Raw genomic sequence first — 1,153,433 nt, forward strand, 5'->3', positions numbered from 1 at the left:
ATTCAGATGGAGGGGGTTTACATTTTCCATTTCAAGGGAAGCTCCTACCTTCCTTAACAGACACCTGTGTTTCAAACAAAAACACCAGCAAGTGGGAGCTGCATAGAGCCAGCATTTGACTCCAAATCCTGGGCTAGACTCATATCAAACACTATTTTTAGCAGTTCTGTTGTAGGCACAGGATACCTACAGTGGCAGCAGCTACACTTGTCAGATGTACATGATTGTACATCTTCCCTTTGTGCTTTTTTCCACAGTTCTTCCAGTGGGGATTTTGGCTCTCTCACATGCATATTAGCTTGGTATTATGTAGTTCTTCCAGTTGCACAAACCTTTCCAAAATGCTGGTGAAACCTGCAAGTATTACAGTGTTTTGTCATTTTTTGGTTTGGTTTGGGGTTGTTCTTTTTGAAAACATGTGGGTAGAAGTACAAAACATGTATTCTCATCCTTTACTCATGTGCAACAGGAAAGCCTGTGCTCTTCTCAGCGCAGGGTAGCCTGGAGAAGGTGACTACATGATCCCTGGCTGTTGCTGCTCCTTTTCCATCAAGTCAATCACATCCTCTGTTACAGATGGCTAGTTTGTAGATAACCTAATGAGCAAATAGGTCGTTCACTCCTGATCATAAAGCTAATTTACTCCCATGCCTCTCACAAATCTCAGTTTCTATCATACAACATGATTAAAATAAAAACTTGTAATTATTTTTGTTTCAGTGTTTTCTTTCTGATTTCAATTGCTTTTAGTAACCTGGTGTGTATATCCCCTCAGTACATCTAATTCCAGAGCCATGGTTCAACTTCGGAGTACCCTGGTTCTTGCTCTCTGGTTAATGCATCCATTTCTTGAGTTATTGCCTTTGCATTGATCTCTATTGACTCAGTTAAAAGACCTTATCCATGTTTCCATTTCTGTGAGGGAGACATGCTTGCATTATGGGTCCTTTAATGGCAGGGTTATCTCTCCTGTCATAGCCTTCGTCTGCAACGTATTTTACTGATTATTTTTCATGAGTAATCCTCAGCAGAGGCTGCCTGAGAGATGGAACAATATACGTGTCTGACGCTCTTTGGTATTTTGCACTTAGCTAATGAACACACCCATGCAACGCGGGGCCTGCTGCCTTGGACCTACTCTTCGGTGCTAAGGAAGGCTGTCGCCAAACCAGTAAATCTATCCAGGGCATGGAAGGAGCAATAACCAAAAGCATGCATGTTAGTCCAACAAAATTAAAGCTGCAGTAAAGATTTGATAACAGCATCTGAGAACAGCAAGGGAAAGAGCAGAGGAATGGCTGGCAGAAAGTTCCCTGCTCTTTTACAGCCAGATGTTAAGTGGAGGTTGTGTGCTCAGACAAGAAGCTGTTTGGAAACAAGGGAAATGACATAGTGTCAGGAGGTTCACTTCCTCACACAAAAGCAGTCTGATTTCCAAAAACACCCCAGCCCTTTGCTAGTGAAAATGCTGCAAATGCAGCAAAAGTACAAATAGATGCTTTTTTTGTCAGCTCAGCAAAAAGAAAAAAAAAAAAAGAAGACAGGAAGAAAAGAAAAGATAGTTGTTTTTTTGGCTTTTTTTTCTCAGCTAGAATCACCAGTGTTTGTATTCTAGGACTGCAGTGTTTGCTTGACAGGCTATGGGCTACCTGTTAGAGGGGAGGACAAACCCCAGCAAGGTGTCTGTTTCCACAATGGTCTTTGGAGAGCTTGGGAGCTCATGCCCAAGCACTTACTGTGTTTTAAGGAAATGAAATTCTGACTCCCAAAAATAAAAAAGGAGAAATGAATCTGACCAGCTTTACATTGACTTAGCTCTCTGCCGGTCTGTGGAATGTTTCAAACACCAGCTCAGCTGCCTTTTAATAAGAAAATTAGAGCTGGGGCAAAAGATGGCTCAGCAGCTGGGTTTGCCTGATAAATACCCATTAGATGCATCAGCCTCCAAAAACCTCTAAGTCAAACAACCTCTGGAATTTTAAGCTTCCTCTTTCTCCACCATCTTCCAGCTTCTCCCTGACAAACAATTAATTTTAAAACAATATGTCCCTAATCCAATCACTGTTCTGTATGGTCACCAAATCACGAGATGAAACAGATCCTCCAGGGAAAACTCATGTCCCTGCATTGTCAGTAATGAATGGAATTATTTCATGCTTCACAATGCCCTTGAGGAGAAGTCATACCAATTAGCATAACTGGGCTTTTCTTATTACATGATTGAAATTAATGAGAAAAGAGGAAAAAAAGAAGGGGAAGAAAGGAAGATGGTGTGGAGCAGTGCTTTATGATGTATTTTGATCTATAACTTGGAGATGCCTGACTGTCTTAACAAAGCCCAGCCCCTCAGAGGTAAAAATTGCCTCAGTACTAAGAAATTTGGTCTGTTTTTGTCTATGTCAGTCCATCAGGAGTAAACCTTATTTCAAAATGAGATTTGTGCAATACTTAATTGTAGGACTGGCCTCATGTTGACACACAGCGTGTTATTGCCTGAGTTCACTAGGGGTAAAGATCTCCTACAAGAGCAATCCACATCTTCTGATGAAAGTATAAGGTTGATACTGTGAAGGTTTAGACAGTGTGGAAGAGTTTGATGCTCAAAGAGGCTTTGCAGCAAAGCAGCTCTGGCATTCCTTCATTTCTTACTACCTACACACTGAAATACAAAAAAATTTGCTTTGAAGATAGGTAAAAGCCAACAGAAGTTAGGTTAGAAGTTGGGATCCTTTATTTGCTTTGTCACAGTTGGGAGTTAGTATGGATTTTGCCAATGTTTTGGGGGCTAGATTTATGAAAACAGGCATGAGAATGCAGCTGGCAGCTGATGGTCTCCCTTGTACCCTGGTCTACATATCATTTACAGTAACAAGCTATTCACAGCAGCTCACTGTAAGCATCTACCTGCAGTGTCTAACTGGGATTGCCTGTCTGCCTCCATCGACACAGAAGCATTCTGTGATCAGCTCAGGGGTATCAGCCTTTCCTCTCTGTTCATAAAGGGGGCGCAGAAAATGCCATTATTGCCTCCTTTTTGTACCAAGGTCCTGAAGATGATTCTTCAGAAACTCCTCTGTTAACTGCACTCCATTACTCCCCTCTGAAACTTACCCACTGTCATTTCCCCATCAGCCAAATAATTTTCTGTCTCAGAGTTCCCTTTTTCATTCTCAGGTCATCCAGTTTCACCAGACATCTACATTTCCTAAGCAGGAGAACTAAGCATTTCCTTTATCTAGGACATAAAATTCAATTTAATCAAAGAAAGATATCAGTCAATCTGGCTAAATCTACTGTGGTAAGCTGAAATCTAGCATTTTCTTCCAATTTCTTCTACCTCCATGTATCTGAATATTCTTCCCTTCAAAACTTCTCCTAGAGATCTACATGCCCTGAAGGCTGCCCATTTTCCATTCATTACTACCCTTCTGCCCCTCTCCTTCTGCAGATGAATGCTGGAACCCAAAACTTCAATATTAACGCGTTCAATCTTACACACTTTCCACGTCATGCTGAAATATGAACATCAGCAGGAGGGATCCTGGGCCATGTAGGACAGACTTGCTGGGCCCAGCTCTTGTTCTCTCTGTGGACCAATTGCAACACAAGAATTAGAAAAGCTTTCCTTAGGAGGAATCCAAAAGACCTAATTCAAGAAGGTGTCACAGAGGAGACCTATGGGCTGAGACACCTCCAGGAAGGGAGGGCAAGCTTTGAACACAGTGTCCCCACGCCCCAGCCACATGCTCTGATCACCTTCATGACAGGAGGTTGCAACAAGTCAGCTGAAAGGTGTGCCTGCAGCCCAGCTCCAGCTGTGCTCCTGTTCCACAGCAAACACTGCATGGAAAGAGCCACTGAACCACCTTGTGTCACTGGGGATCAGCAGCACTTCTTGTAGAGCAATCACCAGCTTAGTATGAAACAAGCTTTGGGTCCCATTTCTGGGTAGCTCTGTCTCCTCATGCACTGCAAATGCAAGCATTAAGGTTATGAACTCCATCAAAGCAATAACAATTAGATGTTGCAACATTCACACCTAGTTCTTTCATTCCCTGAACCTTAAAAAGGAACACAAACAGAAACTTGGCTGCTATCCTCAGACATTTTTCCTATGCTGACTTGCCCCAGCTATCTCCTTAAGGCACCTTTGCCTTGAGTTTCCTTTTCCCAGCCTGACATTTTTTCAGGTTAAATTCCATATAGCAGTGCAAACATTCTCTGCTTCCAAAAGCCTTCCTCTTTGCTCTCACTGATGCCTCTTTGATGTCTGTTTCCTTGTGCTCTTTCTTCCTAATGACAGATGTACAGTGCTAACAGAGTGCAATATATTAAGCATGTCACTCAGTTATCTACCCCTACCCTAAATAATTGCTCCATATTTATCACCTGGATTAGGCAATCAAGCCCAGCATCAAGAAACTCCATCCCATATCTCCCATTTTACTCAATGGTGTCCCATAGAGCACTGAATCCTTGCACTCTTGAAATCTGGGGATGCTAAAATAAATCTTTTATTCCTCTTTACCCTGTTTTTCTTCTTTTATTTAATGAAGTAAAGAATTTGTGTCCAGTTTTATCTGTCTAGTAATGATAATCAGCTGTCTTAAGTACTTTCTGGAGCTGACAGTCACTTCTTCCTCTATTATTTCCCTTTAGAAGTCCGGGGTGCAGCAATATCTCCTCTTAACTCCTTTGATACCCCTCCCATAGCCAGCTTAAGTTTCCTGGATGATTTAACTCCTTTAACATTTATTTTTTAGGATAAATCTGGGGTGTAGGCAGCCCACTTTTTCAATAGTTCTTTATATGTGGGTTTAGTCAATGGTTTGATTCCCTGGTAGCCTTTAGAGTTAATGATTTTTTTTTTCTCTCATTGGAAAATGTCTAGAAACTGTGACATACTTCACATCTCTCCCTGCTGAAGACCTAGGTACAAGTAGTAATTCACTTTCCAGGCAATATCCCCCTTTTAGTCAAGGTAGCCACCCTGTTGCTCAGGAAGATGATGTCTGTATCCTCAGCTGACCTGCAGCTTCTTACACACCAGATTTATAAAAACTTTTATCATGTTCACATCTTTTCCCTTCTTATTTTCCTGTCTCAGCTTTTTGGATCATTTTCTTGTATTCTTTCACAATCAGCTTTTTTACCTGTTCCTGCAACACTGACCCTGCTGATTTATAAGTCTCATATCCTTTTCTCTTTATTGCTCATTCCGTTTCCCCCAGTCAATTACAGTGGTCATCCCTACTCCAAGTAGAACTATTTCTCAATGGCATACAGATTTCTTGATTTCCATGGACTATATCTTTGAGTATTTCCCCACTTCATCCTACCTCTTCATTGCCTTTGCTGGCTTTTTTTAGGAAACATATGCCCCTCTCAGTGTTCTCAGAAGTGTGGAGAACTCTCAGTGTTTTCCAAGAGTTCAAAGCTTTTGCACTTCTAATTTTGGGGAGTCACATGTTCCTGATTTCAGAACTCATTAAGTTTGTCCTGTGTTTTTTTTCGTACCTTCTTCTCTTGGCTCTTTTGCATGATACATGGCATGTCTGGGCAGATGCCAAGTGCCTCAATGCCAGCCCACAACTTTAGCTGTATATTCATAGTCTTTGCTACACTTCCCATATAGCACAAGTGCTCCTCAGAAATGAATGAACTTGATTTCACACCACCCTGTGAGTAGTGAAAGTGCTATTATTTATATTTTATGGAGAAGGAAACGAGGGTACAGAAATTAAGATTTGTATTTGTGAATGAACTTAAGTGCTTTACTCTAATTCAGTTAAAAATAAGAACATTTTCTTAATTCTTTAAGTTATTACTTTTTTCTCTTCTCAGAAGCCCAGCTGCTTTCCTCTGAGAGGAAAATTTTTTAACATTTTCCAGCCCCTTTGTCCCACACACAAGTCCTGCCTCCACCAACACCAATTTGTTCATTCCACCTGCCCACATAATTCCTTCTCATTTTCCCTTTTGCTTTCACACAGAATCTTAACATATATGTACTTAACACATCTAAAGCCCAGGCCAGCCTGCAGCCAACATCACTTCCCACAAGGCAGCCTCTGGACTCTGATAGCAAGGGTTATTCAGCTTGCTTTGTTTTCCCACTGAGAGCATGGATAACACGGATATGACCCATCTGCTTTGTAGTGGTTTCAAGTATTTAATTTCTCAGTGGTGGGAATTTGCTTCCTGCACAGTGAAAAAAATGAAGAGATGAACCTCTTGAACGCTCAGTCCTCAGAGGATGTGAGAGGTAGTCACTGTTGTAAGCCCAAGTCCTCAGGCCCCAGCTCCATTGCCAGCTGCTCCTGGAAGTCCATAAGAGCTGCAGACCCTCATATTGCCCCTGCTGAAACCCCACAGGACCACTTCTGCAGAGCCAGATACAAAATGATGGTGGGTTACAAAACCAATGTCCTCCACAACCCTCCACCCTTTCCCCAGCCTTTGATCTCCTGCTTTCTCCCTGCGTGTTATCTCTGCCAACACAGCCGGAAGGAGAAGCCTACCCTGGCTATGCCTGCAGGTGATAAGGGTCAGGGCTGCAGGCTATGCTTGCTGACCAAAACCCTGAAGTCAGGGCACTGTTCCCAGTGGCTTTCTTATCCACAGCTCCATGAAGGATATATCTAGCAACACATGGGACAGCACATGAGACAGGTGCTCTGGACTGAATTTTGAACCTTGCCAATAAAGTTGTTCTGTACCACAAGGATTTGTCACATGTTTGAACAGGACCATGGGAACTGGGGATCTGATCATGCTCCCCTTTTAGTTAGTGCAGGTCAGTCAGCATGGTCAGTGGAGTCAAGGAAAAGGTTTGCCTGACATGGAAATGTCCATCTGAGTGGCTGATGTCGTACTGACTTGGCTGGTCCGCCCAGATCTCCCAGTACAGCAATTCACCCCTTGGGCCACAGAACTTTTCTTGCCATCTCCCAGGTTATTGGCACAGCCAGTGTGAGTCTCATGCACAGATGGATAGAAATGCAGTGGGGCTCATGTCGGAATCTGAGACACAGAGTGTGTGCCCTTGTCTCTGATACCAGGCTCTGACATCCAAGAAAACACTGAATTTCATATAATGTCATGAAAACAATTGTTAAATAGAAAAACTAGAAGTGTGAGTGTGCAGATTAGAGAGTTTTCTTAAGTCACTGGGTGAAAAAGTTAAAGTTTAGAGTTTAAACAAGTTTGGAAAGCAGAAGACAAGATGGAAGATTTAAGTTGTTGTCTCTTTTCCTTCTTCATTCTTCTTTATCTTCTTCTAGAAGTTTTGGGTAATAGTAAGTGATTGGATAGAAAATACGTCAGTGCAACACACAAGTGATGAGTCATTAGATCATTAAGAAAACTAATATTGTGTCTATCATTAATTGGGTGAAAATAAGTATAAAGAGACTGCATAGTTTAGGGCCATTTTGTGCTATTAAAGACAACTTGAGCCCTGCTATAGTAGGTTGAACATGTGCAAAAAGGTCTGGGGAAGACCTACCAAGTCTTTTGATTATATATTAATAAACACAAGAAACAAGAAGCTAATGAACCTTTTAGAGTATCCTTCCTGAAACAGAACTAAGAGAAACTCCCCTTTGAAGAGGCATCCCAGAGGAGCACAGCCCTGAAGAAACTGAAACACCACAGCAACAAGTAATCAAGCAATGCAACAACACCAACAAGTAGTAGAAGTAGTAGTAGTAATAATACAACAGCTCAGGGGGAGGAACTCGGCAGGAGCCTGTGCATAGGACATGGGACAGACAGCAACGCTCTGTCAACAGACAGACTGAGGCAGATAAAGGGAAATTAATGAGGAGAGCAGCAGGAAGTGTCACAGCCCTGCCTTCCTACATCACCAATTGATTACAAATGACCCTGTTTTATTAGGCACTCAGTAATGGCACAGCAGTCTCCACATTGGGCAGTTTATGGCACGAGCCAGTTTGCTGTTACAATAAGATGCAAATATTTTGAACAATCAGGTACTCGCTACCATAAAATAAAGCTAAGCACTTAAGATCCTGGTTAACAAGCCTGCTAGTGCACTATTGAAATCAATGGCACATTTGAGCAGTAAGAACTGCCCTGAAGCTTTTTAAAGCCTGCTGTCCTTATTTTTCATTTTGTGAACAGAATTATTCCTTCCAGGAGAGCACCTTCTGTTTGAATGGCTACAGGACCAAAAGCACAAAGACAAGGACATAGATTGGTTGCTAACATGTGCCAGAAAATAGCATCCAAGAAGTTACTCGATCTTGCCTTACCTCAGCTTCTGCAGCTTGCTGAGAGCCAGATATAAACATAGAAATGGCCTTCTCTACTGCTCAAGTGCTTTGTCACTTGTGGATGGATGGAAATGCAATATTAAAGGTTACAGACAATTATTCTTAAATGGGCTCCAGCGATTTTTGTTTACACAATGCAGACTTGATAAAACAATTTCGGATAAAACATATATCAAAAACATTTAAGCAAGAGCATCTGTCAAAACCTAAAATACGGAATTCTGTGAGATGTGAAGGAGAGAAAATGGGAACTGTGTAATCACAGGCAGGAAGGGACAATGGGGAAATAATGACAAATCAAATACAGCTACTTTTTTCTCTTTCAAACGACACTTCTCATCAGCTAGCTTATGTCGAAGGAAAAAGGAAAAAATCTCCGGTGATTTTATCTATTAGATTTTGCTCCAAATACTTGCTACGCTCTGGAGCTCTGCCACTCTCAGCTAATAGGTTTGATTGTTCCCTCTGAAATTATACTCACAGATGCTGACCTGCGAGTCAATCTGCCAGGCAGCTTTGCAGAGCAAGGACAGACCCCAGATAAGGCGGCGGAAGGGCGAGCGACTTGTGCAGCCCGGCAGCCTGCGGCCGAGCTCGGCCACCCCAGCTCTGCCACCGCTGCCTCTCCCCTCACACCTTGCCGTGCTGCTGGGGAGATAAGTCATTGTGATCCACAAAGTGCTGGTGTTTAGTATACGGTATTTATATTTTATGAATGTTAACAAGCAAGAAGCCCTGAACAACTGAGCAGTTACAAGCTCAAAAGGCTTTGTGAGATATTTTCTCTAAGGGCTCATTAATGTGGTCTTTTAATGGAGTGCTTGCATGTCTGAATCTTTAACTGTAGCTATAAATAGAGTTTATAAGCACTTGACAGTGTGTGGCAAAGCTGTGTTAGCAGTGCTTGCCCTGCTTTTTTGCAAGTTCCATTTGAAAAAGATATTTAAGAGGTGGAATATAAACGTTTCTGAAAACACAGAGTTGTATACATCCTAATAATGCTGCACACCTCATTCCCACTGGGTCTAATGTATGTTCCTTCATTTAACAGAGCATCACAGCACCTCAACAAAGCATCTAATATTCACTTGCTATTGAAGGGAAAATCAGAGCATAAAGAGGTCAAGCTACAACCCAAATGCCCTGCAGCAAGGTGGCAGGGGCAGGAACCAATGAGCCCCAATTACCTGCCCCAAAGCCCAGGAGGTAAGTTCTGCCACCATTTTCACTGGTGCTGAAGGAGAGTCACTCCAGGCCTGCAAGTCACCGGCACTGACTGATGGAGCAAACAGTGGGATTTACCATTCCGTTCTGTGGGTGCCCTTGCCCTGAAAAACATCCACACTGTGCTGACCACGTGGCTTTCTCTCCTCTCCTGGTGATCCATTTAGAGTGATGGCACTTTCAGCTCGCCAGCCCACCCTATGCAATCTTACATATAGGTTTGTCAGCCCTGGTGAAGAACCAACAGAATTACCCAGCTTAATGCACTGTGCAAGAGTGTTGGTTTACGATGATACAATAAAAGCTGCTGGAGAATCACAGCTTTTAATAAATCACCACATAGTATTATCCATAAAATTGCCATTTCCATGCACTGCAGTGCTTGTAATAGCTCTCCTGTTTTGCCTGGCCACCTGGGGCTGTGAACATGTAACACACCAGCACCGTGTACATGCTGCTGTCCCACGCAAAGCAGCAATCACAGGTCAAGCATTGCAAATTCAAAGGGCTAGTTTCCAAAATGTCAGTGACTTGAAGCATCCAGCATGCCCTAAGGTATCCACAAAGTGTAAATAGACTTTTTTACCTGTTCATTATTTAAATACTTTTAAAACATGGACTTTAAAAATATTCCTCTGTTGAAGTGAGCCCTGGAAGCTTCGACATCCTCAGGAGATAAATAGTGGCATATCCACCTTCATCTGTCTTTCCATACTCATCCTATCCAGTAGCTGCATTGGCTTTACCAGTAATGCAGTGGAGACTGAAATCCAGATGTGTCTAGAAAAGGAAACATCACACAGATCATGAGGCCACACTGGCTTCAGCACCCAGCTGCGTGGTACATTTACTTGGACAGAATTACATGTATTTACAGACAGAGTCCCTTTAAGGTAACTACTGGGCATGTGTTATCCTCTCAGGCTGGCATCTACTCTGGGTCATTATTTGGATTTTTCACTAGTGCTTCTGAATGCTTCCATTTTTGGTTCATCTCCGATGCGGCTGCAATTGAGTTTTCCACATGCATACATCCTGAATTTATTTTAAATGTGCTCAGTGTTTAGAAGTTAAGTGAGGATGCTATTAGCTACCAGTCTGCATCTATGAATGATCAATTACTACGTTCTCAGTAGTTTGGTTCAACATGTGAGAGAATATGTTGTGAGAGAAGATGTTAGTTTGTAATGAGACTATCACAGGCTGCATTGTTTGAGGGAGCCTGTTGTCAAATGATTGCTTTTGTCTAGAGGGGGAAAAAGAAAATCAACCAGAATAATTTATAGCTTTAAAATGCTGATATTTTGTGAGCATGTTTTGGATGCTTCAACACCAGTAAACTACTGTAAACTGAAACACAATTAAATATTTAAGCAGTATTCTCTTTACTACACAGGAATAAGTATCTATTTGTCTTGTATCACTGTTGGAAGCACTTAGTGTCTTTTCAGCATTGTGGTGTCCCACAGCACATACTCAGGATCAGTGCCTCCTGGAGAAGCATGTGGGCAGCTCCCAAGTATGGTTTGAGCAGATTTAGCAGCCTCACCCTCCCGTTAGAGCAATGAAAGCACACAAATTTTTCCTCCTCTTCAGTCACTCATGTCTACCTACTACAGGGATATGTATTTTTTTCTGTTCTTTAGTTAATTTGCATCTTACTCCTTCTTTTACTTCCTTTTCCCCACCACCAGTCTTCCCTGCCTTGACCTTCTTCCTCTGCTGCCTTTTGCCTCCCATACACTACAGGTCCTCTAAATAATTTTCTCCTTTTCTTATTAGTTTTTTTACCTTCCTCTTCTCACTCCATCAGCCCTTTGATGTTGAGCACTTCTTCCTATGCTCATGTTGCCTGCAAACCTTAATTTCTGAGAACCTCAGCTCCATTGCTCCTGCTTGTAGAGGGCTCTGTCCCTACCCAGAGGGATTACTGAGCATGTGCTGCTGTGCTGAGCTAAAAATCACAGAGAGAAGAGGAAGAGACAGGCTGGGACAGGTGGCCAGATCTAAGGAAACACTTGCTGGGAGAGCAGTTTATTGCTGCTGCCTCTCAGTGGCCTGGCAGGGAGACCATTCATTGAGGCATAATTTGTTGAGACATTTTTGCCCAGCTGCAGGTCAGCTTGGATCCATCCCTTGAAACAACAGCTGTATATTTCTCTTTTGGCACCATGAAATTGTCCACAGGAGAACTTTCCACCTGGAGCCCAAACAGGCCATTAGGTGGAGGGACAAAGCAAAATATGTAGGGTCTATGTACCAGCCATCTTTTCAGCAGCACATACTGCTGATTCTCTGGTATCCAAAATGCTGGTGTAATTATTGACTGAGCCAGCAGCAGTAGGTCATCATTGGGCTCAAGAAGAATATGAAAAAAATTCAAACAAATATCGGACTGAGCTAAAAAAAACCAATAAAAATATATATATATATATCTAAAATAATGTTACCAGCTAGGAAGGCTGATTTTGATCCCCAGTACACAGCTATAAATCAGGGTGAGTGAGGCAGTGGAGAACACAAGAGAAGATGGGAAAGAGGACTCTCCCTTTTGACCTTAAGGGGTAGGTTTCATTTTTCTGGAAGAGAAGCCAGAGAGACAAATCTCAGAAAATAGCCTGGGACTCAGTCTCTGGCTATAAAGGCAAATATTATGGCACTGTATGCTGAGCTCTCATTAGCTTGCCACAGGATGTCCACATCCAAACAGGACATTGCTCCATTGCATCCCACTCTGCATCACACTCTCAGCTCAGCGAGCAAAGCCTGCAAGCAGTCAAATTTGGGTGCCAGTATGAAATCTAAAATTTGGGGGTTGACCTATTAATCTTGTTCAGGAGAGTCTACTCTTCCGGCTGGGACTGGAGGGAAAACTGTCTCTGTACCCAGGAAATTTTGGCACAAGCAGTTGGGCCCATTGGAAAGTACTGACACGAATTTGCTCTTGGAGAAACAGAGGCTGATGAGGTGGTTCCTACCATTTCCCTGCCTGCACAATTACATCTTTCCCCTCACTAACGGGGTTATCACAGAGGCAGGGTTACAGTCAGTCTTACAGGAGAGTTATTTTCAGCTTGGTTCAACCTTTATTTACCTGTTGTCTTGTTTGGAGCTTTTTTTCCTTCCCATTTTTACTATTTGTATTGGGTTTTATAGGGGAAAATGAACAAGGCATAAAAAAACACCAGTTCAATTTTTCCCTGTTAAATTGAAGCTTAAAGGCTAATACCTATTTCAGTACAAGCAGCTGTTGACACAGAGCTTGGTCTTGTTTCCCTTCCAATTTAATTTCTTTCACAGATTCTACATTTACCTGTGAGTTTACCTGTGTAACCAGAGTACCACCCACCGAAGCTCTTGGCCACTTCCTGTAGGAAAGGCAGCACATCCCTCACCCCCTTCCTCCCCTCTCCCTCCCAGGGGTGCAGACCCCATATGGCTTTGGGCATCAGCCACTGCTGGTTTTTGTGGTTCGGGTATTTTCCTCCCTCTCTCAAGCATGGCATCAGGTGGGCAGCACGTGCTGCAGGCAAGGTGGGTTTTTCCAAGCCTGTGTTGGGAAGGTCCCAAAAGGCAGCCCATGGCATGACAGGAGGCTGGGTACTGCATGCAGCAGGAAAGCCAGGCAGCTGCAAAGCCTGAAGTACAAACCCTCTATATGGGCATTTACAGTATTGGATTTATTGAACTTTTATTGGGCATTTACTGAAATAAGTGAAGAGGTGTAAAGTTCACAATAAAAAAGAAATTCCTTTCATAGAAATTTCATGATTCTTATTATTGTCTGATAGCAGCAGTTTTGTGTGAGTTCTTAAACAAATAGATAAGAATCACAGATTTTAACCTTAGCCAGTGTTTAAAGAAAGGTGCACACTACTTTTTTATCAAATCACAACAACATGTAAGAGACAGAACTCCCCAGATTCCTGACATTTTCTGTAGAATGTAATTTAAACAGAAAATTGCAGGTTAAGAACTAATGAGTACAACAGATTAAAATTGCATGAAGCAAAGCGACACAGAGAATACAGTTGGAGAGACCCCACAGCTATAGGAAATATGGTTGCATGCAAATATGGTCCTTCTAAAGCACTGCTTGGGGAAGAAGAAAAATATGTGCCGGAGAAAACCCCCATGCAACCCACCATACAGCAACAACATGAGTTTAAAGTAAGCTCCTGCCAGTTCCTTGCTCTTCTTTTTTCCTGTGAATAGTCCCTTTGATTTTATTAAGGCAGATCTGAAGGCTAAAATGGGCAATATTTAGCAGCAATTGTGGCTCTGTGCAGCTACAGCCAGTTCTGTCCGTGCTGAACTGAAACCAGAGCAGTCACACGGCCCTGCTTCCCCATTTCACTCTCATTGAGACCGAGGCAAGGAGGAGGTCTGGCACCAGAAGGGCATCAGCAGTTGTTAGAGCAAGTGACTGGGTTTCACCCTCTGCTCCAGCACACATTTTCTGTGTGACTGCAGTTTGCTCAGCTAAAAGCAGAAATAGCAGCACTTTCGACTGCACGGCAGCGCTTTGGGTTTCGGCTGGCTGACCCTGGGGAGCCACCAACCCCCAGGAAGGGGGCTTGTGGTGGCCTGCCCTGCCCACCATAACGCTCCACCACATCCACTGAGGAATAACAGAGAGAGTGGCCCTTTGCTGAGCATTAGAAGTGAGCAGCCACAGCCCTTTCCTGGTCTCCCTATATTTGCAGCACATACATCATTCCTGTTCTTGCCTGGAGCAAAGCTAGTGCAAAGAAGCAGCACAGGCATCTCCCTTGTAAAAAAATATCACTGTGTTCAACCCCTTGCCCTGCTGCTGCTTCATCCTCCTCCTCCCAGCCACCAGGCCTGGCTGATGCCAATTACCAGCTGCTTTTCCTGGCTGTAGGAACCATCTGCTGTGGCAGGAAGGAAGCAGATGTGCAGACTTTGGCAGCTCGGTGCACGCTGGGCACAGCGAGCATCTGCTTTTGCCAGGAGCAGGCTGGTGGGTGCTGCAGGGCTGGGCTTGACAGGTGCCTGACCAGCACCAGGGCCACACACAGCTGGGTAAGGTGGCCCTAAACACACCCTACAGCTCTGGGAAAGGTCCTTTCACTGACCTCCTTGGAGGCCACAGCTTTGAGGTCATCTCCCATCCTTGGTTCTTAAGCCCAGCTCCAAGTTGGGACCAGCACACTGCTTGTTTCACCCTACTACAAAACCAAGTTTTCAGACATTTCTGCACCTCAGGGGCAGCACCTGCCCTTCAAGGTTTATTTTGGGATGTTTATGAGGGAAGAGTAGCTTCCCCAAGCCTTCAGGATGTCAGGTACATGTGTCTGCATGGACCACACTGCCCAGGAGGGTCAGTGCCATGGTTTCACAGGAGGAGTGGGAAATAATTGCAACAAAATGTCTCAGGCAAAGCAAATGAAATTGCTTTATATATTAAAAAAAATCTTAAAAAAATAAAAAAATTTAACTTTTCATGAGAAACTTGAAACAGAAATTGGAAATTAAAAAACTCTCTTTGTACAACTGCCTTCTATTGATTAGAAATTATAGAAAACAGCCCTGAGTGAGGGCCGTGGAGAAACCACACACTCAGCAGACCATCCATCTCCATTCCCCAAACATAATTATAGCAATATGGGAGACATGAAAATACAATGCAATCCTACATAACAGTAATAAAAAGCTGAAAACATTCATGGGTTTAAGGGAAGCTGTTGAACAAAGGCAATGCAACCATCTTCTCAAGGAGACAAAAAATGCTCAAGGAGTAAAAGGTTTAAAAAAAACCCACTGAAAACAGAGGAATATTATTTTTTTTTCTTTGAAAAGAAAAACACACCATTATAATATGTATGAAAAAACACTGTAGAGTTTGCAACTTCCCATTTTTCCTACTTCATGTGGTACCAAGGCTGTCTTATAATTAAAAGCTGCTATAACACAGACCACAAAAATCAATTCTGCACTGTCAGTAGCAAAATTATCAATAGAAAACAGTCTTATCAAGTTAATTTAGGCCCTCTTATTTTCATTACTGGAATTAAGTAAGAGGATTCATCCCTTAAGGCCAGGGCACTGTTATGTAGGTTTTTATATATATATATATATATATATATATATATATATATATATATACATGTATATATGAACACATGTATGTAGAATTTAAAAGCAAACTGTCAGGATTTGCTATCTTAAATTTCTTTTCTGTGATGAGAATTTATTTTTTTCCCCTTCTACTGATAAAGAAGAAAAACCTTATTAATGAGGCCTCAGTGGTAGTTATACTGCTGCCACTACGCTGTGAGAGATGTACACTTTTTTTTTTCCCGAGGAGGGTTTAACTGCTTTGTAGATGCATAACAATATTTCACAGAGAAAGCTTTATTCAGCTGGAGCTCTTAAACCTCCTTTGTGAAATGTTGTGGTATTTTGTGAGATACGTGGCCTTTGCTGCGCACGTGACGCTGGTAGGTTTCTAGGCATGCAAGTTCAAGAGCTTTATTTTCCAGATATTTTTTTTTTCAATCAATTAAGCTCATTGGTAAGACTGGATGCACTTCAGAAAGGCAGGAAAAGAAAAATAACCACTAACTCATTCTTCTGCAGAAGCAGCTGGACTTGCTGCTGCTGTCTGTGCAGAGCAGCTCGGATGCTGGCTTTGGCTGCCTGCAGGTTCACAGCCCTGGAATGTTTCTGGTGGGCTTTTCCTCCTTCATTAGGAACATTCTTGTGATGCGGGGGATTCCTATCAAAACTATCATCACCCTCACAACGCGAGTCATTCCCCAGCCTTTGAATACAGACAGCTGCCAAGCTACAGAAAACATAGCAGTGCTTCTACAGAGCTCTTCACAGAGGGGTTTTTCCCCCCCCTCAAAGTTGCATTTTAACGTGCTTATAACACCCAGCCCCTCTGGGGGAGTGAACAAAAAGCCTTTTAAAGGCAATCTTTCAGAATGCTCCAATTGTGCCCTTAATTGCATCTAAGTACACGTGGGCTCAGCTCTGTGTGGACATAGTTTTAGCTGTAGGTCGATTTGAAGCAAGCCACACATTTTATACCAAAGCAATGCATAAAAGCACACACAAGAGAAGAAAGCTTTAATTTAGTCACATTACTACTGTAAGTAATAATGCATTGCAAGCAATAATCAGATGCAAGAAGTTTAGAGCAGATGTTCCCTTTACTTTGATTCTTGAGGCAGTGCAGTAGCAATTTCTTCCTTTGTAAGAGTCAGATGATTCAGTGTTAGTAAAAAAAAGAGTGTCAGGCATGAAGTTCTTCCAGTTAATAGCTGAGGAATAATTCACACTGTAAAATGTGGGGCTGAACAAGAGCTTCCAGGTATTTCCTCTCCCTGTACTAAGAGCATTTTGAAAGAGACCTGGGGTTTATCTTTGGGTTTACAGTAGTGGTTTAAAGTACTATTTCTGATAGATTCTATTCTCCCCCCACCCTCCACTCCTTACCCCTGGAATAATTTAGCTGCTTTCCAAAGAGGTGGGGAATTGCAGACCACCCACCTCAGAGTCTCTTACTCAGCAAGTGCTGGGGAAGAGGTTTGCTCCAGCCTGGGAAAACATCACCAACAGCCCATGCAGGAAAAGGGAAAAGAGGCTCAGCAGGTTGTGCCACTGACTAGGAGGAGCAAAGCTCAGCTCCATGATGCCTGGTGATACCCCCTAGCTTTGATGGTGACAACATCCCATCAATCAAGGCAGGATGTTGCCATGAGCACACTGGGGCAGAGACGGCAGTGCCGGGAGGAGAAGATGGCTGTTGAACGTGTGCTTCCCTCCCAGCAACATCAGCAGCTCCAAGTAGGCCTTGGAAGTCTCATGGAAAGTGAGGGGAGAAGTCCCAGGCTGCCTCTTGTCACAGCAGTGTGGCATTCCTCAGGAGCAGAGCCTAGGAAGGCTCTGCCAAAGAAAACCCAGAGAACTCGCGGTCACAGGAGGAACCCATGTTGTAGCATGGGAGCAAATGGTGGCCCAGAGGGGCAGGGGATGGTGATATGCAGCGTCAGGGGCCCCAAAAGGTCAACAAATGCAGCCTCTAAATGCTCACAATGGCAGCAAATTGTGGGAAGCCAAGAGCTTCCCACCATTTGCTCTCATTCCTGTCACCCACCTGTAGCAGAGCTAATGTTTCTCACCCCAGAGCTGCTCTCTGGGCAGTAGCTGAGGCAAAACATCTCTGTAATAAGGCCTCCTCCACTCCCTTCCTCCATAATGCTGCAATGTGCTGGGAGAAAGAGACGCAAGTTCCCCAAAACTCACATTTTCCAAAACATAAACTGTCAAGGAAAAGCCTTTGCCGGAATAGCTGCTCACTCCTGGTCTCTTCTCATCAGCTTCCCCCCTACCCACACAGATCCCTCAGCACCTCTTCCAGCTCAGCACAGCACCACAGGGACCCAGGAGAAGCGGGAAGCAAAAACACATGAAAATGAAGTAATGAGACTAATGCACAAGATGGAGATGGCCAGATGCAGGGATATCATTCCTTGCTTCTAGGGCGAGAGTTGGGTAAGCCAAGCTGCTTTTCGGTAATTGCTCCTTAGGGAAGGGCTTAGGAATTACACCCAGAAAACAGAAATTGAAATTTGATACAAAACTGGATGGACCACGCATTTAAAGCCAGGCCCCCTGATTAAAGCAATAATGTGCAACACGAGGTAGGTGCTTTATGTCAGATGTTAATTTTTCCTGCCTATACCCAGTGGGCTTCATCATCCAACACTGCTACACATGTTGTTGACAGGCTGTACTTGTGATGTGGAGACCTCCTTGAGGTTTCTTTTAATCTTTTGTGTTTTGAGGAGTTTGTACACAGGGTTTCTTTGATCACTATTCCCATATCAGAGAGCAATGTGATTTCATGCAAGATCAGAACGACTCTGTGGCAGCTACAGAGCTGCAGTGGCTGCAGCACTCATTGCAGAGAGGGTATACTACCCAAAGCATCCATGCACTTATTTGCAGTCACATGAAGTATGGCAGGCTAAATTAATTTCTGCCGAGTTGTGCATCACAGCTCTACAGAGGCAGAGCATAACACAAGCAGCATGTTCCCACTGCTGCAGAGCAAGCTACAACAGCAGGCTGGTATATAGCTAATCCCATTCTGCCCTCCAACAACCTTAACCTCTGATTTTATTTTTTTTTTTCCTAAAGCATTTTGCTTATGCAGATGAACAGAGGAAGTTTGGATTGCTGAGACCATTTGATAAACTAAGAGTATGTCATACAAGATCCGACACTATGGTGCTCTGTTTAGGTGCTCCCGTTCTTCCTATTACTTCAATGCATTAATCCACCTTGACCAAGGCAGAGTAAGGAGGCTAGGATTTAACTTCTTTCAGTATTTGGAAAGCCCTAGGATTAGTTCCCATTTCATCCCCTCTCACCCCATGCAACCAGGGTCACCAGATCATAGCAAATGCAGAGGGCTCCTTTGCATGGGTACCCACAGCAGCAGTAGAGAGGGCATGGTCCCAAAACTGCCCCTGGCAACAGCTTGTGCCCTCAGCTTTCTCTTCCATGAAGGTGCCCATTCTTCTGTAGCTTAAGGCTTCTGCTCTATGTGAGGGGCTCTGTTGGCTAAAAAAAAAAAATAATAACAATAAAAAAAAAATCTGAGCAGCCTCTCCTTTCCCCTTGAGGAAGGGGACAGGGCACATTCCTGGTTGGAAAGTGCCTCAGCAGGGTGGCCAAGATTAGGTGTTTCTGCTGCTAACAGGGAAGCCCAGAGAGGGGAGCAGTCACCCACTTCTGAGCACACAGACCCTGTCCTGCTGCACACACAGCCCACACCAAGATCACAGGGGGTTGTGAGACCAAGTTCATGAGGGCTGCTCAAATCACTCCTGAGTAACATTAGTAAAAAAAAATAAAGTATTTGTTGACTTGTGGCATCACAAATGGGACGTAAAGGACAAAGCTGACTCCCTACTCTGCAAGAAATATACATTTTCCTCCCTGAGGCTGTGGTTTGCTGTCTCTGCTCAAGCAGGCTTCCACCCACCTCACCAGAAGCCACCAGGCACTGTCCAAGGAGGGGAGAGCTCTCAGCGAGGAGCCCCACAGACATACCCAGGCTGGATTTGCTAGGCAAGAACAAGAACAGCTAAGATATGCCCCACCACACACACTCCCCTTCCCTCCCCTCACATGCCGGAAGGATTATGGGGCCAGTGCAGGGAACTTCTTGTCCTGCCAGGGCATAAACCTTCCTCTCCCAGTCTCCAGGAGGCACAAAGCAGCTCTGAGAGGTTGCAAGCAGACAGGCTTTATATGGAGTTCCCACAAACATCACTGCTTTTATTTAAGGCAGAAAACACAGGATGTTACAGATGAGTGGAAAAATGTGATGTGCCCCACTGCCTGCAGAGCCCCTCAGACTGGAGAATGCTCTTCTGGAAGTCAGAGGGTCTCCAGACAGGATTAAGAAAGCACATAGTGTCTGCTCTAATGTTTTATTTTTGCCCTGCTTGGCTGCAGCTGCACCTCCCTGCACCCCACGCACAAACACCCTCCCAGCTAAGGTCCCATACCTTCCCTCCCACTTACAACTTCCCACAGCCCTTTTGTATTTGACTCCTGGGAGGCTCTTTTCAAACTTTTTTGGCAGCTCCATCTCTTTGAAACACTGGAAAGCTACCAGCGAGAAGCCTGGCTCCGGCTCCCTGCCACCAGCGCTGGCAGCATCTTGCTCCGTCCTCTCTGCCAGGCTCTGCCCCTCTGCAGGAGCCCCAGCCACCCCTGCCCTGCTCACCTGCACGTGGGCAGCTCCAAGTGCTCAGTGGATCAATAGCTTGCACAGCGACTGCCCTGCAGCACCTGCCAGCATTCACAAAGTACCAGAGTTCCCTAAACTCTGACACCTGTTACAGAGCTCCCTTGCACAGCTCTGGGGAGGAATCATCAAAAATACTATATTCTATGCTTCTTCTCGTGATCATGCATGACAAAGGCAGCCAAAGATACATTTTCCCCCCTAATGTTATCACTTGCTTTTTCTTCTTCAAGCTAAACAATAGCCAGCCAACCTAACATAATTATTAAGATAAACTGGAGAGGTTTCAAACAGGAAGTTTCAGAAAACCAGCTCTTAAAACTTAACTTTCCACACATTCATTCACTGATGCTCCTTACCTTACCATCACCAGAGAGCTAGAAAGCAGCAGAAGACCCCAGAGCAAAGTACAAACCACACCACTTCTGTAAAGCCAAATTAGCCTTAATGTCTCTACACTTGGTTTATACCACTTGGAACACCTGCCCAGAATACCTTTTAATTGATTACAATTAAAAATTGTTTTATTGGCTTACCCCTAGTATCTGTGATGACAATTATGTTATCTGGTCAAAAGAGAGGCAGTTACTATTTTTCAACCATAATTCTGGGGTTTTTTTCAGCATAGTAAGATAGCTAAGCAGTGTATTGAATGACATAGTGTTACTTGTATGCTTAAGCACCTGAGTCCTTGATCTTGTGCTTTATAAAGTGCTCTGAGCTGTGCTGTAATTGCCTATAAATATGCTGCTGATCATGCTCAAAGGGACATTGTCAAGGTTGGAAGGCCTAGAGTTTGACTTAGTAAAATGATATCTTAAAATGGTTTTATTCTCAGTGTTTCTAAATTACCAAGCCATGGGTTTTATCATGCTTCTTTTTATCAGTCCAGCTCCTAGAAATGAAAAAGTAATGGGAGGATGTTCACTTTCAAATCAATGGACCAGACATAGGAATATTGTTGATGGAGGCTAATGTTCTCATCCTGAACATGCAAATAAAAGCACTTTTCTATAAAACTTATTTTTCCTGATGTGAATGTGCATGACCTCTATTGCCCTTACGGTTTGTCATAAGGTCACCCCTTGTTGAACCTATGTCTTGTGAAAGAAATCTTCAAGAAAGAGCACAAGGCTGAGGGCATTGGGCCCAGGCAAGTCTGCAGCTTCACAAAGTACCCATTTTCCATGGTGTCTCTTTGTCAGCCAGCAGTCTTGTCCTAGCTAAGCTGAAGGGGAGGGGATGCAAAAAGAAGGGGCCGGGGAACAGAATTACAAAGGCTGGTGAGGAGCCTGAAACTTCTCATCCTCGACAGAGCTGTTGGGAATGCAGAGGGTGATGGGATGGGGAAAACCCGGGGCTGAGAGCCCTTTCCTGCACAGTCCCTTCTGCGAGTGGCTGTGTGGCTGGAGCCCAGCGTCAGGGGAACTGAAGCCAGCTATTGAGGAGCTTTTTGATCTCAGGCAAAGAGCAGTACTGGACTTTCTCTTAAGGAAAAGAATACAAATAGCTGAGGAGTGAAAGGTGGCCTGGGAATTCTCCTTTTATGAAGGGCTTGGTTTGTATCTGAGCTGAATAACTCAGCTCCCTCTGAGCTGCAGTTTTCCAGCACAGCCTGTACTCATGGGAAGCCTGCAGTGCCACAGTCACCAAATCCATAGATGTCAGTAAATGAAAAAGTATGGTTCATTGGTGCCAGGGACAATGCAAGGCAAATGGGGAGAAGCCGTAAGCGAAGGCTGTGTGGATACTGCCAGGGTGGCTGTGTAGAAAAGCATTTTTGGAAGGGAGGACAGGGCCTGTGCCCCCCTGCATTATCCAGCTGGCCTCTATGCTGCCAGGTTTGAAGACAAAGCTCTTGAGTTTCCAGAGATACGGGCCTACAGCCAGGTTTCACCTCCATTTCTGCCCAAAAGGTAAAAGATTTGTCGATACCCTCGACAGGAGGCAGAGTTTTTGATGTACTTATCCATCGCGGCTGTGTGCTGGACACAGGACAGACCTTGTCTCAACTCTAGGGACTTGAGGGTAGCCCTGGAAAAATTGGGTAAAACAAAACTCAGGAAGAACAAAAGAAAACACACAGAAAAGGAAGGCCTTTGGGGCCTGGGGAAAAGGCACACCTCCAGCAGCCACGCCTAAACCAGGGGCTGATGAGTGCTTGTGGCTGATGGCATCGCTTGAAGGTACAGCTCCTCAAAGAGGTGAGAAGATTAAAAACCTTCTTCTTTTTTTTTTTTTTTCTTTTTTTTTCCATTTACAGGAAAGAGAAGAAAGTAAAAGAAAATTCTCAGGCTGAAGGTGCCACAGAACAGAAAAAGGCAAGTTCTAATGTCAATCTAATGATAGATACGGCGCAAAGTTTCAGCAGGTGGGAAGGTGCTCCCCACACTTCCAGCAGGCATCCAAGAGAGCAGGGCAGTGTAGGGGCTGTGTCTTTCACTTGGGCAAGCCTTGTAAGGTGTGAATACGGATATGGATAAGCGCTTGGGGAAAGTCTCATGTGTCTAACACCAAAGAGTGCATTTCAGGCTCTTAACAGTTACAGTGAAACTCTTGAAAGTGCAACTTGCATACATTTGAAGAGCTCCAGAAAACATAATAAAAGACAGATGAGCCCAAAGTCTTTTAAAGTACTTTTAAAAATCACATGTTTTCAGGAAAAGTTCATATCTCTGGTTTGTTTTGAGCTGACTCAATAATTTTAAATGGTTATCCTTGAGAATTGTAAGAGTGGTTTTATTTTATTTTTTTTTTTTGTAGGCTTATTCCATAGAAATGCTTAAAAAGCAATAAAGTCAATCTCAAAAGCTTTGCTTAAATCCATGATTATATCAGTTCTGTGTTATGGGTACACAGGGAGAAACTAACTGAGTAGGAAATTGTAAGGGATTCCTACAACAATAGTTACATTCTTTGCACACATACACACCATAAAAATAACAACAGAAAAGCAACAGCAACCTTGCAGTAACAAAAATACCAAGTGCCCTTTAAAAATGTACGCATATATTCCGTGTTTATCCAGATTAACAGTGTTGCTAGGGACTGATACTTTATGTATGCCATATCTTCCATCTGGTTTATTCAAGTTTTTTTTCTGGGCCTCTTTTCTTCAAAACTGTGCTTGTGCCTTATGTTCACCAAGAGGAACACAAGTTCCATGAGTAAACACCTGGAAGCTGAGAACAGGAGTGTGTAAGAAACCTGGATTAATTTAATGACAGTGCTTTATAATGGAAAATATAAATTTTCCCGCTGCAATTGGTATATACATTCAACAGTTTTATTGTATGTCTGTGCACATTATTCGGCACAGCTGCTAGAGAGGCATTGCTGAACTGGTGTTTCTCTTCCATGACAAACACCTATTAAGCAGTCAGCATAAACTCTTCTTGTTACAGCCTCTGACATCACCCTCAGGGCAAGCGGACACAGAACAGCGATTGCTGAATCGCGTATGAAAATTATAGTTTTATTGTCTACACAAGTGAAGGTTTAACTCAGATTCTTGTTCGAGTCAGCTCTGTTATAAAGGAGGGATTCTTTCAGGGAACAAACAAGCACAGTACACCATTGTAATCAAAGGAACAGACACTATTTATGTATTGGAAAGCCTTGTTCACAATAGTGCTAACACTCCAATGCCCCAGAAGCCACTATTTTAGCAGCTGTAGAGAAGATAAAGCATGACTAACAAGATGCCATAAAGAGTCAGATACAGTTTTTTTAGAGCATAGATGGAATCATTCCATTTAATATAATTCAGTTTACATGCATGAGAAATAAGTGGGGATCATGTATTTAATGTTTATATAAGCATTTTCTCCACCGTAGTGTTCAAAGAGTTCCAGTGTCTCTTGAATGAGAACTCCAATATTTTCACGCTTCTGCTGGCTGTATTCTATCCCATCACCTAAATTAACTGGTTAATAAAAGAAAAAAAAAAAAAAAAAGAGAAGAAAAAATTATATTGAATTTCATCTTACACTTTGAAACAATAACATAAGAAATTGCAATTGCTGGTCAGTTACTGAGGCTCTGTTAGAAACTTTGTTCTCTGACATGAAACAGAGCTGAATCTGAAAACAGGATAGGCTTGCTATCTCTTTAAGGCTTTGATCAGAGTCCAGCTTCATATGCTTTCAAAATTTAGGTATGCATTACTTCTGTATGTAAGCAAAAATCCTAATGAAAATAAACACATTCTTTTATAAGATGAATATAGATTCTCTCTTTCACAGTTCACCACTAAAAACATTACTTTTTTATCTTTAACACTGCTTATTTAAGACAAAATTCTACTGCCAGATGCATAAGCACTTTTTAAAAATAATGACTTATTCTAGACTTGTTATGGTTTGAAATCTAATACAGGTATTAGTTTGGGATTACTCCATGTTAGTCATGATATTCACACACTTTTGTTGTTCCTGATAGAGAGAACCTGGCTAAAAGAGATTTTTGGAGTATAGCATGGTGCTCATTCAATTTTGGCTTCCTGAAAAATGTGTAAAATTAAGTCAATGTCAAAAGGACAAGTCATTGCAGTCCCCAGATACAGTAACATTTACTTTTGGTTTCTCTAACATGGACTAGCGAGGGTGACACACGCTCACACACACAGACCATAATTCTTTAAAAATCAGCGTGAATAACTGTGGCAGCAAAATAAGAACAATAAGAAACAACTCCACCTACAATGTTGCTGAGAGATTTAAAGGAGGAAAATATTTTTCATTTGGTTTTAAACCAATATTCTGAAAATTATCTTTAAAAGTATCTGAATATATATTCCAAGACATGTATAGAAAATAATTTGGAAGGAGCAAAATGTACTCAGACCGGGTTTGGTGTAGTGGGGAGCTGTCACACTGCTCTAGGGTAGTCCACATGCAAGCAGCCAGTGGCCTCACTCTGGGCAGTGGTGACAATGTGCCCATGTTAATATCTCAAACAATCAGTGCTACTCTCACTCAGACAGAGAAAGACCCATTTGTCAAGACAATGCAACTTCTCCAGCAGAGCTGGCCTTTCACATTTGAAACAGGGCAAACACAATGGCAAGGGTGGATTTTGCCCCCACCATTGCATCCAGATCCCCAGGCTGATGCCATGTAGATGTACAACTGCGCCAATCCTCACATCCTCTCTTAGATCTAAGCCAAAAGATCTGGATTTAAAGCTCGTGGCTTTGTTACCAGCAAAAACAATACAACCATTATGATGAAGAAACAGCTGGTGAACCTGGGTAAAAATCATCCTTTTGATTAATTTTTCTCTAAAATATCTGACTGCTTACACATATTTATGTCACTTTACTTTTTATGAAATCATGATACAAATACAGATGTGACATACAAGGACTGTGCTCCTTGAGTGGGAAGGAGGTAATTTTTTTAAAAATTATGATTACTTTTAAGCACACAAATATTTTCCAATACATTAATTGATTAATCTCTCTGACATGAAAAGCCAGGGTTGTGACATCAAAATTTATTACAATTAATTTAATACAATGTTAGAAAAAAATGGATTATTTGAGTGCATAGAAAACACCAAGAACTATTAAAAAAGTATTGGCTTAAACAAAAAAAAAAACAGGGCAAAAAGAAAAGCACATCACAATTGTGTGTAATTTAGAGTAAACATGGCTTGCCCTTGCAGAAGGCAACTGAGATAACTGTGCCTCATCACCTATCTTGCATGTGCACTGCAAGCTCTCCCCAGAACACCTGGAGGTATTTCTGATTTCACCAGTTTGAGCAAAGGAAACCCTGAACCTTGACCTAAGTCTTGGCAAATACGTAAAGGAATTACTGATTTTCCAACCATATGTCTATTATCTGTAATTTTAAGCCTACACACATGCTCTACTAATGAGCTTACACAGCTTTCATCGTTCTTTCAAAGAAGGAGTAAAAAAAATCAGCTGTCTGGAAGTAATGGTGATACATTTCTAAGGAAATCTGGGGGAGGCCAATGAGAAGCCGTGATAATGCTGGTTTCAGAGGTATTTTCCGGAATTGCACGTTACAATCTTTATTATAGAACAAAAAATTATGTCTTAGATGCTTGATTAAAAGGTACCTAAGAATATGAGGCAATGATAAAGGAAAGAGTCTGCAAGGGAAGACTGAATGTGTGATGTGCAGACCGTCATTACAGGATTTTTTTTTTCCTACAGACCATCTGTGCTATAAGAAGGTTTGTATCCTCAAGACAGCCATAATTCACACTAGTGTCATGATACAAGCTACAACCAACAATACTAGAAAGGTTATGTCAGCATCCATGTCACATGGTAAGTACTAAAATAGCCATCCTATATAGTTATAGGGATTAACAAAGCTTTCATACAAAAAAGATAATCATTAACCCAAGAGGACAGCATCCATTAAATAGATGAGTCAGAATGATCTGCCCAATGCACCTAAGGGTAAATATCTACTCATAATAATAATGATGATTAGTTGGAATAAAATAGCCACTGAAGTATAGCAGTCTCAGCATACCCTTCTCTGGTTTGACTTTATTTCCAAGTTAGTTTGCCTGGGAAGCCAGCTTTGTCAGCCACAAAAATATTGCATATGTAAAGTGTGAACATGGATCTGATTCAAACTCTTTATGAAGTTGTCCTTTGTGAGGAAGAATAAATCAACATGAAAATGCTAGGAAGCAGATTTGTCATATCTTTGCCTCAAAGTGAAATGTCTGGCAAATTCAGCATGCACCAAGAACTCATTTCAGAGAAAATGTTATTTCTATGTTTAGAAGAAATGCATTGAAAGACTACTGACAGACCTGGAGGATTACAATCAGGATCCTTGATCCCAGCCCTTCCTGGATCTAAAAGCTTCCCAATCTCCCAAATCATGCACTTTACGGTGCTTGAAGTGAAGTGAAAGTCTTTGCACCTGTCAAGACCTGTGTTAGCTGATGAAATCACCCAGCACACCAAGGCCAGGAGCGGCACTCCCTGCCCTGCCAATGCCAGCTGCTGTAGCCAAGGAAACTCAGCTCAGGCCCTCAGGGACTGAACTCAGCATTTGGCAGGGAACAGAGGAGGATTTGAATTTTGCTATAAAAGGTGGTTTGTATTTGAGTCTAGACATGCTTCTATTCATGCTTTAGGATATTAAAGAAATTCTGGTGTTATTTGTATTCCATGTCATTTGATTTTAAAATTTCACTAGGGTAGTGCTACAGATATAAAATATTATTGCTTTCAAGAAGGACAAGCAAGTTTCTCTCTATGCACCAAAAGCCTGATATGGCAGTTTTGACATCCTGGAGAAGACAAGAAAGGTAAACTAACCCTTAAAACTCACTCAGATCTATTCTTAGCTCTAGACATTTGTTAGCACCTGAAAGTGTCCCAGACATTCTTTCAGTTTATTAGATTTCACTTCAAGGCAGGCCAAATGCCAAAAAGAGGAGTTTTTAATCCCCTAAATATGTTGCTTGCAAGTATTTCACAGATACCAGTGCTTGCTCCTGATGGTGATTGTTCCAAAAGTTCTGCTTTACACAAATTAAAGTCAGGGTTTTCATACACCTGTTCTTGCGGGCATGTCATAGATCTTGGGATATTAGATTTTACAGAAATGATAAATATCTGAGGAGTGCTTAGTACTGGAATAACAAATAAATTTCTGAAGTGTCTGTGGAGACTGCCCTATGTCCCCAGTTTAGAAGACATTTTTAATCAAATTGTAACTCAAATGTAATTCCTCTATTCTTTACTGATGAAAGTGTTTCTTTACTGATTTTAAGGGCATATAGTCACAGTTGTGTATTGCAGCTTGCCTTGGAACAGATGATTCTTAGCAGAATTTTTTTAAGTGCTACTAGTTAAAGAGCTCTGGTATAATGATTTGGAGTGGGCTTCTTTTTTTTTTTTTTTCCAGAAATCAATAAAACTACTTGGAAAGATAGGTATCAACAAAGACACTGAAAGGTAAAGTAACTTCCAAGTCATGGATGGTATCAGTCACAAACCCTGATTCTCAACTTCTATTGTTGATAATGAAAGTACTAGTTCTAGTTATGGTAAAATATAACTATGGTAAAAATCCATTTTAAGTGGCTCAGTTCACCCTAGTCAAACCAGCAAGTATTTTCAGCAATTAGAATGACTGCAGGAATGCAACAGGCTAACCTGAATGTTACTTCAAAACAAAAATCCCAGCTGCAATGCAATTGAGCCTGCACATAACAAAACGAAGCTAGGTAGTACAAAGTAACATTAAAACATTTTGAAGAAAATTTCAGGGCATTCCTTCCTTCTAGGAGTCATCACCAATACCAAGCAATAAATGGAAGCTGATTTCAGCTACAGGCTGACAAGCATCCATGTCAGGGTTCACATCATGAAGTTCACTGCTCAGGTACAGTTCAAAGCCTAATTAAGCTTTCAAAATCTTCTTGTTAGGAAAAATTTAATTGTCATAGAATGTGTTGGCTTCCTGACTGGAGTGGAAAATGAAAGCCCCGATGAGTCAGTATGGGGAGAGAGAGGAAGGCTCCTTTGCACCACTCCTATCGCTGTGACTCAGAACTGTGCTTTGAATTTGTCAGCTCCAGGAAGGATGAGGTAGTGCAGTCTCCCTGTTCATTTAATTGAAAGTCTGTGAAAAGTCACAGGGTGAGAGTCTAAACCCCTCCTGTCTGCTAAGAAACAGTGGGACATTTCCAGTTCATTTCACTCAGGGCAAGGAAGAGACACCAGGAGCTTAAGACTTCTGGTCGTTACTAACACACACAGAGAACCCCATGTTCACTTTGTAAAAACTCAGAGCAATGTGAGCATCAGTATTAAATGTTCTTCAGGATAAGTCTAGATTATGTAGCACAAAGTGCAAACTGGCCTCAAGTAGGCTGGTCCCAAAGCTAGAGTGTTGGAAAGAAGAGCTCTTGGAGTAATTTATGTTGGAAGGAACCTCTGGAGTCATCTGGTCCAAATGCTTTGCCCTAAGTCAGCTCCATTTCCTAAATTAGATCAGGTTGCTCAGGGTGGAATATCTGCAGTTGCTCAGCACAGAGTAATCCCATAAAGGGAAAGGGTGCAGAGATCCCCTTGGGCTGGCAGAGATTTTTATCATCCATTTCAAATGTGATGGAGGAGAGTGCTACTCCTTAATTATGAACATGTGTTTCATGAAGGAAGACTTGCTTGAGTTACAAATGTCAAAGGGAGAATTATTATCTGTTTTGATACAAAATAAATGTAAACTTTTGATGCAGTAACAGATTACCACGTATATAACACTGTTTTTGGAAGCTTAATCTTATTCCAAGGAAAGAGGCACAAATTTGGCTGAAAAATTAATAATATTTCATTAATACTCTGATTTGAAATCATAAGACATAATTTTAAAAACTCAAATTAACACATATATTTCAAAGCACTTTAAAGCATTAAGGCTGAAAGTATTCATATAATCTAAGAAGGCCAAATCCTTGAATAAGCACAGACCTGTTTTTTCCTGACACTATCAACACTTGAGTTCCTTGTCTCTTGCTTTACTTGGCTCTTTCTTCTATTTTTCATCACTAGTGCTGAGTGTTTATCACTTTACAATGCTACAGTACTGCAGAGATTGCAGAAGAATATTTCAATCCAACAAGGCATGTATGCTTGGAATTTAAAAAGAATACTAATATAGAGACATTTTAGCTCATCATGTCTTAGAAAATATTTTCTTAATTCTCATTGAAGGCATTTTGCTTTAGCATAAAATATAGATTCTTTCTGTAGTTATCTTCCATATGCAGCCACCTTTAGTTATTTCACAAATAAGCATTTATGTGCTGTTACTATAAATGCCATTCAGAAAGCCAACAAGTCAGCAAGTAGAGGAAGTGCTCTGATTGGACAGGAAATATGGAAATGAGGTTTTACTAATGATGTAAGCTTACTAGAGATAGCTGCAACTACTTGCAAACTGCTGAATTAAAAAAAAAAAAAAACCAAAACAACTAAACCAACAAAAACCTAAACCAAACAAACCAAAAAACCCAACTGAAAATGAGCCAAGACAGCAGCTGTTACCGCAGTTTTTCCATTTCCAGGAAATGTTATCAATATCAGATGCAATCCTTTCTAAGCCCAGATTTTGGGGTATTTTGCTGTTTGTTTTTTTTTTTGTAATAGAAGAATGAAAAAGAAATCACAGGTTTTGTAACAAAATTTATTAGCAAACATATGAATGTGGTAAAAAATTAAGAGAATAATTTTTCCTTTTTTTAAGTAGTTAAACTTATCCAATTAATTTAGACTTTGAAGTTTGCCTATGTTAGTGCTACAGATCAATATCAAACAAAGTAGAGCTAAATAATCTTAGATAAATAGTATGCTCAACAGGGGAATGGAATTTGGAGGCTGACATCTCATTGGCCTTGGGACAACGTTTACTATTGCAAAACATTTACTATTAGTCACAAATCATGCTTAACATGCAACAAGACTTGCACCACTTATGTGATTCTGATGTTCTGCCAGTTGTTTTAGATGTATATAAGCTAGTACAATGTAAATAATATTTTTTTAGTTGGAAATCATGTTTGTGTGTGCAAAATTTGCATAGCTTTGCTGGGCTGATGTGAAATATGTTTGTTCATCCCATTAATTTCTCATCCAAATATAGCATCATTAATGCAAAAGGAATTAAAACCATGAAAAAACCAAATCTTTGCATGTGTGTGGAATAAACATTATCTATTTTTTAATGTAATTCAAAGTGACAAACCTGAAAGTCCTCAAGTGCTTCAAAGATCACTGATTCCAATATGAAACACAATCCTAAACCAGCCAATTTTTGACATTGAGTTACATACATATTTAAACCTAAGAGGCTTAGCAATCCATACTCCTTCCACCAATGGAAGTTTTTTATTAATGCAACCAAAATGTTTTTAAGGGGGAACCCTGTTTTTCTTCACAAGTAAAAAGCTCAGTAATCCAATACTTTGTGTTCCTATCTGCTGCTATGTTTGTACATCTGCTATGTACTGAGGGAATTGTTTGTGTCTGATTTTGCTGTCCAAAGCCATTACCATCTAAGGGGTCTATTTGGTCTCGCCCATCAAAAATTGCATGGAGAACTAAATGGCTTCCATGACTGCTTTCCTAACTTTGTGACAGAAGGGTGAACCCTTTTTTTGCCAGGGGAAGTTTCACCTCAACATGAGGAAGAAATTAGAACTCCTTTCCCTTGAGGGTTGCAGAGCACTGGAACAGGCTGCCAGAGGCGGCCACGGAGTCTCCCTGTCTGGAGACATTCCAAACCCACCTGGACACGTTCCTGGGTCACCTGCTCTGCGTGACCCTGCCTTGGCAGGTGGGGTTGGATTATGTGATCTCCTTTCCAACCCTACCTACTCTGTGATTCTGTGGAATACAACCATATAAAAATAGGTCAATGCATTAAAAATTTCTCATCAAAATTATGGGAGCAAGAGGTTAGATATGCCTAGAGGTTGCTGAATATGCCTAAAGCTGCCAGTTTTCTAGTTTCACTGTTCCCTAATTAAGCTAAATAAGCAAGAGCCTGAAGTCAACAGAGGGTGTTTTAGCAGTGATTTGAGAAAGGACAAGGAGATGAAAGCTATGAATGACTGTGTGGATTTGCCAAGATTTCTTTCATCGCGGTTGGACAAGGACAGAATTTATGCAGTTTAAGGGACAGCTAGCACTGAAACTGGAATGTGCTGTCTTATCCTCAAGCCAGATGTAAAGGAACACCCTGCTCCACAGGTATCAGTACTATAAGGATCAGGATATCTCCTTTTGGTGTGTCTTTATGTATAAATATATTTATATATATGTAAATTAATTGGGTAATCTGATTACTCTTCCTTTGTTTTTTACAGTTGAATTAATGAATATTATAGATTAAGAAAAAGCCTTCCCATTATGTGGATTTGCTTTCTTTTTATGAAGGGCATAAAAATAAATACTTATCAAAAGCTAGTTAACAGCTATTCATTTTACATTAGGAAAAGCATAGATTTGAATTCATAATAACTTTTCAAGCAAACACAAAAAAAAGACAATTTTTATACAACTAAAATGTATTATAATGTGTAGTCTTACAGGAATGCAAAACAGATAAAAAGAGAAAGGAAATTGTGTCCCTTAGGTGTGGTATTTCTGCAGATTCACAGCTTTTGAACTGGGTAAGTTGAAGGCTTTTCAAAGCAATGTAGAAACTATACATACACCACATTCAGACTGATTTTTTTTTTTTTTTTTGAGCTTTAAGAATCTGAATTAAGTGTGAAAAAAGATGAGGGTATAAGAACTATTTCATTAGTGATTCTTAACTGGAAAACATGCAATCTTCTTCTTGTCTAAATTACACCAGTACCAGGTGACACGAGATATTTACATGACAGTAACCTTAGACCACTTATTAAGATTTAGTGGACTGACACACTCTTGCAAATACATAACAAAACATTTTGTTTTGCCACTTATGCAATGTTTATAAGATTACTTTCTTTACCATCTCATATAAAATCATTATTTACTGTGCCACTAAAGATATCACAGACTCTGGGCTGTGTTTATTAAAATGTACTCCTAATGTTTTCACAAAGGGATCACAGTGTTACTAAAACACAAGCATTTTAGTGAGGCCTAAAGACAGCTGTTTGTAACAAGGAAGTAATTGCATACAAAGAGTGTGTATAAAAACAATAGGATGGGAAAAGATTAGCAGATTTTTAAGGTAAAATTAGTAGATATACAATATACAATAATCTATTGACATATATTACAATATTTTAAAAGAAAAATATTTTTAATATATCCCATATATTTGTTACACTTTTTCTTCATTGTTTTAAGAAAATGGAAATATTCCAGTAAAAATTATTAATGAAAGGTTATTTTTCCCATTTCAGATGGCATTTTTTTCTGATAAAAATAAAATGCAATCAAAGGTCCTATCTACAGGAGTATGAATGAAGAATATCTTTTTCTGATTTTCAGTGTTCATGACACAATTTTACTGCTGGCATGTATGAATATAGGAATAAACTGGTGCTCTTACTTGCATTGCTTACACCTGAAGAATTGCAACCATCCAGAAGCATATAATGCCATAAGGCTGTTGGAAAACGGACCATTACAAATCTGTTCTGGAGCTACACATGGGAGTAAAAATGGCTTTTCTGTAGGCAAAGGGGACACATGACATGCTGAGCACTGAAACTGGTTAGCACTGATCATACAGGTGTCATAACAGAGACAACCTCCAACTGCTAACAATGCAGCACTCCTGGTTCACTTTGTAGTACTTCTCTTAATATCCTTCTACTGCATTACAAAAGCAGTGAACCTGAACAATCATGCTTAAAAAAGGAAAATATCTTTGCTCCTCAGGTGAATTTGTAGTTGCTTGTCTGAAACTGCTGCAAATATCATGTTTCCATAGGCTGATGGCAGTGAAGCAGTCACAGTAATTTCATCTTCTCTGCAGCGGTCATTTGAGTGTTTGCTATCCCAATTTTCTGCCATGCCAGCACTTTAAAGCATGAGAGTAGAATTTTTTGTCATTTATCATTCTCCAGCAAATCCTGGCAAATATGACCATTTTTGTCCTCCAACATTGCTAAAGCATGCTACGTTTTGCAGCCACAATCTTAATTCCCCATTCGTCATTCACTCATCTTACAGTCCTTCCATCCCTGGTGCCTGACGAGCGCACAGCTGCTCAGCCTCAGCAGGAGAGCAGCTCTTACACACACATACACATGCACGTCAGGCCAGAGAGGAGGAGACAAGACAAGAGGCAAGTGCTATGGCTGAATGCTCTTGGTCAGCTCGGGCCAGCCTAGAGCTTCATAACAACCAAGAAAACCGTTCTACGGCACAGCAGCGTGTTTGAATGTTTGAAGTCTGCATTTTCATGTATTATAATGAAGAGCAGAAGTAAAAAGCTGTCAAGAAATTTCTTCCCTGGCAACTTAAATATGCTTTCTCAAACTTGGGTGATCTGAGAGAACATGCACACACTGTAATCAGCTTTACATTAATAACAATGAAATGTCCATTCCTATGAAGGAAAGTCATGAGGGGGTTTTTAGATAAATTTGGGACACCTTGCAAAGATAACTTGGAAGTCAGTGTGACTAATATCTAAGTGGGAAATATTTCAAGAGTAATATTCTCTTGAAGATTTCCTGGAATGCTTATTGCTCAGTGGATAGGGTCAGCCTCCAGAGGAAAGGAAGATATAACATCTCACAGAATTCCTTTATCGCTTCTCTCCAACAGACCACAGACGGCTGTTTCATCTCCTGTGTTGTTTAATGCTAATGGCTGCAGTGAGTTTACAGGTGTCTGACCCAACTCTGCAGCTTCAGTGTTGAACTGGAAGCACTACATCAAGATTAAGAGAAAATTCTGCATCAGAAAAATATCACTGCACATTTTTGGACAACAGCAGCTAGAGCAGAATGATGCTTTTGAAGGAAATGATGACGTTATTTTAAGGGAAAAGAATAACATACATTAATCTCAATAAAATCATGTGAAGAAAATTCATGAGTCACCAAGAAATGTTGTCACTGGATAGTGTGGTATCTGGAAAGGTCCTCCTGAATTACTTATCCTAACACAGCCAAAGTTTATTAGGTGCTTGACTGATAAGTCAAATAGACATTTCTTGTCCCAGGGAGAAGAATGTGGACATGGGAGAAGTAGAAGAAAAACAAAGGCTGGAAGTGGAGGAAGGGAAGCCAAGGACATTCCTTTGGCTAGTTAATTTTCTGAAGTATGTTTCATAATGCATATATTCTAACTTATAAGAATATATGCATTATGGTTTAGCATAATTATTCCACAGTGTAACTTAAAATATCCCACTGGATGCCAATTAACATGCTATATCTGGGCCTGTTGACTTTCTGCTGTAATTCTGTAGCAAAACACGGTGAAAAGGTAGACAGGGTAATCAGCACATCTGTTGCTAGAACCCAGTATCTTTGCTTTACAGTTATGAGTAAGAATCTCACCTACTTAATTACTCCCAAGTCTGCTTGGGAAATGATTAGAATGGAATGTCAACTGTATTAATGCAAGCATAGGGCTCTTACAGGAACGTGTATATCAGCTAAAGAATTGAGTTTGTAAGATGGAGGAGGTGAACTGAAGCTGTTGCTAGTCTGTGAGAAGAGAGGTACCAACAGTCTCCCAGTGCTTGAGACCTCTCCTCTTCTATTGTCTTCTTTTCCTTTAATTGTATGGATTAAGAAAAAAAACCAAAACAACTAATCCAGAAATCTCTTGCTAGTTTTGCAATATCCTCATTTTACAGAGGCATAAGCTTTCCTCTCTACCTAATATCAAAAAATGCAGAAAAGTCAGTAAGTTCAGGCATGCTTGTTATCAGATCTAGTGCTTCAGCCATCTGCCTCCACAGTTCCTGAAACTGCTGATAGTTGTCTGGCAGAGATTATAACCACTGTCACTGAATGCTGAGAAGACATTGAAGAAGTCAGGCTAATATTTATTTACATATCCTTGCCCTTGTAATTTATCTGCATCTAGCAGCTCAGAATGGCTTAAACTGGGGTTATGGTTCTAGTTGTATAGAGGAAATGGCACAAGAAGATTACTTGATTTTATAGGAGAGGAACAATAATAGCACTCACAATTTTCAGCTAACAGACTGACTTAACTTCACACATCCACAGAAGACAACTGTGAAAACAGGCAGAATTAGAGACACAGGGCAGGAGACAACACTGGTATAAATCTTTTACAGTCAGAACAGAAATTTAGACAACATTAGGAATTGCAACACTTAATATCTGTGGGCTCTGCAGGAGACTCAGTAGGGCTGCATTAAATTTACCTCAGCATATAGCAGGAGCTGTATTCCCAAGAGCACTGCTGAAGTGAGTGAAGGGCTGATCAGTGAGTCTCACAGAGGTAGCCAGTGGAGGAACAGGGAGCAGAAGAGTTTTTCTCTGTGACTTAAATATTTGTGTTTGGCCTGGAGCAACAGCCCAGGAGCTTTTCTGATGGTAGATAGCTATTGCCATTCCTTCTGGATGAGATTAAATTTAAAAGCAAGTTGTGTCACGAAACTGTAGTGATGCCTGTTTCCCATGGATGCGTGCTGATTTTGCACTACACCTCTTTACAATGACAATTTTTTTCCCACAAGTTCTACCAACTAATAGAGGGTATGAGCTAAGGCATGTTTTGAACTTTTTATCTCTTGCATACCCTAATGACAGCTCTTTCACCAGGACATGAATTTGGATCCCTCCCTCCTCGCCAGATGCTTATTTTTCCAGAAGCTCAGCCCTGATTTCGGTTTGACTGAATTTGGACAATGAGTTTAAAAGTTATGTGAGTTGAAGGGGCGGGTGGGAAAGATTTACAGAAAAGAATAACCTTATGGCCCATTAAGCCTGGTGCTCTTAAGAAAGCAGGCAAAAAGGATATGGGCAGGGGCAGGAATGACTGTCTTAGTTTTTATAGTTTGAAAACCTAGTGATGAAGCACCTTCCCAGGAAGCAGGAAACAAGCCCAGACTATGTGGTTTCAAATCTGCATCTTTCATGACCAGGGAGATTTCGCCTAATTATCAAATCACTTACGGAGAAAGGCTCTTGTGACCTCTATTGTAGGTGTAGAAGAAAGGATTACCAACCACCTCGCCCCTGGAAAATCACAGTTGTACTAATTTCCAAAGAGCAACAGCCTTGTCCTTAATGGGTCGCAGCTATGACTAATAAAGACAAGTGTGATAGAAGGGGAGGGTTGGCTGCTCAGGAAAAACCTGGAGGAAAGGAACCTTGAGGAAGGGGAGCTGGAGAAAGAGAACCTTGGGGAAGTAGAGGAGTGCTGAGGAAGAAGGAGTGATCCAGAGAGACGCTAAAAAGAACAAAACAAGGAAAAGAGTTGCTGCTATAAAAGATCTGCTGTGGGGTCAGTCTGGGTCTGATGGAGCTGGAGCCTGCACTCATGGTCGAGCCAGGTAAAAGCCTGTGGTCAGAGCCTGCAAACCAATACCTGCAGTCACAGGCCAGCAGGAAATAACCAGCAGTCAGAGGCTGCAGGTGACCCTACAGTAGGAGCTTGCTGTAGTCAGAGTCAGGGTGGCTCAGCTGTAAAGAATAATAAACTGGGACCCTTTTCACGTTGTTAAATGTGTCTTGGCTCATTTCTACCCTAACAAGAGGTTTGCTGCAACACTCTAGGCTTATGATTTGGCAAGGAAGCAGCTGTGGAGACAGACCTATTGTTAGACTATGAACTTGTGCCAATATTTCAGAGAAACACAAAGTTTAGTGCCTGAATCCAATTTTCAGCAGCTACCTGAGTAGGTCGATCCTGAGCCTTTAGCAGTTCCCAAATGAAGGCTGCAGTGAATCAGAACATCTGTACACAAAGCCAGATATTTAAATGTCTAAATACATATTTACATGAATACAGTCTACAGTGCCAATTTTTAAGTGTTTTGACTTGAGCTAACTTCCTAACAGATGGTTATTCTGAATCTATCTTCATTTATTTATGGCTGTTTATGTTTTTACAGACATAATAAATGATCCAAAGCTTATTCCTTGTCTATTTATTTGTATTTTAATAACAGTTAAAGATATTATTGTAGTGCATAATTTATACAAATTACATAAAGATGGACTTTTGGTGTTATACTTACATGAGATCCCTCTGAATATTCAAGGAAAAACTTCTATGACCATAAGGCAAAATGAACAAGCATAAATGAAATGTTAGAATCATCAATACTATTGTGAGATGTTGCAATAAATAAACAATACCCAAAATATATGAAATCAAAAAAAGAGGAGAAAATATAGGAAGAGAAAGGAAAGTATTTACGTACATGTATGAGAAGCTTTGGAAAGTGGAATGCAACAAAATTCATGCAAATTTTCTCAATAAGATAAAGCTCATGGAACATAAAATGCTGGTTTTGGTTCATAAGCAGATATAGGCCTGATTCAGGAAACTGTCATGAAAATGTGTAAGTGATTGCAAAATCAGGACTAAAGTGTGTTTATTTATATCAAAGCATTTCCTAACTAGAGAAACAAGCATATATAAAGTATTAAGAAATGAAGGGTATAATACTGCTGCCAGCTACAGTCATGCCTCACCATGTAAATCAATGAGTTTCAGAAAAGTAAATGAGAGAGGGAGTTAGCTTTTCTCTGCCCACTACAGTGATTAATTTGCTTACTTTCAATAAGAAACGTACTAGCTATGTTGTTATCTTGTAGCTTTTTTTCATATTATCAATAGCACCAGAAAACAACAGCTATCCATTTCCCCTCTAAAAGCAAAAGGCACATGTGATCATGAAACACTGTGAGACTTTGGTAAAAAATATAATGAGAAAGAAAATCTCTCAACTTTGAAGTTGTATTTGTTTATATGTAAGTTTTAATATGCAGGGAAAGCAAAGCTTCCTGTAATCATTTTCTTATATTACTATGACATGCATTTTTAATGCATGGTTTTAACTACAATTGTTTGAAGAAGGTTCAGAAGATATTAGAGTTGCCAACTTTCATTGTACAACTTCGTATGCACTGTAACACCACTGCATTTGTATCAAAAAATCAGGTCTGGAAGGAAAGACAAGGAAATTTTCCCACTGAATGATAAAGTTGTTTTATTTCCATAAGCCAAATAAATTTTTCAGGAAACATAAACTCAAAAAAATTATTGATGTAGAATGGTTTTTATCGCATCAGCTGCAGAACTCCACTGGAGAAAACAGAAAGGAGAAGCCCTTAGGCCACATTTCGTGTGACCTAATTCTTTCAAGGGTATGTTTCTGCAAATTTTTAGGAAGTGACAATGTAAATGAACAACAGTTCCCACTGTGATATTTTCATGGAATCTCTGCATAACCTCCAAACAGCAGACTTTGCACCAACACTATAGTACACTGTTGTAGAGCTTAATTACTTTTGGATGTAAATGAGTAGAAAAACAATTATCACACACCCAACAGAAGAAATGGTTATGCTTCTATAAATTTCTGGTATTCTACTGCTGTGATTGTCAATTTAAAGTTTCAGTCTCTGTGCTGCTGCCAGTTAATGATTAGTCTACTACATTTTGGTGAAATTGCACTCCAGTCAAGGGAAATGAAGTAAAAAGATGAGGGGGAAAAAAGAAACTAATATTGTTGAAGTCTAATTAGAGTAGCAGGGCCAGTGCTGGACTTAGCTGCGATGAGGTTGATTTTCTATTAAACTCAATACACTGAATTCACTGAGAGCAAGATCAAATGTCATGATTTCATTTTCATGGGTGATGTGTTAATAGGAGTGGGATTAACTTCTTCCTCGTGTAGTGATTTTTTTTACATTAATGCAAATCAGAATGCAATCATTCTTCCCTTTGAGAGTATAGTTCTAAAATCTGCCACTTTCAGAAGGATTACTGCCACACAGCTTATTTTGAAGGAAATCACATTGCTTTAACAAAAGGAAAAAATCGTTCTATTGACATCAGCATCATCAGCAATATCTTCCAGAAATACATTTAAAAGCTTCCTATGTCAGACAACAATTTCTTACTTATATGGTTTTAATTCACGCTGCTTTGTTTCTAAATGAGTACTTGTAGCAAGTGAATGTGCTTTCATTTAGCAGCTTAAGTTTTCCATTTAAACAACTAAAGATCTCATTTGAGCCATAGTTGATAAAAACATGATAATAAAAATCTTTTTAAATGAATACAATTGGATTTTATCTCAAAAAAAGTAATCCCCTTCCAAAGGGCCCCATAAACCCCAGAAAATTGCAAGCCAAACCCCCACCCCCAACCAATACCCTGATATTAAACTCTGTATTTCTTCCCTAGAATATTGGTGTATCATATTATTTCACTTCTCCTTGAAAAGTGTTAATGGGCATTAACCACAGCTTTACCAGCCATATGTGCTGAAATACTTCAGGGTTCCTGACACATGATGTCACACTTGGTACAATAAGTATTGACAATAAAACCTGCTTGAATGCCAATAAATATATATTGTGGAGAAATATTACATGTGAAGCTTCATCCTTCTACCTACAATTATTTAATACAGACAGATCCAAACCATATGTAATTTAGATAAGGCAGAATACCATTTTAAATGAAAAAGGTCAGATGCATGTACACATTTTTCATTTTAAATTGTACACAAAGTCTACTTGTAGACCTTTGAAATTGATGGCAAATGTGATTGTTTATTCAGCTGGAGCTTTAAGTATTTCATATATAATGCATATGTTCCCTGAAATAGTTTAAATTGGCTATTACAAACAAATACAGGGATGTCGTGCACACATCTCAAATATTCTATACAACAGATTAAAAATGTGATGTGGACATCAATTCCCTAATGCTTCATAATGCCTATCCGATAGTAAACTAAATCAATAGAATTTTTCATTTGATTTTCTAAGAGAATTGTAATGCTCTGCTTCTTACATGGATACAAGGAAAATCTAAAGAATACATACTATATTTATATATATTTTCCTTTCTTTTTAAAATGTTATGTTCTGAGGATTTTCTTGAAAATTATTTTGAGAAACATCTTTAACTTAAATACCTCTACAGGCAGGCTTCTTTTCATTGGGAAATAACTTTGATAGTCCAAAATCTCTGACGTGTCAAAAGCTCCATCATGTTGTTTATTTATCTCAAAAATGTTCTCAGCTTTCACCTGTCCCAGTGTCTCATGTTGTCTTAGGTTGCAATGCAAGCTGTAACCAGATGTATTCTATTAACAGCTGTTAAAACCAGCTGGGGCAGTGTTCTTTATCTCTTCCACACCCCATCCCTCAAAACTCCAGGGATATATTTTCTGTTAATGGGCCATTGAGTCTCACTGCAGGACTGATAAAATTCCATCATCCCCCTCTCAGATGCTCCACCCAGGGGGAGGAGCCAAGCATTCCTACCTGCATATGATGTGAGACTTGGAACACTGCAGCCAGCTTTTGTCCACTGGATTCACAAAGAAAACCAGACCATTCTATCGGACCTTCAGAGGAAAACTACACCCTTCTACAGGATCACTGCTTCAACAGAACCACATCTGTCACTGCAGGAGGACTGCAGCCACCATTTAATCAGACTGCTACCAACAGCCTGATCAAAAGGGTGTCAGGTTGTATTCTGACCCTGTCAGTGTTTTTTTTTTGTACTACTGCATTTTAATTTTCATTTTAATTTTCCTAGTAAAGAACTGTTATTCCTATTCCCATATCTTTGCCTGAAAGCCCCTTAATTTCAAATTATACTAATTCGGGGGAAGGGGCTTACATTTCCATTTCAAGGGAGGCTCCTGCCTTCCTTAGCAGACACCTGTCTCTTCAGATCTGGACACATGTGAATCAGGTCTTAAATCACAGAAGTTGTAAAAAATTCACATCCTATCAAGATAGAAAATGACAAGAAGAGACTACTTAGTTAAATTCCACTAAAGATATCATCTTCCAGCCTATCACCTTATACTGATGGAGTCTCATGCTAGCTAGAGCACCAAAGCAGTTCACTTGAATAGCTTGGCATTCAATCATAGAAAGACTGAATAGTCAAAAATTTTGAAAGCTCTCTTTTTCTACCTGAAGTTAACTACAAAGCTGTACCTGAGCCTGTTGTCTTATGGTTAGGTCCTGTTTTTTTCATTGAAAACTGCCTGAATGAATTACTGAATTTATATGACTTCAGCAGAAGGTACAACAAACACTGGCTGTTGTTATCCTTTAAAATTGTCAGGCTGAAGATGTGGGCTCTATCCGTGAAAGTCCTGTAAGAAATGTTTTTCCCCACATGCTGCAGAATATATTTATACTTGAGGAGACTGCCATCCTCAGTTATTCTCTTTTGTATTAATCATGAATCTATCAATCTGAAAAACGAAGCTCATGGGAGCAGAAGATAAGCTAATTCAATAAACAAAATAAAAGATTTCAGATTCCCTGTCAGAGGACATTATATTGACCACAATTTTCTCAGCTTTCAGAACAAAGCTGAAAACTCACTTCAAATTAATATCCTCATAGTCACTATAAAAAGCAGCTATGAAGAAAAAATAGAACGTGGCTCATGGTGAAAGGAGTGAGGTTAAGAGTAAATGAGATTGCTGAGCTGTTGTGAGCCTAATTAATTTTTGGAAAGTACTCAAATCATATGATAGGTAACATTAAGATAGGTGAGAAATACTTTACCCTGGAAAAGCATTTGATGTTGGGAAATGTTGGTTAAATAGAAAATCAGATAGGAGGGTGATTTTTTTTTTTTTTTTTTTAATTAGCAGTGAAATAATCACATGAAGTAATACTTTGTGGCTTTTACCATAATCACAATTGATTCCTTAGTTGCAATGGTTTCTAGAAAGGAAAATGGTTCAAGTTAAGAAAATGTGCTATTTAAAATGCATGTGTATGGTACTTTGTAATAAGGTATGGATTATAACTGTGTAATTGACTGACATTCAATTAAAAAACTTTAAACTAAGTAAAGGTGTATATTGAACTGTTGCTTTTAGTGCACTTCTGGTGGCAAATCAAGAAGTTGCTCCTGAACTGTATCACCAAGGGTGTGGAGCTGTGTGTTGAAGGGCAGTGTCTGTAATGAACACAACTGATCTGTCCCTAACAGGCGTTATCTCAAGATATGCACATGATGTTTTCATCTTCTGAACTGAACAGAAAACATTAGGACAAAATTTTAGATTACTTTCCTGTAAAATTTAAATACAACTACCCTTAGATTACTTTTTTGGAGTAACAAGCACTTATACGAGCTGAAGATCTGGCCAATTGCATTTATTTACAGAAGACGAAGTGTTTTTCCCAAAGACAAATGAGTTAATAAGTTTCTGAAACAACCACAAGAACTCGTCTTACCATCTTAAAAACACCTAGAAAAACATACTTGGTATGTTTGGAAATATAACATGGATGATAAAAAATAATTTTTAAATCTGCATTAAAGTCCAATATTCACTCCAGGTTTACTGACCTAGCAGGAAATAAGTGCTATTTAAATCTTAAAATTGCTAGTGCAGAGAATTGAGTTTGGTTTTAGAAAGGAGAACAGGAGTAATAGAGTGAGTGAAAGACGAGGTTTTTGGACCTCTAGATCATGATGTCAATGAGGAGCATGTGACAGAGCCCACCATTTGATATTATGAGCTTTCTGTGCTGGAGATCATTCCTTGGACTTGTTTTACTTACAATGTTGACATTAGACCTACTTCATCACAGCCCATGCAAACAGGGAAATGGCAAGACCATGGCTGTTAGAGATGTCTATAAATAACAAAAAAATTAATCCACTTTTGCCCGTGAAGGTGAAGTAAATGAGTAAGGAAGAGGTATTTCCTACTCCTACTGTGTAAGGTCAAACTCCCTTCATGAACATAGATACTGTTTTAATTGAGGTACAAGTAGATCTGCAAACAGAACCTAAGATAAGGCATCTGCAATTTTAAGCAGAAATAACAGTAGTAGAATGTACATAATATTAAATACTTAGCAAATTGACCTTAGTGGAGTTTACAAATTTGGATCTAAATATAAAATGCAGTTATTTGAATCACCATATGTACTTCAGCTATACATTGTGACCATCCTTTTGCATAATTTTAACACCATTTGTTCATTACACTTTAATTATTAAAAGAAACAAATAATCTATATTTTATTTTTCAGAGAGATATTTTCTTATAAATAAAGAACCAGAAGAAAGCGCTTAAAATTTTTCTACTTCATAAAAAATGTTATAAGTTTCAGCATGTATTTTAAATGGTCCTGAAGGACTGGATGTTTGGGTTGTTTTTTTTTAGTTTGGTACACACCACTGCTTCATGTTGAACAATTAAACTGGTCAATACATGTTTCTCTGTGAATGATGAATGAAAAACATACTGTCAGCATGTTTGTTAAATGTCACTGAATTTAGCACGTATGCTAGAAATGAAATCTCATATTTTCTTCTAAATGTGTAGATCACAGGTTGCATTAAGTGGAGCATAACTTCCACACAATGTTTGGATTTCATACCATTACATCTCAGTAAATTCTTCTAATTTCATCATTATAGCATATCCTCTAAGATGTTGAAAGTTTTGGGGTTTTGTTTGTTTGGTTTTATTTTCTTCATGTTTTATTTTTAACATATTATTTCATAACTTTCATATTTCTGAATCCCATGATTGATTAGAATAGGGATTTGAACAAATAAAGAAGCATATTTTGTTGGCTTCAAACAACTGATCAAATACAAAGAGATGAAAATCAAAACATAACCTGGGTGTCAGTGAACGTTGGCTGCTTACCTGATTTCTAACATGGGCTCTCATGGGCTTCAGTAGAACCCTAATCCACCAGGGACTTTTTCTGATGAATATCCTGACTGTCACTCACAGGCTTCATTTATAAAGAAAAGACCACAATAACCTCTCATTTCTCCTGTCTTTCAGGTGTGTAGCTGATGTACTTGGATGTTTATGTCAGTGGGCATTTACTTTATGGCTTGCTAGCTCTAGTAGCAAGTCCCTATTTATGTCTTAACTAGCATGTACCTAAGTTTTTCAGTGAGCTACACAAACACAGAACTAGAGTTTGAAATGTTATTTCAAATGACAAAATACTAATTGATATATAAGGTAAGTGAGCATGGCTACAATACATGGTGTAAGTCAGTCATCTATAAAAATTTTTGGCTTTACTATTTAGAAACTGATATGTTGAGCTATAGATCCTGATACACATATTAACTTTTACAGGTCTTGATGATATTAATACCAGGCTTTTACATCCATATATAAAGCCTCTAGGATTGTTGGCAATAGAATAAAAATAAATATGACGTAAAAAAAAGCCTTTGAACAAGAAGCCAAATAAGGCACAGGATCTTCTCTAAACTCAGTCAGAGAAAAAATAATCTTTAAGTATTTTTCTCTTTCCACATAAGCTCTGGAGGTTAATAAAACACATAAAATTGAGTCAGTAGTACGACTGCTTAACTAACCCTGAAGTTTTCCAAAAGACATAAGACAAAGATCATCTAAGCTTATTTCACAACTACAGTCACCCACATGATGAAATCATTGGCCTGTACTAAAAGTTAAATTGGCTTCTGGATGAAGAAAGAGTATATTTCAACAGTATTATCAGGTAAGTTTTAGACTTAAATTGGTATGAAGAAAAAGATAAGAGAAGAAACATAGATAGCATGCTGGGTTGACACACATTAACTGGATTTTCACCCCAACACATAAGAGTTGGAAGTCAAAATGTACAATTGTTTTCTGTTCCATTTGTCCACAGTACATCACCATGGACTTTTCTCCAATTAATTGTTATTTATAGCTGTATTCAAAAAGTCTAGAACTGTACTGGAAGCTGTAAAATGAGAAAGTTCCAACATTCATGTAGAAAGATAAAGGTGCATGATGCTTCTACATTTATCTCCTTTCCATGGTAAACAGCATTTACCCTTTCCAAGAGCAGAAATCAGACATGAAACAAGAAATGCAAGTAACAAGGACAAAAAGTCTTTCCTTCCGCACAAATAACAGTAAAATGAAAGAATAGAAAGAGGATTGGAAGGAAATGCTGTGTGACAGGTCTTCTGGAAGTTTTCAGGAAGCATGAAGATTATGTGCATTTAGGAGGATAAAAAATCAGATTTCATTTAAACACAACTGATATACATTTCAGTTAATTAAGATGATTATTATGTCAGTAGATAAATCTCTTTCGTTTCTTGCAGCGGCCTTCTGCCACTACTAACTTCACTCTCAGTTTATTTCTTTCAGGAAACAAAGGGGCTCATTTATGTAAATAAACTTGATATGAGCAGACATGAACTGCCTTTCTGATGGCTGATATTGAAGATTTCTAATGCATTAGTTTCTGACAACACTGACTCACTTTCCAGAATGAATCCTGTCCACTGGACGAATTGTACAAGGTACATATTCTGTTATAAAAAGTTACTCTCTGAACCCTCCCACAAGAACAAATGTAGAAGCAGGTAAGCAAGTTAAGCCAATAATTACCAGCTACAACAAAAATCCCGTATCTTCTTGCTGGAATACACTCTCAAGTAGTTTATCTTTCCATTTCTCATGTATTCATCTCTGCCACTTCATCCAGAAGAAAAGGTAGGAATTGATAGGCTTTAGTCATTGCAGAACAATCAGCCAAGCATCAGAAAGGTTCCTCTCTGGACTTTTCCATCCATTCCCAAGCTGCTAAACTATCTGAAGATTGATTTAAACTCCTTTCTACTATGCAAAATTACTGTTCAATTTCTGATTCTAGAAAGACTTACTGACCCTCGGATTTGGGTAAATATCCAAAGTAACACAAAACTTCCGAACTTCCGAATGTTCACAGACTACCCAGTCAAGTGCTGTTCATTCCTGTTTATAAAATTCAGTCTACAAAATGCAGCTAAGCACTAGGTTTGATAACAAGCTAAGGGAACACTTACATCAATTAAATCTTAAACAATTCGTCACTAAGAGGCATCATTGTAATTTTCCAGTGTGAAGTCGACTGGAATGATAAGAGATTGATTTTGTGCTAAATGAGAGATAGCATTGTCATGCTTTCTTAAAATTTGTATTCAAATTAAGGGCCAAGGGTCAAAATAGAAAGCAAACCTAATTTTAGACCTTAGTCTCCAACTTCAGGAAACCAGTTAAAATACTTAAATACATCCTAGTTAAGAAATACAGTTAACTATGTTCTTAACTATGACCCAATAATCATGCTCATTATGTGAGATTTACCTAAATTCATTACCACAAGAAACAGTTCTTCAAGTCTCTGCTGGAAAGATCCTCTATCCAAACCTCAGAAATACATTACCCGATCAAAACTAGGTGTACAGGATTTAAATATTCCTTTTCATTCAGGGTAGCTTGCTAACTTTTGCACAATTCTGTTATATACAATTAAATATATTCATTCTCAGTGGTCTGAAGTGGGGAATGATATGAAATGCAGTGAAATGGTGTGAATAATTGCCACGTAAACAAAGACACTGTAGCTTATTTAGGTTCATCTTGTAAACAGGCCAGCCATGTGTTCATCAGGCAGGGACTGTGCTGGGCTGGGTTATCACCCATGGGTAACGTGCCACATTCTTCTCATGCCACACTGCCACATTCCTCACTGAGCTGGATGTAATCTCACAGGCCCACAGCCCTGACAGAGCGTGCAACAGCAAGGTTACGTGATCCTTCCTAGCAAAGCATCTTCTAGGAGATACTGCTAAGGCTAATTGACTAGTCATGAACTTTTTGGGATGAACTATGACTCTGCTAAACAGAAAAGGAAGTGCTAAATGCTGCACGGCCCATGTTTTTCCCCTTTTCATGGTACAACAAACCTGTTTGTATTATCTAGAAGATCCATGTTAACTTGATCAAAACCTTTGAGTATGTTGTAACTCCAAATTCTGGATTTATCCTTGATTTAAAAAAAGAAAAAGGAAATCTGAACAGTCTCCAATTCTTGGCTGTAAATAGAAACGGGATAAAATCAGATCCCATCTACTGCTCATGCTCAGAGGTACGCAGGGAAATTAGAAATACATTTCTGCATTGGCAGTTTCATTCACAATGTTTTTTTGGATGGAGAAACAGTATTATAGACATAAACAAAATAAGAAAACAGACATTTTAGTGCTTCTGTCTGTCTAGAAAGTATTTTGCTTCTTCAAAGATATTTTAATCAGATTTATATTTTTCTACTATGAGGGGACCCAAGATTGACTCCACAACACAAAATAAGTGATTCCATTCTATTGAATGGAATTATTAGATGGAACATCATCCAGGAATAAATATTTATGCAATTAGACATGTTAATTTTGTGCAAGGCAATGCTCTAACCTAAGGCAAACAAAATGAAATCATATAAATTAATTTAAACAAAAGTGAACATAAATTTGGAAAGTGGCACAATTTTTGTTAATGAAGTTTACTCACACACAGTGATGTGTGAATTCATTTTCACAGACTATTATACTTCAATATTTTTCTGACAAGTAAAAATAAATTATGATTTAAAATTGACAACAAAGTTTTGACAAAAGCTTGTGTTAAAACAAGAAGGATCAGTGTACAGGAAGGGGCAGGAAGAATTTAGCTCTTTCACAACTTAAGTATTTTCACTTATGCTTTTGTAAAAGCTCACAAATCTCTAGCCACTTTTGGAATTCCAGACGTAGATATTCTATTTAGAGTTAGACTGTATATCTAGATTTTAAATATTCATACCATCTTCAGAACATCACTATATGAAATGATTCATCACTTTCCTGATACTGAGCCAAGGAAACAGGTTGGTTTCTATTTATAGTAGATACTTTGTAAAGAAAGGAAATGCAAGGAAAACTAAATATACTAAATAAAAAGCGCTTAGAATTATGGTCTACAAGCTACAGTATGAAGTTCTCCATATGAATTATTGTAAGGAGAGGCTTGCTCTACAACAGTCCAGAAAAAATGTCCACTATCTTATTCTCTTACTTTATGATTTCTTAAAAATCTAAGATTTCTAAAAAATTAAAAGGCTATTGAAGTAATTTTTTTTTTCTTTTAAATCATACCATGGGGGGAATGACATTTTTACCAGGACCATATAAAATTTTTTGATCTTTACCTGATACAGTGGAATAATGCCAATTAATAGAACAATTATTAGAAGCTTTGGCTCTCATTAGGAAAGAATAAAATATTCAGACATGATAAAAAATATTTTGGCTGAAAAGTTACTTATGGCTGAAAAAGTTCACATTAAAAAAAACAACAAGATAGATTTTTAGAAATAAATTATATATTTTGATGTTTTAAGTAAAAATGGAATGACAAATTCAAAAATATCAATAATTCAGGACATAATTTTTAATATAAACATAAATATAGGAGTTTTCTGTTAAAGAATCAAGCCTTGATTACTTTCTTCCAACCAAAAATGCCAAACTAGATAAAGTTTAAAAATTTTGACTACAAAATAGCTTTTGTCAGAATCATAGAATTATTTGGGCTGGAAGGGTACTTAAAGACACTCTGGTTCCAACCTCTGTGCCATAGGCAGAGACAATTTCCACTAGGCCAAGTTGCTCAAAACCCCATCCAGCCTGGCCTTGAACAATTCCAGCTTTTCTGGGCAACCTGTTCCAGTGCTTCACCACCCCCACAATAAAAAATTTCTTTCTAATATCCAATCTAAACCCACTCTCTTGCAGTTTACAGCCATTCCTCTTGTCCTATATACAAGAAGAATACTATTTAGGCAAAAAAGCTAGCCATAGTTACCAAATACAATTGTAAATTACAAATTGTGTAAAGATTCCTAAATAAAAAACCCTAAAATCAGAGTTAGTAATCAAACTAATACTGATGCTAGGAACTTTGAGATGTGTACAGGTTACAAATCATATAGCATGACATTCATTTTGAGCTAGAAATATCAGTATACTCACTTTTTGAGGAAGAATGTTCGAAACTCACACAGACGAGAATTCTATCATGAAATATTTCAAATATTCAAAATGTGCAGAGAGAGCTGATATCTCAATTCTGAATTCATTTTTTATACAGTTTGTACACAAGCTGTTCAATTTTTGATAAAACTGTATTATGCTGTACTGTTATACAAACATATTCAGTGGATTATCAGGAGACATATCACAGCACAAAGGCCTGAGGTATCAAAATGTAGGCAAAATGCCAGTAAAGGAAAAAGAGACACATGGGTTATATCAATGTACAGGAGTTATATTAGTGATCCACATAATATCATGTGAGAATGACAGTAAAATTTCAGGAAATTGGAATATAAAATAGAAAAAGTGTCCTCCTAGAATTTAGGATGTTTTAAGTCACAGCCCTCGAAAAGATCTCATTTTAGACATATTTGTGTTTACTGGCTGAAATTGCCCTTTTGGTTCTCCAGTTGCTGATAACTTTTTGCCTCCTTATAACCACTCCCAAATTGTTCTCAAGGGAAACAATTATTTGTATTATTGTATACTGGGGGGAAGAAAATCAATGCCAATGGATATAAGTTTCTTCTACCACATACGAGTATTTTCCACATTACTAGGTTTCTGAATAACTTTCTGAAATCTGGAATTGACCTAAAATTACCAAAGCTGAATTTTTAGCCAAATGAGCTAAATTATTTCTTAGTATTTCTCATTAAAATTTCATTTGCACATTGTTGAAGCAACTGGAAGGCAAACACAAAGGCTAACATTAGCCTAAGGTTAGTCTCAGACTCTTCAACATTTATAGTACAGGAAGAGGTCAGATTCCTCCTGAGGTGAATCAAAGTGCCTAAAATTAGATTCTTGGAACTGACTCCTAGAGAAACTTTCTACTCACAAATGAGTAGAGAGTAATTCTATGGAAATAACCCTCCTTAGCATAACTGCTAACCTTCTGACACTCTTTGATTCTCCTTTCTCCTGCTTTCCCTTTTAAATTATCTTTTATTCTGGATGCATTTTAATTTTGTATTAGGCAGAACTTCTATTTATTTTTTTATTATTATTTTTATATTTATTTTTGTGTGTGTGTGTGTGCGGAAGTGTGTGTGTGTGTGCATATGTGCAATGTTAAAAAATCCAGTATTTTTAGTATTTTTTTATTTCATATTTTGAGGCCCTAGATTTGGTGGAACATGTGATAGTTTTTTACCCTCTGTCCTAGAAATGTTTCTTCCTGTCATTTTTTCTATGCATCTCACATGTTTGTAGGCAAATTCCGCTCAGAAACTCAGCAGAAATACCAACCATCCTTTTTTTTTGTTGCTAGATTAATTTTCAGACAAAATACTTAATTGAATCAGGTCTATTAGGGGTGAGCTAAAGGATGCGGCAGGGCCCTTTGGCCAGGAGGGAAGGTGAGAAAGTGACTGCCTTTTCCAGCAGTGGGAAATACAATAGTCACTCCGTGACTGTGGTCAGACAATCTATTCCAGCTGCTGGAACAGACCCTGTAACTTTGTTTAAGAAGTTACCACATAAAGTTACCAACCCTGAAGACTTATTGTTGCTCCACCACACCCTCCCAGGTTCTCCATATATTCTTTAACCACCCATATATAATTTTGGTAAGATAACCTGGAGTAAAATATAATGAGGAAAACCTTTTTTGGAATAAGCTTTTGATACGAAATGTTTAATTTTTTATACATAGGGCAAATTATATGCTGAAAGGTAGCAATGATTCAGAAAGCATATTACAATAATTTTGTGAGGGACACCTACAGTCATCAACATAATGAGTTTTCTATTTGTTTGGTCTTGAAAGCAAAGTACCATTTTATAGTATGCACTGAATCACTGGTAGCTCTGGGTTCCAGCTGTTCCTTCTCTCCCTCCTTCTCAATCATCTAGATACTGGCACCAGGATGGACCTCCACCTAGGAAAGCTAAGAAATATAGACCCTGGTGCAGCATAATCCTACTTCTGTTCACAGCTGCCTATGGTATTAGCAAATCTTACAAAAATCTATTAGTAAAAAACCCAGAAGTATGTCATAGTTGGTGCTGTGTCACATTGTCCTGATGATGTTTAGATGGTTGCACATGAGTGACTGTAGTCTTTCTTGCACCCTCCCCATCCTCCCAAAAAATCTGCCTTAAAAAAAATCAGTAGGTGTTCTGGTAATGAAATGGACGCATGAAAGCAAGGCATTACATTCCTGAATATGCATGCTATTCATGCTTCCTTTTCTAAAGATAATATATGAGCAATAATATACTGATTGTGAATAGGAACAGCAGCAAAAATATGTACTTCTAATTGCAGTGAATAAAAATTACAGTAAAGCAATGATTTATGGAAGAATAAGCAGGTTTGCCTCTGAATCATTCTTGTCAAACAAATTCTATTATGGGCACCTTCGTCACAGCCGCTTGTTTTTCTTGTGGGGTCCATTTTCCCCAGTAATTCCCCACAAGTTGCTATTCAGGAAACCTGTGGCTTGCTTAAAACAGGATTAACACCTAAATTTAATCTGTAGTGAAAAACCAGAGATGTATGTTACTGTTATGGCTGACTTCATATAGAAAAAATATTTATTAATTCCATAAATAATTTATGTTGCAAAAGATCCCAATTCAAATTGATTAAGTCATGGCCAGCTGACCCTCCCTTTAATGTGTGGACAGAAGAAATAAAATGTCATATTCTACATGTTGATGAAAACCGGATTGGATAGAAGTAAGACACAGAAGTATTTATTAAATGTAAAGACATTAAGCAGTGAGATTGTCAATTAATAACTAATGAACTGTTATAATCTTTTTTCTTACTAAGCCAACAGTATGCTCCCATGGTCCCTTTTTAATAATTGAATATGAGATGGTTTAAAAGTCAATGCATTTAAGATGGCTTTGATAATGTCAATAAGTGGGTATTCTCCTGACTTGTTCTACTGCTGTCTAATTCACCGCAATTGTGCTGTGCTTCATTAACTTCCATTTTATTATAAAAGAAAGTGAAATTTATCATAAGCACACATTAAATGGTGTGACTTTAGCTTCCTGCAATGGGCAAAGTAATGATTAAAATATGTGTCTGCAACCTTATGGCCAGTTGGAGGAATGCCACTAATGTTTGAAAAATAATGGTGTTGCGTGACAGTTGTTATGATGGCAGGGGGTGATGTGTCAGTCATTTATTCTCTGTGGTAGGAATTTCAGATGGGAAAGCAAAAAAAGCATCATATGACTGGCATTTGTAAGCCTAACTTGTCTTATACTAACCAACTGTCTTTGCATCCCTTTTGAGAGAGAAAAAAAATCAGCGCTGATACGGCCAAAGTGAATCTTATTATTTTTAAGAAGGAAGCAGTCTGGATCCTATATCTTTTATGGTAAATTCAGGAATGAATTTACTTTAAGAGAGAGTGTGGATATAAGGTCAGAAAGAAGTTCTTCTAAGATTACTTCCCTTTCCATTTTAATTTTCACTTGAAAAAAAAAGCAATTGTGCTTGGACTTTATTATGTATGTCACTTAACATGCACCCTTTGAAGCTGATGCCACTCAAACCTTTATCATATTTCCAAGAGAGCAAAGGATAGCTATTAATAATATGCGTATGTTGTATTGCCCACAGACAATAATGATAATAAAAGTATTAGTGTAGAGGTTCTTATTTGCAATTTTCCACACAGAATATCTACAATGTCTCATGAACTTCACATTGGAATGCTATGCATGGAAGAACATAAAATTGGTTGAGCCAGGATTTATTCAAAAAATATAAAAGGATAAGTCTGTTTAGTGAGTTTAGGGAGTCTCTATACTCATTAAACAAATACCAGTTTCAGGACACATGTTAACATTAGCCCAGGAGTTCCTATTTCTCTGCAGTACTGTCAAAAGGAGAGTGCATCTTCTTCAAAAATATTAATTCATAAGTTAAATGTCTGAATTTTGAAACAAAATATATTTAAAAAACCCAAACAATATTTGACAAAAGACTAGAGTGAAATAAAACATAAATGATTTGAACAGTAAAAAATAAGCCAGTCATATTATTTTATGAAAGTGTCCACCTACAGATGAAGATTAATGGAACTGATTAGGCCTAGTTAATAAAAAAATTCCACAAACAATCTCTCCCAATAATGTCCCAGAAAGATTTTGCAGTCTTCTTCCATAGAAATCATGCATATACTGAACCAAAGATTATATATCATATCTTATTTAAGAGTGTTACAAAATGAATTAATATTAGATATTCATTGGCTTTGGAATGGATTTAGATTTCATTAGAAATTGTGCTTTTTGTGGGTTAATGGAGCAGGAAAAGCAGCAATCACAGTAGTAGGCCCTCATTCTCATAAACTGTTATGTAGTTTGGAAAGTAAATAATGTGCATTGTTTCTAAACACATAAGGAAATAGATTTACTACATTGACTGAATATTCTACTACATATTAAAAGCAACCACAAGAAAGGAAATAATTAAGAGTAAAAACCTCTAAAGGTCACACAGTCAGTAAAGAGTGGGTACATTGTAGAAAATACAATTTTAAAAGGGAGAAAACAAAATCAATCTCACCGTCCCTAAGCTTCTAAACATGGTGCTGTTTTCATCTTGTTGACCAACATGGTTGCAACATATATACCCCATTATAGTCTTCCATCTTGGCACCAATCCTTTCAGTTCTAGTTTCCTTGACAGAAATGGCTCTGTTTTCAAGTCAACTCAAAACACAGCTGCTGTTGTCTTCCTAGCCTGGAGCTCTGATGTAAATAATCACACAATTTTTGCACACCTTTCTGCCTTGCCATGTTCTGCTGTATCAGACAGAGAGCTCTGGTTCTCTAGCTATCATTCCTTCTTCCACTCACCCCCCTCACAGTGTATCAGCCTACTCCAATTTCCATGCTACTCACCCTATCGACCAGCTTTGAACATGTTTTATTGATTGCTTCTTACAAACAGCTTTGTATCAAAGGAAACTTATCAAAGCTTTTTTATTAGGGAGAGCAAACTGAGAAGCGACACAGAAGGAGTGCTCAAAATCCTCTGCAGTGTGTGCTGAAAAAATCCTGTATGATCTTCAGTGCCAGTTGTAGCTGTTCAGTTTCCCTACAGCAGCTGCTAAACTTACTAACTGTAGCAAGCACTGATGTGTGTCAGCTCTCTTCAAAAATCTGACAATATCTTGGCCAAATATTTTTGACTAAATAGATAATTCAATTTCAGTGCAGTAAGGTGTTTCAGCAAGGAGCAGCAGCTAAAATTTTTCAAAATGAAAGAGACAGTGCATATAAATCCATCCCTCCTTGTTCAAATGAGTCAGAAAGGCTCCTAAGAGATGTTGCCATTATATCCATCTGAGAGACAGGAAAGGGAATTCCCTCACTTCCATTAAATCTGGGGTAGAGCTTATAAGAACCTACAGTTGCAGTCACAGAGGAGATCACTGGTTTCTTCAGACGGTTCTGTGATCACTGAAAATTAAGTAGCTCTAATTTATATAATTCCCTTCTGTCCTGCCAACATCTATATCCTTCTACAGACATGTCTATCTCACTACCATTAATGAACAGACTGGAGAAATGCTGGAGAAAATGAGTAGGGAGCAGCACAGAAGACCTCAAACCCTCACAGAAGGGAATACAAGTCTTCTCCATAAAAGAGGAATGCTCGTACTCTTCTATGTGCAGCCACTACTCAAAAAGCTGTGTAAACGGGTGTATAACTACATCTAGGTTCTGGGAGAGCCCTACAGTGCACAAACAATTGTTTAACTATGTCAAAATCGTGTGTTTGAATTAAAAAGAACAACAACTCTGCAACTCTCTACTTTCTTTGAGACAGAGGGAAAGACTATGAAGGGGAACGGGGAACTGACAGGAAAGCAATTTCTTTCTTAATACAGGTAAAACTTAATCTCCTTAGTAAATGGACACTAAGAAAAATATCCAAAAAAGTTATTTTTATCATTTGATAAGTCTAGGGGTGTTGAGAATGTGTCTGACTGAAATATTTCAGATTAGTTAGCCAAAGCTTCTCATGCAGCAATCACATCCTCTTTTGAAAAATTACTTTCATTTTAGCTGCTCATTTTTGATCAAATGATTGCGTCAAAAAAGGGGTTCAGCTTGGGTTCAGCTGAGGAGCAGCACAGAGAAAATCCTGTTGCTTATAACAATCCTTTTGCTTATAACACAACTACTAGAAGCTATAGTAGGCTATTTTAGGCTCTTTAAATGTCAACTGATTCTACTTAGTCAGCTTTAAATCTTATTAGTTATGGTTCAATTTATGCTGATGATTTACAACCAAAGAAAATGGAAGACAACAGGTGTTAGGTGTGCAAGGATGTATACCATATCCAAGTTACTGAAAATAGCTATATGAAAACAAGAGCTGTGTTGTTTCTTTGTTTGAAAACTGCAAATGAGACCTATTAATAATAAAGTTTTCACCCAAGACTCTAAAAGCATTTAAAGAATTATTATTATAAATTATTATAAGTGCTAATAAATACCATAGGCTTATCCATTTAATACAAAGATCCTTTTCTTTGGAACGCTCACAGATCTTGTTTTGCTTATTTTCAGAACTGCCCTCACAGGAAAAAATGTGTCACTATCCTTATTATATGGACAACAAATCAGAATTCAAGAAGCTTTGGAAGAGCAAAGTTAAAATCTGTATAGGATCCTGAACCAACTCTGTTTACAAACATTTTGAAATCTCTTATATTAAACATACTGACAGACATTTGAAGAGGGAAAAGAAATTGATCAGGACAATTGTTCAATTAGTTGTGAAAAGCTGTTCATCATATTTAAAACCAGAATGTAGAGATGGTAAGCAATGTACTATGAGAAAAGCTTGGATGCTGACACAAAAGAATTAAAAAAAAGAAATCCCAAACATTTCCTCAGCAGACAGTGGTTAAATTTCTCCCAGCAAGGGAACCATAAATTCAAGAAGACTGGAAACATGCAAACCAAGTAATTTCACTGCTCTAATAGCTCCATTTTAAGGGTAGTTTTTCCTCCTGTTAGGTTATCTTTTTCTCTTTCCTATGGTAAACCAGTGCAGGCTGTCAATTAGTTCATAAATAACCTCATCTCAGAACTTCTGTTCAGTTAAGCTAATTACATGATTGCAGGCAGCCCAAACCTCAAGTGGTTGCTCCCTTCTACACTCCTGGCAAAGGCTTTGGGAGTTCCTGGCTATGTTAAATAAAAATTTAACACACTGCTTACCAGAGATCAAGTGAAGTTATAAGCACTCCTGCAGGTTTGATACCGTAGCAGATGATTACTGTAGATTTTGTTTGCTTTTATTTCAGTTCACAGTAGCCCAATAATACTGTGAAACCCTTAATTCATAGTGGAAATCTCCAATAAACTAGCTGCTTTAAGAACCAAAATAATAAATATTAAAATAATGTAATATTTAATATTTTATAATATTAAATATTAATACCAACGTTTGGGAGGTAGTTTTAATGATAAAACTTAATTCCATAACTGATACACAGTATGGAGTAAAGTCCTTATTGCAAAATAAAAATGCTTTTTTTTACTGCTTACAACTTGCTCATGAATACTACTGAGCAGATGTATCTATTTTTACGCTGAGAAGGAAAAATAAGTTTTCACACTTGAGAGCATGTTAAAGAAGACTTTGACTCCCTTAAAAAGCAAGTAAGCTTGGCTTTGGTTATTGGATGTGAAAGTATTTTTTAGCAAAGGCATTAAAAATGGCACTGCTTAAACACAGCATCTAAATATGATGGTATCATATATGATACTGTGTGTGTGGTACAAACACAAGTTTACACCAAATTTGTGAGTGATTCTATCACTTCTCAGTGTCTTGTACATACCACACCTAACTTCTGAGTTTCAAATGAAGTATACCTCCTTTCTCACTGTTCCTCCTTTAACTACTAATATTTCTATTTTCTTTGTCTTAAGAATCGGCTCAAGTGTTGGAGCTGAATACAGCAAATTATTAAACACTGGCCAAACTCAACAATTTATTTGTTTTAATGTATTTTTGTTTGATGGAAAAAAAAAAATAAATTGAGAAGGTTTCTATTCCAGCATGCATAGTAATTATGTGAGAGAGTCATCAACTGGTTGATGACTAATCTATCAACTATGCAAGATTCATTTCAGTTGCAATTTGCAAGTCATCACTGAGTTTCCTTTAAATGTTACTTTGAGTCTAAACCTATTTGAATATCAAAATAAACAAGTCACTGTAATATTTGGACAAATCCTCTTTTTTTGAGAAGTGAATGAAAAAATAAATGTCTGAAAAACTTGACATACTCTGAAGGACATATTGGCACAAGAGTATGATTTTTTAAAGTGTCACAGTTTAGATCTCTAATTTTAGATATACTTAATTTAATAAGTCTTTTGAGACTGAAGACCATTTCATCAGCAATACTAATTGTCTGGGGCTATAATTTTTAACTGTAGAAAAAATCAGTATTGTCCCACCTGTTTAAAAGTAATGATAAAATGCAGCCTTAACTGATTCAAACTGAAGAAAAATTTCTTAAACAAGGAGAACTAATTAGAACCTAAAGGTCATGAAGAAAAGTTACGGTGATTGTACCCTCCTAGTTCTTTCACAGCCTTTTTCTAATATATTGGAAAAACTTCCACTGAGGTTCTCACCACGCTGCTAAGCACAATTCCAATCTGTAAACATTCTGCACACAGTAATTTGCATTAGTTCCACATAATGTACAGCAGCATTAATTAATAGAGTGGATAGTGCCTGTACATCTGTTAGCTATTAGTCTTTACTCTAATTCATTAGATCTTTATCATTTACCTGAGCAGCCCATCAAGAACAGGCAAAGGAGACCTTGGCTCATGTCATCTGTAGAACAGAACAGTCTGGAATATTAAACTCTCTTGTGTATGCCCAGCTACTTTATATGAACAATGAGCTCACAAATTTTGGTTAAAGACTTTGAAATTGCTCTTTTGTGTGAATGAAACATTCAAAAATTATCCAGGTCTAATCTGTGCAACTGCTGAGAAACCATGGTAAATACCATTCGAGCAAACTCATGATGCACTTAGGATTTTTCTGATCTGACTAACTGAACTACATTCCTGCAATTCCTCCAAGTTGCCTTCCACTTTTGGTCCAAATCAGAGCTGATAAAAATTGTTATTAGGACAACACATTTGCACAATCCAGCTGATGGTTGTGCTTACTTTTCACTGATAACTATGGATTTAAGTTAAAATGGTCCAGTTCTTCTGGTTCAGCATTATTCTTTCTTTTGTGTCCATCTCAGAGGTAACAAAATTTAGACAGAATATAAAGATTGAAGACATGATGAAAAATGTTATTGCACAAGGAGTGTAACAATGCAATGCAACAAATTGCACTGCATATTGCATATATTAATTTCAAATCACCTCTTCACCCTGCAGATTTGCTGAGTCAATCCTTTGGCAAATAATCTCACTTCTTGAAAGTAGGAGTGTCACAGACATTTAAATATTTTTACCAGTATTGCTTTGGGATGAGTTCTACTTACCCTCATGGAAAGTCTCCGACCCTTGTTGGAATCCCACTGACCTGAAAAGTTCTCCTAAAATGTGCAAATTCTCTTAGATTGGGGAAATTTCAGGATTGTCATTATAGATACTTTTAAAACAGGTAGTGATTGTAAGAAGCGGCTTTCAAGAAAGAAAATGTATTTTATTAATGGACTAGAAAATGAATGATTAGTCATTCTTACAAATTAAGCAGAGCTAAATCGATGTTTGTAGTAATATATCCAGTAAGGAGCAATACATCTTTGGTATATCTCTTGTCTGGAAACATGAAAACACACACAAGTGGAACTATAAGAGTTTCAGTGTGTTACACCACTATGCTAAAACTATGAAGAAAGGACTTATACACTAAAAATTAACAAAAAGGCCTAAAAAAAAATTTAATTCAAATAACCTAAATTCTTGGCATCACTTAATGGGTTAAAGGAATAATTTTCACACAGGCTAATAACATCACAGACACCTACATGAAGAAGCCTAACTCTTCCCAGGAAAAGAATTGAGGCTATCAATGACTTATACATGGGCAGGCTTTACTCAGACATGCAGTGCTAGACAGCTGATGGTACAGAGTAGCTGCTTGCAAATGAATAGTTCATTTTATTTCATGATGAGTAATTTCTTGCAGGCATAGAGAAGGTTTCTCAGGACTGTATGTTTATTGTAAATTGGGCTATAGCCCAAGTCCTGTTGTCACCAGTCCCTCTGGGAGGGAATTTACAGTGTAAGATGGAAGTGTTATGAAAATTAGTTGGATGTCATTGCAATTCCACAATATGATTACATAAAAAAGCCAACAAACAAACAAACAAAACACCAAAACCCCCCAAATCCCAAACTGCCTGGTTAATTATATCCCAAATCAACTTTCTATGTCTGTAGAGTACTTTAACAGTACAGTTGTCTATCCTATGAAGCTGGCAATCATGGATGTCCAGTTAGGCGGACATTGCAGTAGCACTTGATATTTCCCTGTGAAGCTGCACGTGTGTAAACCAGGGGACTTCCCCAATGCTTTTGGCACTGTTGTTTCATGAACACAGTCCTGTGTTTGAAGATGCCTCAGCAGACAGAAAACAAAGTGGGAGGAAAGAGGGAAATAAGGAAGAAGAGGGCATGGGAGGCAGACTACTACAAGACGACAACAGAGAAGATAGGTTGCCTTTCTGAAAAGGCAAAACTGCAGCCAGGACTGGGAAGTAATGAACAGAATTTTAAAAGCTCACATGGCAGGCAGTTCATGCTTCAGTGATTTTCCCCACAGTGGTGCATTCTGAACATTTGAATGGCTGAAAGGCTAGATGGCAGTAAAGATGAGACACAGTCCACTTCAGAGAGATCTCAGCTGATTTTATACATCGGATGCTGTAAAGTTGAAAAGTCTCTTCTGCTACTGAGTTATTGTTAGCCCTGGCATCTGCACTAGCTTTCAAAGAAAACTGCAGGTTGATGCTTATGCCCTATGGCAAAATCTGATTTATTCCATCATAATTTAGTGGTCTGATCTTTGTTCTTGGACTTCCTGTGATTCATTTTCATACTTTAGATTTAATGTGGTATTGCAACTGTGATTCCAGTTATAATCAAGCTTCCAGTTATATTCAGATTATAATCCAGTTATAATCTATGTCTTTATGATGATGAAAATGTTTCTGTTGTGATTTCTTATCTTCAGGGCTTCTGGACTCCTGACTTTCCTGAGGACAAATAAATTTAGAATTTCTGCATAGGTCCTTATGAAAAGATATCAAAACATAGTATAGGAGTAAAACAAATTCCTATCTACACTGACTCCAGGTACCAGCAAGTGCAAATATGCCAAGTCTTGCTGCCAATTTTAAAATGGGTGGGTGCCATTCAATCAATTCCCCCAAAGTAAATCCAGACCACACAGATTAAGCTAATAAACACACTGGACCACAGCAACAAACACCTTGCTAAGGCTGAGAGGCAGTATGGCAGAAAGAATCAGGATTTGGCACATAGACACATAAACTTAGAATCCTTAGAAAAATGTATGTGGGTACTGTGGTCTCAGTAATGTTAATAATGCTATTTATTATTCTTCATGTACTTTATTGGAGCTTCCCTTATGGTTCAGAATCTCTAATGTGTAAATCCCTACAGACACAGGTAAAAAAATCTTTCCTTTGTCAGAGACCAAATAGATTGGGTGGTGGACAAAAAGCAAAAGCTTAAAAGTTCCTCATGGATGCACACGTCATTTAAATGTAAAAGACACAAGAAACAATGCTGATTTCTATCACAGTGTTACTTTAGACAGACCTTGTGTTGATTTTTACATAGATCACAGCCAGTCTTTTCAAACTCTCACCATTATACAATTTACTTGCACTTTGATTCTGAATTTAATTCTGTATCACATTTTGCTGATAGTCTGGTCACAGCCGAGTTGCTAAATTATAAAACTAAGACAATGTTAAATTTTTAGGGTATCCTTAAAAATTTTCCCAGTATAGTGTCATTTGGCTTTTGTTCCATTTGCTATTATTTTCAATTGTTTTGCATTATTGAGAGCCAGCTGGAGTAGCAGACCCCTTCGATGCTGATAGGTGCTAAGCTCCTACTGATGTCAGAAGGAGATACATGGGATCTGCGCTCCTCATGTTTCACCCTACAGTCTTCATTGGGTTGACAAATATAGCCAAAGCCTGTGGGAGGAGGAAACCTTTGTAAATCTCTGCAGTCTCAAATATTACAGCAATGACAGTCTTTAGTACCTAACAGAGCTCTCTTCTCTGAAAAAGATCAAAATTAAAATTATGGTTTTGTTATAAGCTGCATGGAAGTCAAATAAATTCCTTGGTAACATGAAAACAAGCTGCTGCTACCAACCTAAACTGTTAACAAAAATTATTTTATATCATCAATCATCAGAGAATTTTTTCTCAAAATCTAGCATAAAATATGTGTAAACATCACCTTCTACAGATGTTTGCTAAAACATTTAGAACATTTTTTTCATCTTGAAGATATCTTGGAGACAAAATTAAATTTAATTAAACACAAAAGCCAAACGTAATCTCGTGTTTCATTAATTCATTAAAATAACAGTGTCATTTTGAGGAATAAAGGGAGTAACTGCCAATAACATAAAGTATTCTCTCTTTTTTGGTATGACACTGAAATGTCTTGATTTTGCTCTTGCACAATATATTATATTATATCATATATTATATAATATATTATTTTTTTCATTTATTTTTTGTTCTTAGTGAAAAAAATAAAGTTATAATGATTAATAAAATCACCACCTCAGCCCTGACATTGAAGGTATTACTCTCTGGAGCCAATTTTTGATGGGGATGGCTGTGACCAAATATTTGGAACAGGGTATCATGTTCTGGGATGCTGTATAATGATGCTTGAGTTTTGACCAGATATCATATTGTAAACCCTGCTAAAAATATGTTCTGCTTCTTTCATAGGCAAGGCTTCAAATAAGCTCCATTCATGATCATTTTCTGGTAACATAAACAGTCCTCAGACAAAGATTTAAACTTTCCTTCAAAGCATACTTAGTGCTACATCCACTGTTAAACAGTTTATTTTATAATAATAGGTTTTATAGAGATCATATTGGCTTGCTAAAGGTGAAAACTTCCCCTTTTAGCATCTAAATAAAAAACTTGATTTAGAAATATTTTAATAGAAGTAAGGAAAAAGAAGGGGCTATTGTTCAGATCTCAGTAACTTGTTCTCAGATAAGTTTTCCAAAGTTTATCCCCTCTAGTTTGGAAGTTCTAGGTGATTATTCCTTCAAGAGAATTTTCTGAAAACTGAAATACCAGAACAGCAGGGAGTATTTCCCTAATTTCAGTTGCATGTATATATATTTTTAAATTTCATTCTTTCACTCATCATTATAGCCCCATGGTATCAATCTCTCCTTGATGTGAATAAAATTCAAATATTTGCAAGCTGAAGTCCTGCCTTTTAAAAAGTATACCTATAATCCTTCTTCATGTATCAGTTTCTACAGCTTCCAAGATCTTTTATTGCTTGCTTTATGTAGATTGCATTCAAAAAAGTTTGTGTTTTATTCTGGAAATCTGAAGTCAAGAAATATTCAAAAATAGTGACACCAGATGCATGCATGAGTATGTCTTTCTAAGCTCTTTAAAGATTTCATCTACACAAGTTGAATCAGTTATTTTTGTCCTCCACAGAACATTGAAAATTTATTGTCCACAATCACCCCTGCTTGCTCTGTCATTGCTGGGGTTTAGAGTATCCCCCACAGTCACTAATTGCAGAAAGGCAGCTGGATAGAAATGAAAACGTGTAAAACTGCTACAACTTTCTTTCTGTTATTGAGTCTGAAGGGTGATACCAGAGCTGAAAAAATGAATAATATGACTCTGGGACTGTGTGGAGTGGAGTACCAGGAGATGCATTACTTGAGTGCATTTCCATAGTTGTTTCCATTGGCCTGAGTCTGAATAAGCCCTAACTACAATTACTGCTGCCTCTCCCAAGATGTGTGCAGGCACATAACAGCAGATACACCAACTGTTCTTTCTCTGAAATGTCACCTTTTTACTACTGCCATGGTACAGTGATGGCTGGCAGCACAGCAAAACAAAATTTGCACTCTGTGCAGGTTGGGGTGGCTCGGCCTGATATGCACTGCAAACTGTAATTGAAAATAAGTATCTCTCATCCTGAATTTCACTTTAGCTGCCACCCAGCATTGAATAAGTGATGTTTCTCTTCAATCCTATATGGATGCTTGCAAAAGACTGTATTTATGACTAAGGATCACCAATGTAAAAGAAAACCACAAAATATTATTGGCTTGGATCTATTGTGCTTGTGTCAGAATTAGTCATCAAAAAAATATGCAGGCAGAAATGGAGATACAGGGTCATGTATCCAGAGAACTGCTCTGTATTTAAGTATCTATGTGTTTGACAAGGTGACATAGAATATGGTATTTAGCTACAAACAGAAATCAAATTGGACAGTTTACTTGTGTTTCTTGCTCTAAAGAAAAACAGTGATGCATGTCCTTGCTTCCAGTAAAAAAGTGTTAATTTTAGGTTGAGGCGTCTTTAAAAAGAGCAATATAAAGTAATTAGTGGAACACTCTGAAAGGGTGTAGCTTCATCAACACGAGACAATGCCAAGAAACTGTAAGAAGCACAGATCAAACACAGGAAGGGAAATCATAGCAGATAAAGGAAATGATAAAACTATTTTCAGAATATCTCACAGACACTGAACTTAGGAAAACTGCAGTTACTGAATAATAGAATAAACCTATTTAAAACCCAGCAAATAGAATTGGTTAACCACAACTTTCATTTACCAACATTGTAATAACTTCATTAATGGAGCAGGGACAAAGGCATACTAGTTTCTGGTTTTGACAATATATTGGATGTAAAACCTCAGTTTTGGTCAGCCAGAAACCAGTTATGTATTTATAATGAATTTGCTGAACAGATTCTGGTGAAACATTTTGGTACAGCACAACTAGACAGTGAAAGGGACATCCCCTTCCTTCAAACATGCTCAGTAGCAAGGCTACACTTCCCTGGGACACTGAACACCACTTGCAGTTCTTGATGAACTCTCACTGAGCAGTTTCTGAACTCTGATCACTTGTTCATGAGAGTTACTTTTGAGAAGGAGAAGCTCTGAATCTAGTATTTAATTTGTCTGGCTTTGATAGTAACACAACAGTAAAGAGATTGCAGAACAGTATGAGAGAAATACACTCTTAGAGTAACATTTAAGCACAGATCATCTTAATTTTCCTTGTAATGTGCTGGCTCAGAATAATGAGGAGAACTGAGCCCAAGTTTCTGTGCTAAAATGAAGAGGAGCTGTTAGAAAACAGGTAATAATATCAGTTCCTTGCACCTCCTGTCTGGCAAGTATGCAGCGGAAAAGTCTATACCTTTCATTACTTGGGATTTGTTCATACTATTGTACATTGAAAATGTTGACCTGATTAAACCAGTATCTAATTCATTCTCAAATACATTTTCTTTAATTTTTGCCATACATCTAGTGAGTCAAAATTTTTTTTGTCCTTTAGTAATGACTACAGCAGCTGACTCAGATCCAGCCTAACATAATTTATTTGGCAATTAGTACACCAATTTGTAATAAAAGTAATTGATCTCATCAAGATTTTTGCATATCTTTGAAAGCAGCACTTTAAATGTACTGAATTGTTCTCCAAAACAATATTTCCTCTTTAAAAATCAGAAGCCAGAGATCCTACTTAAGCGAGAAGCGGGGAAGGGGAAGGGGAAGGGGAAGGGGAAGGGGAAGGGGAAGGGGAAGGGGAAGGGGAAGGGGAAGGGGAAGGGGAAGGGGAAGGGGAAGGGGAAGGGGAAGGGGAAGGGGAAGGGAAAGGGAAGGGAAGGGAAGGCAAGAAAAGAAAAGAAAAGAAAAGAAAAGAAAAGAAAAGAAAAGAAAAGAAAAGAAAAGAAAAGAAAAGAAAAGAAAAGAAAAGAAAAGAAAAGAAAAGAAAAGAAAAGAAAAGAAAAGAAAAGAAAAGAAAAGAAAAGAAAAGAAAAGAAAAGAAAAGAAAAGAAAAGAAAAGAAAAGAAAAGAAAAGAAAAGAAAAGAAAAGAAAATCCTAGTCCAGAGAGCCTGGGTTTTATCCAACTGAACAGACCCTAAGCCTTCAATTTAAGCTTGTATACGAATGTCTGGAAAACACTCTTTATGAACTCATTTTCATTGGCCATTGTATTTATGATGTATACAGTAATATCTTACTAAGATTGCTTATCTTTTCAAACAATTTCATTCTAAATCATAGAATTTGATTTTTTCCCTGTGGAAGCAGAGAACAATTTCCCTCTTCATAGGAGGTCCCTAATCTAGTATAGAAAGTGCCTGAAAATGTACCTCTTCGGAGTACAGCTAAGTAAAACAGCTTCACTCCTGTGTCCAGCACAGATTCTTTGCTTGTGTTCACTGCTACCAATTTCTTCCTGTATTGAGCTAAAGAACTCAGAGACTTTATGTTGAAGAATTTGTACAGAAATGTAACAGGAGGAAAAGAACATACACACAAGGAACAAATCCTCATATTCCCATCAGTACATGAAACCTAATCCAAGAGAACTTTTAGTAATAATCCCTTCCATTGCTTTGATCTGCTTCCCTGTGGGACCCCATGAGCCAGCACTGAGAATGTGGCTGAAATGGATAGCTGGTGTCTGGGATAGAGGGCAGGTGGTAGTAAAGGACTTCTCTTCTTGGAAATAGCCCATATTTATAATAATATAAATTAATATAATATAATTAATTAATTATAATTAATACAATGTAATGCTAGGCATTAACTACTTGGAAACAAAAAGTCTATTTATAAAATGGACACAACTAGCCCATAAAATCATTTTGGAGCTGACCTGCTCACTCCTTTGTGTCACCCTGAAAACTCAGCTTCTGAGCTTGGTAACATAGTTTTCTAAAGACTTTCCCAGGACAGTAACTGTAAACATAGATTTTACATTGTACATTCTTTCTGTTACATGTCTTGTGATGGGCATCTCTCATGGCCAGTTCAGTGAGAAAGTGTTATCCTGACCATCCAATCCCTGGCCGTGGTCAGAAGCCTATAAATCCTGGGAGGAAAAATAAACTCTCTCTTCTTTTCACCACACCTCAACCTGTGTCCGTGTGAGCTATTCATCTTCAGCGGCAACATCTATGTACAGCATAGATTCTTTACCTGTGTTCACTAAAAACACATGGCCCTACAGGATAACTGGAGGAAGAGTCAGAAGAAAAGTTTGATGCTATGAGCCATTTAGAGGAAAAACAATTGTAGTACTTTATATAGCGATATCAAAACTGCAAGTGACAATGACAAGGAATTCAACTGTAGCTAAAGTTTTTTAAAGATTTTTCTGGTGCTCTGACAAAAGACACTGTAATACCAGGTTATCATGAAATATTGAAACTTCTGAAAACAATATTAGAAATTTCCCTTCCCTTCCCTTCCCTTCCCTTCCCTTCCCTTCCCTTCCCTTCCCTTCCCTTCCCGTCCCTTCCCATCCCATCCCTCTGCCATTCCCACTCCCCTTTCTCCCTTTATTCAGCTCAGAAACAAGATGCTCTATTCTTTTTTCAGAAAAATTTCACCAGAGAAACTCAAATGCAGAGGCACAAAGATATTGTAAATATGAAGCTTTCAATACGGCAGAACTAATTTGATAAGATCTTTCCTTTTTTCTTAACTTTCACAGACATTTCAACACTGGCTTTGGAAGCCCACAAACACTTAAGTTTGCACAGCAAATACTGCAGCTGTCCTTAGCGAAATATGGTTGCCTATAAAGTTACATGCACAGCTATGGAAGGGAGGCTTTTAGGGGAATCTATTAGCTACATCTACAGTGTCAAATAAATCACTCGGTTTTGTCCACACAGGCCAGTGAAACCCTACTGAGCTGCCCAGGGTCCGCACCCAATGATTCAGATATACTCATCTCTTTGTCCCTTGACTGTTCCAGCAGGTTTGGCCTCAAGGAGGACAACTCCATGTGCTGTTACAGCTCAGACATTTCCCAAATATTAGCCAGTAGACAATGTGGGGCTTTCAGGCCAGTAGCTGTACAGCTGGAAATGACTGCAGAGACCATGACTAGTACACAATAATCTATAGGTGGCTGAGCTATTCTGTCATTCATATCTGCACACATTTGTGCACACCTTATAAAGAAAGAAACTGATAGCAATATCTTGAGATTATATTAGAATAGAATAGAATAGAATAGAATAGAATAGAATAGAATAGAATAGAATAGAATAGAATAGAATAGAATAGAAAGTCCTACAGGAATTAATTTGAGAAGACTGTTTTATTCTGAGTCCGTGTTACTGAAGTGCTTAATTTGCCCTTTAAAATTATTTAACAGCCTTTTGTTTAATTGAAATTTAAAAAAAATAACAAAAATATGACAGTGTGTATGTTATGTTCACTTTAACTCTTTTGTATCTTGTCAGCTTAAATTATTTGGGTTAAATTTAATTTACAATGAGAGATAAAAATCCCCTTGAAATCAGTAACTATTTTGAGCTTCTTCTTTAGACATGCATTTGCCCATCTTATGAAAACACTTTTGTCAGAGATGACTATACCCTGTCCTAATTATTTGCCACATAAATATTATTTACATAAATTCAGTTTTATGTTACTAGAGGAGAAAAAAAGCTGAAAACAATACAAAGAAATTTATGGTGAAAAAAGTACTCTAATATGATGATGATGATAAAGCTAATACATTGATATTTCCATAATAAAAAAACCCAAAAATATAAGATTTTCCTGTGAGCTCAGTAAAAGCTTGAGTATGTGATTTTTGCAAACCTGTTTTGGAACCTTTTTCACTCAGCAGCAAGTATGTTAAAAGACATACTGAAGCTTCACTTGTCTGTCCCAGAACTACAACATATTCCAACAAATATTCTTCTGTATTTTCTTGTAAATATTAGTTGTATTTTACTTAATTCCAATAGAAGAACAACGTAGTACAACAATAATCAACTAAGAAAGAATAATTTTACTCCTGCAGCATACAAAACCATATGCTCTGTCGAAGAATTATTAGAAATACCTTGTCTGGTAAGAAAAAAAAAAAAAATCTGCAGCAAAAATAAGGTAATAGCAATGAAAAACAGGGGGTCTCTTGCTTTAAAGACCTACTGTGGGTTGATTCCTGAAAGCCCAAGTTAATATTTACTAACTCTAAGCACATTCAGTAGCTTCAGATTTCTTTTCTTTTAGTGGGGCCACTGCTCCTGTTGTTTGAAGACAGAGCAAAGCTGTGAATAATGCCTAAGAGCAAAACTAAACCAGAAGTAAATGACTTTTTTAATGTGAGAATTTCAACCTCAATTCCATCTCCCCAGAGGCTGTCTTTGACTCCTTATCACATCATGCTCTCACAGGTGTCAGCCGGGGATAAAGATTCTTCCGCAAAGAAACTGACGGAGAAACTACTGCAGAGAAAGGTGAGCTTACAAGTCTCTCTTGACATTGGTGAAGGGAACTTAGGGCAGTGTCACTTACACCAGCCAATTTAAATAAATGTGCTGTAGGAGTTTTAACAGTGACTGCAGATAGCAAGGGAAAGCTACAGAGCTGTTCAACCAGTCAGTGAAGGCTACTGCCCAGCTCAAATTGTGATAAAAATCAATTAATTTTGCGTGTTATGCAACATTTGCTGCACTGAAACACATTTGTTTGTGTTACTGGACACTTTGGAAGACTTCTTATGACCCAGTTAGAAAAAAATACTAGAAAAGAGCCATTTTACATGGATAAACTGCTCTTCCTCTCTCTACCATTAAGGAGCCTGGGGACCAAGGGAAAAAAATCAGACTTTTTACTGTCCTAGTGACTGATGTAAGAGCTGAAAGTGTTAGGGTTACTGGGATTTAAGAAGGAATGTCCCAGGGAAGGAATGAAATTAACCTCTTCCCTGATAGAGGCTGAATATTTACTGACATTTGATTCCTTTACTGGGGAAAGATTTCCAGACTTTTAGTATGTATTTTGGTTAAATTGAAATTTGTTTGACATCCATTGTGATATTGCATAATGACCTAAAGGTTTTGCATGAGTTTACAACATGTAGAGCTATTTTTAAAGTAACCTCTCAGAAGTTAGAACTTTCATAGCTAAATTTGAAATGTTTAAAGTTATGTTCATTGATACAGCATACATTTTATTCATTTATAACGTCAGTTTACAATCTTCATATCTCTGCGGTTGATTGCATATTTTAGCATTCCTATGTTCATGAGACCTCATCTGTGGCTTTTGAAAAGCATTTCCCCACTATTTTCACTCTAACTGATAACATTAGGTGGTTTTGCCCTCTGACCATGAAATAACCAACAAGGCATTTGAGATGGGTTTATTTAGTGATTACTATACAGAATACAGAAAAGTTTTTAAAAAATGTATATGATGTCCTATTAGGGCAGTGATTAGATATTTCCTTGTTCCTTCAGTTATGGAAGATAACTTTGTGGATGCAGCTTTCATAACTTATCAAGATTTATGGTAGATCTCAGCATAATACAAATATGTCCATACACACCATTCTTTTATCAAAGCAAAAACTCCATACAGATAAAATGCATACCATAAAACTGTAAGTGCAATTGTTAAACAAATTTTTTTATTCTAAAAGTGTTCATCAGTCTTACATAAAGTTTCTTTTCCATTTAAAGCTGTTTTTCTGCTGCTAATTTAAATGTAATATTACTATTTACAGTCACTGAACCTTACTTACTAGAATACAATAGGAAACTCTTACCTCAATCAATGTTAATAATTATGTATTTATCAATTACTCCATTGAATACTTCATGTTTCATTATTTACTACTTCCATTAAATTCACCTAGACTATTGTCATAAGGGAAGGATATCAGAAGTAAGCAATATTTATCCCAGAGCCTCACCTAGTAACTGAACCTGTGAAGTGATTGTGTGTGAACTAAGACAGATTCTTGATCTTATTAGCTGTAAACCAAGACTGTTTTTCACATCTGCTTCTTCTCAATAAAAAGTCTTATGTCCACTTTTCAGGGTTGTTAATACACAGTAGAAAACCCTTAATGAAAAAATACACTGCTTTAAATTGGAAAAGTAACACCTCTCTTTTTCATCTTCTTGCAGTACAGAATATGTATTGAAAAATGATAATTCAAGTGGTTTGACATTAAGTCGGTCAACAAAATAAAATATCAAACTATATTTTCTCATTTAAAAATCCCCCAAACTTGGAATACTTGATCTGTTCCTCATAAAACAAAGACCCAGAGATCCACTTCTGTAGAGAGGCCTTTTCTGTTTGCAACAAATTGTCTCTGTACAGATTTTTCTTAATTCAGGAACTCCTACATAGCCCAAGATGACATTATATATAGCATAGCATATGGAAAGTTATTATGCTGTTATTATGCATTTGTCATCATATTTATTGATTTGATATAATGATATGATATTTGAAATAAGATCACTAAAAAAGACCCTTTTTATCCTTGCTAGGTCCTTGATATTATTATTTTATAATTACTTTTCTTCCCTAATCTGTCCTGTAGAAGTAAAGTCCACAAAGACTTCCAATAATCTAGGTGTGTATAAAAGACTAAGTCCACATTGAATTGTAAAAGACAAAAAGGATCCTAGAATAGAATATCTGTCTCACAGCTACAGAGTAAATTAAAGTTATATCTGGTTCTTCAGGAAATAATAGATTTGACACAATGTTAATTCTAGAGATAAATCAGGTTGCTAACACAAATACAAAAGGTTTGTAAGAAATTACTACTGCCTTTTAAATTGAGCTTATATTTGAAGTCATGGTGTCAGGAAAAATGCAGAAGGTGGAGGAAACATTGCTGTAAGAACAGTCATCAAAAAAAAGTTACTCCCATATGTCATTATAAAGCTAGCAGCTGTGTTGATGAAATCACAATTCCTTTTGGTGACATCCATATGGAATGCAGAGCTTTGACATTACCCTTCAGTAAAAGCTGTGGTCTGATTTTTTTTTGCATTAGGCAGTTGTCAATTCTATTTGATATTTTATTCCAAAATAAAAATGCTGTGGAGCATATATCCACAAGAAATTCAGAGTTACATTTGGTGTGAAATATGTTGTGGTGGGCTTGTTCCTGATGTAAAGAAAATTGTCTGAGTCACGAAAATCACAAGACATTCAAGTTGCAAAGGACAAGAGCAGGTTTCTCATCCTCCCTCCTGCTCAAAGCAGGATCAGCTATGAGATCAGATCAGGCTGCTCAGATCTTTGTTCACTTAGATCTTAAAAACCTCCAAGAATGGAGACTCCAGAGCACCTGTGGACAATCTGCTCCAGTGCTTGCCTGCCCCAAGGATGGCTTCATACAGAAGGTTACTTCAGAAATTAACTGTCTGACGTTTTCATAAACTGACTTCAATTTTCTGCTAATTATCTAAAAGGAATGTTCCTTTACTGCTGTTGTACTCTTCTTGGGGCTTTGATTTTTGAGTGCAAAGTCATGACAGCTTTAGGTGTACATTGAGAAAATTGTTCTGCATCCTTCATAATTTTCCTGGATCTCATGATTTCTTAATCCTTTAAAGAACTTGACTTAGTGGTTCTCTAAGTCAGGAAGTGCCTCTTTTGCATCACAAGATGAGAAATTTGAAATTATATTATGAAGGTACCCACAGCACAGGGAATTTCACTGAATCTAAACCACACACATTTTCAGAACTCAGTATCCCAGCCATTGTCACTGGCAGACAGGAACAGCATGTCCTTTTCCCACAATGTGAGCCAGTTGTTGGCTGGCCATGAAAATAAGATAGACATTATGATATAGTCAATTCTTATAATCAAGTTGTATAAAGAAAATTACATTCAAGTCTTACTAGACAGCCATAATAATTGTTTCTGACTTAATCAAGATATAGATCATTATATGATATAACCAGTATGAACAATAAGTTGAAAAGCCAGAGATGCTGTTTCTTCCCTTTGAGCGCCTACTGAATTTTCAAATACTAAGAAAATTCAAGAGAAAAAAAAACAAAGAACTGAGAAAATCAGAGAAGACTAAGGAAAAGCTACAGATCCTTTTAATACAGGGTTTAAATATGGGACATAATATGTATCAAAATAGAATTAAATGAAGAACAAGTAATTGCACCTACAATATTTCACCGAAAATGTCATGTGCCTATCTTTGTTAGCTACTTCTTGCTGCCATTTGTATGAAAACAAGGTGAATAAACACCCTTTATATTTAAGGTAAAGATCTTACTTGATATTATTAAATGGTCTGGGGAAAAAATAGGTAATAAACAATAACAAATAAACTGCAACAGGCTGTACCTATTTGGTGGTCAATCATATTTCCTTACCAGTTCCACCCGAGACTACAACTGCAAGAGTGTGCCAGTAGACCCACATGCTTGTAGTGGTTATTATTATACATTAGGAAAAAAAATCCTAACAGAAAGATTGATTAGACATTGGAATGGGCTGCCTGGGGAGGTGGTGGAGCCACCAGCCCTGGAGGTGTTTAAAAGAAGACTGGATGTGACACTCAGTTGCCATGGTTTAGTTGACAAGGTGACATTCATAGGTTGGACTCCATGATCTCAAAGGTCTTTTCCAACCTAGTTTTTCTGTGATTCTGTGACACAATTGTACAAACAGCCGTAGCAACAGGGTTTTAAAATGTAGATCATACTTCACACTTTCTATTTTATGATACACATAATTCACCTTAACAACAGAGCTTGTCAGGGCTCCGGATGCACTACCAGGAAGGGTAACCTGTGAGGAGTCTCAGTGCTGGCAGGGACTGCTGCTGGCTGTGGCTGCTGTTAAACCCCATTACCAGATCTCCTCTATGGGATACCTGTGACATCTGGTAGGGATCACCAGCCTGTGCTGGGGTGACCTTTGGCTCCTGGCTTGTCCCTGTCCATGGAGCTGTGCTGCTCTCACTTCTCCCTGCCTAAAGTGCAGGTCCAAAATGAGTATGTACTAGCAGGAGGACTGGTGTCCTTCCAGGTCAGGAGGCCAGGGTGGAGAAGCTCCCCTGCTAGCTGAATACCCAGAGTGAGCTTTTTACCTCTCATCCTAAGCAACTCTAATACTATGATTTGTAAAAAAAAATAATTTGGTTTCGGACTACTCAAATAAAAAGTTCTTCTGAGCATCTTCTAAGAACTCATGTTTTTGTTGAATAGAACTTGAAATGCTGAGGCTTTTGGTCAGTAAAAACAGTATTTGGTAGTACAAAAACCTAAAAGATCCCACTGCAAAAAGCTAGAAGGTATCCATTTACAAAACACCTGGATGATGGAGTGTTTGTCATTCCTCAGCTCCACCCAGCTTGACTTAAACACGTAACAGGGTTTGAATTCCCTGATAACAGAGCATTCAAACCTTGACTACATAGCTCTTTCATAAGATCTGCCACTGTTGCTCTTTCAGTGTCACATAGCAGTGGGAAGTTCAGTGCAGAGAGGTCACAAGATGTTTTGTCACACATCTCGGCTGGCTTTGGGGAGACGCCATGGAGAGCCAGCCTGTGCAACATTCCCTTCATCGCTGGCATTGCTGGAGCAGCACCCTGTGAGATCAGAGAATGTTTAAAGGACTATAAATATGGCAAGAATTCAGAGAGTAGGCAGGCTTTTGAGACTGCTTCAGGATAAGGTCGATCATTTAAATGTTACTGAGAAGGTTTGCAAATTAAAGCAAGAATTGCTTTTTGATTGGAGAATCAAGGAATAGCAGACAAAATTAATTTTGTCTTTCATTTCAGAGTATCTACTGATCAAATGGCAAAACTGCTATTGTTAAAGTATAGGCATGTCAATAGAAATTTTCTGCATTGGTACTCCATCTTGCTGCTCTGTCAGTAATACCTGCCTCTTTTTAGTCCTTAGCATATCTGTCAGAAACTGCATGGCATACAAACGCCGTGAAGGCATCTGAACTCTGCAAGTTATCATGGCATTTTGCCTAAGGCACTGTCTCCCCTTCCTGCAGAGTTTGCTTCCTGGAGCCAGTTTACTTGGATTTAGTGGTCCCAGCCCTGAACTTACTTGCTCAGAAAAAGCTTACACACTGCTTTGTGTAACAAATATTCTAAACTCTCTGTCAGCTACTGGAAAGCAAGAAGCTTGCCAAGTGCTTTAATATACACTTAAAAGTCAAACTATTTCTAAATGAAAATTTATTATTAATTTTTTTTACACATGATAAACACATGTTTTTAATTTTACACCATTTTATTTCCTCTTTTATCAGTATGGTGCAAATTACACCACTGAATAGATTAAATTCAGGGTGCTGAATGGGTTCCCTGATGACTATATTTTAGAAGCCTTTCACTGTGTTTCATACAGTAAAGAAAACAATACACATTGAGTGTTAAATCATGATATAAAAGCACCTGTAAAACTGACTGCTGAGTTTTTTAAATGGCACTTAAATCCTGATTTATTTCCCTGAATGCATCACTTCTGAGAATCAGACTGAGATAGGTGTCTGGTTACAACTGTAGTTCTTTAACTACAGAAATTTGCATCTTCACTTGTTCAGTGAAGTGTCAGTTTTAATGCTGAAACATCACTCAGCAGTGAAAAGAAATCTGGAAAATGCTATTGCTACTGTAGGATAACAGAACTTGCCTAAGGAGAGATCTATGGAAATAAAAGAATAAATAAATATTCTCTCATAACAGCTGAAAATAATCCTTCACTCAGGCTGAGGTAAAGCTGAGAGTATATTTCTCAAATATAAGCCTAAAAAAGGTATAATAATTGTCCCAAACTAAATACTAAGATGGCTGGAAATTCAAAGATGACATCATACTCAGAGAAACCTCAAAATATTCAGCTAGCCATGTTCTGTTTCTTTTCTCTAAACTCTATTGACCATTTCTGTATTTGCATGTGTATGTTGCATAAACCAGTTAGTTTCATGTAGTCAAAGCTTGTTTTAGTGTAATAAGGTACTTGTGCCTTTAAAAGCTCTCCCCATGACTGCACGCTTAATGCTGCTTAATTTTTCAAGACTTTTTCATCTGTTTATTCTGTATATTGTAAAATTATTTGGCTTACAGTGAAGACTTCCTGTTCAGTATGAACTTCAAAGTTGCAGTAAGTTATAATTTAAGATATGGAGATAATCACTGAGGGCACAAAAAAAACCCCAAAAAAACTAAGCCCAAGACAAACTTCAAGGAAACAAAGAAAAGGGGAAAAAATTAAAGGATGAGTTTTAAAGAAAAAGATGGACATATATTTATATTTAATTAATTCATAGTGGACAGACATAGTCCATTATGCTTAAAAAATCATACCAAAATTAGATCTTGATCCCTTTTTTTTTTGAGAATTCTACCCTGGTGATTGGAACTTGCTGCTGAGCCCTGCTCTTATAAGTAGATCTTGAACTGCATACATGGAATGCATTTCTTTGGTACCAGTCATGGAGTCCTGTTTCTGCAAACATGCACAAGCACACTAGTGTTTGGCATACGAACACAGTCTAGCTTGTGATCTTGCCATCTATAGTTCAAAGCTAATAGCTTTTTTTTTTGAAGCTCATAATGCATGATGGACTGAGCATCGTTTTGTCGCTGTGATAGCACAGGTATGAGTGTCATACTAGAAATGATTGAAAGCTCTGTTGCTTTCCTCAGGTGCAGACTGTTCAAATCTCTCCAGTCTGAAGGTCAGAAAGCAGACCTCACAGAAAGTTATAACAAGCCTTCTTGCGTTCTCTTCCTGCCTCCTTTTGAGCTCTGCTCTTTATTTTTTCCCCTTCATCCATGGTACTCTCCTGTATCTATGCATCTTTGTCTGCCACACAGCTGATTTGACCTTGGTTTTGCTCCCTTGTAAATGAATAATAAAACTGCATTTGAAGCTCAGGACACTTTCTGGATGATAATGGTTTTAGCCTTTCTAGTTATAAAAGAGTTAATAGATCTACTAAAATAACAAAACAAGTTTTAGAGAGCTGAAAATTCATAGTTCCATAGTGAGAAATTCCTGAAAAGAGACCATTTTAACTACAGAACACACTTTCTTAATAGAGAGTAGGCTACAAAACTCTGTCTGTGGGCTGGGCCAATTGATTTAAGCTGAGAGATCAGATATACTCTTTAAAGATTTTCTTCTCCAGTGTATCTAAGAGGAACTACTTGAAAGGATGAACTGAACTCTCACCTGTTTTGAACTATTTTGACTGAAATCTCTCTCTTGGTTTACATAAAGCAAGTATAACACTTTATTTCTGGCTGCAGAGGCACAGCATTAGTTTCCTGCTCTTTTGATGTAATTTTGTCAAAGTTCTTAAGTTGCAAAAGTCATCTGATGTTCTAAAGGGCAATGTTGAAAGATAGGTGAATTTAAAAAAAACCCAAAACAATCCAAAACAAACTAAAAATAATCACATCTATGGTTCTTTTCTCCTTCATTCAAATGAACACAAAACCATAAAGACCTACTGCTGAGGCTACTGGCAAATATCTAGATAATCAGTTGTCAAGAAGAGCTCTGCCACACATTCACATTTCTGACAACTGCAAGGCAAAATTGCTTAGCCCACAATTTAAAATAAAATTGACAAGAGCTTTTGTACTTCAGTACAAAAGAAAGCAACACATTCCAGTGCAGGACTGAATAGTAACCTGACCATAATCCTACTAATGGAGTCAGCGAACATGAGGATTGCTGACAGAGAACAATAGAAAGATTTATTTATTTTTTTTTTCAAGGCATGAATAAAGTCAGAATGTAGTCTTCAACCCTGCAATAAAATGCTTTCAAGATCATGTGTATTCTTAAGTGTAAGTAGAGTTTTCACTGATAATCAAACACTGTGTGTATTATTTCAATGTGCAATTTCTGCATTTAGATGCTGGCATACACTGATGCACAGAGCCACAGATGCATAGTGGCTGTTAAGCAGAATACCAGGAAAGGGAAACTGGAATGCTGCGTTGTATACCACCTATCTGATCTTTGCCAAAGGAGTCAGAATGATTCCTTCACAGGTAAGCCTTAAACTGCCTTCAGTTCCCAATGAGGCATTCATGTCTTGGATTTCTGTACACACGCTTGTGCTAGAGGGTAGTGGGGAGTCCTGCAGAATCAGTAAATTGGGACTCCAGGAGCTACGAGAGTTTGAGATGCTCTCCACAACAGCTAATCCTGTGACAGCCATGAGCTTTATAAAGCCACAGATTTCTGCACCTGTCCAAAGCTTGACAAAGTGTTACAACAAAGCAGACACAGAGAACTTAAAGATATCCCATTTCCATGAATTTTGGGAGAACTTTTTAATCTGTAAAAAAATAAATGATGGTGGACAAAAACCATACGGCCTAAATATAAGGCCTGAAAGGATATAGTCCAATGTTTATGAAACAGATCAGGCTAGTAGAAGCAATTAGTAGAAGAAATTAGTTTAAAGACAGGAATTTTGTTAATCACAAACAAGCTGTAATAAATAAGGAATATGGTTTTTTGTGTCTGACAAAGACACAGAAGAGAAACACAGCCTATCTCACAGTCCCACATTTTAAACTATGCATGCTATGATTATAGTAATAAACAACAGATACTGTGTCTGTACATAGGAAAACAAAGAATGGTTCTTTTTTAGGAACTATCTGTAGGAAGAACATACAATTTAGTCAACAAGCGGGCTGGAATAACCTATTGTATTCTTTCCAACGACTATAGTTTAGTATTTAGCAGAAGGAATGTTTTTGTTCTTTCCTTGTGCTTTTTCTCTTCTGTCTATCCTCCTTCTCTTTCTGGCATAGCATGGATTTTTTCTTCTGTTCTTGCACCTGGTCTGACAAACAGTACCCTCACTATTTTAACATGTTCGAACGCACAGCACTTTTCTTCAGACAGCTGCAAGTGCTGTGCTCTCTGACCAACAAGACAAGTCTCTGACCTCCCACTAATGAACATGGGCAATCAGACAGCCTATGACACTCCAAGTAACCATTTCCTCTAATGTCCATAATGAAAAGCTGTACAGCAATCCTAGTCCAGCAATCTTGTCCTGAAATTCCCCTATCAACTCATGACTTCATAATAAGTATAGGGTAGCTACTGAATTAATTTGTGAAAATGTATTATGTTTTCTTTCTTTCAGAAAATCTGAAACTGTTAGTGTAAGAAATAGATGAAGTTCTGCCAAAGTGTGTTAAATGCTGGATGGCTTTTGAAGATGAGCAAATGTTAGTTTGGTAACAACAGGAAAGATATCCTTATTCTAAGTTTCATTGTAACAAATAGTTTTCCTGTTCTACAGAGCATGTACATTGTCAAAGAAGAAAAACATGGGATAAACATTTTTGTATTTTGGGCCTGGATATCTCTGTGTTCTGTGACAACTTCTATTAATCTCACAGACAGGTTCACCAAGGAAGACAATTGCTCAGAATAGAAAAGGTAGAAAAAAGTAAAATCTCCAAATTAATACAGGATCCAAAGTGCATGTTGTCCAAAGCTTGATTTTAACTGAATACATTTTTTTTTTGCATTTAACATTTCCTGAGATTGTTAACATACCACACAAAAATTCTCATTTTACTGATCTTATTTCTTTCTGGAATTCTTTTCAAAGCTGTTTGTTCACAGCTACTCTGTTAGTATTGATGATTCAGATTTGCTAAGTATTGAAAAGCGATGTAAACTTTTAATAAGCAGTCTGCAATGGAACTTGGAAACTTCAGAAACTCAGATGAAAATATAGGAGGTTTTGTTGAAAGCGAGCATATCATAAGGTAAAGAAATGTTTCTTTGATAGTGCGTTTTACACTTCAATTGTTATGATGCAACTGGATGTATAAGAAAATTTAAATTCAGTGTGAAGGAAACAAAAATTTGTTCATAAATTAAATGTATATTATTTTGAAATGTATGTTCATAGGACACTAATAGAATCTGAATAGAATGTGCAGTAAGTCACAAAACATACATTATGCTATTTCCTTCCCTTCAGCAAATACAGGAAAGGTGATCATTTGCTGACAGAAAGTGAGAGCAACATTTCTTGCTTTTTCATGTAGTAATTATAGCCCTTAAGTGCTAGAGATCTTAAGAAGGTTGCAAATAATTTATGGGTTTTCCTGGATGCATTTTTAAAAAGAAGATTCTTTTCTTTTATTAATGTTCTTTTATTTTTAAAGTGTATTTGTTGCAGATGACAAAACTTCTAAACAAAGGGCACATCTACCCAAAATAGCAAGTTGGATCTGATATATGTTTAAATTGTCAGTTCCTTAGTATCCTTCAGAAATTTAACTACATAATGAAACCAGCAGGCTTTTTGGACCTCAAAATCCCACAATTACCACAGTTACTTTTGAGAAGTGTTATTAAGGCTTTACTGTCACAATGCATTTGCACTATAAATTGATCCCAGATTTATCCCAAAAGGCATATTTGCAGCATTTTGTAACATCTTGAGAATAAAGCTACTTTGGATCAGCATAAAGGGAACATATCACAGACAAGGTAACTTACTGGAAACAGTAATCAATGAATGGAATATAAGAGGAGCTTCATCAAACATCCAGGTTAACCCACAGCTGATTGATTATGTAAAGAGAGGAAATCTGTCATCTGAGAAGAGTGATATAGGATCTTAAATTTAGGGGTAAATTTTTCAGGGCTTGAATTTTAGAAATTATAATGTAAAAAAAAAAAAAAAATAAAAAAGGTTAAAAGTTGCTGCAGCTTTCTGGGAGTAAATATTGTGCTTGATGCAGTAGTCAAATATACCTTTGCACAAAAGGATAATTCTAATACGTAACAAAAACAGCTCATGGTGCCTAAGCTTTTAGCTGTGACTTAGAAAGTCTTACTTTCTGAACTTCCCTTTTTTATTTTTTTATTTTTATTTGGAGAGAAGAAGTTCAAATTTTGAATCAAATTATCCTTAAAAGAAATATGGGAGCTTTAGAGCCTCTGTTTCAAAATCAAAGTTTCAGAAATTCAGGTCTTGAGAACACACTGGCATTCTGACAGGATCAAGTCTATAGAGGTACATTTGTCCCTTCTCTGCCTGAAGAGACTGTTGTTATGCCAAATTAAACTATTTATTCATTATGAAATATATAGTTTAAGCAAGGCATCAAGTTATGGTTACTATAGATATTGTATGGTTTCCAGCTGTAAAAGTGGACCGATGCACAGAGGGAAAGTAACGGAGAGATGAAAGATGAGAAGAATGTTTGATGGCAAACGGACCTGGTTGATAATGGCTTATGAATACCCTTCTATTGCTGAAGCATGATGTAGCACTGAAAGCATATTGATGTAATATACAAAAGTTGGAAAGAACAGAAAGACTCTACTAGAGGGTTCCCTCAGGCTACCAGCACTGGAGTGACATTGCTAAATATCTTGATGAAGATTTTTAGGTAGCTCTCTAACTTATATTAATACTCCACATCTACCTGATAATTCTGCAGAGAGGTGACTACTATATTTTTCTGTCACCAAGCCACTTGGGAGATGGATTTCTCAGAAAAAAAATACAGTGGCCATTTTTTCAGATATTTAGAGTGTTGAACCACTGTCTGTGCTATGCTTCTTCCTTCTTTTGTCTTTACCCCAGCAATTTTAAGAAGTCAGATACACAGTGATGCCACTTGGGCCTCTGGGAGTTGGACAGCCCTATAAAATCAGGTTTCATGCTCTCTGTCTTCAGGAGATTCACGTAATTTCCTGATGTACAGGTAAAAATTTACCAGGATAAAAATAGTATTGCTTCAGATTTGCAGCTGTTCTATTGCTGGCAAATTTTGGCTCTAGAAATAAAGTACTTGACATTGCAATATACAATCACTGACCTGCCAGCCTAACTGTGCTTAACATCTTAGAATGATAATGTGCACTACCTTTTGTAAATGTTACTATTTATATGTAGAACTGGAAGGAATATCTGTTTTGGATGGTTTCTACAGTTTAGCCCAGGAACATCTCTTCTATAGTGCCAGATGCTGATGTTATACACACTAAAATGTGAAGTAGACCCTAAACCTAGTTTTGTTGGTGGATTTATGCTATAGAAATAACATACAGGACAAATAACATTTTCTTGCAAAAACATATTAACATAAAATGCATGTGAAAAATAAAAGTAAAAGAAAAAAATATTATGAAACTCTGATTTACCACTGAGCCCATAGGAAAAGAAATTCTGGTAAAGTACATGCAACTATGATGTAATGAATAATCAGCTCATAAAATTTCTGAATTAATTAGCTTTTGTTCTTTAGTCTGTATTTGTCACTGAGTATTCCTCTTTTTTATTTGTTCCTGACCTCTAATAGGCTGCCCGCTTTTCACATTAAACAAATGTCTGCTTATGGATTTCTAATACATTATGCAAAGTGAAGTAATTATCAACTGTGGTACATGCCCCATCAAAATCAGTCTGACAGTACATTTGGTTGGGTTTGGATATACAACATAGCAGAAAAATTGGATATTGGCTAATATGTATTTTGACTAAACAGAGTTTAGTCAACTAAACATGTTGTAATTAAATCTACAGATTTTTATTTTAAAAAACAAAAAAAAATCCACCTTTCTAAACTATGTGGCTTCCATTTATGAGATACTGAAATATAGATCCTGTAAATAAGGAAAACCAAAATCAAGTGTAATTCAGCTTTTACATAAAAATATTTAGCTAAATTCAGTTTTAAATGATGAATGAAAAGAGAAAAGTTGCTGATCTATCATAAACATTATCATCCTATTTAACTTAGTAAACAATGACATTCTAAATAATTACAGGATTTTCAGACTCTTGGCACCATAGAAAAAATATTTCTGCAGAAAACAAACCCTGCATGTAGAAACCACCCTCAAGCAAAGGATGTACTAATATTATGAAACAAAATTACTCTACATTGTACCTGTTGTACTTTAGAAGAAATTAAGGGTGGCAGGTATAATAGCAACAAACTACTTTAGTGGTTGGAGTACACAACAAGAGATGGATTCTTGACACAGTCAATAGGCAGGTATATTTATATCAGAGACTCAATTTCTCATATTTAAGTAGGTCAATATTATCTTTTCAAAACAGTTACAGATCACACAGTCAAATACCACAATATTGTCAGAGGATTAACTACAATCACCATAGCATCAGCGTAAAGTGTGATAAAACAGCTCTGATATCTATCACTGGAAAATACAATAAAGGCTGTGAATAGCAATTATTACCGCTAGCAACTCCAGAATGAAAATTTGGCTAAGCTTTTAAGCTGGACAATTTCTGCTATGAACTCCTAGAGGTGAGCACAGCTGCTCTTCAGCCTCAGAGGAAACTAAATATATTTGGAAGCACAGAGTGGGCGCAGTACCGTAGGGGGTAGTGTTTGCTTCTGATTCAGTAAAGGAATTTAATCCCTTAGCCAATGAAATTCTCCAGTTTCTTTGCCTTCTTGTTGGTCATTCAGATGGTAGTTTGTAGCTCATGACAGAGACTTTGCCATTTTAATAATGTCTCTTGACATCCTGTTATCTCTGGTTTTATCTGCTCTTCCCAACTCACTCTTTATTCCCACCATCTTCATTCTATCCACTCTGATCATCTCATACTGTATCAGGCCATTTCACCATGCTAGCTTCATAGCAAATCATAATCATTTTGTCAGATCACATTCAAGAGTAGAAAAAACCACAGGATGAAGCAAGTACTGGACTTGGGAATGGGAAGGAATGTACAACTGCTGGTGGGAGAGAAAGAAGAAACAGGATGTAGATTAGCTTGGGCTACTGTGGAACACGGGCCACAAACAAAGAAACTAAGCCTTCCAATGTTCGTTTTCTAAGATTTTGTATATTCTGCTGAATATAAAATTGCAAGTATTTCCAAGAACTATACATTATTTAAAACTGATTTCTTAATAAATTATAGATTTTCATACAAAGATTCAAATGCAAAACCACAATTCATGTCTTGTTTTAATGATTCCAGTGAACATAAGAAAGAATACATAGGTCCAGATTTTAAATAATCATTTTGTCTCCAAATACAAATTGTCAGAACATGTACAAATATGTGCTACACTTTGCCTTTACCCAAACTAGGAGCACTCTAAATGTCCACAGAGCCACATTCACTGTCCACCCTCAGATGCCTATTTAAAATCATTTGCCATGATGATAAAAACCCATGAAAACCTCATCTACCACGTAGCCATCTTCTAAGTGTCTGTTTTCCCAGACTGCTGTTTTCATACTGATGAAAACATACTGGTTTCATACCGGTTTGATGTTCTCCTGTGCTTCCCCTGTCCATGTGTTTTCTTCCCCTGTTAATGGCAGAGTTGCACTCTAGATTGTGAAGTGTTTTCAGTAAGGACTATCCCTTTGCATGTTTGCACTGTGGGGACCAAGGAGTCCAGGGATCTACAAAACTCTGCAGAGGAGACCACTTGACTTCATGGGACATAAGGCCTGAATATGGCACATTCTTCTCTCCCTATGCTTGAAACATTCTGCAGAAAGGAGTCAATCAGCATGAAGAAGGATTTCTAGCCACTGATGACATCAGATTATTTGTTACTATTAATCAAACCATCTTTGTTCCGATTCTGTTCATTCCAGCCTTTTTCTGTTTTATCGCATACTATATCTCAGTTACAGACATAGCTTTTTTTCCTATTTCCTGCTCTATTTTCTTCTTTCCCTCATTCTTCTATATGGATTTTTCATTTTTTTAATGAAATATTCCCTAAAAATATTTAAGTTCTTTGTAAGGCCTTGCACCTTTGGCTTTATGGGCAATGTAGATCTCCACTGCAAAGGAGCACATACTTATTTATAGGGCGCTAAAAAAGTGCAGTGACAGAAGCAGAAGGAATTTTTATAGTCTTGGTGAGGCAAGTTCTTGAATATATGTATTGATCCTCTGTCTTCCTAAAAAAAAGAAAAAAGGGTGAAAAACCGGCAGAGGCATAGCAAAGAATCACAAGGTCTGAGAAAACACCACACAGTTGTGAGTACTCCAAAATGCAACACTTCCAAAGTGTTTCGGCTATTTAGAAAGAAGACTGGAAAGTAACTTATACAAAAGTAACAGTACAAAAATATCTTCATGAGAAGAAAATACCATCTACTAAAAATTTCTTTGATCCTATGAAAGGGTATATCACTAAAACAAAATGCTGAGCACCAAAGTAAAATTCAAATGCAAATTCAAAACTCAATTGAGATTAGACATGCAATTTCAACAGTAAGAACATCTGGCTACTAGAAGAAAAGCAAACCAAACAAGGCTTCAAATAAGGTGTGGTTGCTTTTGTGGAAGTTAAAATGCAGTCAACATTTGAGCTCTCCTTTTTTCAATAAGAGTCACATTTTATTCAAACACACCTTAGCGGGCACCAACATCAGTGTTGATGGTCTGCTTATCTTTTTGGCTTTGAAATCTATGTATCTCCTGATATTCAGCCACTCCATGGACTCAGTTCTACCAATCTTGTTCTCTCTGTGTTCTCCTGATTCCAAAGTTATTGTGCAATGGCTGGCTGTTTATTATAGAAGATTCTTTTGAAGTACTGAGTTAAAATATAATTAACTCTTCTGCAGCCTCAAAACCTTCGCTCAAATTTGCAGCAAAGCAGAAAGACTACTTACCTCTTATTGCTTAGTTTCTTTAGAACTTACTAAGCTTTGATACTTTAGATAGTTTGTAGCTTGCTAAGTTTTTGGGGACTGGATCATTAGCAAAAATAGGCTCCCTTCATCTCACTGAATATAATAACTACAAATTTTGCAATGTAATTCAAGAAAACTGAGAAATACGAATCTAGGATATTTCAGGACATTTGGTGCATCCCTCCCACAGCAAAAAAAATGCAGATTGTGACTGCATTAATGAAACAAACAGAGCTAGAGCATGGCCAAGCACTGCTCCAGTACTTCCCGTACTGTTTAATTATTAGCAGGTTTCCAAGCACAAGTGCTGAGCCACTAGAGAACAGGCTCAGGATATTTTATTTGCTGATAGAGACACAGCCATAGAATCTAAGGCTATAAATACATGACAATTTCCTCCCCTAAGAACTGGATTAAAGCATCTCTTTAATAAATCTAACCAGTCCTATCTTAAAGGCCATTGTAGAATCCTGAATATGATACATAAATTGTTCCAGGGCATAATAACTACACTTGCAATTGGAACTTTGAGTTGGAAGCTAGCAACTTTTAGTCTTTGGGAACTGTATTACCCTCTGTTGGCAAAATTAGGAGCTACCAAGAGCTTACATAATTTTTGTCATGAGGAGCTGTCTATGTCAAATGACTAAGTTTTTCCTCAGTAGTGTATAAAGGTCCAAACTGAAAACTGTAAATTTCATGTTTCATGACATTTTTTTCCTAATTCTTTGAAATCTGTCCAATATTTCATGTTCTCCTCAAAGTGTGAATATCAGCTTTAAATACATCTTTAGCACTATCACAATGATTTTAATGACAGGTTCTATTTCCCCTTGATAGTCCTTCTCTTACAAACATTGGATTATCCCGTTTGACCATACACAGCACTGAAAATTCCTGCTGAGGCAGTGATCTTCAATGACCTTTGTTTCCAAGTTTACTACGCTGCATCTACCTATATTAAAACAAATAGATTTCTCTACCATATGGTTATTAAGGGAACTTTTGATTTGCTTTAATTTTTTCATATCCAACATTCTTACCCAAAATGTTTTGTAACATTACTTGTATGATCAGTCACACCATAGATGAACACAAAGCCAGAGAATAACTCCTTCTGAGAGATCCCTTCACTTGGGTCCATTGGTATCTTGCCAGAAATGAGTGCATTTTGATACCTGCTTTTGAGTCTGTCCCTAATACACTTAGTATATTGATTAATTCCATGTATTACAGTTCAGTGTCATATATTGTCGAAACAAATCAGTGGAAAGATCCACATAAACCATGTCAACATGCATCATTAAATGGCCTGTTATAACAATCTTATGTTAATTGGTAGAGTTTACCTATTTTTTTTATTATTGTTTTTCATTTGTCAAAACCAGCTTTCCATGGAACTAGAATAATTTGTATTATTTTGGAAATGTTACTTGTAAATCCATAGTAACAGGTGCATTAAAATTGTGGTTAAGATTAATTCTGTCGATTTTTAATAGGTGAAAAAAATATATACATATTCTTCCCTAACTCAAATTAATTATTATTAGACTGAATATTTGTGAATGTTTTCTGTGATTCAAGGGAAAGATTCAAAGTTTGGAGGTCTTTTTATAGGACAGATTAAAACATCACAGAACATAACTGTGGCATAATATGCTACCTTGGGTATCTCTAGCTTCAACTACATAAAACTTCATAAATATGGTATTTAAAATATATGTGAATATAGATTAAAATATTCCAGAAAAGCTGTGTGATTAATTAGCAATATGAAGTATTTCTATATCCTTTATCCCTATTTCTCCCTACTTATCTTAAAACTTGTGAAAAAAACCCAAAAAATTACAGAATTATCTTGCATTTATGGCCAAATACATGCTCTACCCTTACTCCCACCAGTGTCACGTCATCCAGCCCTTTGCTATTTGTCAGGTGTTTCACTTGCCCTCAGTCCTTTCCCTGATGCTGCAAAGTGCTGTATGATAGGAGATGTGTATATACAGAGAGATACATGTACACACAGTCATCCTAAAACACCCCATGCCTGTATATACTTGCCATCACAAGAAAGACTTTTATAAATTTGGATTGTTTACTTAAACTTATTCGTGCAAATATGTTACAAGTTCATGATTCTTAAACTGGTGAACGAATCATAGTCATGATGCCCCTGGGATTTTAATGTTTGTATTTAGAGCTTGGTATCAGCAAGCTTAACACATATCAACATGTCTTCTGTAGTTGAAGCAATCACAGCAAAACTAGATTGCTAATTTGGTAATTGGTTATGTCTTTTGCCTAATATTTGTGATTAAATTCAAAGGATGGAGAGAAGGCTTTATTTTACAGAGGCCAAAGTTCAATAAGAATATAATAAAACATTGTCAAAGAAAACTTTTCAAAATGAAATTTCTAGTAAAATCTCACTTCTTTAATTAATGTTCTAACATAACAAAGCATTGTTAGAGAACTAAGCTCCCATGATGTTGAAGAATTATCAGAATACATTGGATTAGTTATAATTTCAATCAAGATAACATCATTTATTTGATGCTTATTTAAGTATACACACTCAAAACATTTGATACTTAAATCTGTAATGAAGAACATGTGATTCTCTGCACTTCTATTCTTAGTGATTCATTTGTAAGCTGTGTAGAAAGAAAATTAAGAGAATGTGTTGTCATGTACCATGTTCTTTGAATGGAATGAAGTTTTTATTTGATATTACAGCATTCTTTTCAGTGCAAGGTTTTGGTGAAATTTCTTGAGTGACCACACAGCCCTGAAGGTATATCAGCTAAAACAAAGTTTCTAAACCTGTAACTCCACATGCAGAACTGGTTTATCAGCTGTCAGAACGGAAGCAAAACTGTTTCTCTACTATTTTTCTTAGTAGAATTTTATGGCCTAGTTCTTGTGTCTGTAACTTCTTTTGCCATTGAAAAAGTCTGCAGCTTCAAAATATATTTACCAGACCCTATAACAAGGCATCATTTTCACATATATGTACTCTTACATTGCATGTCATGTTAACACGTGTTGGAAAACTCCTTATAGGAGAAGACAGTAAATTACATTTCCTTCACAGGAAAATGTGAAATGTTTCTGCCTTTCCAGATGTTCCTGTTGTTTCAACAACAAAGAATATAAATAAATAAATAAATAAACAAATAAATAAATACAATAATTGCAGAAGGCCAGTTCCTAACAATAGCAAAAGTCATCTGTTTGCATCACAAACGAGGTTTGGCACAGAAAAATGAGAAGAGAAAACTGAGTGTCACTGAAGTCAATAGCAAAACCTATGCTAATTTCAATACTCAAGAGCTCGAATTGAGAGTTTAAAAGTAAATAGGCATCTGTAATTAAAGCTGACACTAGACAAGTTGATTTTTTCAAGGAAGCCTTAAGGAACTGCTCTTGAAAACTGAAAAAGAAAACAAGTTTTTAAAATTACCTTCCATACACTGTCAAGCACAGGTTCTCACAGTATTGCGTTTATTCTTTCGTGATATGGTTTCTGAAAACCTGTGAAACCTGTATCTGCAAAAAATCTGTGTGTTAAGGTAAGCCTGAAGAGGACACGTTCAGAATCTTGCAAATGAGATGACTAATATACATGAAACCATCGGACTCAATATCCTGAGGCATGAGCATACTGTCACCACTGACTGGTGACTCAGAAGTGCAAATGCTTCCTTCAATCTAAAAAACATTAATGTGGGAGAAAGACAGATGTTAGTAAGGATAACAGGACTTACTCTGCAAGGATGAAAATTATTTTTTCTTCCTGCATGTAATCAGTAGTACAGGGAAAAAAAAAGAAAAGGCATAAATGCTTCTGATTAAGTAAATTTCTGTGTTTGTTACTCCTCCTATTGTATCTGATTTGTATTGCTGTAAACTATCTTCTCCATGCTGTTACAGAGCTAACAGCTGAACCATCCCATTTTCCATTATCTGTTTGGATATGGACTTTATTTACCTAGAGACTGAAGCAAAGAAGCTCCTTTACAACTAGAAGGTAGTTTAACTAAACATGTATCTTTTTGTACCTTGCCTACATTGCTTTAAATTGTTTAATCTGATACTTATCTTCAGTTTTTAATCACTTAGACTTATTTTCTCCAACATGAACAAAGCATGTTTGATCTCCAGGGGCCATTATTACAACTGCTAAATAAAGGAGCACAAGGTAATTTTGTAATACTTTTTCAGATCAAAATACGCTTTGGCCAGTAAGTATGTCTCTTCCTTTGATATATGATGCACATTTCCAATTTTTACTACATTTACAAAGCTTACTGTCTATTTGTGTCTGTGTTCAAAGAAAACTGCTGACTGAGATCTACCAGGAGTTTATTTTGTTGCCACTGATTTTATCTTCCTCCTGCCTTTTTCACAATTAGTACTGCATATTTTGAGATTAAATCTGTCTGGAATATGCTCTATTCTGTTGAACAATCTGCAAACAACAGAGAATAGTAGCATGATACTGTCACCACTTGGAATGTAGTAGGCTGATAATTTTCCTCATAGAAGGCTCACAGGGATGCAGAAGAAATATGACATTTTCTTGAAATAAGTTAATATAAAGATCTGAAAGGTAGATTTTAAGATAATTGCTGAGGGGCAGATTGGCCACATGCAAAGACTTTATACAAAGTGTGTGCAAAACTGCACATACTGGAGTGTTTCTTGGGAAGAATAAATATTTCATGGTCATTCTAGTTACCAATCTTTATGAAATACAGAAAATGGGAAATATCTGAACTTTCAATCAGTAATGAAAAACAAATACATTTTCAAAAATTTCTGAAGTGAACCTGGAATTTGAATATCTGAAAATATAATTTCCTTCAATTTTATCAGCCACTTCAATAAAAGAGGTCTTTGCAAACAGTGCCTATGATAATTTCTTGCAATTTCTCTCAAGTCTAATTAAAAAAAAAATTCACTTTGACAGCTCATTCCACCAGATGGAACTGTTCATAATTCATTTGTAAGTGTTCTTATTCAGACATTAGCACATATATTATACACAGCATGCACAGTATATATATACTGAGAGTCTATCACCAAGACAAAATAACAGAGCTACTAAGCACCCTAAACTTTTTCTAGACAGGTTTAATTAAAAAAAAAAAAAAGAAAAAGAAAGGGAAGACCAGATTCTAGTGATAAATTAATTTATGGTAGAATAATCAATGAGTCCTATTGGGGTAACTTTAGTTTTTTGTCCTCACAAGACTGACTACTCCTTAGTGTCCAAGATTTTGCTTCCTAGATGTTTCAAAGTTGAATGTTCTTTAAGAAGGTGATGCACAAATACTAAGAATTGGTAATAGGCATTTTGGAACAGGAAATAATTGGTTAATGCCATGAAAAGCAAAGAGTATTTCATAACAATCAACACACATACCTTCTTCCTGTGATACACAGCAGTTTCCTGACTATTTTCTATTTTTCTGTGGAAACTTACATCTTTACTGTGAAATTATGCAGCATACTTTACACAAGCGAAGTGCTGAGATTAAAAGCCAAATGCTTAGTGAAGATTAAGTGAAAAATAATATCTGAGTATACATAACTAATTAATAAAAGTGATTTCTTGCACAATGAACGGGGTAAGAAAAGAATCTCCACCATGAAAGGGGACAGAGCTACCAGTTCATCCTGGGACTCTGTGTGTAGGATGACAAAAATATAATTCCCTCAAACAGACTCATCCTCTGTTTTCTGTGGATAGACCTTTTGCTGAAGATGGACCTCCTAAGTGAGGGAGCTTCAAATCCGTTTTTAGCAGGTCCTTTGCCAGAGGCATGAAAGCTCTGCTTGGACAAAGTAGAAAATCAAGACATTCTGATCTGCAATCTTTTTTTTTTAAACTATTTATTAACTGTTAACAAATTCAGGAAAAAAATTCAGACATCAAATTATTATGATTTCAGTGGTAATAACTGCATGTAACAAGTCTCAAACACACACTAGCTTGTTTGAGAAAGTGACTTGAAAGATGCAATATACACAACATGCATTGAAACAATACAGTCTTTGATTCTACAGAGCACTTATGGAGATTGGGTATACAATGAAAGTAATGTTCAGCTAGAAGCTAAGACTTCTTATATGTACTGTTTTATGTACATTCCTTGGGAAATGGTGGCATTTTTCTAAACATTTTCCTGGACTTTATTAATATTTAAAAATGTTACAAAAATAAATAATATATATGTTATATAGCATCTGTAATAATACATAAAATAAATCATGGCATATACTATACCATGATATAGAAAAATACTATAAAAAGTATTAAGCATCTATTTTAAGGGGCACACTTATTTTACTTAAATATTGTTATTATTTAGTATTCAGAATTTATTGCACTAAAGTCTATTCACTATAGAAACAACACTTTAGTATCATTTTATTTGTATAAAGCTGTGAATGACAGCATTTTGAACAAGCTCCATCTCCCAAAAATAAAACAAAGCTCAAGGAGTGGATGAAAGTGAACCAAATATCAATGGCTGTCTGCTTTTGTAGATCACTCTATTTAGGTGCTTATTGCTATAAACTGACTGTGTCTAACTTGAGAAGGAATATTTCACATTGACATGCTTGTAAATGTATCCTCAACCAGCACAGATGGCATAAAATGCTTAATGTTGTTTTCACACGACATGTCACGCTGTGGGAAGATATGGCTGGAATAAATACATTTTATTTTGTCTTCTGACATTTTTCCATATGATTTAATTATTTGGAGAATAGTTTACAAGAGAACTTCAGTATGCAGGGGGTTTATTATATACTCACAAGTGACTTCAATACTTTGTCAAAAATGAAAATATATTTGTATGACCCATAAACAAGATAACATTAGGTGGCACTTGGTTTAGCTTATGTATTTTGTCCAAAAGAGCAGATGATTGTGAGCTTACTCTCCCCTTCATCTACATATTCTGAACAGTCTACATAAGAAGCAATAATTCAGATATCAAAGTATAAATTCAGAAACTTTTTCTTTCATTGCCAGAGAAAGTAAAGATTGATTCTACCCTATTTTTACTATGTCTTTTGAAAACAGAAGAAAGAAACTAACAATAGTTACATGCAGAAGCAAAAAGAAAAAAGGACAGATTCTGTGTCAGCTCTGTGCAGGTGCAGAGGAATCAAGTACAATAACCTTTTACATGCAGTAGTCAAGAAATAGCACTGCACAGATACTTTTTTTCCTATTGCAGAACAAAGAGCCTGAGTTCATGCATCACTGAATGTGAGGCAGCAGCTTCCCATCAGGGACTGGCTCTTGGGGAACCCACAGGCAGAACAATGCAAACTGTAATTAGAATACTTTTCTCTCCCATTCTGGGAATAAACAATCTTTTCATTGTTCGTGTTTACACAAATAACAAAATGCTCAGCTGCATTTTAGTAACTAAAGACGATACAGTAGCAGTCTTGTTATAAATAATATATATGCCAATGTAATTTAGGACTTCTAATTAATGTAGAAATTATTTAAGCATTTTCAGTCTCTTGAATTGCTCAAGCATGCATTTTCTGCATACCATAGGACTTAGATTCTGTAATGTCTTTTCTGCTTAAATATTTTCAATTAAATATTAAGTACGACCACTTTTAAAAGTGGACATTCTTTTAACTTCCTTTTTCAAAGCTTTCTAACTTTATATTAGCTAATATTCTGGGGAAGTAGTAAAAAAAAAAAAAATAAAAAAAAATCTGTTTGTCTGACTTCAAGTAATAGCTACAGAATTTTCTCAATTTTATTTTGGCCCAATAAAAAAAATAGCAGTAGCATTTTTATTCCTTACAATTATAATTACTTTATAGTAATGTATTCACATTTTAAGCTAGACCTCTCCAGTTATGTTTCTTCCTTACAAGCCCTATCTACCTTTAAATTCATTATTTACTTAAAGAGACAAAACACAAGGGGAAATTTAATATGTAATACCAATGCATAGCCAATTTATAAATGGATGCTATATTTCAGAAGTAAAAAACAAAGCTATTAATATTTTATTACTACTCTCAATTATGCCTCTAACATGCTGTACAAGGCTCTTCACTAGCTGGGGATGAGCAAGGAGACCTAGCACGCTTCATCTGAGTTTTATGATTCCCTTTAGATCATTGTGTTCGAAATGCATGCTATCATAACAACAACATGTATCAGTATGATGACTAACACCATCTAATATTAGATGACTAATAAAAAACTAATTGCAAATACACACCATGGTCAGTTTGATGCAAAAGAAAATCAGCTCATTATTTGGATGTTGCGTGGGTAAGAAGAATGACCATTCCATTGAACAAGAAATGAAACCAATAGAGTGTGCTTTTAAAATCTATACCACATATGACAAAGTAAAACAAAGATTCATATACAGGCAAATATTTAAACTATTTTGGTTACCTACAGCACATGTGCTTCTTCATGAGAAGGCATCCAACCACACTATAGGTACTAGTTTATGTTCTTCAACATTATTATCTTTATTTTAGAATGCACTTGACAAAATGGCTGAAGATATTAAAAGGCCATAGGATGGAGTCTTTCTGGAGTATTTTTGAATCCATTAATTCCTAATTCAGCTGATTTAAGTGACAAATAGGCTTAAAATATGAAAAAAAAGGGAAAAAATATTTTCTCCCTTAAAATATTTCCTTTTTAGTTTTTGAGCAAAAGAGAATTTGTAGCAGTCATGAAGTTAAATTTGGATTATAGAACTTCATAAAAATAATTCTATTCTCTAGACAAAGGTTGTAGACTTTGGGGATGTAAAATCAGGTGTCTAATCTATGTTTCAGTAACAGAAAATAGAACTTGATTGTCAAAGAATGGAAGCAACTCCTCTAGAAAGAGGCCCATGGCTTATTTTCTGAGCTCATCTTCAGTCAACACAGGGCTTGGAGGCAAACCAGCTATATATGGGAGAAAGAGCATTTTAGTATGTAATACTGAATTTCATACAGTATCTCAGACAAGCTATTGTGACCATGTACAAGGAAGTTTATGTGCCTCCTGAAATAGTTTGAGTGTAAAATTGGCTTCAAGACCAGTGATACACAACTCTGAATCTCAACCAATCTCTGAATCTCAACCATGACATGAAATAAAAGCTAAAATAGCTTTTAGCCTATCATTTTTTAATTTAACAGCAAAAAGAAAGTAAATTTTTTTATGCTCGTAGTCACATAAGATAGCCTTGCAATTAAAAAAAATTATATGATATTAAGTCTTGAAATCATCTTAAAGCTGCATTCTACTTCTGGGCAAAAAAAAAAAAATCCAAGATCACTTTCCCTTTCACTTTTTATCTCTTAAAAACCAGATCTGTATCTTCTTAAAAAGATGCCATTGCAATAAAAAATTGGGAAGATTATTATCTCTATCTTATACATTTTAAACCATATGAAACAAATTGAACTAAGGACTAGACATTCAACTTCAGAAATTAGAAAGAGATGGTGGCAGCTTCTCTTGTTCCTATAAAAAAGGGCACAGAATCACCCAGCACACTGAAACAGTGTTTTTTCTCAGATTGATAGGATTTATATCTGCATTTCCTACTTCACAATAAAATTGCTCTGATCATTGTATTATGCATTAGCCTGGGCTTTATGCATTAGTTTGTATTTTCCAACTCTGCTCTGGTTTGCATCAGTTATTTAAATGCTTGCTGACACAGATAAGATGTAGAATGTTCAATTCTAAACAAAAAACATAAAACATTGAAACTCAAGTTCTTGCTCTAAGAAATATTTTTATGTTGTATAATATAATAGTATTGTTGTACTTAGTGGAATAACACCTGAAAAAACATGGTCAAAAGGTATTGAAGTTCAGATCTGCTTACTGATTTCAAAAAGAGCTTCAAATCCATACTTGCTAGTTTGACGGGTTTGGCGGGTACTTTAACAAATAGTTATGGGGAATCAGCTCCCTTTTAATTTTATAATTTAGTCCCTTATTTATGAATTATTTTCTATTTTTCTTATTTTTCTCCAAAAACTAGTTAGTAAAATAAACTTTGCAAATAGTTTACATGTAAAAAAAAAAAAAAAGCACTGACTTTCATAAAGTTCTCAGTACTTGAACTACTTTGTTCTATGAGATTAACAACATCTAATACAATATAAATATTTGTTCATACCACATTCTATGCTCTAGGCTTTATTCCACATGTCCTGGAGTCAATTAAACTCACTGATATTAGTAGATCTAAAATACGGATTTCTGTATGTATTAAAAATTACAGCAATAAAGACATAATCATCTGCTTCCATTATAGCATTTCAAGCAGAATTTAGAATTTGAATAAAACACATGGGTTGGCTAGTGTTATTTATACACCTTACTTTTTGTTCATTGAAAAGCACCTCAGGTGTTTGGTTAATCAGCATGAAACATATAAAAAACTCAAAATATTTTTGAATATTTTGAATATGAACTCCTGATGAGGAAAAGCTGATGATTTTACTTTAGGTATTTAGGTATTGTTGAATTTAAAACTCTGACTGCAGCTCAGAAGGCTGCCTCTCTGAATTGTTATTTTCTCACTGTTCTAATTTTTAGTTTCTTCATGGAAGTGGAAACTAAAAATAATGACAATATTTATTTTTTATCATGTATTTTAAATAATTTAATTATAATTGAATTATTAATACTAATGCTATTCTAGTTCCAAAAATCATTATAAAGCACTTGGATTCAATAGCTAAGACAACCACTATCTTTTCCTAACTAATGCAATTTGTAACTCTAGCATACTTTGAACAGGTGGACTCAGTCTCAAAGTGCCAAATAATTTCTATGCCTTGCATACACAGTGAAGTTCTTAAAATACTGGAATACTTACTAAGTAAGTTTTAAGTACTTACTAAGTAAGTACTTAAAAAGCTAGACTGTAAAATGTAGCAGTAAAACGTAGCAGCCAGGTAGGCAATGGCTTCACCCACATATTTTCCAGCACATGGGGAAAGGATTTGATACAGTACCAAACCAAGATAAATTCCTTATTCATTTTATTTTCAGTTTTCAATTTGAGTAAACACAACTCCAGTCTCTAATGTTTTGTCCAAGTACGGAGCAAACTGTGCCATTTAACTACTTTTTCTTGGAAGTGCATAGTCAATCATTTCATTATTGAACCTGTGGTTCTCTGCAGTCTGGCAAAAAGGGTTTTCATTCTTTTCAAATGATTATTGATTCAGAGAATAGTCCAGATTACACTTTGATAACATGAATTATATCCTCTAATAGCACATGTGGACCTTCAGTTAGTCAAACTGAATCACCAGTTGTACACATAGTCCTGTGATTCTGTTGTGATGACTAACTTGGCCACTTCAGTTAATTAAAAGGCTATACAAATTGCTCATTTATGAGCTGACCCAGTTCTCATTAAAGTTAAAATCAATGGGAATCCTTCCTGGGTCTAACTGTTCTGCAGTTGCTAAATTTGGGGGGATATTATGACCCAAGTTTCAAAAAACATTAACACTAAGAGATGGGCAGCAAAGCTGTGGGAAAAATGACATAATTTAGTAACATTGGGTGCTAAAGAGTTATGCAGTCTAAATTAGACATTTTCTCTGGTAGGTCCTGTCTGAAGTAGCCCTACTCCTTCTCAATCTGGTGACCCCCCTACTTGCACTTGAAAAGGAAACCCACAAAATCCACTAACTTTGCAGTTACAACCAGCCACCACAGAATAGAATTCTCTGGACTGCAGTGCCACCCAGAGCAGGCACCAAGTGCAGGGGAAAAAAAAGGGGCAATAAATTAGTTTACTGGTAATAAAATGGGGTGTTTTAAAAAATACATGGCATTCTTCACACAGATGTAGGCCCTTAAGATTTTTATACAGTTAATTTTCTGGTTTATGGAAACCAGTAGGGCTTATGTAAGGTTAAAAGAACTTTGGTTAATTAGTGAAAAAAAGAAATGGTCCAGTTATCCCAAAGAAAAACTGAGCCAATTTTCTTTGATAATCCACAAATGTTTTAGAAAAATACCCTTTTGCAAAAAAAAAGTGGTGATTTCACAATTTGAAGCTTTGCCTAGTTATTGTTTCCAGCTTAGAATGGAATTAATTTATTTGGATTTGAGTGATACAAAATAGTTTGACTTACTTTTTTTTTAGAATATACTTTCTGATAACCTATTCCACAAGTTGTCACATTGCACCCTGAAAACATAAAATAGTACATACACTGGGAACTCTATTGTTTTAAAATTAATAGTTGATAAATTTATGATAATTACACAAGAAATATTATAATAATATAGAAAAATATATTTTATTGAAGAGCGTATAATATTCTATGTTTCATTACCTTAAAAATGTGCAACTTAATGAAAATTTTTAATATCATTTTTGTTCACAAGCCATTTTAAAAATAGTTTTATACTATTTTTGCTTTAGAAATTCTTAGATTAGTTATATAAAAAAATTAGGGGAAACAGAGAAATTCTGATTTAGATTAGATTTAGTCCACTGCATATAAAAATGTATGTATTAGTTACAAAAAAGTGATGGTTCTGACAACACACAATCTGCTTAGGTTGATTTCTGTGGTATTTTTGTTTGCATAAGCAGTTACTGTTACATAGTTTCGAGCACAAAGAGATGCTTTGCACATTATAGAATGGAAAAAGTTCATTTTTTCTGAACTGAAAAGTTCAGTACTTTTCTGAACCTTAAGACTAATGGACTTTTGCACCTGTTCATGCAAATGAGGAATTTTAGTACTCATTGCACTCATCCAGCTGTGACTACATGTCCCTTTGTTTCACTTCTAACTATTTTTCTATGCTTTTTTATCAGATTATTTATGCTTTGAAGAAATTTTAGGTATTAGAAGTAATAATATACAATTATTTCTAATCAATCTTAATTTATGGGACAAAAAATGCCCCAACAACAACAAGGACAAAAACTCCAAAACTAGATCAAGTCTCTGGTTATAACAAGGGTTAAAGCATCCAGTAAGTTTCCACCCAGCATGCAATTCAGTGTTCTCTCACTGACATAATTCTGTGCTCATGGCAATAGAAAAAAATATAACTGCTTGCTTTGTTCAACAGTTATATCTCAAGATATATTTCAGTTCTGAAAATAAATTATCCTCAAAGCATCTACTGAGATTTTTATTTTACAGTTAGGCATCATAAAAATGACAAACAGTACTGCTTTACATTTATTTGAAATAATTAGCTCTTCTAACATGAAAGTCAGTCAAATTTCATTTCTAAGAAGAAATGAAGTAAGAGAGCTTATTTGAAAAACAGAAAGTATGTAAGCATTATTTTAGTGTTAATGTTATGGCTACACAGTGAGTGGTCAGACAATGATAAAATCTACAATTGTATGACAATTCTTTATACAGTTTCATCACAAATTTCCATATCACTGGAATAGTTCAGAAAGAATAGCATTAAAAAAGCATTTTGGGGGCCTATCATGTTATTTTCTTAATGAAACAGCCCTTCATCAATAAAAACACCAAATTTTCAGCTTCATCTGGGCTCCATAGGTATGTGATATTTGGCTCCATAGGTATGTGATATTTCTAGTTTATGCTGAGAGAATTTCATTATAGCAGATCAAACAAAATACAGAGAAAACAACTGTAGTGAGAAAGCTACAATAAACCAAATAGAAAAGAAGTTTCAGGATAGCAATGGTTTATAAAATCTTTGCACATGAAGACTCTTTTAGAAATTTAGACTTGCAAAGGGGCTGAAATTTCATATGGATTTTGTTGAAATCTTTGTACAAAATAATTTTGATTGGTCAAAGCACCAAGAATCTGTTTTTCCCCTGCCAACGTAATTCTGAGCAATTAATGCATTCAGGGCATGTTCCATTTTGGGTAAGCTGAGCCTGACGTATAAACTGCTGGGCCACAGATGTCCATTATTTGCACTAAGTACCCAATCCTCACTGAAAGCAGCTCTCCCCACCAAGTCCACCAGTATGGTTCCACCTGAAATCCTCTGCAGACTAACTTCTGATATGAATTAGAATGAAGCAGGTTAACAGAAAGATTAAAATTCTGAATTATTTGGCAGACTTGGGGCAAGGAATAAAGACACGTGCAAGTATGTCAACTTTTAAGCAGTTTGGCAAAAGTCCCTCATTTGTCTTCTGCTGAACCATCTAGATCTGATCTGGCCACAGCCATAAAACAAGTTTACCTCTGCTGAACTTTCCCCATTTATAAATTGCACATACAAACTTTTGTACACCCACCGAGAAGAAAAATCCTTTGCAGTTAAGTACCACCGTCAGCTTCTATCCACGTTGATATTTTGTACATGAATTAGTGTACCTATGTGTACACAGAAAATGTTTATGAAAGAAACCTTTAAAATGTTTTTTCTTCAAGTTGCCATGAACTGCACTTAAATGCAATTTATTTTCACTCAACTGCATATAGGACAGTCTTAAATGGAGACTTAAATGGATCGTCTTAAGTGGATAGTGTTAAATTGATAGTCTTAAGTGGTCTATTAATTTAAAAATAGTCTCTTTCATGAACGGAGATAGGATTTCAACCCTAAAACATTGCAAGTGGACCACCAACTCAGATCTGCATAATTAAAAACTTCCAAGAAGAACATGGCTATAAATATCCTGTTGCCTGCCTCATTTAAATCTTTCCTTTGCATTCTAATCAGATAGAATCAGGATCCAATTCCCAATTTGAAAAATAAACACATTAAAGAAAATTAGTTTAGGCATCATTACAGTGTACATACACAAGTGTCTACATTTTTTTTAATGGACACTTGCTATACAGCATTTAAGTACTAACTGTAATTTCTCTGTGTGGCTAATTTGACCACACATATTGTAAACTGTTTTCATTTTCCTTTATTGTCCTCTAATGAGCTCATCAAGAGTATATAATTAGTGCAGTAAACTGCATAACACAGGCTCTGCCCTAAAGCAGCCAAGCAGAGTTCTTGACTAGCCCACTTTCCCACCGGAACTTAGTACTGTTAATGGCCCATGATCACTAGGAAGTATATCCAGGGATACGCTCTGTTTTAAACAGATTGTGATCTCTGGCTCGAAGCAACAGTTCTGGGGCTATCACCATCTGTACTGACACACAAATGAAAGTTGTTCTATCTCTTTTTAATGAAGCTACCGAGGTCAATTAATAATGGCTTCAAATGCCTGAAAGACATGTATGACTGAGCAACTGGATTCCAGAGCGATTTCTCTTTTAGTATAAAAGTTTTAATATTCTCTGCAGCAGGTAATCCTGGAATTTTCTACTAAAATCTGAACCTAAAAGTAGATATGAGTTTACATAGTTGAATCTTACAGATACAACTTATAAAAGTAAGAAAACATTACAGACACTTAAGGGCTGAAACACAGATAAAAATATGATGTAACAGTCAGGTAGATTTCAGTCTAGGTAGCTTTGGAGGACTCAGTACTTGGGAGGTATCATTCTTCCCTTCCAATATACAGTATATCACAACAATCCAACCCTTTGAAAAATGGGCACCTTGAAGACTTAAGAATTTGGTGGTTTAGATTCACAGCATTTGCTACACTGTTGTCAAAGATCCATATGACAGATTCTCATTCATATCTACATTATCATATGGAAATTAGTTCTAATTTTTGTGATCTGTGTCTTGCAGGAGATGTCTATATTAACACAAGGAATTACCAAGATATTTGGTCTTGTTGCAGTGTTTTTGTCACTCTGTTTCTGACACCACCAGCTCCCAAAATATGTGGAAAACAGTCGACATGCCAGAAACAGCACTGCGGTACTATCTTTTCTACTTCACAGCTGACATCAACATGCCCTCTTCAAAGCAGATATGGCATAGATTCTGAATAAGCAAGTTCTTCAATACTTTTACAAGCTAAAAGTAAAAAAATTTCTTTCAGAAGAGTAGTCTGTGCATACCCATTAACATAAGTGAGTGTGTGTGTGTATCTACATATGGGTAAGTATATGTACACAGGCATATGCATATGTGCAATTAATATCCACAAAATCAGTTTTGGATATTTTCCAAGTGTCAACCAACCCAAATTATTAGACAGTGCTTAATCACTGGGCACAGGTGTAATTGATGAGAATGTAAGGCAAGGAGCAATAAAAGCTAATAAAGAATGCACTAAAAAATCAGACAAAAATGTAAACGCAGTTACTGTGAAATCTGACATCACCATTCCTCTCCAATCATTTCTTATTTATCAGAGCCTGCATAGCAAAATAGCACACTCAGGAGCTTCTCTGGTAATTAGTTTATCAGGGTTCTAATCTTCTTCTGCAATTAATCATGAAAATCTTATCACCAGTTTAATTTTTATCCCTGCTGTTCATCTTCTACAGAATAAAGATGCAGATATGCATTGTGGTGGAAACAGTTTTCCACTTCAGTAAACACTCAAAATCTAAAATAAAAGTTAAAAAAAATCTGTGCACAAACTAAAATTTTTTATGGAAGGCTAAAGTACCATTATAATTCATCTTCCAATGTTGCTGCAGCAGATTAGGAGATTTCACACCACAATTAAAAGTGTTGGAAAAAGAAAAATTTACAATAGCATAAGAAAAAAGAAATAAAAATAATCTTTTTAGGGTTTTCTTACATATATTTAGATTTTTCTGTAAATACATACGTACATACATACATGCATATGTACATACCTATATACCAGGACATAAATTATAAAGATTATTAAATATACATTTTTGCCCAACATCAATAACAATTTATTTATTTTGATTTTCTACAATAGCACTTGCAAATAAAATGGCAAATATATAAAACAAAATCAGCAAGCACTAAGGATATAGAAATAAAAAACTAAGTTTACTGCACAACAGTAGGGAATTGTTTGTCACATTCTTTCTTGGATGACATTGCGAGCAGCACTAGATTTTAAACAATGACTCAAACATTCATGAATTAAAATGGAAAAAAAAAAAAGAAATGAAAAAAAAATAAACCCCAGACTTAACATCTCTTGGTTTTCACAATGTCATTTCATCACATATGTATTCACCCAGGTGCTAAGCTTTGCAACTCAGTCCCTAGTTGTTGATGGATTTTCAAGAGCACACTCACTTTCTGTTTGTATTTAAGACTACCCCAAACCACAATGGGAAATCACAAATTTGTGGTAGAGGTAAATTTCAAAGGAAGCCTCTTCTTGGAAGAAAAAGCAGTGAAGTTATCCAGTGGTAAATTCTGTACAAGTTTCTGAAACCAGAAAGTGACCCAGGTACAGAGCTGAAATTGCTGAAGGGCTTGCCTGCCATTTTTCATGAATTCACAAAATTTCACTTTTCTTCATATTGAAAACACATGCAGTCCTACTGTGGAAGACAAACCATCATAGTTTAATGATACAGTGATGATATAGCAGCAGCTAAATGGGATTTCTGACTAGAAACACATAGTAAAAAGGCGCAGTTTGTTCCTGTCCTGGCCAGACAAAGATGTTATATAAAAAAAAGTAACAGGAATTAAAACGACATGTATGCTCACAACTACTTCCAATGTGAAGATAATTTTATCTAAAAGGAAACATAATGCATAATTAATATATGCATAGCTAATATAATTAGTGTTCAGATAAATTATTAGAGGTATGGTGACTGTCACTGCATCTGATAGTGCGAGCTTCTGCATTTAAACACTTCCGCTTTTGGTTAGCACCAGATTCTGCTCTCATTAAGACTTTGAACAGGCCTTCACTTTATGAAATCCCCTGGCTCCCCCTGGCAATTTGTTTCACCGGGATCAATAACTATAAAAAGTGTTGCCTCAGTGTGAATGAGGATATGCGAAGTGGACCCATCGCCTCCATATGGCTCCTTTGCATAAACAGCATATTGCTCGTCATTCTAAAAAATGCAACAAGAAGGACCTTTCTTTTCTAATGCTGACATACAATTGCACTGGACAAAACATGGTAAATATTAATTTTAGAAGAAGAAATGTGTGCAGAATCCTGCCCCCGAATAACATAATTTGTATGTCTGATGGCATTCATCAAAGCAGAACAAATATATTCCTTCTGCAGTTATGTGAAATACTTCTGTTAGATCAAAAGTAAAAGAACAAAAAATATAAAAAAGGAAAATCACAGTGCAAATGGTTTTTAAAAATTGAATATTACAAAAAAGGCTTGATATATTTTTTTATGGTGTTATCCAGATTTTTAATGAAATATGGCTGTCTTTACTAATAAAAATACCACCTCAAATGTTTTAACATGTAAGCTTTATATCATATTTGCTGTCTGAATTTCTGTATCTAATGAATGCAAACCCATAAATAGAACAAATCAATGAAGAATCTGCATATATTCCAGCCATTTAACAAATATATTTTAATTGCCAGAGAGTATGCAAACAGTTTAAAGGTAGGATGATATTTAAGGACCACTGATTGTTTAACAACTCAGATTGCCAAGGTACCCTGATTTCTTTCACCAATGTGTTGCACTGTGGGACTTGCAAATCAACAGCAAAACAACATGGATACATGGTTCCTGAAGGACCCCTGAGTGCCAGGAAACTCCACCAATATAAAAGTGGCAGAAATAACAGAGTAACTTTCTGTGCAGTTTTTTACCTATATTTCCACTCTATCCAACCACACCTAGCATTTCTGATCTTGGTAGATGGTAGCTGAAGAATTGTTTCATTTTTAGGGATGAACCAAAGAAAGGTTGCATTATGTTAGATACTAAATTCAAGAAAAAGTACTGAAATATTCACAGAGTAATACAGAAATCCTTGGAAGGCATGAAGCCATCACAGATTCACTTTCTAATCATTAAACCAAATTAAAACTGTCCTGGAAGTAACTGAAGTAACTTTTTAGTTACTTAAGAAGTAAAGTTTTGGAATATGCTTATCTTCTTGTGGCCAACTGGCAAAAGTATGCTGCATAGCACTTGGCACAATCTTTTTGGCCAAACATGACATTTATCTGACCCTCAGAAAATTATTATTTTGGTTTCAATTCTCTCTTCAGTTCAAAGCATCTGACATAAAGGGTTGGGTCTGGTGCAGCTCAGCAGAATGGCATTTACAGAGCACAGCATCAAAAGTAGGAGTGGAACAACAATGGGGTTGATGGTACCAAGCACTCTGTAATGGTATTCAAAGACTTCAGGGGAAGAAAGTACCCAGGCCACCAAAGTTTTGTCCACATTATCTACTGGAGGAATCATCCTGTGTATGCTTCACAGAGAAAAAATGGTGTCTCAGTTGTGCCACTCAGCACAGGCCAAATCCATGCCAGGCACTGTGCTAACAGTAAAGCAACATGGATGATCAGGGAACCCATGCTTGAAGTCAGGATTTTTCATTTGTTTTCAAATTAGCAGTAAGAATATAGCCCAATTGTCTCTGCTGCAGCCTGAATCTAAATGCTGCAGGGAAAAAATAAAACGGTCACTACTTGTTTTCAGTAAAGAAACTAAGGATGAAAAGAACAAGCTGGGACTACTGCATAATATCACGCAGTGTAAAAATAATATATACTAATTTCTGTGTGCTATAGTAAGAAGACATGCTTTACACTTTTGATGATCAAAAATTAAATTTTCTTTTCTATGAAGAAGAGACTGATGAACGTGGCTTTATAAAAGCAATGTAGAAAACACTCATGTCTAACAATAGTAAGGAAAAGGGGGTCTAGCAAGTTTCTCTCAATTGCCAGCATTTCAAATTTGAGAATCCCACAAAATATAGTTCCAGACTCTCTGAATTATTATTTAAGTTCACTTTTATTTATTGAATCAGGACAGAACACAAAGCAAATAGCAACCTATACTTTCTATGTGTCTTAGATTAAGAATATTATAATATAAATAGAAATGATTTTTTTCATTTTATTATTATCCAAAAAGAAAAGCTTTTAGGAAAAAAAAAAACAGCATAAGGCTTGGAATACTCTTCTTGCATGACCATATACTCTACTATTTATATCTGAATCTACAATATGCCTATACTATATATCCCTTTCAAGTTATATAATATTATGAAATCTAATTAACAAGGAATTGGTTTTTTTCATGGCCACATATAAAATTCTTTCTTTTCCATTTGGCCTCCACAAACAAGTCTCTGCTCCTACTTTGAGTTACATGGGATTTTTCTGGGATTACATGCACGAAATAATGACACTTCCCTACCTACCAGTTTCAGCCAGAGAAGCAAGAATACTTTTTATAAGTTTGATAAAAATATGTAGAAGAGGCCCTCTGTTTACTTTTCAAGAATATAGGAAATTATATTTGCATCTCCTCAAAAGAACCTTGAATTGCTATACTCGTATGAATAATTTAACAGAATCTTCACTATAGATCTGCCTTCATTAAAAAAATTATATTTGCACACACACACACACACACACACTTCTCATGTTTTCTAGTTCCATCCTTACACATGCATTATTTCAGATGGAAAGTTCATGATTTTCCCTTTCACACAGAAATATGTGTGTGCCAACCACTTATTTAAGTTTGCTGAATCTCTTCCTGGTGGAGGCCTATGACACAGTAGTTTCCCTATGACAAGCATTTGTTTACATCAAAGAAATAATAGAAAAAGTATTCCAAGGCAACAAAATCATTCACTTTCATGTCTGAGTTCATCAAACTGTTTGCATTACTAGTAGGTAGTTAAATAAGGTGTGTGTGTTAAATGTGTGTGTTCATTTAAGAGAAGGAAAATACAAACATTTTTGGATCTTTCAAGAAGAGATTCTGGGGCCTGCATATCTCTGGTGCCACAGGGAAACTGCCTTTTCATTATGCCTGTGATAACTATTTGTGCTGCTGCTCAAATAGCATACCACATAATGTTTTTATTACAGAGACTGCAATTGCAACTCAAATTATCCATATGCCTTACATTTATTTTTCTAACTTGTAATTGTGAACATCTCTGAGGATTTTCCTGTTATGACCACTCCACTGTTTAGCTTTGATTTGCAATTGGCAGTTTTGTGATAGATTAATCTACTGAGATAGTCTGCTTATCTCTGTGATCTAACCCAGGGACAGTGTACTCACCAAAGCTAATTTTGCTCCTAAAAAGGCTAAACTCTCCAGGCTCTCCCTGCAATCAGTGGAGACAGGTTGCTCCAAAGGTGAAGCTTTCACGTATCCAGCCTTTCTGAATATATTTTGTCTCCTTCCATTGCTAGTCAGGAATATAGTATATAATCTATTATTTAAAGTACAGACCAGCATTTAACACCACACCCTTTATTATTATATTTATATTATGATATTTTTTATTATTATTATATTATAACACCACACCATTATTATCAGTAAAGCTTTTTCTTAGTGTACAGTTCTCTTCAAGCAAAAATACAGCTACCTAAAGAGATGGAGGTATCCTGCCATACTCCTCAGTTCCTTTCATTTCTCTCATGTGCACTCAGTTGAGCCAGCATGGCTGAAAAGTACACTCACTTTGTTTATCAAGTCACAACACACAGATGGACAACTTCTGTGACAAAGACAAGGAAGAGGTGGAAATTTCTTTGTATTGAACTGGTAACAAGAAAGAAAACCATCTCAAGAAAAAGATAATCCTCAGAAGAAAGTACCTTCACATACACCACAGAAATATGAAATATTAGAAATATTAGAAATATTAGAAATATTAGAAATATTAGCTATGGTAATTTCAAGAACTTCCTCTACAATGAAAAGGTTAGATAATTTTCTTCCTCAGTTTCAAAACAGATTTATACTATTTTCTTGCATAATATTTCCCTCAGTGAGGTTACATTAATTAAGCATGTAATTTACTGGATAGTCATAATAAAAACCTTTATTTTCTCTGTAATGTTCCCTCCTATTTGCTTTGGTTGAGGAGGAGCTAATTCTTAAAGGTAACTTAAGTTAATTCTTAAAATTTATTTCACTTCTTTTGCTGTCATTTGCTACAGTATTCTTTCTTACACAAAGACACTGACAAAAATAGTAAACCAGCACAACTGAAATAATTTTTTATTCTCAAAATTGGATTAAAAAATTAAAAGTAAAGTCTTCAAAAGTAAGGCTAACATGAAATACAAGAAGATTAGGAAATGAATGAAAAATGTGGGAAAATGCTAGGGGGAAAAAAAGAGGGCTGACAGACACAAAGGTGAGATTTGCAGGAGAACATTCTTTGAACACAAGTTTCCATTTTATGCTTCCAGTTTCATTACTTAGATATTTTGCTAAAATTTGTATTCTTTTCCTTACACTCTGCTAGTTACAGAAATATTCAGAATTTTTATGTCTAATTAGAATTTCTGCTCTCTTTAAGCATATCAAAGAATAAATTGATCAAAACTGTTTTTACTACCTTATACTTCAACATACTCATAGGAGAAATATAAGGAACAATGTATAGTACAAAACTATACTTAAATTTAATTTCAAATCACAATCCCCAGCTCAGTTCAATGCCACATTGTTGCTATGCAGTTGAACTATTGTAGAGTTTCAGAATCCTAGTCAAGGACCATGGATTATTAACTCATCATTAAAAAAAACATGCAAATACATCATAAATGCATCTGCTTCTGTGTTCGAAAATTGAACATTAAGTAATAAACAAGAAACAACATACCAATACACAGGGATAGTTGGGAGTGAAAAAGAATGTACACAATTACTGTTGGCATTATAGAACATCACTTCAGAATATCAATGCCTTAACCAATACCTGGCACTATGGAAGTAGAAAAGGCATTTTGCAGTGAGACAAGACATACAGTACCATTTGACAACCTCTGCTTTGTACTTTGGCCAAAGTAATTTCCTATTTCATTCATCCCTAAATGGGTTTCTCATCACTGGCCTGGAGAATCAAAGGCAGAAAGTAGGCACTAGTAACCCCATCACTGTCATGTGTCAACTGAGCTCAAGGGTAGCTTGACAACTGCTAAATCTGAAAAATTATTAATATCTTTAATTATATATTGATTTGATTTCTTCTCATGTACTGTGACACATTCTTTTTCTTATAAACTGCATCATAATATCCAGAAAAAGTGAGGAGAGAGTTGAACAATACTTTGGCATTTCTTATATTTGCTGAATGTTGGATTATGTTTTTGAAGCTAAAAATAACATGGTTTACAAGTGGAAAGTCTTAACATAAAATCAGGTGTTCTGGGGTTATTTTGTTTTTGGATTTTGTTTGGATTGGTTTGGTTTGGTTGGTTGATTGGCTTTTATTTTTTCCCCAAAAATGTCATTCCTAGCTGAAACTTTTAAGCTTTGAATTAGATTACATTAGCAAGGAAGTGGTCTGATCATAAATTTCTAATATACTTCACCTAATTCTCAAATAAGAAAAGTCAAAAGGGTACCTCTCAGCTAGTATAGTCCTGTCAAAGACACAAAGATTTCCATGCACTAATTGCATCAGTATTGGGACAGCCAGATTATGTTATAGCAGAAATACATATTTTTGCTGGAGTGTCTAAAAACAAAGATGATGGATGTGCAATATAAAAAAATAAATCAATAGTCCAAAGCTATGGGCCTCACAAAATCAATTTTGTTGCCTAGAGTGTTCCTCAAAAACTATGAAAAAAGCAACATCTTGAAATGAGATGAAATGATATAACAGAATAATAACTGAAAGACCTGAAGCACTTTAATCACCTGAGTATTTTGGTGGTTTAATCACACTGCAATATTTATGTTCCCACCGGCATCATTCCATTATATGGGACTTTAATCTGTTTTCCTTGAGGGTGTGAGTGAAACGCCACAAGAAAATTGTTATCCATACAAGGTGTTCCCTCTTTCCCAAGCTTCTCTCTCCCCTGTTGGTTACCTGTTTGTTTTTGGGTTTGGGGTTCTTTTTATTAATATAAGAGTAGAAACCTAGGTGCAGAGCAGATTTCTTTGATTTTGCCAACCTCACACTGACTTTCACAGACATATTTTTCTCAGAACAGAAATACTAATTGAGCACACAAATAAAAACATCTGCAATAAACAAACAATCATTACGTGAACCCAGATTTCAGATATATATTTAAAATAAAAAAATATGCCACCTTAATAAATGTGACCAGCTGAAATCATGTCTCCTCAAACTTAAGGCAAATTTGTTTGCAAACATATATAAAAAGAGAATTATGCAGAAAAATATTTTCTCGGAATAATTTACTGTGTACTCTGAAAGTAGTTCTGTGTGAAGTTAGCAGTTCAAGTCCAATTGAAGAAATCACTTCCCAATGCCAACAACCAACTGCAAACCAACTGTGTGAAAAACAGAAATTAATCACCCAGAAGAAACTAATAACTCCTAGCTGGAGGGGCAGTAGTCAAAATTTAAACAATTTACATTGTAAGGGGCAGGTTCAAAGAAAGCCCTAATATATTGAAAAGAAATGTAAGTGTCTCAGGTCTTTGCAAACTGAATCAGGATCCCGAGAAGAGAGACAAAGAAGTCCATTGGGAACTTCTTAGAGCAAATCAATTGAAAATAAGAAATTCAGTCACATGTATGAACTCTACTCATCCAAAACCTAAAGGCATTTATCCAGAATTGCAGAATGGCAAGTGAGGTTCTGATCTACCCAGACAGCTAGGGAACTGTGAACCTATGGATATGTAATTCCACCAAACTGGGACATGTGCTAAACTAGCTGATTCTGTGGGTAGTATTTTCTAGATGAATCTGTGCCAGCCTGCCCCATCCCTTCTGGTGTGGTTTGCTTAGGTTCAGTAAAGAGTTCAGAACTCCTACCCAAAGAACAAATTATAGATGAAACAGATGTACAATTCAAACAGCAGTTGAGATCTGTAGGTTCTAGCTCCAACTCGCAAATTTGTACATGCATTTTTTTTTTTTAAAAATAGCATAGAACTATAGAACTGTTTAGGTGGGAAAAGACCTCTAGGATCATGAACTCAAACCATGAACCTAACCCCGCCAAATTCACCACTAAATTATATCCCAAAGATATGCCACATCTACAAGCCTTTTAAACAGCTTCAGGGTTGGTGACCCCACCGCTAACAGTGTGTTCCAATGTTTGACAACCCTGTCTGTGAAGAAACTTTTCCTAATACACAGTCTAAACTTTCCCTGACACAACCTGAGGCCATTTCCTCTTGTCCTGTTTCTTGTTACCTGGGAGATGTACCAGCCCCCACCTTGCTACAGCCTCCTTTCAGGAGTTGTAGAGAGCAGATGAGATGCCTTCAAGTCTTTTTTTCTCCAGGCTAAACACACACAGCTCCCTCAGCCACAAAAAGACTTGTGCTCCAGACCCTTCCCCATTTCTACTGCCCTTCTCTGGACATACTCCAGCACCTCAATGTCCTTCTTACAATGAGAGGCTCAAAACTGGACCACAGGATTGGAAGTGTGGCCTCACCAGTACTGAGTACAGAGGTATGATCACTGCCCTGGTCCTGCTGCCCACACTATTGCTGATAGAGTAGCCAGCAGGACCAGGGCAGTGGTATTGCTGATTTGCCTTCTTAGCCAACCCAATGCCAAAAAAGACAGAAATCAAGCTGCAAACAAACTACATTAAAATAACTATGCATGTTGTGTTTTGATGTTAGTACTAAAACTATGCATTAGATTTGCTCAAAGCATGCTTCTGCTATGGGCTTCTCACATAACTCAGACACTTCCTTATCTCATTTGGAGGCTAGATACACACCTGCTGATATTATGACATATTAGTATCCAGTATAAACAGACAGGCAGATGCTACTGTAATTCAGCACAAGTCTAGTCCTGAAAGTCCAAATCTTCCTGAAACATGGTATTTCCAAAGGTAATTATTTCCCAAAGGAACACAAATTGAACAAATGTATTAAAGCAAAGCATGATATGAATTCTTAACTCTATGAAAATTATGTTGCATTGACATATATAGCCACACTCCTGGTACCTTGTGAGAGCTCTGATTATTGCCAAACAAAATGCTGATTGAGGCCTATAAGCCTGTCTCGTTATGGACTTTTGGATTAGGTTCTTTTTTCCTTTGAACTGAAGATTGACGAGAGGGAGGCAGTTTTCTCTTGTTTGGTCTCAGTTGTTTATTTTTTTCTTATCAGCATTACAAGGTACAAGGAGCTATGTGCACTATGATAGAAAAGCAGTAAAATGGCTAACAAAGATCTTCTTCAAGGTCTTTTATATGTCCATTTACCCAATTAACAGATGCCAACTAAACTATTTTTCTTAATGACCCAATGACCCAACACCTGTGTGCTGCACTACAGTATTTTCTATCCAATCACTTACTACTACCCAAAAACCCCTAGGAAAAGAACATGAAGAAGAAAGAAGAAGGACAAGAGACAACACCCTAAATCCTCCATCTTGTCTCCTGCTCTCTAAACTGCTTTTTCACCCAGTGATTAAAAAAACTTTCTAATCTACACACTTACACTTTTCCTATCTAACTTTAACATTTGTTTTCATGTATCACCATGAAAACATGCTCATGAATTTCATTTTATATGAAATTCAGTGTTTCTTTGAATCCTAGAAGTAAGTACTAGAAACAAGGGCACACACACTGTATCTCAGACTCCAACATAAGCCCTTTCAGGTTATATCCGTTTTACAGATGTTCAACTGAAGCACAGGAAGAATTTAATGTTTCCGTATTTTACTTCCGTATTAATTTTCTGTGAATTCAGAAGTCCTAACTCACACATATCCTGTTTGTCTTTCAATAGAAAACTCATTTTCTTGAGTCCTAATACCCAAAAAATTAACAAATGGAAAAGGAAAAAGAAAATATTGGATGTAATGTATCATCATCTGACATGGGAAGCTTTTCATTTTTCTTTTATCAAAAATTCAAGATGCTGAATTAATTAGACTATTAACACATTAAAAGTAAGTGCTAAGTGTGAATAGCTTCAATTTAATCACAGCTGAATCAGTTCTATTTTGCACAGACTTGTGCTATATTTTCAGCTAAGAAATTAGATAGTAATTAGAAATTACCCAGCAATTATGATCTAAGTGTGATGATTCTCCTAATGTGAAAGTACCTGACAGAGCATTGATTACACATTAGAATACATTACTATATAACCAGCTTAAAATCACATGGTTTGTTTTGAAGATGCTAAAGTAAAAAGTGCTCCAATACAGGTAGACTGGATCTTGGTAACTCCCAATTTCTGTGCTTCAGAGTTCCAGTGAATTTTTTGTAGCTTCATATGCAAGAGTGGTCATTGAAATAAAATGAGATTGATTGGTGCAAAAAAAGGTGAGACAACAGATGATAATGGTTGAGGATCGCTTGCTTGCTTATTCAATTACAATATAAGGCACTATTTTGTGAGACTTTTACTTTCAAGATGAGATTATTGGTAAAAAAACTTGAGACATTTTTTAAAAATACCATTAAAAGACCATCAGGGGATGTCATAGACGAGAAATGTTTTGATGTTCTTAAAAACATTGAAGAATATTTTTTAAATAAATATCCTTGGAACCGTAATTCACAGAAAGCCTGCTGAAATAATATCATTAATCACAGCTGGGAATGACAAAAATATATTCTGCTTCTCACCAGTATGGTAATAACATTCTTTGGAGTGTAATCAATCTGTCTTCATCTGCTTAAAAAGGTGATTTACTGGCAGATGCCATTTTGGGAAAACCACAATATTTTTCATTAAATGTTGATGAATCAGAACATTCTGAATCCTCTTGTACTGAAGATTTTTTTAAAAAAACACCCAGAAATGTAACAAAACTATTTTTTTCACTTAGATCCATGGTGTCATGGTGGTCTTATTCCTTGGAAGTGCGTATCCCTAAAGCCACATCAGAATCTTTGTTCTCAAATTTCAGAAATTATAGCTAATGGAATTCATAGAAAGCTTATAAATAATGAAAACCTTGCAAAATATGCAATAGGAAGAATAAGTGTCAAAATTAAGCATAAGAACAATGTGAAAGCTGGTTATAGAATACAGTTTATGTTACTAGCATACTAGCATGGCTTATTGTATCAATGATCTTATGGCATTAAATGTTTTTTTATGCAAATTTCAACCATGAATCAAATAATTCTCTGGGAATCTCCATTTTCAGTTTAAAAGGAAAGAAAAAAAAAAGCAAAGCTAAACTGGAACTCTGAGAAAAGTTGTCTGAGAATAGTCTGAAATCTCAGAGTTCTTAGGAGAAATTAAGAGAACTTCAAATCCATGACTTTTTAAACATTGATGTTCAAGATGCATGGTTTTTTTTGTTTGTGGGTTTTTCTTAATCTGAAACATGATTTCTGAGCACAGAGTTGGCAAAATGCAACGTATTTTAGAACAAGACTGACTTTTGAAAGGGCTTTTCTATTTCACAGAGGAAGGAGCAAAAAGTTGAAATGTTCTGGGCAAGAGATTTTTTTTTAGAGCATATTCAATCACATTAAAAGATAATTGCTGTTTCTTACTGTAACCATGAACCACTTGGAGGAGCATCGCTGCCTCTGGAATACACACTAAGTTCTGAAAATACTCAAACTCCAACACAGGGAGGACTTTTACCTCTAGGCACAGTCTTTTGCTTTTGCCTTCTAATACTTAGGTCCTGCTTCTTCCTTTAGAGTCTATGCAATATTATTGAATTTTGTAAAATAGAGTTCTCCAAAGTATGTGAAGTACCTTTCATACAAGAGAATGTTTTTTCCCAAGTGAAGTTCAGGTGCTGTAAAGCATGCAGTATAATTCTGCTTTGTGGATTCACACTTGGTTGAATGCTACAATACAACTATATTAGGTATTCTCAGTCATACCTCTAAAATTTTATTTTCAAGGACTGGCTACATAGGCAGAGACTGTCCAAAGTTTATGTTAGCTTTAAGTTATTGGTAGTATCAAGGCAATTTTATTGCAGCCAAAAGAAAATTCAGTCTGCCCTACTTCCACTGCTTACCTCACAGTGACTGTAACAAGTCACAGAAGGAATTACCATGCTGGAGAGGTACCTTCCACAGTGCAATGGCACCCCACACTTCTCTCTTTTGAGGTCTGAAAATCCTAATAATATTTTTGTTTAGTTTAACTTTATTTTATTTGAAAAACTGCTCTTGTTTTGTATAATATAAATTTGTAACATGAAAATAGCTGTTAAACTAAATTTATGAAATTTTCATTTACCAGTCAGGTAAATCAAACAGGATAATTTTGCTGTTTCTAAAAATCTAATCCTTTTAATGAATAGGTTTCTGTTTCAGACATCATTCTGGCATACATGCATCCTAATAGCATATTCCAGGCTCTGAAGTCTCCTTTCTTTTCCTCTTTTTTTTCTCTATTATTTTTATCTTCTGTCTGCCTTCGTAAAATAATGAACATATTGTATTTGTTTTTAAATTGTATTTAGTCCATATAATTCATAGATTTATAAAAGACAGCTTAGAAAAGAAGATACACAAAAAGATAGGGTTTTGTGATGCAAAAGGATACTTTCTTGAGTCTATACAGAAATTCTTTCCCTCTTCAGAAGACTTAAATGAATTTCGTAAGTGTACATTTACACTATACATTTAAACTACACTGACATTACAGAGTGTATAATAAGACTTAGTAAGCACAAGCATGACATTTTTAGTTTCTTATCTTATATAGTAGCAAACTAATAGCCCCTATGTTGGGAAGCTTGCTTGGAGACTGTTAGTCTCCTCCCAGTCTCCAGAAAATAGACAAGCATCTCCTGTATTGCACCTGTATTCCTCTTCCTCAGTCACTGGAATTTAGTCATGTTCCCTTCTCTTGCTCTCCTGCCAGCCTTATGGCTCTGGCTAACAGTTTCAGCAGAAAGCTTCAACCCCAGAGCACACTCTGGCCAGATGGTGAGGGTGCTCTCCCTGTCTCCACCAATAAAGACATCACCACCAGAACTTTGGTCTTTTATGTCTTAATGCTCTGCAACAAGGCACTCAGGAACCCGAGGGAAAAGAAACATCTACAGAAACTCAAGGCCTGAGTTGCAGAGAGGGCACAAATTCAGACACACCAAGTATATTTGCGCAGCAAAAATCCCCTTGCTCACTAACAAGATTCGTCAGAAGTTAATGGAACCCCCTCCTCTGGCTTTCACACAGACTGTCTCAGGAGGTTTGGATCTTCCCCCTGACATAGAGTGCACTGATTGATTTTAAACCTGGATCTTGTGACTCAGATGGATGAACATGTTTTATATGCTTTCACTGATTAAAACTCCTAATTTATTTTTTATCAATGCTCTCCTTTTTTATAATGTACAAAAACTATTAATAGCAATGATAAACAGCAATAATGTTTTTTTAATGAAACAAGCAATACACTCTTTTTCATGACATTTCTGAGCCTCCATCCAACTTATGGAAACCTTTTGTATCTAAAGAATTTTGGGCTGGGAGTCTCAGAGCTTCACATCACATGCACTGCATGAAGAATCATTTTGGTTTGTTCTAAATTGGTCACCAGGTAACCTGAACTTAAGGTAAGTTGATCGTAATTTTTAATTTTTCTTTTTTTTTTTAAATTGTATTTATTTATTATTCTTTTGACTATAAGCTTGCTTACTGAGAGTGGAATTCACAGATGCTGAATTTGGGAAAGAGTTCCTTTCATCAGATAGATACTGATCTAATGAGGTGGCAATGACCAAAACATGGCTGCTTCCAGTTAACTTAATTCTGGACAAACTTCCACAGTGTCTTACTTAATAGATTGCAAATCATACAGGTCCAGGAAGATGCACCACAGTTCCTACTTTCATAAGCTATACAGAAGAGAAGAAAGAAGTACACTTCATTTATCCCATCTTTCACATGTATCAATAAATAGTGAAGAAAATAGCCCAGATCAGTTTCTGCAATTTCCTTGTAATTGGGAGCAAACACCTGCACTCAGCTGCATATTAGCTTATCTGAGATAGAAAGAGGAGGAAAGGACCCTGTATTTTCTGCTAACCACCAGTGAAGGAGGAATGAAACATAATCATTTTGTGGAAGAAGGAGATAGATGTATTCCCTATCATCCATGTGTTAAGTACTGAATAGGTTGAACAGTCTCACATGGTAGGCCTTGCAAATATAATCTATTTAATTCCTGGTAATACTAAAGTTTCAAAATTTTTATTTCTAAAAACGTAATGATTTAATAAAATCAGTTAATTTTGGACTATTACTTTTCATTTACTTTTGGGACCTTAGTTCTTAAATCTCAAATATCATGATTTAGTGTAGTTTTATAGGCACAAATTCACAGAGCACAGATCTCATGCAAATATATTGAAAATATGTTTTATTTTGCACACAATACAATCAAAACTGAAGATACATCTAGATTGTGTTTAGTGCCTTGCCAAGCTATGTATCTGGCTACACATGAGCTTTCTCTATTATTCATCTGAAACCACCATAGAAAAGCCCAGACAAGAGAATTTATGGGCTAATTCAGGCTGAAATTTGGAGAAAAGCATGTGCGGTATATTCATTAATCAATGAAAGTCATTTTTACAGTCTTGTTTTGTGCCAGATACTGAAATTAGATCTGTTAGGGGGAAATCTTCCGATTCATAAGGAGCCCTACTGAAATTGCTTAAGTTCAGCCAACAGATTTCACTCATACTCTTTCACCCACAACTTCTGGAAAGCCACAACTGTCATCAGAAATAACTTGAATTTGTGAAATTCCATGTTACAAAGAGGTGTACATGTATTTAAACAGAACTAAAATGCAAATTTCATTTGTGCCTTCAAGTCAGTCTCTGAACAGGCATTTTTCAATCTGATTTGAATCTTACACTTCCTAAAGAGTGAGTATAAGGTATTATATTCTGTAGTAAAGCAAAGAGAAAGTATAATAGGAAGGAGTCCTGCAGAGAACTATTAAAATGCCATGAATTTCATGAAAACCCTCTTTTGAAAGCTTGTGAGGAATTAATTTCTTTTCATCTATATGGCCACAAGTCAATAATAGAAATTTCAAAGTCGGTAACTTTGTAGATAATTGAAAATAACTACAGATAGATTTACTACCAAAAAATATTTTAAAAATTAATTTGGCAAAAGTAATATAGGTAATTTTGATTTCAGCTGATGTCTGTGATGTAAATGTATTCACAGTATATAGTACTCGTAGTACCAATTATTAAAGACTGATACTTGTCAGAGCTGCACTACAAAGAAAACACATACTTAACTGTAGATACAAATTAGTTCTAAATTTCTCTATAATAAAACGTGCTAAGTGTGCATCATTAACTTCAAACTTCACTGTTTTGCTCAATATTATCTAACTTGAAATTCTTCTACAACATGGAGTTCTCTCGGCCCTCAAATTAATTAGTTTGATCTCTACTTTTATTTTTAATCTTTCCTAAACCTTCTGGTAGCAGAAAATTGCTTGTGGAGAGCACAGAATTGAATAAAACAGCTGGACTAAACTAATGTGTTGGAGGGAGGAAAAAACCTTTGCAATTTATTAATGTATTCAAAAGACTGTTGCAAACTTTACAATTTAATTATTGGAAGATTATAGAACTGCTTCACTGCCTCTGTACTGTGTTAAATAAACTGTACGTGCAAGGAGTAATAAATGAAATTGTTAATTTCAGTGCATCCTTAGGGAATAGTAAGAGGGGGAGTTTACATTATTTAGAGCTCCAAATGGATTTGAGTTTATATACAGTAATAAATCTTAACTACATTGTTAATTAACCCTGCCTCAAGCCCCTTTTTGCCTTAGGAGTTGAAAGACACAGTGTCTGTTAGGATAACTCACCATTCATGTGCTTAAAGATGTTTAGGACTGGGAGAATTTGCCGATAATAGGGCACCAAGGCCTCCCCCACCATTTCAGCTGACACCACCAGGTGCTGGATGATTTTCAGTGTGGTGCAGAGGATCTGTCGGTTACGAAGGTTCAGTGCATCTGTGATGCAAAAATAACAACAGGCAGAAAGTAGAATTAATTTCTAAAATGTAGAGGGAGGGGGAGGAGTCCTCTAATGGACAAATTTAATTAAACTATACTCTGTTGGGAATTGTAAGTGGGCCTTTATTAGCTCAGCTTAGAAAGATCCCAAAGATGGATTGCAGTCCTGATGTTATAAAACACTGCCTTGTCTGATTGTTATTTGTTCCCACAATTTGTGCTGACTCTTCAGTAACCCAAAGAATGCAGCTCATTATTCCCTCACGCTGCCTGTATAATACTGGCATGGTCCAAACAAATGAAAAATAAATGTTCAGTAAGTACCACTTGGAGCCAATGGAACTATACACTGCAAGACAACCTGCAAAGGTTGACAACAGATGCATTCTAGTGCAACAATTGGTGTTTGTATGTTTGTACTCATTTATTTCATGATCATTTTATTCATTCAACTGACAATTCCTACTATTCTGAGAATCAGCACAATGAAGCAAATGTTTATAGGAAAAAAAACCCCACAAACAAACCTTGTAGGCTTTTTTCAAAAGAAAAACATTCTAGGGGAAAAAAAAAGGTTTTGTCTAGCCTACTTAGATGTTTCTCTTAGCTTTCAGTGTCATGCTTCTAATCTTATGACACTAAGACATTTCATAAAAACTCCTTATTTCTTCTCTTTTGATTTTACTAAAAGCAAGTACTTTGCATTCTCTCTTGTAATTAAAAATGAGTCATGCTTGAAATATGTATATTTTTTCCCTTGCAAAATCCATCTATTTTTAAAAGCATTTCTGAAATTATGCAGCTGGATAAATTTGTCAGCAGTTGTCAAATCTGGTACGGTCTTACATATCGGTCTAATACTCCAGTGTTCTGCCCACTTACATAGACTTCTACATCATTTCACTGGAACAGAACTGAGAAAGATAAGCTCATATTCATTACTATGTTTTAGGAACAGAGAAATATATAAATACGTGGTTTGAGATACCATAACAAAGTATAAGCATTTAGAAAAAAAATGTAGAAAAGAACACAACAAAATTTGAAGAGAATTTATTAGTAACTTCTGCAAGAACTGCCTCTTCTAATGGAAATATTAGGATCAAACATATCTGTAATCATTGCAGAGGTGCTGGAACTAGATGATCTTTAAAGGCCCCTTGCAAACCTTTCCATGATGCTACAATTCTATGGTTCAGTATTTTATGTGCTGAGTTTTATCAGTGCACAACAGGAATGCCATTTCATAGGGAATGAAGTAGTATTTTCACAAAGGAGCAATGTCAGTTTTTCTATCTCTTTAAGCAAATGCAGTGTACCCCACCTGCTTCTGCTGCTTATCACATGCCTGCTGAGTGTTAAAAATCAGAGCTACATCTCCAAAACAAGGGCAGGGCAGATTGGTTGTGTGAATGGACAGAAACAATTCTCAAAAATCAACTATTAAATCTCCTTTCATGCCTTTTGGCATGCTTGAGAACAACATATTGAACCTACTGTTAGAAAACAGAAAGCCCAAGATACTATTACACCTCACCCCAGTTAAAGGAGTACCCCTAAATAAAAATACAGACTGAACGCCATATTTCTTATTTTCTACAATAGTCCCTACTGTACTCAGCAGGTTGCACTTAATTTCATACTGTCTCTGAGCATAATAACGTGTGGACAGGAAGCCAAACAATGTAGGATGCTCACATTAAGTTCCAGAAAAGAGGCTGGCTATTCCAAATTATGCTTTTGTGGATAGATGTTCTAAGGCTGCTTTAGAAGAGAGACACCCAGATACAATTTTAAAGATTGGATTTAAGTCTCAGGTAGGAAAATACTCAGTTAGAGAGAAACAGGCATTATTCATTTTTCATTATTTCATTATCTTATCTTAATTCATTATTTCATTTTCATGAAAGAGCGGTTGGAAGAGCAAATTTTGGGGTTCCAATGTATAGATTTATTCACTACTAAGTTGTCATACACATAAATAATAGCTACCTGAACTAATAGAGAAATTATCACTAACACTGGTAATTTTCAGTACAATAGTTATGTCATGAATGCAAACATAAATGAATATTTATATTCAATTTTTTGAATTATTACAAATCAGTAAAATTAATTACTCATAGACAAACAATAATTAAGGGATATTAAAATTAATCATTGACAGAAACTACTGCTTCTTAATTTTTAACAAATTGTACCCTCTCCCAGGAATAGTACTTCTGTACTATTGAAGCTGCCCCAGACTATGAGAAACCTTATTTCTAGGCATGCACAGTACATCATATAAGTGGAAATGGCTGTCCAAATACTCCTAGGAAGAACTTTTGTATGGATCCCATCTGATGCTATAGACTTGTCTTTGTCCAAGTGGAGCAGCAGGTACCGGACCATTTCTCCTTGTATTATGGTGGCCTCATTCTGCTCCCCATCCCTATCTCCAGCTCAGGGGTATTCAGGATATTCTGAGAATAACTGGTCTTACAACTAAAGATGGAGGCAAAGAATGCAGTAAGTACCTCAGCCTTTTCCTCATCCTTTGTTATTATATTCCCCCCGCTCCCCCTACAACCAGTAAAAGATTGGAGATTCTCCTTAGCCCTCCTTTTGCTTCTGATATAGTTATAGAAACAATTTTTATTATATTTTATGGCACTATCCAGATTAAGTTTTACTTGGGTTTGGGACTTCTAATTTTCTCCCTGCATAACTTTATGACAACCTTCTAGTCTTCCTGAGCTGCCTGCCCTTTCTTCCAATGGCTGTAAACTCTTTTTATCCCCTGAATTCCAGACAAGTGTCTCAGTTCAGTCAGGCCCATCTGCTGACACATTTTTCAGCCCATGGGGACCGTTTGCTCCTGAACCTTTAAGATTTTCTCCTTGAAGAACAGCCAGCCTTCCTGGACCCCATGGCCCTTCAGGATTGCCTCCCAAGGGTCTCTGTCAAACATGCTCCTGAAGAGGCCAAAGTCTGCCCTCTCTAAGTCCAAGGCAGCAGTTCTGCTGACCTGTCTCCTTACTTCTCTGATAATTGAAAAGTCTAACATTACATGAACACTGTGCCCAAAATGGCCTTCAGCCACCAAATCATCCACATGGATCTTAATCCCCTACCTCTACCAAAACATCAGACTGAGGGACTTCACTGACACTGTCCCTCAAAGAGTGGCATGCTGCACCCAGGCTCATCTCTAGTGAGCCATTTGATCCCTTTCCTCCCACAAATCCCACAAATATAAAGCTCTTTCGATGAGCCCTGCTAACTCCTGTGTAAAGATCCTGTTTCCCTTCTGAGACAGGTACCAGTAGGCCTCGTGCCATTTAAACCGATCCATGATCAAAAACCTCCAAATCCTACCAGTGACACCAGCCTCAGAGCCAGGTACTGATCTGCTGGCTCTTCCTATTTCTTTCCTTATCATTCTCTGCAACTGGAGGAGTAGAGGAGAGAACTACTTCCACTCCTCATCCTTTAGCTAGTTGTCCCATAGTCTTGAAGTCTTGGTTGTCCTCAGACACCTTGTTTGGACTTTATCACTGAATGCTTAAAAAATAAATAATGGATTATAATCTGAGGGCCATCTGAAGGTAGGAAGCTTTCTCTTCACATCTTTAAATACTGTGGGCACCGGGGAGGCATCAGACTTTCCCAAGAAGTGGGTCCAGTCTGCATATTGAACCTTCTGTTAGCTGCTGATAGGACCCTCCCATTCAAAGAACGAGTTGATTTTTTTTTTTATGAAAGCAGTTTTGATTCAGGGCACAGGTCCACTTAACCTTTCTGACATCTTCATGCAAGATGAACCATTATGCTTGTTGCTGTTTGCTACCACTTGCAGAGTCTTGTACCTACTGTATTAGGGCACCTGGGAAGCTGGGGCAGACCCAGAGGAGATGCACTTGTCATGCAAAGGAATTGTCACAATTTCCCCCCATCGCTTGAGTCATTCTGTTTTCCTAGGTGGAGAAAGGACAGGGGACCTGTGTGTTTGCCTGTGTCTTCTCAGAGAAGACAGGGTACAATTTCAGTAGTCTCTCTCTCTCTCTCTCTCTCTCACTCTCCTCAGTACACCTCAACCTACCCACCTCCTCCTGGAGCTCTGTCACTAAGCTAAATAATTCCTCTGGCAGTGTGCACCTCCCACAGCTGTGCTCACTGCTGCCTGGTACTGGTATAAGAGTAGGGCACACACTGCAGAGGTATGGCTGCAGATGGATATACTAGAATCAAACAGACTGAGAATCTGAGCCTCAGTCCCTTCAGATTGCAGAAATTGACCGTGTGTATTAGGAAAGCACTTGTAAATATCAAAAGGAAGATAATTATGACTACAGAACTGTTGTTACTCTTTTCAAATATTTGGACTGTGCAATGCATAGCAGTCAACCAGCTCCTGGCTTCATTATATTAGGCACTTTATAAACATTCAATTAGAGGCAGTCACTGCCCCAAAGATACACTACTTTTAAATATCTGTTGATCTTTTTAAAAATCTGGTAATTATTTTCTGTGTACTACCATCACAACAGACCATTCTCCCACATGAATAAAAGGAAGAAAATATTAACGCAGTATATGAAAAAAGAATATTCCAACACATTGGAAAATATCAGTGGTATCCAGAGGTTAACAGAAAGTGAAGAAAGTACTAGTATGCTTACAAAGGAATACAGCACACCATTTAGGAATCTTGGTACACTACAGCTACATAGACCAAATGAAGGAAAGATGCATAATATCCAAAGTATTCCAATTTAGAAAACATTCTAGGCTGTTGCCTCTTGGCATAGAAGTCTGCTGTAAGACATGAATCTTGACAATATCTGTGAAGTGCCCAACTGGTTTGCTTCTCAGTTAAAGGCACCTTTCTGCTCCCTAAACGGTTTTGAGAGGGTTTTCCTCTGTCATAGGTACATATTTCTCTTTGATCATTTAGACTATTATAACATTCTCTTAAGCAGCAAGAAACGCCAACCCAATGAATTGACTCTCTTACTTGGTAGTTTTGATGTTTTCCACTTTAATGGCATAAATGGAAAGATTTTACTTCTTTTCCAAACAAATATTTATCATAACTTGCTTAAATAAAAGAAAGTTTAACTATGATAGAAGCTTAATATCTGATTTTAAAACCCAGTATCTGAGTTTGTTCTGTTTTTACCATTCCAAGCCAAAATAAGAGATAATTATGAAATTTGAAAGCATATTTAAAACACCATAGTGCTGTTTATTGAAGCTTGTTAGCAATGAGACAATATAAGATATCAATTCATTGACTTCAGTGAATGTTAATTCACCTTATTTTTAATTTCAGATAAATTTTATTGGCAATTCATGTAAATTGATGTAAATTTAGTGTTTCTTTTGTTAATTTCCATTCAGAGCAGAAACTTTCTTTAAGATATCTGCCACTTGTTTGCTTATCCATTTAGCTAGATGTGTATATATATATATGTGTATATATATATATGTATATATAAAGTAATAGAAAGAATTATTTTAAAACATTCAAATCTTTTTCTTGAGTAACACCTCTAACATCTAAAAGAAAAAAACCTAAAAGTTACATAAGTTGATATTTTTTATTTTTATGTGGTTGTTTGGAAAATCCTATATCAGTCCCAGGTATTGTCTATAATAGAAGTCACAGTTATCATCTGATATATGAGATTGATAGATTCTATAAGCCAGGAAACATGACAGCATTTATCCCAGTACACAGTGGATTTTTTCATGACAATGTTGTTCCACTGAAGAGATACTGAGCTTTACAGAATCAAATCAGTTTCCCTAAATTTCTGTCTCTTCTCTAAATACTAACTTAAGATTTTGGTTGTTATATTAAAAGTTATGTTGATAATTTAATTTTCTTCAATTTCTCTTTCAAATACACCTGTGAATCTATGCTTAGAAGCCCACCAACATTTTCCATTTTCTATTTAGGTCTCAGGATCAGACTTTAAAACCAATTTATTTTGCATTCATATCCCTCACCCAATTAGTAAATGAGGCAACAGTTTTAGAAAATTCTTTGCCTGAAGCAGAACAAGATACACAGAGTAGGTATCCTGTGAGGTAACAAGCACTCAGGATAAAAATGCTTGACTGTTGTGATCTACTTAATCTTATTGATCAAGGGCTTCTTTTAAATTCACAGAGTCAGATTTAAAGAAGTCCTAACATGAGGTGTTCTCAAAATGCAATTGATTAAAGTGATATATACTTCCCTTACAAAATTTTGTCAAAAATCTTCAAAGTACATAATACTGAACTACCTGTACTTGTATAATAGCATTATGCTAAACTTACAGAACAATAATGAAGTCTGTTATGAAACACAGCATTTCAATCAAGAGTGAATAAAAAACGGAAAAATAATCTTGTGTTCTGTACATTTTAGAAGTCCTGTAAGAGCCTGATCCAAATAACAATACAGATGTACAAAAATTTCTTTCTGTACAACTGAAAGAGTGATGTGTTACATTGAAATGATGGGAAGGAGAAATAGGGTGTAAGGCATGAAAACCTTATGCCAATTTTATCATGAAAGACTTTTTTTGTAAAGCCAAAGTCTAAAGAACAGAAAAGGCTAAGATCCATAAGTGAAACATTGAAGCTTGCAAATAACATGATCTAGAAGAATATGGAAGGGAAAGTGGCTTTATTCAGCTTTAGCTGTGCTTCTAATTGTAGCATTTTACTACATCAGCTCCTATAAAGCTTGAATTCTATTAACATTTGTGGACCCAGTTTAATATAGTATAAAGAACACTTAGAAGAGAATCCCAAAAACCCACTCATTGACTATGCCACTCTACAGTTTCTATCCATTCCTAGATGTACATTCCTTCCTCTGTGCTAAGATACTAAAACTGTACCGAGTACCCACCCTCCTGATGAAAACAAGTCTGTAATTAATGAAATATGATGCCATTTACAAAAAAGGTCTGTGGAATCAAAGCACTCCTGGCATCTGCACTTTAAAACTTAATATAGCATTCTAAATGTGCTCTAGATCCTTGAAGAATGTGGACAAGAAAAAAAAGAAAATACAGTTTTCTTAGACTTTAAAAAGGTATTATATAAGGTCTCTCTCTGAACCGCCGTGGCTTCCATAGAAATAAATGATGACTTAGAGATAGAAATTGAGGGCAACAATAAATGATCACAGAGGAGGAGTATCAATATGCAGGAATCTGTGCTGAGGCTCATGGTTGATTCATAGTGATCTGGAAGAGATTTTACTGATGATAACAAAGATTTCTGATGATCTCAAGTTATTCCAGATAGGAATAACTTGATATAATAATAATTCCAAAGACAAGAACTGATTCTGAAGAACTGTAAAAGGACTTTACAGTACAGAAAAACTGGGTGATAAAATCGCAGATGAAATTCGTTACTAATAAATGTCAAATAGTAATACATTTATAAATTCTGGAAAGAATATCTCTAACTCCAACTTTAAAAGTCAGAGGTGTAAATTGAAGATTTTGCTTTCTAAACATAGATGAGATTTATCTTTATTGAATAAGAAACACACTTTCCCCTCACAGACAAGAGTAAACAGGAGTAATAAAGGATCTACTTCCTATAAAATTGGAAAATACCTGAAATGACCAGTTTTGAGCAGAAGAATCTAACTCAAACTTAATTGCAATTACTTGTACTGGTTGATGAAACCTGCAGTCAAAATGTTTTAGTATTTGAATTTCAGGGCAATTAAAAAAATAAAAAAATCTGAGACCTTTGCTTTTTTTAAAACCATTTAAAGTCTATAAAAGCATGCTTGTTTCCTTTTATCTTTCAGTCTGTGATCTTAATAACCAGAACAGGTTCTCAAAAGCAACAGTCAACCAGGAGGAAAATTACAATTACATTAGAGTTTTAACTTTCTGTAGGTGATAGAAATCAACTTACACGATTTGAAGAAAGAAAATGACAACAGACCAGAAAACCATATTTATTCCATAAAAATATTGCAGCACTTTGTGAAAGGAAGAATTTAACAGTATTATATATTCCGAAACACAGTGAAGATATGTGAGAAATATAACTGTGCTTAGAACAACTGCTACCAACACATTCAACTTAACATATCTAAATGCAAAAGTGACACTGATTTCACATTAAATGGGAATAAGTTACACTGTAGTCCAAGGCAACATTTTACATGCAAATAGAATGAACAATAAGAAAATAGAAATCTGATGCAAACAGAAGGTGAACAATAAGAAAACAGAAATCAGTTGAACTTGGAAATTTATTAAACATTAAAAAGGACTCTCTAGGTGACACTGAGGGAGGACTGCTCCATTTATTTCTCTAGATCTGACACACAAATCTGTTTCCATAATGAAACATTTTTAACAAAGTTTAAGGTGTCCTTGATTTATTGTATCACAGAAGTTATGTTTAACGGCATGGTAAAAGCCTCAAAAAGGAAAACTTTAGTATTCCTTAGGATGGAGATTATTCTTTCTGGACTCAATTGAAGAACTGGTTTGCTGACTGGAACAATACTTCCTTCTAAGTTACAAGTGCAAAGATGTGAGCTTTTCTGGTTATTAGGCCTAAATTCAGATTGCCTACGTATGCGTTTTAGGATTCACAGCACAAAACAAAGGATTCTGGCAAGTGGGTGATCCAAGATACTTAAGTGTTTAATTTCACATTATTGTCTTCATTAGCAAAGCTATATGAAGATCTTCCTATTGATTGTTTCTACTCATTCTCTCAAATGTCTGTGCAATGGTCATTTGTGGCAGTGCATTTGTAAACTAGACCATTGAAATGATCTGACTTTAAAAGTAACAGCACTCTAAAAATATTTTGGATTTATTTTAGAGCATCTACATTGCCAACAAAGCAAATGTGAATGGTAGCATGCTCACTGCCTCTGAAAGGAGAGGAGGTGCTTCCACAAACCGTGCTGCATGTCCCTGATGTTACTCATAGAAATAATAGACAATGGTGCAGAAACTTCTCTGTCCCTCAGTGTTTGTGCCTGCACATGTGTCTCACGCAGAGAACATCAGGGAACCCTGAAGTCAGGAATCTGAGAATTGCAGAAACCTAATGAAAGCAAGGAAAAGGACTTACAGCTTTTCTGATCCATTCATTATAGGAAATGTAATATTAAAAGTAATAATTTTACCCCAAAATTTGCATTATATCTTAAAATTTACTCACATTTGCAATAATCTTCATGTGATGTTCAAGCTGTCATATCTCACAGCTTAATAAGCAACTTTCAAAAAATTTACACTATATAAATACAATGTATGGATTTTTCTCCTACATGTTCACCTACTTTTTATTGGGATAATGAGCTGAGGAACAACAGGAAGAATCTTGTTTCCACCATGTTCCAGCATGTCATGGATTCCTTGACGAGCAAAAAACTCATATGGAAATTCCGTTTCACAAAGCCCATCAAAGAACAAAGGCAGAAAGTAATGATAGTCCAGATTTTCAATCTCTACCTGAAAATACAAAATAAATAAACAGATAAATGCAATTTTTCAGTACTAATACAATGCGATCAGGCCAGCAGATAATTCATGCCACCTACACAGGCATGTTTAGTAAATAATAATTCATTTTTTATCACTGCAGAATATATTGAATGCATATATATTGAAACAATATTGAAAATATTGTTTATGACAAGATATTAAAATACAGAAATATTGGACCTAAAGAAGAGAATAAAAATTAATACACTCCCATATATATTCTCTTTTTCATAAGTCAGTATGGATGCTAAATCTGAACCAGAGTGCCTGTAGTTATTACAGGCCACATAGCTCTCAGGCCTGACTGAGAGCTAGCCTGAGAAATTCATGGGAAGATTTGAAAACAATCCTCAGAGACAGAAAACAGCCATGCCAGGTGCTGTTTGTCTGTTCCTTGTTTTCTTTGCAGGAGAAAGTTAGAGGGTGTTGTGCACCACTGACCAGTGATGGTGATGTAGTGGTTTGCTAACCAATAAGAGTTTCTTTTCTGTACTTTCCACGTATCAGTCTATTAAGAGACCTGAAGCAATAAACTAGAGAGATTCTCCTGTTCTGACTTCATGAGAGTCTGTGTCGTCTCTACCCAGCCGGTCCTAATAGAGCGACAAGTCAGTACCAGATTCTTTTATTCTTGCTTATACATTTTACTTTGAAAGTTACTCATAGGAATCAAACCAGTCATTTTAAGAACAGTATTCTGTCTCTTTCAAAAAAAATAGATATTATATCTTCACTTGGACACTCAAAACAACAAACAAGAGAAAGAAGCCTGTAAGCAACACATATCTAGCACAGCACAAATATAAATATTTCTACATAATTCCCTAATTTGTTGAATATTGACCTAGTTTATTTCATATTAATTTCAAGAGCAGATTTATAAAGAAATTCCATGGTTCTCTACTAAGAAGAAAAGGCAGAGAAATGATGTACCTATTTTTAATAGGAATTTTCTTCCAATCCTAAAATGCAAAGTATCCTAATCTTAACAAGCTATGGAGGGATTTTGCACACTAGTTTTCTTTCCTTTTTCTTGTTTTACCCATTAGGACTCTACCACAGACACTCAGGCTAGCCTAGGAGAATGAGAAGTTTGTTTATGGCCTGTCAAAGCTCCGAATACAGGTGAGAAGTGACTCAACAGCAATGCATTTTCTCTGAAAAGGATATGATCATCCAAATCACTTGAAGACCAATCCATCTCTTTAAGAATACACTTCCATCTTTAAAACACAGGTTAGCTGCTACATGATTTTTCTAGTGAGGTTTGGCAGTATTCAGGTAAGATTCTTCACACCTAACAAGCTTTGTCACAGAGGCCAAACTGAAGCTCCAAATTTCCTAGATAAAATGTGTCAGGTTAAGAAAAAAAATCCTCACCCACTGATTTCAGAACAGAAATCACAGTCTCGTTTCAACTGTGGAATTCTGAAATAAAGCAGGCAAGAACTGAACTTTATAATTCTTGGGTAAATCCCACAGTCAGGAAGTAGCACATAGACATTTTCTGAGGCCATGTTTCATTTTTCACCTTGCTTGTCTCTGAGTAGATCTTAATCCTGATCTTGCACACCTTAGCTACTGACTTCAATCTTTCATGTTGAAACAGATCAATCCATGTAAATCAATATTAACTGGAACCAATACTTGAAAGCAAGTATTGTGCATTTGCTGTGAGCATCTCACCATTGGCAGACATAATGCCAATGACATACTAACATAGCCTCACATGCACTGATTATTAATCTCTTTTAAGAGATAGAAAGGGCAATTGCATAATACCTATTCACCGATGTGAATGAGATCAAGTCCCAGTACTGGATCATCCAGGAGAGGGAACAAAGCAAACTCACATTCCCTGTTTCCTCAACATCATATATTGTTTACTTCTCTGTAATCTTTTTTGAATTGGCTTTTTGCTTCACAAGAAAAATTCAGGTGCCTTTATCAGATGCCTTCCTAGTCATTTTGAACTCAGGGAAATGGCCTCAAGCTGTTCCAGGTAAGGTTTACATTAGATATTAGGAAACATTTATTCACAGAAAGGGTTGTAAAGCACTGGAATAGACTTTCCAAGAAAGTGATGGAGTTGCCAGCCATGGAAGTGTTCAAAACATGTGTCACTATGGCATTTGAGGGTATCGTTTAGTGGTGAACATGGTGGTGGTGCTGTGTTGACCTTTGGACACTATGGTTTTTTCCAACCTTAATGATTCTATGATTATATAATTCTATGAATATGCCAAGGTCAATTTGTGAGAAATTTCAAAAATAAAAAAATAATTAAGTAACAAAATTAAATTAATATTCTGATTACTAGTAAGTAAAATAACAAGAATTAAAAGACATTTAAATTCCTAAATTGATAGGCTTTGTATTTCTTGAGGACTTTCAGCATGCTACTGGCAATACTCATTAAGACAATAAAAGAAATTTGCTTGAAAAGTCACAAGAAAGTTTTATCAGGTAATAATGGATCAGGAGGTCAAAAAATCATTTACAAAAAAGCAGGATCAAGAAGAAGCAATTTTTTCATGTTCTCTGTCAATAGGACAATAAAACTCTAATATCTCTTTTTAATGTTTAATTTGTAATCTATGTTCTTTTGTTTTAAAAACTCAAAAAAAACCCTCAAAAAAAAACCTCAAAACCTGTAAGAGAACTTGTTTCTGGCAAAAGCTTCAGATGTTAAAGACAGAGACACAATTTGTAAAACGTCATTTTTTTGGTTTTTTTTTTTTTTGTAAATGGGAGGTGTTTCACAAGACAAAACACCTTGCCACCCTGTCTTATTAAGATGGGGTTTAGAATGTATTCCTTATATGGATATTTGACAATTCTTTCAAAATCACAAAGCATTGCCACAGTGAAAAATATCCTTGATACACATCCATGTTAGGTTACTGGATCAAAATTTGCATCTATTTTGCTCCAAACACAAGTCTCATTTCTTTTCTCCCACTCTTCATGAACACCTCCCCTAGCTGTAACTGCTCATTATCTTCTCAAAGATTTGGTATTTCTGATACTCTGCAATTTTTTTCCAGCTTTTTTTTTGTGCTTGAAATATGCTTTTTCTGTTTCAGATATGAAGAAAGCTTCTGTATTCAGAAGCTTGTCAATGTTTTTCAGCAATAATACCTGGTCAATAAAAGATATTATCCTTATCTATCAACTCTGTATTATGGTTGCACATTACATAGACATAGAAATAGTATATCAACTTTAAGGTAAATATGACCTCAGGATTTAAAAAACCTCAAATTTTTACACACAGCACAAAATATTTATTAAGACAAATCTTTTACAAAATAGACATATGACAAGCTGTAGATTATAAAGTGTTTGTGTGTACTCCTCTATTAGTTTGAAATCCTTAAGTGGCTGGCAATTCCCATGGCTCTGAAAACGATTTTGATTTCTAACTTATTTCTTGAAGTGTCAGCTGTCCAAGCACACAGACAATTTTTACTTAGCTTTTTTTGCTCTGTAATAACTCCCACATTATGGAAGCCAGAAATATTTTGTCTTACATTCTATGGTGTGAAACCCTTTCCTTCTGTGTTTACTATTTAGCTTTTAAAAGTGGCTATTATACAGCTGTTCAGAGAAAAATGTGATTTTTTCTGTTTACGCCTACAAAATCCTTTTGTTTTTTATATCCACACATAAAAAATGCTGATTAATGCTCAAATTCTTGGCAAAACTTGTCCACATCTGACAATAATGCTATAACTATGAATTTTAAGAATAAATCTCACAATAATTATTATGAACTTCTGTACTAGTGGTTTGTAAATTTTGCAGACATAGCCTCTGAATTTTCAGTAAATAGGCACTAATAAAAATTAATATGTAATACATGATTAAATAATAAAAGCAACCATAGAATGAGTAAAATCTTCTGTTTCATGAAACTTCCAGGCTCCCTGTATGTTCTAAAATCTCCCTAGGTGAAAAACAGTTAATAAGTGTTGCTTTATCATTACATAAAACTAATGTACAAGATGGGAGGAAACTAATCGCAGTATCACAGTCACTTTGTCCAGGAGAGAATCTATTCTTATGAAGCAGCCCATAGTGAGTGGCAAGTCTACTGAGACAAAGAAAAATCAGATAAAGATTCTAGATTGACAATAAAAAAATGAGATTTGTGGCTAATCTGCCTAATAGATGAAGAAAACAAACTATTTGAGAGAACTTAGAGTATAGAACTTTGACAATAGTGGTACAATTTGTCTTCCTTAAAGAATTTTATTTCAAATAATCTAGTAAACTATGAGACAAACCCGACTTTTAGAAAGTAGTATTTAAGCCACATAATTTAATTTTCCATCTCATTTCACACAACTGACTACATAATATTGTGTCTTTGATCTGATTATCCAAAAACTGGATTTGATCTCCTAGAAATATGATATCTAACAGTGTATATACTCATTTAATGTCCTTGACTAAGGCATTAAAATTAAGTAAAGAAACTCCAGAATTGTTGGGTTGGTAAGGACAAACAGGAGTTTTTGTAAGGCTTGTAAAGATTTTACAAGGATTATTCAGTAAAATAATAGTTTATCATAATATTTATTACATGCCTGTTTTTTAGGTTAATGAAAAGAGAAAAATAGAAACATTTCTGAGCAGTCTCAGTTTTTAACTTCATTTCCACTTTTTCTTCCAAGATTTCTTTCAACCTTTCTTTTTTTCCTTCCAATATCCTGTACAAATAGTCAAGATGAAGCCTGTGCATTTCACAATTTTTGATTTATTGCTTTTAATATATTTGAGGCATAATGGCATGTTAGTTTTAATCTTCACTATGGAGCAAGTAATGCTCACTAGTATTTCCTAGACTTGCCTAGATAGATTTTTCAACATGGTTATTTTGCTAATGGTTCAAAACACAATTCCGCTGCTGCATTTAGTCCCTGCAAGTTTTCTAGCAAGAAAATATTCTCTTTTTAGTCTGCTGTATTTCACCTTTCAATAGGGTCATACTACGAAAGTTTTCTATTGAAAGAGGTTTAGTCTAAGTTATCACCTTATAAAAACAGAACAAAAGACAGTTGTGCCTATATTTTGCATTTTGCAATGAAATGCTAAAATATACTTATCTTAGAACAAGTGGAAGATTATCGGAGTTGAAGAGAAACAGATCATGGCAAGGGACCTAATAAAAATCATTTAACTCAGTCAAACTCTATTTAGAACCTCTTTAACATATTCTGTATATACTTAACTTCCCACAAGAAGTTAAATAAGAGAAGAAAATACTTGCCTCCTACGGATTAATTAAGAGAAGAAATAAGAAATTTCATTGGAGTGTTACTATACTGGCTATCTCAATTTAGCTTTGAAACAACTCCTCATGTAAAAATAAAACTCAAAACCTAAAACCCTAAAAATACAGAAATTTTAATACATAATAATTTTGAACTTACTGTATTTTATACTACTTCATGTTAGTTACAAGAGTAACAGTTACTTGGGAAGACAAACACCATCACTCAAAATGTCCTCCACTTCCTCCTTCTCCCAGCTTTATACACTGAGCATGATGCCATATGGTCGGGAATATCCCTTTGGTCAGTCTGGGTCACCTGTCCTGCCTGTGTCTCCTCCCAATCTCCCCTGAACCCTCAAATTCCTCACCAGTGTGGCAGAAAAACAGAGAAGGCCTTGGCTCTGTGCAAGCCCTGCTCAGCAATAATAAAAACATCTCGATATTATCAACCCTGCATTCAGCAGAAATCCAAAATATGGTTCCATAACAGCCACTGTGAAGTCAATTAACTCTATGCCAGTTGAAACCAGCATGATATGATAACCAAAATATTTTTTTTTTCAGTTGCCACAGCTGAAGGTGACAATCTAATCTTACTGGGGTTATAGAGGTGAGAAAAATTAATAGTCAGCATGAAGGTTATATTATTCCCTAAATAACTAGATAAAAGACTGGCTGAGAAATGGAGGCAAGGAGAAGAAAGATACAAATTTGAATAAAAGCTTCTCCAGATAAAGAGTAAAAAAACCAGCCTGAAATCTCTTCCTATAAAATTGTAACTTACAAATTGATTTTTATTAAAGAAATGTGAATCTCTGTGAGCCATGTCAGCCAGAAGATAACCTAGCACATTTCTGTGAGGAGGAGATTTTAATTCTGCTTTTTCGTAAATATTTTTAATCGTACTGCCAGGATTTAAATATTTAAAATATACACTTCACTGACAATACAGAGCAGGCAAGTCTTGCCAAATATAGAGGAGAGTAAGTGTATCATCCAGGAAAAAAAAGGATGACAATAAACCCTTGGATTATGGAATATAGACCTTAAAGTATGATATGCAATAATGAAGTGACAGATTAACAGCAAGGACTTCTGTTACAGTATAGGACTTCTTCAGTGTGACATAGAAATAGTGTGACAGGAAATAGAGTTGAGCCAAATAATTAATCATTATGAGCTACCAATATGTTGCAGCTATGAAAAGGCTAAATATTATTTAAAATGTATGAGCTATTTATAGAACAGATAGGAAAGCATTAAGGTTTCTAACAAGGTAGTCATGAGACCTCACCTGTCAATATCATCAACTTGCCCTATTATAAAATATATAGAATTTATTCTCATTGATTCCTTATTGGAAATGACAGGGACAAACTGAAAAGGAAATTAAGTACTAACTTGTTCTTATTTATTTGGATTTTGATCACATTAGATTATCTGAGTGAACTGATTTCTAAAAATGCATGTAAAATATACTATTCTTTCAATACAGCAAATAGTTGTAAATTACACTTCAAGGACTCCTTTCTTTTAATTGATGGGAAGCATTATAAACAGAAGATGAAGCATTCTGAGAAAAGGGCTCTGTAAACATGACTCTGACAAATGTGGAACATACCTGAGAATTGTTCACTTGAAGCAAAAAATGGACCACATGACAACCTCAGGGGCAGACAAAAGTATTTCTGCTACTTCAGAAAGTATGCTTACCTAGTTACATCCTTCTTGCTCTTCAAAGGCTTGCTAACATATTTTCAGACACTCAGTTGTTTTCCTTTTCTTTATGTGATTTATTAATATGTTTCCTGAGTTTCACAAATACAGTAGTTTAAAACTTTATATTAAGAGAAAGCATTATTTCTCTGCATTTTGTTAATCTCTCATGTTTGCAATTGTCTAATATGAGCATTACATGATACATAAAGATAAAATGAATATTTTAAAGCAACATGATATCATATGTATTATATACACTTAGTCTGAGAGGTAAAATGGAATTAGTGCCTCCATTGGGGTCTATGAACTGGCAGTAGGTTAAGTTCCACCCTCAGCTGCATTGTCTAAGAATCCCACCAGATTCACTTAGGCACCAGCAAGAAGCAGAAGACAAGCACTGATTCTTTACTAGAGAACACACAGAGGATTATCATTGCAAAGAAGAAATGTTCAATTTTGCAGACACCAGTGGACAACTCTTCTCTGAAAGTGAAAGCAAAGACGCTAAGACTGTCCCAGGCAAGGGGAGAGGCTAGGTAAAGCCAACTCTCCAAGGTTGAGCTTGAAGGTAGAAGGACTACATGGATCTGGTTGCAAGACTCTACCATTACCTTCTGAGGAAGATAGACTGATCTTGATTTACTTACTTCATGCAGTATGGAGCTCATTTTAAACATCATCAGAAGAATGAACCAGTTTGTTCATCCCCACAAAACACATACAATGCAGTACTTCACTGAAGAACTAATTTAAAATTGTCTTTTTGGATATAAATATTATTTTGCTCAAAGAAGGTATGCTACTATTTTAATAGGATGAAGCCTAACACCTCATGTTATTTTTAAAGAATTGTGAAGATTAATCAGGATACTGTCAACTGATTGTATCTCATTAGTGAAACTAGTGGCCAAATTATTTGGTTTATTTTTTGACGTTCTTTTCCTTTCTCTTTGCCAATTTTTCATGCATAGTTGTTTGTCAAGCTAACTTGAAATTATTTGTTTTTAATAAAAAAGCCACAAAGTACAAAAGTTAGAAATAAAGAAGAGCACTGGAACAGAGGCACATATAAAATAGTGGGAAGAGTTAAATACAACTCTCTGAAGATCTGTTTTAATAATTAAACTATAGCATAAAATACCACAAAACCTTCTACAATGTAATGCACAACTAGAATTGTTCATCCATCCAATTTTTTTGTCATGTTTGACAGATAAATGTAATGAAAACCTGGCAGTTTTATAGTGTTGGAAATTGTGGAAACTTATAAAATGTATCATTAAACATTATCATTTATATTTTTACACACAAAAAAAAATAACAGAAATGACAAAACCAAATTAGAATAGTGATTTTTCTATACTAAGAGCATTTTATGATACAATTCCTATTAGCTTCTGACTCTTGATATTTATCTCATGTATGAAAATGACATCCCACCCCAAGAAAGAGCAGTGTCTGAACATTTCCACATAACCATCCAGAAAGATACTATAACACAGTGGGACAACTGCCATGAATGCTGTATATCTAGGCCAGGAACTCTCACATCTTACCATCAAGGAAGATATGCAGTCAAATCTTCCTGAAATAAGTTGGAGAAAGCAGGACCATAATATGTCATTCTTCACTAACTTCAGGACTAGTACAGAGGAAAACCAAAATGCTCTCACTGCCTCCAAGTGTGCTTGAGAAAGAGAATGGACCAAGAGCAATTTTGGAGCAGATGACTGTCTTGAGGACATAAGGTCAACCACTAGAAATCCTTTGTCCCATGGCTTCCAAGAGTCCTGGGAGATGGCTCTGAAGTTAGTTCATATTTTTCAGTCACAACCTGGTGGAATGAAATACCTGAGACAATGTGCTAGTAGCACCAAAATGTCCCCAAAGGTATATTGTATACAGGTGAATCAAATACTAAGTGCATGAATTCCAGATATTGACAGTGCCCGGAAATGGAAGGGAATACTGCACCATCTGCTGGCTGACATCAAACACTGTGAAGGTGTTCTCTATTTCAAGAGCAAACAATGAAACAATACAGGCAGGATATTACTGAAAATGTCAAGGTCAGATTTTGGAACAAACCATCTGTGTTACCATAGAAAAGTTAAAATCCTGCCCTTATGAAAATCCCTGTTATTTCAAGGAAGTCAAAATTCAAGCCTAGCACATAATTTTCAGAACTCATGAGCAAGAGCACGACAAACAGATGTTTGCATGAACTGTATCTACGCTTAAAACCAAAACAGGGTGTGAGTCATTCTCTGAGCCCAATGCTCAGTACCATGGAAGAGATAATTTCTGTACAGCTAAATTCTGTGATTCTTGGTACAAGACAAGGTAGTTGACTTTAAATTATATGCTGTAAATAGTCTTGGTAGATGGTTATCCTGAATCATGGAAGAGCATTATCTAGGCAAATAAGACAGAATCATAGCAGTGGCTGTGCTATCTGCATACTTAAACAATGCTGCATCAACGCTCAGGGCCATACTGTGACATGAACTGCCCTGTTAGTTTTCTAGGATACATGTGAATATTGGCATTGCCTACACAAACTGAGATGGAATGAAGTGCAGAAACACATTTGAAAAAATAATTCAATAGAAATTGCCCTGCATAGTTTTTTAATATTGTATCAATTATATCAAAGCATATATGAGGTAAATTTTAGGTGCAGATGCATCAAGCAAGGCTATTAAGGAAATTGAGTTGATTAGTCAGTATTACTTTTAGATAAAGCTGAAAAAAACCCCAGCTTTGGGAGGAGATTAGAGTGGCTTGTGGCATCTGACATGGGTGTCTATGAAATCAGACACTTGAACATAACTGTTACATTGATAGTGTCATTGAAAATGGCATTTAACAGTTGGAAATGTCTTCAGATGACTTTCAGTCAATACATCCATATGACCTCTGCTGTTTTGTTTTCTTTTTTAATCATATGTTGTGAACAAATTCAACAGAAACTTAAATATTGTAATTATTCTTTTACCTGCAATAATTTATCAAGCTATAGTAGTTTGGATTTCTGCGCACACTGCCATGCCAGCCCATACAGAAGTTTTCCCCATATACTGGATAAAATGGTAGTGTCAATGATAATTGAGTACACTCATAGCAATCTGGTAATTCAAAAGATCTTTTTCAATTTCTCAATACTCATAAAAAAATCTACTTAGGTATACAAATATAGCATTTCAAGTGGCACAAATGACTTAAGAAATTGAATTTAGAACTCCTTCCTGATGTAGGATTTCTTTATTAAGCATTTATCTGGTCTCTCAAGGAAACATTTTTTCCAAACTGTTTTCATTTCATCAAGGCAGAGCAAGTCCCCAGAAGAAAGAAGTGGTTTTGGTAAAATGGAAAACATTAAAATGGACTACAATACTCAAAAGGCTTTATTTTGTTGGGTTAGAAAAGTAACAGATAAAATTGTTCTTTAAATTAAAAAACCAAAAATGTTTCTGTAGAGTGGGTAAACACAGTGATCATTTGCCTAAGTTCAAGTGAAATTTCTTATGGTAAACTGTTTTTTCTGACATGGCAACTGAACAAATTGGTAAAGGACTATTTTCTAATTAGAACCATGAATAGCAACCCTGTTTTAAGTATCAGAGAATGGGTCTGTCTCTCACTGGTATAACATTTTATATATTTATTTTGTTTCAATACTAAATTTATCCTGAAAATATGTATGTCCTGTAATGCCAGAAATATGTAGTTTCAGAAGTTTTTAATTTCTAGTTTAGAGAGTGTATATTACTGAGAGTCTAGATAAATTTAAGAAAGAAAAATGAAAGCATTGTATTAGTACATTTTTCTATTTTAAAAGTGGTCTTTAATTTTGGAAACAACAAAGAAACAATTTCAAATTATTTTCCCAAGATCCCAGAATCCTCCTTACATTTTGTGGATCTACATTGCAGACATATGCACAGTCTTTACAGAAACTTGCAAAATACATGTACTTAATATCCGACCATACTGCAGATATTGTGACAGTGGTCGCCAGTATAAAATCCTATCACTAATACACATGAATTCAAGATAAAAAAATAATATTTTGAATATATATATATATATAATAAAAATATCAGGAATCTGCAATGCAAACTTAAAAAATGTTCCTAATCAACTTCTTTCAAAAACAAGCCATTATGAAATCAGCTAGATTTTGTGGTTTTAGCTCAAAATTAGACTTCTCCCCATTAAAAAAAAATGAATACGATGTTTACTAAGATTATTTAGTATAGTGGTTACATGCCACAGCAATGTTTTAAATTTTAACCATCCAGCATACTGACTCAAGAACTTTTATTCAGGCTAGACAAAACTCTTCCGAAAATTATGGGCAAGGACAAACTACCACAGAAGCTCAGATAAATAACAACTGTAGAATATGGCAATGATAGTTCTGGCTGATTTTTTATTTTCTTCGGAGGTAATAAAAAGTGTAAACCAAAGACAAATTTGTGGAAAGTAAACTGAACTTTTATAAAATAACTATCAGTTAAATAAAGTAAAATAAATAACAGCAAAATGGTTGCTATCACAATGCTTTAATATCTCTGCAAGCTTCATGAATTACATTATACAAAATACACTATCACACAGCACAGTAAGTCAGTGTATATTTCACAGGATCATTGCCCAGTTTTTTGTCTTTTCTATTCAATTTATCATTGAAAGATGAACTGTGCCTTTCTGTGTGTTGCAGTCTGCATTTTAAATGAGCAGATTTTTATAATAACAGTTTTTCACAAGATGAAAGAAGATCAGGTCATTGGATTTGCAAACTGTCCTTAAAAAAATGCAATGAGGAGGTCAACATATCATGTTGTAGTGTCTCTAAGCTATGGTATTGATATGTGTCCTAAGTATATATCTTTGTAAGTTTACTTCATAAGTTAATTTTTGATTGATACTTCTAAGAGTTTTAAGTTTAAGAGAGTTTTTAAATTCAGAAGGAATGCTGTTCTATTTTGACATTAGCCAAAAGAATAAATGGCAACAAGTTACACACAAAAAACTTGAGAAATTGTGCCTTTAAATGGTTTTTTTTTTTCACAATGCTCTGTTGACCATAGATATATTCATTCACAGTTAAATAGCACATATAAAAAAGTAATAATATATAAAAAAGTAATGTCAGTAAGTTGAATATAAAAGTTAAAGGGACTAAAACCATTGTCAAATATAAAGAAACTATTAAAAGTTTAAAAAAATGCTTGTTTTCCAGGTCATATGAAATATAACTGCATAACAGGGGCAAAAGGGGAGTTGCTGCAGGTAAAATAAGCCACTGTATTTGGTTTTCTATACACTGTTTTGTGTGTAAGTCCTATATTGGACTACTTTGCGTTGTCAGTACTCATAGTTGATATGGTTTTATGCTCAATTAATAGTCAGGTTCTCAGGTCTGAATTCCTATGTATTTTTTGTTAGTAAATAGGGCTGCAGAGTTTGGGGTAACCCTATTAGTGCAACCATCCCTGCACATTCTCTAAAGGTAAATGTAATTTGGAAAAACAGAAACCAACAATAAAGTTTATTACCCATTACCAGAAATCCAATTAATTTTTCTCAAATATAAATATCCAGAAGTTATTAAACCCTAACAATGTAAATTCTGCATATCCATGAAAAGAAAATGGAGGGTGCTCTTTTTTTTTTTTCCCCTAAAGGAATCTTCAGAATAACATTAGTGATGGTAAAAACCTCTGATTACCAAGGCAGGATCATTGAAACCAGCAGAAAATCTCACTGCTACATTACAGATTCTAATGAACAGATAAGGTCTCAGAAGTGAACAGCCAAAGTTAGGAAAGAAATTCAAATTTATTTTGAATACTGAATATTGGGATATCCAAAGGAAGGACACACAACCCCCCCAACACGGAGTTGTTCTAAATGTGGGCATGCTAGCATCATCAAATGTAGAAGATTGACATACTAGTTTCACAAATCTCAAAATAAATTCTGAATGAAATGTAATATAGTCAGACTGGGAAGAAATGTGTTAAAAATCTTACTTAGAGAAATAATTCAAAGGCATTATATAGTATAAATATGTTACAACTATAAAAAGACTTGACTAATGCAATAGGGATCTCAGTTTTTAGGAACCTCAGTATACAATAGTCATCCAATAAAGAAATTCCTTGTACTTTTTCTTCCACAGACTTATTTCCTTAGCAATTACTATAACGTGATGTGTTTACTATGCAGTATGGTGTAATCTTAGCAATCTTACTAGGAATTCTGCACTTCAGAGAAAAAAAAGAAAGATAAAAAAATAGAGAGGCTGCCATGGACTGAGCTCAAAATGAGTAGAATTTGGGCTTTAATCACTCAGGACTCACTTATCTTACCAAAGGTAAGGTAGCTTTAAGGTAGCTTTGTCTTCTTAGCTACCAAAACAGTGCTATGCAATGTGAAAATTGCAAAATTTGATCTATTTTTTACTCATTATGCAAATATTTACAGTAAGTATTTTATTAAAAAGTAATTGAATTATTGCATAGCTGTCCAATTCTTACATTATTGTAGTGATACTTCAGTAATTTCATTTGCTATCTGGAAGATGCAAAAAAGTGAAATAAATCGGTGTGTCAGTGATTCTTCTACACTAAACTCTGTCTGGACTAAGCTGAGGCATTTTCCCAAATCAGTACATTAGCACTGTTTGTACTGTCTCAGCCCTGGGGCAGGAAATTAACCTTGCTGTGTAACAAGCTAAAACCAAATGCTTGTCACTACGGTTTCCCCACAGATTTTCCTTTTTCGAAGTATGTTTTATTTGTCAGCAAAGACTTCCTTGTCACCCTACTTCAATAAGCTTCCAGACAGCTTTTAAGCTCAGATAGGATTGAAATGTGCTATAAAGACTAATATAAACATATAATACATTTTATGCAATGAAAGATAAACCTGAAAAGTGAAATAATAAAGAAGAAGGAAACTGGAATCTGATACAGATTCATATTAATAGCTATCAAATGGGCTGTGGAATGTAAATTTGAAAACAGAGTGAACACACATTGCTGGAACACTATGGAAAATCTATTACAATATTCTTTTTTATTATTTCCTATACTGTCATTAAGTATGTGTTATGCCTAATAATACCTTAAGAGGCAGACAATTAATTAGACTTCTGCAGGAATCCAAGAAGGTTTTAAGTGGGGTTAATCAATTTTTTAAAAGAGCAACAAATATTTTCGTAATTTGAATAATCCAAATTATATTTGATAGGCCATTCAGCGGCTGCTACTGTACTTAAAGCTTTGTTCCTACACTATGAAATTCAGTAAGATCAATTAAACTTTATAACAACTTCCCCTAATCACACCAGACAAGCATTCAAGATGAATATTCTCATAGAGTAAAGAACACTAAAAATAATTTAACACATTGAGATTTAAGTGATCATAATCAACTTTCAGACTTAATACTCTGTTAAGATTGATGGTTTTGTTTTTATCTGCTGTGATGTTATCATTATAACAAAAGATACCTTCTTGACAATACCCAAAGAGAACAAAATAAGATCTTAAATATTTAGATACCAACTGTTTCCAGCATAAAAACATTCTACACCATTTCATTAGCTAAAATTAACTCACATGTAAGGTTTGGAATTTCAATGGAGAATTAAGGATACGATGTTGGGCCAATTCTGTACAGGAACCAAAGAGCAAAGTTGTGATTTGTGTTCTTTTTATATAAGTGAGCAACTAGTTTAAGTCTCATGCCATTTGCAAATTCGGTTGATGTTCCTAGTCCATCATCTCAAGTAAAGCGAGCTTGTCTTTGCGGTCAAAGGATGGTAACTATCAACCTCTCACTTCAGAGAATGAATTTATATTATAAAACCAAAAGCCATGTCCCCATTTCAGATTGAGGTAGAATGGCTATGGAGTCTGGCACACATCGTAACTCCCAAAGACTGGTCTTTGTGCACAGTTTCTGCAGGGAGGGAAGAGACAGTGGGAAAAATGGAAAAAGACAAAGAGATAATGGCTAGCAGCTTTGAAAAATATAGAAATATAAATCTGCCATTGTAAGAGCACCAAACTACCTCAAATCTCATGATTGCTGATACTGAACTTCAGTAAAAGGCCAAAAAATGTCTGCTAAAAACCTGTTTCTCTTTCAGACAGACAAATGAAGCATACAAGCTTACGAGTGTATCATTCAAATCGTGAAAATTTTATTTAACCAGAAACAAGTTCTGATTCTTGAGATGAATAATTTCTTACCCTCAGTGGCTTCCAGTAAGGATACTTTTTACTGCATGAGGATTTCTTATGCATTGTATCATTACCATTTGATCTTTCCTTAGTTTCATACTTGTAAGCATTGTAGTTTTCCTCATCACTATATTTCATATTTTATCTGGCAGTGGAATATGCTCTCAAAACTCCAAGAGTGAAACTTCAGGCCTCTGACAGTGTACTCAATCCTTCAATTTCTTATCACCAGCCAAATATAAGTTCTAAGGCCCCATCCAGTGACCAAGATGTGGTTTATACTGCATGTGAACAAGAACAGCTTCCATCTCCTCAGTACTAGGATAATTCCTAGCTACATCCAGATTCCATACAAGGAAGAAAGCATGTGAGCACATAACCTTTTCCTCTCTCAACCTCTGTCTTCTTTCTGAAGAAAAGGCACATAAAGAGGGAGGCCAGAAAGAGTTCCCTGTAAAGCCAAGCTCCTCAGTGTCCCAGGATATATTGTGGCAAGCATATATTTCACAGTTCAGAAACAAACTAAGATTGTATCATCATACTCATAACAGTTTGGTTCAGTGGGCAGTGAAGTCTGTGGAAATCCCAGCTGACTGGTCAGAAGAAAAATCCTCAGTTTATTCCAAAGTCTTGTTAGCTACACTAATTTCTAAGGAATGGATTATTGTCATCTATCACCAAATTGATGAAATATCCTGGAGTACCAATTTCATTATACAAAGGAAAAAAAAAATTATATAAAATACCAAAACAAAAGAACCCCACCAAACAGAAATGGGAAATTAACAAACTGCCTTTGGTGGTAGGGTAGATTTTATATTAAAGCCAGCAAACAAAGCCATACTTAATCCTGACGTTTTCAAACAAAGCTAAGAATAACTATAACATCTAACTACACTGAAGGGTAAGTTATCTAAAAAAGCTTCTCATTAGTTGTCAGATCAGAGTAACTTCAAAAGCAGTCCCTGAGCATCCAGTAATAGCTTTCTGACAACCTCCTTATCTCTTACAAGCTGTTGTGAAAGCTGAATCAAACCAGCATGTCAGGAAATCTTCTTTCTAACAGTGTAAATCAAAGGAATCACATGCATCTCATCAGTTAACAACTCCTTTTCAGATCATAAAAAAAGGTTAAGTTTATATAATGAAAAATAGACAGAAATCTACTTCTGTCACCTGCACCTGTGGGGTTTCTCTATGCTTGTTTTGGTTGATTGGGGTTTTTTACTATAATGCTGCAGAAACATATTAATGAAGATTTAAATATACAAGTCAAAATGTCAAACAGTTCTAACTGAATTGTGATTTCTTGTTTTCACATTTAAACATGTTCTTATTTTGGAAGCAGAATTGAGACACTCTCTCTTCTAAACTTGAATTTTTCCACTTTTTTCACGTGACATAGTAATCTATTATCTGCATTCATGTCTGCTTTGTAAACATATTAATACTGACAGCTTCCTGAACACACTGTCTCAATACAAGCCGTGGCTATAAATGTTTCAGAACACTTCAGAATGTAAAATAAAAAGTTACATATTTGTTTTTAAATATTCTGACTTGTAGAAAAGTAGTTGGTAGTGTGTGAAAGTTTAATTTTATCTCTTTTTGTAGCTTTTAAATTTCCTGAGCATGGAAAATAGGTTTTTTGTTCTGCCATTTTGGGTTTTTTTCCCTCTGCTTATCTGAAGAAAGAGGATAAGTCATAGGACATTGGACAAAATCCCTCTGTAAGTCTAAGACTAATGTAACTTTTGAGTAATAATTATGGTACTTTCCAGATTTTACAAAAGAAGGCTGCTACACTGTTAAGCCCCTAAAAGCCCATGTGTGTAAGTTCGTTTATATCTTCCTTTGTTTTTCAACAGTGAACAAAAGCAGAAGGCAAGGAAAAGAGTTTCATCAAGATTTCCTACCACAGTATAAAATACTTTCCAGATGGCTGACAGTAGAAAACCACTGACATGAGCAAAGTGGAAAAAACCCCTAATTTGAAGAAGAAAGTTTCACATTCTCAGCCCTACAACCTCCTAAAAATTGTGTATTTAATGCCTCTTAATAAAATTCTTCTGAAAATATTAGCATGCAAACAGTGAATGTCACAAGCCAAAAATCAGATTGACATTAAGACATTCAAACATCCGAAATTTGAATGTCTGAAATTATTATGAAAACCTGAACATCTTTACTGTACAATGTGTTTCCCATATCAAATTATCAATTTTTTGTATCAAAATATTCTATATCCACAGCTACAATTACTGTCTTGGGTTGCAATGCAAGCTGTAACCAGAAGTTTGTATTCTATTACCAGCTGGGGCAGTGTTCTTTTTCTCTTCCACAACCCATCCTCCCTCCAGGGTGATATCTTCTGTTAATGGGCCATTGAGTCTCACTGCAGGACTGATAAAATTCCATCATCCCATTGTCAGATGCTCCACCCAGGGGGAGGAGCCAAGCATTCCTACCTGCATATAATCTGAGACTTGGAACACCACGGCCAGCTTTTGTCCACTGGATTCACAAAGAAAGCCAGACCATTCTATCGGACCTTCAGAGGAAAACTACACCCTTCTACAGGATCACTGCTTCAACAGAACCACATCTGTCACTGCAGGAGGACTGCAGCCACCATTTAATCAGACTGCTACCAACAGCCTGACCAAAAGGGTGTCAGGTTGTATTCTGACCCTGTTAGTGTTTTTTCTTGTTTTACTGCATTTGTATTTTATTTTCCTAGTAAGGAACTGTTATTTCTATTCCCATATCTTTACCTGAGAGCCACTTAATTAAAAAAATTATAATAATTCCAGGGGGGCAAGGAGGTTTACATTTTTCTATTTCAAGGGGGGCTCCTGCCTCCCTCAGCAGACACCTGTCTTTTCAAACCAAGACAATGACAAATCCTAAAAGGCTTTAAAAAAAATAAAAAAAAAAAAAGTCTGCATATATATATATACATATCCACATAGTGCTTTTTTCACTTGCTATTATTTTCAATAGTTTAAATAATTTTTTAAATTACAGTGAAATTAATGATGAGGTAATAGGCTGGATCAAGCTCTAGAAAAACTCTTAATTGTACAGTATTTCTTACTGTACGATCTCTGTGGAGCTAACAGTTTTTGTGAGCTTCATGTTGGGCACATCTGTATGTGATTAAGGCGGGCCAGTTTTTGAAGGAGCTAATCAGCTTCTAGAAATAGGATAAATGTCATTGTCAGAGCAGACACAATACAAAGCAGATCCTTAATAAACTTCATCCCAGTTTTTTTATTGCACCCATACCTGGCTTCTTTAAACTCTTCTGACTCCACAGTGCACTTCACCTTATTGTCCATCATCACACTACCTTTTAAGTCCATCAGTGGAAGCTGTTTTGAGACAGCACCCCCAAAAATCCATGATATAGATAAATCCTAAAGCAGTACTGGGTTGACAAGCCAGCTCTCAGAACCCATCACAGCCCTGCTACAGTACACTTGATCCTCCTCACAGCATGGCCAGCAGACTCAAACTTAACCAACTAACCCACTCTTTTTTAAATCCCATGCTTACTGGACACAGCTGTGAGGGCAAGTCTGTTCCCTCTCTTTGGTAATTAACATAGCTGCAATTATCAGGGGCTAGACTGCCTTCAACATCATCTCTATCCTCCTCCTTCCACAGATAAACACTCTGGGTTGTATGTTCTATGCAGAAAGCTTCTTCTATAGAGAAAGTCTGAAATTAGACTTTTAGTCCGTGAAGACTAAAAAAGCAGGTGTTATGAGTTGAAGCTCTTTCTCATCCTTGAATTCTCCTATTATTTAGGAAAGCAGGACTCCACACTTTCTTGTAAATAAAGAAATTTGCATTATAACATGAAGTTAATTAACACTTTCTCCTCCAAGCTAGAAAGATGTCTAAAGTCCTTTAAGTCCAGTTAATTGCTTTGGCCAAACCCATAACAAACAAGTAATGTATCTATCTGGAACAGAATTATTTTTTCATGGCATGTAAATATACTTGAAGAGGAACACAGTAAGGACACACAAATGAAATAGCCCAAGGTTATTTTTACAGTCATATAACATTGTACTGTCATGCAATGTACTTATCAAAGGATTAATATAAATTCAAGCTGAATAGATACAATAAATCTTTAAATAAGAGGATACGAATGTTCCTATATATTACACACCATCTCCATTTCAAGTCAGCTTCCACTTTTTTTTTTTTAAATTCACATTTCCCAGACTTGTATTCTGCGAAACCCTATTTATTAACCCTGAAAACAACAACACATGTTGATTTGGAACACTGTGATATCACAGAATAAATTACTGGAAAAGATGGACAGAAATAGGAAATTTCATCCAGACAGTTTGAGAGGTCAACTTCAGTCATTCTACAGAAATGCAGATTGCAACTGGAATGAACCAGGATACACTTGAAATCTAGACAGGCAAAGAAAGAAAAGATCTTGACTGGAACAGTATCAATGGAAGTCTGACCCCTGGGCATAGTCAGATATAATCAAAAATTGTCAGCATATACAGGCACTAAACTGGTTAATTGATGGGGAACTAACTTGAGCATGTAGGTCATGAGGGCTGTAGAACATGGTACAGAATAGAAACAATTCCTTGTGGAAAAGCAAGCAGCTACTAAAAGAAGACACAAATGTTTATTGCTCTTTATATAAAGTACTCTCTAACAAGTTTGATGGAAAATGAGACACCATAATGGTTTCTCTGAACATTTAGAAAAGTAATATATTTATTTTGTTTTCCAAACAAAATAAATTTACTGTGGAAATCTAACTACTGAATATATACAATGATTTATTACATAGACAAGAAAAGATACTACTAAAAATATATTTTTCCACCAGACACATTGAAACATTACTTCTAAAACTGTTCTCATATGGAGAAATGTCTACTACAGAAGTAAAGGTAAAGGTATTTCATCACTTTATTTCACTCATGCAGAAAACAATGTATTAAATCCAGGTTTATTTTCTGTCCTTTACTAACACTTTAGGTCAAAAATAGATTGGTATTTAATGAAATAATATGTTTAAAAATACAAATTTATTTGGCTTTTGAGTAAATAAAAAATCTTTGAATTTTGCTTTAACACTACATGGATTTCTCCAAGAATTCCCTATAAAAACTAAAAATTTAATTTACTTTAATTTCCCATTGCCTTATGATATAGTGACTGCATTTTTCTAAAGAAATAAAATATTTTAATGGAGCTTGTTTGGGTTGCTTCTGAAAGTACAAATTATACATTACAGAATCCAAGCTGCCTATGCAATGAGCTCTTCATACAGAAGGTGTCATCTCTTCCTGATTGAACTAATAATTGGCCTTCATTGGTAGGACAACAGAAGATACAGAATAAGAAGCAGTAAGGGCTCACAATCAGACACTCTACTGATGTCGTTTAAGAAATTGAGACTCATATATTAATTGTTACTATTTAATAGATATACACAAAATAACCAACTGGAAAAATGTTTTTTTGTTTTAGACAAGACTATATAAAAAACTTTACTTAAATCAAGATGGATTAATTTCATTGAATTACACTAAAACCAGATGTTTTTCAATCAGAAAAACATTCAGTATCACATGATCTATTTTATAGAAAATTATGCTTTTTTTCCTTCACTTGTTTTCTTTCATGATATTGTCGAATTAATTTACTTTAGGGTTAGTGTCTAATTTCTATAAAAATCCCCTACAGTACTAAATCTGTCACTTTTTAAGATGTTATTTGGGCTTCCTAGTGTGATTTTAACCTTATAATGTGGCTACTCGTTGTGTTCTTAGTTTAGGCCAGCAACAACTCTGAAAGGGTTAGATCAAAGAACAAAAATAAATAACAGAACAGAGTGCATATTGACCAATATTAGAAAATAGAGAGTTTGTTGTCATTTTCACCCCTATAGAAGACTTCCCTTTGCCTCTGCTACTCCAGACTTCCTTTTACTTTCCATAGACTAAACTGCAAATCTCCTGTTTGTAAAATTAATAACATAATGGATATTGGTGTCTTAAAATGTACACAGCTTTAACATTTCAAAATTTTTCCTGCAACTAGACCTATAATTATTTAATCAGTAGCTTATAATTATTTAATCAGTAAACAAATATTAGTGGCAATTTTAGATATATACATATAACTATATAGTGAGAGGGTATAATCTTGACTGATAACAGGTTCTAAAATCACTCTACATAAACAATGACCTTCTTCTTGAAGCTGACATATGAAGACAATATCAACTGGCTTGTTTGCACACTTCTGCAAGTATAGTTCCTGAAGATCTATGAAAGATTTCCATAAATATAATTTTTCAAGGCTAATTTGTTTGGGAAATATTATCTGACCTCCAATGAACATAATAACTGATGAATAATAATAGAATAGCTTTTTCCTGTTTCATAAAACTTAACACAGAATGTTGTACAAAAGACAATACAAGCAGGAACATCGATTGTGTCAAATATGGATTTTTATGGCCAGCAGAATGAGGGAGGGGATTCTGCCCCTGTTCTCCACAGGGTGAAATCCCACCTGGAGTACTGCATGGAGTTCTGGGGTCCCCAGCGCAGGAACCTCTTGAACCAGGTTCTGAGAAAGGCCAGAAAAATGATCATATGGATGGAACACCTCTCACATGAAGACAGACTGAGAGAGTTGGGGTTGTCCATCATGGAGAAGAGAAGACTCTGGGGAGACCTCATTGTGGCCTTTCAGTACTTAAGAAGGACTTATAAGAAAGATGGGGTGAAGTTTTTTTGAAGGGCTTACAGACACAGGAGAAAGGGTAATGGTTTTAAACTAAAGTAGAGTCAGATTAGATGTAAGGAAGAACGATGAGGGTGGTGAGACACTGAGACAGGTTGCCCAGAGAGACAGCAATGCCCAATGCCTGGAAACATTTAAGGTCAGGCTCGATGGGGCTCTGAGCAACCTGATCTAGTTGAAGTTGTCCCTGGGTTGGACTATGTGACCTTAAAAGGTCCCTTTCAATCCAAACTTTTCTATGATTGTACAATTTAGAAATGGAATTCACTCAGGTTGGAAAAGTGCTTTTCCTTTGTGATGAAAAATTCAAGCTTTAGCCAAGGTGTAAAAATCACAAAAATATGATAAACTCCTTTTCTTATTTGCAATGTACAAGCAAATTTTAGTTGATTGCCAATCTAGCTTAATATGTACTTTCTAAATCTGGGAAAAAGCTGTCACAAAAGACAGTCTTAGGAGATATCAAAGAAGGTGTTGTGGAGCAGACAAAATAAGTCTGAATTAGACCCTCCTCCTGCACTGTTTGTAACCTATTGCTGAAGACTTACAGGTGTAATAAATGTTAAGGCCATATAAAGTTATACTTTCTTAGAAAAAAACCAAAACACCTCTTTTCTTAAAAAAAGAAAATAAGCTCATATCTGTATCATCAGAATGAAAAGTCAGCATCTAAAAAAACACTGGATTAATTGTCTGCACGATGTTAAAGTCCCTCTTTGTATATATGCACCACTGAATTCAACACTTTCCCAAACTTTTAAATTACATTCAATGCAAAGAAAGAAAGTGCAAATGATCGGAATTTTAGTTATTCAGTCAGCTGTAAGTCTGGTAATTCCTGACTTTAAAGTTAAAAAAGCTACATCTTAAATAATGCTCTTCTAGCCTGGCTGTCAGATGTAGTCCCATGAGATTATATTTTAATTACCAGATGTTTTATTCTCCATTATTCCATATTGTAGCAACTTAAAGCTTTTTGATTATCTACATACGGAAAGTGGACATTTCACTGAAAAGAATAAAATATGATTCTGAACAAAGGTCATGAAATACCGCTGCCATGTCATAAAATATAGTGATGATTTTGAATCATGGAATAGCCAATTATTTCTTTACATTAACACTTTCAAATGTACACAAAGTGTATAATATGTTTTTGTCAAAAATTGCCTGAAATAAGGAAACTTATCTACAAGATCTGGTAGAGAACCTTAACCATGGAACTTGGTTACTTCTGATAGTACTGAAACTGTGAGGTAGATTTATGTCCTTTTTTAGAGGGAAGGTGCAGGAAGGGAAGGTGTGGGAAGGGAAGGTGCGGGAAGGTGCGGGAAGGTGCGGGAAGGTGCGGGAAGGTGCGGGAAGGTGCGGGAAGGTGCGGGAAGGTGCGGGAAGGTGCGGGAAGGGAAGGGAAGGGAAGGGAAGGGAAGGGAAGGGAAGGGAAGGGAAGGGAAGGGAAGGGAAGGGAAGGGAAGGGAAGGGAAGGGAAGGGAAGGGAAGGGAAGGGAAGGGAAGGGAAGGGAAGGGAAGGTGCGGGAAGGTGCGGGAAGGTGCGGGAAGGTGCGGGAAGGTGCGGGAAGGTGCGGGAAGGTGCGGGAAGGGAAGGGAAGGGAAGGGAAGGGAAGGGAAGGGAAGGGAAGGGAAGGGAAGGGAAGGGAAGGGAAGGGAAGGGAAGGGAAGGGAAGGGAAGGGAAGGGAAGGGAAGGGAAGGGAAGGGAAGGGAAGGGAAGGGAAGGGATTTACTGAAAGTAAATTCTATTCCACTTAGTGGTAATCGAAGTATTTTGTGGCAAAAAGAAACCCCAAATTAGAGAGTACGTGTGTTACTGAAGAGAAAGACAACTGTTAAATTCAGTATATAAGATGTGGATACGTAATTAAGGACTAGGCATCGAGGCTTAAGAAAGGAAAATCAACTGTTTTATACTGAATTCTCATACTGAGAGTTTATGACATTTTTCTCCCACAGTAAAATACATTTAAGTCTTCTAATTTAGTTGGATATCTGAGCAACGGTACCTAGTAATTTCTTTACTAAATGTCTACCAATATTTAGGTCACCTGAAAGCAAATTTGTTTTGTTTCATTTTTAGGGGGGGCAAAAAGTTCCATGTCACTGTTGTTTATTGTTGTAGTTTGATTGCACAAAGAAAATATCTAAAAATATATTGATATTGCTGGTGCTTTCCACTGCTTTACAGATAAGGTGAAGTTTAATAATAAACATAAACATGAACTCCAAATATCTTAAAAGAAAGATTTTAAAAAAAAATAATAATCACAATATAAAAGTCCTATCAGTTTATTAGGCAGCTACTGATTAAAACAGTGACTGCAAGTCAAATATATTTTTTTTAATAAAAAAGGTATTTCAGTCCAGATCTCTTTGTGTCTTATTCAAATTCAACATACAAATATAAGAAAGAAAACAGCCATCCATGATTGTTTCATTGCAGACCACAAAAGAATCCATCTGTTTATGTTGATTAAAAATATTATTGGAGAGTTTTTCACTGACAAGGTTGACTTAGTAAACAATGGTCTGCATTCATTATTGCAGGAAAGGTATCTATGAGATCTAAGTTAAAAATCCAATAAATCACTTTTTTTTTTTATTGCTTAATGCAGCAGCTGAGAGTACTATGAGGTTACAGACCTGCAGTTTTACTGTTGGTATGTTTCATGTCTTTCTCAGAAATACAAACTCAAAATATCCTAACACATATGCTTTTTTTTTCCTAAAAGAACAATGATTCTAGCATGTTTCGATTCACGATTCTATGGATAATAACAAAGACAACATAATAATAGGTGTTAAAGAAAACCACTACTTTAGAAAGACTAAAAAAAAGTTATATCAAACTGAAAATTATGGTATGAATTGTGTAATGACACAGTTTCCAGCACAAACTGGTTTTGCCTACATTGCAAAGCACTACTCAATTTTGCATATAAACACACTTTTAGATGCAGGAGCTCCTGCAGCAGTCTAATCTACTCAAGTCACAGTGGACATTCATGCAATTTTCAGAAAACGGGACATCATGCTAATACTGAATTCTTAAAAATTCTACAAAATGGACAGGACTAAAATAGCAATACTGTTAACAGTAACATGTGTTCTGCTCATTACCGAAATAACTGAATGAATACATGACCTGAAATGCAATGAGTGTTACTAAATGCAAAACAAGGTGTTTCACCATACAGGTGAAAAGAAAACCTCCAGCAAATTGGGAAGATGACCTCAAGAAAAAGGCCAACTCATCAATCATTGAAACATAAATAAAAAATACAATGCTCACTAGAGAGCTGTATCTAAGCAGTAAACAAAAAAATTAGAATTTGGAAAACATGAAAAGGAGAGAAAAAAAATATAGTGCAAATCATCCAGAATATTGTAGGATGTAATGATTGCTTCCACTCAAACAAAATATCAGGGTTAAAATGTTCAAAGATAGTGAAGCAGTGAGATAAGTTAAGGATTCAAAATAAAACCCTGAGGAACTAAAAAACTGATTGATCATTTCAAAATGATGATGAATAAAGATTATTATATTGGAAGTACATGAAATAATGAATGGTATATGCAAAAATTGATTGGGAGCTTCTGTTTTTCCTGTTGTAAAAAACAAGGAAGGCAGTGAAAATAAGAAAAAAAAATTGAGAATAGTAAATATTTAGTCATAAATGCATAATCAATGCATGGAACTCATCAAATAATGTTCAAAAAAAGTAAAGACATTGAAATAACTGAATAATCTTTCTTTCATCTCTTATTGAAAATGTATTCAATCATTAATTTAATAATACAACAAAAAAAGACAAAAGTCAATCCCTTACAAAGTATGTTGGCGAGTTAGAATGTGGGATACCCTGTGCTTCACTGTTTCAGTCCATTTGCAACTACAAGAAGAAATTTTCAGACAACTCTGCATTTCAGCAAAGGGGTTTACCTTTCTTCCCACTGCTTCTGGGTGAACCAGAACTCAAAATACAACAGGTCCAGACTGATTACTTTCTTGTAGTATAACAGTTTCAGTATTCAGTAGTTATCGTGCAGAGGCAGTGCTACTGTACTGATGAGGAACTGGATAAAGAAATAATGCTTCAGGGCAGCTAATACCAAGGCTTTGCTTTTCATGTATTCATCAAGATATTTAGGGGGAAAAAAAAAATAAATCTAACCTTCTCAAGAGTCATAACAACTTTAGGTTGTTGTCATCAGAATTGTGTGTCAAAGTTTTAATTTGAGCACAGTAGAATGAAAAAATTCCCATGCAGGACAAAGAGGGCCAAAACAGCTCAACAGACACTTCAAAGCTTGTCAACTTCTTCCAAGTCAAGCAAGCATGGCAGAAGGACAGCAAAAATGCATGTTTTCCATGGAGGCTACAGAATCTTGATACAGGCAAATTTTAAAAGAATTCACTCAGGCACAGCTGTGAGCTACCTGATCCAAGTTGTTCCTGCATGGGGGCTTGGACCAAATAAACTTTAGAGGTCACCTCCAATCATAAAATACTTTTATAATAGCCCACTATGAGCATCTTATCTCAGCCTGTACTTCCGCACTCTCAGAGTAGAAAAACCCTCTTAGTGCTTATCTCCCCATGGAACACAGAGTTGCCTCCTAATTTGCTGCCAATCTGCCAGCATACTCAATATCACTTTTTCCTTAGTCATATCATTATGGGTAATATAGCAAATTCTAACTCAAACTTTCAACAGTTTCTTCCAAAAGATTACCAAGAATTTAGGACTTTTTTTTTTTTTTTTTTTGTCCAAAACTTAACTACCATGCATTTTTAAGAAAACATCTTGTTTCTGTACTTTTTAATTGCTAAATCTCCTTGCAGTAGTGACTAGCAGTTACTTATTGTATGCGTATTTTGGAACAAAAATTATGTTCTGCACTAAAATGCCAGACAAAGATATTCTGTTTACTTAATTATTTTCATAAGCATTGAAGACATGCTACTTAAATATGTGTTTCATCATTATGGTAAAAGTTCTAATATTTAAGCTGAAGATCATATATTCCCTCTTAGATAAAAGATGTTCAAAATAATACAAATAGAGAGAGAAAAAATTACTGCAGAACTTTGGACAATGTGGAGGATGCAGTAGGAGTGATGAAAGTTATTCACAGGCTCATGAAGCTCCTGTGTTAGGTAACTATGCTTATTCAAAGAAATAAAGCAGCATAGAAAGAGTGTTTTGTTTCCTTTGACTTATTTGTTGATTTTGCTAGGGGAAGCTCTTCAGAAGCACTAGAGATTATAAGTACTGAACTAGAAAATTTTTGTCTCTGCTTGAAAATCACATCCTTACAAAGTATTGGGATGAGTGGGAGACTGAAAAATAGATTCCATGGAAATGTGGTAGAAGGAAGAAAACCAGCGAGAGGTATTAACAAAGTACAAACTATAGCTGAACTTCTGTTAGATATCAAAGGAAAAAATGCTGTGAAGTAGATGGTAACTGTATGAAGAGACACTAAAAGTTCCAAAGGTTTAAATGCTACATTTAATAATAATTTATTTGTACCAAAGCTACTGACAACAATTTATCTAAAAGTAAATATAGCTATGAAATATCTGCATCTCCTACTGTAGGGTGCATCCTATCACATAAGCAAATACTGAGAGCAACAGAACAGAACACAGCAGATAGGACAGCACTCAAATGATTAACATGGATCATAAAATTAATGGATACATACATAAAAATCATTTACTTGGAAGGATTCAAAACATATTAAAAGCCATATAGCCATCTGCTGCAAGAACAAGGATCTTTGGTATTTCTAGAAACCTTTGATAAAATGGTGCATTCCTACTTGTGAAACCCTACTTTAATACCTCTGGAGTGTAGAGTTACAGAGGAGACAGGGGTGTGATTCTGTGGGAGTGATTCTGAATGGGAGTCTAGCTTATTCCATGTGAGAAAGGTCTATGTTAGTGCATTAGTTAGGGGAAGTATAATTCTTTTAAAACAAATCTCCTTATCATCCTCACTAATAACAAAAAGAGATCTTGGAGAGCTTGAATTGGAATCCATTCAGATAAAGCTAAATTAAAAGATGTGCTCCAAGGTCTCCCACAACCCATATGGTATGGACACAAAGTTATCATGACTGACTGTTTTACAGACCTGCTTCTATTGCACCTTACAGTTTGCTAAGATAATGATAGTTTGTCACAGGGAAAGATTGCTCCTACTCCTTTGTCTACAGAAAATGTTTCCAAAGGATATTGAACACAGTTAGGTGTCTGAAATTGCAGACATAGAACACCAAATCCATCAAAAGATTCTAATGGAGACTAAAGAGCAACAGGGTAACAAGGAAAGTCTTTTAATACAGTAGCAACATGTTGAAGTAAAGTAATGAGGGATGGAACTGAGTATTCAGTTTCTGTAATGTGGATAAGAGTTATTCTAATTAGGAGAAGCATGATTCCAAAGAGTTCTATGCTGTCCCATGCTGTTAATAATATTTAAAAAATAGCTAGAAAAGGGTGATAGCATGATAAATTCATTATCGATAAAGGCAGAGTAATATATATAGAGGCAAAACAATAAATCGTTCTAATTATACAATCCCGAGAGTAACTACTCAGGAAAGAGACATCAAAGCCCCTGCAGATAGTTACCTGAAAATATAGGAACAACTTTTAGCAACAGTAAGAAAGGCAAATAAAATGGTTGCAATTATTAGTGAATATTAAGTAATGGTCATAAAGCTTCATTACGTCAGATGACAAATTCACCATGCTTGATTGCTGCAAGATTTTGTACTCACATGACTCTAAAGAGGGTGTAAAAGAAGTTGAGAAAGATAAAGAAAAGGACAGCATGGCTTACCCAAGCTACTGAACATTTTTTCATAGTAGAAAAAATTAAGTAGGCTAGAACTGTTCTGTTCAGATTAAGTGACAACTGAACAGCGTACATCGGAGCCGTGAAGAGTAGAGGTGTGAATCAACAGGAATACTTAAACTTTCTTTTTTTAAGAAAAAAGAAACTCTTTTAACTTTTGTTTTTTTACTTAAACTTTGTAATTTTTGTAATACAAGGGAAAAATAAACAATCAGTAATAAATACCAAAGGAAGATTTTTTTTCATAAAATGCATAAGGAAACAGCAGAGTTTATTGACAAAGCATATTGTGAAGATCAATTAATAAATACATTTAAGAGAATTAGGAAAGGTCCCTCCAGTCTTCCTAAATGCAAAAATTTTTATTCAACATCCCTATTTGGAAGCTGTTAAGCTACTGAGAGCTGGCAACTGGGAGGCTATACTGGAGAATACAGATGAAATATTTACCTTGTTGATTATACTTTCCCCAACCGTTGCATGCCAATCCCCTTTAGAAATGAGACAAACAGACCTTTGACTAAGCATAATAGGGTCTTGTTCTTATGAATAATAAGGTATTGAAAGTTTTCTTGGGCTCTGAATTGAAAGAATATGATCACTGGAATTTTAAAACTACTTTGGGTAACAACCCTGAATCTATATTTTTAATATTCACTGAATTCTAATGTAATTTTTTTTGTTCTCATTCAAGACTGGGGTTGTACTTATTAAAAATGAATAGAAGGCTTTTTATCAACTTCTTCAGTAAAATGTCTGAAATTCAGTTTGAAGTGACATCTGTAATTGTCAATCAAATATATGAACTGAATGTGAAAAATGAAAAAGAGAAGGTCAATTCTTTTCTATATAATTTAGTAGTAGAAATAAAACAGATATTACTCCTGCAACTAGGCAAATTACATCTATTTACATGTCAAAGTAACTTTAGGATACAGTGTACCAAATAGTGATTGTATAATCAGACAGCCAAGGAAACTTATTTACCTCTCTCCCTAAGAAAACACTAGCATCTCTTCATTACCATACACTCTGAAACAAATCACAAAATGAAAGAAAAATACTAGAGAAGAAATTATGGAAAAAATAATGGAGAAATTAATGATGTTGGAATACTGAATTTACTGCAAATTTCATTAACTGTAATACTTAATAGATGTTTTTTTAATTTCCAGAAGAAAGCTTTTATTATTATAAATAATGTTACCTCAAAGGTAGAAGTTTGATTGGAAACTGTTTTAGCCATTAAGAATACCCCTACTTTTAAATAAAGCCTATTTTAAGAACGGTAAGACTTTTCAAAAAACAATGCAATACTCTTTAAAGAAAAATTTAGGTATACAACAAAAAATCTCTCACATGATATTGAACTATTGCATGTTCACATACCGCAATATGAAGCAAGTCTTGTTTTACACAACTATATTTATCACAGGAAGGCATTAGAAGCATCCCTACAATGCTCAATCTCATTTTAAGAGAGTTTTTTTTTCACTGCTAACTTTCTAAAGGCAATATCATGAAGAGTAGGCAGTGAAGGATTCTTCTGTTTCTGCACACCACGACTTATCAAAATCTATTCTCCTGTCAGATATTTACTCCTTCACTATTTTCTATATCACTAAAAGCATTCTGGCCTCCTCAGTTTCCACTAAAGAAAACACATTTCTTTTAGAAAGAATTATATTACATTATGAAATGAATTGTGCACACATCATTTCAAAGTGTCTCTATTTGAGCCTTCTTTTAGAATAGTATCATTCTCTATGTTACAATCATTATTATAGTGCAAATTATCTTCATCTATTGGTTTAATGTCTGAATACACTATCAGACTTGTAATACAAACTTTTTCCAAGATGAATGGAAAGTATTTTGTAGCTACTTCTGGAAAATTCCTATTTTCCAGACAATGCAAAGGTATGTTCCTAGCAGATGTCTGCTTTCTTCTTCTCACTCACCAGTCAATAAGATCCATCTCCAGTAAAAAAGTTAGTTCTCACAGCAAATCAGAAGTTTCAGTAAGAGATACTGAATAGGATGGAGAAAAAAAACCCAAACACAATATGGTATTAATTATAGAAGCAGATTGATGATTTAGAAGTATTCCATTAAAATGTTCTTAGTAAAACAATACACAATTCTGGGTTTGATTTTAATGTATTAGATTAGCTTCTAGACTATATAGTAGTATATTACCTAATTACTAAGGCAGTATTAACTGTCATGTGACAATTCTAAGTAATTACTAAAAATATTTCAGAACGATCTTAAAGAGGTTAATTAAGCCATACTTGTGTGCTTTTACATGGCAGTACTTCTTCTGACAACCAATTTGACTCATGTTGGTGATGTATATCTCAATTAAGATGTATAAATATAAAATGATAATAAAATCCAAAGAATCATAAGTAAGTCCTGTAAAACATCCATATTTTTTGCAGTATTCATGTTTAAATTGCATTTCTACTAATTCCTGAGATGGTACTGAATATCAGTACCCAGATGAATGCTTGCAGTAAGATATTCTTACTGGAGCAGCTGTAGGTTCCCCAGCAATCTGCCTGTATCAGTTCCAGCTGGGTCCTCTTTCAGGCACATGAAATCAGTTATTTGCTTTTCTCTCTTATTTCCCTTCCTTCAAACTCCTCAGAAAGGAACACTGTTGTTCCATAGTCATAATGCAAACACTGTACATGGAGTCTTAATCAGAGAAGATGACAAAAGCTATACCTAATTACAAACAAATATTTCAGTTGTTTCTGCCTGAAGATTGCAATCGTGTTTGCTGAATAAAACCCCGCCAGAATATGTCACTAAAAACTTTCAAATAGGTTCTTACAACATTACTATGTAAAGGATAAACAAAGTCTTTTTTAGCAGTAGGATATGGATTATTTCATACACTAAATTAATAGTTTATGGCATTCCAATACACATTTTGTTGTAAATTACTATAAATTACATTACAGAACATAGATCAAGTTTTAATACTAAAAAGATTACCAAATAATCACATGTCAAAGCACTTGGAGAATTAGCTTTTCTATTTGGAGAACTTAGCTTTGCTACTCGGTTTCTGTCCTAACTCAAATTTTTGTAGACATATATATTTATATGAGATAGGCTGCTAAATTAAATGAAAATTCATAATTTCCTCATAAAAATGAATATTAGTCAGTGAAATTCCATTTTGTAGTTCTCACTTATGCAGTAAAACATAACCTTTCCCATTTTCACTTTGTCTAAGTGAAATTTTCTAAAATTTCTAAGTGATATTTTCTAAGCTAAGTGATATTTTCTAAAAAAAAAAAATGTGGGGAAAATCAGGGATTTTTAATTTTTTTTTTTTTTAAATTTAGGCTGTAGTGAATGAGTCTGAACTTGCAATCGGGTGCAACATTTTTATACCAACAAATAGTTACTGAAATATTCAGACCTACAACCTTCTGGAAATGGTGATTTTTAATGTAGAGAGAGTCAACAGAAAACAATGTAAATTTTGATCCAATACTGAATACGTCCTGATTGTTGTGCAATTTTGAAAAATTTACATCAGCAAAATGAAGAATCATGATATGACCTTACTCTGTGACCACCATATCAATATTTTATTATTAAATTTGTTTCAAGAGTATTGCTAAAGAACCTGTAACTCTGCAATGTAGTTGGAGTAGAATGGTTTTTGCCATACCATATAGACCACTGGGTAAAGCTGGAAATTATTAAAAGAATCCCCCTTCTCAATAAAATTTCTGACAATAATTCCAAGTATCTGTCTTACTTTAGCTTACTTCATGAAGGCAAAACTGACTCATGGCTACAGGTATCTTTCCATATTACAAAGGAAGGTCGAACTTCTAGAGAATTGTCCTGATATCTTACTGCTAAGTATAGAAAGGCTGAGTCCTTCAAATGAATAAACAAAAAAAAATTAAAGAAGTAAAACAAGAGAAAAAAATATTTCTAGTCCAAAAGCTTTTTGTTTTGCACTCCTACTGTCAAGAAAAAGAAACTCTGAAGAACAGAAAAAATACAGTGCAAATAGGAAGTAAAGGTTTTATTTTAGTACCCCTTTAAGAAAATCATACTTATGGAGACATATACAAAAAAAAAAAATAAATTTATTATCTACCAGAATTTGTTATCTCCAGGAATTACAAATTTGACATATAATTCTTCCACAAGCTTTTCAAGTGACTGCTGCCACACAGTTTTGAAAATTATTCCAGATTTTCACTACTAACATAATTTCTAGTCACAATTTCTAACCGTGCATTTATTCTGAGTAGCCATATTTCCTTCTCAAGTTTTATTTGCCTCATCTAAATACACTGCTCTCCTCAAGTCTCTTCCACTATAACTGATATTTTATCCTTCTAGTCATCGTTGGGGTTCTCTACACTTGTTTAAATTAATCTTTCTTGAACACAGGTGACTAGAATTATTGAATAACAAAATAACATCTTTTCAATGCCTTAAACAAAGTTACATTTCCTGTCTCGACTAAATTCACTAATGCATAACAAAATTGCATTGTATTTCCATCATACCAGTGTTCTATAACCATCTTCCACTCAACTGACATTGTCAGACTTTTTAAAAAAAGTTTTATGTAAGATAAGCACAAAATCCCACCAACATCAAAGAAAAATAAATTCTCAAGTATCAAGTTAATATCACCTTGAATAACTTTTACTGTTACTCTCTATAACTTTTTGGTGTTAAATTTAATCCATTTCTTACATTCCAGCTGAGAAACTTGTCTAACTTTTCTAAGTTTTTCTTTAGCATTAGCAATACCTTCCAACTTTATAATACTTTTACTCTCACTATGACTTGCAAGTACCTCAAGAAAAAGGAAACAAAAGCATAATAGGTCCTAGCAAAATCAAAAAAGGTGGCATTGGTATTAGATTGAAATGAAGATTAAAAATAATGTTACTGTAACAGTGAGAAAATTATTAAGTAAATGGTTGGCAACATCAAGCATGTAATTCCTTTACTACACAATGTATATACTATATATGTATTATATATTTGCTTATATGATATATATGTTTGATTAAATAAATAATCATTCATTACATGTAGAATATCCTTCATATGCTGCTTTACATAATATATGAATAATACTCACTAATTTACAGAGATATTAGGGTCCCCTGTTCCTCACACCCTGAATGTCATAAAGACAGGCAGACAACAAGCTGATACTGCTCCCTGATTCAAAAGTAATTCTGTCACTGAAGACCATAGGATACTGTTCTAATCTCAGTATGTTTTTCATGATACTTTGACTATTAAGTGCCTCCTGTTCCAAAAATGAAATATATCAGTTTATTCTTGTGGGAATTAGTTGTCAGAGATGCCATGAGACCAGCTGAGTTTCATATATCCCAAAAGATTCTGACAAGCAGAATAAATTAACTGAGAGTGACCAGCTAAAGCAATCTATAGATTTCTTATTTTTTGGAGTCTAGCTCATATATGAAGGAACTTCATATGTCAGAATATGGCCCACTTTTGTGTTACAGTAATACACTGTTGAAACAAATAAAATCAGATTTTCTTTATGCATACTTAAAGTAATATCTTATGCAAGCTTTTTTGATAAATTCATTTATTGATAAAATAAAGAACTATTGAGCTCGCCCTACTACAGTTCAGTGAAAAAGAAATACACTAAGAAAACAAAAGTCTTATAGGTGATATGTAAGCCACCAGAAATGAATGCAAATTAAAGCTCTATATCACACCATACCACTATGTATTTTATAAATGTTTCTTACTTTAAATAAATTCTAATTAATAGACTAGTAATGAAATAGAGTAGTCTTACTTTTATTATCTCTCCAATTGTAATATCCTTTATGACTACTGATATCTTCAAAAAACATAATGATCTTCTATAAACTAAGTAAAACGCATTTAAAATATTTTTTGTGTATGTTTTTATAATAAATTTCACAATCTATTGAGGCTAGAAAATATTTTAATCCTTTGGAATATAGCTATGTCTATCTAACAGCAGAAAACCCTTATTCCTACCTTCCTCAATTGTTAGATTTTTTGATGTAGGAATTCTTTCTTCCTATTTTGGTGAAGTATCCTGTCAGTGAAGGACACAGATTCCTTTCATTAAGAGAAAAGTTTTAAATACTCCTTTTACTCCCACTCCTGTTTTTTTTCTCAAAATAAGAAGTAATGATTTGAAGATGCACAGAAGCAGGGACAAAAGTAATGGGTCTCACCAGCAGGTAAATTCACAGCTGAGGTTACTGTAAACATTGAGGTCTGTTACATGCAGACCTTTTCATAAGACTTTCAAGTTAAAATCATGGCCAGAGTCAAGTGAGTTCCTCATTTATATTACATCAAATGAGAAACTGTAGCTAGGCAAAGTGATTACTTTCACTTTCTGTTAGATAAATACAGCACATGAGACTGAGCAATCAATTGGGTTACCTAATTAAGTGTAAGATTATCCAGGTGTTTGGCATATGACCTAGATGGTTTTAATTTGATAGACTACTGGAAAATCAAAGGTTTAACAAAGGCTTTCCATACAAAAGCACAAGCATTTAAGACACATCGGATGCAACCAAAGACAGTAAAAAGCTTTTAAGACACTCCCTGAATGATTTTGTTAATGGAGGGAACTGCAGCAAAAGGACTAAATATAATCAATTCTTGCACGAACATAATTTCAAAAGATGATTAAAACAATCTGGCTGCATGACACACTTAACAAGGTCTCACTTCCTCTCTCTCTCTCTATCTCTGTGTTTGAATTTGCACTATCTTTCTATTCTGCTTGCTCTGGTCTTCTCTTATCCCTTGCTGAGCAATTCAGCTCACCAAACCAACAGAACACTACCCACCAACATACTGAGGGGTGCAACATGCACCTCAGGTCTGAGCAGTTGGACTTATCCAAGGGAAACCGCAGGAGCCAGTAGGGACAAATTATCATTTAGCAGCAGCAAGCTAATTTCTAGGCTCAATCATTTCAGAAGTACTATAGATCATGCTTTCTCCAGAGAAGTCTACAAATCTGGGTGGGCATGGTTGAAAGTAGTTGTTCCATGAACCTTAATGAGAGGCTTGTGCACAGCTGGATCCTACATAATATGACAGAATCCCTACCAGATAGTTAAAGGGGACATGAAAAAGTTTGTATTAATTGCCACCAAAGCCTCCACACAGCCAAATCACACAATTATAAACATGTGTTTTACATCAGCTGATAATGAAATGTACAGCAACTTGAGCAATGCATCATTTTGTGGTATAAAGGTGACAGAAGAATCAAAATTTTATTATTAGTGACAAATTATAAGATCATGCAAAATAAGCACCAATACAACCCTTAGCCTAACAGTGAGATATCACAAAATACCAGTGCTTAAAACTGTCTTGCCAAAATCTGGTATATCCAGTAAAAATCTGATCCTGTACATCAACTTCAACAAAAGTTTTGGCAACAGTGATGTGTTTTGTATACTGAAATATCCTCCTAATAAGAAAAGGGCCTTTTGCCAAAGTGCTGACTTGTTTAAATGACAGGAGACCCAATAAAACCAGTGAAGACATACATACAAGCATTAGTGGTCCAAACCAATTGCTATTTACTTTATGGTTTGTGTTTTTTCACATGGAAGCTCAATAAAAGACATTTATTCTATAATTTTTCTGAATATGTAATACCTCCATACTTTAAACATATATATGTCAACTCAAGATTTCACAGAAATCAGACAGAGAGGAGATCCCTTCACACCAACTGAATCAACAAGAAAAAATAGTTCACCACATGTTCCCTAGAGTACTGAAACCAGGCTATTATATTCAGGATAGTACTTATTTATGGACAAATTAATCTAAGGATTTTATACTGTGAAAATATTGGCTCATGTAATAAAATGTCCAAAATAAAATCTGGAATTAATAGACAAAGAAAAACTGACCTGTCCTTAAAGTTTCATTGCCAGAAGATTAGCCTTCATTTGATTCCATGTATATGCTTCTAATATTTCTTCATTAAAAAAAATAATTTAATAAAAAATGTATGAATTTTTAGTCATTTATTTACATTAGCCCAAGTACAACTTTATAAAGGCAGATTTAAAATCTGCAATCTTTGGAGGCAATGTCAAAATTACCATTTACTTCCATAAAATTAAGTTTGAGAATGAGGTCAATAATAATAAGACAAAGAAACTTCACTGCTTTTCTCAACATAGATAATGCCACTGCTAGCAAGGCAAACAACAGTATGTTTATTTTTCTAGCATTCCATCTACTTGCCTGACAAACAGGTTGCAACACGGTCATCACAAAAGGAAAGTCATTATTTTGAAAGTGGGTATTTTGAAACAGTTGCATTTTATGCAGTGAAAATATGAGGGAATAGGAATGCATTCTTACTCTTTACACTAAGTCTCTTAAAAGAATGCTAAAGAGAACCGAGCATGCAGATCATCTGGAGAATTCAAAACTTAAAGTGATTAATTAGACCTTATTTTGTCTCGAGCAGATTTACGGAGGTTTTTTCAACTTAGCCCCCATTGTTTGTAATTACCAAAATCACACCTCCATTGGCTGGTCTGCCCTGTTTCATGCATGAACAGCAATCTGATTGAGCACTCTTGTTAGGATTCCATTCGTCATTGTAATTAGCCATAATCATAGCCTTCCTGGGTGCATGAGAATGTGCAAACGACCGATTCACAACCCCAACCTATTTGAATATGAATCTTCCCAGTGAGTAGCAATAAAATAGTGGAAACAAAGCAGCTTCTCTAGGGAATTTTGTAAAGCATCCCTGTCTCTGATTCTCCCCCCTTAAAAATGTTCCCTTTTTAGTATTTGAATTCTGTTTGCTAAAACAAGGCTTGCTTAATGAAGACAATGGCTTATTATTTCTTTAAGTGGCACAGCAGGGTCCAAGTATTACAGGCTCAGCTCTTTCAGCCCTTGCCAAGGACACAGGGAACAAAGGGGCAGGCAGTAACGCCGGGCAAATAGACCTCTCCTCACACTGCACTTCGGGAGCACTTTCCCCAGATCAGGACCCAGGTCTCGCCTATTCTGGAACTCAAAGACGGGTTCTTTTTCTCGGCGTTCCCGTAAATGGCTCTCCCGGCCCCGGGGCGGGGGCGGCCCGGCCGCAGCGCGCTCCCAGCGAGCTCCGGGCGGTGCCAGCGCGGCCGCTCCTCCCGCCCGGCCCGAGGTGGGAATTAGGTGGGAAGACAGCGATTTTGACGGCCGCAGCTCTGGCACAATGATCTAGTTAACTTGTTAACATATTTAGCAATATTTCGGTAAGAAGTCTCAGAGGCCCTCTAAGCGTCGAATAACTAAGAATTATTACTTAAGTTGCCACATACCTCTGGCCTGGAATGAAATTCTGACTTGTACTATCCCCAAACCAGTCCTTGTATAATTATGAACTGATTGTCTTTTTCTTTGTTTTGTTTATTGAGGAGCTAATAACATACATGGGATAACATACAAGACCGCAATTTTGTTAATATTTAATTTTGAAATTATAATCCGCTAATGCAATATGTTACACTAGCTTTTCTTGCTACAATTTCTTGTTTCCAGAGCCTTCAATTTATTAACAGGACAGCTCTGCAGTGGTATTTTATTAATGCAAATATTTTATGCAACTAGCACTATTAGTAAAAAGTATTAATCATAATAATAAGCTATAGATTAACTAAAGACGTAAGAGGAAAGTCCCTTCAAATGATCATAAAACTAATTTCACAATATTAAACTTAATTTCAATGGAAGATAAAGACAAACTATTTATTATATATAGGTCTCTACACATGTAGGAGAAATGGCATGTCCAAGTGTTTCACGCTTACGGTCTTGAGTCAGCAATTGTTAATTCTTGTAATTAACATAACAGCTTTTCTCCTTAATCAGTCTAACACCTTTATGGAAAAAAAAAAAAAAAAAGCAAGCTCAGGATTTCGTGTAACTAATGAATGAGATGATTACTAAATCACAAATAATTTTGTAAATTGATCTTAACTGATTTAGAAACCTTGATAAATGTGGGGGTGGGAGGGTTCACACGCTTGTACTATTTCTGGGGAAACAAATACTTTCAGTGTGGAGCTTTGCTTTTTGCGTGACTGGTGAAGTCTACAGTCACATCCTCCTGAAGAAATTGCAGCATGGAAGTGATGCAAATTAAATCCTTCCAAATGTTGCTCTGCCATGCCAGCTCAGAAAATAGTTCCATAGCAACCATTTCCCTGTCAGCCCTTACAGACTATGCTGAAGAAGCTTTTCCAGCCTCTGAAAAACAGTATTGTTGCAATTAGAATAGCAAATACTTTAAAAGTAACAATATTTCAGCAAGGTGCAACATAAAGGCATCCAATGACATGGAAGTTTTTGTTCTCTCAGGCTTCCCCGTTACTTTATAACAAACGAAAATCAGGGAAGCAAATAGGACAAATGTAAAGTTTTGTGATAGTAGGCAGCACACTCCTGTTTCATCCCTTTTTCATCCCTTTGGGCACGTCCTGGTGTGATGCTGCAAACCCTCTGTATGGGTATTTGTATTCTGATGTCATAACTGGAAACCTAAGGAGATTGCAGGACATCTCTTGCCTTTAGCAAAGAACCATGCTGAATAAACCCCTTATCTTAATATGCAAAACATCTAACAATTGAGACAGGTGTTTCAGAGAAACGATGCCACTTTCTTTGGGTTCATTTTTGCTGATCAGGTGAAGGAAACAAGTTTCTGATACTTCTACAGCATGTCTCTTCAGTAACTTTTTTGTAAAGGAAATAGGTGAGAGATTCCTCTCAGTTCAATGAGACTTATGCCACTCATTACTATTTAATTTAGATTTTAGGACTTTATACTCTATATTTGACTGATGTTTTGTCAAATCATTAGAGAAAAAACCCTTTAAATTCTTTATATCAGTGCATGTAAGAACATATTCCACTAAAACTAAAAAGGTGGTAAGTGGGAGAAAATCTATTACCTCATTGCATAATACATAAGTTGTTAAATTATAGCAATGTGGAATAAGATATAAAGTATTGATGAATGATCATTTTATTATAACATGTTCCATACAGATATTTCACTACAATATTCCATGAAAATATTTTAACTGTTTTCTGCATCAAAAGCCATCAAAATATGAAGAATGAATAATTGCACCTCTCCCATGCAATCTACATAGAAAGTGTGTATGGTAGGATTTGCATACTACAATCAAACAGTAACCATTAAACAAAAAATCTTGGCACTGTTTGTGAACACTTTGAAAAAGAGCATCTTAAACTTATGGCTCTTTCTGTGAAGTTAAAAGATTCTTCCTGTATATGCCCTATGCTTAACTACTCAGAAAGATGAGATACTTGTTATATGATTAACCCCCTTCAAACCAAACTTTGAAATTCTGCTGCAATGGATGTCAGTTTGTTAAGAAAGTTTCTACTGTCTCAGTATGTGTTTTTCTTTATGTGTATGATAGATTCACTTTTAACCTTTTCTTTTTCCACCACTGTGTGGTAACTGAACATTTGTGCAATTTAATGTTTCACTTGTTATTGAAAGCTTTTCTATAAAGTTTATTAACAAAGACTAAGGTAAGATGAAATATAGTATTTTGAGCTAGCTATAAAATATCTATTTTTATGTAATTCTCTGTATTTTAATACATACATATATATATATGTATATATATATTTACTTAAATATTTATATGCATGCTTAATTATTTGATTCTGTTTTCAGCTGCAACTATTCCAGACAAACTGTTCCCTCGAACCATGGATTTCATGGGATTATATTTATGACCCATACTTCTGAGAAGCCCCCTGGCTTCATAAACACAATACTGTTGTGTTTACTTTGCACTCTGTGTTCAATAAAAATGAGATTTTGCATCAATGTTATTTTTTGTCATATACTAACATCAGAATTTTACTAGCTTGTTTTCTATGAAGTCTCCATATAGCAATGCACTTCACTGACCTGTGTATAGAAGGAATAGTGATTAATCTTAGATCGGTGTCACCTAGAGTTCTAGTTAGAGCAGAATACTTGGTTTAAGTTGGCCACCTCCAGCATGATTCAAGACAGAAATCATGTACATAACATATTTTCATTTCTTACTAAAATGCACACAATTGAGAACTAGTCATAAACAGATGTACTGGCTCTTGACTTTATTGAAATAAAAAAGCAAAACATTCCTACTGTTATCATCAGAATAAGATTAGGCATCAAAATAGTAAAAGGCATGAATAATAGCTGCATACTGAAAGGTATTTTATTCAATACCTACTGATGCATAAGGTTTCACAGCTCTATGAAAAGTTTAAGATATAACAAATAGTCTTTTAATAGCGATGGAAACATTCAATTTTGGGTTTTGATTTTTTTCTTATTAAGAGGTAGGAAGTTCTAATTTTTTTTCCTTAAACAAGAAAACCCTGTATTCATCTCTTCAAAACCTTGTATTTTTTCTTCAAAACTTATCTGTAAAATCCAGGATGCTAGAATGAAATTAGAAATACTTAAATATGGCATTACAAAAGAAATTTGTTTCACTTTTATTCTAGAGGACTTTCAGTTTGTTTCTGTACTGCATAGAGTGGGACAGAAAATATTATGTATTTATCTTTAGGATCACAAAAATACAGCCAGGCAGATAAATGCTGTATTCAAAAGTTACAGAACAGTTCTGAAGTTGCATCACTGAGTAGTTGTTACATTTGCTACACAATCTAAAATGTGATCATTTAGTTTTTTACAAAGATGTCATAAAGTTTTTAGCCATAAAATCAACCTTCCTCCTCTTAACAGGGATGATTTACACGTTTTATAAAAAAGTCTCATCAGAGAAGATATATGGTGTAAATTTATTAGCAGTTTGGTGTCTACAAAACTTTTGATTCTTTGGCTAAAGAGACTGAAAGACATGTTCTTGCTAAGAAAGAAGAACTTCAGGAAAAAAAAGAATAATTGAAAGATGTATTAGAAGGCTTTGGATGCCCCCTTTCTGCCTCTTGACAAGAACAGAACATCTAAGGCCATAGAGTATTTTATTTTAAAATTTTTGTATGTCTACTCCTTGTTTTTCAGGAACCATACTTCAGAGACCTGGATTTGATTTGTAGAATTGTCAAGTAGAAGAATAAAGAGGGTTTGGTTTGATTTCTGACTGGAAACTACGTTTTCTGTATTTTTAACTGACATATTTGTTTCACTTTACTGAAATAGTATACTTTGATTCTAGGCAATTTTAAAGCATTTAATTTAAAGATTTGAAGAACAGTTTCTAAAGTCTTTCAATTAGAGCCCTCATAAAAATTGTATAAGTCAGCAGGAGCTGAACAGAAAAAAAAAAATTAACTAATCTGAACAGTCAGGTCTTAGAATAAAATTACCAGCTTCTAATTAATCACTAAATTATTAAAATAATTATCAGGATTAGGTTACAGTTAGAAATCTAATACAAAGTCTCCCTCTGTGACCTTTCTCTTTATCTGCAAGACAGGTTTAATAGCATAAACTGTGTAAAATAAACTGATGAACATTTATGAGGTGATTTGAGGCCACTACAAAACAGCACAGATTATAAAGATATAAAGCAAAATACTCTTCATTCAATGTTCCTAGAGACCACTGATTAGATATTTTATCTTTTAAAATTGTACAGATGTATAAAATAGATTTAAGATATCTTCCCTTCCTCCTTCCCTCTGCTTCCTCATCTACTGCCAGGGCTCACACTCCTTTCAGTTGTACCAGCACAAACATCTCCGTAGCTGCTGTCAGGTTATTGTGATGACCTAAAGAGAAATAAAACTAAGAGGAAAAAACCCCACCAAAGCAAACCAAAACCAAACCCACCACAAATACATTTTTTTTACTGGTTTTAAGATCTACCATTATGGTGATCTGATTAATACAATGAAATATATGAGGGAACATTGAACTGTGGCACAGGACGTGAACAAACAGATGAAACTTCTTTAATTTGGTTCTGATGCACCAGCAAGTGTTCATGTAGTTCTATTTCAAGTAAACTATCCATCCTGCATAATAGATCAAATCAGATCCTAAGGAAAAATATATTATTCTGTAGGAAAAGAGCATATTAATAAATCAAAATGTAGTTTTTGTTGATCGGGATGTATGGCATATCCTAGTTTGTTAAAAAAAGCAAATGAAATTTAAGATTTATGTTATCATACTAGCATGGAGGACATTTATTGTCAGAGACAGAATATATAACTATTTTAATAATTAAACTAATTTGTTTCAACATTAATAAGGAAATGCTGTTGGGCATCCATTCTTGTGAATGGAAGAACAGAACAGCATCCAGTTTTTTCTACAAATTTTTCCTACAAATCCAGTGCTTTCATCAGAACATACAAACTCAAAAATCCTGAATACCACCATTATTTTATCCTAGTTTTTCTAGCCCAGTAACTCCATCTGAGCAGTCTGTTTTTAAAAACACTAGTTATTCTTGCAAATAACACTACACACAAGTAGAAGGAGCCCAAATGTTACCAGCTTTAATAATTATGCTCAGGAATCCTTCTTAAAGGGCACTTGGATTTATATTCCTTACCCAGGTCTTGCCTTAGAAGAGAAAGAAACTGCAGTCAAAAGAGTGCAGGCAGATCCAAGGGCCTGGAAGGATTTTTGAATCTCTAACATCAGATGCTATTTGTTTGTCCAGTACTATATCTTTAAGGCTTTCCAGACATTTCTATAGTTGTGTCATTTCTACAGTTTATGCTTGAAACTCACCTTCACATTGACCACTTTAAATTACCAAAATAAACCCAAATATTAATAGAAGGAAAGAACACAGATATATTTAAGCACTCAGAGACAGTAAAACAGCAAACACAAACAAATGAAATGGGGAGTTCAAAGAATCAATCTTTTGTTTCTGTAACTACAAAATTACATATTGCCTTTCTGATATCATTGGTGCATGAACATGTGTGGACACCCACACCAGACCTTGGAGAAGAGATTTTTGTTGCAACACTTAAGTTACAATTGACTTTCCTAGAACATGTGGATTTTATATTTCAATTTTACATGCCCCCAAAACATGAAAGGCAAAGCCCAATATTAAGAATGATGAGTAAATGTATACTAGAGCTTAAATTTCAAGTAACCTTTAGAAAAGTGAAGAAACACTGTGGCATTCAACAAGAAGCACAAAGCCCTGCAGCTGGAACAGAACAACACCCTATACCAGTAGAAGCTGGGAAGTGACGGGTTGAGTAACAGCCCTGCTTCCTTGAGGGTTATGGTGATCGCCACATTGTAGAACAGCCAGTGGTGATCCTGTCACAAGGAAAGAAAAATTGCATCTTGGGCTGTGTTAAAAATAATGTGTCCAGCAAGTAAAGGAAAAACACTGTTCTTTAATAAGAAATGGCGAGGCTACATGTAGAATACAATGTCCTGTTTCCTCATCACACCTTCAGAAATACACTGAGAAGCTGGAAAGATGCTCCAGTTGATTATTACCAAAATAGCTGTCAGATAAAATAATTACTATTCCATATACTGCCTCTAGGTTCTGCTATTCATAGCTTGGGAAGAGATTTTTGAGGTATTAGTTTCTTTTTTCCTCATTAGTTTTTTAAGTTAAAGAGAAAACAGATAAGCCTGTTCACTTCAGTCACTTTCAGAACCTGATTCTACATAAGAAGTACTTAAAAGTCTTCTAGTAATTTGAATCACATGAAATCTAGAAGCCCAAAGCACACTGTACATTGTCAATAGAATAATCATACTAATTATAAACATTTCTGTCTTTCCTACATGAAAAAGGGATATACCTCAGTAAGCTACATCAATATCAAAGCCTTCAAGAAGAATTAAAGTGACAAAAGTTTAGAGAGGTTTTAATGTGCTGACTGTAGGATCTAAAGCTGGAGGTGTTTTTACATTTGTCATTAGTTATGGTAAACTGAAGATGAACATAAATCTCAGACACCTTATGAATGCAGCTGTAAATTTACCTGCCACGGCTAGAGAGCAGCAAGAAGTATGTACTGAAAAAGACACATGTAAGTATAAATACTGCGTAAAGATGTGGTTTTAAGTTAAAGAAATGTTGAGACTGTAATAGAACAAATTAAGCTTGTTAACACATTCAAAGTTGTACCATTATTTTTGTGCCTCGCTTTCTTTACCAGTAAAACACCTATGTTTCAAAGCCCAGGGAAGTCTTATTCATTGAGCAGCAGTATGTTATGACATTTGCAATGTAATGCAGAAATACAAAATAATAGGCTCATCCATCTAATTTCATAGAATCACAAAATAATTTACTTTGAAAGAGACCTCTGGAGATCATCTCATTCAATTCCCTGCCACAAAGATGGAAAACTATTTTTCTACTATCCAGCTGAAATTTTCTTTATTGCAAATTGTGACTGCTGCCTTTTTGCTTTCTGTTGTGCACCACTGAAAAGTGTCTGGCTCTGTCTCCTCCACAACACCCCTTTAGGCACTGGAAGACTGCAATTAGCTCTCAATTAGCTTTCTCTTGACTAGACTAACCCAACCAATAAAATAAACAGGAGATTCTGGAATAAATTCACAAACTAAATGAGATGGTGGGAGTTCGAGAGGACTGCAGAGTTAATGGTTAATGATTCAGAAATCATTCATGTAATGATTAATAGCAACAACTGGCCCAAAGACCTGATGACCAGGAAAAGTAATAACCTCCCAGAAATTACAGAACAATAGTTATTACATCCCCAGTTGGTAACAACATTGAAACTTAAATAAAACTCATACCAAAAAAAAAAAAGCTAAGATGAGCATTGGACAGGATATAGATACAGCACTTTTTGCTGAGGAGGAATGAATGGTTTGAACTTATTTAAATTCTCAAGATATCAATAAAGGCAGCTATGGAAATATGTGATATTATAAGCTGCACCTTAATTAGAAGATGTTTCCTTAGGAGGTCTTGAAAATGGGTTTATCATGGTTCTTCATAAAAATGTAGCATTTATTGGAGAATAGGTTAAATATTTCTATGTGAAGAAAAACCTCACACACATTTAAAGTTAGAAATAAATGGGAGCAAAAAGTAAGTACAGTTAGAACAAAATATTTGGCCCACTAAATCTGTGACTTAGATAGATTGACTTAAATGGGAGTTTGCAAACAAAGAACTTAGCTATTTAACAACTCCACCAAGTATTTTTAAGTGTTCTAAAACAAATATTCACCAAATGTGACTCAGGTACTATTTATTGCTGAGCAAATGTAAATAATTCCATGCAAGTACACAGTATTTCTTGGTAAGTCCTAGGTAGGCTATGGAAGTTTTTACTGGTTTAGTGAAATTTTATATGTATGGTATGATAGGAAAGATCTGAATCAAATAATTTTCATGTAACATCAGATCAGGCAGAACTACTTTAAAAAATAAAAGGCAGTAGTTTTTATCTAGGTAATATCTTAGAGGCTTATCCTGTTATACCTCCAATTTCATAACCTCCAGGTGACAATGTGGGTATAAACAAAGACATTTCTTAGCTGATATGAGAATATTGTTTTAAGCATAAAAACATAGAAAAACCATTCTAATGTGCTTGTGCACAGTATCTATTACTCTGAGCAAGGATGGAATAGCTTTGGCTTCCTTCAGAAATAACAGCAGTATAAAAGGCTGCCACTTTATAATGAAATATACATGGGTACAGAATTAATTATTAAAGCAGAGAAAACATGCTTCACTCTTAGAGAGAACTCACTTTTACATTCTAAGGCTTATCAACAAACCTCTTTGATAAAATAAAAGATTAAGAGAAACAGCACAATTCTAGCAGTCCCAATGTGTATTTGCTACCTTTAAATTTTCATCAAATAACCCAATGCTAACCAGTAACTGGAATTTTGAATTACAGCTCGTGCAAATCTAAAAATTAAGTCATTTCTTGAACGATATTTTGGAAAGCTTATTCAAACCTGACAGTCAACATATTAGATGATATCACCACATTAGGTGATGTTTAAAAAACACAGATTAATAATCTTAGATTCTTAATGCATAAATAAAAAACTACCTGGGGAAAAGGCATGGGGCTGAAGCTCCTGCTCTCCGTGATTATTACTGATGGTTTTTAGTTTTATCTAACTAATGTGTCAGAATTTGGTCAGGCAGTGGACTAGATTATCATGGTATGTCCCTTTCAACTGAAATATTCTATTCTATTCTATTCTATTCTATTCTATTCTATTCTATTCTATTCTATTCTATTCTATTCTATTCTATTCTATTCTATTCTATTCTATTCTATTCTATTCTATTCTATTCTATTCTAGTCTATTCTATTCTATTCTATTCTATTCTATTCTATTCTATTCTATGCTATTCTATTCTATTCTGCATTTGAAATCAATTTCATGCAACGTCAGTCAGGTGGTCTAAATAATCTTCTGAGGTGCTCAATCCATACATCTTTGACTTTCCATATCCTTGAAAAAAAACTATTATCCTAATTAGCTGTAGCTCTGCACAAGAAGATGTTAACATAACCTTGTTTTCCGCTATCATGAATGTCTGGAGAAAAGAGATCACTGATGGACTGATGTCAGGAGCGATCTGAACAGGAAGTTCTATTCAATTCATCTTTCCACACTTGTTACATGTAGCTTAAGGACTTCTATTGAAGGTGGACTGAATTTTATTATCTCACAGAAATAATAGATCAAATTAATCACAATTGATAATAAATACATTGAAAATAATACGCTATGCATTTCTGATCTAATTTGTGAAGGAATTTTTTTGTGGCTATATGCTTCTTATTGTTCATCAAAAAAGGACAAATTCAATGATATTACTGAAGAGTTTTAGACAGCTTATTTTCCCAACCACTTCAGAAAAGCATCAAAGCATATAAGGAATGAAAAACAATAAAGCAGAAAGCAGACATAAAATACAGATCTAATTCTAGAAAACAAAAATGCAGCTTTCCTCATCTCTAGCTTAAGCTAGAAATTTCCAGCTAAGTCAGAAAATTGGCAACTCTTATTTGAGCTCAAAATGAATCAACCCCTGAGAGATGTATAACAGCAACAATTTTAAGCATAAAAGTTTATTTTAACTCTGAAAGGAGTAAAGTGGTCTTAATAACGATGGAATGTGAATTTCCAAACAAATACATACTATGCCCTTTTGTATCAATTTATAGCTGCTTGTGGTTTCACCTGAAGTGCTGCACAGAAACAGAAGGTTAAATTTTGGAACAGACATAAAAAGCACTGCAGTTTTCATCTGATCAGTATGTGGCTTAGCTTTTGTTGTTTTTTGTTGTTGTTGTTGGGTTTTTTTTTAGCATGCATTTGAACTGATCTGTGGACATATTAAGCAAAAAAAATATATTAAGGTAAGCTAATGAATTTTGCCTTTCACTCTGTGGAAGCACAATAACTCTGTGGAAGCTAAGCAATAACTCAAAGGAAACTTAAAATCACCCGAGTTCAAGTGCAAAAGTGACACTCTAGCCCAAGCTTTGTTAAAAGGAATATTTCTGCCTCAGGTAAGGGTTTTATTCAGGGCCCCTGTCTACCACTCTAGGAATAATAAGAGTAGCAATGTTCCAATGCTGTTATTAAATGGTGTGGCAAAGTGGGGGTTTCCCATCCAAACTGGCCTTTTTAAGAGCCTGAAAGTACAAGATAAGAAACACAGAGTGGGAACATTGTTTACAGTACAGGTTTATACAGGTATTTATGATTCTGAAGTGTACCACCACAGGCTTCTGACCCTAGCAGAACCTGTTTGGATATGAAGGGAACAGAGCAATATTGAGTGTGTTACTTATTGACAGCAGAACTGTACTTCACTGCATACAGTCTTCATTATGAGACAAGATCCACTACATTACAATAGAACTCATATTTCTAAGGAGATCTGCATTCATAATGAAGTTTTGATTACACTGGAAGCAACACCCTTTTTTAGCCTCATTATAGGCTGAGAAGACATTAATATGAATATTTGTATCTTTTAAAAGACTGTCATTTGTAATTTTCATTTGTCTATCTTTTTGTAATAGTTCTTTAAATAAGGCATGGATTTATCTGCATTTATGAATATAATATTAATTTGAAAACAATGCATGTGATTTAAATTAATTATTTTTAAGTCTAATGTGCCAGTTAGATTATTGAGGCGTTAAATTCTGATATTCTAAATATAGAATTCTACCAGGTTATATAGCTATTTAGATTTTTTTCATTGTAGTGAAACTATGTAACTTTAAAACCTAAGTAAGACACATTTTTTTGCATGGTATTGAAGGAAGCCACAGCAGAGCATACTAGCAATCCACAGCTTCTGTCACTCAGTAAAACTGCAGTATTTGTAATTCTCTACAATTGTCTGTTTCCTGAGCGTTAATGTGCAAAGCTGAAACCCAAGAGGAACTCCCTCATTTAAATATTTAAGGTATCTTATTTTTGCTCTGATAAACTGCCACATGTTACTACTAGTCAAAAATTCGCAGTGATATTTGATATGTAAATATAGACTCAGTCTTTTTTTTTTTTCCCATAAAATTTGTAATTCAATCATCTTAATGGACATTTTATCAGATACTTTTAAATGCACTGAATTTTAGAGATCTTTAATCTCTTAAAGATGCAATAATATTAATTTGAAACTAGCACTTCTTAAGGAAGTTACATCATTGTGATCAAAAACAAACAAATGGAAATATCTTTTTCTCATTGTGGAGGTAGGTACATCTCACACCAGTGCTACACAGTACAAGCAAAAGTTTGACTTTGTTGGGTTTAATCACAAGGTATTAAGTGCATACTTAAATATTTGCAGGAACAGATCTCCTTCATGCCAAATTTATATTTTATCAAACCAAGTTGTCAACAACTTTCAAAGGATGAGGGAATTTAGGGAAGGAAAAAGAAGTCTAAAATTTAGATCTTGCTGTTTTGGGAAGCTTGCATCAATCTTAATCTAAATTATTTCTGTCCAAGGACTCACTTCGTAAAAAAATATGTAAAAGGCATTTTTTAGTTAAACCAGATCCTGCTGAGTTATCCTTGTGAATAACTTCTCTTGAAAACAGGCCCTTCATAGTAAAGCAAGAGGAAATACAGATGAAAAAAACCAAGATGGAAGAAAGAAAAAGGACAATAAAATAGGTATTATTAGCAAAGAGGTACTATTATTTTGCAGAATAACAATGTGAGAAATGAGAGCACTGCTTAGGCCAGATCAGAACTCAGTAATATAGTAGATGTAAACACTAATTTGGTGTGAAAAATTCAAAAAGGCTAGTGATGAGAAACTGAAAACGATGATGAATTAATTAAAGCTTTGAAAATAGTATAGGAAATGAAATGGAAATAAGGGAGATAAATTTACTTAATGCACATGCTTGATATATAGTGGACAACAAAAATGAAACAGTGAAAATTTAACAAAATATATAGTGTTTGTCACAAAACTGAGAACAGATATCCACAAAAAATACATTTCCAAAGTTGACACATTCATTGAATATAGTTTTAGAATAGATATTTCCAGTGATTGTGAACTTTTCTCTGCAAATTTATAGACATACAGTATGAAGTTTTCTTAAATGCCTCACTATGCTAACTATGAAGCAGGGAGCACAGTGCCTGTGGAAATTGCAGGCTGCATAGCTTTCTCAGTCTCGCCTGAGAAAGTGGCCTGGGAAATCATGAGGAGGAATTAAAACAATCCTCAGAGACAGAAAACAGCCTTGCAGGTGCTGTTTGTCTGTTCCTTGTTTTCTTGCAAGAGAAGGTTGAGGGGTGGTGTACCCCACTGACCAATGATGGTGATGTGTTAGTTTACTAACCAGTAAGAGTTTTAGTTTTCTATACTTTTCACGTATCAGTCTATAAAAAAGATCTGAGGCAATAAACCAAAGAGAAACTCTCCTGATCGACTCCCAAGAGAGTCTGTGTCGTTCTTCTCGCCGTTCCCAATAGAGCGGAATTTCACATTTTCCTTTACACCTTAGAATTTAATCACTTTATATATTATTTATTATAACTTTGCATTATCATATGTATATGTTATTTGTTTAACATATCTCTCCAACACTGTTATAGCAAAAGAAGGTACTTACAACTTCTATTGAATTGTCATAGTTCCTTTGCTTAACATTTTCATCATTAGTCAGTCAATAGCATACGCAATATATGAAAAACCAGTACCTATATCAGGTAGTGACTTATATTTATACCAAAGGTATGAATGATAATGATGATCTAATTAATCTGCAGTGCTCAGCATTTTTTTCACTGAATTTTATGTTGTTCATAAAGTATACTTGCCTGTGTGAGCTATGTCAGGATATCCATGGTTACAGATATTCAAAGGTTTGTGGAAAGCTACAAAGCCATTTTTTTTTTCTCACAGATGCTACAGATTCTTAGGAAGCAAAAAGTTCATAATTTTAGAGGATGACTCTTCCTGCTATTCACATGTACTTTCTATACCTCACCTGTGTGTTTTTCAAGGCAAAATCTGTCCCATATTTGCATTTTGAAAGACTGTATCATTTCTACATTTTTTTCTTAAATAAAAATTACACTAACTCCATGCCATTTTTTACTTGAAATGTTATTAAAAAAATCAGAATTGATAAGAAAAAGTTATTGAAGAAATTATTCAGTATCTGAGACTCACAGCAGAATAGTCACAGTATAAGACTACTAGAGATGAAAACATCAAACACACATTGATTTTTATGTTGTCAATTCCATTTGTTTTGTCACTTGCCAAAGAACTCTGCAATACTTAGGTAAAAGTAGGAAGGCTGATAACTAATGGTCAGAGGACAAGCCATCCATTGATTGGATAGGGCTCAGAAATCACTTTCAGGGTAGATAAAGAAAATTCATCAGTGCTACGTTTGTGGCACTGAACAAAACTTTCTGACAAAATAAGGAGGTGCACTTTTAAAGACAGATGTTTCTGCTTGTACCTTAAAGATTAAAGTGGAACAAGTCCTGGCACTTCTAGATGGCAACTTTTGTAGCTAGGAAAAGCTTACTCTGCCTGAACATAACAAGTATAACAACAACTCTTGGCTGTATTGCCTACTGACTTTCTAAACACTTCCATCTTTTAGAAGAAAAGTATCGGCTTACCTGAAGGAGGAGGAGCAATTTGTTTTTGTCCTACATGTCAATTTACCAATTCCAAAGCTTACACCACCACTTGTGTCCTCTGGAGTCCATAGTAACGTGAATTGTCTTTATCCAAGTACCTAGCAAATCATTGTCACATAGCAGCAGTCGACCTTTCTTTTCAATCTATGCACTTTTCAGGAGTTATAAATCAGTTGACTTTCAAGCTCGATGAGATGGCATATGCCCTGGTTTGAAGAACAGATGGAGGCTTGGGGGAAAATTGTTTCTGCAGGCTTACTACAAGCAGCACTGCTCCATAAAAGTGAACCATTCACACTAATTTCTCACATACATTATACAGGCAGGGAGCACCAGCCCATTCAGCAGAAAATCTTTCATCTAGCTTTCAGAGGTCATTTAGCAAATTTAAATTAAACTTATTTCTGATACATGGCTGAGTTTTCATTCCATACAATTTCAAGAGATGGCAAATTGTATCAAATAAAGGAATGGCTTTAATTGTGTATTCAGGGGAAAAGGAACAGTAAATTAACTGCCACAACACTACTATCTTCTAGAATCCTGGGATAAGTTTCAGCTATTAATTAGCCAGAGGAGTCAATGAAATACGTCTTCTGTGTACCACAGGAATCAGGTAAACTGTCACTATTCTTTGCAAGGCTTTTTTAGACTCTATCTCAACACTAGTCCCCAGATTCAGCATTTATGTTGTTAAAAGAAAGAAGATCTCACGCATTTATAGGAAAACTTTTACTTCTTAAGAAAAACATTCAGCTGTTAAATAAATGGACCATATTTTTTAAAAAACCAGTACATTTTCTGAGCACAGAGGAAAGAGACATTTCATTAAATTAATAAATTATAATTATGAAAGAAATGGAAAGGATTAGAGGACCGTAAAAAATCTAACTCCAGAAAGAATTACATTTTACAATCACATTACTTGTGAGGCACAAGTGGTAAAAAGGAGGGATTGCATTGAGTAATCAATAATACCTAATGCGACATTAACTTGGTGTTTCAAACACTAACTTGGTGTACAAACACTAGTTTAAATGTACAAAATAAAATCAACAATGAGAACGTTGGCATGTACTGATACAGTCACAATGATTTTTATGTGATTTCATAAAAACATAGCATTTTGCCACAGGGTTTTACAGTCACATTTTGATAAGATTCTTCTCTAATCTCTAACATTTCTTCTAAGATCTGAACTATTATTAAGACATTTTTTTCAACAGAAAATTAAATCTAGCATAGTGCATTTGAAAAGTAAGATTTGAATATGATAAATTTATTTGGAATTAGTGCTATTAATGGTGGGATCAAGTCAACACAAAAATTTCAAACTTGAGAAACCTATTGTGGCAATACTTTCTGAGAACATATGTACCATGGAAAGGAAACTGGAAGTACCCAGAATTACTCAACAGTTTAAAAAATGTTGCCTTAATTGAAGGAAGTCAGCTTGGTACCTTATTTTAGTCTGTAAATTAAAATGAAATATGATTAAACTTAGCCATGTCACATAAATCGCTAGAGTCAATATAAATAGTGACTTTTGAAAAAATCCAACCACAAACGTATTGCATATAAATATAAAATTAACACATATAAATGTTAAATATTAAATATAATGTTAATGTTAAATGTTAAATATAAATGCAATTAGATCAAAACTAACACTGCCTTAGATTTAAGACAGAGATTTGTATTGGCAGTTTTTAAAAAGGATGATTATGAGTTCTGGAACTTTCATAAGTTGGGACACTATCATAGAATCACAGAGTGGTCTCTGTCAGAAGAGACCTTAAAGATCACCTGGTTCTAATCCCTTCACTGTAGGCAGGGACACCTACCACCAGATCATACCAGATCATACACTTCCAGGGATAGGGCAACCACAAATTCTCTGGACAACCTGTTGCTGTGCCTCACCAGCCTCACAGTAAAGAATTTCTTCGCAATATGTACTTTATACTTACTCTCTGTCAGTTTAAAGCCATTCCCCCATGTTCTGTCACTACATGCCCTTGTAAAATCTCTCTCGATCTCTCATCTCTCTTGTAGGCTCCCTTCAGGTACTAAAAGCATACAATTAAGATATCCTGAAACCTCCCTTTTTCCAGGCTGAAAAATCCCAACTGTCATAGCCTTTATAATCTATAGATGGAAAGGCTGCTGGTCCATCTTGATTAGACTATGCTTTTGCCAAGAAAGGTTGGATCAGATGATCACTGAGGTCCACTTCAAATGTAGAATTGTATGATTCCGTGATTCTATGATTCTATGACAGTTGATTAAAAATGGATTCCTATGAGCATTATCAACTAAAAACTTAATAGATCATAAGAAAATTTGTAATATCGTAGGGTGAAAAAGGGACAGGATGATGAATATTATTTACATCTGACACTAATGGTCCCATTCTACTACACTTAATGAAAATTCTGTTGTTTTATTTGCTAGAAAATATTTTCCATTTATTCTCTCTTTGTATGACCTAGGGTCATAAAGTGGGTATATATATAACACTACATAACATTTCTCAATAAATTTAAAGGAGTTTTCATTAAATGAAAACAAGGTCATAGTCATTACAATGTGCCTATTTCTTAGTATCCTGCATTTAAAAAACAAAACAAGAATAGTCTTGTGATGGCAATTTTTAACAATCTCTAAGAAAAAGTCACATGCACATCAGCCAAGACAACACATTTGACAGTGATTAGCAGTTAATATCACAGTCATAAAGAATGATGAATGACATTTGTTTAAACACAACTTTATGCAAAACATTGGCTTGTGCTTGCTTAGTAAACCATAGTATACAGATTACTAGTAACTTCTAACTTAAGATGATGCTACTGAGTATTGCTTTTTTTCGTTTAAAGATGAATACTTCTTTCTTGCTATCATGCCACACAGTTTGCTGTATTACTGTCTTCATAGAAAACTGAGGATTTTACTTTCCTTCTAAAAAAAAAATAGCATCCAAACTATTAGTTTACATTAGATCTGTTAATACAATTGTGGGGTTTTTTGCCCGCAGGCAGTATTTATAATTTGCTTCTTCAAGACCTTACTTATTTACCTCAATTCAAAATTCTAGTTTCTCTAAATTATGATGTATTATTTCTGGCTTAATAAATTCTTGCTTTCAGTGGCTTTTTCTTGAATCCACACTGCAATTTTCTGTTATACCAACACACTTGCATTGGAGACAAGCTTATAATGAATCACTGGAATGATTTTAAAAAAGGAGCCCTCTGGGAAAGATAAACAGAGGTCAATTGCAGCAGAAAACTGAACTATTGCTTAAAACACTAACAAAGACATTAAATAAAATATAAACTAACACCACTCTGTGCTGTACTGACTGTGTCTATGCATGATACATGACCTCTCCTCTTTCCGCATAACCTTGCAAAAAGCTTTCATTCTGCATGACAATACTTTTGGGGGACTTAGCAGTTTTTTTACAGTTTCCTCTAAGTATCTTTTACTAAGAAGATATTAAATAATATTAACAAAAAGTGGAAGCAGAAAACAATATGTCTCTATCTGAAAATAAATTTTAAAAAAGTATTAATTTTCACAGCAATTCATTCTCTTTGCTTTAGGATATCTGAGGCTGCAATTCCATGAACAGCTAAAGTAATCTAGCAGATCATCTCTGCTGAAAACAACAGTTTTGAAATCCCTCAAGTCTCTCACATTTTTCACTACACTTCGTTACTGTTTCTCTCTTCTTCACCAACACTCAGCATTAGCACTCGTGGATTGTCATGTAATCAAAGTTTCCAGGACTGTGAACATGTTGCTTATCAAGAAAAAACACACCCACCTTCTTCTCCTGAGTAAGTGAGATAAAATTACTCAAAGAGGGCTCTGATAAATGTCAGTGCTGGTGTCAAGTATGCTTCAGAAATAGAAAGTAGAAGAGGTGAAGCAAAGTTGAACCTCCCCCTTAGATGGCAATAAGCTTAAAACCCCTCAACTTCTTGAATTACATCTTGAATTAAACAAATTGTAAGATGACAGTATAATAATGGGGTCATTCTATAGGGTAAAGGAGCTCCATCCAATTACTTTAAATTTATTTGGATATTTGAACTTTGGAAAGTGTTACCTAAGTTTACTTGATACTACATAGTGAATAATATACAGTGTTTATTCATCTGGTTTAATGACAAAACAATGCTACAAAAATGAAAAATACGAAGACATTAATTGAAAGCTCTTCAAATGAAAACTTGTCTCACCTCCAATATATCAACTGTATTGGTTGATACAAAAAGAGCATTTTCTCTCTCTTAAAACTTATCCCTCAAACAAGCAAAAAAGACTGCCCTTCCAGGAAGGTAAAACATTTAAAACCGTATTATTTTATAACCCCAACACCCAAATCAACCAACCAAAACAAAAACAAAATCACCACCAAAACAAATAAAAGCTTTTTTCTTAGTCTCTATATAGGTACCAGCTAAATTATAGAGGTTCAGAATTCTATGTAAACTAGTATACAACATATTAATAAAAATTGTAGTTTTATGGAAAGTTCAAATTATGTGTAGTTACTATTACTAAAAACAACTTTCAGTAGTAGGTGTAAGGAGAAAGTGTATGTGCATTCCAAATTCAGTAGGTGTAAGGAGAAAGTGTATGCACATTCCAAATTCATGATGTTGAAGGCAGATCACTTTCTTTCAGACCTGCATTTAGTGTCTAGCACATTTGTTACCATAGCTTATACTAGGTCTTGAAAAAAAATAAAAAATTAACTGTGTAGGAAAGAGGAGATGAAGAGAAACTAAAATGGTAAAAGTCATATCCTTAGTGAATACAGATACTCTGGGAAAAAAACACAGAAGATGGAAATCATGATCACGTTGACATTTTGCTTAAAAAGTTTCTGAATTTGGCTTTCATTTCTCTCAAATTGCTACCATTCTTTTGAAGAATATAAGTTTTTTTTAACCCTGCATAATTGCTTGCATAGTTAACTCCACTCCCTTAAAAAATAATTTTTCAAACATTCTGATGACTTTCCATTTAATACAGAGAGACTGCATTTCAAACACATACTTTAGAATTCAGAAATACTTTCTTGGTTTTATCAACTTTCTTAGTCAAAGGTTTAATTGCATTCTGACCTTTTTTAATTCAGTATCGTATATTTAAAAATGGAAGTCCTTTTCAGACCTGAACTGTGAGCTTTTATTATTCATAGTTTGGTATGAGATTGTGCAAAAGAATGTATTAATACATTTTGAAATAAAATTGCAATATGCATAAGCTGAAAAAGAACTGTGGGATCCCACAAAAGTAGTCAAAAGACTTAAAAATATCTTAGTACATTCTTTTGATATAAAGATCACTTTCTAATATTATCTAATTCGGAATTAAAAACAATTTATGTTCCCAAGTTTTATGTTTAATATACATTAGAAATATTTTTTCAAACCATACCATTATTATTCATTCTCTCTTAGTGGAAATAATCAAATGCTTCATATTTGGAAAGACCCTTGAACATCTGTTGAATAACTCAACCAAAGAAGTTGTTTATTTCCAGATCTTAAAAAATACTTTACAAAAGAAACATAAACATTAAATATTTGCAGAAATTTTAAGGCACTGCTTTATATACAGTTCTCTTTTTGATTACTGAGGAAGGATAAAAACAAAGGCTTCAAATTTGATGCTAAAATGTTACACTGAGTGTATGCCATTTAGCAAAGAATTCACTGACTGCTAGTACATCCACTGAATGGGGATGAAAAGCCAGGAATTAAGTTTGAAATTATTTTGTTAGTTTAACTGCAATCAAAGCCAGAAATTTGTGAAGCAAGTTATGTCTTGTTTTCACAGATGTAATTAACAAGTCATTCTCTATATTCACTTTTTCAAAATGACAAAAGGACAACTTCTCTCCAGCTTTGAAAACAACATTAGTAACCCTAAGACAAGTAATGTCTTCTTCTTTCAGAAATAAATGTGACTGTATCTTCTAGAACCACATAATTTTGCTTTGGCATTATCAGAGTTTTTTTTTTTTGTCATTTATTTTTTCCCTCTGGATGGTATTGTTTAAAACCAGGTTCAATTTCCTGTTCTTGTATATGATATGTTGTAAATGGATGTTATCTTTTCACCTTTTTTTTTTCCATCAGGTTGAAACGGGTTTATTTGAACTTGCAACAATACTAAAACTTACCAACCAGAATGACAGCATTTCAGAAATATTCAAAGAGGTGCCTGTCTACATGTAAAGACTTAATCTGAAAAGTCACCAAGAACGCATCTTCCTATAATCGTCCACTGAGATCTAATTTGCTTTGGTCCCTTTTTTTAATAAAAGACACCAAAGTAAACACCATGGTTTATCTGCACAATTTAATCTTGTTTATGCTTAGGATTAATTTAAATCAAGACTGTTTCTTTATAAATTTAGCACATTTGGAAAACCTTTAAGCTATGTAACAACAGAAAAGTGCTATTATTTCATAATTAAGTATTCAACACATGCTGTTACTCAGAAACAGTTCTATACATTTCCTGAAGTTTAAATTTTAATTTCATCTCAGTCTACAACCACAGGTAGATGTAGCCAGTCCTCAATGCAGAACTGTCACAATATCAAAGGTCATTTGTGTGAATTTTTTTGTTACCTATTAACCAAATAAAATTCACGTATATTAAAGCATTTCAGATTCTCCTATTCTGGCTGAAAATGACTGTATTCTGTCCACAGAATTACAATATAATGAACAAGAGTTCAAAGTGTCTAAAAAAAGAAATTAATGGCAATTACAGTTTTTTAATATTCAGTAATTATAAAAACAAACGAAGAAGCAAATAAAATACAGCTGTTCAGGAAAGAACAAAATCCTGTAGTATTTCCCTCTGCCAGTAAAAAAATCAGGTTTCTGGGACCCTCCTGTATTTTCTCTCATGTACCACTTTATTGACGAACTAACAAGAGTGAAATGAACCATGATATACATTATAACCAAACAGAGAAAAAAACACGCTCTCAACATAAAACATTGGTATTGTGTAATTACAGCAGGATTAAAATATCACTGTTACCATTTATTTCTTCTTCCTATCCTTTCACTTGATCATGATTAGTCCAAGTCAGTATACTTCAGCCAGGGTTTTTATAGGACATTTGCCTAGACACATTTCATTAATAAAATTTCTTTTCAATTGTCATGAATTTAAGCAGTATTGAGTAAAATATATTCCTAAAAATTTAACTTCTTTAATTAGATTAAACTACATACAATTAAGTATGATGAACTGACGAAAATTAGCCATTAGATGTCTTTTGAGTAGTGCAACTGTGTCCTTAAAACAAGTGAAAAAATACAGACCTTAGTTTATCTGTACCTTTAGAACAACATTCTCACCCTTTTGCAGCTCTGGGCAGCCTCTAAGACTTCAAAAGGTATCTAATGCAAAGCTTGAACTGGAAAATGCCAGTTTGCCTGTTTCATGTACTTAAACGGCGCAATAATCAATGACAGTTTCATGTCAAAATAAACAATAGCCTCAAGTAACTCTAATACCTCAGTGTTGTTCTCTTGAGTGCCTGCCTGCCACAGAACTCAGTCAGGATTGATTTGTGACTAAATTGAGTGGCATGGAATAAGGGAAATAAGGCTGAATCTGAACTTGCACTAATATAGGAATGGAATAGCCCACTATTGTGTTGCTTATTTGCATTCATGCTATAGTTCTTTTTTCAAAAGAAAGGATTAGTAGAAGAGCAAAAATAACTCTTGCATGACATCTCAGTCCTACATTGCACTAGCTAAAGCCAGTGTTTTACTGCAGTAGGTAGACATTAGGTCTAGAAGACTGCAAAGTGTGTTGAGAAAAAATACATGCTGTATCTTTGACTAGAGACTCTGCTGTTGTGACTGTTCAAGGCAGTATATTTTAAAACAATTAAAAGTGTCAGATACAGGAATCAAACACTTATTTTAGCATGCATCTGTGGTTAGAAGGTTTGCAGATAAGTTAGAAAGCTGAAAGTGGCCCATAAGGATCATCAAATACAACTCCTTTCTCCTCACAGGACTACCTAAATCTAAATCATATGACTAAGAGCTTTGTCCAGAAACTAACAAGCTTGGTGCTCTGACCAGTACCCTGGGGAATCTGTTCCAGTGACCAGCCACCCACTCAATAAAAAACCTTTTGCTAATGTCCCATCTGAACTTTTTATGCAGCTTCATTTTATTTCCTGATGTCCTAAGTCAACTAAGCAGTCACTAGCATCATCTAGTGGAATGCCAGTCCAGTAGTACTTCTTTACCTCTCAGATTGATTTTGAGAAATTAGAAATTACAAAGCCTCAAAATGAAAACTAAATTGTGGAGATTTTTTTGCAGTTGCTTGAAAATCACCTTTGGGTCTTACCTAGTGACAGAAGATCAGCATTCATGCTTAAGTTGTAAGCATTTGAGTTTTAGTCCAGCAAGGGAATTTCTAGTGTTGCCTAGAGCGACTGGAATCTGATCTCGATTATGGGTAAAGTCTTCTGGGATAGAGATTCCCTTTGCTGCAAGAACTATTAATTGTTTGTTGTGCTGATTCAAAACTGCTATAGTCAACAAAACAGTAGCACAAATCCTTCTGTATTTCAGTAAGAAAAATCTACCTTAAAATTTAGTTACTATCAAATATTGTAGCACTTACCACACTAAAGAGCCAATCCTGTTTGCTTCATTCCAAGCAGAATCCCTCCTTTTAGTGTTGACTTAACATAGCTTTACATTTAATTTTGGTATCATGTTTTTGACATGAACAATTTAAAACATTCTATAAATCTGACATGTTTTGTTCATGCATATCGTGTTCATTTCCTGTAACTAACATTGCTTCCAGTAAAATCTTATTCTAGTCCAATAAATGAGACAAAAAAATAAAGTAATTCATGATAACCAAAATAATTAAATAGTAGGAGCAGGTTAAAGGTCAGCATTCATTTTTTAAATTAAATTTAAAAGTCTGCAGTAGTTACTTAGAAGATTGGCAAGTTTTACAAATAACGTCACCAAGCATTTTAGAGAGAAACACAGCCGCATTAGAATGGAGTCATTAGGCAATACATTTATTTTGAAGCCAATTAACCTTTTGTCAGAGAAATGTCGGAGCTGTAATGGTTTCAGCAGTGGAGGTCAGCCTGTAACAGAGGCACGTATGACAGCGATTACGCTGTCTGACATATGCTGGAGACTGAGAGTACAGCCATGGAATGAGAATCTGCCTTCGTTTGTATTCTGCTCTGCATTTTCAGGGAGCAGACAATCTTGACCTATCCATTTAGGTAATTAAAGCTTCTATTTGGAAGTGTCCTGCAGGAAGGTGAAATCTGGGGGAGATAAATGGCTGCTGCTCACTGTATCCAGCCACTTCCATCATTTGATGGACTGCCTGAAACAGGCTACATTGCCAAGTCCTCATAAAAATAGAGATGAATTGGGCAGGAGACAATTCTCTAAGGCAAAGCAACTCTGTCATCTTCCTTTTTGCAGCATATAATTTAATTGTTAGCCAAGGCAGACAGCTGACTCAGGGGCCTTTATCTAATGACTTTCCCACCATCTCGCATTTGCTAAGAAATTATTTCAGTGTATTTACTAGCAAGCTAACTTTGTCTGACAATGAGAGATGTCACTTCAATAAGCTCAGCTGGTTGTCACAGCTGTGCCAGGACTTACCTTCCAGGCAATTTTGTTTCCTACACTGTCATGCTGAACAGCAATTGGAAAGTCTCCTCGGTCATAAAACTTGCGAAAAGCTGTGCGTTTTGCTGGTCTTTGTTTGACTGATCCTGCAGGTGGGGGCCCTCTTACCTTAAAAAGAAAAAATGAAACAAAACAAAAACCCCACAGTTTAGTGGTAATATATTTTTAGGAAAAGCCTAAAGCCTGGTTTAAAATAAATATAAAACAAGAATAATATTGATCTCCCAAATAATAGTTTTCTTTCTTCTTTACATGCTACACTTCACTTCTTTGAAAGTACACTTTGGTAATGACCTACAGCTTCTGTTAACTTCTCTTTTTTGCCACTTTCAGATTGTCCCATAAAAACTGGCTAACTTTCTATTATCACAGCATTTTTAAGCAAAAAGAAAACACCAAGAAGGTAGTGACACTGCATAGCAGAATTTGTTGGAAAATTAAGTATGTCTCCTTTTTCTGTTTCTTTCTAGAAGTAATTTGACTTGATTTCCAACTAAAATTACTGTTTTTACCCTCCATTGTCATCTGCTAGTCACTGGGTAATGAGATTAAGTAATCTCTTTTAGCATATCCCTTCCCTAAATGCTATGGATTTGGCTTTCATATGACTTCCAGTCCTTCAGTATAGATGGCTGAACTGCTGGAAAGAACTAAGGTCTTTTGCTCAGATATCTCTCATCTGCCTGTGAGGAAATTTGACTTAGCTACACTCAGTTCCTTATCAAAGATATTGCTGGTTTAGCATATGGCATAGTCTGAATGACAGTCCAATTCCAAAATGTTCATGCTGGAACCTTTTTCTCAGACAAACGTGGTAGTAACAGCAACTGACAATTGGCACTATGATAATAGAATTTCAAGTACTTAAAAGAAATCTATTGTTTAAGCTAATTAACAAAGCTAATCTCAAATGCTAAGAGAGTCTAAGAGAGCCAAACTAATCTAAAATGTCCTTGAGAACTGATTCTTCACTGCAAAGCTCCATAGCTGTGCATCTGGGATAAGAACTACCTACAAGTCTCTGCATGTTTCGTTAAAAATGCTAGAATGTGTCATTTTCAAATAAACAAGTGAGAGCTTCAATGATCATAAACCATACTCAGTATTCAGTATTGTTCTATTTGTCTCCAGTGACCCTTACATTAGTTTCTAGCAGTACAGACATTCAGCTTTCCAGTGAACAGAATGTAAACTTGTAACATCCTCTTTTTCATTTGGGCTATTCTGTAATTTAACTCTGCTAGCTACAGATCTAAATTTGATTTGTCACTTTTTTTTCCCCAAAGTGTTTCACATAATTTTCCACTGGGCAGGGTAGAGAAGTCCACTAGTGATATGCCTACTCTGTACTTTTCTACAAATTGCTTCAACTAGGGCTACTAAACTGTGACCTATTGTTGCATATTGCTGTCCCAGCTAGACCGTGTCCAGTGAAAATAGATTTGATATGCACGGCTGTAACTTTGCTTAGTAAACACACCTGCAGCAGTTGAGAGTAATACTCCAAGAAAATCATTTCTAAAAAATGTAAATAAACCTCCACTTGCTGTTCTACAGAGGAACAATTTGTTTTATGCCACCAGTATAAGTACTTTCACTTGTTTTCTTGTGGGTTGGTTTTTTTTCTCATTTGAGGCAAGTCTTAGAGTCACTGCACTTTGAGGGAACTGGAAAAGCACCTCTGTTCTTTTGTATATTTTTCACAAACACATCTTTCATACATCTTTTAAAACATTATTTTCTGTACAATATCAGGAGTCACTGTTAGATTTTAACTTAAATTATTGATAAAAATATATTGTCTTGATTAGATGAGATACAATCTGAATCATTTGTAGTAGACTACCATAATTAGAGATAGCTAAAGTGATCTCAAATTACATCTTCTGATATTAGATGTTCTCTTCTTGCCAACTCATGTTAGTAAATTTGCTACGAGCCTTTTTATACTGCACTTTACAAATTTTCTAGAAAATACACTTATGTTAATTAAATTTCTTCCTATTCTTTGTCCAAGAAAAAAGATACTACAAGGACTAAAAGTATGTTGGTATCAAACCCCTTCATTGTGCATTGTCCCTACATGAAGGCTTAGAAGTTCCATCTTAAACTCTGATCTGCCATCTCAAAAGATGGTATGGTAGAATTAGAAAAGGTTCATAAGAGGATAATGACTGAAGGTATGGAATGGTTTTCAAAAGAACATAATAAAGTGAGAAAATGGAAGAATAAAATAAAGAACTATAAAATCATGACATTATGGAGCAGGTGATAAGGACAGATTTTCCACTATCTCCTTCAGAAAAGGCAAGGGACATAAAAAAATTCTAGTCAGTAAGAAGTTTGGAACAAACAAAAGTAGTTATGTATTCGTGCAGCAAATAGTGTAACTCCTGGCCAAAAGTCAGTATCGGAAATACTGAAAAATTTCTGGACATTCAAGCTGTGACTGGAAAAGTTGATGAAAAAAGAATCTATTCAAGTTGACTAAATCCATATTACCAGTAATCATAAATACAATGAGTATTATTTTCCAGTGATACAGTCTGTTTGGTAGATCTCTCAGCCTTACATTTAGTCTCATGGTGACATCACATTGGCATCTTATAGTTATCCATTGATTAATTGCCACAGAAGTATCTTTTTTCAGATGATGAGCTCAATGTTAATAACATAATTTCTTATCATTAGTTTTAATTACATTATGTCGTACTTTGTACTATAATATTTAATTCCTTTTCTATTACATCAGCTCTCAAAGGCTTCCACTTCTGCCTGTCACACCACGATCTTCATCTATTTTAATAACAACTCCAAACACTATGTCAACTACAAATTTCATTATGCAATCATGATTTTTTAAAATTAAAATATTTAAATAAGGTTATTCCTAAAACCAAATATGAAGAAGTTTTGTTAATAAATTTCATCTAATATCATGTCTCTCACTTCAATATTGCATGCCATTATTGACTCCACTTCAATATGGACCTTTTTACCCTCCAAACACCTCTTGCAATGTATAACTACCAAAGTACTGCGTACAGCTGGAGAAGTAGCAGAGTACCAAATACTTGAAAACAGTGTCAACAGAGAGAGCTGTTGTTTTTCCCATTGTCTTAAAGATGCTTTTCTTGTCAGATTGGTCTGCAATAGCTACAGAGCTAATTAAATACCGGGAAGAGCAACTGACTTCAAAGCAACTAAATGATCAAGACAGAAATGAGCCTAACATCTATCTAGAATAAAGAAGTATCAGCAATCAGGAAGACAGTGGAACTGTCCCTGCATTGAAGGGACATGTTGAATGAAATATTATGAATATTATGAATGAATATTATGAAGGGACATGTTGAATGACAGAAGAGCACTTTTGCTCTACTGTATTTGGTGAAGAAAACTTGTTTCATTTGTATTTGACAAACTTAGCTTATGAGGCCTTTGCTGGAGCGGCTGCACTAAGCCAGAATTGCTTACCTTTTGCAAACAGTTTTTTTTCCTTCCAGTCTTCATTACTAGGAAGACCACCATGGAGCACTGCTCTCATGACATGGCTTTGGGTCATTCTAGCTGTGCACAGTCTGCCTGAGGAAAAGATTGTGTATGATTTCCTCTTTCACTTTTTTGCAATTCCTGATCTAAGCCTGGACCACATGATCTCTATAGGTCTCTCTCAGCTGAGGCTTCTCAGTGATTTTATGTTACTAAGTGAAATACACAAAAAAGTAATCAGACAATGCTTGTCTTTGGTATAATGAGTTTTGCCTTCTTACATTTTATATTGTTATAATTACTGATAATAAGGTCATTCTGAAAGTATTCCATTTATTGGAAAAATAGTAACAAATACTATCTTCTTCAAGCTAATAAAAATGTTTCACTGCAATATAGTGAGGAAGATTAAGATTAGAGTTCCAGTTAATTAAAAGCTAATATTCATGATGGCAAAGTATATGAAGCAATAAACAGATTCTGAGGTTCGTTAAATGCCAAAGAGAAGTTGAAGAGTTTGATAATTGTAAAACTAATTTATTGTAATTCTATGCCATTGAACTATGTGACAAGATAAAAGATGCAAGCCATTAAGGAAAAGAGAGTGAAAGACCATATTTCTTTCATTGATTCATGGGCATTGAAAGCCATTTTACAAGGTTGCATTCTTAAACTTTTCAGTGATGGCACATTAGGAAAATGACTAAGAAAAAAATTTTGAAGACAGGTTTAAACAGTGATTAATATTTGAAGACTGAATTTTGTTCATTTTCTCAGCGTCAAACTCTATGCACACTCAGGGACCTAAACAGGTCTGTGTAGGACAACTGGCCATTTTTGTGAAAAGTATCACTAGTTTCATAAGCAGTTTAAGCCAAACAAAAACTGGATTGAGATCCTACTGTTCTTATATAACAATCCATGTATTATATAAAAAAGAAAATCAAATCAAATTTAATGGTTTAAGATTTTTTTTTTATTAATCCAGATTAATGCTTTTAGAAGAAAAAAAATATTTCCATTTTTGTCTGCCAAGATTCTTACAGGAAAATTGGAATTTAACCCTAGCCTTTTATATTTTTTCGTCACAAAAATATTTCATTAAATTTATTTTTGAAGCTACAAGGATCAGAAGTTATATGACCACTCAACTGTCCTGCCCAAGAAAGACAGCCTTCCTTGAAAATATAATGCCATATTATTCCCTTGAAGAATGAAATTTTCAGAAATAAAACCATAAATTCCCATTCTTTGTATTCAAAATAAAAAATGTATGCGTACAAAATTGCACTGTATCCACAAAATATAATTTACTAATGCCTTCTGTCCAAGAGAGATATAAAGGTGCTGTCTTAAAGAAAATGTTTGTGTAGTCACTGACAGACTCTTTGTCTCATCCTCCTCTTGTACTGGTGTTAAACTTTGCTAATACAGCATAGTTCAACTAGCAATCCACTTATTTCGCCAGAGGAAAGATCAGCATTCTTTTCCTTGAGTACTGGTGCCAGAAGCTGTGGTCAAATCCTAATGTCAACCTCAGGCAAAATGCAATATATACGAAATAAGTCGAACTATGCAATGCAGAAATACTCAAGCTAGCAGGAGTATTCAAAAATAAAGACCAAATAATATACCTAGCACTATTTAGGGCCATGTTGACACACAAAACTTTATTAGAACTGTCAACTGCAGGGTCCTCATCCTCACAGTGTGATAAAGCTGGACAGGTATTAACACAACACTGCCTAAGTACAACTCATGTCCATTGAATAGATTGAGGTGCAAAAGCTATGAACCACAGTTTGTGCTTTTGGTGTCTGCCTACACAAAAGTACCTAACATGTTTCTACACTTGTTAACACAGACAAGTCCATCATCAAAACAATCTCATCAATAACCCATGAGAAAATATCAAGATTTTGGCAGTTACCTACCAACATAACAAAACAATAGGATGATAATAGTTTTTGGTGACAACCACGGAGTTTAGAACAAATACAGTATCATTACTAAAGATTTGGAAACGCAAATCTTAGCAAGTGTTAACAATCAGAACCTCATCTAGGCAGCCCCAAGAGTGTCTACTATGACTGGTAATAAGCAACAAAGCCTGTCCTGCTCTTCTTAATTTACTGATCCTAATTTGATTAAACTGACTTAGGTGGTTAATACATTCTGCAATCATGTTTTGATTTTGTTATGCAGTCATACCAAAAATTGAATGAGAAACTTCAAATGACAGGAGAAGCACAATAAAATGTCCCAGTAGGCACTGCTGAGTTCCACATTAATTCTTTTTATTTAATTTCAATATCGCAAACATTCAATATCAAAAGAACACAATCCCTCAACATCTATCAGATAAAAGCTTTTTATTTCCAAAAAGAAACAGGGAGGTATTTCTTCAAATGTGCCACTCTTGATATGCTTTAAATGGTGCCACATCTAATGCTTAAAAGCTGCTTCTGGGGCTATTCCACAAATCTGGACAACAGATCAAAGCCCATCTTATAGCTTCAAAAGTCAAATTGAGAAAAATCAATTTTACGACCCCCAAATGAAACTACTGATAGGTCAGCAAACATTACAAATGCTTCCAAAGCACTACAACTTGAAAGAAAAATTAGACATGTGATTTTGTACAAAGATACTGTATCTCCTTATTGCCTTGAGACACTATGGAAAGTAAGTCATAAGCTGCATGCAGAATTAGTCTATTTCATCACCTCAAGAAAAGTTATTTTTGATTGGGGAAGAGATAAGCTGTTTCAATAAGACAGATGTGCCTATGTTACAAACTGCTCTACAGCAGTTTGGATTTGGAAGGTCCTTCATCTCTTATTCTCTACTGGAATATAATGTAACTATTTCATATAATTTAGATTTCTCTCCTGATGCTTGCCAAGCAATTTCCTTTGATGCAAAGGGAGAAGAGTGACAAATGCTAATGTATTTCTCTACTAATATATTTCTTTCCTTCCAATCGAGATGAATATAGTCTTACTCTGTTAGTTTCACAAACCTTTACAGTGCATCAATTGCACTAAATCTGGAAGCCTTCTAAATTTTTCCTAATAGCTATTTTACTGTATGGCAGGTATTTTTACTTTCAGCTACTGTTGCTCATAAAGGTATTTATTAACCTGCAAAGATATCTGTCCTTTTTGCAGGGACAATTGATCAATTGATTTCTTTGATGTTAAGTTCAAATCATTCCCTCACAAGAGCAACATTAGTAGGACACATAATTTTAAATTCATATTTTATGCAGTTGAAAATGTTTTAACAATCTCTGCTTGTCTGCTCGGCATATAAGTAAAAAAAAAAATCTCCCAAGAAGAGGTAAAACTTTCCTTGGTGAGTTAATTTTGTCTCATATCAGAAGTGAAATTTGTACGATGCAAGTGAAAAGGAGGTCTCACAGAATATTTCTTCACAGATGCTGACAGTAACTGGGTTGTGACCGTGAAGGGACAAATGTATCTTTTACAAGTCACAATGCTCTTACTTTTATAATTTTGTTACTTTAAATGCTTTTCATATTGGCAAATGCAGGATTAATCACTTTCTGTAGTAACTGATATTCTCCAAATATTTTATTATATATTATTTATCTCTATAGCTACCTAGACTGTTTTTTGCATACTTGAAATATAATTTTTCATGCCTAAAAGTAATGGTAGAAGTTTTATTACATCGATGCTAATACTTTCAGAACAGCTGGAAGTTATACTGTTATTGAAGTCTACTAAATCCGCATGGAAATATATTAATCTTGACCAGAACATATGTAATATTAAGAAAACCCCAACTTTTAACTTTTTACTCTGTAGGATCCTATTACCATTTCTATTCATTGAATATAGGTGTTCCTCATACTGAAGCTCTCATGCAACATCTTTAATCCATACAGTGTTGTTACTGTAGGCTAAATCAATCTAGATGCCCCATATTTGGGGCAGTGAGAATTCTGCAGCTTGTTTGAGGTCTGGAAGATATGGATGACCCTTTTGTTAATGTAAAAAAAAATTCCTTACATAAAGTTATCATCTTCATACTTTTTAGCACTTTTTAGTTTGGCAATCATATGCTGGTATTTGTTAATCATCAGTGACAAGTTGTAAATCTACCCAGTGTCATGTCCTATGGTTTCCTTTTAGAATGGTTCCATTTATGTACACTATGACTTAAGAAATGGCTTAAACCCTACTTAATTGTTTTTTTTTCCTTAACACCTTTTCTGAACCCCTGCCCCCTCTTTTTTTTCCTGAAGCTGCTTTCTTCAGAAGTATCTGAAAGTAATGTACTGTGAATTTTACCATGATTATTTAATAGACTTTTTGGGAAAGAGTTGATAGTAACTGTTTGGACATCATGATGTCTCAAGTGTGCAGTGAAGTACAATTAGATTAACTCTTATTGTTAAATGTCAAAGCCTGCTCCGTTTTTTTTTTTTTAAATCTTACTTTTTTTTTTTTTTGTGCTCCAAAAATTCCTTAAAATATTACAAATCTCTCTCTTTTCAGTAGGCTGATTAGACTGGAGAGTACTGACAGGGGTTTGGGGGCTTTTTTTTGCTGTTTTGGAAAGGAGTCTAAGACACAGATTCCTTTTAGCATTGTGATCATTCACCGCCATAGGCTATCCAACTGCTTCAGTTGTAATTTCCTCAGTTTCTTTCCACATAAGATAATTAGACCTTAAAATGTCACTTCAGCAGCTTTCCTGCTAGCCTTCCTGTCCTATATATTTATGTGATTAGAGATTCAGCTAGGCATCATTTCTTTCATTATTGCATACATCTTTTATTCCACTTAGACTTGAAATAACACAGAAGATTGACCTAAGTTTTTCTATGGTTCACAGGAATATTCTCAGGGATATTTTTTTGCATAGGAAGGCATATTCTATCTAGCTAGTCAAAACATGGTTTTTAAAAAGTATGAGAGCTCATTTCTTCTTTGCACTCAAAGCATCCCCACAGCAGATGAAGAATGTTTTTCTTCATCTGCCAGAAAATATGACCAACTATGTATTTTCTTTTCCTCATCATGATTATTTCTTCTTCTTATACTCATCATCTCCAGATCTGATTGCTAGGGTGCTAGTGGGACCAGAATCCCAACTTTCCCCATTTTTGAGCTTAGTAGGAAGCATGAAGATTCTCTTGGGTCAAAGTCAAAGGAGAGAAACAGGGCATCTTCAGCATATAATATTAACAAAATAGACTTTGTCTTAATTACCAAGACGGAGAACACATAAAACCTAATGAAAATTTTCATTTCTTGGTGGTTTGAAGATTCTAAAAAATTAACAAGGATCAGTTTTACTTAGAAGAAACTGAAAAGTATTCATAATGTGCAGAATAAAAGTAATTCTTTTAGAGGTTATGACATTTCTCACTAAAATTATGTCTAATTAAATCCATTTTCTTGTGTTGTAACCTACACACTTATAATCAATTCAGTTTAAACTGAGACCACTAATTTACTGTGTACAGGCTCCTCACACAACAAGTGGTGTTGCAGAATAAAAGAGAATGCCTTACTTATGGGACTTCAATGTATTAGGGTGCTTCTTTCCTAGCATACTTTGATGCAGTTTAATATGGTATATATGGTATTCTGAGCAGGGACTGGAATGAAAGTATCTAGTTTCAAGGGGACTGCTTTAATAAATTTATTTTTATCTTATTTCTTGTTATTTCTAGAAGCCTTGAAAACATTGTTTTAGTTGAAACCATATCCCAAAAGCATAAATTTCAGTGCTATAATGGAAAAAAATCTAAGATTTTCATAGCACAGATGAGTGTCTTGACTTCTAGGGTACCAAAATACGACATTTGTTATTGAGAAATGTATTTCTGAAATTTTTCAAAGAAATAAAAAACCCAAAATAAATTAATGGGGAACTATGAAGAAACTGCTCCATGTAGCATCTAGGAAAGGAATTTATAATAAAATTATTAATAAAACTCCAAAGTGCAAAATTGTATAAATGTTTTGCAGGTACATCAAAGTGAAATGTTACTGTCTCCTTACTTTAGTCAAAAGTAATTGTTCTAAAACCCCCAAAACTCACAACTATGCACATTAAAAGTTGAAAAGTGTACATTATAGACTAGAGTGATAAATAGGTTGATTACTAATATTGGTAATTAGCCGTATGACACTTTCACTGGTAATTTTTTATTTATTTACTCCCAGCTCCTTAAGGAGGACCAGAGTGTATCAGAAAATCTAGTGCCATGAGCAACAAACAGCTACAATTACTCAGAACAATGCAATACCAAAAAAAAAAATAATTTTTTTTTGAGTTCTAGTAAATTTTTTGGAAAGTAGGCAGAGTCTCAGGGAATCATATTCTTTGTATGCTTAATATAGTTTCCATTATAATTATATTATAATTACAGAATCACAATCACCACTTTCTAAGGACAATAAAGAACAAAATAGATTTTATATTTATAGATTTAAACACTCCCCAACCACACAAGAACATGTACACAACATATGCAAACCTTAAAATTCATAGCAATTTTGGATATAATGTGGCAATGAAGAAAAAGTCAGCTATGTTAGCTAATACATAAATGTGACGCCAAACATACACAAGGAGAACGCCCTAGTTATGAGGTAAAGTCCATCAACAGAACATCACATTCCTCCTCTCAAAAAAGCTGGGATGATGATCAATGTATAACTGCTTCTTCCAAGGAGAAGTAGCACCACTGACTTCACAACCCAGACATGCATTAGAAGGTGAGCACAACTATGGATGCTAGCTTTGGAACAGGCTGCAGGGAGCTGCAGAAAATGCAGGCCCATGGCCTCTCGGTCCTGCCTGAGAAGCTAGCCTGGGAATTCAAAGGAGGATTTCAAAACAATCCTCAGAGACAGAAAACAACTGCCAGGTGCTGTTTATCTGTCCTCTTGTTTCCTCTTGCAAGAGAGGGTCAGGAGGGCAGTGTGCCCCTGACCAATGATGGTGATGTAGCACTTTGTTAACCAATAAGAGTTTCCTTTCTGTACTTTCCACGTATCTGTCTATAAGACAGGCCTGAAGCAATAAACTAGGGAATTCTCATGTTGAAACTCCCTTGAGAGTTTGTGTCGTTCTTCCTAGCCGTTCCCAATCGGAACGACATACAACATCAGCTTAAGGCACAGATACTAGAAAGCTTGTGTATATAAATTTCAATAGTTTCAGTACTGGGCATAAGCAGCAATAACTGCTATTTGACTCTATGTGTAAGTATCTTCTTATCTAGACCAATTATTTTTTATGAAAATGCTAGGACTTTAATTAAAGGAATCACAAATTCTTGCTTTCATAAGCAGTATTTTTCTGTAGCTCAAATAAATTGCATAGGCAGCTTCTGGTAACTTTGTCCTGGAGGCTTTGCTATTAAATCTCAGTGAAGCAAGTGATGGAGAATGCAGGTAACCTAGGCTATAATTCAGTGTAATTCAGATGCACCAGCATTTACCATGCTCCTAGATGCTATTCTTGTTTATTAAGCTTTTATTTTTTTTAAGAGCTTTAAGTACTTTATTATTCTAATGTACATTTTGCCAGAAAGTTCAGACTGTCTTTTCCTGAGACACATCTGGACTATCAGTTGCTTCAATTATTTGTCTGGGGCTTCATTTCCTAACACAGGTACTTATGTCTACTCTAATTCTGTATATCCTTGCAGCCTCTCTCAGACCAGCACCTCTTAGAGAAGAAAATTAACTTTCAAACACCCAGTTTGAACTTCCAGACACAGGAATCATACTTTAAAGACCATGCCAATCAAAGTAAAACCATTTCAATTGTTTTAATCATAAAGAAAAATATTTTTAAATACATTACCTAGTAGTTAGAAAAAACAAAATTCCAGAAAAAGTTTCAATTTTCAGTATCACAAAGCATAATTTTATTGGGACCTAGTAGATGCTTGAGGTAAGATAGAAAAGATAGAAGAAACACAGTTAACATAATCTAATTGTAAGAAGGAGTTAAGGGAAAAGAAGGTAGCTTTTTAAGTGCCAGAACAGAAATATGAATAATTTTACTCCACATAAGTTGCAAGAGAATCAATCAAAATAACCATAAGAACTTGTCAGAAAGCAGCTCTTCCATGAACAGAAATGAACAAGAATTATGGCTCTGAGGCATGGAAGTTTTTAAATTTTTTTTTTCCTTTGATCTCAACAGACCATTTTTCTATACCTAACCAAAAAAAAGAAAAAAAAGAAAAAAGCCTTCATGATTATGAAAAAACCTTTTCCAATATGGAGAAATGGAAGCCTGTTTGAAGAAGCATTGAAAACAGAGTTCCAATAGATGTGACATTCCCTCTCAGTTTAGAATTTTTATGACTTTTTTCAGCATACACAGCAATTTTGCTGGTGGTCATTTAAACAAATTATCTTTCAATGTCCATCTTGCTGCTAGATATAAATACAGACACTAGGATGAAGACTGCAAGGCGTCTGTCTATTCTGAACAACATTGTATGGTTTGCTGTCATAAGGCTATTTTTTTCTTTCATTATGTCCTTTGTAATTTTCTTCTGTCAGAGGAACCAGTTTTCAAGTAAGCTAACATAGACACTGAAAGATAACTGGAAATTTGAACCTGATTCTCTACATGGCAAAATTTATTTCAATTTTCATAGTTTTCTCCACCTTTTTTGGTAGAAGAAATGCTCTTACCAGTAAAGAGTAAAAAGCACAATTGATACCCCAATAGAGTGACAGATGGAAAGTAGCCAGACATTAAGCTTCATCCATCTTTTCTTCTTGAACTCTCTCACAAGATAAACAAAATCATGAGAAAGAGGATCCAACAAAGAGACTGTTGTAATGGAATATTATGCATTAAAAATCATTGTAAAGACATTTAGGATTTGTAGTGAAAAAAATTGTTTCTAACCTATTACAATTATTTTTTTTATTAGTTCTATTTTCCTTGACAAATGCAATCAACATATACATAATCTAGAAATAAAATTTGAAGATAGGGTGAATACTAATTTATATAACCAACAAAATCAAAACAGAAGCTCTTCTTCAGCTCTGTAACAGAAACTGCAACTTCAAAGTTAAACAGAAATCGAGGAAAACAGACAATTTTATTTGATGCATATCAATTACACCATCTCAGAAAGAAAAGATGTCTGATAATTGTGAAGTAAAAATGTGAAAGAAAGGTGAGCAGTAATCATTATTTACTTATCAGATTTATTAAGTTTTTAAGAAGAAATTAATTTTGAGCAATACACCATTTGATAGTTCAGTTGTCAACTGAGAGCAACTAATAATAACACTGATGGAAGTCAGAATAAAGTACTACACCTAATCATAGAATAGAATCACAAAATCACTGAGGTAGGAAAAGATCCCTAAGATCATTGAGTCCAGTCCTTAACCCAGCACTTCCAAGTCCACCACTAAGCAATGTCCCTAAGTGCCACATCTTCATGTCTTTTCAATACTACTTTCCAAGATATGCTGATTCTACCACTTCCCTGGCAGCCTGTTCCAAGACTTGACAACCTTTTTGGTGAGAAAGTTTCCCTAATATCCAATACAGACCTCCCCTGGTGCAATTTGAGGTTTTGTTGTATAGCTTTTTACTTGGGAGAAGAGACTGACCTGACTACACCCACCTTCCTAGTAGCTGTAGAGAATGATAAGGTGTCCCCTAAGTCTCCTTTACTCCTTTAACCTGCTGGTAGTTTTTAATTTTACTAGTTACAAACATTTCACACAGTTTTTCTATCCTTTTTTTTTCCATATTGAATTCCCTACAAACGTACATGGAAATGGCTTCTAATAAGAAGGTGTATGGACAACATTTACATTTCTGGGACACTTTATTTCTGTGAAAAAGAACTGTGATGCAATGAAAAATTATTTGGTACCCATCCATGTAACAAGAGCTCTCTTGGTGAATTTATGAGATTACTGGAAACAATGAAAATCTCCAGCTGATCATATATTACATTTTGCATTTTATGTGCCATGTATTTGCAATCTCATGTTTTATTTTCCAGTATGAAAAAGCCATGGTTGTAAGTTACTCTTCAAAGTCTTCAATGTAGTCATTCTGCTCTCAATTATGCTTTCTTTTCCAAAATAAAAGATGGTCTTCCAATAAATGGTTAATTTAGATGGATTGAAGAGACTGCTTAGAAGGTTTACCTAATTGAAACTGTGCTTTACTATAAACCAAATGCCCACATTAAAAATACATTGCCAAATTGCTGAAAATATTTACACAGCATACCAGTACAATAGATAAGAGTGAGGGAATTCAGATAGCCTCATAAACAATTTTGAAAGAACAGAAGGTAAAATCATTTAAACTCACTGAGCCAATTCCTTGCTGAATTGAAATGAATTACTTCCTTTAATCCTGAAAAAAACGAGGCTTTAAAATTTCAGGTTTATGTCACCTTTTGTTTAATATTTATCAATCAAAATACTTTCAGCTAGTAATAAAATAAGGAAGAAATTATGGTTATTGGTAAAATCACAGCTTCAAAAAAGCTCAGTGAAAAATGCTTAGGATTATATGGTATTGCTACAAAAAGAAACTGCAAAGATGCCGAGGCACAGCATGCAATCAGAAAAAACTAATTTTCAAAATTAAGCCAGATTGTAACTGGCATAATAAAAACATTTATGTCAGACACTGGAGTTTGCAATAATAAAGGGCCTTAAAAAGGCTTTGATAATCTGTAAGAGATTATCAGATTAATCACAGCTGATATTGGAACAAATCAAACATCTGATGCCATATATTAAAATCTTTAGATATGTCTTCTTTAAAAATATTAAATCCTAATATCTCAAAAAAATAAACAGAAAAATGCATGTGCATAATAATAATAATAATAAAAAAACATTTTGAAAACCTAGTGAGGTGCCAGTGGAAAATTCACTTTGAGGCCAGTTCAATGCTGAATAAAAGTAGGGTTTCAAGCATCTGAAAGGACACAAAATTTATCTTCTATTTGTATTCATATTTTTATTCTGTCCTATTAAAATAGCTATTTCAGTATGTTCTTTGTTGTCAGGCCTTTCTTACTGAGATCGAAAAAACAAAACCATAAACCCTCTCCCTGCGTCCCCCAGATGGGTTGCAGGACAAGTGTCATTCCAAGGATCATTAGCAGGCAACTGGATTATCAAAATCAGGAGCACCTACATAAAAAACTCCAAACTTTCAAACTTCTGGTTTTCTTTAGATCCTCAATGAACAGAATCTATTCCTGAAAGAATACAGAATCAATTTGAAATAAGTTGACATATATATTTTTAAAAATAGAAAAAAGAAAAAAAAGTTTCAATTAGCCAATGGAATTGTAAAAAGCCAATGCCAAAAAGTATGGCTTTATGCTCAATTTTTTAGTGAATTTGCCAGTTTCAACAGATAATAAGAAAAGGACAGAATGCATTCGTAAAGCTATAGGTTCTGTGAAGATCAAAACCATATTGAGTAACTGCATAGTGAATTTGTGAAAAACAAAATTAGAGCAATGACAGGTAAAACTTATTTTCAAAACTACTGAAAGTGTTGACATCTAAAATCTTAATTGCAACTACAGCTCAGTGACATAGTAACTTTTGGTCAAATAAAGACCGAAAGTTATTTCAGTTTGCTTAAAAGTTATGCAAAGATAAATTGCCCCTCAATAACTCTAATGATAGATTTGCATTCTTTTTTTCTCATGTATTTTCTCTTTAAACCCAGAAGAAAAGGGTCATTATTTATCATGTCAACCTATGAACTGGATTAGACATGATGAAACTGCAGAAAAATTGAATCAGAGTAAAATATTCTCACATAGGGACAAAGACTAAATGAAAATAAAACATTAGCAATTATCACTATGTGATAGATATTTCCATGCCATTTCTGTAGCTTTCTCAGAATATTCTGCCTGAATATTCTTCCAAGCTCTGTAGTCTTCTGAGTGAAATAATTACCTTCAAATATTTCTATCATGTACGTAAGATGAATTTAATTTTTTAAAAGTACAGATACAATAACCCTGAGCTTTTCATTTTGAAATGGTGTTGCACAATGCCATCAGCAGATCCTGTACTTTTACTATGGCTTCTAGTGATAAGGTGCTATGAATTTGCTTCTACATCATTAAGAATAGTACAGTAACACACATTTTTCAAGGATTCAAAAGCCATATAGATGAGACCATCTCAGAAAACAAAGAAGTCACTTTTTCTCTGGCATGCTTTATTTTCACTCAGAGGAAGAAACTGATCCAGAAGGGAAGTATTAGTAAAATTTTATGCTGTTTAATACCTTAGCATTTCTGCATACTAAGGAATAAACTTGGGAATATGACTGTACAGAATATTTGATGCTGAGAAACAAATTAATGTGAAAATCAAATACATTACTACAAATCTTTGCTCCAACGCAAACACAGTATAAATTTGCAACTAATTTTAGAGAATGACAGAATATGCTGAGTTGGATGGGACCCACAAAGATCTTTTGAGTCCAACGCTCAGCCAGCAGCAATTCCCGAGAGTCACACCATATGCCTGAGATCATTGTCCAAACATTTCTTGAACTCTGTCAGGCATGTTGCTGTGACCAATTCCTAAATAAGGAAAATATCAGTGCTCAAATTTGAAGAAAAACTTCTCCTAAAGTTGCAGAAGCAATGATTGTATTGGAATCAGCAATGTTGCAGTAATTATTATTGATGGCATATTACTGAAACTGCCTGAAATGTGGTGTTCTGATAAACACTCAAGACTGAAGAATTGTGGTATGATTGATCCGTGCCTTGTCTTCACCTCCTACATCTTCATTGATTCATTCGTTCCATGGGGCTTGCTGTAGCCAAAGCAGGAAGAGAACATGGAATATTGCAGTAGTATTGCAATAAAAACCTGTTAAGTAAAACAGCTTAAAGACATTTTAATTAATGAACAATAAACTAAGTTTTTACAGGAAAAATACAAGAACTGGAATTATTCACAGTGATTTTTTTGAAAACGGCTCAGAAAAAGAACAGTATTATTATGCTAGAAGGGAAGAATATCTAACCTGGAGTTACTCCCAAAAGTCCAATCATGACTGGGAGATAAAAGTAAAAACGAACAAAATTAATAGATTAACATTCTTCTGTAAAAGCTATTTCTAAAGAAAATATGAGAGCCTTAAATAATCTGATAGCAAGAGAAAATACAAGAATGTTAACCTTCCAAGAAGTAGATTATTTCCTAACAGAAAAAAGCGGAACAACAAAAAAAATGCACAAACCAGTAAATACAGGGAAGAGATAAAAAATAAATTAAATGCTTATCAGTGTAATAGTTTTCCTGCTTTTAGTTAATGACATTGAAAATACTGCATGATGTCCAACACACTGGTCTATGTACCCTAATGCATTAGGAATGGAAAAAAAATATATTTAACTAGATAATTAAAACAACAGAGAATAAACAATATAGAGATATTCTGTGCAGTATAAATTATATTGTAAACTATATCACAAAGGAAATATGATGAATGTAGAACTATGTAAGAAAGAAAAAGGGAGAGAGTGCATACACACTCAGCCTGAACATTTTTGCCCAATACACCTGAATAGAACACCAAATAAAAACTGAATGTATCACAAAGAAGGAAAAAATAATCAAGAATCCTCTAGAGAATAAAGAAATAATTCTCAATATAATGGGTTTAATAAAGAATTAATCCTAATGGTCTTTTTTAAAAAAAAATATTCAATGTGATTATAGAAAAGCTTATACTTTGGAGCCATAGCTCCATTGCCTAAAGTAGGAAATCATGCCTGCCAGTGAATTTTTGAGGGATCACTGTCAAGTGCAAGCTTCAATAGTGGCTTTACTATCTCAACATTACTATGAAACAGCTCTTCTAACATCTCACTACTGCTTAGAGTTTCCTTCTCCTCCACTCCGCACTGCTTGACATACATTCCCAACATCTGACTTTTACTGGGTGATGTGCCTGCCTGTGAGTGTTCCCTGAACTGATTAATCTGAATTATTTTGCAGAAAACTAATCTAGGAGAAAAAAGTTAATTGTTTTCTGTTGGCTTAGAAAGCCAAATCACCTTACTCTAGTCTCAGATGAAAAGGAGAGATGGCACAAGAGAGGCTGCAAAATGAAGACCAGGGGAGAAAGAAAATGATAAACAGTAAAGATTTCTAGGCAGCAGCACAGTTCACCTGCTCATGGAACCATACCTGCAGAAAGAAGGATTTACTGCTGCTTTTGGAAGCTGGTGGAAATGTTTCCTGCAGGGCACACACACATTAATGACAGGGATGTCTTCCCCCACTCTGGAACAAGACAACTACAAAGGAACTCAATCTATGTAACACTTTGGAGAGCTCGATAAATCATCTGAATGCCCCATTAAATCCTATTCAAAATTGCTAATTGCCTGAACTCTATCTACTCCAGTAAATATTAAAAGCTGGCTCAGTAGTTTTGAAAGAAATTTCACTGAAGCAAGGGGAATTAAATCCAATGGGCTCTGGACCAAGTCTTCAGGGTACATCATTAACACACATCTAGAGTTGGAAATTTTCCAAAATATTTCATTATGCACTAATTAGTCTAGAACAATTTTTTCTTTTAAGTTCTTCCACCTTTAAGTCCATATGGAAACATATGGAGGGGAGCATTCACATAAAGATAATTATTCTAGAATAATTATACTTTGGAAAAATCTAAAACGCAAACAAAATCATGTAAATATTCCCTTTAAATATGTCTTGCAGTAGAACAGATTTACATGTAATGCAATAAGTTCTCTTCATTACCTTTTCCCAACTGCTGCTATTATATATCAACAAAATACTTTACATCCACTCTCTACAGGCCTTGTTTAGTCCATTGTATACAAGACCAGAGCTCATTGCTGCTTACCACTGCTATTACCACTTTCACTATAGACAATTTTTCTTTCAATCCCTGCTTTACAACACACAGACCCTACTTGGCACATTTGGCCTGCATTTCCTGCTTGCAGACTGTATTAAGCTGTAAAAAAATACATTTTCTGGAACATTTGCAATAGTTAAAAAAAGCCATGTAAGGAAGCCTTGGGAAATCACAAAACCAAGCAACTTTATCACCAGGAAATAGCCTATACCTTATTGAAAATTACAAAATTTGCTTTATAGGAGGAGTTAATTTTAGAAATTTCAAAGTGAATGTTAATTTTTAGTATCGAAATTCTTTGAATCTAGAACCTATAAGAAATCTGGTTTTCCTCTCAAACAATTATTACAATAAAACAGATCTTTCAAAATTTCCATTAAATTAAAAAAAATTCAAATTCAACTTTTTTGAATAGAAATTTTTTTAAATTGACTCTGAAAAAGCTCTATTATATTTAGCCTTCACAAAAAAAATAAACAAAAAAAATACAAAAAGCACTAAACAAGCAAAAAACTACCAACAAAGAAACCTACCTCAAAAGAATGTCAGTTTCACTGTAATTCTTAGTAAAATTCAAATTAAAGACTATCTTTGGTAGATGACGTTCTTTCACCATCACAATAATTACTTCCAAAAATGGCTAACTACATGGGGCTGCCTCCTGTTCACTAAATTCAGGTGCAGGTACAAGGCTCATTTTACTTTTTTAGAACAGCTGTTCCTAGAAAGGAATTAATCTGAAGATATGGACATTATACATAAGCCTTTATGACAATTTTTATACTGTTCTTTTTAAAACTGATGCAGTTATATGTATCAAGAGTTAAAGAAGAATCTTACCAGAGACTACATGCCTAAAATGTGATTAGATTACATAGCTAAAAAGTGTTTTTCTCAGTTCTTTTAAATTATAAACATCCTTAATTTTGTTGATATATAAAATAAATCAGATAATATCTCACTGTCTTCAAGGAACAAGAAAACACTAAGTGAAAATGCAAACTGTAATAGCAAACACGTATTAAGTGAACATAACAGATTTTGAGCCAGTTGGCTGAAATTACAATTATTTTGTCTCTTCATAAATTACTTCATATGAAGATCTTCTGAGACTTTAGAAATATCAATGAAATATATTTCAACTTTAAAAACTGGATTGCTGCCTCTTATATTATACAGAGCCTTGAGACAAAAACAACATAGGTTCACTGATCAGAGCACAGATTAATGATTTTAAAATGCTTACCAGTAGAAGGTAAACTAAACCAAAATGCAGACAAGATTTAGAGCCCTTCTGGAATTTACAGGCATAATGGTTAAAAGAAATGTAAATATTTACAAATAGACTGGACAAATGCTTGAATTATCCAAAGCACATGAAAAATATGTGAAATTAGTAGTATTATTTATTCCTAAGAAACTTCTAAATTTTAAAAAGGAACTTAGGCAGTCTTTTGCCAGATATTTCTGCAGAATTAAGAATTGTGTACTAAGCAACCCCACCTAGCAATAAAAGAAAAATATATGATCAAATATGGGCAAAGTTAAAACAGCTATTTTAAAATTTCAGAAGTAAGACATTAGAAACTGTCCTAAAGAGTAAAACCTGCTTTGTTACTAGAAATTCATAATCTTATTTCTCCATTAGCCTTGGTGGATATTACAGCAAAATAATCAGTGTTTTGTTTACATTATCCAACTTAACACTGAAGTCCATTACTGTAATCAAGTAAAAAAAAATAATACACTTTTCCTTTTTATGGATCATTCAGTAATGCCTTAAACTTTCCATTTTCAGGAACTGAAACTCTTAAGTAGGAGACACTACAGATCCTCTTTACACAGAAAACTTGAAATTTTTGTTCTATTCCAAATTCCAAATGGAGATGAAGCTTAAACGTAATAGCTAGGAAAAATATGACTTGTTGTTATTTTTCTTTTCATTAGGATTAAAAAGACAGTACTTTTTCCCAAGAACTGACAAATTCACTTTGTCCAAAATTATCCACACTTCCAAAAACCTCTTCAACTCCTATAAAGAGTAATGTAATAGAACATCTGACTAATCCAAACAACATAATACAAGTAGAATTACAATAATTGAAGCTCAACTGATGCTAACGCCTAGCTTTCTGAAGAAATAAAGACACAAATGAATATTAAAATTCACTGTAATTTTAATCAGTAATATGCAAAAAAGGCTGTGACTTTCTGATATGAAATAGTCCTTGACTTTCATAATTCTTTAGCACTTTCTTTTTTCATTTTGCTGATGTATGTTATATTTTAAAATCAGAAGGATAATGGATGTGCTTCTTAAACTGTAAATTGGGTTTTATATCAGAGACCTGTCACCACCACGACAGGTTGACCTAACAGTGGTCTTGCATTTGCAGCTCTCCTTCATGGCTGCTTTTCAAGGTGATAGGTCAGTCTTTAGAAATGTACAGATTTCTTGATCCCTTGGGAAATATCTTACAGTCCTAACATGTACTGCTTCTATGATCTTTGTAACAGATTGAAAGCAGAGGTATCCCTTGCTGTCACATACATTGCTATTAATCAAGGGCATTTAAGTTTTGGGAAAATAATATAAATTAAAATAACATTTGATTGATCTACAGCCTCTAGGGCAAACATCAAAATTCAGGAGAAATGCTTAATTTCTCAGTGTTACTGATAACTGCAAAACAAAAACAAACACCTAACCTTACATACTCATTAATTTCTTTGCTATGCTGATTACTCCAAGCCTAATGATAATGTTTTTTTAAACAAAATGATAATGTTGCATAAATCTACTCACGCTGTGTAAGACTGTTTTGTAGGTATTATTAAACTTGATTGATCATAATCTCTTGAAGGTTATGGTATCACTCTGCTGATGATATTGCACTATAATAAAACATGGATGAAAGGAAAAAAAGTGCTCAGAAAACTGAAAGCTAATTATTTCAGAATCTGCTCTCTACTCTGTTTTGTGAACTTCCTTGCTTGGTTTAGATAGCTGCAAAAATATTTAAAATCTACCTTATACAGAGTGTGCTGTTTGGGTAACTTTTTAAAAAAGACTAAATATGATTCTTTTTGCATCACATAGTGTCTTTCTACCGCAAAAAGTTCATTAAACTACTTTCAAATATGTTCTTGAAATTTATAAAAATAAATGACATGGGAAATGCATTAGTCACTGCTCACTCTTCTGACATGACTCTTCCAACCAAGCTCTAAAATGGTATATATTCTCAAAAACATATCTGTTTGCAATCAACAGAAAACACTATCATAATTTATTTTAATAACTGGTAAGTGTTCACAAGTAATTGTGCTGTGAAAATTATGTATCAGTATATTTTCAAATTAAAAACCAATAAAAATGTACACTGTACTTAAATCATATTTTGACATTTTGTCCTGCAGTGTTAAGTATCTAACAAAGTGAGAATGATAAAATACTGTTCTTGGGAGCTGAAAATACCATAGTAAACCTGCTGTAACAATTTGGCCTTCTTTTTCAACTAGCAATTAAAAGTTTGCATTTTACTGAGGGGGAAATGAATGTTAACACTGCTTTGAGATGAGATAAAAGAAACTTACTTTGAAATACACTCAAATAATAGACTAAATTTGTTTGTACCCATTTCAGGATGTCACTACTCTTCTAACTAAAATGTATTTTAGCATGTTCAAAGCTGCATGGCCCCAACAGCCTTATTCTTGCTGCAATGTTTCCTTTTCCTCTCTTGCCTTCGATCTAGCTATGCACTACATAATCATAAAATTACATTCATGTTCACGGAAAAAAGGGATTACATTTCTGCCAATTTATCGTGCTAAAAACCAGATCCAAATATATAAGTTGAAATCTTTTCATTGTTGTCACTTTCCCATTTGACATGAAAGCAGTAGAAAAGGTTAAGGATACATATGTACATATAGAAGCTCTTGTGAGAAGTGAACCTAAATTTCTTCTGGAGAATCCAGCCTTGACTTTACACCTCTTAGCCAAAAGTCTCTAAACACTAGCTTATTAGATAGAGGATGGCAGCTGTAGCTGGCACAGGAGCAAGTCCCAACTTCATTTGTTCAGAGAATACTGATAACCGATTATTCCCTGAATAAGACCATCCAATCTTTCAACTCCAAGTGAATGAGGGTACCTTCCAGCACTTGTAAGCCAAAGATGACAAATATAAGTTGATGTGATACCATATGACACCATATGTTTCACATTTCATATTGCAAGAGGCACCTAGTCAGAACAGAAGTTTCATCTTTTTATGGAAGTTATCCTCAAGATGCTATACAGGGAGCTTAGTGACTAAGCTCTGGATACCATGTTCTTCCTTGGGGAACAAGAGCCTAAAATTCATGACTGCATTCCACACCCATTGGTGGGACTTGCAAAGCCTCTTGATGATTAAATGCCTAATCAAACAGCTGGTACCGGGCTCAAGACGCAGTGCAAAACCACAGGGGTTTTGAAAGAGGAATGTTATACAGTCATCACCACACAGTAAACCTGACTCAAGACCAGGGCTTCATTGTGGAAAAGTGCCAATCAGTTATATTTCTCTTGTGACTGGATTGGGAAGAATAAATCCCAGTAACATATGACTACAATAAAATTTTATATATGAGAATAAGTCATGGCATGCCACACCAAATTAACAGGAAATATTTTAGTGAATTGTGTCTTTTATAGCATCTTACCAAATACAAATAGCTACAGAAATCAGCATTAATCTTCCATAGGTTTGCATGAATCTCTACCAGGGTTACCCCTGGAGAGTTAAACTAATTAGTTAAACTAATCTCAGAACATTAAGAATTAGGGATTAAATTAAGGATTAGATTAGGGAAAAAATCCTCAGTTTTTTCCTTTGTGTTTTTCTAGATCTACTAGACTTCATAATTATGTCCTAATTTACAATTTTTTCAATAACATAACATGCATCCCTATATAGTATATATAATTAGACTTCAAGAAACTTTCAAGAACAGATTTGTCTGGATAACTATTTGAAGAATTTGATATTGATATTGATATTGAAATTGATATAAAACAGCAAGTTGAAATTACATCTATAGAGTAACCGAAGTTCATTCTTTCTCATGGAGAGCTAAGTGAATAGCTACACTGAGATATTAGAAATAGCAAAATTCAGACTTAATGAAATAATCCTTATTTTTTCTGACAACACCTAAGAATGTTACATCAAAAGAAAAAGCCGTTCGACAGTCAATTGTTTAGCACCTTCAAGATACCAAGTATTGATAAAAGTGAAAAATATTAATTTAAAGATGCTTGCAAGACTTATTTTGAATCTTTTAGAGACAGTGAATTATCAAAAAAACATTTAATTTTTTAAAATAATAATTATTCTTAATAAAGCAATAATAGAACCAAACTAGTGATTGAAAATCAGAGACAGTCATATGTCTCTAGACTTGAATTGTGTAGTTGTTATTGTTCATGTTGTTAATTTTTGTAACCTTTATAAATTAAGGCAATACCACATATTCAAGCACAGAGATGTGCATGTTTGCCTTCTTCTTGGAAAATCTGGTATACATACTTAATTTCCAGTTTTACAATGAAAATACCAAATAGAATTAAAAACTACACAAATATAAATACATATTCAGCTGAGTTATGTTTCTTTATGACAGTAATTTATGTGGTTAACATCTTAATTTAAAGAAATGAGGGAAAAAAATTGAAAGGACATTGCTCCAATAAAAAAATCCAGCTTATCTACTGATACATATGAACAAGTTTATTGCTTTCACATGATAGCTGGTTCTGAAACCTTCCAATTCTCTTCAGCTCTAAATAGTGGAAAACAATCCAACACTGGGGCTCTTGTGAGTGTATTCTTGTTATCAGAAGAATAATCTAACCTAAATTCACATCCACACACCCACACACATATATATATTAAAAGCTAGTCAGGGCTATTAACTAATCTTAGAACACTAGCTCAAGACGTAATTTTTTTTTTTTTCTTTTAAAATTAAAACATTCCAATGTGTCTGATGAGGTGAAAAATAAAAGTTAAAATTCTCAAAATAAGTTGACCAAAGACTGAAATTATCTGCATTTGGAGGATAAAGATATAACTAATGAAAGTTTAGTCAAGGTTCAGCTTTTTCAAAAAGTAGCATAGCTTTTCTAAAAAGAAATATTTTTGCTTATGGTCCATTTCAGTTGCCTCTTTTTAGAAGCAGTATTTTTAAAGAAAATTTATTTAACCATTTAGTTAGCAATTCAGTCAATCAAAAGTTTACATAAAATTTCATAACTATTTTTAAGACTCCATGAATTCTCAGCATATAGACTGCATATGAGATTTTCAAAAATCAACATTTGCAAAACCCACATAATTTAATTTTGTAAATTAATATTGCAACAAGTGCTTTTTCTCACTCAAGCTGTAATATAAATATACATCAAATAATTTTCCATTTACAGAGAAGTAACAGAAGATAAAAACCTGTTGATTGCAACGGTAATTACTTATTGCTTCTTGATAGCTATAAAGAGAGAACAGTAAAGAGTAAAGCATAAATACATCCTATGTGCATTATTTATTGGTACAGCTTCAAAAAACAAATGCATTTGAAACAATTAAATATACTCTAGCCTTAACAAATTCAGTGAGAAATCTTACAACTATATTTTAACCACAAAAAAAACTTCAGCACCCTTGTTTTCCTGATTAGTCAGCCCTTTGGTATGTTAAAGAGTCCTCTAAAGGCAAGTTTAAACACTTCTACAGTGGCAATATAGCAAAACAAATTGTTCTAATAATGGAGAATTCCTAACTGGAATTTTCTACTGTTTTGTATTCTCCTCCATAGTACCCAACACCACAATAATCTTAGCTCCTTTAACATTTCTTATGACTTTGCCTTGCTCACATTTTCTTTGGCTTTGTTTCTCCACCTTTAGAAACTAGATTTAAAAACACAACGTATTTTTGTAGAAAGAAGGATGGAACAAAAAAAAAGTGATTTGGGAGAATTTAAGAGAGCATGAGCAAGGAAGCATGTAATACTCTTTAAATATGCACTAAAAGAGTTCCTTTTGCAGACAGAGTAAGATGGGAGTCAAACATCCAGCAAATTGAAGAGGCAGAAGAAAATGCTACAATATTAAAAACTGTCAGAAGGGCTTCAGTCACAAGAAAGGATAGGTAACTCACAGAAGCTTTTCTCTTCTCAGTTTGCCTCTTTAGACCTACTAAACAGAAACAGAACATGATCTGTGAACAGGATTAGCCAGCAGAATTTATGGCAAAAATAGCACGAATCACAAAGAGAATTAGACAAAATGAAAAAATTCTTTATGCTATGAAGAAGTCTGAGAACTTTGATGGAATGAACATGCAAATTTGATAACTATTATCATGTGATAATTTTAAGTCTAATTTGCATACAGTAAAGGATGCAAATATAAGGGTTGTCATCACCATAATGAGTTTGAGTTACATTGGTTTCACATAAAAACAATTTCATTATATTGTTTAAGTTTTCTTTCATTCATAGCACTTAGCATATTAGAATTTTACAACTAGATATTCTTGTCTTCACTGCATGCATGGACACAACAATGGTGAAGAAAGACATACACTTTACCAGTGCCAGGGGTACTGAAAGAAAGAAAGATATACACTTTTTAATATACACTATATTAAAAATTATTGGTTATCAACAGTATTTTCTGATCAAAAAAATTTTAGCATTCCTGAACAAAAATTTCCCCAAATAATCAGAATAAAATGCATCTAACATAATATACATTTCTAAAATCTTATTTTTCCAGATATTTGCTGATTAGATTTCATCACATTTGTCTACACAAAGTGACTGAGGAAAATATTTTAATATTGCTAAATGAGGCAGTAAACTAAACCCAGCAGAATAAATAGTGTGCATGTAATCTCATTTCTAACTCTTCTATGTTTATCCTGAGGACCAAATAATAAAATTCACTGGAACATTATAAAAAATTATAGCACACTGTGAACACACAAAGAAGTAGTAATTAAGATACTATAGGCAATGTGGAATCTGGAATTTTCTAATTTTGATATGCTTTACAACTAACACAGTATTTGTTCCTATGTGCTCTTTTAAAGGAATAAGCAAACAAATAGTTCCACCTTTGGCAAATGGAACAACTCCTTCCAGTTTCTTTTTCTCCCCCACCCTCATTATTTTTGTTGGAATATTAAGATGCCTTCTGGTCCATGTAGTGCTTTTGTCAGAGGCAGAGAAGAAGGAAGAAAAGAAGGGAAACAGAATGCCAGAAATAAATGCCTGGACATGGGGCAACATTTACCAGGAGTAAGAACCAAGCTTTGTCTTCTGCAGGCATTCTGCTGTTTTGTCAAGGGTAGGGTAAAGCTGAGTTCTAAAAATATGACAGCTTGGGGTTTCTTTGATCCAGCCCCACCCCTCCCAATATACAGAAGTTCAGAGAGCTCTCAAGCATTCACTTTGGCGGAAGGGTCTGTCTGACTCCAAATTTTGATGCAGTATTACTCTAGTAGCTGGCAACAGTTATTCTACAAGTAAGAAAGGAAATCCCAAAATTCAAGTTTATATATCAGCCAAAGCTGAAGAGAATTTCATGTTACAAAAGCTGAAGAGAATTTCATGTTACAAAACACACACACTATAGCTTATAGGGTTTAATTACAAGATGTTAAAGTACTGCTGCAAACACTGTAAATGTAACAACTTACCAAAAAAAGAATGTAAGAATCTATTAAAATGGTAAATGCTATGCCATCTAAGTACTAGGGCTGCTAGCAACACCCCTATGAGCTATGAAGCTGTGCTATGAAGGCTCTAAGGAGAGGGAATGCAAAAAATACTGCCATTATGAACTCTTGAACATTGCTGAGAAAATCAATCTTTTGGTGAATTTTTTTTTATACTAATTCTATGCTAAAAGGTTAAGTTCTTTAAAAGTACTTACAAATGATCTCCACAGATCCATATAAAATAATTAGTTATGTCAGCATGGTAAAAAATAATTATAAATATGCTTTAATATTGCATATACATTTTTCATGCATATTTATACCTTATCTAATTGCCATAGATTGTTTTTTTAAATTATGACATATCCAAATGGAACAAAAACAGAATTTGAGAAATGTATCGAAGTAACTTAACTGTGAATCACCTATCTCTTTTTGAAAATACAAGAACACAGTTATTTATGTCTGTACAGATGTCTGTATCAAGTAACTAAGTAACTACATGTATATACAATTCAGTAATATATGTACATACACAATATTAAACATAACTAGACATGTTAAAAAACTGATGCACCCATGCTATGAACATTCTCCACTGTGAGCAGAAGGGTTATCACAGCACATATTAGCACACTCTCTCCCAGCTTTCCCTGAGCTAACACTGAGATGGAATTATCAGTAGCTCTGCAGTTTCTGGCACAAAAGCATTCATTCAGATTCCCCAGTACTAACCACAGCAGCTTCCCTGTAATAAATTTAATGCCACAGCAGCATAAATTTTTACATTCCTACTCATGCTGAAATCAGACATATACCATGTTTACAGGCAAATCCTTAATATCCCAAACAATTTTTATCACGATCTTTGATGATCTGTGTTCAAAGGGACACCTATGATTGTACACAGCTCTTCTGGCTTCTACAAGGAAAATGAAGATGTTCATGGGCTTAGAAGCCTACATATCTACAAGTCTATGGGTGGATCCACCCCACAGTGCTGAGGAATCTGGCAGAAGAATTTACCAAATCAGTCTCCATCATTTATCATCAGTACTGGTTAACTCAGGGAGCCCATGGCTGGAGACTGGCCAGTGTGATGACCATCTACAAAAAGGTTTGAAAGGAGGAACAGGAAGCTATAAGCCTGTCAGCCTGACCTCAGTACCAGGGATGATTATGGAACATCTTGAGTCTATTCACATGGCACATACACGACAAACAAGGGATCATGCCCAGCCAGCACAGGTTTAGAAAAGGCAGGTCCTGCCTGACCTACCTGATCTTGTTTTATGACCAGATGTCCTGACTAGTGGTTGAAGTGGATGTTATCTATCTGGACTTTAGCAAAGCCTTCTATAGTCTCCCATGGCATTCTCCTGGGAAAACTGGCAGCCCATGGCTTGGACAGCTGTACTGTTCACTGTGTTAAAAACTGGCTGGATGGCCAGGTCCTGAGAGCTGTGGTCAATGCAGTAAAGTCTAGCTGGCAGCTGATCACTAAGTGATGTTCCCTAGGGCCCAGTAATGGGGCCAGTTCTGTTTAACATCTTTACTGATGATCTGGATAAGGGGGTTCAGTTCACCCTCAGCAGGTCAGCAGATTACACAAGGGTAGGAGTGTTGGTCTGCTGGAATGTTGGAAGGCTCTGCAGAGGGATCTGGACAGGCTGGATCAACGGGCAGAGACCAATTGTATGTGGTTCAATAAGAAGTGCTCGGTCCTGCCCTTGTGTCTTAACAACCCCATGCAGTGCTACAGGCTAGGGGCAAAGTGGTTGGAAAACTGCCTGGAAGAAAAGGACCTGGAAATGCTCATCGACAGCTGGCTGGACATGAGCCAGAGTGTGCCAAGGGGGCCAAGAAGACCAATGACATCTGTACCTGTATCAGCAATAGAGTGGCCAGCAGGATGGGGGAAGTGATTATACTTGGCACTGTACACTGTACTTGACACTTGTGAGGCTGCACCTAAAGTCTTTTGGCCAGTTCTGGGCTCCTACTTCAAGAAAGACGTTGAGATGCTGGAGCAAGTCCAGAGAAGGGCAAGGAAGCTGGTGAAAGGTGTAAAGTGTAAGTAAAGTCCTATGAAGAGTGGCTGAGGGAGCTGAGGATTTTTAGCCTGGAGAAAAGAAGGCTCAGGGATGACCTAACCACTCTACAACTCCCTGAAAGGAGTGTTTAACCAGGTGGGAGTTGGCCTCTTCTCCCAGACAGCCAGTGACAGGATGAGAGGACATATCCTCAAGCTTTGCTAAGGGAGAGTCAGTTTGGACATCAAGAAGAATTTCTTCACTGAAAGAATGATCAGACATTGGAATGGCTGCACAGGGAGGTCATGAAGTCACCATCCCTGGAAGTGTTCAAGAAGCAATAATGGATAAGGCACTCAGTAGAATGGTTGAGGTGACATGGTGGTGATTGGTCAAAGGTTGGACTCAATAATCTTGGAGGTCTTTTCCAATCTTTATGATTCTATGATATCTGTAGCTCAATACAAATACAGTGGTCTTAGAAATTAATGATAAAAGCATTCTGAGAAATAGAAATAGCTTTGCATAAAATAATAATAACTAAATTCTATTTAATTAAATAATGAACTTCATTAATTCATTAATGAATTAACAAAGTACAGGAAAATATCAGGTTCTATGTACTTTCTTACTTTTTTTCCCATAAAATACTTGTTAGAAAAAGCCTAAAAAAGCCTAACCTACAATGTCTGTAGAGATGGTACTCTACAGACATTGCTTTAATTATGGAAAAGCACGGTCAGTAATCAAGCAAATGTTACTATAAGAGCATTAGAGTAAATAGATTCATTATTTATTCATAGGCTACACTGAGTATAATTAAATTATACATTCTGATGAAAAGGAGACATTTTTATTTGACACGCTGATTTTAAAAAAACAAAACAAAACAAAACAATCATTTTTATGATTTGCAAAAAAGAACTCATTCCTTGACAACATTTGGGGAAAACAGAGAAAGAAGTTGACATCCTAATATTTTGTCGTAGAATATTAACGTTATTTACATTTTACCTTAATCACAATAGTGAGAAGAAGTTGTTTATACATGATTATTGTTTGCTGAGTTAGGTTGGTGGCTCTATTTAGTTTTGAGGTACCACACATGCCATCATTACAATTGACAGTATGGAATTGTTATTAACAGACAAACTAAAAACTGAACAAGCCAGCAAAACTACTTTTCAATTTAACGTCAAATCGGATTCTTTCTAGTTGCCTCGATAAATGTTTGTAAAGTACAATGAATTTAAAGAACTAGCAAAATACTTAATTTCAATCAATCAGCAATGTTTGAAAACCTTTTATTTTCCTTAAATATTTTCAGGTTCTTACAGATAATTCTGATAAATTAACCTATAGAACAGTGCAATGAATCCCTAGCTATATATCTGGTTAAATGCAATGGTGTTTTATCATAGAAACTGCAAACTACTACAGTTTTTAATCATTAATGTTTTACTGCCTGAGAGATAAATTTCAAATTCCATCAGAAATTTGAACATAACAATACATTTTTTAATATACACTAGTGTTTTGGAGGAACAATAAAACTGAAAATTACCCACCATTGGTCTTTACTGTAAGTCTGTAATATGTCATACACTAAACGCTTGCAGGGAAGTTGCTTGATAATTTCTTTTTTTTCTAAATATTAATTAAAATTAAATTAAAATATGGAAACATTTTCCTCTAAATTCTGCCTGATTTGACTGCATACACATTTATGTTGTGCAATGTGATCTGATTACCAGAGATAAAGTTCTCAGTATGAACAGAACATTGTGAAAAATGTTGTTCAGTATTTCATAGAATTAACTCTGCAAGAATTTTGCAGAACAGAACAAACCATCTTCAGGATACCAGTCATTATGAGCTAATAACTCAAAGAATTAGTAACACAACTTCTGCCATGTAGCCCCTAAGGATGCTTTGTTTAATTCACATTCACTGTAATTTGTTGCTCAATTATACCTCTGAACACTTGTATCTGCAATCCTTTTGGTCAAAAGCAAGCCAATTTTCTACTGGCACTGCAGACTGTCTACCAACTACACTACGGAATATAGAGAGGTTCCTTTTCACAACTGTGCACCATCACCATCCATCTATAACCACTGCAATGCAATGAAAGAGTGCTAATATGATTATACTGTGGCTAAGTGCTATACAGAAGACTGGATACTTTAGATTACCCTTTAGACCTCATCAAAAGAGATGATTGGAACAAGACTATACCAAAAAGTCAGACTGTTACAGGAGAAAGAGTAAGAGATAAAAGAGATAAAGAAAGAGTAGATAAATCTTCACTAAGGCTAGTTACAGAATAAATACCAATTACCAACGTACTCAGAGTGTTTTCTCTACTTATGGTCCTGACAAATTTTATAAAACACTAATGAAATCATGTTCAAAAAGTTGACAAAAACCCAAAAGGCTGACTTTCAAAAGTAAATAAACAAAAGCCAAGATATACAATACTACATGAAGCTTCAAAAGTTACGTTATAAACTTATAAGCTTGCATCATTAAGAAGAATTAAATTTCTAGTGCCATTTTCCTTCCATGCAGTTTAATAAAGTAGGTCTGGTTAACTTAATATTTAAAAACTGCATCTCCCAATTATGTTGTTTAATTTATATATTTAGCTTTGCTCTAACCTACCAGTACAACTGTGTGTTCAGACCACATTTATTCTAATCTTCATCAAATAGAAATACAACAATGTAGCTATGTAGAAGCTAGCCATACGTATTTCTCCACATATAAGTCCTAGTCGTTAACAAACTTTTTCCAACTTAGTCCTAGAGTTGTAAGTGAAAAATAACTAGTATTCAAATGGTACAAAACTCAGAAAACACTTAAAATACTGCATTGGAATATTTATGAGTGCCATTAAGATGCTAAAATTTTACTTGCATTACATAACCAGAAATCTACATAATCTAGAAAAGAATAGTAAAACCATGTGGCCCTGTTAACATGAATTATATTGCTGCTCCTTCTTGCATGATGAAAATCTAATTATATATATTTTTAACTCAAACTTTATATAGTAAATATATAGAAAGATCTGCAGGCTATCAGAGGGAATGATAGGTATAAAAGACACTGTTTACAGAGCTATAATAGAAATTAAAAAAATCAGATTTATAGTTTCTATATTCATCATATAAGGGATAAGCAACTCGTCCCTTCAAGAAATGGTGGAAAACAAAATATTAAAATCATGGAATCTAAAAGAATTATGTCACTTCATTGTCACTCTCAAGGAGCAGTGAATTGAGGTAGAAATGAGTTCACCCATTGACCCATGATCTTAATGAGATGGAGATATTCATGAATGTGATGTGTAGCATCTAATGCCACTCAACACTCTACATCAAATTTTGAGGAAGGCATTCAGAAACATCTTGACAGGCTGGCAAAATGAGTTGACAGGAATTTCATAAAGTTCAACAATAATAAAAGCAAAGTTCTGTACTGGAACAGTTCAGACCAGGCACTGACTGGTTAGAACACAACTTTGTAGGAAAGATCTTGGGGGATTTCTGCGAACAACAAATGGAATATTAATTTACCCTTGTGACAAACAAGGCTACTACATTCTGGAGTACATAAGAGTGTTGAGGGAATTCAACGTTCTCCTTTATTAGTTGAAACAAGGCTAGTGAATGCCACCAGTATAAAGAGAGGACTGCAGTACATGACACATGAGAAGAAAGTGAGAGAAACTTTTCAGCTTTAAGAAGAGGAATCTGAACAGTAATCTCATTGCTGCCTTCAGTTACAAGCACAAGAGCACAGTAGATATGAGTCAAGCTCTTCGCAGTGCTGCACAACACAAAAAAGAAGAGGTAATGGTCACAAACTGAAATAAACTCTGACTTTATAAAAACCTTTCTTCACAACGAAGGTAGTCATTGGAAGGTTATCCAAAGATGATACAGAATCTGCATCCTTAAAGACAACCAAAACCCAGCTGAACAAAGTCCCATGAAAAATGAAGTGTAAATGCCCAGGCTGCAAAAATCCTCTTAGTCCAAATATTCTGCCCAGCATTTTATTTTTGGGAAAAATGATCAAATAAATAATTAGAAAGCGCCAACTAAACAACATACTCTCCTACAGAATTTGACTTCTCTGCCAAGAACCTAAATCAGGGCAGTCAGGCTTTCAAACTTGGTAACAGCTTTCAGAGTGCATTAGTCTTGCTTGCAAACAATTTCCTCTCTGGCACAGCTCAGAGGAAGATATCCATGCTTACTTCATTAAACCTATCAGCAGTGTTTGACACTAAAGATCACCATGTGCTGCTGACTTGCCTGGGAGACTGGCAGAAATGAGTCAGTCATGCTGAACTGGATAGGTCAACTCCTATCAGTCAGATTTCAAGACAGTTCTGATGGGTGGTTTCTTTCCAGCCCTGAAAGCTTTTATTTGTGTGATGCTACAAGGATTGATTCTACTGCTTGTTTTTTTTAACACAAAACTTTATGAGAAGTCTTGAGACAACTGACTTCAGTGGCAACAGAAGCTATCAGATTCCTTATTTTTTTTCATTCCTGCAAACACAGCTGGACTTGTGGAAAAAAAAGGGGATGCACTGTTAAAAAAGTGCCTGGAATGAATGAAGGAAACGTGTGGTAAAGTAAAGTATGAAAAAGACAAAATACACTCAGGATCAAAAACTGCTGTAAGCTTTAATGAGATATATGTATATCTTGTGACTGTGCTAGAAAGGAACACTTTATCAGGAACACAAGTACACTCTCAATGCAAGACTGAGATGGCCAAAACTACATCACTTAGGTCCTCCTGCTTCTTCAGTGAGCATCTCTGCACAAACAGTGCTATCAGCCCTCCATACACACGCACTGACACATCTTTGTTGTCCCATTTTCCAGTGATACATTGATGTTATTATCTACATGTTTATTTTCAATCTGTAATGCAAACAACTGCAGCTAACGATGACATGACAGACTCAAAAATTCCTTCTCAAGATTTTTATGTTATTCTTCTAAAAATTGGAGTTTAAAGGATATGCATATATATTATAGGAGGACAACTAAATAGAAGTTCTGCTTAGCAGAATTAGTTAAATATAAAAAAACCAAACCCACTTGTGAAGTGAAAATGGGAATTTTTTGTCTTTTTTACATTCCATTAAGGTTTATGTATACAAATTCTGAAAATATCAAAGCATCTCCTAGTCAAATCTTAAGCAAAATTTTCAGGTTTTTTTTCAGGTTAAAAAGTTAAAGTTTTATAGTTGAATTCTGTTGCAGCCATGTGTACAGTAAATCACACTGTTTTGAGAAAAAAAAACAGCAATTAAATTAAGTATCCAATACTTAAGTACCAGTCTATTAACTGAACACACAGATAATGAAATAGATGCTTTTTTATAAAAATGTAAAATGGATCTTTATCAATATATTAAGAATTTATTGTCCCATGATAGTGTCTTAGCTCTGTAATTCAGGCCATTTTATTGCTAAAACAAAATTAGTGAATGATAATTTTCCATAAAATGCCTATTCTTGGAAGAATTCCTTTTATTACCCTTCCCAAAATACAAATGGTGAATAAGATCTGGGAAATTAAATGGTATTTCCATGTTATTAATTGTCCTTCACTTACATAAGTAGCAAAACCACATTAATCTCAGATGTTTACTCATAATAAACATAAATTACAACACCATACTTAATATTAATGAGCATTGATAAAATTATTTTGGTCTTTTTCTCACATGGGAACACAGGTATTCGGCTTACACAAAGCAATTGTTCCCTCTATCTGCCTTTTATCTACCACTTAATTCTATTTTATTTATAAGAATTCTATTCTTATTTATAAGAACTTACTGCCTCAAAGCCATTTTTCATCAATATTACACAAATTTTTTATACAATAAAATCTTCGATGTATATTACAATGCTTAGACTTACTGGTAACTTTGCAGCTGAAATCTTTGCAAACTAGAAGGGCTACCATCATTACTACATTCCTGTGTTTTAACTGTGCATCAGAAAACATTTATTAAACTTTGAGAAATGTTTCTTAAATGCTATACTTTTCACTAAATTTAAATCACTAGAACATTAAAATTAGGAGGTTCAGCAATAGGACCTAGCAAACAAGAATATACTGCCTGGTTAACTGCAAAACTTAGTGACAGATTCTTGAACCTTTAGTCATATGAAATTACACCTATAGGTAAAACATGGGAACCAGTGAGGAAGTGAGAGGTTTCTCCTCTGTCACTACATGAAAATAACTTCTACTTACTAGTGAAGTTCAAAAAGGTTCTGCTCCAGACATTCTGATTCTGAACAAGAAGTTCTCTACTGTGCTGCTGAGCCTTGTGTCATCAACTTTGTTGGTACCAGTCACTTCACTGGAAAACCACCGAGGTCGCTAATGTCCTTGTATCTCAAATACTGAAGTCCAGGCTCTGAGAGGGACTATTCATTTCCACAATGAAGTTATGTAACTCAGTTATTAAGTTTTCATCTTCAAAAAATGGCTTCTCATTGAAAGGAACTCAATCTTTTTCTTGATTGCCTGATTCATTTGTGATATTGTCATTTGATTTAGTTCCTTTGTAATCCCATCCCTTTTCATGGTGAATGCATATGCATACTCTTTCTAAAACACCATCATGAAGAAATAAGGCTTATACATCCATGCTGTGTGTACATTTGCCTGCCTCCACTCCTAAAGATATGCATTTGTTGGTCATTTTCAACTGCATTTGAGGAAATGGCAGTTCAAGCATAAACATCTGCCCTTGTGTTTTCGGAAATAATGGAAAACAGAGAAGGGCAATCCAAACAAGAGGCTTGTTTGTCATGTTACTTTTTAATACTATATTTTATTAAAAAGCAAAAGAAACTTAATTTTTATACTAATCAACCAGAAAACAAAACAAAACAAAACCCTGCAGGATATCAGGCTTTGTTAGTTTGAATAATTGGCACCTAGTGCAGTAGCTTATTTTCACAGTTGGTTTTTTTTCGTATAGTAGCATAATCTTCTGTGGTTAGGCTGCAAATTTTATGTTGCTCTAGAGAGTCCTTTTGAAAATACAAGAACCATGACAATACTTACAAAGATCTCCCTTAAAAACACACCTTATTTCCTTTCTTTGGAAAAACATGATCAAAAATGATAATTTTGATCAGACAGTTTGTAACTTGCAAGAAAACAAGACACAATAATAGCTTCTTAATGGATACTTTGTGAACAACTCTGTCTCTTAGAGTGGGTCTATGGGACCCTGAAGTAAATTTAATATACACCTAAAGCTGTCAGTTAGATGGGGATCAAGAAAACAGGGAAATAGACTGGAAAAATAAAGTATAAAGAAACCTAAAAATATAGGCTAAAGGAAAGAGCATCCTACAGAGGATTACAGAATGCCTTCATATAACAAGCATATTACATTAAGTGGAATGTTTTTAAAACACCCACTAGGTAATAACAAATATTTACATTCTAACATTTTCTAGATGCCGAATTAAAAGCTTTTGGCCCATTGAGTTACCCATGGTACAAACCTAAGTTTGGTTTTAACACCAGCCCTTGACATCAGGGTAAATTCAAAGAGCCTAAATTAGGCTTTAAACCCAGGCTCCTTCAATGATGGCAAAGAGAATGAGACACTTCAGCTGGAAGTTTAGGTGCTGGAAGACATGCTGAATACCTACACAACCCTGAATATTGGGATGTATGCAAATTTCCATTCCTCTTCGGAGTTCAGACACTTGAACCAAGATTATAAAAGTGATATATCAGACTACTGAAAATGCAGACCGTGAAATTATTTTCTGAAGACTGAAACCTGTTTTCAGGGAGGTCCCCTTAAATAATATTGCCTACTTTTGCATATTTATTTAGGAGTTAGAATACAAGCTCAAGAGGTGATGATTTTGTTAATTTCTGTGTTAAGGACACCATGAAGGCTTCACAAGGGAGTCTACCTCCAGCCCACCAGGAAGAACATTCATTTAGGAGTCAGCTGATTCTCATTCAGTCTAAGTATGAACTCTAAACTGTGACTTCAAGCAGAAAAAGGTCATATGCATATCTCAGCTAAAGGAGTTCTCAGAGGAACTGTTTTGGCAATCAGAACAAACATTTTGCTCAGAAATGCTAAGCCTTGTCATTGGCTAAACAATTGTACCAAATACCCTTATGTCACCCTGAAAACTCAGCTTTTTGAGCTTGCTGACATAGTTTTCTAAAGACTTTCCCAGGACAGTAACTGTAAACATAGATATGTGTACATTCTTTCTGATACATGTCTTGTGATGGGCATCTCTCACGGCCAGTGCAGTGGGAAAGTGTTATCCTGACCATCCAATCCCTGGCCGTGGTCAGAAACCTATACATTCTGAGAAAAGAACTAAAGCTCTCTCTTCCTTTCACCACACCTCGAGCTGTGTCCATGTAATACTATTTGTCTCCAGCAGCAACATCTGGTGACCCCTGACGTGTATTGCAGGTGACGGTTGTGGGGCACTCTCTGGCCCTGGGCCATGGCTGCTTTTGGGGTTTCTCCTGCAGAGGCCCTGGTTGTGGGTGTGTGGCGTGCTGTTTTTATCAGACACAGATTGATGTTTTGGATGCTGACTTTCGGCAATTGTATACTTATGGAAGAGCTGAAGGGTTTTTCCCTGTGGTTGAGGCATTTTTTTCGAAGCCGGCTTGGGAGGCATTAGGCAATTGCCTGATCCGGGCCATGGTGGTAGCTTACGACCCTCACCTGCCTCGGTTGCTGCAGATCTGGCGGGGGTGTGACTGCACTTTGAAAGCTGCTCGTCCACTTGTGCCCGTTCAGTAGCTGCATTCTCTGCCCTGGATGAGAGGTCTGGCTCTGACTCTAACTCCGGCTGTGGGGGCAGGGCGGGGCTCTCCCTCTCCCCCAGTGACACGGAGCCGGGGGATGGTTGTGTCTCGGGCCTCGAGGTCGGCTCCCCCAGGATCGCCAGGGCCCCTGGCGGGTTGAACGGGGGCACCGCGGAACCGGTGGCCATAACCCCGCTTCAGCTGGTGCCCTGGAGGCGTAAGCCTGGGGCGGGGTCGCCTCCTTTGTGTGCCCTCCCGGTGCAGACCGATGGGGGCTGCCTGAACAGGGGGCGGCGCTGCCCCTGGGGGATGCATCAGGCATGGTCCCATGTCCCTGCTGTGGCTGGGCTGTGCCATACCCTGTGGTGGGGGACGGGACGGGCCCAGGCTCTGCACCGGCGGCTGCACACACGCACACTGTTCCAGTGGAGGAGGGCTTGGGGCCGCTCCGCGCGGTGCGATCGGCGCCGATTCTCGGACCTTGTGCCATCAAGGAAACGCTGTTAGGAGCAGTTCCGAGCGCTGCTCCTCCTGCGCCGAATTTGTGGGGCGTGGAGACGGGTGCTGTGAGCGGTGCAGACGCTGGGCCGGGTTCTGCTGGCCCCATGGTGCGGGTTTCCCCTCCTGCGAGCTCAGGACGTCCCCTGGCAGCAGAGCGGGACAGTACCGCGGCTCCGCCGGTCCTCTACTGGCACCACGGTCCCCCCGGCGCTGGAGGCGGGCTGTGCTGAGCTGGCTCCACCCCAGGTTCCCGGGCATTGCCCGAGCCTGTGGCTGGGGAGGCGTCAGCCCTGCCGCTTCCTACGGCCACAGCAGATCGGGGTCCTGAGCCGGTTACTATTGACTCGGCTGGTGATGCCCTGGGGGTGAAGCCGGTGGCCTCCATGGGCAAAGGGTCCCAGGCTGCTGGAGCCTCTTCAGCTGGCCTGTGGACTGTGCCCCCCTGTCAGATGAATGTGCAGCCACGGGAGCAGGCACGATATTGGGGCACTGTTGTGGTGTCTTCCAGCCAGGGGCCTGGCCCTGTCTTGGTGAATTCTGTGAGGCAGGACACAGCAGGCAAGGCCGCTCCTCTGGATAGGTATCAGGCGTTCCATGTGCTTCAGGACGCTTTTGGCCCAGTGGGTGAGGGTATGAGTGCTCTTCTTGTGGGGTGGTCAGGTACCACTGCTCAGGGCATCATTGTTTATCTAGGGAATATTGATTCGGATTTCCTGGAGCGGATTTATGCTATGGTTTACATGCTCAGCCCTCCTGTTCCTATCCCTGCGGGACCCAGATTTGCTCAGCTTGTGCCTTTTGAGTCTTGTGTTCGCAAAGCGGAAGATCAGCTGCGGGGAGATGGCGGCTTTGGGTTCCCTGGGCCACCCTGGGTTCATTGGACTGCTGTTTTGATGGCCAAGGATCGTCCTGAACGGGTCTGCACCCTGTCTGTCCTTGGTGAGATGATGTCAAAGGTTAGCCTCTGCAGGCTTCTTGACACTGGTGCAGACATCACGATTGCCAGGTTTGCTGACTGGCCCCTGGAGTGACCCTTGGACCTGATGCTGACACATTCTATGCAAAGGAGAAATTGAGACTGACTCTTTATTCAGCAGACTCTGTTGTCCTCTCTCATGATAGACTAGTCACCCTCTGTGAATTGGTGCAGGAACAGTTGGATCACAGTGATCTGGAGCCTCTGACCTGTCCCTGGGACATTCTGTTTTCTATATCAAGAAGTCTGGGAAATGGAGGTTGCTACAATACCTCCAGAAAGTTAATGCTATGATGGAAAGCATGGAGAAGTTGCAGGCTAGCATGCCTTTACCTGCCATGCCTCCCCGATTGGCTAGTTCTCATTGTGGATCTGAAGGATTGTTTGTTTACAATTCCTTTGCATCCCAATGACAGACCAAAATTTGCCTTTCTGGTGCCAGCTGTGAATAATGCTGAGCCCGCACAGAGATATCAATGGAAGTTTTGCCACAAGGCATGCAAAATTCACCGGCCATTTGCCAATGGTATGGGGTTCGAGCCCTATATGGAGTTCATGAGCAGTTTCCTGCTGCTTGTCTCTATCCTTATATGGATGACGTCCTGGTGGCTGCGCCCATCCAGGATGAACTGCAGTGGATACAGCCTCAACTGTTCCCTGCTTTGCCTTCTCATGGGCTGCAAGTGGCTCCAGAAAAGGTTCAGAAACAACCTCCCTAAAATTAATTTGAGGGTCAAAAAAAATTTTTTTTGGGACGAACAGTCCAACATTAGGAGATGTGATTTTTGCATTCAGTGCAGACAATGAATGATGTCCAGAAATTGGTGGATGTTTTTACATGGTTGCGTCCCTATTTGGGACTGACCACGACACAACTGTCTCCCTTGTTTGGTCTATTAAAGGGGGACTCTGATTTAAAGTCACCTCCGACACTGACCCCAGAGGCACAGCAGGTGCTGGAGGAGATTCAGTGAGCAGTTTCTGCTCGTCAGTTTATCACACTGATCTTTCCATTGATGCTGCTGTTTTTCATTACCACTCCAGATTTGCCTTCCATAGGTATCATTGCCCAATGAAATGATGAATAGTCCAATCCCTTGCATGTCTTGGAAGGGGTTTTTCCTGCCGCATCAGCTACAGAAAGTGGCAAACTTTCCTGAACTTTCTTTGCAGCCCAAACATAGTCAGGAGCCTGGGCAAGGACCCACTGTCTTTACTGACGGTTCAGGGAAGACTGGAAAGGCCATTGCTACCTGGAAGGATGGATCTGAGTGGCAGGTTTTGGAGAGTCATGAGGCTGGATCAGCCCAATTGGTGGAATTACAGGCTGCTGTCATGGCATTTCAGAAGTTTTCCCAGGCACCTTTCAATGTGGCCATGGATTCTGCCTCCGTGACCAAATTGAGAGCTACCCACGAGCAGGTGTTGAAGCTAGACATTTGTTTCACTTTTAATTTTTGGATTTTTTTTTTTTTTGTAATAACAAAAGGGTGAGATATCACCCTGAAATTACAGCCTTCTGATTGTATGGAGCATTATTGTTTCCTATTATTTTTCCTTTTGATTGTTTAGAATGTTGCTAGCTTCTTTGTTCATTTTTCTTTTCTTTTTGTTTTTGTTAAACCAAAAAGGGTGAGATGCCACCCTGAAAACTCAGCTTCTCAGCTTGCTGACATAGTTTTCTAAAAACTTTCCCAAGATAGTAACTGTAAACATAGATAGATATGTGTACATTCTTTCTGATACATGTCTTGTGATGGACATCTCTCACGGCCAGTGCGGTTGGGAAGGTGTTATCCTGATATCCAATCCCTGGCCATGGTCAGAAACCTATAAATTCTGAGAGAAGAAATAAAGCTCTCTCTTCCTTTCACCACACCTCGAGCTGTGTCCACATGATCCTATTCGTCTCCAGCAGCAACACCCTTAGGCAAATTGTGGTTTTTTTCATTAGATCTTAGAAGAGATTAACTTAAAACTAATAAAACTGACGAATATTTAATGTTATAAAAGAACAAGGGCTCAAAGTGTTCCACTTGCCAGAAGCAAAAGAATAAACAGGACAAAATAAGGAGAATAATGGCTTAAATCTTACCAAACAGTGACACCATAAAGAACAATTAAACAAATATCAAACAGGGGGAAGAAATCTAGAGTTAACCTACTTGTTAATGGTAATCTGTAATTACCTCTGCAAATACATTTTAATATTTCTACCCAATATACACTTTGTTATTACTGTCTAATGGAACATTGTACAATAGAGGCAGAATTGTTCTTTGATAGTAAAGGTTCATTTGTTTTCTCACTTAAGCTGAAAAATATTTCAATTCTATCTGATGTCAGGGAAAAGGAAAAATGACAATCCAAACAAAACCAAATGTGTTAAAACTCAGTAATTTCTTCAATAAAATTTAAACCCAAAGGTCTGAACATTGCATACTATTGACAGACACATCATTGTCAATGGTTGGCACTCAGTTAACATTTCTATTATAAAGATTGCTTTGTCATATAAAAGCAGAAAGATGAGTTTGTGAAATCACCTGCAATCTTACATGCATAACTCTCAGATTTCTTCTTGATACACCGGAATTTAATTTACTTTTTAAAATTAAAGTGATGGATTTTACACAATTTCAGTGCACTATCTATGAATTCTTCAAACTAGATGAACAACTGGATGACCAAAAGCCTTGAGGAGACATCAAATAAAATATTAAAACTTGATTGTTGTCCTGAATCATAATATTATAATTCATCTTGTATATGTCCAAAGGCATACTAGAAACTCGTAAAATAATCATCAGTTAAACAGATTTTAAGTAGAAGGCAGAAGCATACTAAAATGTTACATTTGTGGATTTTTAAGGATAGTATTTCTCTGTAAATAGTTTTCTCACTCTAAAATATTTGCACAGTGAAATTTGACTAATTTGTGATAAATTCATATAGGTATGAACTGCAAATTTCTACTAGCATTGCATTGGTTAAGTTAAGCATTGGCATAATTTAGAGATAAAAAAAGACTCTGACACCACCATTACGTTTGGGTTGCATTACTTTCTAAAAAAACCCAACGTATCTCCTAGCTCAACCAGATGTTACATATTATAAACAGAAATCACTTTCTGAATTTGACAGACTGCATTACACAGGAGATCAAATCAACTTTGAGTAATTGTTCCTCTGACCTTTAACTATTAATATAAAACCTGATGAATTAAATGAAGGACACACAAATTAGAATGGCATGAGACAGTAAAACACTGTATGAAAATACAAAAATAATCAGCTAATACACGTATACTTCCCATGAAAAATATTTCCTTGCCATGCCTTACAAAACTGCAATTTAAAATTATAATAAGCTCATTCCTTTGAGACTTTTTTCCTAGTAAAAATTATTATATAGGGTATTCTAATAATGTCTAGGTATAAGCTTTACATTCTGTAGAAGTTTTCTTGCCATGTGGAACTGCTTTCCCCCCAAACACCCAGCTGATTAACACCACTGCAAGGGAAATCCACTGATATAAACAAAAGACACCATCTGGAGGAGAAGTAAATAAAGTCAGAGAAAAAGTGAGCACAAACAGCAGATAAGAGTGCAGGCATAGAGAGATCAATAGACCAGCTTTGGGAAGTAAGAATGTAAGTTTTCAACTTTGTGCAAAAATAAAAATGGTTTATCAAATTCTGACTACAATGTCAGTAAAAGTATGCATGCAGCTTTGCCTAAGCAGTTTTAGCTGAGAAGATACAAAACAATAATGTGACATTAAAACATCATCATTATGACAGTAAAATAAGCCAGGGAATAATTATTTTTTTTTCTAGAGATTTAAATGTAGATCACCAGTCTTTTCTAATAAGTATACAATTATTAGCCTTGAAACAGAAAACTTGGATCATTAGATACGCCTCCTAATTCTATGCACCAAGACTTAGAAAGAAACCTAAATCCAGAGCTTTCAGATTATTTAGAACACCTGTTAAATACTGTTTTTTAAAAGGGGCTTGTGATGGTCACACTCAGTGGAGCATCCAGGAGTGGAAGCATGCATAGGAGCACACACCAGCGTCAAATGCATGATCTTGCACAATCCCAGTTCTCTTTAGCCAGGATATTCCTTGCCCACAAACCCTTGCACACTCATTCCCTTGCAGAAATTCTCCTTCCATGGGGCTTCCCTCACTAGCTTCCTTAAGTGAAAAAAAATTAAATTCAGGAAATAACATTTTATTCATGGGCTTAATAATACAGCTGTCATTAAGACAAATCTTATATGGAAATAAAAGAAATCCTATCTAACAATTACTGAAAGAATGGAAAATCTGCTAAACTTAGAAGACCAACAGATATTTTCAAGAACACCTAGTAAGTCCAAACAACTTATACAGAAGTAGTTCTTTCATATTATAATGAGATGCAGAGCAAGACAAAAATTATTAAAAATGCTCATGTGGTGATGGCAAAACCAATGGATGTCCTAAGTGCATAAAATGGGAAAGAAAACACTGTATCCTCTGATTTGCATCTAGGTCAGTTTTTGCACAGAATACTATGTATTGCCTACCAACCACACAGAACAGTCTCATTAATATGCTTCTGACCAATAAAACAGGCCTCAAACGTAACTTTCAAGATATACTCTTCCTCCAACTGGTTGTTACACAGGAAGTTACAGCATGCCATGCTTGCTTCAAGAGTTTTCATTGCAGAGATATTTCTATGATGTATTTTACGTTTTAACTTTGACATGTTGCCCAGAACTTTTGTACTAACTGCAGTATACACTTGTTTAAAAAGTCTTTCATTACACAAAAAATTGAATCAACCAACAATCAAACCCCACCAAACAAAGCTAGTTTGGATCCCATACTTCTATTGTGAAACTTAAATCAGTCTTTTTGTTATCTTGCTATCAAGATCTAGACATTACCCCTTACAGAAAGATGCGTGAAAAGTAATTTTTTTAAAAAGAAAAATCTTACATTAAAAGAGATCATCACAAGTGTATGAAATTATATGTGTATCATTCTATTTTAATTAAGGCAGGTTTTATTATCACATCAGAATCCTGTTTTCTTCAGTCAAGAGGCACAACAGAAATTTCACAGAAAGTCTGACTAGAATTAAATTGCTCTCAGGAGCAATGCCTTTATTTGCAGGCATCCTCTCACACTTGTCAAAGTCCAAAATTTGCAACTATAAGAAACATTGTATTTGTAATGTATCTACAGAATCAGAGTGCAACTACTAAACATGAGATTCCATAATTCCACCTTCAGCACACTGTGACCCCATACAGGAACTTACCATTTTATCTTATCTGGCATGTATTTTATCTAAGAAAGGAATACATCAAAGCACACTAAATTTTCCAGCAAAAATTATTTAACTATGCTATGAAAATGAAAAGCCATGCCAAACTGCTTATGAGGATGTCAAGTGTACAGAAGAATCAACTACTTTTAAGATGAACCAGTCTTTCACAGTAGTTTTTTTTATAACACTGTCTAGAAATTTTATCAATTTACCGATAGTATGGTTTGCTACAACTTTTTTTTACTTCACAATAATTGTCATGTCAAAATGGTTAGGAAAACCTCATGAAAAAAATGAAACCTCTCTGACCCCTTAAAGTCTTATCAGGTAATTTCAATTTAACATAGATGAAACATATATATTACCCAAAGTATTATGAAAAGAAGGAATAATTTAATTTCCATGCTACAGACTCCAGCACACTCTGCCTGCAAAGTTTGGGAACACAGCCATAGGAAAAATCATACTGTGTTAGTGATCATTCAGGTCCCCACTTTAGGGAATCACATTCAGTTCCTTTTCTGTTTCCCCACTCCTTTTCCTAGTGCACATGCCACTGAGCTACATCTCCTGTCTCCTACACCCACTTAAAGCTTCCAGCATTAAGTTTTAGCAGTGACAAGAGGAGACTGTGAGACAAGGGACAGCATCCAGAAGCTGACAGCTACAGACATGGCCAACTGCTCCAATTCCTTGGAGCATTCATTGCATACTTGGCATCAGCACTCCCTGCATACTTGCAGCAGACCACATAAGAAGAATTAGGCTGCAGCTAAACTCAGTCTAATAAGCACATGTTGCTGATACCCAAGCACTGATGCAGGCTCACTCAACTGGATTCAGAAAGCCAACCTGAGCTTTGTGATGTAGTTCACTATTGTAACTGGAACAATACAGCATTCTATAGTTTCTCTGAGGGTCAGAAGGGAGGTGTGTACCCCTCCACATCTTCAGAAAAGCAGCATATTTATTAAAACAAAAACCTCCAACTGCCTTTTTCATTGTCCAAATAGAAAGTAAATTAGTCATCACTAATTTGTCTGACCTTAGCAGCACTAAGGCCATAGAGTGACTGCACACAACCATAATATGGAAGATGTAGAATCATGGGAAAATTCAGGTTGAAAATTTACCCCAAGAAGTCTCCAATTCAATCCCTTTCTCCAAGCATGGTTATCTCAGAACATGTTGTTTAGGGCTTTTTTTCCATTTGGGTCTTGAAAATCTCCAAGAGGACTGCACAGCTCTGGGAAACCTGATGCAGTGCTTGACTATCCTCACTGTGAAAAACGTTTTCACCATCACTAATACCTTATTTCAACATACATCTTGTCCTCTAGAGACACTAGGGAGAATAGACTGGCTTTTTCTTCCTGACAGTTTTCTCACAGCTATTGGGTCACTAGGTCAGTTGTGACCTATTACCATAGTGGCTGGTATCCTGGCAGCTTTCTCTTTTCCAGGCTGAAATAGATTTCCCCTCAATCTCTCCTCCTGCAACACAAGCTCCAGAACCCTTCCTTGATGGCTCTTCACTGAACTCACTTCAAGTAGCATCCTAAAGCATTCCCAGTCACCTAACAGGGAGAACACTAAGACAAAGGCTGAAGCCTCTACAGAGTACAGGATTTTTTTGAATGAAGAATGAAGATAACAAGTTAAAAGAATATGCGTCCATTTCTTAGGAAACTGTTCTGGAGACTTAGTACTGGAAAGAGTGTATGGTAGATGCATTCTAAATCATATCTTTCACATTTTCAACTGGTTGGCTCCAGAGGCATACTCAGGTGCATGTAGGAAATGCTGACGTTAGATAATTCCCTACGACACAGCAAGCTGACAGCTTAAAATCATGTTCAGAGACTATTCTTATTAAGTATAGTTTAATAATTTGTTCCAAATTCCTACATTTGTAGTAAAAAGAAATCTCAAAATGGAAAAATTCCATCTTTTTTCAGAGAAACAACAGATGAAGATACCCATATACACAGAGCACTGAAGGATTTTAACTTGTATGAAATCTGTAAACAGTTTGTGAAGTTTAAAATAGTTTAATTCCTATGCAGGAATTGACAGAATTTGACAACTATTGCTGCAATAATTTACAGTTAGAATATTTCATTCACTAGTTCATAAAAAAGTAATTAGTAGAGGAGTTTTGAAAAAGCACTGCCATAATGTTTTAAAATCAATTTACTTTTACCTTCTCTAAACGTGAAACTTAAAACCTCATGTCTTTTTCTGTGTAAAATATCATGAATCAAATGAAGTGATTTAATACCAGAATTGTCAATCAAGCCACAAAACAATCTAACTGATAATTTACTTATTAACTATTTTAAATCATATGACTGAATTAGAAGATTTAATTAGAAGATTTACTAGAGATTCAAATTCATAAATGAAGCAGCATGATTTTTTCATGCTCATGGTACGAAATTGATCTTTTCATCCTCACACTGCAGCTATGAACAAAACCAACCTTTCACCACATTCACAAAAATAAAGTGCTGACTTTGAAGTATTTTAAAATAAGAGCAGCATGATTAAGCCATCTAGGTTATAGCTGAAAAACATAATACGAAATAGGAGCTTTTTGAGGAAATTACGGTCTTAAGCATTAGTATTTTTTCTGTATATTCTGCTTTTACATTATACTATCAAAGAGGTCATTACAGTAAATACCAGCATGGAATTGGAACGGAATCTAACTTTATAAGGGGAAATAAAAACCTTCTTTTGTTGAAGCTTTTCATGTTTGAGCTTAATGCAACTGAAGTGCCTCATCAATCCAGTGGGATGACTGTGTACTGGCACAAAGGAGGCAGTACAAACAGGCAGCAGACACAGGCACAGCTGTAGCAGTGACAACTTTTGTGAGCTTACACTGCTATCAAAGTGTATGTCAAGTCTATTAAAATTCTATTAAATAAAAAAAAGTTGACCTACTTTTAATCTAGATTTAACCAGGGCCTCTGTCCAGTTCACTGCAAAGCCATACAAAAGTTCATATTGCGCAAAGAATAAATGTCCAGGGATAAAAACAACACCTCTCAATTGTCTCAATACAAGTTTATGCTGCTGTAAATGCTTGTGGAATTACCCTGCTAGAACTCGATATCATAACCGGTTTTAAATGAATTAAGACTGCAATGTTGCCAAAAGGGTACATTCCCACACACACAGCTTGTGCTGACATTATTCTGCTTCCCTTCTAGTTGCATATATTAACTTAAGAGCCGTTACAGCTGATCCAACTTACTCAATATTTGCAAGGAAAAATAATGTCAGTGCAAAAGGAGAGATGGAAGCACACAGTCAGGACAGGGAGAAGGGCAAAACAGATGAACCCTGTTAATGCAGAAGCTTTGTTTGCCTCAATCCCACAGACAGCAGTTCAACACTGTGAGGTTTAACAGGCTGGAGTATTTTCAGCAGATCAGTTCTCTGAGCAGCCAACATTGTACAAATGAGGACATAACAACGGGCAGCAGTACTAAACAGCCTGAGAGAGGAAGAAGACAGGATTGCTTTCCAGAGCACTGACAGTTTAAATTGTCTCACAGTGTTCACTGAAGTGCACTTGTAGATTGTACACAATTGCTATTGTTAAACTGGAGAAGTTCCTCCAAACCAGATGTGTTACTTCTCAATATACATTTATCGAAACACTCCTTTAACTTGACATCTATTTTCCCCAAAACACGCTGCTATTTCTAATAAATTAGCTGTTATAATCAAAAGATACAACTTCTTTCTCGTATTCTTTCCTATAGCCTCAAAATCAAATCAGAAACTTTGACTGCTACAAGGTAAATAACAAAAGTAGTCTTGGTTACACAGTGTGGATGAATATAAATGTAATGACAAATCAAAAAGTTCAGAACATAAACAAATCACATTATGGCTAAAATGAAACTTTTGCTATGAGATATTATCAAATGATAAAGGGTAAGAAAGCCCTTCACAACACACATTACTGAAAATGGCTTGAAAGAAGTGTTTAAAGTTCAAAGACTGAAAACTCATCCCAATACATACAGACTGCAGACTCCTAAATGCGGAACAGAAGAACGAAAATCCAGATCTGCAATACAAATAACCATTTTTCTGCCTAAAGCTGTGCCCTACACATAGCTAAGACTATCGAAGTTGAACAGCTGCTTTGGTATTAGAAATCTAGAAACAATTTTTAGCATCCCTTCCTTTCTAAGGCCATCTAGTAAACGTTCTCATTCTCTCCCTGTGGCCTGCTCCTGGAGGCAGTTTCTGAGTGATGTCAGAATTTCTGATGAATGTAATAAACTTCAAAACTTGGGAGATAGGAATTACCTTTCTACTGTTTCCTTTAAGTACTAAAATAAATCCTGTCCTTAAAAAAACTGCTTTTACCACTGGCACATTACAGAAAAGTGGGACACTAACACTGTATTCTCTTACTTACAGTTGCAGAAAATAGGCAAATATCATTTAGAGAGGATCAGAAGTGAACAGAGATAACTTCCTGCTGTCCACATTCATGTTCAGACACTTCTATACTTGCTAGTCTATATATTCATTTTTAATTGTATTCATAATTCTACATGCAGTACCTCTGAAGTAAGAGCACATAACTTTGTTGATTCCACTAGAGGACAAAACAATTAAAATGCAAATGTAGATTGTTATTATAGAAGACCTTTATTGAACCTTGCTTTTAATCTAAATTGCTATATAAATTAATAGTTTTGGAATAACTTATGCACTTTATTCAGTTCAGGACCATTTCTAGGTGAATATTTAAGCATTGTATTTCACTAAGCATTTACTACTGACTATGAAAGCAGACTTTATTCAGGAAGATGAATGAAAAACAGCTTAGTAAAGCACTCTTTGCCCAAGCAATGTAAAAGAATTCTGGAACATTTACTACAATATTTACAGTAATATATGCATAATGGTAATCTCTTAATACTCTACACTAAGAATTTAAGACTAACTACATGCTTGCACCAAAGGCTATTAATCAATACCTCATTGTTTGACCTGGAGATGCCAAACACGTTTAACTCTATGCCTTATCATGCTGTTAACAAAAAGAATTACCATGTCTTAACTAGATATTCCTACTGTGTTTCTAACCCTCCAGTCAACTCCTAAGCCTTCTATGAGAACTTCTTCAATGATGTCAACCTCTGACAAGTGAGTACTTAATAAATCTAAAGCTCCATTTACAAAGTAGTTGGAAAAGAGTAAAGGAACTCCCACTTCTGCATAGACAGTGTGGCAGTGAGATATTCCTTACTCTATCCTGGTTTTTTTGCACACTTACTGGAAATTATTCTGGTGGTTGCCTGACTGCAGTTGGAGCTTTTGCAAAACATAGCCCTGGCACTGTGAATCTCCCAAGACCACTAAGAGTTTCAGAGCTTCCAACCCAGATATGAGTAGAACGTGTGCAGCAGGTCAGAACACTGTAAACCCGAGCTCTGACAGGGCTGAGGGCAGACAAGGGGGCAGACAAGAAGGGCAGAAATGAAACAGGGTTCCTGGAGAGATCAGGCATACCCTGACGTTGGGGGGTTTCACAGTTTAGCCAAGAAAACCCATCACTGACCTGATATAAGTGCTGATGACCGGCCCACTTCAAGTGGGAAGCTGGGTTAAATAATTTCCAGATGTCCATGCCAAAAAAAGTAATTTCTGTTATTGAGTAGCTGCAAAGGCAGCAGATTTACCTGTGTGCAGTTGCTTCATGACAGTATCATATGATTTAATGTTCTGTTCATGTTTAGGAAATTAGAAATGCAGCCATAAAAGTTAATATTCTATAAATATTTAAAAGAAAACCTAAATTCTGATTAAACTCATAGTTATGTTCACAAGTCACAGCTCCTTTTTTAAAATTAAGTATGTATTTCTCAAACTCCACTGAAACTGCTGATTCTTCTAAACAAAATCATCTTTTACATATCTAGGTGTAAACAACCACGGGCAAATATCCATTACTTGAATTTTTTCCACAGAACAGGAAACATATTTCAAAAATTAATCCTAAAGGTTGCTGCAGTATTATAGTCTATTCCATGCATCTCCAGAATAAAAACAAACCAACAACCAATCTTTAAAACAAAGTGATTTTTTGGTTGTGTTCACCTTGTGTTTTTCCAGGTAAGCTGGAATATATTTTAGTTTTACTAATTAGAAGAAAGTTTTGCTGGTAGAGAACTTTTACTCTACTTAAAATTTCTTTAAAGATATGATTGTTTGGGTTTTTAAGAGAATGTTCTTGCAGATAATAAGATCAGAGCGATTGCTCCAGGAAGATCACTTCAGCAAAACAAAGGGAAATAACATATTTCATAACAGCTGTCAGAATACTGTATAGATTTAAAAAAAACCCTTGAGGGCTCAAGCCTTTGCTAACACCTTGAACTGTGTCCGAATGAAGAACACAATTCAGGAGTTTAGGCAGAGATGTATGGTAATATTACCTCATCCACTTACATGTTGAACATTTTACTCTGTACTAGTTGAAGCTTTTAACGCCTAAATTCTGATAAAGGTGGACAAATAAAACAGTAAAAAAAGATTTGAAGGGACTTTATACTACTATTTTAACTCCCAAGCCTCCAAGATCATTAGAAATTGTGACTGTTACTTGTTGGATCAATTTCTCTGACTTTGAACTACAAGATGGAGAACTAACATTTATTTAGTATTCTCCTAGATGATGTGGAAGCTTTTTGTTATTTTCCAGGCTTGTTTTAAAAATCTGTTAATCTGTTTGCCAGACCTCTGCCATCCTTTGTGACACTCACATCAATTTTATACACTATGCCAGCGTATGAAAACTTTTGAGATATACTGCACTACCACTTGACAGCATTTTGCTAAGTGAGAGGCAGTAAGCCTCACACACAATTCCACAGGCTGGCAGTTTAACAGAATGTGCACTTCCAATAAAAAACCATACAAAAAAAGAAAAATTATGGTACCAAGGCAAAGCACTTGGTGAAAGTATCATGACTTCCACAGGCACAGTTACCTCGTGGTAATACTTTTGCAAAGTTTGAGGGTAATTTCAGCATCAAGGCAAAGTCCAGATAAGGTATTAGCAACTTGCACACCTTGCTGACATCTTGCTATGCTTCTTGGGTAAGTTGAGTTAATTAGTACCACCTCTATGCCAGGAGCAAACCTACCACGCTGTTTTTCATCATGGCTTTAATACTGAATCCCTCGCAGGCCTGCTGCTTGTCCTGCTGCTTGTCCTTCTTCTCCCGCTGCCGGGGGCGCCTGTCACCTGCGGGCTTTGAGGGGCCGGGCCCCCCCTCCTCAATTACCATCTCCCCACCGGCACCCGCGACGGACCAGAGGCAAATTACGGACTGGAAAAAACAAGGGAACATCAGCGTCCCGTGCCCAGCGAGTTAGAGCAGGCAGCACGTCCGACTCCGCTCCCTGCACAACCAGCGACAGCCCCACACACCCGTCCCGCGCCTTCCCTGCCCCTCACAGGCCCCCCCTTTTCTGCCCCTCGCCCCCAATTCCCTTCTGCATCATCCAGCTCATCCCCCTCCTCCGCTGTGTCCCAGCCCTTTCATCACCACCTGATGTCCTTGTCCCTCGGGGGGTCCTCGCCCCTGTCCGTCCGCCCGCTGCTGTCCCCCCGCCGGGTCCGGCCCTGCGGGTCCCTCTGCTCCGTTGGGCACCTGCCGCCACGCGCGGTCCCTCGGCCACGCGACCGTCGCCAGGCAACGCGTCAACAACCCGCCGGGGAAGCGGGAGGGAAATCACAGAGAGCCCCGTCGGCATCGCCCGGCCCCGCACAGCTGTACCTACGCCCGATGCACCGTACATAGGGGCGGCGGACAGCAATTAACGAGAAAGTCATTAGCGGTGTGGGGGGGAAATGTGAGGCGATGACGTGAGAGAAGCGTGGGCGGGTGTGACACCGGCCAAAAACTACGCTACCCAGAGAGCCCAGCGTGCGCCTCCACCTCCCTCACTAAGCCGCATGCGCGTTCAGGGCCGGCCCACCCTGCCCGCCGTCGCGCGCGACCCCCCAGGGCGGCTGCAGGGGAAGTGCTCGAGCGGCAGGCGCGGCCGGCACGTGCGCGCGCGTGCACGCACGCGTCGCCCCTCTCCTCCCCCGCGCCCGCCGCCGCCGCCATGATCGGTGAGTGAGCGCGTCAGGGAGCGGGGCGAGCCCGGATGCGGATCCGCCCTTTTCTCCCCGCCCCTTTCTTCCCCGCCCCGTCGCTGCTGCTAGCGCCGCGGCCGCTGTTGTCGCCTCTCCTATTGTCCCATGTGCGGCCCTGGGGGCGGCGGGGGCTGCTCCGGCTCCCTTCAGTCCCCGGCCGTCTCCCCGGTGCCGTGGCAGGGCGGGGGGAGCTGGGGCTGCCCTCGGGTCCGTGCAGGGGTGGGTAAAGTGCTGAGAGGGGTCGCTACCCTCCTGTTTTGCCCCCGTGGGAAAGGGTTAAAATGTCTGGCCAGCCCTTGTGGCTGAGGTAATTTTTAAATTGCTTTTTATTACTTCTCAGTGTTATCGATTGTAAATGCTTCTCGGCAAGGTTTGTGTGATCTGCGAACTTTTTTTGGCCTTGCCAGCATGTATACGTGTTAATGGTCTGGCGTGGTGCCTGGTGGCGACCTGGAAAAGAAGCAACTTAGAACATCTCATGGTGTTGGGAGTGTGACCCTTTGGTCCTTGAGCTGCTTTCTGTACTCGTCCGGTGCTGATGTGAAGCGTGGCCCGGTTGTTTCAGCAGTGGGTTTTCTTCTCTTCCTTGAAGGATTAATCCGTACCTGGGGAATTCAAAATAACAGCATCCGTTTTGTAGCCTTCCTATTTCACATTTCATCTTGCTTTGAGTTTCTCAGTTTTGAGAATTATTTAAAGTAAAACCTATAAAATGTAGCGGATGCACATGCATTTTAGCAACTCTTTGCTGTCCTCAGGCTTGCTGTTTCTTCATCATTTGGTGTCATAGTTGCTGTCTAGTTAAGATCTGATCAGGTTTGAAAACCGTGCATTTTGTTGTGAAAATATTTATTGTTTTTAAATTGAACATCTCAGAAGTTTCTGAGAATGCTATGGGTCTTTCAGCTATTCATTTTTTCCTTTTCAGTTTATGATTACAGGTGTACAGCTCATGTTCTTCACCTTTGCTAAAGCTAAAAAGAAGGTTATAAGCAATTGACCAGTATTTTCACTCTGTATACATATTAATGCAAATTATCTCTTCCTAGCTGTGGAATTTTTCTTACAGGACTTCTTTGTCATTTGGGCTACTTTCTCTGATGTAGTAGAGAACATTTTAAATTGAAGGCTTGGTTTAAGGAAAGTCAGGTATTCCACTGTTTTCATTTTGCAATATCATCTGCTGATCTGATATATTGCTGTAGTATATAAAATATATGTGTTTGTAGAACTGCAGTGTGTGTTTGACTTTGAATGCTTTAGAAAAGTAAGTAGAGTGTACCTAAGGGACTGCCCATGTGGTTACAGAGCTGATGCTTCTAGCCCTCACTCTGAAATCTAAATATTTACTTACTGCTCATGAATATAAATGTTATATGACCGAGGAATGATAATTTTATTTTCACCGTGGCAGAAGGAAACCTTTGTGAATATTGATTATGAAATGTGCAGACCAATTAGTTGCAAATTTAAAAACACAGCTTTACATGAGTTGCAGCTTGCCTTGGTTTAACCCCAGCTCAACTAAATACTGCACAGCTGCTGGCTCACTCCATCCTCCCCTGCCTAGCAGTGGGATGAGTAGGAGAATTGGGGTCAAAATAAGAACAATTTAATAACTGAATAATGATGATGATGATAGTAATGAAAAGGAGAGAGAGGAATAAAACTCAAGAGAAACAAGGGATGCACAATAAAATTGCTCACTGGCCACTGACCAATGCCCAGCCCATCCTCCAGACCACTTCCCACCAGTTTATCTACTGGCCATGATCCGTGGTGTGGAATCCCTATGGCCTGTTTGACTCAGCTGTCTCCTGGCCACACTCTGTCGTAGTTTCTTACGCACCTCCTCACTGCCACCATGGGAAACTGAAAAGTCTTTGATTTGGGCTAAGCACTATTTAGCAACTGAAACATCAGTTTGTTACCAACATTATTCTCGTACTAAATTCAAGAGGCAACACTGTATTAGTTTCTCAGTTGAATTAACTCCATCCCAGCCAAAATCAGTATGACACCCTCCCCCACCCCCCAAAAATAAAAGAACTACCTTCAAAGTATGTGATGTGGAGACCCAGTCCAACATCCTGCTTTCAGACTCTGAAAACTCTCCTCTAAACATTTGCGAGCTAGGAATGCCATAGCAAAAATTAGGGGCAGGAGGGGAAGGGTGAAATAATCATCTACCCATTTTTTAATCTGAGTAAAAAAAAAAGAATTTTCCTATGAAACACATGGTATATTTTCCAAAAGGTTTCAGTTTGATAACTCTAGAAATGTCTTATGTCCTCATAAGGTAATGCCATAGTATACTTGTACACATGATAATTCCTTTAATTGATTTTTAATTGTCTTTTGTTTTTTCTCTTCATTTCTCACAGACCAGGCTGTATAGACTTGTGCATATTCAGGTCCCTTAAATGGTAATTTGAATCTAGACTGAGCTAGTTAAGTGACATTGCTTGTCATAGCTCTATTTAGGGGCATAGGAGGTTTGGGGAGTTGTTTGTGGTGGGTTTCCAAGTTTATTTTATTTATTTGCTTACCATTGGATCAGCTGAAATCTGGTGTTAGTGGAATGGGAGTGACAACCTGCAGTTGGATTGGCTGAACTATTTCTTAGTCAACAGCCCTGGCAATAATGTCGCATTCTTGAACACATGTTCTGGGGGAAAAAGTAAAAAAAATCAAAACTGATTTTGAAGGAAGATACTGGAACAGCTTTGTTTCAGAAAATATCTCTCAAAGAGCAAAAAACTCAGGACCTTAACCTGCTTTAAAAATGTAGAAGATGGGCTCTGTATAGTTAACAGTGGCAGTTCAGCATTTCTGTGGTGAATGAGAGATGAAGGTGGTCGTAGCGACAGGTTGCAAAGGGCTTTGACAGTGAAATATGATTCATCCAGCAGTAATCAAGTTAAGGGAGAATGGGAGCCTGGGTGAAAGGTTTAGCTATCTGGATGACCGATCACTCCTCTGTGTTGCACCCTTTTTCAGTATGTTGGTAATCTACTTTCTGCGTAAATATTTCTCATTGGTATGAAAATAACCTTGAAGAAGCAAAATAAGATTAAACACTTTCAGAATTTCCCTGAATATTTCTATATACATGGTACTATTATAATAATGGTACTAGTGTAGCAACCAAAGGAAAAGTAATTTAGGAATTTTCTACTTAGATATTTTTAACTCATGCTGAAATTTTGGGGTTTTTTTATTTCTGTTGGCATTTTGGTGTTCTGATGCTATTGATTGTTCCACTGCAATACTGGAGTAATAGCTGAAGTGGTAGTTCATGAGCATGTGGAATAATCTGGCTGATAGTCAGTTTAGTTAAACAAAACATAAACTTTGGAATATCGAAGGCTTATCATGCATTTCAAATGCATGACTTGTTTTGCTCAGTTTGTTTTGGGCCCTTTTCCCTTCTCCTAGGGTCTGTTGGACTTTGTGTACAGAATTGCATCATGAAACACTTTGCAGTTCACTGGAATTATATTTTAATGATTATTTTCTTACAAAATGCTTTGTTATTACTCTGTCAGCAACGTGTTATAAAGTTTGTATAATTTGAAGCAGTATATCTTCAAAAGACAGCTGAATTTTGCTAGAAATACATAAGCATTCTGGATTTTGTTGTTTACATTAGGAGCAATGAAAAGACTTTGCTTGGATTTCTTTTTGAAAGACAAGTAGTAAGGGGTAGGAAAAGTAGAGTGTGTCTTTTTGCTTTTTTTGTATTTTTTATTTTTTAAATAAATGCAAAATAAAGGTATTATAACATCAAGGGACTGGAGAGTATTTAAGCAGGGGCTAAGGATATTCTGATACAGTGTTTTGAGTATTTCAGATAGGGCCCTACAGAAAATTGATCTGGCAGTTTCTTTAAATTATTGCCCATGCTTATTTGCATGTAATGTATAAAAAGAGTATCCATTGCCAAATGCTTTGGTCCAAGCTATCTGTGAGATGAGAATGGAGTTAAGAGTTTCAAATTCCACTTATTTCCTGAAACAACTAGGAAAAGGCATTTACTAACAAAATACGGAAATTGGGGGGAAAAAAAAAATTTCGAAAGCGTAACAGCAAATGCTACTGCTTAAGAGTCCGTGCCAAAGTAATGAATTTCTTCTGTAGGTAGGTTTAAAGCTGAAGACTTTATTTTATTCTGTTGTGGATACATTGCCTCAAGAGGTGGTTTTCTTAATTGGAAACACAAATATCCCCATTTACTGAAATAAGGTAGTTGGGCTACCACACCCTGTATCGTGGAACTCTCAGCTGTGTAAATGGTCAGGCCACAGAAGCAAATGATACGGAGAAAGGTGCAAGTTTTCCAAGTTCCTATATTTAGGAGAAGCCCAAGGGAGAATAAAACCATTAGTGGGAAGTTTGTTACTTTGCCAGACGGGTTTATGTAAAATAGATAAATTGTTTTCAATCACTTGAATACTTGTTGTTGCTATGTACTGTATGTAAGTACTGTTGGACTGAAAATCAACTTCTAACACAGAATGCAGCCAGTGATGTATGAAGTTTCCCATTAAAAGAAGAAAAAAAGGTAATGTAAGAAATACAAGAAATGGGCAGCTCTATAGCCATAATTCACCAAATGCCACCACAAAGATTGGTTTGGCAATAATTCATTGGCAAGCTTTAGTTTTATAATTGTCAGTTATTTCACAACCCAGTTTCTTCCTTTTGAACTACAGTGTGGGTGGGGCATCTTGCAAATGTTTCTGCTTTATGAGGACTTCCAATCATTAAGTAACTAAATTTTAATATGATAAATTATGTCCTTTAAAAATCTATAATATTTTTACAATTTTTCAGTTTCCAAATGTACTTCAGGCTTCTCCCAGCCCTTCTGTGTTTTGATCAGTGCTAAAGGAGTGGAAAGATGGATGACCTTACAAAATAAGAATAAAAATCTATCAGGTTTATTTGATGTAAAAAAATGCATCAGTACCCTTTTGCCTGTTTTATTCTTCAGGCTGGACAAGATGGAGAAAGAATTAGTTCATTGTGCACCTTTTGAAGCAGACTGAAACCTGCCTGACTGTACTAAACTGGCCTTTTAGCAGTAGCTCTTGTGTTGTGTCACTTTTCTTATGTCTACATTAGTATTGTTAAAACTTGACCCAGGAAAAACTGTAGCATCAAAGATGTTTTTTGAGACATGTGGAAGTAACTGAAATATTTGCCATGTTATTACAGATTCATTGCAAATACAATATTACAAATGACAAGAGACAAAGAATCATTTAAGGTCTCCAGCCATCACACAAATAATAATTTTGATGACAGCTATTTTAAGGGTAGAAATTAATGAAGAATTAATCGTAAAACTGCCTTTTATTTTGTACTCTCAAGCAATCTGTACAGCGGTGGCTGGTATTTGTGCTGGTAAACATACATCTTTTCTTAAACAGAGCAGTCTTATTAATGATTTCTCATGAATTCAGCCGAAAGATTACATAAATAACTTGTCTCAATTGTGATGCATTAAGTACATGGTAGCTTAATGTGGTGTCATTTTTACAGTGGCTACATGCCTATAATGGATAAGCCACAAAATCTTCAGCAATTTCTTCTCCATGTATCACAATTCCTTCTTAAACAGTGGTATCTTGAATTATGTGCTTCAGAGAAATTTATCTCTGCTGTTTTTCTTTTTTTTTTTTTTATTTCTAAGTAGTTATTTTTTTAATGCCAAAAACTCACTCTTGGACTTCAAAACTATTTGAGGCTGTCTACAGAATACACCACCTCTATTCATGCTAGGAAATTTTAAAACTCTAAAACTGTTCAAAAACTTTCATGCACTCTGTTGACCTCTGAATTTATAATATTATATGTCACTATTTTCTTCTCCATTTACCTTTGAAAGAGGGAAAACAATGACAATGACATACACATATCTAAAAATAATGATGGGTCATTGCCCGTTAAACATATCCAAAATAAATTGTCTGGATCCTCTGGTTTATATCATAGCTCTTGGCTGTCTTCCTGATCTGATTGTTGAGGAGGACTTGATTTTCTATCCTTGGCTGATTTGAGCTAAGTTGAAATGATGAAAGGAAGGTGGTTACCAAATGAATATTTTCAACAAGTGCCTTGCCATTAATGTCTTCCCTTTTTAACCGTGATTTTGGAAATCTGACCTATGGGATTGTGTGTTTGTTTTCTGAATATGTCAAAAGTTCTTTTATTATGCATTATTTGTCCCTGTAGCATAGATCAATTGGTAAGAAAACAAGAAAAATATTGCTTGTGCTTTGTTTCATTCCATGGCTTTTGTTCTTCTTTTGACATTTCCTTATGATTTGGCGACACAGTTTGTTTTTGCCTCTAAACTCTAAGCCTGGACACCTTGGCTGAGAAAAAAAAAAAGCATTAAGTTGATTTATTGTTTAAAAATTTCAGAAGCTGATAAAGATGAATGAAGATCCTAATTGAGGAAAGAGCTTGTCATTACATGGCAGTTTAAAGGACAGCAAGGTTATAATGTATTAATGTGTAGGAAATGAAAGCACAGCTTTCTAGAGAGCAATTGCAATCAAAAGCTGTTGGTTGTGTTTTGGGAAGGGGTATGAACAATGCATTTGTTGCCCAGAAAGTTAGACATTGTTCTTTGCTTTAGTTTATCTGTTGCGAGTGGGGTTTTGTGTACTATGGAGAAGTAGGCTTGTGCACTAAGCTTGCTATTGATGACAAAGAAGGACACTGAAGCGAATTCCTTTGCATTTGTAAATTGTTTGCGATATTTAAAAACAAACAAAAAAAGCAAAGTAGACTTTCCAGTAACAAAAATGTGCTTGCTTTGTTTACCACTGTTGTGATGATCAGGGTGAGTATTGTTTTATTAAAAGTATAAAGCTTTTCTATATTATGATGTAGTTCTTCTGCGTCCTTTTATTTGTTTGTTTTTTGTTTTTTTCTTTTTTTTCCTGTGTCTTCCTGTCTGTGGTGCTGTTTTCTGTATCTTTTGTTTAGCATTTCTAAATGTCTTGCTCCAGTGGTAAATTTCTACTCCTAGTTCATTGATTCCTTTTTTTTTTTCTTTTTTTTTTTTAGTAATTTTAGCCAATAGAACTGTCTTGAGTCAGATCTAATACTTCAGATTTAATAACTTTCAGTGTGTATAGCTAAGGATATTTAGCTAAATTCACAAGAGTAAGAATCACAAGAAACTGAGATGCCTGGGTTTTTTTAGACCCATTGTGTAAGCAGTGGAAACATTTGGGCCTTCAAAGTTTAAAGAATAATGCTCAGCTCCTTTTTGTCATACTAATTTTACATGTGTATTTTCCTTTTTTTTTTTTTTTAATGTGCCAATCCAGTAACGTTTTGGTAATGTGCTTTGATGTCATGTAAAAATTATTTTCCATTTTCTTCATTGGTATTAAATTAAAGGACTGTGCATGATGGAAATAAAAATGGTTTACATTGGACATCATATTATATCTCTAGCATATGGTTCTTCTTTCAGTTTTTTCTTTTTTCTTCTGATAAGCTGAAATATTTTTGGTACATTTATGTTTACATTTTTCCTTTTCCTGTAACTGTGTCCTCTGTGGAATACTCTCAGTGGAAACATATGTTCAGAACTTGAAAGTAATTGTGCTATTACTAAAAGCTTCATAATTAGATTACTGAAGCTAAATGTTGAAAAAATTTGATTTTCCTTTATCCAATCATATCAATTTCATTTCAATCTGCTTTCTGGCTGATTGAAGAAACATGGTAGGACAAAGTCAAAGTCTGAATAGAATTTCTTAAGTCTGGTGTAGACCAATTCCTAAAGAAGAAAAGGTAGCTTAGAGTAGTATTTAGTCTGAGAGCAAGATTAAAAAAACCCCAAAAAATATATTGCCATTTTAACTGTAAATTTTTAGTGGTAGGTACCTCTACTTGGCAAAATGGATTGGGATAATTGAACCATGAGCTTGTCTCTCTATGATAACTGACTCTATTTCTCAGAAGTAATGGTCTCAGTTTGTGTCTAAGCTACTTTGTTTACAGAATATTGCCCTTATTGCCTGTTATCTCTCTTTAAGAGTGAATTTGTTGTGATAAAATGGGTGTAGCTTGTGTTGAAAAAAGCTGATTACTGCCAGGAACAGTTCAGGGCTACAGTAAACAGTTCTTTCATATTACTCTAGCACAGTTAGGACACAATAATTTAAAAAAATCTTAGATGTATAAGACGTCATCAAAAACTGTAACTGTAGAACTATAGTTCATCTACCTTCTTTGTCTTTTGTAGCTCATCTGGAAAATATGGGGTCTTTAAGAACAGGAGATATTATCTTAATGGTCCTGAAAAAAACACTGTGTCTGTGAGGTCTCACAAGGCCCTGGTGTATTGGTCTGTTGACATGCTTCATATCTTTTCTTCAAGCTGTATGAAACTACAGGCTAACCTTTATGTTGATTGTTTTTTACTCACTTTACATAATTTTAGGATATTTTATTCACACTAACTCTGCTACTGTTTGAGATTTGGCTTTAGCCTGCTATGTGCTTTATGTAAGCAGTTGGTGTTCTGAGGCACATGAATTCAAAACTTGGTTAATGATTAATGTTTTGAATTTTTAAATTTTTGTGGTTTGTTTTCATAGTCTACTTTTCATTCTGCCTGCCCTTATTATACACAATGAAATAGCAGATGAAGCTGAAAAGTTTCTTTTACAGTACTTCTAACACTTTCCATTAGAATTATCTTGTTGGAAGCAAATATCCCATCTGGTTTACTTTTGAACACAGAAAAACTCCACAGTGAGCTGTGTACCGGAGCCTGGCTGAATTCCACACAATGAGACTCTTGGCCCTAAGCAAGATGAGCACAATCTGTTTCCCTTATTTCTAATAAAGAAAAAGGAGAGTTTCTTAATTTGTTTCTTTGTTGCATTATGTTTACATTTTATGCCTCCCTTTCTTAGAATAGCTGCTTTCCTGCTGTTAGCCATCCTTTTTTTTTTTTTTTAGTACAGGTAAAATGAAAACACATTACAGCCTTATAAAAGTACTGAGTGCTGCTCTGAAACAACATTAAAACTCAAAATTTTTAAGTATGGCATGGTGCTTTGGCCACATCAATCTCATAAAACACCTGAAACTCAAGAGAAGTACTTCTGGAGCTTTTTCTGTTGTCTCGTTCCTCAAATAAATACTAGACTTAAGTTATACTAAAATCAGACACAGTTACACAGTTGATCCTAGCACTGCTCCTAAAGTTTCTGTTCTGTCCAAATTCAGCTTTCTTAGCCCATAACTTTATGTTCCCATTTGTACCTGAGAATTATTGAGTCACATATACTTAACACTAGCTAATTTTTCTCTGTGTGTATGCAGCTCTGCTTAGGAGTTATGAAACTGCACCTCTGAATTAGGCTCTGGATTACATTTGCTTTTTTTTGTTATAGATATGGAGACAAAATAATTCCACATTTAAAAATAAGCATCAGATACTTTAAAATTGTATTTAAAATGATACATTTATTTTAATATTATATCAAATAAGCGAACATTTGCTGTACTAACATACTTTCCCTTTTTCAGAGATTTTGGGTTCTTGGATAATATCCTGATGGAAAGTCATATAACTTACATTAAAGTGAGCAGACTGTTTTCAGAAACTGGCTTGCTAAAACTGTGTCATGAACACATCTGGGATGGGTTTATTCCTTCTCAGTTGTGTAGAGTTCTACATTAAAAATGCTAAGTAACACTCAAATACAACTAATAATCCTTGTTTATTGTATAAATTGTATTTGATGACAGACTTAAAATGTTTCTCGTGACATACTCCACTTCTGAAAGCCTGGAATTTCCCTACTTTCATCTGTCAGTGACAACAGTTGCAACATTTGTTGTCCATTCCTGATTTTTCAATATTAAGAAGTTAGTAGTTCTTTTTAATCTAAATTACATTTAAAAAATTAAGCACTCTCCATGGGTAATAGTAGAACTACTGCTGTAATTCTGTTAAGAACCTAAGATGTCCTCGTGTATCACTGTGTGCAACATGTATTCAGCATCAATTCCTGTTTCATTTCAAATATATTATTTTAGAACTGTTCATACACTTCCTGAACTAGGAAAGCAGACAGAAAGCTATAAACCAATTTTGGATACAATTACAACATGTAAAAAATGAAATAGTTGATTTCATGTGAATACAGCTTTTGAAATTTAGTTCAGTTCTAGATATGAATTAAAATAGGCAGCCCTTTGAGGACAAAAGACTGTGCACAGGGAGACGTTTCATTTACTTTGCCATTTGTGCAAAGCGGGCATTAGGATAAGAAAGTCAAAATGTTTGGGTTTTTTGTTCATTTCATCTACATGAAACTGTTGTGCAAATCTGCCTGATGTATGTTGTTACTAAAAAATCAGACTGCTAAAAATGATGTTACAGTCAAATGGGACAATGCTGATTTGTTCAGAAGGAAAGCTTGGATCACTTCTATTGGTTTTTAAATCCAGTTGGATTTAAAAATCAACTATCTTCCAAGAAACAAGTGACTTTTTGACAAGGCTTCTCAACTGTTTCCTCCATAAGACAGTAATGAAATTCTGTTTGTCCTTATTTATGTCAGGAAACACAACCTTCCTGGGCTACTATGTTACTACATTGAACAGAGAGTGAATGAGAGACCAGAGAACAGTGGCTGTGTAGATGATACAGAACCAGTACCCAAAAGCCTGACCTTCTTTGTTTTCCCCAACATTATCAGGACCAATTAATCTAAAGTTTGTCTAAAAAAGTATGTACATAATGTATCTATGGAATAATGATACAGCCATAAGGACAGCCTCCTTCCTTGTACTTTGAAAGTACAGCAGTGAACCACTTAGGCCCATGCATCTCTGAGGCTTTGCTCTTTGAAGCTTTTATCTGTGTTGGACACTGACTGCAAATTGCAAGCCATTCATTAATACCTTATTTCTTAATACCAAAATGTGCTTGGGGGGTGGGGGGACAAAACAGTTAAAACACTGTGTTGTCTTGTTGCTTTAAGAACTAAAGAGATGGATTTTGAATTTTCATACAACTAGAATTTTTTCTGCATAGGGCATTGTTTTACTCAGAGAGCAGACTAAGCTTTTGAAGTGGACTTGCTTTCTTTCTATGCCAGAATTAAGTTTGTAAGGAGAAAGCTGGTTTTTCCGTGGTGATTTACTGATGCATCAAAGCTAATTTTGTTCCATTGAGTAAATTACAAAATGAGTGTCTAGTCCCTATCTTAATGTGTTTTTATTGAATGCCATTTTTTCCTGAATCTATCTATCTAGTTAGTCATGTGCATTGAAATCCAAATGTTACTAATATGATGTAATTTTGTAAGAACTATCTATTATGTGACCATGAACAATGAAGTCTTGCAGTTTTTATGTATAATTGGTATCAACAGTAACTGCTTTATTAGTAGTTTTTTTAACTATAGTTAAGTGTTCCAATTCCAAATCATAGTATTTTTGCATCATACATATGTTTAATGGGATATACTTAATTTAATCCTTAATTGAAGTAAAATATTCCTGTTGAAAGGATCCATTTCAGAGTGATAACAGCATAAATAGCTCTTATGCCGTATAGCTAAATGTGTGGAAATGTGACACTTCAAATCCGCAGATAAACCAAATTTCGTTCAATAGATGAAATTTTGTTGCGTTTACTTATCTATTAAATGAATATCAACTTTTAGAAAGGAACGTAGAATTCTGGATTTAGCCTGAAAATGGTAAGGATTTAAATTCTTTAGGGTTTTTGGAGTCCCTGGATGAATTATTAATAACAAGCCAAGTTTTATGTGATTTCATAGCCCCTTAAGGAGTTGGAGTAATGTACTCTGTAAAACCACTCAGTTCACCTGATCTTGACACTGGAAGCATCAAAAACATATTTCTCCTCGTTAACACTAAGGGGGGAAACAAGGTGATTTGGGAATGCATCATTCTGTGCATCACTGTTTAGCCCTTTAATTATTTTAAAAACCACTAATGTCTTAACAGTAGATCAACCAACTGAAAACTAAGTGCATGAAGAATTATAGAATTGGTGAACTGCACAAAATTTGTTGCTGTTTTAAAAACCTAATAATGAATTTTTATCTCTAGAATATTACTTTTGAAATGCTGTTTAAAGTGAGATTTTTGATACCTTTATTAATGTTTGGCAATATTTCAGTATTTTTCAATTTTTTTATAATGATTTGTCATTTGACTGCTTAGCTTAAAAGCATAATGATCTTTAATATCTGACTTTAATTTGGCTAGTTACCAAAACATATAATTAAAGAGTTTGTGTGTTCAGCACTATCAACCTCTTAGTGCATGCTGCCTCACCCGCATTAGAGTTTGTACTGTGCAGTAACCATCTTAGCAGTTCAAATTTGTACAAAATCTATTTAGTTTTTGCATAAGATGCTGAATGTTTCATGTTATGTGCATTAGTTAATGTCACTTATAACTGACTCTTGACTGTAAGCTATTGTTCTCACATTAGTGTTGTGAATCAAATTGTGATTTTACTGCAGCAAAAGCTTACACTTCTTAAACTACTTAAATTTTGATAATATGTTGTAGTTTATATGTATATTAGAAACAGGTACGTTTCTTACAGAGTGAACAGTTATTTTATAATTTATTTGGCCTTGCTGGGATTTCTATTCTATTACAGTTCTAAACTATTACAGTTTCTAGGTCTCAAAAGCTATGTTCAGTTTTTTCACATTACTCCTCCATTTACAAATGTGCTGAAACTTCTAACACATAAATCGACAATACTTCAAACAGGAAAAGCACTCATTTAAGGAAAAAAGTCGCCCTGTGTTTGTGGGGTACCTTAGTGTTTCCCTTTTGGGCATTCTTTAGGATTTTCTTTTCACTGTACTAAAATTTTCTTTCAGTAAAGATACGTGAACGTTCAGGTACATGAATTATTTCTCTACAACTCCACTTTTGTATTCTCAACATGTACATTTGCTTTTTTCACAAGTTGCTGTTTGGCTTAATTTGTTTTTTAGGTTGTGTGTATTTCCCAGTTACAGCTTCAGCTGATTAGATTCTTCTTAAGTTCAGAGTCTAAGATTTCAATTAGATCATTAAAAGTTAATTTGTAGGTAATGTTAACTGAACTACAATAGTTCTAAAGCTGGCACATATTCATTTCTGTTGCCCACATTCTAAGTAGGCAGGGAGCTTCTGGCCAAAGATGAGTGCAGAGATGGGCTGGAATAGCTCAACTCCCCCACCTTTGTGCAGGGACTAATCTTAAAAGTGTTTGGCTGTGATGATGGCAGGAGAGATGGAATTGTCCAGCTGGAGAATCCTTTGGATTGTGAATTTTGTTTTTCTTTAGTAACTATTATTTTAAGAAAAGGTATTTATATTCTCATGGTTCTTTTCATTATATGGTTTCCTTTGGGTTCAGGATGGCAGATTTTTTTTGTGTCATGTCTTTCATAGTCAATAGATTTGAGAAGAACCAAAATTAGGTGTGTTTGTTTCTTTATGCCAACACATTGAAGGATAATTTAGGACTATAAAATTGTATTCTTTCAAATCCAGCTAACAGGTTGATATACCTGTGTGATTTTCTTGAGTAGTTGTATTGATTTCAGTGAGGGGAAATGAAGGAACTATACAAATATAAACTGCTTTCAGATGAAGAAGAAAGAAGAGGTGAAAAATGCTGAAAATTCTTAGTTGCTGTAACTTTTGGTGTAAGAGTATATTAAAAACAAAGAACATGTTAAAATTAGGCATTGTTTTTATAGGTTAATGTTGTTGTAATTGAATAAGTTTATAAAATAGCACTGTTTAAAGGCAAATTTTAATTTCACTTTCTTTTTAAGAAAAAAGCACTGTTCATATCAAATCATAGATTTCTACTAAAAATAGTTTTTAAATGTGTGTTATTGCAATGAAAGAATATAATTATATGTGTGCTATGTGAACAGTCATGTTCACAATCTAGAAAGTGAATTAGATTGTACCTTTGTCTCATTGATGAAACAAATCTGTTACAGCCTCAGAGTAAGGTCCTAGAGAAATCAAGACAGTGAGGTCAAAGAAATTCATGTACTTCAGCAAATAAAATCAGTCTGGGTTAGCCTTCATAATATGTTGGTAAAATATAGCCTCCTTATTTGAAACAGAATCTATTAATTTGGGATTTATTTGAGCATCTTCACACACTGATGAGTGTAAATCTAGAAAATTAAATTGAACGTGCAGTGTGAAATATATAAGTGAGTATAAGCTGCAGAACATGGTACAACCAATGACATTTTTTCTTAAGGTAGCATAGGACATGTAGGTAAACATACTTAGTTAGATTTCCTTATTTATGTTAAGTTGTAAGAATAGCAAGAAAGTCTCTAAGTGTAAATGAGTTTGGATGGAAGTTGGGGTCACTTAAACAGTTACCTGCTTTTGAATAAGAATGTATGATGGCAGGTAAGGGAAGAAAAAGCCATTTTTAAAAACATGGGTATATTAATATTTGTTTTCTCTGCTACAATTCCAAGATAGAATAAATTTTAGTTTGTTTCTGCAGAGCTTGTGTCTCATTCAGTTTACATTCAATGTGCCACTGTAATGTCTCCAGACTCTGCCTACCTTGTTGTGTCCTATTGAAATCTGATTTGAAATTGGGGTGTATGATCTTGCCTTTGATGATAAACACATGGTACTTGAAATGTTTCTCTAATTATTCTGTCACTCCTTGAAACTGGCTTTATTTTCTTTTAATATTTCGTTATTGGAATATTTCTTTCTGTATATTTAAAACCCAAAGAAGAGAAAAGGAATTGAATCAACATCATTCCATAGGAAACAACAGGTAATCTAAATAATGAACTGTCCTACACAGCTTGCTTACAATATGCAGTCTGCTTATACTCAGCCGTAAGCCACAAGACTATATTTGTCCTGTAAACATCACTTTAGTGTCATGCAAAGAGAAGCATAAGTAGCTGGATTTGATAGTACATTTTCTTTTTTTTATTTGAAAAAAAAAAAAATCCTCCTGCTGTAAGAATTCTGGTTGTGAACTCGTTTTGTTACTGGAATAGTTATGGAGCTGTGTGTCAAACTTCAGGAGGAAAGTAGTTTTAAACTATCGGAAGTGTATAATGAAGTCTGAAGTTTTGTTCAGAAGGATATACATCAACAGTTTCAAAAGTACAGAGAATTTTGGTTTATCTGTATGCATTGCACCTTGCTGAGGGGACCTCAGTTGGTGAGTCCTAGGTTTGGAGTATTAGCCTTCAAACTAATGTTTCCCCAAACTTTTAAATTATGCTAGTTAAGATACTCCAGGATTATAAAAAGCTAGAGCTTTTAGAATGTATTGCATTTTTAAAAATCTCACTGAGTGCTCAAATTTGTGATAAAATGCTGCCTTCTCTTGATAATTTTATCCTGTATTTTCAGGCTTCCAAATTTTGTGATTTGCTCTTGTGCACCTGTGTTCTGGTAAGCTCACATTTGGAGGCAAACCCATGTATAGCAAGATTTTAAGAAAAGAGATGGGAAAGTCTGGAAGCAAGCATGCTGTCCTATCCAGTCAATTTTACTTCTTAATGAAAGTGTGAAGTAATGTCTTCTAAAAATTTTTGTGTTTAGATTGCAGATATTTATTTGGTGTAAACTGATAATGAGTCAAAACTAGTTATCTAAGAGATGTAGTCTACTTAACACTTTTTATTTACATCCTAAAAAAAAAGGCTACATTAGCAGTAACCTTATTGGCAGAATTGTCAAAGTAGTGATTAAAATGATTCACTTTCTTAACTCTTAGTGTGTTTGAATAGCTCTTAGTATTTGAAGCAAGTTGTAGAGATTTCTTTAGAAGGGAAGGACTTAATCCATTGCAAACTTAGTAAATATTCTTGTTAACTCTAGTTCCTTATAAACAGAAGGTTCTAAATTTTAGGCTAGGGCTCACCTGCCTTATGATGACAGAAATTCCTGTCTGAATAAAATTGAAATGAGAACACTAATGTCATCAATGGTTCTGAGTTAACCTTTTTCCAAGCATTTTGGAGAGAGGATGGTAGTTAATTATTAGAAATACACACACATGCACACACATATGTGTGTGTGTGAGTGTTATCTATGTATATATCACAAAACATGCTGAGTTGGATGGGATCATCTGGTCAAACTCCTGGCCCTGCACAGCACCATGCCTAGATAGTCACACCATTTTCCCAAGAGCATTTTCCAAATGCTTCTTGAGCTCTGTCTTTGGTGCTGTGACCTGGGGAGCCTGTTCCAGCATCCACCCACCCTCTGGATGAAGAACCTTTGCCCAATATCCAAACTCAACCTCCACTGACACAACTTCAGGCCACTCCCTCACGTCCTGTCACTGATCACCACAGAGAAGAGATCAGTGCCTGCCCCTCCTCTTCCCCTCATGAGGAAGTTGTAACTGCAGTGAGGTCTCCCTCAGTCTCCTCTGGGCTGAACGGACCAAGTGACCTCAGCTGCTCCTCATATGGCTGCTCCTCAAGGCCCTTCACCAGCCTTGTTGCTGTGCTCTGGATACTTTCTTAGAGCTTAATGTCTTTTAAACGTTGTGTCACCCAAAATTGCCCCCAGCACTGGAGCTGAGGCTGCCCCAGCTCAGAGCAGAGCAGGACAATCCCCTCCCTTGCCCAGCTGGCTGTGCTGTGCCTGATGCCCCCCCGGACAGGGCTGCCCCTCCTGGCTGCCAGGGCACTGCTGGCTCGTGTTCAGCTTTCCATTAAGCAGGATACACAGGGCCCTTTCTGGGGCTCTTCTCTCCAGCATCTCCTTCCCCAGCCTGTCCATACATCCAGGGTTAGCTCTCCCAGGTGCAGAATCTGGCACTTTCCCTTGTTGAACTTCATATGGTTGGTGATTTCCCAGCCCTCTAATTTGTTGAGGTCTCTTTTTAGGGCCTCCCTCTCTTCAAGAGACTCCTAAATAGTTTCTTCCAATTTTGTGTCCTCTGTGAACTTGCTTTATATCCCTTCCAGTTCTGTTTCCAAGCCATTTATGAAGATTTTGAAGAGCACAGGGCTGAGAATGGAGCCCTCTGGAACACCCCTAGTGACAGGTCCCCAGTCTGATGTCACCTCATTCACTGTAACCCTTTGTGCCTGACCTGTGAGCCAGTTGCTCACCCATCCCATGATGTGTTCATCCAGCTGTGTGCTGGACATTTTGTCCAGAAGGATCCTGTGAGAGAGAGTATCAAAAGCTAAACTGAGATAAAAAATATTACAGTAACTGGCTTCCCTTGATCAGCTAGGTGTGATCATAAAAGGAAATCAGGTTTGATAAGCAGGACTTTCCTCTCATGAAGCTGTGCTGGCTGTGACCAATGACTGCATTGTCCTCCAGGTGTTTCTGAATACCTTCAGTATCCATAACTTACCAGGCACTGAAGTGAGACTGACAGACCTATCATTAGCAGTTTATAACACACAATGGCTAATGCATAGCTTTCACTCTGATATTAGCAAAATTTTAAAATATCTCTCCAGTTTTTAACTCAAAGTTAGTTTGTGCATGTTAAATTAACTTTTTTTCCATAAAGGCAACAAAATTTCTAATTTCATTTAGCAGTGTCAGTAGTTGGTGTATTTAGGGTGACTGAGCATTCTTGGCAGTTACTTGGTCTGCAATTCAGTTTGCAGTTTCACAATACAGCTAACCTGTTCAAGTGGGTAGGAAAAACAAAGAAACAGCTAAAGGTGATTCCAGCACCTTTCAAATGCCAAAACTCTAATTTGTCTCCCTCAGTGCTGAGCTGATTCTGGTCTTCATATTTCCCTTTAGTTTTAGTTGTCGTGAGTTTTACCTCCTTGAATTGAGCAATGTGTTCCAGTGCCTCACTGCTCGCATAGTGAAGGATTTCTCCCTAAGGTCTAATCTAACTCTGCCCCCTTTCAGTTTAAAGCTATTCCCCCTTGTCCTGTCAGTACAAATCCTAGTAAAAAGTGACTGCATTTCTCTTATAGGCCCCCTTTAGGTAGTGGAAGGAGCTGTAAAGTCTCTCTGGAGCCTTCTCTTTTCCAGTCTGAACATTCCCAACATTCTGTGTGTCCTGGGAGAGGTGCTCCAGCCCCTTAATTATCTTCATGGCAGGTCATATTCTTCTAATGTTGGAAGAAGCTGGATGCAGTACTCCAGGAGGGATCTCATCAGAGTGGAGTAGAGGGGGAGAATCATCACCTCCGTTGACTGGCTGGCCACTCTGCTTCTGAGGCATACTAGGAGTTGTTCCTTTAATCACAATAAAATCCTGTATCACTTGACAGAGCTTTTCTGGAAGATGCTTCAAAGCCACAGAAGAATTTCTGGAATTATTTGAGCTGGTTTCAGAAATCTGGATTTTGTGTTCCTGGTACTAGGTGTTGTTAGCACAGGATTTACAGACACCTGCAGAGAATTGCAAATGTAAAATGAGTAAGTAGTAAATGAAATTAAATGCTCTTTTTGTGAGATACAAATGGAACAGTAGAGAAGCACTCCTGATTTTTACTGTTGCTTTGTTGACTCATATGTTGTTTAACTCTTGCAAAATTAAAGATAAAAATATCTTTATAACCTGTAAGTTTTTTTTTTTAATAAGGGGCTAGTAAGAGCCTGCATAGGATTGAGTGAGTATCTAGCCATGCTAGCAGTCTGACTTCTGATACTGATGTGCTTATTAAATATTCATTAAAAAGTTCTACAGTTTTTAATGAAATAATTGAACAATAATCTCCTGTTGAGGCAGTCTTTGCTCTACCCTAACTTTGGTTCTTACAGTGGTAGAATTTCCATTCATTGTGGCTGTGGCTTATAGTAGAAGTAATTAATTAAATCTTTGTAGCTTTTTTTCCCTTTACATTCAGTTTATGACTCAATATAAAATCCAGTTTATTTTGTTGCTTTTCCTTGACATTAGTGGCTATTACATTTTCTGCATTTTTCACATGATTTCTAAAATAATTAATACATTAATCTTCTAATGTTTTACCAGAGTTTCTTGTAACATTGGCTCAGAATGCCTTTGATTAGACAAGTGTTTATATCTTGTATAAATAAACAGTCTTAGTATGTCCTCATTTCTTCTCATGTGGTCATGTAAAGTCCATGCAGATTTTTCTTTCTCCTAAGATATTAACCTAAAATCTTTTGGAAATTTCCATTTTCTTTACTAATATTTCCTTATTGAAAGAAATGAAGAAATTTCTGGACTGGCTTGTAATGGGAGTTATTACGAGACCTGTTAAATATATGTATTTGAATTGTGCTTTTAAGTTTTGGCATTTGATCATTTTAGAGTGTGAAATTACTTCATGGAATTACTATCCATATTGAAAACTAGAATAGAAGGTCTATTTTTTAACCTCGACTTCCTGCTTTGTATTCAGCCCATGCACTTTGTGCTCATTGATATAAACAGCCACAAAAGAAAGGGTGGACTGCATTAAATCAGGATGTGATGCATCCTGAACTTACTGTATATGAACCCACAACAATCAGTATTTCTAAGAAGAAACAGAATAGGTGGTGGTGCTGAGAATTTCTGTGCCATATAGGCTTTATAAACCATGCAGCAATGAAGACAATTTAATATGCAAAGATACAAGCATATTTAAATAATGTTCCTTTGAAAGACAAGAGTCCATTGTATATACATACACAGAGTCACTAGAAGTTAAGTGAGCATATCTTCGTATCATGTGTTGAAATTTTGTAAGGTCCCTGTGATGATGATATGCCTCACACTGTGAGCAGTTAAAAGAAACTGGTTCTTTTATAATGAGATGGGAATTGATTCCTTAATATTGGTTACAAATTATGATGATTTTGAAAACAATCTGTCAATATTCTGCTCACTTTGAATATTCTGACATATGTTCAGTAGCATTGTAAGGAATGTGAATTTCAAAGCCTCCAATTTTTAAGAAATGAATTTAGGAAGTACCTTTAAATGATGCAAACATTTGAAGTTCCAACCTGTCTTTCAATTTTTTCCTCTAGGATTTCCCTTTTATTGAATGAGAAAACATAATTCTAATATTCCTTTTTTGGTTTTGGGTTTCTTTTCTTTTTCCCTTTTAATGAAATTAATATAGTTGAAACTGGAGTAAGACAGGTGCCAAACCTTTTTCTTAATTCCATCTCAGCAGCCTGGGTGGTTGGAGTACAGGAACTTGACCCCTTTTTGTTGCTGTCTTGTGTGTTTCTCCCTTGTGAAAGCCAATACAATCTGCAAAGCCAGCATAGATAAAGAGCCCTGGAGGGTTGTGGTATAGTAGCAAGACTGTTTTGTGACCATGTTCTGAAGGCAGACCGCAGGTGACAGTATTATTTACTTTTGTTGCTTGGGGTCCAAAGAGAGAATAAATTGCTATTGATTTTTGAGACATTACAGTGAGGTGTCTGAATGCCTGCAGAATCGCTGGGTGGTAGGACAGTCAGAGTCTGCATGGAGACTGCTTTGGAAAGCCTTTTTTCGCCTGTTGTTTTCGTTTGTGGGTTTTTTTTTTTTTTCCTTAATTTTCAGAACCAGCTGCTAGAAAATTTTGTTGTTTATTACAAATATATTTTATCTCTCCAAAGAATAGAATTCAACAGCCATTTTATAACAATTTGAAATAGATGAATGGAGTTTGGAATACAGCCATCTGTGTACATTACTGTTAAGAAGAGAATGCTGAGCATTGCATTAAATTAACCACTTCATTAAAGACATCTCTTTCAGAGGTATAACAATTTATAAGAAGAAAATCAACTGTATGGAAGTGGAAATGATATACAGCTAACAGTTTTCCCCACCCTCTCATCACAAAGCTCATTTTTGCGGACTATTCAGGTTTGACATAATTAGTCTTCAGAGGTACTTTGCCAATTGGGGGAAAAAGGAACCCGCTACTTTAATGTTTGTTACTTTAAGATCTTATAGCAATGCTACATCGTAGTGACACCTGCTGGGAGAGATCGGAAGGAAAAAGCTGAAACTATGGCTGCTGCCTGTCAGCTCTTTTCCCGGAGAGCAGAGCGTGTTCCCGGGGTGGCAGTCCGGGATGACGCGCGGTTTGTAGCTCCCCTGGAGGGCATGTGCTGTCACTCCTCTCCGAGGAGCCTGACTCCCCTGCCATATTCACTGAGCCTCACAAACTCACGCGGATGTCATTGGGCGTTTGGATCTCCCAGCTGGCACTTAAATGCACAGCACCAATGAGCCTAGGTGGGTGTGTAATGATGGAGGGTATTCAGAATGGTGAATCCCAGGAATTAACCTGCCTACACTAAGCGGGGCACAAAACAAGATTTCACTCTTCTTTAGTTGATCAACATTTGTGTGTTTGCTGTTCTGCAATGATAATTTATGACTGCATTCATACCTATCTGGCTGTTTACCGTGGGAAGAGGAATTTCCTGTGTGAAGAAACTTTTCAGGACCAGCTTCCAAGTATAAACAAACAGAAGCTGATTGATTCTAAGCTACAGCTTCCTCCCACCCCAAAGCTGAACAGAGTGAAATTTCCAAGACTTTTACTAATTGTAACTTTCAGTTTTCAAATTATGTGGAGAACTGTGAAACTAGCAAACATTTTTTGACAAAAGCAGTGGAAAGAGCAGAGGGATCATGTACTTGTTCCTCTGCTACTATAGCTTCATTTTTGCTTGCATCTGGTATAGTTCTCTGATTTATAGCTCTTGGTGTATTTGTCTTGAGATTTGCCTCAAAACAAGCTGGATACTTGAGCCTGAGAAATAACTATCTGATTTCTGTCCAGGATACTGCTTCTCAGAGACTTCTTGAAGATTTATGTAAAGCAGTTCCCTGAACAAGAGTGCAAGGACTTTGTCTGTTCTTAAAGCTATAGAACCCTTTTTTGTTTCTTTTCAAATTCTCTGCAATTGTTTTTCCATTCAATTAAGAAAGTTCTCAGAAGTGACACCAAAACTCAAAGGTTTTCAAAGAGTTCCCCCATAATCTCCCCTAAGAATCGTCTCTTCTCCTTGCTCTGAGGGCTCTGTCTTGGTACAGGATGATAGGTCTGTGTCAAGTTGTATTTCCATTGATAACAGCAGTGCTGGAAATTTTCTTCCTATTTATAGGTATATATATTATCCATCCATAAAAAATGTATGAAGCTCAAGATTTAGTTAATTGCCATAGTCAAAGAAAATACACCTTCTGGCTTCTGAGCAGTAGAGCTCTGTAAAAGATGAAAGACCCTGAAATTACCTCCCTTTATCTTTTCTAAGGAAGGGCTACTTGTATTTCCCAGACTGACAGACATTAAGCCAGCAGCCTCTCCATAACAGTGAAGCCATGTAACAATGAGGCTGTGCCAGCAAAGATCAATAACTGCCACTTAGTTGAAGGGTAACAGTCTGTTCCTACCTGAACCAGTAGTTTGCCCATGACAAATAATCCTTGAAGATAATCAGATCACACCACTTGATTTAATTCACTTTCTACAGCAGAAGTATTTGTTCAATGGACCACAAACCCCTCTGGTTTAGCATGATTTCATATATATTTGCTCATTTGTCTTATTCCACACTATTAAATTTTGTTTTTACTTCTTATATCTAAAAGGTCTTGCTATATAGCATTAAAAATAAGCTTTTCTTTAAAACATTCCCTACTTCAGCTCCCTATAGCAAGTCCCTAGCCTAGTAAGTGCCAGCTTCCAGAGAAATTAAACTTAAAGGAAGTCCTGATAGTGTCATTTAATAACATCTGATGAGAGACTGGTGATGGTCTGCTCCATTTCTGCTGCTCCTGCCAGACTCTTCCATCCAATAAATCTTTTTACAGTTAACTTTCTGTGAAAGCTACTGGGCTGTCTTGCCCTGGGTTTTCTTGAGAGCTAAGAGAAAGTTCAAAAGTGAATTTGTGGGAGCCAGGCCATCCTGAATTCCTAACACTGATGTTCTCTTGCTGTTCTTAGATTCTTCATTGTTGGATAATGAACTTCTAATCTTGTGTAATGGTGCTTGATATTTACACTTGTACTTATTTATCTAAGAAAGTTTTACTTTGTAATATTTAACCTGTGAAACAGCACAATGAATTTTATATGTCTTTCATTAAGTATACCATTATCGTTGTTTGGCTGTGAAGGTTATTGTCCTTTACAACACAGCACCTGGTATGAAATGAGTTAATGCTGGTAGTCTGCAGAGAAACTGTTTTTATGAGAAAAATAAAATTACTTTGAAAAAAAGTACTTTAATTGAAAACCCATTTAAGGGGTAAAAATATATTATTGATTGTGATCAAAATGTCCCAGATGCTGATGAATTCATCAATTTCTGGTTTAGATGTGTTATAAATCTTTTAGTGGAGGCAGGTGAATGTGAATGAGGTAAGTATTTTCAAAGTATGGTGGCACGTTACTTTTTATGTGTAAGTTTTTTGTTCTTTTCAATGTACCTGTGAATGGAAACAGCTTTTTAAGGGCTGCACTAGAAAAATAACACACAATGAAATGTTCATTATAAATCAAGCTGAAATCAAACTGGTTTACACCAATAAAAAGTATGTTTAAAAAATCATGACAAATTCTTTCAAATATTGCTGAAAAATTATTTCAGTAGTTACTCTGCTAGCGAAAAAAATGTGTTGTAAACAAGTGTAAACGATTAAGCTTTCAAGTACAGTGAGAAATTAGACCAGTATTTTTTATAGTAGTATAAGTGGCAACATCTTTCATTTAAGTTTTCAGATCAAGATTCATAAAACAGTATTTAAAGCATTCATAAAGCTACATTAATTTGAAGATCATCTATGATGAATCTGTATTATAGAATAATATTGCTTTTTGTGGCAATAATACAATCTTAAGAATGGAAAATACTCACCAATAATTGTATTTTCCAAGATGTACAGCTCCTTACTGTCCATAGGAAAGTCTACATGGAGTAGGGAAGTCATAAATTAGATAAATTTTTGAAGGTATCTTATCTCTTCCTAAGTTCCAGGAATAATTAAGCTTCTTAGTCAGGGCCTGAGCACATCTGATTCACTGAGTTAGCATCAGTTTCAATTCAAAACACATGTGTGACAGGAACCTTTCACACAGACTGTGTGGGTGGTGAGAGAGCACAAACAGAGCCACAGATAGTGTTTGAAAGTACATTCTGTGCTTGCATAAATGTATCCCAAACTAGGATAAGGAAGCCGGCCATCCTACAGCTGAAACTGGGATGTTTTGTGCTGGACTCATGAGGTGTTAGATACGGCTTCTTTTAAGTGCTAAGGCTGGTGCAAATTGTAGGCTCTGATCCCTCTATGCACACAGAGACTCAGTCACTGTGTTGAGACTGGAAGAACCCTCTCTCTGGTCCCCTTTCCAGCTTAGAGCTTTTTCCTAGAAAGAAGTTGTGGTTTCAGGGTGACCATGGCCTGGAAATCAGCAGGCAGGTGAGTGCTCTGGTGACTAGACCATTGTATAAAAGGAGCACTCTTAAGTTTCTTCTAACTGGAATAAAATAAGTACCAGTGTGCTGCTAGCACAGTTTTGCACAGTCCTTTTTAAACTGAGCTGTGAGGGTTGTACCTTCTTGAAGAAAGGGTGATGCTTCCTGTGGTGCAATTTGTGATGGAAGGTACCTTCTTGCATTATTGCTGCTTCTTACCCCCATGGTGGTCTGTACTCTGTCTAAAAGGGTTTACAGGTGTGCTACATAAACTGTACTGAGACTCTGATAGTGCCTTTTTGGTTTTTTTTTATTAGCTCAGTTCCTCATGTCCTAACCAAAAGACAATCTTCTGCTGCAATGTGGGGAGAGCAGCAATTCCATAAATATATATGGTATATGAACCAGAGTGTTTGTAGCATGAAGCTACAGACAGTTTTTTATAATGAGACCCTATATTTATAACTTGTTTGCCTCACTGAAAATACTACGCATGCTGTTTTGCTTTCCAGAAAACAGATATTTTGTATACTTGAGTAAATACTAACTGAAGGATATTACAAATAGTGGTCTTTTTCTTTGGTTTATTGTTTAATGAAGTGCTTGACTGTCCAGAGGAGGTGGTGTGCGTTCTTTACTGCCAGGATATAAAAAGGGAAATAGAAACAAATAAAGTTTTTTTAAATTTTTTTTTTCTTTTGGCAAATGGAACCTTCTCCCCCACCTCTGCTCCAATTACCATGACCCTTGTAAAGGTATTTAATTGCTGTCCAATTCTTAGAACAATAAACTGTAAAAATAAGATTGCAGGGAAAAAGAATTCATGTTTTCTGTGGAACTCCTGAACATGCAAATTCGGTCCTAGTCTTCTAATTCCTGCAGCAAATTCATCTGCATGTGGCTGTCCACATCAGTCTGCTAATTGTGCTAGAGATAGTCATGAATATCACAGAGCTGATAAGGACAGACTAAATGTATTTGACTACTGAAGCTTAAATTAGAAATGAAGTTGAATTGGGAGTCTAAGATGCATAAGTAAATAATAATAATAATAATAACAATATTAAAAAATTCCTGTATATAATTGGAAAAAACCCCACAGATTTTGGAAAACAGGATGCATTTTAGTAAAAGTCAGAATGCCATTATCAGATAAGTGGCTTCAAAGATACATGTGTTTACAGGTTTATCTGTCAGCAGTGTCAGAGGTACTGTTCAGACTTTACTTTCACAATAAGACCAGCTATCTTCTATGTAACATCAGCTAGCATTTTCAGAAAGTTGTATTATCTTCCTTTTGCTTCAATGCCTTAAGAGGGATGAAAAGCGTAATAATGTTTTGGATTGTCTTGTTTGTTTTTCTTTTTGGTGTGAGGACGGAGATTTTGCTGGGGGGGTTGGTTTGGTTTCTGTTTTGGGTTTGGGGTTTATTTTGTGACTATCAAAATGCTCAAAAAGTATTTTTTGAGTATTATGATCCTGGCTAAAAGAAGAACTACTATACCTTTGATTTTGGGGTATTGATAAATATTTTAAATCTAACTTGTAGTATTCTTCAATTTTTCAAGCTGGTTTCAAAAGTAACCAGACTTTCTGGGTTTGGGTTGCAATCTATTGAAAGGATAAGGAATTGCATCAATTATAATCACAGGCAGCACAAAGGTCACATGAGAGGTGTTGGGAGCTTCATCCAGATTTGTTCAGGGACTAGCAAAACAAAATTCTGAGGTTATAAAGCAGCAAAGGTGTGATTTAGTAGAGCTTAAAATCAGGTGTTTTACTAACACAAAAGTAACAACTCTTAGTCATTATTGACTTGCATTGTGTTTGTAGCAGTGACCCAGAGGTGAGAGGCTCCACATCTCATTTCCAACCCTCTGAGCTATGTAGCCCTCCATAATTTAATTTGATGCAAAGCAATTATCAGGCAATTGATTTTTATTGATTGTGCTTAGGACAGAAACATTTCTGTTGCAGCAGACAAGAACTTCTGGGATTGCCATCCACCTGAATTCACAGTAAGCAGATATATATTTAAAGCTATGTTACTGAAGCTCTTAATGACCTTAGATGTCAGCAGGTAGAATGTTTCTTTCTTTACTTTTTCTGCCAGTGCATACTCTCTGATCATTCTTAGGTTCTTTGTAATTTTCTTGTCCTTTATTTTTGCTTTCTTTTGGTTTGCATGGATGCTTGCCTGTTTACTTTCTTCCCAAGCCCTCTAATTTTTGAATATTCTCTAGTATCTCTTTCCCCCTTCCTCATTTCAATATTTTCCATTGCCAGGTCTTCCTCTTACATGTGTTTTCTTTCTCTCCTTACTAATTTCTACCATATTTGATGACCCTGTAATATTGTCTGTGGATCCCCTTTCTCTAATCTTTTGTCTTGTGATTCTCAGGTTCTCTTGCTACTTCTGTGGAGATTTGCTTCTTTGCTTTAGCAGTTGCTGTCTCAGCCATTTCTCATTTCACCTCCTTTGTACACCTGAATTGCACCTGTAGACCTCTCTTCAGAAACCTACAGCACTAAGTGTGCGTTAGTGCTGTAATGTGGTCCATGTGTGTAGTTGCTCATAAAGTGTGGATGCCTCACTAACAGGCACTGAATTGAGACATGCAGATTGTTTCAGATGTCAAGTACTTCAATTTATAGCACAGTTACTTATTTTTTCTAACTTAATAAGAATGAGAATGTATACCACATAATTTAATGCTGGGATATGATTTCTGACATATCAGTCAGAGTCTCAGTATAATGTGCAGAAAGTAATGCCGCACAGATTTAAGAGTATAAATATAGTGGAGGAAAAAAAGAGATTTTAAGAACTATCCCAAACAGTTAGAACTATATTTGCAAAATACTAATTTATTAGGTTATTGTAAATACCAATGGATCTTTCTGGACTGTAGTCACTGTGCATTGATAGATGATTTTAACTCCCAATTTTAACATAAATTCCTTCATGATCACATTATTCTACTTAGAAGTAGTTTAATTGCATAACAAAAAAAGTAACTGAAAATGAATCATAACTTGTTAAAACTGAAAGAAAATGCTGAAAATGTTTTTATATGAGGACTTTCAATAGAAGTTTTATTCTGAGTAATTGTCTTGGTCTATAGGTCTTTGACTACCCTGTCAGTGAAATTGGTTTCACTGTTGCTCTCTGATAAAGGTGACCTGGAAATTCAGGTCATGGGTTTCAGTATGGGCAGTAGAAGACAACTTTTACAGGCTAGTTGTGGGAATTGATAAAGCTTTTGGAAGAGCTTTGGGAAATCTTTCCACTGAAGCCTTATTTCTTGATGCAGTGACTTAGGAGACAGAACATTTTGCAGCTGATCTTTGTAGCTTGTTAATTCCTTGCAGTTCAAGGCAGATTGTTAAGCATGGCTAAAATGTGCACGAAGAAGATAGGACTGAGTAAGTTTCATTCTGCCACCACAGTTTTTGGCAAACTGATATTTGAGCATTGTTGTAGTTGCCCTTTTAGATGTGATATTAATACTTTTAAAGCCATTTTTAATCTGTTTGGGTTTTTTTTTCTTTTTTAATGATTCTGGCATGTTGCAATACACTGAAAACATACTGTCTGATGCTCATTTTGCCTTTATATTTACAAGTGGAAATAACTCATATGATAAAAATGCAAGAAATGATAGCACCAATGGAAATCTGTACTATTCTTCTATGTTACTGTAGTCATTTTCTTTGATAAGTCAATCAAGCTTCTTTACTAAATTACTAGCAACTACTTTAAATCCTTTCAGAGTGATTTAGAGACGTGTCCTCTAATTTTCAGAATTTCATAAAGGTTTTTGTATCCATAGTCTGGAGTTTTGGTATGAGAGGAGAAAATACTTGCTGAGTATAACACCACCCACATTTTCCAGTATCCTGCATCTACTTAAGTTTGATAGAGTCTTCAGAAGTCAGTGAAGACTTTGAGGGCACTCTTCCCAATGTCCTATTCTAGTCTCCATTTTTGGGTCTTAATCCACTATAGTTGTGTTATCAGTCCTGTTTCCTTTGCCCTTTCCAAGAAAGTTTTCTTATTTCAAGACAGGCTGCAGCGGCACATCATTTTGGAAGGACTTATGAACAAGACAGATGTTCAGGGATAAATTATTCCTCAGTCTTTATCTGTGGAGAAGCACAGAAGAAATGGAAGGAAATCAAATTTGGGAGAAATTTGTAGAAGTATAGAAACTTCAAATGTCACATATTGTTTACCTGAGGAAGCCCTTGAGCTTATGAGGGGAATTTCTGTGCAGATGCCCTGGAAGAATATGCCACAGGCTTCAAGAAAGCCTGACTACTTAGGAGGAGACAAAAAAGCTTCTCCATGGTGCTATGCAACACCAGGTAAATTTACCTTGTTTCCTATAGGTAGGTGCCCCTTGCCTTGCCCCTGTGCCACCTCTGTGCCCCTAGACTATTGGTTCCTGACCCCATACTTAACCTGAGACACTGCAGAAAATCCTGGTCTTTTGTCACTGGAACCCTTTGGTGGGATTTTGGATTAAGCCCCACTGGAAATCTATACAGAGGACCTTTCCTGTCTTTTTTTGCTGACCTATCTGTGGTGTGTGTAAGTTTGGATACAGTGACTGTCTGTGCCCACCCAAGACGCTTTGGAGTGGTAGCATCAACACTGTCTATTTTCCACACTGCTACATTTAGCAATGTACGAGTTTACTGACATGAAACTGAATGTTTGGTATAAATGTTTAAGAAGAGGGATGTAGCATCCTATAGGTTGTGCTTCTGAACTCTGTACTGAAACCTTGGGAAATTAAGCAATATTGCATCTATCAATGAAGGTTAGTTTATAATTAGTATAACATTCAGGTTTCCATTAGCTTTATTTGTGATCAGCAGCAAATCCAGGAAGTTAAAATCCCTTTTCTGCAATTTTGGCATAGGTACCTTTAACCGCTTTTCTGCAAAGCAGGAGTGTGTAATATTGAAGAGTGTGAATGGTTTACTACCTAACAATGAAGATAATATAGGTAGTTTTAGAGTACTTATGTAATTGTGGAGAGAAAGTTAACACCTATTTTGTAAATTAAATAGAGGAAATAATAGAGACAGATGAAGCTTAGTAAAATATTAAAATCTGTTAAAATCATCCTACTTAGCTTATTGAATAAAGGGAGAAGTAATGTCTTTTGAGTGTCTGATAGCAATTTGCATTGGGAACATTTATTTGATTAGTTTGTGAAAACAACAGTGTGTCACTTCAATAATTTTTGGTTGCTTTTCCAGTTTAAATGAAACTCAGCTTGCAAAACTTAAGATTTCTTACCCCTTTCGCTATTGCAGGAAAATATATTTAATCTGAAAATCAGTCAGACTAAGCCATATCAAATGAGCAATATCATCAGTTCCCTTTGAATACATGGCTTTTGAGAGTCTGAACAGAAAACTGAAATCCTGCTTATTTGTCCTAATGGTTCATATTAGACTTAAAAAAAAAAAAAGTCATGGTTTTCAGTGGAGGTGGATTCTTTTGCCTGCTCATTGACTAATGCAGAACATAAGGCAGTATTTGCCACCAGCATGTTCTTACTACTGAGTTCTTGTAAGTAGAACAAAGAATTACAGCAACTCAGATAAAGCAGCACAGAGAATCTAAAGACTATCCATAGTTAACAAAGCCTGCTGTTTTATTACACAATTCAAAATGGTCACCAAAGGAAGAGAGATACAGATTTTATATTTGCTTTGTATTGTGTTTTTCTAGTTAATAGTAATCCTTCATTCAGAGACTTGGGTTTAGTGAATTCTAGGACACTTTTGTTAGGTTAAGGGTCTTGAAATTCTGTACTAGGACTCCTAAGCAGTGAAAACTTAATTTGAAATCATTTGAGGGCAGAATGACAGATCAATGGCAAGATTGGTTAAGTGTAGAGAGGAGAAATCAATTTATAACAGATAAATCACTACTTATTAATGGACTAATTAAATAGCCTAGGGTAATCCTTTAAATGATTCCTAGAATACATTAATTGACAGCACTGTGATGTTCTTTGAGTTATTGTTCCCTTTTCTCTATGTATTTGAAATAGAATATTGCTCCATACATAAGGAGAGTTCAATTTTATTGATGGTTTATTGGTCAATGAAGTACAAGATATGATGATTACAAGCATTGAACAATACATACAGAAATGAAATACCAACATTGTTCTTAATTGATAAGTTTTCAATTTTGAGTCATGATATAACATTGAATCAGTCATCATTGCACTCATAGTTAAAAGTCTTTTATCCTAGTGTATTTATATATACTGCATGTTAACTACTAATCTGTGGCCTTTTTGCAGTATTATGGCAGTCAGACATAATTATAGCCTCAGGTGTCTGGGGCTAAGTTTCACAGTTTGCACATGAAGACATACTTAAGCATCTGGAAAAATAACGAAGAATTACTGTTAGTTTGGATATAACAAGTAGGGTCATGGAAAGAAATAATAGGTCATTTAATATGGTGAAGAGTAAATTAAAAAAGTAATCCAACTTGAAACATTAAGAAAGAATTTTTTTATATATGGTGAATGTATTTCAACAATAAACAGAGAATTCAGTTACAGAAGGTAGTACTTGAACAAGGAATGATCAGTCCTTTGCTGTTAATAATTTCTGTATGAGTCTTATTCAAGGAAATTTTATATTATGATGTTTATCTTTTGGGGAGATGAAATCTCCTCAAAAGATAAATTGATTTAGACTTCAATGTAGGTTGTGTGTGCAAGTACAAATCACTTCAGAGGAATCAGTCAGTTGTAGAAGATTGATTCAAAAATGTTTCTAATTCATTTTGTCACACTTTCATTAGTGTATGTGATAGCAATTGAAATAAATATTTGAAAGAAGTGACTGCCTGTGAATGATTTGGTTTTGTTTTAATGCTGATACCAGATATGCATTTTGAAGGAGTGTGAACATAAACAATTGCATGTGGCTCATATTTGTATAGTGTATCTTAAGAGTATATGACTAAAATTAGTAGAACAATAGTGAATAAAATAGTGGGAGTTAGATTCTCTCTGTCGAAGTATAGTTAGCTTTAAATAACATCAGAGTATTTTCCTATATATTTATTAACCTTTATGGAATTAAAATGTATTTTAAGCACTGTTATTTGCATATTTGCCTTAAAATAATATACTGCCATTAGGGATCTTATATAAATAGACTTATTCAGAAACCGTAATTTTCCAGTAAGTTCAGTTTTGCCAGTGAACACTAGACAGACAATGAAAATATTACTGTAGTTAACATTTACTTTTATTCAATTAATGAATAATTAAGAGAGAGCTTACTTTCCTTAAGTGCAGTTATCTCCTCATGTTTTCAGTGGCTTGCTGTTCATTATGTTTCTAAATGAATAATAACACAAGCTGTGGAATAAATGCCATTGGGGATTACAGATGATGATGACCCCCAGTCTGGCTCATCACTTGTAATATTTCTGTCTTGTGGTTCTAAAGATTTTCAAAGTAATTGAATCTTTCCTTTTTGTGACTGAACTCCAAAGGGGTTTTTCAATTCCCCTGTTGTCTTTTATAACCATAAAATTAAATTTTTTATCCCAGGGCTTCTGTGTTAGTAAAATTTCTTTAGAGAAAAATTAAATATGAAAGTCTTATTACTGGGAAGAAAGGAGATTTACATTCTCTTTACTAATCAATTCTGATAAAAAACAGCTTTTACAAAATTCTAAGCCAGGAAATACATTTGTGGGCTTGCAAACAAATCCACAACAAAATAAAAGCATTACAGTTCAAACTACTGGGACCATCATCAAGAGTACTCTGTATACTTGTGATTCTTAAAGTGACATCTCCTTTAGAGGTCCTAAAAGTTTTATAGAGCTATCCCACTGATCAGCTCTTCAAGACTAGTAAGTTCAATATTTTTTTAACCTCAAAGGCAACTCAGTTCTGAACAGAAATGTGTTTTCTGAATCATATTCTTTAAATTTTAAAACCAGTGTCTGATCCTTTTTGTCAGAAGTGGGAAACCACATTTCATAACTTTCTTGGTGAGTACTCCCAGCTCAAATACCTTGTTTAACTGCAGCATTGCAATAACACCTGCTCAGCACAAGTCATGGTGCGGGTTCACTGGGCAGAAACAAGTTGGAGATAAGAGTTCTTCAGTGCAAATCTTGTATATTGGTGTTAGAAAACAAGGAAAGAGTACTTGAAAGAAAGGAGAAACAGCTTTCACTTTTCTGTCTTAAATGAGTTCTTGATGGGCATTAGACAATTAAATAGGCTACTAAACCTTGATAGCTGATTTACACAAAGAAGTCCTTATTTGGTAGAAATCAGTTCATTGAATTATGGCAGAAAAATGACACAAGACCTTTAATACCTTTCTTCAGATGGATTATATAAATAATCCTGAAAAAAGTCTCAATGATGAGATTATACATGTTTATTAATTTTTGTAGTATGCATTTTCAGTTCTAGAACAACTATTATAATGATGTTATACTTTGAACAGCTGAGGTATACTCATTGATGCACTTTAAGTTCAACTTCACAAGTTTTCCTTAATATATTTTGAATTTTAGATAATTTTTTTTCTTGGGCCTCTGAAATTGTATTTCAAAAACATACTACATCAACCTTATGCCTCAAGTATATGATGAACTCCTGCCTCTCCCCAAGTTAATGTAGAAGCCACATTGGCTTCTTGTTTCACATAATGATTTTTAATTTAAAAATAAACATTGAATGCTGGTTTTGGGATACTGTAACTGGGATAGTAGGATTGATTCAGACTATTGACTACTGTGTAATTGTCACATCCTTTTTATATCTATATGTATACTTCCCTTCTGACCTTTCAGTTCAGAGGTAAGATTTTAATAATCCATTGGACAAAGCAAGCTGTGCCAGGTATTGAATTGGGCATTAACTTACTTGGAAAAATGATACTCAACACTTCAAGTTAATTGGTTCCTTTACAACTTAGTTTTGTAAAAAAATGTGGCAGGTGCAAGAATATGCACAGAAAAATGTGTATACATCTGGAAGGAGTAGTCAGAAAGAATAATGATTATTTGGCATCTTTCATGTTCAGCTTATAGGAGCATTTTCAAAGTTGGAGTATGATCATTCAGATTTGTTCCAGATTGTCCCATGAAGACTAAGAGCCTGATAGTTGCAAAGCTGCTTTTCTGTTGCTTTGGAGTATCTTCCCTTGAAAGGAAAAGATTAAGGGTTTTTGTGAACTTTAATACTACAAAAATCAACTTTGTGCTTTTTCACCCCTTCTGACATCAACCTGATGGCTTTTGCCTTGGCTTATTGTCACCACTGCCACTCTTCTGTAGGAGCCAGTGCATAGGAAGGACACAAGTGGCTGGTAGTCCATGGATGTGCTTCATAACTGCACCATGCACAGGGGTCTCTAGTCCAGGGATGGGATACTGTAATGTGCAAGAGTGGTACCTCAGCTGCCTTCTAGACACTTGGGTAAATCCAGTCAGGTATCAGTGAGAGGCGTGGTCCTGTAGAGCCCACAGTCTATGAAAAAGACAGAACAGGCTGTATTTGGTCTAAGGAAGAAAACACTGAGGTGTTGTTGCTGTCTAGCACTGTCTGATTGGATGATGCACAGTGAAATGGAGCACTTTGCACAGGTGCACTGTGATGGGACAGGAAGCAACAGGACATAAGTTCTAAAAAATAAAGTAACATATTAGAGAAAAAAATAATCACAAGAGTACTAAGACATTGGAACACGCTGCGTGGGGAGGCTGTAGAATCTCCTTCCTTTATATTCATATCTTGACTGGACACAGCCTGATATAATTGTGTCTGCTTAAGGCAGCAGTGTGGACTAGATGACCCACATAGGAAGGTCTCATGCAGCCTTAATAGCTCTGTGGCTCAACCCAGTCTTCCCATCAGTCATGCTGGTACTAAGTGTCTGTCATGCTGTCAGACTCCTTTTTCTCCTCATCTGTCTCTGGTATCGGCCTCCCCTGCATTTCAGAAAGACAGCTTAGAGAATAGTGCAGGAAGTGGCAGGGCTAATCCATTAACTCATACCTAAAATTCAAATGGAAAGGAACTGAAAATTTAATGGAAGACTGTGTGGTAGCTCAATCTTATTGATGGACAAATCTGTTTCAGAGGACCAGGCATCAAGTGTGCCATTTTACCTGTTGATAACACCTGTGTCCATACCTTGGAAAGAATAATTTATTCTGGGCCATGGCTTTAGCAGCCAGATGCTTGGCTGCAATAACTGTTTTGTGAAGAAGCAGGTGCAGCAAGGCTGCTATGGAAAATAAGTAAAATGAAGGGTGCGTCTTATATGTGGTCCCACCTTGTGTACCTAAAGGACAGCTGTCTTTGTCAAGGTGTCACTCAGGCAGTGTTCTTTAGGATGGAAGCACATAGGCAACATGGATGCAGATTCCTGGTTCAGCATGCTCAGCTGAAGAAGCTGAATGGTGTTGGAAAGCTGGTCTGTCATGTGCATCACCCCCACACATGATGCTTGTGCTGGGCCCACTGGCTGAGCCAGGCGTGTGGCTGGCCAGCGTGTACAGCACGTGCTGGCTCTGTAAGATGCTGCACAAGCTCAGCTGGGAGAGCGGAGCCCTGTCCCAAAGCCAATACACTCTGAAGGCAAACATAACACACTCTGGGACCCTTCTGTTTTGATTTTTGCCTTTGTGAAACTAAAATCATCTGATAGTCTGACAAATGCTGTTGGTAACAAGACTTATGACAATGTCTACAGGTGAAAGGGGCAATAAAAGTAAACAGTAAATAATTTTTAAATAAATATATAATAATATAATAATATATAATAGTGGCATTAATATAAGTAAATAGTAAATAATAGCAAAATTTTAGTAAATTTTTCCTTCAGAGAAACTACCATCTGCTGGTTTCTAAATTGAATAACCTGAAAAAGTATGTCCTCTGTGAATGGAAAGGTTGGAGTATGGGAGTCTAAGACAAAAAAAGTCTTGCATTGTAGAAGTGCTCATCATTCACATTCTTAAAAGCCATTAGGACTTAGTGCTTATAAAGTAGTTTTCAAATACTTATCCGTAACGGTGAACATTTGGCTTGGAGTGCTTTGTCACATGAATTTCTTTGAAATCAGAAGGCTACTGATGCTCTTGAGCACCATACTCTTTAGCAAATTGCAAGATTGGGGGTTTATAAATGAAGTCTTTATAAATGCAATTTTCTATCTGAAGTATGAAAGTATTGTCCCAGAAGGGTGATGACTTTGAACAGTAGCCATGGGGTGTGTGTGCAGTGTGAGGAACAAAGTCAGAAAATCTGATTATAACCTCCTGGCAGCAGCTGTTCAAATATTGTTTCTCCTCTTCCATCTCTTCAGAGAATTTGTCTCACAAATATAAACATTTAAGTCAGTAGATCATCTTATGTGCTAAAAATAATGATTGCTGGTAAGTAATAAGATGATGTACCATTCTTGTCTTGTTTTGTTACTCCATCCAGACTTTCCATTGGTCCTTTACAAAATTAAATAAATTCTGTGGTGAGACTTTCTTGTTAGCAAAGTTGACTACTGCAAATCTTGCTGAGAAAGCTGGCTTAGAGGCTACAGGGTCAATTACTGTGCTGTGAGATATTTTGCATGTACTTGGTGAAATGTTGCCACCAACAAAAGAAAAAAAAAAGTCTGCCATTTCAGTGTGAGAGATGTGTACATGAGAACCAATCAACTACAATAATACAAAATTATTCAAATGAAACAAAGCAAACTGCAGAGTAATGAGGTTCAGATAAACCACCCTGAAAACACCTTTGTCTTTAAATAACCTTTGAAACAAACAAAATGAATATTCATGAAACTGTGAAACATTTATGGCATGAAATGAGGACAAACATAAAATTTTTATCATCTTTTGTGGAAGCAGTGGCTAGAAAGTAGTCTGGTGACATATAATTAAACAGTTTTAAGAAGCAAAGAAGTGTATACAAGGCAGAAATGCCTCTTGACATTATGTTGTTAAATGGCTATTGCTATTAAGATGATTAGAAAACTGCTGCAAAAAGGATTTTACATCTATGTTGTTTCCATACTATATTCTAAGAAAATATTTCTGGTTTTTGTATCTACTGCTAAGATTTTTTTAGCTGCTTACTTGGAAAATAATTCAGGTGTCTGCTTGATCTCAGTCATAAAGTATTTTGTGAATAGTAGCCTACAGTTACAAACTTTAAAACAATTCAATGCTTCTGAAGAAAACACAGTTCTTTCCCCAATCTCACTTTCTTCGATTTCTAGAGCTAATGCATGTAAGTATTTGTACAAGATTTGCATATAACAATGTAATGTTTTCAATCTGTATGCAAACCTGGCATCTGAAGAGGTACTGAAGGACATGATTTCACTTCTGACTTTTTTGTTTTCTAGAAATGCTTTGTAAAATTTTCTTCTACATAATTTTCATAGGTTTGGGTTTTTTTCCCTTTTTTTTCCCTTTGAACTAGAGAATAAGAAAATACTAAACTGCAATTTGTAATTCTAAAGCAGGCTTACTTACAGTTTTGTTTTTTTTTTTTTACAAAAAATTGAATAGCAGTATTTTGTTGCAGTATCCCAGCTGTCATTCTGGCCTGGAAGCTGTTTAAGGAGGGTGAAGTACTGTATTACTAGTACTCAGAGAATTCAAAATTTTAAATAATTTGTAATGGAAATTACTGAAATTTTCTTAAATTATTCTTGTGACACATGTAAAACATAAAATAGTGAAACTGAGTAAAGAGCTGCACTTAACATTTACAGAGGAAGGATCTTAATGTTAGCAAGCCCTTTGCTAATGGCCACACTGAAATATGAAGTAATTCATATTACACCTAGCAAGAGGTAGGAGCCTGTATTGAAATCTGCTGTCACAGTGCTATTTTCCAGTACAGTGAGCTGGATTGCAGATTGTTGCTAAATTATTACATTTACTGCTGTGGCACAGATTTTGATTAATGTTTTGGTTTTTGGTTTTTTTTTTTTCCAAATCTGCAGTTCTTAATTTTTTTAATTTTTGCATTTTTGTTTGTTAGTTTCAGATGATTGCATTTGAGGCAATAAAGACTAAAGACAGTAAGAACACCCCATAATTATTTCATTTGTTGCATATTTCCTCTTCACATTTCTCGGTTAGTGTTCAAGACAGAGGCACTGATTATTGTACTACAAAGAGAAAAGCAGGGAAAGGGGTAGGCGTCAGAGCTTGTTCTCAGAGACACTTCAATAGATTAGGAAATTTGGAACACTGACCAAACTTGTGCTTTCTTAGTGAGGTGAACAGGAGCTGTATTTGAAGGTGCCCTCAAATACCAGAGGCCTTACAACATTTAAAGTGAATATGAGTTTCAATTCCTTGGCAGTACAGCTGCAAAGAACTCTTAAAAACTCATTTTGAAAGCTTCAGACAAAAAATACCACAGCCTAAAACTTTGTCCGATATTTCTGCAGGACACTTACTTTTCAAATCATGGATGTTTGTATATGAGTAAGTGTTTCAGACTTCCATGCCTTTCTTCTTTTTCTCTGAGTCACTGGGGTGACTTCTTAATTCACAAAAATTACGTAATAACAGGAAAGTTTTTATGTGTATGTTTTAGCATGTCCTAAGTAGACATGTCTTACTAAATAATATGTACAAGCAATGCCATCCAGGCTAGATGTTTGTGAAGTACTTGACCAGAGCCAGAAGTGCTGTATTTCAGAGTATACTTAGTATCTGGTGTATTAGAAATTGAGCTCAAATGAACTTCTAGCACTTAGGTCACCAGAGTTTCTGAATTAATTAGTAATTAATTTGGTTTTCAGTACAGAGGTACACTGCATTTTTAACTTCTGTCTAAGCATGAAAAATAACATTAATGCTCCTAAAAATTCTGACAATGAATATAGAAAGCAAATACAGTCTAAAACTTAAAAGATAGCATCCCCATAATGATGTACTTAACAGATTTCATAACAAACACCTAGTGTAGAAGAATATGTATCTTTTTTTCACTAGAAACATCTTTGGTTTTATGTGGGCATGTGTGAAGAAGCATGTGTTAGAGCTGCAGACATTATACATAAGTCCGCAGGTATAAATTAAGATAGCTGAGATGTCACTTCCAAAAAGTCATTGTATTTTAGCAATTAAAAAGTGTGTTTTTAAAAAATTGTCTAAAAGAAATCAAGGAAATAAGTGATGGAAACCATATTTCAGTTGTTTGCCTACAATACTGTCTGATTATTGGTCAATTAAACTTTGAAAATGTTCAGAAAACAGACTTATTGGCATGAGAGGTCTAGCTGACAGACAAAGCTGCTGTCTGAAATATCTTATGCTTTCTGGAAGATACAGACTCAAGTGTTATCAGCAGCTAAAATACTGTGCTCTATCCCCAGCCCTCTGAAATAACTTACTTAGAAAAATAATGCAAAGGTAACATGTCCCAAAATTTGAATAAATACAAATTGAATATTTTTTATGCCAGTTCTCAAGATAGTTTGTGCACTATTTTTTAGTTTTTACTATTCTTTTTCTTAGACTCTGGGTTTCCTTAAAATTTTTCTTTTTATGCTTTCTATTATTCATTTCATTCCATGAAATCTGATTATAGGGCTCCAGGGCCATGATATGACACAACAAGGATGTGTTTTCTAGCATTTTACAATATAGACTAACTTAAATGTATTACTTTGCATGAAATTGTGTCCTAAGACCCTTTGGAGTATGACACATTACAAACCATAACAGTCTGTGCTATAAATCATGGAAAAGTCTTGTTCAGATTCATTGGATGGTGAACAAATTAAATCACTCATTGTGCATGGCCAATAACATTTTCATACATTAAGCAGTTACAGTATTTATTTCCCTAGCACTAGAGCCTGCCATCAGTGGGTTGCTTTCAACAATGAAAGGTGACAGCAAATCTGCTTCTCTGAAATAATTAGCACATTCATCAGGGCATATTAAGCAATTCCAAATTATTTCTTCTTGTGGAGGATTTTATTTTTGTGCAAGAGAGAATCAGCAACTCATAAATCACAAAGACAGCAGAATGCACTGAGTGCCAGCCAAATAGGATCTAAACATTTCCACTGTATTTTAAGTAAAACAACAACAATAATAAAAAAATATGATAGAATGTGGTACTGTCAGAATGCATTTGAGATATAATGAAAATGACATTGCTGCTGGACAACAGTGGTCTGTAAACTCACAATTTTACTTTGGTAGCCACATGCATGCTTTCAAGAGACGCATTAGTAATTATATTGATGGGTCTATCCCTAGAGGGCCAATATAGCCACACTTGATTTCAGTCTTATGAAATCTAATTTTCCTCTTCATGGAATAGGAAAATGAGAAGAAAGGACAGGAGGAAGGGAAAAAAAAAAACCCAAACAGCTAGTTAACAAAGCTTTATCACATTGTAAATTTGTAGGTTACTCAATTCAACAAATATTAGCTCATGTTCTAAGTTGAGGCCTTTGGAGATAGTTTAGTCCAACACCCTGCTTAAACTAGAGTCCGTCAAGAGTTTTGAAATGCTCTGAGGGTGGAAACTGCACAACCCTTCTTGCCAATCTTATTCCAGTGTTTTACCACCCTTGTGGTGTAATTTTCCCCCTTTCTATCTAATTAGAACTTTCTGTCTTTCAATTTGTTGCCTTTTGTTCCCTCCTCCTGTGAAGTGTTTGGCTGCATGTTCTCTGTGCCCTCCCATCAAGAAGCTGAAAACAACAGGAAGTTCTTTCCTGAGCCTTTAAAGCTGAAGAGAATTAGTGGTCTCACCTTCATCTTTACAAAGTGTCTTCTACAGGGCTTGGTCCTGTACATCAAGTCTTTTCCAAGGCTGTAAATCCTAAAACTGGACTCAGGACTTCAGATACACTCTCACACTTGCTCAGGAGAGGGGAATAATCACCTTTTCACATTCTGGTTTGAGTGTTTTTAATGCAGTTCACTAGGTCACTGGGTTTCTGGGCTGTGAGAGCACACTGTTGACTCATATTCAATTTACCGTGTATCAGGAACCACAGGTCCTTCCTAGCCAGCTTGCTCACAGACTATGCTGTAATTGGGTTATTCTGTCCCAGATACAGGGCTAATTTACCTTTGCTGGACTTTGTGAGGTTCTTGTCAGACCAGCTCTTCGCCTGCTTCTTCAGGCTGACCCTGCAGCACATTGGCTGCTCTCTGCAGCAGTTTTTCAAAGACAAAGCTCTGTGCTTGTGACCAGCTCCTTTGCACAGATCACAATGCCACGTCCTCACCTTTCCTGCCTCTCTTTCCCAGACACCTTTTTTCGATCCGCTTCAGTACTCCAGACATGCAAGCTATGCCTCCGTATCCCTCTAATTTCGATGAGATCGTAACTCTACAACTGTGCACAGATTTCTCATTCTTCCTGGTTTTATCCCATGCTATGTATATCCATTATAGAGGTACTTGAGATGAACCCAGTCACTTGGCTTTCAGAAGAGAAAAGAAGTGTGAAAGCCTCCCTCATGCTGTTAGACCCTGGTCTATTTCTCACAGCCTCTTCACTATTGCTTTAGGTGATAATAAACTTCCTCCAGTTTACCTAGTTTAAATCCCTTCTCATAAGGTCGATAAGTGTGTTTGTTCTCTATATACCTGGAGGCAGATCTTCAAATACTGTAAAATGACATAGCAATGCTGGTGGGAAGTGACTTCTGCTGTTTTAAAGCACTTAATAAAATTATGGTTTAATTTCTTAGGCTGGTATTCAGCACATTTTTAATTTAAGGTGTAATTCACCAGTTACATTAATCTGGTTTTATTCCAAAAGCTCAGGATTACTGATGCTTTAAATTTGGGTTTGAGTAGTGTGGATTGAATTAGGAATACAATAGTTACTTAGAGCTGCTAATGCAATCAATCTGTGCTGTGTGTTTTCACTGCACCTGCTCTCTTCTGAGCTAGGTTAGCTCAAGAAAGGATAACTCTTATGGAAATTATTTCAGGTAGTTGTAGTGAAACTATATACATAATATGCATTTTTTATTCTACTCATACATTGTTTTTTTTAGCTTCCAGGTGGCTGGAAGGTCTTAATTTTCTTCCACTTTTTAAGCATCTTTTATTGTTCATGTTAATCTCAAGAAAATATGGCTATATTCTGTATGAATATGTCTCTGAAAAAAAATTATATATATAACCATCTTTTACTTTGTATTTTTAAATAGAAAAAAAAATCCTTCTAAGCTGTTTGCTACTTCTTTGAGAGGAAATTTATTTGAAAACCTGTGATTCCATTTTTAGTTATCATTAATTGTCCCATACTTCATAATGAGGCCAGCTCAAAACTCTTAATCTAAATAAAATGATTTCCCCCAGCACATTGCTAATTAACCTAATTTTGGTCATGTTGTGGGAAAGAAGCAAAGCAGATAGGAAGAAGATCGTGCTTCCTCATTAATTGTCTCATGCCACAGAAGGGCTTGTTGCAATGAAGTCAGATCTGAGTGTTTGAGACTGGCACTGCTGGCCCCTTCAAAGACACTGAAGGAACAATCAGGCCAAAAAGTGAGTCAAAGAAAGAAGGCAGTAGCCACCCTTGGGGCTAGGGTGCTACCAATAGAAATGTCTTATCTGTGTTCTTTGTACTACTCAGACATAGATTTGAGGTTTTTGGATTTCTTAGAGTTTTTTTCCCTCACCAGAAATAGGTTTCAAAACCTATTTTTCAAACCAGTTTCCTGCCACCTTATCCATAGCAATGGATACCAAAGTGGTGGGGAAAAGCTATCTAATACTTTGGCACTCCATATTTTGGCAGTGGGAGAAATGTAAATAAGAAATGAGATAGGCATCAGGAAGGGGTTCCAAGTTTACAAACACATTTTATCAGTTGCTGTGAAAAAACAGTAGGAACAAAATCTCCCAATCACCAGCATTAAGGATTAGTAGGGAAAAAGAAATCCATTTAGAAACAGGGAACAGAACACTGGCTTAAAAGCTGTAATATTGGAGAAGAAAGTATTAGAGAACAGCTGGCTGGGAATCTTCTGAGCAGATGTCTTTTTGTCAGAAATAATTTGCCAGTTGAATATGAATAACAGTTTCATCTTAGGCTTTTCCTTGGCTTTGTTGGAATTTGCTGTCAAAATATATAGGTAAAAGATAACCCTGCACCAGAGAAAGTACCATGAGCATGTTCCCTTTGTTGCCTCTTGCAGACTGCAAATTTAAGTACTGTTAGAATTTCCAACATCAAGTGCATGTGTTAATAAACACATTAGTATTTGTCTTTCCTCTTTCCTTCTTTGTGTTGTCTGAAAATTTCAAGCAGAGTATTTGCAAAATCTGAAAGATGCGAAATATGTCTTCGGGTCGTCTCTGTCAAGTAGTAGATATTGTAGATGTATAGGAAATAAAAAGGATAGTAAAGATGAAAGAAGACCTCTGCTTTGATGTTTGTAAAGCACTTGATGTGAAAGATGAAGTGATGCTAGAGTGAAAATCAAGGTTTGTGAAGGTGATATCTTGAGAACTGCAACACATACAATTTTAATTGCAACAAATTGGAATCACGGTATGACCAAAGTTGGAAAGTCCCTCTGGAGGTCATGTTGTCCTGCCTCAAGCAGTGCCACCTAGAACAGGTTTCCTAGGACCACATTCAGAGAACTTTTGAATACCTCCAAGGATGGAGATTGCAAAACCTCTCTGGGCACCATGTGCGGGTGCTCGGTTACCTTTACCACCCTCTGGTCCTGGCCTCTAAGCTGGTTTTCAGTCTACCTCTCGATCTGCTCATCCAGCCCATACCTTACTACCTTGTCTGTGAGGAACTTATGAGAGGTAGTGTAGAAATTCTTGCAAGATTTACTTGACTCAGTTATCTTCACAACAAAGATGTGACAGAGAAGAATCCATGAAGTCCATTACTCACTGTGATGAGTAGGTAGAATTATAATTAGTAGTTCACTCATGGTAGTTTACATTCCTTTTTTAACCCTAATATTTATAGGTTTCTTACTAGAAATACAAATGAACAAATACTTGCAGATACAGAATTTCCTATCAGATGACCAATAGTTTGAAACAACTAAGCAAAAGAAATGGTGTAAAAGTTAGGTATTGCTGGCTTTTTAATTTATTTGAAACTTTTTGATTAGCACAGTTTATGGAAATAAGGAAAGTCAGTTTAAGTCACTACTTGTGTTTTTCTGTACACCAAGAATTTGTGTAGTAAATATTCATTAGTTATACTGTTAAGTGTGAAGTGTGTTACAGTAGAGAATCACTTTGATGCATTCACATATCTACAGGAGAAGGCTAATGCATTTATCTCCATAAAAATGCAAAGTTTGTTATAAAGTATGGAGATGCTTCTGTTTGGGAATCATTTAAAGCAAACTTCCAAAATCATAATCTTCTGGGTTAGCAGTTTTGGCAAGCTAAACCTGGAAGTTCAACTGATAAACATTTGTTGAGCAGTGTATCAAAGCTGGTTTGTTTGAGTTTTTTTCCCTAAACTGTGTTGATTTTCACTACTAAAGACTACTAAGATACTTCTAAAAGAATAAACTAATTATTGATCTTGGAAATCAGATTATTTTTTTCTTATATGGTATAAACACATTAAGGAGAAAAATAGTGTAAGCAGAATATAAATATGCCAGGCAAAGTTATTTATTCTTAGCTGTTGAAATTTTAGATCTGAATTTTTCTAATTGGTTGTTAATTAAAGGGTGGAACTTCAAGGCTTTTCTGGGCTGCAGGGTGCTTTATAAAGAATTTTACATGTTCTTTTAGTTTTATCTAGTTGGTGAGAATGCCTTAACCATGTCTTATGAATGATCCTAGTTTCCATAATCGATAGTTATGTTAAAGTTCTTATATTGCAAAAGCAATAATTAAGACTTAAATTCTAGTACATGGGTGGGGAATTATTGTTGGAAGCAGATGCCCCAAATTAGACATGGCTTCTACAGAATGAATCATTAAAAAATGCTAATTACTTTCTGTGTAAAAAAATCATTATTGCATCATTTTAATGCATGTCAGAGTAAATGCCCAGGGCTACATTGTTGTTACATAGCCAAAGAAGATTCTGATGCAAATATAACTGTTTTCAGTCCTTTCAGCTTCCAGTTTTAAAGCAGCACAATGGGTATGGCTGTAGCTTTTGTTCAGTCAGCTTTTTGTTTGGGAGGTGTCTCTTCTCTACAGAATTCAGTTGTAGAAGGCATCCTTTGCAATTCAATCCATCTGAGTGTCATGAATCCTAAATGCATTTTCTCTGGTGAGGTTGAAAAGATGTGAAAAAGACAAACAATACTCAGGAGGAAACATACTCCAGTTAATAATAACCAGCAGCAGTAAAATTGGTACAGCAATTTGTAGGTAATTAGACAACAGGACAAAAAAGACATATGGCCAGGCATTATGTATTACTTATTTTCTGAAAAAAAAAAAAAATAAAAAAAAAAAATTGTTACAGACTAGGCCTTTTATTTGTCATTTTTTATTATTTCTATTATTACTATTTTATTTATGCAGTATATTTGATACAAAACTAACATGTAATTTATAAATTAATATAAGTACATAAATATGTTTTGGTTATTTCTAGGTTATTTTATCTGCAGGGGGAAAAGCTGGTGTTATTTAAGTCTTGCTTCTGATTAGAGGTAGCAGAAGACCTGTTGAAGTAGAATTTTACGTTTGTTTCTTGTATATTGTCATTGACCAGAGACACAGATCTATATATGCAATGATAATTTCAAGATTTTAATTATACAATTATTCACAATTTTACAATTGTATTTTAGAGTTTTAGGCAATTTCAATATTACAATTCATGGCTAAAGGGGAATGCAGAAGTTTAATTTTAGAAAAATATATATGCTTTGAATTGAGATAATGAAAGTACAGGAGTAGATGCCTGCCAGATAATGGTATTGCCATAATGGTGGTAAAAAGGAATTTTGTCTCAAACATGCATTTGTTATGTGCATTTCATACAGCCTTCTATTTACATGGTCTCTGAGGGCATTTGAGTGTTTCTCAGCTTTGCTGTTGCAAAATCTGCAGGCTTGTTATATGAGAAGCCATAGCTTAGCTGAGCTGGAATTGGAGCAGATGAACTATGCATGTATAACTGCAGGACCAGATCTCTCTCACATCATCAGGTGTTGACATAAAAAAAAAAAAACCCACCTCCCTGCTTTACATGAGATTTCAAGACATCCTATCACATAGCCAGTTCTGGGAACACTTCTGTGTTTATCTCCATCATGGAATGATTGTGAAGCCCAAAGAGCCACAGTGTTCTTGCTAGGACTAAGTACTTTGGGTGGCAACATCATGTTAACAAGACTGTACTCTTCCTTGTTTTGGAGCTAGTTTGCACTTCCCACGTGTTGTGTTGCACTGTGTTGTAGAGAGTCCAGGAACATTTGACCTGCTAGCTGGTAACAATTCTCTGCAGCAGCACATAAATGTGTAGCACAGCTTTTGCTTATCCTGCTCTCCTGGGGTACCAGCACTTGCTGGGCAGGATTTATAGTAATCACATGGAGGGATAATTCGCTAGAGGAGTTAAAGACATGAGGCAGTGTTCATCTTTGTTGAAGTGGGCATCACTAGGTCTAGTTACTGTTGCAATAACATTTGTTATCTATTATTAGATTTAGCTGGATTCAGATGCTGTGCGAACATTGTCCTGAAGCTCTTTGCAGAGATAAGAGGAGAGATGAATTAATGTAATGAATAGCAGGAGGAACAAAAAGCATGGAAGCTAATCAAAGAGAGGTTAAAAAGTGAGACTGTCAGCAAAAGATGTAATAAAATATGAAGTATGGATTGGAGAATAAGGGACAGCTAAATAACAAACAGAAGAAATCAAAGAGAAAATAGGAATTTAAATTCAACCTCCACTGAAAATAAAGGATTTTTCAGATAAAACAACTTCCTTATTTTATGCAAGTCATGTAATAGAGAATTTTTGCATTACCAGTTTTCAGAATATACTTTTTGAAATGTTATTCTGTTTCTTAATCCCTATTTTAAGGGATCAGCTCTAATTTATTTTCAACACACGAGCTTACACTCTGTTTCCTTTTTCATTTAGCTTGTCTCAGACAGCAAGGCCTCTAGATCTTCACTGCCAGCAGATGCCCAGTTGGGATCTCTGTGTGATTAAACTTCCAAGAGTTACAATTTCCATGTGTAAATATAAGTATTTCAAACGTATGAGATCATTTTGTGCTGATGGAGCTCACCTACCAGTATCTTTAAAAACCTGCTTTAATGCTTCATGGCAGCTCCCCTTCTGCTTTGTTAATCTTATACCTGGAGAAACACTGATGTAACTGACTGAAAAGGAATTTAAAACATTTGTCATGATAGAAATACTTGTTGAAAAAAGCCTTTTTACTTTGCCAAGGAAGGACAGGCTCTGAGCAGTTTTTTGAAATTTCAGTTGTGCAGCATTTCCAGATGGTCATTAGATTCTGGTGAAAGTCTGGAGGATTTGCAACTTGCTGTGAATGAAAAATGTAATAAAATATAAACCTCTAGATGTGAAATGAAGTGTTTCATGTTTTAAATTTAATTTACTAAACAGTTCTGTTTAAAACAGTTCTGTTTAAAAGCAGCATGCTCTAATTTAGAGAACACATAATCATTTATTTTAAGAAATTATTTCTTTTTATGGCCTCTCTGAATGCTGCCATTGTATCGAAATATATCTTACTTTTTCTATATTTCTTGGGAGGAGATAACTAATTTATCAGGTCTCAGGCAATAACATCTGTGAAATAATGGATTTTTTTTATGGATAATAAGATTATTGTGTAGGAAAACCCCAAACCTGCATAAAGTAGCATTCCTTAGACATCATGGGAGGTTTGAACTTTATTTCATGAGAATTAATTACTGCTTAGTTACAAACATGTACAATGAACCCTCTATTTCCTATGCAAGCAAATGTCCCCAAAACATGTGGAGTGGCACACTGAAATTAAATTATACTGTCATAATAGTACCTATAATTCAATAAAATTTCTAACAAAATAGTACAGGGACACTTGATACAGTCTTGAACCCTACATTTCATTGAACATTTTCAGGTAAACCTCTGGAAAGTAAAAAACAAGAATTTTATTTTGTGTGTGTGAAATGATTCAATTGGTATGGGTTTTGTACTAGCAGTAGAATAGCAACCATACTGACAGGGAGAGTTTTAATTCAAAATATTTACTTCCTTTACTAGCAGTTGCATGCTATTTAGATAGAATAATAAAATTATTTAGGCTGGAAAAAACCCCCTAAGGTCATCGAGTGTTAACTTAGCACTGCCTAGTCCATCACTACCATCCACCACCACCAAGTGCTATAGCTACACGTTTTTTGAACATGTGCAGGTATGGTGATTCTACCACTTGCCTGGGTAGCATGTTCTGCACTGCCTGACTGCCCTTTCAGTGAAGGAAGTTTTCCTAATATCTAATCTCAACCTCCCCTGATGTGACTTGAGGCCATTTATTCTCATTCTTATTACTTGGAAGAAAAGGCCAACTGTTACCTGGATACAACCTCCTGTCAGGTAGTTTTGGAGAGTGGTAAGATCTGCCCTGAGCCTCCTTTTCTCCAGGCTAAACACCCCCAGCTCCCTCAGCCACTCCTCACCAGACTTGTGCCCCAGACCCTTCACCAGCTCCTTTGCCCTTCTCTGAACATGCTCCAGCACCTCAATGTCCTTCTTGTAGTGAGGGGCGCAGAACTGGACACAGGATTTGAATTGCAGCCTCACTAGTGCCAAGGGAGACAATTCCTGCCTGGGTTCTGCTGGCCGCACTATTGCTGATTCAGGCCAGGATACCACTGGCCGCATTGGCCGCATGGGTGCACTCGTCTCGTGTTCAACCTGCTGCCAGTCCTCAGGTCCCTTTCTGTCTGGCCTCTGTCCAGCCACTCTGTCCCCAGTCTGTAGCACTGCAGGGGCTTGTTGTGACCAAAGTGCAGATCCCAGCACTTGGTCTTGTTAAGTCTCATATAGTTGGATTTGGCCCACCAATCCAGCCTGTCCTGGTTTTTTCTGCGGAGTCCTCCTATCTTCCAGCAGATCGACACTCCCTCCCAGGCTGGTGTCATCTGCAACTTTGCTAAAGGCAGACTTGATCCCCTCATCCAGATCATCAGTACAAATATTAAACAGGGCTGGGCCCAACACAGGTCTCTGGGGGCCGCCACTGGTGACTGATCACCAAGTGGATTCAGCACCAGTCACCACCACTCCCTGGGCCCTGTGGTCTAGCTAGTAGATGAAGGTAGTATCTGTGTGCAGATATCCTAGCTATGTTTAGATATTTGCATACAAATATCTCTGTACATTTATAGCACATCTTATTATTGTTTTGCCTACTGTGATTAGTTTTACATAATGTGTATGTGTATGAAGACCATGAGTAATTCTGACTGAAAATGATAGTCATAAAACAGTCTAAATACTTGAATAACATGATACATTATACTGCCAATCTATTTTGTGCTAATTACCTTTTCCCAAAAAATTGTGAGTTAAATTTAGTTCAGAACCAGACAGCATATTAGCAAGTACTTTATAGGTTTAGGACACATTTGTGATCAGTAACAGGTATCTGAGAACCTTAGAGAAGAAAAATACTCAAAAACTTGAAAAAAAAAGGTGAAAATACTACAGTATTTAGGAAGCATACACTATATACTAGGTATAATAAAAGGAGGTCTTAGGAAGGGCTCTCCCCAAATTAAAATAAAATAAAAAAATAAAAAAAAAAATTGAAAGAAGCCATGAGCCACTCCCCTCCCCAGTGGGAGACAAAAAGCAGAGATCCAGAGCTGAGATAAGAACAATTTACTGGAAATAGCAATGAGATGAGAAAATGAACAGTAACAGCATCAATATTAATAACAAAAGTGTACAAAGAGACGTTGACTTATGTACAAAAAATATTCGCTGACCAATGCAGTGGAGCCCCAGAATGAACAACAGACAATGATTTCTCTACCCAGCCACGCTTTTTTTTCCATCTGAAGCCATGCCCTTCTTCCTGGAAGGAAAGGTTCCTTCCTTGTGCCTCCCACAGTGATGTGAGGTGGTACAGAATAACAAGCTAGCCACATATACACCATGGCTCCAGGCTCAACCCCCTCATGGCTACTGAGGAAAAATTGATGCTGCCCTGGCTGAAACCAGGATGGGAGATAAGCCTAATACTTTTATTAGAAGTAAAAAATTGATTTTAAGGGGATACTGAAGATTCCTTATAAAGAATATAATCTGTGAGGAAATAGGAGAAGACAGATGTAGAAAAACTGTAGCTAAACTTTATCTTTTTTATGACACAATTGCAGAAACTACTTCTGGGTCTCCAGAGGCACTGTTTGTTCCCCCTAATTAATCAGAGATCACAAGAAAGGGTAATAATTATAGTGTTTGCTTTTCTTTCTTCCATAATTTCAAGTACTTTGATATCATAGTGCAACAGATGTATCATGAGAAAACTATGAAAAATGTCTTTGGAGTGTTTACACCTACAAATAAGAGAACATGAATAGTTACAGTACGCACAGAAGATATGTTTGTGCTGCTGCACTGATCAGGAAAGAAACAGCAGGTGAATATGGCGAATGATGTTGAAATTGAGGCATGTCTTTCTGTAAAGTGCAGTTCTTCAGTTTCTCAAAAGTACATAAAATACAGTTTTATGGTTACATCTCTGACTAATGTATTTAAGATAATAGTACAATTATCTGACTGTAATGTTACTGTGATATGAAAAGTGAGTTTGCATAGAATTTTATCTTATGAAAATATGTTCTTTATAATTAGATATCTTTCTTCTAAAATATCTTGTGGAATCCTTTATGTGAGAAGCACCATGAGGTTCTTGTCTGAAAAAACTTAAAGTTTCATTTCACTCTTTAGGGTAGATGAGGCTTTGTTTTTAAAATCTTTGGGTACAGAAGGCAACTGTAACAGTTTAACAATCCAGGTCAAACAGATCTGATTACAGAATTTATTGCATGTCTTTTGGACAGTAATCATTATGGATGATACTACAACAGGAGTATATATTTCCCACAAATAGGCAATACAGTCAAACATAACAGCCTCACAGCGCAATGTTGACCAGTATGCCATGTCTGAAATTCTTACCTTTTTACTTACAGTCTTCATCATAAGATTTATGGAACTCCGGGTACAAGTAGTCTAGTAATTTAATAACTTACTGAAAAAAAAATCTGTAAAATAAAAGTTCCATAAGTTGTATGTAAATGCTACTCTCTCTTTTCTTCACAATCTCTTCCTGCTTTTGATGTTTGCAATTCTTAATAAGAAAAGCTAAAACAAATCTTCCATATAGCATTGTCAAATACAAAGAACGTTGATCTGAATATGACAGCCAATGTATTGGAACTGCCAAAACAGTGCATTGATGCTCTTTATGTTTTATAAGTATTGAAATATCTCAGAAGTGGTGTACTTCATTATTTTGAAAGCATGGTTCTTATAATGCCCATTTCTCCTTCAAATCTGATCAATTGTTTGAATTGTTTTAAAAAACAGTAAAGGTAGATGAGTATTCTCAGAATACAGAAAACATTGAAAATGGAAAAATGCATTCTGGCTTGCCTTTGTCTGGATTTTGAAAAGCTGTATTTGAAAACTTGCATCTCTATTAAGCAAAAACACATGTAGAGGTTATGAAATCAAATTATTCACTGAGTTGTCGCCAGAGACAGGTTTTTTTAATCAGAGGAGCAGATAAATGAAGTAAGTGTTAAAGTGGAAATGCCGTTGCTTCACTGGTGTTTCTACCTTATTACAATATTCTTCTTAATACTAAAACTTGGTAAAATCTAGACAGACAATTGTTTACTGAAGTTTTTGCTTTCAGTCCATTACTTATAGTTTGGCTTGGATTAGGAGCAGCCGAAGTTGCAATCCACTACTTGAATCTATGATATAAAGGTTTCATTCTGCTCAGTGACACTAAAAGCAAGGCATCTATAGTTCAACTGATGCAGACATTTAATAGCTTCCTTTATTAAAAAAAAATAAAGTTAAAAAACCTTTGCTGCCTATCCTATAGACAAGTCCCCATTTTTTAAAAAAAAAAAAAAATTTTCATAGCCAACAATACAGATAATAAAACCTAATAGAAAGTTATTTTAACAGTTGATAGTATTTACTTTTCATTTGTAGACCACAGACACAAAGATATTTTGAACAGCATGCAATTCAGGGAGAAATACATTACTATGGGCACCGTGTTTTGCCCCATAAGAAGGTAAAATATGTCTGAATGGCTTGATGCACAAAGACAGCAAGAAAAGCAACAACAAAATTAAAACAGCATAAATCTACTCAATTTATAAATACACTACCATCTTATTTTAATAGATTATTTTTTCAGGTTGCTATTTGGAATTCAAAATTTACCAATTTTTCCCAACATGTTTTTTTCAAAGGCTTAATGCTAGGCAGATATAATTACCACTAAAATACTGTTTGCAGTTTCAAAGGTTGCTTGACATTAAAGAATCATAAAACCAAATAAGAAATATTTCACTCAAGAAATTTTATTCTTTTGGAAGTACGCTTTTTAATATTTCTAGTAACTGTGTGTTGAAAACAGATTGTTATGTAAATTGTAGATGTCTAAATGATAAATAATGTTCATCATAAATTATTGTGGTCAGTTGATTTTTCAGATCAATCATTTTGTTGTGAAAATTCCAGATCTTCTCCTTTTGACAGAAAGCTACTTACAGTAAAAGAATAACTAATCTCTTTTTCATGATGAATGCTAGCATTCATTTCTTACTAGTTATTTGAAGTCACATTCTTTTATGTTCTGAGTACTTTGCTTATGCCAGTGGTTCTGTGAGTTTATGGGAACATAAATTCTTCAATGAATTTGTTTGTGAATAAATACAGCATATGCCTTCAAAGGAAAGGTACTTTGGTGGTGGGTTTTTTTCTTTAAAACCAAAAATGTGAATTTTTGTCCCACCCAAGATGAAATCTAGGAGTTCTTAATTTTATGAGGATGCTAGCAGGTTTGATCTGAATCTCAACTTGGTGCTGCTTACTCTTTTCTTAAAAGAAAAAATTGCTACTATTATTATTGATGTAAATTCTATAGAAAATCTCCATCCGTTTTCCTAGAAATAGCATCCATATTGTGTATTTCTGTTTTAAAGGTACTTTTGCTCATATTTCTGAAACATTTTCTTTCCATCCAGGTGACAGAACAGAGTAACTACCTATTTATTTCATATAGAGACTAGTATGCCTAATTGTTACTTTGAATCAAGTGGTCTCATTCTGTGTGAGAGACCAAGCTGTGATTTTGCTGTAGATCAAGTAAAAGATATCAAGAGCTTTGCTTCAGTGAAAGCAAATTTAAGTGGTCTCATTTTGCTCTGAGAATAGATTGGTAAATGATCACACATCCAGATTTTGTCATGCAATGCACTGCAATGATGATTTAACTAAACATACTTACTGAGTGCTAACAAATGAACAGGAACAGTAAACAGACAGAAAATGAAATAAATTGATTCAAGTGAACTGCATATGCTAACACAATCCAAATGCAGGCGCATCTTGGATCCCTTCAGCTTTCCTCTTTCCTCTGAAGCCAAAACTCTGATACAAAAGGCCATAGTTGATCTAACTTGATCTAAGATCATGGTGTCAGTGAAAATGATGGCTGGGTACTTTGTAACACCTCTTCCTTTCCTTGTCACCTGTCTGTGATAGTATCCATGTTACTTTAATATGAATCAGATGTGGTCATTGACGCCACTAAAACCTAGTCTTGGAAAAATATGGAAAAAATGCTGCCCACAAAACCTGTAGGGAAAACTGGAGTCTAGATTTTGGTCACTTTGCCTTTAAAGTAAATGGTCTGAAATGTGAATTTATCAATGCTACCTCACTGCATTATTTCTTTTATCCGCACTTGCTCTGCAAATGTGTTCTCTTATTTAAAGACAATGGCAGTCAGACTGCCTTGTTTATCAGTGTTTGTGTCCTGAATCAGTTAAAAGAAATTCAGCAACTCTTTGCTCTTGAGACTTATGTAATTTATTTCTACACTCATCGTTTTCAGCAGTTTATATAAAATTGTCACTGCCTTGGAACTTTTTTCATAAATATAATCTTTGTGTTTAACTAAATAGAAAAAGTAGGTAAGCAAAGACGCCAGATCATGTTAATAATGTTTATGGCTCCTACATGCCTAGAATTAGCATTGGTGTTCAGGACATGACTAACAAGTAGATTCACAGAAGGGAGCTGGGCAGACAGTAGAATGTGTTTTATGATCAGTTTGAACTATTAGGGGTGAAAATGTCTATAGGTCTGTCAAATCCTAACTCTGATAAATGCACTTCAGTTAATACATTACTGTAGCCTTTTAAAAGAATAATAAACCAGCCCTTATTTCATTTTCATTTGTTATATTTCTGTTAAGCCTGCCTTAACATTCCTTAAGTGTATAAGCTCACATTGAAATTTTATTTGTGGTCAGAAAGTTTTAGAGTTTAAGTTTTCTAAGGTTTATTGCTGTGATGGCTGTGTTACTAATACCAGCATTTTAATACCACCATACATCATTAGAGCCATTCAGATATCAGCAGTGTTTTCTGGAAAAATATCAACAAACCACTACATAAACAAGGAAGCAAAGAGATTGGAGTTGTTTGTTTTGTTTTTACTTTTTCTTAAGCATTAGTTGTAAAGTGTGCTTGGTTATGATTTTTTGGGAATAGAGAGCTGGGAAAATTGATAACTCTTTATCAATGAAAGAGGTACCTTTCACCAGAAACAGATTGTTCTCAGCTTCTGTAAATCAGGCAGTTTGTTTGCTTCAGGAGAACTGTGCCATCTGGCAACAGCAAATAGGTGTTAGAGATTTTAACTACTTCCCAAGTCTGTATATTTTCTTAAGTGTGGGAAAAATAAAAAAAAAAAAATAGTATTTTTTCTGATTCATTGGCTGAAGGTTCAGATATATACCTTTTTCATTGTCAGGGCATCACTGAGACACAGATGAAGACATAATTCTTCAGGTGACTTATTCTCAAATTTCAATTAGGCAAACAAGCAATGTGCAAATTGATTCTATAAGAAAATGTGTTTAACACTGAATGAACTTTTCAAAAGCACATATACTGTCTTGCACGTACTAACTTTCAACTGCTCTTTTTCTTCCCAACTTAAATTGTCACACAACTGGTTTAACAGCTGGCTCAAACTGTAGCAGGTAGTACCAGTAAGGAAGAGGTATTAAATCATGATATTGCTGTCATTGCATTTTAATACAGACCACACATTTCTTTGAAATTGTACTTTGTGCTTGCCCTGAGTTATATTCAATACTGAATGTAACAATTTGACAAAGTCACTGTAGCTAATGTATGTTCTTAGTATTTGGTGATTTAGCTTTCTGACTGGGGTTCATGGTTTTATTATAAAATGGAGTGATCTGGGACTTTTCAGACTGATGACATTCTGTCATCTGCCAGAATTCTCTGAGATCAATGGGGATCCTCCCTGCTGAGAGTCTCAGCTGCAAGCAGTTTTTTCTGAAGAACTACTTCTTTTGGTATTTCTGAGACTTCTACCGAGTAAACTCTTATCAATTTGGTGAGTTTTTGAAAAACCATTATACTGTTTATTCAGGTGAACACTGGATATTTAACATTATGTAGTTCTTAACATACTAGAATATAGTTGTCACAAAACATAAAAAAGAAGGTACATATCTTAGTGCTAGACAATTAATTTTTCTTGGAGGGGAGAGGAAGGTAAAGAGAAATAATAATATCCATCAAGATTTTGGAAATATATAAACAGCCTTGTATTCATGATGCCAAAGATATGTCACCACTTTTGTAATTAAACTTGGGATATATATATCTGCAGTAGAATTTCTCTCGAGAATGACTTGTTTTTGTTTAGATTCCTAACTCTAGGGGAACATTTATTTAACCTAAGAAAAATAAAATTTCATATTTTCTGTATTATTTAAAATATATTTTGTGTTTGCATACAATCTTTTAATTATCATCATAGAGACAGTTTTCAGTTTTTGAAAATATGACTGTTCAAATGCAAATGGTACCAGGGTAAACAAGAGAGAGCAGTAAATTCTTAATATCTAACACTGGGAGCAGGATGGGAAAGTTTTGTCTGGCCCACTAGATCCTGGTTAATTAGTCACTCATTTTCCTTCCCTTTTATTTTGGGTCATATGGATACCCAGAACATCTGTAGAATAGTTTCTGAGGTCACTTCTGAAAGAGTGTAATGAATTGTGAACTTGTACTCTAAAACACTGGGTTATGGCCTGTATGTGGCCATAAACCAAAGTGACAGTTTAATAGCTTGCCTGTTGAACTTCATTTTGAAAGACTGACTTTATATTTATGTCCCTTTCATTTGTGGTTTAGTGCTTCTAAGTTGCCATTTAATGTTGCAATTGTGTAAAGCATGCAATACATTGTCTGCTTAGCATTCTAATCTTGGATACTTGGTAGGGCTAAAATTCCCTACACTTTACTCTTCCACCAGTAGCAATAGGTATAATTTTTCTGTATGGATAATTGAACCCATTTTCTGGGGTAGTGAGACTTGTTTAAGGTCCCTTTCAGTTCATTTGTTGTGTCTTCACTCTCCTCCTCACCTCTTCTTATAGGTTTTGAACACTCTGGACATGAAGGCTTCTGATAAGTTTTGGGGATAACTTCTAGTCATGGCAATGGATGGGTCAAGCAGGAGTGATGAACAGCTGGATCCACCTATTATTTACTAAACAGTAAAAAAAACAGCTGTGGGAAAATTTGGTAATGGGTGACAGCCTTGGATGTTGTGACCATTAAATGGAGTTTGAAGGCCTGGGAGGAGTGAGGAAAGAGAAGAGTGAAGATCTTTACTCAGGAAACTGTAGTTTGGATCCCATGGGAAGCAGCTCTGAAGGGTAAATGAAGTCAGGAAAATGTCAGATCTGTAAGGACAGCATTCTTTAGGCAAAAAGTGGTTCCTCCAATCTTTGCAGAGACCTCTATCCAAAGATATTGAGAAAATAGGTCATACAGTATTTCTTTACAGTATTATTAAAGGTCAGTCTACATCTGAAAGTAAGCAAAATGATGGATGAGGCATATGTGCATATAGAGTTATGTATATACACCTATATGTACAAACACAGTTTTCAATATACAAAATGATGCTAGTTACTTTGCAAATAATCAGAAAGTACCTTCAACTGGTTTCTTTCTGCCACAAACTTATTTTTATGTTTTCTTTATTATATATTGCTGAGTGTGGTGTCTAAATTAAAAAAGGTACTACATTTTAGTTTGAAGTTTTTCATATGCTTACAGAATAAGTAAATCTTTCAGTTAAATGGCACCTCATATGAAAGAATTGAATTAATTTAGGTCTTGCTGTTTGTCTTGTGTTTTCTTCAGGAAGATTTTAAGGACACTGAAATTAACACCACAGATGTCCTTGGGCTGGCAAAATTGAATATAACAGAATTAATGTAATTCTATCAAATTTTAGGGGGCAGGGAGGTTGTCATGGAAGTATTAGTCATCTGCTCAACTCAGGTAGTTACCAGAGTGACTTTGGATATGTGGTCTTTTAGGTTAATATATTCAAAATCTGTGTCATTTTAAGCATAGGTTTTGAAATGTTTTTGAGACCTCTAGTATATCTGTTCCCAGGTATAAAATTGTACAAAGTTCAAAATTTAGCATAATTTTATTTTTAGTGCTTCCTGTAATGCTGTACATTGGGAAATACAGATTAATAGCATAAATACGTAGCATTGCACCATATAAATAAAATCAAAACAACACCTGTTATTAATTTTAAATTTAGTTCCTGTATTTGGAAGTATCAGTGAGTGCTTTTACATGAAGAATATTTATATCATAGATAATTTACTAATACATAATTAAAGTTTGAAGACTTTATAGGTAGCAACAGATAAAGTATTAAATTAGTACATTAGATATTGGTGGGGTTTCTTGGAGTCCATTCTAATATTTTGCAACAACTGCATGTTTTTTGGTTTTAATCACCTCATTAAGACATAATGATCTTCTTGCAGTGTCATAGCAGATAGCCTGTTAATGGGCTGGAATAAAACATAAAGCTATCAGGGGCATATATTAGGGTTGATTAAGCACTGCATTACTTCAATTTTACTGTAGTCTAACCCCACTGAAAACAACTGAAAGATAAAACTAAATAGGTATAGTAATGCACTGGGGAAATTAATCTTTTTACTTTGTTTTGGTCATTGAGAAGAGAAGCAGCATCTGCACTAAGGAAAGTGGTTTAGTGCAGTGAATTGTACTTGGATGATTTTTGGTGTGATCAGCACTATGCTGAGACAGTTGATTTCAGAAAGAAACAAGTTTAATATAACTTCTTTCAGCATTAGGTGTAAGTTTTTTTTTTTACCACTGGATTGTCTATCACAGGCTGAATGAAGGTCAGTCTTTGTAGGTGTATGTATGGATAACCGTTTTAAAAAGGTAATCTGACAGATACCAAAAAACAAATCTGTAAGATATCCAGAAGTATATGAAAATATGGCACTCATTTAAGACCTAAGAAAGTGTTCTAAAGAAAAGTAATGGCATGAAAAAGGACCAGTGAATTAAAAAACAAAATATAAACAAAAAAACCCCCACAAACCCAAAGAACTAATGAGGAGATTGAGGAAGAAAATGAAAACAGATAGAACAAAATTCTTAGTGTCAAAAGGCAAGACATTTTTCATCATGGTGAGGACAGATTTGTATTTTCATTGGTTAAACAACAACATATTTACAGGTTACTTTTTTCTGATTTATAAAGGACATAATTATATGTTTTATATATTATATATATATATAATTATGATATATATGATTTATATGAAATATATGATTTATATGAAATATATGATATTATAATGTCTTTTTGTGTTCTTAAAAAGATGTAAGGCATTTTAGGAATACAGCAGGATAAAGAGAGAGGGCAGCATTTAATGAAGGGATTTTGTTTCCAGAGAGCTGGAGTAGAATCGGCAGCCTTAAACACAGGCAGAAGAGGAGTTTTTGCTGTGAAGAGTTTGCCACAGGGAAGTGAGAGGAGCAGGGCTGAGCATCACCTGCTCTTCATAGCTGTCTGTGCTGTCAACATCTTAATCTCTCTATGTATCTATCTAATCACTGTCATAAAAAATTCAAACAATACCACCCATGAGTAGCCATGGTATTAGATCCTGTTCTGGGACAAGGAACAAACTCATACATCAAATCTAAGTATGCGATCCATCAAATGTGGACTAGTGTCTTGCTTTCTGACAGTTAAATTGCTTACATGCTTACACATCTGCAATTGAACCCACTCAAAGTACTCACCATCTAGGGATGCTGTAGGGTCATCTTCTACATGCCTCTATGTCATACCAAAACCTGTTTTGTAGTTCATAAACCAGTTGTTCCATTCTAGAGCAGCAGAAATTCTCAGACCATGCCTACTGCATGTAGTAACGTACCAGATTGCAACATGTCAGTCTCGGTGATTGTTCTGTCCACCACTTATATTTTAACATGGAGGTTACAGCATTTAATCAATAACCATGGCTGTAAACATGATTCAGCCTGTTGTAGTGGAAACTCTAACTTTTTAGCAGATCGGCTGCTTCTTGGGCATTGGAGTAGAGATGAGGTTGAAATGGCAGAGACTTATCTTGCCTCCCTTCTCTTGAAGAAGAAAGGACACAACATAACCCGAAATAGCAGATTTGTGAAGCAGTGCGATCAGCTTCGCCTTTGTGAGACACCTAGCTTTAGTATTCCTCATAAAGTGATAATCCTGACTTCTGTTCCCTGTTCTAAGTGCTATTTGTGTATTTTATGTTCAGTTTCAAGGCTGGAAACCTTTTATTCACTGGTAGCTCTTGCATTTGCAAGGGGTTACACAAGGACCGTATCTCGCAGTGTCTAGGCCAGATGAATTTCTGCTTTGCAGCCTGGTTGTGAATCCTGTTTTCAGACCCTGTAACCATCCCTTATATACGTCATTTGCATTTTTACCGGGATTATAAATTCCATGTTGGGATCAGGTGCCTTAGATATGGTGTTATTCTATGTTACCACATCTAGTGGCATAAGAGCTTTCAATATAAATCATGAAACATTGGTCAGAGATCACAAAGCAGGATGTGACAAAGTGTAAAACCCAAATTCCCTAAGTCCAGGGTCTTGAGCAGTGTATTGCATCATAATTTGGAAATATTATATTACTATATATTATTAATTATTATATTATTAATTATATGCAGATATAGAAAATATCTGTGAATACCAAGGACAATTTTTTGCTCAACATTTAATTAAAAGGAGTCAGTTTTAGCCTTCAGCTATTCTCTGAAAGCTGGAATAAGGGATTCGACCCTAACTCAAATTAAGCTATGAAGTTACGGAGACATTGTGGGTCTCTGATCATTTCTTAACTGACGCATTTTCCTTGACTAATGACATTTTATGAAATGTGATATGTAGCTCTAAGATCACATTTATCTGGGTAATGTTTCTTTATATCTGCATTAGAAATAAGTAGCTAGACCAATGAGTCAAGAATTACAGTGGGAAGTAATTGCTTAATGAGATAAAAAGTAACCAGTAGTAGCATATTATTCCAAAAGTAAAAATCTCACACTCTAGTCACAGGTGTGTAAATCAGTAGAATTATTTCCTAAGAGATTTTGTTGCTAAGGATCTACATAATAATAATAATAATAATAATAATAATAATAATAATGCTATTTTATCCAACATTTTCCCACTAGCAACTGTGGTTTAGTGATAGCTCTTTCCTAATAGGCTCAAGACATAGTCAAGAGACTTAAAATGCCGTTGCCAAAGCAAACCCATCTGTACAAAACACTCATTTTGTATTTTTAACATAAATGAGTGTATTTTTAGTGGTTTGATGAAATGTTGTGAGCTGCTTTTAAGAGCATTGTCTTAGAAATGAAATGCTACAATTCTCAATATGAATTTCCAATCATTCTCTGTATATGTGTGTTAAGACTTATTTTAGTTCAGTTTACTTCCTATTAGGAGACATGGTGTATAATTTTTTACTTCTAATAGAAACAAAAGCCATTAAATATGATTTTCTTTTCATTGATATAAATGAATCCCTGTGAACTCTGGAAACATTTTTTTTTTTTTCATTTCTTTATGAAAAAAGTCAAAATAATTTATGAATAACACAAAGTGTTGTTAGGAATTTTGGTTTGTACTGATCATACTTAAAATAAGTGCCTTCTGCATTCAACACCAATCATAAAAAATTACAAACTTCCATCTTTCTGAGTGCTTTGCTGTTCTAAATATGAGCAAATGCACCAGGCTGAATTTGCTTCATATAGTTCTGGAAGAATACAATTTTTGAACAGTATGGCTTCTTTTTTCTTTCTGTTTGAGGTTCAATAGTATGTACAAAAATAGTATGTACAAAAGCTGCTATTGAAGGTGGAAAGCCCTAAGCTGAAGGGCTTGTTTTTACAGATTTACTTTTCTTCACATTTTGTTTGGAAGCTTAGAGCAATTTAAATTAAAAAGATAAAAATTATTATAAAGAAAAATGTGATCATGCTGAAAAAATTTACTGGCTTGGCTAATATTAAGAGGTCTCATATTCCTTTGGTGTACCCATGAAGTGATATGACTACTAAATAGTTCAAATTTCTTTATTATGTAGTGTTTGCTGCTTTTCCAAGCTCAATATGAATCTTGATAATAGATTGTAAAAAGTACATGCACTTGCTGTATAGTGTCATTACTGGTCATTATTTTATTTTCTAGATGTGTCACTAACAGTTTGGGTAAACTTTGTTGGTTTTTTTTTTGTAAAAGAGGCATATTGTTTTTTATACAATTAGGAAGAGAGCAGAGCAGTGATATGAGCCATAAGGTTCACCTCTAGCATCAGAGGAGAGCAATAGAGGTCATCTTGCTTCATTAGGGGCACATCTTTAAAGTTATATCATCTAATTAGTGTTGAAATTCAAGCAAGGAGGTTAGGGATTCATTTTACCAGTTACCCTTTCTAAGAGTGGTGTATGGATATCTTTTGTTATCAAATCACATCTATAATCACCCTATAGTTGGTGAAAATAACTTACATATATCCAAAAGAATAATTAGGAGATAAACTCAGGGTTTAAATCTGCCACAAAAATGTGAAATATTGTATCTTGAATGGTCAAAATTAGTGATTGTTTCCTTTCAGTATTTCAACAAACTCTGACTAAAGTCTTTGCTCTCAGAAGGATTCCTATATATACGTCCGAGGTCTTTGGTAATGGATACTAAATTTACCAAATTTGAAAAATATTAATTTATTACCCACTTTAAACTTAGACAAACTTATTTAAGATTAAGCTTTCATTAATTGTTTTCAGCTTGCATCTCTAGTGGAATTTGAAACACCCCTATTGAGGCATTTGGCAGAGTCATTGAAACTTTAAATTCTTAGTCACAAACTGCAGGCTTTCTCTTATAAGAGGAATAAAGTGAGAAGAAACTACTTGATCTAACTACTTATTATCATCATTATATTCACCATATATTAATTTTGTGTGCCTTTGCATATTGTAAATTGCACTATAATTTTTATTTATTTGAAGCTTATGTACTACATTAGTTTAAGCTTCACCACAGGCTCTGTCCTGTCCATTCAGACAGTATTAAATGACAATATAAGTAATGTCATAATGAGCTAACAGTGTTACTACAGTGTCAAACAAATAAAGACTTAATATAGTTCCTGAAATAAATTGAAAGACTCTCATTAACTTTCACCATTCGTCAGATCGTCCCTAATTGTTCATCATGAAGATTGTTAATCAGAGAAGCAGGATAAGGTTTAATAGATTTGACCTTGTGTATCTGCATGACTGCTGTATTATGCCTAGATAGTTTGGTGAATCTCTTAGTTTTAATTTTCTGTAGTTTGTGTAGCATGAAATGTAGCAAGCTTTTGTCTTTTTTCTTTTTCAGCAACAAAAAACTAGTATGTAAGTGTGGCTTTGTAAAGAGACACTTAATGTGTATTTCTTGTATCATTATATGATGCTAATAAAAGTCTACAGTGTATTTTATGTGAAATAGGAGAGTCATTAATGTCAGGTGTCATAGAAAGCCTATATTCCTAGTTAGCATCAGCAACTGTTCAGCAGTGGTGCAAAACTTAATCACTCTGTTGTTTCCCTAATCTGTTTCTTCCTGAACCAAATTTGTAAATGCAACTAACCTCATAGTCTATTTCACATTAATATTCCGCATGCACAAGGAATAGAAGTGTGTATTAAAGAAAACCATAGTATTGTGAATTTCCAACAGCAGAATAAGAACGGATTTGAAGGAGAGGAAATATTTCCTGACTCCTAGTGCTTTAGCTTCAGGCTGATAAATAGCATGGTTTGGAATCAATTTCAGCATTGATCTGAAAGATAATCCTCTTCACAACAACCGCGTCCAGAGGTTTTTACTGTTAGGTGTGAAAATGAATGGCAGATCCTAAATAAATAAATAAAAAAAAGAAATAGAAAATGGAACAAGGCCTACAGGGAGAGGGGTAGGTAGTTATTTTTCTGTCACACATGAGCTAATACACTGTAGACATTTATTTAGAAAAAAAAGCGAGCTGTACATGGAAAGAGTATTTATTTTCTTAATTGCCAAAACGATGCTCTGAAATTGAAGAATCAATCATGTTTATTGTTATATGTGGGAAATTAAAAATATACAGTATACGGTAATTTAACTTGCAGTGCAAGGAATCCATAGTACACTTCTAATCGATATTCTGTACTTCATGCTAGCTTGGTCATGTAGGGCATCAGGAGGGGAAGAAAAAGCTATGAATGTAGACTCAGCTGTTCAACTTGGAAGGCTTTTATTCAACAAATATGGATTACAAGAGGTACCCTAGAGAATAAATGTTAGTGTTTTGTGTTGGAATGTATTTAACACAGTGTTTAAGAATTTCTGTGAATCAGAAATGAAGAGTTTTAGCTTTCCAGTTAAAATATGCTAGAAGAAAGAAAAAAATTATTTTGCTCTCCTGTCAAAACATAAAAAGCTCATCCTGTCCCATAGGCCACAGCTAAATGGACTGAAGACACTCTGTTCTACCTAAACCATCACCATCTTCATTATTTTATCACATCATCATACTTGATTGAAACACAAGGGCATTTTTGAGCAAGACTCAAGTGAATTGCACTTCTAATAAGCTGAGCAAATGTTTCCCAGTGGTAAAGAGTGTGTCCATACTGCAGCCTTCAGATGCTGCCTGAACTTCATCTCACATCATGAATAGGTTAGCTGACATAAGGGACTCATGCTTGTAGTTTCACTCCCTTATCCAAACTTTTCCAAGTTCTTGAAATACTATGTCTGTGCATACAAACAAATTAATTTCTTTCAGACTCAGCAAATACAATGGAAATATATCTGACAGTTCATTACAATCTGTATATCTTTACTATATTTTATGACATCTTCTTGCTAACATCATTTAAAGCATTTTAAAAATGAGAAGTGGTGATGTTTAAAATGCCATGCAGACACCTGAGTTTGTCCATCACCCAAATGAATTGGATCTGGTATCTGATACCACATCAGCATCCTGCCAGCATGAGTAGCCAGTATTGTACTGGTTGTACTGACTTCAGGATCTCCTGCTTTCCTACAAATAGCTTCCATTCTGGGTTGAAGGTGTTGCTATGATATTTTATGATATCAGATTTTCAGGAACTTTTCAGGTATTCCACTTTCTGGTGAATTTTTTCCACATGATCCAGTGTTTTATCAGTCCTGGAAAACATCTTAGCTGTAAGCAAAAACCCAGTCTCCATGAAATGAGTGGGAGTTTTGCCATAGACAGAGTAATGGCTACGATTTCACTACCTTTCCCACCTTAATGTGGGTTCACTAAGGCAGAGAGACAGAACAAAAGTAGGCAAGTTTTTCTGATGGAGGTTTCAGTGATTTATTTCAATTTCAGAGAAACCACAAAGCTTTCTAGTAGTTGAAGAAGTTGGAAAATGATGTAGTTCCTGAGATATGTTTCAATAAAGCTAAGTACGGTGGATACAAACTAGGTAATTACATACATTGTTTGTAGCATAAAAAGTATTTCTACTCAATATTTATATTAATTGCAGGACACTTTTCAGAATTATAACAGAAAGTTTTTAAGAACATTACTAAGAGTGAACTCTCTTTTTGGAAGTGATACTGGAATATATTAACATTTGAATTGTGTAGAATTTAGAGAATAAATAATTCAAGATAAACAATTATATCTTTGGAATTTTGCCAGAACAGTAATCTTGGAAATTTTATTTTCAGAAGTTGCTGTGCATTTTTTTATAGCTGCCAGGACCTAAGTTTCATAACATCCAGTGGCAGCCTGCTTACTCTTTCCACTTTGGGAATATTAGATTTTTGAAATATCCAAATAATTTTCCTCCTACTTTATCTTAAAACCCAGTGGAGGTTTATTTGATATAGAATGTATATCTGCAAATGTAGGATCATTACATTTGTTTGTAAACAAGAACTTTTTCATTTACATACCTTAGATGTGAAATTTGATAATAAGCTGCTGTTTGATAGTGGTCTCTGAAGCACTGCCTGCTCACAGGCAGTTGTTTCCTCTGTGCCTATGTGAGTACATTTATTGTTTATTAATTCATACTTTTGATTCCTGTTGGAAAGTCCTGACTTTCATTGGTGATTGAAGTGGTACATGAGTGCCAATTTTTACTAGTCCCACACCAGCCTCTGTGCAAACAACACAAAACCAAAATGCACATTGCCACAAATAAAATTATCTCGCTTCAGTAGTTACTTTCAAGGTGAGGTATACTGAAACAAGTTTATTGTTACAAATATTAATTGATGGCAAGCTATTGTGCTTTTGATTTTCAGTTAACTATAATAGTGAAAAGACACAAAAAGGGGAAGCAAAGACAATTGTAGTTTAAATCATCAAGGTGTAGTGCTGGCAAAAACCCCATTTTATTGGCAACTGTCTAGGCTTGGATGATGACACTGGCTTCTAGATACTGATGCAAGTCTGGATTAATATTTCTGCTTCTCTTGATTTAATTAGTCATGTGAACCTTCCATTTCATTAATGGATTTTATTGACTGAATCAATACAAATTGTATTAGTGCTTCAATGCATGAATATCAGTTCTGGTAGGCCTTTTGCTAACACTTGAACTTTAGGACTTATATGTAGGTAATACTTGTGCTCTTTCAGATTTTTAGAAACTTTCATTTGCTCCTGTGAAGAAAATTATTTTATTATTCCATAAGTCGTTTCTACAAAGGGAACTTTTTCTGAGTGTAATACCTTCACCCTGCTGTTTTTTCATCAAAAAAACCCCAAATTATTTGCAGGGGGAGTGTCATCTAATTAAGTTTGTGTGTGCATTTTAATCATGTTTAGAAGAGAGGTTAAAAGAGAGGTGGCATGGTGGAATGAAAACATAACTAAGGAAATAAGAATAATAAGAACCATTGAAAGTGAGATTTAAAAAGGGCCTTGCAAGGTCATTAGCTTGGAAGTACAGTGAAAAATATTTAGTGTATTTGCATGGACATTAATGTTGCATTGTTGATCCATTTGAATCTTTGCCAATTGCTTGATGAAGATCTTGGTAAGTAACAGTGAACAATGGAGATGAAATTAAAGTCAAATTTAGACTTGAATATTTAATGAAGACAGAATAACATAGGACTAGAATAGTGATTTAAAGCACAGCAATGTATGAGTGGTGAGAAGTTGCTCACCTAAATGAAAATTACTGGACACCTTTGTGCCTGATTCACAGTACCTCTGAAAGATTTTAAGGGGAGTTAACATTAAATAATATTAATAGTTAACACTAATAGTCAAGACAACAGTATCTTTGTGACCTGTCCCCTGCAATGTAAGACTGTGTTGTTGGCTGTTTTCTGAATATACCTTTAAGCCCAGTGGGTCCTTCTGCTTTTCTGGGAGGAAGATTTGTATTCCCTCTGTCCATGTCTAACAAGCCACCCAAGTGGCAGAGATATCTCTTGAAATGACTATATGGATGTACATAAGGTCAGACTGGATAACTTCCAGGGGTCTCTTCTTGTCTAATGTATTATATGGTTAAATTAATTGAGCTTTCATGGCATTTGATTTCGCTCTTTTTGCAGATGTGTAGTAGCTCAAACTATTACCTGTGTTGGTCTCTGCATGGTGCTAACAATGCCAAGGTTGTGCATTTGATCCTCATATGGGCCATCTACTTAAGAGTCGGACTTAGGATCCTTGTAGGTCCCTTCCAACTGAGATCAGTATTCTGTGATCTTATATGGCAGTACAGTGGCTATTACAGTCTTACTTCTGTAACTTATAGCTCACGTGTTTAAAAAAGGTGATTCCCAATTATAAGACGTTGAGACAGAGAAGAAAGGGAGATATAGCCTACAACAAAGTCTTAACTGTTTTATTTGATATGTTTATAACTTTCTCAAGTCAGCAGAGTCACCAGCCAGCTGATGGCTTGTCGAATAAGCTCACAAAGTCCTTATCTGTGGTCTTCTACATTTAGTCTGGAGGAAATACAAAAAACTTGTTGGAGAAGTTCAGGAATAGCTGTCCAGTTCCTTTTGCTTCTTATTAGATCAAAGTTTGCAGATGCTGCTGTACTGTAGGAAACAAGTACTGCTGCTGCCACTACAGGGACCTGCTGAGGAACTGCAACTTTAGGACTCATCCCACTTGACTGTGAAATTAAACCAATTTACAGGTTACCAGGACAGCAGCATAACATTTGGCAATACTGAAAGAAATTAATGTGATAAGCACAAAATATTTTTAATGCATGTTCACTATATGGAGTAGATATTTATAAGCTTCTAGACTGTTATGGATTTATATATGTTAAGTGAAAATTCTGTCTTTACAGGTTTATTAACAAACAACACGCACTTGATGATGATACCTGGAAATATTGATTTTTCCTGTATTGGCAGCTGGCCTCCTGGACAGGATTCACAGCTTATGAATATACCAAAATTGATCTTGCAGTTCATAAGACTCACTATTTTATTACAAGAGAGCAAGTAACCTTGGATATTTCCGTAAAAAAAAAAAAAGTTCCATGTAACTGATAAAACTATTCATATTTTAGTACTGCAGCTCTCTACAGGTGCTAGTAGGTTTTTCATTTAGACCTGATAAACTTAAAAAGACCTAATAACATATTGTTCGACTTGCAGCATTGCTTCCTCCTGTTCCATAATACCAAATCTGGTGCAAAGAAGTGCACCTGATGCTGTTCTGATTCTTGCTGTTATATATAATGCTCTCTTTCTATTAACTGAAAATAATTTTAGAAGGGCAGTTTATTCAAAGTAGGACACAGTAGGTGAAAAGAATAATTTTCCTCCAACATGTATGTGATTTTTAAATGAAGTTTAATAAATCCTTAACAGTCCTACCATTAATGTTCCAGAAAAAAAAATCATATGATTGATCTATGTAAGTACCACTGCTATAGCTATTTGCAATGAGAGAAGTCCATTTATTTCCCTAGAAGATCTTGTAAGATATCATGTTGCAGAATTTTGTGAGCTTCTTTTTTCACCCAATACTTGTCTCTTCCTACCTCCTTCTGAATAGACTGCACAGTAAGAGAGAACTCTGTAGCGTTCCAGTTTCTTATACACTGCAGGGTTCCTTTAAAACTGTATATCTGCAGTGGATCTCTCAGTTAAAATTGGGAGCTCACAAGACCATAAATGCCTTTCTCTGGCCACATAAGTCTACTCTGAACATAAAAGAAACTGAAAAGGCAGTGTGTATTAGTATTACAGTCAGTATGTCTGTTCTTATTCTGAGATCAAAGACACAAAGTTTTACTTTTGATGTTGCATGTGTTTTGTAATTTCATGACATTGAAGATAAAAGGTTCTGATCTCCCCAAGAGGAAAGAAATCATTGCCCTGGATCTTCTCAAATGGAAAATATAAACTTGAGGAAAAGTAGCTATACATGTTAGTAAAGGAAGTATTGCATCACTTTCACTTTGAAAAAGTCTAATACTTTGGGGTTGGCTCTAGCGATGTACATCTTACAAACTTCTTTCTTTTATTTTTTGGTTGCTCTTAATATTATGGTGAAAATGGTATCATTAACTTCTTTTATATCCACTTTCCTGGTTATATTTGTAGTACAATACCTGATTCCTTAAAAAAAAAAAAACCAAACAAACAAGGCACAAACAAAACTAAAACAAAACAACAATAAAAACAATATACTAAAACAGAAAAACCAAACAACATCAAAAGAAAACCCTACACCAAAACAACCTCAGCAATTTCTTTTTCCTAGTATGTACTACTGCTCTGCACACACAAGTGAAGGGTGCTTATAATGGTTACTTGGGAAAGCCAGCACAGGAGCATTTGCAAGTTGAAATGACCTAGATGAAAAGAAGCAATTAAAGCAAGTAAAAGGAGAATATTATTTTTGTAAAAAATTAAGAACTTTGTCTTCTGACACATTCTTGGCTGAAAGTATTCATATGAATACAAGCACTTGTGTAATTGCAAGATTAAGATCCAAGCATATAAAAAAGAAATTAGAAAGCTGATTAGAATTTTTTTAAGAAGGAAAAGTGTCAGTCGCTATGAAATTTCTCATTAGTTGGGGAGTGTTGGAAACCCATCTTTCACAATATCCGAGCTCATGTCACTGAATTTAAGGCAATTGTATAATTTTTCTATTATATTGTGCTTTTCTGCCCTGTGGGCATTCAATTTTGTCAGGAGTTTCTTGGTTTTTACATATACTTCACCATCCTCTGGACCTAAGATAATGAGGTGAGGCCCTGAAGTGGTCAAGCATCATGGTATCGTGCCATAGGTATTCAAAGAACAGCTTCTCTTGACTTCAGTTGCAGATGTTTTCCTCATGATTGACCCATACTGGCGCTGAATTAACAGCTTAAATAAAATTTTACATGAATTCACAACACGCTCCACTTCACCCTCCTCATTCCCTGTCCCACTTGCATTTGACATGTTATGTGTCAGACTTCACACAGTTCACTTAATTTGAAAGACTTTGGGTCGTATGTTCATTAATTGTGGTTTTCTCTCTGGAACTCATACTGTAATTAGAAATCTACTTAATGTGATGGTAACTATTAAAGTCAAGCCATCTGATCACGTCGGCCTTGTTATAAAATTGTACAATCCTAAACTATGCATGCAGAACACTCAAAATTCCTGTTAAAGTAATTTAATTAAAGTTTAATTTGTGCTTATAGCAGGTGCTAGTGCCTGAAAGCTAAAAGCACAGTTTATATTTAAAATATTTAAAAGTTCAAAGTGTTTCATTTTATCATTAGAAAGAAACCAAGATTGCATTATATGGAACCCGATAATGGTTTTTATATAATTTAGGAAATGCAAAAATAAAGTAGACAAAGTAATTTTTAGATGCTTACATTTGCAGCAATATTGAACAGACTGTTCTCTTTTGTGTTTGAGCATGGTGTGGAGAAAAACATTTCTTAATGATTGAAAGTCAGGTGTTTTGGGACCTTTTCTTGGCTGGGATACTGACTTCTGTTTTGTAGTTTATCTAATTCCTCTGTGCTTCTGCATCAGTAAAACAGGCAAACCTACATTTAATTAGTGAGTGCAAAATAGTTTGGCATAATTTGTGATCTCAAAAGAGAACTGTGTTGGAAAGTCTACTGAAGATATATTCAATATTTTTGGAAATCTAGCCTTTTCAATTATATACTTAGGTGATGTATGTCTTTGAACATCAGACTTGACTTTTGAATTCAAAAATATTTTAAAATCTCTATTTAAATTTCTATTTAATACGTGTTTCATACACCAAAGTAACATGAGATGCTAGATATATAAATAAGTCTTGGCAGTAAAAACTGCACATTTTGAGGAGCAGCATTTGAAGCATGTAACTATATCTTAATGAATGCATGTTAAACTCTTTCATCCCACAGTAAAAAATTCTTTCATATAAAACCTGTTCCTTACAAGCAGTAGGGAATATGTGAATTTTTTTTGTGAATAAAGCTTCTCATTGCACTGAATAGTTATGTTTTAAGGACAAATATATTAAGTACCAAACCACTATTCCTTCATATAAAAAAACTCAGTGCAGAGTGTACATGGAATGAAAACCTGTTAAAAAATATACTTCCCACAGTAGTAGATGATGATATAGACCTAAGGAACTAGGTGTCCTGTGATAATTTCTTCACTGTTACACCCACTTTGCAACACCTTTGGCAATTTATTTGTTGTATTTTATTGTATTTGATTTCCCTGATCCTTATTGGTTGATAATGTGTTTATCTTGGAGATTTGCTTTAGTATTTCTTCTTACAGTTCTTGAGCCTGAGGGATTTTAATTCATTGGCATTAACCTGATTTGATTTTGCATTAAAAAATTATATCTTTTGAACTTCATAAGTGTTTCTTTTAGTTTTGAGATGTCATAGAGCACTTCCAATGGCCTGCATTTCCATTTCAGTATATGTTTTCAGTGTAATCCTGCAATTTTTCTTAGAGTCCCTATTTGGTTTTTAAATAGAAGACTTTCAGGATCAAACCTGAGAGCTTCTTTGGAACAGATTTCTTTTTAAAGCACCTAAAGCAAAGAAAATGACTTAATTTTTATCTTGATTTGGACAAAATAAGTGTAGATAAAAATTAAGAGTGTAAAGACTGTTAGCAAGACCAGAAAATGCTTTGAAAATTTATTTTATAAGCATAGTCTTTAAATTTTCTGTACAGCATTTTCCCAGTAAACAGAAAGGATATTGCTCCTCATCCTGTCACTGGGCACCACCAAGAACAGTCTGACACCATTCTGTTGATATCCACATTTGAGATATGTGTATGTATTGATGAAATCCCTTCTCAGTCTTCTATTTCGTAGACCAAGCAGTCTCAGATCCAGCAGTCTCTCCTCATAAGAGGAGAACATGTTGCATGAGATGTCACTAACCTTTGAAAAATTGAATAGAATAACTTTCTTTCTTCTGTTAATTGTCTTACAGAAGGTTTAAAATAGCTAAATTGAAGTAGTATTTGATATAATATGCCACGTTTCTTGCTATTTTTGATATTCAGGAATCTTGTAGCACCTTTTTAAATGGAAGCAGCATTTGTTATTGCCAGTATTTTAAACATGTCCTTTTAATATTTTTAGCAGTTTGAGTAACAGTGAACTCCGTTAAAAGTGATACTTTGCATCATTATGACAGACATCTTAATGAGAATATACTGGCTTTTGCCATATGGACTTTCTCAATGCAAAGTAATTTGAACAGACTTTCTTGAAGTTGGATAGGGTAATGTCTGCTTGATGTGATCTGCTATGTAGTACTGTTCCTTTATGCTATTTAAAAGCTGCCTTTATTCTTTAAAGAGAAAGTTATTATATTTCAGAATGAATTATCAAGGGATTTCCATTCTGATTAAAAGAGTGCAATTCTTACACCTCAGAATAAATCCCACAATTACAAAACTAGGGGTAAAAGACAATAAAGAGCTGAAGGAGTCAGACGAAGATATAAAGCAGATAACATACTGCATATTAATTGTGTTATATTGATTCCATGGTTTCCACAGTTTTGAGAGAATAAAGTAAAACTGAAGAAAACACCAAGGAAATAAAAATAAAATAAATATAAAAAAAAATAAATAAAAATTTATGCAAGCTTTTTCAAAAAATATGCATGTGGGACCAAAGTAGCTAAATTAAAATAGTCTAGTAGAGAGCTGAGCACATAAAAATCTCAAAAGTTAATTATGCTTTTTCAAGAGTCAAGCAGTAGCCTGAAGCCAAGAAATAAAAGTTTAGGTGAGTTATTAAGAGTAGATGCTTAATAGCTGAGGAGTAAAATGGCTTACTGAAAGGCATGGTTCTACTCCATAACTGTAGGTACTTAAGAACAAGTTAGGAGGAGATAGTGTTTGACATGTATTGCTGATCCATGACCTGATCCAGTGCTTATTGCAGCCATCATCTTCTCAGAAGCTGGATTAAATGTGCAGTGCATCAAAGCACTTGGAGTGCTTTTTTTCACTATGATTAAATAATGCAGATATGGGATTCTTAAGATTTTGTTTATTTAATTTTCTGTAATTCAGATGTAAAATAGAAATCCAGGCAAACATTGCAAAACAGGTCAATATAGACCTAAGTCCCATGCAAGTCAAATGCATCCCAATTAAATACCATAAATGCTTGTCTAAATTGGATCTCAATTTTTTCCACTCTAAAATTTCATCTCTCTATCTGCTATCAGCTCATTCTGTAATATGTTAAATGTTTAGAAACATTTGGCATCCAGCACATCTTCAGGTATTTGTATTTAACAGGGATTCCTTTTTTTTAATTTTAAAAGGTATTCCTTTTAATGCTAGTCAGAAACTATAACTTGTATGATAAGACATTTGTAGATGGATATGTAAAGTCGTGGTGAAGTTTGAATCACACCAAAATCACCCTACTACATTAATTGATGATGCACCATTATCAACTCATTTAATTTTGCTCTCTGCCTCATATAATGAAATCAGTGGCCTCCCAACCCCCTGCAGAGCAACAGGTATTGTCATTTGGAGATGTGATGGTTTAGGATTAAACAGAAAAGTCAGCTTAGAAATTACATGAGTCATCTTCTGAGCACCATTCACTCACAGCCTCATGTTCTTATTATGACTTCAGTTCTGTAAGTTCCTCATCTGCCATGGCTGTTTCCTGTACACACCATACAAGGAATAACTTGGGCCAAATTAATTCATATTTTAATGAATGGCACTCAAATGTGCCATTCCTATAAAAAGTTTTTGGATCAGAATCACCAATGGAAAAGTCCCTAGACTAATAATTCCTCCCTGCCTCCCACTAAAATGTTATACAGCAGGCAGTGCTTTGATGGGTGGAGCTACATAAAAATTGTCTGGGGCCTAAGCCAAGGGATATTATTTACCATATGTCAACTGAAGTTGCAATGTAGACCATAACCCACTTCCAAAGACACTGCAGTTAACCTGCCCAATTTGCACTGAAATACATTTGCATTCTCAGTCATAACTATGTGATAATTTAAGAAGCTTTTTATCTAGTCTTGTGTGGTTGATAGTTGTGTATACTTTCTTGAAGAGGTTTTCTGGGAATGAATGGGAATGAGGACAGGGAAGGGGAAGGAGCTGTGGCAATGTTAGTTGATAGCTGAAGTTCAGATGCAGCCGCAGCCCACATCATAGAACTTGCTCTCAGATTACTTAGTTAAGGTCTCCTCTTTCCTAGTTCTTTTATGTGGTTTGGGTTGTGGGGAGTTTGTTTGGTTTGGTTTTTTTTCTCTGTGATATAACAAATCTATGCCAACTGTCTTGAGATTCAGAAGGAAGATATTGCTTAATTCTACCATGCTTATGGTGTCTCTTGTCATATAGTGTCCTGGTAGTTTTCATAGGCTGCTTGTACAAGTAGGCCTCTACCCGGTGAATGCATAAATATCCAACTTTTGTTTGATTTTCGTCCTCAGAAAGAAATGATTTAAGGTCTTCTGATCTATATTTCTCTGAGGTTTCCCTAAATTTTAGGAATTATATGTTTCGGTATTTCTACTCCTCTTTTGTAATTAGTTTGAAAATCAGTGAACTCAAAAGTTACTAATGGGAAGAAAAGGACAAGAATTGTTTTAGTCAGTTTACCTCAGAAAACAAACAGAACCCACATTTTTACATGTACTTGAATTATTCTTTGATATTCTCAGGGCCTTATTTGTCTTCACAATTTGGGTTTTCTAGTTGATATTGCAAAGGAAAAATATCCATGGTAGTATTGAGCAATACTGGTTTTGTTATTTTTTAACATGTATACAATCTGCAAGAAAAAAAATAATTATTTACTTATTTATTTATTATTATTTTTTATTATAAGTGATAGTTGATATATGAAATTTGTATCTCCAGACATGCTCTGTTCTTGAACATTGTACAAAATATCTAAATCATTCAATCATAGATCAGTAGTAAAACATCTTTGTGCCATCTCCTCTGATATAAGGTTTACAATTAGTGTAAAAACTCTGTGTGAATTGCTGAAGTTCAGAAAAAGTTCAAGAACTAGATAGATTTCTCTGTATACAATAATCAGCAACTCTGTCCTATTGGACTTGTGGAGGCTTCTCTCATACAACTGATGTAGGCTTTTCTTCCTTTCATACTTACTTTTCAACCACTTGTGGATGCAACTGGAAAACAGAATTCCATGTGCAGGAAACACTTTCTTTTAGCAAGTTAAAGAAAAAGGCAAATCTAGAAGAACATTGCCCTGTTCACACAAATGAGAACAATCTGGTCGTGTAAAACTTCAGAATGAAGAGATGGTCAATGTGAAGAATAGAGGAAGGTGAAAACCATTCACCTTAAGGTCTGTGAACAGATCTGCTCCCTACTCAATCAGGCAGCGAAGTAGAAAACTATAATGCTTTGAGGTTCTTTTGGTTTCCTTTCCTAATTTAAGAAGATTATTTACATAATGTATATGTTTTGGCCTAAAAAATAGATTTTTTTTCCCAGTGTTCTTAGATCTAGACACATGCAGTGAAGAATAATGCTGAAGAATGGCTTTCCTTTAGAGAGGGAGACAATAAATAGTGTTATTTTGAGTGAAAAGGCATTACTGAACCACCATACCAATCTTTGAAATAATTGTTGAAGCTGGCAAGGAAGTTTGTGTTTTGTGAAGTTCATCTTAGACATTTGTGACTGCAAATGGTATAAAGGATATAAAGTAAAAGAAAACACACACACACACACAAAGAAGTAGAAAACAGAACATGTCAATCTTCAATTATACAGTGAAAAAAGGAAGGATATTCAGAGTTCCATGATCACTGAGCTGTGTTTATTTATGGCATGGTTGATGGGTTTGAGTGGAAGATTGGATGAAAAAGCTGCTGGCTTTGTTAAGACTGATGAATTAGTTCAGTTACTGAGATGGAATTCAAAAAAAACATGCATTTTTACTGCATCTAGGTTGGTAAATGGGAGAGCGAAATAATTGAACCAAAAGTAATTTCAAATACTGATTGTCATGTGAAAAAGACACCAAGTAAGGTATACAGTAAGGTATATATCCTTCATACTTCTCCCTTCAGACTTTCAGAGAATGCAGAAAGTCAAATTCTGCTTTCCTAGTACACAAGGATTCCATGATGCTGAAACATGATCTTACTTTATATGAAGTCGTGGAAATCCATTGATTTTAGTAGAAGTTCTCTTCTTGTGCTTAACTACCTACTATATTTGTACTGCCCTCAATGGTTCTTGCCATGATAATACCCAAACACACCTTTATGTAGAAGACTAGAGGAGCTGGTACCATTGACAGATTACTTTCATGTGTTCAAGAAGCTATTTTCATTTCTTAGCAATTATTTTTTCAGAGAAAGTAAGTATCATATTTTATTCTGAATGATAGGAAGACAACTAATTTTGGCATCTAAAGGAAGACAGTTGGATATCATTAGCTAAAATAATGCACATAGCATGCACTCATTATACCTGAGTTGTTTTTCCAGTGAATCCCCAGAGATTTGGCTTTGTAGTAATATTACTTCAGAATAACTTGAATCCATTCAACTTGTATCACCTGTCAATTGCTCATATTTTTAAAAAGTGCCCTGGTTTGTTTTGTGCCCTAGTATGTAATCTTTGGAATGACATGCCTTCTATAGTGTAGTTTGTGTCCTTAAGATTTTCTGGGAGTCCTCCAAACAACTTGCTTAGTACTATGACTGACAGGTCTGTGAATCTATGTATATTGAGGACAGCTTGACCAGATGTCACTTCATTCAAATTCTGGCAGTCATGCAAGTATTCATTTTTCAGTCCTAGTAAGTTCATGTTTCTCTAACAACTGGACCTTTAGTGAAATCCTTTTTGGATCACTGCACAGCTTGAAAAGTAGACTATCCTATTGGTAAACAGCTGGTAAAATAGAAGGTACATTTTTGCCTCAAGAAGGGTCTCTAGAATGTAAACATCCAAATTACAAGGTAGTATACACGGAAGACCAGCTGTTGCCGGAGCTGGAATAAATCATAGCTTAGAGTGAAGGGATGTAATTATAAAGGATGTTGATTTATTTGTTCATCTGCTAAGGAATTAGCCTGGTTACATGTTTCTGTAGATCTTCCAGGTGACACAGTTAAACATCCACTAGTAAAGAATTATATTACTGTTGTGCTTTAATCCCAGCTGGTAGCTATCCCCACACAGTTGCTCATTCACTGTCCTTCCATGGTGTGATGGGGGCAGGCAAGAATCAGAACAGTATAAGTAAGAGAAGTTGTGTGTTGAGCTAAAGACATGTATGCAAGCAAAGCAAAACAAGGACTTAATTCCATGCTTCCCATGGGCAGGCAGGTGTTTAGCCACCTCCTGAATAGCAGGGCCCCTGCTACCACACATAACAGTGACTTGGGAAGACAAACAACAACACTTCAAACATCTCCCCCTCAGTATTTTAGTTGTTACTACTTGAGAATGACATTAATTGTTTCAGTTAGAGAAATCTGCCTACTGTCCATAGCAGTACACTTAATTTCAGCTATTGATATGGTTTGCATTACAGCACTTGAAGAGTAACTTATGGACTGAAATGAGTTAGTGAGCAACTTGGTGCTGTAAAAGAAGTCCAAAGTGGTATGATAACAGATGTCTAGATACTTGAATTACTGTATTAAGTACAATTCGAGTTCTTGCATTAAAAGCCAAAGCTGTTCCTCAAACAATTTCTTTTTGTGTTTGTTAACATGGAAGACTGAACTGTTCACCATAACGTACAAGGTTTCATAAAACTGTCGTATAAATCGTAGTTCCACATAAAGTAAATTTCAGGAAAGTAGGGATGCAACATTAATAATGATTAATTTGACTGATATTTGCACTATGATGTAGTCTTATCATTAATATAATTAATTAATAAGCTAATATAGTAGCTTATCTAGCCTGTAAATTTGATGCCTAAGTAGATACAGCAAAAAAATGCATGCAACGTTAGTTGCAGCATTTCCTGTGTGAAAGGTTACCTATGTATCCTTAATGTTTCAGGCATGCCTCATCTATAGGTTCAGGAAGGACTCCACTAGTCTATTTATCCACTGGGATATATATGTCAGCAGTATGCCTGACCATACTTTCCAAGTGATTTAGGTAGAGGCAGAACCAAGGTAGTCAGACAAGTAACATAGAAAATATAGATTTTTTCAGTCTGTGAACAAAGTACAGACAGATTCCATGGTTGTGTTTAGAGCCAGTTAGGGTTTCCCCTGTGATAAGAATAAAAAACATCACTGGACGGGTACTCCTGGCTCACAGGAGCAGGAGCTGTGGACACTGTCAGATGCTTCAGACTGTTGTCCATTCCCAATTGTCTCAGAAAGCAGATGGCCATCCTCAGCTTCTGCACTTGCATATTCTGCTATTGGCCTAAAGTATGAGACATCTTTCTTAAGCATGAGTGTTTTAGAAATTGCTCTGCCTGACTCAACTTAATTACTGAATCAGCTTAAGTCTTATTCTCTGACAAATAGATCTTGATTTTTTCTTGACAAAGGGAAATGAAATGAAATGACTTAGTGATAATGATAAGGCATGAAGGAAGAGTCATCACTCTGGGTCCTGAGATACATTAGAAAGACTAAATGGCAATGAGGAGGACTATTTAAAATGCATACTCTGTTATACCAGAATAGGACAATTAGCGATCATCAAGTTTGATCTGTTGAGCACAGGTCAAAGACTGTTGCTTACTAGTTTCTGGTTTATGACCAAAACTTCTGTCTGAACTATAGAATCTCTTCAAGGAATATGTCTGGTCACCCTTAAAGAGCTTCAAGAAGTATCCCTTCTGTACCTGGGTAAATTATTTCAGTAGCTAATTGTCCCCAGCAGAAAAATACATATAGTTATATTCTAGTCTCCATTTATTGGCAGTTGCATCAATTTTAACCTCTTTGTGGTTAAAAAAACCCAAAACACCACAGATTGCAGTTTTGTTGTCTAATGAAAACGGAGTTTATTTCTAATTTTTAGTCATTCACACAGCTCACTGTGTCCATCTTGTTTCAGTATATTTTTGAAAGGAATGATAGTAGAAAAAAATGACAGCATTCCAGCACTGCTCTTTCTTGTTTCATGTACTACATTTGTAAAGTGCAAATAGAGGGAGTTGTATTCACCTCCTTACACATTCAAGATGGAAATATAATTTCCGCACATTGACAGGCTGGATAGAAACTGAACAGCTACTCAGATCTGCAGTTAACTGAATGATATTTTTCCTCCAGTTTCTTATGTTATACTAAATGGACCCCTAACAAAGAGTACTTTGGGGTATGATGATTCCTGAGCTAAAGCCATCAGTTAAACAGTTTTATATATTGTATAAAATGGTAGTTTTCTTTTCAATACTTTGTATTCATAAGATAGATTTATGGACTATAAATACATTTTCATAATAGTGTGTTAAAAAATGGCAAATGGAGTACAAGCTGACAGTGCTTAGCATTAGATTCTCCAGTGCTTATTTTCAAATTCTTCTAGCAATATTACTCATTTTAAATCTCTCTTCCGTTAAAGATGAAGAATTCCTCCTAATGATTCAAAAAACTTTAAGGCTCTCATACTATTATCTTTTTTTTGTCTTTTTACAGTTTCTGAATCTCAGTAAAACACTTGTTTCATTCTTTTTTTTTACATAAATCTTCAAATTCTAGCAAAAATATCTTTAAGACCTAATATATTGTGCATCTCTTTAATAGTCCTCATGCAGCAGGCTTCAAATAATAGGTCTAATTTTCCTTCCGCTTTGGTGCAAATATCTTGGACTTCATGATTTCACATTTCGGCATGTCTCTGAATTTTAATGCATTCCAAAGTTTTGTAAAGTAGAGATCTAGTAGTTTCATAGCTATACAATGTCATGTAATTATCCCCTGATGAAATCCTGGAAGTGTCTTCATTATTTCTTGCTACTGTATTTTATCTATTTCTAGATACTCATTTTTAATTTGGCCCCATAATATTTATGATGCTGAGGGCTGCAGGATTTTAGATGTGTGTCATTCAAAATAATGTCATTTTACTATGAAATAATGATCAGATACTAATTTGCACCACTTGTGGAACATTAGCCTTAGCAACTTCTATCAGAATCAGTTTCTTTCAGGTTTCATCTAAAGACTGATCCGACCACACCATACAAAGCTGATGAATTTGTCCTCCAGAACACTAAATTCTTGGAACTCACATTCCCCATGCATGTTCCCCACATCAGCTGTAGGAACCTGAAATAAAGATGTGCAGCTGAGAAGATGAATCCCACTATTAATAAAAATAATAGTAAGAAAAGGCAAAACACGTTTATCTGCCTTTTGTAATTTCCTCTTATGATAAGGGAGCTAACATAGATCAGTTTTAGGTGGCTTTAATCTACTACCATCCTTTTTCCTGCAGTATTAGGAAAGGTAAATTATCCATAAAATAATGAATAGTAGAGGAGAAACTTCAGTATGAAAAGTAATTTAGCTGTTTTCTTTCCCCTTGAAATCAATTACAGATCAAAGGGGTAAATAGCACTATTTTAACAGGATTACATCTGAAATGTTATTGGTTATCTTCTTCTGTTTTCCCATGGTATTTCTAGGCTTTTGTTGTAAAAACTGGCTTTCAGAAATTTACATCTCAGAAGCATCAAGGCTTGGGTTGTATCAGTGTTGTTTTTATTTACACCTGATTTGTCCAACTCCATCCATCTGATTTTCCTTTTAACACTCTATGTAGAAAGAAACCATATAAACAAAAACTGCACTGTAGGCCGAAGATGCACTTTTAAGTAATTGGATGTTGCATTAAAGTGTCCCTGGGTTTCTTTTTTAGTGATGCTTCTGCTTAGAATTGAGCCAATCTGTCTTCATATTTCCTCTTCTCTACCATTATAATTGATCTGGCAGTTTGCCACACTTAGACCCAGACAGTAATCACTTGGCATAGAGGATATTCTGCCTCCCTAATTTGACTGACAGAATAAATCCTGTTTTTAAACTGCTGTCATGTGGTTTTTATCAGTAAATAACACACATTTTACTATGGCATGGGTACATTGAGATAGACAGCTATGTCTTTTTAATGTGCCTACCCAGCAGCAGAGGAGGAGTCATGAATAGCAATCATATTTTCATCAGTTCTGCTGTAAGAGTGCAAACCTTGAAAGTGATTCTTAGGAAAAAAACCCTGAAGCTGGAAAACATCTGTTAAGTTTGCATTTAGGGGAAGTTGCGTGTGTATTGTACCATCTAAAAAACTGAGGAAAATGGGCTTTACAGTCCATGTATTATTAGTAGTGGTAAAGTAAATACTGTGCTCTGTTTAAGTTGCACCTGCCCATTTGTAGTTTGCCTGGGAGAGGACAAACTATTTGGATGGCATGTCTACTGTTTTCAGTTATGTTCAAAGAAATAATTATTTTGGTAATGAACAATCTGCTGTCAATAAACAACGAAGTCTCCACTGCCAACAATGTTATGTTGAGTCAATGCACAAAGATTTTATAGAAGCTCACACTGGACCTTATCAGCATAGTTTGGGAATTAGTACTTCAAAAAACAAAAACAAGGCAAAACTGTTGTTAAAGGATTGCATCTTATCAGTGTCCATTTTGTTTAAAGCAAACATAAATAAGTAATTTCAGTATCAGAAACATCTAGTTTTTTTAGTGCATCACTAAAATGCATACATTTTTTGCTGGATGTGAAAGATTTGGGCTTGCTCAGAGTAAGATAGGAAACAAATCCCATCATTCAAGGAATTTTTAAAAAAGCCTTCTGAACCTATTGGAGTCAGAGAGATCTACTGAATTTACTGAATTTTTGTCAATGTGCCTTAAAGCTAGTTTTCCATCAGAGCTGTGTGCCACACTTAAATTTTAGCTTTAAATTTACATCATGTTTATCAGTGAAGACTGGACCCACCAGTTTTTTAAAAGAAGTTTCTTTATGTTGCAGACTTGCAGACTGATTTTGTTCTAACATTTGTCCCTTCAGTACTCACTGGCCTGGTGGTACAGGGGTTCTGTTGGATGTGTCTGTTGTGGGGCATGACACATCTCAGAGGTGTTCTAGACATCTAGGCACATTGCCATGGGAATTTTGAATATCTGAGCACATAATATGATGTTCCTCCATTGAATAAAGAAAACCTGGACTATGTGAAAGGGTAGGGGGAGTGAAGTGAGACACATTCACAGTGATAGTATTGATAAGAAATTGGGATGGTGCATTTGCTACTTGATGGATTTTCCTAGGAAATGCAGTTCTTTGTATACTGAAACTGCATAACCTTGAAAATAGTACTGATTTTGAAAAATATTACCTTACTTTATCTTTTTCAGGTTTTGGGTCATTGCACAGGATAGATATGATGATATGTGTGCTCAGGCAAATGTCAGAGCTGGACAGCCATATTATCATAAAGGAAGGCATTGCTTCCATAGCAGCAGTGAGTACAGCTGGAGTTCCCAAGTCCTCTGTGAAACCTTTGTTTCCAACTCTTCCACAGTTATTTTGTATGGTTGTTTTGTATCACAAAAAAGAAATAAGTGAAAGAACTACCAATAAAAAATAACTCTTAATGTGTTTATTTCTTATGTGAAGATGACAAGGTAGTCTACTTTGAGTATTGGTGGTAAGCATCTCTACAGTGTGTTTTGTTGTATTGTCCATAGTTGGCAGCCATGGATAAAAACTTGATCTTTCTCAAAAAGAAAAACTAATAGCTAATTACTCTCTCAATCTGCAATCATAAAGCTGATATTTTCAGATTTACTCAGAAATTTCTGTACAGTTTTGAATGAAAGTATTAGTGTCCACTTCTCAGGTTTTTAACTTTTTTCTCTTAAGGAAAAATAGTGAGTAAGAGAAATTGATTTGTTAATTAGTTCTTCATGATAAAGTTTATCATCATTTATCAAATCCTTGATATTTAATCTGAAAACCTGTATTACTCTAGGAAAATAGCATTTCAAAAGTTGCAAGGTTGCTTTTCAGGCATTCAGCTCAGATGAGAGCTGAGAACATCCTGATGTGAGATTTTTCTTGAGTGTCTCCTGTGTAAATGATTGTATTTACTGTACTATAGAAAAAATTATTATGTTACAGACTATTTTATATCCTTCTTTGCCTGGAAGAAACATAATTTATAGTAAAAAGTACAAAAAAAATCTCAGAAGCTTTTTAACAAGAGCTATTCCTCTTGTATCACATCAAATATGTTTTCCTTTGTGAACTGTTATAGCAGGTGATATTTTCTTCTTTGGATTTGTGTCTGATGTCATACTGTAAAGGAGAGCAAACTACAAAAGGCATCTATGCATCTATTAAAAAACCCCAAAATTACAAACAAGAAAACCAGCAAACAGCAAACACCCCACCAAGAAAGAACCACAAACAAACAAAACAAACTAAAAAGAAGGAAAAAAAAACAAACAAAAAAATCAAAGAAAGAAAGATAGAAATTAACCAAAGCCTAGAATTATACAGGAAAAAAAGTGTGTACCTATTTCAAGGTGCTTTGCACAATCAAAATCCTTTAATCAATCAAAATCAGGTTTCAATGGAAAACATGAATTAAGGAAATATACTTTATTTAGCAGTCTAACTCAAGTATTTTAGTTTCTTATACTGAGGAACAATTGACAGTGTAATTGAAAATTACAATTAAAAGTAATTGACAGTGGAGACAAAAATGTCCTTTGGTATAAAGAGTTATTTAGTATATGAAACCCAAAGCACATTGACTTAACCATTAAAATGCTGGTTTTATATATAGTATCACTGAATAAGCAGCATATTCTTATTGCCAGAATATCAGTACCAGAGAGTCTTCCAAAATATCCTTCATAATGTAGGGTAGAAGCATGTCAATACATTTGATGCATTCTTTTGACAAGAAAATGTTTCTTAGCTTGAAAGTTTGGGAATTGCTGTTGACCTTATAGTCTACTTCTTTAAAGTGAGGCTAAGAAGAGTCTGTCTAGAGTACAACATTTCCATCTCCCTCAAACCAAAAGAAAATGTCCTTTATCGGGAAGCTAATGTAATACTGAAAAACAAGTATATTATTTACATTCTAATTCTTAAAATACCTAATATGGCACATGAAAAGAATATGTATTTATTTTTACTTTTTTTTTTTCCTAAAATCTGTTAAGTGTATTAAAAAAAAAAAATCACAATTCTTCTGTCCTTACTAGATGCAAAATTTGTGCTTTTATAGAAACTTTACACTCCTGAAAATATACAGAAATATGCATTCAGCAACTTTTTATTTGAAATAACCTCCCCCTTGATTTTTCGTATGATCCAGTAGGTTTTGAAGTTGTAGCTGTCATAACTCTATATAAACAAGTGACTATATCACTTGTCCTGATTGTCTGAACTGCCCCACAGATGGATTATATGGGGGGGGGGGGCATCTCATGGTGTCTACAAATGCCAGAATGACATGACTTCTCACACAATGAAAACCACTTCTTAGCAGAGGAATATGCATTCCACAATAAAGATTAGGCGTTTTCCTTGTTTCCACTCAAGCTTGCCTCTACATTCAAGTAGCTGAGCTGGAAGTTTCTTAGTTTAATGTGTTTTTTTAAGCCTTTGAAACAACCACAGAAGCAGATGGGGTGACTTCTGCAATAGAAGTTGGGTCCATAATCCTGGTGCTTTGTGCCCTCTGGACAGAGTGAGGGGATGTGGGAGTGACCAGTCGTGCTGAATCTGTACCCTGTGCCATTAACTAAACCCTTCGGTTTTCGAAGGGCTAAAGAGCTTATCACACACATGCCCCCCACCATTGCTAGTGAAATAAAAATAGAGAGGAAAAAAGGGTTGAGGCAGAGTTGAAAGGCCAAGTGAGGAGGGAGTAAGTGGGGTGCCCCACACAGCCACAGCTACAGCAGAATTCAGGCAAAGCCAGTGCACCTCTGAGGGCATGTGGACAATGGTGGAGCTGCTGCAGCTCTCACACACAGCTCAGTCTGCTCCTTTTGTGTTACATGCTTCTGGAAACCCTCTTACATGGCCAAGGGCACTGGAACAGGAGCAAAGACTTTTTAAGACAGGAATATATATGGTATTCCTAGGACACATATTTCCTTCTTTTCTGACAGATTTGGAGCTACCTGTACTTATTTTAGAATAGTACATCTTCACTGTGGTGCTGCAGTGCTGTAGTGTTAATCCACTGGTAATACTGATAGGAAATGTATCTCCAGGATTTAAGGCATGGGCAATATGTCACTTTACAAAATATGAAAAATATTTCTGGGTCTGTTTACTGTGAAATACTGACTTGATCCATCAGCTATTTCACTAAACAGATTTTTCTTGGACTGTTGCATCTGTTGGAGATGGTAAGTTACTTATTCTCTAAGAATACAGTAACTTTATATGGAAATATTCAGAATATGTCTAAAGGTCAGGAATTTACAGTTGGTTTGAGGCAAAAAAAATTCCAGAGACAGAGCAATTGCACACTCAAAGTTCTGAGTAGGATATGCCTTCCTTTATTTTTAGATAGATCAAGTTGTGCATATTATGTTTAGCTTTAATTTTTTTAAAAAAACTGTATTTATTTTAATTTCTTGACTATGTGTTTTACTCTATTAGAGGACATAATGTTTTGGTGACTTATCAGAGTTATAAAATAAAATAACTATACATCCCAAATTCAGCAGGAGATGTGAAGTGAGGAAGTTTTTACACAAGCTACTGCAGCCTATGAAGCTGCTTTTCAATATTTAAACCCAAAACTGCCAAAACCAGAAGGCTGAAAATAGCAAATATCAGAGAGCCAGGTTGTAGCTGGCCATGAAAGGCCAGAAGTGCCAGTTAGGGCCTAGTTTCATGTATCTTTGCATGCCCAGTAGCTCACTATTGAAAGGTATATTTAAACCAGGAGAATATTTGTCAGCTTCAGCATTGTACAGCATCAATAATTCTGACACCTTTTTTGACTGTAAGGCCCATTTCTTTGTGTCTCAAAGAACAGATGAACTCCATTCAGTTCTCCTGCAATATTTAAAATAGCAGTCAAACATAGGTAACTGTATACAATCATTCACTAGGTCTTCATCTCATCCAAGTAAGAAGGCAGTAGCATGGCTGATGGTGCAGCTCATGCCTTGTGATGGTGCTCAGTGTCTGATAGAGTGCCACAGCTGGCAGTTTTGATAGCAGACTAGATATAGTATGAAAGAAAACTTCAGATGTGCTCTCTTTGATCTCGTCCCTTTTCTCTCACGTTATGATAACATTTCTCATCCTGATGAGAAAAAAACTCTTTTTTTACATAATCCTGATGTAGAACTCAATTTTTCCATTTGTAACACCTGCATTTATGTACCTTATGTATACCCTAGTTCTAAACTAGGAAAATAATGTATTAATAATGTACTTTGGACAGTTGAAACTGTTTTTAGTAATTCTAATCTTAAAAATAGTTGTTAAACTCAAGTCTTTCAAAATGAATTATAAGTGTTTTCCTCTCACTATGTTATACTTCTTGGTAGCCAATAGCCAATCCTTCATTGTGCTTGGAAGGCTGGACCAGAGACTTTACAGTTTATCACTCATGGATGTTCTTATATTTTATTCTTATTCTTATATTTTTCTTAATTTCTCCTCTTCTGTCACCTCTTTTGATTTGAATACTGACCAGTTTCTTTGAGTTCTAGGAAGGAAGTATGTTATTTTCCTTTGGTTCTCATTTGAATGCATTTATGGGCAGAGAGCATTGTATGTATTTCTGTTCCACATGAATATGAATCTTTTTATGAATATTCGAATAAAAAACTCATCAGCTGGATGCACTATCAGCAGGTTTCGATTACCAGGACTCTTTTTTTTTCCCAAAGGAAATTCAGACAGGATGATTGCTCATCACATAAGTATTATCAGCTCCAAAGTAAGAATCAAGAGATCATGAATCATAAAAACCAGGCTGAAAGAGACTTCAACGTGTCATCTAATTTCCTTTCCCCTGCTCTGTCTCTCTTCAGTTGACTCTACAAATGTGTTTCTTCATTGATGTTTCTTTGATGTCTCAGTTGAGATTCTACAATCACCTGAGATTATCTGTTCCAGTAGAGCTCATCTGCCCTGATTTCCGTTAGTTTTCCCTAATGTCTAAACTGAGTCTTTCTTATTGTTTTATTGCAAATAAGCTCCTTTACTCCTTGTTTTATACCCCATGGATATGGACAGCTGATTAGTCCTATCTCTTTGCAACAGCCTTTCACAAACTGCCAAACTCTGTGCTGGGCTTCCCAGGAGTGAGGCTCAAGGGCTGTGCTCTCTGTGTGAACTTTCAGCTGTGAAACATGTCTTCTCTGAGAGGAAAGGAAAAGGATTTCTTAGAGGCAGGGTTTCATAGTCTTGTTTGCTGGTACAGAGACCTAATCCTTCTCCTGCTGAAAAAAGGAACAATCTACCATCATTTAGCTTTTCCAGTTTTCCTGGTCAAGAGTTTACTGCCTCAGTTTACCTACACTCACTAGGTGGTCCAGATTCAGTTCAGTCATTTTCTTCTCATCTTTCAGATGAGCTACTCCTTGGGAGCACAAAGTGCCTTTGTAACTTTTTCTTCCCAAACATTTTTGGAATGCATGAACTGATACATGTGTGATACATGTTCCCTGCCTGTCCCCCCTAAAAATACCAATCTAATTAACATGTTCTGTGTATTGTAAGGGAGCAGCAGGAACAGGATGCTCTCCAAGGCAAGGGGAGATGGGAGCTGAATCACCATAGTAGGACAAACAGAAACCATGGCCTCACTGACAAGGGGACAGTGACACAGTACCCAGACAGGAAGGCAGACAGCTACAAGGGCTGAACCAGCAGACCACATCACCAGAGAAGTCCACAGAAATGAGGAGAGTTCAGGGTAAAGCCAGGAAAATCAGTCAGTGGATCAGAGCTAAAGTGCAGAAGAACAGCTTAGGCAGGGGCTGGGTCTGTGAGCCTCGGCTTAAAAGCATCTTCAGAAGTGTGCAGCCTCTGCTGAGGCTTCTTAGCCTAGCTGCTCAGAGGAATCTCTGCTCCTGAAGCTTCTTCTACAATTTTTGTGAGGTTCTCCAAGGCAGCAGAGGCTTCTGAAACCTTTCTGTCTTACCAGAGGTCTGGCCTTGAGCATGGAGGGCCCCACTGCAGGATGTGAGGAGCGCACCCTGGCCCTGACACATCTGTCATACTGTCCCAGTCTGGTGTTCGGTGCATAATGCAGCACTTTGCATTCAAATAGGTGAGGAAGCCTAAAGAGATTATAATGGCTATGGTTTACAGTATTTGTATTTTTATAGTTGCATCTTCTTTCAGAGAAAGTTCACTTCTAGACTGAACGATATATCTAGAATTTCTTCCATCTAAATCTAAATACCTACAGTTTTAAAATCTCCTAGTTTCTGTCTAAACTCTATAAGGGAGGAAGGAGGGATGAGATCTTGCAGTGATGAACATCTGTATGAACATCTACTTTCTGTGCATAGTGTATGATGGAAGTCATCATGTCTAACTTGCATTGTGGAACTTCAAGGATTGTCTTTCACAGAATGCCATTTCCCTCTCTGAGTCTTTAGGGATGGTATTAGTTTATTATTGGCTTCTAGAATCCTAATTTCTTCCTGCTTCCAAAATGGAATTACTTAACATGTATGACTCCTGGACAAAGAACATCTGTACAAATCTGAGACCAAAATTTTGCCATATTTACATTCATAGAAATTGCTTTTATAGAAAGTGTTGGACAGGGTCAGAAGAGATTTTGGGGAACTCTGTTCTTTGACTATCCAAACCTTACTGAGTTCTGGCAGATGTTGTATCTGAGAGCATAAATATTCATGTAGCTACACCAGAGCCTATGAGCTTTGGTAGTGGTCCTGCATGATGCAAAACAGTTTAATGCTGATAGTATTAATATGTTTCTCAAAGCCTGAAACATGGGGGATTTTATGAGTTGATGTGTGAACTCTCAGAGTAGTACTTTAGGAAATGAATCTGTCCTGAGGATGGTTATGTGAGCCTCATGAGGGAGCACTTAGCAATATGGTAGTGCATTACAGTCATTTACTCATTTTTAGCCTTTTGAAATGGGTTGGAAGTTTGATTTAAATACTTTTCCCCCAATTTCTTACAAAATGTTGAAAGATTAAAGAAGTGAAACTGCACAGGAAACATTATGTAGCCCTTGTAATTTTTTTTCTGGGACAAAGGATTTTTTTTACAGCCCCTTTAGCTTTGTGCAGGGGCTGGACCGAGGCATTGTGGATTTTTTATATCATATGTGCTTTTTTCCCTGTATTTTTTAAACCCCAGTTATTATAACATGGTATTGAAAACTCAAATTTTTTCTTCACCTTTCCAAATATAAGAGATCAAATCCCAGGCATACAAGCTGTCCCATTAAATACATTATTCTCAGTACAGTTTGTAGGAATTCTAAATATATTAGTGGCACACAAATATATTAAAAAGAACATAGATAATTACAAATTGAATATTCCAGTTATTTATTTCCAATTCTATACAGTTCACACACAATGAATTTACACTTTACACACTCTGTGTACAGTCATTACCTGTCCTAAACAACATGTATTCAGAAGAACAGTAATATAGTGAAAAATAGTGTTTGAGATCAGGAAAGTGCATTCAAACTTTATATAAAGTTCTTTGCAATGCTTCCTCTGTGAATAGCAATTTTGAAGGCTGATTTAAGTCAAGTGAACAGCATGGCCCAGATGAAATTTTCCTCAACACCACCTGTGTAGCTAGGCAAAGCCAGCAGTGACCCTGGCTGTTCCCTAGGCAGTATTTTCTGCAGAAAGCACTGTTGCTGGGCACAGACAATGATTTATTTCTAACTTCAGGCACACAGGCTAGAGAGGATTGTTTTTTCACCTTCAGAAAACTTCCCACAATACCTCTCCCCATTTCTCTGTGATCTACCACCGTGTAGATAGTGATGCATTACACCGTCTGGCCCTGATGTTCATGTCCATTTCAGAAGTGAGTTATGATTTAGTAAGAAAGGCAGGCACTCGGCTTTCTTAGAACAGATTATGTTTGCTTTCATAGGAATTACAGCAAAACAGAATAGCAAGGAGCAGCTGCATATTTTTTTCCAAATCGAGTAGGGATCGAAGAGGTTTATTGATTTATTAACAAGATGTAATTAACTGGCAATCCATGAACTACACTTACAGAATCAAAGTCAGCAGCACAAGAGATAAACCACAACATGAGACACCTAGGGACTGTAAACATATTAGAATTTGCTGCACACCATTTTGTACTCTTTCCCAGGAAGTTCTCATCTCACCACACACAAATGCTTCACACAGCTGGATACATTCTGCCTGCGGGGACACACAGGGTGGGTTACAAGCACCCCCTTTCCTGTGAGGACAGTTCCCATATTGACACCTTCGCCACACGCCTCCCCACCTGCCTGCACTGCTCCACATGATCCACTGATCAAAGTGCTGGTGAGGGACCGAGGTGTTGGACCCTGTGCTGTCACCTCCTGTGCTGTATGGCAGGGAGGGGCAGCCTTTGGCAGGTGGGGTTGCAGTGCCAGTGGGCCAAATTCTGGCAGTCCCAAACCGTGTCTGGCAGCTGCTGGTCTCCACCCAGGCAGAGATTTTTTGCCCCTTTTTAAATACTTCCTTCCAAACTCATTTTAACTCTCTTGTAAACTTTGCTACTGTTTAATCCAGCTGGTGGTCACATTAGGCAGACCATGACTCTTAATTTCTTCATTATCATGTTTGGGGCAAATAACCTCTCAGCAGAGGCAGTTTTGGAAAATCTGTTCGCACACCCTGTGTACACACAAATTCTTCCATATCACATGCTGTTAGCAGGTCATGTTCCCATGAGCAGACTGGTCAGCTTCCCCCATGCCATTTCCTAAAAATATTGGTGCAAAACTGTACACTATTTCACCTAAATAAATCTGGGAAAAAGAAATAATACAGTAGCCAAATAATTACTATATAAATATAGGATTGGAAATATGCATTTAGAGATACAATATCATTCACAGGTTTTAAGATGGGCCTCCTGGCTACAGAATATAATGCTTCCTGCAATGGGTTTCTAAATTAATACCTACTTGTGGCTTTTAAGTACATTTATAACTAAATACATCTTCAGCCTGACAGATGCTTCATTTAATGAGCTTTTGTATTTTGGTGTTTTTGAATACTGAAGGTGGAATTTCTCCATCCCAGGATGTCATTGTAGCCATGAGAATATACCCAATAGTTAGTTCATTGTGAGAGAATGTCCTGTGATTAATGAGAACCTAGAAAAATCATGAGGCTGTAGCAGCAAAGAAACAGATTTTTCTAAGTATATTTTTCTTTGCACTTACCTTAATCTAGCCTGGTTACTGTCTACATCTTTAAGGAATCCAAGCAATATAATTTGCTTATGAGTTATGAATGGACGAATTACTCTATTTCTCTAAATGTTCCTATTTCAGGCTTCAGGTTTCACTGTGCTGTTTCGTCAGGGCTTAGTGATCACATGTATCACTGCACTGCTGAAAGATTCTGTGTTTCCTATTAAGGAATACTTCGGACAAAAAAGCTTAAAAGATGGGAAAATCTAAGCCTACCTAATGATCAGTAGTAGGTTCTCTCCAGTGATTCCTGTATGTTAGCCCAACAGGTTAAAATGTTAGGACATAGTTAATTCAGACGGTCACTTGAAATGAAGGATAGGGACCTATGGAGATTTTGCATTAGAGCATTTCATTGTGTTGTATGGAAGTGAAAGTTAACATTGAAGTTTCTCCTTAGGTATTCTTCTTAGTAAGAGCTTAATTGAGATCACAAAGGACATTTTAGAGCTTTTACTGGTCTCTAGTTAACCCATCATGGTAGTGAACATAATTGTTGAGGCTGGTTTTTTAACCTGCAGGAAACTGTGATTATTGAGCTTTGTTTCAGATTATTCAATCTGTATTAGCAGCATGTACTACACTGGTAGGGGTGAGTTAAAAAAAATCAGATCCTGGGACCTTTCAAATGTTTATTATTGTTTTTGTATGATTTCTTAAATTTGCAATTAGGATATGCTTGGAAGCTATATTCTTTGTTTTGCTCAGAAAGAAAAGTTGCTTTATTCCAAATGAGACCCTCTCACTTGCAGAGTCTTGGATTATCAGTTTTCCTGTTTTATGTTTTGTTGACTTTAGAACTCTTTGTGGCAGAGATTATTTCCTTTTCAATTTATGCAGTGTTTCATGTCATGGGAATCCAGTTCTAACTGAAGGCATCAAGGGAAAGTACCATTCTTGTAGGGTTATGTAATTTATGACCTACTATTTTCCCATCTGAAAATGGTAAGGTTTGAGATAAGCAAAATTAATACAAATTGTTTGCTTAATAAGGACAAGAGAAATACATTTCCAAGGGTATCGTATGTTCATGACCGTGGATGTGAAAAATGAATACTAGATGTAAGGTAGGGTGTTTTTATTGCCAGCTTAATACCTCCAACATAAAACTGTAATTGAGCATAAAAACATAAATTCTGCTAGTACAAAACATTTCTTATTAAGATAAACCTGTCAGTATAATGATACAAGCAATAACCTTGGATTACAAGAACGTGGGCTAGAAATCTTTATAAGTAATCTCACAAAAGTCCTCCCTTATTGACTTATACTTTAAGAATCAATTACTTCAGATTTTCATTGGATTGGGAAAATGCTTGAAAAAGCCAGAATAAAATGTATATAAAATACTGATATCCTTATTTCTGCTTTCTCAAAACTTTAATCATGCAGTTTTCGCTCAGGAACAACTACTGTGATTTGCTTGCTTTTTTTTTTTTAATGGCACTTATGTCCAAGTGCAGCTGAAAAGAAGCTAAAAAAAAAAAGAGGCTCATTGCAGATTTACATCTGAAATTCTGCATTTTAAAATACAATGGTCTTTACTGTGTCTGCAGTCAGCATTGTAATTTACAATTTAGGATACTAACACTAACACACACACACACACACACACACACACACACACGTATTTAAAAGTAAATATTTGGTGTCATCATATATATTCATATTTAATTTTTCTGAATAAAATCAGAGCTGGTTCACTGCTTTTATTTATATCCTGTATTACAGATAGACAAAGGGAATAATATGCACAGTAAGAGTGTATTTGTTGAAGAAAGGTGGTCTGTCTTTCCTGGTCCTTGAAGTCCTATTTAATAACAGTCCAGTAACTCCTATATAACATAGCAAGAGTATGGTCTGTTTTTTGGCCCTGTTAGAAAAAATGTGATTATGTTTTTACTACCTGCTCACTGAAAGAGAAAGCAGAAATTGCTTTTCACAACATATCAAAAACTCTACCAATTATAAAGTAAAATCATAAAAATAATATTTTAAACTTCCAAATTATTACTGAAACATTTCAATTAATCTGTGCTTTCATGAAATCTGAATCTTTAAGTACCTAAATTTATAGTTGGGCTTCAGTTGCAAGTGTCCCTTAGTGAAATGGAAGTCATTACTCAAGAAGTATGTAATGAAATTAAAATCAAAGAAGGATAGCAGCACTTTTAATTGGAAAGATTCAGTGTGTTAAAGACAATATGTTTCGACATTCAATCTTTTTTGTGGAGTTTAGCTGTTTGATTATATTTTAGCCTAAATGTATATCTCATTAATGTAAGCTAATAAAAAAAATATATAGCCTAATCATTCAAACATGCTAAAAGATGTTTCTACATTGTCTTTTGATGTGTAGACAGTAAGATATAAATAAGTACATGTCCTTTTATTTTTCTAAAAGCATATTTTCCAAAATTAGCTCAGTATGGTTGAACCCTCTATCTTTCAATATTTTGGGCAATAAAGAAGCTTCCTCAATGCTGTCTCTTAAATTCACTTAATCCCTGTTCTAAATTAATCATGTTCCTGAACAGGGAAACTCATCTCCACACCTATAGACTCTTTGGGTTCTCCATATGCCAGTTTTCACTAATGCTAGGTTTTTTTCCTGGTCTTGAGGTAAGCAAATAAATGCTTATTTATGAAGAGGGCTATCATTTTGTGTGTCTTATATATATAAAAATGCAAAATAGCAGAAGCTGATTTCATTAGCAGGTATTCTACTGCAAGTAGCAGGACTGAATAAACTATGTATTAATTCTATATATTAATTTATTTCTTAGTGTCATATAGAATTGATTTGATAGGTGACTTTATACAATAAACTACATATGTAGAATTGGTTTTCCCAACATTACTTTTCCAGCTTTGTGCTCTAAACACATGGCACATTTAAGTAAAAAAAGTAATGCTTGAACCTTGCATCAGAAATTATATTGTAAAGCAACCCACAGCAAATATGTATCTCCCTGTAAGAAGAAGTAAGAATTTCCCTCTCATGTGAAACAGTATAAGCTTTATATATGAAAATAGAAAACCATATATATATTTCAGTAAACCCAGGCATAGAACTAATATCAGGACTTTTTTTGCCCCGTTTGCTTGTTTGACTGACATTGTCTGAACAAATAAACAGGGTACTATGGGAAACTCTTGCAAGCCACTTAAAAGAAAAAAATCATAATCATATGATTCGATTCCAAATCATATCAAAAGTTCTGCAATTTAGGAAATTTTCTTCAACTTCTAATCCATGGTATTTTTTATTCTGTGATTTGATTGGTTTTTTATTTGAAGTTGTCCTTAAGCAGTTGCCTCTACTTTTTAATCTGACTTTTCTGGCTTGAAGTCATGTAGCTGCAGCCATTCTGTTCCAGTGCATTCGATGTTGCAGATACATGGCTCATCTCAATATATGGAATTCAGATATATGGAATTCATTAGTGTGAGGATATCAATAGTTTAGTTCCCCATCCAGCAATTCAGTGCAAGTAGCAATTTAGATCTAGGAGGGAAAAATTTCTGTTACCTTGCAGGTAAGGACTTGTAATAGACTGTGAATGAATAATTAGACTGCAGGTTCTTCTGGATAACAAGAGTTCTTTACATTTGTGGTTTTTTAATGTCAAACACAAGAAGTTTTGCAACAAAATTGATGGAGTTCAACTAAAATCCTCTTAAACCCTGTGTCTATTAAAGCCAATGGTCATTTTGCTTTGGGTAGCAGTGATGACAAGAATAAATCTTCACTTATAAGCACAAGCCACTGTTGTTTAAGAAAGATTCTATTATAAATGTTAATTGTTTTCTTTAAATATAAATATGTCTAATGAAATAGAAACAATCAAAGTGAAGAGTAACAAAAATATGGCTGTGCAGGTGGTTAGGAACATGGTAATACCAATGTTTTCATAGTCTTACAGCATCATGTATTTAATTTTTTTAAAATTGAAATAAACTTTGTAAAGCCAGTTAAAAATAAAAGAAAGATCTGACCTATATTTTTTACCAGTGTATCACTAAATGTTTACATTATAAGCTGAAAATAGTTTGCTAAGTAGTCAGAATTTAAGAGCAGCTTTAAACATTTTCATGCTCATTTGTGCAATGCCTGTGGTATTTTAGCAGTATGAAAAGATTTTTTTCACTTCAAACCATTGGATCAGGGTGATTTTGACATCCTTAATCTCTCTTTAAGAGCATTAGGGTTTTTTTTTATTTAAAAATCTGAGTGGTAAAAGGTAGAAGGAAGTATTTTTCTAGAAATAGCGCCTTTTTAAAAGTTATGTCAGCAAACACTGCAGATAAAAGAAATTAGTGGATTCTAAGCTAATGGTTCCAAAGATAGTACAGACGCACACAGTTTGCAAGGTCTAAGGATATGATTCTGAAGAAAATGTAGCTCACTAGTCTACATGCACAGGTATGTGCAAGGAATTCAGCCTCAAGCTAAGAATCCTCATTTCAAGGAAAGATGATTCCAGGAGAAATAGTCTTTAGAGGTCTGCAGCATGTTAAATCATATCCAAAACCACAATCCACTCATTAAGTAGTGTTGCCTACTCCTGGGGCCAGAGTACAGCTACCAGGGTGGGAATTGTTCAGTTGTGTGACTTTCTAGGCCAGTGATTCACATGTTAATGAGTTAATTATTGATACACATTTCATTGAATAAATTAAAGATTGGTTTTGAATTTTAGCAAGAGTTAAAGGTGCTTTCAGTTCTACCATAAAGCTATACTCAGGAACACACTAGAATATTGTTTAGTGGTGGTGAGAGGTAATATGCTGTGTAAAACCTTCAAGCATTGACATTGGTGGGGGGAGAAGGTATACTTGTAACACAGCTATAGTAGATCCGTTCTACAAGGTGATATGGGTGGTATATTCATATTGGTTAATCTGACCAGAATCAGTTTAAATAAGAATTAATGCAAAGTTTGTGCCACCTTTATAGGATGTCATTTGGAATGACAAGTAATGTAAGGGTCGTAAAAGATGCTGTTTAATTGAACATGAGTTTCAGCATGGTGTGGTGCCTGATAGAATAAATGTAACTCCTGTACACAAGCTGAGGACTATCAATTAGAATTGCACCTATATATATATATATGTGATATTTATGGAAGCATCACTGGACATGATGGCCTTTTCTGATGTCCATATGTTCAGAAGAATATTGAAAATTAGTAAAGAACTTTAAGAAATTTGCGAAACTTGTCCTTTGGAAAGTCCCATTGCCTTTCTGTGATTAATTATTGCATGAACTCTGGTTGTGCCTGCGTAATAAGCTACCAGTTTATAGCAAAATAATAAAATAATTTAAATACTGTAAATTTTCCCCTTCTCTTGTTTCAAATTTCTATATCATCCATCTCTTTAATTCTATGCTGAACTGATGATACCTTCCAACATTGCGAAGTGCAACTTAATTAAGTATCCATGAAGTCAAAGAATTAAAAGAATTACTAATCCTGAAGCCAATACTTATGGAACTGTAATAACAAAATTATTCTAGCATAACACATTGGGTTTTTCCTTTTTAGCTTTTAAGATATTATCGTAGAGAGAGGGTATTACAAGTTCTACACTTTCACTGCCATGTGTTAGCTCTGCTGAACTCTAGTCCAATTAAATCTTAATTTTCTAGTCTTAAAAGAAACAACATATTTAGCTTGGGACACAGCATTACAAGTTTGTAAGCTTAAATTGCCTTTTATTTCATTTTTCCTTTACCATTATGGGTTTAATTATACTTTTCTTCAAAATTTCTTCTACAGCCTTTCAGCTATTAAGGTAAGATTAATGAGTCTGTAATTACCAAGATCCATTTTATCAGTTTTCTAAATATACACATGGCACTTGCTCTGCTCCAGTTATATACTCTTTTCCTGGGTTTTTAGATTTATTAGCAATACTTGTTCTTGGATTTATGTTGTCATGTTCTTGTTTTCTAGAGACTGGAGGTGATCCAGTCATACTGGAATGTAAAACTCTATGGATGGTGCTTCATGGTGATACGTATTCTGTACTCTCATTCCCATTAGGCTTTTGTGCTTCCTTGTATGGTTTTGATTATTATTTTTATCAACATATCAGGTAATATAATTGACAGATCACAGGAGAGGCCTCTTCATTATAAAGAATGTTGGCAAATACTCATCAACTGTATAGGTATCATTCTGGTCATCCACATTCAAGAAAGATTAATGGAAAATGAAACAAGAAAGAAAAGATTTTGGGGCATTTCTGGGCTGCTAAGTAAGACTGAGGCAGATCCAGTTCAACTGTCTGGCAATTTTGGGAACATTCAAATACCGAAGTTGTCATGATTGAGTGTTTTAATGTCACTTAAGGAATAAATTAAGTTGGATTAATTTAGGGATTGGTTGAAGTACTTGGCTGTTTGTATTCACATTTCGATCACTAGACATGCTATCTTTACAGACACTGCAGTGTTGTGAGCTGAGAGAGCAGCAGAGATAGTGACTTTTTTAGGTAAGACTTTTACCCTAAAAGCACACACCTGTGACCTAATACTGTTTCCTGCACGCTATCATTCTGTGCCATTCAAAATCCTCTCCTGCTTCTTACCTGGCCTCCGGGTGTCACTACCTGCTGAAGTGAATGTGCTCCCTTGTGTTCTGTGCCCTGTTTGCCAGCCCCACGTGCAAGCCCCACCATGGTGCATTTCAGATGACACAGGGCACATACTCTGAAGGAAAGGAAAGAAATTTCAGTAACATTTCTGTACATTGGGCCATATGCTGTGGTATTAGATGTCAGTCTCTAGTCTGCACAGTTAGTGCACAGACTTTATGCATCTCTGTTCTTTAAAGGTCTCCAAAAGTAAAGTATATGTTTGACAGTAACTGGGAACGCTGATGGCAAGCGTTAGGTTCCTTCTTAAGCTGCCCTTAACTGGGGGATTGTTGGGGATTGAAAAATTCTGCCATAGATAGATAGTAAGTTGTCTGAAGAGCACAGTGAAGGCAAGTTCACAGTTAAATGTACTTTGTTCTGTCTGGATAAGGAATGTGTGAAAGGGAAAGCCAGACTAACATTTTCAGCATGTTTTTTTTTCTTAGTGGCTATATTCCTTGCATATTATAATTATGAATTAATTATTGTTATTTTTATTTTACAAATAATTATTTAATCCCATAATTGATTAATTGCATATGCACTTATTGACTAACTGGTTCTCTCCATTTCTGATTCATAATACTTCATTTCTCTTCATATTTACTTAATATAGTAGATGATTCATCATAAAATTACTTCACAGCTTAATTGAATCATTGCACTATCGAGCAATTCTAAGGCAGTTGTTTTCTAGATAACTGATTACTTGTCAGTGTGACCAACCATAACTCACCTGTCATTCTTTACACTCCACTTTGTATTTCTTCTTTTCTCCTTCATAAAACTGTCCTTGTCTTTCTCTGGTTTCCATTTACTCTATACATCCTTTTGTTCAGTATCCATGAATTAGTTCTCCATTTCTTTCCTATTTGGTTAGTTATCTCCTTGAGCATGTGCTTGATTTTCTGCTTTCCTACTGCAGCTACATCTAGTTCAGTCCAACATTTACTCTTCCCATCTTCCTGATCCAAATATGAGGCTAGAATCTCAAAATGGTCTTCACAATTTCTCAGATCCTCCAAATAATTTTTCTTGCCTTCCATTTGGTTTTGATTTTGTTGATCATATTAATCCATATTAGCTTTAAGGCACTCACATCCTTCTATTTCTCTTGCCATCTCTCATTTCCATTTTTGGTTATACAAGAGTTCCTCAGGGCCTCTTTCTTCCATTCGTGCTTTTGATGACCATGTCCACATCTAATTTCAAATTCTCATTTTCTATTTGTCAATAACTTCCCATTTTGCCCTGCTCTGCTTTTGTATATTCTCAAATTGCATTGGTTTTAGGCAACTCTGGAACATTTTTTTTTTCTTTCTCACTTTCAATGTAACTAAAATTTAAGCTGCTTCAAGTAATGAGCTACAAATGCAATAATATAAAAATAAGACTTGATTATTCTGAATTACACCAAGGTCAATCTATACCAGAACCTCATCTCCAATGGTAGCTTGTAGGAGATAATAATGAAAGGATGATGGCAAGAAAAGTGCCAAATGATCCTTTTGCTGATCTCCTCTTTCTTACTTACTTTCATAAGATACAAGGTAGCCCTGGATCTTTGAACTTTTCTCTTACCGTGCGAAAAGTTTGTCTTGATTTAGGGCAAATTTGGGAAGAAACCTCTGAATGGGGTCCCTCCAGAAAACAAATTCTAGTGGCCCCTCTCCCAGCTGGTTTGGGAAAAGATTTCCTTGGAGAAAACTGGAAAAAACCGTTTACTTAACAAGCAAAGTATTGCCAAACATAAAAAAAATAATGAATAAAATATTATTCATAAACAATAATTAATTCATTCAAACATTCAAATATTCATTCAAACAATAAAACCTCTCACTGTTTGAAGAGATGGCAAATTCAGAAAGTCCTTGTCATGGAGCTTGGCTCTCTTAGTCTCGTATCAGTCCCTCCAGCACTGGGAAGTGCCGAGGCCCAGGCCCTGGTGGGCCACAGGTGTGAGCTCCAAGTGTTTTCTGGGGTTTTGGTCCAGAGCACATTTGAACTGATACAAGGAAAAAGGAAAGAAAAAAACCCAAAAAATTACTGTCCAGGGAACTTCTCTGCTTCTGCTAACTAAAAACTAACTAAAAGCAAAGGAGAGCTCTGTCCCGCTGTCTGTCCGTGCTGCAGACAGCACAGTCCGGAGCAGCCTGCAGGGCAGTGAGTGCCGTTTCTGAAAACAAACTGCAGCTTCTTCTTTCCCCCACTTCACTCTCAGAGCCAGTCTGAAAGGTGCAGAACTTAACATCCAGCATAAGCAGAACAGGCGACTGGGGATACCAGCATCATAAAGTCACCCTAGGACAAGTTACAGTCAGTTTAATTTCTCCCTCAATAGATAATAAACCTCTGAATATTCTTATCACAATTTTCAGAGGCTTTTCTTATTTTACTTTATGAAATTGAGAGGTAAAAGTTTTGTTCAGCTGCTCAAATTATGAAAGAATGCTATAATGATACAGTAGCAAATTGAAGTTTTTTGTTCTAGTCTTTATACTTTTTTTTTTATAAATCTTACTTTTAGTTTGCCTTTTAAACTACCATCAATTTGATTAGTCCAATGAAATATATATAATCTTTATCCTCAAGCATAGTGGGCATTTAGAGCCCATTGTTCACATTTATTCCTATGTTTTCCAGTCCATTATATGCTTTAGTATCATTTTATCATTAAATCTCTCAATATTGTGATTTTGGTAAATTGTTTAGTTTTATATCAGAAAAATTTTATGTTGTAAATTATTTTGTCTCTTTACCTTTCAAGTTTTTCCATGATCATTTATGACTGTCATGAATAACAGAGGGTCCAGCATGAACTACTGAAGAATTCTACCAGTAATCTGTGCTACAAAAGTCTATTGCTCATTTGTATCCTTTCCCTCTTGTTTTTAAATCAGCCAATAATCCATGCAGGAACATTTTTCTTTATTATAGGTTTGTTTCTTTAAGTACCTTTTAAGGGACATAGTGAAAAGTTTTTTAATTCAAATGCTCATTTTTGACCAGATTGCTTTTCTATTTCATGGCCATCCTTTCCATCAGTGAAGGATATCTTTGTAATAATTCTTTCCACCAAAACTCTATAGATGCTTAGTCATTGTACATTGTACCAGGAGACCTGTAATTTCCTTGTGTTCTCCTGTTCCCTCATATTGTGTCGCTGGTACAAACTTGGGGACACATTTGGCTTCAGCCTGACTTAAATTGTGTCTAATAGTTGGTAGGTTTGTATTTAAGTTTCTTCAGAAGTCTTGGAGAAGAACTGCTGGTTATGGTTATGGCTTAGTATTTTCTCACTCATATTTTCCATTTGATAAGGTTCCAGTATTTCTTTTTTTGCAAAGATAGATCTACTTAAGCTTCTGAACATGGGCTGCAAATTACCCTAAGATCTGAGCTTTTCTCTGTAATAGCTGAGTCATTTCTGAGAGATTTTGTTATGTTTTTATCATTCACTAACTGTACAGACTTCATAGCAGTTTTCTTGCCTAAAATGTATTTGAAAGAAATTTTTACTGATTTTTTTACCTTTTGCAAGTTATTTCTCAAAGTCCTGTTGAGCTGCATTTATAGCCCCAAAATACATAACTTAGGAGGGCACATCCTTTAATATTTCCATCACATTAACAAACCTTCATCTTTTACTTAATTTAAATAGCATTTTATTTTGCCATGTAACTTTCCTGACTCTCTAATGTATGATTAAAGTTTCCAGAATGCTGGCTTACATTTACTCTGAGCTTGAGACTTTGAACACTTAGTCCACTGATGTCAGTGCTTCACACTTTTAGCTCCTCCTTTTAATTTCCTTTAATTTTCCCTTCCTGTATTTCTTTGGACTTATTATGTTTATTATGTAATAGTAAAGAGGTTTCTTTGTTTAATTTTAGTGTGTTAAGATCACACTTTGTATTTCAACTAGGAGGAGTCCTTTACACTCAGGAATAGAAAAGGTCACTAAAGGTATCTGAAAATTTAATTTAAAAATTTTAATCATAGTCCTCTCTGATATGAGATTATGTTCAGAAGATTTCCCCATTAATGTGTGTTTTCTTCTTACACCTCAATGATCTCTTTTTTTTATATACATTCAGTCACTGTTGTTATGTTAGTCAAAAGATAGATACAGTATCTGAATCTATATTCCAAATCCATATTCCTCCTTTTTAGAGAGTAACTTTCAACCTGTAGAAATTCTATGATGCATGTTCATTCAATTAATTTTATTAGTCTCAAGATCTTGAGAATTCATTCACAGGCTCTACTTGCGGTCTGTTTTAATCAAAGTTATTCCCTTGTTCTTAAGTCTTCTGCTGACCACCTTTTAGTTGTGCCAGCCATGTTCAGTTAATACTGTCAGTTAGAGCCAAGCATTCAATTTTATTCACATATCTATTTGGTGTCTAAGTAGAAATGCACTGATTTTTGATCTTGGTGTTTTGACTGGTATTTCAGCTGAACTTTAGTTGGTGAGATTGCTTTGTGCTATTTAAGGCCTGAATGATATTAGCCTTTCTGCCTTCTCTTTCCTTGAAGATGCTTTATTGCTCTGTGCCTTGGCAGATTTGCTATTCCAAACTTGGCTCTTCAGCACCATATTTTATTTTTACCTTAGTTTATATTACTTACCTCTCCTGTGGTATACTTGCCAATGACTCAGCTTCCTTTTTGGTTCACCTGAAGCCCATCCTTTCCATATGAGTTTCTAGAAGTCCTCCAATTAATTTCAGAAAATTCTACCATCTCTTCAACTTTTCCTTCTGTCCTATTTCTCCTGTTTTACTGCTTTCATCTCTAGCAGTCAGGTCACAGGCATTATACACACAGCTATACATTCAGTAGCCTTTTTCTATTGTTTGAGATCCCAGCTTCCCAGAGGAGTACTGGCTGCAGGGTGATGTGAAGCAATCATTGAAGGGGAAAGTCCCACTTGTTGGTTTGCTTCCTGTTTTCAACTAATTGCTGAAAACCTCTTCTTTAAGGTGTTCTCTTGTGTCATCAACATGGAGTCTGTAAGGGAGCTGCAGTGTGATTTGGGGAGCTTTTCAACAGACTGAAGTAGAGCTCATTCCTTCTCCAAGACACTTGCTTTCTCTAATAGGTTTCATTTTATGGGAGAACTTGTTATATGATTACAAGGCCATATAATAATATTTTTTAGCAAGAAAATGTTGGGAAAAAAGACACTGCATTAACCAGAAACGTAGATTTCTAGCAAAGAGAAGAGATGAGCTACAACAAAGGTACTCAAACACACAGATAACGGTGCCCATGTAAGAAAGTGCAGGCTCATAACCACTAGAAACACAAAGAATATTTGGACTCTTGCTTTAGATTTGGCCATTTAACATCTCTTTGGCTTGGTTCAATCCTGGAGGATAGGTCAATAGATGTGTTTATATATCTATTAACTGGAAAATTTTATGTCAAAGTCAGGCCTTTATAAACATGAAATTATTTCTGTCTTTAAGTAAAGGTCTTCTTATAAGCATTTCTTAAGGCACTTCAGAGGAAGAAGAAATATTTTGGAAGGAAGGGCAGAGGACAAAGAAGGAATTTATTTTAATTGTGCATAGAGGCAGATTGCTTCTTTCCAGTTAGAGTCTTTCTAATTTGTTTTCCATAAACAAATTTCTCTTTACCACTGCTTTGGTAATGATTGATCTATATTTATTTAACACACTTCATCTAAATAATTCCCAAAAGATTTAATAAATTACCTAGAGATAGAACTAACTGTAGCTAGTTTTAGAAAAAAATGTATCAGCCAGCACTGAATTTTAGTTATTCATGAGGTGAACAAGTCACAAATTTCAGTTGAGTAAGTCATCTCATTTTGTAACATACTCACAGGTAGGGGTTTTGTTATTGTGGCTGTTTGTTTGGATTTTTTTGTCTTGTTTTGTTTTGTTTTTAAATAGATATTATGGTCCACTTTGAGTGAAGCTGTGAACTGGGGCACAGAAGTTCTATTTTCACACTGAGTTCAGACAGACTTCCTGAAGGACCATTTATAATCATATAATTTTGCCAGTGTTTCTGTTCTTTCTCTGCTACATGAAGTTGGCATTTATACTGTAAAGAAATCATTGTTTTGGGGGAGTAAAGACTGCTGATAGCTAAGGGCTATACATAAATAGCAGACTATGCTGGAATGAAAGAAGGAAGTATATTACTAGAAAAAACATAATCCTACACATTTAATTTGTTGTTAGAATACTGTCTAGTACATCCATCTAATAGTAAAATGCTTACATTAACATTTGAGGTCTTTTCCTGGAAATGGCTGTAGAAAGATCAGCAAGTGTCATCAACTTCTTTTATTGAAGCTTACTAGAGGATTATCTTTCTACTGAGTTACATGCTTTGTAAATGTCTTATACCTTTTATTGAATGTTAAGAAAGTAGCATCAGATTCATTTAGTTGTTTTTTAGACTGTGGACAATATCTCGCTGAGTAGCCTGGGGATAGAGGCTGATAACATCTGCAGCAGATCTGTGGCCACAAGAGTTATCATACGTATATGGATATATTTAGTGAGGTGCCGTTAACCCAAACATTGTGGTTTGTACATGTCTCGGTTTTGGAAGGCAGGTGTTTGCTAGGGAGGGCAGGAGCCTCCCTTGGAATAAAACTGTAGACCTCTTCCCTCCGAATTATTATAATTTTGAAATCAAGGGGCTCTCAGGCAGAGATCTGGGGATATGAATAACAGTTCTTTACTAGTTTGTATAACCAGTCAAACAAACAACAATAACTACAGCACTAGCAAGAAAACAGCACCAGGGACCCCGTGACAGCCTTCTTGGCCGAGACGGGAAGGGATGGAGGACAGGCTTTGTTTTCACAAACCCCTCAGGTGGGCAGTCCTGGTGCTCCTGCAGGCCTCTGAGGAACACTCAGCTGGAACAGCAGGGACGAGCTGAGATCCTGGGCCGGTGGCTGAGGTGTATCAGCAGCTCCATGGCGGTGCCTGGCACTGCCACACGTCCCGGCAGGACACAGGGGGTGCGAGGCCACCAACAAAGCGGGGAGAAGGAGAAGATGCAGCAACTCCGTCTGGGTGATGGCGAATTCCTTTCTCTCCACAGCAACAGCTCCCAGCAAAATGTCCTTCTCTGAAGCTGATGAAGCCAGCAGAACTGTCCCCGTCCTCCCCTTCTCCTGCCCTGCCTTCCTCCTGGGCCCAGCCGAGCTCTTTGTATTTTTCAAGCACTCACCAAGTAGTCGCAGTTAGGTTTTCCCCGCAATTAATAGGTAAAAATTCCACAGGTGAGCCAGAACTAAAAGAAGGACACCTAACCCCCAACAATACATTAGGGCATTAAGATGAATGAGACCTTGTTGCAAAGTTTGCAGGTAATTGCTGTAATGTTCCACATAATCTGAAGATGCAATGGTTTATCTCCATTGACTACAGATGTAGCCTGGGTGACTGCTGTGTCTATGATAGTGTATATGTCTCCAATACTCTCCCGGATAAATAATTAGGGTTTTACATGGCTAAAATTAATCTACTACTTAGGACCTCATCAGCTGTCACTTTTGCCAATAATGTTTCTGCTGCTAATACAATTTACTGTAATGTGTACCTATCTCTTTTAGGTGGTCCAAGCTCATCAAAACAGATTCATCATTGTCAACTTCCATGTAACTTTAAAGTCTGTAGTTTTTATTTCAGATCTGAGGAGGAACCTTCAAGTCTTCTCTGTATCTCTTTATAGCAGCCTTTAGGCATCCCATCTCCTTAAAAATATGTCACAATAAGTACAACAGCACTGCTGTTATGGGGCCAGCCAGTTCATCTGGGTTCCTTCTACAGTTAGGGGGATAGATGCTTCGTTGATCTGAAAGAGAATCTCAAGAAAACTAATTTTAGTTGTATGTTTCACTTTTAAATAGGTAATGTGATAAAAATCCAGTAACAAAAAACTATAAAGTAGTAAACTCAGTTTCCACACCATTTAAGGACAATCATTTTCCAGACGATATGAGCATGTGTGTTGATTTTTAGAGTGCTCAAAAAAATATCTGTTAAGTTTGAAGCTCATCTCAGTTTAACTGTGGTGTCACTCCACTAATTCAAACTCATAAAATATGCAGTGTTTACCTGCAACAGTAATTGCATATAAAAATTTACATTACTGCATCCTGTATGTACACACTACTCACCTGAAAATACGTATTATATCACTGGTCAGATGTTAATTATGCATTTTCCTTTTTTTATTGTATACATTATTCATATGAAAAAAACTTTAAAGCTTGGCTTTTGGGTAAATTTATATTGTCACATGGAGGGTGATTTTTAAAACCTACATTATTTACCGCGTAGACCTGCTAGACTGCTCCACTGAATAAATAGAAGTCTTGGCAAAGTCAACAGTTTTGCAAATACATGTTATTTACATAATCCTTTTCACAGAACTATGCACAGTATTTCCAAGATCTGTTTGTGAATAGTGTTAATTAGAAAGGCAATTTATCTTCTAATGGACCCTAAAAGTGATTATGGTCGCCTCAGTTGCACTTTCTTTGTTTACACATTTCAGCTCAAGAGATTTTTGGGAGTATCTCTTTTTTCAGTCTAGGTGTAGTCCATTCACCATTTTGAGTCCATTTTGAGCATTTAAAGTCCTTGCATGTTGATTCTTAGGATGATAAATCATGTTTCCTATACTATAAAGATCTGTATTACATTAGCTTCAATAGCAAAGAAATATTGATTTGCATGTGTTGTGAAAGTACTACTTCCTATTTTCCTTATTTTTCTTCAATTTCTTTTCTTTGAAAATATGGATGTTAAATCTCAAGCTTCTGGAAAGAGTTATATCTGACAAAATGCAGATTTATGTATTTCAGCTGCTGATTAATGAAGCCATGATATCTGTGACTAAAGTCAGATTCTTTGAGATGATAATTTTGATGAAGCAGTACCTATGTAGGATTTTGGGGGTATTCTTTGCCATGAAGTCTTTGTTTTGCCTTGCACCATATTGATGAAAGTCAACACTGAAAACTGGAAAATCTGGCCTCTGTATTTATTTAATGTACTGAATATGCAATTTATTTTCTTAGGACTGGATAGATTTTAGTGTCTAAAAAAGAAAAAAAAAAAAAAAAGAAAAGGAAAGGAAAAAACAAAAAAATCAGGTGTCATTAGTTTGTGCCCAGTATTTGGATGTGCTTTGAGGAGGGGTAACTTACTTCAAAGGCTCTGGTTTTGCCTTGCTTTCCCCAAGGCAGCTGCATGTGCTCCCTAACAGGAGTCAGTAGATAGTGAGGAGTGAGGCCCGAACAAGTTGTCTTTGTGTTTATGCAGATTGCCTGAGGAAAATCTCAGAGTGATTGCTGTCACCTTGTTGTTATCTGAGAGAATGATCATTCTGACAGAGACAATTGCTGCCCCAACATTTCTGTTAACATGAAGATTGATTCTACCTTTAGGCATTATTTTGAGGTCTCCCTGAAGCTCCTGAAGCTTTTTTGTTTCCCTTGTACATACTTGCTTCTCTTCTTTCAAGCTCGGCATTAGTAAACATATTTCAAAACACAAGACTTTTAAGTGTAGAAAAAGGATGTTGCTGGGTACTGTATTCAGACTGACCCTACACAAAGGCAAGAGTGTGGATATATTTTCAGAGAAAGGCTTCATAAAATAAATATTAGAGATGACCTTCAAGAGGGATCTGGTTTAGAAATGTTTTTACCATCACTGTATGTATTATCAGAAGGACAATATGTATTTTTAATTAGGGAAAATTGTAGACTGGGATTTTTTTAGTATGTGTTTGGTAGGTTTTTTTATGATAGAGCTTCAATTCCCCTTCCCAAGGATATACATTAGTACTAAAATAATCAGAATGCTGGGAATTATTTGGTATGACAGCTGAAGAAAACATCTGTAATCCCTTCTGATGACATAAGTTATTTAGTATTTTTAAAGTTAATTCAATATTTCTGAATGTAATCGTATTCGGAATTTCCTAGCACAAAACAAATCTATTATTGAAGAACTGTGCCTATTTATTGTATTTAGCCTCCCCCTTAGTATGGGTTTTAAGATTTTGTAAAAGAAGCTGGATATTAGTGCCAGAGGCTAGCGGATAATGAGATGATTTATTCCTCAACTAGAAGGGGCTATTAGAAAAATTAATATTTAAGATGTCAAATGCATTATATATGCAGATAAAATTAACAGAAATATAGCATGTCATTCCATCTATGTTACTTTTGCACTGTTATGATTTATTTCTGAAAAGAATAGAAAAAAACTAGTTTCTCCCTGAGTCATGACAATATGATTGAGAGCTGGTTGAGTATCCACCTCCTTGAGTAGGCCTGCGTTGTCACCAAATGCATGCTCCTGTAATCTACAAACCAAATGTAAGTCAGTAAAATTTATTCAAGCAAGAAATACAAATTTACCTCTCTCTGATCAGGATTCCCACCAATTCATCACTTTAATGTATGCGTTGCCTCAGCATTAAAGCCTGCTTAAAGGGCTTTAACTTACTCTGATATGACATGTTGAACAAAGTAACACTATTTAGGGAACAATCCCTGTTGCAGTTATCACCACTGTTAACTTGATGAATTCTAATACTGAAAATAATTTACTGAAAATGACCTGTTGAAGTATCACCTATTCAGTGAGGAGGCAGGGGAGAGTAAATTCCCCTCAACACAGCTGCAGAACCAAATTAAGGTCACAGGTCACATTTCAATATTGAGCTTGTTTTCACTTGTGTTATCTCTAGTGTATGAACTTCTGACTTTGTTATTTAGTATGTTTGGTATATTGATTCGTAAAGGTTTTGTTAGTTCACAACGCTGGGAAAACACAGTAAGACACCTCTTGTGTCTTATTTGCTCTATTAAAAATTATCCTTTAGACTCAGTTTGTTATTGTCTGTTTCTCCCTGCTGGATCATAGTCTTCTAGATCTTCAAAGTTGATTCAGTATGAGTAAATAAATTGGTTTTTTTTGTCAAGCATAGGAGACTATTCCTTTTGGAGCCCAGTTGTATGATGTTGCATGGGACTCTGAATTAGTAGAGCAGTACAACCATACACGTGAATCACAATGCCAGGACAGATTATACTTTGCAGAATACAGCAGTTTCTATATGTAGTTGAATCACAATCTGAATGTGATTCTTATTGCCAGTCTGTATAATATTCTCATTGTTGTGACACTGGGTGTCCCTAGGATGGAATATATGGAGTATGAAGTCAGCCCAAGCCCGCTGATACTCAAAGCTCTTTTTGTTCATAGTTATGTTAATACTCTTTGTTTGGTGGAGCTTTGAATACACCCCTGGTGCTAGTCTGGCACATGCAAGAAGACATTTGGTCTTTGTATTATCTTGAGGATGAACATTGGTTGGTTCATTTAATAACAAGGAACAAGTTGCTGATCCACTAATCTGATATATTTATCCAGATCAAAGTTCCCCTGTGGGCCTGTTTGTATGGAGCCAAGTTCAGCTGTTTCCGTAGAAGCTGTCGCCAGTGACTCCCTACACCCTGCCACGAGTCTTAGGAGCACACTGCCCTTGGCCCTTGGCCATCTCCTCTCAGTCCTCTTCCATTGTAAGGCTTCAGTGGTTGAACACAGTTTCTCAAAACAGTGCACAATTGTAATTTAATTTCTGTCCACAACCTTAGGCAAGTCTTACTGGGATCTTTGCAAGAAATCCTTCTCTCTACAAGTAAGTCAAGCTGTATCTCTAGTGCAGCTGGAGTTCTCAGCACACATAAACACAGCACAGGTATCTCATGTAGTGAATTACAGTGATAGTTCAATAGATTAAAACCACTTCAGGCAAACTGGTCTGAATTCTTAAGATTACAGCAGTCACTGTGGATGCTGAAAGTCTAAGACGGATCAGATAGAAAAAGAGATGGTGATTTTTTTAGATAGATATTGTATTCAAAGAAATAAAAATATTAATAACATCATGATAACTGAATAAAAATTGAACCCCTGGAAAGCTACTCTAATGTCTGGCTGTTGGACTACAGCACACCCAGCGCAGCCTCCATTCTCTAGCTTGTAAAATGAATCTTGTGGCTCTTGATCCCCTGGTATTCTTGGAGGCTGCTTCATGGGGTCAGGATTGTTGATACTGTATCAGCTGTATTGCTTTTGGGTCCAGTTTTAAAATAAAATGACTTTTCACATAATTTTTCTATCATATACTGCTTCTTAAACTGTGTGGTAAAATAGAGATTTAATGGAAATGTCAAAATGGTCCAAATATTTTTCTCTTTGTCTTTCTTAGTGACATACAAACATTGAGTACTGGTGATTTAGTGAACTGCATATGGAGCTAGACTAATCTGGTCCCTCTCCTTATCAGGCAAAAGTCTTTGGGAAAATTTAGCATTTGCATTTTGGCCTTGGGTATTCCATCTTGCTCTACACAACTGCTGGTGATCCTCCCACCAGTGAGGAGTGGTTCAACAATCCCTTAACAGTTATCTTTAGATTTGATGCAGTCAGACTGAGTGTTGCCAAGCAGTGCCCAGGTCTCCTTCAGTTGCCGTCAGTGTGTAGTAAGGAAGCCAGTCCACATATATGGTGTGATAAGCTGAATTATGGATGGGAAGTTTTCTAAATCCAGAAAACAAGGTTTCTTCAGCTCTTTTTGTAATGATTGTTTTTGCCTTCAGCCTTTTTTGTAATAATTAGACCCTTGAAACTTTCCTATTTCTTAGGAACATATATATGCATGCACAGTCTGTATATTTATATATCTATTTACGGTGCATGTATATAAAGGCAGTGTTTGCATATCGGTAAATGATTCCTTAAGGAATTCCCAAATAATCTTTGCTTAGTATTTAACCTTTTCTAATGTGTTTCAAACTAATATTTGTATCAATTCATTTTGTTCATGTCTTAATTTAGGATTCCTGCAAGTTCTGAGAGACTAATTTTTTGTTCAATGCTTTGGCCAATGATACAAGTTTATTTTGTTGAACTACACTTTTAAACTTTTTATTGCTTTGTACGACTTTTATTGAATGACTTTGTGAGATTTTTTTTTATGAAATGGATATCTGCATCTTGTAAATTTAGTACTGACTATTCCCCGTGGAACTTTAGTATGACAAATTAATATCAATATTTAACCTTGTAAAATATATGACCTGTGGCAGGGAATGGAAAGATTTTAGCAGGTACACAGTGAAAAATGGACTCAGTTTTGCATGTTGTGTTCCAGTGAAGTGATTGAAGTCTCTTTCCTGTGCTATTTTTTATTTTCCTTCTATTCTTTGTTCTTAAAAAATAATAATATACATATTCATTGAATAGCTAAAAAAAGCATTAAAAGAAAAAATGTTGGAATGTATACTTTTCTACAGATATTTATCCTCTATCCTTAGTTGTAGTGTGATTTGGGGGTTCTTTTCAAGCTTCTGTTTTGATGCAGCCTGGAGTAAAGACAAGCTTCATGCTGCTTCAGGAGTTACCTATATTACACAAGAAAATGGACCACTCAGTTTTATTCCCCAAATAATGCACCCTTAGCAAGCTTTCAGTTGACACCAAGCTGAGTGGTGCTATTGACCCACCTGAAGGATGGGGATGCTGTACAGAGGGACCTGAACAAGCTGGAGAAGTGGGCTCTTGTGAACTTCTTGCAGTTTAACAAGACCCAGTGCAAGGTGGTGCACCTGGGTTGGGTCAACCCCTGGTATTGACACAGGCTGGGGATGAGCAGATGGGGAGCAACCCTGAGGAGAAGGACCTGGGGGTGCTGGTGCATGAGAGACTGGACCCAGCACTGGGCACTTGAGCCCAGAAACTCACTTGTATCCTGGTCTGCATCCAGAGCAGAGTGGCCAGCAGGGTGAGGGAGGGGATTCTGCCCTGGTGAGATCCCACCTGCATGCTGCATCCAGCTCAGGGGTCCCTGGGACATGGGCCTATTGGAGTGAGTCCAGAAGGAAGGACACCAAGGTAATTAGAGGGATGGAGCACCTCTCCTCTGAGAAAAGTCTGATAGAATTTGATTTGTCCAGCCTAGAGAAGATAAGGCTTTCTGGTGCCCTAATTGCAATCTTCTGGTACCTGAAGGGAGCCTATAATACACATGGAGAGGGGCTTTTTACAAGGGTATGTAGTGACAGAACAAGGGGGCCTTACAACAAGAGTAGGTTTGGATTAGATGTTAAAAAATTAATTTTTTACTGCAAGGGTGGTGAGAACCTGGAATAGTTGTCCAGAGAAGCTGTGGATACCCCATTCCTGAAAGTGTTCAAGGCTAGGTTGGATGGGGCTCTGAGTAACTTCATCTAGTGGAAGGTGTCCCTGCCCATGGCAGGAGGGTTAGAACTAAATGATGTTTAAGGTCCTTTCCAACTCAATTAATTTTGATTCTGTGATTCTAATTCTGGAAAAGCCAGAATCTTCATCATCCAATCAATTTATTTTCTACTTCCAATTTTTCCTCTCAGCTTTATTATCCTGTTTCTTTTGCATTGTTCTGTTTTAATTGTGAAAGCCAGAAACTTCTAGAATTCTAGTTCTTTTTGCCTCTTACTTGGCTAGTAAGGTTTGGGAATGAAAAGCAGATTTTAAAAAGTGGCTTAAGAAAAGCTGGATGCTGGGGAAGATTAACACTCCCTTTTAAGTCTGATTTAATACAATTCTTGGTTTCTCTGCTTGTAAATAATATCCTCATAGAAGTTGTTTATCATGGCAAGGAAACAGTTTCACTAACACAGTGTAACAGTTAATTGCTGTTGCTGTTTCAGCCACATTAATCACACAAACAAAAATCTTTCTTGGGGTGTGTTGTTAATAACAGCATCTTTAGCAAATTTAAAGGAACTTCCCTGTAAAAATGACCTATGTTAATTCTCCTGAAATCATGAGACCTGTGCTAAGTCTTCTGGGGCTTTTCAAGAAACAAAATAACGATTTCATCTAAGTGATGATAAATATTTGCCATTTTGCAATTACCAGCATATGTATATCATAAATACATAATAGTTCTAAGTCTTTTGAATATATTTTTGTTATTGATGTATCTTTCTTCTTCCATAATGAGTATAATCTTTTCTTATCTAAGAATTATTAGATGTTCAGTTGTGATCCAGCTGTATAATTTATGTTGAATTCACTGGAGAGAAGAGAACCTAAAGAAAAGTGCTGGAATTTTTTTGTAGAGGGCAATCATTTATTGGAGGACAATTTATAAGAATAAATATGTCTGAATTTTACTCCTCTTGTGTACAATGAAGATTAAAAAGCATTGTCACACATTTATATCTAATGCCTGATGTACACAATTTAAACCAACAATTTATGTTCATAATTCCTATTCTTCTTGTATTAATTTAATGTTGCTTCTAAGTTCCTCCAAGTACCTTTCTAAATATCTGACCAAATTAGCTATCTCTGTAATTTTTTGGCCCTTTGGCTTTCCATAGTATTCCATTTTTAATTTCAGTCACTATTTAAAGCTCCCATGTGCCATTGAAAAGGTGTGGTTTCAGTTGGATGATTGGCTTATAATATTTAATGGCTTTGTTTAAATAAATCTTGTTCTGATTTTATTCTTGTCTTATATTTATCACTTGCCTAAGCTGACACAATTGGGTTCATAAAGTGTTAAAAGTGTATTACTGGTTTGACATATTGGTATCAAACATCACAATTATTTTATCCCTAATCATTGTAAGAAGAATGTTAAAAGTCTTATTGAGCTCAGTGAGGTTATTTGCATACAGAATTATTAATACTCTTAAATTCATATACTGATGAAGTCTGTGTATGGAGCATATGCTGTGAAAATTTACCTATTTACAGGTGCTGATGCCCATACCACTCTAAGTAGGGTGTGAGGGAAAACTGTGATTGGAATTTGGCAGACTTCCACTATATCTGAAAACACCATACAGTTTGTAATGGCAATATACTGTAAAGGAACATTATGTGTTAAAATCCTTTTGGTTCATTTCTAAAAGGCTCATCTAAAGTATACTGTACTCAGACTCAGCATTTCTGATCTACTGGTGTCTGCTTCCACCATCTGCTTTTGCAGAACTATTTTTACCTTAACAAGTATCAGTGGCTGCCACTGAGTTGCCCTTTGATGTGCAATCACAGACAAGAATAAAATTGCATAATAGACTATAATTTCCTGTCTGATCATAAGCTCTGCTTTTTGTGCTGGGCGATTTCCTTCAAACTAATTGACAAATGCACTGGCACAGGGAATGATGGGCTGCAGCTGTCTGCAGTTTGTGAGAAAGACAGAAGGAAAGGAAATCTTGAGAAGCACTGAGGTGTTCGTGACATTGAGATGGATCTTCTTCTGGGAATATTTATAGTTAGAATGAAGAATTTTTTTTTTTTTTTTTCAGCAAAAAAGGCTGTCCATTCTATCAGGCTTTAAAATAAATTTTGAAAAAGAGAAAATCACATGGAAAACTACATTGCTTTTCTAGCATCGTTCCCTCCTGCCAAGGAATAATGGAAACACAGCACACAATAATAACCTAATACTGGTCTACCACATTTTCTTCAGCAAGCTGAAATACTTGGTCAGCACAGTCAGCCTTTATAACCAAACAAAGTTAAGAGCATCTCTTCTCTTTCAAACTGTGTTGCACTTCACATGCCTCACAGAAATGATGGTGCATTTTTGTCTTCCTCCCACTGTTATAAGGTGAGCCAACCAGCATTTTTGCAAGAGAATTTGTGGAACTGTGCTATGGAGATATGTTTTGGCAGCAATGACCCATTCACAAAGGTTGGATGTTAGGTATAATCTGTACTAGCTGCCTCTCAAAAAGCTTCAGCTTTTTCAGTGAAAAATAGCCCATGTATAGAGAATTACATGTAATCAAATATAGATTTATTTTCTCCTTTTTCACAATTTTTAACTTCATGCCTTGCTTAGAATTTTTGAATTTGTATTCTGAGCTTCTGGGAAATTTTTTTGGGGGAAATGTGATAATTTTGATCTAATGAAATGAATATTTTAAGTTAAACAACTTTAAAACAAGCAAGTGTTTTAAAACAAGCAAGAAGGAACAGATTCATCCTGTCATCATCAATTCAGCTGTTCTTTCACATTTTAATTTATGTGTATCTTGCTTTTGACACAGCAAATCTTTTGAATAATTTTCTCAAATTGTTTGGCATTCTTAAAATTATAGATGCCCCAAAAAATCTTTGGCTTTAAGTACATGTGGCAGGAAAAACCGCTCATCCAGGGGAATTATGACCTAACTAGATGAACAGTTTTCATATTCTGATATTTAAGACATTTTGATCTATCATGACAATAAGCTAAAACTTCACATTATGAAGCCTCCATTTTTAAATTTATGGAATTATTTTATAAAGATATCTTAAATGCTATCTTCCTCAAAGTTGCTGGTGTGTTGGACAGCAAAGGTAAATCCAGCAAAACAGATTGGCAGAAAATTGGTGAGAAAATGGTGAGAAACTTATTCAGTACATTTATGGCACAGCATAGCTCCACATGATCTTCAGTATTTGTTGTACTTATGTATAATTTATACACACTTTCAGTCTGCTTAGCATTGGTTTAAAAAAACCCAAACAACAAAACAGAAGCAAAGTTGCTTGTATGTGAAATGTCTCACAATTTTCAAGCCATCGTATTCAATTGATATACTGTGTACATCACCATTTTTCAGTCTCTTGAGAAACCTCCTACTGTATTTTGGCATTTCATTATTTGGGGTTTTTAACTTTTCATTTTTGTAAGATTGTTTGAGTCATGTGCCCAGTAAGCTCAGTGAATATATATATATATGTGTGTGTGTATATATAATGTATATAACATATATAATGTATATAATGTATATAATAATACATTTTATATATTTAAGGGGACATTGTAAATTACTATATTGTGTATATTTGTGTAAATTTTAAACAGGCCCAATAAATTTCTTTGTGTGTGTGTGTGTGTGTTCAGACAGTATAGTGAGTTTTTAGGCTTCTTGTGTGACAGTGAGATATTTGAAATGGTGTTTCTCCTTTCCTGCTAACTAGCAGTTTTATAATAAGAATGTCAGACTATTTTTGGCAGTCAGTTTGGGCCATATGTCATTTCCTCTCAAAAGTGGCTGCTGGGTATTTTGTGGTGTCAGGGACTTAAAGGTGCTTGCTATTTGGCTGTGAGATAGATAGGAAAAGTAGATGGCAAAAAAAACAAACAACAAACCCAAATAAGGGTGGCAAGAGCTTTGAAAAGCTCAAGAGGGAGAAAATGTTCTTCTATATATGGTAAATCTTCAAGCTTAGCTACAAGAACTGCTATTTTTACAAGTTCAGAAGAAAAGCTGGGTATGCATTTCTATGACACAATTGCAAATTTCTTTGGCTACCCATCATTTTGCAGTTCTCTTTTGATTTAACGGGTTAAATTGTACTGCCAGCTAAGATGGTTTTACTAAAGCTAGTGTAATTACTTATGATCTTTAACTCATATTTACATCTTTAACAGATGTAATTTTGACTTAAGAATTTAACTTGAACCCATCAGGGTAGACTCCAAGTAGCTGCAGAAATGGTCTGGCTGAGGCAGGGACTGTGACCCCTGGGCTCCTGGGCAGATTGTGGTACCCCTGTGGAATCTAGGCAGGGACAGTCAGGGCTGGTGGTGTCCACAGTGCCCTCCCTGCTAGTGTCTCTTCAGTCCACTGCCATAGTTTTATGTGTGAGAAAGGTATGAGGTCTTGGGGGGAGGAAAAATGGTACCCACGGTTTGAAAGGATTGGGTGAAGTTAGCATTTAAAGGTAAAAGGCAGGAATTGGACTGTCCCAGAACATCAAAGCTTAATTTTTTCTGCTAGTCAAGAACTATTTGTCAGTAAATTGGTAAAATGGAAAGATACTTAAGAAAAAAGGAGGTGGCAGAACAGAGTCTTAAATTAAATTTTCAATAAAGAAAATCGATTTAATTTACCTATTGTGCTTTTTAAAAAAAATCAGGACTTGATTGTCATGATCAAGGATACTGGGATCCCCTATAAAGGAATGAGTGAAAGCAAAGAAATGTGGGCATTTAAAAGCTGATATTAGACCTGCAAACACCAAGGAAAGAAGCCCTGTTAGTCTTCTGTTCCCCAGAGCAGCCAGACTCATCCTCTCCCTTCAAGCAATGCATTTGGCTGCAGGTAGTAATTGTACAGCCCACTGTCCTGGGCTTAACAGGGCTGTAACAATGCTTATTCCCTGGAGTTTTGGCTTGGTGTTATTTGTCATAGTTCTTGTAAAAATAAAATACAGCAAAACCAAAGGTTGCCATGTCAGTAGGAGGGAATGTAGATACATTTTTTCCGGGACTTTTGGTTTTTTGTTAAGCGTGGAACAAATCTGTTTCTAGATAGCCATTCCGATGATGTATATTCCATTTTAATCCACATTATAATGTGGATTTTATTAATTTTTATATTGGTTTTGTTCTATACTGAGCATCTAATTTACTTTATAAGGTGAGAAATCTTCCTTAGTCAAGTGTGACAGCTGCCATATTTATCATACATTTGTTTGACTCGAACTTCAACTGTCCAGCAATGCTTCTGGTATTTAGATGCATGTAGATGCTACAAGAAAATTATATTAAATTTCATGTGGAACTGCAAATAAGTGTAACTGTTAAAATGGTGGAATCTCCCTACTGAAGTCTGCACCTTGACAGTTCCCTTTACAGCCTTAAAGCTATTGCAGTATGTCCTACTTTAGATTTTCTGACCCTCTTATGAATGCTGTCTTTGCAAAAATATTGACCCATTCTTTCACAGGACAGGGGTAATTTAAAAGCTGCAGGAGTATACATTTTATTTTTAAGTGTAATACTTCCTATTAATACAGAAAGCTGCAGCATATGGCTTGAAATATGTGGAATTGAAAGACTCTTATCCATATCCAAGCACATTAAAGAACAGTATGCATCTATTTAAAATGAAACATGAATTTAGGTGGATTCTGTATCAAGGAAGTTCATGGCAGCTTGGTGCTGACATAAGCAGCCAGTAAATCAGGGCAAAAATAGCTAGGAAAATAGCATTTTTAAAGAGACTTATAAAGGAAATGCCAACATAATTGTAGCATTGAGTTCGCTAGCTATGCATTCCTCCAACTTAAAGAGAATAGTAAAACTGAGTGAATTAATCACAGGAAATAATTTACTAGACAAATTTAGCATGTGTCTTGGATTAAAAGGCATACTTCCTAGGACAAAATTAGGTTACTGTGAGAATTGCTGAGTTTAAAAATTGCCTCACTGCAATAGAAGAAAGCAACTGCCTGTGCATACATAGCTCTGGAGGGAAAAAAGAGACTAGTGCTGAGCTCTTGTCTTTTTTATTTGCCTCTGTTCTTGGTTTGGATTACTTGATAGCATGAAGAGTCAGGAGGAAACTGTTAACCTGCCTGCTTGTTGCTCAGTATTACATTCTACTGGAGTATGTGTATGGAAATACAAACCTAGGACATCTACAGAAGAGCATTCTTCTTCAGAAGAGACTTTTAAACCCCTGTAAAAAAACCCCAGCTGTAAATATATTATTGTCTCCATCAGCAAACATAAGCAGAGCCCCTTCTGAAGAAAGACCATAGGGCAGGCATAGATGATATCTCTCGCTGATGTGTTAAAACTGTTTATAACCCAAATGACAGGAGCTTTAAAGTGTATTTTCCTAAAAATGAGGGGGGGAGGGAAAAAAGTGTGATGGTATCTGGTTTTTTTTGCTTTCTTTGTAGTCATAAATTCCTCTTTGGCTCAGCATATGATGGAAAGGCGTTGCTTTTCTGAGCTCAAAAACTGCATATAAACTATTTATTACAAACTTGTGTATATTATTCTTTTGTTTCCAGTATAGAGCTTCCTGAGCTGCCTGAAACTGCCCATTTCTTTTCTCCCCTTGAGCCAAATTCATACACTGTGTATCTACCACTTCTCTGTGAGAGTTTTCCAGAAGACCTGCTGCTAGTAGTGTGGGCAAACAGCACTTTTACCTCTTTTGAACATGACTCATATAAATTTAATATGATGCCCCCTATATCTTGTGATGGAGGTGAATCTCCTGTTCCTAGTCACCCTTTCTGTGCTGCTCATGACTTTGTAGAAAACTGTCATCTGGTACATACTTAGAATTTATGAATAATGATGTCTTGCTTTCCCTAAATTGTAGTTTGAATAAAAGCCACTTGTTATTTTTATTTTAAAAGTAAATAAAACCATCAGAAATCTCAATCTTAAAATTTGAGTTAAAGATCAAGGAACATTTTTTATGATATTCATTTGGTGTTAGCCAGCACTAAAGATGTTTTCCTGAGAGTCTATTCCTTTCATCAAGGATGAGGTTTTATAGACATTGTTTATTTTAGATTACTACATCGCTCTGTGTGACTACATCATAAAATCATTCGTTAGGTGAAGGTAATTTACAAATGATCAGAAGCAACCAAATTACTCCAGCTTAATGAGTTGCCACTTATTGCCTCTGTAGGCTCTTTTTCTGCTGCGGCTGTGAAGTTGGCTTGCATTAATGTGCATTAATTTTATTTCACAAATGCAGTGATGGAGGAGACCTAATCCTTCCAGTTATCATGGCTCAGCCGTGAGTGGTAGCACATTAAGTCAGGGTTATCTTCATTGCATTTACCTGTCACTCTGGACCTGCTGCAAAACACACACCGGGGCATTTTTCCAGGAAAATGTCATACTAATGCATTGATAGCTTCAACGGCAACCTACTCATCTTGAGGCAGTGTTCAAACTGTTGATTTTCAGCCATACAGACTGAAATGTGTGAAATCATTTCTTTTGGAGACACTATCTCCCTCGTTGTGTAGACTGCAGAGGTTCTGTAGTTGGATTTCCTTCTCTAAAGAAGGGGATTTTTGGCAGAGTGTTCAGTGCAAGGGCATCAAAACTTGGGATCCTACTATCTCAACTTGGCTCCAACTTGTCAGAATTTGGCAACTTTTTGATGAAAAGACATCTGTTCAAGAGTTTTCTTGGAGAGTGCTCAGGATATTTTCGCTAATTGATGAAAGAGATATATGAATTGCTATGGGACTGGTTATCCCAATGACTATGAGATTTTTTTCACATATTTATGTCAGGGAAAAAAATCAGGCAAACCAGTTGGCCAGAGCTTTGTGACAGTGACAGCCTTCAAAATGGGACTGATGTAGTGGAAGTAGGGTAGAAGCTGAAGTGCTACCCTGCTCTCCAGTGCTCTTGGGGACTAAAGGTGTTGGGAAGGTCTCCTATTCCGGCGCAGAACCTAAATGCACAGATATGTGAAGAAAGGGGCCCTATCATTTCCAGGCTGCTTAAGTCGCTGTGGAAAGTCAAAGAACTTTAAAAGTTGTTTAACCATTTGATTGGACTTCCATTAACATGTACTGACTGGTTGTTTAATACAAGCCTGACACAATTCTGAGTTATTCCTTTCCAGTCCTGACATCAGCTTCCAGAGTATCTTCAAGCCATATTTTTCCATTTTTTGTTTCTCTTTAGTCTTTTGCTTTACTTCTTTTCCCTTCTTTCAGTTCCCCTATCACCAGGAAAAACAATAAAAAGTTGTGGAATAAAATTTAGTGCCATCCCATTATCTTGTGCTCTGCTGCTAATTTCTCACACTGCATATATCCTACAGTTGTATTTCTACAATTTAGGTTGTAGAAATTCCGGGCAGCAACTGATATTGACGGGGTTTGTAAAGTGTCCACAAATGTTTCTAATAGTAATTGACTCTAAAGATTAAAAGACTAGAACAATATATTTTATGATTGAGTATGCAGAAACCCCAGAGATTTGAAAAATGTTTTATATGTTTTTATTTTATTCACTGAAATAAAAAAGGTACTTGGAACAGCTGCCTTCATCCTGTGCCTTGAGAGGTGATACACAGTTTTGTGGTAATAGAGGGACTTCCAGAACATTTCTGTTTTACTTTATCAGGAGGCAAGGATTTTATGTTGTCTTGATTCCTACCTTCTCTTGCTTTACATGTCCTTTCTGTGAATTTTCCTGGTTTTAATCTGTATTAAGCAGGTTAGCTATACTGGATAAATTATTAATCACAGTTTATAAGAAAAAATTAATACTGAAAAGGAAGGGATAATACTTTAAAGTGTGAAATAGTCTAGATGTAAGTTTTTGAGCTAAGAGGAGTTGTGTTCTCAAGTCATGTGCTGAGGCAAAGAGGATCTGATCACCAGAGACAGATATTGTCACAAGATTTTGTTTTTTCCCCAATCTTAGAAAAATTGCTTTTCAAAGGTCTTCTTGCCTAACCTCAGTAAAGAAAGGGCTTTTAAAAATAAAAAAAAATTCCCATACTTTATACTGTCTTTAGGTTAAACTTTTGTGACATTCTTTTTTTTGTTTGGTTTTTTTTTTATCCATAGGAAGAATGGGGAATTAGATCTTATTGATTAAGATCTTAAATTTTAAATATGAGCCACAAATGGTATGTTTATGTGATAGCTTTTCTTTGATGTGCTGCAAAGATTGTGCAATTCATAACTTTAGACAGAAAAATAATTGGCTATTTTATGTCAAAACTAAAAAGGAAACTTGTGCTGTGTATGCAGCAATGTAAAGCTGTCTACAAGTTCCTTTCATTCTTGCCACAGTTCCATTTGCTTTGGTTTTGTGTCAAGACTGTGCCCTTCACAGCTGGTTCACAGGCAAGACCTAAGCTTCTCCAATATTTTACATTTATCTTCTCCATTAAGAACTGGAAAACCGGCTGGATTAATAACAATGGGGATTAAAGCTTTGGACTTCTTGATATGACATGCCAAAGAAAGCAGGCTGCTGAATCCCAGGAGTCTGGAATGTGACCTGTTGAGATTCCGGCAGGGGTTCCTGCCCCCAAGGTTTCTTCCAACCTTCACTGAAATTCTGCAACTCCCCTGCACATCCCCACCACCTACTTGTGTCTGAGTAACCCTGTTTATTTCTTTTGGGTTTCTGCCAGCAGTTTAGGCCTCAGGTAAATTATCTTATCTCCTGTTAAGTCAATATTTATTTAAATTCCAGTGGACAAACATTAAATTCTAAAACTTTTCAACATATGTTTTGTTTAGAAAAGGTCTGGAATTGTCTGCACAACTTCACCTGTGATCTCTTGCACAATTTGTGTTAAGAATATCAACTTGGTATTGATTTTTTATTTATTGAGGTGAAATGTCAGAAAGAAAATAAGTTTATTTTTCCTAAAAAGACAGCTTGAAATATTATATTAATGAAATTCTGGTTTTATTCCAGAGACTGAAGTTTTTTATAAAAAGACTGAAGAGTCTTTTTATGCTCTGTGCAAGTGAGCAAAGGTCTCTTCTGTTCTTTTACATTAAAAAGAGTCGTTAGATAGCAGACTATATAATAGAAGAAAAATGTTTAAGGGCAAAATATTTGTGAGTTAGATTTTTCCAGCAAGCAAATTTGGAATTTTAGCATTTTTTTCTGAGTTTGTTCTTCAGCTTCTGTGCTGTGAAGTGCAAAATGATGCACTCACACTCATTTCCCATGTTTGTGGTAAGAATTGTGAGACTAAATTTCTGATACCTCATGGACATTGGCAGGAGGAGAATATACCTGTTGTAACTAAAAAAAAAATTTATTTGAGAGAAGGATTTGGGATTCTTGATGTCAGACTTGACTTACATTTCCAGTAAGTGTGTTTGGTTTATACTGCCTTTAAAAATAAATACATATATGCCACTGTGCAATTAATTTAAATGGTGCTTTTTAATACTTCTTTTATCAAGTACTTTCCTTTTACCACCATATTTGATTTGCAGTCACTGCATCTGCTGACTTTTTTTTTTTTTTCATTTCCAAAACCAGTAGCATTCACTTCTGCAAGACTGAAGAGAAAGAAGACTGTGTATTAGTTACAAAGAGCTCTTTGGAGACACACATGTATGCATTTTATGTGTGTATGTAAGCATATGTATATAAATATTTTAAAACATGTTTAGACATATATGTAGTCACAGTGTAGCATATTAAAAAAGTATAATCCCTGTTGTTTTAACTATATATTTTGTTATTGGCATGGATAATTTTATTTCCAGTTGAGTATGGTTGAGTGTTTCTGGAAAGATGGGAAATGTTCAATTGCCACTGGCTGAAACTATTTTTTGTCATACACATCCTCATTTGGTCTCCAAACCATAATCAAAATAAAATTTAAATTCCACTGATCCTTCTAAACAGTCTAAATATACACCTTGCACTGTTATCTCCAGAACACCCTTTAACAGAAATCAAACCCCATAATGAGAAGCAGCATAACACACTGCAGGGCACCTGCCTAACACTGCATTGTGTAATCTTACCCTGCATTTTTGTACATTAAGAGGGTACTTTCAAGTACAAAATTTAAAATGTTGCATTTAATTTTATTGGAATATGGCCTTATCCCTTAAAGCCAGATCTGGATTGAAGAAGTGAAATGCAAATATTTAAAACATTGGTGGCTGTGAAAAACCGTGGTAGCAACCTCAGCCATATTCAAATGTTCATAAAGGATCTGACACCTTTGGAGTTGTCTGGTAGACTGTCCATTAGAAAAATGATAAAACTTCTATTTTTAGATTTAAAAACAGTTACTTCTTTAAACCCTTTAAGTACTTTTGAGTTTATGCTTCTGTCAGTCAACAAAAATGCAAAGGAGTAACATCCTCAGCTAAAGCATTGTAGTGGGAATAGGAAATAAATCTTTAAAAAGACTGGTTGTTGCAATCAATACCCAGGTAGTTTAGGTGACAGGTATAATTGATATAAATGATTTTTTGTTTTATATTGAGTTTTGCTAATTCCTTTGCTTCCTGCCTGTGAAGGTATTGGTTGAACCAGTCCACTGGGAACATGTCTGCTATACGTATAACCTCTGTGACTGATACGGATGTAATGAGGTTTTTTTCTTATTTCATAGGTCTTGCAGTCATTCCCCTGACCAGGGCTCAATGAGCACATTCAGGCTCCTTATGAAAAACAGCTCTGCCAGCTGAATGGCAGGAAGCTTATGAGTTTGTTTGCCAGGCTTCTCTGGGTGTATAAACCAGTTGCTGCAGCTCTAAAAATGATATGACTGGTGCAGTAGTGATTTTCTGCACTGAAGGTGGATGCTGACAGGAGTTATGTACTGCAGATATTTTAGTGAACTCTGAAAAGACTGTGCTGTAAAACAACACTCCCAGATACAGAATTCTGTGGTTTTGATTTCTTCTAGTGTGTGATTTCCTCTTCATCATTATCTCCTATAGAATTACATTTATGGGAAACCAGTCTTTGTCTGTGCTTTACCTTGTAATGAGGAATTGTTTTCCCATGTTTAATTTAATATATTTTGGCTCCAGAGCATACCTCAGTTTTCCGCTTTTATTTGTTATATGTGTTGGGGAAGTGTGCAAGGGGTACAGAAAGTGCAAGTGCCCTGTGCCTGTGAAGGTTACGACTGAAATTAAAATCTATTGTGCCAGGCAGCGACTACTTGTACAGCTGCCTAGCTGGGTTTCTTTTGATTCTAAATGCTCTATGGCATGTCTAAAACTGCCAAGGGGAAACACATGGGTTTTATTTAGTGGTCACTAGCTATTCCGTGAGGGGGGTTAAAAATACCACACTGGAGTATTAATAGCTTTTCTCTGAAAATAGTAAATGCTTCCTGTAATTGAAGAGTAAGCCTCTCGCTGTCATTCTAGGATAAACATGTCATGATAAATCCTGGCTTAAAAACATCTTTTGCTCTTGCTCAGTGTTTGTCAGGTTCAACTCCAGCCATGGCTTCCCCGTGGAGGTTGGTTCGGATTCCAGCATCCTCCAGCTGAAGGAGGCAGTTGCCCAGCGACAGGGAGTTCCAGCTGACCAGCTGCGGGTGATTTTTGCAGGGAGGGAGCTCAGCAATGACTTGACACTGCAGGTAAGAATCCCTTGGTAGCTCCTCGCCTGGACTGCTGCCAGCTACACTGCCTCTGCCTCTAATGCTGCCAATCTGATGTTCATGCCTGAGATCTAATAAAATAAATAGTGCCTGGGGATTCCTTGAACTTTACTCCACACTGCTTCATTAATTCTGACCTTCTTAATTATGCATTAAAACAGCAAGCAGGAAGGGTAGGGAAAGAGAGAGAATACGAGAGAGAGAGCACGAGAGAGAGCTGTGCCTAGTGAATAAATGTTTACTGACTACAGAAGCAAGCCATGCACAATTTCTGTATCTGTTCAATTTCTATCTTACTTATTCCATTTGAATCTTAATGAAGAAGGATGTGAATAAATTGCTCTAAATCAGGCTGCACAGTCATCACATTTTATAGAATTTGTAACCCAATTGTGACCCCTGGAGGATAGCTACACGGCTGCTGCTTCACTATGGGCTTCTGTGCCTGTACAGGTGTGTGATGCTGGAGGGGTGGTTCCAGATCAGAAAGCCCACAAAAGTGTTCTCCAAACCACTGAACTCACAAATGTGTGAAGCTAAAAGAGGAGCAGGGAGCACAGAAGAGCAGCTATAAGTAGGTATGTGAATTTCAGCTCCTGGAGGTTAGCGAATCGTTCTCTTCAATAAATGCAGAGGACTGTTCATCCGTAGTGAGCAGTAAGAAGCACAGAAAGATAGGTTCAAGTTGCTCTTTGCTACTGTTACCAGTGCAGCTGCTGCTGTTTTATAAATACTTTTGTTTATCCTGTGCCTGTGTTTGGCAGCTCACTCCAATAGACAGGGTTTAGCTTAAGATCACACATTTAAGACAACTGGGAAACTTGAGCAAACCTACTGGCCTTTCAGCAGAGTGCAAATACTGATTTAATGAAATTGGCATCCTTCTACAATGGTATAAAAGAGCTGCAGATACAACCTGTAGTAGCACAGGTGATTGCATCAAAGATCCCTCACTTGCGAACTATTCAGATTAATTTGTACTCGTATTTCAGACATATTGTTGTACTCAGAATGGCTTCTAAGCCTGAGAACAGAAAGTCACTACTGTATTGATGACCTATCACTGTTTCTCCTTGGATATGGTATTTGTTGCTTTGCAAAGGGCTTTAGGGAGTCCCAGCAGACAAAGGAAGGTGTAGAAATGTGAATTGCTGTCAGTCTCCAGTGCATCAGCTGTGAATAGTGTTGATGCATACCTGCAGTGTGTTCCACATACATGTGAAAACATTTATATAGAAGCATAAGAATGAAAAACAATCATGTGAATTGTAGAAGTTGCCAGTTCCTAGATTGGAGTGTCTGTGTTGTTTTGTCAGAAGCTTCTGAGCCACTTAGCTTTTCCTGGCAAGCTGCAGGTGTTGGTATTACTGCCATTTTGTATCAGCATGAAACACAGATTTTCAGCCCAGTTTGACACTTGCAACCAAGTTTGTTATTGGCTACAACATTCAGTCTGTTGCCAGGATAAATTAAAAATTGTGCTCCGGATATACAGACCTCCTGATGATGTAATTTCCTTGTTTTGTCATAATTATCGTGTGTAGTCAACACTTCATATTATTTAGTAAACTGGATCTAGATTCATTGCTTTGACTCTTGGTTTCAAAATTAGATAGGAAATTAAAAAGCTGTTTCAAAAGGTAGAATTCATGCTTCTGTGTTTAGGTCTTAAATATTGCAGTGGTTACTGTCATCAGCATCTAACAACTACACTTTTAGTCTTGATATTTGAATGTATTCTACTTGCTGCTGCGTTTCTTTCTTTTTCTTTTATTTGTGTATATTTATTTATCTTGGAAATTTGTCAACACAAGAAGAAAAGCTGAGTATTTGATGTGTTTGAAATCCTGTGGTAAGCTGTCTGGGTTTTTTGCATAAGAAGCTAATAAAAACTTGGATTCTAATGAAATACTAACTGCTGGCATTTATGTTGCATCTGTAGTTTCAGAATTTCAAATTAACTACCTCTTGTTTTCTAGATCTGTGGATTTGAATGCAAAATAAGACAAATTCTATTCAGCTGATGCTTTAAAGTTACTTCATTTTACAGTAGCATAGAATTTCTGGTAAAACCATTTTGTCCTTCTGATTTTCGTAAATTACTTTTGAACTTATTTGCCCAAGGTATTGTGGAAGAATCTAGAGGTCAGGAAAGAGAACTGATAGTATTACAGATAATGGGATTATAGAGGACATGAGAAAAGCTGCAGTAATTGCCAGAGTATGGGGCAGGGATATAGGAAATACTCTAGGACAGCAAACTTTATTAGTTTCACGGCTCACAGGACAACTACATTTGGCTTGACAGCTACCTTAGAATCTCAGGCATCCGATACAAAATATAACTGAGAATGTGAAAGTTGTGTTTGTTTTCCTGTTTGGAGAGAAGGAAAAATCTTTCCTGGTAGCCGAGACTTGTAAAAAATAAATGAAGCTGGAATGGATAGATGTTAGAGAGAAATTATTGTAAGAAAGAATGTGCCAAGTCGAGATCTTAAATAAGTAACTTGATATCAACAACAACACTTAAAAAATTGTAGGAGGAATAGAAGTGAAATACGTGTGGAGACATTTAATTTGGTACCACAGATAAGTGTTTTTTCCTTGAAAAAAGAAAGGAAGATTAGGCACCGATTCCACTGTGCACAGGGGAGATCAGTATCTAAGCTAGTGACTAAGGGACAAGTAGTGAAATTAGAGCCACAGTAAGCAAAGATTGGTAATGACTGGATGAAGAATGAGACCTGCAAATTTGAATCTCATAAAAAGGAATTAGAGCAGTAAGCTGATTCCTAAAAGCCTAGCAAACAGTGTCACTTAAGGGTGCTAAACATTCCAAAGAATGATGAAGAGCTCCCTGCTGATTACAGTTCACTTTGGAATGAGTAGAAGTAATTAATTAATATAGACCCAAAAATAGGAATTCTTTCAAAAGGTTGTCATGAACATGGAAGAATAGTGGAAAGCTCTTCCTGTAGCAATCCTAAGAGGGAAAGAAAAACAGAACCATAACAGTCACCAACAGAATAAATAGGAGGTAGCTGCACATCAGGGACCTTGAAGTGTTTTAACAGGAGGTGACTGCTTATCATATTGTCATTGCCTCAGAGAATGACAAAATTAGTTAACAAAGCTGCTGGTAACAAAGTCTATTGTATATATTGATAAACATTTTTTCTCAGTGCAAACAATTTGAAACTGATAACAGCAGTAGTATTATATTAGTACAGACTTGCTCTTTCTTGGAGAACTCAGAGTTCCCTTGTGTGAAGGAGCTCTTTGCAAGCAGTTTACAAGAGAGATTCCCTGCCTTGCAGAGCTTATAGTGTAAATGAATAAAGAAGACAAATGATGTGATGGGAATCAGTAGCTTAGCTTGTCCTCAGTCAGTAGCAAAACAGGGATGGAATTAAGTCTTGTTTCCCAGTTCTGTACCATTTCTTTTTGACAGTGTTTCCACTATAAGGTAAAGCTAGAAAATACTGTTCTTTGAAACAGAAAAAGACTAAGCATTTGGTAAGTAGCAGGACTTGTTAGCTTTGTGCTAACAGCTGTGCTCCCCTGAGACAACTTCTGAGTCAGTTTTAGCTTGCATTTGACTGCAACATAGGTTTGAGGCTTGGAGCATAGGTTTCACATAAACTTGGCTTTGACTGTATCCATCCATATAGGTGCTTATATGCCTAAAATAGTTTATACATACATTCAAGAAACAAAGAACCACAACTAGAAGTTACTGTTAGATAGTGTGAGCTCGTAAACATAGCTGAAAATGAGTAGAAAGGAATGGCACAACTGCAGTAGCAATGTTGATGATCTTCTAAGCAGAGGGAAAAGAGAAGTGGTAGGGGAGAAATGGTGCTTTTAGCAGCAACAGGTACTTGAACAATGGAATATTGCATTTCCTCAAAGAAGGACCTTGTGTACGTAAATGTATGGCTTTCTTGCTCTCTAAGCACAGCCAAGTACAACACAGCTTCCAGCAGTTCTTACATTGCCTTGTTTCATTTTACTGGGGGTTCAAAGAAGAAACCAGGTGACACAGTCCAAAATGTGTCCCTAACCATGAAAAAAAACCCATGTTGAATTATAAAAAATCCACCATGTTTAATTATAAAGTACTGAATGCCAGGATTCGATTGAGTTTTTTGACATAGTTACTGCCTTGTGCTACAGTTTTATATATAGGATAGCAAATCACTCACAGAAACAACCTTGATACTCAGCAGTTTTGTGGGTTACAGGATACTGTTGAGCCAACATTTGCATACTTAAATGCTGTTTGTAGAGAATTGCCCATAGATATGCTGACTGAATCAATCATCGTAGTGAAATTCAAAGAGAAAAAAATCATTTTATGTATGTGCGTGTTTAAATCAGTATTTTTGGTCAATGTTTGATTGATCTGTGCTTATTTATTTTTTTTTAAAGCTGGAAGAGATGTTTATTGTACTTCTTCAAAACAGGAAAAGCTAGCTGAGTTATACTCAGCTATATTATAATAACAAAAAAATCTGGAGATGCTACATCTGTGTTGCCAGGAGATGTGGACTTGGCTAAATGAGTGGATGGCAGTGCTGCTCATTCTTGGTTCTTTTGACAGCTGCAGACTCACTATGACAACAGAGATATGTGGAATAAATGTTTCCAAGACTTGTGTTGGGCCTCATGGTTTTGCACTCTCACAATGCATGTGGAAAGTACTACAGAGCCATATTTACTGTAATAGTAAGTCAAAGCTGCCTCCGGTTTCCCAGTTTTCCATACTGTTACATTCCAAAGTATTTTCTGTATTTCAGCATTCCAAAGAATGTGTAAGGGCTCCCTGCTGATTACAGTTCACTTTAATGGGTAGAAATAATTAATTAATATATACCCAAAAATAGGAATTCTTTCAGAAGGGTGTTGTGAGTATGGAAGAATAGTGGAAAGATTTTCCTGTAAAATTAAAAAAAGAGAAAAAATTGCTGACTAATTGTTCGGGCAGATCAAGAGCTAAATGCATTTATAGATGAGACCAGATATAGATTCAAGCCTAGAAACACATTTCCATTCTGCTCTTAAATGCACTTGCTTTCTATTCTTTTTATGCTAAGTTTTTCCTGAAATTATAAGAATGTGAAAAATATTTAACTATATCTAAATGAAGGGTAAATTATCTTCAGGTAGTTTGAAAATTCAAAAAAGTGAATGGGTCATTTTTGGTGGGGGCTACAGATTCTAATATGGCCTTGAAATTTTCTGGGTCCTTCTTGATTTTTCTGACCTTTCTTAATCTGCTTTTGTTGGCCTGTTGATGATATTGATGATGTTGGATGCTGATGAATAAACTGTGACAGGGTTTTCTTTGCACTTTCCTCAGTGTGCACTCAGTAAAAATGTGGTTTTAATTTCTAGATGTATCTAGGTTTTGGTACCTGGATGAATTCTGTGTCTGCTGAGGCTGGTTCAAGGGCTCCTGGAACTGGAGTGCTGGTGCCAGTGTTCTTATAGGAGTCTTACTGACACGTAATATTTCTGTATGACCTGTTCTGCTGTTTTAGATTAAATTTCAAATTTCTAAATACGAGTTTATTTAGTTTTCCCCTTTGCTTACAGTTTCAGTAAGTTGTGAATCTATTGAATTCATTTTTATTTCATGAATGGCTGTTACTACTTTCTTTACGTGCAAACGTGTTCAGGCAACAGATGAATTTTACTTAAAATTAATTTCTCTTAGGCAGTTAAAATTCACTGTATTGAGGCCATTGAGTGAATTTTGAGAAATCAATTTTTGAAAGAGCCGTTGCTTTGTGTGGGTCTGATAGAGAAACTGGAATACTGTTTGCTTGAAATACAAAATGTGGAAACTCCTCTGGCAAAACACACTAGTTCTTTTCAGGACATACATAGTATTTCAGAGCAAAATTATCTTGAAAAGTGCCCCAATATTAGATGTGCCTTTTGTTTTCCACCTACATACTTGCATTAGGCAGACACTTGTTGAATCTTTTCCCTTTGTCATGAGTATAACTCAACTAATATGTTTACAATGCTGTCCATTTTATCATTCGGATCTATCTTTAGGTTGCAGGAAGGAAAATGTGTAAGCAAAAACTTTAAAATGCTGTAGTTGTTTAGGTGGTGGCAGTGAGTAATAACTTTTATGAGTCTCTAAATTATGACAGTAAAAAAAAGGTCAGCCCACATCTTTCATTCATCACCTTTCTAAATTGCTTTGGTGAAAAATTGTTTAGCATACAGAACATCATTACCAAAAATTGTAGCTGAATAAGCAGAAGGTCAGGGTAGTAGGGATATTTTCTACCTTTTTCCTTCCTTTCCCTCAAAGGAAAAACATGATATTCATTGTTCTACCAGACTACATTTATAAGGAAGTATCAATAGAGACTATGTACTTTATAATTCATAACTGAAATAGAACACTAATTTGCAAATATTTGTATGGTCTCAAAAAGAAGAAGCAAAAATTAGGATTTGATTAATAATTTACATAGTGAAATTACTGGATTAAGAAATGGGCAATTGGGACAGAGTATCTGTGAATTCTTTTTCAATATTGAAAATGATGTCTCAGGAAAATAAAATTGTAAAGGAAGAATGGAAGGTGAATTTTTTTTTAAAATTGGAATTTTTTTTTAATAGCAGGTAGCATACCAAATATGCGTCCTCAACAGAAAGGTGGGATGTAGTTCCTTGCCACTATTTCTTTGCTTTTATTTTAATTCTACTTAACTAAATCTTTACATCTCTGGTTCTCTGAAATATCATCTGTAATACATTTATATTTGCAATTATCATGGTCATGCAGCTATTTAATAAACCAGTCTGGGTTTCCCTATTTCCTTTTACTTTTTCAAGCTTTTTCACTAATTGTAGTTGAAAATGTTGGAGCGAAACTTGAATGCTTCATATCTGCTTACAGTTTTCATCACAGATGAACCTCCATACTATAGGGGATGCAGAATTGTTCCTGTGAGGTGTGGCTTTTATGGGTGTTGGAAAAAAAAAAATGAAAAAAAGGAGAGTTGCATTATGACAGCAAAAACCCTATGAAAGTAAATAAAATTGGTCATACTAAAGAAAATAATGCCAGTACAGGCTCAAAGAGAAAGAAAACAATTATATTAAGAGTTATTGAAGCAAAAGTATGTATGTAATTCCTTATGTATCCTTGGAGCAACACTCAGTGCATTTAAAATTCCTACAAGCTTTCTTATGCACTCTGAAAGCCCGTTGAAGAAATGAAAGTAAAGTGTTTTAAAAAAAATCATCAATAAGGAATAGAGTAGAGCAATGCAATCTTGTCTCCTCATTTAAACTAAATAAAGAAGCAAAAGTACCTGTTCCTCAAATGAATCATTTTCCTCACATACAGACCTGGTTATTATTTCAATTTTCAGGTAAAACATTGGCTCCTTTGATTTAGTGAAAATTAGGCCGCTGACTTTCCATGAGCCAGCATTCTCCCTCACATTTTCTCTTCCTCTCATCTTCCCTCTCACTTATTCTCTCCCTCTTCTCTCTCCCTTTTTCTCTTACGACCACACAAAACCCTTACTGTCCTGGGGAAGCTTCTCAGCTAATGTGAAATGATATACCTTCCAACCATCGAGGTTATGGGTCTGATTCCCATTCCTGTAGATTCCAGTTTTCCGTGCTTTTTCTGAATGAACTGATCAGTGTTTTCTTCACTTATATCGATTTTCCTATTATTAGTTTCCTACACTTGAAGCCACTTTCCCTGCTTCCATTTCTGCATTTCCCAATCAGTTCCAGGACTTTTCCCATCTAGCATCTGTTGCTTAGGAAACTTTGTCCTTTTTTACCCAGCCTAAGAAATAACAGGGAGGGAATGACAAAACAAAGTTGCCTTGCCTCTGCTCTATCTGCCAATGAGTGAAAATTTCCTTCAACCCATGGTTTCTGTCTTTTATTGGGTGTTATGCTTCTATATCATCCTTGTTTCCTTGTGACCTCCTTGTGACCTCCTGATTGTTTCCTGATCTCCTTGCATGCAACCCAAATATCTATGTGTTAATGTATAAAAGGTCATTTGAAAAGATGTGTAAATGTTGACAGATTTTGGTTGATGAGGTTACACTTCTCATGAAGAGATATAAAAAAAGCCCCCAGGTTCTCATTTTATGGTAGAATTAATACAAAAAAAAAAAGATACCAATAATGAAACTTCTTTAAACTGCAAAAACATTTCTAATATAGTTTTTCCCTATTAACTGTTTGACATAAAACAGTACGATGGAAGCATATAAAAGTTTTATTGTCATATATTTGGTATGCATGATATACCAGAGCTCTGACTTCATGATTTGTTTCTTATGCAGCTCATCTCAAATTATCCTATAAAATATTTTTACTGTATTACCTTGCCATCTTTAACGTAGCAATCTATTCATTTGTACCTTTCATTGTATGCAGCAAATTGTGTATAGAAAACAAATAAATGTATGCAAGTATATTTAAGGGAAGAAAATAGTAGCTGCTCACCTCTTTAACCAATATCATATAACCTTTATTCCGGCCTTATTTTCATTTCCCTAGACAGTAGTTTTGGGTCTTTGCTTACTATTTATCTTGCAGCAGTGTGTTTATTACTACAGTTTAAGCACATCTAATTTAAAGTGTCAGAGCTTCAGGAAAGGAAGAAACAATCCAATTTTAAAGCATCTTAATGTTTCTACTGTCAGAATCTTATAGCAAAAATGCCTCAAAGACCATAAATGGCAATAAGTTAAAGTGACCAGTTGAATACATAGTATTTGAAGCATTATTCTTTATGAAAGTGTCCCTTCTTCTTTATAAATAGTGAAAACTGAAGTGCCTTTCTTCTGCATGTACTAAGATGTTTAGCTTTATAATATTAGCATAATTTTTGTTTCTGGTCACTAAGTAGTAGTGGAAACTTCTGTTGGTTTTCTAAAAATAATTTTATCATCTGTTTGTGCTATGAAAAATAAAGGAAGTGGAGAAGTGGTGAAACAACACAGCACAGTAACAAGGGGAAAAAAGGATAGTTGAACAAATATATGCCATGCTGAGTATCAGAAGTCTAGAAGAATTGTGGGAATTTCAGATAAAAAAGTTTCAGGTAGACCTGGACAGTTTGACAAAAACAAGATTGTTCTTGACAAAGAAGATTATGCTTATTTATATTGTATTTACTAAATGTGGTGATGATTAGATGAACAGCTAAGAAAAACCAACATTATATGGCAGAGCTCATGAAGTACCTGAGTTTGTCCTACCCAGTAGGAAAGCAAGAAGTAAGATGAAGGGTGAGATATACGACAGATGACTGCAAAAGCATGGAAACTGAATTGCAAAAATATATAAATTGACAGCAACCAAGGGTAAGCCCATATTTAAAGCAAAACAAAACCAAACCAAGCAGTAAATTTTCAATGTGTTAATATAATTTGCACTGTAAGGCTCTTTGTGGAGGATATAAAGAAGTGCATTTAAGGTCTGACACCTAAAATAGTGGAGATGAACATATTATCACTTTTAAAGGAGGTGTGATTACATTACAGAAATCAACCTTACATGGTAGACCCACTTAGTGCGCTATCAGAATCAAGTGATTCTTTAAGCCTACCATCAGATAAGATTAAACACTTTTCCCTTGCAAGATCATAATATTTTTAAAAATTAAAAATATTAGAAATTTATTCAATACATTTAAAAAAAAAATTAAAAAAAAAAATCCAAATTGAAAAGCAGTAATCCATGCAGGTCTATTCTCTGGGAAACCAATTTAGGAAATACTCCAGCTCATTTACCTGAATTGAGCTATGCAGTGCATACATTACCTACAAGAGTAAGTTGAAACAAAATATTAAACTTTCTCAGCATACCTAATATTTATTTCCATTTTCTATTGAAGACAGATACTGGGAATTGTTATCCTATAATCTATCAAGATAACTGAGGAATTATGTAGTGCTGAAGTACGTGCAATTCTAAATATGTTATAGGAAACCAGATTTGGGGAGGTTGACCCAGTAGCCATTGATTTGGTGGGATACATTTTCAACCAGAAATGTTGGTCATATAAGCACTGTTTAGCCAAGTAAGCATTTAGCCTTATTATGAATTAGAGATATGAGTTCTGATTTCAGAAGAGTGGAGAAACTGGATGAAGTAACACATCCAGTACCTACACTATACGCTTGCAATGATTTGTGCACTTGGTTTTCAGAGGACCATTCTGTAAATGCCATCCTTTATCACTGCAGAGGTAATAAAAACAGCGTCCCCAGCAGTGTTCATTTCCGATGGAATTCATTGCTGATCTCATCTATTTAAGTGAATGCAAATGAAAGCTCTCTCTCCTGTTTCTCTGAAGGGTTGATGCATTTCTGACTTGTGAGCAATGCTCAGTGTCAGTCTCCAGAAACAAATGGAGGAAGATTGACACAGAATGGGTTCATGCCTCCAGTAGCCACAGGATTTAATCTCCTTGCATCTCTGGGTGTGTATGTGTCAGTCATAAAGCAATCTTTGAATTACTTATCTTCTGACATAATTCAAATCTCTCAGAAGTGTTATTTTCCTATTAAAAAGAAGGATTGGCTTTGCAGGACCCCAGCGGGCTATAGAAAATACTGAAAAAATTGCTATCAATAAATAAATGAAATATAGAACCGGAGAGAGAGTTCATTTTGTTCACAGTTATGGAAACTTCCATATGTACTGTTGTTTCACTGCATTAGAGACATGCTACTTCCATTGTAATGTAATTTAGTGTGATGTATTGTGTATTTATACTTAAAAGTAAAAATTGAATTTTTCTAGCAGCAGAGAACAGTAACAGCCCTGCAGGATATACACCAGCTCACTAGTTAGGCCACTACCTGCCGCTTTAAAGTTGCACTGTACTGGAGGCTATTAGTCAACACCAGGGTTTTTAGTGCTGCTTACAAAAGAGAAGTTGCATTAGAGTCCAAAACAACAAGAGTATTTGAGAGGGAAATAACCTTTCCTAAAGTGAGAGAAGCATGAGGTTTGCTTTGGAGACTTGTTTTGCCATTGCCCACTTTGAAATCTCTTTGTGGCAGGTTTGTTTGGTCCCTTTTGAAATTGTCAGCATGCCAGTGCCTTTTTACAAGATGCATACTGGGGACAGCATGAGAGGTCCTGTTGCTGAGGAATTGTGTGTCATGTCCTGACTTCATTACACTAGAGGAAGGAGGCTTAAATATGCCTTTTAATGCCCTTATAACTCAGAATTCTGTAACTTAATGTTGTTTTGAAGAAACAGCTTCCATTGTATTGAAGAAAATGTTATTTAAAGACAAAATGACTTATTTGTCTATGTTAGGATGGAAGCTTCTTGCAAGATTCAGAAAAAAGCTTTTGAAATTCTGTTATATTTCTGATAGAAATGTTTTTATACTAATTATTTTTGACCATTTTTCATTGTATTAGTAATTTATATCCATGTGATTAGATTTTATTGGAATGCATTAATTAACTTGCAGCCACTCATTCTGGAACAGGGACTGGTGATTTTGAGCTGAAAGAGGTGCTACAACCTGCTGCTATAAATCCATGTGACTTACAGTGTGACCTGCCAATACGACTGCTTTTGAATTTAAGTCTACTCTTATGTAGACTAAGTGAGAGGTTCTTTCCAGTTCTTGTATAGTTAAGGTACACTGACTGTGTAAGAAGTACTCTTTCTGCACATCCTTCCTTATTCACGTATTCAAAATTTTTGTTTGTTGTTTCTGTTGTTTTCAATTGAGTTTTCTGTAGTCAAGATTCTCTCCAATGCGGAGTTCAGGTTGATGAGCTGAGGTCTCACAGACCAGCTTTTTACAGACTTCCTATCTTGGGGGCTGAAAATATATGAGTCAAACTTGCAATCTTTTTTATCAAACTTCTATTTAAACTTCTGGGCTTTGATGTTTTTGTTAGTTCTATGCTTTACATCTTCTTCAATTTATTCGCTTTTATGTAAGAAAGGTCAAATGCTACACATAAAGGAATGTTCACATTTTGAACTGAGTGCAGAGGAAGCATGCTGCTACATTCTTCCCTCCTGCCTAGAGCACTTCTAGTTCACTGGGAAGATGTGCATTTTGTTATGCAATATGTGGCTTGTTAATGCATAAACCTTGCTCCCAGTTAATTTTCAGTTGTTGGTTTGGAAACAACAGAACTGGAAAGCAAAGGCATATGTTAATGGTGAACACATACATTAGGATTCCCAGAAGGTGACCCTGCCTTGGCAGTGGAGTTGGACTAGATCCCCAAAGGTTCCTTTCAACCCTAACAATTCTGTGATTGCTTGAAATTGGTTTTTAAAAAAACAACTAAGCAAAGATTTTTTCTTCCCATTAAAAAAAAAACAAAACCAAACGAAACTACTCCCCATATTTGTTAGTTTTAGAATTCAAAGTTACATTTGAACTGTCACAGTTTGTAACTGATTCTACTTAACTCCATTCTGTATTTCCTGTCTGCCCTAACCCATGAACAAGGAAGATTTCCACAGATGAATAACCATGGGTTTGTTGCTCGTACAATAAGAAAACTCCCTGAAAAGATCTTATTACAAAGTGATGCAGAAAAATACAGTGACATAGTCTTGTATGATAATGATTTCATTGCAACTGCAGATGGGTTACAGTTTCATATAACTATTAAAGGTGGTAGCCCTTTGTAATTTCATTTGGGGGATGCCATGCTTTCAGAATTATGTATAGGTTTGTCCAGACAGTATATATAACTTTTTGAGCTTTTTAATGCGTAATTCATTTGTGGTTCGGGTTTTAGGAAAATGTATCAAATTTCATAATCATAGGCAGATTTTATCTCCTGTGTAGCCTGCATATGTTGAATGTGCAGTGTGTGTTGTGTGTGTGTGTGTATATATATATATATATATGTATATATATGTACACATATGACTTTCTAGTCTTTCTAGCTCCCAAGAGAAAGTTATCCCCCAAGCCAGTTTCATTTGCCCTGTTGTATGTATTTAGAAAATTTAGAAGGGAATTTTCATTGCTAGTTATTAATATTTAGTGGTGGCTTTATTCACAGTAAGTATATATCTTAACTGCATCCCATACATATTTTTCAGAATAATCTGGGGATCTGCATCAGGGTTGATAAAGTGCTTTCCAAAATGGTTAAACATGCGGTTCAAGTAGGACATTTTCTATTATTATTATTCATTAAATATTCTGGTTCTTAAGGCTTTTCATATATTATAGGTTCTGATTATAGAAAGCCTAGTTGTTTCAATTTCTTTTCATGCTTCAGAAGCTAATGGTGTTCAAATTCTGGATGAATAGAAAAAACCTGAAGCCATTAGGTAGGAGTTGCATTGCTTTAGATTGGAAGCAATCATTTCCCCATCCTTTCATATTATGCTGGTTTTCAATTGCCAACAGTTTTCAAGAGGGAAAGACATGGAATCAACTAGAATATATTACTCTGGCTTTTTTCTAGGTTTTACCATGTAACTGAACACCAAATGAACACAATTTCTGTATTTTCCAGGCATAAGTAACCTGGAATTAATCTGGGAACAGCTATATTTGGTCAAGTATTTCTTTGAAGTATGGTTTTAACAGAAAAGAGCAATCATTCAAAATAAGTGTATTCAGATAGAGAATTATTTAGGAATATCTGGAATTGAAAGTGCTTAAAACCTGCAATAAAGCAGCTCATGCTTCTGTCATGCTGAAACAGCAGAGAGAAAATCATCACGTCACAGTGGCATCTTTTCCATGCTCTTGAAAGCCTCAGAACCTCCAAGAGCTGCATCTTATGGAGATAATTGTTGCTAGATGTGGAGAGGGAAGAAACCTCAAAGCATACCCAAATTTACCCCATTTATTTTTGATAGAGTGGTTGTCGTGCAGTGTGAGGTAATAACTGACGGTAGAATATTTTCCCTCCTAACTACAATCATAAAATTCAAAATAAGTTTTAAATTAATGAACTTAAAATAGCTTTAAATAGAATTGAGCTGGCAAAAATGTGTGCTTATTTAGCTTGTAACCTCCTTTTATTCCCAGATAAGGCTCCAATTAATTGACAGTTTCTGGATGTAAAAAGTATTATTTTAGCCAGTTTCAGGGTATTACATGCTAATACTATTTTAGCATGTTTTGCTACAAATTTCTAATTCATAAGAACCAGGACATCGTAAATTCTGGGAAAAGACTAGTTCAGAAAATAGTGAAATTTATGAAATATAAATGAGATTGGTATGCCACTGTTACAAACAAACAAATATATAATTTGATGTTGCATGTTTGTTGGTAACTCTTTCCTAAACTAATGAACATCAGCTAAATTGCTGGCCTCAGTCACTTGATTCATAATCCAACCACCCACCACGCAAAGACTCTTCAGTAGCTCATCCTGCTTTCTGTCTTCATTTTCAGCATGTGATATATTACTATTATTACTTATATAATATGTGATATATTACTATTATTACTTTTTAATTACTAGAATATATGATAAATTACTATTATTACTTATATAATTACTATATATTACTTAGTAACTAGTTCATTGAACTTACTATTTTCAAACAAATATTGTGTCACCTTCATCTTGGCAGAATGCCTACATAATTTACACTATTTATTTTACTTCTGCCTCTGTTGGAAGTGTTGGGTGACAGTTTTCTCCATTCATAGACAAGAGGAAATGTGAAGAACATACAGACTTTAGGAACCTTTGTGGGCCTATTAAATCATCAGGATAACTGCAACAGCTATAGTAATATTCTGTTGCAAAATACATACAATAGATTTTGTCTGGATGTTATCTTTTCAGATGAAGGTGTGTCATTCCTTGTGAAAACTTCGCAATTTCTCTTCAGGTTAGATAACAGGGACCGTTGTTTCAAAATACTGAAGTGTCTTTTTGGAAACAGCTGAAAAGTCCTGCTTATTCTTTCTGAAAATATTCAGTTTTTCCTGTAAACATCTCACAGTCACTGAACACATCTGGCATTTTCTCCATTGGGTATTTCTCTGCAGAAAGAAAAAGTGTCATATTTTTTTAAATTCTGCTGGTGTACTTGGGCTGTTAAGTATTTCAGGAAAAAGAATTATATACTTATATATTATTATATATACTTATATATTATTTTATATTTGGATATGATTGAAAGTCAATGGAATTGAATAGGTAGCACACCTACTGCTGCCACATCCTACATGGATAGTCCTCTTCCATTTTAAAGAAGTGTTGTTTTGTTTGCTTGTCTCACTTTTGAGATGGTTGAAGCATAACTATAACACTGTAATTAAAAAAAAAAATCATGTGGGAACTTGACCTGCTATTAGCATATTTGGTAGATTTTTTTTTCTGAGTAGAGAGACTCTCAAGCAGTATTATCAAAATATGAGTTTTAGAGCAAGCTAACAAAGTTCAGGATCTCGGTGAAAGACCAAACTAAGCCTTGAATTTAAAGTGATGCAGAGGATGGAAGATTATTGAAATTCATGCTCCTTCCTGTGATCCCATTCAGTCCCTTTTTCTTTGTTAAATCCAGGAAGGAAAAAAAATCCAGTGCTGCAACATTTCTTGTGAGGGTCATCTTGCTGTCTGCTTATTTCAGACACTTCTGGGGCATAAAGTGATTGTTCTTAAAATTTGCCCTCTGTTGATTAAAAATAAATGAAGAAGTATTTTATTTTGATATTCATTAATGGAAAGCATTTTCTTTATCTAATATTAAAGTCTAACTTCTGAAGTAACTTCTCTTCAGAGCTTGCTCTCTTTTCAATCATCAGAAGAAAGGCAGCAGTTAAAAAAAATATTCTTCAGACTTCAATCCCCACACCCAGCAAGATAAAACACGAGTTAAAATTTAAGTCAAGTGCTCTTGTTCTTTTAAGTAGGTAAGAAAATGCAAGAGTTAAATATAGATTAAGATGATTTATTGTAACTATACTGGAGACTCTCAGACCCACTTCAACAGAGTTTGGTCTTAAAAATTCCTGCAGTAAGCTCTGGTCTCTGGAGCTCATGTTGACTCTTTTTTGTGGGCCCTCGTTCCCCAGGCTTGCCTTGGCAGATGGTTTCATCCTCTTCGGTCTTTCTTCCCCCTTCAATCTAGTCAATCAACACTTGCTGTACTTATGCCCTCACTGTTCTGATCCCTGCAGTTTTAGATGTCTGCCAAATATTTTCCCAGTTTTACCATGTCACAATGAATGTGTTTATATTATGTAATTATGGAATTGCTTACTTTTTTTTATTCAGCATAAACTATCCCTCATTAGACAATGATTAGAAAGTACACATAATTTTTTTAGTTTAAGTGCTAAATGTCTTTCTGTAATAGTGTTGGCTATTGTTTTTATGGCATAATGTGATTATTTAGTCTGTGATTTCTAATAGCAGTATTAGCACTGATTAGTATGAATTATTTCTTCATTATTAGCAAATGTCAGGGAATAGAAATGTATTTCATTAGTGCTTCTCAGTAAAACACACTCTAATGCATGCAAAAATACTATTATACAAAGCATTTACAATTTCCAAATATATTTTAAGCTAAACATTTTTTGATGATATATCTGGTTATTTTCACAATGAGTTTCCATACCATGCAAGGTTCTGGCATTACACATGGAACTCTCTAGTTCCAAAGACATGTGTTATCACTCAGGCTGGCACACACTTTGGTGTCTTGCTGATTTCAAGGAGTAGCACTCGTTGTTTACAGCATGACTCCAATATGCAGTGCATGTCACTCGGCATCTTCACACATCTTGAGAGCATGGAGCAGCATCCTGCTTTTTCCAGAGCAGTTAGAACTCTCTCAATGAGCCAACAGTTTAATGATGTCTACAGCTACCAGCTGAGTATCCATCTTAGGTGAGAGGATAAAGGCAACTGTGTCCTGTATTTGAGGTTATTATGAGCTCCAGGAATGCTGCCAATGGATAAACTTCAGCTTCAGAAACAGCAGATGAAGAAACAGCCACTGGAAAATTGCCAGCCTACTTTCCAGACTATTATAATTTGAATTGTCCTGTGTTTTGGATTTGTGCTAAACACAGAGTTAATAATGTTGAAGTGTTTTTGTTATTGCTGATCAGGGCTTGCACAGAGCCAAGGTCTATGCTGCTTTCTGTTCTGCTGCACTGGTGAGGAATTTGGGGGTGCATGGGAGGATGGGAGGAGACACAGCCAGGATGGGTGACCCATATTGACCAAAGGGATATTCCAGACCATATGGCATCATGCTCAGCAAAACAAATCAGAAGGAGGAAATGAGGGACATTTGGAGTGATGGCTACTTCCAAATAGCCATTACATGTGACAAGGCCCTGTTCTCCTGAAACACCTGTTTATAGGGGATACTCATACAAGGACCTGCCAGTGAAGCAGGCTCTCATGAGAAATATTCTTGGAAAGAGGCAGGGAATGGCATAGCTGATAGGCTCCATGTAAGCCCAATAACAAAAACATCTCTGTAGTATTAACCCTGTGTTTTGCACAAATCCAAAACACAGGACAACTCAAATTAGAATAGTCTAGAAAGTCGGGTGGCAATTTTCCAGCTGTATCTAGATACCTTGTATATATGGAGAATTTATTATTTTTTTAGACTAAGATCCATTAAGGATTTGTTTGGAGGCTCCTCTTCTGTGCATTTCTTCCCTGTCCTGGTAATAAAAGACCCAGTCCTGCTGTGGCACATTAATCTAGTCCTTACATCGTTAATGTACCAGCTGTTTGGATCTATGGTCATGGCCTCTAGCAGAATAGGAAGAGAAAGCTTTTGTTCCTAGGTGATCTTTCAAATACTTCCTGCCCTGCTGCCTTCCCTGTTTTGTGCTGAAAAGCTCTATTACAGTTTCCTTTAGAGCCCCAGAGTGTCATCTGAATTTCACTTAAGTTTGGAAATTAACTGCCAGTTTATTTATTTTCCTAAGATGTTATTTAAGGTACCAGAAAAGCTCTCTTTTCATTCATGGACAGAAGAATCCCTTCTGGAAGACTTCTATTCACATCTGTAATTCAAGAAGTACTTTACCCATGGGTGATAGTTTCCTGTCTAAGTGTTCTAAAAAATAGTTGTAAAGCTACAAAGATAGTTCTGTTTGTTGCTACCATACCTCTTTGTGTGGCATTTTAGCAGAAGGGGGATTATTTTTTTCAAAGAAGCATTTTCCAGCTGCAGAGCTGGTACTGGGATCTGTACACTCAGGAAAGTCTAAAGCAGAGAAAGGTTGCAGCATACCCTGTCCTTTTATTTCAGTGAAAACTGATCACAGAGGACACACCCCGCAAGGTTAAAAGAAAGATTTAACCTTTCAGATTAAAAGAAAGGATGTACAGAGTAAATAAAAATGCAATTAAAAAAAAAGTGCAGACACACACCTGCACCATAAATGATAAACCAAGCTTTATTCTTTTTTCAGTTCAGAAAAATTGTGACCCTAAACCACTTCATCTTAAAGGTAACACAGTTCTTTTCATGTTTGAATTTCATATTTAACTAAGTAGGGTTGTGTTGTTTGTGGTGAATTTCTCTAAGAGAGGAGAGCTTGAAATTACAGAGTTTGTTATTCTCATAGAGTGTTTTTTGCATTCACATAAGCAGCATCAAAGTATTTAACATTCTATTTTATTATTAATATTACTTAAGTAATTTCAGCATCCAAAGTAAATCAATTGTGATTTTGTCGTGGTTTTAAAGCAGTAACTAAAAAATTACTTATTTCTTGCTGTGAGATATGGATTAGAACAAGAGCAAAACAGGCTTAAAACTTAAAAGGAATAAAGAAAGTTTATTAACAAAACTACAAGAATAAGAACACCAGAATAAACTTCCAGAAAACCTTTTTGTCCCTCACTGTTCACTATTCCCTTGTTCACATGACAACATAGAGACAAAAAAACTTTGGAACTTTGGTGTTTAAAACAGTCCCAATTCCTGCTAGAGTCTTTTCATCAGTCTTTGTAGAGAAACAGAAGTCTTCTTCTGCTAATCTATGGAGTTTCTCATGAGAAAACTATTTCTGTTATAGTTTTCCATTTCTCTGATGCCAGCTGCCTGGAAATCTATCATCAGAGTTCATTCCTCCTATTTCACATCACTCTGAGGTGTGTATGGGCCATGAGTCTAGGGATGTCATTTTAAGGATGAGTTATTCAAAGGCAAAAGTCTTCATCTGTCTCTGTGAGCTTCCCTGGAAACAGTTTTCTCATTGCCTCAAATGGCCTCAAATCTTCACCTCACTCTGTTCCAGCACCTCACTGTATTACAATTACTCCACCTTTTGCTCAAAATCCACACTTTGAACACTCCATTCCTCCCAATATACTCTGTCATGAATTAAAGGAGTTTTTTCAGAACATTATTGTCCATCTCCATAGCTTTAACAGAAAAATATTTTAGCGTATAAAGCATCTCCTTATTCTCTCTTCCCCATCTAAAACTTAACTCTTTTCTTCACTGTCTTCTTCATGTTGATTGTCTCTCTCTCTCTCTCTGTCTCTCTGAGAAAAAGGAATAATCTGTATGGTTTATCCAGGTAGTAAAAGAATTAAAGTCTTGGAAAAGCTGCAAGAGTTCATGGTGTCAGGTTTCAGTCCAGCAGCAGAAATTACAAACCAAGCCAGGCCGGCCGGCTCCGTTTCTCTCCCCCTCTCCACTCCGTCCTCTGCGGCCTTGTCCGGCCTGGAGGGGGGAGGAGGAGGCCAAGCCAGAGCCTTGTGACCTTGTCAGAGGCCGGAAACACAAAGAGAACAAGAGAGCTTTGGCTGTACATCTTAAGGGGGTGTTCACAGGTTGATCTCGCTTTTCAATGGTTAAAACTGCTGTCAATTCTTAGAAATGACCGATAATTGGTCAGGAGAAAAGACTCCCATCAGCCACCAGCAGCTTCAACTTCCTTAGCTCCCAAAACCACCTTAAAGGTAAAGCCACTTCATGACAGATTTCTGGGGAAAAAATGAAACTCAAAAGGACTCTCTAGTGTTGGAAAAAAAAGTATCAATGGATCTTGTGCAGCTTCCAAGGGAACTCATCTCTATCAGAAATAAAAAAAAAAGTCTCAATACAATCCTACGTGTTTATTCTTTGCAGGTCATCTCTGTAGCAGAAGAAAAGAAAGTGGGATTTCTTTTTATGTGAGAAGTATCTGTTCATACAGCTATAAAGTACGAAATCTCAGAGTAGTTCAGGAGAAAAAGAAAAGTTTTGCTTTATGTAGTATTCTTATTTTCCATCAATAAGATATTTTGATATATGTGCTGGCTCGATGAGAGCTGCTCAATTGAGAACTTGTTTTCAGTTAGGAAAATAAAATTACATTGTTTCTTTTATTACAGTGCTATAAATGCATATACTTCATAAAAAGAAAATCCAGCCATGCTTTCTTATTCTCCCAGAACTGAATTTTTGCACATCAAATCCTTAACTCCACTCTGGAAGGATTAATTTTGAGACATCCTTATATTGGTAAATGTAAAATATTTATTTTTATTGGACTGTTGCATGAAAAAAAATATCAATTGGTGTAAATTTCAAGTGATACTGTGTTGTGGACAGTGTAAGGGACTTAGCAGAACAGAAACAATTAAGTTTACGTTTGACAACAGTGGTAAGCTTTAGATAGCAAGAAATTCCTGTAGCAAGTGTATTCACCTGTCACTTGTGAACCGCTAGGTTGCTGCAAGTGGATTGGAAATAACATGGAGCTATATTTTAAAGTTCCATGTGAAGCTGGTCTCACAAGAGCCAAGTACATGTTCAGACCTTTGCAAGAATAATTGCAAGACTTTACAGATCTTTTTAGTCAGCTGAAATTATATGTTAAATGAAATTGCTAAGTTGTTGGGATTTGTTTGTTTATTTGGTTGGTTTGGGTTTTTTTGTTTAGTTTCGGGTTTTTTTAGGTGCAGATTGCTTTTGAACTCTTGCTTTAACTCTGTTCTCCAAGTTTGTGTATTACAGTTTCTTTACCTTACCTTTTCTTGGACTTCTGGTGCTTCTTTTTCAGTGAACACATATTTGATATGAGTTACATTTTCTGTATTGTTTATACATATTCTGTTTGTTACATTGTCATGTGTAGGGTCCTAAACTACTTGTTCATAGGTGGAACTTGGAAAGCAAACATTTTCTCTGTTTGTTCACTGTCTGAAGTGGTTTCTGGCTGGTCTATTCCAGGAAGGGCAGAGGAAGGACTTTTTAAAGAGCCATGCATCTAAATCATGGGAATAAGGCAATGGTGAAATCTTTTTCTCCCTGGAGCAGGATTTGTTGGACTGCCTTATACCATGGCCTGTGCAAGATTGAGGGACGTCGTGAAGTGTGGGTTACTTATGTTAATCTAGAGGGGGTTTTTTTTATTATTTTATTTAAGTAATCTGTTTCTGATTTAGTGCTTCTAGAAGAGTCAGCTGCAGTTTGTAAGTTCCTATAAATCAAACTAAGACTGCTATCAAAAACTGAATTATAATGTTAGGAAAGAGGTTTAAAGAAGTTTTTCAAAACATTTGTGAATTTTTTAAATTTTATTTTTTTAGAACACAGTTTGTCCTTTGAATTTTTTAATTACCGTTGGCATTTATTATTCCACTGAATTCCTTTGGGCCTGAAAGGCAGGAAAGTATTTTGTACTTGTATGAAAGGGTAGAGAATTAAAAGAAACTCAGAAATGACTGTTCCTGATAATTGGCTTCACTTGCTGTTCTCTGTGTGAAGACAACAAAGGCAGGTCCATTCCAGAACTGTACAGCTTGTAGAAAGCAATCCCATTTACAAAAATCGCACCACCTGATCCCTCCAAATGAAGATGTTTCTGTAACAACCTGTTCAGTACGGTTGCAGGAGGTTCCTTGCTCTTGTGTACTAGAGCTCTTTTCAGCCTCTATCTCCATTAGCTGTGGCTTTTGCCTGCTGTACTTCACTAAGATATTACATGTCCAAGTGCTGATAGAAATGATCCTTGTCAGGCTGTGTGCAGGACCTGTTTCAGAATGTCCAGCCAGAACCCTTCTTCTGCTACAGACAAGGCAATGATGCCCATTTCTGCTTCTGGCTCAATTGTGTAAGCTTGGGAAGAGGCGCGCTAAATCAAATGGTGAATGCTCTGCACATTTGTTTTGAGCTTTTAATGTGTGGCAATCTTCAGCTGAAACATCTGCTATAATGAACTTGACATTTGCAATAATGACAGCTTCAGTTTACTTAATGTCCTGCATTAAATTTGCTTCCCATAGAGTTATCCTTTTTCAGAGAGGAGTGTGAATTTTCTACTTGTGTTTTCAGAAATAGTGAAAGAACCAGCCTTCTAACTGTGTGGCTGATAGCTGATGATGAGGCTGGATACTGGAAAATGGAAAGAGAAGCAACAGGGCTGGCTGAAAAGAAATATTCCAGAATTGGTGCTGACAGGACAAATCTGTGAATCCAGGGAGCAGCAGTGTGTGGAAGCAATTAATGAAGACTGAATCCAGTCTCCAGTGCTTCAGATTGATTTTTTTTTTTCAATGAGGCTTAGAAGATGAGACAATTAATTTTAAAAAATAAGTAGAATGACTGTGACATAAGACTTTTCACATATTTTGGTTCTATTTCTATTTAAACCACCAGCTATTTGTTTAGAAATTCCTTCTGTCTTTGTAGAGACTGTTAGAAAACTTCCTTAAGAGTAGCTAGCCAGAAAGAAAAGAAACAAACAGTTTAGTGCTATGAGAAACAAAGAACTGAATATGATCACACAATTATGTCTTTATGTACCTAATCAATGAATGTTTATTCTTAATCAAGTTATTTGTTTATAGCAGAACTTGTGAGATTAAATGTATCCACTTCAAGAGAAAAAAGAAATCTTAGTTACTGAGTTCTGTATCTGAATGAAATGTTTGAATTCAGCACTCTGTATTACAACAGAACAATGAGGATTTGTTCCCAAATGAGAGCCTTTTTATTTGCATTTTCATGACTTTTTTTATATGGTAGTGCAGTTAATAGCAACATGATGCATCATAGCAAGAAGTGATGAGACAAAAGGAGCTACCCCTTTGGTTTGACAGCAGTTATATGGCTTTGAGTTTGGAGGAGATTTGTAAACTGGGGAAAACATTGGCAGTGCATAAACAAGCAAATATTGTGGTAAAAACTCATTTAATGTGAAATAATAAATTTAGCCTGGATTGTTTTAATCATAACTGACTTTTGCTAATAAAAGCATGAAAATGTGAACTAAATATAGTCTCAATTTTCTGGATGACTGACTATGCCATAGGGCTGGAATTTTTGGCATTAATGCATCTCTTGGTTCAGTTTCTGGTTCTTTTTCAGTTACATCTTTTATGTACATACATTTTTGTAAAACTAATGCCAGTGAAACCCCACCGCATCTTAGAAAGACATCCAATCACTTTTTACAAAAAGACAGATATTTTCTCTTTTCAGATTATGCAAAACTTGAAGAATAATCAGCACATTTTAGTGTGTACCACCTTTCTTTTTGGCCTTCATTATCTTTCTTATAACAGTTTTTTCAGATTATCTTGGGACAGTTAAGGTCACAAGTGATAATGCTGTAGGTTTGTAAAATGTTTTCAGATATCTAAATTATGATGATGACTTGGTATTTGTAAAGTATGTTCAACCATGTAGATATTAAAACCTCCTGCTATTTTTATTAATCATATTGATGCTGGCCATATAAAAATAAATCATCCCCTTCTTGCTGCATTATTACTTCAAATCTGTGTATGTTTATATAATACGAATTTTATTTGGAATTGTTTCAAAAGAATGTAACTTTTGTTGCAAAGTCAAGGACCTGCAAGTTGAAAATAGCATTTTTATGGCTGTTGGTACAATGTTAATTCAGTTCCTTCCTGCATTAAGCTGGTGGGCTGAGTGATGTCCTGTGGAAAAAACAGTATCCAATGGGTATAATGGAAATTATACCACAATGTGTAGACATGTGTGCAGCAAGGAGAGAATTAAATTTACACTGTCAACTCAATAAATCTGACATTTCCCAGCTCTCAAGTGCTTGACTTTGCAACCTCAGTGTGCTTGTGAAGTATGCTATTGCAGACAATTCCTGATTTCCTTTAAGAAAGCTGTGATAGACTGGACAACTGAAAACCTTTTGCCTGACAGTGTCACTCAGGATGTTTGATACATGAATTCTTAAACTAAACAGTTGCTCCCCCCTGAGCTACTGACTCTCCGTGTATTAGTTTGCTGCTAATGCCAAAGGGGGAGAGAGTCTATTGATACAGATTTTGTATTGACTAATCAGACTCTAGTCTAGTTTCCAGAGGTATGGATTTCTGTGTGTTGGAGGGCTGGAGTAAGTGCTGAGTTATCATCAGCTGAAAATGGGATCATCTAACTGGCAGGCTTAATTAGGTTGTATCTCCACTTACATAATACGTGTCAGGAATATTTGTAATGCAGAAAGCAATAAATGCAAAACACAGAGAAATCGAATTTGGTCCTTAAATATAAAGGGAGCTTAAAGATAGTTTTAGGCACAAAATGAAGAAGCACACTTCCCAGCTGAAAGGAAAAAGATATGTAAAAAATGCATGGTGACACTGGGATTTGGATGTATAAGTCAGTTCTTGCAAAATTCATTTGAGTTTCATGTTCCTTCTGAAACTTGGAACTTAATCTGCAAAACTCATTTACTACTTGCACACTATGAATTTAATGATTTTTTTTATTTTTTATTTTTTATTTTTTTTTATATATAAGCTTCATCATGTCAAGAAGAGTCAATTACTGGTTTATAAGTAAGGGAAAGCAACAAAGGACAAAATTTCTGTCTGCATAATAAAAAGTCAGCAGTGTTTCTGGTTCTTGATCATTTAGTATTATCATGCTTACTTTTTTCTGAAGTCTAAAATCATGCACTAAGTTGGAGGCACCAGGAATTGTGTCACTGAAGGAAAATATGAGTTCTGTATCAGTATTAACAGTCCAGACATTTACATTTGCATAAAAAATTGAGACATTTATTTCTTTCTCAGAAGAAAACAGAAAGATGTTTGTTTCATGAACACCAGGGAAGCATATTGGAATTGTTGCACAATCCAGAGATCTCAGGAGGCTGATTGGCAATGGTTAAAATATACTTTGGAATAAGTATCTCTGTTGTAATTTTTCCTTATGAATCCTCATACTGCCTTCACTTGGCCCCATATTTTCTTCTGAATTGTCTATTTAATTCTGTTCTCATTTTGTGGTTTTCTTTACCCACATTTTACCACATTTTACATTTTAGAATAATGGGTCAATAGACATGCACTGAGGCTTGTTCTGCTTTTAGGAAGTTGCAGGGATAGCTGTGTAGGTAAAGAAGTAGATAGAAGTACAAGTGATTCAGTAGTGCTGGTAAAATCTTGTTGCAGACACAGGTCTTGGGGTAGAAGAGAAAATCTTACTTTTCATGGTATTTTATTCAAAGAATTCTTTCAATGCTGCATCATTAGGAGTATTTTCACCAGCATAAGACAATCCTGGGTATTTACTATAATGCTGTAAAGAATTATTTAGCAATGTTGACAAAGACAAAATTTTGCCTTCCATTTTGCCTTGAGGTCTGCCAACAGACTTTTGACAGAAACTCCAAACATTCAAAAGTAAATGTGAGAAACCTCTCCTCTTTTTACAGTACAAATTCCACAAAGCAGTTTCTGTCTGCATGCAAACCTATCATTAAACACTCTTTCCTCCAATTGGGATGCACTGTTTCTAATGTGGGCTTCTCCAAAGTCAGTTTTGTTTAAAACATGCCACAATATTTTCTTGTTTCTTTTTTCTCTTGGTAATTCAGAGTGGGATAGATTTTGCTGGTAATATTAACTGTAAGAGGATTCAAAGCAGGGCCTAATCTGAATTTGAATCAGAATCAGAATCTGAATCTGAATCTGAATCTGAATCTGAATCTGAATCTGAATCTGAATCTTCCTTTATACTTGACTGAGCTGTGGAAAGGATCATGAGCTGGTACATTAAAACTTCAGGTATTGATTGTGAAGTGCCCCAGCACAGCACAGAGGCAGCTGGCTGGGACCTGCATCCAAGCACAGGCACTGATTCAGGGGTTATGTGAGAACCTGAGCTTCCAGGATGGGCCGTGGATGGATCTCACACCAGATATGTCACTCATGGCTGAGGGAACCTTTCCCTGCAAACAAATCATCGAAACTAGTATGATTCTAGTTAATTCAACAAATTAACATCTTCTGATGAAATGCATAGGTGAAAAATGCCTAGGTGACCCTGTGTAGACCCTGTTTTCTTGTTTATTATGTTCTGGTTTTGCAACTTACATAGTCCTACATGTATTCTTTAACCAGCCTAAGCATTTAATGAAGCTGGATGATATTACTGACTTTAATCTTATATATATATATATATATATATATATATATATATATATACACACATACATATATATTTGAAAGATAGAATGAAAGGCAAGATCTACTGTCTTTTATATACATATATATGACAGTAGATCTTGCCTTTCATTCCACCTTTCGAAAAACAGTAATTAATTTACAGCAGCATCAGAAGCCACTGTGAATTTGGATCCTGACATGTAAAACTGAGATTAAAATTGTGTACTATAACTGTGGTTTTTCATTTTTATTTTCTTCCAGTGATTTTCATTATAAATTAATTAGTTTTTTCTGTTTAAGAACACATTTGCAATTTAATTTTTTTCAGCTATCAAGCATTAAACACTTGATTAGCTTAAACTAAGAGGATTCAAAAAAAAATTCTTCATGCATGGTTTTCAGCTTCAAGTAGATAGAATAAAATAGATGTTAATTAAATACCTCTGGTGCTGTCTTAGGTTATGCAGGAAGAAAATTGGAAAGGCCAAAACCCAAGTAGCACTTAATCTGGCTTCTGCATGAAAGACAATAAAAACGTTTCCATAAATACATCAGCAACAAAAAGAGGCTGAAGGAGAATCTCCATGACAAAGGATGAGGAAAAGACTGAGGTACCTGAGGCCTTTGCCTCCGTCTTCCACAGTAAGATCACTTGTTCTCAGGGTACTCAGCCCCTGAGCTGTGAGATGGCAATGGAGCCCAAAATGCAGCCCCCTGTAATATGAGGGGAAATGGTCAGTGGGTGGCTGCACCCCTTAACACCCACAAGTTTATGGAGCCAAATGGGATCCATCCAAACATCCCAACAGAGTGTTTATTGAGCCACTGTCAGTCATGTACCAGTGGTCCTGGCTAACAGAGGAGGTCACAGTTCACTGGAAGTAAGAAAATGTGACATGAATAAATGAAAAAATGTTCCTTGCAAAATTTTATACCCCTGAAATTTTGGGACAAAAGAATGTAAAACTTTGAATAGAAAAAAACCCAAAAATCAGTTCTATTAAAAACACAGTAATTACAACTCAGGCAAAGAGTAAGAAATTCAAATTGTCATAGTAGTACACAGCAGTTACACTTCTTCAAAGCAACAGAAACCTAAAGGCCTCACTTCAGTAACCTGAGTTGAGAGGCATATAAAAATACACTTTGGGCTCCAAAGTCAGTTATGAGGCTCTGCTGAAGCTATACCAGCATTGGTGGAAACTTTTGATAATTCTCCTAGAGTAAATCACTGTTAGAAACCTATTTCCTAAAAGGTACATGTGTGGATGATGCAGAGCTGGTATGTTTTGCTGTCTGCTTTTATCTGGGCAGTGGACAGTCTTTCTGTCAGTGTTTGATGGACTTTAATTAGCTTTCTGCATTTCCCTAGTTTGAACGAATTTTAAGGGAATGCTTGTTTAGCTGTCTCTCAATATGGGATAGATAGAGCAGAGGCTCATCGACCAATGAGCTTCCTGGGAAAGGCAGATAAGTAAGGTACAAGGGGGCTCCAAGAAATGCTGCTTGTTTGGCTGAATCCAGTCTTTTTTTTACCTTGCTGTTTGTAGTGTTACAAAAACATCTGTTTGTTCAGCGGATCTGTTGGAGGGAGATATTCCATGGGCATAAAGGAATTTGCCTGTGACTGTGGTACTCAAGGGAGCCTGTGTATTGTGATCATCTCTGAGGCACCAATGGATCTGTGCACTGTCAGCTCCTTTCCCATTTGGTTTCTCTAGTGCTGCTTCCCTCAGATACCGAGCAGGGAAATACATAAGACATGACTATACCTGGCCACGACAAAAGAAAATTAAAGCCTTTTGAACTCATTTCCTTCTTTTCATTGGGACAGCTAAATATCCCATAGCATCCTGATTTTATAAATAACACATATGATTCTGGTTTTCCATTGATATTGTGGTCTAGGATTTTATTTTTTAATTTTCTATTCATCCTGCACGTTGATAGCCATGAAGGAGCATACACAGCCCACATGTCCTTGCTGAATTTTGTCAGAGAATGCATTTAACTGAATTATATCCTGGAGAAAAACAGAAGGGCAAAGCTGGAAAATTAGCCACTTTGCTGGCTTTCCCATTACACCTTGAGGATGAGTTCCTGATGCACATTGGTACCTTTACAGTCAAATCTGAGGAGCGACGTGCCTCTGGCATTTGTCAATGACAAACATATAGCCATGGAAAGTTGGCTGTGTCAGCAGCACAAAACATTGGCCAGAAGCCTACTAGTGTGACCCTTTGACTGTTTAAGAGAAATACTTGCATTGAAAGGATTTACTGATCAATCAGTTTAATTGGTTTGCACAAAGGAGGCAGAAGTGAGCGGTTTCTGTTTGCTTGCTTGCTTATTTACCACTCTAGTGCTGTAATTCACTGTAGGCTCCTGAAAAACCTAAGCCTGTTGGATTGCCTAGGATTTATTTTCTTTGTGAGTATGCCAATATTTCTACAAGAAAAAACTCAATTATACTACATTGACTTTAAATACCAGATAATCATATCATACAGCAATTCTCAAAAATACTTTAAACTGTAGACTTTGAAGTGTTTTTAGCCTTTCATTTGGATCTTTTCTTATTTAACTTGAAGAAAAGTCTATTCAAGTAGAGATCTCTGAAAGGGAAGGGTGTCTTGATTTTCCAATTCAAGGAAATTTTTTAAGATAAATTTATATTAGTTGTGTAGTTTTTCCTTTTTTTTTTTTTTTTACCCCTAGATCTGCCTGAGCAAATTTTTTTTAATATTTTTGCTTTTTTTTCTTATACAAGATATCCAATATTTCAAGGCAAAAAATGGGTTTCATTACCAAACACAAGTGCACTGTGCAACTGAAGTTGATATCTTAATGTCAGTGTGGATCTGCAGAACACAGGCATACTGTAACATGTTTCTGCATAATTTTTTTAAAGCTATGTTAGATAAGAAGAACATTTAGAAAGTAATTATTAAGCATGACATTTCAATTTTTTTTATACATACAGATAGATATGGAGCACATTGATTGACATCTGCATGTAATCCTACTTATCGGATTTAACTATATCGCTCTTTGAAGTGTTGTTAGACTGAACTGAGATGCTTTCGTGAAATTTCACATTAGATTGTAATGGATTTTTGAGTTTGTCATCTATTGAATGAAATATATAAACTTAAACTCTTTAAAATGTAAATAGAAAAGGTAAAAACTTTTTCTCTGAAACTCATTTCGTGATTAAATCATTCTGTGCATGTTCTGAGAGTTACTTCCTTATTTTAGATCCTTATAGGAAGCAAACGCTAAGAAAATTAGAGTTTAATCAGTGTATTGGGCTAGGTTTATAGATTTTGGCTAGTCTTTCTATCTTTACTCAATGTGTTAACATCTTGTTTTTCACTTTTCTTAGTGTTTTCTAGTACTGTATGTTATTTTTTACTTTACTTAGTATAGATTAGTAGATGAATAACTGTTGGCACCAGGCTTGCTCTGCACTATCTTTTCAATACATTTCAGAATTGTGGTTGTTTGTTTCTATATTTTTGCATAATGTTTTGCCTTCATAATGTTTGCCAATCACATATAGTTGCAGAGACAGATTTCAGTTGATAAGGCATTAAATCATAATAAGCAAATGTGTTTTGTGTATTGGCTGATTTAATATCTGAAAAAATAATGTCAACTAGCATAGTTGGATTTTAGTGTTGTGCATTTACTTTGCTCATCTTTCATTCATTTCATTTTTAGCTCTCCAGTTTTTAACCACCTAGCTCATAATTCAGTCAAAATTAGACTACAGCTACTGAACTGAAAATATACCCAAAAAATATCTCCAAACTTTATGGTTTTATTGATTCCTTTATGAAATGGTTAATTGACCTGGCATTTTGAATTAGAGAAGTCAGCTTCTTCCCCTGGCAGACTATTTGGAAATGCAGTCATTAGCTAACAGCTTTATTTTTGTAGTTTTTCTAAAGCTCAGCTGTAAAGAAATTAGGCATGTGTCTGCACATTATTTGGGTTTCTGTGCAAGCAGCATCTGGAGCCAGCCCCTGTTTCTGGCTAGCCTGGGTGATGATTGCAGTGTCAGCTCTACATGGGCAGAGTGTGGACTGAAGAAGGTTCTGTGAGCAAACAGGCTGTACAAAATCATATGTATCCTACATTTCCATTGTGACTGTTTCCTTAGGTAGGTGCAATTAAATTGTTTGAGGCATGCCTACATCTTCTACTCTTTTCTGGATGTAAATTTGAAAATCTCAGAGGCACTGACATGGGTAAGGACTGAATACTATAAAATGTCTGGAGAAATAGAAACAAAAAATAAGCTTTTTTAAAAAAAGGAAGTCAGTGTACTGATGGCCTATTTGGTTGAAGTCTTTAAGAAGGGTGTAAGTGTGGAAAGCAAGGCTTTAGGAATACATTAGGAAGTGTACTGGGCGTTGAAACAGTGCCTGTAATTGAACAGAACGTAATAAGCTGGTTTGTATAGTGACAGTAGCAAAGCAAAATAAAAGATGGCTTTTGCCCTTTGTATTACTCAAAGTAATGGTAGTTGAAACACATTAAGTGCTAGAAGGAAAATGGTAATGAAAATGGGAAGCAAGGAACAAATCACAGTACATTCAAGTATCAACAGTTTACAGGATAAAGATAGGAAGAGTAAAAGAGAAGGAATGAAATAATTCTCATGACAATTGCTCCAGGTGAATTGAAAACACTTTTTCAAAGAGAAAATGTAATACAAGGAGAAAAGAAGTCTAGTAGTAAATGAGGTTAGGAATGGAACTCTCTGGTTTCTACCTGAGAGCCACATCTTCCAGGCAATGGGGAGAGAGACTGTTTTAATGTTTCTTTGGCAAACGATTCGGTCTTGCTGCCTTTTTCACCAGAAACAGCCTCTTTGTATTTTTATTCCCTCTGTGCCCTTAATTTAGCAAAAGGAATAATTTCTTATTTCTATTTAGTTATCTTGTTATAGATAATTCAAAAATATTATAGAACTTCTCAACTTGCCCTGCCTACAAGATGAAGGTCAAGCCAATACATAGTATTTTCCATCTCAGTGCATCTTGCACCCAGCTGTGAGACCAGAGGAGTGGAGGGATGGATGCCATAGTCCCTGGTACCTCTCTGAAGGCAAATCCTGCTGAGCTTCACCTGTGCTGGGACTCCAGATCCTAGCCACAGCCACTGTGATCCTGCCACCCACGGCTATATCTGACACCTACACTCTGCTCGAATGGCCTTATTGGTTATTTGAAAACACCGTATATCTTCATCAGTTCTCAAATTTCAGGATTGTTAATCTCAGGAGACTTTAGCCTGAGATTTCACTGGATGAGATTTGTACCTCTGATAGCAACAGCTTGGCCTTTATTACGTGAGCTTTGTTTAATTCACTCTAGAAGTATGTCCATCCCTCTGGGCCTGTGTGTTTTTCCCAGGCAGCTAGCCCATGACAGCTGCTGTGCCCCTGAGTCCCTGAGGCTGCTGTCTGTGCCGTGCTGTGCCACGCTCCAGGTGCAGGGAGCCTCAGCCCAACACGCTGGGCAAGTCACAGCAGTGCGGCAGCTTCGAGCGCCTGGGACCTTGAGTCGGGGTCAGGAGATTCGTGGCCAGGGCCAGGGATGGCTGCAGCCCCTCAGGCATGGGTGAAAGGCTGGTCCCACTGCTCACAGCCCCATCCCAGCAGCCTGGTCCTGCCGCTCTGCCCCACAGCGGGGCCAGCCCTGTGTGCAGAGCAGGCTCATTCTGGCCTTCCAGAGTCCTTCTTACTGTCTGGTGATTTTTCATCTGCAAGGAGCTGTGATTGCAGTCTCAAAGGAAAAGCTTTCTTAGCAGGAGGGCATATAAAATTTTCACTGTACCAGCAATAATGATTGAAGAGGGCATGATGTTTTTGCACAGCTTCCCCGTGTGTGCTGCCTGTGCTGTCTCCACGTCTTCAAGCTCTCTCTGTCATAGGTGAGCTGCAAAATTCTCTGATCCTTGCTGCAAATTGGCCCTGAAGTGCCACAACATCCCAGGAGCTTTGTTTATATCACATCGGTCAAAAATAAATAGGCCTGATACATCTAGTTATTTTGAACTGTGATGAAATGCAGTAAATAAATGTCACCCTTGATGCTAGTAGGAGTAATACGTGAATATTTTACAGGCATCTGCTGTATATTCTAAAATGCTACCTAAATTTAAGATTGCTGAAAATGCAAAGTACCACATAGGGATTTTTATGCTAAATCTGTGAGTGAAACAATTCCTAGAAGGCAAATTGGGAATGTTACGATATTGTTAAGGGTTACATCATGGCTTGACTCAGAACATTCTTAGTTCAGAACTGTTTGTGTGAGATTTGATTTCAGTCCACGTTCTGCAACATGCTGGTGTGTTTTTCTGTAGTCTTCTGTAGCTGTTTTCTACATTAACAAATAATTGAGTGGGATAGGAAGGGATCAGTAGATCAAGAATTTTGTATTAAAACGTCAACATCTTTAGTATATGTAGTTCAGGTGTTCTTTTCAAAACTAACTTCAGTACTCAGACCCAGAATGCTAATGTAAATAAAATAGTTTATGTAGTCTGTATATCTAAATGTTTGAAAACTGAAAAGGATCATCTATTACATAATAAAACCTGTGTTTAATGGTTGCACTGCAACAATTGTGGTAGAAACTGTGAGACTGCTTGCAAATAACATAATATCCAAACCCAAGACTAATTTTATTTTTCAAGATGTAACTGATTCATGTTTTAATGCTGTGGCATTTTTTTTGTTGTTGCTCTATACTCAGTGTCCAGGGGCAATTGAAAACAATTGGCTGGGCTACTTGGTTTAATTTAAAAGACTTTAGAAAAAAAATAATTAACTGGTGACACATAATTCATGCTTCCCGCCCCTCCCCCCCAATAAGTTATTTTCATTTTAGAGCATCATAGATAGCTGGTCTCTATATGGGCTCTGTGGCTAGATTCATTTTCTATCTGAAGTGAATTTCATATTCCAGGCTGTGATGATGAAACAGCAAAAAACTATCTATCAGCAGTAGGAGGAGAAACTGGGCTTTTGAATCACAGGAACAGAAGCTGACATTAGGAAGCAGATAGTATATGTTTAATATCCTTAAATAGAAAGGGTTTTTTTCTTAATTCTGTAGAACAGCTCAAAATTTTCCACATCTGTTGAGGACTCAGGAAGTATAATAATATATAAATGGCTGATAGCTAGACGTTTTCAGTGCAAAAAGTGTTTTAGTTCTATGAAAAGACAGAAAAACTGTCTGGCAGATCTACTCTCCGCTCTCCACCTGTGCTTGATAAATAGAGGATAACAACAGCTATTGCTTTTAAATGTGTCTTTTGAATCTCTGTCATTTTCTCTAAACCTTTTGTTGCCAGACTGAACAGGATGTTTGGAGGATGAGGGAAACAAAGGAAATATTTGAAAGAATCAGCCTGTTCATATTGTTAAAATGAGCAAATTCATAAGGGAAAAAAAAATATTATGAAGCTGGGAGATGCATTCTGCCCTGTCCTAGTTGATGGACAGAGTGTGGTTTTGCATTCTGTAAATTGGCAATCGGCTATCATTATTCCTTTGAAAGTAAATCAGAGCTTCAGCTTATGTTGGGAGACATTTAAGCCTTTTTCTTCCCTTTTTTCCCACAAACATCAGTCACACAGCCAACTTCTATTACAAATTCGAGAACGCTTCAGAGAGGGGCTGATTTCTTTCCATGTTAGGGTAATCCTGTAAAGGTGACCGTCTAACCAGTGTGAGCTTCCAAGATAAGGTACTAAGAATGGGTACTTTTTTATTCTGCAATTGGATATTTGAGAGCTTTCTTTGAAGTTTGCAATTCCTTTGCCAGCTGGTCCCCAGCTTGCCAGAGCTGACACAACAGCACATAGCTGCTAACTTGGAAGCTTGTGTTAATTACAGAAGTATTGGAATGAACTTCCTAAGCTAGCTGTCTCTTGGTCAGACAGCAGTCTAAAATCCGAGAGGAAAGTTGATTGCTTTGAATATGTCAGATCTGGCTGTTTATCTGAGAAGTGAGTGGCTGCTCTTTGTTTTCTAAGAGGCCAGTGGAGTTACCAGGCTTTGCTGGGATTTATGTTCTGCTACAGCACTTAAGATTGTAAGCCAATAAAGGTGTGGATTTGGCTTTGTTACATGATTTTCTGAAATAAATAGGGATAAAGAATATGAATTATGTTGGTTTCTAATTTCTTAAGTGAAAAGCAAGTTCATATTTCAGTTTCCTGTTGGTACCTTTTACAGAAATTGCTCCAGAGACTGTTGGCTGCTGGAAAGCAGTTTGTTCTCCTTACTTGGTGCCTGCAGACAGCTGCAGTGTGCTCTGGCAGGGCTTAGTTGATTCCTTTGTGTTGATCTGTAATTTATTTGAGCAGCTGGCATTTTTCTTGCTTTGTGTTTAATTTCTCTACCCTGGAGATTTAGAAGGAAAGGATTATTTGATTTTAAGTGTATTTCTCTGTGTCTCACTTCCTATTTTAATTTACAGGCAATTGACACTGTATCTATTGATCTTTGAGGCTTCTTTTCTCTTAACTTTCTGGCACACTGGCGTATGTATTCTGCATGTGGTCCCCAACTATCTATTCATTAGCTATTACTTAGCAGCAGAAATAAGAAAAGCTTTGCTTATCAAATTGATTTTGACATCAATTCCCTGGTCAAAAAACAGTCTGGAATCTCTTTAAAGAGCTGTGGACAGTAAATCACCTTCCAAATTAACAGGAAAAACCGCTGTAGACAACTCCACAACTCTGCATGAATTTTGAAGGTGAACAAGGTGGTCTTTGTTTACAAACTGCGGTTGCATCCTGTGATCACAAAATACACATTAAATTCAATGTTGTTTTCAGAGGATGTATGCAAAAATTATTTCTTTTCTTTTAAAGCACCTGGTACTGTAAATATTTATGCTAATTGGACTTTCAGGTGAATAAGGATGTGCAAGATAAGACTCTTGCCTCTGCTACTGACTCTGCTGAAATACTGTAAGAAGTTAATTTGGTTGTAAATGGAAATTTCCATCCAGCATGTTCACTTGATCAGAGTAAACATTTTTTTCTCTGCCTTTTTTTGTTTTTTCTTTCTCAGTCAGTGCTTCAGAAATAAAAAATAGAAAAGAAGTGGAAGTGCTTTGAGCTCCCATTAATTGTCTTTCCAACTGAATCCCAATTACAGAAAGGCCCCATTTGTCTTGAATCACGGTACCTTCAATAGTATTTGAGTCTCCCATCAATAAACTGTATAAAGAGTTTTCACAGGTACTGAGTCAAAATTTATTCAGAGGTGACATCACAATCTGCCTGTAAGAAATGTACTCAAATACTGCAAGAGGGAACAAAATTTGAATGTAGTTTAACAGTGAAGGTACAATAATTCAAATACTATAAACTTTTTCTGAATAGATTTAAAAGATTGCATGTAAAAATTGAATGGCATTGACTAGTACTGATATTATTGAACACAATCCCATAGAATTACATATTCCTTTTTAAGACATAAAATGTCAGCTATGTACTTTAAGAAATAATAAATGATCTGTAAAACTAAATTTTAAGAAAAATGTAATTTTTAGTAGTCTTTTCTGAAACATTTCTTGGCATTTTTTGATTCTTTTTTGCAAGTCTTTAGTGTTTTCACAGAATACTGCAATATAAGCTTTGGGGGTGCTCTTAAATTCCTTCAGTAATACCTTTTCTGTATAGAAATTATACTTGAACCCTATTTTTATATTAGTTTTCATTTTAATTTCTTTTCATGTGCATATGTTCTCTTCACCTTGAAAGTGTGACTTTGATAGTTAACCATAGTTACTCACATAGACATGAACAGCAGAAGAAAATAGTACTTTTTCATACAATAGTCTTAATCTCTATACATTTGGTCCAAAATTTAGCAGAATACTCTTGACTGATTCCTCTACACTCAAGTCAACGTATGTCATCAATTTATCACAGCTGGCTAAAAAGATGGAATTAAAAAAAGGAATGTTCTTTAATGTCTTTAAACTACTTAAGTATACATCTAAAATCCTAGACATAGTAAATACAAAGCTAATGTACATAGTGAAAATGCAGCCATTTCCAAGCTGACTGATGTTTACAAGCCAAGGTTTTGCCACTCTTTGAAAGCATTTCTACACAGCTAATACGCTGGATGGTCTTGTTTTGCAGCCTGCTTCAAAGTTACTGAGTGGGATGCCAAAGTTTCTTATGAAAATATTTCCATTGTGATGAAAGGCTCTTTTAATAGGTTGGACTTTCTTTCCCCCTTCTAATTTTCACTAGAGCTTAAAGCTTTCACAATATTTAATTTTAAAAGTCAGCATTTATCTACTTTCCTGTGAAGACTTCCATAACTTCCATTCATGGCAAAAAATGTTTTAAAGTATCAGTGGAATCGCTTATGAGTGGAAAGCGGAAGGATGAAAGTACTGTTAATGATTAGAATCAAAATATCTGTCCTACCAGGCTTACTTTATGCTTTGCGAGTTAGCTTTGATGATATTCATAAGCAAAGGTTGAAAAAAATAAAGTTGGAAAAGAAAAAAAAAAATAATTTTCATGGTTTGATTTTTTTCCTGCAGTGTGTTTTACTGTAGGGCCTCCCGAGATTCCTTTTAATTTTCATAGCATCGCTCCTTTCTCAGTGATCTAAATGGATGTTGACATTTGAAGTTTGTTGATTTACAAAATGTCAGATAATTACAGGGAGAAAATGAATTATATCCTCCTTTCTACAAATGAAAGTTAGTATCATGTACTAACCTGGGATTGTGAAAAAGGTAGTTACAACTACCGTGCTATAAAACACTATTTTATAATGATCTTTTGAGTCTTCCTGTGGTCTTATAGGGGAACCTACAGTTTTATATAGTGCTTTTCTTTTTGCTTTTGATAAATAAGTACAGCTGCTGATAATTTTTTGGGGGGGAAACTTTCTCTTAGCATTGCGAAGTGTCTCGTTTTGTAAAAGGCTATGGTAGTCATTCTAACAGAAAGTGTCAAAAAATGGGGGGAAATTAGTGCAAAATACAAAAGTGAAAGAATGCTTTTATTTTCTTTTCATTCACAGCATACTAAACATGTTATTATTATGAGTGGCGTCCCTTCCAATTTTCTTTTATTAATAACTTTGTTCTGGCCACTTGACCCCTTTGCTAAATGTGAGTCTGTGGATTCAATAACTAATTCAATAATTCTTGTTCCTTTTATTTTCCATTGTGTTTTGCTTGGCAGACCCCTCTGTGTATTTGACATTCTGTAGGATTGTTTCAGCCTCATTCACTAATGGCACTGATTTCATTCTTTATTTTAAAAAGATATATGCATCTCTCTGTCTACACAGTCTGTAACAGCAAAGCTGTGCATCTGCCATAGTGATCACCCATCATGGCAGGGTGCAGTAGGTTTTAAGGATTAATTTCAAAATTTCCTACTGTTCCAAAAATAAATTTCCAAATGTGGGGAAGAATGTAAGCAGGATCCGTGGTTGTATATTGCTGAACTTCTGCTCCTTCAGGCAGCTTGAAATATTATTTCTGAGATGGTGGAATGGGAAATTCCTCATCTCTATGTAGTCATAAGACGTCTGAATCCAAACTGTTAGCTTTGAAATGTCAACATTATTCTTTTTGAAATGGGAGGAGTAGCATATGCATAAGAATAGTAATGTTATCTAGGAGACCTGGAAACTTGTTGTTCCATTTGCCTTTTGGCAACTTTTCTCTGGGCCTTGTGTTTTCACAAGAGTCTTATCTATTCCAGGCTCTTTGCTCATATTTTTTCCTTTGAGAAACCTAGTAAGAAGTAGCCCAAATTTCAGCTGAGAGCTTCACCCATGCTGGATTATGATCAATAATAATTTAAATTAAACTGAGATGGTTAGGCTAAATTATGGTTAGGCTTTTCAGAAGAATACAGTAGAAGAGCTGGCTCCCATTCAGAATTCTCTTTCCAGGCTTCATATTGGAAAGAAAAAGACCCATTTTAAAGACTTGGTCTCCCAAGTGTCTAAGCTATTTATCACAACTTGTTAGGTAGCCAGAGCTACAGCTGCACCCATCCTGGCTGCCAAAATCTCCAGCTTCAAACCTGACAACTTCTACAGTTATTCATAGGTTTGGTTTTTTCAATCTGTGACCTTTTGAAAATTTCTGACAGCATGAAATTCAATTACTTACCTATCTAAATGAATAACAGAAGGGATTCTCAAGTTCTCTAATTTTTCATTTTCACATAAATTTTGTAATATTTTTTTTCTTAGTGTATTTGAAGTTGGGATGGCTGGAAGCATCTTTCATTCTGTGTGCTTCAGAGTTAGTGTTTTATCATTTTACACACACAAAAGAACTGTATATCACCCATATCAGTCCTGAGATGTTAATGAGTGGCAGGTATCATGGTGTCAGCTGTTACATGCTGACAGCAAACAGCAAAGTTAGTTAAAGATACTTTCAAAGAGTAAAAGTTTGCTTTTTTGTTGGTGGTGTTGTTGGTATTGTTGTTTTGTTTTCTGTTTCATTCATTGAGCATCAGAAAAGATATGTCATTTTTGATTATTTCTTTCTTTGGCTGCCTTCAGAGCATCATTTTCAAAAAAAAAAGCCCTACCCTTTTTCAGAGAGTGAACCCTTAAGTTAAGCAGAAGACTTGAATCTTTTCATATACGAATTTATTTCTCCAGCTCTCTTGCTGGGAAGAATATGGTGACATAATAATGCAGTGACTTTCCACCAAGTAGATTTATATGCTGTACTGCAGGATCAAGCAAAACCAGAATGCTGTCATTCATCTCATTCTGGGAAATTAGATGAGACAATGTCCGAGTACTTCACTACTGAACATTTTTGCAGAACATGAGGTAGCAGTACCAGATGGTCAGGTGACAGAATTAGGAACTGAGCACTTCCGGAAAGTTTTGCTATTGCTCACAGTATGATTTTGTTCTTTTAGTAATTTTATTTTAGGAACTCCTTCTTCATAACTTGAAAAAAATACCTCAGTGATAAAAATGTTGACTTGAAGCTTCTTTTCCATTTGTATATAAGACTAGACTGTGAAAACAACACCTTTAATAAATTTATTTATTTACTTATAATTTCAAAACATCTTAAGAAACAGTAGGTGTTTTAAAATCGATAGCCAAACTGCATTTTCTGTAAGTCCGCACAAAAATAAAGGAACATAAAAGAAAATGAAGCATAAACTGTAAGAAATACTTTTAAATACACTTTTAGGTTTTCAATGAACACAGACAACCAGGGAAAGTTATTTGTTTTGTCATTGAATTAAGGGCTGATAGGGGCTAATCTTATATACAGTTGTTTGTAAGTAATACTTAAGATCTTGATTTAATGTTCCAGTTGATAAATATTTTTGACAGTCGCTGTGATGGTGTTTCCTTTCGTATTTAAAAGAGATTAGTTCTTTGATATATGTACAGATGATTGTTGGCTTTTTTTCTGTATTTGTCTTCTTTTCTGTTCAGCCTTTTACTTACTAATCCATTGTATTCTTCATCACTCTGAAAAAAAATTAGTGGAGCTCACTCATGCATGATATGAACAGAATATATTTCAAGGTTTTACCACTTCATAGAAAATCTAAATAATGAAAATGCGAGGGAGTAGAAAATATGAACTATAAAACAAACTAAACATTAAATAGAAGAGAAGCTGTAAAATTATTCAGAATGATCATAGCAAAGCTTATTTTATAGTATTTCAGTCTTCATACAGAAAATGTGATCTATAAATGTTGGTATTTGACTTTATGCAGAAAGCACAATCCAACCAGAAAACTAACCAAAAATGTTTTCATACTAATAAAAGATTATATTTGTTCTAGTTAAATGAACAATTTCTTCTGTATTTCTGAGATTTGTTGCTTGTGTTTATCTTTCCTTCATCTTACGTAACTCTGTAAATCCAGTTCTATTCTTTGTTCATCTGATAGTGCTTATGAACTTACTGTTAGTATAGATGATAACCTTGAGAACATGACTCCCAAATATACTAGAGTGATTGAAGATCCATCTTTTAGACAGACAAAATACAAAAGCAAAATTCTTTCTATAATTGAGTATGAAAATCCTATTGAGTTCTAAAACTTCCTTGAATAGCAAGTTTCTCATCTTCATTTGTAAAGAGTAAATTCAGTGTTGAATGGAGGATTAAGACTACTTTTAGGGTATGTAACCAAATAACTGTTAATCCTTAATGTTTTCTTAGTACTGTAATAGGCAGTTTATAACCAGAGCATTTTGATGTCAGCTCAGTGTCTTCTAAATTAGATTTACTGTCATTTGATAAATTGTAACTTTTTAAATAAGAAAAAAAAAGGAATAGAATCTAATACAAGCAGCAATCTTTTAGGGTAATGGCATCAAAGACAAGGGTACCCTGTTTCCATGAAATCAAGGATGAAGGCCCAGCACAAAAATCTGATTTGCTGCAGTAAGATTTCAAAATATTCATTCTAAACCAAGGGAAAAGGAGTGGAACATAAAATTATTCTTGATGGCTTTCACTATCACAGTTATTCCCAACAGCTCTGATAATTGCAATGAATGGTTTCATTTTTACTTCTACTTGGCTTTCCATTTTTTCTCAGATAATGTTGAAAACTAGGAGGAGGGACATCCTGAAAAATAAAACCAATATAATTGGTACAAATTAATCCTTATTTTCTATGCTGTATTCTTAACAATGTACTTATTTACATAGTGGTTGTCCTCACAGAGTGTTGAAATATGTGTCTAATGGTTGATGCCACAGCATATGGATTTTGTAATTTGATTCAGTTTTCTTAGTTTTGTTTTGCATTTAGTAACTTATTAAGCAGTTACATTTTGGCTGCAAAACAGTTTTTGAGCCATTTTATGCTCTGCAGTAGGAATCATAAAAGTAAGAGGAAACTGTCATGCATTGAGATTGTAAGGATTATTAAATGGCTCAGCTGGAGAGACAGGCTTTCTCATGATTTAGAAACCCTTTCTATGGTAGGATTTGGACTTAACTTTACTCCTTTTCATGCTGTCTGTGATATTTACAATACTCTAATGAAGTCAGATTTCTTATGCAACTTTCACTGACCTATTTCTTACTCCTTTTGTACAGAAAAGTACCCTTATGCATCCTAAATCTCTCATGTTGTGTTTTGGTTAAGATTGCTAGCACACCTGTGAGACCTGGTGCGATAGGTCAAGCATTTTGTTGGATAGTTGTTTTGCTCCCTGCTGCTTTTCCAACCTGGCATTTTTCCATACATGCAGGAAGATCAAGTTATCTCCAAGTAATACTGTAAGGGTTTAAAAAACAAGTAATATGAAAATAGGCTTTTATTTCTATTCTTTCATCCACCACAAAATGCTGGGATGGATGTACACAATTGAGGGAAAATTTTCAAGAGTATTCAGCCTTTACTGTTGTCTGCTTTCATTGACTTTCAAAGTAAAAGCTGGTGAGAACAACAGTCAACTAAATGCTGACTTTCTAAGAATTCCATGTGTAAGCAAAATATATTTATTTAGTAAGAGGAAAAGGAGATGCTAAATTGCAGAGTTTAAGTACCTAACAACTTAGAGTTATTTTTTAGCTATTGTATTTAATTAAGAAAGAATAAACCCAGGACCATGTAATGACAGCCTATGGTTAAAGTATCCTCATCCAAATTAGCATAACTTCTCATCAAAGGCAAACTGAAAATAGCTTATTTTTTTTATTGAACCCACGCATGCTTGGAGAAGAAATGTCTTATCTTTTATATGAAGGATAATCTGCATTGGTAGTACACCTAATAGTTTAGTTTGATATTACGCTGAGAAATCAGGTTCCTAAATAACATAGTTCCTGGAAAAACACATTTAAGAATGAGTACAAGCACTGAAAAAATATCTGCCACAAAAAAAATACCTGCCACACTTTCAGAGCTGGTTTCATTCAGTATGCATGCCTAGACTACAGAATAGTACCTGTGGCTAGATAACAAAAGAAAAATACATTTTCTTAAATGTGTTTTCTAACACTGTGGGAACAAATAGCCCAAAGACATTACTAAAAATGTAAGCTCAAAAGTCAGTGCTTTAGAAATAGATCAGATGTGAAGTATGGGCAGAAGGAATGTCACAAAATCCTTACGAGTTTCCTGTTGAATTTGCACCAGCTTATAGCTGCACATAGAATTCAAGACTGAAACCATCAAGAGAGATTATTTAATTTTTTGTTTTAGTAATTTTTAATTTGTTTTGTAAGTCCTAACAAGATAAGAGTGACTTCTCTTTAGGTTAACAGCTGTGAGCTTTTGCCTAAAATGTTTCCAATAATTGCTGAACGGTTACAGAGTACTATATTAAACACTGAATATTATTATAGCTGAGTGACTATATGAGAAAGAATAAGGAAAAGAAACAAGCAAGAAATGAGGATCTATGTGTGGAAAACACGTCCCTAGGTGATGCAAACTACACTCAGTTTGTCTAAAAATGTTCCAAATTTTCCCAGACATGTATTATTTTCTTTCCATGACAAACACATGTTAAAGTAGTGCTAGCTTTCCCAGTAGCAGTCCTTAATTCTCACTGAATTGTTATAAAACTGGAGAAATACAAGTAATACCTTATTTATAGAGATGCAAATAAAATTAGAGAGACTCCAGAAATTTCCAAAAGGCAGATGTGGTAGAAGTTAGAATAAAGATACTGAGTATGGCAAGGAAGTTTCCTAAGAGCAAAAAACCATTTTATTTCTGAAAATGGTGAAGTCAAATTCTTGCATTGATTGAAAGGGTACTTGCATAGAAGTGGTAAAAATGAATAGTAGAACTGCTGCAGATCTCATTGTAATAAATTTTGCCATATGATTTGAAATTCAGGTTTCCAGTTGACTGAGTTTACAGTATTGAATTTCCCTTCAGTTTCTGACTGAAATAATTTCATAGTACCTCCATTATTTATTGCTAGAAGGGTCATAAATTTTAACAGGTCTGTTATATAAATGATGCAACTGAGATGAGCAGAGTCAAAATACGTTTAAAAATGAAAAGATGTGGCTGTGTTTTAGATACTGTGACACTGTTCTGTATGGGGAAAGCTTTGCTGCTACAATTTTGCCACTGGTAATAATATGCACAGTATGAATTAGGAAGCCTGGAAAATATGTAGAACAGCAGTTCTACCCATCGGTAGTGAAACATTGAATTCACTCAAATGATAGTCTCAGCTGCCACAGATATTTTCTTCTATGGTTTTAGAGTCCAAAACAACCACTACTTGCTTGACTACTCTTGCCATGTTAGAAATGACCTAAAATAGTAAGGTAAGGTTCTAAGATAAGGAGTGACATAATTCTGGGGAAAGAGAAACCCAGGCCAAGCTAGCTTTCAGACAGCACTTGGGGAAGAAACTAGAAAGTACGTGGGGTTTTTTTGTCAGTTCCTGGAGTCATGGGGCACTCAGCTACACATCTGAAGCAATCTGTCTGTGACCTAATAATTCTCTGGGAATATTAGGTCACAGTCATCCTAAATGCCTTTATTCTTCCCTCCTGAAAAAGTGAAGGACTAAAAATCCCAAGTAGTCACATTCTTTTCAATGCACAGGAGATGTTCTTGATATTTTTATAGTATGTATGTTAAATAGTAGGTATCTCCTCAATATTACTGGATTTTGTTCATCAGCATAGTTTTTACTGCATTTATTTGGGAATTTTTCTCTGAGTTTGAACTCATTTATCAAATTTCTTCTCCTTTATGTAGCTTTGTATGTCCTTTTGAGTGGAAGTAATTTCTGCCTTGGGAAACTGCTGTATCAGTATATCAAGGCCATATAAAGAGCATGTACATTTTTCCACATTGTAGCCATCTAAAAACTGGGTGTCTCGTCTGATCTAATTGCCTAAGTAATTTTTCTATTTAATAGGGAATGTTAGATGCTTCCAAAAGAAGACTTCTCCTGCTTAGGAAACTGTCCTGATGATTTTCCTTGTTAGGTCCTTTGTGTTCAGATTGTATATTTCTTCTGTGTTGGATATATGATTTCATTTGCAATTTGTGCTATAATCTTCCAGGCCTCTGATACCTCCTGTGCTCACCCTTTCAAGGTAAATGCCATGATCCTTGGATCCATGTATCCTTGGAAGCTTCTACTATGGAAGAAACCATGCTAGAACTTTACTCTTAAATGAAGTTCAGTGAGATGTTTAAGGTAGAATTAGCTGATGTTTTTACATGGTATGCTACAAGTCTTTTTCTCTAAGAAAACTCCTCATCCTTGGTTAATGTTTTAATAGTAAACTCCTGAAGGTAAATTATAGCACTGTAAAGGCTTGTTCCCTGACTGCTCTCTGGGTATATTTTTTTGGTTTTTTTCCTTAATTATAGACTGAGATCAGCTTCAAATCCAACTTCAGCTATCCTGTGGATAATGCTCCATCTAGGATGTTCCATGGCAACCTCAGTTTCATCAGTTCTCATGTCCTTATAGTTATACTTTCTGTGCCAGATCTGTATAACTTAAATCCTCACATAAAAAGTCACACTTGTCTTGATATGTGAAAACTGGGTCCCGAGCTACTGCTTCTATAAAAAGGGTGAAATTTCTGACAATAAATGCTTTTCTAAAGACTCCTCAGTCTGACTTTGCTACTGCAGCTGAGTCCTTCAGAGTCTTGCATAAGTCCATGCATCACAGCAGGTGTACAAGGACCATGCAGTATGTTAGAAAAGCAGTGACAGTTCTGGTACTGCTGTTTGCAGTACAACTTCAGTGCATAAGCACTGATCACCTGGCTTGCGTGTTTATGGGAGAATGGAACTGGGCAGTGGCAAGGGCTCAAGCACTGCTAGCAGCCATGCATGCATTTTTATTACCAGCATACTCTCAGTTGTAGCTTAGATGGGCTCCAACCTAGTAATTTCCCAGACAGTTCTCAGGAGTGGCTTGAGTCAACAGCATATGCTGGGATCTGCTCCCAACAGGCACTTTAGATCCTACTGTTCCATTTTCAGTAATTCTGGCAAGTGAATAAAAACTGCTGTGTTACCAGCCTGAAAAGCAGAGATTAGTCTTTAGCACATTTTATTTACTGTTTTCCTTCTCTAGAGTAGTGTCAACCTCAAAAGTATCAGGGATTATTTGGAAGCGACATAGTCTGCAGGGCTTTTTGAGTCTGTGTGGCATATGCAGGACATTACCTTTGTCCATGTAGTATTTTTGAGGCTCTCTGTCTCTGGTGGCTTGGTATCCCTCACAGATTGTTCTCAAGGCCAAATGGTGTTCTTCACCTTAACTGTGTTCATGACCGTAGATCTCTCACTGAGAGTATTCTCATATTAACATTTCTGTGTAATAGGAGTTCATTTGAAATTTAGACCATTTGGGTCATATGGAGGTCTCAAGAATGAGCATGCAATGTTAGAATCCCTATCCTTACAGTATCCCTTTGGGTCCAATTGGACTAAACCTATTGCAGGAAATGCACCTTCTTCATCTCCTTGGATGGTCCATCCATTTCTCCTCCCTGAGATCAAGTTCCTGTTCAAGAAAGATATGATGTTTTTTAAAACTTGACTTTCAAACAGTGACTGAAAACAAGCTCAAGAAAATGTAAAATATCAAGACATTCAAATAAAAAGCATAGAGATGTTCAGAAGAGAACAGAAAGCAACACACACATTAAGAAATGCTAAAAAATGACATAATTGGAAGAAAATGTTCTCCATCTAATAAAATGATGCTATAAAAAGAAAAAAAAATATAGCTTTGGTGGATTATTGGTATCTGTGTGATCGTAAAGAATCTAAGGATGGATATGTCTGATGTGGTAAAGCAAAGAGTAAGGTTTCTCTTTCTTTGCAATGTGTCCTAACGAAGAACACTGCTGAGAAGTGTAAGTATAGTTGAACAATGGATTTCGCAGCAGATGTGAAAGATCAGGCAGCACACAGACTGTGGCAGTCAGGCAGCCTGAAATTACTCTAGGATCTCTAAAGATGTGGCATTTTTGAAAACAAATTTGTGTCCCTCTATGGATACAAAGCAAAAAAAATGTCAGCCTTACTGTGAATTTTATAAGAAACGGCTTGCTAGAGAGCTCACAAAACAATATTGCTGAAGTTAGGCAGTATTAGCTTTGTTTCAAAGACTTGGCTACAGAGCAAAAGGTGCAACAGGAACTTCCTATAACTGCCATTTCTGAATCTTGCAAGGCAAAAAGTTAGTCATTTTCCCCATTAAAGTGCATGTTGCTAATCAAGTGTCTGGGGGAATTCAAAGTTAAAATGATTGGTAATGAAGACAAACAGAAACAACAATACCAAAACAAAGCCAACTGGTAACTGAAGTTCAAGAGAAGCAAATTCTAATTCGACAGAATACAATTATATATTCTGTCTATTAGTGTTAAAGTGTCAGGCTTTGGTTTCTGATACCAGTGGGTAAAGGAAGGCAGGAATGTAGAACCATGTTAAAACTTAGAGAGTATTTCTGACGTGATGGCAAGGAAAAGTCACCAAAAAATGTACTTCAGGATCTAATAACACATCTTGCACCTGAAAAACCTTTTTCATCTCCTGCCTTCATTCTTCACAGTCATGCAAAAAACCCTTCATTGCTAGTATTATGTTAACATCCATTTATGAATTTTAAATGCACCGTGGTTGTTCAAGTAGCCAGTCATCAAGTACGGAAAAATGAAATGATAGAACAGAAACATCCAAACTGCTGTAATTGTGATGCTTCGTTAAGGTTCCTGAAATGAGAATGTTCATGAGGACTTGACTGTGAAGTCCTTATCCATAAAGGTGTTTTTCAGAAGCACTGCCAGGATAAGCTGATCTAGTCAGACAAGCTGTTTTAAGACATAATGAACTATGTAGTATCTTTCTTGCAGCTGTGTCAGCTTCCACAGAACTAAACAGGATGTAGGCACAGGCACAGGCTGGCATAAATTTGGATTCCTTATCAGCCCTGTCATGTGCACTACTCTACAGTCAGCAAAACAAACAAACAGTTCAGTAGCAGAAAAACATAGAAGGATGATTGGTTTTATATCAGAGTATTGGCTGCAAATCAAACGAAGTAGAAGATGTGCTTAAGTACACAATACCACTGTAGCTGAGAGGCACTTCTATTATAAGCACCACTTTACAGACACACATGACTTCCTGAAAAATTCTTTCTGCTGAAGACTAGCATGCCTATTTTCAGCAAAGAGGTGTTTTTTTTTATTTCCAAATGAATGAAAACTGATTTTGATATATGAGTTCTAGTACCTTATTAGATGGGACCTTTTTAATACTTTTAAAATACAAATTTTGGGATAAATTACTATTCTGAGAACTTATATATATTTTCGAGAATTACTTGGCATGTCGAAAATACGCTTTTTTGAAATATTTCCATTCATGTGCACTAGCACTGTATAGTAAGAGTAAGGGCAGGGTGAATAAGGACATTGTCTATTGTCTGTGAGACTCCAAAATAGGTATATAGAACAGGAAAACAGAACATCTGGATAGACGATAACTAGTAACATTTTTTTTTGCAATACAGTTAGGTCTAAAATGCATTGGAAAAAATAAATACCACATAGATTTCTTTTGATTCCCTGGGACAATAGAAATAAAGGAAATCAGTAGGAAATCATGCTTACAAATTTTAAAACAAATAGTTTAATTCCTCTCCAAAGTAATAAATACGTTTTAAAGTATGTTATCTGAACAAGACTTCTTTAAAAGTTTTGAACTGTGCTTCTGCATTTTCTCTGTTTTCCTTCTAAATTCACTGTATTTGAAATTTTTCAGTTAACAGGGAGATTCTAATTGCTGTTTCTGAAGGCACAGCCTGAGGCTGGAGCTTTAAACCAAGATTTTATTTTCTATATATTAGTATTCAGAATGCTGGGGAGACAAAAGTCACCCCTTTCAGTCTACATTCAATGTCACATATGCAACCCCTTTGCTACCACTGGTTTATATAGTGGTAATTTATTAGCAAGTGATCAACCAAAACCATAAGGTACAAGGGAGTGTGGAATCTTTTTTATTCTCTTCTGCCTGGGCTGGAATTAAGCACTTCGAGAACTTTGAAAGCTTAGGGAAGGACTTTTACGTCTTTATTCAGGAGGACAAACAAGTCTCATGGATAGTCATACAAAAAATTTACTGAGTAAAAACTTTTTTTTTTCTTTTTTTTTCATCCTGAAAGACATTTTAAATATTCCACTCACTAGTCTTACCTACTCTTTAAAGCTCACATACTTTGTTTTCCACTAATATTTTTAAATGATGCAAAAGTTAGTGCTCTTCAATCATGTTCCTATATTCAATAAACCAGGAACCTCATTCATTAGGTGACTGAGAAATGCTTTGTACTTTAGACTGTGAAATGGTGGTGATTAAATGACATGGATATTGAAGCAAGTTTATGTTTGTATCTCTACTTACTTCCTTCTTGGTAGAGAAAATAATTGAAATTTAGAACCTAATTATATACAAATGAAAAAAATTGAAGCTTTCTGCACTCCAAATAGGAATGCGCTAAAATATCAGTAACTCATTTTATATAGCTGAAGTATTAGCCACTATTTATAAAGCATAAAAGTAAAACACTTCAAGCAATTTGTGCTCTATTTTGCAGTTAAAAGAAAGCTATCTACATTGTTGATTAATAGGTTGGGATTCAGCTATACAACTTGAAATGTATTTTTTAAATAAAAAATGCAATGCTGTTTATGTAACAAGAGAAACAGTCAAAACCAAAGCAAAATAAATATATTCTTTTTAATAAGATCTGATGGGAAGGGTTAGGTCTAAAACAAGCATATAAAGCCCATGAATCTGGTTCAATTCTGGTGCAATTTACTTGGTTGCAGACCCTTTTTCTTATGTATTTTTCACTTTATTTTTTACTCAAAAATAGTGCTGTTTGGGTTTGGTTTTTTTTCTTCTTCTTTGAGCACTACTCCATCTGTGTTGGAAAAGGACATTCTTTTATGTTGTGATCTACCCTGAAAGGCTTTGGTCTTTTTTATTTTTTTAAAGTGTTTTGTAACATTCTGTTACCTAAGTGGGCACTAACATTCTTGACAGTGAAGTGGGTATTACAGTAGAGCAGATTTTTCATCAGATGAAGTGTAAACCAAAAGGATGCATTTCAAAATGAAATGTTTTACCTCATACAATTCATAGGTTTTATAAAGAAATTACTCTATAAAGCTTTGTGACAAAAATTGAATCTGGACCCAGACCTGAAAATCATAATTGTCGTGACTGACTCTAAAATCTGTGAATTTCATTTAATGAAAGTCATAGATGATTTTGTACCTGGTGATACCTTTGTCATTTCAACTTTATGTTGAATTTGAATTCATAACCTGGAAATAAACACCCTGCTGTCAAATGCTTGTATCCTGTATTCAACAACATGTTATGAAATCAGATATTTTCCTTCAATTTTTATATGATGCATATAAAACATGTATACAGAATGCTACATTTGCCAAGTATGCCCTAAGGAGTCTAAGAATAATGGAAAATAAATTGCTTTTATCTTGAAAGACTAATAATAGCAAAACACAGATATAGTAGAGATTTTAATAGTAACTAGAAACTGTGGTGATTAAAACTGACATGACCTGAGTGTATCTGTAAAAATGTGTTTAAATAAAAAATATTTGGTAATACTGCTGTGCCAAGGAATTTTCAAAAATGTACTAAAGAATGATCCAAGTTTTGCAGCTCTTGAATACTAAGGATTATTTCTGAGAAAACTGTGGCAAATGAGATTCTGTATTAAATCTGCACCTGCAGATACTCTATTGTCTGATACTTTAACAGCTTTGGTTTAAGAATGGAAATTTGGCTTCAGCACATTTGACACTAAGATGTGGTCATGTCTTGGAAGTGAGAACTATTTGTATGAGATTAATAAATTCATGACTATTTAGAAACAGATTAGGATAGAATGGGAACAACATAATAAGGATGGCACTGTCACTAGCTTCATTTGATCCAAGGCAGTTAAATTACAATGTGCCTTTCTTTATAAGGCAGTTTTGTCAAGGCAAATATTCTTAGTTTAGAAGGGATTGTGTAGAAATTTAAAGATAATGTTTCTAAATGAAATTTATTTAATAAATTTAGATGTTTCTAAATTATTTAAAAATAATTGTTTCTAAATGAAATTGCTGCTGCTTCTAACTACAGAATCGACTATCTTGTGCTTTCTTGTAAAAAGCAAAATGTATGAGAATATGTTAAAACAAATTAATTAAATCTGCTGAAGTAGTTTTCCCTTGGAAATGTTCATTTTACACAATAGAAGTGTTTCTCAAAACTGTCAATTCTGTCAAAAATGTCAGTGGAAGTCACACAATCAGTAGTAATAGCCAAAAATAGAGAAATGCCATTTTGCAAAACATTTGGGGGTTTGGAAATCTGATTCTACTTCAGATCTGATGACATTCAAGTGTCTTCATGAAGAAAACAGCACAGTATTTGACAGACAGAATTACATCTCTGTAACATTTGATGTGGTGCCAGAATCAGTCTTCCATATTTTTCAGGAGAGCCCTAATAGCAGCTAATGGCTCGCTTGGAGAGAGTCAGGCTCATACCTCCTCCATCTCTTTTTAAGTTTTTTTTAGGAATTTTGTTTGCCCACCAGTTTTATGCTCTCTAATGCTGTATAAACTTAACTACCATCTTAAAAAAAAAAAAAAAAGGTAGATTAGTAGTCGTGGTCTGATGACCACAAATATTATTATTTCCCTGATGCACTGCTTCTTGGATAAACCATTGTCCGTTCCTAGATTCAGTATTTTTTGGCCCTTTATCAACTGCAGGAATGCACTTAAGCTTCAGGAACCAGCTTCCTGTCATTATCCATATCCTCAGTTTCATAATATGGAAAAAAAAGGAAGGTTTTGTCTTTTAGACATTTTCTAATCTGTCACCCTGAAAACTCAGCTTCTGAACTTGCTGACATAGTTTTCTAAAGACTTTCCCAGGACAGTAACTGTAAACATAGATAGATATGTGTACATTCTTTCTGCTACACATCTTGTGATGGACATCTCTCATGGCCAGTTCAGTGAGAAAGTGTTATCCTGACCATCCAATCCCTGGCTGTGGTCAGAAACATATAAATCCAGGGAGGAAAAATAAACTCTCTCCTTCTTTTCACCACACCTCGACCTGTGTCCATGTGATCTATTCATCTTCAGTGGCAACACTAATCCAAGGAAAAATTTTACTTATTTTATTTATAGATATTTTAATAATATAGTTCTGTCACATGAAAAAGTTCTTACATCTGACTCGAAGAAAAAGTTGTCACTGCCAAACAAAAAGATTTAATTTTTTTTTTATAAATCTTTTATTTTCCTTTCCTCCTCTTTCTGAAAATTTGGAGTCATGAATGTGACAACCATATCAAAATTTCACAGTCCAGTGGATTAAGTATTTTTAATAGAATTTTTTTTACCAGAGGCTTTCCTATTCAGTGATTATCACTTTCCACAATGTAATTCTCAGAACTGTGGCACACTGGCTGTGTTCCAATTTATAAAATTGGAGTGGCCACAGTTCAGTAAGTTTTCTATGTAGGAAATAGAGTTGTTCAATATAGATGTGATAAATATTTCTTAGTAATAGATTATGCTGTATACACCAAACAATAATTGTTTTATGCTAGTTATTAAAATGTTCCTTAAGTGTGTGCCCAGAATCAAAGTCGAAATTATTAATATTTTAAAGTTAGCTGAAATTTACTGTACTTAATTTAAAGAAATCTTTGCTTACTGATAGAGTGCTACAAGTATGGTAAAAGTATTCTAAAAATAGTCATATATTATAATAAAAATTTGCTTTAATATTAATAACATGGAATAAAATTCTCAAGTTTCATCTATACTGGAAAAGTTTATTCATTGTAAATTTTACAGAAACATGTTGTTATTTCTTCATTCTTCTTTAAATCAGTGTTTTCTTCTTCTAAGGGATGATTACAGGTTTGGGGGTTTTTTAATAGCTTTTGTTTTAAGGCATTTACACTATACATATTTGTTTCTCTATTTCTTCATTACATATTATGTTATTTTCCCAGAAGAAATGTACTTCTCCTCCCTCCTCCCTCAGTATTTGGAGATTTTCAGGGAAGTATAATCTTATACATCTCTTGTATGCAGAATTTTTTAGCTATAACTTGAATTTAGTTCAAAGTTGTTCATAGTATTTTTTCTCATGTTTTATAGCACTGTGGTCTTACTGTGTAAATAATAAAATAACTTTATTAGAATAGGAGCTGAAATTTGTGTTCCTTCTGACATCATCCATAGACATTCATGAGCATTCCTAGAAACAACATAAGGAGCAAGGCAGCTGGCAAACTCTGTGTGATACAATTAGTGTAGCTCTCTCTGGGTCTTCTCTCCATGAGCATTTCCAGGGCAGACATTCAGCAGGCCATGGAGGGCACCCACTCAGTGGAGTGGGGCCAAAGCAGCACTGGTGGGCTCATGGTAAAGGCTCCACGTGTCCTTCTGCAGGTGGCTGTAAGGTGAGGATGATGCTGATGTTGTGGGAACTGGAGTATGCTATGTCAGTGTAAAGGACTAATGGTTTTCCATCTCATAGGAAAGACACAGTCCCAAACAAACCTTTCTTCTATGCAGCTTTTGGACCATTCAGCATAAGGTGTTTTTCACAGGTTATGAAAGTATTAATTCTACTCAGAAGAGTAATTATAAAATTACTTTTAAAATTAAAATTAAAATGGTCACTTTTAGGAATATCTCACTAGTATTTCAGGGATCGTGCCATGGTTCTCTGTTAGAATCTAAACTTCACACTAAATACAGTCATACAGAACATGTTTTTATCTTTACATTTACCATGAGAGTGGCAGAAGCTGTGATAAGGCTCATATTGTCAGTTACAAGTACTAATTACTTGATCCCAGGCTCAACTGCCACAGTAATCATCATCAAGCCCAGTAAGTAATGATAATAGATGAAAACCTGCTGATCTTCCAGCTGCCACTGACAATGAAAGAGATATAATGGAGGCAGAGTAGCAATTTATTTGTTTAAGACTGCACTGGAATGTGAATATTATTGTAGCAGCTTTTCCCAACTTAGGTTATGAAAAAAAAAAATCATCTTACTCATATTTAATTTATGTGTAATAAAATTCCATACCTTGAAATACATGACATAAATTATTTCTCTAGAAAGTCCATAATGAAGAGAAGTTTGCATATAGTATACAATGAAAAATTAACACTTAGAAAAATTTGTATAATTTTTTGTTATTTTTTAAAAAAAAACTTCAGTATTCTCAGTAGACATTTGACAACTTAAAAACTCTGGTTTTTATGCTGTCATCTCTATTTGATTAAGAAAACTAAAAGTTATTCATTTAGTCACATAAATTGTGGAATGATGTTGAGACTCAATTTGTGCTGGCAGGAGTCAGTGGTATTGTGGAATTTCAATGGCTTTCATAAACTCCAAGTACAAATTGGGATTTTCAGCGATTGACATGTGCAGACACAGAGCCCTGCTCCAGATACTTTTAGTAATAATTCTGGTCTGCACTTGGGAATTTTGAAAATACATATTTAATAGTATGTCATCTCTTGAATTACATTAAGAAAAAGTATTGAAACTTAATGGAATCTTTTGCTTTGCAATATTGACCTTGTGCCATCCTAAAATTGGGTAGAGAGAGAAACATAGATTTTGATCTGGAAGAAAGTTATTATTTTTGAAAATGATGCTGTTTCCTGGCCTGTAGTTGTATGATAGCAGAGCCACAAACTGTAGTTATTGAAACTGAAGCAGAAATTGGGGGTTAGAAAGAGATGTGAACCTTTGAAAAAAGTACATGTGAATATATATCCATAGAACTGAGCTTTGACTGCACTAAGACCTGAGAAATTAGGTTTTTAGCAGTATAATTTTTCTTGGGTTCCTATACAAAGACTGCTGCATCTCACCCAGTTCTTGATACATCAGGGGTTGACATTTTAAATCTCATTCTCTGCAATGGAATTCCTCAGTACCCCTTGAAATTATTAGGTTTTATTCTGAGAAGGTTTTTTAAAATTATTTTCAAATTTTAATGAGCTGGAGTATCCTTTAACCCCTTTCTTTGAGCTTTGTCTTCAGTTTCATTTCAGTTTTTATTATCAGCTGTAATGACTATCATTTTCAGCACCAAAGATGAAAAGTAGAGCCATGATCCAGACAGAATGTTGTCTTACCAGTAGATATTCACACAATCTTTGTCCAGTTTTGGAAATCCCTGAGCTGAAAATAAGCAGAGATTTGAAGAGTGAAAGGGAAGTACCATATAGGCTTGGCTCACTGTATTTCTCCCATCTGTTGTTTGTAGCCACTAGGATAGATGGCTCTTTGGCCAGCTGAGTTTATTTTCTTTTTTATGAAAGAGACTAGAACAGTACATACCACAATACAAAAGTTTTAGACTGTCTTAATGTTTGCATTAACTAGCTACTTGTAAGATAAAAAAACAGCAGGTAGCCTATTTGCTGATTTGCATCTGGAAAAATTCTCATTGCCTTTGACATGAATTACCGTGTTTTTGAAAATTATCTATCAATGTTTTTTGTTGCATTAAGGCTGAAATAAAAAAAAAAATTGGATCATAACTTACACCAAATAATGAATATTTGTGGTTTTTTAGTTGACAAGAGGAGGAAGAAAGAGCAACAATGAATATCCTGTGACCATCCTCCTCAGGGCCTACCAGGATGCTTCGTGTCTTTTGATCTTAGATCTCTGTTCTTTTTCTAGCAGGGACTATATGCCTGCAGGATCTGCTGTGTTATTAAAGGTTGTTAAATATTTAGTCTTATTGTACCTTCTTGAAGGGTAGTTTTAACCTGATCATCTCAAGCACTTTATCATGACTAAACCATCCTTTTGCAGGGTTGTCCAGAGAAAGTACTCCATTGAATGTATGGTCAATAAGAGCAGTTTATAATAACAAGTTAATGGTTTGAATATGATACTTAATTATCTGTTAGGCAGAATAAATAACTGATTAAAGAATATGCTATTAAAGTGTCAGGGTTTCCTGGGGGCTGGGAGTGTCAGGGACCAGGCCCTGTCCCCACCCTATCCAGGCATGGGCAGCCCCAGTGCCAGGCCTTGAGCATCTCCCAGGGAAAAGTCCAGGCAGGTCTGCAGGGAGCTGGAGACCAGCCCTGCTGCAGAATCACTGGAGCAGGAGCTGATGTGGGGTCCTGGGCCATGGGGAACACTGTGGGGTGGGGAAAGGGCAGTAAGGGCTGGTGGTGATGCCCATATGGCACTGACTCCCATAGACATATTTATAGATTTAATCCACAAAACTATCAGAAAGACTTCTGAAATGTCTTTTTATTAATATCATAAAGTGCAGCTCTAGAGATTCAGATTCCTATTGCTCCCTTTGCACTTAGTCTAGCTTACCACAACTAAAGCAGAAGCAAGTTTCAGTACCTCCTCTTTAACACCAGTCTGATACAATTTTAGAGAACGGTCTTTGAAGGAAATGATTATTTGACTTAAGTTTTGTGGAACTACTTGTAAAATGAGCCGGAAAGCTGAACTACCTGCCAAATTCCTTACACATTTTCTGAAAATGTTGGCTTGACATTATTTGAATCATTGACTGAAGGTAAGAGTAGGAGATGCTGTTAATGAGGCATACCTCAATCATTTTCATATAATAGCCTCCATATTCATTGTACTGTTCTCATGCAAAACATGAAGAGAATTAGCATTTTTTCATGATCTTCTGTCAGTTCAGTGCTTAACAGTTGGCATCAAGTTATGTGGCAGATGGGTGGTTTTAACTTCTAGAACAGGAATGGCTATTTGGATAAACTGTCCTGTGTTATATAAACACACCACTGAAACATCAGAGGACTTGAGCTGTTCAAGAATTGAAATACATACATGGGTCAGAATGAAGAAAAAGAATGCATTGAAACACACCCACAAATCTGTAAACCTCAATTGATTGTTTGGGATTTGGTGATGCATTATCTTTCATCCAAGTATTCTTACTGCAATGAGAATTTGGTCACATTGTGAAGTTGTTTACATAAGCAGAGACCATGAATTGCTTTTTAAAGAAAATTCAAAAAGAACACTGGGTTTATATATGTTTCTGCTTTTTTTTTCTCTGCATGTTTGTATCTTATGATCTTACAATGGGTTGAGGCCATATTGAAGCAAATGTCAAAATATCTTTTGACTTTGATAGTGGTTTTACTTAAATTGAAGTTTTGTAATATAGTGAATACTCCAAGAGACAGGGCCTAGGATGTAATATTTAAAAAGACCTCATTTGAGAGAACAGCAATTTGTCTTGAAGAAATTTATGTAGAGCTCCTTTGTTTTTATGTATTATTGTAATTCAGGTTGCTCTGAGCTGATTTTCACACTTTAAGAAATGCATAATTATTGCAAATGTAAAACCTAATAGAATTAGAATTATAAATTCCTCCTTCCATACAGTTGCAAGAATTTGTGTGTGAATTTTTTTTTCTGTGATCACTCAAGTAATGAAAATCAAGAAAAGAGACATGCAATATTATTTCTTGTGTAATTATAGAAGCATTTTTAAAAACATAATGAGGTTGTGGAAATTGCTTTTTGAAGAGTTGTGGAGGAAAAGAAGAAAAATTATCTCATGATGGAACAAAAAGAATGAATCAAAATGTCAATATGACAGGATAGGTGCAGTCCTGAAATTAGACATATGAACATTAGATGTGCAGCTGCAACTGATGAATTTATAAATATTCCTTATACGTAACTAAAGAAAATATCAATCATTGTGCCTGTGTAACATATTTTTGTTATTTAAATGGCACATGTATTTAATTTAAATAATCTCATGGTTGAATGTTTTTGCTGGTCTGCTGCAGACAATAGGAAAAAAAGCATTTTATTTTTATATGTGCTACAGATTCTAAATGTTTTTCATTTTCTTTTGGCCACAGACAGAGATGGGATACTGGTCAAGAAAGCTTCAGTTGCTCTTTAAAATCTCTCATGAAAAGTGCTTGTTTGGTGTGTCGTGTTAGGTATTTGTGATAGGCTGACCCACTAAAGCTACTCTATCACTTTGATCCTCAGCTGGGCAGGGAATAGAAAATAGAACAAAAGGCTCATGGGTTGACATCTCTCAGGGAGAGATTACTCACCAATAATCACCACAGGCAAAACAGACTCAACTTGGGAAAGAAAAGCAAAATTATTATGAATTCAAGCAGAGTAGGATAATGAGAAATCTTAAAACCAGCTTCACTCTAGCCCTCCCTTCTTCCCATGTTTAACTTTTCTCTTGATTCCTATTAGCTTCACCCTGCAGTAGTGCAAGGAGACAGGGAAGTTGCAATCAGTTTATCACACCTTGTCTCTGTCACTCCTTTCTCCTCAGGAGAAGGGTTCAGAAGTACAGAATCACAGAATGGTGTGGTTTGGTTTGGAAGGGACCTTCAAAGATCATTTAGCCCAACCCTCTGCCATGGGCAGGGATGTCTTTCATTAGATCAGGTTGATAGAGCCCCAGCCAACCTTGCCTTGTATGCTTCCACTGGTGATAGCTTCTCTGGACAAGCTATTGACTCTCTGGACAAGCTATTGACTCATCTTACCACCACCACTGTATTCCTCACAGTCTTTCCAGGCTCCAGCCTGAACGATTTATGTCTCATGGGAGACAGTCCTCCACACATCATGAATCCTTCCCATGTGCTGCAGTTCTTCAGGAAGTGCTCCAAAGAAGGTCTCTTCCATGCAGTGTAAATGCTTTGGAAACTAGGCTCCTCCATCATGGTTCTGCCATGGAATCACAAATCCTGCCAGCAAACCTGGTATGGGCTTCTGTCTCCACAGATCCACAAGTCCTGCAAGATCCACAAGAGCATGTTCCAGCATTGGCTTTCCATAGTGTCACAGTCTCTTTCAGGCATCCACCTGCTCTGATTATGGGGCTCCTCCATGGGCTGCAGGTGGACATGTGCACTGCCATGGACCTTCATGGATATCAGGGACACAGCTCCCTCATCATGATGTGCACCATGGGCTGCAGGGGAATCTGCTCTGGCACCTAGAGCACCTTCTCCTCGCATTCCTTCTTTACTGATCTGAGCACCAGCTGGGATGTTTCTCTCACATATTCTCACGCCTTTCTTAAATCATTATCCCAAAGACTTTCACTGATAGTTTTGGCCTTGGCTGTCATCAGGTCCATCCTGGAGTCGGCTGGCATTGGGTGTGTCAGACACAGGGGAAGCTGCCAGAAGCTTCTGGTAGCTTCACACAGAAACCACTTGTGTAGCTTCCCTTGCTACCAAACCTTGCCACACCAACCCAGTACAGCTCTTAAAAAGATGACTGAGATGTTTTTTACTTCGTGTTCACTTAAACTAGAGAGATATTTCTGTCTGTTTGTAGCATGGTTTAGTTCTTTTCTTTGAATTACTGAACTTGCTGTGCCTGATCAATTCCCTTCCAGTGCAAACAGAGAACAAATATATTTTCCATTCTTTCCTGGCACTCAATTTTTTTTTACTATATAAATTTTGGTACTTACATTTTGAATTTGTTTGTGGAATAATGCTTTGAAGTAGAGTTCTCACTTGACAACTGTGAAGGGCAAATAATGCTTTTTCTTGCTTACCCTTCTGGATAAATACATATTATAAGGTCATCTGTTATAGTGAGGACTTACATTTAATAACCAGGTAGCACCAAATAACAAATAAGCAAATAGTACCAAATAACTCAGTTGGAAGTTTTAATTTTCCTGCAATTATTCAGTCAGCCTAATGTAAGTGACACTGAGTATGTTGAAGTACTTCACCAATTTTGTTGATATATTTTTCAGGAAAGTGTTAACCATGCCTGAAGGACTCTGGTAAAATATATTGAAATTACTCAGTGTAATCACATCTGTGAAATTCTTGACAAAATAAAACTTCCCAGAGAGTAGCTGCCAACCTTGTACTATCCCCTGGCATATTTTGAAAAAGGTTTCAACCTGATGAATAATATTCACAGTACAAGTTATGCTTCTTTGCAACTTGTGAGCTTGTCATCTTTGATTCTCATAAAATGTGTTGGTTCTCCACTGGAAATATTCTCACCATCTTTTTCTGTCTACTGATAACTTAGCAGCAAATCTGCAGTTTAAATTCCCTTAGGATTATGAAAATACTAAGTCTAAATATATCAGGGAAACTCTTGTGATTCTTTTTGTCATCTTTAGTTTTTATATCTATCATTTTTTTTAAAATATTTTCAGAAAAATTGAATGTAAGTGTGTTTTGGTGATGTGAATATTTGTCTCCTCTCATAAACTGTAGAATCATAAACTGTGGCAGTGCAAACTTTTTTGTTCCCTTTTTATTTGAAGATCAAGCAACAGGGGTTTTACTGTGACCTGACTTGTTCTTTTCCTTCTTTGTAGAGAATATATATATATCCCTGTTCAGTGAAGAAATGTTTAAAATATTTATAAGTCAAACACGTGCATACTCATATAATCTGTCTGTTGAATACAGATCTGTCATAGGAAAAAATAAATATGTCAAAATGAAATAATAACCTTCATGACAAATAGGAAATAAATGTGGAAAAATGGGACAGCCATGGCAATAATTTTTAAAAAAAGATTTTGCAGAATAGTAAGATTTTGCTGAATACTTCATTTTGAGAAGACTTTCACTCATTCTTTAATGAAGCCTACCTGCATGGCATTTTTTTCCATGTTTATTGATACAATATGTGAGGCTAAATGGTTTCCCAATTATCATAAATAGGCTTCAAATATAATTCAAAACTTCAATGACACTCTTTGAACAGTTATCAGAATCAATTAGTGAATTGCCTTTCATGGCAATGGAAAGAATTGAACAAAATGCAAATTAAACCTACCCCCTCTTGGGGTTTTATTTAAAACAAAATATTTGTAAAAGTAAACTCAATAAAAATGGCTAGTTAATTGTGAAATGGAAACTCACTGTGGAGTATGCAATTTTTAAATATTAACCAAATCAAATATCTTATATAATTTTTTTTTTTTTTTTTTTTTTGTAATGACAAGTTAGTTTAATTGTAGTTATATTTACTGCACTGTGAATGTGCTCTAGAGAATCCTAGTACTACTTCACTGGGGGTTTAAGGTCTACTCTCTTGCTGGAATCTGTAAAAATGAGAATTACTTCTAATACTCTGAATTCATCAAGAAATAATAAGTATTGCTTTGCAAATGTTGCTATGTTTATTCCTGAAATATGTGATGAAACCTAGCTTGGTTGAAAAGGTGGTTCTAGGATTTACCTAGATCTGTTTCTACAGTGAAGTATCTGAAGGGGAACTTTTGAACTCACTCAGTAGCCCTTGCTCAACAACTTCTCCTCATTACATCTTTTCATGAGCTTATAACTTTTTAAATTAGGAAAATTCAAAAGTGATTACATAGAAAGTAATAGAAATAAAAACAATTTATTTATCATCTTTGCTCTTTCTTTGTGTCCTTCTGGATGGGTTCAATTTAGTGTCAGCCAAATCTGAGTGGTAAAACACTGGGCTTTTCTCCATCACCTCTAAAGCTTACCTTTTCAGCATCTCTAAGTGTCTCTTCCACTGCTGTGGTTTTTTTTCTCTCAATCTTTCCTGTACCTGACACACTTTATAGTTTAATTGCTTGGAGCTTTCAAGCTGGAACATACCAAGTTCCCCTCCAAGCTGGAGCATTCTTCTTACTCATCTGTCTCATGGAGCTCATCTGTCCCAGCATGGTCTAAGGAAAGAGATACCTGAGTGGTTTAGAGACTGTCATCTTGAGCTGTGGCACAAACACAGTCTGTATGATGCGTCTAAGTCTCATTAACCTCCTGCTCAATTGTAGCTGTGCAATTGCTTCTGAAATCATTCTGTAAAGTGAATTGGTAAGATGAGGAGAGTTGTTTACAAGAGTGAATGATTTAGTTTGGACCATTACAGTCTTACAACTGAAATACAGGGTGTCTGGACTGTTTAGAGGATAGAACCGGGAAGATTTTCATCTGATGAAAAAAGGAATTTTAGACCCTTAAGAGTTAAGTCTCCAAGGAAAGCCTAAGCAGAGAGGTACCCATAGCTGTGATTTTGAGATCAGTGAAGCACCAGTCAGAACCATGGATGGCAGCTGTTTGTCCTTGACTACAGACCCCTTTACAATAGGTGCCTACAGTTCTTACGTAAAGGGAAATTCAAGCGACTCTTCTTGTAGTGCTGTGTTTAATTCAGTGAAACTCTGTCTGCTGAACTTGCTCTCTCTCTCAACAAGGTCAGAATGGTTTATTGAGTGTTTTAATCTCTTGAAGTGTTATTTCTGTGGTGTGAAATCCCACAAGTGGTCATAATTTCCATAACTACTCTGCCTGTATTACCTAATTTTCCCATCACATCTTGACTCTTTGCAACTTCTGACTCCACAACACACATAGTTTGCAAAAAAACCCAGTATTCAGGTACATTGCAAAATTAATAAAACTATAAATTATTCCTGTCTATTTTTAATCAGTTCCTGAGCACTCTTGATCAATTTCAAACCAGTTATGACCAACATTTATTTATTTTTCAGTGTACATTGTGCTGATTTACAACATACGTTGTAAAATAGAATTTGTGGATAAAAGTTCACTTTTGGCAAAGGTACTGAAAAAATCATACTGTTTTCTTGGACTTAATTGTTGGAATATCTTTTGGTTTGACTTCTTCAGGGAAATAAATAACTTAGTTCAACCTTCAATTCTTAAGACTTTTGGACTTAAACAATAACTGAAGTTAGCATCTTCCAATTTTAGGGTAGCCTGCCAAAGTACGAAGAAGGTGCTGGTCTGCCATGTGATATCCCATACACCATTGGTTTAATGAGGGTCTTGGACAAAGCAGAAATAAATGGGCGTATCTGTTGCTTTAACAAAACCTCTCCATTTTCTGAGAATTAGGGTACTTATTCTGCTACACTTACAAATGTGCTTATGTACACAGGAGTCTCTGCTCACCTGACAGACTGCTGGGCTTCTGCAGAGCTCCACAGTCACAGTTTGTGAATCTAATGCCACAGAGAAAATGGTTGATATCTCAAATGAGGGCACTTTTTAGCAGAAGAACATGGTTATTTTTTAAGTTCCTTACTGCCATTTTTCCATTTCATAAAGGCTTAGGTTGTTTTATATCAAAGAAAAGTTATATGGTTTTGAGAGCTATTTTTAATCTCCTGAAGTTTGAGTAGTAGGGACCTCAGGCAAGAACAATTCTCACTGTTAAGTAGGAGATTAAAGCTGAGGTCTAAGATTTGCATAATGTAAAAGGTGTACGTCATTGTAAGTATCATTAATATTTTTTAGTCCTTAGGCAATTAATAAAAGGACAACTTTAGAATTTGCCTTTGGGTAGTATCCCTTAACATAACAGCATATCAAAATATTATTTGTTTAATTTTATTTGACTTCTATTTCCCAGTTTGGTGGTGTTGTTTCTTCAAAGGAATTAAGAAACCATCTAAATTCTGCTAATGCTTCCATAACAGACTTATCATAAATATTTCTTCTAATCTTTGGTATCACCAGGCAGATAATATATGTCTCTATTTTTCTTTTGCAGAGGGTGTAAGATTTTAAGGCAGTCTCTGAAGCAGCAGATTATTGCTTCCACTTCACTGTGACCCTCAGTATGACCTTTGATGAAAGGAAGCTTTTTCTCTTTTTATCTCAGTGAGCTCCAGGTGGTGGTTTGTCTCACTGACCAAATTCACAAGTTTTTATTGAAATTTTGTTTTAAAATTGAACATAAAGAAATTACAGAGTTCTTTTCTTAAATGAATGGGTTTATGGCCACAACATTTCAGAAACTTGTAAATTTGACTACTCATTTGCCCAGGCAAGTGGGGATGTGGAAAAATTTGGTTTTTTTCTGTGGGGATTAAGTGTGAAGTGGGGAGACAAATGAAACAGGTGAAATAGGCTAAAATTGAGTAGGCTATGAAATTTGGCATCTTTGAGTCATAAACAATGTTTCATGCTTATGTTAAGGAAACACACTGTTATGGACACCAAAATAAATAAATTCAAGGTTCACTTTAGTGTGTCTTGAGAATAAAAAACCTAACATCTTCACTGTTCTTGCAGGTCTTGATAAAAGATTGAACTGAACTTCTGGCATACTGGAGGGAGAGTTTTGCTTTTTTGCAATGTATACTATAATCCTTATTTATTTTGTTGTTCAGCCTTCGTTACTTTTTAATTCAAGCAGACTGAACTAAGAGTCAGCCTGAAAGGTATGATGATTAAGGGTTTTTTGACATCTTTGAGAACCTTTTTGCGCATCCTGCCCGAGTTCTAGACAGAGTAATTGTGCTCTGTTGACTTTAGTTTTCTGTATTTCTAGCTGGATTAGGTTTTCTCCTGTGTTTTCTGACATGCTGAGTCTGTCACAGCAGTTGCCAGATTACAGCTCTGGTTTCACAGTGTTTCGATGGTGAAAAGAAGTGATTTGTACATAAAGAGTTTGTATATTCTGACTTTAGATGCCCCAAGAAGTGTCCCAGTGAAACCACACAGAGTTGGATGTCTCTTATCATGCCGTGACTAAAAATTGTTTTTGAGACCCAAGGACAGGACTGACTCTAAGCTCCTCTCAGACTGCTCTTTGGCTTTTTCTGTCAGATGTCTCCTGAATTCATAAGGATGAATAGTTCTATAATGTTTACGGTAGCTGAAGAGTTATGTATGTAGATCTCTTAGATGTATGTGTTTTTTTAGTAGGCGCTATTCAGGTTCCCACTGTGGTAAAGGCCCTGCAGCCTAAGAGAAAAATATATAAGATATTTCCTACCATAATATTGTTGAAAGGAAGAAGAAATTGTGAAACAGAAGTTTAAAATCAGGAGGTAAACTCCTTGCTTTCTTTCTATTGTTTTGGTCTGGGTTTTTTGTTTTTTGCTTTTTTTTTTGTTTTGTTTTTGTTTGTTTGTTTTGTTTTGTTTTTGGTTTGGTTTGGTTTTTTTGGTTTCTTTTCTTTTCCTTTGTTTTTTTTTTCTTTGACATTTTACCCTCTCATCTATTTTCCTTGCTTAGTTCAGGAGCAGCTGAGTTATCTCTGCTTTAAACTAACAGTCCTGATAAAGAAGAGGATCCCACCATGTTAAAGAGCTAGAACAGCCTGTAATATCCTAATTAAATTGTGTCCATAGATGTTGAATGGTTGCAGTTTAGTGAGGAAGGTACCTGCTTTAAAATGTTCTGGGTGGGACAGCTAGTATAGCTGTGACTGTGCCGACAGAGATTAGTATGGGGACTAACTTGCTTATAAGGCCAACAGTAAGAGCATACACTGTAAATAAAAGCACATGCTGTACAGTCAGGGCCTTCTGCTCTCTTACAGGGACTTGGAGACTTCCAGCTAGAGAAAACCCCTGGGATCATTTTGTCTCACAGTGTTGAATCACCATGTGTTAGTATAATTATATATATGGGGAGCAAATTGAGGGTAGGTCTTGTCTCCTGTTGCTAAATCATGCTGAGTGCAAATGTCATGGGATTATTCCAGAAGTGTGAAAGTGTTTTTAATGTACAAAGATCTATTTATATGTTTCTCTTTTGCAAAATATGCAATTAATTTAATTTAAACAAAAGAGTTAAAAATGTTGGAGTAGAGGGTTAGGGGACGCTAAATTAGTTAGGAAGAAAAAAACAAAGCTGTGGGTCCTGTCTAATCAGTCCAGTGTTGATAGGCAAAAAATATTACTATGGTTTCTCATACAGGTGGAGTCTTAAGTTATAAGAAAATTAAATTCCAAAATTATATTTTTCTTGTTTATTTGTTTGGAGGTCATCTGTAAGTTACTTATAATACTTCAGGATACTCTTAAAATTTGTAACCAGTCCCTAGTTTACAGCCCAATTTAAAATAATTGCCTATCCTGTGATACTGAAAAATCCTTTGATTTTATTTCTGTAATTCTCTTTATTTAATTAGCCTTCTGTAATTCTCTGATTGAAATACAGCTAACAAAAACATCTCAGATGTATCTCAAATAGGAGACTTTCTATTTCTATCCTGCTGCTTCTGTCAGTAGTGGTCAACAGATGCTGGTTTAAAGAGCAGGTGTTGATAGATGCTGGTTTAAAGAGCTCAGACAATTAATTATTTAATTGCTCTCATCAGATTGTCCTCTGACCTTTACAAAATTGTTAATTTAGTTAAAGGATATGTATGTATTAAGCACCAGTATGTAGCTTAATGGAAGAAGCTACAAAAGGCTGTTTTCTTTGGTGAGATTGGTGAAATATTCCTCTCCAGTGCAGTGACCAGGTATGCATAGCTGACCTGAGCAGAAGCCAAGCCAGTCAGATCAGGAAGTTGCCTGTTTACAGACTCGAGAGAGAGGTAGCTTGGCAGGTTGCATGAGTGTGAGAAAGAGAAAGCTGGATAACATTGTGTAAGAAACAACAATTCAATGCTTGGCTGAGCCAGTCTAGCTCGTTGTGACTACCTGGGACCCAGCCAATTCCCTTCACCCTGCTTTCCCCATTTTCCCTGCTTGAAGCCGCGAGCTCCCACTGCTCTCCTCTCAGGCAAGTGGAGCTCCTTTCTGGTGTTCTGTAACTCCCAAATCCAGCAAAAATTACTGCTCTTATTGTCAGGTTCATTTTTCTGCTGGTTTCTTCTTTACCTATCCTCAGCATGGAGTCCAGACAGGACCGCTGCCGTCTCAGGGAGGGTGGGTTGAGGGGACCCAATAGGCAGCTGTTGATAAGGGTTTCCCCATGTACTATGTTGGGCTGATCTTTCAGAAAATTAAGGCTATGATTCATGAGATTTTCACTGTCAAATTACAAGGGTTTAGTCATATTGAGAGATCAACAGAATGGTAATTGCTGCCAATCAGGAGGTAAGAAAGTCAGAGCTGTGCAGCACTAGCTGAAAACAAACTCTGACACTCATGGAGGCCTCTACCTATTTAATTTTTAAAGGTAATTAGCAGCATCTGGGAAATTAGAAAATATTAAAGTGATTCTGGATTTATTAAGGAAGATCTGTAATACTGAAAATGATTACACAAGCTTTTGTTGCTCATGTATATAACAGGTGCAATTTCTAAAAAAAAATATTTTTTTTTTTCTAAACATTCCATGTTTAGAAGCAATCTTTCCTTTAAAGGAAAAGCACTTCATCACATTGTGATGGCATTTGTATCTTTTCTGCTTAACATCTTAGCAGGAATTTCTCTAAAACTGTTTTTGAATGTTTGGATTATCAGGCATTCACCAGTGTTGACAAATCCATAAAAGACACTGAAGGAAATACTAATGTAAATCTAATGTGAATAACATTTAAAGGCTCTTTCACTTTTACAGTCTGGATGCTAATTCTTTTACAAAGTGTCTCTTAAAACATGAAACCAGTTATTGTAAGAACCATTGGTTTACTCTGTCTTTCTATTGTTAAGCTCTCTGCCTTGAATGACTTCTCAATGTAATCTGCATATGATATTTCTACCTGATGCAACTAAGTCAGATATAATTTTTATTTTGAGATGTTCAACCCATTGAGTTTCTTAAGTTAAGAAAAGGTGTTTTAAGGGCTTTTTTTATTTCTCATTATTCTGCTCTGATTTTTTTAGTAGTAAACTCACTTTATACCTGTAAGTTAAGCCCGTTTTGCCCTTGGAGTGTTTTCTCCATGGTTTAATTTTTTCTTTCATCTCTCCAGCTGTAGCAGGGGAGGATGAATGAATGGCTATTGTGGGAGCCTGGCATTCAGCCAGTGTGAAACCATGACAATAATATATGCAATGGACTCTAAATTTAATTCTTTTTTTTTAGAAAAAATCAAACATAAATTATTCCACCAAATTCTATAAATTATCTGATTCTGGACTAGAACACAGATGTGGAAATTGATATTATTTCCCTATATCCTCTTCATGATTATATTATTCTCATAGCAGATTTGACTGAGAAACTGGATACTTTGGCCAATCATTTTCAATACTCTATTTCAGGAATTCCTTGTCTGATATTTTTGCCAGCACAATTTGGTATAAGAATTTATGAAGTGGAAGTACATTTTGATCTAGTGTCTTCATGTTGTATTCAGTTATATTTAGTCTGATTATAAATGGGAGAAATAATATATTAAAATAGAAAATAATATATGCCAGTAATACAGCCCTGGATATAGTTTAGTGAAATCTATTAATTGATCCAGGCATTAAAAATTCCTCTGTTGCTGCTGTAAATTTTCTTGATTTTTCTTGAGCAGTTGAATAAACATTTAGGTGTTTAATTTACATTGGAAACTGGAAAATTCAGAGAGCTCTTAGCTGCACCTGTTTCTACATGTAAATGCACAAAGAAGTTATTTCAGCTAGTACCAGTACTAGCTTACATTGTCTGTTGCAGGAACATTTGGTAGGTAGAGGTATGAGTATCCTATTTATCCTCATCAACAAATATTCCAATTAAATTACATTTCTTTTTATGGATCCTGTACTGGAACACGCAGAGCAGAAGGTAAACAGGCTTGAAGCATAAGGAAAATGAAAGAACACTATGAAGGAAGTGTTTTGTTTCCTCAAAAAGAGAGACAAATTCAGATGGAGAGGAAACTCCTAGTGCTAAACTTCTACAAACTTTTGTAGAAAGTTTATGCATATCAACAAAATTCAAGGTGCCTAAAATACAGATCTGCAAAAAGAATCTCTATAAAGGTCTTCAAGCTGTGTAAATTTTATGTGATGCTATATATTATAGATACAGGAATGGAGAAACAAGGCAAAATTCAGATCTTCATTGGTGAAAAGAAGATATGGGGAGCATGTGAGCCATTCTTCTGTGAATTAAAGAAGAACGGGAATACTATTTCCAAAGAGGAGAAGAATTATGTTTACATAACTGTGGGACTGAGTAGAACTCTGCTGTTTACAGGAGTTGATTTTGGACCCAGGGTCAGTCGGTGTGAATTCACACAGACCCACAATGCTGATGTGTCATGGCAGAAACCTGGGTGCAGCCACCCTGCACAGAGCTCAGCCTGAACATCTGATGGCACTCAGCTTCTGCCTCTGTCTCTGTGGCAAGCTTTTGGCAGCTTGTTACATCAGAGGCCCTCAAATAATAAAAGACCTTTTTATTGACCTTACAAAGTAGTGATTTTTAGCACAACACCTCTGGACTTTCTGTGTTTCCATTTAGTCACATTTCTTTCTACTTTGTCCCCTCATTTCATATTTACACTACATGCTTATAAATAATTTGTTACTTAGCTCTTACTGCATTTTCTTATTAAACTTCTCATTGATCTTTGTGAGATTTCCTGTTTTTTAACATATGTATCAATTATTTGTAACTTCTGTTTATGATTCCTGGAATGCTCATTACTATTATTTAGTATTCTGTCTTCTTTTCCTTATGCACTAGCATTCATAACTCTTTAAATCTTACTCATTTAAAAAAATGTTCTCTCAACAAATCTGTTCCTTGGATTCAAGTACTGCCAAAAATGAGCATCAAAACTGACTCTTGAACTGAATAATTTCTTCAATGCCATCACTTTCTTTCCTAGTAAAAAAGTGATCCAGAATTACTTTTCCCTGCTTGGGTTTTGTATTCTTTGTGTAATACATTTAAGTTGGTAAACAAAATTGTGTGAACAGGAAGACAGCAAAGCTATTTTAAGAGAATCTGAAGCATACAGGAATACATGTTTATCCAGTTGCACCTTTCTTTGCTGGGACAAAAATCTGCTGTGCTTGTGTGTAAAGTTTAGATAACTGCTCACTCAAATAATTAAAGACTTCACCAGGTCTTCATGATAATATCTAAAAGATAAATCAGCCCATGGAAATGCCTCTAGCAACCTTCCCACATTTTTTTCCAGCTTAGATTATAATGAAAAGTGTTAAGTGTTTTTCAGTCATGTGTTGTCCTTCTCCTTCCCTCTGCATATCAAGTCAGTCATGTACTACTTTGTTATTGCTGAAAATTGCTACTGCAACTTTAGTATAATATTTTTTTTTTACTTTAATTGAAGAAAGTGGTCACATCTTGAGCTAAGAACTCTCTTTTTATTAGATCTCTCTATAAAGAGTATTACATTTTAAAATATGAAAATAACATAGTTTTGCTGAGTATGTCCTTGAAAATGAGAAACAATAACTTGTGTCAGGAAGAACAAAAAAGGTAAAAAATGTTACTAAGTGCAATTTTATAAACCAAGATATGAGAAAACAGATATGATCCCTTATGTTGAAGAATCTTATTTCCAGTCTGAACTAATACTTGCCTTAGACAATTCACAGAGAATAACTGTGTAGAGGAGGGCTGGAGCAGCAGGAATTAGTGCCTGCAAACATCTGGCACCAGACCCAACTGTTATGTCCCCAGATTGGATCACAGTACCTAGAAAAGGACCAGGAGATATTAAGCAATGTGTGTTGGTAGAGGGGAGGACATATGGTGGCTAAATCCGGTCTGCTGCTTTACAGAATACACCGTGTTCAGCTCCAAGAGGTATTTAGACTTTGTTCTGAGATGACTACAGACTCTGTAGAGGAGTGCACCTAAGGGACAATGGCCAGGTCATCTGATGTTGCTGTGCAAGCAAATGTCACTTATGGTGCTGCGTGTCTGTGCAGTGACCACAGCTGCCCTTGGGTTGCCATATGATGTGTGCGCAGACAGGCATCCTGAGCACTCAACTCGTCCCTGGGCCAGTCCTGTATCTTCCATGCAAGATTCACATGCTCTGGACATGATAGTGTTTGGGCTAGAGGGTGACTTGTGCCCAGAAACGACATTCAGAATGTCCCTTATGGCTTCCAAGGGCAGTCGCAATAAAGCTGACATTCTCTCACACAATATTCTGAAATTCTGCCATGTTCTCCCCTGTATTCTCCTTTCAGTTCTCTTCTCCATCCCAGAGAGTGTTTGCATAAATTCCCCAAGCTCTGACATATTCCCCAAGCTCTCATATTAACATTCTACGCAGTATCCAGTAGCTCTGGGATTTAACAGACTTGATTTTGTATTTTCTGGACTATATTATCATATATTAGGCTTCAGCACAAGAGCTAGATTGTTATTAAAAAAACAAACCCAAACCTGGAGGTCTTGCACCCTTTAATCTTCAAAGTTAGTTTTGTTTATTTACAATTTATTAACTGATTATAGATTACTCTATAAGATGTCCTAAGTTTGGGGAAAGTCACAAAAAATTTATGAGTTTCACATTCTGGAGCATATAGTGTCCCAGTAAGAAAACTGACACTTGACATACAATATGAAGACACCCAGCCACTATAACACAAAGTTCTGCCATTTGATGATTTAGACTTTGTTCTGAGATGACTTCAGATAGTTCAGAATCAGAGTTTAATGTTGTAACATTCTGCATTTTCCCATGATGGATTGAGCCAACTGCATCTTGTCTCTTTTGTTTACTCTGAATATATGGACATATGACCATCTTAGCTGCTAATGAAGTGTGTGGTAATGACAATTTGTACGTTCATCTGTGTCCAATTCATGCAAGCCTGGTAACAGCTGAGGCCCTGTAAAAGGAACATTCTTCTAAATATGACCATCTAGCAAATAGAACACCATGAATAATATATCTCAGAAAATTATGATGCAGCAAATTCCAACTTTTTCTTATGTCTGTTAAAAGTATTTCAAATTATCTGTTTTTTTCAGACCTCTGAGCAAAACAGATGAATTCGAAATTGCCACTGTCTTAATCACTTTTAAACACAAACAGAAATCACTGTTAAACACAAACAGGAATGTGTTCATCTTAGCCATTCCCCTATATGAGCTGACTTTTGCTGTCCTTCATACAAGCTTTAAAAACACCCTAGCCTGTCTGTTCTCATTAAGGGACAGCCAAGTAATGCAAAAAGATAAGAAGACATAATTTCTGCCAAGATGCATTTTTCTTGAAATAAAGAAAGAACAGAATATACTATAACCTGCTATGGATTAGAGGAAAAATAGATTTTTACATCTTCTTTTAGGTATTCCACATGGTTTATGATATTATCTTTAATGAGACAGCCAGATTCCTGTTTTTAACAGAATAATCAGGATTTATAAAGATAGGCTATCAATTCTTTTTGCAACTTGTTTCACAATAATTTAACGTCCAAGATTTTTTATTGCACAGCATTTATGTTCTAAGATAAATATACAGAAAATGAAACAACCAATTAAATAACACATCTGAAAAATAAGTTAACTTGCTTACCAAAACACAGCTTTTTAAGGATGCATCCTTTAGTCTTTTTTTTTTTAAAGAACACTTGGGGAGTTCATGCACTTGTTTGCTCAATCCCCTTCTATTTATGCAAACAAGAGATATTTCTTTCATCTTTTGAAAAAGATCTTCCATCACAATCTTTCAGATGGTTCTGTTACTGAATGAAGCAGCAATCCTGTAGGAGAAAACAATTAATTATGTAATTTTTTAAGTCAATAATTGAAGCCCTTACTGGGCCTGAAGATTGAAAAAAAGAATTGGAAACCAGTAACAGATTTGAAATTACTTACATCCCAATACATCCCACAGATATTTACCACATCAAATAACAGGGTAACCAATGTTGCACTATCTTACAATCATCCCTTGTCAAACTCGGAGAGGAAGTGAAGTACTTGGGAAGCACTTTGCCAGCTAGTTTCATTTGTATTTTCTAACAGAGATTGTAGCTTCCAAGTTCCATTGTGGTTTAAAGAAAGATATGTGCTCCTGTGGCCTTTGACTTTTTATTTTCTTTGATCATGACTATTTCTCACATTTCTTTTTCAGTCTGACTTCGGCATCATTCTGCCTTTTCTCTTATTTGGTGTCTAGTCCCTGTCTACTTGTGGAATATCTCCCTGTGGCCATTTGCCCAGTCTTTTTCTTCAAATCCCGTTGTCCTTGTCTGACAACTTGTTTATTGAACTTCATGTATCATTAAGCTCTGAGCCCTTTTCTCACATTCATAGTCCAATATCATGTCCTAGTTACTGAACTTTTGTACCATCATCACCAAGTTCATTATTGTCAGAAGTATTTCTAAGGAGGTAAAAACATTTCATTTTTCTTTAGTTTCACTCTTACAAGGATTTGATTTCTTTAAGCTGAGATTTTTCCCCGACCATTGACCCTTACAAAGAATTCTGCTGGGAAAAAAAAGGATTGCAGATATTTAAAATGCAGCATTATATTATGAAAAATGCAAGCCAGAGCAAAGTAGTGACTGCTGTTGAGGAAGTGCTACAATAAAACCCTCAGCCTATAGGACATTTTCATTAAATGTCTCTCCATGCTTTGTACCTCATCCCTGTGACAAGTAAAAGCAAAGCCCCTCAAAACAAATGTAAATTAATGTCTAATAGGAATTTGTTTATTAAGTTTTCACAGCAGGTAATGGGAATCTTAATTTTTAGTTTCTCTCCAGGTTCAGTAATTATTATTGCAAATTATATTAATGCCACATATTTATGAAGCACATTTGTGGGCATATTCTAAGGACTTTATATGTATTTGTAAGCTGGTACCTCAAGATTGTTTGAAAAAATTGAGCTAAAACAAAGCATGAAAAAAAATTGCTGAAGTGTTCTTCACCAGAGTACAATTACCGTCCTCTACATATCCATACATTAACATTCAAAAATGACAGGAATTTAGCAAATTTTCTTCCTTAGAAAAAGATGTCATCATGCCTTTCAGTATTGCAAACCATATTTACCATGACAATCCTTGTATACAAACCTCAAGATAATATCAGTAGGCACTGCCATTCTGTCTGTTTTGTATAAAATTAGGCACTATCTTTCTACTTCCAGCTTATAACACTAAAATCTTCTTAAGAAGAAGGCATTGCAATTTTGGATCTTGCAGTAATTTAAGGATCATTATAAATATGCATCTTCTAAATTCTTAATGTGATTTGAAGGGAAATATACTATGAAATAAGTTTTCTTTTACTTACCGTCAGCAGAAAAATGGAATAGTGTTTTAGTGACTAATCTTCTCTTCATAATGACACAACTTTATTTGTTTCTTAAAAGATTAGCATATTTACTTTCATGGCTCACATCTTCAAGACCTTTATTATTAGTTGCAAAATCTGCTACTGAGGCCATGTTAGAGGAGAAAACCAAAAAGAAAGATATTTTGAGAGATTTGCCTTAGGTGTAAATGGTGGAAAACTTTAGCTTTAGCCTTAACCTGATAGCCACTGGTAACTTCCAGATAAGAAAGCATCATATGTACTTGTTCTCCAGTCTCCAGTTAGCAAAATTTTGCCTCTTTTCATCAAGAACATGATGAAAATGTTAAATGTTTGCATTTGTCATACTTGAGTATTCCCTAAAAAGAGAATTTTCCCATCCTTTTTGTTACTAACATTTTATATAGGTGGGAAAGTCTTTACCAAATCTGCCAATCTATCCTGTAAGCATCATGTCAGATATAAAAATAGCTAAAAAGCAAAAACAAAATACACCAAACACTGGGGATAAATATAGAGAGCATAATGGGAAAGAGTCCTTACACAGTGCTGGATTTAAGAGATAAATTCTGCTTCCCTGTCTCATGGCGATTTTCTAATCCTCAAACGCATCCCCCTCAACCTCCCTGCACCTTGAGACAAAGGCAGCTACACAGAAATGAAATAGGAAATTTTGCATGAAAAATTAAAATCTTTATCTTATGTTATACCTGACGTCTTTATCAGATGCATCCTTAATATTTAAAGGTGAATAATCATTCTTCCATCACCTTCTGTGTGCCATTCATGACTATATAGCTCCCCCCTCCCCAGATCTTTTAGCCCCAAAGCCAGCACTGACAAAGCAGCAGCTTCTCTTCAGTTTCTCCTAACACACCACAACTCTGCCACTTTTGTGATGAGTAGGATCAAGTCAAAACATGTTCCTAAACCCCAGCAGTTTGTGTGCCTAATGGTCGAGTTCTTCCTGTCATCATCTGTGCTCACATATATTGCCCATTTGAGAAGGGGATCTGGAATGATCCTGGTATTGGGCTTGATTCTTCTCTGATTCAACTTAATACTTTCCAGCCGTGAAATTTTTCTCCTTAGCAGCTCAGGAGCTGAGAACGTGGTTGGAGCAGCTTAGGTGTAGTCTGTCCCTGCAGCTATAAATGTCATTTATGGATTTATCTAAATGAAGCTCTTTGTCTCCTTATCCTCTGTCTGGGATATTCAGGACAAGACGCTTCCTCAAGTGGCGGAAACAACCTGATGCATACTCACAAAGCAAGCACTTTGGGTGGGGAGCACAAAGCTCCAGCCATTTGCCCATGAATTAAATTTCATTTTTAGCTTTTTTCCCTTAAGGTGGTTTTATTTATGTTTATTGTGGCTTTTTCCCCCAAGGAGTCAAAAAAGGGAATTTTGCAGCCTCTTTGGCTCTCCTATGGAAATCATTATATATTCAACCTTTTGTTGCTGCAGCAGCTTTGTTCTGGAGCTCTGTCACTGTGCGTTGGCCTCTGTGTACTGTGAGACTTTCAAAATGACATTTATTTGTACAAACTGTGGATCTTGTTCAGATATATTGAAACCTTGGTTGCAGTCCAGCTTTAGCAGCAGAAAACATGTGCTATTTGTTCAGAATGTTTTTTTCCCCCACAGTCCTAGGTGGCATTTAAAATGAGCCTTCAGACTGAGTAGTTCTCAATGCATTTTGGGCTCAAAAGAAAGATCAAGAAAGTTTTGCAGGCCAAATGTTACGGACTTGGAATGTTTGCTAGGTCTAATTTATTGCCAATTAAAAACTTTGGAACACTGAGTTGGGTATTGAGTCAAAAAAGAAAACATAAATAAAAACCTTGTCTTCCCTGTCGCACTATTGGAAATGGCAAGAAGCATGACACGGACTCTCTTGGGAATTGAACAGGAGAGTTTGTCTTTGGTTTATTACCTCAGATCTTCTTTTATAAACCGATACATGAAAGTACAGAAAGGTAAAACTCTTATTGGTTAGTAAACTAACACATCACCATCATTGATTAGTGGAGTACACCACCCCTTGGCTTTCTCTTGCAAGAAAACAAGGAACAAACAGCACCTGCAAGGCTGTTTTCTATCTCTGAGGATTGTTTTAATTCCTCCTTATGATTTCCCAGGCCACTTTCTCAGGCGAGACTGAGAAAGTTATGTGGCCTGCTATTCCACAGGCACTGTGCTCCCTGCTTTTGCTCATATTTAGCATCCATACTTCCCCTTCCTAATCTGAAGTCCCCTTGTTTTCACTGCTGGTTGTGGTCTGTCCCTCACAGTCTCACCAGTGAATTAATGGGCAGCACAGTGACATACCTTATTAGAGTAAAGTACATCATGGTTTCTGTCTGTCACTCCTTTCTGGTTTTCCTTTGTTTGTCCTTTGTTCTTCATACCCCTGCCTGAGAAGGTTCCCCTGTGAGTTTCAGCCCTTCAGAGGTGCTTCTCCACAGTGAAGGGTTGCCCATGTGCTGCAGTCCCTCTGGTGCCTCGCCACCCTGGCACTGCTTGCCCCTGTGGGCTGAAGTTCCCTATGAATAACCACTTTTGGCAAGGGGACATTCCTGCAAAGAATGAAGCGCTTTGAGCAGCACATCTCCATCTGTCTCCTCAGTCATGCGCCTCCAGCCATCGGTCTCCGTGTGCATCTTCATCACCCTGATGCCTGCAGGTATTTCATAAGTAGGCTGGAGCTGGGGTGCTGCCAGCTCACCTGCCTGACTGCAGTTTTGGCACTCTATGTGTTTTGTCATCCAGTCCAAAGGTGTCTGGGACTCAGCTGTGATTGGCATGTGGCAGGTCACGGCCTTTCCCTGCACAGCTCCCCACTGCAGACCATTTCTGTCTTTAGAAATATTTGGAAATGCAAGAATTCCCTGTAAGAAGGAATATTTTCACGTTCATGTAGATGTGCATACTTGCTTTCCTACTTTGTCACTATCAGGCACAAATATTTCTACTGTTTGGAGCTCTGCAGGGCCATGATATATCCTTCACACTTTTTATTTCCTGATTGATGGAGATGCAGCCACGGTCATGTGTAAAATGATATTCATGTACCTTCTGCCAAGAAAGGAAAAAAAAAAAACAAAAAACAACAAAGGAGAGAGAGAAAACCTTCTCTGATAAGACTGAAATCAGAACAAGATTGCTTTTGATAAAAGATTGATGAAGAGGCATTCACTGCTTGCAGGAGAAAACATTTGTGAAAACAATTGATATTGGAGGCTTTTGATAAGACATGCAAAAAAAATTTCATTTTAATATTTATCACTTGTTCTGAAATAGATAGGCAGCTTCAGCATGATGAGGTCATGAAATAAGAGATTGGTTCAGACAAATTCATTACTTCTTTTTCTGTTTTTGATATTAGTTTGCCTCTTCTCAGCTTTATAGAATGTTCTTTCTGTCATCTTTTATAAAATACTTGGGTGCCCATCTGGTACGAAAGTAGGTATAAAAATATTTTTCAGAGCAAAGAGGGCCTAAGTTAACACACTAAGAGTCAGTATTTGAAAACCATATTAGAGATAAGCTCAGTAAGATCAATCCTTTTCTATGGATTTGTATTAAATTACATCGACTGCTGCCAGGGAAGTCTGCCCTATTTATTTTTTTTTTTGTTTGCTTTTGTTTTTGTTTTAATCCATTAAATAGACCTTAAGGGTCTAAATCAATAAAAGAAATTACTTATGCAGGTATTCTGCAGTATTCTTGTAGAATTCTTGTTTGTTGTAGGAGCTGATTTTATTTCTAATTGAAACAAACTGGAAAATAAATACAAAATGCAAGAGTAGAGGAAGAAAAAGGGTCCATGAAGAGGAGGAGTATCCTCCATTAAAACTGCATGGCACTTTATTACAGTCACTCTAGACACTATAGCTGTGCAGATGCTGCCACACTTCTTAGCAGGTTTTTTTTTTCTTATTTCTCCTGGCATGTTGCAGGGCTGCTACAATAATCAAATGCTTGAGGTCAGATCAGAAGAGCAGCTGTGGAAAGGATTGTGAGTCATATACAATTGCTAGTACCAGAGAAAACTTTTCTAGAAGAGAAGAAAATGCTTGAAATACTTGAAAATACTTGAACTGTTGATGTGAGAAAGAAAATCAGGGAATGACGTGATAAGCATACCTAAAATAATGGCTGTAAAGTGACTAGATATTAGAAATTTCCATTTGTCTGTTTTATGTGTGTGATGCAGTGGGAGTTACAGTATGAGTGCTGTAGTTTGAGCACAAATGCTACAGCTACTGTGTTGACAGCCCCATTAGGATTAAGGCAGTGGATTTCCTAGAATTTTTCCATTTGTGTTCTAAAACTGTGTATCTGTGTACAAAAAATAAAAATATCTAGAAAGTCTAGGAAATTAAGGGATGCTAACACTGAATTTAGGTATAAGATTTTGCTGTAACTGCCTTCTGTAGTTTCTTATAAATTCCCTTAAAGTAACTGATGGTGGGTGAGATGGGGACCCTTTTGAGTCATTCACTGTACCTATTACTCTTCCTTGTTATCGAATTACTCTTCTAGACCAGCACACACTTTCATTGAGCTTTGTATTGTAATCCTCCTATTCCTTGCTGCCCCAAAATATAATATTTTAGTGTCCTTTAAAACTACAAAAATCGCCATTAAGCAATAAGAGGAAAGCTAAAAATTATCTTTTCTTACAATTAAAAGGACTGTAGAGGTAAAATTGTTGCCCTTCATTGAGGAAGGCATTTGAAGATTCTGTTTTGCAGCTCAGAGGGAAAAGACATCTCACAGGATATTAGGAATTTATGAAAGCAATTAATGATGTTTTACTGAATACTAGATTAAATATTAGCTGAGAAAACTAAGTCAATGTCCTGAGTGAAAGAAAGAGCTGCCCCTGGGCTTCAAGCATTTGCATATGTTCATTTAGAGAAACCTTCAACTGTAACTTAAATATGCATAACTATGTTTTCATCTTTATCACTCACTGATTTGTGCAGCTTGTGGAGCACAGACTAAAATTAGCTTTTTCTTTTTCTTTTAATAACGACAAGACAGATTTTAGTAGTGAATTGCATAATTTTGTCTGTGTGGGTGTGTCAATACTGCCTGCATAAGTGGTGCATTGGGTGTTTGTCCTAAGCCAAGCTGAGTCTGCTTTCTGTGCATTTTTGTTCTGCACACATCCTGGAGGCCAGAGGCGGGCAGAGGATTGCTCATCCCACAAGGTCTCTGTGGCACCACAGCTCCTGAACTACTGATGTATTGTGATTAATGCAAGCACCAAATATCAGTATCTAAGAATTAAGTACATGAATTGGAAAATATATCTTTTGTTAACTTCTTCTTAGTTTGTTTCTTTTTGTCCCCTGGTTAAGTGGGAGGTTGTCATTTATCATTGCTGTCAGAAAATGACAGCACACAAGTGTAGCATTCTCATCTTTAAGAACACTAAACTCCTGCAGTAGAACCTGTATGATTTTTCAGGACTTTTGGGTTTTATACATAGAGCTTTTTGATGCAAAATTCAACAATTTTTTATAGTGCCTTGTGGCTTGTCATTTAAAAGGACAAAATAGCAAAATAAATAACAAAATAGCAGAATAAATAGCAAAGACAAGTGCCCTGAGGCAGCTTGTATTTATGGGTGAGAGTGTGCAGCTTGCTGGAACTTGAATACACAGCTTGGGTGCTGCATCTCCAGAAGCAACTAAAATAGTGCTAAAATCATGAAGCTTGAGCCCAGCAGAGAAATCTCTCACCCTGCTTGTTTTTTGTGAAGGTCTCATCCCCCCATATCTAGAAAACAATATTGACCTGTCAGTGCCTTGTGACAACCAGCATCCAAAGCCTGAGCATGGATCCTAATTATTTGCAAATAACATTGCAAACTTTGGCCCAATTTGTTTCTCCTGCCCCTTCTCTATCACAGGACAAGAGAAAGAAGTAAAAGAAAAAGTAAAAGTAAAGGAATTCTTTCTTGCTGGTTGAAATTTACCTAAAGTCATGAAAGCCCTGGATGCTCTGAAGAGTTGTGACCACTAAAATCAATTTCAGTCCCCCACTTAAATTAAAAAAATATTTATTTCTAAATATTTTAGAGACAGAAAAAGGAATAATGTATATTAAATTTGTACATTTCTAGCTGCTCTCCTTTGTGTTTAACCTACAGAAATATATCAGCCTTGAATAAGGAATTTTTCTCTTGGTAGAAAAACAGGGAAGCTCCCAGATCTCTGGCCCTCCATATCCACTCAAACCAGCTCACCACTCTTTCCCCTCATCTTTTATGCTTTCGATTCCAGTGGCAGCTTATTTGAAGAAAGAATAATTTATGCTATGCTTGTAAGGGTTTCAGCTTTCTATCCTGTTAATTGCAGCCAGCCAAGTTTAGCATCATTCAAGTGGACACAGATAAAAGCATGCAAATATAAGCTCCAGATCACTCTTAACTGTGTACTTCTAAAGACACAGATGCTGTCACTGAATTAATTTCAGAGCTTTTCTCACTCAAGGCGTTGATGATAAAAACAAAAGAAAATAAAAAAAGAAATGTGACTGTGTTTTGTCATTGGCATGAATGTTCTTAGTCCCTTTTTGAGAGGGACCAGAGTTGACGTGGGACAAGATCAAAGAGTTCTACGAGGAAGATGAATTTGTAGCATCCATACTACAAATTGAATGTTGATCCTTGCAGGATTAAGAGTGTCACCTTTTACTTCTCAGTAAAGTAAGAATTCAAGGGCTGTTAAAGTTGGTCACTGGCTGAAGTCAGAAAATGTTCTTGCACCATGAAACCATAATCAACGCTCAGGGGGTAAGGGGTGCATCTTGGCCATTAGAGTATGTATCCAGTCTGATAAAAAGTGTGCTCCAAGGGATGATTCTTGCTGTGTGACATGACAAACCCTGTCACAAAGAGCTAGCAGCTGTGCTGGTAGTCTCTCTGCATTCTCTTACTGAAGTGTAAAAGTCTGTGTCATAGATTTTTTTCTTCCCATTATTGTAAGGCTGACTAACCTGTTTTGTGGCTTTAAAATGTTCAGCTTGTTCATCTTTAAGACAGAGATGATTTACAAGTCCAGACTTACAAAGCTTAATTCCTATTGCTAAAGAAAGTTCACAGCTTATATGTTTTCTTGGCAGAACTGTTAACAAGATATTTGTTTTTAAAATAATAGATTTTTTTTAAATTGATTTTTAGTGGAGGTAGCCAAGCAAAAACCAGGTCAGATTCTCTGGGGAAATCACTGTGGTGGTTTTACCTGATACACCAGGAGAAAGTTAATAGTTGTAAAACCTGTTGAATCTCCATGCTGTAGGAAAAATTGGTCAACTAATCTTTTAAACAGAAGTGGTTTAGTTTTGAAGTGAGGACAGCATATTATTGCTGATCTTCATTTAGTCATTTTATGGTACTTTATGCATTTCCTTTACTCTCTATAAATGTAGATAAATGTAACTTCAAGCAAATCACTGCACAAACGTATGTAACTAGGCAGCAGTTGTGGCTGTTTTAAAAAAGCTTTTACATTTAATTAGCAGTAGTACGCCCCATCAGATAATCTGAAATGTGTCTGCTGATGCCTTTGATGAGAGCTCAGAATCAGAAAATAAATGTGTGTCTGGACTAGTGTCTTAGTTTGGAATAGGAGTCAGCTTTTGAAATAGATCTCCTGATCATCCCCATTTTACCATGTTTTGGCTTGCATCATGGAGCATCCTCAGAGCAAATAAAGTAGATGCATTTTGATTGAAACTAAACAGGGAGATAAATTTAAGAACTTTACCTATTAAAGCTGTGAAAGAGAGCCAAGACTAGAGGTAGACTAAACTCAAAACATCCCCAAGCATCCCCACACTTTATAGTGTGTATGTCAGGTCTTTGACACAAACGATTTTGCTGTGAAGAGCTGCTTCTTTTGGTCTGCAGTACTTGTTAGTGAAAATTAGGTTGCTTACTTGCTTGTTTGTCAGACAAACCTGACAGACTTGGAGAAATCTCCATCTCAGTAAAACTTAAAATTTTTGAAACCTTGAAACTTCTCAATTTTACAGCAGTTTTTCCTTCTCCATGACTGCTCATAGACATTCTTCCTGCATGTGCTTTCAGAATCTGTATCTGGATCTGAATCAAAATTACACAATTTCTCATCCACATGGAAAGATCTTAACATTCCAGATTTTTTAAGCCAAGAGTTTGGACTTACATGTGATATGCCTATGGAAAGAATATGATATGTTGTAAACTGAATATGCTGGAGAATGTTGTGATACAAAAATCTCCAAAATAATTTTCAGAAACCTGTTTGTATTAATAATCTATGTATTTCTAACTAAATCAGAATACTGAAGCTGTCTATCATAGCTTGATGCTGTATCATTGAAGATGTCTGTATTAGAATTGAATTCCCTCATGGGAAAATTGAACATTTTTTTTCCCAGGGATGGGTAAAAATGCACTCTTAAATTAAGTTTAATTTAATTTAAGGTTTTTTTAAATCTTTTTAACGGGTCATAATTCTTTTGTTGTGATGTTCAAAAACTTCTTTCATCCATTACTCAACAAGGTCTTCTCACCTCCCTTTTATAATGCTATGTATAATATGTATGTTGGTTATTCAGCAGAATCAGTCTGGATTCATTTATTGTCATGTTTTCCATTTATGCTAGATTTTTAAAAAAAAATCACCGATTATTTAGAGATACAAAAAGCATCTTATAATTTGAATATCAGATTTTAATTATTTCTATTATATCTTCATAGCATTTGCCTTGTTTGTATTAGTGTGTAATTATGATTTTGGCTGGGATAGAGTTAATTTTCTTCCCAGTAGCTGGTGCAGTGCCGTGTTTTGGTTTTAGGATGAGAATAATGTTGTTAACACGCTGACATTTTAGTTCTTGCTAAGCAGTGTTTACACAGAGTCAAGGGCTTTTCAGCTCCTCACCCCACCGCAGCAGGGAGCAGGCTGCAGGGGCAGAAGTAGTTGTGAGGAGGCACAGCCACAAAATCTGACCTCAGCTCACCAGAGGGATGTCCCACACTGTATGGCCTCTTATATCCATCAGAATATAAACAAGGGGGAAAGCTGGCCAAGGGCTGCTGCTCAGGAACTGAGCTGCATGCATTAGTGGGTGGCAAATGATTGTGTTGTATATACTTGATTCCTTATTATTGGGGTTTCTCCCTTTTCTGTCCTAGTAAACTATCTCAGCTCACAGGTTTTACATTTTTTCACAATCCCCCTCCCCCCCATCCCAATGAGGGGTAGGTTCTGTGTAGAGAATTGAGGGAGTGGCTATGGGATGTTTAGCTGCCTGCCAGGTCAAAATACAATGTGAGTATTCTCTCTTTCAAAATTTGGCATGATTTCTTAAGGGGTGGGAATAAATGAGGTGACAAATGATGCCCATATATAGTGGTCACAGGGATTAATTTATTGTAAGAGTATTTTCTGATATGGCACAGGTCCCCCATTAGGGATTGGGAATAATCTATAAACTGTGTCTTTTGTAACATACCTAAATGTATGTGTGGCAAACTAGCCCTAAAGTAAAGCCCAGCTGGATATGTAGGCGTGCTGCACAATAGAGCACTGCATAGATTTTCCAGCATTATCCTGCTGGGATATTTTGGTAGGCACAGCCCAAAAATCAAATCTAAGACCATTTTCACCTTTCATAGAAACTGCTAGTATAAAAGCAAGTCTTCAGGTAAAATCAGATAAAATCTGGAAAATATTTGATCTCTTGTCTGTGTTCATACTAAGAAGTTACCAAGTAGGGCCACATAGGGTGCTCACTAGGCTTTATTTACAGCTGTTCTCACTGCAGCTGCTCAAACTGATATATAGATGCATGAACTGGGACAAGTAGAAGACCTAAGTGTTCCTTGGTTGGGATGTATACCAGGTGCTGGCCATAAAGCATGAAAAAGGCATCTGTGAAATGACTAGTTGAAGTAATTGAAATAAATATTTATAGCTATTAAACTTTTGATGCGGTAGACAATAAATTCACAGGAAAAATTTGCTTTCTGCAGTGAAGTATTTACAACACATAGGAATTCTTTTAGAGATCTTTGAAAAGGGAATTCTCCAATTTCCTTTCTGCAGCTCACTAGCTGCCACCACAGTGCCCCATCAGCATGAAAGACTACTGAAGTCTTTAAAATATTTTCAGAGTTCTGCGTAGTAAGTGACTCGCCAGTTTTTTGAATGGAATTTATGTCTCAGTAATGTCCTGACACTTATTAGGTGTCAGTGTGAGGCCACTTTTATGCCTGTTCCTCACATAGTCACTAATACTTACTATATGCCTTAAGTGAAGACACAGAAGTGTAAGCAGATTGGCAGTGTCTGCCTTGTTGAGAGAAATCTTCTCAAAGAAGAATTTAAGGGGAAGAGGAAATAAAAATGAGATCTTATGTTAGTCAAATAACATATAGTCCAGAGTCCTGAGGCCATGCTGCACTCTGCAGACTGTGAACAGTGCTTGATTATGAGACCTTTTCTGAGCCAAGTACCTTTTATTACTGTTTAACCCAGACCAAAATGTGCCCAAATGTAATTCATTCAAGCATTTTACAGAATACACTTGTTACTTGTTCTGTTTCAGTGTGGCTTGAGAAGAAATTAGAGCTTTGGAAAATGCAATCCATACCTGATAAATAATAAGCTTGCTTTTTTTATGTTTACAGCTGGAGATAACATGTTTAGAGAGTATAAATTCTATCAGGTAGTTCAGTGTGGAAGATGGAATAATAATGAGGCACACTCAACTTTGTTTAGGAGGAAAGCAAATGGTCATGAGAACTTAACTGTATTCATTTTTAATGTAGCATTATAAGCTTCTCATTGTCCTGCTGCTTTCTATACAGGCATTATAATAAATGGAGTGTTTGTAGGTTGTTCTTTATGCAAAATATATGAAATTGCAAGAAGACAAAAGTTGTTCATTTACTGAGAAAAGTTTTATATGAATGTAGTGTTCATTTGACTATTTCTCTTCCATTTTGTGTTGCATTATATGTTCTTAATGTCACTGTGGAGATACTAATAGCTTTGCAAACATAATACCAAAAAGTTTGGCTGCCTTCTGTGTCTTTTGCAGATCATTATGCAGAGTTTTGAAGGGAATAACTATAATCAAAGCAGGTATTTTAATGTTGCAAACTGTCTCATGTGCTGCCAATAAAACATTTTTATTTGTTATAAGGGTTAATATATTTTTTTGGAATTTGTGCTAAAAGAGCTACATTCAAGAAAAGTTATCATATTAATGGTGTCATTGTGTTAGTAATGTCATTTAGAAATAGTATATAGCATTGCTGAGGTCTTAGATTGTTTACAAAAAGTAATAACCCTGAAATGTTCCTAACTGAGCATTAACTCTGCATTCCCTCCACTGAGCTAGAAATTAGCATTAAATTTTTGTGTTATAATGTGAAAAAGATGGAAATGAAGCATAAAATGATTTGTAAGCGAAGGAAGAGGGGGATTTCTGACTTAGTTGAATACATTTCCATTTCCAGCAAATTATTAACTCATTAAGGGACTAGTCAGTATAAAATCCTCAGTCTTTTACTTCTCTTTTAAGAGTATCATTCAGAGCAGAACCTTTGTAATATATGAACTATTGTCTTTGACTATAAATCAGGGGATTTTATTTTTGTAAATGCTAGTCAGGGCTTCTTGCTACACAGAGGGACCATTGGCTGAAGTGACTGTAGTAAATCACACAGTATGCACTTACTTCATCTTTTTCAATATCAACTGGTCACTTTGCTAAAAAATAATAGAATCTAAATTTGAATGTGTCTGAGTTAACTCTTCCACTATGTGAAGAGTTTTCTGCCTTTTCATCACATTTATTTGAATGTGTGATGCTTTCAATAATGCATCTATTTTTCCTTCTACTTCTAGGTGTTGTTTAGTACCCACAATATTCTGAATTCTGACCTAGAACAGTAATGTATAACTCTGAAAATGTTGGAAAGGTGAACTGAAATCAAATATAGATGTATTCCATAGCACCATAAAAGAGAAAGTAGTTTCTGATTGCTGGAATTTAACTGCTAAGTGGTCCGTGTAATTTAGGCCTGCTGGTGCACTGGCTTTTTTCCCTTGCCCCATGTGGAGCAATCTTTAGTTTGCTGCCACTGAGCAGTCAGTATTCACACAAATGGATGGTGATATCAGATCAGAGTGCTGATTTGCTTCATTATTTTAACAGTGTTTAATTTTTCAGGTTTCCCCTTGCCATGACCTGCATAAGATTCTCTGAGCCCAGAAGCTGATTTTTCTTTCTGTATTAGCTAATCAAATAAAAGATGTTAAGCCTTGCAAGTCTTGCTTCCCATTTCTTAAACTAACATGGCTCAACAGAATGTTACTGCTGTATCTTTATTTCTATATCTCTATCTCTTATTTTAGGTAGTCTCTACTGTCAAATTCATTAATATACCAGCTTTAGCTTCCTATGTAATAAAGTGTATTATCATGGTGTTGCTTTCCTCTTCTTGCTTTTTGCCATTCACTGTGATCAGGGGATGAAACAGTGTTCCTCTTCCAATTGATTTCCTTTCTGTTTCTGCTGCTTTTGAAACCTAGACTCTTTCCTTGTGAAAGGGTTACAGCAACAGTTGAGTAAGGCTTCCTGAGCTTTTATTTTTCTCTTTCTTCTGGGAACTTCATATGGTTATTTGTCTGTTTAGAAAGTAATTTTTAATGTCTCTCTTCGTAATCCATGAAAAAATATTTTCCCAATAAAATCAGTGTCTCATCTACACTTTTACATGAGGTTCTATTGATTTGAAGAGATGTGTTGTGCTATTTTTATAGAAGAAACAAAACAAAACAAACAAAACCAATCTGGAAAGCCAACTTTTTGGGATTTGTTGATCATTCCTAGAAAATACTTTTTCTTGAGCATTGGTCTTATGTGAATCTCTTTGGGAATGGCATCAGGCAGTCTATTATCTGCTTGATTTAAATAGGCAGCAATTAGACAATTTGACAATTCCACTGTTATTGTATCCACAATAGGCCCCAGGGATTCATGGGTAAAGGTGTGAGTCTCCAGGTAACATAAACGTTGGAATTTCAAACTCAGTCATAGGTAATGGAGTGTGAGGATTTTCACTTTGTGATAGACATGCAATAAGAAAATACCTCAACACCTTAAAAATCCCAACTCATGGTTAGCTGGAAATGGAAATTTAGCAAATTCCTTTTCAAGACAAAACACCACAAGTTTCTTCATATTCACATACAACGCTTCAGATTCAGATGATTTTCTGCTCTAATGTTTCTTTTAAATAAAACTTTTCAAAATAAAGTGTATTGCACTTCAGAAAATATGACTTCTCTAGTGGGCTTTATATTTGTTAGATTGAGAAAATTTCTTTCAGTATTGGTATTACTATCAAAATATGTTGTGTGGAGGACATCAAACAGAAATCTGTCAAAACCACTGAATGGTTTGGGTTGGAAGGGACAATAAAGATTATCTAGTTCCCACCCCCTCACTGTGGACAGGAATGTCACTCACTAGTTCATGTGGCCCCAGCCAGCCTGGCCTTGAACACTTCCAGGGATGGGGAATCCACAGCTTCTCTGGGCAAAATGTTCCAATGCCTCACCACCCTTTCAGTGAAGAATTTCTTCCTGACATTTAATCTTTTTGTTTAAAAGTGTTCCCCATTGGCTTGTCACTATCTGCCTATGTAAAAAGTCCCTGTTTTTTGGGGTTTTTTTTGGTTTTTTTTCTCCTAAGTCTCCTTCAAGTACTGAAAGGCTGCAGTGAGATCTCCCCAGAGCCTAACAAGAGGATTTCAGAGTAACTTAAACACCAAAGGATATTGTGTTGTTCATTCAGAATGTGCTGATTCAGCCTTATGAAATTCAACTTGAGAATTCAGAAAAAAATAAATAAAATAGGTAAAAGGCTTAAATGACAAGAAGTTTTCATTTTAATTTTTCTCTGCTATGAATTAATTTTCCCAAGTTGGCCAAAACTCATTTTCTCTAAAGAAACAGTCCTTATTAGTGAGTTTCATAATTTTTGGATCTTCTCAGTTCCCTTTGCTCTAGTGCAAGAAGATACTTCACAATCTGCTTTTTATATGCTTGTAGTATTTCCCATTGGAATATGGCACACAGGCATTAATTTGAATCAACAGATAAGACAAGACAATATCTCTAGAATCATTAATAATAGATATGCTCAAAAGAATGTTTCCTGAGGCATAAAACAAATACATGAAGGAAACAGAAGTGACATTGACATAAACAATTGTATCTTACAATAGTAACCTAAGGCACAACCTAAACTCTCACAGAAATAGTTAGAATGCTACCTCTTTTCGCAAAGAAAAAGCTGCAGACTTAGCCCATCTATTGTCCATGAAGTGTAATCTGCTATAAACCATTAATCATCCATATTCTGGGAAATGCTGGGTTATATTCCCATACAGATCTTGCCACAATTAACATATGATCACAACTCTTTTTTATTTTCTTCTTGTACTGTTTTACCACTTTTCTTACAAAGGTTGAGGATCGATTTCCTCCTTTAAACACATGCCAAATTCAATTCAAATGTACTCAGAAAAACATTACAAAACTGATGCTTTGGGACTCCATGTTTGTTTCTGCTCAGTGACTTCCTTATGAAATCTACACAGGGTAAAAATCAAAGGATGTTGTTTCTTTCTCCTACCTGCTTTCTTTGAAAGTTATCCTGAGATCTGCTAATTAAGTTTTCCTGAGACTATTTATTATCTACACTGTCATCATCAGTAGTGATTTCGATCTGTCAAAGCTTGTTTTTGTTTTAGATAAAGAGATGGAAGAAAGCTAAGGTAGGGCATGTCCTGTCCTTTAAAAAAAAAATATTAAGGGAAATACCAAAAACCACTCTTTCTATGGTTATATATAAAATCACAGAATATCCTGAGTTGGAAGAGACCCACAAGGATAATTGAGTCCAATTCTGAAGTGAATGGCCCATGCAGGGATCAAACCCACAACCTTGGTCTTATTAGCACCGTGATCTAACCAGCACAGGCAATCTATAGAATTGCCTAAAGTACAAATTTTACATCTTTTTCTGATGTAGTTCTTGATGTTGCTGAAGAGAGAATAGTAGGTAAGATGGAGTTCTTTTTTGTCAGCCCTTCCACTGTTTCTAAGCTGACCACAAAGCCTCCAGCTTGCAAAAGGAACCTGAGAAGGACCAGTACTTTTATACTTAACTGATATACCCAGGCATATACATATACATATTCATATACATATACATATACATATACATATACATATACATATACATATACATATACATATACATATACATATACATGCACAGCAGTGAAGATCAAGCAGGAATGGTTGAAAAAGTTTGTGGTGGAATTGTGGGGGAATTTTGGCTTTTTTAAGTAGCTCTTTCCATCCCTTTTACTCTCTCATATGCATAGTCCCCTCAGTGTGATTGTAGCACAGCATCAGGCAGTGAGCTGAATCAGGAACTGATGCAAGCTTTAAAAAATAAAAAAAACCCAAAACAACCAGCTGAGAAGAACAGCAAATATTGAGAAAAAAATGAAAGGCAGAACAGCATCTACTTAACCAAGAAAACCTGCCAGAAGAAGTGATCATTAAAACAGAGTATGACTGATTGGCAGTTTATTAGGGGTTTCCAAGGTTGTGAGTTTTTGCATACATACCTATTTCTCTTTTTAAACTCTCACTGTAATGGAGCAAATCACTTTTGAGCTACTAATTTGCCTAGTTATTAATTCCATTATTAATTTATTTTAGATTATTAAATTCTTTAATGTTGTGCAGTATTCTTAGTGGGAGAAGTTTTAGAGTGACAGACGTTTTGTATATTGTGTTAATGAATGGAATTATTGAGCTATTTAAGGGAATCTTGTTAAAATGCTATGGGCAACAAGTTGTACCAAAAAAAAAAAAAAAGAGACCTTTAATGTCAACATAATGTTCTAAGGTTGAAATCTAATAATGGCTTGGATTGAATATTAAGACTGCAGTGTCCTTGCTCTGACAAATCTCTGCTGGCTGATTACTGCTTCACTAAGGAGAGAGTGTGTTATTAAAAATTCAATTAAAACAAAACAAAAGCCAGATTTTTGTACCTTAAACTTTATTGCATAAGAAAGAAGGTGTGGAGGGAGAGGTACTGAAAAATAATAAAAGAGAATGAGGGAAAACTACTCAACAGAAAGGAGACCAGAATAGAAGTGGTAGAAGAGAGTGTGGGAGAATGAGGGTGTAAAGAGCACTGAAATATCTATAAAGCAATCTTTTACAATTAAAAGTGTGTGTGGTAGTTGCATATACAAATTTCAGTTTTTAAATATCGTGTGGATACAGAGACAAATGCTTCAAAACTCTTCTTCAGAATCTCTCAAATGGATTCAATAGTCTGTCTTTTCACAACAGAGATGGCTGACCTAATGATGCTGCAGAGAGTTAGAAAATTAATTTTTTTGCCAGACTACCTACTTTCTGTGTAGGCTGATGTTTATGTTCATTCATGACACTGGAGAATTAGGTGTGAGTCTCCAGAAGGTATCACTGAATAAAGAACAATTTTTCCTGCAAGGAGTGTTGTGGAAAGATCAATACAAATCTTTCTTGAAGGACCTTCATTAATGAAAGGTCTTTTAAAATCTCTTTAATTTCTAGTTCTGACATAATATTTTGATTTTCTGTTCTGTATTGTGAAAATGATGAAAAAGTTGTGAAAGACATGATGATTTATCATATACGAACCTTTCATGAGATCCTTATTTACCCAGATATTTTCTAAGACACAAAATCTGGAAATTTGGATCTAAGGATCACCTTTGAAGACAACTGAAAAGGAGGAGAAGCTTCTGTATATGTGAGAAAAGAAAATGGTCTCATTTGGGGCTAAAATGACTAGCAGTTCTTTTGTTTTATCATGAAAGACTACAACACTCATGAGATCTTCCACAGGCTTTCTCTAAATCTGAAGTCAGCAGTTAAATGTAATTTTTGGAAAGAATGGGAAACTCATGCTGAGTCTACATCTAAAACCAGATTTAGAGTGAAAATTACGTTATGGAGAAGAAATAAGTATCACACTTCATCAGTAGCATCATCTTTCCTATTTCTGATTATAAAAATGTTTTGGAGTAACTTGTTCATGAACTCTCGGTGATCATCAAGTTTGACCCAAAATTGCTACATGAAGTGTGTGTTTCAGCATTATCTGTGCAAGTGCCTCTTAAGTGTTGAATATTCTTAGTGCTTGATTTAGTAGTGCTCCCTCTGGAGATCTTTTACTTTGTGCCAATAAACCTGACTTATTTAGAGCTGCTGGCTCCGGTCCACTCTTTCTTTGTTAAACGTTTAGCTCTTGTAAGTGTTGTGACCCTTTTGGCAATGGAAGTAATCCTAATTCCAGCAATTTACACTTGTCACTTTGCTTTAAACTCCATTACTGCACACTGAAATTCTCCACAAAATTGTTTAACAAATAACAAATTTGAGATAGAGGGATTTTGTCCATTATGTTACAAAAATTAATTATTTATAGCTATTTTGATTTTGTGTTGCAGAACTGTGACCTGGCCCAGCAGAGCATTGTTCATATTGTTCAGAATCCACAGAACAGTCATAGCAAGGAGAAGACAGAAGAAAGCTGTGTTGGAGGTGTTCTAAAAGCCTTGAAAAGGGAACCTGAGAGTTTAACTCGCATAGATCTCAGTACAAGCATCCTCCCTTCAGTCTCTGCAGGGTTGGCAGTTATTCTGGATCCTGGAAAAAACAGTGTTTCACTTCCCTCTGAAAAATCAGGTAATTCAGTGACTTAGTACATTTCAATATACATTTCTAAACATGTGTCTTTTTCTTTCTTGGGGTAAACGGTTCTGGTTCCATACCACAGGGAAAAAGCCCCCCAAATATATGGTTTATTTGATTTATTAAACAAAAAATACAACAATATTAATGTGATAAGCATCTGATGTGTCTTCTAGCAAAATAATTTTGCTTTGTGGATAAAATTAGTGATTTCTTGTGTTACTCCTATCTCTAACTTGTATTATGCTCATATTTTTCTAAATTATTATAAGATGGCAAAATCCCCAGAGGTCTATGAGAAGGCAAAATATAGTCTCTACTCTCTAAAATTTCTACTTATACTCTCTAAAATTTCCATTATAGAAGTTTTCTTAACTAGAATGTTGGGCACCTTATGCCTTGCAAATGTGTTTAATCTGTTGCGATGCTTTCACACCCATAAAATTTATAAAAAAATATTTACAATTGCTTAGTGCTTTTTGAAGGTTTGCTTGCATAATACATGATGGTGATGATTCACACTATGGACATTTGTACTTCTTCATCCACCAAATGATTATTAAGAGTATCTTCATTGTGAAAAATAATGTGAGGCGCAAGTTACTGCAAAATGATCTTACTGACACTGTGTTGCCCCAGTGAGGACACATCATTCTGTGCAATACCAGATTCAGTTGTGATTTATCATACTAGTCCATTAGAGATGTCTTTTTATAGAGAGCAGTACGCAAATACTCTTTTTGCACAGTACAGAAGGTAATAGCAAACATACATATCCAGAGTACAGAAGATAAATTGTGAATATGACAAGAGATACTCTGTAACTGCCCTGGCAACAGAAATCATCTTGCTTAACAACATGGCTACTAAAACTGTTAAAATAACTTCTAAAGAATTTATTAAGTAGCTCATGCAGAAAATATACAATCCATGGGAGGGTCATAGAAGTATTCCACAACTGACTTGGTCAACCTCTCACTGCCAACTAATGATGAATGAGTGCAGTTTAGGAGCAAATTAGTACCCAGCTTAATGATCCACATCTCCCAATCTGAATGAGTAATGAGATAAGAGGAGAGCATGCTGATTTAAACCTGGTAAACTGGGGACAGGGATTCAACCTGGGCTTACTCTCCGAAGCAAGGCAAAAGTGTGAGCTTTTAAACATTACCACATATTTACTTTTTCATTACTGTACACGATATGTAAAGGGATTTAATAGCTGTGCTTGGCATTACAGGTTAGTTTATACATGTGTAAGGACTTTTAAAATAGGTCATTTAACATGTTTTTCCATAGACTACAAACTCTGTGAAGCCAAGAACAAACTGATAGGTGTCATCTGTTGTATCAAATATTTTCATGGCAGAATACATGAGGACAAAATGTATTGATCAAATACCTGGGCTAGTTCTTTCTGTGATTAAGTTAAAAAGGCTTTTTATCATAAGAAGAAAAAGAAAAAAAGAAGAGCCACTCTAATGACTGATTGTTCTTTGTGGAAAGATGTAAATAATAAGTACTTTTTAAAGGCACCTTAACTTCTTTCCTTGTTTTGATTCTAACTACTAAAACTTGTCCTTTTTTTCTGTTCAGCTCCACCCCTTTGTTCAATATGGGGAGCGATATTTTTTGTTGTGAATTTGCAGTCACTTATAAAAAAAAAAATATTCCAAAGATCAATTTTGTAGTAAACTTTACTGTGCAGCTAGGAATTCCTTTGGCATAAATGAAATGACAAATATTAGTGGGAATGAGTGGCTGAAGAAAGCAGGTACCATGGCTGGTAGCTGAATTTACACTTACCAAGCTGTGGTCTTTGGAGATGAATGATTGCAATGATCAGTCTACAGTAGCAACCTAGACAGGTGAGTGAAGAATAACCTTTATTTTTCTGTGTGTAGATGACAAATTTAAATATACAATTTAGAGGCAAAGGTTTAATAAATTGATTAAATTAATATTATTTACTCTGACATGCTACACAGCTATTCCGTAATTGCAGCAGTAAACACTGTGACTTCAAGTCTTTCTGAAGCCTAAGTTATTTTTATTTGTTATGCTGACCCCATGTTCCTGCCCTGATTTTGTTTTATTTGCTCTCCTTTGAATTCGGAGGAAAAAGGTTTGTGGTAATTTTCACGTCACAAGAGCTCCTCCCAGAAGCTGTTGCAGAATTTGACTGCAAAAATAATATTTTTGAAGTGAATGCTTAGAGGCCAAAATGTAAAATTTTACCAGATAAACCTGGGGAGAGGCCAGCTCTTGTTATGCTGTACTGCTACTATAAAAGCAATATACTTAGGTAGTATGAACTGCTGCACTTGATGAGACAAAAACCCTTATGGCCTGGCAGTGTGTCTCCACCAAGGGTATCATTTGCTTCTTGCAGAAGCGTGTAACAGGACATCCTTCTCCCAGCTCACCCCCACTCCTGTGTGAGTAATGAAACCGACTTCTGACTGGTCTGGAGATGCATCTTACTTGCACTGTTTTTTTTAGACAACAGTGTGTTTCTCTGTGAGAAATTCAGAAGTTTGAAAGTCATTAACAAGCTGAAAAAAAATACAAAAATGGATCCAAATAATCTTCTCATCAAAGAATTCCCGGTTTCCTGTCTTTGCAGACAAAAGTAGCAGAAATGCCTTTTCTCCTCAGTTTTTTTGGTTTTGCTTTGTTGTTTTTTTGGGGGGTTTTTTTTAGTTTTTCTTGTTGTTTCTTTGTTCTGAAAACATTGTGCGACTTCTGGTGCATAAATAAAAAATCTCAGCACAGGACTTTCATCATACCTCATCCCCTCCTAATTTGCGTCTGTGCAATATCTGGAACAAAGTGCTTTATTAAACACAATGTAAGTAAATGAAACTGTGATCCATAATGATTGCATGTCAGCAGATACATGTATAAGATGAAGAGATAATGGTTGGACTTGCTGACCTTAGAGGTCTTTTCTAACCTTAACAATTCCATGATTCTCTGATTTCTACCTGAAAACCAATGAATCGGTAAGACATAAGGGCTTGTATGACTCATCTGCTGAACAAGAGAATGCATCATGATTTCAGATTCCAGAAAGCCAAGAGAATATTTGGAAGTATAAACAGAAAACAGAATGGAGGGGCAATATGTTTTTTTCTCTGCTTTTGACACTTGCATGACTAAAACTAGTATAGCACACTGTTTTGAAGTCTAAACTGTTAGAGGGTTCAGGAGAAGAGTAATGAGAATCCTATAAAAGTACACATCATGATTGGTTTATATTTGTTTAGGCATCTGTGGGTTGGAAATTTGGTAATGTGGGAATATTAGATCTTACCAGCTATCTTAGTATTTTAGCTCTCATTGTCTCGAAAGTGCAAGCCAGCAAATACAAATACCCCACATGGGTTTTAACGTGCCAGGAAATCAACTACCAAGTTATTGTATCTTACAAGAATTCTCCATATTTGTCCATTTAAAAAAAAAAAATAAAACATTTTTCTGAAAAATGAAGATAGAACTTAAACCTAGAAGTAGTATGGATAGTGCTAGGCAGGAAGTCAGAATGCAAAATCACATTCCCTCCCCTTCTAAAATTAAGACTGTTGTCAAGCAAATTTGTAATATGAAAAAAATAGAGCTAGCTCAACAGAATCTGTTTTCTGTAAGCTGACCTGAATGTTTTTACTTATGTAATTCCCAGGTGAATCCATTATCAGCTGGTTTATTATTCTGTCTGAATCAAGTAGATGTGGTCATCATTTAGGTTATTTTATTTTCAGTTTTTAAATAAGTGTTCATCTGGTCAGTTCCAAAAAAAAAAAAAATCGTGGTGTTCTTTAGGTAGACTGTTACAAATGCTTGCATGCAAGGCACCTCTGTTTCTTTATTATTCCATGTTCTTCTGTTCACAGAAGAGTTAATAAAGTACTGGTATATACTGACTTAGGTGTACCAAGCTGTAAATTCTAGCAAAAAGAGGGATTGATTGTTTTCCATCTTGTTAGGAAATGCTCTGCCAAAACTTAATATATGTTAAAACCTCTTGTCTTTCCAAATAATGCAAGTATCAGTTAAGGCAGATGAAACTGTCATTACCAACACCTCAGTATTGTTAGCGATGCACGAAGTGATGAACTGGTGCCTATTCCATGTAAGAATCTGATTCCATGAAAGAGACTGGAAAAAACACTTGTAAGGGAAAGCCACAATTTAGGGTGTGACAGTCAGATCTGTGCCTACATCTGAGGCAATCCCTGATGAACAATAAAACCGATATTAATGTAATCATGGAAATTGCTGACATTGTACAAATAGTTTTTGAATAGTATTCTGATGACTGTGTGTTAAAAATTTCTGTGACCTGTAATTGATATTATACTTTATGATCACTCTTCTACTCAAAAAGTCTAAAAGGATAAAATTTTTTTTGTCAAATTTGTTTGAAGTAAATGAGTAGTCTAAACTCCTGAAGTACTGTAAAATCGCTTCACAGTTTAATAGACCTTATAATCTCAAATTAGATCCAGGCTGGACAGGGATATGGTGTACATCTACTTCCCTATTTGCACGTGGTGTTAGGCTGAGTGTCACTACCCAGTACTAAGCTGAGAACAACTGCAGCTATTTCCTATCCCTTTTTGATAATTTCATCAAAACATGAGCACTCATCCATTCAAAATGGCTTCCAGCATGGAAAGAACGTTTTTATTGTCTGCAAAAATGTGAAGCCTGGACCTAATATTGCTTTTCTGTGTTACAAATCCAAATATCTAAGAATTTACTATTCCCTTAAAAGAGATAAAAAAGGATTCCTAAAATTTCTCATGTAATTTCACTGCATTTTTTTTCAAAGGAAACTAATTAGTATAAAGATTTTTTTTTCCCTTTGTCATGTATACAAATAATTTATGGCTTAATGATAACATTTATTAATTAATGACATGTACCATGGATACATGGTATTGTAAATCAGTAGTTTGGAGAAGGATAATCAGTATTCTGTGTAGTTTACATTTAGTAATTAGGCCTTTTTTTCTAGAGTTATCAAAATTTTGTTCTAAAAATAAATTCCCAGTGTTTATACTGACCTTTCTTAAATTTCTTGAAATATTAATGCAGTATTTCCTGGTGCTTACATGATTCTTATCAGAGTCTTCTTTCACAGACATCCATTTGAATAAGATTCATATTGCTGTACAAGAAAAAGTAGTAAATTACTTAATATGCAACCAATGTATTGTTTCAGTAGACATATTCTAGTAACTAGTTAGGTTACTATTTATTTTTGGATTTCATGCCCTGACAGTTTACTTTTGTTTTAGAATTAAACTACTTTTAATTTAAATGAAAATTCATCAAGCAGCACATTGTGATTTAGCCTATATTTGATTCAGATTTTTAATAATATATTATTTTGCAAATTTTTAAATATTAAATGTAATATTAATTTGAGGATCAATCTACACCCAGAAAAGGAAAGGTATTAATTTATCTTTTTAAGAAATACAGAATAAAATACCAACTCAGAAATAATGTACTAGTCCTGATTTTAACCAATAATTTCTGGGAAACAAGGCTGCATTTGCCTTCATTACACACTGTAAATTTACTGTATGTACAATTCTGTTTTCAAGTTCAAAACAAATTTTTACAAAATTCCTGCATTGACAGCTCTCTCTCTGCCAGTGATTAGGTCCAGCACATTGCTAATTGCTGTCACTTTGCATTCATTACATACATTAAACTGTTAGACTTTCACTGTTAGACCTTTTATCTTAAATTTTCTGTCACTGTACAATGCCATAACCTGATACCATGTTCATTGCACTGATGTGTTGTAGTCACAAATTTGAGTTCATTGGCCTGGGACTTCATTTAAAATAGAAATAGGAATGAAAGCACTTGTCTTCTTCCTCTCCATTTTTCCTTTCTTATTTGATTGTTTTATGCTACTGTCCCTGTTCTGAATCTCCTTTATGCTCTTCACTGCTTCCATTGCTTTTTGTTTTGCCAGCTACCTTTCATGGGTGTTCCATGCCTGGGAGACGTTCTACCCACTTTTAGTCCCTCCTGCATGTTTTGGTGCTTTTTTCCAAGATTTTCTCTCATGGATGCCTCCTGAGACAACGATGTGTGCAGCTACACACCTCTTTGTTCCTTTGGTAGTCACATTGCTCACGTACTTGATGTAAAATGCTCACACCTTGTGCCTGACTAGATATTCACGGTGTTAGGACATGTTTTTCAAAAGTAACCATCTTTTAAGTATCTGCATCTCAGGTCTAAAAATCCACATGTATTAATAGAAGACTATAGCAATAACATTTTCATAGTGCAAAGACACATTGGATTTAACTCAATTGCACTAAATATTTCCTATGTATTGAATGAGAATTTTTCAAAAAATTTAAGTTCCCAACCTCTCTGGTAATTGTTGTATGACAGAAATTGTTGAACTGTGATCCATGTTTGAATCTGTGGGATTCAGATGGGTTTTTATTCATGGTCCAATGAGACAGCGGTTAAAGTGCTCTAGCTCCACTTGTTTTTGATTTCTGAAATATATTGCAGTCATAGAATCATGGAATTGTTTAGGCTGGAAGAGACCTTAAGGTCATTAAGTCCAAAGGTTAAGACATCACTACCAATTCCACCACTAAACTATGTCCCTCATTGCCAATCTGAACTTTAAATACCTCCAGGAATGGTGACTCAACTCCTTCTTTTGGCTGCTTGTTAACGTCAGTATATATTAAATTATCCCTCTTGATGCTGTACTTTCTTGGATTATTCTCTATGAGTACGTTCAAAGGTAGGGAAGGCATGCCCCTAGGAAAACACTTCCTGTTAAAAATAGGATAATGTTTCTGAAACAGTACTCTGTTTTTTGATGTGCAGCAAAAAGGAGATTTTTTTGGATACAAACCACAAAATCACAGAATTGCTATTATGCGAGATCAAACATATTGCCTATCTAAATCTAGTTCTCTTCTTTTAATACATTACTGTTTTGTATACAATAATTCAAAAGAAGAAAAAATGTCCTTGTAACAGGAATTTTTATTTAGAGAAGGAGTATTCCCCTTTTCAAATAATCACCCATGTACCTCTGTCTGATTCTTCTTCATATTTGTTTTCTGGGCAAGTTGACAAGAATGGTAATGGTATTTTCTCTTTTGATCTTCATTGGAAAAAAATAGTCCCCAGTGTCATTCAAGGGTTAATTGGAGAAGAGGGAGAATTTTCAGCCCAGAAATTAACTATTACTAATTCTGTCAACATTTCTTTTAAGAGAGATAAGCTTAAGAAAACTATTCAACTTCCAGTAGGGTTATAAAAATTTGTCATTACAAAGTCCTTGGAAGTTTGCTCTTATGTATATTTTATCTTCTTTTAGGGTTATTAACCCTTGACAATTCACTGCTGCAATACTTTCAAATTCTATATATAAAAATTGATATCCCCTCTTCACCTTCTAGCAACAGCAGAATGTGATTTTATAAGACATTAGCATAATGGAACCTTTTCAATAAAATGATAAATTGAGCCCATTTCAGAAAACAGAACGCACGCTTGATAATTTATTGCAGCCAGTGCCATGCTAGAGACCTCATTCATATCATATGCTTTTAACACTGATGAGAATGGTGCCATTTTCCCATCACACCTTGCATGTCTGTGAAATTAATTTGAGAGGAAAAATGTAAAAAATGCTCTTTTCTAATAGAGGCTAAAGCTCTTCCGGGAATGCTTATCTTTACATGACACAATTATCTCTCATGAATGTTTCTAATTATTGTTTTTAAAGGCCCTTCCATGTTAGTTGAACAGTAGTAGCATTGCTGACTCCCCTATGTCAAGGGGTGGGGTGTGTGTTCTTACAATGCATTTTGATTGTTTATGGGGGACAACATGAATGGACTTTCTTTGGCAATTTTGCAAGTGAGTCACTTTATATATTTTATATATATTTTATATATATTTTACATATATATTTTATATATTTTTTATATACTATATAACATGGAGGTGACATTTGTAGGTGGAAAAAGTTATCTACTGATTAAATAAAACTATGCATTTTATGTTTTCCAGAATAATCATTGACATGAATTTATTGCTGATGCTGCTAGGAAAAATAGGAAAGTAACACCTAGGAAACATCTCTTATGCATAAAAACATTGATAATAGAGTTTTAGGGTGATTCTTTTTTGACAGGAAGAGCCCAATTATGAAGCACAAGTAAAAATCATAAAATCATAGAATGGTTTGAGTTGGGAGGAACCTTAGAGATCATCTAGTTCCAACCCGTCAGCCATGGACACCTTTCACTAGACCAGGTTACTCAAAGCCCCATCCAACATGTCAGGGATGGGGCATCCACAACTTCTCTAGGCAACTTGTTCCAGTGTCTCACCACCCTCACAGTAAGGAACTTCTTTGTTATATCCAACCTAAACCTACCCTTTGTTATTTTAAAGTCATGCTCCTCTGTTCTATCACTGCATGCCCTTGCAAAAACTCCCTCCCCAACTTGTTTGTAGTCCCCTTTAGGTATGGGAATGTTGCTATAAGGGCTCCTGGAGCCTTTCCAACTCTCTCAGCTTGTCTTTACAAGTGAGGTGCTCAAGACCTCTGATCATCTTCTTGGCCTTCTGGATCCACTCCAGCACATCTGCATCCTTTAGCTAGAGGGCCCAGAAGTGGATACATGACTCTAGGTGGGGTTTCAGGGGAACTCTTGTGAGAGTACAGGGGGAGGCACACCTCCTTTGCCCTGCTGGCCATGGTTCTCTTGATGCTGCCCAGGACAGAGGTGGCTTTCTGGGCTTTGAACACACGCTGCAGGTCATCTTCTCATCCACCAACGCCTCCAAGTTCTTCTCCTCAGGGATGTTCTCAACCCATTCTCAACCCATGCCCAGCCTGTGACTGTGCCTGGTTTTGCCCTGACTCACATGCAGGACCTTGCACTTGGCCTTGTTGAATTTCATGAGGTTTGTGTAGACTGATCTTTGAAATGTCAGGGTCCTTCTGGATGGGATCCTTTTCCTCCAGTGTCTAGACTGCACCACAGCACTGCACCATTGTTCATGTCACCAACAAAGGTGACCCATGAGGAACACCACTTGTCACTGGTCTCCACCTGAGTGTTTCATTCTACCTGTCCATGCCTTTGCCTTCTGCCACTTAGGGGGTGTGTCTGGAACACTTACTGGCAACGATTGAGATAAAAAAGCTACTGAGTATCTCAGTCTTCTCCATGTCCTGGGTTCTCCTGTTTCTTTTTTGAGCAGTCACATTTCCCCCAGTGTTCTTTTTATCACTGACCTACCTATATAAGCTTTTTTTTCTGTCACTGACATTCCTGAACACATTTCAGGGCTTTAGCTGTCCTGACCTGATCCCTGGCTGCTTGGACAATCTCTGTGTACTCTTCCAAGGCCACCTGTCCTTGCTTCCATTTTGTGTTTCAGTTTGTCCAAGAGCTCTGTATTCATCCATGAAGGCCTGCTGACTTCCTCTGTGATGGGATTCATCACTCCTAATCTTGGCAGAAGTGATCCTTGAATATTATCCAGTTTTCTTGTTCCCCTCGTTCCTCCAGGGCTTTATCTCATGGCGTTCTAAGAATGCCTAAAATTGATTAAAAAAAACTCAGTAGCTGCTGCCACTGTGCAGCATAATGCTTGCACTATATGGTCACTGTTATGAGCTCTTAGCACCCAAAATGACAGGAATCATAGTCTGTGCACAAGTCATGTGCTCAACATTCATTAAAGTCATTGGGAGCTCTTCTCACACAGCAAGGACATTGGGAGAACAGACCTATTAAAAAGGCTTGATCTACAGAAAGTAATTGCATGGAGGAGATGAAGAAACTCTGTTGATAGTAGAAGGTAAAAAAACAGCTTTGCAAAACACACCCTTCTTTCTCCTTATAAATGCAGATAATTTTGGTGTGACTAAATTTGAACTTCTGTGAAAGAAAAAGATCATTGTATCTGGAAGGGGAAGACATTCTCTGGTTTTGGTGTGGTGAGGTTTTTGGTTTTGTTTTGGGCTTTTTTTTTGGCAGGGGGGCAGTTTTGTTTGTTGTTTTGGGTTTTTTTTAAAGGAAAATGATCATTGTAGAAAATTGGACAATTAAATCAGAAATACTAATTCCTATTCACAGAAAAGCAGAATTAAAGTCAGTTCATGCTCCTACATGTGCTGTGCCAAAAGTCTTTAGGATTTTACATCAGCTTTGTTTTAGTGAAAATTTCACATTTTCAGCACTGCATGAGTGACCATTGTTAGCAGTGCCATGGTAGTGACCTTCATGTCCATTCACAATTCTCTTCACAGACTGCCAACTGGGATTTCAGTTGTTTTTATTAATTCTTTGTGCCTGTGTTTTTTTGTCTTTGTGTTTGTTTGCTTCTTTCTTTCTTTCTTTTAGAGAATATCTAATAGAAACTGAGGTTCTCTCATCTTTATGTGGATTTCCAAATACCCTTCAGTGGAGGGTTTCTTTCCTCTTACTCTGAGATACATTGTACCTTTTGCTTAAACCTTTTTTCTTTATACACATTTGTCATGAAACAACACTGCCTACATTATGCCCAGCAATTAAGATTTTATTAAGAAGATGCATATTTAGCAACATTTATCATTGTTTGCAATTGATAAATATTTTCTACAAATTTCTGAAATCTTGGTATTATTCTATGGGATCTATTGGCACTGGACATAAAGTTTGACCTAGATAGGTCAAAGCCATCACATTATCAAACTGAAAGGAAAATAAACTAAGAAAATGTTTTCATTTCATCTACTTTTTGCATAGGAGACAGAATGCTACAGTGGCCTGCAAGCGAAACAAGAATATTTCATAGCTGTATTGCATGTGCTGTGGCACCAATTTTTTGTGCAACTACTGTCTCAGAATCACAGTTTTCTTAGTGAGGTATCCAGGATCTGGAAGTTCTATTTAATCATCAATCAAAATACCATTTTCGAATGCTAGTTCAGAAAAATATGAATCTTTATATGTACTGATACACCTGAAACTGTATCTTACAACCCCATCTGCACTGTTGACATCTCTGTGAGTATTCAGCCTTAGGTCTTATCTTGAAAACATGACATATTCTCTGAGTCTATAATATATTTTCAGTTATGTATTATTAATATATTAGGAGTTACAATCAACTACTGCCATAACTGGTATTTGCAGATGAATTCTTCAGATTAAGTTTTGACAGTCTGCCTGCCCGTAATGTTTTCTGCATTTCTGGAATAGCGTATCTGCAACTACTTTGCAAGTCCATGCAAAATGCAAGGCCATGTGGTAGAGATTGAGATAGATATATGTAGTTATGTTAGTATTTTAACTATCCTCCCACTCAACAAAACACAGGTTGAAATATCAAAGGCGGCAGCTGTGTCCTGGAGCAAAGTGCCCCAGAGGTCCTTGAAGCTACTATGGTTGCTGAGCACCATCAGTCTCCTTCCAAGCTTCCATGATGTGCCCTGCTGGTGCAACAGTCAGTTCTGTGGGTCTTGACATTTACCAGTCAAAAGACAGGAATAGAGAAAAAGAAACATATGGATATGGATATGGATATGGATATGGATATGGATATGGATATGGACATGGGGTCTTCAGGTGCAGGGTGAGTGAACAGAACATCATGCTCCAAGTTGAGGCTGTTCATCATATACTGTACTCATTGATGTTCAGCTTCCTGCAACACTGCACAATTTGTCAAGAATTTTATTGTAAACCTCAGTATCCTGGTTTTCAGTGTTGGATAATTGCCTTTTTGCTATGAAGGTGGTTTAATCAAAATCACAAAATGATCAAAAGTTCACTTGAGCAACTAAAGGAGCAGGAGCCACAGTTCCTCTTTTTGTTCACCACAGTTTGCTCTTTAGCTTTGTCACACAATAAATACTCAACATATATAACTGGAAGAAAACTCTAATTGGCAACAGTTGGTTTCTGATTTAAAGGTATATCACTTGGAAACCAAACCTTATTCTACTGCAACTCTGCTGTACTAGTTAGCCTCCACTAATTATTTTTGGAGTAGCTGAATTGAAAATAAGTACTGTTTTAAATTAAGTCTGTGCTGGTGATATGGCCAGGTGAAGGTTATGATTAACATTATCAGGGATTTTTCCTAAGCAAATTTTAGTTCTCTTCAAAAGAATGTTGTGTTTATTCTAATAATAATGAAATAAATGGCAAAATCTCCACTATCTTCAGCTGTGAAAGTTTAAGATCTAAATTCCTGATTAGATGCAGATTAGTGATTATGGATATTGTATTTTAATCCCTCTTGATACCCAAAATGTGATGAATAGCTGTAGATCATCTTATCCTGGTTTCTAAACCCCATAGCACTGTTCACAGTACTTTTTAACTTGCTTGGAACATTACAAGGTCCATAGCTGAGCTAATATTTGACTTATATTGAGAAATATCTTCTTTATAACTCTAGCCATTGTGAAGTATTTAGGATAGAAATGAAAAAAATCTGTTTCAAACAAAGATGTTATCAGTCCTCAACATTTTGTCTCCTAATTTGTAATAGAAATTTTTCAGGTCCACTAAATCTAGGGGTGTAAATGTGAACAAGCTCATTTTATATCTGCTATCCAGGCACAAAGATCTGTGTTTGACCAGCAATATGTAGATAAATAAAACATCTTCATGAAACATTGCCAAATCTAAAAACATCTAACATTCTGCTTTTCTGCACAATCTCTTTCATATTTCATTTTGCTACCCCTATTCTCCTGTAGCCCCCTCTGGAGTCTCTTTCCCTGGCTTATAAATATACTATAAATAGAGCAGAAGTGCAAGGTTGATTGCCTCCTGCAAAGATACATAGTAGAACAGGAATCTGCATTAGGTACTGGAGATGTAGATATAATACCTTGATTGTTTTCTAGATTATCATAATTCTTCAAGAGAATCAACTGGAGATCAAATGCTTACTGATGAAGGAGGTTAGGGAGCATTGGGATGAAATCCTTTCTTTTTGGAGTCTGCAGGAATGTCTCCTACTTTATAGTGTGCATTGGGAATTCAGCACTGGAAAGGAGAACCCTTCCAGGACATAACTTTGTCAAACTGTGAAAAGCATTGTATGGAAAGAAAGACAACAAACCAGCTTCCTTAGGTTTATATGAAATGGCAGGAGGGGAACAGGCTTTTGTAGAGATTAAGAGGTATCAAGTACATCTCAAGTTGAATGTACAAAATAGTCTTTAAGCATTTCTGTTTAACTTCTACAAAATCAATTTGTTTAATTGATTGGCACCTCAGGGAGCAACTGAGAGTTCAGCTGGCAGCCTCTGGTTTGGTGTCACACTAATTGGGAGTAGGGTAGCAAGCAGCTGCTAAAGCTCTGTGCTGTACCTAGGGTGGTGAGGAGTGGAGGCTCTACAGGTCATGTGGTAGGAATGCTAACGTGGGGCAGAGGGCGCTTTCCTAAACTGGCAGGTTGAAGAATGACAGAAGGACTTGGTTTAAATTACTCTTGAGCAGAGAATTGCCATGCAATCTAGTCTCTAAAATTAAATGAGCATTTAATAATGATGTCACATTTGAAGACACTGTACATATACTATAAAAATATATAATGATTGATGAATCAAAGAACATATTGGTAAATGAACCATATGTATAATGATAATATCTCTTACTGAGGAAGGTTGCAGGGCCTACAAATTATTGCATTCTCACTTCATCATAGGTTTGCATTAACAGGAAATGGAGTAATTAAGAGTTAAAGTGACATATATCTCATATATCTCTACTTAGAAACTTCAATATCAGCTTAATTCATTCTGATAGAGAAGCCATTTGATTCCTTCTAGATAATAAACTGTGTTTTCCTGTTGTTTATGAAGATGATCAAGCCAACAGGTTTATTTGGCTGGAGCCATCCCAAAGGATCTCCCCCTTTGGGGGAAGACCTGAAGGATGAGCTGAAGCTCAAAGGTTTCCTGCGTAGAATTACACATCTTGGCATAGCAAGGGGATCACTAGATCATAGGTAACATCACCGTGCTGTGAGGAATTTTTAGATGTGTTGAGGCATCTGTAAGAGTTGCAAGGATAGGTTTAGTTGGTATCACTGTTTCAAAGTCTGAGACTATTATTTCCATGCTTCTTGTCAAATAACAGACGTAGATGCTCAGCAGACTGTACATGTAAACATGTCAGTGAGGATTACTATGATTCCATTTTCTGCACATTTAACTTTAATGAGATGAATCTTGCTGCCTTTCAGCTAATCTGTGGATAGGGAATTCTGTTAGGCAATGCAGAGCTAAAGGAGTTTTGAGGTTTAAGCTCTGAGCTTAGAGTGCACTTTGTCTTTCTCTTTGTCTTCTTTTCCTTCTGTGTTTTCCTTCCTCTACAGAGGGAAGTTAGCTCTTAGCGTGCCACAACTGAATTGCTTTAAAGATCTGCTGTTTATTGCCCATTGTTTAAATACCTAGGCTGGTTTTAATAGTCTGGGAAAACTGTATCCCTATTTCCCAAAACCTTTTGGTCAATGGTTTAAAGAGATAAAGAAACCTCTTGAATTAGGTTTGTATTTTCAAAACTGTTTCTAAATGCAAAAAGGTGTTGCTGCATATACAACACTCCAGTTTAGAGCATATGTGAACAGAGTATGTGAAATTCTAAACTGACCTTTTTCTTAAAATCATTCCTACCCTTTACAATATAGTCCTGGTATTGCATTATATAAATGTGATGCAATGACCATGCCATTGTGTTGAGATAACAGAGCACAGTGAAGTGCCATTTTCACTCAATCTCTGCCATTTTTTTGGAAAAGCCTTCAAGAGAAATATTGTCAATATATTTTTACTTGTGAAACCAGCTAAGGGGCTCCCTCAAAATATTACTTTTACTGAAATAATAAGTTACTTATGTCATTAAATAGTGCATTTCAGAAACTAAATAGTTCAATTTTAATAGTGCTGGTAGTGGTATTTTCTGTCTGTATTGAAAAACATTGTATCAACTCCCTACATACATCTACATACATCTTTCCTGAGCCATTTTCCATCTCTCTTTGATTTCTAAGAGAAATAAATTTTTATTAAAATTCTAGTTCTGTGGGAGTGTCAGAGTGAGGAGCCTGACATGCAGGGCATTGAAAATGAAAAAAAAGTATCACAGGTAATTTGAGAAGACAACTTCTGTGGTACACTGTTATTGTGCAACATTTTGTGACACACTGAAATGTCAGAATAAAAGCAATAACAAGTTATTTAGTACATTAATGGACAATCCTGTGAAAGATATGTCTGTCGAATTTATGAATGCAAAGCAAACATAGAATTGCATCTGCTACTGAAAATGGAGCACATAATGGATTTTTACAGCTTTTGTCCAACATTGTTTTCTGGGGTAGGTTTTTTTTGTTTGGTTTGTTTTTGTTTGGTTGGGTGTTTTTTCCTTCTTGATTCCCTTCTTAATAATTCCTAGCATTCAATTTACTTTTTTGATTGCTACTGAGCATTGAGCTGACATTTTCATAGACCTAGCTATTATAGTCCCAAGATCCTGTTTTTGTGTGATAAAAACTAGTCAAGACCATCACTGTTTGGGTAAAATTATTTTTCCTATGTATATCGTCTCACATTTATCTGCAATGAATTAATTTTTTTCATTTTACTGTTAGTAACTCAGCATCCTGCAGTCTTCAGTGTGTTTTTTCTGGTTGGCCTTAATTTTTACTATCCTGAAAAAAATCATTTCACTAGCAAACTTTGTCACTTCGCTGTTCATTTCTGGTTTTCTGATGATGAATACTCAAATCCTGGAACAATTTTCTTTTGGGAATGTGCTGAGAAAACGAAGAATTTATTCCTGAACTTTAGTTTCTGTATTTCAACTATGTATTTGAACACAAGAGAATTTTGCATTTCATTCAATAACAATATAATTTCTATTAAAAAACTGCTGAGAAAGGTTTTTTTGATCATAGAACCATAGAATTATTTGGGTTGGAAAAGTCCTTAGAAATCATCTAGTTCCATTCCCCTTCCATGGGCAATGACTCCTTCCACCAGACCAGTTTGGTCAAAGTCCCATCCTAGAAGGCCTTGACCACTTCCAATGATACAGTTTTAGTACCTTGAATAAATCAATTATCTTCCATAAGCCTTGCTACCTCATTATGTATTCCCTGAGGACTCTGAAAAACAAACTTTTCCAGAATATCATATATTATGGTGATAGACTGTAACAAAGCTAACAGCAAGAATGTTGCTGCTGGTTTCCAGCCTTTCATAGTTGTAATTACTTGAGTTGTAATCATAGTTGAGTAGAGCTGGGGTTTTTTGGGACATGGGAAGTAATTAGGGAACTAATAGAGAGAAACAACTCAGTAGGAATAGCCATTATTTTGACTTCTTCAACCTCCCTCCTTCCTTGGATGTTTAACTAGTTGTGTCAAAGGCCAGTTATGAAATGTGCAGTTGTGTAACCTTGGGTTAGACTTTTATTAAAAGAGCTGTGTGAGAAAGAGCTGCTGGAAGCCTTGTCAGAGGTTCGCACCTTACACACCCTCAGTGGACTCACTGGCCCACTGGAGCTGCATTTAAGCTCAGGTCCTTTGCTTTGTGGCATCCCTGAGCAATGTTTTTAAGTGTGCTGTGTCTGGATGTATGTCTTGTATATTCTTGTTTTTCAGGCCTGACGTAGGACCAGCCTTGTCTTAAAGCAGTGTTCTTGATGACCACTGGTTTAATTTTAAACATTTCTTAGTTTATTTGCTGAAACTGTGATCAACTGGATCTGCTGCTCATACTGAAGCCTACACTGCATGATCTGAGCAACGCACACAGACTTCTGGAGCATCTTCCCTTCACATGCTTAGGCTTAAGCTCAGAAGTCACTGCCTTCAACTGCAAATAAACCAGGCCTAGGTAGTTCTCATTACCACAGGTCACCTCAATGATGTAAAAAGCAGCTCAGAGTGGAGCTTTGTAGGGATGATTGCTGCATAGTGGTTTCCACATGTACATTTTTGTGGGAGACCTTTTGATACTCTTCAGTCTTGAGCACTTTGTTGTACATGTTTCTCTCCCATGTATTATTTGCCAAGCTTTCAGCAGTTTCATGAAATTTCTGGGGGTTTTTTGTTCTTTTTTTGGGTTTGTTTTTTTTTCCCATGTCTTGCTGTCTGGCAGAATAATCACAATTGTTGGGGATTTTTTTTTTTCTCTTCTTGAATTCTTCACTCCTTATTGTTAATATGACCATTAATGTTGAATTTTGCTCCTTTGTCTGAAAATCAGAGAGCAAGGTGAAGGAGAGAAAGATATATTGTGAGAGGTAAGAGAAGGGTGAAGCTTATACAGAGGTCAGGAAAGGGAAGGGGACAGTGAAAAGGTAATTACAGAAGTTAAATGGGTAACATGATAATGAAGGATTTGGGTGAAATAGAAAGTGAAAGTAAATTATACTGGGGCTCAGAAAAGTGAAGCAGATGATTTTTTTCATTGTAGTGATTGGACAAGAAAGCCAAATATACTAATATCCTAAATTCCAGTAATTTAAGATAGGTCAAATCCTGTGCTTTTTGCAGTGTTTTAATTCATAGACGTCCCCTGGTTGTTTTTTCTCACAAAAAAAATTTCACTGAAAAATAATTAAAAAGATGTCTGTCACATTGTCTTTGTCAAGGAACTTCTGATATTCCATCTCTTAGGCATTACATCCTCTTCAGCCAAATTTCAACTCTTCTTAATTTTTTAGTCCTTATAACAATTAAGTCCATTTGTTTTTTTTCTAAACAGCTGTGTATTCCATATTTAATTATCTGTGATCCATAGACATTCTGAAAATCCTATTTGAGTCTCAAGTAAAAGAATTGTGGTTGGTTTGTTGAGTTTTTTCAGGTTTCATATTGTTATCCATACTGCAGAATTCTTAAGCTCTTAGTCATGAGTTATTTTGCAAGGCATCTCCAAGTGGGTGATTCCCTACTTTCCCTAATTTTAGAGGTTTGCAAAGTAGGTATTTCTACCACATGTTGTGGCTCTAAATTCCTAAGCAGAGAGAAACACACCCTTTTAGACACAATTTATCTGACATGTGTTTATTTTTTTATATCTCCTTTAGGATGAATTGAATCAAACCATGAAAGTGTCAATTTTACTCACTAGAACATATCACAACAGTTTAGATTAATTTACCTGTTAAATAAATACCATTCTCATGTACTAAATTAGATAGGCATCATAAAGAATAATCTAGCACTGGTAGAAGAGTTTATAAATGTGTGCATCCACATACGTGGGTCTGGGGGGGAAGGCTACGTGCTCTGTGAAATCTTTGCAGACGAAGAAAATTGGTTAAAGGACAAAAGTTTAAAGACAGAACATACCAGTTGTATTTTTGTAAAGTGAATGACATCTTATAAGTAATTTCTATTTTTTTTGGGTCCAGAAGTGAAACCTACGCATTTTTTTTTTTTTAAACTTAGCATTTTGTCGAAATTTTCACTAGTTTGAGCCTTCTGGGTTTCTATTTCAGATGTTTTTCCTCCTTCTGTGTTGAATCAAAGAAAGTCCTTAAAGTGAACATAGTTGGAAGAATACTTTTCTAACTTTCTCTTCTAACTGAGTATTTTTCATTATGTGGGTGCAAATTGCTAAAATAGTCTGAGGTCTCTGACAGTCAGTCTACATTTTACAAATTACAACTAGTCTAAATGTAAATAAAATGGAATCTGAAACAATGCTAACTTTATGTAGTTTTCAATCTGTTGAATGATTTCCTGTAGCTGTGTTCTGTTTTATATAGGTGATTATGGGAAAAACTCAGTAATCAGTATAATCTATATGAAAATGCAGTTCAAATGAAAACAGTAGGTTTGCTACTAATATCCCTATTTAGATTTTATTCACTTAAACAGTCATAGAGATGATAATGGGTGTTTTGACTGATTAGAGATTTCAGGATCAAGTCTATAGTCATTACAACTAATGTTTTCTCGTTAACTAGTCATGCATATCAAAATAATTGGTCTGAGCTATCACTAACATGTTCAAAAGCTCCCACAGCATGGTCATCATTAACAACACAGAAATAAGTAAGTAATTCAGGTCCTAAGGAGCTTAAAAAACTAAATGGGGAGAGAGTATAAAACACTGGGATACACATCAGAGAAAGCTACTTCCCCTTTTTATATAAAATACTGAAGGGAGAAAACAGTTTTAAGACTTCTTTTTGTGATGTGATATTTGTGATGAAATTAGCTTTGAAGAGGTAGAAAAGAGAGAGAACGTGTCTCATTGGGGTGACAGGACACATCCTGACACAGATGATCAATGAGAGGCTTCTTGTATTCATACCATCCTACTTCTTTATATTTTTTTTGGCCAGTAAAGACAACTTAATTTATGAACTCCATAGAGAAAACCATCAAGCATTTTCCTAAGACTAGCATGTAATAAGTGGTTTATATGATAATACTTGGAAGTGAAAACTGCGAACTAGAGATTGTTTTCTGAATTTTCATTAGCTTTTAAAGTTATACACCCAAAAGGTGTGTGCCTCATACATTTACTTATATGGTTGGTTCTGCAGTAATTTTAGTGGTTACTGGCACTGTACCATAATTACATTTTTTTAAAATATTGATGTGTCAGAGCTAGTGCATAGGACAGGTTTCCTTGTTCCTGTGTCTTTCGGTTTCTCTTTGAAGAAGGGTCCAAGCGGGTGCAGTCGCAGCCATGGGCCATGCTAGTATAGTCAGTGACACGAACAAGGCAGTAAAGAGCTTAATTCTGGCCATCAATGTTGTACTGCAAGCTGACTTGCAGCATTTTCATTTTTAATTAAGTCTTTGTTTTGCCTGGTAATGTTGCTCAGGACATGCACCTAATGATGCAACTGCACTTTGGGAGAATGTGATCCTCACATCTGCGTAAAATGGTGAATGGGTTGCTGAAAATCTCCATTTAACACATTCCTTCTAAAATCAGTGCATTTTTCTTGTCATGTTGTGCCTTTCCAGCTTCCTTGCTATAGCAGATATTTCTGAAGTTATTCTGTGTCTCTGAATAGATCTGTGCTGCTTAACTGCTCCAACCCATTATATTATAAATTTGTTTCTTCTGTTTTAAATTTGTGCACAGGGAATGTGTTTGGGGGGACTTTTTATATTCATGAAAACTGAAAACAAAATTGAAAGTGCTAAGAAAAATGAATATTGAGTTAATGTAGTCTATTTTTGCACAGAGCAAATATCAAGCTAATGCATAAGATTTATCCTCTACAGTAAATCAGCAATATGTCTCATTTTAGGCCTCTCCTATGACTACTATTTTTTACTGCAGTATTCAGTCACGCTGATTTATGCCATACTATCCTGTGAATATTTTGCAGACTATTATCAATAAAATAATTTTATCTTTGGGTCCAGATGGAATGAGCTTAGAACACAAAGCAGACAGAGAGCATGATTCCTGCCTCAAGTGTTTTAATCCTTGAAATAAATTTTAATCCTTGGCATAAAATGTGAGACAGGGACACAAGACAGCAGGGAGTAGACGACTGGATCAGGAAAGGCATGAGCCAATTAAGAAATTATTTTATGTTGTAAGGGCTCATGTACTCAATAAGATGGTTCTGTTTAACTGGAAGGGTTTCATTAGAGTCATGCCAGGAATCAGTTTGGAATATAGGACTGAACTAGACAGTGAGCACTGGCACCACAGAATTACTCAGGATGAATGTGAATTGAACCAGCAGTTTCAGTAGTCCCATTAGACAGCCCACATACGAAATTGGAGCAATGGAAGAGGACTGGTGATAAGAGAATAGATAATGGACTCTGGTTTCACTTCCTGCTGTTGAGACCAAGTCAGAAATAAGTGGATGAAATCAACTTGTTTATTGTGGACCTCTACTAGCAATAGCATTCTTGCTTTCTTAAGTCATGGAGCATAACCTCTGAATTGTGCTAAAGGCACTGACCTTTACTCTTATTGATTGATCTGCTGATCCTGCATAGACAAACTGCCAAAAGTAAAATTAAGTCACTTGCAAGTGTCCTCCTTCTTATATGCAATACCACAGTTTAGATTTTTGATGTGGATTTTAGATTAAACCAAGTCTAATCCAGTCATGCTCTCAGTTTCAGTAATCAGAGCCTCCAGCAAAATACTAGTGAATAGATATCCAGATGTCCAAAACTTCATATTAAGTTTCACAACATTGTATCATATATTAAATAGTTCAGCATAAGCCTTTTTTCCTTTAATTTAACTATTTTAATCCCAGAACTGTGTTTCAGACTGATTTGAGAAGTGTACTCTCAGCCTTTTGAGTTGCAATTATTCATATGAAAACTGCTTGTGTAAATGTATGGGTGTGTGTCATTTTCCACAAAAAACTGATTTCCAATTAAATTCTGTAATACTTCATGTTCTGCCATGGTGGTTAGTACTTTCCAAGGAAGCATAGTGAAAACACTTGATAGATCAGTTGACTAAAATAAGTTTTGGATACATCACTGATGTATTCTTATGTAGCTAATGTTTCTGAAGAATTGAAAAAGTGTTACAAAATTTCTTTCAACAATGTACATCTTCTTTGTAGACATCTGCGTACTTTTTCTTAGAAAAAAACGATTTTTTGGATGACACAGTTCTCTGAGGTTGAGCTTTGGAAACTGAAATGATTTTTGAGTTACATATGTAATATATTCGAGCACGCTTAAATCAGGACAGCATGAATAGGTATAAAATGTAATTGATTGGCATTTTGCATTGGCAGAACAGGGGTCTGACCCTTTACTGTGTGAGGGACATGTAAAAATAAAGGAGGTCAGCCATGTTTAAAAATATTATTCCAGGTCATATTTACTGTGGCAATGTGCTAGGGTTCAATATATTGCTGATGTATGCAGGGAGAAATAAGAGAACAGGGAGAAAGACAGTGAAAACCTTTTCATCTCAAAGGGATTGCTACTGATTCTGAAGTTCACCACTGTTAATGGGTCAAATCTCCTCTTGATATTGAGAAATTTTTGTTTGAAACTCTATTCTGATCTCATTTCAACTTCTGATGATAAGCTTGAGTCTCTGAACTTGGAGTTGCCCAGTCTAGACTAAAACCATACCAGGAATATTCCAACATTTTGTACAAGATAGCCATAGCTATTCTAAAAAGTGCTTTACTCAAAACAGTGATCAGCATTGCCTGTGAAATCAAATTCATTAGCATGGCCCTGGGCTTTCACAATTCTCTGCATATCACATTCTGTTCCATAGCTTCACAGAACAGAATGCGTTTCATTTCATTTTCCTTGAAAATTTACTTGGCCTAATATCTTGGCAGCAGTTTGCAAACTTTGCTAGGTTATAAGGCTGCCAGCAAGAATAAAGAACTGGCTTCCAGTCTTCCATGAATAGAAGTAAATTTACTAAATTAAATATTTGTTTTCTTTTTGTGATATCAGTCAAACTCATCTTTTAAACTCCATCTAAAGAAATTTGCATGCAATTTGACCTTATAAAAATTGCAGCTAGACAATTTTAGACTAGAAGTGAGGTGTAAATTATGGAGGGCTGGGGAAATTAATCTCATACATCACTTGCCAAGGATTTCAGTTGGTGCTCATCAGTGGTCAGCTCTGAATGCATTTTCAAGGAGTTATAGTGTAGTTCACCTGTACTTATTGATCAAGAAGCAGGAGTTACTGAAAGGTGTTAGGAGCTAGACCAGGCAAGAAAAGATGATTGCAAAGCTTTCTTCAGAACTTAAAATGATTTTAACTTATTGAGTCAAACAGAAGTCTTTCATGACAGTTTGCTGCTGATTTTCAGTATACATCAAAAGTGTTTTTCTGTTTGTTTGTTTTTCCCCTTGACAGGTGCAGCAAGTTACAACAGTTTTTATGTTTTTTGCAAAAATTTCTGCCAAGCTGTGAAGCCTGGAAAACTGAGGGTCCGCTGCAGTGTGTGTAAACAAGGAACCCTGACGTTGGCAAGGGTAAGCATTTTTGGATTTGTTTCAAGGTTTTGGGATATATGGAGATGACATATCTAGTCTTTTCTATTTGCATACATATGGCTATGTATATATGTAGTCCTACTTTTTTTTTTTTTTCTTGCTGTTTCTTGCTGAGAAGAGTAATTCAAAGGATGTTGAAAATTTCACTCACTTATTTCCATTATTGGGAGCATACACAAGTAACACCGAGCAAACAAGAGCTCCAGTGCTTGAAAGACATATTTAGCTCTTTATTTTAATGACTAATGATTAACCTGTTTGTATGCACAATCTATACAACTGCATATGTGCTAAAAAGGTGGGATGATAGATTTTTATTCAAAGCTTGAAGCTGTTGTTAAGACCTGAATTCAGATCTAGGTTGTGGCCATTATGGGCAAAGGCTAGAAATTTTTGAACAGATGTGTTATCGGGATTCATATTCTTATTAATCCCTCCAGCCCTGTTGCAGCATGTAAAATCAATGAAAAGTTATTGTTCTTGGACAGAAACTTGTAAGAGATCTCTCAAGCTTGATTTGCACCCTAAAATAAGAATGTTGGGGAGTGAGTTGAATGTGCAGTAGCGTAAAGTTTTGAAGGGTTTTTCTTCTGTCTGAGTACTGCTAAATTTCACTGGTTATGTTACTGTTGAATGATAGTCCTTCCTCTCTCTCTAAATCAGTGTTTGTCAACCAGGTTTGTTATGGGAGAGGCTTAGATTTTGAAGAAGACTGAGGCATACCACGCTATAGGTTGGTTACATGGAACTTTCATATTCAGCCCATGTTGAAATGTTGAAATTTGTCTTTTGCTGTGGTTTAAAGTTTCAGCTTTGTGTTCTCAATGAAGCACAGTGCTTCAATGTCTTTACATGTAATAGCACTGTAAAAAAAATAGCAATTAAAAACCCAGGTTCTACATTCTCCTTGAAAAGAATAAACCATACCATGATTATACACATCTAATTCAAAAAGCCACTGTCACTATGCCCCTCAAGCTTTGTATGCTATTCCTGAATTAACCAACTATCTCTGATTTATTTCAGAGGCTTCAAAGTGTTTAATTTCATGGTGTTCCAGATGAACACATCTAAGGGGATTCCTCTTCTCTCAAAATTTGTGTTTAAATATTGGATAGGCTTGAATCACATATAAATCAAGACAGAAGACACGATTAATGTACATGTCCAATGGATAAAAACAGAGACAATGTTGTATTCAGCTTGTATACATGAAGTCAGTGCTGCTGAAAGGCATTATTTTTATCATTAGATGAGTCTGAATCTGATGGATTCCATTGACATCACACAATATGAGTTCTTTGCTAGACTCAATGGCTTCCTTCAGCATGTCCACTCTTGGAAATTATGATTTTCACATCTGTGCTGTTTGATTTGGGATCATTGCATTCCTTGTATTAACTAAACCTACATACATTTCCAAATATTTTAGCTTTTACAGTATCTACACTGTTCTTTCGTTTGGAGACTTAAAACCCCAAAAAACATCAGCCCTGTATTGTCTCCCAGGAATTCTTCATAACTTCATGGTGGAAATGCTAGTACAAGAAGTTTCAGTACAGTATACCTATAAATAACTTCTGATTGCCTGATATGTATGTGGGCCTACATTCTTTTGGCAAATATGAGTTCAATGACACGATAAATATATGCAGTCTGATAAATTCAATTGAATGAGCAGATTACAGCTGTTTTTTCTTTCTATTAGCATATTTTACAGTACATATGAAAATGAAGTAGCTGGAAACTTGTAGTGGAAGCTGTTCCAATTTTCAAGGTTGATTCAAAAAATCCCAGCTTTCAGAAGATTTGATAAGGTACTTCAGCATAAAAGTACAAAAGAGGAAAGGAAGATATCTTCTGGAGAGTTTAAAATGATAATTTTATTCCATTTTAGTTTTCAAATAATGCTTGCCTGTGAAAATAATTTGCACTTGAGATTCTTGTTACCTTCTCTCCAAAACAAAGAAAATCTGTTATCATTCTTTTCCTCTCGAACTGAAGCAGAGCACAGGAGTTAGAAACAGTGAACTGCTGTTCCTGCAGTTTGGGCTGGCAGTCCTAAGGGCTGCCAAAGTGCAGTGGTTGCAAAATGGGCTCTCTTAATGTCATGAATGTGGTATGCAACAGTCTGTTTTATAAACACACAGCATCTATCTCAGTCCTGTGGCTCTAAAGAGTAGGTGCATATTTTGCATGTGCCTGCCCCACCTTCTTTTCTGGTCCACTTTCCAAGGAGACAGAAAATAGTTCAAGTTGGAGTGGCTTCTAATACGTACTAAGACTTATTTCTTACTGTATAGAGACCACTCTGTGTTAAGGCCAGGCAAAAGTGTGGCTCTCAGCAAGTGAGCTGTATTTGCCCTGCCTTCTTCAATGCAGTAGGTAAAGTCTGCTGAAAAGATTAAAAAAAGTTAGTGTATTACCCCAAACCCTCTGTCTTTCCCCTCTAATCCCATTGGGCTGTACCACTCACTGATTGCTGATAGATATCCTGTCTACTGGCACTACAGTTATTCTTCTTTTATAGAGAAATTACTCAAAATAAAGTTGAGATAAATTATTAAAAAGACTTGTCTGTACCACTATACTACAGATCTGTCAGCAAAGCCACTTTTTTTTTTTTTAGATCTCTTTTTTCCCCCCAGTCTTGGTAAACTGTTCCTGACCTTTACATGGCAACACAGCAAGTTTCTTGAGAAGATCTTTTGTGCCATGAGCACCAAAGAACTCTGTAAGCCAACATTTGTTACATTAAATCTTTTATTGAGATGAAAGCAAATACCTGTGTAAAACCTGCACAAAGCTTTGTGCAGCCTTCACTTACTCTACATGCTAATCTTTTGACTACCTAAGCTACAAATGACCACCTAATTAAATTGAGCTTTCTTTTTTCATGGTGTGTTGACTGGCATTTAAAATATTACTTATTCAAGTAGTCTTATTCTAAAACTGTATTTAGCATTCATGCCTATTTGCATACCATTATTTTAATATATGATGCTCAGATTAGATTTATGATACAATATTTCTATGAAATTAAAGAGCCCACTGTTTTTATTTTTACAGGGGACATCCATCTAAATATTAAATTTGTCATTTTACAGTTGGCACTTACCTGGCATTTTACAAAAATTTCATGACCTAATGCTTTATGGGAGAGGTATGCAGGTTAATTTAATTATAAGAAAAAGTCACTGTAAAAATATCTTATCTCCCTTGTTTCTCTATTTAATCAAGCACAAGAGATATCTGTAATGATTGGTGTGTGGGAGTCTCGTGTAGGCCACCTACAGGCCTACCTGTAATTTTTTCATATAGCTTGAAAATTTTAGAAGCCATGATTCAAATAATTCGTATATTTCTCTTTCCAGAAAAACAAAACAAAACAAAAAACCCGAAACAAAACAAAAACAAACAAAAAACCCCACAAAAAATCCCAACAACAAACCAAACAACAAAGGAACAGAAAACTCAAAATAAACGAACAAACAACAACTCACAAAAAAGGTCTGATTATAGAAGTCACATTTTCAGTCGTCCTTTTAGAGCTGTAACAGTGTTAACATTCACTGTGTTAGTTCTCTAGTGAAAAGGAAAATGTGTATCTGCGAATGGAAGGCCAGATTCTGAGAACTGATGTGCACCAGGCTGTGAAAAACTCACACTTTTCCAATGTATCTGACTCTGTGTGTACTCCTGGTAAAAAAAAAAAACAAAACAAAAAAACAACAAAAACCAGGAACATTTGATTTGGTATCTCAGAATTCAGAATTCAGCCAGAGTAAGAGTCTGGATTGAAGTGTGACAAATAGACTTTGTGCCTTCCTATTCAGTCACAGGTGCTATGGTGAGGCCATTTCTCATCACTACCTGGTCATTCTCCTTCTTGTATCCTTGCTAGTTAGCGCTGAGTTTTCAGTATAACATCCATCACAAGCAGCAAAGGAGTTTGTCATAGCTCCTCTATACTTTGCAAGTGTTCACATCATTATGTCAGATCTTTTCAGACATGGATAGTTACATTCAGACCTAGCTCCCTGCAGCTGAGATGCAATTTAGTTTCTGACACTTATGACACATCTGGTGTGCACTATCTCATTGCTGTCCCTGCCCTCTGTGCTCCAGAGGAGCCTCCTGACTTCACAGGTTTTGTTAAACTGTCTCTGCCACAGAACTGTTCTTCCATTGTTTATCAAGTTAAGGATATTGCTTACATCCATTTCTTTTCATCTTAAACCTTACAAAGAAATGGACATTTGCTGAATTTTGTTTCTCTGGAACCATGAAAGGCTTGTGATTTGGGTGGTTTGTCAGCATAGGCTGTGTGGTACATCACAGTTTTGCACAAGAGTCTTCTGAGTGCCTTTCAGTGGCTGATAAATAACAGGTCATAAATGGTGTAAGTGGTCTTCCTAATGGATGATACTACAGTGTTTGGAACTTGAGACTTTCATATTTCCTAGGAAGTGAAAGATCTGTAACACAGTAATTTGCTTTGAGTTCTTACTTCCTAGCTCCATTTAAGCTATTTTAATAGGGTGTTTTCTTTTTGGTTAATATAAATTTAGCAGAAATTTTACAATAATATAAAATAAAAAGGCAGTTTACTTTTGATGTCTGTTTATTTTTTCTAATATATCACTGTGAAACTCCATTTCACAGTGTATAACCTCTCACCACTGCTCATTTGAGGTCACCTTTTTTTTCCTGAAATTAATTACTTTTGTCCTCCCTCAGTGACAGAGAAAGGAAAGAGTACTGCTCACTGCATCAGAGCAAGGCTGACTGAAAGAAAAAGGGACAAGTAGCACCTCAGAAATTATGTAGTCCTTACTGCTGCTGAGTCAGCTTCTCCCCTCTGATGGTTACACTGCTGGGGTAATATGGCAAACAGATTACAAAAAATCAATTTGTCCTTTGAAGCTAAACTGCAAAATAAACAGCCACTGAAGTGTATGTGAAAAAGTGTGATCTCATTTACAGGCTGGGAAGATATTAAAAATGTGATTGAATTCTTGAGGTAGGTATTTGTCTCTCCAAAATTACATGTGTTCTGGGAGGATACAAATGTTTTTGATATATATTATAGCTTACACATGACAAACACTATGTGTTAAAATGCTTCTATTGAATACTGTGCATAAAAAAGTTTCCACTGTAATGTGAGACTCCTTGGTCAAACTAAAAAATGTGAAACAACCATTTATTGTTGGGTTCCTGCTAATGAATGTGTTAGTACAAAAATAGCTTAATTTCCCTGCAGTTGGCTGACAGAAGTAGCATTTACAGGAAATTACACATATTCAGTATATGTGCTTCTTTCTACATAAATAATGGAAAATGCCTCAATTCTGACATCTAAATTGCCACCACTGGGCACTGATGTTAATGCTGCCTTGAGAAGACTAGGCCAGAAAAAATAAGCTCTCTGAACAATTTTTCCCAGGGTTTCCACAGAATCAGGAAATCCTTCTTCATTAGTTACATGAAGTCAGCACTCTTAATTGTAAGCCTAATTTTTTTCCTAATGAACTAGTGTTTTTTGAGAGAAAGGGAACATCTTAAATACAGATGCTTTATTCTGCTGTGTAGGCCAAGCCCAGCTGTGCCAGGATTCCAGAGAGAAATCAGGCATATTTTGATTTTCTCCCTACCTTCTGCACAGGGAAATGTACTCTTTTGTGCACTCACTTCTCTTATGAAGTGATCTGATGGTAACAGGGATGCTGAAAGTGAGCTGCTGAGACTGCCATTCACACAAGGAGTTAGTGTCATCCACTCTTCCTTATTGTTCTCACATTGCTTGCAGTGACTTAGTGCACAGCATCAGCATTAAATCAATTTAGTGCTGAGCTGACTCTGAGTTTGAAATTACTGGTGGAACATCCCTAAGGATGGTCACAGGGCATCTGCAGGTCTGATTCTGCCATTGCTCAAGTGTCTTCATTGCTTTTAATAACATGGATATCAGAAAAAAACTCCAAAGCAACCAAAACAGGCTAATGGCTGCATTGTATCTCTAAAATTCTGTTTTCTTTGATGATATGTTAGATTTTTCCAAATACAGATGCACCCTGGGGAGGCTGCTCCAACACATATTCCTGGGGCCTGTTTAAGATATCGTGGCACTTACAGAAATGAGAAAGCTCAACACTGGGTGCCTGCAAATTATTATTTTACAACATTTTTTATTATTTCTTCTCCACTTCTCTTTTTGACTCTAAATCTCACTTCATTCTGAACCTCTTAAAAGACAGCCTCACTCTTTCGCCTGTCTCTCATAGTCACAATGCCATTAGGGATGGCTTCCAAAATGCTCAGCTCCATCTGAAGAGAACACTTGGGAGGATTCAGAAGATTTGACATGGTTTTATTCAGGCTTTTACCTACTTCTTTCATTTATTTTTAAATATCCCTTAAGAAAAATTTCATTACATTGGACATAAATTGCAATATACAGTAAATGAAAACACATACTTGATTTATGAAAATAAAAATAAATCTCATCCATTTCAAAAGACAGGAACAGCAATTTTTTTAAGCAAAATAAACTTGGCTAGGAAACAGTTTTGCCTCTATGTTGAAAAAATAATGTAAGTTCTTTTATTTTAATAGAATAAGAAACTATACTTTAACTCAATTCTATTAGAAGCTCTGAGATATCTATGCATGATTTATAATATTTATTGCAGTATGTGTTTTTAGTGAGGTTACACGTTATAAAGTGTCTTAAAAGCTAGGAAAAAATACCATTGGAAAGAGGGAAAATGACTTCAGTATTATGTACTGCTTCAAGTCATGCTGTGAAATAAAACTGCCTTTTAATGTGAAGCCTAGAGTAAATTTCTCCAGCCTGGGTGACAACAGTCATAAATGAAAAGGAAAACAGTTACCAAATTTACTTTCAGATAAGGCTTTTACATGAGTTTCTGAATCAAATGTCTAATAAACCCTTTTGCCAGAGAAGATATATTTATGCCTAGTAATACAGATGGTGCTCACTGTGTCTTGTCCTTGCAGTTGCTGTGATACCAGGAAGCGCAGACTCACAGAATGGTTGAGGTAGGAAGGGAACTCTGAAGGTTATCTGGTCCAACCCTCCCGCCTCAAGCAGGGCCACTTGGAGCCAGTTGCCCAGGAGCATGTCCTTTTGAATATCTCCAAGGATAGAGACTCCACTGGCTCTCTGTTCAACCTGTGCCAGCACTCCATGACCCTCACAGTACAACAGTCACCCCTTATGCTCAGGCAGTGCCTCCTTTGTTCCAGTTTGTGCCTATTGCCTCTGGTCCTGTCACCAGACACCTCTGAAAAGAGATTGGCTCTGGTTTTTTTTTATTCTCCCTTCAGATATTTATACAAGGATGTGAGATCACAACTAATGTTTACTTCAGTATATCATGGAAGGCCTGGCACTAGTAAAAAAATACCATGCTCAGAGTAACACTTGTTTTGTCAAAAATATTAGTTGCTTTTGAATTTTTTTCATGTAATATTGTGCATTCTCTGAATGTATAAATGTAGATCAGATGCAAACTTTAAACTCTTTCACTCTTACAGGTCTTGTGCTATTTCTATTAATGTTGTTCTGTCTTTTTGCTTAGATGAATACCTTTTTGGGGAAAAAGAAAGGGAGTACCAACAGATGTGATAAGTAGGCCTTACCCAGCTATAGTTTGGGGGGAAGTTTGGGGGCCCCTCTTCTTGGGGGCAGAAATGTAATGAGAGAGGGAATGCTCTTTCCCTCTGCTTGCATAATTGCACCCACAAACATGTATTGTTCTCCAGAGAAGTGAAAAATTACATATTAATTTTTGGTAGCACTGCTGTCATTGTCTTAATTGCAGGCAAAGATGGCCTTCTTCCCATACAGTAACTCGTCCTCTGATGAAGAAGGGCCCTCTTTCTAACGTTTCTTAGCCTTTTATGTTGAAAGGAGATACAATGAATATTCATCAGCATTCTAGATATTAGAGCCATAGTTACATATGTTGGTAAATCTTTGATCTCTCCTGGAGCCTCCTTTCTACTCAAGAAGACCAAAATGTGTTGTAGATGTGTTGCTGGGATCTATTATGATACAAACAAATCATGGGATGTGATAGTGGGGCTTTTTTTTTTTTTTTTTTTAATATGGCATCTGCCACTGAGATTCAGATGTCCCTGTGCATAACTCTCCTAATTTGCTTTCTTTATTAAAGTACAGCCAAACTTCTGTCTACCCAGTATTATTCCTTAGATAGCTGTGTATTGAAGAGATAATGCTCACACTGCATCATTTCAACATTTTGGATAATGATTAATATTAAATAAATCTAAAGGGTCAGTAATTTCATCCTAGTTTTTAAAATGCTGAAATATCTAAGGCACCAGCTGGCTCAGGAAGGAAAAATAAGTATATTTACTTAAGTTATAGTAGTAGCAGAAGTAGCAAATGTCAAACTATTTTCTTGCAAGTGTACCTTCATCTCCTTTAAGAAGCTTGTGTGTTTTCTTAATAATAATAATAGCAATAATAATAATCATCATCATAGCGATGATTATTCTTTTTATTAAAGTTATTGATAATTTTTAATGGCTAATTTAAAACATAGTAAAGGGACTGTTTACCTCTAGAAAAACTATAAACATGTATTTTTTCTAAGTCACTGTGGAAGAAATCATTCCAAATCTTTACATTTGGAATGTCTCAGCTTGTGCTGTTTTTCCTAGTTTTTGACTGAATTACTCAATACAAAAGGTTTGGGGTACTTAGACATTTTGTAAGTAAAACTCAGGCATCTGTAACTAAAAAAATTGGCTAATTTTAAGTTACATGGATTAGACTTGTTTGGATAGGTTTGTGATATAAAGGTATTAAGGTCAAATTCATTAAACCTTTCCTCAGAGCTTCATTACTGTAAAACATCTATTAACCTGATGGAGCCACAACCAAGGTAGTTATATTGATTTAACTTTCTTGGCAGAGGCATGTGGTGTTCTAATGAAGGTTTTCCCCTTCTTCTTGGGGATGAAGACCAGTTCACAATCCACAAATAAACTCTTAGTACTTATTTAAGTTTCTCTGCTGCAAGCAACTGGATAAAACAAACACCCTTGGTCCCCTGCAGTAATTGCATATGTTTAAAGCTTGCTACATCGTGAAGTTTAGTGGTATGTCTTGAATGTAGAAGGGGTTATCTTTGTTTTGGGATAGTTTTGGACTATCATAAATGCTTCTGTGTTAAGAACATGATTATCTTAGGAGTCCAGTTCCTTTTTTATTAAGAAACTATACAAATATATATGTAACATTGAAACATGAAAATTTTCTAGGCTTTGTTTGCACACTGTCATAAAAGATGAGTGAAGAGAGTAGCAGTGGTATATTTACTTAGATTTGATCTGCATGTTCACATCAGCTGTTTATGATCTGATGGTAGAAGCACTTTGCTGTCTGTACATCCCCAAGTTCTAGATTTTATTGCTTTAAAAAAAAAAAAAATTGAATCCAGGATTTAATAATTAAAATCAGTATGTTCTACATGTCCTTATTTCCATACGTGCAGTCAAAAAAGTCAGTTTAGTTGGCAGAAATTACCTTTTTCAGAGTAATGCACTCCATTTTAGCTGATGCCTCAGGTTCCTGTAAAGAGCACCAAGAGATGTTTTTGCTGGCTTTCTTCTGCTTAGCTCTGCACATATCTTGCCAGATGAAAACACTGCTGCCTCATCCTGATTCAGGAGTGTTGCAGAGTAATGTTTGTAACTTTGAAAAAATGACCAAAGATGGTGTTATTTGTCTGTTACCAATTTAGATGGTAGGGTCTATTCTCAAAACATAAAAAAAATATTTCTCTAAAGTGTGTTCATTCTCACTCACGTTGCAGATTGCTTATCTTCTCATACACTCTGTCCTGTGTGTCTAAGAGGATGTACTATTTTGCACTGCCTTCATCTGAGCAATATGTGCTTTCTGGATGTTCATACTATCTGTGCGCGTTTTGTCTTGCTTGACTTGAAAAATTTAGTTTCAGGTGGAGAAAATTCCCTTGAAGTTTGGTTTTCCATTTCAGTTAGGTCTAATTGCTTTTTTAGTTTGCAGCTAACAAATTTGGGCAAGTAGGCAGGAATGTGTTTAACCCAAGGTTTTCCTGGTGTTTTAGGTGGTGCTTAAGAGCAAGAGAATAATATAGTTCTAATATACAATCTCTTAATCTGCAGTTATATGTGCTTTAGTTCGGGTCTAGAACTTCCAAGCTTCTTCTATATGTGGTTAGAAATAACTTCATACAATTTTTTAAAAAACAATCACTGAACTGAAACGCTTTCTGGTTACTTGCATGAGTCTTGAGCCTCATGGACCCTTCTGTTGAGGTCAAGTCACCAGACTGAGTCTGTGCCTGAAGGAAGTGTGACACTACTTTTGTCGAGAAGCAAAATGGATTTAAAATAGTGCAGTCAGGTGCCATCAGAATAAACAGTTTCTATACACATCTCCTGTCTTACAGGATATAAATTAGTTCACTCAATTGTAAGGTGACAAACTGGGGGTTGTTTTTATTCTGGACTAATAGAAAAGGACACTCTCTGGTTTTGTACAGTATTAAAAATTCTTTAAATATTCTTAAAGGAAAAACAAACAAAAGCCACAATACCAATTTATGGAAGCAAGGGTGCTTTCACGATGCAATGATTTTATTTATGTTTTCTTTCAATTTTTTTTTGCATACAGTTTAGGTAATGTTTTTATTATGTGATGTTATTAATGGTGGGTTTTTTTGGTATAAGACCATGTCATAAAATACCATCAGTTCTTGAAGGTGATGTACAGATTTATTTATTGAGGATGGATTTTAAAAATAAACTAATGTTGCCTCAGTCTCTGGCTTGGAACAGTGTCCATGACTTTTTTGGTTTTTTTTCATTTTTTTCTTAATTTCTCTACAGGTTTTGATATCATGACAATAATTCTTTAATGTGTATTTATAATTATTCATTTGATGTCATCATACATTAGACCTGATATTTTCCTATCCATGTGGCCAACCCAATTAAGAGGAATGCAGGATGGGGCAGCTCAGATTCTAGGCTGAGCTGTGATCAGAAACGAGAGCCAGCATATTCCCTTTTTGGTTCTCTGTCCCCTTCCACCTCAATGCTGCTTTTTTTTGCTGGTTTAAGAAGCTGTTTCCTGAAATTCAGGCCCAGTGATGAAGGCTAAGATTGCTGACTTTGGCATTTTGGCAGAAGAGTAATTTAAAATGGCAGATGGAATTCATAGGCTTTATTTACTTCAACAAGAATGAAATTGCTAGATTAAGGTTTTTGTAACTCTACAGATTTTGTTGTTTTATATAAAATGTTAGTACTCTGCTGGAAAAAGTTTTCTTCAGTTTGGCTGTTACGTTTTTCTTCTGCTTTTACTGCTTTCTAGCATAATTCAATTTATATATTCTGTTGAAGAGAATAGGCACTTTGTAGCTTTCTTATTTGAACTTCGTGTGGTGAGCAAGGTCTTGTATGTTTCAGGGAGTTGACATGTTTAGATGCAATCCATTTTGCCCTGTATTCTCTGATAAAATAAATTAGGGGGCCTGAGTGTTTTCAGCCTGTCTTAGGTGACATGGGGAGAAAGAAGGTTGGAGAGTGAAAATAGTTTACTTTTTGCCAGTACAGATACTCATTTTGTGCTGGCTGCATATGTTGGACATGCATGGACAGTAACATGTCACAAGAAAATTAAGCAAAATTTGGTATGGGTCCTGTTATAGTCTGATAAAATCATGACTATTACTTCCTCATGCAAAATTTGTTGAATGCCAGCTCGTCCATAACTATAATAAAACCAACTAATGCATAAATGAATTCTGGCAATTTTCAATAAAATTTAAAAACTTGATATGACAGGCAGGAATGCTAAAAGGCAACCAAGTGTGTAAACACTAAATGAAGGATTATCCTTATTTGTGAAAAATCCATTCCAGCGAGAAATTGAATTGGGGGCTTCTCTCAAAAAATAAGGGCTACTGTGGCTAGTGAGCCAAATCAGTGCCTGATTTTACTCCCTTTACAGTAATAGGGTAATGTGAGACCCATAAGCAATACACAAGTGAGAATAAATGTAACTGAATACTCTATTCCCCCTCCTCTTTAAAGATTCATCCCTAAATGGTCAAGTACTGATTAAAACTGAATATGATCAAGCATATTAGGAGTGATGCACTTCATTTCTTAGAGGATGTTACGTGAGCAGCCTCACCTCTCATCTGGAGTTTTTGTCTTGCAGTGAGGATTTTTTATGCAAAGCACATATGTATGGAGTATTTATAAAATAATTAAATGCATAAAATGGTAGATCCTATATTTATTATTCTTTCAGCTGAAGAAAGAAGATTTCACCTGAAAACAACTGGTCCAGAATCTGGTCTATGCCAGTATTTTAAATGACATTGGGGTTAATGATAAAGAAAAGATCAAAAACTTCCATGCCATTAATACTGACTTTTAATGAGTCTTGACAATGTGTTGCTAGCAATTTCAGAAAGTAGATCTGTAAGGATTTAGGCTGCAACAGTCTCAGCACTAGTTTACAGTAAATAGATGTATCCCACTTAGAAAACGATTTGCATTAGACATACCTGTCTATATGTTCTTTAATTATACATAAATGTTCTCCAATTATACATAAATCCAAAAGCTGCTAGTAAAACCTAAGATTAACTTCTGGGAAAGGCTCTTTTTAATGAGCAATCTCTGAGCTTCCTATATTGTCAGGAATTTAAACTGTCTCAGAGTACAAAGTACTTCTGCAAATCCTGTGTCTTAGGCAAAAAAAGGACAAGTTTTGTAGCAATTGGTACAGGACACACCAAAAAAAAAAAAAAAAAAGAGAGAGCTGGAGAAGAAAAACATATGGATCTGCTCCTTTTCAAATGCAGATTGTTGAGGCTGGAAGTCTACCACTTAGTCACTGTGTTCTCTATTTGACCATATGGTTGCAAAATCTAGTGGGATGATGTAAAAACCCTAGTTAGCCTCCTGAAAACAAAATATAGAAGAATTAAGTTTGAGAAGGAAAGGATTTATTTTATTAACTCTTGCTGCTATGCAATATTTAATATGTTTGATTGTCAATAGCTCTGATATGTTGTGGAATCTATAGCTGTTTCTTGATATGTGACTCAGTTAATATCTTTGTTCTTGAAAATATATGAGGTGAAATCTCTAAGTATGCCTTTACATTTAAGATGAAATTACAAGGCTTTTTTCACCTACTCCATACAGAGCTGAAACTCAGCTGAATGCAACATAGCTATTAACAAGGTATCTCATATTTATACAAAAACTGGGAGACCATAGGTTAAAAAAGAAATTATTTTGTGGTCTATAATAACCTTATGTCAACCTCAACTATACAGCTAAATTTTTGACAAATTTATTGGCAATAGATCTCCATATGAAATGAAGAAGGACATGACTATCTGTAGTAACTCCCTGGCTGTCCTCCTGCTCTCATTTTGCAAACAAGACTCAAGAGAGGAGGGATAATGCATACACAGATGAGAGTTTTTTGAGAGGACAGGAGGAATATAATTTTGTGTATGTATAAAATACCTTTCAAATGGGAATCATGAGGGAAGAGGCTTCTTCATTTGTCACCACCAGCAGCATGTCTACATCAGAATAAAATTTCGGTTTGGGAATTAGTGGAGAAGATCATTGGTCTCTTTTGGACAAATAGCAACTGATAAGTAAATTGTAAGCAGCACTTGGTTCAACTAGATTATTTTACAGTTCCTGTCTAGTTTCAGTATAGCATAAAACCAAGTAAACAACAAGATCCATGCAGTGTAACTTTGCAGGAAGTCCCACTGGCTGAGACTTTCCTCAGGATCCAATCTCCATGTGTGATTCCTGGCTGACACACCTGGCTGATATGCAGAGACTCAATTTTTAACAGGGGTGTTGTTTAAGAAACAAGAATACAGTTCTCTCTTTATTTTTACATTATGTTATGCCTACACATGGTTTGAAAATCACAGTGTTATTGTAGACAGGGTCTTCTTATGCATTCATCAATATACTGTATTTCTTCACGCTTAATTAACTTAGCCTGTAAAATATTAGAGTAATACATTTGCTCTAGTGTTTTGTAACCAAGCACAGTTATCTATAGACTTTGAAAGTTCATTAAAAGCAGGTGGTTTATTCTCTCACTTTTAACTGTTTTACATTGAAGCAAAACTTTCAGACCTACAATACCTGACTTCAGTGAAGCTATATTTAACCCTCACCCATAAAAGTGAAAGGAAAATTAAGTCTCTGTGAAAAATTAATCTTCAAAAGTTTTACGCTCCTTTTCATCACCTTCAGAAATTTTTATGGCTGAAGTAAACCTCTCCTGCCTTTGTGTTGTGGTAGAAACTTTCCATCATGATTTTCTATCTTTGTAATAGTGTTTAGAAAATAATAGTATTTGCTGAAGCAATTACTCAGCACCATATCAAAGACACAAACTACAGAGTACTACTTCTGGGACTTCAGTAAGATAAAATCTTATGTGGACTGGTTAAAGAGAAGATCCCGTTTGTTAAATTGACCTGTTAGATACACAAGCGTTTTCAGTTCAGGTGCCAGTAGCAAGGCTGGAATTGAAAACTCCTCTTGTGAAAAAAGTAAATATGTCATTAACTGTGCCAAGTGATTTACAAAAAATGGTCATTCCTTTTCCTAGATTTAGATTCCTGTCACCACCTGTCTGCACTTGAATTTGGGGATTCATTTTGATTTTTTAGCCTGTTTGCCAAAAAATATATATAATTCATGAGATGGTCCTCATGAATTATAGAACAGAGCAGAACTTCATCCCATGTTGGTGGTTACCTGTGGAGTTTCCTAACCCCTGTGACACACCAACCTTGGTGCTGAAGGGTCAGCTGTTAAACACTTAAGATGCTGTAAATCCCAATGTAAAGTACATCTGTCAATGGTATTGTAATTGTTTTCATTCTCCTCCCCCTGTCCCAGGCCCAAGCATTTCACTTTCAGAACATGTGATTTCCATCAACAGATAAGATACCATAATGCCAAAGTTACTCCTGGTCTTTCTGTATTACCACCTCTGCTCTTCAACCCACCAGGAATTTTTGTTTCCCCTGTTCATGATTTAGGGACTTAAGGAGAAAATATATGTATTTATCCAAGAAGTTTCTTTTTCTTTTTTAGTGTGATAAAAGAGTAATTCTTTATAGGCATTTTACATAGTCTTTTGTTTGCACAGTATTTTTCTTTCTAAAGGAAAATGTTTTATACTCTGGGTGTGAATATAAGAAGTATCATGGGGAGAGAAAAATATAAATTCAAATATTGAAATGCATTGTGGGATGAGGGAGAGAAATCTTAACCATGCTCCATACACTTCTTCATTGCAGACTGTAGTAGATAGACTTAGACCTGGAAATAAACTGAAGTGAGGTTTAAATTTTCTAAATTGGACCCCATAGACAGAAGATCACGCAGCTGACTACACTTCTCTGGTATGTTTGTAGGCCCTGATGAACTCATATTTGCCCTGTCAAGACTTCTACCAGTACCTAACACAACCCTTTGGCTCTTACCTTTACAGTTCTTTTTTAGAAATAAAGCCTATTTTTTAATGAAAAACAGAGTAGGAATTTCAGCATAGCATTACGCAGGATAAGCAGGCAGTTCTTTCCTGTTTAAAGTTTCAATTAGAAATTAATCAATTAATTAAATGCATTTTATTGAATTCAGTTGCGTTATCTCAGGGAAATGGAAACCAAGGAGACTAACAGACTTATAGGAAGTAGAGTCACAGGTTATGTATGACTGGTCCTTCAGCTTAGACTCTTCACCTATCTCCTTCAGCAGCAAAGCAAGGATTGAGTCCTTGGTTCCTCAGTATTATAATCTATTTTGCTCCCTATTTAGGCACTGGAAAATTTTACTAAAGTTTCTTTATTTGATGTCTTTATATAGTGACCAGGTGTATAAGCAAAGAGACAACAGAGAATTTGGAATTGCTGGAAGTAGAGGGATAGCTGTTAATAGGCCTAAATAAAAGTCAAATGCCTTCACTTCTTTCCTTCTCCCATTCCCTTCTTTCCCTGTTGGTGACTTCTGAGGTATCATTTGTTTGTTCCAAATTTTTGGTCTCTCAGCTGTCTACATTTTATTTGCAGGCAAAGTGAACCATCTTCATTTACTTGCACTGATTTTGCTTCTGCTCTGGTGTCAGAATACAGCCTGGCTAACCTTATATATTCACACAGGAATATACAATTTATGCACATGTCCTAATACTTGTCCCTAACAGTGACAGATATGTGGTAACTATTAAAGAAGTTAACATTTTGCAGAAAATATTCAAATATTGCTATTTGAATAACAAACTGGTAGACAAGCCAGAAGCCTGTTTTCAGAACCCAAGCTTTTGTTAATAAGCAGCTCTTTGAAAGCCAGATTTCTAAAAATAAGGGTCTCTAGTCAGAAGATTTTAACACATTATACAATTAAAACATTTTAACACATTATACAAAAGCATGTGCAGGAGAGTAGTAGCAAGGGACATTTGGGGTTTGTTTTTTTTTTAAATAAAATTCTATCTCCCACTTTCATTTGTCTCAGGTTTTACTGTGTAGTTGTAATCAGGGAGGAAAGGAGAAAAACTTCAGTGCATTGAGCACTGAAGGAAAAAAAAATGGAAGCAAATGTTTCTCAAGTGAGCTTACTGCTGTTTAATTAGTGCCTATGGGAAGATACTTTGCTGTATCAGTGCCATTTGTACTAGTACTATCTTGCAACAGTGATGTGCAAAATGTTTCCCACATCTCCCACCATCTTGTATAGCCCCAGAGCAGACATACATAAATAAGTAATGGAAAAGGTAGGAAACAGATTCAGTCATGCCTGTTTTGCTGATGCCTGATCAAGAGGGACAAAAAAGATGGAAGGTACAGAGGAAGACGAAGAGTATGTACTTCATAAATTCACTGTAACAGCTGTTCTGTGAAATGCTGGGATTTGCTATTCCATACAGCACAGGATGAAGGCAAAACTTGCAAGACTATATTTTCTCTGTGTAATGAGGTAGGCAGCCATGCGGTTAAATGGTTTGCTTTCTCTGGGACACTGCTGGGATCTTTGCTTTTGCATTTAACTGCTCTCAGGTACCAGAGTGTCATTCTCACCTTTGCTATTATAATTTTTCCCCTTGTACTTCCTGGTAAATGAGAAGTTTTACAATGGAGCAGCTGCTGGTAAAAACACTGACCTAAAATAAAGCAGTCAGTATCTTACAGTTGGTTGAAGTCACTTCAAACTTCTTGGTAGAAGAAAGCAGAAGAAGTGGCAGGTTGACAGCTGTTTGCTCAGGAGCTATTTTGGAAAATCTTTGTGCATGGCTACTGCTAACTTAGTTTGACTGTTCACCCAACTGAATTTCCAAGCATAATTTCCAAGCATAATCTTAACTCATCTGTGAAAAGTGGATTAGAGTCTTGGGAAAGTAGGATTTTCTGTCTGAATTTGTCTTACACAAATAAAAGCTATACATAAATAAATTGATAAATGCTTTAAGGTTTTGTACAAAAGTAAAAATTGAGAGTTTTTTAATAGAGAATGAAGCTACTACTAAAAAATAGTTTGATGTTTTATGGTGGTGAATTTGGACAAAAGTCATCAGTATAATTTTGATTTTCCTTCAAAATAAGTCAAAAAAGTATTTTGCAGTCTCTCTTTGCTGAAGTAAGACAATTTGCAGTGTGAAAAAACCCCGCCTTGTATCTTAAGCCTGTAAAGAAGCTGTAGCATGTCAAGTGTGTAGTCTTGATTTATGTCTTTTAGTTTAAACTGCAGTCACATTTCCTGAAACTATTGTTTCTAACTTGTTGTATTGAAACATATGATAGATTCTAGCAATGTTTTCTTATTCCTAACCATGGCAATTAAATTCAGTTCTTGAATACCAGGAATCCAAAATAATTTGTGCTCCTCTGTCACTGTCATGACACAGCACTGATCTCATTTCTGTAGCGAAGGTTTTCAAGTAAAGGCACTACATGGACCCATATACACAGGGGAAAAACTTTGACCACCACCAGCACAATCACCACCATGATTTTCCTGACAAGTGTGTTTGCTTCGTGTCTTCAATGTACAGTGCAGAATGTATGAAATGGTAGGATCCTATCAGAGTGTTTGTAATTATTATTTGGCCACAAAGCCATACTCTAATCGTTTTTCTAAATACTAGTACTAGGAGAGATGTCTGCTTGTATATTAAAAATCTCTATGGACTGAAGCTGATATAATTCATATGCACTTTTTAATGGAAGTGTTTTCTGCAGTATAGGTTTTGACCAATCATCACTGTATTCAGCCTTTTGAGTTATTTTAATCTCCTCAGGTGAAGACTGTATATTTTTTAAAATGCGTTTCTTAAGGCTTTTCCAAGGTACAAATTTTAACTGCATTATTATAACAGAGTGATAGTAAAGTAATGTAAGGAAGGTTTTAAATCTCCAAGTAAAGGATAAAGTATATTAATCAAGTACTTCAGAGAAATAGTCTTAGATTTTAAAGTACTATGCCATACATTTGAAAAATACGATTTTTTTCTTCCTCTCTTTTTATTCTGAATAAAAATATTTCTTAATAGTGGAATAGGAAAAAAAAAAGTGTTTATGGCTGAAAAGGCTTCTTTAATTGCAAAGAAATATGTAGGTTTTACCTCTGCAGACAGAGGGTTTAATAAAATCTTTGCATTTGAGCTGAGATATTGAAGGCTCAGGAAAAGAGCTTATTTTTTATATAACCTCTGAAAATGCTATTTTATAAATTAAATTCTCATGGATCAATAACTATGGCATCGTTAATAGTTAGGGCCTGGTATTGAGAAAGGTAAAGTGATAGTGTTCTTATTAGTTCTGTGTTGCCAGAACTATTAATTACTTAAATCCTTTTGCTGTTTTTGTGTGACTCTGTAACTTCTGTAAATGCTACTTTCATCTTTTAAGAAAACTGCTTGAGTTTGATATATGAGTCGTCAGCAATATATTTTGATGAATGTCATCAAGTCCTAAGGGTTTCTAAACCACGACAGAATTTGTCTCACAGCACACAAAGGTTACTAACTGTGTTTATTAATATAGATCTGCTTAACTTGGAGCAAAGATCTTCAGAAAATGTTGTGGAGTAGATAAAATTTATTAGAAAAGGGGGATATTATGTTTTCCAGTAGTACTTTTTTGCTTCTTTCTGAACACTTAGGAAAGTGCTTGACAACAAGTGGCTTCCCGTAAAACTGTGGTGTTTGAATTCTAACTATTGCACTTTAAACAGAATTTGTTCTTTGATTGTTTGCTGCATCTGAGGTTCTATCCTGATGGATCCCTATTCCCTGATGAGCTGTAGAATCCGCAGGTGTCAAATTCTCAAATTTCCAGCTCAGGAGAGCTACCAGAGACTCTCATCTCTTAATTTACAATCCTGACATTCTCTGTTGTGCGATAAAACCCATCATGTGATACTGAAAACACACTCTGACTCATATTCAAGTTGTTGAGTGTTCCTGTTTCCAGTGATGTCTTTAAAATAAACAAACAAGCAGCCTGTCCCAAATAATAACTCCAGTGAAAATAGTAGTAGCGAAAGTGTCTCTCTCAGGGATCCAGGGATTCATCCTTCTGTAAAGACTCTCTGCAGGAGCTCAGAGGAAAGAAAATTTAGCCCCAGACAAATTACAGCTGCCTAAGGCCATGTCTGGTTGGGCTGTATCTCCAAGGATTGTCCACAATCTGTTCTTTGCCACAAGGGCATGTTGCTTGTTCATTGTCCATCAGGACTACCTTTTTTGCAAAGGGCCTTTTTAGCTGGTCAGCTCTCTGCGTGCAGTGGAACAATGTCGAGAACTTCAAACATTAATACCTGGTAGAAGATGCATGAAACTGTAGAACTTACCCAAGAATTATCACAGATACATACAATAGTGAATTATCAAAGATACATACAAAGCATTTAAGGTACTGATCTCAGTTATAGCAGATCATATGAAATATGACCAAAAATATTGCTAATATTTATTGAAAACTGCAGAAATACACCTGGTCTAGACTAGATGCCTATTATCACTTTAGTGTTTTTTTAAAAAGTTTTAGTTTAAAAATTTTAAATTATTTTATTGAATAGATATTCAGGGTCACCAGAGACACTGGAAAAAATTGTTAATGCTAAATGTAATTCCCCTTTTATGCTGCTGATACTTTGAATCATTGGCAATATAATGCCACAAAAAAGTGGAGTTCTCAGTTCCTCCCAGGTAATGTATGCTGTAAAACCCTAAGTCACCCATTAGCATTCTTTTTCCTGTGATACCTATTAGGTGTCACATGTACTGGGTAATTCACTGCTTAACATCTGGCATTGCTTTTCAAAGATCTGAAAAAAAAAAGAAAAATCTCTCTGCAGTCGTCGACATTCAAGAACATGTTCAGTTTTCTGAGGTCTAGGACACAGCTGCTCCTGCAGGCAGCATGGCAAATAAATATATTCCTTCTCAGCATAAATTGCCTAGAGCATTCTTCCCGTTCAGAAACAGAGGCAGAAAAAAGCTCCATGTCAAAAGATTCATGGTGGAGACATTTCCAACAGGAGAAGCCACTCCTCCAGCACAACTCCAGGACTGCTGAACAGATTCTTATTTCATTATTTAGAATTAAATACACATGAATTAAGTAAATTATTGCTGTCTAAAAGTTCTGTTTTCATCTCCTCAGTATACGAGAGCTTTTCTTAAGGCTGTTCTAGGCAGAATATAACTCAGTTTAAACGTCCTTGTGGAAAACTTGTCATTAGAAGAGGTGGATGGAAGAGTCTTCTCTTAGCAGCTTCAGAAAGGTTGCATAAACTCATCTCTGATGGCAAACCTCCTATTTTCTGCCAACTCCTCACAAGCATCTACCATATCTTGACTGCCAGGTTTCTAAGCAGAGGGCTGGATGTCACTACTAATATAAACAAGTAATCAGCTGAAGAAACTATGGCTGAGTAACACAAAATTCTTTTTAATTTTGATCTAAAGAGGACTGTGAAATAAACCTTATTCTCCCCCTAAGTTGTTCAGTATAAAATCAGAATATGAATGCATACACCCTCAAAACTTTGCTTAGAAAAACATTTGTGGAAGTCCTACAAATGTGAAGTTAGACATGCTGTCAACGTGACTATTCTAGAGCCACATGTGATTGCACATTCGCAGAGATCCTTTGACTGATGCTTTCCTTTGTGCAATCCCATTCACTTGTGCATGTTGTCTGCTCATTTTCTACACAATTTGCTTTGGAAATATTTAAGTGTGTGTCTATGTTAATAGCTAGAAAGATGCATTTTCTGGTTAGTAAGATTAGTAGGATCTGCAGCTCTCTCTGGGTGACAGCAGTAAGTAGAAGTGATGTTGTTTAGTAGCACTCTCATTCAAAGAGGGCTGTGTGGTGACAGCCTGTTGGACTAAATGTGTTTTTTGGAAGTGTCACACTGTTTTACAGAGCTGCTTAGATTTTACAATGTGCTGTGTTCATTTTCTGGGTTACTGTCTGGCTTAAAACCACTAGAATTTTTCATACCCTATTTGTGTAGTCAACTGAATCATTTCAGGATTTTATCAGTCTTCAGCTGCAGAAGATACCAACTTTGCTGTTTTCCTTCCACCTCGCTTCTCTCAGCCTGGAGCTCTGTCATTTAAGTTGTTTCTGTATCTGCTAGAGGGGATGAATTTTAAGGCAGTTACTTAGGCTACAGAAAAACAGTGGGTTGTATAGTCAAAAAGTGATAATCATTAGAAAAATGTTGTAGGCACTTATAAACATTGGATTTGATTAATGAGAACAAGTGAGCAACATTTACCACAGAAAAGTTTTAACAAATTCTTGTTTCACATAAAGATAAAAGGAGGCTTTTTAAGATGGAAAACACTCTAATAACTTTCATCAGTAAATATAACTGAACAAAAGCTTCTTTGCTTTCATGTGACTCCATGCAGTTCCTCATTGCCTGTGCCAATTCTGCGATGCTGAGTAGGTGTTTGGGTCTTTGCCTTTTCCTTCCCCTTCTACTAGCATGCAACAGGTTGTTTTGTTTTTTTTCACTTTCATTACAAAGTCCCCCCAGTTTAACATTTGTGCACCCTGGAGATGGGAAATGACAGGTGCAAGGCATTCAGCTCTGGAAATGCAAGTACCTTTGAACACATAGAGCTGGGACTCTGCTTTTTCTTATTTTCTTTTCTCTAGCCATACAGCCATCTTTGGATTTTCTAAGAGACAGTCACTAATTAGTGTTTACCTAAGAAACTGTTGTGATTCCACCTTTCATAACACTGAGGTCTCATGTACGTGAACGTATCCTGCAGACCTTGGCTTATTAAGAATGTTTGAAATATGCAAACTCAAGGTATAGTCTATCTTGCGACAAGGCAGCTAGCACACAGATAAATATTTGCTAGTCTAGCAACAGATCTGCATCTACACTTAACACACAGAAGTCCTCTACAAAGCCTAGCTAGCTGACCACCTTTTTCTCTGTCAAGGAGCAAGTGGTCTGTTATACTTTATGAAATTTCCTAGACTCTGAAAACAAGCTATTTTGATGACTTTTTGAACTTTAAGTTATATATTTAATATCCCTTGTTTGTTGTATTCAATTTGTTTGTGCTGGATTTTAAGGGAACATTGGTGTCATGCAGATATTGCACGATCCTTCCAGTAGATGCTGAGAAGTTTCTTATTAACCATATTTCACCCCACAGCAATTTTAACAATGTCCTATGAGTTACAAAATTCTTGTTGTTTGTTCTGAAGGATTCTATGTGCTTCTACTTAAGATTTTGGAAACAAATTAAACTTATCATCTTGGGCTCCACTTTGATCAGCTAAAAAGGTAGAAAATAGGTACTGATAAGCATAAAACTAGTAACAGGCAGATCAGAAAGAATTAACATGTAATCTTTATATTGGTTTGAACAAAGTAACTTCGATAGAAGATTTTGGGATTTATGAAACCACAGATATTCCTCCAGCTTTTGCTCTTGACAATTTTTGTTGATTTGGCTGTTCCTCGTGTGCCCATGCCATGTGTTTCATGAGGGTCCGTGCTTCTCAAGGTTCAGATTGTCTCTGAAATCCAAGTTTCAAGTGAGCTAATGATCCATTTGTAAGGATACAAAGGATCCTTTGTGAAAAACTGGAACTGGTTTAAGTTGTCTGAATAGGCAGATGCTGTAGAGGAGGCAGGTGATTAGAGTTGTAGAGGAAGCTATCATGTGGAAACATCTAAGAATTAAATGAAATACAAATTTCTTAAAGCAACCCTTCAGCAATTTCCCTTCTATCTGTTTTTCTCATACTAATATAAACAAGTCTAGAAACAAATTAAAATGTTTTCTCCTAAGCACAGAAGGAAGCAAAAGATTGCTAGCCATTTCTAGTGTCTATTTCTCAGTGTTTGCCGTGTTCAGTACAACAGAAATGGGCCCTGTTAAAGATGAACAGTTAGGTGTGAGTCGATTTGTCTTCCAATCAAAACTTTCAGCAGAGGTGTTATGATTGATTTTTGACAGTACATTCAGATACTGGCAAAGCAAAATGAAGTTTTTTTAAAATTTCAGTCTGAGGCACAGTGTAGACTACAAGGAGGAAGACACCTGCTTGAAGTATTTTCAACAGTACCAGAGAATACACTGATGTTTGTTGGTAAATAAAAATGGTGAGATGGTTCTTTTGGGGTTTGTACTCACACCGAAGATTCTAAATGAAACTTGGTAAAGTGAAGAATTAATTTCTTGGTAATATTCTCTACCTTCTAAAAATTTATTTTGAAAGATTTATATGTATCATCACTGGCATTAGCAATGTTATTTTTTTTTCTATTTAAATAAAAAAAGTGATTTATTGAAAGTCTGGTTAATATTAGTTTATGCAACCAATCATCCAAGCTTAATTGTTTTAGGTAAACAAAGTAAAGACTGTAAATAAGGAACAAAAATGGTAAATTAAATTTGGGATATAATCTTTATAGATATCCAGGATTTCACAGTCCCCCTTTGAAATGATGGAATACATTCACAAAAATTAGGTTTTTCCTGGGAGTGCTTGAGCTGACTAAAAGCCCAAAGTAAGCAGGAGCCTGTGGATCAGTCATCTGCAGGCTGTATTTTCAGTGTCTCGTTCCTCAGCAGTGAGGGAGTGTCTCTCTGTGGAGGAGAAGCCCTGAACCCTTCAGAAGCAGTATGTTCTAGAGGCACAGAGCTTTCCTAGCAAAAACAGAGAGGGCAGCTGTGAGAGAAAGGAACAAGTGCAGGGACAGACCGATGCTGTTAGGAAGTTCTTCAGTGAGGGATACCATGGGTTTAATGATATGTGTTTCCTTTGTGATGCTAAGCTTTAATGATTTAACTTTTTTTCTTCCTTTTGTATTTAAAGGAGCAGGAAACAAAATATTGCTTTTAGCAAAACTGCTATAATTTCATTTTTGGAAAGCCTCAGAGCAGAACTGCCTAAACAAATAGACACTTAAAAAAATTATCTAAGAGTCCTTTTGCTATTTTGGCAGTGATATTTGGCTACTACAAAATAACCTACTGTATTTAATAAAACTCCTTCACCGAGTCATTCAGCTTCCTGCACTACTTATTTATATCAACTTTCTGAACTATTATTTAGTAAGGTTAAAACACAATTTAAACAACAGAAATTCTTTAGGACCAGGTCACATAATTTTCATTACTTTTTTCATGAGGGCTGCTTCTACATCCTTCCAATGTGTTCTGGTTTTATTTTAACCATGCATCAAACTAAAACTTATTTCCTTTATCTATCATGCACTTTGTGTAATTAAAATATTTAATTGTTTTACTGCAGTTCCATGCTGCACATACCTGATGGAGCTCAAATATTGGACAGGCTGTAAGAGTGGAAATATGCCCAGTATAATATGGTAAGACCAAAGCAGGAAACTGTTTTTCTTACTGAAAAAATTAGTTTGTAAATTGTCATATTTATTTCTGGTTCAACTGTTCCCACTTAACAGAAGAGAGAGATTTTAGGTGGAAGAACCAAACAGAAAAGACAGGTTTTCTCATTTGAATCTGTTCAAAGACCCAAACATAAATCACCATGCTACTCAGCTTCAATAAACAAGTTAAAAAGAAATAAAAGATATGGGGCATTCAGAGGAAAGGGCAAAATAGGTTTTTGAAGACTGTTTTCTTTATAATGACATTTAATGGTAATATTATCAACAGCAGCATATTGAAACATACTGTTTAGAATTAAGTTCCTGTAGAATTACAGTGAAAAGAAAGAGGGTTATTTTACAATTTACTTGATTTTTTTAAACCCCTGTGTTATAGAGGGTGCAGACTCTTCTTTCAGTGATTGCATCTTGGTACTTTTCCAGAGGCAGACTGAAAGGCCCAACCTGTCCCTGTAACCAAGGAGAACCTCCCAGAACTTGCATTATAATCTAAAGTAAAATGCATCAGGGATCTTTTTTAATGAGGCAACTGAGAGGATGGAGGTTGTAGTTAGGCTATGTGACACTGTCAGAATGTTGCTAAGCTTTAGAATGGAATAATTTTAATTGACAGCATCCTCATTAATCATGGGTAATGTTAATGATAGCTCCCTGTAGTGACTCATGAAGAGGTGATGGCCTTAATGAAAGCTGCCTTAGAGGCTAACAGATGGTGGTTAAATTTGAGTATTGTAAATATACAATTGTTCAGTTCTTCTAAATAAGTTTTTTTCATACCAAATAATAATATGGGAAACTTGGTATTCAGTCTTATTCTTTACTGGGCTTGTTTTTTTGAATTATTGAGTATATAATAGACAGGAGCAAAAGGAAGACAGTTCGGCATGCATTATAAATTCAGATCCACACACAGGTTAAGCTTTATGTTTTCTGATCTATGTTTAATACTATAGATGTCATTGTGAATTTACTGACTAACACAAGAGTGTTTACTGTTACATAAAAGAAATATTGGCAAGATGTGGGAAAATAGCATAATAATCTTCTGCTTTATCTCTCTGCTAATGCTTGATATAGCTCAATATTCAGTCTTTACCAGAGTTGCTAATCTCCTGGTTATGTTTATGAGAGACTTTGGCTTCTGCTGCTCTTTTTGTGAGCTTAAGGAATAGGAGAAAAAGAAAAAACAGCTCTCAGCTAAGACATTGGGATAGAACCTCAGAGAACTTCAAATTTTGGTTCTTCTAGAATTTTATTCATAAGTATGGATATTTAGAGATTCTATAAATAAAAGTCCTGAATAAATAAGATACTTGTAGTTCAGTTAGAAAGCTGAAATTAGTTAAGTCCTTAAATGTAATTCTCTAGTGAATACTTCAGTGAACTGGAAACCAATATCTATTCTCTAAAAGAAAAGAAAAAGATAAATAATGCATCCTTATTTCACTAGACTGTTTCAGGATTAACACATTAATAGTTGTTAAATGCATATATTTTATTACAAGAATAATAAAACTTTTAAGTAATTTTTCAGGGATTTTTTCCCATATTTTGCATTTCTCTTGCCTGACAGTTTATTCTTCCTTTTTATTTGTTTTATCATTTATTCTTTAGCCAGGTGCAGCCTTAAAATGTGTAGGAATTTTTTACCCTGGTTGTTGTTGTCATACATGTGAATATTCTGGAAAGATAAACAAAGGTGCCATAAGGCAAGATCTACATAGGAAATGCATTTTATCATTCTTTCCAGCAATAGAGTACCTTTGATGCACATAGAGGAAATGTCTATTGGCCCTTTTCCTTTCCATTATGTGCTCATCTCGACATCACCAGCTGCTGTGGCATCACACCACATCATGTCTTTCAGAATTATCTTTGTCTCTGAAAGAGAGGGATGTCAGAATATATTCCCTAGAATTGTTATTTTACTTTTAGATATGTTTCAAGTTGCATGACATTTTATTGTTTTATGATCAGGCTTCCTTGTGAATTTCCTACTCTATTTATATATTAGCTATTCTGTCCAGTTTAGTATGCACAAGAACACCAATTTTGGAACATTTAAAGTAGACCTTTAAAGAGAAATTCTCAGCCTGACTATGGCAACAGTTTAAAGTGAAATAAGGCCAGCCTGAAGTCACATCTTAACATACTGGCACCTTTAGATACCTTTCAGTATTCACATCACTTGTACTGGTGTAACCAATCTTACTGTTGGTTTCCAAGCATGCCAGTTAGAAGGCCAAGCATATATGGATTTACATGGAGATTTTCTGAGACATTGTGCCAGAACTTTATTGTTAAATGTGAAGGGATCTTTTGATTTAGAAATGCTGGACAGGGTTATCAAGCCTCTGAACATTACCATCTTTTGCTGAGCATTGGTATATCAAAAGAGTGTTATTCATGCAATAAGGGAAAACATTAAAAGTACTGTAAGATACTGCTACATTTGATACCACTTGATTTTGAACAGTTATAGTATTTAGGATTTCTTCACAGGTGTTTTTTTTTGGCACAAGGACAAGATAGATCATAGAATCTTCAGCTAATTCTCAGGAAAATCTGCAGATTTTCCAATGATTTGAAGAAACTTGATTGCTTTATCTTTTTCCATATGATTCCTTCTTGAGCTACCTCTAGTTTTTTCCTGCCATCACAGTAGGCTTTTGGGAGAGCCAAATTATTTGTAGCTTATGGAATTAATTTACATTGCTTATTTTGAGGTATTTTGATACAAGAAAAAAATCAGACATCCCAAAGAGCTGTGGGGCTGAGGATAAGGCATCACTTTTGTTTATTTTCCTCTATACTAGGTTTTTTCTTTGATTGTCAGGTCCCATGAGCACACTGATATCTGAAGTAAAAATTCTGACCTTTCCCTATATATAATCAGATATGTGAAAATGGAGTGGGGCCTAGGATGTCTAATATCAGAGGTCATTGGGATGGAGAGAGTTGCCACTTCCCTAGAAACATTGTATGTTAAAAATCTTCTGCAGAAGATCGCAAGCTGAACTGGTGAGACAGAAAACTAGATTCATGATTTAAAAAGAGGAAAACAAAGAGCATCCATCATCCAGACAGATAGCAACCTTAATTGTATTCCCTTTTAATTTGGCCTGTTCAATAATGCATTCTGTTAGTCATCTAAGTTGCACCTCTCTCTGTGTTGCAGTGTGTTGCAGATAGGAAAGTAAGTTTATTAGAACTAATCAAGCAATTACAACAAGTTCCAAGGCAGGCAGCTGATGGAGCATTGAAATAATAGCTTGTAACTTTCAAGTGAAAATTCCAGACAAAAAAATTGCCAAATGCAAAGAAAAGCTGATGGCTAAAATTGGGGCAGCTGGGTGTAATTTCAGCTGAGGGTAACCTCAGGGAGTCACTTATAACAGCTTCTGAAGCTGCGTTTACTGTGACATCTCATGATCCTTCATGCCTTATAAAAGCTGTTAAGATAAATGAACTGTATTATATATAAAAATTTAAATAAATAAATATTTTTTTAAAGAAAAGGCCCCCCTGAGGAATGGTTTTGTTTCACCGGAATTAATTAAATACTTGTGCTACTTTATACCTATGCCAAAGTAGGTACATATTGCATTAGGACTACATTGTCCTGTGATACTTGTAGGTTAGTGGGAATAGAGATCTTATTCATTTACCATATGCCAGAGCCTTAAATTGTTAATTGTTATGTTTCTATTTTTCCCCTTCATTTAATAATGGCAAAATGACAATAATTCTACCTACTATTTCTCAAACTATGAGAGATCACAAATATATAGTTTCTTCCATGGTGGGATCTCCCTTCAAATCTTTTTCTTAACAATGTGGGAAGGTAGATGCTGTTTCATTAAGACCTCAATATTGAATCACTGAAGATACTGCAAATTTTAGTCAATCTCCCTTGCCATGCCCACTTAAAAATCGCATTGTTTCTTTCTTACACTCCAGACATGGTTTCTGGACCTACTTATCATTTTGAGCCAACGTTCTTCAAGGTGGTGTTTTTGTTTTGGTTTCATGTTCTAACCTGTCAATTTATAAGCAGTGATACTGCCATTGAGTCATCTGGTGTGGAGCAGGTATTAAAATGTCATAAAGTGAATCATCTTCTCTAGTCTGCTAGAAATTGAAAGTTCCTCAGTTGTGCCTACCACAAGGCTGTCCACCAGAGTTTTTTCAATTTTTTTTTCCTCATTCTTACCAAGGTTTCACAATACTTCTGCAATTAAGCCATATTCATTTTTTCATTAATAGCTCTGTTCTGCAAATAGTTTATCCTCAAGAAATTACTTCTTTTCTTGAGCAGAGAATGAATTTCATGGAAGTCTATAAGTAGGTCCATTAAAAAATTAAATCCAATTAGGTGGGAAGGTTAAGAAATTCGTTCTGCTTCTGATTCTTCTGTCCTAGAAGTATTCAGAGTATAGAATTCAATGCTATTTAGTTGTTAAATGCATATACTGTATTTTCAATAGTAACTGTACTACTAGTAGAGGAAAAAAAAAATCATACTTCATAAATGGAAATATCTATCTTTTGTTGCATGTTTGTTGCTGAATTGCTGCCAAGTAATGTCAGACCTAACCAAAATTAATCTCTACTTTTGTAGTTTTATCAGATTTTTCTTGTTTGTGTATATATTTCCAGATCTTTTCCTAAGAAGTTTTGATCATATGTTTTAAATGGTTTTAGGTTTTATTTTTCTTGCATTCACATATATATTCTCTTCTATTTTTTTCTTTTTAAGGGTTTGTTAAGTTCTTATACTGTCTTGCTTTTGCATTCTGCTTGTACCTTTTGCTGTGTTGTTGTAATTGCTCCTTAGAGTTAGGTAAAAACTGCTTCCCTGAATATGGAATTGTTTTAATCCTTTAGATGGTTGCCACCTACTATCTTTTAGCAGTATGCTCTTTAGTACAAACTTCGGTGAGTCTTGGCATTTATGGCTATACTATTGTATCCATTTTTATTCTGTGATTTTAGGCATTAACCAAATATTCCTTCTGACAAACAGTCTTAGATACTTTAAGGAAATCATAAAATGCAAACTATTATAAGAGGTGAATTAAAAGTTGCTCAAAATGTATATGATTATAATTTTAAAATTTAAACCAGTTTTTCTCTTGATTACATGCTAAAATCATATAGAGAGATTCATAGGCTACAGTTCAGAGTTATTACATATAGTGAAGGGCAAGATTCTCAGCAATAATATTGTGCAAAGGAATCAGATGAAGTGTACTTACTGCAGCACAGCAGTCCCAAAGGTCTCTTTTCTTCCCCCCATGTGATGTAGTGATATAATGGGTTGATGGGATGTAAAAAGAATCCCAACAGAAAGTATTTTCTAATTCCTCACATAAAATTCACTGTAAAAGACTAAGTCAGCATTTGTTTCAGTTACGTGACAATTGAAAAAAAATTACAATTATTTTTTAAAACACAGAAAATATACATACCGCATACATATATGTAGTACAAGTGGAATTTAACAGAAAACACTGATTTACTTTCATCAATTTGATTCAAACTGCTTGGACAGACAGTGGAAATCCTAGCTTAGGATGTAATTTTTGCTTTCTTAGCAATTAGGTTTTTTTAATTTATTTTTTATTTTTTTATTTTTATCAGTAGCATTTACTAGTCCATTTTCCCAAAATGCTGTGGAAAATAAAGCATCAACAATAAAGGACGGAACAGCAAAAGCTAATTTTGTCAAATCATCCTGAATAAAGAAAAAACAATCAAAAGCAATGAGCCCTCTTAGGCAGAGCGTCCATGAAATTAAAGGGAAATTTGAATCATATGTTGCTTATTATGTGTGACTGCCACAGTTTGATGTCTGCCTGATGGTTAAAATCAATAATCCACTTTTCAGCTCGGGTTTATGCATCCCATCCTTCTCCCCTCCTGGCTCATCCATCTTGCTTATAGCAACTGTGAATACCTTTTAGTAATAGAAAATATCCAAGTATTAATTTTTCAGATTTCCTTGTGGTCCTAGAAAGGAAGTAATTTCTGTACTTATATGAGGATAAAAGATTTAAAAAATATGAATAAATTTGTAATGTAAGTCCCTTTGGAGACATAGGCATGTTTCTTTGGGTTTCCAAAAATAATTGCTCTGTGAAAGATGATAAAGTATCTGTCCAAATGCATTTTAGCAAATTATTTTGCTCTTTGGTGTGAGATGCCTTAAATATTATTTATATACAAATCTTACCTGTGACATAATTAAATTATATTAATAGCCTTGGCAAGCAACTGTGTTTTGTTGTTATTAGAAACATAATCTGTCACTTGAATTTATGCATCTATTTTTTCTTGCTTGTGCGCATTATTTGCTTTCCTATTTACTTGGTAATTAAAAAGCCAACCATTGGTATTTTATTAATCTGCTGCCATTTTCCATGCACTTTCCCTGGACTCAGTCTCATGTTGAGTCATAAGGTATTCTAAATTCTCCCATAAACACGATTAATGAGAAATTTTGGAAGTATGGCAATGGTTTAATATGCTTGGGAGAAAGCAGTATGTTGTACCAAATTAGTTAGAACTAGGTTAGATGTGCTACAAAAACATGGTTTTATCAGTAGAGTAAGAAGGACTTGCTTTGGCCAGATGTCATCATAGTAAGATATAGGATGTACTTCAGTCACTGGTTTTACAAAAACTTTCAAAAGTTTTTAATTATTTGTCTGCAACTTAGAAGTGAACAGCTATGTATATTTTTTTCCCCCCAAATTTCTAAATGTATCTTCCTGATGGTCTTATGCTGACAACTAGAGAACAACCAACCCTTGTTTAGGGTTTCTTTTTTCTGTTAGGGAAACAGATTTTTACTTCAAGGATTGGCAAAGCATAAATTGAATGGTGAAGACTTATATCATCTTGATTCATTTTGTTCTACGATTGCAGCTCTTTGAAGAAGTCATCAAAAAGGGAAAGCAAGGTGTAAGAGGTGTGCCCTGTGTTTCAGAGGCGTCCATGTGTCCTAGGTGTGAGCTGCAGCACTGTCCCTGTGAGTGCTCTGGTTTAACCCCAGCTGGCAACCACACAGCTGCTCACTCACCTCCCCATCCCTGGTGGAAGGGGGAGGAGATGCAAAAGTAAAACTTATTTAAATTTAAATTTTTTGAGATGAGTAAAGTTTAATAATTGAGACAATGTAAAATGTGGCAATGGTAGTAAATAATTATAATGAAAAGGAAAAAATAAGTAATGCACAACACAATTTTCTGCCACCTTCTGACTGACGCTAGACCCTACCTATACCTGTCCAGTTTATATTCTGGGCAGGATTTTCTATGGTGTGGGATATCCCTCTGGCCAGTTTGGCTCACCTGTCATGACTGTGCTCCCTCACAGCTTTTTTGTGTTCCTCCTCATTGGTAGAGCATGAGGCACAGAAAAGTCTTTGATTTAGGAAAAAACATGACTTAGGAACAACCTAAGTTGTTCCTAAGTCCTAAGACATATCAGTGTCTTACCAACATTACTCTCTTATTGAATCCAAAACACAGCACTGTACCAGCTGCTAAGAAATTTGCTCTATCCCAGCAGAAAGCAGGACAGTGAGGAAAACTTCCCCAGAGGCTGGCAGTGCTTCCTCTGGCTCATCAATAACTCAGTTTCTATCAAAGGAAAAGTTTCCACAATCTTGCAGCCTGGTAACAAATGCTGAAAAAGTTATGAGGAACAGCTTGACAGGATCCTTCTAAGATAAATGTGTATATTAGAGATTACACACTTCAGTTATAACTTGGATGGGTATTTTCATTTCTAGCATGCTTTCCTTATTTTCTTAATATCCATCTGTTTCTGTGTTCAGTAATTTATACTTTATTTACTAGTACTTATTTGGCTCTTAGGCTCAAAACTAGGCTGTTTGCACTATGTTTTGTGAACTGCTTATGCATTCCCCAACCCCTGAAAGCCAGTTTTTGGGCAGATCCCAAGTGTGTGTAATTCTCTATTTGAGGCTTTACCTCGGTGGTGGCTCCAGGAGCTCAGCTGGAAAGAAACAGAGTGCTCTGCTTTCTGCATCTGTTAGAGCCAGCGCACATGAGCTGCCACAAAATCAGAAACAGGCTTATTGAGATTAAGATTAAGCAGCAATTCCAGGGAACTTCAGGTGGCATGCTAGTGTTTCAGAATAAAGTTTGGGGGCACCTTAGTAAATTCAAGGAAGTCAGCTGAATGAATTAAGGAAGAAGCCGCTTTATTTTAACACCACTGTTGTTGGAGATGTATCTGGATCCTTACAGATCCCTACAGACCCTTTCAGCCTGAAAGTCATAACAGAGCTGAAAAGGTGCAAGGTTTAGCGGTTCCAGGATTGCATCCTATCTTCTGGAACACCTTATTTTCCATTCTTCTTGAATTACATTAAATATCAAACTGCTTCAATGAAAGAAAATTAAGTGGAGAGAAAAATTATAATTATTTAGTAATTTTCATAGGATTGTTTATCATAACAGACATAGAAAAAATGTTTGCTTAGCATCATTAAATGGAATATTGGATGACAATATGTAGATATCTGAAGGATGTTTGGTTGTAAGATTTGCAAATTTTTGAAAATATGTAGACCAGTATGATCAAGAAAAGTGCCACTGATGCTTATAGACAATTTTTCAAGTATTTTGAATTGCACAGTGTTGTACTCTATAAGAATTTATTATAAATTTATGATTTTATTCCTTGATTAACCTATTTTCAATAGCAGAAAAGCACATAGGCTCTGAAACACATGGGCAGTATGTGTTAACATTGTTAACATTTTTATGTGTAGTCTATGCATTTATGGAAAATACAGTTGAACGAAATAGACTTATTAAAACTTCATTTGTTTTTACTATATGGTATGTGGTATGTTTCCAGGTTTATTTTTAATGTGTTTTAGCTCATAACAATAAGCTTCTAAGTATAGCAAGTATTTAAAAAGGAAAGTTTAGTAACCCTTTCAATTATGCAGTGAGTTGTGATGATGATACAGTATTCTGCACAGTTCCCTTCTCTCCTTCATAGTTTTCATGTGAAATTCATGTTTCCCAATCGCTGCATTTCTTGGAATGCTTACAATATAGCCTCTGTGTCTAAAAACCCCAAAAACTTCTTGTAGCAATAAATTTCTACTGACATAATTCATCTGTGTGTGCTGGAATAAATTGCTTTCTTTTTCTGCAGCTGTTTCAGGGGATTCTTTTGGAAATGCTTGAGGTTGTTTGGCACCTCTCTTGAATGCAATAGTTGTCACTTTTCTTCCATTGGCAAAACTCTGCTGCTTAAAGAATACGGGAAAGCTAACATAAAAATCTCTTAAAATAAATCCAGAAAAAGCAAACAGCTTCTACATTCTCAGCTCTCTCCCTGCCCCCATCCTGTCCTTTATTTTTCAGTTGTCATGATTGTTTTTCTTCACTGTGTGGCACAAAGCACCTCTGAAGCCAAGCACAATTTATGTTGCCTAGACAAATCCTATAAAATGAAGCTGAGCATGGCAGATGTTGAAAGAGTTGTATGTTTGCAAATGATTAGCTGTCATAATATGTTTTTTGGATTCTTTATTTTTTTTTTTTCTGAAACTCTGGACTAGAAAAGAAAACAAGGTGGCCTGGTCTTTCAGTGCTTGATTTGATGCCAAGCAAGAGGAAGAGTTTAGTTGCTCTCCCTTAGACTAGAAGAAATAGCTGACATCATAACTTAATTCTAAATAACATGTTGACAACAAACACAATGAAAAATATTTCACAACTTTGAGTAAATATTTTCTTTGATTCCTTAGAGTAAATGAAAGTGACTCTGAAGGTTTGGATAGACAAAATCAAGATGCTAATCTGAAATTGTCATTATAGAGCCTACGACTGCACAAGCTCAAACACTAACTTCTTAAAAAATGCCCTTTTATTTTTAATTTTGCTGCGACCTGTTTCTGAAAGTTTCAGAGAAAACAAAAGATGGAAAAAATTTTGTCACAGCAACTGTTTTCCATCTCAAAGTCTAAACAAGTGGGAGATGACATTAGTCTGAATTTTATTTTAGTTTGAGACATTTAAAGGTTCATTGAAAATATTTTTCAGAAAAAGGATTTGATTGAAATTTTTCAGTGATCTGTTTTGCAATTCAGTTGGGTGTTTTCTTTTGAAATACTATGAGCAATAATACTCAGGAACTTGTTCCTCATAGTGTCTGATATTCTCTTGATGGTGGAAAGTCTGTTCAGAGAAATATTACAGTGTGAGAAATAAAACCTAGACTCCACACTTGCATCATCCCCAGAAATAGATTATTTTCCTAAGAGAATAGGAAGACTTGAGGGTGCTGGCTTTCTGTAAAATCTATGCATCCTCCAGAGTCTCCTTGACAGTAAGACATTTCTCCTGTCAGTAACTTTTTCTTTGCTCTCCTGGAAGTCAATATCTCCTTGATACAGGTGGATGCAATTTGCATCTGACTTTGCCAACTTTTATGGGGGAGAGAAACTGGAAAATCAATTTTATTAATGCTAGCTGCCTCATATTCAGTACAACCAGGAATATTGTTCTATTGTCTATGAAATGGCTTCAATGAAAAATTTGATGAGCAATTTAACATTGCAAAAAAAGAAATGCAAAAATACCAATACCATGTCTTTCCTCTTTTGGTAATTTTCCCAGGGGGAACTTACAATACTATAAGCAAGGCATTAAGCAACTGTATTTTAAATATCTAGGAAAAAAATTAGAAAAAATAATTTTTGAGAAGATTTTACTTTGTGTGATTCCCTGGGATGACATGTTTTATCTGCAGGAAAAGTAATGCATTCAGTCATTCCAGATGGTGCTGGGTCCAGCTGGCCTTGGGTTGTCTGTGCTATGTGGATCATAACTGGTGTCAGTTCATGGCTGGCTGCTTCCTAGAGCATATTGTGATTCTTGGTGGGGGAAGATGAATAATGTGAATATGCAGTGTCTCTTAAAACACAGATATCAAAGTTAATCAAAACATAACTGACTTGATAGAAAGTACTTTTCAGCGCAGAGAACAGTGCCATAAATTGTATTTACACAAGGAAGAGTAGATATGGGTAGAAGAGCAACTGAGGTTAAGGAAAAACAAGCCAGGGAACAGAGTGTATGTACACACACAAAAAGAATATATAAGTAATTTCAGTATTACATCTTGCAGATAAGACCCATGTGCATTATTTTTGTTGTGTGCTTAGAGCACACTGCAGAAAGATAGATTTGAACAAGTTAGGAGTAGTATAGCTGTTACAGAAGTGACACCTTGTCTTTGCGGCCAAAATACCTGCTTGAAAACTCAAATGTCCTTGCCTGGCTGTGAAGCTCATTGCACAGGGTTTTTATCACCCCATTTCCTTTCAATTCCAAGCTTATTAGTTAAAATAATCTGCATAATTCCTACTTTGTACCACCATCAATGTGAAAAAATAGATATTTTAGAAATAAATCTGTATCATATAGCTTATTAATTATTTTGAGAATCTCCTCTTGTATTTGCTATACTTAATAGCTATAGAAATTATATAATAAAAGTAATTGTTCCTTTATGGAGTGCTATGTGGAGGGAGAGGTAGGAGACACGTAACAAAGCTTTGCAAAGTCAAACATTTGAGCTGTGAGAATGATGTGCTGCAGCAAGGAGTCTGTGCTTCCAGAAGAAAAGGCTGAATACTCTGGGAAGTAAAAAGCCCTTTTTAAGCCTGGGTTTGATCCTTGTATCTACCACAAGGCAATCCTAAGCCTGTAGAAACCATAAGCTGCTCAGTTGCTGTCTTTGTTAGAGCTTCTGACAGAGCCCATGCAGATGAAAGTGACACCCATTTACTCCAGTTGGTCGTGAATCTGGCAGAAAGGATGGACAGGCCATTTCCATTTAGCTCATTATGTTTAGTAGACCTGCTGCAAAGAGCTCTCAATCTTCCTGTGAGTATCACTAGTTTAGGGAACTAGAGCTTTTGCCTCTTAGATATCTGGATTTTTCTATGGTTTGGGACTCTGCAGATAATTATTTGCCAGCAGAACTTTCATGTCCAGATTTATTTCTTTTTTTTTTTTTTTTTTTGTATTTTTGGGTTTTTTTCCCATTGCTTAGTTTGTTTTTAATTTTTTTTTTTTTGGGGGGGGGAAGGGTTTGTTTGGTTGGTTTTGGTTTGGTTTTGGTTTTGGTTTGTTGGTTTTTTTGGTTTTTTTTTCTGGTAAATGTCTCAGGTCAGGTAATGGCTTTTCTTAAAGTTCCTGTTTGTAGTTTCAAAGTCTGAAAGACGAAAGACTTTTAGGAAGAAGTTACATTTGCTTATTTTCTATTTAGTTGATATTCTTGCAGAAAACAACATTTTCAAAAATGGGGTTAGCCAAGCAGCTCCACACTGGATTTCCTTCTCTTTAATTGTGCTATTTTCTCAATATAAAACATAGAAATATAATATCGGTTCATTTTAGGTTTTACAGAATATGGGTATGTTTTTCAGGTCAAACCTGAAACTTCAGTTTTCCACCGCACAAAGGCAGTTTTATTTATTTGTCTCATTACAGGTACTTTTTAAAGACATTTCATGTCAGTCTTCAATCTAATAGTCCCTGCCCCAGCTTGTATGACCCTCTCACCAATTTACTGCAGCCTTGCTGCCAGTTATAATTGCTCAAAATGTCCGGTTGTGTTAGAGTTATTCCTGCAGTATCTTTTGGGAAAAGATTAATTTTGTGACCCAAACCAGTTTATTTGAAACAAACTACTGTTTAATTCAATAGTAGGAATAATGTGTATCAAGACAAGGCTATTTTAATGCAAACAAGTATCCATACTTGTCAGTCCTAATCCAAATACTCCATTTCTGTTAAGTGGGCTTCAGTCAGCTTCCAGACAGCCTTTGATTTTCTCCATCTCTCTCTCCTTTTGGGACCTTTTTTCCACACCATTCTCAGGATCTCTGGCTTCTTCATGTTTTTTCCCCCATAATTTTCTACCTGGCTTCCCTGTGTCTTGCACAATTGCAGTATTGATCTCAACATGGCCTGATCAAATAGCACCTGCACAATTTACTGAAGGTGAAAGAATTGGGCTTTAAAAAGTATTTATCTGCTTTCCTGACTGCCCGCAATTATCTCCTGTTGGAATTATCACCTTTCAGTTGCATAGCAAACATCATCATAATGATCAAAGAATGAATGTATCTTATAATATTATTAAACTATTATAAGCAAGTTCCAGATATTTCAGAGTTGTCTTACTGAGTATGTTAAGATAGCACAAAGGAACAGAATTTCGTTAAACTATTTCAAGTTTAGTTATTAGTTATGCTGATGGGTGTTGATAATGAGAATGAAAAGGCAAAAAGAAAGGCAAAGATCTCTCAGGCCTGATAATCCTGAAGAATGTTCTTAGAGTGAACTACTTTCTGGAACTGGTAAAAGAAGTTGAATTCATTTAATAGCGTGTACACAAACTCAAGACTTCCCAGTCTAAATTAACAGGATCATAATTACATTCAGCAAATTTCAGCAGAAGTCTGAAGAAAGCCTGAAGGGAGCTGTGGTGAGACATCTCATCTGCTCTACCACCATGCTTCATATCTGACACAGCAATAATAAATTGTTTGCAGGTAAAAGTTAAACTCCAACAGGGACACAAAAAAAGACATGCTAACTTCTTAGTTAATTAGCATGAAACAGAATTTAAGGAAGATAAAGTCATTAATTTCCATATTTTTCAGAGAGTTAAGGTAGAAGCAATGGGTGATCCTAGCAATCCCTTCCTCTTTGTATTTGGGTGAAAACTACAAACTATTTTATCTTCCTGAAACGTTATTTTGAAATAATGCACCCAAGTTTAACTCTGAGATCCAAACTGTCTTTATTTTCATTATGAATTAGTTTATTTATGAAACTCTGTTTCATAAAACTAGGTCCATGGAGATGAGCATGCTGTGACATTAATGGTGTGATTTTGTGACAATATAAGACTGCAATAATAGTGGGTGTAATTTCAGGTTGAAAAAGCTTAAGTGAAATTTTAGATGCAGCTGTGTAATTCCAAAATTCACCTGTTCCATAAAATATAGTTTGGGATAACTGTAACATCTTTTTAACGTATTTATTCTTAGGTATGAAGTATTCCTGGTACTTCCTCTTAGTCTTAACTGCTAGAAAATATTTTATCTCAGATACAAATTTACCTGCATTTCTGTTATTCACTGCAAAATAACAACACAGTATAGAAGCAAGTGGCTGATTGATAAGGTTACAGATTTGAAAAATAAAATGGCAAATCAATGATGGAAGAACCACCTTGCAAGGCTTTGTTCACATTGACTTTGTTCACATTGTCATGACATTGCTACATATTGCCATATGTAGCAAATTGTAACCTCAGCATCTTCTATAGTCATAGCATTTCGTTCTCTTAAATAACAAAGCAAGGACAGTCCTCTGAAACATCAATTTCAATCCCCCAAAGAGAAAGCTAGTGATATAAAAGGTCAGTAAAACATGCCCTTTGCTCCACAACTGTGGGAGAGGGAAAGGTGGGAAAACAAGAAACTAATGCTTGATGTTATAGTAAAATATATGTCTTATGAACTGGAGGCACCACTCAAGGACAGTTCATATGCTTAAAAAGCACCCTCTGTATAAATCTGCCAGAGTCAACAAGGGGCTGACTTAGCTGTGCCACAGATAAGTGGGAGAAATAATAAACCTCTGTTTTACTCCATCTCACTGTCATTCCTTACTTTTCTTATTTACTTTCCTTTTTTCAACACCAAAAATTCAGTTGAGAGAGGCAGATAGTTTTTTTGTACTGTCACTTGTGTTGATTTTCCCCCTCTTTTTTTTTTAAGTCACACAAGAATATCCTCTATGATATTTCTCTCATAACAATGGGCATGTGGCATTTTTAGGAAAAGCGATTCTTGCATAAACATGCCCTGAGCAACTAGTCAAAACTGTACAGTTATTCACTTTCAGCTCCAGCCCTGAGAAGTCATTGTGCTGCATTTTTAAAGGGAACAAAATCCTGACAGGTGTTCCTTAAAGGCTGAGGATCAAATGCAGATTTTCTTCTCTCCCTGCCCCAGCCCCTGTCCCCTCCCATACCAGCACTGAAGGAGAATCTGTGGATGTGGGTGCATGCCAAAGAGCTGAGAACTGTGCCTGCAGTCCTGGGGCTTCAGCCTAGGAGAAAGAAGACAATCACTCTACACTATCTACATCCTCACTGCTGTAGCAACATGGAAAAAAAAGATGGGGGAATATTTAGGATGTGATCCAAAGTCCATTCAAGTCGGTGGGAATGTCTGTGTCAATCACTCGGGAGCAGCATGGGAAGGGTGCTTGATTTACAGCGGATGTCACATACCTTAAGGCATGTGTTCTGCACTGCTTGGATATTCAGTGTGCTTGCTGTCCTGTGTGGACAGTTTGGGGATTATCTGTGAGGAGAAACTTCTATTCAGAGCATTGCAGGTTATATCCCCCTGTCAGTAAAACATGATTTCAATCATGCTCAAATCCACAGAGGTTTTTACAGAAAATGTGTTGGAATTAGGCATCATCGTACTTCACTAAATTGTTTATTAATGAACTTGGGAAGCTGCATATAGTTCATACATTTCAGACACCCTTGAGAGAGCTTTAACTCAAAAAATAGATACAAAATTTAAGAACAACAAATCTTATTTAAAACAGAAATAATTTAGTAAAAAACAGAGTATTAATTATATCATTAAATAAACCAGGATATTTTATTGAGAAGTTTCTATTTCCAATTTGTTCAAGAATATCATAGTTTAAAAACATGTTTTATTTCTGTGGATCATGTCTAAACTGAGATATTTCTCCCACACCCCACCGATGAAAAGCAGGACCAGGAATAGGTTATGTAAAGTTACAGAGTATGATCTTGCTTGTAAGTAAAAAACTATATATGTTTATGCACAGATATTTTTTTTTAAATTAAAAAGAAATTAAACTATTATAGCTCTTTTGCAATTTTAAGCTAATTCACCCTCTGAACTCACTTGTTCTTACAAACATTTGAAAAAATACTGTATTTTGGAAATTCCAGTATGGAGAGATTCTTTCTTTAAGATGAACTTAGCAGCTTCTAGGAGAATCTTGTAAGATTTACAAGTTTAAAGACCATTTTTGCCATCCAAAGACATCACCACAAATATCTTTTGCATGTATATAGTGAAATTGATATGAAATACTGGATTTGCTTTCTTTTTCTGTTCATATTTTTTTTCTACCTTTTTCTGTCTTTCTTTCTTGACAAGGAGGGAATGCAGAAATTAAACATGATTTTTTTGATATACACATTATTTTCTTGTATTTTTTAGTTGTTGCAGTGACCTTTGCATCTTAATTTCAAATATCTCAAATAGCTTCCCAGATATGTTGATATTTTTTTAATCATTGCTCAGAACTTAATTCAAATGGTGGTCATGCTGTGAAACAGAAATTGTTATCCTGTATGTTTTGCGGATAGTTACACTAAGGTGCAGAGAAATAAAGAGCTTTTAGTGTAGAGGACTTGAAGGTATGAGTTTTGTCATCATAGAGAAGTGCCTGATTAATGGGTCAGAGAGCTGAAAGCAGGCAGAGAAAAGGTGCATGAAACTCTACAGTGGGGACATAGAACAGTTATACAGAAACTGGTGCAACTGCACATTGTTTTGGGGGGCTTTTTAAAGTGCTAATCATAAAATTTAAGGCATGAAGGATGCTCCAAATACTTTTGACTCCACATCACTTTGACTTCTAAAGTCACCCACATGAGTGACATTATAAAGGCTTAAGATAATAATTATGTAAACACAAATTGTGCTCTGTTGCCTTGGGGTGCACACTAATGCAAAACTGGACCAACTCATCTATTTTAAGGGTGCTGAGCAAGTATAATTCTTTTTAGGTCCATTAGAATTTCTGGTCCTCAGTGCTCCTGATCATTTAATATTTTATCTGAAAGGTGCTTCCTGTAGCAAATTGCATGGAACACACTTTACCTTAGAAGTATAATGGGCTGAGACATTCTTGATGAAATTTCACATGTTAAAAGCGAATATGAGCTGAGGAAAAGTTGATGTAAAATGTTTCCAAGTAACAAAAATTTCCAGAATTTTTCCATGTATTAATTGGTTTTGTTTTATTTGTTGTACCACATGCAAAGCAATTATTTGGATGTAAAAAACCACATCATTATGTAAGTTAGGAAATTGTTTATAGGGTCATTCTTTTTGTATGTAATTTACTCTGTAATTCTTTAACTATTTATTATAATAGTTTCCTAAAAGGTTATGTGAGATTTAACCTGTGTCTTCTGGTTGTCCTTAAGCCTTTTCTTTCAGAGATCCTTGGCTAGACCTTAAATGATGAATGCAGCTTCTAGGGCAAGCAGCAAGAGCGAGCCCTTGTAACAAACTCTTTCTCTTCACTTGAAGGAACAGCAAAAAAAATATCACCAAGGATCATCAACATCCTGTTCCACAGATTCCAACACATCTTCTGATAAAATGCAGAAAGGGAAATGAAAACCAGCCAAGTTCTTTGCAGCATAATTAGCCAGCTGCCACACTCATGCTGCTCTGCTGCCACCACCAAGCAGCCCCTGCACCCCACGCTGCTCTCCTGCCAGTAAACCCTCACATCTCCTCTTTTGAGGAGAAACCCTGTATTTCTGCAGGAGATAAGTGTGTGGTTATTTTATAGATTTGCTTTGCTTTAGCCAGCAAGTGAGTCTTAATCATGACAGAGTTCATTACACAGAGAGGTTTCTGACATGCAGTTTCTCTCTTCTGTCCCTAAAAGGGATTGATGGGAGCTGGTGAAAAGTAAAGATCTGGTTTGAGGGAGAAAAATAGGAAAGCAGTAAGTGAAATTTGGGAGTGGAGGGGGGAGTAAGAAAGCAAGAAGAGAACAGAGGCAAGGAAAGTTGGTACAGGACCATCCAAGACAGAAGGCAATGAAAAGATGTAAGGGTTGGCATGGGAAACTAATAGGCTATTGAACAGAGGCTATTGGGCAAGGAAATGGAGAAGGGTAGGCAGTGAGGCAGAAAAGCAAATAACAAACTGGGAAAAAGAGGACACTGTAGAAAACTATTATGAGAAGGGAGTGAAATAATGGTAAAAAAGAAGAGCTTTAAGAACTCAGAGATGAATACAAAAACACTGTTATAAAACTGACTTTAATTTTAGTGTTTAGCATACAAGTAATTGTGTAAACACCTGATGGGAGGCCATAAAGACATTGTCTTCCCAATGGTGTTCAGTGAAAGCAGAAGAGGCATGGGCATTCTTCGAAGCAGGTTGTCCAAAGGGGTTGTGGAGTCTCCACTCTTGGAGATTATCAAATCCCACAGGCCTGGGCAACAGGCTCCAGCTGATCCTACTTAGAGCTGGGTGCTTGTTTTAGATGATCACTAAAGGTTGCTTCCTACTGTATCATTTCTGTAATTGTGTGGGCATTTTCAAGGGGTTATGAGGATGGAATTATAGTTTTCCTTGCAATTTGTTGCATTTTATTATGCAATAATTTCAGGATTTCTGCTAATAATTTGCAAGGGGCTGGAAGGATACTTCAGTACTTATTCACATAATTTGGCTTGAATTGTTGGGTTTGAGGTTTTCCTCCTCTTCAGAAGGAATGAAAAAAGCCACAGTTAGATAAAAAATGTATGCAGTTGCTTTCTATTACAATAAAATCCTCTCGTTTTGCCTGTGATAAAACCCACAAGTGTGCTTGGGAGTTAAATTAATTTCTAGCTCCAGTGTAACAATATGGTTGTGGCTTTTTCTTTTTTAATTATTTAACTGCACATCTTCAGTTTGTTTTTAAGACACCGAAGAAATGTTGCGGTCATGGTCACATAGTGTGTAGATATTTTATAGACAGCTTTGGATTTGACAACTTTTTATGGAGATGTGCAGTTGCATAAAACTGTAATTCATTTGATCCCTCTGCCACCCTATGCTTTTATTTCAAAAAGAAGGAAGTAAATAGGAAGCAATCCTTGTGATTTATGAGGGAAAAATACAAATGCATGGACACGCAGAGCCATTTTTAGAAACACGTTTCATCTGTGTAGTAAACAAATAACACTGATTGTGGTGATACGTTTCTGCCATGAATTTCAAGCTGTCTTAATTAAACTATGTTTCTTACCCAAGATATCAGCAGTATTAATTACCAAGATGCTTGTTTTAGACAGTTACTTAGTTTAAATACCTCTTGGTTTTATTCATGACATTCCTTTCTACAATATCTGAGAATCTACACAAAAATTTCAATTAAATACTGTTTAGGTATAAGTTTCTATGTTATAGAATACCTCAGATTTATTTTAATTACTCTCATGGCCAAGTAGAAAACTATTATAATGGAATTACAGATAAAGCAAACCTAAAAATAGAATCTATTTTTGACTAGCTACTGCTATGACTCAGTTGTTATCCATAGAAAACATAAATATTAAAAAAATTATGAAAGCTTTCTGAGACAAATTGCTATAAACAATAGCAAAAGAGTTTAATGTGGGAGAAAACCAGAAACAGTAGACTGTGCAAATTTGAATAAATTTGTTGGGTCAGAGTTTGATCTTTTGACAAGATACTCCAGCTCATTGGAGATCAGATACTGCTCACTGTTGTCACTGCTTTATAATGCATCATAACACATTGCTTTTCTGAAAATTCTCTTCCCTTTGCTAAATATATCAGAAATTCATCTCACATTTAAGCTACATGGACTTCTCATTACCTTCAGGGAGCTAACACACTTTGCAGGTTCAGAGAAATTCCTGAAAGCACAATGCTGAGGATGTTAGGATCCACAACAAAGTTTGCTGTGCGTGTTTCTTACTTCAGTGGTACCTTGAAATGTACAGCAGCTATGTAAGTTCAGGGAGCTGAATAAGACTCATTAAACATAATTGTCTCAAGCACAGGAGCAGCAAAACTCATTATTTCAATGGGGAGTGTTTTCATGTTTGGAAGTTAACCCTGTGCTAGAGTTTCTGGGTTAGGGCTTTTAAGGATACACTGGTAACATAAAGAATGACTTACATTAACATTAATATGTTAATAGTTGACAGAGCAAATTATTGCCAACGATTTTGTGTATATTATTTTTAAAACTGTGGAGTTAGAGATCAATTTTAGATATTATAAATGCCCCTGCAGAACTAAAACAAAAGCTTTTATTAACTAACAAGGAGGCTGGCAGGGCAGGAGAGAGAAAGCTGAGTATGGTATTATGATTACAAACCTTATTCTCAAGGCTATATTAACTTCATCATTTAGATCTGTTTGCTTTTTTATTTGTCTGATTAGTTTTTCATTAGAAAAAAACTAGATAGGTGATTTTTTAGAAGATTAATTTTGGAATACATTACAAAGAGACTCATTGAATAATTGACATTTCAATTTCATGAAACAGAAGTTTATGAAATACTGTTTGCTTATTTCCAGAAACCAAGATTCTAGATTACTTTTTATTAAGCTTAGTTGAATTAGACTGGGGAAATACAACCACAGGCAGAGGTTTGATTCTTTTCCTTTACATATACCCATTTTAAATATTATTCAATTTTCACCATACAGCTGCCCAGGCCAATGGCCACTGATATGTAAATTTCAAGCATTAAGTTGAATACCTTGCTGAATGAGGTCCATTTTCAGGGCACACATTACTGTGAAATGGCTTTATTCCACATTACTCACAGGATAGTTCTAATAATAATAATAATTTTTCACAGATGGACTATTTTTCTTCCACTCAAGTAACTTAAAAGATAGAGGAAACATGAGCTGATAAAATTCCTTCAATTTATTGGTAGTAATTATTATTACTTATAGTCTTTAGGAATTTTAATGTGGGAGAGGAGAGCAGATTACAACAAAGTTTCTAGTTAGGTAAAAGAAAAATGAATGGAAAATGGGATAGACTTTTGCAGATTATCCATTCTGTTTCTGCAAAATAAGATCCTATTTTTTTTTTTTTTAAGGAAAGTAAATAATATGTAAACGTCAGTGCTCAGTATCCAAAGCATATTTTCTATAGCTGCATGATCACAATTAATATTGAATAACTACTGATAGTTAGCTTCTTTTATAGTATAAATCAACTGAAAGTCAGCTTTATAAAAATTGGTTTTAGATTTAAATATTTTCAAAGTACCAGAGAGGACATTAGCTATAAAACTGGGTGTACAAATTAGAAGTTTTTACAGTTCTTACAATCCTGACCATTGCTCTACAGCAGAATCAGAAAGATCTGGAAATATTCCACTTGGGATTCTCACTTTAGTCATCTCACATTCTCCTCTAGTATGATAATGTGTGACATAAATGTTTTTAGACACAATTTTTTACTGTCATGCTTCCCTCCAGCATGCAAACAAAGCCAAAATTATCTCTTGAAACCCTTGAAACACTTTATTTTGTAATTTATAATTATAGCCTCTAGTTAGCTGAATTCTTTGAGATTCTTTGTGGAAATTACTTAATTATAATTTTTAAAAAATAAATAATTTGGATTTATGTTGTTTTTGAGGTAAATATTTACAGTCTATTGAAGTTACAGCATAAAGCTATCCCAAAACCATTTCATTCTCTTATGTTGCCTTATTTTCTTTAAAAGCTTGTTTTCTTGGTAGTTGTACAGTAATGATATTTAATAATTTTCCCTCTTCTGTTAATGGCAATCTTTTGAAAACAAAAAACCAAAAAAAAAGGAAATAGCATTTTTTCTTTTCCTTCTTTTTATTTTTTTTTAAGCATTCAATTTTTCCTAATCCAAGTCACACTCAAATATAGAAACATAGTGCTATGTTCTTTCCTGCTGCTAAATCAACAGAGGATGACTGGGTGCAGCATCTGCTCTCTTTCTTCTGAAGAGAAGCATAGCTTGCTCATGCAGATCTTTAAACCAAACACCCAGACACTTCCAATGCCAAAACCCAGATCCAGAAGCTCATCATAAGCTCCAGTCCCCATATGACCCTGAACAGTACAATATCTGAGTACTGAACCAAGAAGTAGTTCATATATTGAGAACAGGGTTTCAAATATGAATTTTTGTGGCTATCAGCACTGAAGGGTTTTGGCTATATGCATGTTTGAAGAAGAGAGTTATTTGGGGAAAACAGAATTTCATTTGTGTGGTAAACAGAATTTTTGGCATTTATTTCCCACAGTGCTAACTTAAACATTCCCTCTCTGTTACTTAGTCCGTGCCCTTTTCTGGCTTAGTATCAAACATTGTTAAAGGCTGTTTGTTTTCAAAAGAGTCTTTGAAGTGGCTATCTTCTAAAGAGCAGGCAAGGATATTTTTCTGTAACCTTTAAGAAGTAAATAGAGGGCTGTGATGATCACAGAGTGAAAAACATGGATGCAGATTGACAGAAAGTAATGCTTAAGTAAGTTATAAGAAATTGTATTTATTTATGATAATCCTACCTTGACAAAACAAATGCTAAGGATAATAGCAAAGTTTTTAGATATTGTGAGAAACAAGCCTTCCTGTTAAATTTGTGATTGAGAGCTTTGAAATGGCAGAGGGATAGGCAGTTTTGAATGTAACTTTGCTATCAGATATTCTGCATGCAGATAAAAATGGTAAAAATAAAAACATCTTTCCTCCTGTTTAGTTTAATAGAAATATCTCTAAGAAGTAACTGTAGATCATTATGTTGACTTTACAGCAAAGGAGATATTACATTCTAATGAAAAATCTGCCATGAATCACTCATAATTTGCTCAATAAAAATTTACACATGGCTGCACTTTATTGTATTGAACAGAATGTAATCAGGCTTGATGACCTGTAAGTCCTCTTTTAGTTTAGGTATCTAAAAATGTGATCTGCACTCAGCAAGGTCTCAGAATTACTTTTTTCACAAGGTGTTGGAATACAAAGCTCTGCAAAGCACAATTCATATCCAGTCTCTAGACTAGAAGTACATTTTAACATTTATTCTCAGCTTTGTGCATAACTCTGATTTTCATTTTGTTCATGTCAAATCATAGTGATTAAGGAGTGCAGACTGGAGCCAAAAATTACAGAGATAAAAACACAAACTGTTTCTCTAAGGAAAATATTTTAATAATATTAAAAATAAAAAATGTATATCAGTCATAGATGAACTGTTCAGTATGATACTTCAACCATATACCAGATTCATTTCTAGAAGAATGTACTTTGGAGTAAAATATTTTTTTCTGTTGAAAATGGCAAGCTGTTTTGAAAGTGCAAAGTGACACTCACATCTCTGTTGTCAAAGACACCAAAGATCCTGGTACTTTTTATTACAGACTGAAAAAGAGTAAAATTAAACTTGTGTCCTTTTTTTGTGTAGAGCATAATCTTAAGCCTTTGGCACTGTTAGAACCACTGCCAACTTTGCTAAAAGCAAAAGATAAAAAGTAAATTCTCCAAATTTAATTTTTCTCATGCGAAGTTTTTTCCCTAGGATACCTAAACTGTCCTTTTACCAAGGCCCTTTATTTCTTTGCTTCCTATTTGAGATAAAGTCTAATGAGGCTGGACTCAGCTTTCCTCTTCTCTGAAATCTTAAATCCTTTTCTGCCTTGCCACAGCAATACATTCTGACTTGGTTAAGCAGCTGGACTGCTGTGACAGCGGGTTGCTGAGCTGGTGTGACCTCTTCCAGGGATTAAATACATACACCTGCTCAAATAAAGAGATATTCTCATGTCATTACAGAAGTGTAATTAAGGCTCAAGAAAAACAGGATGTAATACTTGTTTTGTACATCATATTTGTTAACAACAAAAAATCATCGTGGCCCTCTACCTTCAGCTGTGAGGAACCATATAAATCTAGGTAAAAGAGGAAAACTGAGCTTTGCTCAAGACCACTACTGTTGACCAAGGTGTAGTAGGATCTGCTTCTTCCTTATTTCAGTGCTTGTTAATGTGCATTTATAATGCATGTTATCAGTTAATTTAAGTGTGTTAGTAATCTACAGATTGACTAATGGCTATTTGATGGCTATTTGATGGCATTTGATGTATTCTTCAACTTGGCTTATAGTATTCTGGCATGTAATCACATGCAAGGGAGCCCAAACATTATACCCCCTTTTAATTTTGTTCAAACTACTGTCATGCATTAGAAGGCATTTGTCATCTTTAATAAGAAAAAAAAAGCATCATCAAATGAAAATGGAAGCTGGATGGCAAAGTAAGAATGGAAACTATACACAAGCAATAAAATTTCAGGGTTCTTAAAATAAAAATCTAATTGAAGTGTTATAAAATAAAGGTTCTTTCAGCTTTAACTAGATGCTCAATAACATAGTTACAATGATTTGATCAGTCTGATTTCAGATTAATATTTCCAGCATTCTTAAGAAGCAAAAAACCAGGAAGCAAACTTCTCCTTTATCTGTCAATTTCACTTATTCATCCTTGAGCCAGAAAAAGTGCTAATTACTGTTTATTTTTCAAGCTGAACATTAGCAGACATGTAAGCATCTAATTCTGGCCTACACTAATATACTTTTTATTCAGTTTTGAAAATATTTATGGTTGGAGATTTCTTGCCTGCCCCTGCTTACTTCTGTCTTCAGATACATATTTTTCACCTAATCTCTATACTTAGTATTGTGGCCAAGGGGATTTGGGTAAGTCTAGATGCAGTAAGTTTTCCCAGACATTTTCTTCTATGTTGGTAATAATGCTACTTTTCATTCCCATTATTATGCCTTATTTAATAAGACTCTAAGTGTATTCAAACACTTATTTCTTTATTTGCTGTATGAACATGTGCTAAAGACATATCACTGCTGTAAGCCCCTTTTATTATGAATCGTATCTCCTGAAGAGGTGTAAACAATATCAGCAGTTGTTTTAAGGAAAAGGAAGTCTTCAATAATTGTTATGTCAAAACCAGCAAAGCAAAACCAGTTCTCTTCCAAGTATCAGTAAGAAATGGATTCCCCTCATCTAAACTTAAACATTTATCAGACAGCTATTCATGTTGGAGTTCACTCTATGTTGTAGTAAAAAGGAATAGACAATTTCAGGACACAAATCATCCGACTTGTCCTAGACATTTTCTTGAGAATAAGATGATCCAGCTCTGAGACGATGTATTTTTCTCTGTTATAAAGAGAACACAGGCAATCTTGCTCACACATAAAATGTCTATATTTAGTTAAATAAATACCACTGAATGTGTCTCTGGACCAGGCTTTCAAAGTGAGGAGTCTGACTGTCAGTGGAACTGTGATTTACTATTGCATCACCATTTCCATCATGGGTCTTTGCCATTGCAGTTGCATAACTCTTCAAACTAAGTGGTGCAATGTCGAAAATATTTAGAGCCTGAACCTCTTGTGTCATTACAATATAATCAGTGCTAATGTAGGAAAAAAATATTGCCTCATTCATTGGTGTCACTTAAAAATGGTAAACAGAGAGTGGAAATATTCTTAGCATGCTTAGTAGCTTCAGTATTTTGGATAAATACCAATAAATAAAGTTGTTAGTTTGTACAAATATTACTGAAGTCAAATAAAGACAGTCTCAGCTGGGTGAATCCATCATGTCATTTACCTTGTTCAGAATTACAAAGTTTGCTTCAAGTAAAACAAAATACGTAGAATGCTGATGGATGTACAGGATTTTCTTAGGATCTGTGTACCATGAGTTATAACATACAGTTTATTAAAAATGGGGGCCATTTTTATACCTTTATTGTGGTAATTTATTATGTGCCACAAAAGAGATTATCAAGGCTTTCTGTCTTTTAGCGCATGGTCACAGTCTTACAATTGGTAAACTGAGCTGTGCTGGCTAGGATTTCTCCTCATTTTCATATTAAAACCAAATATGGGTCACCTGCCTCACTGACACCAAGTAATTTCCCTTTTGCTGAGTAAACCTGCAGATCTAACTTCATTGGGTTTGCATAGCCACAAAGTTCTTTTCTACTTAAATTACTTAAGGTACTTAAATGAGCCATAAATGGGGTTTCAGCTTCCTTGGCTGCTTTAACTGTTAAATAAAAAGTGCTTCCTTTGCATTTTTTAAATTCTGAGTAATTTTCATGTTCCTGCTTTAACCAATTCAGGTGAGAGCACCCTGAGAACAATTGAGGATATAGTGTTGTCTGGACTTATTATCAGAAAAGAGTTTTTTTGTGCACCTTCCCAATAATAATGCTGGCACCCGCCAGTCAGTACCTGATTAAAAACACAGATGTGACTAGCCAATGTGTACATTCCCAATATTCCCTGTTCTCCAACAGCAAGGATGTGACCAAAGTGAAGCCATTAGCATTTACAGAGTCCAGAGCTTCTGTCCCTAGCTCTCAATTGCCTCAGCTTTTCCCTGCCTTGCCTTGATGACTTCTTCTGCCTAGTGTGCAAGTGAATCCAGCTGCTGTCTCGGCACACAGAGCCAAGCCTTTGTCCTGTAGCTTTAGCACTCATCAAGGGCCCACCAAGAGCCCTAGCACTGACCAGTGTCCCCTGCCAGCAGTCACCCTTCTGATTTGGGAACTCGGCTGCATCTGATATACAGCTGTAGTGACAATCCTGCTCACCTTCTTACAGGCTCCTGGGCCTGTGTTCTGCCTCAGTCTTGAAGGGAAACTGCTGAAAGTACTGAGGGAGAGCTTTCTTAGTGTTGTGCAATGATGAAGTTTGATGGTGGACATCTGCTGTGCCCAAAGGGTTTTTAGGGTCCCTTTCTTATCCTGGAAAGAAAACAGCAGTACTTCTGGTAGGTTTTTTGTTTGTTTATTTGTTTGTTTTGTCTTACCTATTTTTCTGCACTGTTCTGGACAGACAGAACTGCATTAGCCTGGAATTACAAAATCACTTGACTGTTTCTGATTTTTTTTTTTTTTTACTGGAATCTTTAGAAATTTCCTATTGGAACACATTTCTTTCTAATACTGGAGGCTGCTTTGGGAAGCAATTTGGTTTACTTACCCTTTGCTTATTTCCTTCTTGCGCATCTCGAAGTCCTTGTCTGGGAAAACAAAAACCAAGCAAAAGAAAAATGTGAAATAAAAAATATTTAAAAAATATTTAAAAAATAAAAACCTGCTACCTTTGTTTGACAAGAGCTATCTCTGTGTACCATCCAGGTTTGTGCTGCAGGTTTTTATTCAGGCTTTGCTTTGCACAAGAATGTCTCTTTATGAATCTACAGTATTTTAAGAAGATAATTACCTTTTTATTTTGTTTATCCTAAAGGAATATTTGGGAGTTGTGTCTTTAGTTCATTAAAATAAATGTGTCCTGGTAAATAGAAACTAAATATGTCATGTCTTGAAATGCTCCCTTTCAGCTTACATCTGCTTTCTTTTGGGTGAAACTACTTAACACAAGATGTGCTGTGGGATTACCTGACTTGAGGGAGTTTAAATCCAGCTTACATCAAAGATGTATCTCCTCTTCTTCTTGATGTTTCTCTATTTATTTATATTTCCACTTCTCTGTGTGTGTTTAATCTAAAATAGCAACACTCATGTATAGAGTACAAATATTCAGTAGCTGATTAGCGCAGTATTTAAACAGAAAGTTCTGCCAGTAAATATCTGTGATGCTCTCAGCAGGAACCAGACAACTGGAATCACTGATAGGAGTCAAGAGAAAAAGTGCAGTTAATAATTTGTAGATATTTACACCTTTGCTGGTTTCTTTCACGTTACAAAGGCATTAGTGAAAGTGACAGAAACGAGTTATGAGCCATTTACTTGGGCTATCTGGAGGGATTTAATCTCACTTGGGTCATGGAGTTGAATTTTCTGGGAATTGGTGCTACCGTGATAGGCTGTATCTGAAGGCCTGGAGTGCAGAGATAAGACTTTAAGTCCAGCTGGAATTAGAAGCAATAGAATTAACTGGATTGTAATGCTGTAAACCTTTTGGTTCAGATCCTGAAATGCCTCTGGATGGTAGTTCAAATCTCTTCCAGATGGAGGTTTGGCTCTGGGACCTATACTCAAGGCAAACATTCGCAATGTCAAGGACTTTTTTTAGGAGCACGCACAGTGAAATCAGCCTTATGTGGCTCAGCATGCTTGTTGTTGTTGTTGTTCAGTCCTACGGTTTCCTTAATAGGGTGGGGAGGATGGTTTACTTGTTTCAAAAGGCAATTTTCCACTTCACTGACACTCACATGCATGTTTGTAGTTATTTCTTTTAAAGGAAGGCTAGGAAAGTGTTTGAAAGGTCATTGCTTTTATAACAAATGAGACAAGGCTGAATATAGCTGACATATGCATATCAATATGAGATAATGGAGATTGCTATAATGGAAAATATAAGACATCTATAAATGAGCTATTAAGGGCTGGGGATTTTGTTGTGTTTTTTTTTTTTTTTGTTGTTGCTGCTGTTGTTTCCCCTCCCACCTTGAGAAGGCTTTCCAGGGAAATGCTTTAAAATAGTGGATACACGGACACTTACCAATATATGTGTATTTTTTGTAATGCAGTGTATTTTCTGTGATCATACAGCATAATTAGACAAAAGTGACAATGCATGAGTTGATAGATTAATTCTATGCTTACATTAAAGACAAGAAGTTAATTGCAAACCATGATTGTAAAAGACAGTTTATTTTTCTGAGGAGACAGTTTCCTCTAATGTAATAGAAAATACAATCTCTAAGTCTGCTAAAGAGAAATAAAATTAAAAATTGAAGTACTAGAGAACACTGATTAAGGTTTTTTGTTTTTTTTTAAGATCTGAATAGAGTACAAATCCTTCTTTCAATTTCATTGGAAAATACAATTTTATGACAAAAGCCAGGAGGACTGCTTCAAACTTTCATTGCTGTAATAACTTTTATTTCTAAACCAATTCTCTTATTAATATTTTTTTAGTTTAATGCTAAGTTATAAGTTCTGCTAAATTTAAAAGTGAAAACTTCTCAATAGCTTCAAGGCAATATGAAGAAAATTAGTATATTATGGATTTAGAAAATAGTCAGCCAGGAGAGAAAGTCTCATTCCTACAGCCACTCAGTAGGCAAGTGAGAACTCTGAACAGAAATCTCTTTTTTCAAATCCCAACTATTCCTGTTAGATATTGGACTACAAACACTTTCTCCAACACAATTATTTGATTACTACAAAATTGCAGTCTTCTCTTTCCTGTTTGTAATAGGATTTTCTTCTTTGCTTTTGGTACCCTTTATCTCAGAGGAGTTATACCCAATGGGAATTTGTCCAGTGCAGCACACGGATATTTGCACAGTGTAATTAAATGATTGTGAATTGTTATCATGCATAAATATCCATCTATAGTCCATGTGGTGGGAGAAACAATGCTCTAGAGAATAAAGCTTATTTTCAAAAGTTTTCTGCCTCTGGGAACTTGAAAAAATTTAACAGGAAGGAGCTCAGAAACTAGAGAGCGTGAGTGTGTATTCTTTATTTCGCTTAAATTCTAAGGTGTGAATTATTTTGGATTTGCTTTTCTTTTTCTTTTTCAAATCTAAATGTATTGTCTAAATGCACAGTAACTTCAGATTATTTTTTTTGTTTGTTTTCATCACTGTGGAAAATTGTAGAAATTGTATAAAAGGGAAAACTTGTGATCTATTAATTTGGAAATTGTTCAATTGAACATCAATTGAATTGATGGAAGAATATTGGCATGAATTAAAAGGAGGGCAGCATAACACTGATGTTTAAAATAGCACTCTTGTTCATGTATATTAGAGTTTTTTATTTATTATGTACTATTTTCCTGATTTTAGACTCTTTCTGGCACTCCTCATTGGTGAAGTTATGAAAAGAGACATTAGATAGTTTTTTTTAATATTTTTGCTCTCGATATGTCCCACCCCCCCTAAAAGACTCCAACTTTGTGTGGCATCCTTTTGGTAGCTTTTTTTAAAATTCTGGGTATAGAGAAGTAAAAGACTTTGTAACTTGGGGGGTGAAGGTAAAAATGTTGTATGAAGATGATGAATTACTTTATTTCCCTCTTGTCCTAAGGAGATTCATTATATTTGACCCTTTTGGTTTTCATCAGAGTTGTTCACTCTGTAGTATCTGGTATCAATTTTTTGCAACAGGGAGATAATCCACTAAGATTTCTAGTGTACAGAGTGGGCTTATAAAGGTGATGGGTCTTTGTGAATTCTTCTATCTCTGTGAAGAGAAGGCTCTGCCCTAAATTACAATTATCTTGTTTACAGAGTTGCATTTCTGGGCTATTAGTTGCTCTGGAGATGTCTGTTCAGACCAGACCAAAACTTGAAATAAAGATGAACAGCTCATGCCTGATATAGGGACTGAGTCATAGGGAAATATATGAGACCTGGAATAGAGGAACAGAGCTATAAAGAACAGTCATGCTAGTGTGTGTGTGTGTGTGTGTGTATTTGAGGAAGTTCTGCCTGGTTTAGTAATATATATTGTACTTCACATCTATGTTCTGATTATAAAGTGCCAGTTCTAGATCTTTTTCATTATCATAACTGAATTTGTTATAGCTAAGCCTGATGATGACAAATAAATAAAAAGTACTGATTAGGCCACTGCCATAGGCACTGAACTGTGAATTAATCATAATATTAATTCCAGTTAATCAATTTTATTTGTTGTCACGGTTTACATCGAGCCATAAGCCAAAGAAAGCATCACAGTGATAGTTAAAATGTTATTATAAAATGCCAAACATTTAAATAATGTATCTGTTTTCTTTCCATGTGACAAAAGAGATACTGAATAAAAGGGAACTCTGTCTCCAGAATAAAATATGTTAAAGTCTGGAAATTCGAAATGACTGTTATGCCAGTGTGAAAGTACCCTGATTTTGTGTCTGAGGGCCTACTCTTTTCTGAAATGATTAGCATACTTGGTTTTACAGGTGGTCTTAGCCTGAAATGGATTCAGTAATTTGAATGCAAGTCATAACCTTTGTAAATGAAGTACAGATATCTTGTCTACAAAACTGAAATCTTCTACTCAGGCTGTTCAGGATTCAGTGGAAATCTGAACTTCACTGTGAAATTAAATGATGTCTTGTGTAGCTTCTAGCTGATCTGTCCTGAATTATGCATTTCAAAATATCCTGATAGCAGTCACCTTTCAGTATAACTTATTTCTATACTTTCTGATGCTTGTGAAGTGGCTTCCAGTGTACCATCTGTGTCTCGAGAGTTAATCATTTTATAGCGGAGAGTATCTGACTCTGCTGTGTGGAAGGAAATCAAAGGCTAAACCTAGAAAAGCACAGGTGAGCCTGGAACAGGGTGGGTGTGGGGTGGAGTTATCCCAGTCATGTCCTGCTGTGCTGCCCTTTAAGCCTTGTGAGTGTCTCTTCAGAACACTGGAGCACAGGAAAAGTCAATGCTTATGCCCAAAATTCCTCTTATTTAAGAAATTCAGCTCCTAGAATGATATAAATTATTCAGAGCAGGTATAAAGAAATGAGGCATTTCTCCAGTTTAATATCCTTCAAAGGCTTATCCGGCAAGACATCCACAGAGATCACCTTGTATGAACAAACTAGATGAAGTTCTTACAAAATTCAGGTGTTGGGACACCCTTTACTGTTACACAGGGGCCTGAAGAGCTTCTCTTATAAAATGGGAGAGTTAATTTCAAATGTCCCTTTAGCCTGAGTTCATTCACCTTTTCAATGATTTTTGTGAAAACCACTAAGATGGGCTTAACATATTTTCTGGTTGTGCCAATATATAGAAAATAAGTCAGGAATAATTCAAAATAATTCAAGATTCATGCACAGAGAGAGAGAGATGAAATGGTAAAAAAGACAGCTGTTTTTTAAAGCACTGCTTTAGGAGAAGAAAAAGTTGAGAAATTTGATACCAGATTATAGGAATATATCTCTGTGTTAATAAAACATTGTGGTTTTATATATTTTGTGGTTATCCCACAAAAATGGTGTGAGGGCTGGAGCACCTGTTCTTGAAAGACAGGCCGAGAAAGCTGAGGTTCCTCGAGACTCCAGGGAGCCAGGGGTGTGGCCTTTCTGTGCTTAGAGGGGGCTTATAAGAAGGATGTGGACAGACTTTCTAGTAGGGGCTGTTGTGGCAGGGCAAGGGTAATGGTTTTACGTGGAAGAGAGGGTACATTTAGACTGGAAATAAGGAAGTTGTTTCCCACAGTGTGGGTGGTGAGACACTGGAACAGGCTGTCAGAGAGGTGGTGGATGTTCCATCCCTGGAAACCTTCAAGGTCAGATTGGATGAGCCTCTGAGCAACCTGTTCTAGTTGAAGTTGTCCCTGTTTATTGCAGGGAGGTTGGAGTAGAAGACCTTAAAAGATCCCTTGCAACCTAAAGAATGCCGTGATTTAGTGAGTGGTTTGGATCAACTCCTTCCAGCATATGCAGTATTTCATGGCAAAGGCAGGATCCTAAACTGCATGCTACAATCTTAATTCTTTAATGCTAGTTATGTTCTCATGTAAAATGCTTAAAGAATCATCTTTTCTCTTATGTGTGGTGGCAGGATCATGTTTTAGGGGAAAAAAACCCTCTAAAAACACTATGAGTGCAATGTAATCTTAAATGGTTCTCAAATGAATCTGAACAATGCACTTATTACCGGGTTGCTTGTATTTCTTAACAGCTAAAATAAAGATATTTTTGTTTGTGAATACATTGGTGCATATGTAAAGTTTACAGTAATTTTAGAATTCAGGAAAAAAAATCTAAGACAACATTTTTGTTTAATTTCCCTTTTTAGAAAAAAAAAAGTCTTTGATATGCTATAACCTTTCCTTTTGGAGCATTGAAGTATTCTTGCTAAAATTGATATAGTTTTGTCTTTCAGGGCCTCTGATTATGTGTAAAATCAAAAATGGATGATATAGCAATCTATTTTCCTCAGATACTGTAGTGTGTAATCTTGATTTTACAGTTTGATATACGCGCAGTAAGGGAAAAAATTGAACACCTTATGAAGCGAATCTCTTGCTAGATTGCTAAGGCCCTTTAGCTTTAGTGATTAGTTGAGAAATTTATTCTTAGTAAAAATGCAAAATGGATTCTGGGGTGGGGGCAGGGGGATTTTTGGTTTGTTTGGTGTTTTTTGCTTATTTTGGTTTTGTGGTTGGTTAGTTGGGGTTTTTTAAGATGTATGTCGTATCCTTGGGGTGGCTGTCTGTCTTTCCACAGGAATGGGAGAGAGACCCTTTGGACAAAGTAAGAAGAGCAGAAATAAGGAAGCAGTAGATGATAGCTCAGAGAATGAAGGGGAATGGCAGGACCATGGAGCTAAGGGCAATATCCATTGCATGTGGATTTAGCATAGCCCAGGTAGTTGAATGGATTGTTGTCCCTGGATGTGGAGTCTAACAGTGCCTTCCACAAGTGCATCTTGGGCTGAGAGCTTCTCCAAGTATTGCCTACAGTGGAAGTTCTTTAGCTTTGTCTCTCTGTCAAAAGGTTTTTGCCTTTTCATCTTAGTAAAAAATAAAATAAATAAATAAAAAAAGGTTAAAGTTTAATGATCTGACACACAATTATTACATCTGGATTAAATTATTACTGTGGAATATTCATGAGGCTTGGATTTTTATTTTACGTATTTGGTTTATTGCCTTTGTTTAACTTCAATTCATATTAGTTTGAATTGCAAGGTGTCTAGTTGGCATTATTAGGACTATGTTAACTGCAGACCTTGACTTGTATATTGGCTTATCTTAGATTTTTTATTTTTGTGTACTACTTCATTTAGTCTGTATATTTCCTATGCAGATGATGTATCCAATTTGCTGGACTGGAATAATCTTCTATGCCTAAAATATATGGAGCTGCTTAAATGTTTCTGTAGCTCAAAACTTTCAGATCAAATGGTTTCGTATTTGACATAGGTTTATTGTTGTAACTGGTAAAAAAATACCTTCACAAAGAAAACATTTCTTCATCTACTCTGTTCTGAGAGATTTTCCTTAAGAAATCAAAATTTCAGTGTAATTCTGATTTATTATGAGTTCCAGAATCAGCAGCATGGTTTTGTAGTGGATTTGAAACATATTTACTGAATGTTAACGCTGCCACCCACTTCTGGAGAGCCAAAGGACATGAGGGTTTGCCGCCTGATCCTGAGAGTGCTTCACCTCTGAATGGCTGACACTCTTCTGCAGCTCCTCTGGGGCTCTCTGACATGTGGTTACTGATAATCTGTGCTAATCACTTTTTCAAAATTGTGCCAGGTCTGTCATTGCCCCAAGGGCTGTGCTCAGGCCCCAGCAGCCCCCTCTCACCCTGCCTGGAGCTGGGCACCCACGGGTGCTGGGCTGCTCTTCTCTGCACAGAAAGTCCTGCGGGACAAAATCCATGTCCTGTGGGCAGCTGCCACTTCAGAAAAAGCTGAGGTACACAGTAAATTTTATCCAAGGTCTGCCAGTCTTTACAGTTTGCAACTGTGACTTAAGAAGGGAAAGTATGGGAACAGGAGGAGTGTTTTAGGTAGAGAAACAAAATGGCTTTTGCACTTTCTGATTCCAGCCAAAAGTCCTCAAAGCATACTATTTTTTTGTATGTTGACAGTCGTGGCTCAAATAACTGTGAGCACATCCCAGCTGGAAAGAGAACAGGGATGGGTCATAGAAGTTTTGATTTCTCCTGCCCTTCAGCTCCCTTTCCTCTGCCTGCTCCCCTGTGGAAGAAGCCCTGAAAAGTCACCACAGCAGGAAGAGCAACTGAAGCCAGAGGGCTTCTGACGTCAGTGAGATCTGCTGGTGTTAACACTTGTAACTGTAGATTTTAGTTTATTTTTTTAATGTTATAATTTCAATGGACACAGTAAGTTCATGGTATGTTTAGAGAATTGCAGGTGCTTTCTCCAGCTCTTTTCTTTTTTCAGCCTTGAAAAAGTATTTTATGCTATCTAGATAGAGAGCATTTATAGATTAGAAATCATTAGTCTGACTGATGATTTGAATGAAGTTTGGTTGTTTGGTTTAGGAGGCTTTACATCCTCTTCTTATGGTTCTATGTCTCTCATTCAAGACCAAAGTTAAGAGCAGCAGCAGGACTACTCAGTTCAATTTTTCAGCTGCAGTTGTATTTGAACTACCTTTATTCTCTTTTTTCCCCTTTTTACAGGGAAGGACCAACCAAACTACATGTTTAAAAGCACACTTGGAATAATTTTCTTTTGCTTATATAAGAAAATGCTTGTGCTAGCAACACAATGCACACTTAAAAATAGTATCAATGAAGAGATGAATTTGCAGACCTTTATCTTGGGTGACTTTTATGAGCCTTCATTATTTAGTTGAGATCCAGTAGGATGACTCTTGTAAATCTTTGTACTATAAGCAGTATAAAAGAAAAGAAAGACCAGAACTTATTAAAAGCATCTCATTCATGTGTTTTCTTCTTTTTCTTTTTAATACAGAAAGAAAGAAAGAAAAGACAATGATCAATAAAACACTACATTTTTAGTTACAGATGTGATCCTCTCATGTTTCATTTTAAATAACTATCATGCAGGAAGTGTTCATAATTACACATCTATGAGCAGTTCAGCTAATTGCCTGCTACTTAATTTTGGAAGAGTTATAACTATTGACATAGAACTGTCAATTTAATAATTAGGCTGGTCACTCTTACAGGAAAATTTCATCTCTAAGATCCTACTATAAATCAAACCAGTAGGTTCAATCCCCACAAAGACTTAAAGCTTTGATTGACTTTTCTTCAGCCCTGCTTCTCATATAAATAAAGCTATCCATGTGCTTTATTGATTTGGTCTAATAACCAAAGTCAGTAATAAGAGAAGCATTCCTTCTGATGGATTCTTTAATATGCTGTTTAGACTGAGCAGTTAGCTCCAGTCCTCCCATGCCTGTATTACAAACCTCTTTAAAATCAACCCCAAGACTCAATTAGTAGTCCTTTTCTATTTCATGCTCCCTCCTGTGTGGGAGATTCCATGTCAAAGTCAGTCCACAGTAAATTGCTTAGCTTTACCTGCAAAAAAAATCATAGCTTTGAAACAAAAACTGATCTCTCCCTGCTGGAAATGGTCTTTGTAGCAATCTACATAAGTTGTAGGTAAACTTTAATTACCGATATTCCTTTGTGTTAAGCTTTGTGGTTAAGCAGATGATTTTGGTCCTAAAAGTTGCCAATTTGACAGTTTTTCCCTCCCATAGATTATCTACCATAATAAATGATCAAGTGTTTTAAGTAGAACATCTGTAAAAGGCTAGCAAGAACTTAATGGCTAATACAGGAGTAATCTCTTAAATAAGTTATTTTTATCTTCCCTCTCTCATGAGGGATGCTGTTAGGCTGGGCTTTGGGACTTTGGAGAAATGCATTTTGTGATAGATTGGATGCCGTGGTTCAGTTTTTCTTAGGAAAAAATATAATAGCTATATGATATCTAAGCATTTAGAAGAAATCATAGAATAAGTTAGGTTGGAGGGGACCTTAAAGATCATTTGGCCCTCTGCCATGGGCTAGGACACCTTGCACTAAACCAGGTTGCTCAGTGCCACTTACAATGTGCCTTGAACATTTCCAGGGATAGGGCATCCAGAACTTCTTTGGGAAACCTGCTCCAGTGTCTCACCACCATCCTAGTAAGGAATTCTTTCCTCATACTGAATCTAAACCTACTCTCTTTTAGCTTGAAACCCCCTTGTCCTGTCACTGCATGCTCTTGTAAAAGGTCCCCATCCATCTTTCCTGTAAGTTCCCTTAAGGTAGTGAAAGGTTGTATTTAGATCACACATTAATATTTACTTCTCCAGGCTGAAAAAAACTGCTTTCAGTCTTTTCTCATAGGAGAGATGCATGCTTACCATTAGGATACATCTTGGTCTTTACTGTCTGGGAGGCAGAGCTGTCCACCTGTACTGGCATTGGAAGCAGTGAATTGTGCTACCTTGGTGTGGATACTGCTGTTAGAGTGGCAAAAAGGAAATAAATTTTTATTAATAAGCCTTGTATTTTGGGAGGTTTTTTTCTGTCTCACTGTCTCAAGATGCTGAAATCATGCTGAGTGCTCCCTCTACGTTTAGCTCTTCAAATACTCTCACACAGACAAATCAGTAGCCATAACTTTGCAGAGGAGCCTGAATGTTTGCATGATTTGCATCAGATTTAACACTTTTCCTGTGTCCCATATGTTGATTTTTAAATCCTCTCAAGACCTTGAAATTATTTCTTACATAACTTTAAAAATCCTTCTGCAGTAATAGTTTTTTCTTGGTTGGGTCATTTGTTCAACATTTTAATGATTTATGTCTCTCATGTAGATAGCAGCAGATACATAGATGTGTTTTAATCATACTCTGCTACATATTGTTCATCAGAGGAAAATCCAAAGCAGGCAAAATACAAAGCATTGAACATGTGGATAATTTCCAGCCTTTTAAGTGATTCAGTCTTTGATGAATCACTGTTTTCTATCGCTGACCTCTGGTTCTCACCTTTCCCTGACTTCACAGGTCAACAATTCTGTCAGCAACCACATTTTGAATAATTTGTCATCCAAGATCTCTAGATGGTATTTCTGATTTGGAGGATTTTTTTTTTTTTTTAAGATGTTCTTGATGAAATTTTTTGGGGTTTTGCAATACAAAATTGGATCTTTGCTACAGGATAAAAAGGCACTGTAAAAAGACACAGTACTGCCCTTTGTAGTGGGCATCAGTACAATATACTAGTGGAATGTACACAGACTTCCAGTACTTCCCTCATACACTGAAAAAACATCTCAGTCCTCCCTGTTCTTCATATGCTGCATAGGAGTTTCACTTCAAGCTTAATATACCATTCACCAACTTTTTTTCACCATCTTCCCCCTCAAAAAGGGGAGGAACATCTGCCATATGCTCAAACCACAGCAATTTCTGTACCTAGTTATTTGGGAAATACTCAGGTACATTTGATATGACTTTTTCTGTTTAGTGGTGTTCTGTTTCTTTCTTTATTATGTCATTTTCCCATTTATACACCGGAAAAGTCTTCTCTGATATGTTTATTTTAATGCACAGCTTTCTCTGTGAGCCATTTGGCTGGGTACAAGAGGGGCAGTTGCTCTAATCTCGCAATCAGAAGGCTTTGTTCCTCTCACAGTATGTTCTTGATTAATGCGAAGTAATAATTACAAACACTAGAGCTTGCAGCGTTATAATACCACAAGTGATTGGCTGGCCTGCAGGTTGACAGGCTTTTCTTAGACTCAAGAAAGAATGATACAAAAATTGCATTTCAAAGTGTTTATCTTGCCAGAATTCCTAATTGTGTTTTGACTCAATTATAGCAATGACATTTAGTAGTACTGTCGCTAAAGAAACATTAACATTTTGGATGAACAGTGTTTTTCAAGGACAAATGTCTTTTCTTCTATTTTTGTTTTGAAGGTGGAAAACTAAAATTTTCAAGCACACTAAATCTTTTGAAAATATGTTAGGTTACCATTAATAATAAAATATGGCCATGAAGAATGCCAAGAACAGATGTGGAAAAGGAGACTTTTCCTCTTACTAATCTGGAAAATTAAGTGTGGAATAGAGGCTCTCTGATTATTGTTTTATTACTTTTTTTTCTCTCCACTCATCAATGCCAAACAGGCTGAAACCCATTATATTCTGCCAGTCTATAATTCTTACTGGATCAATGCCTTCTTGTGCCTTAAGAACTTGATCTAACTTTTGCTAGAACAGAAAAAAAGGAACCAGGGTTGACTTAAAGCTGAGTCTGGTTAATGTTACCAAAGGAGTTAAATGCATTTGACTTTCTTATGGGTTTTATATCCATCATAAGAGTTAAAGTAAAGAAGTGACAAATATTGTGGAGGGTTTTATGAAGGAAAAAATAGGAAATGTTAGCTACAGTGTGAGTGAGCAGTTGATAGTTGCTGATAACATGATACCATGCTCCTACTTCCCTGTGTGTATACTCTAACCTGCCTTTAGTGGAAGATGACATTTTTATTTCAAATAGCGCGCTGCTTTGTGTGCAAAGTACTCTTGTGTGCTTGAGAAATGTCATGAGGATATGATTGCAGAGAGGGAGAGCACTATAAGTTCATACCAAGCCGTGTAGCACATTAGCTTTTCTTTGGAAATAAGAACTTAAAGATGACTGCAAAACATCTATTATTGTTGTTACTGTTAATAAATGAAATACATTTCTCATACTAAACATACTTGGACCTGATATAGTGCTAGCTGTAGTGGTTAAATTCTAATAGTAGTCAACATTGTATCAATACATCTCTTTTTGGTTTCTTTTAAAAAAAACATTTTTCTAGAAGCTCAACCTTAAAAATGATCCTGTGGATGTTTTGGGGTTTTGTTCTAGCTTGAGAATTATTATGCCTTCTTACCTTTTTGTGATTATATACCCATACCTGCAAACTAATAAATACTTGGGAAGTAAAAACTTCAGTGAAGTAAAATATTAATTCCTCTAAGAAGTTTAGTTTGAAATATTTTCTTCTTATAAAATCAAGATAATTAGTACCAGAGCTGATAACATACTGTGTAGAACTGCTTCTACACACTTTTAAATTATCTTGGTGTGTCTATTTTTTTGTGTATATGCTGGTGTAGCATCATTAACTTTGAGACTCTCCTATTAATCACACAAGAATAAAGAAACAGGAATAATCATTGTCCTGTGTTACCAGTACCAGATTAAAAAAAAATTTAAAGGCTTTTCTTGGGGTTTGAGTAAATATGTTTCTGGGGCTTTTTTTATTCAAATGAAATAATAATCCCCATTCCTTTCTTAGATCCCAAGTTTTATAAAGCACACTTGCTTGTTATTTCTCATCCTTTTTTTTTAGTATCTTCTTCCCAAATAGAAATCATGTAAGGATTATCCAAAGCTAGAAAAAACAAAAAACAAACCAAAAAACTGTTGAATTCTTCTAATTTGAAAAATATATTTTAATAAATGTATGTTAATAAATATGAATATGCAGGAAGAGGGATAGATGTTAATCAAATATTAACTTGTTAGTCTTGGTTGTCTTCAACAAGTCAGTGAGTTAGATGTTATCCTTATGGAATAAAAGTCCAGGCCTCAAAAGAGGAGAAAATATTACTCCCTTTAACAGCTGTGTGACCAGATAATGATAGCAAGCCTAACATGCTGGGGAAAAGCAAAATCTTGAAGTGTAGGAAAAACTGTCATAATGGGATCATTAAATTGCTTGAATGTAAATTATCTAAGTATCATGTCAAATCATGATCCCAGGACTAAACTTCTGAATACTATCAGGTTATGTTATAGAAAAGTTGATCAAAGAACTGAGGAAAGGAGGACCTAAGGGGGACCTGGTTTATAATGCTATTAATGAAGATCTTGTCTTTAACAGTGATAACTAAAAAACAAACACAAAAAAAACCCCATAATTCCAGAACCTTAAATATAGAAATGCAATTAGTCAGGCAAAAACCCTGAAGTTTCTTAACTGCAAACAGCAGAAAAAACTGTTGCCGAGTCCATTTAAACTCTATAGCAAGAGCAAAAAGTGTACAGGTCCATTAGGTGATAGCCATAGACTTGGAGAGTGAGAGGTGTAGCTGGTTGATCTATGGAAACAAACAGATGGGTTCAGTACCTAGAGGAACCTAGAAAGTACTCCCTAGAAGCCTCTCTGTGGACCTTAGGTTGCACATTTCAATTGCTGTTGAAATGGCAGATGAAATTCAATGTATGTCACTATTAAGTGACGTGCACTGGGAAAAAAACCCTCCAGATTTTATATATGTGAGATGGATTTTGAGATAGATGTTATATGTAGGAATGATATCTAGGGGCTCTGACAGATGACTCCACCAAAATACTGCCTTGGTGCTTAGTAACTATCAGCAAAGTAAATTACATTTTAATAAGTATTTAGGAGGACTTGAACAAATTCTTAGACACCATCTTCCTATTCACTGGTGCAACACATAAGTCATGTGCACTGTGTGATGTCCCTCATATTCTAAAATGATAGAGTTGGAAGAGCAGTTAAGAGATGAAAAGTAAAAGATAAGGAACAGCATTGATATTCTAAATGTGAGGGTAGATTACTTTCTTTCCTGAAAAGTAGACTATTGTGGAAGGAATATTAGAGGCCTGTACAATCTTTGGTGGCATGGGGAAAAATAAATAAATGGGGGGTATGAAAGAAAAAATTTTGACATACTGAGTTGAAAGCAATTAAAAGGTGGTAGTTCTTTGTGCTGCATTTCAAGGTGGTCTTACTGTTCTTCCTGCAAAATTTCTGTAATGCTAAAATTTCATGACAGGTCAAAAACCCACTGAAATCGTTGATGGCAAACCTTATTTTTCAAATGTTTTAAATCATTAATTAAAGGTGGTTCCCCATTTCACCCCCAGTATCAAGTATTATCATTTGATACTAGCTTCACTGCACCCAAAGACTCAAAACTATGATTTGTCACCCTTGTGTCTGCCTGCAATTAAACTTATACATGTTAAAGCTCTTTTTTTTACCTATCTCAAATGCCGGCACTTCAGCTGGATGACATTAGAGAGTGGAGCTCAGTGATGACCAACTTGTTTTATTCAACTTTCCAGAAAGGCTGGATCAACATTTTACAGTAAATTCACTCTACTGAGATAACTCTAAAATCATTTCAGCTGCTCCCACACAATGCTGAAGAAGTGCCTCATACAGAATTAAAAGGAGATGGATCTAGATGTGACACTGGATTACTTTGTAATTCAACTGTGTTTTAAGTAGGCACTAATTTCACTAATGTGATTAACATCTTGACTGCTATAATTTCTCTTCTGGGTAAAGATTTTCTGCTATTTCCTGGGCACTGATTCTGTCCCAAACACCGAGTAATCCAAGTACCAAATGCTTTGATACCTTAGTTGTTTATTTCTGCTATGTATTTGGGTACTTGTACACTTCATATCTATTGCTCAGACTAACATTATTTTCTGTAAATTAAATATTAATTGGTGTGAAATTAATATAAAAAGGAAGTGTCAATATGAACATCAATTAATTTTTTTGTGATGCAAAATATTTTTGTAGATGTTAATGGATATGCTATATATATAAATTTTCTTCTTTGATAGATCATCCTGTTAATCACACTATTTTGCAGTTGTGAAATATTGATGATTTGCAATCTTTACTTTTTTTCTGTTTTGTAATATAAGTGAAATGTGTATATTCAAAACATCATTGTAAATTTTGATAAGGATTTTCTGACAGTTATTTTCTGGGCTTTTAAATGGTTTGTTATGGGAGGGTAGGGAATTTTTAGGTTTCTTTAATAATATCTGAGAAATATTGAAGTTAATGTAAATATCCAGAAATCTAATAACAATTCCCACTTAATGTTTTCATTATGTTGTATTACAGTTAAGTAAAGGTTTTATCTAGAGCCAATAAATCTATTTATGGTTTTTCTAATTGTATATTGTACTTCCAACTGTTTTCTTTTTTCCCTTTTTCCCCTTAAGTCAACTTCAGGCCCATGTGTAAACAGTGTTAAACCAGACAATGAGTCTTTGTATATTTTTAATTGTGATGAACTCAGTCCCTGTCTTTAGCTGAGAAAATGTGACCTACTATTGGTGCCTGTTCACAACACTGACCTCAGGGTGGAGGGACCACGTGTCCTGTCAGTGGCTGGGCTTTACTGGTGAATATTGTTGTATAACCTCAGTGGTCTCTCTCAGTGTAATCATGGTAAAACCATCTAGCTAAAATCTAAAATAAACAAGAGTAGGAAAAGCAGCCACAAAACCAAGTTTTAAATGTTTATTTATGAAGTAGTTTGTAATCTTTGTATGCTTTGGTTTTATTTTGAAGGGCCCATCTTGCTGGGATGACGTGCTAATTCCCAACAGAATAGGAGGAGTTTGCCAGTCCCGAGGGTGCAATGGAAACATAGCGGTAAGATTTTGTCACATTTCAAGTACTGTGGCACTTAAAAGAGTAATTCTTTGTAACAATTCTAACCATGTTAGAATTTCAGTAATGAATGTGAGGAGACAGGTATGGTACACTTCAAAAGAGCTGTTCAGCATCAGATAATAAACTTCTGATGTCTTGCAAGAGGGAGGAACTTTGGTCAGATGCTATTTGGAATGAAAGAGAAAATAATTGTATTTCATCTTTTGCACTGAAGTAGAACTCTTAGATATTCAAATATGCATAGGTTAAATGTGTGATGTAATAATTAAATGTTTCTGTCAGTGCTTATTTTATACTTGTTATGTGTATCTCTTCCTTAAAAGCTTCAAATTGCCTTTTGAAAGCTACACAAATTCCTTTTTCCAGAGTCACTCACCTGCTCTGGTGTAACCTCCTCTGTGTCTTCCCTAGCATGACATCTGCAAGGTGGTGTGTCCATACAGTTCTATAGGTATCACCTGCTTGGCCACAGATGGTGTCAGGAAATATTTTTATCTAACTTTAGATACCAAATGGTTGTTTCAGCAGCGTGGTTTTTACGGCTGAGTTCATGCACAGCCAACAGAAACTGAGGTCTGACAGCCTTTGGGCTTCTACTTCTTGGTGTGCAGCTTGTAGCAGTGGCTGAGTCAGGAATCACAGAGTGTCCTGGGCTGGAAGGGACACACAAACACCATGACCTTGAAAGTGGCAGGTGTTGGACAGTCAAATGCTATTCTCTGGGCAATACAATTCCCAGTTTTGTCACCTATTTGCAGAATATACCTGACTGACTTGCAGCTGCCAACTTACAGCTTTTGTTATCCAGTGTATTTGTGAAAAAGGTACGGAAATAATGACACTTTTGGCAACTTTGCCTCCTGAACTACAACCCATTCCCTCACTGAATCAGTTCTTATTTTTTAAAAGCAGAAAATGAAACAAAATGCCATCTTTGTGGAGAGAGAAGAAATAAAACCACTGACCACAAAACAAAAATCTGATGCTGTGGCAATCAACCAATACCCCATGACTCCAGTTGCTGTCAATTCCTCTGGCAAGTTGCATACTTAGCAGAGCCAAGGATCAGTGTAATCTTTCAGTAAGTCACCACTGAAGAAATTTCAGAAGACAACCTATATTAGACATGTTGCTAATGCAGCTTGAGACAACCTGAACTACAGGCATGTCCTGTTCCCTTATTTCATAGGGAAATGACACATTTTCACTTTATCAGCTGCAAACCACTCTATACAGTAGTGTTAGAACTGAACCAGACTAAGGTGCAAGAACACTCCTAATTTTTATGATTTTTCAACCAGAATTTCCAACAATAACAATCTAGTAAAGAAAATTTAAGCACTTCAGTGCATTTAACTTCTTTTTTTACCTAACTATGAAGTAGGTAGGTAACCCTGCATTAGATATTTGAATTGATGGCTTGTTGAGATCCTCTGGTTGCTGAAAGACTTTTCTTGTGTTTTGGGATGGTTTATTTTTCTTTAGCCTCAATCACTGTGAAAACACATCTTTACTTTCTGGGAAATCTTCCAGTTCAAAGGCTTAAATCTCTAAGTCTTTTGTTTTGTGTCTTGCTCAAAGTGGGAAATAATAGAGATCCTACAGATGTGTTTCCAAGGATTTGCCATTCTTTTCTGTTCCAGTAAAATAGTCTGTTTGGAACAGAATGAAAATGACCTTACCTAAATCATGGGTTGAAACCTCTAGGTTTCTCTTGCTTGTTACAATTTTTGGAAGATTAAGTCACATTTTATCATCAAATATTAATTTTTGCATTGTTATGACAAAGTTTGTGAAGTTATGTTTTTCCCTTAAATAGCTCCACAGTATGTGCTTCTTTACAGTGATGTGAATGAATAAGCCTTGAGGCTGTTGGTTGTAAGTTATCAACAAACTGCAACTTCTGCTATTTAAGGGGGAAAAAAAAAAATCCTTCATTATTACTCCCCCAAGCCTTGTTTCATTTAAAAATTGATTTTTCTTCAGTTTTCAATTTTTGTAAGCACCAACTTGCAACATACAAAAACAGTAGGTAATGTGTTTTTCCCAAAATACTAGTTCTGTATGTATTTTGGTATGAATTTAGTCTCCTGACAGATTGGCAGACTTTAATTCTTTTGGTTGCAAAAATGTAAACACAATAATTGACAATATGAGAAAACAATGGATATCAAAACAAATTAAAAATTTCAGTTTAGTTAAAAAAAATTATAAATTATTTGTAGAAGATATGAGTATTATCTTAATGTTAAGTGCACTGTGATTTGCTATGTGTTTCAATGTGCTCCTACACAGAGGTCAGTGTGGGGTTTTTTCACATTAGTCTACCAGAATCACTTTGAACTTCTACAGCTTCAAAATGATGAAGCTGCTGTGAGCACTTACATTGCTCCAATTATAGAAAAGTCAGTTTTATAACAAATTTTAATTACATTAATTCAAAAATGGAAGACTCAACTTTAGCTGTTTTAAATGTGAATTTAAAAAAATCTTTCAAACTGTTTCACAAATTAGGATCATTCATTAAATGAAAGAGAGCTTTGTATTTTTGGTGTCTGTCTCAAAACACTTTCAGCCCAAAGACATGGTATGTAGCTGTGCAGGTGTACTTGGAAACAGGTGTGGTTCTATGAATTTCCAGATGTTGTTCTCATATGAGCATAATTTTGTTACTGCTTAGAACCACAGAACCTTTTAGGTTGGAAAAAACTTTAATGATAATCAAGTCCAGCTGTTAACCTAGCACTGCCAAGCCCATCACTAAAACAGGTCCCAAGGGTATTTCTGATACAGTTTTTGTGGATTCATGCTCATCTTTACAAGTGACAAGAATACATGTAGTACTAAACTTTATATTTAGCCTTTACTTATTCAAATGAAATATTACTGAAGGAGTGTTCTTGTTAGACTTTTACAGTTCTCTAAAATGCATACAGAACATTTTCTGTTTGTCATCCATTGAAGTGAATTTCTGATTAAGGGCTTTTTCTATTTCTGCATATAAAAATGCTATTGCATTTCCTTTCTCATGTCAGCTCATGCTTTTTAAAAGTCATCAAGAGCCACAGAAATAATGTGTCTTTTCATAGTGAGACAGAGCTGTAATACCACTGCAAACCACTGAAGTGGTGATTTCATAGGAATCAGCTCCACATTACTCCCTCATTCCAATGAACATGCATCAGTTTCTGAAAGACATTTCCATGTCCCCAAGGCAAAATGTAAGTCAAACGTTTTTGAACTTTAGAAACCTGTAGAAAAAGTATTAATGTTCTGTGTGTGTTCTTGAGATTCTTATTTGATGTGCAAAAAGAATTGCTGTAGATTTGAAAATCTCAGAAATAATGAAAGGGTTAAGAGGATTGTAGGTCAGTTGTGGCTTAAACTATTGGGAATAGGGAAAAGTGAAAAACACTTTAATAGAAATGTACTTTTCTTCCAGTTTGATATATCTCACTACTGTTACCTTGAATTCTTTATTTCTGACGAAGACTGAAATTTTTGTCTCTGCTCCAGTTACTCAAACATGATAGGCTTCAACAAACCATTTCTAAAAGAAGCAACAGGACTTCCTTGAACTTTTGGAAGCATCTCTAAGAACTGGATTTTTTCAAATATCAGTGCACCCTTCTTATCAAGCTCTATAATAATCTCCCTTGCCCAAAGCAAAGATTTATACTCCAAGTTTGGTCACTTTTTTTTTTTTTTTTTTTTTTAATGTTTAGTATTGGCCATTATATGTGATTTTAAATAGTCCAATTCCACTATACAGTAGTTTTGCTGTTGTAGGGTATGTTTGAGAGCAAAGAGCTTAGTACAGGAAGCATGTTTGTTTTTTTTTAAAATTATGTGTCTTTTTTATTATTATTCCCATTCTTCCTATGTGATTTTGAATCTTGCAATTTTAATTTTCAATATGTTGAAATTTTTTGAACATTTATCATGTTTTTCCTTCCCTGCTTGTTTATTGTTATTAGATTTGGCACAGAGGAGAGAAATATTATGTGTTTCACAGGGAACCTGTGCTGATCTGAGATAGTTTGGACTAAGAAATCAAGGGAACAATGTTCAGCTTGTATGCTTTAAGTATGCAGCTCACCAAATGATTCTTTTCTTTCAAGTGTCCAAAGCTATTCTTTTCAAACATCATTGTTCAGATTAAATATGTTTCATTTTTCATCTCATTTTGCTTTGATTAGCTCAGACTTCAGTTTCTGTTGAGAATAGAAATAAATCTTGTAGCAGTTAGAGGATCAGGAGCAAAGTAGTAAATTTTATGTTGTTATCAAAATATGAATATAGTAAAGGACTGTCATCTCATTAGAGGAAAGGTCTGATACATTGTTGTATTATTTATTCTTTGTTCTTTGTGTACAATGATTATTGTTAAAGGTACTATGTCTGTCCCTGGAGCCATTATAATATTTTCAATGTCATAATATTACTATGATTTTTTTTTTTTTTTTTTTTTTTTTAATTCTGGGCTGTTTCTTAATACCAAGAAGACTTTGCATGTTTCATTTATTTCAGTGCCATCCATGTTAGTTTGCCTTATGCATTAGAGAGTGGTCCAGATAATACATGGTATTAAAAAGAAATCTCAGTGAGTTATGATGGGTAGGAGTGCTAATTAAAATACCAGATAATCTCACTTCAGAAATATTAAATTGATACAAGGATTATTATCAGAGAATGATTCAAGTTGGAAAATATTTCCAAGATCATTAAGTCTAACCTTTTACCAATCACTGCCCTGTCAACTAGGCCACAGCACTGAGTGCCACATCAATCTGTTTCAATGCTTAACAACCCCTTCCATGAAGCAGTTCTTCCTGATGTCTGACTTGGCACAGCTTGAGGCTCTGTCCTCTTGTCCTGTCACTGGTTGCCTTGGAGAAGAGGCTGACCCCCACCTGGCTTCAGCATCCTTTCAGGGAATTGTAGAGAGAATATGATTGCCCCAAGCCTTTTTTTCAGGCTGAACAATCTCAGTTCCCTCAGCCATTATGACAGCTTCTTTATCTTCATAAGATTCTAGTGTGGCCTCGGTTGGAAGGCACTATTCCTCTCATTCCACCCCTCTCACTGTGGGCAGGGGCATCTTCCACTGGACCAGCTTGCTCAAAGCCCCATCCAACCTGGCATTGAACACTTCCAGGGATGGGGCATCCGCAGTGTCTCTGAGCAACCCATGCCAGTGCCTCACCACCCTCACAGTGAAGAATTTGCTCCTAATATCTAATCTAAACCTACTGTTTCTCAGATTAAGTGTCCTGTCACTATATTCCCTTGTGAAAAGTCCCTTTTCAGCCTTCTTGTAGGCCCCCTTCAGGAACTGGAAGGCTGTTCTAATGTCACCCCAGAGCTTTCTCTTCTCTGGGCTGAACCCCCAATTTCTTAGCTTGTCTTCATAGGAGAGGTGCTTCAGGCACTGATCATCTTACTGACTGTGTGCTGGATCTGCTCCAGCAGGTCCATGTCCTTCCTGTTCTGGAGTCCTCAGAACTGGATGCAACACTCCAAGGTGGGTATGATGAGGGCAGAGTAGAGGGGGAGAATCCTTTCCTTTGATCTGCTGACCATGTTGCTTTGGATGCAGCCCAGGATAGAAGTGGCTTTCTGGGCTGTGAGCACACACCGCTGGGTTGTCTTTTTATCCTCCAAGTCCTTCTCATGAGGGCCGTTCTCAACCCATTCTCCTTCCAGCCTGTGCTTGTACTTGGGATTTCAGTGTAGGATCTTGCACCTGGCCTTGTTGAACTTAATGAGGTGTGCATGACCTCTCAAGCCTGACCTGTCCCCTTCGGATGGTATCCCTTTCCTCCAGCTGCCAACAGCATCACACAATTTGGTGTCACTAGCTAAAGGTGTGCTCAATCCCACTGTGTCCGTATCGCCAATAAAGATGTTAAACAGTGCCAGTCCCAGTGCCAACCCCTGAGGAAAGCCACTCGTCACTGGTCTCCACTTGGGCATTGAGACATCAACCACAGCTCTTTGAGTGCAACTATCCAGCCAATTCCTTATCCACTAAGTGATCCATCTGTCAAATCCATGCCTCACTAGTTAAGAGACAAGGATGTTGTGTGTGACAGCTTCGGATGTTCTGTACGGGTCCACATGGCTGACATCAGATACTTCTCCCTCACCTACTACCACCATGGTCTCCTCACAGAAGGCCACCAAATTTGTCAGGCACAATTTTCCCTTAGTGAAGCCATGCTGACTGTCATCAATCACCTTATTTTCCATGTGCCTTAGCATAGCTTCCAGGAGAATCCACTCCCAAACCCTGCTGGGGCAGAGGTGTGACTGACTGGCCTGCAGTTCTGTTTCTCTTTTTAAAAATGCAGCTTTTACCCTTGTCCAGTCAGTGACAGCTGCACTGGCCTGCCATGACTTCTCAAATAAGATGAATAATGTCTTAGAAACTTCATTCACCTGGGGACTCATGGATGCATCTCATCAGGTCCCATGGACTTGTGCAACTTCAGGTTACTTAGATGGTCTCAAACCTGATATCCCACAGTGGGTAGTTCTTAATCCTCCCAATCCTTACCTTTGCCTTCTGTGACTTGGATGGTGTGGCTGGACCATTATCAGTGAAGACAGAAATAGTCATTGAGTACTTCATACTTTTCCATATATGAGATACTTCCTTAAGAGATTTATTCAAATAGCTTGCAATACAAATTTGAAAATCTTTCATATTACCAGATTCTCTGACCATTGCTTTTACTATTTAAGGACTATTTTGTTATTTTATGCCCAGTGCTGTGGCAAGTAAAAGGAATAAAGCATGAATGCAGGTAACAAGCAGACCAAACCCATTGTTGTAGTTTCTTTTCTTTTCTATTTTGTGATACAAGAAAGGCAAACAAACAATTTCAGATATACTTATTTATTTATTTATTTATTTATTTATTTATTTATTTTTAAAGCCATTTCTCATTCACCAAATGGAATAATAGTATGTTTTATAGTAGTTTTATAGTAGTGATGCCATCAGTGTAAACCACAGGAGTGATGTGTTGATATCCAGCTGTTTAATTAGACAATTTAACTTTAAAGTCATCCTGAGGTTTTCAGTCTGGTTGATGATTTACCAAAAAATTTCCGTCAGTTCAAGTTTCTGCCTCACTTGACAGAATGGTCCTTACTTCTAAGGGTGTGTCTTCATTTCTGGGTGTTTTACAATGCCACATCTTGTTTTTGATCTCAGATGAACTGTTTCTGTGGCTTTGTCAATGACTTCTAGGTTTTATTGTTCCCACTTTCTCAGATTTTGGGCCATTGTTAATATTTATGAGTAATTACTTTATGCCTTCATCATCATTAAGAAATGTTTTGAATAGCATAGGGCTAGGAGATGATCACTGCAAGTCACCTTGAAAAACAGAAATTAAATGGTTTTCTGTGGGAAATTACATTTTGAAACTTATCAGTTAAATGTCTCTAACATTGATCTCGGAGTGTTCTAGTTTCTTAATCAAAATGTCAGTGTTGTATCAAATGCTACACATAAATCTGGGTAAATTCCCACATTGCTATTATGATGTTCCACTAAATTCGTAATCTCATAAAAGTGTCAGGTTAGTTTGACAGAGTTGCATTACCATAAATCCTCATTATTTGGCATTAATTACAGATCCCTCTTTTATTAATCAAGCACCATATTAGCTATGTATTGTATGTAGGGCTGCTATCAGGTTTCTATACTGATAATTGCCTATATTGCATCAAGTTGCTCTAAACAATGGCATGACAGGTTGTGTTTCTGTAAAGCTCTGTATTTTAAACCCTCTCTAAATGTGGATAGATTTTTTTTTAGCCATCAGTGCATTTTCTGAGGAGTAAAGAAGAGGTGAACACTACTGAAAAAAAAACACCTTGGGACTTTGGGATCTGTGAAAATGCTGTGACTGTATTTTGCTGATTTCAGTTAGACCTTTAAATTGATATACTTAATAGCAATTAGAGTTTAAAAAATATTTACTTCAAATGCTTGATTGTGAGGAAAGATACACAGCAGTTGACTTACCATGGTATTTAAACATTTCTAATATGTTTTGAGGTTCTTTCCATTCTTGCTCCAAATTATGTCAACTCTATATTTCTTTTCAGATTCTTCTTTAGGAAAACATAATTAGATCTTTTTTACAGGTATTCTCAAAGTAACCTCATTCTGGAGTAGATCAATTTTTCCTTTATAAAGAAATTCTGTTATTCTATTTCTCAGTTCAGAAAAATCAATGATAGGTGAAAAACTGAATTATAAAATAGAATTAATTCTATTTTACAGGGACAAAGAGCTAAATTATTTATCTTAGAAACAGAAGTTAAAGCTTTTATAATTAAGATTTGTCCTTTTTTTAAAAAAAACAAAACAGTGAAGACTTAATTCACTCCTCATCAGTGTAAACACAATATTTCTACAATATATTGGCTGCTTTGTTATGGGTCACAGATTATGTCTGTATCAAAACCTATTATTAGCACACATAATAGGTATGATTTAGATCAGTTGACTAGATTTAGTAATTATAATTTTTCTTTTTTCTATTTTCACCATAAAAGTCTTAAAACTGAGACAAGCCAGCTCTTTGGAACTGTTTATCAGTTTTCACATCTTGCCAATAATTAAGAATTGATAATAGTGTTTCTGAGCTGAAATTTTCATACACATTCTGGCAAATCCAAAGGTTATTTTTGCCCTGTACTGAATGGTCTCAGGAAATTCAGCTCATCTTTCCTGTATTGATACCACCATATTTATTTGCATGTGTGGAAATGCCATCGTTTTCTAAAAGGTGGAACAAAAAATTCTGAAGATTATAATGCATTTTTCAAACAAGTCCTCTGCTCTTTTGGATGTTGTGCTTCAGTTGTTAACACTGTCAAACAGAGAGAAAAAAACCACTGTCACCACCATCTTTGTTGCTTGTTTTGTTTTTGAATCTGTAGTTCAGTTTCAGAAAACCTTATCTTGAAAACATGAGCATTAAGCATGCTTTCAGTGTTTTATTCTGTCTTACATGAGTGTCCTGGGGTGACTTTATGATACTGGTATTTATTTCAATAATCAATTTATGTGATTGCACTCAGCTGCTAGGTTCTCATTGCCCTTCACAACTGCCTTATAAAAATTCACAGTTGTTTTGAACAGAACTTTGTATTTTCATCAGTGATAGAGCTCCTGAAATAAATCTTCAGATAGTGTAGAGGCTTCATCATTTGATGAGAGGCAGTTTCAGGTGAGTTGAAAATTTGTCCTGTAGCAGGAATCAGTGAGACCTTTGGAAAGACTGCTAACTGTATACTAACAAGCTTTTCTTCAAATTTTTGATGCCACTGGTTTCACTGCAAAATAAGCTAATTTTTATAAATTATCATTTCTATATCCTCCTTGAGACTGTCAGTATCAAGGGTCCAGTGTTATAGAAAGTGAGCAGAGCACAGCTTGTGTTCATCTGACCAAATCCTGGATCATTCACAACTCTTATCATTATTATTTTGACTGTGCTGAAATGTAGATTTTGTATTTGCAAACCAAAACTGATTGTAATTTACCTTTAGTGTTTTAAAGGTATTTTACTTCTAGAAATGTCTGAAAAACATGCTGATGATGCACTGTAGCAAGGAACTTGTTCTGTACCCATGCTGTGTTGGCTGTCATAAAAACTTAATATTGTATGATTATAACATCCTATTTCATCCTAATGCAGTGTCCCTTTCCTGTTATTGTGATGTTCAAATCAACCACAGGGAAATGCCTCTTTGCCCATTCTATAATTAAACTTCAGCAGTCTTTACCATGACATATTGTGGAAGTTGCAATGTGTTTAAAAAGTGAAAAACTAATGGAAGAAAAATCCATTGAGAACTATTAAATGTGAAAAGACTCCTTCTGGTTTATGAAGGCTCTGAACAACAAATTACTGGAAAATAGGAACAGATTTTTGGCAAATACTATGTTCAAGTTTTTATTGTTTTTAGCACACATTCTAGGCATCTACTGTTAACTTCTTACTGAACACAAGATCTTAGGTTGAATGGACAGCTCTATTGTTACACTTGGTGAAAGATGTGTAACCAACTGTTCTCTTATGGGAGATGGTTATCATCAGATTGAGATAGAGAGGATAAATATGACCAATATATCTCTCCTAACACATGTATTTTTTTTCAGTTTCCATCCATCCATCCATCCATCCATCCATCCATCCATCCATCCATCCATCCATGTCTTAGCTACACCTCCATGAACACAATGAGCACATGGAATCCAAATTCAGTGTGTTGTATTCTGCTGCCATGGGAAGGAGGTGTGAGGGACTCTCCTGGCATGTCTTGTTCTCATTACATAGTCTTGAGCCTAGCAGTGAAAGCAGTGTTACAGTTGCTCTATTTTTGTTGGATGTCTGCCAAGCCTTTTATACATGTTATTTGGAGGCCATTATACCATTCACATATTTTATCTATTTGAGTTGTAGGAAACGTGGGTGTTTGGGGACCTGAACAAATTGGGAAGTATTCATTGAAAATTATGGACAAAACAGAATTATGTGAAAACCAGAGAAAGAAACTCAAAAGACCCAGTAGAGTCAGATCCAAACCTTATCATTGTATTTGCTCTGCTGCTTATTTCACAAATCTTTTTGTTTTCTTTCAAACAAAGCTTGTTTGAGACATATTTTTGCATGTATTCTGTCAATGTGTCTAACATGTTCAGGGATAGTTTTTTGTAGTTCAATGGATTTCAGTAACACTTTGACTGAATCTTTTGTTGCTCGCTGCGCATGACATTTAAACAGTATGTTACTGTCTGCAGGTGTTGCAAATCCATTGCTGATGATTGAAGCCTTGGATTTCCATTCAAGCATGCAACATGTTCCTGCAATCATCTATCAGCAATCTAATCAGATGGAGGTGATTTTGTTAGGGTACAGTGTGGTTACAGAGGAGTCTCTCCTCAAATGTCAGGCAGCATTTACAATGCAAGAGCACAATTTCTTCATTCACACGTGGCTAGTACTGTTACTGAATGTTTAATAACTGTGTCAATTTGCAGGCTGAAACACTATGTGAGATGCTCTGTTAGATCTAAAAGCTGCCATAAAATTTACCTTGGCATTAAATCTGTTTCCCACCTATAGTTTTCATGCTTAATGTTCTGGTCAGGGATTCTAAAATGTGAAAGTGTTAGGTTTTGATTAACAATTGTCTACTATATTTTTGCTCTGTTTCTTCGAAATCGTGCCTGTAACTGATTTAGTACCAATTTGTAAACTTGAATTTGTGTTGTCTGCTTCTGTGCATGCACCTTATGAAATTAGCTGATTTTTTACAAATCAGAACTGAATTTTAAATAAGTCTACCCTGTTTATAGGTTGTGGTGGTGTGAGATAATGCAGTCAATGGCAATACTTATGAGCTTCTCTCACCAGGGGCTGCAAGGTAATTCGTACTGGAACTGCTGCAGCATGTTATGGGCTCCGTCTCTCAAGGTTCATGCTAATGTGATGGGTAATTATCAAATAGCTGCTGTCAGAAATGCCTGAATTCTCCTAGTATAGATAACTGGAGCAAGGCTTAAGGGGTTGTATTCAGTTTACAATATGTATTCCTAACTCAGAGAAGTCAAGTATAAGGAAAATTTATGTTATCTTGAGTCTAGAAGGTTTAAATTGTAATAACAAATGTCTTCTGGATTCTATTTTCAGCCTTAATAGCCTAACTCAGAAAGATACCTAGACTATATATTCAGCTTTAAATATACAAATACTCTGCTGAGGTTAACAGTGCTCTATCTTTTAAGCACCTACCCCATTTGGGACATCAATCTGAATGCATAAATAATTGATTGGATAAATACATTAAAATTTTCAGCGAAGGTCTTGAAACTGTCATTAGAAATAGCCAGTATTTTAGCCTGTTTTCTGGGAGAATGCTCAGAAGTGAAGCATTTCCCTTGCTTTAGCACCATGAATGGTTAGAAACATAGAAAAACCCAAGAACTCTTTACAAATGTTATCCACAATTTTTGACAGTAAGGATTGCAACAGTTCCTTTCAAATATTTGTGAAATACTGTGTTTCATGGTACTTACATCTGCTGTTCAGTTGTACTGTGCATCATGGTAGGTCTTTGGGGCTTTGATAAATGTTTGGGTCATTCCAAAAGGAAATATCTGACTTTTTTCACTGTGGCACTTAAATGTATTTGGGCAAACTAACTGTGGTTATGAATTGTTCTTAGAAAGTACAGATGATTAAACTGCTGCCAGGAAATGAGGGAAAGAATGTTCTAGTGAAAAGTAGGTTTCTTCCATTTGATGCATAAACCTGCTTCACTCTCCTGCTACCCCAGCATTGCAACGTCAGAAATGGCACAAGATTCTGCAAGTTGCATCACTGTGTTTTGTAGTAATCTGCTGCACAGAAGAAATGGATTTTTCTAGTGCCTATGGACTAATTACTAAGAAGTAACTTTTCACCAAGCATCGCTATTACAGTGCCATAAGGAGGAGCTGTAATTGTGCATATCTCAGTCTTTACATACAAAAATATTAGCCCTACATGAATTTGAGTTTTTAAATGGGGGAAAGTAATGACATTTGCTGTGGAGATACCTATTAAAGGTGCTATGACTTTTATGTGTTCTAGAGGTGGCACACACAAACAAATTGATTTCTGGAAGCTTATTCTTAAATACTGGTAGGCAGTAGTGCATTGCTTGCAGGATCACTAACTTGTCAATAAGGATTTTTTGTGATAACTTAATTCTTGTAATTTACAGGTTTTGCTGGAGCATTTGTGTTCCATGAGAATCTTCTACCTGTTTTTTATTGTTTTTTTTTACCTCAGATAAACCTGACCTAATAAACTTTTACAGTTTATTTAAACATTGATTTCTTTAGTTTTTTAAGTAACTGTAAAAGTCATAAATACTCCTAGAAAATATATAGGAATACATATGCAAAGTATATGAACAAGAGAAGAGCCATGATGGAAAACATTTGATCCATATTATCCTGTCCTCTCCCCTCCTGCCAAAACAAAAGACCCCAGACTAACCACCCCAAAAAAGCACCCACAAATTCAAGTGGTAAAAAATGCAAGGTTGAAAGCTCTTAAAATCAAATAATGCACATAACATTAACATAATATTTACAGCTGTACTTAAAGTAACACTACTTATTCTGTTAATTGGGTTTCTTTAAATTTTAGAGCTTATAAAATGTCACATACATCAGATAGTGAATTAATTTTCAATATTTTAACTAGCATCTTGGAACATGCTTTGAATGAATTATAGAATGGTTTGGCTTGGAAGGAATCTTAAAGATTGTCTAGTTCCAACTTTCTGCCATGAGCAGAGGTGCCTTGAAGGCCTGTTTCTCAGTTTGGTTTTGAGAAAGCTCCTGTGACTGGGAGTAGATCGGAGTAAATAGTATGGGTTACCTAGGAGATGGCACACTGCAACAACAAGATTTATTGTTCTGTATTCTTTTTTTTGCTTATTTTTCATGCGTCTAGAGAAAGTCAGATTGTTTTTAGCAGCATTCAGATGGTTTTGCTGCCTATCCAGTTTTGAATTGTGATGTTTTAGGGTGCCTGTCAGGAATCTCCATTACAACGTGGTTCGGATCCATAGATGTATGAGAACTACACAGCTGGAACTCTCTTTCAATTCAATGAAAGCATTGGTGTGTTATCTGTGTTATCTTATTGCCCATGAATTTCTATTCTCTCTGTTTATGCTCTTCAAGAGCAAGGGAAATACCCATTGGAAAAATTGCACTCAATGTTATTGGTGTTCCAGCTTTCAATAAGGTAAAGGCACAGCCCATATCTTGTTCTTGATAACAGACAATGCAGGGATCTGAACCAATTTAGTCTGGAAGGAGTGTTGTCTTCTTTGGAATTAATTTCTGTTGAGGGTGGTCTTTTGATATAAGTGAAACATTTGCTTCTTGTTTCATACAGTCCATGGAGAAAAAGGTGCTTTAACTTTAAAGTTACTGCAATAGGACACCACCATCACTATTGGGCTTGTGACCGAGAGTAGTTGTGGTTTCTGTGCCTTTTGTCTGAAATATACTAGAATTACCAATGGGAGCAGTACACAGGGGATCTTGATCTTCTTTTGGGCTTAGCTTCTTTTGCAGATGATAATCTTGAGTGTAGAGCGTATTGTGCCTGGGCTGTACTGTTCTGTGTTCCAGTCTCTGAGTTCAAAACTGATTCAGCATTTGATGTGCCAGGCTGGAAAAAATACTGAGTGCATGAGCTAGGTGTCTGTCAGAATGCAGCTGCATACCTACTCTGCTAGGAGCTGAGTAAAGAGCTCTGTGTGCTCAGGAAAAACCTAAATTCAGGTTTTCTACTTTCTGTATGTATTCAGGTTTTCTACTTTCTGTATGTAGAATACATACTGTATGTATGTGCTTTTCTGTGTGTGTTTTCCAAGGTGTTGCTGAGGTACATCCTATTATGGATTTGAAAAAAGTGACTGGGCAGACTACTTACTGTTGTAAGGGCTGGATCATCTTTCTATGGCAGGGCCTTTTTAAGTGGTGAGGATTATTTCCTCAAGACTGGATCATAGCATGATATGGTTAAATGAGGAGTTAAAACTGTGAGCATGTGAAGCAGGCAAGGCAAAACCACACCTGATATCCAGCTATAACTTCTCTCTGAAATTTAAAGGGCACATTTTTGATAATTTGCAGGCCTGAACATAAGAACAAAGTGTGTATTTTACAGACAACTATAATTTTCATTTTGGCTACGAATTGCCCCAAATTGATTATTTTATGCTATGTACTTATCCAAGGTCTTCCTAACTCTCTACTACATATTCATGAATATGTAGGCTGCATGATGGAAAGTTTGTTTCCAGGTTGTGAGCTTGTGGCTATTAAATGAGATGATGTCTGTACAGAAGGAATAGCAGCAAGGGAAGTGTGAAGGCTGGGGTAAGCACAGGGCAGTGTTTGGCGAATGCTGGCTGATTAATTGCTTATGCCATCTATGGGAGAATTTCGGGGTCTGAAAAAAGATGTGTCATAATAAACGTCATAATAGACTTGTATGTTTGCATGGACACAACATTTGTGAGACCAGTTTTGCGCAGTTACCTCTGCAAGATCTACATCCTACCCGGGAGGTGGAGTGAAACAGATCAGTTTTTCTGTGTCTGGCTCTGCCACCACACACCTGTAAATTAGGGTCAGCTTGAAACCCGTGTATTCACAGCCTTGGGGATTCAACATGGTGTGTTTAAAATACTGTGACTAAGACAATACATCCAGACAATTGTTTTTGTTTAATGTCTTTGGTAATGTGTCCTTTGTTTATTTTTCTGGTATCCCATTACGAGGCAATGATTTTGGTTATGCATTTTTATCTTTCAAATTATCCCTTTTCCTTATATAAACTTGCAGTAAGGTTGTTTAGCAATAAATACATTTAAAAGTTGTGGGCGTTCTTTTCTCTTTTTTTTTCTTAAATAGAATTTTGAGGTAATTTTTAAGTTTAAACTTTGACCACTTTAGTTTCTAAGACAGATCTTACAATAAAAATAATTTTTGAGATGTCAAATGCAGAACCTAATGTAAGTTTGGGGAAATCATTCGAGAGCTGTTTATACTCTTTTAAAGATTCTGCTATATATTAGTCACATTTTCAAAATAAATAACTGTTCTTTCAGACTGAGGGGATGAATTTCTATTAAAGTAAATTCTTTTGACTAAGTATGTATTTACATGTTATTTCTACAGGTAAAAATCTATTTAAAAGACTCGTGGAGCAGAAACTGTTTTGCAGTGGAGAAGGGTAAAAGGGTCTTGCCATCAGTTGCCTGGCTGGTCAGAAGACTAGAGGAAATTGGACTGGGAATTAGCAGCAGTTAGGAAGCTAATGTGTTTCCAGAAGTAGAGAGATATGCAAAACCATGCCCCATTTAGTGTCCCTCGGAGGTCCACAAGGTCAAATATTGCTTTAAAACTCCTCATGCCTGAAGGCCATAGCCTATATATAGGCAGTAAGTTTTCTCCATCCCCAAAACAGGGATGGAAGTCACAGACCATGCCTGCTTCTTAACTCTGCCTGGGCGACGCGCGGGTCAGCACCATCTAAAACACGCCAGGAACCTTGCTAACCCTGCAACTGTATGGGTGACTCTGAAGTTCAATTACTCTAAAATGCCCATGGAAAGGCTTTAACAACAACCTGTTTGTTAGTGTAGATGCAGCCTTATTCTCTTCTGGCGTTTTTAATTTGTGGGGGAGAGAGGTTCTGCTTGTTCTTTACAATGAGGACAATGTAAATAGACAATGGTTTGTTAGAAAAAGCAAATTAAGTCACATCAGTGAAAACAGTCTATCAAGGCTTCATCAGCATTTTACTAAAGTTATGCTAACAGCCATCTACCCTAGATAATATATCTATGCATTAAATTGTCTTAAAGGAAGAATGTCCACGTCTTTCTGGCTTTAATAGTGCAAAATACCTTTTCAAATATGACACTGTGCTGTCATCTACTGAGAAATGTTGGCTTCTTCTGTACTGGTATGTACATGAAATATGGCTTTTGTGTTAAATGCTTTTGTTTAACTTATTTACTGCATTTTTCAGATTTCTTGTGCTATAAACTATAGGTAAGATTATGGAAACATAATTTATTTTTTTCCCAACAAGATTATACAGAAGCTAATGAATTTCCCACTGTGACTTAAGTTTTCTAGCTCATCTTGCATATATATTGCATCTAGCTCATCCGTATATATTGCATATAGAATATATGTTTGAAAAAAGGATGATGACAGCATAAAACTAAATGCCAGACAACTGTCAGTCTGCTGCAAGGAATTCAGAGATTTTGCAGTACAAGATTAGCCAAAGAGAAGCGTGGGTTTTGGTGGTTTTTTGTGGACTTTTTGTTTGTCCCTTTTACCCACTTCATTTCCTTCATCCCTCTGTAACTTTTAAGAGCATCTAGAAACCTGTAGGAACCTTAGGGGAAAGCTTTTCAAGAGTTTAGGCTCTAGTGCCATTTTATTAGATAGGGATTTACTCAACTCCATAGCAATACTGTGTACATTTGGAATTTTTAACGTGTGAGTCATGTAAAACACTGGACATATATCAGTATTTCATAAGTTCGTGAGATGTTCATGCTAGACATTATAGTTCAAGCTGTACTATTTAAAATACTGACTAAAATACTTATCTTGCCAAAAAAACCTCTTTATCTCATTGCATGGAAGTGGAAGAAATAGCTGTTCCTTGTGTAAGGCCATATGGAGGTTTTACTTAACTGAAACAAATAAAATTAACTAAACCTATGTGTAGTCCTCTCCCCTTCCTGGAAGATGGCAATATGAATCAACTATTAGCATTAGTGTATTCATGTGATTATGTTTAGCATCATTGCTCCTTTTTCTGTTTATCATATATTTTGGCTACTGTGAAGAGTATCTCCTTTTTGTTTTAAGAAAGTCTCAGTTTGTGTGCTACTGCACAAGTATTCCATCTCTCTTCTCAGTCCGTGCAGAAGAAAAGATTTAAACCAAGAAACCAGGGGAAAAGAAATAATTTTAAATTTACTAAAATTATCCAAACTTCATGAACTCTGGCAATTGAACAAACCTGACAAAAATAACTATTGGAAAAACTGCAGAATTTTCTCAAAAGTTGTGGTTTAATGTGTCCTCTTCTATGTGAGTTAGATATTGCCTCTATTGCTAGGACACAAGACCTACTCCTTAGCATTTTTGTAGAAAGGGGAATATTAGGAGCCAAATAATTAACCCAAGTAATTTAGAAGCACTCTCTTAAGACTTAGCTGTATTTGTGCTAACAATGTATTGTCATGACAAAGAACATGCATCAAAAGAAAAGCCACAAACTTCTGGGCAGCAAATAGAACTAAAAAAAACCCCACTGTTTTTTCAAAGAATATGCAGGAGGTGCCAAACATTTTTGAATCTCCTAAGAAGGCAAGCATACCTTGTACAGAGGGAGAGAATAACATTTCTGCCATTTCCTCCCTCTCCTCCTCTCACTGTTTCCATCATAACTGGGCAGTCTTGGCTGGTTCGTTCTCATTCATATCCTGATCTATGGCAGGCTTTGGGAAGATGACAGAACAAACTGTCCAATTTTTCAAAACTGAAGACACACAGATGAAGCAAAGAGCCACTCCTGTAGTATTACAGCCTAATTCTGTCTGCCCAGTGTCATCACATAAATACTGATGCTCCCCCTGAGGCAGCCATAGTGCTAAATGAAAGGTGTCTTAGTACTGTCTTTCAGCTGTGTTAGAGACTTGTAGATCATCTATATGGTTAATGGATGGATGTGAGGCTCTAGGACATAGGTGATATTAGTTAAAGGCTGGAAACCTAAACCCAAAAATAAGTCATTTTTTAAATGCCTGTTGGGTTAAAAATACCTTTTTTTTAAGATTTGAACCTGCCCAGTTCCCTTGATATCAAGGCATGGACAAAAATTAAATTTCTCATTTCTGATAGGACCAGATGGATAAGAATCTACTGCATGTGTTGCAGAAAACCCCTCAGTATTAACAGACAAGACTATGGAATTACTGCTGTCATAAAGAATACTCAAGAAAAATTAATAGTCAGTTAAGCAAATTATGTAGTTTACTTAGGCGTGATTTGTTAACTCTGTGGGTATCTGTAACTTCTCTGAGAGACCTTACAATCAAATGTCACCTGTGAAATATTTATAGCTCAAGTATAGGAGTTCTGTTTCTTCCACCTATTAGATTTTTTTTCTGTAGTTATTTTGAAGCTTTGATCGTTGTCTTTACCCTAAGTGCTTGCTAACATGGTTGGAAGATAAATAAATCACTCAAACCTGTAATTGCAAGCAACTTTCTGTGCCATAAGCAGCACAGCCTGAGGATCCACAATCATGTAGTATTCTAGTTTCTTCTCTCCTTGAGCCTTTTTCTTGGCTTTTGTTCACATAAAAATTCAAATCTTTTTGCCAGAGGAAATTAAGCTCAAAGAGCTTATTCTCTACAGGAAACACTTGATAACAAATTTAGACAGTTGGATTCTACTTTAAAAGTAGCTGATGGGAAAGTTTTAGTCCTAGGAATCAGCACTAGTGTCCAGGATATGATTATAATACATTGTAAGAAGCCACTCTGAAACTGAGACTTTTTCTGTGGCTCTAGTAATTCAAAGGATATTTTCCAAAATAATCTTTTTTATGCATACTGGTGAACAAATACAGCAGAACAATTTGGGTTGGGGTCTGTAGTCTGGGCTAGATAATGTAATCATCCTGACACCTGCAGATTTGGTTCAGCCCAAAAGTTAGCGTTGATCAGAGATTGCATTGGATAGATGTATGGATGAAAAAGTTAGGAGCAGAGAAGGGAAGGGGGAGAGTTTGCTATCTTTAAGAGAAAGGAATGTGTAAATCTTTCATATTATTTTATAAAATAATAATATGAAAGCATGGCTGTTTTGATTGAAAAGTTATTTACTTAAGCTATCTTACTCTATTTTTACATGCCACAGGCCTGTAAATAGGTCACATGTACCTATGACCTAGTGAGTGTTTTTTGGGAATGGCTGTCTATAGGGCCTTTGATTCCACTACAAAGTAACATTCCAGGTGAAGACCAATTATAAGGACACACAATGCCCTACGGCCTTCATTTCTTTGTCTATACTTTAAGAAAATGGGTGAGAGAAGAACTAGGTTGTTCTGCATTTGTGTCATGGAAATACAGCTACTTGAAGGAATGACAGCATAATTAGTGACAGAATTGTTTGAGCTGGAGTCACCACTTGAAGAGAAATGAAGCAAGTGTGTTATGAGGTTGCCTTTAGATGAAAGCAAATGAGAATGTTGCTGTTAAAAATGTGAAAAGTCACTTTCTCACAGAGTGCTTTCCTGCGTGGTTGAAGTACTATTGTGTGGGCAGCAGCAGCTAAGGGATTCCCAAGGCACTTGTGTTCTATTTTTCCACCGTGTTGTTTCTAGTAGACAAGAAAATTGCATGATAGGTACTATATTTCTTATTGCTTTCCTTATACAGAAAATTCCTAGAAAACTATAGTTTCATGTTCTATTCAGAAACCAGCTGTCTTTATAAACTTGTACAGTTAATAATCCATCATGCCAGTTATTTGAATCTTAAATATATCTTTCTCCTCTGTTTTGATTTTAAAACAAATCAAGAACTTCATTGGGTTTTAGTGTGAGCAATAGATCAGCAAGCTTTTTTTCAGTCGTCAATAATCTTGGTTATATCACATCAAATGTCTGAATAAAACTGAATGGTACTATAGCTGTCCTGTTAAATAATTTTCAGCAATACCTCTGTTCTTTCAATGAATTGTGGAAAATTAAAGATATAAACTTTTTTCCTTGGCAAGGGGAATAAATACACAAACAGATCTTTTTTTAGCTTTATTTTTGTTCATTTTTATTAAGAATGTGGATAAAAGTGGGATCTGGATATGATGACAGTAGTCTGCTACTATTTTCAATCCCTAAAAATGTCTCATGAAAATGATTTATGATGAGTTTTAGATACATTTTATATTCCTAAACTTTGGCTTTACGTGACTTGGTCAGAACTAAAATACTAGGTCTTGTAAGGATTCATGGGTAGTATGTATATTTCCTGTCCCATAATCCTGCTATACTCAAATACTTTCCATATCAAAGGATTTCTGTTCAAATAATTATTATACAACAAATTGTTTTTGACATTGTCAACTGAATAAAAGGCATGGTGAATATGTTAAATTCTGAGACAAAGAAATGGCTTTGTGTATTTTTAATGTTTTTCTTACATAAATTTAATTAAAGTCAACCAAGAATTAAAAGGAGATACTGTAAGACATACAGATACTTCTTTCTCTGAAATACCTGTCTTTTAATCACTTGGATACATTTAGATTGCAAATGTTATAGTTGAAAAGGAAAGTCTGAAAAAACACATATAGAGGATATCCCCTGAATGCTACTTGTCTCAGAAATGTAGTAATAATTTTAAACATTCACTCCCTCCATCCATCACACAGGTCAAAGTTGATGTTTTCATCGAGACTAAGCCTGAGTAAGGAGTTGACAAAAGATACTAAAGAGCTTTTATTGTGAATAACAGATCTTTTTAGCCAGAGGCATTTTGAGAAGGGCAAAGGGGTTTGGTCAGAAGGCAGATACTAAAGAGATGCTCATATTTCTTCTACATTTTTATGCTGCTGTTGTCTCATGCCAAATTAAATAAGTATATAGTACTTACAGACTTTTAAATTTAATATATTAGCATTTCATTGTCTTTCTTCACATCAGAAGATATCTCAACTGATGCTTGAGGTCAGCTTAGCTATCGTCAGTTTATTAGCAAGGCTTATTATATAACATTTCTCTTGGAATATCAGTTTTTCTTCTTGTGCCACATAAAGGCATTTCTTTTGAAGTCCACACTTTTGAAAGTGTCTGTGAATTGCCATCTCTGACATGTTCAACAACAGGGATTCTGTGAATTTGGATATGGAAGAGATGGGGAAATTTCTGTAGAAATGTATATAAAGTATGCTGTTATTGGTGGCATGCTTGTCTTTTCATTCTTGCTGATTTTTCTGATTCCATTCTGAATGTTTAGGTCTGAGATCAGGCATTGAGTTTAAGTATTTAAATTTGTGAGGGGTGTTTTTATGGTGAAGAAATGTTGTCTGAGTGTAATAATGATGCTTTTTAGAGATTTGTATTAGTTTTGGTGTGTAAATTGTTTAAGTGAGCAACATATTTAATAATTGCATTGAAGTATTCCTAAAATCTGTGCTAAGGAACTTCAAATCCACTGTCACTTAATAACCTTGAATATTTCTCTGCTAAATCTTAATAGAAAATTAGCAATTAATCACATGCATTATTATACAGCTTCTAGTGATCAATTCATAATACTTCTTTTAACATTGAAACAGACTTAAGGACCTAACTGATTCAGTTTAAATGTTAATTTAATATTATGAATAAGTCTTTTCCCTTTAAAATGAGTTAACTGTTTATTTGTCCTTAACCACTGAGGCATAAGAGCTGTATTTATCCCTTCTTTGCCTAGAAGGGGATTCACTTAGCTATGCCCAGGGGAAATTGCATTTTTCAGTTTAGGGAAGTCAGCTGCCCTCAGGAATAATCTTTACATCAATGATCAAGCATCACGTTTAAGAGTCACAGGAAATACACAGAGAAAAGGTTTGATTTTGATTGGAATCTCAAGTAGGAGAAAAATGTTCCTGAATGGAGAACATCTTAAAAGGAAATAGTGCTGATGACAGGAGCAGAGCCTAAGGTTAACTCCTCATCTATAAGTATTATAATAACAGTTCTAGATGAATTTCAAACATAAAAGAGACAGAATAAGTTGTTTGTTTAAAATGTAGGTAGCTATAGGAATGCTTTTGTTTTATTTATGTTGTTTTTTAACACAAACACAACTCTATTGCAAATATTTGATATTTGAGTAATAACTTTCTCCTGTTTGCTGCTGTTTGTTGCTTAGCAAAGCCAAGCCATGCAGAGTAGCAGTCACCAAATAAATGGTACTAGGTGATGCTTACCATGCTCAGTACCTGATTGGAGGTTCTTGGGAGTATTTGTTGAGGTGCATGGGGGAACTGGCACTATTTTGAGGAAGGTATCTTCCAGTAACCAGAGAACATCAAAACACTGTTTGCTCCAGGAGAAAGTGGAGCAGTCTCATCTATGTAATGCATGAGTCTATCACAAAGTTGTTCAGGACTTCAATCTTTAAGAATTCTCTTTGGCTCTACAAGCTTCCTCACAGCAGTTAGCCAGTGTAGTTCTGAGGTTTTTTACTTCTGTAACTTTAAAATCAATGCCTGTTCCATATGTGAACAGTGATGTTTTAGATTTATTTGTTTGTTTTTGTCACAGACATATTTCTGTGGCTTGGAAAACTACTGCCTCTAGTTCTTCTGGGATCCGGGAACCTGAAAATATTTTTGCACAGAGATAAACTCAGTCTTTCCCAGAAGAAATATTTAATTCCACAGCTTTTCTGAAGTGAGCCTCCTTCAATCTGTCCCCAGATCCACTGAATATCTACTGAATTTTTCAGTTTCAAAAGCAAATGAATCATTATCACAGGGGTGTGCCACAATAGCATTGAAGTTTTCTCTCTTTCATGGGGATAATTATAATGATATATTGGAAATGGGATGTAAGTTTACAGACAATTTAAAAAAATTTAAACCACACCTTTAATGGCTATAAAACATATTTATAAATGGCTTTTCCTATCAATACTAAATAAATGTGTGGACATCTGAGGGGAAAAATACCATAAGGCTCTTACATTCTTTTGTAGCTTATTAAGAACTGGGAATCAGAAATCTGCCTGAATTTCCTTAGTTTAGCCAACTCAAACAGCACAGAATGAGAAGCAAGGAGAGGAATGTGTATTTTTTGTGTATATGTTGTACACCAGGCAAGGTACAGGCTATCTTGGTGGTACCTAGCAAATACTAGTCGGTTTTTTCTGACAGTGTAGTAAACTGGGCTTGAGAACATATAGCAGAAGGGTAAAGTTTCTTCTAGGCCTTTTTCAGACTGCCTTTCCCCGATGGTTTGTGTATGACTTGATCTTACTTATGTTGGTTACCTGACCATATAGAAGACAGTTCAGTTATCATCAGCAGTTAGGGGTATGTAAACCCCTGGTTTGTTTGAAAAGGCAGAGTTTACAGAGAGGTATTTTTAGTAAAATATCAAAGAAGATTTGGGGGGGTTTTGAAGAATTTGAGCATTTTCTTCTTGAGTTTCATAAAAGGTAGCTAACATTGACCATGTATCGTTGAACCTTTTCTTCCCTCGTGCCCTTTTTATGATGTTGTGTGACACAAAAGCGATAACAGGAGTGAAGAATATGACAGAGTGTGTAAGAGTGATGCCTGCTCCCTTCTCTGAATAACAATTTATCAGATACACTGCCAAAAGGAAGACGTTTATAGTGTTAAATAGAATGTTCACAATTTCATGGGACCTATGCCTTTAGGCGAGAAAATGATCTAAAGGTATTCACTGCAGTAGAAGGTGACCATAAAACTACTCACTTTTAGAAGTAAAAAAAAGCACTAAATTTTGCCTCTGCTTTTTCAGTAATTCCTTGACATCCTTACTCATTGCTGAGCAATGACACAGTCACCAGAAAGGTTTTTGTACATAAAAACACATACAGAAAGGAAGAATAATGTGATTTCTTCTATTTTAAAGTATTTTAGAAGTAGTCAGATACTGATATAGACTGCATGAATATTTGCTCATTCCTTCTGTGTTATTATATATATATACTATATATATAATTATATGTTATTATATATATAAGGTTTGGGGTTTTTTGTAATTATGAAGTCAACATTAAAAAAGTACTGTCTCACAGAGCATAAGTTTAGACACATTTTTATATCAACCTTAAGATGTTGCTTCTGTGCAACTATGCTACTATGCAACTAAGCTACTGCTTCTATGGATTTTACAGTTTGATGCATACTTAGAATATTAGTCTTAAATTGGCTGGCTCCTAGGCCTCTACCCCTGTTCAGAGATTAAGACTGGAACATAAATTATTTGGAATTAAAAATCTGGAAAATTTCCCTCCTTTGGCTTCCATACTCTGGATGAAAGACTAAATAAAAGAATAGGTATATTTCCATGCCTGGTGAAATGCAAGGCTGAAGATGGAGCAGTGGTTACACTCCTCCCTTTTATATTTTGTTTTAAGTAATTTCATTGCTGGAAGCAATTGAGGAGCAACTGGGTGCTGATGGGCTATCTGTAGTGATAACTTCATAGGTATATGCCCTGGCATAAAAAAGTACGTTAAGTGTCGGAAAATCTGGTAGACTGAACAAATAAATACTTGTGGATTGTGTATTTATGCAACATGCAAAACCAGGCAGCTTTTATATGCAGCTGGAAACTTCATTTGTTTCATGACTTTTAAAAGCTTTTAAACAGATTGAATGCGTATTACTGCAGAAAAAAAAGAAATGCTATAAATGTGGAAATGAAATCCACACTACTGTAGAACTTTCAGGCATGTGGCATATTGCATTCTTGGTTCCCGTCTTTCCCTGTACTTCTGAACTCCCAGCACAGCTCTGAGGTCTCAGACCTCCAGAGACAGAGACTATTGCATTGATTGTGTAGAACTGTGCTTTGTGTGGGTTGATACTGTTTGATTTTCCAAGAGTATACTGCTAGTCTCAACATATCTGTTGTGAATAACTCTTTTATTCTTTAATCTTCAGGGTTTCTTCTGAAAAAACACTTGACACATAATCTTGAGGGATTTTTTTCCTGTATTTTTAATGAGCCCTCTTTTCTGTTTCTATTTAATATTAAGATTTACTATTTCTTTAATTGCAGTTTAGTCAAGCAGGGAGTCTTTCAATGGATAGCTTTGGAAAGTGGCAAGATTTTCTTTTGTTATATTAAACAGTGTTTTCACATTCCATAATGTTCTCAATTCAGCAACACTGAAGCACATCATAAGTTTAATTAGAGGCGTTTTCTTAAAGCAGTGTTTGGGCTGATAAACAGAAATATTGAGAAGTAATTTTCCTGATGATATAGTAGAAGTATTTTGGGACTGTAGCACAAGACTCTTGACTATTTTTTCCTTTCCATCTGCCTTTCCGTGGAACAAGAATTACATAGTTTTATTTACCTTCTTCATTAAATACCTTTTGTGACAGGAACCATTATGAGGCATTATCAAAAGCAATTGGAATGACCAAACAGATCCTCATTAGGGAAAAAAAGAGGTCTAAACCTATTTCAATTGGTTCAGAGCTTAATACTTTTATTACCCTTTGTGTTTGTGATCCAAATAAGTTTTTATTATAATGGGTAAGTAGTTTTATCAAAAATGTTTTTATATGTTTCCTTGCCCATAGTTTACCTATTCTGGAATTTTCATTTGTTAATATTCTTTTAGTTGTGAACAGAAGATGCATTGAAGCAAAGAAATATATATCTTCTGCACTGAAATGAATCCTTCTTAACATTTAATTCAAACAAAATAAATTCAAATTAAAGGGAAAAGAAATTTAAGCTCCAAAACCTATTGGCAAATAATACAAAGATCAATGGATACATTTTTAAAGGTTGAAAATAAATTGAAGTTACAGATTGTGTAAGGTTATCATGTATTCTGGATGAATGTGTTGTTCCTTTGACTTACTTGAAACTGAAGTGCTTCAGGTCACACTGATATTTAAAAGCTGTGTGTTTATCTGTGTCTGGAACAAGAGCAAAAACTTGGGAAGTCTGAAAGCTTGTCAAAGAATTACTTTAAGAATATTTTCTTGCCTGGAACTACTTCTGATGTTGTGAAACAGACACAAAGGTAATTTACCTGTGTAGAAACATTTACAGGTGAGTATTTCAAAACTCTTGTGAACAATTACTTTAAAAAATAGACTTGTCTTTAAAGTGTACTCTTGCCACATAGTTCCCTTAAACCGCTGCTAAGACATGCCTCAGACATTGTGCCCTTCACTTATTGCAGGGTATGAATATATTGGTGAATCTATTGCATATATCAGCAGTTCTGTGACAAACAGGAGGGACTAACCTAGGAGGAAGGTTACATTAATAATTCTCATATCCCAGTTACCAGATCCCACCTTAGAGTGGTACAGTACTGCATTCCACTGTATTTGTCTTACATAGAAATATACAATATAGCCAAATGATCATCACCACTGGGGAAAAAAACCCCAAACCAGAAAATGTCAGCTGTTTTGCAGACAAAGAACTCTCTACTTCATGGCTGTAGGCATTGAGAAAGTTGGAGTCTGTCTGGACTGCTTTTAGTAGAGTATTGCAGGAAATGGTGCGAAGTTGTAGAGTTGTATTAAACAAAACTGATGGGTTTTTTGTTCTCATTCATCCATACATTCTCTTTTACTCGTGTGAGTGCTGCAGCATGTGTCCACATCATCTAGGTAGGAACACTGGCAAACATCTAGCATGTCTTTTTCATGGCTTTTGGATTGTTCCTGATGCTGAGGCTTGGATGTGACTTTTTCACCCTAAAAAGCTGAGAGTAGCTGTAATTTTTTTTTCTTCCTCTTGTCCTACCTTCAAGAGTCATTAGGAAATGCTGCTGATTTATTCACAGTCTTTTTTTCTTCTCTTGCTGAAGTTTCTTTGGGGTTTTTCCTTGTTTTCTTAGAATTTTTTTTACCAAGGTCAGGTTTCTTGAGAATAAACTGTAATGTTAGTATCTTGATGTTGTCAACAATTGTAATTCTTTCATGCCTTCTTATCCTTTCTTCCAATGTTTTTATACCCTTAAGTTCCAATTCACATTCTATTTATACCTTGTTTTCATTACAAACCTCCACAATTTGTTATTGGAAAGAAGGGCTCATAGCAACAAAGAAATTATAAACTTTAATCTGTGGCTCCTGTTGCAAAGCACGTGCCTTCAGACCACTTTTATTTAAGTATGCTTAGAGTGATTTGGACATTTAGAACAATTTCTTGTAACAAAATTTTATCAAAGAATATTGTGCTTCATATGGCCTTCCCTGGGGTGCAGTGGGAAAGAGAATGAAACACACATTTGTGTGAAAAGTATTATACTAATGAAGGCAGTCTGAGAGGCTAAAGGAAGCACTGTATTCAAGCACTGTATACTTGCAAATGTAATATTGGGCTATAGGAGAGGTAGAGCTCTCCTTTATTATGATGGTAAAATTGTATCTTAAAGTTGTCCAACATCACAAAAGCAAGGCAGACTTCGCTATTTTATAGCTAAAATTCTATGTTGTAGAGTTCAGAAAATGGTAATATCTGTAACAAGAAAAGATAGTGGAAATATTAATGCATATCAAAATTGGTGAGTATTTTGCCTTTGATGACTAAACTTAGAGAAAGTCTAGATGAAGTGAATTTTTATTTTTATTTCTTTCATAAATCCAGGAGATCACAGAACGTGTCACACTGATATATTCTGTGCTAGGAAAGGCACTGAACAAAATATAGACCTAGACTGCTATTTTTGCAAGGGATCCCTTGTAAACCTTTCCTAATGATTGTCCTCCTTTGCTCTTGGCAGTAGTGATTTGTCTGTTCTCTCAAATGTCAGTTACCCAAAGATAAAGGAAAGACATGAGCAGCAGGTATGTAATCTTCTCTTTATCTCTCCTTCAACATTTCAGGAGTTTTACTTTAAATGTGGAGCACACCCAACTGCTGACAGTGAAACATCTGTGGCTTTGAACCTCATTACAACAAACAGCCGCTGTATCACATGTATAACATGCACAGATATCAGGTAAGTACAACAAAAATTGTCAGAGATGTACAGTCTCAGTGCTTCATAGTACTTATCACTTCCAAAGAGCCTCTTCTTCTTTGTTCATTTTCCTTTTTAAAGGCTGGGTTTTTTTCCCCAGGTAACATGTCGAAAAATGGGTTATATTTTCAGGTGTGTTATTTGTTTTGCTGGTAAAATTGCAGTTCATATTTATGTACCTTAGTCATGTTGCAGGTGGAAATCTGACTGCTTAAGTTGTAGCTTAAAGCTCAAGTGCTCAAGATAGTGGCATAAGTGTGTAGATATTTTCTGCTAATATGTATTCAAGAGCCAGGGAAAGAGCTGGATTTTTGACGGGGACAGACTGTTCCTGAAGATATTAACTTTTTGGTGCTTGTTCTATACATCAAAGTAAAGCGTATCTGTTCTCATGTTTGTGTTTATTGTAGTTTGAAATACTGTAATCCATCTTTGCATGTGGTATTTGGGCACATACATTCAAGAATATCCATTACTTGCAAATGCATGGATTAAAAACTAATTGCCCAAAAAAGACAGCTACCATTGTAGTGAAGAATTACCCAAAACACACTTATCTACGGATCAGGAGATATTTTATACAAAAGTGTAAAGAGAATTGTGAAATGGTAGTTGCTGGTCAGAAGGGAGAGATTGGAAATGACGCTTGAACTCTGTACTGATTTATACGGTGTGTCTTCTGGAAAGAGCTGGTTTTGGAAGCATCCTTTGTGGTGAATTTACAGAGCTGGCTCCTAGGTACAGATTAAGTGAAGACCAAATATCAGTCTCTGTCAAACTGGTATGTCAGAATTTTGCAGCAAGGGTGCAGACTCAGCTACTCAAAAGTGGCTGGTTCTCCTGTCCCTTCTAAAATTCCCTGGGCAAAAGAATGATTTGGCTTATTGAAGTGCAAGCCTCTAGTGCATGTCTGTAGTGCTAAATACAAGGAGTACAGGGGCTGATCCCCAATCCCAAGCCAGATGGAAATGACTGACAGATGTCCTGCATGGAGCTGTATAACCTGGTGCTTCATCACAGCCAGTTAGTTGTGGAGCTGAAACCCAACCATTGTAGATCTGCAGTGAAAGTACACTTTTTATCCTAGCAGTAGGATGGAATGGAAAAGGGTTATTCATGTCCCAGTATTTCCTGTGTGGGGCACAGGAAGTTTCACAAGAGCTCACTGATCTACATGAAGTGCAACAAAGGGGTAAAAATTGCTGAATAGCTGAGCATTTTGGGATAAACAGTCCTGCCCCTGGGACATGTGTCCACAGGGTTCTCAAGAACTCTAACTATTTCTGGACTGCAGGAGAAGTTGTCTCTTCCTGAGAATTTACTATGATTTTGTTAAGTTTACAATTTAAAAAAACCCAGAACAACCACAAAACAAACAAAACCAACCATAAACCACCAAAACAAAAAAACCCAAACAAACCCAAAAAAACCCAAAAACCAAAAACAAACAAACAAATGTCCCAAAAATCCAAGAAAACATAAGGAAAAAGACTTGTCTAAAATCCCCTTTCTGGGTAACATTAAATGTAAGAAATTTGTTCTGTCTCATCATGTCAAAATATTGATACACATTTCTATGATAACTCTAAATTTTTGAGAATGTATCAATACATTAAATTCTGATTATATTTCAGAATTTAGATTTTTTTTAAAAAACCATAAAACACTCCCATGCACATTTGTGTAATACTAGACATTTGTATGTGATACCAAAACCTAACACACTATTTTACTATTTTATTTTTTGTATGGGAAGTCCTGCAAGTTGTTAAAATAGAATTTCATATGTATCTTTGGGAGGATAAAATAATTTTCCAATCAAAGCCATGCAAAGAATTGGTTTAGTTTCTGATTTTGTTTTTTACCAGTTGCAAGGATGGTCAAATGTAAGTTTTGACCATCAGAAAGACCCAGATTGTACAATGAAAACATTTTTCAATTACGAAAAGGTCACTGTAAAGTCTTGGGCTACTTAAAAAATCTCCACTCAGGGTTTTTTTGTGTTTCTAATTCCTTTCTCCAACATTCTTGTAATATTTGTATGTAATTCCAAGAAATGACATAGATAGCCGTGAACTTTTTACTTCAGTTAAATATTTAAGTGATTGTAGTGGCAGTTACTTTCTAATATGCTTATGCAGTTGAAGAGTAGCATTTAGGGAACTTTGCTGTTTAAAGTATTTTGTGAAATCTACCTTCATCTTTCTGTACCATTCATGTGAAAAAGAGAATTAATTGCATTTGGTGCATTAGCTATTACTTTGTATTAGCTTCACTATAGTAAAATAAGAAATTTGTGTCTGTTCTTCAAAGTAGATTTTCCTTCCTATTTTTTGTGGAAAAAAACCCAAACCAACAAAAAGACACCAAACAGGAAAAGTTGACAACAAGGTACTATTTGCATTTTTTAAAAATATTTTTATTTGCAGCAACATACACCAAATCTCTTATTCCGACACCATATCTCATATAATTTCCATCAATTTATCATTGACAGTTAGTCCACCACAGGCAGAGTAATAAGTTCCAGGATTTTGTGTGCAGCACTTGTATGGTTTTAGTAAGGTTAGCAAAGCTCCTAAAAATCTTACATAAAGCAGTAGTGTACTTTGCTATATAGAAAAAAATACAAAGTGGAAGCAGTGTTAGTCTACTGCCAGTTTTTATTCTTAAGTTTACATTAGATACACTTAGTTTTCCTTAGGTTTATATTTTATGTAAGTATTTTCATGCAGGTCTGACCAATAGAGTGAAATATTTGAAAGCCAAACACCCTTGTAGAGCTATGCTAAATCCATAGGCAGTATTCCATGTAGTGTAATGCCTTCCAATGTGTTCTGCTTATCTACAGCAGAGGTAGTGTGAATTGGCAGCCTTTATGCATTCTTTTTCTGTTCAAGGTGATGGGTTTCTATTCTGTGTCTTTGAAGAAGCCTTAATAGGTTGAGCAAATGGCTGGAAGTTGAAACAAATACTAAAACTGCTCAATCCTCGAGGGAAGATCTGCTTGTGTCAACTGTTTCCAGTAGAAATAACATCAAAAGGGGTTAGGAGTACCCCAGGGTACCCATAAATCAGGCTCAGGAATAACAGCAGTTTTAAGTAGTGTGAAAATAAAATGTGTAGAACAGAAATGCCTCACGTCATCTTTCACAAACTCGGTAGGGTACAATTCCTAAAGGCACCATTATTTTTAGCTTTCAGCAGATACAAATAAGTGTAAAAGATATATAGGACATACTGTCACTTAATAGGTAGAAAGAATTCTCCAGAAGGAGAAGTATTTGGTGTTGTGTTACCAGTATTTTTTTTTCTAATCTAATAAATCCCTGCTTCATAGTCTTGAAGAAAGAAATGTTTTGCTTTGTTTAAACGGGAATTTTATATGTTTTTCTACTGTCTGGACTTTCTAATCAAGGAGTTGGAAGTGGGAACTTCTGCTAGAGGTGATAGTAGTGTATATGGTAGTTATTCTTCAAGGGTAACTATGATGTAATGTCTTTCTCATAGTTCTTTTCAGGCAAATCAATTCAGACTGTGATCACATTAGATTCCATGGGCAGGAGAGTAATGGAGAAGGTTGGTACTGAGAGGGAAAATAGTGAATGTAGTATAGGAAGTCCTGCTGGAAATTCATTGACTGGCCCTCTTCTCCTTCAGACAATAAAGAATGAATATCTGCATGTTATTGGCAATAACAATGTGTTAATCTGGTTTGTGTGAGATTACTTTGGACCTCCTAAGATTCTCACTAGCTCTTAATCAGCCATCTTTTTCAGTCCTTTTTCTTTTTTTTTTTTTTACAAAGTACAAGATGGTAATTCCTTCAATCCAGCACCAGTTTGACATTCTCCTAATTGTTCATTTCCTCTATTGCAGAGTCAGAACTGAGACAGATGAGTTGTTTGTTTATTTTTTTTTTAATGGGCTAGTATTCCTAAATTGGTAAGGGATAGAATCATTTGCTTCTCAATAAATGCATATGTGAATGATTTTTGTTGTGGCTTTTACCTGTAGATTTTATGTGCCAAAAGAAGACCATCTCTCTAAGTTTATTATGGGGATTAGGGTTTTTCTAATTTTATATTCTGGATTTTGATCTTTATGATGTTATTGTTGATATAGGTGTATCATGTTCCTTACTGACCTACATGTTGTACTGCGTTATGGATTAATGTTGTACATTGCTCTGAAGTAAAAATGTTTCTTTAATTACAGTTTAAATACTGTTTAGAGACACCTGAAATAATTTGCCTTTCTTCTGGTAAAAGATATACGAAATCTGGGTTTCAAAAAAATAGAAGTGGAAAGAGTATCAGAGGAGGATACATCAGTGACTGTGACAAGAAACAGATGAGGTAGCAGGACAGCTATGGTATCCAAAACCTTTCCATTGCAAATTCCAAAATCTTTAGTTGATTATTTGAATCAAATGCTATGGCTGAAGAGAGAATTTTCAAAATTCAGCTTTTGATAGAGAGCCACCAATTAGCTCAGTTGGTTAGAGCATGGTGCTAATGCTGGTGTTGTGGGTTTGACCCCTATACAGGTCATTCACATAAAAGTTAGACTTAATGGTTCTTATAAGTCCCTTTTGACACAGGATATTCTGTGATTTGTTCGAGAACTGTTCATTTTCTTAATGAAGAAGATGTAGTACAAATTTGATTCAGGTAAATTTTGCTGTTATTTGAAGAGAGTTTTATCAGGGATCTTCTGTTGTTTTCTGAGATGAAAATGCAGACCATGTCCATTGGAAGACATTACCCATGTGGTGTATTCAGAAGAGTAAATATCATCTTATTCTAGACCTATAATTGCTATTTCTCTTTGCTTCTGGGACATAGGATCCTAAATTTACCCCTTGGGCCATTCAAGGAAGCTATTAAATCTATATTTAGCTATTCTTTTTTGAAGTACTTTTTCCCTCTCTGTGACCCATCTTGATAATGTGGTCTCTGCTCCAAATCTCTGTTAAATTCTGTTGCCTTTATAAACCTTGAGTAGTTTGAAGAGGAGTGGAAAAAGATTGTGCTAAAAATTAAATCTGCTTTGTCTAAGCACTATGACCATCTGGGACAATGTCTACTGCTTTATTCCCTAATGTTCCTTAAGTTAATGAGATTTCTTAAGAATCACTTATTTAAAGCATGAAATTTGATATAACACTAGGAACTCTTACTAATTGATTTAGAGCTTTTTTTTTTCCTCAATAAGGTAACTTACAGAATACTCTTGTTACATCTGTAATATTTGAGTTCTGCTACAAGCAAAACCATACAGAGAAAACCTTTTGTTGAGAATTCTGGTGGTGTTTTGAAATGTGAACCAAGTCTGAAAATGCCAACAAGTGACCTTCATTTCCTCTCAGGTGCACACTGTGGATTTCAGACTCAAAGACTTGTACCGTGGGCTACTGGAAGATGTGCCTTGTGCATGAAATTCAGTTGCCTTAATCCTTCTCTTGAATTATAATCACTAATGGGGCAGCCCCCTATGGCAATGGCAGGACAGCAGGGCAGTCCGTACTACTCCTCCTCTGAATCTGTTAAGCTCTGCACTGCAGCTGCATCTCAGTGAGACAGCTTCCAGCCTCAGCACATCTGGGGACAGGAAAGTGCGTTGGCAAAGCTATTGCACTGTCACATTGTACATAGCCTTTGCCAGCAGGGAACAAGTGAGGAGGATTTTATACAACCTCACTCATCTCCTGTGCTGCACATAAAGCATGAATTTCTCGTCATCTGGGAGAATAAAGCCCACCTACCTTTCCTTCTTTATGACGCAGAGGCTTTTTTCTGTTATTCCTTTGCTTGGCATACGTGTTAGTGTACAGTTGACAGAAAGGACAAATGGAAAGTGATGTATTGACTGCCTGCTGATTTTTTTATTTATTTGTTTTTGACATTTGCCCATGTGTTTGTGAACATAAATATAATAGTGTGTGGTACATCTGAGTGTTAGAAACAGACCTGAGTGAGAATTTTTGTCACGAGTGAATTGAATTTCTGATTTGAATTTATTCCAATAATGTGCATCTCCCGATACACAGAGATAAAATAAATGTCATGAATTTCATTTTGCATTTGACATTTCACCTGGAGCCTGTAGATACCAGAATATTATCAATGGACTCTATATTATATGCTGTATCTTTTCTGCCATTTATTTACAGTGTGATTAATACAGTGAGCTGGTTTTTGTAGATTTCTTCTCTTACATATTTTATTCATGTTGCAAGATACAAAGACTTAAAGGTTTAAATGGTTTTGGATGAATCAGTAGTTTTAGTGTGTCAGGTATCCAAGTGTAACATATCCAAAATTTCATGAACCTCACTTCCAAAATATTCTGAAGAAACCCAAGTATGAACACTTTCATATAATCAATGAAAAACGATAGCTAATGAATTTAATTTTGTTCAAGTATTGCAAATTTAAATGTTCAAGTTAAAATTTATTTGCATTGTCCAAGAAAAGAGGAGTAGCAAATGTTTTTAAAATGTAGTTCAAAGACACTCTTTTGAAACTTGCAAGCCCATAGCATGCCTTTTCTCCCACAGATGATTGCAGGTTCAGGTGTCTGGGACTTTCTTTTCTTTCTTTTTAAAATGAATTCTTTACCACAAAGGACAAAACATTTTCATCTCTGGTTAGTTTTGCTTCTGGCAAGGTTAGTAATACCTGAATATTTTCACCGTCTGATAGTGGTGTAGTGACCTATGAGAATTATTATTGGAGGTCACAATCCAGTTGTCTTTGGAGAGATATTTGTATTGCAAAGGCACCATCACGGGTGATACTAATCAGCAAGCCTCATCCTTTCAGCAGAGACCTGAGGTCTGAAGGAACAAGGTGAACAAATTGGAGAGATGTTCTTTTCAGGCCTCAACTGAGGCATTAAGGGAATGGTTTTGGGAGGAACTTCAGCTGTTGCTCTCTGCTGAGCAGGCACTGGCTTGGCTCATCTTGCCCTTCAGTAAGGGGAAGGAGGAGAAAGCGTTTGTGAAAGATGTAGTTGGCTTTTACAGCATAGAGAAACAAGAGTGAAAATATCTAAGAAATAATGAAGCTTCCCAGCAGCAAAAACCTAAATATGTACACAACAGAATAATTTCATTTGCAGGAACTTAGGAAAAATGACAGTTCCTCAGTCAAACAGCTCCAGAGGAATTGTTATCAGATTTCCAAAATGCATAATTAAAATAAACATGTTGATGGAATTTGACGGCAAGAGTTTACACGCAGTTTTTAATAGATGCCTGAAAGAGCCAAGGTACAGCTCTCAAATTCTATAATTATATTTTTGATGTGTATCACATTCAGGGGTATATGGGTACAAAATTCTGGGAAACCAAGGGATAGGGACACCTACTTCTGTATTTCTCTCTAAACCATGGTGCAGAATGAATTGTCATAGCAGTGTACTGACTGACAACAGTATACGGAAAATATTTCACACATTTTCTATTGACATTCTGCACTGAGTATGCAAAGCTCTTGGTACATTACAGTCTTGATGGAACTGCAACGGAATTTAATCATTAGAAATACTTATTTTGCTTTTTAACTTAATAACTCACGATCACTGATAGCTCTCTTCCCTCTTGTTAATTCTTTGCATGAAGGACTGCTTATGAAGGTTGGTAAAGGTTGCTTCTGAAGACAAACAGTTTCTGAAAGCAATCATAGGGTCTGTTATTTATTTTGTTCTATAAGAGAAGCCAGTAGGGTTCTGTATTTTTTAGATCTTCAGAGAAATTCCTTCTTCCTCCTGATGAGTGTATTTGTATAAAACTTCATTTGGTAAACTTAACTATATGTTTACTTTAAAACATAGCAATTCCAAAATAGTAAATTATTGCAATAAGAGTATAATTGTTGTATAATAATAAATAATAGTAAAAATTTTACTGTAAATTGTGCTGTGATGCACTAAGTTCTTTATCAACTAACTTGACAGCACAATTTCCTTATAAAGGGAAAATCCAGGGCAGGGTCAGGGAGGGGGATAGAAAGTAAATTTGGTCCCATAGCAGAAAATTGACAGAAGTCAAGTTAAATTGTTAATACATAACTGTTATGAACTTGGTGAAAAAAGATGCTGATTTGCAGTGTGGTTTGAAAATGACAAGAAATACATCATAATCAAAGTCAATCAAAATCTGTTAAGTCCTGTCAATATCTGTGACATGTTAAGGGAGCTGTGTGCAGACATTTGAAAATGGTTGAAAATGTACACAATTAAGGGAATAATAAATTTCCCAGTACAAGTTTGTAAATGGTAGTGATAATGCAGTGATACTGCACTGGCATGTCAATGTAAATTGACACATGAAAAATGACACCAATAAAAGCACACTTTTATATTGTTACAAACTCCTGTGCCAAGACTTGCATTTTCACTTGACATGTCTGTTTTAGTTGTGTTAAAGTAATTCCATATCACTGTACATTGAAATGCAGTAAGCAGGATGAAAAGAGGTACATTTTTCCATCAAAAGTGTGTGAATGTTTTTCTTAATATTTCTCCAATTACACTGTCATAACTTTCTCTTGCTGAGGAAATAAGTCTTACAGCTGAACTCTAAAGATCAACTGTGACTGTGGTTGGACATGCTCCTGAAAGAGTCCAGTGGTAGTGAAAAGTGAGTAAAATAGTGGAGAAAAATGTGTGTTGCTGGATAGCAAGATAAGGGAAAGATGATACCTACTCTACTGAATACATGAGTTAGCATAAGTGTTGCTTTTCTGTGTATATTTCAGAGTATTTCTACCACAGCAAACTTTTACAAAACCCTCCTCTGAGTCACTTTCAGTTTTGTTTCCCTTTAAGGGTATGTACTCCTACATATTTACTAAGTAAAATGGAATTTTGATTATTTTTTCGTACATATTTATATGTAATACATGTGTGTGTGTATATACATATATCCATTCTTATGTACTCGTTTCTTTCTTTGTCTTTCTTCTCCATAATCAATCTTCAGTTATTTGAAGTGCATTACACTTACAAATGTCTCCCCCTCCATTCTATTCTTATTTCCCTTTACCCAGGAGACAAATCTGCCCATATTTCTGGTGAAAGTAGGAACCAGACAGTGCTCTTTTGGCATGCAAATTCCATTTGCATTTTACAAATTACTCTTTCTTTTTGCTTTGTTTGAAGCAACAAAGGGAACAGTCATACCACTTCCCATAAGGTATGTTCTCTGTAACCACAAAAGGCAGCATCAGCCAAAGAGCTGCCAAGAAAAGCAGGACCAGACTCCTGATAGACACAATGCAGGAGAGATGACTGCACTCAGATGTCACCTCTGTGAATCTATCCAGCCTCTTTGGAAACAGGCTGACAATGCTGATGTCAATCTTCAGCTGTACTCATGAGGAAGACTGTGCCTCTGCTCCCTATGGATTCTCTAACCTTGCTGGAGTTTATTGGATTTCCTGACAAAAGAAGTTGTATTTATTTGCTTTTGCTATATGTGCCTCAAAAGGTGTCAGAGCATATCCTGGTCAGAAAGCAGGTGGTGAGAGGGATGCTGCAACATGGTTCAGTCTAGTTATATAAATATAAAACAGCTTCAGAAAGTCATTTATTCAGTTCAATGTGTTTGTAATTAAATTTTGTTTTTGAAGTAAAATACCAAAATAAGAGATAAAAAGCATTCTAAAGACCCTCATCACTGAGATTTTTAGAAATAGCTCTTTTTCTGTCTTGTCTTTCAAAAATATCCATAATTTCAGGCAAAATATTAATTATTGTTTTGTGGGGACACATTTATGCATGTATCTGCTAAATTAGTTTTAATTAAAAAGACACTTCTCTCACCTTGACCCTTTAGACTTTGATTATGCAAAGAATTTTATGGGTTTGAATGGGGTTTTTTTTGTGATATAAGTGTTTGCAGGTTAAGACTTATATACTGCATAACTACAGATCATTTTCACATAAATAGAACTATGACTTTTCCAGAAATAAGTATCTTCTACAGATGCACAGCCTGTCCCTCTTGCATTCAGCTGTGACCTTGAAAACTGATTAACAAAATTGTACTCTAAGGGATGCAAAGCTTCACATAAAGCAAGTGAAGCATGCACAGGCCCTTGAGGGGTGCTTAGAGTATCTCATAGACTCTAATGGTAATTCCTTTCTCTTTTAATGCTATTAGGTGATTCTGGCTTGAGGCAATCCGTAGTACTTTTCTCTTTATTTAATTTTTGTGCCACAGATTTTATGAATTATCTTATTACAACCCCTGTTTCATGTTTTAAAGACAAAGTGCTCTACATGTCTGGTGTGCTAAGTGTCTTCTTCAGCTACTCAGGTATTTTGGGTTGTTTTATTGATTTTACATGCATAAATCTTTGGCACAGTAAGACGAAAAGTTAAGTGGGGCTATGATTACCTAAACCTGAAAACAAAGTGCTGCTTGTGAAAAGCATGTAGAGTGCCCTGCATTTAAAGCCTCATTTCCTTCAGCAGTAAGAAGGACTATTTTAAAATACACCATTTGCTGCATTCCAAAAAGTAGCACATTTATTATTATTTAGTAACTTTGGCAAGCTGTGAAAACCTGGTTTCAAAAATTAATTTATTCATTAATAGATGCTTGTAAATTATTGTACTTTGGACTTTCTAATTCTCCACATTTGTATTTCAATTATGTTTCGGTTAATGAAACACCACTTTGTAGAAGTCAGAATTGAGAAATAAAATACAATTTAAAGCATTCTACACATCCCTCTTAATCTTGCTGCCAATTTTTGTGTCTTTAAAATCAAATTTGTATTACATGAACACGGATGTAAGGTATTGTTTTAGTAAGTCATTAAACTAGCAGAAGGCATTAAAAGAATTTTCACTAGTGATAAAATCAAAAACAGAAGGCAAGATTGAATAGTAGCTATCTTAAACATCTGTAATGTGCCAAGGCAGAGAAGTATAAATTGTAGCATTCCCTACACCTATGCTTTTTTGTGTTTCTTGTTAAAAAATCCGGGTACCAAAAGTGGAGCCATTTTTGTTGGTTTTTTTTGGTCTCTCAAAGTTATAGTTTCTGAAGCTAGAAAGAATGAGGAGAATATACAGATATTAGTTGCCCACTTGGCAGCTTCTGCTCAGGTTGTAGTGCAGTTCCCTATCCAGGACAAAGAAACTGAATCTCCTGAGATTTTTTTTTTTGTTCTTCTCTGATGTCTTTCATTTAATAAAATGTGTTGCATATAATAGCAAGGAATAAAATATTTCTGTAGAGGTGTCCTTATTGTGTTGATAGGATCTCTGTGGTGGTTTGAGTTCCGCAGAACATTTAGAACCAAACTGTGACCTCCTCTCAGTAAGCAGTTAAACCTGTGTTTAGCTTGCTGCTTCTGAATAATCCCATCAAAACCAACAGGATATAAATGCAGGTGTATGTGCTTTGCTTGGTCGGAGCCTAGACACAGCCAATCTAATTATCCTGCATTTTGTGAGTGATATCCTCATGTCCAGTAAGTAGTCATGGAATGCCCTTAATGAGTCTGTCAGAGTGAGGTAGGATTTATAATGCTTTTCACAGGAAGCAGATCTAATAGTGAATATTTGGGGGGGAGGGGGTGTGTTTATTTTTTTGAGAATAAGATAGTTCTGGAAATGTCTGCTGTCATGAGAATGAATTTCACTGGTAAGAGCTCTTTTCTCAACCCATTGTTGTCCTTTCTGATTATCTGAGCTAATCTGCATGCATATGAAAAATGTATTTTATATGATCGATCTTCCACTTTGCTGGATATCCTAGTGCCTTGTAATGACCCCATGTTTTCAGTGAGATATTTATGGTTTTGATCATACTGTCTCAGAGCTTCCTGTTTTCTAAAAAATGCATTATGCACATTTGCAGTTCAGATAGTATTTATCTAAAGGTTAAAGCATTAACACTACTACTAAAACAAGTTAAAAATATGTCTGATGAAAGTGATTATTTTTCCTAGCATGTTGAACAATATTCTTGGCCTTTCAAAATACGTTACAGAAAAGTGAGCATTCCTTTGGATTCTAGTTGCTGATCAAGAAATAGTATACTATTGCTCTGTGTTTGTCTTCCTTTCCTTTTTTGTTTGTTCTTTTCCAAATGTATGAATATGTTATTTCTTATTTTTCTAAAAGATTCATAAAATTGTATTAAGCTCCTAAAAGCTCCTAAGAAAGTCAAAAGAATATCCTTTGAATTCTTTTCTTCCCGTGTCTCTTTCCTTCTCCCTGCTGTGTTTAATAGATTCTGCAACGAATATTTATTTTTTTTTATTGAAGGGGAAAAAAGGAAAGGAGGAGGTAAAAGAGAATGAAGGCTTTACATTAGATTTGCCAAGAATGATCAAGAGGTCATTTTTAATACCAGCAAGCATCTTCGCTTCTTTTTTTAATTTTAAAATAAAATTGTTTTCTAATTGTTTTATACAAGGAGTACACAATCATGTAGTTGAATTTTACTATAAGATTTTTTTTCTTTTTAAATTCAGTATGAAGCAGATTGGGCAGTATTGCATTGAGCTTGGTTTTAAGCACTAATGTTAAGTAATAGTTTTTTACACTTGGGCAGAGCATTCCATTAAAATGGCTATATTTAATTATTTTTTTTCTACTTAGCATTTACTGATACCTGTCTTATTGTTTACCATATGCCAGCGTGAAAAACATCCTACAGGAAAAAAAAGGTTTCTTTTCAGAATTGGGGTTTTGTTTTTAACATTCAGTTACATTTTTAACATTGCATTGCAGTTTCATTTATTTTATTTTAGCATGGCTTTTCCTACTCTGCATATAATCATGTGCCAATAAAAGATTGATTCTGCAAAGCTGTGAGTACTCAAGTTCTAGAACAGGATGTTATTTAAACATATGCTTGACTTCGAACATGTGAGTACTGGCTAAATATGCCAACAGAAGAATGCTTATTCTCAATAGCTTTTTTTTTTTTTTTCAGTTGCCCCTTACAAATTTTTTCTTCTCTAATAGCTTGTCTTGTCAAGGTTAGGTCACAATATCTAAATTTTGAGAGCCATGAACAAAGGTACACAGATACCATAAGAGGAGGTATTTGCAACATCTCAGTGGGTGTAACTGTCAGTCTCCAGGTGGATGAGTTTCAAGACCCAAGGCAGATGAAGAATGACTTTTTCAGTGGTTAAAAAAAGAAGCTTAAAATGCAAAACTGTGTGAGGAACTAAAAATTGTAACCTTCCTCCCTTGTTCAGTTATTGGAGCTTCTCTTGTGGACGTTTTTCCTTAAGAAAAATAACTCTTGGTCTCCATACACTATCATATTTCTTTGAAATTTAAATTTTATTTGCAATTTTAACAATACTATACTTTTCTTAAGTTTAATTAGAGTCGGGTTACAGTGCTGACAATAGTACAATTAGTACAATAAGCATTAAATCAATGATTTGTAGGAAAAAGTGGTTATTTAACTAACAGCAGAAACCAGAGAAGTAACAACTTGATCTAGGCTCAGTTGGCTGTAGGTGAAACATTCTGTATATATTGACACACAGTCCACTTTGTGCCTACGATTTCTGCAAGGCTGCTTGTGTAACTGGCATTGCAATAGCTGCCTGTGGAAAGGAAAAGAAATGAATGAAGTCTGTGCAAAGTCAGCCCTAAACTAATATTTTTGGAGTGTTCATTGCCTGCCGGAGAAAACAATACTGGGGCCATGACAGCAAAAGTTAAAAAAAATAATTTGAACACTGCTGAAGAGCACAAATGTGTGGAACCCCTGCACCTGTATAAGGTTTCTTCAGATACTTCGATATTGCTTGTGAAAATTGAGTCATTCAGTCATGATTTGTTGAATAGTGTGAGGTGGAATGAGCACTTTTTGCACATAGTCCAGGTTATCATATACTGTGGCTTGACTGACGCTCTAAACATTCCAAACTTTTTATTGCAGAATGTTGTGCTGTCAGGTTGGGTCTGATTATGCCAGCTGCTTCCCTCATGTGCTGAAAGAAATACTGGAAGGCTTGCTTCCTTGCCTTCTTCTAGGTTTGACTTACAGCACAGCAAAGTGAGGAAGCCTACTTTTTCTTAACTGCAGGTCCTTCATAAATTAGAATTTTCCCATGCAAAACAGCTTCTTGTTTTTCAGCATTCTGCAGATGTGAGAAGTTTGTCTGTATGGTTGTAGTCATTATGTGCTTTTTTTTCATTTATGCAACTTTGCTGTTTTGCTTAGCTAGTGGGGTTAGCATAAAACTGGCATGACTTCAATGAATCAGCTAACATAGGTGACTTGCTGCTTCCAAATTGTTGGAAGAGGCAAGCAGCCAGCCAGGGTTGTTGCACAGCCAAGAATACGGTATATGTTTTGGTTCCAGAAAAATTTTAGGTTTTCAAATAAGATTTGTCACTGCTAGAATATTTCATGGTAAAAATTAATATTTGGTCAAAAGTTGTTAAACCAATCAAAGTATGCATGAAGTTAAAAAAAATAATGTTTTTAAATTATAATATAATTAAATAATAATGTTTTTATCCCTTTACTTTAAAAATTAAAAGGATTTCTTGCCAGTATGAGGCTAGGGATTAAGCATCACATTCTGGTGAGAATGTTAACTGCTGCCATGGGTGGGATTTTGATTCTAGGTTTGAGACCCATTGCAGAGAGTTCTATACGGTTTATTGGATGGTTTGTTTTGGTTTTTTTTTTTCTGTAAAAGGAGATCTTTTCTGTATTTTGTTATCCTTTTACCAGGAAGGATTCAGAAAATATTTGTCTGAAAAACTGTGGTTGCTTGGACAAATTTGCTTACAATTTCAGACAAGGAGATAAACAAAACCAAAACAGTCAACACCAGCATCCTTATGCATTCAGAGACAAAGAATTTTAAAGATAGTGGAAAGTTGTTTTAAACCTTGTTTTTGTACACATTTGACAGTTCATGAATTCAACATTGAGCAGTCTAAAGAAAAAAAAAGTTGAACCTTCATAAGTTTTAATTCAAGTGACATTATTTTCATTAGCCTGCTTCACTGTTATCAGATTCTTGATGCTTTGTTGCTTATGTATGCTTATGCTTGAGTATGTTCTCCCTGTCTCTTCCAAGTACCTACCCATCCAACTCATTCTGCTGTGACAGTCTTGACTTAATTTCTTCTTAGGTTTGCAAGATTTTCTTTTTGTAAACCACCCCAGAGCTCTAGTGTATTTGTATTTAATTGGCAACCTTTGGTTTTGTTTGTTTGATTTTTTTTAAAAAAAGAAGCAATTAGAAAGTTTTATAGAGTGAAATATTTTATGTGCTGATTTTATGAGTAGAGCTTTATTGTCATAATCTTAAATGGCAATTACATGAATTTTCTCTGCTGGGTGAGTTATTAACAACTTCTGAACTCCTGCTTCAGAATTTTCTTTTTTTTTTTTTAATCTTATTTTACTCTGTTTTTTCTAAATCTCTTTTAATGATGCCTTCTAGGTAAAGAGATAATTTCATGGGAATTTCTGAAAACAGAGTTTTGTGACTGATGCTTGCTTGCTTTGTGACCTACATGTATATTTTGACAATCAAGGTTGTTGAAATACTTTTCCCCTTCAAGAGATTAAAATAAATAATTCACAAAGCATATTTTAACCAAATACCAAACCAGATATATTTACCTTGGAATGTGAAGGCTTATTAAATTAAATGTCTAATAATTGAGTCAAATACAAAGATGCAATTCTCATAGCTGTGGGATGCTGCAGCAGTGAAGGTAATCCTTGCCAACGTACACAAAAGCAGAACCTAAGCAGATTGATCTCCTGCAACCATTTGTGCACTTCTTTACATTTTATCTGGACAGGCCATTCTAAAGACCAGAATCACAGCCAGCTTGGTGCTAATTTTAGAATTGTGCCACTTGCTTTGTGCTTTTTTATATCCCAAAATTTCTCTCTTCTTAATGTCACATATGCCAGGTTTAGCTACGTGTGCTCAGGGAAAAAAAAAATATAATAAAAAAAAAAATCAAACCCAAAGAAACAAAATCCACATAAAAACCCCCAAACAACAAAACTGCTAAACTTATCAAGATTGCCTTTCCAGTGTAAGATTATTCTGTAAGAAAGCCCCAGAAGTTTTTCCTAGATTAAAGGACTTTTTAGAGCAGGACCTGTAGAACATCCTATTCAAGCTTGTACTCTACATCTTTGTAGGTTTTACCTTCAATAATTATTTTAATTTTTTTACCTAAATTTTCTGGTACTCCATTTTACCTAATTGTTTCTTAGTAAGAAATACATAACTTAGTTGTTTCTCAATATCAGTTGCCTGTAGAAAAATATATTTTGCAGTTGGGGATTCTCAGTCGCAAAACAATAGTCAGCTTTCTGTTTAAACTATAGTTTGGGTTGTTCTTTTTTATTCTTTATAGCTCTCATGTACTCTTCTTCTCTGGACTGGATTGACTTCTCTTTATCTCTTGTCATACTAGGCTTTTTTTTCTTTTATTTTGTTCTCTTGTTTCTCTGCATTTATGTGAGCTTACATTGTTTGATTTGAACTAAAAGTAAAATGCTTTGAATCAAGAATTGTATCCCATTTGTGGTTTATTTATTGTCTGATATTTACCCTGAGCACATGAAAATTATTTCCATGTGAATCTTCTTTTGTATGTAGCATTAGGATTTGTAGCTAAGCTTGACCAACTTCTAGGTAACAACTTTTAACAAAAAAATTATTTATATTTCATTTGTTAGAGCCACAAAAATAATTTGCTTTTCTCCAGTAAATATCTTGGAGATTGTGCAGGGTCTGACTTTTCACTTTTGATACTTTATTATGTCTTTTTTTTTACTATTTTCCATCTTTGACAGATTCCTTCTGCCCTGTCTTCATTTGAGATTCATTGCAGTGACTGACCATTGATTTGAAAAATTAGCTTAGTAACATACTTAAAATTGCCATATGTCCTGTCTGAACTGAACTCTGTTCTTTACTGCTTCAAAGTTTCTACAAGAATCTGTTTCTCTAAATAGGTGGCAGTTCTAGGTGTTAGACAGCAATCCCATTCTATGACAATTTTGTATTGGAAGTATGACTAAACTAAACAGCTTAGTTCTTTTTCAGCCTTTCACGTAGTGTTACAAAATTAAAATAAAAAGGACTTCATAACCATTGTAATTTTGCAGGTGATAAAGCTGAACGTGTGCGCTTTTAGTAGACAGTAGAGAACAGACATAGAGACAAAACTACCATGTGTATCTTTTTTTCTACTTTCATTTTTTTCTTAATGTACATCCCCCAGCAGTACCCCATTCAAAGTTTGGGCTCAAACAATAGTAGTAGCCTTCCAAAATGTTACCACTGTCCTCTGTATTTTAGAAGTTAATTGCCTTACTTTCTTCAGTAATTGATTTTTTTGCTAAACTATTGTTAGGGTTAAAAAAAATAATCTCATTTTCTTTCTTATCTTAGATTATTGTTAAGGATGTATTATTCTTATTGTTCTTTTCCATAATACTTTAAGGATATATGATCTTCCAGAAACTTAACAATCAAACTTCAGTTCATAATCAGTCCATAATCAGACTGTGATGTGTTGAGGTGAGAATGTCACTGACTAAGGAACTGCTGCTGTTGGCAGTGTCTGAAGAGAGATCATTTTTGTGTCACTCTCTACAGTGTCCAAGCTGTTGGACATGTGCATATGGGCATCCCGTAAACACGGCACAGACTATAAGAGTCTCAGCTTAAGGAAAAATACATCAGCTTCTCACTGGGGAACCTGACTACTCAGTTGTGAAGTGACTCCCCATGCATTTTGCACTAGTTTTCAGTTCCATCCAGGATATAGAAAGGTTCCTTGTTGCAGTGTGTTCATTTAGTTTTGTCAAAGTTGACAGGTTTGAATTGTTTGTCGGTATGTTCCTATTTCACCCCCTGGGTTGAATGTATTGGTTTTTACCCGTTGTTATCCCTCCCACATCCGATCCATCAAAGCAAACCCCTCCCTTCCTTCTTGAAAGTTCCTTGTCTGTCACCCCAGCCCTGCCCCTTCTCCCTTGTCCATCATTATAAACCCCACCCTGTCTTCCAGATCCTTCCCTGTTAATCATTTGTCCCTCGAGGCCCCACTGGTTAGTGTATCTTGCTCCCTCCCTCTATGTATCCCTATTGGCCCTGAATTTGTGATCCCCTCCCTTTACTCCTCCCCTCAGGATTCCCTATTGGTCCATGGTTTGTACCCTCCCCTGGAGATCGGGCTGTACTTAATTCCCTGCACGGTGGTGCTCAGGGCACTCTCGGACTTGACCTCTTCCCGTGCGGGTTATCATTTTTCCCCATACTTAATAAACCATTGCTGGGAACTCTACTCTTGAGAGACTCCCCTGCTTTATTACCTGTGTGCACTGCAGAGCTGGGGGTGGCCTAAGTCTCTGGAGGTTTCACTGTAGGAAAAGCAAAATCCTCAGTGATTCCTTACTCGTGGCACTTGCCTGCATCGGGGTGCAAAAGAACACCGAAGAGCTAGCCAGAGCGCCTGTGCAGAGCGGTGCCAGTTCCTCAGGTGCTAAGTCCATATGAACTGGTTCTGGGCATCATTTTTTGAAAACTAAAGAATTCCTAGTTTGCAATGATGTTTCCAGACTTTGTCTCCTGGACTTTCTCAGAGTCCTGTTTCCCAGGAGAAAATGTATCCGTGCTGCAAATGCTGTATTGCAGAAATTTCAGTTAAGGGTGACAATCCTGTGTTTCCTGTTGTTTTGGTCTCATATTTTTGAACAGTCAGCCAACTAACATGGAAGGACATGTCTGTGAAAAAATATAGCCAAAGCAGCTCAGATGTAAACAAACAAAGCTCTTCATGTAAACAAGCTAGTGACTGAGATATAGGATGTATGTCTCTGTAAAAGGCAGTGTACTTGTAGCTGAGAAGAAATTCAGAAATGTTTGTATGCTTGCATGTTTCAGCAGCAGCCTGCAGAAGGCATGGGGAACAATTGGATAGAGAGTATTCATTTGCTGAGGCAAAAGCACATTTAAACAACCATTACTTTGATGGTGCCACAGGCAACAGTGTATCAACTAGACCATCTAATTTTTCTATAGGTCAGAACATTTTTAAAATAGACTGCTGTAGCATTTTGTTTTGGGAAGTGTTGAAAACATCCCTCACTGAAGAAGTAATTTCTGCTTCAAATTTTTTCTGAACAGCCTGCAAATCAGTGCAAGGCACTTTTTGCACTCAATGTGAAAAATCAAACCTCTCCATTTTATGGCAGGGATTTTCATGGACAGACAAGGAAAGTCAGCCTGCCTCAATCTCTCAAAAAAATTAATTACTAGTTTAAAGAAGCATTCTAAAATGGGTCTAAATGGCATTTTCTTTGTATTAGTAAAATATTAAAGACATGTATGGATATGCAGAATTAGGGTCTCTTCCACTGTGAAAGATGTGGTCTTGTGGGATACCTTGCCTTCATGAGGAAAAAGCACTGGAGGGGAGACAGTGCCAATGAGGCTGCTTTTTCTTTGCTTTGCTTTTCCAATAGGAAGAGTAGCCCTAGCTATGTGCCAAAACCGTAAGCATCAGTAGATTAATTGAACTTCCTCTCTCTGAGTCCATGTTTGTATTTTTTTTTCTAAAGTCTGTAAGATTAGAAATAAATATTTAAAACAAAACAAAAACAAACAGATGAGTCTGGTAATGGTGCTTCACAAGGGCAAGGTTGATACTGGCCTCCATTTCTTGACAAATGCAGTGATCAATATGGCAAGCCAAAATTCTGGACAAGAGGTATACCTTGCACATTTGGTTGCCCCTCTCATGCCCCTTTCCTTAAGCCATCTTTTACTGTTGATTATGATGGGAAGCAATAATGCTTTAAAAAAACCATAAGTAACTCAGATTAATCAGCTGCTTTGCAGGCAGACACTTCCTGAGTTCCCTGGGGTTTCTATCAGCAAACTGTAGTAATGATGCTGATTTGCACAGAGCTATTGTTTCAGCTGTAAATACCTGAATTGATTACCCCGGAGCCCTGGTCTCAGTGTAGCATTGTTTTCCTTTGTTCTTTATTATGTTAGGTATCCTGCATAGCAGGGGGCCTGTAACCACGGCAGAGTCACCTTGGGACTTCAAGTATGGTAATCTAAATGAATTCTTTGTTACTGTAAATTACAAACAGAACAACAGCAGCCTTCTGCCACTTTTATAAATATGTATGGTTTACCTGCCAATTAAATTATGGTGAGGGATAGATCAAAGTGAATTAGTACTTGTCAAGAAAATTTGATTAGTCATTTTGGACTTCAATTTTATTCCTTTTTCTCTGATTTGTGACACGACAACAAAATTGATGGTTTTGCTCTCCTTATAGCTGTTGATCACACTAAAAGTTGGGTTCATAAAATGCAGCATTGATTAGTGATTCTTCTATACAGACCATCATTTGTAGTGCCCATTCTGGTGGTGTGCGCTTGTACATGGTGAGGTGTGAGCTCTTTCTTGTGCACATCTGCACGGCGCTGGCTGTGCAACAAAGCATCTGCTCTCCTTCAGTTTTTGCAACAGGACTCCTTGCCCACCTCTTCTTCCCTTTTCCTTGTAAAATGGGAATTTCAGGTTCTGCCTCACTTTAAAGTGGGTGAAATATTCTGAGAAGCTATCAACATTTCTTCCATTTTTGGTTTCAGCCTGTAATTATAACTTGGCAAACGAGACCTTTTTATAGCAGGTGGTGTCTCTTTACCTTAAAATAGTCTCAGACAATAAATTATCAATCAGACAAAGCAATTCTTTTCTACCGTCTTCATATGCCTAGAAAAGATCTGAAAACGGGCACTTTAAAAGAAATATTCCTGTGAAAATCAGAGATGAGAATAAAGAAAACCCATCCACATTTGGTAGCAAGAGCCAGGTCTCACAAACAACTTTCTTATTGTGCTGACCCAGATGTGCAGACAGATCCTAAAGATACTTGTTAGCCAAGGGGGACTCCTTTCACAAGAAGCAATGAAAGACAGACATGAGAAATCAGAGGAACTGAGATGAAATAGCAGGAGTTTCCTGTTGCTTTTTTCCTTTTCTTGGTATACTCTGGGGCTACAATTCATTTATCTTACAGTGAAAGGAATGAAAAAGGAAACATTTTCATCACTCCTTGTTGCTGGTATTGTTTTTGTCAAAGCATCTGAACAGTTCTATATATGCTTCCTAAAACAAACAATCCCTTGAAATTAATTTTAATAAAACATGAATGATTCTGTGATCGGCACATTACTCAACCCTGCAGCAATAAATTAAGGACACACACCCCAAGGGGAAATCCTGCCCTAAACAATCATGTTCCCACAGAGTCGAAGTCTGAGATACTGGAACATTGAAATTGTGAGAAATTAGATCCCGATTCCACAAGCATATGTTAGCAACATTACTGCAAGTAGTCTCCAGTGGCTTTGGTTAACTGCTTATCTCTGCTATAGGAAGATGCACAATCATGCCCTCTGTAGATGCTTTTCCAGACACAGTATCTCCGGAATTACTGACTTTTTTCAATGTATGTTCTCACACATCTCCATTTCACGGCAGGGATTTTCACGGACAAATGAGACAAGTCATTTTAACCCATTGTCTATTAAAAGATTAATTGTAACCATCCTGAATCACAGGTCCCAGGTCTATGTTGTAGACGTGGAAGGATTTTGTGCTTGATTTTACTTTTGCAGAGTAAACAATGGCAAGAATTAGTAGCTAAGAGTTTGCTCTTACGTATTGTGTTACACTGTATTTGGTTTTTTCAAACACTTTGTGGTAGTTGACACAAACTGAACTACAGTGCCAGATGAGCATTTTGTGCATCCATTTTATAGGCTAAAAAATTGTGTAACAGAAGCCAGAACCAACACATACAAAGCTATGGGCTTATAAGGGGATGATGAAGTAAGCATTGTGTTGGATAACTGCTGAGCCTTTGAGGATCTTGTTTACTCTCAAGGGATTTAGATATCTTCAAAACCTTTATCAGTGAGATTATTTGTTGAGTTAACAAAATGCAAAATTAGTTTGAGTTAACAAAATGCTAATCTTCATGCATTTTTACTAGTCTAGAGAATTTCTTCAGCTAACACGGGGAATTGCAGAGTAGGGACAAAAGTCTTCTCTGCACCGCTGCTCCTGCTGGCAACCAGATTCCGGAACTCCTCCTGCCGTGGTGCAGTGTGGGGCTCCCACAGTGGTGTGCTGGCAGGCAGCTTCAGGGCAGCTCCTGCAGGCAGCAGATGGCAAAGAGATCCAACCCAAGCTCTGGGCGAACTTCAGAATGCTCATTTTTGTCATCCTGCTTTAGTCTGGTACTTAGCTCCTCAAGAGAAATATCATCTGTGCCTCTGCCTTGGATTTTATCTGCAACAGCAGTGTAACTCCCTGATTGAGGCATCTGATTATTTCAAAACAACAAATAACAAATGTTATTAACATAGAAGTTGTGCTGTTGTTTTCTTGTATGCCTCTTTTGGCCAAGCAAGGAGTAATGTGAATTTTAAAACAAAAAATAATAAAAATCTAAGGGCGTTTAGTCCATCTGGATGCATAGAACTTCTGTCTGCAGCTAAATATCAAGCAGCAGGAACCAAAGAATGGAAAAAATGTAACCCAAAATAACTCATTAAGTGAAACTGTTTTCTTCAGATGTATTTTCTGTAGCTGAACTACCTTTGTCAGGCTTTGGCCAGAGAGATCACAGGACTTATTCATCAGTTCCTTTTATTCCGGTAGTATCAACAATTACTTGCTTTTTTCAAAAGGTCATACTGTTTTCATAATTGTCACAGGTTTAGTTATATATTTAGAGTCAAACTGGTTGTATACAAACAGGTTTTTTAGGATTTCAATTCAAGAGTAATATATGGGATAAATTGAGGTATTTGGACATCTTCCAGCTGCTGTATCTTAGACAGAAATGTTTGGTCCAAGCTCCAGTGATAAGACAAGGATTAGTTTGGCCCATGGAGATTATATGAACTAAAATTCAATTTTGCATGAGAAAACAAGAAAGTGACTATACCAGTTGAAAAATTACTATGGTGTTGGAAAAAGGATTTCAGTACACTTTAAAAATATATGTTTATTGGATTGCATTGGGAAGAAAAATACATTCTTAAAAGAAAAACAAGAAGAATTATTTCTGTTGTTTATACTCTTTCAAAGAACTACATATCATGTTGAAATGGAGGTCAGGAAATTTTCTGTCCTACCAGGAAGGAAAACAATATTCTGAGAAGAAGTCTCAAGTGACGGTAGCATATCGGCTGTTCATCAGTGAGTGTGCCAGGTTAGGCTTGGCTGCCTACCCCATTATCGTTCTTGTTCCTGTATCTGCTGTTTCAGTAAAGCTGGCTTCTCTGGTGGCCCACAGCTGAAGAGTCTTAAATGGCAGCACAAGGTCAGGAAAGTTCTCTTGGACATTACTTTCTACTAATTAGTATCTAAAAATATTCTTATTCCAGCCTGTCAGGATTACAGGTGGACAGATGCTATTACAGTAACCAGGGTGGATGAGAGCGAGACAAGTCTTCAGGATAAGTTAGCAGATGGCAAAGGAAACAATTGACTTTTTAAGCTAATGAACCCAGAGGCTTCTTTGCTCAGAAGTGTGTGAATTTGTTGGGTTTTTTGAGATAGCTGGTATCACAGTGATGTTGTGTTTTGTTGTGAGTTGGGGAGTTGAAGCTGCATGTGAGGCTTTAGGCTGATGGGATCTGTGCTTGACACAGAAGTTGGGTGCAAAATGCTGCTGAGCTGCTACAGCTGCACTTGGCGCACAGCATCCTCTGCAAGTATAGGCCAGTGTATACCATGGCAGAATGACAAACTACGAAGTCATTATGTCTGGGTTGATGAGGGCTTTCTGACTTAGTTACATGTGTTGAGGGTTGTGTGCCATAATTGTTACTTTCATTAACCAGGAGCATCATTTTAATGCTTGTTTCCAGCTTTGTACCTTTTTAGGTCTGGCTTTTTCACAGTTACTATTTTTTATATGGGAGACACTTGTGAAGAAATATAAGTCATTCTACCCATATAAAAATCTCTACAATAATGCTATAGTCAGTAAACGTTGAGATGTCTGCATTTGCCTGACCTTGCAGGTGGCAGATGTCTGCTGTGATACCAGATGTCAGGCTAAAATAAGAAATAGAGAGAGACATTATTAGGACACAAATTGCGTGGGTTTTACTGCTCAAATTTAATTCAGAAATATACTATGTAGGCTTGTCTCTGAGACTCCAGAGTGTATATTAGAATATCAAAATTTATATGTAAGATTTTCAGGCTTAAAACTGTTCTGTTGTACATGTACTTATGATCATGTTTGTGCTCGAAATCTGAAGGATTGAGAACTTTGTCTAAAAGTATAAATTCGCAGTACTGGAACTTAAACAGTTGCAGTTTCAGACCTGATTCTTCATTAATGGATGATGATCTGGTCACTTCTTGCCAATTAAGTAGATGCTGAAGATACATACTTTCCCTTCAGTTCATACATGCTCATTGTGCATCTTGAATCCTCACAAGTTGTTTCACACAATAATAACATGAAAACTGCAAATAAGGTTTGATGGTTTTTATTCTTAGGAGAAAAAGGACCAAACTCTGAATTTCAAAAATATGAATTATATTTGTTAAGTATTCCTGATTCATATCCATCTCTAGAAAATTGAAATTACAAAAAAGTGAAAACATCTGTGTTTATTTATAACTTTTTTTTTTCTCCAACAAATCACAAACAAGTTTACACAAAATCAAATTTTGTGTTTTCTTTGCTGCAGTCTACCATACTGCCTTGCAGTGGAATTAACATCTTAATTCAGTACAACAGTACTGAACACATGCAACTAGAAATAACACATACAAGTACAAATGCTTCATTCCTTAGAAATCCTTTCCTTCAGATAAATTGCTAAAGTGTTAGGAGAGCTGCATTAAAAACATGCTACAAAGTAAAACCAGATATATGTCCACTGCCAATATCGTGTCCACTGTTCCTAAAATTTTTAATGTGTGTAGAGAAATCTGTATGATTCTCCATCATTGCTAGACCAAAAGAGCAGCAAAGGCACTTTATGGAATGAAGCCTGAATATTTCTTGTATCCAAAGGTCTGAGAAGTTTGAGATTTTTAATGCATATCAACTTTACCACATTTTTCTCTGAGTTAAGTTGATCAACTGCAAAGTTAGTTTGTTTGAGGCCAATTTGTCTAAATTTCTAAATCGTATTTGCTTTCCTCTCTTTTGTTATTGTGAATTTCTTGCTGTGCTAATAGCCAAATCATTCTGTAAAAAATAAGTTTTCCTCTTCTGTGACTACGCAGAAAAACAGAGTATGTGTGTGTTTGTGAACAAGTGCATGTGCATTTGCACATCTGTGCAGGTGTATGGATGTATAGCATATGCAAGTAGATGCATATAGATTTGCATATACATATGCATATTTATACATGTGTTTATGAATGAAATTCTGTATTAGGAAGTGAAAAATATATACTGGTTAGATTTGTTTATCTTTGATTTTTTTTAATTTTTTTTTTAATATTTTTAAATACTTACCAGTGATGGTTCACATTCTTTTACTGGCATATTTATTTCAAATCTGAACTAATTGACAGATTACCTTGATTTTTAATGCTGTTAGCAACGCCTTTGCCTTTCACAATAGGAAGGTTAAGGCTGTGTAAAAGAACACAACAGATACGATACATGAGCGAAGGTTACAGTGGCCCAGAGTAGATGAGGTGTCCATGGAACACTAAAAGATTAAAAGAGGGTAAAAGGCTAAGGAAGACCAGCTGGCTCTGTAACATATTACTGTTCAGAGTGCATTACTGCTAAATTGAAAAACGGGTTCAAACTGCAGGTTTCCAGGATGCTGCCGGGTGGAATGCATACCAAATGTGGTTACTTCAGCATGGGTAAAGAGAAAGGGAACATGAACTATTGAATGTTATTGGCACTTTCAGCAGCTGTTTACTCATTCTCTGGGGCATAGGCTAAGGATAGGGACAAAGTACAAAAATCAAGAGAGAGGAAATGGATAAAACCAAGCAGACTTTGGAGGTACTGTAATCCCTTATCAATTGCAAATAGGAATGATGTATCTCCTTTATTTATTTCATATGCATGCGATCAGAATAAACCTACACAACAAGAATTTTCTTTTCTTTGAGAAAGATGATTCTCTCAGCATGGAAGTACAGATCTGTTACTTTAACCCCTCTCTTTATCACAAATGTCCGTGTAACCTAAAGCCCACCTGTGGCCTACTACCACAGGTAGTATAAGGTTATATACAATGGGTTATAAACAGGGTTATAAACAATGTCAGCAAGAGTTAAAAGAAAAATTATGTCCAAGTGTCCAGTCTAGATCTGGATAAGCTTGCATTCATGTTCTCCCTGTGGTACAGTCTTTTTTTGTGACCTTCAAAAACTTCCACCGTCTCATCTGAGGTGGAGGTCCCCATAAGCAGAATAGCAGTGACAGTCTGTTGTGAATGTAGGTGCCGTACAGATTGTAAGAAGACATTTCTGATTAAAGTTAGGGCTACACAAAAGTGTGTTATATGTTCTGTGGTATTTCTGTAATAGCATATCAATTGACAGAATAGTTAAAAAAACCCCAAAACAACTGTCCATTGAAAATGGTGTGTAAAAATCTTCATAACTGTGAAATGTTGCCCAGTATAGCCACACACATACCAAAAGTAAGAGATCATCCTCAACATGGAATTTTTCCTCTTTTTGGTTTTTTTTTTTTTTATGGAACTAAAAAAAGTTTATTTGAAACCAAATTAGCTAATTTTTTCACCATGCCAAAGTAGCATGGTGAGTAGCTAATAGTAGCATGAGGAAAGGAAATTCTTCCACAGCAAAAAGGCTGTATTCCCAGGTGGACACTCCCAGATGGTCACTTAGCACTTATGTTCTCTAGGGGAATGTATTACTTACAGTGCAAGATATCAGTGAGTACGGTTAATAAAATTTTATTTTAAAAAAATTCTTTCCTCTTTTTATTTCTTGTGTTTTTGTTGTAAATTGGCTTTGAGCTCTTCAATGTGATTAGATCAAACTTCACTGGGAACAGCAATCTTTATATACTTTCTGCCATAACTGTTTTGAAATCATTTTCCCAAAAAGCATCTTTAGTTTCTGTGTCTGGCATATTTTGTGTGTTTCAACGGAACATCTGTTCAGCTTCTTCAGCAGAAATGTGCAAAGAGCAGATTAAGTTTCATTATTTACCTCTCATATCAAGCAACAACACTCAGGATATATATAAAAATAAAGCTTAAAAAAAATCTTTTTAAAAATAATACTGCAGAAGAAAGAACAGTTTGTCTTCTGCTCTTTGAAAAAAATGGGATTGCATGTTAATGTAATTTTATTGTATTAATTGACTTCCAATGTATCTGTCAGACTAAAAAAATATTGAAAGCTAAAGTTTGAGAACACTTTAAAATTAAACACAATATTAATATTAAATATTATATTATCAATATAATATATAATACATAACATTATATAATAATATATATTATTAATATAAATATTAAATATTAAAATATCCTTTAACAGATATCTAAAACTAATTAGATTACTGGTGCTATCTATTTAACCTACAGACTTATCATATAATGTTCTTAGTGCCTTAGTAAACTTTTTAAAAATGCAGAGAAATTATAGCAGTCATCAATGAAATTTTAACTGAAGTAGTAACTTATTAGGGTAAATAAAGTGGTATTAATATCAAAGGCTGATATTGCAGCCTAAATTAAAACATAAAGGTCTGTATTATAGATTTTTTTTTTTTTCTTCAAGGGTATTAGTGTATTATTGTATATGTATCCTCTTCAAGGATATTATTAGTATTATTTAAACACTAGAAAATTTTGGTTTTATATTGGTCTGTATTGCAAAGTATACATACTTTTTATAATTGTAGTTTTTATGGCTAAATATGTGTCAGAGCCATGACAGTGTGGCACAACTGGCTACGTGATATCTTGGGTCTGGTTCTGGAATGCAGGGTGCTGCACTGAACTGATGCACTGCTAGTGGAAGATAAAGTTAGGGTAGAAAAAAGAAAGGCCATTTGAGACTTTTCAGACTTTTCCTTTACTAGAGGTCTTTAGCATCTCTTTCAGTCTGTGTGGGAAGGTCTCTTTTCCGGCATCACAATGTCTGATCTTGTCTTTGCCACTTCTAAGATTGTTTTTATGCCTGTTTTTTTTCACACTGTGCACAGTGAATGATGGGAGATAGGTGGGAGTAAAGAGCAAGTGGCAATACATCCTGGTCCCTTTGCACCTGGCTCTTTTAACACAAGTAAACTGTCTTTCAACAAATAAAGAAAAATTATTCTTTTCAGCAGCTGAAGCAGCTCCTGGTATTCCCTTAGGGCTTTCAGGAGCACAGTTGTGATGTTGTCAACAAAGGAGAAATAGCATAGCAGAGTGAATGCACTGCTGTTGTTCATCTGTATGTGGACTGATGCAGCATTGGAGTGGCAGCTGCTGCCTTTTCGCAGAAATGAGTTCTGTGTCTGAGCGTAGAGTAGCCATGAAAATCCCTTACCATCCCTTTTAAAAACAGCATGAATTTGAGAAAAAAACAATGGAGCTTTATTTATTTTTAACACTAAATTGTAAGCAGCATAGTGTCCAGGTGAGTCTGGGCTGGGAATGTAATGAGATTTCTGTTTCAGAAAATTATTCTTGCTTGATTTTCTGACATGTGTTCAAGCTGACCTGCTGTTTGATTTCTTGCTCAAACTTGTGGTCACAAGCTAAGGAATGGACTTCAGGCAGGAAGTTATGGCGACCCAGAATGAGGAGAAAAGTTGAAGTTGTGGAACAAAAAAAGATACTTAGCTTTTATATGTTATGGACTTCAGAAAAACACTAAGATGGTTACAATAAGAGGGAGACCAAAGAAAAAGACATATTAAAACCTAGGGGAGCTAGTTCTCCCATGTCTGGGAAGAGTGAATTACTCCCTTTGTGTGGCCTAGTGTAAAACAGACCTGTGCAATTACTCCAACTGCAGCTCTGCTTGGGCATGGAGAAATCACTTGGTGTTTTGCTGTACTAAGAGTAATGCAGAGCCTTCCCTGTAGAAGGGAAGGTGCCATCCCCACCCTTTGTGGTGGGCTAAATGCCACACTCCCACCCAGCTGATTGCTTACTCCCTCTCTGCTATAAAGGAAGAACAGGAGAAAGAAAGCTCATGGGTCTAGATAAAGACAGGAAGATCCCTTACAAACTACTGTCAGGAGCAAAATGGACTTCAGTTTGGAGAAGATTAACCTAATTTTTGCCAATTAAAATGAATATTCAATTAACAAAGGTAAGACTGTCACAATTCTTCATAGTGCTTGCTACTCTTCAGATAAAGAGTATTTATCTGTTGCTGCAGAAAAACATTTTTCTCATCACGTGTTTAGCTTACTCCTTGAGAACTGGCAGAGAAGAGAAGGGCACACTTTCAGAAACAGTGGTCACATTCATGTGGAGAATTAAAAACAAATGCAGATGTTTATCTGAAAGATGGGATGCATGGGCTGAAGCTGCTTAAAAACAATGATGGTGAGAGGTCTTTTGTTATGGCAGGCAGCACTTTAAGAATAAAATTATTTTAATGCTTGCCAAGTCTGCCCTTTCTTCTGGGTGGCTGTTGCATTCCCAGGATTATGCCAGTATTAGCACTGGCTGCTCTAGATCCATTCATTTCCCAGGTAGAAACTCCAGAGGCCATTCTCAGTGGCTGCTTTTGCAAGCAGATGTAGTTCTGAGACTTGTTGCAACCCCTCATGTTGGTATATATGAGAACTGACCTTGGCAATTATTGTCACCTTCCAGATCTTTCTCACCTGTCATCCCTGTTGGAAGCAGACTTAACACAAATACTGCTTCAACAGCTGCAGAATTCTGAATGTCTCAATAGTGATCAGCAGCTTCACTGAGTGGCAAAGTAGTTCTTTCCGTCTTTCAGTGCTTGACTACAGATGTTCTGCAACTGCCACAGAACTGCAGTAATTGTACAATGAAGTCAATGACCTGTAAAAGTTTGGAATTCAACCTAATTATCATATTAGACTTGTGCATATATGCATATAATTTCGGATAATTGAGGAGGTATATCACATATTTGTGATAGTGTGCAAATTACTGTAATTGAACCCTGTCTCAAAAAGAATATCCTGAGATGCTTCACAACTTAAGAGGTACTATATAGATTATGTCTTTTTGTTTTCATCAAAAGGACTATGATGGTAGAAAACTCAAGCAATCCAAAAGTGGAAAAGAACTCTCAAAGGAGTCTAGCCACAGGTTTTCCCATAAAAATCGTTTCAAAAATAATTTCAGTTTTTAAGAAGTTTAAAGTGACTATTGTCTGTATTTTTTATTCTCATTAAAAATGAGGGATCCAAAATATTTTATTATGGAATGCTGATGCAAAGCCTTGTGGCAGCACAGATTCTATTTGTCTAATATCCCTGCTGTTCTCTCTTGGATTAGCACTGTCATTCATGCACTTTTTATATCACTAGGACAAGGGGCTGTGGTCCATCACGGAAGAATCTGTGTGATTGTGCAGCCAGTGAAAGCTTTTCTGGAAAATAACAGTTGAATGTACTGTGGTAGCAGAACTGACTGTTGTTTACAGTGCAAATCATGCCAGTATGTTTGCCATATTTGATCTGGATGAAAGTATTAGACTTCACTGTTGCTTAGCTGACATCTAAACTTTGGGTTCTATTTGGAGTAGGGTTTTTTTGCTACCTTGTTATTTAACTTCTTAAATGGAAGGCATTAGAGAAGTTCTATTGGGTTACATTGTTAAGCAGAAAACCTGGTACTGCTGGTACCAGTCTTAATATTGAAATCTCCTGTTTTCTTAGGAACTGAAAGCAAAGGTATGCTAGTAGTTTTGGTGATGTTTATCTTAGAAAAAATACAGAAAATTACTAAAAAAATAAAAAAAAAAAACCCAAAAAACAAGTATGCTCTCTCCAGGAAAGAATAAATAAACCTCCATCTTGCATGAACTCTTGCAATGGCATTTGGCACTCATCTAGAAATAGAAAAGTCAGTGTAGGAGAGAAAACTGAACAGCTGTTTAGCTGCACAACATAATGATAGTGCTTTGTGCTTTCTTTTTTTACATGCATTTTAAGAGTCATGGAGTTACTAATGCAAGCTGGGCACTTTATGCTTGCCTCAGTGAACTCACAGTGAATTTCAAACTGCCAAAAAAGGAAATTGAGACTAAATTGTGACTAAAAAAATGACATTTTACGATAAGACTTCACCTTAAACTTGCATAAGGACACAATATCACAATACATTGCAAGAAAGTACAGAGATTTATCTAGTTTGTATGTATTTAATTTCAAATGCTTTAAAACATATTCAGATTTTTCTGATCTAAATTCACACATAGTTCACTTGTAGCAAATCATCTGGGACAAGTATGCAGGCTATTCCACCTCAATTAGAGCAGCTATGCATATCTACTCTTTTAGTATGACTGTTCTGTACAGATTAAGGCAGTATTTTTTTCAACAAAGATTGCAGAATACCTCAGCCAAGAACATCATTCATTCATTTTAATGGTTTAATACCCCCATACAGATTTTACCTGTTCAGTGTCTCACATCCCTAAATCTTTTATCTGATTGACTTCTTCAATATTAGACATCTCAGATAAGGCTTTACCATTTTGATTACTCCCTACAATAGGCAGTATTTCAGTATTTTAAGTGCATTCACCCACAATCTGCCTTGTCATAATAGGCCTGTGTTAAAAATCCTAGTCATCCCTGAATGACTTATATCTCAGAAATTGGTCTTGACACCTACCCACACCAATTTTATTGTTAGGAAACACATGAACTAAATGTCAGATACAGATGAAGGAAGGATGACTTCTATTTTGATGCCCTTTGTGGTAGACTGTTCAACACATAAATGAAAAGCAGTTCGATGCTGTCAGAGATTTGATTCACAATCTTTAGACCTATCAACATTTTGACTTGTAAATTGTCCCCTGAAAAATAATTCCCTCTGAAATTCTCAGAATCACAATCTCTCTCAAAAATGGAAATTTCATTCTCATGTGACAGTAACAGACATGTTACATGTTAAAGTGTATTTCACGTCAACGTATATGAAACATATACAATAAAAGGATTATTTCAAATATATATTCTTAATCCAGCTTTGTCACAGAAGTGTAGGAAGTGAAATACCTGGTGGGTTGCACTATCCTAGTGTGTCTTTAGGGTTCCTGTCTGTGTCTGAAATGTGTATGTGTTTCTAAAATTCCCTTAAAAGTATTCAGTTTGAACATGGACTGGTACAGTTGTCTAATCCAAACGGACCTGAGCCATTCGGAATGCTTGCAGATCCACTGACTCTGAGTGTTCCATTTGGTCTGCTTATATTTTGCTTCCCTTTCTTGACTGGACGAGCTAATTTTTCTAGGGAGGTACTCCAGAACAGTTGGCAGATAACAAACACCAAGAAAAAATTACATTCTCACAGCACTTCTGGTGTTGTAATAACAGTGCGTTTTTTCTCTCTAGTCAGCAAATGTGATAGGAATTGGATGGAAATAAATATTACCACATCTAAACCTGAAATTGTGAATATACTCACTGGGAGAAACCTCTGTATTTCTTACTGCAAGGGAAAGGACCTCCCAGCTGCCTTGTAACTTCTTTTTGAGTCCTAATGTGTATGACTCAGTAAGTATCTACAGGACAGCTTTCATACATGCAATAGTGATATTCCTCCTGTGGTACAGTGGCGTATAATCATACTGTAGGGTTACATGTATGAGTCCAGATAGAGGCTGTAGGTCAGTGTGAGGATGCAGGGAAAGAAATCCAGTAGCATTTTCCTTTCTAAACTCTCTAAAAATTTTATATTACAGGGGATAATCCATTCAGAAATTGTAAAACAGTGCCACCAGGATTTCCTCTCAGGTAGAAGCTCAAAAGGGAATTGAATCACTAGAAAATATGCATGCTGTTCTTAGAATTTGTTGTGTTCACTTAATATGCAGCTTTTTGAATGGCACATCACAGAAGACTTTTGCCTTTGCTGCCTTAACTAAGGCAACGATTTCTCCCTCTGTGATCATACAGCATGTTGTAAGGGGCTTTCCTGTGAGTGGTAAATCAGAATTAATAATAAAATTGGTGGCAGGGCTGCTCACTCTCTTTGCCATTCAATTCAATAGGTATTCTTCCACTGATTTAATAAGGAAAAGATCAAGTCCTCGTGATAAAGCAGGGAATAAAATGACAGAATAAAAATAATAGGGAATAAGAATGTTTCATTGAATTGTGTGGTGAGATAGCGTGTTTTGGCAAACGAAGGGAATTTAACAATGACAAATTTCCTCTCTGGAAAGAATATCTTATTGTCCTGGTTTAGAGCAAATTTGGGAGAAAACCTCCAATGCCTCCCCCAGGAAGCAAACCCACGTGGCCCCTTTCTCCCACCTGCCAAAAGGTTCGGGAAGAGATTTCTCTGAGGGAAGTGGAAAAAACCTGTTTATTTCACAGGCACAGCACTACCCAGCACAAAAATGAACGATATCAAATTACAAAACCTCTCTCCCTTCAGAAGAGATGACGAACTTCAGAGGGTCTCTTTCCTGGGGGTGTTCACTCTGTTATCAGTTCCTCTGGCGCTGGAAAATGCCGCTGCCCAGGCTGGGCTCCCGGTAGTCCACAGGTGCAAGGTCCCAGTGTTCCCCTGAGTCCCCAGTCCAGAGCAGGTTCGATTCGTTTCAGAAAAAGGGAAAGAAAACAGTCCAGGAAGACCTCTCTGCTCCAGCTAGTTGGAAAGCCAAGGAGATCTGTGTCTTGTTGTCTGTCTGTGCTGTAGTCAAAACTCTCGATGCGGGGGCAGCAAGTACAGTCTCTGATAACAGACTCAGTGCTTCTTTTCCACTCACTTTTACTCTCAGATGGAATTTTAAGAATACAAAACCTGTATGTTAGGTAGATGAATGGGGATACAATTTAACATCATAATCAACCCAGGACACTTACAATAGCAGAGTTTCCTTGAGACAGGTTTGAGAAATTCAATCTTTAGGCCTTGTTTTCATAATACATGCCTTCTGATATTGATGGCCACAGCATCTGACAATGAAGTAATTAAGTCTAGCCATTGAGATGAGAAGAGACTGTGGTCAAACTCCTTTCAAGTGAAATTTTAGAATATTGAGAAAATAAAAAAGTAAAGACAGAACCTTACTGGGTTGTATTTTGCTTTTGGATCTGTGAGTTGAGTAGCTGCACATTTTGTCTCCTTTAGAGGCATTAACTCCAGTAGAACTCATTTTCTACTAACATGCTGAAGAAAATACAATTATTTAAGTTCTTCCTAAAGCTTGCCACTTTGTAGGCTATTCTGTAAAAGAAAAAGTACACATCAGTTCTCCATAAAGTTTACCTAGCCACAGAAAGCTGATCATCATTAGGAAGACTTTCAGTAATGTCTCAAATGAAAGAAACAAACCATAGTACTGAAGTGTAATCTGTTTTGGAATTCTGCTGGGAAAAAAACCCCAAGAAATGAATGTAAATGCATATTTAAGCAAGAGTGGTATCTTAGCCCTGAAGACTCAGAAAATTATTACTTGTAACATATTTTTGATTGAAAGATTTTTGACTTTAAATGTATGAAGTTAATATTATTTTTTTTTATGTTAGTCTTCATTTATGTAGAAGACTAAAATGACATATTTTTAATGTAATAATTAATTCTACATATATATTTGAAGCCTATCATGAATCTCCTATAGAAACACAGTTCTTGATTCCTGCTGTCCTATGCATAAACCTTCACTCTTCTTGCTTTCTGCAACGTGTTTTGCAAGCAATGCATTCAGGTTACACAGAACTGTAAGGTTTGCCAGGTTTTGTTCATGTCACAGAATCGTAGGACAGTCTGGGTTGGAAGGGACCTCTGGAGATCATCCATTCAAGCTCCCCTGCCAAGGCAGGGTCACCTAGAGCAGGTGGCAACACACAAGGGGGAGTCTGGCACCATCCTCTGGGCACCTGCCTTTGACATATTTGTATGTATTGATGCTGCAGGCCCAGCTCCTGCAGTCCGTCCTCGGGCAAGAGATGCTCCAGACTCCTGATCATCTTTGTGATGGACCCTTGCTGTTAGCTCCTTGTCTTTCTTGTACTGAGGAGCTCAGAACTGGACACAATATTACAAATGTGTCCTTACCAAGGTAAATTTGAAGGGGAAGATCACCTCCCTCGACCTGCTGGCCACACTCTTCCCAATGCACCCCAGGATCCCATTGACCCACCTGGCCACAAGAACACTGATGGTTCATGGTCAGTTTGCCATCCAGTCAGATTCCCAGGTCCTCCTCAGCAGAGCTGCTCTCTAGGAGGTCAGTCCCCAACCTGTGCTGGTACTTGGGGTCATTCCTCCCGAGCTGCAGGACCCTGCACTTGTCCTTGTTGAACCTCATTGGGTTTTTCTCTGTCCAACTCTCCAGCTGATCAAGATCCCACTGACTGGCAGCACAGCCTTCAGGTGGATCAGCCAGTGCCCCCAGATTTGGGTCATCAGCAAACTGCTCAGGGTGCTTCCTATCCCTTCATCCAGGTTGTTGACAAACAGGTTGAATAAGACTGGACTCAGTATTGATCCCTGGGGAACACCACTGATACAGGCCTCCAACATGATCCTGCTCCACTCATCACCACCCTCTGAGCTCTGCCATTCAGCCAATTCTTGATCCACCTCACTGTTCATTCATCCAACCCACATTTTCTGAGCTTACTTACAAGGATGTTACAGGAGAAAGTGTCAAAAGCCTTTCTGAAGTCAAGGTAGATGGCAGCCCTATAAAAGTTCGCATTTTTCTTTTCAGTCTTTTTCACAGCAATCTCACAAGCAAAGCTTAGCAATTTCTGGAAATGACATTGTGGAAAACAAGTTTCTTTGAAATAGGTTGGGATTTTTTTTTTTTTTTTTTTAATAACACAGTTATGAGCTTTACTTTCTTACAAGTTTTTAAGGGAACTACTGCTCTGCTGGAAAAGTCTGTAATTCTGGTATGTGGCCAAACATGCCTGTGTCAGCCTTCAGCTTCACTTTGTTTTCCCTCTAGAATTGCTTTTTTGTTTTTCCCTATAGGATCTCTGTAGGAATCATAGGCACTGGTGGTGCTTTCTCTTGTTTCACACTGGATTTTATGAAGCTCTTCTCTCTCATGAGCACCGTGCTGCATAAAGGACACAGCAGAACAAATGTGTCGTGCTCCTTGGTGGCCAGCAGCGAGCACTCAGCCAACATTGTCTGAAAGGGCACAGCAGGAACAGGTATTTGTTTGTTGTGCTGCTGTGGCACCTGTTGTACCGGGGCACCTCCGTATTTTGAAACTCACAGTAGAACACAGGAGCAGGTATTAGCATTATGCAGTTGTTCTTACTGCTCACCCAAAGATTCAGTCACAAAGTGCTAGGCCAAGAACCAGGCCAAGGGAAAGAGAAGGCAGATCTGTAAGTGCTCAAAAGATAAGTGGCCCTTATGCGCTGTTGGTGGAAGAAGAGTTAATTCATGACTGAAGCAGTTCATTTTGGAGAAGATATTTTTTGATTTTGGTTTGTGACCATGGAATGGCTTTTAAGAAGACAGAGGTGCCATCCTAAAAAGTGTTATCAATGAAAAGAATGCAAAAGTGGTGGAATGGTAGAAGAGGCAGGCGGAGAACTGCATGCCTGACTTCAGAGAACACATGTACACATATGTGGAAATTTGTGATCTCATACTATGCATTTATTTGTTAATTTTTGAAGTATTGGTGAATAGATGGAATCTGGATCACTGCAGATTAACAGTTACTTGACTATACTCCAACTACCTGTTGGAGCATATGCATGACTTTTTTGTTTTGTTTTGTTTTCCTATGTAGGGGGCATAAGGAGGTGTGTAGTTGGGGTGGGTCTACACACCAGAATTCTCCTGTTCAGCAATTATCATATACTTGAGTTCTATACTGATACGCAACATCAATCAACATTAAACCATTCCTGTAAAATTAAATCACATTAATTGATTCTAGTAGGACTGTTACAGAACCTATGAAGAACTCTTTCCCAAACATGTAAAATAGCAGATATTCTATGATAATTTCTTAGGCAGGAAGTCATGCCAGTTATTTTTAGTGCAGAACATTTTTGCTTGGCTGCATTTTAAACTTAAAACTGTATTTTTAACTGTGGGAATGTAATCATGTATTATATTTTTTTTTTTATTCAGCAAACAATATGGACAGGGAAGTATTATAGCATGTCCCAAACACCAAGGGAAAAACATATCTGAGATCATATATGCTAAATCAACTGAATCCAGTACACATTGTTTTTGTCTAGTTTTTGAGACATTTGATTACCTGATATTAACTCAAGTTAAAAGATGGTAGGGGTAACAAAAACATCATAAGAATGTAGGTTTCATTGTATATGACAACTCTTGCATTCCATGGAATGTTATTTTCCAGAAATGAGTAGTGAAAGATGTTTGAAAGAAAGCTGCAAAAACCCATGAAGCACAACGTTCTGTAATATTGGACCACAGGGAGAAATTTCTTTTTGACCTATAATTTTCATCCTTCTGAATGCAACTGCAGATACTGCGCTTACTCATCTAAAGTGTCATTGCAGTACCTCCTAGGGACAAGTACAGTACTGTAAAAACATTTACCAAGGGCTTCAACAGTTAATGACTGTTGTTTGAAAGAGGAGGGGAAATGGGCATTTATCTCTTTGCCTAGAGCAGCAAGTAACCCTACCTCTAGGACAAGTGCTGTGAGTCCCACTGTAGAGGAGGATTAGTGCTAGTACATTATTTTCCTGTGTGCAACAGCTGTGAGAAATCTCTTCCTAAAATCTGACTGAGAGCTAACAAAAATAAAACTAAAACATCTGTTCCAGCTGTGCACAGCTGTTTCTGCCTCTGTGGATATATCTGCAGCACATTCACTACCATAGCTGCCCATTTTCTTGTGCCCTATCAATTAATAGGAGTCTACAACAGAATTAAAAATAAAATCTGGGGAATCATTAAATTTAATAATTTTATTTCATCTTTCCTGATTCCAGTGATTCTTCTTCCTTTCCAAGTTCTCCGTGCTTTATTTTTAGCCAAATACTTTCGGGCAACCTTGTCAGTAAATAAGTAAGTGAAAGTGTTGATAAGAGCAAAGAAGCTGTCCTATCACTTCTGCACTCCTCCTCCCATTCGTCACAGTATTACTCAGAAATTACTTCTACTGAACCATGTTCAGTCAAGCAGCTGAGTGTACTTGATAAGAACTTTGAATATGCTCATTTCCTGTTCTTTTGGACCTGGCTATATGTTTTCTGTCGATATCCATGCACCCAGTGATCTTTTAATCAGATGTAAATCTGGAACAGGACACCTGGTCTGAAATCCCTTTTACTTGCACTGCTTTCAAACACCAGCTTTGAATTGTTTACCTTTGCTACTTTATCACCACTTTTGTTGTATTGAAATTCCCTCTATAGTATAAGCCAGAGGTATGACCATCATAAAAACTTTGAGCAGGTGTCCTATTTTTTATTCCACCATTTTTTCCCTGCTAAATCACATATGACATGCACATCTAATTTTTCTTGTTTCCTGATAGTATGCAGTAATACCTAATTAATATCCATCTTAGTTCTCAACATTAACCCTCCCACCAGTCATATTAATGCATGGATAGCTGTATCATTTGTGCTACCCTTTTATACTACATTTGTGGCAGATTCTGAATCATAGGGAAAGGAAAATCAAAAATTAACAATTGAAGAAGCCCCAGGAATATGGAAAGGTCTACTCAGTATTTTCTTTAACCCTTGGTACGAGCAGAAAGAGCAGATTTTATTTGCTAGTAAGTCCTTAAGTCTGTGTTAGATACAAACTTCAGCAGGGACTTCCTCACTTAGTCTAGGATCATTCATGAAAGACCTATTACATGTTTGCTGTGAACATTCTCCTTGATTCCCCATGAGTTGTTTATATTTTATTTAATTTAGAACTGATCTTCAAGGTTTCCTAGAAGATCAGCATTGTACTGGAATCATATTTAGAGTATGTTGTATTGAAAATAATTCTAGGAAATAAGAGAAAAATTTATTTTGATAACTCTGAAGGAAAAAAAATCAAAACAGCAACATCAAAACTTATTAATGGGCAGAAATAAGAAAATTCACATAGGCTGGCCATGAATAAGAACTGAGGAGCTTCTAGTCATGAGAGGGGAGCTTCTGAGTAAGAATGGTGCTGGGGAACCCTGCCCCACCCTTAACTAATTGTAATTGTCAGATTGATTACTAGTGGGAGAATATAATGTATTTTATACAATAAAAGATGGATTTTGACTGTCACCATTGGACACAAAATGAGTCACATGGATGCAGTTCAAGGTGTGGTGAAAGAAAGAGAATCCTTTATTTATTCTTTCAGTATTTATGGGTTTCCAACCACGACCAGGGATTGGATAGTCAGGTTACCACCTTCCCAACCACACTGGCTGTGAGAGACATCCATCAAAAGGCATGTCTTTAATGGAATGTATAAACACCCATATTTATAGTTACTTTCCTGGGAAAGTGGCTAGAAATTATTAAAACAATACCAAAGGCCTGATTCTCAGGGTGACATTTGACTGCCTCCTAAAGCCATCTTAACTGTCCAGAAAGCCTAGATGAATAAACTAGGTGCTGAACAGGGAGAGGCTGTGTGACTTATTTGTTGGCTCTGTGTTGATAAAGATCCTTTTTATGGTTTGCTTTGTGGTCTTCTGAGCAACACGATGGTGTTGGTAAATCCATGAGTTTAGGGTTCAGGAGGAGCAGTCACACAGAATTGGTGTGCCCTACTGGGGATGGACCGTGTTAAGGAACAGTCTTTGTGCTGAGACAGAATTGGTCCATTTCCACTCTTTGAGAAAGCCCGAATACCTTCAATTTCCTTTTTGTATGGTGCTAGCATACACTTGGATTGCAAATTAATATGAAGAGAAGGTGAAAAGGAGTTGTTTTAGGTTAGTGAAATAAAGACTAATTGTATAGCAAAGATGACCTGAAATATGCAATACGTGAAATGTGCTGACTTCTGATTTTTGCTGCCCACTATAATTACCCTGGAGAAAAAGTTGTTAAAGGAATTATATAGAGAAGTCATGCATGCAAGAATATACTTCAGTCATGCACTTCTCTGTTCACTCACAACACAGGTTGCATCTTTCTACTAGCTCAAATAAGTAGCTCAGTTTAGCAAACTTGGAAGTATTTGTGTTGCTACAAAGTGGAGCTTTGAATCAGCTATTTAATCAGGTCAATATTTTTATTGAACTTTACAAGTAAAGAGAAAATTTAATTATTCTTTATTACATATTCAATGTTATACATTTCTTCGTTGATAATGCCCTCAAAGCATCATAGTTTAATATAATTAAAGATATTGTCTCTTCCTCATTTATATTTTAGTATCAAACTATTACAGATGCAGATTTCTCTGTTTGAAAAAACTCTTGAAAAGTTGCCAAAGCCTGAGCAAACACAGAATCAAAATATGTTGATTACAGACTTAATCCAAATAAAATATACAGTTGAAAAAATTTGGTAAACTTCTGTTATTATCATTTCTTCCTATTATTATTCCTTATGTATTTGGTTTGGTCCTATTTATCCTTGCAAAATTTTCATGGTCAAATTAAGTAGGAATTACAGGGTATGTGTGTTTATTGTATCAGACCAACTCTGGTTCCTACCATATATTCAGTCCTTTCTGAAATGTAGCAAAGCACCATGTGTTAGTAAAATTTATTTAGTGTTCTTAGTTAGATCGGAGAAAATTATTGAGATAAGTTTTGAAAAAATCATTTCAGTACTTCTTTAGCTGTTAAATTATTCACTTCCAGTTAGTGTTCTAAATGTTTATGGTATACAAAATATTCTGTCCATGTAATGAAGACCTCTGGATAACAGAAGAATGAAAGAAAGATAGAACAGAATCTTCTAGCTCATCAAAACATCTTCTAGCTCAATTTTTATATAAGTAGTTATCTACTACTTCCCTCCAAATTGCATTGCTATACAGTTTCACAAGGTCATGTGAAAAAGAGGCGTATTTCATAAAATGGTTGAAATAATATTAAAAATTATTACATAGCTATAAGAAGGATCTCTTCATATGCAGCTTCATATAATTTTCTGTAATTTTTTTAAAAAGGCCACTTTTCAGGAGTCAAAATTTCATGTTTTTGGAACCTGATTTCAAGGTCAAGTAATGCAAAAATTTCCCTACCCCACTGGTGTAGAATTTATTTTTTGTTTATAATCTTTCAATTTTGCTGAATTACCTGTTTGACCTTAATAATAGATGCATTAGTTCATTTATGCCTCCCTGTGACTGGATTATTTATTTCCACTTTTATAGAGAGAATTAATTTGATGCTCAAATTACTTGAGAATGACAAAGAAGTTGTTTAAGTGGTGGTAAGCATAGGGGACTTAAAGCATATTATCATTAGAATGGGAAAAATAGAGTAAACCCTGTGGGAGATGAGAACTCAAAAGTTTAAGACTTCATTTGATTAAGAAAAGTCAGAATGAACACTGTAATGGAAATGTAGGAGTAGATAGACTTCACGAAGCCGCTTAATCAAACTTGTCATCCATGGCAGGATCAAATATGCTGAAATTAATCCAGACTGATATTTGTCTAGCTTGTTCCTAAAAACCTCTGAGGATGGAGATGCTGTCTATTCCAAGCAATCTGTTCCATGGAATATCTGTTCTTTACTACAAGAAAGGATGTCTTGTGTCTTCTGCTCTGGTAGGCAAGCTGATATTTTTAAGTTTTTCTGCCTGTGGACATTAAGAGCAGATTGTCACTGTGTTCTTCTGTCTGTTTGCCTACTGGAAACCCTCCATGATATCCCCTTTATCTCTTTTCTAATTTGCACAAAGTTAATCCCTTCAGTCTCTCTATGTAAATCATGTTTACCAAAAGACTTAATGCTCTGTTGATTTCTTTTGAAAAAGCTCATTTAGCCATATTTTCCTTAAATTGGGGTGCTCAAAACTAGGCAGAATATTCTTCAGCAGTGGATAGAGCACAATTGCCCTTGGTGTATTATGTATGTCATATACTTGCCGTATTGAAATATGTCTCAACTCGCTTGCTTGCTCTGCATATTTTGTGGTTAGTTTGTACCTATTTAAGGAGGTACTCTGCATTTTTTTAAAAACTTATTTCTTTCAAGTTGCTCTTTTTCCTTTTTCTGGTTCATTTGGAGGTTATCTCTTTAAGTTTGATCCTGCCTTTGTTATCTTTCCAAGACTAGAGCTAGAGGTGAAAGGTGTGCTCCCTAGTCAGTCCTACCGGATGTTGTAAACTTTGGCTAGACGAAGATTCAAGGCCTGGTACTGATAATTACTCTGAGAAGCATTAAATGATATGTGCATTGCATTATAGAAATGTTATGTGAACTCTGTTTTCCCATATTGCTTGTGAGACTCTTGTTGAGGATGCTGTCAAGACCTAATTTCTAAGGTACCCAGACTAAATTTCAATCAAACAGGCAATATTCTCTGGCAGTCAGTTTGTACTTTAGTCAGTTTTTAAAATGTATGGCATACTAGACAGGTACTATAGCTAAGAAGAATGTGACTTCAGGGCTAAATAAAATTAAAAAAAATAAAACAAACCCCTACCATATAATTTATTTTCAAGGAATGAAAATAAGCCACAGGAGTAAGAGTTGAAAGAATGAATGTTGAGATTCCAACCTAAATGAGACCAAGGAAACACAGTTGCTGGGTTGTTTAGGTAGCTTTCTGGCTTCTTTTGGTTCTGGCTGTGTCCTACTATTCTGTGTTTCCTGTTGTATCCTCATATGATTGACAAGCTCACAGAGGATAGTGAGCTTCTTTCTTTGCCTGACTGCAAGAAAAACATATATAAAGAAATATATATAAAGAAAAAGTGAGGTTTTTTTATAATGACAGCCTATTAATGACATTCACCAAAAGATTACTTACCCATCAGTGGTAGTTAGAATAAAATGGTGTGAAAAACCAAACCACCTGAAGCAAGGGTAAAGATCACCAGAGTGATATCATGGTCACCATACAGTTTCCCCATCTATGCCCATATAAACCTATAGGGCTATAGGTTTACCTAGGGCTATACCTATGAATCAGTTGGGTTTTCTGTCTTCTCACTCAGAAAATCATAGCTAGAGCATGAGGGAAATTTTGATAAATAATATGCTGAGTAATTAGTTTGAGAATCCTTCTCGAACCACTGCAGCAGTCCATGTATGTTCAAACTGGTAGTATTTTTCTTAAAAGTAGGACATACCACTTGGTCTTACTGCCACAGTGCCTGATCTTGTGCCTTCTGAAAAGATGCCTTTCTTCTTGGCATGGGGCTAGAAAAGAAGAATGCCAGCTAATAGTCTGTCATTAGCTCTTGGATTCTGTCCTAGAAGACTCTGAGAGATTTATCATACATATTTTTATAGTATTATGCTTTAAAAATACAATTTTTAAATGTTTAAAAAATTAAAAATTTAAATTTAAAAAAAAAAAATGCAAATTTTTCTCAACTGTATTTGATACAATTTTTTTCATCCTTCCTCTGTAGCTGAATTTGAACATATAAGCTGCTTGTCCAAATAGAGGACAGTAAGGATAAAGGAGAACTGTCCCACTAAAACATCTGTAAGTCTCTTTATTAGTATGGGATGCAAAACACTGTAGTATTGTATGAAAAATTTTCTAGTGTTCATTTTGGCTTTATTTAATTGATCTGTATTTCCTGAACTTGTGGCAGTAAAATATAACACACACCCACTTAACCAGCTATTCAAATGTGCAATTACACACAGGGAAGGCTAATCATGCTTATTTTTCTTAGTGTTACCAGCCTCACTCTGTTTTTATAGCACAGAACACATTAAGGAAGCAAAAGAAAAAAAAGTCTGTGGCCCAATTAGCTCCCACATTATTATTTATACACTTATCTAATGCCATTTGCAGGATACGAAAGAGTTGAACAATAAAAAAGTGCCACTGTGATTATATTACACCATAAAATAAAGCATGCCAGCCTGTTAAAGGCTAAATCAGTGTGAATCTCATGCATCATCAGTTCCTTTCTAAATGTTTTTTGTTCCTGTAATGCAGCTGTGATGATGGATAATTTATATTCTACTTTCATTTTCTGTCTTTAAGTGGTTTCAAATTCTAGATATGATCATCATGTTCCACAAATCATTTATGAAATTCAGGATATGTTCTTAAATACAGATTCTGTATGCTTTCAAAGAAGAACCAAATTGCACTAATTACCTTGCAGTCCCTGCTTTATAAGATTTAGGGTGGTATTTGTAAATGGCTTATGCAAAATTAATCATACCTTGCAAAGTGCGTCAGGAGAATTGTTCACAGCAATGCAACTTAATCCTTTGGATGAAGTATTGGTTACAAGACAAGAGAGAGCAAGACTGATTCAAAATTCTTCTTGCTATTGCTCTTCTGCATGTTATGCAAACAATGTCATGTCCCAAAGTTAATCTATTATTTTTAGCCATCTTCTACATTATACAGGTTTTGGAGGAAGAGTGTTTTTCTTTACTACCGAGAAAAACTGAACCTTGGTGTTAGTACAAATTATTAAACACAACTGTAATGCAAATATTAAGTCATATTTGCCATACAGTGCTCATTAATGGAAGTAATTTTTCATTCAGGATTTGCCTGATATTTCATCCTAAAGGCACCTAAAACAGGTGTTGTGTTATAGCTGAAGGAATATGGAAACTCGTGGCTAGGATACCTCACTGGAAAAGACTGGGAATTCAGTGCAAATAGATGGAAGCAAGAGTGGTTTCATTCTTCTGGTGGTGCAGCCATGATAAATTCTGCTGTAACACCCTAACAGTTTGATTCTCTTGTGGCAACAAGAGACAGAGTACTGCCAAATTGAAAATTTGAGTAAAAAGTTGGCAAAGTCCCAGAAAAAGGGCCATGTATAAACTTGACATTAAGTCTTACAGCTTCTGTCACATCCATTTCCCTGAGATCTACTTTTACCAGCAAGTCTTCAGCAATATGCTTCAGTCTTGACCAGATGCTCTGTAACATATTTAGCAGCATTTTCTGTGTTAGATGGAAGAAGGGACTAGGCATCTGCTTTTCAGTGGTGTGCAGAGTACAAATAGCTCTGCATCCTCACTTTGTTTTCCAGCATCCAGGTATTCACTGATATTTGTGAATAGGGAGGAAAAAGAAGAGTAAAATGTAAAAATATTAGAAACCACTAACAGTTCTCTTTGGTGGTATTAAGTTCAGAAAGATCAGAGTTTCTTATAGAGGAGCCCTATTTGCTCCCTGTATACAGTTTATGTTTGAAAATGTAGGGCTGGTAAAGGGACTGACATGATCATCCTCAGAAAATACTAGAAACTCATTTTATGCAAGGAAAACCATGAATTCAGCCCTGAAAATTCTTGAAAAGAGACTATTTGAGCCCTACCAAGACCAGCACATTCAAAATCGTCAACTGATTTCTGAAAAACAATGAATATTGCTTTTCATAGTTGACAACAGCGAAAAACAGTCAGTGTATTGTTTATTAGTCCAGGTATCTGTCTTCTTCTGTTATGTCTTATCTTTGTTTAAAAATCTGCAGAAGTGATAAAATATTCATTTTAATATGCAGTATTAATAAAATGCTTGGCAGTTTATTTCTTTAAAATTCTGGATGTGACTGTGAGAGAAAAGTTGAGACCAACACCTTTTTAGATTAGACACTTTCTAGGTTATACTTTGCTGGTATAACAACTTGCCTGGCAAAGTATCACAGTGTCAGTAACTTTTTTTTGCTAAAAGCTCTTCTCTTGTGCTTGAAATAATTTGTGGGTGCTTGCATTTGTTCTATTAGGTTTAGGCTGAAGTACCTAAATTATAAAGTATTATCTATGATCTGTTTCTACCAGAAATTTAAAAATGCATATTTTGCTGAGCAAATTGGGTAGTTAAATAAGGAAAAAGGTCACAGAGTTACCTGATCTGCATATGTAGATAGACATTCTAAATGAGTGCACATTTGGACTAGATTATTTGAATAGGAACATTAACGCTTCCCATGTTCAGATGAAATATGTACAAAAATGTTTTCAAGACAAGGGCATGAATATATATCTGTATATTTTGAATTTTTTCATGAAGACAGTTGTATAGGCTGCAAAATAATGCACCTGCTCTTTAAAATAATCATACATTAGTGAATTCTTAATAGATTTTCCCCTTCCATTGGTTAGCTTACTAATTGCACTATTTGTTCAAAATAGTGTATCTTAGTCTGTCTGCTGTTCAATTATTGAATAGGAGAGATAACCAGGAAAGTAAAGATTCAGTGTTTTGAGCATCAGAAAATTATTTTCGGTATTTTTAGCATGTGCTTCTGTAGTTTTTATTAGAAGAGAATTCCATGTTCTTTGTATGATATTTCTGCCATGAAAATTGAGTATCCTTTTGGGATAAATGTGTGAAGAAAGACAAATCACAAAAATAAATGGAATTACAAGCAAACAATTTTCAGCTTTTGTTCTCAGGACTCTTTTATTTTTATTGAAGTTTCACTCAGGGAATCTTTCCTCGTAATGTAATCTTGAAACAGTTTGGTTCTTCTCTGACCTTTGTATTCAGAAACATTTGTTGAAGTGGTTTTGCATGTATATTTCTCCCCCTAAGGTATTGCAGGAAATTCTGATCAGGGACAATTTCACTTAAGTGTGAAATGGCTCTGCACAAGATCACAGGTTTAAAGCAGGCATACAGATACTTCCTTCACATTTTCCAAATAACTCCCTCAGTTTCATCAATCTGGCATTTTTGCATCTCTCTATCTCTAGATTAAGAAACAGCAACTTGTATGCACCATCAAGGAAAGGATATTTAAATTTATTTTCTCTCCAGCATGGGGCTTGACTGGACTGCCTTGCTGTCTTTCTTGTTTGGATCAGTGTATCTGTGCTCCAGCTCCTCAAGCCCTGTTTGCATTACATCACCAGAAAAATCTGAGGCTGATTTTAGTTGCTCTTTGTTGACTCTGAGGTCTGAAAAGATCAGCTTTGTACTTGCTGGAAACAGGGAATAAATAAAAATGTTGCTTTTGTACCTTACTTGTGGTCTGCAGGACCAAGGGACGTTTTTGTGCTACTCTGATTTTTGAGGCTGCTTCTCCCTGTGCCACTTGGCTGTGGTTTGTCTGCACACTGGGGCTGCAGCATCCTCACAGTGCTTTGCCTGAGATGGGAGCTGAGATGTCCAGCTGACTCTTCCATTGTACTTGAGGTACTGCATCAGCTCTCCAACTTTTTTTTCTTTTAACCTTAATTTTCTGACAGTAACTTGGTCTGAGCTATATACTAGTAACGACACCTTAGGGTCTAAATCATTTTAACCTTTCCACATCACTTCATCCAAAATGCCAAACAGTAAAAAAGGTCTCAAAACCTGTTGCACAGCACTGACATCTAAATTGGAAAAACTCTTTTTTTCATGGCAAGATGACTCAGAGTTTTCCCCTCTATTAAAAATATATGCTATATAATAACTTTGTGGCAGCTGCAGTGGCTTCTCACATTAGTTAATTAGAATAAGGAAGCTATTCTAGCAGAGGAATGAGAGTGTGAGTTAGTATGTTGCTTAGTTATCCTTAACAAGTGTTTCCCAATACCAAGCTTTGAGAACAAGCTGTTAAAAGTTTAAAAACCTTACTAACAAGGATAATCAAGCTTTTTAATGACAAAGTCTTTGCAGAATCACAGTGCAAAATTGTGATTATGATTAATTTCCTTAGGGGATGCATGACTGACAGCAACTGAAGCTGGCTATCACACAGTCATAAATTGAGATATGGTTATGTTCTGCTGTTTGCTCACCAGGGGCAAAAAATACAGACTGGCATGTTGAACTGCACTGGGCATACAGTATCTTTTAGCAGAGCAGGATTAAATCTTCAGTACTTTTGCCCCAAACTCTTTCTGACCTTTCTCTGTGCTCTCTAGCGTATTTGACATTCCAGAGGAAGGCACAAACCAGCATAGCAAGCACTTTCAAGGTTTTTTGCAAGGAAAGTTGTACAAGTTATTCTGAATCCCAGTTGACATTATGTTCTACCATTTGCATTTATTGTCTCAGTAGCATTAAATGTGTGACCAAGTCTAAGTAGACTGTTCACTTTCTTCTTTCATATAAGGGCAACCTATACCTAATGGTCCTTTTTAGCCTCACATTGTCAAGCTGCCATCAGAGGAGATACGGCTAGAATGCATCTGAAGTGCTGAACTGTCTGGAAGTTGCCAGCTGTCTGTGGTGCTCGGCCTTTTGGCATTTTATTGAAAAGTTTTACAGCATCTTGAATCTATGGCTGTAAGAACAGGACTGAAGCACTCTGCGTGCCACGAAAGCAAGTACTCTCTCCACGGTTTTACTTCTTGTGCTTGGTATGGTATGAACTTGGAAATCAAATGTAGGATGTTCTAAAGAAAGCTGGCTATCATTACCCAAAATCCAAACTTCCAGGATTTTTAAAATACTTCTTAAATCTTCATTTATGCTCTACAGAACGAAATGTCTTTTTTAAGAATTTTTAGAAACAAGCCCATCTGCAACAAGGAGGTACCTAAAACACTTTTCTTTACAGAAGGGAAGGATGAAAGGTAGAGAAATGTGGAGTTTCATTTCATAGTTACAAAACACGATCCTACTGCCATTGTCTATCTGTGTTCTTCTTTACACTCTATTTACTATAAGCTAGAGAAAACATTTTGGTGAATCTTTGAAGGTATGTTTGTTTGTTTGTTTGTTTGCTTGTTTGTCTTAAAAGCATTTGTTTGTTTGATTTGTCTTAAAAGCATATACCAGACTTCATTACCTGTGAATGGGATTGGTGATCATAAATGACTTGAACATTTTGAAAACATTATCCTCAGCCATCATCATGGCTATGTTGCTGTTTCAGCTAGTCCTTCAGTCTTTGCAGCATTAGGACACAACCTGCTTGACAAAGAGGTGTCAGCCCATAGCAGGATGGCTAGCCTGTTGAGGCATAGCAGCTGTCAGGAGAGAAGAAAAAGAGCTTCAGTCTTCCTTTTCCTTAGCACAGGTGACAGCTGAGGGAAACAGAGCTAGTTTTTAATGCTGGAAGCAGTTTTTATTTTGGAAAACCAATTGTGTCCTTTTCTTTTTGTTTTTCCTAGTGTATTAGGATATACTGTGCCAAAAATGTTAGAGTCATCCCATGGAAGAGAACTCTGTTAAACCTTTTGATTTTTCTTTAGGAATATAAGCTTTATCAGACTTTTTTCTTTCTTGAAGAATTTTGCCTTCAGTTAGTTTGCAAAAAAAAAAAAAAAAATTATTACAAAGACCGGTGTACACAATAGTAATGTTATGGGGTTTTCCATCTCTTTGAGATGTAAAACTAGCAGAAAAAGGTTTTGTTGTCAAAAGTCATGTTGTCAAAAAGGGTTCTTTATCAATATCAATTTTTTGTTCAGACAATAAAATGAAGACTGAGGTGCTTGGGAAATGTCTTGCAGAAGTGAAACATTCAAGCTGACTTGCGTGGCTAATCAAGACAAATAAACAAGCCTAAACTTAGTTAACTGAAAGGCACGACTAAGCAATTACCCACACTGTATAATACTGTTTTTATGCAGCCACCCACTATCTCCTTTTGAAGAGAGTAAAGAGAAACCTTTTAGAAGTATGGCTTTGTGGTACCCACCTCATCAGAAAAATAATATGCTGCTCAAAAAAACCTTATGTCAAGGTCCTTGAATCATAAAAACATCATCTGAATTGTGATGGACCTGAACAATTATTTGTTATGTAGTAGGCAGGCACCATGTAGGAAGATTGCCATGCTTACTTTCAATTCTTTGCAATACTTAAAACAATTACTTAATAGACAGAAAGTGAATGGCCACAGTGATTGACTGTTCAGTAAATACTGTAGCTGTCTTTTAGACCAAATGATCACTCTCTTAATTGTTTTCTATGCTAACTTGCTGGAGATGATACAGAGATTTCTGGCTGGGACATGACACAGGGATTTCAGATGACTTTAGGAGTAAATGGTAAGCATAAAAATGTCTAAGTTGGTAGCCACTGGATTTCTAGTTGATTCAGGTGCTATTCAAAAAGATCCTGCAAAGTTAAGTGCTGGGTAAACAAACCAACAGTGGCATATTTATCACAGTCTGGGATCCAATTATCCAGGGTTTGACTTGTTTTCAGTAAGTTGAAACTAAATATTAGGGGGAGGTCTTGTTATCCAGTGCTTTAACAGGAGAAATGCAGTCATGTTTATTGAATCAGATAATGAAGATATCAGAAGGCTTAGTAGTTAGTGCTGTAACTTAGAATTAGGCATCTTTCTATTTCTAAAGCCACACAGTGAAGGATTTACAAAGTGCTTTCCTGTTGAAAATATTTTTATTTCAACTATAATGCTGATTAGTAAAACTTTTCAAACAGAATATATCTTCAATTTTGACAGTTTAGGAGTATAAGTCTCTAACCCAGTGTAATGGTTATAATCAGTTTTTGAAACACTGGAATCTGCATCGTGCGTGTTGCCAATCTCCACATGTACCTTTATAAATCTTTCTGTGGCAGTTGTAAAGAAACATCATAAGAGTGTGATCCAGCTATACCTCCTTGAGAAATTCAGTGAGAAAAACAGGTATAGCCTTCCTGACATTACTGTGCCTCTTTTCATATTTAGAATTCTCAATGCACATAGTGCCTCCTTTTAGTGTCAACCCAGAATATAGGCTTATTTCACATTACAGTGGTCCAATCTGCATGGCATTAATAAGATAAATCTGAATTGGCATCATTTAGGTCTTATATCTCATGGAAATATTATTTCATATAGTTCAAAATACATGGATTGCTATCATTGATTTGTGAGTCTGAACAATTTGAGAGAAGTTAGCTGTGATTTTGAAAACCTGTTTCTTCTTCCTTACACAGGGTTAAAATAAGGAAAAGTACTGAAAGTACTGGGTGTCACATAAGGATCAACATGTAAATGAAAGCAGTCAGGGCTTAGGGATTTTACTGGGGTCCTTCCCTTAAATGTGTTCACTGTAAAATTCTTCTGTAAACTGTAGGCAGCCTACTTGGAAAATCATTTCCTGTAACTCTTAGCCTTTCAAGGACTATGTCATGATGCTACCTGCAAGGAACACTGTAGTCTCTGGATAAAAAGAAATCTATCCTAGGATGGTGATTTACAGTCTTGACAGATCTCAGTGGGATGCATATTAACCTGGCTATCCATTAAGTGCCTTCCTGCCTTGAAAAGGCCTGTTTTTAAGAGCTTCCTTAACTCTCACTGGTTTAGAATGATGGCAATTAGCACAACTACTAGCAGATGTTAATCATGTAGCTTAATGCACTGCTGGAGGGCATTTGCATTTTGGTGGTGAGCATGGTGTAAGTACCTGCACAGAACAGATTAGACCATGTTGCCCTGTGTGTTTTCAACAGATGCCACCCTCTCCACGCCAGAGAATCTGCTTGCAATGCAGCCATAACTACTTTTATTCTGGCTCAGTGTCAGTGTTTTAAGTCTACCCTAATTCCATGAAAACTTTTGCTTTCTTGTTCTGGGCTAATTCGTTATCCTCTTCCTCAGCACCTTTATCATCTAAGCTCTCCTGAGAGCCCTCACTCAGCTTTGCTGTCACTCTCCTCTTTTTTAGTGGCTGTTCTTGAAAATTCTCTTGTGTAAGTCCTCTATTTTGGCATGCTTTAAAATTTTGCTCTTGACTACTTTTGTTGCCTCATCTTCTACTTTTACCTCTTTAATTATTTCTTTACTAATTATTCCTATACCTGCTTCTTCATTCTGTCTCCCATGGGAGAAGCCCACAGTTTCCTCCCTAGCTCACCTGGAAATTTTCTTTTTCTCATATATAACATGGATTGAAAGTAACACAGATTTTTTGCTTTCCAGATTGTCTACCTGGTATCCACTCACCAGTTTTGCCAACTGAGCTTCTACTCCAACATCCTGTGCTTAAATTGGTCAGCCTGGGAGACTTTCCCAAAACTGGAGTTAAAATCAGAAATGTTAAAAGTTCCACAAAGGAAGCTGTAGTAAGGAAATTCAGTACTTTGAGAAAGGAAGCATAGTTAGGTTTATTTTTTTCAATTAATTTTAAAAAATAAAAAATCCTGCTGATAACTGTGTGCTTGGGTCCGAGGTCCTGTGAGCTGCAGCTGGCCCACCCAAATTTCTACTTATTCAGACCTGCTTTTCTCACAAGACAGAGCTTGAGTTTTGCTGATTTTTTTTTTTCTGTATTCTATTACACACAAAAATTGAAAATGAGGTAGTTTTCTAAATTCCAAATATTTTACTCTATTTAAAGCACTATTCCACACTAATTAAGATCTAGTCCTTTTTCTGATTCTTCCTCATTAGAAAAAACATCTGTCAGCACCTTTCTATTTTACTTTCTAAATCAGTGACACATTGAAAATATTTCCAGTGCTAACAACTGCAATCTCCTTCTCTCCGATTTTCTTATTCTTTCCTTAATAGGAAATATTTCCAAAGTATTGCTCATAAGTAGCCCTCCTTTCCTAGTATTCTGTTGGACAATGTCTTTAGGGTCTCAGAATTAAACCTAAACAATATACAGTTGTCAAAGAAGCTTAATCAAGTATCTTACAGTAACATATTGTGTTGCTATTAGAGGAAATGGTTTTCATTTAAGTTCTTTATATATCAATGTAATTATGAAAATCAATTGCAGATGCTGCAGCATTGCCTTATCCATACATTTATAAATAGAAAGCATGATGCAGACCAAATAGTATGAATGCCCACTTATTTTCCTTATAAGTCTGATTCTACTTATTATTCTGAATTTTCATTTTGTCACTTAAAACGTCATTGATCGTTGTGATCAAGTCCTTCAGCCTGGTGATTTACAACCCCTGAAAAGCAGACATAGTGAGTTCCAGTAAACTGCAAAACAATTAGCTGTAGCCATGGAATTTTCATAATTCAGACTCATTTTTATTTTCCTCCATGCCTGTTACATATAACACTATTGATGGGGGGCTGGGGGGGAAGTGCACATGCTTACACTCTCTCTGTTTCTCTTTTATTTTCTTTTTCCCCTGGTTTGCACATATTTTCTATTTATGTTATGAAAATACTGAAGTATATGTAGAGTATATATATTATTTTTTTATATTTTTTTTAGTGTCAAGTTATGCCTCAGATGAAGAATTGGACTAAGCTTTTTCCCAGGTATAGTGTGTCCATGTTTCAAATGCTTTTAGCTGGTATGACCTGGACGGCTGAACAGCCAGATGGATAATTTCTCCTTTGCTTGGAGTGAAGACCTGCACAATTTATATCCAGGGTGGTAACTAAACCACTCAAGGCCTGGTAGTTCCCCAGTTACTTCTTCACGTGCATGGAGAGGGGAGTTCAGTGTGCTGAAGCCCAAAGGATCAGGTGATATGTCTCTGGAGACATGGGGTGGTGGTCAGTTTTGCAGTCCTGGAAAGACAGGGAAGGATGCCCTAACTTATGTAAGACTGTGTGTAGCTGCTTTTACCTGAGCCAGGCAATTTTGGTGAGGCTGGCTGTGCTGCAAAATCTGTGCTAAAACTTAACAAGGTTACTCTTGAAATCTCTTCTGACAGCTATTTAATGCCTACCAAGTGCTGAGGCTATAAAAATGCATTTTGCAGCAGCATTCAGATAATAAATACTGTGAATGGTTTAAAGTCACTGGCTTGTCTTTACAACTTTATGCTGTAACAACAGTAAAGTTAACCTTATGCCAGTTCTCGTTTCATTTAAACAGACTCAAGTATTATCTCCATGTTCTTGATATGACATGTACAGCATCTTTTTGAAAACAACCGTGACAAAATCTTTATACAGAACATGAATGTAGTGAAGAGGAGTATTTAAGGGGTAGCACTGTTCCTCAACAGGTAATGTTCTGTAGGGGTGACTTAATTTCTTATTTAATTATATTTCACACCTATGGTTTGGAAATATTGATTAAGAGAATAAAAAAGTGCAGGCTTGTTTGGTTAAAAATCTCAATGGTATTGTTAGGATGTGTTCAAAGTACATTATTTTTTGAAAGCTGAAAATCTGAAAAAAAGTAACAGTAATAAGTACAATTTAATTGTTTGCATGGTGACTGTGGTCTTATCCCAAGTCATTAGTTTTCCAGCATGCATCTAGGAGGGATGAAACTTGCTGAGTTCCTTCTATGAGTAAATTCTGTATTGCCTTGTATATAGACAAAGTTTCAGCTGCTTACACAGTTCTGCTCCCAAATCCTGTCCAATAAGACATATAATGTACTTAACTTGAACATTAGGGTAGTGCTTGGTCTCAAGTGTGTTTTCAGCACTTGGATGTCTTTATCATGTATGCAAATGCAGTGCTCTCTGAATTTTTATTGGGTGCATAGAAGGATACTTGTCTAAGGCCTGTCTGTCATGATGGAGGACAGTTTATTGCATTAAGGCAGTTTATAGTTCTTAAGGGACTTTTTATACCCTGCAGTGTTTTTTAAGTTATCACACACTTAAAGGCTGTCCTTCAAACCATTCTTACTGCTGCAACTCTACAGCAGATATGTAGTGGAGGTCAGAGAAATTCCCCTCAGTGCACAGGACTCTGCTCCCTCTTCTGGGGAGAGAAAAAAAAAGAAAAAAAAAAAAAAAAGAAAAAAAAAAAAGAGAGAGAGAAAAAGATAAAAAAAAGGCATCCTGTACTACCTGAGTGAGTAATCCAGTTGTCAGCTTTCTTTTTAATTTTCTATAATTTCATCTGGAAATGCACAAGTGTTGGAAAATTATCTGTATTACCATCCTGAATATTAATATTCCAGAGGAAGTAATTTGGAAGCATTTACTCCAAAAACAAACAAACAAAAATTATCACCTCTAAAAAGAAGAAGAAAAATAGAAAAATACAGGTTCATTTGCTTTTGGAAATCAGCAGCATTCTTGGTTACCTGAACTGCAGCCATAAATACCTGTAATATTGTAATTTAAGGCCATGTATAAAAAATCAAATTCAGAGGAACCAGTGAAGCAGAGTTAAGGCATAAAAGTAGAAAGATGACAAATTCTGGCAAAAGTATTTGGTCTATTTCGTATGGCTTTAGTAAAAAATACAATATTGAAAAATAATCTGCATTAGAAAATTTCAAAGTCTGAACTGGTTAGAATCAATGCTTCCTTTTCCCTTCCCCCTTCCTGTCAGATTTCTGATGCATCTGACAGTGCTGCCAGGCTGTTTGTTACCTTTATGGATATCAGAGCCCTGGAAGCTTCTACCTCTGAGCAGAAAGTCATATTCAGTAAAATGCCCTCTGAGAAAGGATGCATATAAATGAAAATAAATCTTTGTCATAAAGAGTAGGTACAAATGCAGTTTCAACAAAACAAGTCACACTGACATTCTTTTAGGTTTCATAAGGATCACCCCTGCACTACAGCAAATTCCACTGGGAAACATTTTTGTATTGCCCACCCTCCTAGAAGTTTTCAGTCCCTACCTTCTGAAATAGTGCAGTGATATAATGAAGTATAATGTATTCTATGCAGTTCAAAACAGTGATTTATTTTTAGGGAGTGAAAAGCTGAGGTTTTTATTCTTTACATTTCCACTGGTTCTAAGTAAGCAACATAAGCTATACATCTAATATCCTTTATTTCACTATTGACTTTATTACTCAAAACCCTTTATACTGGGTTCATTACTAAGAGAGTTTTAAAAATACTTATAAATGGGATTTTTCTCTATTTACCCTCCTTTTTGAGGTAGAGAAATATTATTTATTCAGCTCTTTATCAATAAAATGTGGATAAGTGATGTTGCAGACTTACTTGTAAGAGGGGATTTAAATGGAAAAACTATTCTCATAATAACTGTTGCAGTCTTCATGTCTTGCTGTATTCTGAACAAGAACTTACTATTCTGGAACAGAATATCTGGATAATACAGTGACTTGAAATTTGGTAACTATATAAGGATTTTTATTGTGAGGTACTTGTCCCTCAATGTCTGTTCTATTTAGTTGTCTGTATAGAAAAGACCTCTCTGTGTATGTCCAGCGTATCTCTGACAGAAGAGCCTCAACATTCTTTTTCCAAACCTGAAGCTTCTGCCTAATTTGCAAGGACGTCAATCCTTTCATGAAAATACATGCTACAAATTCTTGAGTTCTTATAATGCCTTGACAAAAAGACTACTTCATATAACTAGCAACTATGCAGGATATTTCTATTTACCTATTTTATGGAGAAGTGTAGGATTTATTTTTTTTCTATCTGGGAAACGCATAATAGCTACAAAGGTGCAAGTTACTCCACTTTGTTGGCATAATTATTGTGATTGTCAGCTACATTCTGATTGCTTATTTTTTCTTAGTGGTGTGATTATCAAAGGCAGCAGTGCTGGGATTTTTGGGTTCCCACATGGCTTGAAAAACTAGAAATTTAAAAACATCTCTTTGACAGGTAATCTGAACATTTTTGATGGGCAGCCTTTAGGGAATAAAGCAGGGATTTAGCAGTTTCATTTTAGAGGCTCACTTTTCTACAGTTATGCTAACAAAAATCCTGATGACACAATGATATGAATATGTTGAAAATGAGGGAGTGAGAGCCCAAAGAGAGATGAAGATCAATTGTGAACTTGAAAAGTTTTCACCTGTGCTCTGACAGGCTCTTTTAACCTGAAGAACTCCCCCTATTCAAAATCAAGTTTTTCAGCGTGGAACACAAACAAAAAAGGCCTCTAATCATACTAAATTGAGAGGTTTTACTGTGCCTCACAAGGGAAAATATTAAACAGTAATAAATTATTTTCATTAGAAACCTAAGCTACCATTATATTTTTTTTTTTTTATTTTTTTTTTTACTCTAACACATGATTAATCTTGTCTGTTTAGTAAATGCTACTTTCCTCAGCAAAACACTCTTACTCAAAGTTTATCCCTGAATTCAGTTTCCCTCTGGTTTGTGATACTCTGCTCTCCTGTTGCTGGTCCCAACAACCATTCAATGGAAACTTCTGTAGGATCATCCTTCTCCACCCACCATTACCACTGTATGGTAATGATGCAGATCCCTCCACAGATAACAGTGGCTGCCTAATCGCTTTTTCTTTTGCCTGTCTTTCCAAGAAATGAGTAAATTTTTCACAGTTTGAATTTTCCTGAGAATGTAAGGACATTCCATTCCCTGAGCCTGTGACCATGGTAATCATAGTACTTGTAGGCTCTGGTTATTTTTCTCTGTTTGAGATAAATGTCTTGATTTAGATTGTTTGTGAAAGACACTCATTCTGTTCCCACTGTGATGCTGTGAACCACAGGTATCAGATTCTCATACTGATTCTGGCCGCCTATGTGCGGTCTCTGCTGTTCATCTGGTAAAAAAGGTGCCTGTTATTCCAGATAAGTTTTATTTCCTAATGCGTTTTTACCTTTTTTGTTTATTTAGATTCTTATCTGTCTTATGTTAGGAATTGTCTTTCATTCTCTATTTTATGTTATGCTCAGCACAATGAGGTGTCATCCTTCCCTGTGTCTTTGGGTATGGCTATAATTCAAGTACTGAATAGGAGTCACCTTTATCTAAGAACATCTAGTAAAACAGTAGCATTTTCATGAGCTAATAATTCATAGAAGCTCTAGGAGCATCTTCCTTCTGTTGCAAACACTTCCATTTATTTTAGTGCAAGGGATTCACACTGAAAAATCTTGAAAAACTCTGGAACTCAGAATCCATCTTTGCTAGTGGTTCCTAAGTGGACTTAATATTGAATCCATTCAAAGAAATATTTCTGAATTAAATCTCAGACTTCCACTGAAGATGGCCTGCAGACAGCACATTGCTGTGCCTAAGCAGATTCCATGATTTGGCTTCACTTCAGAGTTGTGCTGATTTTCTGCTAATGCAGTCTGGGTGAAAATTCCCTTTATAAGGACAACCTTTTCCTGCTTTCTTCTCTTTGTTATATGTTGTTAACTGTTCAAGAAATTATGCTGTAGACTTTGAAAAATAAAAAAAAATACATTTAGGACAAATAAGAGAGAAAAAGCAGAAGAATAACCGGACAAGATTTGAATCACAATTTTGAGAGCAGAATTTTGGGTTCTTGGGCTTTGGGGAAAGTTTTTTGTATCTCTTGTGATTTTTTTAAGGGATATTAATTTAACTCACTGCTTTACTGATAGTGAGATTAATAATAGAATAGCAGAAGTCTCTGGAAATGTTTTAGCAGCATGTAAAGGGAGATACATAAGTTAAAGAGAGAAGAAGAACAAGGTGTTCATAATGTAAAGGAGGTCAGAGAAATGCCAAAGCATATCCAACTCCATTAAAATCCCGTCTGGCAGAGATGGGCCATTTCTTATTTACATCTCCTCCAGAGCAAGTGTGTGAGACATTGCTCTGATGCTGGCAAACTAAACTTCTCTTACTCTTCTTTTATGTTTCTTTAACGTTTCCATAATTTACTTCCATAGTGTAGATGCTGCTCAAGGAGATTTCTATGTACAGGGTGGATGGGAACTCTTGAACTGGCAATAGAGAACTTGGCAGCCTTTGAATTTTCGAGCTTTTTTACGCCTTTTCTTTCCCATGTGGCTTATCTGGCATGCCATGTTTCAGAGTTGGTCCAAGAAATGCTAAAACCTCTTGCACAAAGTTTACTTAATCAAGCTGGGCATAAATAATACTCAGTACTCTGATTTTCCTTGTTGAATTTCCTTCTTAATTAATTATGCTCAAAGTGTGTGTAATGTAAACTTAACATTTTGAGAACAAATACCTTTTTCTGTTGTCTGACTTGTGTTGAATTTCTTAGCTTTTCGGGTTACATTTTGCTTTGATCTGGATTTTTTGTTTATTTTCCTCTGCCAGCAAAAATTATGGAGTGTGAAGAAAAAAGACAAAATCTTGCCATCCACAGAACCCTGTCAAATCAGGATGCACATTTTATCCAGTATAAATTACCAAGCAAAGCCCCTATCTGTGCTTTTTTCATGACAGTATTTCTAATTTTTTTTGTAGTTACTTTCTTTTAGCAGAAATGTAGACAAGTTACTCAAAGGTGTACCAAGTTTGCCAGTTAAAATAAATTGGGAGGAGCTGTTGACTCTCTGGAAACGAGAGAGGCCATGCACAGAGAGCTGGACAATGACAGGGCTGGTCAATTGCCATTTTGTATGAAGTTTAACAGACAATGCCAGATTTTGTACCCAGGATGTACAAAAAGTATGTGCATTCTGAAACGGTGATGTAATAATCATCCCAGGCAAAAAAAAAAAAACAACAACAACAAATAACACCCTATTTATTTTACGTTTTCAGAACAAGCACTTAATGTCCTTGGGGAGGTAGGAGGGCTCTGCAAATGCTTTAATTGACAAATGTGTTCTACAGCACTTATAAGGGGATTTTTTGAAAACCCAGGAGCAGTCAAGATCTGTATTTTTTTAATGGAAGCAGTTAAAAACATACCGTGAGCTATAGAAATTATTAAAAATACCTGTATTTATTTCACTAGTATCTCCAGGATTAATGTTAAGCATTTGGTTTGTTTGTTTGCTTTGGGTTTTTTGGTTAGGATTTTTATGTGTAAATCTGTTCAAGAGACCTGAGGAGTAATTAGTGGGGAGACCTAAACACAGGAATCAAAGAAAAAGAATGAAGATACTCAGTGCTGAAGCTTCTGATTCCAGAGCTAAAACTGTGGAGTCAGTCTCTGATTTTGGATCAGCAAGAGTTCTGTGGTGTAACCTTGATTTGAAATTGAAAATAAAAAGGGACATTATTTCTGACACTGGGAGAAAATCATATATTATATTTTCACAGAATTGCCATTTTAGAATAGATTTGGGACTTACTATGGTATGGGTGTTGCTAAGAGTCTTTCTACTTGATGGAAATATCAGACCTTCCATCCCTGAAATACATTTCCTGAGGGTTGCATATCAGCAATAGGTCTCTTTGCTGTACTGAGGATGATGTATTTCATTTGAGAAGATAACTGACAAGATATCAAGCTTATTTTGGCATGCAATTTAACATTCAACCCCAACAGTTGCAACTGCAGAAGTCATTTTTGGATTCCAATGGCAAAAAAAGGAATAAAATGAAATCGTAGCGTAAACTCCCTTTCAGATGTAATTGTTGCTTTTACTAAAATTAATTTGCACAGAGAGAGGAGCAGAGGGACCAGCTTGATTTTCATCTGAGCAGAAGTATAAAAATTTTAACTTAAATATATAGAGTTGGGAAATTAATGCCAAAAGGATATTTTTTTCTAAATGCTGAAACTTAGACCAGATTAACTGGCTTGAGACCTCTTCTTCATGAAGTGAGTGGTATTTATGCCTGTGGTAACTTCTTTTAAGCACATTACTGCTAAGAAAAATGGGTTCCTGAACCTGTCATACCAATAAGCATTCAGGCACTGTATTTTTATTTTTTTTTTGTTTAGCTATTGCATGTAGCCTGTTCCCTGGATAATCAGGCAGACATGCTTCAGCTGCTGGTTTCCAGTTGTTGCAATAATGTGCTAACATGCTGGTCCCCTGAAACAGCCTGCTTATTAACTGTGATGCCCAAAATGCCATCTGGAGTGTTATTCAGACATCTATAATTATTCTGTCTACTTCTATTTGATTGTCTGCTTTGTTTCACTATGCATGCTCTTAATTTCTTTTCATTTTTTTCTTTCTTTTTTTTTCTTTTCCTTTACTTATCATGGAATCATTTCATTTTTTTCATATAGAAGTACCAACAACTCTCAGCTCTTCTATAAATTTATTTTACATTAAGTTGAAAATACAGACATTCTAGAAAAAAATCTAGGAAACGAAATGCAGAATCTCTCTCAAGTTAGAGTAGAAAAAAAATACCATAATAATCACTTTGGCAGAGACTAGTAATGACAGAGGAACAAATTCTTTGCTTCATGTCTTTGTCCATTTATACTAGCACATAGTGCATATAAAAATCTCCAATTTATATGACAGTGAGTTGCACTTCAAGTGTAAGTGGAAATGACTTTAAGAGGGTCAGGCCAGCACAGAACAGGTTCCCGATGCAATGAAGTGGAAAGGGACCTGTGAGTACACCAACTCAATTGTTTGGTCTGTTTGTATCCTCACTGTTCATTCTGCTATGTGAAATCACTCTTGATATCTTCAAAAAAAACATAATAAATAAAAACTAATTATTTAATTTGGGTAACAAATGTATTCTCTAGGCATTTGCTTTGACTTTTCAATATCGTGCTAGCTAGTTGCAGCCAGCTGAGAAAAGTGTCAAGCTGAAAATAGAAATTAATATGAAGAAGATAACTCACTTGGCAATAAATGTGAAAGATACTATGTGCCATATGAGTTAAACCAAAAAAATTAACACATGCACCCCCTTGGTGTTTTCAACATTATTATATCTTGTTGAAATGTGTCAGTTCTCTTGACAGAATTCTCCTTACATCTCTTGCTGGCTGCAGTCTAGGAAGCATCCAGAGTTTTCTCGGAGCAGCTGTTAGCTCTTCCTTTTTCTGTCTAGTCTTATGTGACTGGAAAATATCTCTTAGAGCAGTGTAGAAAAGGGCGAGAGAGAGTTAAAGGCTTTAATGTGACCCCTGGCGGGTGCCAGCCCTGGCCAGAGGAGTATGTAAGAAGGATGAGGGGGTTCATAAATGGGCCAGAGATTAATAAATAGTCAGTACTTAATTTTATTTTCTTGCGCTGGGAGAATTGAATTTCTAATCCCAGCGCAGCGATTTGCGGGCACTATCCCCATCTAGGGGCAGATCCGAGTAGCTCGGCTGGCGGGAGCTGCTGCTGGGGGAAGGGAGGCTCTGGGAAATACCCACATCCAGCCGAGACACAGCTCGGGAATACAAACAAGCGAGCGCGAAGCACGGTTCCTTTGGTAGCGGGATGTAGCGGGAGAAGCTGCTTAGAGTAAGAAGTGGAAAAAGCACGATGGTTTCTAGGGTGGCTGATGTTGCCGGGCCGTGGCGGCCCGGGCCGGCCCCGGGCGCTGGGTGAGGGCTGAGGCCGGGCCGGGCTGGGGCCGGAGCAGGGCAGGACGCTTGGAAAAGGCCGCCTCTGTCCCTGCGGAGTGACAGTGGGGGGCTGCTGCTTGTGAAGCGTCCTCCGCAACACTCGTTTTAAATTTTAGTGGCTACACTTCAGCTGGGCTCACGTAGAGGTCCGAGACGGAGCACGGGAGCTGAGCTCTCACCCAGAACAGATAACCTCTTGTCCTTTGGGAAAATGATCTTACAGATGAGGGCTGAGGTCGCTGGCAGGACAACGGGGGAAACCTTGCACTGGGGCCGTGTAAATTGTGCCTGACGCCGAGAGAAAATGATTTTGCTCTTTAGCCCTTAACTTTCACGAGTTACTTTATTTACATAATTATCTTTGTTGTTGCTGCTGGTTTTTCTTGCCTTCTCATATAAAAATGGTCTGTGTGAAAATTCATCTTTGAAGATAAAAATACATAAATAGCGAGACAGTTACAAAATATTCTGTGATGTTATTGAAGTGACCTTGTTGCTTTCTTTTTCACTGCATCCTCTTTTTTTTCCTGAAATAAAATTATTTGAACAGGATAACCTCTTGTAACTTTATAGAAAAATGTGACCTGCTCAGTCAGTTGCCTTTGCAGGGCTCTCTTAGCTTGGGGAAAAAGAGAAAAAGAAAAAGAAAAATGACTGCATGTAAGGCTCTAGATTTAAGGTCAGCCATTCTGGCTGATGAATTTAACAGAATTATGTACAGCATTTTCCTCCCCATCCTCCTTCTGATGGAGTGATCCTGAGTAGTAGGAATAACCAGACTAGGGTTTCAACGTGACTATTTGCATAAATGAGCCTGTATGTGCAACTGGAACGAACAGCCTAACGCTGGCAAAGCTCCAGAGACCCTAAATCAAACACCAGAGTGAGAAATACAGAGAGGGAAGGGAAAATACTGTATTCAAACACGAGATACCGGGACAAATATTGCACAGCTGAGTCGCTGTGGGATGTTTATGATAAAATAATCCTATTCAGCTCTCCCACCCTAATAATTGTGGACAAGTTGTGATGAAACAAATTCTTGACTCAACTATTTATTTAATTTTTTTAAGAAAAAGATATTTTCCCTGTGCAGTACAATGTTCCTAGGGTCTTTGAAATAATAAGCATATTTTCCACATTAACACACACAAAAAATACAGTTGTATAGCAAAGCCAAAGTCCAAGCAAGGCTTGTTACACATGATGTGTATTAGTAATAAAACTTGTGAGCTGTGTTGCTGTTTTTATGCGTGCATGTTCTGTGTGGCAGCCCATTTATGCATTTTCCACTGTGCTGGGGCTTACATCACTGTCGTATTAGTCTAAGCAGAATAGAGCAGATTGTTTATTTTGGTTGAGCTCCGCTTCAGGCTGTAACATCAGATGTAGCTCCTAGAGTGACAAATTCCAATTGCAGTGTCACAGATTAAACAAGGGTACAGAAGAACCCTGCAAGCAGTTTTGTTTCTCATGGGAGTGAAAGGATACTGTGCTTGCTAAAGTTAGTATGTGTGATCCCACCATGACCAAAATAAAATAATCTGCTCTCATAACTCTCTTCTGTTTAAAAATTACATTGCCCAGAACGCCTTTTGTTGTACACTCTACAGTTTGGGGTTGCAATACTGAGTTGAAGTTAGCTGCCTTTTATTAATGAACACTGCAACTCAGCATTACTTTTATGAAACAGTAATTTTAGCTTTGTGTGTTCTACTACTGTATGGTAATATCTCATTCACAAAATCACAGACTCAAAAATCAGTTGTGGTTAAAAGGAACATCTGGAGATCCTCTGTTCCAGGTCCCTGCTCAAGCAGGATCACCTAGAGCAAGTTGCTTACACCATTTCCAGATAGCTTTGGAATATCTCCAAGGATGGAGACCCCACAATCTGTGGGCCACCTGTGTCAGCTCTTGGTCAAATTCAGAGTATAACTGTTTCTCCTTATGTTCAGCTAGAAGCTCCTTAGTTTCAGAGTATGCCCTTTATCACTGGTTCTGTCACCAGGGACCACAGAAAAAAGCCTGTCTTTATATCTTCCCTTCATAACCCTTTATTTTGATGAAGTTCTACTGAGGCTTTTCTTCCCCAGTCTAATCAGCCCCAGCTCCCTCAGCCTTTCCTTAAATGGGAGATGCTCCAGTCCATGAATCATTTTAATGGCTCTTTGCTGGGATATCTCTCGTAGCTCCCTGCCTCTCTTGTACTCGGGAGCACAGAACTGGACCCTGCATGCTTGGTGTGTTTCATCAGCGCTGAGCAGAGTGGAAGGATTAACACCCCTCCTAACTCAGCCCATGGTACCACTAGATGTTTCTGTGGCAAGAGCTTATTGCTGACTCATATTCAGTTTGGTGTCCTTGAAGAAGTTGAAGTCTGCTCTCCTAAAGCCCAGGGTTGTAATCTTGCATTTTGTTCTGCTTCCTCCTTTCAGGCTCCAGAATTCTGGACACAGCAGCCAAGGCTGCCTTCAGCCCTCACATATCCAATAAGCCCCTCATTTTCTAAAAGCATGAAAGTTAGCAGAGCACCTTTTCTTGTTGCTCCTCTATCACTTGGATAGCAAGTTACGCATTTATACATTTCACTTAGCAGCTACATATAGCACTAACACGGTTGGTTTCTAGGGTGAAACCTAGTCCACCTCTAGTCCACCTCTACTGTGGACTGTTATTACTGTCAGAAAACATTTGAAGGTACTTGCTTCCCAGAAACAGGTGCATTAGTTTTATCTCAACTAGACTTTTTTGCAATATTCGTGACATACAAGAATAGTGGCCTTTTGGAATATAAGATGCTTACACAAATAACTATAGTGAATAATAAATGAAAAACAAGTAAATTGAATAAAATGGCTAGGAGTTCCTCAAAGTTTTCAGGTGGTCTCTTTGCTCATTTTGAATGCAAGTATTTTTGTAATAGGCCTCCCTTCATCTCCTCTTTAAAATGTGGACCAGTGTTACCTGTATGAACTGACTGAAGATTTTGGTGTCCTTAAGATTGTCCCATTAACATGTTACATTTTTTGCTGCAATTTCCCATTATCTGAGAAACACCATGAGAGAGAATTGTGAGTACTTTATTTACCAGAAAATTTTGATCTCCCACTGGTTTTACAGCTGACTACAGTTTCACTGTCCTCAGTGTGTAGTCAGTTCTGATTAATGCAGAACTAAGCAAGATTAAATTTAGGCCCCATCCTCTGAGTACAGATAAGAATCTTGACAAGGTTGCTGAAGCTCTTCACCTTGCAAGGTACATAAGAAACATCTCCCATGGAATTTACAGCATGTGCAGGATGTTGAAGGTCATGTGGGCACACGTGGCTTTTAAAGAGCTGCAGTTCCATTCCACCCCCACTCCTACCCTATGCCAAGAGTGTATATAACACAACCAACTCCACCATCCAGCTATTAGGTAAAGAAAAAGAAAGGTCTCATTTCATCATATGGCTTCTCAAAAATTGAATACTAAAAGGTCAAAATTTTCATAGTAGTTACTTGAATATAAAATTAAATATTAATGATGATAAGAAGAAATCCTTTGGCAACGTACAATGTGCTGTGTTTATCATTAATGAAGCTTACACCTGTTGCCCCTGTGTTCATAGAAGTTGGAATTTGTACAATAAACTGGCCTTGATTTGAAATTGGTAAGATAGAATTAGAGACATATTGAAGGAGGAACCTGGAGAAGGGAGGAAAAACACAAAGTAATAGGGAATCAATGTTGAAAGAAAGTGAGTTGCTGCAGGGGGTGCTTCATTTTTTCAAATGATTGAAGAACTAGCTGCTGGAAGTTTTGTATTTGTCAATGAAAGATGCAGGAAAATATCTTTAAAAAGAAAATAGCTACAAATACCTGAAATAAATTACTAACTAGTCATATGTTTAGATCTCTGGGATGTCTCTGTAAAGTATAATAGGTAGATGTAGAGACACAAAGAGAAGCAAAGGCTGAAACTCTGACTCGGGGCATGCACACAAATTTCTTCACACTTTTTTATATATGTATTTAATTGTGAATTTCATGATTCTGTATTTTCAGTTCTCCTAGCTGATGTTAGGAATCACAATGCCTCAACAGAGATCAGGGATATTTTTTCTGTTGTCAGCTGACATGTCAAGGTGGTTTTTTTAGCTGTTATGTTCACAGAGTGCAGGACACAGATATTTCTACACTTCTGTCACTTCATGTTTAACTTTAAAAGGAATATGTGAAGCAGAATTGGAAGATATGTAAGCAGCTGACATGTCATATGCACTTGGAAATGTGTCCTGAATACTAACAGTGTTGCTTCTAATCCGATAAACCTCACCCCTTGTAACAAGGCTGTCTGTAGTGAGGCCAGTCCTCAAATAAAAATGTCCTTTGCCCAAGTACACTGAAAGCCTGTGTAGGCACTATTTATAAAACCTGCGCCACTCCAGCGCTCAGCAGAGCACGTGTAGCGTGGTGATTCAGAGCGCCAGGGGCTGCGGGTTTCTGATGCCACAAGACAAGGAAATGTCATTGACTTCTCACACTTTGCCAAAGCAGGCTGGGGTTCAAGGGCTGCTCTCTTCTATAGCACATGTTCAGAAACAGAAGGAAAACCTAATGAATCACGCATGGCTGAACAGATCACTGTCAGGGTAGCTAATGTTCACAGAGTGGGAAACATAATTTGTACTTTATATAATGGGGAATGCGTGAGTCAGTTTCGGTAAGAATTGGCCTGAACCTCCTTTGGGGGATCAGTCATCCTCACAGGGTTTGGCAGTTTCTGGAAAAGCTTTATATTGAATCCATACAGTTGGATTGCTGACTATTCCTTGTAGTTGCCATTTCAAGGGAATATATATTTCTGTTGGTTGCTTCTATTTTCTTTTTCCTTCCCAGTCTGCACATTGCCTCCAGCTTGTGAAGTTTTCACAAAGGAGGGGTAAGGCAGAATCTGCTCCAGCAGAACTGTGTAGCCAAAGATGTAACTGCTAGAAAACCTGGTGTAAATAGTAGTAGGACTGTGAGCATCCTAAAAAATGATGCCTTATTGCACTTACTGATTTAACTTGGCTGATGCATTTTTTCCTGAACTCGTTCTGAACTCTAAATCAGGTCAGGCAAAGTACAGCAGTAAGATTCAGTGGCCTTAACCAGTGCTCCAAACTCCTGAATAAGTGATATGAAAAACAGGTTGATTATAGTATTTGAGGTGGAGGGAGAATGATACCATTTTGACAGACAAAAGAAGTTTCAGTAAAACTTTTCTTAGTTAGCTTTATTTCAGAAATGAACTTTCTGTCACCCTCCACTTAAAAATGCAAAGGTGTCCAATGAATGCTAAAGCAGAATGTTTTCAGCTAAAATTAAGCAGATGTACAGATGCAAACACGTTTTCTGTATGCAGCTGCTGTGCAATTAATTTTTTTAGATGTGATTAAAACACCTGGTCTGCCCCTGTCAATATAAGATGTTATTTTGCACAGTGAATTATATCTTTGTAGTTATTCAAAGTGTAAGGCCAAATTGTGGTCAGATAAAGTAAATGACATTTTAGCAATGGGTTTTAATTCAAACAGAGTCAGACCTAGGAAAAAAGTGTCAATTCTTAACTTTTCTGTTAGTCATTTTGGGAATTTAAATGCCAGTGCTCTGTGTAGTTTTTCATTGCTGTAATGTAACTGTTCTTTTGCAGAAATGCAATGCATTTCTGTTTTAACTGCAGAGAAGCAACAACAAATTCCTATGAGATTCAGTCTCTGTTGTTTTTGTGCTAAGCAAAGACTGTGCTATGTCCATCTGTTTAGAAATGAGTGTGGCTGGGCCCAAGACAGCACCCTTTCTCTTGAAGAAAGCATAAATCCTATGTATGAACTGTTTTCCAGGACATGAAATGGTACTGAGAGGAGGATATATGATTTCAGACAAGTTTGTTCTCTCCCTGTCTTTACTTGTTAACATAATTTGCACAGCTGCATTTTCTATGTGCCCTCCAATTCTCATCAGTGGATTTCAAGGTTCTCTTCATTATTACCAGAAAAGTTTCTGTCTTTGTGAGAGTAGAGTTTGACAGTATATGAGATATGTGGTAAAAAATACACGAATTAGAATTATTTTTAATTTAAATATCAAGCATCTATTGACATTTCATTTCTCAGTATGTAAACTCAATAGTAGTGTAATTGAATAATGTTTTACATGGGTCATGTACATGAGTTGTAACTTAGGATATAAAATTTAATATCCCATGGAAGTATAGAATTCTGTGAATGGAGCCATATATCAAGTGGCATTTTTGATTATTTTGAAACATAATAAAGAAGCAAGACTCCCCTAGTTTAAGAACAGCTTTTTTCTAAGCATCTCTTAGGCTTTGGAGTCAGGAAATATACATTTTTGTGGTTCAGTTTTTCCTTATTTTATCTGACACAATCTGGAGGCTGCAGTTTACCAAATGTACTTTTGCTCGATTGCTAGCATTTGAAAACCTTGTTTATTTTTTACCACACAGTCTTAATCTCAGAGGTTATTTTTGCATGGCATCTAAAGTAAAAGCCAAATCTAATCAAGTCATTTCTCTGTGTTCTGATTTGTTCAAGGATTTTTCTGGAAAAAAGTAGGTGAACGTCCTCTTTTAAACAACACTGATTTTTTAGGAACTTATGAATATAAAAACTCCGAGTAAAACTTTAAGGTAAAAAACTGTACCTTGGAGTACAGCTTTCATATCTAATGTTTCAACTGATTAGAAGAAGTACAATAGTCTGAATAATTCTCTTAAAGGTAGAGGATAGTGATTGGTGAATGGTCTAATTTCCAATGATCATTGGTAAATACCAAGGTGGGGTTGTCACTTTTTTCAGGTGTTGTTCTATAATTTGAAATAGAGAAAATGCAAGAGTTCCATAAGCTTTTGTTTTGGGAAATGTTTGTTATTTTGGCTACATTTTGAATTAAATGGTGCTCTGTTTGTTTGTTTTGTCGGTATGTTTTGCATAATAAAGTATCTCTGCTCACTGAACAAGAAAAGGAGCAGGAAGGGTTTTGTCACAGAGTCCAAATGTATTCCTTGGACACATTTTAGTGGCATACAGATTCTCAGGACTGAGCCAGCTCTTAGAGCCCATGTGGAAATCTACTGCCTTTTCCACAATAATGGAAGAAATTCACAATTTGTAATGAAAGATTTCTGTATATTGTTTATGGTTTGATCAGCCTGTGAATAAATATAGGGAGATAATGAAGTCAAGTAGTGATATTATCCATATTGGTTGCAGGGCATCTCCAGGTTATTATTTTGCATGTCAAACATGTTTTAATTATTATTATGTCAATTTACGGGTTTCCTTGTTATCCTTTTGGTTTCCTTGGGTTTTTTATTCCTCCTTTTTTTCCTGATAGCTAGCCTGTAATCCAGACCCCAGGTCATATGCAGCTAAGTGTGTTCAGGGAGTTGTCAAAGGAAGTTAGAGATAACTTACCTTAGTGAACACCTTTTAATATTTCTGAATTTATCTTGTTTTTTACCCCCTTAGAAATTACTGGTATATGTATCTGATTTCTACCTATAATCTGTCTTCTCTCCCAAGGCCAGGTTACTTCTTCCATCAGAGGGAGTGTGTAACAGAAGTCAGTATGAATAGTCTCCGTGGGAATGATCCACATGTTCTGAGAAAGCTGTACATAGACATGAGGAGTCAAAACTATTCATTAGTGCTGATAATTGTGGCTATTGTGTCCCCTACGAGAAAGTTGCAGAGTTTGCTTGCTGCATCCTTTTCTTTAAGCAAATGGTCAGGGAGGACAAGGAGAGGGTAAGATCAGAAATCCATACACCTTTTCCCTCACCCTGTGTCAGTCCACTTAACTAGCTGCATGTGAGTGGGAAGTAAACGGCTTTATCAAAACAAGGGAAAGCTGGACAAAAGTGAAGTTTTTAGTGAGATCCCTGAGATACATGCCCTTTCAGGCACACACAATTTCCAGTAAGAGTCTTCATATGAGTTCTGTAGCATTTATATGAATAGTATATCATTATTTCATTACCTGAAAACCTGTTCTGCTTGAGGAACAGAGGGAATGACCACCACAATTTCTTTTTCCTACAAATTTATTTTTTTTTCTTCTATCATAAGCCAGTTCTTGTTAGCATCACAAACAGTTTCCACAAGATTTTCAGAGATAATATTATAAAGCAGTATTAAGAATACCCTTTCTTCCATCCCTGCAATATTCAGTAAGTGTAGGGCAGGGGTAAATCTCATGCATCTATTTGTTACTGACTTTCACTGTACTCTGCGCATTGTTTGGGTATCAAGATCTGGTATTCCCATGGGAATGCAAATATATATTTAGGTTGATGTCAGTCTTCCTTAGAGTTACACAGATTATTAGGTCAGGTAGGCAGAAGATTTTTCCTGAGTACTCCCCTACGAAGATGAGTACACTGCCTGAGACCTTATACATAGATACAAGATTTCTTTCCTTGGAAGAAAACCAGCCAGCCTCTTATTAGGCAGTATAAAACTAATGAAAATCAATGCCAAGATTAAATAGAAAACAGTCACCTAAAATTATTTGAGCTTCCAGAATCGTCTTTTGAATTGGGTTCAATAATGATACGTCTTGAGAATTTTTTGCATATTTTTATTGTCCCAGTTACAAATTCAGAAATAATGCTTCCCAAATTTTATAATATTTTGTTTGGGTTTTCAACTTAATTTGGGTGGGGAGGGTGTGGTGGTAGTGGCATTTCTTGGGTTTTTCCTAGTTGGAAAGTTGATTCCATTTACTCTTTTAAGTGCTGGAAGTTGGCATGTAGGTAAGAAGGAGGGAAATTAAATTTAAGCATAGAGTTGAGTGCATGTTGGCTATTTAAATTCTACAATTGTGACACGGCTATAATAAAATCAGAAACAGAAATCCACAATATGAATAAGACATAAAGAAGCCACTTTCACTGCTAGTACAATTTTTTGGTGGATGTTGCAAACTACTTTCTTTAGATTACTAAAGATAATTGACTGCTTTGAGCACTTAAAGTCTGCCAAGTCAGAATGCCTTCTGTGAGAATTGCTAGCCCAAGGCTTGTTCTTTCCTTTGAGTGGATTGCTGATGTAGAAGGTGTTCTCAGATAACTGCATCTTGACATTTATGCTAAGGTATTTGCCTTGAGGAGAAAAGGATAAAATATTATCTGTAAATTTTAAAGACAGTGAGGAGCTAAAAAAAAAGGGATTTCTATAAAGAAATGTCTTGTTGTAACAATAGCTCGAGGGTTTATTTTTTATATAAGATAATAATCATATCTTTGGTTCAGACTGAGGACTTATTTAATGGGAAGCACCCTCAAGTTATTGTTTGGATCAACATATAAATTGAATATCCTTATTTGAAAAGAAAGATGAGAAAAAGCATAAAACATAATATTAAGGCGGTGAAAGTTCTCTAAGAGTAAATGCACTTAATTTATCCCTTCTACCTTCTGTTGCCTCTTCCATCTTTCCTCTCCCCTCTTCTCTGCTTCTCTATCTTACTTTGTTTTCCAGTCTTATTTTTGCTTCTATATGTTAAGAAATACACTCCTAAAGTTCATGCACCAGGGTGTGTTTTCAAAGCTAACTAGAAGGGAATAACTGAAATTTACACAGTGGAGACGTGTTTTATCCAAAAGTTCTGGTTCCTCCTGGAGTCCTGGGGAATGAAAAGTATAATATGATAGCATCCCTTAAGATAATAAGTAACATTCTTTACCTCCTGTACCTTTTCCAGGGATTTCAGCATCCCCAAGAAGGCAAAAAGAGCTCACGATTGTGTCTTCTCTTTTGTGTTAGGAACATTCTGTATAACGTGTTTACAGACACATTGATTTTCACAGGCTATCTCAAAAGGTTTGATTTTGAGAATGGAAAATAAGAAAACTAAATAATTTGGCAACATGTGGTAAGAAGAAAACAGTCCCAAACTACATCTTTGTTGTGATAAATCTGTATTACGGGACTCTTTGTTTTAAAATCTGATTTTAAATCATTAAAACATGCAGACTGATGTTGTCTGTCGGAGACAGCACACAGTAACCCCTGGACTACGCCCAAGAGCTGTTAGGGATTTTGCTATTTGGCAAGCCTAAAAACCATGGCAGGGCCCATTCTAACAATTTAACAGCATAGACAGTTGCATTCCAGTGGCATAAGAACATTTTCTGACAATATTAATTTTACTAGCATAGATGTTGAGAGTAAAACTAAAATAAGATTACTAAATAAGGTTTAAATTCGTGAAAGAAATCAACAGGATCTCAGTAGGCCCAGTGGGACCAATCAGGGGAATAAAATGCCATTATGGTATGAAGACATTTTGACTTTTTCATTTGTTCATTCTTAATTACTGAAGGATTGTTTGGTGCTGAAAATGGTACAGGTGAAGTTAGACCTTTTTCCTCTTATTGTGATATCCCATCATTTTCCCAATTTCATTGGTTACCTTGGTGAGTTTGGGTTTTTTTCCTGAAAAACAAACGATACTGCTTTCTTACTGTGTGTCTGTAGACAGGAAGTTACAGGTCTGTGAAAGGAAGTCTGCTTGGGCTAACAGGAATGTGTGGCTGTTGTGGACTGTCGGAGATGAGCAGTTTTGCTTGTGCTGTTAAGGGCTGGGTGCTGCCTCAGAGGAGAGGAAGGTCTGCTGTGACCGGCTTAAATCTGGGGAGGGGTGAAAGAAGCATTTGCCACCCTTTGGTGGCAAAAGCTGAGAGTACAAATGACACAGGTTTGGGAGGTCATTTCATGCCAAAGTGTCAGTATGGAGGAATCAGTTCACAGTAAGCTGGAGCTCAGCAAGCTACAAAGGGTAACCAGCGAGCAAACAAGGGTTTGGGCTAGGGCAGTTTATGGACTTCTGTCGTCTTTCCCTCCTATTACCAAGGTATTTTCCTTTTCTCTCCAGTGGAGTATTAGTGAGGTTTTACAAGCACAGATGGAGGAAAAGGAGCAGGTTCTATCCATCTCCTTTCAAAGCATGTCTGATTTGTCAGTTGTTTGCTGTGCAGAGGAGTACTGTGAACTGAATCTGATAGATCATGGGATGTTTCTCCTCCAGCCCAATCACCTTCTTGCTATCATAAGATTCAGCTGTTTGTGGCAAGGGTGGTTATTGTGTCTGAACACAGAGCTCATACAAGGCACGTCTGAGCAAGCAGGCAGAGCACACACATAGTACCAGGTACTATTTTGAATGTACCAGTGCATGTAACATAGAATTCCTTTGCCTGTGTCCTCAGGCAGCAGATGATGTTGCCTGCCACACTGAGCAGAGATTTTACAGGCAATAATGTGTGTCATTTCCATACCCTGAAAAAACCCTTAACAATGGGGTTAACAGGAACGCTGCTGAAAGGAGTAGATGCCATCACGTGCACTAATTTTAAGTGTGCCTGTTTTTTCCTCTTACATTCTGGGTTAGTGCAGTCAGGCTGCTTCTGGGTTCTGGCCCCTTGGCGCTGCTTTCCAGCAGAAATAAGAAACATGAAAGCACATTTTAGAGGAAAACATGTAACGTAACAGAGGAGAAAATAGGTCAGATTTCACTTGCTGATGCCTCTTTAAGTTAACAGCTGTGGGTCAGAATACATTTTTATACAGAAGCACAGCCAGCAAATTGAAGCTTGCAGTGATGTCTCATGGTGTTCATAACCTCCATTTCATGACCTTTGATGAATTGTGTGGCAAGTGATCAAAGACAAAAAACCAGGATTTTTTTGTTGTTACTGTTTTAAGGGATTTAATAAGTTAGTTTTCTTATAATACTATATTTATATATACTGGGGTTTTTAATTAGCATTGCCTATGTAAAGATGTATTTTCATCCCTTAGGAAACGAAAAGTAGGGATGTACTTTTCTTTGTTCCTAAAAGTCTATGAAAGATGAGTTCTTGACTGCAAAGTAATATCACTGATATTACTTTCTTAGTACTTAGTGCTTTTTCTTTTCTCAGGTGAGGTCTTGATACCCATTTCAAATGCCTATCCTTGTCTAAATATTTGGGGCCTGCATTGTTACTCACAAGTTGCCTGTAATTGATAGGTCACTGTTTCTATTAATCCAAAGTACCATATTGCTCATTAAAAAGCAGGATTTGCTGCTCTACTTTCCTCCAAGCTGCATAAATTCTAAACTACAAATGACTGCAGCAATTTTTCTATACTTTCTATATTTATATTTTATAGAAATATTACCGTCTCTCTAATGGATTTTAATACCATATTCAATCAGAAAGTACTTGGAAGTATTTTCTTGGTAAGAAAAGTATGCACTTAAAGCATCATAAACAGGCAATTCTTTCAATAGTTCTGAATAAGACTGTGGAGTGTGTGAGATAGACAGGAAAGCCAGAAGTGTCACCAGCTTTGTAGGAATTAGAAGACTATATTCTCCTACATACAGTTCTATGGGGAAGCCACATGATGGATGAATAATTTGGCTTATTTAAGCATTGTAATTTTGTTCTGCTACAATGATAGAGCCAAAATGGATTGACTGCTGCTCAAGGACAGTATTTCTGTTTAATTATTTTGATTGTTTATGAAGCAGGAGAGTGCCTGTTGTGTCTATATCACCAAAGTTTATATTTTACTTTTTTTTTTCCCCTTGCACATTTTTTTCAGTGACTCACCTTTTCTTGAATGATGCTGACCTGAAAACTAGCACAGATCTGCTTTGAAATGACATGGAGATCCATTTAGAAATGAAATTATTTCACAGTGCTTATATAGTAAGCTTTTTGAAGTACAGGAAAATTGCCAAAGTGGAAAAATGTGCTAGAAATACAGAAGTGTTTCATGATAAATATAGTACTCATAGGTGGGGTTAAAGACTCTGATATAGCTGTGTGCATTCATATTTATTTTCTGCAGAGAAATGAACTCCACATGGCTATTTTTGCTTTGCTGCCTGTAATCCCATCAAGGCAGCCTTATAGACATCTGCTAAGGTTTTTTTATTATTATTTGGTTAAGATTTTGAGATTGAGGTGAGAAAAATCCAACTGTCACCTAGAAATGACCTGAAGGCAGTTTCACAGATTTGTCCAACATGATTCTCACGTACTTCTAGAGACTTAGATGTATTCCTTGCCCCAAAGTGCTTCAGACTGTGGCTACTCACATTTTTTAAAAAATAATGGTCTCATATATGTACAGTGCTGTTTAACCTTTATTCAGTCTAGCTTTTTTCAAAACATTAAGAGTAAGGACCAAGCAAGAGAGAAATTATCTCATTTATTTTTCAGTAGGCTTTGCAAGATATATCGACTGATCCACTCCTATGTCTACAAATAATTCCGTATGCTAAGTAGCCCCTGGCATCCGTAGCCATTGGACTCAATCTCAATGCAATAAAACAACCATCATGAGATTTTTGGAGTGTACTAGAACAACCAGTTTCTCAGAATGATTCTTAGCTAAACAAGATCAAGCCTTTGTATCTTTCTTTAGCCAGTATCCTGTGGTAGGCAGTCCAAGAATTATCTGCATCTTTCTGCTCTGGAGGGAAGGAGGAAGGGATTGTGGACCAGAAAGCATTTCCACCGGTGCTGTTGTTGTGCCACAGTTATCCCACAGTACTAACACGAAGCAGAAGCATTTAGGATCCCCTTTCTTTTTCATTTAAGCCAGTGCATACTGATAAAATTCTAATGAAAAGGAATCCAAGCACGGGAGTGAGTTACTTATTATGGAAATTTCTAGTGATGCATTGTAATGTTGGATTTTCGGCTTTTAAAAGTGGTTACATTCCTAATTGGTGAACAAAAAGGACCAATTTATCCCTTGCTGTGAGAAACATTTTTCTTATATATTATTCTCATGAAGCCTCTAATTCAGCCAAACACATTCTGTAAATGGAAACTATGAAACACTTTCTAAAATATATATCAGATTTACATTACTAGCCTGTTGTGTTAGATTGAGGAAGGGACTTTGTTACACTGTGGCAATTTTTTTTGCTTTCATAATACTCCTTTCTAAAATAAATTGTGTTTGGTACAAGCAAGCTTCTATCAGTAACTCTTGGGGTTATCCTAAATGAGTATTCACTAGCTTCACCTGGGCATTGTGAATATATAATCCCTACGTCTTCATCTTTACTGATCTCAGGAACAAGATTTTTATGCCCCTTTTTAACTAGAATTGCACTCTTTTGATTCAAAATCTGCATATGTTGGACTGCAGCAATTGTTCCAATGCCAAAGGAATTTGGATGAATCTGCCTCGCATACAGATTGAGTTTCTCAAAGCCTTATGACACAGATAGCCTGGGCTGAAAAATTAGCGGGCAGTGTAAGAGCTGTGAAAACTATGCTTTTTTTTTTTCTGACACAGTCAGAACCCAGATTTATCTCTATCTTGTACACATTGCTTGGAGTCTGATGGTGTTAAAAGATACCATTTTTTTCAGATTAATAAAGATGCAGTTTAAATATGTACATGTATGTACACTATGCCCCTTCTGGACACTAAAGTTTTGATTTTAAATTGTTGTGAAACATTAAGAAGCAAAATCAATTATCACAAAATAATTTAGAGCAGAAACTGATCATAGTAGTTCGTTTGCATAATGAAATGTTGTTAGTATTGATTTTGTATGAGTTTAGGTGGAAATCTTGATAAAACTATTTTCATTTTTAGCCTAGATTTTTTAAGATACTCCACTTTTGATGGCTTTCTCTTATGCATCACACCACACACATATATTTTGTCTTTGAAGTGAAGGTCAGAGAGGCATGAATTTGGAACCAGGGAGCTTCCCATGAAACTAGAAAAGATACTCAGACACTGAATACAAAAGAGCAATTAACACTTAAAGGGAGATACCCATTAAAACTATAGGCAAATTCAATTACATCTGCATGTTAAGAAGAAATATCGGGGTGTTTTTCTAATGGTTACATTTGACAGGTGACCATAGGGACTGCTGCACTGTAGGGACGAGATAACTGCTCCTCTACATCTCCATCCAGAGCTCAATGCATAGAGATCAGCTTCTCATTTTGCCTTACAGCTGTCTTTTTAAAATTATTATTTGGTACATTCAGAACAGCAAGTGGGCAACTAATAAGGATTAGTAATGGGGAGGTTTTATTTAATTCAGTTTAAAGCTGCTTTATTCAAGAAAATCCTTAAAACACAGAGATTATATTTCTGGAGATACTAACACACTGCCATGAATTCTTTAGTATGTAAAATATTAAACCATATTTTCATGGAAGATTAAATGCTTGTATAAAGTATGTAAAATTATTGATTACATTTTGAAGCTGTATTCCCATATTGAAGTCTGTCTTTTACTTTTTCAGGGGGTTTTCAAAGCATCATCTAGCAGGTTTTAGAGAAGATGTAGCAGTATTTCTAATTCTAATTATTTTATCACAAGTCTTGCTGTATTTGATTTTGTATTTCAGTACTTGTCTCCAGGAGTACTACAAATGTGTGAGAATTCATAGCTTTATTTTTTTTTTTAAATAGTTTGCTAAAAAAGAAATTGAAGTTTGTGTTAAATTTCTGCCTGTGTTCACTCACAAGCAAATTACAGTAAAGTATTTCAGCATCTGAATGGGAATCTCACTATTGTGTTCAACTTAACACATCTCCCTTTATTTTTGTCTTTTTGAGACTTGAGGTTGTTAATAACTGAAAGATAAGAAATACACTTTACTTTGGAGTAGACAACTGAGTTATGTCCAGCAGAAGCTGGCAGAAGTTAACCTATATTAAAGCAAAACCATTAGGTTTGATCAGCATGCTTCTGTAGTGAAGGCACATTTCACATGATTGCAATATTTTATGTGTTATTCAATTTTTCTTTCACCTTCAGTGTGCTGGTCCTGGGCAGGTTTCTGGAAACCACTGGTTCTCTGGCTCTCCTTGCTGTAACCATCACTGGAGAGTCTCTGAGTGTGGGCCAGCTCAGAAGTAAAACTGTTTGTGCTCACTTATTCCAAGTGTTTCCTCCCTGCATCTCCACAGGCAGTATTCTGTCAGGCTTGGCATGGCCATATTTAGTCTCTGCACGTGTGATCCAGACGTGATCCACGTCTGGATCCCTGTAATGCTCCATGGAGGCTTAGCCCATACAGGGAATGGACCCAAATTGATTCAGCTCACCCTACTGGAGGTCCTTAGAGGCTGGTCAGCTCCAGCCTCCACTAAGTGTATTGACCACAGCAGAAATTTCCCACTTACCATATGGAATTCCTTGCTTACCCAACACTTAAGTTTAGGTGTCTCACTCTCAAATTGAATCCCACACCTCTGACCAGAAACTGAATTACTTTACTCATTATTACTAAGGGAATGTCTTCTTTGCAGAGTTAAAATGACTGCCTTGAAAGGCTGAAGGCACATGGTGGTTTTCACAAAATCTTTAGCTTTCCTAGATGGTCACATTCCTATTTTATCTTACCTATTGCTATTTGATGTTTTGCCATATGTGATCTTTCCTCACCTCATACAAAGAATATCTGTTACTAAAGGATTTTTCTTGCTTTAGGCTTCAGTTTTCAATAAAGTTTCAACTTTCAGTAAAAGCTTTACTTCCATTTCCTCATGCCTGCATCATGTTAGAAACCATCTCTTTTTAAAAGCGCTGCAGTATGCCAGGATAAATTCTTTTTTTACGTATGTAATAATCCTGTACATTATGAATTAAAAATCATTATTAAATTAGAAGTTTGAAATTAAGTTTTTTGTGCAGTCAGTCCAGTCCTTGTTCATCACTCTTACTATTTTGTTCTTAACAGGAGTCCTGTGCTTGTGTTTCAATGTGTGCATCGCCATGTCATTTGCCTGGACTGCTTCCATTTGTACTGTGTGACCATGCTGAATGACCGCCAGTTCATCCATGACCCAGAGCTTGGCTATTCCCTCCCCTGTGTAGGTAGGTTTCAGGTGATTTTTTTTTATATATATATATATATTTTTTTTTTTAATGTGATTTTGATTTCAAGGTAAGATTTTTTTTATCACCTATTAGTTTCGTGGATATCAGCGAAATTATACTGCATTCTTAGGAGTTGTGTAATTTCTTGGAGAAAATATTTGAATATTGAAGTAGATTTTGCTAAGCACATGAACTGGAGAATCAAGTGGATTTTAAAGGGCGTTTATTTTAAGATCAAATGTTTACTTTCTTCACATTAGTATTTTATAATCATGAAGTGCAAGCAGATGATAGCATTACACTCTGGCTAAAAAAACCCCAAAACACCTTGACCACATTTGCACTTTCAAATTAAGTAAATTATTAGCTTTCTTGGTCTGTCTTCAAGTAGTAATAAAACAGGAAAAGGAATTTTAATCTTCCTTTTAGTGAAGTTATTACTAATTATCAACTCATTGAATGAAATGTTTTACCTGAGTAGGAAATAAAGTTTGACTTAACTAAACAAAGACTTATATGGAGTATAGATTTGTTCTGAGGATTGATTCAATTTAATTGGCCTGTGAACTGCAGAACTGTGAAAACTTTTTGCTGTGAAAAAGTATATTCTATACATAGCATTATTTTTTCTTCTTGTTAAATTGGAATGGGAGCATATATGTTTGTCTCAAGTGCTGTATCATGGTATGAGAATAATTTTACAGCATATTAGAAGCTGCATAGAAGATGGGTTTGCCTGGTTGCCTGAATGGCTGATAAATAACTTTCAAATTCCATTAGATGGGAGAAAAATTGACAAAAGTTCCTAGTAAAGTGTCACCTATTTAATCTGAAAACATTCCTTGAGGATATTGAAAGTACAGCAGTAAGAAATATTTTAAATTATTTATTTTTTATTGCTTCAAACAAGCAATGTTTCTTCACATTTCACTTAAATTGCTGTTTCTGTGCTGTATTGCCAGGTCTTATTTTACTTCCCCCTAAACAGCTACTACACTTACACACTGATGTCATCCTACGCAGAATAATTTCTAATGTTGTGTAGGAAAACTTGTCATGAGAAACTGAACAGGAACTTAATACCCAGTGTTCTTTCCTTGACCTTTACCTTAGCATAGTACTGTGTGGTCAGTCTGTATTCTCAGCTTCCTTCGTTGCTTCTCCAGAAGTTAATCCATTTGCTGCTCCCACGCAAATTAATAAGCTGCTTGAGTAGAATCCTTCCTTTTCTCTCTTCTTTTATTGATTTTCTTCTGTTTTCTTCTGTTAGCTCCTTAGGTTAATCAGTTATGCCAGTGGTGCAGCAGGCAACTCATCTTTCTCCTCGCTTGTGGGCCTTCTTGCTGCTGTGGTGGGTGTCACAGAGCTTCCTCCACTTCAGGCTGATATGTCAAACTAATGACCCTTCTGCCTCTTCTGTCTGTAAACCCATTGCTAGTCATGCTGCACTAAACTTGTATTAGGATTTTTCCATATATCTTCAACTCCAGTTGTTCACTTCAGAAGTTCTTTTTTCTCAGAGAGGAGACTACGAAGTTTTCAGAAGTTTTTACTCCTGAGTAGCAGCTGCCAGCCAGTCTTGTTTGTTTGCTGGAGTTGAACATTATGGGAATTGAACAGTGGAAGCAGAGTAGGGATGGGATGAGGAGGATAAGCAAGAAGATGGTGCTGGGATGCTTAGTGATGCAATTTCAGTCTTGGAGTGGAGAGGAAAGCATGGGTTTGGCTTAAGAAAGGGATGATGTGGAGAATGCATGAAGGATGGGTGTACTTCTGTTCAAGTGAGTTCAGCTGAGGGAATGGAAAAGAAGCTATTGATACCAGTCTAGGCTCAGCTGTGTTACATTCTGAGTGTTAAATTAGCTAAATATGGGAACACTAAAATATTGCTAATCTCAAAGTTTCAGAACTCTCCAAATTGGAAAGTTGTTTCAAAATGCTCTACCATAAAGCAGTTCTGATAGCAGTAGTAATAGTAATACAGTTGCAATACCTTTTCTCTCTCTTGTTAATTGCTACCTCCACCAGTTGTCTCAGTTACATTAGCAGTTTTGCACAAAAAGAAAAAAATGCTCTTGGAAGTATTCTCTTTCAAGGTGCTTTGCAGAATGAAAAAGCAGGGCTGTTGTGACTTCACTGGTTCATTTCTGCAGGTATCTGAACCTAACTTTCTGATATACAGGTTTTTGGGCTGTCTCTAATATTAAGTTATACTTGAGTTAGGAACTAATGATTATTTTTTGTTCATTGACAAAGTCATGAGACTGAGTTTCATCATACCTGTGAGAAGGAGACATGCCTGTGTTGCCAACCCCTTCCTGCTGTTCAGATCCAAGGGGTTTTAGCCTCCTTCATAGATGGCTGTGGATGCAGCAGCTCTCATCATCAGTGAATTCAGTTAATAAACTTTCACAACAGCATCACGTGATTATCTTTTCCACTTATCATGGTACTTCTACAGAATAGCATAAGATGGCATTTTTACAGTCTACATTTCACAATCTTCATTTTGCAACTGCAGTTTTTAGTTTGTATTAAATGTGGGTATGATAAAGCATTATTTGACACAGCTTTTCTAATTACTTCAATGAAGCCTCAAATGAATTCTCCATGACAGGAATGAACGCCATGGGACATGCCAAGAAAAGACCTTGCTTATTCTGGCAATGTGGTTTTAATACATGTTATATCTAACAGAGAATGAAAGTAAGTAAAAGTAAAATAGAAAAATGTTAGGTCTGAGCTTTATTAAGCCTTCTTCAAAAAGGAACACAAAACAAAGTCACATTCACTCTGATGAGATTTGTGTTATGGTAGCTGACCAGTTTGCACAGGTAGCTCAAAAGAGTCCATTAATACATGTATTTTTAAAGACCACAGACTAATCCTGAAATAGTGTTTGTGATGTCTTGAAGTTTGAGGTTTGGACTTTTTAAAAGTTATGTGATCATTTTCATGTAAGAAGAGATGTACTTAAAAACTAGCACATTCCTTCAAGGCATACGTGCACACACTGCCCTCAAATTGTACAGGAGGGTTTGATTTTGTAATTAAGCATATTTAAATTGTTGGCACTTCCAATTAGTTCTGTTCATTCTAGTGTTTTTCAAAAATAGAGATAACATAATGAACATAGCCTGCAGTTTCCATTAACATTTGACTCACTGTTCCCGATTTTTATCAAGGGAATGTACCAACATAGCAAGTTTTTTATATCTTTTATTGGATCAACCTAGAGGTGAAAGCATCACACACAGCAGAATAAAAATAAACAGCAGCTGCTACAGCAAAGGGTCACTGTGACAGACGAGATCAGTGTTATCATCACAAGTGTATAACTTGAGCTGGAAAGGATCTAGGGATTTCAGATAAACAGGGCTTCTCAAGTAGGTTTAATTTCTTGCTTTCTGGCACAGATGTGCCAGAGGATGCATTTTTTCATTGCATTTAGTTATTTTGTATGGTTATATCCTTGCTTTGCTTTGATTTCTGTTATGGGGCCTAATTAAGCAGGAGATAAGAAGTGTTCAAAAGAAAGCTATCATCTCAGCTGATGAGCTGTGATAGATCACCTCAATAGTGTGATAGCTTCACTTTGTTCCAAAACAAAATGTGTCATTGCTGTGATTATTGGAAGAACAACATTAATTCCATAGTGTTCAGCTGCTAATCGAGTGCCAGGCAGCAGTAGTCCAGCTGAGAACAGCCAGCGTTGAGGACCAGAGCTCTGAGCACAGTGACTGGTGCATTGATAGGATTAGCTGTTCACAGGAGTGTGGCAGCAGCCCCACGACTCAAACCCACTGCATCAGCACAGGGGAAGCACTTGCAGACAGGAGCTGGCCAAATTTCATTGGTCACTAAAATAAAAAAGTAAATGTTACAGATTATATACTCTCTGCCCTTGTTAAATAGCAACAAAAATCTATCCCATCTCTCTGTGTGGTGTCTTGTATTAATGAGGCTTCATGCATAGAAATTTCCATGAGTGGTGACCTCCAAGTATCTTTGAAATAATTAATAAGGTGCTTAGAGGGATGGATTTGCATATGCATGAAAGATCATTTATGGTTATTTAGTTACTGTGCCGGGCAAAGAATGTTATAGCATTGCCTCAAAGAAGGAATTGTATACAAGTATAAAATGTATTACCCCTTTTAAATGCATTCTGCTCCTATGAACATAGTTGCACTTTTTAAATAGCATTAGAGCATTATGAATCTTGGTCCCCAATGTAGAATAGACTTCCACAGTTCTTTGCTAGTAGAAAAGTTGGTGATACCAAGGAAAGGCAAGGTTTTACACTGCTGTAGGCACTTTGCAAAAATATCTTTGTATCACTTTATTTCTTCTGAGTACTCATCCAGATAAAAGATGCAGTTCTCATGATGACTGTAAAACACTATTGTATCTGCAAGTAATCTGATTTTACTGCAGATGTATAAATAAATAAAGAGAATTACCCCAATTTGTGTATGGGACTACTAATAAAAAGGACTAAAGCTTTAAAGTATAATAAATTGCCTCAAGAACCACATTCCACTGAAGGAAAGCTCCTAGGGTTAGATTAAATTTTTTATCCACATTACATGCTATTTGTATAATAATGGTATGTCAATGCAGTCATGAATCTCTGAATCATCTTTCAAAATCCTAGTACCCTTGTAGAAAAGGGGAGAATGAGCAGCTTAAGCAAAGTTTGTAAGTAGAAGGGAGGAGGAAAACTGTGATTTGAGCACACCAAATAGTGTGTTTGAATCTTTTCTGTTATGGACAAAAGCTCCAATAAATTTCAGGAGGTGTGTGTTTGCAAGGGGCTTTAAAGTGAAGGTCAGTGTTCTAGGAACAGAACCTTCTCAAGAGTGTATTGTAGAAACATGGATAGTTTGGTGGGGCCTAAAGTGAACCATTCAGTATAAGAAATAAGAGTTTCTTGGTGTGAAGCCCCAATATGTCAACAGTCTGTGTTCTCCAACAACCCTGCTTAAACATATTTGAGATACCTTAGGAAATCACAGAATTCAGGAAATGGGAGTGATTATAAGAGGAATAAAATAAAAGGGATTGAAACACACACATTTGCGGATTTAGGAATTAGTGCAAAATGTTCTTCAAGTTTAATATTTAGGAGCTGTTAAATTCTTGGCAGCAGTAAACTTTTTGTAATTTCTTGTTGTTTTGAAATATCTGGGCATACAGAGGCAGACTTGGACAGAGAAAGGAGACAAAAACATACAGATAAACCAGATTTTTACTCTCAAGGATTAGTCATATTTGCAGAAGTTTCCTGAAGCAGTTTCCTGAAGAATTTTTTATGGTCTTCTGCATTCTTCTCTCACTGTGGTCATAAAATAAACATGAACTAACAGTGTATCAAGTGCTTTTTTGTGTTCCTTTACCAGCACAAGCTCATGAGACTAGCTCAAAGGACATAGTTAGAAGTCACAACAGCTCTTTCATTTCCATTTTCAGTGTTGACTGAAGTTCAAACAGTGACATCTGAGGTTTGTTCCCTTAAGTATTTGTGCTGTTTCTGTGGCTACAGATTGCCAACTTCTTATCTAAACAGCCTCCAAATCTACAAAACAAGCAGAGCTTGATCCCATGGTATATTTGAAGCAGGCATTGGATTCTTCTCTGGGAACAACTACAGTGAAATCCTACAATGTGATACTTGCAGAAATCTGAGTGGCCATAATTAAATTCTGCTTGAGATGTCTTACCCAAAGGTGTTTTTCTCCCTTATCTCTCACTAGTCCTTCTATTGCAATATATTTCAGTTTTAAATTGCATAGAAATGACAGTGCACACAGGTTTAATCTGGTTAGCAATAATGAAGGACAAAAGATAATGAAAAAATCTTGCATAGAAATTAATTGACTTTAAAAGGAACTACAAATGAACTTTCAAAGCACACTTCTTTTCCTATGAAATGAGCTGGCCTGTGTCAACATAAAACAAACATACTGCAGCAGTGGCAGAAGTGTGTGCAGAGGGGTCTTTCTGTCTTTTATAATTTCTGTGTCTGGCTGAAACAGAGGTGAGTTTTTGTCTCAGCTGGAGTCAGTGAAAGCTGTGACTTTGTCTTTGGAAACGAAAGGTTTTTGTTCTGATTGAAAGCACTTCAACCCATACTTGTTTACATTACAATGATAAGTTGATGTGGGTTTTTGGCTGACAGGTCACTTTTAAGTTTCCATCTGATTGAGAAAAATCATCACATACACGAACACTAAAATCCAGTCGTATGGTTTTATTACTCACCAACTTTGCACTGAACTACTTGGATGGGATTTTAATTCAAGCTATTTTCTAATTCATCTTATGTAGGTGCTGTTATAGCAAGTACAATGATTTGACTGTATCTCCTTAATGCCTATTTTCTCTAGAAAAATATTTATTTTTAAGAAAGAAGGGTCAGCTTCTGAAAAGGAAACTTTTGTGTTCATTCATGGCTGCAGATGCATTTTAAACCAGGACTACACTGAGTTGTCCATGGATGGCGTTCCAAGTCCTGAATGGCCTTGCTTGGTGCTCCCACTCTAGTCCATAGGCAGTTAATGTTCATGAGGAAGTCTGGGTGAAAGATGGGAACAATTGAGATGAACAGAAGGAAAGGAATAATATTATAGGGAACAGTGTGAAGAAGAGTCATGAAGGGAAGGAACTAAGAGACCGAAGAGGCTGGGAATTAAGGAAAAGTGTTGGTGACTATTCAAGGCATGAAACAAAAAAGATCTAAAGAGTGAGGGAAGGTAAAATGAATAAATAATGCCTCTAGTTTCTCTCATAAAGCTGGGAATTTAGCTTTCCTTGACAGCAGTTCAGTAGTTTATATGTGGACTGTTCTTGTACAGACTGGAAACACGTTTGTCCTAAAAATGTCCAAGAGACTGAAGATGTTGATTTTTACAGCTGAATTTTGTTTGAGGTCTTTATTTTACACTCATGCAGCATGAGGGGAAGCTGACCTTTCATGTTTGGATAATTAGAGATTTCCTAATGGATCAGTTTTTATCCAAGCAGAGGGTTTCTTTCAGCATAACACCATCCCTGAGGTGGGCTGTGCAAGCAGCAGCCTTTATAAGAAATCATTGCTGTCTGCTAACTTATATACTCCATAAATAACCTGCTGGGACCAACTGTGGCACATTCAGCATGTGTTTAGTCTCCAAAGTCTAGTGATTAATATTCCCTGAGTCACTTTCTAAGCCTTGGTCTCCCACATGGCAGCATGTAGAGCTGCTGCCGTATCACAGAACCAGCTAAGGACATTCCCCTTCAACAAGGAGTTGGCTTTAATTAAATTTCTGTGTCTGGGAAATGAAAATCTAATTTTCTTTTTGACGTTTTCTATATTACTACTTAGACAAAATTATGAAAATAATTAATCCCTGTGAAGCAGACATCAGCGTTATAAGGGCTACAAAAATATTGCATATAAATAATACTACTAATCACCAATCTGTTATAATTTATTGATGCAAGGTCTTATTAAAACCCTTAAATCAGATTTGTTCTTTGTATAGCAGATGTGTGAAATGATTGCACAATGTAGGTGCAAGTGAAGGTTATAAAAAGTAACATGGTTCAAACTGCTTCTCAATAACTTCTATCTCCCCAGAAATGTATTTCAAGACAACAAATAAATGGGGGAAAGGACATAAGGTGGTGTAATTTAGGAGAGGGATTTTGATTGTGTATCTGGGTCAAATATAGTCCAATATAATGGTGAATGAAACTGTTGATGGATGAAATGTCTGTATGGAATAACAATATTCTCCTTCTGGCCCATGAGGAATCCTTTTTCACATTAAAAAAGCCATCATGTCACCTAGTGTAATTTGGTAGCCTTGTTTCCTTCCCTTCTTATAAACATGGAAATGATTAACTATAATGATATGTTGCTTATAGAAATTTGCCGTTATATGATAACAGAGTAGTCTTATTTGGAAATAAGTCTAGATTCTTCAAGATAGAAAATATATGTGCTTAATCAGATGGTGAGTTTTAATATGCACTTATAAAGGAGTTATTAGGATGACTGCAGTTAGCTTTTTTGCTTTGATGCCTGATAAGTTTGGCTAGTTAGAAATGTTTGTTTCATTTTCCCATTTTAAAAACAATGTACCCTCATTATTTCAATGAAACTAATAGGACAATAAGATTTGGAAGAACAATTTAATATCCTTATATTTACTGCATTTTTTTAACATAAACACATAAATATCTGTAAGGAAACCAGCCTTGGAGTTTGCAGAGTATGGTGATTATGTCGAGCACGGCTGGACAGAATCAAGAACACCTTCTAAGAAAGGACTTTCCTAGTACACCATTCAGTCTGATTCATAGCAAAGGTAGGAATAAAGGCACATGAGATACAGTTAATTGAGAATGACAGTGAAATGTATATTTTACTTATACATTGTTTAAGTAAGGGTGAATGAAGTTCTTACAAGACTTTCCCCTTTCTAAAACACCTGTGGAAGTGAAACTTGAGAGACCCTTGTTTGTCATGTTCTTCATTAAATTTTAGGTTTGAATATTCACACCTTTCCTGTTAATACCTTTGAATACCTTGCTCACTGCAAATGCTCATGGATAAATTTCAACAGTAAATAATAAGTTGTAATAAAACAACATTCATAAGATTACATGAATGTGTGGAATGTTAAGCTTCAAGTGCCTTGAGCAGGCCTAGGCTGAAGCACTAAGATGCATCCTATAATCTATTTATTTGTAACAGAGATCAGAATGTTAGGAAACAGTCATATTTGAAACTGAGACCTTCTATCAGCATCCTAGTGGATGACTGCAAGCACACTATCTGCCTGTCAGTCAGTACCTGTTTTCCTCTCTTCCCAGTTCCCCTTTGCCCTAGATGTCTCTTTTTAAACCTCATAAAAAATGAGGTGCTGCTATAAAAGCAATGACCTGGCAAAGTGTGCAGTTCTTGCCACTTGCTGCACACCTCAGCTACTCCACCCTCAGCTTTGTGGCTAACACTGCATGAGATAGATACCAGTGCTTCAAGAATGCTTGTACTGTTAGGCTTTTACAGAATAACCAAAATATTCATGACGGAGTTTTACTGTATTAATACCAGTTGTAAATCTGAAGAAATTCTCACCCCCATTTAAGATATTTGGATGTGACAGTAAATTGATATATATCTGTATAAAACATAAAAATGTAAAACGTATGTGTAAAACATAACTAGCTTAGCTGAAGGTGTTAAAAATGACACAGCTGGGAATACAGTGACAAAGGTGTGCCCATTAAAATTCTCCTGCTTAGTTGTTCTGATTTCTTCCTCTATTTGTTGCTTTTCTTTATTTTTCCCCAAGAAATATGCCTGTCTTGATTCTATATTATTTTTTTCATTACTTATTTATTTATTGGTTTCTGAGAAATGAAATATATTTTCTATTCTGTCCTTCACAGCCGTTCGTTTTGTTGTCTGCCCATCTCTTTTGCCTTATTTGCTGATCCCTAAATATTGCTGGCACATCCTCTGATTCTTTTCCATGTTTTTCTCTTGCTCTTCATTTCTCCTTTGGTCTTTCTCTTCTCTCCCTCACCTTGTCATGCCTTTCCATCTCTTGACCTCCTTTATTCTGATTGAGATTCCAGTCACTCTTGATCTCTTCTGTAAGGACCACAAAGCAGTGAGGCCTCTGGGCAGATGAAAGCATAAGGAAAGCTGACTCTGTAGGTGGAGTAAAGAAAAGGGGTCGCTTCTGAGGGTCAGTTTTTTGTCTGTGATCACTAGAAAAAGGGTGTTTGGTATTGTCCCTTGGCTGCATAGGAAAATCACTAGGTCTTACTGCCTGACCTTTTTCGTTCCCACCTGGTGAGCAGGAATATTCACATGTTGAATGTCTGGTACTGTGGCTGTGTGTCCCCTGGAGAGGCAGTGGGAGTGGTTACAAGTGAAGGCTGCTATGCTCTGATAACTTGACCCAAGACAGTTGCTTGGGAAAGATCCTCTTGTGTCAAATGGAGGGCAGGGCTCAAAGGCTTGATTATCAAAACCATGTTCCCTTCATTATCCTACCAGGTAGAAAACAGCCAGTAACAACTGTTTTTTCTCTTTTCTTCTCTTATGTGCTTATGCACATAAACATGCACAGGCAGAGCTTTCAGCAGAATTTCTGGCCAACTGAAACATGAACTGAAGTTCTAAAAAGTTCTTTTGTTTGTTTTCTGGTGTGTTTGGAAAATGAAAGTGTGCAATGCCAGGTATGAAGGAAGCTCAGCTTGTCAGTAAAATGTGCTGCCTGGCACAGCCAGATTTTGCTTTTCATGATTCATGGCCCCAAGTAATATCCGCTGTTTGATATCACTGCTGAAGGAGAGCTGGAAATTACGGAGGCGTTTTTGGTAATAACTGCAGGGAGAGAGTATTTACCAGGAGTCTGCAACGAGACTCTAAGGTAAATAATAAGCATTTTAGAAAAACAACCTAATTATGTATTTAATCGCTTGGAGCCGTTCCATTCACTTGGGAAAATAATGTGCATTTTGTAAATCTGCCTAATTATTTATTTGAGAAGGAAGTAATTCTAACCTCTGGGGTATAGAGTGTGAATTTTTTGATTTTCTGTGCAGATCTGATACTCTTGAGAATGTATTTTTTAAAAAATCAACACCCCACCATCTCAAAATACCAAACCAAGATAATGCAAAAATTTTATTAATGCAGTGGGTTTTTTTTTTACTTTTCTATCCAGTGCTCTAGTATTTCTACAAAGGCTTCAAACTTTATTCTGTTTTAAAACAGCCATCTTCTTAGTATTCTCAATAGAAAGATGAGCACTCATGTGCAAACAGCCATATTTCTATATGGCATACTGTCTGAAAAGGGAGTTTTGAGGCCACTAATGAATCAAACTAAATCTAGTCAGCAGTTATTAAAAGCTAGAGCACATTTCAGGTCTGAAACTCCATAGCATCTTTGCAGTGGACGTGATGGTTTTCTCTTATGATGGTATGAATAATGAATTGCATACTTTGGCCATAACTAGTTACTAGCAAGAGAACTGAATGTCTAATATATGTCAGAATTAAAATAAGTAATTTTGTTCAGTGTGCATGCCAGTCCACAGGGAGTTATTATTCTACTAGAATACATTCTTCTCACTCTCAATTTGTGCCTTTTTACGCTGTTTTTTTTTTCCTTAATCAAGAATTTATAGACTAGTTTCCATGGATTATCATTAACTCTGTCCTGAATTTGCTTGGTGTGACTCTGTATTTGCCGTGCATTTTTAAGTAATATGGAAGACCACTTGAGAAATTAGTTTTTATTTTTCTAAAATTTTAGAAATAATTTTTGGCAGAAAATACATTAAGAGAAGTATTTGCAAATCATATATTTACCCTATTTAATGCTAAGTAGAATTTTATAGTAAAAAATAAAGTTAAGAAGAATTATCTGAAGAATTAATTTTTTGACATTGCATTTTCTTACAAAATAAATATGGTGTCCTGATGAATATGCAAAATACTATCAGCATTTAGACTATCTTCGTTATCAAAACAAATGTGAAATATTGTTCAGTAATAAAACCTTTGAGTATTGACTTGGAAGACTGGTCATAGCCTCTGTATCTCCTCCTGACTTTTTCAGGATTTATGGGGATGTTACATAAACCCTTTTCCAACCACAGAAACATCAAAAGCTCAGGACAAAACAGTAACATTATGCCTATAATTGAACTTCCTCTAAAGAGCCAAAGCTCTTCTCCTGAGTTTGATGTCTTCCACAATAAATAAGAGCAAGAAATTCTAAAAGAGAGTTCTTAACATCATTCTGGACCCATTTCTGTGCTTCATTCCAAGATAACTTCAAACTCACACATCTTTTATTTTATTGCAGGTAGCCTGCAGCTCACTTCTTTGTTTCCCTCCTTTCAGAAAATTCTGGTGTTTCTGCTGATTATATTAGGTCCTTCTCCAATGAAAGGAATATTGCTCTTCTGCACAGGAACATGCATAATTAGTCTGTTCTTAACCTGGTTGGTTCGTATTCAAATGCTCATGTTTATGCATGGACCTGAATACTTTTCTGGATAAAGAAATTTTTATACATCAACATCATTGCTAGATAGCATCAGTGTCATCAAGATGGACTGATTCAGTGAGCTGGTTTATTATTTCTAAGTAAACCAAGTTTCCTTGTATTTTTGCAGCATATATGGAAATACATCCTAACCTGAAAAACACTTTATTTCAAAGCACATTGTATTCAAAAGTAATTTCAACACCTTGTGCATTGTATGACTATCCAAATGCACAGAAAGCATAATAGTAAATTTTATGTACTGGTTGAAGCTCATGAAAGTGTTTTCCCTCTTTTGTTACACTGCTTTTTCACTAAGTCCCAGTTAAGCAGCACTCTGTAATAGATTTGGTATATAAAAACCTTTCAAGAAAACAACCTCCAGTTCATTGTATTATTCTAATTTTTTATACAAAATTGTAGGTGTTGACAGCATTTGTAGAACTAAAAAATATATAACACAGTGGATTGATGTGTCACTCTTTAATTACAGCCTGAAGCAGTGCAACATTGGGATTTAGTACAGATAGCAAGGTCCAACCTTAGAGCAAATGTAAAATGGTTTAACCCATGCCTTTTCTTAGCCTTAATGGAGCCTGGACATTAACTAAAATTTGGTAAGTGAAAAGTATTCCTTTAGAGTAGGATACCTCTATGCTGGGTTTCTAGATGCCATACAAGTTGTACAAGTGATGTCATTCAACAGACTATGACAATGAAATTCAGGATAGCCTCTGCTCTTGATGCACTGGGAGGGTTTCCTAACTTCAGCATGATCCTCATGTGGCTGCCGTGGGTGTTTTAAGGTCACTTTCTGTGTCTCTCACAAAGCAGCCAAAAGCAGTTGATAATCAGTTTGTAGAGACTGAGAGGAAAGTAGGATAATTGAAGTGATATTACATGGAATATAAGGGGGTTTATAATTACAGTTTTGGTATTCCAGGAATCAGGACTAGTGTGTGACCCAGGTTTTTCTCAATGATTACTGCTTTAACCATGGTAATTAAAAGTACCGTGTAATTCATATTATCTCATAGGTTAAATATTTGAAAGCAACATTAAGTTGTAACTGAGAGAGCTTTCTTGTACTAGAAATCTGTATAATCCTTTTAGAACAGTGTCCTAAAGTATAACTTATTATCCTACTATTACCTGAGTTACATATTTTTAAATGGCAGGGTTATGATGTATGGCTCCTAGTGAAACTAATGGGAGTTTGCGGTAGATTTTGGCGTTTGAAAATAAAAACTAAAACAGTCATAGTTTTAAATCCTTCTTCCCCAAGGTGTAAAAAGGTAGTCATTTGAATCTTGAAATCTAAAAGTATCTGGGATGGGGAAAACTGCTTGGTTTTAAGTGAAACATTGAAATTCTGTACAATCAATCCCTCCCAGTAGCACAACTCTCCCAAATTCAAAAAATTGGGGGTTGTATGTACAAAGCTTCATAGCCATTTCAATAGAGACCAGAAAACAAATGATACTTCTTCGATAAATTTTTCTTACCGTAGATACTACTGCAAAATGTGGATTTATGCCAACAATAAAGACAAAATGAGATTAAATTCTAGTGCTCAAAATTCAAAAGCACAGAAGAGTCTTCTTATGAATGACAATTCAGTATTCTGGAGAGGTTTTAAATATAAAATGTTCTCTAGACCATATGTTGTGATATATCCAAGGAACCTGAAAATGTGGTCCTCTGTCTTTTCTAGTTTCTCACATTTCTGGTATGATGACGTTCTTTTTTAATTCACTCTCTGCTCTATTTTGAGAGGCAGTTTTCCATCTGAAATTAAGGCATAGTACTAACAACATGACACATACAGTATGGTATTGTTTGCAGCCAGAAAATTGGTTGCTAATGCACCAGAAAAATTTGGAAGAGATAACAGTGAAATCTTGGCTTGTTTCAGCCTCCCACTTACAAACTGCTGATCTGGCAGCATGTAGACATAGACTTACACCCAGAAATTTGGGCAAATCTAAGCAAAATGTAATGGAATGATCTGTACCTGCAAAGAGTAGTCCTTACTTAACTTACTTTGACTACTTATAAAAGTGACTAAAATTACTGTAGATATACATTTCTGATCCTTGTCTATCAAGTTTGATATGTGTGCAGATATCTGTATTTTGCTTTCACTTTATGTCAACTTTATTGCAATAAAAATTTTATATTGGGAGGATAATGCAATTCAAATGCACAAGTACATATCTATTTAACTTTGCTTTTTTTTTTTTTTTCATTAAACAGCATATATTATTTAGCTTTATCAGGTAAATTTGGCTATATTGACTAAATCTTTCCCTGGCCTCTTTTCCAATATGAATCAGTGAACTTTTCTGAATTTTTCAATCTGCTAGTGATTGGCTTTACATGGTAGTCAAATCTAGCCACCATACAGATATTGAATATCTATATATAATAATAAAATTGTCAAAGCTGAAAGTAAAATATTATTACAATCAAACAGATTGCTTTTGAAGGTGAATTATTACCAAAGTTATTCATGTTTAAACACCTATTATTGAGCGACAATTCTCTTAAGTGCATGTTGTATGTTCTTAAATTCTGTCTCATGAGGCCTTCCCCTTATTTTAGAAGTCCTCTCTTTCTTCTAAGTGGCTAAAGAAAAGTAACTTTGTGTATTAGCCTTAGAATGGCTTTTTCCTTGCCCATGGAGAAATGAGATTTTCCAGGCATTTTGAGACAATCATCATTCAGAAACTGCCCTTCTCTAAGAGTCTTAACTCATTTTTTTGAAGCCAGTGTTGAAAAACTTTTTGCTGAAACACTTGCTTCCATTTCCACATGTATAAAATAAAACTCTGGCTTTTGTTTATGCTATTTATAATAGGTATTGATAGCCTATATGTAGGAGTGCAAATTTAAGTCAGGTTGTGCAATAAGCTTCCTGTGGGGCTGCTCCCAAATACCAGTGTGTGCAGTCTCCCTTGTGTGCCTGCTCAGCCAGTCTGGCTCCTGGAAAAGTCACTTATTGTATTTGTGTGGCACATGTGTAAGGTATTAGGTATTCATGTGATCATTTACAAGTTGTGTAGCCACTTTTATCAGCTCCCCTGCTCTTGTCCCTTTCACTCCTTTTGAAGTGGAGTGAATTTACACCCCAGACTTCTAAAGAATATCGAGTTGCTCACTTTTTAGTACACAACTTGCAAGGGAATTTTTTTTTTTTTCTTTTTCTGGTTTTGTCTTCTCAGAATGTGCTTAAGCAGTGTTAAAAGTTAGATTTCTTGAAGAGCAGGTCTGGGCACAGTTCAGCGCTGGTGCCGATTAGAGATATCTTGCAAATCTAAGGAATGAAAATGGAAACTTTGTGCTCTAAGGGAAGAATCCTTGATTTCCATTGGCACATGCATTTAGCTCAAAGCAGACTTTAGTCTTATGACACTTTTTATATGTTGGAAATCTACTTTGCATAATTTGAGAGGTTTTAAAAAAATATTGTACTATTCCTCTCCCTCAGGGCCCTCTACAGTTGGAATCTTAGTACTAAAGGAGCCTGTTTCTACAGGCAGATGGATGTGAAAAATAATGCTAATAAAATTTGTAAAACTCTTTTTAACATTTTTATAGGAATATATTTGTAAAATATATATAGAATACAGGATGAATGATGCCATTTTATGGCTTAATATTGCTCAGTTAGGATGACTTGCATAGCTCCCTCATGGTTTTGCCACTGTTTATTTTATACATTACAAACTCATGCATTTTATATAAACATAAATATTTGTATATGTGAGGGTCTTGTATGTATGTATATTCAAACAGAATACATATGTGTACATACACATGCACACAATTACATATAGAAAGGTATAGCTTTTGGGTTAGTAGTCAAAAAATCTCAGAAATCGTATTTTTTTTCCTATTTCATTTGATGAAGTAATATTTTCCTTTAAAGTATTTCTTCACAACTTCCAGTGAAGTCATTTGGATATTATTTTTTATGTTATGTTAGAAGAGCCAAACCAATGACTATTAAGAAATTATAAACATTTAACATCATAATGTTAAGCATGCATACTTTGCAAGTGGTCATTTGTGGTAAGAGCTTCTGCCTCTATTTTTCAGAACTTTTTTATGTCTTATTCTTACATTCTTTCCCCTCCTGTGGAATAATCTGATTTTTTTTTTTTTCTTTTTTTCTTTTTTTCCTGTTTGGTTTTTTGTTAGCTCATTGCACATTATATTAAAAAAAAAAAAAAAATCTAAACAAACAAACCCTCCCCCAGAAAACCAACCCTCCCCAACAAAACAAACAAAAATTCTTACCCTACTGTGGTGCAATGTAATATAAAACTCACGGAGGTACGGGAAGAGGAATGAAGGTGAGAATAAATATTAACATAAATAACATAACATAAATAAGCAAATAACATAAATAAGCAAACATAAAGGAAGTGGACTCTGACCAAAAGAACATCTGCAGCATCAGAACATCTTCCTGTTGGCTCAGGAAGAAGGGATGGAATTGTTCAGAGGGTCACAACCGTGTGATTACCTCAATCTGGGGAGAGTTGCAGTGTAGCTGATGCTTTGCTTCTCTCCATATTTTGGTCTTCAGGGTTAAGACTAGAGAGATGTTCAAGCCAATGTGTGTTTTCTGAGAAAATGAAGGGGACTTTCAGACAGCTGTTGTTTTGTTGTGATTTCCTCTTCCCTTTGGCTGTATTCTCAAGCCACCTCCTTAGTTTTACCCCATAGCTGCCAATTTTTTGTACACCCTATTAATTCACCTTTTCTTCTGGACTACTTGGCCATTTACTTTGCCTCCTCCTTTTTATCTTATCTCTTCTTAATGACACTTCTTCCATGCCCTAAAACTACATTTAAGGAATAAATTATATTTGACACTAGTGCTCATAGCTTCTTCACATGTGTGTCTGCTTTACTTAGAAACTATGCAGTTAACATAAAGCAAGGATTTGTTTTTCAGTCTAGCTGAGGGGGAGGTTTACTGGACCTTACTATTGAAAGCTTGAATCTCCACAAGAAATTAAAAAGGCAGTTAAAAGAAATCCTAAAGGGGGGTGGGGGTGGTGGGGGGAAAGAAGCAATTTATAAGACATAAATGTAAAGAACATTTTAAAAGACAGTGATTCAGAGAGAACAATACTAAAATATGCAAAGGGAGATGAATCAAACAATGCATAGGGTTGTAAGACTTTAAGATGACTGGATAAGTCACTAAACATCTGTGAAAAACAGAAGCAAAACTGCAATACCATTAGATATTGTGGGAATTACATTGAGGTAAATATAAGCACAAGAAAAAGTTGGTTGAAAATTATTCTGTCATCTAATTTTGCTGGCTAGTGAGAATCTATATGCCTATTAAGCTCTGAGTGGTTAGCATCTTGGAAACCCTGCTGAAGCACACGAAGACATCACAGTTATTAGAAGTGAAATGGGACACGATAGCTCTATTAGAACCCCCATTTCTAATAGTCCTTTCCTGCTCTCTGAAGCAGTCAGCATGGCATCTGTCTATTTCTTCACTGTAAATGGGAGAATATTCTCTGCAAATAGTGCAGTCAAATACATTACTGATAATGCTTGTAAAATCCTTGGTGGCTGGGAAGGGACTTTCCTTACCTTGGATGTCAGTTCTAGGGAAAAATAGCATACGTATGTAACAGATCCTGTTGTATATGTGCTGCAGTGCCCAGAGAGGAACTAAGGCTTACAAAACGTGCTATGACTCTAAAACATAGTTCCATTAGCAAAAAAATCTGTTAAGAATTTGGGTGTCTGGCTTAGTTGTGACATAGGACATCTCTAAATAGGGGGTCTAGCTGGGAGAAAGAGCATTACTGATAGATGGAAGCACCAATGGGATATGTAGTCCTGAAAAGGTTGTCCATTGGGAAAGACATACTGATTTCAAAAAATGCTGTTAAAAGTGATTCTGGCATATTTTGGTTCTGTATTTCAGGCCATCAGCATAGACCATTGATGAAATATTAGTCAAATGTACTTCAGGATTCTTCTGAAATGACTTTAAAACTTGCATTTACACATTAGATGTGATATCAGACCTATAAACTTCAGAGCATAAACTGAAAATGGACTTAATTCTGTTACTTTACTGCTTGCATCTGATCACTCTACAGGATTATGGTGCACTCAAACAAATTGTGCCTTACTTGGCTTTTTAAATATACTTTATAATTAGTTACTTAGTGGAAAACTCAAAAGAGTATGTGCTGGTATTTCTAGCACTGAGTAGATCATCTTCCAATCATGCCATCATGCCGCTGTACGCACATCCTGGAGTCCCTTGGACTCACTACTTGGCAATCCTTTCTGTGCGCATTCAGATCTTGCCAATTCAGCTTGCTCGGTTGCAGTATTTCCTCTCAAGTTTGCTGGAATATTTAAATGGCAGGTGTTCTTTTAATTCTTCAGTGTTAACAGCTAATTGCTCCCCTCATTTTCTCTTTCCCACCCCTTTGTGTTTTTACTGTTCACTTTTAGTCATCTGAGATCTCCTGATGTCCTCAGTGCAGGGACACGCTTTCCACTCTTTAATTCCCTCCCATGTAACTCACTTTCTCTGTGCTCTGTGCCTCATTTTATTCTTACTGGGTCATTTCCCTTCCACTTCTGATTGAACTTCACCAATTTTCTTTTCTCTCTTCTTTTGCAGACTCTCACTGTTTTATTGCTTTGGCAGCATGTAGAGTCTAATTTGCTTTCCATCCCTTTTTTTAACTCCATTGGCCAGCTTTACCTTTTACTCTGTTCTTTGGTCTTGTTATGCCTCTTCCCTGCTTTTATCATCTACCACCTCCACTCTGATTACAAACTCTGAATACAGAAACAGTCAGCAGTCAGCTTTGTCAGTTCTAATGTCTTTTGAGTGAGTCAGAACCTATGGAGTGAATGAAATGCAGCCAAGTTTAATATGGTCAAACTGTCCCTTTCTATAAGTGCATGGGTCCCAATCATATTTCCTGATGTCACCATTTTAAGCGGTCTTGTGGGATAGTAAAGTTCCCTACACTGTTTCTTGGCACAGATATTGTCATCTGTACATTTCAAGGTTTGGATTAGGTTTTCTTTGGAAGGGAAAAAGGGGGATGCAGCAAGGGAGTCATACTTTCTCTTTGTTTTCACTCTATTCTTTTAATTCCCATTCCTAAATTTCATTATTGTTCACTTCATTATTTCATCATTATTCACTTTTATCACCTCTCAGGCAAGAACAGGGAACTCCTGTTTATCACACTTGATTTCCTTTTCTGACAAGGTATCCCACCTAGCTGATCAAGGGAAGCCAGTTGATGTAATCTTTTTTATCTCAGTAAAGCTTTTGATACTCTCTGTCACAGGATCCTTCTGGACAAAATGTCCAGCACACAGCTGGATGAACACATCATGGGATGGGTGAGCAACTGGCTCACAGGTCAGGCACAAAGGGTTACAGTGAATGAGGTGACATCAGACTGGGGACCTGTCACTAGGGGGGTTCCACAGGGCTCCATTCTCAGCCCTCTGCTCTTCAACATCTTCATAAATTACTTGGACACAGGACTGGAAGGGATACAGGGCAAGTTCACAGAGGATGCAATACTGGGAGGAGCTGCTGAGTCCCTTGAGAGCAGAGAGGACCTGCAGAGAAACCTCAACAAATTAGAGGGGTGGGCAATCACCAACCATATGAATTTCAACAAGATTGAACAAGGTACCAGATTCTGCACCTGGGAGAGCTAACCCTGGATGTACGGACAGGCTGGGGAATGGGGGGCTGGAGAGCAGTGTCACAGAAAGGGAACTGGGGGTCCTGGTCACTGGCAAGTTGAACATGAGCCAGCAGTGCCCTGGCAGCCAGGGCTGACAACTCTGTCCTGAGGGTATCAGGCACAGCATGGCCAGCTGGGCAAGGGAGGGGATTGTCCTGCTCTGCTCTGAGCTGGGACAGCCTCAGCTCCAGTGCTGGGGTCAGTTTTGGGTGCCATAATATAAGAAAGAGATAAAGTGGTCAGAGAGTGTTTCAAGGAGAGCAACAAGGACGGTGGAGGGCCTTGAGGAGCAGCCATATGAGGACTGTCTGAGGTCACTTGGTCAGTTCAGCCTGAGAATCCTGAGGACAGACCTCACTGCAGTGACAACTTCCTTGTTGAAGGGAAGAGGAGGGGCAGGCACTGATCTCTTCTCTGTGGTGCCCAGTGACAGGATCTGAGAGATTGGCCTGAAGTTTTGTCAGGAGAGGTTTAGGTTGGATATTAGGATAAGGATCTTCACCCAGAGGGTGGTTGGGCACTGGAACAGCTCTCAGGGAAGTGGCCACAGCACCAGCCTGACAGAGTTCAAGAATTGCTTGGACAATATCCTTGGGCACAGGGTGTGACTCTTGGGGATGGTGCTGTGCAGAGGAAGGAGCTGGACTTGATAAACCCTTGTGGGTCCCTTCCAACTCTGCATGTTGTGTGATTCTGTTAACTTTTGAAGAAGGGATCCGTTTTGACTCTGCATTAGGCAGACTTGGCATTGCAGTGATTTCTGTCAGTTTCTGGAAACCATAGAGTGGTTTCCCAGGGATTTTTGTGGTCAATTGGTTGTGATATCTGAAAAACACAGAAACATTCACTGAAAAAAATAATTATTTTAAGGTGGATTATCTTGGTGGATTCTCTGCTGTCTAATACATTATGAATCGTTATATCCATCTTCCCCTTAGATACTTACCAGATACCTTTCTAAAGTCTATCTGCTTATCTTTTTCAGGACTTGTGATGATTTTAATTTGTACTTCTGTGCATAATCAGTCAATGTGTTAAAAAACTGTGTGAATGTGTGGTATGGAAAGGTGAGGGAAGAAACTGTGTGATCATTTTTAAAAAGTCCAGCTCCTGAGGCATAATGTCAAATATCCTAAATGTTATCTGCTGCTCATAGTTTTTTTCCATACTGCCATTCTGCTGATACAGGAAAAGGCAATTGCATTGCTTTCCTGATGACTTAAAGTAGTAGTAATTACACCTGTGGTGTTACTGGATTCTCCACATCCTGCATTAGGACAGTCATAATTGACTTATTGGTGACTTCATTAATTCATTTCAGAGAGCAAGAGCTTAAAATTTTCTTTTTTGAGATTTTCACATATAGGCTTGACAGTCTGAAAGATGTCTTAATGTCTAATTTACAGTTCTTTGAAATCACCATCTTTTTCAAACTTATTAGTTTCAACAGTTATTAGGAAATAAAAGTCAATTAGCACTTCCAATATATACGATGAAAAGATATTTCCCCAAGGTGTAAATGTGTTACTTAGTAAGACTGCTAGCCAGTTACATCTTGTCAGTACCCAGGATGTGAAAGCTATGGATACATCTAAATAATGAGAAAATCAGTTTACACTTCACATACTGCAATAAGTCAATAAATAAAACTCCCCAGCATCCATTGGAAAGCTGTGAGGTACACTGAGGTACATTAAGAGGTGGATACCATAAAGGACTGTGAAACTTTTATATGCACTTAATGAAAGTAAATGTAAAATTCACTTAATGAAAGGAGTGACTTTCAATGAATATATTAGTATTTTCTAACCTTCATAAAATGAGGTATTTGGTCCCTGGAGAGGAGAAAAACCCTACTTTACTGAGATTGCTAACTGGGCTGGGGAAGGTTGGTTGTTAGCATTAAACTTCTAACCATCCCATCCTTCTGTTGTATTAGAGGAGACACGTGCTTTCAGCCTGGTTCCTGCTTTTGTGCAATTTCATCATTCCTTCTGGCTTCTTCCTTTGGTCCTTTGCCCATTCTTTTATATCAAATGAAAAGAGATCAGCTTTTTGGGATAAGTCCTTTGGTAAGAAATGTCAACCCAGCAACCTTCTGTCTTTGCTTTTAACTCCTAACTTTAATGTTTGGAAAGACCTTTGCTATTTCTGAAAGGAAACTCTTTTTTTTTTTTTTTCCCCATTAAATTCTGTCTGGGAGAATAATCTCTTTTCAAGCCATGAAAAAATCAACATACATGTATTTTCATATCTTGGCAGTTCCAAGATAAACTTGTTTTCATCGGGCCAGGATCATAGAAGTCAGGATTTAACTTCCACAGATATGAGTCACCATCATGAACGAATGCAAGTAGCAATTTTTATTTTGTTGTCACAAATAGAAAGATGTACAGAGGCAGGTAAAATGATATGTTAAAAGGTCATGTACTTAGAATCACAGTAACAAAAAATATCACTGTGATTAAAAAAAGCAGCAGAAAAATATTAGGGAAAATTTTATTTAGAGTTTTCTTTTATGTTTTTGCCTTTATGTGAATTTGTATGTGTGATAGAAGAAGCTTATGGTTTTTGTGCATCTCTGTGGTTATATGCTTAAGTGAAATAATAGCTATAGAATATGTTTTTTAAATACTAGTACTAAGATAGTAGAGGAATGTGGGAGGGTTCAAATTAAAAATTAAGTATTAGATGTTCTTCAGAATTATGTTAACTTTCTACTATTCAGCCTGACAAAGCTGAGAGATGTATTTTACTGACAGGAGAGGATAAAGAAGATTAAATGGCAATATTATCATTCTTATAATGAAGGTGGTCTAACCTTGGAGTATGCTTAGCTAAGAAAGGTGAATTTCACCTTTATACAGACAGTGGAAGACTGTTCCTATAGCATTGTGAAGAGTGGGTTTTTTGATTGAATGTTGGTCATCATGAGAAAATGAGTTATTAAAACTGTCAGGTAAAATGTTAAGAAGATATTTAGAGATGGATTCTCCACTACCTCCCACTTTATCCAGTAATTTCCATCTGCATAGTTGTATATCCACATCACAGAGCTGTAAAGATGGAAAAAGGCTGAAGCTTTGTGTCAAGTTTTCTCACTCCCCTTCTCTCTCAATAGCTGGGTATGTGAATGGCTGCAGACCTGCAAAGTCATGTTTACAATGCCTGAGCCCTATAGAACAGAAACACTTGTGAAAACATTCTTCTCTCCTGTTTATCAGTCTCAATTTGCAGTACTGCTACTTAATTCAATTTCATGTATTCAAAATTTACCCTTTTATCTTAATATAATAAAATCACATTCTCCTCTGTATTTTTTGAATAGCCTTCTACCTCTGTTTTATCCATACACTCAGATGTAGTTAAGCTAGCAGCACTAAATTGCTTTTACTGAATGGGATGTCACAGCAGAATAGTTCAAGTGTCTTGCTGTGGTGCCAAGCTTGAACCTTGTCCTGAGCTTTAGTTTTAAGACCACTCTGTCACTGGGGACCTTGTCCTTCGAGCTTCTGCACACATCATCAGACACATCACTTTATTGTATGCTATCAGCCACTGAAAGTGGCCTAATTTTTTTTATTTTTTTTTTTTATCGATGATAGAGAAATGGTCAAATGGCATCTTGTTTGTATGAAACCTTTTTGTGTACAAAACTGAAAGTATTTTGCATTTAATACTTGATCAGGAATTTTAGAAATTCTGTAAAAATCTTAACACTTGAGTAATTTTTATTCATATAAAGATCATGGTGTAGAACTAGTCTTCCCTCACCAGCTGCTGAATCCCTATTAAGATATTTCTCCCATCTTTTAAATACATTTTTCATTGGAGATTTCCACCAAATTCCATTAAATTCTGGTACTCTGCAAAGTAAATAGCCATGAAAACACCATGCTTCTTAGCACAAATCCTCAATCCCCCGCTAACACCTTATATTACAACTGTCTAATTACCATGTTCTGCAGTAACCTTGTGGGACTTCCATAGGTAATTAGAACTCCAGAGCATTTCTGCAATAATCCAGTAAGGACCTCTTAAGTAGAAAGAATTATGTGGTACTAATATTTTTGCACCCACGCGTTTTTCACAGTTAATTGTTTCAATTAATATTTGGCAGCAATGAAGAAATTCATAGAGGTTCATAAAGTGAGACAGTTCACAGGAAACTTTGAAGGCAAATGAGTTGTAGTTGTGGTCACTTAAAGATGTAAGGCGCTTTAGAAAAAAAAATAAATTCCTAGTGCATCAAGGTATTGCAACAGCAGATTTTCATGTTACTACTAGGAGAGATGCTGTAACTTGCCCCATTCCTTTAAGACAGCAGTGTTTGGGTAAATTCTCTTTCCTTTCCTTGGAATTTCTACTAAGTCATTGTAGATGAAAAATACTGTGTGAGTTAAAAAATCATTGTGAGTACACTTTGATACTGTTCTACAGACATGACTTTGATGACAGAGAATAGTAGAGAGAGCTACTGAGATGTTTCCTTGATTCTGGATGTCTTTATTTCACTACAGTCTCACCTTCCCTTTGTTTTTCCTTTCAGTTAAAGATACCACATATGCAGCTATGAAGGCCTCTTGTGCACTGCACATGCTGCTCACACTGGCATTGTGTGCTTCCAACCTTGGCTCTAAATACTATTTACTGTCTTTACTAATTATTCTGATTCTTCACCCCTTTTCAGTCAGTGTCAGACCAGTGGTATTTTTATAGATTTATGGCAGTGTCATCTGTGCAAGAAAATTACTTCATCATTCATGAAGTACACAGGGACGTAGAAAACAGCTTTGATCCCAAAGGCACATGTCAGTCCTCCCTGCTTCCTATTCCTCCCAGCCTCTGGGCAGCCCTTCTGCACCCTCACTTTGATGCTTCCTAGGGGATTCTCCATCCCTTTGGAGTGACCTCAGACACAGACAGTTATTCTGACACCAGGATAGAAGCAGCCACCCAAGAAAGACCAATGAGAGAGAGGGCATGTGAGGGTCATGGTGAGGTAGGTGAATTTCTTCCCATTGTGCCCAGAACTGGTTTCCTTTCTGTGCTGCCCTTTCCACATTGTTAAATATATCTCTGTGTTGGACAGAAAGACCTAATGCTCTCCAAATCTGTGTGTCTCATCATAGGTACCAACCTGATTCATTAGTTAGCTCCCAGTAGGGTAATGACTACAATTTATTACTTTACTGTCAGTAAGATAATGACTACATTTTATGGTTGTTTGCCATACCCTTTTAGTCTTAAAATCTCAGGGTTTTTTTCATGGCTGTTTTTGCTTTCTGTGTAATTGTAATTTTTGTTTAACTGTAATATCCTGTAAAATAAGGAGAGGTCTGGAAGAAGTCATTGGACAGGTTGATTAGAAGGTCACTTATTTTTCTTGCATTAAAAGGGCAGAAGAACAAATGCCAGTCCAATTTATCATCATATGTAACCTTTGATTAAACAATTTTTTCCTATATCAGTGTGAGTGGCTTTAGGCTTCAGAGTAGATTACTGAAATTAAGAACTTTAGCACAAAATAAAAAATCATTTGTTTGGATGATTATTAAATTAAAAAGTCCAATCTAGAAGTCACCTTAATTAAATGTAAAATTGAGTCCACTGAACCTCAGTGCATTTTCAAATCAGTGCATGATGCTTTCCTAAAATATCATAAATTGTCCCTATTCTGCCAGTTAATTCTGGTTTTTTGCAGCCAAGATTGTAAGTCAGACTTGATTAAAATAAAACAAGGTATTCTTAGAATGTGTCCCATGAACCCCAGTCAATACAGTCTTTCCTTAATGGCCTTCTATCTATTACCACTTTATGAATTTAGTTTAATTTATGTTGCAAAGTTTCCAGATAGAATGCATTATAACAATCTTAAAACTATAAGAATAAGAGATTTATGTGATTTCTCTTTGTTTGTACTGCTTTGAGAAGGGACTGTATTTTCCCATTGGTATGTCTAAGAGGGGAAAAGCAAGTACATGAGTGAGTAGGTGTGTGCACATGGAGAACCACATGTAGTTTTGCCGTGAAAATAGACAATCACCATGTAAAAATTCTCAGTACATTCTCAGCGAGGTAGTACAAAATGCTCTCAGAGAGAAAATACATCACCAAAAGAATCCCTCTATGGTGTCGAATGTTTGAATAATGTTCATACAAATCGTTATTCTTCGTGAATGGGCTTTGGATTCTGTTTCTTACTGAACAAAAGAAAATTTACTGGCTGCTGCACAGTGTGGGTAAAACTCAGATTTAGTGATGCCAGCAGCAAAGGCAGCAGAGTTTGCATCTTTCTACGGCGCAAAGTTTTGACAAGCTTTTGTGTATTTGTACATCCTAAAGCCACTGTTACTGTATTGCTGAATAAGTTTTTCTGGATCAGATTTTTTTTTCCCTTTGCTTCTTTGTTAATTTTTAATTTTTTAATTTGTAGCCTTTGGAGATATTAAGATTCCCATTAAGTGCTGACTACTTTGTTTTTCTCCTAAAAATTCTGTAAGATTCTAGGTGTGCAAAGTTTATAGATAGTCTCTGACCCTCCAAGTAATCTTAGCTGAAGATACATGCTTTTTTAAAAAATGTGTACAGCTTGTTCTCCTATGACATAGAATTAAAATTTCCACAACAAATAACAAAGCAATGCTTCTTGGCATAGCAAGAGTGTATGCTTATTGCACACAGAAAAGATTTGCCTTCCATGTGAATTCTTATTTCTTTGGGACCAAACTTTGAAATTTCCTCATTTTCTCATAGTTCTGTTTAATAGCAAACAGAGACCATGTACCTGCCATTTCCTAAAGCTGGGGGTGGGGTGGGGGGGTGCTGGGGAATAGACACACACTGTTGATCTCTTTCATGAATCCATTCCAGTTATGGTGGTCCTGGGCAGCCCATGCATATAACCTGTGCCAGCTCAGTCACAAGCCTGAACAGTAGTCCTCATAGGACTACAAAATGGGTAGACAAATGCCCATTTCTTCCCAGGGAAGGCAAACCTCCCTGGATGTATTGACACTCTGCTATGAAGAAAGTCTGTGGAGTCTCCGCTTTGGAGGCAATCCAATGTTTTTGCAAGGGCTAAATGAACTACTCTCTAGACCCAGCTTTGTACAATTTGCTGAGCTCAATGAACTCTTTTCTTTTCTCCTTTCCTCCTCATACTTCTTTGTTACTTTTAACAATGTGTAGTAGAAAAATTGGCAGTTACTCAATGAAATCACTGTTCAGCTTACACCAAAAGGAAGATTTTTTTTGTGAATTTGCACTTCTAAGAAGATGTCACAGTTTTCAAACGAAGTGGTGAGACTCTGAGTTAATGCTTTTTGAATAGCTTGAATAAAGGGTTGCCCCTGAGTCTGTAAAACAGAAGCAGTGAGGCACAGTACCTCCTGGAGCTCCCTTTGGCCAGTTTGTCTTTGCTGTGCCCTTAACTTGGGTCTTTGTCTGCTGGGCACAATCTTGAGCAAAGTGGTCCTCAGTAGAGCTTAGAAATATCAATGGAATGCAGGCTCTGACTGATTTATTCTTCCTCCTTTTTCTTTGTCTACATTAAAACAGAGTTGACTCACAGTATTTCTTTGCTCCATCATTACTTCTCTTCGGATCTTATTCATTTAAACTTCACGAGGAAGATGCCACATTTGCTTTTTTTTTTTTTCCCCTGCTTGTTTGTTACTTTTTAAATTCTGTTCTTGCTATACGTTAGCGCTGCTTGTAACATACCATTTCTATCACAATTCTGTGTGGCTACCAGCAAAAACCTGCGTCTTGGCTGTATTATGCAAAAAGCTATACAAAGCATAATTAATGAAGTGAAGCAAAGTGACTCACAGGTGATATTTGTTCTGAAGATTAAGTGGACTGTGAAAACCATGATGAGGATGTAAGAGAACAAAGGAAAGGGAAAAAATGTAGGTAGGGTTTTGCTGGTTTTGTATGTGTGCTAAAATGGAGATCTTTAGCCATATGCAACACAGCCTTTCCTTTCAATTTACCATTCCCCCCACCTCAGTCTCTGACATGTGAATGTATGCATTATCTTGGCTAGAATGAATAAGGAACATGGGTGTCTGGTGACTGTGATCTTCATGAAAGTTATGGAAATCTTTTTGTATAGAAATACCAAATTTGTAATGTTGTCATTTGTATTGTACCATTGGTATTGAAATGAAATCTGTCATTTTAAGACCAATTTGATGCTATTAAGGAGGTATTTCCAAGGCACCATTATAATCTACACCCATGATCCTTACCTCAGTGAAGCACTGACCATGAGAAATAAGTTGAGTTGATCCATTTTTGCTCCTGATATTGTGAAACTGAAATGTGATAACTGTGTGATAATGTGACTACATGCAATGCTTTTGTTAGGTTCAATTTATGGCTAATAAAAACTGGGAAAATAAGGTGGATCATGTTAAATGGTGATTATAAATATGTACTTTTTTGGGACATTGTATTTTTTCACAAAAGACTATGCTGGTAACACTAACATATAATAACTACAAGAAAATTTTGCATAAATGGCTCTGTATTTTATTAAGATACTCAACAGGATGGTGTTCCATCAGTTCTCTCTAAGCACATGTTTCTGTTATTTTCTTTTGTTAAAAAATAGAGTTGCCATAACAACTTCATGCAAATTTCATGTGACTTACATAGAACACTATTTTTACAAGTGTTTAGAATTTTGGTTCCTTTAAACTGAAAAAAATATTTTTATATACATAACACTCTTGTCTTAATCTCTTTTTTTCTTGATAAGAGATTCCTGCATTTTGTTTCCTTCAATAAGCTGAAGAAATGAAAGTGTTTAAAAAAAACCCAAAGAATTATTCCCCAAATCATAATTGAAGTAAGCAATCATATTTTCCAGATTAAAAAAAAATCATCTTCATAGCCTTTGAAAAGTCTGAACATTGGTTTGTCGGATCAGAAATAGTGAATAAAGAAGTTAGGTTGTTCCTCTCTATTACTGCCAAATGATTAGGTTAGACTATCACCAAACATACCCACCTAGCTCTAATGAGCCACTGTTTTGTGTGGCTCAGCAGAAAGTCTGTAAGTGAAACAGGTTTTGAGAACCCCTTAAAGTATTCAAGGAGTTCAGGCTTTAAAACATTGAAATATGGGTTGTAGCTGAATTTGGTGCAATGATTTTGGTTTAGATTTGAAAAAAAATTAAAGTTAAGTGCATTTAGGAAGACTATCTGCTGCATATCCTCTTTTTGTACATCCTAGGATAATTTAGCATTTCCTTATGTGCTTAAAAAGAGACCAAAAAAAGGAAAGGGTGAAATAGCTGTTGTAGTTTTGTATCATTATTTTTTTATATATTTTTTTTTTATATTTTTGTTGTTCTTGCTCTTGGATTTTGAGGCTAAATGTTCTGGTATACTATCTCAGTTTCCATCAGATGAATTCAATTGTCATAGCTTTCTATGTTGGGGTACAGGATTTGTTTCATAATTCATGATTCAAGTTCATAATAACTGTGTCCCTGTGCTATAGCAGAAAATGTACCAGAGGTTTATCTTTGAACTTCTGATAACTGTCTAAGTGGAAAGTTTGGCAGTTTGTTGTCATGAATATATTATTTGAGTTTTTGTCATAGCTAACAATAAATGAATTAGCTTTGCAAAGTTCACTCTGGTTTTGGTTATATTTTTTTCTATAGTTTTCTTTGATATACATGATCTTCTAGATAAACTCCTATTTTACTTGCTTAATGCATTAGTGATGCTTTTATCTACTTAATGTTTTGATACCTTCACTACCTTTGTTTTTATCATGTTCTTCTACTACTTGTCTTTTACATACTATTTTGCTTTTGTGAAGAAATAGGATCCAGTTTCTCAGGGCATATTTTTGTTTGACTTCTAAGTAGTACATGCCGTAATCCAAGAAAATGAATGTTAAAAACCAATTTGCAATTTGTCATAATTTATGTATTTTGATTTTTTAAAGTAGAAAAAAAATTATCTCTATCTTTGTGGTGTGTCACACCATTGATTTTTTGAAGCAAACTCCAGTGAAATCAATTGGGAGTGCTGCGTATAAATCCATGCCACACTATAGTTCTTTATTTATGGGTTTTAATTAAAAGGGAAAAGACATTGGAAATCTCAGTGCAATGCTATGGAGGTCTTTAGGATTTCTATTTTTTTAAAAGTTCCTCCCTTTGTATTATTCCATCAAAATGCCAAAACAAGATGTTTATCCAGTCATGTAAACCGGATGTGGAAAGTAGATAAATTTAATAAATTGAAGAGCTTTACAACATCATTCAAGAGATTAAAAGGATTCAGCACCACCTCTTCCCTTCTCCATATCCCCACTCCACATTACTCTTATCTGCAGGATTAGACTCCCTATTAGGTCTCCTGATAAGAGTCCTCCTGTTTTCTGAGACTCACAATCTTCAGGGCACAAGGGCAAAGTATTGTGCCTGTGGGTCCATAAGTTATACCAAATATTAAATCAAGAAGAAGATTCAGGTTGCAGTAAAGATTGAGCACAACCTTTGGGAAGCAAGGCATGGAACTTCATTTTAAACTCTGTGTCATGTTTAGATATTGAAGTGTGTGCGCTGTAGTAAGCTAAAAACACCACTTACTTGCTATAAATCTGTCCCTTATCTATGAAAACAAACCAGACCATGTTTTCAGCAAAATTAGCGCATAAAACAGTGATGTGAGATCCCAAAGGAAAATGAGATATATTGAATAAACTGCTTTTCTAATGTAGTTACAAATAGCATTTTTCTAGTGGATTTCAGTGGGTTTTGTTGATGTGTAGAGTTCTGTTCTTTTTGTTTTGGTTCAGGGGGTTTTTTCACTGCTTTACAGAATTTTCCACTTGAGCACTAGAATCTGTTGCAGCTATTTAGGTCACCCACTGGGTTCACTGCAGTCAGAGGACTAAGGTCACTCCTTAAAGATAAAGTATCTCCTCACAGCCTGGAGGTCTCAGCTGTGACCAGGGGTCAGCTTATAGGTGAGTGGTGGATATATAACTTAGAGAAAAATGGATGGAAATTTCCAGTTTTGTACAAACATAATCTCTAAATAAGCCAGAGGCCATCCAGAGGTGGCCAGTATAAGCACACCAGAAAACGTTTATGCTTTCTTTTTCTAGGACTGCACCTTCAAGGATACAAACAGGTATCTGTACTCATTTATAGGCACACACGTTTTTGGACTTTTTTTCTACCATGTAGGTTGTGTCTGTATGAATTTGAATGAAGCTAATATGAATAAATTACAAATAGTGCTGCTTTCTGCCATTTTGGACACCACTACATAGGGCATGTGTCCACTGATAAACAGAGTTCTCCAGATGAGCTCTTGATACTGTTGCAGTCTATTGAGGTCACCCTTTTGACTTTACATCCCTCACCTGTATGTTTGGGTCCATAAGTTACAGAAAAGCTTTCCTTTAATTTCTGTGCAAAATAAAGCTCTGCACCATCCATGGATTTCAAGCAGCAACTTGGTCTTGTTTGTACAATAGTTGTTTGATCCAATCATTTATTCTACAGAAATTTAACTCATGGTTCAGGCATGAAAGCACTTAATTTATTTTTATGGTGATTAAGTTTCTGTGAGGTTACTGCTACTGTAACTTGAAGGAAACAAGTGCAAGTTATCTTTAGTTAGACCAAATTAGTTCCAGTGATATTTCTTTTTTTCATCAACAATGAATTGGCTACTGTATCTTCTTCCATTTCAAAAGGTCAATAATAATTTAATCACAACAGTTTATCATGCCAGTATAAGCCAGGGAAATAAGGTTGATTTGTTTACATGTTCCAGTTTGCATTACTTTTGTGACATGGTCTTTTAACAGTAGAGAGAGAGAATCTATTGACTTGATCCTTAAGTTAAACCAAATAATAATAATTCTCTACCAGAAATAATATTTCTCCTCAGATGGAATTTTTGCTCCAGGTTGTAACCCAGAGCTGCATTTTGTTTTCCACGTCACATTACACAGACTTGTCAACAGAAATTTTGTAAAGGGAAACTAATACCAAATATTTCTATCAGAAATTTATGGCTTAAAAGTATTGTGAATGTCTAGTTTTTTGGAATCCAATCCAGTCCTTCTTATAAATATATTAATGATAGCCAAGGTACCACGTGACTTCTTAGCATCACCAGCAGCAGATATCCAACATCTGAGGTACAAGTATTTCGTTATTTAACTGAGTTTAAGATAACTGGTTTTGCACTCATAATCAAATAGAATGAGTGTTGGGTTTTATATGGATGTAAACGTTTAGACTAAGGATAAGCAGTCCAGTAGAACTGTGAATAAGTAGGAAAGAAACTGAAAAAGTTCATCATCATTAACCATTTTTGCAAACAAAAGCAGCAATATTTGGAAAACTGAACACTCAGTTGGGAGAGCTGTTCAGGAAAAATATGTAACTAAACTGGATTATTTTGGAAATTTGATTTCAAAACTTTCTTTGTTCTCTCAGTTGAAGTATGGTCATATTTACTTAATGAACACTTTTCCACTTCTGTTTAAGGCCAAGGAAATAGAAAGATGTTTGAATGGAAAAATGATTAAGTAATGTACATTTGTGGGTCAGTGTTCTGTTTGACCTGTATGAGAAGCTAAATAATTTTTTGCTTGTGGCACAATTTTTTTTCCTGGAAAATACCCTTTATTCTCTAAACCTAAAATTCTGATTGCTTCATGAGGTGAATTCCTCCCTATTTATATATGTTTGAGGGTTTCTTTGAGAGCAAAACTTTGCTTTCTGAATGGAAATACAGGTTTAGGTTCAGAAAATACAGACCAGCGGGGTTTTGTCATCTTGTGATAAGTCTGACTTTACTAGGGGGTGAGATGGACATCTGTGGTATCATCCCCAGTTCTAAATCTGTGCCATCATAACTCATAAATTCTGTCATTCAGGTATTCCTGGCAGTATGCAGTAATGAAAAATGTCCAAGAAGTAATAGTGGAGGAGCTTCTTCTCAAAATTCTGCAGCAGGCTATCAATAATGGATCATTTCCAAGAGGATTTGAGATTAATATGACTTTTCCTTTTACTCTTACACAGATGAGATGTCTCATTATGCTCAGCCCTTTCTAATACATGGACCATACTACAAGATTTCATTTATTTATTGTGTAGGTGATTTCCATTTCCTTTTATTTACCCTTTAGGCGAAGTAGCTGACTACACAGCAGCCCCTGCTGTTTGGAAGGAACATGAATGGATGTCTGAAACTTAGTTTATTTGGCATAAGAAATTGAGCCAGTCAAAGCAACTTCAACATGGCTTAATAAAATAGAAGTAAACCTGTGTGAAAAATAAAATTATCTTCTAGGCCATATATATAACAAATCTTGTTGCATCTTGTTTAATTTGGGGAGATTGGTTGTTGTCCCAGAAAGGTCTGGTAAGGCAGCTAGAATTCACTGCTTTCATATTCAAATTACTTTTTAAATGTCTAGATGAATACTGAAACACTTTCTACATACAAAGCTTCTTGTATTCTTCAAATTACTGCTGTATTTAAAAGGTACAGCCTCAAACAATCCTTCAAGATCAATTTATGTTTTATGATTTTTCATCTTTGAATTATCTACCACCTAACACTAGGGTTTAATGATTCTTTAAAATGACAGACTGTAAGTTTCTAACATGGATATAAGGATACATTTTTGCCACATTGAAGAGTCTAAAGGTCAAATTTTCTACATGTATTATAAAATTATTATTATTTTTTTTACTTGTTGATAGAGCTAGTAAAGTTATGAGTACTTACAGGGAGTATAGACTTTTTCTGCACAGAGATATTCAGTTTTTCCCCTTTACTTTTTAAAGTTGCTCACACTTTTGAGGTGTTCCAGATATTGCAATGTACTGATTCTAGAAAATGATTGAGTATTTAATAGAGTCCATTAAATTCACTTGAAAAGATTCATTAACTTTAACTTTTTCTATTCCATGGATACGATATAATCATGCTGCAAATACATCAAACCCTTTCCACTCATTTTTTACACTGCCACCTTATATATCAGTTAAAACATAGAGGAAGCATCCCAATTCCTGTTTGCATTTTTTTAAATCCATTTATAAACTAGTTTTGTCTATGTCCATTATGGAACTTTTGTTTAATGGTTTATGGAAATTTCTCAAAGAGTCCATAAGCTTCAGCCTCATCAAATATCAAAAATCATACTTTTAGTTGACAAAAACCCCCATGATTATTTATTGACTAGGTTCATTATCTCTTTTAATGTTTCATTACATTAGTAGCATTCTTTCCCCTGGTGGCATGTTTCTGTCTTGATGATGCTAGTTATTCTGTATCTAATTAACAAAAAGTTGTTCATCTGGTAAAAAAAGAAGCAGACACGTTATTAATATTCTCCTTAGTAAACTGTCCTAAATAATTAATGCAAATAGACTTCCAGGGTTGTGAATTTTGATGAGAAGTTACTCTCAAAGATGAATTATTTGGTTTAGCTATTTTCCCTGCTAATCCACAGGTTTTTGTGTTGATTCATGTAAATCTGATTTTGCCTTAGTCTCTTGAGGAGGAGGGGAGCACAAAATTTAAGTTTTTTAACAAATGAATGCCAACAAAGTACAGCAGAAAGCTAGCTAGAGTTAAAACTCTTCTGCAAATCTCTAAGGCATTGAGTTCGCATGTGTAATAGAACATGAATCTGCAGTGCTGGGAATTCTCACAGCAAGAACAGTTTCCTTACATTACTGTAATATTTGAGTTCCAACTTTATGTTTGCTTAAAGGAAACTCAGTGAAAACACAAAATAAAGGACTGTGAAAGATTTACAAAGGAGATCACATTTTCCCCTTTTTAAGCAATCTCTTGGGACGGGAGGAGGAAAAAAGAGTGCATTTTTGTGGGATGATGCATTCCATCTTTTCATCCATATAGTTTGTGGAATTGTTCCAGCTTCCCTGGTGTTGCACAAAAGCACACAATAATACACTTGTGCAGCTCTGGGGTCTGAGAAGAAAATGAACCCTGCTGATGCCAGCACCCTATCAAGCAACATATCCTGCAAGCTCAACATTGCACATTCACTTCACTTCCTTCCTGGGCATTCAGGCGCAAGTGAACTCAAAACAAATGCCATCAGTCGAGTCCAAAGTGTTCTAAAAGGCTTAATATAAATTCCTTGCTTCTGATGCTGTGATTCAGTTGAACTCTGGGAATTTATATGTATATTCTGCTGCCATTTTTTCTCCTCCTTTCACTGAAGATGGGGGCACAGGGTTGTTTTCCATATGCCTTTATTCAGCTCTCATCTCTTTTTTTTTTTGGTTGTTTTTGCAGAAAGGATTATTGGAGAAGGGTTATTTTATGCACTCTGAAAGCCAGCACACATCACTCAGTGTCTTGTAATATCAGATACAGTCCTAGTAGAGTAGTTGATTTTACAAGACACCTGCCTTAATATTTGAGGGCAGGATCAAGCCCTGCCTTGACGACTGAGGACAGAAGCTGACTGCTTTTTCATGGTGCTGTATCTAAGTGTGAACAGGAGCTAGAAGTTTAGTCTCTTATGCCACAGGCTGTGTCCTATATGCTAATTCCATACTGTCGAATTATTTGACTCAATTTTTAATGAATTGTTGACAGGTCTTTGGAAAAGTTCACACTTAAAACTTCTCAGAACATACACATGCATCTCTGTTCAGAAATGCAAACACACACTGAGTGTCTTCTAACTTACACAGTATGGCACCACATATCAACTTTCACGTGTCAGCAAAACGTTCCTGTGTCACATAGCTGCCAGTGTTGATGAAATTAATTTATTTTAAATCATTTCTGTAGGAAGGCCAAAGATATTGGAAGCATTGGAGGGGAGTTTCACAAAGGAGAGTCTTTGCTTCTTAATGTATGAGCTTGCTACCATTAACCATGTTAAGAGCAAACTTACATGTCTGTAAGTATAAAAATCTTCCATTTAGTGTCCCCTTCTGGTGTTTTTTTACAAGAAGATCCAGTTGGAAGGAGGGTTTGAATCAATGTGTATTTGTGTTTTCTTGCACAGATTAGGAATTATGAGAAAATGGGCACATGTACTTAAAATCTTTACCTATTTCTGAGGTAAATTTTTTTTTATCTCAAGGTAAGATGGCAACCTAAGGAAACCTTAGATAGAAGGGACTAGAAAAATAATACTTTAGACTGAACGTAAATACATCCTCTGTCTTATGGAAGCAGCATCTTTTTTCTTCTTCTCCCCCATCTTCCCTACTTTCAGAAATGTCATCCCTTTTCCTATGCACTCAGCTACTTCAAAATGTAAAAATTGATTTCCTTGGTTGTTGCCATTATCTGAGATGTGGGGAATTCTATTTTTTGTCTAGGACAGAGCTAAGCAAAAGTAACTGTAGTCTGTCTTTTGTAAGTTAAATTAGTAAGTGATGAATAGCTTCAATAAGAAAAAAAAACCCATCTCTTCTATTAAAGAGAATATGAACATTTGCTTTTCCTCACTCTAAGTCACACAGTGTGACCTATGAAAATTTTCAGACCTGGAAGAAAGATAACTATGCTTTCAGTTGTAAAATTTTCCTAAATCTTGCAGAAAATAGGCTTCATTGATTGATTTTCTGAAAAGTAAATATGTAGAACTTTTTTTCAATTACCAAAATGCTTAATGTGTTGAACTTTTTGAACTGTAGCACTATAATCTACGTCACAATAACTGTGCAAATGTGTGAAATAATCAGAGCTGATATTCTGAAAATCCTTTTCTGTATGATATTTGCATTGATCATAACAGTAGTTTTACCTGCTAGGAAAGAAACAACATAGGACTTCAGAATCTATATTTAAGTCTGCAAGCATACAGAAAATGTATGTGTGTCAAAGTGTGTCAAAGCAATTCTTAATTTGACCATAATTGAGTTCTGGATCCTTTTTGGATCAAATATATTTTCATTTTGGAAACTTCTGTTTTGCCCTGGCCATAACACAAGCACTTAACAGGTGCAGCGTGTTAGGAGCAGGGTTAGGAGAAGCAGCTCCTGGATCCACCATAAGCACTCCCTCTCCTGTTCTCCAGCAGTGGATGCAGCCCTCATTGGGAAGGGCAATGGACCAGTGGTTGCCTCAGCAAGGGTTGAGTGGCAAAGATATAGGGCTTTTTTCTTTGCTCCCCTCTCTCCCTCCCTTTCCCTTCTTTGAAATGTGAAAATAGGCCACCAATTTAGTGGGAACTGAGTCTGGCCAGGCAGTGCTGTGAGCTTTGTGTGCTCGATGGCTGCCCGCCATTTCCCAGACCATCAGCAGCCCCCTCATACTGTTTTCCCTGGCTGCATAAAGAGAACATTGTGTCTCTTGGAAGCTCTGGCTCATACCCTGCCCTCTATGTGAGAAAAGGAAATGCTCCTTCTGTTCATGACTTAGCAACGGTTGGCAAAAATGATGTCATATCCATGGCAGCAGAAAGACAAAAAGAGAGAGAGGGACTGCATTCTAAGACAGATTTTACACACCACACTGTTCCATGAAGGGCTGAACAAAGAATAGGCATTGAAATGCTCCATTTAGAAAAGAATACCAGTCTATTTTTTTCAAACTGAAAAGAAATGTGGTTTATCTATGACTGTGTTTGAGAGTCCCATTTAGTAACATTACAGTATGGTATATATGGGATTATTTCTCTCCAGGTTTGGTCTCTTCACTGTTTGCTTCAGTGCCTCTATTATAAGTACATTTGCTAGTGTGCTTTCCTTTATTCTCTTTCTTTATTGCTACTAAATATGGGTTAATATTAAGTATAAGAGTATTGAAAATTGTGCATTAAATGTTACAGACAATTACACAAATGCAGTATTCTGCTTTTGTGGTCCCTCACTCTGTACTTTTATAATATTGTGTTACTAACACGTTGATATAGACCTCAGTGAACTGAGCATCAAAACATGGGCTTTTCTTGGTCTGTAGTGTATTTATCTTTGTTCAGATATACTACGCAATATCAGTGCTCCTGTATAATTAATAATTCTTGGAATAAACCTGTTCAAGGAAGTGTATGTGCATCTATGTGTCTGTTCAAGGCTAAAGGGGAAAGAGAGGAGGAACCTGGAGATTTTGGATGTCTTATTATAAAGCCAGTGACCCTACCCTCCAGTTGAGATTTGAACAAATTCTTAGAATCTAACTCAGACCAGGCCTCTCCCTAGCTTTGTGGTGGATGATGCCATATGATCTTCAGTTATTAAAACTCTGACAGATTTATGATGAAAGCCAACACATTTAATCTCCCACTCCATCTCCGTTCAGCAGGCCTTTCCCTGGAGAACAAGGGGTAGCCCTCTTGGTTTTACAGCAAAATTTGGAAACTCATATATATATAGGGACCTGTCCTTTCATGAAGTGCTCTGATGCTGAGCATCCTTCGCTGACTTGGAGCACTAAGTTCTGTGCATCACAGATTGAATCCAGAGTACAAACCAGTGATCAGCATGTATACACCCCAAACCTGAACTGAAAATATTTTTTTTAAATATATGTGCCAGTTTTTCATGCATTTTGGTCTGAGTGTTCTTCTCACTTTCTTTTGTTTTTGCTTATAGTTGATGCACACTGCTGTCACTGGGGATACCTAAACCATGTCCCCAGATGCAAGGTAACCAGGCTATGGACAGTGTCACAGACTGTGATTGTTCCTGTCATGGTCACTGCTTACTCAAGTAGTTCCTAAATTTCTCTGAGAACTATCACAAGAGATTTTAGTTGTCTTCAAAATGTGTGCCTTAGGGAATTGAATGAATATAGCTTTAAAATTAGATGAAAGCTTAAAGTGGGCTTCACTGAACAATGCAGTATTAATCTGCTTTAGCTGCATGTCCAGTCTGATTTTCCCTTGTACAGTAAGGTGTGGCTTTGTTTTGCAGGTGATTCAAATATTTCTATGAGCATCTTATCTTTAGACAGAGAAAAATTCTGTTGATCCTGTAGTAGTTGTTGCCAGCCAGTTTGGTGTAGAGCCTCCACAAGCTCCTATAGCATTTTGTTTATTTTTGCTGCAAAGCAAAATGAACCTCTTTGGAATAGACATTGCCAGCCCTTCTTGAATCAGGTTTGAAATGACTTTTAATGCTGCTGTAAATTGATTTGGAACAGAATTTAATTTCTGTTTTCTGCCAAAATTTTGATGTCATTAATCTCTACTGACTTGAAGCACCATCATAAACACCAGCTCTGGCACATGCATGAAGGCAATCTCCCAGGTACACAAGGCACTAGGAATGGGCTCCAGAGACCCTCAAGCATCAGCTACAGATTAAGTAACACTATTTTTGTGTTTGCTGTGCATAAAACATAGTCTACTAAATTTGGTATCCATTCCAACCCTTTTGGATTGGAATGGGTTTAAACTGGAGCCACAACAGCAATTTTTAGTACTATAATTGTTTCTGAGATATCCAAGAGAAATTGCACAGGTGGTATATGGATCCAGAATTAGAATTTGAACTTTGTAGAGAGCTAATATGATAATTTCTTGTAGCTATGTTAAGAAATTTTTTGCTTTCCTTAAGGGAAATGCTTTATGAGTTTTTGATATTTTTCTATTTTAGATAAAATTGTTACTGTCTTCATTAAAATTAGTTTTTGAATGTTCTGATGAATTTATGGTAGGAACACAAGTATATCAAGGATAAATAAACAAAGGTTCTCAGAGTGTGTTCAGCTTGTTAATTGGCTATGTCAATAGCAGATGGACATTTCTCCCTGTCCACATGTCCTTATGTGCCTACAGCTCCTTCCTCTTGCTGCAAATTTAGTATCAGCCAAAACAACAGAAGAGAAAATGTCCTACTATTGCAACATTAATCTTTTGTGAAGGATTCTCTGATGACAAAAGATTAGGTTATTTTTCTCAACTGCCAGAGAGCACATGCTTACCTAAAGAAGGAACACAAGCTTTTTCCTGTGCCTTTTCAACACCTGTGAAAGAGTTTGGGATCCATAAACATTGTGAGGGAGATATTGCAAAAATTTGGACTTTCTAGTTTGAGTGAGAAGCCTGAAAAGTAATATGTATTTACTTTTGAAAAGGAGGGAACAACTATTTCTAAAATTATGGAAAGGAGGAGTCCATTACACAAATTTATAATTAATTTGATTTAGAGAAAATTTATGTTCTCCTGAAAATAAAGACATAATTTTAAATGTACTAAGCAAAGTACACCAAACATGGTGCATCTTGACCTGAGTACAGTCTTTCCAGATCCCAATTTTCTTAAAGGTAGGGAGTTCACCTTATCAGAGAAGTTGTAATAAAAACCAGTCCTCTCAAAGAGTGAGTAAAAGACCACCTCTCATCTTTTAGCATGTATCAGAGTTCTGAAAGTTATCTCCTCATGAAGACCCTATTTATATCATCAGACTTTTCTGTATCAGCCTGTTAATCTGAACATCTGCCTTCTCTTCTGAAGGCATTTCTGTGAATTACTGGCATTTCTGTGAATCCTACCTTCTGTGCACCCAAGTGGAAATTGTCAGTTTTTTTCTGAAAGAAACTGGGTCATGGAAGAATCCTGACCACAGTGCCCTGCATTTGCAGCCATGAGGTCTGAAATGACTGTCACGAGCAGGCTCTGTTCTGTGACTTCACTGGGCTGAGGTGTAGGGACAAAACTTGCAGCTGTGGCACAGTGTATTTACTCACTGATTTATTTATACTCAGGAGTGTGCCTGTCCTAGATGCCGTGTAATAGTGAAAAATGCAGCAGCAAATTCCTTAAACAAAGTAAAAGTATTTTCTTGTCTTATGTAAAACCAAACCTGTTGACAACTCTTACAGCATACAATGCTTGTGAGGCTGCAGGGCAGGATATTTGAATCAGCCAGTACATTAGAATGTGGCTGAGATGTGCTTCCTGGCAGTGTCATAGATATTTTTTTAATACCATGTACCACAAGGCCAAGCACAAAAGGCATTTAGACTTTACAACATGTGTACAGGTGCAGTCAAGCAGTATCAGTCTGGTGTCAGCATCCTGTTGTTCTGAGACATCAGATCTTGCTGTCAGACTTGACGAGTCCCAGCCTCCTACATCTGCACTGTTGAACTCTACTTCATGTGAACTTCTGCATCCTCCCAAGCAGATCTTCTTGTATATTCTTACCTCCTCTCTTGTCCCTGTATATACACTGTCTTTTTATGTTTCTACACTAAATCTGATGCCTTATTAACATTTATATCTTTACTGTGAATGTTTACAGGCTTACCTTCATTTCCATGTTGACATATTACAGTGGGAATGTTTCCTGGTTTTGGCCAGGACCCAGAGGTTACTCTCTACCACCTCACATCATTGCCGGGGGTGAGGAAAAAGGGACTCTCTGGCTTCTGAGAAGAAGGGTGTGGCTTCTGGTCCTAAAAACATGGAGCATTTTCAGACATTGTTCGTTATCTCAGGGTCCATGTTGACATTTTTGTATGTGGATCACTGTCTCCCTTGGATACTTTTGTTATTAATATTGTTGCTTTTACTGTCTGTTTCTTTCTTTCATTGCTGTTTCCAGTAATTTGTTCTTACCTCAGCCCATGATCTGCCTTTTTTGCCTCCTATTGTTGTGGGGAGGGGAGTGGCTCATGGACTTTTTAGTGGGAGTATTAAATTGGGGAATACCATTCCAAAACCAGGACAAAAATTTAAGCCCTTTGGGACAAGAAGCCTTTTCAAAAGCCATGAGAAATACTTTTTAGTAATTGGGTGTGCTAGAGTCTGTCAGGGAACACAGCACATTTACTGTCCTCTTGGTTGTGGTGGTTTTTGCAGTCCAGACTTGCTGCAATTCTCCACAGTGTAATAAATACCATGTCACTAGCATGAAATTGCATGCTAGCATGAATGTCAGAAATTTGTACTTGGTACTCATTTATTTTTCCATAGTTCTCTGATATAAATAATCTGAAGAATCCTGTTAATTGTTAATCGAGCATCTTATTTGGCACACATGTTGTCACCTTCATCAGGGACACCAAGAAAGATAATGCTCAAGGAGAATACACCATATATTCACTTCAAGAGTGGATCTCAAAGCTTTAAATTCAGGAGAAAATAAGCCAGTTTACCTTGAGAGCTAATCACCATTCACTTCTGAATTTTTTTAAGGACGTCTTCAGCATTCTATCTTTGGGCATATCTGTCATTTCAGTCATTGATACAGGGTTTAATTTTGTCTCATTGTAGCATATTTTCAAATGCCTTTCAGTAATTTTTATATTTGTTTGTTTGATGGAACAAAGGCTCCACTTATTGCTGAGCATGTCAAGATCCCATCATTTGTGGCTCTGAGTTCAGCTGACCCTGCTGTTGAGCACTTTCTTTCTTGATGGTTTGCTTGCTGTGTCCAGGACATTTTAGTTATTTTTCAGAAAGTTCACAAAATTAACAGTGTTCTCTCATATGCAGAACAGACTAACTCTTGATGCTTAATGCTTGCAATTTCAGCATTGGATGAAGTATTTGTTTGAAAGAATGTATTACCAATGCATTTTTGGCTTGCTGCTTTCACTTTCCCCAGATCGCGCCAATATTTCAAAACTGAGCTTGCCAGTATCTTTGGCCCCTGATGTCCTGGCACCTGATTTCTGTACTGCTAAGTACTTGATACCTTGGCTGCACTTGTGCTATCTATCAAATATCTGGACCAGCAGAATAAAAACAACATGACTGTTGCTTTGTGGCTGTTATTTTGAGAAAAGGAAGAGTAGTATTTCATTAAATCAACTAATTAAAAATATTGTTAAAACAGTTGTGGTTCCTGCTGTTGAGATCAGGTATAGAATCTAGGTATAGCACAAAGCCCGACATCATTCATCAGAAATCATGTAAGCTTAAATTAGAGCCCATAAAGTGTCTAAATTTTCTTTGTGTTTGTGATTGATACACTTTAACATTAAAGTGAGCAGATGTAGAACTGCTTATGGGAGCAATACTAGTTTCTGCCTAGACTCAGTTATTAGGTGGCTTCATGAAAAAGCAGAAATTGCTCTGGGAGACAGAGGTTGCTATTTTTAAGAAGTAAACGCTTCAGTCTTGGCATTAAGAGACTCAGCTCTGTGGGAAGCCAAATCCTGTAAATTTAATATCTGGAATAACAGAAAAGCTCAAGGAGTGTTGCCAGGTGCATTCAGCTGGCATGTCCCTGAAGTCCTTGGGTGAGATTGATATCATATGAGCACACGTTCTATTGTATTGTATCCAGAAATTAAAAGCTATTTGTCGTGGTTTAACCCCAGAAGGCAAATAAGTACCACACAGCTGCTAATCACTGTCTCCTGGCAGGGGGATTGGGAAGAGAATTAGCAGGGTAAAAGTGAGTAAACTCATGGGTTCAGATAAGAACAGTTTAACAATTTAAATAAAATACAATAGTAATGATAATAATAAATTTTAATGAAAGGCAAATAACAAAGAGAGAGAAATAAAACCCAAGAAAGACAAGTGATGCAAAGGAAAATTATTGGTCTCCACCACATGACCAATGCCCAGGCAGCCCCCAAGAAGCAGCTTCCTCCACCAAGCTTCCCCTAGCTGCATCTGCTGAGCATGACCCCTGGCATATCCCTTTGATCAGTGGGGGTCAGCCATCCTGACCATGTCCCCTCACATCTATTTGTGCATTCCCTGCCACTGGTGGGGTGGCAAGCAGAAAAGGCCCTTAATGCATTATAATGTAATAATGTAAGCATTGCTCAACAAAAACAAAAACATCCCTGTGTTATCAGCACTGATTCCAACAAAATCCAAACCACAGCCTCTTACCAGCTTCGAGTGTGGAGAAAATCAGCTCACAGTTGAAACAATGCTTACATTCTTGCTAAAATTCTCAGCCAGCACTACACAGCTGTCATTCTGGTTTTGCATCTATTACTGCTCTGTTCAAGGTATTCTGGAATAAATAGTTAAAATGTTAATTGATGAATTTGTGCTGTTGTAAGGTGTGTTTAAAGGGGGTTTCTATGGCACCATCTAGTCAATGCTACTTAGTTTCAGTAAGAAATGCTTGTATGATTAAATAATCATTTTTAGACAAAAGAGGAAACTGCCCTGTTCTTGAACAGGAGGAGATATTATGCATTGAGATCTTCTGTAGCTCTCTAATTATTACTCACTTGGCTACAATGTTGTTTCCATCAGCTATTGATTCCATGTAGAAGAGGGTTTTTGGTTCTCTTCACTATTCTTTCATGCTTGTAGTAGTTCTGCTTCATGAGGTATGAAACATATCTGCTTATGAGGTATTACTGCAGGTTGTGTATATGTTATGTTTGTGTATTCTATGTACATCTGTGTTTGTATTCCTCACATCATCAGGAGAGACTTGGCAGCAGTATGACTCTACTGTGCTGTCAGTCCTTACACATGTTGGCATCTAGTCATTGTTCTTGGGACAGGCTGAGTAGGACAGGGATTCACTGCAAGAAATGTGAGCATTTCCATGTACTTCACAGTCATCTGTAGAAATTCAGACACGTCAGACATGAGGTAGACCCATTGCTTCTGTAAGGATACCAGGTTTCTTTTTTGTCACATTAAGTTTGGATCCTTGTAATTTTCCTCCAGGGATTCTTAGTATATTCTGTTATCTCTCTACCATAATGTGTGCAGAACTGAATTTTTTAACATGTTTCCTGTGATTCCATTTGCTGGAGAAGGGCAAAAAAAGGGGAAAAAATATAAAATAAAATAATTTTTTTAAACATTTTTAAAACATTTTGAAAGATGATTTATGTGGAGAAAAATTCAAGTGATTCCTTGTGCATTCATTAGTTTTATGAAAGCAGTCCCATCTATAGGATATGACAGAAGTACAAATACGCTACATCTTGATATAGCTTTATCTGAAATCAATCAGTGGATACTGTTTGCTCAAGAAGAATAAGGATAAAAATATCTGTCATTTCAAAATGGAAGGGTTCTCTCTTTTTTATTTGTTTGATCCTCATATCACTCTCTGTTAGTAAACAAGAACATGTTGAAAAGGTAGATGGAATCACAATGTCCTTCTTAACTTCTTCATTTATATGCTCATGAGAGTGTCAATATCTAGGATACATCATGTATGGTATAGTTATTATTTTAATATGCTGCAAAAGCTCAGTAGTGCAGGTAAGCAAAGTAAAAAACTAGACTCCAGTTACATTGCCGTAATTATTTTACAGCACGTAATTTTAAATTTATTTCCTAATTCTGTCTCTCTCCTCATAACCATTAGAAAGAGTTCTGCCAAAAATGTTGGGTTTCATGCATTTCATATCTGCTTTGTGGCTGATCACAAATTGCTGATTTCTTTCACAGCCATCTTTCATACATTTGAAGTTGTAGAGAGAGGAATACCTACATTTTTGTCTCAAACTTCACAGAAAGAGAGATCTGTGTTCCTTTATCTTAGCCAAATACTTGAATAGAAAGTACAAAGAAGCTCTAAATTCTTTCTTAGTAGACATGACCCAACAGAGAGAGATAAGTAAGCCACAGGTTTAACATTGCTTCTACCTATTAGTTGATAATAGGAAATAGGATATTTTTCCAGATGCATTTACTATTTCATGTTCTTGTACAGCTTCCATTACTGCTCTTATATTGCACTCATATAAAAAGAGCAATATCAATATTCCTACTTTACTGATGGGAAATTGAAGCATCAAGTCTTGGTCTAGCCCAAAGTCACATAGGAAGCTAACAGCTGAGTAGATCTCCTGAGGATTATTTTTGTAATTTCCAGCTCTGGAATCACCATTTTATGGCCCCTGAATTATTAATTTCCCATTAGAAATAATTACTGCAGAGAACTTCTGTATTTCCAAGGCTGCTACCAGGTAGAGCACAAGCATCTCATACTACGGTTTCTGTAAGACCCGTGTAAGACTTTTTTTAAAACCTATCTCATGTGTTGCATTTATGTTTGTATTATGAATTGCCCTTCATTTTTCCCTTGTATTGCATATGAAGTAGATACACAGAAAAGAAATAATGGATACATATATCACATCAAAAGAGATAAAGTGTAACCAAACTTATTAAAAGATATCTTGGCTGGGAAATTACAGTATTTCAACAGCAGCAGCCCAAACAAGAACTTTCCAAGGGAAATTAGCTCTTCATCTCTTACATTAAAGTTGAAAATCTTTGCTGTGTGTTGGTAGCAATACATATAATGTAATTCTCATATTGAATAAATAATGATTTTACTACTCAAGTTACTAGCAAATGTTTCTCTGATATGTCAAGTAACAAGGAACGTGAAAAAATATATATGTCCAAGAGGTTTTTATCTGTTAATTTTTTTCCTTACAGAAATTCAAGTTAAATGATACAATTAATTATTCTTCATTTTCTAATTTACAGTTCATTAGATTTGATTTTAGGAAATGTTTAAGGGATAGAAAAATTATTTAATATGTGTAACACCACATTCATTGTCCTCTATCTCTCAGTCTCCTAAACCAAGTACAAGTGAGAAACTGCTATATGGATAATTATTTATTTGAATGTGGTGTGATATAAAGAAACTCTGTGAGGTCTTGCACATCAGCACAATTCAGAGCATGGTAAGAATAAAAAGAGAGTGAATTCATGACTCTACCATACAAATATAAAAATTTCAGAATTGAAAATTAATGCCATAGCTGAGAGTGGTCAGGAGAAAAGCCATGGGCCTGCATATATGAAAGTCAAAGGATACTTTCAATAGGATAAAAAAACTCTTTCAGGAAGGAATATCCAAGGTATGTCAGAGGTCTTTCTTGCCTTTAATACTAAGGTTTCAGGAACATTGTTTTAAGCAGTGAATTTGTTATGTTAGTGGAATTATTATTGGTCAAATCATGAAATTCAGAAACATCATTTTGATGTATTTGTTACAAACAATATTTGAAAATCTCAATTCTTCTGTAGAGCACTGGTTAGCTACCTGTGTGTTCCTATGCCTGAGTGAAATTACAAATTTAGGTAAGTGTACACCTGTGTTCCAAACTGCAGAAAAAAGAATTTCATTAACTTCTAGGGGAATGCTTACTCTCATTTGCCCCTTTAAAAAGGACTAGAGGTGCTGGCTTTGTCTCACTCTGCTATTACCTACCAGAAATTGTAATAGCAGCAAACTATTCAAAACCAATCTCTGTGTGCCTGATGACTCTGCTGACTTACTGAACTCTTAGTGCCTTTGGCTGAGCAGTTGGCAATAAAGCTGCTGCTGGTGGCTGGCCATTTCATCAGACTTTTTTACTGTCTGGCTTAATAATTCAGTGGAAGTTAACAGTAAGGGATAAAACATGGTGAAAATTGAAGAATTTCAGGTTTACTTTTTGTTCAGTGAATTGCAGTGCATCACCTGAGCTATGATCAGTGCCCTGTATGTGCTCTTAGCCCAGAGCAGTGAAGACACTTTGCTTAACCTTTCCAAGTGTGTGCAGCACCGTTTTGCAAAGACTGGCTGGGCCACCAGTTACCACAGAGCTGCTCTCACTGATCAGATGAGTATCAGCTGATGGTATCACACCTACTTGTACTAACTTCATGATATAAATGAAATTGTACAGTAACAGACAATTACAGTGTCAAATGCTAAAGCAATTAAAAGAAAACCTAAGAGGTTGTCTAAATTTGTGGGCGAACTTTTATTTCATGATAGTCTGTGTAGGTGCTCACATCATACCACATGTTCTGATTGCTGACTCAGGAAATCTGATGTAATCAACATATTGTGAGGTTGAAAGGAGAGTGGGAGTGTAGCCAAAAGAATTTGGTTCCTTTAACCTAGAAAAATTAAGATCTGAGAGGGAATGTAATTCCTGCCTACAAATCTGGCAGATATGATAAATACTAGAGCATGAGAAGAGCTAAAGAACTATGTTTGACATAGAACCAAATGGGTATAAACTGTCCAAAGATCAGTTTACAACTCAAAATATAACTCTTCTAACCACTGCAAAGTGCTTTTCTAGAGCAAGTTTTGTGGGTGTTAACAGCCTAAACACTTTTATGATAGAGCATGATAAATTTCAGATAAGGATTTTAAGAAGTAGCTGCCTGTAGATGTAAATATCCATTCTTTGTGTCTTAGAAAGTACATTTATGTAATGTGGTTTAACTTTAGGTTTTTATTTATTTATTTATATTATTTATTTTTCTCTAGTTTCTGAGTTTTTTTCTCGGAAGTCAAAGCAAATATGGTAAAGACATAAAAACTTATGGAAAGCAATCCTTAGATTTACAAATTCTGTTTTAGAAGAGGCACAGCAGTAGATTTTCCTGTATGTTTTCCTGTATGTTACTGGAGGTTATTTTTTAAAAACTTTTTTCACTGTTGATAAATAAGCTTCCACCTTTAAATAAACCAAGATATCAATACTGTATAAAATAAAAGTAAACAAAATATAATATGTAATTAAATTAGGAATAGGTTGGTACCAAAGGAATACAATATTCAGACACTTTTATATCCTGCATTTCATGAAGTTAACAATAAAATGCCAGTGAGATGGGAAAATAAAAAATATCCAAGGTGCTCAAAAGACAGGAAAAAATGTGTCCAAGACCTGAAATTTGTGTGTCCAGTTAATTTTTACATAGCAACCCGTAAGAACTACTGTGCTCTTTTTCCACTGGTAGGTATATTGTTTTGGTGAGTTTGACCATTTTAATTTGCTATACAAAGAATTTTCCTTTTCCAACATAAATCTTCAGATGGTAGTTGAATTTTTTCAAATCACTTCTTTAATGCAGCTATGTTGTTTTATAGTGGGGAGAATCAAACTGTTACACATATTCAGCTCATGGTATAGAACTATTAGATCAAAATTCTCCTTCCATTTACACTTATGCAACCACACTGAATGAGTAACTCAGCAGATTAATATTTAAAGTGTTGCTGAAGGACTTCGTTGCATAAATCCCATTAATGTTAATTCCTAGGCACTGTGCTGAAAATGTACCTTTAAGTGTCTGTCAGACCAGCCATTCTTATAAAAACTTATAAGCCAATTTCATTTGGAAGTAGGAGTCTAACTCAGTGCAAATGCAAAGTTATTAAATATTAATTCTTTAAGAAATTAGTCTCAGGCTTTTCATCTAGAAAATAATTGTTGCCAGTATATCTTGCATTGATCTAGGAATCTTCTCAATCTGTTATTTCAAGGGATTGTTAGTCTTTTATTACCTAAGCTTATGTTTTCTGTTGATTTAACTTATCTGTCATTCTCATCTGAGAACTTTTTTTTTACTTAAGTACTTTTGAATATGTAGAGAAGAATGAACCAAAAAATGTTGTTTGTAAGCTGTTTAGCCACCTTAAGCTATATTAGTAATACATCCATGATTGTTAATCTAATAAGAAGTATTTCTTTTTTGTTTCCAAGTTAAACACACTTTTAAAAAATGGACAGTGTGCCAAAATGTGTTCTTTGTTTGCAATCTTTATTAGGGTGTAATTAATACTTGCACTTCAGAACATGTCAACAAAACAGATATGTACCTGTAAGAGATCTCAAAGCTTAGGGAAGGAAACCTATCAACTACCACAATGGTAATATATTTGCTGGAAAAAAAACCCAAAAAAAGCAGATGCTACTGACTCATAGAGGTAATTTCTATGCAGGAAACCTCAAGTAAAGATAATTAAAACAAAAAGTGAGGCCTAGGTCGAGGAGAATAATTGCATTGAAGCTTAGAAAATGTGGACAGGTAGGTCTTTAAAAGAGGGCCAGATCTGTAAGTTTTGTTTGGACAGGGTGAATATAGTGTTATGGTTTATCCCAAATGAGCTTTATCTGCGCTAAATCCGATTCAGCCCTACAATATGCTGTCCTAAAAATTGCACGAAGGCCGTTTGATCACATGTAACATCCAGCAGTGTACCTGCAGTGGTATGAAATGGTTTAACAGTGGTTTCTCTAATCTGTGGGGCTGTGTATCAGAGTTTTTCTGCTGCCACACACCCCAAAGCAGGCAGGCGGTCCCACAGGAGCGCAGCGCCTGGGAAGAGCGGCCACCCCTGACCTGCGCTAGTGTAGCCCCCAAAATCTCCCTGCCGCTTCTGCTGCCACAGCACTTCCCTGAGGACCTCCTGCTCTGGGAGTGAGCTCCATTTTGAGCAGGAAGCACGTTTTGAGGGGATGGCTACTGGCTTCAAAAACAGGCTTTCCTTCTTCCTTAAACCACTACAACTTCCACACTCAAGGAGACTCTGGGGAAGGAGGTAGTGTTTCTCTGTACCACAGGCTGACACACCCAGCAGAAGTGGTGTGACAAGGATGGAAATAAACAGACTTCCTGGCACATTCAGGTCTTTTGTCAAGACTCCCTGTACAAACATTTTGAATCTGGTTTTCTGGAGTTTCCCAATAAGATGAACCAGATTCTGCTAGACAAGTGTTAAAATACATTTCTGCTCTTGTTCTAGTTCATTTTTTAATGTGAAGTTTGCTTTCAAGTTTTCTAACATCTTCCACTTGCAAATGCTAAATTAAGCATTTTTATTGTTTTTTGATATATTTCTTTTGGAATGGTGTCAGGTGGTACAGGTGGAACCCCACATTTCACAGCCTTACTTAAAAGAGCTAGCTCAGAAGCTTTGCTGACTCTTAATGTTCATATGAAAGAAGGTTTGGGGAACAAATTTAAAGGGAGAAGAAAGCTGATTAATGTTTCAGAAAGGAGAAACCAGAAAACTCAGGTAACTGAAGGTCTGTCATTTTGCTTTGTCAAGTAATGAAGACCTAGAGAAGGATAATGTTACAAACAACTGAAAATTATTTGTGGAAAATCTATTTTAAGTATGATATTTATCATTTTCATGGCATTAAAGATTTTGTTAGAAAATTAATAATTTTGAAAAAAACAGGCTTACAAAAGCCTTTTGGCATAGTTTAGTAAGGCAACAGGTCTTAATGTACTAGAAGAGCACAAAGTCCATGGCATGGCTTTTTGGTTATGTGAAAGGTCTCAAATGTCGAATGAGGAATTAAACTGCTAGATTATAACAGAAAAATGTTGTTTAAGAGAAAATATTCTTGGTTGTATTTAAACTTTATGAAACAAGAAATTACAGAAAAATTATTGATTAATTGTAAATAAAGACAGAAAATATTAGTCAGGCAGAACAGCCTTGCTAAGCTGACAAATTAAGAAAAAAAAGTAGGCATTTCATTAGGGATATACATCTGGAAAAGGGACATTAATTATATTTCTAAAAACAAGGAATCCATTCCTCAAAAGTTCTTAGTCTGGAAAAGATTCAATGGGTCATATTGAATAATCAGTCTGATTATTCAGAGATCATTCTGACACTGATCTTGGTGCAATTCTATGGTACGCAGAGCTAAAGTGATCCTATATAATCAGGTGGATAGCACATAAAGAATAAAAGGACCTTTACTCCCATTTTTGGCAGTATGCTAAGAGTTTCAGTAGTTCTGCAGAGTTTCTGGAGTTCTGAATTCAGCGCTTGAAGAAATTGAATACTGTGGAGGGTTCCGTAAAGAGTCCCATAAATCTCATCAGAAGGGATAATGGATGTCAAGATATAAAGGAAAATAGTTTCATGGAGTACAAAGAAGTGGCCAAGTCTTCTTTAGTTTAATTGTGAAAAATTCAATACATGACTTAATGAGTATAGCTACATGCCTGGGAGACAGAATTTTGATAGTAGTGGGTTTTTGCTGTATCAGGCAGTGGCGCTGAAGACAAAAAAATACAACATTTTTAACAGTGAAGGAAGTTAAGCATTCTTTCACATGACCAAGGTTTGTGATGGATTCTTCATCACAAGCATCTTTAAAATAAAAGCTGAATGTTTTCTTAGGGGACAAAATTGTGTCTGACTTGAAGCAGAGTTAGCTGAGTAAAGTTTTTTGGAAGGTATGGCAAGCTACATGTACATAGAGCTTCTTTCTATTTTCAAGTATGTCAGTCAGTTAAACATAACAATTTCTGATTACTTCATGGGCTTTCTACAAAAAACATATTTTTAGCCCTGTTTTAAACCTTTATGTACAATTTTCTAAAATGCTTTTTCTTTTTTACTCTTTTTGAAGTAAACAGTGTTTTCTAGTCTTGCTCTCCATTTGGAGAGGTGAAATAACTTGCCTGATAAAGTACAGCTCTCTTTATTCCCAGGGCAGTTTCCCACAGCACCCTGTTTCCAGAGTATCACAAGGCATATTATTTCTATAGGAAGTCATATTCCTTAGAGGAATCAGGCATTTATGGTTTTTTGCCAACACCTTTGATTGAAGAGGAATTATTTGTATGGACATTGAATATTATTTGAGATGTAAATTGAATAAAGATTCATTTTATTCATTGAGTGGCAGAAAATCACAGAAAAGATTAACAAGTGAAACTCTTGTTCTCCTTTCCTTTAGTTCACCATTGAAATAAAAAAACAAAAACCAAAAAACATAAAGAGGTAAAACACACGGACCATTTCAAGAATTCGGTGTAATTGATGTCTTTCTAAATTAGTCAAGCATTTATCCTTGCATACTATTGAATGGTGTAGTAATTTAGCTCACAGGAGTAAATCTTCTGTGTAAAAGGAAAATTGCATGATCACTCTATCTCATTTTAGCAACACTGTTAGACATAGTCACACTTATTTCTCATTTGATGAGTTCTGTGCCTGTCCTTTACTAGCCTTTTTAATTTCTTCTTGTCATTGCCAAAAAGTTGACTTTATGTACTGTTCACATAATCCCCTGGAATCCCATGGAATTCTGCTAGAAGACTCTGGCAATCTTTAACTGTGCTTTTATCCTTTCACAAAGTAAACTGCACAATTTGCGGAAACAGTATTTACCTGCCAAGGACTCTTTATTGATCCCACTCAGTGCCTGCTACCTTTGGTACTAGTGGTAATCACGCACACTAAATCAGCACTCCTCAAGCAGCTCCTCGGTCTTTATGACCCCCAAAGTACTACTTGCACGAAGGCAAAACCACTGCCTGTTAATCATTTTGTGCTTTATATTTCTCACCTGACAGGCACAAGTTTATCAGTTTTTTTCTGAACACCCTTGGTTTCAAATAAATAGAAATTTAGTCTATCCAGAGATTTCTTTCTAAATTCTCTGTTACTTATTTTTAAGTGGTCTTTAGTTGTGCCCAACTCTGATTAATAATGTTTTAGAAGATGCTTAGAAAATTTACAAAATTTTACAAAAGTAAATTGTGCTATTTACTCAAAGCTTGGGCCATTCTTGTGTTGTCACAGGAGTTCCTTTTTGCTTGTGGTTTTCCTCACCGTTTCTCTTGTTCATTATTATTATTATTGGCACACAACAATATTTCTTCTCAACTAGATATCTTTCAAATAAGGCCTGTGGGTTTGTTTTTTTTTTCCTTCTGAGCCAGTCTCCTAATTTCTCCCTTTTTTTTTTGAGGAATGCTGGAAAAGGCATACTGTTCTCCTTTCCACCCAAGAATTCCTGGAGAGATACTTAGCTGCTAAAGAAGACAAAAATATTTATATGATGGATTGCTGACAAGGCTTTTTCCAGCCTGTATATACTTACACTTTTATTTAACAGAATATTATTTCATTATATATTTTTAAATATGCTTCTTATTTACCTCTATTAATCTCTGTCAGCCTCAAAGAAACCACCTATGCGTTCCTTTTGGCCGGGTTCTGAGACATTTACGTGCTTAGATGCCTATTTCAGATAGGGATAGTAATCATGATGCTAAATATGGAACCATGTTTGTAACCAAACTGTTTTAGAGGATTTTGTTGCAGTTTATGTAGTTACTGTTATTGTCCATAACAATATTGTCTGAACGGTAAAAAAAAGAAGGTGATAGAGCAAAGTTTACAAGCACGTAGACCCTGCAGTGAAAAACTGTATTTCAATTTGAAAATGACAGACATTCCCTTAATCACTGTCCCGAGCCGATATTTAATTAAAGCATATATGCAATTTGAATTAAATGCCTAGTCAATTTGAAGGTCACATCAAATTGAGGTTTTTGGTAGATAATGGACTACTGAAATATGTTTTAAACTGATTGTTGCTGGTGTGAATGATTAGAGAAGAAAAGAATGGTGCATACTGAATCATTCGTTCATATATATATATATATACATATATATATATATATATATATATATATATACGTGTGTGTGTGTGTATGTGTGTGTGTGTGTGTGTGTGTGTATACATATATATGTTTGGACTCTCTTAGTTTCAGGGAGGTGTAAGTGTACCAAAAAATATAGACCAAATTGTGCCCCTTATCACAAAAGGTCATTTTTTTGTTACAGAAGTCCTTGGCACGTAGGCATCTTCCTGTCTACAGCTTCCATGTGAATTCCAAGTAAACTATTAAAGCAAGTTAAATGTCTTTAGGGTGTCCAGCATAAAATCCCTGCTTTCCAGTGTTACTTATAGCCTCCTATAAAGTCCTTAGTATCTCTATGGCTTACTTTTCACAAAAGCAATTCTTTTACTGAAACCAGAAATCCTGCTCAAGTTAGTCTTTATCAAAGAAAGCAGACCTGGTCTCTATGGATAGAGTTTTGTACAGGGTAGAACAGCGCTCCCTCCCCACTCTTATTAGTTCTTTATCTTTTCCGTCCCTCACAGGAAACCCAGATCATGCTTTAATAGGCTAAATATCATGTGAAACATTATCAATGGAATTGCTACTAATTATGAAATGCTGTAGTCTATTAATTCTGAATTCTCTGGTTTCTGGGAGATCCTGGTTTACTTGCTTCTTTCCTTGTCATGATGGGATTTTCAAAGCTATCTATGTGTGCAATTTGTGTGGACACCATACCTTACTGTCGGAATTGTGTTATCTGGCACATTAGGACAGCTCATAAACTCATTCAGATGAGACTTGCACCTTTCTCCTGAGAAGATGAAAGCTGTGCTTTCTAGAAAAGCTTTTAAGTCTGACCAGGAGGGTGGACTTAGAAATTCTAGACCTTATTCCAGTGTATATTTAATTTCGAAATATCTAGCTGGTAATGAAGGAAGATAGATATGGGAACAAAATTAAAATGGATCTTGTAGCTAGCTGCTTAAAATCATCAGAGCAAGTAAAAACTCAGTGGCTGGTTTCCCAGATGCTATTGCTCATCAAGGCTCCAGGCCAGGGAAGAGGGAGCATTAAAGAATTCAGTTAATAAAGTTACATATGATGTATTACAAAACCCCTGTAATAAGCCTTTGCAGGGCTGTTACTTAGCAATTTATTTGAAGTTGGATCCTTCCAAAAGTAACTCAGCTCCACTGAAAGCAGCATCGCTAAACAAAGTGTTCAAATACATGCACACAAAAGGGTAGGTCCAGGCTTAACTTTAATATTAATTTATGTGCATTCAGAATTACCTAACTCCCAAGTACGGTTGTTAGGTTTATTTGTGCTCTAGAAATTGTAGAATGTACATGCATTCAGTCAAACAAGAGTCTGACACTCTTTTTCTAGTTTCCAGTTGTACCTGCAGTTTCCTTTAAGTCATGAATTGGCCAAAGTTCAGTAGAAAAGGTTTGCAAGCCTCAGGAGACCCCTCATTATAATTGATATCCAACATAAGAAAATAAATCACATGAAGCTCTCTTTCCATTTAGTTTTCCTTAGAAACATTTCCTCAGTACTTCAGTACCATAAATTCTCCTGTGTTTACAGAGAATTAAGGATTTCTGAGTTTTCCTCTAGAATCTCAGGTTTTCATTACAAAAGTAAATTTGCTTGAGTAGACTAGAAGAAGAGAAGAATCTTAGTCCTGATTAGGCAGGTTAGAAAGATTGTTTTTGAATCCTGGAGGTTCATTGTTACCCAGAGCGCTAGTGAAAATGATAAAGGTGTTTGTGACGATCTGAATGGGCTTAGAATCATTTTTATTTTGGTCAAGTGGTAAAGAGGAACATTGATTTCAGAGAAAGATCTAAAACAAGGCTAGTATTTCTTAGGTATTTGGGTTCTTAGCAGATTGAGATGTAATGGGGTATTGCAAAGGATTTTTCATGTGCTCCATCCTTGACATAGGCCTCAGAAAAACAAATTGCAGTTTACACTTCTGCATTCAGCAGGAACAAGGATTTTAATGTGTGTATTCTATGATACTGATGGCTCTTCATCAGACCAAGGCAGTGGCAGCTAACACCATTATTAGCTCATCACTGCATAATGAGGTCATGCTTGCAAATCACAAAGCTGCCAGTTCCCTCCATACACAGGTCGTGTGTCATGCCAGGTGCAGAATTACTGATACAGTTGCCTCATTCCAAAGGCTGCTCTATGATTCATTCACATGGAGTCACTAAGGAGTTTGTGATCCTGGAACAGCTACCACAAATGTGGAGTTTGGGTAGCACCCTATATGTTTTATTTGCACTCTGAATAATGAAAGAAACAATGGCACTGCTCTGCAGTCTTTATTGTGGTTTTGAGTACTACTAAATATACTGTGCCTGCAATTAAACCAAACATTTTCTTTAGCAACGCTAAAAATTCTGTAGTTAGCCCACAATATGAAAATAAATGTTGGTTGGATGCCTTTTTTGTTATTATTGCTGCTGTTACAAACTTCATCCAACCATTTTCTTCTTGCCCCTTCAATGAAATTCTTCTAATAGACATTTCTGATCCTTATGTTTTTCCTAAAAAGATTCAGAGTCATGAGGGTTATACAACTTATTGCAAGAAAAATTAAATTCATGGTCTTGCAGAATTATTTTTTATTCTGTGTTATTTGAAGAATTATCAGGAAATATCTGCAGCAGCACTGTTGAAATAACGAGACTGTGAAAGAGATGTTTATATTCAATGGTATTCCCCACTTCCCCAGTACATTAGTCTGAACTTGGAAAGATTTTATTTCTAGGTAAACAATCTTACTATTGAGTGATGACGCTCTCTGCAATACCCTTTGTTTTATCAGTGACTAACACTACAGTAGACCTGTAGCAAGGTTTAATTAAATGATTCTGAGCACAAATAATGAACATAAGGTATTTCATTCATCCTTGAACTGTGCTTTAATAATGAGTGAAGAACTAAAATCTAATAAAGATAGTAAAATCTGAATAAGTTGGTTGTGGAACAATATAAAATTCATATGGAGTACTTTTGTACTAGAGAGTTGCACTTCACAAATTTTTTTTTATGTCCTTAACTGCATCTTGCAATGGCAAATTCATTTTAATAGACACCTGGCAAAATTAGATTATTTGAATGCATAAACTGAATTTGTGCACTTTTATGGGAAGAAGGAACTATTACAATTAAGCCAGTATAGGGTTTACGTGTGCAATTAGCCACTGATTTCACATGCACATTTCTTTTCACAATGTATTTGAGAATCAGCAGATTAGATCCCTTTGTATGAGGTAAATTGAGCATGCAAATATTATTTCTTTTGAAATGCAATAACAAATAGCTCATTTACTTGCATAATGTTAATTGGTTATGTTAACCACATTCATGAATGCACATTTTATCTTTGCAACTTGTTCCTCTAATTCTTTATAGTACTGTAGAAGTGTAGAGTACATAGTCCCAAACAAAGGATCTTATCCTTTGTACTGTGCCTTACAATAAAACAGTAAATAACATCGGGTCAGGCTGTAAAAATTACTCCATAATGCTGCAGCTCCAAGTCAGGCATCTAGTACAGAGAAAATAATTTTCAAAAGCACTCAGCACCCAGCAGTTCCCACTGAGAACGGTGAGAGCTGATGAGTAGTAAGCATTTTTGACACTCTATCCTCTTGTTCATATCAATTGAATTTAAGCTATATTTGCCAAAAAAAAACCCTATGTTGTCTTCTGTCCAAAACCACTTCTTTCAAGAGATCCATTATTCCAAGTGTTACAGCTGTGATCCTGATTCTTTTCTATTTGAAGAAGTAACTAACTAGTGTAACAGATGGGGCAGGAGGAGGTGACAGAACTGTCATATACCTAGCACAGAAAATGGAAGAAAACTGATTATTTCACCAGAAGATGTTCACAGAAGATGTTTCCTGTCCTGTTCTGCTTTTGCATATGTATGCTGGATCTACTCTTAAATGAAGTTTTAATTGAACAAGTTCTACAGTAATTTTTATTTGTTTTTTCACAGATGTACATAATTTAGTTCAGTGCATGTACATATACTTTTCAAAACCTTGCAACAATTCTGCTGGTTGGTGAAATTAGATATTTATCATATAAATCTTGCATCAGAAAACCTGGAGGATAAAGATTTGTATCCATTAACAGAAAAGAAAAGTAATGACCGTGAATCCCAGTAATTTCCTACATTAGTGAGCCAATGCGTTTCAGCTCTGAATAAGAACTGTCTTCTGCAATAAAAGAAATTAGTCTGTTTACAGTCACTGGCTGGTTTCTTCAGTGAGCTGGCAGATATCAGCATTGGAAAAATTTTCTTGGCTAATGAAAGATGCAGAATGCCTTCAGGAAATAGTGATTCCAGCTTTCATAATCCGGTGATGTGAAATTTTGTTATCTGTATTTGAAACTCTGGCTTAAAATGACCCTTCTGTTTTATTCTGAAAAATGAAGAGAATACTCAGTCACATTCAAATTTGGCAGAAACTATGCAGGATTGGCATTTGTTGATCTCATTTTCAACTAAGGCACCATAACTCTGATTTTATCCTGCTCCTTCCATTGATTTCTGAAACTGATCCATAGTAATGTGAGGAGACTTTCTTGCAGCTTTTTTTCCTGTATCTTTGCTAAGATGACAGGATCATGTAATTTCTGTACTTGCTGATTTTAGTTTCTCATCAAATTCATTAAAAAAGCAGTGAAAAAGAGCTAAAGAAAAGGAATAAATACCCTGATTTACTAGAGGTGACAACAGTTCCACTGTATGTGAAATAAGAAATAATGTATGAAGCAAGAGTCTGGAGTAAAAGAAACATAATTCTGTCCTCCCATCATGTAGCTTCATTTCAAAGGTTGAGAAAAATTTCTTCTCAAAACCTTTGTTGGGATTTTCTGTTGAACCCTCTTACACTCTGCTTTTAAGTAATTGCTCAGTTTTATTAATGTTATCCAGTACCAACTATTTTTTATTAGAAGATTAGTGTTGAATTTGAGTTAAATCAAATTACTTTTCCTTCATGAAGGATACTCCTTTCATGAACAGACAGTATACTCCTTTCAAAAATGTAAATTCTTTTCAAGAATCTGAAATATGGGTAATTTGTAAAGCATAGTTGCTCACAACTTATCCATGAATTAGTATAAAAGGAAGGCAAACAATGGGTATTTTATTTTAAATTAGTTCATATTTTAGTGTTTTACGTGTACATGGTCACTTGTGTGCTATATCATGAGGTAAAAATCAAACAGAGGAGCAAAATGAGCAGGGTTCAGAATGCTAAATTGTATGTGGCAGAAGCAGCTTGGAGTGTTGGAGTAAGAACATCAATGGCAAAAAAATTGTAACAGAACTCCTGAGTATTTAGATAAGATTTGTGATTTCCATTAATTTTGTTCCCATATTCCAAAAAAATCTCCAGCTTTGCTAAGAAATGACAAAAGGAAGAACAGTAATGAGATAGCAAACAACCTGTAATTTGGAAAATTATATCTTTAGTCTACTTCACATATCAAATTATCTATCATCTCACTTTAGGTACCTATGAGGAAATAAGACTTAATTTGTTAATTAAATGAAAAAGCAACAAAAAATGTTAAGACTATTATTTACATATGGTGTATTTGATAAAGGAAACTTCACATTTATGCAGTGGAAGTGTTTAGTTTCCTAGCTTTGTATCCTAATGTACCTACAGCTTTAGCAAAAGTTAGAGTTACTTGGATTATGACACTACCCTTGAATTTTTCTTGGGCTAGAAAGAATAGAAAGAACCTGAAAAACACTATTTGCCTTTCCTTATTTATTTTATTACATGGTGATAAAGAAAAAAAATTAACATCACCGTTTGAATACAGTATTGCAGTTTCTCTAAGTTATATAGAAATTATTCCAGCTGCCCCTCACTTTCCAACTGAGAAATACAAAAGGTTCTCTTTCAATTATTATTAGTAGTAGTGGTATTAGAATTAATAATAATAATAATATTGTTTAAGAATTGTACAATAAACTCTAACATGTTAATTGTGAATCTTGCTAGGCATGACCTCAGCTGCAGTGTAAACTCTTACTCCAGAGCTGCTGGAATCATTGAGATTGAAAAATTCAGTAAAGTGATAAGATGAGAAGCCCTTTGTATCCTCTAGTGATTTTTTTTTCCTATAGAAAGGATCATTTTGTGTCTCATTAAGCAAATATTCTGACATGGTTCTGATCGTAAGTGTTCTGTTTGATAGGAAGCTCAAGGTCACGGATCTCACTGTTTCTTTTCTCCCTCTCTGTTGAAGATGTCCTTCACAGAAATGCAAGGACTTTTAAAGTGATTTCCAGGCTTTCAATCCTCCTCTATCAGCTGCTTAGTGCCTCAAGCTAATCTAACTATGATATATGGTAAATATTTTCTCTTGCAGGAAAAGTGCTTAAAGTTATTTCTATGCATTGATTGAGCACATTAGGCTAATATTTATCCATTTGAAACTTGGAGGTTTAGCAGTACCTCACTTAATAGCTATGCACTGATTATAAGAAGTAATTATACATAAGAATATCAAGGAATATTAAGTCCCTTGTGGAGGAACCATCACAGATAGTTTAATGGTGATTAAATCTGGGGAAGCTGGAGTAGTTTGAAACACTGCTTATTAATTTCAGAAGGTGCATGGCTCTCCGAGCATTACATAATAAATAGCCCTAACATTTACAGATTTAATGGCATTTTTGAGCCTCAGGAATGTGGCCTTCAGGTTTCTTGCTGCAGCTGGGTGCAATTGTTTATTTCAGAGGCTTCTCTCTGTGCAAACTTCACATTGTTTCAAAACTGTATCAGTATGGAATCTGTTCTTAGCAATAATGTTTATCCATTTTATTTGTGCTTGAAGGAGTTCTTCAGCCACAGGGATCCCTGCGTTCTTGAGACCTGTCCTTAACTTACATTTCCTTACCCTCTTCCTTCTAAACAGTCACCACTACCTTTTGTCTTCAGTGTTGCTTCACATTGTTTCTCTTGCTTTTCAAGCCAAGAACCTAGTACAGGACTAGTTGGAGAACTGTACCAGTCCAATTACATCTCACAAAAAAAAACCCCAAAAAACCAACAACAGCAGCAACAAAAACCATCAAACATACCAAACAAACAAACAAAAAAGAACAAACAAAAAAAAAACCACTAAGGAAAGGAGAAATGCAGACTTCTCTGGGATCTTTGGGAATAGGTTTTTTTCTGATGGGCATTTATTTAGATGAGCAGTTTTCCCAAATGGGCATCCATTTATGATACATTCTGTATTTGTTCTAGTTCTATTTTTTTAAAAAAAACAGAGAGTCAAATTCTCATGTTCCCTGTGGAATGAAAATTTGGGATTTATGAGTTCGCTTTAATCATGGATGGCAGACAGTGCCTTCAAGTTTGGTGTCAAGTATTAAAAGGACCTTTTTAATTTTCAAATTAGCTTTAGCTCCTGCCATAACATTATTTTATGAATGAACATAACAAAAACATACAGTATTTTTTTTTCTGAAATATTGTTAAGTTTTTGCAGTAGCGTGGAGTTAGTGTGACTTCACTGGCACCTCTATATAAAGACTATAAATGCTATTCAGACAATGAAGGCATAGACTAATCCCATTGACTTTTGAATCTGCTTACACACTAGCCTTAAAGTCTGACCTATTTTCTTTGCATGAACTACTTGGCCAGGTGCCTCCTTGTCTAATTCCATAGAGTTGCATCAGAGCTTGGTACATGTACAATAAGTGTGCCCTTTTCATTCCTTTATGAAATGGAGGACATATGTTATTTGTTATGTGCAATGATGTCAGACAATAACTTAATTTTTTTGCAATTTTATCTTGTTAGCCTTAGATGCAGATGGAACAATAACTTGCAATTACCATCCTTGGACAGTGTATGATAGAGTGATCCCACAATTGATTTTAAGACTTTTTAGAGTCTAGACACTCTTCATGTTATTGTTTAAAGCACAGGTCATCTTTTCAAAATTATTCTGAAAATTCTGTTATGATTCAGTGCCTGTAACTGTAAAATGCAGTGTATGCATATAAAATTTGGGTCTCGATGTTATCAGGCTTTTTTTACTTTTTTACTGAGTCTTTTGTGCTGAAAAATGAATTGTTGTCAGCTGTCTTACACCTGTGCCTCTCCTAAAATTGATAAAGCATGTGGCACTGACTTGTGCTACCATCACTGTCTTAGGGGCAGGGATGCTAAGCCCAGAGTGTGAAGTGTGATTTGCTGTCACTGGTGCAGCTCACATGAGAAGAAAATACTGCGGGAAGTCTGGAAAGTTCTGTAATTTATAGCACACCATAATTTAAAATGTAAATCTAAATTGATTATTTACATGCATTAACCTCGGTACTTTTCATTAATGCTACAAATTATTGTCTAAAATAATTCAGCTGTTCCTTCCAGGTATTTTATCAAATATTTTATCAAACTTTCCCTCAGCTTTGTCTGACCTTCTGTCTTGAATACCTTCACATTCTCATTTCCCTGTTGTAAAACACGGAATATAACAAGAACTACATCTCCTTGGATAAGGAGGATGCAAAATAACCTTGCTCAGTATGTGATACTTCTCACCTGTTGCTTCTTCTTGATTTACTAATAAAGTTTGTGAAGACAAGGGAAATGAATGAGCAGATATCTGTTTTATCTCTTGGATTAAAAATGCAACAGAAGATGCTGACTGAATATAAGCGAATCTGGAATCATATCCTGTGATACACTTGCAGTATACTTTATTATTTTCCTTGAAGTAATTGTTAGGTTTAGAAGTAATCTATAAAGCCTGAAAACTCTGTGCCTACATCACAGAACACGGGGCCATTAGAGTGGTGTGCACATAAAATCGACCTGCCCTGAATGCCCGGCTCTCCAAGAGTCACCATCAACAGTTCAGGAAAAGATCAAGAAATATATAGCTATTTGCATTTCATAAAAAACAGATAAAGCCTTCATTAACTCCAAACTCCTTTGGACAAGTTTCCTAACCTGGCATGGTCCACTTTGTCCCTATTTTCCTCTAATAAGTCCCAAGCTCCCAAGTATTGTAAGAAGAAGGGGTACAGGTTGTCCTGATTCTCAGAGATTCATCTACAGTTAGTAACTTCCACCTATGGGCTGTCTTAATTACAGGTAGATTAAGGATTTACAAAACAAGGCAACCAATGTCCTAAAATCAAAACTGTCCAAACAACATTTATAACTCAATAAAATAGAAATTAATAAAATTAATAATTAAAAATCTGTGGGTAGAATCATTAAATGAACAATTTTATGTATTAAAGAATGTTTTTTCAGAGAATGATTTATATGTTTATGATATATATGCCTATTTAGAATCAAAACTGGTCAGTATTTAAATTATAAATATCATATAAAATCTTATAACACTGAAAACTCCTGAGCACAAGAATGTAATGCATTGCTAGATATGAAAATATAACCAAGCATTTATGTTGATTGAACAGTTGCAGAAGAAATACTGGAAATATGTTCTTGCAAATTTGTGTTTGAGAGAAGAGTGGAGGATCTGTCATTTTTCTCTAGAAATACAATCTGTGGTTTTGTGTTTGGCTGAAGTAATTTGCTAATGAAAAGCTCTGTGAAAGGTTTTGGTTAGAATTACTTGGGAAGTTTAGATAGAGGACTTCAGCTCTTTCACATGGTAATTCCAATGAACTATCAACTGAAAATATCTTCCTTTTTCTACCTGTACTCATGACAGCTTCAAATGTACCTTTTCCAGGTGATAGCTTATGTATCACCATTCCTCAGCAACATAACTTCTGCCTTACTTGCCTGTTAATAGTGACTCTGTAGTATCAAATTTCCTAAATCATCATGCATTATAGTAAGCTGAGCTGTGTATTTCTGATTTAGAATAGAATATCTGCATCTTTTACAAATGTATGGATCTTTTACAAATGTGTGGATTTGGCTTTTGTCAGTACAGCTTTGATGCAGATATGAAATTTCATAATCATTGACTTATTTAGCACTAAAGGTGTGGTTCAGGTTAATTCTGGTACCTTCAGAAGCATGCAATTTATTTCGATCTGGTGGTAAGATGGAGTTTGCTTTTTTCATTACCTTGACTAATAGTCATGTTTAATTACTTGATTTTACCATTTTTTCCCCCCACATCTTCATGTTTACCATTGTTTAACCAATGTTATTTTGAAGTATTGCTTCAGAGTTTCCCAATATTGCGAAAAGTACTGACCACAGTCAGAGGAAAATAACTTCTTTCTGTCTTTATTTTACTCTGGCATAAGTTCATTGCTTTTTCTGCCTTGGTCTTTGACAAAATAGTAACCTTATTATTCTGAACAACACTTATTGTTCACTTCAATCTGCAAACCCTAAGCCAAAGCTATAGGAAAAGTCAGTGTTTTTGCTGGTCAGCCTGAAGATATGTAAAACACTTTTCAGCAGGAAAAACATGTAAATGTATCTGAAAACAGTTTTAATTACACTTGTCATGTTACTGCAAGAAAGCTGTCACCAGCCAGAGGCTTGAAAACACTCTCATCTGATACTGACACATAGTGCTCCTACTGTAAGAGACTGTAAACAGATTTCCAACCTGTGTAATACTGATTTGGCAGTCAAGAGAAAAAATTAATATTTAAACCATATGATAAATATTTAAAGAGTAGAATGTTTTATTTTTCTGGGATTCATCAACTACTATTAAATCAGGATAGACACTTCTTAAAGTAGCTTATCTCTTGCAATTGTGGAGCTGGTGCCACAAATTATATTACTTTTCAGGTAGATGAATGCCATCAGAGGGTTACTCAGAAATCCCTGCAATAATTACTTTTATTTTGAAATACCTTTCTCAATTTATTCATGCTATGAGTGATGATTTTGATTTTGCAACTTTCATTTTCTAGAAATTAGGGTCTGTTTTTCTTTTAATGAGTGAAGCCAATACTTGCAGATGTTATAGAACATACAGAAACACATAGACATTTGTCATGCTGAAGTTTAATCACCCCTCTGCAGTATTATGGATTCATTAGTCATAACTCTACAGACAGTGATTCAGTGAAAACTAAACAGGGAGCTAAGACCACTGATCTGTATGAAAATACATGGCCACTTACACTATTTTGATTTTTCTCTCAGTCTGAACTGAACCTGTGGTGTCTTCTATGAACTCTTTACATTGCATTCTGTCTTGATTATAATCTGAAATTACTGTACAGCTGCAGCAAATGGAATAAGAAAATAAAATGCCCTGCTTTTTGAGAGGCTGTTTCTGTATCCATCACAATTTTTGTGAAAATAGTCTTTCTTCCCATCCCAGGTCCCCAGATGTTCTCTCTCCCCTTCCCTTTTGAGGCTCAAGCAGAGAAAACAACCACTGTTCTTGAAAAGTAGGCATCAGAAGCATTGTAAGCTACTGTTCCACAGCTAGAAATACTTTGTAGAGAAAAGAGGAATTCATAATGGGATGCCTTTAAAACTATGTTTCAGGCAGTGAGGCCTAGGCTTTTGTTTCCTTATTACTAATGGCAGTGGAAACACCTTAGTTCCATTTTTTTTTTTCTCTTACAAATCCTGTGACCCTTTTGAGACATCTAATATGAGCAGTACTTGAAGATATAAAGATCCTTTCATGCATTCCCACTTAAATATTCCTATTTCTTTAAGTCTCTTCCAGTTAATCTACTTCTGCCTACACTTGGAAAGTAGTAGGTTTTCCTTCCCCTGCAGTATAAAGGTAATTATTCTCTGAATTTTGGGGCTTTGGTGTCCCTTTATGACAAAAATAGGAATATTTATTAGGTACTGCATCTGGAGTCAATTCTAAAAAATTTCTAAGAAATCTAAGAAATCTAAGAAAATTCAGCCTTCAAATGAAGGGCAACAAATGCAAGATAAAAAGCCTAAAATTGCCTTTGCACAAAAGTTTACCTTGATAAGTGGTTTTGAAGGCAGAACAACCAAGCCAGTCAGTTGTCTCAAAGGCTGTGTTACAGTTAGTTTAGGGAACAGTAAATGATTTTCATTTTCAGAGCAGTCTGATATCTAGTGAAGATCTTTAAGTTCTGTGTTTGCTTCTAACTCACTTGTGAACCATCTGAATGAAGATTCTGTATATGCCAGGTATGACTACCTGCTCAGGAAAAGGATATGTTTTTCACTATTAGTTGTAAAAGACTGGTGTTTGGGGGGGCTATGAAGTCTATTTCTCTACAGCTACAGTTTAGATTGCTAAGAAAAGTGGTTATGTGACAAAAAAGAAAACAGCTTTACATAATGTTTTTCAAGCTTTCATTTAATTCAGTCAGTAGCTTAGAGAAATTAAATGCTGAGGGGGAAAACAAAATAGTAAAATTTTAATGTCTGATCTTCTTGTAGGTTTGCAGTGATAGTGGTTTCTGGAACACTGTGGCTGTGAATTATTTGAAACTATGAAATATTATTTCTATACTGCAAAATATTAAAGGGAAACCCTGAAATAAGACATTGCAAAGAAATTAAATTAAATTATTTGCATGCAACAAGTAGTAACTTTGGATTCATACTATAGTAGTCTTCCAAATCTGTTGTATATCCAGAGACTGTTGGTTGTTCTCTGCTTTCTTGCTGTTTTTCTACTTCCTGGGTCATTGGAACTTGGAAGTCAGCTTGGTCAGCTATTTCTTTCTCTGCACAATCACACATTGGCTTGAGTGTATTGCATTAAGTTTTGCACATTTATGAAACTGGTTCATAAACTCACTGTTTTTCTAGCAGTTTTTGTGTGGAATTTATTTAGTAATGTAATTTTCCACAAATAATGTCAAAGTTTCATGTATCAAATTTTTGAACATTCTACAACGGTGAGCAGGAGCTTTACCATGAAGTTATGTGGGAATGGAGTTGGAGAAAAACTAATGAAAAAAATACTTTCTATAAGCAGAAGGAACTATTTTCCAATGCAGGCTTAAGCAGCATAAAACATATTTGTTGTGTTTTCAGCATAGGAAATTTGCTGAATAACTGAGATTTGTCTTCCATTTTCCTGTAGGTGAATTTCTAATACCTGGTTGACCTGCGGTTGACTTCTAATGCTGATCCTAAGGGTATCTTTGCTTGAGTTGATTCTTGAAAATGAGCTGCAGGTCTTTCAGCTTTGGGTTTGATCCTGGTTGCAGTGTATTGCTGGAATGTTAAGGTTCATCCAAGCAGCCTGCAAAGCCTTAAATTAAACAGTCAAAAGCTTCAAATAGTAAAACCACTAGAAAGAATGTCTACAGGTGATGTCATCTGCTACTGCAATGTAAATTTCCATCCTATTTTTCCACCTATAAGCTGTGTCATTGAGTCTATAGGTATTATCTTGACACTTTGTTTCATTGTTAGCCAGCACCCAAATATGTATGCATGATATACAACTGATAAAAAATAATAAAACAAGGTATATTAATTTCTTTTAGTAGCACACAAGGGAATAAGAAAAAAAAATACAAATATATTCCAAATCTTTGAATGAAAAAGAGGAGGAATCATAGGTGAGTAAAAAAATGTGTGACATACAAAGCCATGTCTGTGGGGAAAGACTCAAGCTGTTCGTATTCAGAACCTATATTTGTCATTTTACTTGTTAAATCATTAACAGAGTGTTACGATGTTTTCAGAAAGTGCTATGTGACAGAGTAGGAATATAAATTTTGTAATGTACATGGCCAGAATGTGGCATAATGCTTGCATCTGCATGTGGTGACAGTAGGTTGAGATACTGTTAAAAATGGTGATATGCCTATTTAGAACATTCAGCAAGTGGGGTATTTTTCAACAAGAAAATACAACAAATTTCAAAAATAAGTCGCCTGTGTTTAGTTGTCTGAATTACAAAGAAAGGCATTAATTGTGAATTGCTAAGGTCTGAGTGTTGTTTGTATTTGGAGCCTAACATTCCTAACATTTAAGCCAGCTGAAATTTACTGTCTGTCTGGCAAATTGCAAAGTCTAAGTATTAAGAATCAGATATTTAAGTTAGTTTTAGTTTTTTATGTTTTCAGATTATGCATTGATTAAATTTGTTGTTGAGGAAGCCAAAGGCATCTAATAAATCACGGCAAAGAACTCAAATGTTTCTCTGCTTCAATATCTAAATTAGTGAATATTCATTTTTAAATTGATTTCCATATGCTAATTTCTGAATTCTGAATTGATTTTCATTACATTACTGTGAACTATGAGTTGTTTAAGGGCTCTTGGTTTTTGGTCCATTTTTCCTCCCATGCATCTTATTTCAGCATGAGTTATAGCTGTAACAGAGGTTTCTCTGGACTCTTAGTGAATGAGATTTTTTTTTCTGAATACCAGAAATCTCTTACTCACCTGTAGTCAGCTCCTTCTCTCTAATGGCTTTCCATTATTTTCTGTAGTCCTACATTTCATTCCTATTTATGGAATTCTTTGATAAATAAGCAAGCACAAATTAATTTTGGCTTTGATCATTTCCTCAAAGAGAGTAGTAGTACATATGGATAAACATACCATTTCCTAATCAATAGAGGAAAAAGAATTTGTTCCTGCAGGTTTGGTGCACAGCTGTTCATATGTGTTGTATGTACAGTGAGTGTTCACAGCATAGCACCACAGTATGTGTACCAATCCTTTTGTCTTTGCAGCAAATAACAAGTCAGATATGGCTCTTTACTCCTACTGTCTTCTCAGCAGTGAGGTCATCGCTTTTTCCATCGTCTTTTTACTTGTGTAAATTGTGCAGTGATTTTGCAGTACATTTACCCTGACTCCGTGCACATAAACCTGCATGGCACTGGAATTTAACTGCTCTGAACTCCACTAAAATCAGTTGAAATATTCTGACTAACTTCCATGGAGTATAGAAGATTAATCGTAATAGTCATTGCACTTTGTAAGGGAAAAGAAAAAAGCACTTAATAAGTCAAATGTTACATTTTTGCTATTAAATCTTCTTTATTTATTTCCAGTTTTATTTTTGAGTTTCTAAGAGCATCAAGATTTTTCCTCTACTGCTTTTGATATTTCTTAGTTTTCCAAAGCTGCTAAGATTTCCCATCTATGGATACCATATGGTGATTAAAAATAAATACAATTTTGTTTTTGTTTTTTGTTTATTTTCCAACAGGAAAGTATTCTCTTTTAAATATGCCTAGTAATACTTGTCCCTTCTAGTTCTGCAAGTCACAGTATTTCAATTTATTGTAAACCTAAACATGTTTATTAGGCTATGATGTCTTTCTGTTTCTCCAAGATGCAGTTGACTCAAAGGGACAAACTCCCCTCCTTTGCATCCAATGACATCCAAGATTTTGAAATTGTGTTTGCCTTTGTAACATGGGTGCATTCTCAAGCATGGTCACAGTTTTAATCAAAGATAATTTCCTTATCTTTGATCAGAGAGGGACTTCTCTTTCTTTGGCAGGTATTGGAACAGCTAGTTATTGACTAAGTGCTACAGCCATGCAATTTATCCAGCACTTTGAGTTTCGTGGTCAGTTCATACAGATCTATCCCTATTGTAACACACGCTGGCATTTTCTATAACTTGAAAATTGAAACAACAAATCTGCTGTTTTTCTTGTTTCCTGGCCTTCTCTAAGATATCACAAGTTTTAGTAATTAGAATTAAACAGAAAATAGAGGACTGTGTTCCACTTCCCCTGGACAGCAGTGCTGTTGTTTCCTTGGAAGATGGAGTCAACAGATGCAAAATGATTTGTATTATGTACCTAGCACATCAACATGGGATTATTTGTATGTCCCTGTGATCTCATTCCTTCATCTTTAAGGCCCCAAAACTGGTGTGTTAAGAGACCAAAGGGAAGAGAATGAAAAGGAGACAAAATGTGGGAGAAGAAATTTAGGAAGGAATGTGATACCTACAAGTATAGACAGCTTGGGTGAAAAGTGTAAAACCAATTTAAATAATTCATCCTATGCTTAATTCTGTTCCTCCTGTAAATTACCAAATGTTTTACCATTAAATTCAGTAATGACATCCTACTTGTGCCTATAACTATTCCTTGGTGATGCAGTTAATGTGACTATGACATTTCCTTGCATAGGCCCACCTACACAAAATTTTGTTCTGCATACAGTCTCAATTTAAGTCTGTCTTTAACAGCATAAAAATCAAACCAAAGCTACTATATAAACCTTTTAATTTGCATTCATCATATATTAAATCAGCTAGACTTTTCTTTGTTTGTTTTAGAGTAACATTTAAAAATGGAATTGTGTATATGCAGATTTAATTTGAGAACATAATGAATGTTGATTGTTATATTGAGATATAAGTAAATCCCTATAATAATACTAAAACTTACTCATAGAATACTCAACATATTCTATGAATAATGATGAATTAATTAATAAAAAGATTTGGTCTATATAACTTTTCAGGAATAGTTGTGTAATGCTTTTGTTATCCCTGAATTCTGTTGATTTCACTACAGTCACTCCCTCTTGTATAAGAATGTCTCCTGTGGTCTCTTTCAGCAACTAGCAATACCATCATTATCAAGAAAGCATGTATTATTTTATTATATTCCAGGGTTCTGATGAGTAATGTTGTCAAAGATAATGCCCAGCAGTTGAAATTTAATTTGTTTTCTTGAACCTATGTTCTTTTTATGCATCTGCTACATGAGACAAAAGGGAAAGAGCAGAGGAGGTCTGAGATCAAATTCATGCTGTGTGCTTACTTCCTACAGAGAGATTTTGAACAGCTTGGTATCATATGACTGTATGCTCATTATCAGGAGACAAATTAAGCATGTTCAAAACACGACTTTTAAGAAGCAAATAGAACAGGAAATATATGGGAATTCACTAGAAATGGCAAACAAAATCTGGAGAGGCAAAATGTAGAAGCCAGTGAAGCAATTTAGCTCTGAGATGTCTCTGTAATGGGCTTCTGTCATACAAAAACATCTATGCCAAATCTGTGTCAGAACCAGTGAATGTCTCAATATATCAGAATTTGAAATACCCCTCATGCTATTATGATATTAAAAGTGTATATTTCCAGGATTATTTTCAAGTTCCACTTTTTCGTCTCTTCCTCTTCCCCGTAAATAGGACAACTCATCATTCCAAGGTATGAGTGGTAAGAGGAAAGGTTTTGAGAGAAATATTAGTGTGTCATAGAAAAGAAAATATTCATGGAAATCAGGCAAAAAGAGGAACAAAAATAGAGTTATTTCAGCAAGTAATTAAACCGCCAGCTACACACTTGATACTTGTTAATTGGTAGTGCTGACATATGCTATTCCTTTGCGTGTATCCACCCACTCGTTCTGTCCTTGAATTCTCTCGTTTGTGCTCAGTTTTGGTCTTGTTTTCAAATACAGCTTCATTTTGATATGCCATTTCATGAACCATCTGAAAAGCTCGTAGATATCGTTGAACCCTCACTGGAATAATGTGGAAAAGTAACACTGTAGGTAAATGTTTGGAATTTATTATTAGTGATACACACATCACTCATTCTGATAATTGTACTCTGAAACAAGCTATTTTATTTCTTACCTCTTGCCTTGTTTTTGTCTTCCACCTACATATTGCTGAAGGGATGGCAAGAGCAGAGGAGACAACCAACACCAGAGCACTTTTTATCATGAACATTCAGGGAGATTTGGAATTGTGTAACAGGGCTCCTGATTAGAAGGATCCTGTGTCTGCATTCACTGACTGAACAAGGAGCACCAGAAAACTGCCCTTGCCTAAACTGTTCCTTGTGAACATTTTTCTTACTCATATTTCACAGTAAGTCCCAGGTCAGCTAATCCACTAAAGTTATTTAATGCTATCTGGTCCCTGTGGCATCAATTCAGTAAACTTTAAAAGCTGCTTAGCTAGTTTGAAAACAAAGATCTAGGTGTTTAATCAGACCTCTTGAGTTTACTAAATGACATTGGAAATCTCTCCACAAGAGGCTTTTGAGAGAAAGCCATCAATTCTCCAGCTTGTAGGAGCAAAGCATCATGAAACTAGTCCTTCTAACAAGAAAAAGATTTCAGAATATTTTCAGATCTCACTAAGGCTTCAGTTCCAAAATGGAAAGGGGATGGATCATAACATTTACTAAAAGCCTTTTGTAAAAGGAGATGATACAAGAGAAGGCTCTTAAAAGTTCCACCTACCCCACCTATCTTCCTGTTACAGGTTTTTCTACATCAATTTTTTTTCTTCGTGACCTGAGATTTATAAAACGCAAGAGTAATTCAGGGCAAAAGGTGTATGTTTTGGGATTTTTTTTTGAGATTTTTTACATGTAAAACACAAAACTCATAAAGCAGACTATTTTGTGAAATTACTACGTGTGTTTTTTAGTGCATTATGTAATAATTAAAAAGGTAAATAAAAAGCAAATAAAAATTTAATAATAATTTTTAAAAGTAATTTCCTTCCTCCATCTTAGGCTTTTTTTTTTTTTTCTAGTCTTCATTTGTGAAAATATTCTTCCCCAGCAATATAGTGAATACCTACAAAGGATAGTCCTGGCTTTGTGGAACCATGTCCCTTTATTTTCCAATATAACAGAGGACAGCAAGTTCTCCAGCGAGTGACCCTGAGCACCAAAATTAGCCCTGTGCTTTGAAATGGACTCTGGAGAAATGAATCTTTCACTATCAACCACAGAGAAAAACTCAAAAGACTCATCTTCCATATGTAAAGTTATTAACATATTATACCAAAGCATGTTTGATGACACCCTCCTCCTTCACATTCAATTAAATAAGTGAGATGAGTAAATTGGAAGCTTGTGATAGTGAGGACAGCTCAGGGTATTGGATGATAGACTCAGCTGGAGAACTCACCATGTTTCCATCCACCCAGCTGCAAGGGACACTTTCAGTTACAGAAGTGATTAAAGGGTCCCTCTTACCAGAGTCTTGTACATTACCAACCAGTCAGCAAGCAACTAATTTTATGGCATAGTGACAAATAGATATTTTTTTGATTGCAGTAACAACTCAACTTGGAACTGAATCCCATTCCTACTTGTCATCCCTCTTTATATCTCCACTTAGTGTAGAGAAGATTTTCCTTTAGAACTGGATTGATTTCTGTTCGGCTACCTGCCAGATAGTAATGCTTGAGATTTGGCATCTTCATTCTTCAGCTGTTCCATAAAGTGTAGTGCTTATAATTTAGTAACCCTAAATTTCCTGTTAACATTTTTATAAATGGTAGCATAAATGTTCTGGTGGTATTTTGGAGGATGTTCCCGGGGTTTTTAGACATATGTTGCCAAGCGAACTGTCAGTGGTCAGTGTGGACTTTCTTCTGATCAGCCTTTGAGACAGAAGAAATTATATGTTCTCTATCGTCCGTTGAGCAATTACAGATGCTTTCAAACGGGAATTCGTCTCTTTTCCAGTTTATATTTCTCTTAACAACTGCAATTGCTTTGGAAAGGATTGTCTCACACAATATCACAAACTTAATTCTTCATTGTGTAACTCAATGAGAAATCTCTCTATATCTATACCTTTTCAAATTTTACCAAATACACCTAGAAAATAAGAGTAATTATCCTTCTTTTGTAATGTCAGGAGTAAAAGTAATCCTTCTATTTACCAAAGCTGTAAAAAGTGACGCAGAAAAATTATTTGCAATAAAAACGCTTGACATTCTACTTTCCCTTTGTTTTTCAAGGTAGAGATATTTTTCTTCATTTGCTACTTTTTGGATATTTCTGCAGGAATATATTCCTCTGATTGTCTAAAAATATAATTCAATTTCCAATCTAAGTTTATTCATAGCCAGCTTGTAAAATACTTGTTGATTTAATTTTTTTTCCTGCCAGGCATTTACCTCTATCATATGTTATCACGTCCTGCACAAATTGCCAAACTTTCTATCTATTTGCCTGGACTCTGTGTTGATAATCACAGAATCACAGAATATTTTAGGCTGGAAAATATATCTAAGATCACTGAGTCCAGCTGTTAACCCAACATTGCCAAGGCCACCACTAAACCATGTCCCTAAATGCCACATCTACACTACTTTTAAGTACCTCCAAGCATGGTGACTTAACCACTAACCTGGGCAGCCTGTTCCGATGCCTAACAGTTTTGGTGAAGAAATTTTTTCTAATATCCAATCTAGACATCCACTGGCACAAGATGAGGTCATTTCCTCTTGTCATTGCTTGTTTCCTGGCAGAAGACGCCAACCCCCACCTCACAACAACCTCCTTTCAGATCATTGCAGAGTGATATAGAAGCACTTGGGTCATTTCTCCTTGAGCCTACTCAAATTACTCGTCTTACTCGGTGGAGTCCTAGTGTACATCTTGTTATAGATATTCCCTTCCAGTTCACGTGCAGGACAATTTTCAGGATAGTGTTTTTCTTAGGAATGTAAGACTTGCAGTTCTGTTAAACCGTTTTAGTGAGGGGATGAAAGAAGCAGTCACGAGAGATACAAAAAAATAACAGAATGGGCTACATGATAACTTTAATGCAAGGGAGAAAGAAGAGCAGAGCACACAGCATGAGATCATATAACCAAGTGATGAGAAGGTGAGGAAGATTCATGCTTGCTGCTCTGCACCATTGCCTGTAAATGTCTCTCACCAGCACAGCACAGTAAATTAGATGACACCCTTTTCTTTTATGCCAACTAGAATTATTCAATTATAAATTTTATAACACTAAATATTATCCTACTTGCAAATACTATAACTTCTTCTTCTTGTCTTTTATGGCATATTTGTTGTTCCAGTGTGAAGGTTGATGTTGAAATAACTTTTCTGTTTCCTTGGTGACTGCAGCTACTGTCTGACCACCAAATGCAGACTTGCAAGCAGGATGGGCAACTTATGTGTAGTATTTGAATTTCTTTGTTAACAACAGTGGCCTGCTGCTAAAGAGGAGGCCAAGATTCTGATAAATCTGGATTATAGGGACAAACTTTTTTAATTAACTGTGAGTTGGTTTGGAAACTTGTTAAGGACACACATTAGCAATTTGCATTCAAAAGGTATCAAATAGGACAACTGTTTGATAAGAATATCAATAATGAGAGTGTCTGTTCTTTGGGTGTTTTCAAGGAAAGAATTACAAATCAAATCTTATTAGTTCCTCTTCATCTTGTTTGCATCTGTTTTATTAGCCACTACATAAAGTAATAGGCATTGTGATAACAGGGTAATACATTATTGTTCCATAACTCAATTAAGCTGCAATGATTACATGGAAATGAATCCATAAAGGATTCAGATTACATCATCTCAATGTTGTTTACATTTGATTTTTAATCTCTTGTGTTCATTGTATGCCATTAACATCTTTGACATAGTAAGATGCCTTGTTCTAGTTTGTTTCTAGTTGTATTGGCAAAGCAATGGATTTTTTTAATGTCACCTGCTCCTACTGCTATTTGCTCACTCCTGGAGGAGTGCAAATAAGTCATGTAAACAAAAATAATATAAAATTACCTTTATGTTACTAGACCTACCCAGTGTCACAAAGAAAATAAAAAAACTTACATGTAATGCTAGGTCAGAAATATTGATGTTTAGAAGCAGAATCTAACCCTGCAGTTTCCAAAAATGGAAAACATTCTGTAAAGTCATGAGTTTGTATTAAGGTTATGAAACAACATTTAAATGTGATAAATGTGATCACAGTTAAATGTGATTTAAATTCAATGCTAGGAAAGAGCTCATTATTTAAGGAAATGTGTAACAACCTAAACCAAGAAGGTATGAGTAGTATAAATTTTGTTATTTGGTTTAGTGATACCACCTTTACTGCACTAGTGATCCACTTTAATAGTATCTAGAGTTTCAGGGGAAAATGTTATCTTTTTATAGTGTGATATGAAAATTTTAATGTCTAATATATTCTGTGAGAGACTGTAGTATGTTTTACTACTTTGATCTTTTCAGTGTTCACTATTTTGATTGGCTGGACATTTTGCTTCTTCCCCACAGGTTTCTGAGACTGTAAACAGGGGAAAAATTAGAGTAGCCAGTCAGTCAAATTATGGAATATTGAAAAGGTCAAAGCCATACAGGACTGTACTTAACTTATAGAATATATGAAGCATTAAAATTCTGATAGCTTGCTCTTGTGCCATGGGTTGCAACAAGGGAGAATAATGCAGTAGGCTGAATCTGTACCTATGATAGTAATTATAGTGAAAATGGAAAATGGTGCAACCATTTCCTTCTGTCATTCTGACAGACTTTTAAATTTTAGTATAAAGGCTTTTTTAATAGTGTTCTGCATGTAGAGCTAGAAATATATGTATTTATAAGTTTATTGAAACTGAGATCTCATACAAGTTCAAACTGTAACTTCATTTATAATCAAAGAGAGACTGATTGTAAGAACAAAGGGACAGGACAAAAGCAGAAATGTGCTGTCTCTCATTTATAATGCTTTGCATAATGTAATGAACACAGAGATGTGATCATCATTATAGAAATGAAAAGCAGTTAAAATGTCTGATCTGGTAATTTGGCATAGTAACTTTAGGAAAAACTGGTGTTCCAGGGGAAGAGAAAAATTTGTCCAAAACCTGTCGATATTAGCTTTTTCAATGCAGATATTATTTTCCAAAGTGTTGTCAGGGGAAATAAGGGGTAGAAAGTCTTTATTTAAGAATTAAATTTAAAATTCTAATTTCTTTGTTCTTTTCTTAGCAGAAAGAACGAAACCATTTTCTTATTTGAAAACTAGCGAGTCGTTTTAAAACCCACCTACACTACTTTTTTTTTCTTCTAGTTTCTTTGTAAGTCTGAATTGTATGACTCGCTAATGTCTCTGTGTGGGCCTGAGCTGCAATGGAAACATCAGGATACAGAGTTAAACTCTGCCAAGTGTGTTTAGTAATTCACAACTACTTCCTAAACTTTTAGAAATTTGCAAAGTCAATTGCCATTGTAGCCAGCAAGGAAAATATTCATTGGTTTCCCACTAACTATCCCAGACTTGGATTTTACTTCCACATTCTTTCTTAAGATAGGTCAAGACAGGCGGGAAAAGTAAGGAGGGATGGGAAGTGTAAGAGATGAGGGAAAGTAGAAGAGTTAAAGGGACTTCCAGCCATATCAGGTGGTCTTTTCTACCAGTTCATTGCCTCGTAATGACGCTATTTGCAAAGTATCCAAAGTTGATGTTTCACAACCTTTATAGTGATTTCTTTTATTTTAGTGCAAATGCTTCTGGGCTAAGAAGAATAATGATGTAACTGAATGTATTTTTAATCTGTAGTATTTCTTGGTGAAGTATTTAACGATTGAAAAGAAGCAACTGCCATGTCCTGGCTGACATCTTGTTAATTGGGGTACAGATTTTCCACAGTATTTGCGTCTCCACCATTTGTGTCAAATGGTAATGTTTATGTTGGGTCGATAAAACTGTGAGTTATGCAAATGTTAGGAACAAAATCTTCTGTTCATTAAGAGTCTATATACCCAGTAGGGCCATGGGTAGGAGAAGACTATCTCTTAGGCACTGGATTTCGGATATCCTTTTGTGCAGCCTGATTTTTTGTTGGAAATATATAGTAGCATATATATTGCTACTATTGAACATTCCAAACTGGTAAACTAAGATGATGTACCAAATTATATTTATGTATTTATTTGAAACAAAAACTAATATAATTATTAACAAGATATACAGCTGAAGTATATCTTCAGCTAGGAACTAGGAATATATAGGAAGGTGTGCCTAGTGTCTGCCCAGCTAAATTGATACCTGTTATCTCTTAAATACATAAATAAATAGGAATATTAATGTTTGTAGTGATGAACATACCTTCCTATTCCCTCTTAAAATAAACATTGGTACTGTGAGAATAAAAATTTGGTACAACAGCAGAGTTTTTGCCCCATATGGGGGTTTGTGAGAACCTAATGCCTCCTAGTGACTGTTCAAACATGCCCTTGTGTGTTTCCATTTTGGTAATCCTCTTTTAGCATTGCATTTCTAAGGGAATTTAATAACAGCAACCCATTCATGTCTGTTGGCTGCCTTCTTTCTCTCTCAGAGAATTAACAGGTTGTCAATTGTTGCAGCTGCACTGTTGATGCACCTCTAACAGACTGGTGTGCCTTGTCAGGTGTCTGAGGGGTAAAACTGTGAAAAGATGATGAGAATGAAAACTCTAAAGAATTCACAGCCTTACATGCAGAGTGGGAAACTATAGTCCGGAAGAACTTCTAGAGGTCTCTGTCCACCCACCTTCCCAAAGGCAAGTCAGTCATGCTATGCCATGCCTCAAAGGTTTGTTCTCAAAAAAATTCCAGTGACACAAGCTTCACCTTTTCTCCAGTGTTCACCTGTCCTTTACAGGCTTCCTGGACCAGATGAACTGAATCTCTTCAGCTATGATTCATTTGCATTGTCCTCTACTGGCTGTGCTCGTGGAGAATACAATTTCTCACTGCCCTGTAGTTCCTTTAGCCATATTTGCAAGCTCTTATCTTCCTTTTCTTCAATATTGTTTTTTAGACCAAAATAAAAACAAATAAAAAACCCTGATGAACAAATAAACATTTGTTGCTTTCCCAGTCAGCTGTCCTGGACTGCATTATGCAAAACATAATATGCAGTCCATCTGAGTCAATCTTATTCTGGCTAAGTAGACTGGAAGAATTACTTTGCATTCTCTGTGCATGACATTTCTCTTTGCACTAACTTATTCCATAATATTTTTTTCTGGCTACAGCATGATATCAGATATTGTAGAATTGGTCTTCACAAATACAGAACATCTACTCCATGACTAAAATTATGAGGCACTGTGGATATTCAAATATTCTGAATATTGGTTATTTAAATTTCCAAATGAAGTTAAAAAATTCAGGCCAGAGAAAATCTCAAGTAATTTTGCAGACTTCTAATGCAGATAGAGGATTAGGCAGCATGAAAGCAAATGAAATTCAACATGCCAAATGTGAGGTTGTACATACTGGAAGTAGGCTGAAGATTGTAAAATTTTCCATGTTGGCCAGAACACTTTTATTCAGATCTGAAAAAAATGGTCTGGCTGTCTCTCACTATCTTGTAATACTTGGCCTTCCCCAACACTGACAGAGAGGGGTGAAATATGAAGTAGTTTGTGGGCAGCATTTTGTAAAGCATTAGGGTGCTGAACAGTGTGTTTATGTTTAATGTTACTCTTAATGGGCAACAAATATAGACATTTTAAATGTAGATATAGCTGTGTTAGGGAAAAAAAATGTAGATAAATCTGCTTGCTATTTAGTTGTTCTTCTAGCTTGTTTAGATTCTTCCTCTTTTATTCTTTTAAATCATCAAATGTGTGTGGGTTTTTTAACTCCAGTTTTAAATTTAGAAATATTCTCAGCAGTCTTTTAGAAATCACAGACAGAAACATAATTTAACACCTTTCCTTCACAATAATATAGAGATATGAAAAATGCCAAGTTACTGTACTTAAGTATTATTCTCAACTGAAAGAACAAATTTTACAGCAGACAGATGAGTGAATATGTTGTCTGGAGGAGTTAGCTACACTGAAACTAGAAAAAATATGTATTACTTGCAAAAGACCTCCACTGGTTTTAATTCTCTGTAATTCTTACAGCAGAAGGCAACAGATTTTTAGTAGTGGAAAAATATAGGGATTTTACGTATTCTGTGTGTCAGAGGGGAAAAGGCAGAAAAAAAGAAGTGTAGGATGCGTGTGTAAACTAACCAAGAGAGGGAGAATTCATCATATTCAAAAAATAGAAGTAATTTCCGAACTGGTAAACTAAGATGATGTACCAAATTATATTTATGTAATTATTTGAAACAAAAACTAATATAATTCTTAACAAGATATATCTGTCTGGGAAGCAGTTTCTGTCTGAGGGGCAGTAATATCCTCTGATCCACCCACAAGGAAGGTTCTGTTCCAGGACCTCTCTGTACAGAGAGTACAGTAGTTAGGTTTTCAAGGCTAAAATGAAATGTGCTGTTTATCAGCATGCCTCAGTGCTGCTGTTTGTAGCAGAAAATGTCATTGGACCTCCATAGTGCTGGCTTTGGGGCTGATGGGGCTCAGTGAGTTTTGTCAAAGTTGGGCATATAATAGTCTCAGCAGATTTATGCTACACTCATATGTCAGTTGCTTTCTTATGTAACAAAGTATTTTTTCTGTAAAATTAGTCAGAATTATTTATGTCGTCTGTTTGCTGCATGTTATTGTAGAGACCATAATAGCTAGTTGCACTTTTTATGAGTCCAAAAGCAATAGATATCAGACTATGGAAAACAGATATACAGACTATCTAAATTTCCAGTAGAAGAAATCTAGTAATGTTGGCATTAAAATCCACAGTTTTGCTTTGTCTCTTAGCCTGTGTCCTATGTGACACATTGAAAATACTGCAAGCTGGAGTTCTCTGATGATGATTTAATGCATACTGATTGGGTAAATGTTACATATTGTAACATTTTCCATGTCGGCCAGGACATCTCTGTTCTGATCTGAAAAAAAGGGTCTGGCTGTGTCCCACTATCTTGTAATCCTTGGCCTTCCCCAACAGTGATAGAGAGGGGTAAAGCATGGAGCACTTTGTGGGTAGCAATAGACTGGGCAGGGTCTCACTGTATATGGTCTGAGACATGGTTCATGTCTTATGGCTTTTAATGAGATTGGTTTGTTCCCAGAAAAGAGTGCATTTAGACAGTCTCTGTGGAGGTAAAGATTACTTTGTCTCATTATTTACCCCTTTAGCCAACAAATCATTGTCAAAGATATCATATTAGCATGCAGGTCCTGTTATTCTATTTTATTTTTGTATGTTTAAATATGTATATGGAGGCAAGTTTGTATTTTTTGTTTGTTATTTGTTTGTTATTACTATACTCATAGTGATAAACCAGTGATTGCAAGCAGTAAGCATCATCATTTTACTTGGCCCTAATAAGAGGAGAAATCTAATTAAATTCAAAGAATTCTTTTCCCTAAAAAGTATTTCAGGCTGTGACCTAAGTTTAAAGAATAGCATTGAAGAAATATATCAGTCCAAGAGAAAAACGTTTGGGGAATTTTTACATATCAACTGAATCAAGAGACAGAAAGAGACTGGTTCAAAAATTAATACCTGAGAGTTTCAATTTGAATAACTTCATATAAACAGCCTGTGTTGCCTGCCATGAGGACAGTCAGAACTATGAACAGAGAGACAAGCACTATGAACTGTACTTTGTGAGACTAAAGAGTTAAAAATAGCAAGAAATTCTTTTCCAACTAAAGGCTGGACCATGAAGGAAGAAGGTGGAGAGCAGAGAGAACATAATCACTTTAAACTGGTGTCATCTCTCCTTTCCTTGAAAACTCCTGCATTTTTTTTGTCAGTGTATAGGCTTGACACTGTGCCTAGGAATTATCCCTTCCATTTCTCTTCCACTGCCCTCCACAAAATGGCCTAGGTTCCATTTTAGCACATCAGATATTATGTAAGCAACAGAGACAGCAACATTTTATAAATTGACAGCTATGACAGCAAAGTAAACCGATGTCAAATGTTACACAAAAAAATCTCATTTTTCTATGCATAATTTAAGGCTCCTGGAACAAAAATGTCTGGCAGTTTTTATACTGGAATAGTGGTGCATATATGCAGTTAGTTTTTGGATCACAACATCTTCATTGCACCAATAGCCACAGCATTAACAGCCTTGATACTGAAGCAATTTAAGAACTATTTTAATGTGCTTGTGCATAATACAGTTAAGTTCACTGTGTTTTTATGCAGTAAATTTCTTTTTAAGAACTTTTTAAGTTAAAAATCAGATGTAATTACAGCTTGCTCACATTTGTTTGCTGACTCAGAATAAGAGAGGTGTGTTGTCATTGCCTGGAATTTTGGCCAGCAATTTGCAGTTCCTGGACATGAGTCAAATAAGTACTGGGGATCCTACTAGTGTGTTGAAGTCAATGGTTATTTAGGAGCCTAAAAAAGAGGCAGGCATCTTAAGGCTGCACTGATCTATGTGATACTTCTACTTAGACATCAATGGCTCTCTACCCTGTTTATTCCCATATAAGAATGCAATTTCAGTGGAATTCCTTCAATTCCAGACCTACTCAGTTAAAAAAGAAGTTTAGCTCTTATGAGTATGAACTGGGCAATGTCACAGTATCAACTGTTGAAGCAGCTCAGTTTTGTGTCCTTTCCTTCCTCTGGCCAAGTATGTGCTCTAGCCCTGCTGTAAATTTCATCCTGGAAATTTACACATCCATCCCTTTTTTTGCCCCAGAGAAATGTTAACATATTTATTACAGTGTTATCTCAGGAAGATGAACATTAATTGAGATGTAACTATGAGGGTTGAAGCAAGTTTTTAAAATGTTTCTTGAAAATATTCTCATTACTTTATTCTACCAATTTAACATGTATAAATGAGATACTTGAGAGACAAATGTTATCTTACAGAAACAACAAGATTTAGAAAAGGATTTGAACCTGAAAAATCAAACTAAGGACTAATCCTAGTGCAGTGATCTATATAAATGATTGGGAGTGGTAATAGAAAATCCCTTCTATTTTGTGCTGATGTCAGCTACAATGTATGTGCAAGCGAAGTTGCAAAAACTGCCTGCCTGCCAACTATAATAGCTAATAGCATAGATTTTCTCATGCTAAGACATCCTGCTTGTTCTGTATGGATGAATGTATTCAATATACCTGATTTTCTAAACTAGAAGAGAATCAATGACTGAAAAATTTTATTTGACTGGTTTGCTTACCAGAGAGATCCATATTAATGTAAGACATCCTGAGAATGACAACAAACACAGTTACGAAAATCTCAGCTTCAATTTCATCCCTGATGTCTCCTGATTATCCTGAGTTGAAATATTTGATACTTTCATTCATCATTTCATTCTTGTTACTTTTGACAAAATTATACATTTTGGAAGTCTGGCAATTGAAACCTAATTTGTTATCTCAGTGTATGGCAAAGAAGCTTTTGGAACAAGATATGTTAAGGATGTTATTTTCTCTCACGAAGATCAGTTCAGTCTTTGAAGTCACTGAAAGTGAACTGCGTGGTATTTCGCATTATTGTAGAGTTCTTTGTGAATCAAAAAAGTTATGACAAAGAAAACTAGTGCTTTTCTTCACATTTTACCTGTGATGTGAAGAGGAATCAAGAAATTTGTCCATGACCAGGGTCAGCAGCAGCAATAAGAGCCATAATGCAAAGAGAGAGCTTGCTTGTTAGTCCTTATCTGCTTTTGTGGCTTGAAGAGCACTGTTGACCTGGCCTTGGGCTGTTGAAGGCTTTCTTACAGCTGCAACTAGAACCCAGAAGTTTTTGTGAGCTTTGTTGCCCATTCTGCTAAATACGCTCTTTTGTTCTGCTGCTATATTTGCTATTTCCTGGAATTTTTTTTTTCAGGTCTCATTCATTTAAACACATGGAACATAATACCTCTCCTCTGCTTCTGAGTAGGTTTTTCTCCCATGCTGTTGCTGTAGCAGAAGCAGTTTCAGTGGAATTCCTTCAACTATATAGAAAATTTCTTTAATTCATTTGTTCAATACTTACCAGGTATACAAGGTTTGGCTGGAAATTTTCTCACCACACCCACAACACTAAGCTATTTTATTATTTACCTTTATCCAGTAACTTGATTTTTCTTTCTTTTCCTTCAGCAAATGGCTGGGCTGAAAATACACATTTCAGTGTTGCAAGGGTGTGATCTCTGATTGTCAGTGCTCCTTACAGAATAGGTTGTTTTAGTAATTCACAACGTGGTTATGTGATCTACAAATGCAGAGTACTGTGAGAACACAGCTGCCATCAGCTGTAGTAACCACTTCTTTGCATTCAGAAAGTGGTTGTGCAACATGCACAGACAGTTGTTGACGTTGCTGGTCTTCATATCTAAGTCAGACAGGATGAACATTAGACCATGGCTTCACTAGAAGAGAAAATACCTTCCACCAGAATATGATACTTACCAAAACAGAAGCTCAATTCTATACTATTCTTTTCCTTTCAATGTAAATAGATTTTATTGAGTGAAGTGGATACAGGGACTATCCCAGTTAATAAAAGTCATTCAAGGATATTGATTTGAACTTATGTGTCTTCCGGAAAACCTGCAAGTAAATTTTCATTGTTAAAGTATAACAGACATTTATAGAGTATTTTAATAATATTTTCCTATATTTAGTGTAGACCTGCAACTGAAAAACCTTGTGTGCACATCAGGAAGAATCTGATAATATTTCATGTAAAGTAGAAGGATTTTTTGTATCTTTGTAGTGGATTGCTCTTGGAAGCACATGTACTAAGTGAATGACCTGAAGTGAGCTGGTATTGAAAGGAAGCTGAGTGAACTGGAACTGAAAGAAAGCTCACAGAATTTGAGCAATAATAAATATCCTTGTAGTTATTGGGTATGCTTTTCAGACATACTTTTAAATGTTAGAAGTTAGAATGGTCCTGCTGTGATGTATTCAAGGAGAGGTAGCCATGGAAGACGGTTCTCTCTTGGATGCTACCCTCTGCTTTGGTTCAGGGCTTGTTGGGGTTCAAACACAACAAACTTTCTTTATATTGAGAGGAAAGTACCACATGCCACCACTTTTCAGTTTACTCCATTTCAAATTTTTTGTTGTTGTGTTGAGGGGAGTGTGGTGATAGAGATCAGAGAAGACATTTACGGGAGAAAAGTATTTCTCCTATGAGAACTAAGGCAGTTAGAGGTGCATAATTATAGGACACCTAAAAAGGAAATTTGACTTTGTGAATATCCAGGTCAAATACTTCTATCAGAAAAGCTGATTAATAGATGCTAGGATGCCATTTCATAGAACTTAGAAGAAATCTTACTGATGGTTTTTGTTTGTTCATTGTCACAGATTTTTGTTTCCTTTTCCACTTTAAAAAGCATAACATTGTCTCATTTTTAATTTTTTTTGTCTGCTGTCTGCCTTTTAGCTACTTAATCTTTTTATTATCACCACAGTGCAGTCTGTCTGGTGTATGTTGTAACATTGACTGTCAGGTAAAGGTCTATAAGGCACAGACTGCCCACAAGCTGCTTCTTTCTGAGTTCTGACCATGTGTCAGAAGATGTTAAAGCTTCAAGTTTCATTCTCAGATTTGTCCAATCTGGCAGAACTGTTAGCCTCAGAAGTGATCATTGCTATACATTTATCAGTGACAGGATCAATCAATCCAAATTTACTCTAATAAATTTCATAAATTTAATAATGTTAGAGGTCCAGAACAACACAAAACCTACTGCCTTAGTTCATTCTCTGTGTTAATTCTAACAACAAAGAGAATCTATGATTTTAAAAATGCGTAACTGTTAAAATTTAAAATCTGACCTTTATCTAAAGTCTAATGCCTGCACACCTAGAATTTCCTCTAAAGAGCAAATTTTGAGTTGTTATTGTTATTAAGGATATGTCCCCAGTTGCCTTTTCAAATGTTTTGAAAGACTAATTTTTTTATACCACTATAAGTCAAATAGTTGGGGTTAATAAAAGTTGTAGCTGAAGCAAAAATTTAAAAAAACAAAACCAGAAAACACATTTTGTACTTTTTATTGAGATGTGAAGGTATAATATGCAGTAAACTAGCCAAATTTCCAGTTAATGCCTATCATTCATTCTGATGTCTGTTTCTTTTTTTCATTTCCCATCAAATCAGGGAGGAAGATTTTTAAGGAGGATTTTTAAGGATTTTTAAAGATTTTTATGGTGATTCTTACCATCTGCTATGTCTAAGCTTTTGCATACATTGCTTTTGTGGTGGCCCAACTGAATCAAGGTAATGGGAAGAGAAAATGCTTTTTCTGAATCCTAATGTTTCAAATTGGAGAGTTGATCAAACAGAACTTCATGTTTGGGCAGGAGGAATTTTGAGACATCTTTCACTTGTAAGGTATTTCTCATGGTTTAAACTTCTCATCTCATCTTAGGATGCTGGAGGGTATAGCTCTTTAAACTCTTTTGTTACAATAGCTGCTAAGACTTTTTATCTTTAATAAGACATTCAAGATGAAGCAAAAAAAATCTAATATGGTTATCTGAAATCTGTGACATTACAGCTATCTTTACATTTAACTCTTACTTTGCATCTTATTAAACTTTCTGTAAGTCAATTTAGTGTAGGCTCCCCTAATGTCATTACAGATGGGGGAGTTCTTCATGGTTAGACACATTGCTGTTACCAATGTACTGGTGTTGGGAACTAAGATTATTTCAAAAAAATCAAATGCTCTTGAAAAAATGTACATTTTGACTCTCTCTCTATAGAGGCTTTTATTCATCAGCATTATTCATTTTTCATTTGCCATGACTTTGAGGAAGCATAGGCACATCAAGACAGTTTGACTCTTGCTTGCTCCAAATATTCCACAACTGTGTCCAAATCAAAGTCTAAAACAGAAGAATTTTTAGGTAGTATTGCACATAATTAACCTGAATAGCTCTGATCTCACACCAGCTGAATGGACTAACAAAAAGCCTTTTCTCAGAGCATTAAAATACAGTTTTCTAACCTGTCTTTTGAGACTTATTTATATTAAGCTACGGGTTGGTATTTTAGTTAGTTCTAGAATTCTTTAACTGACCTGTTTCATTCTGCTTTTATTTAGACCATTATAAGGACACCAAGAGACCAAACTAAATATCTAGTACTGAATTTTAATTTTCTCATGAAACCATCAGAAACTGTATTCCTAGAAAAATATAATCTTATAGAAAAGTTAACCAAACCCCCAAAATTCATGGAGAGGTAGATACACATTAACTGATTGAAAACCTTATAATGGTGTGGACTAGCTCTTCTCCAGATCAGAATGGCTTTGAGTGACCTCCTGTAAAGCCATTATTTTATGTTAATAAATTACCAGAAGGACTGTTTAGCAGTAATTTATTAAATTGAGATTAAATCAGGATGAACTTAATTTACCATTATGAATTAAAGCAGAGCTCAAGGCCATAGAGTCTTGACAAACAGGGGAAAGGATGATGGATGCCAGCAGATAGAATCTATTTTTAACTGGTTATTTCTCTGGTTCTGAGTTGTGAGCGTGTTCTTCCTAAGCATATTTTAGAAAAGCAGGATTATGGGTTTTTTTCTCTTTTAATACTTTCTCCTTTTTTTTCCCCATTCTTTTTTTTTTTTTCAGTGCCATTTTCTTCTTTTGGTAGTCTAAATATTGCCCACTATATTTGCAAATTAATTGTGCAGAAACAAAGAGCTTGAAAATATGTAAAAAAATGAAAAGTTTATCTAAATGATGCCTTCTGATTTTGCTGTAACCTGATAAATCAAAATATGACATGGGAGAAGATCATGTAGGGTAATAGGTTCACTTGTGTTACATGGCAAGCATCATCTTCTGTGCACCTAAATGTCAGAATTCCAATGTCATGCATTGGTGACTACACAGAAGGTACAAGTGGTTTCTGAAGAGGAGTCAACAATCAGAGTGCAATGAAAACACTATTTTTGGCATGGGAGGAGCTCATCATAGATGACAGTTTTTTGATGGATTTCCTTTACATTTCATTGTTGAGTTATGCCATAGAGGCATAACTGCAGAGGACTTCAGACAGAATTAGACTCCCATTTTCATTTGACTCACATCCAGCAAAAGTCTCGTGCCTCAGAAACTCAGTTGAAAGACAAGACACACAAAAATCTCAGTAGAAGGGGATTCTCTTGGGGGACTTGGAAGGGGGAGTGGGTTATTCTTGTTGATGTTTATATCCTTATGGAACTCTTGAGTTTTTTCCTTTGTGTGGTCACTTAATTTTTGCCCCTGGGCTGATTTCCTTGTTAGTAAGTGCCAGAGCTTCTGGTCAGATTTCTTCACTGAGCTGGGTTTGGAGGTTTTAGAGCTCAGATCTTTGTGGTAATTAGTCTTAGTGCAGTTCCTTTATGAACTTTCATCTGTAACAAAAAATATATCAGATTTCTCAATACGGCTGAGAATGTCTCATTAATATATATTCCTTTTTACATGCCGAAAAAAATTCAATGTGATTTACATTATCCTTGCTTTCATTTCAATAGTTTTAGACATGGTGAATCCTTAACAAGTTGAAATAGGTTATGGCAAGTGGGTAATTTAATTTTCTGAGCAGTCAGAAATGGAAAGGAGGAGGAAGCAGCTGTAGTTTCAATGCCAAAAGAAATGGCATTGAAGATGGCATTGGCACAGGTCCTTGAAGTGAATACAGCTTCTAACACTGTTTACCTAGTTTATACAACTCCTCTGCAATATTAGTGGCTATCATGCTAGTCAATTTGTCTTTCTGACACTGTTTATTCCCATGTTGTTTCTCTTTCATTGTGTTTTGGGGTCTGTTTGGTTGGGTTTTCTTCTGTGAATTAGATTGCAAGACCTATAGGACATAGACTATATTTTTATTCAGTGTTTTTCCAGCATGAATCACTAGATCTAGACGTTATGCTGATGGTAGTAGTAATAATACAATTATAATATAGTAGTAAAATATAGTAGTAATAATATAGTAGTAATAATATCAATAGCAATGATACCATAAATAATTGTTAGCGGTGGTCATGGATAATTTGTGCAAGATATTGGATATCTTGGATATCATGGATATAAGCATATCATATGATAATATCATGGATAATTTGCACCACAGATTGCATGGTAGCTTTTGATTTTTGCTTCAAGACATGTTGCACTAGAAACTATGCTGAAAGAGTCCATTGCAGGGATTTGAAATTAAATATAAAGGATTATGCCTTGTAACTAATGTAGACATCTGAATCAAAGTTTGAAATTTAAATTACACATTTCCAGATAGACATTTAAATGTCAGGCTAGTGTTTGTTTATTTGTGTAGGCCTCTATTATCCCTTCATCTCTACTGTTTTCCCTGAGAAAAGTACCTGAAAGGCAGGTTTGGAAGCTCTTATTTAAATCCTTCTAATGTGTTTGGTTGTTGGTACATTGGAATATACATTATTGAACCATCACACACAGTTTGGCACAGTTGGAAGTTCACATGAGGGTAAAAATTGTGTGAACATTTGGGTGGCCATTGACTGGTTATTTTGCTCTAGAAGAGATGGCACTTCAACTCAGATGTGAAGTGGATCGGCACTGGTGGAATAACTTTGTGTTGCTTCCACTTGAACTATTCCTGGCTGCTACGTATGCAGAGGACTCAGGCTTTTGTGCTGTCATTTCTTCACCCATCATGAGAACCACACTGGTAATAAAAGCATAACTAAACAAGGATTGGGGAATAGCAAAACCTTATTGAATTTAGTTTATTTCAGTGAACTGCAGAGAATATTAAATTTCTTAGATGCATGAAAACATTAGGATCTTTATTGCTCAGTTGAATTGTGCTTTTTTTGTGCTAACTCTGCTTTAAAAAGAAAGGGTACCAAAAGGCTAAAAGCACAAGACTGAAAATAGGCTCAAAATACACAAAATCTGCAAGATATGCTTTTACTTTAAAATATGCTTAATACTGAAGTAAGTAAACAAAACCAGTTTGTTTGCTGTGGTTGAGACATTAAAAGCATCAAGCAGGTAGGTCCCTCACCTAGGAGGTTAATATTTATTCCTGGAAATTATATAAGAGATGCTTGCATCAGCATTTCAAACATTTTAAAACCTTTATATTTATACTAATTTAAGGAAAAAATCTATTCACTGCTGGCACTTACTTTTTCATCCTACTCCCTACTACTCCCACACCCATATTCAGTATTATAAACTGAAGTGATTAGTTCTCAAGGGATGGGTAGATTTAATTTCCTAGATTGTCTTTTTGGCTCTCATTGTCATCTGTATTCACTTTCTTTGTTTCCAAATATTCATTGATTTTTGTTCACTGCTAACAGATGATGGGTATAACTGTTCAAAACTAATTCATAAAATAGTGCTTGCAATAACAAATAGAAAGCAGCAGCTATTAGTTACCTCACCTTACATACCCTGCAATATTCACACTAATGTAAAAAAAAAACAAAAACGAAAAAAAACCCCACAAAACCACAAATAAACAGAAAAAAACTTTAATTTCTTTGCCTTAATGCTTATACAAGATTTTCAAGTTTTAACAAGTAGACTGGCCAAGCACCAGTTAAAAGTATTCAACCACTGTAAATTCCTTTTTTTAATAAAAACACTCCAACAAAGTAACAAAATAATTACTAAGCATGACCTTTCCAACGCACTTTGAAATGTATGAGTAACTTTTAGTTTCAAAGGTGTGAACGACTTCCTAAGATGAAGTCTGAATCATGTTGCAGCTTTTGTACAAATTTATATGTTCTACATCGTATCTGAAAGGAGTGCACAATTAGTTAGCTTATGATTAAGCTATTTTTAAAATTATTAAGATATTTTTAATTTGAATATTTCAGCCAGAATATACAGGGATGCTTGTTTGGTTTTGTTGGTTTTTGGTTGGGTTTTTTTAATCAGCATTTTTCTTTTGCACCAGGAATACTATGATGTTCTGCCTTTGTTCTGCATATCTCATGATTTTTTATGCTATGCTTTGTGGTCTGTCTGCCAGAAGTCAGTAAAATTCTGGGACTTGTGTGTTAAATTTAACAGTTCTTATAATTTTTTTTTTTTAACCCATCATCTCTTTTTACTTTTGCATGTGTGTGTGGCAGGGGCACGTTACTTGTGCACTGTACGGAAAACATCAATAAATGCTGTGCTTTTTATATGAGGCATCTAAGCAAGCTGCTCAGACATATCTAAGCTCACTCACAAGAGTGAACACACAGCAAGCAAAGTTTCTTTAAGGCAGAGAAAGAAAATATAACAGAGTTTCTCTGTGTTTATCTGTGTGCATACCCACACTGCTAAGCCTCTTGTCTTTGTGTGTCCCTCTGTAGTTTTTAAAGGAGTGAGGAATACTGTTTCCTCTCTCTTTCTTCCAATGTTCTGCTGAGTGGAAATAATCCTTCTGTGCTTACCCAAAGCTGAGTGCCCTCAGTATTTCATTGTTGTTGCTTATTGCTTTCTTGAGGGTGTATTTTTGTTCCTCACAGGCCAGTAGAACCATTAAAATGGTCTGTCTTTGGCAGTACTACAGATGAAGTTCTAATTCTGCCTTTTTACTGGGTATTATGACCCCATTTTATTCAGATTGTCCTCTGAGCTTTTATCTTGATGAAAAGTTCTTTTCTGTCACACTATGCTCCTGTGCTCCATTGCACCTCCTCTCAGTGGAGCAACACTACAAAGGGACTTCTCGACTATCTGGTCACTGGCCTCAAAGCCCTCAGATTCTTTTTTCCGGGAAAGCCCACTTTAATTACCAGTAGGAGCTGCAGTTTTTCATATAGTGGCATATGATACTATTAGTCATTCCTGTGGCTTTTAAATAGATTAGCTTCCTCTTTGACTACTCCCCTTGAATAAGTTTCTGCATAACACATGGTCTTGAACCTCCACCATTATTCTGTTTCTAATTTTTTTCTCAGCTCTTACTGCAGGGCTTGAGTTCCAGCATGTGTAATTTGACATAATACTGTCTTAGGGAAAGATGGGCAGGAGAAAAATGTCTAAGTGAGAGGCTGGAGGGTCCTGCATTCCAGGATAAGATACTAAATTTTTTGTAACCCTTCCTCTCTGGCAGCTGCTGCATCCACTGAGAAGAGCAAGGAAACTAAGACTTCACGTATTTGTTCCTTGGGGGTTGGGGGACATAGGACAGTCTTCTATGGCTGTGCTGCAATTTTGAGCTGAATATAGTTAGCTGACTGTCATTCCATAAAGTTCTTACCCTTACTGTCTTTTGAGGGGTTTCCACTGCAGAAATTTAGAAAAGTACTCTTATTTTTTTATTTTTTTTTTTTTTTTTATGTAGCAGTTGTAATTACAGCTGTTTTCCAAAAGCCTTAAATAGCAGTCGTTCTTAGAAGACATTTCTAGTAATAAATGCAAGGGATTCCAGAAGGTATGATCTTTGATCTCAGTTTTAATAGGAGAGCAAAGATTTTCTCATTACTTGCATGTAGAGACACTGCATTCACATAGATATTTTTGACCATTCCAGGGACTTTAGCTATTTAAAACCACACAGAAAGAGGAGATTTAACTAAAAATATTCTATTTGTGTCAAATGCCAGTATTCTGGTGTATCATTTTTCTTGCAATTGACACACTAACAGTCTGCAAAAATTCACAAAATGCTTCAATTGTTGCTGCTCACTAGGAATGGATTCTGGAGTAATGCAGGCCTAAATGAGACACACCTGAAGTCACATCAGAGTGGCACGGAGTATTGTTCCCTTTTTTTATAAAACCCTTGTGTATCTCAAGCTAGTAACCTCTGGTGAGCAGACTGACATATTTTTTTAACCAAATTAGGTTATATGTCATATGAAGGAGATGAAAAGTTCTGTGATTTTTTGGCCTTGCCACTGTCTGAAACTTCTATCCTTCTCCAGTGGACACTCTGAGAAGTGTCAGTACCGCTTGCATCTCCAAAGGTGAGAGTTCATTTCTCAGGGGAAAGGGCTCCACAGCAAATATTTCCATTTGCAGAAAAGAGCAGAGATTGGAGAACATCCCTAAGTACTGAAAATTTAACTGATTTTATTAGAAAATTAGCATGCCAAAGATGACCTCAATGAGTTATTCTGTTGCTCCAGAAGGGGGGTGGGATTGCGCCTTTTTACCAGCAAGATGCTATTGAGTTGTTACATTGGATTATATCTAACATTGAAAAGAGAATAGGATTGTTAAAAAATTAGTCTTAGGTCTTAGCAACCACTATCTTCACAAAGACTTTGGTTCTGACTGTTCAAAGAAAGCTGTGATTGTCGTATCTGACTGATGCAGAATAATTTGTTTCATTAAATGATGAAATCTGCCAAGCTCATTTGAAATGTCTCAGGTTTGTCGAGCTGAAGTGTGAACTACCAATTGGTTCACTGTCACTGCTTGACATTTACAGTAGCAAAACTGGACTTGATTGTAGCCTCTCTTTAGTGGCTCATCAGTAGAAGGAGCTTTTTTCCCTGTGTTTTTCATCTCTTTTGAACCTTTTTACTCTAGCTAGCATTAAAGTCTTGCCTTACTTGGATGGCCCATATGACTGTACAAGTGTAGCTCATATATACCAGACTTTGAATACAGTTCTTGTAAGCACAGTATCTTTTCATCAGGCATCTCTTAATGAAAAATGCTGGATCCATTGGTCCATAACTTCCTTGATACAAACCACAGTGATTATTGTAATTAATATTCACAGTTCCACATGCTACTCAAAGATACTAAATCACATCTGCAGAAAAATGTAATTTTTTCTTTCTTACTTTCTGTAGGATGATAAAGATTTTATTTGATACCTAACTCATTTGACTGGACCAAGAGCTCAAAGATTATATGCTGTGAGCAAGCTCAGTGTGCCAGAAGATATTTTAGTCAAGACTTTCTACTACAATTCTCAGAACAGAAAATCTGTAAGGTGATAGGCAGTATTACGATCATTCTCCTGCCTCAAATAATGGCACTGTTAGATTCCTTTAACTATACTTTTGTTATGCATTTTGTCCCTGGACTCTGATGGTGTACAGGCCATGAGATTCAACTCTTTGTTCATCACCACTCAAGGATGAAAATTGAAAAGATGAATTTCAGTTATTTGGTGATGCTAGATCATGAGTAAAATGTCAAAAAGATGGGTTAAATCATTTTAACAAGTAGCTTTTCAATATGAGCCTACTATTAAACTACTCTCTTTTTGATTCAAGAATCATTAAAGACACAAGATCCTGTTCCAAAATTAAACTTCCTCTTGGGTGTCCAGGATGAATTCTTGATTTTGTTTTGGAAGAGATGATTTACAAGTTTCCTTTACTTCCCTTCCTTCCTGAATTAGTGCATATAGCAATAGAGAACTGAATAGCCAAACTATAGATGGCCCCAACTGCAAGCAAATGAAGCAACATTGTCAAGACAATTTGTGGCCCTTGGTCCATTAACAAAATCCCTAGAAATTATTTTCTAGAAATTCTTGATTGTTCACTGGAGCTAAAGAACTTTTTATGTTTTACTGGTTTCCTCAAATTTCATTGAGGTGCTGTTTGTCTTCTGCATCCTGAAATCAATATTTTACCCATTTTAATAATTTTTCTACTGGTAGTTTTTGAGGTATTTCAATAGACTTACTTTACCTGTCAGGAGTTGTGTTATTCAGTGAGGTCCTCATCTTGTACTTTTTTCTATCATTAAATATCCAGTTAATCTAATAATGACATGTTCCTTTTAGGGTGAAAGTCTTATTTCACAAATACACTGATTGCCAGAAAAATCTCCCTAAGAGTGCAAATATATCCCCCATGTGTCTGCTGAGACAGTATTGTTTGCTGTGGTTGTTAGACATGTCTTATCTTTTTCTATCTGCTAGAAGGTTCCTCATCTTCCATGTTAGTATTTTTGACAAAGGTATCTGTGGTCAAATATTATTGATTGTGATTGTCAATTTTCTCATGTCAATTGGCTTACCTATTTTGTCACAGAGACTTGCAGATAAATGATTGTCTACAGAGGTAACACAAAGTGCAGCTTGAAGTCTGATAAAATTATCTTCAGAAATTGCTATTAATTTCTTCCTTTTATCCATAGAGATAAAGACTTCCTTAAAATCTCTGAGGTTCTGTCTTTCTCTTCAACTTCTGGTCTGACACAGTACATGTTTCCATGATTCCTCTCCTCATGTGTATGTGTATCCCAGAGTACTAACAAGGAGTGTTGTCAGGGGAGCCCTTTAAGAGTGTTGGGTGAGCAGTGAGATCTCTTGCAGACATATGGTTTGGCTAATTGTAGTAACTATTCAGCATACAGGCTTTTCCCTCAAGTCCAGTAATTGTGTTTACATTCATAGACTGTCCACAGCTTCTTTCTCTTTCTCTCTGCTGCTGGACTGAACCATGCCATTCCCATCTCAATTAGTATAAAAACACTGCTAAGTCTGAGTTTTGCCACACAGTTTAAAAACTCTTACAGCAGCAATGATGTAAGTGCCACATTGCACTGGACATGGACTATGTTTTTTGTCATTTGGCATTGCATCCTAATTGGGCTTAATTCCCAGGTTCTGCATGAGAGCATTGCGTTTTTGCACTGGGCGACAGCATCACAGGAATGTCTCCAGATAGAAAGATCCTCCATGAAATAGTACCAGGTATTCAACTTCTATATGCTGTGCCTGAGCTACATAGAAAGTTGTTCAGTATTCAGATGTTTTAGCCTAAATTTCACACTAAACTGAGTGTCAGTTCTTCATAGTTGGAGGAGTTTTGTCAAAAACAGAGTCTGGTGTAGTTTATAAGAACTTCATGGCTATATGCCTCTCTTAGTAGCTGAATTTTTTTTTATAGATGTGTTCTACTACAATAAACTTTCCTTGATCTCCTAAAGTATTCTTGATATTTAAATAGAATATAATAATTTTTCATAAGAGGGTATATTATTCTCTGCATAAAAATACAAATAAACATTAACATACAGCTATGTACTTAAACATGAAATTATTGCCTTAGACACAGATAACAGCTCTTGTGCAATCTTACTTTGCCACACACACAAATATATTCCAATAGGATTGCCTTACTAAAACATAAATTATTAATCATTAACTACAATTGTCACCTAATACTGAACATTTGTCTCCTCCTTTTGAACTCAGGGATGAGAAATCTGGATAATTGTGACAGTTGTTTAATCACAAGAAAGCTGCTCTATTGCTAAAAGCTCAGGGAGTATTAAAAGATTTAATATGAATATCCTTAAAAGTGTGGTGCACATTCAATATTAATTCATGTAGATGTTGGAATCTGTATTTTTTATTCAACAACTAAAAAGTGATATCGTTAAACACTTGCCGGCTCCTTTTGAACTGATATTGTCAAACTCGCACTAATAATCACATCTTGGTTTTTCAGCATTGCTGAGTATAAAATGACTTTCTGCATCTTCTGCATATGTCTCTATGGCCATTCCAATATATTTGTTCATAATCATAAGCAATTAGAAGGTCCTATAAAGGCTTTCAGACTTTTATATCAAATTTTGTAAATTGTGTTTTTTGTTGAATGTTTATGAGAAGCAGAAAAGGGGCTAATGCTGCCCCTTTTGAACAACAATCTAAGTTGTTCCAAGTACAGTGATTTATCTTACTTTCTTTGTTAACCTTCCATTGCCAAAAACTTAAGAAGCTGAATTAGTAGTGCACTGATTTTATAAACAGAAAACTTGCCTAGAGAACTATCCTAGAGTCATATTTTCTAGAGCTTTATTTCATTTTTCTAATCAATGTTTTCAGAATATGTTGCATTTTGTAATCAGTTGTGGTATTTTAACCTACTTTTATTTCTTCTCTGCATTCTCTGATGTATGGCTTATTCAGATATCTATGGCAGTATGAAATTAGCTTTCAGAAACTAAATAGGTTGCACCATTTTCAGTTGTATTAGCGAATTTCTATGATCATTTCTTCACAATAACAAAGAAGTGATGCAGTCTGATGTATACAGCGTCTATTCTTGCCACTTATTTTTTACTTGTCATAAATTCCACCAATACAGAATGTGTAATAACTTGCCCTGAGGATAGTTATATTAATCTTCATGAGACAAATGTGTTCTCAGCACTTACTGGTGACATGTAAAGTTCATCTCAGCCCTTGGAGTTAGCACATATTTGTGCTATATTTTTTTTTTTGTCTTAAATATTGCAACTCAATTTTCTAATACACTTTAAGTTTTAAACACTGATACAATTCTTCTTTTTATGCCAGGATTATGGTGAATTTTGCCTTTATGGAAGCTTTTTAGCAAAATATGGTGTTAGCAATGGCAATAGCGACTGCAATACTAGTTGGTTACTTGAGGGGAAGGATAGCTCACTTTTTTATTTCTCTGATCAGGATTTTGGAAAAGGCTTAGTTTCTAGTTATTTCTTCATTAAATTCCTTAGAGCTATAGAAAATTCAACACTTTGTTTCACATTTGTAAAATGAGCACAACAATCTTTCTAATAATATATTTCATTCTGTAGTAATTTTGAAAACATGAATCAAAATGTGTAAAAATTCAGAAACTATTTTCTTTTCGCTTGTGGGATACGCTTGTGGGATTCCATGTAGATTTCTGGGATTTGGGCCTTTTTTACCTTCATTGCACAGTTAGCCTCCATGTGACTGAGGCACTAGACAATCTGTGTTCAAACACTGGATTTATGGCAGGATAAGCTGCAGACTGCAGTGGAGGTATTTGCATTTCTCTTCCCTGACTCACTGAACATCCAGTAGCACTTACAAGTTCAGCTTTGATGCCACACCTGACCAGGCTGTGAGTTGTTCTGGTGAGTTATCTTTCACTAACAGACAAATTCTCACCCAGTGAGGTCAGCTAAGAGGCGCTGAGCAAATGAACAAGCTGAAGTTCTCTCTGAATGGAGACACTTTCTCCCTTTTAATTTTTTTTTTTTTTTTTTTTTACATTTTCCTATTCACATGTACTCCTTTTCAAATGCCTCTATCAGTTCAAGGACAACTTTTTCTATTTTTTATGCTACCTTTTTTTTCTTTAATAAGTGTGGCAAGTGTTTTGTATTGATGAGAGATTGCAGCAATCTTAAGTAGAAAGGGAAGCTTTCTTTTGCTTCTCCCATGCAGTGTCATAGGACAGGCATAATGCAGAGAGGATTTTAGTTTACTCTTCAGTATTTGCTGTGTTCTATGTGGAGCACTGCTGGAGGCAGGTAGTGCACTGGTGTGGTAATTCTTCAGTTTCCATGGGGTCAGTTTTTCATGCTGCAGTTGAAAACTCATTGTGCCTTACATTATACACAATTGTTAACAGAAAAACAAGTGAACAGTAGGGACCCAACACAAGATGAATAACAAAACAGGAAGCAAAGTAAGGATTGCAAACCCAAAGGAAATTACCTAGAAGACAAATCTGTAAAATCAATACAGCTATATCAATTGACACTAGCTCAAAAGTAGTCTAACAAAATCCACGTTCATTTACATTGAACATTCTTTATACTGATCCCAAAGCAAAATTTATGCAAGAATGGTACACAGCTATCTCTATCTTCTTCAAAGTTAGACAAATAAGGGATTTGTGTAGCTGGGACAGAAAAGATGCCTGGTCACAGCACAACTGTGGAAGCTGGTTTTGGGAGTACTCTTCATTGATAATTCCCTCTGGGTCTTTAGAGGACTGCCTTGGGGTCAAGATCACAAGTGAGAGCTGCTACTCCTGCTATTCAAAATCCACATCTTACAGCCCTAGTGGTGCATTACACCGTCCTGTGCTGCCTCTTCTGGGAACTGGTTTCTGTTTCTCTCCTTGTTAATGAGGTGTAATACAATGGGGCAGTAGTCAATTTCTGATCACTGGTCTTCCAAAATGCACATTTTCAAACTTTTCCTGATTTTAACTCTGTAACAAACAAGGTTAAGTTTGTTCCAAAATGGTTTTTCAAACCAAATTAGTTAAGGTTTAGCTCAGAGATGGTGAATTTGAAATAACCCAAATTAACTACTTTGTTGGCTAATGTAACTGTACTTTTCCTCAGGCAGTTTTGATTAAGAGAACATATAAATTAGTGGTACTTCCAGTTTGAGGAACTGCTTCTCCTTAAGGTAACACTAAACTGTTGGTTTCAATCAATTTACTTTTGACATTCTTTCAGTCTTCCCTTTCCTATACATAATGCATGAGAAGAATATTTAAAGTATACTTGTGTTTTGACACTAATGAACAGTGCTCAATAGTATATGTATTTTGTAGGAGCTAAAGCCCCAGGAAGGAATAACAGTTTTGGGAAGAGGTACATGTACAGGATATAAATTTCTGAGTCCCAAGTGCTCTATTGCTACTAGAAATCATGTTTTGAATTTCTATAACAAATTTCAAAATCAACATTACAACTTAATCATACTATTCTACAATTCTTTATTTATTTACTACATGTAAAGGCTAGCACCTTAAAAGTGACTGTTTTGAAATACATTTTTTTTTTAAAAGGTGCTGTATTGTACTAAACCTGTGAATCTGTACATCTGCTACCAGAGGAAGGATTGTCTTTCAGCTGAGACCTCAGTCAAGAAAAGCAGTCATTGACAACTGAGCCTGTCATTTCAAACTCCCTTACCCTCAAAGGTGAAAAATAGATGTTTCTAAAGGTCTTCAAGGTATAAAGCATTAGGAAACAGTTCTCAAAACCATTTTATACACTTTTAGAGAGTAAATTATTTGAGCAAGCATGTTGGACTTCTATATGTTTTATTTTAAATGAGTAGAAAATGGAAACCTCTGTGTGTTTTCTTCATAAACTGAGGGTAGAAAAACTTAAAATAATGTTTGAAGGTAGAGCAATATGATTCAAGCATTCAGATTTCTTTTTCCATGATCAGAATTCATTAGTTACTAATGAAGTGGATCACTAGGTCATTTCTTTGTCTTTGGAAGGTGTTGCCTCACTTTTTTGTTATGCAAAGATCACTCATAAGGTACTAATTCTTTTCTTCACATTTTTTTTTCCTTTTTTGCCATTAAGAGGACTAAAACAATGACACAGTCTTCCTGCATGTTCTTGCCCTTGACAGTTTAATCAGATAAAATGTATTTCAGCCATTTGACATTTATTTATGGTAATTAAATTGATTCAGATTATGTAACTTCCCAAAGCTCTTGGAGGTAATGTGCTTTTGGCTTTTATATGTAGTAAATTTAAGTGGACAGCTGGGGGAAGTAATATCAGCAATATAAAAAGAATGTCATGGATCTAGCTTGCAGAAGTATAACTACAAAATAGAAATGATCAAGCAGCAAACCATGCCACAAAGTTGCAAGTTTGTAAAACTCATTCATACTATTATTCAATAAGTCTCATTTATTCTAGAATCTTATTTCAAATCCTGTTCTTGGTTATGCTCTATTAACTCTTATGAGAGGTCTTATACTCTGCCAGTTGCTATTTCTTTCAGATATGATGCTTGTGTGAGATGACACAGCATATTCAGTAAAGGCTGTTAATTCTGAATTCAATCTAATTTAAAGTCATGGAGAAAGATCATAAAACACTAATGTTTAAAGAGTTCAGTGGTCTGATTAAATCAGATTTTTTTAAAACATATTTACAGTTTGTTTGTTTGTTTCTTTAATTTTACTTGTGCATGTTGAACTGTAGGTGTAGAAGAAAGGATTACCAACCACCTCGCCTCTGATAAATCACAGTTGTACTAATTACCAAAGAGCAACAGCCTTGTCCTTAATGGGTCGCAGCTATGACTAATAAAGACAAGTGTGATAGAAGGGGAGGGTTGGCTGCTCAGGAAAAACCTGGAGGAAAGGAATCTTGAGGAAGGGGAGCTGGAGAAAGAGAACCTTGGGGAAGTAGAGGAGTGCTGAGGAAGAAGGAGTGATCCAGAGAGACACTAAAAAGAACAAAACAAGGAAAAGAGTTGCTGCTATAAAAGATCTGCTGTGGGGTCAGTCTGGGTCTGATGGAGCTGGAGCCTGCACTCATGGTCGAGCCAGGTAAAAGCCTGTGGTCAGAGCCTGCAAACCAATACCTGCAGTCACAGGCCAGCAGGAAATAACCAGCAGTCAGAGGCTGCAGGTGACCCTACAGTAGGAGCTTTCTGTAGTCAGTCAGGGTGGCTCAGCTGTAAAGAATAATAAACTGGGACCCTTTTCACGTTGTTAAATGTGTCTTGGCTCATTTCTACCCCTAACAAGAGTTCTGCTGAAACACTGAACATTACTGGAACTTTTCTGACACATGTCTGCACAGTCAAAAATACTGAGGTGCATCCCACGTTTTCAGAATTTGCTCCAGCTGTCAGGTACCACTGTGAGTTGTAGCACTACTATTAACAGCCTGACAGGCCAGCATCAGGACTGGTTTCTGATATTCAAATGCATAAATACTTGCACAGTTACATAGTTCTGCTCTGTTTTGAACTTTGTCCTTCTGACCTGATATCTTCAGCTCTTCTGCTTTATATTCATTCTTGGTAGGTAGCTAGGGACAATTCGGACAAAACCTGGAGGTTCATAAAACACCTGCCAAAAGCAGTCATGGCTCTAACTTTTATGAAATTCCTTCAACAGTCCTTCAGCAAAGTAACCTCTTCCCTTTTTCAACTTCTTTATCTGGGCTCAACCGCTCAGACAGTGATTAGCCATGGCTTTCCTGTGCACTCAGTGAAGGGATTAGCATTCAGTTGTATGGTGCATTTTGGCCTCTAACATTTTTTTAATGCAAAGAAAACTCCACTTTGTTCCAATATTGTCATTAGCCACGTTTTTTTCTGTCTTGTGCAATAGCCAGTGAAAACTGGAATCTGCCATGCTGGCCCCTGCAGAGGAGAGTAGAAAACAGGGCCTCCACATCCTGACCTGAACAGATCTGGCAAGAAAGTCAGAATACACATAAACAGTACAAACAGTGGATGGAAGAATGGTCTCAAATCCAGATGGATTAAAAGCCAAAGCCAAGGGAGAAGCAAGAGAAGTCTGAAAGAAAAGGGGATGATGGCAAAAGAGCACTCTAACACTGTAAGACCAACAGTTACAAAAGCATTTGAGGGGATGAGGAATGAAGTAGCATATACCTGCCAGTACATGGGAAATAATGCAAACCTTAGTATTCTGATAGGAGAATAGGCTTTAGGAGCAGAAATGTACCATCATAAGCAGCTCATCTCCTACATAACACAAGCCATATTGGATCTCCTTCTGTAATGCCACCCTGAAAAGAGGAAGAGAAATAGCAATGCAAATAGAAACAAAAACTAGGGGAGAGAGTGAATACATAAATTTTCTTTTTCTTTTGCTTTTTTTATTTTTTGCTCTTATATTTAAATTTTTATTTTACTTACATCAAAAACAATTTTAAAATAAATTAACTCTTACTCCCTTCTAGTTTTTGTCTTTATTTTCCTTTATTTTTTCTCTTTATAAGAAGGTCCAAGAATTAAGGGAATTTCACATGTGATGTAGAAAGAGCCCTTTACTCACAGTAACTCCACATATTACCAGCCTGGAAGAACTGGAAATTTCAGAAGACTTTTGCTTCTGCATTTCACGTTTGGGAGATATTTACAGGCAGACTGGAATTTTGATTGCTGATGCATATTAAGTCTGATGACATTTTAAAATTTCTTGTCGCTGTTTGTCTTATCAATATTACACACCACATCTGAAGCTTTGTGGTTTGAGAATTTGCATAACTAAGCAGTCTTTGAGTATAACTGCAATATATATTGTTTTATTTTAAATCAAGGATGAATGGGTAAGATAGATATTCTCTACAGCTGGTTTGAACTAAGATTGCCCTGCTGTTTTTTTCCACTGGGTGAATCTTATAGCAGCACATCTTAGTATTATATGAGCCATTATGAATGTCTGGGAACAGTGTGTCTCAGTCATTTATCATTACGCAATTATTTGACTTCCTCATTGACAGGGGAAGGTGCAGGAAGGACAGAAATGCTTTTATTTTCCCAGTTATTTATTTGAAGTATATTTCAGTTGATGTCGTAGGACCTTCCTTTATCACTTCATGAACACACATCAACTATAAGTTCCTAAATGTGCTTTGGAAACCTCTTTGCTGAGAATTCTTTGCCCCAGTACAGATGTGCTTGTTACTTTAATGTGTGGCATTCTAATCAGCTCTTTTCAGTCTCTGTTAAAAGTCCATAATGCTAATTTGTTTGATTAATTTTGAAAGAGCCCAGCCAGATTATCCCATTAAGCTAATGCTACTGATTTTTAACAGATGTTTAAAATAGAAAATGCTGCTAAGGGGAATAGTGCAAGAATTGCAATAGTCTTTAGGAAGCTGAATTTTAGTTACAATAGGCTAAACGATTTTAAAGCTTCATTCTATAGGTACTCTAATAAAGAGCTATGAACTGTGGATTTAGCTAAAATGATAATAGTTTGTTTTTAAGTAATGTCTAGAGGGTCTCATTTGTTTTGTAGTGTGAGCTATTTAAGTCTCTCAGCACTTTTAAAAGGAAAGTGTGATACACCTAGATCACTTGCTGCAAATGTCACTCAGATAATAGCTAAGGACCTCTCTTTAAAATGCTCCAAGTGAAAACATTTCAAGGGCTGCCACGTGGATAATTGTTGATACCTCCTGGAGGGAAAATGTGGGAATGGGATCAAAACCAGCAGATTAATTCAGCAGCATTTCATGTTCAGTAGAATCACAATTCTTTCTGATTGCAATGTAGGATTTAAATCCACCCAGACTTTGTATCCATACAGGATTAGATTATTGTTCCTTAAAAGAGAGATATGGATTTGAGAGAGTTGGAAGATAGTAAAGGTAATCAAAGAGAAAATAATTTACACCACACTGCTTAGGGTGATCAAATATAGACCTACTAGGAACAACTAGCTAACATTTTGGTAAAATGCATGTGCACAAGCTATTTTTTATGGTGCAAGGAGTTAATAGAGTGAAAGGAACATTGTCCAGTTATTTTCTAGTCTTTTAATCCTCCTTCACTTTTCTGTTAGAAACATTAAAATAGTGCATAGTTTTAAGTTTTTGTTCCCATTAAGCTGAAAAAATACAGTGCAGCAATTGAATAGTGAAGAGTGGAGTTGAAATCGAAGGAGTTTTCCTTCCAGTCTATGTAGTCATTTATAATAAGGAAAGTCAATTCCCTTCTTAACGTAGTGGCATTTCATGGCAACACAGGAAAACAGTCTGTTTGTCTTCTTATTGTACAAACAAATCTTTCTGTAGTTTTCTATCTCCTGTTTTTTATAATGTTACTTATGAGTTCGAATTTTAAGTGTTCATCTTATTATTTCACTAATGCAATTGATACAAATAACTGGTTGCTGTGGCAAGACTTACACCATAAGAACATTATTGTGATTCCAAATATTTAATATTTAATAATAGGAGCAGGTGAACCCTTTAAATGCATATCCTGTTTTTGTGTGACTGTTCACAAAGGTATTACAGTTAATAAAAGAAAAAAATAGTCATTATATCTTGCATCAAAATACTTGTTTGTAAAATGAATTTCATTTAAAATATTTTATTTTCAGTACTTTTTCAAGCCATTAAACCCCTTCAGAAAGGATTAAAAACTCATGTCTGTTAATGGATAATGTTGCTGGTCTAAAGGCCTCTAACTTTAAAACTGTTGCCTTTAGCCTCATGCAAGAGGATTGCCTTACTCCTTTACAATAATAATCTGTTTGGCCAGGTTAAGTTCTAGCATTTGGCCACAGAAGAGATTGAGGAAGAAATTGAGGATATCCTTGGAGAAAACTGTGGAGGGCTTTCCTTTGTCAGATATACTTCTGTGGCCCCCAGAAAAAACTGAAGTCCAGAATAGCTTTTGGAGTAACCAGCTAACAAACTGATACAATAGTTATAAGCATAAAGATTCTACATGACAAAACCTTACAGAGTCTGTCTGACCACATAGTGTACATCTGAAAGTTAATGAGCTGGTTGTATTTCTTTTTATATTGTGTTTTCCAACTCATATTGCCCAGGCAAAATCGCTTTACTTCTTCCTCTGCTTTCATGACTTTAGGCCTCATCTATATTAATGACAATGTTGTGTAAAGATAGAGATGCATTGTTAAACTGAATCTGTGGGGTTTGTTTTTTTTTTTAAATGGTCTCACTGTCAGCTTGAAAGTTATGGTATTGTGAAGATGCCTGTATTACTCTGAATTGGTAATTCAGCTCCCATGCTTCCATGTACACACAGACTGCTTTCTTTTAATAGTAATCAAAGGTCCATGCCAACAGCCTGATGAGAACATTCTCTGTTTCTGAAGGAAAATATGTTACTTACCAGATTAGCTGTTGCTTACAATTTCCAGGATCTCACCTGAGAGCAGGTCTGGGTTTTGTGGAGATAAGCTGCTCAAAGTTCAGGTCACCATTGCAGACTTGAGTTCTGCCAAAACTGGGATCTGAACTCAAACCACTGTAGAGCAGAAACGAAGAGCTTATAGCACATAGAGAAAAATCAAAAAAAAAAAAAAAAAATAGAGTTATGTGATGCAAACTTACACTGAAAAGACAGGAAACATGGTGTGTGCCTTCTTCACTGTGTCATCCTAGTTCTGTCTCTGTATCTCCTTGTTTCTCAGTGATGGAAGGAGATTAGCTGCAGCAGACTGCTGTAAAGTTTTTGTTCTGATACAATAAACAGTGTGTGTTCCTCTTGAAGGACAAAATATATCTAATTTCAGTCCTGAATTCTAGATAGTGTTTCAGGGCTGGTGCACAGATGGGATTTATCAACAGTCTGATGGCAACATGACTATCGTTTTATGGGCCCTTGTGAGGGTGAGTGAAGATTGTGTGGCCAAATTAATTCTAAGGGTAAACTCAAGTGATAGTTGTTAAAATTACTTTCTCCTTTCCCCTTGTTAGGAGACCCATTTTCTTTTCTACCACAAAGAGAAAGGAAATGTTCACCACATATTGAAACACTTACTTATTGAAAATAATGATAACCCTTCCCAATGTGGGAAAGACATTAAATTGCAAATGGAAAAATGTGTAGATCATTTTTTCATTTGCAATAACCCAAATGCTTCTGTGGATCCCAGGAGTTCCTTGGTTCTTCTTTTTTTTCTAGTATTAATATCTTATCTGTTTAGGAAAAGAATGTCAGGTTGCTGCTTTGATTTCTTGCAGGTGCTCCCTCATCACCTATTTATATTAGAATATTGCAGCCTGTTTACTCAACAATTCTCTTCCTTTTCAAGAAATTCAGTCCATTTAAGCAACAATGAGCCTTTGCTCTCATAATAGGTTCAGCAGAATGATGTAATGATAGATAATGTCATATACAATACATAATTGTACATAAAACATATAAAACTACCTAATATATTAAATAATATTGTATTAATATGATTAAGATAAAAAAATTGAACATATGAAGTCCAAATTACCTGTAATTTGCATCAAATATTATATGTAAATCATGTTCTTTCCTTAGGCTTGTTGCTGTTTTGTAAATTACTTCTCAGTAAAAATATATAAACAAATGAATTTAACTTCACCTTTTTGTGTAGCAACACAACAGTTTCATTAATATATGAGTAAGCAGTGCAATTTCACAGCAACAGAGGAACAAGATACATGGGAAGACAAAAATAAGGGGTTTTTTTTAACCCTGGAGTGGTAAAAGAGAGACAGATAAACAGAAACAGCCTTTGTGCTTTTCTCTAATATTTTTCTTGATTTTTAGCTCTGCTATTTGCTTTTATTTCTGCCCTTATGACACTGCCTACTTCCAAATTTGTTAACCATTTGTCTGATTTCCTAAGATTATCTAAGATTATCTAAGATCTATTTGGGTCTTATGGAAGACTAGTGAGATCAGGTATTTCTGGTTTTTTTAATACCAGTGGAATAATATTGGGATGGGATCCTTTCTCTCTGTTTTCATGACAGTCTACTGACTGTCATATCAAGAATTTGATTTCTTCTAAATGAATATTTTCCTTTGTCATTGCTCTGAACAAACAGATCTGAAAGGATATATGGCAGATATTTATCTATTACTCTTCACATCTGGATTCACGGACTAATTTCCTTATAAAAGGCTGGAGATTTTACCAGGTGCACTTCCCTCTGACATTCATATTCAAATTTTAAATTGTCTGGCTTTTTCACCTTTACAGAGCCCAGTTTTTCCTCATTTCCTTCAGGAGTTCTTTTCAATTGAACCACAGAGGAGGTATATAGGTTAATTCATTATTACTTGCAAAAACCTTTTCCCTGCTAAAGGGGCAATTGTAAGACAAAGCCCCTCTCTCTGAGTATCTTCAAACAGAATAGAGTTTAATGGAGTAACAGGGAGGATGGTTGTACCAGCTGTATGCTGGCAGGAACTCAGAGAAGGACTCCACTCCACACCTCTTCTCTCTGGGTTTGCAAGCTGTTTTAAGACAGAAAATGTCCAGCCAGCTTCTTGCTATCCCACACCTGTAGTAAATTTACAAGGCATGCAGAATGGTGGTAAGTGCACACATCAGCAGTGGATGAGGATTAGAACATTAGATATCTACTGTTCTGACTCAAAATTAGAGCTGGTATCTGCAGCATAGAAGGTGCCAGAAGACATGAAGGGGTCTCTTAATCATACCTTGATGTTTCTAGCTGAAAACTCCTAGTGGGGATAAATATGGTTTGAAACAAGATTCCAGCAGCTGTGAATTGCTCAATTCATCTCAGTGTTCTCTTCTCTTTGAGTTCTTTTGACCCTAGAGTACTGCCAAGTATGTCTGTTATTTAGTGTGAAATCTTCTACCTTACCTCAATCTATTTATTGCTATTCTCCTGAATAGTACCAAAGCAAAATCTGTGTTATCCTTGAGCTGAAGATCTCTCTACTCAAACAAGCCAGATCTTAAAGCAAACTTGACTGTTTGCACCCTGAGAGGCAGAAAATGTCTGCCTATGGCATGAGTTAAGATTTTCAGGGTAATTACAACATGAAGAGCATCTTTCATACAATTAGCAAATCTCTTTATCTGGAGAAGAGTCACTAATTCTTTGCAGTACATTTCAGGTTCACATCTACTAAACTATGGTATGGTTTCCAGGTTCACTTCATATAACTCTTTTTCTAGTGACAGAAAGCACAAAGGAAATTTTCTGTGTTCTCACAAACGGTACAGTGGAAACTATCGAGTTGCTGGTGTCTTTCTCTCTTTTTCTCTTTATTTTTCCCTTTTTATTCTTTCTTTTTTTTGACATACTAACTCAAACCAAAGTTCTTGTCTCTGATGATGTTCTCCTATGCAGCAGGGCACATTTTCCCTGCAAGGATCAGTCAGAGAAAGACTATGACGAAATCATATCAGGATGTAAGAGCAAGATTATAGCAGCGCCTCCTCCTCCTCTACAGCTTTGCATCTGTGGCTGGAAGATGGTTCTCCAGCCATCAGAATCTTGACTAGGAAACCCACTTTCACTTCACTTTCCCTCTGCCATTGTAATGTCTAGCAAAAAGAAATTAGAATTGCACTGAGGTGAAATTCGTGGAGCTGGGGTTTTGTGCTTTGCTTTAGTTGTATTTTTGTAACCTTCTGGCCTTTTCTAAAGAAAGTAACTCTAGAAGTGTTAGCTGGTCTAGAAGCTAGTAATTGAAAATATGAGTGTGAGCATAGATATAGGGATCTTCTTTAAGTGTCAGATCTCTGAACCAAAAATCATTGTGTAGTAATAGATGAAAATTGTAGACATTTTGATACTTCCCATGGCAGATTTTTCTGAGGCTGTTGCTTGGGTCATCGAACTGAGGATTTTTTTTAGTGCAGTGTCAAATTTAAATATGTTACTTTAAAAGTTAGTGGTTTCCCCCTTGCTTTTTGCCTGCATCTTGTTATGGTAAAGGACAAATATCTCTTGATAAAGGGCAGAGTTGTAAATTATAAGATAATGTCTGAAGATGACAGCCTTCACTCATTGAAATATGTGTAAAGGAATACTGTTATTGTCTTAAGTGCTGTTGTCATGTTCAGTTCCTGCTCTCGGAGAAATTTCTGTTCCTTTCAGAGCAACACGCTGACTCAAAGAGTCAGTTTTGTACTGTAAAAATGGGTATGAACGGTGACATTCTGTGTTTCCAGCTTTTTTCTTGGGTCGTTAAAAGTTGAAAAGCTTGTTACTGGAGTCCTCCTCGAGTGTGCTTTCAGTACCCCGCTCACTAGATGGGTGACGGGCTGCCAGTTTCCTGAACCCTGTTGGAGATTATGAAATCTGCTTCTTTTACTGAATGGCATGGGGAAACATTCTGGGCTTGTAATGATGAAATGTTATGAATATTCATGGAATATGGTTGTATGGTTAAGCTACCTTTACCCAAATGTAAGAGCAGAGGGAGTAGGCAATTACCTGCCTGACACCTACCAATCTATACTTTCCTTGTCAGCTTTTCCTGTTGAAACTTGTTGCCCATACCCTAAAATTACATCTGCATGAAGCACATTGCTGCAGTTTCCAAAAGGAGTACATCCTCAGTGGCCAAAATGAAGTGTTTATAGATCTGCACCTTCATGCTGTGGCTCACTGGGATTTATCCTCTTTGTCTAGATAAGCCTGCACAGACATTTTTTAACATTCTGACAATTAAGAGGAGAGAACTAAAATTATCTGCTGTTTAATGAAGAGTCCCTGTGCTAGAGCCTCCTTCTAGTTATAATTATTTTTGATTTTTATGCTGCAGGTCTCAGTCCCTAGAGCAATAAAATGTTACTTTTTATTTCCCTTAGGAAATAAAGTATCCCACCCCCAGCCAAGAAGCAGTAACATAAGTGGCACATAAATTTGTGTGGTGGCTGGTTTTCCTAATGGGCTTGGTTCTGCTGACTACACACATCATGTCATTAGAGTGCTTTCAGTAACCCATAGTGTGTTGAATCATTTCCAGATAATGCAAGGAACACAAAGCTGTATGTCTTATCACTGGTGATATGTACCCAATGATGTGCCTGAGTCCATTTCCAGGTCACCTGTCATGCTATTTTTGCATGAGGTGTAGTGAAAACTGTATAGTATTTTGCTTTCCTGATTCAAGAAAAAAATCTGGCATGTAGCATATTGATTTATAAATGAGGTTATCTCATTCTGCTTTAACGTGCTACTGATTATTGCTATTATTATTGTTATATTTATTATTATTAGTTGTCTCTGCCTCTTCTGGAATCCTTCTTTTTTTTTTTCACTGTGATGTCCTCAGCATTGTTCCTTGGGATCTGTTAGCTAGCAGTGTCACTCAAAGTACCTAATTTCAGAAAAATTTAAATATGTTATTGAGGCCAGATTCATGATTCAGCTCTGTCTGGAGATGATTGAAAAAAAAAAATAAAAAAAATAAAATGGTACAGAAAATCATGCATAGCAACATAGAATTGCTTTTTTAAAATAATGCATCACTGGTTATCCTACCATTTCTTTTCTACAAGAAAAGAGAATTCAGAACTGAATATAGACCCAGAATTATAGTGGGAGTATCAATTTTTCCAGACTGGTTTATTTGTCATGTTTCGATGCCTGTTAACAAATGTCTTATGAATGTTTTAAGTAAATAAATGTATGGAACCAATGACAACAAATGGAATTTCTGCATTACCCTACTTATATATATTGCTAAGTGTTTTAAAATTAAAAGCATTAGCCAAAGTATTGGAAAAACAATATTGTTTCAGTTACTCCTAAGATCACTTTAAATTTTCTTTGTTTTGTAGTCATTTAAGAATCCTTTTTATAAATTGCCTTTAGCCCTTTTATTAGCTTTGGCTATAGCTATTGGCTCTGTTAATGGATTTTATTTCTGCTTGTGTCCCAAAACCAAATTACTGTAACTAATGTACCACTGTAACTTTTCATAACTGTCTGTTCCTGAAAGGAAAAAGCAAGTTCATCAAGTCAAAATATTAACACTTTTATGTCCTATTAAATAACAACCCAAAGAAAATTGTGCTGGTGTCTACAGGACTCAGCATTAAACCTATGAAATTTAATGTACTGTAGCAGATAGAGATTTGACACAATTTCCCTCTGTGGAAATTGTCTTACTGTCATAATACCCATACTAAGCAGCAGAACTGGGATGCAGCACAACAGGAAAGAGCCCCATTTGGAGCATATGTTACTGTCCAGCAAGTCAAGAGGTTTAGTAGCAGGTTTTTAAAATAGTCTAGGTTGTGCCCAGAAAACTTTAGCACTGTCTGTGTGGTTATGGAAATTATGCAATTCCATCATGTTTAACAAGCTGTCTCGTGTATTTTCCTTCATGAAGCTCTTTGGCTTTCCACATAAATAGACTTCCTGAGGTATTAGGGAAATAATGAATGGTTGTTCCATCAGCTTTGAGTGAATATGCAGGTGTTACAGTAATTGATGAAGAAAGAAAATGGCTTTCCAGCCCATGCAGCAGTGAAAAAAATGTAATTGTACAAAAGAGCATTGCAGAAATTAGAGTAAACACAACAAATGTTCAATTAAAATTCTATTTTCTCCAACCAAATCAACAAAATCAATATGTTCCATACCAATTTTTTTTTCTCAGGGAGTGTATTTCTCTACCTCTGTCTGTCCTGGGCAATAGCACTGAGAAGAATTAACTCAAAGTCATCGACAATGAGCTCATAATCTAAATCCCTGAAAGAGGTTATATTGTTTTAGACTCTACAGTATATAACATTGCTTCCCATTAATTTTTAACAAATGCTTTCAGAAATGCATTCTTATATATCACTGCAGTATAAACTGCAGCACAGGAAAAGCCAGAAGGCTTCTATAACATGAAAACAAGGCAGAAATTGCTGCAGATTTGAGGATGGTAAAAAATAAACACAGTCCATGAATAGTGAAGGATGATATTGCTTATGCATGAAGGCTGCTGTGAATACTTCAAGCAAACTTGTCCAACTACTTCTGTATAGATACAAATTTTTGATATTTTATCTTTCTTACATTTTGTCTACCTTTCATCTACTTTCAGGCCTTCCAAAGCATGGCAAGTTTGGAGGAAGTGGCTCCTTACGGGGCTCACTTTCTTTGTGAAAACACATTAAAGAGAGCAAATCCTAAACTTAAATGAAAACAGGAAAGAGGAAAAAAGTATAGTTTAAAACTTGGCTTGAATTCATTAAAGGAAAGAAAATAACATCATAATAGTCTAAAGCTGTGCCTTTGCACTGTGGTTTTTGGAATAATTTATGTAAATAGTTTTGCACCATATTTTATTATTTGAACTCTAATTTTGAATTTATGCAAAATATCATTATTTTTCAATTATTCCTTCTGTAAGCAAGTCTTCAGAGATGCTTGAGTATGTTCATGTATTTTATTTGTATGTCATATTTTACAGCTGATCTATTAGCAGTAATGACAAATTATCCCAGATAGATTGTCTGGCAGTCAGAGGTCAGGACCATCACTGGCATAAAGATGATTTTTGTCCAGTTTGGACATTAGTAAAATAAACTGCTTGCCATCAGATTGTCCTGAAATTGGTGAAATGTAGTTCACACTTGCTCATTTTGTGAGATTCAGGTCGTGTTAGGCGTGCTAAAATTAATTCAGAGAGCCACCGGCAAACTCAAGGGGAAATGAGGAGTTAACATTCTCTATTTTAAAATCCAAAGAAGCATTTCCAGAAAGTCAGATCTTGCTACTAATTTTTTAGCCCTTTCATACAGTTTCCTTGACCTGACACAATAAGATGACCAGTAACTGTTAAAATTACATTTTTTTTTAAGTGATATTTTTTAAACATGTCCTTTCACATACAGTAGTATCTAAATGAGAGATGTTTCAAAATACATTGTGTGCTTTATTTCATCAGTTAAAAAGAACATGTTTACATAGTTTTTCCTTCTGCATGTTTAGCTTCATTTAGTACACAGTGACCTATTGAATTCAATATTCTATTGAAAACCTCTGTGGATGCATTGACTCTACTTATATCTTATCAAAATCCTTGGTGTAACAACATCCTAGCTTACAAATGTCTTGTTAGAATATCATCACTGCAATTTCACAGCAGTTTTAAGACTTTTCAGTCTAACAAATTAGCACATAACAAAGCAGTATGCTTTATCTTTTAGCCAACTAAAAAAATTATTTCTATTTTTCAAAGCACAAACCATGCATATTTCTGTCATACCAACCAACTAGATTTCCAATCAGCAGGGTATGGCAAGTCCTGTTTGTCTCATACTACTGTAATACAAAAACCCTTTATATATTCAACTGCATAATTTTATCAGAGAAATCTGTGTGTAAAACCCAATCTGAAAGCTAAAATATTGACAATGAGAAGGATGTCTAATTGTTCTACCTTTTTCCTCAGTGTCATGAAAAGTGAAAACTACTTCATTGCACCAATAGTTTCAAACACCCCAATTTTTATCTTATGAAATGTCAGCCTTTCTGAGGCTGTAAATCTTGAGGTAACTTTGTTCTCAGATGGTGTTCCTTATTCTGTAAACAGGCAAGCAGTGACCCAGCCCTCAGGTGGTCCACAAAACCTTTACTACCTACTTGCAACTAACACTTTAGAGTTTTAATTTGGAATTGAGATCAGACTATGATCCAGGAAGTTTGGAAAGGACTGATTTTTAAGTCGTTGAAACATACAAGGTGGAGATTGAATATTTATGTTACATTTTATATTAATTTCACAGCACTATGTTCTTCCATGTGATGAAGTATGTTTTCATCTCTAGGAACGATGCTAGACTGTCAGGTTTATCCTGATAGACTTATTTCTCTAGTTAACTCTTTCAACAAATGATTTTACATTTTATTTGCTTTGTTTTGATTTCAGAAGTCCATCAGATTATAAACATAATTTTTATTTAGGCTCCCCATCTGCTTCCCTGGTCTGTTAAATGTCTGTTCAAGTTGTTTAAAATATGAATAGCCAACTAAATTTTAGGAAGAGAAACTGGACAGAGGGAAGTGTTCACTGTTTGTTAACTTGGCAATTTTGAGTCATCCTAAGCATTAATAGGACCTTTAAGCAATTAGTGTATTACCCCTGTAATGATAGATCATACAGTACTTTTGTCAATGCCAGGTGAATGCTCCTCAGAGCCATCTTTCATGGACTTCTGGTATCTTTTAGCCCTTTTGTATAGCTGGGTCACAATAGTTTCACTGCTACTGAATCTGCCCATCAGCTTTTGAATCACATTGTTTTGATTGTAGCCACACAAATCAGTATTCTGATTTAACAGATTTGTAGATTTTAAGTTTAGGATGCATAATTAAGTAATTTAGTCTGATATCCTATGTGTCATACACCATTGTATTTTGCACATTTGCATGTGTATTGCTCAGGAAATCCCATAATCTGGCAAAGCATAACTATTTGGCAAAAATCAAAACTTTCAGAAAGACACTGGATTTGTATTGGGAAGTCACACAGGAGCTGCCAGTTTTCTTTCTAGTTACTTCTAGGAGGTTAATCAGCCATCTTCTTGCAAAGGAAATGGTGCTTTGTAGCTTCATCCTTATTTGTATTTCACTGGCCTCAGTTTCCAGCAACAGTTCTCATTAAGTGTTTCTCCACTAGATTATAGTATCATGTACTATCCAGGGTTTTTTTATCTCAGTTTGTTTGGATTTTTTTTCTGATGACAATACTTATCCTTTGAAATCAAGTCAGTTCCCAATCTTCTTTTCCAATAAGAGTAACAGATTAAGTTCTTCAGTTCATCATTGTAAGACTTTCTTCAGGCCTCAATCTCTCTTGTAGATATTTTCTTCCCCCCTATTCAGTTTCTTAGCATGCCTTTAAGACTAGGGACACTAAACAGATGTGGATTTTCAGTGTTAGTTTTGGAGCTGTTGTATACAAAGCTGAAATAGCTGCATTTTACCAGGATCACTACGTTCATTTCTGCAAATTTAAATACCCGTAATAGTGCATTTTTTGCAGCTAAAAGCTCATGTTTACCTGTTCTGTAACATATGGCTTTGGACCCAGATGCTCTTTCATTGCTTAAAAAAACCAGCAATCTTCTGAGATCTTTCTTATTAGGTGACCCACACAGATTATTATGATTCACTGAGGACCCTCACTGAAACAAGCACCTCATGGAGGACCCATACAGCAGTAGTTTTTATTATCTGGTTTTTTCCTACCCATATTCAGACCAGCAGCTTAACATAATGATAAAGTCTTCCCTAGAAAGGAAAGGATCTTTAGGGATTTAATGATGGTGCCAAGAGAATGTCAGGGTGGATCTGCATAATTTTTTATTTGGAAAAGAAGGGATACTTATAGTTCTAGATCCAAGCCAGCCGTCATGCTCTGTATTGTATTGACCAGTAAACCCACCAGTATCAGGTCACTATTAATATTTAGGAACCACTGAGACCATCTTCTCAAAACGTAATTTTTTTCTATTGAATGGCAAGAGAAACAAATTATCACCTTTTCTTACTCTAGTTATTTCAGCAAGTATACTGCCCCTAATGCTTCAAGGAGATCTTAAAGTTCCTAAGTCTTTGGTTTTTTCACTTCATGGTATCTTTTCATGTCTAAAGCTGTATCTAAGATGTATTTCCATAAAATGCTGCTTAGAAGTGTCATTTCTTTAACAGAAATCTTACAGTTAAGCCACTGGGATGATGTATCTAGAGTTGACCCGATTAAATGTTTATAGGATTAGGCCAGAGATCAGATATGCCATAACAGAGCACAAAGTAAATTACATTGTCTCAGTTTACAGGGATTTACAGCACCTTACGAGTTTTCTATATTTTGCAGTTACCCTACTCCCTCTTTGACTGAGGAAATTTAACAACAAAAACCAATAAAATAATAAAGATGATATAAAGTGACATCAAAAAATGGTGTGGAAGTTAAAAAGCACAGCAGTCCTTGCTGTGGGGAAGATTTTCCAAACCATATGAAGAAGAAGGGAGCGAGATGACACCAGAAGTTTACAGGGAAGTAGACAAAAGGATAAAAATCCTAGTTCTAATGAATTACATGCTCTGTGAGAATGTTGGGAAAGATTCGTTCCTGCATGAGGTTGTGAGGTTTGGGAAAAGAAGGAGTAAGGAACTTAACTATCTAAAGCATAGTGATGGAATGGAGTACCAGCTTTCATTTGCTAGCTCTTCCACTAGAGTTAGGGATCAAGAGACATATGTTATACAGGATATATTGCAGAATGGTTTATTACCTTTCTGCTTGCCAGTATAATTTGACTGATATTTTATGACAATTTATTACATTTCCTGTGAAGTAATGTAGAAAGATACAAGCCTAAAGAGGTATATTTGCTGGAAGCAGAAAGAGAATATTAGAGACCAGAAAATACATTAAAGTTTTATTAATTTTCTGTAGAAACTATAGGAACAATATGAAAATTAAAAATTCTGTGTAATCCTTATTTTCACAATGGTAATAGAAAAATTGTCACAAAACACAAAGATCTATTAGCTAGCTATGTATTTCATTATTTGTTCTTTGTGTAGTTTTTTTGTTCAAGAACCATTTAATCTGAAATATATCCACATCTGAACTAGTAAATCATAGTATACTTTGTGTAACTATTTATGTTTATGTTTTTAAACTTTAAACTATCTTTTACATGTACTGAGATTTGAGAGGAGAGCCCTGTTTACTTGTATCAAGTTATGACTTGGTAGCTTAACAAAGTGAAAATTTCAGGTATTAGCATTAGTTTAATAAACAAGGTAAGAAAATAAAATTGGGAGAAGACTATAAGTCTGCCAACCTAATTGAGACAAAATCTAGCTATGTCAATTCAGAAGCATTTGGACACCTCTTTAAAATTCAAAAAATACTCAGAACAAATTCTATGCAGGAAAAAAACCAGATGATTTCTTGGATGAGGGCCACACCACTTTGTATTTTGGGTTCTTCCTGGAATTATCACAGCCTTTCCCAAAGATTTTTTTTTCTGTTTATTATTGAAAAATTGATTCCTCAGTATTTCAGCTCAAACATTGAGAATGAAATTTCTGCCATTTCATTTTACTCTGTTCCTGAAACTTGATTTTTACCAGTTATTTCCTTGCACATATATAACAGTTACGCACCAGAGAACCCAAAATAACAGCCAGAAGATCAGAGTGCATTTTCTATGGGTTCATTAAAAACTGTTAATATTCAGTAGGGATTATTAGGATAGCAGTTTTTATCCACGATGTCTTTTCACCAGTCAAGAGTCTAGGCTTGATAGAGGAGGCTCTAAAATCCCTTGTTACTGCTGAAGGAGCAGGTCCATTTGGCACTGGAATAAACCCTCTCCCCAGGCAGGTCATAAAAAATCATGGGATCATACAGAGGGGTGCCAGATCAAAGCAGACGTCTCTTCAGTTCCACATCCCACTTGATTGTGAGTGGCACTTTCCTTTTTGTCCTTTTATCCCAGCACTTTCCTGCAGAGATTTTTACTCGGCTCTGGTTTCTTGCTGACACAGCCAGTCTGGCTCACTCATTGTTTCAGCACTTTCCATCATCAGTCACAGCTGTGCAGGGTGAGTATAAATGCTGCTAGGCAGAATGCAACACTACAGCCATCCAAATGAAGGCGCAGGTTGCAGAGCAATGAATATTCAGCACTTCTGCCTCCCGTATTGAAACACAGACATCTCCTTGTCCATAGTCCCATTTCCACATTACCTTCATCTGGAAAATAAACACCTCTTGCTCCCAGGAGGAAAGGGGAAGAAAAAAAGAGAATAAGTGAGCCTATTGAATCAAAGCCTTTTTTCTCTCTTTCCTCTAATATCTATTTTATAATCTAGGTTGAGGGCAATGTCTAGCTCTTTCTTGCACTAGAATCATTTCTCCAAACTAATTTTTTAAATATCTTTAATTACACTTAGTGTGAAGGTAAGACATGAGTGCTGCTTTAATATTCTAGATGGTCTTGCAGATTAAAATTAGATTTATACATTTGCATAATAAAAGTAATGTTGTGAAAGAAAGTAGTCTGAGTATGTGAGAGGTAATTGCATTGTATGACTTGCCTTGGGCAACCCTTATTGGATTGAGCTCAGCACCAGCCATTATACCACTGGAGCATTTTGTATTTTTATGTAGCAGTGCAATAGAATTTAAATTTTATGCACAATTAGTTCTGTATTGATGTATAGTTTGTAGGTAGGGTTAAGTAAAAAAAACTGAGTGTAAGCCTCTAATGCAGCTTCTTTGGTGGAAGGGAAGGAAGCATAAAAAAAAGACAAGCTGGTGGAAGGAGTGAAATTTCTAGGAGTCCAACAGCTTTAATACAATTCTGCTGTTTTCTGTCTGGTAGCCTGATTTTCCAATCTTCTGCAGTGCCTCCCCAGTACAGTATTTCATGCTCAAGAAGCTTAACATGAGTATTGACAAATCATGTAACTGCTTTAGTGACACCTCTTAAATTTGAGTTTCTCCCCTACCATTTGCCTTTACACACTACAATATTTGAGAAAAGAGATGAAGCTGAGGTATTTATGAGTTGAGTGTATAAAATGGAAGGCTCTCTTTGCTGCAGTGATGTTTCAGAATATTTTGAAATATTCCTTCACAAACTGACACGACAATAAAATGACTCAATCAAGTGTGACATAATATTTTACACCCTATTCAGATTTAAGGGCAAATAGTCAGTTTCTTTCTTCATTCTAAGGAGTTTTAAGTAAAACAAATACCTTCTAAGAAGGTAGATATCCTTACAGCAACCAAAGAATTTATAACACAACCTCTCAAATAAATCTTTCATTCTGTGCTGGAGTGGGGCAGAGTCAGAATGCTAATGCATCTCTTAAGGCTCATGATTCAAGTTTTTAAAGTCATCCTCACAACTCCAATGAGCCTTCTCTATGCCAGCTGCCTTCCTGACATGACCTACCACATCACTGGAGGTTTCTAATCATGAGCCAAAAAGCTACATGCAGACAGATGTCGCCTGAACATTCCTAATCTTGCACCTTTTATGCTTTTTAAATACTGTCATTGAAATTAGCATTATTTTTCTGGTCTTATGGTCTTCATACTGCACATCTCTACCTCTGATTCCCCTTACTGAGACAGAATTTCACTGATTCTTGCTGATCACACTTTCCTCAAACATTCATTCAGTGGTGGTTTTTTTTGGTTTTTTTATTATTATTTTCAAATACACTAAATCTGGAGTGAGGAATACTCTGAGATTAGAATTTAAATGCACATGAAAATTCCTTTTGAAATGCAGGATTGGAAGAAATGGGTTTGGGATGAGAAGTTGATTCTCCCAGCTGGGGAGAGTCAGCTTTTCATTCTAGATTTGGTTTATTGCATTGCTTAAATTAAATATGACCTCTGTTACTTTCCTGCTGCCTTCCTTTATCCATGATCACTTACAGCAACTCTTCACCTAAGTGCTTAATTTTACTTTTCCTTAGATGGAGTGATGTGTTCAGTGGTAAAAACATCTCAAGTCATTCATATGCACCCTCTCCCTTCACATCAGTCCCTCTTGCCCTTGCACCTTTTTTTCATTACCTCTTCAGTTGTGTTGGTAGAGTTCTTTCTGAGTTGAGGAAGTAAAGCAAATCACTATTTTACTTTTTACTATTTACTTAAGAAAGCATATGTGATCTGGATGTTTCCATAACCAGGTTGACAAGTGGTTGGATTGGCATGGCTGAGGGGATAACCATCTCCATGGCTGGAGAAACCCATTCCTTTAGCCTTGCTGCTGCCACTGCTTTATGCAGTCAGTCCTTAGACAAGTCTAGACTACATTGTACACACCAATTGTATTGGTCCCCATCGGGACCAATATTTAATGTATTTCTCTTCTGGGATACATTTGTACAAGGAGATTTAATCAGCTTTATCATTGGAAATATTTGATAGCACTTCACTGAAAATCCAGTTGGAGAGCACTTGCCCTGCACTCCAGTTCCTGTGAGTTTTCTGGGTAGAAGAATGCTTAAAGCTTGAGGTGCTGTCTTGGGAGAGCTCATCAATTTGTGAAAAAAGCCCTGATTGTTCAGACACAGAAGAAGATGTGTTTTGGCTTGTTTTTTTTTCATGGTGCCCAGTGCCTTTTAGGGAACATTCATCCCACAATATTCCTTTCTAAGAATATTACTTTACTGAAGATTGTAATTCTAGGAATTTCCCTCTTCTCAAAGCTGTATTCTGTACACTTACCTTGCTTCCCCTCTCTCACATTGCACTTATATGCACCATTTTTTGACAGCAGAGCCAGTTTCAGGTGAATACATGCCTGAAGTATTTGCCTCTGGATCCCAACTCCTAGCCATCTGCAGAAGTGGAGCAAGGCAGCATTTTTGGGGCTGCATTAAGATGTAAACCAGAGGAATTAGCTGGGTTGACTCCAACAAGGTCATGATGACAGATTTGCAATGTTCTTTATAATGCAGACAGTTGTCTTATGTAATTCATGATGTCTGCTCACAGCATGGAAAGGAAGTTGTGTGGGATGGCGTTCCTCACTTTTCCCAGATGTCTGTTCCACATCCAGCCCTTCACAGAGCAGTAAACAGGAAAGCTCCTCCACTGACACCTGCTGCTGTAGTTGCCTTTGCTTTGCACAGTCCTCAGTGCTTTGTTTGGGTGGGAGACCAGTACTGGGTCAGTAGCTCAGAAATGAACAATTTTTTTCTTGCACATCCCTAAAAAAGTGAGTATTTCCACAATCTATTAACTTTATAGTGAGGATAACTTAAAGGGGAGAAAAGGGAGGGAAATTTTTTCTCAGATCTTTTTAGACCATTAAGGATATGATGAAACTCAATTGTCCTTCAAATTTTGGATGATCTTTAAAAACCTGTCTTTTAGAAAAATGGCCAGAAGGAAGGGAATTTAATTTCATTTTATTGTATATTTTGACAAGATAATGATGAACTTAATGGCACCCAATTTTAATTAGGTCCTCCAAACCCTAATTGCATTATAAATTCATTATTAATTATTATCTCCATTAAACTGAAATTTTCCAGTGGCCAATTTGAGGAATACAGGTTTTGAAGTGCTATTAACACTTAAAATGATAAAAGAAAACATAGATTATTTGAAATAGACATTAGAATACTTAACATTTTGTGTTGATAGCATCATTGGGAGTGAAAACAATGCAGGTGTAATGTGCTGTGGCAAGCAAGCTGTCTCCAGCTGTACATTGTATTCACTTTCAGAACAGGTAATTGTATTTGGGAAATATTAGCTAAACTGCTTTAATTTTCCAGTCTGAGGTCCTTCTGAATTTTCTGTGCTAGATTACAGTGTTATCCAGTATTGTACAAAAAGGAAATTTGATGTATATAATACCCTGACTTCATAACCTAGCTACAGGTTGGAGTAGGGGAAAAGGGAGAGGAACTACTGGGGAAAGAGGCAACATCTTCAAGAACTCGTTTCTGGGTTTTAACCTCATGGTCTAACCTGTGGGAGTTAAAGCAGAGAATTATTGTTTTTCTATGGGTAGCTGAAAGAGAATTCAAGGTCACAATACATCATGAGAACTTTCCCTCTAAAAATAGCTTAAAAATCAGTCAAGTACCATTTTGAAGTAATCATCAAAATCTGGAAAATACACTGACATTTGGAACTATTTTGGTAGCATTCCAATATTTGATTAGGGAGCTTTGGAATGACAAATGAATGTTCTATAAAAACATCAGCTGAATATGTGGATGGTTTTACTAAAGAGAAGGTGTTTTTTGCACATGGGTATTTTGATTAATGCTTGAAATAAAAGAAATAAGGTAATGCAGATTTCTTTGCTAATTGGTAAGCAAAGCTTTCTCTGTGAGATTCTAAGGATAATATTTCTATATTGAATATAATCATATTTTTATAATTTTAATGTTATAATAATGGTAATTTATTTAACTTTCAATGCTAATTACACAGTTGTGCATCCAATGATAATCCTAAGATATCATGACACTTTAGTTATAATAGAACCAGATAAGGTATGAATTTAGGAAACTTGCTTCTCAGGCAGAGTCAAATCTGTTGCTTTTCTGCTGCAGGCTAATCTTTGAAGATAAATATAATTTTATTTAATTTTTTTAATTTTCCCTTTCCATGTTTGTGAACTTTATGAAAACTACTAAGACACTTTGTTTTTTGAATTTTTGAACAAGTGCTTTTACCAACTTGATTCTTTGTATGGCTTATACAGTATTATGGAAGTATTTTTTATTTCAGTTTAAGACAATTTTGGTGGTTTACATGATACATATTTTATCCAATTGCATGCCAATAATTTTACGATGGAACTTGGAATGCAATTGCTTACGTTAACAATTTAATTTTTTTTAATTGTATATCTAAAATATTTATTTTAAAAGGACTGTTTTTTCTAGGTCCTTTACTACTAAGTAAAGTCCAAAATCCGGCATTGCAAATTAGAAAAATTCAGCAGTAATTTTATGTTTAAACCAAAGCATGAGGAACACAGCTAAGGCATCTAGAAGCTACCTTTATGCAGTAACTTGGTTTCATAGTGCAATGGCCATTCCATTTAAAATTTTCAAATAACCCTTGAAAATATACAGCTCTGACGGTGTCATAAATACTTACACAGCAAATTCCATTGCCCAATTCCCCTCCCCCCAACCAAAAAAAAAAAATCCAAAAACAAAGCAACAGGCTTGAGGAAGAGAGCAAGTTTTTATAGGCAGTATAGGTCATGTAAAGGTTGTGTCATTGTGAAAGCATGCATGTAGAACAGAAGTTAACATTATTTTTAAAATATAAAATTTTAAACAGGTTCATGTGCTGCCCTTTGACTTCCTGCTTTTCAGAAAAGATATATGAGTTCACCTGCTGGGAAAATGAGTATTTCTAATACGATGTTGCTTATTCTGTTTGGAAAGTGGCCAGATCTGCTGCTTTGCTTTCAAATACATCAGTGCAAGCATCCACATGATTACTGAACATTAAACGTTTCTGCAGTACCCTTGGCTAGCAGTACCTCACTGCTTTCCAGATATGTGTGCTGTGTGCATTTCCTTCACTGTAACTCCTTGGGTTATCATTTACCCTTTTTGAATAATTTCTTCTTTTTAGAAAGGGAATGAGAGCTGAACCCCTTGAGCGTATCTAATGATGATCTTCTGTGCCCTCAGGGCAGAGTTAAGGAGCTCTGTGTTGGAGCTGCCACAGCCCTCCACTGCACAAGTACTGAAATACCCAGTGAAGTATACAAATTTTCCCTGCTTTTATACTGGTAATTATGTATGGTTTATACATTTAAACGTTCTGGGACAGAATAGAAAGCTCCAGAATAAAAAATGCAAGTTTAACATTTGTTTCTTTTAGGAAATTAGCAGTCATTTAAACTGCTTCTGAGACTTGATATCTGCTGTCCAGTGGAAATGAAGCCTATATTAAATCTAAACTTACAAACTTTTTCTCTATAATAAAAACTTTTCACTATAGGAAACTTAATATTAAAAATTTGTAAGGAAAGATAATAAGTCCTAACTAAATTTAAGTAATGATTTCCAGAGTAGAGCCATAAATCTACTGCAGCTGAAGTTCATAAGGTCTCAAAGGAGAGGGAACTTATGGCCACTGAAATGAATAATCCACAAACTGCCAGTAATTCATACTGTTATTAAGAGTGGTAATTTCTTTGATAGAAGCCTTTGAGTTTAGTCATTAAAACAATTGAATGGTAAGCTAATGCAGCAGTTCATACACAAGAAGTTTTAGCATATCAAATTATTTTACTTCTCTTTCCTCCAGCTCTCACAATTATTGTAAATCTTCAGTGTTTTAATCCTCAAGACATAACATAAATCAAAACCTAGATTTCAGAAATTTTCACCCCAGAAAGTAAGGTTGTACAGAATTTCACTAATAAGACTTATAGATAGCAAATTATATTTCCACTCTTTGCTTGGACTGAAATTTTCTTTGAAGAGAATTTACCTTTTGCCATAAGCACCACATCTGTATTTTCTTTTCAAAAGACCTAATTCTGCTTCTGTTTCAGGACAATGAGAGCTTTAACTCTGCTTTCACTGAATTAAATAGGGACTTAATACTAAATGAGGGAGTAATTGATCATTTTCTAGTCCGGCTCTGTTCTTGTGTTATAACACTAGAGATCAATAAGGGAACATTCAGGACTTTTCATGTGTGGTGTTGGGCAGAGGTAGGAAGTTTTTTCCACGGATTTGGCCTTGGTATCTAAAACAGTGAATTAAAAGTGAAAAGGCAGGGAGCCAGGCACATGAAGGCTGCCCATGACTATGCTGGGAAGTTCTTCAAACCTCCAACCCAGGGCATCTGCACACAGAAAGCCTTTGGGAAACAGTTCCTGACATGTTATTGTTCTGAAACTATTCTCAGATACTATTTTAGTACAGTCCTAGGGTCAGAAGTACACCAGGACTTATTTTGATAATTTATATAAATAACCAGCATATTTTTTTAAGGGTAGAAAAGTATCCAGTGTGCCACCTATCTTTCTATAGGAGAACTTGAACCTGTTTCACAGACTGAAAGCAGTTTCTATTTCTTGATCTCCTATAATTTGTCCTAAATCTTCAGGGGTTTTGTCTGACTTTTGGTGGCCCAGCAAAATTGTCTGTATTAGTAGTCCTGATAATATTGATCTTGCATCAGCAGATTGTTAGATCTGCTGAAGTTCCCTTGGGTAGACTTGTCCTAAGGCAGATTAGTTCTTTGCTGAGGCATAATTTCTGACAAAAGCAAGGAAATGTTTGTGTCCAGGTTTGCACTTTCCTTTAGTAAAGCTGAGGTTCTGACTATTTCTACAGTGTTTAGCAAACGTGGCAATGACCATTCTGGCAATTTCAAGCCCAAATTGCTCACAATGCTGTCTCTTTTCTTCAGAGACTGATTCATCGGGTTTAGATTATCTGACATCTTTGAAGGACTGAATGAGTCCCACTGCATTTCAGGTGTGCACCTTCCAACTGGATCAGCTCTGTGCTCTCTGCACTCCAATGAATTGTCATAACCAGCAGGAGGTAATCTTCACAGGATTCCTCCTTTTCTGATCTTTTGGGATCTCATCATTTGTTGGATATTATTTTGTGCATTTGGCATTATGTAATTTATTCCATCTTAATAGCTGTGTCATTCTGACTTAGGACAAGGACAATTTAAGTTTCATGGTGAGTCCAGAAGGCATTTGTTTTTAAAACCATAAAGTCACTCCTAAGTTCCAGCCAGAATTTGTCCTTAAAATTATTTCCATCCTCCATTTAATCCCTCTATTAGACCTGGCCTGCTCTATAAACTTTCTCCTGTCTGGCACAGGCTGAAAAAATGATCACATCTGATCAGCAGAAATTTGTTTAAAACATTCTGTATTTTCTTTAAAATTCTGAAGAGATGAAACTGACTATCACTGAGCCAGTGTGTAGCTGAAAAGACAATTCTAGGAACAGCTTTGTAGTCTCTTAAAATGTTTCAGATCTTTCACACTTGACTATATCCTGAACTTTTCCACATATGGTTTTGAAGGGGCTAGGGAACCATATTCAGGCATGTGTTAAAATATTGAAAATAGTTTAGGTTCAGGGAGGTTTCAGTGCCATGTCTTTTTGCTTATGTAGATATTGATGCTTATAAAATTATTCCAGTATTCTTCACAGGAAGAATTCACTAGGCCTTGACTGAGATGATGATTAAACTATTGAAATAAATTCTGCTTTGCTTCACATGTTTCTTGCTTAAGAAGCAATCTTTTAGGTATTGTTGATGAGGGAACAAAAGAAAGGCAAACTTTCAAAATTATTTTAACCATCTAGCTCAGAACTTTGCAAAAACACAGCATCCCTGTAGAAATTTCAAGCTTCCTCTGAGGATTGTGGCAGAATTATGCCATATTCAGTCAATAGTTTGCCTCATCACTTCCATGGCCTTCATGCCCAGCTCAGCAAGGCCTTGATGTTACAAAGTCCTTTGAATTTTACCTAAAGGGAACTAAAGCCCTTTCACACTCCAGTCTTGCTTTTTGTTTCATTTGACATTACTCAATAGGTTTTGCTATGTCTAAATTAGAACAGTGTCTAATAGCTGTCTGATTGCATTCATCATTGCTACAGCTTGACAGGTCTGCAGCATGAAGGTCACATCAAATCCCAGTTCACATAAGGCAAAGCCTTGATTTATTTCTGTCCAGAGCTCTTGTGAGGCAACCACAGCCCCCTGGACTTCTTTACACATAAATGCTGTGGATTATTGCTTGGAATCAGACTTCTGGATGTAAGGGCTAGGATTTACTTAGTTGAAGTCTTGGGATACTCACTTTGCTGTATATTGATATGGGCTTTTTTTATTTCTTCATTGGGGGACAAATATTCAATTTTCTTCTTGCTGTGTTTTTATTCCACATGTTTATTTTAAATCCATTATAAGTTCATCATTACTGATTGACTTTAGGTCAGTGATAAGTCCTTCCAAACATGTTTCCTTTTAAATATTTAGTAGTGTGTTACCCTATGGTGATACAAATGTGATTTCATTAAAAAGTCATTTATGATACACATGAAAGGGAATTTAGACATACAAAGAAATGTTTGCACATCCTTTTCTGCAGACTGAAGAAGTGGTTTCCTCAGTGATAGGTAAATCTGTATGTTTTGTGTAGATAAGAGATTCAGAAATACTATGCGGCTCACATTTGTTTGGTGGTCTCCATTTACCTTTTTCTACAACAGCAGTGTTTTTATCTTTTTAAGTGTTGACATGCTGTCATGGAGCACATCCAGGCCCTCATCAAAGTGAGAAATTGAGGTGACATCATGTAGTCATCTAAGATTTCCCTTCCTGGCTGATGGCACAGAGTTGTGGAGCTGCCATCAGAAACTCTAGAGAGTGACGAGTAGAAAAGGGGTGTCTGATTAAGGCACACTGAGAAGTCTATTAATGCCCAAACATATTTAAAACACTGCACTTGGCAAAAATGAAAATAGTCCATAGGCTGCTCTGAATAATGCCATAAGATAAATTAGCCTCAATATGGCCGTAGAGGTTAGGGGTGGAAGGGGCAAGGACTGTACCTCTTAATATCTCTCTTCATTCCCAGTCCTCCTGAGTGGAATTGTTCATTGTGTGATGCACAAATGTTAATATATGCCACTGTTAGAAAAATTGCTTGTGAAATATGGAGAAATGAAAAACACTGAACACACACCCTGCAGCTATCACCGTCAGTTGGATTTCACACAGGATCTTGAGTGATAGGTCAGCCAAAATTCTTCTTAGGGGCAAAGATCTTGTCAACATCAAGTGTACTGTCAGTCCAGCTACTTAAGTTTGTTATTATTTCTCATAAGTCAAGGACTGCTGTAGTCAGCCACTGCAGGATCATGTCCAGGGAAGCTACAGTTACTGAGAACCAGCATGGGACAGGAAAGAGATGGGCCTCTGTTCATGAAATCATTTATTCAGCATGGGAACAAATTCATTCAGAGACAGAGAGCCCCAGCAGAGGCAGGGTGATGGGTTTTGAGGGACAGAACCAGGGTGGAGTTCAGGGTCAGGGACCACTAGGAACACAGCAAGGGAGAAACCCCCAGGGACTCAAACCCAATCAGAACACCTGGGCTGCCCTTCACAAGGGTCTGGGGTGGGGTAACTTCATCCAGGGCTCACACGGCCTAACCCCCAGAGCAGGAGGTCAAAATTCACTAGCTTGGCTTACAGCCATGCCTCTCACTTTAACAATGCTTACCTGAAACTAAATCCTTTCCTCCCTGAGGCACCTCACAACAAAGGACTTGAAGATTTTTTTATCTAGTTTCATTTAGGCAAACCTGCTCTCCCTGAGCTCTCAAAGGACACTGCAGCAAGTTTGAGTTTGCTTCATCCACTTCTTTAACTATCCTGAGATGACGTTTGGGAAGCCATGTTCATGGAACACCACTCCATGGTTGAGAGAACTACTGTTTCTGTCAAAACCACCTATACTTATCTCTGGATAATATCTATCTGATCTTTGACACTTCTCCAAAAGGATTAATGGGAATAGCTCCAGAACCGCCATCTCTTCATGTGTGCTTACAGACCCTCCAACCCTTTTGATATTCCCAAGATCATTATACATATTGGACAGCTCATGTCTTTGCAGGCCAACGTGGGCAAGGACAGAGCTCATTTGTATGTGCTCTCACAATTTTTCAGCAGTCTCATGCTTCTGAGAAGCAACACACAAGCTGCGTGTCTAGCATATGTGGCAAGGGGCTGCTTTTGTCACTTTCATGCTTGTCACCAATTGGTTAATTTTTGTCTTTTACTAATTCTTTCCACTTATCTGTTCCTGCTAGGGAGTATAACACTCTACCAACAAAGTGACCATGTTTTTTCCCTGCAGAGGGGCCACTTAGGCCTGGGAGATGTGCACTCATCTCTTTTATCTTTGGATGCCTTCCATTTGGATGAATGTTACTTTCAGTGAGGTGTCTCTGATTACAGCTGTGTCTCAGCACAGCCCCCTTGTTCTGCATCATTCCTTGTGTCAGTGGGATGCTGGTAACTGCAGCTGCCTCAGTGCAACCCATCCACTTTCTGCCCTTGTTTCTCAGGAAAATATAGGCCACAGTCCCACAAATATAGTCCAGTGCCTGGGTCAAGGCATCACAATCAGTGTGCTAATAGGTCTGGCTCTGAGAGTTCGCAGGTTAAAGAAAACCTGACATGAAAAATAGCTCAGCTGCTAGTGTGTGTCTTCTGTGTTCTCTATTTTTTCTCCCCATCTCCTCATCCTGTGCAACTACCATCAAATTTCCTACTGAAACTATCCCCATTTCGTCTTCTCTGTTCACTGGCTGCAAATTATTATTTTGGCTGCTGTTATGATCTACCCTCCTGTCCAGCAAAGCCCTACTTCCTTCAAAATTGAGTTTATTTCTGAGCACTGAACTCAGATTCATCATAATGATCACAGGAGAACATTCCAGACCAAATAAACTGCAGATTGCATGCCAACAATGAAGCAATTTATTAACAAAATTACGTCTAAAATAGAGCTCCAGGTCCTAAAGTTCGCTTTAAAAATAGTTGTATTGCTAAAGCAGAATAATTATGTGAAAGCTGGTACTTAAATGGCATCCTCTGGCTCTTTGTGTAACCTTCAGGGCAGTAATGGGTGGACTCTAATAACTCCTTTTCCAGCAAGCCAAGTAAATAAGCCAGGTTAATTAAAGAAAAGAAAAAGGAAATATGCTGTACATAGTGCACAGAAATTGCTAATTTAAACTGTTTTGTTCTTATAGGCACTTGTCCTGAGGATAAGACTTCAGTCTCTTGAGTAACATGTACCTTAATATATTCCATAAAAGACTTTGTGGGAGGTAGATCTTGTAGTTTTTAATCTTATATATTACATACATTAATGTAGAGTGAGCCAAATTTAAATACTGCAAAGACTTCAAGAGAAAAGTCAGAAAATATGGAACTGATATTTCGTCATGCAGCTGTGTCTGTTCTTTCAGACACAGTCATAAAGTGAGGATTCAGAGCCAGATGTTTTAACTTTCAATTGTCATTGCCTTCAATTGAGGTTCCTGAGGAAATCACATGGCAGCACTGACTTACTGTCAAACTTTGAGTTTGACAATAGCTTTGAGTCAGCTAAAGATTGTTGGTATATATAGTCCATAAGTTCAAGACATGGGATTTATGGTTTTCTGTTTGTCAAGAGTAGTTGGAGAATTATCTTTGCTAGGATAATATTTTTTTTATGCAAGATCATCAAGTGAGGCCAAACTCACAGCTTATGATGCTGAGAGACAAAGTTAAAATCCCAGTTTTGCATTGGTTGTTATATCCACAGCACAAAACAATGGGAAGCTTTCTTGTTCTGCTTTGGGTGCCTCCCTTTGGGAATCTGCCATGCATTCTGTATCACACATTCTGTAGCACATAGCATCCTCTTGTAGATGCACAAATGACTGTATCATCTGTTTAATGTGACATGTTCACCCACTATTTAGCACAGTGGGGTTATTAACAGAAGGAAGGCTTTCAGATCAGCTGTAATATAAGTAAAAATTAATGTATCACCTTTGCACAGCTAGATGCAGCATACTTTGCATAATTAGGATTTGTAACCGAAAAAGAGCTTGTCCTCAGAAGACAACAGATGAAAAAAACCCCACAAACCAAACCTGCAGAGGGATCTGCAGATGAAAGACTAAGCTAGAAATGGAGATTTCATTTTCCAATTATTATGGGTCAAACGCTGTCTAGGTTTGAAGTCCTTGTTTCTCCTAGCACAGAGAAGAGCACTGAGGGCACCACAGAATTTTTTTGTCTCACCCTCAGGATTTTTTTTGTATGAGTTCAATACAGGCTCTGCTAAAGAACAAGTGCTTCAGCATGGAGTATGCACAGGTTGGCTTGCAAGGAACTTCGTGTCTCTATGAAGCTCCAGGGTTTCACATCTGGGATATAGAGAGATCATTCTTCATAGTTTTGAAATTCAGATCTATAAGGCACATATGCAAAAGTGCTTTCTGTCTCCATATCTCTTTGTGTTGATGGAAAGACAAGAAGCTGACATATCCTATACAGAATACAGTGCCTTTGCAAACGTTGTGGAGTTAAGGGTTACTTACCCTACTCTTTTCTTACATAGCTTAATAACATGTTTTGGGGACAGTGGAGAAATTCCAGTGAGCATCAGCTAATGTCTAGTGCTGAATTTCCAATCCTGTGCTGTTTCATCTGTCAGAAAATTAAATGAACCTTGTAATTTTCTTGTTATTGCCTGATCTTTATAGGGAAAATTACAAGGTTACTTAATACAGGGTAAATATAGTGCTCTTAGAGAAATCTTTGTCCTTTAAAAGATGAAAATAAGGAAGCTGATGGTAATTTTCTTTGTTTTTTCTGTTTGATATCCTTCTCTTTTGTCCCTTGGTTTCAACTTTCAGATAAAAACATTAATTGTTCATTTTCATATGTTAGTTTTGGATTATCAGACTTATGTCCATTTTGTTTCCTACCCTCATACCTCACACCACAGCTTAACTCCCACATTCTTAACTCCTTAGAGACTAGGTAAGATATTCAGCAGTCTTGCCTAGAGACCACTTGTTGGCAGGACATGTTGCAGCACAGCAATTCTGGGCCAGCAGGGAAGCTATCTTAGGAAGCAGAGGTGACATCATTTGGAGTGTCCAAGGGCAAAAGCAGACAGAGTAGCACTGGTCTCTCATCTGCTGCCTCATTTGTTTGGCCTCTTGTTTAGGTGATTCACTGAAAATATCATCTGAGCACTAAGTGAAAATCAAAAGGGCAATTCAGATCTTAGGAACATTAGGAATGACAAAATGTTATTCCTCCACGGAAAATCAAGAGTGCAGCCTGCTCTGCACATTCCAAGAGCAGTTCTGGTTATTGTCAAAGAAAAAGAAAGTGCTAACTATCATTTAAACATAAAGCAGCAAGGATGGCTGGAGGTAAGGAATAGCTTGTATGTCATGAAATGCTTATTTTTCTGTTCTGATGAGAGTTGTCTGGATAAAGATATGATGAAGTTTTCTAAAGCCATAAGGGGAATGGAAAAAAAGTAGTAGGAATTTACTCATTTTTATTATGTGAGAACTGGAGATAGCCATACTATAGTGTAGCATATATAAAGCAAAACAAGGAAACTCCCATGCTGCAAATTAAAGTTATGGAACTCAATGCTTAAGGATATTGTAGAGACCAAAAATATTCAGGGTTCTCAAAGTGACTACACACATTAATGGAGAATTCCCAAGAGGGAAGAAGGGGATCTGATTGCACCCTCTATCACAGAATGTCCCTAAATGGCAGTGTGCAGATCAGGGATAAAATACAGATGCATTCAACCTTTTCTTGTTATGCTTTTCTCATGGCATCTGTTACTGACTTGTGCCAGACTTCTGAGAGATGGATTTTGTGTTACGTTCAGTGCATTTGTTTATCTGTAGTACTTACAGCCAGTTCCAGCTTCTTCCAAACCAAAGACACTTTTTCTTTCCCAGAAGGATGAGAAGGGAAAGGAGGAAGAAGCAGGGTTGAATGATTTCTGCATTTTGTGCATTGTGGAGATTAGTGTTGCAACCCTGTCATGAGTGTGTGTGCTATGTCCAGCCAGTATTGTGGGGGTCCAATTCAGCACAGTCCTTTTTTGCTCTTTCTGACCTTTCAAAGATTATTTTCCCATCTTTTTCTAGCAGAGAGTAATGCTAAGAATGGTTCTACAATGTTGTCAAGCCTATTATTTTGTAGCCAATACAGATGGATTACCAAGACCTAACTTGGAAGGTAGCTTTTCAACTGTTTGGATGGAGGATTGGATAGCTGAGGGAAAAAATGCAGGCAATTATTTCTAACACTGGGTTTCTTCTTTATCTAATCTGCAATTTTCTGAAATACTGCTATGTCTTTTATCAAGAAATAGTGGGTAGCTGGTTTGGAAAATCTTAGATAAGGAAGAGTAGTAGTAGGCTGGTCAGCAGAATTGTTTACTATACTGTGTACATGCCACTTATTTCAGCCACTTCCATTGTGTTTTCCTTTGTCTCTATTTATTTATTTATCTGTTTAACACTGAGATAGTCAATGACATTAGCTTACTTTCCTACATGAGACTGTCCTGAAGAACAAAGACACAAAGCATTAGCCTGAAACATAAAAATGTCATATGTCCTCTTATATTATACACAGTCTGTCTTTGAATGTTAGCATTAACCTTCAGTTCAGGAGTATCTGTAGATACAAGACTGAAAAAAATGCAGACTGACACTGTGGTATATTTTTTCATCGCAAATATTTACGTTTGTCTTCTGATGATATTTTCCAGGTATAGAAATAAGTTAGGAAACTATTACTAGAGTTGCTGGAGTTTCAGTTGCTTGAGCACCTGTCATCTGAATCAGTTTTATATCAAAACTGCCTTAATTCAGTGACCATTGCACAGAAAATATCATTGTAGCTTTCAGATGTTTGCCACCTTGATTTGTTACAGTCCCAGTGAAGGTGGATATAGACCTAATGATCTGAAGTGTGTTGTTCTCTCAAAACCTACTTTCCATCAAAATCCAAAAGTAACAAAAAATAAAAATAAAACTAGATAATGCTCCACAACCTTCAAAGGAGAACTTAGCTAGAAAGGGAATACATAGCTAGAAGGGAAAAAGAGAGAGAAACGACATGTGCAAAGAATTTGTTGCAGCGAAGTTTGCTTTGCATTCAAGGCCAGAGACTGCTTGATGGCAGCCATGTGTTTGACTCTCTTATAATGACTGCAAAAGGTGTGAGCAAAATTAAAATGTCAAAATGGGTGAAAAAAACCATGAATGTAGTACTCATCACTATAACATTCGTGCAACCCCCACAATGGGCTGTTGAATGAATGTGTAGCATCAACGTGTCACAAGTTAAGCATGGCATACTTCTTGGAAAACACTCTAAATGGAAAGTCACAGGTATCTGTGGAAGCAGAGATAGGAAAATGATCAGTGACAGCAACCTATAGCCAAACATCAAAAATCCTACATTTCTCGTTTTTCCCCTTTCCCATTTCCCTCAATAGACATCCGTCAAACTGCAATAGGATTTCTACTAGCTGGTTTGTGTCTTGGAAATTGACAAGAGGGGAGAATCACTTTGCCTGGAATCCTTGCTAAATTACATGAAATCAGGATTTGTGCTGCATGTAAACTGTGTAAATCCGGCCAGCTTTTAAGTGAAAACCAATTTTGTAGTGTGTAAGTATCATTGATTTGTTAATCTGACAATTTTTTTAAACAAGTTGATGTGGATTAGCCAGTTCTGATTGTATGTCTCTTACAAGTCATTTGAGTGCTGGATAGCTTGGTGAGTAAAGCACTGAAAATTAACCTTTGAGGCCCCTGCCTATAAATAAATTATTGATCCTTAAGGAAGAATCAGATAATCTCATTAGATATAGTTTTCTGTAGTGTGAGTCTAAATCCTGCCATACAGAATCATTTATCGTAATAGACAATCTTTTTCCTGAAGCAGACAGGAGCTAAGCTACAACAGAAAGCAAATCCTGCAGGAATTGGTATAGAAGAGCAGTGTGAAGAATTTCCAACCGATTTGATGCTTAAGGGATGTTTTGTTTCCCCTCCAAGTATTTCTAAGGGCTTTTAGCTTTTATGTATGCTTTTATAGCTGTATAGCCAATAATTCTCAGTCAGGGAAAAAGTGTCTCTGAAATGTCATGCATGATGGTATTCTGGAGCCAGACAGAAGTACAAGGAATGAATTTCTGATCCATGACATAACAGACACAATTGGAAAATACATAGCAAGCAGTGTAACATTGAAAGGCAGAAGGGATATAGAGTTCAGTACTTAACATATAAATGACTGCTTAGAAGTACTTTACAGAAACAAATAGTTAATGTGGTGTCAAAAGGTAAATGTGCAAGTGATGAGACCTAGTGTTGTTATTTTTCACAACTGCAGCTCAGTGATCTCCTGAAATGAAGCAAAGTCAAGTGAGCATTTTAATGGCATGAGGAAAAAAAAAAAAGCTGAACTTTATCATTAGTTTAAATAATTTTACTTTCCATTTTGTAAAAGAAAAGAAGAAATAGAGGACACTCATGACAACCTGATAAAATGTTAGTATCAAGTTCAGATACATTGCAGCCTCAAAATCTAGTGTCTGCATCAGCATTCATAGTGACAAACTCTGTCAGTTTAGAATCCCACTAGTATAAATTTTTAAAAATTATATGTGTTTTGGCAATTGGAAATGATTGATGCAGAAATACCTGTTAGCAAAGGGAGGGGGAAACACACACATGCACGCCCCTGCAACCCTCTGCAGCTGGACTGTGTACCCGTGGGATGAGAAAAATAATATGCATGGTCTATATTGGGAAAGTAATTCAAAATCAGAAAAAACAGCATTGTATAGAGTGTCTGATTTAATGAAGATATATTGGACTTGTGATAACAGAAGTATTTTCAGTTTAAAAGTTTAAAGACCAAATAATTATAAGGCATAGCATATCTCTGTGTAAGGTGGTAAAGATCAAGGATAGGTTCTGTTGCTCTGGATTAACTCACAAGTTATTCGTGGTCATGTAAATAAAAACCGGGGGAGAATTCTGTAGCGTGGAGTGGCAGCTGTTCTGTACCAAATTGCTGGCGTAATCTCATGAAATTGCTTTCACTAATTCACTTCAGCACAGCGATGAGTCTGATGGCATAATGCTGAGCTGTGGGGCTCTCCCCTGCCCTGCACATAGCACAGCATATCCATTTCCCACTGTGTTCCTGGTCCTCTGCAGACACTGAGCTTTAGGTAAATCGTGACTGCCTTGGAATGTAATCACTACAATGCAAGCACAGCCTTCTCTGACTCATTGAAAGTGCCTGTGGCCTGTCCACCTGGCAAAGGCTGTTTTTTCTTTTATGCACGAGGGAAAAAGTTTAATCAATTCTTCTATCAGCATGATGACTAACCAGAGCAGATTTTTTTTCAATATTTTGCTGAAACCTATGGGTTTTTAAAAATAGATATTCCTCCAACAGGTAGAAATCATTTGGTATTTCTTCACTTGTAGTAGTGTACTAGTTTTATCCCTTGTGATTGAAGTGTTTATTCCTGCTGATTAAGAAAACCCACACTAGGCTGGACTTCAGATGTAGAGTAAAAATCATCAGGAATTTTTTTGTTGTTGTTTTTCTCAATATTTTTTTTTAATGTGAAAGAAAGAGTGTTTCATTTATTTCATAGGCAAATATGAAGTTATGCACCAATAAAACGGATAGACCATCTCATTGACAGATTCAAAGAAAAGCATTCTTTATGAGAAAACACTGTATTGCTAATAAAGTGATCCCAACAGCCAGGTTTGTGCTGCTTAATTTGTTTCCTTGGAGTGATATTATAATTCTGACACACTGAAAAATCGCCTCACAGAGACTCATATTGCATTTGTTGCCGAGTGCTTCTTTGATATAACATTTGTTATTGTAGTGCTTGGGGTGTCTTCAGAGGAGTAATATTCTAAATGAACCTGGCTGTATCATCCCTTTAATGTGAAGTAGAATTTTGCATTAAATTTTCAGCTTATTTCAAATGTGTTTTGCCAGCTATTCATCATGAGTGATCTGTTCAAGTATAGGGCCACTATATCAATATAAAGTCAGAAAAATCCTTAACACTTTCTCTTTGGGGAATCTCTCAGGTCGTTTCAATTCGTTTCCGTTAGATGAACAGACAGTATGATCTCTTGTATTTATGTCTGCCTGTCGGGTTCTTTACAGTAGAAACACGAATCAATCAATCCTGTTTGTAATGCAGGATTAGCCTGCCTCACACAATGTTATTAGAATTAGACCTGCCTAGTGATTTAATTACTTTTTCTTCTGTATTTAACTTTGGTTTTCATCCCACACCAGCTTTTGCACTCCCAGGGACACTCTGCTTCTTATGTTAGAGCAAATGTTGAAGAACATATGTATCATCTGACTGGATTTACACAGACAGAAAATGAGAGCAGTATGTAGGCCCCCCCCTCAGTGGACTTCTGTATTCTGAGCTGCCAGTAAAATGTGAAAAGATTGCACTATGATGTCCTATTAGACCTCAAGACTGAAAGGACAGTTTGTATTGAACACGGGCATTTTTCATAATTATGTTGCCTGTGGAGTTGCCACCTGCCCTAATTTGATCTGATTATGGTGAAATGCAAAACTGTCCTCATTTCATAAACGGAACTTTTTCACATTCCCACACAGTGAACAGCAAGATATGCACACATGTATTGCTGCTGCAAAGGAGAAAGAAAAATATTACAATTAGGCATCAATTAAGATTTGAACTCCTTCACCAGAGTGCAGGTCACTTTTAGACAATTGTTTCACTCTTTAGAGTTCTGAAAATTATTTTCTATCTTAAAATCTCCATGAAAAGAGAAAATTATAGCCATTCATACAGATATGTCTGTACTATTCTGAGAGACATTATATATTCTGTGGCTTTTTAAAATTCTCTTTTGGTTGGATGGGCTTATTGTCCATGAACATTTATTTTTAGAGTAGCCTGGGCTTGCCTTGTAGTCTGAGTCATTTATGTAGCAATTTAAATATTTGTCTAAGCTCTCAGTGAAAAGCTCATGTTGAAGTTTTACAAATGCTTCATAGATTAAAGGAATAGCGTTTTTTATATGCTGTTTATACAGAATGATGTCATATCCCAGGGAAAAAAAAAAAAGAAATGCAAAATTTGAAAGAAAAGCATTGCTGTTTCTGGGTCACTGGATATTGTTTGCCATTGTCCTTTCTCCAATAGTAATTTTGTGCATGCTTATGCATGTGTGAGTAAGAGAGTAAGACCTGCATGTGTGCATCTTGGTTTTTCTGCAGATTTTTTGTTTTTAGGTTGACTTATTGATTTTCTCTGTACTGTGAACAGAAAATAACCTTTAAAAATTGTGTTTTAATATCCTTAAACACTGGTTTTGGAATTAAAAAGGTGGAAAGCTGTGCTTCTTCTCTGGCACCTGGCCACATTTTTCTTGATGGTGCAGTGGCTTATTCTATATTATGTAGTCAGTGTAAAAAACTCACTTGGTAAATACAAATGAGATGGAAATTTATTTCAATATGAAGCAGGTGTTTTGTCTATAACTTCCAAAATTATAGGAGAACATTGTCCTTAATTCAACCTTTAAAAGGAAAAAGGATAAATATTTACTTTCCAAATGTCATTCTCAGCATTTGGGATTTACGGTATTGTTTACCATGACAAATATATTTCTGTTATTGAACCTGTAAAACATCTGTGTGAACTTTAGTTTAACTTCAGCTTAGAAACCTTTTAGTATTTCTATCTTATACTTGCTTAGTTCTGTATTCATAAATTGGCATCTTTTAAGGATTTTTCCTTCAGTAACTAGCAAATTAAATTCTTCTACAGTTACTTTTGCCTTGTGTTGACTTTTATTCAGGAGTAGTTGGATTTTCCCTGAGAAGACAATCTCCTCTCTCATAAAGTCTCCACCACATGCTGAAAGCTCCTGACCTCTCACTTCCCTTCTCAAAGGCACTGATCATCATCAAAGGCCAATGCCAGCATGAAGGTGGGAATTTGAGAGAACAGAGTTTTCTTTAGAGATTTCAACTACTTTTTGAATAAAAGATGAGAAAACCTTTCATGAATTGAGCTGATAGAGCTAAAAACCTAGCAAACTGAGAGTGAAGAGCTCCTTTCAGGCCAGATCCCTGCAATGAGATTTTCACTTCCGTGGTTTATATGGTAGAAGGTGTGAATCTTCCAAAAGAAGTTTAAAAGAGCACTCTTGTATCACAACCAAAAAAAAAAAAAAAAATAAAATCACCTGGTTATGGTAGGCACCCTCGACTTGTCCTCTTTGATGTAAAGAAACTATAGAAATTACTTCAATTAATTAAGAAGCATTTTAAAAAATGTTTTTTTCTGTGAAATTTAATTTGGCAATGATTAAATCTTCCCACCTGCATGGGAAGAAGGGAGTCTCCTTTTTATTTTTGCTTCTGGAGCTTCTCTGTGTGAGCACTACAGGTCATAGCTCAATTTCTCATTACAGATAGACAGCATGGAATTTGTTGTGTTGCATGATTTTTGTATTCACTGACTTTACTGAGAATTGTGTGGGTGAATTTACACCTATAATTTAAATTGGAATATTGAGCAAGCAGATGGTACAGACTATTCATCAAATATGTTTGCACTATTGTGTGGTTGCCCTGAAGTCTTAGTCTCTTGGGCAATACTGAATAATATTTCTTAGAAAATTTCCCCCCTCTGAAAGACTCTTTCAACAGTTTGTCTCATAGCAGTGCAGAATATACAAAAAACTGCCAAAAATAACAAGCAGTGGCTTGCTGGCATTGCAGAACTCAATGCAATTCAGGGTTTGAATGCTGATGCGACTAAACATTACTTGTTCGAGTGTGGTTTAAGTGTTGTTTTAAATGTGCAAAAAGGAACCAAGGAAGTAGGTTCTAAACTGAAGTGGCAGGTCAATATTCCTGCTGATATTTTTTGTGGCAAAGATTAAAAGAAAGGTCAGAAAATGGCTAATGTGGTTCATTACTTCTAGTCATTTGGCTTTAAAGCATCATTAAAAAAGCAGTGAGTAACAGCATAGTGAAAGCCAGAGTTGTGTGTGACATGAGAAAGCCAGACCAGCAGAATTTGCTACAATCACTTTATGTGATCCTTTCCTAGCTCTGATGCAGTCTGTTTGCAGAATTCTTTCACTTCATGGGATTAAAAAAAATGTGCTCTGTGTCTCTGGAGGGTTTTGAATTTAAGAGCAGACAAAGATGTAACCTATTCAGCTGGACAACTAACATCTAACATCTCTAGTGACTGGTTAGAACAGGACAAGTATTGTGTCCTGACAATCAAGCTTTCATGAAACTTTCTTGACTAATAGCTTCAGCAGCCTTTTTGATAGCAAAATAATGTGTAGGCCTTTTTACTGACTTCAAGTGTCAGAAGTCAATCAAGGAAAAAAAAGCAAATTAACATGATACTGTTTGATGACATCATGAATGAATAGAAAATGGTATTTAAATTCTGATTTTTTTTAAGAAAATAGGTTTCTTGTTGCAGATTGACCTTTGAAAAAGTAGGAATTAATATGTCCTTTACTGGCACACAGTCTTTTTAACAAAATATTACATTTTCTGTACATATTCAATTTGTTTGTTGGTACAGATACCTGTAAGCACCATTGACTTAATTGTTGCTGTGATAGTTTGCTTGAGCTGAGGGGCTGCTCTACCATTTGTAGTTTTAGAGAGATTTATAAAGACTTGGAGGAAAGATCTTCTCCATGTTGACCTCTGGGTACAGAAACCACATGCAAGCTTTGCTCGTCACCTTCTCTGGTTCAGCATTGCCCAAGAGCAGAGCTGAGCTTTGCAGTCTAAATACATGCCTGCTGACTTTGAGAGGACAGAATTCAATACTTCTTGCTTTTGAAATAAGCTTTCTAATTTTTTTTTTTTCCCCCACACAAGTCTATAATATTGAAGCACTCTAAGGTGTCTTGTTTTGGGAATATATTTGTATATCTACTCATCTAGATTATTGTACAGAAAAAAATCATCTGCAAATTTGTGATTATTAATGTGGCATGAGTGCAAGTAAAGAATCACGGGTAATTTTTTAGTTTACTTTATTTGGTTTTGCTGGATAGGTAGTTTTTTACACCAATTGCAAGGTGGCCAATACAAGAAATTTGGGTACTAAAGGGTTGTCCCCAATTTTCAAACATACAGATGACTGATTTCGTGAAAAGGTTTTGAGTCTGACATGTGATTTTATGATTAATGGTGGTTAGTTATAATTGATGTTCCAGATGAAGCTGTCTGCCCCTGTGAATCCTCTGCATTTTCAGACTTGCAGATGTAAAGCATGGGACTTGAGATGACAAGTTATTCACAGGACTGTTTTATGACCTTTCTTTTTTTAAAAAAATTAAATCTTTTTATACAAAGGAAGAGGTATGTAAATGTAAGTGTACGTGTACAAATTGACGAAGTTCTTAAGTTGTCTAAATTAGGAAATTATGTGGGCAGCTAGAAAAAAATCTCAATAATTTACTATTTACAAAACTATTGCTCATGAGTGTTGTAAAAAAAATATGAAAATGGCTATAGTAACACCCCCTGTAGGATCTGTGAGAAAATACTTCAACATCTTTTCACAATGCACAAGCTGTATTCCAAATATAGCCTTATATGGTTAAATCCTATAAATTACCTACTTGATATTCTTCATAATATATTCTTTGCTTTTCAGCAAAATATTTATGCACTCCAGACACTCTCCTTAGTTTTGTCTTTGCTCACATTCACATAACATTGAAAATGAGAGAAGTTCACCTGTAACATCTAAACATTTAATTAACACAAGCACAGTGAAGTCACTTCATACTTTGAAATCACTGTCACTTCCCATAAGAATGGCCACACCATCACCAGCACAGGATTGCTTTTCACTGAGAGAGATGCAGACAGCAGAAATGTGGGGGAGGTTACAACAATATTCCAGTTAGTTGGACAATTTGGAGGAGACTCGGAAAGCAACAAATTAACGCACGCTACTTATGGGACTTCAAACGCGCTAAGTTTTGTGTAGAAGCCTAGTCTGACTCCAGCTTTCTTACTGCCCTGTTTCCACTCCCATTGTTGCTATACTCAGTGCAAGGCTGTGCTCCTCCTGCCGCTGCTGCTCACTCAACAGGGATGTCTGTGCTGTGCTGAGTAACTTGTACTCGCACCAGGAGTCCCAATCTCCGTCCCACTGTAGCTGAGGTTGGCTGTGCTCTGGATGCACACCTGCTGTAACAAGCACCTCTGAGCTGCAGGGTTCCCTAAGTCAGGAAAAAAAGAAGCCAACATATCCGTTCATTTTCTAAGCATGAAGTGGTTATTCTCAAGTACTTAAAATATTTTCCAATGGCAAGCTTGGTTTAGCAATTAGCACTGTGAAAAGATATCCTTTGAAGGACACTGGTAGATATTCGTGCATGGTTATGTTCAGAGCCCACAAAAGGGATGTACTTTTCAGAATTAACAAGTGTTGATGCAGACATAAATTCTAAGAGAGAAATGGAAGTTGCACTGTGCTCATAATGTAAATGCTTTGCTTGCATGGAGCTAAATGTGAAGGGGAAATTTACATGCTCCAATGTTAAGCATGTGTAGAAATGATTGGAATTGCAGCTGTTGAGTGAAATTCAAATATTCTAACTTTAAAAGTCTAAAAGGTACTTGTGTAAATCTTGCCAAGTCACCTTAAACTCCTCACTTAATGGAAATAAGGGGATATTTTTTTTGTGCCTGTCCTGGATGGTGGGAATTATGCTGTGAAAGCATGTATTCCTTCTATCAACTATAAAGGAAGCATGCAAGGAATATATTAGACTCTTATAGCCAACATTTTGATGCTTAAATGCATTGAAATGAATCTCACACAACGATACCATTTGGGGAAAGATGAAATTTAAAATGCAAAGCATGAAATAATGCTGCAAACGTATGGCAGAAGCTGTAGCACACAGCCCTGCAGTGGAGATACGTACGCTTGTAACTGTGGTCAGGGAAGACATTTTGGGATTTTCTTTGACTCTCTGAGTGATTGAGCCAGGGCACCTCCATCCAGGTGCTGGTAGACAGGATCACAGGGACAGCCCCGCTCTGGGCATTGGGCACCTCCATGGTTTGGGGAGGGCAGGGCTCTGGGGAGCTGGACATCAACTTGGGTGCAGGTGGGTGAGGTAGGGCTGGCATGGGGTCCTGGCTGGGACACTGGAAGGGCACTGACACTCATGTTACTGCTCAGTTGGCTCTATTTGTACCAGCTGGCATATTTTACTTCCATTTTGCCATTTTTGTGCAACATTAAAGGCTTGGTTTAATTTTTCCTTTGCTTTCTCTCTGAAGAACATAAGTCATACAGAGGGATAATTTTAAGAAAAAAAAGCCAAAAAAACAGAAGCTGATTTTGTCTGAGAAAAACTATATGAAGATTTGGGTAATTAAATTGGTAGTAGTTAGAATCATAGTTTAATTACAAGTGTAGTTGAAAATGTGTGTTCAGACCAATTCAAATCAGGGTATTTATGATGTTAGGAGACATCAAACCATCCTTCCTAAATCTTGCTTCTTTATTCTTCTATTGGAGATACATGTACATATATGAAAAGTTAAAAAATATGTTTGTGAAGATAATACCACAATTTAAATTGCAAGTTTACAGTTACACATTTCTGTAACTTTAAATGGACCTTTCATTCATAAAGGCAGCACTTGGAGTTAAATTATAAAGCAATATCAAGCAATAACAAAATTATTCAAACAAGTAAACTGGTGTATGATGGAATGTGTTGAAGCAAATATAAAACGCTTAAATTTAATTTAAGTAATAAAACTTTAAATAGAGGCAAAGCAATTACTTCTTGTGGCTTTATAAAGCTGCTGGCCCTTTGAGCTGGGCATCATCCCTTCATTATTTTTCATCTTAGACTTAGGCTCATTCCTAAAACCTCGAATTAGTTTTATGTATCTGATTGCTCTAAGGTTAATGGAACTATGACAGAGTTAAAAGTGGTGTAAAAGTATTAAATATTTGCATCAGTTTTATATTTCTTATGTCTTGCTCTGCCTTCATGGTTAGGAAGAACCTGTAATAGTCACTGTAGCTGAGAACATACTAAACACATAGATTTGAATATGTGCTGAAAGAGGCAACAAATAAGCAATTTAGCTGTCATTTTATCTGTCTGCAGGTGTCCTCAATCCTGACTTTTGGCTTCTGATTAAAGCCAATTGTCCATGCTTTTGCATTGTTTCTTCTTAACAGTCTTATGTGTAATTATTATTGATTTATTTTTTTTTTAATATTCCTGTGGTTTGGTTTATGTCTGTGGAAATTTCATGAAGGCTTGTACTTTTCAAGTAATAATTTGGAGCAGGGAAGTGAAAAGTTTTGGCAATTCATTATAAGGGACCATTCATTATAAGGGGTTCTATAGGACAGAGGGCATAAAAATCAATCCTCAAACCATTCTATATAAAATAGCAGAAATCTGTAAAGTGCAGTTTATTTATGTCATTTGGTAGGTGCTAGTTTCACATCGGAGACTTAGAAAATATAATTTTCTATAAATGTTTGGTGTGTATAGTTTGCCAGTGAACCCATCAGGTGCTGTGCTTAACTACTAATAATTTTCAAGTTTCCATGTGTGCTTTCATATATGTTAATATGTTGGTGGATATATGGAGGAGTTTGTGGGTGAGATAAAAAATAGTTCTTAATGGTTTTGAGCAGAGGGTTTGTTTTTTTTAAGTCTCTTTATGTTTTATTTATGGAATGGTTATTTGTCATACCCTTTGTCTCTAGTCACAGTGGAGGAGTTTAACATAATCTAAGACTTTTTCAAAACTCACAGGTATTTGAAAAAATAGATTACAGTGTGAGAGCATGTTTTACAAAGGTTGACTTACAGAAAATAAAAAATTAGAAGTAGAAATAGGAAACACCTGAAATATATTCGGAATATTAAAAAAAAAAAAAAAAAGAAGAAAATAAAAGGAAGATTTCTTTTTTCCCTGAAATTATTGTTTCTCAAATGTGACAATCTGAGATGGCTTACAGACAGCAGACTGTTAAGATGTGTCAGTATAATTCAATATTGTATGCATTTGCCATTTCTGAACTCATTGCTGAAAAGAATCATGCCAACAGTGACATAGTTTTAAAGCTCTCGCTCTTTGCTAGTAACGTCAGGATCTGTTGTATAATCAGCTAAGAAAGATACAAAAAATCTGAACTATGAAAAGATTGAAAACTAGGTTGGGCGGGTCTCTGAAAAACAGACTGTACAAAATATTGCATTTGGAAGGGGATGCAGCAGTGGCTGACTAGTAACACTTAAACATGTGTGTTTTTCACAGAATCATAGAAGAGTTTAAGTTGGAAGGGACATTTATAGGTCATCTTGTCCAGCCTTCATGCAATAAGCAGCAACACCTTCAACTAGGTCAAATTTCTCAGAGCCCTGGCCAACCTGACCTTGAATGGGGCAACCCATTCCAGTGTTTTACCACCCTCACCATAAGAACATTTCTTTCTTTATATCTAATGTAAATCAATCCTCCTGCAGTTTAAAACCATTACCCCTTGTCCTTTCCCCATAGGTCCTTCTAAATTGTTTGTCCTCATCTTTCTTAAACCAAGTTCTGGAAGGCTGCAAGAATGTCTCCCCCGAGCCTTCTGTTTCCCAGGCTGAACAATCCCAATTCTCTCACCTCTCCTAATAGGGCAGGTGCTCCAGCCCTCTGATCTTGACCTTGCTCTGAACCCACTCCAACAGATCCACATCCTTCTGATGTTCTGGGGACCCCAGAACTGGACACAGCACTGCAGGTGGGGTCTCACCAGAGCAGGACAGAGGGTCAGGATCCCCTCCCTCTCCCTGCTGCCCACGCTGCTCTGGATGCAGCCCAGGACATGTTTGGTTTCTGGGCTGGAAGTGCTCCTTGCCAGCTCACGCCCAGCCTCTTACCCCCAGCACACCCAAGTAGTCAGGCCTGCTCTTAATCCATTCATCCCCAGCTTGTATGGAAGAAAGAGTGTGCATATAAGGAGTTGTTAAAGAGGAGATTATATCATTTTTGTGTGAGGGCAGAATAGGATGGATTTCTGGGGAAAAAATGGTACTCAGGAAGTATATGAAGTGAATGATTTCAAGGAGGATGGAGAGAAAAAGTTCTTTCTAGGGAAGAAAAAGGAAACCTTCCAATTCTAAAGAGTTTAGTGAATAATAAATTGGAAAGGATAAGAAGGAAGAAAGAAATACTTGATTGAAGTAGAAGCTGTAAGGACTCCAAAAAGCAGAATGCAGTTTAGCTGGTGTTCTAAAGCTAACATCTGTCAAAGATTAACAGGCAGCATTACATGAAATCATAATTATCCTCTACACTTAGAAATTCCTATGGCACTATGCAATCAATGCAGATATTTTCAGGGAAAATCATGTGCAGGAAAATATATTGCTAATTATGTAAAAACTTGAGGCTAAGAGAGAGGAACCATGTTTTATACAGTAAGTTTTGATTTGAAACACAGAGCAGATAATAGTTCTGGACTAAAACTCAGGGCTCAGGTCAAGAGGTTAGTGACACATAGTTGGATGGAGATGTAAATCCCAGGGAGAATATGAGAAAGTGCTGTGTAGCAATGATTCTGGGGTAGGAGTAACGAGGACAATTAAATGCATTGAGAAAGAGAAAAAATAAACAAGACAGAGAAAATGAGAAAAATTTAAAGGTGATACACAAGTTGTGGTTCTAGAAGCTGAGGAGAATAAAATCTGATTAAGAAATAATCACTTAGCACAAAAACACACATTCAAATATGTGTGCATGTATGTTTACCCTTGTGCATGAGGAAGAGGTGGGTGAAAAGAAGCCTGTAAGAATATCATAGGTTTCATTATATGAGAAGAAATACTAAAATTTAGTAACAGACAATTCATTAATAGGCAATTCTTACTATATGCTTAAACCTGGGCCAACTTCAAACCTTGTCTTACTTTTGTAAGGGTTTGCTGATGAAGTTATGGAGATGGTGCATTCTTTGCCTATTCCCCCTCAGATTGAAAATAAAACATTTACCAGTAAGAAGGCTGACTTGAGTAAAATTTAAATCAGCTCCCTAAGAGGAAAAAATTTTGTGAATACAAGACTTGTACTAATGTAATTGTGTCTATTTTGTGCCTTTTTAGTTATGTTGCTTTCAAGTGTAGTCTTTTCCTTCTTCATCCCTAAGACAGCTACACCAATAGAAAGTGTGAGTGTAGGCCGTGTCTCACTGGCCTTGAGTAAAACCATGGTGCTGGTGGAGACTTTCTGATAGTTATGTCCAAATTACTTTGTATTCTTTTAATGGCAGTCATTAAGAATAAAAGGTAACTATTTGTAGTAGCATCAACAGAAAACCAGGTTGGAAAGACCATGGTTCCTCCCATTTTCTGAGGGGAACTGTTGCTCTTAATTAATTTTAAGAAATTTTCTCTGCTCACAAAGAGATGCTTCAATTTGTGGTAAAAAGAGTAAAGCCCAGATAGCTTTAACAGTCTGCACTTTCATCCCTTGTCAGGAATTAGTCAAGTAGTGTACACAAGTCATTCACAAAAGTAGTGTACAGCAGTCTTGGATTTCATCACCAGGAGGGTATCCACAGTTTGAACAGGTCACTAAAGTGCATGGCAGCTAGCAAGACATATTCTTTCTTACTGGCTGGTACAGATGTGAAAGTTTGTAGTGACTGAAAATTAATCTCATTACAAAATTCTGGTAAATCACTCTCTGCCTGAATTCTTGGTTTGTGAGTTACCACCAGTGGGTAACAGCCGTATATATGTGAAATGGGTTATATTTGTAACAGCCAAAATTAAAGCGATCTGTGGGCCTATTAAATCCTTCAGGGAATCAGGAAAAGCATGTATTATTCTTAGAAATGAGTCCAAACCTGTTGTGTGAACCAGGATTCAGCTCTGGGCAGCTCCAACGTTTTGATGTGAGATCCTCTTTTAACAGGCTTTTTGGCTTATACTAAGGGTTGGCAGTATCTGGCAGACAATACTGCCCTTTTCATCTTGCTTTTGTTTGTAGTCCTTTGGGGCAAGGGCTAAAATATTCGGAATATAACCTTTCTAAGTGTTCTTGGTAGCATGCTCAGAAATGTGGAAGGATTATAGATAGATGGTTTTCAGCATTCTGGTGCCTGCAGAGCCTTGGCTAATCTTTGTAATCTTCTTTATCTAAGGTAATCTGTATATTCTATCATCTCTGCATCTACGTGTTTTATGCTGAAACTGCACTGATATGAAGCTCTAAAACACTTATTTTTGTTTCTTTCCAACAGCTGGCTGTCCAGATTCCTTGATTAAAGAACTTCATCACTTCAGGATTCTGGGAGAAGAACAGGTGAGTTAGCATCCCAAAGGCAGCGTCTTAATGTCATGAAAGATAGACGCTAATGAGACAGTTTCATCTCTCTCCAGGGAAACAGAGTGTATCTCATGACCCCCAAAGACCTGAAATGTGAGAAAAAAACCATGCAGGAGTTATATGTGAGAGCTGGGGTTTTTTTCATTCTATCCGTCAGCCTTGACAGGTTATTAATTGGTACATCTGCTACCTGCCACAGTTTTCAGGCTTTTGAATACAGCAGTAAACAGACTCTCTAAAGCAGCAGACAGACAAACATTCTGACTATGGGATTGGTACTTACAGCTGCTCATGATATTATCCATCCCTTTGTGTGTCCTTTTTTCTCTTTTAAAAGAGCATTTCTCATAATTATAGCTGTGCTTTGCACTCCAAATACTATTTCTGTAGAAGGACCTTAGGAAAGCATAAATGAAGTATGCTTTACAACACTCACAAGAAGACCAGTTATTATTTTGTCAATAATGAAATTAACATGCAGAGGTATTGAGAAATGGCCTTAAATTTTGAGAGACAAGTTAAATTTTCAAACCCTCAGTGTTTCTGGAATTCAAGCTGTCTTTTTCTCTGAAGTATTCCTCCTAAGGTAGTGGTTACAAAGCCTGCCTGCATGACACAGAGCTGCAGGTGTTAGGGACCAAGGGGCTGAAAGCCCAGCATTAGTGTCTTGTTGAATCTGGCACCAAGGGACTTGCACAAGGTTGCAAGAGGGCTGTGAGAGAGGTAGGAGCAAGTCCTGAGATTTTAATTCAAAGTCTCGTTTCATCATTTTAGATCAGATTGTATCATTAAGAACACTATGTTGCTTCTCCTTTCCCTGTCACTCTTCCTTTTTTTATTACACTTATGGCTGCTGTTACAATTCCTAGACTTCTAATTTTTGTCCACCAGCCCCCCACTTCAGTTATTATAGAGAGTCACAAGTCTGAGGGACTCAGCTTTTCCTTAGCAAGAGATACTGGAAGCAGGAATCTGGTGAGACTGAGGATTTAGAAGAGGAAATGGAAGAAGTTATGACCAGGACTGATGGGGTCAAGAGACTGATTAGAGCTACCTGACAAATGGAGGGAAGAGTGAGATGAAGCTTGGCTAGCATGGCGAGATGGGGTTGATTCATGGGAGGGGTTGGGAGTAGAAACCAGAATGATAAGGGTCTGACAAGGAGCATGGGCCTAGGGCTGGAAGGGAATGACCAAACACAGAAGCTTGCTGAAGAGACTGGTAAATAAAGGAAAATCTGCACTTAAGCTGCTTAAAGAGGTGAAACTAATCAGTCTAGGAAGAGCGGGACAAAAGGAGAAATTTGAAGGAAAAGGAATAGCTAAACCAAAAGGCTGCAAGTATGAGAGAGAGGACTGAATGAGACAGACTTCACAGCTCCCCTGGAAAAGCCCTAGACTGGAGCTGTGTACCTCAGCCTGACTAATGATCACAGACAGAGAAGTATTTAACTGATGGACTTCAATCAAATAGTGAACATTGTCATGAGGCTTGAGTTATTCCATTAGCCCATACAAGTATAAGGATTGTTGCAAATATATTCTGTCCCTACAAAAGCATTGTTGTCATAAGTCTACTGAGGACCACAGTAGCTTTTGTTTGAAGTTAGCTCACACTTTGATATTCAGGAAATATATTGGTGCAAAATCAAGACAAAAAAAAAATTAAATACCTCTGAATGAAGAAAGTCAGACAAAATCCTTAATCATGGGACTATCTATTTATTTCATACATTTATTGAGTTAGATATTTGCTTTCTAAAAATATCTAAAATGTTTCTTTTTCTGTTATGCTGCCTACTAGCTGGAAAAAATTCATAATTAATTATAACACTGTTTTATTCAGACTCTTTACAATTTCAGTATTATAAACCATCATATATTTTCTTCCAGTCCAAGCAATAGCCAAAGAAAAATAGGGACATGTTCCTGCTTCATATCCAATCTTGATTTATTTTTAAAGTGCTTATGTATTTAAGGCCAGATTATAAAAGCAGAATGGACTATTGTGATAATCTGTTCTGATCTACTTTAGAATACACATTACATGACTTTTTTGGATTAATTCTTGTTTAAACTGCAGTATATTGCCCAGAAAAGCATCTATTCTTTGTTTACAAATCACTTGCAGACTTTAGATCCTATTATACCTCTCAGTAGTGAAAGACAAAGTATTTCTAGTGTCTTTCCTTTCCGCCACTCCACCTGCACCATCATATTTCTTGTGTTGCATATCTCCCATTCCTCAGAGTTCAAGCAAAAAAAACCCTGTTGTCCCACTTTTGTTCACTGAGCATTTGTACTCTATAAATAAAAATATAAATAAACTGACTATATAAATGGTCATATAAATGTAAATACTTCCCATATGTAAGTACATAACATAAAATAACATTTGTTGATGTTGTTAGGAAAGAAAGGTTTTGAGTGGCTTTCAGGATCAAACCTCAGGAAAACATGTGTCTGCTTGTCTGTCTGAAATATATTTATTTAAATATAAGCAGTTATGAAAACCTAATGCTGAGAAATAGAAGTTTGAAGACTTGATGATTAATATTTTCTTGAAGGGGCGGTATAATAATAAGACTCTTGTTTAAATAATCAAACTTCTTAGTAGTCTTCTGGACATGTAAAATTTCCATCTCTTCTATTCTGTTGAGAACATACATTATGGGAAATTTATTCTAGATGGAAAGTCTATCTTTTAAGGTTTAGCCACTGCCAATAAGATAGTTTTTAAAGAGGGTATCAGTTTTGGACTTTATGGAAAGGCACAGTCATAGTCTGCATGGTGAAATAGAAGAGTGCAAGCTTCCCTGGTCCATGATATGCACTGTGGATACCTAACTCACCACATAAAACCAGATTCCAGGGCAATTGGCTAAAAATGCAACACAAGTACACTCAGCAACAGATTGCTGCCCCACTTGATACTGTTTGAGATGCTGTCAGAGAGTCTGGCCCAGGAATAGTCTCCAGAAGCAGCTTTTTCTAGTTTCTTTTGGACCTCCTTGTCACAGACTCTCCCAGCCCGCAAAGGTCTTTACAAGACAGTGTTCTGCACATGGAGTCCCACCTAGGAAGGGTAAAGCCTGAAGCTTTTTAATTGCCCAGAGCTCTGCTGAGCTTTCTCTTGCAATTTGCTCTCACTTTTCTTAACCCATTTCCCCTAGCTTAATGGGCACAGCCCAATCTGCTGGCTAGCTCCTCCATTTCTTAAGTATCTGAGATACAGTCAGGATTGGACTGAAAGATTTAGTAAATGGGGAACTATTGAAAAATAGCCCAATGTAAGAAAGTCCCCTGCAGTAGCCATTTGCCCTGTCAGGCTGGATGTTTCTACAAGTGGTGATAGTACAAGCTGCTTACAAATATATGCTAAAAATGCACCAAATATGGGCTGTGTTCAAATCCAGTGGCAGGCAGGTAATTCTACAAGCCAATGCCAGAGACAGCAGAGAAAACATGCCAAGCATAAACACCACAATATATCAGCAGAGCAAGATGACTCGCAGTGAACTGTTATGGAGTCTCCCTAATGACTCTGTGAGAAACTTCCCTCTTGTCCCCAAAGTGATAAAAAAATCTTGTTTAATTGTTTAAATGGAATATTGCGATTCATGAATAAAATAGCTGCTACATCTGAAGGCTGGAAGGGGAAACAACTAACATGAGAGCAAGCAATCTGCTGCTATACCTGAGTGCCCCCAACAGGTCACAGCACAGATGAAGCAGATGACTTGCTGGTGGCAGGAAAGGAAGCTGTGAAGTAATGTATAGCTGCGCTTCCCTGTTACATCATCTGCTCTGCCAACTTTGCAGAATGTATTGGCCAGTTCCTTGATATTTTGACAGGGGAACGATCAATTTTAACAGATCTCTCCCATCAGCTGCTACTGAAATTCATATCATTGCTCACTTTTTTTTAGAGCTGTTGTGAGCGTTTATATCCCTGGAATCTGAACAAGCCTGAGTGGGGACAGTTTTGTTTTGGGGGGGGTGGAGTGTTTGTGGAATTTTGGTTTGTTTTTTGGGGGCTTGGGGTATTTTTCCAACATTTCCTTGTCAATTAGGGAAAACCTATGCCAAGGAATACCCTAGAATACCGTATTTTGAAAATCTGCAGATGCACATCCCCATGATCTTCAAAGGGGGTGTGGGCTTGTGCTAGTTTTCACAGTGAGCTGTAACTTTAGGAGATACAGAAATCAAGTATGAAATGAACACATCGTGGTTAGACAACATTTAACATTAGTTGAGGTTTGGAAGGATTTTGTATACAGTGTGTGGGTGTGACAAGGTTGATTTTTTTTTTTTTTTATTGCAATACTTGCTAGAGGAATGTTTTTTTCAAATGCATGCTACTGAGTATTCATGTAAAGTCAGTCTTACAGTAAATTATATATATTTACCCATTCAGGCAAAAGTAATTTCATATGTCAATTCTAATTAATCAGCTGAGTTTAGTACAGGAAACTGTCAAATATGATCAACAAAGTGCTTCTGAAGTATTTCTGGGTTAAGATTTTTTGATAACTACACTTGGAAAAAATATAAGCTATATCTCAGTAATTCTAATCAGTTAAAGAACAAAATAAATTTTCATTGGATGATTTCTCCAGTTCATAATTACTAAGCTAAAGCTATTTTGTTATTATTCCAAAACCTTTATCGTTACAAGTGTAGTTACTTACACCTCTGCTGCTTCCCACCCAGTCCCCTGGCTTCAGCTGCTATCCACTGTAAGTGATACCTATAGACATCTCTCATTTTTCCATAATAGCTCTTTTCTCTCCACCTCATTTGGCTTTGTCACCACAGTCCCATCACTTGCTCTCTAAGACTGACCTACTGCATTTAACTCTTGATCCTCTTTACATCACCTTTTTTTAACAGCTGCAACTTCAAAACAAACTTTATAGTCTTACAACTTCATATGACTAGTGACATGCCTCTCTTTCCTATGCTATACCTTTTCCTATGCTATACCTCTTTCTTTTTCTCTGTTCTATACCTGCCTGGAATGTCTCCTAACCCCCTTCTGCCCTCACTCAGAGGTAATTGGGATTCATATGAATTCCTCAGTTTTGTCGCCTCTGGATTATCATAACATTAGCCTTTTATGTTCTTGTCATAAGCAGGATATCTCTACATTCTTACACTTTTTGAACTTATTGTACAGTAGGCAAGTAAAAGTCATTTATTTTTGGTTCAACAGCTGAAATAAAGAATGAACGGAAAGAAAGTAGAAGGTGCTTAGTCAAAACTAATTTAAAGAAATTTTTTTTTCTGTCAAAACCAAAAAAAAAGTGTCATTTTATATAGAATTCAAATTTCTCATCCACCCAGCTTTTATTTAATTCAGAGGGAAGGTTTGAACCCCAGTGTTCAGGATCTCAGGTGCATGTGGAAGTTAGGATTTCTTCCATCCTTTGGATATCTTTGATCTTCTTTCAGGGAATAGACATGCATACACTCTTGTGACCTGAGAACTGGGAGCCATTATCTGCTGCACCAAAACTCAGTTCCACAGTTTGCAGCAGCATCAGCTGAACAGACTTCTTTGCATCAATTACAGCCTTGATGGCTGTTACTTGTAGCGGGAAGAGGAATGTGCATTTGAGCTTCACAAGGGTCAGAAGAAACTGAATATTTATCTCTAGCATTCAGTCTATTCAGACTGATCCCCCAAATACCTGCTGGAAGATCACAGACTTCCAGCAGTTTTTAAATACAGTGCTAACCTGTACACTGTACTCAGTCTCCTTTTTTCTTCGCATCATATTGCCCCTCATATATTCGGTATATTCGGTTTGACTTCCGATACAACCTGCTCCAGTATCCTCAGTTCTGTGTTTTCCATTTACATATTCATCACCTTGTGCTTGATTTCATATCATTCTGCTAACTGCAATCTTTCTTTTTTATCCCTGTCTCTACTCCACTTTAATTTTGTCTGAATTCTGGTGCACTGGTCCAGTTAGAGATTTCTTACCTAAATATTTTCTTAAAAAATGCCTTACCCAATTTCCATAACTCTCCAGTCAGGCAAATTCCAGCCCTCTAGAGGTGGTTGTCTTTCTTGTCTCCTTGGGTGTTCCTGTGGTAGCAAGGAACTGATGCTCTGAACTTGCTCTTCCAATCTGACCAGGGGCAGAGAAACCCAAAAACTCAGGAAAAATAAATTAGGGCTGCTCCATGGAGAGCCATGTCAGTCCATCACTTTTTAACCTGTATTTTAGATGACACATTTTTAAGTATTTTTACTAGTCCAAGGAGTACTGGTTTCATACTGTAAGTTGCCTAATTACATTATGGAACTGATTCTTGAGTTTTTGTATGTGCATAATACATATAAATAAAGTGCTTAGTCTACATTATGGACCAATAGCCTCCACAATCTAATTTTGAAACACACAGATGGTTATTTGATTTATAGGAGCAGTAAAAACAATCTGACTCCAGAAAGTAGATTTGCTTTCCTCTGAGACTCTTACATGCAGTTAAAGAAACGAGTAATTTAATTATGTTTCAGAGATTTGGGCTTTACATCTACTGTTATACTTTTGTCCAAAGTTGTCTGCAAGGCTGCTACTGAGCAGATGCTTTTAGATGTGGGGGAGGAAAAAAAAGGAAAATAAAGAAAACAACACTCAAAGTGCAAAAGCAAAATTAAAATGGCTCAAGGTATATGTGCTGTGGCAGGGGGATTCAAATAAATGACCTTTAAGACTCCTTCCAACCCAAACCATTCTATAAGTCTATGATATTAAATCATAATTTGTAAATTAATTGACATGGCCAGGAATCACTGTGTTTATGAAGTGTGTTTTGCAGGAGTTTTGTGCATCCAGGAGCATTTCAGTTTTGTTTTGGTATCTGAATCTCAATGTAACTGAAAAGACTGCAATCTGGAGTTTATGTGTTATTCCTGTGTTAGCCCAGAGATTTCATTTATATTACCCTTGATTTACTGCATCAAATGATTGAATTTCCAGTGCTTGAAAACACAGTATCATTCCAAGAGTCAAAGGAAACCATCCCAACCCAGATGGCAGAGAGCAAGGAATAAATGGTTGCAATTATCCAACCTCCGTATCTATGTCATACTGTTATTTATAATCTAAAGGCCCTGACAAGTCTTTACAAACAAAGGTTACACAAAAGAACTTCATTCTGTGGTTGAAATACCATAATAAGTATTATAAGTACAGCTTTTTCTATTCCAAATTGTATTCCCTGAAAAGTATAGATTTGGGTTGACTGGGACAATTCATAATTTGAGGGGAAGCTTCATAAAGGGATGAAGTTTTCAGAGAACAGAATGCTTTACAGCTACCTTGTTCATATACCTTTAGCTATCTTAGCACCAATGTTTTAAAGCAAATTGTATTTATGAATCTTTGGGGTTTTTTTTCCCAAATAGGCATTGAAATATACAGTTCTGTGGGAATCCAGCAGCTATTTACTGACCTGTATTTCTGAGGACCTTGTTACAGAAGCACACAGATGCCTGACTTGCTTTGCCTGGAAGCTGCTTTCTAGCAGCAGTAGATGGCTGGTGATTTCTGTGTAATTTTGTGCCACTCATTACCATAGTATTTGACATCCTCATGACTATTAATGGATTTTTCCTCTTAACATTACATTGAAATCAGCAAGTATCATTCTTCCTCTTTACAAACGGGGAACTGATGAGAAGCATAGATTAAATGACTTACATGAAAGCCACAGGAAGGCTGTGCTGCTGCCAGGAATGAAATCAGGTGCCATGAATGCCAGTTCCATCAAGTTTCCCATACATTATACTTTGTGAGAGGCTTTTCCTAAAAATAATTGGAGTTACTTTCCTCCTTGTAGCATGCAGAACAGTTTTACACATGAGGAGTGCATCTCTAAATAGGAGGCACACTGATAAAAATTGAGTAATCTATACTGTGAAATACTTTGAATGGACAGAAGAGCTAGATACATCTTTCAATGACAGGTCCTTACGTGTTAGATATCCAGCATCAGTTTTCTCAGCTTCAACCATAGCACTTCCATAGGACAACTGATCTTACCTATCTTAGACATCATATCTAACTCAGGCTAAATGCCCTTGTTGGGATCTTATTTCTTCTCACTCACTTGGGGCCTTGTTTAGGCTAGATGTTTCATTTTAGATGAGCTAAAATTCTGGGAGTGCTTCACAGTCTAAGCTATTTAGATACCTAAACCTTGGTTTTAAAAATAGCTTAGAACAGGTGAGTTAGGATCAGAATTATTGGAACTAAAGCAGCTATTGTAAGAGTCACTTAATTTCAGATACCATTATCTAGTGAGTTGCCTAATCTCTCATTTTTTTAAATAAACAGGGCACTTGAGGGCTCAGTTCTTATTCAGATGTACAAATGTAAGGAGTAAAGATGGATTGCATCCCATCTCTCCTGTTAATTATAAAAGAAGTCTACACAACCCGTGCAGCTACAGGCATCATCACTGTGGAAATTCAAACTAAATTAAATGAATTCTCTGTTAGGTCTCCAGTTAAGAGGCGAAGAAAACCAGTGGGTGTTGTGTGCTGTAATATCCTTAAATATCTCATCCAGACATGTGATCAAAAGCACATCATGGGCTTCAAAGACATTTAAGTGCTCTTGAAAATTTTCTTGCTTAGTGCATGTTGGTTACATGAGTCCAGTATGATATGCATAGCTGTGGTGTACAGGAAAAAAATGTCTCTAATAGATATGGTCTGTCACTGTATGCAAATAGCTAATTAATAATTCATGATAAGTGTTTTGGTCCTTTAAGATTTTATAAATGCTACCTTAATATAAAGTGAGTCATTTTGTTTCAGGCCACTGAATAAAGGGCATAAGTCCACATATGTTTTGTAGATTGTGTTATGGCAGCAAACATGCATATCTTCTGCTACTTTGTGTTTCAGTTGGTTTCTGGGTTTTAACTGAGCAGGACACAAGGAAAAAGAAATCAGAAAATGGCATAAATGTGTCTGGACTTTGAAGGTAGAAAACAGGCTGGTAACTAGATATCAAGATATGCAAATGAATTTAACAGGATCTTTCCTGGATCATTTTTTTGGCTGTTACACTGTGAAAATCACTGGTGAGGGTGCCATACTGACTTGGCATGTGCTGAGCTAGTATAAAATGTCAAATTTGTTGGACAGAAAATTACGTTCCTGTCCCCCTTGCCAGTAGGTAAACTGGACATTTACTTTCTATATCTTTCCCTAACAAGATAAAGTAAAAAAAAAAAAAAAGAAAAAAGAAAAAGAGATTAAATCAGAGGAATCTCTTCATGCCCTTTTAGGCTAATTTAATGGCTGGAAAGTATATTCTTTTTTTTCTGCTAAGAATTTTTTATGTAAATGCTGACAGAATCTCAGCTACAATGTCACTGGTGTTTGCCTTCATAATGAGAAGCTGTTAACAATCCCACATGCAGCACAAAGTTCCCTCTTAGCAGGGTAAGACAATCACCATCCTCACCTTCAGGTGCAGTCTGTGCCATGAGGAAAAATTAGGCTACTGGAGAGTTTTGAAGCTATGGTTAGCTATATTTCTATAAAGGTCAGCCAAATTATTCAGAGTATTCAACACGTATTTAGTGGAAGGATCACAAACTTTGCTGAAAATTAGGAGTGTCCAACATTAAAGATTTATGTCATTACTCTGGGTTCAAGCATAAAAACACAGGAAAACACCAGCTGACTTCCTGAGGCACTGCATTCAAGGAGACTTTGCAGACATGTCTTGCACATTTCTCAAAACACTATTAATTTCTAAATACAAGATTCTTAAGTCAGAATTTCTGGCTGTCATTCATACACTGAAAGGTATTTTGAAGTATTTTTCTCCTTTTAGATTTTGCTTATCTTTTCAGAGGTTTTTTGGATTTTTCATTAATTAATAAAGTTGGATACTTTAAGTTTGGTAGATTTTTTTTTCTGTTATGCTAACTTTTTTGTCTATATGTTATAGCATTTTAAGAAGCTAGTTTAACAAGACATGTTGTGACAGCATTTGCAGAAAACTCTTCTGAAATGTACGCTGAAGAGATGTAGTAGAACCTTCTTTGTAATTTTATTTGTTTGTTTGTTTGTTTGTTTGTGGTATGGAGTGTCGTCCTAAAGATTCCATTTTCCTTGAAAGATTTCTTTAGAGAGGGGCTTGGGTTGGAAAAAGAATTTTTTGTTTGTTATCCTCCCAAAAAAGGGAACAGGGATTTTCATGAGCCATTATGGGATAAAATCTTATGAAGCACTAAATACTGTTGTGAGTGCTGTAACATAAAGCTCTGTTTTGTTTCTTTAGCACACGATAAAGTCTGCTCACGGAGAAAATTCATATCTACTCCCTTCCTCTTTGGCCTTTTGGATTTGCCTGTTTTCTTTGGGGCTGTTAGAACCAAATGCTTTCATTTATTTCCCTCCACAATAGATCAGATTTATAGGTGAATCTGAAGCCTGGTTTACAGTGGTTATACAGCCACTGGTGTGGAACTGCACCAACACAGAACCCTAGAGTGGGTGTGATTTACATGTACACAGCATGATTTGTACTAGCTCAGCTTGTCTTTGGCTGAAAGCAGGGTAAATTAGACATGGGAAAGTTATTGCAGTGACATCAGTCATTTTAGAGTAGGCATTTTTTTCAGTGAGCATACACTGAGCATGTTACTTAATATCTCTGTGTGTCAGTGTCTCCATCATTAAAATTAAGGTGTTTCCATGACCTTTTAGACTATCAGGATGGAATTAGATGAAAAGTGAAAAAAACTTAAGAAAATTTCCTGGGAGCCACAGGAAAAAAATACACCTAGCATTGAAATGAATGCATATAAGAGAGCTATTCTGCTGATCAGTTTAATGATCAGTTTGCTTTTAAAATAGAGTTGCCTAGGCAAATTTTTACAGCCCTTGAGGTCTAAAATATTACACTACTTCTAGCTATAGATCCCTGAAGGGGGGTTTTTGTGTTCTCTTTGATCTTTACACAACATTTATCATTTCCCTGTTGGACTATTTTTATGATGTTTACAATAATTTTTTATAGTAATATAAATGTACTTGATGTTACTTACAGAAACAGTCTGCTGTTTTCTTGATTTTAATATCCCACACAGTCTTCTGGTGATGAAAATGGCTGTGAGGCAGAAAACGATGCTCATGATGTGACTTGGGGAAGAGCGACACCCCATTTAATAAGACTGCAAAGTTTTAAGCTTTTGACAAATAACCTGAATTTAGCATGTGGGGCATTAGGACAGTTGTCGGGATTATGAGGGATAGAGTCAAACTCAGACATCTGGGGCTTTTCTTTTGGTGTTCCTCGGAGTTTAACACCATTGTGTTCTGTTGTGTTGTAGTACAACCGCTACCAGCGCTATGGGGCCGAGGAATGTGTGCTGCAGATGGGAGGAGTGCTGTGTCCCACCCCCGGCTGTGGGGCAGGTCTGCTTCCTGAGCCAGGGCTGAGGAGAATCGTGTGTCAACCAGGCAACGGAATAGGCTGTGGGGTAAGAACCTGCATCTTCCTCCTAGTGGTGTGGGAAATAATTGATACTGTACAACGAACTCTAAGGCAAAGGGGGGAAATGTGGATGGCTTTTTCACCTTTTCCGTCAGTGACTCTGAATTGCCATTCACACCAGAGTGGGATAACACAGCTCAATAAACAATTTAAATACAGCACAATGGCTTAGGAATGGTGACTTCATCATGTAGCATGTGTCCACTCCATAATTCTTTGCTTTATTTGGTTTAAGAAGTTGCTGAGTAGTTACAGTAAGAAATTGAACTGTGCAAATGAAAATCCAAATGCACTCTGACTTTTTTCTCCTAGAACTCACCAAAAATGAACCGGATCTTGAGCAAACCATTCATTATCATATAATTTATTTTTTTTTTTACAGAAGAAGGAGAGGTAGAACAGCCTGTTTGTGACACTGTAGTGACATTGATTGTGCACGTTAAAATACATGATGAAAATAAATATAGAAATATTTTTGTTTACTCATAAAAATCATAAATCCCCTTTAAAGCAAGGGGAATGAACAATTAATGGTGGATTTATGGAAATCAAAATCAGATGAAACTTGAAAACACTTTTGCTGAGAGATCACATCATATGGACCATTGACATTTTCGGCAGTAGAAAAAGCAAGTACTTTACAAGAATCAAGCTTTGGGGGAAACAGATGTACACAGAGATAAATCTATACATAAAAGAACCTATTAAAGGTTCAGTCAAAGTGACTAACTGGTGTTTGCACTATGTGACTCTTTCCACAGTTGGCATTATGGCAGAATTCCATGGACACAATGAGAGAAGATAAAATATCTATATTTGTAAAATACTAGGATGCTCTTTCTGCTCTCTTTCTTGTGGAAAATGCACTTTTTATTGCAGTTTTGATGCTGCCCAAACTGATACCATGGAAGAATAATAGTTTGCTGAACTAAGAAGTCGCAGTAACTTGTCTTCTTTGAGTAGGTTAGCATCTGTCGACCTTGGTAAGACTTCCTATCTGTCCATGCAGTGGTGCATGTAAAACAGAGTACTGCCCAAATTCACTGGGCAGACATGGAGCTATAAAATAAAGCAGAATCTGGGAAAATAATAAGAAACACAACTGCATAAACAAAAGGGAATGCCTCTGGATTAACTATTAGGGATTGGTTAAAAAAGATAAAATCCCTTTATAGTTTTTATTTAGGTCTCTGCCTGGAAGTGGTGAAAATTGTAGTGTATTTTGCAGCTTCATTCATCATCATTCTGAATCTGCAAATGCCCTGTAAATAAAGTGCACGTAGCCTAAAGGATTGATATATTGCCTGGCTTAGCAAACTGTTCTGTTTCCTTCTAAGGACTCCGTGCTGTGCTCTGTGGTGATCAGATCTGCAGCCTTGAGTGTAAGCTCACCCTTTGTTTTGAATTATGTGACGTCTTGAACATTACAGGGTACAATTCACTGAGGCTGAAATGAGAAGCAGGAGGCTGGTATGGAAGCCAAATTTTGGTAACATTAAGGTCTTTCCTCAGAATCCATAAAGGAACAGAGTGAAAATATATGCCTTTTAATCTTTCCTTGCATCTTAAAAAATTGTAATCTCAAGGAGGATTTGCCAGAGTCTTCCCATGGTGAGTTCCTGAGGTGATGCCAGTGATAAAGCTGGCTGAAAGTAAAGATCCACCTGCAAGGACACCTAGACAGTTATAAAAGCTATTTATTTTTACTCTGTTTTATGAGGTCATTTTCAGTGTTTTCTATTCTTAAACTATGATGTGGTTTTTCCCAGTCACAACCTGGCCTTTTTCAGTTTGAAGGCCTTCCACAAATTTTTATGGAATCCAGGAAGATCTATTTCAGAGCTCAGCATTCCCTCATGAGTGTATGCATGATTTACAAGCTCAGAGAAAGGCCCAAGATAAAGAATTTCCCTATTATCAGTTTAAAAAAAGACTGCAAAAGGTGTCTTGCAATATTTAGCCGGTACATCTTAGATTAGAAATAAATTCCTTGCTGATGCTGGTAGGCAAAGAAATTAGGAAAGTAAAGTGAATCTAGAGACTCTTTATGAATCATTCATAAAGCTGTATGCATCATTCTTTCAGCTGTACTTCAGTTATGTAGTCTCTTTTTGAGTATTTGAACCTTTGTCTTTGGTTGAAGTTCATATTGATAACAGCAGAAGTTATGTCCAACATCAGAGGTCTATTATTCACACAGAAGTCCTTGCAGAGAAATAGTTGTCTATTGAACAGAACAAGTTGACTGTTCAGGTCTGAATTGGCATGTTAGGGTAGCTAACAGCTGTCAAGTAGCTAAGGATGTTGGTTTGCTGATGAGATGACTGAGGGGACAGAGGAAGGACAAGTGGTCAAGAGAAAGTCAAGGCAGCAAGAGAGAAAGGGGTTCAGCAGCCATTTTAGAAAAGTAAAGGAACCCAAAAGAGAATAAACTAGCCACCAGGGAATGAAGCAAAATAAATATTCCAATATTTAGAGAGCTAACTGTGGGAGGCAGTCCCAAACATGACTATGACCAAAACTGAAGGAATAGTGACAAATGAACAGACATCCAGGTTAGGATGCAGACATTTTGGATTCCTCAGTTTCTTACTCTGTTATGTGGAATGAGAAACTCTTTTCAACGAGAATCTCTTTTTGCAGAGGAGCTGCCATTGATATCACAGGTAAATGTGAATCTCCAGGAGAGTGTTTATAATTTGCTAAAAAGGACTTTGGTAAAATTAAAAGATGTATTTTGCTTTGTCTCGGGAAATTTGGAGACAGCAACATGCAGGGCCTAGAAACAGTCTGGTAAATGCCTATACAGAACTGTAGCAAAAAGATGAGGAAAGAGTTTTAAATGTAAGCATCTCCATATGTACCCTCTGCAGCCAGGCACTGCTATCTATTCAGGCTTTCAGGAGAAAAAAAAATACAAGACAAAAGGCTTATTTTGACTGAATAGGAGCATGCAGATATCCTTTTAATGATTATAGATACTCCTCACCTAAAGTCATGTTGTGGTACCACTGACTCTGACTCTACTGATGTCTAATATTTCTTATTTTTTATTATTAGCCATAAACTTATTAATTGATTTACTAAGATATTACCATTATACACCTATTCTACCTTCATTACTATGCATCAGACTTATGTTACTAACTTCTATTGCTCAGCTATAAAATCTTGACATGTTTAATACTAGAAAACAGCAACAAAACATTGTAGATAGTACATATTGTACCAGCTGGCCTAGGTACAGGAAAAGCTGTGGTAAACAAGGCATACAAAAGCTTTATGAATAAAACATTTTTGTCTTGTTTTATATTATACTGGCATATTATTTACTACACATTAAAGAAGCTTGGAGTTAAAAACAGGGTAGAATGGCTCTTCAAAAGGGACTATACAACTTGTTTGTTAAGAAGTGTGCCTTGGTTTCTACACATACAGCTCAGTTGCCTTGCAAAACCTTCCTTGTCAGTATCTTTCAGTGAGATTATAACTGACTGACTGATGTGGAGCTGCATCCCAGATTTTGCTCCACAATGGTATGTTGTGCAGCAACAAGAGTAAATGTTTTGCAGCATTCAATATCAGTTGACCTATCCCTTGAAATTGGGTGAGAAGGGAGATACAGAATTATGGAGAAAGAGCCTCTGCTGGTCTTTTCCCCTTGAGTTTGTTCATTCCTAACATAGCATATATAAGCATGAAAAATTATGTATTTTGACAGATTGGCTGTTGTTTGATAATCCCTGGCTAAGAGACCTGACTCTTGAAGATCCATTGAGGTCCTGAGACCACTCTAAACTATACTAAGGTCTGGGGTACAATTTGAAAGATCAGGAATTAGCTGTCCTAATTGATGATTTTATTGTTCTTCTTTGAGATCCCCTAATGTGAAAATCCAGTCTGCAAGTGGGTACTCAAATGTAGTGTATTAAATGTGCAGTGATAAAGTAAATTTCATAGTTTTTCAAAAGGAGCACAAAATTTGGGGTTATTTCATCTCTTTTATACCATATTTACTGTTCCATAAACATAGTGCATTGAAGAACATCAAGAGATGCGTTCTCATCATCATCACAGGTGAAATTTTATGGCTGCAGATTACAAGAGGTCCCTGGAAAAATCAATATGTATAAATACCGTGTCTTCCTTATAAATAGAATTCCTAGGCTGTTGTATTACATAAAACAAAATCCCTAAGGCAATTTCACTCTACCCAGCAATTTTTTCCCATTGATTTCTCCTTGCGTTCTTCTTCCATGGCTAAGGAAGCATATGTCAAAAGCAATTGCACCATATTTGTAGGATTAATAATTGTCTGCCTTTTCACTAAGCTTAACAGAATATAAGACACTTAAACAGTTACATGAGAAGTGCAATATATATTCCTGTTGTTTGCAAAGCTGGGGTTTTTTGTGATTCATCGTCATGTGTTCATGCATGTAGCAGACACATTTCATCCTCAGTAATGTCTTTGTTAAACCCAGTGGTAGGGATGTAGGCAAACCCCAAACAATCTTTTGTTTTGAGGAGACAAATCTGAATTATAAAAATTCCAAACAATGAGTTTTTATCCACTTAATTATGATAATTCAAATGATGATTCTGTTAGGTGTGTATGTTCTTCTAAGCTTCTGGGCAGGGTTGTTTAATTTAGGCTTTTATATGTCAGTTGAAGTGCTGTGTGGATGTCCCCATACTTCCTCTGGAATTCAAAACAGCTTGCAAATACTGTTTCATATATGTGAAAGCGCACAAGAGTTTCAGAAGTAAAAAGCAGTTTCAAAATCTGGAAGTTACAAGTGTTTTATTGTGAAGTTCAGCTTTAAAGCAATGCATTGTTATGATCTACATGGACTTTCTCTAATTCCTCCCCCTCTCGAGTCTGGTATTATCATGTTATGCCATATATAGTATCTGATCAAAATTTTTGAAAGACTGACTAACCTCAAAGACTTTATTTTCAAACAAAGATGTAGGTATAAATGTGTGGTTCAGGACATGTACTTTGTTTCTTTGTTAGTAGTACCAAGAGAATGTTCAATGTACATAAAGAGAAAACAGGCAACTTTTAAAATAATTTGACATATAAAGATAGTCAAGATGAGTAGTAGTAATTCAAGACAACCTTTGAATACTTGCACTGAAAAGAATCTTTTCAATTTTATAATCAGGTGAATAAAAGGTCATGGGTGAAGAAGGGCTGTGTGTAAAATTATCTGAATTATTCCCTTAGTTTTGAGATGGGAGTGGAAGTTGAAGCAGAAGCAGGAAATAGAGGGTCCACGGTTTTGAAAAACAGAGGAATAATTCAAAAAACAAAAGACCTTGAGACCTTTATGTCGTTTGCAAAACACGAAAATGGAAATAGGAGATTGCTGCTATCTAGTAGCCATCGCAAAATTGAAGGGTTATTCCTTGTTATTACATTTCAGGTATCTGTCCTTGTTCCGTGTGTCATTAAATTTTTGCTTTTAGGAGAATTCACCGGAAAGGTGTGACCATGGAAAACGTAATAGCTGAAGATATTGCTGCAATTAAGAAACCAACTCACAGCAGGAGTGTTTTATAATATTGTACAGGGTGTGTTTTCAAGGCGAATGAAAATGAGACAGACATTTTCTATTATTGCTAAATGTTGAGCTGCTAGCACTGTGCCACAAGCTCTAAGCAGTAATCATGTATTGCTTTCCTCTATTGAGTGGGCACTCTAGCCTTTAGAAAGTGGAATTCCATCTTGTTGACACATTATGCTTCAGTAGCTGAGCAAGTTGTTCAATTGCTAAAATATGACAGGCTGGCCAGAATTCTTTTGGGATTTTTGTGGTCTTTCTTTGGTACTGTTCTACATAGGTTAAAATTAACTGTAAAAGCATGGGGCTTTCTGAGATGTAGTAGAATGTAAATGTTCTAATAAAGAGTTTACCCCAGAACTGCACTGTGAAATTAATCAGCTATGTATTGCTGCCAAGGTGCATTATTTCCATTGCCCATGTCTTGCAGCGCAGGGCAGTTCATTGATCTGGTGACTGATGGGAAACTCAGCTGTTAGCAGTGACTGGATAAAGCAATCTGGAGAATGTTTCCATTTTTAACAATATGGATCACATTAGTTCACAGGACTAGAAAGAGAAAAACAAATACTTTTTATACAGAAAACAAATCAAGTACTTACACTTGTTTTAAAAGTAGAATAACTGTTTTTTCCTTTGCATCCCAAATCATGAAATACTAGCTAGAAAAATACGGTTAGAAAATATGCAAGTCTCTTCCATTCTATGTGAGCTAAAGCTGAAATTTCATTAGTTTTGTCTGCTAGATGTCCAGAATATTATGGGATATCATATATGTGATATATATTTTAATGATATATTTTATCACATATCATGTGATACAATTCTGTATCCCTTGATTTACGTAGGGTGTAGCTTTTACCTGACTTCTGCATCATGCAGACATCTGGAAAACGGCTTTGTACTTACACATTGCGAATTGAAAGTGCGGTGTCTTCAGCTGTTTTTGCTTGACTTATTATTCTGTGGCCTACCGGTAAAATTTAAAACCATTTTAAATCTGTCACATGTGTTCTAAGACTGGATCAAGGAAGCAGAGAAAAGAGGTAGTTGCACAAAAGAGGATGGAAGATGATGTTCTCTGTAATCTAGAGATATCACAGATATAAGAATAACACTGTATTTGAGTCAGGGAAATTGTATTAGAGAAAACTAGGATAAAATCAAGTTCTTGCTTTTAAAGGTCAAAACTGGGCGCACAGACCTAGGAACTAGAGAGGATAAAATTGATGTCTGTGAATGTAAACCAGCTCAGACTGGGATTTGTAACAATTGTTTTGCAGAAGATAAATGCTCCCAATTTAACCAATTTGTCTGAAATAGGAATGAGCTAAAGTTGCAAGCATTTCAGAACCATTTTAAATTGAGGGCTGAGATAAAATAGCAGTTGGGTTTAAAATCACATCAGTAGTTGATTTTAGGATTTATTAGCTAACTTTTAGTTCTTGTAAACTGTTAAATCAAACATTTCCCTGGAAGGATGCTAGGGATTTTCATATTAGAGATAGCAAACACTTGACTTTTTTACTTGTTCAGTATTTAGATTCCAGAGCCCAAGATACCTGGTCTTCCATTTTCTGCACCTGTGGAAAGAGAACAGAATTTTACAGTAGATGCAATGCAAAAATGTGCATAATTTAAAATTCACAGCTTACCCTGAATTTATTTTAGCACACAGATGTGGAAAAAGACTTCCAAAAAAAGTACCTCCTCTGGAGAGATTCCTGGGTTTAGTTACCCATTGAATGTATCATGCTGTCATGCTCAGGTCAGGATAAATTGATCACTGAATTTGAAGGAAGGTCAAAAAATTTCTCTCAGGGCTTATTGTCAGAGACTTTATATTCCATGCCAGAGTTTTTGGACAAGATAAATACCATCTTCAGGAATGTAGGGGGCATTTCTCACCTAGAAATTCCTTGTTACTTGAAGAGCCACAGGCTTTGATGACATCTTTGTCTATTTCGGACTATGCCTGTGGCACAGCACAGTTTAGTCTCTTGACGACTGAAGTGCTCTTGTCTAATTAAAGTAATTGGGCTCCATGTAGCAGTATCTGGGTGATGTTTAATGGCTTGTGATGCTCAGGAGATTATATTAGATGAACTCATAATTCTATCTAGTCTCAAGTATAATGGAAGTTTATGACTGGACAGAACTTGCAACTACTTTTTCCTTACTACTCCTCTTCAGTGAAGTGCCTAGAAATATGTGTGACAGTCAGGGGACAATGTATTATCATGTGACCCATCAGAAAAGACATGGAGTGCAAAAATCAGAAAGAGGGAAAAGTAAACTTTTCATGGGATTTGTCAGTTAATTCTGCATGTATGAAAAACAGAGCTCTGTATTCTGTCTTCATATTTCACTGACACACAGGATAAGATTATTCTCCCTTATTTGATAGAAAGAACCACTTTGCACATGATAGAAAAGTGTAGCCATTTTAAATCAACCTTCAGCTAATAGGATAAAAAGTCCTGGTTATTGCAGCCTGTCCCAGACCACGTGAGATGCCTGAGCTTTCTTGCTTATATAGCTCATATACTGGCTGCAGTTTCATAATCAGTAAGACAAATACAAATGAATTTGTAAATTATCAGAACTAGGTGTTAGTGGAAGATTTGATATGAATAAACAGATCTATCACTGAATCACTGGAGAGGGAACAATAATGCAATCAGGACAGGATGTGCTGCTTGAGAATGGCAGCTGCCAAGGGGAGGATTCTAATTGTTCAAGAGGCTTATTTGAGCAATCTTCTAAAAAATTTCTGTATTTGAACAGGAAAGAGAAACATGGGCTGAATGCAGGAAATCACTTATAAATGAAAAGGAAAATAAATAGGAATCAAATAAGCCTATTTATTGCCTTTCATATGAGGTTTCACATGAAGGCCTCCTGAGGCACTTTGGATTGTATTATTACATCATTGTAAAAAATCAGGAGGTGCCTAATCAATGAGAAATTATGGAGTAAAGAGCTATGACCAGAACAATAAGACTTTAGATTAAAATGAATCTATTGATGGGCATTTTTTAGCTTAGCCAGGATAAAAATTCAAAGTTTTGAATGCTAAAGAATTGTCCTCATTATGTGGCTGGTATAATTCTAGCCTGTAGCCCAACCCAGAAGTAAATCACAAGATTAATAAAGTGAGGAGCTCACATAGATTCCAAAAAAACATGTCTTTCTGCTGCCTTTGTGGCACTTGTAGTCTTCATATTGTTGGATGTCAGAGTAAAAAAATGCAATAGAGATTTGGGATTCAAGTCTATTCAGTGTAAGTACAAACATGAAAAACTGTAATTGGTGTCAGTTTGGAACTTACAAATAATGTCACATTTTTTTACTAAAAGGAGTACCCCAAATTAAAAATGTTTACAAGTTTTTGTATTTCTTTATTAGCTGATCAAAGAAATGTCCAAAGAGTGTCTTTCTCAACTTTATTTTGACTCCGCAAATACAAAAAATCTCTGTTGGTCAGCCACTCTCTTGGTTCATTTTTGCAAGACACCATTTTTCATGTGGAGAGCATAAAATGGTAGCTGATCGAGACTACAAAAGATTTTGTGATAAAAAAAAGGAATGTCAGAAAATGCAGAGTACAAGCACACCATAGGGAGGGTATTGTGCACTGGCATTTTCCTGAAGAATATTTCTTTTGTGATGACAAACAAGACGCTGTGTAATGCTTCCCAGTGCTCCTTGTGGGTTTACACAGGGTTTACTCACAGGGTTTCTCACTGGATCTTTAAGGAAAAGCTTTTTCAAACACATTTCAGTTACAATAGTATGTTGGTGGAATGAAGCAAAGCCACTCTTTGTCATTTCACCAGTACAAGAGAAATGTTTATTTTTCATTGCACATGTTGCATTACTTGTGTGTACTGTATAGAATCCAGATTGACTGGACACTGTAATGCATCTCTTTGGGTAATGTTCCACAAAGAGTAGGGTGAAATTGGCATTAAAAATATTGAAAGTATAGCTAAATGTAGTTCTCATACAAAAATTAATAGCTTTTTAAAATAAAATCATGTCCAATAGACTTATTCTAAGATCAATTCCCTCACCACTAGCATTTCAGTAAGGTATTTAATAATGATGTCACATGCAAAACTTTATTATTTCAAAACCACTTCAAAGAGATAGCAAAGCCACCATTCCACAATCAAAGCTCATTTTGAAGTGCTGAAACAAAGCTGATTTTCAATTATCAGAGTCAAAAAAAAAGCATCTGAAAACTATCTTAATTGCTGCAAAACTGCTGTCTTTTAAGTTGCATAACTCAAAACAAATAGATAACGCTTATGAAGTTTCAAACAAAAATTTCGTTCTAACAAAGCATAAAAAACACTCAGCCTGAAAGAGAATATCTGGGTAAAGTTATATGCTTCTAAAAATGAGTTTAGAATAGAAGTTGCATCTCAACTTTAACAATTATATTAAGGTCACTAAGCTATAAAAACGGGACTAAAGAAAATGTTGCAAAGTCAAGGGCAAACTATGAAAATAAAAGAAAATGAAAATATAATGATGAAATTAAAGACATCCCTTACACAGTAATAACATTCTGAATGAAAAGCAAGGACACAGATTTGGAGAACAGTGACCAACTGTAATTCAGTGGGAAATAATAGAAAACCAGAATGCAGTGTGTGCCCATAAAATCCTCATGAGATAGAGAAGTAAAAGTTCTGATAAGGATAATAAAATATGTCTTTGAATGGAGGCCTTGACTAAGGGCAGAAAATCATGGGTGGATAATCAAGACTCAGTTAACTACATTTTATCCTTATATTTCACAAAAATTAAATCATTCATGCCACGCTTTTTTTTTTTTTTTTCCAAAAACTCTGACATTATGTTGGCTGACAATCACTACCATGATGGCAAATCTATTCCACTGACACTTACAAGGAATAAGTAAAAAGATAACAAGAAAGGCTTGAACATTTTAGTGGCAGACTTGTTGAGGCTAAATTAAATGAGCAGTAAAACAGGCTGGCAAAACTGGGCCTTGTTTCCCTTAAGAAATATCAAATAGCAGCAATAAGTTTTGTATGTACCTCTGTCATTTTTATGCCAGTAAAAATGCTCACATATGTGGAATCAAATAATGACATTGATAAGTCTCTTATGCACACCTGAAACAGTTATATTAAAAAATATTGAATTTCAGACCACCAGTCTAAAGCCAGTGTTTGTTATTAAATATAGTCAAGATAGTCTGCAAACAAAAAATAGGTATGAGGCATGTTCTATATATATACAAAGCTTTCATATATACAGAAAGCTTTGTTTTCTACTTACTTTTCTCTTCAAATTACAGTTAATGTAAATTTATTCCTTTGTTTTATTTAGGGAACTTCTTGTACGTCTCTTAAACAAGTTTTTTGAAATTCCTTAGTTTTTATGTTAAGGATATTTATGTTAAAATTGAATTGAGTGACATCATTCTGAAAAAACAAAATAGTTGAATAGTTGGATATACCTTTTGTTGGCATAGACTTTCAGTGACATTCTAAATCAGAAAGGTGGGAACTTAAAAACCACTGGGAGATCAAAACTGAAATCCACAAGTTCTTACTGGAGATGGAGGAGGAGCAAATAGGAAAGTGAGGGCAACCTTAAGATGAGGTCTGAGAAGGCGTGGTGAGAACTTACAGATTATTCAAAACTCTCACCGATGCACCAATATATTTGCTCCTTTTACTTGACTCCAAGAGTGAGAAGTTGCTCCTCCATTTTGTGGGAACAGCCAGGGAGGAGACAGCAGGAACATTCACTTGTCTCCTCCGCTGAGAGCTGTGACTTTATGTGAGGTGGTGCCACACCTCTGCTTGATTGGTTGGTTGATCACTAGTAAGCGGGTTGAGATGGAGAATACCAGATAGTAAGGGGGAAGAGTTCTCCAGAGATCCCAAGCAGAGTCTGAAAATGAATATTCTACAAGGAAAACCTAGTATTTATTACATCCTCTGATAGGTGTCTCTGGTATAAAGCAGTAAAAGTATAGATGAGAGTATGTGTGCCTTGGCTAGTGTATTCAGAATTATGGGAAACTACCTGTCACACCTTTGTGTAAGTGAACATGGAACTGAGATGGTTACAGTAACCTGAACTACTGAGTGGCATCCCTGCCCATGGCAGGGGGATTGCAGCTAGGTGATCTTTAATATCCTTCCCCAGTCTACAATATCATGAGCTGTGTGTGGAAGTTGCGGTGTGCTGGTGTGAAGGGAGCAGGGGGGAAAATGCAGGTGTGTACAGAGTGGTCTGTTAAGTGGGTGAAAGCTTCACAAAGATATGTAAGCATCAACTGTATAAAGAATGGCCTAGCCACATGACCATGATATTTTACATGAGTTTATGGTCATTGCAGAATTTTTTTTGTGTAGGTATATTGATTGGATACCAAACTTTGTGTTTGCAAGTATCTACAGGTATCATATTTTAAAATCCTTTTACACTGTCAAGAATCTTTTTCTGGGCCTGAAGTAGCGACCTAAACTACTAAAGTTATTTGGGAAAATGTTTTGGATTTGGAGATGGAAAAAAATATGGCTGCCAAACAGTGCATTGCTCTGAGCTAGAAAACCACCATATCCTGCTATGAGAGGAGTGACAACAACTGTTAATTGGTGAGTTAAATAAATCAAAGAGGAAATAAAATGTACAATAAATGTACAATGCAATAATAGCTTTTATATGCTGCTGTGGTTCTCACCAGTGGTGTTTTCATAAAATGCATCACAAGCTTTCAGTGTTCAGGGAAACACATTAGTGGTTTTGAATAGTTTTTATTATAAGCCATGCAAATAGTGTTTGTCCCAGTGGGGTGTGACACTAATTATTAGCAAAAGATCTCTTGCATGATTTCAGTCCACACAGAATGAACAGTTCAGGTTTTATTTTCAGAGTGTGACATATAACTATGCAAAACTGCATTAGAAAACATTTAACCCATGCAGAGTATTCCTGCTGAAGAGGCGACACATGGCAGAAATAAATTGCCCTAATAACATTTGCAAGAGTTTTGTGATTGCAGAAATGTTATCAGTGTAATTCAAACATATTCGCCTTCATTATGCTTCAGAAAAAAAGATATATTTAAATTCTTTCATATGAATGACCAGTGGTCAACTCTTGAAACAAAAAAAGTTTTAATGGTTTAGAGATAGACTTTTTTTAGAATAAGTCCCCTAGACAAAAGCAAATCAAAAGTATCAATCAAATAAAACTTCTGCATGAAAGGCAAGAGGAAAACAGTTCCTTCTGAAAAGTAGGAATAAGCATTCATGTCTAATCAATAAGAAATCAGTTCTAAACTAAAAAAAAGGGAGCTGAAAAGTCAGTGACAAAGTCATAAAGTCACAATGGTAAATTATCTCAATGTAAAGGAAGATCTCTGGCCCAGAGACCAACTTGTTTGAACAATGAACCTTTTTATGATCTCAAAAGTAAGAAAGAAATGAATGCAAAATGTAAGCAGGTTGTATCATTTTGAACAGCTAGAAAAACAAAAGAAACACAGGGGCAGTCAGAAAGTCCAAGGTATGAAATAAAATATTTTTAATAGAAAGTCCACCAAATAATATTCAGAAGGCTTTCCATAAAGAAGTAAGAGAAACAGTAACAGGAAAGATAAGGAAGCTTTTAGTTGGCTTCTCACTGAGAGGAATCTGTATCATTAAAATGCTTCAAGAAGGCAAAAGTGTTTATTTTCATGTTTAAATCTAAATTTAAAAGGTCAAACCTGCTTAGATGGTTAGCAGAGCTAAGACCAGTGAAACAGAGTTAAAAATACCCACTATAGTAGAGGAAGGACAGCATAAAGACACATTTTCAAATCCACTTCACTTGATGATTTCTTTTCTTGTAGGAATGTCTGAAGAAAATACAGAATATTAATCATGACCTCTAAGAATAGGGCAGGAAAGATCTTGCAAAAGGCAAAAGCATGAAATCTATGTCTGAGAAGAGCAAAAAAATTAATCTGAGATTTACAGACAAGTGATTTTACCTTGAATTCCTGAGGAGAAAATGTAGCAAATAATTAAACTACTAGTAATAAGAAAGAGGACAAGAAGGTAAAGTCTCAGGAAGTGTGGGCTTAGCAAGAGTTTATCACATCAATCTAACTTACTTTGCAAGAGTAACAGGATTTGTGGGAAGGAGAGAAGTAGATGATGTTTTCTGTATTGAATTCATTGAAGCCTCTCACATTGTTTCGTATAAAATTCACAAAGGTGAACCAGGAATACAAGACCAGATGATAATTTCATTAGGTGTACAATTACTTGGAAAGCTGTGTATAGACTATTTATCAGCATTTCACAATTAAAGCAGAGAGTTGCTTCAAATCTGTCCTGAGGTTGATAAATTTTAATATCTTCTCTGATGCCTTGAAGAGTGATTATAGAGTAAGGTTATTAAATTTGTATAGGATATGTAGTAGGGGGACAGAAAACAGTTTGGAAGTCAATAGCAATTCAGTAAGAATAAATGTAGAGTTTCTTATGTAGACAGGTACAAACAACTGTATGTTAAGAGAAAAAAAATGCATAGAGAGACAACAACAGGACAAAATATGATCTGGGAGCACAACCTGATCTTGAGTCAGTAGTGTGGTAGTGTAGAAAAGAAAAATACTAGACTGACATATATAAATCATAGTAATTATTTTCCCTAATCCTAAATAATACAGCAAGGGAACAACAGCCCTGTTTTCTTTTCTGTTGTTATTGTTCAGTTGAAGAAGGAAGATGTCTATTTTAACATGCTTCTTAGCCAAGAAAAGTGCCCTTTTTTTCTGGCCTCTTCCCATTCCACCTGATTTGAAAGATAAATTGCCGAGATATGCCATCAACAACTTCTCCATAGCTGCCCGACTCTCTGCTCCTTCCAATCTGTAGCAGGCTTTGCTCTAGAAATACTGTGTCCTAAATAAAAGCCAGATGAAACAGATAAAATCTAATAAGTGGAATATTGCAGAATGCCTATATGCTGTCAGCTACTAACATACATAAACCTAAGGAGAGTTCATACCCATGGAGTCTTTCTAAATAGTGCTTTATAGAAAGCCAGTCCTAGCTCAGAGTCACATTTGTTCTTTCACCTCTCTTGTGAGTTCCCACTGCCAGGATTTGATTAGATAATCTTTTTTTTCCTTCAAACAGCCGGGTGCTTATGAAATGGCACCGCTGATGCTTCATGAATGAACACAGAATAAACTAGCCACCGTGTATAAAATCACTGTGGACATTTTATGAGGAAAGAAACATTGAATTTAACCTTTAAAAAAGAAATCTGTCTAGCTCATACACAATTACAGAGCTCTGAAATGTTTGATCCATCTCCCAGTTCTTTGGACAGTCTGGAAATGACACAGCAAAGTCCACACTGTAACTGGTCCCATTCAGTAACGGATTTGGTTGGAAATGTCCATGGAAATTGTGGAATTTGAGACACAGCATTGTGTGAAAGGTAGGAAATTGTCCGTCTGCCTTTTTTCTCATAGCAAAGGTCATTCACGTTTTGTGCCACATAAATCTTGCAATTATTTTATTGTATTTCCCCTTGACTGCGTATTAAAGTAGGGAAGCAAGTCATCATCACTGAGCTCCAGAAATCTTTTGAATGCATGACAGTTCTTCAGTGCTATTTTCTCCTCTGTCCTTTGGACCAACTTGTAACTTGTAGGTGTCTCTCTCAGATTTAAAGATGCATAGCTGTGCTCTGGTGTGAGTGTAGGTGCATGTGGGTTTTCCATGCCTTGAATTCTATCATTTGTCTTGTGGTTTCACCCTTCCCCCTTCTTTACCAAATTCTATAAAAAACACGTTTGAGGTAAAGCCTCCAGAGCTGTCATCAAGCAAGCAAAGGAGTATTTCAGTTTGTCTTTTACAGGTATTTTCAGCTGTTCCTGCTACACTAATTTCTAGAAGATTTTTCTTCACTGTTTCCCCATTGTATTCCTTTGTTAAGATTTACCTGTGAATTTACACAGAGAACAATACCTAGGTACACACAGTTCAGCAAAAGTTGTGTTCTTTAATATTTGCAAGCACCAGAGAAGTCTTATTTATTTAAAGAAATTCCTGTAGTATAAGTGTGTTCTCCATGGCATTTTACCAGTGATATTTTTATTTTGTGAGTTGCATAATCCTTTTCCTTTTATTCTATTTGAATCTGTGGAGAAGATGCACAAGGAAAAGTATTAGGCCTTTTTTTTTTTTTTCAGGAGTGGAATAGTGTTCATATCTGAGTTTCCTTGTCATGTGAGGCTTGTTCAAGATAGTATCTTAAACCAGATAAAACAAATTTGACAATTAAGTTCAGCCTTTATTTAATTTATTTTTTTTTATTAAAAGTATAGGAGTTCATGCCATAGCCAAAGAGAAGGTATCATAAATGGAAGTTGAAGAAATATTTGAGTAACAGCAGTCAGAATAGAAAATGTAATTTTTTCAAGTTTCTTCAATAATTTAAGGTGTTTTTTCACATATCCGTATATGAGACCTGTAAACAGTTGATAGAAATTGCACAGAAATATTAAGAACAGGAAACCCCCTTTATCTTACTGATACCGAAACAAATAATCTCATTACGAGCTCAAAGTCTATTTAGGAATTGAGTAAAATTCTCAGGTTTTATATTGACTCATACATTTGACTATGCCTAGAAAAGCATATTAAAGTGTGTGTTTTTCCCAAAAATCTGGAAATATTTTCATTTGGCTTTGAAAGGATGGTTGTGTGGTTTACAAGCAATATGCCTATAATATAAACTTAGCTTCTGAAAATAAATGTTTTTAATATTTAACTACTTAAATTTATATGTCACATTATAATTATTTCTGATGAAGTAGTTGTGATTGGTATTTTAAACTTGAATCATCAGGCAGATGGCAAAAGCTAATGGGAATCTTAGCTGGGAGTTATCTTTTCCCCTAACATTGCTTTTAGCACTGGCTACTTTCATTCTTCTGGCCGTCTGCTTTGTTTGATATTCTAAATAGTTCATGGTAGTTCCAATCTCTTAATAATTACAGCACCTCCTGGCATGTAGTTTTTCATTCAGCTGAGCAGCATCTCTTGTTGGAAATGATTAACTGGTCATATATGGCCTTTTTTAGATCTGATAGCTCAGATAATTATGGAAATCTTTATTCCTTTTGTACTCTTTTAAACCTGAGAATATCATATGGTGAAGAAAAGTGAAAATAGACATTGAAAAGCCCGGGATTCAACTTTCTAGCTTGCATTTTGATTTAAAGCTAATAATTTTTTTCAAAGTAGCAAATCCTTCCCTTTCTGACCATGATAGGCAGAGTCAGATGAAGCGAGCAGGTTATCTACTTGAGTTACACCACCATGTAGCACAGCTTAACTGCAGCTGTTGTGTCTTTAGAACTTGTACTGAATTGCTTAGCGTTTGATTGTGGATCAAGGAATTGAAATTAGTGACCAGTTAAGTGTGCAGTCAATAAGATTAAAGGACAGGACTGGAATAAACTTCAGTTTATATTCTGGTTTTACTTACAAGCGAGCTCTGTAAGCAGCTACAGAGATAAGAAAGGCACAAGATCATTGCACTAAAATACTGTTCATTAAATTTAAAATTCCCGATTCACATTATTAGAAATATTGTGTAAATGTTTGTTAAATTTTTTCTGAAGTACTTCATTTTCCAATGTGGGCCTGCCTGTCAGCAAAGGAAAGTGGCAGATTTTTTTGCTGTGTCGTGACTTGCTCCACCACATATTTTGAGTAAGTGAGTACCACTTTGATTTGTTTACTCAGAGAGCTGTTTCATTCCATGTGCTTTGAAGCAATGGGGGAAAAAACTTGGCAGTATCAGCTCTGTGTTGCTGTCTGTCATATATAGTGTCATTTTGAATGTGAAGATTAGTCAAGATTCAGGAAAATGGTAGTTGCTGCTTATCCCAGAATGTTTTAACAAGCAACTGATTGGTTTTGTTACACAAAAAGACAATTTGAAGAAGAACTGAGCAGAGCTCAGAGAATATAAAGCAAATGTCTAGACATTTCCCTACCAAGAAGGAAGTTGTTAGGTTTTATGGCATAATTTCACAGGTGGTTAACTGTGTAGCTTCTAATATTTGGATGGGTTTTTTTAATTATTATTGCTCTCCTATTCTTCATAATGCTCTGGGGCTTGGGGAAGGAGGGGTTTCTTCCAAACAGTCACTGCTTTCTCAAACCTGTATTCTCATTCTGCCCAATATCAATTTTAAGTTATAGAGCCATTTACACGTGACACATGGCAGACCAGAAACAGCTTCCTGCAGGTACTGTTAACCCAGGGAATTTCCAAGCCTTGTTTCCAGATAGTTGTGGGAGACCTTGCATACACTCTTTTCAAAGTACGACAAGTTCACATTATTCCCTCCTAAGAATTTGCTACACATTTCAATGAAGACTGGATTCTGCACAAATAAAAGCATGATTTACAGATTTTAAAAGTATTCACTATTAGAAAGTACATACTAAAAATATCTATGCTCTCCCTGTTTATTATCACTGTTACCCCGTTATGCTAGGCAGCTGTCTGAACTGGCTAAATCTTTGTTCTGAAATTTGCCTCCACCTGGAAATGAAAGACCTGCCTATTGTTATTCCTGTCTCCTCAATGTATTCTCTCTCTTCTTTCCCTGCAAATTTTGCTGTAGTTCTCTAGAGAAATGAAAGGCCTTTGAGTTGAAACTGATGCTCGTAGACAGTACAATGCTGTTGTCATCTATGCATTTACATTTTCCATTCTCCTTGGCTTGGCTATTTACTAGAAATACCAGCTTTCTATAGCCTTAAGACAGAAAGAATGTCTTACACTGTGTACTTCTAGAAGCTGTTGCAATGCCCTGTAGGGCATCCTAACTGTTGTCCTAAATTGAGATGACAGTGTTGCTCATATTAAATTGCCTTCTTGCTTGGCTTGGCATGCTGGGATCCATATCTATTAATGCAGGAGTGTCCAAATGTCCTGCTAGGAAAGCAATTTGTTCCTCAGTAGGGTGTCAGGAAAGCAGCTGGTCTAAGAAACTATCAGAGGTGATCTTAGGGGCAAGTTGTGTTTTTCTCGATTTAATGGAAATTTTTTACTGATCCATCTCCTTGCCTGTCCCCACCACTTGTCAACAGGGCAGCACATATCCATCTTCAGCCATCTCCTTTCCCTCCCCACAAGCCTGTCATAACTCTCTTGTGGAGAGACAGGTTTTCACACAGCCTGAGACTCATAATAGACATTTCAACAACAGAAGACATGTTATTAATGGATTTTTTTTTTTTTAATGCCCTACAGAGACACAATTTCAGAACATTCTTGCTAAATACTAGTTTTTAAACCTACACTTGGAGAGAGACTCTCACAAACTGAGGGGGTTTTTGTTCCTCTTCTCTTTTTACACACATACCATAAAAGACCTTTAACCCCTTGAATAATTTTCATCATTTTGCCTTTTTTTTTCCATTTATATTCTAAATTAGATTTTAAGTCAACTAATGAAAGAGAAATGTGAGTTTTCTGGGGTCTCATTCAGTGGCTTATTAATGTTAATGTATGTTAGCTCTTTTTGAGAGAATTATTTTGGTGGTGACTACATTTGTGATGCTAGATTATGGTTATGGCAGAAATAGTTTTCTGGGCTCTTAGGAGGAAGCAGAGTACTAGTAGGGTGTGACATCCTATATCTTTCTGTCTGTAGTTGCATCAAGACATTGGAAAGTACAACATGAACTGTATGATACAATTTGCTGATATTCAAGGGGCATGCATGTTGAAGCATACTTATTAATTAGGTCTGCTTTAAAAGTTCTTAAGGGCTACACATAACTGTAGCAAACCTCCCTTAGAAACCATTATTGTTATGTCATAGAACAAATCAGAGTTTCTGTCAACAAATTTTGGAATAAGGAGCATGTAAATGTTCAGTGAGAGCTAAAATCATTTTCTTTCTAAGACACAACAAAGTAGTTTGAACTCTCAATGCAATGAGATTCAGTAAAGAAAACAGCCTTAACCTTAGCTTACTTTATTGTGCCTCAGTGCTTCCAGATATCTCTTAGGACTGCATCATTTTTCATAAGGTAGCTGCTGAGAAATAGTTTATAAACATTAAATGGGTTGTCAGGTTTTAGTCTGAATTAAATTCTCTAGGTTATGCCCAGGATATGTCAACTATTTTTTTTTTGTTTGTTTGTTTTACTTAAAACAGCCACTTACAATGTATGTATTATGAAATACACCAGTGAGGCTTCTAAATACTTCCCTGCTACCTGTTTTCATTCTTAATGTATTTCTGAAAGTTTTGAAATTGGAATTTCCAAAAATAATAAAGTTTTAACTTCCAGAGTTGACATGCTCATTGAAAATGTAAATGCGCATATTGATCTGGCCACTCTTTTTCCTGGTATCAGTGATAAAGTTAGCTTGACTTTACTTAGATAATGGCTGGTATCATCATATGAAATGATAATAGACCTCAGCCTGTAGCTTAGCAAAATGGATAATGTGCTGCAAGATAGGAAGAACCTTTATTTTGGCAAGGAAGAATAAAAAGTTAATTTTAAAATTTATTCTAATCAGGTTAGGAAACTCTTTAAAAAGCACCATGTAATCTCCCTAAATTCCCCTAGCACTAACTCATCATGATTTAATTCATAAAATGCAATTTTTGTATATGAAAGTCTGTGATGGTTAATTTTTAAAGAAAAGAAAAATGGATTTTAATGTGATTTTTTTGGTTTTGTTTGCAATTTATTTTTCAGATAATTTTAAGATTTTTTTGCTTCCTTTTAACAGGCATTTTTTTCACAACAGTGTCTTTTTTTTCATTTGCCCTGTATTTTCCATAGCAGGGTCATTATAAAAATAGAAGAAGCCAAACATTACCTAATATATAATTTAATCTATAGGTTGCTATATTTTAAAGTGCTTTATTTTGGATATGGACATTATAAGACTGAGGTTTTGCCAGCACTTACCTGCTGTCCCTTGAGGGAATCCTGTCATCTCCATGGTCTGGATCTTGACAGAGCTTGATTTCAGATTTAGCTGACTCACAGCTACCTCAAAATTATTGTTTACGGGTATCCTTTTGGAGTTGTTTTCCAAATACTGACAGATGGGGTTTTTTTCTTCTTTCTGCCTATAGATTCTGTGATGTAGTACTGTTGACTAAATAATTTATCCTACCATTTCCAATTTTCATCTGTGTTCTTTGGCTAGGCGTCTTCTTTGTGTCATTAATTTGTATTATGCTTAGAACACTATGGCTCCTAAACCAAAGAATATGAATGTGCTTAATGAATTAAGAATTATAGGCATATGTGAACATGTAACTAAATATATGTAAGTATATTTCACTCCTACATGTAAGATTTTCAAGTAGATGCAGTAATAAAACTGCAAACTTTACAGAAAGTGAAGAAACAAAAAATTTAACATAACAGAAAATGTTACAAAAATACCTGGGAGTTTTGGGCCTTTACCTCCTAGGACACAGATGATTTTACTCATAAGCCAATAAGAAAAATAAAACATGTCAGAAATATTTTAATGTAAATATTAGTAGGGATTTTTTTTTTCCATGAACTGAGGTGAATATTGAATTTCAGATATATGTGCATATTTTAGTCACAGGTTAAGGAATAAAAACAAGAACTGTATTATTTCCAGCAGGTTTCCGGTTTACAGTTCCACTTTGAATTTTGCACATTTTTCATCATTTTTGTATTTTTTTATAAATATCATTCAAGTTCTAGATACGGCAGACTTTATACCATCCAGACCATTATTTTTATCTTACATCTGCTTGGAATATATGACAAACTATTCCATACTGGAAATGCACTGAATCCATATGAACATGAAAATTGCGTACCATTATTTGAAATACACTTTCTATGGCTTCTCTCCTGTGCTAGTTATGTTGCTTCTTGCATTTTTCATTAATGGATTGGCATTGAAACTCTGTTAAGGAGGAACACAACAAGATTTATTTAAAGGTGTCAAGGTGACGGTAACCTAAAAGAGAAGTCCTTGGAGATAACAACTTGAGTGGGTGGGATAGATAGATAGATAGATAGATAGATAGATAGATAGATAGATAGATAGACAGATCGATAGATAGATGCTAAGTCTATATATTTTCAATATGCATGCTCTTATTTACTTGCTGTTGTTTTTATATCAAACTTTACATACCACATATACCTAAAAATTTATCGCAGTACAAAGAACTCAGAAACTGCATATGATTACTTTGAGTGCTCCGTAGCCTTTGATGAAAATTACTCCTGACTGGATTTTATGTTTGCATTTACAAATTAATGGAATAGAAGAGAATCTGAAATAGTCCAGGATATCTTCTTAACTCCCCTGCTGATCTCTTTATACTAATCCATCCGTTCACAGCAGTAAAACTGGATTAATCAGATTAGCACTAGGGAAAGTCAATTTAAGATAAAATAGCCTCACTGAAAGTTTAGTGTGTCTGAGATTGGCCCAGAAGTGACTGGGTCATGATTTGGTAGAACATGAAATCACCTTTTCTCCTTGTCCTCAGCTATATCAACCCTGCTCAGAAGCCGGGTAAGAATTAACGAAGTTCTGTGCTAAATTGTGTCTCCAGTAGAGCTTCTTGCTCTTGTCTTTGGAAATGCTTAAGGTGAAGGCAGCATAGAGCTGATCATACTGTTGTTATTCATTATACACAGAAAAACTTTAAGTCAATTTTTTTAAGACATTTTGCTTTTGAAGGGATGAAATGGAGAATAATGAAAGTAGGAGATCTAAGTTTATCTGAGGACAACCAAGTTTCCAAACTAAAGTGATATGAGAATGTATGTGAGGAGAGTGAAGTCTGAACAGGAAAAAAAAACCCCAGACTTAAACAATTTTGGATTTTTTCAGGTTTTTGAAAAATCCTCTTGCTTACCTTGTACGCAAAAGGTACCCTCTGACAGAATTCCCATTTTTATGGAAATCTCATTTTCAGTAGACCTACTGACAGTGATATTTCTGCTGATTCACACATATTATAAAAGTGACAGATTTTTTTTTTAATTTGTTAAGGTGTTTAAATTTAGCTATTTGATTTTTCAGAATTTAAATGCTGCTCTTTTTCAATGGGCTCATTATGAACATATTGTATGGTATTAGTAATATTCTCAGTATTCTCAGATGAATCTTCAAGCTTTCCCACACCTTTTTTACTGTTCTTTTATTTCCAGTCTCCTTTATAGCAATAAGGAGTATGGGCTATGTTTAAACCAGACCAGAGATAAGCAGATGAGCAGAACAAGATATTTCAGTGTCTGAGATGTGACATTTCCTTATGTAAGTCTTTATCATTGAAAGCAAATAAAATTTCCCACAAAAAATATAATAATGCATGTACATTTTCTCTTTTCTCTTTTTTCTTTTTTCTTTTTTCTTTTTTCTTTTTTCTTTTTTCTTTTTTCTTTTTTCTTTTTTCTTTTTTCTTTTTTTAATGACAGCAGAATGCTGTCCCAGTAGTGTTGACTTCTGAAGAGTGAATCTCATCACTGGCCACACTGAGGACACTGCATGTGTCCAGACACTAAAGTGCACCTCTTTGTTAAAACTTATTTGAGAACCTGTACCTTAAAGCTTTGGTACAGTTTTATTAAATTCAGAGGCTGTAAACAAACTCATATTAGTAGAAGATGTAATATTATAGAACTTTTACAGTGGCATTCATGATGTGTGTGGAAAAGAGAGTGAATTTTAAAAATTCTTGTCTGTCCTGTAGCTGAAAGCTCACAGTGAGACAAAGTCCATCTCCTGGTAAAAACAAATGCCACTATAGAAGCTGTCTCCACAAAACTGAGATACTGTTTTCTCAGTCTAACATTTCTCCTGCAGAAATGGGAGACTTTTTTGGCAGATTTTTTTTCAGAAAGCAAGCCATCTGCTCCTTGAACCACAGTAACTTTACAACTCACTGCTTGCACTGTTGTTTCTCATCTTCACCTGTGAGCAAAGGTATTTGTGCTTCAGTGATATTGCAACTAAGCAATGAAGTCAGAGGATTTTAAGGAAACACAATCCAGAAAGTAATTGCATATATTTATTTTCAGAGCATGGTGTATGGAAACTGATGATCCTTGTAGACATCAAACGTTTCAGAGTCTCCTAGAAATTAGTGTTCCCCCCAAAACTGTTCCCTGTTAACAAAACTGATTCTTTGTTCTCTCTAAAAGCAATTCTCACAGCACTTCTGTGACAGCTTTAAAGGAATAGTTATCCAAAACGTTCATTATTTTACCATTAGAGATAAAGCACTGAAACTAAAAAGATTGAGGTTACTGATATTGCTTTTGATTTTATTGAGATTATTTTCTATTTGAGGTAGATGATGTTCTTTTTTATGATAATATTTCTTAGCATGACGTATAAAGCAATGGATTGCTTTCAGTCTCTCAGTCCTCGCTGGTAAATGTAGTTCTGCTTGCATAAAGAACAAAAGAACAAATTGACTGCTTTAGTTTAAATATTACTGAATTTAAAAAGCAACAGACTCAACTCTATCCTTTGTAGGTCTTTGCTTCCTTGCTTTCTCCTTTCAGTCAAGGTGCTCAGTTTGCAGGAGAGAATCACAGAGGACAGGGATGGATAATCTTTTTAAAATGTGTTCTGAGTCTGAATTTCTTACTCCCATCCTTTGAGCAGTAAAGGGAACACATCAATAACTGATCTTTTGGTTCAGACATCTAATAAAAAGGACTTCAATTCACCAAAGGAAAACAACATTCATATCATATAAAAACAGGGGGATTTGTCCCAAACTAGTCTGTTTCACTTCTGTAGAGTATTTCTGTTAAAAATAAAGCAACAGAAATTTCTGGGCTAGATTTAAGTCAAATCAACCAAGAGGAAAAGGAACTACAACTCCCCCCCTCTCTAGGAGGTAGGAAACACTTTTCCATCACTGTTCATCTAATGATCTTTGAAGTACATCCAAGTTGTCCTAAAACAGGGTGGTGTTCAGGAATTTACTCTGAGAGATAAGGGTTCAAGGCTGCTTGGACATAAAAGAAAACCACTGTCTCTTTGTCATCTATTCCCATGCTTGTTTGATTTTTGTGAATATAGCCAGAAAAGGAGAATTCATGCAACCTATCTGCCTAGTCCATGCCAAATTCACAAATAAGTTTGGTGGGATTGAAACAACTATAAGTGAATATAACATACCTGGTGAATTTGCTTTCCTTATTGAGCATGTGGAAAAGGATTTTGTCTTCTCTGATATCATCAGGAAACTGATGATAATGGCAAAACTATTTATTATGTAGTTTCAGAAGGTTCCATCCCCACCCCTCCAATGAAAAACCCAAACAAAAATCAAAAAGCAGACAAACAAAAAGCCTTTCAGGCAGTTCTGTCTATCCAATAAATATCCCAAGGGTGTCTAAGAAACTTAAAAGAGGAGTAAATGAAAGAGGCCATGCTAAATTTGTTAAAACAGACAGATGGCTTGAACAAAAAGATAGCATATTCTCTCCCTCAACTATAATGTTCTCAGCAAGTGTCTCTGTTGAAAGGATAAGCATGAGAAGAGATAATAGGATCTTAAGATAACTAGCAGCATATCAACAAAGCCAGTCTGGCACAGAGTTATAAACAAGAATTATCTTGGTTTTATTTGTAGGACCACCACATTCCGGGAGCTGCAGCCTCTGCCTTTTATTTGGAAAAGATATCCATCACAGGGTGGGATAAAATCTATCAGGAAATAAAACCTGTTTGGTTCATGTTACTCAACTGACTGGGGATTATTCTAAATATTTTTGGAGAACTTTGGCACCAGTGTTAAACACCCACTTTTGAGGAGCATATGGTGCGGTATAATGGGTTTGTCTAACGGATTTTTAAGTTTGTTGGGTCAAAGAAATAGTAACATTAGCCTTTTTTTTTTTCTGAATTCACTAAAAGCTATCAAAAATTAAACGAATAATATTATGGGGACATTAATAGAGTAAAAGACCAATTAAAATCACCCACCCTTGGGAAAGACAAGTTGTCACTTGCACATTAAGAATGAAGAAATATAGCAATTTTTCAATGTATCTTGAGGACTGTGGAGGAAGCCTTATGAAGACAACGATTTTGTTTCCAGGATCCCAAAAAGTCATGTAGCAGGCTTCCATATCACTCCTTTACTGAGCAGGAGCTGTTTGAAGCTGCTGTGATTTGGTGAGGAAGAGCAGAGCTCGAGCTGTGAGCGGTGTGTGTTGCTGAGCAGCTGGGACAGAGCGGCTCGCTCGCGGTCAGCGAGGGGACTCCACCGCACAGGGAGGCCAGCTACCGTCACTGGTCTGCAGACTGACAAGGAGCACCATTCTGGTGCTCACTCCTGGAAAATGGGGATATCTAGGATACTCTGGGGGCTGCTGGCGGTCTGACCTCAAAGGATTGAAACACTCGTGTTTTTCAGATGCTTTTGCATCTAATGTTTTCAGAGTTTATATGGGATTAAAGTACATAAACAGGTTGGGCTGAGTGTTTTCAAGGGGGTAATTATATTCTCAAGAGTTAGGCTATGGTGACATTACTTACAGTGGTGATATTATCAGTAACATACAATATCCTGAACTGTATTGACTCTTGTAGACCTGCTACAGAATGTGATTTAGTAGGTGAAGGTGGTAAAAACTCTCTCTTCACTAGAATTGCTAAGATTTTTCTAATTTTAAAATATCTTTGATACTGTTGTACTGACATATCTGACCAAGATTAGAAACCTTCCTCACCTGAAAAATGTCAGCTCTTCAAAGATAAAACAAAAAAATCACTGCTCAGTTTTTAATCAGTAGTTATTCCATTATTCATTCCAGTATTTATTTCATTAGGAATTTATTTTTGTTATAAAATGGATGCAAACTTGAAAGTTTTTGTATATTTTTCTTCATTGATACTTCTAAATGGTGAACATAATTGAATATTGCCATGTCTTCTGTTTCATGAGCAGAGACAATTAATGTGACTGCTCTGCATAATCACTGTTCAGCAATCTAGAGACAGAAACAGAAACAAAGTCATTAGGTTGCTCTCTTCTAAATCTCATGCGGGGCAACAAATTGAACCCTGTGCATTTGAACAAGAATCACTGTTATTAGAGAATACATTTAGTAATATCCTGAGGTGCTGATAGTGTTGAAATAAAGATCTCTCAATCTGTTCCTCAGTTAATATATCAGAATATTACTCTTTAAATCTAGCAGTCAAGGGAGTAAAACCTATCGTGAAAGCTAAATAGTTTGGTTTTTGTTATTTTTTTTTTCTGAAATCTGTCTTACACCACAAGGGGAAAAGTTTTACTACTAAAAATTATTAAGTCTTCCAAATTGCTGAGTAGTGTCTGTCTAATGTACCTGGTAATTTTTACTTGTTCTTTGGAGAGTGCTGCCTGATTGGCACAGTTTGTTCCGTAGAGTGCTAACTGTTCATGTTCTTCATCCTCCGATTTTCTGCTTACCCTGGTCACATTTTAAAACAATAACTACATCAAAACCAGAAACAGAAATGAGCTGGGAGCACAGCTACCAGAATTATATAGTCCCTAAATTATACATATTATATATTATATATTATATATTATATATTATATATTATATATTATATATTATATATTATATATTATATATTATATATTATATATTGTATATTGTATATTGTATATTGTATATTGTATATATATTATAGTACCTGCATCAACTTTTCCCAAGGTTACATTTCAGCTGGGTCTCATATTTTAAGTTGTTGGTTTGCTTTTGTTCACAGAAGCTTCTACTCAGCCTTGCTTGCCAGAAGAAGCTGAACACATGCTCTTTCACATGGTAGGGTGGTAATTCTCTTCCTAATTCAAATAAAACAGTATGCTAAAGAAAACTTTAGTATCTATGGGCCTAATTTGTTGTTCAATGAATGAACATAATCTAAATAGAGATCTCCTATCACAAGTAGGATCAGACTGGTTGCTTTCATTAAAAAAAGGGTTATAAAGCACTTATCTGTCAAAAAAACCCTAAACCAGTCGGGTAAAAAGTGCAAAGGATAGAGTGATATTTTTTTGTTAGATAGTTCATTATCTAATCTGGCCAGCATTTACATAGGTACAATTACATGTCTCATTGGTGGAGCTTCAGGTTCATTGCACAATTGGATCTGAACAGAGTTTAGACAGAGTGGTCTAGGAGATGACTGATGATCCCTGAGCCTCTGTCACTGTGCAGGTGTTCAAGTAGCATCGTCATAATTCCAGTGTGCAACTCTATACTTCTTGCATTGGAATTGTGTCCATTTTACAGGCTGTCTCCATCACTAAAACCATGAAAAAGTTAGAATCCCTGCCTCAGAGCTAAAGCTTTGAAAGTGGCATGAAAAAAGGAAGTGTTGACCAGAAGAGGAGCAGAAAGGGGAAGAAAACAAGAGAATTACAGTAACATGTTATTCCAATTATCCAGGTTTGTTTGCTTTCTGCTTATTTCCTTTTATTTTCTTTCAAGACTTACAGTATGCAGGACATGTTTCCTAGGGCATTTACTCTGGTAAATGTTTTAACTGTCATACCAGATACAGAAATAGTTTAGGATATCAGGTTTTCAATAGCTGAGAACCAGATCTTCAACTTTTTGCTGCTTCTTGCAGCATTTGGGCAATGTAAAACAACTGGTAAATGCTGGGAGGAAGACCTTTGACATGCTTCTGCATTTTGGCTGATTCTTGCTTATATGATTGTCCCTGGTAGATTATTATGGTTCATTTTGAGGCAGGTCAACCCTGCAGCTCCTGAAGATACTAAGAAAATCGGAGAGTGGTTTGCAAATGTTTTCTTCATTCCAACATAAGAAATCAGATTCAAAGACCAATAAATGATTCACAAAAGCTGCATAATGAAGAGTTGAAGGGGAGTTGCAGGGAAGAACTCAAGAGGAAGAAAGTAGATGAATTTATCTATCCATAAAGATAGATTCTATCCATTCCCAAGATAATAACTGATGCTATCTATAGAAAGTATTATCTATAACTGTCTTTATTTCAACATTTAATTTAGAGATCATAATTGAATCTGCAGTATACATTGTAAAATGTACAGACTTGACAAGTTGGCTGAGCTAACAATGCACTTGGACCCTTAACTTGGAATTTTAGAGATTTTCCTATTTTGATTACTTTACTGCATTTTCTGCTGCTTATTCACACATGCTGCAGAAATGCTGTGTACAGAACTTTGTAAATAGGAAAGTCACAGCTATTATCAGATTATTTATTATTATTTATTTTATTATTTATCAGATAAATAAATTATATTTTACAGAAAAGCAAGAGTCTCTGAATATAAAAGAATATACAGAAATTATGTAATAATCAAGGACCAGGGAAAAAAAGAAATGCTCCATACTGGTTCAGTCCTCTGGAGAGGCAAAAATGAGGAGAAATAAATTTTAGCCCTTAATGTAGCATCATTCTGAAAAAGTCAGCCATAGGATTAGCTGTCAAAGTCAGAATACTTTAAACCATGATAAAAGAATAGTAAATTGCTAATACTACTGTATTCCAGGGGAGTCGCCTATGGTTTCTAAGGTAAGAAGATTAATGAAATTCCAGCTGCTAATGGCTAAGAGTAGGTATTTGGCCTCAGTGCAATCTGAGTCAATCAGAATCTTGCAGAGTAATCTTAGGCTATTTTTCTATTGTTAGATGTCCTGTCTCTGTGTACTAATAAAGCATTCCTCTTTCAGGCTGGCAGCCTGGTACAAGTATACAGAGAATGTCTTTAAGGCCATCTTAAAGAAGCCCTTTGTAAATCTCATAACAAGAAAGCAGGGGCTTGTTAAACAGACACTCACCACCTGCAGTGCCACTGATATTCTGGACAGTATTACAGGTCATGGAAAAACTTACACAGCCCCTTGTAATTTGGTGAGTTGCATATTTCCATGTTAGACACCCACTAAACTAATTTTTACTTCATCTTTTAGAACTGCATCTCTCCTTCACCTGGTTCACAATGCATCATGACAGAGTAATTGCAAAGTCGAGTTAATTATATTACTAAGTCACTGTAAACTTGCTTGGATTTCTCAGAATGTTTGTTTTTTCCAATTGTCACCCTCTATGAGATGGGGGAAAACACTCCAGTTGTCAGCACTGGCACACAGTAGTGCAGCTCCTATAGAGCAGAGGGGGACAAACAGGCTTACATTCTGTGCTTTAGAAAGTTTTCATAACCCAGTTCTACTTTCTGTAGTGGAAATATTCTCTGCTTCTAAAAGACTTAATGAAAAGAAATTTCAGTGATGACAACTTGGACTTTAATTATTTATATGTGAGAAACTCTTTTATTAATCTTTCTGGGCTTTGTTTTTTTGTGTTTTATGAACTTAAACAGATTCCCATTTTATGTGGTCAGGAAAAGAGCAGGTTTATAAAGAGTGCCCTTTATAAAAGTAAAAGTGGTTTTTGGGTTGCAGGAGGTCACACAAGCAATTAACTTCAATCAACAAGAAGTGTCAGGAGTCCAGGAGAAATTATGCAAGTATGTTTCTCAAGATTTAGTGATAATTGTCTACTCATCATGCACAAATTCTTTAAGGAGCTTCTGAAGATAATTAAAAAAAAAATCTTTCCTGTTTAAAAAAAAAGTTTGTTATTCTGGATATGACTTAGTACAGTCTTCAGCAGTTAATTTAATTTTAATTAGGAAGCTACCATTATGCTGCTGAATAGCTTAAAAGAATATTTTCTGCTTTGATGATGGTATTTTGGTAATGAGTGATCAGGTACTTCTATTGACAAGATGAGTTTTGAATCATTAGACTACAGGTAAATCATGTTCCCAAGCTTTTCAAAGACATATTTGTTTTAACTCTAAACTAAACAAGTGGCTCCTGCTGCTGAAACATCTACGTAAATTTTGCTATTATTAGATTCCAAGTTAGTAACACATTTAGCAGCCCTGAATAAAATCACAGAAATTATTCAAAACCCTTTGATAATTCAAAAGTAATACCCAGGTAGAACACTTTCTGCTTGTTACACTTACATTAGTACTTATTCTACTTATTCTGCTATCTATTAAAGAACTGCATTAACAAAGTAGCCTAAACTCATCGTCAATCAGCTTTATTTAAGCCTGTTGGACTGTCCTGTAGTCACTTTAGGCACTGAAATTTAATTAATTTGAATTATCTGCTTTTTTTGTTTGCACCAATATTCAGGCCTGTATGTAAAAACTGCCTAATGTCCAGCACTTCTAAAAGGTGAATTAACAATAGAGCTCCTTACACTGCAGATAAACTCCAAACAGTTTGCAAAAACGGCACTGTGTGAGTCCATGCTTGGTACTTCATTAAGCTTACTGAAGAAAGGAGCTGCCTTTATATTTCCTGTCTGTAAGGAGCCTCTTAGAATGCAGCCCTGACCTCTCAGAGTTACTGTTCATCCACTGATGAATCTACAACTGATTCTCATCCATGAGGCAAACATCCTGAACTGAACAGTCTGTGAGTGTTGCTAGCTCAGCCTGGACTCAAAATAGCATCATGAATGTGCTATCCACAGGGCATTCCTCATGATGAAGTTTCTCCTAGAAAGACAAGGCAGCCCCATCATGCAAACCTTTCCCTTAAATGTCATTTATTGATGAGGTTGGTAGAAAGCAACTGCTCAATTTCATTTATGCACCAGGAGAATTAGAACCAGGATCACCACAGCTATTATCTAGTATATATGTATTATTATAACATTATATATAATTATCTATATAATGTTATAACATTATAACATTATATAGATAATTATATATATAAAATATAATATTATAACATTATAACAACCAGTAGCTATGTTGTCCCTAAAACTCTGACAACAGGAAGTAACAGTTGTTACTTTTTCCACTGAAGGCAGTTGATATGACTGAGCATCCTCAGAGAGTGGTTCAGTTCTCAGGCAAAAAATTAAAGTACTTACTCATCCATTATACAAGCATGAAACAGAGTACAGGACAAAATATCAAAAAAATAAAGGAAGTTTATATGAAAAACACTGCTAAAAACTAGCATGGAATGCCGTGGAGATACATCAATAAACTCACAGGAGAAAAATTATTTTGGATGTTTTAGAATGAGCTAAAATATTAAAACTTTCATTCAGTTATCTTAAATCTTAACAAAGAATAAAAGGGAGCTTGTTCTCACATATATTAGCATCCAAACTTGACTTATATTTTGGAGCCTTAACTAGACATCTTTTTGATACTCCTCACATTTTAATGTACTATTAATGGACTTTCATATCCCACATTTTTAAAAAGTAATGATTATTTGTATGTTCCTACTATTAGTATAAAGAGTTGCATTAAAAGTACCTCTGTGTTAAGTGAATGTTGATTTACTGGCACTTCCACTTGGAAAAAAAAAAAATAGGCATTGTCAAACCACTTTCTTCTCTTTTACATCTAAGTTTCTCTGACATTATTGTAGCCCAGAAAATGAATATCTATTTGGTTGCATAATTACTGTAATTCTGTGAGCTGCTTACAGCTCATGTCTGTCTGTGGGTGAAGGTATACTTATCCATACTTTTTTTCCAAGAAAATGGACAGAGATGTGGGATAAGCAGAAGAACAGGCTAAAAATAACTTCTGTCAACTCCCAACCAGCTAGGAACAAAGACATGAAGGAGCATGCATATATATATTAATTTGAGGAAAACTTTGCTTCCCAGAAATGCTGTAGAAAATTATTATTCAGATGTGCTTAGGCAGAATTTCAATCTTACGTGAAGATTAATGCTGCTATCACTGGGAGCGCATGGAAGGATAGTAAGGTGAACAGTAGAAAATGGAATGTCATCAAATGCATCTTTTTATACAAAAACCTAGAATCTGATCTTTGGTCTTTGATTCCTTAAAAAAAAGGCTGCTTCTTTTAGTTGCTAAAGAATAAGAAATCAAGCTGCTCTTCTGTTAAACTCAATTTAAAAAAAAATATGTGATTCTTATGGATAATAGTGGATTGAAGACAAAAAAAATCATGTTAGAGCAATAAGAATGGTTTTTAACTGGCTTCTAAATATACTGAGAGATAGTAAACTGTATACAAATGGAGGAAAGGAAAGGAAAGGAAAGGAAAGGAAAGGAAAGGAAAGGAAAGGAAAGGAAAGGAAAGGAAAGGAAAGGAAAGGAAAGGAAAGGAAAGGAAAGGAAAGGAAAGGAAAGGAAAGGAAAGGAAAGGAAAGGAAAGGAAAGGAAAGGAAAGGAAAGGAAAGGAAAGGAAAGGAAAGGAAAGGAAAGGAAAGGAAAGGAAAGGAAAGGAAAGGAAAGGAAAGGAAAGGAACATCTAAAACTTAATTGTAATTATCATAAAGAAGAAAGCTAGTTAAGTTGTGAAATGAGTACTCTTTTTATAAGGCGGTTTTCTCATTGGGAGAAATAGTGGAAGTAGAGAAGAATACTTAATATTTTTCATGACCCTGTTGCTAAAGTTAAATACTAAATTGAATGTTATTATAGGGACAAATTCAGGGCTTACCTATTTGAAATAAAGTTTTCATTTGTAATAATTTTGAAATAAAATTTTCTTTAAAGAAACTGTCCTTTGACCCTAATATAAATATTTTTTGTTGTACATGTATGGTATTTATATTCGTCTTCTACATACTGGAAAGAAAAATCCAGACTTCTGTATTATGAAATTATCTGCTGACAGTGTTTTTTTCATGGATTCTCTGCTTTCAGGGAAAGGAAAAAAGAAGGGAAGAATACAAGTCATGAAGTAAACTGAATCAATGTTTTCTAACAAATCATGATATATTGAATAGTGGCAAAGTTTTAATTAGCAAAGGGTATGCTTTGCTTTTCATGATGGTTTAGATGTTGATGTTGTTGATGAACAAAAGTGGATACTAGCATCTTTGATGCCAGCTGGTCAATTTTGTGCTCATCTTGAAGCAATCTTGTTATAAATAATGGTCAGTAAGGAGCAGAACTTCAATCAAATGAAAATTATATAGTAGTGGGTTTTTTAATTGTTTTTTTGTAGTAGAGAAATGCTGTCACATCAGTGGAACTTGTATTCCTTTCAATATAAATTACAAGTGAATCCCAGTCCCTCTCTAAATACCTGGTTTAAAGGTAGTGAATTATTGTCTCTTTAAATTTGTTTCTCCCTGATAAGCTAGTTGCGGCCATTGTAATCACTGTCAGTGGAGGGCTCTGGAAAGCAAGAGTCATGCACAAAATAGAAGGGTATCCCATGTCAGCATGTTAGTGCTTCAACACAAAGACTGTCTCTAGAATGAGCAAATTAGCTGAGTCAGAAATCTCTTTTCTCTTTTCCTGGTGTCTCTGCTGTGTGTTCAGCACTCATAACATGAACCCTTGTCCTCTGAAACTAAATCAGGGTAGCAGTTCATTCCATGCAACCTACTGAGCAAAAATCAGATTTTAGGATTTTGGCTAGATCTGCATTAATGTTCTAATGATGATAGGATGTTTCCTTGAACCATCTAGATCCAGCATCTATAGGCCACAGAGTTCTGTAATTCAAAATATGTTTTATGACAAAATATAGGACAAAAGAAGTGGGTTTGGGTTTGTTTTTCCTATAAATTTATGTTTTCAGCCTGTAAGGTGTCATTTCTCCATATTTATGCAGCATATAGCAAATATCATTGCCTGTTTGCTGGATTATTAATAGCCCCTTCTAAAAATGAAAGTGGTTTTCATATTCCATTTTTACTTATAGTTATTAATGTTTGGTGGTTAATCCATCAATGATATTGGATTTAGCAGCCTGGCATTATGTATTATTCCATGTTATCTCAGTGCGTAAGAGAAGGTTCTTCTAAAACATTATTTCAACTTTGTTGCTTGTGAAAATAGTAATGTGTATTGATGCAAGTAAAGACAGTTTGCAGCCTAGGAAATTCTTTCAGAGCTTTGTATTTTGGTGGGAGAAAGCATGAACTCTGAATGTATTTTGCCATCAGTAGCTGATGAGAAGTTTGCAAGCTTTCCTTTTTGGAACTAATATGACTGTGCCTGATATTCCTATTTTAATATATGTGATATCCTTATTTGAGGTCTGTAAGGGGAGGTGTCTAGATATTTTGGTGTATTGGGCATTCAGATGTTCATGGAGCAGAGGAGACTTAAACCTTAAAAGTCTTAAGGGAGGATGTCCTAAAAATGCTGTTTGGTGTGTTCTTAGATGATTGTGTTGTGTTTTCACTTAGTTCAACTCCAGTTTAGTAGGAGCTTTATAAAATGGTCTATAGGGATTGCATTGAAATGCATTTTAGTAATGACACCCCTGTTCTGCCAATGTCAGTGGCAAAATTGTCATTGGGTTGAGTGGGGTCAAGATTTTATCTATTATTTTCATGCAGGACAGGAAAGTGAAAGAGCAGATGAGGCTCCAAGACAAAAATGTGAATCCAGACTTCCAGCTGACACCTAAAGCTCTTCAGGTGGCAGCATTATGACTCTTAACCTGAAGTAACTTGCATTTGCAGCTGTATGTACACAAAATAGAAGTTTAATCTGTGGACTGCAACACATATCAATCTGAGGTCTGAATTTCCTCAAAACCTGCAGAGGATCATTTCCTACCTGAGTATTCTATAGTTCACAGTCCTGCCAGCATAGGCTTTGTCTGTGTTAGCAAACAGAATTGCAAGAATGGATCTGCAAAATGAAATACCATACTACTGACATTGTAGGAGTTCTGCCTCAGGTTAGTTCTAATCCATCCTATAGACATAATGTCCACAAGCAGCACGTGGAATTAAGTGACCTCTTGGAGTACATCTTTCTGTTCAGTGTAGTAAGAAAATCAAAATGAATGAACCAGTGTGTGGTAGATGAAGGTGGCTAGGTTTTACACTTTGAAAGTGCATTTTCGCTCCAAATTACAGTGCTCATGTTGATGGATCTTTAATTTCTTTTTCCTCTGTTTGATGTGTTTATATTCTTTTGTAGATTCAGCTTTGTCTGTGGATTCGTTTGTACAAAAGCTTCAAGACTTCAGTGTCAGGAATTCATTTGCATGTCTGTTTATTCATTGTCAAAATGTAACACATACTAAAGCTGAGCTTTCCTCTGTGCAAACACTTGCTCATGGAGTCACTGATCTATAAATATAGTGCAGACATATAGGGCAATGATTTTGAATTACTTAGTGTTTTTTATATAACTTATTTGAAATATTTGCACCAAATTGTCATATGTGAAGGGCATCCAACAAGGATTCATCAAGTCTGGTAATTTGCACACCATAAAACAGGTGATTACAATGATGGGACAGCTTGAAAGAGGGAAAGCTTCCAATCCAGGAATGCAAAGTATTTAGCTTTCTCCCTGAAAAGTTGTCTGTTCTAGTCAAAGCAGTAATTTTTAGCAGTCATAGGCAGTGAAGAATTACACAAGGATGAAATTATCTTGAAAAATTTCTTGGCTCTATCAAGTAAACACACTTCTTTCAACATTATGCATTCAAGACATCCTATTTTGTTTACATTATTTAACAGTCATGCATATTTTTTCAAGGCTCATCTCTTTGTTTTTGTATTTAAAGTCCCATAAGAACCTACTGCAGCTCCCCAGAGAATTAATGAAGTATGAGGTTTTCTCCCTTGCCTTTACCTCAGCCTATAGAAAAAATGGTTTTGACCATAATTTACCACATTGTGGTGCAAGGATGACAACAGGCATTAGTCTCTTCTACAGTGTCCTGGAAGTACACAAAAACCCTTGGAAAAATCTAGTTTTCTTAGTTGAACCATAAAGAGTTCATTCAGGGATTTCTTCATATTTTCCTGGAAGATTTAGTTTGGTCAAGAATCAGTTCATTTTGATTTTATAGTTTCTTTGTTCAGCAAGGTATAGTTTGAAATTTTGCTTTCAAAAAAGTATTGAAATCCATATTACTGAGGAAGCAAAAAAAACCACTGTCCCTGTACATATTTATATTTCATCTTTTTTGTCAATATTGCCTATATTTTCAGATTATTGTTAATCATAGGAACATGCACAAGGCTACACATGAAAGACCTGCTAGAGGTAGCAAGATCAGCTGGGAAAGTGGTGACAGATATGACAATGGCTGGACTCCCCTTTCCCATGAACAGCAGAGCACAGTGCTGGCCCTGGGGTTGGATCGTTGGAAATTAAAAGTCAAGAAAGAAGATGCAATGCTTAGGAATTTTGAGGACCTAGGTTGGACAGCAGGAGGGTACTTTTTAACAGCTGTTCCACACCATTATCTAATAAGACTGCAAAATATTTTTTTCTTAACAGGGCATAAAGTGTGTTTTGACATGTCTTCATCCCTCCAACGAAAAAATTTTTGTAAGAGTTCTTGTTCCTTGCCCTAGATCTCTGGGAGAGACCACCACTACTCCACCATCATTATATTCTAGGAGAGGAGGAGCTGTTTTTTCAAGATAGTTCCAGAGCACCTAGGTGCAATTTCTGTGCCACAGTCTGTAGCTATATACTGATCTGGTGATGCAGCAAATATTCCTTGTGTGGTCTTTCTTTTTAAAAAGCTAAATTAAAAAGACAAACAAGACTGTTTTATATCAGTAGAAGGTAGAGCCAAAAGAAATACTACATTTTCTGCTCAATTTGCTAAAGTACTGGTTTCCAACACTACTGCAGTACTCAAGGGAAGATATTACAAACAATATTCAGCTGAAGTGTACAGTAGGTTATTGCAGTAGTTTAAGAAAGAGGAACTCTGCTTGATTTCAAGGATTTCTCCATTTTCTTTCTATCTCACTTAATGTAGACTTCTCAGCATTATCATCATAAAAATGGTCTGTGGGGACTAGGAATGAAGCCTGACAGATTTAAAATGAAAGGAGAAGCTTGATAGGATTTTGTGACAACAGAAGAATTTAATAAATAGCAGAATGATGATTCACTGATGTAGGTGAAAATTATTGAATTGTAAGATAAACTAGAAGGGTTCCCAAAGAAAGGATCTAGCTTCTGCTGGTAGACTGATTTCCTGCTGTTATTTCTGGGCTTAATTCATGGCTTCATTTGCACTCAAACATGAATCTTTTTTTTCCCCGGTTTAAAAATTTTGAATTCAGGGGTATAAGATTTTTTAAAACATCTGTGTTTCAAAACACATTCCATTCTGTCATCTTGAGTCTTGATAGGAAGTCTGAAAAAAGTTTTTGAATAGTCAAGATACAAAGTTTCGAAGGTTATCACTTTGCTTTGCTAAAGAATTTAACTCAATATTGTAGTGCAGTGCTGTACTCCTTTTATGCTAGGAGGCTGCTGTATTTACCCTGTAGTTTCTTCTGGCTCTGGGAGGGAGAGACAGCAGAGACTACTTAAAGCTTCTGCTCCTGTGGTGTTTCTAGACACACAGGAAAGTATCATCCATGTCAGAGGCAATGAGCTGTGTTTACCACAGCACTCTGGAAGAAAAAGAGGACTGTAAAGAGAGCTGATCCAAACACCAGCTGCTCGACAGTAACTACGAAGCTAACAGGGTTCTTCTCACGTAGGTGATGCCTTGTATCTCTAGGTTATGCATTTTTTATGATGTCTTAAGCAGAAATCCCTCTCAGGGATGCCTCAATGAGACAATGCTAGGGAGGGATACAAGCTGCAATGCCAGCAGCTCAAAAGCCAACCCAGTGTGCCCACTGGAGCATAGTGCCAAGGTAGTTTTTGCTGAACATGGTGTAGGAGATGAACTGTGAGGCTTATCACATTACTTCAGCATCTCAAACTTGAAGTAACTCAAGAATCTGCTTTGGGTTAGGAGCTACTAACTACATTCCCCACTGGTGCAGGCCAGGAATGTTTTAGAACGAACACTTCATTAATAACACTTAATGGAAAAATATGAAAGGGTGCACATGCCCTAAAACATTAAGAACTGGAAAACTGTATTAAAATAGAATGACAGGTAATGCGGTGGTTTTACACCCCAAAACAGTATTTCTATTCAGCCCACATTTTGAATACATTACATATTTAAATTACAGCATTTGTTGTAGGCATTATGAGCAAATGCTTTGGTAAGAAATCTCTTTTCTTTTCTTGGCCCTTGTCAGTAAGACACCTGTCCCATGGCAGGAGGCAGCAGGCACTCTCATTAATGGCTATTTTTTACTGTGAGAGAAAGCATTACTCCAGTTTTTATAGATGGAAGGCCTGGAATTGCAAGATTAAGGAACTTGTTCAAAGCCTCAGGGGCTCCATACTCCCGTTTCCGAGTCTACCATTTAAATTAAAAGCTCTCCCTTGGAAAAAGAGGAAGTTCTTTTGTCATGCAGAGATGAAGGGTATCATATTCCTCTTATGTACTCCACTGTGAATCGCAAATAATTCCATTGCAGTGAGTGGAATTGCCTGGGTAACTCTGAGACAATAAAATCAAAACAGCAGGGGACTTTTAAAAGCCTCAAAGAGATTTAGAAACAGGTATCCTTCTGAACCTGAATGTGTCTTGTGTTCCTAAATTATTTTGGTGCTACAGAAGTTGCCATCCCATAACACATTGTCTCTTTCTAGGGGGTCAGTTTGTCTTTCTGGGGATTATTGTTTGATCATGAGCAAAACACAGAGAGTTAAGGAAGAAGCAAAGTAGATTATTTACTTGCCTATCAAGGTTCCTTTCTGTAGAACATAATAGAAATTTACGGTATTTAGGCGATAAGCTGAAGATGTTTGAACTATCCTCTTCTTGGGAAATTATTCTACTGTGGCTGTTTCAAAGATGGAAATTTTTCATACATAAAATGTGAGTCCAGATGTTTGTTTGTGTGTGTAAACAGATTAAGATATTTTCTATTCATCACTTCCAAAAATTTTCCTTTGCTGATGCTCATTTTAGAAGGAATAAGCAATTCCCATACTGCTTACCATTCCTCCAGAGGGACAGCTTTCTGACCTTGTTTCCCCTGGCACATATATAAATTTCTGTTAATCTAAACAGGAAAACAAAAATTCCTACTGGAACAATACCATGTACCCCATTGCCTGGGGATACCCTGGGAAAACAAATAGGTACAGAACATTAGCTGCATTGTGCCTTGAATTCCTGAAAGGTTTGTTGTTGAGCAGTGAATAAAAACATAGCAAAGTGGAACAAAATTGCTCAAAATCGTATTGTTATGCACTGAAAAAAAATGTATTTAATCGTAGTTTTTAAATTCCACCAACAGGCAGAAAATAAACTCCTAGTGAATTTTTAGTGGATAATGGGATATCTGATGATCAGTCCTTTAAATGCCTTTGAGTGTTTGGATATAAACAATCTTGTTTAAATCAACAAGTGTGACTTAAAATCCTCCCAAACAAAAACAAAACTGCTATTTTTCTGTTCTCAGTTAAAAATCATACTTGATATTTTTGAAAATAGAAAGAATACATCTTTCTGAAAATTAACTACATTGGAATATTAAGTGCTTCTGGCTTTTCCTCAGGAAAAGCATCATCTAAATTAATTAAAAAACCTCCTTCTTCCTTGAGAGTCCTACTGTTTAATTAGGCTAATGTATGCCAGTTTGTATTGAATTGAAGTTCACCTCAGCTCATCCAGTGGTTTTTCAGTTAGTAACTTGTAAGCTGGCATCTGGTTTTTGTCTCCTTGTCTCTCCTGCGTGTGCCAGGTGCTGATACACAACCATGAAGTAGGAGTTTGTGGACGCTAAATGCAAAAAGCAAGCAGGAGCACAGAGCCTGGGTGAAACTAAGTCTCACAGGCTTTTCACTCTGGCCTGAGAAAGCATAAGGAAAAATCCAAACAGTCCTTGGTAAAGGACAACAACCTGCAGGTGCTGTTTAGGATCCTTGTTGTTTACTTGCAAGAAACAGTCAGGGGGTGGTGTGCCACTTAACCAATGCTGGTGATATGTTGCTTTAATGACCAATGAGAGTTTTACCTCTCAGACCTTCTCAAAACTGTCTACAAATGAAAATCAAAGATAATAAACTTTGCTCTCTTGGGTAATGCAGCTGAGAGAGTCAGTGTCGTGCTTCTGGCCGTTCCCAATATAGTGCGACAGGAGCTCATTCCTCTGTCACGGTGGCGTGTCCCGCCGGGAGTCAGGACCAAGTGGTTGTGGTTCATCCCTGGCACTCTCGTCTCACAACTGATGCCTGTGCGATGGCAGTGGCGGCCTTCAACGAGTCCCACAAGGGTATACCAAAAGGTACAAGCACCTCCATACACAGGAATCATTTTGTCTCTTTTTGCACTCGTTTTAAACACATCCTTCACTAGTGAAAAGTAGAAGGGATTTGTCTTTAGCAGTTTCACGTCTACTAATACTCACAGGGATTTAAAATCATAGATCTTCTCTGTTCTCTTATTCTTCAGCAACTTTCCTAGGAAAAAGAAAAAATCTGTTGTCTGAAGAGGTTGGGTTTGTACCATATTCATCAATACAGGATTATTCTCTTCCTGAATAAGTCCCTCATATAGTCATCTGATTTATCATTAGTTAGGGACTTTTATTCCACATCCAAGCAGAACTACTCAAAGACTCCATTAGTTGCCTGAATTTCTAAATCATCCAAGGCTGGATACATCTGTAACTTTGAAGGAGAGGTAAAGGGAAAGATTTCCTAGCAGTGCAGTTCTTTTTTATATTGTAAGATTTTCTTTCTGGAAATCTGCACCTTAATAACAGCCACAACATATCCAACCTTGGTAACAAAGTGATAGTAACCACTCTAGTTAGCTTTGTTGTGTTTTCACTGGAAGCTAGGGTTTGGTATTTGATTGCCTTCCAGTAAGTGATTTAATAAGCTAATTATTTTGTAGAGCAGAAAATTCCCAGAACTGTGCCTGCATAAGCAATTTGGCCAGTATTTCTTCCCATCAGCACTCTGTGCAGTCAAACATTTTCTGAATTGTTGGCAATTTTTCATCTCTTCTGGGCAGCTTATCTAATGAAACATAATTTGGGTAGCTGTCCAGATTTTATGGGTAAGTATGGATACAAACACAGGTAGGCAGCATGTCAGGTGTGGCTCCTTAAATGGCATCCTGATACCACACTCCACAGTATTTTTTTAAAAAAATGTTTAATTTAATTGGACTTGCCACAGTGAGGCCAGGCATACCAAAAGAGAGTTTGTGATTTAATTGAGGAGTCCCTAGAGACCTTTCAGTTTTGAACACACCTACTTACTTTTCTAAGTAAGTAAGTTTCTAAATAAAGAGAATTTTAATTTCCTAGGTTGATGAGGAACCTCCTTGCTTAAAACCATTTGGTCATTTATTGTTACAAGGATTTGGCTGGAGGAGAAGGATCTCTGTAAGCACCAACTGGTGCAATCACATATTGGATGGAAAGTAAAGCCAATTTTTCAGCATTGTCAGAGAGAATGGGATTTTTTATGAAGGAGCCAGCACTTCCAATATTAGGTATGCTGCCTGTCTAAACCTACAGTCACTTGGCACTGAACCTCTAGTGATATTGTCCAAGTAATTTAGATGGCACATGTGTTCAGATGGCACAGCTCCACCCAGAGTCAGAGTCAGCCAAGAGATCATCCATCTAGGAGAATCAAGTGGTGCTGTAGATAATAGGGTTTCAAGCCAAAAAGGAATTTCCGAACAGCTGTCTGTTCCTGTATCATACACTGAGAGCTAAAATGCTATGTGATTGATAATCTATTTTTTGCTTAAATTACTTTTCAAAGTATAGGCTCTCTGTAGATGTAGATACCTTGACCCTGCAGTGCAGACCTGGTGCTGTGGTGAATCAAGAGAAAGAATCAGTTTCTGACACCTTTTCATTTTCAGATAGCTGAGGAAGCAAAATCATCCCAGTCCTTCTGTTCTAGAACAAGTGACGGAGTAATTCTGCTGAAAACATCCCCATTGTTATCTGTCAAAGCAATTAGTGAGAATATGAAATATGTGAGGTCATTTTAGGGGTTTGAATAGCAGAGCAAAGTTGAAAGCTGTTTTAGGCATCTCTGGTATACAGTCAAGACCAACATTTCAGTAGTAAAATTCATGTTCATGACATTCACACATCCTTGAGACAAAGCTTGTAACACACACGGGTGAGTTGCCTTTGCCGTGCAACCTAGAGCTCCAGCCCTTTGTCCTGAGTTCAAGGACTTGTTGTGAGCCTGATTCTGAGAAGGTGAAAGTTAGCAGAGCTGCATGGACTTCAATGAAACTGCCAGCATAGACCAGGCAGCACCCTGATGCTTTAACAAGCGGTGGGTGAGGAACAAAAATTGAACAAGCTGTGAAAAACATGAGTGGTGAACAGATACACAGATATACAAGAAGATAGAACTGTGTCTACCAGAAAAATTTCACTTTTTCTTTGAAGAAGAGTGCTAGCATCAGGGAAGTTTGATCTGTGATTGCTTTGAAAAAAATACTGAGATTAAAAGATGGGATCAGAAGCCAAAAGAGAAATTGCCAGGATAAGTCAGAGCCAAGGGAAAATGTATTATGGGAAGTCTCTTCTGTCTTATGAAGCAGCTGATATTGGCCATAACTGGACATCCCCTTGCACAGTTTCCAGGTGAGCCAATATCAGAAAATACCTGCACAACAGTATGTTTTTTTTGCAGTTTTCCCATTTTGGTAGAACAGTGGATATAATATTGCCTCATATAACTCTGAAACAAAGCAGACAATAACTCAAACACAACTGATAAGGATTAAGTGGAGATTAATCATTAACTAAATCTACTGGGACCTCTATCTAAATCCAGCTGAAATCTATGGACCTGAAACTACCTAACTGAAGCTCTAAACACTGAAGTTAGGCAGCTGAGTTATGACACTAAATCAAGTTTGATCTCATTAGAATATATGAGACATCTCCTGGTTTATCATTGATTATGGTGTTCAAATTCTAAATTGCAGGTGTTTTATGTAATTCTAGCTAATCCTTCACAGCTCTTTGGTGTTCTGGGGAGCACTTAGTGGCTCAAAGCCAGGCTGAACCATACCACCGTAATGTAGCTCATGTAGATGACAAACTATTTGAACAAACAGATTGAATCCATAATCAAAAGATAAGAAGTAGACTGTTTTCCTTGCAGATTTTGGGGTGCTTCAAGCAAACAATTTTCATAATTTTCTGTGTTCTTATCTAACTTTTTCAAATCAGAAAGTTTTTAAAAGGTACTGTTTAGACTATCATGCTAATACAAAAATATATTTTCTTTATTTCTTTCATTTAGTTAAATATTTCATCTGTTTAAAACTCTGCACGAAGTGCCAGGGTGAATAATGGTGGAAAAGAGCAGCAGGGGGAACATTCTTGTTTTAACAAGTTACAAACTTCAAAGCAGAAATAATATTGTTTAATAGTAATTATATCTCAGAATATCATAATGTGTGTTGGCCTTAGCATTCTCATCTCAGAAGAGACAATTTTAAGCAAATTTCTTTTCCCACTCACTGCACTTTGATTCACATCATCATATGGTCTCAGGGCACATCAACTGGCCTTTTGTCCTGAGGAAATTAAACTGAAGGATGAGGTCCAGGAGCTTATATCATGCATTCGTGCTGCTAATGAGCTCTCAGTCCACAAGACAGACTAAAGCTGGTCTGAAATAAAGCTCCTGAAACATTAATAGTGTGGACATTGTGTCTCCCATACCAGCTGCTGAATTTTTCAAATCTGTTAGATTGCACCACTGAAGAAGTCTGCTCTGAATGAACAGAAAAAAAAGTAAAAAGTGATATGATTTTGAGCTTACCCTGTTGAATTAAATGGTCATTTAAAATATATATTTTAATAAATATAAAGTTTGTTTCTATCTACAGAAAATACAGCTATCCCCTTTTTTTTTACTGGAAACATCTTTGCTGCAGTCCTTAGAATACAGTTTGGATTTTAGGATATATCACCTGCTTGTAACAAGGTGAAAAGAGGATTTCCCACCTCCTTCTTCGATTTCAACAGAACTATTCAAAAGCTAATTATTGCATAAAAACTTTGGTATAGGGGTCACATAGCCTGCTAATGTGAAACCCAGGAAGCATTTTGTCTTAGAGGGTTTTCTTTGCAGCAGAAGATGCTTTAATGACTGGTCAAATGGGCTACCCATCCACTCCTTGCCTTAGGCCATCAGACTAACTCAGAAAGCCATTAACCATTGCCTAATAGGAAAGCATATGCACACTATCCATGCAGAGTATGCAAAATCAGATAAGAAATTCTACTCTACCATTGGAAATGCAAAAGAAATAAATAATCTCCTAGTCCTAAAAGAACACTGCACCCTGTGAATGTGAAGCTGCAGCATCCGTAAGGCAAAACTGTGTATCTCTCCATTTGGTTCATATATATATAATTCACTGTGGGAGATGTTCAGTCTTGCTGATGATTTGATCCATTCAGCAAGAATGCACTTTTCACAGTACTTTACACATTGCCAAGTCTCAGAGACTGTCCTTCATTTTACTTTTCTGTGAATTAAAAAATGTATATATTTGCATCTTGTTCATGAGTTCAAACCAGTCTGTCCATTCTGAATGTGCCTCTGAACCTGATCAGATTTAGTGCTGACTTTTACCATTTCTTGCTATGCAACTTGGGGTTTTCTGTGGACTGAATGAGAAAGTGATAGCACACAGTCTTTCTATTTAATTTCATAAAGCTGCACTCACTCTGGCCTCAGCATGTTTCATGAAAAATGTCAACCGTATAATCACAGAGGAATACACATGGGCAAAAATAAGGAAAACCATATTAAAAATTATCCACTACTTAGTACTTTAATTTATCCTCCCAGATCTTGTTAAGTAGACCATTTTCAAACATTTTTTTGAAGAGTCTTAGCAAAAATAAATGAAGAATTTATTCAAGAAGAAATACTTTTTGTTTGAAACTGGTTGCTTATTTGATATAGAACTGAAATAGATTCTTCTCCACTTGACAGATGAAAATTTAGTGTTTCAGTTATTAATTATCTACAGTAACTATTTGTTGAATGAACATTAATTTTTATTATGTATCCAAGATCCAAGAATGCTTTACCAGATGTAGTTTCAATTCCCAGTTGATGTAAATTGGCTTTGCTTCACTGAAAACAGAACATCTATATCAGTTTATAACAGCTGAAGATCTGGCCCCAGAAATGCAGGACAGAATTGAGATTTCAGACCTGCTGAGCCACATGCTGCTTCCTGTATTAAAGTGTTCTAGGATTTATTATTTAAAACAAAAAACAAGCAAACAAATAAACAAAAATTAATAAAAGCACAAAGAGAACAAACAAACAAAAACAACACAGAAAGGGCCTTGGCTTCTGCAGTAAAATCTCAGAGCCTTGTGCCTCTAAGAACTCAGTACCAATTGAAGGCTGAAAAGGCTGAACCCTCAAGGTATCACAAGGAGATGGATGTGTGTTATAGTAAAGATGGTTTCTCCTGCTGCAGTGTCCCAAACACTACTTTGCTCCTACCAGCTTCCTTTCACTCACTCAGAAGTGGCACACCACCACTACATAAAAACTTGATACATGAATTTGATTAACTTAAAGCCAGTAATAGTCTGAGAATCCAAATATCCAGCTCCAGTATGGATATTGATCTCTTACTCTTTTGTGCTTTTTTTTGTTGGTGTTAGCCTGTTATCATAGCTGAAAGATAATACTTAAACAACTAGTCTAAGATCCTCATTTCATAATTTCATCTGTGAATTGTCAGTTAAAGTGTAATCTGGACCTCTTAATGGAGACATTCTTATTCTACCTGTCCTGTAGTTGCTGCCTTAGAACTAAAAGAGAAAGCTGAACCAGAAATAATTTTCTAAAGGTTATGGACCAGAAACAAAGAAAGTAAAAACCCATATAGACCTTTCTCTGCCACTAAAACAAATTTTTGAACTAAGACAGGTCTGATTTTTTTCCCCCACTCCTTTCCTGATGCTTGTTCAATCTTCATGGGTCAAAAGTGACTTGTAGGAAGTACCTCAAAAAACTTCAAAACATGTGGCCCACTACTGAAGTGACAGTGGGGCCTTGTCACAATGTTCTGTAGAGACATTTTTGTTGCTACTGAAAAACTGTGACTTAAATTTAAAAGGGGTGAAGTTACACTGTGGGGCCATGGCCATCCTGTTCCTTGTGTATCCTGTCACTAAATCAGTGTGATTTAAGTCAAATAGGGAGAATAAAATAAATATTTTCTTCTGATTTAGACTTTGTGAAGTGCTGGAGCAACTGACGTGTTTAAGGAGATGCTGCGGGTGTGAATAGGCAGGCTGCTGTTTCGTGGTACTTAAATTATATCACCCTGGTAACATGACAGGATCACAAAGACCGTAGGAAGCACAGCTAGATAATGTCTTGCTGGCTGGTGGATTAGTGTAGAAATGTTGTTTTACGTTTCCTTTTACTCTACTAATTAAAATTTCAGTCTTCCTTTTTCACAAAGATGATAAAAATGAAAGGCCATTTCTAAATTCTGAAGACTACATCAGAAGTTTCCAACAGTAAGCCAGACTCCCAGGACTTTTGTGAATGGCTAATACTGTTTGTCATCCGAGCATCTGAGTGCTTGGTGCACTGTAGAGCTAAGTGCACCTTTTTCCAGTAGGATGGCACTGCACGTACAAAATTTTTTTTGAAAGCTTAGTAATGAGAAAAAAATGTTTCTCATTTTTCTATAAAGCATTTCAAGCATTCAAGGTAATACTAAAGGTAGTAATTTTCCATATGATAGTTCTCCCTGTGTCAGATAATGATTTTTCAGCCTTTGAATTCCTGACTCAAAATTGCTTTATATGTTTTTATTATTATCATTTTTTCCAAAAAGCCTTACAAAGGGAAGACAACACAAGCACACTGCTTTTATTGTGTGGGTGTGTGGTTGCCTCTGTATAATAGACTCCCTAATGTTCTTGGTTATAATGTGTAGCATTGCACATACAGCACTCTGGATTTCCAAACTCCGTTTTCAGGCTCAACAACTGCCTTTCATTCAGCTGAAGGATTTATACCTAATTATAGATCTTTGTGCTTTTTGTTCTGTTGTCTGGTTGGAAAATATCTTGGACACCTTGGTCTGGCCATTCAGGGCAAAGAACCAGTGTGTGTCAAGATGGTTTTGAAAGTTTTTGATTTTTCTAAGAATACAGCTATAGATTGTAAACAATCCCTCCTATAGGCTTACTAAGGATAGTGGTAGGCAATTGCCATGGCACTAGAATTGGAATAGTTTGGGTTTTTTTTAGAAATTGCTGATAACTACTTTGTATCTTTAGTAGGATTTTGCAAGAATGGATGGGAAAAGGAACAGATAATTTTTTGGTTGTTTTTTAACCCCATAACCTAAGTATGTCTCTCTTAAAACTGAATTTGTTGAATGTAGTCTATATCTTAATATAAAATTTTATTTCTGTGCATTTTATAATAAATCCATCTTTTTGTAGTGGTGTTGCTACCAAGTCATACCTGTATTCAGACATGCAGTGTTTTTTAATGCTGTCCAATTTATTTGGAATAGCCAAGGAACAAATCCCATTATGAAACATATTTTTAAAAAAAATAAGGTAAAAACAATAAAAAGACAGACATAAGACAACAGATAGAGACAGAGAAGTGAAGGTCTTTGGGAAATTATGACAGGAGTCCGAATAGAAATCTCAGCAGACGAGTGTCCTAATTGTTCTCAAGTATTTTTGTAGGTAGACATTAAAGCAAGCAGATGCTTCACTGTGGAGGATGTGGAACTGGAGGAAGAAATTCTGTGCAGCTATTTATAGGGAGATTTTCTGAGCTGGAAGTGCACTGAGGTAGAAAGCAATAATACAGTTAGATCTTTGAGGCTGACATTATCACAGTGGATTGATAAGGATGGGAATCAATATTTTGTGTTGGTGAACGACAGATGGTATGTAAAGAAACAATAGTCTGTGAAAGGTCTTTCAAAGATGACAGATAGCTTTTGATTAAATATGTAAAGAAAAAAAGATGAAGGAGGATGCAGAGGGAGAGGGACATAACTAAAGTTACTGTTTAGGTAGTTGATCTTTGCAATAGCAATCAGAATGCAAGCAAGAAAAAGGGATATATTATTAAACAGAACGCAAGCCAGCACAGCTCTCATCAAATGTTTCCAGATGCATGTATGAATAGGAAAAACACTTCAAAGCAACACAAAAAAGTGAAAGAGGTAAAAATGAACAGTGAGTAGCAAGTTACACATGTAAATATTGTTCTCTTTCCCATGGAAGTCAAAAGATACAGTAGGGAGAAAAATAAAGAGTTCCAATTTAAGATATTTATAGCATGGCTATGAATCTATGAGAAGACTTGAGATACATGAAAAATTTAGTGTCAATATAAAAGGGAAGCATGTAGTAGAGAAGGAGGCCTATTGTCAGGTTAAATATACATCTACAGATTGAATCACCCCAAATAATATTATACAAAGAGAAGGAAATAAAGAGCAGAATCCTTAGAACTGTTATACCCAAAAACAGAAAAAAAGAGTCAAGAAGTCGCTTGAGCTGAAGGAGTAACTTACAGTTTTCTAGAGTGCATGGAGAGGACAAAGTTATGAAAACAAAGAAATGACAGCGATTAGAGAAGAGTGAGCAAAATCTAAAGCCCAAACACACCAAAGGGAATGAAAATGGAAAGAGGGAGGAGAATGAGTATGGCAGCAGTCAGGAAGAAGACTAGGGTAAAGATTTAATGAAGGCTTGGAAGAGGACAATATCTGAGAAATGCCTAGGTTTAAGAGGGGAAGAGAATGGAGCTGTATGATGGTGAAAGTGAGGGGAAAGCACAGTGCATTTATTATAATGAGAGAAGGTTGAATGAACAGCTTTTCTGTGGGAGAAAATCTTAAATAAGCATTGCAGTATTACTACTGATAGCAATCCAGCAAATGTGCAAGAAATAGAATAGAAGCACTAGTAATTGACAGTATATTCTTGCCACACGTAGAAAGCAGGATTAAGATGTGATTTTCTGCATGATGACATAAAGAGATAAAACACATTAATCTTCTTTGCTACTTATGGTAATATAACTGTGTCATGCTTTGTGTACTGCCACGCTAATACTGATGCCAAGCACTTAATGCATATGTCAATATATTTAGATCTAGTTTCGCTTATGTCAATCACGTACTTTATTTTCTGTTATTGATGGTTATCTGAGAGACTCAAACCACCTGACCCCGCTTAGTTAGGAATCACCAAAATAAGGCAGGTTGACACAGAAAAGTGATAGTAATAAGTAGCTGTAAATCAAGTACCAGTAGAAATACGTGACACAGAATAAAAGTGAAAAGGAATGTTTGATTGCAATATGGAATAGCAAATTATCATTAAGAGGCTGATCGTGGCTGAAATCTGAAAAATAAAAAAAAAAGTTTAGCAGACCTTTATTTTGGAATTTACACATCCAAAAAGGAAGAACAGAAAACTCAAAAGAAATTCATGGTTCATAGCAAGGGCGATGACTTGGATAATCTCTTTGCAACCAGTTTCTGAGTTCTGAATGATGCTGAGGATTATGTGAACCTTCTTTCTTTCATGTGAATCTGAGAGAATTTTTACTTTCTTAGGGTTTTTTTTCCCCTGTTTTAATTGTGTGGGATAAGATCCTCAGGAAGCTTGGGCACAGGAGTGACAAGAATGAGTCTTCAATTTCAAGTCTTCTGTCCCTGGAAAGAATTGATTCAGGGCAATAGGTTGGCTTCTGTGCAAGACAGTTAGCTTAGCAGGGGTGACGTTGCCTATAAGTGATGTGTATTAACCTGTCAAAGTGGATCAGGAGTCTATGCCACAGAAAAGTGAAAGGTTATAAAAGCACAGACAGTTCTATGCCTCTGACTATTTTCCTCAGTGGAAAGAGAGATGATGTGTTTTAGGACCCTATTGAGGCAGAGGAAGTCCTTGCAATTCCATCACAGGTGAATCATTCACTTTAGCTTTGAAGGAAGGGGATGCAAGAGCAAATACCATTGCTGAAAAAATTTCTTCTTTTTAAATATCTGTAGGCTTTTTTGCATGTCACTTATTTAATAAAAAATTTCTAAGTTAGTACTTTCCATAAAGTCTCTGCTCATTTCTACAGAGCTGAACAGTAAAGCAGGAGCCTCAGTCCTTCAGTGAAGTGATTTCACATTGTAGAGGCGAACATGTAGGCCTAAACAAAGGAACCCTAACCTGAGTATGGCAGCAAGCAAGGCCATGGCCATGCCTGTACAGCAGCTCAGCAGGTCCCAGTGAAGGAACCTGAATCAGGCCTTTGATTAATACACAAAGATAAACTCACCAATAACCTTAGTCACGCTGAACTATTGCTAATAGTAAAGAGATATATTTCAGAATTTCTGTAGATTACACTGTTGCTTTTGCTAAAACGTTTCATGTAGCTCACTTCTGACTGGGAGGTCAATCATGAAGATTTAAGGAGTATTTAAGTGGTACAAAAACCTTTTGCTGGACTCTCCATAATTAGAAGAAGTTGTAATTTATTTATTTATTTTTGGGTTGGGGGGGGGGGGTGGTGTGGTTTATAATACATGGTTTTTTTGTGTTGCTGAGGAAATTGTTTTGCCACTGGAATTGTGCAGCCTCCTTTGAGGATAAAACTGAACCAGCCGAGCTAGGAAAGGAATTAGATTTGGCCTTAGCATGAGTGACCAAAGGAAAATGCTGTCAAGAACGTATCTAGGCAGAGACTGACCACCACCATCTTTCAGACTGCAATGGCACACACACATTGCCATTGTTTGATGTGACAGACCTTAGTGTTTCTCGAGTGCACACTACTGCATGACCTTGCTGTTTCAAGAACATTTTTCTTTGGGGCTTCTGGGAATCTGTTTTCTTCTTCACTGCTGACCTCTAATGATAGATGAGTCTGAGCTTATGTGACAAATGGTCTCAAGCCTCATGTAGGCTTGTAAACTGTATTTGCTGGGATTTTCATTACTTTCTTTCACATCACAGAAAGGATTTTAATATAAATGGATAGATTTTTATGGTACCATTTGTTTGATACTTATTACCATACATGATTCCTTTTTCATACCACAGTTAGAGCTGCCTGGGGGTAGAATGAATTTAGCTATACATTTTTTGTCCATTTTGATAGTGGCACCACAAAAGAAGAAAATTGCATACCCTTTGTATTCCTTCGGAATGCATGAATACCATTCAGATTAGAACTGTAGTTAACTGAATCATTAATTAGTTTAGAATCAAGAGTTCATATTAGTTCTTTTCTTCTGTGCTTCTTTAATCTATTTAAATATTGAATTTTTTCACCACAAGAGGAAAATTGTTAAGAGTAAATAGGGTTTAGTATTCAAGACAAATGCCCTGATGTAGAGTTTATGGCTTCTGCTACAACAACAGTTAACATATAAAACTGACAAGTAGCTAAGGGACACTTGACTGTCTAAAATAGTCACCAAAACCGAGTGATGGCACAATAAAATGACAGAGAATTATCCACTATTGTAGTAAGTAGGTGTTTTTCAATATCTTCTTGGTGGTATTTGTCACTTTGGCTTACAGATGCATTTTTTGTATTAGATGGCTTCTCCCCGACCTGTGTGGTAAAACAGTACTTCTGGGAACTGTGGAATAGCAAAAAAAAAATCTCCAAGAGATATGGGAGCAAAAATAAGACATTTAGTATCCCCAAGAGTTATTTAATTGCAAAAATATCTTCTTTTGGGAAATATTAATTCACATAGCCCTGAAATTTAAATGTGGAAACAGGTGTTCAGTGTCAGGAGCCCACGTTGAAATATTTAGCCTTAGGTAACCTATACCTCATTGTATCTGTCAAATCAGAGCTTAAAATGCTTGTAAGGGCCATGAAGTTTGTTAAGAGGGTTTTTTCTTATTATCCTTACACATTACATTCTTTAAAAACATGTATGAGGTATCAGCAAAATTATTTTCAAATACTTTAATCTTACCTGTTTTAAATGTTACCTATTTATGCCATGAATTATAAAAGGACTATCTCATATTAAAATCTTTTTGGAAAGCAGCTCTGTATCTGTGAAGAGGAGATATCAATAAATTAATACCATAAATCTTAGATAACTTCTGAATGTTTAGAGAGCATTCATTGCTGTGCTGAGTCATTAGTACAAAAAGTATAGTCTGGTTATAAACTGTGCTGCCCAAGTTAAGTATCAGTAAGATGAGTTTAGAGCATAGTCCTGGAAAGAAAACAATTTCAGTCTTCCTATCAGCAGTCTTCTTATTGCTTGTAATATATGACAAAGGTTTATTAACAACACATCTGGTTGTATTAATAGGTACAAAATGGGGTTTAAAATTGCAGTTGTGGTATGAGTAGAGAAAGCTGGCTGAGTGGATTACATGCAGGATGACTAAGAGTGAAGAAATGTGGTGTGATGACATTCAGATTGCAATGCCACACATATTCCAATCAACTAGCACCACATGTTTGAAATGAGTAGCAAGTAGGAATAAGGAATAAGAAGTAGACAGTGATTTATGTTAGGAAAGATATGTGTGTTTTAATGCTGTGCCATATTAACAGGGTATTCTGATGAAAATATTGAAGTATCAGCATTTTTTTTGTTATGTGTCCAATACAGTGAGTTTAACAGGTTTTGTACCTAAGCTGTCATCTCCACTTTCTTCTGTTAGATAAGCAATCTCCACTTTCTTCTGTTAGATGAGCAATCTAGGTAAGAAAAGCTGTTGCTGCTGTTATTAATTCAGATAAGAATGCCAGAGGTTGTCATCACTGACCACAATTGTGGAGTCTTCAGCTGAGAACTCAGGGTTATGCAGATCCTCAGCTTTGGCCAGAGTTGCCACAGTATGAAATGGAGCACATTTCCTATTTGAACCCCACACTCTCAAATATTTTCTTCCAGTCCCAGGGCACATTCTGCCCAGATTAAATATTCATAGCTCTATGTATGTGATTTGTTTTCATCTGATTGTCTAGTTTGTGTTCACCTGGAGCCTAAACTCCTAAGGTATCCCAGACATTTGGGGTTTTTTCCAGCAGTAGTGAATTTATTTTCAGACCAGAATGTATAAATTTGTCTCATTCAATCTGTCTCACAAGCTGGTCAACAGAAATGAAAGAGGGAAGTGTACATATTCCCACCTGTTTACTGAATCTTTGAAATAATACTTCAAAATTACAATTTTTTAAAGGCATTTTTAAATTGTATCCTCAAATGCATCTAAAGCATTGCAGTTATCAAAAATCCATCAAGCATTCTATTTTACCAGACGTTCCCCCTGTGTTGTCCTCTAAAAACAAGCAATGAAAAAAAAGAAACCCCTGCCATTCATAATCAATGCCATTCATACAGTGGAAGGTTAGCCTTGAGCTCTGTCTTTTTCCATGTCTTCACATTTACTGATCTCTCAGAACTTTGTTCCTCTATGCAGCCCTCTTTGCTCCTCATTTTTTACAGCTTCTCAAGGGGTGCCTTTCCAAGTCAGTATTTTTCAATTAGTATGGATAGTTTGAAGTGTGGCTGATGTATGATTGCACAGTGTAACCACTTTTAGAGTTACCTTTGTAAAAATGCTATTTGCGCTGATCACAGTCAAAGTTTCTAAAGAAAAGGAGAGGCCAAACAGCAGAAATCAAACTTAGTTATAAAAGAGAATCTCAAGAAAGGAGCTTGCAGAGAAAAAAAAACAAAAACAAGAACAAAAATCCCACAAAGGACAGTTAGAGATGACACAGACCAAAAAAATATAAAACTGCAGTCTGCACTGTCCTGTAATTATAGCACATAAAATAAATGTTGCTTTCTTGCTTGTTATCCACAAAACACTCTCACAATGAAATAATGTTTCTTTTTCCTTTTCTATATCTTTATCAGGATTGCACCATTTTATCTCTGTAATAGGCTGTTGTACAATACTAAGTGTTTTATTTCTGTGTGTAATACCTAGACAAGCCAGATCACATCTGTTTAGATTCCAGCAGTAGAAAAAGTTTAATTTCTTGGCTGTAATGGAATGGACAAAATAGGTTATTCTAGATAGAATAATATTGTTCCCATCGAAATGGTGGAATTGTGTCAGGAGGAAGCATTAGCTGGAAATAACAATTGAGTCCCTGCTACCCCTGCCAAGTACTTCTTTTGCTAAGATATATAGAGATGTCATAATTATTTTAAGATGTTATTGTGATAAAGAGACAATGAAAAACAGTTTTCTACTTAGGTTTTTAACCAACTCAGAAAAGACTCAGGGTGTTTTAGTTTGATCTTGCAGTGTCCCAAAGAAGTCGGATTAAAAAACATAATCTAAATTAAATAGCTATGTTACTCAAATATAATGCTTTAAAATAAGTTATATGGCAGAATATGTATATATTTATATAAAATAGCTCTATGTATTTATATATCTATATATATGGATAGATAGATAGATAGATAGATAGATAGATAGATAGATAGATAGATATACACATAATAAGTCAGTCTACTTAATTGGGTCAATTTAAGCTTCAAATGCCTTTTTGAGAATCTTATGATATAAGGCACACAGTTTTTAAACTAACAAGGTGGTATCTTTAGGGTAAGCTGCAACTCCTGCTAGTAGCACTTGCAGTGTTCACATACCCATTCAATTTTTAGTAAGAAAACACAGAGTGACTTGATGAGTTGGTCTTTTAACATACAAGAGTTCTACTGAAACCGTTTCCATCAGCCTATTAGGAGAAAAGGTTCTTTGGTGGATGAAAACACATATTATTCCTTTGAGAAAGAAGACTACGGGAATGCTAGCATCCTTTTGTCACCCACTGTACCTCAGAAAAAGAGTAGAGTTGGGAAGGTTGATTCTGGTGGGAAGAAATGAGGAGCTCAGTTCATTACCCAGCTGGGTACTTAATAATGGCTTTTAAATTGTTCTGCATACAATTGGTGAAGATCAAGGAAGAAAATAATGTTAGCACTAATGGACTAGTCTGGGATTTTTTAAGGGTCTCACTAGCATGAAAAAGAGCCTGATAAACCACCCAAAGAAAAATCACTCTTGTAATCATTTTTCTTATACTACGGTGTTGCTTTATTTAAGTCCATCAGAGAACCAATCTGAATAGCTAAATAGTTATCTCTGGGACAAGGTATTCAACATTACAAAGAGATCTGTATGTTTAAAAGAATGTCTAGAGCAACATGACTAAGATGAAGGAGTATATTTTTTCAACATTGTGACTTGGAAGAATCATGGTATAAAAAAAAATATATTTTTTTTAAACTTTGTTGAATAGTCCAACTTTATTGTTGCTTTCACACAGTTTGGGGTGAAACATTGTTTTTATATTCCCAGGATGCAATAATTAGATCTATGCAGATACAACAAATATTTCTGAATGGAAATATTCTGACATTTTTCAATGTGATCTGTGAATCCAGACATACACAGACATGTGACCATGTGGATCAGAGCTAAATCACTTTCTACATGTTCATTATCAGATTACAGATCAATATTAGCAGGAATAGTCTTTCACATGTCATAATATGCAGTGTCAGGCATGAGGAACGCTACTCCATCACTAATCTTTGGGAACATGGAAAACCTGATGCCTCCTTTATCTCTGCAAGACTGGTGTCTTAAACCAAGTTTTGAGGAAGCAAAAGCCTTAAATTCTGGAAGAGATCTCTTTAAATTATGTAGGGAAAAATGCCAGACCCACAGAATGGCTCCTTTTCTGTTTTTTTACCTTTTAAGGACTCTGCTTGTGGTAGGAGGCTTTGATGACTGAATATAGCAGGAGCAGTAATTTTATGGTGGATTTTAGTCTTAGAAACAGGGATGAGTGTTCCAATGCATCTTCAGAGATTTATTATTTATTATTATTATTATTAGTAGTAGTAGTAGTATTATTAGTATTACTAATAATAGTACTATTTATTATACTGCATGTTGAGCTTGTGGCTAGAAAAATAACTTGGAAATTAAGACAGCCCTTCAGACCTATGGAAAACTACGTGTAAACAATCTAATGGAGTTGTAGTTCAGCACACTTAAAAAACTACAGCAAATTAAACCTTCAAGCCTACAGCAAGAAGCATATACTTTCAGAATCAGTGCTGAAGAACAGAAACATCTGATGACATAGACACCCCATCTGTTTGATATTAAAGTCAGACAGAGTCACACAGGGTATGTCTGCTCCACCCAAACCCTCCAGCTATATTTTCTGTCTGCTTTTCTTAGATATGCTGGGAAAAGTGTCAGGCCTTTATGTGTTTCACATTCTGGACTTGTCAGATGCTAAAAACTTAGTGCACTATTTGGGAAGAAAACAATAGATTGCTTTGAGAAAGTTTTAATATATTTGATTTAAAAGGAGAAGGAGAAGTCCATTCTCTATCGTTCTGGGACCAAAGTTCAGGACACTTAGGAAGTGCTGCCTGATTTGAGCATGCAAGACTGCAATGATTGCAAAGCATTACTCGTGGTTTTAGCCCATGTCAAGATATTGAATTTGAAAAGGAGGAATTGGGAGCTTCCAGCAGAGACCCTTTAGAAAGATGGATGGGTTTTGCTACTTGTTGGGAGCTGTAAAGCCTCTATGATACTGGAAATCTACTGCCAAAAATCCCAAACTCAACTGAGAGTTAATTTTTTTGTCACCTTCACTTAGAAATGTTGTACAGAGGAAAAATCTCAAAAAATTCTTCAAGAACACTTGAGACTTTAGTTAATCAATAGTTTAGGTAGGTAAATTTTATATAAACATTGCAGCTATTTTTGCAGCCTTATAAAATTCAGAGTTTACGGTATGTCTGCCAAATGAAAATCACTGAAGTCCAATTTATACAAACCTGCAAAATGACACATAGTGGTGATAACCTTTTACACGTTTGGGCAGGACATCTTTTGTTATCTTTTCCTGTATAGCAGAATGGTGTCATCAGCAAATCTGTCAGCCTGCAAATTGACATTCCTGTGGAAGAAGTGGCAGATGTGGATCCATGTTGCTAGAAAAAAATAAACAAACAGCTTGCAGATATGGATTCATTTTGCTAGAAAAACTAAATAAATAGCTCAGGTTAATGCTTATGCTAGAATTCTTCAGTGTTCATCCCATTTTTACTATAATTAAGAAACAATGATCAAATAGCTTGACCATGTACATAACAGAGCTCAAAATGAAAGAACATTTGAATGGATAAGACTGTTCTTATGAATGTTGGATGACTTCTAATTCCTAGAATTTTAAGCAGCTTCACTGTTCCCATTTCAACTTTTTCTCCTTCTCTTTGTTCTCAGTAGGAGCAGCTCTCAAAGAAAGGTCCTCTCTGTAAGGCATACAAATAAATCACTTTAAACCACAAAGAGATCTTTTATTAAACCCTGTTACAGCTAAGACAAACAATATGAAACCAGTGTTTAATTCATTCTTACCGACTCACATGCAATTCTGGAATAGGCCAAGAGGAAAAGGATAACTTTACCTTACAACTAATTAAGGCCAAAATAGAGGGATGGATGCCAAACTAGTGCTCTGTTACTTTGCAAAAAAAAATTATTCTTTAGGGGCTCTGGAAACTGAGAGAACTGCAAGACCGCATCTTTCATTAGGAAAAAAAATGAGACTGAAGAGAAGTTTTGAGAATAATTGAAAGACATCCTTTCAATTCATGTTTAGGGCATTTTAATTACTTTAGTGATACCTAAAAATAGATGTAATTTTTATTATATTTATTATTTATTATATTAAATTATTTGTTTTTATTATTATAATTTTACTATAATTTATTAAATATTTTTATTATACTCCCATGTAGTATAATATCTCCTCCCAAAGCTGTTTCCAATACCTTACATCACTTCAGCAATACTGCTCAACTTTAAGGGACATTTTGAAGTAGAAATTTGCACATTCTTTATTATTGCATATGTAAGCAGAAGCTTTCTTATAGTATCAGCTTTAGGATGGTCATCTTGGTATATAGGACAATACGACAAGGCTAAGATAGTATATCTGACAAGTCCTCAGATGCCTTGAGGAAAATTCTAGCATGGCAGTGAACTCTGAAAACTGTGAATTTAATAAGATGATATTTCCATTTTGGGGTCATCTTTTCTTAACTGGCATCAAACTGAACCAAACTTTGAAAGGTGTCTGTAGATTAAGGATTCTCCTACTGTCAAGGACATCAGTGCTTTTCATGGTATGCCACTACTTCTGATGCATCACGGACTTTCTAGTTGTCAATCTCTCAGAGACTGAATAAGGTGCTAAATTTAAATAGTGTCATAGGCAAAATCCAGTAGTTCAAGTACCTGGAAGTTCAAGCATTATTCTGTCATAATAATTACGCTTTCAAAATTTTGTTTTCTTCCTAGAGAACCAATGGATGGTTCACTAAAGCCTAGTTGCATTAGTGTGGGAACAGTGGCTGTGTAAGATTGTTTATTTCCAAGGCGCACAGTCAGAACCTTCAAGGGCTTTTGTTGTTTTCTCTCAAAAATCAATAAAAGTGTTTAATTTGAGATATGATCTCATCCAAACAGAGCTCAAAATTGAGAATTTTGAAACTCAGATTTCATATGTGAAAGTAGTTGGCATGTGAAACTTATTTGGGGGGACATTCCATGTAGTTTGAATTGGTTCAAAACTGAAACCACAAGCAAAATCTTCTTCTTTTGATGTTTCTTGTTTTGTTTTCACCTGTTTAATGTTTTTGCTACCAGTCAAGTTGTCATTGATCTCAGACTTATTTTACAGTTCCAATCAGATCAGTTTGTTTTCACCTTTAGATCTTGTTAAAACTAAAGGAAGATTCCTTTTTTTTTTATCTCACTTGCATATAACTGTGGATAATTGTAATAATCGAAATTCAGATTGTAAGTGTATGTGTTTTTCATCTTTCAGAAAGCTTTAATTTCCTTTAAACACAACATGCAGGAAGATTATTGTCTGTCCTGTGTGCCACTCTAATTGATTAAAAGAGAAATAACCTGCCTGCCCTGCGTGATTCTCTGTGCTTGCTGTGTGGGCCTTGCATAACAGTGGGAGTAGGAAATGTGAGTTGCTGGATCACATTCTATCTCTAAAGCAGCAGCGCTGGAGAGCTGCATAAGTTACTCACTGTACAAATTAGCCCAGTTTGTAGAAAGCAATAGCCACTGTGCTTGCTTCAGTCTGGATTAAGAAGTAGGATAGGTTCAGCAACACAATGCCATTCTTGGTACTTTCCCTCATGCTTGGGACTGTGGTATAATCATGACAAGCATTTTTTCTTTTAATAATTAACTGTTAATTTCATAGTGTGATGTCCCATTGCAGACCGACAGTTTTGACACTTAATTGAAATGTCATGAACTACCTCTCACTGAACATGATACCTTGAGCAGCAAAATGTAAGCAAAATTGTTCTGAAGCTGCATTGATTCTGAGATAGATGGTGTTTGGTCATGGATGAGCATGATTATAAACCCTGCACATCAAAATGCCTTATAAAATCAAGAAAAAGTTTTTCATCTCTTGGTAGATGAGTCCTGTTAAGTATGCATAAGGACTCATGAGATCTAACGCTCAATGACTGATTTTTTTAAGCACTTTTTAAGTTTTGTTAAGATTGTTTTTATAAGTTTCTGAGGCTCTGAAATGGCAGAGCTGGGAAATGCCATCCAGTTTACCCTTCTGCCAGTGCAGACTGCTCCTTCCTGCACTCTGTACTTCATCCAGACTGAGTTCAAAAAGCTCCAGAAGCTGCGGTTACATATTTGTGTAGTTCTTTGTAGTCTGTACAAGGAGAGTTTTGAAAAATGGCACTTAGTCACCAGGGACCTACAAGGATTTGGTGAAGAGTTGCAATCCTGTCTCATTGATTTCTGTGTGGACAGCTGGAAGGATGATCAATGAGGAAAAGCTTCTCCTGAATACCATCAGCCATCTGCAGAAACAGGGAAATGCTTCAATATCCAGCCCTATTGTCATCCATAGAATTAATAGAAGCCTTTTACTAGAATTCCTACTTCCATGTAAGAAATACTGTATGGAGCAGGAAATCTTCAGCTGCACTTTTCCTCTTCACCAGAAGATGGGGTTTAGGACAGAGGAGTAATGGCAGCCACATTTCCCTATGCTAAGCATTAGCTTTAAACTCAGTTCTGAAGGTACCAGTTTATGTGTGTGCTCTGTCTAATCTCAGGAAGCCCAAACTCAGTATTGCAGTATTCTCTGTTCACAATCCAGAACCAGGTCTGTCTCAAAACCCTGACCATCTCCAGTGAAGATACAGATAAATTCCTTGAAAAATTATTTTATGTATAGAGATCTAGATTAAACTGTATCTCAGCAGCTGTAATAAGCAACTTTAACTTCTCAGCATTCTTAATTAATTCCATGTATTTTCATTAAATGTGAATAAGGTATTAACTAGATTTCTCAGCCTTTTGTCCCGACAATAACTGGTATGGAGCTTAAATTCTTCATGGAAGTTACAAAAAGTCTGAATTAGGAAGATATAAAAGAAAACCATTTTATTGAATTATTAGAGAATTTAGTATGGAAACCAGTTTTTGAATATTTTCAAAATGTCAGCAGGCAGGCATAAAGTGATCATAATATTGAAATGCACAGGCCAAACCCATCAGGCTTGTTCCTGCCTTCTAAAGCACTTTATTCTGTAGGTTTTATAAGCATGACTGCTTACATAAATATTAAATGGTAGAAAATGTATCATGTTCACTGGAGCACAATGAAGAAGGAATATTTTCACAAAATATGATTGCTAAATTTGAAGTACAGGTGTTACATGTTTTCAAATATAAATATAAATATTACATAAACTGTTTTTGAAATGAAGAATGAACTCTTAAAAATTGATTAATAGATCATAATGAGCCATTATCCAAGAAACATAATTCTTTATTGACCATAGTAGGGTAAAGCAGCTTTGGCTTACAGTTTAGCTAAAGCAGACATTAAGCAGAACTAGAGAGCAGTATATGACAAATAGGATGAAGAAAAAATGTCTTATTGTTAATAACAATTAGATTTTGTCAAGCATAGAAAATCAATAAAAGAAATTAGAGATTGAGCTAAACAATGGACATGGTTTCTAGAGATATGAAATATTTAAAAGGTAAGAATAACCAAGATGAGTACATCCAATGTTAAATAAACCTCAGTTTGGTAGTGTCATCTTTAGATTTAGTCAGCAAAATTATCAATAGTCCACCATAAATATTTTAGCTCTGTATCTGGACGAAAATATCATAAGGCATTTTATTACATACACAGACTTTCCAGTATTTTACTAACTTGGAAATACTGCATAAATTTGTGCTTGGCATTAATATTTCTAAATAGGCAGTTTCTATAATACATGGTCAGAAGTCCTAGATAAGGTGATCTAAAGTCTGTTGGTGCTCTTTCTAGTTAAACTTGGACTGGTAAAATGAAATAACAACAGTGATGAAGTGCCAGCTGTTGTTGCAGTATATGGTGTCATTTCCCTATTAAAAATGTCAAGAAGGATGTCCCAAGTGCTGGTTAGGCTGACACCTATTCCTGACAAAAACAAGAAAGTGCCAATGAAATTAAATTAATAAAGACTCAAAGGACAAGAAAGTAATCAATTTCAGACAGCATGACTTTCTAAAGAGAAACTCTTGTCAACAAACTTGATTTAAATCTCAGACGTCATGGCAGATTTGGCTGATGAATGTAATTGGATAGAAACACTACATTATGATTTATTGCAAGGGGTCTGACTTTGTGACTTATGACATTTTAATGTACTGAACAGATGTCAAAAATCTGTTGCCAATGAGAAATTATCCTGGATGGGAGTGATTTCATTGGACTTTCATAGACACTGGTAAAAAGCCACATTTTAATCAGTGATCTGGAGATAAGTGGAAATGACCCATCAGGGAACTGGTGGATGGCACAAAGACTGATAGGAACTGTAGACAAAGATGCACTCGTTCTCAGCCACTGAGATCACAAACCAAATGTACTTTAATATACCTGCACAGCTGTACAATTACCTCCCAAATATATTGCATTTAAGAAAGGGGTGACCTTGACACAGATCTCAGGGTTGTAGGAGACATCCAAGCACCCATGCACTCCCAGCATGATGCAACAGAAACAGGCGAATCTTGGATGTGAGAATACCTAGGGGAACAGTTTATTTGGAACAGCTGAAAATTTGAGGAGGATCTGATAGAATTTATTTTAGAACTGGGAAAAATGCCTTAGAAGTTGAGACTGTTCAATTCATTTAAGTAAGCAGAAGATACAAAGGGATGACTGATCCTCTTCTTGGGGACAGTACTAATGGATTGTCTAATCCATCAGAGGATTTTAAAACTAATAATGTAAGAGTTTAACAAGAACCAGTGTATGAAAACTGAAGCCAAACAAAACTGACTTTTACTAAGACTGGAAGACCTTGTGTACTCTATAGCTTTTCAAAAACACAGTTACTAAGTTTGCACAATTAATGCATCAAATGTTTTCACAAATGACGATACAAATATTGGATTTACATAACCAGTAGTATTAGACACAATATACTGAGCTTAGCAAAGCAGTGCAGGTACAGTTGCTTTCTCTTCTATCTTATTTTCTCTGAATGAATGTTGAGTTATATAAGAGCATTAAAAATATCCCACATTTGAGTAAGTTAATTATTGCTGAATTTGGAAGACTTCTTTTCTGTTGGGTTTTTGTTTGTTTTTTTCTTTGTAGTGGTGATGTTTCTTCTTGGAACTGTAATATTATGCAGTGTGTTTTCTCCAAAATAGTAACTCAATTTAAAAATGAATATGGTTTAATCTTAAGTGTGGTTGGGCTTGCTCACTTCCCATTGCAAACATATCATTCCATCAAGTTTTATTTGTGGCAATGTTCACAAAAATAAATTGCATGTCGTATTTCACAGAAACATTTGCAGAACACATTAAACTCATTAGCAATAAAGAGTCACAGATAGCAATTCCCATTCCCTTGTAAATAGAATTGACCTCCAATGGAAAAGTCAAAATTGAAAAATTCATGGTTATTTTCATTCTGGAAAACATACTTGCTGTGATGCAAGAAATAAATATATTTACTTTCTCTCTGTCTCTTCCCCTCCATTGTCTGTAAGAACAAGACAATTCTACCAGCAAAGCATGTAACAGTGTTCAGCTTTTATGACTGAACACTGCTGTAATTTTTAATGTCTTAATTACAAATGAAAAACAAATGAATGTGGTACTTGGCAGTAAACAGGAAACTGCCATTGTGGGCAGGAAAGGGATTTATAAAAAGAAACCCAGATAAGTCAAATTATACAAAGAACACCCAACTGCACTTTGCTTGTCAAAACGATTGCAGTTTTCATCTATAAAAAGACGCTTCTGGGTGGTGACTCAAAACCCCTACATTTGCTATTTCAGACATAATTTCCCTCATTCCATTCTCCTCTGGTGTCAAAAGCGACACACAGATTGCATGCTCAGTCAGCAGACATCCTGTGAGCCAACACAACCTTTTCAGAACTAAATTCTTTATTTTAGTCATACTTGGAGTTGGATTTTCTTCTGTGTGTAGGTATAAATGTGCCACAAAAGTAAGGCCACTGAATTTGGCTATTCTTAAAATAAGTTTTGCCATTCAAAGATACCTGGACTTTGTCTTTAGTCGGGTGTGGAGGCAGGACTACACTGTCTCTCTTAAGTGGCAAGGGACAAACCTCATCCCCTTGATTTTTCTTTTTTTTTCCTCTTGCCCTTGGCAGAGGAAGCATTGTTTTATTTATTTTGGGGTAGAAGGGGGTGAGAAGGGCCTGGTAGTTCAGTTGGAGATTTTCCCTCTGGGTCTAGAGATTCCCCAAGGGAAACTGAAATCCTGGTATTTCAGTTTGTGACCTAGACATATGCTCAGCAACATGTCTCTTCCCCAGGGTGCCCAGGGCTGCATTCACCTTCTGGGGAGATTCTTTATTCAGCTCGGCCTCTCTTTAAGCCTTTCTAGCAGCTGGTGCCCTTGTAAATTCAAGGGCTGCCCTAGGCCAAGAAAAGCCAGAGGCTAAAGGAAAAGCTCTTGTCATCTGCTTTCACCCTTATTAAATATCTTGTAAGGCAGTTTGACCAAATCTTGTGGGAAGACAGCAGCTCCTTGCTGCCCGACAGCCCTGTCTAGACAGGGTCACCTTGATATGTCCCTGCCAGGCAGGACTGGCTTAGGAAGCGCTTCAGAATCAGTCCAGTATGTGGGCAAATGCACTGCTCAGAACAGAGACATAAACTGATAAGCAGAAACAGAAATGAGTGTCATGAAGGACAACCTCATCCTTTTCATTCAGATAAGCTGCTATTATTTATTATTCAACCTGCATTTTGCATAATCTGACATTCAGAATAGAATTTTTCTATGAAAGCTGACCCACATTTAGAGCACTGGAAGATGAGGATGTTCCCTGCATGGCTTGTGGCTGGCATCTGACTTGTGAGCAGTCTGAAGTATCCATTGTAAAACGTGTATGAATTTTGCAAAGCAAAGCAGGAAGTTTCTGCGTACATTATTCTTTGCTTCATTTGAACCAATAGACAGCATTTTGTTTTGTATCTGGCCACAACAGTAGAAAGACATAGCCATTTTGAGAGGAACCAGATTTGTACTGAATTTCTTTAAAGCCTTTGGGTCAAACTATGGTTGAAACACACTCATGCCAAATATAGTGCACAGAATGGAGGCATGTGTTTAATCCATGAGGTACTTCTAATCACAAATACAGCTGGATAAACTAAGCAAGACAACCATTTTCTTTGTACGCAGAAGAAAAATTCATTTTAGAGACTATTTCTACATATTATTTTATCTGTGGTCCTCAACACTTACAGCTAAGCTCTCTTGACACTGTATAGCCTCAGAAGAGTAAGTAATCATAACCAAGACCTGGAAAGGACATTAGCTTTTCCAAAGATAAATAAGTTCCTTTTCAAAATCTGTAATAAAAATGTTGTGGATGAGGAGCTTGGAAGTCAAAAGTTAAGAAAATGTCGAATTAGCATATACAGCTAATACTGTGACTCAGCTGCACAGGCATCATTAATATGTGCACTTATCTTCTTAGTCATGGTCATTGGCAATGTATAAGTGAGCAGGATACAAGGCCTTAAGTATGTTGATATTGTTTCTCATGAAGCCTGGTCCATCCCTATGGTTTTATTGAGAACAGTGCATTAGTAACACAGCACCTGTGGTTTTCACAGGTTTTTGGAGGAATGACAGGCTGTATATCATTAACCAGTGAAGCTGTCAGATAATTTTAGAAAGAGAGTGAATACTCGATATTTCTTCTTTTTAGAATAAGTTTAATTTCCTGTGAATGGAAAGAGTATCTGAATTTAGAACTGAAATCCATTAATTTACAGCCCATGTATAATGTAGTCTTTGACAACTGAAGAATTTTACCACAGTTCTCTGTTGATATTCTGATCTACAGAGACCATCCTCTGTTGGTTGAGAGAATAATTTGCCTTTCATACATAATCAGCCCTAAGCTTCATCTGAAAAAAAAAATAAAAAAAAATCCCAGGATGCTATATATGTGTATAAAATCTTTATTCAAACAATTCCCTGTTCTCTTGTATTACAGTATAAAAGTAGTTTTTAGAAAATAGTCTTAAAAACTCAACTCCTTTTGCCTGCTGTTTGATCTGTTTTCCTACCACAGTTCAAAAAATTCAGCAAGTACAGTAAATAATGCACTATGTGTCCCAGAGCCATGTAGTCCTGACAATGTTAATGTGCCATGTTCATATGTGCTTTGTGTTCCTAACAATATTCAGCATAGAGATGGGTCCTTGAAGTGAAATTCCACAGCCTATTGTATTACTAAGTATTAAAATCAGTTGGCAGAAGTTTAAAACCAGTTCCAAACTTTACTCAATTTCTCTTGGTTTTACTGAGAGTCTTACATTTCATGAAACCTATGCTTCATGGGGTTGTAAGAAATCTTCAGTGTCTGATTTTCTAGTTGCAGTCATTGTAACTCAAAAATTCTGTGTTCTATATATTTCAAATAAATATTTACACAGTTAGGACACTGGTATTTTGCACTTTGGGAAGAAAAGGAAAGAGACCGAGAAAAATGTAAAAGGAGTGGTCTTTCAAATGAAAATACAGATTCTGTTTTTCTACTCTATCACTGTGTGATAGGCAATTATTGGATATGCTCCTGATGACTGAATAGAAGAAATAATCACATTCATAAGTAAAGTTGCCAGAACTTTGTGTACTTAAAAAAGGCTTTTGCTGGTTAGGAAACAGAAGTCAAATTAGGATTAACTGTGGAATGGAGGTTGCACGTGGCAAAGGTATAGAAGTTCAGAATTACTTGATGACATTGAAGAATTTACAGGTTTTCTGATCTTGTGCATTGGGGTATTTCTATCCTAAAGGGAATGAGTCGTTCTCAGTGCTGAAAAGTGCTTCTGTTAAGCTTCTGTTAAGTTTAACAGGACTACTGAGATATGTAGCAGGTGGGGAAGTCTGAAATTGAGGGGCGTGGGTGGTGTGCCCCTAGAGAACAGCCTAGAGCTTTGAAATTCAGAACTAATTGCATTTTGCAAAACAAAACAAACAAACAAAAACAAAAACAAAAAAAACCAAAGACCCAAACAAAGCAGCACAACAACAAAAATCCCCACACCCCAGCTGTCTGAACAGAGGAAATTTGCTTAAAGGTGTAAAAACTCTATGAGAGACATTTCCTTTGCATGCACACTGCATATCCCATTCTTTCTCTTACAGCTCTTTTATTTGACATATTCTTTCTGGGTCAAGGGCTTTTTCTAAGGTTTTATGGAATGCATACCTTGTAATATAAATTTTGAAAAAACTGCTTGTAAACCTCACAGGTAAGATGAAAATACATCCAAGACCCTGCATTAGGGCTGCTGTCACGTTTGCACTGGAGCCCCACTTTTGGAAGATAGCAAAGCCAGTGATTCCTGCTATGCAGAGAGCACCCCCTGCTCTCGCTGAAAGACCATGGGCCAGCTCCTAGCTCTTAGGTAGCACCTTTTCAAGCTCATGAATGAGAAACCCTGGTTTTTTTGGTAGCTTAAAGGGCAATTTCCAGATGCTAATGCATGTGCTGATGTGCAGCAGTTGTGTTCAGTTGCCCTGTGGTTATTTCCCAGCAGTTTCCTAGGTTACACTTGGCTCCATTTTGTTCCCAGTGACAGATTCCTTATAAAAGCTGGAAAGTGCTCGCCCCCTCCGTGTCACCTCAAGCAGGAGGTGCCTCAGGCAGCCCCAGTGTGACAGAGCTGTGCCAAGCAGAGGGAGGCTCTGCTCTCTCTGCTCTCAGCAGAGCGCAGATGCTCACATGGGCTTCCCAATACCTGCAGTGCTCAACTCCATCTCTCAAGCATTAGGAAGTGCTTCAATACATGGGTCCTTCACTGGAATTCTCTGATTCTTATAGGCAGAGTGGTAGGAATTCCTGGAAAAGGGAGACAGAGAGCCAGTGCCATGGGTAGAAATTAAAGGGATCTATCCTCTGACTCACCACATGAGGGATTTCAGTTTGCACATTTCAGAAGGTTCTGAAGTACTTCCCAAGGTCATTCAAAAGTGCAAGGGATAAGAGTCAGGAGTTGTGACTTTCCAGACACAGCAGCTAAAAGCAGAACCAGTATCAGAAGTCAGGGTTCCTTCAGTTTCAGATAGCAATGATATGAGTGTTTCAGGCTGTTAGCTATCCTGGAGATTATTATGAAAATACTAGTTCAACAGCTGATGTTAGAGCACTATTATTTCAACAGAATTAATAATAGTAATAATAATAATAAGCAATAACTATTCCATGGATATGTTACTTGCAGAAGGAAACAGAGTTCCAAAAATAGAAGTCAGAATGGCTTCCACATATAAAAGAATCCCTGCTAGTAAACCAAATTTAGTTGCAAATCTGTGTATGCTGTCTGACTGTTTCAGCATCTTGTCAAAAATTCCTCTATTGTCTTTGGAAAGATATGCTGGATTTTTCTGGTGTTCCTAGTAAAAGGAGACCAAAGCATTGCATTTGTTTTCTTGTCATCATCTAAAACGTAATCAAGTTGTAAATTATTCATTAGCAACTTGCATTTTTACTGAATTTGCATTTTACTGAAAAAATTCAGCTGGAGTACCTTTACCTATATTTATAGTTAATGATATATACAAGTGTTAGCTAGCTTGGGAAATAGGCTTTTTATAATTCTATCCACTGTGACAAAGTTTCTACACAGCCCTTAAAGAGATGAGGGCATACATACATAACTAGCCTGGTTTGCTCCATCGGAGAATTATCTGCATAGAAAATACTAACGTAAAGTATAACTTAATTTTAAAAGAAAATTATCAGATTAAATTTGCTCAGATTATAAATGTAAAATCAATCTGTGAAGTATCTTAAAATCAATATACATTTTCCCTTGTGCTTTTTTCTTTTAAAATATCCATTGATCAGTGAACAATCTGTTTGCTTTAACTTCCACATTAGGCCTTCAGCACTGAAGGAAAGTTCAGTGTTGGTATAAAAGATCTTGAATTAAATTTCAGTTTGAAACTTACTGGATAGGAGAGTACGTGTGGATTCTTCATTCAATTGCCCCAGCTGTTCCTAAAAGTAAACAGCAAAATGTAAAAGCAATGTCAGTTTTATAAAGTAAAGAGGGATATTTTTTTAATAGTTTATGAAATATAGGCACCTTTTAACCTAGTCAGTTCTCATTAAAAAACTCTCAGGACTGCAAAAAACCAATGTAAAAAGAAATTACAAAAATAACTGATCTGAAGAAATTCAAGGATAAAAATGTCCCAAGTTATATAGCATTGTCTCTTGCCTTTTGTTCATGGTATAACTAAGAAAGAATTTAATCTCCTTGTTTCAAATATCCATTAAAATACTTTTTGCTTCTACTTTTCAGCAGAAAAGCAAGATGGGGTCAACTTCTGCTACTCAAATTTATAAAGATACATAGGAACGTTATTGATCTGAAGGAACTGGAAGAGCCCCAATAATGAAAAAAGAGGTTAAATGCTGTCAAGAACTGCTGTTTCGTTAAGCTTATACTGAAGGCTGTATAATTTATAACAGACTGGAGAGAAGAATTGGGTTTGAAGCCTTGCATTTTAAATTTGATTTTAAATTCTCATTCCATATATAGTTTTTCATTGCTTAATGTAGTGCCAGATCTATTTCTATGTAGTCTCACATCTCATACAAGGAATGAGTTTCTGAAAACTCACAGAAGGGGCATCACAGAAAATGCAGTTTAGTGCAAATGAAGTTGTAAAAGGAGTGGGGCATGCTTTCCATTTTGAGTTACTTCTGGCATTTACCTGATCCTCAACAATGAGCTGCGGCGTGGAGCCTTGCTGCACTGTAGCTCCTGTATTCACCTGGTATAGCTGTCAAAGGAGCTCATTTTTGGCTCTACTGCCCAAGAAGTTCCTACTGCCAGAGCTTGTTGGCAGCAGTGGTGAGTGGTGCCACTGCCAGCACCATTGCCCTGGTACCAGTACCACAGGAATGCCCAGCTCTAAATCTGTGTGGCAGTGAATTGCAGCCAGCATTACTGTGCTCCCATCTGTGCCACCCTGGGCAGTTCATCCAGCCTCACTGAGTCCCACCTGGCCCTGCAGCAGCCCTGTCCCAGGCAGGAACTGGCACACACCTGGACTCTGCACCTGGGCAGAGGGAGAATGGCCATGCTGTGCCAGCTCTGGTGTCACAGGGATCTAGGACAGAGTAGGATAAGAAGTGTGGCACTTTTACATTTCTCAGACTCCCTTTAACTACGGATATACTTCCAGAGATGGATGTGTCTGTAATTACTTCCTTTGGAGCTGTCTGCTGTGCACTTGACCAGGTTCTCTTGGAAAGGTGTAGATTTTCAGCTTGTGTAACATCCTTTGGCACAAAGGTCCACAAACATTGTGCAAGGCATGAGGAACCGCTTCCTTCCAGGCAGCTGCTTCGAATTTCACTCCTGCTATTTTTGTTTGATACCTCCTAAATCTGGTACTGAATCAGAGTACATAGCCACAAAAAACATAAAATGAATTTAACTCACTGCTTTATCATCCAATCTTATAAGGTCCTTCTACAATCTTTACAATCAGCTTTCATCTCTGCCAATAAACTATGTACCGTCATTTGCCAACTTTTTCACCTTGCTGCAGACTCCTGGAAGGCTGTAACAAGCAGCAGCTCCTGGCAAGCATCGCCAGGGAACTCCACTCACACCACACTTGAACTGCAAAAACTGGCTGTTATTGTTTTTTTTCTCTGAGTTGTGTCTGCCTGCAAAATACCACCTATTTGTTTCTGTGTAGGCCTCTCTCTTCTGCTCTTAAACACCTAAATCAGATTGCTGTACCTGTGCAAGTGTCTGTATTTCATTCTAGGACATTAGGTACTGCAGTATTTAACTTCTGTGCCCCCACGTCCTTTACTGGACCTAGCCTGAAGTACACACCAACATTGTTCCTTTGTATAGAAAAGGTAGACTAGAAAAGCATTTGAAGATAGTATCTTTTTACAGTCCCTTTACTGGAAACCCAGCTACACTTCTGAAAGACTGATAAATGTTGGGCTGAGGATGTCTGCACAGTCAGGAGGCTGAAGCCTTTCTTTTTCCTGGACTTCCTCTCATACTTCTCTCTCATCAGTAAGTCTTTGAATCTGTGAAGACACGTATCACTGACATGGGGAAGCTTATGTGGGAGACAGAACTAAACATGCTTTGGACCCTGGGTGAGACCTGCTGCAGGGCATCTCACTCTCAGTTTTTTGCAAGTGGATCTCAGCTGTGTCTGCTGTACTTTAAGCCACAGGATTCCCTTCACAAATCCCTTTCCAAATACACATTGAAAGGGATTGCATCCTAGAGGTTGAGTCAGTTTTAATAAATGGCTTCATGTTGTTCAGAAGATATGAAAACCTCTCCCCCGTGCTTAGACTCCATGTCAATATAATTAATTTATTTACCTAAAGATGATTCACATAAAGAGACTGAAAGACAAACACAGAGAAGATTAATCATTATAAAATAGTAATTACAGGAAAGAGTCCTAATTGACTTATCTTTTGTACCCCACAGGTGTTTACCCTAACTGGACAGTAATGAATTCTTACTGTATATTACAGCAGCACCTCCAACTATCCAGAAGCAGTAACGCTGAACTGTCACACTTTTTCTTAAAAAGAAAAACCTTCCAAAAAAAAAAAAAAATCAACAAAAAAAAAAAAAACCACAAAAAAAAAGAATTTTCCACTTTTGGAGAGATCTTATTAAAAACATACCAAACCAAATACTACATATGCTCTTTTTGTATTTATGTATACACACATACACTCAGAACTATATATGCATATTAATATCTCATATACTGAACTAGAATGATGCAATAATTTTAAACATACAAAAGTCAGTGGCCAAGACATTAAACAAATATATCTGGGATAAATTTCAGCATGTCATTCCAAGTGTGCCATTACTTCCATTTTGCTTTCCAGCCCATAAAGTGTTTGTGGGTTTTTAGGCTGCAGCAACCTTGCAGAGAGACCCCTCCAGATCTTTAAGGACTCATCAGCTATCTGTGAGAACTTAGCTGTGAATTTGCTCCCTTCTTCAGATAAGTCCCCAGTGCCTCCTGGGAGATTCCCACCCTATATTCATGTCCTAGCTGCCAGGTCTCACTCCCTGCTTCACTCTACTCCCAGAGCTTGCCCCACATCCATGTGCGCTAGGGGAGCAAGCAAGTTCCTGCTCCCCTGGGAGTGCAGCACAGGACCCAGAGGGCAGCACCCAGGACAAGGCAAAACGTAGCTTTGCTCTTCTCCATTCTGAACTTTCTTAATGACAGCATGACACTGCTGTGACTGCAGAGCCAGCTACAAACAATGTACATGTTTGTACCCTCTGTTGTGCACATAACATGGAAATCATTCTACAGCTCTGTCCTAAGACATTTATTTACTGTGCATTTTATGTGTGTGGTAAATGGGTTATGTTTGATGTGTCAATCTGTTTGCCCTTGCATCATGTATACTTGCCAATACCCTCTGCTGCAGTGAGTGTAGCAGTGAATCAGCTCAAAGCCTCATTAATCAAGAAACCATAAAACAAATACCTTTAAAATTTTATTGTTTTGTCATCTCTGGGGGAGGATCAAGGTAAGTTATGAGCTCTCATAATATTAAATAGACATATATGATTCATGAATGACCACTAACTGATAATGACATGAGAATAAGCCTATATTTAGCTTTTTTCTGGCTTTTTCTTTGTAAGTTTTGCCCATGAGCTCGCGTTTTCTTTTGACATTAAAATTCTCTCTCTTGGAAACAGCAGTAGTGTTGCAAGCACTGTGTTGGGGTCTTATCATGAATGAGTTGGCAGGATGGTTGAAAGGAAATAACTTCTACTCAGCTACCTTGTTAATCAGCACTCACAGAAAAAAAAATCCTTCCCAGAACAGAATGGGGATTATTTGATATGAGAGAGATTTGGGAGTTGTTTATAGAAAAGTCCCTAAAGCCTTTGGACTAAAACACAGCTGCAGTGCTGAAAGCAAATCAGATGCTGGATTGTATTACTGGGGTAAACAAAGTGAAGCAAAGCCTAGGAGGGGATGGTCTTGTTACATAAGACACCACTTACATTGCATCAAAAATGCTGTAACTCCTATTGTGTCCTGCTCCTCCGGGTGTAATTGCTCTTGAAACAAAGGAACAAAACAGAACAACCAAAATGATGACAAGTTTCAAACAGCTAAGCACTGAAATGTTGGAAAATATTAAGTTTTCTTTCAATAGGAAAGAAAAGAGAGAAGAACACCTTTAGAGTAATCTATTGAAAGTGTTTGGGTTTAGCATACAAAAAGCTAACCTGCATTTCTTTTTTCACAGTCAGAGAGAGCGAAAAATGAAGCTCAGTAATGTGAAAATCAGATGATGGAAACATAATGAAGGCTAATGATCACATAAAATAGGTTACCAAAAGCCTATTGAGGGCCTTTAAAAGATATCTCTCTTCCTTTCAGAATACACAGCAGAAAAAGGAATAGAGACTTACAGGAGCACGAAAGAAAATGATATGTAGAGCACAAAGAGGAGCAGATTTAACAATGGGACATGTCACTCTGTTCTCTACTCCGTGAGAGCTTACCCTGTTTTCATCACTGTGTATCTGTCCCATGTTCCTGTTCCCTCTTTATCAGCAGACTTTGCCTGTCAGTGTGAGATGAGCTCACTTTTTTATCTTGTTTTTGTATGGAAATTAGTCTCATGGAACAGCACTGTTTCTGTGTCTTTGCTGATCTTTCACACCCCCTTAGGAACTCAACAACCTATGGGGCCAATTTTAACTGTATGTTATTAGATATATTTCTACAAATTTCATTAATAGGTAGTGGGATAGAAGAGAAAAAGAGAATTTTCAAGTGTCCTGTGCTGCATTATAACCTCAAGTCTGATTAAACATCAGAAAATCCATATCCTCTCTCAAACTCATACAAATGACTGCAAAACTTTCTCCTTGATTGCTAATGCTCATAGAAAAGCTTCCTTAATTTCTTTTATTCCAGGGAACTCTTAAAATTGAGAAGTTTTTGGGTTTGGATAAAACTGAATAAGCCAGTATATATCCAACAGCCCTGCTCAATATTCTACCTGTACCAAACTGGTCCAGCAAAAGATATTAGCTGTCTCCAAAGATCTTGCCATTGAACAGGATGCTGCATCTCAGCGTATGTCATGTTTATTTTTGTCATATTTATCAGATAAGTAATAGCATGTGAAATAACTGGAGAAATATCGGGTGTGGATTTATAATATATCTTTACAGCTAAAGTAACATCTTAAGAAATTCTTACAATGTACAGTCTTGGTGTTATGCTGCTTGAATTTTGAGGTATTCGTTCATTCACCTGCTTTTGTATCAAAGCTGTATTAGGCCTGCATATGGGTTTTATATGACCATTACTTGCAGGAAAAAAACAACAAAAAAAAACCCACAAGAGAAACTCACTCTTGAATATGAAGCACTTCACTAGTGTGGAACCCACTGCTTTAAGAGGATGCTAAGACAAGTCTTCTGCTGAGATATTTTTAAAAGGTGATTTGCAATCAATATTTGGGCTGTTACTCCAGAAAAAAAACAATATGTATGCACAGGACAAAGAGGACCAGTTGTTGGACTGGTTGTTCTTTGCAATGGTCTGGACAAGTTTCCCATCTATCTTATCTGTAATTGATTGTCCAACAAAATTAGAAAGCATTTTCTGTTTTCAAAGAGTAAAATTCAGAGACTTTGTTAATGGCATTATTGAAAGGTTTCTGCAAGAGGGAACGGGAATTTGCTGGTTTAGTATCTCAGTATTTAATCCCATATAGTTGAACTGGATTTTTATTTTTTTCTTTCTTAAATGCAAAAGACAAAACACTGTAAATCCAGAATAGACCCCGATTCTTGCTAAAACATCATGTAGGGTTGCAAGATTTCCAAGCAAATTAATACATTACTTGCTGTTGTTTGATAAATGGTGATGAGTATTGGTTTCTAAGAATCCTTTAAAAAAAGATTCCATATTTTCTAGAAAACTTAAACCCACTAAATTTTAATTGGAAACACTGAATTATTCTAGTTACAGTTAGATAGATAGATAGATAGATAGATAGATAGATAGATAGATAGATAGATAGATATAGAGATAGATGTAGGTATAGATATATTAATTAAATTGCAGGCTGTAAAATTTGTGTCCATATGGGAACTGTGGTATGATCCAATAGAGTAACTATTGGCATTTCAAATGCTGATCAAAATTATAAATAGAAGTGTGTCTTGAGAAATATTAAGAAGGTACATGAAAAAAAGAAAAAATAATTCGTTCCAAACTATCACTTCCATTATTTCATTCTTGTTTTAATGAAGGACCTTTTGGGGAAATTGCTGTGCTTGAATAGCATGTAGAATGTACGTGACATTTTATTTCGTTCACCTGTGTCCCTGTCTGTTGTTCTCCTCAGCAGTCCAGAAATTAAATATTTCATGAGCTATTTGCTCTTTACTGGCCATTTAATTCTTATGCACCTCATTTGTTCTGTTTCGCAGTTAAATAAAAAAAAAATAATAATTTTCTGTGAGTTTGGGGCTATTTTATAATTTCATAGGATATCCTAAGGTGTGTATGTTGCTGCACGATAACGCTGGCAGGTCACTAAAAGCATTTGCCTCTGCCTCTCCCTCCTCAGCACCCACAAGGCGTGTGTTATCTCAGAGCAGCACACATCCCTTTAAGCCTTACAGCTCGTGTGGCTGATGGACAAGGATACTGTCAGGGTCTTAACAGAAGTGCTGCTTCTGTACGTTTGTAGCTCTCCCATTGTCTACAGTTCAGTGCTGAGGTGCGCATCCATCGTACGTCAGATGCGTAATGGGAAGGCACCAAAGTCAAGAAAGGGACAGCAGCACCAGTTTCCTTTGAAAACCCGTACGAGTGTGTGCACATTTTGAGCTGCTAGTGGGCTGAGATGGCACAACAGGAAGACCAAGAACACTGCCAATGTGTTGAATGATTTTCTTGTTTAAGAAAGAAATTCAGTAGAGAAGGCATGAATAAAACAAGATTTACAATGACTTGCTGTAGGTTGACTCATCAATTGTCAGTTGTAAAAAAATGATGTCTTGGGAAGGCTTCATATAGGTAATCATGTATTTTAGTTGCTTGGTTTTGTATGTTTCTAATACAAGCTCTTAGAAAATATGAATGAAATAAATGTGTGTGCATTAGAAGGAAAGTCCTAATGAAAAAATTTACTTAAACATCTGCTTATACTTGAGATTGATTTGAGTGAGACTATTCAAATGCTTTAAATTAAGCCTATTCTTAATGGAGACCTAATGTCTAGCCTGCTACTCTCAGGCATTAGACATTGCTGTCATTAAGAATTATACATCTTAATTCCTTGTGTAATGCCATGTGTATGCATCCCTAGCAGCCATTATGCAATTATACATCTTAATTCTTTATGTAATGCTATGTGTATATATCTTTAGCACTCATTATGCAAGACAAAATATCGAATTGGATCCCACAGCAGCAGTGGCATCTGTCAAAAATCAGAGAAATTCCTTTTCTTTAAAGGAAGGCTTTTCAAAAAATACCAAATATGTCCATTATTCCTTGACTTCAAATTCCTTTTTTTTTAATCTATTGTTGTATGAATAGTTTTGATGGCATATACATACTATAAATACAGAAAATCATGGGTTTGCATCTTGTAAAGTTGTTTCCCCTTGGAAACTTGTATGTGTCTCATGAAGAACAGGTGCTGTCAGGTAATTCTGCTGTGGGGATGGGTGTGTATGGGTGTACAGAGCAAACAGGTAGATAGTTCAAACATCCTGGATGGTGGACAAGCTAGAGCAAGTAGTTGTTAATTCTGACTTTTTAAGCTTATCTTAACAAGTGATGAGCATTTAAGAAACTCCTGGACACTGGCTCCTCAAGAGCTAGAGTCCACAAAGCAGAGGCTGTATAAAATGAGCTGAACCTAAGTGTGGGATTAATTTCCAACTTGTTCCTTGAACATGAGACTGAACAAAATGTGGTTACAAACATTGAATTTTGTAGCTTTGGACCATTTTTAATTTTAAAGCATAGCACTCTCTGTTAATGGAAAATAGAGATAACTTGAACTGTAAGTCAAATTGCATCCTTTTCCTGTTAATACCTCCCAGGTTTTCATGAACTACAATTTTCTCATAAAGCAGCTGAGAAAAACGATGCACACTTGATTCTCCAGCAGGAAAATAACAGATATCACAACTTACAGGAGCAAATTAAAGTCCATCTCTATTTGACAAACATGATTTTGCCACTTCAGTACAAGCAGGCATGTTTTGCCTCCTTTTTTTTTGCTGCTTGTAGAAAAATTCCAACCTCCTATGTATCCAAAAATGAGATTGAAATCAAAAAGAGATTGTGCACACTGTTGAAGCAAATATACTACTTACCTTTGTAAGATATGAGAAGACTCCAAACAATGTTTTCTTAATGATCCTTATTTATCAGCAACCTATAGTAATAGCCCCCAAATACAACGGTAAGATGACTGAGAGATGTAGTGGTTTAGGGTCATTATTGTTGAGTGCTTTTAAGACAGTTTGCAAAAGTACCCTTTTGTGTTTTCTGTGTGAGCTGGTAGGTTATCTTTGAAGCCAAAGAATAGAACTACAGTCAAGTCAGACGCTAATTGTGGCTATTTTCTCTTGTCTTTGCATTAAACTCCCAATAGCAAAAGAATTTGAATTTTGAGGGGAAAATATTAAAAAATACAGCATTTTCCCTCCAGATTATAATTATTTCAAGGATAACAATACATTTCTATTATGAGTGACCCAGGGGTATGTTACTTTTTTCTTTGATTTGTGCAAAAATACCCCCCTCCAAAAAACCAAAGTACCATGATTAGCAGCAGAATAGAGCCACATGTATTCTTAAGTAGTGGGGATTAGACACACATTAATAATTTCCTCAGGATCAGTTATATCTGAATAATATATTTTAAAAAAGCAAACTTTCTTCCCTTTTTTTCCCCCTTGATTAATTATCTGCTTTCTGTGCGGGTCCTGAATACAGAATTTGGCTCATGCTACCCTAATTACCATTGGCTCATTTGCATAAAATGCCTGAAGGATGTACCTCAGGAGGTAGAAAGGGTGAATGTCTCCAAACACATACCTTTTTGTTCCTATCACATGGATCCACCAAAGTTACATGTCTTTGTGGCTGGAAGGCTTCCAGGTGTGGCTATTTCCGAGCCTTTTGAGAGCAGGGAAGGGGATGAGAGGACGGGATGATGCACCTTGTGTTTGACAGCAGGATTGTTCTTTGTTGTTGGTATAGTGGTATTGTTATATACTATTGCTTTTATGAAGTTCTAAAAGCAATTATGAAGTTCTTTCTGTCTTCAGGAGCAATGTGGGAAGAGTATGTGCTTCCAGGTATTAACAAAAGGAAAATGAATGTACTGGAAAGAGGGAGAAAGAAAAAAAAAAAAAAAAAAAAGAGCAATTTCAATAGCTTTAAGACAAAGGGTTTTTAAAGGCATGAGGAAAATAATAACAAATAAAGAAAGAAATAAAGATAGTGAATAGCTTGAATTTTGTTTCAGGAATGCAATCAAGAGAGTCAAGATGTAAATGTAGCTAGAGAAATGGAAGGAAAAAGTGAATTTAGATGGAATGAATAAGAAGAGTAGTGAGAGGGGAGAGCCCAGGAGGAGGTGCATTACTGCAGCAGAATATCTCATATGAGAAACATTTTGCTATGTGCTGTGCTTGACTAGTGAATCTTGATGCCATACAGCCATATGAATTCATATCCTAGGTGTCAGAAACGGGCAGGCTGGCTCTGATCCTCAGCAGCTGTAAATTAATGTAGCTTAACTGGAGAAATTGGAATCATGTTCATTTGCATAAGCCCAAGAACTGGCCATGATAGCAAGAACTTCACATAAAATCAGATCATCAGACCACAATCTAATTATCACATAAGATGAATTCTTGAACTCCCTTTCTTATTAAAAACAAACACTAAGACCTATCACACTGGTTTTTTAGAAGCAGTACGTGAATGAGGAATTCTTCAGCCATGCATGCTTATTCTAAAGATCTAGATAATTTGCATTGTAGTCATTAATTCCAGAAACTAAAACAAGTACCAGTTCAGAGTTCTGGTAACAGGACCTGTTGGTAGGCGCAGGGATATCCTAGAGGTACTTGGAGGGCCTGGTTCATGCTTTCCTGTATTTCAGGCAAACTGTTTCAGCCAGCACTGTATGCATTATGTTCAATTGGTCTTCTTGAAGTGGATCTTTTGAATCAAGACTCTTTCATGCATATTTTTTTAGTCTATCATAAACTGTTTTTATACAGAGGTCTGGTGTACTCCCATGTAATTCAGGAGTTCCAGGTTGGTGTCATCCTTCTGTACTCATGCATGTGCAGATACACATTTCCTTAGGATTTAAGGATTGCATCTGCTTTTCTGAGTGTGCTGAGGAAAGGGTGAACACCTGCACTTTGGTTTACTATTATTTGTTGTGCCATTCAGAGCATAATTGCATAGTGAATGTTTAGTAGCAGTGGCACTGTGTTACTTATGGGTCCTAGGACTGCACTGGCTTTTTCCATGTACCATCTCACCAAATTCTGTGCCAAATTCGTCAGCAGGCCTGCACTTTCCTTTGTCTTCCTTTTATTGCTGATGTACTTGCAGAAATCATTGATGCCTTTTGTGTCCCTTACCTGATTCAAGTCCAGGTGGGTTTTGGTTTTCCTAAGCCCACATTTGAATAGTGTCTTTATAGTCCTTATGGACCCTTGCTCCAACCTTTAGCATGCTTCATTTTTATGTCTGAATTTTGTAAGGTGCTTCTTATTCTTCAGGGAGGTCTCCTGCTATTTTTAGTTGACTTCCTGATGGTCAGGATAGACTGCTGTTAAGCTGGAGGAGGTGATCTTTGAACATCAGCCACTGTCTACAAGCCTTGTTTTCTCCAGGGCTGTCTACCATGGCACTCCTTGGCCCTAAATAGGCCAATGTAGGTTCTTCTGAAGTCCAGATTTATAGTCCTGCTTTTTGCTTTGCCTCCTCCTCTCAAGGTTCCAAACTCCATCAATTCCAGGCAGCCACAGCCTAGGCTGCCTTCCATCTTCACACATGCACCTAGTTCTTCCTTGATGGAGGTGCAGCAGAACGTGTGCCTTTGTTGGCTCCTCCATCCTTTGTGTCGAGGAATTGTTATCAACACACTCCAGAAACCTAGATTGCTTGTGCCTTGCTGTGTTGCCTCCCAGGCAACTGGAGAAGTGCAGTGCTTCTTGGGTGATTTGTAGATGTCAAGAATCTGAAGAAAAGCAAGAAAATTGCTGAGTGGTAAAATTATATGGATAAATATGAAATATTTACGGAGCATATTTTTTGTAGGCAGGGATCTTGCTACCTGTCAGTATACGCTGATGCAGGACAATGTTTGTGGGTTTTATACACATGTATATGTATTCAGAATCGGAATGGAGTTTCAAATAAAATGTTTATTGTGTGGTTCTTCACAACGGTGCTGAGACAAGTGCCAAAGTGTATTTCCTGTAAACCAGGCAATGTTCTGAGCTCACATTCCAGGGATCATTTTTTGGTAGTTTGTATAATTACTTTACAGTAATGTCCAGGATCAACAAACCAGAAAAGGATTAGTTTGAAAGGTCAGACAAGAAGTCACATTATTGACTTGCTATATACACTGTGAATACAATTAGCACAGATTCTGTAAGTTTGAAAAAACATTCCTGTTTCAAAAGAAAAGTACTTGAAACCACACAGTGAGGCTTTACACCAAAAAGAAGGTACAGAAATTGAGGTATCCTTAATGGGAGCTCTACATTGTGACTTCATTGGGTATTCCTGGAATAAACCAGTCCAGCTATAATTGGGTTTTGATTAGGCTTTTTTTTTTTTTTTCAGGAAGCATCTGCTTTTGTTCTTTGAAAGATGAAGTATGGTATTTTCATCATTATTCCATTGCTTTCTGCAGCAGTGTTTATAGAACATTCTGCAAAGATGATCTTCCATTCAGAAGAACCAAATATGATGGTTTTTAAAAATTCTTTCAATTTCTTTCTCATTTCTAAACAGTATTTTTTTTTTAGTTTATTCCCCTTCCAGATTAATTGGAATTGTAGATCCTTGGTCTAAATCCATCCATCATTCAGAGCTTGGAGTTGGTGGAGTTCCAAGGTCTGTCTACATCTAATTTTTGACTGAGGCTTAACACCAAGTCTTCATCTGTCTTTGAAATCTGTCCAGAGTTTCTCGGTGTTTTTCAGTGTCAATATTCAGACTTAGAGACATCTCCAATTAGAACTTTCTCATGCAGGGGATTTTTTTTTTGTTAGTTGGTTGGTTTTTTGGAGGGTATTTTGTTGGGGTTTTTATGGAGGGGGAGTTTTGTTTGTTTTTTAGGGGGTTTTTTTTGTGTGTCTGCGTGTGTGTGCTTTGTTGAGGTTTTTTTTGTTTGGTTTTTTGGTTGTTGTTTTTGGTTGGTCGGTTTGGATTTGTGGGGTTTTTTAGTATTTCCAGTAAAGTACTATTCAAACTCAGAATTTGGAAGAAGCAGCTTTTGGACTGAGTGGCACTGGTCTTTGGAGAGCACATGGATTGGATTTGGTAATTGTAGATCATGCCCTAATTTTAAATGATTCACTTCTTCATAAGACAAAGATAAATTAGAAGTAGAATAAAAACTTGGGCTCATTCTTTCCCCTCCCCCTCAAAAAAAAAAAAACCCAAAGAAAGAAACAAAATTTCTCTCAGAGAAATCCTAATGCCCTTAATCTGGTCACTGAGAGGGAAGGCACGTTCGCTGGATCCTTGTGCAGAACCTAGGCTTTTTGTGAGAACACAGAGACACACACAAATCTGTTCTTTATTTTATGCTCTCCCTAGTACATAAATGATGTGTGTTTACAGTTTTAAAAAGCAAGTGCTACAAATAGCACGAACCCAATAAAACACTTAAAGCAGCACCACAGTTATCCCAGATACATTATTTATGCTCTTTTATTTCCTTGATGGTCATATTCAAGGGGTGTTCTTTTTAAAGAGCTTCAGCTGTTACCAGATTCAAGAGACGATGCAATGCCCTTGAAACAAGGAGCACCCTTTGCTCCTTTTTATGTGTTTCAGTGCATCTGAATACCATTTCTTCTTTATGAGACTGTCTTGTCAGAACTGGTTTTGCGTGTATCAACTGTTAGTAACCCCGGACTGGATCATAGCTGTTGACTATGATTTTTTAAGAATCCTTTTCAACTGCAAAAGCTTAGCCAAGCCAGCTTGTGTCGATTCCTGTGTCACTGCTGCCATCTTCGGGAAGTTTTCAATATTGCTGGGTGGGATTTTTTTTAACGTAGATGAATTCCAGCAACCGGGAGATGAACAAAATATGTACATCGTTACAAGAACACAGCTCAAATTGCACAGAATAGAAGTTTGTACATGGGATGCCTTCATTTTGTTAGGGATATTTTAAAAAAGCATTCAAGGAAGGGAGTGTCCTGATTTATATTGCAATTCTGTGTGAATTAAGCACTGGGTAATTGCTGAGCTCTCATCAGCTTCCCAGCCTGCATGTTCAGTGGTTCATTTCAAGAACCACATTAATGAACCCGTCAGATTTCTAGGTCTGTTTGCACATATAAATGTGCAGCTAGATGCTCAAATGCCCAGGGCATGCATGCAGAGCAGCAGTATTATCATATGGAAATAGGTTTGTTGTACTTTTTAAGGGTATATTAATAGAACTCCAAAGCTGCTAAAGCAGGAGCTAAAGCCACAGGCAGTAAAATTCATTCCTCATGACATTCCTTATGAATTGATATATGCATTCAGCAACATAACATCTTTTTCAAACCTGGGAGAAGTGATATTTTAATGCAGCTTTCAACCACTTTGTTGGGAAAAAAAATCAAGTTTTTACATCACAGTTGTAGTGTTGCATGTTCTGCAGAAAAAAAATAGCCACTTGGTTATACTTGTTATAAAATGCAGTCTCACCCTTTCTAAAGGCATATCAAGAAAACTATCATATTTCCCTCTTTCCATCTAGTTCCTAAAAAAAAATGCTTTCTTCCATGTAAAATTTCACTACTTCTTTATATCCATTTGAGTGATGACAACATACACTCTAGCTTTATTTTCTTTACAATGTGACTCATGCTCTGAGTTTATCTGGAGTAAATACTAAATTGTTCCACTGAGTGACAGAGGATTTCTACCTCCATAAGTGGGAGAGACACATAGTTTCTGTTTTAATATGTGCCTATATATATTACATAGAGTTTTGTTCCTATTTTACTTTTATTTTTTGTCCTTTTTATCAGTTTTAAGTGTAATGCTGCATTCTTTTATGATATAACACAGGCAATTATAGCCACTAGATTACAAAAAGTCTTTTAGAGATCCCCGTTTAATACATTTTGCATCTCCAATTGCTTTAAAATTGTTCCTCTTATTCATAAATTACTAATCTCCTTATCCCTTGCATCTAGTTTCTAAGACATTCTATTAAATTATAAGGTGGTGATGATATTGGGATTTTTTCAATGTTTCCTCATATAAATACTTTGTAATTTATTATGGAAAAAATTTGTAGGAATCTTACATTAACCTGCATCCACTTTGCATTTTATTAGTCATCCAGGCATGAAATTGCTAAACATTATACACCAGATAGATGTGATTAGGTGTCTGTACTACGTACTAAAGTTACTTAAATGGGAACAGATTTAAGTCAATACACAATTGTTTTTTCTTTCCATTGGGCCCAGCAAGAACCTAATACTTAATTAAATTCCTTTGTCATGTCTGTACTGCAGAGGGAAGTAAGAGATCTCTGCAGTTCTGCATCCCCAAGCAGTGCTGAAGCCTCTACCCAGCTTAAGACAGCAGCATGTAGAGAGAGCGTAGTCCAGATCCCAAATATGCCACAGCTGCATCAGCTACAGATTATCGGTATGGCCGTAAGACTTCCAGGAGGACTCTACCCCAAAGCTGCTCAGCAGGGTCACCTACATATAAAACTCAGTTTTTCCACTCGAAGAAGGAAAGAGTCTAGGCTACTGCTGCACATAAATGGGAAGGCAGAGAGAAGAAGCGGGTACAGAGGAATTAAGAGCAGAGGAGGATGAGTTGCTGTGACAGCTGGTCCTGAAGGAGGGGTCAGACCCAGTGGCAGCAGCTGTTTCTGGAGCTAGGAAGAACTCCTCAAAGTAGTAATGTTTAACATCTAAGGTCTTGTCAGTCCCTGTAGCATGACAAGCTAGAAGCCTTGCTCTCTCTGCTTGCTGTCCGCAGCTCTGGCACAGGTAAGGAACAGGGACATTAATGCCTTGCCGGGTTTAGCAGCCTGCTGCTGTAGGCAGCTGCTTACTTCGTTTAAGCTTGTTTGGCTTCTTTTCCAGCAGTAGTTTGGTTGGCATCTAACTGGGCATCCCTTCCTGGTGCTTCAGGGCACAATATTGTTCTGCTTCCAGTTAGAGTTGTGCAACTCTGCCAGGGCCACCTATGTCTGTTTTGACAACCAAAGCCATGGTCTGCTTTAAAAATTGTGCAGTGTTTGAACTCATGTTTGCTTGGGTAGTCAGCTATAGGGTAGATCGTTCAGTGATGACAAGACATGACTCTCTTATGTGCACATAAAAGCACAGCCAACAACAGTTTGTCACACTCTCAGAATACCACATAATCCTGATAGTAACTCTGCTTTATAGGCTTTTCCTTCTTATTTTCTGGGATGGGCTAATAAGTCTCACATCCTCACCAACATGCTAAGAACAAGATTGTGTAATACCCTTGTGTGTAGTATAGGTAGAGGAATCTGGAAAGATTCTCCCACAGAGGCCTGAAGTCACTTCTGAAAGAAGTATCTGGGTGTGACCCTGCTTTTTTCTTCTCTTCTATCTCTTGCAGCAGTTAGAAAAGAAATCAACAAAGAAGGGGACTGGGAAGCAGAAATAAGATTTCCAATCCACATAAATCAGCAAATTATGGTTGGGGAGGCCTGGAACAGGTTTTTTGAGCTTATGCTGTCAGTTTAACCAGCCCACCTTTTAGGTTAATGCTGCCTGATGTAAGGCGAGCTCCAGGACAGCTGTGGGCACAAACTCGCCGGCACTCACTGAAGAGGCTTCAGATGTAAATGCCATCGTCTAGATCTTAGGAAATGAGCCCATGGGTTGTTTTGCAGAAGTCAGGAAGGAGACATTTACTTTCAAATTCAAAAAGAAAACATTGAAATCTTAATGTAGTCCTATGCTTAAAGCTTTTTATGTTTATAGAAAATTGCCTCTTATAGTATTGATGGCAAATTGCCCTTAGATTGCAAAAGCTGCACAGAGAATGCAGCTGTATTTTTGAAACCATGTTTTGACAGATTGTCATGCTTCTCACAAAAGTTTGATTTTAGCTGAAACATGCATAGTAAATGTGTGTACTTTATTATAAGGAAAAAGCCCAAAATTGCTCTGCAAGTACTACTATGCTGTGCAATTGCCTTATAGCTGATAAAACTGGTGTCATTAGAAATGAATGCTTATTCTACTGGGGCATTTATCTTCATTGTAGTATTTGCAGGTTTTTCTGTAACTGCCAATTGGCAAAGCCACAAATTCTGAGTAAACATAGCTACTCCAGATGGTAAATATTCTGCTTTTAAAGTTTCCTGTTGTGAGGACAAGAAATACCAAAAGACAGGGTGTGTGGATGATGGTCTCACACTTGGTTCTGGATATAATAAAGTGCCAGAGGTAAAGTCAATCCAACACCTGAGATGTCTGGTTCACAACAGCAAGACAAGAACTGTGACCTTTGCAGAAGGTGAGGGGTTGTTTTAATTGACTTTGGGTAGAAAGAAATAGTTTCAGAGTAAAAAATACTCTGTGTTTATGGAGGTCTGAATTCTCACCGAGATCCAAGTCCTGTCTTACTTGAAAGACATGCAGCATAGGAAAATCTTTTTCTGTGAAATCTGGGCTTTGGGGGCTTTTCTAGAAGAAAAAAAATAAATCTGTATGTACTTCTCAGTCACTATAAAATAACTTGTACTTTGGAAAGTGCATTTGGAAACCATGTTTTTCTAAACAGAAACACTATAGAGAGAAACGACTTGTGTCACTCTATTTGTCACTTACTGATTGCTTTGATTTCTCATAAGGCATGTTCATATTTTTAATATAAATGCTTGCTCCAATCAGCAGCCTATGGTTTGGCTACAAAAGCTCATTTAAGATTGAAACTTGGTGCCTTATAATATTTTACATTTTCAAGGAAGTTTTTTTGACCAGATGTTGATGTTGTCCGGTGAAGATAATTAATTTTTTTACCTACCCAGTGTTTTATTTGTACTACCACTTAATAAAACACTCTCTATACATTTTCTTTATACCATATATTTATTTGATGGTTGGAACTCTGTGTGATTGGTGACTACTTAGTTATTTTCATTTACAAAAGAGGGGGGGAGATAGCATGGAAATACTTCACTGATTGCCTCTATTAGGTAAAGTTTTGACCTTATGAAACCAGAATGTGGTACTTTAGAAGAATGATCTGAGATGGCTATTGGGGAAGTCCAGTGTCTAAAACCTGGAATTCTCCTTTACGTGCTGCTATGTGATCTTGGACAAGTACCTTTAGTGTGGATCCTCAGTGGCATTTAGGTAAGCATATCAACTGAATTAAGATCCTCAAATTTTACAGATCTGTGGCCCAGGTTTTCTACAAATTAGGCTTCAGTCACTGAAAGTAAGAGCAGTCCTCTGTTGCTTCACTGGCATGCAATGAAAGAGGTTTTCTTACAGCTCCAAGATGTTCTGATGCTATGGTGATGAAAGCTGTGCAAGTATCTTAGAATGCTTATTTTGCTTTGATGTGCAATATATAACCAAAATGGTTTTGAAGACCTAAAAATGTCTGTTTAGTTCCATATGTGTCTTAGATTATACATGGCTCCTCTGGGATTCTCTCTATACTATAGCCTTCCCACATTACAGGAGCGCTTAAAGTACATTTTCTGGCAGCTCAATAAATAATAGAATTAACACTTGTCAGCTGTGGTTTATTTCAGCCTTAGCATGAATTATAATGTAGCACGCTTTTGGTTTGGTTTCGAGCTTGATTTTAAAAGAAAGAGTGAATAGATGCCTTGAAGGTTAATTTCTTGAAGTACTTGTTGTCCTGAGAGAGAAGGTAAAAGTTGTAAGCACTGCATTTTAAATGAAAGGTGAGGAGGTCTGTGTTGGTTTTCTTAGCTCATATAGTTTTGGTTTTTAAGAACCTTTGCATTGCTTGCATACTAGTTTTGCTCTAGTACTGATGAAGATGTTGATCCTGCATTCAGTAGCTTTTAATTTTCGCAGTTCTCATCAGTAGTGGAGGGTCCAGACAGCCAACACTGAATGAGGGATGATCAAAAGAGAAAAGGTAGAAGAAGTGATTTTTATAAGATTTTACAAGTCAATATATTCTCAGTGACAACAAGCCATAGCAGAAGAAACTGATTTCATTCTATGGTGAAATTACAGGTTTGATAAGAAAAAGTAATTGCACAAAATCAATTTCTTCAAGTCTTACTGTAAGACTTCAAACTAGAGAATATTCTGATAAGGAATTCACCACCATATTGTATCAATAAATGGTTTTAGTGGGCTGAGTTCCAATTGATGTGGTTATGGTCTGAGCAGCAGCAGTCTCATCACTGTCAGGTGATGCAGTATGGATGCCTCGTCGTGCTTTGGTCATGAGGGTTTAAAAACTGCCAGATCACAGAAAAGCAGTGTTTCCTGTGAAGAATCTATGCAAAGCAGGGTGTTGGTAGCTGCATTTGACAGGGCCTGTCAGCAAACCTGTCATGATTCAGTACACAACAGTGATTCAGAAGTAAATAAAAAAACTTTGCTGATGCAGCACAGCAATGATAGAGATTAGTCAAAGATAACTATAATATGACAAAAACAAGACAATCCTCAGAAAAGTGCAATGAATATTATTTGGTGCTGGAGGAGAGAGGGATTTGATGAATGGTTTAACCAGTGAGAAGCTTAGGAGTTTCTCTGTTTAGGTTAAACAAGCTTCAGAGGTATCTTAATTACAGTACCTAAGCACCTTCACAGGAACAAAGTATGGGATACTGAAAGACTCTTTATTTTAGCAGAGAAATGCAAACCAGCAAGCAGTGGCTGGAAGCTGAAATTAGGAAGAGTCAAAGTAGACATTAGATACGAATTTTAAAAGTGATTTTGAAGACCCAATGAAACACTGTACTGGAAGTATGAGTGCATCTTTCCTCACCTGATGTCTTTAATCTGGATGTGAAAGTTTGCTTTGGAAGACACACCTTGGCCAGAACATGGTCTGTCTTCAGTACAAAGCCAATAGTGTTAACAATAGGAGGGAAGAAATGGTAGTTCCAGTTTCAACATGGATTGCAGAAGGCTGGTAAGAAATCTGGGTATGTGCTTGAGTTTTTACCTGCACAGAAGTCCCTAGCAGTGTACCTACAGTGCTACAGATTAAACCTTGTCTATGACTGCCTCACTGCAAACTTCCTTGCATTCTGCTGTGTAGACACGTGGAAGGAGGTAAGGGTGAAAAAGAAAAGGAGTTGGGAAGTAACTTCAAAATAAAAGAAGGGAGCTCAAACTCGAAGCTTTGTGCAGGGAATAGGGGTATTTTACTGAAGCTGGAAGAAAGATAATTTTAACAGTAATGTTTAAGCACTGTATATAAGGGAGATATTATCAGAGACCAAAGAAAAGGCATTTGCAGTAGGCAAGGGAGAGAATGAGAGCTGTGGTGCTTAATCCAAGGGAGAGCAAACTTTGAAATGTTGTGGAAAAGGAAATGGTAAAATCTTACCTCTAAAAAACCAAGCAGCATAGCATGCAAATTAAAAAATCATTTTCCTTTCATTTAAGAAAAAAAGAGCTACATTCTTCTCCCACTTCCAAACTTAAAACACTATAAATGGACCAGTCAGGACTAATTGAGACTGAAGCTTTATTTTACCACTCTAGTTTTTATTCAGCATCACTGCAGACATCATCTGTGGTGTTTAAATTCCATAGAAGTGACTGGAGTTTGGTCTGATTTTACCTTTTGTTTGAATAATCATAAAAGGAGGATTTTAAAAACAGGATCTGAATCCCTGTTGAGGTTTTTAATACCCCCTATTCTGAGGTCACTGGATTTAGGATTTCTGCTTGGGCCTATCTCATACATTTTTACAGATATTCAAAAGCCTCTAATAGCCCACACACAGGTTATATTAATTTCCAGTGCCTAAATCCCTTAAGTGCTTTGGGGATTTCCCTGCTAATCCTCTTTTTAATGCAGGGTTAGGTTTGAACCTTTGGGATTTATTCTTTGTGTTGGTTGTTTTCCAACCAAAGAATCTTTCAAGGGTAACAACAGCAAGTGTTAAATGCGTAAAGACATAGAAAGTTTATCTGCTGTTTATATTATCACAGCAATCTGCCAGTCTTTTTTTGGCACAAGAAGGAAAAGAAAGTGTGACTATTATTAGTAATTACACTACTTATAGTAATTTTAAACACTTACTAACATTAAATTTATGCAAAAGTATTAAATCCTGACTGAACATCAAATCCTTTCCTTTCCAAGGGCAAAGTAACTGTATTAATATTAATGAAGCCATAAAATACAAGTTAACTGACAGCATTTTTGCAGTTGCTTACTGCAACTGCATTTTGTTACTGAAAATTTATCATATTTTTCATGTCTGAAAGTAAAAAATGAATAGAACTATCACAAACTGCTCTTTGTTGTAAGTGACATGCCTTTTCCTTATGATGCATGCCTTGCCATAAAAAGGGAGTGCTTAATGCATTTCTGTTGGGAGATGCCTATTATTCTGACAAACCGATCAGCCTCCAGGGTGTTTCTTTGCCACAGAACTGATTCTACATCTCATCCATTATCTAATAAGATGTGAAAAGAGTATCCTGTCTCACAAAAAAAAAATCAGGCTTTGTTTCCTTATGAGGATGTGGCAGGCCCACTCACAGACTTACTTGTAGGATATACAATTGTTAGTGAAAGGCCGAGTTATACACTCATGAATGTTTCCAATAGGCCTGTGGGGAAAACATTGGTAACATTGGTACCAAAGATAGATCATTTCTTTCAAAGGCAAGTGTGAAATATGGCCTCTATAATGAGAAAATGCATTTCATGTCTTAAATAGTACTGCAGGAGCTTATGAATTTTATTATTGTAATAAACACCAATGCCACATAAACTAGCCAGCCAGAATGTCTCTGCAAAATATATGCCCTGGTTGTTTTTCTTCTATTTCTTCATAATTTCTCCCTTTACAATGTTTATGAAAGGTTTAAAATTGTGCTTGCATGGGAAAAGAGAGATTGGAGTAAGGAAAGCAAGCTGAGGCATTGTGTGCTAAGGCAGTGATAAAGCGTATACAAAACACTATAAGACAAATGTTGTCAGTCAGATGTGCTCATAAGGAAATAAAGCCACAAAGGAAAAAGAGACTAGGATACACGGAGGGAAATTCAATTAAACCCTGGACATAACCTTAAATGTTAAAGGATAACAAGTCTTTAAGACCTTAGGAAATGGTGATTTAGGAAACACCAGATGGAAAGTGTAAGTACCTCGTTTGAGCAGAGCTTAACACACCCAAAACTTTTGACCACTAATGTACTGCAAATCACTGTTGTATTTAAATGATGTTCTATTACAACAATACAGCCTCCTATACAACATACCCCGCAAAAAAAGTGCCTCCATTGTGAAGCTGTTTGCTAACAACCACGAGTGAATTAACAAATCAGTGTTGGTTGAAGTAAAACAAAACATTTTAGATCAATGACAAAATAGAGGGAGAAGTGACACAAAAGCAAATAAGTGAATAGGTTTTGATATCTCTGGAAGTTAGAGTACTCACTCCACTCCACTGCTCCAAATTTCCCTGACTTTCTGAATAACAGGATCAATCCTTTTTGACTTGCACAATGCTTCTTTTCATAAAGGGCACTTTCTTTAGCATGACAATAAAATATGATTTTCAGTGCTCCTTAGAAAAGTGAAAATACAGCTTGAAAGAGTTCAAAATGAAAATACAAAAGCTGGAATTACTGGCAGACAAACGTTCTAGTGTCATGTCCTCCTGATATCCTTTATTCATTACATGTGAATGCACCTCTGTATCTAAAAATCAAGGCTGTTTTATCAGTCTTGCTTATAATTCCAGTCAGAATGGCTTACTGCTGAGAGATCTTTCAGAGTCTGGAGTTGCATCAAGACAGCATAGCTTTAAAACAGCATAAGAGAGACCCATTCTACATTATTGACTTTTCCCCTTACCTGCAAGGACACCGAATGTAATGCAGCATTGATGGGTCAAAGATTTTGACACATGTCAAGTCAGATATCTTCATTTTAGAGCTTAAAAAAAGGAATCAAACCTGATACATATGAACCACTTTAGGTGCCAGAGGCAGGCAGACTGAGCTAGGGACAATTGTTTCACTTATCTGCAAAAAACATTATTTTTCAATGAAGCCTTATGTAAAGACAATCTTATTTAAGGAGGGTAAAACCAGAACAACTGCTAAAAATGTAATAAAGGTCTAGAGGTAGATCCTTGTGTTAAGAATCCTATCATTGTGCTCTTTCTATGGATTTTTTTAACCATCCTATAAAGGTCTATAGCAAGGATATAATTTTCTAGAAAATGGTATTTCATATGGCCTTTTATAAAGTGGTCATCCCCTAGCAAAGTCATCAATCATTTTCTACAGAGAAGGCATTTGATTCAGAACTATGAATAGACTGTTTCCATTAGCAAACAGCAGAATATACAGCAGAACAGCCTTTTTCAGCTGTCACCCTTCTTTAAATAGATTTCACAGCAGGAAAAGCACACCCAGAACTATCTAGTATGACTTTACATCCCTAAATGAACCACGTTGCAAAATCTCATTTTTAATAATGGCATTTATGTTACTTCACTGGTGAAATGTATAATAATAACAGCAAAATTGTCGTGTTAATGATCAGAGTGTATAATAAGATGCACAATTAGGAGGATTATGGGAATTTAATGGGAACAGAAGGGCAAGGGATCATCTGTTGTATGACTCTTCATGCTTGTAACCTGCTATGTCCCTAATGTGTTTTTAAGACTGGCATGTTTTGGTTTGTTTTCCAGTTCGTGTTCTGCCGTGAATGTAAAGAAGAATTCCATGAAGGGGAATGCAATGCTCTCCTCAGCCCACAGGGAGCCATGGCCCAGAAGGTATGTATCTCACAATTCCTGATCATTATCCTTGGCCCAGCCAGAGTGAAATTTGTCAAATGGGTCCTAATTATAATCCTGAGTAAAAGCAATTACGTTCATGCTGAATTACTGCAGACGCCGGAGTTGCTGAACTGGCTTTGCAGTGGATTTCACTCTCTTGGAATGATAGAGTAGCTGAGTTCTGTCAGGAACACACAGGCCTCTGCCATCAGCTGATAAAGAAAAGGCCTTCCCAGTGGGCTTCTAGGGTTGTCTCTATTCAGTGTGAGCACTTTTGAAAGGCTTTGTATAGTCTTGCTGCCTTTCAGCTTATTTTCAGTGCACCAGTCAGGAAATCATGCGGGTTTGGGCCGAATGACAGCGCTTTTACACAGCCTATGCAGAAAATACTGTTGGTAATTTATGTTCAACTTACAGAAATAAAAAATATATTGTCTAGGCTGCAAGCTGTTAGATGATAATTATTCTAGGCTGCTCTATCATTTTGTAGCTATTGTAGCTATAGACCTACACAGGAAATTGTTTTTCTCTCCTGGCATTTCTCTTTGTTTGAGATTCAAGTTTTCCTTGAAATAAATAAATCATGTAAACCATAGTCTTTCCAACTTAAAAAAAAAAAAAACTAAAAAAAAAATTAAAAAAAAAAAAATTAAAAAAAGAAAAAAAGGGGAGAGAAAGAATAGGAAACATATCCCCTAAATATCTCACAGCCTGATGCCCAGGCTGCACTCCTAGGAAGCAAAAAACTGGTATTCAGATATCTGGCAGGTCTAATGCTAAGAGGAAGCTCAAACCCTGAGCCTCCACACAGTCCAATGTGGCAGATAAAGGTTTGTGGGCAGGTGCTGATGAGGGTTTGCATCCAGCCAGCTCACAAGGTGTGCTAAGCTCCTGTAAGGGCCTGCAGGCAGGCTCTGTCTGAGGCTGGCTTTTGGGGACTCACTGAACACAGACACTGGCAGAGAAGAGAAATTCTACTGGGAATCTTTGCCATGTGTTGCCTGAAGATGGTTCATATGCCATCCTTTGCAGACCTTCCACTAGGTCATGACCTGTGTAGAGATTCTTCCCTTTAATTTTTCTTAGTGAACCTCTTCTAATTTATAAAAAGAATTAGCACTAGTTGAGACAGAATGAAATGGCCTGTATCTTCGTAGTCAGTCAGGGTGTCTACTTCTGTTGACCTGGAACATGTGTATTGTATCAGACCCAAAATCCATCTAATTTCCCAGCCTCTAGTGATTTGTGATGCACATGTGGTATTTTATGTCTAGTAGCTATCAGCATTTTTTTTTCCAAGAATTTGTGCAACCCATTTTTGAAGCCATATGTATATATAATAAGGAGATTTTCAGCTTAGCTGCCCTCTGTGAAGAACAGTTTAATTTTATTTGTGATAGCCTTAGAGCAGTCTCCCAGTTCTTATCCACATTTACATAAAACACAAAGCAGCTTCAACAGAGACACTGAGAGATCCTGAAAGCACCCAACAGCCCAGTAAAGCAAGAGACCAAGGCTCAAGGTCTTACCTGAATTAAACTGAGCTAGAACCTGAATATATCTCAACATGAACAGAGAGCTCTATATTCATTGAGTTAATTATGCTTAGAGTTTTGCCTAGAGTACTGAAAGTTGTCACAGCACATTAGAAGTTAGTTCAACAATACTGGCTCTGTGAAAGGTAGAGTTCATGTAATTTTTACCTTCTAATGCAGAGATAAAGATATGCCAGGAAGAATCACAATACCGTAGGAAGAATTCATTTATTTTAAATATTTGAATATTGCCTTAGCTTTTTCTTATAACAATGGGAGCACTTCACCCATCTGATTCAATCTCACAGCACACAAATTGCACCCAATTAAACCTTAGCAAACCTTAGTTAACTTAGCAATGTTGATTACTGTTGCAGTTCTCATGTCATGTGAATGTTCTTGCTGTTCCTGAAAAAATTCCTGTACTCTCAAGGAACTGTTTCAAAATAGATAAATGATAGTATCAGAATAACTCTTGCACCTATACAAATCAAGTCCCCTGCACTGACGGGACCACAGACTGTGCAGGATTCATTGAGACTCCAGTCTAAGCTGAAGTTCATTGACTTAGGTCCGCCTTCGCCTCCCCTAAGAAACTGAAGCTGTACTAATTAAACGTCTCCACGAGGCGGTGCTGTGTCCCTGAAGGAATGTTTTCCCTCATTTTCCTCAGCCGGCCGAGCAAGCCGAGTGGCAGCAGGCAGAGGGCGAGTGCCGGTGCTGGTGAGATGCTGCTTTCAGCCGCCCAGCATCCCTGCAGAGCCGCCCTGCACACGGGCACCAGGCACACAAACCATTCGGGGGGCATGCCTGGAGAACAGGGCCTGTGGGACACTTTCCATCTCTATCCCTGAAATTAGTGCAAACATTTACCCACCTGTGCTTTCAGGCTGTCTGTTCCACTTGGCATCACCTGCCAGGTGCATCGGTCTGTGTGTCAGACCTAACTGGCTGTGACTGTAGTGCTTGGTGAGGCAGTGAGAAGGTTTGTTTTATCTTTGACCGGGGCCTCTTTCAATGTAGGAATAATGCCAGGGTTGTCTCCAATTTGACTCCTGTCTGGATCCCTTCCATATCGTTTCTTTTATCAAGACATCTTATTGTCACAGCTCGTGCCAGCTGAATTTAAGGGTCAGACACACTGCCGCTAAACTGTTCCTCTCCAGAACAGGCGCCGGATACACAATCAGTTTCAGGGAAATACTTCCAATAAGAAAAGTGCAGGGTTTGCTTTAGCCTGTAGTGGCTGTGGCCAGTGACAGGACCTTCTTTTGCCGTCACATTTCTGCAAATGCCTGCAGGTCTATGATGTTCAACAATATGAAACACTGTGGACATGCTGAGGCCTAAGTCAGCTTGACAGAGGTGAACATGGTGCAGCATGAGGAGTGTGAAAGAGGTGAAAGAAAAACCAAAAAGGAGAGTTGTTGTAGGGGAATTGGGTGACCATGAGTTGATGGCAGCGTAGAGAGCAGGAAGAGCTGTGGTGACACTCCGTGCAGATATCCTAAAGTGTGTCAGGGCTCTGCAAGGGCCGTCTATTTCTTGGGGACTTTCTGTGTGTCAGGGCAGGGCCTGAGGACAGGGATGAGCCAAAATGGTGGAAGGTAGGTCCAGAGGTGGCCTATGACTGGGCTGGGCAGGAATGTGGGGAGCTGGAGGCAGCTGCAGTGTCACCAGGCAGTGACATGGGTTCCTGAGCCATGACCAGAATGTGGGGATTAGCAGGGGACTGGGAGAGCAAGGTCTGATGGTACCCTCAGAACCTGGCACCAGTTTGGGAAGACTTGGAGAAAGAGATCCCTCAGAAGGAGAAATAGAGCCTGCTGTAGAGGAATTTGAGTGTCAATGAAAGCCAAGAGCTGACTGGAGGGGCTGTAACCTGTCAGATGGAATGGAAGCTCCAGATGGAAGAAAAGAAAGAGAGATGTGAAATGACATGGCACAGCTATGAGGGTCCAGGAAACAAACAGTGGTGAAATGGGCCTTGTGCTTGGGCAGATGTCAAAAGGAGGGAGGAGGAAGCCTGAGGGGAGTGCAGCTGGTGGAACTGTGAAGGAGGGTAGGAAAGGATGGAAGGGGGAATGGGGTAATTTGGCAGGAGGAAGGAAGAGGGCAACCACAAATGTAGGACATAGGAGGGATAAAGCAGCTGCCACATGTGGATCTTTGAAAGTCTATTCCAAATAAAGGAGTTGGAAGCTTTAGGGAAGCTAAAGGACATTACTTGCTGCTTGGGGTAGAAAAGGCAAACTCGGCAGCAAGCACACAGAGAGCAGCCCAGCTTTAACTACTGGCGTATCCTGACCTTTCAGATCTGTGCACAGATATTGCATGGCCCATTGGGAAGGATAAAATGTTCTCTTTCTGCTGTAATGTGTACTTTTAGTCTAGATAGGTCATTGGAAGCTTATCTTAAACATTTACTTACTGGTGCAGGACTGATTTTTTTTCCCATTTTAGAGTGTAAATTACATTATTTCAGGGAAAATAAAATTTATCTGTGGCAATATCAGTTAAGAAGCTTTGTTTTAAAACCACTGCAGACTCCTGGAGCCGTTTGAACTTTGGGATGACAGACAAAATCATATTTGATTAATTAAAAGGCACAGTGTGAATGATGGAATCAATGACACGGTACAGTTGACTCCAGCCAGATGTAGGTTTAGAAAACCACATAGTCCCTGCTATGTACACCACAAAACCAAGCTTCCTGGCCTCTTTTAACCTCACACATGTCTGTGCTGGTGGGGAATGTAGCCATAAACCAGCTTCCTCTGTAATTCCCCACCTTAAAATTAGCCTATCTTTCTTAGCACAAAACCTTTCTAGATGGTTTTTCTTTTACAAGGATAAGCAATGCACCCTCTTGCTCACTAGCAACTGTTCAATAAAATGTGGCCACATATTAGATTTGAACTTTTTCAGAGTAGCTTCCAGGGTGGTTTTGGTGCTGGGCACGTTGACGAGACAACGACAAGGTAAACTGTAATAGTAATAACACAGATGCAAAAGTGGTGCCTGTGTAAATACATGAGTCGAATATGGGGTCATAAGTGTTTGGGGGGGAAAAAGGTAACACAACCTGGATGAAATGTGTTATTAAAAAGTGTTTTAAATTTGGTTCTGTGAACAAATTTTCTCCAAGAAGCTGCTGATTATCTTGTCCTACCAAACTTAAAAATCCTGTCAGAACATATGTAGTCTTAGTCCAAGCTTTAATTCCAGCTAGTCATGAGTCTGTTCTAGCAAATCTGGCCCTGCAATCCATGCAATCCAGTGAAATCCTTCTTTAAATATTCATCTTTACCTGCTGATGCAGCTAAAAGTTCTTGCCCATTTCTTGCTAGGTTACAGACTAGGTGGTGTAAATTTCTACCATTTTGTTACATTTAAAATCTCTAAAGAGATTTTTACATTTAAAACCTGCTAAAGGTGTTAATTTCAGACTCTGTTCACTGTATATGCAAAGTAAAACGTGTATTGCTAGTTTTATCAAAGTCTTAGCTAATCAATGAAGTATTTTTAAGCCCATTTACAATAACACTAGGACTTACAGTTCAAATTATGGTTAAAATAAAGGATATGCAAACTTTCTGGTAACACCCATTTTCCCGGTGTTATTTTTAACATTCCACTGCTCCTCTGAGTTCTAGGCTCAATAGCTGCAGTCTGGAATGGGCTGGTATAGTGAATCCTGTACCAGAAGGAGCATGATATTGATATTGAAGGGTTTTTTTTCCTTCTTACTGTATAATCTGCCTGGAGTCAGTCTTACGTGTTTGTTAACAGACTCCTCTGACACACAAGTCAGTGTTGATGTGCTTTACCCAAGTCAGTTATGCCTTTGTTCTCTTTGCTGTCCTCAAGACTGTTTTTATCCATCCTTCAAGGCTATATTTGGGTAACTGTCCACTTGAGTCTGGTTTATAATGCTGGGGCCTTCCATATCATCCTGTGCCTCTGCTTTCAAGGCCTCTTCTATCATCCCATGCCATTACTCCTCTGCACAGCATTTTACTGTAGGGTCAGAGAGAGTTTGTTCTGACCAATAGTACCTATAGTGGTCATTCCCACCTTCCTGTTACAAAAATACATGGAACCCTTAAACCATCCAATAATACAAAAATTGTGGAAAAGCCGAACAGGGGAGTAGTCATCAGGTCATTAAATAATTGCTGTCACAGACTAAAACAAGTCTTTAGGCACGTCAACACAAGTTCAGATAAAATCTGATGGGTCCTGAGGCTCAGGGTGCTGGCTTGGCACAAAGGTCTCTTACAAGAAACAGCAACACCATTTTTACTGAAACATGTTCTAAACCTTCATCTAAAGTCTCTTCCAGTGTAAATTTATAGCTAGTGCTGTAAAACTTGACTTCAATTCCTCTCTTAACCTTTGGGGCACTACCTGTCCTGGCTGTAGCTGTAAGCTGGAGGCCTTTGTCATCCAAATCCCAAAGCCCTTCCCAGACCCACAACTTTCAAATCAAACCTGTTTGTTCAAAGCTGTTCCTTGTTTGGAACTCAGCCCTCACAGTCCTCAGGTAGCTAATGTAGGATCCAGGTAATAGCTTTGCTGTTCTGCAACTGGCAGTATAAAATTTATCCAGCACCCCTGTCGGTCCAGGAACCCATCAGACCTAACCAAAAGCAGAGCAGTCAGTGCCTCAGCTGAGTCAGGGCAAACCTGACCCTCTTCATCAGCACACACTTCCAGGGCCCTGGCTGCACTCTAACCAGGGTTTCTGGGCTCAAACCTGACTCAGGCATGATGTCTCAGGCAAACAACTGGCTCAAGCAGACCCATCAGATCGCTTCCCAGACGTGTTTTTTGCTGCACAGGTGCAACATAAAGGCACATCCGTGCACACGCACACCCAGGAAAGCCTGGCACAGCACCTGGCATCCTGCTGAAGGCTCTTGGAATGTAGCTCCTGGAAAAGCTCACAGCCCACTTGGGCCACAGGTGAGCCTCCAGCCCATCTTTTCCTCCCACTGCCTCCTGTGTGCAGGTCTCGGAGTTGACGGCAGGGGGTATGAAATGTACAGGCATCGCCTGCCAGGCTTCCTTTTCCATCGTGGAAAGACAGCTGCTAACCTCCCATGCTGTGGATTTCCAGCAAGCATGTAGGGTTGTGAAGCCTGGTCTCTAAGCAGCTAATGATAATCTAAATGATAAATAGTAAGTGCTAACCACAAAAACCATTAATTATTTCCCTGCATTTTAGTGAAAGGAAAAGCTGCTGAAAAGGTTGATCATACACAGCATCTTTCAGTGAGTCCTGAGTCACAGTATGAAATGTGGAACATCTATTATTAGGCCATTGATTTCTTTTTTTTTTTTTTCCCCCATCAGGTAAATTTTAAAAGTTAAATAAAACATGGCTATACAAGAAATGGCACACCTAGCTTGATTTCTAAAATATCTTAAACAACTGAAAAAGAAACTGAGGTCAGGGTTTTAGTATTTGGATACTCACAATGTCAAGCTCAGGACGTTTCAACCCACAGGTGCCTAATTAAAGGAGCAAGAAAAATAACTATAACCGGGAAATGTCCTGTAAAATTAGTCTCTGTGTTATAAATAAAGATGCACCAGAGGAAATCTGAGAATAGGTCTTAACTTCCTGTCTAATGAGAAATAGACAAGAACTATATAGAGAGAACTTTAGCTTTCCTATTTTGGGCAGCAATAAAGTAGAAAAGATGTGACAGAGTGCTTTTGTTTATGAGGTTAAGCTGACAGTCGTTTTCAGCTGTGTTGCCACTTACGAGAGAAGGCACGTTCTTTATTCCACTCATGGAAAACAGTTATATAAGAATGACCTGTATTAGATTAGATTTTCTGCTTTAGAGCAGTGCAAATTCAATATTCACCATCTACCTGAATTTAATTCATTATATGAATAGCTGCAACCCTCAGAGTGAGAACCTTGATGTGCAGTCTCACCAAACCAGAGCACTCTTTCATCTTGTATCCAATATAATACCCTGTGTATATCAATTTGATTTTAACTAGTTGCTGTCATCACAAAGCAGTTCTTTCATTTTATGTCAGAATTCCCTAGGCACACTAGACAAATTGGCTCACACAAAGCTGCTTCATGTGGATTTAACTGGATCATTGTAGTACTGGCACCTCTATTTTTCCTGTGTGTGAAACATATTCTCATTGAATTAATATCTTTTCTGTTCCTTATCTAATGCCACACTTTAGCATTTTGATTAGCCTAAATCCGTCTCTGAACTAGAGCAATAGTCACATGGCTATGTACTTCTCTCTTTGTGAGATTTTGACTCCTGAATGGTTCAAATAATCCATTTTCTCCCAAAACCCTCTGGTCTATCCAGTGCCCTAGACATCAGCTATTTTTACCCCCTGCAGTAAAAGCACCAATAAACACGACAGTATGTTAATTCAGGTGATCATGTTCATAAAACAGCCCTGTTGAAGCCAAGAAGACAAAATTAATTTAAGTTGGACTGTCATCATCCATTGTAGATCAGGCTTCAACAGCTGAGGCTGCTTTTGCTTAGAACTCTGGCTGTAGCTCTGGTGGGCTGTGTTAACCTAAATATTATGGTGGGCTGAACATTCCTTGTACACAATGAATTATTCTTTGTCTTCCTTTCAAATATACATAGCTTTTCTGACATTCTTGTTAGAAAATAAGTAATACTTCCTGTTTTGAGACATCAAAACCTTTTAAAAATTCTGTATTTCACATAAAGTGAAATAACTTTACATATTTCTATTACCCTAAATAAAAAGCTTATTTTTGCAAGTAAAATTCTCTTAAAACCAAGCATCTCTGATCAAAAGCAAATGTATTTCGGATTTAAAGAAAGCTTCACTAGGATGCATGTTTTTTAGTTATGCATCACCAGCTTTTTTGCTTATCAGGGAGAGATGATGCACCAAGGGAAAACAAGCAGGAATGCAGAAATTACATCTTAAAGCAAAGCACAAAGAAGGTTAACAGTTGCATATTGTACTCTGAATTATGTTGTCTATACCAGGCAAAATAAGCATGTTCATAAAAGAAGCGTGCTAACATAAGGCAGTGTAGAATTCATTGGATGTCAAAATTTATCATTATATATCTACAGCTTCCAGTATTTTGAACAAGAAGCTTTGCCATGAATGTTTTTAATCTGGATGGTACTTCTTAGCTGCTGTTTGTGAACACATTCTTCATTTGCTTCAGCGTAGCTCTCCTGGAGGGTTGATGTGTACTGTTTCACCTGGATGAGACGCTGTTCTAAGAAGGACAATTTATTTCTATTTCAAGATGTTTTCTATCCCTGTAGATCTCTTTCCAATACTGTAAGATATCGATTAACTGCAAAGAAAGAATCCCATGTACATGTTTTTGTATTGTTGTATGGTCTTCGGCAGTCTCTGTGGTCTCTTTATCCCTGTTAGTTTTTCCAAAAGGCTCAGCATAGAATTAGAAGTAAATCTACGTCCTTCACTGTGACCCAGAGATAATAAGACAAACTTTTCTTCCTGTCTCCCTAAGGGAATACTGCAGGGGTGATATTGAATAGTGCTTACAACAGCTCTTTCTGTAGCTTGCTGTAATTTATGGGTATTCATTCCTGGTCATAATATGCAGCAGAGTTGACAATCAAAAAATTTATTCATAAAGTGGCATGGATGAAATCTAGTAGCTTTTCCATAGTGCTGGGACAAATGTTCCATACCAACTAGGGAACTAGAGCATATTGTGTTGAGTGAGCATCAGAAGTGATCAAAGTCTCCTGTCCTCAGCAAACTGATGTGTGACGCACACCTGGAGCATCTCTGAATTTCCTATCCAAGACCGGGCAGAAAAAGCAAAGTTAGAGATCCCTCTGCTTGACAAACCCAGGCCACTGTCAAGCAGATTAGGTTTGCTAGTTTAGGATGTAAGAACATGATTCAAATAGGCACCAGTAATGAAGAATTGCCATACACTTTTTCTTTATTGAAGAAAAAATGCAGATAAATTTATGTGTGCTTGCCATCACTGGGTGCGGAGCACTGAACCAACACTGAAGGCTGATATATCTGGATGGTATGATTTCTTCCGTGAATCAGAGGGACTCCATCACTGTACCATTTCTTTATATTTGGTTCATGCAGCAGGAAGTTTTTAACTTAGCAATCAGCAAGACTGGGAACAGAAGGGACACTTCAACTCCAATAGGCTGAAATATGCTGCTGCATCTAGTTCATGCTAGAATTTTTGCAATGGAAAATACTAGAATAATAATTCACAAATTCAATAATTTTTTTCAGCAATTTGTTCTTGGTAAATTGCATGTGTATGGCTAGAAGTTGTTTCTTTTAGTTATTCCTAAGGTCTCCCAATTTTGTTTTCAGAACTAAGATCAAAATTGTTTATAAAAATAAAGTTAGAAACTTGGTATGTGAAATTTTGCTTCAGTGTCCTTTGCTATTAGTTCACAACAGAGACATGAAGATGGAGAAAAAACAGAGACACTGTGAAGCTCTTCTGGATTGATTACAAAAATTTTAAATACATCTGGTCTTCTCATTTAGTGCTTCTGAAAAGAATAGCCATGTTTTGTCACTGCTGTAGTGATTTTCATCTGTATGCATGTTAAGCAATGAGTTCCCATTAAAATAAGTCATCATCTTATTTCTGTCACAGGGAAAACTGAGGCCCTGGTCAAGTGTTCCCCACTCTCCCACTCTGCCTCTCTGAGCTACCTCAGATTGCTTGCAGAAGTCATCCTTCCTTAAGGATGTAGGTGTTGAGAAATCAATACTAGATTATGTTCTTTGCTATTAGCCTGAGCAGCTTTTTCTGTTTCCCAGGACTTACTAATGTGCTGTTGTATAGAGGTCATTTTCCTGCCGAATTGCTGAATAATCCAGCAGGGTGCAGGGCTGAGTTCCCTCTCCACAAGCAGAGAGACAAAAGTAAAAGTCATTTCTAGGATACAGATAAGAAGACTTTGTTCACTTTTGTCACCTCTACATCAAAAAGATAAGCAAATTGGAGAATATTAAGTGGGGAGCAACAAAAGACATTCACAGGCTGAGAAGACTGATGTAGGTTGTAAAATAAATAATGGCAAACATGTTATTGATGTTTCCTGATTAAAAGAAGACAGTGAGGTTTGGGTTTTTTTGATGTTTTGGTTTAGTTCTCCTTAAATGCATATTGCAATGGCCACTACATGAGCTAGTAAATAAATTTTTGCAGATGTTGGCCTTTGTTATTCCATTTTAATTCAGGTCATTTCAGCCAAGAACTAAAATCTAGGCACCACTCACTGACACAGCTTATATGTTTTATCAATACTAGATGACCAGAATTCAAGTGGAGTTATGGCTTTGTTGCATTGTTTAAAGCTGGGCCAATTTCCTTTTCCTGTCTTACTAGAAATAAATAAATTAAAAAATTATCCATAAAAATAAATATAAAAGTCTATCCACATAAAATCCTATTTAGAAGGTATACACTAAGCAGTTACAGGAATTGTTATAAATTAAATAGTTTTATTTAAGTTCATTTTCCCACATGCTTGAATAAAACCATATTATGAATGGAGAGAGCAGAGCTTCAAGGTTGGAACCTTCATGCATTGTTTATAGGTACTATTCACATGGTTGCCAGCCTTGTGTGATGGAAATGACCCAGGGCACTGCCATCTCTTTTGTCCTTGTACTATCATTTTAGGTGAGAAACAGCCAAATAGGCCACTCGTGTAGATTATGTAATTTTGTCCCAGTCATAAATGGGACAAACACAGGAGTCCCTTTTAGATTCTTCATGATGGCTTTTTCCTTCTGTGTCATTCTACCTGGGGAGCTTTCATTGCTCATGAGTGGGTTTTACCTTTTTTCCAAAATTTTTATGTTTATTCTTTGTGCCTGTTATATTTGCGTAGAGTTACACTGGAATGTAACTCAGATCTCCAATACAACAGAGTACGTTTTATTACGAAAAACAACTTCCTTCCAGGCACCCCACCATCCTTTGTGCAGCATTCTAGCAGCAGCATTACCAAATGTTGCACTTTTTTTTAAGTGTTTTTGCTGCTCTTGCAAGCAGGCCTTGAATCCCTGAAGCGGAATCAAACCTGTGGTGTCTAACACGTGATGTTGTCAGCCAGATTCACCTGACTCCTCCTTTGCCTTCCCTTTTGCTTTACCTGTCTTCGTGCATTCGCAGTGGGGCTCCACGCCCCAGTGAGTGCTCTTCCTCTCTCTTTGCAGGGGTATGTGGTTGATGAGCACGCAGCCATGCAAGCTCGATGGGAAGAAGCCTCTAGAGAAACAATCAAGAAGACAACCAAGCCATGCCCCAACTGCAATATTCCAGTAGAAAAAAATGGTAAGTTTATTAGACATCTTGTACTTACCTGTCTCTTAAAATTCACTTTACAGTATAAACATATGAAGGTGCAGGTGTACATAGGCATAATATTATTCCAAGAGGGGAGAGCACAAAAAGCTGGAATAATTCCCTGTGTCACCTTATCTAAATTAGCTTGAAAACACTAACCCTAAATCACTTAGTTCTAAAACCACTAATTAAGCCTCACAAAATGTCCAGTTATTTTTTAGACAGGGGAAATGGGGCCCTGGATGTAGCATTCATATGACTGGATGCCCAGTGAGTTATCTAGAATTTCTGTTGCCACTGGAGAAAGTAGACATTTGTAGGGTAAAACTCATCTCACAATGCAGCAGAATTGTCGAATGTAGGCCAGAAAATCACACCTAAAAGTGGGGTGTGAAGAGTTAGTCCTGCTCTAGATATCTACACAGTGTATGGCTGAATTTCAGTGAGATTAATCCCAACCCAGCCACACAACCATGGCAGAAGAACAAGTTAGAGGAAGCAACACGAGACCTGACAAAATCTGCATTAATCAGTGCTTACCATGCAGGAAGAAAAGTAATCTGCTGGCACTGGGGTGTTTAAAATGAAGAATGGGAATGGTAAATAGGCTGTACTTTATAGGTTAATACTGTTACAAGACTTAATTGTATTTATGTTAATTAATAAAAATATATTAACATGACTGCCTAAATATTATACAAATATTTAGAGGATGCTTCCCAGTTTTGTGGCATTCACATAAGACACTGAAAACGCCAAATAAGGCTCTATGAACTGCAAGGGGAGAACTTTGAGCAGCAGCACTACAGAAATATTACTGGGAAAGAAATAGGACAAAAACCTAAAATCTGGGGTTTGATGAAAGAAAATAAGGCAGTTGACAGATGGAAAGTGGGAGACACCTTCAAGCACAAGAAGCAGAAGGAAAGAAAGATTGAATTGAAGAGTGGGAAGGTGAGACAAGATTTGGCATAGCATAGAGAGCAAGGTGGGCAGCATAAGAGAGATAAAAGAGGCCTAGGTAAAAAAAGTATTAACAGATTTGTAGAACAGACTGAAAACCAGAAGTTTTAATCTGATTAGAAATAGACAAATAATGGTGACTATTTGTATTCAAGAGTTTGTGCACAGCCATACTAAAAACTCCTTCTGGTTAGGCTTGAAGGGAGTGATAAGACCTTTACTTTCTCTTAGACTCTGAGCACCCTACTTCAGTTTTGAATTGGATGATCCCTTGAGGGACCTTCCCACCTCAGTGATTCTGTCATTTTGCAAATAAAAGGAAGAAACTTAAAAAGTGCAGTGTTTGCCTTCTTCTTTAGTCATGGGTACTGCACATGCCAGCTTCTATTTGTAAACTTAAAGAGGCACTTCAGAGCTGCCAAAATACAGCTGCTGTCAAGAGACTGACAGCTGTATCCTAAGGTCTGCCAGCAGTCCTCATCTGGGAGAAGTACACTAACTCCACACAGGAGAATTCTGCTTTCCTTCCCCAGATATTCTGTGGACAGTGTATTTTACCAGGGACACTGACAATGCCGGTAACTTTTCTGTAATGGCCCATATAAATGACAGGCATTGTAGAATATTTCTGGATGCCAGTAACTGTCCTGTAATAGCTGAACTGAAAGAGAGGAACACTTTCCCACAGCTAAGTCCCCAGGCCAAGTGAGTTTAAACACACCTCCATTGCCTCTCCGAGGGCTCCTGTACTCACAGAGCTGTAGGTCCCATTGCTTGAGGCACTCTCCACTCTTGACTGTTGATCTCAGCTGTGCTATAGCAGAGAATAACGTGATTTTTGTAGCTTAGCAGGGAGAGCACACGTTTGACAGAATGCACCTACTGGGTTTGGGTCCTGTGCCAGGACTGAGATGAGTTTTACCCAGTGACAGCTTAATACAAACTGTAAGAGAGGACTGGATCTAAACTTTATAAAAACCGTAACATGGAGGCTGACCATTTGTATGTTTACATTTAAATGAGATAAAAATCTTTCTGCCACATTGCACTTCTTATACAAAGATATAAACTGATGAATAGACCTTACTATCACAAGTGGATTTCTCTCTCTGTCAGGTGAAGCAGACAGGCCTGTTTTAACAAACCAATTCTTGTTTGTTTTTGCCCTCAGAGAAACATTCTAGAGTGGCATTTTTAAAAACGTGGTGTAAGGGTAGCAGCTCATACAGTAGGGAACACACACTCCCTGTACCTCCCATCACCATTTGGAGTCAAACCAAGATGACATTTCAGCATTTCTTCATAGTGCATGCTTTTCTCTCAGTTTGGATTATACAACAGATCTCTTTGTGTGGTAAGCAACATAGTTTCAATTTGAAGTGTATTTCTGCAATGACCTTTGACAATGTTAATGTTTTATAAATTACAAAATAAACTTTTGATGAAGGTGGTGAGCGTAGAAATTAAAACTTCTCTCATAGTATGGAGAAGTAAGGAACCCAACAGGCAAAAAACATTGATATGACCAAAAGGCTGTTTCAGATACTAAAAAGGTCAAATGAACTTAAATTACAAATGTCATTTTTGTATAATCAGCAGTCAGCCACCAAAGTCTGTATCTCCTCATTTACCAAATTTTCACATCTTGCAAATCTTTGAATCCAAATTCAAAAAATAATTTAATTTTGTTTATCTTCTGGCTCACAGCTGGACTAGCATGGAGTAACCTTGAGGAGGTACCTCCAGGACTGCTTTGAGAGGCCACAGACTAACATCTTTTTTCCTTATCCCTAGCATAGTCTTTTTTAATTTCCTCCTACCCCTGCAGTCCCTCAAGTGAGAAAAACACATTAAAGCCCAATAACAGAGGAGCAGTGAGTTTTAGAAAGCCCGGGGAAATATTCTTTGGTTTTGTACTTTTATTAAATAATTTACTTAGTTGGTAAATTAAGGTCTAAGAAAGCTGATTTTAATGCTCTTTACAGTTGACTAACATCTCTAAGTGTTTTCCAAGTACCAAAGCCATTGTGTTGCTATTTTGCAGGTGGCTGCATGCACATGAAATGCCCTCGCCCTCAGTGCAGATTTGAGTGGTGCTGGAACTGTGGCCTGGAGTGGAACAGAACCTGCATGGGAGATCACTGGTTTGACTAGCAGTGCTGGGGCCAGTCTGTGTTTCTGCTAAAGCTTGTTTTTATCAGAGCCAAATTCTGAACCACTTGCTTGAACAAAAATCCCAGTGGTTTTAGGGACACGGAGTTCAGAAGCTGACCTAGTTTGTTGGTTTTTTGCTTTATTGCATATGCAATCGTACCAAAATCACAGTGAAGTTATGCCAAGGCTTTTAAATCCACTAGGTAAAAATAATAATTGTTTTAATGGACAGACTTGCTCATTGTGGTACAAAGAGGGGTAAATTACAACTTTTTGAACTTGGGCCGTCTGTCAGCATGGAGAGCTGGCAGGGTTACCATGAGGAACCTGACCTGACATTTATAGTCAGGAATCCATAACTCTTGCAAGAGGGAGCAGCCTGCATACATGCTTGTATCTGAGTGTGCAAGCATCAAAGGGGTGTGTTTCCTGCATAATTTCCTGTTTTTCTTTGACTGCTTCTTTGCTCATTCAGCACAATTTTTGATTTCAAGGCAGTATTTCTTAACAGCATTTTTGGCAGAGGGAAGGCTGTGGCCCTTAAGTGTTTTCTCTGGGTTTCTTTCTAACAGGTTTTCTGTAGGGGTTTTGCTTTCAAACGAAATCCTCATGGAAACACCCAGCTTTTTGTGATGTACAACACAAAGGCAGCCTACCTACTCATTATAGCCTTTGTTACCATGGGAAGATTAGCTAAGGATGCCGTTTCAGCCCTATCTGCGGCTGTTGGTGCAGCGCTGACTGGATCCAATTAAGTGTTGTGCAAGCCACACTCACAGGGCTTCATTTTTCTTGTACTTATGGAATGCTTTGGATGCAGAAAAGCGAGGCAGGAGACTTCTCAGGGCTTTTCTCTATTATGATTCTTCTAAATTGAATTAGAATACGGGTATGATTATGAAAATATATTCATTGCTCTTATGGTGTGGGGAAGAGGGACAGCTTCATTTTACAATGTTAGAGCAGTAAGTAAAGTTTAATGGCATTTCCAAGTCTGAACAATTTTGTTGTTTGTGATCTTTACATTGATGTTTTACTCTGAAATGAAATGAGTAATGTCCACATCCAACACACCATGTAAGGATTTGCACAATTTAGGTCTGGAAAAATAAACCGCACAATAAATAAAGTGGTCAAAATTTTAAACTTCATTCCTTTTTTGTCATTTTATTTTTTTTCATTTGAGTGAGTACAAAAATGTTGGGTGGGTCATGCATTGCCTTGACTGTTTCAGACTCCCAGCTGAGAGGCTAGCCCTTTGATCACGACATAATGTTAGCACAAAATAACTTTTTTTTTATCAAGTTTGAACTAATATTTTGTATGGCATGATTGTAGAGTCCTGAAAATATGGGTGTGCCTCATATCAGTGCAGGCCATGAATCTCAAGGCATAAAAAAAATCCCAGGCTCACTAGAAAAAATGTCCAAAAGCAGTGGAATATTCATCTGTCTAAACTGGAAGTGACATTAAAAGTGTGAGGAAACAAAAGAATGAAGGCATGAGGTATGAAAAATGAGAGAGTGAATTGCTAGAATTAAGAAAATGAGAAAGAAAAGAAGTGGCAATGAAAAGACAATGGACATTTCCTAAAGGTAATTTTCCTGTTTGGCACTGCTGAGCTAAAATTTATGCAGAAGTAGCTACAATGAAGTGTAGGAGTGCAACTGAATGCTGCAATGTAGCTCATGTAAGTATTTTGTCTTAACAGGGCTATTTTACTGTAGCTCTGATTATCTCATTATTTGATTTCCTATATCTGGATCTATTTTATAATTTATATGGCTAGTTTCCAACATGCTAAGGGAAAAGTAACAATGCTTAATTTTACTTTGATCATGTGTTACATGGGAGTTCATCACTATATTTCATATGCAAGAACATTCCTAATTAAAGATGTCTGAATCTCCCCCCTGCCTTTTTTTTTGTCTTCCTCATATAGGAAGGAGTTTTTTTTTCACTTTAAGGCAGTTTCACTGAGTTAGAGCCTGACCTAACACATTAATGTTTTAATTGTTACGTAGAAACATGTGATTTGTGCCCCTGCATCAGGCTCCATTGAAGTCAATGCACTACAGACCAGCTCTGTATTTCTTTCTGGCCTGGGAAGGACATGCCAGCATGAGTCATATGGCTAGAATAGAAACACCTCTTTCTTGGAAGAACTTGTCAGAGAACAGGATTACAAGCATCTGCCTGAGATGTAAGCAAGGGCAGGAAAGGAGAATAAAGAAAGGAGTTCCAGCATTGACTCAAGGTTGTGTCACACAGTCCAGATTTCGCACTCTGCCAAAAACAAACGTGTATCCTGAGGAATTTAACAGAACATGTCCTGATCTTCTCTGCTCATACTATATGTCTCCATGAATACATGCACAAACTTTGAGATGCTACAGGCTATTAATCCAATTTCTCTTTAAGATTCTCATCATTTCCACAATTTAAAGCACATGGAAATTATGGATTAGTGCTTTTCTGACACTATAAGAATGCTGGAATTCCTATAGAGATGTGTGAATTGAACCTAAAATGTCCTACAGTGGTAACTCTTTTTTTTTTTTTGCATGGAAACTGCCATTTTAAAAAAATATATCTAAAATGTCTTGAAAAAATCCAATTTATTTTGAATTTTGAAGCAAAACAGAACAATCCAAGTTTCCAGTGTCTATTCAGACTGCTCCTCTTATTTCAGCTCTGAAATATCAGAGTGAAAATCACCTCACTCATCTTTAGCCCTCTGGTTGGTCCAGTAGCTTCTGAAGTTTGTTGTGCACATACATGGTGGAGCCTGCTGAGTTTTTAGTACAATTGCTCTTGGCTAGAGGTGTGATGGCAACATCCCTGTTGAGACTAGGCACAGCTCCTGAGAGAATGCACAGGATCTGTTCTGTGTGCTCCTGCACACTCTAGGCTTGGTTGCTGCATGAGGAGGGGAATCTTCCTTTTTTTTAAACTTTGAACACTGGCATTGCTTGCTGGCATTCGTGAAGCCAGCCTCGGCAAGCACTTCCTCAGGGCTGGCATGCACATCTCTGGAAGTGGTCCTGGGCAACCATGTTAATGAAGAGAAACAGGCCTCAGGGATGAAAGAAGGTAACAAACCTGAGGGCTTAAGCAGATAAAAAAATTTCAAGAGCTTGTGTGTTTATGTTCTCTCATAGCAATACACTCTAGAAACAATGGAATTTAACTGTATGTTCTAAGAAGATGATTTATTGTGGAGCTATAAAGCAAAAAAAAAGAAGTCTGTTCCTTTTCACATCAAGATTTGGCTTTGTTAATTGAATTACCTTTACCTTGAACCTTCTTCATCTTTCAGATTAAAACAATTACAGACCTGTTCTTGGTACTGCAATCTGGGATCCTTTAGTGCATGTTAAATGAATTAAGTACAGGATGTATGTTTAAATATTCAATAATAATTATCATTATAATAATTCAGCTCTAGAACTACAATGAAAATCTCTAATATTTAATTCCAGCTGGAAATGAAACCCAAATACCAAGTACATTAAGAAGAAAATACATAATAGTTTGGGTTCCTCAGGAAAAAGAATATCTCAAAGTTTAAAGTAAATAATACTTTGGGAGCTGTGACTTTGACTAAAATATCATTTATATGTCTGTCTTATCTCATCACAAAACACAAGTCAAATTATTTAATTTTAAAAGGTACACTTTAAAGAAAAAAAAAAACAACAGCAAATGGCACTCCAGAAGAAATATTATGTAGTTATTATTAACTGATGGGAAATAGCAATCAAGCTCAAAGGACAGCAAGCAGTGCTGCTATTTGCATCTGAATAGTAAGGTACCATCCCTATTGCAAACCAGTGTGGTAGTTTTTGCCTGCAGATGTTGTAGATCCTGTAAGCTGGAGTGAAATAGGTATTTGTGGAGGGAAACATGAGGTACTTGGAGGTGAAAGGCCAGATTCCAAGAGATTCTGCTGGCCTGGAAGACTGGGAAGATTCAGCCTTTTGTGCCAAACTTTCTCACACTTTGAGTAAGAACAACTGTTACGTTCCTCATGTTGGCTGTGCTGCTCAAACCATTACACAAGTAAATCATCATGTGCAGGAAGCTCAGTAAGCAACACTTGCAGCAAGATTGGAAGATAAAACACAAAATCAACTCTGAAGATTGGTTAGCCCCATGCTGACCTGATTTGTCTGATAACAGTGTTTGATGAGTATGTTGTCATGCTTTAAGCAGTCAGCAAACGGAGTGCCACGCAGCCGCTAGTGCACTGTGCCTCCCCAGCCCCGCTCTGGGATGGGGAGGAGAACCTGAAAGAGGTAAAACCTGTGGGTTGAGATAAGAGCAGTTTAATAATTGAAATAAAGAAAAATATCATCATCATCATGGAATCATAGTAAGGAAAATGGAGATAACCAAAAGAGAAAAAGGAATAAAACCCAAGAGGAATGAGTTTTGCACAACATAATTGGTCACTACCCACTGACTGATGCCCAGCCCTGTCCTGGGTAGGGATTAGCCCCTCTCAGCTGACTCCCCTGGTTTATACACTGAGCATGTTCTTCTGTGGTGTGGGATATCCCTTTAGCCAGACCAGGTCAGCTGTCCTGGCCATGCTCCCTCCCAGCTTCTTGTGCCCCTCCTCACTAGCAGAGCATGGAAGACCAAAAAGCCCTTGAATTAAGCGTCATTTAGCAACAACTGAAACATCAGTATGTTGTCAACATAATTCTCATGCTACATCCAAACACAAGCACTGTACCCATTATCCTGGCTGAAAACAGGACAGATGGTGATGGCTGATAGAGAGAAACCCTACACAGAGATAGAGAACTGCAGTAGCTCTTAACAGCTAGGTTTTGTTTCCAGGCTGCAAAATTCTCATTCTTCAGTTCCTCCTTAAGCTACAGAAAAGCCTGAAGAAGCCAACACCGAACAAAAGTTTCCAGCAGAAGGAAACCCCCTGTCCAGTGGTTCATGATGGTTTTGCAATAGCTTCACTTAGATGTATCTGACAGCACAGCATTAACAGTGATTCAACAAGAAGAGACAAAAATACTACTTTAGATTTTATCTAATTTATTTACAGATGTAAAATAAATATTTCTATCTCTAATTAGCAAGTTTAGAAGAACACCTTTCCCTTTTTTTCCAACATGTTTGTCTACTGGTTCCTATTGTGTTTATTTGTGTATGTGCTTTATGTGTTTGCCCATGTGGCTCCCCTTGTGTGTCACCTACTGATTTCCAGCTGTGTGTTTTTCTCATCTTCAGATAGTTTAATGCTAGTTTAATGATAGTTTAATTCAATCAAGTTTGCTTGATTGTCTAGGAACTACTGGAATACACGCTCTCAATAGTGTCTTCTCATATTCTGTGTAAGCATATGCTGCCAGAAGAAATGTCAGTGGCTTTAAGGAAGCAGAAAGGTAGGCGCGTTGAGAGAAGCTCGTGTAATCATATGGAGAACCATATTTAATGTAGTGCTTTGTGTATCTGTAAAGGAATATCTTTTTTTAGAAATCAGGCCACATGCCATTTCATTTTTCTTCATTATTATTAATAGCACTTTTTTCTTTGCTTTTAATTTGTTTTTCTTGTCTCTGTCTCCGTGTTTTTGAATAATGGAGTAATGGTTCTGTGCCAGTAGATAAAATATGCAGGAGGACATCACCTGTTACATTTCTTTCTGGCTTTTATCCCTAGAAAGCCTGAGGAATGCACATAATCCATGTAGGCAGGGAAGTGCCATTATCTGTGTCTTACAGTTGGGGAATTCAGTCCAGAGAGTACAGCCACACTTCATGGAGGCAGAACAACAGCTCAAATGCACATCATCCCTTTCCTCACAACTGGGAAAATCTGGATGTGCCAAAGTGGAGGCCACCTGTGTGCTGGGATGGGGATGACACAGGAGGCAAGTTTGAAGTTTAAGGTCCAGAGAACACCACTGTGATATTAGGGACATAAGGAAATAATTTTTTTAAAGATAGGACGTTTAGTGGCCTAAAGAATGATGATCTAGCCTGACATCCTTTGCAACTACTGGGAATTTTACTGCTGGCTTCATTGGGGGAAAACTAATTTAGACTTTGAAAACACTACTTACTTTGGCATTTTAGCAGTGCATAGGAGATCTCTGGGAGAACTTGATGTCCCAGTTTAATTTTGTCTGTTAGTTAAATATTTACTGAAAGACATATTCATGCCCACCTCATACTCTCTCCACCTCATTTTCTTCTCATCTAAAATCCATCAAGTACTGCTGTCACACTGGTTTTAAAAACCTTTAGGAAAGAACATCTGAAGCAACAGACTGTACACACATTCTTACTTGGTACAAGATTGTATCGTCTGCCTCATAAACAGTAATCCTGACAGGCTGCCAACTTCAGCTGCTGGCTACCAGGCCAAAAGCTGGTTGAATGATGGCCTTAAGTAATGCTCAAAAGATAATGCTAAAATGGAAAGGAGTAGTCAATGCAATGAAATAGTATTCAGACACTTCTGTTGGGGCCAATATATGTTTTTCTTGGAACAGATGCTAAATGCTCCTGAATAGGTTCACCCAACTGAGTTTGTTTATGCCTGGAAGCTAAACCTGGAAAGCTCTGCACTGTGCTTTTCCAAAGTAAAGAGATCCCAATATGGTCAAAGGGTTTGAATTTTTTTAATGAAAAGCTGAAGTCCATGTGTTCCAGAGCTGATGGAGCTAAAAATCAGGAAAAAAAACCAAACTACATCACTAAGCTACACTGACATTTTTCAAGTAGTCAGTGAAACAAAAAATGCCGGGTTTGCCCTTTTTTTTTTTTAATTTGCTTCTCAAAGGCCAGAATGACTGTGATATTTACATTAAACTCAGTCACTTAATGAAGCTGAAATCAGTTTTGATTCAAGCTTCTAAGTTTAAATGGTGATGTAACTGAATCTTAACATTTTACCAAAATATTATTCAGCCTTTGCTTAGCAAGTATTAAGGTGCTAATTAACTGAGTGGCAATCACTCAGTTGAAACTTTATTTCAAAAGTACAATGATAAAGGCTATTTCTGTTGCCCCATTCTGTTGGATTTTAGAGAAAGTAAACATGGGCTTCAAACCAGTGCTAGCAATAAGCTCCTGCTTGGTAGAATATCTTCTCCTGAAGCAGTGAACTCTTCTCAGTGACATTTACTGTGCACAAATTAAAAACAATCAGTGGCATTTCATTTTTAGTCCTCTTTATTGTGCGAGCTCTGGGGTAGAACTGAATAAATTAAAATATAAAGTGAAGTCTACACAACAGAAACCCTACTTTTCTAGCTGTTCCAGTGCAGCTGTACCACAGGCCCACCTGACACTAGGCTTGGTAGACAAGTGCTTTATAGAAAATCAGCTGTAGATCAGCAAATGTACGTCAGCAAATCAGTAAATATTTACTTATGCCATTATATTGGAGTATTTTTTCAAGGCTTTTGCCAGTCTATAAAACCCATAACCCCTCTGCCTCCTCAGGAAGGACTCCTTCCAAAAGACCTCTGTGATGGGTGATGGCCGGGGTAGTCCAGCTGCTTACACTTCCACTGTGTCATCATCTAGGTGAGCTGGGGCACAGACTGCTGACATGCTTGATATTTGTAAGTGCTCAGCCCCCACGTGGGATCCCAAAAAAGGCCAGGTAGTTAAAGGTCACAATCACATATACTTTTAAAAAAATACCTTCTTTGAGTGTCTAAGCAAAGGTAGTGCACATAGATAAAAGAGAACAGTTGAAACTTTTTCTCTGATTCTGAATGCTGTGCAGAATGGAAAAATCTGTCCCTGAAAAACTTTAAATCAATACATTTGGTCCTTCAAATAACAAATAAATCCATGATCCAGAGCCCTTTGTAATGACTGCAGCCAGTGTCACTTTCCTGTTATGTTTCCAGGAAATGGTATAAACATCAGACTATTTTGCTAGTTGTGTTTGTTTAGACAGATACATTAGATTGTAAAAGGCCTTAGCAGAACTTTAGCAAGTCTCAGATAAATGATGAATACTTTTTATTATGTAGCTTGGCCCAAAGAAATAATGGTTTATACTGCCTTCGTTATGGAAGAGAGAATTTTTTTACAAGCAGTTAAGCCTTGACAGGTAAGATGATCCTATGAAGTCCCCTCATATATGTTCCTACAGCACTGTGTTCACCTAATCCCAAATGAAAGTTTCATCTTTAAGAACTATTCAATGAATTATTTAATTTCTTGAAAGAAGAAAGAGAGATCCAGAAACATTTCCTATTAATGCAGTTGTTGTCTCATATACAGCAGCTTCCTTTGCTAGTCAATGCCATTACTAGAGAGATCTCCATTCCAGGAGGTTTTCCTGATACTTAACATCCCCTAATTTCTTTCCCTTTCAACCCATGAAGATCTCAGGAGTATAAATTGGTCTTACTGGTTTGTTGTGTCCACCTACTCTCACTCACAGGCATCTTGTTATGCAAGTCTTCCCATGAATTTACAGAGTGCCATGGCAAGCAGTTTTTAAGTCCCATTTGCTTCCATGGCAAAGCAATTCTGCAACGTGATCCCAGCTGCTAGAGATGAGCAACCTTTTCATGCCAGGGTATTAATAGTCACCTTATAATTACATATCATTATATAAACATCATTGGTAAGTCTAATGTTTTCATTTTCCTGCTGTTTCTTATCCCCTTTGTTCCCTGATTGGGTGGAGTAGACAGCAATCAAATTTCCATCCTCATTCATTTTATTAGGCTTAATAGGCCAAGCTTAAAAGTTTGAATAAACATTTTTGTAAACATCCTAGAATGAAATATGAGTGATGGATTTTGGCATAGGATGCAAATGTGGTTGCACCACCACCTTCTGTGGCATTCATGCTTCCGTGTCTCTAGGGAACCTCTCCTGACACATGCCAGATCATAACACATTGTTCACTGAGACATTATGCTAGCAATTCATAATCATAATAGTCTACCTCACCCAAAACTTTCTTCACCTCATTTCCAAGTGATGTGCTTCTGGTTTATGAGGCGCCTACACTTTCTTTGTGGCTTTCCCAGTTTCTGCACTTATACAGTTCAAGATGGCTGCTGCTGTGCATCTCAGGATTTAGGCAAGTTACTGCAAAGTGAGCAAGTACAGAAACATCCTCTGATAATGACCCAATGTGTGTTTGTATTCTAAATGTTTTTTTCATGTTCTACACGAGCATTTTTTTTGCTTCTTTACAGAACCCTAAATCTGCTGTGTTCAATGCATCTGAGCTTGAACACCTCCAATGTGGCAAGTTATATAATTGTTTGACAAACATGTTTCAACTTTTTATCCTGAAGGTTCATCTCTGCTGCTACTGGTAGATCTCATTTAGATTTATGTAGTAGATTGATGCTGTCCAGCAACTAAATACCCACTCAAATGCTCACTGACTCCCACATCCAACAGGATCGGGGAGAGAGTAGGCAGAGCAAAAGCAAGAATAAAACCTCATGGGTCAAGATAAAGACAGCTTAATTGCTAAAGGTATGAAAAAATAATAATAGTGATACAAAAGCAATCTCTCACCACCTCCCACAAGCAGGTGGATGCCCAAGCAGTCTCCGGGCAATGGCTACTTTAGAAAGACAGCCTCCCAGGTTTTATTGATGGGCATGATGTTATATGGCTTGGAATATTACCTTGGTTAATTCATCTCAGCTGCCCCAGCCTCTCAGCTCAGCCCCAACCTAGACAATGAGGTACCCAAGTGGGAAAAATGGAAAGCCTTGATGCTGTGCAAGCACTGTTCAGCATCAAATAAAACACTTGCATGTTATCAACACTGTTTTAGTCACAAATCCAAAACCCAGCACCATACCTGATTCTAGGAGGAGAATCCGTTTTGTAGCAGCCAGACCCAGTGTAAGGAGCTTGCTTTACACCAGCCAGTGCAGGATGCTGCTGCTACACCTGTGGTCACGGCACCACACATCCTTCCTGCCTTGGCTCCCTAAAGCTCTGAGCCAAACATGACTTGAACTAAGGATTAAGGGCTTTTTTTTCTCACTGAGAGCATTAACAGGTTTTCTGTACTTGACTGGCAGGCTACTTTTATAAATTACTTAGCAAATACTGGCTAACTTCGAAAAGCCTCCGTGGGAGGACTGACAGACAGCTGCACAGACAGACAGATGGAGACAGCAAGGAAGGTAAGCCAAACCCCAGATAGCTACATGAAATTCTCACCAAGCTGCTGGGGAGTGTGGTGTAGAATCAGAGAGATGAAGCTAAGGAGGCTAAACAGCCTCATTTTATCATTAAATGATGGCTAGACAAGGCATGAAACATTCCCATACCAGTCCTAATTTCTGTTTCAAATTGAGATCAGAAGTTCCCCATTTAATTTAAAGGGAAAATTGTTGCGCAAATCTGGATAGGTGTTTCTCGTAAATAGATTAAGACACACCCACTCCACCCCCTCTTTTGGGGCTGTACAGGAAGCATGAAGAAGTTTATTGGATTCAACCCAAAAGCTGGGCCTTTCCTGCGGTGGAGTGATGTTTCAACTGACTCATGGGGAGAATAAGGCTGGTGCTAATTAACACTCAGTAACAATGAAAATTATATAAATTATCTGATTCATTTTCACCAAGTGTCTGCCTGCCTCTCTCTTGACTACAGATGAAGTTTGGAGCAACCAGGCTCCCTAACTCTGGTATCTCCATTAACTATCTCGAGTAGGGATGACACCAGCAGCAGCCTGCCTGCTTTTGGCTACTGTTTAAAGATCACCAGGACAAATCAGCCAGCTCACCAGGGAGGACACCTGAGTCACAGCTACTACAGTCAAACTGTTTTCTGTAGTGCCAGCAGCCCAGTGAAACAGGGATTATAGAACCAACTTTATCACTTCATGCAGCTTCAAAGAATATAACACTCAGGGGAAAGATGAGAGCAGGAAACACATAAAGGTGGCTTTCAGTGATCTTGTTCTTCAGTCTGCCAGATGCCAGGCTGGGCCCATTTATCAGCAAGGAGGGAATAGGAAGAGTTTCCAGAGGGGATTATAATGGCTTTTTATCAGTAAATGCCAGTGTTTGAAATACTGCCACATAATCACATCCTTGTATTGTCCTATTTAGTTTAACATCTCATAGGGGATTTTTAAAAGTGTGTTTTGCTTCATTTTTATTAAAATCATTGTAGTGTGATGACTGGCAGAATATAAACTATATTGCTAGATAATAACTTTTTTTAAAAAATTTAAATGAGAAACATTTTGAAAGAACTTTTTCCAGTCCTTATTGAAGTACCTAAGAAACCTTAAGTTAAAATAGTATTTTGCCTTGTCTGTCATTTATGCACTTCTAAGCGTTTTCCCCAGAATTCTCTCTTATACCACCAAATAGGGCTAAAATAAATTGCATTCTATAAACATTGAGGAGAATATTAAGGAGGTATAGCAGGTATGATTTTATCCCCTCTACATGTTTCTTTGAATATATATTACTCTATACCATGGATAAAGTTCTCATTTCTTCATGTATAAAGGAATTTTAAAAAACCTCCAAAGCTCTTTTATAGATTTTTTTTTTTTTTTTTCCCCAGGAAGAAAACAAAACCACTTCACTGGTCAGGAAATTATTCAAAAACACCTATAACATTTTAACAAATGACAGTACCACCAGGTTAGTGGCTTCAGTGCACCTGAAACCACTGCTCTGCAGACAGTAATGGCTTGTCAGAAACCATTTCTCCAAAATAGAGTTCACTGTTTCTGGAGACTCTAAGATTTCCATACTCTGAGAGCAAATATGATAATATTAAAATCTTCTTATTGCAAATCTTGAATTGCAAACTTCCTAAGTGGTGGTACCAAAAACCTGCTGAGCTATCACAAATACAGGAGCAGCACTTCAGCCAGGTTTCATTCTTTGAATCAAAAATGTTGATGTCTTTGCATCAACAATGAACATTGTTATAAACACATCAACCAACACAGAAAATTAAGAACACTGGAATATGCGTTCTACCCACATCTGATGACTTGCCTGGCCTTGAGCAAAATGCATTAATGTGTGCTTGCAGAAACCTCTGACAGAATTATTCTGTGACAAAATAGCTCCTTCTGTAGTAAATTGCTGAGGACCAACAGTTGCTCCAAATATTATTCAATATTTCTCATTTAATAGCAAAAAAAAAAAGCAAACAAACCAACCCCAGGAGTTACTTTTGCTTCAGTTTTAGCTTCTTATCACCTTAAATAAATAAAGCAAGCATCTTTTTGTTTCATCAAAAATTGCTTGAAGAGTGAGCAGCGGTAGGAAATTTCAGTTTGGAAGCTGAAAATTGTCTAGGATTATACACATTTGGAAGAGCTTTGCTGTAAAGGAAAGTATTAGGCATGCTTTTTCCTTTTGCCATTACAATCTCTTAGATCCCAACACTATAATTTTCTTTAATTATGCTGGTAGCTGTTATAGCTAAGGGACAATGTTTTGACCCTGTACACACAAATGGCTGGGTTATCAAATTGCCTGTGTTATAGTACAGAGGAAGCTGTTAAGTAGAATGATAAAACAATTTTATCATCTCTTTCCTCTGCTGCTGTTCAGGCTGCCTCTGCATACTTCATTCTCTACCAGCCAGGAGGGCCAAGCATCATGACTAAAAGGAATGGCACATGAGGATTTATGTGACTGGATGCCGTAAAAAAGGTAATGGAAAAACTGCACTTGCAGAACAATATCTGGACTTAATGACACACCCCTCTCTCATTGACAGTCCTGATTCCTCCTCTGCACTTGATTTTAAGTTCATTCAATATCTGGTGAGAACCTAACTCATCCCAGATGATGACTGTCACATTCCCACATACCCTTTTCATGCAAGGAGGGGGACATTTAGAAGCAGCACAAAACACCAGCTGTAAATCAGACCTGAATTATCTTTCCTTTTTCTGAAGAGGAGCACCAGTAATCATGAAGGAAGTTACTCACCACTTGGGGTAACAATGGCAGGATCAGATTCATGTCCCTGCCTTCAGTTCACAGACAGTTTGTGAAAATAGACTTGAACACTATGACAGTATTATTAAAAATGCCCGTGAGGGTTTAAACAGCACACCATAAATAGCTAGTGTTGCTGCCACAAACAGGGATGATGAAACAGTTTTAAACAACTCCTCATTAAATTAGGCTTGTTTGGTCTTTGCTCTAAATATGTGACAGAGTCTGTGGAAAAAGGACTGGGCAGCCATGTGAACTGAAACCTACATTACATATGAAGACCCACAGAGGAGGCAGTAAATTTGCAGAGGTTGCTTTAATTCTGGCATTTCCATCTTTGAATGCTGACTTTGCAGCATCCACTTAGCTGTTTATGTGTGTGTGTCTAAGCACACATATAAATCAAAACTGAAACACTGCATTAAAACCTTTATTAGTTCGACAGAGCTTGAAATTTCATGCTGTAGCCACGTTTTACTACTCAGAATCATTTCAAGATCTGTTGCACATCTGTGCATTCTCCTGTCTCCTTGGGAGAGCTAACTGTGTGAAGTCAGTCGCTGTACCTTCTATACCTCTCTGCATAGATCCAGTGTCGGCAAGGACCTTGGCCAATGTCCTCTGCAGAATTTTGCTGAAGTGGCTGAAGGCACTCCTGTGCCCGTCTGAGTGCCCTGCCCTTCTTCTGTTACTTGCCTTTTTCCAATGAACAGTGAGCACTGAACACTTCACCTTCGGGGGTGGTTTTCTGGAAAATTTGACCTATGCCATGGGACAGTTAAGACACAGTCACATGTTGCTCCTTTGTCTTCCAGAGGATCAATAACCTGAGAGGGTAGGAAAGACAGACAGGAGACCAATAACATCTGAAAGTGCCTCTGTGAAATTTCCCAGAGTCTGTCTGCTCAAGAGCCCCTCAGCTGTGCTGGCAAAGCACAGATCGAGGGCCACAGCCCCCTTTAGTGTAATCCAGTACCTAGTGTCACAAAAACTCATGGTGCTACACCAGGCTGACATAAATTAAACAGTTATACCTATTTATAGTTCAGGGCCTGATAAATATTTAGCCATCAGAAGGCAAAGCTCCTACATTCTACATTGACTAAATATGTCCAGGCCGGTTCTTCTCTCCAGAGCTGCAGGTCCCTCCCACTCCCACCTGCCCCAAATCACCCCAAAGAGAGCAGCCACAACCTTCCTCAAAGTGATTTACAGTCACCCAGGTAGTGAGAAGAACACAACATTAAGGAATTTTGCTCCTGTCTAATTAAGATGATGCAATCAACTGTTCCACAAACACTTAGGGATCTTCGTAATAAATCTATTTTTATCAGCTCGAGTACCACACACAGTAGTGCAAGGTAATCATCAGGGCTGATATCTGAATTCAGGAAAGTTTTACCTTACTGTGTTTTCCCTCCTGAGCATTTGCTCTCTGGTAACCCACTCCATCTGCCATTACTGTGCTGGGTTCCATTTGCATCCAATATAAAGTAATTTTCTTTAAATTACTTTAAAGTACTTTAAGGTACTGATGGTTCTGCTTCCAAAAATGTACTCTTAATAATCAGCGTCTAGGCACAATTTTAGGATACAGGAAACTAAAATGAAACAAACTTGAATTGCTTTTAAGTAAAAAAATTTGGCCAAGGCTTTCAAGAGCTACTTTCTTGTGGGAAGATGTATCTTGTCTATTTGTTAGCCTCCATTTCCTGATTCAGAAGTGGCTTTTAGGTTCCCAAAGATATTTAGAATAAAATAGTTCATCCACAGAATTAAACAGCTTCTGCTGATGAAACCTGTCACTTGTTGCCTCCATTTCACTGCGGAGCATTACTAGCAGTATTTTAGCTATTCTTACAAAGCCTTATTGTGCTTCATATTGTCTAGTGTTTCGGAGAAGACTGTTCATACCCTTAAGGTGTCATGAGCCAGTATGGTATTTCCTTCCTCCCACCCCACTTCTGTGAGCTCTGTTGTAGTAACAGACACAGTCAGAGGGCAAGTTACTCTCAGAGACACATCATATTCCCACAAGGTCCTGTTCCATTTACAGACGAGCTGAAACTCAGTGGCAAAATCCACAAAATGTTATGAAAGCAGCTGGATCCCCTCCTATGTGACACACAGGGATTCAGCTTGGATGAAGCCTACTACTCCATGTAGAAGCCTTCACCACGAGGTTATGCAGACATCACTTGTCTTATCACATGATGGAGACTCCTGCAAGTGCAGAGAATTGCTGTTTGAAAGTCCAAAAGAGTTTTGTCTTGGTAAGTGAATGTAACACCAACTGTAAGATCCTTACACTGCACTAAATTGAGGCAAAACCCCTTGCCTTTGCAGAAGCTTTAATAATTTCAAGTGGATTTAGGGAAAGACCCTGAAGTACAAATCAATGTAGGAGGGAAGGTCCACTCAGGATTACAACCATTTGACCAGTACCAGTGCATGGGATTTGGTTTCAGAGTTAAATTCATTGCCTAAATAAGGTGTTTGAAATGAGAGAGAGGAAAAAGCATTTCATACCTGCCAAGTAGTAAGCTGTCCCTCTGGCACCAGACTTTTTAAATAGTTGTCAGGATGATATCACACTGCCTGATGTAGGTCTTGGAAAAGTTCTAGTATGAGGTGGAAATTTTCAGCCATGGGTTTTGGCATTCTATACGTGTTAGAAAGAAACACTTTTTTAAATATATATATATATTATTTTATTTCACTGTTTGTGATTCACCTTGTGAAGAAAAAGGACAAGAAAATCAAACATTAGGACAAAAGAGACATCTCCAGTACAAAAAAAACTCAGACTATGAGGTCACTGATGTCTCAAAAAGCCACTAGTCCCTGGGGGTGGCAAGAGAAAGCAATGTTTAGGAAGCCAGATGCAGCCATTTGTCTCCAAGGAGCAGCTGGTGACAAGATGCTCTTATTAATGAAATAGGATTGCTCAGTGCTGTCGATTTACTGCAGTTAGTGTAGCCAATTCTGATTCATGCTACCATTATGGATACCAAGCCTAGGAGACAGCAGGCTTTGTTGGTTGTATTTTTAATACTTTAGGCACTTGTGATTCAAAAAATTTGTAAAAAGTAGTAGATATAGACTGTTTTATGGTTGAATTGCTAGGTGACTGATAGATACCAGAGCTCAGTTTTCTGGACCAGTGATTCTTAGTCATCTGTCAATTGATGAGTAGGAAATGATATTAGCTATGTTATTCACGTTGGGAAAAATATAAATCAGTATGGTTTGTAGGATTAATAACATACTGCTAGCATGGAAGTGGGCATGCAAATTAAATAGTGTCAAATCACTCTGAGAATTGTTGTGCTAAGCCTGCATCAAATAGCTGGGGCTGAGCTCAGAAGTTGGTGAGGACATGAGCTCACCAGGATGGATGTGTGTGTGTGTGTGTGTGTGTGTGTGTGTGTGTGTGTGTGTGCATGCAGAAGCCTTTTCTATGTTAATACTGATGGCTTGAGGTCGGGGAATTCCTGTGACAAATGACAGGAGGATGACACTGAGGACTCACCATAGAGCAAGAGGTGCCTCCTAACAGCAACCCAGTTCTGTTGTCCCCATCAGTTTTTAATACATCACACATAAATGATCTGACATGTACTGAGCGCAGCTTTGGTACTTCTGCATTTCCTACTGCATTTTCTGTAAAACTTCATTGTACCATCTAATACAAAAACATGACTAGTTAAGCAATTCTGATGTTGAGCTACAAAGTTAATCTTTCTCAGAAAACAGTCCATTCTGTGTACAGTATCCAGCAACTTTTCATGAGGGATTTGTGAAGCACGCAGCCCTCTGATAAGGCCACACTTAGAGACTGTTCTAAGGTACCACCTTAGTACCTTAGTACCAGGTTTAAGTGGCCCTCTCATGGAGATTCACTCCTCCAGGGCCAAGTGGGAGTGCTGCCTAATTTCTGGCTAAGCCATTTGGGCATTTAGCCATAAGGTCACAGCACAGGTGCCTGTAGGAGAGGTATCTGGAGCAAGGCCTTTGCCTCAGGTTTGATGAATATATTAAATTGGTGACAAGGGACCCAGCAGTTTCAAGCAATGTGATGCTCAAGGAAGCTGAGGACTGGTTTCAGAACAGCCTGCCAATGGTTTCTAAGACCTTGCTATCTACTATCTTTTGCAGTGATTTTTTTTCCAAAGGAAGTGGATTGCAATTCTAAATTCACAATGCAGTTTCAAATTGACTACAAAGGAGTTGCCTGAATAAACAGACTCTGATTTGCCACCATCTTTTGGATTCAGACTGCCGACCACCTCCATGGCCTGTTGGCCATTCATACCCCTGGCTATCCCCTAGCCTCATCTTGCTTTTCACAGAATCAAAGAACAGACGACAAAAAGATACCATGGGGAATCTTGTGCCATGAAGCAAAGATGGACCTTAGGCTGCATCCAAAGTAGCATGGTCAGCAGGTCAAAGGAGGTGATTCTCCTCCTCCACTCTCATGAGACTCACATGGAGTGCAGCATCCAGCTCTGGAGCCCCCAGCATAGGAATGAAGTGAATGAACTTGCTGGAGCCAGTCCAGAGGATGGCCAAAAAAATGATCAGGGGGCTGCAGCACCTCTCCTGTGAAGTCAGGCCAAGAAAGTTGCAGTTGTTCAGCCTGGAAAAGAGAAGGCTCTAAACAAAAAAACTGTGGAGGGACTTTTTACAAGGCATGTAGTGATAAGACAAGAGGGAATGGTCTTAAACTGAAAGAGGTTAGACTGATTTAAAGAGATTAAAATGATTTAGATTAGATATCAGGAAGAAGTTCTTCACTCAGAGGGTGGTGACACACCGGCACAGGTTGCCCAGAGAATCTGTGGATGCCTCATCCCTGGAGGTGTTCAAGCCCGGACTGGATGGGGCTTTGAGCAACCCTGTCTAGTGAAAGGTGTCCCTGCTCATGGCAGGGGGTTGGAAGTAAATGATCTTTATGGTCCCTTCCAACTCAAACCAAAATGATTGAAGGGCTGATTTTCAGCGTACGCAGAGAACCAGGGCCCTTACACTGAAATACTGCTGGGGACTGCTGTGATTTGTTCTGGAAGCCACACTTAGGACTGAGGTGGACAAGAACACAGACATCACATGGGAGCAGCTGGAAGCAAAAATAAGCTCTTACAGAAATGGCCTGATCTTTTGTATCTAATAATGGTTATAGAGAACCTCGAAGTGGTATGGAATTATAACCTAGTTTGCTTCTACCTAAACAAATCCCTGGATTACATGCCTTTCTTAGATCCCTGGCAAATCCTTTTAAATTTTGCCCATGAACAGGCTGCACAACAGGATGCAGAACTGGAACCAAGAATGTATAAAACACTATGACTAGTATTCACAGGTAAATGATTAGTAGAAGCCAGAGATTTTCAACTATTTTATGTAAAAACACTCCTGTTCTAAGGTTTCTGTACTCAAGAGTTTTAGATTCAGGAACTATTTTCCTTTTCGCTGGAAGTTAGTAATTTTCTTAATGCAGTGTCCTTATTCAATAGCCAGTTCTGAAGCTGTGTCTTCATCTACTGAAATCAAGGAAATGCCACTGGGAGGAAGATCAGGCCAAATTATAGCAAATGAAGAGCTAAGACCTCTTGGGACACTGGAAATACGTAGGTTCCCTAAACCATCACTTCAGTGAGGAAGAAAGGTCAACAGGAAGAAATTGGAGGAAATACAGTGTCCTGTACTCTTCACAGAACACAGATTTGCTCCATTTAGTGGGATAAAGCAATCAGCAGTGTACTTTTTCCAGTCACATCACAAACAGCCCAAGGCAAAACCAGTACAAGATCTTACCTCTTTTACTCCTTTTCTCTAAGTCCTGAGCTGCTAATGCTGTTTGTATTTCCTGTTATTAAGTATCAGGCAGTCTCTTTCTGCAATTTAGTACCAAAAATGATGTTTCAAATTTTTTTCATTCCTTAATGTGTGCAACAGACATTTACAAAAACTGTAAGTATCCAGCTTTTTTCCAATTAGCTTTTAGCTAATGCCTTTTTATTTAAAAATCTATTTCATCAACCAGCGGCTCATTATGAGAAAGAAAGCATCAGTACAGAATGTCAGGTCAATTTTTGAGGGGTCAAATTTGCTGACACAGAGGATTAGTCTATAGGGTGTACTACTAAATTTAACCCTTGAGTGACCAATAACCGTACTTCACACAATGTCTCTAAAGTATAGAACCATTATGAATCGTTAGTGGACTTTACTAAAGTATACAGATTAAAAATTGACCCAAATCTGCTCTTCAAATACATAAGACTACACAGAAATTGAAAAAAATTGTATCTACTATCCATATATGAAAACCCTGAATAAAGACTGTTGCTTAGTGATTATTCCCTTGCACTCCAACCATGGTTTATCCCATAGTTTTCTTGGGGAGTAGACTCTTATTGGGAAATAAGGGAAATGGGAAACTTTATCCCATCGGATAAAGCTGTCTTTACAAAAGCAGCACATAGGAGAGCATGGGATGGAGACAGCTGCAGCTGAGCAAGAAGAGAGTTGAGTCCTGTCTTGTGTTTGCAATATGGATAGTGTGGTATGGGGCTGGTGAGAGGACCTGCAGCAGGTAATATGTTCTTCAGTGAACAATGTATACGGATGAGTATTTTTCCTGGCTCTTCTTAGAAGTTTTTTTAAAATTAACTTTCCAATTCTGTGTGATTGAACAGATAATAAAACTCTAACTTCAAAATGCTCTAAGTGTGGCTTAAAGCTGCTGTATTTTATGGGTGGTGTGAGGATACAGCCATTCACAGGGTGAGGGCACTGCTTAATTACAAGGTAGATCCAGAAGACCCCACTTACTGCAGGGATGGCCATTTAATGTAAATTTGTACAAAGCTTGAAATGGCAGGCTCACATAGCTCATCTCTACACATCACTGTGGCATAAAGCAGCCTTGTTCTCATCATACTGAAGTAGTTTATTTACTCTTCTAGGTGAGGAAATGTACATATGCAAGCAACAAAAATAATTGTGTGATTTGTTTCTGACTGTAAATGTCTCTGTAACTACATATGCAAATAAGGTATTGCCCTTGAAGACCTGGAGAGCAGCCAATGTGCTTCCTTGATGTAAACAGTAATGCATAAAAAACAGCATTTCATTTTACAGGGTCTGTGCTACTCCAGCTTCCAAGTGTTCAGACCAAGATTTTTTTTTCTGCAGTTCCTTATCTGAGCTTTCCTGCAGTTTCCTGAGTACCCTCTAAACGACTCTTACCTTACAGCTCTAAAGAGATCTTTCCTCTCAGATCTTAGAGGAATTCCACCCACGTACACCCATGATCATGCCAGTAACAGATGTTGCATCTCTGCATTTCCAAGGTGCCATTGAAGCCCCCACTGTTTTGTCACACTCCGAACTATGCTTAATCAGAGCTGCAAGATTTCCTCCTGTCATGGGGCAGGTGTGCATGTCTGTGTGTGTCTAGACTATCTGCTCTGTCACCTATACATGTAGGTATATCTAAAGCCAGTCACCTGAGTCACCAAGTTTCAGCCCAGAGTGGTCCATGCAGAAGTCTTCACTTTAATCAAGCTTTAAGAAAACAAGACAAATCTGTGACATTTGCAGTAGGTACATGCGTAAAGAGAAACAAAGGATCCTCTCCTCCTCATAGGTAGGCTCAGGTTGAATACTTAAAACAGCTACGGAAATAATATTTACACAAATGTAAGGAGTATTTATTTTGTGGATGTCAGCAGATGTGAAAATATTTGGTGTAATTCTGAAAAGAGTAATTTGGAAAACATTTTGTATGGTAGGATCCTTGGTAGTTACTAATGGAATTGTATTCTTTCAAAACTGTAAAGAATTTATATAGCTGATTAGTAATCATAGACTTGTTGTGGAAAATAAAGCATGCCGAAAGAACAAACGTTCAAATAAATGGGTTTTAGCATCTCAGACAGTAATCTTTCCCTATGGACTAGATTTGTACCTTTTTGTATCTTTTTGTACCTTTTTGTGACCCTTTGTAAAGGGTCAAATTGGACAGTCTGGAGCTTAAATTCCTGTAACTCATCTCAAACAGCTCTTTTGCTAATGCCTATTCAATTAAAGAATGAGTCTATTCTAAAATTAACTGTGGCCCCAGAGTTTAGTTTTAACGTGATGTTTCCATTTGTGAGTACCAGGTGGCTTCTTTGAAGCAAAGTGGGAGTTTCTATTTGAAAACAGTGGATCCATTGTACAGCTGAGGTAGAAGAGAAGATGGCAAGTGTCACAGTTGGGGTTAGTCCACAGAGAAAAACTTGCCCAGAAGAATTAGCTACATGGGGAATGGGCGTGATTTTCAACGTCACTCCCCCACTGGCCTATTTAATCTGGTGCACCTGCATCCACATTACAACTTCCATCATTACAACAATGTGTTGCATCACTACCTTTCATTTTTGGTTTCCATACTTAAACTGTCAGCCTATATCAACCTATGTATAGATATTTTCATGTGGTTTCCTAGTGGGAAAGGATTGTGGAGTCATACTATATACATCAATCCTTACTATAATTCCTGCCTGACCTTGTTAGCCGATTTTAATCAATCCCCAAAAAGCAGCAGAGATCTCAGACACAATTACTTTCCCACAGTTTTCATAAAGATGGATAAGCAGGAAATACTTCCTCTTATTGCTGGCATGGAGGGATAGCCTGCAGTTCAGTCTTTATTACACTCTACACAGAAGAGGACCATTATGAATGCTTTTAAATGAAGGAAACGAGCCTTTTATAACCCACACCTTATTAGATATTGGAGATTCTAACCATACGACATGCAGCAAGAGCAAACTGGACCTCTTGAGTCCAGCTGCTCATGGCATGAGTGTATCCCAGTATATCCCTATGTCCATATATCCTATATCCACCCTATCAGTTTGCCAGCACCAACAGCAGGGGTGCTGCCTCTTTTCTCTAGGCTGGCATAAGTAGCACTACAGAACTTTCCAGGACAGACAAGCTTTTGCCTGCAATAAAATTTCTGAAGTCAAATTCACAAGTTATTTAAAAGTGCATGTGGTGAGCGTTGGGTTGGGGTCCAGCAGTGAGAACCAGCAAGTTCATTTTGCTTCAGCTGACAGATCCTGGGCTCCTCACCGACTGGAGTGCACACTTTGCCCAGTGGGACTGGAGGGCGTGATTTGAGGTTTGTTTTTGTGGTTTTGGTTAGTTTTTGTTGTTGTTATGGTGTTTTTGTAATGTTTATTTCTTACGGGGAAACTCACTGAAAATCACACATTTCACACAGTGATTGATAGCTGGGAGGCATCATTGCCTGGTATAAGTTCTGACTCAACTCTTGATTCTTGCCCAATGCAAATAAAGTATTTGCATACCTACCAGCAACAAGGGAAAGAACTGCACTGAGGGTGCAACCCAAGCACTCGGTACAAAGAGTGCCAAAATTGAGACATACTCCATTCAGTGCTCTGGTGGGCAGAGTTTACAGAAAGAGAATCTGACTCCTTTTTATCCTCCTTGTTCCACCACCTAGAAAATACTCAGTGATGACATCACAAGACCTGCTTTTAATGCAGAAGTATTTCTTTCTGTGTGCTTTTCAGTCTCAGTCATTACCATGGAACTTAACAGCTTCATAAGACTTAACTTTTAATCTCCAGCTTAAATAAGAGGGGATTATTATTCATATATTCCTGGTTAGTCTTTTGAGAAATAGATGTACTCTATCAAAACTAGAATTTGCCTCTACAGTGGAAAGTTTTCTCAGGTGTAAGGCATCCATAAAGCCTATTACATTCAGCTGCAGCTTAACACTAATGAAAGCAAGAAGACAGATTTTTATTATGGCTTCACAGAAAATCAGAACATACAAATAACCAGCTGCAGGGAGTTTGGTTTCAAGGAAAACTAAGTAAAACATGTTGAGAAATGACCATACTCAGCACCAGAGTGCCTGACTTTTCGACCCTTGGCTTTTAGGGTAACACGTAGATGCTGAGTAGAATAACTTAGAATAATACCCCAAGAATGTGTAAGTACACAAAGCTGCTTCAAGTAGATGGGGGATGCTTCAGACATGGCTGCGCTACAAACCCAGCCGCTCTCCATATAATTAAGTGCCTCACTCACAGATTTTAAGTTTTTTCCCTTTGCCCAGAATTAGCCCTTTTTCAAAATGCAGCCACAGGGTCAGACTTTTAAAATCTGGCTGGAGAAATTCCCTTTACCAATCTTTTACCGCATAGCAGTTCAGCAGCTAGACCACTGCCCACTGCTCAGTGAGCTAGATTCAACTCCTTCACGACCAAGTGGGAAAATCTTGGCCTCTCAAACAATACACTCAACACACCCCACCAGCAGGAACCTGTCAGGGCAGGTGACACAGTTACACCTTGATAGCCCTGACCAGCTGCACTTGGGACCCACACACACGGCCCATGGGCCAGAGCTCCACTTAAGCCCAGGTCTGGGCCTTTAGTCCCTGTCAGAGCTCTCTACAAGATACATGCACGTTTGGTTGGGTCTCCTGCCTCGTTTCCCAACCCTATGTCACTCCATTTCCAGCTGTGGCCTTATCTTCTGCTGCTCTTTGTACAATCTTTAGACCTGTTTCATTGCTTCATCTTGCCTAGGGCTGTCAGTGGAGCTGCTCTGTGCTGCCACTGCCCTGCTCAGGTTCTGTGGGAGTGCTCTGGCCAGCGAGCACACTGCCTGTGGTGGGGCTACCCTCAGCTCCAGCCTTGCTATTGCTGCTCCCTAAGAGCATTAGTTACCCACTGGTAACAGCAACATTAACGATAAAAGTAATGAAAAGGAGAGAGAGGAATAAAACCCCAGAAGGGTAAGTGATGTACACAGTACACAGTACAAGTGCTCGGCAGACACTGATGGATGCAGTAGCTGCCGACTGAAGTTAAGCCATGAAGAGTGTTTAATTTGCGTTCATCTTACACTGAAGATAAACAGGGATTCTACGTGGCTGGTAAGGACCGGGACTAGAATAAGGCTTTGCTCTATCCTGCTCATAACCTGCCAACTTCAAGCCCCGCTATTTCCAGACACCCAGCAGCTGACAGGACTGTCCCAGTGATGTGTCATCCCAGTCACCATCACCTTCCAATGCTTTGGGCGTTTATAATAGACTCGGCTCCTGCTGTTCTCTATTCATGAAAGCTGCCTTTCAACCCACAATCAGAGCCTGGCAGCAAATGTTTGCGTTGTCACATAGAGTGAATGTTGTGTGTCAGGGTACTTGGCGCTTGGATGGCTGCCACGGTATTTATCTTCTTCCACAGCACTCAGGCCGTGGAGCTCCCTTTCACTGCCCGGTTTCTACTTGAAGGGGCAGACAGTCACAGGTGCGCATCGCCCCGCGACAGTCCCCTCTCCCCCTTCACCCCGCATTTGTCCCGCTACGGGATGGCGAGCGCCCAGCTCCGATCAGCGCCGGCGACTCCGAGGGGACGAGCGCTGCACCGCGCCCCTTCCCCCGGGCCGCCGCTCCCCCGGCTCCCCCTCCCGCCTCGGAGCTCGCTGCCCTTCCTCAGCCGCGCCGCCGCCGGCTCTTCTTCTCCGCTCCACTCCGAAGGGCGGGCGAGGCCGGGGCGGGGAGGGGTCGCCCCTTCCCACCGCCCCCGGAGGAAGTGACATGATGACGGCGGGAAGGGCAGGCGAGGGGGGCCCTGTTCCCGGAGTGGAGCCGCCTGGCGGGTGGAGCCTGGCGGCCCCGCCCGAGCCGCCCGCCCGCTCCCGCCGCGTGCAAAGTAGTGGCAGCCGGTGCGGCTCGGCCGCCGCCCGCTCCCGGCGCCCCAGCGCGGCACGCGTGCCCAGGCCCGCCGGCGCCAGGTACGTGCTCTCCCCCTGGCGCCCTCCGCGCTCCGCAGGTGCGGGGCCGCCCCCCCTCCTCCGCCCGGCGTGCTGCCCCGGGCGGAAAAACCAGCCCCGAGCCTGCCCCGGCCCGGCGCTGCCACCCCCCCCCGGCGCGCTGGGGCGGCGAGCCGGGCGGTGGGCTGCGAGTACAAGTTCCCCGATTTATTCGCCGGTCTCCCCCGCCGCCCGGACCCGCGCCGTTTCTCCGCGGCCGCCGAGAATTTTCCTGCCGCCTGCGGGCCCCCTTTGTGTGGCGAGCGCTGCCCGCGCCGGGGTTTCCGTGGAGACGGCGGAGCTACGGCGGCCCGGCCCTGCCGAGCCCCCCTGTGCCGCGCCGGGCGGCCGTGCCGCCCCTGCCACTTTCCCTCCGGTGCCGGGCGCTCGGCGCGGCTGGCGTGTGGCCGGGGATGGGGCGGGCGGAGCGGTTGCCCCGGGAACGGGCTGGTGCCGTCGCCCGCTCGCTGCCGCCTCCCCGAAGGCGCCGCTCCACAGCGAGCGGGCGCGGCGGGGTCCGGAGCGGGCGGGCGCGGGCGCGGGTCGGTCGTGGAGGCTGCTCCGTCCGTCGTAGCCGGGAGTCCGTGAGCTGAGGCGGGGAGAGGGGCAGTCTTGTCTCCCTGGTGATGTGATCGCGGGTTGTAGGAGCTCTGTCTTTCACCTGTCGGCGTCTGTTCGTAAAAAAAATTTAAGCAGAATTAAATAATGGCCGTGAGCTGAGTTCAGGTGTGTCGGCTGATAACCGTGTGGTGAACGTTATTTAAATAACAAGTAATGCGTTTTAGCATTTATTTCAACAAGTGAGCACACACTCGAGTGCCTGAAAAGTCAACCCCCGAAAGAGTCTGTTTCAATAATGTCCCGCACCAAGACTTTTGGTTCTTTGTTACACATACCTAAAAGCCGTGTTTTACGTCCCTGTGCAAACATCTAAGAATGATGTACCTTATGCAAGAGAGAGCAACCTTGCTGCTACGTGAAAACTGAAAATGCTTTACAAGAAGGTAGAAGGATGCCAGAAACTCTCAAACAAAAAAAACCCCAAGCATTTATTTAAAAACAGTGATGCCTCCAGCCCAGGATGTTGTCCCAGGCGATTGTAGCCTCAACTTGTACTGATAATGATTTCCCACTAGAGTGAGTAGCAAAAGAATTAAAAATTGCTGGAGTAGAGAAACTGTTGTGAAACAACTTTAGCTGAAATTTGCAGCCTTTTTTTCTCTAACTTCCCATGTGAAGGGTAAGATTGCTGTAGATGTACAAAGGTCTGTTTATATATGCCAGGACCACTTCTGTGTAAAGACTGACTGCATGGATCAGTAGAATAGTTGATGTGCTCTAATTGTTTGCTGTCATTTTCTTTAGCTGCTTGTAGCTGATAAAATGCTGTGGTTTTCCAAATACTACAGATTAAAACATGTATTTATTCAGAAATTTGTGTAAATATTATGTGTATCTTTGCTCTTCCCTATTAATGTTTTCCATTAACAATGTCAGAATAAGCTGTTTCGAAAAATGAAACTTTTACTGTGTTTTATGGATGACAGGATCAGGTTACATGTGGAAGAGTATATTGGGAAGTCTGCAGAGAAGAGAAAACATATTGCAAGCTGCTTATGGATAAAGGTTGCTCTTAAGTAAAGTTGTGTTGTTGGCAAGCACTTTAACAGATTAAGTGCCTCGCAACACGGTGGAAGTAATGTATTTTCAAAGTGGAGAAACTGAACAGAGAGGTTAGCACTTGCTCAGAGTCACAGAACAGAAGTAATTAACTGTGTTTCTTGAAACTCAGTAGGTGTCATTTTGATGGGGAGGTGTTTTTTTACGGTAAGTCTTGTTCTGTCCAGCCCGAATGCAGAGGCACTGAAGCAGTGTTCATCTCCCTGGAGTGAGGTGTGCTCTCCTGGAGTGGTGGTTGTACATCACTCACAGTTTAATGGACTTACTGTACCATAGCAGAGAGGAGTTTTGTAGAAGGGCTCTCTTGCAGATGATGGATGAGAATCCTACAGCTGTACTCTGCCCTGCTGGAAGGGGTAGGTTGTTTTTTCTGGTGTGTACCCTTGATTTTACTGCTGGAAGGTGAAGACTAGGAACAATTCCCCTTCAAATCTCTTTCTGCAGGAAGACACTGTCACAGCTGTGCTGAGAGTAGCAAGGTACCATGCTTGTGTTGCAAATGAGCACTTATGGCCCTCAGAACTTGTATTAGTAATTTGGTCGTTAATTGTAAGAATTCAGATTTCCACTGCATGATGTGGAATGCCACTTCCCTAACTCCTGAGTAATGGCATCACTACTGCTGCTGTCGGTGTGTCCTGATAAGGGAGCAGATGAGTAGGAGGGCAACAGTGCATAGTAGGGCACTGTGCATGTACTTTACTCAGGAAAACTTTTGCAACTGTGGGCTTCACTTATTAGAGGAAACCTCATACTAGTCAAGGCAACTGTCTCATCAGGTGTGCTTGATTCACCTGTACTGAATGCAGTGGGCATTTTGTAAAGGAAGTAGAAATGTGACAGAACAGTACCCTGTGTGCTTTGTTGCCTTTCAGGAACAAATATGTGGTATGTGGCAGCTAAGAATGTGTTTTTTCCCTGAAGTGCTTTATCTCTGGGGTGGCCTTGCCCAGTGATTCATTTGCAGGTGCTTGGCAAAGTTTGCTCACCAGTCTGTTGTTTGATGGTCTTGAGCTCATTCACATCTGACTGTGGTGAGTACCCTGATCAACTCTGACTAATGCTTGTGTGCTGCTCAGAAACTGCTGACTCACTTCGTTTTCATGCTTTCCCCCTGTTTTCCCCCAGTGCCTCGAACTAGAGAGGAGGTAGAGTCCAAGGTAAGGTCAGAGAAGGAAGAAATGGAAATGGATGAGAGTAACTGCATGTTGTGGCAAGGATGAAAATGCTGCAAAGACTCTCTTCGGTAATGTGGGAAAAACAGAATAGCTGTAATGGATTTGCTGAAAAGGCACGTAAGATATGTGTTAAGAACGGAGCAGAACAGTGTAACAGCTGTAGTGAGCCCACCAGGAGATCCTGGGTTATGGTCCTGCTAGTGGTCTGTTCTTCAAATTGAGCTTAAAGCCTTTTTACTTCTTATGCCACTGCTTTGACCTTCTGCTCTTCTGTCTGTTGTGTTATATTCTTTCACAAAGGGCTTTACACTGAAATAATTTTCTGCTTCTTGCAAAAGGGCTGACCTGGCTTGAGGTTTCTACTGTAGCGTAAATAACAGGGAAAGGCAATTAACCAGTTCTAGGCTGGGAAGGAGTCAGAGAAAAAGGTCACTGAGAGAGGGTTTACTTGCAAAAGACTAAAGACAGGCAGACAAGCACACTGATTTCAGTTGCATATGGGACTGTTTATTAACATCTGAAAAACCTCTGATGTTCATTAGATTTCCTTTTAATTGGACCAACAAAATTAAATTTCAGTCACATTTTCCCAGTAGAATCCAGGTGGATGTAATGGTTTGTCCGTGCTGGTTCAGTTTGCAAATAATGGAGATTTTTTTCATCTAGTGGAAAAAGGATGACTCGACTTAACAGCTGCTGTTAAAGACAGGGAAAGAAACATATCTGGGGAGAATTGGCACATGATTTCAAGTGGCATCTACTTTGTGAAAGGTAAATTGTGTCCTGCTTCTCTCCCTGTCTCCAAGTTATCCGTGTCTCCACACATTGTAAGTCGCCTCTTCTTACCGTGTTTTTGAGCATTTTGGAAAATACTATTACTGCAGATACCGCTTTGCACTTCTGGAAGGTCTAGAAGCATTCTGCAGCAGACTGCAAGCAGACTGCAACTGCACATGAATCATTTATGAGGTTCCCCCCTTCAAGTCCCAGGTGGTTGATCAGGGGTTAATTCTGTGATTCTGTCTCACTGTATGTTTTTTATATGCCTGTGCCTCTGAGTGTGTGCATAAATATTGCATTTCACCCAAGCAGGAGACAGAAAAGTTTCATTTTGAATTTAAGCCTTGTAAAAGTATCTCAAAAATATTTAAAGTAAGCAGGAGAAATGCTCAAAGCCAGGCTTTTAGAAGGACCTGGGCATGTGCAGTTGTTCAGTGATGTTGTAGAAAATCCAGGTGTTAATGTATCTATCTAATGCTTAGTTGAGTGCAAAATTTATAAAAATGTTCTGGATTCTTAGCAGCATGTTTAGGAACTGTTAACATCTGCACACGTGCCATCCAGTAAAGTAAATGCAGTCAGTTCAGACACTCTCTCTAAATGATCTTGCTGGATGTTTAAGGTGGTTTTGACTAGCCCTGGCTTTCAGTGCTGAGAATACAAGATCATTGATTAGTTACATCACACTTGGCTGTTTTGGAGTCATAATCTTTGCTAAACAACAAAGACAATTGAAACTTGTTGAGAGATTTCTTCTGGCTTCAACAGTTTGAATCGGGTCCAGAATGAAACCTCTCTTTATTACTGGTGCCTCTGATAAAGACTTTCATTCTCTGAAGTTCTCAAATTAAATCAGGCTGTTAGGGGACTGATGGTCAGGAAGAATGAGGAGGCTGAAAGTATTCCTAGTTCATATTGTGACAAAATAGTTCTGAACACTAACATCATGAGGCAGAGGTGAGTGAAAATTGATGTAGAATAGAGCTGCTGATATGTGGGTAAAGCAGTCACCATGTTTATTTAGATTTTTACCTGGCATTTGGTTGTTTCCTGTGTAGGTGCATCTGAGCCTTTCACTGTAGCTGGCATCATATTTTTTGGAACCATGCCATCCACATCTCAGCTATAAGATTTTATTTTTTAAGTATTGGGTGTTAGATCGTTAGGGCAGGAGTTGGTTTTCTTTAAATAATAAATCTGGAAGCTTCATTCTTCAGTTAAACTATTTTCTACAGAAAGAACCATTAAACAATATTTAAGGAATAAGTATTAATATCCTGTGTATCAATGTCTTGGTGGGGCTACATCTTTTGTTTGCATTGTCATTTCCAGTTTTGGGATGTGATTTTCATAAAGGAGAAATTCAGCTACTTCATACTCTTCAGTATCATATGATAGCATATAGACAAATTAAATCAATACTTAGACATTAAAACAGGCCTTGTGAGTCTTTTTGTGTTTAATGCTTCCTTAATATTCAAAGAGCATACTAATGTTGTTTCATATTAATTAAAAATATGCAAATGGCTTAGCTAAAGGAGACTGTCTTGTGTCACAGAAGATATAAAAACCTAACAGCTCACTTGGAGCTGTAATCAGGTGAATGGCACTTTTTGTTTCCAGCACGGTTAACAATATCTTGTGATTTGTAGTGGAAGTTTTTGGATACCCTTATGGAGAAGGTCGGTGCTGTTGGCTCATACCGTGTGACTTGGAAGCACAAAGGATGCGGTCTGTGCCATGTACCTGTTATGTCAGTGGCAGTGTGGGCAGCAGGGCTCAGACCCTCCAAGCAGAACATGGTTGTCTCCAGCAGGGGCCCTGCAGCTCTGCTCAGAGAGAGGCCCCGTGTTAGAAGTAATCATACTGGGCTTTTGGGGACAGTAGAAAATTTGTTGAGCCCGCAGCTCAGTGGTGGAAGTTGCACTTGAAGTTGCTGGTTAGCGGTGCTGTAACCGTGGTGTATTTCTCAGCTCAGTGACTTGAGCCCTATCTCTGCTACTTTCCACAATTTTTTTTCTTAGAATTTGTGGCAGCAAGAATCTTACATTATTCTGTAGTTGAGCTTTCTGGTTTTATTTCAATAAACGAAACAACAAAGCCGCACAAGTCAGGAATTAGACTCCTAGGAAAAGGCTTAAAAGCACTGCCCAAAATTGCTAAAATGTAAATCACAATTCCAGAAACTATAAAGAGGTCTTTATATGGGAGCAAGGAAAGAAAGTTACCTTTTCTCAGTGCTGATAATTTTTACCTTCTGATTGATGTCTTTGCAGCATCTATCAATGCCTTTAATTCCTTCTTGGATAAGAACAATAGGAAAGACGTTTGTTTGTGTCCTCACAAATGCACGTAATACCGCCCACTCAGTGCTAAAGCTGTAACTTGCAGTTTATGGTACAGACCCATCCAAGTTGCTGAATACTTGACTTACATTTCCTGAGGAATGGAGAAAGGAAGGGAAAGCAGAGTGCATTAGATCAGCACATACATCCTGGGTTGTACAGGAGCATTTATACCTATTGCATCATCTGTTTCTGCTGAAGGTCCTTGTGGGATGTGCCCATTCCCTCTCTGCCCTCCATATGTGGCCTTTTAAAAGGTGTTGTGAGGAAAACGTGAGCATGGGCAAGAAGGCAAATAAAGTGGTATGAAAAGTACTATTTTGTGTTGAAAGCTGGAGCCTGGGGAAGTGACAGGTTGTGGTTCCAGTGTTGGCTGTGTGGTGGATTCACTGTGTAACTTTCACAAGCTCTCTACCAGGGGAGGTAAAAGGTGACCAGCAGCAGTATTTCACTAGTGTCTTCTGAATAGCTGTAGCTTTTCCTATCAGAGGGGATGGATAAATACAGGGGAAAAAAATTGATAAAATCCACACTACTTTCCTATATAAATGAAGGATTTCAACTTGCATAGAGAAATGGACTTGCTCATGTTACTAAGTCTGCTGAGGGGATATGAAACTCTCCTGCCTGGATACAACTGCTTATGTGTTTGAGGTGTGTTTGTCTGTTGAGGAACTGGAGTTAGGAGGTGATACTTTCATAGTCTACCTTTGCAACTCATTGTGGGTAAGAATAGGAGAAATAAGTATCTGAAACTTTGAAGTAAATGTGATCCATGTTTCTGTGTTGACTCACATGTAAATGTGGTTAGGATGTGGGGAAGTATTTTTTCTGTTGAGACTGTATAAGCAGTGTCTGTACCTTGTGCTGACCCTTTGTGTTGCTGTGAATGTAATCTGTAGTTCTTAAAACAAAGTGAGGACAATCAGTAGGCATAAGCTATGAGTCTTCATAGGAGAGGCCTTTCCAAAGCTTATCTCTTATCAAGAGAATGTTTGGACTCCCAGCACAATCTTCAAAAGCAACCCTGTTTTTGTACAAGCTCCTGAATAATCATTGGTCAGCCTTCTTCCGTACCCCCATTTATCTGGGCTCTTTTAAAATAAATGTTTTTCTAATAACCACTGAAGAATTCAGTAGCTGCTCATGTGTTGGATCCGTTCCTGAAATGCCCAGTGTAGAGGTGATCAGTGTGCCTTTGATGTTGGGCAGGTATTACGATGCTGGTGGCAACATCCTGCTGTACTGCCCATGCTGCCTCTGTAGTTGTTAATGTCTTAAATTCTTGTGTAAGGAGTGATGGTGTGGATCTCACCCTTGAGACATTTTTCTTATGCTGTGCATTGAGGATCAATGCCCTAATTAGGCTGACGCTGATCTCATTACTTCAAATGAACAGTTGCCCCAAATAAGGCCATGACTGTTCTGTACAAAATTTCATGTATCATAAATGCAAAAAGCATCTCTAGTTACGGACATACGTAGGTGTATTTATATTTGCCAGGGCTTTGTTTGTTGCAAAAATTCAGAATTGGAAATTTAACAAACCACCTGTCCTTTTGCAGAATGCCGTAAGTCACTGAAGTGACTTTGTGCAAGCATGTTTGTGGGGGGCTTGTTTTTTATGGAGTGCTAGATGACAGTAATGTGTGGGTCTCGTTACCTTTGATTAAGCACTAAATGTTATCCATGAAAACAAGTATTAAATTGTCTGTGAGCATGTGATATAGTTGCGTGTCCTACACCCTTTGTGGTTATTCACCTCGGTTATTTTTGAGGAGCTATCCAGGTTGCTTTTGTTAGTGTGACAGCATAGCCCACATCCTGCTTAGATTCTCAGTATGCTTTCTTGTAATTTTTTACTGTTTAGGTCTGCTGTCTTGCTTAGTCCCTTAGCTTTATATGTGTGTGGTGCTTGGTGCCCTTGTTGTCAGTGCAAGTGGCTTTTTAGGTTAATGGACCCAGTTAAAGTAATAAAAAAGGGAAACAGAGGGACTCAGTGGTTCCCAGGACTGAACTCTGATAAACTCATCTACGTCTTGAGTATCTTAATGCAGCACTTTATTTTATTTTTTCCCAAGCTAATTGCAGATAATTGCGCTTACGTATATATTTATATGCATATATATATGAATTTATTAAAGTACAGAAATCTGTGTGGGAAACAGTTGAACGGAAACACTTGGCATTTTGGAAAGAAGCAACTTGCCTTCCAGTGCTATTTTTGTGAACTTCATGTTCTGCACCCAAGATAACTGATGTACTTCACCCTGATGTATTTTTTGAGGATCTCTTTAGAAGCTTGGAACAGAAGTGCTTAACTTCAAGGGGTTTATTCTTTACAAATAAATACCTCCTCTCTGCAACAAGCCCTGCAGTTCCTAAATGTTGCATCTCCAAGGAGTTTTTTATTGATATTTGTTTAAGTTCATCTCCCTCCTCCCTGAATATTCCATGCTTCTGGAAAAAGAAGCAAGCCTGAACTGTTTCTCACCAGAAGTTGAGCAGTTGCTCCCCATCTTTCCCACTCCTTCCCAGACTATGCATGCCTCTCTCAAACCGCTGTCATCCTCCTCACCTTGCTGTATAAACACTTTGCTATGCTGGGACAAGCATTGAGTCTAACAGGAGCTGTGCTATGCATTTTGCCAGTAAGGTATGTGTACACAGAGGACTTGTGTCCTGGCAGGCATGCAGGGTTTGTGTAGCTGTTTTCCCTACATTAGATCACAGCAGGAAGAAAATTTAAAAGGGAGAAGAGGAAAGCATTATGCTGCGATAATTATTTGAAAACTCCCGGATTATATTTATTTCTTCAGTTTACACTCTGTTACACAAATTATCTCTGTGCTCACTAGAAGATAAACAGTAAGTCAGTTTTATAGCAAGTATATAGATTCGAAATACTGAATCTTGCTGGTAGGTGGTATTCCTTCATCAGCTTTTGCAACAGCCAGTCTGACTGATATCTCCATTGTAACAATGTGCAGCTCAGGAATGCAGGACTCCTCATGAAAATCTAAAAGGATTCCTTAACTTTGGGGAAGGTCTTAAGATATGCTCCAATTATTCCCCAGTTTGGGAGTTTTTGGAGAAATTGTGGTGGGTTGATCTTGGCTGATTTCCAGGTTTACACTGAACTGTTCCCTCACTCCCCTTCCTCAGCAGGACAAGGGAAGAGAATAGGACAAAAAAGTTTGTGGGTTGAGGTAAGGACAGGGGGATTCATTCACCAGTTACCATCATGGTCAAAACAGACTCTACTTAGAGAACTTTAATAAAACTTACCATCAGCTGATAACAAAGAAAGGCAGGTAAAAAATGCTCTAGTAATTGCCTTTGGGGGAGATGGAAAGTGATTCAAACCCTAATAAAGTATGAGGCAAATAGATAATTCTTCTTCCAGATTTGGGGTTTTTTTTTTGGTGAGGTGTGTACAGATGCAGTCTTCTTGCAGATGAATACAAACACAGATGCAAGCTCACTTTTGCTAGCTAGATGCTCACTGACAGAGCAGAGCACGGGGGCTTCCTGTGACTTGCTTTGCATATGTATTTCATGTACAGCAGCACTGTTAAAATAGACTGATGTATATGCAGTGCTGCATATATATGTCTGTGATCTTTTCACAGAATCATTTAGGTTGGAAAAGACCTCAGAGATCGAGTCCGTCCTGTGACTGAACACACCACCATGTCAACCAGACCATGGCACTGAGTGCCAGGTCCAATTAAACACCTCCAGTGTCAGTGACTCCACCACCGCTCTAGGCAGCACATTCTAGTGTCTAATCACCCCTTCTGTGAAGAAATTCCTCTTGATATCCAGCCTGAACCTCCCCTTGCACAGCTTAAGACTGTGTCCTCCTGTTCTGTCCCTGGTTGCCTGGTAGAAGAGGCAGACCCCCACCTGGCTACACCCTCCTTTCAGGGAGTTGTAGAGAGCAACAAGGTCACCCTTGAGCCTCCTCTTATCCAGGCTAAACACCCCCAGCTCCCTCAGCCACTCCTCACAGGACTTGTGCCCCACACCCTTCACCAGCTCCTTTGCCCTTCTCTGGACTTGCTCCAGCACCTCAATGTCCTTCTTGTAGTGAGGGGCCCAGAACTGGATGCAGTACTCAATTGTGGCTTCACCAGTGCCAAATACAGGGCTTTTGGTGGCAGCTGATACTGACTTAAAAGGTGCTACTGAAACTGCTCAATCTGACCTGAGCATATTTTCATAATAGTCTTTGTAACTCATCCATCCAAGAATCTGGTTTAGATGAGAAAATGCAAGAATGGGCAGTATTATCATCTGGTTGGCTGTTTTTAACTTGCAGCAAAGCATTTGAGGACTGAATCAAAGACTAGATGTAAGTGAAAACTTTCATGTATGCTTGAAATATGTACTGAAAAAAAAAGGTATACTGATGACTTGCCTCTCTAAGTGAGTGATATCAGCTCAATCTAGATGCTGTCAGATACGTATCATGTTGCTTTCCACACTCCGAGAACTCTATATACTACGTGAACTTTTGAAATAGTGGCAGTTTCTTGCTTCATTCGTGTGCTTCCTCTAAAAGTGCCAACAGTTGTGTTCTTTATGAAATCTCTAGTTGTAGCTTGGAAGTACGAAATAGAACTGGATAGTTCTAATAGAATGCTGTTCACTGGCAGCAGCATCTGCTGGCATAGAGTTCTTCACCTGGCGTATCGCTTCTATGTCCTCCTGATCAGTTAGTCTAAGCAGAAGGAAATGCTGAGCGTAGTTGAAGTGGAAAACACAGTAAATCTTGCTGAGGACTGGAAGTTGGAGGGGAAAGAGTTAGAATGAATAGTCGTGTAATTTGCTTTTAAACCTGAACGTGTGACCTCTTAGTCTCACGAATAGATGCTTGTTGACTTAGTCCCTAAACAGACATTTGAGGTTTGAGTCTTTTGTTCTGTATCCAAAGGAAAACTGTTATTAAAGAATGTCTATGGTTTAGGTGCTCTAGCTAGCCATTTTCTCCTAATTAATTTTAAAGGGTGTTTGATAGAAGAGAGCTTCTTGGCAGCATTCTGATCTTAATAGCCTCTGAGAAAATGCATTGATTTGCCCTTTTGTTTTTAAAAGATTGCTGTATTTTTCAGTCATTATCTATAAAGAAATCACTAATTTATTAAACCAGCATCATGGATTAAGAATTAAAGACCTGACTCTTTTATCACTTAAACTGGTGTTATGTTGATGTCATCCTTGAGGACTTTTAGGAAGCGAAAGAGTAAATGTAAGGTGTTCCTGTGGACTATTAAACCCATGTTTCTAGACCTCATTCATAAGATCAGAACTGATTATTTTTGTTACTTGTACCAAGAATGCATTGCATTCTTGGAGTTTGGGTAATAAAAACAGTCCAGAAAAAATCTTTTAAGAATGAGCTTATGTCTAAGAAACAAAAACTTAGCAACCATTCCATATACAATGTTTAGTTTGCACATTTTATAGGGAAAACAGATTGCATTTAGTCAAAAGAGAAAATTTCTCTCTGTGGTCCCTACTTTTCGGAAAAGAAGAATTAATGCAGTGTCTCTCATTTGTTGTTACTTTTGCGAGCCAGTTAGGTTAGATGCCTTTGAATGCTATTGCTTAAGTAGATTTAGTTTGCCTTAAAACAGCTCTCTGAAGCTTTACCAAAATGAAGTTTGATGGCTGAAGTAAGAAAGTGAGGAATTAATTACTTTCAGACATTCTATTGTGGCTTAATAAAATTGTAAGGCAATAATTATGTTTTATCAGTGTTATTGCATATGTGTTTATTTTATTTCTGCGAAGTTTTATTTTAAAGACCCAGCAGGAAGTAAATGATTCACATAAACATAGCATTTTAATAAAGTTTGACATCTGTTATAATGAAAAGGTAACAAAAAAAAAAAGAGTTGCTGGATTAATTGGTGGACAAAAGACCTAATTATTTTTGTTACAAAGCCTGTCTGTCAGCTTCTTACTACAGCAGATTTATGTTGTTTATATCAAATAGTGAGTTTTCAGGTCTTCACTAAGTAAACAGTGCTACAGTCTTTATTTGTGGCTGCTGTTTTTATGTTTTATCCCATGTCTTACTGATCTCTGGGAATTAGGTTACTGTGATTCTGTGGGATAGAATTAAACAGGCAGACTATCACAAAAAACCCCTTTTGATCAGTTTTAGCCAAGGACTAAATAATAAACCCAGTCATCAGGTTTTTGGACACTGTAGAGTCTTTGAAACCATCCACTTGCAGGTAGCTGGTTGCTTCTGTTCTGTTTTAAAGAAGGTTGCTGCCTTTTTAATAGATTGGCTTTGTCTTCTGAGTGTTCAGTGGAAGGGCTGGAGAAGAAACACAGCAGTGTTTCCTACTAGACAGCATTTCTCGTTCTGCTTAGCCTTCAAAAACAAAGCCTTTGGTCAAAGCCCAAATTAGTAAATTGTGTGCCACCCTAAGAATTGTACCTTTAACAGGAAGGCTTGTTAAAGCTGGAAAAGCTTTTTCTGAGTATCATGGCAGTGTTTACTACAATGAATAGAGGCCTGTTCTGCCGTCCTGAGCTACAGCTGGTGTCAGCTGTGGTACTGAATAGTACAGCAAGATAAAGGGAACAAAAGGGCACATTTTGTCTGCTAATAATAGGCTTGGGACTGCCATAAACTCTTTATATAGATTATACAACAATACTGATTCTCTTTCTTAAAATTTTCTTCATCTTCCTTGTGGTTGAAAAACTGGCTAAATAACTTCTGAAGATTCTGAGCAGTTCTTATGTGTGCACTTTGCTGTGGCGAGCAGAGTCAGCAAAGGGTGGTAAAATAAATGTTTCAGGACACTGATCTAAGACTCAGTGCCTCACATAATGGGATCTCATATAAACTAAAAGGATAGGCATAAAGATTTTTTTCATCAGATAATTCCCTAGGCTGCTGACAGCTGCTGTTTTGCTACTGCATGTGACTGGCACATTCAGAAGTACTGTCTCAGGGCTTCCTCCCTGGGAAAACTCTTCCATGCCTCAGAGGGAGAAGCAGTGAAGGAATGGAACAGCATGGCAGAGCACCTCCTGACTAACTGCATTCAGAATGCTGGGGGTTGTGTTTACTGTGAGATGTGTCTTCATTCTTGCAGTGGTGGTAGTGATGGTAGGGGGAGGTCAGTACAAGATTTGATAGGTCAGAATACTCTGCAGAGGACATTTCCTCTGAATGCTTAATTGCTAATGTTGGACTGGACCTTCCCAAAATTATACAAACATTTCATAAGTAACCGTAGAGTTGATTCTTTAGTGGAAACACTGCTGGGTCATGGGTTACTACTGTTATTGATGTTTCATTTCTGGCTTTATGGATTATAACTGACAGAATCAGTGTCAAAGAATAATTGAACAAATTGTGTGCATTGTGCATAGCCCAGCTTTTCTTCTCTTGCCAAAATCAACTGTTATTTGAGTATGAGAGGGGAGGAAGACAATAAAGCTAGAAATAAGGGGCTGCTGCTACGTCTTGTTTGGGGACCATGTCTGGCATAGCTTGTAGAGAAAAGCACATCTCCTAAGCTCTAAAGTTTGCATTTACTTTGAAGCTGCTCCTGAATATTACACAGGTGACAGTATAGGTCTTATGAAGTACAGACAATTCAAATAAAAATATAAGTTCATATCAAAGCTATCATATAGTTCAAACCAAAATATTTTATCAATGAAGACCTTATATAGAAGAGTATTGTAGTCCATGGAATGGAATCATACACTCATGGGCTTTTACAAGTTAAGACTGAAATTTGAAAACTTGTTTCCAAAGACAAATGTAAATTGATTCACAAATACAGTATTCTCTTTCCATTGTTACTTTTGAAAATACTGACATCAGGCTTTTTCCTACCATAGATTTAATTTTAAGTGTAAGCATGAAGTCTGTTTTAAGTCTGTCTGTAGAAATAAATGCACTCCGTAACTGCTGATACTATTTGGTTTTGCAGGTTGTCTTCTGAATTTTGTCTGAAGGTACCCTCTTGCTTTCTCAGCAAATCATGGACATCGTTGGCTTTCTGAAGTCGCAATTCATTTGCCACCTTCTGATCTGCTACATATTTATAGTGTCAGGACTGATCATTAACTTCATTCAACTCTTTACACTTATACTTTGGCCAATCAACAAGCAACTGTTCAGGAGGATCAACTGCAGGCTGGCTTACTGCATTTCAAGCCGTAAGATTTCTTTTTTTTTTTTTTTTTTAAGTATTTTCATATTTTGTCTTGAGGGAATTGGTAGAAAAGTTATGGATTTCAAAGCCTGTAATAAAGGTCATGTCTGCTTCCTATAGCAGCTACACTTATATGAAGAGCTGTATGCCTTGTTGAAATGTCTTGTGCTGAAATGTTTTGCACTTTAATAGTGGGATACTTGCTTGACTCAGTATATTGAAGAAAGATTGCCTATCATTTGGCTATCCATCATGTTTCATTAACCCAAATGAGAAATACTGACCAAATAATGCATCTCAGCAAGTTCATCTATTATCTGTAAGGCTTACAGTGTTAACAAGTTGCTTCCAGTAATGCTTTAGATCTTTTAATCATCCATGATTTTGTTTATGATCTTGATTTAAATGTTTCATGTGTAAATCCTGTTCAGGACTGGGAAATAACAGGGAAAAAAAAGAAAAATCTTTGATTTCCTGTGTTTCTTTGTAAGCCAGTTATAAACTGTTTTTTCTTTGAATAGGATTTCAGATGTTAAGCTGCATCTGTATGTATTTAGTATATGCATGTAGTTATAATTCAGGATACAGCAGGTAGCCCATAACCAGTTGAAAGAAGCAGGGATTGCAGTGATACTGATTTTCTGGGGGGAGATGAGAGCATGAGCTCAGGATGTTGTAGATAGACCAGACCTTTGAAACTGCTGTGAGATGTGACAGTTGACTGGCACTTGACGAAACAAATAATTTCAGTGGAATGAAGGAGAGCACTTTTTTCTTCTCTATTAGTAGGAGTTTAGTGGAATTGTCACCTGACAACAGTGAATTATCAGAGCATGTGCAGTTTTCTGTTACAATCAGTTTGCTTATATATTTCCTTTTAAAAAACTACAACTGCAGCTTCAGCAATTTTATTTTACTGCTGCTTCTGACTTCCACATAACTGCATTAACTTACAGCAGAGAGAATTCTTCACAGAAACTGTCATAGAAATGCTAACATGCCCACATTCATTATTTAGGAGTGTGCTGTTAGTTGTGTCCACCTTCCAGAGAGATTTCCCTGGGCCTTTCTGAACTCAGAAGTGGTTTCTTAGAAGGAAACTGTTGAAAAATGCATGCTTTTTGTTGCTCCCTAAAGATTATTCAAGTGTGATGTCACTGTCAGTGCTAAGTGACCTGGGGATGTTTCATACTGGGGAAAACAACACTCCATTACAGCCTTTAACAATTGAGCTGTAGAAATGCAGCAAAATGGTTTCGTTCAGGTAATCTTTTCTGTTACTAGGAACCTGAAAGAGAAAACTATTGTTAGTATTCATAATAAACTGTATGAGGTAGAAACCCGTTACATGCCTCAACTTGGTGGCTACTAGGGATTATTTATCTTCCATCAGTCACTGAGAAGCAACTATTCAAAGCATTTTTTTAGAAAACATACTTTTGACTTAAATTTCCAGTGTATCAGAGTGTATAGGCCCAAATAAATTTGGCATGCTGTTTTATTATTTCTGTAATGGAAAGAGGATGTTCCTTTTGAAAAATCTAATTTTTGCTGTCTCTGTGTATGTCCCTGAAGTAGTGAGTTTGTAAGTACTATTCATTTGCATATACAAGCAGTGCCATTGAATATGGCCAGGTTTTTACCTTTTGCCTGGCATCATAGTGTGTTTGAAGCCATGGTATGTAGAAGATATTGCGCAGCTGTATATAGGTATATATTACTATTTTTCATTCAATGCCATCTGGCCCATTCTTGATTTTGGCTACTTAGTACAGAGATATCAGCACAGATTCTACAGTCTTCATGCTGAATCTTTCAGTTTAGCTCAATCTAGTCTGATCTAGGGGATGGACAGTATGGAAGAGGGAGTAATCCTGCATGCTTGTCCTTGGTGGGGCAGATGGCTTTGTACTCAGGATTGCTGATCCTAGTCTGCAGTGTTGATGCCACTGGAATAGATGGTGGTGTGAGGTTTTTGCCCAGTCATGCTCAGAACAAAGTATGTCTAGGTTAAAGCCATTTATTTTAGCTTTACAACAGAGCAAGATAGCATTTGATGAGTCACCCTTATCTGATTGATATTTAGAAAAGATAAAATGATTGCTAATTTGAAAAAGTATTTCAAAGAACTAAAGACCAATTAATCAGAATGGATGTGGTTTTGGGGGCCACTGGTGTGGTGACTAATAAGTCAGGTCTGTATGGGTCTGATGAAAGTCATGGAAACAGCTTACAGTTGGATACAATGAGGTTGGAGAATATAAGGAGGCATATACTTCTACAGTGGTGACAAGTATCATGTTGCTTTGAGAGCCTGATACAGCCTGAGTCACCAAGTCAACCAAAAAGTGAAATATAGAGCAGGCATGTTTTAATTGAAAAATGAAATGAAAGCAGCAGTTATCCTTAGATCCTGCAAGTTCAGTTGTTTTCTGTTTGATATCAAAGGTAGAGATAAATGGCTCTATGAATCTGGAGAGTTATTTTGTCTTTGATGATGTGCTCTTTGGGCAAGTTGGGGTTTTTTGTATTTCAAGTAGAGGTATTTTCTTATACCCTTTTTCTTCCTATCTCCTTCCTAATATAAGAATGTAATGTTCTCATTTCTCCTCTTGCACTGTCTGCTGTCATAACGCATATGGGAAGCTAAAGTGCTATTGTGATTAATGACTTGTCCTCACTTGAGTAGTACAGCTTAAGTTGGGGTGTTTCTCTATTCACATGGATCAAACCAGACTAGCTCAAGTTAAAATATTCACAGAATCATGAAATCATTAAAGTTGAAAAACGCCTTATGATTGAGTCCAACTTTCAGCTCAGCATTGCCAAGTCCACCACTAAGCCATGTCCCTGAGAGCCACGTCTACACATTTTTTAAATATCTCCAAGGATGATGACTCAAATTCTGGGCAGCCTGTTCCAGTGCTTGACAACCCTTTCCTTGAAGAAAGTTTCCCAAATATCCAATCTAAACCTTTCTGTGGACAATTTAAATCCGTTTCTTCTTGTCCTGTCACTTTTTAGTTGGGAAAAGAGCCCCATTTCACTACAGCCTCCTTTCAGGTCACTGTAGAGAATGATAAATGATCCTCCTTTTCTCCCTCAGTTACTCCTCTTCAGACTTGTGCCCCAGACCCTTCAGCAGCTTCATGCCATGAGCTGGCTGCATGGAGTAACTGTGGTGGGGTAGCTGAGCATGGGTAGCTGTGTGAGCTGCTGCTTCTCTGCCGTGAATTTGGGACCTGCACTACAGCTTCTCACCATAACTACTGACAGCCCGGAAGGCCAAAGCTGCAGACATTCAAACTTTTCATCAATGCAAGTTAGAGGAGAGCTAAAAACTTGGTTTCCAGTTTGAATTGACATTCAGAAGGATTAACTAGAGCAACAACTTGCTTTTAATAAAACAGAGCAGGTGTAATGTCACATACCAAGTTGCCTTCAGTAATTGATGATGAGAAGTTATTGCCATTCTTGAAAACAGTTGTGAGTCAACATGGTGAGCATAGCTTCTCTGTTTACCTGCTGCAATATGTAATAGCACTGGGGATGCTCTCCAAAGGGTGTTATCTATTCCCCATGTTGCAGTTTGGCTTGCTTTTATATTTCCAAGGTACTTTTCATACTTTACTATAAATAAACTCTTTCTGTTTGATCCTGTTAGCCCATTTGACAAATATGTAGAGAGTAATATGTAGTAAATTCTAGTCCTGTGTCCTCTATGTCTACACCCTTACTGAAGAGTGTTGTTGCAAAGAGTGGACATCCAGTGTCAAAAGAACAAACTTTTGTCTGTGTTGGTCTTAAAATGAACCAAAAGATTGGTAAGGGTTGTGCACCCTATTTCATGTTTAAACAAACAAACCAAAAAACCCCCAAAACAAACACCGCAAAAGCAACCACACACACAAGAGCCTAACAAGCCTCCCAAAATAAAAACAAGACACCAAAGTCTTTGGGCTTCTAACTTACAGAAAATATTTTCTGGCTTCAAATATATATTCATGGATTGGTTCAACTGCCTCTTAATCTACTCCCCCTTTTGTAAAATGACAACCTGAGTAAACTCCTTCATACTGAAATCAACAGGGTGCACCCTAATAAGGAAATTGAATACTGCAAACCTCAGTAGGGGGATAACAATAAAAATTTCAAATGTAAGTGTGCTTGGAAGTTGGCACAAGAGCAAAAGCTAGGAAAGCAATCAATGTCAGGTTTTATTTTTGGGAACATTTTAATTTAGGAACATTTTGTCCTCAGTTTCTTTTTCTAAAAGATGGAGAACCAAGGTAGGAAGCACTTAGTGTGGAATAATAGATCTCAGTTCTCATAGATGCTGTTTGTGCCTGGATTGGAAGGGGCAGGAATACACCTTGCTCCTTCCACCCTCTTATGTGGTAGCAAACCTCCACAAGGGGGGCACACAGCTTTTCTACAGTAGCTTCTGAAGTTGGCCAGACTAATAGAGGGAACATAGAGGGAATCTTGGGATTCATGCCATGTGTGCTCATGGCTGCACAGCTTGCTGGGCAGTGGGAAAGTGGTTTGTACTTCCAGGATCAGTCTGTGCTTGCTTGGCTGTTGAAGTGCAACCACAGGTCAAGCAGAGTTTGCTGGGCTCCTGTGGACTGTTCAGGACATGTGTTTAGAGAGAATGGGACATACACATACAGGATACATGGCTTCTTTAGAGGTGCTGAGTGGGAGGTGAAGTGAGGTGCCTGTGAGCAGAACAGTTGTTGCTATCTTGTCCTCTTGCTGCCACTGTACTGGGGGGAAATGAGCTTCTGCTGCTCCCAGGGTGAGTGGCAAACTGGCCTCCTGCTGACTCTGCACCAGGTGAATGTTACATAAACAAAAGACCTGGCAGTAGTGATATGGTTGTGTGGACGGTGCACAAGGGCCTTGAAAGCAATCAACTTGGCTTCTAATCTGCCTTCATAAATAAATTATAGTAGTACTAATACCTATTGTTGTGCCATGAAAGGGGTGTTGTTACACCTTTAGGTAAAGTTACACTATGTAGGCTGCAGTTTGTAGATTCTGCTGAGGGGAAGGCCCTTGTTTGCACAGAAAGAGGCACCCTGATGCCTGTTCATTGACTGCAGCAAAACCAAGATGGAAACTGATTCTTCTTATGCCTGAGCTTTCTAGAAACAAAACTGGAGGGAATTGAGAACTACTTCAAGTTCTGTCATCTTGTCTGACTGTTATAACACAGTAAAGCTAATTCCTTGCATGTGCAACTATAGGTTTTGCAATGCGAGGACTTTGTGATAGTATCCAGGCCATGCTAATCCTCAGTTCTTTGTGTCTTGGACTTTAGAGGAGGCCTCAGCCATTTTACTTGTTTATATGAAGGTGGTGCTGAGGCAGGGAGGAGAATTCTTGCCTCTGCTGCAGTTATGTAGTTGGGAAGGGCTGGGAAGCGAGAGGTACCCAGAGAGGTAGGACTTCCTTCTTCTTCCTCCACTTCTCTTTACCACCATTGTATGCTGCAGGGGAAGCAGTCTGCTGTTGTCAAAGTATGGCACATACAAAACATGTCCTTAACACAGTCATGTAGTATTTTATTTATAAAAGCAACCTGACTTACGCTTGTCAATGTTGATGTAGTGAAGACTTTTCATAGGACACTTAGGACTGTTTTCTTAGCCTCTCTGAAATGTTGTTTTGAGTAATCTGTGCAAAATGTATTTTTCTCAAGAGCTACTTGTCTACATAAACCTTTGTTATCTTAGTTCCACACACCACGTCATACAAAGCCACTGGTGAAGATTATGGAAAGTTTACAACAACTACTGGAGGAAAGTTGGAGGGCCATATTTGATAGTCTTGCAAAGGGAAGATATTGATTTGAACCTTAAGGAAACTAGATCATCACCTTAGCCTTCTCTTTTTCTCTCAAGCCAAGCTATGGTAATAACCATGGAAATAGAGTGTACTAAGAAAATGCCCATGTTAGTTTTAATGTAGAGAAAGTCTAGAAAAAATAAACTTCAGCAGAAATCATCTACCCTGAAGTGTCATCTACTCTAATTCATTAGTGTCTTCCTTCAGCCTATTTTCTAATACCCTTTTATACCTGTTGCATACTGAGGACAGTGCTTCTGGTAATCTGGACAATTCTCCACTGAGACCAAACGTTGACTTTCTCTACTTTAATTTGGAAAAACAGAAGGAGCAATTACTGCACCAGATTCTCCATTATTTTACTAGAGAGTAAGATAAAGTGTGTGTGTGTGTGTGTATGTTTGCTTCCATCACAGCTTGAACTTTTTTTCCAGATTCTGTTTGTGGAATTGCATTAATTGCTATGAATAAGTCTTCTGCAGTGCCTAGCATATGCCTCCAAATTTTCCCTACTATCATTAACTTGCTGTATCAACTAATAACATTTCAGTCCTTCTCATTTTGTGCCACTTTCAGGTGTTGTTACTCAGTTTTTGTAGGTGTTCAAGACAGCTTGAATGGATCACACAAGACTGTATGCTGATTGAGGGCATGCTGTGAGAGCATGCTGAAGGTGTGCTTGAATCACATCTGTGTGTGATCTTTATCAGAGTTCCTTGTTCAGCCTACAAGGGTTATGATCTGTTAGGCTCAGCTCTCAGTTCAGGAGAAAGGGACTGCTTTCTGTGAAAAAGAATGTGAAAAAAAATTTTGATACTGATGCTTTCTATACGAGACTAGTGAAGAGCTAGAGAGGCACTTAGTTTGATCTTTAATGAAAAGGGCATCTTCACTGTCACTGCTACTATACTTTTATTGCTGGAGCCTTTGTAGAGGTCACTTGTCTTCATTTTCCTTTTTTATTTTTTTTCTGTCAGATTCCTGATCTGAAGAAGTGTGATGCTGATAGCCTGCAGACTGGAAAGAGAGATGGTAGGGAAGCAATAGGTGAACTGTGTTCTGTTTGGTGTCTACCATCACACATCACAAAGATTCTTTCACTTTTTGTTAAACATCAGATCTGGCCAGCAGGCTTCCTAGATTCCTGAACTGGGGTAGATTTTGGAGTGTTTATACAAAAGCATTTCTATCTGACGCAGCATAACTCAGGAACGTGATATCTGATGATTCATGACATAGCACAGAATCTGAAGACTATGGTGCTACAGTTGTTTATTCATTAAGGGTGACTATCACAATCAGAAGATCATTTCATATTTGTAGAAACCCCATTTTAGCTATAGGCCTGATTTCATTGCTGAAATGGTACTGAAACTGAAGGATAGTCCCTTGATGATGTGGAAACTTCATGCAGAGATGCGGAGAACAGCTCAGTCATCACCAGTTAAAAGCAAATACTAGCAGTAGTCCAACCCTCTCCAGGGAAGCACAGTACCTTCACGGGACAGGATGGACTACTGTGAGAACTCTGAATTCTCCTGTGTTCGGTCAGGGAAGAGATCTACTAGTGTAGCATCCAGTGTGAGGTGCATTGTCTTGTTTCATTTGCTGTTGATTTGCTACATCTTCTACCCCCTCCCGCTCCCTCTTGGGCAGTGTGCACCCCTGAAAGTGTACGTCTAAATGATTCTTCCTCATCCACAATCATAGTCACATAGCAGCAAGTTTTCATGGATTAGGTTTTCAGGCTCATCCTGCAAGAACTTCAGCAGCTGGCCCAGTGAAAGTGTCTGGTATTTGACTAATTTTTTGCAGGAGGATTTCCAAGCCAGTAGGAACCAGTATGTCCTTTCAGCAGATACTTGAGGTTTTTCAGTGTGACACTTGAGATGAAAGACCTTTTAAGTGCACATGCTTGGCACTCTTCTGTGGCTAGGTGTTTGTTTCCTGTGACTTGCTTGCAACCTTCAGATTAAGGCTTCTTATTTAAGAATTGTATTGTTTTCTCACTTCTGAGACTGTTGATGAATTTCCTTTACATCCATCTTGGAGTAGTATATGCTGAAACATGTTTCTTTCAACACCATCTTCAGAAGGAGGAATCCTTCAACTGTGAATAAGAAACCAAATAAAAATGTGTGCAAAACAATTTTTTTTCATCTGCTTGTTTTCAGAAAGGCAGTCACCTGTTTTCCAGACCCACTTTGTTCCTTACCAAAATAACATTTGAAACAAAATAAGGAACCATAAAGAGATTACAATGCAATTGTTTGTGTACAGATTGTTTTGCTCTTCAGTTAGCACACTTTTATTAGTACGTTACTTCTGTATGCTTTTCTGTACTCAAGCAAATTGCACTGGAGTGTCAATAACTACCATTTCTTTTCTCTCAGGATTCTAAGTTCACTTAGCTGTGTTTCCAAATTGAATCTCCTGTATATTGCATCTCCAAGCGTGGGGTTTGAGAGTTAAAAACAAGTGTGCTTCCTAATACATGAGAGATTTTTCATCATACATAAATTTTGTACTGCTCTTATGCTGTACTTACATAACCCTGTTTAAATGATCTCCAGATCAATATGTACTGCTAATGAAAGATTTTGATGAATGAATATATCTGCCTGTGTTAGGTAAGGAAATATAAATAGTGATTGTGCCAATTCAATTTCTTGTTTCTTGATGGAACTTCTAAAAGAAGCTTACCTTTTTTTAAAAAAAAAACCCTACAGCTGGGAGGCTTTTGTCAGGGGCTCTCATTAATACAGCTTTGCTGCTGTGAAGGAGCTACTCCCCAATCCTACTGGATTTTTTTTTTTCCCCTAAGAATCTCATACCATTCTCTGACATTTTCCAGGTATTTCCCTTGGCTCATAGAGTATCTCTTCTAAGGATGTGCAATGTGCTAATCCTCTGCAGTTTGCTGAGGACTCTATACTGGAAATCTAACTATAGAGAACTAAAGAATCTCTTACTTCCTTCAAACTCATATAATTTATCTCTAGGGCCTATGACAAACTTTTGCTATTCTTTGTGCAAAGACAAAAGATAGGGAGGGAGATGTTAACCTTACAATATTCAGAAAAATGCATGCATTGTATGGATTGGGTTGTATTTTTACCCACCAAAATGTATCAATTAAAATTTTATTATTTGAGCATGTATTGCCTTTTGTGCTCATAGAGGAGGGAGATACAGGCAAAATAGTTGACATACCTCTTTATGTTTATGTACTTAATTTATCTAGTTTAAAATTGAGACCATACTGCATTTTCGTTTCAGTGTAGTACAGTATATTTTCAATATTGTTTTTAAATACAAAGAGTTCAGAAAATTTCTGCTTGGATTAAAACTTACCATGAAGCTTGTCTCTCTTATGTCTTCACAGGCTCTTCATTAATTCATGGCTAAAATTCAGGGTTGCTTGAAAGGTGATTTAAATGTCTCTGGTTGTACAGTGATAACTTGTAGCTCCTTTTTGGTGCGTGCAGTTGTCAGGTGAGAATTAGAAAAGCTCGAATGGCATATGCATGAATCTTTGAGATGTGATAGATTTATTCATGTGGAAATCAAATGATGGTTGATATATAGTTAGGCAAGTGCAGGTGAGCAGAATGGCAGACTGTCCCAGAAGCAGCCCAAGCTGTGTGAATTGCACTGTTGGATTTAGTGACTTAAAATTTTTGGGAAAGAGCTGTCCTATGCTGTTGCTCAGTGTATGTGCCGTGTAAATAAGTCCTTGAGAAGTTCTTCTGTGTTGAAAAAGTGGGTATGGAAATTGGACCACTTTTAAGAGCAGTGGTATGCTAGGTTTCTCCTGTGTTGCATAGGATATTGGAGTGCCATGGGAATCTTCAGGGCTGTTTTTCAAAGGTGGTTCCTGTGAACAGTATTAGAAAGTGGAAAATAAAAGTTGAGTACTTCACTGTAAATAGTGAGGGAATGATAATGCTGTCCTTGACCTTCATGTAGTCAGGATGCTGGAATCTCTCCTTTATTTCCAACTTGTGTCATTGATTTCTTGCTGTAAGAAAGTCCTGTAATCATGACTGCATTTTTAAGCAAGGAAGACTAAAAAAAGGAAGAGGAAGGTTGTCTGCTTTCATAGATGAGCAGTGCCTGTTGCAGGTGGGTACTTCCGTAGGACATCTTTCCTTGAGATATGAAAAATAAATGCTAGTAGAAGAAACCCCTGCGACCGACTTGTCTGTCTGGAAGGGCACCATTACTTATTACTGGTATTATGTTTGGAAGGTCATTCCTGCTGCTCCCTTCACTACTTCATTAGGCATTCTACAAGGAGCTTTGTGTTGACCTTTGGGGGCTGTCCAGGTGGACTAAGCAGCAGGAGGAAGTGCCTGGTTGATGGTTATCTGCACTGACTGGTCCTGTTACCAAACCAGGAGCTGCTGGTTGGTTGAAACGTGGGAGTACTCCTGAATTCCTTGGGGAAGAAGGGTAAGAGGAGCCTTCAGATATGAGACAAATACCTCTGACACGTGGCTGTTAAATAATTAATTTTCCCAAAGGGTTTGAAAAGAGCATTTCAAAACACTGACTACTGCGGATCTGTACGTGTGTTAAGCCCATTGTACTTGTGAGGCTGGCTTTGTTCCATATTGGAACTTGGAGAGAAGAAGCTGTTTTGTAGGCAGATTGTATCAGGATGAAAGACAGAAAAAAGCTGTGAAATTAAATGTTTGAAGTGTGCAGCTAATTTTTGGTTTTTTTTCTGAAAGGATGGTTGGTTTATAACTTGCAGCATGGAGATAGTTTAAAAGGAATCATGGCTAAAGGAATGAACAAAACTTGTTTCCATATTTCTCCACTTCTCCAGCTCAGAACTGCACTAGAGAAGGAAGGATCACTTGAAAGCTTTTTCAAGAATACATATGCTGACTTAGTGTCTTCCTCACCTGAAGAAGTGCTGGATTTTACATTTTGTGGATGTTACGTTAGAAGGAGAGAACCTGTTTGACTGACCTTGAATGATGTGTATGTGTTTCAAGAGAGAAGGCAGTATGGGGATGGGAGCTGGAGTGAAGCTAAAAATTAAGGTGGTGTGCCAGAACACATGCAGCAAGGCTTGTGCCCAGATCCAGTGCTGATTCAAATACTAGAGACATGCTTTAATTTACAGATCTTAACCACAAGTTTTCGGTTCCCATCATAGCCCCTGTGAGGAAAGCCCAATCTGGCCTTCTGTATACCATGAGGGCTTGTGCATTTAAAATCTTGCATTAAATCTGATTCTGATCTTGATTCCCAAAGCAATTTCAGCTTGGCTGCATTACAGGAATGCTGGGTTGGCCATATTAAACTGTAGTTTATTTTATTTTGTATGTTTCATCTGAGAAACCACTGATGACAGCCCATCAAAAAGGGTGAATCCCCTTTTTATCAATAGTGTTTTGTTGTCTTAGTTTTATAAAAAAATCAAATGGATCTTGGTCATGGAGCTGAGACACAGAAAGCACCAGAACTATCACTGTGTGATCTCAGCCTTCAAAGTTACAGTCATAATGTTTTAATAAAGCAAGGTATTTTTCACTTAGTGTATTAGCCACTTTATGCACATGTATATGCAGGTTTTAGTTCTGTGACTAAGCAAGCACTGAGGTGAAATTGCTAAGAAGATCAAAGCATAGATAAAGCTTTAGCTTTGTAGTAGGTGTGATGAAACTAATCCCTATTTTGTGTAACTCAGCATGGTGTTGACAGTAACTAGACTGGTGACATTATTTTTCTTGGAGATTATTTTTATTCCAGTTGAGAATCTGGCCAACTTAAGTAAATGTCAGTGTGTGTTTGAGGGAAATAAATAAAAGTGGAGGGAAAAAAAATCTGTGCACCATCAATCCTTGGTTTAGTTTGGTTTGATTTTTAACAGCACAATGTACTTGGGCTCTCTCCTTATCTGTGATTTTTATCTTGAAGTTATGTTGACAAATTAGTAAGTGTTGGGCGTAGGTGATTTGTTACCACTTTAAAGTGAAAGCTTTGTTTGTGCTTTAATATTCAAAATGACACATTTTTTATGTAGTGTTCCTTTTAGCCTATCATTCTAGTCACAGGCTGCCTCTGTGTAGTGCATGCCTTTGAGCAATTACCAGTGAGCTCCTCTTTCAGCAGCCTGTGTGTGCAGTGTAAAATTCACTGCCTTGCATGCTTGCCTGAAGACTGGTTCTGTACTCTGCATACCCTGCCTTAACTCTCAACATCTAAGGGGTGAGCAGTGGGCTCTGGCCAGCCTAGGGCTCCCTCTGTCCCTCCTTGCAGGAATGGTAGAAGGCAGGTGAAACCCTCCTTCCTGTCCACGTTCCTTGTTGTGTCAGGATTTTGATAAATGGCCAACATTGATTTGCAAAAATGAAGTGTACTTTTAAACTGCATTTTGTATCTTTTAGATTTATTTTTTCTTTGCTGTTCAGCTATTTTTTTCTTCACTAAGAGCAGAGAGAGACTTGCACTTCAGATTTGATGCTGGACCCTCAGTAGAAGAAACTCTTCCTTTTCAAGAGTATGTTCCTCTTGCATGAAGTTCATAAATCAAAGTCTTCCATGTTGTACCTTGAGATCTGCTCGCTTGCCCACTGCTTTACTATGTCAAGGAGAGATCTGATATGCTGCAGCATGTAGATTTGGAAGTGGGTTGAGTTTTTCCTTGAAGAAGCAAGCTTTGTCCCACAGAGGCAGGCTGTTGGAAAAACCTTTGCATAACATCTAGCTGGAGCTAGAAGCTTGTCTCGCAAGCTTCTCAGTCACACCCTTGGCAGTCAGAAAAAAAGCTGAAAGGAATGATGCTCAGCAACCCAGGGCATGAGTGGTTTCTGTCTTTTCAGCTGGACAAGCTGATGTTTCTTCCACTGCAATTGGATTACATGGCAATTCCACGTGGAGAGAAATTTGAACTGGTAGAAATTACACCATTTTCAAATAACAGACCCTTAATTAGACAGGATCTCAAGCTCTTCCTGTTCCTTTTTCTTAGTTCTACTGTGATGCAAGATGTTGCAAAGACGTTGAATCAGCAGTATTAATACCAGAGGAGGTTCTTGTCTAAGCCTTCAACTCAGTCAACTCAAGTGCTACATAGTGTTTATTTGCACTAGTTATTTGCACTAGCTTTCTGCTTTCCAGCTTTTTAGACAAGACTTTAAAGGAGATCCAAGTGGCCTGCACAGAACCACAAAGACCTCTGGAACAGTGACAGCTGGCAGTATAAAAGGTGTAGTCTGCATTTGATAGGTCTGGTAGAGCTGATGCTGTTACTATGCTTCTCTTAATTTTGCACATCAGAAATCCTGTGAGAAGTCTGGATGGACTTCAGGAAGAGTTGTTTGTAAAAAGCTGTAGTACTTCCTTAGCAAAGAGGAGGTGTCAGCCTGCATGAGTTAAAGCAGAGTATTCTGATCCATCGTAAATCAGTAGTGTGTATGGCCTGAAAATTGGGAAGCCCCTATTGTTTTGCAAGCTGATAAATGCTGCATCCAAGTGTCTGAGTCACATGGATCCTGCATGTCTTTCATTTAGAGAAAGTAGAGGCAACGAAAGTGGTAAAGGTCATTCAGAAAGGAATAAAGCTAAATTCAAGGAAAAAACTGACTTGCAATAGGCTGCCCTTTTTTTTTTTTTTTCTGGGATTCCCCTACAGTTTTGATCAGTTTGTCATGGGATAACACCTTGGTACCTGGTATACTGTATGTAATGTTGTATCCTTTTGTTAAATCTTGAAAAGTTTCCTTTTTTTTTTCCTGTGGTGCCAGAAATATTTATGATAAAGTTGACAGAAGTATCAGTAGTTCATAGTCTTTACTCCTGACATGTGCATGACTTGTTTGTATGACAGGTCTTTATTTTACTACTGCTGTGACAAGTCAGATTTTGTCTTTTAAGATGTTCCTCCTGTACCAGCCTGAAATGGCGTGTGTGGCTGCTACTCTTCGTAATTTGCAAAGCACTGAATAGAAAAATGGCTTGGGTTACCAGAGAGGCACAGCCTGCCTTTTGTAAGTTCCAGAGGTTCTCTTTCTGGAAAATGAACAGACGAGGGTAAATTCAGAGCCTGTTGATGCTGCAGGATTTCCATGGACCGTGTAAGCTAAACCTCTGTTTTCTAGGAAGATTAGTCAACACAAATAGTTCTAAGAGAACAGCACTGTTGCTTGCACCAGATATGAAAAAACAAAAAGCTTATTGCCTCTTTGTGCAGAATTTTTGCAGTTATACTGAGCTATACTTTCTGATTTCACTATACTGAGCCACTGGGACTACATAGCAGGAAGACAGTAATGGGTTTTTTTGTGGATACCGTTTCAGTTTGAGCAGTGAGGGGTTAGAGAAGAAAATGGCACATTTGCATCCTCGTCTGCTGGAGCACATGATCTGCAGGCTGTCTGAGCAGGTTGTGATGTTCCAGCAGTGGATTAGTTTTCTAAAAGCTTCGAGGAAAGAGAAGTGCAAGCACAATCAAGCTAAATGTGAATTAAGAGGCACTAGTGTCCTTAAGTGTGGTGTAATGTTGTTGTTTACTTTGGGTGTATATCTATCTTAACAGAATGTGCACTTTCTCATGTGTATTGTGTTCTTCAGTGAGAAAAAATAGGGATTTTTGTATATTTATATATTTGGGTAACATCATCTTGAAGGGTTACAGGCTGCACCCAGTACAAAAATCACAGCTTGATACTTGATAGGTATATTTGATCTGTAGTACTTTATTTTTAATTCATGAAAGCCATTTGTTTGATTTGTAGTTTCTGACCTTATTGTCCCTCTAAAGAACATTTTGTGAAAGTCACTGATAGGGATTAAGAAGCTAAAATAAGCACTGGGACATAGTTCTTGTCTCTCAAGACCTCACGTGATGAGATGCTGTAAGATTACAGGCAGAGAGAGGGAATTCATAGAATGCAAGTGAAAAATGAGTAATGGTTTTGTTCTGAACAGTGTTCTCAGTGATAGAGGTGCCATGGTTATTCACCATAAACTCTGATGATATTATACAGGTACTTGGCCAGTTTTTTCTTCCATTATTGAAATTCAGATAGAATACCTTGTGCATAAGAAGGCTAAGTAGAAGTTATATGCCTTGACTTGAGTCTAAGAATTAATAGGTGGTAGCATATTATATCTGGAAATATGTAGATATTTCTCCTGAGTGCACCAGTTATCTGAAATCAAAATCCAAATTTAAATGTTACTGGAAAAGAATAGAAACTGTAGAAGCCATTATCCCTGGTTTTCTTGTTCTGCTGTTCTGCAGACACAATAGTTTCTTCTTTTTATGTGTTTACACCTTTATGAAATGTAATTCTTGATAACTAGAGGCTATATTTTAAAAAAAACTGTATATTTCCTTAGGATTTAATTTACCTTTTGTTCAGTTTCCTAATTCACTTTTCTTCCAAGTTGTGCTGGAGATTGCTTGCTTTGGCAGCTCATGGCTTTTTTTGTGTCATCAGTCATTTTTCTCAGAGATAAATTCATGTCAGTTCTTGTCAGTAGCTGAAAATGCAGGTTAAATGTGTTGATGGCAGAGATTTAGAGCATCAAAAGTAATGGGATTTTTCTCTCTTGTTCTGAAATGCTTTCCTTCTAAAGCCCAAATTTTTGATTTTTCATTTGAAATTAAGGAGGATAAATTTTTATGTATAGAAATTAAGGCTATTGCAAGAATACATGCGAGGAGAAAAATGGTGTGAGAGCAAGTCTCCTTACTAAATATGTCAGTTAAACATGATTCACTTGAGTCAAATAACTTCCCTAATGCGTGTGACAAAATAAACCTAGTCACATGAGTGTTTTTATTTTTGTTCTGAATGAAAGCGTGAGACCTGAGTGTGGACAATGCTGATCACCCTATAATTAAGGACATGCTAATGACTCATGTCAAAGAAGTCAATTGTGGTTGAATAAATACAAGTTAAGACTGACATCTATTAACTTGGTTCATGTTTGCTTATTTGGATAATCGAATTTTGAGGTCCTGGCCTCCTGGAAGGCAATTTTCAACAGAGAACTCCCTTGGGAAAGGTTTCTGTCTAGTGCTGCCCTGCTTAAACAGAAGCCTTTGTTCATTGCTGCAAGATACTGTCTTCCCCCTGTTCCAGTGAATGCTCATTGAAGCCTGGGGTAGCAAATTGTTTCTCAGTGTGCAGTGTGTTTCTCAAGCAGTGATGGAAGAGAGGAGAGAGGTCTGTAAGGCAGTCTGTTTGGAAAATCTCACTTTCTTTTCCTAATTACAGAGAACAGGACTAGAAAAGAGTTCCTGAATCATTGAATTTCTAGCAATGATGTAATGAAGTGTTTTTAAGATGATTCTTAGTCAATTTACAAAGCTGCTATCTGACAAAGTAATCAGAAGAATCTTCAGAATATTGGATGCCTCTACTTTCAGTCACTTTAGACATGGATGTTCTTTGTGCTAGTGGTATTTAGCTTAAATTGTTCTTCTTCTGTACTGTTAACTTTCCTCGTCCATAAGCCATATTTGTGGGGAGCCCACCCACTCCTCTTCTGGCATTTGTTTTAAAGCTCCAGTGAGCCAAACTTTTCTACTTCCAGGTCATCCTGATCCTGGCCTGCATCTACTTTGTTTCACTGTTCCTTCCTGAGCATGGATGTCTGATACTGGTGTGCTGGCACAGAGATTCTATCAGTGGTGCAATGCAAGATTCCTTCCTCTCCAGGAGCAAACATCCTAATGCCACCGTGTTCTTTCTTAGGACTACATAATATGAATGGAACAGAAGTGTTCAGTGGCAAAATAATTTTCTCTGATAATTCTCTTCTGTCATTTCCAAATTACGAGGCTCTATTTTTATTAGTTCCTCAAGGTATGATGTGATAATGTGTTCCCTCAAAATTCCATTTATGTTACCTTACCTCTCAAGGTCATCTGATTCTTAAGTCAGAACTTACTGTTCTGACTTAGTATCATCCATGAAGTTCACTAATAGGAATTTATTTTATTGTACTACATGAATGGCTTAACTTTGCCTCGAAGTGGTAGATTTGAAGTCCCTTTTTTTTTCCTGGCCTTTCTGGTATCAGCAAAATACTTGGAAGGAAACTGTAGAAGCTCAAATACCTGATGGCAAGTACTTTTTTATTTGGTGTTTTATGAGACCAGATTTGTAACCACGCTGTAATTACTAGATTTGATTTTTTTATTCTATCATTTTAAGATGGCACTTACTTAATCTTAATGTAGGTCACCCTGCTTTCATTTAAGCTTCTGTTTTGGGATTTAGACAGCAATATGCTACCCTAACCATACAAATGAGAACTGGAGTAGCATCATATGTGCTGTTCATTTAAGCTTTGTTGCTTCAACAGCTTCATCAGTGGGATGCAGAAGTTACCCCAGGCATGATGTAGGGTCATACTTGATGAAGGCATGACAGGAGAGGGATGTGTGATGGATCAGGTGATGTTTTGCTTTGTCCCAGGTGAGCCTGTGTGCCAGAATGAGAAAGTTGTTTATTTCTTTAGAAAGTGGTTGCTGTGCAAGCCCAAACTAATTAGATAAAGACCATCAAATGCTGCATTACTGATCACTGCAGAACACTTAATGCCTTATTTTAAGTTTTCTCACCTACTTCTTTAAAGTTTCTTCTCTCGGCACTTATCCCTTCTGCCTGTCTGTGCTTGTACAGATAAATGTCCTAGGCTTCCTGGTTTGTGTACATCAAATACTGAATAATTTATTAAAAAACATAATCTAATATTCATGGAACCTGACACCAGCTACTGCTCACTGAAATAAGATGCTTCCTTCTACTAATGACAGAGCAGAAATTTTCATTGTACTTCTTATCTAGAAAATCTGCTTTATAGTGCAGACCTCACATAGCAGTTGTGACATAACCACTGGGAGTATAATTCTCCAGAGTTCCTTCTGCATCCTAGCAAGCCACCTCAGCAGAACATATTGTTGTGCTTGTGTCATGAGTTGACTCTGTCCAGGTGTCAGGCAAAAGTGTCTCACTCGTTCCTCTCTGGAGCTGGACAGAGGAGAAAAAATCTAACAAAATGGTCATGAGTTGAGGTAAGAACCAAGAGAGAGAGGGATCACTGATTAAATACCATCACAGGCAAAACAGGCTCAACTTTGAGATATGAAATGAAATTAATTTATTACTAACAAAAGCAGGATAATGACAAGTGAAATAAGCCCTTAAAAACACTTTACCCTGTCGCTCCCTCCTTCCTAGATCTGCCTCCTACCCCAGTGGCACAAGGAGACAGGGGATGTGGGTTATGGTTTCTCACCTGTGGTTTCTCCAGCTGATCAGGGAGAGGAGTTGTTCCCCTGCTGCACTGTGGGGTCCCTCCCACAGGAGAAGTTCTATGAGCTTCTCCATCATGTGTCCATCTCAGGAGTAGCAGCTCCCTACTGACAGTCCTCCCAAAACTGCTGCAGCATGGGTCACTCTTCCATAGGATACAGTCCTTCAAGAACAGGCTGCTCCAGCATGAGAGCAGGGCCTTTTTCTCCATGGGTGTCACATGGAGTCAGAGCCTTCTCTCAGGCATCCCCCTGCTCTGGTGTGAGGGTCCTCCACAGGCTGTGGGTTTGGTGGGAATTACTTGTGGGCAGCGCTGTTTGACAGATGTCATGAAGTACTATGACAGGCACTGCCTGTCCTTGTGGTTAGCGGGATGCTCTAGCATATTTGGTCTTCACTGTTTAGGACGATGTTGTCTGGTTGAGCACAGTTGGGAGAGGATTAAGGAAAATGGATCATGTAAATAAATGATTTGTCATCAAAAGTATTCTTTTTATTAGACTAGTTGACATACCTGAAAAACTGCAAAGGATTTGCATGCAGAAAGCCTTTTCAAATTTAAAAGAGAAATTGCAATATTCAGATGAAATTCAGGTTGAAAACAGTTGATTGAAGGTTAATTTACCTATTTACTCATTTAGCCTGTCAGAGGAGGGAGAGTTGGTACATATGTATTTAGGGAGAGTAGGGATACAGAGCAGACAGTGACAGAATTGTCTTTGGCATACTGTGTTGGAGGTACACAGGCCTCGTGGAGGTGATATAAACAATAGCTTCATATTCATCCCTTCCAGCTATCTTTTGACTAGTTTTAGAGTATTACAGATTAGGGTTTCTTTAAGGGGAAGCAGAAGTTACTCATATGAATCCACCAACATAGAAAACATGCATGTGTTCTCAGGACAGATACATGTTGTTTCTTCTTCTCAATTAACTTGCCACTGTAAGAGGGTCAGTGACTTCTTCCCACAAGCTTCTTGGGATCACCTGCTAGCTGGAGTTGGGCTGTCATTTCCCTTCTGCTGATAACTAATTCCCACGAAGTAGTGAGTATTGAGGCCTCCATAGTAAACCTACTGGTCTATGTACCTACTGTTATGATGTACCATTCATAACAGTGAGTGGTTTATTCAAATAGCTTGGAGGGGACAGTATTTTTTAAAGATATGCAGGCTTAAAATAATACAACCTACAAGTAGGCCAAGGATGCCTGAATCAAGTGATATTTTTTGGGTGTATATGTGCACGTGTATAGGAAACTGCTTAAAAGAAAGCATTGGAACGAGACTTTCGCACAGTGACTTGCAGTGAATGAGCTGTAACCATTTGTTCTTTGCTAAGCAGTTCCTCTGTGGTGCTGCTTCTGCAAGCAGTAGAAAAAGCCAGCGGTGTTTCGGACAACAAGAAACCACATCCGGAAAAGATGCAACTGCCTGATTTCATGCTCCTACAGAGCAAATGTGGTGTCATAGGAACTTGCCAAACAGCATGTTTTCTTTCACTGTTTGTTGTACTAACTCCTTTGATCAGCACGTGCTATGCTGTCCTCAGTCATTTGTGGCGAATGCAGCACATTATCTCTGTTGGAATATATGATTGTTGAAGTACATTAAAATAATTTCCTGCAAGTGAATGCTGAAATGAATGTGTCTTGGAACCTGAATGTATGAAAGGGCTGTGCTGTGCTTATCTTTCTCCTTGCAAGCACATCTGGTAACTCATTTTGATGAGTGGGGAATTAAAACTCACCATTTCTTTATTCCTTTCTCTTGGTGATTTCTGTTCTTAAAAGCATAGACATGGAATCAGTTGAAGTGTTATTCAAAGGAGTTGCTATAGGGTCTTTCAAGGAGACTGGGGCAAAAATCTGTAAAACCAGACCTGAAGGCAAGAGAGAAGGGTTTTGCTTGTTTTACTTTTTGTGTGCATGATTCCCCATAGCCCCTCCCTGCCATCAGCCAGTACTTTTGCTGCAAGACAGCTTCAAGGGAGGGGAAAACAAGTCCAAAGACACCAGTGATTTTTAACCACCAGCTGCGGTAGATAGTGGGGGAGGGGAATGGGGTATGGTGGTGGGGCTAAGGAAAGAGGGGGATGGATTTTGGACAACTGTCTAAACCCACAAAATCACAGAAAACCAGGCATCCTAAACATTTTCCTACAGGTGGAAGACCAGGACTTCTGTGTGGGAGTGAACCAGATAACTCCATTTTATACCTGGTTGGTGCAGCACATGTGTGGAAGAGAATCTGAAGCTGGAAAGCTGATGCTTTGGCTGGGCTCCCTGAATGACCTCCTGACCTCCCACTTACCTTGGGAAGGGGGAGAGGCATTGCTTAGCTTTCCAGCTGCAGGGTTTGCTACCCCCAAGAACTAGTTTTTGTTGCCCCTCACAGGAAAGATACATATTTTTTTTTTATAATAGTAAGTTATTTTAATGTAGAAATAGTCAGCTCTGAGCTCTAGTTTCATGTACCTAATCAATGCAAGCAGAATTCCTGCCTTCAAGTTTTCATCACAGTTACTTGCAGCTCCTGCAGAGAAGATGAAAGTAGAGACCAGAAATAAATGCCCGGTCAGGTTAGACGGCAGAATGAAACACCAGAATAGCCTGTGTAAATACTTCACAATACTTGGAAGTATTTTGAAAAACTCTTAGGCACCTTTGCAGTTAATTCAGAGGTTTAACCCTGTCTGTGATGCACAGAGGGCTTTTAAGTAGCCTAGGGAAGATACAGACTTGCTTTCCTTGGTTACCTGTAGACTTCATTCTATGAAAAATACTTAGGAAGTGCCCCTAATAGGTGTTGTCTGAAAATCTGGAAAGGTAGTAAGTTATTGCAAGTCCATAGACAGGCATAGACTCTAAACTATGCTACCTGTCTTTAGCCTTATTTTTGCATTTTTTAAAATGCTTTCCCCAGTGTTTTATGCAGTGCAGTCATTCATCATGCAGCCATTCACAGTCTGCTCTTTGGAATGATGGTCACAGCTTGCCCACTTGTCTTGCTTTTATTTGTATTAGAGAGTTTGCTGTGCTTTTACCATATATTCCCATAAGAATTTTCTGAGTTCTTTTTCTTGGTGTTGCCTTGATACAGAGATTAAAGAAAATGAAGGGATTAAAGGAAATGAAGAATGTCATGGAGGGAAACAGTTCTGTAGCTCTTTATTTAAAGTTATGCACTTATTTGAGATTTTCAAATTATTGTACCTATTGAGTCAATACAGAATTATGTTTTTAATGGAATTTTAAAATAGGTAATTTATAGTTAATCCTGTAAGCAAACGTTTCCATGGTTTATCACATAATCACAGAATGGATAGCACATTCAGGTGACAGCAGGTCATCTGGTCCTTATCAAGAATAGTTAGCTCAAGGAATTGCTAACACCTTCTACAGCAGGACAGTGTTAACTGTTTTAATGATTCATTCTTGTAAAACTTTGATGTGAAAGTCTCAATAAACTCTGTGTGTTTCCCTTCTCCCCTTAAATGTTATTTTTCATATAATGACTTACAGTTCAGCTCTGCCTTGGAGATTCTTTTCCTTGTTACTTGTTCTGGAAGTACTGGCATTGAAGCAGCTGAGATTTGTGCAGTGAAGGGCAAGGAAATGATATACTCTTGCAGGAGGTAGGGTTATTCTTTGAAGCAAGATGAGTGTGGGTTTTTTTTATTTCAGAAAGATAAAAGAGCTCAAAATTCCTAAGCACACAGGGTATCCATATTAAGTATTTGAAGTCATGATTTCTCTCTGCCATCAGCTTCTTCTGAAGCTAGTTGTAATGCACTACAAGGACTCTGTCTTCAAAGCAGGAAGTGGAGATTTCAAGTTCCTATGGTTTTTCTCCTTCCTTTGCCTTAATTGTTTGACAGTGTAACTGGAGGAATTGCTTTGAGAGGTAGGAGCCCTCACAAACTGAATATGTATTCATCAGCTCAGTTGTGGTGTTGAAACTCCAAAACCTCATTAAAGGGGCAAAAGAATTTTTTTTCTTCCCACTATGCAGTTGATTTCTGCTTATACAGTATGGCAGTGTACAAAGGAAGAAGCCTCCTCTGATCATCTCTGTACTGTGAGGGAGGGAGGAGAGTGTGAACGGGTGACCTTGTGTGGCTGAGCCACCACAGCAGGTTGCTGGGTAATAAATTTCTCTGGAAGGTTGTGGAAGTAAGCTGGTGACACAATGCAAGAGTAGCACAAACTGACACTAGTTATCGTCACTTGAGATCCACAAGGAGAAAGGAGGCTAGGAAGATGGGGAAAGGAAGAGTAGGGAAGATGAGGGAAAGAAACACATTAAGAAATTACAGGCAGGCAGATGGTATTTACTGTATTTAAATACAGTGGTGTTCAGTGCCTGCTTTCTGCTTCTGCAGCAGCTGTTTGAGCACGTCAGTGACAAATGGCATGTGAGGTGAGGGATAGGGACCTATTTCTGCAGTGTTTATTCAAACAAAAATCCTGCTTATGTGAAGCCTGAAAAATCAAAGCACATAAAGAAATATATCTGCCTGTGCTTTTTTTGAAATGTCTTTGAAATGGAATATATAAAACTGAAGAGCTCTATGCATGTGGCACACCTGTATAGTGAGATTCATGGTACGTTACTAGTTTTGTTCAAATTCGTTAGTAAAAGACAAAATAAATAAAAAATCTGCACTTGAAGTGGGATGACTTTTTCTCAGATAAAGTTGAATCTTTTTGTCAAGAGAGCCTTATCATTGTTATCTTTGCCTTTTTGGGGTTTTTTTCCCAGGGAATAGATTTAATGGCAGTAGGTGTTAAAAAGAGAAAAGTCATGTGGCAGTCGTTTTTTCTCTTGGTTGGATTCCCAGTTAAGCAAAATATTATAAAAATATATTATTATATATATTTATAATATTTATATATTTATATATATTTATAATATTTATATATTTATAATATATATATATATTATAAAAAAATATCCTGTCACTAATTTCCTTTCTATGATTATGTTCTGGCCTAGAATATGACTGTAGATTCCACAAAGGTTTGCAAAGTGTGGGACAGATTTTTTTCCCCCAGCTATTATTCAATTTTGCTGTGTTTCGGGGAGTGGAGGGCTTTTATTTCAAGTATAAATTTAATTGAAAGCTATGACCTTAGAAAAATATAACATTAAATGTGTTTCACAAGGCAGGGAAGTCTTCAAGGTATTGCTTCTATGTCTTTACAGCTACCTCGCTGAGTTGTGAGCATTTTTGCTTTTCACTGAAAAATTAGTTTGCAGTCAGTGAAAACTGCCATTCCCTGGTTAGCATAATTAAGGTCTCCCTCCACATCTCAGGCTATTGTTTTGATGCATAATAGCATGCATTGAGTAATCATGTACTCCTGCTGCAGTAGTCATTCCCCAATTAGAAGTAAGCAGGTGGACTGAGAAGTCAGTCATTTATCTGTATCATAAACATGCTTTTATCACATTAAGGTAATGTTACCTGAATAGAGATTGTCTATTAGCCTGCCTGTAGTGCTGTAAGATGGAATTCATTCATATCATTAATGCTCTTCTCCAGCGTACAGCACACTGTCATCCAAGAGCTTCAGGCAGTTAATTTTACTCCTGATGACTGGAAATGTAGACCTGTTCCTGGCTGGTTTCTGTTTCCTGTCACTAGTTGTAGGGGGCCAAAAGGGAAAGGAATTCAAATGTGTTTTGAAGACTGGCCTGATTTTGATCTTTCATGAGGTGAATGAGCATTTTTGGTCCCTTCAGGCTTATCTTAAGCCAGAAGAGAGCATCTTGGATGTCTCATCCTTCCAGCAAAGGCACTCATCACCAGGGAGATATGGTTCACTTAACAAAGGATAACCTCTTGCATTAGACCTTTGCTTTGATTCACAACTTCCCTGACAGTTTTGAAAGGAAGCAAATGTGTCCCTTAATTCCTTTTCAGTGTCAGACAGACAGCTTTCATTTAGTCCCACAGTACCCCCAGCTCAAGACATGGGTTGCTTTAGGAGAGCCATTGCTTTTAGATTTTCTTTTTCCATCTCCATGGAGATAGACCTCTCCAGGCTTCTTGTCTTTACTGACTCACCTCAACTTCCTGTGCCCCAGACCAGAGCAATTTCACTAAATAAAGGTTTGATTCACAAGTCTTGTGGTCAGACTTAAAAAGTTCCAAGCAAAGCAAATACAAAGCGTACAGTACTAGCCTGGGCTTGATAAAAGCAAATAGGAAATTGAAAGGAACTGATAGTCACTAGGATACTGCTGAGAAACCACCTTCCAGCTTGTAAAGGTAGCTGTGCTTTAAACAGCGCTCTCATGTGTTCATTACAGCACTTTCTTTGCCACATGCCACTGAGGTGACTGATGTTTTCAACGTTACTAATTTGTGGTTTTGCCTATACTGTGTACATTCACATTATTTCTTGTTCTTTGTTTCAGAGATGGTGATGTTGCTGGAATGGTGGTCAGGCACCGATTGCACCCTTTACACTGATCCAGAGAGTTACCACAAGTACGGGAAGGAGAATGCCATCGTAATCCTTAATCACAACTTTGAAATTGACTTTCTCTGTGGTTGGAACTTTTGTGAGAGATTTGGGGTCCTGGGGGTGAGTTACTTAGTATTTAAGATAAATCTTCTTGGATGTGAAAAAAAAATCAAAATAAGTTAGCTGTGTTTCTGAATCAACAGATCCTTGCTCAAGTTTCACTCGGCTGCTGTCCAGAATTAGAGGTGAACCTAAAACAGTGCAGTGCAAGTATGTGGAGACAAGATGGCTCAGGAAACCACAGAAATTTTAAAAGCATTGCAGTTAAAGCTGATGAAGCAGATATTTTCTTAACCTGTGGAGATCATTACAGTTACTTCTCTCTGGGTGTTTACTAAGTAACTCTTGCAGTTTGTGCTGCATAAAGATGAGCTATCCCGTGATTCTTTCACAGTTAAATTACAGAATTTGTTTGCTATTTACAGTGTAATCTTAGAAATCCACAGCTAGAGTTTGAATGATGTAGCCTGCCTCTCTCAGAATGAAAGAGCAGCCATCTTACGTAACAGCAGTGACTAGATAAAAGCAGTAAGAGATGGGGAGGAATGAGTTATTCCTGGTTGGATACACTGCTACATTAAGCTAGGAGTTCATGTGCATTTGTTTTCAGGGTTGCTTTTTTGTTTCCCCTGTCAGATCATGGGGATAATTCAAGCCGCATCCTAAATCAGCCTGATTTCATTCTGTGGTGGTGAAGATATTCTCTGTTTATAAAGGATCTAGATAAGGGTTTCTCCCTCATAAGAAAGAAGACCAATGACTCATTTTGGCAGTGTTCTGCAGCATCCTTCTAGCTTTGATACTGTCAAAAGTTCTGACCTTGGATTGTGTAAACCTCTGATTTTTGTGGCCTTTCGTTTGGACAACTTGTGCGTTTTCTGGATGTTTAAGCACCACTCCTGTCACTTTCAAAACAAAGACATAAAAAGGAGCCTTAAAAGTGGAGGAAAGTGAACCTAAGCATTACAAGCTCTTTGTGTAACCAAAATGTCTGTTGGCTTCTGAATAACAGTTCTGCCATATTGTCTGGGACTTTAGCACAGAGCTGGAGGATGGCATGGAACAGTAGAGAGGTAGGGAAATGTTCCTAGCAGGCAAATGTAAGTGCAAAAACCAGTGGTTCTGTAGTGCAGTCTAATTTTGTAAGCCAAATTGCCTCAGTTCTCTAAATAGAGCTGTGTTTTTGAGGGTCGGTGCTTCTTCAGAAAACACCAATGTAGAAAATGGAAGGATTGTTTCTGTACTAAGTAATAGGGGCATACAAGGCCGAAAATACCTCATTTTACATTGATATGATGTGGTTGGATGGAATCTCACTAGCTGCAATTTTTTTTAAACAGTTTTCCAAGCTAATAAGGACTTTGTTTTAGTTTTTTATGTTGTTACCTACACATAAGGAAACCACAACAGAGAAACAACTATTGAAATTACTGTGCTGCAGTAACTGAAAATATTTTTTCCTTTTTTTTGGCTGCTTGCATTTATTACTCAGTTTGCATTTATGCAAATAATCCTAAGATTATTTTAGGAACTGATCTATGCTGGTTGTGGTTTTGCTTTTTTATTTTTTAACAACAAAACAAAAACAAATTAGCAAAAAACCAACACAAAACTATTTCAGTCCTGAGTATTGTACTGTGGTTTTACTTCCCAGAAACTGTTCCCAGAAGAAATAGTTTCCACGTGCTCTCATTTGCATAGATGTCTTTACTTAACAAAGCAGTGCATTTCCCTCTTAGGAATTGCCCAAGTTCTTCTTAGGCCATGTTTAAAAAAAAACCATAAAGAATGGAAAACGCCAAACATTTGTGATTTTCCTGATTAAATTGTCTCTACTGGTATACTGGTACTTGTCTTGGCCCAGTGCAAGGGTAGCTGATTGTGCAGTGATGGTGAGTGTAGGTTGGTTTGACTTGTGCTGCCTTACCTGAGCTTCCACTGTGCAAAGTTTCAGGGCGTGGTGTGGCAGCACAGTTAAGAATGTAAGAACCATTAGGGCTTACATGTTGTTTAGGGCTTACATGATGTTTAGGAAAAGAGTTATAGGAAAAAGGCAAGTATACAGAGGGCTTTCTAAGGTGTTGCAGCCTCCAGTGTTTTGTAGCTCAGGGACTTTGTGAGCCAATGGGTGTTTATATTTAATGATGTTTAATTGTTTACTCCATGAAGTTTCTGTGCAAACTTTGGGTATCAGCCAATAACTCACTCAGCTATCTCATGTCTGCTGCTGAAAAGGAAATCTTGCACATGTAGTCTCCTGCATTTGTTATGATGCTTGTCTGCCCTGTTTGGTGATGTTTTAGATACTCTTTCTGTCACTTTTCTGTCTTAACTAATCCAGTGAAGAAAGGAGAGATGACTGGGGTGGGGGAAGAGGGTGAAGGTGAAGACAGCTTAGAGCCAAAGGAGTTGGAGCTCACTGTGCTTGGCTGCAGCAGGCAGAATGGCTTTGTTGTGACATCCAGCTCTGGTAGACAAGAGTAACACTCTTAAGAGTGTCACAAGCATGTGTTCAAACTCTCCCTATTTTGCAGCTTGAACATTTCTTTAATGAAGCACTTAAATGTTGTAATTTTTTTGCTTGGTTGTCATGGTTTAATCATCCAGGCATCTAAACACCACACAGCCACTTGCTTACTCCCTGTGGGATGGGGGAGAGGGGAAAATCTGGGGTTGAGGTAGAGTTGAATAGGACAGAAAAGGAAGGGGGAAAAATAATGGTAATGATGATGGTGATAAAAGAATCAGAGTGTACAAAACAAATGATTCGCAATGAAGTTGTTCACCACAGTCCAGTTCCTTAGCAGCAGTCCCCAGCCATTTTTCCCCCTAGTTTATATACTGAGCATAACATCAAATGGTATGGAATATCCCTTTGGCTAGTTTGAGTCAGCTGTCCTGCTTTGTCTCTTCCCAGCTCTTTGTGTCCACCAGTGTACTTGCTGTCAGGGTGGTGACAAGCCAGAGTCCTTGATGTAGTGTAAACACTGCTTAGCAACAACTAAAACATCCATGTGCTATCAACATTATTCTCATTGTAAACCCAAAACACAGCTACTGGGAACAAGATTAGCTCTATTCCAGCTGAAATCCAGACATTGTGTTTGTTTATTTGAAAACAATATTAAACATCCGTAAACCTGTCTTGCTCCTTTGGTTCCAAAAAAGAAAAAAAAGTCCTTCCCTTTGGAAAATTGCTTTTCCTGGTCTTATTTGAGACATTCAGCCTGTGCATTGTCTGCTCCTCTCATCTCTCTTCTCCTGGACTGGCTTTCTCCTTATAGACAAATTGCCATAATCCCTACAGGTTTATAAAGCTCTATCAGCGTGGCTTTAATTTATCAGTGTGGTTTAGGGTTTGGGGGTTTGCTTTTTTTGGGAGATGGAGTAGGAGTGGCATAGTCTCTTGCCTGTTTTTAGGTTTATGAACCTGAATGTTCTTCTAAGGACTCAGATCTCTCATGTGTATGGCATGAGGTTCGCTGCTCTCTGCTGTGTCCTTCCCTTTTCCTATCTGTGACATTCCAGTCCTAGGATTTACCTTATTAGTTGGGGCAGCCTAGCCACTGTGTCCCCATTCAAATGCATTAGTAGCCCTTAGTTTCCTCAAGGTTTCTAACCATCCTCTTGGAAGAAGGCCCACTGGACACCAGAACTCAAAATTAGGACATGACAAGTTCTGAGGAGGAGCTGTTATTCAGGACTCTTACCAAAAGCACTTTATTATACTCCCTGCCTGGATTCACTGCTTTGTTTTTTGGTTTGACAAAGCAGCAATAAAATAGCTTTTTTATTAATTTTAACAACCATTTGTCTGAGATGAGGACATTGAGATTGGCAAAAATTGCCTGTGCTTTAAAGCTGTAGCTGCTGGTTTTAACCTTAACTACCTGTTCCATATGTCAGGAAACTTAATTTTATTTGAGAGTTGTTGATGTTGAAACTTGCTGTTTGAAAGGCTGAGTGTGGCATTAAATGTAGGTGTGAGAGATACTTTTTTATATTGCTGTATGAGACTAATGGGTGTGTGGGCACAATAGGTTGTTTGTGCATTTTAATATATTAACTGATTTTAAAACTAAGTTTGAAGTGGTAAAGAGCCAAACTCAGGCTAAACGTAAGTCTGTGTTACCTTTCCAACATGGAGATGTTTTATTCAAAATGAAGCATGAGGAATTAGGAGAATAACTAAATTTCTGGATTGATGACTTTGAGGGACTAAAGAAACATGCCTTTGCCATCATGGTGACCCAGAGAGTATAATTTTAAGGAGTGATATATTTCAAAAGTAGAGCAGTCAGAATTGTTGAAAGTATGTCAGTGCTGAAGGCAGCCTGAATAGCAAATAACTTATAAGGCAGATTGCTGTTGCAAATGGTTTGCACTACAATGAAATTGTTTTAAATCTCGGGAACAAGTTTTGTTTGACACTTTCAGTTGCACGTTGATTTCATGCTTTTTGTTGTGTTCTTTCAACAAGAGGTGTTGATTAACTGAGGCTGAACACGCAGAATCAAGGTTTTCTTTCTTTGACAGCATAGTTGGGCGAATGCACTAAATCAACTTTAAGGTGATGTTGGTGCAGTCATTCATAAAAGGAGAACTTCATGGGTATGTCATTTGAACAAACTTGGCCAAAATAAATTAACCTGGATTAAAATGTTAGTATTGTAGATAAGTTGTCCCTGTCCAGCAGTAATTTAATTAAACACCTCTTGAAATTACACAGTTCTGAGCACTGAAAATGTTTGACTTCCTTCAAGAAGGCAGCTTACTTGGAATAAATCAGCACTTCTTAGTGATTATTTTTCTATCGAACTAGCTGAATGTGAAGGTTAGAGTGACTGAAGTTAACTAGAGTTGCGATTATCCCTGCAAGGTATTTTCACAGGAGCTGTGCATGGGTAGATCACTGAAACACAACAGCTCTAATTATAGCTCTAGCTATTGTAAGAGGGATCGCAGAAGAGGCTGGGTTGGAAGGAACCCACAAGGATCATCAAGTCCAGCTCCTGGCCCTGGAGAGCACCATCCCCAGGAAGCACCCAGGTGCCCAAGAGTGTTGTCCATATACTTCTCGAACTCTGTCAGGCTGGTGCTGTGACCACTGCTCTGGGGAGCCTGTTTCGGTGCCCAACCACCCTTTGGGAGAAGAATCTTTTCCTAATATCCAACCTAAACCTCTCCTGACAAAACTTCAGGCCAATCTCTCAGGTCCTGTCACTGGGCACCACAGAGAAGAGATCAGTGCCTGCTCCTCCTCTTCCCCTCACAAGGAAGCTGTAACAGTGAGATCTGTCCTCAGTCTCCTCCAGGCTGAACTGACCAAGTGACCTCGGCCATTCCTCCTCATACAGCTTCCCCTCAAGTCCCTTCACCATCCTTGTGGCCCTCCTTTTGATACTCTCTAATAGTTTCATGTCTTACATTGTGTCACCCAGAACTGCCCACAGCACTCAACATGAGGCTGCCCCAGCTCAGAGCAGAGCAGGACAATCCCCTCCCTTGCCCAGCTGGCCATGCTGTGCCTGATGCCCCCAGGACAGGATTTTCCCTCCTGGCTGCCAGGGCACTGCTGGCTCATGTTCAGCTTGCCAGTGACCCGGACCCCCAGGTTCCTTCCTGCAGCTCTGCTCTCCAGCCTCCCATTCCATTCCCCAGTCTGTATGACAGCTTCTGAGGCGAGGCCTAATGTATTCCTCCCTCACAAGAACAGCCTTGCCAGGGTAATACACCGAGGAGTTTCCTTTCTCTAATTAGTTCTGTTGTTAGCCTTCCTTCTACTCCTAGAACAGATGGGTGCATAGAATAGTGTGAGGTGATTTTGTTTACTTTTATGTGCATCTCAGGAGTCGTACTCATGTGTGTCAAAAAGAGCGCTTTTGAATTTTAAAAATGCATCGGCACAGTGAAAGAATAAGAACGTGTCCCAGGGAAGAGCTCAGACATCTGTTGTGCTTTCGTGGTTATACCTGTGCTGCAGAACACCTCATCTCACAGTATCATTTCTTGGTTTCACTGGGCCAAGTGCAACTTCTCTCCTGCTTCTTGTGCAACTCACGCTCTTCTTAAAATATGTAAAATATTAGAAAATAGGTATGGTGAAGCAGTCATTTTAGCGAGCTTTTTGGACTATAATTTCTGCACTTTAAAGACTGCAGGAGGGCTGTTATATTGTTTGTTCTGACACTGTTCTGAAGGCCTTGTGTACTCCATGCCAAGTACACTTAAATTAGTTTATGGTAGCTCTTATGACACTGAACACTTAGTGTAAATGAATTTTAAGAACATGTTGAGGTTTCTTCTCTTTTGCAGGGTGGGGGGAGGGGGGATGGTGGTGATAGGGCTGCTGTTGTCCTCATTGTGCAGGAAAGTGGTAAAAGGAGAGCCTGTTTCTCTGTGCCCAGTTTGGGGAGCTGGAAGAGGCTGGGTTCAGAGTTGCTGCTGTCATGTAATGGGGACTAATGCACAACATGGCTTGAAACTGAAATTACTGCAGCTGCTTCTCAGGGGAGCAGGGGGTTTGGAGGCCTGATCTGAGCCCTTCATTGAAATTATGAAATTCTCAAATGCTCAAGAGGGAGTACGATTATTACAAAGCAGTAAATCTTCTGATAGAGATGGTTCCTGCGTTCTTAGACATGGAAGTCTCTGTCATCCTCTGTTCTGCTTCTCTGTAACAGTTGCTGGTGAAGCTGTGTGATGTGCACTTGCCTTCCAGTCTTATGAGCTTTTAGATAGCTTAATTATTTAAGGTATTCTCCTTCTCAGAGAAGGAGAGCAGATGAAAAAATGAGCTGAGATAAAGAATTAGGTCAAATCTCTTCCTGTAGCAGCCAAATGAACAAGAGTGACTAAAAAAATAATAGTAGGTATTTTCTGTTGATGGTAGCTTCTCCCAGTAAGTAATTTCTAGTTAAATGACATGTCCTATAATCCATCTGCAGAGCTTTTTGATGGGCTAGCTTATAATAGCATAGTCAGAAACTGGACTGTAATTACTCCTATCTTTCTTCTAAGAAAGTGTCACTGTTTTTTAGGAAATGCTGAAACAACAATTTCTATATGAACCAAACACACATGTGCCATTTTATTGATTAATTAACCCAGTGAAATGTAAGACAGGTCACCAGGGTGGGCTGGTTTGGAAGACAGGAAAGGAGCACATGGAATCAGTTCTCCTGCCCTAGGGGATGTTAGTCTGAGACGATCACAGACTTAAATTCTGGAGTAGGATTAATTTACAGAACATGTTGAATGCTTGATAAATCACAGACTTCCTGTGGAGTGTCTGGACCGGTCACTTCAGTGTCTGTCACACCTGTGAGACAGGAGGAGTCCTTTTTTGTTTTTTCCTACTCCAGAAGCATGCTTTGAAGAGAAATTCGCTATTCTAAATACTGCTGCCCTTCATAAACAAAACTGAGCACAAATTAAATATTCTTATTGCTGCTGTTGTTTCTAGTTTTTAACATTTCTTCTGTTGGTAAGCCATGTGTGTATAACATCAGTATGTTGTGCTGCAATGGCTCTGTGACTCTGGGTTTTTTTTTTATGTCTCTCTTTGGGGTTTTTGGTTTTTTTTCCATGTTTAGATGCCCCAGCTTTGGGGAGAAGTATAGTTTCAAGATATCTTAAAGGAACTTGAGCTGCTGCTGCCAGGATCTGATTGAATTAAGAATTTTGATTGATACAGCTCCGGTCATTTACATGGATTCCTCCATGTTTGAAAGAATTTTGGGTTTCAGTGTTTGGGTAGGATAGAGTAACACACACTCACATTTAATTTTTATATTCATATTTAATTCTGGAAGTCTTCCATGCAGATACCTGAGATTAGATTTGACTGTTCTGTCATATGAGAGAAACTTATTTTTCTCTGTTTTGCTTTTACACTGGTGTTAAAACCGGGTCTGGTCAATATAAATCGATAGCAGTTTGTGTCTAACTGTGCACCCACAGTGCACCCTTAAGTGGTGTAACTGTGTTTAACTTGCTTTGGTTCTGTCTTGCAGAGCTCCAAAGTGCTTGCAAAGAAGGAGCTCTCCTACATGCCTATCATTGGCTGGATGTGGTATTTCCTAGAGATAGTCTTCTGCAAGCGCAAGTGGGAGGAAGATCGGAAAACAGTCGTACAGAAGTTGCTCAATCTCCGGGACTACCCTGAAAACTTTTGGGTGAGTGATGACTAACAAATGGAGTGTGAGGTGCTGTAGTGCTCAGCAGGAATGAGAGGCACAGGCAATAGGTGATGCTAACCAAGTTGTCAGTGAGACTTTTGATTCAGTAGCTTCTTTGGGAGTATCAGGAGAATACTCTCAACTGAATTCTCTCTGGAGTTTCCCATGTACTGTGTTGCCTGTTTCCTTTCTGTAGTATGGAGCCCTGCAGATACTACTGCAAAAATACCTGCACTGTGACCCACTCAGTAAATTCTGTGTTTCTGTAATGACAGGCGCTGGATAGGGTAGATGCAGGGGTTCATGGCTATGTAAATGCATGTGACAATGTTGTATTGAAACACATCAGCTTTATTTGTTACCTAAGCTCCCGTCTCACCTTAGATTGCAGAGTTCATACTAGTGTTTTCTTCTTCCCTGTGATTCTGCCATTCCTCTGCAGATGTTTGGCCAGACATGGCCCAGTAGAAGTGGAAGCCACCTGGTCAGAGAAGTGGCCTGATGGAGCCATATTCAATAACAAGAAGGTCTTACTTTTTGCATCACCATAAGTTTTTAGTATTCACCATGCCTGGCATTTCCTTATCTGAGAATGAAAAGCCTTTGAATTTTTTCTCCTCTCAGAAATCATAAAAATTGCAGTTCTTCTGAGCTAGGGATGACAAGAGTGCAATTCAGTTAAAGAAATGGAATCCTAAGCAGCATCCCCAGGGCCTCCAGAAGCTATTGCTGTTTCCTTGTGAAGATGTATATGCTGTATTTCTCATGCTCTGAAACAAATTTATTTTTTTAATTGTCATTGATTTAAATCAGTTCTAAGCAATCAGAACTAATCTCTGGGCTTGGATGTGTAGATGACTTCCAGACAGGAAGTCTAGCAAAGTGGTGATTATGGGATTTTAGTTTAAGTTTCTCTCCAGAGATTTGCTCTGTGACTTCTATACACATGCATAGCTCGACTCTAATCAATGAGCACAAGCCACCACCATCCTGTAGACACTCCTGTAGAGGGATTGCTAAAAAGGAACTACACCTATATAAGGGAGATAATTGTTGATGTACACCTGAGATTACTGCAGTGTGGAGTTTCAGTTTGCTTTTGTATGATGACATAATGTCAAAAGGCACAACACAGTAGCACCTTGGAAGGTAGACAAGGCAAAGCATGCTAAGTAAACTAGAGAGATTTTCTCATCTGTGTCTCTATGTCTCATCAATCTGAATAACATTATGCTTGCAATACGTGAGGAGAGCACTCTTAGATGAGATGGAACTAAGCTGGCTGTTTGGCTGGTTTCTTCAATATCTCTATCTCTTTTGGCTACATTTTTGCTGTGGGTTATGTGGGTGTGATTTGGCGGTGCTCTCTGATGTGTTAGTTCACGTTCATGCAGAAAGCAGATGAGCAAGTGGTAAATCTCCTAAGATCTGTGCTGTCACCTGCCTGCCAGTGGCAAGATTGTAATTATTCATGTCTGAGCACTTCCACTGTATAGTTCATAAGAGCTTTTCAGTTGTCCTGTGTGTGCTGCCTTAAATCTGTTATCAGCTGTCTCACTGGCATCAAAGTTACTGTCTGAAGTTGTGCATGGACTTCGAGTGCCATAGGGAAAACAAGCAGGTGGAGTGAGGGCACTGAAGCATTTCCTAGAAATGTGTTTGGATTAGACACTTCGCAAGTTTTAGATGCCATGATATTTGAACACTTCACCATCGGAGAGAAATTTGCAACAGGAGTATGTTTTGAGTGTTTTCTAACACCTCATTAGAGATGGAGTGACTCAGAGAAACGAAGTCATTCTGATGGCTTGATAGCAGAGCAGATGTTAAAGCCTAAAGGCTGAAGTTTAAACTGTGTGGCAAGTTGGATGAGTGTTTGGATTTTTGGGTTTTGAGAGATTGGATTTGGGGTTTTGAGGTCTTTTTTTTTTCTGGCTGGTTGGGACTTTCTACCTCAGCCAAATAAATTGTATCTGTGGCTACACCTGTCCCTGCTAGCAGTGTTAATTTGGATTGTGCTGGTGGGAATTAGAGAGACCTCTGCTCTGTCAGCAGCAGACCTAAACTTCTGTCTAACCGTAGTTCTGTCTTGGTTTTAGTTCCTGATTCATTGTGAGGGCACAAGATTCACAGAGCAGAAGCACCAGATCAGCATGCAGGTCGCTGAAGCCAAGGGTCTGCCCAAGCTCAAGTACCACCTCCTGCCACGAACAAAAGGATTTGCTGTCACCGTGCAGTGTTTGAGAAATGTAGGTAAGGAAAGTCACAGGGGACAATGCTAAGTGGTTATTTCCTCTAACTGCTGACAGTTTGCCATGCTTTTCTTTTCCCTGTAGCATGTGTCTTAGCAGAAAAATCCTGGGATGCTTTCAGACCATTTTTTCACTAGCCTCTGGTTTTATTAACAAAGTCTTGAATCAGTCGGTGGGGTTGGTTTTGGTTGGGGTTTTTTTTGTTTGATTTTTTTGGGGGGGAGGAGGTTGTTTTGTTTTCTTGGGTTTTAATTTATTATTGCTATGTTTTGTTAACTGTACCTCTGTGTTGGGGAATCTCAGTTGCATATTTCATACCAATTGGTACACATTTTGTCGCATATTTTGTACCTATTACCAAAGGATAGTATTTCTTAGTTATTTGCTACGCAATTCTGTTCTAAATGAAGTAAATGCATCCATAGAGAGTCTGAGGCAGTGTGTCTTAAAATAATTTCTTTGTGTGATAGTGGTAAATGACTACCTCAAATAATGCAATTTTTAAATAAAAAAACATTCTACTTTAAATTTCTGTATGGATTTGCTCTTTAGAGTTTTTTAATGGAGCTGAGGAGGGGGAGTAGACCTTGACTGATGATACATGTAGGTGAAATTATAAACAGTTTCTACATTACAGAACATGAGTAAGTTTTTCTTCGTTAATATTGTTTTGAGCTCTCCATTTATTTCTGCTTACTTGCACTTGCCAACTTTAAAGTAACACCAGTAAGAATATTGCACATGTTGCCTTTGAGGTGGTAGTCTTTGACTAATACTATATCAAATTCTTTGACTAATGTTATCTGAGTCTTCTGCTGTGTACTTCATGGGCAAAGGAAAGACAGTGCTAAGTAGCTGTAGTGTTACATGGCTGATGTGTAAGAAAGAAAAAAGCGGTTTCTGGTTTAGAAGAAAATGTTCCCAGCTTGGCTGAAGTCTGTGTCAAAACTTCTCTTGTCTTTGAAGACATGTTTTCATGTGGCAGATCTGGGATAGCTGCTGTAAGAAAAGCGTCCCATCTCCCAAGAGATAGCTGGCTTGCTATCTCTTGTATTTCTGCTAAATATCCTCTGGCAAGCCAAGTAGATCATTCCACTGTGGTAGCTTCCCAGGCACCCACAATTTTCCACCCCCAAGATGGATAGCATAGCTTGGATCTTTTCTGATCCATGAAGAAGAGGTTAGTGTGAAGCATCCAGCAGCCCCCTTAAGAGCACAGTTTAGCCTTGCCTTTTGAATAAGGGTGACTGCTGAGGGCAGGGGGTAGTAGCACAGAATGGGTAAGTCAAAACTCTGTGGTCTCTAATGCCCTGAGGTGGGAATCAGGAACAGGTTATTTTGGTGGTGATTTTGTTCTTTTCACTGGTCTGTGTAATACAGGCAGAGTACAGCATGCTTGTGGACAAGTAGCTGATTCGTGGGAAAACATTCCAAAAGGAAACAATTTTAGGAAACACAAGTGACATTTATAAAGTTTTGGACGTTCATGCAACACACTACCATAACACTAGTACCCTAAATATTTGAAACGCCTTCAGAAAAAGAAGACTGAGGTTGCTAGAGTATTATTTATTTAGGGGATCAAATGTCACTGCCTCAGTCCAGATGCTGTAACTTCTCTAGATCAAGCAGAGTAAGGCCAGTAAGAAGGCAGCATTTCCCTGTGAGGGTTCAAGAAGAAGCAGAGTCATAACTTCTCATATACAGTTTCAGAAAAAACTGTTGAGGTTAAAAATTCAACCAAAAAGCCTCTGAGAGTTTGATGACCCCAGATTGGTGTTGCAGGTTCTTCTAGGATTGTTGCTTTATTTGCCTTGTTACTTCTGCAATGAGAGGGAGAGAGCAGAGTTACTGCCTGGGTTCCTGTATGTTTCTCTCCTATAGAAACAAGGGGTTCATGTGAAGAGCATCTGAGAACAATGTCTTATTTTTTAGAACTCCTTGTAACATTATTATGTGCAGATAATAAGTCCATGTGTGTTTTTTGACTAGAGAATGTGACAGCAGTCTCTTTGGACAGTCCATGATCTGGAATTGTAAGTTCTAGAGGTCTAGAAATTAGGTCATATCCCTGTGCATCTCTAAAAGTGAGAGACTGGTGCTGAGCTGCCTGAGCCCATTTTGGGCTCTGCCATTTAGGCTAATGCACCTTCTGTTCTCCCACAAGGGTGGTGGTCTTGGCTGGAGTACCTTGCTAAGGGATGGAGCTGCAGCACAACAGAGCAGTGGAGCCAAGTCACAGGTTTGGGACCAGCTGGGTGTGAGAGAGCTCCTGTCCTGTTTTGTTTCCTCCTTTTTGACAAGGGTGCAATTTAGCTTGTCAGAGGCTGTAGTACTTACTATAGGATGAGTAGATGCTGTTTTCTCTGGCTGTAGATGTAATTCAGCCATGGCAGCAGAGATCACCTCTTCAAAAATTTGTATCAAGTCTTAATGCTACCTGCTGTAGTCACTCTGGAAGGAGTTCTGAAGTAGTTCTGAACAAATCCGTACAAACAGATTTATCTTTTCATTTGCTTCCATACCAGTGATGCCATATCTGTCAGCATAAGCAGATGTATTTGGATAAAAATACCTCTCACACAAAACAAGAGGTAAAGAACCTTCCCTGTTAACTAATTTCTTTCATAAGTGATAGTGGAATTGTTTTTTCCTCCAAAACTTGCTTTCAGAAGCTCAGATCTCTGTATATAATTTGATTCTTAAAGAAAGAAAGCTTTTAATGTTTTCTGAACTTGTTCTGATATTTTCATTGGTGACCATTCCTCCCAGTATGGTTTTACAGATGCAGTCCCCAGGAACTTAATTTCTAGAAGCTGTTCACTTTCTTAATAAGTTGCTGTTCGCTACCTGTTCTGTTCATGGAAGCAAATGAAAATACAAATCTGTTTCTAAAACATTCATCCATTACTTACAGTAAAAGTAGATGTCTCTAATACTTCAGAAGATATATTTAACTGTTACTGTCTGGCTGTATATAAGGCAGTTCCTTTCAGCTGCTTTTGTTTAGTTAAGACTTGTACTTAAAAATGTACTTCACAGTATGACACTGTTTGGGGGTGTTGCAGTGCCTTTTTTTTATCCTTGAGTTGTATGTTAGTCCTGGACATTTTTTTTTTCAAGTGGGTTTCTATTCATCATCCAGAGCAAGTAACAAAGTTTGAGAGGATGAGTGGTTTTTGTTCAAGCTGGCCCCATTAATGAAATGTTAAATCAAAGGATTGTGTCAAGATGGTGTCACATCAGCAGTACAGAGAATGTCACTGTACCTTTCCTTTTCCAGTCTTCAGATCGTTTTCTGCTAGTATTAAGATGCATGTAGCCATGCCTATAGTTTGATTTGTCAGTGAATCATCCTGGCATAATCCACCATGGCCACAAAATAATGCGTGAAATTCAAGAGGACAGTCAAAGCAAGAAAAATCCTCTCTAGATATGTAATCCGAAGATTTTTTTAGGTTGAAGTTAAGAAATTAAATCTTAAATTCTTAAGTTCTTAGCTCTCTGTCAGAGAGCTGTAGAGGGAACCAAAAGTTAATGATATGAAAAAAAGCTGGGCAGAGATTAGAAAACAAACAAAAAACCCCTAATCAGTTTTTGACAGAAAGAAAAGGCTTTCAAATATTTGTGTTTGGATTTTAATGAAAAAGAGATATTACTCTTTTGAAAAAATATTTCACCATTGAAGCAAAACTTCTTAAATGCTGCTCATATTAGTTTGAGAGTGAGACAGTTGAAATATTTTAAAGATACTATGGAGGGGTTTTTCTTTACTTGTTTTAGAATGTGAATTTTCTGGTCTCTTCTGCTTTTGGATGAGAAAGTCATGAGATGTCCAGTTATAATTTTGAAGTTACAAAATCCATGTTTAATGATGACCAGTTCCAGTGTGTCACACAGCATGCTAGTGCTGCTTTGACTGTGGGTGCTCTCTAGCAAATTTTAATTTAATGAAGCCTTTTTCTTGGACACTTTCATTGTTATTCTTTTCCTGCACTCTCAGAATGAGAAACCTAAAAGCTTTAGTTATCTTCAGTTATATCTGGATAACAGAGGTCTGTTTACTTCTGCACATTGCTGTCATTGTCTTGAGTTTGGCACTGCTTTGCACCAAAAGATGTCAGTGTGTTGTTAACAGTTACTAGACTGAAGATTAAACTACAGAGCAGTTGGAAACTGGAGCAGCATTTTTTTCCCCCCCTTGGAGAAAAGGAAAACTGTGTAAGACTGTCAGCACCTAAAGATAACTCTTGTCCATCTCCACAGAATTTTTATTCAGAGCAGAACTATCTTCCAATATGTCTCGATGAAAACCCAGTTCATATAAAAACTCAAATGTAGATGCCTTGTAAGAGGTGGAAGAAAAAGTGTTGTGTGTATCATACTTTGCTTTATTGCATCCCTATTGTTGTTAGAATAATCTCATGCTATTAAAGAATAACCTAAGAAGCTTACACTGTGTAAACCAAACTGAGCTCTTGTTTTTCTTCAATTACATTGGATTACTAAATTAGAGAAGATTAGTAAAATCCTTCTACACTAAGAAGCTTAAAAATGGAAGCAGATAATTTATTTTAAAAAAAAAGTAATTTCATACTTGTGCAGGCAGAGTAGTGTGCATGAAGTAGATTTTGGCTTGTGTTTAGTTTTGAGTTTGGGCAAAGAACCCTACTGTAATAGGAGAAGAACGGAGTTGTTAGTGAGGGACAGAGTCCTTTTGCACTGACAGAGGTTTGGCCTTTGTTTTCAGGATTTCCTTTCAGCACTGAAGCCAGGCTGTTCTATTCTCCACTATGAATTCAGTTTTGCAGTAACAAATGATGTGGTGAGTTTCTGGGAGCTGAATGCTGAGACCAAACCATATTTATCTCTCTTAGCTAGGGAGGTCTCAAAACCAAGAGCAAATCTCTCCTGTGTAATAAAAGTCTTAGGTGGATCAAGAGGTCTCACAATAAAGGTTCACATGTATTTTTATTAATTATTACAAAACTCTAGAGCAGAAAGCCCTTCATTTCAAAAATGAAACAGGCTCTGCATAAAAATGCTTCTTAGTCACTTTTGTGACAAAAATAGGAAAGTTTTTTGGCTGCAAAGTTTTAAGGGCTGTCATTCCCCTGAAGAGTTCATACCATGATGCACAACTGATTTCAGTGTCAGGAAAATGAATTGTTCTCTGGTAATTCATGACATCAGGAAAATAGTGTATCTAAGGATGTTTTCAAATAAACTTTTTTGCAGCACTTAATGTGGTTCTAAACAGTGAATGCTTTTTCTGTAGCAACTGCTCGTTACTGCTGTTTTAGTTTATCTGCCATCAGTCTTTGCAAATGTTTTTTTTTTCTGTTCCATCTCAGTCCTGAGCTGCACAGTTTTCTCCGTGCTGGAAGTTTGGCTGTAGTTTTGTTCAGCAGAACTTTTGTGTTCTATCCCTCACATCTGCATGTCTTCATAGCAGCAGCCAGCTCACACAAGATGTGGTGTGTCATTCTCTCTCTGCCTTTGCCCTAGAGGACGTGCCTGAGTTACCAAACAGTGGACATGAACCAAGGGCTGCTTTGGACCCCAGCCATTTATGGCTGCATTAAGCCCTCCTGCTGCAGGAGGTCTCTCTCACACACACACTTCACCTATTAGTCAAACAGTATATGTTGTTCATTGTTTATAAAATGTGTATCTGCCTGGTTGTTTCCTCAGGTTTAGGGGGGTAGTTGTTGATTCACAGTGAACTGAAAAAGGTAACAGTTCTGCAACCATTTGACTCCTAGGAAGTCCTAGGTGAATTCTGTCAGAAGCTGTAACTGTGTTCCCTCATTCTGCACCTGATGAGGAAGGAGGCAAGGGTGGATGGAGAGCAAATCTTTCCATTCTTCTGGTGCAGTTCCTGAAAGAATCCCTGGTTATTTGGCTTCTGAAAACCTGTGTGTTGAATATTCCATTGTCATTTTTACCTTGGTGACAGCTCGAATTGTGGTGCTGTTGCTGATGATTTACTTAAATATTCTCCTTGTCTTATTTCCACTGTTTTACTACAGTAAACATATGACCTGTTTTTCTTCTTGTAGTTTCTGCAGTCTATGATTCTACCCTTAATTTTAGAAATAATGAAAATCCAACATTGCTGGGAGTTCTAAATGGAAAGAAATATCACGCAGATTTATACGTAAGGCAAGTAATCCATTTTAATTTTCCTTTTTAGCAAGAGTGTGTATTTGAAATCACACCTGGTCAAATAAGGGAATGTTTTCAAGGGGGTAATGGGAGGCAGATCTCTACCAACCTTTGTTCACAGAACTTCAGATAAAAATTTGTGTGACTTGGGAAGTGTTTCTGGTGAAGTTCTGTGATTATAAATGTGTGAGGAGCCCATAAATGTCTACAGAACTTTTTGTTTGTTATTTTTTTATTTGTGTGTCTGTCAGCTCAGCAGCACTGGGGCCTCTTTTCATTCATTCAACCAGAGTACCAAACAAAAATCTTAAGTGTTCAGGTGGAGTTGCTTTAAACCTGTCTCTGACAGAGGAGTTCCAGAGATAGTTCCAGTTCCTCCGTTGGAGGTCAGACTCAGGACTTCCCCACCTGGTGGTGTCATTGTTGATGTATTTGACAGCTGCACCCTCCCTACCAAGAAAGGGTTGTTTAATGAAAAAAATACTACCTGGATTCCTTTCCATTAAGGTCTCTATGAACTGCGAACACCCTGATGGCTTCCCATGATCTTAATGGGAAAGAGCCAATTCCCAGGTGAGGTTCTACCAGCAGCTGCTGTGCTATAGGCACTCAGGGCATGTGATGATTTAGAGTTGAAGCATAGGAGTCTAGAATTGATGCTGTAAGTGAGCAGGAGTTCATCATAACCCCTCAAGAGCTGTTGTGGACCAGTGAGCTGGTCCAATTGCTTTATCCTAGATAGCAACATGAAGTGGAATAGGGTGGCCTTTTCTTTCTATTTCTCCTTTTCTGCCTGTTTGAAAAAGGTTTTTTTTCAGAACTGTTTTTATCCAGGGGTAAAACAAAAGTTTCTTTTGATTCCTCTTCCCACGTGGTAGGTCAGCCTGGTGTCCTGTGTTTGGTGTACATGGCCTGGCTGGATGGCATTCACAGAGCCCTGCCTGTGGATGTCAGCTCCAGCAGAGCAGAGGGGTTCCTCTTGCTGGGTCTCCCTTTGCACCATTCCAGCCTCCTGCAAGTCAGTCTGGCATAGCATGGGAATTGCTTTTCACAGCTCAGGGTTGCTGCTTGCCCATACCAAAATGCCGTTACAGGCAGGGTAAACCTCATGACTAAATTTGTTTTGGCGATTAGTTGGGGACTATCACGGATTTCTTAAAAATCTCCTCTATATTTGCTTGCTGAAGTGCTATAGGTGTTGCACAAGTAAAAAAAAAGATGAAAAATGTAGTGAGTCTCCTGTCAGATAATATGTCTGTATAATGCTGTTCATGAAAGTCAAAGTATTCAATATTCTTCAATTTCTCTTTTTTACCATTGGCAGGCGGATTCCACTAGAGGATATCCCAGAAGATGAGCAGGAATGTTCTACCTGGCTCCACAAACTCTATCAAGAAAAGGTTGGTTTTTTTGTCAAGACAGCACTTGTGAGCCACTAGTGCTCAATCATTTATAGTGCTAGTAGACATTTACAGTGTGCCTGTGTGGTGTCCTAGTTTGGAGGCTTGGGGGTGAGTTGGTTTGTCTGGTTTTCAGGGTAGGTGCTGTGTTTCTGTACATCCGAACTGATCTTGTGCTGCCAGTCATGATTGCTTTCATTTTCTACATAGAGCAACAGGAAGAAAGGTTAAGCAAGCCTTTCTAGAGCAGTTTTCAGCTTCTTCTTTAGAAAGTTGCATAAAGATACAAAAATCAAAATTGCCTTACTGCCTTCTGATTGGTAGAAAGACCCCCTTCTCCTGGAAGACACCTTCTAAATAAAGGAGTAAATTTGTGGGCTAAATAAGATATTTTCTTTAGTGTATTAGAATTTTTGTCTTTTGTTTTACCCTGCCTTTTTTACCAAGGCAGACATCCAGCATTGGAAGGACTGGCTGATAAATTGTTTTCACACTGTGGGTATAGATGGCATGCATTTAAGATTCCTATTTTCATAGGATGGGGAGAGAATAATAATGATTGTGTTTGTAGATGCCCAGTTTTTTCTTTGCAAATGCTTTCATATGAATCCTTCAAGTCTTACAGAGTCTGTTTCTTCTGGGCTGTTTTTATGAATATTGGAGATAGTTGTTGGGGGATGTGCTTTCTGAATGCACACAGCACTCCCAGCTCAGTTAGTGGGAGTCACAGGTATGCACGGCATGAGGGCCTGGCAGCTCACTTTGCTTCAATACCTTGATCAATTAGGTATTCACACTGGAATGCAACAGTGCTTTGGATTTAGAAATTATAGAATATAGCTATGCTCTTGATTTCCTCTCTCTGGGACAGCAAAATTCTGCTGTGCCATTTGTCATGCTCTTCTCAGGACACCACATTAGCATTTCTGTATCAACAGTACCTTGGCTGTTCTCAGTTTCAAACCATGACTCTTTCTGGTATAATTCATAGCTCCTCTAAGCAGCTTGCTTACAGGAATGTGGAAAGTAAATGTGTCTTGAGACCTCCCTTGTAAGTCTACTGCCTTTGCCTCTGATCCCCCTTCTCATAGTTTGTGCCCCTAACACCCCCCAGCAGAACATCAGGGTGTTACCATGGGCCCATGTACATGCAAATGGTCCTTTTGTTCAACATTGCAGAAGTCCACTTTCTGCTACTATGATGTTGTAGCCCTGCTTCATGTCCCTGAGAACTGTTCAGGTGTTTGCAAGACAGGAACGTAAGTGTGAATGTGGTGATTGTTTTTTGAACCCTTTATTACATAATTACAGTAATTCACTCCAAGATTTTTTTTGCTATTCCCTCTTTGGCAAATGCTCAGTTGCTTCTAGTGCAAACAGAGTGTACATCTATCCTTCATAATATTATATTGTACAATATATCATAGTATTCTTCATATCTGTTCCTCATGACAAACTCCTCGTGACAAACAGCAAACTTAATTTGCTGGTTGGTTAAGTCTCTAGTCTCCTATTTAAGTACAGGAGTGAGGTTTTGCATCTGGGAGTGAAGTATGGTGTGCTCAGTTTTCCGTTCCACTAAAACCTTTTTTGGTTATGTGAATGGTTTTGATTGATTAAGGCTGGGGGGGGTTGTTTGTGCTTTGGTTTGGGATTTTTGGTGATGATTTTAGTTTTTCTCTGAAGGTAGCATGTTTCTCTTTCTCCATCTGTTTTACTTTAGTGAAACTTATTTCATTGCAGTCATTCCTGGTTTACTGAAGCCCATGTCTTTGTAAAATCAGCCTGGCAGAATATAGAGCAGGGACAACTTCCAGAGTTCTGAGATGAGGAAAGCCCACCTGCAGAGTAAAAATAGAATTTTATTTCAACTTTCTGCCCTGCATCTTAAAAAGATAATAGGTTCTTAGGTCAGATTACAAACATCAGTGCTGCCCAGATGCAGCACAGTTTCCAAAAATTCTGTTTCAGGTCATCTTCAGAGTCAGAAAATATTTATGATATAATCTAAAAAATTTTTATTCAAAGGGCAGTAACTCATTACAAGATACACACTCATCCCTGCTTTTTCTGTTTTGGTTGCAGCACTTCACTTGCTGTTTCAAAGACAAAATGTGCATGGTGCTGGAAAGCAGAGACCCTTTTTTAACACACATTATGGTTCCCTGTGCTCTTGTTTATTCTCAATAAGTTTAATAATTTTTCAGTAGTTTCTCGAGACTCACAGTGTGCTGAATTATGCTGTAGTAGCATGATTTAGTGGCTGGAGAGTGCCACAGGTGCTGAGGTCAAGGCCTGTGCACACAAGATGATCAGGATTGCAGAGCTGTTGGAATGAGTAATGAAATCAGCTGTTACTGGGCTTAGAGGGACTTTATTTATTTTATTATTATTTTTTATTTATTTTCCTATATTGACATTAGTAAAGGGGTGAGGGTCTTTGAGAAAAGTTTATTTCATTGCTTTTTATCTCCTTTTCTGATCTCACCTACATGTACCTCAATCTGAGATACTTCTCTCTGGGAGCCTGTCGTATTTATGTTCTTGCTACTTAGCACTTCATTTTTTGGCTTGGTCACTGCTGCAAAGGCAGTTGCAGAGAGTCCTGCCAGATAAACAGCAGCATTGTGCTGCTGCTCTACAACAAACACTGTTCTCCTTCCTTTTCCAGGCTTACAGTAAGTACCACGTCCACATGCTTCTTCTTCACCAGGGGTAGATTTTTGTCCCTTCACATATGGCCAGCACTATATCAGTTAGTTCCAAATTATGACAGAAGTTCAATTTGGGCTGCACATTGCCTTTTGGTTTTGTTTTTTTGGTTTTTTTTAACTGCCATTGCTAGAAAGGCTCCCTTTGACTTTAACAAGGACTAGGTTGAGGATCTTTTTGCCAGGTCTGAAGAGGTAATATGTAGTAGTCATAATTCTGCTAGTCCTTGCATGTTTGTTTTCTTTTTTTACCTCCTTATAGCCTCAGTGCTTGAAGTAGAAGTTCTGCTTTGGAATCTTAATTTCCATTAAAAAGAGAGCAAGCTTCTAATTCTTCTTGCTTGTAAGAGAAGCTTGGAAAATAAGGCCTGAAAATACATACAGAAAAGTCCTAGGAAATCAGCAACCCCTAACTGAAGAGAAGTGTGCAGAACTCCAGTGTTTGGGAACAAAGAATATATTTTTGGATACTCATTCTTTGTGTGCTTCATCACGGAGGGGCAGTGGCATACCTCTGCCATCAGATCTCCTGGTGGGAACGGGAAGGAGAAATCCAGTTAGCCTTTCACAGGGAGTTGGAAGTTCCCTGATTTCCCCTCACTGCATTACCCCTCCACTGTCTGAAGTAACTTAAATTTGGTGGGGGCAATAGAGGGAGCATGTTTCCACATTGGAATGTGATACCTGCGTGGATGGAATTTATTACAATCTGAAAAGAAGCTCTGTAGGCAGAGGAATGAAAGGAACCTAATGTGAGGTGATTTTGGGAAATGGTGAGGTGTATTACCTGTTTAAAGCCTGACTTGTTGCTGGGTATCATAGGCACCCTTGTAAAAGCTTTCAAGATAGGTGAACCCATAGGTGCCTTTTGCAGGTGAATGAACTTATTTAAGGGTAAGGAACCATAACTGAAGAGCTGTTCCCCACAACAGTGGGAAAGGCAGCAGAGCTGTTGGCCTTGACATTGTTTTGCCTTTTGTATTTGTTTTCCGTCTGCCTTAGGCCTCTCAGTGAGGTGTGCTCTGGTTTTGCTGCCCCTCATGCCGTGCAGAACCAACAAAGAAAACCTTGCTGTGCTTGTTTCAAGCGAGCCTGTCTTGCTCTCTGTAGTAGCAGGCCCTCTAATGGCAATGCCAGCAACAGTCGGGAATTCTTCACTTTTCCTGGGTAATACCAGTATTTGGAAACCTAACTGTATGTAGTAAACTCAGTTTACTGATGATGTGTTATAGAGCAGTCTTCACTGCACTATGAAGAAAACTTCATATGCTCTGAACTCTGTTGAAGGTGGTTCAGTAATTGGTCACAGTGATCCCACTACAATCCAGCTCACATGAGTTAAACACAATTTTTGTACTCTCAGTAAAGACAATGCTTCAGTTATACTTTAGTTACTGCATAATCCCTTAAAGCCTGGATGTTCACTTTGAAATAGAAAAAGTGGTAACAGCTTTTAATTGCTCAAGCTGCTATTAAGTAAGTCAAGAATTGTTTGTGTCAGCCAGAGTATAAGTAAATGTAAATTCATAGCATAGTAGATAAAACAGTATTTTGGTTGATTAGTCTTGGCTTTCCTAGAATTTTTAGAAAACAAAAATCCTTTCTTTAAAGAAAAATCATATTTCATTCTGACATTTTTTATGTCAGTCTAATGCTGACTTCATTAATTAACCATTTTTTTTGTGGTAACACAGATTAATGGATGACAGATTAATAATCTTTGCTTTTGAACAAGGAGGGAAGGGGTTTTTCCCCCCATCCACTTTTGATGTCTTGGGTTGATGAGATCAGTAAAGGCAATGCTATTCACTCATGGGGGCTATGGAAGAAGGTACAGATTTCAAAATCTCCTGTCCTTTGAGAAACAGATGCTACAAAATAGAAAAAAACAACCCCCACCCCATTTTTCTCTTTGTATTGTACTTAAAGGTCGAGTCACTTGCTCAAAGCCAGGGAGAGATTTTGTACTGTTTACTCATTGAACTGCCTGTAGGGAGGTTCAGCACCCAAACTTCCTACCACAAGTGTCATGGGAACGGTGTGGAACAAGACTACATTTGTGGGACAAGGACAGGATGGGGTGGTGTTCTTCGGGGTGTGGGACAAAGTGGTGCCTGGTCACCTTTTCTGACAGGTTTGTGGGGGATGTTTGAGAGCAGCAGGTGGAGAAAACAAGAGGGAAAAGAGGTTGCTGCTGAGTATGGAGCCCAGAGACTTCCCTGGCTTACCTGCAGTGCTTGTGCAATGGCTGTGGCTCCTGCAGGAGGTTCTGCATTGCTGCAGGAGTGTACAGCCCATCATCCCTCCTGTTTTCCTAGGCTGCTATGCTCTCCAGGTATGCCATTTTTCAAGCTGCTGTGTGTAGGAGAAAGGAAGTATTCACACATCAGTGTATGCTCACCCATTCTTTTCTTTCTTTTTTGTTTTTTTGTTGTTTTTTTTTGACTGTGTTCATTGACTTCAAAGTACAAGCTTTCCAGCCATCAGCTGGTCTTTGATCTTCCCTTGTGGTTACAAGCCTCCAGAAGGAGAAACATCAAAGCCAGGAACGGCTAGTTTTGTTAGCAGATGGGGATTTAATTGTTGCCCTCCTTTGTTCTCCTAGGATGCATTCCAGGAACAGTATTACCGCACAGGAACCTACCCAGCAGTCCCTACAATACCACCTCGCCGACCATGGACACTTTTGAACTGGCTTTTCTGGGCCTTATTGCTGCTATATCCTTTGTTCAAGCTGCTCATCAACATGATCAACAGTGGGTCATCACTGACACTGGCTAGTTTTGCATTTGTCATTATAATAGGTAAGTTTTCTGATTCCAAAAGATTACTTACAGGGTAACTGTCCAATAGGATTTACCGAGATTTGCTAAATACAAAGATGACTTGTGAATTCAGCAATCCACCTAATATGTCCACTCTAGCCTGGACTAGGCTAAAAAGATTCCTTTTTTTGTTAATTTTTTTATAGTTGTATTATTTGTAGGTACTGTGTACAAAATTTTCTGTTTCTGTAGAACTCAAACAGTGACTTCTCAGTGGGTTGCCTACAAAAGGCTTTCTTTTCTTGTGTGTTGCTGTGTTCTACTTTAAATGCATAGAAAAGAGGCACAAGAACAATTTATTCCTTTGAGAATGCTTTTGGCTAATTATATTCTGATATGTCAAGCAATGGTAATCCATGAATTCATGATTTAAGCACAGCCTGTTGTGGCCATCTACTCTGATTTATGTAGCACAGGGCATGGACTGTCACAGGTGATTCCCACAGTTCCTGCGGCAGTTCTGAACTGTCTTGGTTCGTATTTCAACTAGTATGGTATTTAAGAGCTGGAAGAAAAACAAAACAAGGAGCTGGCTCAAGGAAGGGGAGGTAGATCTTATTTGGTGTTCTTCATGAAAGCAGGAACCAGGTCAGTTTAGCAAATTGCATCATATCTGGGTGTCTGTGATTGAGTGCTGGTTTGAAGAAGAAGTTCCATTCCAGAATAAGCCATACATTTTTTAAGCAAATACTTTCTGTGATTGCATTGACCATCACAGGTATTTATGACTTCATCACCTTCACATCTGTGTGTATTGCAAAAAAACTTGGAAAAAGAAACAGAACTTCACAATCTTCTTGACTCTGAGAGAAGTTGGATATAGAGCTGACTTAAAATGCCGTGTCCAGAATGGCAACACAGAGGAGACAGGAAAATGTGGAGCATTTTCTTGTCTTGGAAGTTGATCTTTTCTCTCTACCCAGGAAATTGTTCCTAGCACATAACATTTCTTTGCATTCTCAGAAGTCTGAATCTTGAGCTAGATTGGCCAGGATTAACTGACTACCATCCTTTTAGCCATCTGTGAAGAGTTTGATGTGGGAGGCACACAGTATTCTTTTTCAGAAACTGCCCACCAAAACAAATGCTGCATTAAGCTCCTGCTGATGCTTCTTATAGAGGTAACTAGAGAAGGAACAACTTGTTGTGTGCATGGAGGCAGGAAATTTCCTTCATGATGCTTTGAGCCAGAGGAAGGAAAACAAGCAAGGATAAAGTCCAGAATAATAGTTGGTATATTAGGTGGGCAGGGTAGAGGAAAAGAGAAGGGAATCCTGAGTTCTTGTCTTCATCTGGAGAAATTGTTGGTGTTTGTTACCCACAAAATGCTTCATGTAAAATGTGTAAGAATTCATTGGAGCAGCAACTACAACTTAAAAGTCTTTTTCCACCCACCTTACTTGTTGGAAATCACAAGCAGTGTCCCCTTCCCCTTCTCTGACTGGTGAAGAGGATGGGAGTGTAGAGTGAGCGCTGTGGTTGGGATGTGCTGGGAATGGGAGGCGGTGGGTTCAAATCCCTGTCACTTGCAGAGAAGGGTGGATCAGCCTCCCCCATGCTCCTGTGCAAAGTGGATAAACAGCAGTGGGTGGGGTGAGGTGTGACACCATTGCAAATGCTACTGCCTGGCAATTTGCTCAAGAGGATATTTGTTCTGCCATTGGAAGAAATGTTGTCATAGTCTGTTTGGTGCTGGATTGTGGAACATAGGCCTAATGGTGTGCTGAAGCGTAGCTGTTGCAAAATGGTTTGAATTTCTCATCTTTCCTTTAGCATTTTCCTCTTAATTCAATTTCTCCGCTCAGCAGACTGGTTGGTTGGGTGCCATTTCAAACTGCTTCATGCCTTGTGTAGCCTCCACAGGGAGCCTCACACCATTATTCAGGGTTTCTGGAGCTCAACCTCAGGGCTGACTGCTTTCCTGCTTAGTATTGTAGTATTTGTGATGGTTTTGGACTTAGCCCTTTATAATTGAGCTGAGTGACACCACACATCCTCCACCCAAAGCCTAATACAATCTTGACATTAGTGACCTAGGTCATGTCTTTTCTCTATCAGGAAGTGAAAGAAAGAACCTGTAAAGGGAAAAAGCCATGATACTACCAAGAATAGACAGCAAGAACAACCTTCTTTTTGTTTTTTTCCCCTTTTCTTGCTGTCTTACTTCCCACTTATCTTTCTTCTGCTTTTAGCCACAAGGAAAGGTTAATAAGCAGGCTGCTTTGAGTCATCTCTTCAGTGCAGTGATATAATCCAAAGGATTTATTCTCAGGTTATCTGTAACACTAGAGCTACCAAAAGACTACAGCAGCAGCCTGCTGCCAGAATGAGCAGCAGCACTGGGTGAGCTCCAAGGCTGCCAAAGCCCAGCAGAGAGCCCCTTGAGGGTGTGAGATGTGCATTGGTGCCCCATACACACCTGCCCCACCCATGGGCTAGTGCAGTTTACAGCCCTCTGCTGCCTTTGCAGCACCTCTGTGCTCAGCAGCACCTCAGTGCTCATTCCACTCGTGGTGGAACCAATCCCAAGGTGCCTGCAGTGGCCTGGGATTTTCCCTGCAGTGGAGGACCGTGGTAGAGGCTGCTGCCTGATCAGACTCAGCCACCTTTTGCTGATGAGCAGGGAATGAGAAAGATGATGTCACTTACAAGCAGACAGCAGCCTCTGTGAAACTGTGGAGAGAAGAGAATGCACGGGAGTGGAAGAAAGGCTCAGCCATTAGTCAAACCAAACAAAACACAGAGCTGGTTTTTCCTGGTCACTTAAAACTGGATGTGTCATTATGTGTCAAAAGAGCAACAGTGACCTTAGTATGTTATAGTCTGTTTCTGTTTTGCCATACTCCTTTAAAACCGATGTTACTGCTCATTGGGAGTAATTGGTCAGTTTCTGTGGAAGCAGGAAAAAACCTCAGCTGGAGCTGTCACATTGACTTTCGTAGCCAACAGCTGAGTTTCTGTAGCAAGGCCATTCTCCCCTAACTGTGTCCTGTATCCTAAGGGGGATCTCTGTCATGAATGTTCTGGATGTGGTGCAGCCATCTACAGAGGAGCAACCAGCATTTTATTCTGCAGTTTGTCTCCAGCTTTAGGCAAGGGCTCCAGAGTGACTCCTGCAGTGGCTGGGAGACAGCAGAGCATGGGCACAAACGCAGCTTGGAGGCTGTGGCAGCTGGAGCTGCCTGCCCAGCACAGCCAGACCATAGGAAAGCTGGGAGGATTGTGTTTGCTCTCTTTACAGTGAGAGGTAATTGCTACTGGTGGCTTAACAATGTAAAGGGAAAGCTTTTTGTAGACTGGAGGGATTTATCAGATGGCAAAATCTGCTCTCCCCTTGCTCCTAGCAAACCTTTTCTCACTCTAACTGAAGCACATGGGTAGTGGTTTGGTTTTTTTCCATGGCACCAATACTCCAGAATTCAGGAACTTTACTGCAGTCCCTAATAGCCCATTGTAGTAGTTTGCTGGTTTTAAGGGTGGGTTTCAGTACCTGATACAGGTGCAGATAAGCACAAAATAAACCTTTTGTGATAGAGCAGGGTAACTAGGAGGTCCTTTTACCTGGTACCCTCTGCATTGTTTCTAGATTGTTGTTTTGTCCTTTGGATAGTTTCTGCTTATTGTAGCAGAATTTATTCTAAATTCTACTATTCTATATTCTAATATCTAAATTCTACTATAATTCTCCAGTAAAACACCGACTGGCTTGTAAGTAACTGGCTGTTTAGGTGGAAAGAGCTGTAAGAAAAATGTTCTACTCTGTGGAGTTGTACTCTTTGGAGCTGGAGTGGAAGGATGGTAATCCCTCAGACCCTAACTCTCAGATCTAAGAGTGAATAACCAATGTATGTACAGTTCTGCTTGGTTCAGCTCAAATTCTCTCAGCCCTAAATCAATGATATTTCTTTATACTGTGAATGCTGTCCCCTCATGCCTCGCTGTGCAGCAGTTTGGCTGTTTGCACCCTCAAGAGTCACCACACAGTTGGGTACCTTACTGCTGGCCTGGGCCTGGAGCCCTTTGTGATATTACTTGAATCAATACAAGGCAGTCACTGCTCCAGAGGAGAAATGCTTAAGTAGTTTCAGGGACAAAAGTGTTTTGGAAACCAGCTTTAGTTTCACAGGACACAGGGCAAGAGATTTAGGTGCTTAGCTCACAACAGTTATTTAAAACTTGGTGCTGATATTTTGGTGCTGAAGCAATGAGCTTGTCTGTGGAATGTCAGTATTTCTTATTTGACAGCAGCTTCTTTTCTTTCTCCTCCTGCTTCCCCAGTCTCATTTGGCTTCAAAGAACAAATGTTGGGTTGCCTTTCATGTTTTGATAACTTGTGTTGAGGAGGACACCCACCCTTCACGCTCTAGAAGTAATTTATTGTAAAGCTGTCAACAGCAGTTAAAAAGAGGAATGTATGCAAAAGATGAGAGGGTTTTCAAAGGGAGCAGCAGCTATTCTAAGTTGAATGCTAAAAGCCTGGTGGCACCTGGGCTGGTGGCACGGGGCCAGCAGCTACGTATCAGTTGTAGGCGAGAGAAGTGTTCCATCGGAACCATGTGCAAGTAGTGATGAGCCAGCTGGGATCCCGTGGGAGCTGCAGTGTGTGTGCTGTGCTCTGGGCCTGGGAATCACACCACAGAGCTGGGGACTTGGCAGTGCCCAGGAGCAGAGTGTGGACCACAGGGCTGGAGCACCATGTGACCTGGACAGCAAGGCTGGCAATGCCTGCAGGCTGAGATGAATGGAAGGGGAGGAGGGGACAAGCCAGCAGGGTTGTAGTAAGTTTTACAACAGGATACAAAGCACGTGCAGGATCGTGCCTGTGTTACTCTGCCTTTTGGTGGAGCTGCCAGATACTCTGGCCTTTCAGCCTGGTGCCTAGAAACTGGGGGTTTGGGGTGGGTTGTTTGCTTTTTTTTGTGTGTGTTGCTTGTTCCCTCTTCTTCATAGTATATAGGATAGGCCCTCAATGGAAATGTCTACCATTCATACAGTCTTTAGTTGTACAAATCTTAATGCATAACCTATATAACTCAAGTGCAAACTATATGTGGGAAATCTTCATGCCCCTGCCTGCTGTGCTGCTTATAGCACTTGCTGTATGGTATAAAGGCTGGGCAACAGGTCAGAAAACATCCTGAGGTATAAGAGAAAAGGTGGAAATCCTTTGAGCTAAGGTTTTGCTGAGGTATGAGATACTACATGTGGAGGTGGTGGTTTCCTTGAAGCTAAAACGTGTCCCAGGAAAGAGATTATGGCTCTCTTGATTGTGTAAACTCAGCCCTCCTTGAACCCCCAGCACTCCAGCAGGCAGAGCAGGTCCTCAGCAACCTCCTGCATCTTTTGGATGCTGAGAAATGGTGGGCAAAATGATGCAGGAGCTCAGTTATCTCAGTTTGCTGTGGAGTAGTGCAGGGGTGCTTCAGCCAATGGCTTCTCTCATGGACTTCTCAGGGTGGTCTTAAACCCTCACAGCTGTGAAGTTAGGCACTGCTGATGAGTTACTGCTCGATCTCCCTTTCTCCCCATTTCTTGAAGTAAAAACCCTAAAGTTCCCCTTATTACAGTTGTATGTAACACCAAAAGTGAATAAACCCTTAAATGTGATGGTACTGCTCAGCTCTGCACTGGGGCTCCAGGAGAGCTGTGGTGAGGAGGCAGTGCAGGGACGGACCAGTGAGGCAGCCCAGCCTTACCCCACTGTGCTTCCACACGCTTGGCAAACACGAGCAGTCCTCTTCTCCTTGCACCTCACCTTCCCCAGGGTGCTGAGGGCTACAGGGTGAAGTGGGGCCAGAAGGCAGTGGCAGCTTCTGCCAGGGAGCAAAGGACAAAGAAAAGACATCTGAACTAGTTGTTTTTTGTGTCCAAGAATTCTTGGAACTTGATGAAATCCCCAGTATGATGTGTGGCTGCTGTAACAGTTGCTCTGTGTCCATCTCCAGATGCTGTTTCTATGCCTTGTGGTTAAAATCTTAATGATTTCATGCTTATTATTATGTTATGATCCCAGACTGCAGGCTACATGTTGGATCTTTCTCTTGTGTTCCCCAGCTCATGGCCAGCTAAATGTCAGAGATGGTTTTCTTTCTTTCTGGTCTGTGTGAGAGTGAAGCCCTTTGCTTGTCTCTGTGGTGTGTGTTTCTATTCAGGGACTGACAGTGGAGTGTCAGTGACAGTGAATGCCCTCAGAACCAGCTCCCTTTCTGGACTGTTCACTGCACAGCTCTCTGCCTGTGAGAGGGCCCTGCTTTCCTGGCATCCCATCCACAAGACCTGAGGGCAGCCCCGTGGGCAGACCAGCTTCCCAGTGTCCAGCCATGCTGTCACATCATGTGTGACTCATCCCTGGTATCCAGTAGCCACTTGCACTCTAAGAGCAGTCAGTTTACTGTCACACCACACAGCACAAGTGTGTGGTGATGGCTCTTTGTGGCCACTGGTGCCAGCTGACAGCCCCCTCCCCTAGCAGTGGGATGAAACTTCTGGATTCTCTTGGTGATCTCAGGCACTGCCTTAACCACAGAGAGTCCTCTGGCTGGTGAGAATTTGTCCAGAGTCATTTTAGAGAAGACTGATGGGAGTGAGACATTTAGAGCACCTCACCATACTGGGCCTTTTCACCATCAGTCAGAAGAGTGGGATTTGGAGGCTTAGGGGAGGTTTGTGGCTTTCTTGGGTTTTTTCGTTTGGTTTGGGTTCCTTTTGTTTTGGAAAGCATTCTGACAGGAGCGAAGATGTTTGTGACTTCCTAATAGGTTTAGGCCTGAAAGAAGCATGGCAGTTCTGAATCCATACAGTAGCTGAGAAGAAGCCTGAGGAATAATAGATTTTGGGCAGCTGAACCCATTTACAAAGAAACCAAAAGTGTAAGAGGAGGAGTTTAGGTTAAGTTGCATTCAGCTTAGTCACTTTAAGTGCTACAGATAAATAAAGAAATTAATGCTTGCACATGGTGAATTATTACCACTCAGTCGTCTGTAAAAGTCTTTTAAATTATCCTGGTTTCTTGTAATTGACTTTTTCATGAGCAAGCATTAACAAATGCCACAATACATGTTTTTTGTTTAACAAGATCTGAAGTTCTCTTGCATGTGCTCTTCCAGACGCAGGGCTGTTGAAAGCCAGCAGAATTCCACAGGCTGTGCACGCCTGTGCCTCTCACACCCATCCTGCTTCCTTGTAGCCTCGTCCCTGCTGATGGGAGGGGACGGGTCCAGCCACAGGCTCTTCCTTCACAAGATGCCACAGGCAAATAAGTCGATGTGGAGGTGTGGGAGCATCAAATGCACCTTTCATCCAAGGTCTCTTTCATGGTGCTACACCAGTGCAGATCTTCCCACCTTGCCTCAAGCAGCTTTAACGCTGTTTGTTTGTTTTGCAGCTTCTGTTGGTGTCAGATGGATGATCGGGGTTACAGAAATTAACAAGGGCTCCACCTATGGCAACAATGACAACAAACAGAAACAAAAGTAGCACCTTCAGAGACTGCTTCAATCCAAAGGGAACAAATGCAACCGCTGAAAACTCTTAAGTTCGTATCACGGTCCTTGCAAGAGAGATCAGAGGATGAGTAATTGCCGTGCATATCTGAATTTGTGCTCCTGTTGTTTTTTCTCTGGGGCTTGGGCTGGATGACATGCTGGAAAGATGCACTCCTTCGTGTACTCTCAACAACAGGTTCGCACATGTGTGGTTGGTTTGTTTTCCTATGAAGTGTCTTAAGCTTTGAAGAAAAAAAAAATATTCCAGCGTGCTTATATGAAGAGACTCTACCTGGAACTAACCAGAGGTACAGGCTTTAATGTCAGAAGATTGTTACAAGATGATTAAACTTGATAGTTGTGTAGATCACACAGTTTAACAACCATAATCTGTCAGTGTTTAAATACAGCACAGCGGGATGCTGTGCTTGGTTATAGCAGTATTGGACTGAAGCAGCTCTGCCCAAGTGGCAGAACTACAGTAGAGTTTTTGTACATCTAGAACTTACTCCCACAGTGTGCACTACATGGGCCCTTCGAAACTTGAGCCAGACCCTGGACATCCAGACATCAGAGTCTGGCAGTAGCATAACCTGGATCAGAATTTGGCCTTGTGGCCTGAGCAGAGCTAAGTTACCCACTGCCCTCTCTTTCCCCAGGCCATACATCTGAGGGACAGCTGAAACCTGTAATTCTTCAGAGTAAATGTCATTTTTAGTTTGGAAAAATTGAGGTAGTAAAATTCCTTTTGGCTTTAAATGCTACTTAAAATTCCAGGCCATCCTAGCAATTGTGGAAAGAAAATAATGGGGCATGGTGTAGTGAAATAATGCAAAGTCTGCATTAAAATGTATGCCCCACACCTGTACTGTTGTGATCCTAATTAATCTGCTTGCCTGTCTTTTCTGATAAATTAGTTTACTTGGTGCCTCATAACAGTCAGCCTGAAGTAATAGTAAATTATTTTCTTCTGGGGAGGAGGGGGAATTGGGAGAGAGACCTAGGACTCAGTGGGTATGGCTGATTTTTTTAATATATGTCTTGATTTGATACCCTTCTGATTTAAATAAAACTAGAATCAAGCTCTGAGGAAAGCAGGGTTGCTCTGACATTCCCAGTACTGATTTCAAGGCAGCCACCTCCTGTTTTTAAACTTCCAGAGTTAAGGATCTGAAAGTTAGTAGAAATAAGTTGTTTAAAGCAGGAGGGGCAAAAAGTATAAGAGGGGCCATTAATTAACAGCAAATATGATTGGAAAAGAAATCCCAATTTTTTAAAGTCTGCAGATCCTGACAGTGAGCAGTTGAGGTTGTGATTGACACTCTCAAAGATAGTCCATTTTCACTCGACACAGGATTAAACCATGCTAGTCCCCAGTGAAAAAAGTGAGAGTCTTATTCTAGCAGCTGGTGTAAAAACATTGCTTTTTTTTTTACCATAAAATTGAGGCCAAAAGAAACAGGCTAATACAACAATATGAATCATTCCATGAAATATGTATTTGCTGTTCAGTACATCAGATCATCTAGAAACTCACCTTTCTAATATGCAGGACCTAAACAGCAGGTGAGGTAGTGCTTTTATCATGGAGCACTAAGTGAAGTTTAGGGGTAGTGGAGGCAGTAAAATTTAAAACATGAAGGAATAGGCCATGTGAAGTGTGAGAGACTGCTCTGGGGGCTTTTTGCCTCACACATCTTGTGTACACATCCATCCCCTATGTTCTGAAGCTTTCAGGAATAAGTCGTTCAATGTCACGAACAGAAACACAGGCTCAGATGCAGTTTTTGGAGCCCAAGAGTAGAAAATACTGTAATATTTAAAATGCTGTCTAATAAAGCATTGTGCCCTGCACTCAATTTGCTATAACACTCTTAACAGTAAAAACCTGAGTATTGCATCCCGTAGTAAGGATCAGGCACATTAACACTGTACACAGGAGTTGGAAAATTGGTGGGAGAAAGGAAGGGCCTCTCCAGGGTGACATTTTACTGCAAACATTTCCTGGCAGGCCCAGTGGCCTTTTCTCAGGGTGGTGGGTGAGTAGTTCTGAACAGCAAATACATACTCCTGGAGTGACAGAGGCTGTTAACGTGCAGTAAGGAAGACATTTGGCATTCCTTTTGAATCTTAGTCCTTTCCCCTCCAACTGCCTGCAGTGCCCTTCTCCCAGAGGAAAGCACCAAATGACTAAACACTTCTGAAAGAATGCAGAGATAATTTCATACCCATTTCCCTGATACCAACCCTTACAACAGGCTGAAGGGCCAAAGATGCCACTCCTGGATCCATCCTCCTAAGCACTTTTGCAAGTTCTGGCACACCACTGAGGCCCTTCCAGCACTCACTGACAAATGGAGAAAGCTTATGGTCCTTGCCAAAGTTAAACTTGTCCAGTTCACTGTATTAAAGGAATGACATAGGTTATTAGGAAGCAGTGTTTGCCCCTCATCCCCACAAGCAACTGTATGTTCTACAACTGCCTTAACAAAATTAGTCTTAATGTTTGTTTATACAAAAATAAAAGTATAAAAAGCTAATATGCAGTGAATGAGTTTTCTTTTGGCTGGCAAGAACAAACTGGTAACAGTTTGCCATCTCTATCCTGACTCCTAAAAGCTGTCTACAGTTCCTGTTTGTGTTCAAGGGCACCTGAAACAAGGCAAGCAAGGGCATAACTCACTCAGATACCTCTGCTGTACTGCAAAGTGAAGCACGCAGCAAGCTGGGGTTCATCGACCTTTCCCGAGGATGACAACATACTTCCCCCCTCCTATCACACAACTTGAAAATAGAGAACTGGAAAGAAGGGAGAGTTCTTTGTTTAAATTCAGCATTATATTTTTTGAGAGCCTAAATACATGTACAGGTGACATGCACAGCAAGGCTCATACTTTTCTAGATAAAAATGTCAGATTTTGTGGTACCTCCTTGACAGCTCACCCCTCACCTGTGACTAATCAAGGATTTGTGAGATGAGATGACGAGACACTAGAATATAAAACCAAATACTAAAAGCAAATTTTAAGTTACCTATTTTAAGTCTGTTCCTACAACAGGAATGTGTAAACTTGCACTAATGTTTACAACAGTTTTAAGTCACCCATTTGTAATAGCAAGTAAAAAAAGAACTAGATCATGCATTGCAGGCTATTTCTTCCAATTGCTAACCACTTCTAATCTCTCTTCCTTTTCTGAGGCTGATGACAACTGGGGTGTGGTGGGGAAATGAAAGCCCAGGATCAGAAGTCAGTTTTCAAAAGGTAGCAACAGTAGGTTCTTGGTTTTGCCAAGCCAAACACAACAATCAGCTTGTACAGTTGTCTTCTAGAAGACAAAAATGCCATGTAGAGCACTCCCTGTTCACAGTGCATACATTCAAGAAGGAAGTTATCCCTTAGATAAAGGACAAGGTCAGGAATTGCCCATCACCCTCTTTTCTCAGAAGGCAATGAAAGGGGGAACCTTACTTCTCCTGGCTCTTGTGTAAGAAGCATCTCATATCACTCATCTTAAAACTTGACAAAACACTGACTATTGCAATATAAGAGCACCTTATTCAAGTTAGGTCAGCTTAGCAGTCTTATCCCAAGGTTGCAAAAAAGTTTAAAATGCAACACAGTCCCATATTTATTTTTGGAAGAAAAACTCTTCACCAGCATCTCCTAAAATAAACCATTTATTGAGAAAAACCTTTTTTTTTTTTTTTTAAAATTTCATTAATCAGCCTTGTGCATAACAAATCCGAAGCTCGCCAAAAACAAATAAACAAAAACCCCAGTAAAAGTTCACAGTCAGTGCACTCAAACGGATTAAAAAACAAGGTCCATAAACGCCTGATAACACTACAGCATTTTTCTGAACCTAGAGAGTTCAAAAATACTACATATTAACAATACAAGTTCTCAGTCAAATGAGAAACGGGAGAAGGAACAAAAAGGGTATGGTCCATATACAGTAGTAATGGCACTTTCACTGAAACATGCAGCTTCTTCCAACTTGCGGACACGTCACGTGAGCAACACGTGCCGAGTAAAATGTACAGGAGCAGCAGAGGAAGTGACACCGTCACTTGTGCAGTCTTCGTTAAGGTCAACTTTTGTACTGTTTCTCAGCACAGTCTTTATGTAAATATTACATACAGCAGTGATTCAAATCTTGTCAGACTAGAAAAGGCCAGAGATTGAGTAACTTCATTCTTCATCTGTGCAAACCTGTGAAGGAAGTAAAAGGCAATTACTTCAGCCATCTCCCTCCTGCAGCAAGATGACGATAATGGATCCATTTCCTTCACATCTCTGAAGTTTTCTTCCCTCCCTTGTTCCACAGGAATGCATTACAGGTGTTTGTATGGGAGTACCGACATTCCCACTGCCAGTGTGCATCCTTTAGGTGCCTAAAGCAGTGTCCACACCTCTGATGGGTGGGATCTGCTACAGCTGTGCTGGTGAGGGATGGGTGATGATCCCAAACACATTGATGCTGAACCAAAACATCAAAGTGATCAACTTCATGCTGGGAAATGACACAGAATTCGATAACCAACTGCACTCCTACTTTTCAAAAAAGAAGTTACCAATACAGCTCAATTGGTAGCTGTGAATATTTGCCTGTTCTTAAGGAAGCATCACACCATAGTTCATGAAAGAACTGCAGACTTTTATAGCAGCTGCCAGATAAAACATTCAGTGTGACCTTAAGTATGAACTTAAAAGAAAAGCAGTCCTTTGCACAGAAGAATGGGAGAGCTCTCAAGCTTGTGCTGTTTTACTTTTTATGAAGGGGGCCCTTATCTTTAAAAACCTGTGCATTTGCTGAAGTTTTTGCTGCGAAGCCCTTCAGAGCCAATTAACTACTAGTAATGAGTTAGTAGTACTACTACTGAGTTGAAGCCTGACTTGTCTTTTTAACATAATGCATTTCAAAACAGCAGTGGAAGTTTATTGCATGGTGCACACCCCATCCTGTATCACATGCCTGCTGAAAACAACACGTGCTTCTGGAAAGTTGCCAATCCATGTTACCTGGACAGCATCAACTTGCTACCAGCCCCTTACCATGGTACCAACCCCTGTGGCATCACTGAGAACAAAAAACCAACTAAAAGCTGTTCCCCATTCCCAGTCTGCAGCTTTTGTAGCCAAAGTCATCAGACAAACCTTAACAAAAGGATGATCGAGAAGCTGGCTGGCCGTCCACCTCATCTTTGGGTCACTTTCCAGGCAGTGGCAAAGGAAGTCTTTCCCTTCTGGGCTCACTTTGTCAGGAATAGGAGGTTTATGACCCATCCCCACTTTATACATGATCTGGAAGTTGTGCTCATATTCATGCCAAGGCCTCTGCAACAGGTAACAGCATTGCTAAGCTAAGTGCAGGCTTTAGTGAGTAACTTGCTACCCACTAGAGCAGGTATTTCTGTGCTCCAGGAAATGAAAAACCATCCCAGTCTTTGCAGACTTAACTGTGACAAACTGCTGAGAGTTGGACCAGAACATGCAGAAGAACTGCTGAGAATAGTTTGCATTTCATCAGTACAGGAAACATCCCTACCTTGCCTGTGACCATCTCTATGACAACACAGCCCAGGCTCCAGATGTCTGCTGCACGTCCGTGCCCTTCTCCTTTAGCTCTAGTGATTACTTCTGGAGCCATGTATGCTTTGAAACAACATAAATGATGTCATCAGTTCATACAGCAGAAAGAACAGTATACATCAAGTGACTGACTGGGTAAACCCACATGCTTTTTAAAATACACAATGAATTACTACTCAGGTTTTACTGCTAAGTTTTACCATTTGCTGGTTTCTTGTTCTTTGACATGTTTTCAGCACAACTGACTTTCAGTTTGAAAAGTGATCTTGAAAATGCTATTACAGAACATGCTTTCAGTTATTGCCATTTTCTGAAAGTGGATTAAGCAGCTGTTTAATGAAAAGTACAGTTTCACTAAGGCTGCAGAGAAAAATACAACCCCGGAAAACACATGCTCCAGCATCTCTATAGTTACAGACAAACACAGTTTTGACTCTCACATTGTATCATTCACTGATTGTTTTGGCTTCTGGATGTAAAGCACAAAACTAGCTAAGGTAAAATCAAGTTTCCCTGGAATACATGGGTTTACTTCAGACTTCTGGCAGGTATCTTCTTTTATGGTAACTAGACAAGTATCTGCCTAGCACAAGCTTCCTTACCTGCAGTCCCCAAGGTACTGTTCACTTCTCCAGGCATTGTCTGGGTATTGTTCTTCAACTTCACTGAGCAGCCAAAGTCTCCTAGTTTAATCAGTCCAGATGAGGTAAGAAAGATGTTGGCTCCTAGGAAACACAAGGAAACACAGACACGCTTGTTTAAACCAGAGCTGAATTGAGGAATGAGGGCTTCTCAATATAGCCTTGGAAGTTGCAGAGGATAATAGTTGAATTCACACTTAGATATTTACCTGTGAATGACACGTGGAATATGACAGCATTAGAGATGTTCTGGTGGGTTTGTGCTAACATGAAATGTACGGGAAGTTGACAAGTGTTCAAATAAAACAAAAACCAGTATGGCAGGCAAATTAAACAGCTTTCCATACAAGCTCGTTACAAGAAATGAATCCTTCAGGAATTCCAGTGCTTCTCCTTGAGAGTATTAAACTCAGATGAAACTGCTTCCTGGCAGAGGCCATTGCTGAGTCCCTCGCTCTAGTATCTTCAGTTCTTCTGAGTCAAGACAGATGATACCACACTTGTCAATAAAAATAGTGTGGCCAGCAGGATGAGGGAAGGGATTGTCCCCCTGTACTTAGCACTGCTGAGGCTGTACCTCAAGTGTCCAGCTCTGAGCCCCTCACTACAAGAAGGACATTGAGGTGCTGGAGCAAGTCCAGACAGAGGAGGGCAAAGGAGCTGGTGAAGGGTGTGGGGCACAAGTCCTGTGAGGAGTGGCTGAGGGAGCTGGGGGTGTTTAGCCTGGATAAGAGGAGGCTCAGGGGTGACCTTGTTGCTCTCTACAACTGCCTGAAAAGGAGGGTGTAGCCAGGTGGAGATCTGCCTTTTCTATCAGGCAACCAGGGACAGAACAAGAGCAAATGGCCTCAAGCAGCACCAGAGGAGGTTCAGGTTGGACATCAGGAGGAATTTCCTCACTGAAAGAGTGCTCAGGCATGGAAACAGGCTGCGCAGGAGTTGGTGGAGTCACCGTCCCTGGAAGCGTTCAAGATACAAACAGGCATGGCACTCAGTGCCACAGTTTAGCTGTCTGACATGGTGGTTTACCCAAGGTTGGACTCAATCTTGAGGTCTTTTCCAACCTTAATAGACCCTATGGTCACAGCTGACTTAAAACACAGAGTTTACGGCATTTTATTACGTATACTACCAAGTGCCTACTCCTATTGCACTTTACTTCCAGAGTAATTTTTGGAGAAGGACTACCATAAAAATAACTTGCTATATTGTCAGTTTACACTAGAAAAAACTTCCCTAGCATAGTTAAAAATCTCCAAGGGGAATCTGCAAGTGGCTTCAAGTCAGTTGCTCAACACAAGAGTACAAAATAAACTAAAACAAAATAAAACAAGTGGTTTTGACAACCTGTGGTTTTCTTTTCACTCAGCATCCTGCCAAAGTAATTCATTTTGACAGCAACAGAAAGCAGGTAGAGCATAAGGAACTCCTTATGTCAGGCCACATTCTGGACTCTGCAAGTATCACAATGAAAGCACAAGTAGGTTGCAAGTATAACTTGGCAGAAATAGAGCTTCAGCTGTGATCTTTCTTGAGGAAAGATGGATAGTACCGCACAAAACAAACAGCTCACCTAGTCTAGGAAAAGGCAGAAGTTGGGGATTTCACTACACATAGCCTCTTCCCATGTCACACAAAAGATTCACTCAAAATGGCTCATCTCAATAGAACTTTCCAGAGTTTCTCACTTTTGTTCCACCTTGAGCAGTGCAGAAATTCTTGGCTGCTCCTCCTTCGCATTAGTCTTAGTTAATAGCTTTTTCCCATTCACTTGGTTGGGCATCCCCAAGATATTCAGAAGGAATACAAAGAAGCTCATGTCAAAAAAAGGCAGTGCAGATCAATGGTGCCAAAACCCTGCCTCTTTCTCAAAGGACTCTCTGACTACTCTGACAATAGCTGGTAACTATTTAGTCCAAGAGGTGTTAACATAGAACTGCAGTTAATGGGTGAGCAAAATCATTGACAGAATCAAATTCCAACTTTTAGCTGCTGTAGACTTTTACAACTCCTGAAAGAATTAACATCCAGGGAATACAACTCATCTCCACATTGTGTGCAATGGCTTTCCACTTCTGTCATTCAGATCTTGCACATCCTCCGGAATTCTTTCACTGGATTCTGCAGTTTGCCATCAGTGGGACCTATGTTCAGAGTCACCCTGCAATCACAGATGTGTGTGTAATGGAGTTGGGTAGACCATCCCTCAGCTTCTTGAATGAAGGATCCAGAAAGACACAAAGCAGTACAAGAAGTCTGCTTGCTGGGACACTAAGTATGGGCAATGCATTAGGAGAGCGTCAGCTTCTTCTTGCTTTGAACTGTCAACTGCTTTTCCAATGTTTTCAAGTAGTTGTTTGTCAGATACAAAGTAGGTGCACTTAGACTAAACAAGGAGCTTAGGAAAAACAGTCATCACTAGCAAACACTTTTTCAAGGACCTTCTGGAAACCTGTGTTTCCATTCCTCAAGAAAGCAACATGAAAATTTCATCAAAGGCTACAAAGTGTTTCCAACTACTACAGGGGAAGGAGCCTAGCAGTGCTGAAATGCAGCAATCTCTTCAACAGAATTTAGGTTACTGGAACAGTTTAGTTTAATACAGTTTGAGTATTCTTCTTCCAAGGCCTTTCAAACTAGACTTTGTCCCTTTTTATAAAAAGTTATGACAATTTAGCCTAAGTATTACCATGAAAGCTTCTGTGACCCCTTTTCCTGAAAGCACTTGGAACTGTCAAATGGAATAAAGCACTGAACCAAAGTTTCAGCAAGAAGACAGAGACAGCACTTAAAAGACTCATGCTGCAGACACTTTCTGTCAGCTTCCACTGGTGTGATATAATTGGAGTCTGTTTTGTAAACCGCTTGTTCAGAAACAAAGACCAGACTGTAGGAGGAGTCTTTAAAAAGGGCAAATGAAACCTGCACAGAATCCAGCAGGACCCATGTAAGCAGACAAGAGGTGAGTACTTTGAAGATGCCTGATGCTTTTTTTCCTTTGACAGTAAACAGTACTGGGAATGTAACAAAATTCCTACATGTCATGGTTAATAGGCAAAATAAACCAAAGACCATGAGTAAAACGGCAGAAAGGGCAAAATAAACCAAAGACCATGAGTAAAACGGCAGAAAGGGACCGCCCCCATCTGTTCCTTCTCTCCCTTTACACCAGCACTGTCTGAAGCACCATCCCTGGATGCACTTGGCAGAGGCAGGAGGTTCCCCAGTTGTGCACAGCCCTCCTGCTGCTACACCACAGGTCCTCCTGGGCACACTGTGAAGAGCCAGTGTCAGAAGCCACACTCCTGCCAGAGCAGCCAAGAGCTAAAGCATTTATACCCAACTTTCATGCCCTGTACCTCTGCCCAATCAGCCCCATAGTAAGAACAGTGGAAACTGCACTAGCATGATAGTCCAAAGGTTTTGGTGGAAATCCTGTGAGTTCATGGAGCAGTACAAAAAGCCCCACTAAAGGCTGTGCTGAAGTTTCAGAAAAAGAGGCAGCTCAGACATTCCACAGCCAGTGCTTAAGCAGTGCAGAACCAAATTCATTCAAGAAAAAGCAGGCAAAATGCTACCCTTGGATGAGAAAATCAGCTTTTGCATACTCTTTTTCTCAGTCTCTTAGAGAGCATGACACATGCCCATATAGTTGCAGTTTTCCAGCTCTTGCCGAATGACATTCCTTCCTTTGTGCTTATCAGGAAGACAAGATAGCAGAAATTCTGAGCTAACAACAAGGTTACAAGAAGAAAATTATACTGCTGTTTGACGAACTTTTTCATATAGAGCATCTCATTCACAGGTTTCTGATTTACTAAACCTGCAGATACAATCCTTTCATTTTCTGTGTTCATCCAGGCACTGTTCAGGAACATGCCCTTCTCTCCTGAAGAGAACCTACCAGGCATGGCCTCATTAATTCATCTCAATTCAGCACTTGTGAGATCACACCATGAGTGCTGTGTCTTTTTTTTCTCTTGTCTCTCCAGCACAAGAGAGACAACGACACACTGGAGCAAACCCAGGACAGTGGCACCAAGGATGTTCAGAGGGCTAGTGCACCCGACATACAAGGAAAGGCTGCAAGATGGGTTTGCTCAGCTTGAAGAAGGGATGCTCGGGGGATGTGTGTGCAGGGGATTTACTGCTGATTTCAGCTGTGTAATGGGAGGATAGCAAGACTGCGGAAACAGGATTTTCCTTCAAAGGCACACTGTGAAATGGTCACGCAGCAACGGACACAACAGCAACCTTTGCAGATTCCAGGGAGCTATCAGGAACAGAGCTTTTCACAGTGGGGATTAGGTCAGTCATTGGAACAGGGCCTCTCCATCCCTGCAGATACACATATGTCTCACCTCAACAACGTCCTGAGCAATCTGATCTAATCTGACGTTGGATCTGATACTAAGGCTGGCCCTGTTTAGGACAGAGGGATCAGAGATGTCCACAGGTTCCCTCCAGCATTAAACATTCCATCATTCTGCATCACTGACCAGAACAGCTTCCTTACACAAAGTGAAATAATTCTAACCAAGGAAACTGGGCTTAGCCACAGGAATTAAAATTCAACACCCAGAATAGAGCTTAGAAGAGTATCACAAGAGACTACCTCCTGCTACAGACCAGCAGCTCCTGCTTTCCGCAATGATGCAGATTAAGCAAAAGCAGTGTAGTCAAATGTAACAACCAGCCAACACAACCCTCCATCTGCCCTCACCACCGCAGGTTGAAACACATTTTGGCAACTGCATCTTGCTTTGTCTTTTACTCACATAGAGCTGGGTGCCATAAAAGCATCTGAAAGACAACAGTGGCGCAAGGGGACACTACTAACCAAAAGTCTGTTTTTGAGTACAAGGTATTTGCAGACACCAAGTACAGGTATCTCGCAGGACACAGATAAACAATCATTTTAAGAATTGCTTATCTGCTGCTTAAAGAAATAGATCCACAGTGATGTTTAGCAAACTGGCCATAAGAGATCTAGTATGATCTGACAGTGAGATTTTCATAGGAAAGTGGTTTTAACAGTCAGAATGTCATTCTTATCAGAAAAATAAGAGTACCAGTCCACACAAGAGAAAATTAAAATTAGAGTGTTCTTTACTGCTGTTAGCCTGAAAACTTGGGGATGCAATATTAGCATAAAAGAAGGTCAATGAGCAAAAGACTTTCAATGCATCATGTAACTTTTATAAAAATACCCTCCGTGGTCTGTATTTATATTCTGCCATGGAGTTTCAGGAAGGTCTATACACAGATGTGCCTGCAGTGACCCTCTGTTACTCTCAAGAAACACTCCCAACCTTTGACGTAAGGAACCTGTTGCGTCAGAAATGCTCTCAGGTAACACAGCATTACAGTTCTGTTAAACAGCTTTTCTCACTCCATGTGCTTCCCTGAAGAGCAGAAGACCTATTTGGAAACATATCCAGATATCAGCAATGACACAGAGCAGCACAAAAGAAATCCCTGTCAGCCAGCCTTGGATTTTGATCACAACGAGCTTCCAGGAGAGCATAATCCAGCTAAGCAGAACCTGGACAAGGAATGATCAAGAAAAGGGCAAGGAGGGAACTGTGAAAAGCACGAAGGGAAATCCACAACTGGAGAGAAACCTTTGGTGAGGAAGGAGAACCAGAAAAGGTAAGACTGCTGGGGAATGGGAGTGAGGGAAAGTGTTTTCTAGAAAAAAAAAGCCAAAACTGACTCAAGAGTGGCCTACCTGGGTGGAAGGCCTCTGGATCGTAGATAGTTCTTTTCCCAAATGAGAAGCACGAGGCCAAAGGACCAAGAGCAACTGGGAACCTCCTACACTGCTGCGGTGATTCAAAACCCTGTGAGCAAGAGGGACATAGAAACCCAGCATCGTTGGGTTGCACTGCCTTGTCACAAAATGAGCATTCACAGGGCATATTGTGTGCATTGCTTCCCCTACCTTCGCCTAAGTCTCCTGCCATCGGTGAGCCAAATATGCCAGACTAACAAAACCAAGATAACCAGACATGGAGGATGTTGTTGGAAGGCGCAGAAAAAGAAAAATGAACCTGAAATGAGGACTGACACTGGGTATCTTAAATGCCAACCCCCCCTTTGGTTACTGTAGTTTCAGTCTGCTAATTATGTACGCAAATGCTGACAGCCAGGCACGAGAAGATAAATGTAGGGAAAAAAAACACTAGATACAGGGATATCCTAAAATCGCTTAAGTTATTTTAACAACAGTTTTGTTACTAAGTTTAGTAGTAAGTTCAGCCATTCATCTGAAATTCCAAAACTCTTTGGGAAAATGGAATCACAAGGAAAAATTCTGATGCACAATTCTAGCACAGTACACTGCCTGTCAGCTCCAGAAAACATCACATATTAGCACAGACAAGAAGGAAAACGGCATTACATAACTCAGTGCATTAGTACTAAAAATGCAAGGACTAATAACTGAGTTTAGATAAATCCCCAATAAACTTAACAACCTCTAAAGAATCTATATAAAGCATGGGCAAAATTTATGAGTTTGAAATGACAATTGTGAAGTTGTTTTTTTTACGATCTACACTTAAAAGAAAAAGCATGAAACTAGCCAATAACTTGTAAACTGAAAAGTTAGTAGAAGGTTTTATACAAATAATGGCTGCATGGATAATGCACACTAAATATGCAAATACATCCCACCCATCCTTCCCCCTGATCTCATCTATCACACTGAAACAACAACATTACCTTTTGGTTAACATTACCTTTAATGTCTCGATGAACAATACCATGTTCGTGTAGTACATTGATAGCAATCGTGATCTGCTTTGAGTACAGTCTAATGACATGCTCCTGAAGGCCCAGTTTTGATACCTCCTCCAGAGTGCCCTCATCACAGTACTCCATGAAGATGTACATTTCTTCCTGTTTTGGAAACCAAACCAGATTTTATTTGGTATAATTTTTTATATTTTAAACACTGAATTAAGATAAAGTTGTCCTTACCTCCTTTATTGTTCATGAACTAAATAATGAAAGTATCATGTAATGTCTTAATGAAAGTTATGACTTACCATGAAATATCTAATAAATCATCTCTTCAGAACTCTATTCTCTCTAGCATGCTGCAACCTAACATGTTCCATTGCACAGCTATGGAAAGTCTCTGCAACATGCCTATCTCCATCATTTGTACATAATTGATACTATTTGGTGGTATGAAAATACAGTGTGCTTTGGTATCAACCAAAAGACACTTTGGAAACCTTGCAGGTGTATTACACAGAAATTTATAGAGATTCTTTTCTTATTTAGAGAAGGGAAAAAAGAAAGGGGGAAAAAAAAATGTTTTGGGCTTATTTTTTATCCCTTCTCTCTGTCTCAGTTCCTGCTGTAATCCTGTTTTGATTGCTTGGAATGGGCAAGTTTTTTGTTCTTTGCTGTGGCTTGAGCAAGCATGCCAACTATTATCTTCAAGGAAAAATTAGGTTTCTGCTCCCACTCTGTCTCCAAGCCCAGCTGATTTCAGACAGACTGAATTAATATAAAAAGATGGCAAAGACACCAAGCTCTTAGAAACTAGTCTGAGAAATCAATGACACAGTGGCACAGACACCCAAATTTGTGTCCAAATAAAGAACTGCAGAAAGTATGTTCCCTTCTAAATCAGCATTAAGTCATCAAAACAACTTATTGCATATTGAGGAAATCAATCAAATCCAAGCAGAACTTTCCAGCAAGACATCAGGACTTGAGACTCACAAGTGGGAAGAGCATGTGGAAAGCAGAGAGTAATAAAAAATTTGGTATCTCAGCACACAACTCTGGAATCCAACTCCGTAGAAAAATACATTACATTAGTTCTGCTGCTCAAGCAAGAAAATTTGTTTTTTCCCTCTGTAGAGATGCTAGCCAAATTCCAATACTTGTCTGGCATCAAGATTTGAATGCCAGCAAAGATTTTTCCAGGAATCAACATGATACAAGTACAACAGGGACAGGTTTTAGCCTGTCTTGTCTTTATCTACATACAGAAGTTACCATACCATATATGATATAACTTGCCTTTAGACCAGTTCAGCATAAAATAGCTCCAGCATTACTCACTCTATTCACTTATTTTAAGCCTTCTCTGTTTATGTGCCAGCTCCAAAAAGTCCCACCAAACTATGTTACAGAGATCTCGATATCCAGAGGAAAAAAGACACACTGCTATTCACAGAGATAACCAGATAAGATTAACTAGAATGTTCTCATGTAAAAACTTCCAATAATGCAAAGCTTCTTAAAATTTTCTCTTTGCCTTATAAAAAAGCTCAAATAATTTATGTTTTCTTACCCTGTGGAGCTCCACACCAAAATAACGAACCAGATTAGGGTGTTTGATGCCTTCAAAGATCTTCAGTTCATCAGCTGTTTCTTTGATGGTTTTGTGATCATTAGGTTGAAACCTTATCTGCAAGATAGATTTGTCATTATTTTGCTGCTATCTCAAAATAAGGAACAAAGAGCAAACCTAAACCATCCTAAACTCAAACATAACAAAAATCTTTGTTGTTGTTGTTGTTAAATAGCACCATCACACAAAAAGATCCAAAATACCTCTCTCCATCCCCAAACTGAAACAAATAAAGCATCCTAAGCTATTTCTCTGCAGGGGAATACAGTGTTCTTAACCAGTTCCAAAAAAAAAAAAAAAAAAAAAATCAATAAATCTATCTTCTCCCAAATTATTCTTAAAGAAATCCAGAAAAGCCTTTTATTTGGAAGTTGCAAACAATTTTCATTCAAGCCTAGTGAAACAAACATCTGTCAAACAAGATCTATTTATGAGATTACTTCAGCTTCTGCTAAAGAGCACACACATGCTAACCTGTAAACAGCACCTGCATCTAGAAAGCAACTGTGAATTACAGAAACAGAGTGCAACTGATGGGGAGAGGAAATATTGAGGAAAAAACAAAGGCAACAAAATCTCAGGTGTTGGTATTAGTCAGTGACTGAGTATGGTACAAGAAGTTAAGCACAAGCCCAGTCTTGCTTTTTACACCTTGGAGATCACATACATATTGTGTGTGTGTAAGAACTGGGTCAAAATGTAACCACTGCAGCATCCAATGGCTGTCAGAGTAACTGCTGTGAATGGTTGCAGTTGTCTAAAGAAGTAGAAATGCATTAAAACTAAACAATAATTGAAAACAAAAGCAACCACAAGGTGTTGTAGGGGAAACAGATCTCTATGCCAACACAGCTTTACTTACTTCTATCCTGAAAACTAGATCTTTTGTACCCACCAAGTTAACAAGCAGTTTTATGACTCAACCTAGCTCACACTACAGGAGAAGCTGAAAAACATCTGATGTCACACTTCCTATCTTTTGCTCTAAGGAATGAAGAAAAAAAGTAATAAAATGTGAGAGGAAACAGTGCAAAGTGAACTACAAATTTGTGTACAGTCTTCACTAATCCTTAAAAATTATTTTAAATCTCCTAATGGAAGTTCACATGTATTAAGCATTCATTTAAATTCACAACCATCCTATGAGATCAGTTAAAAAACACATTATCCATTTTACATACATTTACATTGAAAGTTATAAACCAAGAAGCAACATGAGGAGAAAGTGCTAACAGCAGCTGTGGCTACATGAAGAAACAACTTGTCTTCCCTGTTAGCTAACAGCAGCGTGCAGAAACCCTCAATGCCTCCTACATCACCTGCACTTGGTTTAGGGAAATCACAAGGACAGCAGTGATTTTTGCATTCACAGTACTCACTTCCTTCATAGCCATCAGCTCTCCGGTGTCAACACTGATACAGGTATAGACCTTCCCATACTGGCCTTCACCTGCAAAGTTAGAGTAAGGAAAATTCAGTACACAACCTTCAAAAAGCAACAAGTACATCAACTGCAATGAGGAAACGTCACTGCTTTTCACCCTTCCTTTAATTTAAAACTCCAGTAGCTTTTAACTGTACCAATACCACATTCATAGCCCTAAATTCAAGCTGAATCAAAGTAAAAACATTAATCGTCTGACCTGAAAGAAAACTTCTCAAGAACGAAGATTTTCCACCAAAATCCCAAACCAGAGCGTAAAATATGATCATACGGGGAAAACAGTAAGATTGGTGAATTAAATCCCAGAGTTCCAACTAATTTCCATTCATATTTCTGGTTCTTCCAAATTCAGAACTTGAACATTTTACAGGGTTAAGCACATGCAGGTAACACAAGATCATACCTAAGTAATCATACTAACCAAATCCTTCTCCTTGTTTCCTGTTATTTGACCAGTGAAAACTTTAGTGACCCTCTACCCTTAAGAAAATCCTAGCCACAACAGTATTTTGTATTCTATCATTTTGATTTCAGTAGAGCTGGTAATACCTATGCAGAGACTGAAGATTTTTAAAGTCAGTTTTCTATTTCCTTCACAAATACTGTTTGGTAGTTCAGCTAGATAAAGGAAAGTATAAAGAACATACCAATTTTGTTTCCTCTCTGCCACTTGAAAGTCACTTTTCTCAAACCTACATGCATGACATTATCGTAAGATTTCGGTGTGTCACAAACTTGGCCAATGATGTTCTTCCTTCTCATCTCTCTGTATCTCCTTTCTTCAAACAACTGAACAGACTTTTGAACAGCTTCCATCGGGGCTTGCTTGGAAGCAGTGTCTAAAAAGAGTGATGAACAATTTTCTTGATTGAGAAATATTCACCGTTGTATTTTGCTATCACATGAAGTAACCAGAGTTAAAAGAAAACAATTTTTTGAGTCTAATTAAGATGCAGGAAAAGAATAAGACATTTTAACAATCACTTATGAATACAAATACATACAAAACTGAGGTAAAATGAGAACAGTGGTACTTCCCTAATCATCTCTTACTTGATTCAAGGAAATCACATTTATGAAACGCAAGACACTTGTTTGCATTTGACCTGTAAGTAACCTCTGATAGCAGAAATATGTTAGGGTCATAAAAGCACTAAGGGAAAGAAGGACAGGTAAGTTTCGGTTCTTCAGAAATATGACAGGTTTCCTGGAATCTTTTGGCATCTGTTATTTCAAAGATTCAGACATATTAGAAATTCCAGCTCTCAAGTCATATCACGAAACAGCATCCTAGTGAGTGAGACCAAAGAGATCCTCAGGGCAGTCTTAGCTCATCCCGTCATAATAAAGCACAAAAAATCATGCATGTCACTGTTGACACCAGTTGCCTAACCTGTTCCTGGCAGACTCCAAAGCATGGAGATGATACTCCCAAACCATATATTCTACTCCCCTACCCATAATTAATACTACTTCCTCTATAGTAAATATGCCTTGCTGTAGTTTTAAACCAAAATCTTTGTCCTATTCACAGTGGACAGTAAAACCAGTTCCCATTACAGCAATCTTCTAGAAATTTTCAAGTTTTCCCTCATCCTTTTTTTTTTGGTTTAAACAAACTGCAATTCCTTCAGTATTTATGTTCTGACTTCTAGATTTCAAAACAAGAATTTGCAATTCTTCCTGTGTTCTGTGACACATAAGGAGACAAGTTTCCAATTTGACAGAAATGTTTTTCTCATGTTTCATGAGGTTCTACCCTCGTAGTCATGTTTGCCACAATACATGCAAACAAGCTTCATGTATGAATCTGTATAGTACGGAGTGTCCAAAGTAATCAACTTACTTTCAGTTGCATGAAAATCAGTAGATCAGTAGTAAGACTGAGAGGAAGGGGCCCCACAATAGCCTTAAATTTAGGAAACAGTGTGGAATCACACACTATTGGGCACCCAAAGAGAGATCTTGGGAAGTGAGGAAGTGCTTCCTACTGCCATAATTGGGCACTGAATAGGGACAGATAACTTCTGCAATTTCTATATAGTAACAAATGAACTCATTTTTGTAGAATACTGGTAGTACCTTTCAGAAACTGAAAAGAATTAACTCTTATAAAGTTTAATTACTCCCACTTCAAAAAGTACACCTTGTGATACTGTTAGCAGTATCCCATACCTGCAGACAGGGTTTTATTGTTTTCTCCTTCCTATGTATAAAGCTGTGAAAATCTCTTCACAGCCCCCAGTAAAATCCAGCCTTTCAGTACAGCACTGGTACAAAAGACATTACATCACAGTGACTCCTAAACACCTACCTTTGGTCTGGTTGATTAACGTTCTGAGCTCCCAGCTCCGCCGGGATGAACCAATGGAATCTCCTTTTGGATACAACGGCTCTAGAGAAATGACAGTGTGAGCACAAAAGTAGGTTTATCTCATATTAAGCATTATGCCACTATTTTCAGCAGAAGCTGAGATCTTACATATAGGGCTAACACACCCCACATGTATAGCAACATATGCTCTTGAAATCAAAATTGACTTCTCTTCAGAAAACAAATTATAAAACAGAATTTCATTTATACAGAAACAGAGATCTTCTTCCACAGCTTCAGGAAGCACTTCAAGCCAGGACACTCAGAGTCAAATATGCAAGATATCTGTAGGAAAACAATTTTCTAAGGTTCCTTAGAAAAAGATCTGTACTCATTCCAACCTAAGCCAGCTTCCTTCTCATATAGGTACCAAAAAAAAAATGGAATAAGCATAAGGCATATGATATTTTCAACATTTGCTTAAAAACCAACAAAAATTAGAAACATCTCTCGCACCTTTTAATATAAATTTTTAAGGCATTTCTCTCTAAGAAATCCAATGTGGATGGCCATAATATCAACTCTAATTTGCTTCAGATTTTGCACTTCCTTTTAATTGGTACAATCAATCTTTCGAGGTATTTGTTGTAATAAATACCACATATACAGAGGCTGGGGAAACCTGAAGAAGCAGCCCTGATCAGGACATCAAGTCAAACATCCTGTCCCTTCTTCCAGGATTCAAACAACAGCAAGTATCTATAATAGGAATACTGCAGGCATAAAGAACTGGACAGAAAACACTGTCCTGATGGATCCAGTTTATACCTCATTAATGGTGTTTCAAAATTTACTATCAAATGGGGTATATAATTCAGAAATCACATTACTAATTTCATTTTGAACACTGGAACTCAGTAAAGCACCAGGAAATCGCTTCAGATACAATTGAGAAACAATATGAAAGGCAAGAGAATAGTGGATATATCTGAGAACAAAAGGACTTCCTCTGACCATATAAGCCCACAAGTTAAAAATCTAGTATTTTTGAATGCGACGAGGTGAAAAAAATTTTTGGAAAGGGTAAGAACTGGGAACAGAGAGAAATATGTTAATGACATAAAGCATCTGCAAATCCAGGTCATAATTTGTTACTGTGACAATCACCTTCTCGCTCTTCAGTGGGACTGGAGTGACGACTAAGGGATCTGAACTGCAACTCAGCTGCTATTGAAGCAAGTCGATCATTTTCAGGGACACTGGAACCCCTGTTAAAAAGAGCCATCATACTAATAAACTTTCCGTTAGTATTTATTCAGTGCAATGCTAATTTAACTGCAGTTTTTAAGAGACAGAACCTCTGAAGCTCAGGATATGAACCATGAAAGCAACATGAAAGAAAAACTGATGCTGAAAAGGTAAACAGAAAACTCTTTCTGTGCTCTTTTTCCCCCAAATTAAGACTTTTTAGATTATTTTAGTTATGCTGCTCTATGAAAAAGCCGTAAGCTTCCAGAGCATAAACTACTTCAAACTGTTTCTTGCCCATACCGACTTGTACCTACTACTGCATGACTTGTAGCCTACTACTAAAACAGCTGCTGCAGGATGCAGCTTGTGCCAGAGCTGAAAATACAATCAGAAGTGATTCAGCTGGGTGATAATGTGAGCCACATACTCAGATGAAAGGTAGTAACTGAATTCCTATGTGCCTAGTGCACTGCAAGTACAGTCATAGTCCATAGTCATTAAGTCAGAATTAGTGGAAAGAAACATAAGCTGGTTGACAGGAAGGACGCTGTTAAATGATAGCAGCCTGACTGCTTAGAGGCCCCAGTTCTTCTGGACAGCACAGAGTGGAACCAGATGCATCAGTAAGAGCCAGATTTACAAGAATGCTGAACAGAAAGGAGAACAGTATTAAGAGAAACAAGACTTAAATTCTTAGGTCTTCAGGCACCTTCCTCCAGCCCCAGACAACAATTAGTCCACTCATTTTAGAGCCATAAATTCCTTGCAGAAGTCTTTCTACCTCTTTGAAAAAGGCTCCCCTTCCATTTCTCAAGTTTGATGGGGAAGAATGGTGACTGATGTCTCCTTAAACATAATGCTTTAGGGGTATGAGCTAAATGTTACTGAAAAGTGGGCAGCATTGTTAAACCCTTCACTGAAAGCTAACGACTACAAAAAGATGAAAGACATCTTGCATCACAATGTGTACACACACCTATGAGAGGACTACCAGTGCTATGGTTGTTTCCAAACTGTACCTGAATATTACCTAAAACTAGGGGGAAAAAAAAAAAAGACACCACAACAACCTTGAGAACAGAAGTCAAAATAACCTATTTCCATGCTGATGTTCTCCATACGATGTTTGCTTTGCATTGCCTACTATTGCCCAACCAGATTTTTTAAGTTTGAGCAGGAACTGAAACTCATTCTTCAGGAAGTTGAGGTTTTAATGAGCAAGAAGGCTAAGGTAGTTCTCAGCATATAAAGAGCAACAACTCCTGATGTACAAAATGCTTAAAAACAAGCAAAACTACACCACCTCTAAAATGAGGCAGCAGCTGAACAGGCCTAAACACCATAGCTCTGAATGCAGGTGCCTAAGGCCCATTTCAGGCCCATCTTAGGGACCCACACCTTTTATTGATCCAGAAAGTCCGTACGTATATTATTAGGCAAAAAATCATAGTGAAGGAGAAGAGTGCTTGATAATTCAACCCTAGATAAAATACCAAAATGATGAATAATAACCACAGATAGCTCAAAAACTGGCCATTTATAAAGGTTATAAACATAAACCTAGCATAAATGTATCAATTTCAGAAAGCTCAATGTAAACAACCAGGTATTTGTGCTTTGGATTTTAGTTTCTAGTTATACTATATTGGGTTCTTTTTTTCTTTTGATTGTTGTTCTTAAGAAATACTTGACTAGAACTATGGTGGCATTTGTGCACTATGCACTGCCTAGTACAGTTGATTCACCAAGTTCCTACATTCAACTTTTCATAGATACTTAATGCTTATAATCATGTCTTAAATGTCTAAAGAGTTTCTGGAAAGCATATAAAGTTTTTCTCTTTGCGCTACTTTGGCGCTGGACTCCACGTTTTGCCAAACCACAAAACACTTCATTGATCCAAAAGATTCCATTTCTCTTCTGGAACACAAATAAACAAAATTCATAATTAAGACAATGCAACAAAGTTTGCAACTTTCTTTCAACTATACTAAACCAAAAAAATTGTAGAAATATATTATATTGTAGTATTTTGCCTTCCTCAATAAACAAAACCCCTAAAAAAACCCCAGCAGCCTTCAGAACTCTGTCTCTGCTTTCATAATTTTTTCTTCAAATTATTCCTACCTCATACAGGGTATTAAATGCTACTTAAAAATCCAGAAAGTGCATTAAAATAAGCAAGATCATGGGATATTTTATGAACAGCCATCAGAAAAATGGTTTAAAAAAAAAAGCTGAGAACTCTAAGAAAAACACAAGTCTTTGAAAAACACTAATTATCCATCCCCCTGTCAGCTTATAATGCTGCCAGAACCTCTCAGTGAAAATTCTCTAGAATGTTCCTTACTTCAAAGGGCTATTCAAATGGAGCAGACTACTGCCTACTGTCTTTTTCATGAGGAGGCTTAAAACAGGCACAAAGGATAAATAATGTCTATGTCTGAATGACAAAAATTTCAAGATGTATTTTCACCCAAAAAAAAGGCCTAGATTCATAAGCTATACATCTGGAGGCTACTGTAAAAGACGCAAGTCACATCTTGCAGTAAAAATAAACTGAAAAGACTTACAGAAAAGGTTGCTTATAAAAAGTGGCAATTTACTTCTCTCTTAACAGCTTCATGCATGCTTGTGCCATGCATCTGAAAACAAATCCAACTATGATGGTGTGCTGGCTCACAACCAAAAATTATTTATTACAAAAACAATTCATAAACAAGTTATATGCAAGTTTACTTTGGTCACCATCAATCTATTGTTCCTTCACCACCTCTTTTTTTCTCTACCAGCTGTGTGATGTAGTCAGATACGTGTAGCCATTCATGTGAATTTCTATCCCCAAGAACTTTAAGTACTCTGCAGTAGAAATAAGAATCCAAAAAGCTATTTTTAAACCCTAAGGCAATACCACTGTGTTACGAACAGGCTTTTCAGAGTCAGGGGTGCAGGGCAAAAAAAAAGGTAAAATAAAGTTGGGAGATATGTCAGTGCTCTGACTATAATATGGGGAGAAGAAATACCAACAGTCTGAAATTACAGCAGCCAAATCAAAGGTCAAAAAACAGGAAAGATACTAACATAAGTCTGTTAAAAAAATAGTCACTTGTGATGATACAGAAGAAGTTTCTGTTACATATCCTGATACAAGAATAGTGTCTCTCATATTAAATTTATTCTTCACCACCCTAAGAAGAAAAAGGTGTAGCAAGAAATTATTTTTAAAAATCCTCACGTGTTTAATTTTGCCTTTGCCACTATATAGTATTTCAAAATATTTATGACAGATGACAACAATACCAAAACTGTTAGCTAACATGAAAAAAAAATGAAAATCCTTGTGCTTAGTTGTATCGTGCAGTTATCTTAGTGGAAGTGATTCTATGACTCTAAGTGTTAGTTATCAGTACTAATTATTTACTAAAGTTATACCAGTGACCTGACTGGCGTATGTTCATTGCATGGACATTCTACTGAGCAAATCTGTAATCTACGCCAGAAGCGCAAGATTTAACTACCACAGTGTTCAGGCATTTTGAATCTGGAAGTGATCTCATCATCAATTTCTAAGACACGTGATTTTGCTCAAATCGAACATGAATGAAGGAGCCAGTGGAGGACACGATGGGAGGGAAAGGCGGCGGTGCGAGCGATCTATTAGGATGTACGTGGGAACAGTTATGTGGGTGATGTAGGGAGGATGAGTCTGCTACGTCACGGAGCGCAGCTACCTGGTCTCATTTGCACTGCTGAGAGGTTTGGGCTGGGCTGAGTCGCTCCCGACGGGAGCGGGGCGACTCCCAGCAACACTGCCATGGCTCCGCGCATCGCAAGGGACACTCCGCGTGCTGTGGCAAGAAGAAAAACTTCAGGAAACAGTTTAAAAAAAAAGTATGGAGTTGAAAGTTTGTTTCAGAAATGAAATACTGAAGTGTGTATAATGATGCCTGATTTCAGAAGTTTTTCAATTACGGAAAGATTTTTATGTGGAATAACTGAGTCTCAGAAGCTTTGTGGCTGCCAATGTATATAATAATAATCCTCAAAATACAAATCTTCAAATCTTTAGAATACTACTAGTTTCTGCCAAAGCCAAGTGACTTCTGAAAAAAAAAGTCAACTGTAGAGTTTCTCATTGTTGCCATATTATTGAAAAATAGGGCCCTTTGTGCAAAATTATGTATGGTGAGGTTTATTTTGACATTTTTTTGAACTACTTTTGCAATAATTCTCATGTCAACTCTTTTAAAGGCGGGGAAAAAAGATCCACTGTTTAAAGCTAATTCACAGCAGGTTGTAATGACGCAGAAATGCCACCATATTTCAGAATGCTACATTTTTAAGTTCCATGTACGTAAATTACAGAAAGCACTGCCACAGGAACTTAGGCACCCATTCAAAGTGTGGAAGGAAATAGAAGTCTTGTTAACGGAGCAGTTTTCACTGAATTAAAGCTTTTTACATTGAAACACTGGTTTCAGGAAAGACAAAGGGGATAATAATAACTTCAAAGTGAGAATGCATGCACCAAGAGAAAGGGGGTGGGCAAACAGCAAGGAAAAGAAATTTGTATTGTCCTCAAAAGCACAGCAATAAAATCTGGATTGCTTACATGCTAATATTTCTATCTGCTTTGCCCTCAAAGGGAAAGAAAAGGTGTTCCACTTACTGACATTCAGCATAGCCAAGAGAGGAAAAAACAGTTTAAAATGCTGTAGTAATGCTCAATACCTGAAGCCTTCAGGCGTGGGGATGATGAGATGAGGATTTGGTGGATCACTATGGCACCGAGGCACTTTTACAGGACGGGGACTGTTTCGATGAACAGCTGCAAACATAAAAACAGATCACATTTACTGAGATGTCAGAAAAACTCTCTTAAGGGCCATTTCAAGACATAAAATTAAACCAAATTCCTATTTACAGAGTTAAGTGCGAACAGGTACATATTTTCTTATCCTTTAAGAAAAATACATATTATTCCAACTTTAAATAAATTAATTGTATGCATTAATGCTTTTCATATTTTTGTATTACTTAACTCATCCATAAAATAATGAAAATTCTTCAGATATTTAAAAACTAGCAATTAGAAAATGTGTACATACTTCATAAAAACTTCATTATTTCTACTTCACAAATTAAACTTATTGCAAAATAAATATTAACTAAATAATAATTAGCAAACGAAGGAGCAATATTATGTTCCTTTCCATAAGAATTAAGCTTTCTCAGAGAATAATGGAGCAAATTAAGCTGTGGAAAAAACCCACATATGACTGTTTTACCCAAACTAAACGTCCCCATGACAGTCTGCCCCAAAAAAGTGGCACAAATGGACAGGACAAAACCTAAATGAGTAGTCACTGTCTTTATGTCTAATTCAGTGCCTCCAAGAGCAGTATGCACCATCTGCCCTGAACTCCTTGTTAAACAGTAAGAAAAATACTGTGGCAGTCACATCTCAAGACAGCTGGTTGCTCACCAAACCATCAGACAGTACTTTCTGCCAGGCTAGGCTCCTCTCAGGTAGCTTCGTTTCTGCCTTGTTTGCACTACCAGGGCAAGCAAAAGATAGCAGGGCCAGGTGCTGGTTGTCCTGCTGTAATTAGCAAATATGCTAGTGGGAGATCCAGAAGGCAGATCCTAACCCACCCAGGCAGACACCAGTTGCTTCACAAGACAGGATAAAACACCAAGAGATACACAGCTATGTGTCTAGAGCGAATGCAACTGGATCCTCAGCTCTGGCAAAAGGGGTAAAGACCACAGTGGGTTTACGTCCTTCAAAGTGGTATGCAAATGGAACGAGGAAGTCTTATTTTTCTTCTGATCAGGAGATAGGAATGGGTATCTGCAATATCTGCAGCCAGGACACAGTTTGTATTAAATTTCACATGCATTAAAGTTTCAGGCTGCTGTTCAAGTCTGCACCGTTCATCTGTGTCACCCCCTCCCCATGCCTCTGAGACAAAAGATGTCGAGCAATTTAGTTTGTGTGATCTGTAGTGTCTGCTATAGCATTTATAAGAGTTTCAGTAATTTGGCATCATCATGCTGGTGATTCACCTAAAACAGGCCTCCCTCTCAACAACAATACTTAAAGTGAATTTACAGGTTTTACACCACTGTACAGAATGTGGCTAAATTTGATTTTAGACTGTGCTTCTTTGACTGACTTTCATTGCAAAATGTTTGTCAGCTGAAGACTTTCTCATCAAAATGATATCAAAACAAGCTTTCCTGACAAACTCCAGAAAACCTCCTCTGCTGGAGGCAGATTGCCCTCCCCTCATGTCTTCTATCATCAAGCCTGCCCAGGACACAGGCACCAGGAGAAAGACAAAAAAGATGACAAAGTATTTTGACAAGTAAACAAGTCAGTGGAGTTGAGAGGAGGAAGACAGAAACAGTGCTAAGAAAGAAATCAGTAAAAGACATACACAGCAGACGAAACATTCTTTTCACAAGATGAATCATCAAATATGTTCATTTCACTCTAATGTTATCAACATCTATATCTAAAAAGATGTATTTTACATTATGCTGTATTTTACATAGAGAACTGTTTTGCACAGCCCTCATGTATAACTCATATGTACTTGATAATATAAAGACCATTAGAAGCAAAAACATCCGCGATGCCAAAGTGTCAATAATTGCCACAATAAAAGTTTGTGAGAGGGAGCTGTAACTGCTTTCTTAAAGTTAGAATCACTTCTTTATCCCATCTTTAAATAACACAACCCTGTCCTATAAGATTTGCAGGCCTTCACAGGAAGGACAAAATCAGAGGAAAAAAATCTGTAAAGCTTTGAAATTTCTTGGGTAGAACTACCACATATTTATACTTTATCAGGCAATAATGGTTTCACATCAACAATACAAACAAAGTATATTGAAAATACTTTTATTGGTATTTCTTGCATTTTAAAATCACTTTACAATCAAAATTCTGTAACAGCAGCAGGAAAGCTCCAGAAAAACGCCAGTAACTACTGCCTTACCAAGGTACAAACCTGTAACAGGACTGTGAGGTTTTCCAATAACATGGCCAATGCACTCATTCATCAGAGCTTGTAAACTCTAGGAAAAACAAACATAAAAAGTTGTGGTGTTTTGTTACAGGAAGGTTGATGGTCACATGACAAAGTTCACAGTAACAAAATTATATTGTTAAAGTACATAATCTATCAGGTAAGCACCCCTATATTCTACCTATTATATTAAACTTCTAGATCCACATTAGCATTTTGATTTTATTTTTTTTAAAGCTAGGAAGTCTTAGTTTTGTCTTGCCTTTTGTCCTTGTCAAAATTACATAACTGTAAGAACTGAACAGTGACATATCATAAAGGAAATTTCAAAATATAAAAGTATTGGAACTTAATATTCACTGTTAATATAATTAAAATCACATTTCCTGGAAAAAGCTGTTAAACCTTCTCTGCTCTCCCCCTCCACCTCCCAAGAAGAAACCAAAAAAAAATTGAGTGAGAATATGATGGCCTGAATCTCAAGATGAAAATCTGTAAAACAAAAAATATGAAGCCCCACATATTAAATGAAACACACTTTCCTTATCTACCCATGAAGCTATCAAAATTTTCATTTTTTAAGGGATTTTGAAAGTTAAAATCACTGAACTGGGCCTCAGGCAATCTGTGCCAAGTTATTAGGTGTACTATTCAACAGGTATGTAATCCTGGACAAGTTATTAAATCTTCCTCTGGTTCAATTTACATGTCATAACACCAGGGATATAATGTATCTTCACAAAGTAGTACAATTATGCTCTTTGGTAGAGATGCTATGAAGGTGACTTCTATATGCCAGTCACTCAGTGTAGCCAAAAGTTCTTCCAGAAATGCAAAAACTTAGTGAAGACCAGGAACTAAAAGGACTAAGAAAAACCAGAATTATAAAACAAAAGAAGAGTTGAGCTTGAGACCGGCGCATTTTACCAACGCAGACTGAGCTAGAATTTCATCTTGGAATATAGAGCTCTAAATCTAAACCATCATTCTTCCATGACATGATGCAGTATCTAAGAGATCATGATGGGCATTGCCATTTCTAGATAAAATACCGTGACCTGTCCTATACAGATTAATCAAAAGGGCTTCAAGTGATGATCTCCAAAACAGAAATCCAGTTTAAGAAAGAAAAAAGTTCAAAAATGCAATTAAGGTTTTGGGCTCCCCCCTTTCTTTCCCCCTTATTTGTTCAAAGTCTGTTTCAGAAACTGTGTCAAAGCAGAAGAATTTTAGCGGCTACATCCTAAAGCTAAAGTATCAGTGTATTCCAAATACCAGCTTAACTCTGTCATTAAGGCAGCCAACCCTTTCCCAGCAGCACAAATGCAGGACTAACACATAATTTACTAGAGAACTCCTGATAAAAATACACATGAAAAAAAGACTAAACCAGGTATTTTCTGTATTATGCAAGATTAATGTGGTTGGCATTTCATAACGCATCTTGAAATTAGTAAAAATCAAGAGGTGCTGACACTCATATTCTGCTATTTTGTGGCAACTGTGCTTTCACTTCTCTGTAATGTTGTACCAACATGACAGAAAAAAAATTCTCAGAACAGGAAAAGGAGGAAAGCAGAGCAGACAAAAAAAAGCCAGCTTTAGTCTCATTGTTTTTGGGTAATAAAAGCAAAAGAAAGATGCCTTAAAGTATGTTTCATGCTGGAACAATCTGAAAATAAAAATCTTTAAATGATTTTGTATTCATATCCACAGATGAACTTTGGGTGTTGGTTAAGCTTCACAAGCTTACATTTAGAAATTCATTATATCAACTATAAATATTTGTAGAAAGCTGCTGTCAACCTTCTGTGACACAAAGGGAGGTGGCCTCCCAGGACAGCACCAGTAATTTGTCAGCAAACTGAAACCACTACTGGCAATGGTCACAAATCTACTCTCTTCTGAATCTAATAAGGAGAAGAGATAGCAGCATCAACAGTGATATACAACAGCAATTGTTTCAGAAATGCATCTGTGTTTAGATGTTGTTTTATAAAAAGTATCCCTGCAAAACATATACTCATAGCTTCACAAGCATTTAAAGTAAGTACCAGCAGAAAAATTTATCCATACCAAGAAGTCATCTTCTGGGAGAGCTGAAATAAACGCTGGCTCAATGGCTTGAAGAAAATCAAAACCTTGAGTTGCCCATCTATGTAAAAGGAAAAGTAAAGACAGAAAATGAAACAGTCTTTGGCTTAAGTCTTCACCATATCCAAGAACAGTAAATAATAGTTAACTTCTTTCCTTTGTAAAATACGATAAAATCCTCATTAAAAAAACAGACGAATATATAAAACATAAAAATTTTACCTTTTACCCAATTATATTTGGACAAAGACTGATTTTAGCAAGGACACTGCCCACTAAAGATGAGCAGGCCATGCTATGTATCTACACCCATATACATGCTATCTTCCACACAGTATTATCAACTCAACCACAATTTGTTTCAGAACAACAAGCCAAACCACTGAAATTATTGCCTGAAGTCTCCTTTCTGAAACAAGACTGAGAGGATACTAAAGATTTCATGACTATCTGATTAGTAATGACTGGGTATCAGTGGTTTTATGGCCTAGACTGGTCAAGTAAGTAACTTGGCAGGAGTGAGTTGTGTCTTCAGCCACCTGCTGTCCCCCACTGCCTCCTCTTTGACCTACTTGAACTAGCAGCTGCAACCTACAAAATATAAACAGAATCACAGGATATCCTGAGTTGGAAGAGGCACACACGGATCACCACAATTGAAATTCTGACTCCACAAAGGACAGCACAGAAGAGCACAGTCCAAACAGTCCTTGAACACCAGCAGGCCTGGGGCCATGACCATTTTCCTGGGGAGCTTTTTCCAGTGCTTGACCACCTCTCAATGAGGAACTTTTTCCTAATACCCAATCAGCAGCTTTATGCCATTTCCTCTTGTCCAGTCACAAAAGAGAAGACATGAAGAAATTGCAGATAGCAATTCATTTTCCTCTTCCTTAAGCCCAGCAAACCTAGTATCCTTAATTACTCATTACATCTTGTCCTTTAGTCCTATCACCATCTTTACCGCCCTTCTTTAGACTTACTGCAATATTTTTATGTTCTCCTTAGATTGCAGAGCCCAAAAGTACACAGAGTACTTGAGGTGAGGCCGCACCAATGCTAAACATGGTGGTACAATCACTCCCTCCAGCTGGTCAGATCTATTGTGCCTAAGGTACCCCAGGATATAGCTGGCCCTTTTCACCACCTGGGCACATCACTGACCCAAAGCTTACAATAAACAAGAATCTCAAGGTCCCTTTCTGAAGGGCTGCACTCCTATCTCTTGGCCTCTGATCTATACAGATACCCAGAGTTACAGCGCTCCAGATGCAAAATCTGGCACTTGCCTTTGTTAAATTTCATAAGGTTGGTTATCATCCAGCTCTCATAATCTATCAAGTTTCCTCTGTACAGTCTCTGTGCCCTTCGGGGAATCAATGTCTCCTAATTTAGCATGGCACACTTAGTATGTACACAACTCCTGTATTCAGGTCACGCATAAAAACATTGAAAAAACCTGGCCCTAAAATTGAGCCCCGAGGAACACCCTAATGACTGACCACCAGCCAGATTTAATTTCAGTTAGTCCAATTTTTTGAGCCCAATACTTCACAGCTCTACCAAAATCTACCATGGCAATAACAAGTTGGCTGTTACCTGGGTCGAGTGCCTCGGCCACTCTCACATTTTGTTAACACATAATTCATCCATTTTCTGGCAAAGTTGATATATTTGTCTCCAATTTTCTGCCTGAATTCTCCAGACATCAGACGAACAACTTCTTTATGGTACTGTAAGAAACTTAAGATTACTTTCCACGTATTAAGAAGAAAAACAACATCCCCTGGAGTATTTGCAAGCTAACAAAACTCAAAAGTATGGTAACAGTCACATCCTATTCTTGGACAAAATTATTTTATGCAAGCAGTTACCTATTTATAGACAAAAAATTCATCAGGAAAAGTATGATACAAAATATGCTACAGTGAGAGGCAGTACTGAGCCACACTGCATTTTTCTGTGTGTATCAGGCACATGCTGGTGTTTAACAATGTGCACATCATTGAAGAAGCATCCCACACAAACACTTGGTTCTGTAGCCAGAGACTGAACTGCAAAGCAGTGTTTATTTTTAGTTATACTGCAGTAACATTATGGGATAGAAAAGTTATCTATGTGCATTTAAAAATCAAACAAATACCAGCTATTTCTTATAAGACTATCCTAGAAGTACATTAGAGTATGACATAATCCTTAAAAAAATTTTACACAGCCCAGAGGAATCTAATAGCAAAACAATTAAAGGACCTGAACATAACATTTTGAATGCCCACACTCTTAGGCAAGCACTCAAAAGCTTGCACTGCATCAAAGAACCACCACAAACCCTGAAGGAATGTCTCATGTTACATACAGTATTATGCTACTCTAGGCTGAAAAAATGTGAGAAGGTAAGTTAAAACACAGGCTGGTGGATTCACCATCCTGGGAAGTATTAAAAAATGAGTAAATATGGCCCTTTCTGATATGGTTTAGTGAGCACGGTGGGACTCAGCTGAAGGTTGGATTTGTCTTGGAGGTCCTTTCCAACCTTAATGATTCTGATATCATCTAAAATGCTGCCAGGCAGTAGAGCTTACAAGACTATACCTGAAATCATCAAGTTCTTAAAAGCTTTTCAGATTTACAGGCATTTCTAATTTAACAGATTTATCAGATTCATCTGATTCATCAGATTCACTTATTCTCAAGTAAAATTTCTGAGGCAACACATTTTTCATGACGTTCTGCTAAAACTGGGAAGTAACAGTTCACTAGAAATTACCAAATGTGAGGCCCATCTACATGAAGGACTGCAAAGAGGATCCAGAAAACAACAGACCTGTCAGTCTGAAGGTTATGGATCATCTAGTACAGGACGACCAGGAGACTAGGCCCAGCCAGCATGGGTTTGTGAAAAGCAGGCCCTACTTGACTGACCTGATCTTGTGCTATGTGAAGGTGATCCACTTAGCGGATCAGGGAAAGGCCGTGGATGTCATCTATCTATATTTTAGTAAAGCTTTTGACACTGTTTTATATAGCATTCTTCTGCAGAAGTTGGCTGCTCATGGTCTGGGACAGAGGTTCACTGTTTGCTGTGTAAAACACTGGCAGGATGGCCAGGCTTAGGGAGTGGTGGTGAGCAGTGCTACACCCTGTTAGCAGCCAGTCACTTATTGGGGCTCCCCAGCTTTGGGGCCAGTCCTGTTTTATGCCTTTATCAACGATCTGGACTAGGGGATCAACGGCATCCTCAGTAAGTTCACAGATGACACCAAGCTGAGTGGGAGTGTTGATCTGCTGGAGGTCAGGAAAGGATGTGGACAGGCTGGATTGTTGGACCAAGGCCAGTGGTGTGAGGTTCAACATGATCAAAGTCCAGGTCCTACACCTGGGTCACAACAACCCCATGTAGCACTACAAGCTGGGCGAAGAGTTGTCTGGGGTAAAAAGACTTGAGGGTGCTGGCTGACAAGTGGCTGGATATGATCCAGTGTGTGCCCAGGGGGCCAAGAAGGCCATGGCATCCTGGCTTCTATCAGCAATGGTGTGACCAGCAAGACTGGAGCAGTAATGGTAATGGGCACTGCTGAGGTTGCACCTCAAATACTGTGTTGGGCCCCTCACTACAAAAAAGACTTTGAGGTGTTCCAGCCAGTCCAGGGAAGGGCAACAAAGATGGAGCACAAGCATTGTGAGAGTGGCTCAGGGAGCTGGGGTTGTTTAGCCTAAAGAAAAGGAGGCTCAGGTGCAACCTTATTGTTTTCTACAAAACTATCTGAAATATTATAGAGAGGTGGGTGTCAGCCTTTTCTCCCAAGTAAAAAGTGTTAGGACAAGAGAAAACAGCCTTAAATTTAACCAGGGGAGGTGTAAATTGGATATTAGGAACAATTTCTCATTGGAAGAGTGGTCAGGCATCAGAACAGGCCACAGGAAGGCTGGCAGAGTCCCCATCCCTGGAGGAGGTTATTTAAAAGATATGTAGATGTAGACATGGTTCAGTGTTGGAACTGGTAGTGGCAAGTTAACAGTTGGAACTGATTATCCTAAAGGTCTTTTCCAACCTAAATACCTCAATAGTTTCATAAATTCTTTGTATTTCCACAATCATTAGTTACCTTATTTACACCAATGCAAAACCAGAAATTTCAATTGTTTTTTGTTTCCTTACCTCAAACCCAAAATTATAACCCTGAATCATGGCTTCCCGGTAGTATTGCTGCAAAGTGGCAGATTCAGATTCATCAACTTCAGCATCAAACTCAGATGTGAACATGTGATCAACTCTATCAATGGCACTGCTTATCTTATTGCATAGCTGTAATGCATCGTTCTGAGTAATAACAAAGAGAGATGGAGGACATCAAAATATTACTTAGTCTTGTCAACTGTAGAATATTAGGCAAACATGAATCTAGCAATTACATTATTTTAAATGAAAAGGCACTATAATGCCACAAAAATTCATTCAGTCTTGGAAAAACAAACATTTTCCAGCAGTTGCATGAAGTAAGTCTAGTAATTAACTCAAGTATTATAATGAAGTTTGCTTGCATGTGATTAACTTTAAAAACAAAAGACAGCAAAAGGGTGAGTAGAGAACCAACAACAACAAAAAAACCACACAACACAAACAAGAACATCCAACCAAAACCAGACAGACAAGAAAGGAGAAAATTAATTCTACTATCTATAGAGTGACCAAGCCTTTGGTTCTATTTTCACCTTGGTATATGGACACAGTCTCTATTGAATGCAGGGACTTGATACTGCCACTTAAAGCCCAACAAACAAACAAACCAAACCCATCAAAGAAAACACTCATAAAACAAAATCAAAACAAAAACAAAACAACCACACCACACACATAAAACAAACAAATAAAGGTTTAAAAACCCACACCAAATCTAAGAAAAATAAACAGAGAGACTACCCACTTTTGCATTTTCAAATATAGGAATAAAAGTTGTTTGTTGCAGATCACTGATTTTGACAGAACTTGGTTTTAGAAAATCATACAATACAATATTGCTGCCACCCAAAGAGGTTTTCACTCTGTTGCTATGGTATTTCAACTGCATTATGGACTTGTTTTCCAATTACCCAATGCAGAAATGATTACACCAATATAGCTCAAAAATGTGCTCACAAGTCATTTGAGAAAACAGAGTGGAAATTGTACAGAAAGTAAAGTGCACAGAGGACTACCACATAACTTACAATTGCAGAATATGCCATTAGCTTTGCAATCAAGCTTTCTTCCACTTTTTTACTATCAGTGAGCAAAGCATCATCAGTTTTGATAAATTATCTCCAAACCTGCTTACCTTTAGCTGCTGTAGAGCTTTGGCAATGATTGGTTGGCTGGATGTCTGCTCCTGGTGCAGAGATATGAGCCCTTCAATAGACTGCTGGAAAGCCTTTCTCTGACTCACAAGGTGGGCAGACTGAATGACTACAAGGAGGAGGTTATCAACCTAGAACACAAGACACCACTACTTCTTGTAAAGAAAATTCTCTCTGTAAAAATATATCAAATATCACCAGATTCCAATCAGTTATTTTTTGAATTCTAATACATGAAAGACCTCTTGTCACTATTCATGAAAATCTACATTCACACAAAAAAGAACTTGGCAGCTAAACTCAAACTCTCATCTAGTGAGCAAAGTTCCATAAAGAAAGTTTTCATGAGGAATATGGTTCTGTTTACTTCTGGAAAATATTGGAAACACTGTATTAAATTATCTTCAGATTAGCTACACACAAAAAAAGCAATAGGTAAGCAAAAATAATTACATTATCTCAAAGCAGACAGAAATTTGCAACCATTTGCAAACTGATTCTCATCTATTGCTATTTTCATTTTCTGAATGAAATACTAACTTTGATAGACATCTGAAGAAGTTCTAAGCACTTAATCAAAGGTTGTTTTTTTACTGTTCAGTTGGAACAACAGGCAAACAAGAAACAACATGTTTGCACATTAAAAACAGCAGTATGTAGAGGAGTGACTTTTTCAACTGCATTTAACTGCTAGAACCTTCTGAATGCCAAAGGTCAGGCACAGTGATGCAGAAAGTCACTCTCTTTGCGGACAGTACAGCCCATTTATGGTAGGGATCCAAGGAACTGCATGACATACCAAAAGGAAAATTCATATAGCTTAACATTAAGGATATGAGAACATGAGGGGCAGGGAGCTGGCTCAGCTGTCAGAGTGCAGCAGAACTGCTGGCAGGGAAACTGTTGGCTTGGGAAGAAGGAAAGTATGACTGGAAACATTTTTTCTTGCAGAACTGTTAACATCCAGTAACTTCCTGAAAAATTTAACACAAAATGTCACAATTCATCTAAGATCAAGAGTAACTGGTTTCATGCTTCAGCGTGTGGAAAGCACACAACCATTACATGTTCTCGGAGACTGATGACTTCTTAATAAAATGTTCAGTTTTCAAGTCTTACCTGCACTTCTGAATACTCAACTAAATACTAAAGGTATCTCTATTATACAAGTACAACTCTGAAAAAGGCACATTTGTAGAGACTGATCCTGTCAGGAAATGCTACAGTCCATTTAATATTTGCATTTAGCACATCTAAGAATCAAACTTATTCCTAAATTTAACTTTTTATTACCTATAAAAAGACACATGCTTCAATTAAATGACTCCAGTTAATCTGACAGAATAAGCAGAATTCACAGATGTGTGGAGATGACAAACAGTGGGGGAAGAAGACCAAACCCACCTGCATGGTGCGCAGCGTATCAGCAGTTTCTACTTGTGGCACTACTTTGACCGGCTGACCCTCCCATGCACTCCAGCTGTCGTCTAATTCATGGTCTTTGTCACTGTGTTTGGTCATTAGCAAGTAGGCCTCATATGTAAGCTCATCTGAATCCTTGGAGCAATCCTTCCCAGCAGCTGCATTGAGGAGTTGCAAAATCACAGACTTCTCCCCTGCAATACTACCTGGCACAAATACTTGCAAACTCTCAAGTCCAGGAACTTGTACCTGCAGAGAAGAAACACACTGAGTGAGTGAATCCCACTGTCTTTTATGACAAATAAATACTAGGTGACAAATAAAATAGGTCGTATTGTTTAAGCAACAGGAAGAAGCCCCATCCTAAAAAGTTGTACAGTATACATACTAAAACAGTACCTTCAGCTATTTTTGCATTGAAAGTCAAAATGAATTATAAATTATTTGTTTTGAAATCCACTGGATCACCATTTTTAGTGAATTACTTCTGTGTATTTCAAGTTAATCCTTCTTTATATTCTTCTAAAGGAATCTTGTTACAAAAGAAGTCCAGTTTCACATATATACTACATATGTATGCATACATGAGAATAAAATACATATACACATATTTTAAAAAGTCAGTCAACAAAGACTGGAGTATCGAAAGAAAAATTCCTTCCGAATTTATACATTTCTGAATGACTACAGAAGAAAAAGAGTAAACAAAAGTCTGTCTAAAATAAAGTATCAGTTATTCTTCTACTTTCATAAAAGCTAGATTAAGTCCAGTTAGAGCATTCTCTTTTAATAAAATATTACTGCTACTACTTAAAAACTACTTCCAATTATATCTGTCATATTGGTAGCAGTATTTCAGCCATCAGCAGCATCAACAGCAGACTGTGAAAACAGTAAAATAGCCAGTATCTTGACTTGACACAAGGTAATTGACTCACAGTGGAGTCAAATTCTCTCTTTACAGAGTGTGATGTCATCGAGCTAAGACAAAACACTGCACTCAGCACTTCTACCATTAGGCAGACATATTTTATAACTAAAGCTATTATAATCTGTAGGCCAATACAAAATACTAGATGGCTGTTACTAAAAGCTAAATTAGATTCCCTAATGAGCATCTGCCTGAAAAGGTTGTTAAACATTTAAGGTCCCTACATGATATTAGAGGGCCAGTATATAAAGTGTTCATTATCAAAATGTGTGTCATTTAATCCACGTCTAACAGATGTGTGAAACTCAAGACACAATTTTTTCTACAAAAAATGTACCAAAGATACAATCTTTAAAAGGTCTACTAAAACTAATATGGTGTCTTGAAGCATCTTAGACTACATACTTGAGGGACAGTATTTTTTTTAAGTAAACACATACAGATTTCCCTGGCTGTTTTCCAACTCAAACACTCCACAGATCAGGGCTCTGCTGAGCCAGTTGTTTTATCCATGTATTTACAACACTTTATGAACTTCTCTCCTATGAACTTGTTTGTGCCCCCCTAAATGAATTTCAGTATTTAGCAAACATTTACATAAATCTAACAAGAATTACGTCATGAAAACATTAGTGCATTATTTCCCAACTGTAAATTTTATTTATATATATATATATATCTTTTTTGTCCTTCCATATTTTTCATATATATATATATGAAAAATATGGAAGGACAAAAAAGAACAGCAGATCCAAATACATTTGATCTGTTGAAGCAAACAACTTGCTCAAACTACAAAAAAGACTTGTTGACCTAGGAATTTTTTAAGGAATTTTGCAAAACCACAAATGTGGGACTTTACATTTCAGTAAATATAGAACACCAAGAACTTAACTTACCTTTGCTGTATAACAGTTTCCTAGCTACAGTTACTCTGGAACAGAACAGAGGCCTTGAATTTCTCATGTCCTTAGTACTCTCCAAGAATCTTGCTAAAACAGACCTCCACTATAATACTGCTCCTTTATATAAGCATAACACAGGTCTATAGTCTGAGATTATCTACTCAAACATGTATCTATTTTCCTTATAGATTTGAAAGCATTTGTTTCATAGCACTAAGTGTTATTAAACAGAAAGGTTCTTCCTTGGTCACAAAGAGAATCTTTGGAAAAATAAGGAAATAAATCACTGATTTTCCAAAATGTAGACAAGCATTCTCACTTATACAAACGACAAATACAAAATTTGACTACCACAACTCAGTATTAAGTACAGAGCACTTTACATGTTGAAATATAGATGTCCCATTAAAAAAAAACTAAAGCATGACAATATTTGACATTTTGCTTAGTATACTCAGTTCACTTTCATGCCTCTAAAACTTATCACCTATGTGAATTTACCTTCACATAATCTTTTGTTTTCAGAGCATTCAGAAGATCTCGCACTGGGGCTGACAATGCAAATTCTGCTGCTATTTCAAGGTCCTGCAAATAATGATAAAACAAAAGAATATGCTTTCAGACCAAATTTCTTTGAAGTATATAAATAAGAGAAGACTCTGTTAACTTACCTTCCTCAGCATTTTAGCAAAACCAAGAGCTTTGGAGGCCCTTTCTCTAGCTTCATGGAACAGTTCTTTCAGTGCTCGACTGGTCTCTATAACAGACCTCCTGAAACATTGGCAGAAATGAAATGACAACATTCCAATAAATCATATTACACTTGCACAGCCATTAGAAAATAATTATTTACATACATGTTAGTAAAAAGAACACAAATATTTGCAAGCAGCTAATAAATTGAACTAACAAACAACCTCTCATAGCCTGAACTGAAGAGATGGTTACTAGGCTTCAAAAAAACAAAATGATGCTTCACTACTGCACACAGAAATACAGTGATACAGTCTATGGAGCCTTGCATTTACCAAGTTTGCATTCTAAGGAATAAAATACATTGTGCATCTGTCAGAGGTAGAGAAACATATGTAAGCATTTTGTTATTATTAAGACAAAAGTTTTAATACCTGATTTCATCCGATGCAGTGCTGTCATCGGCACTGGCCCAAAATTCATCACAACTGTCTTGTAGTCCAGAATCTAAAAATATTCCTGTAGATTTCAACAGCATTCCTGCAATATCACTGTAGCAACAGAAATGGTGGAACTTCAGTCTTATTGATGCAGCATGGCATCTTAAATGTCTTTCTTCTTAATGCAAGAGAGCTGTTGCCAAGTCCAAGTACAGAAACAAGCAGCATCTTGGGGCCCACAGAAGCCACCTGCACCTACTGCATCCTACACCTACAGCCACTGCAATAATCCATACATTCACAATGACTACCAGCTGCTTAATGACATCCCAGGAAGTCCCATATGGGAATCCCAAACAAGTGCTGACTTGAATACCCCTCTGGTATAAAACAACACCATAAGCAGAGGAATTAAAACCTACCAAAACAGTTTTCCAGCTTGAGCTTCACCTCCTCTTATATAAGGAGTTATTTCTTTGGTGAAATTCCATTCCTCCTCTAACAGATTTTTTAAACTATGAGATGCTTGAGGTAACTGCTGCAGCATTTGGATCCAGCTTCGCATATAATCAAAGTAAACCTTAAACAGAAATTGTTACAAAAGGTGTTAAGGACTAGAACCTCTTAAATCAGCAGACAAACTCAGTATTATACAATTTTTAGAAGGTATTTCTACAATAACTTTCATTTGCTCCAACTGAAAATTAGCTCCATGTTTTCACACAAAAAGTGCTATTTATGGCTCAGCAAGTATTAAATTCTATGTCTCCACAATACCTTCCTGAGAACACTGTCCACCTTACTTGCTGTGCTGCTATTTACCACTGTATTAGTGAATACCCAGAGTAGCCATAGTTTTTAAAGCTGAACTGCTGAAAAACAGTCTCTAAACCTTTTCTTAACTGGATTATGACAAAAGGTTTCATCTGAACATATCCTCCTGGATATGGATAAGTGCTGTGAAAAGCTTCCTGAGATTCGCTTTGTGTTCCTTTATATCAAGTCCTATCGCTCACCTTTATTTAATTACTACTGTTTTAAACCAATATAAAAAATCCAGATAAATGCAATTTTTCTTCAACCATCTATCTTCCCTTCAGGATTATATTGCATACAAAAAATCATCTGCAATTTATTTCAGTCCAATAATCCATAACATCCCTCCTCAAAAATGGTTAAGATACTTTCTATAGGTTTCAGGTATTTTCAGACTACACTGTAAAATTGCCAAGATCATAGAATCATAGAACACCTTGAGTTGAAAGGGACCTTAGGGGTCATCCATTTCCAACCCCCAACCTTCCCAGAGGCCAAGAGTTTTTCTTAGAAAGACTTGTTTAACTAATTGCAACAATGAATATACATTAAAAATACGGTATCAATTATGCATTAATGCAATGCCAATACAGTAAGATATAATGTTAATCAAAAAAAAAAAAATCATAATTTATTCAATATTAAAAGGTTATTAAAAGTTCAGTTCAAACTTATGGAATTTACAGTTCTATATAGGAACCATTTTTGGTCAATACAGCCAATTTACAAGTATACTGTACCACAGGAAAAAAGCCAGTACTGCCAGAACAGCACTGGCCTCTGTGTTACCTTTACAAGTCCCTTAAAACAATATAATTGTATCAAAGTAGACAAAGAAAAAAAAAGGCAACCATCCCTAAAAGGGACAACAGATTTCTATTAGCAGTATTCAGATTAATGCACTTACTTTAACTCTCCTTTCTGAAGCTTACCATTAACATTTTATGCAAATCCTCTTCAAAAGAATCAATGTTGCAATCAATCTTTTGCAAGTCATCTAACACTTCCCGTAACATGAACTGGTAATATTGCTTCATTAAGAGTCCACCCTTCAGAACTTCTTTACATTCTCTCACTAGCTGCAAGAGACAAACCCCAAAACTGCTATCAGTCAATAGATTACTCTGAAATTCACCCCTTGTCAGCCCAGTTTGTCCAAATACGCTAGTTTGTCACTAAATAATTGCTACAGCTTCTTGAAACAAATACAGCTGCTCTACACATCTGCAGGAAAGACATCACTGGTTTTCCAGGATTATTTAATGGCAATGCCATTATTTGCCACATCAATATAAAGAGAGATGGAGGCAGATGTCTCATACATTCTCCCTGCACAATGCCACAGCAAGCAGCTTACTGGACAATTAGTTTAGAAAGGGGCAAAAGGGCTCACAATCATGAAATCACCATTTTCAATGGAAGCAAGTCAGGAAAAATGCAGTGTGTTTAACATATGCTTAGAGAAATGTTTTGCTACAGTGAATTCACTGCCAATCTCCTGGTCAGGTGCCCTGGGCTGGTTTCGCTGGTGGTGGTAAACCACTACATGCCCTAAATTCCAAAATCCACACCAGACCTGAAAGCAATTAGTGTTATTTTGTTGCTTCCCTGGGCAAAGCTAACATGAGAAAAGGTCTCTTTTCACTGCAGAAGGGGTTGCCTTTGGAAGAGCTGTCACCTTTCCCTGAAATATTAGCCTTTATCTATTTCAAGAGACATGCTCAACCACAGGTACAGGAGCACACAACGAGCAAGGATCATTTCAAACCCACACTAACAAATGCCTTTCTTTCAGAAGCCCTTCAAGTGCTAAGCGTGTATTCTGAAATCATCATCAGTCTTCAGGTTTGACAATCCCTGATCTTTTCTGAGGGTCAGAGGGAATGGAATTGCTAGCTGATTAATATGCTTTTTAGAATCTTCTATAATAGCTCTCCTTGCAAAGTAATATATCAACACAGTAGACTTGATATATAAGAAATTATAATGGCACAAAAGCAGAAAACATACGAGAACGATATTAGTATGACAAGAGTCTCTGGAATCCTTTACAGGCCAGAAAACATTATGTTGTGCTCCTCAACATGCAGAGGAAACAAGGATAATACTCTGAACTCTACAGTTTAAAATTTACCAAGTTAGGTGGAAAAGGGTAAAAAAAGTAATTTTTTAAAAGGTGAAAATCCAAAAGGACGCTTTTATACCCCTAACATGTCATATACCTTAAAATTAATGTCTTTCTTCACTCAATCACATCCAGTGTACTTGGTGTTAACCTATGCAGCTTTTTCCCCTTCAACACATGTCCATTCCATAATAAACTTGAAAAACTTTATTAAAATTGGATAATTTTAAGTTTTTTAATAATACTCTTTCATATGGGTATGCTACTGAGTAACAGAATATAGGATTTACAAAAGCCAGTGGAGCTAATCCTAGTGTCAGCTTTTGAACGGGAAATTCACAAGGCAGTAGCCAAACAAAATTTTGGTGTATAATGAGCACATGAAAGAAAATACAGGCTAAACTGAAAATATTATCACTATTATTGGTTTGATGGATCGCTTTTATTTAGGTAGTTTATACAATAAATTGTTTCCTCAAAGCAGGTGGAGCAAGACAAACAATACCAGATTTAACAACCAAACAGCCACATGCACATATAAACATCCACCTCTGAACATGAATGCTTAATTTTAGAACCACCTTGAACTGTTCAGGTACTAAAATGCCCTTAAAAGAGAACAGCTCTCTCCAATAACATAGGATTATCAGGATTAAAAAAGCTAGTACTGAAACTGAAACATGGACAGAAAGGAGGAAGGCAGCAAGAAAGGATAGGAAAAAAGGCACATTTTAAGAAGCACATAATCGGTGTTAGTTTTCTTCTTGTGTATATACTTTTTATTGAAAATCAGATTAAATTTTTTAATACAATTGACTTGCTAGTAATACAACAATTTAACATCACCTTGAAAAAGTTGAGTAACGACTAGCATACCTGATACATTCACACAGTACTGCTACATATTTCAAATGGTACCAAAAAGCAAGAGATACTTAAAGGTCTCAGTACCTCCAATAAGATTTACTAAGTCAATCACTACAAAAATCAGACTGCACTGTGTTACTTGCATACAAAGAACAAATCAGGGACTGGGTTTGTTCAGCCTTGAAAAGAGACTATGCAAAGGGAATTTAATCACAGATTTGCAATGCCTAGAGGGCAGCTGCAGAGAAAAGCACAGCAGTAAAGCACTGGCTCTGGCCTTCAATGCAGAGAAAGCCAAAGCATAACAGCCTACCCAAAAGACCATCTTACAGAAGGAAATGGAACAGTGCCACTCCCAGAACACTGTGCTGCAGCACCAGCTCTCCTTCCTGAATAATACCTTGAAAGAATTGAAAAATCTTATGTCTGCAGTTAAGATGGCCCAGCTGTCCTGAGTTGTGTACAAGTTCTGCATCCCTGTCCAGCAGCCAGGAGAGCATCATGACTGAAGATGACTGGGTTGATCATATTTCAGATGGTCAGTTTCTGAGGGTTAGAGTGTGTGATGCAGGACATTGATGAGGTCCCCTCTCAGCTGTCTCTTCCCAAGGCTTAACAGGCCCTGTTCCCTCAGCCTTTCCTCACAGGACAGATGTTCCAAGCCCCAAATCATCTTTGTCCTCCACTGGACCCAGTCCAGGAGCTCCATGTCTCTCTTGTACTGAGGAGCACAGAACTGGAAACAGCAGTCCCGGGGACAGGATCACCTCCCTCAACTTGCTGACAATGCTCTGATATGGTAATAAAACAACCTAATTTGGGAATCAATCTAATTGTAGAGCCCAGCTTCCAGAAGGTTGGACTGGAGTATCGCTAATCCAGTCCTCTCTGTAATTCTGTAATGCTCTGTGAACTTGCAGAATAACACAGACTCCTGGATTCTTCTTTTGTGCTTGCTCAAGATTTTAGGAATTAAAATTTTTCAGGAAACAAACAGATGTATTTGTGAAACATCCTCCACAGCTCCTTTGCCTGTTTAGAAATATTGTATGGGACAAGAAGAATTTGCTGAACTGAATTCATTTTTTCATTGTCATTAGTAAGGCAGTATCCACCACCAAAACAGTCTGGTACAAACACATTGTTTTCGAGGAAGAAAGTGTAATTTTTACTTAACTTGTGAGACCACAAGGAGCACACAAAATGTTAAGCAGGGGAAAAAAACCAAAATCACCCCCATGTCTGAAGGACATAATGTACTTAACAAGAGAATATGCTATGCAATATATTACTCTATGACTGTTAAGGTTGAAATTGTAGGTTTCAATCAATGGGGAGAGCGCAGTGTGGGAAGGAAGACAGTACAAATTTATTTGGGACCACAAAGTAGCATAGATTTATAGGATCATAAATAAAACATAGGATTTTGGAGCAGCAAATAACTGGAATGTGAGATCATAATCAGTCCAAGAGCTTATTTAGATGTTTACTCTTGGAGATCTTCTGATAAAACTCTGACTTGGTTATACTTGCCAGGATGCAGGGAGATGGGATGAATTTAGTAGGTTCTGGACTATACTGTGAATACTGGCATTGATCTAAACAGCCTTCATTGTACCTGATAGCCTCCAGAAAAATAGTCTTTATACAATATTCTCAACCAGTGACAGGACTGACAATCTTGGGTCACTGCCCACAGAAAGTAATACAATAGGCTGGAGAAGATTTTTTATTTCATTTTTCTTCTTAATTTACTATGTGATACTGCATGTAATCAGATGTCCTACACTCACCTGAGAGAAAAATCAAATCAAAGAGAGAAATACAGACCCTTAAAACAACTTGTATTACCCAAGAAACCCAAAAAGAGGAAGATTTGCTAGAGAAGATTATATAGCTTACAATGCAAATGGAAACAATGCTGTTGAATTTTGTTGGCTAATAATATTTTTAATCACCAGTTTTGATATGGAAACCTAAATCAGAGAGCTATACACAACCATTTATTTCTTATGCAAAAAGCAGATCTCCATATGAAATACTAGACTATTTACAAAAATTGTTACACAATTATACATTGTGGTTTCTTACACTAATCCTCTTTAAAGTGACATGGTATCATAATGAAATGACAAAATATTTCAAACAGGAAATATGTATTTAAAAAGCAATTGAAGCAAACCTGTTTAATACTCAAAAGAGATGGTTCCCCAGCAGGTCTTTGTTCCAACCTCAGCTTGAGACATTCATGGATAACATTGAGCAGGACTCGGCAGAGAACCAAGAATGCAGGTTCAAAAGATGGCAAATCCATGGATTTCAACTCCTCCCATGATACAGCACTGCATTTTTGCTCGCAACAAGGTGGGAAATTTAGTAACTGCACATAATCTGAACACAACATGGGATCTGGAAATTCTGAAAACTAACAAAAAATAGGTATCATGAAAAGGATCCTTAAAAGTCTTTAGGATTTTGGATTTGTTTAAAGTAGCATGCACAGAAGTATGTTTTTAAAAGGTAATAGTCTATTAGCTGGCAAGTCAACCACACAAGTTTATACCATTGGGGGATTTTTAATGCTAACTTTTTTTGTAAAGAATCATCAGTCTCAGGAAAAACAACTATGGACCACTGGGAATAAACAAAACCACTTGCATTATGCTTCTGACAGTATCTAGAGAAACAAGTGTACACTAAGTAAGCTACATCAGGTACATAACCTCATTCCTTTTGAAATACATAATACATATATTAACATAAAACTCCACACTGTAAATGAAGGCAATATTCAAAAAAATGTCACTAGCTAAACTAAGCCAAAGTACTGTAAAATTAACTTTTGAATTTTGGTAGATTTTAAATTTAAACTGTTTAAAAAGAAAGATGAAATATAAACATCAAGCTGGTTTGTTGTTTTGGGGATTTTTTAATAATAAACTTACTTTTCATTCAAATTAAGATTTCATTTAAACAAAATTACTTTTCTAATTAGAGAAAATAATTGAGATGCTATGAAATAAACACCCTAGAAATCTAAAACTATATACCTTGTGATAACATTCTAAGCAAGGCTGTACATGGAGGTACTCTGGGGTTTAATTTAGAAAGAAAAGTTGGACTTCAGAACATGGGTAGCACCTAAAGATAGCAATACACTGTTTATCATTTAAGGATGATTTGTTTCAGATCAAGTTTGTTTCATTCTTATTTTCATTTCTCAGCTGCTAACCAAAGCTCTGAATATCCTTCAGTCATATAGTAGACATAACTAGCATTTTCTAGGCTTTTCTTCAGCTCAATTTAAGTAACATCACTACAAAAGGGAAAAAAAATATTACCAGTAATTAGAGTATGATAATGATAAATTATAAAACTACCACCTAGAAAGTTTAAAACACCTTTTAAACTCATAATCTATCAGAAAATTAAAACACATATTTTAAAACATATCTTCTTAGATGAAATAATGTCTTCTTTTTACTCTCTTTAAAAGGAAGATACAGCACCAGAATAGCATCAGGGCTAAAGATTTTTACACAGTAAGTTTTCATTAACAAACAGATCATGAAAATACTACACTTCCACAGTACAACAAAAAAAAAAATAAATAAGAAATACAATCCCCATGGTGATGCAAAGACAGTTTGGGGAAATTCAGTTCTTATAAAAATATTAAAGAACTAGTTTATGAGCAAAAATAACACAGCCAAATTGATTAAATCTGTAATATCCTTTTCTAACATCAAGGATAACAGAAAATGGCTTAGTACTTAGGGCTTAGTACTACACACCTAGACTTTAATTGTCCAGTCTGACTAATCTTAATCTTCTGCAGGCTCAATCTGAAATGTTTCAAATACTTCTTACAAAAACCTCAAGAAAAACTCTAAGCCATTTATTGAGATCATACAAAAAACCATACTCAAAAGTGCAGCCACTTGAATAAAAAACAGGGTACACAAACTTAAATATGCTCTATTAAAATAACATCTGATTTCATACACTAAAGTTAGAAATATTATCCATCTTCACCAAGAATGAAATTGTACAACTTCTACACACAATCAACTCTATAATGCCTAGAGAGCCCTGTTAAAGTATCAGAGCCTATAGAGGAATCAAACATGTTTTAGAAAACACCAAGACCAGGAATATGTATAAAGATTTACACATATTTAGGATGAAATGAGCATTAAAATGCATACAGTGGAAGAATTCAGAAAGCACATTTTAGATGTGTTTTAGATGCCATTGAAGCAACAACAGAAACAAAAGTATGTCCAGAGACTTAGAAGTGTAAGTATACACATAAACACAGAGTCAAGTTACAAAAGTAACAGAAACAATAAAGATTAACAGAATACTAACAATTCTGTCTGCATACAAATATCAAACTGAACTGCACTAAAAAAAAAAAAGACACTACATTCAATGTATTGTCAGGTGCAAAGACCAAGCAATTGAAACCCATCTCTTCCATTTTAGTATAAAGTCATCTTTTGCTGCAGTAAGTACCACAATTCTGACAGAGTTGTGTTATTTTCTGATAACATCCTTTAAATTTTGGTGCAGGAAAGAAGTTTACAATTTGTAACATTCACCTTTACTAAACACCATCTCTTAAAAGAGAATAATACTCCAAATAAAAGGTAATAATTACCAAAAATGAACATTCAAAGTAGTCACAAGGGTAGAAAAGGGAGAAAAGATGAACCTTACATCTTAGACAAAGCATCCAAAACTACGTTACCAAAAAGTTTAATTCTGTGAGGCTGCAAAAAAGAACTCTAGCTATTTAATGCTCCATTAACTTGCTTTAAAAACCCTTATGCAGTCAAAACTTTTGAGGTATTCAGTAGTTTCAAAAATATATACAAAGTCCATTTCCAATATCCCCATATTATGTCTTGTTTATTTTGATTTTATTTTTTTTTAATTTAGTTCAACATATATATTAAGCTGAATTTTCTAAATGCAGGTGGTTTGGGGGTGCTTTCAGTTACTCTAACAAGATACCTGCAAGTTTTGCTTAGGCACTTGACTCTTAAGGAAATGTTATACATTTCTAATGCAAATTTTCTAAAATACAAGCTGAAACCAAATAGAGAATAAATGAAAATTCAACTTATAGTCTCATTTTTACAGTAATATCTACACTAGTAATGGTACAAATAAAAACCTTCAAATCAAATAGCTTTATAAATTTATTCATCCTAAAAAGATAACTTCTAAGCGAGATCAACAATTCTTATTATTTTTGCAAATGTGACAATCAACATTAAGAGATCTGCAATGTTTTAAAGACCACATATGGTATCTGCCTCAGAATGGGCATGTTGGCTAAGAGATGCCTTTGGCCAGAATTCACAGTGCCACTTTACTAAGGAGACCAAGTAATCCTTACCACCAATTTTACCTAGCATAAAAATGCCTACAAGTTAGATAACAGTTTACATTAAGAAACAATACTCTGCCTTGAAAGAATTAGTGACCGCATTGTACAATATGAAACTACCGTCTTTCACTTCCTGCTTAATTCCTACATTGGCTTTATTAACGTACAGTCATTCTTAATTAAGAAGATAAAATGACCCAAAGAAAACCAATAATTAAGCTAAAAGCCAGCTAAAGAATGCAGCATACTAATATGACTTGTTTTCATATATTTCAAAGTTGAGTCCATTCCTATATCCCAACTCTCCTCAAGCATAATGTACCACCACAGTACTTAATTTATGTCGATGAGATAAACCACCAAAAGAACTATAGTGATATTTTTATAAAGAATGTCTTGCAGAAAAACATCCAGTCTTGAAGACAAGAAAAATTACAACCTCCACAGTAGATTTTTCTCACAATTCGACTGTTGGGCCTGATTTTCCACAGTGATTTTTCTGACTTGTTGATTTAGACATTAGAAAATATAATGAACAAAGATGTTATCACAAAAATATAATTTAAATTACAAACAAGAACAGAGAACTATCTTGGGCTTCACACAAATTCAGTCAAACAACAGATTCATTTCCATGGAAGGAGAACTGGGCTCCTAATCATAATATATACTGTTTTTCAAAAACCAACTAAGCAACCAAAATGTTCATAAGATCCCAATTGCTACATTTTCAGTTAGGAACAATACAGCAAGGAGGTGCTGCTGTTATCCATTTACACTTGTAACCTACCTCCAGCTGGTGATCACTCCTTACCAACGCCATACGGGCCCTTTGCAATGAACCATGCATTAGCTTGTGCAGTCTTAAAATTAGTTTCCTCAACCCCATTTGCTTCAGTGCTTTATCAACAAACGGCCTGTAAATAGAGGTCAAACAGTGTTGGTTGCAGCTTCCCTCAGCACTGCATTCTGGAATAACCCAGGAAGCAGAGTCATCCTCAGATTCAAGCCTATCAAGCCTCCTTGAAAAATGGTCCTGAAAGTCAAAATTTGGCTTATTAGTAAAATTGTTCTTGATGGCTTGTCTAAGTTCCTCAACATTCTCCTCAGAGATTTGTTCTTCGCCATCACTCTCCTCTGTGCATGTTCCTGAGGACTCCTTTATTTCTGTTTCCCTATCAATGTCTTCATCATCTGGATCCTTGGACAGTCGAGGAGAAGGAATTTCAAACACTGGCCAGCCAATGTCAGAAAGATTTTTGATGCCCAATACAGTTCCCATAATCCTTAGTTTCTGGTTTAAGTCTTTTGTAATATTTAGCCATAGACAGAGTGCCTGCACCCTGTCTTGGAAGTCCTTTGCAGCATACTTTTCGTAGTCCTTTTGAAGAGCCTGTAGAGATGGATAAAGTGCTTCTATGTACTCCAGCAGTTCCATTATTCGCTTTACCTGCTCAAATGAGACCCGCTGACGATGGAGGTGCTCATGGTAACTCGAGTAACCCAAAGCACTAGTTCCATGTGTTGATTTGCAAACTCCTTCTCCTGAAGTACCATTGAGACTAGCTCCATTTTTTCCAGAGGAGAAGTTTCCATAGTCCACTTTGAAGGTGAGGATTTCATTGATGATATCGGGGATAGCTTGACGGGCTGCATAGAGATAAAGGTCTTGGTCATTAATGCTCCGGCCGGCATGCCAAGCTTGCAGCTCCAGCCAGATCAGTTCATTGGATCGGTTCAACCAGACAGAGGAAGTGTTTTCCTGTCCCCTTTGTTCCCTGTCCTTTTTCTTTGAGACTGAGGTAAGTTTTAACAAAAGCCGCAGGGTTTCAAAGAATTTTAACCGGTCTGCCGGGCAATCAGTCCTAGAAGTCTGGCGTGTGGTTCTGGGTATTGGCATGGGCACAGAGACTGGAAGCTTAGCGTGGCTACAGCCAAGGCTGAGGTAAGGCTTATTGAGATCAACATCTGGAATTGTTTTTTTTGGCAGAGATCCACCAACTGAGTCTAACATAAATGAGCACTGCACATTTTTTTTGTGATCTCGTTCTGTTGTCCTTAGGGCATCCCTGATCTTTTTCCCTTGCTTGTAGCTGTGCTCCTCCACATTCTCAATGGTTTTCCCACTGTCTTTATGCAAAGACTGAGATGGCACACTCATCTTTTCTGTAAGCAAAGAAAATAATGTGACTGCAGCAACAAGAAAAAGCATTTTTTAATTCAGTTCCAAATCACCTTTGTTAGGTTGAGCATAAAAATGTTAAATATCAATAAAACAAATTAGGCATGGATATAAATAAAATTTAGTCTTATTATTAGAGGTTACCACTACTATACCCTAAACTAAAGGATTTTTTTCTTTTTCTCTTGCTTTACCTCTTTTGTAGAAAGGACCTCACAGAATTCTCATCTTGAGTATGCCACCCCTACTGAGAACTGAGTATGATCAAAAGTAAAAGGATGGTTTCCAAGCTCATTTTACACACATTTGTCACACAATTTCCCAAGCAAAATCTCAAAATGCAACAAAGCATTATTAGAGCATCCAAGTCAAACAATTAAAGAGATTTCATTGTACATGCAATTCCATAAAAGCTGGAGCATATATAGATTTTGAAATTTAGTTTGAATGTACCAATCCTGCCTCTTGGGAAGGTTGATCTTGCTTCTGTGAACCTCTCTGTAATCTGAATACACCGCCTTAGCACCTTGAGCCTACCTCCCCACTACTGCAACACACAAACACTTGTTTTCTTACTACGGACAACAGCCTTTCCCCACCTAAAGGTTTGATCTCCTCCTTGCTTCCCATTCTTTCCTCAGGAGCAGCAAACCTTGACACTTTACCTCAAAACTATGAAAAGCAGTTCAGTCTAGGCTTTGAGGACCAGAATAGGAGGAACTACTTGGCATGAAAAGAGCAGTTCTCTCTCTCAGAAGTGGTGGTAGGCAGAAGGGAATCACCTGTACGTAGACTACTGAAATCCAGTAGTTCCAACTTAGCCACAGCTGAAACACAACATGCTCCATGGTCACAGGGCCTCTGTTCACTCAAGAGCAGAAAGGACTTCAGAATGATGACTAAATACTTTGTCTATTTTCACTGGCCAGAGAGCTAGGCCAGGCAAAACGCAGGAAGGGGCATTTTGCACTGGCAGGCAAGCAGACTGAAAATGGAGCTTGACAGAGATGAAGCATACACCCCTTCCACACAGATTTTAAGTAGATTAGAAATTAATCAACTTTTAACAGCCCTTTGATGTTGAAGGCTTTGGTGGCCCTGTAAAATAAATTAAAATCCTATTACATGTAAAGATCACTTTCTTAACTTACATTCTAGATAGGAGAACTTCTAGATCCCTTCAGTTTGTATTTTTAGCATGTTATTCTCCCTTATCATCAATCTTCAGATTTCCCACACCACCAAAACACATTGAAGGAAAGGTAAGTTAAAAATTATTAATTATTAGACATCCAAAAAGCCATAATACTTGAATGTTCATCATTCTTACCAAATCCCAGGCACAATAATCTAAAAATTGTTTCAAAATCCTCTCATCAAATAGACACCAATGATTCAAATACAACTGACAGTCCTGCAATAAATTAGTGCTATAACTGTATTGCAGTATTGTAATGTAGAATTCAATTAATTTGTAAAAAAAGTTCAGCTGTACTAACCAATTTTGAGTTATGATTACTTTTAATGCTACAAAGGGCGAGGGGTTTCACAACTAAGCTACTACCATTTAATGAGAGGGAGCATGTGGTGGAGTCTGAGATGTTAAACAGGTCATTAAAAGAAAACACTGCTTTTACATAGCACATGGAGAAGCTAACACTTCAGTAAGTAAGCAAGCATTCATGGAGTTCGGGAGACACAGGTAGATCTTACAAGCACCTCTGAAGTGCAGTTAGCTTGGAAAAATGTGAGCCACGTATGTCTTGGGCTACAGGAGAAGCAATTCAGAGACCAAACATTATTGCATCGATTTGTTTTTGGATACTAAATACAAGTTGTAGGAACTTGGTGTGACAGAAATTAAACAACCAAGTATCAGAAGCTCAAGTAAGCCAAGCCCCTAATTCCCAAAATTCTTTCAGTTGTCTAAATAAAGATAATTTCAATCTTATTTGTAAACATCTGAGAAGTTATTTAAAATTCACTGTTTTAAGTGATTAGTTATATCCAGCCAACTCCTAAATGAACTCTCTTACTGAAGTATAACCATCCAAGCTCAGCAAGAGCATATGCATACACATTCAAGGTCAACAAACTACTCCACAAGATTTTGGGGTGGAGTTTTTTTTCCTCCTCATAATATAAAATATCTGTTCTGAGATGATACACATAGGCAAAGTTTAAAAAAAAATTAGGAACTTTCCAGAAAAAAATACTTTACACAACAATATCCAATTAATCAGAAAAAAAAATTGCAAAGATATTTTAAGATACTCATGAAAACAAAGAACAGGTTATTATCATGCCAGGAGTAAGAACCATTCTCCTCACAATAAAAAATTCAAAACTCAAAATCTATATGCAGGGATAAAAAACAGCTCCTTGTTTCTTATAAAGGTATCAATCTTCCACATGTGTTTAGAAGCAAAGGCTAACAATGAAATATAATACATTATATTTCTTTAGTATCACAATGTCTGTTTAGAAACTAACACTTCCATAAAGCACATAATGAAACAATAACAACAAAAAAAAAATCACTAAAAGCAAGAAAAGTTTACATAACCACTATATAGAGGGTTAAAATAGAGTTAATGTTGCAAAGAAGAATTTTACTAGCTTTTAAATGTGCCTTTTAGCAAAATTAAAGAGGCTTAATAATTCCAATGCCTACAGTTAACTGGCAAGAGTAACAAGATTTCTCTGTCATTTCATATGAGAAAGAGGTATTTTGGTGAATGTTCTCTTCAGTGACGTTATTTGGAGATTGCATGAAGTGAAAGGGAAACAGAAGCTTTGGAAAATGTTTGTATTGGCCCTTCATTTATTATGAACTTTCATTCCACAGTTCTACACAACCAAAGAATTGACTATATTCCCTCATTTACCCCAAACAATTTACCCTTTTCTTCCTGACATTTTACCTCAAAAAAAAAAAAAATCCCTGTTATGCACATTTTTCCTTGTTTCATGCAAAGCAATTTTAAAAATTGCTTCCAGAACAGTAATTGGCAGTAGTCAAGCTGCCATAACTCTGTCAAATAATTGTCTGACATAATTTGTTATTTGTTTAAAAATATATTAAACAAACAACAAAAAAATCCCACAAAAACCTAGTTGTAGTCTGTATGGACACACTGAACATACAATCTTAAACGGCTTTTTTGCACCCATGCAATTTCAACAACAACAAAACAATCATTTTAAGCTAAAAAGTTTTATTATTTGTTACAATTCCTTAGCAACGTTAGGAAAAAACCATGTATCAAGAACAGGTTTTCTCCCCGTCATCTCTTTATGCTGAAGCATCAGAAGCAAGCAGGTGTAACTACACTTTAAAGTGCTTCACTGACATTAAAGAGTAAAGAATAATCACTGAAAACTGTATTTTGCAATAAACAGCCTGTGAAGTGCTTCAGTACATGAAAACTGAGCAGAAAAGCAACTACACCATTACTAAAAATCACAGAATTGCAGAAGAAAGGGATTAAAAAATACTTCTGAGAGTAATATTTTCCAACTTCCTGCTCAAAACTGGGTTTATTTAGTTTAGTCTGCTCATGATCTCAACTAGTTCTGTTTTAGAAATCTTCAAAGATAGAGATTCCACAATCCAACAACCCATCTGGTAAACTGTTCACTGTTTAAGCATTCTCATAGAAATTATTTTTTTTTTTCCAATACCCAAGAGTCTTCCCTTGTTGCAATTCACGACAGCTGCCTCCTGTTCTCTCACTGCACCTCAGTATCCAGCTCCACCTTCTGTATAACCCCTCCACCAGGTAACAACAGGCTACTGCTATTATTGATCACTTCAGGAAAAAAACCAACACACCACACCTACCTTTCAAAGTGGAGCGGCCAGCAGGTCTGCTGACATTATTTTTCTGATGCTTTGTTGACATACGCTTCATCTGGCGGGGTGTACTAGGGGGAGAAGCACCATAGAAAGTGTCAGCACTTGCTTCATCTGATAATTCCTCAGGGTCAGATTCAGAGATCTTGCAAGTAGCATCTTTTGATTTGCACTCTCTCCTGCAGAGAACAAGATAAACCGTTACATTCAAGATGAAGAAATTTTATGTGCAATATCTGTTTAGAAAGCTAATTCATCCATAAATCCTAGCCACAACCAAATCAACCTTCTATATTTTACTGTCACATCCAAATATATTTACCCCAGTTTTTTCATAACCCTAAGGATGTGTTTCCAGCCAAACAAATAATAGCCAACATAGAAAGAGGATGGTATATGCAGAGTCACTAGAATAACACGATCTAAACACACATATATACGTATATCTTTCTGAAAAAACTTGTGGCAAGCCTAAACTAAGAGGTGCATGAAATAAAGGTTCAAACACACAAACATAATGCAAGACATTCAATCTAATCAGTAGCAGGGACAAGAGCAGAACTCTTCCCTTCCACACTCCACCCCCTAAACCCCTCATACCACAAAGGCAACTTCTAAAATCACTCTCCCACCCTTCACAAGACTTTTATCTAGCATAGGAGATCTGAAAGTATTTTTCACACATTTTAACATCGAGAATATTAATACCATTAAAATAAATTAATATTATCACTCCCCAGTGTTGCCATACATGGAATTCTTTAACACATATCTGAGAGAAGAACACACACCATTCTCAAAGAAAGAAATTGTTTGCTTATTATTTCTTTACTTATTTCTGAAGCAGGCACGCAAAAAACTACTCTACAGAACACTTAGTAACTCTTCACTCTAGTAAAAGACACTAAGGCAAAGAAACAGTCAATCTAAATCAGTGCAAGATAGCATCAGTATCCAGTAACTGCAACTTCACTGGAATCACAAATTTTATTTTACTTGCTACTATTTTAGGGGCAGACAAGGAATGTAACTCATACTCTAGTGAAAAGAGTCTGATTACTGCAGCAAGAAATATGTCAGAATACTGCCAGCTAGTAGAACAGCAGTAAGGCTAACAAAACAAAACCAAACAAAACACAGATCCTAAACTTTTTCTTGCTTTTAGCTATAAACAGAAAAAAATACCTTATAATAAATAATTTATAAGAAATAAATGCAGAACAGTTACGTCCTCTACAAAGCCACAGAAACATTTAGTGCAGGAAATATTCTTTGCACTTTACTCTTCTCACTCTAGTACTTCAGCTTTGAGAAGGCAGCAGGCAAGTTCACCAACTTCTGCAGATAAACTTTATTGGTTACCCAACAAAAATGACCCAGGTGGTACTGCAGCACCACCTGGAGTCTTAGGAGTGCCCTACAATCTGGTCATAGTGACAACACAAAACCACCAATACTTTTAGCCTGGTTTCCTTGCCTTGGGACATCATGTTGCTACTGTGTCTTAGCAATATGATTTAACCATCCCCCACTATTCAAATATTAAAAAAAGTCTTACAACTGCTCCTACAGATCTTGTGAAAATAGGTGGATAAGTAAGAGAAATGGATCTTGTAAGCACCGAGCTTGGAAAGGGGAACTCAAGTTTACATCTTTTTGGACACCAGAAGAGCTCTATTTCTGAGAACGCTTCTGAACAGCCCGACTGCAAAAAACAAAGAGCTCTATTTCTGAGAACACTTGCAAACAGCCCTGCTGCAAAAAACACTTTCAGGCAGAGAACACCCCTCTGATCTTGCCAAAGACGAATCAACCACAAGAGACTAAACCACATAAAACAGAAGTCATTAGTTCCAGTGCTTATGGAGCCATTTATTTTTATAGTGATCTCACTGGCCAGGCAAGGCACAGGGCGGGGTGCCGATGCTCTTGCAGAGGCTGGCAGAACAGATCCTTCAAGCACTCACGTTAGGTCTCCAAGGCAGTTTTAAACTAGGACAAGTTACTTCATTAGGAAAGACCAGTGAAAACACCGTTTTCCTTCTGTTTATAAGTAAGCAACCTCTTTGAAGAACTTAACAATCAAACCTCTCCACCAAGCCAAAGAAAGTGATCTTTAAGGAACTTCAGGTTAATTTGGCCACGATCACTGGAGACATTTAGAAGATCTGTAGACGTGGCCCTTACAGGACATGGCTTATTGGTGGACTTGAATGTGTTAACTTTACAGTCAATCTTAGAGGTCTTTTTCAACCTAAATGATTCTATAATTCTACCTTGTTTGTTTCTTGCTATGTCTGATGAGAAGGCATGAGTGCCAGAAGTATCCAAATTACTCTCCAACCTCATACCTGAATTGTATACATACCTATACAGTGGCATCCAGTATGACTTATTTAACATTCAACCATTTTTGCTGGATAATTTAGTAAGATGTTCTTTGATAAGAAGCACAGCAGACACAAAACATGCAGCAGTCTAAATCATAACACAAAACAGTCATGCCCTCATTCGCAACAACAGAACAAGCCCTGTTAGCAACTGGTGAGATGACCTAACCAAAGTTGCCTGGTCTGCTTAGAGAGACAAAGGCACAGGTTGCAAAGCAACCTAAAATCTAAAAATCCAGCATACTCACTTTAGGGCTTGTGTGCAAAGACTATACCTCAACTCAGAGCTCAAACCAGTGCCAATTAACACAATTATTCAGTTTCACCAGTGCACGCCTTATGGTACAACAATGCACTAAATATACAGGGTCTGAACTAAAGCAGCTACATCAGCTTTGACATGATAGGATCAATTTTTCTAATCCAGACAACATCAGACATATGATCTTCAGCAGCAACACTCTAGTATTAAAATCAGTTACAATTTTTACAGATTACTGACACAGCATTTGCAATGTTCGTGTGTTATTTACTGTCATGAACTAACCATAGACTAATTAAATCTGCCAATCTATAAAACGCAGTGCTGGCAAGCCTGAATCAGATTATAGTGTTGGTTATTAGACAGAATTGTTGGTTCCTAAATACTGTTGCAACCTGGGTTGAGAAACATTAATCAAGGCTAATTTCTTCTTAGCTACCAAGCTATGTAGGTTTTCTCCCCCACAGCAAGTGAGAACCATCCAAATCTTAATTAGGCCTACACACAAAAAGTGAAAGCTAGAAATTTGACAAATGCAGTTACTATTTGCCAATAGCAGCCTAAACGAAATCAAAGGACAACTAGAAGTGCATAATTTTCATATTCTATTCACAGGTTCCCAGCCTCAATTTTAAAGAGAAAAATGCTTCTTAGAAACTTACCCTTAGAATATAAGAATGACTGTAGCCAGGATGCATAAATCACAAATATTGGGAAAGTTTTAAGAGCAGTATGGTTAAAACAACCACCAAACCGAAACACCATGACAGCTCTGAAAAGCACCAAAAAAACCCAGAAACCAAGAATGTTTCCAAAAAGTAACTACTGTATGTTACACTAGGGTGCATTTCCACCAGTCTGAACAGACAAAATACGTAATTTCTTTAATTTGCACTTCTAGGTGACAATAGGATTTTCGGTGGTTTTTTTTTTAACTAAGTAAAAGTCATGGCAATGTATTTAGAACTTCAGCTCTGTCATGAAAATCAAGATAATTCTAGGTTTTCAGAGGCCTGCAAACAAAAATAGGAAGGGGGAGACAGAAATCGAGGTAGGACATCTGAAGCAGCAGGACAGAGAGCAAAAAGTCTGGTAACGACCACTATTGATAAAGGCCACAACCTTCGAAAAAACACATTCATTTATCATTAAAAATAAATTAACAAATGAAAAGACCACGGAGGCTCCCATGGGAACATTGCAATTAATTATTCGGCTAAAGTCACACTCAGGAATAAGATTTTTAACCAGTACAAACTTTTGCACTTTCCTCAAGTAATATGCAAACTTGCAAAGTTTGTAACAGCCATTAATGGGAGATCATCCTAAAACCTGTGACAGCTATACAGGGGAAACATCTTTTTACTCTTCCCTTTCTATCAGCTACCCTCCTCTTAAGCAGGAGTTCAAATACATTAGGCACTTGCATAATTAACTCGGGTTCAGCCATTGCTCATCATCCCACATGCAGCTTAAAAGCTTTTTGGGGATCAGAGTAGTAGAGGTCAATGGACTGGACTACAAGCACACAGCAATAAATTTCGATTAGCCAGCTATCATACAGGAGCCATGATCATCACCCACCACAATAGTCTGGAAGCTGGACACCACTGCTGTCAACAGCTTTCCTGCAGTTTCAAAGACATCACACCATGCAGGAATCAGCAAGGCTGTTTCTCAACACTTCTTACGGCACCCTGCCATTTTCATACAAAGAACTGCAATATCTGTACAGGGTCCAGCAACAAATTACCAAGTACCAACTCTTGACATACAGTGGCTTTGTTTTAAAAGCAAAGTGTCTGTTGTTCAAATAGATACTCCTTAACTCAGATTCAGCTCAATAATTAATGTAGGAAGACAAAGCTACATTAGTCTGTTCTTAGTAATGCACATTCCCAGTCAGCAGAAGCAGCAGAAAATACAAGCACTGCGCACTGCCAAACACATCTTGTTAAAGTTAAGGCAGCTCTCCCTAAAGATAGTCACAATCAGTCTATTTGAAACAATATTCTGACAAGAACTGTCATCACCCATCAGCTGCTAGTAATGCAAAAAGCAAACAGAATTTGTAGGTACCCACCTTTGCACCTGTTAAAACAGAAAAGCAATTAAGTATTCAGTTGGTGCTGCTAAATACCACACTCAACAAAACTCCGGAACCAGAAGCTCCAGTTTCTTTGGGGCACTACTAGGTTTCATTTCTGTTGCAGGAGAGAATGTAATGGTAGTCCTGGACCAACAGCACAAGGAAGGACTTCACTAAACAATCAGCAGCACCTTGGGTAACAAAGACTGAGGATTAAACAAACTAATCAGCAAAACAAGATAGAAAAATCTCAAGTTCTGCCACAGTACAGGACAGCTACCTGGTATAAACACATAATGTTACGTTCCAATGTTAGGAGAGCATCATGCACCGCTATATTTTAACCACTTTTTAAAAATTATATTCTGAGGGAAGCTGTAAGTTTAAAAATGGACATGGTTCTGAAGGGTTGCTGAAACGAAAGCAGAAGTAACTAAAAATCCAGCTTTAGATAAGGTATTTTCAAAGATCTGCTACACGTGTGAATACAAAAATGAAGTGTTTGATGCTACTGCATTAATAAACTGCCCTAAGTGCAGCAAAAGGAAGTCTTCAGTAGAGGGCAAGGAAAAGATCTTGTCGGGGTTTTTTAATTACATTTATTTATTACAGCACAGCAGGAATTTGCACACAGTATGTACAAATAAAGGTGTATTTTTTTGCTATATGCACCCTGTTTAAATCTGGCACAGCATTTACAGGTAGGAAATTTCAAATTATGTTTTAAAGAAGATATAGTACCAGCATAACAATTTCAGTTTTAAAAAATATTCTAATTCAAATTCAGCTGTACATAGCTACATTTTTTTTCTCCCAATGGAATCAGCGGAAGGCAGGATATGTGATCATTTATCTCTGCAGCCTAGGAATGAACAACCAGTATACTGGTAGAAAAAGCTGATACCTGGAGAGGAGGAAAGGAGAGCAAAGAATTTACTTACAACAGATAGTAAAATTACTATTTACTCCTGACACAACATGCAAAAAAGCACTTGCATCTTTCATCTAGTATGTCTACATATGCAAATCTTACAGAATCTAAGCTTGTATTAAAATAGCTTACAGAAGAGACACTCATAAGAGCACAAAAAAGGAAGTAATATGAAAAAAAAATTTAATCAAGTATGAAATGTAATGCTATTCACACAACTTTTTACAGTGAAGACCCTCAGAAATTACCAACACTACAGTCACAGTAAGATGACATGGTAAGAAGGGGAACCTGTTCCAGTGCACCCTTTGCTTCCCAGGTTGCACATCCCTGCCCCTTCTGCCATCCCTTCTGCACAGGAAGCAACCTGTCAGATCAATATCCACAAGCAAAAACCCCACAGCCATGTGACAGCCAAGCTCCTCTTGATCAAGATCCTGGCACTCTCTTGTAGAGAGACCAGGGTGAAGAAGGCAACCTTCTAAGTGTTACGTGAAAATCATGACCTCAGTCACTCTCCTCTGGCTGCACATGAAGCAATTTTATATGACTGTCTGTCCCTTCTGCTTTCCAAACACTTTGCCAAAAGTCACCAGCACCCAAGATGCAAAGGTATAACTTAAAGTACCAACCCTGGTTTTTCACTGATGCTGCCAAAACAATCCAGCTTAGTTGGAATGCCTTTGTTAGCAGGATTTTTCCAATTTCAGCCACTTTAATTTTGATTAGGCAGCCAAATGTACTTAATGTCATGCTAGCAAATTTTATGTGGCAGACATTCCTAGCTGAGAGAGGGCAAGAGAGGGATGCTAGGAGATGAGAACAGTAATTTTTAGCTGAGTCAGCTGCAAAACTAATGCAGATTTGTACTTGCAGCAACAATAAAAGAAAAATATTTGGGCAGGAAAATGTTTAAGGTAATACTGGTATTAGCACCAAGAACTGATTCATTACATAACTTCAGTTGCTTCTTTTATAAATTAACCTATGAAAAAGAGATTGTGAACATAGAAATAATGACTGAAACACTGAGACTTCTTTAGTGAATTGTCAGGATGTAACAGTAATCCTTGAAAAGCCCCACATTTCATTATTTACACCTTGTTTATCTTTCAAAATTAACCTGCACCAGGGCTGCACAAATGCAGACACTCAAGGCTGCTATGAAATCCGTGCCACCCAAGGCAAACGACAGGTTTACACTACGACAACCCTGCTAAGTTAAGAACCAAGTACAATAAATTCCACATCAGCTTTGGGAGCAATATAAAGCAAGTATTCCTGCTGCAATACAAACAGCAGTTTGGAGCAAGACTGCACTGTGACAAAACTACCACCATTTCTACAGAAACCGCCAAGGAAAAGATAAAAGTCACTACTGGGGAAAAGACTAACATGCATCTTTGAGCTAAACAGTTGACCTGCAATTGATTCCCAATGACAACTGTTCTTCCTTGGTAACTCTCAATTAAGAATTTTAATTAGAACAGAAGGACACAAAGTGTGAACACACTTCATTTCTGCAGTAGACATCAAGCATGTCTGACTCGGCATTACAAATTTCCTTACAGCATTAACGTATTTAATAGCAAATTTTAGTTCAACAGAAACATTTTAACAGAATTTTCCCCTTTTCAAGATCTGAAAGCTACCAGAGTCAGTTCTGCAAATTACAACTACTTTGGAACCTTTCCCAAAATTCTCCTATATTCCTTATGTTCCATAAGCTTCCATATGTGCTTACTCTACAACAGAAAGACAAAGTTACAGAAAAATCTAACAAAAGCTATTGAAAGAGTGGTGAGGTACTGAAGCATCTTTTGGCTGATTAAAATGACATGGCAAACCTCAAAAAGAATAAATTGATCAAACATTGATTCAAGAATAAATTAAGCAGAATGCAAAGTTGTATTCATCATATCTTTTTACAGCAAGTAGTGAAAAGCACTACTGAGACATATTTAAATTATCTAAGGAAGCAATTTTTCTTCTGCAAGTTATACCAACTAGAAATAAGTATAAAAAATAAATAAAATAGAGCTCTTATAAAAGTTTTGGCAGTTCTTCATGTTCTCATCTCAGAAAAAAATACTCAGAACTTTCTGTTCTTTTTTACTAGCAAATCTGAAAACAGAGAAAGCTTAACTGATTTTTCCATCTTGGATTATTATAACTTTTAATACGATCTTGAACCATGATGTAACAGCATTTACAGTAGATTCATCTCTGAGCTTGCCCCCAATATATTATTTGATTAAAACTATGCCATATTTTATTTTTAAAGAAAAAAAAGGCTTATTTAATTCTACCCTTGCTCTATAATGTGCAATAAAGTGTGAAAGTGTTGATGGGCTTGTTAGGTTTCCACATCCATGTTTAAGCCTGCCAAGTGAGGCTGCAAATGGATCAAAGGTTAGCACTGTAGAAACAGGAGCTAAGAGAGCTTCACCCAGTCCAGTTAGTACCCAGCTCTCTTCACTTAACAAATGATGTTAAAATATTCATTGATTCCAGACCTCATGCTTCTCCTTTTCAACCCTAACTATATCCTAGCTCATATTTGGGAATTTGAACTGATTTTTTTTTAAGAATCTCTGAAATATGTTTTCCTCTCTAATGTTTAAGCACTATGTACTGTAGTATCAATCCAAAGGGTAAGTGCAGCAATTAAGCTCTTGGCACCTGCACAGATCCAATCCCAAGGTCTCAAGCCACACACCAATAGAGTAAAGTATACTTAATTAAGAACTATTTATGAAAAATCTGTACTAACACATCTGCATGGATTTTCTGGAAAATTTAAGCTACACCAAGAAAAGTTACATACTACTGGGAAAAGAGTGTTAGGCTGCTAGGTTCAACTATAAATATATAAAAGTGATAAACTGGGAAATTCACCAACCTGTGATTAAAGACAAAAAGAACTGTAACAATCATTCCCCACTCTCCCACACACACTATTCTTCTGGAAGAAAGTTCCATTCCTACATAAGAAAAATCTAACTGGTTATAATCCCAAAGTTTCAGCTGGTCACTTAGATGAAGTCAAAGTCTACAAGAACCCTGAAGGTGAAGCATTGAAAGTGAAATAGATTTTCAATGGAAGCCGGTGACTAAGCACAGCATGCAGGACTTCTTGTCTCTGACGTTTGGAAAAACCATGCAATGCAATGGGACTTCAGTACTCTGCACTGTTTGGAGCATCCCAAAAGCTCAGTGGTCACACCCATGGACAGTTCCACAGTGAGGCCAAGAAATAATAGGGGCATGAGTAACTGAATGGATGTTCTACAGCCAAAATGGTAAAAACCTTTACAGACACTGCTTACAGGAAAAGCAAAAGCAAGTAAACCAGCAGCACAAGTAAGCCAAGAGCAGAATAAATTGTACATTTACACATTAGAAAGCAACACATGACACTCAGTACCACTGAATATCAGCAGGACACAGAAGGAACAGAGCTAATTTCCTGCTTCTACCTGAAGACTGCAGGAGACATTTATCAGCACAATAGTTGCATCCCATCTTGTCTGGCTCCAGAATAAATCTATTGGGTTTCATGACAAATTAATATGACTTTACACACAGAGTTCTTGGACTGGACACAAGTGAACATGTGACAATTCACAAGCACTCAAATTCAGATGTTAAAGACAAACATTCTCATTTGGTTTTTCGTTTGCAGTAAGCCAAGAGTGAGCATGGGACCCTTATCAACTCCTTAAATAAATAAGCTTCTAAGTTACTTTTTAAAATTCAAAAATTATTTAGTTGATAAATTACAGACTAAATGTAGCATCAGTGCCGTTAACATCTGAGAGAAGAATAAAACTGAAGTAACAGTTCTGCAAACATAAATGTTGTAGACAACAGCAAATCCAACCATGCAACTGAAGAATCGAGCTGAGATTCCTGCACTGACAGAGGTCAACACACTATTGACTAACAGTTGGTACTAAGAAAAAATGTCTTCTAAATGTATTTTAGATGCAGTTTAAAAGAATGGTCTGTATATAATTTAAGAAGCGTGGTTGTCATGGAAGCCAAATCTTTATAAGCCTCTAAAAATCCCAACTAGCTCCCTGAAGTAAGAATTACTGCACATCCCTTATGCTTTCCTTTAAATTCAGTAGATTTGTTTTCATCACAGCACAATTTGCATTCCACAAAGGTCAATATCACTAGCTTACATAATAGAAAAACCAACCTTGACACAGACAGCACTAATTAACAGACATAAAAACAACCCAAGCAGCCACACAACACAGACTAATCCTTACTGCAACAAATGCCAAAGACATCTCAACTAGCACTTCATGTGTGTTTGTGCGTAGGTGGAGCAATCAGTCATTCATCCCAATCTTGCACATGTAAACAAGAAAATGCAATACATGTAGAATAGAGATTACATCTTACCTCATTTAAATGCATGGGAGGAAAAAAAAAAAAACTATGGCAAAGCTCTATATACTTAAATCATTTTTCCCACTGAAGCTATGCTGTTAATAAAATAAACTCTTTCACTGCTCATATACCATCAGCCATACAGATAGTTTGGCAAGCAGGAAAATATGGTGAGCACAATTCATGACATAACCTCAGGCTTCCCCCAAACCACAGATGCTGCAGACTGACAGCCCAATTCATTGTCATCCTACAGACAACAAATCTGATAGACTACTGACTACAGAAAAGTTCCCCAGCAAGGAGGTAACTTCCACATAATTCACAATTCTGTTCGACTTTACTCACAGCCTTGGTCCTTCCTTCACCCCTTTCACTGGATGTATGCCAGGAGAAAAGAGGGCTACAAGCAATCAAAGCACAAGTCAGGGTAGCCCTATGGCTCTTCATGCCTTTCCAGTGCCGCTAAACAAAGGACAAAGTCCCAACAAAGGACATGCTTCTTAAGGCCTCACTTTTCTCTATCATGGATTTTGTGCCAGAAAATCCTTGGGAAAGCCTGGGATTGGGAAATTTAAAGCCTATGGGTAATAATCAAGAAGCACCAAATACATCTGTTTCTATTAGCATTCTAAATCATCCAAGTGGAAACATCTTGTCTTGAAAATTTTCCACTTGTTTTACTGATTGATACTTAAATGTGAATTTTTCACAAAAATCTTCAGTAGTATCTTTTCACTTATCCATAACCACTACATGCTATCCAGGGTCAAAGTGCAATTCCATCTCAAAATCAACATCTGCTCGTAGGTTCCCTGAGCATTTATCAGTTTAGAGCTGCCTCCCCTCTCTCCCCCAACCAAAGTGTGCTCCAAGAAAGAAAGGAAGACCTGGGAAAAAGTGTGTGCTTTTGGAGAAGGATTCACAAGCAAATGCTTTTGACTAAGGACTATGTAATTTTAAAAAAGCTATAAACATATTTTATGTTTGCCTTCAGTTGACAAAACATGCCATTGCATTTATATTCTAACAAGAGAGACTCCTCACACAAAGACAAGCAGATTTCTCACACATGGCAGTCTCAAAACAAATCAATAAGCTTTGTTTACTAAACATATGTAGGTATATTGCTAATTCACAATGACTGAATACTTCTCCATGAGAACTAACGTTAACTTAAAGAGAATGCATTATAGCAATGCACTTTAGCACTAGCCAGCACGTTTTATCATAAGAACACATTCATACTCTACAAACAGGATTAAAAGCGATGTGCCATCAAAAGGATTTCAAACACCCAAGTCTGTGCAAAGTAAACTGACTTCAACAAGATTCTGACCTCACAGCCCCAAGAATAAACACATAATGATGACTCCAAAATTTAATATTAAAATTTAATATTAAAAAATAATAATGTTTGAAAAAGCTTCAGATACTTTACTTGTATTACATTTAAGTAAAAGCAAGTGCTGCATAAAGGCAGAGAGGCAGGCGTGAAGTTGGGACACAAAGCACACACAGAAGTGAATCACAGTGGATGGAGTACATGCATTACCCTACACAAATTAAGGCTACCTAATTGTTTTGAGACATCCCCTTCCCACCCACCAGCTCACTCTGAAATAGCTAATTCAGTTTTCATTTGCTGGGTAAAGTTGTCACCACATTATCCACACCCACATCCGACTCATATAAACTGTCCTGTAATAAGCAGAATCCAGCAGAGGTCAGAAATGGCCCTGCACAGGAAATGCCTGGGTGTTTTCCATTCAGGCTCTGAAGATTACTCTTCTACGTTAAGACAGCCCAGGTCTAGGGTCATGCTGTTGTACAAACTTGATTTTAAATCGTTTTCTGCTTAACCTGCAGTATTAGTCTTTGAAGAGTCCTTTGAAAAGGAACTCAAAAGCTTACTAATTCAATTACCCTATAGCATTTGTATTTCATAAAATTTATGTTAAATCTTACTGATTTGATGTATCTTCTGATTTTGGTATTCTCACGACAGAAAAACAAATTGCTAATGCACGCTAATGAAAACTCAAAGGCCCTGTTCAACCCATAGCCTTGACCCAAATAAGGGCACATCACCACTTTCCTTTTATTCCATCAGTACAAAACAGCAGCTCACAATATTCAAGAACGAGCTCAGCAACAGAACAGCAGATTTTTTTGCATAGCACACCTGGAACACAATGCACCGGACGACTGCCTTACAGTATTAATTGATCACACAAGCGTTTTAAAAACGTTTCCCGAATGCCTCCTAGTGAGAAGTAAAGGGCATCAACAGGATGTTATTTGAAACTGAGAAACAATTGCCACGGAATTAATAACTTGGACTTATGCAATACTTCTGCAGCCAGCTGGAAACACTAAACCATAAAGTAATTTGCATCCCCATCTCTCAGCAGGGCACAGATGGAGACTTGCAAAAAGCCAATCTGCAGGTCAGCACATTCAGGAGATGACAGCAGTTGCAGAAAGCTTTGAGGCATCACAACACTTCTTTGTGAAAGCGGTTTTTTGTTTGTTTTTTTTTTCCCAACTCCATCTCCTTACAACTATCGATTGCAATGTTGCCAGAGGCGATACTCCATGACCCTGCTGTTTTACCGGCAGGCCAAAGAGAACGCGATTTTATTCACGGCTGCCATAAAAACGAGACACCCTTCCAAGAGGGCAGCGCTTTTATCGCTGCAGTTCACAAGTCAAGGAGCACAGGTCACGCTCCGTCAGCCTCCCGCGGGCTCCAGCTGCTGCTCCCCCTCCTCTCTGCAGCCTCCGGCCCGACCCCGAGAGCCGGGCGGGCAGTGCTCCGGCACACCCGCCAGCACTGCTGCGAGGCTGGGGGCGAAAAAAAACTACTTGCTTTTAATTGCAAAGCGCCCACAAAACACTGCCTTACCCACCGCAGCCACTAGAGATTTCTTATCGAAGCGCCTTCTCGCTCCGTGGGAGCTCTGCAGAAGCGCTGAAGCAGCAGCGGCAGCCGCAGGTTCTGCAGCGCGGAGGGGCCGGGAGACAGAGCGTGCACCCCCGGCCCCGGCGCTCGCAGTCCCCGCCCGGCATCGCTCCCTGCACGGAGCTCCCTGTGAGGCAGCTCTGGGTTACTGACCTCCCCGGCGGCGACGGCGGCGGCTCCTCCATGGCGATGGCGGCGGAGGCACAGACCAGCGCGGCGACGTCTCTCATGCATGCACCGTGGTCGGCATGGCGGCGGGCCCCGGTGCGCGGCGCGGGGGCGCAGCGAGGAGCAGGAGCAGCAGGAGGAGGGGAGCGGGTCCCTAGCCGGCTGCAGGAGCGCGGCCGCGCAGAGCCGCCCGCGCGGCCGCCATCTTGGGAACAGCCTCCGAGGGCAGCGGCGCCGGCAGCATCGCTACGGCGCGCCAGGAGGGACCGGCCGCGCCAGAGGCGCTCGCTCCGCCGGGGCCGGGCGGGGGGCGGCTCCCGGTGCGGGTTTCCCCCTCTCGGCCGCGGGGTCGGGACGGGCCGTGGGACAGCGGCGCTTCCCTCCGGCACCGCGGAAATCACATCTCCGCAGCTCCCCGAGAGGGGCCGCGTTTATCCCGAGGCGGGGCGGTGATGGGGGCGCGGCGGGCGCTGCCGCCCCCTCCCTGCCCCCGTGGCGGAGCTGTCGGGCAGTGCCTGCGGCCGCGGTCCCCGCCGCTGCTCCTTCCCACAGCGCCGGCAGACAGAGAGAGAAGGAAAATAAAACTGCTGAGGGGAAGATGGTTTTCCCTCAGCAGGTGCCAGCTCCCTGCAGCCCTGCTGGCCCGAAGTCCAGCGCCTGCGGAGGCTGGAGCGACCACGGCCGGATCCAAGGAGGTGGGAGGTGTGAAAGACCCTTGAGGTCCCCTTTGGGGGCGTGCAGGGAAGAATAATCTTCTATTTTTTATACTCTGCTCCTGACAGAGTAACTTGTTTGAGTGTATGAACCTGGACTTTTTAAACGCTCCAGCAGCACTGGTTATCAGCTTTGGACAGAGAACCGGAGCCACATTATCCAGCTGGAAATACAGGCAGGAAAATGTGATTTCCTGAACTATAGGCTGGCTGGAATATCAATATCAATATTAACACTCGTCAAAGGCATAGAAGTTCCTTGGGTCGGTGTTAATTGTTAATTGTTGGGGTGGGTGAGAGGGAGCCTCACTTTCTGTGTTACGGGACTGGAAGTGCAGCAACAAACCCTGGCATCAGTAAGGTGTATACGAAGCACATGCATTGTTTCTGATGGGTGAAATTTGAGCTTGGACCAGAATCAGTTCTAGATTCTGCATTTATGCACCAGTTCCCTCATTAACTGCACAAGAAATTTGCACCTTTCTAGTCTCATACCAAAATTCAGCCGTAAAGTCTCTGTTCATGAGATAAAGTTGTCCACCTTTCTGTTGAAGTTCAGGAAACAAATTCAACAGCCCCTTTGAAATAAAAGAATTTTTTTAAAAGTTGAAATGCTGGATATACTTCTATTTTATCATCTTAATACTATCTACTATTTATCATCTTAATGAATGCATTTTTTAAAAAGCAGGACCAGATAAATAACGTTATGCAGGAAGACACTTAGACTGTTTTCCATAGGTCGAGAAAGATACGTGAACCACCATGACCATGATGATCATGACATTGAAACATCAAGACATTCAGTGCTTATGTCAAGAATTATTAGTTAAGATACCTTATATGTAATGGAAAAAATGCAGTACTTAGCATGTTAAAGACTTTTGCCTGAGTACTTGAGCCAAAAACCATGAAGCAGTTCCAATGGCAGATACACACAATACATTCCCACTAATGTGTCTTGGTGAACAAAACTTAGAAACCACAGCTGAAGGTCAAAAATTCCAAAGTGCTAACCTTATAAATTCGTCATCATCTCCATAAAAAACATACATTATCTAAGGTAAAGCTGCTTACTTCACAGTATACATGTGTTTTTAGTATGATCAGAAATAACAAAGAGTCGGTGTTACGGATTAAATTTTAACATTCTTTTCAGTTAGGGATCATTGTCTCACACCATCTCTGCAGGGAAGAGATGTATTTAGCAATAATGTCAAAAATATTTCAGCTTCTTTGCTTCTTCTATCAAAACAATTAATGCAGTGGCCTATTAGAAGCACAGAGTTTTCATTAACCAAGGACAAAAAACCTGATACTGCATTTTGCTGTAGATGTGATGGTGTGGAAATGAAGACATACCAAGGGCCCTTGACAAAGGGTGAAATGGGGACTGACCACTGCCACTACTTTCTGTGTATATTAAGATAATTTACTGAATAAACTGAGGTTCACTGCAGCCTCTCAAACAAGGTTGTCCAGAAAGATCTTCTCTGTGTGCATTTTCCCCTTTCCCTTTAGGGCAACCCAGCATACTGTGTTGCATCACATTTTTGTGCTATATCACAGAAAATATCCTAGAACTATAGATACTGGCCAATCAAAGCAAGGCTGTAAATTTGATACAGAGTTGCTTCTTTATCTGCAATTGACCACAGTAAGCAATATCACTGCTGGCATCAAGGAAGAAGATTGTAAGAGAAGTTTATGAATGGCCTTACAGAGAACTTGGGGAAAAATTGAGAGATGCAGGAATATTTGGAGGTGATAGTACAGGAAACATCAGATGACATAAGAGTCTCAGAGTTTATATAGGGATAATATTTAGCAAAGAAAAAATGTCAAGGCAATACAGAGGTCTTAAGAAATTGATATGCAAAAAAAAAAAAAAATCTGAATTTTATTTGGCTTCTTTTAAGGACCATCATTGTATTTCAAAGACTCCCTGGCGGCCAGTTTCTGCATCTAAACATATCAGTATTTCATATGTGCATAGAAATTGATAAATAAAATTGTTTATTCTGGTTCTACTACTGGGACAGAAGAAGGCACAAGATTAAAATACACATCATATGTAGCATCTGTCTGTAAAAAAAATCAGTTTAAATATTAGGAATGGATTTTATTGTCTGATGTGGCAAAATCATGACTCCAAAATTCCTGGTTAAATAAACAAACCAGGAAACAAGTAACTGTCAAAACAGACAAACTTATTTCAGCTTAACTTCTGTTTTCAGAAGTTTTAGAATTAATTTTCTTATTTTTTCTCAGAAAACATATGGCTTTATAATTTAGAAGATGCTGTGATTGCTTAGGAATTACTTTTTATTCTAGCAACATGCCTTTTATTACAGTAGTAGTCCTAGAACTTGCAATAGAAATTTGACATGGCAATAGCATCCTAATAACAAAAACAGGTCTTTCAAATAGCATTTTAAAACTTCTACTGCACCTACCCTTGAAATTTCTATCTATTCCTGGGGCATATATCCTTTATTTCTTCCTCCTCAATTCATCACATGTATCAGACACGACTTTACAGGCAGCTGTGCTTTTGCCATTTGCCATTTCTCCAGTTATTTTCTCTATACAAAAAATCCTAATGAAGAAAAGAAAGATTTGGTCCATGTAGGTAAATAAATATAAGAATATATTTGAATGTTTTTCTCCTAGTACCTGTCATGAGGCCAAACTTCAAAACTTTTTTTTCATGTTATGAATGTTGCACAGAATAAGGCACAACTTGGTTTTGGGGTTTTGTAAGTCAGTAAATGAAATCTAGTAATCAGATTGTTCTTCACTGTATGAACTGCATGCAAAAAAAAAAAAAAATCTAATTATTGACAAAACCAGCTTAGTACAATTAGTTTTTTCCTTCAAATTGGGTATCTATTTTAATTCTAATAAAAGCTATTTAAAAGTAAAAGCAAAGTTAATCAGACATTAGAAAACAGCCTGATAGGTATAGTTAGCTATAGTTAGCTATAGTTAGCTATAGTTAGTTATAGTTAGTTATGGTTAGTCTAGATTTAACAAAATGTGCTGAAGACAGAATATTCATTTTTTCTTGGTCATAGATTACAAATGCTCTTCTGCAATGCAATGAAGAGTAAAACATGAACAATACCTGCATTTAATATCTAAAACACAACCTGACACCATTCCTTGTGTAGACATTGCAAATAGCATCTCCAAATAAAATACCAAGATGTGTTTCTACCTGGACATATGCAGATTCCTCCATCTACAGTTTCATTGCTCTGCCAGAAGATCAGGTTGGGGGTGGCATTGAAAGAAACAGAACTCAGTTTTCAGTGTTATCTAATCTGAGCTTCACTGCAGTTGATTCGAAGTGTGAAGCTCAAAGAAATTAAGGAGTCCCACTGTATATACCCCTGTTCAATCACCCGTTACCACTGTGATTCATTCACTTGGGAAGCTGGCATGATAGCTGCCAAAGCTTGTTCAGCAGCGTGGTTCAACACCCGTGCCATAATAGGAGCCAGCTAACATGACGGAGGTGGAATATTTCTGTCTGAGCGCTGTCATCTCACAGGCTGCATGTCGGGTTGCACAGGGCTCAATACCATTGATTCACCACTATTAAAGGAGTATTTGTTAGTAAAAGTAGCATGAGGTCAGAGACATTCCCGTGATTATTTTTTTATCACTTCAACTGGGCATTATTTTTTAGGTACTTCCTGTCCTAAAAAGTGACTTTATGTAGCACTGCCTCTGCATTATTAAAATGGCATGACTCCTATGAGAGAAGTAAAAAATCCAGTTGTGCTTAAAGCTGTAAACTTTTACTGTGTAAAGCTGGACTTTGGGCTCAGAGTCTATAAAGCTGGGCATAGATAAAGCCAAATCTGGTTTTCAACTGGCTGCTCTTCAAAGATACCAAGGAATTATCTGAAACTGGAAATGTTGACACGTGTATAATAGTCTGGTTACAGCAGTTTATATCTTTCCAAGAACTGATTTTGGACCTGCGAAAATCAGCTGCACTGAATTCAGTGCTACTTGAACTTGACAATCAACAACAGAGTAAGCTTGCTTAAAGCTAGCTTGGCTCCTGCTAAACCATATTTTAATTCTTTCCCCAGCTGTATAATAGACATACTCAGTGAGCAGCCACGGGGCATTTATAAACAAGACCAAATGCTTGTTGGGATTTGTGTTCACTACATTAATTTAGTGTTCAAAGAAGCTCCAGTGAAGAATTGGGGCCAGTTCTTTGAAACCATATTTGTAGGCCCAGAGCATATCCATCTGTCTTCTGTGTGTGCCTGACAGTGCAATTCAATGCATTGTTGCACGCAACTCTTTCAAGATGTTTTTGAGCATCTTGCAAGTTTGACTCGTTGCTTATACCAAAATTTATAAAGTGATGCTTCTTATTTCCATCATCCCAGAAAACACCAAAAAGAGTTCCAGACTATATCTTCTAAAATATCTGGTTGTGCAGCTGAGATTCTTTCTATGTCTGCCTTACAGCAGCTGCGTTATCCTAGCAGAAAACAGCTGTGAGCTTTGTATCAAACTTCCCTGTCTAGGAAGACGGGAGCTGTTCATGTCTCCTCCTCCCAAGAGCTCTTTTTATATGTGAGAGTAATCACAGAAAAGCAGTGTAGCTGGCATTTTCCTTTACCTCAGCAGCTCCTGGCAGCTGTAGCAGCTGAATGGAGTTATAAGCAGCCATGAGAAAATTCTGATCTTCGTTAAATGTTACTCCCTGCAAACACTTGTATATACACATCACTTCACCTATATAATAGGCATACTGAAGTCAGTGGGACAACCCTGGGTGAACAGTTACTCATACATATAAATGTTTATAGGATTCATTTCCTCCTTTTGCTCTGAATCATCTGGCCTACAACTTCACAAGGTGAGTTTTGTGACATAATCCTGTTGTGATGGCTCAGTTCTGGTGAACATCAATAGGAATTAAGATATTCCCCACTTCTTGCAAAGCCTTCCTAACTAGAGCATAGTAAAGTAGCATCTTGCTCTACAACTCCCAATTGTGTCCCATTCTGCAGTGCCTCAGGTTTTAGTTTTTCATTTCTGTCCATTTCATTACTTTGGAAAAGCTGTTCCCTCGTGTTAACATAACTATTTTCATCCTTCTAAATACTTGCACAATTCCTACAGTATAAAACACTATAAAGAGGTAATCACCTGCCATTTGACATTATTTCAATGCATTCAAAGTTTTTTATTATCATTTGAATCTTATTGGCCCCTATCATTATTTCTATAATTGATTTGCATTTCCTCTTCCTCACAGGAATTGATGCTTATTTTAAGGCACATCCATGCTAGGAGACATAGAACACAGCACTTGAAATAACTGTGGAATGATGTGAGCTAATAGGCTGTCCTGGCACAGCAGTCTTTCCAGCTACAGCCAGCTGAGGAATCCAGATTATGACCTTTGTGTTAGGGAGCTGAGATCCATGTGACATTTTCTGCTGAGCTGTTTGTTTAAAAGATGGTTTCTATCAACATCTTGGGGTGGATTTCACTATGACTGTCAGGATACCATGGGAATTGATAAATTTTAAGAATAGCTATTTTAATTCTAAATTTCAGTCCAAAGCCTATCAATTCCACTGCAGTTGCTCTTCTGCTGTGGTGATAATCAAAATACAAAAGGGTCAAAATTTTGTTAGTTTTTGTTCCTGTCCACAGAAAATAGAACTAGATAATGTGTTGGTTGAGAACGGGATGACCTTGTTGAAGCTGATGATCTGTAGTTGTTTGGTTCCTCCTCTCTTGCAGGCTGAGCGCTATGGCATGTTTGAGCCCTACTTCTGCTGTTTATGGACAGCGTGAAGTCCAGGAGACAAATTTCTTTCACCCCTAATCTCAGCAGAGATACCAGTCCATTAGCCCTACTACTTGGCATACACATTGAGGCACTAACATGAAGCAGACTAAACTTGGGTAAAAGACTCCAGCTTTCCAACAGTGCATGGATGTTGTGGCACGCTGAGCTAGGAGAAAAATGCTGATCTGGAGATTCAGCACCTCCAGTTTTCAACAGGGCAAGCACACATTATTTGTTCAGTAGTATTGGAGATGGACTCCTGACTAGAGTGTGCTTGTTCGCCTGTCCAAAGCACTCAGTATGGATCAGTTGCAAACTTAATCACATGTTGGATCACTGTAACTGGCCTGAGATGAGATCATAGAAGTATTAATCTTCCACCTTACTCTTTAGATGGACATTTGGGCTATAGCCCATCTGTCTGAGGCAGTCATGGTCTTCATTGCACATAGATGGCTACTCACAGAACAAGGAGTTATGTATTCTGTGAGCTGTGAAAGATGACTCCAATACATACCATATTTCCAAATGTACAGTTATGGTTAATAGAAGAATAGCATTGCTATTCTTATCTGGATTTCAAATTTCAAGAATAACATTTCAGTTCAAACTTTTACATGAAAATTTGTATTTGTACATTTCTAAAATACCCCCGAATGACAGCTTCATTCTGGGCTCCCCATCACAAAAGAGATAGGGATATGCAGGAATGAGTCTAGCAAAGGATCATAAAGGTAGTGAAGGGTGTGGAACATCTGAGATTTGAGGAGAGGAGCTGGAAATGTTCAGCCTGGAGAAGAGAAGGATCTTACCAATGTGTGTAACTACTTGATGGGGCAGAGTAAAGAAGATGGAGCCAGGCTCTTCCCAGTGGTGTCTAGTGAAAGGACAAGAAGCAGTGGATAAACCATGAAAAATTCTGTTTAAACTTGAGAAAAACTTCCTTTATCGTGAGAGCAGTCAAACAATGGCATGGGTTGCTCAGAGAGGTTGTGGAATCACCATCCTTAGAGACAGTCAAAACCCGAGTGGTAGTGGCCCTGAGGAACCTGCTCCTGCTCACCCTGCTTTAAGCAGAGGGTTGAGATGAGGTGATCTGAGGGGAACCTGTCCACCTCAGCCATTCTCTGGCTGATCTCATAAATACTTTTGAATTGCAAGCATTCTCTTAACAGAAAGTTCCCTAGGAAACACAACTATTTAAAAGCACACAGCACCAAAAAACTTTTGGTACTATTTATAATTTTACTGCAAATTGTGATTTCGAATTAATGAATTTTTAATAAAGAACAATTGTCTGTAAGAATTATGTTATTCTAAAATATATCATTCACAATGCTATTAAGCAGCCATTTCTGCCTTTTAAATTGTAACCTTCTGTCAGAAGAAGGTGCGCAATTCCAAATGTGTGGGTATAACCACAGTTTCATGAGCATCTTCCTTTCCAAAGTTGTGCCATTTCTGTTAATGAGGTTTTACAGCAAAAGCAATGATACTGCCTTTTTTTAAAAAAAAATATTTTATACTTGAACCACATGGAATGTTTTAAGAAACTTCTAAAAAACAATTAACATCAACCGTGCTTTTGTATTTTAAGTGATACAGAATCCTGATATTCAAATGGTATAAATTATAAATCTTTGCATTTTACATGTCAAATAAACCAAGCCTGTCATTATATGGATGTGGTCAGCTTTGCTGCTCTGCAAAAAAGTGAATGTGACACCCATAATCATTTGCACAAAGCCAGGTTCTGAAAAGCTTAGGCTCCTCTGATTTCAGCAGTTGTGTTTTCTCAGTGAGGTTTGCCCAGCCAAAAGATGAATGGCTCTGTGCTATTCTCTGTTCATGGCACTGTACCTCAGCTGAGCTTTCTGATATATTTTAATTATCACACTACCTGTATTTGAAAATAACCTGTGAGCATGTTTATCATGGCAAGTACACAATATCTATTTATATCACCATTATTTTTCAGTTAGGTTTCATGCTGTTTTTCACAAGCTATTCCTTGTTGTATCCACAACAGCCTGCCAACCACAGTTGAGTAAGAGGATTTAGCTGTGAATGGATCTCTCTCCCTGAAGTAACTAGCTCAGATAGACCTCAGTAAGTGATGTTTTCCTGCCTCATCCCTTGTCTAAAAAGGATAAGGGCAGAGCTATCAGAATTACTCTGATGTAATGCAGTGAGTATGAGTGTCCTAGAAAGTCGCAAGCTGTAGGTGTCACATCATCACAGAGTCCTGTTTCCTGTGCACTGCCAAATGATCTTTATTTGAATTTAAAATATTTTTGCCTGAAAAAGCAGTAACAAACAAACAGCCTATTAAATATACCACTGAATATCTTTCCTACTTGATCACAAGCATTTTGGTAACTAAAAGTGAACTGGCAATTTTTTTTCACATTATACAGTTCGCAATTTTTAGCACAAACCAGAAGTGAATCTGATTGTAGCTTGACATTCATGGAGCCTTGTATTTGTGCATAGATATGAAAGTTCAGTATAAAAGGTTTGTGCTCATATTGGCTGTCAGTGTCCTAGAAGCTGATAATGAAAATGTGGCTGTGGGCATATAAAAATAATCTGAAAGTTACTATTTAAATGTACCGTTTGTGTACTCAGAGCCATAAAGAATCAGCCATCTTACCTACAAGATGTTTACACTAGGTTTTCTAACAGCATCTTTGTAACATATTCCATCCTTTTTAACATTTTTTTTTATTTTATTTCATTTAATTTTAATTTAGAAATGTAATATTTCTGTTGTAGAATATGGGGGCATGTTTAATAAATATGTAATAAATACAATTACAGCCATGACAGGGCACATCTAAGTGTGATATTTAGTGGTAGGTTCTGTTAGTAATCATGGTTATAAGCAGCAGATATAAAAAGGATGGAACAGCAGAAAAAAGAAGAGATTGTAGGTACTGCCATTCTGGTGTAATTTGAGCCTTATATTAACCTGGATTAAGTATCCATTTAACAGGGGTTGCTTGCAGTGAATTTAACTGATTTTTTTTTCAAAGTAAGAAGTCTGCCTTAAAAATAACTGATGGATGTTTATTTTATGTAATTTATTATGGTGCCTTTATGAACCATGTTTCTCACCTCTGCATTTTGCTGGATTTTTGTTGGTTTCCAGGTGCTTGGATTCCATGGCACTTTGTTCCAAAGCATTCTCCTTGAGAGTGATCTTTATTTCTGTGCAATCTGACAAGCTGAAAAAGGTTTTCTTGGTCTATTTATAGTGGGCTAAACTGGCAGAGCTATGAATACAACTCCAGCCTTGCTTATGAGCATAATTGAATCTCTCCCCGTTGGTACATAAAACTATAATAATGTGTGCATTTTTTACCAGTATAAGTACATCAATAACAGGGCTGCTGCTGCCATACATTATAGACACCCATCATTAGCTTAATGTGAAAGTGTCATTTATTGTGCTTAAGAGAAGGAAATAAGTTTATTCTTGTGAATAAACAAAGTCCCAGTTTCAGTGCCAGAAAGATGCATCTCTTTTTTCTTTGCCAAGGGGAAGGGACCCTCTGAGGAACAGGCTGCATGGTTGAGCTGCTGAATGCTTGTCCAGCTGCACACTTCCTACCAGCCAAATGTATTATCAGAGCAGTACCCAGATTCTTTGGCTATAAACAAAAGCATGCATGTACATTTTAGTGCCACTAGCAACCCTTGATGTTCAAGATTCACTTTTCCTTAAAGTGCTAGATTTGAAATTTTTCCAAACCCCTAGTCTCCACTCATATAAGATAATTTATACTAATAATTTCAGTCTAAGTCAAGGTCTTTAAACCAAGCTGGTCTGGTTTTCATTTTCTGTGCAAAATGGAAAGGCACAGAGGTAAACGCAATGTTTGGTGCCTGTGAACACCTTTGCAAGGGTAGGTAGGTATGCATTTAATCTGCATCTGGTAGGGCTAAAGCTTAAATAGAGCACTGGCAAAATCGAAGGGCTGCAAATTCAGCAGTGACTGGGCAAAGAAGTCGCCGTGGTTTTGCAGGAGGGTGAAGTCGCAGAAGGCGGCCAGGCTTGTCCTGGGCCAGCTCATGTTTGCTGCCTTGCTCCCGGTCTGTGCAGTGCTGAGCTGCCAGCAGCCCGAGGGGAATTGCGCTGCGGAGCTCCTGCTCGTCCCTGCTTTGCCAAGCGCTCCATCCCTGCCCCCGTGGGTCCCGACCTGACTTTCGGGGTGCTGCGGGGTGAGTCACACCCACGCCACAAGCCGGCTGCTATCTGCAAGGGCAGGGCACACACAGAGTGCCGGGGAAGGGCTCTGCCTCCGCTTGGACATCAGCGCTCAGCCACAAGAAGAAGGCCCAGAAGAAATTGTTCAGGGACTCCGGTTCTTAGGAACTGTCTAGGACTCTCGCAGGAGTATTCAAGTTCCACCTGTTTAGGGAAGGTGTAACCTCTGACTTGGGCTGTCGAGCTGGCTCAACAAGCAGGGACGGGTCAGGGTGATGCAAGCCCTGCCCTGGCCCTTCCCTGTCAGACTATTTGTTTCCTCAAAGGTATCAAGCGAACTCTGAAGTTTCTAAGCAGCAGGGAGGGTTAAAGAAACAGGCAACCATCGTTGGGAGCTGCAGGCAAAAATAACCTGGCATTATTTTTACAGAAATGCATTTAGTCAATTTATTAAGGCAAAAGGATGCCCCTGTAAAGCAAAACATGTTGCTCACAAGAGAAAGCAGAAATTAGAACAGGTATTTGATGAAAGACTGCTGAACCAATAATAGACATTATGGTGATAGGACAAATTCGTTAATTTTCAGCAAAGACCAGTTTGCAGTAGAAAGGGATGCTGGAAGTATTTGATAGAAGAGAAATTTGCCAGTCTGCACTGTTGAAAAGGCCAGTGTATTGCCCATGTATGAATTTGGTTTTGAGGTGTTTCCAAGAAAAAATACAATAGTGAATGAAGGGTACTTTGTCCACAAAAATATATTTGCAAGGGCTCTTAGACATGAGAGAGTCACCAGCTCTTGTGACACTGATTGCTTAAAAATGTGTCATTTCAAGGCAATGACGAGAAATGATGAGACAATAAACCATTCTTGCAGGAAGTCTTAGGCAGTGGCATCACTGGCCAAGTTTAAAATTTGCTGGGGAGTAGAAGCTGAGGATGTACTAACACATATTGGGCTTGAGGTTACCACTGAACAAGCAACATATTATTTTCATTTCACTAGACAAAGTTAGACCCGTGTTCTGCTTATGAGCTGCTTTTAAAATTGCAGGACAAAAAAAAAAAAAGCAAAACAAAAACTCCCAAATGCATCACAGATTGGAACTACTTGTGCAAAACATTCATCAAACAAGTTCATGCTAATGCCTGTTGTAAGAATTGCTCAGAGTATTTGACATTTGTGCCATGATGCTTGTGTGCTGCGTGACATTCACGATGTGTTTCTGCTCTGTGAGCGAGTGCCTCGCCCAGAAGGTTGCTGCTGTTCTGCCACGGGCTGAGTGTCAGCCCTGCACAGATGTGTGGGGAGCACTGTGCTCCCCACACATCAAATTTGTGCAGACAAAGGAAGGTGGGAGATGAACGGTCCTCTGCTGCTCTGTCTGCTCACTCTTGGCATTTCCATTTTTGCTTAAAGAGATTTCAGCTACTGTTATAACAAACACTTAGGCAGATAAGTGAAGAAATTATCTTGCCTCAGAGCATTGGGAATGATTATTTTAAGTCACAGCTCTGGGAACTGTGTGAATTAGAGGTAAATTAAACTCAGATTAAATTATTGCCTTCAGTTTTGTAGAACAGTTCTTGAAGACATGATCCAGAAATATTCTGTAGATTCAGTAAGCAAAACAGAGTGAAAATATAAAAGGATTTACATAGACTTAGGCCAGTCTTTTCATTCTGGGAACCTGAATCATGACTTCTGAATGCCTGGATTAGCAATTCTGTATTTAGCAGTGACCAAAATATTCAAAAATAGCTTCTCCCTATTTGTGCAGTCTATATTTATGCTTGGTAAAAGGCATCTAAGCTGCTAAAAAAAGAAACACAGACCTTGGCAGTTAACAGGGCATGTCCACAAAAATCAATATGCAACATTGCCACTTGGATCTGAAGTTCTCTTCTGTTGCCTCTCAGCAGCAGCAGAGTCTGACAGGAGCTACTCTGAGACACTCCTTCCCTTCTTCTATCACTTATCCTTTAAGTGTAATGCATAAAGCAACAGTGTTCAAACTGATTGCACTTCCAAAAGGGCAGGATCACCAGGCAAAACCTTTATTTCTTTTTGAAGTGGAAAAAACCTGTGATCTCAGAAGCCATGTATTTGGGAAACTGTAGTAGGTGTTCCTGATTGAATACAGACTAGACAAGCCTTAACCAATTACCTGCTTTTTCTGCTCTTTCCTGTCCAGGTCTGATTTATTTGTTGATTTTATCCAGTCACATATGTCTTATCTTTTAGATAGTTCATCCTCTGGGTCAGAAACCACCATTTACTTCTTTTTTTTTTTTAATAACAATTCTGGATAATTTGACTGAAGTTTTTCACTTGCTATACTGTAAGTGTTAAATAAATAACAATTTTGGCCAGTTCCTAGTCTCACCTAGCTCCTTTTGGGCTCTTGTAGCCCAAAGCTATAATAAGTGAATGAAACAATTTGGTCAGGTTTCTATCTGGAAGAAATCCTCATTCCAAAATACAGAGTTTTAAAGCTGACATCTGGAGCAGTGCAGGTAAGTTTCCTTATCATCCATATGTGCCTCCTGACACATTTTTGTACTTTGGACATAATTTAGACATATTATGTTAAAAATGTGCCCCTCCTTTTCTGTTTTGTCAGCCTCTACACTATAGAAACTCTTTACAACTCCTCAAGTACAAATCCCAAATATGTGTACTTTAATGTCCAGAATTAGAACCTGTCCAACACTTCCTCAGAGTAGCAGCCAGCCTCTCTCACCTGAGTATGCCTTGTGCAAGTGCCAGCCACTCCCAGCTGCACCTCCACAGGGCACCAGCTCTTCCCTGAGTGCTAGCCCAGGAGAGCAGGACAGACCACAGGCAGGTCCCTCATTGTATTGATCAGTGCAAAAAACCCCACAAACCCAAAAAACGACAGTCCCTCTAACCTACAAACAAAAAAATTCTAGAGAAAGAGGATTTAAGGTGCTTTAGTCAGAACAGGGAGTCCTTGTGGGCAACTCTCTTTCTCCAAGATAAAACTGAGCAGTATTGCAATACTCTGGCCCGTAAGCAAGCCTGTGCCCATGCTGTTGCCTCAGAGATACTATGATGGAAATTCCTCCATGTCTCATTTTCATTTTAAGCAACTTATTTTGCCTAGAATTCCTGTGTGTGCTTCCTTTCTAAAACTTGTATCATCCTGTTTCTGTGGTGCAAAACACATATGTTGTGTTATTTGCTATTTATTGCTATCTGTACATTTCTTATCTGTACCTACCCATATGACTAAGTTACCAATTCTTTAATAGGATGTGTTTGTAGAATACACTGGCATGTGCAACTCTGGTAATGAATCTAAAGATGAACAGATTTAAAACTATGCCCAAGGTGGTTTGGATTACTGTATTTGCCAAAAGTAGCTGGCTGTGTTGTGATGTTTCAATAGCTCCTGCATGGCAGATTCTTGAACATTATTCAATAGACCTTAAATTAACTTTTCATTAAGTATATACAGGAGGGACATGGAAACATCCCTGATTTTTATCTCTCTGGTGTCCTCCAGGAATCAGCTACTATTATTCTGGTTCATGTGGGTGAAACTATCTTAGAATCACTCCATATTACACCAATAATGTTTCAGTGAGAGACTGAGACACACTGTTTTATCCTGTAAGTGTTAGAAACTACAATTATGTGTAAAATGAAAAATTAGGCAGATTGCATTGACTATGCAATCTGACCTGCCAGAGCAGTCCTTCTGCATTAGTTCCTCCAAAGTTCTTCTGTGACCTGAGAAGCTGCACTTCCTTCCCACTTTCCCCCTTCTCTCACCAAGCTGTGCCATCAACAAGACACTGAAAAGCAAACAGGCCTGATCCCTGCAAGAAATAAAAGGGGTTTCCTCTCCTTCTATGGGTTCTGTCTCTGTAGAATTGAAATCCTGCCCTTCACATTCACACCAGATACCTGGGTAACCACATGTGATGTCCCACCCTTTCAAGACTGCCTAAAAAATGTAAGATTTTTTTCAGTTGAGTTCTTTCAGCCTGATGATGAGATAGATAGATAGATAGATAGATAGATAGATAGATAGATAGATAGATAGATTTACATGCACACATATATGTTTTTAGCTATGTAGAAACTGCAAACTAGATATAAATAATTGCAAAATACTTGGTTGTACTTTGTTTTGATATTTGCATATTCATTAGTTCTGTCACATTAAATAAAGACAAAAAACAGTTTATTAATGGTAATGGCTATTATGCTACTCAGTTGCCTAATGAAATGCTTTAGAGTGAAATGCAAAACTCACATGTTCATCCCGAAGATTTAAAAAATGTGATTATACTAGCACACAGTCTGTTTGTCAGTCCATCTTCCAGCCCTGTACCCAGCAGAAAACGTCACAGTGAACACAGTGAAAAGTACACAGTGAAGCATGGAAAAAAATATGTAAAAGGTCCTTGCTAGTGTTACATTTGTGCATCTGTAGGGACAAGCATGACAGTGAGCCAAAAGCCCTGAACACTCAATCTCTCCTTTGAGAGAAACTGCGTTCACAGTTTTTTTTCTCTACAAAGACGCCTCTGAACTTGGATTCTTTCCTATATCACTGAATGCCAGCTTGTTCCTTGAAAAGGAGGGCCATAAAGCTAGAACTTCTTCTAGATAGATAGGCAATTAGAACAAAAGGAAGTTTGCATTATATGTAGAGGCAGAACTTCTTACTCCATTTCAGCATATGCATGAGATAACTTTATTTCTGTTAAATAATTTCATTTGTTTGTAATGCCCTTCTTGTGTCCCAAAGACTCCTCTCCATGTAAAACTAAATAGCTATTAGAGTGGCAGGAGGAGGCTCTCATCAAATTTGTATGACTCATCTTCTTTTCTTTTTTGTTATCTGTACTATCATACGACCCAGAAAAACTGGCTGAAAGTGTAGAAGCCTTCTCTGTCATTCTTGGTATTTGTGAAGTGTTTGCAAACTTGTTTGTAATTTTTTTTGTTTTTACTGTCTATGTTGGACCCCTCAGTTCTCTGTCCCTTTTTTCTTTACTTCTTATCCCTGGCAGAGGAACAGCCTGAGGCAGAACTGGCTCCAGCAGCTCAGGCTGAGTGTAAAGCCCTTTCTTGCTCATCAGTGAAACGGATGGATGGACTCATTGGTTCAGCTCATTCACCAAACTTCCTGGTCAGAGCAGCCTGTCAGGCTCCAGGAGCTGCAGTCTGCACTCAAGCCAGGAGAAGTTGCACCTTTTTCTGTGTCCATCTAAATGTATCACCTGGTGAGCCCAAGTCATTTTCCTCCAACCCTATCACAAACCGAGTAAAAACTAGGCTTGCTGTATGATTGCTTATCACTCTCCAAGGAATGATTTGCTGCCTGACTTTTTTATGGGCAGACGGAGCCAGATGGGGCACCCCAGAGACAGAGACAAGCCCGGGTGAGCCATGCTGGGGCAGGAGCCAGCAGCAGCAGGACACTGGAAGAAAAGACAATTCACAAAAGGAGACTGTGCCTTCCCACGCTGGGCTGCAGCTGGGGGCTCCACAGCCAGTGGCAAGGCCAGACAGAGGTGACTCACTGAGGTGACTCAGAGGTGACCTCTCATGGAACTTGTCTCTGACAGTATCTGCCCTTCTGACCAGAGTTATTATGGATGACCAGCTGAGAGGAACAACTGCTGATGGGAATTCCTCGGTGCTGATGGGAGCTCTGGGGTTGTCTTTGAGGATAAGGATTCTTTTCCTCCCTTTCCCCTTGGCACACACCACCCTGCTGTCTGCTACAGAGCAGCACTGGCACTGACTCTGCCCGGTTAAGCCGTCCATGTGCCCTGAGCCCGCAGGTTTTGTGTGGGCAGAGCAGCCCCTGATCCACTGTTGATAAGCAGAGAGAGGTGTAGGAGCTCACACCAGGCTGCAGGAGAGCAAGCAGACCTGTGGGAAGCAGTCACATCTCTGGCCATCTGAGGAAGGCCTCATCCCTACCAGCCAGGAACTGGCTGTACAGATGTACCATAAGCACATCTTCTACTACCACAGGGCCACCACTTGCTCTCCTCTGCTGCCTTGGTCACATCAATGTGCTCTGTAAAGGAGAGTCAAGTGAACTCTTATGATGGGCTGGATGAAAAAATGATCGCCCCAGCTGTTTGCTGCTGCCTCACCATCCAGTGCTCTTCCTGCCCAGCTCTCCTGTTCCATTACGTTGTGTGAACAAGAAAACAAGCCAGCCCATTAATGGCAGAATGTGGAGGGATGGGTTAATTGTGTGAATAATCTGAGGTGTGATCTGATCTCAGGGGCAGCTGAAACATTTTATCTGACTGCGATCTAAATCGGGTTTTCATTTGGAACCAGCTGTAGTGGCTTGAAAAGTTACCATTTCCTAGCTGTCCCTTGCACTGTAGGGATTGCTGCAGGTGACTGCTGCCAATCTATTCGGGCCTCACTCACAGGTTGCTCGCCTGAATGCAAGGCAGGCAGCTTGGGCTGAGCCCTGGCACATGGGGGCTTTTAAAATCAGCCAAACAACTTTGCCCAGAGGCTGGCATGCCGGGCTCAGATGATGTGCTCTTTTAGGAGGATGACCCCTCAGAGCAGGCAGCTGAAAGCAAATGGTCCAACAGTGGCAATAGTATCTTAAGGCACCAAAGATGTTTGTATTGCAAAGGTTAAGCCATCCTGCTTGACACTTTAAATTCCAGATTATCTGAATTTTCCATCTACTTGGAAAAGATTATTTTACTAATTAATCAAAGTAGTTTTAAAAATTAAAAATATATTTTGATTATTTTTTGGTGTATAGAATGGGTTTTTATGTTTGCCTTCATATGTCCCTGGAAATTTCAAATTTGCATACATTGGATATATAATAAAAGTTGCAGCAGACCGTCATTTTGGTTTTATTTGCCAGCAAAATCCTCTCTAAATACAGAAATTATTTAAGTTCTTACTATGCTGAGATAAACTTGATGTAAGTAGCTGTAATATTATACAGTAATAATATGAGACACTACAGTCAATTTTTTTAGGATCCAGAGGACATTGACATCTTCAAATAATTCAGTCTAATTGCTTGTTCTTATCCATGGAATAACAAATACACATCCCAAACATCAGGAATTAAAAAAAATAAGAGAGAAACAAAATTATTTTTTTAATTCTCTTAAGATATAGCTCTCAGCCAAGCCTAAAGCACCTCTGAAAATGTACTAGACCTTTGGGCTTCACAGATCAGGAGAGCAGGAACAAGTACAAAATAAAGTTTTATGACCAGAAAAGGAGAACTAACTTTCTACTGAAAGCACAGTGGTTCTTTTATTTTTAAGTTAAACTCAGTTCTACAGTGATCTGGACAGAATCCTAGATACTAGATACTTTAAATACCAGCTGCTCCACATACTCATAGGAATATGCCTTGAGGCTCACTACTAACTCATGTAACCAGAACTCTCAGCAGGCAGACAATAGTTTTCATTTCTAAAGCTGTGAACAAGCAAAACCTCACTAATCACAAACCAAGGAAGCAGATAAGCACTTGTTGACACCTTTGCTTTACTCCCAGGGAGTGCAACAAACACTGCCTTATGCAAAGTGGGTCATCTGGGGCTGGGGCTCAACATGCAGGACTTGGGGTACCATCCCACAGCGGTGTCTGGACCTGGGGCACCTGCAGAATACAGCAGACCCCCTGCTCCTCCACAGGCTTCCCCCAGAGATGGTGGTATGGCATTGTGACAGGTGCTACGTAAGGAGGGTGCACTGAGCTCTGCAAAGAGTTTAAGTGACCAAGGCTTTCAGCCTCTCCACTGTCTCGTTCCCTAAACTTGATCAAGATTTTTTTATCCTTTCCACCCCATTTTACCTCCTGCCATGCTGAGCTGTGTGGCACCAAGCCCTGTATGGTCCCAACACTACCAGGAGAACTCATAGTGATACTAATCAGGATGAAAGTCACAATTAATATTACACAGTTCTTTCAGATCTTGTACAACAAAAGGAAAAAAGAGCTACCAAAACAATCAAAAATCCCAGGCAGGACTGGAACCTAAAGAAAGCAAACCACAAAAGTTTAAAACAACTTGTCTACTTACTGCATATATAATGGCCTGTTCCAGAATTGTGATGTGCTGAACATGTAACAGGGTCCAGTGGCTTGGGTGGAGTGGCAGTGGGTAAAAAACAAACTGCAGAAGCAGCAGGAACAGATTTAAAGGTCACCAAGCTCATTCACTTTGGAAAACAAGTGAACACTGTGATTCTGTGAACAACACTGTGCCTACTGTCTATAACACCACTCCCCATGACTGCTATCCTACTCCTTTTTCACTGTCATTGCAATATATTTGTCGGGGGAGAGCTGTGAAACATCAGATATCAGAGGAAAAAAACATGCAGAGTAGCAAAGCAAATAGCTTTGCCTACATGTGCATGGTGGAAGGAAGCTGTGTAGGTACTTGCACTTCACGGAGACCATGACTTGCTGCTGGCTCGGTATAACATCAGCCTGGGAAAGTATGAAGAGCTGGGTTTTGAAATTATTTTTCCTACCCTAATAAAATACATTTAAAATGGAAGTGTGTGTCTAATTTTCCATTTACTTGTCTAATAAAAACTATTGTTCCCTTTCATGGTCCCTACACTTGCTTTCTTCCAGTGCTGGTTTTGTCTGGGATAGAGTTGATTTTCTTCACAGCAGCTGGTAAGGGGCTGTGGTTTGGATTTGTGCTGGAAACAGTGCTGATAACACAGGGATGTTTTGGTTATTGCTGTGCACAGCTTACACAGAGCCAAGGCCTTTTCTGCCTCCTCTCACCCCACCCCACCAGTGAGTGGGCTGGGGGTGCAGAAGGGGTTGGGAAGGGATGCTGGTGGGAGAGCTGACCCCAACTGACCACAGGGATATCCCGTATCATACGGTGTCACGTTCAGCATGTAAAGCTCGGGGGAAAAGGAGCAAGAGGCAACATTCAGAGTGATGGTGTTTGTCTTCCCAAGTGACTGCTGCATATGACAGAGCCCTGCTTTCCTAGGGATGGCTGCACAGCAGCCTGCCCATGGAGAATGGTGAATAAATTCCTTGTTTTGCTTTGCATGCACTTGTAGCTTTACTTGTCAAACTGTCTTTATCTCAGCTGACAAGTTTTCTCATTTTTACCCTTGTGACTCTATCCACCACCTCACAAAAGACCATTTCTGCTTTTCTGTGTGACATTCTATTCTGTGTACGTGTGTGTGTGGAGGTTTAAGTGCAGCAACTGGAGTGAGACTGCAGGTCCTACCAGCAGAGAGAGCAGTGAGTGTACATGGCATGTGAGCATGCAGTATACATGGTGTGCATGCTGTGTGTACAGGGTTTTTCTCTAAAATATGTTTGCACATTAAATGAAATGTTAAGGCTTTTATAATTACTGGATACTGAGGTCTTCCAGATCAAGTGGATGTGAAACCTTGATTTTTCTCTTGCTATTTAATGCATTTCATAGCATTTTCATAGCTTTGTCTCTTATCATCCTTTTATTGCCAGTGTTTTTGTCACTACCTCCCTGAGTGCTTTTTATTTCATGTCTGAACCTCTTTTTTCACCTGGTTTTAATGATGCAGTAATCCTTCAATACACATTTGCCAGGGTCAAACCTTTGCATCCTCAAGAGAAGGACATATAGAGAAGGATATATTCAAGGCAAAGCTATCGTGAGCTGGTTTTGCTTCCATAACCAGTTACTTTCCTGGGAAGAGAGGGAAAGTGCCAGTGATTTAGTTATCTGTCTCACAAGCTGCAAGATAAGAATAAGACCTTGGATTTTCTTACCTTTACTCATACCTTCCTTGCTGTTACTCCGTTTATCACTGCAGGCCAGTTCAAATTAGCAAGACACCACTCATACCATAGGAGCCATCCAGCTCTGGAAATAACAGCTACAGTGCTCTGCAATGTTTCTGTGACTTTGCAAATGAAAACAGGTGAAAATCTCTCTCTGGGTATCATGTTTAAATTCTCCATTGCGCAGCTCTCCTCTCCATCAGCACTGACATTTCAATCTTGAGTCACTCCTCTCTTTCCTTTCTGGTCCTTTTAATCATTTCAACAAAGGAGAAAGAAGCGAAGGGAAAAGAGAAGGGACTAGAGTCAAGTTTCCATATAAATTTAGCTCAGTGGAATGGGCTAGAAAATAACAAAGGAGTTGGAAATTAACTCAGTTAGAAACCAAATACCTCCTGTCTACATGTGATATTGTGGTTACTAGGGTCTTTATAATTTCTGAACTTGTCCTGTTAATGCCTTTTTTCCAAATAAAAAATCATAAGCAGCACTATTCCACGCATCCACAGAACAGCCCTTTTTTAAGGAAAATTTATGCAGATATGTAGTAAGATCAAAGGGTGGATTGGATCAGCAAAAATCCAGTTTCAGTGCTTTTAAAGCAAGTCTACTTTGACTTCCATCCCCTTGGCTGATCCAAAAACCAAGGAAGATTCAGTAGCAAAAAAAGTTTCAGTGCTGTCTTCTGCTCAAACTCCAAAGTATGCTCAAAAGTATGATTTCAGATCACATCTCTGTATGACACTGTATGTCTTTTTGCTGTCTAAGGACAAAAGGCTGCCTCACACTTTTCTTATAAAATACTCACTATTTGCAACCACAGTAAAATATTTTGTAAATTGGAGGTAGAACAAGTAGAATGTATATGGATACATATGCATTTACTCCTATTTTTGCTTTCTCCCTCAAGGAATGAAAACAATTTGTGGAGAAGGGAGATATTTTCATTAGTGTTACACATTCTTGAGTGGTGATTTTCAGTTCTCACTGTCTTCAGTAATAAACAAATATAGTGAGCATGACAAAGTGATATAGTTAAAAAATGGGCAGAGCTATTGAAATGAAAGTGTATCAGTGGAAATTAGCACATCAGTATTACTATAATACTTGTGCAGGCTTCAACTGGGAGCTCTCCTGATTCCTTGAAAGTAGGGGCTTTACTTCTTTATAGTTTCACATGCTGCCTGCTACAGAAAAGAACCGAACATTGACAGGTGTGTGTGTGTGTGTGTGTGTGTGTGTGTGTGTGTGTGTTCACACCCCTTTGCGTGCTTCCAATGGAAAAAAAATTACTTTCTTACATTATTCTTTGTCCTCAGATGTTGTTACTGGATGAGAAATTGTGAGAATTTCAGAAAAATACATGTCATTTCTCAGTACAGTATTCTGCATGTAGAGCAGAACAGATATTTATTTGTGAAGTTTGACTCAAGAGATCTTGAAACATGAACTGAATTCATCTACAAACAGAAATACTAATAATATTCTAGGTTTTTTTATATCAGCAAATATATTCTGAACAGTAGCAGTGTACAGTGTTATTTTAAGGAAGTAAATGATGGATTGTCCTGGGGTGACTTTATGATACTGGTATCCCCAAATCATCTGGTTTATGTTATATATTAAGTTCTGCACCTTTAAGACTGGCTTTGAGAGCAAGAGAGGGGGAAGAAGAAGCGCGCAGTTTGTGTTAAGGAAAAACATCACTCCCACACACCCCGCTCCTGGACTGTGGTGTCTGCAGCACGGACAGACAGCGGGACAGAGCTTTTAGTTAGTTTTAGCTAGCTGAGGCAGAGGAGTTCCCTGGACCTTTGTTTTTTCCCTTTTTTCCTGGATCTATGCAGGCCTGCTCTGGACTGAACACCCAGCCAAACCCCGGGAGCTCAGGCCTGTGGCCCACCGGGGCCTGGGCCTCGGCACTTTCCAGCGCCGAAAGGACTGATAAGAACCTGAGTGAGCCGAGCTACACCACATGAAAAGGACTTTTCTTCCTAGATCTGCCATCCCATTGAACAGCGAGAGGTTTTATTATTTAATATTAATCAATTTCTGTTAAATAAACAGCTTTTTCCACTTCTCTCCAAGGAATTTTTTTTTTCCTTTCCTGGACCATTTGGGGTGGGGGGGAGGGGTCATTTGAATTTTTTTCCTCCCTGGGGAAACCCCCATTTGGAGTTTTTCTCCAAAATTTGCCCTAAACTAGGACAAATACAGTTTTTGGCGCCCAGTGTGGGAAGAGAAAGTGGAAAAACCTGTACTGATTACTGATTGTATTGTTGGTTGTATTTATTCTGTATTGGGATAAAGCAGTCAGTAGCCATGTTGTTTGGATGCATAATATCTCTCGGGGTGGAGGCCTTCATGTGGATCTGGTCCCTAGAATTTTTTGAGGTTTTAATACCTGTCTTTGCCCTCTTTTACAGTAGAGGGGTACGGATTAGAATGGTTATTGTGCTGGGCTCGGTGATAATGATTTATAGGAAGTTTATTGAACTACTGAAGTTTCTGTCAGGTATGTTTGGCTCATGGTTTCTTCGCCTGACTCTGCCTCCCAGTCCTAGTAGCACATTTTGGGTGTTTATTGGTAATTGCACCCAGTTTGTTAGAGGAAGAGCAGGTGATGAGGCTTTTCAGCCTTTTCTTTCCTCCTTCTCCTTTGAATCTGTTATGTCCCTCTTTGAGAATATCCAGTTTCCCCTGAGTGTTAAGGATACCACTTTCCTGGTAGTACAGCTGGCTCAGCTGTTAAGCTTCCTCTATATAGTCTGCAGCTTTTCTAGGATGAGGGCTGAGATATCCAGAAGAGCCAATGAGACCCCTGCCCCAGAAGTAGACTCAGGTGTGGGAAATCCTGAGTGGTGTAGAGAATGGGAGAGAATTGGCCGAACTCTGAAGAAATTTTCTGATCCCCCAGCCTGGGAATTTTCACGTGAACAAATTCAGAACCCAGATGAAATAGGGAAATATCTGGAAGAGAATTGCTATGATGATTGTAAGGAGAAAAATCTCATTGCAATAAGCTGGGCCCTAGCGTATGCTTATCGCATGCTGCTAGATACTGTAGGGCAGGGAGATAAATCAGCAGCTACCCCAGTCACTCAGGCTGCAGCCAAGCCAGACAGTGAGCCTAAGCCAGCAGCCGAACCAGACAGTGAGCCTAAGCCACTGTCTTTTGCTCGTACCACAAGAGGCGTGAAATTCAAAACCAAAACCGATCGGCCAGTAGATGATGATAAAGGCGATGCGGGGGAAGGACCCTCAAGACCAGTAACTGACCAAAAATCAGAAGGCACTTTCTCCCTGAAGGACCTTCGTGACCTGAGAAAAGATTACACTCGACGACCTGATGAATCTATAATTAGTTGGTTAGTCCGTCTGTGGGATGCTGCAGGTGAGGCTACGGTTCTGAATGGTACTGAAGCGAGGCATCTGGGATCCCTGTCACACGATCCGGTTATTGACCAGGAGATGATGAGGGGGGCTGACCCTTACAGTCTCTGGGAACGGGTCCTAAGAAGTGTGGCACAAAGATATCTGTGTGCAGACGATCTCTATATACAGCAAACTCGTTGGAAAACCATAGAACAAGGGATTCAGTGCTTGAGAGAAATAGCAATAGTAGAGATTGTCTTCATGGGTAACTTAGGAACTAGAAATCCAGACCTGGTGCCATGTACATCTGTGATGTGGCGAAAACTTGTTCGACTTGGGCCACAAGAATACGCTTCTGCTTTAGCAACAATGAAGCGGGATGACCGGGATGAGACTGTGCTGGATATGGCGAAGAAGCTCCGAGCATATGCAGATACCGTGCATGGCCCCATGCAGGCAATGATTGCAACTGTGAGAACACATATGCAAAAATTCCAAGACAAAATGGAGGAGGATTTCAAGAAACTCAGGGAAGACCTTCTTCCAGTCTCAGTGGTACAGACCAGGAGCCCTGGTACTAAACACAGAAGTTCTCCAGATAGAGAGAAAAAGCTACGAGCTTGAGCTGTGGTTTTTCCTACGTGACTGTGGAGAAAACATGAAAAGATGGGATGGAAAATCTACTGCAGCCCTGGCAAAACGGGTGCATGAATTGGAAGACAGCAAGACTCAGGGGGGATACTCCACCAAAAAGAAAGCCGCTCCAGTAGCCTGTAGTCAAACTGACAAGTATGATGATGACATGTCTGATTCCCTTGAAGGAACCTCCAAGGCATATACCCAAGGAAAGAAGGATAACCAGGCTTAGAGGGGCCCTGCCTCTCGCCAGGTAGAGGCTAGGGAAAACCGTGTCTTTTAGACTGTGTGGATTCGTTAACCTGGCACATCAGAACCATGAAAATATGAGGTTGACACTGGTGCACAGTGCATGCTAATCCCATCAAGACATGTGGGGGCAGAATCTGTTTCTATTGCTGGTGTGACAGGGGGATCACAGGACTTTACTTTAGTGGAAGCTGATGTGAGCCTGACTGGAAACGAGTGAAAGAAACACCCCATTGTGACTGGCCCAGAGGCCCCATGCATTTTGTGCATAGACTACCTTTGAAGTGGGTATTTTAAGGACCCAAAAGGATTCAGGTGGGCATTTGGAATAGCAGCTGTGGAGACAGAGGGCATCAAGCAATTGAACACCTTGCCTGGACTATCAGAGAACCCATCTGCAGTAGGACTCCTGAAGGTGGAAGAACAGCAAGTACCAATTGCCACCTCGACGGTGCACCGCCGGCAGTATAGGACAAATCGAGATGCTGTGATCCCCATCCACAAGATGATCTGAGAACTGGAGGGTCAAGGGGTGGTCAGCAAAACCCATTCACCCTTCAACAGCCCCATCTGGCCTGTGCGTAAATCTGAAGGAGAATGGAGATTGACTGTGGACTATCGTGCATTGAATGAAGTGACTCCACCGCTGAGCGCTGCCGTGCCGGACATGCTGGAGCTCCAGTGTGAGCTGGAGTCCAAGGCAGAGAAGTGGTACGCCACTATTGACATTGCCAGTGCGTTTTTCTCCACCCCCCTGGCAGCAGAATGCAGGCCTCAGTTTGCCTTCACCTGGAGGGGAGTGCAGTACACCTGGAACCGACTGCCCCAGGGGTGGAAGCACAGCCCCACCATCTGCCATGGACTCATCCAGGCTGCCCTGGAAAAGGGTGAGGCTCCAGAACACCTGCAGTACATTGATGACATCATTGTTTGGGGAAAGACGGCTGAAGAGGTCTTTGAGAAAGGAGAGAAAATCATCCAAGTTCTCTTGAAAGCCGGTTTCGCCATCAAGAAAAACAAAGTTAAGGGACCTGCTCAAGAGATCCAGTTCCTGGGGGTAAAGTGGCAAGATGGACGGCGTCAGATTCTTACTGACGTCATCAACAAGATCACAGCAATGTCTCCACCAGCCAACAAGAAGGAAACACAAGCTTTCCTAGGTGCCATAGGTTTTTGGAAAATGCACATTCCTGAGTACAGCCAGATCGTGAGCCCTCTCTACCTGATCACCTGCAAAAAGAACACTTTCCAGTGGGGCCCTGAACAACAACAAGCCTTTGCTCAGATCAAACAGGAGATCGCTCATGCAGTAGCCCTTGGCCCAGTCAGAACAGAACCAGATGTGAAGAACGTGCTCTACTCTGCAGCCGGGAGCCACGGTCTGTCCTGGAGCCTTTGGCAGAAAGTGCCTGGGGAGACTCGAGGCCGACCACTGGGATTCTGGAGCCAAAGCTACAGAGGGTCCAAAGCCAACTACACTACCACAGAAAAAGAAATTTTAGCTGCCTATGATGGAGTTCAAGCTGACTCAGAGGTGATTGGCAGAGATGCACAACTCCTCCTGGCACCCCGACTGCCAGTGCTGGGGTGGATGTTCAAAGGAAAGGTTCCCTCTACCCACCACGCCACCAATGTCACATGGAGCAAGTGAATCGCCCTCATCACACAGGGCGCCCGTATTGGAAACCCAAATCGCCCGGGATTTTGGAGATAGTTACAAACTGGCCAGAAGGTGAAAACTTTGGTCTCACTGATGAAGAGGAGCAGGAACAAGTGACACGGGCTGAAGAAGCTCCACTGTACAACCAACTGCCAGCAGAAGAAATATGCTATGCTCTGTTTACTGATGGTTCCTGTCGCGTCGTAGGGATGAACCAGAAGTGGAAAGCAGCTGTATAGAGCCCCACACGACAGGCCGCAGAGGCCACTGAAGGAGAAGGTGGATCAAGCCAACTTGCTGAACTCAAAGCTGTTCAACTGGCCCTGGACATTGCTGAAAGAGAGAAGTGGCCAAAGCTCTACCTCTACACTGATTCATGGATGGTAGCCAATGCTCTGTGGGGATGGCTGGAAAGGTGGAAAAGGGCCAACTGGCAACGCAGAGGAAAGCCAGTCTGGGCTGCTGATGAATGGAAAGACATCGCCACCAGGGTAGAGAAACTGTCTGTGAGGGTCCATCATGTAGATGCCCATGTCCCCAAGAGTAGGACTAATGAAGAACACTGAAGAACACTGAAACAATGAACAGATGAAGCTGCAAAGATAGAGGTGTCAAAGATAGATTGGCAACACAAGGGAGAGTTGTTCCTAGCTCAATGGGCTCATGATGCCTCAGGCCATCAGGGTAGAGATGCCACCTATAAGTGGGCACGAGACCGAGGGGTGGATTTAACCATGGACAGTATTTCCCAAGTTATCCATGACTGTGAGATGTGTGCCACGATCAAGCAGGCCAAGTGGCTGAAGCCGCTATGGTACGGTGGGCGTTGGTCCAAATATAGATATGGGGAAGCCTGGCAGATTGACTACATCACACTGCCCCAAACCCGCCAAGGCAAGCGCTACGTGCTCACAATGGTAGAAGCCACCACAGGATGGTTGGAAACCTACCCTGTGCCTCATGCTACAGCCCATAACACCATCCTGGGACTTGAAAAGCAGGTCCTTTGGAGGCATGGTACCCCTGAGAGGATTGAGTCAGACAATGAGACTCATTTCAAGAACAGCCTTATAAACAGCTGGGCTAGGGAACATGGCATTGAGTGGGTATACCATATCCCCTACCATGCACCTGCTGCTGGGAAAGTGGAGATGTACAGTGGACTGTTAAAAACCACCTTGAAAGCATTGGGTGAGAAATCTTTCAAAAATTGGGAGCAGCATCTAGCAAAGGCCACCTGGATAGTTAACACCCGAGGTTCCACCAACCGAGCAGGCCCAGCCCAATCCGAGCCCCTGCATAAAGTAGATGGAGACAAAGTCCCAGCGGTACATGTCAGAGGTTTGTTAGGAAAGACAGCTTGGATCAATTCTTCTTTGAGTACAGACAAACCCATCCGTGGGGTTGTCTTTGCTCAGGGACCGGGTTGCACATGGTGGATAATGCAGAAAGATGGAACAATATGTACACAATATGTACCTCAGGGAGATCTGATTGTTGGGTGAGGATCATGAATGTATATAATGTATGTGTTGTAGAGTTAAAATATATATATTAATTTTGATAATAAGTTGACAATATGGGGTGGATTGTCCTGGGGTGACTTTATGATACTGGTATCCCCAAATCATCTGGTTTATGTTATATATTAAGTTCTGCACCTTTAAGACTGTCTTTGAAAGCAAGAGAGGGGGAAGAAGAAGCGCGCAGTGTGTTAAGGAAAACATCACTCCCACACACCCCACTCCTGGACTGTGGTGTCTGCAGCACGGACAGACAGCGGGACAGAGCTTCTCTCTGGCTTTTAGTTAGTTTTAGCTAGCTGAGGCAGAGGAGTTCCCTGGACCTTTGTTTTTTCCCTTTTTTCCTGGATCTGTGCAAACCTGCTCTGGACTGAACACCCAGCCAAACCCCGAGAGCTCAGGCCTGTGGCCCACCGGGGCCTGGGCCTCGGCACTTTCCAGCGCCGAAAGGACTGATAAGAACCTGAGTGAGCCGAGCTACACCACATGAAAAGGACTTTTCTTCCTAGATCTGCCATTCCATTGAACAGCGAGAGGTTTTATTATTTAATATTAATCAATTTCTGTTAAATAAACAGCTTTTTCCACTTCTCTCCAAGGAAACTTTTTTTCCTTTCCTGGACCATTTGGGGTGGGGGGGAGGGGTCATTTGAATTTTTTTCCTCCCTGGGGAAACCCCCATTTGGAGTTTTTCTCCAAAATTTGCCCTAAACTGGGACATGGATGATAACATCCAAGATATGTCAATGAACTAACCTGAATTTTATAAGTGTGCATGAGTTTAGACTTGGATGCCACATCTTCAGCAGATCCATTCTAGAGAAAATCTTTTTGTTAAACTCATAACAGTGAAGAAGCAGTTCACAGTTCACAGTGAAGTGAACAGAAGAAGCACACAAAAAAAATTTATGTTACTTTAAACTGGAAATATTGATAAAGCACTGCAAATAGACCAGCTATTATTCAGTTTCTCTTCTTTACGCATTTACATTTTAAAGTGTGGTCAGTTGTCTGCACATATTGCCAGTGATGGTATTTTGACTCCGTTAAAGTCTGTGACAACTCCCTTTTGATTGCAGCAGCACTCTGATGATCTCATTTTCATGTACACATTGAATGAAATATAGCAGTAGTTCATTCATTTGCCTGTTTAGCTTTTATATTTTGGTTTGTGCAGAGGAAAGAATATCTTACCAGTTAATGATGTGACAATAAAAGCTAAATAAGAAGAAGAATAAAGCACTTAGCGATAAGCTTAACACGTGGAAATGTCAAAAACCTGTTCTAATAGTATGAACATGTTTGTAATATGGAAAATAAGGAAACTTTGTCAAAGTGGGTATGAGGGCTACTATGGAAAACTGCACAAATGAATGCTCTATCAATTTTACATCCTGACTAAAGATTTTGGGTGGCAAAGCTGCTTACATATTGCAATCATCTTTAAGTAATAGTCTGCACCACAGAACCTCACAAGCCACCACAAAACACATCACAGGCATGTACTGTCCTGTTTCAAAAAAATGTCAAAATATTGAAACTTTAGCAGCTTTTGAGGATCTTCAAAGCCAGCTAGGTGACTCCTGCCTATAATGTAAAATTTCTCTCACTCCTGTAAATATCTCTTCCTCAGAAGAGATATTTCCAGGCAAGGGAAATTACTTCACATTTGGTTTTCTTACCTATCTTTTGCCTCTTGATTGTTAGTATCAGTCCCCCAAATTTAATGAAATGGCTGAAACATTAGGCTGCCTATAACCTTCCTACCTTATAAGAAAGAAGAAATGTCAATAAAAATAGAAAGGTAGCATACAGAAGAGTCTGTAGTCATATATAAAACCTTTCATTATGGTAGAAGAGACTCTTCTTGACTGCCTAGTTCAAAGAAAGGATCTGTGGTCAGCCCCAACCAATTTGATGAGAAATCAGTTCTTTCACCTAGCATCTCAGCAGAAAAAAAAAAAAAAAATGGTAAATTAAAATGCCCAAAGCTTCTCAGCTCTCCCCACCCCATTAATGGTGATATGGGGAGCATGTTGAAGTAGAAGGAGAACTTGCTCAGCACATTCTTGGGAACAAATGGAAATGAAGCAAGCTTTCCTTCAATGCAACTATGTACGCTGTAGGTGGATTTATCTGATCAAATGCAGAGATCTACAGTGTAGATGTCTCCTGAGTAGTTCATCACACTAAAATCCTTTTGTAGTCAATGAGAGAAAGGAGGATTCCCAGGATGTGGCTCATCCCAAAGTAGACATATATGGTTAGTCAGACAAATTGTTTCCAAATACCTGTTCCTATAGGTTGGAGAGGGAATCTGAATGGTTACTAATTAGTTGCAGACTAGTTAGAAATCAGTATTTACCTAATATCTTAACTTTATCTAAAGTTAAGTGTGTTGAACTCTACATTTCTTTTTTAGTACAAGTAAGACACCAAAAGATTTTCCTGTATATTTCCAGGTGCTGTCATTTCACCTGACTGAATGCTGGGGCTCAGGGGAGAGGTACTGAGTTTCAGAAAATCCCTCTATTAATCTGTCTTTTGGACAGTCCTTTCATCCTCCTCTTCATTTTGGATAATTTTTCTCCTCTAGCATTCCCAGGTTTCACTATTTGAACCTGGTAAGTATAATTAAAAAAAAAAATCTAATTTTGGTTGTCTATTCCAAAACTCAATTCCATGTGTTCTATCCTTCCCTACTACAACAGTGCAACTTTTTCTGCATCAGTCCTGTGAGAGGCTTGTGACCTGTCCTCAAGACATCTTTTTGGCTGATTTAGTTCAGAACTTTCTTTTTGTGCCATGACAGATCACAGAATCACAGAACATGCAGAGTTGGAAGGGACCCACAAGAGTCATCCAGTCAATCTCCTGGCCCTGCACAGTATCGCCCCAAAGAGTCACAACCAGGTGCCCAAGAGCATTGTCCAAACACTTCTTTAATTCTGTCAGGCTGGTGCTGTGACCACTGCCCTGGGGAGCTGTTCCAATGCCCAACCACCCTTTGGGTGAAGAACCTGATACCCATCCTAAAGCTCCCCTGACACAACTTCAGGCCAATCTCTCAGTGTCAGTGGGCACCAGAGAGAAGAGATCAGTGCCTGCCCCTTCTCTTCCCCTCATGAGGAAGCTGTCACTGCAGTGAGGTCTCCCCTCAGGGTTCTCTTCTTCAGGCTGACCTAGTGACCTCAGGTGCTCCTCCTATGGCTTCCCCTCAAGGACTTTCACCATCCTCGTTGCCCTCCTTTGAACACTCTCATATCTTTGTGTCTGTCATATGGTGGCACCCAAAACTGCACACGGTATTCAAGGTGAGGTCACACCAGTGCAGAGCAGAATGGGACAATCACCTCCCTTGAGCAGCTGGTGATGCTTTGTGCCTGCCCTGAGTCTTCCAAATTTAAATTTAAGCCTATCCATCATGAAAACAGCTTCTTTTGAACATCTGAATATCTACCTACCCACTGCCACAGAACTGCTTGTTTTCTCTTGATGTCAAGAAGCCTATCTTGCAGGCTTTTTTCATAGATAATATTTCAATATTACTGACCATTCTTAGCACCCTCTCTCACACTGCCTTTGGAAATGCTATGTTGAAACTGGATGATCTTGCTACTAGCCCTTCTTCAGCTTGTGAATAATCAGAATGATCTGTCTCCTTTTCACACATTTCCTATACTTCTGCCTATTTGCCATAGCTATTTTATCTGGAGAAAATGAAGGCCTTACACTGCCCCTTTTTTCCCTGACTGCTCCTCCAGTTTGTCAAGATAATGTGAAATGCTACTCCTGCTCCTGAGTGTACCTGAACATGCTTGCAATCAATGTTAATTATTCCATCATACAGCCAGTTCATGGAGACCCTAAGTGCTTGAGAGACTGGCTGGTAAAGAAATTTGACCACTGAGGTCAAATGACAGGACTATTGTGCATTTTGCAGTGCTTTCTGTTCTTTCTGGAAAACTGCAATTGCATAGCAATTGGCAAGCCAGAGGATAATTCAACCTTATGTGCTGCTTTTCCTCCCTCTGTTGAACTGGTTTTTCCCCATCTGCCATGAGCTTGGTTTCCAGGTGGCACCTACCTCCCTAGACTAAAGCATCTTTCCTCTCTTCATGGAGCTAAGAACTTCCACAAGTCAAAGTCGCTTTAAATAAGTCACTGGGACTCCAGGGAGAGCCTGCCTCTATGGAGTCTGGGCAAGACAAGGCTTTGCAGGCACTTTCGAACAGTTTTCAGCACATAGACATCTGTTAGGGGAGCCTATTAGAGAAGTTCAAGTTAGAGACTGCTTCCCAGTTTATCTCAGTCCTTGCTTTTATGTTTTTACCAGGTCTGTAAGAGTTAAGAGCAGCCTTCCTGATTGGAGTAGTATGTAGGAGATAAAATTTCAACATACACAATTTACAATGGACTTTGATAATTTTTTATGATGGTATAAAACAAGTCTCCAACTTCAGGGAAATAGATTGAAGGTCTTTTTCAGTTCTGTATTCCTTATCATGTAGGTAACCCTTTTATAGCACAGATAATTGGGCTTGAATATGCAGAGACCAGGATTCTGCTCAGAGACATTGTCCATGATTTTCAGCAATATTATCTACATTTTAGTTCAGAGAAATAAGCATATTTAGTAAGACAAAAGCATTATTTACTTTCCCCAACACCTGGTACAAACATTTAAATGTTATTTTGTAATATCTTACGTTCCAGGTCATGTTTGGAGATTAAAAAGTGGAGACTGGAACAGAGGAACTTATTAACTTCATTTACCACATTTGTTTGCTGATGCGTAACTCTGGTAGGAATCAATAAAAGTTTATGCACTCACACACACAGCTTCAAGCCCAGCCAGCTGGACCAAAATAGGGATTAGGAAAGCTGTCTTTCTCTTGCATTTCTATGCTCGGAGAATATTTATTTGCCCTTCCATTCGAATTAGTAAAGTCAAACCCAGATATTTTCCGTGTCAAGTTTGTGAAGTCACATTGTAATTTTCAGATTTCCTGACCAACTTCAGTCACTACCAGAGCATCAGACCTATGGTAGCTGAGAGTTATAAAAATCAAGGGTCTTTATTAAATTATTAATCTGTTTTCTGAAAATAGTAATATGTAGATTTAATACACAAATATTAGTAATTTTGTTCCACATTAAAGACTTATCAACAGAATCTGCAGATATAACCTTTTTCTTTGAGAGATACCTTTTGGAGGTGCTGACACAGGCATGAAAATGAGTGTCATGCTCCTAACAAGCTGCTGCAAAGTTCCCTATGATTTATGGAGGGGATTAAGATACAGAATCCAAGTTCTATACCACTAAAGTAGTATCAGGCTTGAAAAATTAGGATGTAACCAGATTGTATGAAAACGGCTGGCTGGGGTAGTGCTAGAGAAACTTCCCTATTTGGATACCCTGTCATCCAGGGCCACTTCCCTGGCTATCCCTTTATAGTTGCTTTGGGGAAAGGATATAGACTAGATGAAAATGTGTCCCTGACATTCTTAGAATGAGACTTTCAAAAGTCTAAAACAAAGTTCTATTTCATCTCAGTTAAAATGACATCTATTAAACTCCACTGAAATGTGGAACTGCTCCTGTATCTGCTTGTCTGTTGCTAAGAAGTATTTCACAATTTAGCAATCCTAATTTTAACCCTCCTTTTCTGAAACCCAAACTTTTAAAAAGCACTATGAGTAAAGGCACAAAACTTTCATTCTTTTCTGTGGCTACAAGTTGATGAAGTTTTCTTATTGCATATAAAAATGGGACCAAAATAGACTTTAGGAGATTTAAAAATAATTTTTAGTTGCCAACATCTTGCAGGACTTTTTTTAAAGAAAATGTAATTATCCTTACAAAATATAAGGTGATACTGATTAATCAGTGGTGTATTTTGTTTCGGTTTATCTTCTAGAGTGGAAAAAAAAGGAAAAAAGGAGGGGGCAGGATGTTATACAGGAATAAAAGACAGAACTGTGAAGAGGGTGCTATGGCAGAACTGGGTGGGTAGCACAATCCACACATCAGTGTTTGATCTTGTCATATTTGTCTAAATATTATGAGTGATCACTTCTGAAATATCCATTAATAGCGTACTTTAAGTGATACTATACCATAGATTATGAAAGACAGTTACTTTTTGCTGAGATTAATTTATAGTGAATAATTTCCTCCACTGACTTTTCTCTCTTACAACAAAAGTAAGTAAGACAAAAATGCTTTTAAGACACTGTCTAACTCATCCCATTTTGATTAAAATGGTATCATATGCTTCCAGTTGTGTGGTTCTTGTTCAGGCAAAACACACACTTGGAAAAAATACTACTCACACAACCCTAAATGGAGACAGGAATTTTTTTGTTTAGGTAACAGTATGTGAGAAATGAAATTGAAATAGTATCATTACATTGATGCACCTTTTTCTGCCAATATGTTGATGCTACTACATGAGAAGCATGCAAGAAGGCCTGTTTGATCTTCAGGTGGATTCAAGCAGATATGATGTGTGTTGTTTAAACAACAACTTCTGTTGTTTAATCAGTGTCCTCTCTATATCTTCAAAAAAAAAGTCAACAGTTCTTTATGTGAACCTCTTTCAAACTTTGTAGGTTAGAACAATAAGTATGGCAATAAAAGTCAAATAGCTGATGCTGCACAAAAATACAGAGGGGCAGAGAATAGAGACTTTTGATCACTGGGGGATCTGACAGTGAAGATTTTAAGTCTGATGAATGACAAATTAGAGACTTCTACTTTACCTTTTATCTGTAAGACAATATAAGAATGTATCACAAAGAACACAACTACAGATAGGTGGTAAAATTACACTGCTGGACTCCACATTTCTTATTTCATGTGGGTGGGGGCAAAGTGAAAATGAGGAAAGAAAAATATGAAAGGATAGCAATCTGGTTTTTTATTAATCTTGGACATTAGTCTCCTAAATCTTACTAATGAAAAATTATATTTCCAGAAATTTTTGAGCTGCATGTGAAGGCTTTGCATACAAACAAGTGCAGTATGCCAAAGTGAAATAAAAATGCAAGTGCTCCTACCAAGTACCATCTGTTGCATGAAGTTGTTCCAGACACCCTTAAAAATGCCTTCTGGTCTCTGTTCTCAATCATTCCTGTGACTGTTTACTAATCTGTCTGCTGTTTTAAACTCGCTTTTACATATTTCCTAAATGCTGGGGGGGGGGGGGGGCGGCGAGATTTTTAAAATTTAAACAATAAATGAAATTATGGGACTGTTTTCTGCTGTTCATTACATGCTGTTCATGACACGATGATATGTCTGTGCAGGAGTTTGAATTACCACAGGTCAGTTTCTTTCACAGGAAAGAAATGGCAAGCTTGGAGCTTGGTGATGCCACATTGTCATAACAGAACAGTGAGGGGTTTCCCAAATGTGTATGTTTGGTTTGCATTTTTCATGTTATGTTAGCCAGCTGCTCTTACTTTCCACACAGTTGCCTTACAGTACTTAAAAGTAGACAAGAATGTGCTGGATTAAAAAAAAAAATCATGTTTCCAAATATTAAATATGACCCTTCAGTCATTTTTTCACAAAATACAAATTGTGGACTTAATGTAAATGAAGAGGATCCCTTTAAATTGCCCTTGAAATTTTAAGAGTTGTCATTACTCTTCAAGAACATATTGAAGAACAGCAATTCAGACATATGGCAAAATAGCTGTCTGCTTTCCAAAACCATCTCTTTATAAATATTTGCGAGAACTGCAATAGCCTTTAAAGTGCTTTAGAGAGCAATAGATGGAAAAATTGAACAGCTCTTCATTCATCAGTGGCATGGACAGTGTTTTATATGGCAAAGTAATCACAATTTGTAGCAAGGCTACCATTAGCTGTAAACTGTAATGGCAAGGATAAGACAAATACTGCTAATTTAACTGAGTCTTTTTCAGCTTTCTCATCAGTCTTTTTTCCCCAAGTCCTCCCAGTGTGTTGTGACTTCTTCCCACATAAATGTCTGCTCAAACCTGCCAACAATTCATCTCTTATTTTATGTTCCATCCTAAATCACACTTTTCTGATCAACACTTTTTTCTGTGCGTGAAATGATTCTGTTTGTGAAATTGCTGGAGATCTTGTCGCTGCTCTGGCTCAGGATGTAAAAATTAATTGAGCTCTTGTAAATTCTTAGGGAGAGAAAGACCATTCCCCTCACTGTTCCATCCAGTGATTGCTGTCCTATCCAGTCCTCACAGTGAAAGCTCTTATGTGAGAAAATGCTCTCTGAATTCATTATAACTATTGTTGATTTTGAGTCCTCACTCAAATTCACATGCACATGTGCTCATGTGTCCTTCAGCCTAAAAATTATACAGGACTTAGTTTTTGTTTTCTCAGTTTCTGATAAAGAAAAAGACAACCTTTTGACTTCTATGGTAAAATCTGAATTACAAAAGAAACTGTTCCATTTAAATGGGAATTTAAAGGGATGGTGGGAGAAAAAAAGAGAGAATTTGTTTCTACAGTTGCATATATGTCCTCATGAATGTCAATAAGCAGGAATGCTACATCATGGGGCATTACTTCTCCATTACAAATGTCAGAACGTTTGTACAGCCTGTAGTTAAGACTCTACAAACACTGCTGGGTTTTATCAAGAAATAAGTGGACAGTTGCTTGCTCACTGAAAAAGCTCCCAGACTCTGTCAGCTCCCAAACTATGACTTTGCACTCTGTGAGACCCTGCTGGCCAGCATGGGCCAGAGCTATGCCAGGGAATGTGCTAACATTTGAACAGCTTGCACCATCACGGGGAAGTGTGCAGGTCCAGGCTCTGGTCACATTTAGTTCACTAGGATAGACGTAGTCTTTGTCCCCTCTTCAACAAAGGACATCCTGATACTGAAATCATTACCAGTTGGGCTGGGAGGACTAGGATCACTGCACGAACATTCCAGCATTGGGGTGAGTGAAGTACAAGGAAAAGACTATATATTTATCTAGGGAGTTAGTAGTACACCCAGTTCTGGGCATGGACACAGATCACCCTCCGAGATGGGCTGTAGATGTTGCTGCTGAGGAGAAGATGGTCATTTGTGTAATTACCTGAATCAGCAAGAGAAAGTATGATCCTGGCATTGTGGCAGGTTATACCTGCAGTCTGGCAAGAGTAGCAAATGGGGATTAGGACAGGGGAGTGGGCTAGGGCAAGGGAGATGTCACAAGGCACAACCACAGATTAATGAAAGCAAATTCAGAAACAAAGAGAAACCCTAGTGCTTCCTCAAGTTCAAAGGATTAAAACTCTCAATGAAGAGGAAGAGGAAGATAAAATTCTCTGGAAAATGAAAATTCAGCTAACAAAAAATTCCCTTTGAGTACTGCAAAAAAAAAAAAAAAGTTCTCAATCTTAGTCTTTTTTATAGTTTTTTTTATACTTATTTATATGTGTAATTATTTCTAATTGCCCACCTAGACAATACACTGTACCCCTGAAGAGTAGGAGGGACCAGAGTCTGTGCTATAGTCATTGCTGCCCTTTGGAGGATACATCCTCCTGCTTACCAAGTGTGCTTACCTTCAGCACCTGACTCAGACTCTGAAGGAACTTGTAGAAAGTGGATTTGACATGTGGGTAGATGGTGAGATAGCAAATGCACTAAAAATTATTTAGGATATATCTAGGTCCAATTTGCAGATATATAGTGAGCTGAGACTAAATTCAAAGTTTCATACATATTCCTAACCTAATAGTGTTTTCCTGATAAAAACAACCATATGCTTCCCTGGCAATGGATTCTTCTCTTCTTCATGTCTATAGTATGAAGCTTTTCACCCCAACCCACTGACTATGTTTATATTTTTCTATCCTTATTGCAAGCCTGTAGAAAATACATTGCTCTTAGAGGTTTATGTTTCTAATTATTTGGTTCTGTCAATATATTCACTGATTTGTCATACTATTGTTTATGACTGTATTTCAAGTTTCTGTTTGGTTCTTCAAGCAAATCAAAATATTCTGTCTTTACAGTTCAAATCTTAGATTATTACTCAGGTGATATATGCTTTAGCCTCCAAATGAAATGTAAGAGCTGAAAGGTGTGTGCCGTGCCTTGACCTTCCTTTTATAGCGCTTGAACTACATTGTGCCACCCCATTGTGCCATTGCAGACCCCATCGTGCCATTCCTTGTCCTGTAACTGATCAGGAAGACAGCCTGCAGAAAAGGACTGCCCCATTACATCCCTAAATTATGTAAAAGACCTGTCCAAAAACTTTTTAGCCATTGCAAATCAAAAATAATCCTAGAGACATGGTGAGGACTCAGGAGCCAGAATTCCTTGTGCCCCACCAGTGATCCTGGGCAGACCAGCTGGATGCAGATGTCCAGGCCAAGAGGTGCTTCAAGTGCCTGTGTGTGGAGGAGAATGAGCAAATGGAGTTCATGGCAGAATGAGTTTGAAGGGGTAAAATCAACTCTTTTGACATTTTGTGGAAGAAATCGCCCTCTCCTTCCTTGAGTTTCATTGCATTTATAGATTACATTTATTACATGCTGCAGTGCAGGTTACAGTGCAGTGCCACAAGAGCGCTCACTAGCTCCTGCTGAGCGCCTCACTGGTGCTGTCACAGCAGCTCAGGAGTCAGTATGTTCTGGGGATGTCAGAAACACAACACACGAACACACTATCTCAGACAAGCTCGGGAGTGTCTCCTCCAGACGCTCTTAAGGCTAATTACTTTAGCTGCTGTATCTTGTGGTTGTGGCTACCCTGCTTTTTACTCCAGAGCAGACTTCAAAGCTCTCTTGGGTGAATCACATACCTGGCAAAGACAAGTAGGAGTACAGGCATGATTGTAAGGGAAGAAACAGTCTGACTCAAAACATTGTGTTTTCAGAAAAAACCCTGACATTGTTCTACAAAAACATGAAAGGTAATGAAATTAATTGAAGAATGAAATTACATTAAATAATAGTCCAGTCTCAGCTCCTATCTGTGCCTAGAGCTTTTATGCCCTCATAGAATCATAGAATATGCTGAGTTGGAAGGGACTCAGAAGGATCACTGAGTCAAAGTCCTGGCCCAGTGCAAGACACCCAAGAGTCACACCATGGGCCCTGAGAGTGCTGTCCAAATGCTTCTTGTACTCTGTCAATCTTGTGCTGTGACCGTATCCCTGGGGAGCCTGTTCCAGTGCCCAACCACCCTATTTTCCTATATTTTACTAATATCCAACCTGACTTCTACGCAGTTTCAAGCTATTCCCTCAAGTCCTGTCACTGATCACCGTAGAAAAGAGAACTGTACCCGCCCCTTCTCTTCCCCTTGTGAGGATGTTAAAGAACACAGGGAGGCCTCCCCTCAGTCTCCTCTTCTCCAGATTCAATGAACCAAGTGACCTCAGCTGCTCCTCATGCAGCCTCCCCTCAAGGCCTTTCACCGTCCTCATGGCCCTTCTTCAGACACCCTTTAGCAGCTTAATGTCATTTTTATACTAGGGCACCCAAAACTGCCCCCAGCACTGGAGCTGAGGCCGCCCCAGCTCAGAGCAGAGCAGGACAATCCCCTCCCTTGCCCAGCTGGCCATGCTGTGCCTGATGCCCCCAGGGCAGGGTTTTCCCTCCTGGCTGCCAGGGCACTGCTGGCTCAAGTTCAACTTGCCATAGACCAGGACCCCCAGGGCCCTTTCCACAGCACTGCTCTCCAGTTTCTCATTCCCCAGTCTACACGCACAACCTGGGTTGCCCTGTCACATGTGCAGATTCTGGCACTTGCCCTTGTTAAAGTTGCAGTAACTGTGTGATAGAGAGAACTCTTCCCTGGCCAAAGTTCTGGATATGGTATTCATTAGCCCTCGTACAGCTGTGGTTATACATTCATTCCACTTCTGTGCCTCCTTTTTCCTGTTACTGGTTACTGATGTACTTCCACTACCATATTTGCATTCTTTCTTCTTCAGGGAGACAGTGGAGAACCTTTAGTTTTTCTTATCCAAGATAGCTTTGTATAAAATACAGCCACATCTTGGGGTCTTGGTTGTGCCCTGCCAAAAACTATCTGTCTGAACACTTCTTGGATAAAGAACGTGGTGGGAGCCAACTGATCCTGGGAATGGACTGCCCTCTCCTGGAAAGCAGTAGACACATTCAAAATATGAGATCTCAATTGCTACCAAAAAAATTACATTAAAACTGAAGGAAAAAAATAATCCATTATAAATTAAAATAAAATAACAGTCTAGTAATTAGCCAAAGTCACAGCTTTTCCCCCTCTTTCAATATGCTCTGTATTGCATTCTACAATACAAACAGATGAAGCATCCATTTAAAACATCTTCTACCTTCTCTGTGTAGCTGAATCTCACACCTATTTCTAGCTCTCATAAAGGTTGTATTTATTCTGGGTCCTTTGTGCTCTCAGCCTTTCCATTGACCTCCTGTATTATCAGTGGCTATACTTCCAGTTTGTTCTCAGGGACTCCTACAGGCTGTGAAGACGTCAAGATAAATTATGGGAGAGGTTCTCCATTGGCAGGCTTTGGCTGTGAATGCCTTTTAGACAGCACTGTGTGGCTTTGGTAGTCTCCTTCCTCTGGAACTTACCTAACAGCCATCACAGCAATTGCCAAACATGGGGATTATTTCCCCCTCCAGATGCTATGCAGGCAAAATAAAATAGTCAGCAAAGAAGGCTTTTGTTTTAGAAGTTTCTTACACTTGGTAAATGGCATGAGGAGTGATTTTGTTAGGGTCTGGTTTGGGGTAAATGGAAGGGATTTTTCTTCAGTTTTGCATATAGTAAATTCAGAACTGTTCGAGTCTCAGCACTGGAGGACACAAGATCCAGTAACAGGTGAGGTGTCCAGCTCAGACTCCTCCATCAGGCAGGCTGAGGCAAGCCTTCAGCACTGTTGTTGACAACCAATTACACTGCAAAGTAAGAATGGCATCACATCCTTAGTACTCACCTTGCCTCTGTGTGTACACATCAGAGATAGGATTTAACTACCCAAAAATAGATTACTAGGGTCACTTAGAAACTTTCAGGTTCTTGCCAGCAGAAAAGTTACAGCATATGAAGGGGACACAGTTCTTTCTCAAGTGGCAGCTTAACAGCTGATTTCTTTTTCAAGTGGAGCCCCATGGGAATTCCCTAGGGAGTCTAAAATAGTTATAGGTACTTTGCTTAAACAAGTCACATTCCAGCTGAAAATCTTCCGCCTTATGTGGAAATCATTTATATCACAGTGAGGCTGTGAAAGGTTGTCCTATTATCTGTTAAGATACATAAATAGGTTTTACTTCTCCATAATTTAAGACATGCAACAGAGGAAAAGAAAACAAAGAAGCTATAATGCATTTGACTCTTTGCCATGCAGTATGATACTAAAGAGCCATCAAATCTCAGTATAGATATTCGAATATTTTGTTTTGCACTAGCACATTCATTCTTCAGTGCCTCATTCCAATGACAGTTGTCCCTGTATACAAACAATAGCACTCCCAGAATGCACAATGAGGAGTGTTGCTTTTCTTTCTGAGAACATAATGAAGCATCATCTTTAACATGACTGACAAGCTGTCTAGAAGTGTCAATTTACCCAAAAAAATCATCTGCATTCATAGCCACAGGAGTAATTTTCCCCCTGTGTTTAGGTAACTACTACTCCGGACTAGATTAAAATATCCATTGCACAAGACTTTCATCCTCTTGATCTTCTCCTTGGAGAGCACAGAATAGTTACAAATAAATTATTTTAAATTTTCACTTGATGGTGAATTTTTCTGTTTGTAACATTAATTTACTATTTAAAAAATATGTATTTTAGTTAATTTCTCTACAGAGTCAAAAAAGTCAGCCTGACTCCTTTTATAATTCTTCAACATCTGTTTTGTAAATTCTGATGGTCGATTTTTTATTGCATACAATGACATGTATGGACAGAAGTTCACTGCAATTCTAAAGGTTGTACAATATTATCAGTTAAGAGCTTGCTGTTCTTTATCCAGTGTCCTCATTTGCTACTTTTGCTTCAGTTCAGCAGAGCTGTAAAAGTGTTTGAGCAAATGCTTTGGTTATTTCCCACATTACATATTCTGTACAGATGAAAAAGAGCAATTGAGTAGCCATTCCTTAAAAATATGTATAGGGGTTATTTATTATAATAAATGCACCTTTGTACAATAGAAAAGCATAGGACAGGTATTAATATCTAGTAAGTTTTCAAAGAAAATAAAACCCTAGCAGGTGTTAACATCTTGGCAAGAGCTAAGCAGATGTTATGTATCAGAGAGAACATTAGTGCAACAATTCGATTTGTAACTGAACACCAAACTTGCAGGTTTTCTCATTAAATACTCCACTTTACACACGAAATATGCATTAGAGGACATACTCAGGAGACTTTCATTATCTTATTTGGTTGGATAATACTGTACTTTCAGCACTCCTATTATTAGAAGAGTAACAGTAGTTCAACATGAATTTTGCAAGTGTCTTGACTTCATTATCTCAAAAAGATGCAAGACTAAAAGTTTTCTTATTACTTGACTCATAATTTTTTCAAATTCAAACCATTAAAGCATTACAAAATTAAATATCACTCCCCTAATAATATCAGTGTTCTTTCATCTTACTCACTATGCACTTAGTGTCTATGGTTTCACTCAGGCTGTGCTTAATAACCTTACATGTACATAACAGAAACTGATAAATCTTTTAACTAGGTCATTCAAAAACTTGTCTTGTTTCTATGTTGATTTTCCCTGCCATTTTTACTAAAAGACTTAGTCTAAATAACAAAGACTAATAGTGCATAGACATTCTTTTTTACTTCTCATATGAAAATCCTATAAAATGGAGATCTAGAGAGGGCTAAAAACCCAAACGATTAAAATAAACAAAAAATACTTTGAAAACCAGAAGGATTTGATAAAGAATGATTTACTTGCCCAGGCAGTTTTTATTATCAGTGTTTACAATTTAGTAGTCAATTAGTTTAGTTTAAGGCTACTGATCTGATTTGGGTTTCTGTAATTTTTCACTCTCTTTTGTCTCCAGGGATGGTGCACTCTGTTATAACAACCTACATACTTGTCTGTTATATACTGGTTTAGAAGGCATAGGTTGCATACCTTTACAGTTTTTGATCTATAGTCAGGAATATCTGGCATGTCAGGTAGAATATTAAGGATTTTATACCTTCCTTGTAAAACCTTTCTCCATGGTAGGCGTACAGATACTATGCCATCAGTAACTAGTTTTAATTGTTAATTATTAAACTTATTTGCTACATTGTCAATCTCACCCTTGCCTGTGAGCTAAGTTTTCTAGTTTATCATGGTTTTTAAATGTGAAACATACAAATACTTTTAATAATAATTTCAGAAGTTGGTGCTGGCTTTTAATATAATCAAACTCTTTTTTTAAAAAGGACTGATTTCTTTATACCAGCAATTGTACGTGAGTCAAAAAATTGTTCAAAATGCTGTTTTGCTCTTAAACACAAGATTTTGTGGGATTAGCCTCTTTCAACCAGATGTTCTTGTTTAAAAAAATTTGTATTAAATCCAGTTACCTCTTTGGTGTTCTGTGTGTGAGGTCCTTTGCATTAGGGAGAAAATAAGAATCTGTTACAAGTCCTGCTTTTATAGAGGATTAATTTTAAAAAAAAATTAAACCAGTGTTTCAATACTTTTAGATTACGTGTAATTCCAGGATCATATAAAATGTATAGACCTCTACATATTTATTATAAAATGGAATTGATTAGCTAGGTCTTATTTTAGCATTCTGATTAAGCCTGTACAAAAATACTTTCTTCAAAGTAAATAATAAGCTCTTGCAGTGTGTGTGAACCAACCTGCTCTGTCTCACCCCTGTGTATCTCTTGACTCTCCTGGTACTTCATTTATTGGCCCAACCTATTTTTACACTGGCATGGCTGTAAAAATTAGATGAGCTTTAAGGCCCAAGGAAGGACCTGTGTGCACAAAACTTGTCTCGTTTTTCCAACAGTAATAGCTGATCTAAGAGAAAAATATTAAGTCCACCTATAAATCTTGTCTTGCCCATATTCTTAGGCCACCATTACAGCATGAACAAGCAAATAAAAAGTCTTCTCCACCTTTATTTGCAAGGGGTGGAACCGTGAGAATCAAGGGATTCTCATTGCTCAAATGATTCCCAAATGTTCAGAAGATAACTGAACAGACAGATTTTTCCACCTTAATTGTTCTCATGCAGTTAAGGTGACAAAAATTTTCAAAAATAGATGCAGTAATGGAAGAGTAATGCAGTAGTTACAGTAATCACAGTAATGCAGGTGCTGGCTGTGCCCTGCCCAGCATAAGCTGCACTTCTATGTATGTTCTTTACTCCTAAAGCCCTGTTTTTATGGATGTTTTTACTGATGTTGGGTATGCAGCCTTTCTAAAAAAGATCTGGTCATAGCTTATCTATGACTTTTTGCTTAAGATGAACACAGATAAATTGCTAATCTGAGCACTAAAAGTATGTACCATAAAAGTGGATGAAAAAGTTCCGGTTTTGCTCAGTGTGAGGAACAATTTGTTGAGCAAGCCACACAGCTGAGCTGCTGAATTTTAAGTAGTGTTCTGATCCAGCTGCACACTTTCAAAAAAAAATATGTTTGCCAGACATATTTTCAGAGCAATACCAAATACCCTTGACTGTGAACAAAAGTATAGATGCTGCTTTGGTAGCAACCCTCTTTTTTCCTTTTTCAAGCAGTAGGTAAGGTTGTTGAAAGAGAATATATCTCTCAAACATAAGCAACAGTTTATCTCCCTGTGAAAAGGGTGATTAAAGCTAATATGATTTCTGGAAGGATTCCCAAGATGGACAGCTAAATTCATTTCTAGTTTGCCAGATCAAGTGGGCTTGTTTTGCATTGTTAATGTGAAGCCCGGCTGCAGAATAGGAATCACATTTGCACAATGTCTCTCAACATCAAGGCCACTTTCCCAGGGTACCTAAGTATGCATTGCATTTGCAAATGTCGGGCTAAATCTTAAAAAGGCATTTTGCAAGTCCCTAAATCTGCATGTTTTGCAGATGGCTGAGGGGTTGCACTGCTTTCTTCATCATTTACTGAACACTCTGTCCCTGGATGTGTTCTCACACATGGAGGTTTGACTGCAGGGGAAGAGGAAAGGAAAACATTTCCTGTAGCTGCTCAAAGGGACATTTTCTGGACCTGTCCTACCTTTAGATAGGTAGGTTGGTAGGTCTCTCTTCACTCTAACAACAGGCAGCCAGTTTAGACCCTTTTTTACACAAATACCTGCTCCTAGTGTCTCTAGCCAAGAAGCAAAAGAATATTGTTTCAGTCTCTGCTGTGAAAAAAGCACAGTGTCTCAAGAAACAAATCTGGATAATCTGACAGTCTGAGACTCCAGAAGCAGAAGAGGAGCAAGAGGAGAACCTGGGCAACAGCTGCACAGAGGACAGAGGATCATGGTGCTAAGAAGCTGTTTGCTAACTCATCAGGGAAGAACGTGGTATGACCTTACGTCAGAAAAGGGAAGAGTATAAAAATAATTCATTACAGCATGGATTGGCCAGCATATCTTAATATAAAGGGCAGTAGCTTCTGGTGCAGGAATTTACTGTCAGATAAAGTTGTTTCCAAGGAAAATAAAAGGAACTATATTTTAAAAGGAGCTATACCCAAATGTATGTATTACAGAGTGCTTTTAAAGGTGAAATAGTTTTGGCTCTTGTGATTTCCTAAAAACTTATCCTTTACAGGAAAGAGAGTTTTTTTACTATTTTGGTTTTTTTTTCTAGAAAGTCTTGTTGCCAACAACACAAGCTAAGTTTCAGATTTGCTGGAGAGCAGAAGCTGAAGACATTGGACATCCCTTCACTCTTAGTTACAATTGAACAAACTATTACTGTCTTCATTTTGCCAGACAACATCAGCTCCTGCCTCTGCACTCAGCTGATGGCTGGCATTTCATTTAAATTTAATGTACGTTGCCATTGCACTTGTTTGGTATTTATTTTGTGCTGGTGAATCTCAGTCACTGGCAAGTGACCTGTGACAGCATATGCAGCTGCTCACTGCCACATCTGTCAGGGGGAAAGGAGAGGTTTGGGTGGGAAGTGTTCTTCTCAGATGAGAAGGAACAATATTTCCCTCACAGGGAAGCGTAGTTTAGGACAGAAAAATAAACTGCAACATAATGCTGAGAAATACAGAGGAAAAAAGGTGAGGGTACAGCTATGTAGTCTATACAATGTGCATGTAAAATATTGTCCAGCATTGTAGCTTGTGTTGTTCCAATGGTCAGTTTTGACATTTACTTGAAACCAAATAAAACACGTACTAATAGATGTCATAACAGATTTTTATCTCTTTGCTCAGTGAAATGTCTCCACAAAATGAGTAAGTTCTTCCCGAAGGCTGCAAGAGGCAATTGTGCCAGTTTTCCCTGTGCCAGTCCAGCTCCCTGCCCAGCACCATTCAGGAAAAGTCACAGTAGACGTTAGCATGGAAAAAAACAGGGAGAAAGGTCCTTGTTGGTGATGCATTTGTGTGGGTGAAGACAAGAGGCAGTCAGGTGTTCTGAACTTTCAGTTTCTCTGCTGAATGAAACTGCATTTGCAGATTTTTCTCTACAGAAATGCCTGTGACCTTGGACTCTTTCCCACAGAGCTGGATGGCAGATCAGTCTAGAGAGAAGCACAGAGTAGAGGGATGATTGAGTGATGGCATGGATGCAAGATGGAGAGAAATAAGCTCCTGTTTCCTCAGTTGCCCATCCCCAGGGATGTGCCAAATGCCTGGCACTGGGACTGTCCTGGTGACCCCCAGCTGCTGCTCCTGTCTAGAGGTGGGGCAGGCCCATGGGGAGTCCCTTAGGGACCAAAACTGTTTTCTCCATGGTCCCTGCATCAGGAAGGGATTTGTGCCTTCCTGTTTGATTCCCTGCTCCCACCTTGGTTGTCCCCAGCCAGTGACCCCTGCAGCAGGGAGGGTGCAGGAGCCAAGGCACAAGAAGTCCTGTCTGGCTCAGACAGCTCCTCAGCACAGCCTTCTCCTGGCTGCACAGAGACCTCCACACTCGGCAGGAGCTGCCACACTCCCTGTCTGAGAATGTTTCACAGCTGGGGTAGGAGACCTGCTCGTGTAAAGTCATCCTGGGACGGGCTTTTTTCATGAACTATATTTCTGGAAGTGAGCCCTTAGCCCAAGGTTTACCATCTGCCAGGAGGGGATTTATCATCTAACATGTCAGGGCACCAGCAGGTCTCTGGCTTTGCCTGCAGCCACAATGAAGATGCTTGAGGACCACTTGTGGGAGAAGGATAAACAAGAAAAACACAGTAAACATGTTTTTTGCAGCCCTGGCAGCCCTTCTTGCATTGCTTGTGTGAAAGCCTTGCTGGGATAAGGAGCAGCATGGCTGGTACAGCTGGAGCACAAGTGAAGAGTCCCAGGCCACGTGTCACAGGAGTGCCCATGAGACTGTGGCTCTGTAGAGGGCTATAAGACACTCTGAGCAGTCATCAATCACAATAATGTCAGCTCAGATACCTGCTATCAAACAGCTTTGTGAGGCACTACCATCATATGCCTGCTTGCTTTAGCAGTGCTGATATTTATCATTAATATGGAATGAATATGAATAATTTATATGAATATTAAATGTGTATTATTTATGTGTGTTTTACTTGACGTGTTCTGAATATACTTCAAACTTAGTATCGCATCCAGTTGTCTGAATGCATTTCAAAAAAAGACAGCCATTATATTTGCTATATTATGTAAACCTAACCCATTCATGCACAAGAACTAGTAGAAACTGTGAGGCTTGCACTACTCTGGGTTATTTTTTTGCAGTTCTGCCAAACACTTCATGAGAATACTCAGTCCTTTGTGTGGGTCTCACTCATTTACCAGTATGTTAGGGTCATAAATACGAAAGTGAATATCAGTCTCTTATTTAGCAAGGTCACTTTAGTCAAGATGTTTTCCTAAAGAATCTTATTATCTGATAATTCATTATCCAGCTATTCCAAGTAATGAGCTTTCAGCAGTGCTGGGAGCATGCTGGTAATACTTGTGGCGCTGAGAAGCTGGGTGCATGAGAGCCTGAGGCAGGGAAGCAGCTGCTGGGGGTCAGCCAGAGCCCAGTTTGGTGGATGCCAGCAGGACACAAAGTCTCCCTCAACAGCTGCAGAACTGGCAGAGGCCAGGGATCAGGCCTAAACAAGTCTGACTTGCATTTCTCATCATAGCTGGGGGGCACCACAGCTGAAAACAACAGAACTGTCAAGGTGAGGCAACTCCAGAAGTTACAATTATGTTGTGAAAAGCAGGGGCAAACCAACTGTGCTTGGTGTGCCCCTGGGGCAGAGGAAGCTGTCACTTGAATGAAATTATGTTGCTTCCAGGCTGATACTGAAGATGTCTTGAGAAAGGAGATTTCTGTGTGTTCCCAGAGTTGGAAAAGATTTTTCTTTCTTTGAAGGGGGTTATTCTCATCAGTCAGTCTCCTGGGGCAAGGATTCAGTGTGCTGTACTTTTCCCAGAGGAAACCGAAGTGCTCTAAGAGGTGACCCACAGCACAGAACTGCAGCCTGCCAGCTGAGCAGGGCGTGTAGGTATAACCAAGGCAGGTAATGGGCACAGTGCTGTGGGAACGTGAGGATTCCATGAATCACAGAATATTCTGAGTTGGAAGGGGTCCACAAGGGTCATCAAGCCTTAAGGGAATGGGTCTGGAGTTCTGGAAATGCATTTCTTCTCTTCAGTCTGTAAGGTGAGAGTGCATCAGTGGAGAAGGAGGACAGAAGGTGCAAAAGCCATTCTACAGAGAAAGAAGCATTATTGGTAATGGCTTATGGAGAGCTGCTGTATAACTGTGTTGAAGAATTGTTTAGGTGTCACAAACATAATTCACAGAATGAGAAGAAAAAGGCAATGAAAAGGATTATTGAGTTCAACCAGCATGGTGTAAGAACACATACTGATCTAATACCTAAACATCTGTCAGATGTTAATCAAACCTGTTTCTGAAGTTTCTAACTGTGAAGATCTAAAAAACCTCCCCAGGCAATATTTCAGGTCTTCCATGAGCCTCCTTTTCTCCCAGCTAAACACCCCCAGCTCCCTCAGCCACTCCTCACAGGACTTGTGCCCCAGACCCTTCACCAGCTCCTTTGCCCTTCTCTGAACATGCTCCAGCACCTCAATGTCCTTCTTGTAGTGAGGGGCTCAGAGCTGGACACAGCACTTGAGGTGTGACCTCACCAGGGCTGAGTGCAGGGTGATTAAAACTTTTACAAGGCCTTTCTAAAAGCCCTCTGATTCCACTGACAGCATTGAGAGAATCAGTGGCTGCAAGTAGAACTGTGATTAAATAACAAGTCCTCTTCTCAACTCTTAAAGGAAATACGCACTCCAAGCCAGTGCAGCAAATGTTCTCTAGCAGAAGTATTGAATGAGCAAGCATGTGCAAATTTTTCTTTCTCCAAGCTGAAACCCTAATGAAAGAATTTTATAATTTGTACCAGACATTCAAATTCTTTTTTTTTGTATGTTTTCATACTCTTTAGCTCTTTATCTGTGTTTTTCCAAATTAATTTTAAGAACATTATTTTGAATTTACTCTCACTTATTTGTTCTATCAATATTTATTTTTCTTTTCAATCAAGTAATTTCTTCTCCTTCTAATTTTCATAATTTTGATTAAAACTGTGCTATTTTCTCGCAAAGTTCTTCTGTTTTCTCTGCTCCAAAGAGGAAACTCCATTTTTCACTGCATCATAACATTTTTTTTATGTTTTTCAGTACCTCACAGTGATAATATTACATTTGGCTTTTCCCCTCACTCTTTCTCATTCTGTTTTTAATCTGTATTTCACACTTGAATGCTGTCTTTCCTACATGGAGTATTGCACTGAGAAAATAAAGCTTTTGAAGCTATTTATATATGTTCAAACCAATCAGCTTGAAACTTGTTGTATTAAGGTAGGAAAGAAAAGGGGAAACTGCGAAAGAAAAAAAAAAAAAAAAGCATATTTTCATACAACAAATTTCCTTACAAGCTTGAGCTGCCATATGAGCTGGCTTGTGGACAAACATCGCCTGACAACGTGTCCTGGGTGTGGTCTGACACTTTTTTCCAAACTGGGGATTTCATGTCACTCACTTTTTCCAAAAGCTATCGTCTGCTGCACCCTTCTGGACACTGCCAGCACCACCCAGTTCTCCGGAAACCTCATGCAACGTGAAGTGGGATTACAACATAGTTTTCATCAGCAGTGATGTGATTTTGTCTGTTGCTATTAGAACACGGGCATAAAAATTGCCCTGCTTTTGATTGTTGTAAGATTTAAATTAAATCCAAGAGAAAAGACGTCTCCGTGCTATTTGCTAGCAGATCTGGAGTGGTTTCAGACTTCTGCACCCGTAGTCTGTGGTATTTGCTACCTGAGGACAGAGCAGGTAGTGCTGTCAATGATAGAAAAAGCGAGGCTTGGCTCCTCGTAGTTCCTGTCCCTGCTCATCATGTCCCCCTGCAACTCTTGGTCACCCCACTTCTCTGCTGTATTAAACTGGGAAATCTTCAGGTCCTGCATGCCCTTCTACCCACCTCCCCCAAATGGTCCTCCTGTCCTGCTTCCTCCCATTCATGTCCCCATAATGTCTCTGTGAGTTGCTCCTGGCTTCCATGAGGACAGCCTGTCTCCTCCACAGCCATGTGTCCCCAGGATTCATCCATGCATGAGCTGACAGGCTGGAGGATACAGACCTGCTGCTTGGCCAAGCAGAAATGAGTGGTTCCACCACCAGTGCATGTGTGGAAATTTTGGGTTCTTTTCTCTGCTCGGCCACCAGTTTTCTGAAGCTTTGTAGGAACATCCCTGTAGGAATATCCTTCTGCCAGATGTGATACAGGTTGAGTGATACACTCAAACACTGCCTGTGTAGGTTGGGATGCAGAGATGTGTTGGCATATAGACACAGCTCAGCACACAGCAGTCACAACCCAAGATTTGTTTTCCTACTAGTGTCACTCCTGCCTGTTCTCACTACAGGATACACATTGGCTGCCCACTTAGAGCCCTCTGCAGTCTGACAAAGCTGAGGCAAAATGCCCACAAAAGGGACACTTCCCCACTGCCTCCTCAGCAGCCCAGGGTGCATTTCCCACCTGTGCCCTGGAGGCATGTACCTCTTGAGCACTGCCTTTAGCCCAAGTGATTCCCAGCACAGAGGGAATATGCAGGATTCCCATCTTCCTCCCAGCTGTGTTCTCATCTGCCCTCCCAATCCCAGCTAAAAGCTACCCTGACTGGCCAGGCAAACCAGTTGAAACTCCTGAAGGCACTAGGGCTGGGAATGCCTGGCTTGCCTTAGCTGAGACCCATGGGGTTGCCAGATGTGACAGATGTTGCTGAAAGGCTTGGGACACCCTGCATACACCCTAAGGTCTGGGCAGATTTGAGATATCAGTGGCTTTGCCTGGAGGTCAAAGGCACATCATACACTGAACCAAAGTGAATGATGACTCACAAGTAATGAACAACAAAAACTAAACCAGAAACAGAAAAAAAGCTGAGGGAAGTCATTTTCTTCCCTCCAGAAATGGCATTTGAGGCTGTTAAAAACAAGTCTGATACTGAGTTAGCATTATCAGTGTCTCTTTGGGGGACTGACTTACACAGAAGCATAAATCAGCAGCAGTTCCAATCTAAAGCTGTCCATATCTCTGGCTGGAAATACTATTGGGACCTAAAGCTGAGCTTGGGACTATATAGAATTAGGTGTGTGAATTGTCTTGTTCCCATACTTTCTACCACGATGATCCTCATCTTTACTTTAGCAAAGTGATGCCAAGCAATCTGAGGAAAAAAAAAAAAAAAAACACATCCCAGAAAAGAAGAAAATTCCTTTACATTTCCCAGTATCCAGTAGAAATAATTGAGCCTGATTTGGTAATCCATCCAATTCAAGGTTGTTTTGATAGCCACACCATGGCAAGGGGGGTACAGCACAGGAGAATTATTAACTTAATCCTCCTGCCTTGTTTGTTTGATGCTGCCTCATTCCAGTGTGAGTCAATAAAACTTTGTGCACCAACACACACAACTTCCAGCACCCGCCAGATGGGCCAAAATGGGGATTTGCAAAGCTGCCTTTCTCTTTCTTTTCTTGCTCAGCTCAGGTAAGAGTCCTTTGCCTTCTGCTTGCCTAGATGAGACTGGGCCCAAACACTAGCAAGCTCCATGTGATGAAGGTAGGTCCCTAAGTCAGTGTATCACTTGTTTCCTGGAAAATGATGGATTTGGGTCCTGCTGGTCAGAAAGAGCTGCTGTTGAATGAAGAGAAAGCTGTGGTTGCCCCAGGGTTGTGCTCATTAGCAACACCAGAAGAGCAGCAGCCTTGGTGTCTGCATGGGCAGCTAATGGCCCCAGACAAATATTTCCCACATCCAGAGGTGGGGACACCCTTGGGAAGCAGCCTCTCAAAGGCTTGTACAAAACCCACAGCAATCAGTGAGAACTTACCTCTAATTTCAGCAGGCTTTGGATCAAATGCTAAAGGTAAAGCTGTGTTTACTGCCAAGCATTGTTAAGCACAGTGATACTGATTTTCATCCTTTGTGATAGGGGTTTTAAAGCTTTGAGATGGAATATTTAAAACAAGATGAAAAATGAACAGGCTCCTTTTTATTCCAGCAATTTTGCATCTTCTGTTGTCAAACACTTCCAATAAAATGTTCTCTCTTGTTTTCCTGAGGGCAGTAGGCAGAAATTTACTCCCCAGTAACCTAGATCACCTTTCTCAGGAGTATGTCCAGAGTTCTTTCTTACAACTCCAAAAGAAGATAGGTTTTCCACTGATGGTAATATATGCATTTCAAACTTATCTACAAATTCTGTAAATAAATATTCTATGTGTAGTATTTACTTCAATCAGATTTTAATCAGATACCATACTCTCTTGTACTTTGAAATTACATATAATTGCATGGCACTTAAATGACTTTTTAAAAATACTGATAAATACATATCAGTTTTTTATGACTTTTTAATAGTTCAGACACTTAAGGTCAGAATACCAGGGACATGTCACTGTATGATTGTACCAGGTTATAAAAGACAACTGAGAAAACAGGAGATTTTATTTGTTCTTTGTTATCTGAGCAAGCTGACTTGCTCAAAAGTGATGGTCCACAACTTCCTTGAAGTCAATTTTTATGTCTTCTGGGTTAGTATTGGTCAAATCTGGAAAGATGCATATGGAAATGAAGAAATTTGTTTGTTCGCATATATTTTACTATTCTGTTCAATTATCCTTTGAAATATCTGGGTTTGTATAGATTTTAGTCAGACTAATATATTCCCTGATGCATTTAAAATCTTTAATATTCTTTTCTTAAGTTTGCACTTTGCAGTGGTTTTCAGGCAAGCAGCATCACCTTTTCTGTTATCTAAGTTTCAGCCAATCTATGTTGTCTTTTAGCTTACGCATGTCATCCAAATTCCCATGTGTTCATTCTTAATCCAAACTTAGATTAAGAACGCCACTGAAAAGGAATAGTATTCAAAGTAAAGCTCTTTGAAGAAACTCTTTGAAGAGTTTTAAGATTATTTTTTAAAGTTTGGAAAGGAGCATTTTCTTTTTCTAATCTCCTGGAAGAGTGGTCTCAGTTAACTTAGGAAAAAGTTCAGGAAAGGAAGCACTTGTTTATTTAATCCATCAGGAGAAATTAGTAGGCTAGGCTATTGGTGCTGTAACAGTGGGACTAGATATGGGAAGCCTCAGTGTCAGGGATTTCTTAAGACATTCAGGTTTTATGGCATTGAGCCAACCCTGCAAGGTGACACAGAAAATGCCCTCAGGCAATTACTAATCTTGCTTTCATTAGTGGCCCAAATATCTTTTATTTTGTGTGAATCTGTGTCATATGGAGGTAGGTGATGAATGGCCCATATGTCATGGGAATTATTAACACTGGAGTGATGTTGCAGTGAATTCAGCCCTAGTATGAGTGCATTAATGAAAGATTGGCAATGTCACCTGTGAGCATGCTGCACAAAATTATGAACTTCCTGCACCTGTCAGTAATAATCTAGATTGAAAAAATTAAATAATTAAACCATATCACTTGTGCAACTTGTTGTAACCTGATGCTGGAGATGGAAATAAACTCTTGTAGAAATTAGGAACAGAAACATAGAATCTTTATAGACATAAAAAGTAAAAGAAAATCAATTAGATCGTAAACTCCATTGTGAGCAACAGTATTTTAGAGGTGTGTTGGATGTATTAGCAGGTACATAATATAAGTCTTATTAAGCTGCAGCTTTCAGATTTAATTATACTAAATTATTTACTAATTCAAAGTCTTGGGTTAATTTGTTGCAACAGAGATGTAGCCTCATGATTTCATTACCAAGTCTGCTCAACCCATTACAATAAAACAATGGAGAGCATTTTAAAAGGCTGTATAGTAACTTTGTGATTGAGGTTTCTTGCTCTAGGGCAGGATATCTTGGGACAAACAACGAGGCAGTGAACAGTGAAGCTGCAGGGATTGCACGATCCGTATGACAGGTCATAATCTCCCACCCACCTAATTGATGCTTCTCCAAAACCTTGATGGTGGGTAGCACTTCCCTTCACCTTTCTCTTATTGGTGTTGACAGCACTTAGTCTCTCTCTCTCTCTGCTCCCTCTCACTCTTGTTTCACATTTTTTGCTTTTAGCTTCAAACTCATGCATTACTCTAATCAGAACTGCCCATACAGCTTTCTTCTGCCTCCTTTTTCCCATGACATGTTGCAGTCATTCAGCTGTGATTCTGTCAAGAGATAGAAATTACCTCAGAGTTTGTCATCTTTTACCCAGAATTATCCAAATAAATTGTATCTTCACCTGTCCGAGCTACATGGAAAATGGGGTTGGAATTCAGAAATCTTCTTTACTGCAGAATTCTCATTTGTAATGTCTGATTCCTTTCTGTCCCTTCTAGTGAAAGGAGATATACTGGATGACTACTTAAGAACAGATGGTGTTTGGGTACTTACTCGAAACAAACAGTTTTACAGGACAAATAATGAGAAAGAATGTGCGGACAAATGTGAAGCTGAAAGAAATTTTACCTGCAGGTAATTTCTATTGAATGTTAAAACGGTGCCATTGTGAGTGTCTGCACATCAATGATATGTTCCTACCTTTGCTCAGAACCAACATCCCCTTTCTGCTGCAGCTCTGCCTTCAGCAGTGTCTCCCATGCCTTTAGCTTGTGACTTATCTCCACCCATAAATTACCACAAGATCAAGTAAAGAACAGATTCACGATTTACTACTCATTTTATAGTAAATGTTCAAGTTCCCATTCTTATCCAGCACTACGTGGAGAAGTGCTTGAGGCTCTTTAGCTGGATGCTGCTTTGTTTCACAAGAGTGCAAGGTTTCTAATCCATTGTAGGGACAGAGGCTAACCTGAGCAGCTAGGATGCTGTTGATAAGGTTTTGCCAATTCAGTTTCTTGTTCCCCACACAATAATTTATTCATGTATTCATATATCCTGAAGAGTGAGCCACTTGAGAGGAGTAGCTAATGCTAACCTCTTACTCAGTGTATAAAACATTGAGTGCAGTATCTGAAGGATAAGAATGAATGTAAGACAGCGCTAGCAAATTAATAATTTATTTAGAAAATATCATGTGTTAGAAAAATAATTATGGGTGTTTCCTTTAATGAAACATATGGGTTCAATAATTTGAATTGAATTTAAAATATTGCTCCCTGTGTCAATATTGCTTCCTTCTCAATTTCAACAGGGCTTTCCTATTCACCAGGAAAAAGCTACAGTGTTTAACACTGGCTGAAAATTCTAAAATGACAGTGACGTTCACCAGCACGGACACGGTTCTTTATGAGAAGAGAAGTATGTGTACAGTAAGATGTTACATATTTACTCATCAAGCCTATTCTAATGGCATCCTTCTGTTCTCTGCTGCAGTGCTGGAGAAAATTCCTGTATAGGGCAGAAAACTAATAGAGAATTTGGGGGTCAAACAGGAAGAAGCCACGTTACTAAACATGCTGTTCAAGAAGGATTAAATACCAAGGACTAGATCCATGGTGGTCTCCATGTGCCATTTGAACTGGGAAGTTAATTGTTGTCTTCCTCCCAGACCCAGTTATATAGTCTTCACCTCCTCTCCCTGGGTGTCAGATGTGTCCAGCTCTATTATTTAGACAGGCTAAAATAATTTAGAAGGAACCCTTTTTTTTTTTTTTTCTAGCAGATTGGTCTTGATCTAACATTTCAATTTTATATTTTGAGGTTTGAAGAGATTCTTATTGTGCAACCAAGGAAGGGGAAAAGAAAGGGGAAATCAAGATCACTGCTCTCAACAACTGGAGATTTTTCAGCATCTGTTGACAATTAAAGAACTATCAACATGATTTGCATTCTCTGTCTTGGAATCCCACTAGAAAAATACCTAGGAGAGTCTGAGGCTAAGATGAATCAAAAGTTTGGGGACCACTTATGTGACAAGTGTATTTTGATAACTAAGTATTTTCTGGCTTAAAGGGATAGCTGGATGGCACCCACACTGCAAATGTGCTTATGAACAGTGCCACTCCAAGAACCTCCAGCTGCTGGTGAAAGACATTCCTATTTATCCCAGCATCATGACAGTTTCAGCATGCATTTTTTTTTGCATATCAAAAACTTGATGTAGCTGATCTCTTGACTTGATTTTATGCCTTTATAACAATGCTTGAGAAAATTTTCTCTTTAGAGGCCTAGTAGCTGTAACTAATTTATTTTTAAATATGTTGTAGAATGTTTGTAGGCACAAGAGGTCCAAAGCATGAGTAAAACAGGGTTCCTCATGTACAGATGAGTTTCATTTATATCTGCAGATTTTCAGTACCAGGAGATGAATGTTGTAACGTCACTGAATTGACAAATTTGATTCCATTTCAGTTTACCTTATGCAGTGTAAAAGAGGGATTGGGACAGACTACAGAGGAACAGAAGCCAAGACTCAGAGGGGTATTCCATGCCAGAAGTGGACAGAAAAAATACCCCACAAACCAAAGTATGTCCTTATTTACATTTCTTTTTGTTCTGAACCCTTTCCAAGTTTCCTCATCTTCATATATATACACAGATTTATAGTGCAAGTTATCAAATCCTGTTGTCAGATGACTTTTAAAAACAGCTTTATCTTCATCTGTCATGTTACTTTTGACTCTACCAGCAGAGACTGCAATGATCTGGATAAGGAAATGACCCATTGACAACTAGAGAAGTTGTGTCTAAATGTGAGGTGTCTAAAGCAGATTAAATGCTCCTTCTCTCAACATGAGGAGGATTTTTGCTGTTGGTACCAGTGAGGTCAAAATTACTCTCCTCTGCATAAAGTGATATCTGTCCAACTCTAGGCCCCCTTACCTGTCATAGAGAGAGTCAAAAAAACAAAACAAAAAAAAAAGAAAAAAAGAGGAAAAGTATCCAAGGGCCAAATGGACCTTGCCAGGTAGAATCTCCTCAGGGCTGGCTGCCATTGGGCTCACTGAAGCAAGTGGGGAAGCAGAGGTCCTGTTTTCTCTGATCTATGTTGAAGTTTTATTTTAAAAATTATTTTCTTGTTATTGTAATTAAATACACTTGGATACACTTGTTCAGATGATTTAAAAATAATTTAGTCTTCTCTGGTAAGATTACCATAGGAAAAAGGCTCACATCACTTGCTTCAGATCTCTGAGACCTGGCTGAGTGCAACAGTTGTGTTTGGTGAATAATCTCTAGAAATACACAACTTTTAAATTAGCTCCATTAAGACAAACACATGACAGAGCCACAGGTTGTAGTGAGCTGGTTAAAGCAACTGGATGCACATATTAAAGACAGCAATTGTCCTTTCAGACTGTCATCATCCTTACAGGTTGTAACCTCACTTCTTACTGGCAACTGGGGCTAGGGAGAAAGCTACTAATAATTGTAGTTAGGAATAATTTTTCAGTTTTCATTTATGGCTTACGATGGGAAATCTGTTTCATTTTTACTGTGAATGAATAAAATTCACAGCTAGCTGAGCAGGTTAGATATTTCCCTTCTCCACCACTGAAGTTCTGGTATTAAAATAGAATTCTAATACTATTACAGTTATACACCTGAGAGATACCCCAATGCAGGGTTGGAAGAAAATTACTGCCGAAACCCTGATGCAGATGAAAGAGGACCCTGGTGTTACACAACAGATCCTGCCATGAGATTTGATTACTGTGCCATCCCAGAGTGTGAGGACCAGGTCATGCACACTGGAGAAGGTATACTTACTTTTCAGAGATGTTCAAGTAGGTAATGTTACTCCTGCTACTTTTTTGTGCTTTATTTTCACAGACTTTTTTCAAATTAGAGTTTAAATCAAGATGAACTTAAGAAGTTCTCAACAGAGAGGTTTTCCTACCTGGCTTGAGTTTTCAAAGTTATTTTGTAAATATGGAAGAACTAAAATTTTTTAATCAGTTGCAGTTATTGTTTGCTTTACCTTCATCTGTCTTGTTACTCTTGACTCTACTGGCAGAGAACTGCAATGATCTGGATAAGGACTATATTGCTCTTACACCAGTAATTTATTTAATTGTAACAAGGGTAAAGACTGACCAAAGTTCTGTGTAACACACTGAACTCCCATTGCTAACAGCACATACAGATCCATGACAAATTCCTTCCTGCAAATGAAACATACTCCTGAAGTGCTGTTAATTTGGCCAGGCTGTAATGCACGGTTTTCTGAATTCCTTTCATTGTTAGCTGGAGCAAACCCCACTTGTCCTTTCAGCATAATCTGCCATGAGCAGGCTGGTGTGTTCCTCACTTTGTTTTCCTTCTGCCTAGGACCTACAGGGGAGTGCATGCAGTGTAACGGCGAGGATTACCACGGAGAAGTTTCGAGAACAGAGTCTGGACTTGAGTGCCAACGCTGGGATGCCCAAGAGCCTCATATTCATGGATTTATCCTGAAACAGTGAGTGACACTCAGCACCAAATTCATTCCCACAGAGCCTGGGAAAGCCTGCCTGCAGACAGCCTCATTGCTACACGTGGCCACTGCTGGCTCATGAGTTTATCTTTCATTTTCAATGCACAGCTATCCAGAAAAGGATCTGAAGATGAATTATTGCCGCAATCCTGATGGTGAACTTCGGCCCTGGTGTTTCACTACCAACCCAAATAAACGCTGGGAATATTGCAACATTCCTCGTTGCAGTGAGTCTGATTTCCTGAGATCACTCCAGAGGGTAGCTCATTAAAATTATGCAGGGAGGGGAAAGACAAGAAACCACAGTTCTGAGTAACCTGGAGGTATCTCTGTGAAGCAGGGAAAGTGCACATTAATAAGCACAATCACACATTCAACTTCTATTAGGTAAAACCATGTATGGTCAGTGAGGACGAAGGTGTCACAAAGTGAAATATGGCCAAAGATGTTATGGAAACCATAATTTGCCCTTAACCACTCTACTCTTCCACTCACCTGGGAGGCAAGACATTAGGGTTAAATCAGGTGGTAGTTTACTGCTGATCTGCTAACTCACGGAAATGATCTAAATTACCATGTGGCCATACTGTGATATTTTACCTGGACCTGATCTGCTCAGCCAGCACTGCCTTCTCCTTAGCAAGGGTTGAATCCTGAGAAACAAGCTCAGTCCTCAGGAGAAAAACCTGACTTATCAGCGAGCTAGCTTAACCCATTAAGCTGAGCACAGTAATTCTGGATATTTCCAAGGCACTGAATTAAGAGGTAACATTTCCAATGGTAAAAGTGGATTGCACTTTGAGAAAAAAAAAATATGGGTGTTTTTTTTCTCTCTAGAGATTGATTGCCAGTGCTGCAAGCAGTGGTGTGTGTTCACTAGATGCAGTTCTCTTCAGCATGCTTAATTACAGATGGCAGAATAACTCTTTATAGACTTTTGTATGATAAATTGTGACAGTTACCAATGCATTTCCATCCTGTGCTTAAAATTTAAAGTTTAAGGAACATACCAAACTTTTAGGGTCATACTCATGTCCTTGGGAAATTCTGTATATTATAGGTATGTGCTGTAAATTCATCTTCCATTTGCCCTCTGCAGTTTCTATGCCTCTGATCATTACTCTTATTTTCTTTGCTGTTCCCCACATGGCAGATCATTTCTCTTTCTTTCTTTTTTCACTATTCCTTCTGTCCCTCTTCCCCAACTCACTGACTCAAGAGACTCAGTTCTGAAGGCTGCTCTGCTTTCTCTCACAATTTCTTCTTGGTCCTTTCTGCTCTTCCACGCTACCTATGTGCATTATGTTACTGTACTCCATCTCACTTGGGTTTACAGGACTGTAGGAAACTACTTACTGCCTTTCCTGTTCTGCTCGCAGGGGACAGTAGGCACAGAGTCTGGCTCAACCCAGCAAAGTTATTTACTGGCTGCTGTAAAAGGGCAGACACAGGACATCCATCTGGCAGTCTAGAGGCCCATAAAAATGTCCTCTTTGATTTTGACATGGCTTTTAACCAGTGTAACCTCTGCTGAAAGAAAAAAAAAAAAAAGAAATGCATCTTCAACAGTACAGAAACAAAGGGGTTTATATGTTTTTGAAAGCACTACTTACCAGTGTTTTTCTGCTCTCCCCTTCCCTCCCCTTCCCTCTCCTTTTCTTTTTTTTCTCTTCCTGTTACAGCTACACCCCCACCAGTCTCTGGCCCAGACTCCCAGTGTCTTTCAGGGAAAGGTGAAGACTATCGAGGAAGGATAGCCACCACGGAATCAGGAAATGCCTGCCAACACTGGAACACACAGTTTCCTCACAAACATGGCTGGATCCCTGACAGATATCCCTGCAAGTACGCTGAGTCTCATCATTCTAACAAATACCAAAGAACAGATATTATTCCCTGTCAATCCAGATGCAAAGGCAAGAGGAGGACAGGTTTTCCTCATTTATGTTGTTAAGTTGTAATTCTCGCTGTTTGTCAGTGCTCTTTACTTCTGTTCAGGTCTTGCTCTTCAATTTTTTCTGCCTCTCTGTTTATTCTCATGTTATTTTCTCACTTTTCTCCTCCACACCCCACATCAGAGCTATAAGTAGTTTGCTATTTTATGTTAAAAATCCCCTTGGCTGTGTTTTGGTACATTTTCAATGCATTACTTTTCTGAAGAGTGATGCTCCAATACAACTTTGTGCTCCAAGGTCTAAGCACAAACTGGGTTTGCAGAGCATTACCAATGTGCAGAAATTTCTGACCTGGCTTATAGTAGTTAGATCCTGTGAGTTTTCCTAGGGAGGTGAAACCCTGTCCACTTTCACAGGGCAGAGACTAGCATGCACCTGTGCTCCTATCTACACACTTCCAGTCTTGCCTGGTTCTTGCTGTAATCTCAGGGCTATCAGTGCCCTCTGTTTTGAAGTCAGCTCTTTCTGCTGCATCTTGACCTCAACAACATGAGCAGAAAGTGTAAGCATTAGAAAAATTATTCTTATATCTTCAGCATTTAGACTGTGAAGTTGAAGACCATTGATTAGTCCCAAAGGAGTGATGCATGTGTTGATCTCCAAAAAGGATAAACACACCACTGAGTTGAATTCTGCATGCAGTAGTTGTTAATAGTCATGCACACAACTCTTCTGGATTTCTGTGAGTAAAACCAGTGTTCCTATTTCCTGTTTTAAGGGGCTTACAGGGAAACTACTGTAGAAACCCTGATGGAGAGAAGAAGCCTTGGTGCTACACCACCAACAGCAGCATTAGATGGGAATATTGCACAATTCCTCCCTGTGACAGGACAGAACAAGGGATTGCTGGTATGAATAACGGACTGCACTTGAGATAAGGACTTTGAAACAGTGGAAGATTTCTTGTTTTGTATTGTAAATGTATTGAATCTTATTTTTCAGTCACTTTGTCACTCTTAATGTTTGTCTGCCTGGCATGTTTCAAAATCTGCCAAATATTAAACTTTCAGTGGTTAGGGAAATACAGTGAAAGATGCAAATCACGAGCTGATTCAACAGAAGAATTACAGGATGAAAGATATTTATGTTTTTATATTCCTTTCTTCCCAAAGGTAGGCCAATTGTAGCAGGTACATTGAAAAATAGAAAAAAAAATAGAAAAAAAAATTGAAAAAAAGGTTTAAAGAGATTAAAAACTGCTCAATAAAATAAACTCCTATTTTTGGAAATTAGCCACAAATGAGAGGACAAGAGCTTTCAATGTAATTAAAAATCACATTGAAACATTCATTCATTTAAGCACAAAATTAAAAAGAAGAAAGTCTTATCAGAAGGATAATAGAGAGACTAAAGTTTAACATAATGTCTGTTTGAGAAATATCATGGGCAAAATCACCAGTATCTAGTCTTTGAGGATTTTGCATGAGAACTTCCTTATCTTTAATTCTGACGTGTTCACTTATGCCAAATGAAACTAACTGGTGAACCCTTAAACATCTAACATAAGATGATAAAACTGTGAAAGTTTTCCCAGTATCTTAGGAAATGCCCTTCTGCTGCAGGTGTGATGATTTCACTGGATACTGTCTGCATAAATGAGTCATTCATTTTTGTCATATTGTGTGTTTGAGGCTTTCTTGTGCCTGCTCAGTAAGAACATTGAAATTACGATGCCAAAGACCAGTTTCTGTTGTTCGCCGCAGATGCGCCCGTACAAGTTCCCCTAACAGAGGAGTGCTACCGAGGCAGAGGCCAGAGTTACCGTGGCACAACATCTGTCACTGCATCAGGAAAGAAGTGCCAGGCCTGGAGCTCCATGTTCCCACACAGGCATATAAAAACCCCAGACAAATTCCCAGACGCGTACGTTCATCTCACCATTCTTGCTTTCTCTGGCAATAACTATTGCTGGTTGTATTATCTTTGCACAGCTATGCTTTAAAACACTGCTAGGGAATATATTGATAAAAGAGAACTTTTCTAAGATACAGAAATGTTTTCTGTTAGTCTCACTTGTAAGAATTGTGTTTTCTTGTTATCTAAATTCTGAGTAAAATACAGCTGTGTCCCTTACTCTTAAATCTGATCTCCTGCAACCAGCACCAGGAGACTTGCGTCCAGAGACAAGGCATCTACTGGAATATGTGTTTTGTTTACAAATTTGAGACTTTTTGTTGTGGCCTTTCTAATGATTTAATCTGGGGAGGACACAGTGTTTATGATACAAAGCATGCAGTCAGATATGTCATGCTTAGAAATACCAGCCAAGTGTTCTTTGCAGTTGGAACTGGGCACCCAGAATTGCATGCACTGAAATTTCCCCTTGATTTATTTTCTTCAGATTAATAAAACTGGACAGGAATGACTGGAGCAGTGACAAGCTAATCAAAATCACTAATCTGCCAGTTTTTACTAAGAGCAGGAGAGCAACAGGATTACAATTGCAGGAGAAACTGTGAAGAAATGCATCATGCTTAGTGGGTCATAAGCAGGAAGGCTGATAATTTTCTATTTTTCTTTTGCCCTTTTTTTGCTGTCACCCTAAATAATTTGAAAATTTCACTTATATTTTGGCATCAAAAAACTGGAAAATCCTCAGAGGGGATGATATCTTTCAAAAACATTTTAAAATATTTAAACCAAGCTGGGAAAATGTGGAATTCATGTGTTCTGTCATATTCACAGAAAAAGCATTTCAGTTCTTTTTTATTCTGAGACTGTGCTGTGATTCAGAACGGGGAAATACTGCAACTCTGCAAATTATTGAAAAGAGAAATTCCACTCCCCCATGCCCCAGCAAGCACAGACACAGGAGTAGTGTCACTGAAGTCAGTTAGGAATGGGGTTTTGGGGGATTAAGAGGGGACCAATTGCATAGGCATTTGTTTCCTGATGTGAACATGAGAAGGAACCTTTTGGCATTTAAAAAATTTTGGAAAAGCCTAAGTTCTTCCCAATACCATAAATCCTCCTGCATATTTATTACTAATTCGTACATTTTCACAATTGTGTATGCTACTTGTAAATTAAAATGATTGCCATAGGAGGTTATTATTTAGGTACTCAGTACATTGAAACATTACAGCCAGAGTATAAGCCAGCAGTTGAATTGTTTCCTTATGCATAAATATATTAAAGACTCCAATGATCATGCAATAATCAAAATACAAATCTTCACTATCATCACAACCGCAGATGTGTTTGCTGGTAGTAGGGTATCTGGCCATAAGTAAAACCAACAATAAATCTATTTATTTGTACATAGTAGATGTACATAGGACATCTTTTTGTCATGATTTTCCTGTGCTTCCTTTCAGTCTTACTCAGCACAACTGTTGACTTTATTTGTGCAGGGATTTGAGGGACAACTATTGTAGAAACCCAGATGGTGACAGCAGCCCGTGGTGTTTCACCACTGACCCCAACACCTTATGGGAGTACTGCAATCTCAAGAGGTGTGATGACCATACACAGGAGCCTGCACCTAATGCCTCCCCTGGAATGATGGAGCACCATATTGGCCCAGCTACACCCAACACATCTGGTAACAGCTGGCTATAAGTGTCACCCCCTGTAGAGTCTGTGGGTAAAGGAAATAGCAACCTATCAAAATTATTCTTGAGTGTCATGCTTTAACCACAGCCAGAAACTAAGTATCATGCAGCTGCTCACTCATCACCCCAGCCATTCTTTGGTGGGAAGGAGGATGTAAAAACAAGTAAGACTCATGAGATAAGAATGGTTTAATAATTGAAACAAAATTATTTACAATAACTACAATAATAATAGCAGCAATAATAATATTAATTGTAATGAAAATGTGAGAGAGGGATAAAACCCAATGAACAAAAGTGATGCACAATACAACTGCTGACCAATATCTGTGGACCTGATTTTCTGAGTCTGAGAGAGTTTTTCAGTCTGTCAGTGTCTGATCTGTTCCCAAAGGAAAGTCTCTTGAGAACATTTTTCTCTCAAGGACCATTTTTGTAAATAACTTGGTTTTCTCAAAACAATTCTGTACAGCTGTGCTGAGTGTGTCTTCTCTCGTTCCACCAATGGGACACCTTTACCAATCATGTTAAACCTGTATCAGAACACCTTATAAAAGGGGCTGAAAAATTCTGAACTAAATCCTTCTGATGATCCTCTTTCTGCCTGTTGAATTGAATCCACGCTCCTCATTTTGTGTCCAACACAAAATGTCCAGCCTGTCCCTGAGCAGCAATTAGTGGCTCTGTCCAGTGTATGTAATAGCATGTTGTTCAATGGGATGGAATATCCCTGTGGCCAGGCCAGGCCAGCTGTCCTGGCCGTGCCTCTGCCCAGCTTCTTGTGCCCTTCCTCTGGTGATACAGAGAAGGGGAAACTGAAAAGTCCTTGAGTTAGATCTAGTAAGCACTACATAGCAACAACCAAAATATCAGTGTTATAATCGTTACACTGGTATCAAACCTAAAACATGGTGCTGTACCAGCTACTAAAAAGAAAATTAACTCTACTTAAGCCAAAACCAGGACCCTGACTAGGCCTGTAATGTAACAGTTACATCCCTCCTGCGGTTTTCAGATTTGTACTGCAGCATTTTGCAGCAAGTGCTCTTTAGTTAGTCCTGTATGTCCTGCAGCCTATGTCATTTTGCAGTGCACTCTGAAGGATGTCTTTTTCATTTAGGTGAACAAGAGGAAAACTGACATTTCTAGTATTTCTTTAGCTGTGTGCTGTTGAAATATGTGACTGTTATTATTATAAGAATTTTGCTTCTGTTGTGCTTTATGGTTTCAGGAAGGTGACCTTAGCTTGCATTGTTCACAGGAGGCTTTGTTTTGTAAAATCTGATAAATGAGGTTTCTCTCTGTCCTGTTTTGTTAATTCCTTAATTAATAGTCCACATTGGTCAAAGTGGTACGACATTTCTTCAAGTATTGTGGAGCTTTGCATGAGTTACTTATTTCATAAAGGAAGGAGGCAGGTTTGAAAAAAAGACAACATTGAGTTGTGTGCTCTTCTTCCATGCAGCAGAAAAGAAGTACCTGTAGCAATGCCCTTGGAAGCAAAAGTTACTCCTTCAGTCTACTGGGCTGCTGAAATATGCTTCTCTCATAAAAGTGCTTACTGATACAAATTTAGCAAAAACTTTGATGCCTTTCCAGATATTTGCTATATGTTACAGAAAATGTTTAGCCGGAATTTCCTTGATATGAATATATAATCACACTGAATTTATGAATGGAAGTGTTAAGAATCATTATTTTTGTGGTGAATTTACTTCGGGAAGCATAGATAGTTGTGGGGTAACAGTAATCTAATTTTGACTATAAGCAGGTAAATGCATATAATTTAGACTCTCAAGGCTCAGAAATAGTTTCAGAAGCTCAACATTTCTACATGTAGCCTAAGAACTGAGGTATACACAGCACTTTTTTCTTAACTCAGGCAACTAGAATAGCCAGAAAACTGTGTAAGGTAGTATCTTACTCATATTAGCCCAGTCTTGTGAATATCCCACTCACCTGAAGCAAAGCCTGTAATATGCTGCCTGGACTTAGAGACTGTGGGCAGTGTGTTCATTGATAGAGTCAAAAATCGTCAGACATAGGTATTTGTATCCTGCTATACCTGCATTTTAAGGAGCAGCATTAAAACAGTTAAATTCTTTTTGGCCAGATCAAGTAGATCGGGGATAGTGGAAAATTAGGAAAGTTCTGGTTTTATGTGTGTAATTGACCTGACAGTGGTCTGGGGATGTACTCACATCCATGGCTGGTGGATCTTCAGACCAAGAGCATGGCCTGGATGCTTAGAAACAAGGAGTTTTTCCACCCCAATTCTTTTACTCCAGAAGGTCAAATAAAACACTTTCTCTCTCTACAGTCCTTGTGTCAGTCACATTTGAAAGCCTTTGAAGCTACAATATTATTCCTGACAGTATTTTGCTGTTTGTATGCTTAGTGTCCCCATTACTGGAGGAGTTACTTTATACTCTCTTTTCCTCCCTAGGCTGAAGTTGGACAACCTCTGGAGTGCCAAGAGAAAACCAGATTTGTCCAATATGGAGTCACCTCTTGGGAACTGGCCTGTACCCAGCCATCAAAGCCTGGTTTTGTCCGAATTCCTGCTTTTGTTTCTTGGGTCAAGAATGCTGCGGCTTCCCGCTGAATCTGGATGCAGGCTAATTCTTCTGGAAAGCAGTCCCTGTGTCAGAAACAACATTCCAAGTATGGCTTTATGACTGGTTTTAAAAATTATGTAATAATTCATAGGAATCCTAAATAAATACCACTACTGGCTGAGCCTAAGTAGCTATTGCAAAGCAACAGCAAATTGCCATTGTCTGTCAGAGTATTCGTGTCGTACCTGCATGAGTCAGCCATGGTTGCATGTCACAGCAGCTGTAAGGCTCCTACTTCACCCCTGTTACACCCCAAATACTTAAATCCAGGAATTAAATTGAAGGTTCCTTTACAATAGTTGGCACAAAGAGAAATTCCAACCAGATACTCTGAAGAGAGGAAAAATCACACAGGAGATTAGTGACAAAAACATAGAAAATAAAGGGACTTTATTTTAAAAGGATTAAATATGACACCATATTCAACATAAAACAATTTGTTATTATAAGCATTACTATAATTATTATATAATTATTAAATAATTATAATTATTGCATTATATATATAAATTATATAATTATAAGCATTACTTAGCATTAATTTACTACTTAGCATTTACTTAGCCCATTTCACCTAGAAACCTTTAAACCTATGACAGCTTATGTTACCCACAAAGTTCCATGAGAAGAGAATTAGGATTAAAAAGAAAGAGACTGAGAAAGACAAAAGAGATTTAGAAAAACACATGTAGAGTTAC

The 1,153,433-nt window shown here is 37.0% G+C and overlaps 6 protein-coding genes, 5 long non-coding RNA genes and 1 pseudogene across 40 annotated transcripts; 7 read left to right on the forward strand and 5 right to left on the reverse strand.

Moving 5' to 3' along the window:
• Positions 1-22,008: 22,008 nt before the first annotated feature.
• LOC111926945 (uncharacterized) lies at positions 22,009-41,632 on the forward strand. 2 transcript variants are annotated; one of them, XR_015283481.1, is made up of 3 exons: positions 22,009-22,520; positions 26,504-26,620; positions 41,239-41,632. It is a non-coding gene; the product is annotated as an uncharacterized LOC111926945 (long non-coding RNA). The 2 variants fall into 2 exon arrangements; XR_002863294.2 differs by lacking the exon at positions 41,239-41,632 and adding an exon at positions 34,601-38,148.
• Positions 24,041-243,115, reverse strand: PACRG (parkin coregulated). 5 transcript variants are annotated; one of them, XM_086877982.1, is made up of 7 exons: positions 242,618-243,115; positions 242,210-242,395; positions 190,083-190,217; positions 127,973-128,144; positions 118,504-118,653; positions 47,729-47,857; positions 24,041-24,241 (listed from the first exon to the last, which is right to left on the reverse strand). In XM_086877982.1, the coding sequence occupies exons 2-6, from the start codon at positions 242,351-242,353 to the stop codon at positions 47,742-47,744; spliced, it is 717 nt and encodes a 238-aa protein (XP_086734108.1). In that variant the 5' UTR covers positions 242,354-242,395; positions 242,618-243,115; the 3' UTR covers positions 24,041-24,241; positions 47,729-47,741. The 5 variants fall into 5 exon arrangements, 4 of the variants coding, with proteins under 4 accessions (XP_086734108.1, XP_023779498.2, XP_086734110.1 ...); XR_015283480.1 differs by lacking the exon at positions 47,729-47,857 and adding an exon at positions 41,639-41,748 and having other exon boundaries at positions 24,107-24,241; XM_086877983.1 differs by lacking the exon at positions 47,729-47,857 and adding an exon at positions 84,827-84,928 and having other exon boundaries at positions 24,107-24,241.
• LOC147654937 (uncharacterized) lies at positions 205,332-208,777 on the reverse strand. Its single transcript, XR_015283483.1, has 2 exons — positions 207,848-208,777; positions 205,332-206,465 (listed from the first exon to the last, which is right to left on the reverse strand). It is a non-coding gene; the product is annotated as an uncharacterized LOC147654937 (long non-coding RNA).
• PRKN (parkin RBR E3 ubiquitin protein ligase) lies at positions 242,764-925,086 on the forward strand. Of its 3 annotated transcripts, XM_086877978.1 has the most exons (13): positions 242,805-243,186; positions 325,293-325,399; positions 367,798-367,961; positions 459,079-459,316; positions 482,213-482,331; positions 550,181-550,264; positions 578,541-578,656; positions 657,723-657,859; positions 804,772-804,833; positions 816,233-816,382; positions 908,828-908,914; positions 920,689-920,806; positions 923,826-925,086. In XM_086877978.1, exons 2-13 carry the CDS (start codon positions 325,327-325,329, stop codon positions 923,933-923,935), a joined length of 1,458 nt encoding a protein of 485 aa, XP_086734104.1. In that variant the 5' UTR covers positions 242,805-243,186; positions 325,293-325,326; the 3' UTR covers positions 923,936-925,086. The 3 variants fall into 3 exon arrangements, with proteins under 3 accessions (XP_086734105.1, XP_086734104.1, XP_086734106.1); XM_086877979.1 differs by lacking the exon at positions 325,293-325,399 and having other exon boundaries at positions 242,764-243,186; XM_086877980.1 differs by lacking the exons at positions 242,805-243,186; positions 325,293-325,399; positions 367,798-367,961 and adding an exon at positions 372,591-372,710.
• LOC111926946 (uncharacterized) lies at positions 243,261-247,256 on the forward strand. Its single transcript, XR_002863296.2, has 2 exons — positions 243,261-243,517; positions 243,618-247,256. It is a non-coding gene; the product is annotated as an uncharacterized LOC111926946 (long non-coding RNA).
• LOC111926947 (uncharacterized) lies at positions 259,031-277,369 on the reverse strand. The gene is made up of 2 exons (XR_002863297.2): positions 267,082-277,369; positions 259,031-261,645 (listed from the first exon to the last, which is right to left on the reverse strand). It is a non-coding gene; the product is annotated as an uncharacterized LOC111926947 (long non-coding RNA).
• On the forward strand, positions 630,270-631,670 carry LOC147654938 (uncharacterized). Its single transcript, XR_015283482.1, has 2 exons — positions 630,270-630,406; positions 630,808-631,670. It is a non-coding gene; the product is annotated as an uncharacterized LOC147654938 (long non-coding RNA).
• Positions 925,087-948,326: 23,240 nt separating the features above from the next.
• LOC147654939 (uncharacterized) lies at positions 948,327-949,447 on the reverse strand (annotated as a pseudogene).
• AGPAT4 (1-acylglycerol-3-phosphate O-acyltransferase 4) lies at positions 948,447-1,021,168 on the forward strand. Of its 4 annotated transcripts, XM_086877996.1 has the most exons (10): positions 948,559-948,731; positions 962,706-962,934; positions 969,761-969,815; positions 987,499-987,668; positions 995,624-995,785; positions 997,888-998,041; positions 1,004,103-1,004,205; positions 1,005,533-1,005,608; positions 1,010,925-1,011,123; positions 1,018,529-1,021,168. In XM_086877996.1, exons 4-10 carry the CDS (start codon positions 987,501-987,503, stop codon positions 1,018,618-1,018,620), a joined length of 954 nt encoding a protein of 317 aa, XP_086734122.1. In that variant the 5' UTR covers positions 948,559-948,731; positions 962,706-962,934; positions 969,761-969,815; positions 987,499-987,500; the 3' UTR covers positions 1,018,621-1,021,168. The 4 variants fall into 4 exon arrangements, with proteins under 4 accessions (XP_086734119.1, XP_086734121.1, XP_086734122.1 ...); XM_086877993.1 differs by lacking the exon at positions 969,761-969,815 and having other exon boundaries at positions 948,447-948,731; XM_023923732.2 differs by lacking the exons at positions 948,559-948,731; positions 969,761-969,815 and adding an exon at positions 951,222-951,463.
• A 1,123-nt stretch (positions 1,021,169-1,022,291) lies between these two features.
• On the reverse strand, positions 1,022,292-1,105,818 carry MAP3K4 (mitogen-activated protein kinase kinase kinase 4). 17 transcript variants are annotated; one of them, XR_015283485.1, is made up of 29 exons: positions 1,085,544-1,086,030; positions 1,072,338-1,072,528; positions 1,067,102-1,068,477; positions 1,063,096-1,063,338; positions 1,058,854-1,059,000; positions 1,057,528-1,057,685; positions 1,057,100-1,057,216; positions 1,056,644-1,056,743; positions 1,056,474-1,056,557; positions 1,054,119-1,054,385; positions 1,052,696-1,052,845; positions 1,051,540-1,051,701; positions 1,048,980-1,049,113; positions 1,047,363-1,047,441; positions 1,045,269-1,045,335; positions 1,042,981-1,043,077; positions 1,041,981-1,042,097; positions 1,038,166-1,038,266; positions 1,036,999-1,037,079; positions 1,035,332-1,035,523; positions 1,034,620-1,034,690; positions 1,033,181-1,033,297; positions 1,031,607-1,031,766; positions 1,030,808-1,030,850; positions 1,030,595-1,030,706; positions 1,024,825-1,024,947; positions 1,024,179-1,024,285; positions 1,023,788-1,023,967; positions 1,022,292-1,022,842 (listed from the first exon to the last, which is right to left on the reverse strand). XR_015283485.1 is itself a non-coding variant. In XM_086877987.1 (27 exons), exons 1-27 carry the CDS (start codon positions 1,104,433-1,104,435, stop codon positions 1,022,822-1,022,824), a joined length of 4,698 nt encoding a protein of 1,565 aa, XP_086734113.1. In that variant the 5' UTR covers positions 1,104,436-1,105,818; the 3' UTR covers positions 1,022,292-1,022,821. The 17 variants fall into 17 exon arrangements, 7 of the variants coding, with proteins under 7 accessions (XP_086734113.1, XP_086734112.1, XP_086734111.1 ...); XR_015283484.1 differs by having other exon boundaries at positions 1,045,257-1,045,335; XR_015283487.1 differs by lacking the exon at positions 1,041,981-1,042,097.
• On the forward strand, positions 1,085,617-1,104,874 carry LOC147654940 (uncharacterized). Its single transcript, XM_086877997.1, has 3 exons — positions 1,085,617-1,086,253; positions 1,101,365-1,101,577; positions 1,101,695-1,104,874. The coding sequence occupies exons 1-3, from the start codon at positions 1,085,623-1,085,625 to the stop codon at positions 1,101,883-1,101,885; spliced, it is 1,035 nt and encodes a 344-aa protein (XP_086734123.1). The 5' UTR covers positions 1,085,617-1,085,622; the 3' UTR covers positions 1,101,886-1,104,874.
• Positions 1,105,819-1,137,655: 31,837 nt separating the features above from the next.
• Positions 1,137,656-1,152,856, forward strand: LOC111926952 (plasminogen-like). 4 transcript variants are annotated; one of them, XM_023923741.2, is made up of 12 exons: positions 1,137,656-1,137,754; positions 1,140,569-1,140,704; positions 1,141,384-1,141,490; positions 1,142,544-1,142,658; positions 1,143,729-1,143,892; positions 1,144,464-1,144,593; positions 1,144,717-1,144,835; positions 1,146,291-1,146,453; positions 1,147,282-1,147,412; positions 1,148,267-1,148,426; positions 1,149,917-1,150,107; positions 1,152,564-1,152,856. In XM_023923741.2, the coding sequence occupies exons 1-12, from the start codon at positions 1,137,706-1,137,708 to the stop codon at positions 1,152,566-1,152,568; spliced, it is 1,470 nt and encodes a 489-aa protein (XP_023779509.2). In that variant the 5' UTR covers positions 1,137,656-1,137,705; the 3' UTR covers positions 1,152,569-1,152,856. The 4 variants fall into 4 exon arrangements, with proteins under 4 accessions (XP_023779509.2, XP_023779507.2, XP_023779510.2 ...); XM_023923740.2 differs by lacking the exon at positions 1,149,917-1,150,107 and adding an exon at positions 1,140,078-1,140,198 and having other exon boundaries at positions 1,137,658-1,137,754; XM_023923739.2 differs by lacking the exon at positions 1,149,917-1,150,107 and having other exon boundaries at positions 1,137,657-1,137,754.
• Positions 1,152,857-1,153,433: the final 577 nt, after the last annotated feature.

Source organism: Cyanistes caeruleus, chromosome 2, assembly GCF_971803275.1.
Source record: "Cyanistes caeruleus chromosome 2, bCyaCae1.hap1.1, whole genome shotgun sequence".
Lineage (NCBI taxonomy): Eukaryota > Metazoa > Chordata > Aves > Passeriformes > Paridae > Cyanistes > Cyanistes caeruleus.

Coding starts and splice junctions, on each gene's coding strand:
- AGPAT4 (XM_086877993.1), top strand. CDS start 962,757: ATGGACATCGTTGGCTTTCTGAAGTCGCAATTCATTTGCCACCTTCTG. Junction 962,935..987,498: donor GGCTTACTGCATTTCAAGCC/GTAAGATTTCTT, acceptor TCTTTGTTTCAG/AGATGGTGATGTTGCTGGAA. Junction 987,669..995,623: donor AGAGATTTGGGGTCCTGGGG/GTGAGTTACTTA, acceptor TCTGTCTTGCAG/AGCTCCAAAGTGCTTGCAAA.
- PRKN (XM_086877978.1), top strand. CDS start 325,327: ATGTGTGCTCAGGCAAATGTCAGAGCTGGACAGCCATATTATCATAAA. Junction 482,332..550,180: donor GAACCCTGACGTTGGCAAGG/GTAAGCATTTTT, acceptor TTTATTTTGAAG/GGCCCATCTTGCTGGGATGA. Junction 908,915..920,688: donor AGGGAGCCATGGCCCAGAAG/GTATGTATCTCA, acceptor CTCTCTTTGCAG/GGGTATGTGGTTGATGAGCA.
- PACRG (XM_023923730.2), bottom strand. CDS start 242,353: ATGGTAATTGAGGAGGGGGGGCCCGGCCCCTCAAAGCCCGCAGGTGAC. Junction 118,654..127,972: donor GCTCATTATCCCAATAAAAA/GTAGGTGAACAT, acceptor TTTGCATCACAG/ATGCACTGAACCTTCGTAAC. Junction 24,242..118,503: donor CATCTTTAAGCACATGAATG/GTGAGTTATCCT, acceptor TTTATTAACCAG/TTAATTTAGGTGATGGGATA.
- MAP3K4 (XM_086877985.1), bottom strand. CDS start 1,085,620: ATGAGAGACGTCGCCGCGCTGGTCTGTGCCTCCGCCGCCATCGCCATG. Junction 1,037,080..1,038,165: donor TCCCACTGAAGAGCGAGAAG/GTGATTGTCACA, acceptor TCATTTCTCTAG/AGCCGTTGTATCCAAAAGGA. Junction 1,035,524..1,036,998: donor GTTAATCAACCAGACCAAAG/GTAGGTGTTTAG, acceptor CACTCTTTTTAG/ACACTGCTTCCAAGCAAGCC.
- LOC111926952 (XM_023923739.2), top strand. CDS start 1,137,706: ATGGGGATTTGCAAAGCTGCCTTTCTCTTTCTTTTCTTGCTCAGCTCA. Junction 1,144,836..1,146,290: donor TTGCAACATTCCTCGTTGCA/GTGAGTCTGATT, acceptor TTCCTGTTACAG/CTACACCCCCACCAGTCTCT. Junction 1,146,454..1,147,281: donor CCTGACAGATATCCCTGCAA/GTACGCTGAGTC, acceptor TCCTGTTTTAAG/GGGCTTACAGGGAAACTACT.
- LOC147654940 (XM_086877997.1), top strand. CDS start 1,085,623: ATGCACCGTGGTCGGCATGGCGGCGGGCCCCGGTGCGCGGCGCGGGGG. Junction 1,086,254..1,101,364: donor CCACGGCCGGATCCAAGGAG/GTGGGAGGTGTG, acceptor TATCCCTGGCAG/AGGAACAGCCTGAGGCAGAA. Junction 1,101,578..1,101,694: donor CCATCTAAATGTATCACCTG/GTGAGCCCAAGT, acceptor TTTTATGGGCAG/ACGGAGCCAGATGGGGCACC.